This window comes from Sebastes fasciatus, chromosome 14 (assembly GCF_043250625.1).
Source record: "Sebastes fasciatus isolate fSebFas1 chromosome 14, fSebFas1.pri, whole genome shotgun sequence".
NCBI lineage: Eukaryota > Metazoa > Chordata > Actinopteri > Perciformes > Sebastidae > Sebastes > Sebastes fasciatus.
The window spans coordinates 26783685-27762254 of NC_133808.1; the positions used below are offsets into that span (position 1 = coordinate 26783685).

Sequence of the window (978570 nt, forward strand, 5' to 3'; positions counted from 1 at the left end):
TCGCCGCAGGTTAAAATGTTAAAAGAGAGTAATCATTTACCAAGAAATGTATCCGAGAGAGAGTGAGGAGAAGCATGTGACTCAGAGATCAGCCAGGTCAAGCACAGTGACTGCCAGACCACAGCAACCAGTCAGCTGACCGGCTGAGAGCGAGCAGGAGGGGGTTGAGTTGAGGATATTATGAAACACACCAGGACTGCAGGCAGTGAAGCATAAAGGACCGTTTATTGTACCCAGTACAGATTATCATAAACTCAGCAGTGTAAGAAACACGTTGTGAGGGGAGGGGACTGAAGCCTATACAAGTGCAGACAATCCCTGTGCCTCTGGTGGATCCCATGATATCATGTGTGTCTTCTTCACCGTGGCCTTTGGTGGAACTCCGGCCTTCAAACACACGCACTCTCTCTCTCTCTCACACACACTTATCGGCAAGATAATAACATCTTCTCATCCGTTCTCCATCCTCGAGGCTTCTTAAAGAAACAGTCTGCAGTAGTAGCATCATTAGGATCGGGGTTTTAAAAAGGTAAAACATTGTCTATTAGAGCCAGAACTATACAGCTTATACATTAAAATCAAAACAAATGCAGCCTTATAGCAAAAATATATACTTTATATGTCTTCGCCCCCCATTCAGAAACATAGATAATGAACACACACACACACAAAAAAAAAAAAAATGCAGAGAATATCACAAATATCTTCTTTGTCCAGAGACAGTAAAGCGATATGTTAGTGGACACACAGTCTCGACTGATTACACCATGCAAAGAGAAGCAGAAGTCTCCGGGTGACGACTTGTGTCCAAAAAAGAAGGTTCACCCTTCTTTTTTATTTTGCATGCAACATCCTGATGCTCCTGCCATACTGGTGCATCAGAGGTCAACTAGTAAGTACACTGCCAAGGAAACATCCAGACAGAAATACAAAAAACGTTTATCATACATAATAATGAATTCCTCTGGGAAAATATGTACTTATGTATCCCTTTTGAAATGGAGGAGATGGGAGTGCTAATCATCTCTAAAAGTTGAGCAATAAAAGGACCCAGCAGTGATGAGCAGACGTGAGAGGAGTGTACTGTATAGACTGTGGGCTCCTACCTTGGGGGATGCAGTCGCTAAAGGGAAGCAGATACAATCTCTTACACGGGCAGAACGATTAAAACTTTTACACATTTTACACGAGAGCAGCCCAACCGACTAGCCTTGAAATACAGCAACGCCCCAGAAACCTGAGAGTTCTGGGTCTCTAAAAAAGAACAGCTGGCGTATTTAAAACAAAAAAGAAAGTAGTTCTATCTACAGAAAACAAACTGATTTGTGGGTTTAGAATATGTTTTGTTTTGTTGTCAAATCCGTTTTTTTTTTTGCAAATTAAAGCCCTTTCACGGATCTTGCAGTTCGGATGTGGCGACATGAAAAATGGGGGGGACCCAAAAAGGCAACTATCGAATAGTGCTGCATTTAGAAGATCTCATTAAACTTTATATTTTTTTACTCTGTTGCGATTGTTTTTAAGAAAAGCAGATTGTCACAAAATCAGAAATGCAACATCTCTTGCAGTCTTGTACAAAGTAGGGGGGGGGGCAGTTCATTTAAAGTTGGCGGCGTGTGGCCTCGCTTTGTTTGGTCTCCGTAGCAACAGCAGCCCCTTGCAGTCCAGTTCGCTGGTTTCACAACCCGCTCTCTATCTCGGTAGAGGAGCTTTTTCCCTCATTCATTCTTCGCTTCGGGAGCTTACAGAGTTTTTATTTCCAGGGAGCAGGAAGAGGAAACCGTGAAGGAGCAGAGCGCGAGGGTTTTTCCTTCCAAAGCAGCTCAGCAGTTCCAGCTCTGGATTTTAAGAGTGGGTGAGGGGGTGGGGGGCGTCGAGAGACTTTGGGAGTGTTTTTTTTGCGTGTGTGTTGTGCGTCGCGACCCCACGCCGCTCATTAGTAGCCGTAGCCGTCTGGGAAGGGCATGCCTGCCACGCACTGCTCGCCGGCGTCCAGCAGGTAGGGAGCGCTGTCCTCGTAGTGGGTGAGGGGCACGGTGTCATCGTCCATCCCAGGCAGGCTGTCTGGGTCCACCTTCAGGTTGGGCCTCTGGTTGTCGGGGAACGCCATGGAGAAGAGAGCCTCGGGGTCGCACACAAACTTGTACACGTACCTCTCACCGGCCACCTGAGAAACGAGACAAAAGACATGTTTCACTAACATATTAAAGCATCCTGATTAATACACTCTGTGTGCATGCAATACCATCATATTTATTAATGTGTCATTTCAAGGGATTAGTAGTCTGATTCCATGACTGAGACATTCATATCAAATTTAGGACTTGAGTAAATAGACTAGTGCAGGAATGCGGAAATGAGTTAGCACAGCGTTGCTGGGGGGAAGATGGCGGGTAGAGGGAGAGAAAGGAAAAGGGGTGAACGTGCCTTTACCTTCTGCATGATGCCCTTCTCGTAGTAGTAACGCAGTGAGCGGCTCAGCTTGTCATAGTTCATGGCCGGTCTGTTCTTCTGCATGCCCCAGCGACGAGCCACCTGAGGATACACAACACACATGAACACAAAGCTATAAGCTACAGAGAACTGATATGTAGTAACTTTGTTTTAGGAGGGGCAGAAGTGGACAGAAGACTGACCTCCTCGGGCTCAATGAGTTTGAACTCCATGCCACGACCGGTCCAGGCTATGAAGTGGCCGTTGGCCGGGTCGTCCAGTAATGTGACCAGGAACTGCCAGAGCTGCAGGGAGCCGCGGCGCTGGTAGGGGGGTCCGTCACGGTAGACAGACGGTTCCTGTTTTACTTTACCTGAGAGTGGAAGAAAGAGCAGGAGGAGAGAGAGTAGAGAGGAATAAAAGAGGAGAGAGAGTAGAAGAAGTCAGCACTGTACTCCAGCACGGCCACAGTGTGGTGAGACATTCCTGCCAGATGGTGACTGTGAAGAGGACTAGCTGTTCATTATGCACCATGAGAAAATGTCCACAGTAGCCAACTTTATAGGCAAACAATATCTAGTACTTGTGCACTAATCTTTGGTTATATTGAGAGCTGTCAAAAGAAATTTGTGTTATTATTATTGCATTAAGTTTAACGCCACTAATTTCTTTAATGCAAGTTGCGACTTTTAGGTTGTAGCGGGCTCATAGATACTGGCATCATATTAAACTACAAAACCTAATGAATTCATTGGTACCAAACATGTCATACTAGCTTGTCGGGAAGGAGGTTAAATAAGGCTCCAAACTAATGCTAAATTTTGTCGAGGAAAAACTGGCATGGCCATTTTCAAAGGGCTCCCTTGACCTCTGACCTCAAGATATGTGAATGAAAATGGGTTCTATGGGTATCCACGAGTCTCCCCTTTACAGACATGCTCACTTTATGATAATCACATGCAGTTTGGGGCAAGTCATAGTCAAGTCAACTGTTGTTGCCTGTTGGACTTGAGTTTGCCATGTTATGATTTGAGCATATTTTTATGCTAAATGCAGTACCTGTGAGGGTTTCTGGACAATATTTGTCATCGTTTTGTGTTGTTAATTGATTTTTAATAATACATTTGCATAAAGCAGCATATTTGTCCACTCCCATGTTGATAAGAGTATTAAATACTTGACAAATCTCCCTTTAAGGTACATTTTACTATCAAACGTCTTACCTTCTAATCTTTCAGGGACCACGCAGGTGTCGTCAAAGTACAGCTGAGTATCTCTGTCAAAGGAGAAGCCTGCAACAGACAAAAAGAAAGAAACGCAACATAAATGGGATGAACAGCAGATAGAGCGTGGGAAAGAGGCTTTTTGTTCTGACACCAGTGACCACATTCAACCCTGAGATCCAAACTGCATGCAAAGCAATATATCTGGGCGGCTACCCAAGAGTGGAAAGCTTGAATTGTGCGGAGCTTCTGCCAGCTGCTGATGTGAGAAATGTACTGAATGTGTGGAGCAGCTACACTCAAGTTCATTGGTAGATTCACTTCCCTCCTTGAGCTGTCATTTCAATGCCGCTGACCGACGCTGAGCTTTCAGCAGCTCGATAAAGTCGCCAGGTTCGGGGTCACTTTACTAATGAAATTATTCTGAGACATAAAAAGACAAACAATAACTTACTTTCATGGTTATTTTGGTAGAAGCTCCCCGCTCTCCCGAACGATGACTGACAGTTAGGCACTTCTGTAAACAAAGAAGACGGGTGTGTAAATTTAGACCAGAGACATCCTCGCTGTTTTATCAAATGTGTAATGCATCAAAATCCACCTCGCAGCTGACGGATATATTTGGATCTCTGCCACCGTGTACACAGCTTTCATACTCATCTGCAGTTTGCTCTATGTTTATAGAGGCGTCCAAGCTATATTAGTGTGTTAAGTCACATTGATACATATACAGTATGGGTGTAAAGGAGGCCCAATCTCAAACACACACTAAAGCTTAGATGAGAGTACACTGGACAGCGCACAACATCCCACGCATGTCCACCAAGCCTTTAAATAAGATTAGCACCATGGTCGCTGTATTAAATCTCAATGACAATCGAGTTACGCCAGTCCTCCCCCCGAGGGGTCAAGGCCTGTCTTCCGTTCGCAGCGTCTCTGCAGTGCGTCCCGACCGTCTCCATCGCCAACTCTCCCCCCTATCCATTATTCTGTTTCCTGTCTACTGATAAGACAACCAGAGATCAATCTGGAGCAAGTGTTTCCTTAAGTCTCTGTCTCCTCTTGTCCTCACTTAAGGAGTCTGCAGGAAGTAATCGTTATTGGCCAAGTCTGACCAGAGAAAAGAAAGGAGTCAAAGAGAAACTTTGGAAACGTCCTCCATCAAAAATTCTGGTATGATAATGGATTCAGATGGGGCTGCAACGAACGATTATTTTCATAGTTGATTAATCTGTCAATTTTTTTCTCGATTACTTAAAAACACCTTCTCTATTGTTATTTTTTTATTATTATTATTTAATTTTATTATTATTTTTTAAATTATTATTTTAATATGGGGATTATCTTATTATACTTGATTTTGTCTATTTTTTTGATACCTTAACAAAAAAAGATGAAAAATGTTTAACTGTACTTTTGTATAATTTTTTTTTTTTTTAAATTTGAAAACTAAAAAACAAAGTGGTAAAAATTAAGCTGGAATCAGAGAATTTTTACCTTTTTTTCTGAAACTCACTCAAACCAATTAATTGATTAACAAAATGGTTGGCGATTCATTTAATAGTCGACGACTAATCGATTAATTATTGCAGTTCTAGATTTAAATTAGTGCTTTATATCTACATACATGGCGTTATACTGACGGGAGAGCTAGCGACGGACTTGGCGAAGTTAGCGGAAGTATACGCGTGTGACTACGTCCGGTTTTCAAAATCAGGAACTATGGAATAAGATTGATTGGATTATATTCACAAAAAGTAAAAAACATTACATGTCCCTTATAAATTAAAAAGAAAATACCACTAAATTGTGATGGAAATGTCTTTGATTTTTGGTTTGCTGGAAAAAAATAATAACAAATAATTCCAGTGACAGTGACTGATATATTTCACTTTAGGACATCTCTGACTACATACATGCTGAAAATCAAACATTTTTACTGTATTAATTTAGATATTTTCCTAATTAAACGTCCCCGGAAGTGTATGATTCAACTTTTTTCCATAGTCTAGTGTTAAAAAAGTTTTTTAAAAAATCGCAATAATTCAGAATATCGAATCAGCTTCCAAGTATCGTGACAGTATCGAATCAGGAGATTGGTGTTTCTTCTCAGCCCTAGTTGTCATCGTCTGTAGACCAACGCTGGAGCAACAATATGTTGCTTGTTGCTATGCTGAACAAGCACTTCTTCCACCCATCTAGAGATACTCGGCCTGTGACGTAGGTATTTAAAAGGCCATAAGAGGCTAAGAGGATTTGTCATTACATCACTGGCCGGCCAGCCGGTCGCCCACCAGGCAGAGAAGGAATGAGAGTATATGAGAGTGAGCGAGCGAGAAAAGATTAAATTAAAAAAAAAAGAAGTTGTTGCAGAGTTTCAGGAAAAGAGGATGTTAATGCATCAGAGCGGGGACAACAGCTGGGCGTGTGGGCGTTAGGATCAAACAATGCACCGGCAGTCGCTCTGGCTTGTTTGATTTAAACCAAGCGAGTAAACAGCAGCTCTGCCGTTGCTGTTTGACGAGGCTTTCTGGAGAGGACTGGCTGGCACCGTTTGGCCTCTTGTGTATTCTGTAAAAACCAAGAATTTCCAACCTGCTGTGCTGCAGGTCACTAAGTCCTCCGAGGGCGCTGGCCGAGATCTATTCCAGGTAGGGCTCAGCAGCGAAGAGGCTCGCCGCACCTGACTGGATGACCCATTTACTTTTTGCCCTCGGAGGCTTAGGCTGAGATAAAGGACCCACTTTTACTTTATTGGCGTGACTCTGGAGGAATGATGCAGATTAGGCTTTGAGGGAGTGTGTGTGTGTTTGAAATGAGCACCTGGCCTCTGCTGCATGCTAAAACTCACAGGAGTGTGTTAGCGCCCAGAACAAACATGGCCATGCACATTCGTCACTCTCTGCCCTGCTCTACTTTCTCACAGCGAGCGATGGACGTCCTCGCTTTGCAAGAGCAGAGAAATAGATATGCAGAAAGCTCCATGGAGACGTCCTCTCAACTTATTTTTAGGGGCTGTCAATTGATTAGAATAGTTAATTGCGATTAATCGCATGATTGTCCATAGTTTATCGTGATTAATCGCAAAGTAATCGCACATTTTCATGTGTTCAAAATGCCCCAAACTGCATGTGATTGTCATAAAGTCTGTAAAGGGGAGACTCGTGGGTACCCATAGAACCCGTTTTCATTCACATATCTTGAGGTCAGAGGTCAAGGGACCCCTTTGAAAATGGCCATGACAGTTTTTCCTCTTCCTTTCTAACAATAGTAGCGTAAATTTATGTTAACATGTTATTATTGCGTTAACTTTGACAGCCCTACGTATTTTCTGAACAACTACCGTTCTCTACTCACCAGAATCGAAGCAGAAGTCGCGAGGCTCCTGTTTGATGGCCATGGGGTGGAAAGCGGTCTGACGCGGGGGGCCCTGGGGTGGACCCGGGGGGCCCATGGTGGGGACACCCTGCTCTGCGTATCGTGGGTCGATGAGCTCCTGCTTGAAACCCTGCGGTGGCACGGCTACCAGCGGCTCTGACATCTGGCGGTGGTACGGCGGCCGGCCGTCACGTGGCAGACTGTTGTTGTTGTTGTTGCTGGGAGGCTGGGGCAAGAACTGGGGGCGCCCTTGACTCTCTGATGGGGGAAACGGTAGACATGGCTCCGACATCTGCCGCTGGAACCTGAAGACAGGCGGGAAAGTGACAAGACAACGGGATTAAGTCTCTTTTCAGAAACACTAAATGAAGCACTAAGGCTACATCCTAATCCGTTTTCGTTTTAAAACGCACAACTTTTGCTATGTTTATGTCTAGCGTCTACACTACTCCGGCGTTTTCAAGCCCCTAAAACGGAGACATTTGAAACCCTTGCTGACCCCGTTTTGGTTTTAAAACTTCAGGGTTGTGTTTGAGTCTAGATGGACAGAAACAGAGACCTTTAAAATCGATGACGCTTCCTGTTTACACCGGCATGCCCAGTGTACGTGAATGGTCATGTGATATGTGTTTTCAGGCGTGGTAGTATAGACGGAGATAATTCTGAAACAGCCCTAAAGCGCTCATCTGGACGTAGATCATTTTAGTTTTTAAAACAGTGTGGATGTAACCTAAGAGGAAAAGCGTCACACCCAGATAAAGAGCTTCAACTCACCTGTGCTCAGGTGAGAAGTTGTTGGCATCCTGGTTGATGGGCGCACAGGGCACGGCGAAGGGCGGGCTGTGGCTGTGGACTGGGAGTGCTTGCTGGTTGGGAGAGCTGACGCTCGCCGTTAGAGGCTGCTGTACGTGTACTGGACGCGGCCCTGGGGTCGGATTGGCTACATGGGGGTGAGGAGGCGGGGTCTGCTCAACCAGTGGGTGCGTTCCTGGTGTGCTGCTGGGGCCGCAAGGGGAGACGGGTGTTGAGGGGGGAGTTAATGGCTTGAACCCGGGACTGGGCTTCCTGTCACAGGCACTGTGGAGGAAGAGACACAGTCAGAACTCCTTTAAATCGGAGAGGGATGAGTGGCATAGACTCCTACCAATGTAATTATCCCCTCCATACCTGTAGCTGTAAAGGCACTTCTCTCCGTAGGGCATGGGACTCCTGTCCTGGCGACAGGGAGAAAACTCTTTGGAGGGAGTCAGCTCTCGTTTGATCTTGGCTGGCGGCGGGCCATGAAACATCACTGAATCGGAGGAGACACACAGAGAAGAAGCAGTGCATTAGATAAACTCCAGATATCACCTAATTGAAGCCATAAACAGAAGTGCAGCAGTTATCTTAACCACATTTGGAACTGATGGATAAATGGACGTATGGACAGCGTCTGTGTATTCCCTCGACTGACACTGAGCCACTTAGCAGCATTTTATCATCCGCCCTAATGACGCTCGACTCCGAAAACAACCGCCACTGCTAGGTAGCACCATACTAACTGCACCACACACACAAAAGCTATCAAACTCCTCGTCTGATTCCCATTAGGGCAGGCCAATACCAATACCCATGAATCAGTGTGGCTGTAATCTAATGGTGCTGAATGATTTTCTTCCCCCCGTGCTGTAACCATTAGACACTGGCTGCAGCTTTCTGCGTATCGGCTGCAGTTTCCGGGGCGCCACATAATAGCCAGGCAGAAACTGGATCCCTTGGCACGGAGGAACGGCGGCCAAATAAATCACCCGCGGTGCTGATGGACCTGAGCAGAGTCACAATGGGCACGTGAGCTCCGCTGTGAAACCTGAAAGCTCGGGTGAGACTCCTCACACAGAGGGAGAAGTAAATAATGAGGAGGCGACTTTTCTGGACTGGTGAGTGGAAGAACGAACAAACACACACTCTACATGCAAACTCCTCTCCTGTACCATGTATGTAGGAGCATCCTGACTGGGACACTGCTCCTAAATCCTGAATGACACCCGACTATAGGCTACAAAAAACACAGGAAAGCACTTTAACTATCAACACTAAACACACCACCCTATAATGTTCCAGTTGGAATATTATTGCAGTAAAACAGGCCTACTATAGAAGATGTATAGCCCAAGTATAATATTATAGCTATAAAACCACAGCTAATTATGACTTACACAGTATAACATGCTTCAAGAAATAATAAATAAACAGGAATAAGTTGCAAGAGATTGCTGATACCGGCCGATACACACGCCAAAGTGAATAAGAGCTAAAACATGAGCACCACATCCCCTATAAACTGAGAGAGCTCCTCCACTCCTGAGCAACGTTATGCATAAATCAATTTCCTAGCGACTGTAGCTCATATCGGAAAATGTGCTTTTGGTGAATAGGCAACTTGTGAGCGAGAACGGCCTGCAGCCTGGCAACAGAAGCAACTGCCAAACTCTCTGTATCACACACACACACACACACACACACACACACACACAGAGAGAGCGAACTGACAGCACAAGGTCAAAGACTAGACCACAACAGCACCTTACAGTGAGCCGACTATATGCAGTAACCTTGGATGGGGCCCCTCTCTCTGTAAAAATACATACATGTCAATGCATCAACCTCAATGATATGTTCCAGCAGTAGAGGCCGGTGGTCAGTTTGCAGCCACATTAACCGAGATTTACAAGGCAGCCCCGACAATGACAGGCAGCAACCACACCCTGTCTCCACCTCCTACGCATCAGACCAAAACATAAACTCAGAAAGACGGAGAGGAGGAGGGGGATCATTGATAAAATGCTCCACTGGGTATAATTCAAACATTTCCCTCAGCTGCAGCCTAAAAGAAGATGTGCAGAGACAAACCAGGAGGCTGAATGGAGGAGTTTAGGGGACAGTTTTGGGGGTATGCGATGTCTGTAGAGCCGAAGCTACCCTATCCACTGGAATCTAGCCCACTTCAGCAGCAGGGCCTGAGTGCGGGAAAGTGTGAAATCAGATTAGGGGCTTGGCTCATGTGATGCCCCATGCCAATCGGCTGATTAAACTCAAAATGGAGGAGAGAGGCAGAGAGAGGGAGGGAAGGAGGGAGGGAGGAGAGCAGCCTTCCCCAGAGCTGTGTTTTGAAGACGAAGAATGGTGATGAAAAGAGAGATGACCTGGACATTTGGTCAGGGACGGGAACTAAAAAAAAAAAAGCACTTCCCTCAAAGCAAAAAAGAAACATTTCTGATGCTAAAACGTAGCTTGATTTTCTGCCACTGTGGTTTGAATCTCTGCCAGGCTGGGCGAAAAACATCTTAATCATGACCGGGTTTGACTGATATAAAAAAGCAGATCTGTTCAGGACACACACACACACACACACACAGATTTAACGATAAAAAATTAGATACTCACAGCTATCCGACTGGAAATCTGGGACAAACTGCTCGTCATCAGGCACCTGGGCTGTGAGGATACAGGAGAAGGGTTGCACACGTGAGAAAAAATTCCTTTATGTGCCCCAAAAAAGGTGAAATAGAGGTAAAAAGCTACATGTGAAAGCTACATTTCGGCAAGACTAAAATAGGTCTGTCTTGGTCAGCAGTTTCTCATGCATGGGACTTTGCTCTAATTGCTAACACAAAACAGCAATATTTCACATTCCCATCGAGTTAATCTTTAATCTTAAATCTTGCCCAATTTCATCCTGTTCACCAATGAGATAAGAGATGTAAAAAAAAAAAAAAAATTCCATTGAAATGCCAAGAGGCAGAGCAGCAGGAAACATTTACGAAAATAAGTATACTAATAAATATAAACATACCTTCTGCAATCCAGATCTCTTGCAGCTGACTGAGGTCTTGGAAGAGATCTGCAAATCAAGAAGTAAAAGATGTTGAGTAATAGGTTCCCAAACCATTTAATTGTCGCTCTAATTACATGTTAGAACATGTCGTTGTGGCGGCTTACCTTCTGTGTCCTGGGCGAGCTCTGTGTCCACAAACTTCCTTTTCCTGTCGTTCACAGGCCTGTTGTAAGATGGTTCCTCCACGCGAGACTTGTGCTGTTGGGAAGAAGAAGACGAAGAAGTGTCAGAGCATCAACAGGACAATAAAGATATAAGTGTATTATAAATGTACAGTGGTCCATCTATAACGTAGACCCATGGGTTAAAAGTGTTGATGATGTGAGAGGCTGGCGTGCGTCCACTTACACTGGGTGGGACCATAAATGGGACTTGCTGGTCATAGAATCCGTCCATGTTATCTGTGTGATTGGGGGGCTCCGATATAGGGGGAGGGGGAGGTGTTCGCTTTAAAGCGACAGCGCCCGGGTCACGTTGAAAGGTCACTAGAAAATAAACACAAGGTCGGAAACGTCACAAAAATGCTGAGAAACATCCTCTTGTGCAACAACCCGTTAGACGTGGGCTGTGAGTCACTTCTATTGTCATTTTTTTGAGGCCACACTGTGTGCTGGGCTTCATTATTTTTGTGTTTATATAGCAGCACAACTCTGATGCTGTAACAAGGCCACCATCTTCTTCCAAGCCTGTTATTTAACCAACAAACATCTCTCTCTGAAACGAGCCGTGCGTGCAGAGTGAGAGGAAACAAGCGCAACGTAAACACACAGTCATTATGGAGTAATACACTTATATAAGCTCACGCTCACTGGCCATCTGTGGGCACTACTTTCCACTATAATCAGCTTGGAGACGTTGAGTAAAATGACCTAAAAAGAGGGTCAACGGCATGCACTACGACGCTATAGTAGAGAAAAGGCCGGTCATAGAGTTGATTAGCGTCTTATAGAGGCTTGAAACTACTGTTGGGTGACATTACTAGTGCACTCTATACTATACTATAAAGTCAGGAACACTACTAACAAAAAAGTTCCCTTTAAAACAACAACAAGCCTGTAGCACTGCCCTCTGTTCTAACATCTCCCTCAGCAGAGTGATATGACTCACTCCTCAATCTCCTGTTAATGGATGACGAATACAGGATTGCTGCTGGGCAATAATTACAGGCGCCAAGGACATTATACTTATAACATTAGAGCTCACCGTGGGCCTCATATGCAGCGCGACAATCAACAGTAGGAAGTTATTAACATGCTTTTATTGGCTCCATTTGCGATATTCACACTATAAAAACAAGAATTTAACTGCAAGATGTTGAGACTTAAAAACATTTAAAACTGAGGCAAAAAGTAACTTTATTAAGAAAAAACTATACTCCTGAGACCCAGCCCATTGTCCTCTGTAGTGGACATTTTTACTCTCAATCAATCAACCCATGGTGTATTGTCAAGAGGACATCATGGGCTTTCCAGTGATATTTTTTATCAAGTTGAATGTATTCTTGGTTTAAAATCCCTTTTTTGTCTTTTCACATTGAAATAGTCCTGTAGTCCACTACAGTGTACAATAAAAATAAAGCTTTTAACAAGCCTAACTTGTAAGATTTTCTTTTAACCCTAAATAGGAAGTAAATCACAGAAAAAAAGTAATTGGAAGACACTTCTTTTTTTACTCAGTTCCCAGGAAGAGAAGACAAATAGGCTTGAACCTCAGGAAAAACTAATGTACATTATGGCACCTAAAAAAACAACACAGCTGGTGTATAATTGTCCTAACAGCTTCACAACCATTGCCGAATGAAAGAAAAAGTAAAACAGACAAACTTAGTGGTGAAAGTTAGTCTGAATTTTGAGGTTTCTGTGCCAATATGTCAAAATTTGGTGTTTTATGTTAGGAGTTTGGCGTATGATGAGCCATTGATATGTGTCCTCTGTAGTGGACATTTTGTCCACATGCAGATCCTTTTACTCTTTTGACCTATTCTATCAAAAACCTGGTGTATTGTAAAGAGGACATCATGGGCTTTCCAGTGATATGGCATGTTTTAAAATCACTCTACAGCCATAATCTGTTCATTTTTGTGTCTTTTCACACTGAAATAGTCCTTCTTTTAACCCTAACTAGGAAGGAAATCACAAAAAAAGAAATTGGAAGACTTTTTTTACTCTGTTCCCAGGCTGAACCTCAGGAAAAATAAATACATTATGTGCATTATGGCACCTTAAAAGCACCAAAAAAAACAACACAGCTGGTGTATAATTTTCCACAACAGCTTCACAACCATTGCCGAATGAAAGAAAAAGTTAACAGACAAACTTGGAAACTGCAAAATCCAGACTAACTTTCACAACTGCTCCAATATGTCAAAATGTGGTGTTTTTTGTTAGTAGTTTGGCGTATGAGCCGAATGTCCACATGCATATCTTTTTACTCTTTTGACCTACTCTATCAACACCTGGTGTATAGTAAAGAAGACATCATGGGCTTTCCAGTGACATTTTTTAATCAAGTTGAATGTATTCTTGGTTTAAAATCACTCTACAGCCATAGTCTTTTCACACTGATATGGTCCTTTTAACCTTTAAAAGAAATTGGAAGACTTTTTTCACTCTGTTCCTAAGAGGATATGACCAATTAGGCTGAAACATTATGTGCATTATGGCACCTTAAACGCACCAAAAACCAACACAGCTGGTGTATAACTTTCCCAAACAGCTTCACAACCATTGCCGAATGGAAGAAAAAGTAAACAGACAAACTTAGAAACTGCAAAATTCAGACTAACTTTTATCATTTTGCCAATATGTCAAAATGTGGTGTTTTTTGTTAGAAGTTTGGCGTATGAGAAGGGGTGACCGGGCAGCCGCTGGAAGCTCACCCGACACCTCCTGCCTGCCTCTACTCCTACTCCTCCTCCTTCTCCACCTCCACCCTTCCCCCACCCATCCCTCCCTTGTTTTTCTCAATGAAGTGTAACTCGACCCGTGTGGAAACACAGAGCAAAGAAAAAACGTTCCCGTCCATTCATAAAAAACAAAAATCACACACACAGTCGCCTGAGCTCGCTGATAAGCTATAAAACACAACATCCACGCAGTAAAATACAACTCAAACTGGGCTTTAAACACCACATACAACAGCTGTTTCACCACAGATTGATAGATTACAGATAGGAGCATATATATATATGTATAGAATGGTTGATAAATATCTTTTAATAAAATGGCGTTAGCTTGTAGTCTACAAAAAGAGCCGTCAAAAAAGAAATAACCGTCACAACACGGCGTTTAAAAAAGAGCCGTTAGAAGAATTAACCGTTAAGACAGTTTCGAAAAAGAGCCGTTAGAAAGAAATAACCGTCACAACACGGCGTTTAAGAAGAGCCGTTAGAAAAGAAATAACCGTCACAACACGGCGTCTAAAAAGCAAGTTTTCATCAAAAATAAACATCTTATCTTACCTTGTCTGTGTTTATAGACGTCCTCTATATCGTATAGAGTATTAATATCCACAAATATAAAAAAACAACGCGTGTTTTAGTGGTGTAAATCGTTGATTTTATCGCCGATGGATTTAACTGATGCTCCTCCGTCGACTCACAAAACTTGACTGAGCTTTTCTGTTAATGGACCGCTCAGTTTGTCCCCTGGGGTGGGCGGGCACAGCAAGAGAGATAAGACACGCTGATTGGTGGAGCCGCTCTGTCAGTTAAAAGCGAGCAGCCAATGGTGTCACCGCGGGTAATTAATTATTCATGAGGGCTCTGTTTTGGACCAATCATAAGCTGCAGAGGGCAGCCTATTTTTATGAATGGCTGGATTTCATTCACATTTTTTTCACACCAGTCAATTGCCAAAGATGTGTTTTTGTTAAAGGGCCAGCAGCAGTAGGAAATATATTAAAAGGAGGACAGTCTGCAGGACAGATAATAATGCACTATACTCATTGTTAACAGTGTCTTTTGCACTATATTCACCTTTTTAATAGTCCTGTATCACAACTGTTACCCTGCACTATATTCACTTTTAACAGTCTCTACTGCACTATATTCACTTTTTAACAGTCTCTTCTGCACTATATTCACTTTTTTTTAATAGTCGTGTATCACAGTTGTTACCCTGCACTATATTCAGTTTTTAACAGTCTCTACTGCACTATATTCACTTTTAACAGTCTCTTCTGCACTATATTCACTTTTTTAATAGTCCTGTATCTCAGTTGTTACCCTGCACTATATTCAGTTTTAACAGTCTCTTCTGCACTATATTCACCTTTTAATAGTCCTGTATCACAGTTGTTACCCTGCACCATATTCATTTTTAACCGTTTTCTTCATCTCCTTGTATTTTTATATCTGGTATATTTTTTTGTACTTTGCACTACTAACTTTTTTACTGCCTTTTTATTAACATTTTTTGCACTATGGAACTGTGATGCTGGAAACTTTAATTTCCCTCGGGATCAATAAAGTTAATATCTATATATCTATCTATCTATCTAAAAGATCGACAGACTGAGATGCTGTGTGCAACGTCAGTGTCCCGCTGGCTTTTTCCCTGGACTCTAATTACAAATTATTATTATTACACTGTGAGAACAAAGTGGATTTAAACTGTGGCTTCCTTTGTATAATTAATTAAAAGTTATTTAAAGCATAGTAATGTAATAGGGGGGTATTACAGGAGAGTGACGCAATGATTAAAATGGATAATAAAGAAGATGTATTTCAAGCAAATGATAGAATTGAAAGTATATAAGTTAAATCCCTAAAATGTTATATAGCACATGCATCTAAAATACCATTATTAAGCACTACTGGCTTTGTTTAAATGTTTACATTGTGTTTGTTTATTCACTGTCTTCTTTCAGCAATTATATTTGCACACAATGTGATACATTTTATTTAAAAGTTGTATTTATTTAAGAGTTGAAAAGGTGATGATGAGGTTAGTAAATCTGTTCATCACTACAAGAACTGGTCAGATTAGCTTAACATGTGGTATAGACATTCATTCACGCCAGAGGATAATAATTAACTTTGGGGAAAAAGTCTCTATTTCTTTTTATTATTTGATTTTTCACATTTTATTTATTAATTTAAGTGTTAATTCACTGTGTACATTTTCTGTGTATTTTATTTTTTTCTGTAATAATTTATTGGGAGTAACATCAGGTGTACACAGAATACAAAAAATAAAATAAGAAAAAAATGAAATAAAATAAATAATAAAAAATAAAGTACACATTGACAGTAATGATAATTATAGGATAAATCCCAAACTCTACGGATAAAATAGGCTGATAAACTTTACCATGTACAAATGGACTATTTAACTGTTAGTGGTCATTTTCTGTGTATTTTATTTTCCAACGTTAAGATTCTTGTGGGGAAATCCTGAATCCCCCTTTTTGTGCCCAGACCTAGACACATTTATATATATATATATATTGAGTCTAAAAATAGGTGAATCAGCATATAAAATAAGCACACTTTATGTGTTATTTAAAAAAAACAACTTGTATAATGTAAGACTGCGAGCCTGACCTTCAAGGGCTACCTTTTACCAACTCTTTGGTCCATAATAATAATGTAACTCCTCAACTCTGTTATGGATATTTATGTTTTCTAGAAGACTGATAATGTTTTCTTTTGCCACCAAAACATATGAAAATCTAATATTTTTCATGGCAGATTGCTATGAATAACTCCCAGAAGATGAACCATTTCCATATTTGACCATCAACTTTCCTCTCCGCAACAACCACAATATCAAACGGTCAACTTTATATGAGGTATGTCATCACAACTTCATAACCTTGATAGTGTCGGAGCACATTCATGCTCTCCAGAGGACGAACTGTTGTTATTTTAATGACCTTTTCTTCATGTTTCACTGCATTTTAAACCACTACTGATACGGCTCACAGTAAAGCAACAAGGTCAGTATTTTGTTCATCTCATCAAACACTACATATTATTCTGCAGCAATCTATAATGTAATAAAATACCTCTAACTTCCCCTGTTTTAAAATTACAAACCTTAAGTCTTCCCAAGTTGACATTCATGAAGCATTGAGAGAAAATAAGATATCATGACTCATGCGTGTGAGTATTTGCTCATGTGTGTGAAAGAACGGCTGTTGGAACCCAAAGGTCAGAGGTCATGAATAAATAACCTTTGTCATTATCACCTCGGTCACCAAATTAGGAATCCCTCATATAAACTCTGTGTCGCTGCAGCAGCTGCTATATGAAAACTATAATCCCCGACAGATCCCTGCAGCCATGATGCAGAGATTACGAGCCGCTGCTGCTGCAGAGGCAATAATAGTCAGAAAACATACATGTAGTTGTGACAGAGGACATACAGAGCTATCTTTGTTGGTCCTCCCAGAGGTCTAAAAGGCCAAAGGCAAACAGCTTGTCTTTCAGGATATATAAGCTCCTCTTGGAGATGCGGCGCTGAAAAATGTGGAGGTGAGAGGGCTTAAAAATATCCACTGTCAGATTCAATTGTACATGTGCGTGAAGCATTAAATAGCAGAGGACATAATCTGTGTGAGAGGCAAGCAACAGCCTGCAGGTCCACTGTATGGTGCACCTCTTGGTTGGTGCGGATGTGGTGGGTGGTCACTTGGAGGCGTGTGGAGAGCGAGCACATTGTGTTGCTGTTCTTACTCTTTCCTTAAATAAATGTGCCATATGCAAAGGGTGACATGCTGCTTGTGTATACATACCTCTCTCTCTCTCTCTCTGGGTGAGAGTGGGCGTCCTGAAGGCAGATTCAAAGCGCTAATTTCCTGTTCCCTCGAAGGCTACTACTGTAGGTTAGTGTGACACTAACATAACAGCCAGGTCAGCAGTGCTGCTGGGCGCCATGTGGGCTAATCCTGATACCCAGAATCCGATATAAACCAGGTGAGAAGGCAACAAAAACACTACGCCTGCAACTTCTGAACCACCATCCTTCGTGTGCATGTACAGTACGCCAACTTTACTGGACTGATCATCTAGCATAGTTTTGAGCTTCAAAGTTCATTTTTGACCTTGAAAACAGCAGCGGAGAAAGTAATCTCACCACAAGGTGTAGTTCCTCTTTAACCCTCGGAGACCCGCGATCCTGACCGACTTTACTGTCCTTCAGAGGCCGTAGCAGGTTCAGTTTTAGAGCTAGAGTGAAGCTACTGATCACATGAAACTAGAAAACCTAAAGAATTCATTGGTACCAACCAAACTATAGACCTAGGGCATTCAGAGGATGGATGGCTTTCCTAGCTAGATTGACAATAAGGGGGTTTCTGAACAGTTTCCACAACAGAAGTGCTCGCATCCAATCGCTGAAAAATGTAATTCTTGCAGAAATCTCCAAATATCAAAAGGTTTTTGATTCCAAATCACAGCATGGCTTTTTCTACAGTGTTCCTCGAGGTCTTGGTGTCTTAATGTGGTATTTTGGAGGGATTATAGATAATTTTTATTAACTCTCGACTGGTAAAGAATGGTTAAATTTAGCACAAAATGTGTGTAACAAATGGTATCAACAAAAAATTGCTGCAACAACTTAGGAGCCATAATAGAGCATGGGAATGACCATCATATACTTCTATCATAATGTTCTAAACCCTTATACACTTTCACAATTCATTTGAAATGATTAATAATGTTTATTTGTGATTATGACACACAGTGCTGAGCTGCATCTCAAATTAATCTTCATGTTCCCGGCTTTCAGATGTGACATCCACTGTTGACCTGCTATCTCCCCTTAAAGACCTCCTGTATCCCCCTAAAAAAGAAAAAAACGGGTCTATTGTGGGTCTCGGAGGGTTAAAAGCTGACGTTCAAAGTTCAACGTTGATGTGATTGAAAGCTCCAGAACAACTAAAGGGAACGTGTAGTGATTTTTTTTTTCTAAATTGCCCTTTTCAAGAGTGACATTTGAACTTTAAACCAACATGAGAAGTTCTCAAAGTGCTCAAATAGAATGATCTATGTAACAGCAAACTCTGTCTCCTGATGAGGATCAAGCAATACAGTCAAAAGCTCCGAAACAGCTACTAAATAGACCTCATGGTGAGATTGTTTTCACAACTCCCCCCACTGTTTTAATCTATAACATTCAAACGATACATATAAATATGAACATGAAGCTTTTTTTCTTATATATTCTTAACCCATGAGTGAACCCGACCTTTAGTTTTATCCCAGTTGAAATAAGAGCGACCGTGATGAAGCACAAGTGGGTGAGAGCGTTATAACCGAGAGTCTCGGCAGGCCGTCCTAGCACGCAAATGTCTGTCAAAATGCACATTTCAAAAAGAGTTAAAACGGGAAAGTAGTGCCTCTGGGCGTAGGATGCTCTCTCACTGAGGGACAAGATGTGACTTGCCTGCTATTAATAGCACTTTGGGAGATAATTCCTGCCTTGTTATCTTAGCAGCCGTACTCAAGAAGCACACTCTTCTGAGGCTGCCAGTTGTATAACCATGCTTTCTTTTATTATCTCCCTCTTGTCTCTCTCCTATTCCTAATTCAATGCCTCCTCTCCTCTTTGACATTTTCTCTTTTCTTCCTGATTCTCCGTCTTTCTCTGGCTGTATATGCTTTTACCGGCTCTGAGAGAAGCTTCAGGGCCAAAAGGGCGAAAAGAACATTTAAAACACTCTGCAGGAAATAACGAGGAGCCACAAAACCACTTCCCTTTTGTTCTATTTGAATTAGCTTATCAAGTGTTTTCAGTGATTGTTCTCTTTCAGGTTTCAGATTTTAACTCAATGAGATAAAACACACCTGAAACCAAACTTTTAAGCAGCCGTGCTAGCAGTTCTGTGAAACTGTAAACTAGCACAGCAGTGCTTTGAGCTAAATACTAATGTCAGCATGCTAAAATACCAACAATGACCCAATGTCCACTCATGTTGTTTAACTGTATTGTATATGCTTTTTAGTAGTACGTTCTTAATGTACATATTGTATTATTTTGTATTATTCTAGGATTCCTAGATTATATATATATATATACCTATTTTTTCAATACTTACAGTGTCTATTCTTTACCTTTATTTGTCCAGCTTTGTTTGTCCTTGTATTTCTGTGTAAGTAAGCATAAAATCAGAGTCAAATTCCTTTTATGTATACTTTGTAAATAAATCTGATTCTGATATTAATCCAGTAATATAATATATAATAGTAAAACACTGATAGGGGGGCATTTTTTCTGCATTACAAGTATTTTTATTTTGATATTTTAAGTACAGTTTGCTGATAATACTTTCAAAGGAGCACTTTTATATTGCAGTGTTACTGAAGGGACTGAACGCTTCCTCCACTGACCTTTGTAAAGTTTAAAATGTTATGTTTTCTCTAACACTGCATCAGAAAAAGGTTTGGTTCAGCTTTTGTTTTTGTATGATTACATTATCTAATATTGTTAGATGTGATTTTTTTTGGCCATCCTCTGAACTCTGGAGTCCTCCTCAAACCATTATCTCATCGTTTGTTCACTCAGTCGGAATCTGTTTAATGTCATTAGTGACTCACAGTTGTTGTTGTTGGATGCATTTGTCTTCAAATGAGCCACGAAGATAAAAGAACAAATCAGGTTTCTGTCTTTATCAGGCACCATGAAACACACTGGTCATATCACAAGTGAGTATGTGTTTTTTAATTAACAGAAGAACTGTATGGAGGTCAAAGGTCACGAAAAAAGGAGAAAATGCACATTCAACCTCTTCTGTTTATTTGGTAAAATGTTTTGTCCATGAAAATGCCAACAAACAGTGAGGGTGACGTACTGTAGAGACAGACACAGACACAGACTGCAGAGGCTGGACTTATTGATTCATCAACCTCTTTCATCCAATCAGGTCCTGGACAACATGGGGGACGGTCTGCCCTTGACCCTCTGTGGGCTGAGAGTGCCCCCGCCACCACGCCCCGAGGGGGTAACAGCATATCACACACTTTATCAATCAGATAACTTGATTAACTGTTATCTTGGTTACATACAGTAGATGTTTAATAATCCCCTGAAGCTGTGCGATGATGACGTCGCTGTCGTGATATGTCGTATCTGATCTGTGATCTGCTCTGTAAACTCTATTTCTATGATTCGATGATTTAATGTACATGTAGAGCAGCAACACGCTGCAGGGGCTCTGCTGGCTCTGCGCTTCTGATGTCACTCAATAATATACCGCTAATCTGTCCCGGGACGAGATCTGGATCACTCTGGTCTGTAGGGCCTCAGATGGAAACACATGATTCTGTTGATTAATGAAAGTGCTGCTGATTAAGAACACAGAGTTGTGTGGTGGTGTAGTGATAATCACCCCAGATATTAAATATCTTACAGTAACATGTCACACTTAAAGGACTAGTTCAACATGTTGGGAAATACGCTTTTTTTTTGCCGAGAATTAGGCTGCGTTCATATCATATGTGCTGGATGGTAGAGATAGAAGAGAATCCCATGTTTATGACTTGCAAGTGTTCATGTCGCTTGACCACTCAAGATAGTTGTATGACATGTTGACCTTTGTTACAAAGAATTTATTCCCGCCTGAAACACATGAACTATATATATATATATATCCCGACCACAAAAACTTTTAATTATCTATAAACTATTAATTTAAGGGAAAAACCCACCATAAAAAAATATATTAAATCTGGTTGATGTGTTGCAGTTCTTGTTATTTTTTCTTGTTTGGATGTGTATTATGTTTTGTTTTGTTGTATTATGTTCTAATGAATAATATGACTGATAGATTTCCAGTGTGACTACAACATGTGTCATTTGACAAAGAGAGAAAAACATCACTGTGGGGCAGGTTTAGTCCAAGGACGTCTCTCCTGACTCATCAATTTGCACTTTAACAATCACTCAAGGAGAAATCAAAGAGGCAGAGATACCAACTTCTCCACCAGCAGTAGTTTGAGTCGACTAGAGAGCCTCGTGTTTTGAATAAGGTTTGTTTTTTCCAACTGGAAACCTGTCTGGTAACTATACATATAGCCTGTGGCTGAATGTGACAAGCTCGTTGTCTCTTTACAGAGAGTTGTCAAACATCATTGTCATAACACAAACAATATCTCTCAAACTGAAGAAAAAGTACAGCAGTTTGATATATTTGAGTGTCCAGGTGTGGACTTTTCTTTAAATTCTACTGAACCTGGTAAACAACACGTCAAGAGCCAAATCAAATATCGAACAAATAGCAAAATAGACCTGAAAATCCATTTTTTATTGTGAACAAATCCCATGAAAAGACCAAAACCAACAATGAATCTACATTACCACAAGTATAGCCTTTTACAGCCGACGTCATGATTACGTCACATTGTTAGCTGGAGGCAAAACAAAGGAAAAGACTGGAGGCTAACACTATACTAGTAGTGGGCTAAAGTTACACATCTAAAATGTAATCTTGCTGTGATGTTGGGTGCCAGAATCCAGATATCGCATATATTGGAGATGAAAAACTGTGATTCGAGGCTCTAGCGAGCTACAATATCGGCAAAACGTTTCAGAGATGCAGAGAAAATGTTGCTATTAGTTTAGCTTTCTGCTTACCGCAGCCAATGGATCACGGCTGCGGTAAGCAGAAGGCTAAACTATTAGCAACCTGTTCTATCTCTGAGACGCTTCGCCAATATTGTACGACTCACTTTTTGACTGACTTTACTGTAGGATAGTTAATTATAGGTTAACAAAGGTTTATACGCCCTCAATTTATCTTTGCAGCGCTGCCGTTGGCCACCAGACCACTGGTCGGACGGCTGGCTACTGGCAACAATGATTAAAACACATCAGTGAGCTGCATCATTGCATTGAGTGACGTGTTCCTCCATTTCCATGAACATGGGCACTGTAGTTTTTGAGTCAATCCCACATACATCTTTCTGCAGCCGGATATACTCAACAGAGCACCAAACGTGTATCAATCCGCTGCTGAAAATAGTCCCCAACAAAATGTACCATTTACTCCTGTTTAAGTAATGTGTGCTAAAAACTACAGTGCCCACCTGATTTAGGAAATTACAGAGCCTTTAAAAAACTAAATATATGACTGTTTTTAAAGATTTAAGTATTCAGAACAAACGGGCTTGTGAGTTGCCACAGACAGAGTACCAGCCACGGTCGACAAAGTATTGAGAGATGGAGTCACGCATTGATGGTTTTGGTCTTTTATCATGGGATCTTTAAAGACAATTTGCTTCAGGAAACTCAAACTGCAAATAAAGATGGACACAGATATCACCTTCCTGTTTGCTAATAAATTACTTCAGTCCATTACCATGATAGTAACCAACCTTTGCTGCTATCTGAAGGTTAAGGTGACTTATTGTCTGCATTTTGTTTGTCTAAATGCTGCGACTCAGCTGTTGTCAGTCGAGGTTAAAGCAGATCCTTTTTGGTAATTTTTAAGGGCAATATGTTGCTACAAATAATCCTCCTTTCTATGTGATTTCTACTTTTCTCTGTGAGCTCAGAGCTGGTCCATTTCTTTGTTAAGGCAATTGATTACTTCAAAGGACACGAATAGATATGAGTTGTATTGGAAATCCACTCACTCAGACTCTGTGTGGGCGTTCATGTCGCTGCCCTTTGATTCCACATTAAATCACAAATGGATGTTATAACGGTAGAAACTTCATCTGGGAATACTTTCTTTTCTTTTTTAATATAGCTTCTTCTCCTGCCTTTTTCTTGCAGATGATTATAAACATGCTGCAAAAAAAAATGATAAAACAAAAATAAAACCACAACAAATAAATATATCAGATGAATTTTTAAGCAAAGAAATAAGTTTGAATAGTCTGATCCACACTCTCCTTTTTGTTCACTCTCCTTTTGTTTCAGCAGGCATGCGGTGATGAAAGTTAGCTTCAGATAAAATATTATAAACAAATATATACACTTGGTAATATAGCTGTCTAAAACAATTCTCTCAATAAATGTAAAGTTACTGTAAACATGCACTCTTTTCCCACTGAGGTCTCTCGGCACCCAGGCTCCATCGGTTAAAACTACAAATTAAGGAGACAAATATGATGATGTGCTGTATTTCTTACAGTGTATTTGTAGTTATGGCTTTCTGTTTATTTTTATTAGATTTAAACATAAACCATTGAGATGGATGACAGTGACTCATGACTAACCTGAACTCCATCCCAGTTTATGTTGATGCTGTCTGGAGGGTGAATATCTCCGGTGTATGAGGATACTCTGGACATCCTGTCTGTTTTCATGGAGCCTGGGTGCATAGAGTACTGACTCAGCGTATTTTAAAGGGAAATCGGGTATAAAGGCGTCACAGCCTGACCCTACAGTGGAGCTCAGTTTATACCATCAGAACGTCTCACCAGTCTCCCTCTGCCCGGCACTGTTAACACTTACACTACAGCAGGGTGCAAGGCAGTTTCCCACAGACGTCTAACTCACATCACATCCTTTGAGTTTTAACATTCACACATTTACATCCTCTTTGAAAATCTGTAATTTTCTTGAGCATGAAAGTTCATTCTTGACCTTATTGAGGGTAAATGTGTGTGACGAAATATTCTCAACTGGAGGTCCATGAATTTACAAACAAACAGTTTTGATGAGGATCCCGTAAGTGTGTTTTTTCTAGCCCTGTCTCCAAAAAAATATGTTCCTATACAACGAAAGTGCCTTCTCAATTACGTTTGGAGGGAAACGTATTTTGTTGCAGATTACGTCTTTGACGTATCACAAATACGTTTGTAATGATAATTGATGTTGTACAACGATCGACCCTTAATGAACGTTATTCCACGGCTGTGTTGAATACTCGATTCTGATTGGTCAATCACAGCGTTCAACGGTCTGTAATTTCTCTATAACAGACCGTTGCTATGTATAACAGACCGTTGCTATGTATAGCAGACCGTTGCTATGTATAACAGACCGTTGCTATGAATAACAGATCGTTACTATGTATAACAGACCGTTGCTATGAATAACAGATCGTTACTATGTATAACAGACCGTTGCTATGTATAGCATACCGTTGCTATGTGTAGCAGACCATTGCTATGTATAACAGACCGTTGCTACGTATAACAGACCGTTGCTGTGTATAACAGACCGTTGCTATGTGTAGTAGACCTTTGCTATGTATAACAGACCGTTGCTATGTATAACAGACCTTTGCTATGTATAGCAGACCGTTGCTATGTATAGCAGGCCGTTGCTATGTGTAGCAGACCATTGCTATGTATAACAGACCGTTGCTATGTATAGTAGACCGTTGCTATGTATAACAGACCGTTGCTATGTATAACAGACTGTTGCTATGGGCGCAGTTCTGATGTCGGACTCTGGAGGACCGTTTTTGTGCCAAAATATTGATTTCTTAAGTAAGTAGCCGTGTAATAAGCGGGATAATGTACAGCTAGCGGGACAAAAAGTCAACGTTTACTTATTTTAAATAACGTAACAAACGTAGTAATTTTAAACCAAACCATGATGTTTTTTTGTTTTTTTACCAAACCTAGCTCGGTAGTTTTGTTGCATTTTGTTTCAATTTACAACGTTAACCAAGTGTTTAAAACGGTTTAAAACTGTGACCGTAATCCCTCGAAACGTAATTGAGGATGCAGTTTAGCTGTATGGAAGGTCATTTTGTACAGCAGGAGACTGGGTTGTATTTTTCTTATAACTATGTATACCCTGTATAAAGCTCTATGTGAACCATGAGATTATCTTGTCACACATTCTGTAATTTTGATGCATTTGTTTGCTCCTGTTTCTTCCACAAGAAGACGATACAACATTAAACTCAAATCTAAAACGACGTGAATAAGACAAAGTGGGAAACTGCCTTTAGAGAGCGACTGTAGCGACTCTGTACGGTGAAGAATACTGATCTGAACTCCTCTAAGCTAAGATTTCCACATTGATAACGATGATATAGTAAAAACACATCTGTGTGTACAGTATATGTGAGCTACTCCTACTTTCCAGAAATATACATATACTCTTTCTGCACACACACTGTATAATAATCTGCCATATTGTGGGGACAGTAATATGAATACATTCTTTATAAACACTGAACTAAGCTCTCTGGTCAACAGTTTGTGAATCATATATCCTCCATCATTTTTTCCTCCATCACCATCCTGTCTTTATCAGGTAAACAAATGATGAATGCATTACAGCAGTAGGGGCGGGCGCTGGGATTTGCACTCTGACAGCACACTTGACATTGTGAGTTGATGTTTGACACGGTAATTAGGCGTAGGGTTTCACTGGAGGAGAGATAGAGCCGCCCTGAAATAGAGGGATAAATTTAGTTCCCCTGTCAATGCTCTGGTAAATAAAAACCCCCGGGGGCCCTGGTGTTATACCCTTGAGGGGATTTATTTCAATCCTTGACCCACTGGAAGTGTCCTGTGGCACGCGGTGCACAGGAGCTGTTGTTGATACAGTTTGGATGGCAGCATTAGGGCGCTTTCATAAGCCAATATTTAGTACGTCTTAATCTGGTGCGGTTTGTTTGGGCCAGGGTTCAGCAACCTTCACTATCAGAAGAGCCGTTTAAGGCAAAAAAAAAAATCTATCTAGAGCTGCAAAACATTTGAGCATTGTGATGAAGGTAACACAGCTTATAGTCTCAGTATATAGTATATAAGTCCAATGCAGTGAGGGCGAAAGTGCAAATGTACTACGGAGTATCAGGGCCACATTGAGGAAAAATCGGAGATTTCCAGAATAAAGTCATAACTTTACGAGAAAAAAAGAAAATAACACGTAAAATTACTACTTTATAATATTATGACTTTATTCTCATAATACTACGACTTTTTTATCTTAAACTTCTGTTTATTCTCGAAATCTCAGATTTTTTTTCCCCCTCAATGTGGCCCTAATACTCCGTCGTACCATAGACCTACAACAATGATAAATAAATATGAAAACGTAAACAAAGAATAGTTAGCCACTGAAGAGGGGCTAAAGAGCTGCATGTGGCTCCGGAGACGCAGGCTGCAGACCCCTGATTTGGGCAGTTGTGAACGCGGTAATCGTACTCTTGTGTGGACCAAAACAACTGGGCCGAGACCGCTTGTGGTCTCGAACCGTTTCCACACGAACTAAAACGCAGGCTGCCTGTTTACTGCGTTCACAACCGCCCAAACAAACCGCACCAGAGTTCGATTAGAGTGGACTAAATGTTAGCTTGTGAAAGCGTCCTAAGAAAAACAAGATGAACTACAACGTCTCCAATCTCTACTGCACAACAGGACAGGAAGCTCCTCTGCCTGAAGTCTACCGCCAGATCATCCACACAGTCTGTAAATATGGTTTACAGGATCTGTTTTTGTAGGTCAGTGATGCTAAGGGGGCCAAAATCCCTGCATATTTCAACCCATCCAGGCCACTGTTACGCCCCACTGCCGTCAACCCACAAACAAAAATAAGTCAATAATGGATGAGGCTCTTCCTCTCTGCTCCTCTGCACCGTGCTGTCAGTCTATGGGGGAGGCCCCGCGGCGAGCGCTCTTACAAGCAACCGCTGTTTCATTATTCATACAGGTGTTTTAAAGAAGAGGTGGATCTTACTCTATTTACTCACCGGCCTTGTAAACAACCACAATTACCGCCACGCCTCTCTCACTTCTTCTCTTCCTCACTGTAGTGTGTTGGAGCTCCTTCTTTCTTCATTAAAACAACCTGCTTTCTTTTCTTCTTCTTCTTCCTCACTATCACTACCTGTACTTCATTCAAAGGGGCTGCGAGGGAATCCCAGCAGTTGTGTTTAGCGGGCAGTGCAGTACTGGCATATGGCTGAGAGGTTTGGGCTGAGAGACTTGGCTGTTGCAACTAAATGCATGGCTGGGACGAGACTAGAGGATGATGGGTACACAGGAATAGGTCGATACTGTTATACGGAGAGTCTTTTAATTTCGGGTGCCATCACTGCAGGTTCCTCTGGGAGTGAATTGTCTGTAGGCATCCCCACTTTAAGAATGTTCCACAATGTGATCCCGTTGATGAACTTCCCACTTTCAAACTCCAACCTGGGAACAGTGCACCAGTCGTCTGATGGAGCTGCCTATACAGTGATTGGCATGTGTGTGTGTGTCTGTGTGTGTGTGTGTGTGTGTGCACATATGTACTGTATAATGTGTGTTTGTGTGTGCATGCATGTGTCCTAGTCGCGGCTCCGGTTGCGTTTCTTGAAGAAGAAGAAGGGCGTCTTCTGAGGCGGGCCCAGTAAAATGGGGACCTGGTTCATGTGCGTGATCTTGATCTGTGAGAATCAGATAGAGAAAGACGTGATGAAGGTTTGTACAGCTTTTCTTTTTTTTGTTCACAAATTCATCAGGTTGACAGTCATCACTTCCTGGCTCTTTATAACACACTGTTATAAAATCACTCACTGCGACCTTCAAATGACCTACATAACACAATAAAAAGCTTTCGATCTTCCGCCTCTGCGAAGGTCCGCGATGATGAAATGAAAAGTGGTTGAGACGGCGTGAGGATGAATAGATTAATAGTTGATTTCCTTCCTTTTCTATGATGTTGGACTGTGATATTTGATGGCATAACTGTGGTGGAGGTTGAGACTGGGGGCGTGCGGAGGAGGAGGATGAACAAAAGAGCAAGGACATGAGTGAGGATCAGACAAAAGCTGAGTAACACTCATCTTGCTGACTTTATCAGCTTAAAGGTATGAGTGTCTGTCCACCGGCGTCCAGGGGACGCTTATGCCGCATTTCCACTGCAGGGTACGGCACGGCTCTACCAACACGTTCTCTCCCAACTCGTAACATACTGACGCTTTGTCAGACCCCTCGGCGTCACTTTTCGGTCGCAGTAAACACGCGCTTAATGTTGTGAAGTAATCAAAAACATGTGCTTAGGTTCAGGCAATAAAAGCATTATAGTTAGGTTTAGGAAAAAACAACGTGGTTGGGCTTAAAACTGCTACGTTTGTACAGTCACTAAAGACACTAAACGTTGTGAACACGGGACACAAACGAACAGCTGATTGTAACGTGACGCACAGGACAAGAAACAGCGGTTCATTGCTCCCAATCCCGTCTTTAGCACTAGAATTACCGCCTTGTAGTTGTATGCCTCCGCCAACCAGTGAAGTTGCAGTTTACATCCATGTCTGTCCAAAATGTCATCACTTCATCATTTTATCCTGTTAGACATTTGTGTGACATTGTCATAACTAGCATAATTCATTCTTGGCTGATGGCCAAAAACGTGTTTTTATGAGGTCACAGTGACTTTTGACCACCAAATTATAATCAGTTCATCTTTGAGTCCAAGTGGACGTTTGTGCAAATTTGAAGAATTTCCCCCAAGGTGTTCTTGAGATACCTCGTTCATGAGAATGGGACAGACGTGAGGTGACCTTTGACCTTCACAATGTAATTAGTTCATCCTGGAGTCCAAGTGGACGTTTGTGTCAAATTTGAAGAAAGTCCCTCCAGAGTTTTTGAGATATCGCGTTCAAAGATAATGAGACGGGCGGTCAATGGTTGCCAGCAAAACTAAGGCGTACACTACGCTGTACAATTGACAAAACAAAGTGCAGACGTTCCTCTGTTTGGTTGCTGATGAAAGGATTGATCGTGTGTCGCGTTGAAGATGATGTCATGGCAGTTTCACGTTTTTCTATCCAAGAACAACTTTTCAGTGGTTCTTATTTAACGCTCACCGTGCAGGGGGGCTGCATCCAGGGCTCGCCATCGATCTGCATGGGCAGCCGCCGGGACGTCCTGTGAAGACAAAGCAGAAGGACGAGTGAGAGAGGTGGGGGGGGCCAGAGAGAGAGAGAGAGAGAGAGAGAGAGAGGACAGGGTGGGGTTGGAGGTTGTGAAGGTCAGATCACACACACCTCTAAGGCACGAGAGGCCTGTTCACACCGCCCCAGGACAGGGTCAAACACTGCACCCTTTGTTCCCATGAGACCCGTTCCCAGACAGGCCCCCACTCTTTAAACTCACAGACCCACTGTAAATGTACACACACACACACATAAACACACACATACACACACTCAAAGTTGGTTTAAGACTTTCATGCATGCCTCTCCGGCTGGAGAAACACAGTATGGGAGAATGACTGTGATGAATGCTCGATTAATTCTGGTCTGGGGAAATATTCGGGGCAGTGTGCAGAACAAGTGAGAGAACAACTTGTAAATGTCACTTCTTTGGTACAGTAACTGGCTCACTGTAGAAGTTAACTGGGCTGAAACAAAAACACTATCTATTTGATAGAATTTAATTGAATCTGAATTCAGTATTAAACACGCTTATTGTATCCGATCAGTTCTATTTCCTTATTTAGATCAACATTTGTTAGTAACTAAAGGTTATACCAGATAGAGTTGGTATATAAGAAGGGGACGTAGTCAACGTAACATCACCCATTGGTTTGTGGACTGCCGTTTTGAAGCCTCGAGTTCAGCATTTTGTCCGTCGCCATCTTGGTGTTTTGCAACCAGAAGTAACACGAGAGGGTGGAGCTAAGTACAACCGAACGCTTTTAGGCGACCAAAATGTTAATATTAATTTTCATGAACTGAAAACACACTGCGAAAGGGTTAAAGTTGTAAGACAAAAACACGGACAGCGCCATGGTAGCAACCTGTCAATCACAAGGTAGCCCCGCCCTAAAGCATCCCCTGCTTTATGGTCTATTTGACTCTAAATGGGACCATCATTTACTAAATGAACGTCATGATGTATTGAAGAAGACTTGAAACTAGCGATTGAGACCATAAACTCATGTTTACAATGTTTACTGAGGTAATAAATCAAGTGAGAAGTAGGCTCATTTTTATCATAGACTTCTATACAATCAGACTTCTTTTTGCAACCAGAGGAGTCGCCCCCTGCTGGCTGGTAGAAAGAATGCAAGTTTAAGGCACTTCAGCCTTGGCCGCCTGAGTTATACGTACAAAAAATTGAAAAAAAACCCTGAATTATCATGTAAGAGTTTGAAATAATTTGAATGCAACCCATGCATCCTAATCTTAAAGTAAAATACAACTAGGGCTGGCAAGAATCTGGCGATACAATACATATCACGATGCTATAAGAAGGCGATATATTGCAATTTTCTTCAAATCAAATTTTTAGGAAAACTGTCATAGTATAAAGAACGCACCACATTATGTATAAAATCTGAGTAAAAAAATGTGAAATGGCTCCTATGGGGACTAACATCATCACACATGAATACAATTGGACTCATTGGATCCACAAGAATCTCAGCTTTACAGTGATACCCAATATATGCAATTCAAGACTGTTTAGGGACCCCAGTATGCAGAAATATTCAAATACACCATTTTTAGAATAGGCGAAAATATACTGCAATATCATACGGCATGAAAAAAACTGCATGTGATTATCATAAAGTGGGCATGTCTGTAAAGGGGACACTCGTGGGTACCCATAGAACCCATTTTCATTCACATATCTTGAGCTCAGAGGTCAAGGGACCCCTTTGAATATGGCCATGCCAGTTTTTCCTAGCCTAAATTTAGGGTAACTTTGGAGCGTTATTTAGCGTTCTTACCGACACATAGGTATGACATGGTTGGTACCAATGGATTCTTTAGGTTTTTCTAGTTTCAGATCGCCAGTATCTTCACTCTAGCTTTAAAACTGAGCACGCCACAACCTCCGAAAGACGTCTGTGTCCACTGGCGGGCCGTCGTATTTTTAAGAGGTTAATTAAAAATCGATACAGAGAGTTTTGGAGAATTGATACAGTGTCGCAAAACATAATATTGCAATACTCATGTGTATTTTCTTACACCCCTAAGTACAACATCAGCTAAAATGAGACACTTTCAGCCTGAGTGCTCTTCACTAAAACACAAGAGGGAGGACGGATAAGAGAGTCATTAGCATCCTGGAACCAAATCCAAACTCAACACTACTGACAGATCATTCCTCATCCTGTGACTGTGACTCAGTCCTCGGCTCCAGCGGCTCACTTAGTAAAGCACGCATATATGAAATATATAATTTATGTTATTGTTTGGATGCTGCAGGGATTTCAGCCTTCGAATGCACAAAAACACTCAAAAGGAATACATTTTTGATCATACATGTAAAGAATGGAGATGGATTTGTTTTCAGCTTCCAGTTGGTTGACCAGAAGGAAGATAAAGCAGAGGGGAGGGCAGTGACACGAGGCAGATGAAGGGAAGGACGATGAGGAGGATGGATTAAATGTGGGAAAAGATAGTGGTAGACGGGAGGTTCTAACCTGATGGTGACGTTGGAACATTGAGCCAGTCTGCGTCCGGCACTCTTCAGTCCAGTGTAGATCTGTCCCATCTCTATCGCCCCTTCCAGGCCGACCACCTCCACCAGCTGATCACTGAAGTCTGGATGGAGAGAGTGTGTTAGAGGCAGTGAAACAGAGATATGTTGAGCTAAGTTATAGGCGCTTTGCTTGACCAAACTCAGAACAAGAGGTAAAGCAGAAGGTAATTATTTGCACATTATTTCACAGATGTATTTCCCTCAATCGATGCAGATGCGTTCTTTTCGATTCACCATGAAGGTGCAAAGTTTCTGCAGTTACGGAGCAACATTATCATTCATTTGTAGACGTGTTTGTGTCCACCTGATGAATGTAAGTCCTATATTCACTCTCTTTTAGCTCTGTTTTTGGTCTCCACCATCTCCTGAGGGAAATATCTGTCTCTTCAGCTACTAAATGCTCCACTATGTTCACCAGCTAGTCTCTAAGTGTCTATCTGCAGTTTGCCGCTGAGCAGGTGGTGTACAAAGACTTTTTATAAGTCCGTTCTCACTCAGAAGTCATCAAATACGGCGGCTTGGTAAGCGGCCCTACTCGTCAAACTATGGCACTCTACGTGGCCGTAGCTATGGTGGGAGTAAAAGAGGAAGTCAAGTGGAAGTAAAGTCTGCATAGGGCAAACCGGTATCACTTCAAAGCATGTAATAGACCAGAGGCTAGCATCAGTTTCACGTTTTGCCTCGCCGAGAATATTACATGCGCGTATGAAAGTGCAGAACCAGCAGGGGACAACAAAACCACTTAGTTAGGTTTAGGAAAAAAACTTCATGGTTGTGCTTAAAATAAGTCCGTAAACTAAGTAAAATACGTACTGAAACAACGTAACATCAGTACAGAAAACACACAAACGTCATTAGTAACTTACAAAACAAAACACAGGTCTTTTTGTGCGTCCGGGCTGGATAGGGATGAGGTCAGTTGGATGGTTGGGTCAGAAAACATGGGACTATCACCCAGGAGGACTTTGTTTTTGTCCCCTGTGTGAAACCACAAGTTAACGTTGACTTATTTTTAGTTATGTAAGAAAGTTAAGTTTCGTAACGTTTCATAACTTACGTTGTATACGTAACGTAGCTTACTTAACTACGTAACAAACATACTTATTTAACCCCCTTTTCTAAACCTAACCCAAGAAAGCCTATTTACGCCACAAGATACAAAAGTTGACATAAATGACATATCATGACAATCCCAATGAGATGTTCACCTGGTTAAATAAAAGGAAAGAAAAGAAAAGAGGAGTTGTTCACTGTAATATTGAGAGCGTGAAACCTTGTAACAGATGCCTCCTCATTATCTTCTAATCTATGAATTCCCCTTTGTGTTCTCTCTCTGTTTGGAAAGTGTGATGTCTAATAGTCAATATTTACAGATATGATCTTAAAGGTCAGTGACGATGATGTCATTTGACATTTAACTCACACCACAATACACTTTAGTTCATATAATAAAACCTAATGTATTATCATTGACAGGTTTTATGTGTTTGTACGGCCGCAGCAACTTCACAGGTTTTAACAAATGAATTATTAGAGAGAAATCTGAGAAATGTTTCGTCTTCACAGCCAGCGTGATAATTTGTGAGGTGCTACAGCAGAATCAAATCTCATACGACTGTTTGGTGGCAACTCATCTACACTCATTAACTGTGGTTGTGACCGAACACGGTAACAAGAACCAGCCTGGACGGGCTGACCAGGCCGACAAAGACTTTTATTTTGATAGTCATTGTTAGATTTGGCATAATTTTTTAATAACAATAAACTATAAATGACAAATTTATAGTTAATTAAAATTAGTCAATAGTTATTTTAATGTTGATAAATAATGAAATGATAATTAATAATGTTTAATAAGTATTAGTAATGCTATAATTTATGTTATTTTATCATTAGTTAGTGTGATATGAAATAATTAGTTTATAAATTGTATCATAGCTGATAAGAAATGATAACAATTACATTCTGATTACATTAATACATATTTATTAACAGTTTATTGTTGCACACATTATAACATTTTATTAAGTTATTAAGTATTTGTTAGTGATTACCCAATGATTTGTAAACCTTTAAGAAATCATTTGTAAAACATCAATAAACATAGATAGTTGGACCAGAAAACAATTATTAACCATTAGTATTAACTATCTATTTAAATATTGTTTATAGACGATTTACAAAGTATTTATTAACCATTTAATGAGGTATTATAACCATCAGATACCACCAAATAATGTTTAAAGACGCTTTACAAAGTATTTATTAACCATTAACAAAGTGTTACAAATATCTATATTTGTAATGTTTATATATGTTTACAAACAATTTCTTTAAGGTTTACAAATAATATCTTAATCATTAACAATAAAATAACTATTAACTGAGTTTAATTAACTATCAATTTACCATTTATAAATGACGGTTATGATAGAGTTTTACCATTTTTAAGCTTTTATTCTTTGATTTGGTTGTTTTTAATAGTATATTTATTATTAAATCTTCTTCTTTATTCTTATTGCGTTATTATTCTGATTATTGGACACTATGTTCTGGTGCTACATGTGACAATAGACCCGGCACTGAGTCAGACCTCTGCCTCTGTAACTCAGTCTCTGAGGCTGATCATGCAGGTTAGTGTGGCGCTCTGAGAGTTGATTAACTTGATTCAGTCGGGCAGGCTGCCAGCTCAACACCTAAACAGTCCTTTTCTCATGCACGCTACAAGAAAACTGGGTTTCCCCTGATTGCCTCTATGAATCACAGGCGTCATTTTAAAATGTCAAAGTAAAAACCGAGCAAATCTGACAGCATCCATTAAATCTGCAGCTCCAAACTGTGACCACTTTCTTATGATTACATGTTTCTAATGTTAACGGAAATGCAGACAGAATAAGAGTCTCTAAAATGCTTCAGTGCAAGAAGAGAAAGGAAAAGAGAGTTTGAGGTAGTGCACCCAGGGAACCGGTCAAACCGTCCCCCGAGGGTCTCGATCCTCCACCCAGCCCAGACAGGCTTCGACTGGCAGCGCTGCCTGTTGTGACAGGACCCACAGGCTGCAGGTCTGTCTGTCTGTTACAGTGTAAACAACGTTAATAATTTCCCAACGCCGTCCGACCCCGCCTCTCACCCTGTGCTGTCTGGCTTTGTTTCAAACCATAAATAGGAAACTGTTGCATATTTTTTGGTTTGCTCTGGAGTGGAAATGTGTTGCTGCAAAAAAGCCTGATGCAACACATCAGGACGAGTCTGAGTCACGACTTTTCACGCTTGGAGGAATTTAAGAAAAAAAGGTGCGTAAACACTGTGACACAAGTACAGAGGACCATTTGAATTTGCTTTGCTTAGCCTGTGCTTTATGTGCTTTATGTGGTTTTGTGGTTTAAATCTGAAATATTGCCAAATAGGGGCTTTTGCATAACACCGGTAACAACGACTACCGCGACAAGCCTACTCCCAACTCATCAAATACCGCCGCTTGGTCGGTGCCCCTCGGCATCGGAGGCCGTTGCACGGGGTACCCCTCTAGTGTTACTTTTGGAGGTACCAGGGACACCGTGTCAACGCTTGTTACATGTATAGTGTCCTTTCACTGTTTTCACAGGAAGTTAGGTTTAGGCAACACAACCACTTATGTAGGGTTAGGCAACGGTTGTGGTTGACTTCACTGACTCAACTCATGTGACTAACCATGAATCGAGTCGGTGAAGTCAACCATTCTCAGACTTTTTCTCATGTGACTAACCATTTGCATGACTCAAAGAACTGACGATACCAACGAGTCATGTGACTAACAATGTACGTGACAAATTAAGTCAACGTTACTTTTAGTTTCACACGGGACACGAACAGCGGTCTCACGGTTGAAAGTCTTGTGTTTGTTTGTCTTAGTGGACTCCCACGCTATTAATACTACGTCACCTGCTCCGACCATCGAATAACGCCACAGGTGGGTTTACATTGGAGTTAGTTGAAAGCTCGGCTCGTCACAAGCTGTTGCTAAAAGGGGACCTCCGTGCGTTGGTTTCCGATGCCGAGGGGCGCTGACCATTCGCCGGTATTTGACGAGTTGGGAGTGAGAACGGGTTGACCAGGACCAGTTTGTATCTCGCATTTAGAAGTAGTTATTTTAGCCCAAACCACAATCTTTTCCTAAATCTCACCAAGTTGTTTCGTTGCTTAAACCTCACCAAGTTGTTTCCTGTGAAGATTGAAGTGTATTTTGAAAAGACTGTATGCATGTAACGAGTGGAAATTGTCACGTGTTGCTGGATATTCGTAGGAAAACGCACGAAAAAATTAGGAATAATTTTCGCAAGATATCATAGAAACCGTTGTATGAGGATATGTTGTGGAAACACATTTTGTGTTGTTTCCAATCTAATCTTAAAAAAAACCAATCTCTTGATTAATTTAGAAAGCTGGGTGTTCATCTCTCCATTAGTTGCGGTGAAAATATACCAATGTACAGCAGCTGGATGATGTCGGTTTTAACATGTGGTGAATATGCAGTTTATTGTTGCTTCCCTTGTATAAAAGCACAAGTATGGACCTGCATGTGTGACATTTAGAGAGTGCTGCCATTTCGTACCTATAACTTCAAAGATGATCAGGGTTTATATGGGAATGGGTTTGTTCCAGCTGAGTCACTGGTACTCTTTAATATTTCAGGCGACAATTCAAAAAGAAAATGTCAGAACAGAGTACAGAACAAACATTTTAAAAATCACTCAAAGGCCGTACTTCAGTTTGTCAGTCCTCTTAAGAATTAAATGCTTGGTGCTCACGCATTAGTGCAGAAGTGTGATATTGGGATATATAAATGAATAAAACTGACAAGTACTTGTGAGGAGAAGGAAAAAAATGAAACAACTTATCGTTCATCACATGAAAAATGTGCACATAAAACTCTTATAGCTTGATATTAATGTGACCGCGGCCAACACTGTTTTGCAAGACGGGCTTCACTAGATAGAACTTTGCGGTTTTGGTGCTTCCGTGTAGTTTGTGTTGGAGTCTTGTCTGAACAGCGTAGCCACACGGGAGCGCGCATGGGTCACCGACCCGGATTGATTTATACGTGTAAGAAGTTACAAACAGTCCCTTTAACTGTATGTTTCCCAACATAAAGATCTAAATGATGTTTCAAAGCGTTCTCCATATTGCCTTGATACTGAATCAGTCATTTATTTAGATTAAAAAAGATTTATCGTCTGCCGTTTATGTATATTTCTTATATAAAATGCAGTTTTAACTCGTAGAATGATCTCCGCCCAGGCTTGTAAAATCCCACAAATTCCCAGAAAAAATACTCAGAATATGATCTGAGTGTCCTAAATGAGCTCCAATCCTCATCACATGTTCATTATCCTGCGTCAAATACGGAAACTATGCCTCATCTTTAGACTGCTGCATGCTACTGCTGCTACACAGACACATGTTCACCATATGAATCCCCCTGTCTCTGCAGAGCTTTCCAGGAAATAATCATAATAGGATTGGGCATCCATAAAGAAAAAATACTGGACAGTTGGAGACTAAGGGATCAAGAAGACTAGTGACACAATGGCTCCACACGACAGATGGGAATTAAGAGGAAGGCTGGATGTAGAGATGGACGCAGCCTGTCAGCTGAAATACAGGGAGAGTCTGTCAGAGCTGTAACACGGTCTTATACTGCAAGACAGAGAGTGTTGGCATGTCCTATTTTAGGATTTTAAAACAGTATATCCTTTTCCTGTTGTACTATTAAATATATAAATCCCCCTCCTTCGCACACACCCACATATACACCTCCACTTCCTCCAAACACCAAACATGGTCATGCCATCCTGCCAGTGTCCCAGTGAGAGAGCCTGATGGCAGAACTGTGCTGGTTCTCACCTCACTGATGATTCCCGCCTCATCAGATCTCTGCGCTTTTGACTCTCAGGCAACCAGCGCTGTTACTTCTCAGTGAGGTAGAGCTAAGAATAGAATAGAACAGCCTCTTACATAACGCAGCCACGGTGCATTCTGGGATGGGATGGCGATGCTTTGCCAAGCAGCGGGCAGCGAGAATCGTCACTGCTGTGCAGCACTATTTTTCTCTGCTGTGCAGGCAGCCTTAAGTCATTTAAAATTCATTCATTATTTACAAATAAATCACGCTTTATATAGTGACACGTAATAACATTTGTAAATACATTATCCCAGAATATCTCAATTAAATATTTAATATATATAAATATAGTGTATTCATGATTAAATCCTAAAATATAAATATATAGAAGTATGAAACAAAAACTAGAAAGAGGGAAGTAAAAATATAAATTAAGACGTAGCGGTGGTTATATTCTATATTAAGCCCATGAAAAGACCAAAATAAACAACGCATTATTGCATCACTCAGTATTCTCTGACTTCCCTTCTCTGTGGCTCTCAGCCCATCTATCTTCTCTAAATGTAATTATTTTTGTCTGCTACAGTGTACATATCTGTTATGTAAATCACTTCTCCTGAGTTCCTCCTTTGAGAAAATAATGTGAAACCAAATGGGGAGAAATTTATATTTGATGTTATTTTGATTTCATGATGCCGTCTACAAGTTTTGCATTAATTCGACGGCACTCTGGCAGCTGCTGTCAATCAAACACAGACACCGACATGTCGACCTTCTTCCTTTTAGTGATTAAAACTATGAACAGTACATTTGAAAAACACACCGGCATTATTTTTTTAATCAAAAAAGGGACGACTAAATATGATTTCAGTTGAATAAATGTCTGTTAAGTCACTATCTATCGCCAAATGAGGTAACACAATGGTGATTGAGCCTATGGCCCACTGATGAAAGTATTGCAATATCTACAGTATATTTTTGCAGTTTTATGAAATGGGTGTTGAAAATGCTGTTGTATACTCACAAAAAATGGAACTATGTACACAATTATGAAAACTTGAAGCTCATGAACATAGAAATAGAATATTTCTATTCTCATGTATAAACAACCAGACTGATAAACTCTGAGCACAATTCAACTGTTTTCACTCAAATAGAAATTTTAAATCAACCAGGACTGAAATCTTAAAGATTGCCACTTTAAAAACTTGTCACAAATATAGTATAATATATACTATTATACTATATACCGCATTGGCCCAGAGATGTATCTGGAAATCACGTTTGAAACTAGACATTGACGATCATTACGTGAAATATATTTTTTAGATGTGAAGAGTACTCATAGAAGTAGAATGAGAGTAGAATGGACATTCCCATTAAAATCAACATGGCAGGATGGTCGGCGACGGACATTTTTATGTGTACCGTTGACACTGCAAAGAACTGTGACTGTTGTAGCGCCCCCAAGAAGAGCGCCGGACTTTGAAGCCAAGTTTGGTAGTGGCCAAACCGTGTAATCACAACTTCCGGGTCAGTCACATGATGCCATTTGTCCCAAAAAGACTTTTTCCCATAGACTCAGATTGGGAAAGAGATCTTCTTCTCTGTCTGTAAATCAATGGATAATTCAGTTATCAGGTAAATCAACTTCCCGGTACGAACACTTAAATAGCCCTTATTTAAATCATTAGGTCCTAAAAGTTGTAAAATTCACTAATAGCCGAATCCAGAGTTATTTTCGTGCTGTTCATTTGAACGAGCCGAGACCAAGCGGCTGGGAGGCGGAGTTAAAGGAAACGCTAGTGCGGTTGCTCTGTGGGTCCATGGATGCGAACGAGTCGGGTACTTTTATACTCAGAACTTTTTTTGGCTTCTTGCGCCACTGAGCAACTTTTATAGGAATGAACGGGGGAACGCCTCCAGCGCTGCATCCAGTTCTCTTAATGCATCCATGGTTGCATCCCATAAAAACTTCCGTATAAACTGACTTGCGGCAAATCACGGACTCACTCATGCAGACGTAACGTGTAACACAACAGCGTTGGCGTATGGTGTGTGTGTGTGTAGTCCCGCCTTGCCGGCTGTCTCTTTTACACAAACGTCGATTCGGCTCTGTGGCTATACCTCCCGCTGTCGGCTCAGCGGCGGAGCCTGTGTGACACACTTTACGGCCCCGCTGAGGTGTGTTGTGACCATAACAACTAACCACAATCGGCATTTTCTTTTGAACTAGTCAAATGACCACAGCAAACAGTCCAATGTCCGTTCTATACTCATTCTATTTCTGTGAGAGTACTGATGTAAGAGATAACCTAGCCTTAGTGTTGCTAGGCTAGCAAGTCCGTTCGTTATAGTAGGTCTGTTAGAGTTAAACCTACAGGAGTTTCAGATGGCTCATGTAATGTGTTGCTACCGTGGTGGATGAGTGAAAACCAGTCGAAAGAGTCTCTTCTAGCATTAGCACTCTACTCCTTGAACTAATAAACTTCCCTGACAGCCTGAAGGTTATCTTTATGAAGCCATGACGTGGGATCAAATAGAAGGAAGGAACGTGTCACTCAACAACAATGGAGCTCCATAGCACAGAGGAACGAGATGGCTTTGGCTACACAGACAATAACACCTGTTATATCTGTGAGGTTTGTTGACATTAAGAAAAATATAGAATATCTCCAGACTTGCCCTTTAAGTTTTAAATTTAGTAATGAGTTATTTATAACGACCCTCCAATTAGAAACTGAGAGATGAATTATAAATCCCCCAGAGGAATAGCTGCAGCTTTCATTGTTCATCAGCTTGAGGTGTTAGGCTATAATTACAAGCAGGCATATTTGTGTATCCTTCCTCCGCCCACGTGCCCTCCCTCCCTCCCCGACCGGCCTGTTATTGTCTCAGGGTGGCCAGAGTCATGGCAGATGGTCAAAAGGAACTGCAGCTCACCTTGCCAGCACCCACAGAGGTGGAGGTACGGGGGAGAGCACTTGGCCATTTAACAGAGAACACTGTGTTACTATAATACAAAAATACACCATGTCACCGAATCCTTACATGGTCCGTCAGCACCCAGATGGTGAAATTTCAGTTTTGTCCAGAAACTAAATCGACATGAGAATTTTCCAGATGGGAGAAAAACAATCATGGGAAAGAACAGATTATAGAAGAATTGTCATCTTTTCCATCCTGTGTGAAAGTGGCTTCTTTAAGGATCGTTTGTCATTCATTAACTTTGAGTAAATGTATCACGGGAAGGTCATCCACTCTCCCACCATCCACTGAGAGCAGCTTCATACAGGAACTATTTCCAGCCACTCAGACCGGTGGGGGGGTGAATCAAAGTAATTATAGACGTTTCTGTTGTGTGAGAAGAAAACAATATGCCGTCTCTGGATGCGATCGGCCTAATATAGCCTCCTTCATGGTGTGTCACAGCTTGACTGTTGGCGGGGGAGGGTGGGCAGGGGTTTTGTGGACCTTGGGAAGACGGGAAGGAGGAGCGAGAGGAGGAAAGGTGAGGGGAGGGAAAGAGCTCAGGGGTGTGACGGGTGGAAGAGGAGAGGGAGGAGAGAGTCGGACAAGCAGGGAAAGAAAACAAATGAGTCACGAAGGGGAGACGCAATGGGAAACGTACCTGAAATAGCACCAATGTTGAGCTACTTAACCTGAAAATTGTAATCAATTACTCATTACTTTACTAATTACTCATCGGAAGAAGTGATCAGTTAGCACATCCCCGTCAATGGTGCTTTCAAACAACGCTAACGTCATTTATCAAGGGCCAACCTCTGGGGTCTGAGAAGTGAAGCCAATGCTGAAGTGCCTTAAACTTGCATTCTTTCTAACAGCCAGCAGGGGGCGACTCCTCTGGTTGCTAAAAGAAGTCTGATTGTATAGAAGTCTATGAGAAAATGAGTCTACTTCTCACTTGATTTATTACCTCAGTAAACATTGTAAACATGAGTTTATGGTCTCAATCTCTAGTTTCAAGTCTTCTTCAATACAGCATGATGTTCATTGAGTAAATTATGGTCCCATTTAGAGTCAGATAGACCATAAAGCAGGGGATGCTTTAGGGCGGGGCTACCTTGTAATTGACAGGTAGCTACCACGGCGTTATTCAGTGTTCAGTTGTACTAAAAGACACTCTAATGGCCTTTACACACCGGGGGCGTGACGAATGACATGAAAATGTGAAATACTCGCCTGCAAATATTATGTCTGGGGCTTTTATTGTGAAAGGCAAGAACGGAACGGCTCAGAAAATCGACCTAGTTCCGATGAAAAGTCGCTCTTTCGCCGCATAATATTCGCGTTCTGTGTGAAAGTATTCATGACAAAAACAACAGTTTGAAAAAATATATTGACATGCAAATTAATTACACAAAAAAAGGCTCCAAAAAACCGAGATGGACAAAGGACAAAATGCCAAATTCAAGGCTTCAAAACGATAGTCCACGAAACAATAAGTGACGTCACGGTGGCTAGGCCCAGTTGTAGTGGAGTATAAGTATAAGGTAGCTTAAAATAGAAATACTAAAGTAAAAGTACATCAAAATTGTACATAAGAACAGTACTTGGGTAAATGTACTCAGTTACTTTCCAACACTGCTGGTAAGACAGAAAACAAGCCGACATTACACAAGTATTGAAGTAACAGCGTTACTGGGATTAGTAACTTTAATGTAAATACTGAATTTCAGACTTTGTAACATCTTGCACTACTCTACAAAAACATTATAACATGCTAGTGAGCACTGCCGGTATACAGCACCAACAATTCCCACGTTTCAGTCCCTGGACTACTGCGTGCTACATCCACTTTATTTATGTGCATCCTTTCCAGCTCAATCCACAGCAGGAAATTGAGGAAATGTGATCCAGGAGCAGGGAGGAAATAAACAGGGGAGGGGAGAGATGGAGCAGAGATAAAAGCTGAAGAGGAGCACAGTGATGGGCTGGGCTGACACCGGGGCCTTCGTACGTGAATCCTGTTCCTGTCAGCAGCTCCAGCCCGTCACTGACTGTTATCTATCTTCATCCAGCTGACAGGAATGGACTTTTGAACCCACTTCACTTACAAATTCAGACATGCATGTTGACTTTTTCTCCCCACCAAGGCACATTTGAAAAGCTTAACGTCAACTTGAAGATTTTCTTTGTCCCATTCACTGAGCGTAAGTTACACCTTGATGTCAGAACAGTACATGTACACTGGAAGATGTGTTTTTAAGTACAAATACTCAAATATTCAGGTGTGATTTCTCTTTCTCTGTTTCTCCCCTCACCACTTGTAAATCATTTGTTTGTTTCCCGGCTAAAACTAGAAATAAAACAAAACATTTTCCTTAAAAAACATCTTTGAGCCTCAGGTGTGTTCAGATTGATTTATCAGGTAGCAACTGTAGAGAGATGACGAGAAACCGAGGGATAAAGAGAGATGGGTAATGACATGCAAACAAAGTCTGAACACACCTTCAAGCTTTCACAGCAGTTAAGCAGCTACTTTCTTCCACTTAAGGACTGTTGTTTATACCGGGAAATAGATGCAATGTTTAAATTTCAATGACGCAACTGACTGCATTACAATTACACGTTACTATAGTCTGTCTCTGTGTGTCTGTCCCGGTTGTCGCTTCTGTCCATGCAGAACAAAAGCCAGAGCTATCCGCAGTGACTCAGAGGACTGAGTTTCATCACTGAGGTCAGAAGAGCCCGAGGCGTCTTTCAGTCACTCTGGGTAACCCTGGCTGATTGCATTAACTGCGCTAAATGGATTTAAAAGCTTCAGTTTATTGCGCCAGAGAAAGCAACTGCCATAAACAATTAGTAGTATGATAAACATGCAGGCACGCATACACACGGACAGAGGCACGCTAGTGCACATTGCACACGGTGTGGCACGCAGAAACTGAGGCACATAAAATGCGTACCTCTCTGAAACTAGAGCACTCGTCTGTTTCCAAATAGCATTAGCATTTGATAAAGGTTAAATCCTGAGGGACGACTCTGGAGCACAAAAATTCCAACACACACGTTCTCACATGCACGACGTGAATGAATTCATACAGAAATAATGACATGTTTTACTAAAACTGTCCCTGATAAGTGAAGCTAGTGGCCCAAACTTTATACTGTATCACTTCTAAAAATGGCACTTTGACGCTCTTTATACTCTGTCACCTGACCTCCTCCTTTACTCCCGCCATGACTACGGCCATGTAGAGCGTCATGGTGAGATCAGGCTGGTAATGGACTGCATTATTCCTTGATAAATGATTTAAATGATTAACCAATTATCCAAAATAATCCATTAATTGAGTAACCTTTTCATTCCAACATAAAATGAGGCCACAAACGTTTCATCAAAGTAGAATCAACTCCTTTCTGACACCAACAACAATTAAAATGTTCTCATCATAAAAGTCAAATCACAGAGCACAGGGCTGTTGGATTGTATTACAATGTACAGGGTTTTATTTATTTTCTGGTCAGTCAGTGTAATGAGATAAGGAAAATCCCTTCAAGTGACGACAGTTTGTTGGTCTTCACGTCTTTAAGAGGCTACTTTGGGATTATGGCTCGGATTTAGGTCAAGAGTTAAGAGGCTGAAGATTCACAACATGAATGGAGCTAATGGCTGCAAAAGCGCTCAGACACGAATACACTGACGCAAACTGGTGTGTCTGCTTGTGAGTAGACATCTGCTCTGTTGTGGAGCCAGAACCTGTGGACTGGACTGAGACAGGACAGGGGCAGCAGCTAATGTGGCCCTCCAAGGTGACCACAGGCTGATGTGAACTGTATCTACTGTACTCTATTGTATGTATGTGCTATGTCTTAAAGGGGCACTCTAGCAATTCAGCACTAGAGCAGTTAAAGGGTAAAAAAAAAGGCTGAAACTTGTCCAGTAATGAGGGAGAGCGCTGTAGACGGCAGCTGCTAAAGAGCTGCAATATGGTGCTATGGGGGCAAGCCGGCGCCGTCATTTACGTCCACTAAAAGTGCTTGTTTTTGCCATGACAGGCTCTGATTGTTATTATAAGTGTCTGACAACATTATGGAAAGAGTCTCGCTCAAGGAGAAGTCTCGTTCTGAAATCTGGTGAGGTGACGTGAAGACAACGGTGGAATAGTGGAATACATCCATGGTGGAAACGCGAGTGGCAACCGGGCAGAGTTTGTTGTGTAGGAGTACAGAAAGTGTAGCGTAGTGTCATGGCTGAATATTAAGATCATTTCCACAATGTGGATGAGGTCTTTGAATTCGATGGACGCCCGTATTTATTTGAGCCAGAGTATACGGATGTTCAGATTTCACAACGAGACTTCTTGATCGGGACTTGGACACAATAACAAACAGACCGGATCAAGCGAAAGCATTCTCCCTCAATACTGGACCAATTTCAGAATTTGTTGTCCTTATTAGTCACATAGGAAAATATGGTCCAGGTTGAAAAAAAAACTAAGTTACCCTTTAAGATCGAAGTAGCAAAAGCCTAGATATCCTCACTTTTACTCCCTATGGGTTAAGCTCCAAAAAACACTGGATCCAGCAGTACCCATAATGTAACTTTTTCGTTAGATTCTCCATGCCTCCTAAATTCTCACATCTTTCAAACTCTACGTCCCAAGTTTGTAAGACGGACTTTCTGTTAGAAGTATCAAGCCTAATCCGAGATAACCCTGATACTTCAGAGCCACAGAGGAGGATTAAATAACTGGTTTCACAGGTAGAGTAGGAGTCCTGAACTGAACTTTATGTGTAAAATTGGTGAATTTAACTTTTCAGATTATTGAACTCCTATAAAGACTAGACATCCCTGACAATTTAACAAAAAATGTTCACCAATGGACACATATTTTCTTAGTCTAGACAGACTACACAAAAGAGCACATATTGATGACAGGTGGACTGTGATTAGAACTGCATCACAAGGCAATCCCAAATCCAAACACGAATTCTTGCCTGTTCCTGTACTTAAACAGAAGTAGACGTCCATCCATACAGAACTTAATTAAGGCCCCGACACACCAAGTTAATGGTCGGCCATTGGATAGTTTGGGGCCGGTGAGCATCTGAGATTTTTCGGCCGATTCAGCATGTTGAATCGGTGCTGGAGCCCGTCGGTGAGAGAAATCACTCTGACCGGCGATTAAGCTTAAACGAATCAGTGCACAAGAAGGCTCATGCTAAACTAACGAAAACAGCGATTCTTATTATCAGGCGATTATACACTAAAGAAAACATACTTATTAATATTATATTCCATTTCTGCCAATAGATCCCCCTAAATGTTACACATTGGTACTTTAAAATGCAGTCTAAGTGCAAAGACTGCATCTATGAAGAAGTGTTGCGTCACCCCTGTTCCTTCCTTCTTACACTATGGTTTCTTTCACTTTGTCTTCCCTTCCTCCTGTCTTTTGCTCTTCCTCTCTTTCGGTCTTTACTTCAGCATAGCCCTGAGATCTCCATGGAAACAAGGTTTAGTTCAGTCAGCAGAGATGCAGAGACAAAGTGAAGCGAAAGAGACAGAAGTGGGATGAAACAAGAAAACCTTGGCCAAAGCATAGAGTGGGTTATTTTCTAATGTTTGCGGACATCAAATGCAAACTCGCCACCAGCAGCAGCTGCATGTAACTCATCCTGCAAAATAGCTAAATATTACAAAAACGTATACATTGAAGGGCATAAAGAACTTTTTCATCTCAATTTGATTGGTTTTTTTTGGATACCACTTTCCCCATGATTGGTGAAAGCATTGTTATTCCACTGTATACAGTTGTATACATTAATTCTAAAATATGAGAGAATTACCATCCTTGTTTTATTGTATAAATATAAATTATCAGCTATAATACAAGGTAATAAGGTAACAAAATGCCAGAAGAAGAAGAAGAAGAAGAAGAAATGAAAGAAGAAATGAAAGAAGAGAAATGGAGATGTGAGAAAAGTCCTTAACTGGATATGAACCTTGTAAGTCACACAAACCAGCAGTACAGTTGTTTACAAAACCAAACATTGTAGAATATATTAAATTGACGTCGGGATGAACGGATGAACGTTATTGGAAATACCGATGCAGCTACAAAATAGTAATGTGTTGATTTTGTAAACTAACTGCTTTATTTTCTCTTGCTCTCTGCAGGAGAAAACAACCATTGATTATAGAGAGTCCTTAATTATTTCCAAAAGTCCAAAGTTAATTTTGAGGCAATTATTGCTGCAGAGAAAAGTGAACAGAAGGTAATAATTTAAATCACACTTGTGCTATTTTAATATGAACAAGCTGCTACCACTCATCAATCAACCACTAAAGGCTCAGACACCCTGGAGCGACCGTTAACTCTTTGGTTGTAACCTCGCTTTAAAATCACTGAAAACACAGTGCAGGGTTTCCCATTGTGTTAAAATAGTGAAGGTGCACCGCCTTACTCTATTAACATCAAAAAACATCTCTGTAAACGTAGAGACAAATCAATCAGTCCCAGGAGGGAATGTGTGAAGAGAAAGTCACCGTACAAGCAGCACCGCAAGGTTAAACACCACCTAAAACAGATGTTTGGTGGTTGTCACTGTCCTTAAACTCCAGTTCTGCCAACACTTGTATGAATAACATAAACAGTGACAGCGTCCTCATTCATCTGCTTCGACTCACCTTGACTGCAGAATTTGAGCTCTTTAGCGTCTGTGACGGTGCTGGCTGGCATCCTGTCAGGAACCTTCTTGCTCATGCGGTTGTAGTTCCTCCTCTTCTTCGTCTCGCCCCACAGGTGGGAGCCGCCGTGCATGCTGGGAATGTTGAGCACAGCGATGCCCTCTAAGGAGGTGTTGCTGAGGTCCAAGGTGATCCCGTCGGCCTTAAGGGGGAAATTAAGAAACAGATTTTACATTTAACCCCGCTTATCACTGACTGATTATGCCCCTGTATGGGCACTAGGGGGTGGGAGAAAACAATTGTTACAAGCATAGTATCGTGATATTTTAGGTGGTCATATTGTTTGATTATATAAACTATTAACCTCTTAACAATCCGACGCCAATCCTGGCCGCTACTCTGCCTTTCAGAGGTTGTAGTGGACTCAGTCTTAACGCTAGAGTGAAGATACTGATATCATATGAAACTAGAAACTAGAAAACCTAAGGAATCCATTGGTGAGTGAGAGGGAGTTAATGCTAACATCTAGGCTAAAGGATATTACATCACAACTACAGTCTATGATTTGCTGTATAATAGATATTTGTGCTTGTACCCACTTTGTGCACCGGTGATTGGTTTAAGACTGCCAGATTTATTTTATCCTGATGCATTACCTGGACAGAAGCCAAGTGTGAGGTTGTTTGAAGCAGCAAAAAACAGACAGCAATAAAATAAGTTGGCCCAATGTCAACACATACTGTATGATGCTAACAGATATTAAGTAACCTCATAGTCATCATAGCCTCATCTGGATTCATCAAATGCATCATCAAACACAACAGAGAGCGTCAACAACACATTGCCGTGACTCAGCATGCACGGTTGATTCATGCTGAGTCAAAGCAGCCACAAAAATGTTGGACACACACACCAGTACCATACCAGCCTGGTACTGCACACACATGTGTACCATACCAGCCTGGTACTGGACACACACCAGTACCATACCAGCCTGGTACTGCACACACACCAGTACCATACCAGCCTGGTACTGGACACACACGTGTACCATACCAGCCTGGTACTGGACACACACCAGTACCATACCAGCCTGGTACTGCACACACACCAGTACCATACCAGCCTGGTACTGCACACACACGTGTACCATACCAGCCTGGTACTGGACACACACCAGTACCATACTAGCCTGGTACTGGACACACACGTGTACCATACCAGCCTGGTACTGGACACACACCAGTACCATACCAGCCTGGTACTGGACACACACCAGTACCATACCAGCCTGGTACTGGACAGCTCTGTAGGGTGTATACAGAAGTGTTCACTCTGCAGTGGTCCAATAATCAAGACCATTTTATTTTAACACCGTAATTCATTCTGGGCCCCTCAGATACATTTGTTCTGCTTTTATATACAGTACATATATTTCATGTACATTTATATAAACTGCTTTCAAACACGTGTGTATTTTCGGCGGATTCAGCATGTTGAATCTTTGGCGGCGCTCGTCGGTGAGATAAATGGTTCTGATTGGCTGTTCAGCTTATATGAATCAGCGCACGTGAAGAGAAACGGACGAGAGGAAAGCAAGCCAACGAGTAGGCTCTTTTCATTTTTCATCTTCATCTCATCTGATTATTCCAATACACGGATATTTTCACAGCGACATGGCCGTCTGGAATGAAGCTAAGTGTTGAGTGAGAGTGGTTTGAAAATGGTCAACAAACGCTGCTTTATTTCATGTACGTATCATAACAGCGGCTTGTATATCAGCCGTCCTCCGTCTTCTGGTTTCCCTTTGTGAATGACGAATACAGACTATCGCCGCCTGCTGGTGTGGAGTTATTTCCTCTCATGCAGGCGCAGAACGTACGTGGTAGTTTGCCGTCGGCTGCGGTCTTTGCGGTGGGTTCGAGTGCAACTTTTTGGCCAAGACAAAGGCGACGTGAGGCAACTCAACGGGCGGCCTTCATCGCCGCTAGTTCTTTGATGTCAGGTTGGTGTGTCCCCAGCTTAAAACAACTTTCCTTTTGTGTAATTTCCTTACATTAAGACCATTAAGATATAAAAATGAAACTAAAAAGATTAATAAAAAAAAAAGACTAAGGATAAAGATTTTTCTTAAAGATTTATGTTGTCAGTAGGAACCAATGGGCTTGTGGCTGAGTGCAACAGACAGTGTAGGAAGAGACAGACTAACAGTGTTTGTCTTTTTATTGGATTTGTTGACAATAATAAAAATAAAGAGTAATGCCAGCCTTAACTAATGACATCTTGAATATTTTTTGTCTAATAATTAATATTTAAAAAATCTAAAAACATAATTAATAAATATAAATTAATTAAACATATGGAGAGTGTTGGGCATGAACCCTTTGAGGTGGAACGCAGCTTGTTTGCATTTTTCCCAAGTGGTTTCTGAAACGCTGCGTTTCTCGTGTGGAGAGCACCCAGGTGACAGATTACGCAGCGCTGCGTGACAGAATGAGGTGATCAGTGACTTTATGGAGCATTAATCTGATGATGTGCTATGAATAGCCCACCTCATAATATGAGACTTTGTTGTAAATCTTTGCAACACATAAAAGTAAAACAGCATCTGAAAGTCTGTCAACGAACAGGCAGGAAAACAAAGTTGTTGACATGTAGTGTACACAAGATGTTTCGTATTTTACTGCATCAAATATGGTATATTCTTGGGTATTTAAAGATATTTTTCCTCATTTCTGTCATACCGATCACTCTTTGTCATCCATTATGCCTCAGTGACAGCAGCTTTGATCAGACTGTGACTCACCTCCACTTCTATGCATTCGTTGAGTTTCTTGCAGGTGGCAGAAATGGTCTCAGTGGTACCAAACTCAAAGTACCAGAGCTTGTTCTTCATCCTGAGGAGCGAGGGGGGAAACAGAGGACAGACATGTTTTTGACATTAGTAAATATTCCCAGTCCTAACATGCACATTTCAGTGTTGTGAGCCTACAGCGTGATTTTTTTCGGGGGCACTGGACACATATTGAAGCTGTCCGGTGCCTCGAGTCATGTCACATTTTGAATGTGACCACAGAAGTCAAAGCTGCATCGATGCAGCCTAAAGCCGTTAAAGTGGAGACACTGTCTGGCAGCATTGATGACTGAAAGCACAGAAAGTTAACCTCGCCATCTGTCAAACAGGCGTTGTGCTGTAGTCCGCTCTTTCATCATCGCGCAGTAGTCGCCTCGGTGCCCGTACGCCAGGAGTTGAAGCGTCAACATTGCCTCCAGAGGGGTGAAACACTGCTGGTGGAGACTGTACGATCAGGGTAAATATTATTGTTAGTCACAACACAAAAGCAACCCCGCGGGACATTTCTGCCCTGCAGAGGGTTTGTCAGAGGTGACCTGATGGTTGCGGTTCTGTTTATATCCTGATGTCATTTGTTGCGGTTTTGGGACCAGACAGAGGCTGAATAACACAGTCAAGGTGAAACCTCTGCTTGACCAGGGAGGGTTCAGCAGTGAGCAACTGGTTCACTAACTGAAGAGAACTGGAGGTAACTGTCACAAAAAGGTGAAGAGTCACTGTAAGCTATCTAAAGTTTTAGATTTGAACCTTTCCGTGGGTGAGCAAACACTGCTGAACGCTGCCAAAAGCAATCATATGGATTCGTAGTTCTTTACACTCCCACCAAACCTCAAACACCTCAGGTTCAAAGTGTCAAATGAGCCCTAACTCTGAAAAATGTCTGATAACAAGAGTCTACAGCAGCTCTGTGAGGCTGTATTTAGGCACAGTGGCAAATCAACCTAATCTCAAGGGAAGGCGTAAATAATGCGACATTACAAGGACATTCCACGTGTCACGCAACACAACTACGTTAACGGCCGCAGTTAGGTATAGGCAACAAAACCACTTAGTTAGGTTGAGGAAAAACATCATAGTAGGGCTTAAAATAAGTACATTTTACAACGGTAAAATACATCCGGAAACAACATAATAGAAGTACAGAAAATATGTCACAAAATAACTCAAAATAACCCCAAAACACGTCGGGACTCAAACACTGGTCTCCTGGTCGAAAGTCCTGTGTTTGTTTGACCCATCCACTTGTGACGTGATGACACTTGAGCAAGAATAAAATCTTTTTTATCACAACCAAGATTAAGAATGACCACAAAGCTCCAAGCTCAAGTTTACAAAATGACTCATCAAAAAAACAAAAACTGAAAAACCGGACCAACAGCATAACTGATGTCTCACCCTGCATCACACTCAGCACAGTCGCCAGAAGAAATGTTGGCAATGTCGACATTTCAGAAACCAAAATATGTTTCATAAAAAAAAAAGAAAAGATCATGGGTTTGTGTTAAAATAATTACGTAACAACCGTAACTAGTGTTAAATAACAACCGCCCTTAGCGGACATTCTTACATAACGTTAACTAACAAGCTTAACAACGTAAATGTTTACTTCTGGGTTCATACTTGACCTCGAACAACCCCTGGGTAAAAGTCCTGTGTTTGTTGGACCCATACAGCACAACTCCCACCCGCCCTCAGGCTACATCCTCACTAATACGTTTTCGTTTTAAAACACACGTTTATGCCTGTTGCGTCCACACTACTCCAACGGTTTCGAGCCCCTAGAACGGAGACGTTTGAAAATGCTGCTAACCCCGTTTTAGTTTTAAAACTCTGCATAACGCAGACACCCGCATTTGTTTCTAGATTGGGTCTTATCAGTCAGGACGTGTCTTTCCCTGATTCATCACACCCGATCATGTGAACCTTTTCTGGAAGAAAACAAACGACATCAGCCTCGACCTCCAGTGTTTCATTTCAACATGGATAAACGAGTTACAAGCGTTGATGACCTTGTTGTCTATGCTAGCAGCTGTTGAATTAAAGTTAAATTCTGCATTATATAATGCTACTACTGCCTACATGTGCAGGAGGAAAGTTATTATTTGAGTGCTTTTACCTTGTCCAGCAACGTTTTCAGACAGAGATCATTTTCTTTTTAAAACGTATTAGTGTGGCTTAGGGATGTTAATAATTAACCGTTTAACCGTTAACCGACATTATGCATTTTAACCGATTAACGCTATCGTTATCGTTAAACGGTTAAAATAAATATAATAATTAATTGGTCAAATAAGAAAATTAGCATCCCTAGTGTGGATGTAGCTTTAGTGGACTTTCTCAACCACCTAACTTTCAATAACTGTCGCTCAATATATGACGTCGCTTGCTCTGACTAAATGCAAAAACGTCCACATTCAGTGTATCCGTGCTTTGTAGAGACACACAGTGCCAACAGTTTTTTCCTGGCGACTGAGCTATCACTATACAAATGACACATATTTCATAATATGCCAGTAGGATCATCGGCATGTGGACATGCTGCTGATACTGACAACACAGCTATTGACACAACAGCTCAGCATCATGTGGGCATACCAGTGCCATGGTAATGTGCCACCTTGGCACCGAGAACAAGGAGAAGACATTTGAACAGAACACGACTTAAAGAAATCTGTTTGAAAGGTTTAAAATATTTCTCTTTTCACTCACTAAAATAATTCAGGAGATAAAACTCAACACGGACTTCAAACAAAGCATTAAAATAACTGTTTATTTTACTTAAAAATGTAACCTTAATGTCTTAAGCCGCTGCACTCGTTCACATGTTTTTCTCGCTGCTAATTGTCTTTCTGTCCCTTGTTCTCTCTCTGTTTCACCTTAATACCTCCCCAGAAACCTCTGCCGCTGTCAAATCAGGGGATTATGAGCATATTTGAGATCACAATTAGGAACAGTTGCGATTCTCAATGAGGCGAGCTGCCTAACCTCATTAAGCTGCTTCCACTTGAGACGGTCTGTAAAAAATGCAATTAACTCGTGTTTTTTCCCTCTCGTATGGACACAGAGTGCAACAGGGAGACAAACTACTTCCATAAGCCTTTCCTCTATTATTCCCATGTTTATGCACCAAAACTGGTGAAATGCTGGAACAAAAAGGATGTTAAATAATCTTAAAAAAAGAGAGTCTTTTTCCAATTATCGCCACATGTTTTTGTCCCATTTTTAGTCTCCAGTTCAGTTTGTAAGGCTTTTCCCCGAACAAAGCAAAGTGCTTATTAATTCTATTCATGCTTAATGAATACAGTTGGTTTGAAAGATAACTTGTCTCTTTCAAACTGGAACATTTCAAAGAGAATTGGTGGAGTCACACTTTCTGTCTGAGAGAGAATGGAGATTGGCTCTAGTGGAAGGTGGAACTATGTTGTTATGAAAACACTGTTCAGCAACGCTCGAGGCTCCAACACTCTCTAGCTGTATACTGTATCCAGCTATCTCTCTCTCCCATTGTGCCCCTTGCTACCCCTCCCTACAGATAACCATCTCACTTAATACCCAAAATGAGCAGTGACCTTATGACCCCACCACCTATTTCCTGCCCCTCCTCTCTCTCATATGTCTTGCATTAACTTATAGAACCACCCTCAACCACCACTGAGGCAAAACAAACCATCTATGGATGTTCTGATGGTGACGCTGCAACACCAGGAGGAAAACAAACTGTCAAAGACCATAAATGACAATGATCCATACAACATACTGTGGTTCAGTTATTGAAAGTTACGTGCTAAATAACTATTGTATATATATTGTCTAATCTGAGTATAACAAGTATTTAAGTCTGCTACAGGAGGGAGGGAGGGAGGGAGGGGTGGTGAAAGGGTCAAACTAACAGAGGACTTTACCCCAGAAGACTGCAGTTTATAAACCGTGTGAGACTAAAAGTGTTGCGCTTTTGTTTTGTTTTATTTTAATGTTGTAGTTATTTTAAGACAAACCATGATGTTGTTTTATTTTACTAAACCTTACCAAGTAGTGTTGTTGCATTTTTTGTTTTGTTTCAATTGGGGCTGTCAAACTTAACGCGATAATAACACGTTAACGCAAATTTCTTTAACGCGTCAACACAATCGATATTTCGGAGATGGTAGCTAGCTCGGATTTAAAGCTAGAAAGAAGATACCGCTATCATATGAAACTAGAAGACTTGAGGAATGAAAGACTTGACGTTCATGTCTATGTAGAGCGAGCACAGGACGCTGACTTTCGTTGACTTAACGGCCACAGGTGTCGCTGTTAACAAGCAATTTCTGATTCTTACAAACAGTCCCTTTAATTGATTTACAATAATAAATATATGCATACATTTGCATAAAGCTAGCATTTTTGTCCACTCCCATGTTGATAAAATTATTAAATACTTGACAAATCTTCCTTTAAGGTACATTTTGAACAGGTAAAAAATACGATTAATCATGAACAATCATGCAAGTAATCACGATTAAATATGTCTCCTTGTCTGCACAAGTGTAGATTTGAGGCCAAAACCAGGAGAGAAAGATGCACTACTAAAATTATTCTTTCCTCCTCCTCTTTTAACACTTCCAAAACCAATAGTTCTTCTCTGAAACACACACACACACACACACACACACACACACACACACACACACACGCGCGCGCACACACATAGAGAAAGACAGCATTGTGCCCACTGTGAGAAGTCATTAGCACCTGGGCTTTGGGCTCCTGGAGGTCTGGCTACTGTGACCATTAGATGTGGTGGTTTGAGGTGTCAGGAGTCACACATCCCCTCTGTCCCAACAGGCCGGGATGGGATGGAAGGGTGACACTGAGGGGGTTGGTGCTACTAGACAAGCGGGGGATGGTGTGATGTGTGTGAGAGACACACACATCACACATGCAGACAATGTGAGACAGTGAGTGGCAGGGGGGACAATAAAGCACTTGAGCTACGTGCTACATGTGGCAACGGGCCTTTTCTCACCAGGTCAAAGGTGATTTATCATCTGCTCACCCGCAGAGAAGAAACTCCACACTGACTCCTTTCAATTGAAATAGCTATAAAAAGGACGGATATTTACTCTGCCAAAACATCAGTCAGACAACAACAGAACAGTTGCAGTTGTCCATCAGCTGTCTGCTACTCCGTCCACAGAGGACAAAACAACAACCTGCAGTGTTGGCTTACTGTAAATAGTGTACATTAGACTGTTGGTGTTATTTTGAGTGTCAATACGGTTGGATCAGAGCCACGAGTGGCTCACACAGCGATGCAGCAGAATAGAAATCATCAAAAAGCAACAGTGAAGGACATTTTGTGGAGAAGAAAGAGCTCTATGGGTTTAACCTCTGAGTTTATGTCTCTCCACATAAATGCTTTACATCTTTTAACTCTGGCGGTTGTTTAATGGATCAAAGAGAGAAAGAGAGTCCTCAGAGAAGAGAGGTATCTTTTATCTTTTCTCACCCTCTCTTCCTTCGGCTCTGGATTGGAGACTAAAGCGTTAATTATTGAATTTCAAAGAGTCTTTTTCTCTCTCTCTCTCTCTTACCCCCGTCACAGTATGTAGACTAATTAACTGTGGAGGTTGTTGTCGTCATACAAACAACATGAAACACCAGCTAAACATACAAGAGCAGCACAGAGACTCGGTTCCCACGAGTCAGTGGCCTTCAAAACAAGCTTTTACACTTTACTGAGTGGTCCAACACAGTAAAAGTACACATTGAGTTTGCATGAACACACAAACAGTGTACAGTATCACAGCCCGTTGTCATTCCCAGGGCGTCAAATACCGACGCTTTGTCGCAGGCCATCGACGCTCGATACTGCCGCACCCTTTAACGGCAGTACGCGATGCACCGGGTGTTCCATTAACTACAATGTAAACCCATCCACGGCAACACTAAACGCTCAGAGAAAGTGCCGTGGTTACGTAGTTTAAAGAACGAAAAGAGGCACAACGGGTGAGCGGAAAGGAGAAGTGGATGGGTCCAACAATTATAATTACAATACAGTTACAATCAGCTGTTCGTTCGTGTACAAAGACAAGTCACATTTGCATTGTAAAACTTGCTAACACTCCCGTTTCCCGGGACATTCCCGTTTTTCATTGCCCTCTCCTGGTTTCCTCCCGGGGTCACAATTCTCCCACATTTATGACAAATGTTCACACCTTTTTTCCTTTACGTTATCTCAACCTGTTTCTGTCGCTGTACCCTACTGCCCTACTGTTTCCACTCGGACAACAATACAGCTACACCAAATAACGTTTCCTGGGGTAAAAGGGCTGAACGCGGTTTGAGCTGTGCTTGCCGCTGGGTTCATTGTCAGAACGTCATTGGAAATAACAAGCTTTAGAGCGCAGTGGTGCCGTTGTCGCTGTGTGTCTGAAAGGACCTTCAGTCAGTGAGAGAAATGGAGGAAAAAGAAATAGACCGACTCAAGCAGGGGCAGAAAATAAATGAATGTGTGAATGAATGAAAACTGATGAAGCCAGAAATTCACACAAGTTCACTCCAGAGGGGCCAATTACTCTGTATTCGTTCCTGAGAATTAAGAGTAAAATGTTAAATACTTTAAATTTAGCAATTTTTTTCTTAGAAAGTCACCAGAATGCAGGTAACAAAGTGTCTGAAACTAACATTTTCAGACCCCCAGCTGTGGTCTTGAAATCCTCCCTATTTTTGAGGTCTCAAGGTTGGCAAGTATGCTGTAAAAACGTAGTAATATTAAGCCTGACCATGTTTTTTCTTGAACCTAACTTAGTGGTTCCATTGCCTAATCCTAAGCAAGTGTTTTTATTAAATTCACAACATGAAGCATGAGTTTACTGCGACTGGAGAGTGACGCTGAGGGGTCTGACAAAGCTTCAGTTAATGACGAATTGAGATGAACGTGCTGACAGTTTATACAGAACGACTTTTAAGCAAATGATTGGTTCAAGTCCGCATGCAGCTGCATCGCTGACACTGGCCAACGCTTTGCATAGAGGTTGAGACACCTGAGAGCATTATTAACTAACACACCAATTGTTTGTTAACACACCTCAGCCTCGGGCTACAGCAAAGACAACAGGCAGCACCATATACTCATCAGCAGTGATTCAGCTCAGAGCCACAGTATCTGTCTACAGCATCTGTGTGCATACGGCTGCCGTTTGTTCTCTGCCGTGCTTCTGAATGAGTCGTCAAAGGGAAGGATGGCCGCAAACGGCTGCTGGAAATGAAAGCAGGGAGACTTCAAAGGTGGTGTTTCCCCCACAACTTCTGGTGCTTAAGGACGGTATTATTGGTTTGGGGGCTGAGGGATGTTTATATTTTAAGAGAGAAGGCCATATTCTTTATTTGTTATTTTGTCAACAAATCTTATGAAAAGACCAAAACTAACAGTTGTTAGTTTGTCTCTCAAAGACAAAAAGGGGTCAGAAAGGAACTCAGAATAAACTACAGTGACAATGTTGATCATTACTAAGGAAAATGTCAGTCAGTGCAACAGTGTGGCTCATTAATGCTAGCATATGGTGACCAGATCCCAACAAACCAAATGTGGGACAAAGAGTATGTTTGTGTGGGAGAGGGGTCGGCAACCTTTACTATCAAAAGAGACATTTTAGGCAAAACCACAAAACATTTTGAGCATTTTGATGAAGGTAACACAGCTTATAGTCTAAGTATATAGTATATAAGTCTAATGCAGTGAGGGCCAAAGTGCCAATGTACTACGGAGTATTAGGGCCACATTGAGGGAAAAACATCTGAGATTTACAGAATAAAGTCATAACTTTACGAGAATAAAGTCGCAATGTTACCAGAATGAAGTCATAACTTTACGAGCAAGAAAAGTCGTAATATTACGAGAATAAAGTCACAACTTTATGAGAAAAAAGTCGTAATGTCACGAGAATAAAGTCACAACTTTATGAGAAAAAAGTCGTAATGTCACGAGAATAAAGTCATATAAATAAATTCATAACTTTACAAGGAAAAAAGAAAATAACCCGTAAAATTACTACTTTATAATATTATGACTTTATTCTCATAATATTATGACTTTATTCTCGAAATCTCAGATTTATTTTTTTTCCCTCAATGTGGCCCTCATACTCCGTCGTACTGTCGTACCATAGACCTACAACAATGATACATAAAATTGAAAATGTAAACAAAAAAAGCAGTTATTCATTTCCACAATTTAAAAAAAAAAATCCACAGGGAGCCACTGGAGAGGGGCTAAAGAGCCTGGTGTGGGACAATGTGGGACAGGTTACCAAGGCTAAGAGGTCGTCTACTCAAATTTTGATATGTTTATTTAATTTAAATAATAAACATTTCTATTCTGCCCTTTATCTTGTAACATCTCTATGCTTTGCCCGAATGCATCCATAGATCGGCACATCTCCGTAGAGATTCACATGAACTGTGTCGCTTCATGTTCCCGCTGTGTGAAATTGAAAAATAACTGGCAAATTTCACGAAAAAAACTAGAATCGCCTTCCACCAGCTTATTAATACTTATAATATGTATACAGTATAAATAAATATGTATAATTCTGTGGCTCTGGAGGAGCTGTGTCAAGTTTGATTTAAAAAACCCTGATGTAGTTATTATCAAATTGATCTTGACACTTCAAACTTATAACAGACAGATGAAGTCCGCTATGCTGCAGGTTTCATGTCTAAAAAGTTCTCTTGCTGGTGTGACGAGGTTAAATTTAACGTTCTGAGTTTGATCATCGTCGCCGAGGTATTTCTTCTCATCTGACTCTGGATCGCTGCTACTCTCTCTGCTGCTCGACTCTCTCACCGTCTAGTCAGACTAAAGCAGCTTCCACTGTTATATAACAATTAATTAGACGGCTACGCACTCGTCTGCCATTTGAAGATACTTTCTCTGCTCTGAGAATGACGTGAACCTCCATATACATCATTACCGTCTCGCTCTCCTGTAATATAACAGCAATGTTCGGAGATAACGATCTCCTCATTTGACATTTTATAATTAGCTGAGAACTTTACACAAACAAAAAATACCGCACAACTAATAATTGTCATTCCAAACATTAGTGTCTGGACTGAGGACACCATGTCTTTGGCCCAGTTGGGCTTCACATCCTCTCACGTCACAGCTCAGTGCCGATATATTGATCCCACTATGCAGGCAGGTTTTGTTCTGTTATTGATTGCTGACCATTGCGGCTCAGAGAGATATTGGGTTTCCAGATTAAAAAGGTCACTAGTTGATTAAGAGGTTGCTTGTTAGCTAATGGTGTTAAGACATTGGAGTGGGGAAGGTTATCAGTCTTTTCTGACTAGTAAAACCTGACTACTGCTCTGTGTGTTTATTTTTATCTCCTTTCCTCTCACCTGCTGTTGAACTTCTCAGGGTGCTTTTCCCGCATCAGATGGAAGCGATGGGCGATGGAGGCGTCCTGCAGGGAAAACAGAGGAGACAACATTAGCTGCAGGACATCAGTAAAACCTTCACATTATCACAGCTTGCTGTGGTTCTACAGGCAAACGTAAGAAGATGTTACACTGCAGTTCAAGTTCAACCATCTCTCACTTTTAGAACAAGCACCCTCACATCACAAAACAAGACATTCATTCACATTTGTTCAGTGAGTTAAAGGCATTTTATACTTTTGTTCGTTGTTTACATTCATTAGGATAATAGTGGGGGAGCGGCTTTGGAGGGAGGCCTGAAGGGACGGACTGTCAGTGTTGCTGACTTGGCGACTTTCTCTCTAGATTTAGGGACTTTTGGAGCTAGTGCTGCTAGCTACTGCCTTTGGAAAAGAGTTGGAAACACTGGGCTCGGTTTATCGGTTGTATCATTTCTAAAATCTACCGTATCAACCTTTAATACTTACCCCTTTCAATACATTTTTAGTTTTGTCGTATATGACCGTAAACTTAATAAAATCTTTGAGTTTTGGTCTCTTGGTTGGACAAAACCAGTCAGAGGATGTCCTCTGGTATCTTTTTTTATTTTATAGACAAAACAATTAATCGAATAATCAGGAAAATAATCATTATTTACAACCCCACCATATTTATGTGTAGCATTTGACTTTTCCACCTGAGCACACGTGTCCACAATCTCAACTGCCAGTGGTGTACAAATACACAATTTTAACAGTATTCTGATCAAAACTACCACAGTAAGCTTGGTGTAGTTGTTTGGTCTCTGCAACGTTCCCACTAAAACAAACTCTTCGTCATGTGCTGCAGTAATTCAGTCTGAAGATGGACGACAGTGTAAAATACTAAGAAAAATGGAGCTCTGACTGATGAAAGGTCAAAAGTTGACCAGAGCAGGGCTCAGAGACTGGACCCTGCCCTCCTCTCCCCATGTGTTTAACCTCTGACCTCTGGGGCAGAGGTGAGCGTAACCCTGATCAGTCACGAGAGCAGCCTCAGTATGATCTCACTTACAGACAAACAAAAGCACCACGCTGTCACACCATGCACGCAATTTTCATTGCATTTATCATAGAAATGCTTGACGGTCACCTTTTAAAATGGTCAACTTGCATTTCATAATACTAAACTGTACAAGTCAGATAAATCACAAGAATTTTGATTTAAAGCTCCTTTCAGACTCGTTACCTAAATGTGAAATTTTACACAAAACAGCTCCACTGTGGCTCAAGTCTGAAATTAACATAAAGGCTACAGCAGCACAAGAATATCATGATCATGCTGCAAAACGCTTCACATCATGTAGGCCGCACGCACACAACATCCAGCAGCGTACTGAGCTGTCAGTGGATGTGATCAATTAAACAGAGCAGCCTTAATTTGACTGCACGTTGAGTTTGACCAGAGCTGCTTCTTCTCCACTCAGGCCCGAGGATGTGATCTGTCTTCCACAGATAAACAGCAACCATACATATAAAATATCGACTATATGTCAGAGGAAGCGATATAGCTAACGTAGATGTACATGGGGCTCTTGTGATGGAGACGGTGCACAGCACCAGAGAGCTCGCTGGATGGGAAGTGTCACTCTGATGGAGGAGTCAGTAATGATGTTAACGTATGAAGGCAGAGTCAAGGACTGTTATTGTGTAATGACATCATTTGGTCCTGCTTAAAGTGCTTAACAGTGACAAGATACATGACACAAACCGACTTGCTTCCATAAAGACATGACATGAAAGACACATTAACTACTATAAAATACATATTTTTTAAATTAAATATATATGATAGCTGCAATTACAACAAAAATCTACTTTCTGAAGGAGTCCTGCAATACAAATATCACATCCTGACTCAGGAAGTCGAGCTGCTACCGGAGCCGGGATGTATAGCAAGCGTGGAGCGAGTGGAAAAAGAAATGTGCAATTTCAGGGGCGGCGAGGCTGGAAATCGTCGTTGGCGTTAAGTGCCGCGCTGCGCCAACAAGCACTGGTGCGCGCCTAGCCGTCGGTGTGGGGGTATACTTAGAAAATAATAGGAGCGGCTGCTTTGAAGTCTCTCTCACCTGAACCGGGAATTTGGGTATTCAATAATCCTAAAGCTATGTCAATACCTATAAAGCTGGAGATACGAGAACTCTGCTGATCTTGCTGCTCAAACTATTACTAATATTTTGTGCATTTCATAATGAAGGAAAGAAAAATTTGGAACGGGAAAGTGGTACACAGCACTGGTGGGACGAAGTCATTGTTTTGCAAGTCCCGAGTCAAGTCCTAAACTTTGAGTTTCGAGTCCTAAACAAGTCATATTGCGCTCTTCACCAAATCTAATGCCATTTGCGTCTCCGTCTGTACTTTTTGAGCCGGACGTTTTGCATACTGCAATAAATTTTTTGTTGACCACTGTGTAGTTTTTGTACGCAAACAAAATTATATTTAGTATTATTATTTCCAACTTGTGCTCAGTAACGTATCCGCTTTGTTTGGAATTAAGTGTAAACTTACTTGGAGTAAATAGCGTTATAACGTCAGTTGATTCAGGAAATTAAGAGAAATGAGTTGATTCGTGGCACACTTTTTAAATTACATACTTATAAATCTTTGGGCTTGGAGGAAGATATAGAGAGTCCAAGTCACGTGACTCGAGTCCACAACTCTGTTACACAGACTAAAAATAAATATCAATAAATATAAATGACACAATGTGACATCTTTAAGCTCCACACAGTGTGCTAATATTACCAACCTGGCTGGTCATTAGGTGTTAATCTGCTAACGGGATATAAGAGGAAAATGAGCAAGCTGCTGTTTAAGAGGCAACAAGTGTTTGTTTCCTACATTTCCACTTCCTGTGTAACCCGTGATTTATTTCATTTCATGGTAAAACTAAGGAATCTTAGTCAGATAATATATCTGTTATACTCTCTTTTTGTGATTTTTAAAAGAGGTGTATATCTACACCTAAGACCCCCCCCTTTACACCTGGCATTAAAACACGTCTTGTATCCAGATTGCATCTAGATATGATTTAACCTGATTACATTTACACCTGGTATTAATATATGTCTCCAGTGTCCACATTGAGATCAAATTGAGATCCAATCGCTCTGTCTGAAAGGGCTGAGAGGAAGCCTCCGGAGGCTGCATACGCACAGGCTTGCAGGAGTGGCAGGTACGAAATGCACGGTCACATCAACCTAAAAACGCCGCCGTTTAGTGGGAGAGGGCCCGCAAATGTGACTTTGAAGTACAATTACACTCGCACAAACAGAGGGATGAGGAGAGGAGATGCTGATCACAGATAGAGCGGTGGCGGTGATCTCCTCCCTGGTCACGGCGGTCCAGTGACCGGAGCACGCTGCACATCCTGCTGAAGCTTTAAATATTCGCTGTTGATTACTTCCGAAGCTCTGGAGCCCAAAAAATGGTACTCAGGACAGCCATATTTCTGCCCACGTAGTTGTTGTATGTGGATCAAAAATGCGTTCAATGTGGTCATTTTGGGTGCATTTACACCTGTACTTTCATGTGGTCAAGCACAATCCGATTGCAATCCAATCACCCAAAACACATTTTAATGCCAGGTGTAAAGGGGGTCAAAGTCTTACATCATTTAACTCTGACATGCCAAAGCATCAGTGACGGCAGCCTGGCACGCTGCCGGCCTGTGCAGGTGTTTCAGCAACAAGGAGAACGGAAGTTTGTGACAAGACAGGTGGACAGGTGCAATTATACGCATCCTCACCCGTCACCCTCGAAAACCATCCACCGGTGCTGCCGGCCTACCGCAACGCACCTCCTCAATACTACGGCGATGTGCTGAGATATCACAGCATCAGCAAATCTTATAATAGAGCCGTATCTGCTGCTTTAACTGGCGGAGAATTTGATACTGAAACCAGGGGAGTGAGGAGACATCACAGGTGAACCGCTTTTCAAGACACATGAGACCAACATCGCTCACAGAGCTCAAACTAAAGAGCTGATTCTCTGGCAAGGTTACTCATCACAACAACACGCATGCATGCAAGAAGAAAAAGCTGCCTGAGGAGCCTTTGCGAGCAAAACAGTTGTTTTCACTGATTTTGGTAGAATGTGGGCAGCGAGTCCAGCTCAGCATGTGGATCAGGGCCAGACAGTGACACAAAGTGGCCGCAAAGCTTTCCAAAACGTGATGGGCTGCTTCATGTCACTAAATCTGCTCTCAGTCCCCTGCTGCAGGCTAACACTGACCAGTCCCGCTTTTATGAATTCTGTCCCCCTGAAAAAACTGGCTGTAACAATATGTGACATTTGCCGTCGCCTATAGTTGCCTGTGTGATGAAGGTTGTTTTGATCTTGCCGTTTGAAGTTTTTGCACACGGTGCGTGGGGGCAAAAGGAGGTGCTACTGGATGGGTGATGTGAAAAGTAGGAAGGGAAAAAAGGAGAGACAAACAACAACAACAAAAAAAACAACAACAAAAACGCTGGCTGGAAAATGTCACCTCAGTGGGACCCACAGCAGAGTGATAGGTTGTCAGTTCACCCCTATTGTGTTTCACTGGCCTCTGGTTAGGGGCTTGGTTAGCTTAATGTCAAAGAGAAATGTCATAGTCAGCCTGTAATCTTTCATATCCTATGATTCTCTTATATTTAAACATACACCATCTATGATTTAAAGGGCCAGTGTGTAACATTTCAGGGGATCTATTAGCAGAAATGGAATATAATATTAATAACTGTTTTCATTAGTGTATAATCACCTGGAATTAAGAACCATTGTGTTTTCATTAGCTAAGAATGAGCCGTTTATGTCTACATAGAGAGCAGGTCCTCTTCACGGAGTCCGCCATGTTGCTCCACCATGTTTCTACAGTAGCCCAGAACAGACAAACCAAACACTGGCTCTAGAGAGAGACTTCTGTGTTTTTAGTAGTGTTATCATGGTAAAGATGGCCTCTGAGCGAGGCGAACAATGTTACCACGTTGTGCACTCATCTGCACGTGACTCACGTTACCCCAGTCTTGTAAAGGGAGGAGTGAGCGAAGGGGTACTCAGTTGGTTGTAATCTGCAACCACACCACTAAATGTCGCCAAATCCTACACACTGTCCCTTTAAGAGGTCTTCGTTTTTATACCAACATTTCAGAACCTACACTCCCACTCCTATTATTATGGAAGGTTCTACATAATAAAAATACTAATATGGTAATATTCAAATAAAAAATCAAACCTTACTGTCTCATAAATTGGACTTAACTTAATGACATAATTTTCACTTATCTCACAATTCAAAATGTATACATTTTCATTGTTTTTTGTCTTTTCCTGGCAGAAATGGGCTTCTCTCCATACAATATAAATAATGCTTTTAGTTTTAAAAGGTATTTTTAAAAATAATTAAAGATGCTAAATGCAAGATTGGGAGCATTTCTATTGCTTCTCAACAGCTCTCAACATGGCGACGGCTGAGCTGATGGCTCGCATCTAACGGTGCTAATAGTGCTAACAGTAAAAAACAAAGGTAACGGTGCTGACGGAGCTAACAGTGTTAACCTGAGGGGGAACTGGAGGGTGGGTGCTTCCGCAGTGTGTGCCGTCAGTCGGGACGACGTTATCAGCTGTAACCACCGTATGAGAGCGTTGCAGAACGGCGACCATGAGCTAACCAGTGAGGCACGGAACATGTAGGAACATGCACTAAAAGCACGGACGGCCGATCCGGCTATGTCAACAAAGCACAGAGAAACTGTGATTACAACATTGAATAGAGCTCGTATAGAGCACCTTTAAATTAACAGCACTTTTACTTTATTAAAATATTTGTCTACTCTTCCCAGAGGCTGATATAAGAGAATCTTTGAAAATGTTAAGTCTGTGAAAGAAAGTAAAGTTATGAAATGCATAAACAGATGAAGCTGGAGTATCTAAAAGTTATCCTATGAGGCAGTGTTTTTAAGAGTGGGTCCGCAGAGGTGATGTCATGTACTTTTGTTCACCAAACAGGATTTAGTCATTAAAAGCAGCATATAAAAGCATCTAAAATTAATAGAGTTTTCAAGTGTTGAGTGTGATGTGATGTTGCTCGTAATAAACAACATCTAAAGATGTTTTTTTAATTTGTTTTTATGTAGTTTATTAAGTCATGAATTATTAATGTCATAGAGACATACTGAAGGTTGAAGCCAAGTTTTCAGCGGCTTTAAAGACTGTCCAGGTGTGTGTGAATGTGCTTGTGTGTCCACATTTTTGACCGTGTGTGTGTGTGTGTGAGCGCCGTTCCTCCCGTCTTTAAGACCAGCCAGGTGTCACTCAGCACGGTCATTCATTACCGCGGTAACCTGGCCTGAACCTGGCAGACGCTTACTTCCTGTCACTGATACTTCCCCTGACCTTCAGTCTGTGCCAGCGCTACTCCATCTCTCTCAAACACTCACACACACACACACATCATTTTATATGCACACTTTCTGCTCCTTGTGGCCTGATTTCTGAACAAACTCTAACACACTCTGTTAAGGACAGCGTTATATTTAATAGGGCCTTTGTCCCCATAAAAAGTTACATACTGGCAGCGATGTCAGGGAGTAACTGCAGCACCTTTCCTCTCCTCTTAATTTAATAAAACAATGAAAGATCTGATGAGACTCTCAACTTATGAAGTATCCTGGTGGCGTAGAGGCAAACACTCGCACTCGAGTTCAGCTCCCCTCAGCAGTGCCTCCTGTTTGGCTGAGTGCTAAATAAAAGACATGCACCCCTTTACGTTACTGTGATGGCAACTTAACATGTTGGTCTACAGGCCCATACACACCAAACAGACTTCAAAGAACTAGCTGCAATGTAGGCCGACCTTTACGTTGCCCACGTCACCTTTGTTTTGGCCAAAAAACTGCACTTGAACACACCGGAAAGACTACAGCCGACGGCCAACTACCACGTACGTTCTGCGCCTGCGTGAGATGAAATAACTCTCCACACCAGCAGGCGGCGGTAGTCTGTATTCGTCATTTAAAAAGGGAACCCAGAAGACCAAGAAATGAAATACAGCAGCGTTTGCTGATCATTTTCACACCACTCTCACCACTTAGCTTCATTCCAGATGGCCATGACGTTGTGTAAATATCAGTGCATTGGAATGATCAGATGAGATGAAGTGAACATGTCTGAAGAAGCAGTCAGACTTCACATGGCTATATTTCCCCTCGTGGGCAGAAGGTAACATGAATGAGAAGTCCTTAAAATGCTCAGAAAACAGAAACTGGACAAACTCCATCTAAAGGAAGGAAGATTGTGTAACACTACTGAAAGCTCCAGAACACCTACTAAATGGACCTCGTGGTGAAGAACAATTAGCTCACTGTAATCCTATCTGCAGTAGGATTCAGGAGGGCTGCAGTGAACTGCATTAGCCCCTTTCATGTTTGTCATCCCGGTGCAGCTTCTGCCAATCAGGTGAAAGAAGCAGCTCGCGACTTATATGTCCATCAGAAGAGGCGCAGGGCCGTCTGTCTACACGCCCTCCTGGCGAACGGCTCAGTCGGGGCTCGCGGTGCACAGAAGGTATTGGCCATTAACGCTAGGAATCATCTTGCAGGGCACACACGCAGCCATGTGCATGCCTATACACATTTACACCTGCGCACCCATCCACAGAAACTCCGGCACAGAGACGCTGCAGAGGGATCAGCTTCCTCACTGCAACATGAGGTGGCATCTTTAATGGCTGCTGACATGGTGTGATTTCCTTCTCTCAGATTCCTCTCACCAGATTCTTTCCAGGCTGCAGGTCAAGTGAAAGCACTTTAGGAACCGACACCGACCTGCAGATGCTTACACCCACTGCCGTTATTTATTAAGTGTTTAATAAAGGGTAAATTCAGTATTTTTCAAACTGGACACTTTTTCCCCATGTTGGTCCAGTATTGAGGCACAACGCTGTAGATGGCAGCCGCTAAACGAGCTGTAACGTTATCATTTGGGGCACCCTGGCACCGCCATGTTACGCCCACTAAAACGGCTTGTTTTTGCCACAGACAGGCTCAGATTGTTATTATAAGTGTCTGACAACATTATGGAAAGCACCCTACAGAGAAATAAAATGCTTTTGCTTTCTGTTTGTCATTGTGTCATATGACTTGTTGACGGAAGACAATGATGGAAACATGAGTCAGTGTTGGAGAAAGGAGTGCTGGTGTTTCAGAGTTTGTCGTGTTGGAGTACAGAAAGTGTAGCTTAGTGTTATCTAAAAAAATGTCAATGTCATGGCTGAATATTTAGATGATTTCTACTGCCTGGTCACAAACATTCTCATTTTACAGCTAAACAGTACGCTACAAGATGATTCTGAAGACATTTGAAGCGAGAAATAGGCATTACAGTAACAGAATATTGATTCATATTTGATCAGCGCTGCCTAGTTTGACCGTTTGGTTGGAGTTTGCGAGTGATTGACAGCTGCTCAGAGACGGCGAGGCTCCAGATCAGCTGTGACTGGTTGTTTTCCTTGCAAATGCCATTAGAAGCACCAGAGGACACCGGAGGACACAGAGGAGCATGATTTTTTTAATGCACTACTGTCAGGATATAGTGACCGTTTTATAAAAACAACTTTTTTTTAATCATATTTGCTCCATTTCTACCCACTGCAGCTTTAAATGCATTATTTTAATCTGTAACTGAATCTGTGTGGAGCTATAAAATGTGACAGTATCAAATTATATGGAGCCACATGAAGCTGAAAAAGGAGGCAGAGGGCGGCTTCACACATATTTTTTATTGCTATCCTCTTGCCAGCCCCCACAGTGAGCCCACTGCTCAAAGCACCTTCAGACCGCCAGTTGCTCCTGCCAAAGGCTGATCTTACCAAATCCTCATCTTCTACAAAGACGATACATACAACTTTAGGTGTTTAAAGCCATTTTGCAAATATAAGAATATTTGCAAACTTATTTTTTCCCCTGGCGATCCATACAATCATATCTATCTAGAATATGGGAATACATTTAAACAGAAATCATATACCTTCTGATTTCTGTTTCAGAACTGTAAATCATTTACAGTTCTGAGTGCCTTGGCTGAGCCGACCACATGCTCCACACCATGTCATCCACAATTAAGTCAGTGAGATAAAGGACAGATGACTGTGCAAGCTTTCAGATTCGGCCTTGCCAGCCTCCCGTCTCCATGGCAACCAAACCCTGAGCAGCAAGGTCTGCGACGGGATGGCCGGAAACGCAAACCGAGTATGGTTAGTAAAGCAGATTTGAGGGTTACTAATGGCTACCTCTTTGGCGTGAGTCAGAGAACGGTTTGCTCAGGTGTCGTGTGCTGCAGATACTCAGCCATCTGTCACTGGTGCTCGTGGAGGCACAGCGATCTGTCGTTGTTTAATGGCCGTGAAACTATTGGAGGGTTGTCAGAACCCGAGCAAAACAGACGCAGTTTCACACAGACGGCCTCTACATTCAAGGATAAAGTTGGTGTTTAAATATATTTTTCTTATTGTCAACAATACCCATGAAAAGATCAAAACTAACAATGTGTTCCTCTCAATACTTTAAAACTTCCCAACCCCGTCTGTGGCTCTCAACGCCGAAACTATTCAGCCCCAAGCCAATAGTTTTATTTCTTTTAAGACTAAGATTAATTTGCATTTTGAGTGCTAGTGAGTTTTTACGACAGTAAACACGGATATAAAACAATACAGGATGTTTTATGAGGAAGGATATTGACTAAACACGTTTGTTAGACCTCAAGGATTCACATAATGTTTGAACATGTTTAGAAGAGAACTGCACAAGCCACCCAATACCAGGTTGAAAAGCAGTGTTTTGCTAAGTTTCAAGCCTGTTTCACCTCTAACTAAGCTTGCCGCGGTAGTCGGAGTTACTCGGTGTTCGGGGATACACCGCTTACATTACTTGCCCACCGCCCCAATTGAAGTTTAACTATTTTTTATAGAAATAAAAACCCATTTAGTTCATTTTCAACGGACGCTACCAACTGAAATTAAACGTGTTGGCACCGTACGGACTCTCAGCACAGAGTAGCAGGAGTCAGATTTCACACACACGGGACGAGATAAAGTTGAGAGACGATGGCGGAGGATTTGGTATCACAGCAAAAAGCAAAAGCGCCTATTGGGCAATATTTCGGATTCAAACCCAATGCTATAAGGGAACCATAACATTAATGAGACAATTAGAGGACGAAGCGGTCACAGCCGGTGTGAGTGGCGCAATGAAAGCTCAACCGGAGAGGCCAGACACACAGACATCTAACATCAAAGATCAAAGTAAGCGCTCTACATATATTCAGCTTCATCTTTTCTTGTAAAATGTCCGGTGTAATCTGTAACACCGGTGTTGTCACAAGTTTATTAACCGGTGGCGAAATTTCCTCACAGTTGACATCCCTACCTCTGACCTCATCCAGCATCTCTGCTTGGTCAGACGTGTGCTCAGTTGCACCTGTAAACACTGCCAACAGATGTCACAGTGTCCTGGAGTACATCACTGCAGCAAGGTGAGCAGTTACTGGCAATGCATCATATTATATGATCCTATGATTCTTTATATAATCCGTAAGTAGCACACAATGGAAATATTTCTTTGCAACCAAGACAGCCGGTCAAACACGATCATCTTCCTCTAGTGCTGCATCTTTGTTTAAAAAGCCAGGACGAGGTACAAATGAGAATGCACATATAGATTAGTATGTCATTGGCTTTATGCTTACGTGTTGTGTGTCTACAGCGACGCCTACATGCAGATATCAGTGGGGGTGCAGTTATATAACATCGCTGTGGTTCATCCTCTTCTTGCCAAAACCCCCTTTTACTTCTACCAGCGCACATATGTCCTCTTCACACTTATGTCACTTCTGTTTATTTATAGTCATATGTGCTGTGCTGTATATCTAATGAGCTTTTATTCATCAGCTTAATGGTGCTTGAATGTTTAAGAAAAAAAATCAGATGGCACCTACTTACTGATATGATGATGACTCAGCTCAAAGTTTGGAAAAACACCAACAACAGTGTGGTTTCCATCGTTACACTAATATACACACTGTGCTTCTAATTACTAGTTTGGTATGATGGTGTTTATTTGCTGCGCTGGTATATGAACGAAGGCTTCCTCACACTGACCAGAGAGGCAATAAAGTAGAGTGCAGGCTATTAATAGGATGCCTGCAAAGTCTGTAAGCTGATGACAGTGGAGTTAATTTAAATAACTATATATATGTATAACTGTAGCGTCAGATTCATTCTGGAGTCCAAACCACATTACAGGACTAGTAAAGTCTATATGAATCCCTTCATGCTGCCATTTTGCCATAAAGAAATACCGACGTGCAGTGAAGACATATCCACTATTTGACTGCTCTGAAGCTAAATCAGCAGACCAGCACCGTGATAACTTCTTGAAGGCCTTGTTTGTCACCTCGGTATAAACGTCCCTGAGCCTTCATACAGTATCTCCATCAGGACAAGGTAAAAAGGTTGCTAAGCAACTGGGACCTGGCAGCATGTTTCTTTCCTCCAATTAAAAGAGGAAACCTGCCCGAGAGGGAGCAGAAATTCACTGGTGAATCTACTAATTGCTTGTGTCCACAAAGACCAGGTAATCTTTCTCACTGTGTTGTTATTGTTACGATGCAGTCAGACGATTTGGGGGCAGAATTATGCTATAGATTTTTGCCATATTGTCTCTGGTTACAATTTACATTCAAATGTATTATTGAGACTTAATTAGATGAACTTTATGTCTTTACAAACTTATTCAAAACCTGACATGTTTCACTCTATTGAACCTCTGCATCTGTATCTGTAACCTCTTACAGATGTTTGTGCTGACCATGACACACAGACAGTAATGCTCGAAGTTCATCTGCACCAAATCACATAAAGGTTTTTGATGTTTTTGTGTGATAAAGACATAAGGGCTTGTTTAATTGTTCATACCAGTACCAGAATATTTTGTCATAGTTGTAGTGTTGTCAAGATACCAAAATTATGACTTTGATACGATGCCCTGCCTAAATATCTCGATATCGATACTGAAACGATACCAGAGCAAAAATCTAAAACATCAGGAAAAGTAATGGAATAATAAATGACAGAACATGTAACTTATTTTTTTTATTAATTAAAAATGTAAAAATTTTATTAATTAAAAAAATTAAATGGTATGCAGTAATCTGATGTCCCCTATGCTTGAGTTTGAGATTTCTTTGATAATTCAATTTATAGTTGTATTTATTTTTTTGCATTTATATTTGATAATGCACACACATTTACATTTCTTCTCTATTCTTATTTCTACATATGATACGGACAAGCAAATTATTCCACCAATATCTGTTGGTGAATGGATAATTATTATTTTTAAAATGTAACGTAACGTGATATTTTAGTAGTTGAAACATTCTATCCTTGTAATGCCATATAATATATATGTCTTATATTTTTTCAGGTTCTTTAAGAAGTGTATCTAGTCACTAAATGCAGACCATATTTTGGATTTTTTTTTCCTTTGGAAACTAAGTAGTATCCACCACGTTCAAGCCACATGGGAAATAGATTATCAGTCATATGTTCAGTTTCCTTACCACTCCAATAGAGAAGTAGTTGTTGACGATGCTGTAGGGGACGGGGTCTCCCTTCTCCTCCTTGTCATCAGGGACGATGTCTATGTTCCAGCGATCCAGCACCACCTCTGCGCTGTGCTCGATGTCCCGAAGGAACTTCAGCAAGCTGCCGCCCTCGTAACCTGCAGAGGACAGCCAGAGGAGGAGGAACGTACACTGAGTACAAATACAAGCAAATGCACTGATACAAACAGAGAGGATCCATACTATGTCCAAAACTACATCACTGTCCACTGTTGTGTATTTGTGATGCCACTCAGCCAGTAAAAGTGCGACTTCAGTGCATTTTTTAAAGGAAATCTTAAGGCTACAGCATTCAATCATATTTTACAGAATACTGTGCTTCCAACTTTGCGGCAGCAGTTTGAGGAAGGCTGTGTCCTGCTTCAACATGATAACGCCCTCAAAGCTATGACCATAAAGAAATGTTTTTTCCCAGTTTGGTGGCCTGCACAGAGCCCCGACCTTGACCAGATCCAACACCATTGGGATGAACACAGACTGAAGCCGGGCTTTATTGACCAACATCAGTGTCTGACCTCATTAATGCTCTTGTATCCGAAAGGGAGTTATTATTTCACCCATTCCACATCTAAAAGCCCTACATTTAACTGGTGGAATGGTGAATTATATGGGCTGAAACATGAAACACAATGGCACTGATTATGCTGCCATTTCATAAAGAGACCGCCGCCCTCACCACCTCCGAACCTAGAACACGGCCCGGGCCTGACAGCACCCCGGGGAGCCCTCTGGTTTTGCTCCGCAGCTGACAGCCTACGTTCCAAGGGTGTCACGAGGGCGTGAGGCATTAATGAGTACCATCACACTGGGAGCATCATGTGTGAAATAGGAGTGTGTTTTGCATATTCTGACATACTGGTACTCTTATAATATAACAGCAATTTCAGAGGGAACAATTTCCGTTTCAAATAAAAAAACAATCGTCCCTTTCCCACTGGATCCTTCACCACATTTTATCCTGAAAGTGTACACACACTCACACACACACCATCATTATAAGAACATGTATCACACACTGAAGAGCCCTTGAACAGTCTCAAATCTACAAATGACGATATAAGACATCAGAAGAAGCTTTTGTCACAGAAATAAACTCAAACATAACAAACTCATTTGTGTCTAACAAGACTAATGCCTCATTTCCACACTGCATGGTTTGACTCGACTCACTTTAGGTACCAGGCCCTTTTTCTATTTCATTTCTCAGCTGATTACCATAGTGTGACATCTTCTTCAACGCAACTCGCTGAATCCTTTCATCGGCAACCAAACAGAGGAACGTCTGTACTCCGTAAAGGGGACCTATTGTGCTTTTTCCTTTTCCTTTAGTGTGTTATATCGTTTTTTGTGCATGTAAAAGGTCTGCAAAGTTACAAAGTCCAACGTCCACGCCAAATGGAGCTACTCTCCCCACAGAAACACTCCTGAACTGCCTGAAACGTCTCGCTTGAAGTCCCGCCTTTTCTTCCGTAACATGGTGATGTCATCAAGTAACACATTTTGCACTAGCGACTAGTTTGGCACGCCCTCATACAAAGCTAGTTTGAGTGGAGCTGGAGTGGAGTCTGAAGAGTTTGATTCGGTTGACCTATCACAACAGTGGGCGAGCTGACCAATCAGAGCAGACTGGGCATTTCAAGAGGGTGTGATGGGGTTTCTAGTAGAAACCCGAACCTGAAAACAAACATAATAGGTCCCCATTAAATTGTATGCCATAGTTTTGCGGGCTGTTAGATGAAAAGTGAGGGGATCATGAGAAAGTTATTCCAATTCATTCTAAAGGGGGACATGTATGCCTGAACCACATTTCATGGCAATCCATTCGACAAGTTGTCAAGATATTTCACAAAAAAAAAAAAAAATTAAAGAATTAAGCATCTGGCGGTACTAAAAGAAAAGTCAGGGGGACAGCAAAGTCAGTAGGATTCACCCTCTGGGGAACGTGAATGTCTGTGGCACAAAACTTTGTGCCAGTACATCTGGTGGATGTTGAGATATTTCACAGGATAAGCTAAAAGTTTGACCTGCTGGTAGCGCTAGATGTAAAGTCATAACAGTTCATCCTCTGGGCACCAGATCTCTACCAAATGTCTTGGAAATCCAATCATTCTAATCAAGATATTTCAAAACGTATGTGAAGTGTCTGTAAGCCAAAACTTTCAACTTGCTGGTGGCTCTAGAGGAAAAGTCAGGGGATGACCCTGAGTAGGATTCATCCTTTGGGGAATATTATTGTAAAATGTCATGGAAATCCATCCAATAGTTGTTATATATAGTATAAATAGTTGATATTTCAGTCTGGACCAAAGTGGACCAACCGACCGACCGACTATACACGCCGTTATCGTTGGCTGCAGAGACTCCAGCTCCTACTTCAACGTTTATTTCTAGGAATGATGACCCCGAAGCCGCCCCCCCCCGCCCGGACCTGGCAGCTTATTGATGAAATGTCATTCATAAGCCCGAGTAAGTGCTCTGCTGGTCCTCCAAGCAGCAACAATCAAGTAGTCATAAACAGCCGGTCTAATTACTGGCCCACAAGTACCGCAACAAATCAATGGTGCTTTGCATATTAACCGTTTTTAATTTGACACCTAAGAGCTCCCACTTTCCTCTTCCCATCTTTCATTTCCCAAAAACATGCACACACATGCTTGCCTTTTGTATTCTAGTGTGCAACTGAGACGCTAGCTGGAATCAACTACACATTTAGGTTCTGTCTTTAATGAACCAAGATGAACCTTTACAGATAATCTGATATATTTTTCATTTCGTAACATGTGTTTTTATCCCTTTAAGTAGCTTTAAGGCTGGAAAATCATCATATTCTACTCTTCTCTGTATGAAATATTCAACCACTACTCCATGTTTTTTATGATTGCATCAGATGTTAATATTCCAGATATATTGTGCATCATTTTATACACATTTCCCAAACTTCAGCTTGACACATTTGGTAATTTTGTAAACGGAATCTTCACTAAAATTGAAAAAAAGTTGTGTTTATTTTAACAGTGTTTGGCTGCATAGCATTAGTTTGTAATAACTGGGCAATCAGCAGGTCTGTGGAGTCCGCCATGTTTCTACAGTAGCCCAGAAAGGACAAACCAAACACACTGGCCCTTTCACGTTTTTACGTTACCTGAAGGCCTCCGTAGTGCTTCAACACATTTGTGAAACTGTGGTAATGTGAGCTACGGAGTGCCAAACCGTGGTACCGCCAGCCGCCGTCTGACTTCTGTTGCTCCTAAAGTAGTGTTATTATGGTAAGGATGGCACTCGGTGGCGCTAGCTCTGATTACCGCAGTCTTAGAAGGGGAGGAGTGAGCAGAGGGGTATTCAGTTGGTTACCATCTGCAACCACACTGCTAGATGCAACCAAATCCTACACACTGTCCCTTTAAATACACGTTACTGTGTATTGTTGCTTTACTAGATTGTTTGTAACTTCAGACAGAATTAAATCTGCACATAAGAGAAGAGACCAATTTCGAACCTATTGAAGGGAAAGTGTATTGTGAGGCACTAAACAACACTATGTGAAAATATTCCGGCTTGTGCTGGACTGATCTGGTCTGGTTTCACTTTTTAAGTTTCATAAATGTCTACGCAAAAATGATCGTGGTGTGAAAGATTACACAAAACACACAAAGACAGATGATTAAGTGAGTGCCTCACCTCCTCCCCAGCGTAAGCAGCGTGCCAGGTCGTTTCCGGTGCCCAGCGGCAGGATGGCCACTGGAGGGTGCCTGGCAAAGTTGGCCTTATCTGCAAAGACAAACAGATCAATCTTATATTTGGTTAGTTGAACAGTCCTTGAAACAACTGCTTCTAGGACAACGTGGGACTTATTTCTGGGTCTCTTGGTTATAATAACATTATCATGCATAACTAAGTGGTTTTGTTGTCTTTTTGTTTGTGTTCAAAACATTTCATTCAGTTTTACAACATGTTAAAAAGTGTTGCTTTTAAGTTTCGCTTTCACTTTTACAATGTAGTAGGTGTAGCAGGCCCCTACTGACCCACATGTATGAGGCTTATAACGACTCATGACGCACATTTAATGAGCTGATAATAGTCGGATCGGCAGCGTGGCAGGTCAAAAATCTGTCTATAAACTGTGGTGGATGTCTACAATGGATAGTTTGGGTAAAGAATTTACTTTTTACCTTGTTTTCTCTGTCAAAAAGGTTTGTCTAATCGGAGGGTTTGTTTACAAGATCTCAGTGATTAACTTGATGAGTACAATGTTATCATAACCTCTAGAAACCATGGCCCAAACTGTGAAAATAATATTGGTAATATTGTTATTGGAATCTGTGTACCTATGCAGTCGAGGATCCAGCCCACAGTGCCGTCACCTCCACAAGCAAGCACCCGGAAATCAGGGACATCGTGGAAAAAGTTGAGCCTAAGACGACAGAAGATCCAGCGATTTAACCAACACATGCAGAAACAAAAACAAATGTGGTGTTCAGCCTTTTTCTACACACGGCTCCTCTATCTCAATGTCAAAGTGTATTTTAGGTGATAAGTCCTTTGATTGGATTTCTGAACGATTTAGACGGGGATTTTCTGAGCTCTGAATGATTTAGAGCTGAAAGGCAGAGAGACACACAGAGAGAGACAGACAGACGGAGAGAGAGAGAGACAGTTTAATCAATGTGCGCCCTCTCCAGCTGTGTTCACTCCACTCTTTCCCCTAGAAACCACAGTCACAGAGTGTGTGCCCTTCAAAGGGACCTTTAATGTGCGTTGGGACAAAGGTGTCGACAGTAGCTTTCATCTCTCTCCATCATGAGACAGCTGCAAACGGGGCACAGACCCCTTTCACACCGACCACCTGGTCCTGCACAGTAACAGCCCATAGGCGCTCTAAATCATGTCTACATCTTAAAATAGATATTATATGGTGTTGTACAGTGAATACTTATTCAGTGTTATAGGTGGCGATTATCTCTGGTGATGTGGTGGCGTTAACAAGATGACAGGTTCAGTCAACAGGATAAACATGGTGATATTAGTTTAGTTTTCTCAGTGTAAACAAATCCCAGAAAAAGACCAAAAAAATGTCTTTTACATCTTATTCCTCTTTGCCATGGAGCTCCATTGCTGCCCGAGAACTATTAAAATCTAAGGCTGTCAATCAATTAAAATTGATTAAATGAATCGCAAATTAATCAAACGTTTTTTTTATCTTTTCAAAATGTTCCTTAAAGGGAGATTTGTCAAGTATTTAATACTCTTATCAACATGGGAGTGGACAAATATGCTGCTTTATGCAAATGTATGTATATATTTATTATTGGAAATCAATTAACAACACAAAACAATGACAAATATTGTCCAGAAACCCTCACAGGTACTGCATTTAGCATAAAAAATATGCTCAAACCATAACATTGCAAACTGCAGCCCAACAGGCAACAACAGCTGTCAGTGTGTCAGTGTGCTGACTTAACTATGACTTGCCCCAAACTGCATGTGATTATCATAAAGTGGGCATGTCTGTAAAGGGGAGACTCGTGGGTACCCATAGAACCAAAATTTTGCGTTAAGTTTGGAGTGTTATTTAGCCTCCTTCCTGACAAGCTAGTATAACATACAGTATATTTGTGACCCTTCTTCAACGTCTGCAGAGACGGTCAGGAAGTTTGAACATGTAGAAAAATGGGCTTAGGCCGCATTCAGGCCATGTTTCTTCCATTTTTTACCATTTGTTTTGAGACCATAAACTCATGTTTACAATATTTACTGAGGTAATAATAAATCAAGTGAGAAGTAGGTTAATTTTCTCATAGACTTCTATACAATCAGACTTCTTTTTGATACCAGAGGAGTCGCCCCCTGCTGGCTGTTAGAAAGAATGCAAGTTTAAGGCACTTCAGCATTGGCTTCACTTTTCAGACCCAGAGGTCACCCACTCTTAGCCTCCTTATTCATTTGAATGATACCAGTCTGCAGGGTTGTTGTTGCCGGATCGCAATGTGACATCATTCGGCAAGGCGCTGTGTTAGGCAATCAAACACGTGCTGGTTGGTTACTTTTTATTGTGGACAACACATATCTGTTTACGTTGCGATCATCGCGATGCATTGAAATAAAATAGTTGCCATCGTGAGTTTTAAAGTCTTGTGTCAGAGTTTTATAAACCGCGGTGCTTTGGCGTCTGGATCTAGTATATCGAGTAACATTGCCATCCTTTTTCCTTTAAGTCTAAACTCTCCAAACATATATTCCTCCTCAGTTTTTGCTCTTGTCAGTGGTCCACTCACATCAAAGTAGGTGCTGGATTATTTCTGGATGGGGTCAGATGATGCAGAGGCCGTGAGGCACCCACCGTGGGGTGGACCATGCACCCACCGTGGGGATGTTTCCGCAACATGCAGTTGTGTATCGCAACCAAAAACACTTCCATGTCAGCATTAAATTTTAATTAAGCCACCTAATCCTGCCTGTTTGCGGCTATGCTTTATGTATGACAGCTTAGGGCATCAACAAAGAGCCGAATGGAGGTTTCACATTAATGGAAGGAGCTGAAACAACGTTTGTAATGACCGAAAATACAATGCATTCCCTAAACAAATTACTCAGAGTGAGCTGCCTCTCACCTCAAAGGCTGCGGAGCCCGTTGCTAGGGAGCCCATGGTAACAGTTGTAGAGAGTTCAGCTGAGAGCAGGTTAACCCTCTACGTGTCAACAGACCTTCATTCAGCCTTGTGTTTATTTGTATGCATGTGTTAATATCCACTTGTGCATACTCTCTCAACCTCTTAGCAGCACCAACAACTATCCCACTACGTCCCCCCTGAGCTCAGATGTGTGATATTAGAATAATGGACCACATGCACTTGAAAAGATGGAGCTGAGAACGACGAATTCTTTATTCATAATTACTGTAAGTCCCAATCAAAACAAAATGTCCTTTGTCTAAGAGAGGGGTTCTCAAACGTTTTGGGGCCAGGGGAGAACCGAATCGTAACATTGATTATGCCGATTCTTACTACCATTTGTACTCCTAAGGCCCTGACACACCAAGCCGACAGTCGGCCGTCAGACATTTTTGGGCCGTTGATGAGCGTCTGTCGGCCTAGTTTTTGGGTCGGTGAGAAAAAATCACTCAGATTGGCTGTTCAGCTGAAACGCATCATTGCACGAGAAGAGAAACGGACGTGAGGATGGGGACGGCAGAAAAATGTACTTTAGCCACCTACAAGAAAGGCTCACCTAAAAAATTTGATATCCGTTTAAGTGTACGCTATATTTAGAATTTTTTCCGATGGTGAACGCCGAAGTGAAACGTATCTATACTGTTTTTGTCATCTGAGCCTGCTGTCTTTGAAGAGAGCATAGATTCACTTTCAGTTTTGCCGTCGGAAAGGGCTCTCTGATGGCAAGATAAAGCGGCGAAAATATTCTAAATATAGCGTACACTTAAACAAATATTGATTTTCTTTAAGTGACCCTTTCTTTTAGGTGGCTAAAATACGTTTTGTTGCCGGCCCCGTCCACAGCAGTACATTGCTTTGCTCCGGTTACTCCTGTCTGTTTCTCCAAACTGGGGGCGTGCCGACCTTCATCTACTGTAGGTAATACACTGACTATGGATAAGTACCTCGTACAACCTCACTCAAAACACCTGAACTATCCCTTTAATGCCATTGGAAGTATTTTCAACCTAGATACTTCAGATCTGTTTCATAATGATAATCAGAAACACATGCTCGTTGTGCCCTGAAGTGAAGTGACTGATTCGTGACAGATTGATGTGATGTGTCACAATCATATCAGAGTTTCTATTGGCCTTAAGCTAACATGGTGGGAGTAATGAACATAATATGCTTGTTTTATTGGTGCAAATGGTCCCCATCTGTAGATATTTTCATGGTACAGCACAATTTTATAATTTATAGCAAATTATTTCACAGATTTGATCATGAATGGGATGGAAAAATGTGCTGAGGATGAAAAAAAGTGACAAATATTACACTAGTTTTGACCTAAAATCTTAGTAGTGATAAGTGATGACACCGTTTAAAAAACTTGGTTTGTTAACTGTAATACAGTTAAACTACACTAGGGCTGCAACTAACAATTATTTTCATTGTTGATTAATCTGTTGATTATTTTCTTGATTAATGGATTAGTTGTTTGGTCTATAAAATGTCAGAAAATGGTGAAAAATGTTGATCAGTGTTTCCCAAAGCCTAAGATGACGTCCTCAAATGTCTTGCTATATCCACAACTCAAAGATTTACTGTCATAGAGGAGTAAAGAAACCAGAAAATATTCACATTTAAGAAGCTGGAATCAGAGAATTTTTACTTTTTTCTCATAAAAAATTACTCAAACCGATTAATCGATTATCAAAATAGTTGGCGATTAATTAAATAGTTGACAACTAATCGCTCTAAACTTCAATATGAGGACACAAAAACTTAAATTCCAAAAGGCTCTGATCAAAATATATTTTTTCCAGTGTCCAATATCACATCAGAGTAAACACAGTGTTTGCGTTTGACGCTGCATGTATCATCTACGGCTTTCTCCCTTAAGACCGGAGTGCGTCATTGTGTCGCGTTTCCTACAATGGGCTCTCGAGGGCAGCAGCTCCACTAGTCATGACTAAGAGAGAGAGAGAGAGAGAGAGAGAGAGAGAGAGAGAGAGAGAGAGACGTGAACCGGGAGGAGAGATTCACATAAATGGGAGTAAACGGATGGTGAAGGGAGTGCTTCACCTTCAAGGTAAAGCATTTACAGCCCTTGAGCTGCGTAGGGCTTTTTTTCTGCCCTGAATGAACAAAAGGCACAACTGCATTAATTTCAAGGTACAAGCTGTGCTCAGCTCTGACGTACGAGCGAGCGTGTCAAGAGGTCAAATGCACAGCACGGCAGTAATGAGGTGAACCCATTCGCTTTCACCGACCTTCGCGGGTTAGCTTGACATGAAGGAAAGAGGAGGTGGTCCGAAAGCACAGCTCCCTGACTCAATAACGACTGACTGGACTTTATATTCACAATGTTCCTTTCATTCTGAAATAAAAACTCCTGATGCAGCTTGAGCTCACAGTAATATAAATCATCTTTTAATAAATAATAGATTTATTTCTTTGTGCCTGGCTCTGTAAACTAATTCTTTATCCACGGAAAGATAGTCGGAAGTTTGATTTTTTTTTATATGCTCTAACATTCTGGTGCAGGCCTGTATGTTAACTAGAGCTGTCAAAGTTAACCCGTTAACACCACTAATTTGTTTAACGTATTAACTCCTAGCTATTTTTAGGTTTTAGCGGGCTCAGTTTTTAAAGCTAGAGTGAAGATACTGTATCATATGAAACTATAAAACCTAATGAATCCATTGGTACCAACCATGTCATGCTAGCTTGTCAAGAAGGAGGTTAAATAACGCTCCATACTTACGCTAAATTTTGGCGAGGAAAAACTGTCATGGCCATTTTCAAAGGGGTCCCTTGAACTCTGACCTCCAAATATGTGAATGTAAATGGGTTCTATGGGTACCCACGAGTCTCCCCTTTACAGACATGCCCACTTTATGATAATCACATGCAGTTTTGAGCAAGTCATCGTCAAGTCAGCACACTGACACACTGACAGCTGATGTTGCTTGTTGGGCTGCAGTTTGCCATGTTATGATTTGAGCATATTTTGTATGCTAAATGCAGTACCTGTGAGGGTTTCTGGACAATATCTGTCATTGTTTTGTGTTGTTAATTGATTTCCAATAATAAATATATACATACATTTGCATAAAGCGGCATATTTGCCCACTCCCATGTTGATAAGAGTATTAAATACTTGACAAATCTCCCTTTAAGGTACATTTTGAACTGATAACATCTACTCACTTTATCCTTGAGTCAAAGTGGATGTTTGGGCCAAATTTGAAAAAAAAAATCCCTCAAGGTGTTCCTGAGATATCGTGTTCACGAGAATGGGTCAGATGGATGTACAGTATGTACAGACAACCCGAAAACATAATGCCTCCGGCCTCGGCTATCACCGGCGTGGAGCCATAAATAATATATATATATATATATATATATATATATATATATATATAAATTTGGACCTTCCACCATGTTCTGAAAGACAAAAACACTAAAGCATTCTGATATTAACATGTCAACTTAACAACACTCTGCCTACATTACAAACAGTGTCCTGGCACAGAAATGCTGTTCTATCCATTCACCGACATAAAAATAGCAACAAAGAGCTGAATGCAGCAGACTTACCCTACCATTGGTCCCCCTTGTTCCAAACTGTACACCTGCCTGGGGTTTAGTAGGTACCTGAACTTCCTCAGCACCCTGGAAGAAGAGAGAGAAAGAGGAGAGAGATCAACTCAAACAGTTATAAATACAGTGAGCACCTACAGTAAGGAGTGCATTAATCAGCATACGCAGTGTGCTAATTATTACATCAGACTTATACAAGTTGAATGCTCCAGGTTATAATGGTTCATCTATTTGTTAGAAGAGTGAAAACAGTGAGTACCTCAGCTTCTCAAGGCCCCCACATACTGTGAAATAACAGTGATCTTGCAGGATTACTACATGTCACACGGTGCTGGATGGGACTAATAAAATCTAAGATCTGTATCAGACAATATCACTTTTAAGGCACGTCAGATGGTGCAATAAATGTCTGGTGAATCGTAGCGCTGTGATGTCGAAATTTAGACACAAAATGCAAGCAAAGGCATGACATTAACTCTCATCATCCATCTTTGCTGCTCTTTAACCACTACATTTTTCTAACGGTTGTCAACTTTTGCCTCGGACAAAAGTTTAAGTTTGACTTTTTCAGGGAATTGTGTGAAAAAAATCTAGAATATGAAATTTCTCAGCCATAAAAATGATGGCAGCTTGGGTTTGAATATTTATCTCAGAGTAAGCATCATATAGCGTCACTGGAAGCGTGAGAAGTGACTTCCGTACAACCTCCACACGCATCTTAAATAATCTGTTCTGCAGAAGTAATCACGCACGTAAAATAATCATCTCAGAGATCAGGAAGAGGAGGCATAATATAAAAGAGATGTGGAGAGTTTGCTTCCATCTCCTCCATCTCTTCGCTCTCACAAACTGTCGGTGTATCAGCGAGCTGCACGTCGACACAGCAGTTTCCTGTAACCTTGTGAGAGTTACATAAAAAGCCCATTGAAGCTGCACAATCATCCTCATGCAGGCAGTTTTACTGGCTGCTAATATGCTTCTACTATCCAGCAGGAGGCCAGCCAGTGTATTTCATTAGACTACTTTAATATATTAGATGGTATTAGAAATCTACAAAACACAAAGGTACATGAGGGACTAATAAGTTCACAGCCAGTGGATAACAGCAATTTAGACAAATGAAGCTTGTATAACGTGTATGTAGGACAACGCTTATACAACTTCTGATAAGTTCATCAATCAAACTCAACTATGAAACAGAGAGAAAAACTTTTTTCACACAGACAAAAATAGCAATACAATAGCCTCTGTTTTCCTGCTCTCTTTGCTTCTTGTAACGTCTATTAATAGAGAATAATTTCCTTTCTAATGGCAATAAAGAGTGGGTTGCTATGGGAATGTGTCAGGCTATAGAGACGGAGCGCAATTAAGTCCCGCCCACACCGGAGGGGAAAACAATTCATCGCTCTCCATTGACTTTGTGCTGTGTGAAGGTGCCAAACAACAGAAAAAATGCCTAAAAGCTGCTGTGTGGTGGGATGAACCACCAACGGGGTGAAGAACCCAGAACTAAGTTTTTATAAACTGCCGAACCGCAAAACTTACTGAGAATTTAAGAAGACAAAAGTGAGGTATCAGCAGGAAGAATGAGAAAATGTTTTGGCTTCCTGCACCACTGAGAAACCGACATGTGCTGTGATTTTCAGATAATGGCCCAAAAGTCCTCTAATAATAGTGTAATTTAATCAGATCCTGTAATTGATGTATAAATTATATTTAAAGATCATCATCATATTTTAAAGATCAGAAGCTTAAATTGACACGGGGAATAGAAAAGGAAAAACATAAATTAAAAATAAAATTATTAAATTAAAAGAATCTGATTTAAAAAAATACAACTTTAGTCATCAACTTTAATCTATAACCTCTATGCATGGTCTTCATACATGATATTGTAGTAGATAAGAGCAGGTGGCCCGTGGGTGGTGGTGGTGGGAACTTACCGCTCCCCCTGCCTCCCTCCACTCTTGGGATTGACCAGGACCAGGAGCGGGTGAGTACCTGGGAGAGGGGTGATCTGTGGAGAGGAAGTTAAAACAGCGTCAGACATCTGCTAACCAGCTTCACTTCAACAACTTACAGGACAGTACGCCTGCTGAACGCTGGACAAACCTGCAGTGCTTGTCCGTCTCCAGGGGAGAACTTGAAGGTCTGGTTGATGTCATCGGGGCTGGTGCTGGGTGGCGAATCCCCCTCACCACGCTTCACCACAGAATGACGGTCCTGTGAAAGAGGGAAGACTGTTATTGGTACACAGATGAGCAACCAAGGGCCAGGGCTCTTATTTACTCAACACTGATTCCATACTGCAGAAGAAGAAAACTGTTTAGGATTCAAAAAACGACCTGTTTCCCTACATGCACTCTCTCCTTATAAAGCAGATGAGGTTTAAATATTCTGCAGGTGCATGGATGTACTATGAATATGGATAATATGCATAGAAATCAGCTTGTCAATGAGGTATTTGTGAAGAAAATTGAGAAGTCAGACCACACGCCCGGAAATAGAATCATCACTGAGTGTGAAATCGTGGCAGGTGTTCGGTGGACATGATGGTCTGACATGACTTGTTAGAGGAGATCTGTTGAATGGCAGCGTGTCACTAATGCAGTCAGCTCAGTCATCAATACAGCCTTCTGTTCATCCTTTCATTCATCACTTCACGCTGCCGATCCAGGATGTGGTGGCAGCAGGCAAATAAGCAAGATAACCTAAATGTCCTACTAGGGCTGCAACTAATGATTATTTTCATTGTCGATTAATCTGTAGATTATTTTCTCGAATAATCGATTATTGTTTGGTCTATAAAATGTCAGGAAATGGTGAAAAATGTGGATCAGTGTTTCCCAAAGCCCAAGATGACGTCCTCAAATGTCTTGTTTTGTCCACAACTTAAAAGGTATTCAGTTTACTTTCATAGAGGAGTAAAGAAACCAGAAAATATTCACATTTATGAAGCTGGAATCAGAGAATTTAGACTTTTTTTTTCCTCCTTAAAAAATTACTCAAACCGATTATCAGAATAGTTGGCGATTAATTTAATAGTTGACAATTAATCAATTAGTGGTTGCATCCCTATGTCCTACTTGTCAATATGTGATCCCTCCAGTATGATGTATATGACATGTCTGCCTCTGGTTCTCTTCACCAGTTGAACCTTCCTGGGATACCTCCAAAAAGATTCTTCAGGACGCCTTACGAATCTCAGAACTATGTATACTACATATACAGTTAATTTGCAAAAGCAAATGTATTTTGTAAGAAACGTAAATGAGGCCCTGATAGAAAAGTGTTTGAATGAATGTATCTGCTTAACAATTACAACATAACACACATTTTGGCAAAAAATCTGATACAATCTGGATTGTACTGAGCTGCAGATGAACAGCTGAAAAGTGTTAAGCGTTGCAGGAGTTGTTATAAGAATGAATGCAAAATGATATATACTGTATATATCCAATCTACATGGGGCACAGTTAGCTTAAACTAATGCAGTCTAGAGCTCCTCCTTTCCTGGAGGTTATAATGCTCAGTTTTGCTGTTTTAGAGAGGTTTATCATCATTTTGGAGGCTGTGGTTTGTGCGATATACTGACAAGTGTTTCTATTATTTTGTCCACCCCATTTATCTCAGCGAGGGTGTGCTGAATATCAGAAACATCTCTGTATAATATAACCACAAAACTACAACATCCAAAATGATCATAACCTTCATTTTTATGGCAGGACTGTTGTATTAGGCTGCATTAGCTTGAGCTAGGTGTACCTAATAAAGTGGCGACTGAGGGATTTCAAATGATGTTATATGAACTGTATCAGCCAGCTCAGGCTTTCTGTTTTGTAATGTTTTTTTATATATAATTATATAATACAGAAACCCTCCTTCATGTGTGGAACTGAACACAGTCTTTATTGTGTGGATAGCAGAGAAAACAGCATCCTCACCAGGACAACAGGGCAGATGTACGAGGGCAACAGAGTGTGGTCCCTCAAGGCTCCTCCATCACACTCCGGCTTCACATTAGATGCACATTTATTATGGAGCTACGGAGGGAGAGCAGAAGCACAAACATAAGAACTGTGGGCGGAAGTCCATCTGTGAGACTCAAACGTTAACCAGTATGAAACGCTTCACTTTTCAGGTTGTTTAACCTCACGGTATATAGAGATTAAATAACCATAAAGGATCAATCAAAAAGAGTTATCCATTAGAATCTCTATGCAGAATAATTTTCATGCTGAAATGAGAACAACTGCTGTGTGAATTTGAGACTCTTGACCGGAGGATTATAATATTCAGGTCAGTGGTGACATCTAGTGGATCTGAAAGGCAATGCAGAGTAAAATGTGTACAGTAAGTGCTTGTATTAATCATATTGTGGGGACAAAAGGCTGATCCATATAAAGTAAGCTGTTAAAGTTCAGGGTCACAATGTGGCTTATAATGGTTGTGGTTAAGGTTAAGTAAGACTCCAGGGAATTACTGTACACTCACTTGTCAGTTTATTAGGTACGCCTGGCTAAAACTAATGCAGTCTAATATAACAGCCCTGAAATAAATCCTCCCTTGTGTTGATTCAACTGTATAATTTTGGGGATGCAGTTTGTGGTGCTGTTTAACTGTAGTGCTTTACATTGGAGGACGGAACCTGCCAAAATTAAAAATAAATAAACAGTGACTCGATAAATAAATAAATAAATGCCAATAAATGTGCCAAATGTAGGCATTAATGAATTGATTAAATGTGACATAAATTGATATTTCTGTTTTAACTTCTATTTAATTTTTCCATTTATTTATAATAATTTTTAAACGAATGTATTTATTTTTGCATTTATTTAAAATATATTATTATTATTGAATGTATTTATTCATTATTAATGTATGTTTTTATTTGTGTATTTATTTATCTGTGCATGAGTTTCCCACTGCATTTCCCCCCCCTATTTATTTCCTCAAACTTATTTATTTCTGTATTCCTTCTTTATTCTTTATTTTTATTTTTTATTCTGTCTTTTCCTTTTATTTCTGTATATAACTTACTCTTTTTAATGGAGCTTCCTAGCAAAAAGTATTTCACATGATTGTACTTGTTTAACCGGTGTGACAATAAACATCTTGAATCTTGAATCTTTATGCATTTCTGCCTCATTATGCAAATGAAGGGCCTGTCAATCAAAGTATGTCATGGGGTCAGAGTGCATAAATCAACTATATGCTGTCTGTTGATCAACAGCAGCCTACATTCCCGGCTCTATACAGTGGGTCGTCGGCATGCTGTTGCTCCCCTCACCGCTGCATCAGATCGGTCGGAGAATGCAAGACCAAAGACCAGAGGCAGCGGAGGGCTACTCTAATACTCTACAATGAATCTATTGACACTACTGCATACTTAAAATGCTTTTCTATTGGTCAATACAGAGTCTGGAATATGGCCGCTGCAGATGAAGGTGTTACTTGGTGGTTAAGAGTTATCTGTGTCTACATAAACTCACAGTGATCTGACACCAGACGCAGTGCAGGCCCGTTAGGCCCTGGTAACACTTGATGCTTCTGTGACAGCGGTCGCACTTGGTCGGAGAGTTACCCTCCATCCAAACATGCTGCATAGCCTGGAGGGCAAGAAACAGAGAGAAAAAAAACAGTATTCAATGTTATTTATTAGTTCCATTTTTAGCATTTTGAATCAGTGAAGTGTAAACATAATTTAAGATTTAAATGATAATGCACTGTTGAAAACATGTAACAAACAAAGCAAGTGTAATATTGGTTTTAAATCTAGAGAGAAATAAAATATTAATGGAGCTAAAACAATAACAGCTGAGACATTTCCTTGCTGGATAAAAGTCTAAATATCCTTTTGTTGCCTTCAAGCTGTTTGCTAGAACTCTGTTGCATACAAATACACAACTGACTTTGTTCTTGTTTAGCTTCAACAGAAGTAAAAACAAGCACCTACTCTTTAGTGCTGCCATTAACGATAACATACAGATTATTTTTTACACTGAATTGTCAAAAAACAGTTAGATAACAGTGAATAATGCCCATTAAAAGTTAAAAAAGGTCACATATTCAAGCGGCTTGTTTTGTCTGAGTAATTTACAAAAAGAAAAGTATCAAATCCTTACATTTTGAGGAGATGCAAGAAGCAAATATTTGGTGTTTTGCTTGATAAATGACTTCAATGAGTATAAGAGGATTTGACAATTAAGTTTCTGTCAAGTTATTTACCGTCATAACAATAACAACGCACAACAATTACAGAGAAGCAGTCGTTGGCTCAGGCTCGCTCCAACAATGCTCATATAAATATGTGTAAAAGGAAAATCACACAAGTACATTTAATTCAATACAAACTAAGTCAACTGGTTTGCAGTTTTGGGGGCAAGTCATAGTCAAGTCAGCACACTGACACACTGACAGCTGTTGTTGCCTGTTGGGCTGCAGTTTGCCATGTTATGATTTGAGCATATTTTTGATGCTAAATGCAGTACCTGTGAGGGTTTCTGGACAATATTTGTCGTTGTTTTGTGTTGTTAATTGATTTCCAATAATAAATATATACATACATTTGCATAAAGCAGCATATTTGCCCACTCCCATGTTGATAAGAGTATTAAATACTTGACAAATCTCCCTTTAAAGTACATTTTGAACAGATACAAATTGTGCGATTAACAACTTTAATCGACTTATTTAAACTTAAAAACTAAACTAAACTAGTCGTTAGGAGCATCTCTAGTCATAACCACAACTGAAAGCTCTACAGACTGTAATCAGCATGTGACCTGAGCCAGAGAAACAACTCTATAGAGTATTCAAAGCTCGAATACAGAAGATATTAACTAGATAAGAAGCCCTGTATGACCTCACAGACCATCCCATGATCCTTGCTGCCCTGTTTAACGGGACCATGAGACAGTGGGAATCTGCTAAACAGACTGGTCAGTGTTCCTGTCTCGCTACCCCGCAGCACCGGTTCATGTCATCATCAGCACGGCGTTTCATGTGCAGAATGAACCCTTTCATGTGTTTGTACTTACGTTGGTGTGTCTACGTGACTTGGCGTAGGTGCTGATGCAGGCAGCGATGTCTTTGGACACACAGCGTTCGTGCACTGTGTACTTGCATACTGCAGGAAAACAACAAGAGATAACAGTTTGTAAAACACAGTCAATATTACACATAGTGGTCCTGCCTCATCTTAATAGCTGCAACTGAAAACAAGGTTTGCAAGGGGATTTGATAAAAAGTTTACCACATTAGAGACAATTTCAATACACGAGTACTTGCATTCAACTGTGACAATAACATCAGCCTGGAGAGCTGCTCCCCGGCAGAATCCAATCAATAATGAAATTACACACGATAACATCGTTAATGTTTTTTTAACGACGACTGTGAGGACTTTTAATTGAAAAACAGCATTGACTCAGAGGCACTCAGACACAACACAATTTGAGTCCGAAGCATTTGGAGTAAAGGGGGGAAACAGATAAAGATGGAGGAACAGACAAAGAGATAATGACAGAGTTGGAGAGGAGAGGAAGTCAGTAAAAAGAGGATATAAATAGTCAAATAGGCAGCCAGAGAGACTCACAGGAGCAGCAGAGGCCCTGCTTGCGAACTCCGAGCAGCATGGTATGGCAGTAGTTACAGTAGGCTGGTTTGTTGAAGTGCTTCAGACGCCAAACATGCTGCCCGTCCTCCTGTACGTTCTAGAAGGAGAAACAAAGGATGGATGAAGCATGGAAACCATTCTTTAATCGGTTACTATTGTTGCTACAAACAGTGAAGAGCAGTCTTGTAGTCAAGACCACCTAAACCGAGACTAAATCATGACCAAGACCAGAGTGTATCGAGACCAGTAGTGGATGAAGTACCTGAAAGCCACACTTAAAGTAAAAGTACAGATCTTTAACCAGAAAATGGCTTTAGCAGAAGCTAAAATCACTTATTAGAATATTACTTGAGTAAAAGTCTTAAAGTGTCTGATATTTACTGTACTTAAGTATCAAAAGTAATTTTTTGATATTAAATGTACTTAAATATTGAAACTAGGGCTGTCAATCGATTAAAATAGTTAATCGCGATTAATCACAATTCTTTTAATCTGTTCAAAATGTACCTTAAAGGGAGATTTGTCAAGTATTTAATACTCATATTAATCAACATATCTTTAGGTCTGAGGTCAAGGAACCCTCTCTAGTTTCATATGACATCTTCACTCTAGCTTTAAAACTGAGTCCGCTACAACCTAAAAATCGCATGTTGTGTTAATTGGTTAAAGAAATTAGTGGCGTTAAAAAGAATTTGCATTAACGCGTTATCATTGACAGCCATATATAAAAGTACAAGTAAATGCTGTAAAAAAGCAAGCAAGTCAGAATTTTAGTATATTCCTCTCAGCATGTATCCCACCTTAAAAAGCGGATAGCCTACAGGAACAGCGTCATTTTGCCATTGCAACTGAAACTACTAATACATTTTCTGCTGGCAAAATCCCCCACTCATTAAATCCATGCTCTACTTTATAACCGCGTGGTTATGTCAAACCAAGTGACTAATACGCCTATTTGGAAATTAGTTGTTTGTATGTGCAGTTCTCAAGAAAGCTGCAAGCAGAAACACGACAGGCTCATTCTGAACAGGCACGTTTTGAACAGGACCTGCACTACTACTAAATAAGGTACAATTCACTCAGAGCTGCTGACTGAGAACGACGTCACAACAGCCAGTGAGAGTTCTGAACTCAAGATGTCAATAAAGGAACAACAAAAGTGAAATGGCTGTGTGAAGACAAACGTACCGTTTCCATGCCAAGCAGGACCAGTAAAGGGATGGTGGTGAGGCCTCCTCTGATCCACTCCTCCAGTGTGACTGTCCCATCTCTGTCGTAATCGATCTCTTCCATCATCTCCTTCAGTATCTAAAGTAGACAGAGATGTAGATATCGTCCTTAAAACCAAGTCAGAGGTACAGACTGTAACAGTTCTGTGTATATAAAGTCAGTTACAGGCCGACTACATACTGTTGAAGAAAGTAGGACTCTAATATTATTAAAAAATCTGTTAAACAATGTAACATTAGGATTTTTTAATAGTTAAAAACAAACAGACTAGATACAGGGAAACAGATGGAAATTAGCTTTTAGCTACAGCTGGTGTAATAAATGTATTGTGCATTGTCCCTGTTACATAAACAACAAAATAAATTGCCTTTTATAAACAGACAGAGATACACTTACTAATGTTTACAATACAATGCTAACGGTTTGAAACTCTGAATGAAATTGAACTATTATAGTATAAAATTCTTTATATATAAAATGTGCGAAAACTGTGTTTTCACTTTCACCATTTCACCATAGATTTCATTGCAAAATGCCAATAATAGACTTGATTAAATAAATCTTTTTCTAGAGAACTTTCCTCTAACAAGCCAGTTGTTTGTCTTTGTGACACTTTCCTGAGAAATCTGTTTCAAGCTATTTTGTGTTGGTTGTTTTTCTTCCTTTTTGGACCTCAAATCCACTTTCTGGGTGTCACTGGAGGTTTTAGTTGACATGAAAAGTAAGTAAATAATGATAAAACCTTCACAGAGGGGTCTGTTTACATTTCTCCTCCTGTCTTTGCCTAAGATTTTATTGAAGCGGAGAGTGTGTTTGCTCACCGGTCGCAGTTCTGTTGAATCCCACTCCAGATACTCGGCCACATGCACCATCTGATTGATGATGCGATCCAGCTCCTATGAAAAGAAAGCCGTACTGTGTCAACCCTGTCTCCTACAAAAGTACTGTTTTAAACAGTTTTAAATATGTGATTAAAGTGGCAGTAGGAAGTATATTTTTGGCATCATTGGGCAAAAAATCCATAATAACCTTTGAGCATATTGTAATTCAAGTGTTCTGAGAGATAACTAGACTCCTGCACCTCCTCATGGCTCTGTTTTCAGGCTTTAAAAAATCTAGCCCGTGATGGGAGACTTTGACCAATCACAGGTCATTTCATTGAGAGAGCGTTCCTATTGGCTGTGCTCCGGTCATGTGACCGGTACTTGGCGTTCCTTCACCAGATTTCACAATGGCGGCGGTGTCACAAACTTTCTCATTTTACAACTAAACCGTGCACTACAAGATGATTCTGAAAACATTGGAGGCGAGAAATATGCAATAACGTAACATAATATTGATTCATATTTGATCAGCGCTGCTTAGTTTGACCGTTTGGTCGGAGTTCGCAAGTGATTGACAGCTGGCTCTCATAGATAGCAGACCTCAGATCAGCTCTGACTGCTTGTTTTCCTCCGGTCTGTGAAATCTTGCAGATGCTGTTAGGAGCACCGGAGGACAGAGAGTAACTACTGGGTTATGTTTAGTAAAAAAAACATCATGGTTTGGCTTAAAATGACAACATTAGTGAACGTTGACTTTTAGTTTCACACGGGACACGAACTGTGGTCTCCTGGGGGAAAGACCCGTGTTTGTTGGACCCATTCACCCCCCCACTTTCTCACTTGTTATACTCGTTATTATACCACATAACTTTCAATAACATTATTATACCACATAACTTTTATTAACGGTCGCTTGATATACTTCGACACCTGCTCTGCCCTTCGCTCGTTTTACTACATCACTCGCTGTGGCCGCCCGTGGATCATTACAAACGTATTTGTGATACGTCAAAAGACAAATGTGATCCGCGATAAAAAAACATGTTTCCTTCCAAACGTTATTGAGAATGCAGTTTAGTTGTCTGAGAACGTACGTCTTGTTAAACTAATCAACTCTCATGATTAAAAGTCATTGTTCAGTAAAATGAAGTCCCTGCACATGTAATATATTACCAGAAGAGATTATCTGTTTATGTGATCGCTTCAGCACACGGCTAACATTAAACAGAAGAGAAGCGGTTACAAATGATCTCATGTAAACATGACTGAGTGTTCAGGTGTCTATTCTTAGAGCTGCGGTGTGCAAAGGGCAAAGAGAGAGACGAGACACCGAGAGAGACAGATGAAGAGAGGAGGTGGGGGGAGAGAAAAGAGAGGGAGATACAAAAGCAAGAGGAGAAACTCACCGAGCTGTCCAGAACCCCGTTGCCGTCTGTGTCGTACAGCCGGAACATGACTAGAGGGAATCGAGAGAACAGAGATCCCATGATGACTCAGATGCCGTCAGATAATTAGTAGCTGTAACATTTGTTCTTGGATTCTCTCCAGATGGCCACAGGGTTAAAGAAGCAGAGCGTGCTACTTCTGTATTGAAGCGTGGGGACCAGTTAGCAGAGATTAGCCTCGTCACCGTGCTCCAATATAGCCTTAGTCACTAAAGAAGTCAATTGGGCACAGCAGGGCTTAAGCATGTTGCTGACCTGCCCTGTGTGGGAGGTGTAACCACCGTATCTAAGGCCCCGGGGAAGCAGGTAACAGCCTTATTACTCTTGCTGTCAACCTGAGCTGACATGAGACCAGCGGTATTAGAGGCACATATACACACATTGCACATGACAGCTGCTCCCACTCAACGTCCCCCCGAGATGAGCTGACCCTCCGCCCGCATCCCCCCATCCCCGTCACTCACACTCCAGCTTGTCCTCCGGCGTCCCCCTCTCCAGCAGGGAGAGGTAGCAGACGATGTCCTTGAGAAAAACCACCTGGGGCGACGGCAGGGGGGAGCCTTTCTGGGGCGACGGGCTCCTCCGCAGCGACAAATGCTTCTCGGAGTGGCTCCTCTCTGTTGATGTACAACACAAGTGTTCAAAGCTGCTCACGGTACCCATCACTCTTTTTCTACTCCGCTGTGGTTCCTCTGGTGAAATTAATGGTAAATAAAGTAAAAGCACATTAAAGTTTAAGAGTTTTAGAGAACTCTGATCCCAGTGCAGCAGGTAGAGACAAAACAGAGCAGCGGAGAACAGCTTAACAAAACACTATTTACAGAGCAGACAGACAGAGGCTGGAGATGCCACAGGCTGCTGACCAAAACAACATGACATCATGTGACGGGGAAAAACAATCTGAAAGGAAAAAAATAACTGGATCAGCAGCTCCCAGATGGAACTGTGAATGTTAAAGTCTAATAAATACAGTTCTAATACATTTTACCTTTAACTCAAGTTGCTTTTTAAAATGAACCAGGAGACACTTTTCATACAGATGTCCACACTTTACCTTACAAACACCCAGCATTGTTTCCAACAAACATGGACAGTGTCCGAAATTAACTTTTTGACTCAGCGGCCAAGGGGACTGGTAGATCAAAAAATCCACCGGCCAAAATAATAAGTTGCCTTTTTGTGTCATGTATACATTTGTTTTAGTACATTTTATTGAGGTAATAAGGTGTTATGTTGAATACAAAGCTAAGAGAACTTCATCAATAATTCATTTGCATGTTTGTTTAGATTTTGATGTGAATGATAAGAATCTGATTATCATCCTATCTGTCAATACACCACCACCAATTTACACAAACCAATCATGTGGCTTCAGTTTAGATTAGACTAGTCAACCTCACCTGGTGAGAGTTTGGGGGACACCGGCGACCTGGCCGGCCCAGCGTTGGGGGTTAGGGCGTTGCTGCTCCCCTCTGATGTTTTGACCTGGGTGCAGGGTGATCGGTGGGGCCCTCCAGGTGTGTGGGCCCCCGTCCCCGAACGCTGCGAGGAGGAGCGAGATGAACAAGGGGAGGTGGTGGCTCCCGAGCCCACCGTGCTCATCACGCTGGAGTGCTCCGGTGTGTGCCGGCCCATCGCAGACAGGATGCTCTTCCCGTTCATCCCTGTTGGTGAAAGAAGGGACACATGAGTTGGACAGAAATTATGTGAACAGGGGGGAGGATGCAGATGCACAGAGAGCTGGTTAGCTGTAAGGAGCAACATAAAGAAATACTGTCACAACAAATACAAGAAAACTCAGGATGCATAGAGGGACAGGAAGCAGATAAAATTACAACACTGCGTTAAAACCTCACACGAATACCATTCACATCAAGTCATCCACTGATCCACAGGTCAAATAGCATGAACTCACATCAACACAACAAGAGCACAGCAAAAAGGGAGCAGGAGGTTACAGCCAGGAGGGCTCTTGTCTCATTAAGATGACATCACCCTGATGATACGGGCTACTCGGGCCTGCTGTGGTACCTGTAATGGGGGCACAGGCCACTTCGGTCTGAATAGAGATGCCTGCGTCAATGGATCGGGCGTCTGCGGTCAGGCATTGTTTAGAGGAAGAAAGAAAAGACAGCAGCAGACGCAGCAAGAATGAGAGAGCAGCATCAGTGAAGAAAGAGTATGTTGTAAAATGACCGTTTACAGGAACCGCATGGGTTCAAAATAATAAGCCAATTATTAGGAGACAAGAGGAGTGCATCAGAATAACAGCCCTATATCTGGATCCTTTGTCCACAGCCGAAAGCACCATGTTACATGCATCATCGGAGGACATAATATTACATGTTAAGGAGCAGGAGACAGAAAGCACCATGTTACGTATAGTGAAATATTCTGTATAGTCGTCTAGGCAGACACGACCACAAGTAAGAAACCTCAATTTTAAGGCTCATTTCATTTAATTTATATTTGCATTTATTTGTTTTTTATTTATTTTTAAATGTATGTATTTATTCGTGTATTTAGGCATTTATTTTCTTATTTATTTATAAATAATTTTCCCTTTGCATTTAACCCCTTATTTATTTCCCCAAACTTATTTATTTCAGTATTTTCTTCTTTATACATTTCTTTACAGAGATTCCTTAGATAATAGAAAGTTATGTATGTGTATGGTTTTTAAACTTGTGTTTTTGTTGCTAAATTGTAAAGCACTTTGTGCTGCGTACTGTGCATAATGTATAAATAAAGTTAATTAATTCATTCATAATTGGTGGCAATATTGTTTATTTTATCTCCTTCATGTGACTTCAGCTTCAGACATAAAGGTCTCCTGGTGAAAAATAAAACAATCTGAGTCACTACAGCCATTAAAAACATGAAGGATTCAGTCAGTACAGAGAGCAGCTCCATCCAGACTGGACCACATCATGTTATTGAGGTTTGCCACCAGGTGTCAGTGCAGACTCTATCAGCTGTCTCTCTATGAGAACTTCAACCAACACACACTGAAGCAGCAACAGAATCCACACCAACCTCTGAAGTTTCTTTTTTTTCCCAAATATGATGATAACATACACAGCATGTCACTTGTATTTGGGCTTCCTGAGTCGGACTTTGTGATAAAGTTGTTTTGCAGACAAGCAGCTGTGACGTGAGCGGCGTTGTTCATATACCTGCCTGTCAGGAGCAGACTGGGACTGATATTCAGCCAAGAGAAGGAGAGGCCTTTTATGTGAGCGCCCCGACGCCGCGAGACAAACATTTTTGGCAGTAATTTTAACACTAAAAGGGCGTAGGTTAGTTAAACCTGACTAAACTTAAATATTTACTTATTTATTAGTGTCTCCTGATTGCCTGCAGCTACCAACGTCTCTGAAACAGCTCTTTCTGCAGACAAACATGTCTAGATCTGTCACGCAACATGCAAATGCGCCCAGTTTAGAAGACACTAAAATCACTTGCTCCAAGCCCCATTGGTGTCCCTACCAAACCTACGCCCTTCAATACACTTTAGGATGTCTTGCTGACACTCTGCCTCCTCAGTTTGTATAAGCTCATTACCGCTGCACTGAATCAAGACAAGACTGAGCTGTCTGCGGCTGCGAAGGTAAAGCAAGGTCAAAGGTAAAGCACAAATTTCTCTCACAGGATGGTTATGGTTGGACATTGACCTTGAATAGTTGAGGTTAGGATAGGTCGTCAGGCAGCGAGTCTCGCAAGAGCTTTTGCAAGTTTTTGCAATTTTGGGGGTTACCTTCTAGACACGACCCAGGCTAGCCCAGGCCAGGGTTGTACATTAAACTTGTTAAAACTCTAAAGATCTTTATAAAATTAAATAAAGAAAAATAAGAAAGGCCAGCCCTCACAAGACCAGCTCACCGGGAAAATTCCCGAGCTATCCGTTGGCCAGTCCGCAACTGCTAACTAAAACGTCCGCCTACAAAGGGCCGTACAAAAGTAAAAAATATAAAGTAAATTATTTCTATTCTGTTGTATGTTCAGACTTTGCTGAGCTTACATTACATCCTAATAAACTGCCTGAAACAAGTTGATTTATCAATTAGATGATTGACAGAAAATTAACCATCAACTAATTTGATGATAAATCATTTCATTCATTTTTCAGGCAAATATACCAAACATTCTCCGATTTCAGATTCTGAGGATTTTATTTGTCATGTATGATAGCAAGCTGAATATCTTTTGGACTGATGGTTGGATACTAAAACAAATAACTTTAAAAACTGGCTAATTATAATGGCCATTTTCAATGTTTTCTGGCAAAACAATCAGTTAATAGAGAAAGAAATTGTTAATTTTTGCTCTAAAACTGCCCCCAGTGATTGCATCTCCATTTGTTAGACCTCGAGGAGGAAAACAATGCACCGAATGTAAACATAAGATTCTGTTTGTTTTCCAGAGAACTCCACAGGGCACCATTAATTTTTGAGGACCCCCTGATGAACGCATTTCTGCATATATTAGATAATTCCCAGTGAAGACCGACTAGAAGGACGGCACAGAGCTAACTGAGACACTGCGAGTCTCAGCACCAACGCTGCTACCCAAAGCGACACGCTGTCACTCACATTTAGCCCCTCTACACTTGTTGCCTCTTACTTTTATGAGCGTTATACCACAGAAATAGATTTCTAATTCAACAGTCCATCTGTCTCCTCAGCTGCTCAGCAGCGAGGAGCAGACTGACGGGCAGGCCGACGGTGCCAGAGCCCACGCAGCACTCACATGGACGGACGGAGGCAGACGCAGTTTACACCTGGAGCAAGGTGCAAATGAGCTACAACACCTGAAGATTTCTGCTCTGGTCAGTGTGAAGTCCCTCTGTGTGATCAGCGTTTGGTGAATACACCTGTCAGAGTCCATCTGATCATCTCTGGTGTTAAGAAGTAGGAAAACTTCAAAGACCTCAGATGAAAGGGCCAACTGCTCAAATGCTTTGTGTCATGTCATGTTTTTTTTGTTAAAGTCTTGAACTTCAACAGGTTGTAAAGTCCACAGCTGTGGTTGCCAACTTTACTGCTGCGACCATGACACACATATGATCTACGCCTGCGTGAGAACAACTAAGTAGTCAGTAATCTTTGCTCTTAACCCCCCAAAAATTTGCAGAAGAACTAAACACTCTTTTCATGTCACTGTCTGATACGACACACCCTTTAGCGTCTGTATGGGACGCACCGGGCTTTCAACTACCACTGTAAACCCATCCGCGTCATCATTAGATGGTCAGAGCATATAAAGAGTATAAAGAGCGAGAAAGTCCATGTAGGAGTGGGCGGAACGGGAGGTTGGATGAGTCAAACCAGAACAGGACTTTCATCCAGGAGACCGCTTTTAAGGCCGTGACATGCCAAGCCGACAGTCGGCCGTCGGATAGTTTGGGGCCGTCGGTGAGTGTCTGTCAGCCTAGTTTTTGCGGTGTATCTCCACCGCTCACCACCGTCTCTAGTCTGCCTGTGTCCGAGTTTTTGGTCGATTCAGCATGTTGAATCAGTGGCGGAGCCCGTCGGTGAGAGAAATCACTCTGATCGGCTGTTCAGCTTAAACGAATCAGTGCACGAGAAGAGAAACAGAAGTGAGGAAAGCAAGCCAACGAGGAAAGTCAAGAGGAAAAACACAGAGGACTCTTCTAATTTTTCATCTTCATCTCATCTGATCATTCCAACACACGGATATTTTCACAGCGACATGGCCATCTGGAATGAAGCTAAGTGGTGAGTGAGAGTGGTGTGGAAGTGGTCGGCAAACGGCACTTTGTTTCATGTACGTATCATAACAACGGCTTGTAGACTACCTCTACCTGTTGGTGTGTAGAGTTATTTCCTCTCACACAGGCGCATGACGTACGTGGTAGTTGGACGTTGGCTGTAGTCCCGACATAAGCCTAACCAAGTGGTTTTGTCGCATAAGTACACCTAAAAACTAAGTTAACCTACTTTGAAAGTTTATTTTGAAAAGACACTGTATGCACGTAACAAGCCTAAACCTACAGCGTCATAGATTGAAGCATAGGGCCACCGACCAAGCTGCCCTATTTGACGAGTCGTGACCTGTATTGCTAAATCCGGTGCTGTTAAATCACTGATTCTCCAACTCTCTCTAGCTGCCTGCCTTTATTATATGTGTGTTTCAAAACACCAAAAACTACAGGTGATGATAAGTCACAGATGCTTGAGGGCGTCCTGCTGCTTGGTCTGTTAGGGTCCAATTCTGTTTCAGTGTTCAAAGTGTTCAACATGACATAGATGAGGCACGCTGAGGCACGCTGTTTAAGATTTGTTGCGAAGAACAGTACATCATTGTTTCAGAAAATTGGCACATGACAGTCTATTGGCAAAGCGCCCAGTTTCCTCTACTTTTATTAACGTGCCTATTAATCACATTCTGGTAGGATGGTTTTTTATCTCCCTTGTGTCAGATTGAGTTAAATATACTGACATTGTTTCACTCAGGTTTCTGAGTCGCAAAAGATTTGTGGAGGATTATTCGATATTTAGGTGCACCCAGGTCCACAGTGCCTTTTGGAGCTGCAATAATACATTTTAAGTGTTTTGTCAGTTCCCATAGGCCAACAATAGGGATGTCACAATACCAGAAATTTAGTAATCAATACCAATACCAGTGAACTTTCACGATTCTCGATACCCAATACTATTCCATGGTAAAAAACAATTTTAAAATCAATAAATCCCATGTAATTCAACATCCACTCCTTTATTACCGTTGTCATACTGTTTTTTGTTAGAAAGTTAAACAGGTCATAATTCCCTCTTATCTATTTTATATTCCTGTGAAAACATCTCCTTCAAACAACTAGATTTATTCAAGTTTCTCACCAAAAACTACATTTTACAAGAAACATTTGAACACATGATAATTTACCATAGTCCAATACTCATGTTCACTGAATAGAGCCTGAACGCATCATAATGTAATAACAAATCAATGACACCTCCCGTTTACTAGCTCTCGTCCTGCCGATTTCAACACGGATTTGTTGTTCACAAGATAGTGAGTTTACACGCAGTGAGTGGTCGAGTAACAGAGAGAGAGATGTGCTCAGAGCACATCAGCTGTTTGGCAATCATCGGAGCAGAGAAGAAATTAGTGGTTGAGTTGCCTTGTGTTAGTAAATCTACAGTGTCAAACACACACACACACACACACACACACACACACACTTTTTGCCTTCCCCACTTGTGAAATGAATCCGGCGTCTCTGATCGGGATTATTTTGCTGCGGACCGGGGGGAGACAGCTGGTAGAGCGGTGCTCCGCCAATGATGTCGGGCACCGCAGCATTTCTCTTGACAAAAAACAATCAATAGTTCACTTCATTTTGAATTACCGGTATGTTCTAAAGTTGTGATGTCGCTCGAGGAGGAGGACAGGGCACCGTTTGACACACACTGAGACAGATCTGCTGAAAATGTTAAGTCGCACTGGACAGATTTTTGGTCGCATATGCGATGGTTGCACTCAGGAACCCTGCTGAATGATGTGATCAGTGGTGTTAAAAGATGCAACTATACAAACACAAAACAGCCTACCCAGTAAACTCGTTCCTGCACGTGACTGGTCGGGAGAGCAGCCTCCCGTCTTGCTCTTGAAGGAGGTGAAAAGGTGCTGACACAGCTCCTCTGGGATGTCGTTCTCCAAGTAGGTGGCCATGAAGAGCTGGAAGCCCTCATAATCAATGGGCTGCATGGGGAAGCAAAGAGGCAAATAGGTTAACAGAAATGCTGAGCAGCTGAAGTTTACACCATCCAAGGGTTCATTTGTTACAACCACGAAACGGAGCGGGGAAGATGTGATGGACTTCAAGTTGATCTGCCCTAAAATGAAGGTCTGCAGCCTTGATTTGGGGTGACATGCTAGTAACAGCTGAATGACAATATGGGTTGAGAAAACATTTCTCAATAGATTTTACAGTAATACCAGAATACATCTTTAAGGTTAGCAACTGGAGGTGCTGGAAGCTGCATCCAGATAAAACCTTTGGAGGCCTGATGGCTTAAAAGAAAAAAAGAAAGAAACATCAACAGCAAAACATGTCATAATAAACATCCCCGAGCTCCTTCCATTTACCTCCTGCAAATACCCCCCCTTCCCTCAGCCATGTGGCGGGTGCATAGTAGCACTCAACGACCCCATGAACTCTGGCCTTTTCCCCTCTGGCTGGGTGACAGACCATCTGTAGCGGATAAGGCGGGGTTATGTTATGTTAGTGGACAGAATGTGCATGCAGTCTGCCGACACAGACACCACACAGCATGCAGAGCCTGCGCGGCTGACGCTTACTTGGTTGAGAACGTCTTGCTTCTGTTTAACAGTTGATGAAGTGAGGAAGAGGAGAGGGAGGAGGAAGGGAGGAAAGAGTGAGGGAGGAGTGGGTAGAAGAAGAAGAAGAAGGGGTTAGCTGCTTTGTGTCGATGATGGTGGCGGTTTAGGTTGCAGACCAGACTCCTCTCTTCTGCAGGGACTGTTTGGCGCTGCACTCAATCACAGCCTGAAAAGCCTGAAGCTATCCGGTTCCACAATTCAACCCTTAAAAAATCATCCAGGGCGATTTTGACCACATCTAAATTAAAGGTCATTAATCAAACAATGCAGCAAAACAGGCAGGATTTGGTGGTCACTGCTCGGTCTCATTTTTCTCTGGTTGGATTCCATTTAGCTGAAACAGATCCAGGGTCGTGGTGTTGAGCATGCCAGCTCGCTGGCGTGGCGGCTTATTGACACACCTAAAGTAAACAGAGCCATTGTTAAAGCTCAATAGCAGCATGTCGGACATGAGATCAGGATCAGCGAGCAGTCTGTTGCTCTTTAGCTAAACAATAAAAAAGTGAAGTGAATGGTGTCTCGTTCTCACCAGTCATGCTGGACGGAGAAAGACACACACAGAAAGGCACAGTAACAATATAGTTTTATAATTTCTCGTCATTATATTAAAACATCATGCATCAGAAATGGAATAAATGATTTTTGGATTTTTTCCATTTGTTCGAACTTGATTTTTTAAAAATCCTGTACATCCCATAGGAGTCAATTACAACTCTAGTAAAAATAGTCATATTTTATCATGAAAATCACAGATATTTTTTAATGCTATTAGGTATACCAGGGCTTTTCATATCATAAGTCATAAATTCTGCAGTGGGAAAGCACTATAATGTCACCAGCTTAGATGCAGTCTGTAAGTCCCTCGATTTAACCATTGTTTAACCCTTTAAAGGTCCCATATTATAAAAAAGAGATTTTCACGTTTTTTTAATTATAAAGCAGGCTTAAGTCCTATATAAATACTGTGAAAGTATTGGAACGCTCAATCCAGAAGGAAATACGCACAGCCCGTATTCCGAAACTCTTCATTTGAAACAAGTCAGGATTTCTGTCCATTTCTGATGTCACAAATTTACAATATTTAGACCCTTTACACAGATTTAAATGTAAACATTCTAAATGTGTCCCAGTTTATTCCTGGTTGTAGTGTATATAAATGTCATCAGCTGACAGGAAGTACACATGGACCCAAGCTGTTGCCTAGCAACACAATTCTGTTGCAATTTCGTCGAAATGCGCTAAAACAGAGCGTTTCAGACAGAGGGTGAATACAGGCATATTCAGACCGATAGTATGAGGAATTCTTTTTTTTTTTTTTACATTATAGCATGTAAACGTGTTCTAGTAGAAACACAAAATACAAGTATGATCCTGAAAATGAGCATATTATGGGACCTTTAATGTAAAATTTCTTAGGGTCCTTAGGGCAGGGGTGTCAAACATGCGGCCCGGGGGCCAGAATCGGCCCACCAAAGGGTCCAATCAGGCCCACTGGATGACTTTGCAAAGTGTAAAAAATTGTCATTAATTCCAATTTTATAATAACATGCACTGCTACTCCTATTTGGGGGTCGCGCTGTCCTAATAGTGTCCAAGCTACGTGACACAACACTGTCAAGCTACTGTTCATGGAGGAGCCGCCAGTGGAAAATATGTTTGTCAAAAAGGAGAAAAAGTCAAATAAAATGCTAACTTTTTGGAAAAAAATAAATCAGACTTGCTCATCTGTGTGGTGGTGCAACAGCACAAATGTTTTTGGGGCGTCTTGAGGATTTTCTGGTGGATCACCCATTTCAAATCTTGTCACTCAGTTACTAAATCCAAAATGTTTGAGCTGGTGATGATGTAATGACCAACGACTGACCACCATGATAACGTTTAACAGAATTTTTATGACCTATATCCCCTTGGGCAACCTGCAGGTCTGAAAATTGAAGCCAATGCTTTTATATAATTAGTTTCAGGTGATTATACACTAATGAAAACATAGTTATGAATATTATATTACATTTCTGCTAAAGCCACTGTTCCTTAAACAGATCTGGTGCAAGTAAATGCACATAATCTAAGCAAATATAATAAGACTGCAGTATGAGCTAACTAAACCATTTCCTCCCAGGGAACATGGTGTTCACACCAAAATAGGACACAGTAAAGCTGATCCCTTTTGCACGTCAAGACTTAGTGGAAATATGCTTCGAACATGCTTCTGTTCAGCTGGTCTGAAGCTGCTGTAACTGACACCCTTCATCACAGAGGAACACACCGTGATGAGGATCCTCCCTCAGCTCAGTGCTGACCTAACCCCCGAGAGATCATTCATATCGCTCTCTTCTCCTTATTTGGCCAAACAAACCACGAGGCTTTAATTCACTGTGCATCGAGCAGCAGGGCAGGTTCAGACAAATATGCTCACAGGCCACAGAAAACAACATTTCACATAAAGATATACTATATATGACATCATAAAACGTTGATAGATTGCCTTGAATTTAAGTGCACCCAGATGTATTTGTGAAAATGTGGAAAACACGTTTACCCCAGAGTCCAAACCCACGATTATTTTCCCTGTGAGCGGGCTCACAGTCACGGCTGCCAGTCTGTAAATATCTCCCAAGGGCAGCTACGACACATTTACATGCTTCATTTAATCTTTTTCATTTTGGCAGCGCAGTCGGAATGATTTGATTGACTTTCTTTTGGCATTAAAAAGGTAGGACTACTGTCCTGTCTGGATCCCAGATTGTCAGAGTAGATGTGTCCATCGACAGTACAATGTTATCAGACAAAATGAATGAAAATGTCATTTGTGATAAGCTGCATCCACCTTGCTTGAGAGGAGAGTCGTGAACAAAGGGGGGATAAAAACCTGGGATACTTGCCGTGCTAAATGTAGCTTATGGCTGATCGTTTTAGAGAAATGCCAAGGGTTTTTAAAAGGAAACAGATTTCCACAGTAATTTTATGTTCCACTGATTGGAAAGTTGTTTCCTGCTGTAAGATGACGCTGTTCATCGTTTATAGTAAACAACGAGAACAGGCAGGTAAAAAAGGCCTCATAAAGTAGAAAATGAGGAGAAAAATAAAGAGATGGTCTGTAAATGTAATAACAAAAAACTGCTCGTGCTGCGAAGAGCATCTTTCTAGATTTTTGTATTATTGATTCTTTTTAATCAGATTTTCAGTTATTTCTAAAATTCTAAATAAACACGGATAAATTCACTTTTTTTACACCCTGGACAGGTCGCAGTAAAAAAAACACTTACTAGACACTTACTAGAGATGCACCTCGCATTTCTGTGCTTGTTTTTAAGTTTCTCTTTGTTTAATATTATTTTTGTCTTATTTGAATGGTGTGGTCATCTTTCAACGTTTCCTGATAAAACGGTTCATAGGATATCTTACGAAAAGTTTTTTTTGTGCGTTTTCCGCTCGTTACATGCATGCAGTCTTTTCAAAATAAACTTCCGTCTTCACAGGAAACAACTTCCTTAGGTTTAGGCAATAAAACTACTCAGTTAGGTTTAGGAAAATATTTCTTTGGTTAGGTTTAGGTAACAAAACGACTTAGTTTTTGGGCGGCTGTAGCTCAGGAGGTAGAGTCGTCGTCCTTTAGCCGCAAGATTGGCGCCAAAGAGTATAGAGGCAATGAGATGAAACTCTTTTGACAACAGCCGCTGCCGCCATTTATAACTGAAAACGCTTATTATATTCATAATATTTTTATTGTTCAACACAGGCCGTTTCAGTTCAATATGGCAATAGAATAGAAATCATTTTGTTTTACTTTTGTACAGCACTTTGGTAGGCGGATGTTTTACTGGCATCCGGTAGTCGTTTTCAATCCAAAATGGCACTGATGTTGCAATGGAACGAATAATTGACTTTCACTTCTTGGCAATATACGTTCTTTGTTGGCCGTTTGATCCCCGGATCCTACTGTCTGCATGTCGAAGTGTCCTTTAGATAATGCCTATTTAAACATAACATTTCACAAAACTTGTAATACAAAAAATAACTGTCTTAATGTCAGTAATCAAATGGGGAAGTTTCATGGCGATATCTATTAGTTCATTTTTTTACCCTATTCATCTGTAGTGTCTCCACTTAAACTCCTTCAGTAAAAGTAGAACCACACTTTGGCTAAAATAAGCTCAATGAAAGCACAACGAGAGGTTTTCTTTTGTCACCAGCTGGCTGAGTAGATTCCTCTACAGCTGGCACAAAGTCATGAGTCATTAGAGGTGCATGCACATACACACACACACATATTGATCGATGGCAGAGGGCCACAGTGGTCATCGTGGCGCCGGGCGACAGTCTCAGAAAAAGACTACATGAACAATTAAGTCTGGTTCATATGGCGCCCAAAGTCCAGCCGGGCTGTTAGTCATGTCATCACAAGCACCGAGGAGAAGCTTACAGCAGACCGGAGGTGATAATGAAGAGGGAGAGAGGGCTGAGGAAAAGGGATAATAATATAATACGTACACGTAAAAAGAGACAAGAGATGCCAGGAGGAGTAAGAAATTAATCATGAGGTATGGTAACAGTCATTATCATAAAAATCATATGGATGTTAAAGCACAGCGCCAATTCTGCGGGGGAGGAATCAGATGTGAAAGCAGACATGTTTGGGCTGAACACAGTCATCAATCTGACAAATGAAATTAGCCTATGTAAATGTATATACATTGTCAAAACACTATGTTTTTGCCTGACCTCTAATGCATGGTAAATAGGGATGCACCAATACCGATACCAGTATCAGGTACTGTGCTCATGTAATCGTACTCGCAAAACGGCTCCGATATAACGGCACCGATGCCACTTTACGGCAGCGTGACGTTTACCTCTCATCACCATCTTCTCACGCTCCACCTCCCCGACGGTGCGGGCGAGACGGGCCGGTGGTGCGCCCGACCCGCGGGGCCGGGATCCCACCTCAGCAGGCACGCGCAGGCCCTCACTTTCATTGCGCCACAGGGTTTTGCTTGCACCCTCTGACTCACGAGTGTGATATACTCCTTGGTCCGTGTTTCATGACGGGTCGAGTGGGTTGCAGACATTGCCGCAGACCCCTGGCGCATTTTACGTGGGCCAAGCCCCGCCCTGGGGGCACGATGCGGTTGGGACGCACTAATGACAGTCCGCCCCGGTGACACTTTGGCCACGGCCTGGGAAGCACCTTCGCCCTGAGCCTTTCCAAGCCGACATAGAGCCGGTCGCGGCGCACCGCCTCGTATGCGGGGCTCCCCAGCTTGCCGTGTGTCGCTCACACCCTCCAGCTGGCTGACTTTTGGCACAGAGAAGTACTCGTATCGGTACTCGTATTGACGAGTACTCAAATGTAAGTACTCTGGTATCGGTGCATCCCAAATGGAAAAGTCAAACTGTTCCTGGCTAACTGGCTGACAAAAATGTCTTTAGTTGAAATGACTTCTGTAAATCTGCTCACAACACATCCCTTAAATGTTTCCCACAGGATCAAATCGGGCAATTAATGATTTTGTTCACAAGCACTCAGAAAGTGAAAGGTGGGTTTAATGTGTTCGAGACATAGAACAAGGAAAGAGATGAGAGTGAAAACTGAAAAAAGACGACGGAGTCTAACAGTACAGCTGGGAGCTGATCTGCTGACGTCAGGCGCCAATGTTGATTCTGAGGGTGTCTCCACCTCAGCCTTTATCTAAAAATGGGGGGAATGACTCAGCGTTCCTGATGATTGATTTTACACTGAATCAGAGTCACCTAACAAGCATCCGATAACGTCACACCACCATGTGTGTGGTAGAGACAGAATATCAAGTGACAGAGAAGATAAAGGTGGATGAAGGATGATGGAGGAGGGTCTCACCTGCTCTGGGTTGTATTTGGACAGAATTCCTTCACCGTGGAACTCCTCCAGCACATCCTTCAGCTTCTTGGTGGAGTCTGAGGAGGAAAAGAACAGAATCGTATCATCACATTTACTGCAATGTTTTTGTTTTGATACCTGAAAACCTTGTGACTACACAGCAGAGCATTTTTAAGCAAAGGAACTCCATAGTGCTGTACACTATGGAGGATGGAACCTGCCAAAATAAAAAATAAATTAATAAATAAATGACTCGATAAATAAATAAATAAATAAATATGCCATTAAAAATAGCAAAAAATAATATTAAAAATAAATGTAGTCATTAATTAATTGATAAATTAATTAATTGTTTTAATTTGCTTTTTTTATTCATTTGTTTTTGTATTAATTCTTTTATTTATTTGCTCTTTCTGAGTTTGATTGCTAAGACTGAAGCATGACACAAAATTAAAGCAACTCCCCCTCATTTGCATAATGAAGCAGAAATGTAAAAACAAATGTATGAATAAATGAATAAAGAAAAGAATACAGAGATAAATAAGTTGGGGGGGAAATAGGAGGTGAAATGCTAAGGGAAAATCATGCATAAATAAATAAATACTTAAACACATAGTTAAATACATACATTTAAAAATAAATATAAAATAAAAACATACATTTAAAAATGAAAAAAATATATATGTATTAAATGCAAAAATAAATATATAAATTTAAAAATTCATAAAATAAATATACAAATAAATAAAAGTGGAAATTAAACAGAAGACTAAATAAATAAGGGAATTAATACAAAGGTTAATAAATAAAAAAAACAATTTATGTCACATTTTATCAATTCATTAATGACTACATTTATTTTTAATATTATTTTTGCTACTTTTAATGGCATATTTATTTATTTATCAAGTCACTTATTTATTTATTCTTTTCGCAGGTTCCGTCCTCCATAGTACACACACCAAGCACAAGCTGTATTTATGAGCATGTTTCTTGGTCGAAATGTTCCTTTGGATGAAACGCTTTCTGAAAACTGAATAAACATGCTGCATGTCATTAACCAATGTCCTGATAAATACTCATCTGTACCAGGAAGTGCTGCATCAGTGGAGCTGAGCCTGTGAGTCACTCTGTTAGTGAAAAGTAAAAGGGGACATGGTGTCTTTCTCACTTTTAGATGTTAATCTCATATCTATGTATACACAAACACCCGCGTCACAGAGCCCCGGTCCAGAACAGTAACCGTAATGACCTCCTCCTACGATCATCTGTCAAACAATTACTCGGGACAAAAGTGCACGTGGACGGATCTCCACACACACTTATTCATGCACAAGCTCAAGACCTGATTCCACCAATCATGTTAGCCCTCATAATCAACTACAGACGACAGTTCACTTCATTATTTTTAGTGCTTGGCAGCTTTGCAGCCTGTAATGCTTTCCTATTTCAGTCCTGCATTAGATGTCCACAATGACAGAAGGAGAGACAGAGGACAATATCTCAGGTAAGATGAGATACATGTGATGAGTGGACATCCGCTGACTCGGCTGCATTAGCCGTATGCACAATGTGGTTAAGTGATCCGCAAGCATGAGGAGGATGAATCACCATCAGATGAACTCAAGTCACCAGCGTTACAGACAAAAAACATAATAGTTCTTTACAGGAAAGCTGAAATGATCAGTGCTTAAATTAATTAATAATAAATTAAAATGTGCAGTCATTCCCTGCATGGTTCCAGCTTCTCAAAAGTGTGGATTTGTTGCTTTTTTGTTTTATATCATTATAAATTGAATATATTTGGCTTATGGACAGTTGATTAACCCCTTAAGACCCGACAAAATGTACTATCTTTCAGAGGCTGTAGCAGGTTCAGATTTAGAGCTAGTGAAGGTACAGATATCATACAAAACTAGAAAAACCTAAGGAACCCATTGGTACCAACCATGTCATGCTATCTTTTTGGGAAGGAGGTTAAATTACGCTCTAAAGTTACGCATAATTTTGGCAAAAAAAAACTGGCATTGCCATTTTCAAAGGGGTCCCTTGACCTCTGACCTCAAGATATGTGAATGAAAATGGGTTCTATGGGTACCCACGAATCTCCCCATTACAGACATGCCCACTTTATGATAATCACATGCAGTTTGGGGCAAAAATGCCGTTTTTTTAATGCAGTATAAATGTATTATTTTTCCCTCTTCTAAAATATTGTGTTTGAGTATTTCTGCATACTACTGGGGTCCCAAAACAGTCTTGGAATTACATAAATTGGGTATCACTGTAAAGCTCAGACTCCTGTTGGTCCCCATAGTAGCCATTTTATTGTATTGAGACCATTTTTTAAAATTTGACCTCACTGTACAAAAATGACCTGTGGTGACCTCTAGGATAATCACAGCCTCATGAAACTTTACAGCCACAAACTAGAGACCTAGAGCATTCAAAGGATGGACGGCTTTCCTAGGTAGATTGACAATAAGGGGGTTTCCTCCTGGGTGGAAGTTTTATATTTTTAGACCCACCCATGCACCCAGACCTCCTCCCTACGCAGACTTTGTCGCTCTTTATACTACGTCACCTTTCCTGGCTCACGATTATGTGGATTACATACAAATTGATTATATGGGTTATATACGTTAATTATAAGTTATATTGCATTACTTTTCGTAGGTATAGGAACAGTGTATGAGAACAGCCTGAATGATTACACCGATTGAACAAAAAAATAATCCACAGATCATTCCATATTGGAAATAATTGTAACAGAGCTGTTTTACAAAAAGCAACTAACAAATAGTTTGCAGCCATTTAAATCACAGCTTCAGCCAGTGTAAGAACTTGTGTTTTTTAGTTGATTAAAAGGCTAAAACATTATTTTCAGTATCAATAAATCTTTTGATAATTTCTTTGATCAATCATTTAGTTTGTAAAATGCCAGAAAATAGTGAAAAATTCCAAGTTGACATCTTCGGTCATTGTTTTGCAGACAGATACTCCAAAAGATATTCAGTTCACAGTTTTATAAAACAAAGAAAAGCAGCAAATCCTGATAGTTGAATTGCTTGAACCAGACTGTTTGTTGTCTCTGCTTGATAAATAACTTAAATGATTAAGCAATTATCTAAATTAATGTTGATTCATTACTGTTGATCAACTAATCAATTAATCAACAAACTGTTCCCGCTTTAACTGATTATACTAGAGCTTCAACTAATGATCATTTTCATTACTCATTAGTCTGCTGATTGTTTTGTCGATCAATTGTTTTGTCTTTAAAATGTTGGAGAAAAGTGAAAAACGTTCATCACAATTTCCCTGTATTGTTAGTTTTGTCCGACCAACAGTCCAAAACACAAAGATATGAAGTTTACACTCATATAACACAAAGAAAACCATCATGTCCTGACATTTGAGAAGAAAGAACCAAATGATTAATCAATTACCAAAATGGTTGTTATCGATTGATGAACTAATTGTTTTAGTTCCATTTGATTATTAATGACAGTGGCCCTTTAGCTCGATGGTCTTGCTCCCTCACATACTTCTATCTCTGGAGAGAAACACAGCCAGTGTCCTCCATTAAGTCCTTGATTGATTGGCTGGTAATACACGAGCCTTCCTCTCTTTCCACTCCTCACCATAAGTAAAAATGAGACCTTCCCAGCCTGCAGGGGCCTTCCCAGTGTGCACATCTATCATGTTTCGATTATAGTCTCTGCTGCAAACTGACTCATAAACCAAAAAGCCTGGTTGACCACAGCGACAGCAACATCACCGAGGTGAGGATTAGGACTAGATTAGCCCTGTGCGGGGTCGTATGGAGAAGACCAACTGGAAGCCATCAAATCGCGCAACATCACTAGTCGCTGTGAGCACGTCAACGCTCGAGCGAGCAGTCTGCTTGTTTGAAAACGTGGTGTAAAAACGCAGCATACGACATTTTCCAACAGTTTATGTGACTTTGTGCCGAACAGCACTTTGTTTTTATCACCTCGGAAGGAGGTTTTCGGTTTGGTCTGTTTGTGCGTTTGTCGCAGAACTAAGTAAAAACTACTGGCCTGATTTTATTGACACTTGGTGTAGAGGTGTAGCATGATCCAAGGAGAAATCCATTACATTTTGGAGCAGAGCGGCCTTGGCGGAGGTCTGCACTCGAGTGCCCTTCTATCTTGTATATGTAATCTTGGAGAAGAGGGACGAACAGAAGAGGAATCTTAGAAACTACAACAAAGATCTTCTCCTCCACAGACATTCATCCACTGCAGGTAAACACTAAACTTCCCGTCCCACCACTACGTCACTTTTTCTATTTTCAGCAAATCACAAAGGAGTTTTCCAGGTAAATTGTGATCTCATTTGCATGAATGTGCCCAAACACACACACACATATAGATTTAAGTAGATTAAGTTAACATTAACCATTTGGTAATCACTTACACTATCTCTTCTCTCCAGCTAATGACAGCGTGACCTGTTGTGGTTTTACCTCATACAAGTTTATAAAACAATGATTTAGGCACGATTGTGTAATACCTCAACCGAATAGCTTGCGTGAGAGAGTACTACTCTATTCTTCACCAGGAACGAGAGGACAGATGCTCTTTTGACTAACAAATGTGGTTGTTAGAAAGGGAAGAGGTAACCACGAGGCTCATCCAGCAGGCTAATAAGTGTCATTCTGAAAAAATAATGCTCCAATGTTTGCTCTCCTTTGCTTTCATAATATGCTCATTATAATATAAGCCACATAGAAAATGGGAAATGATGAGGTAATAACGTGAAATAAATAGATGATATAACACGTTTGGACCAAGACAATCGGAAGGGAAAATAGTCAGTAAAAGAAAAATGGGAAATAAAATAAAATAAAATGTTAATTTACTGAATTGACTTGGAGGTAAAGGAAAAAAAACAGATTTTTGTACAACTACATTTAAATTTAGATAAAAGTATTATTTATGTACATATTCAGTATTGCTGCATATATCTTATCATAGGGACATTTGTTGCTTCTGGGAATAGAAAACCTACTTAAAGTCTATTGATGCCCTCTTTTTAATTTGAGTTGCATAAAACCTTTTGGCAGGCTATAGCATGAATACCACATTATTTTTTGCAAACACAGCTTTGGAGCAGCATCAGCTGCACACACACACACACACACACACACACACATGCTGTATATGCATGCAAACACACCCAGAAACTCACCATCCAGACACACAAAAGTACAAAACCAAAACGGAAACCCCCAGATTGAGACACGTGGGTACTCACACTCGCTGTATTGTTGCAGCTGGCTGAACTCAGCTGGGCTCAGACATACCCAGCTCCCGTCTCCCATACTGCCTGAAGCCAGGGGCGGGGCTCTGTGTCTAGGAGTGTGTCGGTCCACGAGTGCCGCTTGGGGAGGGGGGGGGAATTGATGGCTATCCTTGGGTCAAGTTGTGTAACAAGGCTGAAGCAAAGAGGTTTTGGGGTGTCATCTCTGCCTCTTCACAACAAGCACCTTTGCGAGCACACAGGAGGTGGGAAGCTGAAATGACTGAGAGGTCACGTGAGTCGCGGAGGAGGTGGAAAAGATGATGATGTTCAGTTGAGCAGGATTTTTTCAAGTGTTTGGCTGAAGCCGAGGGTCGTTGCTGTCACGTCCTGAATATTGCTGAGGTGCTCCGGATATTGAATTTGTCACTTTGAATGGCAAAACTCAAAAACAAAAAAGGACGTCTGGTGATTGTCTGTCACTAACTACTCCTCAAGAGATAGCACACAGTTTCTCAGCAGGTCTGCAACAAAAAAACACCTCTGATCTGCAGAGAGAGAGAGAGAGAGAGAGAGAGAAGCAGAAGAAAGCAAAACGTAAATTACGGTGATCATCAACATTCTTTGGACTGTATATAATATATAAAATGCATGAAAAGCTTTACAGTCATAACAGAAAAATCTGTAACGTCTCAAAGTCATTCTAAAGACAGAGGAGGAGGAGGAGGAGGAGGAGGAGGAGGAGGAGGAGGAGGAGGAGGAGGAGGAGAGGATGGTTGTAGAGGAAGAGGGAGGAGGGAAAGAGGCAGCGAGGGTGACAGCAAAATATGAACAAAAAGAGATTTAGTGCAGAAAGTGATGGAGCATGTGAGCAGTGAGGAGCAGGAAAACAGCGAGCTGAGGGAAAGGCTGTTTGGACTGTCATGCAATCACTGGACTGGATTTATAGTTTTCAATCTAGTGCACAATATTTATATAGTAATTCATTCTTGATGTCAAAATGCATTTAATTTCTACAGCTGATAGACTGATCAAAGTCAGTGATTTTTAAACAGCACAGAGGGCACCCTCCCTCTCGTTTATTCAAACACATTTGCCTATTTTTTTTGCCTTATTTCTATTTTTATTTTCTATTTCTTATTGAGCCACGGCACTGCTGGCTTAAAGTCACCTCTGACTGATGCCAGAGTACACACAGTTCCCAGAGAGAAAAGATAAAAGCACGGGTGACTAACTCAAATTCACCAAGGGAATAAAAACGCTTATTTTTAGAAACGGTTCTCCACCGAAAGAAAAAAACAAAAAGTTCAGATTAGCATGAAGACATCACATCTGTGATTCTAGCCACTGCTCTACATACGAGTCGGATGGAGTGTGTTTGGATGCATTTAGTTATGGAGAATACACTTTTAGAAGTACTCATAATGTTTGGGTCTTTCTGCAGTAGATAAAGAAATATGCTTTATTATATGATTTTGTTTAGGTGATATATTAAGGAGAACTTATAATGCTGATGATAAAGTTGCTTCCAATATTCAAATATGTGTATGCATATCCAAATAAAGCGGTATTGTTTATGAAAATGAATAACTACTTAAAACAATAACAAACTTCACCTAATATGAACTACATATTGACGAGATCATTTTGAGTCTGTCTATTTTTAAATGCCCATCACTCCCTCAGTGGTTTGTCTCATGAGAATTTGACTGTGGTCACACTCAATGACAACAGTTTGCATAGAAGAGACATAGAATATAGAAAAAGGTTGTATAGACACACACTCTTCAACTGGGATGGACTGGCATCACCAAACAAATCTCTGTAGAATACAGTCTCTATAATATCTGCCTTTTAAACTACTATTTTATTATGTTTCTTACTGTGAAGAAATCAACATTAAAAGGTCAGAACCAACAGTGTTTTCAGCGGTCTGTCAGCACTGTCTGACTTCCCTACTCTGCCTGTGGCCGTCCTGCTACAGGAAGTTAGTTTCAGTTCAACTCTCGGTTGCTATAGTAACCTACTGGTACAGTTCCATAACAGTTTAACTGACATTAGTCAGGTTCACATCCAAATGTAGTGCAAATTTCTACCGAATTTTCCAAAAATCAGCGAAAGAAAATGCAAACTTAACACGTTTCCATCTACTACTGCAACGAGATTATGTGACTAAAGGTTCAACCGCCCAAAACCCTAACCCTAGCCCTTTATACTGCAAAACACATCAGACATCACAATGGTTTTAAGACAAAAATTAAGGTTTTTATTTTCATAAAGAACTGTATTTATTATAATAAAAATAACCGATTGGTCCCTGATATTGTTGGCTTAAAAGTGTTTAGTCAGTTTCACTACAATTTACACTTTTATTATAACAAATAAATGCGGCCGGGCAAAAAGTGTGAGAAAGACACTTACAGGGGTGAAAAGTATATGTCTTTATTTATTTATTGAATTGCTCATTTGTAACCTCAATGCAGAAAATGAGGAGGAGCGCCCAGCACCATTTAAAATATTTTTTTTCTTTAGATGGCCTAAAAGTACTCAAATTTAAATAATTTGAGGTTGAAAAAATATTGGAAACGACCAGTTTTTTGTTTTTTTATTGATTATTCTTACGCAAGGTCAAAAGGTTACACAAACACATACAGTACACACATAAAGGAACAGAATAACAATACCGCCAGCTGAAACAACAAGAACAAAAATAGAGAAGAAAAAGTGAATAACTTAAAAAATAATACATTTGCTTCCTGTTATAATTTAAGTGCAAAGTGTAAGTAGTACGTTAACTCCCCTAAATATCCACAAAAAATACTGAGCACATGACCTCTGTATCCTCAACACTACCGTAGCCCCTGGACATACTGTATTTTTTGAGAGGAATGAGCTAGATCAGGTTTTGTCTGCAGAGGCAATACTTGCTAGTTCAGTATAAGATCAATTCACATTGGATATTTTGACAGTAACAAAAATAAAGAACATCACCACCATCCATTTTTACACCATCAACCAGGCTTTAAAAATGAAGCAGTGTTCTTACTTTCCCGCTCAACATCCTTCCCCTCTCTCTCTCTCTCTCTCTTTATCGGCTGCTCTCCTCTCTCCCGGACTACATGGTAGACAGCCGGTGACATGTACTAATGAGCTGCACATGTTTAGTGATGCCACCAACGCAGAGGGAACAAAGAGGAGATCTATATGTATACACTGTGAGAGCGTGACAGGGAAACGGAGAGAGAAGCACGTGCCAATCAAGCGTGGGGGGCCTCCCCTCCGAACAGAGAGGGATTCTGTTTTGCTCATGAGGTTGCCTGGTAACGATGACGTCACTGGAGTGCACGACAAAGAGAGGAACCATGACAGAGACGAAGAGGGAGAGAGATCCCTACGGTTACTATGAACAGATGTGACTACATGTCCTCTGTGTGTGTTCATCTGCTTTCAGCACACACTATTTAAACACAGAATAGCAGTTCAGCTTCTTAAAGGTGCTTTATATGATATTCAGAGCATTAATACAGCAGCAAACACCTATCTGCTATGTAAGGATATAGAGGACTAATGTCTACCTGAGCAGAGAATGAAGTCGCTCTCCCTCTGTGTGTGCTGTTATCAGAGCTCTGTGCTTTGTTTACATCACCGGGTCGGCCGCGCCACATGCATTTTAGTGCATGTGAGCGTGCCCCACTGGCTAGCTCACAGCCACCGCTCTGCACTGCGCTCACACAGCGGTTACAGTTGATAACGCCGTCCCAACCGACGGTGTCGTCACGGAAGCGTAGTGCCCACCTTTTGGTTTCTCCTCAGGTAAACACTGTTAGCTCTCTCAGCACTGTTGCCATTGTTTGCACTGTAAATGGTAAATTTTTTGTGAGTAATCGCCTTGCTTCCCAGCATTGGACGCTTGATGGGCTGCCACTAGACACAAGGCGCTCGCAACTTGATTGGACGAACGCTACCCTTCGTGTGCTGCTGCTCCCAGCTTTTAAACCAGAACCAACATGGCGGCTCGTTTGGAAACTTCCTTCTCTTATATCACAAAAATAATTCACCAAAATGTGTTTGTGAAAACATTTAATGCAAGAAATAAGCCACGCAGTTGCTGAATCTGTCTCTGTTTTGAATCGACAACAGTTAGTGTAAACGTTTCTAGGGAGTTTCCAGAGGCAGCGAGTCGCGTCAGACGCCCGTGATTTGCATAAAGTAGCCGAGACCTCAACTTTATATAAATGAGGAGTGGCCTTTTTTTCCCTTTGATTCCCTTTTTAAGAACACTTTTGAAAATGAGAGTGGTATCAATCTTTGCATCTAACTCTCCGCCAGAAAGCGAATAAACATATTTCCCAAAATATCAAAGTATTCATTCAAGGTGTCACTCCAGCTTTTAACTCATTCTCAGTAATAAACGAGTGAAAAGGACAATCAGTTGTATGAGCCTCCTTTGAATCTGCTGCTTCAGTGCTGTGGTTTTAACAAATGTCGGTGACTCAGAGCCTCTTGGCGTTAAGAAAGAACGAGACGGAGCCAAAAAGAGGAGTTACTTACACCTCCACAGCACATTATGTTCATTACAGCACCCCGTCTGTTTCATTCTGAATGTTTGAAAAAGTAGTGGAAACAAAAACAACAAGACATTGTTTAAAAAAAGGGCAGTCACTTGAAACAACACTGAGCTAATGAAAGAGAAACAGGTCATATTTGAATGTGTATACGCAACATGTGTGTTAGTGTAACTTGATTATATAATAATATCTCTGATTATAACATTCAGATTAAGCCTAACAGGGAAAGATAGCTAAGAAGTATTGGATATATTTTTGACTTTCGCTTGTATTGTAGAAAAAAACACATCGATTATGAACCACAAATAGAATTGGATGTTTGCCCAAAATGAAAACCAATGTCTTCCAAGCTCAGTAACAATTCAACTAAATGGTTTTGTTGCCTAAACCTAACTGCGGCTGTTACTGTAGTTTTGTTGCCTAAACATAACTGCGACCGTTTCACAATAACGACGTGGCGTGAAATGACATGCGAAAAGCCATTTCACAACGGTAAGCACGTGGCGTATAAATGATTATCATGACCCGCGGAAATGTCGTGCTGTTTTTACATCTTCCCATGAGATCAGGTTGCAATACCAGGAACATAAGTCATAATTCACGTGGTCACATAAGCCAGATGAAGACCACAAGACGTCCTTGTCAAGTCAACATAAACATTGGTTGTTTTAGGAATTTGAACATACTATGTTAACATCTCACCCAAACTCCTTTGACTGAACCTGCAATAGCAGGAAGCTGATGGTGGACCATTTAATTACCATTAAACCCAGTCCAACACACCACTCCATTCTGCTGTTGTTGTGTCTGCACATTCACCACCAAGAGAAGTGTTCCAAGACACAAAGCATGTGGAGAGAGCATCACTGCCAAATTAGGATACTGATGATGATTACAGCGTTAGCACTGAAGAGGAGGAAGGGTAAACAGAAACCGGAGCGCTGACATAATTATGTCCACGGGGGCTGATCCAGAGTCAGTCCAGCCATCCTGAATCAGAGTGTAGCTCAACGTTGGCGCTTTAGTGTAAAACTGGAAGCAAAATGCCAGACAGGATGCTTCTAACTGACATTCCCCTGAAGGGTGCTGAGCAGGATGCTGTGGGCTAGGCAGGCCTCGCTACAGGAAGAGAGTGTTGAAGTCCTGATAGCAGCAGCAAAGCTCTCGACATAGACACTCTGTCTCACTCAGTGTGGGCACGTCTGCAGCAGGAAGCCATAGGACTGTGTGACCATATGATTAAATGGATACCAACAGCAGCTTTTCTGTGTCAAACATCAGTCATTTTCAGCACTGAGATAATCTTCATGATCCATGCACTTGCTAAATATAGACCTCCCGCTATAACTGGGTCGGTAGCTCACTGAGCAACTCTAGAGACCCAAGATTCAAGCTCCAATTTGCACCTGCACTATGTGGCGTCTCCCACTGAAACACTGTGTTATGTTTTGGTTAACTGAAGCTCAAATTTATTGGCTTTTGGTGCAAATTCTCCAGAAAACTGTGGATTATACCTCAAATCTGCATTGACAAAAGGGCTCAGCTGCATGTTACACTTCAGTAAAGGCCTTCAGGCTTTAATCGTGCCTGTGTAACCAATCTAATATGTAAATATCAGTGGGCAACCTCCCGGTCTGAAAAGTGAAGCAAATGCCGAAGTGACTTAAACTTGCATTCTTTCTAATAGCCAGCGACTCCTCTGGTTGCAAAAAGAAGTCAGATTGTATAGAAGTCTATGACAAAATGAGCCTACTTCTCACTTGATTTATTACCTCAGTAAACATTGTAAACATGAGTTTATGGTCTCATCGCAAGTATTCTTTATATCAGCATGATGTTCATTTAGTAAATTATGGTCCCATTTAGAGTCAAATAGACCATAAAGCAGGGGATGCTTTAGGGCGTGATTACCTTGTGATTGACAGGTCGCTACCACGGCGTTGTCCGTGTTTTCTTCTTACAACTTTAACCCTTTTACAGTGTGTTTTCAGTTCATGAAAGTTAACTGTGACATTTTAGTCGCCTAATGGGCCGTACACATGCCGCGTGTTTTTCTACGCTCAAATCCATTGTTGTCAATGTTGAGACGCGGCAGGCACGCTTAAACGCAAGAACGATGCCGTCGTGTTCGCAAGCGCCTATTTTCGAGCCACTACCAAACCAAATCACGGTGACTACGTCAACTTCTTATATACAGTCTATGGTAAATGTTTATAATGGGGAAGCATACTTAACCCGATTCACACCCGTGACAGAAAGCGATACCTTTTCACAGCCTTACCATAACGCCTGGTGAAAGATGACAAGTCGAAGGTTGAGTCAACTGAAATGTAGTGATGTCAGAAAATTAACAAGAATCTCACCAAGGACTGGAGTACACTAATTGTCTCATGGGAAGCCTGAGTGTTCACAGCAACACAGATGAAGCACGCTCTTCGAGTGCTCGACAGCTACAACTGCAGCCCCCTGGGTGCTACACAAAGACCTGAACACCGCGACCAGAGAGCTTTCTACTCAAAACAAAGACTGTTAGTTTAGCGTGGTATTACAGGCTCTGCACTTGAACTGTTTTATGATGTCAGCTGAACTTTTTTCTGTTGAAAAAATCACACATGCAGAATTCTTACTTTTAAGTGTGTGTCTTTTACATTGAGTGCATGCAGTATGAATTTTGCACCTGCAGTAGCTTGTGTCTACTTTGCATTTTCCTGTGACCAACGTGTGAACAGATGTGTTTACATGCGTGCGACTGAAATCCTCACTTTCTGCACATTCAGAGCTTTCTGAAGAATAAGGAAATCAAACAGCTCAAGTGCATGTGGGCCCCGAAGGTTTTAAGTCTTTCGCCCTTGAGATCAAAAGAGAACCACTTCTTCAGTATTCGTCACTGAAGCACTTCAATCACTTCAATCACCTGAATCCTAAGGCAGGTTTCCTCGGCTTTGTTCAGACAAATTAGCGCCTGTAATGGCTCGTTAGGCTCTTTGTGGCGTTCTAGGATGCTTAAGAAAACGCTCACGGTGCTTGAACAATAAAGAAAGGCCGTTAAGAGTCGTGATATGGATGACAAAATGTCAATGACATTAAACCACTTTCAACGGCATGTAAACGTTTGATGACATTTGTTCGTGTTTCTTTTTATACAATGCAGAATTAAATCATAGTTTTGATATCCAAACCGTATACACTGTGTGTAATCTTCTTGGGCAAAGCCTACAGAAGTTGCAGACTGAAAGAGAGTGTGCATAAAGGGCTCAAAAAGTCAACCAGAGAGCCCTCAAATACTGATTTCCCTGTGGGACAGCCCTGAGCTCTCATGGACTTAGTGGATCAAAGTCTGTGAGTGGAACTGGACCCATCTTAAATAACTCCTGCCTCCGAAAGGAATCGCTACACTGTTGAAGTTCTACTTTATTACATTAGAAAAAATACAAGATTTTGAGCCCTAATTGGCTTTTCATCAGGTACAGACATATTTATTGCTGTGCTGTTTTTTAGGACTCAGCACCTGGAGAAAAGAGATGTGAGTATGTTTTGCACACTGATCTTAAATAATGCCTTCCACAGACCTGAGGGATTAGGAGACTGTCCTCTAAGGATCGCTTCAGCAAGTGCCCCGAAACGACACATGTCCAAGTGACAGAGCCCTCGAGTGACAGTAGTGATTATGACAGGAGGAAGGAAAGGAAGAAGTCAGGTGATGTTATTATAAAACGACAGTCTGTGTAGAGAGGAGGCCAGAAGGGACGAGTGCTTCAACAAAACATTGGACTTAAATACGAGAGACCGCTGTTTGTTCCCAAACGAAAGCCAGTGTTGTTGATTTTTAAGCATGACTCGTTCGTTCCCCAATCTTAATTTATTTATTTAGTTTATTAAACTTTTTTCCCCACCAAAATTAGCTTGTATATGCAGGTTTTTTAATCGCAGGAAAACCCGTTAAAATAGGCGATAGACTCTTCAGTAAACAGCAGAGAGCAGCATTGGAGTTAGTTGAAAGCCTGGTGCGTCTCATACAGACGCTAAAGGGTGCCTTGTGTGTCGGTATCAAGACGCCGAAAGTACACCGGGAGTGTGGTGACGTAGCTTTAGGAGCGAAAAGAGATACACAGGACGGGTGGGAGGGGAGGTGGACGGGTCCAACAAACACAAGGCTTTCATCCGGGAGACCGCCATTCGTGTCCCGTGCGTCATGTTATAATCAGCTGTTTGTTCGTGTCCCCTGTTCACAACATTCATTGTCATTTTCACTGTCCAAACATAGTAGTTTTAAGCCCAACCATGTTGTTTTTTCCTAAACCTAACTAAGTGGTTTTAATGCCTAAACCTAAGCAAGTGTTTTTGTTTACGTCACAACATTAAGCATGTGTTTTCTGCGCCCAAAAAGTGACACCGAGGTCTCGTTAAACACGTGTTTACTGCGACCGAAAAGAGTGACACCAAAGGGTTTGACAAAGCGTCAGTACATGACAAGTTGGGATGAGAACGCATTGACACCCTCCCCATGGCCAACAGAGGGAATTAGTGACAACAACCACAATACAGGGGAAGAGACCTTTCCAGATTAAGAGCTTTTGCTCAGACAGTGGAAAACATTTCTTCCCAAGTGGAATACTTTTTGATGTTTTGCTCCAGAGTTTCCTTCTGTATGTCGTTTCCAGCGTGGGGCATCAAAGGGCAGGGGGGAGGTTCACAGGCCAATAGTTCAGAACTCATTTAGTGGCTAATATTGTTTCACAGGATGAACTGCACGTGGGCACGGTTAACCTTAGGGGCTGCAGACTGAGCTTCATCTTTACCCATAAAAGGAGCGCCGCTGATCCCTTGTCAAGACTTGACAAGACACACATACTGTACAAAAAAATCACACACGAACCCTGTTCTCGTCCCGGACTATCTTCACCTCTCGCCCCCGTTATCAGAACTCAGTGTTTCCACTTAGGGCTTTTCTTGAAATGTGATCTTCTCGGCGATTATTTCTTTCCATCTCCAGAGAATGAATCATCTCAGTTTTCGCCTCTGTTTTCACAGCTTGCAGCAGAGGCTAGAGCGATGAACGTCAGATCTTCCTCAGCGTCGTTAGTCATCTACTGAAGTTCTACCACACGGTTATTTGCGTACAACAGGTGTTCATTGTCAAGGTTACGAGGATAAGAAATCAAACGTGTGATTGTGCTGTGAGCCGCTGTAGCTGACACCTACAGTACACTGAGCTCGCCCTGGACACTCAAACTATCTGAGGAGGTTGTGGATTGATCTGCGATTAGCTCTGCTGCCGGCTGGGCTCACAGAGGGCCGTGGCTTTCTGCTCTCTAACCTACTGGGGATGTAGCCTCACAAATACCAGGAGTATTTATGGAAGGTCTGGGTGTCATGGCAACTGGGGGATTGTGTGTAAAACGCAGAGGGGAATGAAAAGGCCAAGCTATACAAAACAACTGATTGCACTGTATTTAAAGGGGAATGCCAATTGATTTCAAACAGCAGATTTAGATGCTCTTGCTCTGTCATCAGTGTTGTGTTTATGAAACTTGAACATGTGGAATACAAACAACTCCTGTCCAAAACTTTTAACCTCTGCAATGGTTTTTTAGAGTAAAATACAGCAGATTACATCAATACCTTAAAGATCCCCTCCAGACATGTTTGAAGAAGGGCTGTCAATCAATTAAAATATTTAATCAAAATTTGTTTGTTTTTTTGATCTGTTCAAAATGTACCTTAAAGGGAGATTTGTCAAGTATTTAATACTCTTATCAACATGGGAGTTGGCAAATAAATATGCTGCTATATGTAAATGTATGTATATATTTATTATTGGAAATCAATCAACAACACAAAACAATGACAAATATTGTCCAGAAACCCTCACAGGTACTGCATTTAGCATAAAAAATATGCTCAAATGGGAAGACGGAAGTTTGTTTTGAAAAGACTGTATACATGTAACAAGCGGAAATTGACACGTGCGTCACGTGTTGCTTGACTTCGTAGGAAAACGCATGAAAAATGAGGAAAACTTTTTCTAAGATATCATACAAACAGTCGTATGAGGATAAGTTGAGAAAACTCACCGTTTTCTAATCCTGCTCTGCTCAGAGCTGCGTTGATGCAAACATAACAGCCTCAGTAATTAAATAAAGTGACTGTTACATTGTCAAACAACATCTGAAACCCCCTCTCCAGTGGCGGACTCGGACCATATCTTTTTCCAAAAACAGAAGATCAAACAATCACGCCCACTCCATGAATGTTTGTAGAGGTCTTAAAGTAAATCAGGATTTGAACTTCACACACTACGTTGCTGCTTCACAACTGAATCGTTCCGCTGGCCAGCCACTGGAAGACTTTCATTGGGAAACAGTTACAGTCTCATGAAGCTTTTGTCACCCATGAAAGTGACCCTCAAAGGGACTAAAGGGTCTGAAAGATGTGAGAGATTTTCTGCACTATCAGCAAATCTGTAAAGAACACATGATTTGGGGACCTAAACTTCACTGAAAGCCACCACAATACTCTGACGCAGACTTTACATTCCAGTGAGGGCATGTAATATCACTGCAGGCCTGTCATTACGAGACAAACAAGAGCGCTGCAGTAGGTCTTGTGTGCAGAATATATTCGATTAGGAAGGTTAGACCTGTCTGCAAGCTACTGAATGGCCTTTATTCAGATAACATATTGGCCCATTGATCCAAGATAGGGTGGTATGATGAGTCGTGTCTTGACTTAAAGCTACAAGACTTGTGAATTTGTATCCGTCTAGAGTTTTATCAGCCGCAAAAGTTTCCAGTAAGCCCAGTTAAAGCTACCGACTAGTTTTTCTGCTGGCATTTGTTAGCCACGTGTTTTCCTGCCAGCGAATAAATAAATTCCCAACGAGTGGAAATAGTCTCGTTAAGTCTTCACTGCACAAACTGACTGGACAGAGTCGATTAGAAATAGTGCCCAAAAACAAATAAAAAAATAAATAATAACAGCCTTCTTCTTCCTGTGGTCCCAAAACTGATTGCTTTCAAGAGTGTGTAAACAGAATGAAGGAGCTGCTACTGAGCCGAATACTTTGGAAATCATCAAACAGCTGAATCCAGGACTTAATGCTGATTATGTACAACATGGTAAAAAGGAATCAGAAAGACTTAATTTAAAAGTGATTGCTTTTGTTTTTCACTTTTCATCGGTTTTGTAGTGGTGATCAAAGATTGGCATCATTTCATTGGTTTTCATTTTATTTAACCCCCCTGAGACTTTATTGTCTATCAGAGACTGGTACTGGTATCATATTAAACTAGAAAACCTGAGGACTCCATTAGAGCATTCAGAGGATGGATGGCTTTCCTAGCTAGATTGACAATAAGGGGGTTTCTGAGCAGTTTACAGAACAGAAGCGCTCGCCATCCAATCGCCGAAAAATTCCGAGAAATCTCCAAATGTCAAAGGTTTTTGATACCAAATCACAGCATTGTTTTTTTTTTATGGTGTTCCTCAAGGTCTTGGTGTTTTAATGTGGTATTTTGGAGGGATTATTGATCATTTTTATCAAATCTTGAGTGGTAAAATAATTGTTAAATTTAGCACTAAATCTTTGTAACAAATGGTATCAACCCAAAAATTGCTGAGACAACTTAATTCATATGTATTTCTGATTTATGACTGGGACAACTTGACATATAGTACTGAGCTGCATCTCAAATTAATCTTCAGGTTTCCAGCTTTCAGATGATGTACACCACTTCTATGTGACATCTACTGTTGACCTGCTATCTCCCCCTAAAGAACCCCTGTACCGCCCTAAAAAAGACAAAAGCGGGTTTATTGTGGGTCTCAGAGGGTTAAATCGACTATATATGCTATAGTGTGTAAACAACGTGACAATGTCAAAGTGGTCGCTCATAGTGATGAATCTACAGAGAATCATCACCTGAATCTGCAGCTCCTCTCGGCTTTACGGAGCTTTTATAGAAAGTTTCAGCTCATTGTTTATCTGTCAGGTCCGTTAAATGTACTGTTCTGGTTCACTTTCATTGCTATAGCATCATTTTCACCTGCAGCAGGCAGCTGTTTTCAGATAAAAAAGCTCTATATAACCCGCTGTACACCACCTGTTCAGCAGAAAAACAGCAGACAGATACAGTTAGAGATTAGCTGGTGGACATAGTGGAGCATTTAGCAGCTAAAGAGACAGATATTTCCCTTAGGAGTGGGTAGAGACCAAAAACACAGCAAGGGTAAATATAGGACTCCCATTCTCATTCAGCACAAAACCAGGTAGTTTACAAGGTCAGTGGTTCAGCAACCACCTCTGCTTATCACATCGTCATTGTTTGTGTGGATTTATCAGCCTTTCAGTGATTATTTTTTTTACCTGGAAGTAAAATACTGTGAGCTAATAACAACGCTTTTGGTCACCTGTGAAGGGAGCTGCAAAGCCAACAGCTACTGATTCAGTCAGTGACAGTAATGACTCAGAACACCCAGAACGTTAAGATTCAAGTACAAAACACCATGAGCTTTGGGTAGTGACTGAAACAATGACATTGCAGATAAAAGCGGCCAAAATGAGCTTCCTTCGTAGGGTGTCTGGGCTCAGTCTTAGAGATAGGGCGAGGAGCTCAGACATCCGGAGGGAGCTCGGAGTAGAGCCGCTTCTCCTTCGTGTCGAAAGGGACCTCGCGGCAAAGCGTGTAATAGACCCACCTGTCCACCGGAAGTAAGCGTGTCAGTGTAACATCTTCCCTCGCCGAGGTTTCTGCTGGCATGATGTTTGTCACGTGTTTTCCGTAGCTCTAAGCTAGTTACCCAGTATATAAAGTGAGAAAGACCACTTATGGTGGGCAGGTGGGGTGATTGATGGGTCCAACAAACACCGGACTTTCAACTGGAAGGCCACTGTTTGAGACCGATGTTTTGTTTTGTAAGTTAAGTCAGTGACGTTTGTCACGTGTTTTGTAGTGACAAACGTCAGGTGACAACTGTTTCTGCACTGATGTTATGTTGTTTCTGTACGTGTTTTATTAGTTTACGTACTTATTTTAAGCCCAACCATGACGTTTTCACTTAACCTAACAAAGTGGTTTTATTGCCTGAACCTAAATCCGTGGCTTTGTCGCCCCCCTGATGGTACAGCACGTTAATACAGGCGTGTAATATTCACGTTTCTACGAGGCAAAAACTGACCTTCCTCTGGTCTATTACACTTGATATCGGGTTGAAAGGGGCCAGCTGAGGTGATCCCTTTAGAGGTTTCCTGGGCACGTCCAACTGGTAAGAGGCCCCCGAGGTAGACCCAGAACACGCTGGAGAGATTACACAGTATATCTCCTCTGGCCTGGGAATGCCTCGGGGTCCCCCAGGAAGAGCTGGAAAACGCTGTTGGGGAGAGGGACGTCACAACCCCCGCACCAGATAAACGGAAGCAAATGGATGGATGAATGGTACAAAACACCTCTATCATTTAGTTTATAGTGATTTTTATTTAAAAGATGTTAAAATATGCCTACCTCGATTTGGTTAATGATTCTTCTCTAAAAGGCTCAAAAACCAGGTATTACAAAAGAAGGGGTCTGGGGCGTCTCATAATCAGGGTTATCTTCTATTCGGGTCAGCGCGGAAATTACCAGAGGAATCAATTTGAGTGGGTCTGTGCATGCTCTCGTCCTAATCACACAGATCAATGTTCAGACAGGCGATTGTTCACCTCTTAACCCGTGTGATGAATTACTGTCTGATGGCAGACGGATCATCATTGGGAGGCTTTCACCTCCATCTTCACAGACCTCCACTGACCCGACAGCTGGCCTCGCACATCAACATGTACTGATGTACTGTACATGTTATTTCAAGGGACTCAGAACATGAGCTGCATATCACAGCGCTGCTAAATGAAGCTCTTCCCTTCACCCTCTATCCATCCTCTGTCTGTCTCTCTCTCTTATCCAGTCTTATTCTCTCTGTTGATTCTCTCAGCTCTGCCCTCTCTGCTCGCTCTCTCATTATTCTCACAGTGGAGACTCGGGCAGAGATTCCCTAATGTTTATCACCGACCAAGTGGATGCTGTCAAGGAATAAATAACCATCGCATTTGGTGATTGCTTGATGAGATGTAATTAGACGTGCCGAGAGCAGATTAATCACGAAGAGTCGGCTGTCTCATGCTAAAGCATCACTCTCAAGGAGAAAGCCTGGGATTAGAAGGGAGTGACAATAAGATGCGCAACATATACTCAAAAACAATTTAATTAGAGACTCAAATATAAACCATTTTCAATTATACTTCACAATAACTGTATCAGCCTTTCAGTACGTCACCTCTGCTTCCGGACAGCACAATTAAAATAATAATCTGAAATATAAAATTACTTCTGTTAATTTAAAGGGGACATATCATGCTAATTTTCAGGTCGTATTTTGGGTTTCTACTAGAACATGTTTACATGATTTAATGTTCAAAAAACACATTATTTTTCTCATACTGACTGTCTGAATATACCTGTATTTACCCTCTGTCTGAAACGCTCGGTTTAGCACCTGTCTCCTTAAAAAGCCCAGTCTGCTCTGATTGGCTTGTGAGAAAAATTATGGTGCACCTTTGCAAAGGTAGTTCTCTGTGCTGTGGGCGATATATTCTAATGAGCCTGTATGTGACATAAATCTGAATTACTGGTAGAATCACATGTTTTCTGATCTAATTGTGGTTATTTTGACTGATATTGCACTTGCGATATGATTTGCGATATTAGAGGGAATGATCATTTTTACATCATTATTCTCATTTTCATTGAAAAACATATTAAAATGATTATGGTGTGATTTTTGCGGGGATCTGTACCAAACAAAGATGTTTTCTGTAGAATATGATGTGTAGGCCAGGACGTCTCTGCAGCACCACAATATTTAATTTAAAATGGTATTTTGACACACATTTCACCATTAACAAATACTGCCCCTCTTGCGATTTGAAAATTGCAGTTGGTAATATTGTGATTTAAAATTTCAACTAATTGTGCAGCTCTACAAGGCAGCTCACAAAAAACTGACTAGGTTGTTTTATTTCACAGTTGGTGGGTTGGTACTCCAGATTAAAGTTGTTCCGATACCGATACCAGTATCGGAAATGCGTCCCGATACTGCCCAAAATTCGGGATCACCAGTCTATGCACCGTTCCGATACCATAATTTATTAACTCGGGAAAAAAAAACTTGTTTAACCAGAAATCAATTCTTCTTCGCCGCTCCAAAACAGTAGCCTGTATCATGGTTGCCACTGGCAACTACTGTTTTAGAGCAGCGAAGAAGAACTGATTGCAGGTAGTTTGTCAAATGACGATAGCAAACAACAACAGTGCGACGCTAGTGGAGAGCGTAACGGTAACGGCAGTCAGAGGGAGGAAAATGTCAGCCATTTGGCAATATTTCACAGTGAAAATCCAAAGATAGTAGTCAAATCACATCCATACATGGTCAGTAGTAAACAGCTACTATATATCTCTTATCACGCTGGTATCAGCTCAGTACTCGGCTGATACTGCAAGTTCAGATATCGCAATCGAGGACATGGTATCGGAACATCTCTACTCCAGATACCCAAATGTATGTGCACAAGCACTGAAAACGTGAGTTTTTCACAATATATATAATACATAATATATCCTGTTTGAAAATTGGTAATACAGCACATAATTATGAGAAATGTTTTTGTAAAAAGAGTTATGCCCTTCTCCTTGCAACTCCCTAACAAAGGTCATCCTATTGGTGTAACATGTTACAGCTCATTACATTACACTTGCAAAAAATATAAAGCCTTTTGATTGATTTTTTATTCCCAGAAAAGAGTGACTTTGACCCTGAGGGGTGATGCTTGACACCGTCACTGGATACCGACTGATCTAACGACAGTATGTTGAATTGTTTTGTCTCCAGCTGGTCCCTGAAGGTAAGAATGAGTCTGAGACATTTTGTTTCTAATCCATCTCCACCCAAACACACATCACATCCAGTGTTGTGTCTCACCTCCTCAACTACAAGTTGGCAAGTTGAGATGCCATTTATCGCAAAAAAAATCACCACAAAGCATGTCTGGTTCGGATAAAGCAAATTAAATAATAATAAAAAAAAGTTGGAGAGAGAAAAGGCACATTTTGACTCGTAAGCAAAAAACAAAATTGGGTCAGAAAAGGAGAATTCTGCAAGAAACAAGACGGGGAAATGTGTCAAAACTAAAATATTTAAGCATGTGCAGGAAAAAATAGAGTCAAGAGAGAAACAGCAAAGACGGATCAGACGACATATAAAAAACCCAGCATGATCATCGACAAGGAAGCAAGAGACAGAACTGGGACAACAGGAGGAGTAATCACAGAGAAAGTCTTCCCTACCTCTGGCCATCGCTGCTCCCACTATAGTCCATGTAACATCCCTGCTGGGTGGTTCACTGAAGAGCCAGCTAGTCAGACAGTCAGTGGAGTCGTAGCCGGGCTGGACTGGTGTCTGGTTCTCAGTCAGCAGTCAGCAGCAGTCAGCAGCAGCCAAGTCGTCCTCTCTGCTCAACACAAACACTCGGCTTACAGGCAGCACGACAGCAGAGGCACTGAAGCCTCGGCAGGGACAGCAGCAACATCCCTCCCATCCACCCTGAATTAATTAAGCCTTTTTTCTCCCTCTGCTGCCCTCCCTTCTCCTTCTCTCTCTCTCTCTCTCTCTCTCTCTCTCTCTCTCTCTCTCTCTTTCTGACTCTGATTCTCATGTGCGCATGGTTAATGCTTTCTCTCTCTCTCTCTGCTTGCCCGTGTTCAGTTTCCTCTCTCTTCCTCTTTTCCCTCTTTCTGTCTCACTGATCAACAGCTGTGAGTGAGTCGTCTTTTCCTCCCTCATTCACCCGTCTGCAGGGTTAAATCTGTCTTTCCTCTCTTTGTATTTTTTTTCTATAGAGAATAACAAATCAGTGAACGGGAAAATTAACTTCAACTTCAATTCTTATTTTTGCCTTTTAAGCTTCAAATGTTGTGCAGAACAGAACCTAAAAACTAGGAGAAACTTAACCCATTATATTCTTAGTTTTACACGTTTACATTTCAGTGTATATATATATATATATATATAAAATTGCAATTAATTGCATGATTGTCCACAGTTAATCGCAATTAATCGCAAATTAATTGCACATTTTTTATATTTCATAATATGGCAAACTGCAGCCCAACAGGCAACAACAGCTGTCAGTGTGTCAATGTGCTGACTTGACTATGACTTGCCCCAAACTGCATGTGATTATCATAAAGTGGGCATGTCTGTAAAGGGGAGACTCGTGGGTACCCATAGAACCCATTTTCATTCCCATATCTGGATGTCAGAGGTCAAGGGACCCCTTCATGACAAGCTAGTGTGACATTGTTGGTACCAGTGGATTTCTTAGGTTTTTTTGGTTTCATATGATGCCAGTATCTTCACTCTAGCTCTAAAACTGAACCCACTACAACCTCCGAAAGATAAAATAGCGGCGGCCCGTTGGATTTTTAAGAGATTAATTAAAAATCGCAAGTTGCGTTAATGCATTTTAAGAAATTAGTGGCGTTAAAACAAATTTGCATTAGCGCATTATTATCCTTTGCAGACCGGTATGGAAATTTCAAAGGAGAACATACTGGCTATAGCATTGTTGTCGGAGAAGCCAGTATTTCAATTTAGCATGTTTCCTTAATCTCTGATGACACATCATGGTCATTTTATGATTTATCTAAGTAAATATATTACATATTGGTCCTTTAATTATAGTAATCCTACTGCATGTCAAGTTTTACAATGCATTATAATACAACAGGAAGGAGTGGATGCAAACAAATAACCCCAAAAATGCAGCTTGATATAATAATTAAGTTCTTTACCTAAATCAAACTCAAACAGTACGAGTTTGACACTCATAAAATTCAACATTTACTTGGGGAAAAAAACGTACATTGCCATGGAAGCAGGGAACTATTGCAGAGCATGTCAAAGCACATAAAACTGTACCGAGCTCACTCAAACTCTGCTTCCTCTCATCTCTTCTCCTCTGCAGTACAGTTCTCACATTTACCATTACATTATGTCTCCCCCTCACACACACCCACACACACACAGAGTACATCCTGCACACTATGTCACAGACAACTCTAAAAGGTGTCACAGAAATGTGTCGGCCTGTTGTTGTGCTGCTGGCTATTTCTGTAGTGAAGTCATTGATGAGTAAAGCCAGCAGACATCTATCTACCTCTCTTTTTCACAGATCCTCTCACAGCAAACACACACACACATTCACCTATTTTATTTTTTCTTTCAAACTCACACACACGTGTTGTGTATCCTCATTTCACAGGATCCTGCATTGCTTCCTGCTGCTGTAGCTAAAAGAGGCTGATCCCCAGAGAAACAAGAGAAGCGTGCCTTATTTCTCTCTCTCTCCCCTCGTTCTCACATTTCCATCATCCTGACGCCTGGATGTTAAACTCAGCCGTTTGTCAATTTCAGTGAATACAATTTCTGTGTTGCTTATCATTCATTTGTAACTCGAAGCAGCAGAGAGGAAAGAAGCGGAGGTTGTACTGTAAAGCCACGACCCAAAGATGGGGACAATCCTAACGATGGGAACTCTGTGAGCGAAAAAAATAGCCTACAGGGCACGAACTAATCTTAAAAGGGAAATTGGCTCTCCTGCTGCCTTGGTTCTCCAAAGTAGCCCAGAGGAATGTGATTGTGTTGGAGGCGAAAAACACGATTCGCTCCAAGTTTCTACCGCTTCCCAAAGAATGTACAACATGCGCTGATAACTTTCAAGCACTGGTTTGTTGGTGGAACGTCAGAGGAGGGAAAGGGGGCCTGTTGAATGTCAGAGATGATGATGTAACTTGAACATGAGCCACCGGCAATGACAGAGAAAGGGCTTAAACTGCAGCAAAACAAATGGCCCTCAGCTTAATTTGAGAAGGATGAAAATAGCACAATGTTGCCTCTTTTGTGATCAAAAGCAGATTGTTTTCGTCTGGGTTACGTTTCACTGACATCCCCGTTACATACGAGCTGGGAATAACTCAAAAGTTTCCTTAAAAAAGATCTTGTGAAGGATTTGGTTTTATGCTAACCCTGTCTCCTAGAAATTATAGTTTATATAGTAATTATTTCACCACATATGTTGCAACGGGCAGCATAATTGCTGCCTGGATTATTTTCAATGACAACAGGTTTTCCAGTGTAGGAAGTGCTGCATTTTTGTACCGCACGTAAGTCATATGGAGGATGTTGGGATGGATGGACAGGGCACAAAGCGCAGGACTTTAACAACAGAGGAGCCATCTGAATCCTGGTGGTTAGTTCAGACAACAAAACCACTTTGGTTAAACCTGCAATGGTGGATTTGTTTCTTGGTCACTTGGGGACAGCCGGAAGCAAGTTGTGAACCAGCCTGTTCTTATTCCCAGGGCGTTAAATACTGAGGATTTGTCACGGCTGTTGGCGTTCGGTACTGCCGCACCGGGCGTTCCATTAACTATAATGTAAACCCATCCGCGGCAACAGTAAACACTCCAAGAAAGAGCGTTCTGGGAGTGGTGAAGTAGTATAACGAACGAAAGTGACACATCAGGCGGGCGGGAGTGGAGGTGGGGGGTCCAACAAACACAAGGCTTTCATCCAGGAGACCGCTGTTCGTGTCTCGTGCGTCCCGTTACAATCAGCTGTTTGTTCCTGTCCCGTGTTCACAATGTTCAGTATCATTTTCACTGTACAAACGTAGTAGTTTTAATCCCAACCATGTATTTCTTTCCTACACCTAACTTTGTGAGGCCAAGGGTTACCATAGCGGTTTTAATGCCAAATATAAAGTGACGCATGACAAATTGGCAGTAGTTACGCGTTGGGATGAGAACGTTCAAGCTTTCAGAGAACCATTACCTATTTACACATCTAGCAGTTATATCTTATTCAGCATTTGGTTGTTCTTCACCCTCCAGCTTCGCAGCTCCACCCTCTCGTGTCACTTCTGGTTCCAAAAAAAACTACCTGGCGACGGCCAAAATACCAAACTCGAGGCTTTAAAACGGATTCTACAAACCAATGGGTGATGTCACAGTAACTACGTCCACTTCTTATATACAGTTTATGTTCACAATGCAATTTTGTTGTATGGAACATAATTCTTAGGAGACTGGGCTTAAACAGAAGACAGGTTTGTTTATGCATTTATATCTTTATTATCAGAATATTATTGTGACTGTTTTGACTCACGTAATCATTCCTCTCATAAACTAGTCAATTATTGAGATGTCTCTTCTGGGAAAACCACCGTCTTTACAGCAGAACCTAATCATCTCTTTGTTAAATGAGAAAAAGAAAATGAAACTGTGCAAGAAACCTCCTCTACAGTTCCCCTGATTGACTGTTTTATTTTTTTTTCGTTGTTTTTCATCTATCAAACCGTAAGTGTGTGGGTGCGCTATGTGGGCTCGGACACAGGTGGCATTTAACCGTCCAAGTGATCCGATGAGAGGACATCTGGTTTCATCACAGGGAGAAACGACAGTTGCAATATCAAACAAAAAACGCATCATACAGGCACGAACACGGCTAGACTTCAAGAGTGGTTTGTGAGTAGATTTAAAGATGTGATGCTCAGACTAAAGGTTGGAAGGTCACAAGTCAGTCAGTTTCATGAGACACCAGCTACGAGAGAGGGAAAAAAAAGCATCTAATGGTTCTTTGTTTCATTTCTGGAGATCCTCTCTAACCATTGTGGTTGGCTTAGGGGCTCCGCTTTCGTTTCACTTCCTGTAAACTTCACGTTTTCTCGAGCAGCATTTTGAATACGTCACAAACACAGTTTCACCATCAGTATTTTTACAGTTTGTTTCCACGTGTGCAATTGTCCACGAATCCAACGGTCTACACACATCTACCTCACCACCGCATATACATTGTTGACTACATGTTCACCCACGCAGGCACGTCATCACACTAACATTCAATATGACAACTGCAAAACAGGAAGTGGGTGGTAGTAATAAATGGACAGATGCAGTGGCTTGAAGAGTGCAAGGCAGCTGCACGAGCAACGGAGAGAGACAATAACAAGACAACAACACTTGAAAGCTTTTTCCATTCCATTGGTTTCGGCTATTGAGCAATGTTTTTCACCAAGTAACATGACTGATTTCTTCATCCTCGATCACACATGGAAAATAATAGCAGCAGTAGTCATTCACTTCCCCGTCTGTCCAGCCTACTCATCTGAGCTCCATTCATCTGCATAAACACCTCCCCCTCAACGTATGAATCAAATAGTTGACAAAAATCAGTCAGGGACGCTCTCCAGAGCCATCGGTAACATTTGTGCACATTTCATAATGGAGCACGCTCACGGCTGCTAAGTGGCTGACAACTCAATTACCGGAAAGATTGGGTTGTTTTTTTGTACGGCGGCCTTGACATCAAGCATTCATTCCTCCATCGGCTGGCAGTCAGTTCTGAAAAGGCACACACACAGCAGCCTCGGTGTTGCGCTCTCTAGTACTTCTGATTCTGATGGAGGATTATTGAAGAAGCCTCAGACAAGGTGAGTTCATCTCAAAGCATCCAGCTTTCGAGATTTTTGCAGAATAGTTGCAGAAGACTGAAAATGAAAAACTGAAAATGAGACAAAATGTGTTTTTGTGGCAGTAGGAAGTGCTGCATTTTTGTACCGCACGCAAGTCATACGGAGGAGGTTGGGATGGATGGAGAGGGCACAAAGCGCAGGACATCTGCATCCTGGTGGTACACATTTTAGCCTTTTCGCGTGCCATTTCTACACCTCTTCACTTGTCATTTTTACGCCACGCAACAAAACTACGGTAACAGTGGCAGTTAAGTTCACAACAACAAAATTACTTTTCCACAGGAAGGCGTATAAATACCACAACATTACACGGACATTCCATGTGTCATGAGTACGCACTTTAGCCTTTTAGCGAGTCATTTGTATGCCGCGCAAACGTCCGTAGTTTTAGGCAAGAAAACCACTAACTTCGGTTCAGGCAAGGAAACCACCAAGTTAGGTTAAGGGAAAACATCATGGTTGGACTTAAAATAAGTAATTAAACTAAGTAAAACACGTATGGAAACAACGTAACACAACTACAGAAAACACGTCACAAATGCCAGTAAAAACCATGTGACAATCATCATGTGACAATCGTCAAGTGACAACCGTCTGGTCAACAACGTTATCGAACACCAGTCTCCTGGTTAAAGGTGGTTGTCTTTCTCACTTTTTATACCATGTCATTAACTCTGAGTGTAGCATACTGTATATAAATGTGTTTACATTGCAGTCATTACAGGATACATGGCGTACAAAAGACATGCGGAAATCAAGAAAGGTGTACTTATTGCCCGCTATACGCGTCGTGCATTAGCGTGGCATTTATACGCCTTTTCGTACAAACGGGCTGGAAGACAAGAATAACAACAAAACTGCACATTTAAGTCGTAATACATTTCTGTCCTAACAACAAGTGCAGTTCAACACTACAGGTCCCAGAGTTCCGAGTGCAACAAAGACAGAGCAAACTCATTGTTTTAATAAAATCAGGAGCTGCCATTGTTGTTTAGAACGAAAAGTTGCCTCTCCGTGTGGCGTCACACACCTAAGCCACGCCCATAGCTACGAGTAGCTCATCACGGGACGTTTATTGGTCCGTAGCACTGTGGTTTGGACACAAACACTTTACTTGAAGCCTCACAAGATGGATTTTCATGTGGTCTCGTCATCCCGCAATTCTCACGTGTTCTCAAATTATCGCAATAATCCAGCTGCCGTGCAAGGTAATGGGTTTACCGTCTATATAAGACAAATCAGAATCCACTTGGACTCGCCTCTTTTGTCGAGCCGTGATGTTTAACCCGCAGGAAGTCAAGGGCTCATGGGAAATGGTGTTTGTTAAAGGCAGCTTAAAACATTAAATAAACAAAAAGCTATCATCTAAACAAATGAAGAGAGCCTCTTGACATACTGTAAGGCTACATTTTTATCAATTAGAATTGTTACAAATGTCAATGGGATTTTCAATGAGGTTGTCTTACTTCTGAACCAGAACCCAGAAATCACGCTTTCACTTCAGCGCTCTATAAAAACTACCAAATAAGGAGGTAATTACTACATTTAAATACATTTAATGGCTATTGTAGACCCCAAAAATAGGCTTTGATTCCATGAAAATCTTAAGGATTATAACTTTAAAAGGAGAAGAAACCAAGCACAACATTTATGAGGACATGAGAGTTGTGTGTCAGTTTCTCTGCTCTGCCTTTTTATCCTCTGGTGGTTGAACTGCTGTAATGTATGCAGACGATCCAGATACATCACAGCCAGCCAATAATGGGATTTATATTTGGAATATTGAGCAGCCTGGACTTCCTCTGGGGAGAAGAAGCCATAAGGATGATTAACGCTGAGCTATCACTCTGAGCTCCCACTGTGTGTCCACTGTACAAATCTGGTTTTTGATACACAGAGAAAGAAATCTATTGGATTGACGAAGAGCCAGTGTGATTATTATTCTATATTCTCAAAGGATTTGCCAATATAGCTTTAGAAACAGCCTCTCAGGCATCTTGAAATGAAGTCAACATTAACAGAAATTCCCCATTTAAAATCCACTCTGGGACTCAGTTTCTATATTCATAATTAACCAACAGGCTCTGAAAGGGCCGTGATGGAACGGTCTATCGGCTGCTTTAGGAACAGTTTCTTCAACTGTTAATCCCGTGCACAGACTTGACACTTGTGGCCAAAAGGGGAGAAAGTGAATCACTGACAATCAATTTATTGATCGACGTCACCTTGTGTTGGGTGTGACATTTGCAAGATATATTACTTCCTGTTGTCAATGTGTCAATGCAAACGGGAGTAAGATGTAAAGTAACTGTTGATGTGAACGTCCAGCTCGTACTGGACTTCTTTTAACCCTACCAACCTATTGAACATACCAGGACTACTGCCATAGCCCGGCTCCTAGGCCATGACAAATACGGGAAAGGACGCAGTGATTGATTGTAAATTAAATATATTTATTACAAATAAATTAAGGATATACAGAAATAACTACAAATGTGGAGTGTGTCAGTCAGTAACATCAGTAATGTAGATGTGGATGTGTGAGCATGATGAAGTGTGATGTGTTGTGAGTGGAAACTAAAGAAAAGCCAAACAAAGGCAGCCCGGCAGGTTCTGACAGGGATGAGTCCAGGTGAAGGAAAAGAGGGCAGAGCAGCACTTGATTGGGGCTTTTATACTCAGGATGCACCAGCATCAGGTGCTCTGCATCAGGCATCCTCTCCCGTGATACCTTCAAGGACAGAGGGAAAGAATGAATGGCCAAATCCACACTGGCATCTCAGTAGTGAGGCAGGGGCCGTCACACTACCGACTAGAATAAATTACTGTAAGAAACAACCAACATAGCAAAATGTTAACCTGTTTCTTCTCAAAACATTAGTTAGTTTGCATATTGTGTAAAAACGAAATTAGACAGAGCATATGAAGAAATCTGTGTCTCTGTTATCTATGTATTCTATTTTATTTATTTTGACTGTAGAGGCTGGAAAAAGGTGCTATTTTACTGAGGTGTCCTACCCCAATATCTTGTTTTTTTTGTCTTAATTAATTAAAGGACCACTACGTAATATATTTACTGTGATAAATCATAAAATGACCATGATAGGTCATCAGAGATTAAGGAAACAGGCTGAATTGAAATACTGGCTTCTCTGACAGCAATGCTACAGCCAGTATGTTCTCCATCTGTTTTTGTTTTGGCCGGTGTGATCCCGTCCACTGCCCATTTCAACACCCCGTTGCCACATATGAAACAGACTTTCTTGACTTGCAAAATTATCTTTTAAATTGACAAACATCATATGTGCGATTCATGGCGCAATTCAAACAGGATCCAAAAAATATTTGTCTCAATGGGGTCCACCGGAAGGGGAGGGACTTTGCCTCTCTATTGTACTTTGTACGCTACTGCCAAGTTGCAATCACTGTATGTGTGCAGACGCTGCCATTTGTTGACCAACGTCCAACAAAAATTCTCATACCCCTGATTAATGCAGAGGGAGCAATCATTGATGAATGAACAGAATTTATGTTTGACCAAGTAAGAACGCAAACACCAAAGATTTACACACTGATTTCTTAGCAAAAATTAATTTTAGTTTGACTAATAAATTAAAAAATGTCCTTTAACCTTTAAATTACTTTGGTGCAAGCCGAATGTATTGATGCATAGTTAACAAATCAATAGAGCAGGACAACAGCACTGGTTACGAATGATCCATCTTAAAATGTCACCTTATAAACAGGTAGGATCAATATCTATAGCAGTGAAATGATAAATGTACATAATTATCCATCAGTCACTTTTACAACCTTCTCCAGCCCCAAAAGGCCTTCACATCCTCTGCAACTCCTCCTCCTGAGGGGAGAATGGTGATGGTGGCATCATACACTGACTCAAAGGTCAACTTCTGGGCTGACTACTGATGGCTCAGCTGGTGAAAGCATCCAACATCCAAATATCAGGCATTCAAATTCATCCCGAAACCTTTGCTGCTGGTCACATCCTGCACTCTGCATCTCCAGATTGTCCTCTCAAGAGAAACAACAATCAGCATCAGCAAATCCCCAAAAAACCTGACATGAAAGCAAACGGATGGGTCGACTACCGACAGTCAGCATTGGCGTCTTTTAACAATGACCAAGATCGTTCCCTAACCTTAAGCAAGCGTTTATTATTGTAACCATGACAACAAAGGTTCGATATCCTTAACAACGTAGTAATTTGAACCCAAACCATGATCTTTCCCTAATGCCTAGTTCACACTCTACAACTTTAGCCCTGATTTTCCAGTTTTTGGAGCTCCCTGACAAAAGCCCCAGATCAGGGGCAAATCTGCGTTGTCTCTACATTTGCAAATTGGCGCCCGAGCGTTATGTGTGACCTGTTCAAAGACACGAGCCGATGCATCGCAGACACATTCCAGATATCTAGCATGCATAAACTCATGTTTACAATATTTACTGAGGTAATAAATCAAGTGAGAAGTAGGCTCATTTTCTCATAGACTTCTATACAGTCAGACTTCTTTTTGCAACCAGAGGAGTCGCCCCCTGCTGGCTATTAGAGAGAATGCAAGTTTAAGGCACTTCAGCATTGGCTTCACTTCTCAGAGCCAGAGGTAGCCCACTGGTTGGGAGGAAAACTGGAAGCACATTCATTCATTCAGCTGGTCAGTTATATTTCCTGTTTGGGGGATTTGGGCACTACTTTGTTGACTTGAATGGGACTGATTGGATGGTTTTAAAGGCACGAATGTTGTTTCTGATTACAGCATGATGAGCTGCATGTTTTCTATATCCCCCATCTGTTGACTCTCAAATCAAATTACTGCAAATGCAAATAAGTTGGGAAAATGGAAATGTTTAACTATGAAATTATTTATACAGGCTTCATTCAATAATAAAAACAATATGGCCAAACAATAAAGAATGTGTATGTGGTTGATATTCATGTATGTTTTTTTGCTCATTACGTCTTAATGTGGAGCACACAGGCTCTTGAAATCCTCCCAGATGGCCGACTCCTGTGGGCGGATGTGGGAGCTGGGATGCAGAGGAGGCGGTGAAGGACACTAATATCAAGGATGGCTTTGATCGTACGAGGTAAATCCCTCTCTGATGTCACTGAGCCACTTCACTTCTCACATGCCGAATATTAATGGAAAAAAGCACATGCCGTGTAACTCAGTCACGATGGATTGAACACGACATGGAAGCAGGAATTTAGCAACATATTCAAATGAAGGAACTATAATTATTAAGAGCAGTAATGGACTGTGTATTATGCATTATGACTTAAACCAAGTAAATATGAATGTAGATGTGCAAAACTCAGTCTTGACGAGAAAGAGGCAGGTTGAATTAAAAAAAAACATTTAAAATGTAGGTGCATAATGACTAAAACATTGTGTGTAATGATAAAAGACTTAAAAATGAACCCATCAAAAGCTAAGGGAATAATTAAAGATTTAAATAAAAGTAGGGAAAGAAATAGAGTGCAATAGTATAGTATAAATGGTGATGTGCTTATTGATAAAATGCATGTATACTATATGAGAAATGTTCCTTTTTTCACAAAAAGATATTCAGTGTCCTGTGTGGTAGAATCTCCACTGTGTTTGTACAATATGGCCAGTATGTAAAAACTTTGCACTACAACTGTTCATATTAGATCTGTGGCCTCATCCTGCTGACCTCAGCTTCCCAAGCAGCCCCTGAATTATTCAAAGGTTCACTTCAATTATTTAATGTTTAATTCAAAAGAAAATACAGAAATTGGATTTAAAATATTCAAATGCCATTAGACTTCCAGAGATGCTGCCGCTCAAATATGCAACACACACACACACACACGGTAATAACAGCCAAGACTGAACTAAAACAGGGAAAAGCTGAAGTCTATGTTTGACATCTTACTAACGCATTTGTTTGTTTGCATTCTGTTTTAACATGAATGTTTTTATTCTTTCCTTTTTACCCCAGCTACATACGTATGTACCATATTCATTAATTTACTCCCTGTTAATCAATAAACATATTGCAAAGAAGCTAACTAACATTTAGTTGATCATTCAGCACACAATGTTATGATTAGGGATGCACCGATACCAATACCAGTATTGGGTATCGAGTATTGGGTCCAATACTGTGCTCATGTACTCGTACTCGCAAAACGGCTCCGATACAACGGCCCCAATACCACTTTACGGCAGCGTTAACCTCTCATCACCATCTTTCGGGTCCTATCACACGCGCTCACGCTCCACCTCCCCGATGATGCGGGCAAGACCGACCCCGAGGAGCCGGGATCCCACCTCAGCCGACGTGCGCCGGCCCTCACTTTCAGTGCGCCACGGGGTTTTGCTTGCACCCTCTGACTCGTGCGTACTTTAGACTCCTTGGTCCGTGTTTCAAGACGGGTAAGGTGGGTTGCAGACATCGCCGCAGATCCCTGGCGCCCTTTTACGTGGGCCAAGCCTCGCCCTGGCAGCACGACGCGGTTGGGGCGCACTAAGGACAGTCCGCCCCGGTCAACAGTCTCACCGGGAGCCCCGTCCCTCCCCGGCGGGGAGAGAGGGCGCAGCGAGCACTTGGCCACAGCCCTGGGAAGCACCTTCGTCCCGAGCCTTTCCAAGCCAACCTAGAGGCGGTCGCAGCGCACCGCCTCGTATGCGGGACTCCCCAGCTTGCCGTGTGTCGCTCACACCCTCCAGCTGGCTGTTAACGAGGGTCTTTTGGCACAGAGAAGTACTCGTATCGGTACTCGGTATCGGCGAGTACCCAAATGTAAGTACTTGTAAAGTACTTGGGTAAAAAAAGTGGCATCGGTGCATCCCTAGTTATGATCAATACAGTAGGGAAAAAATATTAACTCCACAAATTCAGACAATAAAATTATAATGATCCATTTTAGCCCTTGATTTTAATTATACATTTGCATGTACATTAAAACTGCACTGATCAATATTTTCATATTAAAAACTCATGGTGTAATGTGAAACCTGTCGCTCACAGAGATGAACCCACAGAGAATTATCATCCAGTTCACCTCAACGCTACAGAGCATTTTATATTTTGGTTAACTGTACGGTTTTGGCTCATACTCACTATTCTCATCAGCTTTGTTTCCAGCCCCAGCATGCAACGCTTTCCATTAAAAAAAAACACAGTACACTACCTGCTCAGCAGCAAATTGCAGACAAACACAGTTAGAGACTATCTGGTGAACATAGTGGAGCATTTAGCAGCTAAAGAGACAGATATTTCCCTCAGGAGTTGGTGTCTAATACTCAGTTTAGTATTTGCCACAGGTAACTTTTACATTGACTCTTATGTACATTACTCTCAGACTGTGTATAAGGAACAATAGGGACTGGTGGGGGAACAAGATGGGCTCATGATGATGACATTGGACGTTTTATCTTTTCATTTCACGGCCGGCTCGGCAGGTCAAACAGCCCAAACTCCTGCTGCTCAGGTGACCAGTTGGAGCCTCTGGCGCTACATTGCCTCAATACCTGCACACGTATTTTTCTGCTACGTGGTTTTGTATTCTTATTTCCTTCCAAGTCATATATTTTTTATTAAGCTTTGTAGTATTTAAAAAAACATTTCTCACACCCCCTAAAACACAGTTTAAAGGCCTTTCATAAGATGTGTTATAAATTATTTAGTGGCATCTGAACCAATTCAGACAAAACTGTTGGTCACTCCCGAGAAAGGCGGTATAGGATAAAGGTGAAAGATTCAATTGTTTCATCAAACTGTAGGTCTGCATCCTGAGGGTTTTTTCCTCTTTTTCTCACATATAAAATTCACCTTTCTTAACCTCACCCTCTCAAAGGGTGTGAAGGCAGGAGCAGCATGCTCCCTTCAATGTGAAAAAGAAGTGATATGAACAGATGCAAGCAGCCAACAGCAGAGGTTTGAGGTTTATCTGTGACATTCGCAGACAGTGGACATCTGGGCAGACTGTAAAGACGGCGGCAGGCTGGCAGAGGTCAATGCCCCAAAACGGAAATGTCACAAAGACCTTTGTGCTCACAACCATTTCACATTAAAATCAGTCATTTGCCATTTTTTTCCATGATCCCCAGTGTACTGTACAGACACCCACAATCACGCAAGGAAACACACAATTATACTGTAGACGCACACACACTATCTGAGGCAAAATAAACAGAACTGCATCACAATAGTACGCTTACATCACAATTCACAACTTGGATTTTCCATTTTCCCATCAGAGGTGACATTATCAGCTGGTTGCTCAACAACTATCGGACAGATTACCATAAAATTTGGTACAGACATTCATGTCCCCCTCAAGATGAATTTTCTTCTAGCGCCATCATCAGGTCAAAATTTCAGTTTGTCCAGCACTTTGGTTTATGACCAAATACCTGCAAAACTAATGACATTCCCATCAGCCTCAGGCTACATCCACACTAATACACTTCCGTTATAAAACGCCATTCAGAGAAGCATTTTAGGGCTGTTTCAGAATTAATCTCCATCCATACTACCATGCCTGAAAACACATATCACATGACCATTCACATACACTGGGCATGTGCGTGTCGGTGTAAACAGGAAAGAACCGCAATGGCGACGAGTAAGACCAGTAAGATTTCTTTGCTTAGACTGACGACGAGGTGGAGCTGTTACTGAAAGTAACACACGAGTATACGGCGTTCAACATGGCAAAAAACACAACAGATGTTGTTTGTTTTCTTAAGGTTCACGTGATGGGTCCGTCCAGATTAAAACACAACCCTGGAGTTTTAAAACTAAAACGGGGTCGGCAGCGATTTCAAACGTCTCCATTTTAGGGGCTCGAAAACGCCAGAGCAGTGTGGATGCTATAGGCATAAACATAGCAAAAGTTATGCGTTTTAAAATGCAAACGTATTAGTGTGGATGTAGCCTCAGCTGTACTTTCTCGAGGCTTCAAAACGTCAGTCCACAAACCAATGAGTGACATCACGGTGACTACGTCCACTTGTTATATACAGTACAGTCTACATTTACAGTCTACATTACTGAACATCTTCTATCCAACTGATGAAAAGTCCATGACCTTGCAATGCCCTTTCTTTGCAAATGTCTTTTAGTTTAATCAAGCTAAATCACTTTTTCCAACACACCAGAAATAAGATGATGATGATGCCAACCCAAACATTTGTCCTCATATCACAAGTAGACAAGCTGTGTCGTGAGAGGGAAAACAGAAGGCCGAATGGGCAATTAGTGAATTAGTGAATCCCCAGCTGAATGGCCATGTGATTAGTTTGGCCCTTAAGCCTTATGTGATCATCCTGGATCATTTTCTTTCATTTCCGCTGCTGATCATAGACGTATTCCAGCTGCTGGGAGTAAACACACTGATGTACTGTTCTCCATCGTGCAAAAGCTGCGCTCCTAATGTGATTAGCATGCTTTAGTGTACCAGCCCCACTGTGGAAGTCTAGATAACCAATTACAGACGGGAAGGCAACCCTAACGGAAATATCCCCACAAACTGAAGTGTTGAAAAAAGGAAATAAACATAAACAGTGAGGGCAGATATATACAGCATTGTTGATAGGTGGTGGAAAGAGGACAAACAACAGTGTTTGTTTAACACTGACGATGATACAAGCATTGGTTTATTTACTCTCCTCAGTGGAGACACTGCTCACTTTCATTAAAATGCCTCTCTGCTAGTCCTCTTGTGAAGAGGCACATACGGTTAAATCAGAAAGATTTCGAGATGGGCTCAAACTATTTCCTGAGGAACTCGAGTGATTCAAGTAAGAAAAATGCTCAAATTCTTTGCATCAAAGATTCATAATCATGGATCTATTTTAGAGCAGATGAGTGCATGGGAAAAAAATGTCCCTGTTGCAAAAAGAGCTGATGCTCAGACTCAGTCTCCGTGTCCACCTGAAGCCCCTGCACAGTCTGAAGGTTTGTGGACCCATCCACCCAGCCCGTTCTCCTCCTTACACTGATTGTCTCTCTATAACAAACAGTTGATTCATTCTAAAACTCTATTTTATAATATATAAAAGTCATTTACAGATTTGACAACTCACGTCACCAGTTAGATTCGAACATGGAGTCAAAAAAAGGCGCTGACACCTCAGAATAACCAAGATTTCTCCATTTCCAAACACTGTTTCAGTGTTTCTACTGGATGATCGTGTGATTTCACAGATCAGAGTTGAACAAACTTGAATCCACTTAAAAACAGGAAGTGCGTGCTTCAATGCGTCAGTCATACAGGCTTCAATTTGAAGTGAATGGATACATGATATATGAATATATGCAGCGCTGAAGTGTAATAAGAGCGTACCATAAGTGCCTCAGTACAAGAGGATGCAAACCCTGTTTATAAGGCGGCACTTTGTGAAATCATGTTACCTCGACAGAAGCATTTCTGTGGCCAGTAAAGTGCAAAGCTCATTTTTCATCGGAGTGTTGGTCTCACACACATACATCCTCCATATTATTATAATGTTAATGTTCAAACACAATCACACCCTAATTAACAGAACAAAAAGTAGACTGTGTTTACAAGCGACTTTCTCACTAAATTTAGCAACTTTTGGAGCTACTGCTTTTGGTTTTCGATTGAATCATTTTTAAAATCTAGTGTACTCTTGCTTGTTTTGTCAACATTACCGACCCGACCTTTAATATCTCAAATTAGTGGTTCCCAACCTGAGGGTCGGGATCCCTCACAAGGGGTCGCAAATAAATCTGTAGGGTCTCGAAATGTTTAACAGAAGTCGAAAATATGTATTTCTGCAGCACAGATATACTTGTTTTTGTTCAACTTTCTTTGCTTTTTTTCCTATAAAATACTGGCTGATGTTAGTTAAACAGGTCATAACCAGCAGACATATGCAACTGGTGACGAGCTGCAAGTAGACATTGTTTTGTTTTACGGGGTCACAAGCCAAAAAGGTTGGGGATCACGGTCTTAAGCAAGAGAAGATCCAGCCAGCAAGATCAGTCATGTAATGGGGTTTTAATCCTTTATAGGACAAAGCTTTCGAAGTATCATCTGCATAAGTTTGAGTATGAAGGATTGAATATTGTTCATTATATAAAACTGTTGCCCTGCACGTCGCAGGCTTGGAGTGAAACCTGCTGGAGACTTTTTCTTGTTAGTCGTATGACGACTCGAAAAGTGACAGAAATAAACTCACAAGAACAGCAGACAATGGGAGAGCTTGGAGAGACCTTCGGCTCCCTGTAAAGGTAATAATTGGGTTCTTGTTATTGGTTTTCCTCAACTGAATTAGGCGCACCATAGTCAGCTGCCTACACACCATAGGAATGGGAAGACTTGACAGTGGCTGCCAAGTCTTCTTCCAGGATCGCTGTGTCTCAGCAGTTTTTAATTAAAACGCTCCATTTGTGCCACCTATCCCAGCTGCCTGGGAGAGGAAATACAAGAGAATAAATTACTGTATCCATTCCTGCTGGCTAAGCTCTGCTGTTTCACAACATTTCATTAGGACTGATGCGCCACTTTTAAAACTACATCTGGGGGATTGTTTACCGTTATTGACGAAATGCCAATTTAAAGAAAAGGCAGAGGATGCAAACAGTTCTAAATATAGCTGAGGTATTATTTTAACTGTGAGAAGAGGGTGAATAAAGTGGAAATTGACGGATGGACAATTTCAGCCTCATAAAACAATGTATATTCTTTCAAACCAGTATTTTCCCGATCTATGACATGCACAAGAAACTCTCTCCACGTTTCCTCCATCATATTGATATCATATTTTGGTGTCACACATACACAAGCAACACATTGTAGTGCACGTACAACTTCTGGTGGTCATTAACACCAGTGCAGCTTGTCTTCACACACAGACTGACAGGAAGTGCTGTCATTTGCTCAAGTACATACTGTATGTTAAATTCATCTGCCTGAAAACAGAGTGAGACACTGAAAAACTTTGGGTTTCACTTCACTGTGTTATTTAAAGGCATATTTCTGCAATCAGCAGTCAGCTCGTGGTTCAATCTGATACAGAGGTCATTTCAGTACACTGACAATACTTTTAAAAGGCAAAATGCAAATGTAAACAAAAAGGTTGAAACCTGCCATTGCTTCTCAACTTGATTGACAGGCGGTTTGTAACAGGTTCATAACTTCAATTGTGATTCACTGAGAAACACACAAAATGCTGATTTTTAATCTCTTAATTATGTATTTGAGTATATTTTACATGTATGTGGTCAAAACAAGACCATGCTAGCAGCTCTGTGAAGCTGTACTTAGGCACTGTGATGCTTTAAGCTAAATGCTAATGTCATGCTTACATGGCATGCTGACAATGGCAATGCTAAAATGGTGAAGTTTAGCAAGCATAATGTTTACCATGCTCACCATTTTAGTTTAGTGTAGTAGTATGCTAACATTTGCTAATTAGCACTAAACACAAAATACAGCTGAGGCTGATGGTAATGTCATTATTTTTGCATGTATTCATATTTTGTCATATTTTGACCTGATGATGGCGCTAGATGAAAAGTCAGGGAATCACAAACGTTACATTACAATTCATCTTGAGAGAGACATCAATGTCAGCCTATATTTGTTATGATATTTCAGTCTGGACTGACACTAGGATCCCTAACAGTCTGTCGCCAGTAGGGATCGCAAACGGAGGCGTACACGGACAACTGTGGATACCATGGACGTGTAGTAGTTCTGTTTATACTCTCCGCTTGGAGGACGCATTCCACAAATGCACAGTAGATTGTTACGCTACCACCTGTAGCATAGTAGCCGAGCTTATTTTATGCAATAATCCCAAATGAAATGGAAAAATCTCAGTTTTTTTGTCCCATGCGATTCTAACTTTCTGTTTGGCCTACAAAAATGCGTCATCCCTGTAGCACTCTATTGTGATCTATTTTTAGCTCCAAGATTCATACCATCTCATTTTTGCATCTCAAAATATTGTGCCACAATTTACAGGCCTCTGAGAGCCATTCGTCAGTCTACTCGTCCCTCCAGGAGGGAGCCGCTTCTATTATCGTTTACCTCCTGTCACACTGATGGCCATCACTGCACACTGCATTGCGAGGCTTTTTTTCCCCCCCCTGCAGCGCTACACAGGGGCTGTGTTCTCCTCTTGTCTTTCTCAGGCTCCTCACCTTCTCAGTCATGTTAGACTGATTGCACCTACTGAGTGAGGGGGGGGGGGGAATTGACGCCCTATCTCCTCAGGAACCTGACATTAAGCTGCTGTGAGTGAGAGAGAGAGAGAGCGAGAGAGAGAGAGAGAGAGAGAGAGAGAGAGAGAGAGAGAGAGAGAGAGAGAGAGAGCATAATTGCCTTGTAATGGTTGTTGTTTATTAAGACCAGTGGCTCAACATCTATTGTCTTGAATGAAATTTAAATGAAGCTCTCTGGAGTGCCGAGCATCTCTGTCGATCCTTCATTAACATTTTGTACGTATGAAAGCGGCTGAAGAGCAGCTGAACACTGTAAAACACCCCTCATTCATCTTCCCGTGGACGTGACATAAACACACCAGGCTTCTCTTTGGTTCGTCTGACTCATTTGCCCTGACTGAGCACATCATTACACCCAGTAAATCAATTTCACATACATTCAAACAAGAAAGAGAGTGCACCAGATATACCACGGAGACACGACGACAGAAAGCAGAACCATTCTGCTCTGACCTTTCAGCTCAGTCGTGATGAGAGTCGACATACTGAGGGACTCTTGTCTTGAAATATTGATGTTAGAAGAATAGAAGACAGAAGAATAATGAGCCAACAAAACAAAGAGGTTCATCAATGTGGCTCAGATAAAGAGATGACGTCAAAACACAAAGCAAACAGCTGTAACCTATTTGAGCTGCTCATTCAGAAAATGGTGATTCAGAAAATGGAAGCATGGATGGATGGATGGATGCATGTGATTTTCCCATGGTTGGATTCTTAAACATTAACTCATTTTGCTCTTCTTCTTGAAATATTTCATGGTGTCAAATCTGACTTCATTCCCTTAGACAGAAATGCAAACATTTGCTTTTGTACTCATCCAGCAACATGACAACCCTGTCTCTTACAAAATTACTTTCCCATACAGCTAAACTGTATTCCCAATTACGTTTCAAGGGAAACGTATTTTCTCCCAGATTGTGGTTGCATTTTTAAACACGTGGTTACCGTTGTTTCCGTCTGACTATTAACCACACCCACATTCTCTTAAATAATCATAATCATTTAAATTGTGTGTTTTTATACAAATAACCACTATAGATGACAAAAACAAAGTACAGTACAGTACTGTGTACAGTACACTCCCACCCCCCAAAAATAGGGCTCTCCCAGACGCTGCGGTGTAATTCGAACTCTGGAATTTACCATGCATATAATGTTTTTTATGTAAAATATATCAAACATTGAATGACATCAGATCTAAAATGTTATTTGTTCATTTAGCGCATAGATGTCAAAAGTGGCAGACAAAAAAAATGCTTGCCTGCCACAGTGGCTGGCAGTGAAAAAAGTTAATTTCAGACCTTGTTTATCCGCCTTCCCATGAGATCGGGTTGTAACACTAAATACTGTACTCTCTTCAAAGTAAAAGTCCTGTATTCAAAATATTACTTATGTAAAAGTATGCACGTATTGATGAACATACTTAGAGTATCAAAAGTAAAAGTACCCATTATGCATATGTCAGTAACAGTGTTACATTTTTATACAATACTGAATTCTGATGCATTAAAGTAGAAGTAGAAGTTGGCAGATGGTCTATTTTCCAGTGGAAGTGGTTCGTCGTGCAGTATTAGAATGAATGAAAGCAACATGGCGTGTTCTGAAAGGAGGAAGGTCAGTCAGTCTTGATATCTCTAGCCTGGCTGTGTGTACTAAAATCTGTTTCTAAAAAGGAGAGGAATGACCTGAATAGCTGGAACAAAACTACAAAAACACTGATATTATCCTGTATTACAAGAGGCACATCTGCTGAACCCACCAGACATTAAAGTCAAGCATAACAAAACGTGACTTTTTTCTCACAAGATGGAAAATCTCCGGCATGTATCAAAGACATTCTGCTTCTTTTCAGGTTTGACTGCAGGCCCAGGGTCTGCCATTTCTCTGCCTCTTCTGGTGCCTCCTCAGCTCAAACACAGCACACTCTCACTGGGATCGCAATTAATGTGACGCAACCGGGCTCTCTAAACAAACCACACTGTGCTGCTTTGGAGCAATATTCAGTTTATATTTCCAAGAATAGATGCGGTAGCTACCATGTAATACGAATCTGGTGACGTTTAAGAGAAGCGCAGATGCCTGCAGTTACGTACAAACAAGAGGGAACTGGAGGGGCTGAGATGAAAGGTTGAAGAAAGGAAAATACACCAGTTCATCGCAGATATGTCCGTTTTCCACTCGGCGAGGGCTATCAATAGACCTCGCTTTGGGAACCTCTGATTCCATCATGGGCTTGTTATGCTGTTTTGTCTCCATGACAATTTCCTTTCAAAGAGAATGCTACAGCAAGCTAATTTCCAAAAATATACACACATTGATCCGGAAGGACTGACGGGGCAGCTAAGGTCTCCTGGTTCAAACCTCATTTCCTGGGGATTGTCCCTCGTCTCTGTCCCAGGGTCTTCCATTTGGACTCGGACATAGCCAGGGTTTTAAAAATACTGACGTCAGGACTCCGACTTAACATTAAAAATTCAACATCAGGGAAACATTGTCCATCAACTCTGACAATGTTTGAGCACCAAGCATCATTGATGTAAACACATAGTCTACTGCCTCTCGTCTCATTGGAGTCCGGCGCTCCGCCCTTCAAGTGCAATAGCTAGGGATGCACCGATTTATCGGCTGATAGTCGCCTTGTTGACTGCCATCAGCCTATCGGCAAATAAGATGACATTCGCCGATGGCAGGCCGAAGTTAATCTGTTGTGTTGCATCAATTTTGTGCCAGGTAAATGTTGTGTTGGTTATTTGCGGTCGGTCTCGGACAACTGTAACCAGCTGCTGATTCTGAGAAGTCACTGGCTGGATACGACTCTGGCATGAAGACGTGTGCCAGCGCACATGTGGTTTGTTTACAAATAAAAGTGAAAGAAAAAGTTGCCCGTGTGGGAGTATTACACTGCCTCGGAGAAAGATCAGCGACAAGAACGTTGTTATGTTCAACGACAAATGAAGCAGTAAAACAATGGCAAAGATTTCTTAAAAATAATCGCTGCGGTCTGGACGGGAACGAACCTCGTGTGTATGTAATGTGTCACTAGAAATGGCTACCCGCTGCTAGCCTGACCCACCAGATGGTTTGTTACACAGAACCATGTGATAAGCCGTCAATAGAAACTGTTTGGAAAAGGGCAGGCACTTTCAAAAAATACTTGGCAGGTGATTGGATGAACCGTCTGTCAATCAAAGTCTTGCCGAAGCCAGTCGGTAGAAGAGTGATCGAGACAAGCCTTCAGAGCCGTTCTTTGTTCTTATTTCAATGAAGAAATACTCTCCAATTCTCATATAACTGATGCTATTGCAGCAGCTATGCTAACCTCTTTAGGAGCTGCCATTGTTGTCAGTCACCTTTCCGCGTCACACACAACCAAGCCACGCCCGTATCTGCCAGTAGCTCCTCACAGGATGCTGATTGGTGCTGTGCAAGGTAAGCCTGCTGCAACTGGAGGTTGATGAGAGAGGGCTCATCACTATGAGCAACCCCTTTGTCAGTCAGTCAATTGATCCATTGTGAAAATAAAACATATTGATTAATGCAGCTTTAAAGAAGTCTAAATACTACCAGGATCAACATGAACAGAACATGACCCTGGTCCAGAGAAGCATGGCTCGGTCCATAGAGTGATGATGATGCTACCTTCCTGTGACTGTGGCATTCTTATTTCTTTGTACCAAGAGGGGGAGTAGGTTGGAGGGGTGAGGGGGAGTTACGCAATGCAAGACATGACAGGGTGAGATGCTGAGTCTGTTGTGGCAACCCAGAGAGGAAACAGTGGCAGGCTTCATCAATAGCTCTGCAGCATACGACTGACTGTTAACACTGTTAACATTCCCATCCACCATTACTACACTACAGGCTGAGGCTGGAGTTCACTGCCTGGTCAGGTCACAATCGTGTGCTACAGCTTGCACCTCATGTAAATTTAAAATGTGGCTCCACACAGCAGTTCATTTAACACTGTGTCCGTGAAATAAACTGGATAAATAAAAGAGAGGTGAAAGCAGCACCAAGCTCTTTGTTTGTATTTTAAACCTGTGTCAGTTTTGTCTTCGACCGAGCTGTGGGATGAAGCAAACAGAAGGTGTTTTACTGCCATCCGCTCGTCTCTTCATTAGAATGCAGCACCAGCCTGCAGCTGCACGCAGAGCGGAGAGAGAGGAATGATGAAACCAGAGCTAAAAATAGCTGCCTCCCAGGATCCCCCCTCATACGGCACTGTAAACACTCAGAAAGCCAGCGACAGGCAGCACCAGCCAAGGTCTGCCTGCCTCTGTGTGTGTGTGTGTTGGACACATTGCAGTCTCCCCTCCCCTCCTCAGTCATAAACCAGTGTTTGGTTTGGCAAGCATGCATCATCGAGCTGCTGTACAATTAAAGCCATCTGTGGGGTTTTTACTCGGAACGAGTCTGGGGGACGTTGCCGCCTCGCAGCTCTGCAGCAAACGCAAAGCAATCACCTTGAAGTACAAATCACCGCCAGGTAGAAATCTGCATTATGCTAGCATGACAACAGGACAGTCACCTTTATCACAAGGTCAGTTATTACACGACAGGGTGTCCCACCTTTTACACACTATAAGCAAACAGTGTCAAAGTCTGTAAACATATACGGCCAGGTCCTGCTAATCTCAGAGTAAACTAGGCGGCATTATAAAATAAGCTGTTATGAGACTGTAGCCGATTCTGTAGAAATTTGATCACATAAACGCCAGAGAAGAAATAATTGTGTAATCCAATTTAAAGCTAACTAGCATTAAAAGGTGCAACAAATCTGTATATAGGCTTACATGTAATCACTTACAATCCAGACACCAGGATGGTTGGTGCGCCTCTATTCAATGCAAATTAAATCACGGTGATGACGTGACAATACAATTAACCTCAAAGCCCCACACAACAACAACAACAACAACAACAGCTCCTCATGACTGAGGAGGACAACATGTGCACTGCAGCCTGGAGACGTCAGAGGAACCCCTGGAGATATAAACTGTTAACGTTTGGGCCAGATGAGCTTTTAACAGCCTGAACCAAAAAAAAACTGCAGAGCAGCTTCACCACATTCAACCCAATGTTTGTTTGTTTGTGCTGGATGCAGATTTAGAGTGTTAATACCCCTGATCAATGAGAGCAGGAGGCTACACGAGGGATGAAAAAGGCTATTATATGCTTTAAATCGATTCAACACGACAACCTAATGAGCAGCAAAAAAAAAAATAGTCGTACAATGACTCCAGAATTATCATATTTCAAGATTAAACATCCACCGCAGACGTAAATGAATCGGTCTGTGCTGTGGTTCACAGTACATCCATAGATGAACACGTTGACTGCAATGGACTCTGTACTAAGGTCCACTATTCCCACGCAGGCATCAGGCCACACTGTGCATCTAGTGTGTAAGCAAATAAGTTACAGGTCAATATTTATCGGTGATTGGCTGAGTACATCGCTGGTTGTTGTTTGTGGGTGATTTTTGGGCGACATTCGTAATTTTATTTTGCTAATTTATTGGTTCGACTCTGAAGAACGAGAGCAGCTCTGAGGCATATAGCAATATAGCAGGGGAAACTATGTGTAGAGCCGGCATATTTTCACACCTAACTCAGTGAAACAAAGGTTTATTTCAACTGAGCCAGAGATTGTTAGAAAGACTAACCAAGGCAGTTTTGATGAGTTTTATTTAGTTTCTGTCGAGTTTGAAAGAAGTGTGTTTTACGATACTCCGCCACTAGAACAAAAAACACCACTCTCCACCTTGTTACAGAGTTTCTCTCTAACTACAGCCAAATTCACACTCACCTTAGCATGTGGAGAAGCTTGACAGGCAGCGAACGGTCAATTTTAATATGGAAAAACTCACCTGTTGTTGGGCTTCACCAAACACAGCATCCTTTGCACCTGTTTTGTATCCAGTCTTGGCCGATTATAACGTTCATGTTTCCTCCTCACTTCCTCAGTTCCTTGGATCTTTTTAATCTTGTCTAACTAACTAACTAATAATCTGTCAATCACACATCAATAACTGATTTACAGGAGCTGATGGCACGATCACCAACACATGGAAAGACCTTGCACACCTATGGTGCAACAACAAAAGTGATTTCACTTCACTTACCTGATTAGACTTCTTCTCAGGACTGTGTGGGTGCGTACAAACTGACTGACATCTCTCCAATCAGCAAGAACACCTGTGGGGATGTACAGGATACCTATTACGTTAGAAATTCACACGTTTTTGTACCTTTAAAACAGCATTTTGTTGGTGTAGGTAGAAATCTTTAACTGTAACATACAGTACCACAAAAATTAACTGTAAAAATCCTGAACAACTCCTAAAAATGTTGGGTCTACCTTGAAGTTCATGTTCACAAGTCTATAAATGGGACTCATCCACAGTTCTACTTTAAACAGGCTATAAAAGCTATTCATGGAAGCAGTCTGTCATTAAAGATAAACACAAAGTCAGCTGCTGTCCAAAAACATTTTAAATATCAGTCCCATCCAGTCGTCCGTTCTGCATTCATGTGGTAACCTAAAAGGACTGCCTCTCTTTTGTGCATGTCGGTGCAATAATACAGCCTTCATGTTCTCAGATCCACGATGGATCAGAGATCATAGAGAAACTGAGGGAGACGGGTTTCCATGGCAATACTGTTTCTTTTCCCTTCTCCCCAGCTTTGACGTCACATCGGGCTCCCTGGTAAACCTTTAGCACAAAGGTGTGTATGCACAGACGAGAGCAGGATGAATACAGAAATGTGTGACTGCAAAGATCCATATTCACTGTGAAAGTGGTGTGAATCATCCAATGACTGTTGAGGCAGTAGCTCCCATTTCTCCATACTGGCATGCTTACTGTAATACTACTGTGCGTCTTCCATTTATCTTATCGCTCATGTTTTATATACACAACTGCTTCAATAATCTCCTTTAAGTGTTTTATCTTTCATTCAAACTAAACAGGAAAAAAAATCCATTTTGACTCCCTACTTCTAATGTTTTATATAATAATGTTGATATCAAACCAGGCATGAAAAATACTGCCAGCTGCTTTTAACTGATGCTGTTCCTTTAGTGGTGTACTTCAATCAGCTTGTAGAGGTTATTTGGTTGTATAAACTAAGCTGTACCCTAGTTTAATACTTTGTGTACAATACTGCCATCTTGTGGTTTCCAGTGACACTTGTATTTGTAGGTTGTTTGTGAATCAAACAGACAGAAAAACATCAAACAGACAACAGAAAATGAACCCAACACAAAAGCCCTGTTAATATACAGTAGTTATGTGATATTAAGTCATTTTAAAGCACTTTATACAGTAAATGTTAAAATAATCAACTCTATGGGTTTATGTTTCCCATCTGGAGCTTTACTTTAGAGCTTTACTTTTCTTTTGATAACAGGATATTATTAAGAATCATTATTGTTTTATAATAGAGGTACTGGGTCATTCCTGTCCCCATGAATTACTTCCTCATATTTTCTTTGAAATGTGTCAAATCTTTATAACAAATGGCTTAAATTATATATAAAGGTCTTCTTTATAACACAAACAAAGAATATTGCAAATTAAAAATACTTTTTTTTACTTTACTGAGTTTTTGTTGATACATGTACTCGATTTAACCATGTTCCCAGTGCAAAGTAAGCAACTTCTACAAGAACTATAAGCCATGAAATTATAAAATACGCAAAATATTCTTTAATTAATGTGTAGTCCATGTTAAACTCTCTCTGATTATATGTATCAGGAAGAACTGTAGTTGTTTAATATTTTACCATTTTCATCATTTACTTTGTGATGAAGAATGACAAATATTGTCCACAAACCCTCACAGATACTGCATTAAGCATAAAAAATATGCTAATTTGGATAGCCCTATATACAGTATCTGTTGATCCTGCCGTACGTTATCCTTCTTTTGATAACTAGGAATGAGAATAAGAAATGATAAATAATATAGAGGAAACAGATGCATAGAAGAAAACAACTCGTCATAACATTTGAGATTTGGCTCATTTTTGGCTCCAGCACGGCGGGGCGCTTTCCCTGCATAGACCTCAGGTCCAAATTAAGGTCCCAGCAGGTCCGTCAGTGCGTGTGCCAGGTGCACGGCGTAAAGGTGTGAACGAAGGTGCATGTGTGTGGCAGGTGTGTGAAGGAGGCTGTGAGGATATTGTGAGAACTGAGGGTGACGTGGGCAGGGAGCCACATCACAGAGACACGACCTCTCTGCAGTGGGTCTCCTCAGAGGACAAGAGGGTGACAAGAGACCAAAAGCAAATGTATCTCGTCCAGCTACGGCAGCATCTCTCTCTGGATGAGAGGCTTTCATGTTGACTAAGAAACTTACATCCTGGATCTGATGGAACTTTAAGTTTGCTTTTTTTGTGCCGTTTCTCGTGTTTCAATATCTACTTGGTCATTTTAACAGAAGATATTTAGATATTTCAAAATAGGACAAGCACAGGTGTAATTAATCAAATTTAATTTCATTTAGCTGCTTCAGTTCCAGGTTCATGGGACAACTTATTATGCATTTAGTTATATTGTGTTCCATGCCATCTGTAAACTACTTTGCTTTAGACATGAGCTTGATAAAGTCCACTGCAATATTATCAGATATGTTGCATCGACAGGATAGGTGAACTTTTTTTTTCATGTGTATAGGCATAATGGCTTTGTTCCTGGTGGGGTCAAGTGGAACAACATAAAAGTTACAAAATGCCATAAAAGGGATTAACACAAATGCAAAAGAAACTGCCTCGTTTTTAAGCTTTGTAAGGATGCAGTTTTGAGACATAAAGGGGTTTATTTGCCTGAGGAATGGAAGGGTCTTATCTTCAAATATGCTTGTATTGTGCACTTTCAGAATAACAAGTGATATGACATTTGATGTAAAGCAGTCATAATATTTTAAAGTTTGAAAGGATAGAGGATATAAAGAAATATAAAACAATCAGTCACAGCCACTTTGAGGGACAGACCGATTCTGAAACGCATATTTACTATTTGGTTAATTACATATTGTAAACATTTGTATTTTCTTTTCTTTTTTAAAACATGAAACATGTATTGCCACATGTGGGAATTAAATTACATGACAGCTCGAATTTATTTTAAATATTACTATTTTAAAAGTTAATTATCATGTCACAGAAACCACTGAGAGTGAATCTTGTGTTTTGTATGTTATTATCATACTGTCTATCGGTGATGTGTAGGTGTTTTTTTACCGGTGCTCTCCACAGGTCTGACACCTGCGGCCCGCCAGCCTGCTCACATCCCCCGGTGACCTTCAGAAGACAATAACCTTGTGTTTTTTAGGTTAATAATGTACCCAAATTCACGAATATGTAGAATATTAGCTACAGACATACTTGTAATCTTCCGTCTCAACATCTGCTGTCACAAGTTAACCTTTGGTTTCTGTAAATTGTCCAGCTAATGCAGGGGTCAGCAACCTTCATTATCAAAAGAGCCATTTTAGGCAAAAAAAAATCTGTCTGGAGCCGCAAAACATTTGAGCATTGTGATGAAGGTAACACAGTTTATAGTCTAAGTATATAGTACATAAGTCTAATGCAGTGAGGGCCAAAGAGCAAATGTACTACGGAGTATTAGGGCCACATTGAGGGAAAAAACATCTGAGATTTACAGAATAAAGTCATAATATTATGAGAAAAAAGTCGTAATATTACAAGAATAAAGTCATAACTTTACAAGAAAATAAATAGTAATAATACGAGAATAGAGTCATAACTTTACGAGAAAAAGTCGTAATATTACGAGAATAAAGTCATAATATTACAAGAATAAAGTCATAACTTTACCAGAAAAAAAGTTGTAATATTACGAGAATAAAGTCATAATTTTACAGGGGAAAAAAATCGTAATAATACGAGAATAGTCATAACTTTACGAGAAAAAAGTCGTAATATAACGAGGATAAAGTCATAACTTTACAAGAATTTTTTTTAATAATACGAGAATAGGGTCATAACTTTACGAGAAAAAAAGTCGTAATATTACGAGAATAAAGTCATAACTTTACGAGAAAAAAAGTCGTAATATTACGAGAATAAAGTCATAACTTTACGAGAAAAAAAATCTTAATAATACCAGAATAAAGTCATAACTTAACGAGAATAAAGTCATAATTTTACGAGAAAAAGAGAAAATAACACGTAAAATTACTCATTTATAATATTATTACTTTATTCTCATAATATTACAACTTTTTTTCTCATAAAGTTATGACTTTATACTGTAAATCTCAGATGTATGTGTTTTTCCTCAGTGCGGCCCTAACACTCCGTCGTATGGTCTTACCGTTAGTAAACTGTCCATCTAACGGTTAGCTAGCTAGATTAGCCTTCGTTGCTAACTGTTACTAGCTGGTCTGAGGTGTGTCCCTCATAAAATCACATTATAGGGGGTTTCACCTCCTACAAAATTTACTTACACTCTGAAGGATTCGTCTCCACTTCCTCCCGCAAAAACAAAAGTGAAGCCAAAATATCCCAAATACAGTAGAGAGCAGCTCCGGGGAGCTACCTGAGCCGTTATCTTGAGATTTAACGTCTTTCTGATGTCTACGCAGTAAACCGGGAGCTGGAGCCCCGCCCACACACCTGCCCGTAGCCAATCACAAGCCGAGTACGAGCTCCACATTAAATGTTTGGCTAGACAAGGGGTCAGCAACCTTTACTATCAAAAGAGACATTTTAGGCAAAATAATAAAAATAAAAAATCTGTCTGGAGCTGCAAAACATTTGAGCATTGTGATGAAGGTAACACAGTTTATAGTCTCAGTATATAGCATATAAGTCTAATGCAGTTAGGGCCAAAGTGCAAATGTACTACGGAGTATTAGGGCCAAATGATGGGGAAAAACAAATCTGAGATTTCTAGAATAAAGTCATAATATTACGAGAATTAAGTCATAACTTTACCAGAAAAAAAGTTGTAATATTACGAGAATAAAGTCATAATTTTACAGGGGAAAAAATCATAATAATACGAGAATAGAGTCATAATTTTACAAGAAAAAGTCGTAATATTACGAGAATAAAGTCATAATATTACGAAAATAAATTCATAACTTTACAAGAAAAAAAATCTTAATAATACAAGAACAAAGTAATAACTTTACGAGAAAAAAGGTCATAATAATACGAGATAGAGACATAACTTTACGAGAAAAAAATCTTAATATTACAAGAATAAAGTCATAACTTTACAGAAAAAAAATCATAATAATACGAGAATAGTGTCATAACTTTACGAGAAAAAAAGTCGTAATATTACGAGAATAAAGTCATAACTTTACGAGAAAAAAAATCTTAATAATACCAGAATAAAGTCATAACTTAACGAGAATAAAGACATAATTTTACGAGAAAAAGAGAAAATAACACGTAAAATTACTAATTTATAATATTATGACTTTATTCTCATAATATTACAACTTTTTTTCTCGTAAACTTCTGACTTTATTCTCATAATATTATGACTTTTTTCTCATAAACTTGTGACTTTATTCTCGAAATCTCAGATTTGTTTTTTTTCCTCAGTGTGGCCCTAATACTCCGTCGTACCGTCGTACTATAGACCTACAACAATGATAAATAAAAATGAAAAAGTAAACAAAAAACAAAGTGTCATAACAAAGTTATGACTTTATTCTCTTAATATTACAACTTTTTTTCACGTAAAGTTATGACTTTATTCTCGTAATATTACAACTTTTTTCTCTGGTAAAGTTATCACTTTATTCTCGTAATATTCCGATTTTTTTTCTCGTAAAGTTTTGACTTTATTCTCGTAATATTACAACTTTTTTTCTCATAATATTATGACTTTATTCTGTAAATCTCAGATTTTTTTCCCCCTCAATGTGGCCCTAATACTCTAGTACATTTTCACTTTGGCCCTCACTGCATTACACTTACTGTATATACTATATACTTAGACTATAAGCTGTGTTACATTCATCACAATGATCAAATGTTTTGCGGCTCCAGACAGATTGTTTTTATTTGTTTTTGCCTTAAATGGCTCTTTTGATAGTAAAGGTTGCTGACCCCTGTTATAAACACTGGCTCAGCTTCAGTGGATTTGGGCTCCAGTCTCAGGTGAGTGTCTCTGACCACATACAGTATTGCCATGTTAATGACATCATGTGGTTTTTAGTGCAGATCAAAGAGCTTGTACATGAAGCCGTAGTGGTGCTCATCACAGCTGCTTTCATCCTGAATCAGCATCAGGTGAACTGTGCTCTTCAAACAGGCCGGGGTGTCGTGTCGCAGCCTTTCATCACTACATCAGCAATCACCACTTATTGAACAATCCATTAAGAGTATTTTGGCTGGAGGACATTTTCAGGAAAACGGCATACATCATGGTGGGTTTTACTCCTTTAAAAACTGTTATAAACCCTACAGGATGATGCTGCTGCAGACAGATGCTTCACCAGCTTCATCTTTAGCTGTCGAAGCTGCTTTCTCTCTTCTATTTTTAACCCTGCAGTAGATTTTGTTTAATGTATTTGACCCTCTGTCTTGTCTGTACGTTCCTTCCTCTCTTACTAGTCCATCTCTCTTCTCCCATCTCTCCATTCTCGCCATACAAGGTAACACTTGCAGCCAGAAACGACATTCTTTTCCTGGGATTAACACAGTTCCTCTCAGCTGCTGAGACCATTCATATCCACACAAGTTATAAATAACTGAGCTGGAGGAAATGGGGGGCTCGATGGGGGAGACGTAGTACAGCAGAAATGCTTTACGACTCTGTAACGTAAAAGGAGGTTTTTGTTAATTACAAAGAATCATAAAACATCTACATGATACAGATGATAATATATATTGGAACATGAATAAACATGAGCTCATTTCTATGGAGGATGGAACCTGCCAAAATAAATAAACAAATGAGTAAGATTAATAAATAAATATGCCATTAAATTAACCAAAATAATATTAAAAGGGCATATATAATAGGCATTAAAATGTACTCTTCACTCTGACCCCGTGACATACGTTGAATGACAGCATAATGAGGCAGCTGTAAAAAGAAATTTATAAAGAAAAGAATATCAACATCTTGCAGAAATAAATCATTTCATAAACTTTAATGATGAATAAATAAATAAATAAAAAATAAATGCAAATAATAAATAAATGCATTTAAAATTAATAAAAATAAATAAATAAAAGCAAAAATTTAATAGAAGAGCAGATAGATAGGGGAAGTAATAAAAAGATTTAAAAAAATAAAAATAAAAATAAAGAAGCAATTTAAAACAAATATCAATTTGTCACATTTTATCAATTAATAAATGCTTACATTTATGTGTAATATTATTTTTGGTTCATTTAATGACACATTTATTTATCGAGTCATTTATTTATTTCATTTTGGCAGCTTCCTTCCTCCATACATTCCTGCTGCCATGATCTGTTTTTTGGATTGTAAACGTGGTTTCAGGGCACAAACAAGAGGAAACAACAGGAGATCACATAAAGATCATGGCTAGACAAACTTAATCCTGACCTTAATGCAAAACCAAAATCTTGATCTGAAGGGTCGGGATAGTAGACAATCTTTACAAAACAATACTGTATTGATAATGAAAAAAATATAGCCATATGAGTTATTATTATTATTATTATTATTGAAAAACAGTACATGTATTCAACACGTCAATAATCCAATATGTTTATCCTCACATCCTGTGCTGCTGTAGCAATGCAGCATCAGTCTTATTGATTTCACAACTTGATCAATATTGACGTTTTCTCCGCATTACATCTATACCTATTTGTTCTTGAATCATCTTAACAGTGAAAATTATAAGGTTATTAAAACACAACAAATCTTATTTTCAGGTGATTATACACTGATGAAAACATAGTTATTAATATTATATTCCATTTCTGCCAATAGATCCCCTTACTTGTTACACACTGGTCCTTTAAGTAAAAGCTAGGCTAAAAATATATGTCTTAAGGTTTCTTTTAAAAGTGTCTGTGAAGACTTCCCACATGATGTTGGAACCTGGCTGCAAAGAACATCAGTGAGTTCCAACACAGATGTTGGGTGATAATAAGGAGGTGATAGTAAGTTCATGTTAAAGGTGTTGGATGGAGGTGAGGTCAGGGCTCTTTGTAGACCAGTTAAGTTCTTCCACACCAGACTGGGAAAACAATTTCTTTATGGTGGCATTAAGAATTCTGTGAACTGAAACTAAGGGACTGAGTCCAAATCAAACAGACCAAAAGTACACAAACTTTCTGGGCTGCAGCTCCAAACATTGTACACTAGAGGGTGCCCACTGGCTCACTGTGATGTGTATCTCCCTCTGAATCCCTCCTGTGACCCACTAAAAGGCATCAGGGGTTGATGTAAACAAAGAGGCTTTAGAGGTGAATAACTCCAGCTGGGAGAACATGCTGGCTGGACTCCCTTTGTGTTGTCGGGGTCACAGCGTTGTTCCAGCGAGCCGAGCGTCAGCACTAACAGCAGCTGGCATGCTCCGGGCTCTTACTGGCAAATCCCACTGAGTCATCAGCAAGCTGCACCTCTTTGTCCACAGGTTTAGCTGAGCCCTGTGACCTCCCTGCTGTACTCCTATCAGCTGAGAGTCATAGCACCATCTGCACCGATGCTCAGACACACCAGACTCGGATACGTACAGTAGCAAGAAGACCGGAGGAGAACCGACTCATGCTTGAGAGCACTAATACAGTGTGTGCATGCACATATAGCTCAGTAATCATCACTCAAATGCTGCTATTTTTATTTCTGGTTGCAGTTTTTTTGCAGACATAAAAGGGACATCTGCTCTGTATGAACTTAATGCATGTTTGTGCAAATGAATAAACTCCAATATTGCATAAATCACACCTCACAGGCTTCCTTATTCGTCGTAAAATAATGGTGTATTATTATTTTTTTTTACATTATTATGTGTGGAAGAGTAAAAGTAGATATTACTTTTATTTTGTTGGAATTTTTATTTCATATTATTCTATTCATATTTTTTTAAATACATTTAATGTGTGTGTTTGTGTCATAGGAGATTTCTTAAACAAGAATGATCGGTACCAATTAATGATTATCATTTTAATAGTATTATGAGCATTATGTTTAGAAAAATTGGTCTGATATTCTCATAAACAGGAACACTTTATAATAACAATCATTTATAAATGGTAAAATGATAGTTAATTAAACTTAGTTAAGTTATTTTACTGTAACAAACAATATAATTATAATAAATAATGTTTACTAATTATTAATAATGCTATATTTTATAGTTATTTTATCATTAGTTTGTGTAATATGAAAAATTATATTCTATATTTTATCAAAGCTGATAAGAAACAATAATAATCACATTCTGATTATATTAGTTAAGTATTTATTAATAGTTTATTGATGCCCACATTATAATATTTTATATACCATATTAAGTATTTGTTAATGAATACCAAATTATTTGTAAACCATTAAGAAATCATTTGTAAAACATCTATAAACATTACATAGATAGAAACCAACTATTAACCATTGACAAACTATTAACTATCTATCTAAATTATATTTATAGACACTTTACAAAGTATTTATTAACCAATTAACCAAGGTATTATAATCATCAGTTGTAATATCTTAATCATTAACAAATACTTATAATATAGTATATAAAATGTTGTGAAAAAATAAACTGTTAAAATTGCATAAATTATAACATTTCTAATTAGTATACATTATTAATTATAATTTCATGGTTTGTTAGCAGTGAAATAACTATTAACTACATTTTTACTATCAAATTACCATTTATAAATGATGATTATAATAAAGTGTTTCCATTAAGCAGTGTGCAGGGGGTTGCCCTTTTAAATCAATTCCACACCGTGTCTCTTTTTTCTTTTTCTTTTTTTAAACCAGGAAGGGTCCAGTGTTGCATAAGTGGTTGTGCAATCTATTGAAAATGATCACGCTGGGAGAGAGTCAGATTTTATGTTTCTTGCTTATTTTAAAATCTTGAAGCCTCGAGCTCTACATTTTGGCCGTCGCCATCTTGTTTTTTTGGAACCAGAAGTGACACGAGAGGCTGGAGCTCAGTACAACCGAACGCTGAATAAGACATTTTTTGGCAACCAAAATGTTACAATTAACATTCATGAACTGAAAACACATTGTGAAAGGGTTAAAGTTGTAAGACGAAAACACGGACAACTACCAGACAGGACAACGCCGTGGTAGCGACCTGTCAATCACAAGGTAGCCACGCCCTAAAGCATCCCCTGCTTTATGGTCTATTTGACTCTAAATGGGACCATCATTTACTAAATGAACATCATGCTGTATTGAAGAAGACTTGAAACTAGCGACTGAGACCATAAACTCATGTTTACAATGTTTACTGAGGTAATAAATCAAGTGAGAAGTAGGCTCATTTTCTCATAGACTTCTATACAATCAGACTTCTTTTTGCAACCAGAGGAGTCGCCCCCTGCTGGCTATTAGAGGGCACATTAAGGCACCTCAGCATTGGCTTCACTTCTTAGAACCGGAGGTGACCGCCTGGGAAATACAAACACAGAACATAGAGGGATGAACATACTGAGATACGTTTTTTATTAGATTTCCAAAGAACAGTGATGTAAAACATGAACTAAAAGAGAAACAGGCTAAAAGTTGTGGACGCGACGGAAGGAGCCCACTTTGGGGTTCATGCCGGCCCACTCGTTGAAGCGGCGGTACTCTCCTCTCTCCAGCAGGTACTGGCGTCCGCGGTAGTCAGGAAGCTCATAGAAGACACATGCACCGTCCTGCACCTTGGCAGAGTGAACCTCGCGGTGCTGCCAGCGTTCAGGCAGGTTGCTCAAATCTTCAGCGCACTCCAACATCTGACCACTGAAGTCAGGACGCTCGTAGACACGAACCCTGAACACACTAGAGACCTGCAAGACAAAGATCAGGGGTTCAGTTACTCACTGCACTCTTGCTGTGAGGCGGCAGTAATAACCACTGCACCACCGGACCGCCCTATATCCCACAATGTCTCCTATGAATTACATTTATATACTACTAATTTCGTTACCACCTCCCCCCCTGAGTTGCGTGCTATGGTAAGTGTTTGGGGTGGATAGTTGGTCTCAAGGATGGCAAATATGCCGGTGCGTCTCAAACTGGTGCTAAAGCTGCGACAAAGCCTCTGTATTTGACCCTGGGAAAGAGAACAGACTGGGCTCTTAAAGGGATAGTTTGGGTGTTTTGAAGTGGGGTTGTATGAGGTACTTATCCATAGTCAGTGTATTACCTACAGTAGATGACGGTCGGCACGCCCCCAGTTTGGAGAAGCAGACAGGAGTACCGACACCAGAGCAAAGCAATGTACTTCTGTGGATGGATCCCGGTCCACAGCAGTACATTGCTTTGCGCCGGTGTCGGTAGCAAAGCAATGTACTGTCTAATAAGTAAAACAGCTACTATGGATAGGTACCTCATGCAACCCCCACTTCAAAACACACAAACTATCCCTTTAAGGCTTCTCATCTGTTTTCTGAAGGAGCTCACATTTCGTACGATCCGGCAGGACCTGATGCTGTCATTGTAACCCATCCAGCGCTGGTAATCGGGGTACTCCCCCCTGGTCAGGATGTACTGGTAGCCCAGGTAGTTGGGCCTCTCGTACAGAACCCAGGCGCCGCTCTCCACACGAACAGAGTTGCAGTGGCTGAAGTGGATGTTGAGCTCGGGACAGTCGCTGGTGCACTCATAATATTGACCTTCGAAGTTTCTGTCTTCATAAAACACGATCTGAAAGAGGACAACTGGTGTTCACTGGATATTCTGATATAAATATATGATATATTGAACTTCAAATGGTGGAAATGCACAGCTGATGAGTACACAATCTGTGTAACTGGAAGAATTTCAGGCACAACTTGAGTCTGAAGAGGTTAAGTGGAACCTCTTCTAATAATCTGCTTGTTTGCCTACCTTTCCCACACGGTCCATGTTTGGGCCTCTTACCAACTTCTGATGTCTGGCTGATTGTTAATCCCACTTTTGCACAATATTACCTACAGACCTGCTCCAGATTTATATATACAGTGTATGTGGACACACTGAAATGCATTGCCTGAGTCATCATTGTCATTTTAATTGGCTCTGTAATCATCGGTGCTTCATGATGCTGCAATTGTTTTCAAAAAGCTTTGTACAGTGTTTATTCACTGACCTTTCGATCTGTTGATGAATGATTCCAGAAACGATTTATTAATCCAATTAAACTGTCTCATCTGCAGCTGATACTGAGGCTGATGCATTTAAGTTGGCTTATGGCCACATAGTATGTAAACATTAGCGTCTTCAGTGAAGCCTCATGAAGCCCCCAACTCTTACTGTGTGTTAAAGGTCCCATATTGTAAAAAGTGAGATTTTCATGTGTTTTATATTATACAGCAGGTTTAAGTGCTATAAAAATACTGTTAAACTATCAAAACGCTCAATATATGGAGAAAGACACACAGCCCATATACAGAAATTGTGCGTTTGAAACAAGCCGTTAGGATTTCTGTCCATTTGTGATGTCATAAATATACAATATTTAGACCATTATACTGTTTTAAACGTAAATATTCTAAATGTGTCCAAGTTTATTTCCTGTTGCAGTGTATGTAAATAAAATCAGCTGATAGGAAGTAAACATGGACCCAAACTGTTGCCTAGCAACGCAATTCCATTGCAATTCCGTTGAAATGCACTAAAATGGAGCGTTTCAGACAGAGGGTAAATACAGATGTATTCAGGCAGACAGTATGAGGAAAATAAAGTTTTTTTTTAACATTACAGCATGTAAACATGTTTTAGTAGAAACATAAAATACAAGTATGAACCTGAAAATGAACACTATATGGGACCTTTAAGAGGAAGCTAGGGTTGGACCTTTTTTTTTTTTTAAATAAAGATAACTGTAATAGGTAACTCAGAACAAGAATGTTTTTTTTAGCAAAAGCCCCGTAGAGTACCTGTATCTTAACAGGAAGCTCAGGATGTGGGGTGGGCACCAGCACCAGGCACACAGGTCAAAATGTCTTGCAAAATTGTCTAGTTATGGCCAAAAATGTGTTTTGTGAGGTCACAATGAATTTGACCTTTGACAACCAAAATCGAATCAGGTCATCATTGAATCTAAGTGGACGTTTGTGCCAAATTTGAGGAAATTCACTCAAGTTGTTCCTGATATCACGAGAACGAGACGGACCTGTCTACATGCCTACCTGTCTGCCTGCGTGCACTCTGCTCGTGCACTCATTGCTTGTCCTTGGAGTCTTCCACAAGCTGCTACCTTGACAGCTGAGTATCAACAGTAACCATGTTTGCCATTCACGTTCATTATGATATGTTTACGTTCGTAATAATAATTGTGGGGGAGTGGTTTTGGAGGGAGACCTAAAGTGACGGTCTTTCAGTGTTGCTGACTTGGTGACTTTCTCTCTAGATTTAGGGACTTTTGGAGCTGGTGCTGCAAGCTACTTTCATTGGAAAAGAGTTAGCAACACTGAAATCATTTTTTTCGTTTGATAATTTTTTAAAATCTAGAGTACTCTTTCTAGTTTCTCAATATCACCGACCCTGGGTTTAATGGCATGTTCAATCACATGTTTTCTGATCTAGACAGCCCACAAAACTGACTGGGTTGTCTTATTTTATAGTTTGTAGGTTGTTAGGCACTCCAGATACTCAAATGTATGTGCATACTCATTGTTTTTCATGATATGTCCCCTTTAGTAAGTAAATGATTTGATTTGATTTGAGACCAGAAATTTGGCAAATGTTTCATTGTTTGTGTTTGGGCAGAAATCTGTCAATTTCCCACAATTTGTTTACAGACATTTACCTTAAAAATTTATATCAAGGAAGGTCGACTAAATATTAGAAACACCCCTCTGTATAACGCAATATATTTCAACACAAACTGCATCCTCCAAAATGGCTATAAAGCTGACCCAACACTTCGCTAAAACAGTTTCAACGTAAACTGAAGATCATAATCTGGATATAAGTAGGATTTATTGCAGGGTTGTCATATTAGACTGTATTATTTTAGCTTCGTTCAATAAACTGGCAACTGGATATACACTTTCCTTTCATCTCTACCCTTACCAAAAAGAAGTTTATTCAAGTGTGCTATTAGTATACTTATTCTAAACTTAAAATAAGAGAGTATACTTTCAGTTTACTTTTTATGTACTTACCAGAGATATACTTAACAAAAGTATACATAAGTATACTTGGCACAAGTATACAGAAAAGTCTAAGTATACTTGGCTTATAGGCCTACTTGTACTTAATCTTTTGATCGAGATATACTTATAGTTAAGTATTCTTGCCTTATAGGCCTACAGAAAGGTATATTTGGCTTGTAGTTGTGCTTACTTTTTGATAGAGTAGCCTATTAGAGTGTGTGAGGACTTGAAAACCATTAATAGTGATATGTTCAGGTAAATAAGGCATACAATAAGTATGATCTTCTGCACCTGTATTTCCAAATACATTTATTGCAATGCGTTACATTACATTACATTACAAGACACTTTTCACAGCCCCATGATTATTCTGATGGAGCCCACAGTTGACTTCAGAGCTCCCCACTCTGAATGGTGTCGGTAATCCCCTTTCTCCAGCAGGTACTGGCGACCACAGAAGTTGGGATGTTCAAAGAAAATCCAGGAGCCCTCCAGGACCTTGCAGGACTGGACTTCACATCTGACCCACTTCTCCTGGATTGTCTTTGCGTTTTCCGTCAACTCCAAAGATTGGCCGTCAAAGTTTGGTCGGTCGAAGAGCTTCAGCTTGAACGGCCCTTTGGCCTGAAACCAAAACAGTCAAAGCATTGATGCATGAGGAAGACAGCATGTTTCTTGGTTTTCTTTTGGCACTACAGGACTTACGTTTTTGATGATCCTGCAGGATCTGACACAGTCATTGAAGCCCATCCAGCGGCGGTAGTCGTTGTACTGGCCTGGACCGATGACATACTGGTAGCCCATGTAGTTGTTGCGCTCATACAGAACCCACCAGCCGCCCTCTACCTTAAGCGAGTTGCACCGGCGGATGAAGCTCTGCAGGTCGACTGAGTCCCCTTTGCAGTCGTAGGACTTTCCTTGGAAGTCCCGGTCCTCGTAAAACACAATCTGGAAAGAATAGCCAGGATTATAGAGGGTTTTATCGGCATTTGTGATGGCACGTTTTTAAATTCTCACTATGTGATGTCTGTGCTTCTTGCACCAAATTTAGAAAACGATTATCTCCTGCGACTATAACAACCCATTTAGAACCTCACCTTCTCCATCTGTAGCTCTTACTGTAAAATACTAGACGCTGTAACAAACACAGTACTCTTTATACATGGCAGAGACAATACTACTAAATGCATGGTTAGCAGTGCATGTAACAATTATTACAATTCAAATATTCATCTAGATTCTGCCCATTGTTCTTACTCACTGAATTGCCTTTCCACACACAATAGTTGTTTAGCAGTGCCAAGTATCTAAACCTCTGTCCTCCGTGCTCAATCCAAACTGATCTGGACCGCTGCAATCAATGTGTTGTTTGTTTATGCAATAGTAATGTAAAGCTTTTATGTGAGCTACAAACTTTGAGTTGCATTTTATTAAGGAAAGGTGCAAATAAAGTTTATCATCATTATCCTTTATTTATTTTCTATATCATTTTCTGTATGAAATATGCAACAGAATTACTCACAATTCATAAATCATAAGGAATCCACAGTTTATCAACATATAACAAATGTAACATATGACAAGTTTAGTTTAGTTCTGGTTATATTGAACATCTTAGAACTTTAAAAACCCAAATATTATTATTATTCATAATAATAATAATAATAATAATAAACTTTATATTTATAGCACTTTTCATACAAAAAATGCAGCTCAAAGTCTTAAACTACTCAAATAATAATGATAATAATAATAGTTATTATAATAATAATAATAATAATAATAATAATAATAATAATAATAATAATAGTAATAATAAACTTTATTTGTTTAGCACCTTTCATTCAATAAAAATGCAGCTCAAAGTGTTTAACAATGAAGATATTACATACACTGCGTGATTCACCTGAAAATTAACATAAAACATATTAAAAACATTAAGATGGAAAATAAAACCAGAAAAAAACACATTATGAAAGATAAAAGATAAAATTAGAGACCTAAACAATCCGCTAAACTGTGGGTTTCTCACTGTACATCACTGTGAGGAATGCTTGTGTAGCATGTGCATGTTTCAGAACTTAACATGATTTCTTTAATTTTGAACTTCTTTTCTTTTGCACAACTGTTGAGCTCTGTAGGCAGTCTGGGTCGTATACAGGTACGACGGGATGATTGAATAAGCCCACAAAAATGTATGTCTGAAACTGTCTTTTTATTAAACATGAATTTACATAAACACAACAAATACTGTCTCGGGTCTATAAAGTATTTCAGCATGTTTTGACCTCGCCGGGACAAATTTAGGAAGTGATTACTCATAAAATATTTGCACTGTGTTATGCCCAGCTCGTTCAAGAGCATAACAAAGAAGGGAAGTCCACACAGTAACAGTTTAAATATGCAAGTAAGTTTATTAAAGATAATTTAACTGAAGCAAAATGAAGTCACTAAGGGTGTAGAGTCAGTAGTCAGTAGTGAGGTGTGGGTGATGGGTGCTATGAAACTATAGTGCTAACCTAAGATACCTTTAACAAAAGAGATAACTAAATATAAGCAAAACCAAACAAACCAAGTTGTGAGCCAGAAAGGCACCAGCCTTCCATGAGGGAGCGAGAGAGAGACCATCTTGGAATTATCCTGCTTTTAACTGCTACCTTTTATCTCTCTTTCCTAATGAGAGGGATGGGGTCAGGCAATCAGGGGAACTGACAGAGAATCATATTGACAAGGCCGTCACAACTGTAATAAATGCAAGCCACTTGTTTGGGCGACCAAAAATATGTCTGAATGTCATTGATATTGTTGTGATGTTAAATATGAAGCTTCACTCACAGTTAAAATGGCCCCCATTGCCAATTAGCCTAAATTTGTTATCCTTAAGCACCACAGTGTACGCCACTATCAAATATGATTCACTATTAAATAAAAAATATGTTATCTTATTCATGAATAGTTAAAGATAATGTTATCACAAACACTATAAGGTTGTGGTGATACTATATCAAATTATATATAATAAACAAGTAAACTACAATCAAAGTATTGGGTATATGTCATTTTTATTCTGTTGTGTGTTAAATTTGCAGCAAGGTCTTTTTACGGGTTTCTGTTGAGGATGAATGATAACTTGAATAATGTAATTATGACATTGTGAAGTCAACATACATCCTAACACAGGATCTGTGCAGAGGTCTTTGTGGCTCACTGGCAATATGTTGATGTTGAACGGTAACCATTTTGTAAATTAATGTTATCAGATGTCTTGCACTTGTCAAAGCTTCTCATTGTATGATCAATGTGTCTGCCAATGTTAAGGATGATCTAGGGCTGCCCCCTTTTAGTAGATTAGTCATCTAATCAGTCATTCTTGTCTTAGTCGACTAAGATTTCTTTAGTCTATTAGTCATTTTTTATGCTTTTTTCATGCTGAATGACTTATTTACAAGAAACTTGTCAGCACGTCTCTGGTAAACACACGATTTAAAGAGGTGCTTTTGTGTGATTCTTTGTAGAGAAAACTCACAGATTTCAATTAAATCAACCAGTTGACTAAAAATTTCTTTGGTCGAGGACAGTCCTCATGTGATCTGACATCAGTTTATCTTGGAATGTAAACTGTGTTGAACAATTTTACTGGTGGACACTAGAAGACAAGACTAGAGGCCGTTGAGGTGTCATGTAACTTAACAAGAGAGAATACATACAACACTGTTATGGGTCAGAAATGCTTTTATTAATTTGAGTGCAACATTCAGGGTTCTGGGGAGGAGGACAGATGGAAGAAGCAGGTGGGAGGCTGAAGAGTTCTCGAATCCTTAGCTTTCTGGAACTCTGAACTTTTTTGATGGGTTCTAGAACTTATTCAAGATTCTTGGAAGTCTGGACGAATTTGGAATTTTGGTTTCCTTGGGGCTTTAGAACCTTGTAGCGGTTTTGGAATCCTGTAGGGGTTTCGGAACTCATGTTCCGGAACGCAGTGTTCGATTGACTTTCTTTAGAATTCTGGAACTTTGGTGGTCTGAGCATTCACAGAACTCTTCTGTAGAACCCTGCATGGTCGCCGCTGTCCTAGAACTCTGTGATCATGCGGAAGGACCCCACAGCAGGGGAGGTGGCGCCCCAGTCTGTAAAGCTGTGGTACTCGCCACGTTCCAGGAAGTACTGGTGTCCGTGGTAGTTGGGCTGCTCGTAGAGGACCCACGCGCCATCCATAACCACAGAGGAGTGGACTTCCTGGAACTTGAAGGCCTCGTAAACCGAAGCGCAATCTTCAACACACTCCGCCACCTGACCTCCGAAGTCCTTCTTTTCGTAGAATCTGATCTTCCAGGACTTTCCGTACACCTTGAAAGAGTTAGAGAATTAAAATGATGTTAGTATTTAGTATCTGAATCGTTTGACCTAGTTCTGTTTCCTCATTTGCTGCTCACATCTACAAACGGGTGTCTTGGCTGTTGTCCTAGTTTCCTTCAATAATTGATGTGCATGGGCGTGGACATAAAGCACCCTACTGCCAAATCATGAGCCTTTTATCTCTCCTTTTTCTCTGTTGGCCTTTGACTGATTACTGCTTGGTTGGTGCACTCTGTGGTATTTGACTGGAGCTGGACACTCTCCTGCAAAAAATTAACCCAGAAATGTTTAAAAAATCATGCTATGTCCCCTATTTTATGTAAACTACTGCCCAATATAACTTTATGTTTCACCTAATCTACAGCTTGGTGTAGTAAGCTTATCCCAGAAACGGGTGCATTAACATCATTATTACATGAATGAGACATTCATTACTAAGCAATGACTTTCAAAGCTTTGTTACCTGTTGGCTAAAAAAGCATCTACTGGTTATTGAGCTTACATTTTTGATAGAGCGACATGACTTGATGCTATCGTTGAATCCCATCCACTGTTGGTGATCAGGGTATTCCCCGGGGCTCAGGATGTACTGGTTGCCAGTGTAGTTGGGACGCTCGTACAGCACCCAGCAGCCACTCTCCACCTTAATGGAGTTGCAACGGCCGAAGTAAGAGCGCAGGTCAGGACAGTCGGTGCTGCACTCATGGCTTCGGCCTTGGAAATTCTTATCCTCGAAGAATGCGATCTGAACGGAAGGAAACAGACAAATCCTGGTAAACTATCATACCAAACAGTAACAGCATATTGTTGTGCCATTAAAATTACAACAAACTAGACAAAAGACAGTTTACATGCACTACAGTTACTGCCTGAACGATCTTGAAAACTTTTAGAAAACAGCATGTGCTCCTTACCTTCCCCATTGTTACTGATATTGCTTGCCTGCCACCCAGCTGCAGCTGTGTTGTGGTTTATATCGAAATGCAGAATGTGCAGACGAGGGAAAGCTTTTGTCATCTAAATTAGCCTGATTTGCATATCAGCAAAATGGTTTGGTCAAGTTTGATTTCCCTTTGTCTACATGTGATGGCCTCATATCAAAGAATTGCCAAAACTGACGTGTGAAACTTAAAAAAGGCCAACAGCCGTCTTTAATGATAATTGTATGTATTGTTTCCATTGAGTTCTGCCCTATCGAATGATTATTTACTTGTTATTTGGGTCTTCTTCTTTAGACTTTTTTTGTGGGATTAGAAGTGATTTGGTAAATTGTCTTCATTTTGCTTTCATACAGAATGAGATTATAGAAAATCATCATGAAGGCAATTCAGTCTTTTAGTCTTGGACAATGGTAGTAAACCTTGAAACTGTAATGTCTTATCTTACTTCAGCGTCTTGTGACCAGTTGGTAAAACAGGTTGTCGGTTAAAGAGATGGCAGAACTTATCCTAGGTCTTAATGAATTCTGGAAACTTATTGAAAATAATAAAATAATATCAATCTCATTAAACCAAACATCCTTATCCACGCACACAGTTACTTTTCTAAGAAGTTCAATCCCAATTGAAGCTGCAGTGTGGTCTCCTCACAGATGAACTGGTCTCAGCAGGGAAAGCACTGTTGCAACCAACAACACTGACGAGTTGGCCTCGTTAGGTGGCGTGCAGCCATGATTGATGTTATTAGTTACACCTGTGTTTGACAAGTCCAACCGTCTGCAGTGAGTGCAGATCTATTTGAGAGAAGAATCATTCATAAAAAAAGCTGAATAAAGGTGGTGTTTTTATTGTTTTGAGCAGATGAGGAAAGCAGGATGTTGCCTACAGTAAATGAAGAAGATTTGAACCTATGATGTTTTTTTTTTATTCATCTACATCATTTCCCTTTTTTCTGTGACACTCAGCACGACTTTCAAGAACGTATTTTTCATGCGTTTTCCTACGAATATCCAGCAACACGTGACACACATGTCAATATCAGCTCCAGTCTTTTCAAAATAAAACTACTTAGTTCGGTTTAGGAATAGATCGACCTGGTTAGGCTTAGGCAACAAACTACTTAGTTATGCTCAGGAAAAGATCGCAGTTTGGGTGAAAATAACAGCGGAAGTGGCGTAACTTAAGTACGGAAGTTACGTGACAAATAAATCTACTTTGAATTGTGGTTTCACTCGGGACACGATCACCGGTCTACTGGGCGAAAGTCTGGTGTGTTTTGACCCACCTGTCCACCTCGACCTCATTTCTACGCGACAATCTCTATACTTCCTGGTTCACAATTAAGTGGATTACATAAGAACTGATTTCAAACTGACCATCACGAAAAAAAATGTGAATTTTGTGTCTATGGACACGAATCAAAACAGTCAATTTCGTGACTATTTCACGAACTGCTGTGCGACTGGGCTGACCATAAACCACTGGGCTCCAGGATGCACAATAAAGATTTCACTTGTTAGAATTTTGTTCTGTTGTTATTTGTATCTGTTGATGACCTCACTAAACCTGCCTTTTGTTGTTGAACACTTGGATTCACAGCTGGATATTAGGATCTAAATAAACACCTTAGTGTGAATCTAAATGACCAGTTTGTGAGTTATGTTTTCAGTTAGTAACACAAAAATAAATTCCATTTAATAGCTGCTTTGGTTTCAGGTTCCTGGTATAATGAACGCTGGCTTACTGGGACACTTGAACAGAACAGAGCCGTCGTTAACGTTTATTAGTAACACTTGGGTTCTTTTCCTGCTTTGACAAGTCAAAATGTCTACTGTATGTGGAAAAGGTCTATCATAACAATACTAATAGAAGTAAAATACCGTACGACCACTGAGTCAAAAGTAATTTACTCACACTAACATTTGTAACTCACTCACTCACACAATGTGACATTAGCTAGATGCATTTAATGACTGTGGTTTTCATGTGCTACTGGCATTAAAATAAACACTGAGATGAAGTATGATAAGAGTTCAGAAATAAATATTCTCATTTCCTCAAACAGGCTGGAGCACAACGCCTCATTTGTCAGCCACTTGCTGTGGGTTGGGTACATTTCAGGGCATCAAAATATGGAGTAAATGTAATAAAATAGACTTGTAGCCATTTGAACTCTGTTATCCCTGTTCTTAAGACATCCACAGTCTGAACTATAGTGCCACATTCAAACAAAGCGTGACAAATCCTTCCAGGCAGACCGTTCAGACTGTGATCAAACTCCGTTTTCTAATCTTCTCCAGTCTGGGAAAATGTATAAACTGCAGCTCAGTTCTTCTCCCTCCTCTACCCCCGCCTTGTGTCTTCCACCCATTTCCCCTCCCCTTTGTTCTGGATCATGATGGCACAAATGAAATTAACAGCGATCGCAGAGCTGCTTATTCATCAGCTTCCAGATAATTTGAATAACAAAACCCTGTTACAGAGCGTATAAAGTATAAAAGCCGCCTGGCAGCCACAGGTTGTTGGACAGATTCCCACAAACACAGAACATCAAACATGGGCAAGGTATGTATGTAGAGAGTAGAGCAGAAAACAAGCACTTTTCAGTTTAGGAGGCACCCAAATGTAAACAAGAGAGGAAACAATCTAAGCTTACAAGAGCACATTTTAAAATGGACATATTCAGGACTATTCCAAATGTGTTTTTTCTTTTTCTACAGGTCATCTTCTACGAGGACAGGAACTTCCAGGGTCGCTCCTATGAGTGCTTGAGCGACTGCTCGGACATGACCTCCTACCTGAGCAAGTGTGCTTCCTGCAGGGTGGAGAGCGGCTGCTTCATGGTCTACGACCGGGCCAACTACATGGGGAATCAGTACTTCCTGAGGAGAGGAGAGTACTCCGACTACAATACTTTTGGCATGAGTGACTCCATCCGATCCTGCCGTTTAATTCCTCAGGTATGCAAGGATTTGTAATGTCTAACTAACATAATATTGATTCAAAATGGTCAAATAAATCGCTCATTTTATTCATTTTCCTGCTGTGCTATTAAAATGTGGGATAGAAAGTACTGTGGGTTAGTGCTGACATGTCGTCCTCTTTGTATTCAACAACAGCACAGGGGCTCTTACAGGATGAGGATCTACGAGAGGGAGAACTTCCAGGGCCAGAGTCACGAGCTGATGGAAGACTGCGACAACATCCAGGACCGCTACCGCATGAGCGACTGCCAGTCCTGCAACGTGATGGACGGCCACTGGCTGATGTACGAGCAGCCCCAGTACAGAGGCAAGATGATGTACACGAGGCCCGGAGAGTACAGGAGCATGAAAGATATGGGATTCAGCGGCATGAAGCTCAGCTCTGCCAGGCGTATAATGGATTCCTGTTGAAGCAGAGAAAAAGAAATGTGTTGAATAAAACGAACGAGGAATCAAACGCCACCTTGTCATCGTGTTGTTTTATATCAAATAGAAGATGGGCTTTTTTGTGTGTGTGTGTGTGTGAGGTTAAATCTGAGCTAGTGCATCATTGTATGGCAGGATTACCACTTTAATGTACAAACTCAAAATTACACACCAGCTAAACAGCATGCCAGTGAGGTACAGATATATAAATACAGGAAAGATACATACTGTAGTTACATTACTATATTATGAGATTGTATATAAACCACCAAACATGCTGTCATTGTTTCACTTTATGAACATATTCTTACCCATGATCATAAATCTAACATTTTCATAACAGCTGTAAGTCAAGTTATTTTAATATATCCTCTCTTAAAGCATCATGTTGTAAACACTTTCATGCCATGCAATTTGATGTAAATATTAGTGTAAGTACATATGAAAATGTGCTCTTATTAATCATTAAACAGCACATATTTCCAAACATAGATGACTTTTCTCTATGGAGGACAGAACCTGCCAAAATAAAAAATGAATAAATGATTCATTAAACAAATACATAATTATGTCATTAAATGAACCAAAAATAATTCTAAAAATAAATGACTCAATAAACAAATACATAAATATGTCATTAAATGAATCCAAAATAATTCTAAAAATAAATGACTCAATAAACAAATACATAAATATGTCATTAAATGAACCAAAAATAATTCTAAAAATAAATGCCGGCATTTATTAATTGTGACAAAAATGTGACAAATGGATATTTCTTTTTTAATTTGCTTCTTTATTTATTCATCTTCGTATTACTTCCCCTTTCTATCTACTCTTCTATTTAATTTTCCCTTTTATTTATTTATTTTTATTAACTTTTACATTCATTTATTTATTTTTGCATTTATTTTATTTATTTAAAATATATTTTTTTATTTATTTTACATTTATTTATTTATTTTTGCATTTATCTTTTATTTTTTTTAAAATGTAATTGTTTATTTATTTAAAATGTATGTTTTAAATGTATTTTTAGATTTACTTTTATAAAAATATAAATAAATAAGCTGAAATATGGAGGACGGAACCTGCCAAAATGAAAAGTAAATAAATAAATGACTCAGGGGCTCTCCTATGAGGTACAGGTGGGTGACAGCAGCAAACGTTGTATCAGCTCTGACGTTTTGTGCTGTCAGTGTCACGAGGTCTGTGATAGCAGTTGTGTAGTTAATTACAAACTTAAACTTGAGTTATAAATTAACCAAAAATAATATTCAAAATAAATGAAGGCATTAAAATGTACTCTGCACTCTGACCCCGTGACATACGTTGAATGACACCCCCCTCATTTGCATAATGAGGCAGAAATGCATAAAGAAGTGTAAAAAGAAATGTATAAAGAAAGAACACAGAAATAAATAAGTTTTGGGAAATAAATACATTTAATATTGAATAATAATGGAGGAAAATCATGCAAGAATAAATGAATACATACAATTTAATAGGGAATAAATACATTTACAAGTGAACTTAAAATAAATAAAAAATAAATGCTAAAATAAATAAATAAGCTTAAAAGTTAATAAAAAATAAATAAATAAAAGAGAAAATTGAATTGAAGAGTTGATAGATAGGGGAAGTTATGCAAAGGTAAATAAAAAAAAGCAAATTAAAACATAAATATCAAATTGTCACATGTCACAAGCAATACCACTGTGTAAAAATACCTCCTGCAATGTAAATTTTACTTAATTGTATTAGTATTTTACTTACTTGGTATTTTAAGTATGATCAGCAAAATGTACTGCACTTTTAAAAGTAAAGTAAACTTTCTTTCCATAGCGCTTTTTCATGCATGTACCGGTATGTATATGATAATTCAAATAAAGGTTTAACGTTTTCAAAACCAGAGTCAAAGGTGCTTCACAGCTGCTCAGAAAATACAACAGTGCAGAAAAATGCCCCCTTTGAGTGTTATACTATCATACATTATATTATTGGATCATTATAATATTTGTATTCATGTGTAAGTGTATCTGGTTGAAGTGGAGCTAATTAACTATTTCGTAGACTTTGGGGTTGTTTAATCTATAAAAATGTAAAATACTTTATAAGATAAGTTTGTAATTAACTACACTCCTACCGTCACAGACCTCCTGACACTGACAGCACAAAACGGTGCCAGCTGATACATTATATGCTACTGTCACCCACCTGTACCTCATAGCTGAGCCCCCCGCAGTTGGCACTGCACCAGTTGCATACAGTCTAGAATAATAACCATTTACAGAATGATTCAACAAACATTATAGCCCTGCATGCTACACTGCTGAGTAAGATATTCGAAAACAATGGCTCCATAGATCATTTAAATATCATGGTGGGTATAAAAGTGTTACACAGTTTGGCTGATCAAAGTACCCGTGCAATCAGGGATTGAACTGAACACCAAAATGGGCAAAGTAAGAGATCATTTTTTTATGTTGTAATATAATAACATTTCAGATTATGTGCCAATTGTTTTTAAAAAAAATGTGCTGTTTTGATTTCAGATCATTTTCTACGAGGACAAGAACTTCCAGGGTCGCTCCTATGAGACCAGCGCCGACTGCGCTGAGCTGACCTCCTACCTGAGCAAGTGCAACTCCTGCAGGGTGGAGAGCGGCTGCTTCATGGTCTACGAACGTCCAAACTACATGGGCCACCAGATGCTGGCGAGGAGGGGAGAGTACCCCGACAACCAGCGCCTGATGGGAATGACCATGAGTGACTGTATCCGTTCCAGCCGCTTGATCCCCACGGTATAGGAAGCTTTGTGGTTGACCCTTAAAATTCTCCAATGCAGGACAGAAGAAATGTCTATTATAACGTGATCTTCTGTCTCTTCACGTGTCATTTTACAGCACAGAGGTACATTCAAGATGAAGATCTACGAGAGGGAGAACTTCAGAGGTCAGATGAATGAGCTGATGGACGACTGCGACTCCATCCAGGAGCGTTACCGCATGTCCGACTGCCAGTCCGTTCACGTGATGGACGGCCACTGGCTGATGTACGAGCAGCCCAACTACAGAGGCAGGATGCTCTACCTGAGGCCCGGAGAGTACAGGAGCATGAGAGACATGGGAATGGGTCCCATGGACATGAAGATCGGATCCATCCGACGCATCATGGACTCCTGTTAAAGAACAGAACAGGCTCCAGACTTGAAAATGTAATCAACGAATATTAATAAAGAATTTATCAATTCATAATTGAGTTTCAAAGCACCATCCAGTGAGACAGGAGGACATTTTGGGCACAAAATTAGACAAAAAAAATTGCATGAATTATCAGCATCCAGCTGTTCCGGTACGTCAAAGGACAGTTTGGGCTGTAGTGAATGCTGCTATTTTACTGTATCCCACAGTCACTTCAAGACTTCTTCTTCTTCTACCTATGAAATGTGTTATGTCATTTATGATGCACGTGACATTAAAAATGAATTTCAAAGGATGAAAATGGAAGTTGTGAGTCTGTGCATGATATTCTACACGTTTCCTGAAATTACAACACATTCTCTGCCCCTCGGCACCGGAGACCGACGTACAGGGTACCCTTCTTGCGCTAGTTTTGGACGGACCAGGGACAGTGTGCCAACATACGCTCGTTACATACATAGTGTCCTTTCAAAATAAACTTCTGTTTTCACAGGAAGTTAGGCAACACAACCACTTAGTTAGGTTTAGGCAACGGTCGTGGTTGATGTAAACTTCACTGACTAGCCTCACGCAACTGACGATACTGATGACTCACGTCACCAGCGAGTCACTTACGACCTTACGACCCTTGTAACTCACAGGATTGATGATACCAACGACTCACGGACTAATGATACCGATGATTCACGTGACCAACGACTGATTTGACAAAAGTCAATGTTACTTTTAGTTTCACACGAACAGTGTCACTTGCTTCGAATAAAGCCGCAGGTGGGTTTATAATGACCAATCGGCGGTATTTGACGAGTTGAAAGTGAGACCAGGTTGGAAGTTACTGCATACTGTACATGACACAATATAGTTTATTTGAGTGTTAACAAAAATACAGAGAATAAATAGAAATATAGCATGTCGGTGTTCAACTAGCAAGTGTTGAAATTCCATTAACACTTGTAGTATAAATAACGTTAATGGCCAATTTCACAGCACACAGAATAGACAAGTCATAGCAGGAAAATTGCAGGTGAAAGTAATAATGTTAACGATGATGCTAACGATGGCTGCAAGGCTCTGGTGTAAATAAAGTTTTTTTTAAAAAGCTGAAATGTTGTACTAAAATGTCAGTAATTTCTTAAAATTTGGGGATTTTATTTCCATTACAGTGAACATAACAAAGTGTTTTTATTTTGAAAAGACTGGAGTGGAAACTGACACGTGCATCACATGTTGCTGGACATTGGTAGGAAGAAGCACGAAAAAGATGTTGTTGAAAGTCGTGCTGAGCGTCACGAAAAAAAGGGAAATTCGTGTCTATGTACACGAATCAAACAGATTAAATTTCGTGACTATTTCACCAACTGCTGTGAGACTGTGTTGCTACTATGAATAAGGTCTATTGTACGACCAACGCAATTCAGCTTGTGGCCTTTGTCAGGGTCATCATACCAAACATATTCAACTCAAAACACCTTAACAGGCTTTTCTCATTGAATTGAGTCTCACCATCACCCCATAGTGCAATTTGATGAACTTTCAATACACACAAAACCTTATAATTTGTTGCTGAAATGATACACAATATGCAGAAAAAACAAAAAAACAGAGGTAGAATGAACCATACTAAGTCACATTTGTATTATTGTATAAATGCATACTTTGAACTGTGTACTGAAAAATACTTTTTGACTGAAATAAAAGGATTTAAAGTCAATTCCAGAGCTGCATTGTAATTCCTTCCATAATCTTTATTGTAACACTGAATGGGGCCCATTTCGAGGAGGCACAGCAATAAATAGTTGTAGTTATCTATGAGAATAATTCATAATAAAAAGGGGGATCAGGTTCGAAAAACAGAAGTGTCTCTTCAGACTTCATTTTACTTTTATCGACGACATAAATGGGCACTGCTTAAAAAAAAGAAATCCTTAAAGAGGGCAAAGGTCAAGTTAGGTGACGATGTGAATTAGTGGCATTACAAGTGTACACATGTATGGAAAACGAAACCTGCCAAAATAAAAAATAAATAAATGACTCGATAAATAAATAAATATGTCATTAAATGAACCAAAAATAATATAAAAAATAAATGTATGAATTTATTAATTGCTAAAATGTGACAAATAGATATTTCTGTTTTAATTTGCTTCTGTATTTATTTATCTATTTATTTATATTCAGACACATATTTCCATAGGTGGAAATCCGCTATAGTCGAGGTCCGTCGACATAAATCTTTCCTTGCATGAATGTACTGTAGGGGTGTGTAAGCATTCACGAGAACCCACAAAATCATTTTTTAATAAATTTTTCGTATGAAAATCTTTGTATTACTTCCCCTATTTAATTTACCCTTTTATTTATTTATTTTTATCATTACAATTATTATTTTAAATGTATTTATTCATTATTAGATTGCATTTATATATTTATTTTTGCATGATTTTCCTCTTTGCACTCACCCCCCTATTTATTTCCCCAAACTTATTTATTTCTGTATTGTTTTATTTATACATTTCTTTTTACATTTCATTGCATTACATGCATTTCTGCCTCATCATGCAAATTAGGTGGCTGTCATTCAAAGTATGTCATGGGGTCATGGAGTGCAGAGTGCATTTTAATGCCTGCATTTATTTTTAATATTATTTTTGATTTTGGCAGGTTCCATCCTCTATACACATGGTTAATTTACATATACTGCTAACTATTTATTCTCTACATTTATCTCTACTTATTTCTGTCCTTGTGCTGCTGCAACACCTGAATTCCCCCTCTGGGAATCAATAAAGGCTTATCTCAGAGGGTTGGAGTTAAATCATCATTAGCCAGATAATTATATAACATTCAACTTGCTTTTGTTTTCTGATATTTTAATATAAATTGATACTGAATTGTATTTGTAAGAAAATATATTTAATCATTTAGTGTGTGAAATATCCAGTACACAGTGAATGATAGAGATGTCGATGATATTACAGTTGGAAGCTTCTCTTTATTTGTTAGAGAACAATACTGCATGTGTACAGTAAATGCATTTCCACCAGAGTGGTATAGTGCTGGATAATAACCCTTCAGCGCCCTGACTGCTCCGTAGGTTACTATGGCATGCTGCTGGCTCAGGGATTTAATCAACAATAGAAGCCCTACATACTTTTTTTCACATTGAGCAAGTATAAAAGTAACGGTTACCACCGACATGAATACACAGCAGCCACAACTCAGTCCTGAGGACCAACCAAAATAAAATCATGACCATGGGCAAGGTAGGTACTGGGAATGATCCAGCCATTAAAAAAATCCCAAATTTCAAATGTATAAAGCTTGATTAAAAAGCTTCTCAGAGCTCACTGAAAATGGTGCATTGTTGTGCTTTCAGATCATCTTCTACGAGGACAAGAACTTCCAGGGTCGTCACTATGAGACCAGCAGCGATTGCCCTGAGCTGACCTCCTTCCTGAGCAGGTGTCACTCCTGCAGGGTGGAGAGCGGCTGCTTCATGGTCCACGACCGTCCCAACTACATGGGAAACCAGTACTTCATGAGGAGGGGAGAGTACGCCGACTACATGAGCATGATGGGAATGTCAGACTGCATCAGGTCTTGCCGTAACATCCCCATGGTACAGCAGCAGGTCTCTAAACAGTATTTCCTTCAGATAACGTTGATATGGTTTGTGATCAAATGTTTTGTCTCTACAGCACAGAGGATCCTACAAGATGAAGATCTACGAGAGGGAGAACTTCGGTGGTCAGATGCATGAGCTGAGCGAGGACTGCGACAACATCCAGGAGCGTTACCGCATGAACGACTGCATGTCCTGCAACGTGATGGACGGCCACTGGCTGATGTACGAGCAGGCCCACTACAGAGGCAAGATGATGTACATGAGGCCCGGAGAGTACAAGAGCTTCAGGGACATGGGATTCAGCGGCACCAGGTTCATGAGCATGAGGCGCATCATGGACAACTGCCAGTAAATTTTCACTAAATAAAATCTTTTCCACTCTACTATTTTTGTTTCAATGGTTGTTTTGAGACCTGGGCAGTACAGGAGGGGATGTCAGTGAGGATGAGATGGGCATCAGTGGGTGTAAATGATCATGAGGCACTTCATGCATATAAGAACTTTCAATTTGTTTCAAGTCTTCTTTTTCATTTTTGGTAAACATTGCAAATTTGCAATTCGATCATGGCCGTAGCCAGCTATGAGGTCACTGACCTCCGGACCTCTGTAAATATTTCCTAAAAAGACTCTCTCTGCATCTGAATGACGTGAAACCGCTTGAAACTGACATCTATCAATAAGACAGTTGTAATTACTGCAGCGATTTTACACACAAAAACTACATGTAAACTAAAATTGTACTTGGTGATATATGCACAGTATTAGAAGATAATATTGAAAACTACTGACGCCATGTTCTGCTATTCTTCGATGCTAGTTGATGTTATCTTTGATTCCTACAACCGATGAACGACAGCTCCGAGCAACGCACAGCCGCTTCCCTAAACTTCAACTTCATCCAGAGACCAGAGTCCCAAACGGGGTAGTTCTTTTCTTAAAATATTCTGATTTTATTCTCATTAAATTGTGACTTTACTCTCATAATATTACAACTTTTTTCCTCAAATTATTACAACTATATTCTCAACTTCTCAGAGAACACACATGTGGGACATGCTTTGAATGTGCATATGAGCTACTAAAGTTTATAAATGAATTCAAATGAATTGATGTAGGCTATTATTGAGGTGAATATGGTGCCACATGCACATTTAAAGAGGTTACTTACACAAAAGAGGAGGGGAGAGTAAATTATTCATACATGTGTTAAATGAGAGAAGTTGATCCAGAGGAGAATACGTATTTAAAATCAATGCAGAATGTCCTACTGCATGATATTACATTATATTTCTAATTGTCACCTGCTGCATGAATTTTGTGTTTTTCTTGAAATAAAGACATATCATCCATTAAAAGAAAAAACAAAATTCTAAACCCTGGCTACAGCCCTGAATTCAATGGTATTTTATTAAAATGTCTTTCAGTTTTATTTCGTTTTATAACAGAATTCAAATTTCCACACAGATTACATTGACATTATTGTTTCTGCAGCACACAATTCACCCTATAGTGTACATGTACCGTACATCTTCTTCCAGAGAATGTAGAGGCAAACACTTAATCAGTTCTAGCAGGTCAAATATTGAAATTATTTTTAATTAATGTATTTGTGGTTTGATTACAATGCTTAAAGGGACTGTTTGTAAGAATCAGAATTGCTTGTTAACAGCGACACCTGTGGCCATTAAATCAACGAAGGTCAGCGTCAGGTTCGCGCATGTGCTCGCTCTAAATAGACATGAACGAGTATCGCTCAACACAGTGAGGCGACACACGTCAGCTAAAACCACAATATCACTCTATATTTCAGCTGCTTGGCAGTAATGTTAGCTGACCAGACGAAGGTCTCTTCAAGAATCAGTGCTGATCCTAGTGTTGGCTTTTCCTGCCTCAGCCTCCCGACCGCAGCCACAGGGAACAGGGGAGACACCGGAGTTTTGGTCGGAGACGATAACGTTTCCCGCTGCAGAGCCCTGTCACTTCACAAGACACGGGAAACTTCTGTTGGTCTGGAGGAGCTGCAGCAGTTATTTCTGCACAAACGTCCACTAGATATTGTCAGAGCTAAACTAACTCTGCTGCAGTGTGCGCATGAACGTGAGGTGGAGCGAGCTGAGCTAGAACGAGCGCGGTATGTGAGTGAAGACTAGCAGGCAGGCAGGCAGGCAGGCAGGCAGAGGAGCAGAGTACAGCAGAGACTCCGGTCCTGGAGACCAAATCTACGGTCTCCTCCGCGTCCTCCGACCGCGGCCAACACTGTTTTGCAAGACGGGCTTCACTAGATAGAACTTTGCGGTTTTGGTGCTTCCGTGTAGTTTGTGTTGCAGTCTAAGTCTGAACAGCGTAGCCACACGCGAGCACACATAGGACACCGACCCGCAATGATTTATACGTGTAAGAAGTTACAAACTGTCCCTTTAAGTGCCTTGGTCAAGTTATTAGGATCCCATGTCTATCTTTATATCTGCTGTAACTGCTTTAAATTTGTTCTCCTTGACTCTTAACTGCAACGCTTAGCTGCAAAACCTTCTGGGCGTGTTTGTGCTGTAATATCATTAGTGCAATATCTTTTAATCAGACCTTGAGACGGGGCAAATGGGGGTTGCAAATGATGCGCAATTCATGGTGTTATCAGCGGCCGCAATACATTCTTTGTGAATTCACCCCTGAGAATCTAAGGAGGGAAAATAACAAATGTCCAGCACTTCAGAGGGACTAGAATCAGGCTACAGAGTCTACAGGTGGACACTGGGGTGGAGGGGGGATTGATGAAATGATGCTTTCTGTGAGTAGTTAGTTGCTAAGATGGAGCAAGAGTATGTGTTTACAAATCTTGATTTCATGACATCTGCAAAGTTGAATGGTGTTAATGGTTTTGAGTACTTTGCCAAGTGTTTCAAGTTAGAAGATGAGCGGGAAAAAAAAAAAAGTACGTAAACTAAGTAAACATACGTACGAAAACAACATAACCAGAAAAAAGAAAAAAAGGAAGAAACCTCAGCAAGAGCAAGAGCAACACAACCGACTCTCCACGCCAAATAGATAGAGCCAGAGCAACACAACCTCCTGTCCACCGCAAACAGATAGAGCCAGAGCAACATGACCTCCTCCACGCTAAATAGATAGAGCCAGAGCAACACAACCTCCGCTCCGCGCCAAATAGATAGAGCCAGAGCAACACAACTTCCTCTCCATGCCAAATAGATAGAGCCAAAGCAACACGACCTCCTTTCCACACCAAATAGATAGAGCCAGAGCAACACAACCTCCTTTCCACGCCAAATAGATAGAGCCAACGCAACACGACCTCCTTTCCACGCCAAATAGATAGAGCCAGAGCAACACAACCTCCTTTCCACGCCAAATAGATAGAGCCAACGCAACACGATCTTCTTTCCACGTCAAATAGATAGAGCCAGAACAACATGACTTCCTCTCCACGACAAATAGATAGAGCCAGAGCAACACAACCTCCTCTCCACGCCAAATATTTAGAGCCAGAGTAACACAACCTCCTTTCAACGCCTAATAGATAGAGCCAGAGCAACACAACCTCCTCTCCACGCCAAATAGATAGAGCCAGAGCAACACAACCTCCTCTCCACGCCAAATAGATAGAGCCAGAGCAACACAACCTCCTCTCCACCATGGAACCTAGAGAAAGGACCAGATTTTAGTTTTTATTTCAGTTTTTAATGGTCTAATTAATGCTAGCTCTGGTTGAACTAAGTCTAACTGTCTTTGAGCTAATGTTCGGTTTCATTGTTCTGGGCAGCAGCTCACTACCACTTGAGCATATAATGGACTTATAGCCTGTGAAGTCTGTTTAAATCAGAGCTCTTCACACAGGAAGTGATGTGACATGTTTGTAGTTGTACTCACAGAAAACAATAGCAATAACTTGAGTAATGGTTATGTTCAACTTTGCAAAAGTTGAGTCAAATAAATCACAGGCAGAAAAGAACCCACAAAGTAATGAGACAGTAATTGCTCAGAGATGAGAGTGAATATTAATAAGAAGAGAACTGAATTGAAGATAAAGCTGCTTCTTTTTGACAGGTAATGCAATGGCTAATAGTTAAATTTGTAGCAAGCAGTTCATATAAAAGACCCTATCTGTAGTTTATTAGTCATGCCAGGACAAGAAAACTCATGATGTGTGAGTCAGAGGTCCATTATGTGTGAACGCTTAATGATAGTTAATTGGCGCCATATTAACAATGAGAGTTTAGTTCTAACATCATTTCAATGACCTCTTGCTATTGTAGAAAGAAATGTATAAAAACCAAAGCTGGAATTAGGGCACGGTCACATATGCACAAAATTGACATTGGCGAATATTCGCCTCCCGTTCACATCCATTCGATGCCTCCGGTGACAAGCAAATTTTCATTTTCGCATCACGTTGAGTATTTTGGTAAACTTTGATGGGCAAAGTCGCAGCCACAACCAACAGCAAAAATGTTTGTGTGCTTGACCCCAATTAACACTGCCCATATTCAGCTTTTAGGCAACAAAACTACTTAGTTGGATTAAGGAAAAGATAGACTTAGTTAGGCTTAGGCAACAAAACTACTTAGTTGGGTTTAGGAAAAGATCGTGGTTTGGGTTAAAATAACTCCGGAAGTGCTTTATCTTGAGTATGTAAGTTACGTGACAAATAAATCAACTTTGACTTGTGGTTTCACATGGGACACGAACCTCCTGGACAAAAGTTCTGTGTTTTTTGACCCACCCATTCCTCCGACATCCTCCCTACGCCGCGTTCGTCGCTCTCTATACTTCTCGGTTAACAAATCCTTGGATTACATACAAATTAATTTAGTGCTGGCCATCACGAGAAAAAATGTGAAATTCATACAAGAATCAATACATTAAATTTCATGACTATTTCACGAACTGCTGTGCGACTGGGCTGCTATTTCAGATGACAATAAAATGATGCGCTTACCCACAAATGATGGCTGTTGTGATTTTGTTTGAAAACCCCTTTGTCCACTGAATGTTTAGCTTTGGTAAAATGTAAGCTTGTTGGATCCTATTGTTAGGGGAATCAAGCTATAATTGTGGCTTTTGACTAGCATATTAATGGAATCAGTAGTTGTATTGTGCAGTTCCAGCAACATTTTTATAAAAACCAAACTCATAAACCATTTTTTAGAAAGAAATATGCTCTATTCTTGTCAAAGGAAAATTCTGTTTAGAGGTTGTGACCCTGTTATTATATTGGTAAGCAACGCAAAACTATAGGCTTCTATAGTAGGTTGCTGAGTCAGGTAATTGAACAATAGAGGGGCACACAGTCTTTGTCTCTGGCCAGGTATAAATGTACCTTGTTCAGACAGGCAGAGTATCAGTTCAAACACGGTTCTCTGAGAGATCTAGAAAAACCACCGCTATCAACATGGGCAAGGTAGGAAAAAAAACAAATATGTAAAGGGATATATGTAATCATGTAAATATGTATTTATGACTGTGGTCTTTAAAACCCTTTAATTCTTTTTCAGGTCACCTTCTACGAGGACAGGAACTTCCAGGGTCGTTCCTATGAGTGCATGAGCGACTGCGCTGACATGTCCTCCTACCTGAGCAGGTGTCACTCCTGCAGGGTGGAGAGCGGCTGCTTCATGGCCTACGAGCGTCCCAACTACATGGGAAACCAGTTCTTCATGAGGAGGGGCGAGTACGCCGACTACCAGAGCATGATGGGAATGAGCGGTGGCATCAGGTCTTGCCGTATGATCCCCATGGTAGGTATAAAACACACCTAAACAGGTGATCTTTGAGTGGCACCTTTTCATCTCTGGAAAAAAAACATTTTCTCTTTCACTTCACAGCACAGGGGCCAGTTCAGGATGAAGATCTACGAGAGGGAGCAGTTCGGTGGTCAGATGCATGAGCTGATGGACGACTGCGACAACATCCAGGAGCGTTACCGCATGAACGACTGCCAGTCCTGCAACGTGATGGACGGCCACTGGCTGATGTACGAGCAGGCCCAATACAGAGGCAGGATGATGTACATGAGGCCCGGAGAGTACAGGAGCTTCGGTAACATGGGATTCAGCGGCACCAGGTTCATGAGCATGAGGCGCATCATGGACATGTGCTAATTGTACATTCTGACTTCAATAAATAATGTAACTTTCTAAATTCTGATGTCATGGTATTTCATTTTGATTTGGTTATAAATATGTTTGACATTAAGTTGAAAGATTATTGTGTCCACCATAATCATAGTTAATTTTTTCTTTTTGTGTCACTGCAAACATTTGGCCCAACCCACGTGAAAACAGGGCGCTTTAATGAATGTCAATAAAATACAGCAAGACATCTTCTGGTAACACGTGTACAAAACCAAAATATTTTTTTTTACAATTTACCGTAAACTACCGTCACAAAAGTAGTAAACAACAATATATTAGAAAGAACAAACATTACACACATTTTTCTAAATAAATAATCCGAGGACAATACCGCTCCTTCATTTCCACGTCTTTCACGCAAATTATCAACTGTTGTACTGTAGGCTTTTTAGCATCAGTGCTGAGTTAGCTTGATATAATGTTCATGGCCTTGTCAAATGTCAAAAGCTAACGCTTTTTGGGTTTCATTTTACTGGTAGATTGAATATGCAGTATTAGCTGATGTTTTGTTAGTATGCCATTAGCATAACATTAGCTAGCTTATCTTTGTCCGAGTGATCGTGTAGTTGGCATTCGGCTTGTAGATCTTAATGTCATATAGACAACTTACCTGTTTGTTAATTGAACATCGGCCTCCAAAGATTTACATATTTTCAACTGCTGACAGGTGTTCACTAACGTCAAAACACATCGGTGACCGTAATGTTTGGCAAACTGTCAAGGTCCTTCTAATTCGTAAGGAATGATATCATAAACTAACTTCAATTTGTGATATATGGCGCCTTTGTTTCTGTCAGCTTCTCTTTATATGGGTATTTTTCGCAAGTACTTTATATATTTCTGATGATACACGACTCATAACAGTCTACCGTAGCTTCTACCCTCCAATAATAGTGGCGTGCGCTATTCCCATTCCCTATAGACGTTTTATTCTATTTTATTTTTTTATTGTTGGTCATTGGTGCTTTTTATATATAAATTTATATATACACCTATTTTTTTCACATACCTGTGTACATAACAGTCCTGTCTATTCTTTACTTTTACTTTTATACCTTTGCTGTCCCTTGTTCTTAGCAATATTTATGTGTACATTGAGAGCAATGCAAAAAAACTGAGTCAAATTCCTTGTATGTGTTCACATACTTGGACAATAAAAGGTGATTCTGATTCTCAAGCACATTTCTTCGGATACTTACAAGAACATAAGTTATGAGTTATGGAGTAGGGGTGGGATTGAATAAGTTTGTACTTCTACTCACTGCTTTTTGAATACGTAAATCAAGGCATCAAGTGTTTGACAATTTCTTTTACTTATGCTTTTCATTGTATGTAAATACTACTTTTTTTCTGGCTGTCCACTTCTTTGTATGATCATTCTCTTTTCTTTTTTTTTATATATATATATCTTTTTATTTTACATGTTCGAAATACATTTTGAAATGAACATAAGTTATGCAATTTTTACCCAACATGTCCAAATGATTAATTAATCCCATGGTCCAATGTCCTTCCCCTTTTAGTAGCTTGAAGGTGAAAAATGATCTTATTCTGCACTGTGTAACATTATCACTTTTAGACTATTATCAGCTTGTTCCAGCTCATCACTGAAGCTATGTTTTGTTTTTTTCACAATAAATTATTCAAACCCTAGACCCCACTTAAATGTTTTTTATGTATTGTGCATCATTTATATACATGTATACACATTTCTTCAAAATCCGGCCACACATAGGTATGCTTGGAAACTTTGACATCGCCACTAAAATTTAAACTGAAGTCCAACTCCATGTAAAATCCATTTACGTGTGATACTTTTCAGAGATTGTGCCACATTCACTGGTTTTATATAATTAAATTATTAATATCTTATAAAAATCTAATTTTATATCCATAAAATGATATGGCTTAAAAGATTAGCCATCCTTTTATACTTTTAAAGATACTGATTTTAAATCATATTTGACTACAATTGAAAACTTAATACTCAAAAATTCGAAAATTGGCAAAAACTATTAGATTATTCAGACATTTCAGATTTATTCCAATTGTTTAACAGACCCCAATTGTTTTTTCTTTTATTCATCTTCATTTCCTTTCCTTACATTTTATTTGTTGTATAATTTATTTTTATATTTACTGTGAAATATGAACATGTACTTTATGTAACAACTGTATTGAACTTTCTAAATAAAGTATTGAAAAACAACTTTGACAGCCTGGTATCTACCTTCAGGATGAGGTTAACTCCCTACTATTATCAGTATATAAACATATCATAAATGGTTTATAACACACTTTAATGTAAGCAACTATAACTCCTCCTGTGGGCACACATTGGTGGAGGCTGCTGTATAAAGAGATAATGGATGACCACATAATATGTTGTAATAATATAAAATATGTCATCATAGAAGAAGTTAAAATGACGTTATAGTATAACTTTTCTGATAAATTGGATAATGTACAGGATTTACAGTTATTTTTTATGTTTACTATATACAGTACATGGCTCTACATACAGATGTGCATTATAGACTGGCACGTCAGACTATTGTGGTCACACAAAAGGAAACTCGTGTTTATGAATTGTCCACTTACCAATCAGAGGGCCATACAGTGTGTTTGGAAATGTGTAAGAGAGACTATTGTTTGTTATTCGGTATTGTAACTACAAAAAATGCTCATTGTATTGACTTCCCTATGGAAAAATCCATTCTAAAGTTTTCTCGGGGGTACAGTCACATGGAAATGTGACAAATACCCCTGAGCACAGTATAGGCCTCTATACCATGTTGCTTGCTCAGGGGTTTACACAATGGGAGGCACAGATTCTGTGGGTTTGGTCAGGTATAAAAGTAACGGTTAAAACAGGACAGACATCAGTGTATCAGCAACATAGTTCTCTGAACTACTAACACCGCAATCATGACCATGGGCAAGGTAAGCACACTCACCTCAACAGTTATTTTTGATTATCTAATATATCTTTTAGCTTAAATCCCTATTTCCTTACATTTTTTCCTTTTTCAGATCATCTTCTACGAGGACAGGAACTTCCAGGGTCGTTCCTATGAGTGCATGAGCGACTGCTCTGACATGTCCTCCTACCTGAGCAGGTGTCACTCCTGCAGGGTGGAGAGCGGCTGCTTCATGGTGTACGACCGTCCCAACTACATGGGAAACCAGTACTTCATGAGGAGGGGCGAGTACGCCGACTACCAGAGCATGATGGGAATGAGCGACTGCATCAGGTCTTGCCGTATGATCCCCATGGTAGGAATAAAGCAGCATCCGTCATACTATGATTCAACTACGGCTGACAACCCCCAAAAAACTTGATATTAAGACATTTTTATTCCCTCCAAAAAAAAACAGCACAGGGGCCAGTTCAGGATGAGGATCTACGAGAGGGAGCAGTTCGGCGGTCAGATGCATGAGCTGATGGACGACTGCGACAACATCCAGGAGCATTACCGCATGAACGAGTGCCAGTCCTGCAACGTGATGGACGGCCACTGGCTGATGTACGAGCAGCCCCACTACAGAGGCAAGATGATGTACATGAGGCCCGGAGAGTACAAGAGCTTCAGTAACATGGGATTCAGCGGCACCAGGTTCCAGAGCATGAAGCGCATCATGGACATGTAAAAAACAGTTTTGTAGAATATGTCTAAATAAACCGAAGTAATAAAAACCTTTTTTGACAAAATGTACTTGTTGCGTCATTTAATATGAATTTAGCACATGACTGGGCAGCCATTCCTGTATGTGACTAGGACATTCCAGTGAGCGCACACCACCGACATACATGACATGGCATGTTTTACATCTTTTTACATCAGAAAAAAAAATCCTTTAAAAATGTCGAACAATTCCTTTAAAGCTGAAGTAGGCGAGATTGGAGCAAATATGATTTAAAAAAGTTATTTTTATAAAGCGGTCACTTTATCCTGACAGTAGTATATGAAACAGGCAACCTGAAAAAATCATTGGGAAATCTGGTGAAGGAACGCCAAGTTCTGGTCACATGACCGGAGCACAGCCAATAGGAACGCTCTCTCTCTCTGAAATGACCTGTGATTGGTCAAAGTCTCCCGTCACAGGCTAGATTTTCTAAAGCCTGAAAACAGAGCCATGAGGAGGAGCAGAAGTTTAGTTATCTCTCAGGACACTTGAATTACAATATGCTGAAAGGTTATGATGGAATTTTTGCCCAATGATGCCAGAAATAAACTGCCTACTGCCACTTTAATATCTTGTTTGCTTAATTACAGCCTGGTCTTGTCAAAATTACTCTCCCATACAACGAAACTGCATTGTGAATTAAATTTGGAGGGAAACGTATCCGTGACACAGATTGTTTAGGGAGGAGGTTGGGGTGGATGGACGGGTCAACAAACACCGGACTATCGCCCAGAAGACCACCATTCGTGTCCCGTGTTTAACTAAAAGCCACATATTTTAATCATGATGTTTTTAACTAAACCCAACCAAGTAGTTTTGTTGCATTTTTTTTATTTTTATTTTTTTTATTTAAAAAGTTAACCAAGTGTTTAAAGCTGTTTAAAAGTGCGACCGTAATCCGTCAGAAAATATATTTCCCTCAAAACGTAATTGAAAATGCAGTTTAGTTGTATGGGAACGTAATTTTGAAGGAGACAGGGTTGCTTAATTGATGTACATATCACAGTGACATAGTTAGTCATTGTTAGATTCTCTGGCTCAATATGTTTTATCCAAATAATGTGAAACATTACAGAAAAGTCTGTTGTTGTGATAAATTACTTGGTACATGCAGTATGCCAAGTAGTTGCACATTTGCTGTTTACTAAAGAGTACAAGGTTAGTAGTAAACCATCCTTTTGGAACTTTTTTTGGCACAAACTTGTTTGTGGTTTGAAGCCACTCCAACTTTCAATATTTTACTCTTAAAATGAATAGTAAACTTAAAGGTCACATATTATACTCCATTTAAACTAGTTATTATAGGTCTCAGACACCTCCAAACCATGTCTCTGAAGTTTTTTTTTCCAAAAAACAATCAGATCATGCCTTCCAGCATGTCTCTATAACCTCTGTTTCAGCCCATTTCCAAAAGTGCTGATTTCTGTGTCTGTAGCTCTGTAGGTCTCATATTATGCTCATTTCCAGGTTCATAGATGTATTTTAATGTTGCACTAGAACATGTTTACATGCTGCAATGTTCAAAAAAACCTTTATTCTTCTCATACTGCAGCCTGAGTCTGCCTGCCTCAGAGCCTAATTCAGCCTCTGTCTGAAAACCCCTGATTCACAGCCTGTCTCCTCCCACTCTGCTCTGATTGGTCAGCGTTTTCTGTCAATCAAACGTCCTCAACAACACAGCGTCACCCTCTCCCCCTCCCTCCCAGAGAAGCTCTCTCTCTCTCTCTCTCTCTCTCTCTCTCGAGAGAGAGAGAGAGAGAGAGAGAGAGAGAGAGAGAGAGAGAGAGAGAGAGAGAGAGAGAGAGAGAGAGGAGCTAGAATAAAGTTTATAAACCACTTTAAAGTTTATAAACCAGAAACTTCACCCAGCGCACGTTACCGGAGGAATCTGATCAGAAATCGGCGACACATGATCAACATCTGCGGTCCAGATTCCAGGTTTTCCTGACGGTTTCTCTCAGGTAAATAATGCTATTTATAGCTCTGTTAGTTAGCTCAGTGTTTACCTTATGCATCAACTCTGTAAACCGTAAACATACACTCTGTTTTACGTTTGTCTTTACAGATCCATCTGTGAGAAATGACCGACAGAATCATCCCAGAGGAGAGCAGACAGCTGAGAGCAGACAGCTGAGAGCAGATGGCTCTGTTTACATGGAGATACAGAGCTAACCCGTTAGCATGTAGCTACATGCTAACGGGTTAGCTACATGCTACCGCTATGACACGGTGTGTAAACACAGTGACCATCAGGGTGGAAAATAGAAGATGTGAAACAGTAGTCAGTTCATTATTTCTGCTAAAAGATAAATGTATGGAAGATCAGAGTAATGGTATATTATTTACAGTAGGAGCTGTCTCTGTGTTACCATGACTACAGACCACCGGAGCTTAGCTTACCATAGTTTACCAGAGCTGAAGACTTTCTCCTGTACCATGTTAACATAACTAACTAACAGGTGAGATGATTACAAATGCTGTGAATAATTAATATTGTCATCTGTCAACTCAAATAAAGTTTGACTGTGAAACAGAAATGTGTTGTGTTGCTTACAAGTCACTATTTACTACCTGTACTCTTCTACATGCATGACATCAAATATATATAATATATAAATATCATCTGTTTAAACAGTGTAATTACATAAAGCCTTTGTGAAAGAACATGTTATATCTAGATGATGGGAGTACATGAAGACTGTTCTGCTGGTTCTTGCAGACTAACAGTAGGAGCTACTTTGCTCAAGTTCGGTTGAGGAGGAGAGACAGTGACGCGCTGTGGGCCGGGGTCAGCTACTGAAGGTTCTCTCTGGTTCGACCAGGAAACCCTTATATGGCTAATTCTCTAACGACGTCAGAAGAAAAGAAAAGCTGCGCAGCGTTGTTTCGACACCCATTTCCGGACAAACGGAGCAGGAGAAAAAGAGAGAGGATGGTCTTTTATGATACTATGGTGACTTGTAGACACACTGGGGACAGATATTGATGTTTAAAAGACATGGAAAAGTGCATTTTGCATAATAGGTGACCTTTAAGATAAAATAAATGATGGCCATAAAAGCTGGTTTTAATGGGATCATTTGTGTTTTAATGACAGTAGGGTAAACTTACACCATAACTGATTTGCAAAGAAAATTCTTCAACACAAGCACTAGATTAGTTAAGTGCTGCAGAGCAAATATTTTCAGTTAATGGCAGAAGCTATATTGTACCAGAGACTGTTCTAGACTAAAACATATTTTGTCATTTGTGATAAGTCATATTGAGGACCATAATATAAATCAGTGGCATATGATATCATCATGGAATATTAAAGATCTAACTGTTTTAGGGAAGATTTAGTAGGAATACATTCTGTACACAATATATATAAATATATATATCATGATCCCAAAAGCACTGAGTTCAATGATTTGGATGACCTCTTGACCTTTACACTAGTGCCATTGTCATTTCAAATTTGCACCTCACCAACACTTTGTTTATATTGTCCATTGTATGAATTGAAAGGCTTTTGTTGACCATGACCTTTGCTGACCTTTTCTCTGGCACCACCATCAGTCCACACAAATATTTAAATTGAATTGTCTGACATATTGTGCCCCCCTACTTGTATCTAAGAAAAACTGAGCCCCCCACCGACGTTATCAACAAAGAAAACATTTTAAATCCTCGAACAAAATCCTCATTTTGAATAAAGTGATTCAGTGAATTAAATTATTTGTTTTCTTTTTTGTTATATCATCTTTCTTTAATGATTAGGCTATAAATCAGTTTCAACATAAATAAAGTGATGACATCTTTGACAGATTCTCTAAGTGAATGTAGATACATAATATGATCTTTCTTTTGGTAACGATTTAATTAATTTACTATAATAGCGTTAGAGCCAAAATAGCTTTTTGTTTATTGTGGTTAAATAAATGTAATTTATGGTTCTGTTAGAGTGCTGCTAGACCGCCCCGTTAATACAGGTGTGTGCCTTCCTTTGTGTGCATCAAACGGGAGTGAAAATGTTGTTTTTGAAAGGCTAAATACCAACAAATATGGATTGAATATTTCATTAGATTTTGCTACTAAGTATCAAAAAAATATATATCTTTTAAAATAGTTTTATATACAGACTTTTGTATGAATTATCCAGTTACTGTGTTATTATGATTTTAGTTATACATGAGCAAATCTAATTTTGACAACATCAGAGCAGCCAAATCCTGCCGTCTTTTCTGCAATTTTGTTTCCTGTATTAGCACTACGATTGTAGTATTCTTTTCTTTATTTGCAGTACATTTTTAAATCCTGTGTACTGTATGCGCTGTCACGCTTCTCATAATCCACTTTCTTTTGTTGTCTCACTTTGTGTTTTCATGTTTGTCTTCCTGGCCCACAGTGCACATAGCTGAAAGTCAGTTTGTATAACATTTTATATCTATTTCTCAGATATATACACTTAACATATCAATGAAACAAACTCACTACAGCCACACAGTACAGTAAAGACAGTGAAATAATAATAACATTAGGGCTGCCAATTGATTCAAATATTCAATCGCTCATTTTTTATCTGTTCAAAATGTACCTTAAAGGGAGATTTGTCAAGTATTTATCTTGGCCATGCCAGTTTTCCCTCGCCAAAATTTAGCATAAGTTTAGAGCGTTATTTAGCCTCCTTGACGACAAGCTAGTATGACATGGTTGGTACCAATGGATTCCTTAGGTTTTCTAGTTTCATATGATGCCAGTTAACTCTAGCTAACGGCGGCCCGTCGGATTTTTAAGAGGTTAATTACATATCACAAGTTACATTAATGCTTTTAAGAAATTAGTGGCGTTAAAACGGATTTGCGTGAACGCTGACAGCCCTAAATTATATATATATGATGAAATATTGCTTTTTTAAATTTAAAATTTGTTTCATAACGTGAATCTTTTTGCCTCCAAGTGAAATAACTTTCTTAACTTTGTATTATAGGCATCTCTGTCGTATAATTTAGTAATTTATCAAACTGTTACCACACGGCAAACTATGCAATCAAAGAATATCCGTCCTTGTTGAAGTTTACCAAATGAAGTCCAAAGGTTGGGATGAAATATTTTTTTCTGCCTCTGAATGTTTTATTGAAGAACAAAAATATACTTCATGTGTGTAAAGCACTTCTATCATTACTATCAATTTAAAACTTCTTAAATGGGCTGCTGAATAGAGACATGTAGGCTAAAGTATATTCTCACTATAACGAAATACAGAAAATACTCTATATGCACCATACAGGTCATACACAGTTTTCACCAGTCACATGGGCCAACCTATTCACATTATACAAGCACTGTTGAGAATGCTTTCTGTAGTGAGAGAAAAGGCCTTTCTAAAGACTACGAGGTACCCAGTCACTGAAAAAAATTTACATAACCTTTGCATTCTGTTGGCTTCAATAGTAAGTTGCTGAGTAAGGGGGGTCCTCTGAGGGGGAGGAGTCACTGATTCTTTACGTTTGGTCAGGTATAAAAGGAAAGGGTTAACCAGGTAGAGGTACAGTTCAGGAGCAACAGCACATCTACAGCCAACATGAGCAACACCGGCATGAACATGAGGGGCAAGGTACTTCTAAAACATCTTTTTGTAATAAGCAGAAATCACTGTTTACAAAATGTGATCACCACCTTGCTGCTTTTATTTCTAACCATTACAATTCACTTTTTTTCCAGATCACCTTCTACGAGGACAAGAACTTCCAGGGTCGTTCCTATGAGTGCATGAACGACTGCGCTGACATGTCCTCCTACATGAGCAGGTGTCACTCCTGCAGGGTGGAGAGCGGCTGCTTCATGGTCTACGACCGCACCAACTACATGGGAAACCAGTACTTCATGAGGAGGGGCGAGTACGCCGACCACCAGAGCATGATGGGAATGAGCGGTGGCATCAGGTCTTGCCGTATGATCCCCATGGTAAGAATAAAACAATCTGTCATACTATGATTCAACTACGGCTGACAAACCCCACAAAATTTTATATTAAGACATTAATTTGTTTTTATTCTCTCCAAAAAAACAGCACAGGGGCCAGTTCAGGATGAAGATCTACGAGAGGGAGCAGTTCGGTGGTCAGATGCATGAGCTGATGGACGACTGCGACAGCATCCAGGAGCGTTACAGTATGAACGACTGCATGTCCTGCAACGTGATGGACGGCCACTGGCTGATGTACGAGCAGCCCCACTACAGAGGCAAGCAGATGTACATGAGGCCCGGAGAGTACAGGAGCTTCAGTAACATGGGATTCAGCGGCACCAGGTTCATGAGCATGAAGCGCATCATGGACAACTGCCAGTAAATGTTCACTGAATGTTTAAAATGCCATTGAATAAATAATTTCTGCACTATTCTAACTTTTGTTAAGCTATTTGTCCAATCGTCACAATGAAATATTATACAGGAGGCCTATTATACTAAAACAATCTATAAATAATGGGTCATGAAATTAAATATATTAAAAGAATTTAGACAGCTAGCACCTGTTAGCAAGCACGTTTTCATCCTAAAATGTTTTAAATCCAATGAGAAATTTGGCTCTACCCTTTACTGTTACACCCAACAGACAAAGGCACTTATCATGAAAGTAGGATTAATATTCTGGGTATAATTTGTAAACATTACAGACTATGGATAATCAAAAATTGGGCAATAAAATCAAAATTAGACTATTCAATTTTCAAAGCAATGTTAATATTTTATTTAGTAATCCATAATCCATAATCCACATTCATACCAAATTAACCTGTTTGCAGGTGTTGCTGATAAATGCAAGACACTCCTTTATCACATAAGGTACGACTGCAGTATTTACAGGTTTCAAACTCTGAATGAACACCTGTACATCGTATGAAACATGGAACGCGCTTTGGACTTTAAAAAACATCTGATCAGAGGTGCAATTAGGTGCAATAGGCAAACGTTATGGGTTTCATTTTGCAAGATACCGGTAAATTAAATATACAGTATTAGCGACGTGTTGTTAGTATTCAGTTAGCATAACATTAGGTAGTTTATCTTTGTCCAGATGATTGTGTAGTTGGAGTTTGGCTTGTAGATCTTACCTCCCCGTTTTTAAATTGGACATTATTTACATGTGTCAAATGAACACAAAACACAGTGAATAAGATTCAAAGATGAAATGTAATATATTTAGTATATAGTCAGACACAAAGGTAGGCTAACACTTAATTTCCCAAGATACCAGTAGATTAATTATGCCGTATTGGCCGTTGTTTGGTCCGAATTCAATTGGCATAACATTAGCTATCTTTTCTTTGTCCGGATGATTGTGTAGTTATCATTTGGCTGTAGATCTGAAAGTCCTGTACCCACCTATTTGTAAATTGGACATGAGCCTCCAAAGATTTACATATTATAAACTGCTGTCAGGTGTTCACTAACGCCAACACATACCAGTGACTGTAATGGGTGGCAAGCTGTCAAGGTCCTCGTTATTCGTGAGGATTGATATCATTAACTAACTTCAAGTATGTAATATGTTGCCCCTTTTGCCTCTGTCAGCCTCTCTTTATATGAGCATCTGTCTTTTGTACGTACTTTACACATTTATGATGATGAATGATTGACAGAGGAATAGACCGATGACAGATAGAGACCGCTATCGTAGCTCCGTACATTACCCTCCAAAAATGGTGATGCCGCTCCAGAATGCTCTGCGATTCCCATCCCCTATAACCTCTATATGTTTGTCATTGATTATATCATATTTCAATAAACACCTTTTTTCACTACGTGTTTGCATACTAGTGTCTATTTCTTATGTTCATTTATCCAGTTTTGTTAACCTTGTCACTAGCTGTTATTTCTATTTCTGTGTAAGTACATTGAGAGAGATGCGTTAAAACAGAGTAAAATTCTTTATATGTATGTACTTGGCAAATAAACCTGATTCTGATATAGTAGGGGTTTAACCTACACAAAATTACAGTTCAACATGTGTCTGGGGTCACGGCTCATTATGTTTTTGTTACAATAGTTAAAACGAGAAAATTAAAATATTAAATAACTTTTAATTTAACTGAAACATAAATGCTAAACAGTGAATCAACATCTACAATAATATCAGAATCATACAAACACAACGTTGAAACTAAAATGAAAATTTGTATATTGATTTTTCAATACCAAATCACTCATCCAAGCATTTTTGTAATAAATTAGAGGTCAATCTTTATTACTTACTGTATGTTTTTAGTCTTTGAATATGTTTGCTGAATATTTCTTTTCAGTTTTTTCTTTTCTACTTCAACTCTAATGTCGGGTGCAGACTACACAATATTTTTATTAAGATTGGCACTGTGTCAGATTATAGGCGATAACAATAGATGATTATAAAGTCTTAAATTCTTGCCGTGACTCGGCTGAGAGAGACAACAGACTACACATTTGTCCGCCAACCAATCATAGCTTTCCATCTTTCACAACCTGTGTGATGTCATTGGGATTGAGGTGCTGCGGGGCCGACTTCAAGAATGTACAAGAATGTAAAGAAACAATGGCGTCTGAAGCGGTGTGTTTGATACTTGCCTATCTTGTGTTTGGAAAAGCCCAGAAAAAGAACGAAAAAATGACTGACCTTTCTTCTTTTTTACGGCAGCAACACCAACATTATTCCTCTTCACCGTGTTTACAGTTCTGTTCTCCTATTGGTCAATGCCACGAAACACGTGGAATCTTTTTGTTGGGACGCCGTGAAACGTCACAGATGCAGCATCAGTTGCCACTACGAGGTACCCAGTCACTGAAAAAAATTTGCATAACCTCTGCATTCTGTTGGCTTCAATAGTAAGTTGCTGAGTAAGGGGGGTCCTCTGAGGGGGAGGAGTCACTGATTCTTTACGTTTGGTCAGGTATAAAAGGAAAGGGTTAACCAGGTAGAGGTACAGTTCAGGAGCAACAGCACATCTACAGCCAACATGAGCAACACCGGCATGAACATGAGGGGCAAGGTACTTCTAAAAAATGTTTTTGTAATAAGCAGAAATCACTGTTTACAAAATGTGATCACCACCTTGCTGCTTTTATTTCTAACCATTACAATTCACTTTTTTTTCAGATCACCTTCTACGAGGACAAGAACTTCCAGGGTCGTTCCTATGAGTGCATGAACGACTGCTCTGACATGTCCTCCTACATGAGCAGGTGTCACTCCTGCAGGGTGGAGAGCGGCTGCTTCATGGTCTACGACCGCACCAACTACATGGGAAACCAGTACTTCATGAGGAGGGGCGAGTACGCCGACTACATGAGCATGATGGGAATGAGGGATTGCATTAAGTCTTGCCGTATGATCCCCATGGTAGGAATAAAACAGAATCTGTCATAATATAATTCTACTACGGGTGACAACCCCCACTAAATTTGATATTAAGATATTAATTTGTTTTTATTCTTTCCAAAAAAACAGCACAGGGGCCAGTTCAGGATGAAGATCTACGAGAGGGAGCAGTTCGGTGGTCAGATGCATGAGCTGATGGACGACTGCGACAACATCCAGGAGCGTTACCGCATGAACGACTGCCAGTCCTGCAACGTGATGGACGGCCACTGGCTGATGTACGAGCAGGCCCACTACAGAGGCAAGCAGATGTACATGAGGCCCGGAGAGTACAGGAACTTCAGTAACATGGGATCCAGCGGCTCCAGGTTCATGAGCATGAAGCGCATCATGGACAACTGCCAGTAAATGTTCACTAAATGTTCACTGAATGTTTAAAATGCCATTGAATAAATAATTTCTGCACTACTCTAACTTTTGTTAAGCTTATTGTCCAACTGTCACAATGAAATATTATACAGGAGGCCTATTATACTAAAACAATCTATAAATAATGGGTCATGAAATTAAATATATTAAAAGAAATGTAGACAGCAAGCACCTGTTAGCAAGCACGTTTTCATCCTAACAAGTTTTAAATCTGACGAGAAATTTGGCTCTACACTTTACTGTTAAACCAAACAGACAAAGGCACTTTTTTTTTACATTTTATTTAATATTTCATAATCCATAATCCACATTCATATCAAATTAACCTGTTTACAGGTGTTGCCGATAAATGCAAGACACTCCTTTATTGCATAAGGTACGACTTAAGTATTTACGAACACCTGTATATCGTATGAAACATGGAACCCGCTTTGGACTTTAAAAAACATCTGATCAGAGGTGCATTTAGGTGCAATAGGCTAACGTTATGGGTTTTAATTTTGCAAGATACCGGTAAATTAAATATGCAGTATTAGCGGATGTTTTGTTAGTATTCAGTTAGCATAACATTAAGTAGTTTATGAATTCAATTCAATTTGCTTTATTGGCATAACTGTCAGGTGAACAATATTGCCAAAGCGTCAATTCCATAATAAATAAAAAAAAGAAACAAAATAAAAACAAAAACATATACATATATATACAATTCATTAAGCAAATTACAATATATAGATATTTAAAAAGAACATGCATGAAGAAAACAATACAGAAATAATTCATGTTTGTTGTGTCAATAAAACAAACAAATAAAAAACAATTAATAACAATATATTGCAATATCAAATTATAAATGTAAAAAAAAAACAACAACCATGAAGTAGAGGAGTAAATAAAAGGCAGCGTGTGAGTTACAGCACTGACTTATCTTTGTGCGGATGATTATGTAGTTGGTGTTTGGCTTGTAGATCTTTATGTCACCTACCCGTTTTTCAATGGAACATTATTTACATGTGTCAAATGAACACAAAACACAGTGAATAAGATTCAAAAGATGAAATGTAATATAGTATATAGTCAGACACAAAGATAGGCTAGCGTTATGAGTTTCATTTCCCAAGATACCGGTAGACTAATTATACAGTATTAGCCGTCCTTTGGTCCGCATTCAGTAAGCATAACATTAGCTAGCTTATCTTTGTTCGGATGATTGTGTAGTTGGCATTTGACTTGTAGATCTTAACGTCATATACCTTTCTGTTTGTAAATTGTACATTAGCCTCTTGAGATTTACATATTTTGAACTGCTGACATGTGTTAAATAACGCCAAAACACATTAGTGACAGTAATGGGTGGCAAGCTGTCAAGGTCCTTCTAATTTGTAAGGTTTGATATCATTAAATAAGTTAAATTATGTAATAAGTCGCCCCTTTGCCTCCGTCAGCTTCTCCTTATATGTGTATTTGTCTTCCGCACGTACTTTATACATTTCTTATGATGAACGATTGGCAGAGGAATAGACCGATGACAGATAGGGACAGCTACCGGAGCTCCGTACGTCACCATCCAAAAGTGGCGACGCCGCTCCAGAATGCTCCGTGCTTCCCATTCCCGATATAGTAACCTCTACATGTTGGTCGTTGGTTATATAATATTTAAATAAACACCTTTTTTCACTAATTGTGTACCTAACTGTGTCTATTTCTTATCTTTATTTGTCCAGCTTTGTTGTCATGGTCCCTAGCTGTTATTTCTATTTCTGTGTAAGTACATTGAGAGAGATGCATTAAAACAGAGTAAAATCTCTTGTATGTATTTACTTGTCAAATAAACCTGATTCTGATATAGTAGGGGTGTAACATACACAGTCTTACAGTTCAACATGTGTCTGGGGTCACAGTTCATTATGTTTTTGTTACAACATTTAAAACGAGAAAATTTAAATATTAAATAACTTTTAATTTATTTGAAACTAAACAGTGAATCATGGGTAGTCAACATCTCCAATAATATCAGAATCATACAAACACAACGTTGAGACTAAAATGAACATTTTTAGTTGATGTTTTAATACCAAATCACGCATCCGAGCATTTTCGAAGTCAGTCTTTATTACTTACTGTATTTAATTAATCCTTGAATATGTTTGCTGAATATTTCTTTTCAGTTTTTTCTTTTCTACGTCACCTCTAATGTCGAATGCAGGATACACAATTTTGTCTGTTAAAATGGTCAGATTAGGCGATTATAACGTCATAAATTCTTGCCGTGACTCGGCCGAGAGACGACAGACTACACCCCCAACCAATCATAGCTTTCCATCTTTCACGACCTGCCTGATGTCATTGGGATTGGGGTGCTGCGGGACCGACTTCAAGAATGTCATTAATTAACTAAATTACCTGCTCCTGGGTGTTGGGATAATGTTAGCTAATTGTTGTTTATGACACTTTTTTTTTTATTTTAGACGTGAAATATTTCTCTAACTACGCCTTGTCTCGCTAGCTAGTTGTTGGTTTATACGGCTACGACTCCCATGACCACTTTGGTAAAACACATCCAATCAATGAGCTTAAAATGATGTTTCGTACACCGCTAACAACAAGCACAAGCTACAGATTATTTTGCAGTGACCTAAAACAGTTAGCAATTTCAGAGTCAGTTCACTTAAATTCTGGTTAAATGTTAGATGGATTTAGCAATGATAATGTAGTGTTTTGTTTTACAATGATGAAGCATTGTAAATTAACTATAACGCTCTGATGCGCGCCTCTGACTGGCTCCTTGAATGTCGACTGAGGCTCATGTACAAGAATGTAAACAAACAATGGCGTCTGAAGCGGTGTGTTTGATACTTGCCTATCTTGTGTTTGGAAAAGCCCAGAAAAAGAAAGAAAAAATGACTGACCTTGCTTCTTTTTCACAGTTCCACCTAGCAGCACCAACATCATTCCTCTTCCACCATGTTTACAGTTCTGTTCTCTTATTGGTCAACGCCACGAAACACGTGGAATCTTTTTGTTGGGACGCCGTGAGACGTCACAGATGCAGCATCAGTTGCCACTACGAGGTACCCAGTCACTGAAAAAATGTACAAAACCTCTGCATTCTGTTGGCTTCAATAGTAAGTTGCTGAGTAAGGGGGGTCCTCTGAGGGGGAGGAGTCACTGATTCTTTACGTTTGGTCAGGTATAAAAGGAAAGGGTTAACCAGGTAGAGGTACAGTTCAGGAGCAACAGCACATCTACAGCCAACATGAGCAACACCGGCATGAACATGAGGGGCAAGGTACTTCTAAAACATCTTTTTGTAATAAGCAGAAATCACTGTTTACAAAATGAGATCACCACCTTGCTGCTTTTATTTCTAACCATTACAATTCACTTTTTTTCCAGATCACCTTCTACGAGGACAAGAACTTCCAGGGTCGTTCCTATGAGTGCATGAACGACTGCGCTGACATGTCCTCCTACATGAGCAGGTGTCACTCCTGCAGGGTGGAGAGCGGCTGCTTCATGGTCTACGACCGCACCAACTACATGGGAAACCAGTACTTCATGAGGAGGGGCGAGTACGCCGACCACCAGAGCATGATGGGAATGAGGGATTGCATTAAGTCTTGCCGTATGATCCCCATGGTAAGAATAAAACAGAATCTGTCATAATATAATTCTACTACGGGTGACAACCCCCACTAAATTTGATATTAAGATATTAATTTGTTTTTATTCTTTCCAAAAAAACAGCACAGGGGCCAGTTCAGGATGAAGATCTACGAGAGGGAGCAGTTCGGTGGTCAGATGCATGAGCTGATGGACGACTGCGACAACATCCAGGAGCGTTACCGCATGAACGACTGCCAGTCCTGCAACGTGATGGACGGCCACTGGCTGATGTACGAGCAGGCCCAGTACAGAGGCAAGATGATGTACATGAGGCCCGGAGAGTACAGGAACTTCAGTAACATGGGATCCAGTGGCTCCAGGTTCATGAGCATGAGGCGCATCATGGACTCCTGCCAGTAAATGTTCACTGAATGTTTAAAATGCCATTGAATAAATAATTTCTGCACTACTCTAACTTTTGTTAAGCTTACTGTCCAACTGTCACAATGAAATATTATACAGGAGGCCTATTATACTAAACCAATCTATAAATAATGGGTCATGAAATTAAATATATTAAAAGAAATGTAGACAGCAAGCACCTGTTAGCAAGCACGTTTTCATCCTAAAATGTTTTAAATCTGATGAGAAATTTGGCTCTACACTTTACTGTTAAACCAAACAGACAAAGGCACTTTTTTTTTACATTTTATTTAATATTTCATAATCCATAATCCACATTCATATCAAATTAACCTGTTTACAGGTGTTGCCGATAAATGCAAGACACTCCTTTATTGCATAAGGTACGACTTAAGTATTTACGAACACCTGTATATCGTATGAAACATGGAACCCGCTTTGGACTTTAAAAAACATCTGATCAGAGGTGCATTTAGGTGCAATAGGCTAACGTTATGGGTTTTAATTTTGCAAGATACCGGTAAATTAAATATGCAGTATTAGCGGACGTGTTGTTAGTATTCAGTTAGCATAACATTAAGTAGTTCATGAATTCAATTCAATTTGCTTTATTGGCATAACTGTCAGGTGAACAATATTGCCAAAGCGTCAATTCCATAATAAATAAAAAAAAGAAACAAAATAAAAACAAAAACATATACATATATATACAATTCATTAAGCAAATTACAATATATAGATATTTAAAAAGAACATGCATGAAGAAAACAATACAGAAATAATTCATGTTTGTTGTGTCAATAAAACAAACAAATAAAAAACAATTAATAACAATATATTGCAATATCAAATTATAAATGTAAAAAAAAAACAACAACCATGAAGTAGAGGAGTAAATAAAAGGCAGCGTGTGAGTTACAGCACTGACTTATCTTTGTGCGGATGATTATGTAGTTGGTGTTTGGCTTGTAGATCTTTATGTCACCTACCCGTTTTTCAATGGAACATTATTTACATGTGTCAAATGAACACAAAACACAGTGAATAAGATTCAAAAGATGAAATGTAATATAGTATATAGTCAGACACAAAGATAGGCTAGCGTTATGAGTTTCATTTCCCAAGATACCGGTAGACTAATTATACAGTATTAGCCGTCCTTTGGTCCGCATTCAGTAAGCATAACATTAGCTAGCTTATCTTTGTTCGGATGATTGTGTAGTTGGCATTTGACTTGTAGATCTTAACGTCATATACCTTTCTGTTTGTAAATTGTACATTAGCCTCTTGAGATTTACATATTTTGAACTGCTGACATGTGTTAAATAACGCCAAAACACATTAGTGACAGTAATGGGTGGCAAGCTGTCAAGGTCCTTCTAATTTGTAAGGTTTGATATCATTAAATAAGTTAAATTATGTAATAAGTCGCCCCTTTGCCTCCGTCAGCTTCTCCTTATATGTGTATTTGTCTTCCGCACGTACTTTATACATTTCTTATGATGAACGATTGGCAGAGGAATAGACCGATGACAGATAGGGACAGCTACCAGAGCTCCGTACGTCACCATCCAAAAGTGGCGACGCCGCTCCAGAATGCTCCGTGCTTCCCATTCCCGATATAGTAACCTCTACATGTTGGTCGTTGGTTATATAATATTTAAATAAACACCTTTTTTCACTAATTGTGTACCTAACTGTGTCTATTTCTTATCTTTATTTGTCCAGCTTTGTTGTCATGGTCCCTAGCTGTTATTTCTATTTCTGTGTAAGTACATTGAGAGAGATGCATTAAAACAGAGTAAAATCTCTTGTATGTATTTACTTGTCAAATAAACCTGATTCTGATATAGTAGGGGTGTAACATACACAGTCTTACAGTTCAACATGTGTCTGGGGTCGCGGTTCATTATGTTTTTGTTACAACAGTTAAAACGAGAACATTTAAATATTAAATAACTTTTAATTTATTTGAAACTAAACAGTGAATCATGGGTAGTCAACATCTCCAATAATATCAGAATCATACAAACACAACGTTGAGACTAAAATGAACATTTTTAGTTGATGTTTTAATACCAAATCACGCATCCGAGCATTTTCGAAGTCAGTCTTTATTACTTACTGTATTTAATTAATCCTTGAATATGTTTGCTGAATATTTCTTTTCAGTTTTTTCTTTTCTACGTCACCTCTAATGTCGAATGCAGGATACACAATTTTGTCTGTTAAAATGGTCAGATTAGGCGATTATAACGTCATAAATTCTTGCCGTGACTCGGCCGAGAGACGACAGACTACACCCCCAACCAATCATAGCTTTCCATCTTTCACGACCTGCCTGATGTCATTGGGATTGGGGTGCTGCGGGACCGACTTCAAGAATGTCATTAATTAACTAAATTACCTGCTCCTGGGTGTTGGGATAATGTTAGCTAATTGTTGTTTATGACACTTTTTTTTTTTATTTTAGACGTGAAATATTTCTCTAACGACGCCTTGTCTCGCTAGCTAGTTGTTGGTTTATACGGCTACGACTCCCATGACCACTTTGGTAAAACACATCCAATCAATGAGCTTAAAATGATGTTTCGTACACCGCTAACAAGCACAAGCTACAGATTATTTTGCAGTGACCTAAAACAGTTAGCAATTTCAGAGTCAGTTCACTTAAATTCTGGTTAAATGTTAGATGGATTCAGCAATGATAATGTAGTGTTTTGTTTTACAATGATGAAGCATTGTAAATTAACTATAACGCTCTGATGCGCGCCTCTGACTGGCTCCTTGAATGTCGACTGAGGCTCATGTACAAGAATGTAAACAAACAATGGCGTCTGAAGCGGTGTGTTTGATACTTGCCTATCTTGTGTTTGGAAAAGCCCAGAAAAAGAAAGAAAAAATGACTGACCTTGCTTCTTTTTCACAGTTCCACCTAGCAGCACCAACATCATTCCTCTTCCACCATGTTTACAGTTCTGTTCTCTTATTGGTCAACGCCACGAAACACGTGGAATCTTTTTGTTGGGACGCCGTGAGACGTCACAGATGCAGCATCAGTTGCCACTACGAGGTACCCAGTCACTGAAAAAATGTACAAAACCTCTGCATTCTGTTGGCTTCAATAGTAAGTTGCTGAGTAAGGGGGGTCCTCTGAGGGGGAGGAGTCACTGATTCTTTACGTTTGGTCAGGTATAAAAGGAAAGGGTTAACCAGGTAGAGGTACAGTTCAGGAGCAACAGCACATCTACAGCCAACATGAGCAACACCGGCATGAACATGAGGGGCAAGGTACTTCTAAAACATCTTTTTGTAATAAGCAGAAATCACTGTTTACAAAATGTGATCACCACCTTGCTGCTTTTATTTCTAACCATTACAATTCACTTTTTTTTCAGATCACCTTCTACGAGGACAAGAACTTCCAGGGTCGTTCCTATGAGTGCATGAACGACTGCTCTGACATGTCCTCCTACATGAGCAGGTGTCACTCCTGCAGGGTGGAGAGCGGCTGCTTCATGGTCTACGACCGCACCAACTACATGGGAAACCAGTACTTCATGAGGAGGGGCGAGTACGCTGACCACCAGAGCATGATGGGAATGAGGGATTGCATTAAGTCTTGCCGTATGATCCCCATGGTAGGAATAAAACAATCTGTCATACTATGATTCAACTACGGCTGACAACCCCCACAAAACGTAATATTAAGACATTAATTTGTTTTTATTATCTCCAAAAAAACAGCACAGGGGCCAGTTCAGGATGAAGATCTACGAGAGGGAGCAGTTCGGTGGTCAGATGCATGAGCTGATGGACGACTGCGACAACATCCAGGAGCGTTACCGCATGAACGACTGCCAGTCCTGCAACGTGATGGACGGCCACTGGCTGATGTACGAGCAGGCCCACTACAGAGGCAAGCAGATGTACATGAGGCCCGGAGAGTACAGGAACTTCAGTAACATGGGATCCAGCAGCTCCAGGTTCATGAGCATGAAGCGCATCATGGACAACTGCCAGTAAATGTTCACTAAATGTTCACTGAATGTTTAAAATGCTATTGAATAAATAATTTCTGCACTACTCTAACTTTTGTTAAGCTTATTGTCCAACTGTCACAATGAAATATTATACAGGAGGCCTATTATACTAAAACAATCTATAAATAATGGGTCATGAAATTAAATATATTAAAACTAATTTAGACAGCTAGCACCTGTTAGCAAGCACGTTTTCATCCTAAAAAGTTTAAAATCTGATGAGAAATTTGGCTCTACACTTTACTGTTAAACCAGGGCTGTCCAAAGTTGGCCAGATGTTAGCAAATTCTTTTTTTTAATTAAAATACCCAACCGACTTTACTGTCTTTTGGAGGCCGTACACGGCTTGGGTTTATTGTTAGAAGATACTGGTATCATATGAATCTAGAAAACCTAAGGACTCCATTATACCAATCATGTCATGCTATAGCTTGTCAGGAACGAGGCTAACACTCTAAAGTTAGGCTAAATTTTGGTCGGGTAAAACTGGCATGGCCATTTTATAAAGGGGTCCCTTGACCTCTGACCTCAACATATGTGACTGAAAATGGGTTCTATGGGTACCTATGAGTCTCCCCTCTACAGACATGCCCACTTTATAATAATCCTATGCAGTTTTGGGGAAAACATGCAGTTCTTTGAATGCAGTATACATGTGTTATTTTTGCCTATTCTAAAAATGGTGTATTTTAATATTTCTACATACTGGGGTCCCTAAACAGTCTTGGAAATGCATAAATTGCATAAATGAGCCCAATTGTATTCAGCAGGTGGGTTTTAAGGGGCTAACATATTCAATTAAGGGAATTTGGGATCCTAGTACCATTTTGCATTTTAATAATACAATATAATAGGTGTTTAATTTTGGACCGTGGCTCATCATTGAGTTCCAGTTTTGGCCCTCCAAGGGAAAAGTTTGAGCATCCCTGTGTTAAATCCAACAGACAAAGGCACTTTCTTTAACATCTATTGAATATTACATAATCCATAATCCAAATTCATATCAAATTAACCTGTTTACAGGTGTTGCAGATAAATACAAGACACTCCTTTATTACATAAGGTACGACTTAAGTATTTACGAACACCTGTATATCGTATGAAACATGGAACGCGTTTTGGACTTTAAAAAACATCTGATCAGAGGTGCATTTAGGTGCAATAGGCTGACGTTATGGGTTTCACTTTGCAAGATACCGGTAAATTAAATATGCATTAGTGACGTGTTGTTAGTATTCAGTGAGCATAACATTATCTAGCTTATCTTTGTCCGGATGATTGTGTGGTAAGCATTTTGGCTTGTAGATCTAAATGTCATATACTTAATGATATAAGTGTCAAAAGAACTGCCAAATCAACACAAAACACAGTGAATAAGATTTAAAAGATGCAATGTAATATATATATACAATATATAGTATTCAGACACAAAGATAGACTAACGTTTCATTTCCCAAGATACCGGTATATTAATTATTCAGTAGGCTATTAGCCTCTTGAGATTTACAGATTTTGAACTGCTGACAGGTGTTAAATAACGCCAAAACACATTAGTGACAGTAATGGGTGGCAAGCTGTCAAGGTCCTTCTAATTTGTAAGGTTTGATATCATTAAATAACTTCAATTATGTAATAAATCGCCCCTTTGCCTCTGTCAGCTTCTCTTTATGTGGGTATTTGTCTTTGGCATGTATTTTATAAATTTCTGATGATGTGCGATTGACAGAGGAATAGACCGGTGACAGATAATGACAGCTACCTTAGCTCTGTACGTCACCCTCCAAAAATGGCAACGCCGCTCTAGAATGCTCCGTGCTTCCCATTCTCTATTTAGTAACCTCTACATGTTGGTTATTATGTTGGCTTCAATAGTAAGTTGCTGAGTAAGGGGGGTCCTCTGAGGGGGAGGAGTCACTGATTCTTTACGTTTGGTCAGGTATAAAAGGAAAGGGTTAAACAGGTAGAGGTACAGTTCAGGAGCAACAGCACATCTACAGCCAACATGAGCAACACCGGCATGAACATGAGGGGCAAGGTACTTCTAAAAAAATCTTTTTGTAATAAGCAGAAATCACTGTTTACTAAATGTGATCACCACCTTGCTGCTTTTATTTCTAACCATTACAATTCACTTTTTTTTCAGATCACCTTCTACGAGGACAAGAACTTCCAGGGTCGTTCCTATGAGTGCATGAACGACTGCGCTGACATGTCCTCCTACATGAGCAAGTGTCACTCCTGCAGGGTGGAGAGCGGCTGCTTCATGGTCTACGACCGCACCAACTACATGGGAAACCAGTACTTCATGAGGAGGGGCGAGTACGCCGACTACCAGAGCATGATGGGAATGAGCGGTGGCATCAGGTCTTGCCGTATGATCCCCATGGTAGGAATAAAACAATCTGTCATACTATGATTCAACTACGGCTGACAACCCCCACAAAACGTAATATTAAGACATTAATTTGTTTTTATTATCTCCAAAAAAACAGCACAGGGGCCAGTTCAGGATGAGGATCTACGAGAGGGAGCAGTTCGGTGGTCAGATGCATGAGCTGATGGACGACTGCGACAACATCCAGGAGCGTTACCGCATGAACGACTGCCAGTCCTGCAACGTGATGGACGGCCACTGGCTGATGTACGAGCAGGCCCACTACAGAGGCAAGCAGATGTACATGAGGCCCGGAGAGTACAGGAACTTCAGTAACATGGGATCCAGCAGCTCCAGGTTCATGAGCATGAAGCGCATCATGGACAACTGCCAGTAAATGTTCACTAAATGTTCACTAAATGTTTAAAATGCTATTGAATAAATAATTTCTGCACTACTCTAACTTTTGTTAAGCTTACTGTCCAACTGTCACAATGAAATATTATACAGGAGGCCTATTATACTAAAACAATCTATAAATAATGGGTCATGAAATTAAATATATTAAAACAAATTTAGACAGCAAGCACCTGTTAGCAAGCACGTTTTCATCCTAACAAGTTTTAAATCTGATGAGAAATTTGGCTCTACACTTTACTGTTAAACCAGGGCTGTCCAAAGTTGGCCAGATGTTAGCAAATTCTTTTTTTTTATTAAAATACCCAACCGACTTTACTGTCTTTTGGAGGCCGTACACGGCTTGGGTTTATTGTTAGAAGATACTGGTATCATATGAAACTAGAAAACCTAAGGACTCCATTATACCAATCATGTCATGCTATAGCTTGTCAGGAACGAGGCTAACACTCTAAAGTTAGGCTAAATTTTGGTCGGGAAAAACTGGCATGACCATTTTATAAAGGTGTCCCTTGACCTCTGACCTCAAGATATGTGACTGAAAATGGGTTCTATGGGTACCCACGAGTCTCCCCTCTACAGACATGCCCATTTTATAATAATCCTATGCAGTTTTGGGGAAAACATGCAGTTCTTTGAATGCAGTATAAATGTGTTATTTTTGCCTATTATAAAAATGGTGTATTTTAATATTTCTACATACTGGGGTCCCTAAACAGTCTTGGAAATGCATAAATTGCATAAATGAGCCCAATTGTATTCAGCAGGTGGGTTTTAAGGGGCTAACTATGTAAAACATATTCAATTAAGGGAACTTGGGATCCTAGTACCATTTTGCATCTTAATAATACAATACAATAGGTGTTTAATTTTGGCCCGTGGCTCATCATTGAGTTCCAGTTTTGGCCCTCCAAGGGAAAGGTTTGGGCATCCCTGTGTTAAACCCAACAGACAAAGGCACTTTCTTTAACATCTATTGAATATTACATAATCCATAATCCAAATTCATATCAAATTAACCTGTTTACAGGTGTGCAGATAAATACAAGACACTCCTTTATTACATAAGGTACGACTTAAGTATTTACGAACACCTGTATATCGTATGAAACATGGAACGCGTTTTGGACTTTAAAAAACATCTGATCAGAGGTGCATTTAGGTGCAATAGGCTGACGTTATGGGTTTCACTTTGCAAGATACCGGTAAATTAAATATGCATTAGTGACGTGTTGTTAGTATTCAGTGAGCATAACATTATCTAGCTTATCTTTGTCCGGATGATTGTGTAGTTAGCATTTTGGCTTGTAGATCTAAATGTCATATACTTAATGATATAAGTGTCAAAAGAACTGCCAAATCAACACAAAACACAGTGAATAAGATTCAAAAGATGCAATGTAATATATATAGCAGACAGTCAGACACAAAGGTGGGCTAACGTTATGGGTTTCATTTTGCAATATAGGCTGCCGGTAGATTAAATAAGCAGTATTAGCGGATGTTTTATTAGTATTCCGTTAGCATAACATTAGTTATCTTATCTTTGTGCGGATGATTGTGTAGTTGGCATTTGACTTGTAGATCTTAATGTCATATACCTACCCGTTTGTAAATTGGACATTATTTACATGTGTCAAATGAACACAAAACACAGTGAATAAGATTTAAAAGATGAAATGTAATATATATATACAATATATAGTATTCAGACACAAAGATAGACTAACGTTTCATTTCCCAAGATACCGGTAGATTAATTATTCAGTAGGCTATTAGCCTCTTGAGATTTACAGATTTTGAACTGCTGACAGGTGTTAAATAACGCCAAAACACATTAGTGACAGTAATGGGTGGCAAGCTGTCAAGGTCCTTCTAATTTGTAAGGTTTGATATCATTAAATAACTTCAATTATGTAATAAATCGCCCCTTTGCCTCTGTCAGCTTCTCTTTATGTGGGTATTTGTCTTTGGCATGTACTTTATACATTTCTGATGATGTGCGATTGACAGAGGAATAGACCGGTGACAGATAATGACAGCTACCTTAGCTCCGTACGTCACCCTCCAAAAATGGCGGTGCCGCTCCAGAATGCTCCGTGCTTCCCATTCTCTATTTAGTAACCTCTATATGTTGGTTATTATGTTGGCTTCAATAGTAAGTTGCTGAGTAAGGGGGGTCCTCTGAGGGGGAGGAGTCACTCATTCTTTACGTTTGGTCAGGTATAAAAGGAAAGGGTTAAACAGGTAGAGGTACAGTTCAGGAGCAACAGCACATCTACAGCCAACATGAGCAACACCGGCATGAACATGAGGGGCAAGGTACTTCTAAAAAAATCTTTTTGTAATAAGCAGAAATCACTGTTTACTAAATGTGATCACCACCTTGCTGCTTTTATTTCTAACCATTACAATTCACTTTTTTTTCAGATCACCTTCTACGAGGACAAGAACTTCCAGGGTCGTTCCTATGAGTGCATGAACGACTGCGCTGACATGTCCTCCTACATGAGCAAGTGTCACTCCTGCAGGGTGGAGAGCGGCTGCTTCATGGTCTACGACCGCACCAACTACATGGGAAACCAGTACTTCATGAGGAGGGGCGAGTACGCCGACTACCAGAGCATGATGGGAATGAGCGGTGGCATCAGGTCTTGCCGTATGATCCCCATGGTAGGAATAAAACAATCTGTCATACTATGATTCAACTACGGCTGACAACCCCCACAAAACGTAATATTAAGACATTAATTTGTTTTTATTATCTCCAAAAAAACAGCACAGGGGCCAGTTCAGGATGAGGATCTACGAGAGGGAGCAGTTCGGTGGTCAGATGCATGAGCTGATGGACGACTGCGACAACATCCAGGAGCGTTACCGCATGAACGACTGCCAGTCCTGCAACGTGATGGACGGCCACTGGCTGATGTACGAGCAGGCCCACTACAGAGGCAAGCAGATGTACATGAGGCCCGGAGAGTACAGGAACTTCAGTAACATGGGATCCAGCAGCTCCAGGTTCATGAGCATGAAGCGCATCATGGACAACTGCCAGTAAATGTTCACTAAATGTTCACTAAATGTTTAAAATGCTATTGAATAAATAATTTCTGCACTACTCTAACTTTTGTTAAGCTTACTGTCCAACTGTCACAATGAAATATTATACAGGAGGCCTATTATACTAAAACAATCTATAAATAATGGGTAATGAAATTAAATATATTAAAACTAATTTAGACAGCTAGCACCTGTTAGCAAGCACGTTTTCATCCTAACAAGTTTTAAATCTGATGAGAAATTTGGCTCTACACTTTACTGTTAAACCAGGGCTGTCCAAAGTTGGCCAGATGTTAGCAAATTCTTTTTTTTTATTAAAATACCCAACCGACTTTACTGTCTTTTGGAGGCCGTACACGGCTTGGGTTTATTGTTAGAAGATACTGGTATCATATGAAACTAGAAAACCTAAGGACTCCATTATACCAATCATGTCATGCTATAGCTTGTCAGGAACGAGGCTAACACTCTAAAGTTAGGCTAAATTTTGGTCGGGAAAAACTGGCATGACCATTTTATAAAGGTGTCCCTTGACCTCTGACCTCAAGATATGTGACTGAAAATGGGTTCTATGGGTACCCACGAGTCTCCCCTCTACAGACATGCCCATTTTATAATAATCCTATGCAGTTTTGGGGAAAACATGCAGTTCTTTGAATGCAGTATAAATGTGTTATTTTTGCCTATTATAAAAATGGTGTATTTTAATATTTCTACATACTGGGGTCCCTAAACAGTCTTGGAAATGCATAAATTGCATAAATGAGCCCAATTGTATTCAGCAGGTGGGTTTTAAGGGGCTAACTATGTAAAACATATTCAATTAAGGGAACTTGGGATCCTAGTACCATTTTGCATCTTAATAATACAATACAATAGGTGTTTAATTTTGGCCCGTGGCTCATCATTGAGTTCCAGTTTTGGCCCTCCAAGGGAAAAGTTTGGGCATCCCTGTGTTAAACCCAACAGACAAAGGCACTTTCTTTAACATCTATTGAATATTACATAATCCATAATCCAAATTCATATCAAATTAACCTGTTTACAGGTGTTGCAGATAAATACAAGACACTCCTTTATTACATAAGGTACGACTTAAGTATTTACGAACACCTGTATATCGTATGAAACATGGAACGCGTTTTGGACTTTAAAAAACATCTGATCAGAGGTGCATTTAGGTGCAATAGGCTGACGTTATGGGTTTCACTTTGCAAGATACCGGTAAATTAAATATGCATTAGTGACGTGTTGTTAGTATTCAGTGAGCATAACATTATCTAGCTTATCTTTGTCCGGATGATTGTGTAGTTAGCATTTTGGCTTGTAGATCTAAATGTCATATACTTAATGATATAAGTGTCAAAAGAACTGCCAAATCAACACAAAACACAGTGAATAAGATTCAAAAGATGCAATGTAATATATATAGCAGACAGTCAGACACAAAGGTGGGCTAACGTTATGGGTTTCATTTTGCAATATAGGCTGCCGGTAGATTAAATAAGCAGTATTAACGGATGTTTTATTAGTAATCCGTTAGCATAACATTAGTTATCTTATCTTTGTGCGGATGATTGTGTAGTTGGCATTTGACTTGTAGATCTTAATGTCATATACCTACCCGTTTGTAAATTGGACATTATTTACATGTGTCAAATGAACACAAAACACAGTGAATAAGATTTAAAAGATGAAATGTAATATATATATACAATATATAGTATTCAGACACAAAGATAGACTAACGTTTCATTTCCCAAGATACCGGTAGATTAATTATTCAGTAGGCTATTAGCCTCTTGAGATTTACAGATTTTGAACTGCTGACAGGTGTTAAATAACGCCAAAACACATTAGTGACAGTAATGGGTGGCAAGCTGTCAAGGTCCTTCTAATTTGTAAGGTTTGATATCATTAAATAACTTCAATTATGTAATAAATCGCCCCTTTGCCTCTGTCAGCTTCTCTTTATGTGGGTATTTGTCTTTGGCATGTACTTTATACATTTCTGATGATGTGCGATTGACAGAGGAATAGACCGGTGACAGATAATGACAGCTACCTTAGCTCCGTACGTCACCCTCCAAAAATGGCGGTGCCGCTCCAGAATGCTCCGTGCTTCCCATTCTCTATTTAGTAACCTCTATATGTTGGTTATTATGTTGGCTTCAATAGTAAGTTGCTGAGTAAGGGGGGTCCTCTGAGGGGGAGGAGTCACTCATTCTTTACGTTTGGTCAGGTATAAAAGGAAAGGGTTAACCAGGTAGAGGTACAGTTCAGGAGCAACAGCACATCTACAGCCAACATGAGCAACACCGGCATGAACATGAGGGGCAAGGTACTTCTAAAAAAATCTTTTTGTAATAAGCAGAAATCACTGTTTACTAAATGTGATCACCACCTTGCTGCTTTTATTTCTAACCATTACAATTCACTTTTTTTTCAGATCACCTTCTACGAGGACAAGAACTTCCAGGGTCGTTCCTATGAGTGCATGAACGACTGCGCTGACATGTCCTCCTACATGAGCAAGTGTCACTCCTGCAGGGTGGAGAGCGGCTGCTTCATGGTCTACGACCGCACCAACTACATGGGAAACCAGTACTTCATGAGGAGGGGCGAGTACGCCGACTACCAGAGCATGATGGGAATGAGCGGTGGCATCAGGTCTTGCCGTATGATCCCCATGGTAGGAATAAAACAATCTGTCATACTATGATTCAACTACGGCTGACAACCCCCACAAAACGTAATATTAAGACATTAATTTGTTTTTATTATCTCCAAAAAAACAGCACAGGGGCCAGTTCAGGATGAGGATCTACGAGAGGGAGCAGTTCGGTGGTCAGATGCATGAGCTGATGGACGACTGCGACAACATCCAGGAGCGTTACCGCATGAACGACTGCCAGTCCTGCAACGTGATGGACGGCCACTGGCTGATGTACGAGCAGGCCCACTACAGAGGCAAGCAGATGTACATGAGGCCCGGAGAGTACAGGAACTTCAGTAACATGGGATCCAGCAGCTCCAGGTTCATGAGCATGAAGCGCATCATGGACAACTGCCAGTAAATGTTCACTAAATGTTCACTAAATGTTTAAAATGCTATTGAATAAATAATTTCTGCACTACTCTAACTTTTGTTAAGCTTACTGTCCAACTGTCACAATGAAATATTATACAGGAGGCCTATTATACTAAAACAATCTATAAATAATGGGTCATGAAATTAAATATATTAAAACTAATTTAGACAGCTAGCACCTGTTAGCAAGCACGTTTTCATCCTAACAAGTTTTAAATCTGATGAGAAATTTGGCTCTACACTTTACTGTTAAACCAGGGCTGTCCAAAGTTGGCCAGATGTTAGCAAATTCTTTTTTTTTATTAAAATACCCAACCGACTTTACTGTCTTTTGGAGGCCGTACACGGCTTGGGTTTATTGTTAGAAGATACTGGTATCATATGAAACTAGAAAACCTAAGGACTCCATTATACCAATCATGTCATGCTATAGCTTGTCAGGAACGAGGCTAACACTCTAAAGTTAGGCTAAATTTTGGTCGGGAAAAACTGGCATGACCATTTTATAAAGGTGTCCCTTGACCTCTGACCTCAAGATATGTGACTGAAAATGGGTTCTATGGGTACCCACGAGTCTCCCCTCTACAGACATGCCCATTTTATAATAATCCTATGCAGTTTTGGGGAAAACATGCAGTTCTTTGAATGCAGTATAAATGTGTTATTTTTGCCTATTATAAAAATGGTGTATTTTAATATTTCTACATACTGGGGTCCCTAAACAGTCTTGGAAATGCATAAATTGCATAAATGAGCCCAATTGTATTCAGCAGGTGGGTTTTAAGGGGCTAACTATGTAAAACATATTCAATTAAGGGAACTTGGGATCCTAGTACCATTTTGCATCTTAATAATACAATACAATAGGTGTTTAATTTTGGCCCGTGGCTCATCATTGAGTTCCAGTTTTGGCCCTCCAAGGGAAAAGTTTGGGCATCCCTGTGTTAAACCCAACAGACAAAGGCACTTTCTTTAACATCTATTGAATATTACATAATCCATAATCCAAATTCATATCAAATTAACCTGTTTACAGGTGTTGCAGATAAATACAAGACACTCCTTTATTACATAAGGTACGACTTAAGTATTTACGAACACCTGTACATCGTATGAAACATGGAACGCGTTTTGGACTTTAAAAAACATCTGATCAGAGGTGCATTTAGGTGCAATAGGCTGACGTTATGGGTTTCACTTTGCAAGATACCGGTAAATTAAATATGCATTAGTGACGTGTTGTTAGTATTCAGTGAGCATAACATTATCTAGCTTATCTTTGTCCGGATGATTGTGTAGTTAGCATTTTGGCTTGTAGATCTAAATGTCATATACTTAATGATATAAGTGTCAAAAGAACTGCCAAATCAACACAAAACACAGTGAATAAGATTCAAAAGATGCAATGTAATATATATAGCAGACAGTCAGACACAAAGGTGGGCTAACGTTATGGGTTTCATTTTGCAATATAGGCTGCCGGTAGATTAAATAAGCAGTATTAACGGATGTTTTATTAGTAATCCGTTAGCATAACATTAGTTATCTTATCTTTGTGCGGATGATTGTGTAGTTGGCATTTGACTTGTAGATCTTAATGTCATATACCTACCCGTTTGTAAATTGGACATTATTTACATGTGTCAAATGAACACAAAACACAGTGAATAAGATTTAAAAGATGAAATGTAATATATATATGCAATATATAGTATTCAGACACAAAGATAGACTAACGTTTCATTTCCCAAGATACCGGTAGATTAATTATTCAGTAGGCTATTAGCCTCTTGAGATTTACAGATTTTGAACTGCTGACAGGTGTTAAATAACGCCAAAACACATTAGTGACAGTAATGGGTGGCAAGCTGTCAAGGTCCTTCTAATTTGTAAGGTTTGATATCATTAAATAACTTCAATTATGTAATAAATCGCCCCTTTGCCTCTGTCAGCTTCTCTTTATGTGGGTATTTGTCTTTGGCATGTACTTTATACATTTCTGATGATGTGCGATTGACAGAGGAATAGACCGGTGACAGATAATGACAGCTACCTTAGCTCTGTACGTCACCCTCCAAAAATGGCGGTGCCGCTCCAGAATGCTCCGTGCTTCCCATTCTTTATTTAGTAACCTCTACATGTTGGTTATTATGTTGGCTTCAATAGTAAGTTGCTGAGTAAGGGGGGTCCTCTGAGGGGGAGGAGTCACTCATTCTTTACGTTTGGTCAGGTATAAAAGGAAAGGGTTAACCAGGTAGAGGTACAGTTCAGGAGCAACAGCACATCTACAGCCAACATGAGCAACACCGGCATGAACATGAGGGGCAAGGTACTTCTAAAAAAATCTTTTTGTAATAAGCAGAAATCACTGTTTACTAAATGTGATCACCACCTTGCTGCTTTTATTTCTAACCATTACAATTCACTTTTTTTTCAGATCACCTTCTACGAGGACAAGAACTTCCAGGGTCGTTCCTATGAGTGCATGAACGACTGCGCTGACATGTCCTCCTACATGAGCAAGTGTCACTCCTGCAGGGTGGAGAGCGGCTGCTTCATGGTCTACGACCGCACCAACTACATGGGAAACCAGTACTTCATGAGGAGGGGCGAGTACGCCGACTACCAGAGCATGATGGGAATGAGCGGTGGCATCAGGTCTTGCCGTATGATCCCCATGGTAGGAATAAAACAATCTGTCATACTATGATTCAACTACGGCTGACAACCCCCACAAAACGTAATATTAAGACATTAATTTGTTTTTATTATCTCCAAAAAAACAGCACAGGGGCCAGTTCAGGATGAGGATCTACGAGAGGGAGCAGTTCGGTGGTCAGATGCATGAGCTGATGGACGACTGCGACAACATCCAGGAGCGTTACCGCATGAACGACTGCCAGTCCTGCAACGTGATGGACGGCCACTGGCTGATGTACGAGCAGGCCCACTACAGAGGCAAGCAGATGTACATGAGGCCCGGAGAGTACAGGAACTTCAGTAACATGGGATCCAGCAGCTCCAGGTTCATGAGCATGAAGCGCATCATGGACAACTGCCAGTAAATGTTCACTAAATGTTCACTAAATGTTTAAAATGCTATTGAATAAATAATTTCTGCACTACTCTAACTTTTGTTAAGCTTACTGTCCAACTGTCACAATGAAATATTATACAGGAGGCCTATTATACTAAAACAATCTATAAGTAATGGGTCATGAAATTAAATATATTAAAACAAATTTAGACAGCAAGCACCTGTTAGCAAGCACGTTTTCATCCTAACAAGTTTTAAATCTGATGAGAAATTTGGCTTTACACTTTACTGTTAAACCAGGGCTGTCCAAAGTTGGCCAGATGTTAGCAAATTCTTTTTTTTTATTAAAATACCCAACCAACTTTACTGTCTTTTGGAGGCCGTACACGGCTTGGGTTTATTGTTAGAATATACTGGTATCATATGAAACTAGAAAACCTAAGGACTCCATTATACCAATCATGTCATGCTATAGCTTGTCAGGAACGAGGCTAACACTCTAAAGTTAGGCTAAATTTTGGTCGGGAAAAACTGGCATGACCATTTTATAAAGGTGTCCCTTGACCTCTGACCTCAAGATATGTGACTGAAAATGGGTTCTATGGGTACCCACGAGTCTCCCCTCTACAGACATGCCCATTTTATAATAATCCTATGCAGTTTTGGGGAAAACATGCAGTTCTTTGAATGCAGTATACATGTGTTATTTTTGCCTATTATAAAAATGGTGTATTTTAATATTTCTACATACTGGGGTCCCTAAACAGTCTTGGAAATGCATAAATTGCATAAATGAGCCCAATTGTATTCAGCAGGTGGGTTTTAAGGGGCTAACTATGTAAAACATATTCAATTAAGGGAACTTGGGATCCTAGTACCATTTTGCATCTTAATAATACAATAAGTGTTTAATTTTGGCCCGTGGCTCATCATTGAGTTCCAGTTTTGGCCCTCCAAGGGAAAAGTTTGGGCATCCCTGTGTTAAACCCAACAGACAAAGGCACTTTCTTTAACATTTATTGAATATTACATAATCCATAATCCACATTCATATCAAATTAACCTGTTTACAGGTGTGCAGATAAATACAAGACACTCCTTTATTACATAAGGTACGACTTAAGTATTTATGAACACCTGTACATCGTATGAAACATGGAACGCGTTTTGGACTTTAAAAAACATCTGATCAGAGGTGCATTTAGGTGCAATAGGCTGACGTTATGGGTTTCACTTTGCAAGATACCGGTAAATTAAATATGCATTAGTGACGTGTTGTTAGTATTCAGTGAGCATAACATTATCTAGCTTATCTTTGTCCGGATGATTGTGTAGTTAGCATTTTGGCTTGTAGATCTAAATGTTATATACTTAATGATATAAGTGTCAAAAGAACTGCCAAATCAACACAAAACACAGTGAATAAGATTCAAAAGATGCAATGTAATATATATAGCAGACAGTCAGACACAAAGGTGGGCTAACGTTATGGGTTTCATTTTGCAATATAGGCTGCCGGTAGATTAAATAAGCAGTATTAGCGGATGTTTTATTAGTATTCCGTTAGCATAACATTAGTTATCTTATCTTTGTGCGGATGATTGTGTAGTTGGCATTTGACTTGTAGATCTTAATGTCATATACCTACCCGTTTGTAAATTGGACATTATTTACATGTGTCAAATGAACACAAAACACAGTGAATAAGATTTAAAAGATGAAATGTAATATATATATACAATATATAGTATTCAGACACAAAGATAGACTAACGTTTCATTTCCCAAGATACCGGTAGATTAATTATTCAGTAGGCTATTAGCCTCTTGAGATTTACAGATTTTGAACTGCTGACAGGTGTTAAATAACGCCAAAACACATTAGTGACAGTAATGGGTGGCAAGCTGTCAAGGTCCTTCTAATTTGTAAGGTTTGATATCATTAAATAACTTCAATTATGTAATAAATCGCCCCTTTGCCTCTGTCAGCTTCTCTTTATGTGGGTATTTGTCTTTGGCATGTACTTTATACATTTCTGATGATGTGCGATTGACAGAGGAATAGACCGGTGACAGATAATGACAGCTACCTTAGCTCCGTACGTCACCCTCCAAAAATGGCGGTGCCGCTCCAGAATGCTCCGTGCTTCCCATTCTTTATTTAGTAACCTCTACATGTTGGTTATTATGTTGGCTTCAATAGTAAGTTGCTGAGTAAGGGGGGTCCTCTGAGGGGGAGGAGTCACTCATTCTTTACGTTTGGTCAGGTATAAAAGGAAAGGGTTAATCAGGTAGAGGTACAGTTCAGGAGCAACAGCACATCTACAGCCAACATGAGCAACACCGGCATGAACATGAGGGGCAAGGTACTTCTAAAAAAATCTTTTTGTAATAAGCAGAAATCACTGTTTACAAAATGTGATCACCACCTTGCTGCTTTTATTTCTAACCATTACAATTCACTTTTTTTTCAGATCACCTTCTACGAGGACAAGAACTTCCAGGGTCGTTCCTATGAGTGCATGAACGACTGCGCTGACATGTCCTCCTACATGAGCAAGTGTCACTCCTGCAGGGTGGAGAGCGGCTGCTTCATGGTCTACGACCGCACCAACTACATGGGAAACCAGTACTTCATGAGGAGGGGCGAGTACGCCGACTACCAGAGCATGATGGGAATGAGCGGTGGCATCAGGTCTTGCCGTATGATCCCCATGGTAGGAATAAAACAATCTGTCATACTATGATTCAACTACGGCTGACAACCCCCACAAAACGTAATATTAAGACATTCATTTGTTTTTATTATCTCCAAAAAAACAGCACAGGGGCCAGTTCAGGATGAGGATCTACGAGAGGGAGCAGTTCGGTGGTCAGATGCATGAGCTGATGGACGACTGCGACAACATCCAGGAGCGTTACCGCATGAACGACTGCCAGTCCTGCAACGTGATGGACGGCCACTGGCTGATGTACGAGCAGGCCCACTACAGAGGCAAGCAGATGTACATGAGGCCCGGAGAGTACAGGAACTTCAGTAACATGGGATTCAGCGGCATGAGGTTCATGAGCATGAAGCGCATCATGGACAACTGCCAGTAAATGTTCACTGAATGTTTAAAATGTCATTAAATAAATAATCTTTGCACTACTTTAACTTTTGTCAAGCTTACTGTCCAACTTACACAATGAAATATTATGTAGTATCATACCAAAAAAAAGGCCCCTTCCCAAATTCATACCCCCCATACTTCTGACACTCTCGCTCGGACTACACCCATCTTCGAACTCGGCCTTCAATTTGATCTCAACTACACACCTGCAAAGTTTAGTGACAGCATCTTGTACGATTGTGACAAAATTTGTCCATAGACAGACATATAAACACATGATACACAATCCCAAGGTGAAAACAATACCAGTCCCGGCTGGTAACAAGCACTGCAACAAGGACTTTCTAGTCTCCTTGTTGTTTTGCCTGGTCTGGCTCTCTGTTCCTGCTCCTGCTCACTTCCCCCAGGCCACATTACCCTCCTCTCACCCCCCAGATCTAGCCATCCTCAAACCATCCACCACATGTCCTCAGACTCTCGTACCCATCCTGCTCACCTGGCATCCCCTCCCACCTACACACCTGTTCCCATTTCCCTCATCAGCTCTGCCTGGCCTTCCCCACCCACCTCCTCACCTGCAACTTGTTCACTAATCAGCCACTCTCCACATATACAAGCCTTTTGCAAGACCTACCTGTCGGACCTACTGCTATTTAGACTCTTGTCACCTGTAAGCAATTTTTTCAACAATAAACCATTTAGTCAATTACTTACAAAACACACAATAAATTCCTGTGACTGATGGCCTCCAAAAATATTTCTTTAAAGTATTTCTTTTAGTATTTTCAGGTGCAAAGTTATCTCATGAAACATTTAGAAGAGGATAAATAAGATGAATAAGATTTACCCCAAAGAGCTTCGGATTCCAGAGCAGCAGATCGTCCTCCAGACCTGGCGGCGTTTCATTCATTCCTATGAAAGTTGCTCATTGGCGCATGAAGCAAAAAAAAAGCTTGACTTCCGAGTGTAAAATTACCCGGATCATCAGACGATCTTCCCTATCCATTGGGCCCATGGAGCAGGCGCAGTTGCGTTTCCTTTAACTTCGCCTCCCAGCCTGCGGTCCAGCCTCGTTCTGGGTCTCATTCACATGAACGGAGGAAGGAAAATAACTCTGGATTCGGCTATTAGTGCATTTTACAACTTTTAGGACATAATTATTTAAATAAGGGCTATTCGAGTGATCGTACTGGGAAGTTGATTTACCTAAAAAAAAATTATACGCTGATTTACGCACGTCTCTTTCCCAATGTAAGTCTAAGGGGAAAAAGTCTTTGAGGGCTCAATGGCATCACGTGATGCACACGGAAGTTGTAGCACCACCATTTGGCCACTTACCGCCAGAGGACTCCGGCCCCATACCTGTCCAGTCCCCAGACCACTTCCCTTATCACCAGTTTACCTCCTTTTGTTCCCTGTCAGATCATCGCTTCTTGCATGTGTTTTCTTTTGCTTTTCACCCGTTACCTGTCTACTTGTTACCTGCTACCTGCCTGCTGGACCTACTGCTATTTGGACTCTTGCTATCCTGTAAGCAATTTTTAAACAATAAACCATTTAACTGCACCAGTCTGTCCGTGTCATCTGCATTTGGGTCTTTCCCCTGCTAGTTGCACTCCCAACAGTAACAAGCATATTCATTAATTAACTAAACTACATGCTCCTGGGTGTTGCTGATGGCCAGTGACTCCTTTATTTCTGATTGAAAGTGGCGGCTAAAGTAGTTAAAGGTTTCTAAGCTAACGGTAGTCACTTGAGCTACTAATGTTAGTTAATTTTTGTTTATGACACATTTCTCTAACTATGCCTTGTCTCGCTAGCCAGTTGTTGGTTTAATACAGCTACGACTCCCAAGGACCACTTTGGTAAAACACATCCAATCCCTGAGCTTAAAATGATATATCGTAAACTGCTAACAACAAGCACATGTAAGATTATTTTGCAGTGACCTAAAACAGTTAGCAATTTTAGAGGCAGTTCACTTAAGTTCTGGTTTAATGTTAGATGGATTCAGCAATGATAATGTAGTGTTTTGTTTTACAATGATGAAGCATTGTAAATTAACTATAACACTCTGATGCGCGCCTCTGACTGGCTCCTTGAATTTCGGCTGAGGCTCACGTCAACAAGAATATAAACAAACAATGGCGTCGGAGCGGAATGTATGATACTGGCTGTCTTGCCTTCGGGAACCCTCTATTTCACAGTTCCACCTCGCCGCATCAACAACATCATTCCTCTTTTGTTTCTTCGTATTTACAGTTGTGCGCAGAAAAGCGCTCCATGCTCCTATTGGTCAACAAGGCGCACCACGAGGTCAAACTCTGCGAGAGAAGGCAGAAAAACTTTGACTGGTCGTCTTGTGGCAGCTGCCAATTCTCTGGTGTTTGCTGTTGTTTCCCTTTTCCCTGGTGTTTTTTTGGTTGAGTTGCTGAGTGATTAGAGGGTTATTCAGTTCACCTGTTGCGCAGGGTGTGGGGACTGGCTCTTAAATGATAGTTGAGAGCAGCTTGGTGCATTCCCCTCTTGGCCAATCAGGGTGTAACGACGCCCTTTCTGTAGGGCTTAAAAGAGGAGGGAAACTGCACACCCAGTGTCATTCTGATCTCTCCTTCACTCAATGCAACATGTATTATCAGCTTTACCAGAAACTCTGGTCTGTTTTGGGCCCTTTTGGGATTCTGTGATCTTTGTGTTTTGTTTGTTGAGAGTGTTGACTCCTAGTTGGGGAAACAAGTTAAGTGCCAACCAATTGGGTTACCTGCACTGAGACGTTTAGGTACTATTTGTGCAGCGATCTGGCTTGCCTTACAATAGCCTAACGCCTGCAGGCTGTATTTTTGTATCCTATTCATTTGTTGATTTTCAATGAAACCCTTTATACCCATTTCTTTTAGTGTATTTTATTTGGGAAAACTTTAAAGGAGGGTAAAAGGAAAAACACAAACCAATATTTCAGTTTCCTTAATTGTTTGTTAATATAGAGGCATTTGTTCATTATTATTATTAAGAAGACATTTTATTTTATATTATTATGTGGATGGGAACTGTTTTCAGTCGTCTGACTGACAACTAAAGTCTGGGGAACTCAGTACCGCCACAGTGCTTTTGCACACCACGTTTAAAAATAAATGCAACCTCATGTTGTGTCAATCATGTTTACACAACGACTCCGAAACTTCCGTTCGTCATTAAAGTTTTCGGAACAGGTGTGACTTTCCGATCGAAAGGCAAAAGCGGGTTGTTTGACCAGCACAAGGTTTCTGTGCGTAACAATTTTCGAATGACAATTTAAAAAAACGCGTACGAAAAATACGAAATTGATGTACAAAGACCTTAACTCCTGGATAAACCAAAAATGGGCAAAAAGGTCGACCAGAGGCGGGCATGGGTGACGCAGCAGAGGACCTGGTACGGCACCCACCTGTCACTCAAAGCAGCCATATCCTCAATTACGCATTACTTTAAGCCTCAATATAATTTAAACAGGTGAGTTGTATAAAAATGTTCCCCCCGTACAGTTGTCATGAATGGAGATATTAGCTATAGAGACCAAAAAGTTTTTTTGTACCAGGCTAAAAACATGTTTATTTCTGCTGAAAAATTGTTCATTTTAACGTGGGGGTCTATGGAGATTGACTCGCTTCATCCCTTCACGAGGCATCCCAGATGTGACGTTGGTTGACGTTAACTACAATACACTACACGGGGTAAAATGATGAATTGTCGTACCCAACACCTGTGCAATTCTGTGTTACCTGGTCAAAAGGGTAGCATTTCTAAAGTCTTCGAGGGCCGAGTCATGTGATTATGCAACACAGTGACACAGGCCTGTACAGCGCTCTATACCATGCTGCTGGGTCAGGGGTTTAAACAATGGGGGCCCACTGACTCTGTAGGGTTTGGTCGGGTATAAAAGCAAGGGTTAAACCGAACAGGACAGCAGTGCAGCAGTAGCAATAGCAACAGCAGCAGCTCATTCATCTACAAGTATGTCCACCACTGACATGAGCATGGGCAAGGTAAGCTCCAGGATCACTTCAAACATTAATCATAAATATTGAAAATATTGAAACACACTAGCTCAATATGTCCATGCTTCTATTGTTAACTCATGCATCTTTTGTTTTTTCAGATCATCTTCTACGAGGACAGGAACTTCCAGGGTCGTTCCTATGAGTGCATGAACGACTGCGCTGACATGTCCTCCTACCTGAGCAGGTGTCACTCCTGCAGGGTTGAGAGCGGCTGCTTCATGGTCTACGACCGCACCAACTACATGGGAAACCAGTCCTTCATGAGGAGGGGCGAGTACGCCGACTACCAGAACATGATGGGAATGAGCGGTGGCATCAGGTCTTGCCGTATGATCCCCATGGTAGGAATAAAGCCGCATTCTTCATACTAAGATTCTACTTGTCACTTGATATTAAGACATTTTTATTCCCCTACAAAAATACAGCACAGAGGCCAGTTCAGGATGAAGATCTACGAGAGGGAGCAGTTCGGTGGTCAGATGCATGAGCTGATGGACGACTGCGACAGCATCCAGGAGCGTTACCACATGAACGACTGCCAGTCCTGCAACGTGATGGACGGCCACTGGCTGATGTACGAGCAGGCCCACTACAGAGGCAAGCAGATGTACATGAGGCCCGGAGAGTACAGGAGCTTCAGGGAGATGGGATTCAGCGGCATGAGGTTCATGAGCATGAGGCGCATCATGGACATGTGCTAAATATTGTCATTTTTGAAATAAAAAAATGAAAGATAAAACAAAAACTGCAACCTGTGGCTTTTTTCCTGTTCCTTGTCTACAAAAAAACAACTGAATAAACAATGATGATTACTAATGAGGTGCCCAAACCAAGCATGTTCACATCATTACAGAAAATGATTTTATTGTCATTTTTCACTTGAATAATCATGAAAACAATAACAAAAATAAATGATTATATCACAGACACAAGACATTGTAAAAAAACACACATTATCACAAACATTGAAGAGTAAAAAAACATTTTTTTTTGCATATTGATATTCTGCAACAGCAAATAAAAACATGCTTATATAGATAATAATTAAGCAAATCTGAATTAAAATTTAGAGGCATCAAAAATTAGAATTTATTAATTTTGAGTAACAGTTTGTGAAGCTGTTGTAAATAAATGCATATACAACTAGAATACACTGTATAAACTTTCTTTTGCATATGAAATATACAAATTTGTGAGATTCTGACCCATGTGACACCTTGTCTTGTATTGTGTTGTACACTGTAAACAATTGCTGTTAATTTACAGCAGAATTTCAACAGTATTAACCTGTTATTGCTAAAAACAGTGCTTTACTGTTAATACAAAAGAAAATCTGTTAAATTATGCTCATAGGCCGTTTTTTAACTGAACTATAATGTATTCTTAAAAAACAGCACTTTACTGCTGATCAACTGTCTAAAGTATCATGAATAACAGTTTGATGCAGTATTTTTTTAATTCTGGGAAGAGCATTTCACCTGATCTGCACATGTGAGGCTGGATCCGTTCTTTTCTTCATCCATTCCCATCTTACTGATTATTTGGTAAGTAGTAATTTTATTTAATTAATAAATCTGTGCAAAGGTTATCAGTGATGTTTCCAGTTAGTTTGCATTACAGAATATGTGCATGTCATGATAGAGGGATTCAACAGCTAGCTAGAATTTCACAGATGATTGCACATTAATCGGACAACACAAGGAGCTCATTTTAATATCTATGTATTCAAGTTAATATCTAAGTTAATGTGCTGACACATGTATTTTGCCAGTGAATTCATGCATAACGACGGTGTATACATTTTACAGTCTATGGAAGTCCCTTCAACATTTAAAGTAGCATTAAGACTTCAGTGCATGTTGGTTATTGGGTGGTAATTCAGCAGAGCAGATACAAAATTGAAGGCAAGGTTATTTACTAGCTAACTAGTGTTTTTGAATGATATCTGAAAACCACATGTTCTATAGATCAGATGGTCAGAATATTCATAATTGATCAAAAAACGGTTTCTCAACCAGTAATGCACACCACTCAACACAATTCATTTCAAACATTGACTAAAAATCCATGAAGTTGACTGAGGAAAATTCTTTCTAAGTTTCAGGTGAAACAGCAGGAAGCTATTGGCGCTGGATGGTCAGCCTTGAGGGCCACTTCATATGTGAGGGGATCCAGCCCACCTTCTTGATGGGGCTTGCTGCATTATTTTCCACCTTCTACACCTGCACGCTCAAGTTAATCTCAAGGTTAGATACTTTCAGTAAAACCTGTATTTTTATTGTGGCATTAATCTAAGTGATTCACACAACTTGATTTTTACACAGTACCTGAAGAAACACTATCATTTTTCAGGTGCACCGTAGGAATAAACCCTGAGAGAGGCACCAAGGATGGACAGGGCAAAGTCTTCTCAAAGAAAACTGGCAAATTCACGAGCTACAAGACAAGACTACAACCGTATATCCACATGTATCCACTCTGCTGATGGGACTCATGGACTTGAGTGGGACTTCATTTAAAATGGTGAGTTTACATTACATACATGATAAGAGGAAATGAGGGCTACACACGCTGATTTTCTATGTGAGAAGTTACAATGAAAGTTGTGTTGGAACTCATATATCTCTCTCTCACACAGTCAGCGGGCTACCAAGGCTGGATTGAGAGAACTGGTGTCTTTGAGTGGGCCATAAGTCATTCACTGACTCACTCCCCGACCATCGCCCAATACTTGGACTTCCACACTTATCCATGTGCCTTGTTAGAGACTGAATATTCATACTTGGACATGATGTCACATGTCTGGTGGTGTTGGTGCTCATTATGATATAAGGCAAAATATTATTTGAGAGTTTTGTTTTAACTATGATATAGCTCAGCTGTCTGTAGCTGTTCCACAAAGTAAGGTTAGTAAGATTGACAGATGTCTTCAGAAATGCTATTTCTTCTGAAATTTGGTTTGTTATCTGTGTCAGGTTTTTGTTGGCGCTGTGTTGAACTTCATATGAAAATAAAAAGTAAAGTGCAATAAGATAAGCTGTAGATGTTCTTTTCTCACACATTGTACATGATTGTAAAAGCAGTGAATTAGCTCTGTTCTTCACTCACATGTTTTTATGGTTTGCATTCTGTGCTTGTAGCCATATAGACAGACATTTTGGGCATCATAGCCTTAATTATAGCCTTTTTCTTAACAAGTGCCTTTAATTGTATTTAGTGTGACTATTCCTTTGTCTGTAACCTGCTAAGTCGATTCATATAGGCAAAAAATAATGTTTATTAAAATGTATGTAAAAAATACAACCTAAATAGTGCATTAAAACAAATCAGTAAGATAATGTAAAAGAAAGGGGAAAAACAGCTATATAATGTATCTTTAAACAGTAAATTAACTATAAAATACTGTGAAATTAATCAAAAAACCTGTATATACTGTATTTTTCATTAACAGTACAAAGCTGTAAATTTCAGCGACAGTATAATAATGTTAATTTTACAGTAGAATAATGGCAACCCTGCTGCCAGTTCTTTACTGTTATTTTACTGGGAAATTCTTAACAGTGTAGGTATGTATGACCTCATCTAAAGCCTAAAGCAGTAATTGTCAGCCGTGGAACAGTTTGATTGAGGCTCTGTTCACTACTATTCAATATTCACAATTATTATTATGTATTTATTATTATTCTATTATTTTATTTTCATTTATTTAAACAAGTAAAAGTCTCATTGTGACTGAAATCTCTTTTCAAGAACGAGCTTGCCAAGAAGACACCATAAAACAAACAGTTTACATGATATAAAGTGTATCACCAATATCCAGTTAAGATGCATAAGCAAGTATGATTATTCATCTAAAACCCCCCAAAAAGGTAAAAACAATACATTTAGAAATACAGTATAGTTCACTATTTACTGGGTGTGCTTCTTTGTAGTGATGTATACATATGACACACTATAATACACTCAAATTATTCCAACATTTAATGTAAAAAGTACATTGAATTGCAAATTAATTTCAAGCATGCATTGCAAAAAGTAAGGTCCACTACTGTAATTATGCAAACAGCTGATAACATCATGTAGTGTGTGTACAAATAAGTCCAAATATAAAACAATTAAATATTATGTTATAAAAGAAATAGTGCCATAAATCGAACAGGTATTTTCTGCATCCTTTATAAGAACTCATGCACACATTCAAAAATAGTGCCAGCACCTGAGCTCATTGATGTTCAACGTTATATTATTGTTTGTTTTTATTGTTAGTCCTGCATGAACATTTGTAATAACAGAAGAAATTCACACTACACCTTAAAGACGATTCAGTCATTCAATCTTTTACTTTTAACCAAAAAGCGTTGAATCATCCCGATAATATTCAAAGTAATCACAAATTGAAACAACAGATGCAGAAGCCACTTGATCTAGAATGATAGAGCCTGTGCAGAGGATGCATAATAACCCTTTCCCATCAGCATTCACAAACAGAGGGTCTAGCATTGCATGCTGCTGACTCATGGCTTCCAGACAATGGTGCCAATCGATTGTCTGGATGCGGCGTTCGCTATAAAAAAGGCTTAAATCCAGGATAGGATTGCTATAGCATCAGTCAATGTAATCAGCCACCATGCACGGCAAGGTGAGTCTCTGTCTGCACACATTCAGTCTTTGCTTTATTTTATTTATATGTTGTACAGTATTGCGCAATGAAGGCTACATGGATGCATCCTTTTTTTGCACTATAATGATTGCTAACCATCTCTTAATGCTCTGTTGGATTTTAGATCATCTTTTACGAGGACAAGAACTTCCAGGGTCGCTCCTATGAGACCAGCAGCGACTGCGCTGACATGGCCTCCCACCTGAGCAGGTGCCATTCCTGCAAGGTGGAGAGCGGCTGCTTCATGGTGTACGACCGTCCCAACTACATGGGAAACCAGTACTTCATGAGGAGGGGCGAGTACTCTGACTACCAGCGCATGATGGGATTCGGTGACTGCATCAGGTCCTGCCGTAACATCCCCATGGTAAGACTCTCAGATGTCAAGAAATACTGTCAAATGACTGCTTCGAAATGACTAATCACTATATATATTTACTCTGAACAGCACAAAGGGTCCTACAAAGTCAGGCTCTATGAGGGGGAGAACTTCGGAGGTCAGATGTACGAGCTGAACGAGGACTGCGACAACATCCAGGACCGCTACCACATGCCCGACTGCCAGTCCTGCAACGTGATGGACGGCCACTGGCTGATGTACGAGCAGCCCCAATACAGAGGCAGGATGATGTACCTGAGGCCCGGAGAGTACAAGAGCTTCAGGGAGATGGGATACGATGGAATGAGATTCAGCTCCATCAAACGCATCACTGACTCCTGTTAACTTTAATCAGTAAAAGCAAAATTCAAAAATAAAGCAATTCTCATATTCAACATGGCATACGCATTTATTTTATTGTTGGTAGAAATAAGAGATCTAGATGATAGCTCATTGATTGGTTCTGTTATCTTCTATATTAATGTTGTTTTTTTATTTTGCACAATTTAAGACTACACAACATAACAAAAAAATAGATGAATAATGTAAAGTGCAGGAAGAGGCAAAAAACCCACTGGGCTTATCTGAAGCCTCCACCTAGAGACAAGATTAATATAAAGAAATAATATGACTACATAATAGTGATAACAAACAATTAGAACAAGATATATATATAATAACAACAATAACAATACAGTAAATATATCAAAGTAATCAATTACTCATTTACAACCTCCATATTTTCACCTAAAGAAGTTCTTGCATATTCATAAATGCTGTTCATAATGGTTTATCAAAGGGGGAAATGCCTCTATTCCTCTTCTGTAGATTAAAGTTAACATATAGTTACCAATAAATGCATTTGAAAAATGATTTATAATTAGAATTTAATTTAAAAATGTTTATTTGTAGTAGCACTAGTAAAAGAGTTGCTGGTGATGTTGTACTTGTTGATTTCGACTATAAATAAAACATATTTAAAGTGTAGCTTGGAGTGTAAAAACATCAGGTTAGAGAGGTTAGAGGTTATTTTTAACATTAAATATCACATGTGACAGTATTACTCATGGAGGAGTATATAAGTCAGGGCACAGTTTTCTTTGTTATGTAGTATTTTACCATATGGCTGATTCAGTCCATGAGTGCTGTGCAGCACACATTCCCCCACAACATCAGAGACCACACACAGTCCTGTGGATTCAAATAAGGATTAGAGATTGAATGGAGACCATGCTGACTCAATTGAAATGGTGCTGTGCACTTTACATGGACTGGGAGTTTATTATGATGTCAATAATTAAAAGGCCTACAATAATTAATACAGTATTCAGTAACTTCTCTCCACTTGTTATTGTTATTGCTATCATTAGCATATTTGGGGATTGTCAATAGATTTAGAACTGGATTCTCTTGGAAGCTTTCCAGTTAGTCCTTTATTACTATAAAATCAAAAAGCGATTGATGGATTTCAACCTGATCTCATGGGAAGGCGTATGAATAGCACGACATTTCAAGGACAAGGCTTTTCACGTGTCATTTTATGCCACAAGGTTAACGTTGTGAAATGGCTTTTCACGTGTCATTTAACCAACACAGTGTCACGACAGTTCGTGAAATAGTCACAAGATTTAATCCATTTGATTTGTGTGTCCATCAGCACGACTTTCAACAATGTATTGTTTGTGCGTTTTCCTACAAATGTCCAGCAACATGTGACGCACGTGTCAATTTGCACTCCAGTCATTTCAAAATAAAAATACTTAGTAGATCAACTTGGTTAGGTTTAGGCAACAAAACTACTTAGTTAGGTTTAGGAAAAGATCGCGGTTAGGGTTAAAATAACTCCAGAAGTGCAGCAACTTAACTACAGGAGTTACGTGACACACAACTCAACTTTGACTTGTGGTTTCATACAGGACACGAACACTGGTCTCCTGGCAAAAGTCCTGTGTTTTTTGACCCACCCATCCACGCAAACCTCCTTGCTCTGTATACTTCCCAGTTCACAATTACATAGATTACATACAAACTGATTTCGTGCTGACCATCACGAAAAAAATGTGAAATTCGTGTCTATGTACACGAATCAAAACTTTACATCTCGTGACCATTTCATGAACTGTTGTGCGACTGGGCTGCATTTAACACTACGTCATTACCGTGAAACAGTCGTGGTTATGTTAAATACGTACGTAAACAATGAACGTAACATAAGTACGGAAAATATGTCACAAACATAATTAACGTAACTTCATATAACTCAACAACACATTCGGACTTTCCTGGTTGAAAGTCCTGTGTTTGTTTGACCAATCCACCGTAAGTAGTTTTTCTCACTTCTTATTCTATGTCACTAGCTGTGACGCCCCGTTTCCACATATCTCTGTGTACATATGCGAGTCAACCGGATTTTCATTCATTCCTATAGAAACCTACGGGATCTCCAATGTGTTTGCAAAACTCCTCCTTCCATTTTTTTCCCGTTGTGTAATTTGCCTCGAGTACGATGAAAAATGTGAACTTATGCGGCAGATCATATGAACTGTGTGTGCCACAGGAAGTTATAATTTTATGCTATTTAGCAGTTTTCTTTTCACTATTTTGTCAAAAGACATATGAACCACTATGCATGCACTCTATATGTTACACAGCTGGCTTGCTAACAATGTTAGTTAACATGCTGTCAAACTTTTTATGTATAAATGTGACTCATCTAGACTGGAAGGTGAAAAACACACAAAATGAACTTCTCCCCTGTAAGTGTGGTGGCGTTTCTATCCATCCGTAAAGAGATGAACTACCTTGCGTAGCACGGATGCATTATCATTGTAATCAGTACAGACTACATGGCGTCAAATCACACGCCAAAAGCAACAACACCACTGTTAATGCACGCAAAATGACATAGAAATTGCAATGTCCAATCCAATCTAGACTTATGCATTAATGTATTATTATTACACCTATAGCCCCATTATGCATCGACTTCAGGCAGATAAGAACTCTGATTACATCTGTTGGTTTTCAGGGTTTTACCACATCACATGCAATTTTGAGTAACTACGGTTACTGCAACCCGTTCTCACAGCGCCCCTCGGCATCGGAAACCGACGCACTTATGCACCCTTTAGCAACAGTATGTGACGAACCGGGCTTTCAACTAGCTATCAACTATCCGTTAATGGTTTGAGTAAATATATTGTTATTATTATCATAAGAAAAACATAATGAGATACTGTATGTGATGCCAGATTTAAAAAAAAAAAAAGTTAATTTCAATTAATTAAATTTCAACTATTTGTATGAATGCAAGCATACAATGGCAAATTATTTGATGATTGTGTTTAACAATAAATAAAAAAAATGTCAGCTGGTATGCTGTACAGTATTCAAAACCTTGAAAGTCAGCAATCAATAGTTGGATTAAAATAAACATTGTTTGAAAAATATATATATGTAAGACTTTATAAAATACTATTATTCAAAAAATTAATGATATATTTAATTATATATTAATTAAATTTAATATAATCAACTTCTCTGCTATCAATCCTGTTTTTTTGGGAAAAAAATCTTTTTTTTTGTTTTATTACAATAAAACATTGATTGGTGGTAACACATTTAATGAGCCCTTCAATGAAAGGTGCAGTCTTGTTTGTGGAAAACACGTCCTCTGTTGTTTTCAGCAGCACAGACAATGCAATGCGGGGCCTTTTCTCACAAAAAGCAACCACCGCAAATCACGATCGGTTGAAGGTCACTTTGAATTGAACTGTACACGGGGGCCTCCGCTCCGTGTTGCTCTGTCAGGAATTTGAACAATGGGGGTCATGTATCCTTTGGTTGCGAGGTCAGGTATAAAAGCAACGGGGGGACATCGAGAAAATTGTGCAATCCCATTGAGCCAAAACATTAGTAACCGCAACCATGACCATGGGCAAGGTGTGTACAGCTTTTATAACAGTTTTAATCTAATTATGGATGATGATATAAAAAAATATTTATGAAATTTTGCAATTTCATCATAATGGTTTCTTTTCTCAGATCATCTTCTACGAGGACAGGAACTTCCAGGGTCGTTCCTATGAGACCAGCAGCGACTGCGCTGACATGTCCTCCTACCTGAGCAGGTGTCACTCCTGCAGGGTGGAGAGCGGCTGCTTCATGGTCTACGACCGCCCCAACTACATGGGAAACCAGTACTTCGTCAGGAGGGGCGAGTACTCTGACTACCAGCGTATGGGCATGAGTGATTGCATCAGGTCCTGCCGTAACATCCCCATGGTACTCATTATTTCCTGTTTACATTACATATATGAGAAATATTCAACCTTATTATAGTATCTTAAGGAGGATTTCAGTGACTCATGTTCACTCTTTTTAATTTTACAGCACAGAGGCCAGTTCAGGATGAGGATCTACGAGAAGGAGAACTTCGGCGGTCAGATGCACGAGCTGAACGAGGACTGCGACAACATGATGGATCGTTACCGCATGAACGACTGCATGTCCTGCAACGTGATGGACGGCCACTGGCTGATGTACGAGCAGCCCCAGTACAGAGGCAGGCAGATGTACCTGAGGCCCGGAGAGTACAGGAACTTCAGTAACATGGGCATGGACAGCATGAAGTTCATGAGCATGAAGCGCATCATGGACTCCTGCTATTAGAGCACCAGTGTATAAAAGCAAGATTTTAAATAAAATCTAGTCATTCTCTTTTAAATGAATTCCTCTGTTACATATTATTGAGTGATCTGAAACTCATACAACAAACGACAACCTAAACTCATGGTTGACACACATGGGAAATACATACACTAAAAGAAAATGCATTAATCTCCACTACATTGCACACCATCAGATGGCAGCACTTGACCATTTTTAAAGTTACCCAATCTTTCCAGTGCCATGTTAGGTTAAGCAAAACCATGTTACACTTAATAACTAGTAAATACTTTTGATATATTAAATATTCTTTAAATACACAGATAACGAATGATACTTAAAAGGTTATTTGTTTGTTCTGTATAATCATTTACTTCAAAAGTAAAAAGCAAACTTATATGTCGATATCAATAATAGATCAATTTGAATGAATATGATCAATGTTAGCAAGGGGAATTCATTTATAATAATACACTACTTTATCATTGATAAGTGCACCCTCAATGGCACATAGTGACCTCTCTTTGTACTAAATTAAGAAACATTTAATGCAAGCTTACAAATAAAAATATTGAAAAAATCTAGATGGCGGAATTTGCACATAGTTTTAGAAAATTAAAGTATAGCATAAAAACAGTACAAGTGAATGCACATGTGAAGTTCACCGGTTTTCATACATTTGACTCCAAATAAAGCATGTCATTTTCTGAGCAATAATATTTAGTTCATGTTTGTCACACTATTATTATTTTATAAGACAGACTACACACCTTACTGTACAACAGTTACACTTACAACTGTGAAGCAATCATAGTTAAATGCACTAAATTTGTGAATTACAGTAAATCATTTTGAATAAATGAAGAGCAGCATATAGAATAAATGGCTACTTGAATGTGTCTAATCACAGGGTGTTCATCATATTATTATGAAAGTACTTCATATCACTGATTTAAATATGTATACCTTGTTAAGAGGGAAAAAAATGTCAGTTTTAATTCTGCTTTTTTTCCTCAACAAAATAATAAATTAGTTGCGAGGTCTTTCACACTGCTGACAAGTAAAAACATGCATGTTTTGTAATTTGGGAGCCGTACCAGCTTTTCAAAAAGGCTGACGTTCACAAACAATTGATTAACATTACAATGTTTGTATTCTAAGAGAATACGCTACGCTCGCCCATCAGAGTCGCATTGTGATACACGTAGGGAAAGGTTCATCATTTTGTTTTGCTAGTAGTCTTTTGTCATTCACCAGATTATAGTTGAGAACAAAAGTAATTTTGTGAGAGTCACATGAGTTTTCAAATCATTTCGTTAGTTAAAAATAGCCCCTAATGTTGTGGTTTTGCAACAGGTAATAAACTAAAATAACAACAATTTATTTTATTGTTGAAAGGTCCAGTGTAAAGTAGCTTGATGGTCTTTGGGTACAGCAAATTCATGGTAGATTTTACTTATTAGCAAAAAAAAATCATAGAGGTTATTAATATTGTTATACAAGATAAGATAAACCTTGACCTCTATCTGGCAACATAATTGTGAGTATTATTCTCCGTACTTTTAATTTTCTTACAGTTTGTACTCAAACAGATGCACATCATTGTTTCTATTTATTACAGAATACATATATATTATCTGTTTTGACATCAGAGCAAACTTCACCATCCTGAGCTGTATGTCCTGATAGCCAGTGGGGTCTGAAAAGTGAAGCCAATGCTGAAGTGTCTTAAACGTGCATTTTTTCTAACAGCCAGCAGGGGGCGACTCCTCTGGTTGCAAAAAGAAGTCTGATTGTATAGAAGTCAATGATAAAATGAGCCTACTTCTCACTTGATTTATTACCTCAGTAAATATTGTAAACATGAGTTTATGGTCTCAATCGCTAGTTTCAAGTCTTCTTCAATAAAGCATGATGTTCATTTAGTAAATTATGGTCCCATTTAGAGTTTTTGCATTCGGTCAGATTCTTGTTTTGTAACGTTACATAAGTCAGCTAAGGGCGGTTGTTAGTTATTCACGCTAGTTCCGTTGTTACGGTTGTTAGGTTACGCCGTTATGCTATTATTTTAACTCAAACCATGATCTTTCTTACCTTATCAAAGTAGTTTTGTTGCCCTAACCTAACAAATCCTTTCACGACGTTAACCATGGGGCATTGTGCGTATCTGCAAGCGAGATACGAGGCTTATATGAAACGTATTTCTGAAACATATTTTGGGTTCAAACGACGACATTCAACATATCCCGAGGTTTGCAGAGACGTAGAGTGCCAACATTTTTTTTTTTGGCGACTGGGTTGCTTACGTATGGACATTGTCATTACTTATAAATAGGGCTGTCAAAGTTAACACAATATTATGTTAACGCAAATTTGTTTTCAATCCCATAAATCGACACATATGTGTATATTTTTTTCCTTCTCCACTCTACCGTGGTACTAATGGGACGACACGTTTACTCCACAACTCCACCAGTATCTCCATGTTTATACGTTCTACCCCGTTTGCTGCTTCCTGTTTGGTGCTGGAGAGAGTGCACCTATTAGTTTTTGACAATGTTCGTGTCATTGAATTTACAATAATATCAAACTTGTTTGATTTTATCGGAACGTCAAGACGAGAAAAAGACTGACTTGAGACAGCTTGGACTGAGTTTTATGACTACCTTAAACTAAACGATCGAGATCACAGGAGCGCGCCACAACTCTAGCAAAACTCTTGTGATTTTATTCCAACATTTGAAATGTGTTTGCGACAGTGAAATTGTCATTTGGTGTAAGGTACACCAAACAATAAGCACGAGCGAAAAGTGAAGAGTTTAGAGACTAATTTTGAAGAGTAAACATCTTTTTGATGTAAACCAGCTTTTAACATCAATAAGATATTGTTAACTTAAGTAAAAGCAACTATCATCGCCGTGTGAAGAATTTTGTTGATGGGATTCAGTTAGTTATTTAGTTATTTTAACAACTAAGGACAAACAACACAAATGAAGCAAGCGCTTGACAAACATGGTTATGAATTACACGTCGTTTTTATTTACTGATGTCAAAAACAGAAGCCTAGCACATATCAGTGATACGCCTCATGCTCATGAACCTCATGCCGCTGAATCCCATGTCCCTGAAGCTCTTGTACTCTCCGGGCCTCATGTACATCATCCTTCCTCTGTACTGGGGCTGCTCGTACATCAGCCAGTGGCCGTCCATCACGTTGCAGGACTGGCAGTCGTTCATACGGTAACGATCCATGATGTTGTCACAGTCGTCCATCAGCTCATTCATCTGACCACCGAAGTTCTCCCTCTCGTAGATCCTCATCCTGAACTGGCCTCTGTGCTGTAATACAATACAGGAAAATGTAAGTATGGACACACATTTTAAACTAAAAATTAAGTTTAAAGGGACGTATAGATGAGGTCTCTTACATAGGGGATCATTCTGCAGGATCTGATGTTGTCGAACATCATTCCCATGCTCATCATGCGCTGCATGTCCTGGTACTCTCCCTTCCTCATGAAGAACTGCTGACCCATGTAGTTGGGACGCTCGTAGACCATGAAGCAGCCGCTCTCCACCCTGCAGGACTGGCACCTGCTCAGGTAGGAGGACATGTCAGAGCAGTCGCTCATGCAGTCATAGGAGCGACCCTGGAAGTTCTTCTCCTCGTAAAAGATGATCTGAAATGGAGAACAGAAGGGGAGATCTGGATTTAAGAATCATCAGTGTTCATATCAGTGCTAACCTTAAATTTGGATGTATTTTTTCTGTGTGAAAACATAAGTAAACATCCCATTACCTTGCCCATGATGGTGGTTTAGGTGGTCCCAAGTGGATGGTTCAACTTGCTCTGCCAACTCCATGACTCCATGGTCTTTTTATACACAACCCCAGGGGACATGATGTGTTGTTATTCAAATGTGCAAAGCTGATGAATTGGCAGTATGGCTTTTGCTGAACGGGGCCTATAAATGTGAAACAATGGTTCTCCATCCATACATTTCTGGCAGCCGTTATCTGCATTGTCTATTATAAGCATTACCTTTGTGTGTCCTCCATTATCAGTCAGAACGTTCTCCACATATGGTCACCACTGATGGAAAGAACCTGACAGCAGGCCACATCTGTGACAAACCCATGAGAACCCCAGAACCTGTGAAATATTCAGTTAGTTTAAAGAATTAAACATACTGACTTGCATTTTCACAACGGTTTCCCTCCCTGATTAATAACAAATTCTGTGTTGTAAATTAAAATAATTTTGTTTTGTGCGATCTTACGTAAATCAAATTAATTTAAAAGGGAATTTATAGATGTCACATAGGTACTACCTGGAGCATAACCAATATTTTGTGAGATACACAGCCTATAACCAAAAGACACATCAGTTGAACTGCTTATTTTGAAGGATTTATAAACTGCTTATTCAAACTAATGCACATTATTTCAAAAATGTGTATCAAAACACAGAATGTGAAAACAGCAATGAATGAAAAAAAACACCGTTATCACCTATAAACACCTATAAACACCTATAGAATGATTGAGAGTAGCATTAAATTCTGTTTTACAGTACTCATCTTTTAAAAAGGCAAGTAGATACATTCATGTGAATACCAAAAATATTATATAAATGTACTATATTGTCCTCTTTTATGTGTAATTTCAATTTGTGCATTAAAAAAAAAAAACCTGAGTGGAAAAAAGAAAAGTTAAAATATTGCAAAAATGTCTTCACTGTTTGGCTGAGGTGGAAAAGTTGGTGTATCAATAAAAGCAAAATTGAAACGGACTTTGACATAAAACAAAAACACCAGATGTCTGTGAAGTGATGAGGAGACCGACTAACGTCGGTTTACGATGATTTCGCTTTTTATGAGCTTGTAAACTGGCTACTTGCGAAACAATCCGGTCGCACAAGTCGTCTTTCAACTCCAACTCCAGTCTTACATCTCAAGTTGCTAATCGGACTGTAAATAAATGAGCAGTGCATGGAAAAGGAAGTCTCTGTCCGGATATCTGCTGGCTACACCAGAACCCCGGAAATAAAGACCCTTGCCCCAAGATCTTTATCCGTCGTCAGACTGATAGTCAATGAATTCTGAGATTTTGAAGGAATTGACTGGAGCCCTTTTTAATTATGTAATCTTGTCACCCCCTCTTCTTCTGAAATGTTTTAATGCTGACTGTAGAATTAGCGCCATCAACCATTTATCTCATTGGCCCCGACTCTAACATTCACATTACACGAGTAGATGGAGACATGCAGTAATTTTCATTTTCTTTTGCTGATTTTCTGGAAATTAATTTTATATTTGCAGTAAATTTTGATGGAAAATTGGCCAGTGATTTGTTCTTTTTGTTCACTCATCTCTGTTGACACTGAGAATACAGTATATGACCAAATTGTCCCTGCTCATGTTCACTGTATCCTCGTACAACAGTTCATATCTTACGTTTGTATGATATCTTCCTTCTACTGTCCAGCAACACATGTCAATTTCTGCTAGTTAAATGCATACAGTTTTTTCAAAATAAACTTCAATGTTCACAGAAAACAACTTGTTTAGATTTTGGAAACAAAACTACTTAGTTAAGAAAAGTTTGTGGTTTTGGGTTTAAATAACTACGGAAGTGGTGTTACTTAAGTATGAACGTTATGTGACCAATAAGTATAATGTATGCATGTAACAGTATGTGACAAACTGGGCTTTACCCCTCTGAACACATTCCAACAAATGCAACTGGAAGTTTTTGTGAGTGGGAAGCCAGTGAGGGATCACGCACCATCATCTTCAGTTGGGAGGTTGGGATTTTCTGCAGAACTGCCAACCCGATCTCATGGGAAAGTGTATAAATAGCGGGACACATCTGCATGTCATATTGCATTTTCTGCACGGTGGTGCAGTGGTTAGCCCTGACGCCTCACAGCAAGAGGGGCGCAGGTTCAAATCTGGCTTGGGGCCCTTCTGTGTGGAGTTTGCATGTTCTCCCCGTGTTAGCGTAGGTTTTCTCTGGGTTCTCCGGTTTCCTCCCACAGTCCAAAGACATGCAGGTTAAGTTAATTGTTGACTCTAAATTGCCCGTAGGTGTGAATGTGAGCGTGAATGGTTGTGATAGGCTGGCGACCTGTCCAGGGTGTACCCCGCCTTTGCCCAATGTCAACTGGGGTCTCCTGGTTGAGAGTCCTGTGTTTGTTGGACCCATCCACCTCTCGTCCCGCCCACCATACAAGCAGTCTTTCTCACTTTTTGTTCTAATAATCAATAATCTCCAACATCTAGTGCTATTTTTCTGTCATTTGTTGGATGGACTGCCCTAATTTAATGTTCCTAAAAAGTACTTTGTGAGTTGGACTAGTTGCTTAAACCAGGTTCTGGTGTTATGTTACAGCCTGTGCAGGGCTGTCAGAGGGTAAATGACTTATTAAATCACATATATTGGATATAACTACTATTACTTGTGTTATAATTAAAACAATTTTAGTGGCATTACATTTGGTAAAGAGCACATAATGACTTCATAGAGTCTCTCTTGATTTGATATACCAAAATAATGACAATATCCCACCTTTACTTAAGAAAATAAATTCAGTATGTGAATAATACCAATAGTATAATGTTGAAGAATTTAATGAATAATTATTATATGTTTTTAAATACCAATGGGGTACTGCAATGTATGCTAATTACATAAGGATTTATAGTAGTAATTCATATTCTACAGAGTACAACAGTGAACATAAGTGAGTCAAAAACAATATCACAGAAGAAAAATGTCCACTTTGATGTTTAGTTTATTTGCTGCAGTACAGTTATGGCTGCTTACCCCTCTAATTTCTTGTAGTTAAGGAGTAAACACAATAAAAAAGAGTGCCCTCTTGTTCACAGTAATTACAAAGTAAGTACAAGATCTGCAAACCACACAGTTAAGGTGTCGGCAGCCCTTTTATCGTCTTCATAAGGTTCTGTTTACTTACACAACAAAAATCACACTTTGACAAAATCAATGAAAACACATTCACAAAAGGAGATTAAAAATTCAACAGCTTTAATAAACTAAGTGTTTGATATTTACAGCAAGGTTTATCGCTCCATGGCTAAAAGTCGGTGACCCTCCTGAAGGACCCGACGATGGCGCAGGTGGCGCACCAGTCGCGGTACCTCCTGTACTCCCCAGTTCTCAGGAAGTACTGTCTGCCTCGGTAGTTGGGGTACTCATAGAAGATCCAGAAGCCGTTCATAACATTACTGGAGTAGACGTGGCGGTGGTGGAAACGGTCAGACACACAGGGGCAGTCATCCATGAACTCCATCATATGACCGCTGAAGTCGGGCTTCTCGTAGATGCGCAATCTGTACGAACCTCGATACTGTGGAGCCAAAGGACCACAAGCTTATGATTAATGAAATTTAACAAGTGTTGACACAAAAGTATGTTCAGATGAAGCCATCCTTTTTTAAATCTTTTATTGTCGTCTTACCAGTGGAATCATCCTGCACGAGCGGATACAGCTACTGAAGCCCATCCACCTCTGGTAGTCGGGATACTCTCCCCTCCTCATGTAGTACTGGTGGCCCATGAAGTTGGGTCGCTCATAGATCATGAAGCAGCCGCTCTCCACCCTGATGGAGTTGCAGCGGCTGAAGTACGAGTGAAGGTCCGTGCAGTCATTGCCGCACTCATAGCTCCGACCCTGGAAGTTCTTGTCCTCGTAAAAGATAATCTGGTGGAGAATAAAAGTGTCACGAATTAAAGAATCATGCTCAACATACTGAGAGCAAAACTGATTGTACATTGAATGTGAGCAGAGAGAGAAAAAACAGCACTTACCTTGCCCATGGTCTCCGTTGGAGAGATTCCCCATGTTTTCAGGGCTTTTTATACTACCTCTTGACAAACAAGCATTGTTATTCAAATTCTCTCGTAGTTATAATTGAAGGCTACTGGCACATGTTTACCTTTTTGTTGGAGCCCAGCATTGGGTCAGAAATATGGTTTTGTATTTGAAAAATAAGGATAAATAATTTGGTGTTTTTGACATGCACGGACAAAGGAAAAGACTAGTATGGTATCCACACGTCCGGGGGACAATGGCTGCAGAACAATATGGAACAGCCCTTTAGCATTAAATATGTTGCATAACAGAGCAGGGAAGCCATTCACTCTCTCCAACGCTCTACCTGAGCAACCCCACTGTATGCAAATAAGTAAGTGGACGCTGTGCTGTTGGTCTGTATGCTACACTGGATATAAAGATTTTATTAATATTATACTGTATGTTAACTTTTACCTCGTGTACTAACACCACATTTACCCCCAGATTGTAGTACAGGTGTAGTTCGGGCATGTTTCTTCAACTATCTGACAGCTAATGGACTACAACTCCCTTGATGTATCACAGCCATGTTTGGCTTTTTGAAGACTCCCTCTTTCATATTATCATACTACACTGAAAAATGAGTATGTGGTTTCAATTTTTGTTCCAGATATAGCAAATAATTACTATTATTTATTATTTTATGACACTGGTGTTCACCAGTGTGTATTATTTGTTTAATTACATTTATAACACATTTATTCATTCACATCTACAAGGAAGATATGGAAGATGGAAGATATTCTCCATGGTGTCATTGTAAATATTCTGTGGTTTGGTGCCACACAGATTTATATATAGAAATCACAACTTGTTTATAGATCCTATCCTATAGAGGAAGTGCCGCAAATGTTCATTCTGTGTATAAACATACGCTTGTAATGTTCTATTAATTATGAAAAATGTAAACTTGTATTCATGTTTAAATGTTATTAAGGTTGTCACTGATGTTTGATATCAATGTTTGATATTGTTTAGTTATATAAAAAAATTAATGAGTGATACTTAAAGCAAAACACATGAGAAACTTTTTATCTCTGGTGTATATAAAGTACATTTTGTAGGAATTTGTGGTTTTTCCCAGAAACAAATTTGGATGATTTTTGTCATAAAATATTGTCCTTTCTTGTTTTTTTTTTTATATTAAAAATTGTATTGAATGTTAAAACAAGGACCACTTCACTCAACAATAAAATATTGCCTTTTAACTGTTACTGCATTTTTTTTTCTTAATATCAAGACAACCGTAAACAGAATATGTATGATTCTCATAATTTATCTTTGTATTAAAACAAAATATATTAAAGGTCTACATGTTGTAATATGCCATTCATCATCTTAAGTCAATTTGTTTTTATTTCTGATTTTATAAAACTATAAGAGTGGCATTGTAATTGTTTCCATGCTGTGCATTTACAAATATGTGCTTATATTATTTGTTATATATTACAAATAAACAGCGCCTATTTCCTGCTTTAGTAGATCCATCCTGATCTTTTTTACTATTTATCTCTTATTCATAATAATTTGTGATATCCAGCTCACATTTTCAGTTTCCTGTCTCTCACTCTCCAGTCTGTGCTGCTACTCTCTATATGTGTTTAACACTTATCATATGGATGAATTCTGCCAGTGTAGAGAGCAGATAATCGGGGGCACAATGAGAGCAACTCGTGCATTGTTTGGTGTTTTAGCCAGAGCATAGAGGAGATTAAACTACAGTGTAAAGGCTAAACCAGAAGCTATGGTTGATACAGACAGTAGATGTTTGTCTCTGCACTCATACATTGTGCAAAAAGATAACAAAGCTTTGCAGTAATTATTAATTCAAGTGCCAAATTTGAGGCAACAAACCACAGCTGAGAACTGGCAGATATACAAGGAATAAAGCTTGAATGTTTTATGAAGCAGTTTATTGGGAAAACAGACAGGTAAACTCGGGGAAAGATGCAGATCCACTTTAGTTCATGTCGCTGATTCTTCTGAGGGAGCCGACTCTGGGGCTGACGCCTCCCCAGTCGCTGTATCTCCGGTACTCTCCGGGCCTCAGGTAGTACGCTCTGCCCTTGTAGTTGGGTTGGTCGTACAGCAGCCAGTGGCCGTCCATCACGTTACAGGAGTTGAAGTCGGACATGCTGAGGCGGTCCTGGATGTTTGGGTAGTCGTCCACCACCTCGTGCATCTGGCCGGACATGTCGAAGCGTTCGTAAAGCCTCATCTTGAAGGAGCCGTGGTGCTGGCACAGGATGGGAAAACTCTGTTACTATTTGCAGCACAATGATATATCCCAGTGGTATCCAGAGGGTTTTAGTTATGTCTCTCTACTTTGCTACTGTTGATTTACAAAAAACAAGCATTTAACAGCAAAAAACAAATATAGAATTGGTCTACTGAGGCTATTTTTTAAACATAATCTCAAACTTTATGACCTACCTGGGGGATCATACGGCAAGATCTGACACAGTCGTTCATGCCAATCATACGCTGGTTGTCAGAGTACTCTCCCCTCCTCAGGTAGTACTGGTTGCCCGTGTAGTTGGGCCTCTCGTAGACCATGAAGCAACCGCTCTCCACCCTGATGGAGTTGCACCTGTTGAAGTAGGAGTGGAGGTCGGCGCTGTCACTGCTGCACTCATGAGAGCGCCCCTGGAAGTTCCTGTCCTCGTAAAATACGATCTGCAAAAGCAATCATTGCGCACACAATTTTTTGGATGTCTAGTTTGAGCAAAGGTAGTACATTTTTAAGAATTATTTGGTCAAAAAGCAGTGTAGATAGTAATTTTCTTTACCTTTCCCATGGTTATGTTGGACATCGGACTGTATTAGCGGTCAATGCTGTCCCTGAGCCAAGCCACTGTGCTTTATAAAAAAAAAAAAAAGAAAGGGCAGCTGTGTGATTGCACAGCATAAAGTATTGTCATTCAAATATATCCCTCACAGTGATGTTGGATCACGGGTGGGGAGGAGGGTGTGTGTGCGGGTGGGAAAAATCTGTTTATGTATAGACGACTCTTGGTGTGCGATGAGTTATTGTTCTTTCCTCCATGTTCATCACAATTTACCCCCAGAAAATACCACCGTACAATAGATTGATAGACTGTAGGGCATCAGCAAGATTGAATTGATATTTAATGGGGCCGACACATGATAATCTATCAACTAAAGAGATATTTAGTGTCTTTAATCTGGAACGGACATCATTTCTGAGGTAGAATAAATTTGACTTTGCATGATCATCATAGATCGGATATAATCATTGCAGTTGTACAATAGGCCTAAAGTTAATGAAGGACTAAAGACTAAAGACTATGAAGACTCCATTTTGCAATTTCTTTATTACGGTGGTGAGTGTTTGATCAACAACAGGTCCAAAACAACGTTTTGTTGTTGTTATTTGTGCTCTTGATGTATGATGCTTTGCAATGAGTCCATCCTAGCATCAGGGAATCAACACTGATTCATATTTCTAAAGCTCTTCAGGATTTTGTCTTAATCCTGGAAGTAAAATATTACCAACAGTCAAACTGAGCGTCACATACAGTGTTTTGTACTTTCTATACAGTCTTGTGGGTCATTATCTGAGCATGAAGGCTTTCCAAGCTTCCATGCAGCTCTGGGATCCCCCAAAAACATCATCGTCAATAGTCCAGGATGCGTCTGATGGAGCCGACCCTGGCGCTCCTGCCGCCCCACTCGCTGAACCTCTTGTAATCTCCGGGCTTTATCAGGTACATCCTGCCCCGGTAGTTCGGGTGCTCATAGAAGAGCCAGTTGCCTTCGGTCACGTTACAGGAGAAGATGTCGTTGATGTGGAAGCGGTCCATGACGCTGGGACAGTCTTCCATCAGGTCCATCATCTGGCCTCCGAACTCGATCCGCTCATACAGGCGCATGTTGAACGAACACTGATCCTGGTTTTAAATGGGAGAGGGGAATCATTTAGTAAAGCACTCAGAAACATATCATATTATTATTTAACACATTCGCATCCCAACTCGTCACATACAGCCCCTTGGCGTTGGTGTCACGCCCCTTGGCGTTGGGGTCACGTCCCTTGGCGTTGGCGTCACGTCCCTTGGCGTTGGCGTCACGCCCCTTGGCATTGGCATCACGCCCCTTGGCGTCACTTTATTTTTGGCATCAAAACCACTATAGTTACCCCTTGGCGTCACTTTAGGATTAGGCAACACAACCTCTATAGTTAGGTTTAGGCAGAATCCGTAGGCAATGGGAGTTTTCTGGTTCCATTTGTAGTCCAAGTAGTATGGATCTTTTCCTTTAGCTCCACCATTTTAATTTGTCCATTTGTTTATGCCTACAAAACTCATTCTGCATTCCCATCAGCCTCAGCTGTACTATGTGTTTACTGCTAATTAGCAAATGTTAGCATGCTAACACGCAAAATTAAGATGGTGAACATGGTAAACAATATACCTGTTTAGCATTAGCATGTTAGCATTGTCATCGTGAGCATGTTAGATACATATGTTAGGTACAATACCTCCTCATTTCACTACAAAACCCTTAATAAGGTGGCACTTTTCTGTTTAAAAAGTACAAACGTAGGAAGATAGCTCACAGCTGATATGTACGTGGTTTGTTTACAGGACATAACAGAAGTGCATATTTAACGTATTCAGTGTGGACAGAGAGCGTTCGATGCTACACGATGTGGCGGGATAGTCGGATGCTCACTTCCAGTTAGGACACGGTGTTAGCATGCTCATGTTAGCATTTAACGCAAATTAATATTGTGTCTACAGCCTCACAGAGTCGCTAGCATGGCCGTAGACTGTGTTGTTGTAAGACTTAAGTTACGACTAACTACGCATTTTATGTTTTATGGGTCTTCTTCATTTTAATTTTCATTACAAAAATAAGAAAACGTCTATTGTTTCCCCCCACCATTTTATTGACATAAACATCTATTAATAAAATTAAAAAAAACATTTAGATATTTAGGACTAAAACGCTGAAACACAGTAATAGTAACGACAATAATTGAATTTTGTGAAAATATATCGCAATTTTAAATGAGGAATCATTCGGCGTGTTTCCATTCACCCGTTTTTATGCGCATTTTCAATTTATGCATAAAATAAAAACCTGAATGGAAAAAATCGAACCATCTTAAAAAGGTTTTTACGCTTGGCTGAGGTGGAAAAATTGGTGTATCGATAAAAGCTAAGTGCAAGAAAGTGCAATGGAAACAGAATTAGCGAATAAATCATGAAGCATGTGACTTGAACGTCCAATGAAGAGACGAAAAATGGTGGCAGATGAAAAACATCAGATCTGTGTGGAGCAATTAGGAGACGTTAAACTTCCTCAAATTAATAGATAAAACAAACCATATTTCCATCATGTTTTCTACATTTTTTTCCCACCATTTAGGGTGTGACTGGCACTCTTTTTCTCTTTGCGACCACTCCTTCTGCAACGTGTAATGGCATCTGACTGGAGAATTAGCACCTCCTACTGTTTATCTCAATGAGCCCAACTCCTAATATTCAGCTAGTGGATGGAAACGTGCATAAATTAGAATTTTCTGTAAATATTTGTGCTACATTTGGATGGAAAGGGTGAATTTTTCTGGTCGGAGAAGAGAACCCATCCATAGTGACATGATCATACCATTATCCAATATTTAATAATAACTATATAGCTCAATATACAATTAAACTATCTGTATAACCCTGATTGTTGTAAAAGTTCCCAGAAACAGGAGCTCACCATGTGGATGAAGCGACAGGAGCAGATGGAGTCGTTGGTGCCCGTCCAGTGATGAAAGTCCGGATAGTCTCCTCTCTTCAGGCAGTACTGGTTCCCACCGTAGTTGGATTTTTCATAGATCATGAAGCATCCGCTCTCCACCCGGATGGAGTTGCAGTGTTTGAGGAGACACGTCAGGTCCGCACAATCATTGCTGCACTCAAAAATGCGCCCAGAGAAGTTCTTGTCCTCGTAGAAGATAATCTAGACACGGAAAATGTAATGTTTTTTTGTTTAGAAATTGATTTTTCATTGATCATCAAGAAATATACAGTAAATTTTTCTGCGTAATTGACAGTATTCTGGGTATTTTCATGTTTTTAATCCTCTTTTAATTTGAAAAAATAACCAGTAAAGCTAAAAAATTCAAAAGAAAAGCCTATTTGCATTTTGTTTACGTCACAATAAAAGCATTTCCCCTATCCCATATCAGCAAGTTGTGTCATCCCTGGGAGCTGTGATGTTTACCTTCCCCATGATGACCCGTTTTCCCGCCATGTGCCTTGCCCCCGTGTGATCCATGCAGCCCTTTGAAGACTCCCACCTGTCACATATATAGTGCATGTGAAATGCAGACTCTGCACGTGTCATTCATATTGTAATAGCCAGGAATCTTTGGCGTTTGTGCCGCGGTGTTACCCTGAAGAGATGTTTAGGAGTTGTGTGTTTGTACAGGTGAGAGCTGACAGGTTGGTCTGGTGGAGTTTTTTTTGTGATGAACTCTTTGTCGTCACTGAATGGGTGGCGGTGTGTTTTTGTACCACTCCTACAGTTAGATGGTCTTTTTTATGTTTCTAGTTCACCAAAGCTGCTCATGGATGGATGATTTCTGGCATCAGTGGAGTTCTTGGTATGGATTTCTTTCTTTCTTTCACCTCTTTATCGTTAAGCAGAGACTTACATTTCCACATTAGCTCACTTTATTATCAGAACTGTTCTGTTTTAGAGTGGTGATAACAATATTATTCACAGCTCCTATATACCTGTTGATAATGTCTTTAACATACCAATTACATGTCATTTGTAAGCTGTGTTTGAAGATGATGATATTAAATTTGCTCCATTAGAGAATTTGTGTCTCTTTTACGTCAACAGCACGTTAGTTTGATCTTGTGTCCTCCATAATTTCAACTCTCTACCACTGCCCTCTGGTGGAAGAGTGTTCATTTCTGTCCAACTATATACACAGACAGTAACTACACACTGCTTAAACAGAAACGTTTTAATCTCTAAGAACAATTATTTTTGTATTAATTTATAAGATACTCCATTAACCTAATGTTAAAACAACTCCAAAGGTAGAGAAACACCACATGGTTCATTTAGCAGCTATTCTGGTGCTTTCAATTATATCACATGTTCATCAACAAATAGAGTTTTCCCAAGAGAAAATAGACGTTAAATTTCATTTTTCCGGATCACTTTAAAGGAGCAGTGTGTAACAATTAGGGGGATCTATTGGCAGAAATGTATTATAGTATTAATAAGTATGTTTTCATTAGTGTAAAATCAACTGATAATAGGAATTGTTGTGTTTTCGTTACCTTAGAATGATTCGTTTATATCTACATAGGGAGCGGGTCCTCTTTACTGAGGCACCGCCATGTTTCTACAGTAGCCCAGAACGGACAAACCAAACTCTGTTAACTTTTCCTGCTTGGACCGGAGTCGATAACGTTACTCGCTCACATCGCCGCCACTCTCTCTCTCTTGCTTCACCACTCACTTCCCACGTACACACACTTACAACAACTGACTTTAGAGAGGGACATTCGTGTTTTTGCGCCGGCCACCGCCGCTCTCCAACACGCTTGGCACATGGGAGAAGCTTCAGTTAGTTACAATCTCCTCATCTCCCTGCTAGATACCACCAGATCCTACACACTGGACCTTTAAGGACATCTCGAGGTTCAAAGTTCACTCTTCACCTTCCATGACAACTGGTCAAACTCTATCTGCTGATAATGATCATATGATCTAAAGCTCCAGAACAGCTACTAAATGGACCTTTATAATTGATTTCACTCTTTTAACTGCATTATTTACGTGTCAATGAAAAGTGGGGCACAGGGAGACAGACTTTCCTCCAGCTCTACAATAGATAACGCTTGAGTCTTGGTGTGTAAGTGTCAGCGCTTGCAGGATTTTATTCAAGCCTCTGATGAAAGTCAGGATGTCAGGCCATGACCCCCTCACATCCTCATGAGAAAACATGCCCCCCAAACGCAGAGAGCAAGAACAAAACTGAAAAAAATTGAGCACTGACGCCATTTTATTCAGCGTGTGAAACAAGGCAAAGAGCAGGCATTTCACGAGGACCGGTCTTCCATCTTTAGAGGTCCATGAGGCGCCTGATGGAGCCGATCCTGGAGTTGTTGCCGCTCCACTCGTTGAAGCTATTGTACTGGCCGGGCTTCAGGTAGTAGTGGCGCCCCCTGTAGTGGGGCTGCTCGTACATGAGCCAGTGGCCGTCCATCACGTTGCAGGAGTTGAAGTTGGACATGTGGAAACGGTCCATGAGGTTGGGGCAGTTGTCGGTAAGCTCCATCATCTCACCTCCCATGTCAAAATGCTGGTACAGCCTCATCTTGAAGCCGCCGCTGTGCTGCGGATGGCAGGAAGGTCAGAGGGTCACATCTCAACAAAAGTCAAATGTTCATATTTTTCAGGTTTCAGGTGTAATGACCCACATAACTATTCAGCGTACCCTCACCCATCACTGCCTGCCATTATGAATCCAAAGTATTCAGGGACATATTTCCTCACTACAAGCTTTGGAGCTTTTACTGGTCTAGGGTTGTCTCCAACATCGCATTTTTGTTTCAAAAACTGCTCAATTTTGTGTCACTGCATCCGAGACATATATGTCTGTAAAGGGGAGACTCGTGGGTACCCATAGAACCCATTTACATTCCCATATCTTGAGGTCAGAGGTCAAGGGACCCCTTTGAAAATGACCATGACAGTTTTTCCTTGCGAAAAGTTAGCATAAATTTGGAGCGTTATTTAGCCTCCTACCCGACAAGCTAGCATGGCCAATTGGGACCAATGGATTATTTAGATTTTGTAGTTTCATATGATACCAGTACCTTCACTCTAGCTTTAAAACTGAGTCAGTTACAAACTCTGAAAGACAGAATAGCGTCTGTCGGATTTTGCAGAGGTTAATTTAACCATTTGACAGTACATCTCACTAGGTGGCGCTCTGAGGCCCAGTTGTTGAGAATAGCTGTCTTAAGCTATGTTCACACTACGAGTGACAAAAGCAACAAAATGGCCAGCATGACCAGCTAAATTTTTTCGCCAAGTCACCATTGAAGTGTTGCTCTAGCGCTCATTGACGTAGTTATGTCGGAACGGCATTTTTGTAGACGGAACGGAACAGGGTGAAACAAAAACATGATTAGTTGACACTTCACCGCATCATTGGAGCACTGGAAAAAAAGTTATGACCAGCTCAAGTTCATTTGTAGCGCGTCACGCCCAGGGCGGCGTCAAGTGCCCGGCGCTAGTTTGTAGCTTCTGATTATTTGTGGATCTATGAATTGTGGAAATGCAGCTCAATAAAAGAAAAAGTCTAAATATACACTCTGAATTGCTTAATTCTCTACATACATTTTTCTGAAATTTAGTGGACAGGCTGCTGAAACGTTCCTTGAATCAAGTGGTGAAACACCTTAATTATCAATGTGAGGGCAATTTCTGCTTGACTTTCGTCCATTTATGATCAAATTCAGTTGTTTTATCCCTTAAGGTTATTTATTCTGAGCACATTTGACCTTCATTTCCTGATATACAAGGTTAAGAGGCATAATAATAATGGATCACACCGACAGAAGGCCTTACCATGGGGATCATGCGACAGGACCTGACACAGTCGTTCATGCCCGTCATGCCCATGTAGTCGGAGTACTCTCCCCTCTTCATGAAGTACTGGGTTCCCATGAAGCCGGGACGGTCGTAGATCATGAACATGCCGCTCTGCACCCGGATGGAGCGGCAGCGGTCGAACATGGAGTGCAGGTCGGAGCAGTCGTTCATGCACTCATAGTGCTGGCCTCCGAAGTTCCTGTCCTCGTAGAAGATGATCTGATGGAGAAGAAGTCAGTTTATTTCTGACATTTTGTTCAATCACAATGACTCACAGAGAGCCAGTGGTGCACTTGTTGGACATTGTCTTCATTTGTAAAGTAAAACTGGACACAAACCTTTCCCATGATGGCTGTTGGTCAAACCGCTTCCTGTGTTTATTTTACCAAAGGTAGAGTCCATCTTTATATACGTCACCCTGTGGGAGCAGGTGTGTTGTTATTCAAATGAGGCCTGGTGTCAGCAGAGACCCTACAGGAGTCTTCCTACTCCTGTTTGTCCTGTCCTCTGTTGGGTTAACAGACACTGTGCAGATTCTGGAAGAGCCACAACATGGAGGCGCTGGAACAGTCAATGCTGTGAGCTCTTTTACCCATCTTCTGTTTGTTTTACATGGGATGGATTCAGTGTATTCATAGGCAGTGTATAAGAACATATGTTGTAAACACGGGGAGATAGATATATTAATAAATAACCATAAACAGTGTTTTCTAAATATGTTCAGTACTGTAGCTATTAACAGATGATGGTGTGAATTGTAGCCCCATTATCTCTATTGGTGCTTTAAACAAGAAATGCTTCTTTTAATAAAATAAATAAAACCAATAACAACACGTTCTCATCCGAACTCGTCACATACCGACACTTTGTCACGCCCCTTGGCATCACTTTAGGATTAGGCAACAAAACCACTATAGTTAGGTGTAGAAACGAAATACATGGTTGGGCTGCTACATTTGTACAGTGAAAATGACGTTGTGAACACGGGATATGAACAAACAGCTGATTGTAACGTGACGCATGGGACATGAACAGCGATCTTGTGTTTGTTGGATCCATCCACCTCCCCTCCTTAGCCCAAAATGGCTTATTTTATGAGTTTATTAGTTAAATCAGTCAATATCAAAATATGTATTCACAAGCAAAGAGAAAATAGTTTACAATAGATTCCTTTATTTAGTTATTTAAAACAATATCATATTGAAATGCTCTTTGATTGAAACATCCCACTCCTTATTGTGCCACATATTTTATTAACATTACCACAAATAGATGTCTGTTAGAGGAGGAAACGTTTTTTTTTGGTGAAATTCAAATGTCAATAAAATCAATAGCATCAAGTGAGATTCCCGACTAAAAATCTGTGATTCTGCGGAAGGATCCGGTGGTGGCGCAGGTGGCCCCCCAGTCGCTGAACTTGCGGTACTCTCCGGGCTTCATGAAGTACTGCCGGCCGCGGTAGTTGGGGTGCTCGTACATGGTCCAGTAGCCCTCCATGACGTTGCAGGAGTAGATGTCACGGCTGCGGAAATGATCCTGCACCGACTCGCAGTCCTCGCTGAACTCCATCATCTGACCCTGGAAGTTGGGACGCTCGTAGATGCGCATGCGGTAGGGGCCCTCGCTGGTCTGGAGGAACACAGGGAGGTAAAATAGTGCGTCAGTGCAATGAGCCCTCCATGTGTGTCTGAGGTGTTTCTCTCACCGGTATGATCTTTATGTAGATAAATCACTTATAAATCATCCGGCCGCCATGATTCTACAGTAGCTCGGAACGGACAAACCACACACTAATTCTAAGTTGGGCCATTTGCGTTTTCACATTTTCCCGTCGGCCTCCATAGTTCTCCTACATGTTTGGCACACAGGAGAAGTTTCCGTTCGTTGCAATCTGCAACCTCACCACTAGATGGCTCCAAATCCTACACACTGCACCTTTAACGTTGACACAGTTACTGTCTGGAGAGCGCATACAAAACAGGGTTTGCGCCAAGGAACATTCATTCTCCTTCTTCATTGTCTGTCAGGTCCACACACTTCACAAAAACAATACATATGACTGAAAATATTTACTCACATAAGAGAAAGTACGGCAGGAGCGGATGGTGTCATTGTAGCCCATCCAGCGCTGGTAGTCTGGGTACTCTCCTCTGGTCAGGACATACTGGTAGCCGGTGTAGTTGGGCTTCTCGTACAGCACCCAGCAGCCGCTCTCCACCTTGATGGAGTTGCAGCGGCTGAAGTGGGGGTGCATGTCAGGGCAGTCGGTGTCGCACTCATGGGAGCGACCCTGGAAGTTTCTGTCCTCATAAAATGTGATCTGAGTCCAGGAGAGAATGCAGGATCAAAACTCAGTCACAATAACCATCATCAAACACTGATAAATGACATCCTATATTTACATTATAAACTGCACAACCTGCAAGGCTTATGGTCATTTTATTCTAAATATATAGTTGTTGCAGTATTAATCGTGTCCGTGTTTTATGAACAAGAAACTATTTTAAAGGGGACATATCATGCTCATTTCCAGGTTCATACTTTTGTATGTATTTTGGGTTTCTCCTAGAACTTTCTCTTTAGCCCGACGGACTGGTTTAAAACGGGTTGTACCCTGTTGCGTAGTTATAAAAAAGTTGCGATGGAAGATGATCTATTTATAGAACATATCCCATGCCATACTGTTTTGAAAAGTCGAGGTCTCCAGCTTTCAGAATCTGAAAACCAACTGTATGTTGTCCGAACTATGTCTTATTAGGAAGTATTTTAACAATAAAGTTGTACAGAAATAAACTTTGTAAATATAAGAACAAGTTGTGATCATAATTATACAATATCATGCTTGGTATCGTTGGAAACTAGAAATTGCGAGCTTTCCAACAGACCTTAAACTTACCTCGTATCACAGACACATCAGGTGAAATGAAGTCTTCAAACTTCACATTTTACAGTCACACTCTGCTCACATTGACAGGAACTAGTCCTGATTAATTTTGGGTAGTTATTTTAGGTGTTTTTTTCTGAGGGATAGGGCTAGGGCTTAACAGGTTAATGTTCAAAAAACACATTATTTTTCTCGTACTGTTTGTCTGAATATACCTGTATTCACTCTCTGTCTGAAACGCTCCGTTTTAGCACCTTTCTCTTTAAGACCCCCCCTCCTGAAAAAGCTCAGTCTGCTCTGATTGGCTGGTGAGAAAAATATGGTGCACCTGTGCAAAGGTAGTTCTCAAGTTGTGGGCGATATATATATATACTAATGAATAATGAATAATGAATAATACCAAGCCTTCCTCACATTTTAACCAGAGGGTTTAACACCCACAGCATAATCATGATGTAAATATCATTTTTAGAGTTTGCATTAATCGGCAGTATGTCCAGTTTTACCAACATTTGCAACCAGGTTTATGAATTATATTATAGACGGAAAACATACCTTACTACTCATCCTTGCAAAGAGTGCGGGAGCCAGTCACCTACGGGGAAATAGTGGTCTCACAAAGCAGCACCAGAGCCCCGCTATATAAACCTCAATCAAAGGGTTAGCAGATCCCGCTTGAGCTGTTCTGTCAATGAGCGGGGATTAAACGGGCTGGCACCGCTGCCAACAGTCTGGATCCTGGGCATAGAGCAAAAATCCCTGAATCATCAACGCAAAACGTCCTACCAGGCAAATTTACTGACCCACTGTGCCCTCTTTTATTGATATGCACATCAGAGAGACGTTTTATCCGCTAATCCGTCATCAAGTGGATTAATCTTTTCACGCAGAATGTCAGAGGTCATCACAAAAACAACACAGCCTTTAACCGTTTGTTGAAATTTGAAACTGTGGTAGCTGAAAACTCTTAAAGGTCCCATATCGTGCCCATTTTCAGGTTCATACTTGTATTTTATGTTTCTACTAGAACATGTTTACATGCTGTAATGTTAAAAAAAAGAACTTTATTTTCCTCATACTGTCTGCCTAAATATACCTGTATTTACCCTCTGTCTGAAACACTCCGTTTTAGAATTGCGTTGCTAGGCAACGGCTTGGGTCCATATTTACTTCCTGTCAGCTGATGTTATTCGCATTCACTGCAACAGGAAATAAACTGGGACACATTTACAATATTTAAAGGTCCCATATTGTAAAAAGTGAGATTTTCATGTCTTTTATATTATAAAGCAGGTTTAAGTGCTATATAAATACTGTTAAACTATCAAAACGCTCAATATACGGAGAAATACACACAGCCCGTATGCAGAAATTGTGTGTTTTGGAACAAGCCAAGCCATTTGTGATGTCACAAATATACAATATTTAGACCATTACAGTTTTAAACGTAAACATTCTAAATGTGTCCCAGTTTATTTCCTGTTGCAGTGTATGTGAATAACATCAGCTGACAGGAAGTAAACATGGACTCAAGCTGTTGCCTAGCAACGCAACTCCGTTGAAATGCACTAAAATGGAGCGTTTTAGACAGAGGGTAAATACAGATATATTCAGGCAGAAAAATAAAGTTTTTTTTTAACATTACAGCATGTAAACATGTTCTAGTAGAAACCCAAAATACAAGTATGAACCTGAAAATGAGCACGATATGGGACCTTTAAGTTTAAAACCGTGAAATGGTCTATATATTGTGTAGTTGTGACATCACAAATGGACAGAAATCTAGTAAAGAAAAGTTTCAATATTTCTCTCTGAAATGTAGTGGAGTAGCAGTATATAGTAGCAGAAAATAGAAATACTCATGTAAAGTACATATAGGTAGTTATTTATTAATTTAGTCACATGTTATTGGCATAACATTTTGTAATTTGAGGCATGGAGTGTTATTTTCGTAAAATACAATTTAATTATTAAACAGCATTTATCAAGTTTCAGGTCAGATATGTCGACCGTACTCCATATTACCTCTTTAACTCTCTCTTACTCTAAGCAGGACATATATTAACATATATCATCTTACACTGTACAAGAGGATATCAGCCACAACCACCATCATTTTAATGTCATTATCACGTCTTTTAATGAAAATTTGTCCTTCAAATGCTGAAAATTTCTATTTATCTTTAAAGATTTTCAGTTTCAGTGTGACAGTATAAAGTGAACACTTAAAGTAAAGACAGCAGAAGTGATAAACTCTTGTACTCAAACACTTTTTTCCTCAATAAAGTAGATATAAAGTCCGTCATGAGGATGAAACCAAACAGCAGGAGGGTGACTTCAGTCGTGCAGAGACTCCAGTGAACCTTCATAGTGCTCAGCTCTTTCCTCGTGGCGATCACTGTTGTCCTGAGAGAGAGGAGAGCAGAGGTGGTGTTAGATAAACACAATGTCTGTTTAGATCCACAGGGCGGCAGTGGAGCTCTTTCATGCATGATTTGAACAAATACTCTGAAAACGTCCTCTCCTTTTTAAATCTGTGGCTTTTATCACAATAGACTGAAACAAGATTCAGTCTGGTTCTGTTTCAGGTTTCCCTCTGAAATATTCAGGATTAGAATAATAACAGACAGATACTGATTACTTACACTGAGGAAGGAGTGAGACGAGGAGGATGATGATGAAGAGTGCACCGACACTCGTCCAGTCGGAGCACTCGCCTTCATTCTCTCAGACAGCCATCTTTTCAACTTTTGACCTATGAGAGATTTTCAAGGAGGTGAATATGGTGAAAAATTAAACTAATAGATATCTCCATGAAACTTCCCCAGTTGTTTACTGACATTAAGACAATTATTTCTGGTATTGCAAGTTTTCTGAAACCTAATGTTTAAATATGCAAATGAGTCATTATCTTTTTAAATATGTGCTAATTTGCATACATTTCCAGAACAGAAATGTGAACACTGGATAAAGCCAGGTTCAAAATTCTTGTTTCATTTTGTTGATATATTAGAGTTAAAGGTTTTTACAGAGGAGATTATGGATATTTCTTCTTATCACTCCATAAATCAGAAAATACTGTAAACAGCCATTTAAAAAAAAAACAATTTTCACCATGTTTTTATGGATAAAATGTTGTATAAATCAGGCTATGAATGATATATGAACAAACCCCTCTATAAAAACATTCAGAATATAGATAGGAATGAAACTGGAAAAGTTTGGCGGATGTAAGTGTTACTGAAGTGGAGATTTACTCACTGTGCTTCTTGGAGTGGTACACAGCCTTGTAAGAGCTGAGCATTGCAAATGGATGGTAGGAGAGAGTGAAGGGATACACCAGTGTGCCCTATGGTTAAAAAATTTTAACATTTCTATATTACCAAACTTATCCAATACAAATGTTTACAAAATAATTAGATGCATACTGTGTCTGCTTCATCTAAACCTGAGAGTGAAATATTAGCCAGGATGCACCTTGGATTGCTGGTTGGGGTACGAAGCAGCTGGTTTACACCTGTACAGAGCCAAGATCTCCTCCACCGGCAGGCTGCTCTAAAGCGGGAAAACGCTGCAGAGGTTAGCAACTAGCAAATCAAAAAACAATACTTCATACTAGCAGGAGATTTTAAGTGAAGCGGGAGAGGAAAAACTCTTTAATTGGACCAAGATTTCTCATGTGCATGTTTGAATTCAAATCAGTTAGGATCTTGATTATTATTGAGGACATGGAGGTCACTTTCCTCTTTCTCTACTGCCTTCTATTTATTTTCTCAGACACAATTAGGTCCTCAAATTTAAGACACATACAGTATTAACATCATAAAATGTGCATCCCCAATTAAAACATAAATAAAAGAAAATAACTAAACACATGAATGAGTAAAACAGATACCCATATATAGATACTATACTATACTTATTGTGCTTTTTCTTATTTGAATGTATTGTACCTGCATTAATGTATAAATGACACTTACCATAATTATCCCAGCAAAGGACGACAGAATCATGGCCTCCCGTTCTAAGCGATTAGGATACTGGGCGCTTCCTGAGCTGCTTGTTGCTCCACTGTGGTAGAGAGGAAAGTTTCATTTACAACAACCCAACCAGTAATTCTACCCAGAGGCCCCCAGGAGATTGAGGGACCCTCGTCACCTTGTCCACTTCTGCCACAGGCCGGCCATGATCCCTCTCTCTCTCTCTGTGTGTTTAATTATAGCAGTATAAACCTCTGTCGCGGGCGATCCTGACCAACTTTACTGTCTTTCTGAGGCTGTAGCAGGTTCAGCTAGAGTGAAGGTCCAATTATCATAGGAAACTACAAAACTTCAGGAATCCATTGGTACCAACCATGTCATACTAGCTTGTCGGGAAGGAGGCTAAATAACGCTCCAAAGTTACGCTACATTTTGGCGAGGAAAAACTGTCATGGCCATTTTCAAAGGGGTTCCTTGACCTCTGACCTCAAGATATGTGAATGAAAATGGGTTCCCCGTACGTACATCTCCTCATTTGAACGTACGCCAACATTTAATGTGGATCTTACACACTGTTTTAAAAAAAAAAAAACTGTTCTAAAAACACAAGCAGCTTACATGTCTCGGTCAAGCACGTCCCGTCCCTCTTCTTTGTCCAACCACCAAAGGGCGACACTAATGGCCAGGTCGTAGTGAGCCTGTAACATGCACACAAAGACGATACAGAGCAACGCCACACTGAACTTTTTAAAAAAACTTTGTGTGTACAGTACAGCTCTGCCTTCTATCAACAGATGTTAGCAGTTATAACATGGAGTCAGATATTTTTACCAGGTCATCCAGCATTGTGGAGCTCCCCTTCCCCTTTGGATCAAAAGAGTTCTCTCTGAGTTTCTGCCCAATGTAATCACCACTGTTCAGATCGGAAAACATAAATGAGTCAGATAGCATTTTAAATGTGCTGCTTTTCAATTGTCTCTGAGCTTTTAATAATATCCACTCACATAAGGGCTTGAACATTTCTTTTCAGCTGCCTCGCCTCCATTTTCTGAATGAAATCATGTAGGACTCCTGCAAAAATAACACAACATCTAAATATTGTCTTACTTCTTCCAGTGAAAACAAGCGATGTACTCCTGGCTGAAGTATATCATTGTTAACCTAAAAAAAAGGGTTAATTTACTGCTGCGTAGTCAGGACATGAACACGACACTACCAACAAATGCAACTACACAACAGTCCAATAAGTCTGGTGCACCTTAAAAAAAACAGTAGTAGTAGTAGTACATAAAACACTTTTAATGTGCAGACACAAAAAAGAGCAATCAGTGGCACATTTAAAGTAAGAATCTGTACTCACCACACCGTAAGCAAGCCGACAGACCTTCACTTTACATGATGATACACATTCTTACACATGGTTGGCTGCTCTGAATATGGCGGTAACCTTTCTGGTGGAACACAATCCTTTGACAGCGACGTGGAACAGACTTCTCAGGTGAACAACCTGGATTGAATAATTTATGAAGACCAACCCCCCCTTCTCCTCGTCAATCTCTAAAACCATCACCACACTGTCAAGTCTACAATACAACATATAATGGTTGCCAACAGGGCTGTCAGAGTTCACAGCAATTTGTTTTAACACCACTAATTTCTTTTCCGCAACTCAGTTTTAAAGCTAGAGAGAAGAATTAATAGCGCTTCAAACTTCTCCAAAACTGGCTTGACCTCTGACCTCAAGATGTGTGAATGAAAATGGGTTCTATGGGTACCCACGAGTCTCCCCTTTACAGACATGCCCACTTTATGATAATCATGCAGTTCAAGTAATAGTCAAGTCAGCACACTGACACACTGACAGCTGTTGTTGCCTGTTGGGCTGCAGTTTGCCATGTTATGACTCAGCATGATTTTTATGCTAAATGCAGTATCTGTGAGGATTTCTGGACAATATCTGTCATTGTTTTGTGTTGTTAATTGATTTCCAATAATAAATATATACATACATTTGCATAAAGCAAGCATATGTGCCCACTCCCGTGTTGATAAGATTGTTAAATACTTGACAAATCTCCCTTTAAGGGACATTTTGAACAGATGAAAAATGTGCGATTACCCATACATCCATTAACTTCTGCTTATCCTGCCCAGAAACCTCTAAAGGGAGGCATCCAGGCTGCACCCTGATCAGATGCCCGAACCAATATGACGGCTCGTTTGGAAACTTTCCTCTCTTATATCACGAAAATGGTTCACTGAAATGTGTTAAATAACATTTTATGCGAGAAATAAGCCATGCAGTTGCTGAATCTGTCTTAATTTAGATCGACAACGGTTAATTTTAAAAGTTTCTCGGGGGTTTCCAGAGGCAGCTCCAGACGCCCCGTGATTTGCACAAAGTAGCATAGACCTGAACTTTATGTAAATGAGGAGCGGCAAACGTGACGCCCCATCTCCCGAATCGAGCCGCCAAGCTACCAGAATGCATTGCACAGCTGCTTACACAGACAATGTATGGGAAGCGTGGAAAGGACGGAGGCTGTGGACACGTAACATCAGACTTTGTGGACTGACTTTCATCCCGACAGCTTCACACTTGGCTGCAAACCGCCACATTTTTAATCGTGATTAAATAGTTTAATTGACTGACATCTGTAGTTACCACCAAACATGTTTGAAATTTGACTTAAAAGATCTTTATTAAGCTTATTAAGAAAACCATCAACTTAAAATAAAACCAGTTAAAAAAAAAGCTATTAATAATAATCAGTCCACCAAAACAACTCTTTCCAGCTTTGGAATGCTCTTCTTCGGTTTCGGCTTTTTCTTCTTCTTGTCCTTAAACACCGGAGAACTCAGAAACTCGCTGTTGGTGAATTTATCTCCGCGCCTCATTTTGCTGTTGCAAAAAAAAAAGGGAAAACAAAATAAATACATTGAATTACTCACTGCTGTTTTCTGGTATAATCAATACAGATCATGGACAAGCTGTCCTCACCTGTTGAGGGTCGGCTCCTTATAATTGACGACACCTTTCCGTCTCCTGGTTCTCCCTCCGTTTTCACCGTCTGGGGTTGTAATGATGTTGGTCAGTGATGTTAAGACTCTTCCTGCTACAACACAATAAATCTGGAATAAGTTACCTTTTAAGACTTCTTTAACAAATTTAGCCCCAACAAAGGAACAAACAGATAAAGTACTTGCATATTTCATATTAACTACAACACAAAAACCAGAAATAAAACCAGCCGCTCTTCATTTCATGATAAGAAAACTTATTTTCACAAAGTGCTTGTCTCCTTGTGTTTCCACAACATTTAACATTTGAAACTTGAAGCTTTTGTCTAATGAAAAAAAGGGTTTTGTATAAAATCATGTTCATATTTTTTAATATAAAGGTATCAAAAAAGGTATCTCAGTACATCTCTGACTACAAACATGCTGAAAATCAAACATTCTTACTGTATTAATTTAGATATTTTCCAAAGTAAAAGTCTCTAGAAGTGTATGATTCAACTTTTTCCCATGGTCTAGTGTTAAAAAAAAAAAATTGCAATATCGAATCACTATATTTAAAACTTTGCAATACATATCGATCGGCACCCAAGTACCGTGGTAGTATCAAATCGGGAGATCGGTGAATCGTCCCTACTAGAAGACATACCATCTTCGCTGCAGTTTGAATGTGTATCAAGGTAGACATTTAATTAAAAAAAAACAATGGATACCGCACCTGGAGAGGCTTCAGTTGTCTCCTCAATCACTGGCGCCCTGCCTGATGTCTCCCTCCTGGGACTAGCGAGTAAAGAGCCCACCTCGGTGTCCGCAATGCTGACATCTACGCCCAGCCACGGTGGCATCTCATCTGTCAGCAGGTCTCCCAGACTCTGATGAACCGCCTCATCACTGGTGTCCACTGTGTGACTGTGTGACACATTAGACGTCCTTGTGTTGTTTAGTGGAACATTGTCTTGAGTTTTCCGCCTGTAGACGACAAATGTTCCCCTTCGATTTCTGGTTTCTGTGGGCGTCTGCAGCTTGGACGTCCTTCTGTACTGTTTCGGATTCTGATCCATCCAGGACTTTGGCCCGCTGGGTTTTGAATCATATAAATGTTCAAAGGTGTCATCCTTTTCACTGATGTCAGAATGCAAGTCAAACACTTGTAAATGTAATTCTTTGTTTCTTTCAGGACCATCAACGCCACAGAGAGGTGAGGCATCACCGCGACCCTCAAGACAACCCGCTTCATCCTCGGGACTACATTTCTTGTGGCTACGGCTACTTTTTTTCTTCTTTTTCCCGTCATTTAAATGATCAACACGCTCCTCCTTCCGCGCGGCTTTCTTCTTACTGGATCGACTCGTTTCCTCTCTCTTGGCTTTTTTAAGTTTCTGAGACTCGGTTCCTGACGTGTTGTCTTGATCCAGCGGCGGCGCTTCATGGTGATCGTTGCCTCCTGAATCCAGAGTCGTCAGCCAAGGACGCTTACAGGACCTCGGTGTTTCCTCGACGACGGCTCCATCACTGCGCCTGGGTGGGTTCGAGTCTGAATGTTTCAGAACGACACCTGCATCCACGTCTGTTGACGGTTCTTCCGCCTCACCGTTGGAGGATCCTGTAGAAGGCTCTGCTGCACCAACTTCAGCTGACGCTCTGTTCGATGAGGCGCTATCCCGGTCCACTGCGACAACAAATGTCCCTCTGCATCTTGATTTTGGACTTCCCTCCGAATTTGTCATCAGTTTGCGCTGTGGTTTATAGCCCACAGGTTCAGACTCTGGATGTGTGACCTCATCTGCACAAAACAGGAACTCTTCGGGTGGTTCTTGGTCTTTGTATGCTTCAACTTGCACCTCACTGTGGAATTGTTCCAATTTGGATTGACTGCTCTCACTTTCACGCGATAGCGGAGGCAAAGTGACAAACGTTTTCCTGGAGCTCCTGCTTTTAGTCCTCCTGCATGTGACTTTGGACCCGAACTCTTCTGCCGGATCATTCTCTGGTGATAATTTTACACCTTTGCTGGCTTTTGAGAACCGAATTACAGGATCCATGAAATAATCGTCCAGGTCCGGTATGGCAATGTCATGGGACCCTGTTTTTGACTTGGTTTGGTCCTGGGATTTTAATTTGTCCTTTGCCATTTTCTGATGGTTGCCAGTCTTACTCAATTTGGGAATGTGAGAGGTAGCGACACTCCGACACTGTGTTTTATCTGACTGAAGCTCATTAACCTCTGGGTCTCTAATACCATCTAGTGCATGGCCATCTGTCTGTAACACAGTGTCGGTGGCCGCACTCTGAACCTCTGAATCTGCAGAGTTCTTCACTTGTGGCTTTTTAGCCACACTTGACCCACCGGCGTGTTCCTTATTCTTCTTGCTTTTCGGCTTGCCAGTTTTTTTGGCTTTGGTTTGAACAGTGACTATCTCAGAAGCATGACTTAGCGTCATCTCCATTGTTGTATTCAGAAACACAGTCTTCTCTTGTTGGTTACCATGTTCTGGTCCCGTGACTGAGCTACTTGGAAGGGGGACATCATCAGAAAGAGGTGGCTCGGGTTTTTCACACATTCTTACAACTGAGGGGGTCTGAAGACAGGGGACTGACTTCATATCAAACCCAGATTGAGAGATCATCATTGACAGCCGCTCTACATCATCCCTTAGGCTGCTGGACTGACGGGACGTTCCTGTCTGGGGAGCTTGTATGAACTGGCTTGAAGGCCTTTTCTCGGCATCTGTGTTATTAATAAACAATAAACAAATGACTTATTTCCGGGGAATTCTACCTCTCATGATGGCAAATTATGCAAAAATTCTTACGTTCCCTACCAGTGAAAGTATTAGTGGACTTTCTGGGTCCGTTCTGGATATTGAAGACATTCGCACAGATGTTTTTTTCAGGCAAGTCCGCCGGTACTTTTTGGAGGGGAACCCGCAAACACCCTGCAATTTCTGGCCGAGGAGGTAACTGATCTGTGAGACTAATAATGGGAGTTTAGAGAAAAGACAGAGAGAAAGAAACAGCAGAAGTCATTCACAGCTGCATTAACCCCAAAACAAAAAAGTTTCAGCATCAATCTGAATACAGTCTTTGCTCACCTTCCCACAAGATTTCCTTCATTGTTGTCACCAGATGAGGTCTTGTTGTCCTCAGATAGTTTAGGTAGATCCTGTAGGTAATAAATACAGTCAGATTATGTCTGGTATAGTTTAACACTTTCAGGCATTTTCTACTACTACCTTTCAATCTTGTATAAATGTGTGTGAATCTGGTTAGATAGCAGTCTGACTTTTAAACTCCATGTGGAACAATTGACACAGAAACTTTAGATGAAATCTGGTGTCTTATATCAGAATAGAGCTCTTGAGGGCAGGAAAACCAGCGTGAAATCGTACTTTAAAACATGCCGCAGATTACCATTGTGCCCTGCCTTTCATTACAGGAGATAAATATCGATCTCATCACTGTGTGCTATATGAAAAAGTAGGCTGGTCCTCACTAGAAGCAAGAAGATAACTACATTTAGTATTTTTGTTAAAAAAAAATCTCCAGCTAAAGCTGTATATCCCTTCTGTTCTCTCCCGCTGACTTGATAGTCCATTGGTTAATAATGTACATGGGATACTGAATGCAGTCCAGTATTTTGCACCAAATGAATGAAATGACTTTAAAAGTTTCATCCCATTGGATGAATTAGAACTTTTTAAGAGATTGTATACTGTACGTTTCCTTGTAACGGCATTCAGAGAAGAAGGCAAAGGAATAATTTCATTGTACGGGAAAAGCTTGTTTTAACTGTGCATATGACAATAAACGCTTTGACTTGACTTGAGATGCCTGTGATTGTTTCAGATGTTGTTTGTATGCATACATACAAAACAGAAATTGTTATCACTTCTTCAGAGGAATCCTTACACTGTCGGGGAACAGGTCAGCCGCCATGTCAAAGTGCTGCAGAGTGTCGCTGTGGAGTTTTTTTAAGATGACGAGCTGGGAGAGAGAAAAACAAGGAGAACTGCAGTCAATGTAATCAATCAAATCAAACAGAACACTTCTGAAACATTATGTGCATTTATGAAATCAATACTTGTATGGTAATAAACTATTGCCTTCTGCGAAACAGGCCTTGAACTTCTTTTACTAAATAATTTTAAGCAAACAATAAACCAACCAGTTTCCTCTGCTTGTAATTCTTGCCGGCCAGCTCAAAGCACAAAGCCTCCACTTGTTTCTGGAGGTACATAACCTCCATCTCCAGCTGCCTGCTCCTCTCCTTCTGGGCCTGCAAACCAAGAGCTAAGGCCTTGTTGTTGGTCTTCAAAGAGGCCTTGGAGAAGGAGGAGGAGGTGTCTGGTGTGGACATGAAGAAGCATCACATTACTCATTCAACATGATATCTCTTCCTTTAGAAAATGTATGTGTATTATAATATAAACTGGGGAAAAAAAGTTCGGAGACTTGTGTTTGGTGGATTATTTCTCTGTTGTTACAATGCTAATGGTATTGTATTTTACATCGTTGGAAAGCCTGTTTATTTACCTTCACAATGATGTCCAACTTGTAAGGATCATGCATTTGTGGGATGAGCAGCACAGCTGATTATGTGGGTAGCACCCAAGAAAAATTTGCCAAAATGGTCTGCCAATGGTAAACAGTGTATTCTCCTGTTGGTATTGACTCTTGTTTTGAGTTGTTTGATGGATTGGATGATTGAACTCTCTATCAGTAACAAGGAACAAACAAGACATCATCCAATCTTTCCAACGATGTAAAATACAATGCCAATTAGCATTGTAACGAGAGAAATAATCCACCAAACACAAGTTTCCGAACTTTTTTTTCCCAGTTAAGTTGTACAACACAACAAGGCAACAGAAAAAATTACTCACTGAGGATCTTGTTTTTGATCTTTGATGCTGTAACGTTGGCTGAAGTCTGTTTGGAAAACTTCAAAGACGCCATTGTCCTCATAGGTAACATAACTAGAGAAACATGTAGAGTTGCCTGAAAGAAAAACAAACGTGTTAGCTTTTGTACACCAAGCAAAAAGCAGCATGTAACGTTAATTCAGTTGGTTATGATGGATGATCTCCTATTTTGTTCAATGTGTATATGGATGACCTATTGAAACAATTGAATGAACTTTACACCATACATCCTATATACACTTACTTTACACTATACATCCTATATGCCACTTACTTTACACTATACATCCTATATGCCACTTACTTTACACTATACATCCTATATGCCACTTACTTTACACTATACATCCTATATGCCACTTACTTTACACTATACATCCTATATACACTTACTTTACACTATACATCCTATATGCCACTTACTTTACACTATACATCCTATATGCCACTTACTGTACACTATACATCCTATATGCCACTTACTTTACACTATACATCCTATATGCCACTTACTTTACACTATACATCCTATATACCACTTACTGTACACTATACATCCTATATGCCACTTACTTTACACTATACATCCTATATGCCACTTACTTTACACTATACATCCTATATGCCACTTACTTTACACTATACATCCTATATACACTTACTTTACACTATACATCCTATATACCACTTACTGTACACTATACATCCTATATGCCACTTACTTTACACTATACATCCTATATGCCACTTACTTTACACTATACATCCTATATGCCACTTACTTTACACTATACATCCTATATACACTTACTTTACACTATACATCCTATATACACTTACTTTACACTATACATCCTATATGCCACTTACTTTACACTATACATCCTATATACACTTACTTTACACTATACATCCTATATGCCACTTACTTTACACTATACATCCTATATACACTTACTTTACACTATACATCCTATATACCACTTTATAGACTGCACATATGTACATATTACATGTATTTATTGCACATACTACATTTATTTATTGATGGACTGTATACACTATGTTCACCCATTCACTCTGTTATATCTCTATTTATTGTTTTTATAATTTGTGTATACCTTTACCTCTCCTGTGTTTCACTCTATTTGCTGGTGTTGCTGCTTTGACACCTGAATTTCCCTCCTGGGATTAATAAAGGTTCATCTTATCTTATCTTATTAAATGACATATCAACAGTTACATTGGAGAGATGAAAACAAAGCTAATGTTGATGCTAACCAATAACAAAGCCTGTTAGTGGGTCACTAACATATTTAAATTAGGTAAATGACCAACACCTTTTTACAATCTAACACAGAGCTATAGTATGAGATTAAATTAGCTGACATCTCCAAACAAGTTAATGTAGTCGTTGACATTAGAAGACATAGCTAGCTGTTTGAATGCTGAATTAGCCGCTGTACTAACCTGACTAACTAGCACTTTACTCTCAAATATTGGACAGAAAACGTACCGTATTTAATCGTTAACGAGCAGTAGACTTTGCCCCCAAACAAATGTCCTCGTTAACGACCGTGAAGTGACCAAATTTAGCTCATCGAGACCTTAAAAGCTCCTCAAATTCATCATCGTGTGAAACGTTGATGTCTGATTCAAATTCAAACAAAAAGTCTGCGCATGCGCCAGGAAGCGCGTCATCGAAGCTGGGGGCCAATCATAAATGATTATGCCTCAAACAAACCTGGGTCGTGTCTAGAAGGGAGCCCGCAAATTGCTAAATCTAATCTGCGATCGGCAGAAACTCTCGCGAGACTCGCTTCCCGACGACCTATCCTTTTTTTTATTATTCGAGGTCAATGCCTAAACTTAACTATTCGAGGTCAATGCCTAACCTTATACTAGAGGTCAGCAACCTGCAGCTCTGGAGCCACATGCGGCTCTTCAGCTCCTCTCCAGTGGCTCCTTGTGGATTTTTAAAAATGGAAATGAATAACTGTTTAATTGTTTACATTTTTATTTTTATTTATCATTGTTATAGGTCAACGGAGTATTAGGGCCACATTGAGGGTGAAAAAAAAAATCTGAGATTTTGAGAATAAAGTCATAATATTACCAGAATAAAGTCATAATATTATGAGAATAAAGTCATAGGTTTACGAGAAAAGAAAAAGTCATAATATTATGAGAATAAAGTCATAATATTATAAAGTAGTAATTTTACGTGTTATTTTATTTTTTTCTCGTAAAGTTATTACTTTATTCTTGTGATATTACGACTTTATTCTCATTAAATTATGAATTTTTTCTCGTAATATTACGACTTTATTCTACTACTTTTTTCTCGTAATATTATGACTTTATTCTCGTAATATTACAACTTTTTTCTCGTAGAGTTATGACTTTATTCTCTTAATATTATGACTTTATTCTCGTAATATTATGACTTTTTTCTCGTAGTTTTATGACTTTATTCTCTTAATATTATTACTTTATTCTCGTAATATTACGACTTTTTTTCTCTTAAAGTTATGATTTTATTCTCATTATATTACGACTTTATTCTCCTAATGTTACTACTTTTTTTCTCGTAATATTATGACTTTATTATGGAAATCTCAGATGTTTTTTTCCTCAATGTGGCCCTAATACTCTAGTACATTTGCTCTTTGGCCCTCACTGCATTAGACTTATATACTATATACTTAGACTATAAACAGTGTTACCTTCATCACAATGCTCAAATGTTTTGCGTCTCCATACAGATTATTTAATTATTTTATTTTGCTTAAAATGTGTCTTTTGATAGTAAAGGTTGCTGACCCCTGCTCTAGTGGTATTTCTATCACAGAAATAGTATTTTTTCAATGGTTTCAATCGATTGTTCTGAGTGTGACCTCTTGATCACAACAGTTGTCATTCAGTGCTCGATTCGTCAGGGCTGCTCTGTGTGTGAACGGGAGTCGGCTTTTTGTCTCAGGTGTTTTACAGGATACAGATGTCTTGATGTCTTAATGTCTTCCAGGTCGGAACAGGACCGATTCACACGTTGATGTCACATTCACACACTGCACAGGTAATTCAGATTCCCTTTGTTGTTGCTGTCAGTCACATTTAACGCGTCAACTAGTCAAAAGAAAGAGGTTGTTTCAGGCTAACGGCTAGTTAGCACAGGATGCTAACATAAGCTTGTTTGGCTAAACAGCTGTGAAGCTAGCTGGCTAACGTTAGCTCACTAAGCTAGCCTGTTGCTGGTGAATGTGGTTGTGAATGTCACATATTGCAAACAAGGTGACAGTCTGCAGTTGATAGCTAGCTTACAAGTCAGTTGCTGGCTATATTACATGTGCAATATATCCTTTGATGCAATATACACCTCAAGTGCAACTACCTTTGTTTACATTTTATTTATTACATCTATACCCTACCTATTATACAATTACCTCTGTTTACATTACATCTATTTGATATTTTATTCCTCTAGTGTAACACTTCTGTTTATATTTATTTATGACATCTACTTTACCTGTTTTATTTGCTTTATAACTGTGTGTTTTACCTGTTATATGTTTTATCTGCCTCGTTTAGTCTTGTCAAGTATTTGTTTTAAAGCACTGACCAGAAGTGGCAACTGTGAATCTCGTTGTATTTAATACAATAATGACATTAAAGCTTTTCTATTCTCTATTCTATTCTATTAGATAACTGGTTATTGAGTGAAACTCTTATCTGCGAAGTGAAAGTGAGCATTATCATGTGTACATTAGCTATATATGATAAGCTGTGTGATTAGGTGGAGGGGTTGGTCCTTTAGCTGTCAAATGACACAAGTTCTGCTATGGCCTGTTATGATCACATGATGAGGTTGGAGAATGTGATGCTGCTATACTTCTGCTTTCATTTGATCTAACATGGCATGCATTGCTAACTCAAAGTCTGTAGCTTTCATCAAAGGGTAAGTCTAGAGGAGGATTTGAAGGGGTGTGAAAGTGAAGGTTATTACACGGTTAGTAAACAAAACAGAAACAGGAAATGTATATTTGTTTGGAGGGGATAGCTATCAGCCGACTCTAACTAATCAATCATATCCTGAGTTCATATCCTGGAGGAGGTATTAGGATAACATAGGAGAAGTACACTGTGTTCCACACTGAGAAAATACTCCATAACAAGTAAAAGTCCTGCATTGGAAATGTTAAATCAGAAAAAATGTACTTAAAGTATTAAAAGTGAAAATACTCACTGCAGAAAAATGTCCCATGTAACTGTTATATTATATCATTAGATTATTATTATTACTAGCAAGGTATCCTATGATGTTTTAGAAAAGTTATTGTTTTTTGAAACATTAAAGTTCACTCAACGCGTTGCACTGAAATGTTGACTTCCTCATAATAAGTTGTGGTATTTTGTCACATGGTTATTACAGTGCATAGTTTGATGACTATCACATGTGTTTCTTCCTGAATGAGCTTATAAAGCTAAAACACCGGTTCCTCTAATCTTTTTAATCACCGTCGCTTTTTAGTAATTAAGCTTCCTACAGTTATATTTCTTTTGAGGTCATTCCACTATTTATCTACTGTCAATTTCCTCTTCTTTGTTTTTGTATATACACAGTGTTGTACTTGCAGTTTTAAAGGCAGCAATAATAAAATGAAATCAGTATACAGTTAAGTTGAGTCTGGCTTATATTTAACCTAACATACTGTCAGATCAGTGGTCCACGGTGGTTTAATGTAGTGTTGATTTTGATATACGTGAATGTAGTTCTGATTCTACAATTGCATCTCAATCAATGACAGAACGAGTCATTGAGCATATGCTGAGCATAAATGTCTCTGTGCATGCTCGTAGCGCAAGTGCCATCTTTGGAGGCAAATAAACAACCTGTTTGTTTACTAAGAAATGTCTTTGATCGAGGACAGCCCTACTAGAAACAAACATACAACAACTGCAATCCAGCATGAAAGCAGTGAGTATTTTCTATGTAAAAAGCAGCGTAGATGAAAGAAACTTCATGCTGGTGATGTGAAGATGAGCGTATGAAAACACAGCAGTTGTTGGCATTTGTTATTACCATAACTGATTTAATTGCAGACCTAATCGTTGCTGTCCCAATTTGATTAAGAGTCCTTAAACCATTTAAAGGAACAGTGTGTAAAATTTCAGGGATCTATTAGCAGAAATGGAATATAATATTCATTACTATGTTTTCATCAGTGTATAATCACCTGAAACTAGGAATCGTTGTGCTTCAGTAGCTTAGAATGATCCGTTTATATCTACATAGGGAGCGGGTCCTCTTCACGGAGTCCGCCATGTTGCTCCGCCATGTTTCTACAGTAGCCCAGAACGGACAAGACAAGCACGTTTTTACGTTACCTGAAGTCCAACGCAGTTCTCCGCCACACTTGTGAGCCGCAGTGTAAAACCGTTGTACCGCCAGCAGTCGTCTGATTTCCGTTGCTCCTAAAGTAGTGTTATTATGGTAACGATGGCCTCTGAGGGAGGTGAGTGGCGTTACCACGGTTTTGCACTCATTACCGCAGTCTTGTAAAGGGTGGAGTGAGCGGAGGGGTACTTAGTTGGTTGCAATCTGCAACCACACCACTAGATGGTGCCAAATCATACACACTGAACCTTTCATTGATTTAAATTATTCTAGAGAGAGCCTTTTATGTTTATACTTTATCTGAAGGCCACCGTAGTTCTCCAACATGCTTGTGAAACTGCGGTAACGTGAGCTGTAGAGTGCAAAACTGTGGTACCACCAGTCGACGTCTGACTTCCGTTGCTCCTAAAGTAGTGTTATTATGGTGAGGATTGGGGGTACTCAGGGGTACTCAGTTGTTTGCAATCTGCAACCCCACTACTAGATGCCACCAAATCCTACACACTGCACCTTGAAGGAAAGTTGATCAGTTACACATGCTTAAGATATTTGTTTTTGCATCTCTAGCAGGACTAGCAGTGTCATGGCTGCCGATGACAAGTCCTCGTCTTCATCCTCAACGGACTGGAACGTCGAGCCGCCTGTCAGCTCGCCCACCAGCCCCTCACACCTGACCCACTTCAAACCACTGACTCCAGAGCAGGAAGAGCCTCCTCTCCGCTCTGCATACAGCTCATTTGTCAACCTGTTTCGTTTCAACAACAAAGGTCAGGGACGCACGCCCACACACAAGCATCTAGATGAAGTATTGTACTGTACTGTATTTGTGCCAAGTGTGAAGTTGATGTGTAGATGATGTACTATATAGTCCAGGCCCAGAGTCTTCAAAGTCTGACACTGCAACACCCCCCAACACCTCTCGCCACACCCATTTGTATATGAAAGGATAGAGGAGACTGTCAGCGTTCCAAGAATATAAGAACCATGTTGATGGGAAGTTCTGAGCCTTAAGTACTGACAAAAAATATTGATAGTGCAACATGAACATTTTTTATATTAATGGGTTTTGTCGCTCCTATTATTCTTCTTAATCTCACTTCTATTTGGGGGATATCCATGCTCGGAGTTTTGGAACTACAGTTCCTATAATTTGGGGGCTTTGAGGGATGTAAACAGGTTTTTTTAACCTATATTTGTTTACATTTTGGCAAATTAACATCATTAAAAGTATGCCGAATTAGCTATTAGCACTTCCTATTTGTAAAAATCGACTAATAGGAGGTCTATCTTAAACATAACTCTAGACCCCACCTTACTATTGTACATGTATGAGTCAAGGCAGTTAGCATTCAAGAATTACACCTAAACTTCATACAAAGCAAATGCAAAGATTGTTTAATTCAAAGTTATGTACCATTTCCTAGAAGTTTTACACAAACCGGCCCTGAGTTCAAGAAATGTAAGGGATGTATAGTGCTGCTTTGTTGTACTGTTTGACTTAATCTGGTACAAATTAACAGAGAGGAGGTTATATAAACTCACATACCAAAGAAAAGAGACCTTTGACCTTAACTTCTGATGCTTGGAAGTTGGTGGAAAAGTGACCATGAACGATGTGCTTCAATCTGAATGATGTGCAGTGTCGTATTTGTTAATCTTGTCATGAGAAAGCTCACTGATTTATAACTTGTTTACTGTCTTTATTTGGTATTATATTGTGTCCTTTTACTTACAACAGTATACACAGCATAATAAATCTATGAGACAAAAACACATCAAACATTACAGCATGTTGAAACATATCCTCCTGAACAGTAGTAGAAGTCAGAGCAATTAGCCAGTCTTGTGAGGTCATGTGATTGAAATTGTCTGCCAGGAACCAGAAAACCACGTGACTCATGTGTTTGTAGTCATCCAACCTCTGAACAACACTCCCACCCCCCGCTCTATGGCAGCACACTGACATTGCTGACAGATGAGATTACAAGAGGAGTGCTTCACTTTTTATTATATTAGAATAGAAAGAAACAGAAAAGGTGTGTCAAATTACATTTTACTGTACAGTAGGTTTGTAACTTAAATCTCTTTTTTTTCTCTTTTATTTGGGCTGCAGCTAACTTTCAGCTATCAGTTGATCAATATGATTTTTTAGTATTAAAAAGGTTGTAAAAAAAAAAGGTGTTTTAAAACTCCCATCACATTTCAAAAAGCTTATTTTGTCAAAATTAAATTAAAATGTAATTATTGAATTTATTATTTATAAGGCAGAAAGATGCAAGTATGGATTCTCCACATTTGAGAATCCATCACAATCAAATGTTTTGTATTTTTTAATTAAGTGCACGTTGGAAAGTAGACAGAGAGTTAGACGAATTAAATGATTGGACGGTTTATTACAGTCCTGCGACAGCCACAGATACCTGATTTTTTTTTTTTTGTCAGAGCATTTGATTTATTGATTGCTGTCGGGATGTAATGAGGATTTCAACAAATATAACAGATATGTTTCTAAAATATAGAGCTGCACATTTAATTGAAATTTTATTGAAATCGCAATATGGCCTACTGCAATTTTCAAATGGCAGGAGGTGCACTATTTGTTAAAGGTGAAATGTGTCAAAATAGCATTTTAAATTAATTATTGTTGTCCTGGCCTACACATCATATTCTACAGACTTAAGAAAACATCTTTGTTTTGTACAGATCTCCACAAAAATCACACTATAATCAAGTTTTTCAATAAAAATTAGAATAATGGTGTAAAAAATTATCATTCCCTCTAATATCGCAAATCATATCGCATTTGCAATATCAGTCAAAATAATCACAATTAGATATTTTTTCAAAATCGTTCAGCCTTACTAAAATACATTACTCACCCTAGTTTCAACAAATAACAGTACTAAATCTCAGAAGTACTGAGTTGACTGTAGACGCTACAAAAATTTGTTACGTAAAATATAATGAATGCATAATACAATAACTTTAATATGTTGTTTTCTGTCTTGACCACATTTCTTACTAATGTGTTTGTGTTTGTGTGTGTTTTTATAGAGGAGGCACGTCCTCCCTCAACGGTTTCAGAGAAGCCAGATCTGCCGTCCCCTTCTCCTCAATCAGAGAGGAGGAGCTGGTCCGGCTCCAGTCCAACCCACTCCCTCTACAATTCCAGGACGCAACGGAAACAGCACCCAGACCACCTCCGACGTACCTCCACCGCCTCTGGTAAAACACACACGCAATATAGATGTTGCTATTTGAGGCTTGTGAGTGTTTGATCAGATAGAAAAGTTGTCTCCAGTCGGAAACCGGTTTGTGACGGATATTCATTCCAAGAAATGCATTTTTAGTTTTTCGGGCTTCAACAATTTTTCCAGCTGTTGAGGTAAGGTATTCTACAAAAGTAGTAATTAGTCCATCTTCCAGATTTTTGCAGTTTAAAGTAGACATATACAGTATATGTCTCATAAACAGCAAGTCTCTCAATGTCTTGAGTGTGATTGAATGACGTTTTAGTTTATAAGTCTGTATAATGTTGCTGTTTATGGACAGTACATGTATGTACAGTTTTATATACTTGGATTACATATGAGGATAAATCTTAGAGGACATTTATTTTATTCCATCTGGCATTAGTAATGCTCTAACTTAATGAAACCTGGTGATTTACTCTCTTTTGCGTCACACATTTGTTGATCTGTTATTTCTTTGTTAGTTGATTGCGAGTCTCTGTCTTGTAGTGAGTAAACAAATCAGGGTCCACTGATAACACCGTGGACCATGTCTTACATCGGTTACCTAATGCACTTTTGAAGCTGTGAAAAAAATGTGTTTTCATATTTCGCTTTTTTTCCATTGGATTACACATATCCGGCCACAGAAGTGAGAGTTTTATTCATGCGCTTTATCCTAAAGTTCAGTATTCAGTATCGTTTTGATGAATAAAAGAATTATACAGGTCAGTCTCTAGTTTGGGGAATGAAATCAGTCTGATTAGTCTCCGTTGTCTTACAATGAATGCATTTATTTACAAAACTGATACCAGGAAACAGACCTCCCACAACAATGACTACGTTTACATGCACAAAATATTCAGTTTTTTGCCATTATTCCGAAAAAGACAATATTCCTACTAAGCTGTTGACATGGCTACTGAAAATTAATATTCCACTAATTTTCCCATTTACATGCAGCCGTACAGACTCTGATTAACGGAACCGGTGGCAGACTTGTTTGACCCATTGGGCAACCTCCGGGTCTGAAAAGTGAAGCCAATGCTGAAGTGCCTTAAACTTGCATTCTTTCTAACAGCCAGCAGGGGGCGACTCCTCTGGTTGCTAAAAGAAGTCTGCTTGTATAGTATGTATGTATATAATATGTAAGTCTGAGAAAATGAGCCTACTTCTCACTTGATTTATTACCTCAGTAAACATTGTAAACATGAGTTTATGATCTCAATCACTAGTTTCAAGTCTTCTTCAATACAGCATGATGTTCATTTAGTAAATTATGGTCCCATTTAGAGTCAAATAGACCATAAAGCAGGGGATGCTTTAGGGTGGGCTACTTTGTGATTGAAAGGTCGTTACCACGGCGTTGTCCAGTCTGGGAGTTGTCCGTGTTTTCATCCTACAACTTTAACCCTTTCACTGTGTGTTTTCAGTTCATGAACGTTAATTGTAACATTCTGGTCGCCTAAAAATGTCTTATTCAGCGTTGGGTTGTTCTTAGCTCCACCCTCTCGTGTCACTTCTGGTTGCAAAAAACAAGATGGCGATCGCCAAAATGTCGAAGTTGAGGCTTCAAAACAGCAGTCCACAAACGAATGATTGCCTTCATGGTGACAAGTCCACTTCTTATATACAGTCTATGGTTCGACCATGTGAACACAGCCTCCCTCTTTCATTCCTTCAACCACATTCTTGAAATGGTCGGCATTGTGATATTTATTTTGTTATTTCTAACAATAAAGCTTTATTATGTAGCACTTAAATCAGGAGAGATGAAGTAATTTGTAAAAAAAAAAAAAGGCAAATCTTATATCTTATCGCACTGTTGAGCGAATCATTATCACTGCAGGGAAATTCCTTCACCCTGACAGCCCCACTTACAACAGCTCTAGATAGGGCCATTCAAAGGTTTGAATTGGTTGCCATCTGCAACCTCACCACTAGAGGTCACTAAATCCTACATACTGCTCCTTTAAAAACAAACTAAAAATGATGTTTGGGAAATATTTAATGTTGAAAAACATCATAATGATGAGTGAATGTACAGGTTGTAACATCCGTTCTCATGTCTTTTCTGATTACAGTGGATTGGCCAGGTGAGGGGTCTTCTGCACCGTGTGTTTTTTTTACTAAAGATGCTTTTAGCTTGACTTTAACAACTGACGGTTGTCTGAACGAGTGGCCTTACACAAACTGGTTTGTGTGTCTGAGTGCATGCGAGTGTGTGCGCGCGTGTTTGCATTTTCAGTGAAGCGCTTTCTGTTAGTCTTTGGTTTGCCCTAATGTTTTCCACTCAGGTACTAATAATAATAATTGGAATGATGTTTGTCATGAATGACTTTAACATTTCTATTCAACATGTTTTTGTTTCAGTTCTTTTTATTGATCGCATCATGTGTTGTTTTATACACTTTTGCAAACTTTAAGGAAGTTATTCATAAGGTGTTGAAGTGCATTGTCAAATGATTGTCACGTAGCTGTCACGTGTCACTGTGATGAAAAGGAATATAATTATCACCTTACATTAAATACATATTTAAAAAAAGGCATATTTGACAATGCAGCAGGATGAATTTGAAAGAATACGTGAACCTTTTTCAGTTCTTGTGTTTATTTGTGTTCTGTGTGTTTGTGTCTACATGCATTACTTTAGACGGCAGCAGGAAATCAGATACTCCTCTAAGTAATCATGACCCTCGCACAGCTGTGCAACTTCGCACTGCACTGAAGAGGCTGAAGGAAATAATGGAGGGAAAGAGCCAGGTATTCACATCCACACCTTTACAAACACTTTCTTTGCCTCATTTGTACATCTTGACACACACAACTTAAATGTATTATGTTTTGACACAGCAGTGAACACACGTTTGCAGAGAACATTTTAAATATATATACAGTATTTTGAGCACCTTGAAAGCTTTGCCACAAGATGAACCTGCGCAGTTTCTCTTTGTGGATAACAGCTGTGGTTGTTGTCCCCCCTCAGGACAGCGATCTGAAGCAGTACTGGATGCCAGACAGCCAGTGTAAAGAGTGTTACGACTGCAATGAGAAGTTCACAACCTTCCGCCGCCGCCACCACTGCCGACTGTGTGGCCAGATCTTCTGTAGCCGATGCTGCAACCAGGAAATCCCCGGAAAGTTCATGGGCTACACGGGTAGGTGACATAAGTACCGTATTTTCAAAATAATACAGGCCAGGGGGGAAAAAACAAGGGTGGATAAACTCCTGGTGCCTGTTATATAAAATGTTACAGGGTTTTTAATTTGAAATAGATACAGTGATGAGTTTCTATTAACAGCATAATGCCGTAACAAACATTTGGAGGCTTGATACTAAAATAGTATAGTATAGAAAAAATAGTATAGTACAAATATAGTTATCAAACAGAGTGAATTAGAAATAAAGTCTCTAATACAAGCCTGCTTTCAAATAACGGCCGGGTACCCTCTGCAGTCGAGGTAATGAGAAGTAACAGTTATGAATGTATCATAACATGGTCTGACTCGTTTCATGGTGCAGTAAAAAACACTCTTCCTTTCCTGGTCTTTCTTTGTCGTCTCTTGGACTTCTTCCTTCTGAACCTAGGAGACCTGCGGGCCTGTACGTACTGCCGTAAGATAGCACTAAGCTACGCTCAAACAGCCGACACGGGCTCCATCGGAGAGGACCTGAGCGCCTTGTCCGACTCCCCCTGCTCTGTGTTGGTGTCGGAGCCCAGCGAGCCTCGGACACCTGTGGGAGGGCGTAAGGCCAGCAGGAACACCTTCCTCGAGGAAGACCTGACCTGGCAGAGGTGATCACACACAAACACTCTAGGCCAAATCAAGTCTGATTTTTTTTTTTTATCTTTGATCTGCTTATCTACACAGAAAATAATCAAGTTCATATTTGTATATTTAGATTGAGTGTGACTCTGGATCCGATCTGATTGCTTTTTTAAAAGATTTTAAAAGATTAGCAATTTGATTTTGCCGAAATGTAATCAGTAAGAAGGCTGCATGATAACTTCAGTGTCGGCTCTGATCTCATGAATCATTCCTCCACACCTGCACTGTACCTCCGGTCCCATCCATCTTGTCGGTGTACCTATAATCTCTATAAACAGATATCTGCATATGAATGAAGAATCTGTAGGCAACAGGACACGATTTTGGTATCGGATATCATATCATATATACTGTATAACTTATCATTGGAATATTATTATGATGCTCTAACATGTAAGCAGCATTCTTATATCACAACTGGTGGAGGTGGAGCACATTTTAACTACTTTATATACTGTTGGATAGTTTAATCTGCAGCACAGCATTATATTTTATAAATATTTTATAATAAGCTGTAGTGCTAACAGCTGTCAGATAAATGTAGTGGATACAAATGTACAATATTTCCCTCCGAATTGTTGTGGAGTAGAAGTTTAAAGTAACATAAAAATGGAAATACTCAAGTAAAGTAAAAGTACCTAAAAATTCACAACTTTGCCTCTATGACAGTAAACTGAACGTCTTTGAATTGTTGACAAAACAAGACATTTGAGGACGTCATCTTGGGCTTTGGGAAACACTGATCAACATTTTTCACCATTTTCTGACATTTAATAGACCAAACAGCTAATCGATTAATTGAGAAAATAATTGACGGATTAATCAACAATGAAAGTAATTGTTAGTTGCAGCCTTAAATCCGGTTGTAGACGTCGACTCCAACTTCATCCTCGTATCTCAAGTTGCTAATCGGACTGTAAACAATGTGCAGCGCACAGACGAGGAAGTTTTGGCCCGGATGTCCATCATCTGGCTGAAACGGAACCTCAGAAATGTTGGTAGTTCCCCCCCAGAGGCTAAATCGTCGTTGATGGGCTATCGGTGTATCTACAACCAAAATCCTGACTTTGTATTTCACATCTTGTTTGCTGTTGTTGACATTTGTTTCTTTGTCATGTTGTGATTTTGCTCATGATGGAAACACACCGCCCTAGTTTTTCTTCCCAGCCTCCATCTGTGCTTGCTCTTTTCTCTCGGTCTTGATGTTCTGCTGTTTAAAACGTGTGCGTGTGTTTGTGTGTGTGTGTGCTGTGTGTGTACTGTACCCTGTGCATGGTCAAGACTCATTAAACAGAACCATGTTAGTATATCTATATCAGTGAGCCCTGACTAAGAGGAATTAACTGCAAAAGCCGTGAAGTAGGACTCATACAGTGAGATGTAAAGAAAACATAAGTCATCGGATGCTTTGCAGCTTGTGATCTGACAGGCCAATAATGCAGGGTGGAAAACTGTCTCTAATTAATGAATAACTTCAAAGAAGAAAAGAGGGAACATTTATTTTAGAAAGCTTTAGTAAAAGCATGACTGTTTGGGCACGAGGACGAGCCTAATCTTCCTCTTAAGTTACTTTTTTAACTCCTAGTTGATTGACTTTTTAAAATATTTCAATTTTTAAATGATTGTCTAAAGGATGGTCCCAACTATGCCTGCGTTTCATAACCCCGTGCTTGTTTTGCTGCTGTTGTTTTGAATCGGTGTGCTTGCTGCTTATTGTCTCCGCCAACCTGCCCTCAAAGAAAATCTGTTTCCTCTCTCTCTCTCCTGGCATAGAAAAACTCCTATTGGGATGAGAAAGAAGTGAGTCTTGCTGTTTGTTTTATTCATTTTTCACATCTGTCTGAGCTTTAGCCGTCTGTAAGTAAAAGCTTTCTAGCTCTATAAAAAAATAGTCTTCTGCATGCTCAAATTCACTGATCATAAACTAGACTGGCTAACACGGAGGAAGTGTAAAGACGCACAGAAAGAATATAAAACAAAGTTTGTCTGTGTTCGTCAGTATGATTCATCAGGAAAAGCAGAACAGTGGCCTGACCTCCAGAATGACAACGCTGCAAGAAGACGTCGGCAAATCACCGGCCAGGAAGAGGTCACTTTGTTTTGCTTGTAAAGTACAGTATGTACAAGTATGTGTTCCAGCTTGATTTCAGTGCAGCAGTGTGAACGGTCCCTGTTTGTCTCCTCCCTCCACAGGTCAGCCAGTGTGACTAACCTGTCGATGGACCGCTCTGGATCCTCCATGGTGCCTTCCTACGACAGCTCGGTCAGCCCGCCAACCAGCCAAGCATTGTCGGGCACCAAGAGTGGCACCAAGCTGGACCACAGCGAGGAGGAGAGGAAGATCCTTCTGGTGACAAGTTTATTCTTTCATTTTCAATGATTTTCATCTCCTTGTTTAAAGCGTCTATAATCAATGTTTTTATAATAACAATGAAACAGTGTGAAAGAGGTCGATTGTAGTGATGAACGTACCGAGATCAGCTGAATCTGCAGCTCCTTTCTCGGCTTTATGGAGTTTCATCTCAATGTTTAGCCGTCCAGTCCACAACTTTACTGTTCTGGTTCATTTTCAGCGCTCTCATAGCGTTGATTTGGGCCTCAGCAGGCAGCTGTTTTCATTGAAAACGCTCTACTGTGCACTTCCTGCTCAGCAGCAAACAGCAGACAGACACAGTTAGCGACTATCTGGTGAACACAGTGGAGCATTTAGCAGCTAAAGATACAGATATTGTTGTTTGTTGTGTTCACAACTATTTTCCGCTGCCCCCAATCGGTCAAAAAATCTCTTATTGCGAGTTTAATTCCTCTTTTAATCTGGTCTTAAAAGAGGAATATATGTAAACATTACCATTATTAAACATTACTGATTATTACGTACTGACATCCTGCAGGACTCCTCGCAGCTGAAGGACTTGTGGAAGAAAATCTGCCACAACAGCACGGGGATGGAGTTCCAGGACCACAGATACTGGCTGAGGACCTACCCCAACTGCATTGTGGGGAAAGAGCTGGTCAACTGGCTGCTGAGGAACGGCACCATCTCCACCAGGTACTGTACTGTGTCATGTTAAACCTGCAGTAGGCAGAACGTTTCAGGCTCTTTCATTTTAAACAGATGTAGGTTATTATTATTGCTGTGTAAAAGTTGCCGAAACCATGGTTACGAAACGTTACAACAGTTCCTGTTTCCGTCGGAGAGAGGGAATTTCGTCCCGAGAGTGGGAATGGGCAGGGTCTGGTTTGAGAAAGGCCCAATTTGAAGATGTTTTTTATGTCTCATATGTTCCTGCTGCCATGGGCACTTCATATTTAAGCTGCTCTTGATTTTTTTGTTTTACTGTCACTTCCTCCCTCCCATCCTGATGTGTCCGTGTTACAGAGCGCAGGCTATCGCCATCGGCCAGGCATTAGTGGACGGTCGCTGGCTGGATTGTGTCACACACAACGACCAGCTGTTCAGGGACGAGTACGCTCTCTACCGCCCCCTCCAGGTAACAGCCCGATTTCTGATGCCTAAACACTGGAAAAGAAACAGTTCAAATCACCAAAATTATGCAATCCAATGTGTTTTACATTTGCAGCAACATATCTTAAGAGGTCATGTGTTGAAATTGATTGATTCAACGGGGTCTTCTGATAACATCAGAGGACGTATGACTAGTAGCTTCAGCGAATGAGCTCTTGACGCCTCTCTGTCTGGTCTCCAGAGTACAGAGTTCTCAGAAACGCCGTCTCCAGACAGCGACAGCGTGAACTCCGTGGAGGGACACTCAGAGCCGTCCTGGTTCAAGGACATCAAGTTTGATGACAGCGACACCGAGCAGCTCGCAGATGAGACCGATTACAACATGCCTAGTATGTATCTCATGTCCAATGCTTTAACACAACTTCTTTTTTTTTTTTACAACCGCAGCTTTGTTAGATGGGATAATTGCTCTTTGCACAGGGTGGCTTTGGTTTGGTTTCCGGTGGTGGAAAGTAACTAAGTATATTTACTTAAGTGCTGTGCAAACTTAAGGTACTTGTACTTTACTTGAATCTTTCCTTTGCATGCCACTTTATACTTCTACTCCACTACATCTCAGAGGGAAATATTGTACTTTTTACTTCACTACATTTATCTGACAGCTGCAAATTAAGACTTTTGCATAAAAAAACATATAAAGATCTAATGAAATATGATGTTGTAAATTAAACTACCAAACAGTTTGCACAAGTACAGCTGAAATAATTAGTTGATAAGTCAATTAGTCGATTGACAGAAAATTGGCAACTATTTCGGTAATCTGCATTTTTAATGTCATGATTCCAGCCTCTCGGATGTGGAGATTTGACACTTTTTCCTTTTAATTATTTTGATCATTTAAATGTAGTTGTAATAATGTTGAAGTTTGGACTGTTGGTTGGACAAAACAAACATTGTGAAGGTGTCACTTTGGGCTCTGGGTTATTGTGACGGCATTTATCATTATTTTCAGAAATTTTACAAACCAAACAATCGATTAATGGTGAAAATAATTGGCAGATTAATCCATAATGAAAATAATCATATACCCTTTTCACACCACTGACCAGGGTTAATCTACCTCTGGATGATTACAGAGAGAGGAGATGATATTGGCATCATCAATTTGTGCAAAAATATAAAATGTCACAGAATGATGCATGTTTTTGGGATACAGTGTAAATATAGTAAACACAGCATTTTTAGCTTTATAAAATGTTAACTATGTTGTATGTATGGAGCTGTAATGTATGCAAAAACATACAGACAACAGACAGATTTACAGTATCTATTCATCAACATTAACCTTTTTCCCTCTGTCTGTCTACAGTACCCATTTATCATATATCAGACTACATTGTGTGATCTAATATGATAATATAGACTACATTTACAAACGGATTAGACACTTCTGAAGACTGAAATGTATATTTCACTCACTCCACCATCCCAGCAAAGATTTGCTTCATATAGTAGGGCTACTAAAGTTGTTCAGCTGGGCATGTGGCAACTGTTGGATGATATAAGAGCTTGTCCACACATAATAAAATGAGTTTATATTTCATTTAGTTTGCTGAATGATTGATAATGTAAAGACCCAGGGCTGGGTTTGTTACTTTATAACAGAGAGAACAGGTGACACATGGATCTTTTAGCAGGTTTATTTTGAAAGATAAAGTTTAAAAAGGTAACGTTACAAATAGAAGATGTGTAAACACGCTTTAAAAACAGATGCGCGTACAGCTGGCGGTACCGAGAGGTATTATTAACGCGGTGTGTTTCCGTGTAACGTAACGGCAGATGCCTCCCTCATTCAGCAGCCTTGTTATGTTTGTTACACTACACTTTTTCTTCCTCACCACGGACAGTCAGGACTAGAGCTCCCACACCTCGATGTCTCGCCACATATCTGTGGTGTTCTCGTCCATCATTCACCTCCGTAGTGTCTGTGAACATTTCTGCTGCCGTCCCACAGTTTGTTTATGAGCCACGGCAACCTGTGGCAGTTACGTCACGGACTGTGCGCCCTCATTTGCAACCGAATAGGTTTGTCCCGCCCCGTTTGTTAGCGACCCTGGTCCCTGCAATTCACATCAAAATCGACCCTGGTCCAACCCGACCCACGTCTCGACCTTTGTTCGCAAAGGCGAGTCGATCAATGCGAGTTAACCCTTTCATTTACACAACCAACCCTGGTTCAACCCTGGTTGAGTCCTCAGTGTGAAAGGGTTCCCCCCTACCCATGCCCCTGTCTCTGTGTTCAGACTCTGCCAGCCCCAGCAAGAGAACATCTGTCAGCAGTTTCCAGTCGGTGGTGGACAGTGACTCAGCTGCCTCCATCAACCTCAACATGGAGCAAAACAATGTCAACTTCCACATCAAGAAACAGTCCAAGTATCCCCACGTGCCTTCTGCCGCTGAGCAGAAAGGTGAATATTACCGAACACAATATTATAAATATATAAATCTGTCTCGCTCTTTTTGTTTTTTAGCGCTCCAAACCTAAGTGGCGTTAATGCGTTAAAGAAATTAGTTAAAGGTCCCATATTTTAAAAAAGTGAGATTTTCATGTTTTTTTATTATAAAGCAGGCTTAAGTCCTATATAAATACTGTGAAAGTATTGAAACACTCAATCCACAGGGAAATACACACAGCGCGCATCAGAAACTCTGCATTTGAAACAAGCTGTCAGGATTTCTGCCCATTCGTGATGTCACAAATATACAATATTTAGACCCTTTATACAATTTTAAACGTAAACATTCTAAATGTGTCCCAGTTTATCGTAGTTGCAGTGTATGTGAATGTCATCAGCTGACAGGAAGTACACATGGACCCAAGCTGTTGGCTAGCAACGCAATTCTGTTGCAATTCCATCGCAATTCCGTCAAAATGCGCTAAAACGGAGCGTTTCAGACAGAGGGTAAATACCGGCATATTCAGGCAGACAGTATGAGGAAAATAAAGTTTTTTTTTAACCTTACAGCATGTAAACATGTTCTAGTAGAAACACAAAATACAAGTATGAACCTGAAAATGAGCATAATATGGGACCTTTAACTCTTTATTATCGCGTTAACTTTGACAGCCCTAGTTATAATAGTTTTGATTTAACAATAAGTTTTTATTGTATTTTAGTTTTCACTTTTCAGTTTCATTTTAGTTTAGTTTCAGTTAGTTTCAGTTATTCAGAAAGGTTTATTTTTAGTTTTTATATATTTCTAGTTTAAGTTTTTACAGTAGTTTTAGTTTGTTAGGGCCTGGTATAATGTCTCTGAAGTATTTAGCTACATGTACGTACAGAAAACATGGTTGGAGAAATGTGTAGGAATGGCCATAATGTTTAATGTTTAGTCTTTGTGCTAGTGTCCGATGTGAAGCAATGGCGACATATAGCGCCGTCTCCTGGATGGTCAAGTCTGTTCAATTTCTGTGGTTCAATGTCACGAGAGCTGACAGAAATTCATGCTGTCTCCTTTTTTTAGTAGTGAGATATTATAGCAAAAAAAAACTAAAACTGAAATGAATTTATGTTCATATTTATTTAATTTTATTAGTTTTAAAACAGGAGATAATAGTTTTAGTTTACAAAAGAAGGAAGGTCCAAGGCACTCTTCTTGCAAAAAGTTAAAAAGCCTTTTAATATGATGGCTATTTCATTGTGAAATCCTAAAAACATAGACAAAGCTGGCACATTATGATATGGGTTACAACCCACACGTATCAGCACAAACTCCCTCTGTCTTGTTTTGTTTTGAGTTCCCTACCAAAGAGCACCTTCATTGCACTTGTTTGAACTTCCAAGCACTCCAGATCTTTTCTCTTTTCTGATAGTTTTAGTTTGAATAATTGTCACTGCTTGTTTTCTTTTAGTTTCAGTTTACTATAATAATCTGTATCTCACTTCCTGTTTCTTCCCCTTATAGCTGAATTCCTTGTGACTGAGGACGGAGGACAGAATATTGTCATAAGCGACGCCTTCATTAAGGGTAAGAACTCTGCACTTCTTTACTGATTTAATCAGACAACACATTGAATTGGCTAACTAGTTATGTAAACCTTCCTGACTCGATGTCCCTGCAGAGTCTCTGTTCAACCGTCGTGTGGAGGAGAAGGCTAAAGAGATGCTGTTTACTCCGCTGGGTTGGCACCACAGCTCTCTGGATCAGCTCCGAGAGGAGAACGGAGAGAAGAAGGCCATGGAGAGGCTGCTGTGAGTGCAGATAATACCTAGCATGTGGTCTCTATAGAGAAACTAGCAAACAGTAAATGTTTCAAGAGGAATACTTTTAACATGATAGTAACTTGAGAAATGTTTTTTTCTTCTTATGTAACCATCTGCCGCTCTGCCTCCCTTCGTTCAGCTCTGCCAACCACAGCCACATGATGGCGTTGCTGCAGCAGCTGCTCTACAGCGAGTCTCTGTCTCTGTCCTGGCGGGACGTCATCGTCCCCGTGGTGCGACAGGTGGTCCAGACGGTACGGCCCGATGTTCGCAACTGTGATGACGACATGGACATCCGTCAGCTGGTCCACATCAAGAAGGTCAGACACCATCTCATCAAATCAAACTGTTGTCACATGTCACTCTTAATTGTACATAGGAAACATAGAATTAGCTGGTTAGACCGTCTGCTTCAGGTGGTTTCAGAAGTTTAACTGAATCTCCATTTGTGCTTCAGATTTCTGGAGGCAGGAAGTTTGACTCGACGGTGGTGAACGGCTTTGTGTGCACCAAGAACATCGCTCACAAAAAGGTAGGGTCAAGTTCCTCTGTTTCACAATCTTTGCTTCTTTGAAATCAGCAATGATGTCCATAATGAGTATATTGGTTGGTAAAATACGTGTAGCACAGCTTGTGTTGGAAATGTTAATATTTAACTGAACGTTTGTCTGACCTGTAATCAGATGAACCCCTACATCAAGAACCCCAAAATCTTGCTGCTGAAGTGCTCCATAGAGTATCTGTACAGGGAGGAGAGCAAGTTTTCCTGCATCGACCCCATTGTGCTGCAGGTCAGTAGGTCACTCTAACTACAGTTAACCCTTTTTTCGTTGGTTTGCATTTGCTCCAGTTTTCTGAATCTAGGAAGGTTTTTCTTTGTCCCTCTCCCTCAGGAACGAGAGTTTTTGAAGAACTACGTGCAGCGAATAGTAGACGTCCGTCCAACCCTGGTGTTAGTGGAGAAGACGGTGTCTCGTATCGCTCAGGACATGCTGCTGGAGCACGGCATCACACTGGTCATCAACGTCAAACCGGTCAGTGAAGAATTAAAGGCTATACAACTAATGCATTAGCTATTTTTTTGTTAACATTTAGATATCCTTATGTCATGCTTTCAGCATCATGGTTTGGTTTTATTCCACGTAGTGGTCCTGACTACGTTGTCTTTACCACTTTTCATTTTTCTTCTTTGTCATTTTAGCAAGTCTTGGACAGGGTGAGTCGTACGACGCAGGGAGACCTGGTAATGTCCATGGACCAGCTCCTCACCAAACCTCGTCTGGGAACCTGCCACAAGTTCTACATGCAGCCCTTCACCCTCGCCAACGGTAGGGACCACACCATCGCTCTCCACTCCTTCTCTCGGTGAATACTGCCGTGAGATAACAACACCCTGCAGAGTAAATCATGATTGTTTTTTCTGTCCTTCCAGATGAAGTGAAGACTCTGATGTTCTTTGAGGGCTGTTCTCCTCAGCTCGGATGCTCCATCAAGCTGCGTGGTGCCTCGGAGTACGAGCTGGCCAGGGTGAAGGAGATCATCATGCTGATGATGTGCGTGGCATACCACTCCCAGCTGGAGATCTCGTTCCTCATGGATGAGTTTGCCATGCCGCCCAGTTTGGCCCAGAGCACCTCGTTCCCCTGCCTGCTGGAGGGCGCCACTGTGGAGGAGGATGAGGAAGAGGATGAGGAGGATGGAGGGAGGAGAGGGGAAGAGACAAATGGAGGGAGCCAGGAGAAAACTGAAGACTCTGCACTGGGAGGACAACCTGAGGTCGAAGGGCTTCCCTCTGCATCGTCATCACCAAAAAATGGAGATATCGACTCTCTCCAAGACACACAGAACCCCGACTCGTCCTCTTCTGTCCAAGAAGAGGAGGAGGCTGGTACCATAGAGACCGTGATCTCCACACCATTTACCAGGACCCTATCATCGCCTGTGTCTGTCTCTCCTCCGTTCCTCATGGAGGACGACCAGGAAATGAGCTCAGACACTCTCATCATGACGTCTGAGGGGGAGACGGGGGAAGAGGGAAGCCTGGTGAAGGGGGATTCACATGACATGGACGATGGGGAAGGTAGTGTTACTCCGAGGTTGTTCCGAGACCCTCTGCAGGATGACACGGGGATGTTTGTGGCCGAGCAGGTGGCTTCAACCGATGACCGTCTCAAGTCCATCTCTGCTGTCTTCAAGCAGGAGCTTAAGGACATCATCCTGTGCATTTCCCCCTTCATCACATTTAAAGAACCATTTCTTCTCATGCCTCCTGGCATGCACTGCCCCAGCAGGGACTACTTCCCCGAACAGGTGCCTCGCTTTGTTGTTGTTTTTATTTATTTATTTTATTCCATTCAATTTACACTTACTGAATAAGAACTGCAACTCAAGATGAATTCTCGATTAATCAATTAAAGTTAGAGTTCCTAATATTAACAAACTAGCAAGAGTACGTTAGATTTAAAATAATAATTCAACCAAAAAAAGTAGCTAGCAGCATCATGGCGTGCGTGTCCACAGGGGCGTTTTTTAACGCGAGGGATCAACTCGCGTCCCAGCATTGGACGCTTGATGGGCTGCCACTACAAAACTAGACAGCTGAGTGAACGAACGCTTTCCCGCGTGGGCTGCTGCTCGTTTGGAAGCTTTCTTCTCTTATATCACGAAAATAGTTCACCGAAATGTGTTTCTGAAAACATTTTATGCGAGAAATAAGCCATGCAGTTGCTGAATCTGTCTTTATTTTGGATCGACAACAGCTAGTTTAAAAGTTTCTCGGGGAGTTTCCAGAGGTGGCGAGTCGCGTCGGACGCCCGTGATTTGCATAAAGTAGCAGAGACCTCAACTTTATGCAAATGAAGAGCGACTAGCGTGACAAATCCTGGCGAATACCAGAAATCGTTGGCGCCCCCTAAGGGGTACCCGGACTCCAGGTTGGGAACCACTGGCTGACAAGTTAATTGATTATCAAAAGGAGGATCTGATTAATGGACTAATCGCTGCAGCTCTAGACTGTGTTATACAGGCAGTGTTTCCTGTATTTCTTCTTACTTGTACCATGCTCACCTGTGTTTTCCCTGTAGGTGTATCTGTCGCCTCTCCTCAACAAGGACTTCAAGGAACTGGACGGACGCAGAAAGCGGCAGCTCCTTAAAGACTCCGCCCCCTCCTCTCTGGTTGGCGGACAGACCAATGGCGCCCCACAGCCGAAGCCCATCGACGTCCTGCCCTCCCACAGTCTCACCAGCACCCGCATTATAAATCACCTGAGCGGCAGCCACGATCTGGCCAAGATGCTGGCAGACTATAGAGCGAAGGGAGGTCGTATCCGACAGAGGGAAGCCGCCGCCGACCCCTTCAGCGCTGCAGCTCCCGTCAGCGTCCAGAGCCGGGCGATGGACCCACCGGTGAAGGCACCGGTGAAAGCTGACAGTGAAGAGGAGAAGCCAAACAAACTGAACGACATGAGCTGGGCCCCCAAGGTGATACATTCAGTTTAACACACCAAAACAAACTGTGTGTATTAGAGCTGTCACTATATCAGATTTTCACGACACGATTATCGTGGCCAAAATGATAACGATCGCTTTATTTATGGTTCTCTGTGGCTCTACTTGTGTCTTACTTTCGACCTGTTTGTGTTTGTCGTCCTCAGCTGGACTGTCTGACCCCCGTCAACCACCAGAGACTGTGTGTCCTCTTCAGCAGTTCATCAGCTCAGTCCAACAACGCGCCCAACCCCTGCGTCAGCCCATGGTAAACCCTGTTCACGTGGAGCGGACTAATGAAGAATATCACACCTTGTTTTTAATGAACTTGTGATCATTGGCTTTGTTGTCAACAGGATTGTCACAATGGAGTTCTACGGCAAGAACGACCTCTCTCTCGGTGTGTTCCTGGAGCGATATTGTTTTAGGTAAGATGAAATAAATTATTTTCATGAAATTACAGTGCTTTAATTAGCGATTCATTATCAGAGAGAGATTTAGTGACTAAACTGGAGCTATGGGAAAATGATTGTAGCTAAATCATTTCAGATAATTCAGAATAATGTCAGACTTGAAAATGTTAATTCATATAAGCCTCCCTGTTTGCTTTACAAATGTGTCTGTGTGTGTGTTTGCACGCATGTGTTTTCTCCAGGCCGTCTTACCAGTGCCCCAGCATGTTCTGTGAGACTCCCATGGTGCATCACATCCGTCGGTTCGTGCACGGCAACGGCTGTGTGCAGATTGTGTTAAAGGAGCTGGACTCCCCCGTTCCTGGTTATCAGCACACGATTCTCAACTACTCCTGGTGTCGCATCTGCAAACAGGTCAGTAACAATTAACGATAATATTTAACATAGAGTTTCAGTAACAATACCAAATGTTATGTTTTTTGATACTTTTTTTAATTACCAAATTGGCCAAAATTGCGTAATGTTGTCTATTTATTAGGGAAATATCTGATCTACAGGTGTGAATGTGCCCTAATACTTATTTCAGCATAGTAAAAACTCTGTGGGGGAAGATAAATTACTTAATTCTAACCACTCTATATTTGTTATTAACCTTCTAGCTGAATGAATGAAGTGACTTCTCTCTGTATATTTTAAGGTGACCCCAGTGGTGCCGCTGTCCAACGACTCCTGGTCCATGTCTTTTGCCAAATACCTGGAGCTTCGCTTCTACGGCCACCAGTACACCAGGAGGGCGAACGCGGAGCCCTGCGGACACTCCATCCACAAAGACTACCACCAGTACTTCTCATACAACCAGATGGTGGCGTCTTTCAGGTTGGTCAGCTGTTACACTTTCCTTCATTCGCCCTCCGCTGAATTAGCTGTTCAACATGTTTAGGCATGTACATCTGCAACATCTGCACCTGTTGTGTACCTGGAGTCCTTGAATTAGTCTTTTACACAGAGTCTTCTCGTCTCTCCTTCTCAGCTACACTTCTGTACGACTGTTGGAGATTTGTCTTCCTCGTCCCAAGATCTTCATCAGGAACATGGGACCGTCTAAAACCAACCTGCAGCAGGACCTGAAGGACTTCTCTCAAAAGTAAATGATGGAGCTCATCAGTTTGCATTAACTTATACATGTTAAACACACGGAAAGACACCAGAGAATAATGCACTGTGACCAGTAGAGACAATAATAATGTTAAAAAGAAAAGGAAGATATAATAATTAAGGTCAAAATTAACGCGATAATAACGCGTTAGCACAAATTCATTTTAACGCCACTATTTTCTTTAACGAATTAACGCAACTTGCTATATCACCTGACCACATCAACTAGTTCACTGTTTCCCTCTGCTCTCTCCTCAGAGTGACTCAGGTGTACCTGGCCATAGATGACCGCCTCACCTCCCTCAAGACCGACACCTTCAGTAAGACACGAGAGGAAAAGATGGAGGACCTCTTCGCTCAAAAAGACGTATGTTTTTTTACCTCAGTGTGTCGGTGTGTCTCACCTCTGGGTTCAGCTGTAGTTATATAGACTCACAGTGGTGTTTCTGTGTGTGTAGATGGAGGACGCGGAGCTGCGGAGCTGGATCGAGAAGCTTCAGGCACGACTACAAGCCTGCGGTCTGGATTCTCCTCAGCAGGTTCAGGTGGTTCTGGAGTCGCTGGTGATGAAGAAACAGAGTCTGTGTGAGATGCTGCAGTCCTGGAACGGCAGGTCAGAGTCACTGCTGACTAAATTTAATATGTTTTATTGGATATTATTTATTTTTATTTATTATGGATGTTATTGGATTAAAGTGACATTGGTCGCATATTTTTTATCGTACATGCAATACCTGTGAGGGTTTCTGGACAATATTTGTCATTGTTTTGTGTTGTTAATTGATTTCCAATAATAAATATATAAGAGTATTAAGGTACTTTTTGAACAGATAAAAAAAATCTCCTCTGTAGTCCTCACTCTGTTGCCTCTTTCCCTCCCAGGTTGCAGGACTTGTTCCAGCAGGAGAAAGGCAGGAAGCGTCTGTCCGTCCCTCCCAGCCCGGGCAGGCACAGACAGACCACCGCTGACGACAGCAAGGTCGGTAACATCATTCATTGCGCTTTATGTGCACTTCAGTAACTGGGTCACTGTCAGCGTTTTACCAGTAACCTGATTTCTTCAATGGCATTTAATCAAGGAACGTGGTTTCTGTAATCGGGGTATTAGAGTAATTTGTTTTTCACCAGCTAGATTTACCCTTGAGAGAGACGAGATCTTGTTGAGTTCTAGTACTTATTTTCAAACAGCAAAGAAAATAGGAACAACAATCCTTCACAATCATCATTGAGTTGAACATTTACTACGGAGATCTTTAATGTATTACCACATGAGAGGATCAGCTCTGTCATTTCTGAACATTTGTTTTATTGATGTTGCTTTCTTCGTATGTATGAGGGTTTTTTTTTTACTGTTTATTTCTGCTGTGCTATATGTTGTTGTACTTGTTTCATATTATTTGAAAAAATGTCACCAAGTCTAGAGCTGCAACGATCTGAACAAGCAGTTCATTGTAATTTTTCAGACAAAACTGACAAAAATGTGATAAATCAAGGTTCGCAAATGTGAAAATTTGCTGTTTTTCTTTCTCTTGCATTGAAGTAAATTGAATATTTTGGGCTTTTGGACTGGTGGTTGGACAAAACAAGACATTTGATGGAGTCACTTTGGGCTGTAGGATGTTGTGATGAGGAGTTTTTGATGTTTTATAATGTTTTATAAACAATTCATTGAGAAAATAATGGGCAGATTAAGCTATGGCTAAAATAATCAGCCCTAAACAAGTGACTGAAGTGGAGAATTAAACACTCCTGATTTTCTGTGTAACCATACCTCAACTCATTCAGGTTTAATTTATTTGTTCATTTCTTTCTTTATTTAATAGAGTGCCCTTGATTCCTCCCCGCGTAACCCCTCACCTGTGGTACAGAACGGTGACAAAGGTGAGCTGTCTGAGACCTGAATCCATCCTGGTTTGTTGTTACTGAGTGAAGAATGATTGTGTTTCTGACTGTAACTGATGTGTGTTTCACTGACAACAGAGGACCGCCTCCTCTGCACGATGCCCTCCACCTCCTCCTCCATTCTGCCGTCACCAGAACCTGGATCTGAACCTATCACACCTATTCCCTCCTTCATTGAGCAGGACTCGGTCAGCATCCCAGAAGGTAAACACAAACACACACATATAAACTATCTCTTGTACTGTAGCTTACAGTATCTGTCTAATCTGTATTCATTCTGTGTTTGCTTGTTGTCAGATGTGTTTGACGGACACTTGCTGGGCTCCACTGACAGTCAGGTGAAGGAGAAGTCCACCATGAAAGCCATCCTCGCCAACTTCCTGCCCGGCAACAGCTACAACCCCATCCCCTTCCCATTGTAAGTGATGCACTCTGGACAAGTCATGACCAGATTGTAAAGAAACTAAAATTGATACTGAACGCTCGGTCAAAATCTTGGTCTTATTCCCTTAACTCACTTCCTCAATTTCCCTCGGGATAAATAAAGTATCTCTCTATCTTAATCTTTGGTCAGATATCAGCTGGTTTAAACAAATACATTTTCTATTAATTATTAACTTTGTATGGCTGTTTGTGTTTAAAGAATTTAATCAAATGACAAATAGGTTATTGTACCACATTGTGTTTATGGTAGGGCTGTCAATCGATTAAAATATTGAATCGCGATTGTGTGATCTGTGTTGACAGCGACCCGGACAAACACTACCTGATGTACGAACACGAGCGGGTTCCCATCGCGGTGTGTGAGAGAGAGCCGAGCTCCATCATTGCCTTCGCTCTCAGGTGACAAACCGCCTCTTCTCTCTGTCTCTCAGCTCAGACTGCAGCTTTATAATAAATGTCACATTTAATGTGAAACGTGATGTTATTGTGTCGTGTTTCGTCTTCCAGCTGTAAGGAGTATAAAACGGCGCTGGATGATTTTTCCAAGGCATCGAAGGCAGGTGGGGAGGAGACTCCACAGGTCAACAGGTACGCAGGATTCATGTTGAAATCTTTCGGGAATCATTTGTGGAAAGTAACTAAGATTTAACTAAGTAACTAAGTAAGTAACTAACATTTACTGAAGTACTGTACTTAAGTACAATTTTTAGGTACTTGAGTATCACAATTTTATGCTACTTTATAGTTCTACTTCACTACATTTCAGAGGTAAATCACTATATTTATCTGACAGCTGGAGTTATCTAGTTACAAATACTGATTAAGATTTTACAAACAAAACATATGATCAATTTATACAATAGTTTAATATAATAGTATTTTATAATAATAGAGTATCTTTACTGAGCGCTATTGCTACTTTTATTAAATAAAAGATACTAAAAGTACTTCTACAGCCACTGTCTTCAGCCACTGTCAAGAATTGTGCAAACTGCACAATTCTTGACAGTGGCTGAAGAAGCAAATTTCATAAATATAAAATATACCAGAGCAGATTTGTCATACAAAAGTCAAGGCTCCAGTAGTTTTATTTAACTTTTAACTGGTGAACTGATGATGTGAAATGAAGAAAAAACACGTATTAATTATGCGGGAAGAGCTGATATAATTTTTGTTGAGTATAAATTGTGTTTTTTCTCTTCAGTGCTGGGGAGAGTCGGGCGAAGAGCAGCCCCGCCAGGCCCAGTGAGTCGGCCTCATCCCAGCAGAGCCGCACCAGTATGGATACGGATCCCCTCAGTAAGTGTTCAGGTCAAATGAATGAATGAATGAAACTTCATTCAATGAGGATTTAAAACATTTAGATGTGAAATGCTTCACTTTCATGACTGTTTTGTGCAGAGGATGCAGACTTGACAGATAAACAGAAGAAACAGACCCTGAATCCACATGTTGAGCTACGTGAGTACATTTGTTTATCCTCAGAGATCAGTGGTAGAGGAAGTATTCACATCCTTTACTAAAGTAAAAGCTGCTCAGAGGTTCTTCGACCTGTAAAGGTTTTTAACAGTTGTGACTGAATGTAACTGAGATCAGTTCTCCTCGTTATCGTCTAACGTGAACCTTCGTCTGTTGTGGAATTTGCAGAATTCTCTGACGCCAACGCCAAGTTTTACTGTCGGGTCTACTACGCCGAGGAGTTTCACAAGATGCGCGATGAGATCATGGAGAGCACCGAGGAGGATTTCGTCCGCTCGCTGTCCCACTGTGTCAACTGGCAGGCTCGTGGTGGGAAATCTGGAGCTGTTTTCTACGCAACAGAAGGTTGAAAATATAATATACTGTATCTCACAGATAAATATCACTGCTACTGCAGCCAATACTCAAAGTCACAGTGAGGTTTGTCCTTTACAAGAAGATAAGAAAGATGGATTTTGATATAAAAGCACCCAGAATAAACACTTTAAATGAGGTTTTATTCAGCTTAAACATTAATGCTGATGTCATTCTATGTTTTTATTATTGTTAACAAATCAATAATCAATAATGTGTTAGTCCATTTCTTATAAAAGTATTAATAACAGAAACCATCTCCTCTTGTGTGTCTTGTCAGATGACCGGTTCATCCTGAAGCAGATGCCCAGACTGGAGGTCCAGTCCTTCCTGGACTTTGCACCTCACTACTTCACCTACATCACCGGAGCTGTGCAGCAGAAAGTATGCACCATAAAGAGAAGTTTCTATCCGGGGTTTAAGAAGCTGAGTTTAAATTAATAACAAAACAATTTTGTTCCACAGCGGCCGACCGCGCTGGCGAAGATCCTGGGTGTTTACAGGATCGGTTACAAGAACTCTCAGAACAACACAGAGAAGAAACTGGACCTGCTGGTGATGGAGAACCTTTTCTATGGACGCAAGATGGCTCAGGTAAGACAGAGTACAACAGTTGTGGTAAAATATCAAAAGTAGAAGTCCTCACTGTGCAGTAAAATGTTCTCTGTCACATATTTTTTAACTCCTTTATATACTGTTGGCTATTTTAATAAAACTTCTGTACCTGAAGTGTCCTGATCTGTGACATCCTCCTCTGCAGGTGTTTGACCTCAAAGGCTCCCTGAGGAACCGTAACGTGAAGACGGACTCAGGGAAGGAAAGCTGCGAGGTGGTTCTGCTGGACGAGAACCTTCTAAAGTTGATCCACGACAACCCGCTGTACATACGTTCCCACTGTAAGGCCATCCTGCGAGCCGCTATTCATAGCGACGCCTACTTCCTGTCCAGCCACCTCATTATCGACTACTCCCTGCTGGTGGGGCGCGACGATGCCACCGATCAGCTGGTGGTCGGGATCATAGGTGAGAGGAGGAGGAGGAGGAGGAGAGATCTGAGGTATCAGCATGTGTTAGTTTTATAAACTTACTGTTGATGTCTCTACAACTGTTTTCCCTCTCCCCTTTCCTGCAGATTATATCAGGACATTTACCTGGGACAAGAGACTGGAGATGGTCGTCAAATCCACTGGAATCCTGGGAGGTCAAGGTGAAGTCTTAAAGGGATAGTTCTGGTGTTTTGAAGTGAGGTTGTATGAGGAACTTATCCATAGTCAGTGTATTACCTACAGTAGATGACAGTCGATACGCCACCAGTTTGGAGAATCAGACAGGAGTTACCGCATGGAAGCAAAGTAATGTACTGTTGTGGACGGGGGCAGCAGTAAAATTTATTTTAGCCACCTAAAAGAAAGGCTCACCTAAAAAAATCAATATCTGTTCAAGTGCATGCTATATTAAGAATATTTTCATATATATATAATATTTTTAGAGTTTTAAAAAAAGGAATGATAATACATTGGAAGAAAAATATTAACATGACGAAAGAGAATAACCGGTTTAATCCGGTTATAATCACCGGGTCTGTTGGTTTTGGGGAGGAGGAGACCTCCCGGTAAAAACCTCCTGAATCCTAACTGGGAGAAGCTGACTGCAATGATGGCAACAACTCCCATGATCCCACGCTACCTCACGACATCACTACACTCAACCTTTTGTTATTGTTTTGATTGAGAGACCCATAGCAGCAGAAAATTACGTATTGTGTTTTAAACTCTCAGATATTCATATCAGTCTCAAAGTTTAAAGTACACAATGCAGCTTCTGAACATTTATGCAGTTCCATTTGCATATAAGAAGATATCTGCTATTATTTGGTCAGGACCTAAAATAATGACTTTAGAATAAGGACAGCTCTGCTGAGGTGATTCCCCTGTGATGCTGTGGAGTCTGTGAATGTTGTTTCCTGTCTCTAATGTCGGGGTGTCTTTGTGTTATTTAGGGAAGTTGCCCACCGTAGTCTCTCCGGAGCTCTACAGAGGTCGTTTCTGCGAGGCCATGGACAAATACTTCCTTATGGTACCTGACCACTGGACCGGCCTGGGCGTCAACTGCTGAGCGGTGCGTGCATGTCCGAGAGCAGCAATACAGAAACACTCGCTATTACTCACTGACCTCAGTATGTGAGTTCAACACAAGCACACTGGACGATGTAAATGTTTGTGCGGACTAAAGCCTGTATATATAAACCAGTATACAGCACAGTATCATTCCACAGGAGCAGTGCCACTCTGCAACATTATTATGACAATTTAGATCAGTTTTTATCTTTCCAGTATTATCAGATTATAATTTATCCCCCTCTGGAATCATGACGTGTTTCATGGAGGGTTTGTTTTTTTATTAGTGCCATGAGTCCAAACTGTTTCAAGAGGACCCGCTGAACACATTCAGTCTGTGGATTATAGTTTGGTAAACAAACTAATTTCATGTAATTTAATGTTTGTAAATGTACAGAGATTATGTAACTATTAAAAGATTATTAACACTGATTTGTTAAAGCTGTCTTCTGTTTGTTTATTTTGGTGTTAATGATGAAGAAATTATCAATATCAGATATGGCGAAGATGTGAGTTAGCATCTGAATAGCAGTGAAAGCGCCTGGCTAGAACATCCTTTGCTCCAGCATTGGATGAAACCACCACCTCTTGGCTTGGGTAAACCCCTCCCTTACGATAATAATAATTTGATTTTAAGTTACGTGTGTAAGTAGGATTTTCACACACTACTAACTCTAGGGTTTATAGAGTATGGACCGAAAAAGAGAAAATATCCAGCGAGCGGTAGTTCAGAAGAGAAGGTCCAGACTGGAGCTGATAGAAAGACAACAGTATCTCAAATAACCACTCGAGGTATGCAGAAGAACATAACGAACGCACAACATGTGGAACCCAGATATTATTTTGACATTTTCATGTCAAAATATAATATGACATGAAAAAGTCATAAAAAATGTCAAAATATAATATGACATGAAAAAGTCATAAAAAATTTCAGAAAATAATATGACATGAAAAAGTCAAAAAAAATGTCAAAATATAATATGACATGAAAAAGTCATAAAAAATTTCAGAAAATAATATGACATGAAAAAGTCATAAAAAATGTCAAAATATAATATGACATGAAAAAGTCATAAAAAATTTCAGAAAATAATATGACATGAAAGTCATAAAAAATGTCAAAATATAATATGACATGAAAAAGTCATAAAAAATGTCAAAATATAATATGACATGAAAGTCATAAAAAATGTCAAAATATAATATGACATGAAAAAGTCATAAAAAATGTCAAAATATAATATGACATGAAAAAGTCATAAAAAATGTCAAAATATAATATGACATGAAAAAGTCATAAAAAATGTCAAAATATAATATGACATGAAAAAGTCATAAAAATTGTCCGAGTATAATATGACATGAAAAAGTCATAAAAAATTTCAGAAAATAATATGACATGAAAAAGTCAAAAAAAATGTCAAAATATAATATGACATGAAAAAGTCATAAAAAATTTCAGAAAATAATATGACATGAAAAAGTCAAAAAAAATGTCAAAATATAATATGACATGAAAAAGTCATAAAAAATGTCAAAATATAATATGACATGAAAGTCATAAAAAATGTCAGAATATAATGACATGAAAAAGTCATAAAAAATGTCAGAATATAATATGACATGAAAAAGTCATAAAAAATGTCAAAATATAATATGACATGAAAAAGTAATACAAAATTTCAGAAAATAATATGACATGAAAAAGTCATAAAAATGTCAAAAAATAATATGACACGAAAAAGTCATAAAAATGTCAGAAAATAATATGACATGAAAAAGTCATAAAAATGTCAGAAAATAATATGACACGAAAAAGTCATAAAAAATGTCAAAATATAATATGACATGAAAAAGTCATAAAAATGTCAAAATATAATATGACACGAAAAAGTCATAAAAAATGTCAAAATATAATATGACATGAAAAAGTCATACAAAATTTCAGAAAATAATATGACATGAAAAAGTCATAAAAATGTCAGAAAATAATATGACATGAAAAAGTCATAAAAAATGTCAAAATATAATATGACATGAAAAAGTCATACAAAATTTCAGAAAATAATATGACATGAAAAAGTCATAAAAAATGTCAAAATATAATATGACATGAAAAAGTAATACAAAATTTCAGAAAATAATATGACATGAAAAAGTCATAAAAATGTCAAAAAATAATATGACACGAAAAAGTCATAAAAATGTCAGAAAATAATATGACATGAAAAAGTCATAAAAATGTCAGAAAATAATATGACACGAAAAAGTCATAAAAAATGTCAAAATATAATATGACATGAAAAAGTCATAAAAATGTCAAAATATAATATGACACGAAAAAGTCATAAAAAATGTCAAAATATAATATGACATGAAAAAGTCATACAAAATTTCAGAAAATAATATGACATGAAAAAGTCATAAAAATGTCAGAAAATAATATGACATGAAAAAGTCATAAAAAATGTCAAAATATAATATGACATGAAAAAGTCATACAAAATTTCAGAAAATAATATGACATGAAAAAGTCATAAAAATGTCAGAAAATAATATGACATGAAAAAGTCATAAAAAATGTCAAAATATAATATGACATGAAAAAGTCATACAAAATTTCAGAAAATAATATGACATGAAAAAGTCATAAAAATGTCAGAAAATAATATGACATGAAAAAGTCATAAAAAATTTCAGAAAATAATATGACATGAAAAAGTCATAAAAAATGTCAAAATATAATATGACATGAAAAAGTCATAAAAAATGTCAAAATATAATATGACATGAAAAAGTCATAAAAAATGTCAAAATATAATATGACATGAAAAAGTCATACAAAATTTCAGAAAATAATATGACATGAAAAATTCATAAAAATGTCAGAAAATAATATGACATGAAAAAGTCATAAAAAATGTCAAAATATAATATGACACGAAAAAGTCATAAAAAATGTCAAAATATAATATGACATGAAAAAGTCATAAAAAATGTCAAAATATAATATGACATGAAAAAGTCATAAAAAATGTCAAAATATAATATGACATGAAAAAGTCAAAAAAATGTCAAAATATAATATGTCATGAAAAAGTCATACAAAATTTCAGAAAATAATATGACATGAAAAAGTCATAAAAAATGTCAAAATATAATATGACATGAAAAAGTCATAAAAAATGTCAATTTGACCAATGCTTGGTCCTGACCGCGGCGGCCTGGGTTCGAATCCGGCCTGTGGCCCTTTCCGCATCCACTCTCTCTCTCTCCCCCCTTTCAAGACTATCCACTGTCCTCAATAAAAAAATGGAAAAATGCCCCCAAAAAAATAACTTTAAAAAAAATATATATATATATAATGACATCAAAAAGTCATAAAAAATTTCAAAATATAATATGACATGAAAAAGTCATAAAAATATCAAAATATAATGACATCAAAAAGTCATAAAAAATGTCAAAATATAATATGTCATGAAAAAGTCATACAAAATTTCAGAAAATAATATGACATGAAAAAGTCATAAAAAATGTCAAAATATAACATGACATGAAAAAGTCAAAAAAAAATGTCAAAATATAATATGTCATGAAAAAGTCATAAAAAATATCAAAATATAATGACATGAAAAAGTCATAAAAAATGTCAGAAAATAATATGACATGAAAAAGTCATAAAAAATATCAAAATATAATATGACATGAAAAAGTCATAAAAAATTTCAGAAAATAATATGACATGAAAAAGTCATAAAAAATGTCAAAATATAATATGACATGAAAAAGTCATAAAAAATGTCAAAATATAATATGTCATGAAAAAGTCATAAAAAATATCAAAATATAATGACATGAAAAAGTCATAAAAAATGTCAGAAAATAATATGACATGAAAAAGTCATAAAAAATATCAAAATATAATATGACATGAAAGTCATAAAAAATGTCAGAATATAATATGACATGAAAAAGTCATAAAAAATGTCAGAATATAATATGACATGAAAAAGTCATAAAAAATGTCAAAATATAATATGACATGAAAAAGTCATAAAAAATGTCAAAATATAATATGACATGAAAAAGTCATACAAAATTTCAGAAAATAATATGACATGAAAAAGTCATAAAAAATGTCAAAATATAACATGACATGAAAAAGTCAAAAAAAAATGTCAAAATATAATATGTCATGAAAAAGTCATAAAAAATATCAAAATATAATATGACATGAAAAAGTCATAAAAAATTTCAGAAAATAATATGACATGAAAAAGTCATAAAAAATGTCAAAATATAATATGACATGAAAAAGTCATAAAAAATTTCAGAAAATAATATGACATGAAAAAGTCATAAAAAATGTCAAAATATAATTTGACATGAAAAAGTCATAAAAAATGTCAAAATATAATATGACATGAAAAAGTCATAAAAAATTTCAGAAAATAATATGACATGAAAAAGTCAAAAAAAATGTCAAAATATATGACATGAAAAAGTCATAAAAAATGTCAAAATATAATATGACATGAAAGTCATAAAAAATGTCAGAATATAATATGACATGAAAAAGTCAAAAAATGTCAGAATATAATATGACATGAAAAAGTCATAAAAAATGTCAAAATATAATATGACATGAAAAAGTCATACAAAATTTCAGAAAATAATATGACATGAAAAAGTCATAAAAATGTCAGAAAATAATATGACATGAAAAAGTTATAAAAAATGTCAAAATATAATATGACACGAAAAAGTCATAAAAAATGTCAAAATATAATATGACATGAAAAAGTCATAAAAATATCAAAATATAATGACATCAAAAAGTCATAAAAAATGTCAAAATATAATATGTCATGAAAAAGTCATACAAAATTTCAGAAAATAATATGACATGAAAAAGTCATAAAAAATGTCAAAATATAACATGACATGAAAAAGTCAAAAAAAAATGTCAAAATATAATATGTCATGAAAAAGTCATAAAAAATATCAAAATATAATATGACATGAAAAAGTCATAAAAAATGTCAGAAAATAATATGACATGAAAAAGTCATAAAAAATATCAAAATATAATATGACATGAAAAAGTCATAAAAAATTTCAGAAAATAATATGACATGAAAAAGTCATAAAAAATGTCAAAATATAATATGACATGAAAAAGTCATAAAAAATGTCAAAATATAATATGACATGAAAAAGTCATAAAAAATGTCAAAATGAAAAAGTCATAAAAAATGTCAAAATATATGACATGAAAAAGTCATAAAAAATGTCAAAATATAATGTCATGAAAGTCATAAAAAATGTCAAAATATAATATGACATGAAAGTCATAAAAAATGTCAAAATATAATATAACATGAAAAAGTCATAAAAAATATCAAAATATAATATGACATGAAAAAGTCATAAAAAATTTCAAAATATATGTCATGAAAAAATTCAAAATATAATGTAATGAAAAAGTCATAAAAAATTTCAAAATATATGTCATGAAAAAATTCAAAATATAATGTAATGAAAAAGTCATAAAAAATGTTGAGTATAATATGTCATGAAAAAGTCATGAAAAGATTTTTTTTCACTGTGTAGAGCGAAATTAACCTCCTGAAAGAAAAGGAAATAAACAGCCAGTAACTTCAAACAGATTTTTTATATTTGTACAATTTATATAAAACAAAGGGTAGCTGACAAACAGCCCTCAGCATGTCGTACTGCATCAGGAACTGGTATGAAAATCATCAGACGCATGACGTTAGAGATTGTCCGGACTGGTGAAGCTCATTTTCTGGTAGAATAATAATAATAATAATACTGGCAGACAGACTGTTTCTCAGCAGACAGAAAAACACTGTGCTTGTTAACAACAACAACAACGTGTGTGTGCTTATCGGCCGTCTCCCATTTCAATTTAACTGCAGCTTTCTCAATTTAAAATAAGCTCATTAATATACACAACTTTTTAATCTGGAAAGATAAAAAACCTTTAGGATGGAGACATCACTCAAAAGTCCTCTGTGATGGAGATTTGTTTACGTGCTTTACGTCAACATTATGTACAAAAGCAGTTCAATTTCATATCAGTACCTAAAGCTACCACTCTCACACACACAACCAACTTAAAGGAGAAGTCTGGAGATGTTCTATCATTTTCTTATTGTCTGCAAAAAGCCCACAAAAGACCAAATATAGAGCTCCAAATACTCACTAGAGCGCCAAATGTGGATTAATCCGCCGTTGAAAATAGTCCCCAACAAGTGCACTATTTACTCAGCTTTTCCCAGCTGTTTTAGGAAATTATTTAACTTTTTTTTTAAAATCTAATTATTTGTAACTTGTTTTTGTGCCACAGAAAGTATTGACATATTGATGTTGTTGGTCTTCTCGAGGGGATTTGTTGACAAATAATAGAATATCAGCAGCCTTCAAGGAGAGAAAACAGCGGAGTGAGACATCATTTCACTAAACAAAACATCTGCATAATGGTCCCTCACGCAGAGCAAAACCCCTCTTAAACTCATTCAATGTAACAGAACCGCCCACATTATGCTCCACATATTAAAGGATCAGTTCACCCAAATGGCAAAATAAAAACATTTGGCATCTAGCGGTAGCTAGTCGTGCAAATAGTTCTAGTTTTATTTGTGCAGGTTTTGAGATTTCTGCCTCCGTGCTAACATTTGTGATGCTCACAACAATTAAATAATTAATGTCGTGAATACTCTACAGACCTAACGGAGTACATATTACACTGGAGATGCTAAAGAAAAAACAAACAAATAGGACTGCAATTATTTTAATTATTAATTAATTAACCTGACAATTATTTTCTCCATAAATAAATTAAATAAAAATAGCAACAAAACAAAGAGTCTATTACAAGTTCCCAAAGTTAACATATTCAAATTTAATTTATTTTTAATATTGTAGAAGTCAAAGAAAACCATCAAATATTCACATTTGAATTTTTTGTTGCATAAACATATTACTTAAATAATTAATATATTATTACAAATATTTGCTGATTTATCTTCTGTTTATTTAGTAATCAAGTAATTAACGAATACTTTCAGCTGTCGTACAACAAATAGAAGAAACGTGTTCGCAGTGAGCTCTGCGGAATTATCCCGAATAATAGCCACAAAGTAGTCTCACTTCGAGATCCACTTAGTAGCTGTTCTGGAGCTTTCAAACATATCGCATGATCTTCTTTAGCAGAGGGAGTTTTCCCAATTTTCATGAAATTGAGGAAAAAATTTTAAGTTTAAATCTTTATTATGATTTTATCTGAGCACTTTAGGGACTTCTCGTCCACGTTGACTTAAAAGTTGAGTTTTCATTCTTTAAAGGGACTGTATGCAAGTTTTTACACATATAAACGTTCATTTAATTGTTTTTTATTGCCACACCATAACTGACTATTGCCCGTCTTGCAAAACAGGAAGGTGACCGACGTCGGCCGGGCCTTCGATTCATGGAGGGAGCTTCGTTTGGTTTTGGGGATCAAAACGGACCCCGAGCTGATTGGACAGGTAAGCTGTCAATGACGTTCAGCCTTGTGTGTGTCGCCTCACTGTTTTGACCGATGCTCGCTCGTGTCTACGTAGAGCGAGCACAAGCATGAGAAACCGGACGCCGACTGTCGTTGACTTAACGGCCACAGGTGTCACTGTGAACAAGCAATTTCTGATTCTTACATCTAGCCCCTTTATGTAAGGGATAATGTATTTATGTAATTAATGTAATTAAAGACCGCAGAACGCCGTGATTGACCAATCAGAATCGAGTATTCAACACAGCTGTGTAATAAAGCACCTTAAAGTCCATTTAGTAGCTCTTCTGGAGCTTTTGATCACTGGATCTGGGAAATTATTTCTGGAAATGTAATTTACCTTTGAAGAAGGAGATTTAAGATGTAACTATATAACCCACAATGCACCTTTGTTGCATGTCATCCCCTTCTCTCTCGTTCTATATTTCCTGTCAAATAAAAAATAATATATTTTGAATTTTGTAATTCTGTTGTTGCAGAAATCTTCGGCAAAGATCTCAAAACCTGGACAAACATGCACGGCTCCGTAACACCAGGGTTCAACGATTTCGGTGAGCTGATCCTTTAATTATAAGAACATTATAATCTACCAACACAGGATAAAAGAAAATGAATCGACATCAAGGCACTGGACACGTTAGAGACAATGGCACATAGCTGGTAGGTAGACGAACAGAAGGGAGGACGAGGTGGGGGGGGGGGAGTGGTCAAGGCCCTGTGTTACTTTACATTTTAAGTGCTGGCAGTATTTGTACCATCATGTAATAGATAATAAATACCACAACAAACTGAGGGAGACCTAAGAAGAGCTTCAGGGATTTGGTCTTTGTGGAGAATCTGGGCTTGCATGATTGGACATTTAGAGCCGCCCAGGTGGGAATTGGTCACCGTTGGCTTTCCTGGTGTACAGGTGTGTGTGTGTTGGAGGGGTTGGGGGGCGGGGGGGGAGATGGAGTCAAAACAGTGCAGGAGGCCGTTCTAGGCCGCAGGATCAAATGCATACATCTCAGCCTTAATTCACATCTGCACAAACCCTGTGTTCAATCAGTGGGTACATCTCAATTCCCTTATTTGATCGCTCCTCGCTCCTCCGTCCTCGAGTCGCCCATAAATCATGAAGGTCGTTCAAATAACCGGGACAATTAACAGAACTAACGTAGGTTTAATATAACTCAGATGAAGGGTGCTGGGTTTGCGATAGCTGGTTATATTCTAGATGAAAAATCTCCTTTCAGTACCGTCAGTATTTGGGATAAATATCTTGTCAAGTATACAGGAGGCGACATTTCATATGCTTTTTAGTACGCTAAAACAGTGTGAGATTTCTTAGTATGTCCGAAACCTTAGTATGAAACCAATAGTACGCGAATTGCATACTATTTCCGGTGAAATATTACAGTATGCAAACACTGGACACTGCGGCGGCATAAATATCCCACAATGCAATGCGGTAGTGACGATAACATTCATGACAGACGTTGACAGACATTTAATTGTAAGATATCACTTTGGTAGGCCTAATACGTTTTTTTTTTTATTAATTCAGACTTTGATTCTCACAAACCGTCGTTTTGGTCACATGAGGTTGGCACGGGTTACCATGGTTACACGTCTCCAGGAGGCTCTCAGGAAGCGACGACGTAAATTACTGCTCAGCGCGTCCGAAAAGATACAAACTTCTGTTTATTCACACAAAAGTTTGTAGAGCATAGTATGTGATTTCAGACAAAGCCGTAGTCTACTATGCTGCTCATCTCGTTTTCAGGTTGTGAACATTAATTGGTCTATTAATTAGTAACTTACAGTTATTGAAAGTTTTACCTGATTTTATGATATAGAAACAAATTTGAATCAACTATCAGTGTAATTTTCATTCTGAAAATCCTTGTATGTCAAACAAAGTATATATATATATATATATACAAATTTTACACTTAAGCTACTTTATTTCATCTATTTATATCTTATATCTTTTTCATAATTTCTACAAATTATGAGAAATTCTAATTATAACCCAAATTATTTAATTATGAATTTACACACAAACACAATAAATCAATAAATACAGATACAAATAAGTAATTTGTTTTTAGAAAAATGTGTTGCTGCCAGTAGTTCCTGAATCTCTCCTCGCGCAAATTTGGGAAACGTGGATTCAATTAAGGGAATCGAGACGTACCCAGTGGTGTCGTATTCTATGTTTTTGTGATGAATATTTAAACCACTAAACATCTTATTCACATTCCAGCATCAAAACCTAAAAGCAAATTTGTGCTTCAGTTGTTAAAAAACAAAAAAACAAGCTCTATGTACCCGTTCATCAGTACGTTAATTATTATTATTTACGTGTGGAAGTCAAATATTTGGTACAACAACAAGCCGAAAATCATAAAAAGGTTAAAATGACACGTCTTAATGGTCTACTTCATTTTTATACAAACAGTTAAAAATGGCTTCTTTTTTTTTTTCTTTTTTTTTAAGACAAAATAAGTCTCTGGAGGCGAGTTGCTGTGCCATGCAGAGACTAAAGTACCGAGGTCCGTTTGGATTTAAGCACCCGTGAGTAGAAAGAACAAATCGTGGTGTGAGTTAACACGAGCATGCAGATCAGAACCTGAACCGGTCCGGATCAGATTCTTCTTCTTCTTCTTGGTGGAGCAGCGGCTGCAGTAGTCAGTCCGGCTGCTCCGCTCATTTAAGAAAAAAGCGCTGTGGGGGCCTCGAAGTCTGGCGATTCTGTACAAGATACAGACACGGCAAAAACATCCAAGCTGTGTCACAACCAAGTCTCTACCCTCCTCCCTCAAGAGTGCACTTCACAGACTGAAACGTCCTGGAGGAGGAAGGGGGTGAATAAGTTCAGGTGCACACAGTTTTTCGAGGTAGGAGGGTAGAGAGTCGGTTCGGAAGGGGTCAGAAGGTTTCCGAGTCCTCCGAGTCGTTCTCGGTGGTTCCCTCGCTGGAGGGGTTCCTGGGGCTGCGTGGCCCCCGGGGGCCGCTGCTGCCCGGGCCTTTAACCCCCTGGTGGGGCAGCTGCCTCAGCAGGGAGCCTGGGGAGGGAGCCCCGGAGCTGCAAGGGGAGCAGAAAGGCATCATGGTAGCCAGAATGAGAGCCAGACAGTCAGCCACCTCTCTGCTAGGAGCGCAAGCCAGAGCAGGCGTCAGACCTGAGAGAGAGAAAGAGAGAGAAAAAGAGAGGGAGAGAGGGGGGACAGAGAGGAGAGGGAGAAAGGAGGAAGAGGAGGGCGAGACGTAGACATGGAGGAAGCGAGGAAGGCGAAGCAGAAACAGGAGCAGAAGACAAAGGAGGGACGGAGCAGCATTCCATTAGTGTTCAGCCAGCTGACATTACACAGACATGAAGGCAGAGCTGAGCGACACATAGAGAGATAACATGAGACCGTTTATATCCATGTAGTTTAATGTTGTGTTGCATAAAGATTCTGCTTCTCTCTCCTCTCACAGTCTCTACGCTCCCTCTGCTGTCTAAACACCAACCAGACCCAACTCACTCTTTGTGTTCTGGACCGAAGCAAAGCAGGAGCCAGTCTCTAAATACAAAAGGTATGTCACAGCTCCATCCACCCTCATGACTGCTTCTTCACCTCCCTCATACTTCCTTCTCACCTACCTTCCTCACACCTTCTCCTCACATCTACCTTCCTCACACCTACCTCACACCTCCTCACACCTCCTCACACCTACCTTCCTCACACTTCCTACCTCACAACTCCTCCTCACACTTCCTACCTCACAACTCCTCCTCACACTTACCTACCTCCCTCACACCTCATCCTCACACTTACCTACCTCCCTCACACCTACCTACCTCACAACTCCTCCTCACACTAACCTACCTCAAAACTCCTCCTCACACCTACCTACCTCACACCTCCTCCTCACACTTACCTACCTCCCTCACACCTACCTCCCTCACACCTCCTCCTCACACCTTCCTCACACCTTCTCCTCACACCTACCTTCCTCACCTCTCCTCCTCACACCTCATCCTCACACTTACCTACCTCCCTCACAACTCCTCCTCACACCTACCTACCTCACACCTACCTACCTCACACCTCCTCCTCACACTTACCTACCTCCCTCACAACTCCTCCTCACACTAACCTACCTCAAAACTCCTCCTCACACCTACCTACCTCACACCTCCTCCTCACACTTACCTACCTCCCTCACACCTACCTTCCTCACAACTCCTCCTCACACCTCATCCTCACACCTACCTTCCCTCACACTTACCTACCTCCCTCACACCTACCTCCCTCACACCTCCTCCTCACACCTTCCTCACACCTCCTCCCCTCACATCTCCTCCTCACACCTTCCTCACAACTCCTCCTTACACCTCTTCCTCACACATCCTCCCTTCCCATCTCCTCCTCACATCTCCTCTAACAACTCCAGGATTGAGCGACCGGGCGTGACGAGCATTACAGCTGTGTAAATTCTACAACTCCTCAAGACGTGTATCATAACCATGTGATGTATGTACCTGTATGTGATGAACCAAATAAAGTTAACTTGTGACATCTCACATGTGGTTTTGCCTTACTACTGAACATTTAACCCACAGATTTTTGTTGCGTATCGCCCAGCCCTACATGACGGAGGGTACACAGACATGACGGGCATAGACACAGAGCACACAGTGACACCCACAGCTGAAGTCTATCACTGCACCACAAATACATCCAATAAAAAGCAACGAAGCAGCTTGAATACAGTTTAAATTCAGGGTTCCCACAGTCAGCCAGGAGGTAAAACTCCAGCACGTCTCCATGACTTTTATCATTTTTAAAAGATTTAACTCCCCCTCTCCCCATTTGACCTTTCAACACCCACCGTCTGAATTATTTTACATATTAAAGTCTATTCACAGGGGGAGGACTACTGCACCTGGGACAAAAGTTGTATACAAATCTGAGGGTGAAGAGTTTGTAAGAATATCTGAATGAACTGTCAGTGGTCAAGATGCATTGTGGGTAATGTAGTCGCCAGGAAGAATGCAGAAAGAAGATATTTCTCATTCTGCTGCATTAAATTTGATATATATATATTTTTAACTGTCGATCGTGAGCCTAAATCAGGGAAGGGATGATTTTAAATAAAAGGATTATGATTCTTGCTATGAATTTGAACAGGGTATCATGGATTTACAATGCCTGAACTTACTGGTTAGGGACATTTGTTGCATATTGTTCTACTGTCGCTATCAAATAAAAAAGCCCAAAATATAGTTTAAAACCAGGGCGAAACAGTGGCGGAGAAGACTCATTTGTAAAATCCTGGAACATCTTGTCTAAATTAAGTCCATGACCCGTGGGAACCCTCTTTTAAAGATATTCATTTGCAGCGCACATGGAAATAAATCATATCAAAATCATTCATTAGTCAAGTTCATGCTGTAACGCAGGACAACATTCATGCTGACCAATGATCACTGCATGCGGCTAGAGCCTATAAAGTGGGACCAGGTTCCAGACCAGGTTCATTGTCCTACCGTTCTCATCCACCGTCTGAACGTTGGCTCCTCTGGACAGCAGCTCCTGGACCGCCTTCTTCAGACCGCTACGAGCCGCCAGGTGGAGAGGACTGACGGACAGACGGAAGGTTTTCGTATTTATTTAGTCCCAGTGACACGAATAGGAACATTTCTTGTTTGCCTTGAATCCCACATTTTGTGCGGAGAGATAAATATATATTTTTGTCATGGACAGAAGTTTAAGATACTCACGTTTGCAGCGCTGCATTTGAGGCATTAATGAGTGATGTGTCCGACAGCTTCTCCAGGATCATCATCACACAGTCTTCCTTTCCCTGTAAAGAGAAGACGTCAGATTATAGAGAGCTGAAACAAAACATTCATTCATACTGATATTTTAATTCAGACTTCCTGAATAAATAAAGGTTAAATAACTAACTAACATGAAGCTGTGTGATCAGTGATAATGAGTGAGTGCAGGAGGGGTTTGAAGAAAGGGAAAAGTACTGACGTTGAACGCCACAAAGACACTGGGATCTAGAGAAACCATAAATAAGATGGAGGGTGGAGACTTACATTACTGCAAGCTAGATGCAGGGCGGTGTTGCCGTCTTTGTCCGTCAGACTGAGGTTGGCACCGGCGCTGGTCAACAGCACCTCTGGAGCACGAGACAGAATCAGAGCCATACATTAAAAAAATCAACAATATAGGACTAGATCTAACATACTCCAGTGTATCACAAGCAAAATAAAAACGTCTTCGTACCGAGGGCTCCGACTCTGCCCTTCTCAGCCGCCATCATAAGTGCATTGCGACCCGATTGGTCCACAGTATCGACAGGTGCATCGTGGGACAGGAGCAGCTGGACGCAGTCGACGTGACCCGAGAACGATGCAGCATGAAGAGGAGTCCTGCAGGAGAGAGGAAGAGGAGACAAAGATGCTTTACTGAAGTAAAAGTACTAATACCACACTAAAAGTCCTGCATTCAAAACCTTAGTGAAGTATAAGTATGCAAGTATTGTCAGCTAAATGTACTTAAATGAACAGAATGTAAAGGTTTGGTGGATCTATTAGCAGAAATGTAATATAATATTCATAACTGTGTTTTCTTTAGTGTATAATCACCTGAAACTAAGAATCGTTGTGTTTTTCGTTAGCTTAGAATGAGCTGTTTATATCTACATAGGGAGCGGCTAGTTTAATCTACAGCAATGCATCATGGTCTATAAGATCATCATATGTTTGTAGCGTCGTTGTCCTGTGAGAATCACATATTTCTAAAAAGTCTGTGCAAACACACACACAAGTCTTACCTGTCCTTAGCGTCTTTGCAGCCAGCGATGTCCGACCCCATGGCCTCCAGCAGCAGCGATGCACACGGCTCGTGATCGTTCACCCTGTTGGTTTAAACACAAACAGGATTTCACTGACTGATAATCAAGTGTTGGAAATGAAGGAACATTTTTAGAGTATTCAATGTGTTTTAACTGATTAAATACAGTTTAATAAGCAGCTCTTTAGCATTTTTCTTTTCACTTTCTGATCTGTCCTCACCACCATTCACGGGTATTTGCAAAGAAACAGGGCAGAAAGAAACATTTTTGATAAAATAATTAGTCAATAAACTGATCTACGTAGAATAATTTACAATTGAATCATTTATCAAGCAAAAAAAATCCAATTATTTGCTTGTTCAAGCTCCTCTAATGTGTTTTTTTCTCTTTTATATCACTGAATTGAATGAAAATTATCAAAAAACAAATCAACAAAATTGAACATCTTTGTTTTTAGAGTAAATGATGAGTCAGTTAATTGGAAAACTAATTCATAGTTAATATAATCATTACTTAGAGCCCTAGCGTGAACATAAATATAACTCTGTTTAAACCTATCTGTCATTTTTCAGTGAAAATCAGCAAAAACAATGGTCATAAATAACATTTAATGCATATGTGACTTACACAGCACAGTGCAGAGGAGTGAACGGGTTCCCGTCAATACAGCGACAACCTTTCTGCTCCAGCAGAACCTCCACACACCCCTCATGACCTGCAGACACAAACACACAGTGTTGGAAAAGAGTCTTGTTTGATTTAAAGTGTATTATCATACTGAGAGGTGGAAGAAGTACTCAGATCTTTAACTTAGTCCTGCATTCAAAATCTTACTAAATTAACTTAAAGTACCAAAAGTAAAAAATTATATCAATGAATTAAAATTTGTGATGAATTAATGTGTTCATAACTTTAACATTTTAATGTATTTATTTACTACTGGGTAGCTTAATCTATATAATACATCATAATTTATTCGTTGATTCATATTTTGTAATAATAATCTGAATCTGCAAAGTAACGAAAGCTGTCAGGTAAATGTAGTCGAGTAAAAAATACAATATTGTCCTCCAAATTGTAGTGGAGAAAAAGTAAAGTAACAAAATGGAAATACTCAAGTGAAGTACAGGAACCTCCGAATTATATTTAAGTACAGTACTTGAGTAAATGTATTTAGTTACTGATCATGCTTTACTATTACTTTATAATAAAAACAATATTAGCAGAAATACGAACAATTGAAAAATCATTCAGATAATAGAAGAGCGTAAAAAAATAAGAGTGATTAAAAACAGTGGAGTTCAGACTGAAGGTATCTATATGAACACTGACCGTAGTAGCAGGCCCAGTGCAGCGGCGTGTACCCGTTGTGGTCTCTCAGCGGCGGGAGGGACGGCGGTTCGGAGCAGGCGATGCTCAGCAGCTCGCTCAGCCACGAGGCGTGACCTCGGGCTGCGGCCAGGTGGATGGCGGTACGACCTCGAGAGTCGCCGAGCAAAACCGAGGCTTCCTGCTCCAACAGACACTGGATGCACTCCTCCTGACCACACAGCAGCTGGGGAGAGAAGATGAAAAGATCTATAGATCAGAATCAAGCTGCTGGTTTCCATAACAACCATTTTATAAAAGATAAAAGTCTGACTTTTCATTTCCTGACTTCTAGGAAGCTACTGAAATATTACATTTAGTCACCTACATAAACTCTTTGGAAAAACTTCCCTTTTGGTGCATTTACTAATATTCACAATAAAGATATAAATAAGACAATACATAATAATGAATAAATATTGTAAATATTAGATTATTTATCCATTAATATTTATTATATTCATTATATATTATAATAAACAAATAATATCAAACAATTGTAGTATAAAACGTAAAAATCATGTTACTGTTACAAATAAATGTATTGATAAAGGAACAGATATAACTGATAATAAAGTGGAATTCAGATTCATTGAAGTGTCTGTAATTTCATAAATTTGATTTACTGTCCAAACGAAGAGAGAAAATATTCCCAGATGTGCACATGTGCATTGAAAGATATTGTTCTGGTGGCACACTCAAGCCTCCACAAAGGCAATTTGTTAATGCTCACCCCGAGGTGCAGAGCAGTGAGGCCGTGTTTACTCGCCACGTTCACGTTGGCTTCCCGCTCCAGCAGCAGCGACACGGCGTCCACGTGACCTCCCGCCACCGCCAGCATCAGAGGAGTCCTGCAGACGAGGATGAAACACAGGAGGTGTAAAAAAAAAAGCTGGAACAGTTAAGGAAACACTTGAATGGGAGGAATAAAATCAAAATCACTCACTGTCCCTGAGAGTCAGCAGCATCTACGAGGTCTGTACTCTCTGATTCATCCAGCAGGAGGCGCACGCACGTCGTATGACCGTTCATCACTGGAGGACACCAGAGAGGGCGAGACAGCAAGAAGAACAAGAAACAGAGAGTGACAGAAATATTTATTAATAGTCAGTTAGATGACACATCAGATTGTGAGGATTCCTGCCTCACCACCGCAGAAAACAGGAAATTATCCTAAAGAGAGTGAGTAGTGTGCTGAGCAGAAACAAATATTTACAACAAATAACCTGCTCTTAAACACTGTTTACAAGACTCTCAATGGTTTGCTTTCACATCCAGGTACCACATGTGTTCATACAGATGTTGACGCGGCAGAGGAAACAGGAAGATTGAGAATGAAACTGAACCCACCTGCCAGGTGGACAGGGCTGCGTCCGTACTGGGAGTCGGTGGTGCGCGGCGACGCCCCCTGGCCGAGGAGGGTGTGAACGCACTCGGCGTGGCCCCGGAGGGCGGCCAGGGCCAGGGGGGTCCTCCCCGCCTCGTCCCCCTGGTCCACCTCCCTCTCCCCCTGCAGCAGCACCTCCAGGGCCTGAGCGTGGCCGTGGTACGCCTGCAGAGACAGACACTCTTTAAAAAAAAACATTTTAACGGGAGACACTCCAGGTGAATAAGGTAAAAAGTTAGTAGATATCACCATAACAAAAACAAAATCCAAGTTTTAATAACTACAACCATCCCTTAAAAAGACACTGAGATAATACAAAATCTCAATACAGTTATGGTAAATACCAAAAATGTGTCTGTAGCACCGAGTATTGAAACCTTTCAAGTAGCAAAAGTTGGCATCGCATCTCTGGTCTGAGTCATAGTCTTGTTTACTCTGATCAGATAGTTCCCGATTTAAATGAAACTTTTGCCAGTTTTAGACTCTTTTATTTAGGCAAAGGTTACTGAAACATGGCAGAGCAACATGACGGACTCCATGAAGAGGACCCCCTCCCTATGTAGATATGAAGGACTCATTCTAAGCTAACAAAAACACAACTATTCTTAGTTTCAAGTGATTATAGCGTACACTAATGAAAACATAGTGATTCATATTATATTCCATTACTGCTAATAGATCCCCCAAAATGTTACATAGTGTTCCCTTTAATGTTTAATCTGAGGAAATTAGAACATTAAAAATTAAAAACTATATGTATATATATATATATATATATAATTAAAATTATTATTTTTTCTAAGTTTGAAGATTTTATGGAAACACTTGATCCATTTGCTCACAGCATGTGTTGGTTTATGATTTATTTGATCAATTTATCTTTGTGTTTGTTATTTGTTTTTAGTAACAAAAATGAATCATTGTAAAGAGTGATGTTTATTTCTTTTTAAAATAATAAAAATCATGCTTTTTTTATAGTGAGCACACAGCTGTTTCTGAATATAATTAATTGTCGTTTTTTGTTGTATTTAGACAACATTTAACATTTAATAACTTTTTGGTCCCAAAACTCAGGTATTGTATCAGTATTACTATTGAAAAACACATACGTAATACAGTAACATCTCATGCTATCTGTGTGTGTGTGAGAGAGAGACTCACAGCGAGGTGCAGCGGGCTCCTGGCGTTCGGAGATTCAGGGTCGTCTTGGTGACAGTCGTCTCTGTCCAGCAGCTGCAGGTCACAACGACACACATCAACGTGAAACCTACTGACAGTCCACTCACATAATTTACTTTATACTATATACTCAAGCTCAAATGGCTCTTGTGTTTCTCACGAATTTATACGTGAAGCATTTTGTACATTTTTGACACAAATCAGACTCGACGCTGAAACAAGAAACATTAGAAAAGTGGAATGTCGTTGCGTGGCATGCAGAGAAAATATGATCAGCCAACAGATGGAGATAACGCCTCGAGTCACCATACAACTATTTCCTCTGTGTGTGTGTGTGTGTGTGTGTGTGTGTGTGTGTGTGTGTGTGTGTGTGTGTGTGTACTGACCAGCTCCAGACAGTGCCGGTGTCCGTAGGCTGCAGCGTAGTGGACAGGACTGTAGCCCTGTTTGTCTTTCAGAGACGCCGTTGCTCCGCTCTGCAGCAGGAACTCTAAACATCTGGAACACAAACATCTCAGTTGTCATTCAACACACAACAACAGCAAACAAACACATTACTGAACAGGACCACAATCTGCTTTTCATTTTTAATTTCCTACAGCTGTGAGTAATGCCACCATTTCATTAGTGGGGCAATAGTGTTCATCAACAAAACACTCACAAATGAAGCGTTTTAATGAGCCGGTTTAGGGCTTCAACTAACAAATACTATCCTCATCGATTAATCTGCCAATCATTTTCTCAAGTAATCATTTTGTCTATTAAATGTCTTGTTATAATTTCCCGGGGCCGATGATGGCATTTACAAATGTCTCGTTTTATTAAACCAACAGTCCAAAATCCCAAAAATATTCAGTTTACTATCATTCATGACCAAAAAAAGCATCAAATCTTAACATTTGAGAAGCTGTAAACAGCAAATGTTGTAATTTTTTTGATTGAAAAATGTACTAAAACAATTAATCGGTTGTCCAAATAGATGCAGATTCAACTAATCGACTAATCGTTGCCGCTCTAGTTTAATTAAAGGAAAAGTTTAGAGACCTCTATTAGATTTTATGGAAAAACTTCATCCATTTGATCAAAGAATGTTTTGGAAAATGATTGTACATTACAATTGCTTGGTATTTTTTCTTTCCTTTGTGTTGGCGGTGAAAATATTTTAAATATAGCGTTCACTCAAACTGATTTAGATTTTTTTAGGTGTGCCTTTCTTTTAGGTGTCTAAAATACATTTTGCTGTCCACAGCAGTACATTGCTTTGCTCCAGTGTGGTAACTCCTCTCTGTTTTTCCAAACTGGGGGCGTGCTGACCGTCATCTACTGTAGGTAATACACTGACTATGGATAAGTACCTCATACAACCCCACTTCAAAACACCCAAACTATCTCTTTAACATTAGGTCAAAATGTCATATATTTCTTAGTGGGAACTTACAGCGCCGCCTCTTTCTCCCTCTCCGCCTGAACTCCTTCACTCTCTGGCTCCAGAGCAACACGACGCCTGTACAGGGGGAGTCAACAGGAGAGACGGGTGAGATAAACTAACATCAACACACTCAAACAACAACCTCTTTTAATGGTCGGTAACCCACTATAACACCAACAAGTAAGAGGATAACTAACTACTGGCTGTGCTGCCAATCCTGGAGGCCATGCATGACTATCCACCACCTCGGATGTCACCTCCAGGTTACCATGGAAACAGAGAAGGTGTGGACCATCATGTTTCTATATGTGGTAACAGTAGACAGCTACCCAGATATTCACTGCAACACCAGAGAAGTGGTGTGAAGACGTTTCAGATTCTCTCCTCGTCAATAAGAAGAATTATCCTTTTAGCTTTTAATGATGACAGAAAAGATTTTGTTTCCCTTCACCCTAACCCTCACCTCCTGTCCAGGTCCGAGGCGGCGGCGTAGTGCAGGGCAGAGCGACCCCACTGGTCGGTGGCGTTGATGGCCGTGCCACAAGCAACCAGAGTCTCCAGACACTGGTAGTGACGGCTGGCGGCCGCGTAGTGGAGGGGGGTTCTGGGAAATAACAGGAAGAGAGGAAGTAAACTAAAATGAATGCCGTATTCTGTGTAAATCTGTGTGAACAAGATGTTTAATTTTAATTTGGTTATTAAATTAAGATACAAAAAACGTTATTGATTTCAGTGTATATATTATTAATCATAATGAATTAAATATGATGAATTAATACAGGTATCAAATACAGACAAAGTGAGACAAAATATTTCAGATATTAGACAATCCAAAACATGTTTCAATTATTATGAAATGGTGCTTCATCCTGCTTCTTTTCACAATAACAAATTCATTACAGGTTTTTTTTTTTTTTTACATTTTATTCCAGCAGTCAAAACCTGCTGATGAAGACTGTGAGGCGGTTGAAAGCTCCAGAAAAAGGCTAGTAACTAACTAACTTGAGTCCTGATTTTTTGTATCCAGTGTATGAGAAACAAAATGTATAATTTAGGGGCTTCCACTAACAATAGTTTTCATTATCGATTAAGTTTTTTCACGTAATCATTTTGTCAGAAAATTGTGAAAATGTCTTTTTATAATTTCCCACAGCCTAACATGACGTCTTCATATGGCTTTGTTTTATTCTTTATATTTGTCTTTATTTATCCCAAATCTAAAGATGTTCAGTTTACTGTCACGCATGACAAAGAAAAGCAACAAATCTGACCACCAGCCACTGATGTTGGGAGATGAAGCCTGGACAGAGGATGTGTTGGATGGGGTTGAGGCTCAAGTTCTTCCACTATAAACTCAGAAAACGATGTCTTTATACACCGGGGTCTTGTCATGTTGTAATAGAAAAGGAGCTTCTTCAAATTGTTGCCACAAAGTTGGAAATATCCCAAATAAAACAGTATGCTGGAGCATTAACTGGAACTGAAGGGCCAAGCCATAAATATGTGGACAAGGTGTCCTTGAGCAAATGTTTATTATATTGTTCTAAAAGGTTTTAGAAAACTGCGCTGACTTGAACTGTACTAACTAACTCCCGATCTATTATTAGGATCAATGTCAACACCTATAATAATGATATAGGAGATGTGTACCAACGTGCAGAATGGTACAAACCAACAGGTGTGACCAGTCGGACTGACCGTTAATAAACAGACATACTGAATAGGTGACTTAATTAATTAAGGCGACACAGACACACACACCTACACCTACCTACACCCATTAACAAAAGACACAAATAAGGACTACACCCAACACAATGCTTGTACCAACTTCTGAGTCCCTGGACATCAAAGCTATGATGCTGGAACCTGAGAATGGTTGGTATTTTTGCTGTCAGTCAGTTTATAGTTTTGTTGATCTACTAATTGGCTCATTGGCTCGTTGTGTTCTCTTACCTGCCACACTTGTCCCTCCTGTTGTGGTCTCCACCGCTGCTCAGGAGCAGCTTCACACACTCCACATTACTGCAACAGAGAGCAGGTAGAAGGTACAATTACTACAAGAAGACCATTCAGACTATAAAATGATATATACTGTACATATATTCTCTTAAGTTATGGCTTTAAGGGTTCAACCTATAGCGAGGAACTTTTGTCTCCTCCCTCTGGTAGTGAGAGTAATTACACCAACACTGTCAACGTGTGCTTTTGACGTATGCCTGCAGGTGAGCTCGCCGCATCTCCCCCCGTCCCCCAGGAGCTCTCTCTTCAAGTCTTCCCGTGCAAATTAGGGCAAATTTTGAACGGACACTGCACTAGTATTTTACAACATCTCTAAGAGCAGTAATGTGACATCTGTGTCTGCCCTTATGGTACGCGTCCACAGGATCCCACGCTTCCTATTTATTGTCTACGTAAGAAGCAGTGAAATGCATTCTGGTAGCGTGGCGGCGCGATTTGAGAGACGGGGTGTCACGTTGGACGCTCCTCATTTGAATAAAGTTGATGTCTAGACTCATCATTGGCCATTGATGAATAGTTTTCACCCTTGTCTGTCTTGGGCCATCTTCTCCAGCTGTTTCCAGACTACTTGTTGTAGTTGTGCATGCTCACTTTTCTGTGCAACATTTCAGGTGAGCTAACTTCCTGTTTCACTTTCAAATGAGGTGGTTTAGATGATCTGATCTGAATAAACGGTTTGTCTGATCATCTGACTGCTTGCGGTGATGTTGCCGAGTTCTCACATCGTAGAGATGATGATGTTGAGGCATTTTTCAATAAACCAGAATGATCCTTTAAGATTTATTTTTAAAGAGATTTATATGTTTATATAAAGAAAGTTGTGTCTCACCCTCCGGCAGCAGCAGCGTGCAGGCAGGTCCTCCCCAGGCTGTCAGGAGTATCTATCTGGAAGCCTGCAGACAGGACCGAGTCGTTACACATTATGCTAAACCTCCGACCTGAAGAGGGCAGCGCAGGGAGACGGAGGAGGGAGGCCAGAGACAACACACAGCAGCAGCCACCACAGAGAGTGAGAGAGAGGAAGAGGAAGAGGAAGAGGAGGAGGTGGAGAGAAAGACAGGTGTAAGTGCAACAGGTGGGGGGGAGAAGGTTAGGTGAGAGTGCAAGACGGTGGCCATGCATACAGGAAAACACATAAACATCTGTGAGCTACAGGTTACACAGAGAGAGAGAGAGAGAGAGAGCTAAGAGGAAGGAAGGAAGGAATCTGAGAGAGAAAGTACAAAATGTGGCTTTGACCAATTCACAAATTAAGGCATTGTTGTTACTAAGAAGTAACAAAACCCTTTTTCAGCTCAGGGACTTTTCCAGTAACCTTTGAACATTTTCAGGAACTGCATCTACGAGTGTGCCATATTTTTATTGTGCAAAAGATTTGTCATATCACAATAACAATGGCGTCAAAACCTCTAACAGCATCTGAAACCTCCTTCCAGTTCCCATAACAAAAGGCTGTCAACAGGAAGTATAATGTTGCTATGGAGTCAATGAGGCAGCTGTGGGTTACAATTTTTTTTAAGTCTATATTTGTTTATATTCTGGCATATTGACGTCATTAAAAGTATGCTGAATTAGCTATTAGCAGTTCCTGTTAGTTATGTACCCATGGATGTACAGACAACTACCACTGGATTACTTTGATACTGAAGAAAACTTCTCAGGCAAGTTCTGTGTTATTTTTCCCCATGAATTCTAAGCAGATTTATGGATGTTTATTCTTGATGGATATTATATATATATATATATATATTGATATCTTTGGAAAGTGTAATGCTGGGTTCAGACTACACAATGTGTGCATCATGTCTGTATGTTTAGATTTGTTTATTTTGATCCCAATCTTCGTCAGGTCAAAACAAAGATCATGCTGGGATCGAAACACTGGCTATTTTAGATAAATGTGTGGTTTGGAGTCAGTGTGCAGTAGTGATGCATCCACCCGACCCGTTATGAGAGCCAAACTGCACCGCCCAGCCTGCAAAAATATGTGTTAATCAACCGATCAGGACCAGCCCCACAAACTGCCAACTTTATGCATTAGAGTGACACGATTGACAAAACTGAGGTCTGAGACAAGGACAGAGACAAGTGGACTGGAGCAACACAGCTTGGTCGAATTGCGCATCACTAGCGTGCAGGCATTACCCTTTTCATTGACATTTTTTACCTAAATGTGATGTACATGTAATTACGCTCACACTATTAGGTCTAAACAACCAAACAATGTCGATTTTTCCATGGTATTGTTCAGGGTTTTATCATGTTGTCATACATGTTGTTATTAAAAAAATACCATGCAATACCATTATAATTTTTTGAGACAATGTCGTCCAACCCTTGCAAAAACCTTTCAACTGCAAGATCTCGGTTTCAGTTTTGTAACTGGGCCAAAGTTCCTGCCCTAAGTAACAAAACCTCTCTGCACCCGAGGCAGGACTTTCTGATGGTCCAGGAACTATTAGTGAGGAGTCTGCTGTACCAAACACAACACATTTACAGCATTCATTCACGTTGCAAATAAGCACCGGTGGTCACCAGAATAAGAACAACAGATGGGAAGCTGACCACAGAGTGCACCTTCTTTACTACCTCCACCAAGGAGGTGATGTTTTTCGGTTCTGTTTGTTTGTCAGCAGGATTACGAAAAAACAACCAGCCCGATTTTCATGAAACTTGGTGGAAGGGTGTAGCATGGGCCAAGGAAGTATCCACTATATTGTGGAGCGGATCCGAATCACGAGGCGCATACACGCACTATTTTTCATCTATGAAAACGGCCTTGGCGTAGGTCTGCGCTCTCCGTTTGCCCTTCTAGTTTGAATAATTGTTTCAGTGTGGTTATGTGCTGAATCATGAGAATAACCAGAAAACAGTCAGCAGATCTTCCATACTTTGCAGACAGGCGCTTGGCCTGCATGTACACAAAACATCCATTCAAACCCTCAACTCTTCAGACTACACCCCGACAACACATGCTATGCTGACATATTTTTTTTAGCATTCCTCGCATCTAGCTTTTGTTCCTACAGAGGTTGAATGCAGTTCAAGGATAAAATTAACTACCACGTGAATGTATTTGTAACATCACTGTCGAGTCGCACATTACAAAGAACAACACGATGGCTGTGTTATCGTCTTGTGCCGTGGCTTTATAAATCCTTTATCGTTAGAATTTGCCTAATCTTCATGGTTCTTCAGATGTAAAAAGGGACTTTTAGCTCCTGATTTAGCTCCCGAGTGCAACAAAATACAAAAGCTCAGCACCACTCCTGCTCACAACAGTCCGGACCAGACGCAACACTGCAGCTGCGCATGGCTCAAGCACATGTAAATGACTTCTTTGTTGTTCAATACAGCAACTCAGCAGAGCCACATGAAGAGTTTCATCCTGCTGCATGCCTCCAGACAAAAGCGCCAAAAAGGATTGCTGTCTTTCTGCTATTCACATTTGTTTAATGTTAATCTAATTTCCTTGTCAAGAAACTGACAAAATAGGGAAATGGGATGAGACAAATTATTTCATTGCCGAAAGCAAAACTTTTCAGATGCAAACAAGATATCAACCACCAGTGTGATTGCTCTAAGAGGAGAATTCAACAGAATAATACGCTCGTTTCCAGAGGGAGAGCGGTCCCATCAGTGAGTAATTAGACTCAGTGAGGCCTTGTCTTGTTTCTGGAACATTGTGACTTGAATTTGGCCGGAGCTGAATACGTGTGCTTGTGGAGGAATTCACCACTGGGAGCAAGAAAAACAACCAGGCCCAAACCTCCCTGAAAGAAACTACACTTGAAGATGGTGTTGGGGCAAAATACACTCTGAATCATCACATAGCCACGTAGTGAAAGTGATGATTCAAGTGCTCTCAGAAATATCAGCTATTTTTTACCACCTCGCAGTTGTATGCCTCCGCCAACCAGTCAAGTTACAGTTTACATCCATGTCTGTCCAAAATGTCATCACTACATCATTTTATCCTGTTTGACATTTGTTTGTCAAATTGTCCCAATTTGACAAACAAATGTTAGAATATTTAGCATTTGAATTCATTCTTGAGTTATGGCCAAAAACGTTTGTGAGGTCACAGTGACCTTGGCCTTTTTACCACCCAAATCTAATCAGTTCATCCTTGAGTCCAAGTGGATGTTTGTGCCAAATTTGAAGAAATTCGCTCAAGGAGTTCCTGAGATATCACGAGAACGGGACGGACGTGAGGTCACAGTGACCTTGACCTTTGACCACGAAAATCCAATCAAAGAGTATCGAAGCAAAGAGACAAAACTCACCCATGTTGGACTGAAAATGCTTTTTATATTTATAATATTTTATATATATAGAATATGACAATAGAATAGAAATATTTTTGTTTTACTTTTGTATGGCTCTTTTTAGGCAGACGTTTTATTGGCATCCGTTAGTCGCTTTCCGTCCAAAATGGCAGAAGCGTAGCTTTGCTGCTGGGCGCTGATGTTGCAATGGAACAAACAACTGACTTTCATTTCTTGGCGATATACGTTCTATGATCTAATCAGTTCATCCTGGAGTCCAAGTGGATGTTTGTACCAAATTGAAGAAATTCCCTCCAGGCATCATGGCAATGGGATGGACGTACAGACAACCCGAAAACATAAGACCTATGGCCAGAGCTGTCGCCGGCGCGGTGGCATAAAAAGCCCACTGTTTAATAAGTTAATGTTTTAGAATAGAGACAAAAGTGTATGACAGCTGTGTACCTAATAAACTGGAGTGTATTCTGCTAAAACACACAAGAACTTAACACCAATTAAAGTTAAGGCAGTAAAGGATAGTACTCTCTTTTTAGTGAGGAAGCAAGCAAAAGTTGCAAGTTTGATTAGGAAACTAAATCTACAACTAGTTTCTTAGTTCACCTGAGGACAGCAGCTTCCTGCAGCAGTCAGAGTGTGCGTTCAAGGCAGCCAGATGGAGAGGGAACATGTCGTAGACTCCTCGCCTTTGGAGAAAGATGCACAAAAGAAACAACAGTATAATTTACCAGATACCTCGTCGTTGTAATAATTTAACCCAAACGTCTGTGAACAAACAAACCTTGTGCAGTCTGCTCCGCTGGTGATGAGCGTGTTGATGAGGAGTTCATGACCGAAGCGGGCAGCGATGTGGAGAGGAGTGTTCCCGTCCTTGTCCACACAGTCGATCTCCCCACCTGAAATAAAACAGTTAATTTATTAATAGGGATAATATGCAACAGGTGTAACTTTAAGAGAGAGAAAACAAGCATAAAGTGGTCTCACCATTCTGGATGAGGGTCTGTGAGCGAGTGAAGCGTCCATGAACTGCCGTCATGTGAAGAGGACTCTTTCCGTCACGACTCTGAAGAAGAAATAAAACGACAGATCTTCAGGTTTTAATGTGAAACGTTGATTTAAGTTTGAGAAACACACAAGCAATAAGTATAACCATTGTGGGAGATATTAATCATCTCAATTATGGTCTTATTTATCGACATATTCTTTCCTTACACAATTAATTTGACAATGCATAACACGCAAATTGCAGCCGGCGTACCTGTACGTTGACATCAGCCCCGTTGTTGACCAGGAACTCCAGACAGAGCGCTCCATGTGTGGAGGCGGCGGCAAAGTGCAGCGGGGTGAAGCCCTTGTTGTTGGCCTGGCTGACGTTGGCGCCGTAATCGATCAGCTCGCTGACGACGGCGTCCTGTCCGTTGAAGCAGGCCACGTGGAGTGCCGTGTTCCCAAATGCATTGGACTCATCTATCTGTTGTCAGAGTGAAAACAAGACATTATTATTATTATTATGTTCACGTACGTGTGTGTGTGTGTTGAGTTTGTAAATGAGTAAGCTACATAATCAGTGCTAATTCAACATGGAGAACGTGTTGTTGAGTGTGGGAGTTATGTGTGAAGCAGCTGCAGGCTGAGACAGTCTGGGTGTGCCTACTCGTACATCTATCTTTGTGAGGACCAATTTGAGTTTTAGGCATTGGGAGTGAGGACATTTTTGGAAAGTGAGGACCTCACTTTGGGACAGACCTTCAAAGGGCTGTTTAAGGGTTCAGACCTGGTTTTAAGCTTCAAGTTAGAGTTTAGTTTGTGATGGCTAAGGTCAGGGTAAGGGGTTAGACCAGGGGTCAGCAGCCTTTACTATCAAAAGAGCCATTTAAGGCAAAAAAACAAAAAACAATCTGTCTGGAAACGCAAAATATTTAAGCATTGTGATGAAGGTAACACAGCCTATAGTCTAAGTATATAATATATAAGTCTAATGCAGTGAGGGCCAAAGTGCAAATGTACTACGGAGTATTAGGGCCAAATTGAGGGAAAAAAACTGAGATTTCCAGAATAAAGTCATAACTTAACAAGAAAAAAAGAAAATAACACGTAAAACTACTACTTTATAATATTATGACTTTAACTCATAATACTACTTTTTCCCCGTAAACTTCTGACTTTATTCTCGAAATCTCAGATTTATTTATTTTCCCTTAATGTGGCCCTAATACTCCGTCGTACCGTCGTACCATGTACCTACAAGAATGATAAATAAAAATGAAAATGTAAACCAAAACAGTTATTCATTTCCATTTTTAAAAATCCACAGTGAGCCACTGGAGAGGGGCTTAAGAGTCACAGGTTGCAGACCCCTGGTCTAGGAAATGCATGATGTCAATGGAGGGCCCTCACAAGTATAGAGAGACAAATGTGTATGTGTGGGTGTGTGTGTGTGTCCTGACCTCCACAGCCAGGTTCAGCAGGTGTTTGACCACGGCGATCTGCCCACTGGAGGCCGCCGTGTGGAGGGGAGTGTATCCCCGTTTGTCCTTACAGCTGATCTCCGCCCCCTGACTCACCAGCAGACACGCCACATCCAAATGACCTGCAGGGGGAGGGGGGGCACCAGAGGACACAAACCATGGGCAAAAAAAGAAAAAGAAGGAATCCTAACTACATTTGTTTTCTGTAATGCAGGTTTCAATCTGTCATGATAACTTTGCAAAGTGTTATGTTGTGTCTTGTTTCCAGCTCTGATGAATACGTCATTCCACTATTAGGTGACTCAGAATAATCTACTTATGTGAGACGTCTTTAACAAACGTCTTTGTCTCTTACCCATGAAAGCTGCCCAGTGCAGCGCCCGGCCATCTTTCTTATCGAAGGCGTTGATGTTGGCTCCTTTAGCGAGGAGGAGGTTTACCATCTGACAGAGGGAGGAGGGGAAGTTAGTGGGTAATATCAGAGGGATATATTTGTGTTTGTATGTTTATATGTGTGTGTGTTTGTGTGTGCGTGTGCGTGCGTGTGCGTGTGAGTGTGTGTGTGTGTGTGTTTGTGTGTGGGTGATGGTCTTTATACAACAGCATTGTAAATATATCTCATCACTTGGCTCAGCTGTTGCATAAACACTCTGGAGAGAGAGTGTGTTGGGCATAAATAGAAGAAGTCGTTCATTCAGTTTGGCTCCAGAAATCTGCCGCCTCTCATTGTTAATTTTAGACTCAGCACATTTGTGAATGATCCCATGTAAGAAAAAAAGGAGCGTTTCAAAATGAACAACCCACTAATGACACAGCTGCACTCGCCCACCTGTTTCCGAGCTATCCGAGCACAAAGGACGGTTACATCACCGCCTGCTTAGTGGTGAACTACACCAATATGCTGGAGCAGGATTCAGTGTGCTGCAGCAAACTATCAGTTAGTGTCTGCAGTACCTCGGTGTGGCCGTTGAGGGCGGCATGATGCAGGGCGGTGCGTCCGCCGCGGTCCGACACGTTGACGCTACTCAGCAGCGGTATGATGACCTCTGCGCATCGCAGCGCGTTATTGGCTGCAGCGACATGCAGCGGCGTCTGCCAGTTCTTGTCCCGGGCGTTCACGTCGGCCGAGTGGCGGATCAAAACTCGTACCGCCTCCTGAGGAAGGAAGATAAATAAAATATTTTTATAGATTAGTGTAACTTTGATACAATACCTTGAAAAATATTGATATCAGGGGTGTCAATCGATTCAAATAGTTAATCGTGATTAATCGCACATTTTTTATCTGTTCAAAATGTACCTTAAAGGGAGATTTGTCAAGTATTTAATTCTCTTATCAACATGGAAGTGGGCAAATATGCTGCTTTATGCAAATGTATGTATATATTTATTATTGGAAATCAATTAACAACACAAAACAATGACAGATATTGTCCAGAAACCCTCACAGGTACTGCATTTAGCATACAAAATATGCTCAAATCATAACATGGTAAACTGCAGCCCAACAGGCAACAACAGCTGTCAGTGTGTCAGTGTGCTGACTTGACTATGACTTGCCCCAAACTGCATGTGATTGTCATAAAGTGGGCATATTTTGTGTAAACGATGTCACTGACATATTTCTCGAGACTACAAGAAGTACAACTTGAAGAAAAAAGTGAAAGATGGACCCCCACCTGGCTATTGTGATTCAATTATACGTAAAAAAAAAACAACAGACAAAAAGAGATTAATTGGGAACCTAAATCAACTGTGTTTAGTGAGACAGATGCAATGAATATAAGAGAAAGTGTAAACTATGATCATGTTTAGTATGTCTATATCAACTGTGAGGTAACAGCGAGCAACGAAACCTGCTCTCATACTGTCAAAAACAGAAAGTCATGATTTACGCAGCCTTCAACTACTTAATATATTCCTGCAATGCAAACTGACTGGTAAAAAGCCCTGCATGTATATGACGCCATGTCTACAGCACTAAAATGCATCATCCAGGTATTGCAGCCATGTTGAATTACCTGTTTGGGCACTGGGAGTGATGACACCTGATTAACTGCTTTGACCCAGATTCTCAACGCTTGTGAACGTAAAGCCGTCCTTTGCGGTCTGAGAGTAGTGTGTGAGACGCGCTGGCAGAGGCTGAGAAATGATGAGTGCGCATGTCGGCCTGTTTTCAGGTAAATACCGCTAGGTGCAGTTTAGCTCCTTGACACCTGTGTCACAGCGAGGATATCTCGCTGCGCTGCGGGAAGTTGTCGTTGTTTTGGGAAGAAGAAAGGATTTGGACTCAGTAGGTGTGTGGGTGTGTTTGTGCTCACCTCACTCCGAGAAGCCACGGCGCGATGGAGGGGGGTGAGCCACATATTATCTTTGGCGTTGACCCGAGCCCCTGCAGAAGCACACAGGGCAGAAAGAGGAAAGTCAAGTTTACACTCGTAGCTACATGCATAAAAATAACAGTTGGTAGGACACATAGTCCTAGTCAGTAGTTTCATCTACTAACATTAAAGACCGTGAAAGAACGTTTTAATGCCAAATTGAGTGAAAAAAAACTGGAAAAAATTGCATTTTCATTACTAAAGAATTAGTGAAAGAGTAACTGCTGACATATTAGAGGGCCTGTATGACTGGTGTGAATCCTCATATCAAGATCAGTGCTCCAGAAATGGAAATCTTTCCTAAATTAAGATGTAAATCCTATATCTAAAGGATAAGGCTAGTGATATGAGAACATGAAAACCAATTGTTTCTATCAACCACCTGCTGGCTTTACTCCACCACCGCTCCTATCTTCATATGGGCCTACGTTACTCTTTTTCTGTTGTTAACCTCAACAAATATCCTTATACACTTATAACTGATCGTTCTTTGTTGAAGCGGTTTGGGTATTGTGATGAGATTTGTTGACAATGACAAAATATTTTTACATTAAAGGTTGTATATATCATGAAAAGTTGCAAATTTGCAGGCAGTTTTCTTTGGAAAGAATGATTGAAGATGAAAACGCAGAGAGAGAGAGAGAAACGAGAGGAAGATATTCTACCAGAGAGGATGAGGAGCTCTGTGATCTCGGCATCGCCCAGGAAGGCCGCTGCATGCAGCGGGGTGCGCTTCTCTGAATCCTGAGGGAGGAACACAGTCAGTTGGTACATGTAGCTAGTAATATTGGAAAGGTAGGGGAGGGTTTAAACCATATAATGCATATATAGAAGCCAAAATATCCCCATGTTATGTTTAAGTCTGTTCCCCCGCTGAATAGTGTTTCCCTCCAGTTAAAATGATAGTAGTTAGTGTTAGGGATAAGGGTTGGTTCAAATTTAGGTAGGGGGAAACACATATCGACGGGAAACAGCACTCGTCACAACACCGGATACGGGAGCAACTCGGAGCAGCTGCCCGAGCTGCCATATTGAGATTTTAACATCATTTGGAGCCAGAGTCTGCGCAGTACTAATTGGGAGGTGGAGCTGCTGTATCGAGGTCCCGCCCACACAAACCCACCCGAGCCAATCACGAGTCAAGCACGGCCGTGTCTTGTTAGTGTGAGCCACATAGCTGCAACATTAGCACCACGGTAGCCGTTTGGCAAAAAAAGACTACTACAACTAACCATAATGTCTCTATATAACAACATTTATGATCAAATTGACACACGTTCAATGACACAGACTTGTGGTGGTTATGGAAAGTTAAAGTTACATCTCCCGTATCGTACATTCCCCGAGCCTCCGGCTTCACGACTACTTCACGGAGAGCAGCTTGTATGCACTAAATAGGGGATGTGGTGTCTGTCTAATTACTTATATACAGTCTATGGTCTCAACCTTGATACAACAGCAGCTGCAGTTATTCTATTTTTATACAAGTTCTAATATGATATCTCATCAAAGCAACACTTTTAGATTCCCCAATTTTTTCCAAATTAGAGCTGGAGCTCCCCGGCACCTCAGACAAAAAATGGGCGGGAATTTTTACATATTAGTAATCCACGATGAGTCGACCATGACACCGAACAGAGGAGGCTGTGATATCAGCTCACAGATGATGAGCTGAGGATCAGTGACGGGGCCATTCAGTGTCTGTCAACACATCCATTGTTCCTCTCAGTCAGCTCAAGACCAGCCCAGACCACCCCACATGTCCATGTGACTGGACAGACTGCAGCCTCTCCAACACAAACACAGCTAGAGTGGACAATGACGGTGACGTGAGACGTGAGTCCTGTAACCAGGACGCAGGAGACTAAATACAGCAAAGGGCCCACATCCTGTGCTGCCCGGGTACAGACATATGTTATGGATCTATACCCATATGATGTAAATAAACACACACGCTGAACTTTGGCTTCACTGACTCTTAACCCGTGGCCCTCCTCCGCTCACCCTTGGGTGCACGCTACAACAGGAAGCAGGGCCTGAAGACGACGCCAGGTTTTTTGCTTTCCCAAAACCTGACTTTGAGCAGAGATGCAAAAAGGAATCTGCGTGTAGATCTGGATGTGCATCAAATTACATATTATGATAGACGATTATGCAGAGTTTTAGAGAATACCTCAATCTATTAGGGTGTAGTACAAAGGATCAACTGTGCATCAGATGTTTACATTGACTTAAGGCTATAAAAATGGTATAAATACATGCAGCTGTTGGTATTGGGGTTAGTAGAAAAACGAGTACCATCACGTTTTCAAAATGTTGGCATTGATATGGAACCAAAGTATCGGTTCTCGTGACATCCCTAGAATGCATACAGCAAAGGAAGTGAAGAAGGAGAGCTAGTAAACATGGATGTAAACAATGCAGGATTTGCAGATGTTTTATAAGGAAGGATGTGCACTCAGTACATTTGTTAGACTTTGGAAACATAACCTTAGTCTGTTTACAAGAAAACTATGCAGGGCGCCTATACTGAATGCAGTGCACTTCCGCAAAAAAATCCAACAAGAGATTAAGAACTGTCATGGGCTCATTAAAAAGGATATTTTAAACAAGATTTTTTTAAAAAGACTGGAAGAAATTTGTAGGAGGAAAAGTGAAAAAACGGTCATGTCATGATTGACAGCTGATACACTTTTGTACAGTGGGAGGAAGTGGTGACACGTCGTCCATCTATATATACAGTCTACGTATCTGACACATCTGTCTTGATGTAGACACTTTATATGTGTGTCTGTGTCCTCACCAGAGCATTGATGTCTTCAGACTTGTATATGAGCATGCGAATCTCTTCAGGGTCTCCGCTGAAGATCGCCTGGATGAGAGGAGGCTGAGGAGAAGAAAGAGGACAGAACGTTCAACACATGACCAGAGACAACATGTCAGACATGCATAAAATACACATGATCAGTTTAAACAGGCGGGGAATTCATCAGAGAGAGACAACGTGACGAAACTACATGTTAGGCAGCAAGAGGAGGACGAGTATGATCCTTCCCACGGTATATAACTTGGTGTGCGTGTGTGTGTGTGTGTGTGTGTGTGTGTGGGGGAGCAGCTGCTTGACTTTAAGCTCCTGTGTTTACAAAAGCGTGAGCTACAACGAGACTGCAGCCTACTATACACTGTATACAAAAATGTTCTTAATACCAAACAGGACTATTTTTATCAGTGACGCTTCTTCTTATATGAAGACATGACCAAAATGTTTGTCCACCAGAAGATTCTTTGCAGATACAAATCATAAAAATAAAATGTCTGTGCAGAGAAAAGGCTTTAATGAAGGGCACTGCATGGAGGTCATGTCTCTGAAGCCCGTATTTTCTTTACCAGATCACAGATATGAGGTAAATAGAGGCCTTAAACACACATACAGAGAACGTGGGTAAAGAAAAAAAGCCTGCAGTGCAACATGAGGGAGGCCAACAACATGTCAGCAGTGGTGGAATGTAACTAAGTACATTTACTCAAGTACTGTAACATGATTGATTATTTAAAACACTAAAAGTCGATGTCAGAGGCCGACATGTAGGCTGCAGGTTACTGATGAATCAGATCTGACAGAGAGGCCTCACTTCACTTCCTGTGTGCCTCCTGCCTCACTTCCTGTTGCACAGTCTCTCCTTCTCAGAAACACGAGAGAGGAACCACAGAGCAGCGTTTCACTTCTGCTTTAAGAAACTCAGCACACACGTACGGACGAAATGATACCACTTCCTTGTCTAAACTTTTTTTTTCCCCTCCCTTGAATTCTGGTGTAATGCCACATCATCACACCATAGGTTACCCAGGTAACCTTTAGGTGCAGGCAGGGGTCGTTTGATATGTTTCCTGTTGTTCTAATAATAGACTACACCTTTTCTTTATTTGACAAAATTCAAATGTTTGGAATCATCTGTTAAATTTAGGTTTTCCTTCTTTCCTTCATTAAAGGGATAGTTTGGGTGTTTTGAAGTGGGGTTGTATGAGGTACTTGGAGTTTGGAGAAGCAGACAGGAGTACAGACACTGGAGCAAATCAATGCACTGCTGTGGACGGGGGCCAGCAGCAAAACGTATTTTAGCCACTTTAAACAAAAGGCCCACGCCGCCCACCTACACAAATCAATATCAGTTTGAGTGTACATTAATGCGTTCATCAATTTAATGTTGCAGCTGATAAAACTGGAGCTCATTTAAAATACAAATATGTAGCTTAACCTATAATAATTGAGTCTGTCAAAGGTAACGCAATAATAATGCTTAACGCAAATTAACCATGTCATACTAGCTTGTCGTGAAAGAGGTTAAATAAGGCTCCAAACTAATGCTACATTTTGGTGAGGAAAATTTGTCATGGCCATTTTCAAAGGGGTCCCTTGACCTCTGACCTCAAGATATGTGATTGAAAATGGGTTCTCTGGCTACCCACGAGTCTCCCCTTTACAGACATGGCCACTTTATGATAATCACATGCAGTTTGTGGCAAGTCATAGTCAAGTCAGCACACTGACACACTGACAGCTGTTGTTGCCTGTTGGGCTGCAGTTTGTTATGATTTGAGCATATGTTTGATGCTGAATGCAGTACCTGTGAGGGTTTCTGGACAATATTTGTCATTGTTTTGTGTTGTTAAATGATTTACAATAATAAATATATACATACATTTGCCCACTCCCATGTTGATAAGAGTATTAAATACTTGACAAATCTCCCTTTAAGGTACATTTTGAACAGATAAAAAAATGTGATTCACTATGGACAATTATGCGATTAAATATTCTAATCGATTGACAGCCCTAATAATATTACATCATAATTCATTAGTTGGTTATATTTTGTATTAATAATCTGTATCTGGAAAGTACTAAAGGTATTAGATAAATGTGGTGGTGTGAAAAGTACAATATTTGCCTCTGAAATGTAGTATAAAGTAGCATAAATGGAAATTCTCAAGTAAAGTAAAGTTCCTCACAGAACAGTACTTTTTTAAATGTACTTAGTTAAATTCCATCCCTGCATAACTGTTTATGTTCCTTGTAAATATAAGTTTCCTTTTTATTTCTTCCTTTAATGCTACTTTATGTATGTGTGTTCTGTCTTATTTTATTCTTTATATTCTATTCTAATCTAAATATTTGACTCTGGAGGACTATAACTACATTTCATTGTGTAATCCTGTCTTGTTTAACGACATGAATAAAATGTGAAAAGAAAAAATGACCTAAGACTACGAATGTGACCAAGACTTCTGTGACACTTCAGCGTGTTTCAGAGTCAACACCTTGACGTTCCCCTGGAGGTCAAACTGGTTGAACAGGAGGGAGAACCGTCACTTTTTCCCTCGGTGAAAATTCCAGAGGTGGAAGAACAACTGAGATCTTTAACTTAAAGTAAAAGTAGCAAACGAAGAATAACGTGGGTGACAGAAAATGAAGCGATTGTCCCGTCTTCCTCGCTATTTTCTCCTCTTGGTGATTAACCACATTTTCATTCAAGTTCAAAGCTGTTAAGTAGTGATTCAGGTTTAATCAGTGTTTACTTGAGGCGGAGTGATAAGAGATGGAAGGAGGGAGGACACATTTAGGGTAGAGAGAGAGAGAGTAGTGAACGAGGCCCCAGCTGGAGAAGTGGGGGGCTGTGCCTTTAAAGAAGCAGCCAGCCAGCCAACGCTTGGCAGCATATGGCCTCTTTAGCTATGCCGTTCTTTCTAAGTGCTCCACATGCACTCACACACACACACACACACACACACACACATTCACGTCTACACTCGCACTAAATCTCAGCTGGCAGCGGTCCCTTGTCACAGCGCTGAGTCTGTGATCGCCATGGGGACTCGGGGAGACTGGTGCTGGCACAAGAAAGGAAAGAGATTTAGGGAGTGTGAGCATGAATGAGAACATTTCCTCGAACACATACCAGCACGGACACACCGACACACCGACCGATGCTGGGGGTTTTCTTAAGGCCGATAAAATAATTTGGAATAATAAAAATCTGATTTGTTTTTGTATTGCCATTAACAGTTGGAAACAATCTATCAAAGACTTTTAAAAGACATAATAAAAATATGCTTTGGGCAGGTGTATTTTACAGTTGAGCAATTAACTTCACAATTAAAGACAGAACAATTACCAGTACTCGTTGAGCAGTAGTCTGTAATAACAATTAAGATACTATAAATACAATTAAAAAACACTAAAAACCTTATTCAATCTGAATCAAGAAAATTTTCAAATATTCATACAAAATCCAGCATATTAAACACGTATTTCTGTGATAAACAACTGACCGTTTGGTAAAAACTATCCGAAAAAACAGCAACTGTCCAGTCACAGCTTAGCAACCATAACAAGGCACTACAGGTCTGTCAATTTTTCTAAATTATGAAGGTAGGCATGCAAAGAATTTGGAGGGTGTTTTTTTTTTTTTAGCTAAACACAAGAATAAAAGTGTGAAAATGTATTTAACGGTGTATTTGTCTGTTCTAACGTAATCCGCTAAAAGGATAGTTTGCAACCCACAGCAACCCTGTGTGGTCTGTGAGGTAAAATTAGCGAGGTAAAATTAGAGTTTTTTTCAATGGAGTCTGGTGGCTTTGGTGAGAGCATAGATGGAAACAACAGCTTCAGTTCCCCATTGGAAAGGGCTGTCTTACGGCAAGTTAAAGAGGTAAAAATATTCTAAATATAGCGCACACTTAAACTGATATTGATTTTTTTAGGTGACCCTTTCTTTTAGGTGGCTAAAATAGGTTTTGCTGCTGGCCCCGTCCACGGCACTAGATTGCTTTGCTTCTGTGCGGTAACTCCTGTCTGATTATCCAAACTGGGGGCGTGCCGACCGTCATCTACTGTAGGTAACACACTGACTATGGATAAGTAGCTCATACAACACTTCAAAACACCAGAACTACCCCTTTAAGTACACTAGTAACAGAGCAGGAGAAAAAAAGCAACACCCTCCCCAGCTTTAATAATATTTTCTTTGGGTTTAAAAAGTGCAACATTTTTAAGTAAACATCAAGAATACGCTTAATTTTTTCATAGAAGTCAGATAAATGAAACGCTGAATGAGGATTTGTATTGAGTAACAGAAGCTAGTGGAACAGAGGCTAAACAGGAAGTGACATCATGACTTCAGCTCTCTATTCTGGTCTGCTGATATTCTCAGTCGGGCTCCACCAACACTCCTGCAGGCTATCTGACACGATCTCAAACATAAGAGGTCTCACATGCATATTTCCACACAGTAACACCAAGAAACATTTCTCCTGAACCCAACCAATGCCACCCAAACTGCATTAGTAACCAATAACAGTGAGAAGGTGTCAACATGCAGGGTCCGCTCCTGTCACTGCTAGTTCTCTGAGGAACTGATTCACGACCTACAGATTTCCCCTTCTATCCTCCACTCTCTCTTTCTTTCTTATCCTAAACTTCCTCCATCAGATTACCTCTGCTTATATTACAAACACACACACATAAACGTCATGTCCGAAGCACACACACACACACACATTGTGTACATCCTGTTTGGTGTCTCCCTCCATCTCTTCCTGTGATGCCTGAGGCGACCGAGGCCTCTAACTGGCTCATCTGCTTCCCCCTCAGGGTCGACGAGTAATGTGCAAAATCAAAACCCCCACGATTTCTGCATGTTATTATTCCCCTCAGTCTCCCTCTCAGACTGAATGTTTCACCTGCCTTAAACAGACACAGGGGACAATAGAGGAAGCCAATGTCAAAAACCAGGATAGGGGAGAAAAAACACAGGAAATCTGATAAGCGTGCGCACATCCACTATAGAGGCACACTCGCGACCGGAAAGACAAAAGTCAACAACTTCCTGTGCTTCCTTTGTGTTCTGTTTGGTGGAAAGATGATGTTTAAATGCATGCATACATTACTACCATTAAAAATAGGAGTAAATCAGTGGTGGAAGAAGTACTCAGATATTTTACTAAAGCTACAGTCGGTAACTTTGTTATATTTACTCAAACTGTCACTGTATCCTGACAATAGTTCATAAATCAGGTTCCTCTGCCTCCTTTTAGTGCTCCTTATGGCGTCAATCACTGCTGAACTTGTGAACTCCGATCAATCGGTCAAACTAGGCAGCGCTGATCAAATATGAATCAATATTCTGTTACGTTAATGCCTATTTCTCATCTCAAATGTTTTCAGAAAAATCTTGTAGTGCACTGTTTAGCTGTAAAATGAGAAAGTTTGCTCCGGCTGGTAGGCGGTACTTCCTCAACTGTTTCAAACATGGCAGCCGGGTCATAAACTTTGTCTAAGTTCCAAATCGCATACTTTTTCTTTCTACTTTCAGTACGTACTGTTCCATACAGTTGGGACATACTACTTCTTCAGAACATTGCACCTTGAACTTAGACCCCCTTGCTCATATATCCGCTGTGCAGAGGATTGTGGGTCCAAAAAATCCAGAAAAGCAGGCTGGCTTGCATAATGCAAAATGCAGCCGGATGCATTAGAACATCCTGGTACTTTTGGCACATTTCACATGACTGATTGTTTTCCTTCAGGCACTGTGAAATCTTGCAAATACCATCAGGAGCACAGGAGGACATTGAACAAATATGACAAAAAGTTATTAAAAGTAGCATCAATATCACAGAAATACTCTGTCCTGCATTCCAACCCTTATTTAAGTATAAGTACGAAAGTATTAGCATCAAAATATACCAAAAGTAGAAGTACTCATTATGCAGAATGGCCTATTTCAGAATAATGTATATTATATTTACTGGATTATAATTATTGATGCATTAATGTGTTCATCACTTTAATGTTGCATTAACTAACTTATTAATATAGTAATATACTGCTGAGTAGTTTAATCTATAATATTATCTGCATCTTATATTAATTAGGACTATATTTCATACATATGTGCACATATCTTATCTACGTTGTTCATTTTCTTTGTTGTATTTTGATTTATTATACCACGGACAGTACTGGAGGGAGCAACAAAGCATCTCAATGCATAGATATAATAAAACGTATACATACAAGCTAATAATCAAAATCTACAAAGTAACTAAAGCTGTCAGACAAATGTAGTGGAGTAAAAAGTATAATATTTTACCCCAAAATGTAGCGGAGTAGAAGTTTAAAGTAGTAAAACGGAGATACTCATGTAAAGTTCAAATACTTCAAAACTGTACTTAAGTACAGTACTTGGGTAAATACAGTTTAACAAAAATACATCAACAATTTGTGCTATCTATAAAGACTAAAACATTAGAGCTGCACAAAACCTGTTTAGACCTTTAAGTCTTTTCACCAGATTGACCTTTGACCTCTGGACAAACAGGCTGGGCATAATTTACTATCATAGGTTGTAAAAAAGGATCCAACAATAGCAGATTTTCATGTGACCCACTCTTGATCAGCACATGACTAAAGACAGCGAGAAAAAAAAAATCTATAAGCCACCGACTGAGCTGTGTGCTGAGTGGAGGCATCCCGTTATCATCATCATCAGCATGTTGTCTGAAAATAACAGGAAGTCCCTCAGTTCTGAGTTACATAAAAAAAAAAAAAAAAAAAAACTGCTCTTCCCTTCCTTGAAGTTAACGACAGATCTGATATGACTGGACTGACGACGCTGAGTCAGATCAGGGATTTCTACCAGCATGTCTCAGTGTTTTTCATTTCAGGCTTCCTTCTCTGCAGATGCCAGCTCAAGTTCTGTACTGAAGTATAACTCTGAAGTACTTTACTTAAGAATGTACGACTTTATGTAACTTTATACTTCTACTCCACTACATCTCAGAGGTTAATGTTGTACTTTTTACTCCACTACATTTGTCTGACAGCTTTAGTTACTTTTCAGATTACAGTATTTCATCCCCTTCCTGTCCTGTGAAAACCACCAGATGTGTTGAATGTTTGTGATAAACTGAATGATGAAGTGTTCCTCTATGTGTTGAGAAAATCCTTCTACTTCTTCAGCTAAATAAACTATTTAAAAAAGCATCTTGGATCAGCTGGAAAATGCATCGTCACAAAGCCATGCACACCATGAAAAGTTGACTTTTTAGAGTTGTTCCGATACGTTACAACGCGTCTGATACTGCCTAAAATTTGGGATCGGGTATCGGCGAGTACGCCAGTCTGTGCACTGATCCAATACCATCATTTATTAACTCAGAAAAAAAATTAACTTGTTTAACCGGATAACCAATTCTTCTTCTTCGCCGCTCCATAACAGTAGTCTTCACTGTGCTGTCGCCCTGGAAGCATCATGGCTGCCACTGGCAACTACTGTTTTAGAGCAGCGAAGAAGAAACTGATCGCAGGTAGTTTGTCACGTGACGATAGCAAACAACAAAGAGGGTTAACGGTAGTCAGAGCGACGAAAATATCAGCCACTTGGCAATATTTATTTCACAGTGTAAAATCCAACGGGTAAAACGGGCGATATGTCTTGTATGTAAGGCTTCCGTTTGGAGGTGTGGCAGTAACATAGCAGGGTGTGTGAATATTGCACCCTGCAGGACAAATCAGCTCCCAGGCTGTCCACTGAGGAGACAGCTAAAAGAATACAGATTGTTATTTATTCCTAGCTTCATTTAGGCCGATAACACAAGTTCAGGTATTGGAATCAGTATCGATATCATACGAAACTAGAACCTAAGGAATTGTTACCAACCATGTTATGTCAGCTTGTCGGGAAGAACGCTAAATAACTCCAAAGTTACACTAAATTTTGGCGAAGAAAAACTAGCATGACCTTTTTCAAAAGGGTCCCTTGACCTCTGACCTCAAGATATGCGAATGAAAATGGGTTCTATGGGTACCCATGAGTCTCCCCTTTACAGACATGCCCACTTTATGATAATCACATGCAGTTTGGGGCAAAAACATGCAGTTTTTTTAAATGCAGTATACATATGTTATTTCCCCCTAAATTTGGCCAGTGGCACCCCTTATCTAAACCCTTTCAGATATGTGAGCTTGAAAGTTCACTCTTGACCTTGACTATACAATCTTTGCCATGAGATCCATTTAGTAGCTGTTCTGGAGCTTTCGACTATGTCACACAATCTTCTTCAGCAGACGACAGAGATCAATTTTAGTGCACACTTTAAGGACTTTTTGTTTATGTTAGCATAAAAGTGAGACTGAAACTCTGCTGAGGAGCATCATGGGTTACAATCAAAAAGCTCCAGAGCAAACAACAGAGATGTGCATGTTCAAATCTCAATATTTTGTGCACAATTTAAGGACTTTTTTTTAATGTTAGTGTAAAAGTGAAATTGAAACTCTACTGTGGAGCATCATGTGATACAATCAAAAGCTCAAATATGTCTCCTTGGCATGAAATCTTATCACATATTAATTGTATTTTCATGCATTTGGAGGTCATGCATTTCTGCAACACATTTCACCGCTATGGATGGAGTCATGAACGCTGCATTTAGCTGCAGATAAATCCACATTAATGAGTATATATTTGTGCAGCTGTGATGCTTTGCGGAAGAAGGACGCCGAGCAGGAAGTGTTATGTGAAGTGCTCATTTTAAAGGAACACTGACAATTTTTTAGTTTTTATGTTTATATTCTATGCTCAGTCTGAAGAAGATTAATATGTGAGCTTTCGACTATGTCACACAATCTTCTTCAGCAGACAACAGAGATAAATACATGTTCAATTTTAGTGCACACTTTAATGACTTTTTGTTGATTTTAGTGTAAAAATGAGACTGAAACTCTGCTGAGGAGCATCATATGATACAATCAAAAGCTCAAATAGACCTTGAGGTGAGGTTGTTTCTCAAATATGTCTCCTTGGCATGACATCTTATCACATATTATGTGCATGTATTTTCATGCATTTGGAGAAGTCTGTCACATGCATTTCTACAACACATCTCAGCACTATGGATGGAGTCATGAACACTGCATTTAGCTGCAGATAAATCCACATTAATGAGGATATTTGTGCAGCTGTGATGCTTTGCAGAAGGTGAACTTGAGACTGAAACTCTGCTGAGGAGCATCATGTGATACAATCAAAAAGCTCCAGAGCAAACAACAGAGATGTGCATGTTCAAATCTCAATATTTTGTGCACAATTTAAGGACTTTTTGTTTATTTTACTGTAAAAATGAGACTGAAACTCTGCAGAGGAGCATCATGTGATGCAATCAAAAGCTCATATATATCTCCTTGGCATGAAATCGTATCACATATTAATTGCATTTGCATGCATTTCTGAAACACATTGCAGCACTATGGAGTCATGAACACTTAGCTGCAGATAAATCCACATTAAAGAGGATATTTGTGCAGCTGTGATGCTTTGCGGAAGAAGGACACCGAGCAGGAAGTGTTATTATGTTGAGGTGTCTCATTTTAAAAGGCTTTTTTTTTGTTTTTATGTTTATATTCTATGCTCAGTCTGCAGAAGTAATTAATGTGGTTTATTTGTATCTCAGCTGAGCCAACACAAAGACATTAAACACCAAACAGCAGTGTGATGTGATGGAGTGTTTGCATGCTAAAGCTACCAGCTAGGTTGTACCTGGTCGGCCAGTTTGAGGACAGCCATCTCTGGGTGTCTGGGTCAGCTCCGGCTGCTCATCCACTCTCCTCCCGACACCGCAGCACCATGCACGGCTAAGATGCTGCTGCACACCTCCTCCTTTTCTCAGGACTTCCGGCTAGCAGCAGCTCCTCGTATAGCTCCTCTCAGGCCGGGTGATGGTGATGAAGGCCGAGGCTGAGCAGCCAGCAGCCAACAGACCCGCTCCTACTCACACTATCTGCGGCGTCGCTGCTGCTGCTGAGCCGAGGCGGCCGCTCCGAGGCACTGACCCAAAACAAGACACATTTATGGCCTCTAATGCTGCTTAGTGCTGCTGCTTCTGCTGCTGCTGCTGGTGGAGCTTCCAGGCGTCCTCAAGGAGCCATACATTCACCAACAACCCCACAGAAAGCTTCTTCCTCTCCGGTTCTTCTGCAGAGCCACAAGCCTCCCGGAGAGGCAGCCAGGCTGAACTCAGCTGAACAGCAGATCACACAGGAAGTTGGAGCCTCGTCTCTCCTCTTCCTCCTCCTCCTCCTCCTCCTCCTCTCAGATGCAGAAGTGGAGGAGCAGCTTCCTCAGCATCAACAACAGACCAAGCAGCCTCCTGCACAGCTGCTGCTGCCCTCCTCTGGACACACAGGGGATAACTTTAACCTGATTAACTAAAGCATCCAGAAGTTTATAAAAGTATAGGTCAGGGGTCAGCATCCTTTACTATCAGAAGAGACATTTTAGGAAAAAAAACAACTAAATAAAATCTGTCTGGAGCCGCAAAACATTTGAGCATTGTGATGAAGGTAACACAGCTTATATATGTATATGACAGAGGTCTGCCACCTGAGGCTCTTTAGCTCCTCTCCAGTGGCTCCCTGTGGATTTATAAAAATGGAAATGAATAACTGTTTTTTTGTTTACATTTTCATTTTTATTTATATTTATCATTGTTGTAGGTGTATGGTAGGACGTTACGACGGAGTATTACGGCCACATTGAGGAAAAGGAAATAAATCTGAGATTTTGAGAATAAAGTCATAATATTATAAAGTAGTAATTTTACATGTTATTTTCTTTTTTTCTCGTAATATTATGACTTTATTCTCATAATCTTATGACTTTTTTTCTCGTAAACTTATTATTTAATATTATATTACTTAATATTATGACTTTATTCTGGAAATCTCAGATTTGTTTTCCCTCAATGTGGCCTTAATACTCCGTAGTACATTTGCACTTTGACCCTCATTGCATTAGACTTACAGTATATACTATATACTTAGACCAGGGGTCAGCAACCTTTACTATCAAGAGACATTTTAGGCAAAAAAAACAAAAAAAAATCTGTCTGGAGCCACAAAACATTTGAGCATTGTGATGAAGGTAACACAGCTTATAGTCTAAGTATATAGTACATAAGTCTAATGCAGTGAGGGCCAAAGAGCAAATGTACTACGGAGTATTAGGGCCACATTGAGGAAAAAACATCTGAGATTTCCAGAATAAAGTCATAATATTACGAGAAAAAAAGTCGTAATATTACGAGAATAAAGTCATAAATTTACGAGGTAAAAAGAGACCACATATATGCATATAAGCCTTACAGTTGAGAAGCTATTCCTGATTCATTTTGGGTATTTAGGCTCAATTAATGCAAAATCACAATATGGACCTTTAAGAAAAAAGGAAGTATAAATGAAAGCTTTTTATAGTTTGTTGCTTTCCGTCATAATTAACTGGAAATTATAGTCTACAATCTCAGTTTATTATCCTACTACATCACGGCTCGTGTCACTTCATGTACGCAATGTCTCACAATGGAAACATTTCTAATCACAGTCATCTACCCCTGGGTGGCAGGTTACCTCCCAGTGATGACTCAACACACACACACACACACACACACACACACAAAACACACACACACACAGCAGCATCAGAGACACCCCCATGTATGTTTCATGGAGATACATTCCTGAGGTTATAAGGGAAGAGGCTCCTTATTGTGTCTGGAAGATAAAAAACATCAAAACGTTCCAGTTCAGGATGTTTTTTAGCCGCAAGACCACCACTCTGATCCAGACTGAAATATCTCAACAACTACTGGATGGATTGTCATGAAAGATATTTATGATTTGGTGATGATTTGACTTCTTCTTCTTATTGCTCTTCTTCTTCTAGCGTCACCAGCAGCTTAAAGTTTCCACTTATCCTGTGAAATAGCTCAACATCTACTAGATTAATTTGCCACAGACCTTCATGGTTCCCAGACGATGTAAACTAATGACTTCAGTGTGATGCTCTGACTTCTCCTCTAGCGCCACCATACACATATTTGCCTCTGGTTTTCAAGGGATATCCCTCTGCTACAGCCTCACTCACACACACACACACACACTCAGATTAGCTGACCCAGAGTCTGCCAGGGGAATCTGGGTCACATGAAACTGGCTGTGCAGCAGCAGCAGCAGCGGTGGTGGTGGTGAGTGAATGAATGGAGGGGAGGGAGAGTGGGGGAGGTTTTTTTCCATTGTGAGCCTTTGAGCGTTCATGCATGCTTTTTTTTTTTTTTTTAGTGCAAGTGAATTCCCAATTTATTCCTCAGCTGTATGATGGAGGGGTGACACTGACAGTGGTGTAATATATTAATATTAAGGCCCCTAATTGTGGCAAATATTGTTTTCATCCCACATTTATCTGCAGAGGCGATAAACTGTAATTATTCATGAGCTGTGATGAATAAAATATAAGTTAACACAAGTGTTTTCGTTGTTATATGTGTATCGTTTGTGTTTTGGAGAAGCAAACCTATGGTGGTGGTGGTTTGTAACAGTTGTGCTTAATATATTTGGTACCCTTAAAACTGCATGTGAACATTTGAGGCTATTATTTATTTTTATTCATGTATTTATTTTACATTTTTTTCCTTTATTTGGGATCAAAGAAATTGATTATTCTGTAATTATCACTTTAATGTTGCCGTTTGCAAAGGTGGGGCTGATTTCAACTACTTTATATACTGCAGGGTAGCTTACAGTAATATATAATATTACATCATGTATAAATTCATTGTAATGTATAAATTTAATCTGAATCTGCAAAGTATAGTGCAGTAAAAAATTATTTCCAATAATTAATTATCAATAATTTAATTAATATATATATTATATATAACTATAATTATATATATATATATATATATAATTATTATTATTTTTTCCATGCTGTTTTGTTTTGAGTCGTTGATTTATTTTTATTTATATATATATTTTTTTGTGAATATTCATCTGTAAAACACATTAGAACTGAAACAAGTAAAGTACAATTACCTCATGTACAGTACTTGAGTAAATGTATTTAGTTACATTTCACCACTGTAACACTCTTATAATGTAAATGATTAAAAAGCAGAAGGTAGCCGAGTTTATGAGACCGTGTCTGTAACTGAAGTGAACTCATATTTTGTGCTGCTTCCATTATGTCAGACTGAGTTCACTACGTTATGATGTGAGCGATGAATTCATCCTGAATGAGGCCACCAGCAGAAGACTCCCCCTCTCCTCCCTGTGGGCTCTCACTGCTTTATCTGGTTGTTGTGTCTCAGCAGGATGATAAGGAGGATCCTCCCTAACAACAACCAATTAACCCTAAAGATTCACCTGTAATCAGAAACCTTTAAAGGGCAGACGAGGATGTCTGAAACACTGAATGTCTACTGAAGAAACTAAAAGGAACACTTGACACCACAAGGGTTCATTCAGCCGACTCATTGATGATTATAATGTGAACCAGTGGTGGAATGTAACCAAGTACATCTGCAATTAAGTACAATTTTGAGGTACTTGCAGGGTTATTGTGTGAATGCTGTAATACAGCAAATTTTTATTTTTCTGCATCATCTTCTATTTCTTCCGTACATTTTGGACTTTAACTACTTCTGCATTCTTTCAGCTACAGAAACCGTTTAACTTTCAAAATATTCAGCTCTTAAAGGACTTTAGTGCTTACATTCAACTTTTTTCTACCATTATCTACTTTTGGTGAATTTAGGAGAAATCTACAGACGCAAATTGACAAAATGTAGTAACATAAACACCTAAATGTGTATTTTGGATGTTTTCTTTCCTCCAGTCTGAAAGAAGAAATCTGGAAATCTCAAATCTCAAATCAATCAGTGCATGAAAAACAATGTTTTTGCCTGGGGTGTCTCATGTAGTGTGTACCCGGCATTATATGAAGAAAATAAAAACGTGTCGATACACAGAAGTGGAGTTTTATACACAAACATTTTATTCGGTTAAATAAAGCAACAATCTAATAAGAACAGAGGTGTGAAAGGAGGAGCAGGTGTGTAAAGGGAGCAGCCGGTACGGAGGCCTATCATTACACACAAAACAAAAAAATAATCCAAATATTTAAAACATTGTGATGACTTGTTCTGCATTCTTCAAATCAAGGCTGGTCTGACCTCGGCCATTCCTTACAGGGAACACTCAAAAAAGAGGACAAATTAAGACTCTACAACGTTCCTCTTATTTCTCTCTAATCTCATGCTCATTTTTTTTCATTTCAGGGTCAATAAAGTGTCATCAAACAGAGGCTGAATGTGGCCTGTGCTGGATTGTTTTTTACCCTGGGAAACATTACTGTTGCTAAATTAAAACAGCCTCAGTCCTAGACGAGGATTGGAGACGACAATGGAGAGTGAAGCGGAGAGCACATGAATTCATATTTACAAGACGTAATCCAGCTCGTAGCGGACGTACATGTTCTTCTCGTCGTTGTAGACTTGTGGGTAGTGAGCGATGAGGGCGTCCTGGGAGCCGATGTAAATGGAGTTGTAGATCTTCCAGTAGACGTCTCGCACCTTCCTGGCTGGATGGAACAAACCCTGGAGACACAAGCAACACAATATTAAGAGGTTTATTCAGACACTTTTTGTTTTCCATCACTTTTTACAACCTTAACTACTCCAACACGTTAAATTGAAGAGTCTTGCTCCCTGGCGGTCAAATGTTTCACTTTTGCACCATATTCATCAGAGCTGCCAAAGTGGTACCAGTTGTGCCTGTGTTTTCTGTATGTCCTCACCTGTAAGCAGTACTGCAGCATGCGGCAGGGCCCGATGGCGACCCTCAGCCCCTCCAGGGCGCCCATAACTGCCTGGATCACGTGAGGCGACGTCTCAAACACGTTGGGCCACACGTAGTTCAGCAAGTGGTTGAGGGAGTCTTCACAGCCGAAACCGTATACGCCCAGAGACATGTGCTGGACCACCGCGCTGGCCGTCTGTCTGTGGACCAGGTCTCTGCAGGATGACACAAATACAGGGTCAACAGTTAGTGGAAGATATATACCAGAAGCCACATGTTTTATTTAAGTGATACACTTTAACTCATCAAAAATAAGAGTGCAAAGACTCACCTGTCCATGAGTGCGTCCTCCAGCAGCGGCGTGACAGCGTAGATGTAGTCTTTGCCCATCTCTCCGATGTACTCGAACAGGAAGGAGAGGGACTTGAGCACGCCGTTCTGCACGTTGAGCTCAGGCACGCGATATTCGTTCATGAGCGCCGGCAGCACCGTGAACGGTGAACAGGTCTCGGCGACGATGGCGATGGCCACAGTCGTGCAGACTCTGTTCTGACGCTCCTGGACCTTCAGGTTATTGAGCAAAGTGGCCAAGACGTCGTGGGGACTAAGAGGAAGGAGGAGGGCAAAGTGTTAGTCAAAATTGTAGAGAAACAGGGAATGATTTGATCTTTTAAAACATAAACACAGATCATTACAGGGTTTCTGCAACCTAAATTTAAACATTTTTAAGAATTTTAACAGCACATAAAATGCATTTTAACATTTCACTCTTGGTGTGAACACACCATAAGAATGTATTAAAAAGACGTTAAGCAGATCCCCTTAACAGAGACAATTAAACAGATTTGTTATTTATGAAGATCTCAATGGCACTCACCCGATGGCTTTGGCGATATAACCAAATGTGTTGACAGTAGCTCTGCGGATGGCTTTTTTGTGAGCCTTCAGCAGCTCCAGCAGTTCAAAGCAAATCCTCATCCACTCCCTGGCCGACACATATTCAGCACCCCTGAAATATAGACAACAGGTTAGGATACAAGTTCTAATAACACACAACAATCAGATTCGTATAACTTCAATCTGAGGTTTTATTCCACCGACCTGTCAGCGATCCTGCCCACCAGGTCGATACAGTTCTCCTGCACTTTCTCATGTCTGTTCTTCAGGATGGGAGTCAAACGAGGAAGCAGGTCTTTGATTGGTGGAGTCATCTTGTGCATACCTGCAATGAGAAGAGACATGATCTATTAGCCATCCAGATGTTTCTGAAAGCTAAACAGGTTTATCCTTGAAAATGCAGTGATGATGTAGTGAGGAGACGTACCGATAACGTTAACGATGGCCTTCAGTGCTCCCAGGATGCTACCCAACACCTCAGGGTACTCCTCTCCCAGGTACTCGTACAGCACCACACCCAAGTGACCCATCAGCTTTTCCTGCAGTGACGGACAAACAGAACATACATTAGTTTCTAAAATAAGTTATACGGTTGTGTCTTTGAGTTTGTGTGTCTTCATAGCATACCTCCTGACAAGTCTTCATGACCACGGCGGTACGTGAGATCAGGTCGGCAGCCTGCTGACGGACTTTGGCGGACTTGTTGTTGAGACGCCACAGCACCGTACCGCAGATCTGAGGCAGGTAGGGCTTCACACGCTTCCCGAGGGCGTTCACCACGGTGCCGAAACCATTCAGCATCACAGAGTCCTGGAGGAAAACGTGAAGTGATGAGATTAACAAAACAAAAACACTCTATATTGGAAAATCTTGACTTTACAAGCTGTTGTAAGATTTCTGCAGCATCATCCCTCTCACCTCGGTTGTCTGCTCCTGGAAGGCGTACAGGATACCGTCGATCAACTGCTCCTCCAGCTTGTGGTCGATGTCGGCTGCACCCAGGTTGCCCATGATTTTCTCAATGGTCTCCATCACCATCTTTCTGTACTGCTCCGCCTCATCTTTCAGGTCATCAACGATGCGAGAAATGATCTCTGCTGCTCCCACTTTGTTGGCCAGCTCCACAGTGGTGTCCACCAACTGTTCGAGGGGAGAAAGATGGTTAAAAAAACGTGTGAGGGATTGGTGCAAAAGCTTCAGAAGTTCAGAAGTTCCAAAAACCCCCAATGGTTTGCTTGCTGTAATAACTGCATCATGTCTGCATTTGTATCTGTCCCAACAGTGGTAGTGATTGATATCTATCAAATCAATAAATACAATTCTGTAAGTGGAATATTTGATTGTTACCAACGGGTGCAGATTGAGAACAGACGAGACATTAAACGTCAGGTCTGCTAGCTCTCATGTTGGTGTTAATCTAGCGAACGACTAGCCCTGATCCGAACCACGGACAGGTTGAACAGGCGAGAATAGTTCGCAGGAAGAAGCTTAAATCTTAATCTTTTGATGACATGATGTGACATCTGTTAATGCATACTTCAGCTATTATTAACAAGAGAACATGGTCATATTTTAAAAAGGTAATTATTGGATTCATTAGATTGACAAAAGGGAACTACGTCCCCTGGCACTGACTTTTTTTAAGTTGAACTTGTGTGTGTTTGCTAACCTGTCTGTAGTTGCGTCTGTCCAGAGCCATCCTGTGCTGCCAGAAGTGCTTGAAGAAGGGAGGCAGGATCTCAGTCTTAATGTAGTTGGCTTCCACACCATCAGTGCCACAACACTGCTTCACCACCTACGAGACAAAAACACAAGTGCAGGTCAGAGAAGGAAACTAACATCAACAAGGATTCAGGTTTCAAAGTTTTTCTTTGGACCTCTTGGTTCAGACAAAACGCAGATGTAACCAACGGGTGCAGGGTGAGAACAGAGAGGACAAAGGTTACCAGCTCTGCTAATTCTCGTGCTGGTGTTCATATAGCGACATACTAGCCCTGACGCAACCATGTAGTGGCTGAACAGGCGAGAATGAGTCGCAGGAAGTTAGCTTAAGTTTTTAGAAGCATTTTTTTTTTGCTACAGAAGTCGGTAAGACTTGAGTTATTCTTCCCCCCCTTACCTTGAGCACAATCTTCTTCATCTCCTCATCAGGGGACTGGAACTCTCGGATGAGGATCAACATCACCTCTCTGGTGTAGTAGTTTGCATACTCGGCGTCCATCAGTGGGATCAGGTAACCGATAGCTTTGAGGAAAGCAGCCAGACCCTGGTGACAAAGAGGGAGAAATAATATATAAATACAAACTCAGCTCAACAGCTCCGCCCAAGGAGACTTTGTAGCAAGCAAATATTCACACTGTGGCCACATGCAGGCTTGTGGGGGTGTGGATCTTGCAATAAATGCTATTTGTTCTTGACTTCTTACCTTTCCTCTGTGCTGTCTGATACCCTTCCACAGCGGCTTGAGGACAGAGTCAAAGGACTCGATACCGTAGGGTGTAGCGGCTTCAGCGAGGGCAGCTATAGCCAGGGCACTGATGGTCCTCACCTTCTGCTGCTCGTCCACCAGACCTGTGGCATCACAGTCAAAACAAACAGTCAAAGCGTGAACACATTTTATTACAGACATTATGACAGTGTTTATTGAACAATTATGAACTGTATCTGCAGGTTTGGCAAAATTTAAATCCATTTTAAGGTTCAGATTAGAGTGAAAATTAAAAAATAAATGTGAAAATAAATCCTAAAAGGCTGCAATGAACTATTTTGTACTTTATTTTACAATTTGATAATAATCAACAGTGAAAGTCTATAACACTATGACTAACCGTGTTCGATGATCTCCACCAAGCTACGAAGGTGGGGCAGAATGGCGCAGCCCATGAGGATGGCGATCTGCTGCACGATCTTGATGCCTGTGTGCCGGGCCTGCCAGGACTTCTTGCTTTTACACACAGCTTTGAGAAACGGTAGGAGGGAGGGAATGCCAAGAGCGGAGGCCACCACGGCGAAGGCTCGGGCTGTGGTGTTTCTCACATACTCGTCCATGTTGTCGATATCAGGTCGCATTGTGGAGATCATCGTAGCCAAACCGGCCGCCTGGGACAGACAGGAAGAAGTTGAATGAGTCAGACATTTACCATGATGGCATCAGACAGCAGGGCAGACGTACTACTTAAACAGAAGGTGTACCAGTTTTTATGCTTAACCTGGTTCAGGTGCACAGTTTACATTTGTGTCAACAATTCTGCATATATTGACACTGAAAAAAACAATAACTAACTAAATTCTTTTAGTGAAATATCTGATTGTAACCAACGGGTGCAGATTGAGAACAGACAAGGTATGAAAATCAGGTCTGCTAGCTCTCATGTTGGTGTTAATCTAGCGAACGACTAGCCCTGATCTGAACCACGGACAGGTTGAACAGGCGAGAATAGTTCGCAGGAAGCAGGGTGTACGTAAAAAAAGGGCTCCACATTACCTTTGCCAAGTTTGAGATGATTTCTCTGCCTTCTACTCTGGCATAGTAGTCCTCATCAATCAGCAAGGGCTCAATCACCACCAGGATCTGGACACAAAGAGGACAGTAAGTCAAGTTCCTCACACACAATCCACAAAAAAATATAAGCTTAGATCTTTTTCACGCCGAGCCTACCTTGTGTACGTATGGTCGAACCAGGTCATCAAGTTTGTAGAGGATGCGGTCAATGACTTTAACCAGCAGATGGCGCTCCTGGTCCTCCAGGGTGGGCGACATGAGTAATGGCAGGATCTGATTGAACAGGGGGCCTGCTCCAAATTCACGAGCTTTATCTGTGATCTGACGCAGAGCGGCCTGGAGACAAGAGAGGGGAGAAGATCAGTCAGACGGACAGTCAGAGAGTCAGACAGGCTTCAGTCTCTACAGATCTGCGGATTTCTGTCGGCTGCTCCCAGCAGAGCATGATGGTCTACACTTAGACCTCCACTGAAAGCAGCATCTCCTCAGAGAGGAGATTCTTTAGCAAGCAAATATTCACACTGCAGCCACTTTCAGGCTCAGTGCTGGGTGTTGATCTTGCAATAGGTGCTGTTGTTGTGCTTCATGCTATTACAAGGCAGATTTATGACGAGAAGAAATGGGACAGGAGAAGCTCAAAGAATATAGACAAATCCGGCAATCGCTTTGTGTGTTCCGCGATCTAGCGGCGCCGCCATTACTGCGGTGGCAAGTCGTAGTGATTTTACTGTCTGTCAACTGTGTTAATTGGCGACTTTCAGCTGAAGGCGTCCGTGTTTGCTCGTAGTAAGTTAAGTAACTGGTCAGCGTAGATAATAAACACAGATGAGTATGTATTTAAAATGGATTAAAATCAAATTGAAGGCTTTTACGGGGACATACATGCTCTGCTCGTGTTTTCAACAGCTGCTGTCACTACGAGCAACCACGACGCTTTCGGCTTAGAGTCAGTTAACACATTAGCAGACACTTTGTGGTGCCGAGCGATTAATGATGTTTACTTTGTGGTCATTAGGTCGCCTTGGATAGAGCAACTGACGTTTATATTTCACAATAACGCCACAGTTGGTTGATTGAGTTAATTAATTCTGTGGGACCACCTGGGCTCCTAGACAGTGCCTTTAGCCCACTAATGTTAGTTACGCTAGCTAAGCAGTGTTAACTTAGTTGAAGTTACTTATTTTACCATGTCAGGCTAATGTTAGGCAGCTGAGAACTGCTCAGGTTCTTCCCGAACTCCTGAAAATCATTGTCAAAAGTAACGTTATATAGAAAGTAAAGGTAAAAGTGGAAAATTGTACACTTCTTTTAGGACATATTGTATTCAAATGTGTGTGTACTGTAGGGAGATGCCACCGCAATAATAGCAACTTGGTTACTTCCGGCATTTTGCCGTATTCATCTATGGGACATTTGGGGACTGTTGTAGGGGATATTGGAAATCATATGAGGACTCAAAGTGAAGAAATAAACCCAGTGACAAACCTTTCTCATGGGCGGTGTTCCATTTTTAATCTTCAGCAGCAGCTTCATGATCTTCCTCTCTTTCTGCTCCTCAGGGCTCAACGTGGACTCATCCACCTCCACCTAACACAAACATACAGAGATAGTCATCAACACACATGTTGAACTTCAGACAGGACAAACATCCCCAGCTGTTGATTCTAAAGCGGTTAAACGTATGTTGTGAGCACAAATGGGATGCTCACCAGCAGTTTGTCAAAATACTGGATGTCATCAGGTTTGAGGAAGGGGAGGTTTCCTGAGGGCTGGTCGTTCATCTGTTTCGTGGTGCGGTCCTCCACCTGCATGTGGAAGCCCGTCATGCCTCCGATGGGGGTTGGCGTGGCTGACAGCTTACGCGCCGGAGTACGGATCGGCACGTAGCCTGCTGGTGGAGGCAAGACCTGTGGAGAAGAACAACAGACTGTCAGTACTGTGACTACTTTTAAATTATATTTACTCATATTTTTGTTACTTGAGAATTTAAGATAATAAAAAGGGGCATGGACCTTGTATCCCTCTGGGAACATGGCGTCAAGCTCCTCATCTGTGAGTGGCCGGTTCCTCTCATCAATCTCCCTCTCCCACCTCCATGCCTGCAACTGCTCTGGAGTCATGCTCATCAGGTGACCTGAAAAAAAACAGAAGAGGAAATTTATTATAAAAACACAGTATAACCATTAAGGGGCCTGAGGTTCCATGAGACTAATATATGATGTCCATTAGATTCTGCAAATGAGGTTTCCTTCTTCCTTCCTTCTTACCTGGCGTTGGGGTAGCCATGTTCATAGCTGGCGTTCCGATGGGAGTTTTTCCCGGGGTGAGTAGTGGTGTTGAGGATCCCATCTGACTAGCAGGGGTTTCATCCCACCGAGACTTCCTCTTACTGGCCCCTGGGGTTGGAGTCTCGCCCACCGACTCATCTCCTCTGTCTGTGCGTGGCGTTTCAGCCCAGCCACTCCCGTGTCCCGGTGTTTCCCTCTCTGTCTTTGGGGTTTCGTCCCAGCGGTTCTTGCGTACACTTCCTGTGGCTCCACCATGGCCAGGTGTGGCGTGGCCAGGCGTGTCTCTGCCAGGGGTGGCAGCGCCAGCAGGTGTGTGACTGGGAGTGGGGTCCCACATGCGGGTACTGGGGGTGGCCCCTGGTGTCTCGCTGCCTTTAGGGCGGCCAGGGGTTTCATCCCATCGGCTGTTTGAAGGTGTGTGTGCGGGGGTGTGTCCTGGTGTGTGTCCTGGAGTCTACAAGGGACCAGGAACAAAGAAAATATGAGATCAAAAACATGAGTGAGACAATCTACAACTTCAAAATAGTTGTCCTATATTAGTGGATTCCCTCGTTACCAAATTATGTTTTACTGAGTACTTATGAGGAATTAACTAAAAATATTTGTATCCACTACAAAGCGCTTAACTTATCCATCAAACAGTTAGAGGCTGAAACTTGAGTGGCTCACCTCAGCAGAGTTGTCAGCCTGGTCCCAGCTGGACACCTTTTTGGGTGTAGCATTAGAGGGCGTTTGGTCAGCTGTCTGGTCCCAGCGGCGTTTACGTTTCGCAGCGGCGGCGGCAGCAGCAGCAGCTTGGGAGGCAGCGGACCCGTTGACAACTTTCAGTTCCCCAGCTTTGGCCTTCTCTACCATCTGCTGACGAATCTCTCTCTGCAAACAAAAATGCACAAATCGTCAGAAAAAAAAAAAATACAACTGTGGTGCAACAAAACACGGGACTCTATGAAAGATTAACATCTGAAAAGTTGGAAAAGTGGATAGCCGCTCACCTCCTCTTTGGACAGGTTTTGCTCCAACATGACGTCCACATACGACCTGACCTGCAGCTTGGGGTCCGGCGTTTTGCCCCCTGCGCGAAAGAGCACGAACAAGAACATAGGACACTCATCAGTATACACTCTAGGGACCCAAGTTATTACAAACACAGCAAGCACAAACACAGCCAGCTAACCCTGACTCTCTTTAACCAACAGATTAACTTACGTTCCTGTTTTTATAATTCACAAAACATTCCTACTGAATTACATACAAATATACATTTGTCTTTCTTACATACAGTCATAGCATTCTAAAGAAAAACAAGCAGATACATAGAGAAGAAGAGCTGAGGTTGTGGTGTTTTCTTAAAGTGGATTAAGAAGTTATAGCCATCACTGATGCAGGGGTCCTGGGCTGTGCTCTTCAGAATACGTACACTTTCAGTGCCAAGGGTCCATCTGCAGTCAGACTTCAACCGGCAGAAAAGAAGCCTAGAAAATTTCTCTTTACCATTAGTAACACTTTGGAAAAGGGTTTGAACTCACACACAACAGTATACCACCTTTGTTGCATTGATTTATGGCACTCAAAAAACAAAGCATCTTCTTGGGGCATATCCACAAAACTAGAAAAAAATCATATGGAGACTATGTGGTCCAGATTCCCAAATGTTTACACTAGCATATAAAAATTAAGTCAAGATGTTGAGGCTACACCTAGGAATGACATTACCACAAAATATGAGCATCTACTCTGGCATTCAAATATAAAAATGAGGCAAAAAATAATGATAAGTCTAGTCTAAAATATGACAATACGACATGTCAGAGCCAAATTGAATTGTCATAATAGCACTGGTTATTATCCAATCATCGTGCATTTAGATCTTGACTTCCTTTTCTTGACAAAAGTGACTGATAACATAAGGATAAGATATGTAGTCAAATATTTGGGCAGTCATTTTCCATCATGAATGCATGTGAAATATGATCTAAATTTGTAATAAATTGATAAGCCAAATAAAAAAAAACTTCTTGGGCTTGAGGTTTGTTGTAGCTGGGATGCATCTCATTCCCCTCACAGGCCCCAAACAAGCAGCCAGTGGACCCTGACCAAACTGACAAGTGCACAGTTCTCTGTTCCCCATAACCTACACAGGATGAGTTGCTGCACCCTTAACAGAGTGCAGTACAGGACTGGCAAAGCAGTACTGCTGTAGGAGAGAAATTAAGGACAGTTAGTATGGGCCTGTGGTATTGTGGTACACAATTTTTCTTGATAACATATTTCTATTTTACAGAGAGAGTTGTAAAATAAAAATATATTTACACAACAACTTTGTACAAAGAGCTCTCTCTACATGCAGGCTTCAGATAAGCCCTACCTAGACCGAGCCTGAAGCTCTCAGGCCATTTAAAGCTCATATTGTCAGTGGAAGTGAAGATGTAATAAAAATGGAAAGAAAGATAAACTTGTTGGCTCTTGCATCTTTCTACACTTCCAGGCAGTTTTGAAGTCTTGCAAAATAAATTAAACTCCAATAAGCCTAATCCAAAAATCTATAAGAAAAGCTGGCCACACTTAGTAAGTTATAACTAACTTGTCATGTCCTATGTTGAGGCCCACGGGCCATGCGTATCTATTAAGTTTTACAAGCCAACCGAGGTGGTCAAGTTACCACTTAAATTACAACCCAGACAATGAGTAACTGGGAAGACAAACTAGATCTGATTGTGACTTTTATGTTATTATATAACCCTATTGATCCTGAGTTGACTATGCCAAAGTGACCAAGCATATTTGTCTCTACTAAAGCTCTGTCTATAAGCGAGCAGGTTGTTGTTTGTCATCAGTTACTGAGCTCAGCATGACATAGCACGCTTCAATGGCAGGTGAATTACACCATAGCTAAACCATCAAATTTACACTTAATCCTTAATATGCTACGACTAGAAGACACTGCACTTTCCCATAATAATTTAGGCTGACGCTCACATGGGATTGTTAACCCTTCGACTCACACACCGCTCATCTGCGACCCACGTTTGTTAGGTGAATTACCCCTTTGAACATTGAGCACCTAACCACCTCTCCCACTGAAAAGCATGGCAACCCTACAGTGCACTATATTTTATTGCACGCACCAGGATAAAACTTTAATTTTGCACTTTAAGATAATGAAAATAATTTTTAAAACCTGAATACTGAAGATAAACTTTGGGCCCATACTGATAGCTGTTGCAAAGTTGGAAGTCAAAACAAATGTAGATCATATATTAGGAAGAAAACGTACAATGACACAAAATGTTCTTGGACCACAGAGGATTGACCACGGGGAAGGCATCAAGTCTGGGAGGCAAGTTATTGCATTGTGGTCGAAGGGTTAAAACAGCAAAACTATGGGTGCGAAACCATTGGTTGTCATGGGGGGTCACGAAAAAGTGAACCGTGAAAAGGGGGGAGGAAATGGGGAACGTGTAATGAAGTCAAAAAATAGCTAAATTTACCGTCTGCAAAAGGGTCGAGACGCTCAGGCGAGATGATCATCTGTCTGCGTCGGGCTTTGTATTCATCTTCCCGCTCTGCAATCTTCTGCGGACGATGCTCTGCAAATGGGTCGTACTGCAAAACAAAGATGGGGTGTAAGTTTATTTCTAAACTGAAAAGTAAAAGGCCTGTTTCACGCACAATTAAAAAAAGAAACTGCTCTAATTCTGCTTTATTCTACAATATCAGAAAATTCCCTTTAACACCACACAGAGTATTCGATAGCAAGAACACAGGGATGAAAATATGATATTTAAGACAACACTTACTTGCTCGTCTGACTGAGGAATGGCATTGAGTATCGCCACTGGTGCATGGTACCCTGGCTTCTTCTGTCCCAACAAGCTTGTTGAGGAATCCTCTTCATCGTCCTGAGGAAGGAAAGAGAGACCAGAGTCTAGTCAAATCTCACCAAATTGGCAAGACTCTCCTAGCTCATATGCAACAAGCAGAGGGGAGCAGTCAAGCTCCCCAAAAAACTGTGGAATTGTGATCGAATTTATGTAACAGTAAAATGTATCAGTGAGAGTATTATAACACGATTTAGTTAAAGGAGGATCTCGAGTTTACAAGGCAACACTCTGCAACTACTCTGGAGAAATATATCTATGCCCTCGTCAGTGGTGGAAATGTAACCAAGTACATTTACTCAAGTAATTAATTATTTACCAAGTAAAGGATCTGAATACTTCTTCCACCACTAGCACTGGGTATGAAAATACTTACATCCTCCTGTTCATTGGCAGCGATGGAAGTGACATATCCAGCAAAGCGGCTGTCGCTGCCTCCATAGATCTCCTGGTCAAAAAATCCAGTGGAGTCGAGGCCCACTCCCTGCTCTCCTTCCTCCAGCAGGGTGGCCTTCATCCCCTGGATCTCCAGGATCTGGGCCTCGATATCTACCGGGAAATGGAGAAAGAAACAAGAGAGGATGAGAATCTACATAACTGCCGAAACATCGAACTCTGCAGTAGGGCTGGGCGATATGGCCAAAATCTTCTATCCTGATATAGGTCATTTCATATCTCGATAACGATATATATCACAATATAGCGTGTTTTCTGGTAGTTCAATTAATAAATAGCCTATACGAAATATCCACATGGCAAAGTCTATTTTTGTGAGTGTTTTCTCATTTAATTAAGAACTTTAGTGCTAAATGAACATAACACTTTCAAGGGAAATTATAGGAAACTTTTATATATATATATATATTTCCAGCTATATACTGACTATGTTTACATGCATGCACAGCACACAAATACTGATTTATCAGATTAAGACAATAGTTTGATTTAATTACACTGGAATTCTTATCAATTCAGATTTCCTGAGAAAGTTGTGTGTTACGACTTTTTTTCTTGTAAAGTTATGATTTTTATCTCGTAATATAGTGACTTTATTCTGTAAATCTCTGATGTTTTTTCCCTCAATGTGGCCCTAATACTCCGTAGTACATTTGCACTTTGGCCCTCACTGCATTAGACTTATATACTATATACTTAGACTATAAACTGTGTTACCTTCATCACAATGCTCAAATGTTTTGCGGCTCCAGACAGATTTTATTATTATTAATTTGCCTAAAATGGCTCTTTTGATAGTAAAGGTTGCTGACCCCTGCTTTAAGCCGTCTCAGTCTCTGTTTACAAAGACACAGAGGCAATAACAGTTATACAAATACACATTTCACTGCACGTCTGTGTAACGTGTGGTCGGAGTTGTGTTGTTAAAATGAAGCTATTAATAACTTGAGATCCATATTAGAATTTAATCAACAATAAATAGTGATTAGCGAGATAGTTATACAATAAAACATATGCTTGTGTAGCACTGCAGGTATTTACAGATAGCTAGGACCAGTTCTAGGTTCTGAGGAGCAGTTTATAACTCAAGAATAACAGACCAAGAAGTAAGTGTGAACTGCCGGCTTATTTATATAGAAAAGTTATTAGTACACATTAATTGGTACCAAAATCAGACACCACAGGAATTGTGCATTTAAATCCCTGGAAACCATTGAAAATAAAACCCAAAATCTCAGAAAACATGCATTTCTCCCTATTCTATTTCACTGTGGTTTGATTTAAACCTATTTTTGTTCAGGAGATTTTTGATAAAATATGATGTTTTGTTATATAAACTAAACTTCCCAACAGTTAATACAAGTACAGCAGAAAAGATGAGTTGATTTATCAATTAGTAGATTGAATTGTAAACTATTTTGAGTGTTTAAACCGTCTCCATCTCTGTTAACGTGACACAAACACACACTTCCCTGCACGTACGTGAAACGTGTTGGTCTGGTGGTGTTGTTAAAATGAAGCTAATGCTAACTGGGGTAGCTAACTTGAGATCCATATTAGCATTTAATCAACAACAAAACGCGATTAGCTAACTAGTTATACAATAAAACACATGCTTGGATATTAATGTAAGCACGCCGGTGAGTCTGGTGGAGAAGTTGTGTATATATATAATAATAAATGGACATATCTGGCGCGGTGACGGATGCTAACCACCGAGCTAACGAGCTAGCATCCTGCGCCATTATGTGATCCGTCCTCGTTGCGTCGCAGCTCGGCCTGCTGCTGCTGCTGCTGCTCATTCAGCTTTTAAACTACTAATAACTACACCACGCAGAGCTACACATACTGCAACATGTACTGCAGGAGTTCATGAAACTAAATATGGTGAAAGGTCATGAGAAACAGAGGCTATTTAGTGAGTTTATAGAAGTAATTTACCTTCGTGCGTTTTGGCGATCTTCGCCATTTTGGTGCTGGTTTGTTCGAGTCTGACACCGGAAGTGTGTTTAATCCAGCCTTCCGGTTCTTCTTCTTCCTCCTCTCTGGTGTTTATTGGCGGTTGCATGTGCATTAGATAAGATAAGGATATTCCTTTATTAGTCCCGCAGTGGGGAAATTTGCAGTGTACAGCAGCAAAGGGGATAGGGCAAAAAACAATAATATATTATTATATTTATATATATTATTATTATATTTTATTATCTAGCACTATATCACCTTTAGCACTATATTCACATTTTTAATAGTCCTGTATATCTGTTGTTATCTTGCACTATATTCATTTTTAACAGTCTCTTCTGGACTTGCATTTATATAGCGCTTTTCTAGTCTTACGACCTCAAAGCGCTCTACACTACATGTCAGTATTCACCCATTCCCACACACACATTCATACACTGATGACAGAGGCTACTAAGGTGCCAACTTTGCCCATCAAGATATAATCTAAATACTCATTCACACACCGATGGCTATGCCTTCGGGAGCAATTTGGGTTTAAGTGTCTTGCTGCAGGACAGATCGACAAGTGACCCGGAGCAGCCAGGGGTCGAACCCCCGACCTTCTGATTGCTGGACAACCTGCTCTACCCTCTGAGCGACAGCCGCCCCCAAAATAAGGATCTGAAAAATGTCCGAAAAAAAAGTCTGAAAAAAAAATCTGAAAAATGTCGGACAAAAAAAGTCTGAAAAAAAAAATCTGAAAAATGTCTGAAAAAAAAGTCTGAAAAAAAAAATCTGAAAAATGTCCGAAAAAGAATATCTGAAAAATGTCCAGAAAAAGAAATCTGAAAAAAGTCTGAAAAAAAAATCTGAAAAATGTTGGACAAAAAAAGTCGGACAAAAAATGTCTGAAAAAAAAAATCTGAAAAATGTCCGAAAAAAAAAATCTGAAAAATGTCGGACAAAAAAAGTCTGAAAAAATGTCTGAAAAAAAAAATCTGAAAAATGTCCAGAAAAAAATATCTGAAAAAAGTCTGAAAAAAAATATCTGAAAAATGCCGGACAAAAAAAGTCTGAAAAAAAAAAAATCTGAAAAAAAAGTCTGAAAAAAAAAATCTGAAAAATGTCCAGAAAAAAAAAAGAAAAAAATCTGAAAAAAGTCTGAAAAAAAAGTCTGAAAAAAAAAATCTGAAAAATGTCGGACAAAAAAAGTCTGAAAAAAAAAATCTGAAAAATGTCTGAAAAAAAGTCTGAAAAAAAATATCTGAAAAAGAATATCTGAAAAATGTCCAGAAAAAGAAATCTGAAAAAAAAATCTGAAAAATGTCGGACAAAAAAAGTCTGAAAAAAAAAAATCGGAAAAAAAATCGGAAAAAAAAAATCGGAAAAATGTCTGAAAAAAAGTCTGAAAAAAAATATCTGAAAAATGTCCGAAAAAGAAAGTCTAAAAAAGAATATTTGAAAAAAAAGTCTGAAAAAAAATATCTGAAAAATGTCGTACAAAAAAAGTCTAAAAAAAAGGTCTGAAAAAGTCTGAAAAAAAATATCTGAAAAATATCCGAAAAAAATATCTGAAAAAGAATATCTGAAAAATGTCCGAAAAAAAATATCTGAAAGATGTCCGAAAAAAAAGTTATGAAAAATGTCCGAAAAAAAATATCTGAAAAAAATATCTGAAAAATGTCCGAAAAGAAAGTCTGAAAAAAAATATCTGGAAAAAAATATCTGAAAAATGTCTGAAAAAAAGTCTGAAAAAAAAGTCTGAAAAAAATATCTGAAAAATGTCTGAAAAAAAATATCTGAAAAATGTCCAAAAAAGAAAGTCTAAAAAAGAATATTTGAAAAAAAAGTCTGAAAAAAAATATCTGAAAAATGATCGTACAAAAAAAGTCTAAAAAAAAGGTCTGAAAAAGTCTGAAAAAAAATATCTGAAAAATATCCGAAAAAAATATCTGAAAAAGAATATCTGAAAAATGTCCGAAAAAAAATATCTGAAAGATGTCCGAAAAAAAAGTTATGAAAAATGTCCGAAAAAAAATATCTGAAAAAAATATCTGAAAAATGTCCGAAAAGAAAGTCTGAAAAAAAATATCTGGAAAAAAATATCTGAAAAATGTCTGAAAAAAAGTCTGAAAAAAATATCTGAGAAATGTCTGAAAAAAAAGTCTGAAAAAAAATATCTGAAAAATGTCCGAGAAAAAAGATATGAAAAAAAGATATGAAAAATTTCCGGAAAAAAAGTGTGAAAAAAAAGAATATGAAAAATGTAGGACAAAAAAAGATCTGAAAAAATGTCCGAAAAAAAAGATTTGAAAAATGTCAAACAAAAAAAGTCTGAAAAAAAGATCCGAAAAATGTCCGAAAAAAAGTCTGAAAAAAAGATCTGAAAAATGTCTTTTTACTAACATGTTTTGCACTATGGAACTGTGATGCTGGAAACTTGAATTTCCCTCGGGATCAATAAAGATACTATCTATCTATCTATCTATCTTAAAAGCCTAACCAGGGACAAGGTCTGCAAATTATCTTAGGCTAGAAGTCCTATACCAGGGGTCTGCAACTTGCGGCTCTGGAGCCACATACTCCACCTCTCCAGTGGCTCCCTGTGGATTTTTAAAAATGGAATTGAATAAGTGTTTTTTGTTTACATTTTCATTTTTATTTATCATTGTTGTAGGTCTATGGTAAGACAGAGTCTTAGGGCCACGTTGAGGAAAAAAAAAAAATCTGGGATTTCGAGAATAAAGTCATAAGTTTATGAGAAAAAAGTTGTATTATGAGAATAAAGTCAATATTATAAAGTAGTTATTTTACGTGTTATTTTCTTTTTTTCTCGTAATCTTATGACTTTATTCTCGTAATATTAAGATTTTTTTTCTCGTAAAGTTATGACTTTATTCTCGTAACTTACGACTTTTTTTCTTGTAAAGTTTTGACTTTATTCTCTTGATATTACGACTTTTTTCTCGTAATATTATTACTTTTTTCTCGTAATATTATTACTTTTTTCTCGTAATATTAATAATTTTTTCTCGTAATATTATTACTTTTTTTCTTGTTAAGTTTGGACTTTATTCTCTTGATATTACGACTTTTTTCTCGTAAAGTTATTACTTTTTTCTAGTAATATTCTGACTTTATTCTGGAAATCTCAGATGTTTTTACCTCAATGTGGTCCTAATACTCCGTAGTACATTTGCTCTTTGGCCCTCACTGCATTAGACTTATATACTATATACTTAGACTATAAACTGTGTTACCTTCATCACAATGGTCACATTTTTTATTTAATTATTAAAATCAAAATGTAATTATTATTTTGCCTAAAATGGCTCTTTAGATAGTAAAGGTTGCTGACCCCTGTCCTATATGCATTGCATCGGTTGCACTTTAATTAAGTGTAACAATGCCTACATGTATTGTCCCTGTCAAACAAATGAATAAATAATAAATAAAAATTGTAATACTTATATCATTAACCCTAATAGACCCCAAATAATAGCTGAAAAGATGGTTGTGATAATCTTTTTTTAATTGTAAGTTAATGGCCCTATAGTGTGGGTGTGTGTGTGTACAAAGTAAACATGAGGCAACAATCTCGTGACTTTCCTGCGTGTGCGCGATCGTGAACGCGCAATATACCAACGTCACAAATGCTCAGTTTACGAACCACAGAGCTGACCAATGAAAACGCTCAGTGGGATCTGAGCCATCCAATGATAGGCCGACGTTTGGAGATTTGCGGTGACGTAAGAATGAGGGGGGCGGGACTACTGTTAACCAGCTGTTAACCTGCAGAGAAGAAGGAGAAACTAGTCAAAGAAAGGGACGATGGCGAGAGGTAGTAGGAGCCTGAGAACAGTAGCTCAGTGCATTAAACAATTACCTTCAGCAGCCAGCCGGGAAATACACACTAGGAACACTGTAAGGTAAAGTATTTCATCTTTTAAAATCTCATCTAAAAGAGGAAAGTGAGAGGAAAGGAGAGGACACACCTCATACAAAAACAAAACTAAAAGTAGCACCAAAGACATTCAGTTATAAAGTTGATTTGTTGAGTGGATATACGTTAATCATGTTACAGTTTATGCTAGCAACGTTTACAAACTTAATTATTCATGAATCATGTTTGATTTATAAGAAACTAACGAGGCTAAAACATGCAGCTAAGTACATTAGCCAACTAGCTACTGGGAGGTTACTTAAGTACACATTCTTCTAAATTCAATAGTAATCACCATGACAACAGCCTCACAAAGTACTCCAGTATTCAGATAGAGCCTTTTATAGTCTGTACTGTAAGTAAACATAGTAGCACTACTCTATAAAACACTCTATTGCATGGAAATGTCATGCATTAAAAGTTGTACAGATGTATTATCATCAGAATGATCTTTTTTTTTTTGTATTGCTAAATATATACCATAGACTAATTTGCTAAATATATACCAAAATATACACTAATTTTGCTAAATATATACCATAGACTAAGCTACTGGAGTTACCCTGCACTATATTCATTTTTAACAGTTTCCCTCTGAAATGGTGTGAAGTAGCAGAAAATGGAAATACTAGGGTAGAGTAAAGTACAAGCAAATGTACTGTAGTATATTCCACTAACCCTCTTAACGTTGTACAGGAGGGGTAAAGCTATATGTCAGGATTTTTAAACATATAACAGCTGCTGCAACTGTGGTGTTTCGCAATACATCTGGACATAGCCTACATTTTTGTCTGGGGTTAAAAGTCCTACACAGGGTGGAGTTTCTTCTGACGTCTGACTAAGGCCACAGTAATTACTCTCTCAACCGAACCTGAAATCTAATTTAGTCTGAGGTGGCAAATTGCTTGGAAGTGTTTCTCAGAAAAAAAGAGAGATAGTCTTCAACTCCCAGAAGTGCAAACAGCGTTTTCGTCCCAAATCTGCACCTTTTTGGAGTTTGATGTGCACACTGTCCTCCTTCTTAGCTCTGAAGTCCAAATTTCTCAATCACAACTCTCCATATATCTGCACCCATACACACGTCAGTTTGAGGTCAGTGCCATGTGACAGCTGTATCACATTTCAGGTAGTAAGTAGTGAATGGGATCTCTTTAAGTGACCTGTAAGCCAGTAATGTAAGAAGAATTCGAAGCAGCACATCATGAGAAGCACAGAATAGGTTTCATGGGTTTACGCTGGTGATGACATTGATATTGTCGCATCACATTAAGTTGTGGCTGACATAATGGCGGGTTAAATCTGCAAACACATGCCCTCAGATCTATGCCAGGGACATTTAGGAACAGGGTGGCACAGGTGCCGTGGGTGACAGCCAGGTACAACGGTTGGACAAACCGCCTGACATATCCCCTCAGTGGTGATCAGTCACGGTGACCCTGAGTTGATTTATATGTTCATCTGTGGAGGTTACAAGCCAGTTTTTACCCATTCAGGATTAATGGAGTCCTCCCATTCATGGTGTCAGAGAAGATCTGACTCAGGGCTTTTGTCATGATCCCTCTGATCCCTACTAATCAGTAAAGCAGCACTGTGGAATAACGTTGTAACGGTATAAGATTTTCAAGGTATTTTCAAAATTGTGGCGATTTAAACACTACCGATTAACTAAACAGTTGATTTCAGCACAACGGTTGTTGGGCTTCAATATTAAACTGTATTGTTCTTGGTTGGATATTAAATGCAGTACTCATTGTACTAGAAAGTTAGTAAAATAGTTGATTCCTAACCTAATTCTGTCACTTCTCCCCCCGGGCTAAATACATATCTTTAAAATGTAGACCAGAAGTCACTAAACAGGATTGAGCGAGCCTAGATGGTTTGACTGTACTGTGTTATAGGTCTCCAATGCTAAAGTTGGTGCCCTTGACTTTGTTCCATTTTGATTCACAGGCATCTGTGGCCCATTTTAATTTGAATGACAAATACTTGGCAAGTGTTGCAAGAAGGCTTTCCATGTAAAGTATCCTGTTCCCCGGGACTAAAGGTTTATGTTGCAGCTTGTTGCTTGTATTCTGGATTTGCAGGTATTAGAGGCGAATGAGCACCGGGCTTTTTGTTGATCATGATAAATTGAACATGTTCTCGAGTTTTTGGTGTTACAAAAAAGGTTTAATATTTTATCTTTTCAAACAAATTGTTCAATAACATTTGTAGAAACGACAAAACAGAAGTCAGTGTGTTGGCTCTGGCCCTGTTTTGTGGTTCATGAGAGTATTGATTCATATCCCCACGACCCCACCGTGGGTTTTTTGACCCAGTTTGTGTGAATATTGTTTGTTTTGTTTATCAGATACCTGTCATCATGTGGGATCCTGATGACTCGTGTACCTCCCCTTCTGGGTGCAGCCATGCCAGGGCGTGCCGTTGCGTTACCTGCTCGTAGCTTCTTCAACCTGGCTGAAACCTTCTCCAAGAGGAGGGAGTACTCGGAGAGACGCATCATTGGGTGAGTCACTGCTCATGTGATGTAGAAAGTTTATAGATAGATATTATCATTTAACAACTGTTTACTACTGACCATGTTTGGATGTGATATGATTACTTTCTTTGTTGTGTGACCCGGCTCAGATTCAACCCTTTGTAACCCTGTTTGTTCTCAAAAAACATAAATAAATGAGGCTAGGAATAAATAACAATTAAATTTACATATCAGCATTTTACTTGTTGGATTTTCCACTGTGGCTGACATTTTTTACACTCTACACTGGCACCACACTGTTGATTGCTTTTGTCTTTTGACAAACTACCTGCAATCAGTTCTTCTTCGCTGCTCTAAAACAGTAGTTTCCAGTGGCAGCCATGATACATCCGGGGCGACGACACAGTGAAGGCTATGGTTTTGGAGCGGCGAAAAAGAATAGATTTCCGATTAAAGAAGTTGATTTTTTTCTGGGTTAACAAATTATGGTATCAGATCGGTGAATAGACTGGCGTACTCGCCGATACCGAATTTTGTGTGGTATCGGATGCCTTTCCAATACTGGTATCGGTATCGGAACAACTCTAACCAGAACAAGGCAGGATGTCTTCCACAGCACTGGACCCTTCTCCTGGCTCAGGCTAAGGTTAAAAAGGAGCTGTAGAATCTCATATAGTTGGTCCATGCAGGTCTTCAGGACCCCGGGGCTGATGCCATCCAGACCTGCAGCTTTGTCCTGGCTCCAGCTGTTGCTGTATCTGACTGCTGGAGACGCACAGGAGGGTGGGGGAGGTGGAGGAAGGCTAATTAGTTTTTGTTCGCGTGGGGGATGTGTAGATGATGTCCATGGTGGGGGACAATGGGTATGGAAAGACACAGTGTGAGTGGTTATTTGTGATCACTGAGGAGTTGTGAGGGAGATGCAGCTGTGGGGGCAGGGAGGATGTGGAGTCAGTGTGGCCGGGGGAGGGTGAGGAGAGAGCGGAGTGTCCTATACTCAACCTGTTAAGGCCCAAGGGAGTTGTCCTACAGCTTTTTCCCGTATGCCTATTTTGCTCAGTTTCACCTTCAGCTCCTTCTGCACACTCCTAGATCTCTGTCCCAATCTTCTTCCTGTTCAGTAGCACTTTCAAGTCACTGGTGATCCAGAGCTTATTATTAGGGAAGCATCGCACGGTCCTGGTTGGTATGATGCTATCAACACAGAAGTTGATGTACTCTGCTATGCAGTCAGTCATCTCCACGGGGCTCACAGAGTACATCCCAGTCCGTGGCCTCAAAGCACCCCTGCAGAGTCTCATGCGCATCCTGTGACGACCTCCTCACATTCCTTGTTGTCACAGGCTGCTCCTGAACAATAGGTGTGTAGTCGGGGGTGAGAAGCACCAGATTGTGAACTGATCTGCGAAGGCGGGGGAGGGCAATGGAGCTGTATGCATTTTCAACATTTGCATATAGAAAGTCCAGCGTTTTCTTGTCTCTGGTGGGGCAGTTGACAAATTGCTGAAAAGTTGGGAGCGTTGCAGAGAGAGAAGCATGATTGAAATCTCCAGAAATAGCTATGAATGTCGATTCATTGATTTAATCGACAGATCTGTGAAACAGAGTTTCTCCACAAAGAATCGCACAAAAGCACCAATTTAAATCTTGTGGTTACCAAAGATGTGCTCATACGTTTCTTGGAAATAAGTCATCAGCATGAAAAGAGTTTAAAAAATGACTAATCCACCAAAGAAATCTTAGTCGATGAAGTATAAAACGACAGATTAGTCGACTAAAGGACTAGGACGGGGCAGCCCTATTTTTTAAAGTTTAACTTGAGCTCAAAATGTCTTTGTTACATTAATAGTAAAAAGTTAGAGTTAGAGCTGCAACAAACGGTTATTGTCATTGTTGATTAATCTATTGAATTGTTGTGCAGCAATTGCAGTACAAAGTAGGAAAGAGAGCAAATGAAAACAAAATATAAACAATAACAATTATCAATAAGGTGCAAATCCAAAATATACACAATGCCAAAAAGTGAACAGTTAATAGCAGGCACCACAGATATATGAGAAGTGTGATTTATTTATGTATGTACAGTATTTAACCTAGGGCTGTCCCGAATACCATTTTTGGGCTCCGGAGCTTTGAAAGCAATAAACAGCGTCTAAACATGCTGAGCGTGCAGGACCGCTGGAGCGTTGTAAAGTCTCGGTTAGTAGGAAGTCATGTCATTAAAACAGGCTTCACAATTCCTCTGTCACTCACTCAGAGGCTTCCCACACATGTTTTTTCAAACAAAATTGTGTCATAATGAGTAATGGGCTGTTTTTACGTCTTGTGTGGACACACATGCATTTGTCCGCGCTCAGCATCTCCTCACCCCTCCTATGTGTGCGAGTGTAGGTGTCTAGAGGGTGTCCTCTCCCTCTAAACGGCGGCGTTTTAAGCCTGCTGTCTTCACGCATATCCGGCAGTGCCCGGCTGCAAGCCCATGCGTAATGCAACCTGGGTTGCGCTCAGAGATAAGCAAGGGCAACGAGGGCTCTGGCTTGGCTCGTTTCCATGACATGACTCAGGAAGGACGTAGCAGGACATTTCTCCATTCTCAGCTGAGATGGACAGCATAGAGCTGCAACACGTGTCTTTCGGTTTAATTAAAGGCATTAGTTCATAAGGACTCTGTTATTCTACAGTATTGTTTGTTTGTAATTCCGAGAGGATTAAAAAAAAGAATCAATAAATAACCAAATCCCAAAATTGAAAATCGAATACCTACCCAACGAATGAATAACCGAATAGTCAAATAATGGGGTACAGCCCTAATTAAACCTCAGTACATTTAAGTCTATATGGTTAAAAAGAAAGTTGTGTTCCCAATCACAGCCATCCTAAAAATCCCAAATTAAGATATGAATGATTGTTTTAGTGGCCTATCTGCGGCTCTACGTATCTGTATGACGCACTAAATGTCCTCCTGTGTGCCATAGAGAGGTCGTAATCTCTAAATCTGGTTGTATAAATAGACGCAGGCGGCTGCAGCTATTTTCCTTCAGCTCGAGTGATGCAGTTATACAACAGTGGTGTGGGAAACCGTCTCCATCTGTGTCTCATTCACAACATCATGCATTTATTTTCTTAATGTCATTGTTATAATTAAATCTCCTCTCTTGCACTCTTTATGCCTCGGTCTCCCCCTCTCTCTCTCTGTTCCTCATCGACCTACTTCAGACGTATCTGGGTCATGAGTTTTGTTCCGTGCCAGCCTTGTTTAGTGTTTAATGTTATATCACAGTCGCTGACCTTCACCTGCTTCCTTCCTGTCGTGCAGACACACTGTAAGCTCATGGCTCTTTCTCTCTCTCCATCCTTTTACTCTACAGGTTTTCCATGCTGGAGATTTACGATGTGGTGAACGGAGTGGAAAACTACCGCCTCTTTGTCCCCTGGTGTAAGAAGTCTGATGTGGTGTTCAGGAGAGCCGGATTCTGCAAGGCCAAGCTAGGTGTGGGCTTTCCACCTGTGATGGAGAACTACACCTCTCTGATCACCTCAGTACGCCCCCACCTGGTCAAGGTAAGGCACTGCTTCCCAGCCCATGTTTGCTAAATGCAGACTGTTGCAAATCAGCAGACAAAAAGAGAATAAATGTAGCAGAGTCAGTAGTCGTATTAGAGGACCCAAAGAAAACATTAACAGTACAGCTGCCGACAACGTTTTATCAGAGCAACACCAATTATTAGACTCAAAGTTCATAAAGTTACTCTCTCATTCTTTCATTCTTTGCAGCAAACTAATTGCAATTAACGTGTACATTATGTTGCTTGTCAGGCTGCCTGTTCAGATGGTAGACTGTTCAACCACTTGGAGACGGTTTGGCGTTTCAGCCCCGGCCTCCCGGGATATCCTCGTACCTGCACTGTGGATTTTGAGGTAAGTAGACGTCACATGCTAACTGTAGCAGTCAAGTTTAACCTCTGTGAGTGATCATGTGTTGTTCAACATGTCTGAGCTTGTGTGAAGTTGCGAGTGTTGCATTTCTCTTTGGATCAGTTTCAAATTGAAGTCCAGCTGCTAACTTAATCCTCTACCCTCCTCAGATCTCCTTCGAGTTCCGCTCGCTCCTCCACTCCCAGCTAGCTCACGTCTTCTTCGACGAGGTGGTGAAGCAGATGGTCTCGGCGTTCATGCATCGCGCCACCAAGATACACGGCGAGGAGACGGCCATCCCTCACGAGCTCATGTTCCACGAGGTTCACCACACGTAACGCTGCACAAAAAGCATCGCGCAAACACAGATACACAACCAGACACAACGTCAGAGAGAAAAATACGATGCTACCTGTTCAAAACTGAAAACTGCCGTGCCTTTTTCACAGCAACGACCAAGTTTATTCCCAACTATCTCATTTTTTTTATAACTTATATATAACTTATGATGTGTTTCCACCAGCTCGTTTTCACCTTGGTGCTAAAAACACATGTAGTTTCCATTTCAGTTCATTTCCATTATCACAACTTAATCTGTGCCTGGTTGTGAAACTTGAGTTCACAGGTTAAATTGAGTGTGTGTCCACGGCCCAGCAGTGCTGTCGGTCGTCATTGGTCTGTAAACATCAGCTACGCTCTATAGCTAACTACACTGCTCTAACCACCATTTTATGACCTCTGAAACAAACTTGAATTCAAAAAGCTGCTTTAGGGAGACACTTTACAAGCACATGTCTTCCAAAAACAGATTCTAGGACGTGTAGATGATACAAACACAACAATGCAAATGATTGAAGTTGTAGGAGAGAAGGGAGCATTTCTTTAATTTGTGTGGAGGGTTAGGTGAAGTTACTGGATGTTGCAGTTAGGGCTGCACAATTTTGAAAAAATATCTAATTGCGATGTTGTGACTGATATTGCAACTGCGATATGATTTGCGATATTACAGGGTATGATAATGTCGACATAATTATTCTCATTTTCATTAAAAACATTAAAATGATCATGGTGTGATTTTTGCGGGGATTTGTACCAAACAAAGATGTTTTCTTCAGTCTGTAGAATCTGATGCGTCGGCCAGGTTTAAAACAATATTGCTATTTCCTCCTCATCCTGTGATTTGAAAATTGCAGTAGGCCATATCGCGATTTTGATTAAATATGGATTAATTGTGCAGCCCTAGTTGCAGCATGGTGATAAAGTCAGTTTGGATTATGTGAAATGTTCCTTTTCTCTTTATAATTATTATTTCAAGCTCCGTGCAAGAGTGCGATGCAAGAAATGTATGTTTCTGTGCAGATTTTAGGATTGGAAAATAATTTAGATTTCAGCAGTGAAGCTATCTGGTCGGTGGAGCTTCACGTGTCAGTGAATTGCTCGTCCCAGGTCAGCATGTACAGGTCCAACCGTAATCTCGAGGATAAAGGGAAACACGCTTCCTCTGACAGCTGACCCACGTCTGATTGAGTGAGTCAGCTCAGTGAAGAAGGATTAGACGATATTCAGCGAGAGCTTGACTCAGGTGTGATGACTGTGAATGAAACGTTTGCAGAGGAGTTTGGAGCTGCGACTAACAGTCATTTTCATCACTGATTCATCTGTCAATTCTAATTTTGCACACAATTCTGAAAACTTAAAGCTCATGTACATAGAAATATAATTTGTTCTATTCTATTTCTATGTTCATGTATCAACAACTGCTAAACTCTGTGAACAAGTTCATTGTTTTCATGCAAGTAGAAATTTTAAATCAACCAGGACTGAAATCTTAAGCATTGTTAAAAAATAGTGAAACAAGGAAGCAAATCATCACATTTGACAAGCTCGAACCAAAGAATACCTGAAACGAGTTATCGATTATATAACCGAATTGCAGATTGATTTTCTGTCCATCGACTAATTGATTAATCGACCAATCGTTGCCGCTCTGGAAGAGTTGGGCATTGAATCCACGGCTCACAACAGAGCTGTGAAACCACAGTTGTGTCCAAAGAGACCACAGCCATTCTTCCCTACTCTGGTTAGAGCAGTGCAGCGTGCTGATAATGAGCGTAGCTTGTTTATTACGATGACACATTTCCTCACATTACCTTCGTGGTTCTGGAGGCCGAATGGAAATGAGCACAGTTTCTGAAAGATGTAGAAAGTAGAGATGGGTCGTTACTTATGGATCATGTTACAGAGGTCAAAGCGAGGGCGACTATTCTTTTGTTAGCTCCAGATGAGGCGATGATATAAGCAGAAGTACCTGTGATGACTTGAGCGTCAAGGGCACAAAGCAACCAAAGAAATTAATGTTTAAACTCGTGTTACAAAACTCCATAAAGCAAAAGGAAGTAAATGCCATGTGGCTAATGAACAGTTACATATTAAACTTCCACCTCCATCGTGTCACCACATAACTGTATATTATCAGACTATATATTCTAAGAGTAAAGGGCAAAGGCAGGTTAGATTGTGTACAAACCGCTGCAGATAGATGTACTAAATGTACTGTAAACTATCAGCAACGCACACCTTTCAACGGGTGCTGAACTATTATTTTGCTTTAGTAGGGGACGGTGTTTTTCTTCTCGTTACATATACTATGCTCTCGTCATTATTAAGGGAGTGATGCTGGATATAAGAGATTAAGCTAAACTACACAGCAAAGTGCAATATCAGCAGTATATAGGTGTTACTTTTAAATGCTAAGCAAGCTTGTATACTGGGGCTGGGTATTGTTTATACCAATACCCTGTGATAAGTGATACAGATACCAATAGTTAGTAGTAATAGTAGTAGTAATAGTAATAGTGGTAGTCGTAGAGTAGTTAATTTGATACCTTTTTTTTCTACTTGATTTGATAGCCATCATGTGAACGGAAGTGTTCAGTTGTGCAAAATGACACCACCACCACATTTATTTTTATCAAACTCCTGTGGCGTGTGGTAGTCATACTTTTCTAATGTTTTGGTGGCAAACTGCCACTTAACTGTGAAATACACAGCGTTCAACTTCACCACAGTACAGATTCTTTATTTTTTCTAATACAGTACATTAAAAAACTTGTATTGCAAATTGCAATCATGTTGTCTTTCTCTGAATTTGAAAAACATCCACACCGGCGACATGTTTGACTCTCCAGTCAACGTGCTGCGCTTGTTCTTCTTCTTCTTTCTCTTTGTGTTTATTGGCGGATTGCAGATTTAAAAGGTGCATACGCACTCTATCGGAGCGTGTGGATGCTGCGCTTGTTAAGTCAATGAAAGCAATTTGGCTTCATAATATTATCAGCCAATAATTTATCAGCTATAATTAAATTATCGGAATAATACATAATAATATACATTTCCCGTTATCAGACGATAATTTATCGGGCCCGATATGTATCGTGTATCCCTAGCTGTAGCTGCTGCGATGCAGTGATTGGCTGAGAACAAAACCATACAAATAGTAATTTTTTTCTAGATGTGGGTACAGAATGGATTGAACAACGGTATCATTTGACTGGAAGTTTTGATATTACTTGGAACTGGTTTATTTTAAGTACCGATACACAGCCCTACTGTATAACCACTGGCGATACAAAGGGCCCAAACTGGCTGGTCAGGCAGAGGTCAGGTCGCATACCTTGACCTGTCAGTCAGGATTTCAGTGCCGTCCTGAAACTGTCGGACCCACACCGCTCACCGCATATTTATCTTTTATTTTAAAACATTATACTCATTTTATCATATTTATTACTTAGGTTAAGTGTAAATATTGGTTTGAAGATCATGTGAGAAAGGCTTATTCACTGCTTTTAAAGAGGGTGTGTGTGTTTCATGGGAATGGGGAAAGGGAAAAGTGTATCTACAGATTTGGGACCATTTACACCAATAAAACAAACATATTGTGTCCATTACTCCCACCCACGTTAGCTGTGGGCCAATAGAAACTCTGACACACAACAATAAGTTCATTAATTTTAAGTTGAAGTTGACTGGTGAGTGTAAATGTTTGGTTTTATTGGGACTATGCCAGTCTTTCTACTGTTTCAGAAAGCTTTAAAATCAATTACTTGAAAACTATAAATGCTGTTAAATTGAGGCTTAATGCAATTTGAATAAAATGACCCTCTGTTTAAAAGTATATAAGTGGTATTAACATGATTTAAATAGAAATTTGTTTCCAGTGTTTTATCATGAAACAGGTCTGATATTTAGGTTGAAACGTTTAATAATACAATTAGTTCCAACGGCATCTAAGAGCATAATGGTAGTAAACATATTATGCTTAATCTGTGTGTTACGATAACGAACATTTTCTCCTCTGTAAAGGGTCCCTGGCCTCCGATAAGTTGGAGACCCCCTGGTGTAAATGTTTGTGTTGAATGACTTCAGTAAGATGTACCGACTGCATGATTTATAAACTATTTTTCCAGCTAAATAATGTTTATTTTGCTTTTTTTTAACACTGTTACAGAAGTGGGTTCATGAACCAAGTGGACGGGACAGAAATAGGGTCATCATGTGAGCGGTAAGAATAGACGGGTATGAAGCGTCTGAACTGTCAGTCATAAGGTGTAGAAATGTCCCTGCTGCTGCTGCCAAAGGGCAAAGCTTAATTTGACCTTTGACCTGCATCGTTGAAGCAAAGTCAAATGTCAAACTTAGTTCAAGGAAATCATTGAGATCACTGAATACTTATTAAATGACATGTTACGAACAGAAAATCAGCAGTGTTGGAAGAAGTATTCAGATCGGATGTAACAATTAGAGGGATCTATCGGCAGATATGTAATATAATATTAATAAGTGTATGTTTTTAGTGTATAATCATCTCATAAGAATCGTGTTTTCATTACCTTAGAATGAGCCGTTTATATCTACATACATACATACAGTATAAGAATTAGGGATTTTTAACAGATTTCCAGACGTTATTACATTTTTTGTTTTAGATTTACAGTAAACCATGAATGAACCAGGTCAGGTGTAGCTGAACATATGACCTTCATTACACTTAATGAATAATTGAGACAGCATGAGGGTCATTGAGCAGTTGTTCTGGACCTTTTGATCATATCACATGAGCCTCTTTGGCAGATTGCAGAAGTTCAAATTCCTTTTTTTTTGTTTCAGTGCACTTTAAAGACCAACATGATCTCTTCATCAGCAGTTTGTTAGTCGGTTTCATCTGCTGATCAAGATCATGTGATCATCATCAGAAGCTCTGCTGAGATTGTTTTCTTAACTGCTGTTTCAGTTTCAGCTTTTCAAGCCAAAATTAACAAGATATCCATTAAGAGTGCTCAGAAAAAAACGAAAATTTGAATTTGAAAACTCCATCTACTGACGATCTTATATTGAAAGCTCCAGAACGGCTACTAAATACACCTCATGGTGTTACTATTTTTCCTCGACTACTGTTTTTAAACTTAGGATGAATTTTGAACCTCAGAGTTTAGATATGAAGTCCTCATATTGCTCAGAAAAATTTAAATTTGAACATATAATCAGTGGAGGAAGAACTCAGATTTTGAAGTAGCAATACCATAATTCAAAAATACTCAGTTACAAGGAAAAGTCCTGCATTCAAAATCTTACTTAAGTAAAAGTAAAAAAGTATTATAGTATAATATAATAAAGTACAATATTATTTAAAAAAGAACTTCAGTAACCAACACATCTGAACAATTAAATTTATTAAATAAAAAAAGAAAATCACCATTAATCATCGTCTACATTGTGAAAAACAGAAGTCGAATGATCACCGATATTTGCCATTTTGCAAAGGAATAATGTGTTTTGTAGTAAAGTAAAATGTCTTCATACTGTAGTTTTCTGTAGTTAAAGCAGAGCGTATGAGGGGGGAAATGAAGGCCGATGTTTTAACAGCACACGGACACGACAGGTTTTCACATTTAGACTTTGTAGCCGAGACCTTGAATGGTCCAAACTGCTTTGTAACTTGAGCCCCACCTCTCACAATCAATCAGCCTTTTATTATTATGATATCAATAATCAGATGATCTGACATACAGGCCGATGCTCTGAAAATACTCACAATGCTGCATGCATGAAAACGACTCCCACAGACATCCCAGTAAACATCTTTTAAACAGGCCCCTGGTGAAACTCAAACTCTGTAATTTAGGCACCCAACTGTGTCACGTACAAGGAGGACGTACAATTAATGTCAGAGACAAAATGCTCAAAGCTCTGTAAGAAAAACTGGTTTTAATTAAATCAAATGACAGATTTTAACTCACATATTAGCCGGGGGGGAAACAAAACGTATATATATAAAAAAAGAATTAACAAAATACTATGACAAACATAAAAAGGACACCGACACAATCATGGCTATGCATCTTTTCTCGTGCTCTCTTTGCAGAGCATCAACAATATGTTTACTATGTTTTTAAACCACTTTAATGAATCACTTTACAGACATTTAATCTGCGTAAATCTGCATGATAATATTCTTTCTGTTGAGTGTTGTAGCCGTTAGAGTAGAGTAGAGGTGTAGTAACTGGGCTTGATGGGCTCTCATCCTCAGTTTGTTTTGGGTCAGGCGAGGCCGACTCCTCCAGAAAAACCCCGGACGAAGAGGGTTGTGTGACGTAGTGGAGGGTGGAGGGAGGTGGGTGTTAAACATTTGCAGCTCCAACATACTCTTCATGGCCAGTCAGTTTGGGCAAAGTTAGGTGGAGGTGGGTTCTTGGAGGATTTCTCCTCAGCTGACCCCCACCACCAGCACCACTCTGCCTATATTAGTCTATACAGCAAGTCAGGAGGATTGGCTTAGAAACCCATGCCACCTCCCATACCTCCCATGCCGCCCATTCCTCCCATGCCACCCATGCCGCCTCCTGGCATCTCCTTCTCCTCCTTGGGGATCTCGACGACGACAGCCTCGGCGGTGGAGAGCAGTGAGGCGACTCCTGCGGCGTCGAGCAGCGCCGTCCTCACCACCTGTAGAGAGAGGAGATGAGAGATGTTACAGCATTTCACTGCACATTTAGCAACGCTGCAGTTAAGTTTGCTCATAATTAAGGCTGCAGCTAATTATCATTTCCCTAATTGATTAATCTGTTTTATTACAGCAAATAAAAGTAATAATCTAAAAAACGTTCATTTAAATAAATGTCTGTTGAGTCACTATCGCTGAAGGAGGTAACACAGCCAATGGCCCGCTGATGAAAGTATTGCAATATTAATATATTTCAAGCATTACAAACTGGGTGTCTGTGGCAAAATTCCCACAAAAATGCTGTATTAAGTACGAGTTAATGGATCAAGACGTAGCGGCCACGGTGAGCTGATAGATGAAGAGCTGCAGGCGACAGTCTGCACAGCGAGGTAACCAACTACTTTCACTTTTGTTGTTCGCAGACTGCCGTGTGCAGCATAAAAAAAAATAATAAAAAATGATTGAATGATGGAAAAAGGACAATTATTTCCTGACTTCTTTATGAAAATGACAATAGCTTGTTGCATTTGCTGTCACCACCAGTAAGCAGGGCGTCTCCAAATCAACCAGGCCTGAAATTTTACAGATTGCCACCTTAAGTTAAAAAACTACTGAAAAAAGGGCCTTCAAATAGTCTTGTTTTATCCGACCAACAGTCCAAAACCCAAAGATATTCAGTTTAAAATGATATAAAACAGAGAAGTAACATGCTGGAAGCTGGAACCAGAAAATATTTGGTGTTTTTTCTTGATACATGACTGAAAAAATAAGTAATTTATCAAAGGTCGACCATCGCCTAATAGTTTTAACTCTAGATATGATAACTTTGTACTTAGATTGCACCGCTAATTTCAATGGGTAATTGAACAATTAATATTAAAGGAAAAATCATAAATTTCATGTCACAACCACTCGTCTAATTTCATTTATAGATCCAAATATCATGAATAAAATCATAAATGTTCCAAAGAGGGCTTCATAACATGCAACACCCTCATTCCTTTGAGCCTCTTAACCACTAGGTGGCAGTATTGACCCGGTTTAGATCTCCAATCAAGGCACGAATGAAGAATAAGTGTATAATGTAATGTAATAATGTAAGTAAGGGGACATTAGTGTCCACAGTGACGGAGCTCTGTACCTTGGTGGGGTCGATGATGCCCTTCTCAAACATGTTGACGTACTCTCCCTGCATGGCGTCGTAGCCGAACTCAGCCGGCCCCTGCAGGATCTTCTCCACCACTAGCGAACCCTCCACACCGGCGTTCTTAGCGATGGTCATGGCGGGGATACGGAGCGCCCGTCTGATGATCTCCACGCCTGTTTGGAACAAAAGGAAGTTAAGATTCATGAAAATGATAATGAGCTGTAAATCTGTTACGTTCTACACAGAACTGTTGGACTAAAGGCTGCATATTCAACCTTACTGGTACGGTCAACCCACGAATGTGGTCATGCAAATAAAACCCTTTCAATTTGTCAGGTAGTAAATGTGCTGCGTATGGAGTTTTCACCACTATACAGAAGAATACATTACTGATATGCTATTAAATAAAACTTTAAAAGATGAACTTTACACTAAATCCACTTCTCTAAATTACACGTACTGTCACTTTATCACACTATCAATTGATATTGGCCCCTTTCTATAGTATTCATTATAAGGCTGAAACGATTGTAATTTGATTACTAAAAATCATCGATGCTTCGTTTATGTGACATTTAAATGGGTTTAGTTTTGACAGATGAAAGAACTGTATGCAATTTAAGCGATAAAATTTAGATTTTTCTAAAAAGAAAAACAATTTTAAGAGACCCGTCTTATTTTCTCTTTTGTATATTTACTATTGCTCTTTAATAATAAAGCACAAGTATTTCTTATTCAATTACTCGCTTAATCAATGGAATAAATACTCGATTGCTAAAATCATTAACAACTGCAGCCCTAGTTCATTACAACAAAACTTTACTTTTTCCAGAGAAAACGCTATGTTACGTTCATGAGTGTGCAACAGTAGAAGAAATACTGCTACCACTACCTAGTAAGCTAGTAGTTAAGTGTTTTTATTATTCCATATTGAAAGAAATATTAGTACTATATAATATAGTTTGAGTACAGTTGAGCCTTTGTATGTTCTTTACTAACCGATCTTCTGGTCAGCATTGGCGGTTTTGATGGAATCAAGACATGGGATGCAGCGCAGCAGGGCGCAGCCTCCACCTTGTACGATACCCTCCTCCACAGCGGCCCGGGTGGCGTTCAGAGCGTCCGTCACACGGTCTTTCTTCTCATTCACCTCCACGTCGCTTGTTCCTCCGATCTGAAATGGAGAGCATGCATCATAACTTAGCGCAGAACTACAATGTGAAGCAGTTGATGTTGTCTGTATTGTTCAGATTGATGCGTACCTTGAGTACCGCCACTCCGTCAGACAGCTTGGCCAGCCTCTCGTTGAGCTTCTCCTTCTCGTAGTCGCTGGTGGTGTTCTCCAGCATCTCGATGATCTCCGCCGCACGCTTCTCCAGTTCAGCCGGGTTGCCGCCTCCCTTCAGCAGCAAGGTGTCGTCTTTGGTAATCTGCACCTCGCCGACCTTGCCGAAGTCGTGAGCCTGGATGTCTTCAAGAGCGAGACCCACAGCGTCGTCTCCAAACACCTGGAGAAACATATATACACATTAAAGCATATGTCTAAACATCAAGTCACACACGGAGATCAACCTCCAAATTTAACTTGAGAAGTTCATATAATTTAGCAGTGGCGGAAAAAGTACTCTGATCTTTTTACTTAAGTAAAAGTAGTAATACCTCAGTATAGAAATACTCTGTTACAAATAAAAGTCAGAGGGTTATGTAGATAAGGAAGATTTGTGAGGCGTTCCTATTCCTAGAATTAGATTTAATTTGGTTTAGTCCTTTGGTTTACTTATTTTTGATAGTGTACTCAAAATGCAATCCTGTATCTTTTATATTATCCGTTTCATATTTATGAATGCACAGGAATATGGTTCTGCAAATCTTACATGTAAATGGATATATAGTTTTAATCCTTGGCTCAATAAAAAATATTTGAAAAACAAAATAATAAAAAACAAAAAAGTAAAAGTCCTGCATTCCAAATCTTACTTAAGTAAAAGCACGAAAGTATTATTAGCATGAAAATATAATATAAAGTAAAAGTACTCATTATGCAGAACGGCTCATTTCAGAATAACATATATTATTGGATTATAAGCATTTATATGTTCATCACTTTAATGTTGAAGCTGGTAAAGGTGGAGCTCATTTAAAATACTTTATAGACTATCTGCTGGGTAGCTTGTGAATTTACTCCGGCGATCAATAAAGTTTAATTCTATTCTGTAATTTTACACCATAATATATTTGTTGGTTATATTTTGTATTATTAATCTGAATCAGCAAACTTAAGTTATCAAATAAAGTAAAAAGTACAATATTTAAGTATAAAGTAGCATAATAAACTGGAAATACTGAAGTAAAGTAAAAGTACTTAGTTAATTTCCACCACTGTAATATAGCACAGATAGTTTCAGTTACTTGAGTGAAAAGTGGACTTACGGTGCCCCCGGTGGCGATGGCCATGTCCCTCAGCTGATTCTTCCTGTTGTCTCCGAATCCTGGAGCTTTAACAGCCACCACCTGAAGACCGACCTTCAGCCTGCAAGTGGAGATGAATATTCACTACTTTTAGTTCCTTTTTCCCCCCCAATAATTTAAATTTTAACAAAGTACAGACAAAAACATGAATAATAAACAATCAAGAAACATTTGACTAAAAGAAAATAAATAATAGTACATACAGGCTTGGTTTGAAATCAAACTTGTTCTTATAAAAGCTCTTCTATGTACCTGTTGAGCACCAAGGTGCTGAGGGCCTCTCCGTCCACGTCCTCAGCAATAATAACCAGCGGTTTGCGCTGCTGGTTGGCGATCTCCAGGGCTGGCACGATCATCTGGACAGTTGAGATCTTCTTCTCGCTCAGCAGCAGGTAGGCGTCCTGGAACTCACACTTCTGACCTGCAAACAGAGACGATAGATTTGAGCATTTTGTTTCTTTATAGGCAACAGGAAGTGGTCAGTAGACAGATGAATGAGCACCTTTACCTTTAGCAGTGTTGATGAAGTAGGGGGAGATGTAACCGCGGTCAAACTTCATACCCTCAATGATCTCCAGCTCATCGTGCAGAGTCTTCCCATCCTGAGATGTAAAGCTTGTATTACTAACCAGTTTTATCCCCTCCAGACTAATTAAGCAATCATTAGAGCAGTAAATACGTCTTTATATACACAGTTGTGATACTAACCTTGACAGTGATGACTCCCTTGCGGCCAACTTTCTTCATGGCGTTGGAAATGATGGTACCAATCTCCACATCGCCGTTGGCTGAGATTGTGGCAACCTTAAAAGACAAAAGACATTATTAAAGCATTTCAATATGAATTCAAGGAGTTAAGTAGCAACAGTGGTGGAAGAAGTACTTAGATCCTTTACTTTAAAAGTTACTGTGAGGAACTTTTACTGGTTGTGAAACAGTCTCCATTTAATTGTGACGCTTCTATAAGAACTACATAAGTAAACGAAACCGTCAGCGAGAAGATTGGCTATTTCTATATAGTTATTCTTAATACTCGTCATCGGTGCTGCCGGGTCGGATTCTGCACAAATAAGAGGAAATTATGCCTGAGGTCCAGGCCGTATTGCTGGGCCCGCTGGAGGGAAGGGAGGCGCGGGAGAACCAGAACCAGGACTGAACGGGGGCAGACTGTCACACCCTGCTGCAGTAAAATGAGGGGTTTTCTAAAGGGACTCTGGAGCGCGGAAACACCACTGCTTTTATCCACGTGGACCGCCAAAATCAACACAGAATTAAAGTTCCTTGTAGTAACTTCAAGTAAAAGTACTAATACCACAAGGTGAAAATACTCCACTACAAGTATAAGTCCTGCATTCAAAACCTTACTTAAGTAAAAATATTTAAGTATTATCAGGATAATTTAAGCATCAAAAGTAAAATGTTCCCCGTCAGTGTTTTACTGTTAAATATGATGATTTTGGATTTATATTACTGCTGGATTATTGGGTATGTTGCAATGTACTTTATTACATCCCACCACTGCGTAGTGACTCATCATTTCTATTTCTTTTACTACTAATCATATTGTTTACCTGTGCGATCTCCTCGGGGGTCGTGACCGGCTTGGAGAGATTTTTCAGCTCATTGATGACGGCTTCTACGGCCATCATGACTCCGCGGCGGATCTCCACGGGGTTGGCGCCTTTGCTGATGGTGTCGAAGCCCTCCTTGGCGATGGCGCGAGCCAGCACTGTGGCGCTGGTGGTGCCGTCGCCGGCCTCCTCGTTGGTGTTGTTGGCCACGTCCTGCACCAGCTTGGCACCGATGTTCTGGTACTTGTCCTTCAGGTCGATGCTCTTGGCCACCGTCACACCGTCCTTGGTGACCTTGGGGCTGCCCCAGCTCTGCTCGATGATGACATTGCGACCCTGGAGTAGAAACAGGAAGTAGTGAGTTAAAGGGGTCTCTAAAAGAAGTAATAACCCAGCTAGATTCAATATACTTAATATCAAATATTACCTTTGGGCCCATGGTGACGGCCACAGCGTCAGCCAGCAGGTCCACTCCCTTAAGCATGAGGGCGCGAGCATCAGCTCCAAACTTCACTTCCTTGGCGTAGGCTCGTGTGAGGTGAGGAGCCAGCGCCCGGCACACGGGCCTCACCTGCTTCATGACGGTTGGTAAACGGTACATCTCTACGGGAAGAAAAAGACACACAGTTACACAACATATCTGAGACGAATGATCACTGTGATGAACCAATGGTGTCCAATTAAATCTGAACAGTTATTGTGCAAGAATCGTATATGCATTGAAAACAGATGTGTTCAAAACGAGATGAGCTAAACTAAGTACATTTACTCAGGTACTATACTTAAGTACAATTTTGAGGGACTTGTACTTTGCTTGGTTATTTCCATTTCATATATTTCTACTCCACTACATTTCAGAGGCAAATATTGTACTTTTTATTCCACTACATTTATTTGATAACTTTAGTTACTTTCTAGATTAAAAATACACAATAAAATAAACAAATAATAGTAAATCAATAATACCTTACTGATTCCCAGGGGGAAATTCAGCAATACGTAAAGTACAATTTTAAATGCATGACTGATAAGAGTATCTCTGGAGTACTTCTACCACTGCCTGAATAATTATTCTCCAAACCCCCCCACCGGTCACAGGAGGACAGTTGATGTGTTACAAAGGTTAACTGAGCCCCTAGTGGTACGACAGGCCTCCACTGAATGAATGAATGAACGAGTGAACCATTTTTAAAGCTCTCCAAGTCACCATCTACAAAAAGGTGCACTTATATCCAAATTAAAAATGTCACAGCAAATGTTTGTTATGAGTTAGTTCATTTTAAATGCTGCTAATGTATTGTTTTTAATCAGAACATATATCTAACTACAGACCAATCTGATTAGGGTTGCAACTATTTTTTATTAACAGTTAGTCTGTCAGTTATTTTCTCAATTATTAAATTGGATTGTTTAGTAAATTAGATGTCAGAAAACAGGGAAAAGGGGAAATGACCGTCACAATTACCCAATATTGGGGCCATCTTCATATTAATCATTTGTCTTAACTAATAGTCCAAATTAAAATATATTAAATTAACACTAATCTAAAACAGCACATTATAACATTTGAGATGCTGGAAAGAATGATAATGATTGGCATTTGTGCTTGATCAATATCTGAAAGGGTTGAATGATTATACAAACTGTTCTGTTGACTAGAAAACACATTGTGTCAATATTAAAAAGAAACTGACTGTGCCCTAAGCCCCTCAGGAAAAACAGTCAACGCTGGAGTGGTGGAAGAAGTATTCAGATCCTTTACTTAAATAAAAAGACTGATACCACACTGTGAAAAAAGACTATGTTACAAGTAAAAGCCCTGCATCAAAAGCTCACTTAAGTAAAAATATGTAAGTATTATCAGCAATATTTACTTTAAGTAGTACTCATTGAGCAGTAAAATGTTCCCTGACAATGTATTACTATTACATATAAGATGTTTCTGGATTAATATTACAGCTGCATTAATGTGTATGTTGCATTTCACTGCTGTACATGTCTGAAAGTAGTATTTACATACAATGAAAAGCATAAGAAAAATAAATTGTCAACACTTGAAGCCTTGATTTACATATTTGAAAAGGAGTGAGAAGTATACATTTATTTAATCCCACCCCTTCTCCATAAATCAATTATTAACCAGCTTCCTTATTGAGCCATACATATACTCTAATTAAATTTACCTAAATTTGTCTAACTATAATTATTAATAATGATTCTAACTATAATTATTACCTTTAATCTGTGTCATACAGAAATATAAATTAATTACTGATATAATTATCCTTATCAAATATAAATTAATTAATGATATAATTATCCTTATCAAAATATAAATTAATTAATGATATAATTATCCTTATCAAAATATCAATTTGTTATCAACCCAGAATATTAATTCATTACTTAATCACAATACCAATTCATTACTTACATATTTATCTTAATCATATTGACTATTTGTTATCTTTTCTTATATGTGCAAATTAATATTTGTATAAGTATAAAGTTGCAGAAAAAGTACCTCAATGTAGTAAATGTACTTTCCACCACTGGCTTCAATATGCAAATCATGTCTAGCCATCAAATCAGCCTCTACTTGGCAAACATTTTTCAATTTATACTTCTATATAATAAATAATCTGGTTAGTATGTATAATGATTATGAAATCCCCCAAAAAACACTTCCTGGTTCCCCCTCCAACCCACGTGTTCTCCTCTGCTCGTGCGTCACAAGGTCAAATTATAAAGCATGTGCAGGAACTACCTCACCACCATCATCATCCTACTCTGCCTTGACAATGAGTGGCCATTATCATTCAGCAACAATAACATATGTGTCAACTGACTGATAATAATATATACACACATATAATACAATTATTGTTAATTAGGGGACACTTCCTGTATTGTCAATAAAGTTGTGCACAGCATGCACTGCAATGAGGTTTCATCATGTCAGACATGAGACATTGCTGACTCATTTAAATCAAATATATATAAGATTAAATGTGTATCTTACAGAGATAGTGATATAAAAACTGACGTAGCATTTCAGCATGTGTGTCCTTGCAGATAAGGGTAAAAATATGTCAGCTAGGAGTAGTTACCTCTTAGCTGGTGCAAAATCTACAATGAAAAACCATCATTTTATCGTTAAGTATATACAGCTAGATGGTAAATATCAGTCACATTATCTTTACAGAGACTTTATGAAAATGTCAGTACTTACTTGTGAGGTAAAAGGCTGGTAGCTGCTACGAGGTGGACGTCTGAGAGACGGATTGTTGCAACGAGAGAGGAGGTAAAGAGGACGAGCCGTGTGCTGCTACTGAGATCCTTCAGGATGGGACTCTGAACCACGTGGTCGATCACATCCGAGTCATATACCGGCTCCGCCCAGGAACATGAATAACGACAAGCTCACTGTTTATTTAAGCAGAACCTTCTAGAAGTGTCTATATTAGTTCTTTACAAACATAAATTGCATGCTATAATAAGCACGTTTTTTTTTTATAAAGTTAAATAAAATGAAAATCATACATCATAGATAATAATGCATACAGTGCACTTTCATAGACTAAGCTACTGGAGTTACCCTGCACTATATTCCCTTTTAACAGTCTCTTCTGCACTATATTCACTTTTAACAGTCTCTTCTGCACTATATTCCCTTTTAACAGTCTCTTCTGCACTATATTCCCTTTTAACAGTCTCTTCTGCACTATATTCACTTTTAACAGTCTTTTCTGCACTATATTCACTTTTAACAGTCTCTTCTGCACTATATTCACTTTTAACATTCTCTTCTGCACTATATTCACTTAACATTCTCTTCTGCACTATATTCACTTTTAACAGTCTCTTCTGCACTATATTCCCTTTTAACAGTCTCTTCTGCACTATATTCACTTTTAACAGTCTTTTCTGCACTATATTCACTTTTAACAGTCTCTTCTGCACTATATTCACTTTTAACAGTCTTTTCTGCACTATATTCACTTTTAACAGTCTCTTCTGCACTATATTCACTTTTAACATTCTCTTCTGCACTATATTCACTTTTAACATTCTCTTCTGCACTATATTCCCTTTTAACAGTCTCTTCTGCACTATATTCCCTTTTAACAGTCTCTTCTGCACTATATTCACTTTTAACATTCTCTTCTGCACTATATTCCCTTTTAACAGTCTTTTCTGCACTATATTCACTTTTAACAGTATTTTCTGCACTATATTCACTTTTAACAGTCTCTTCTGCACTATATTCACTTTTAACAGTCTTTTCTGCACTATATTCACTTTTAACAGTCTCTTCTGCACTATATTCCCTTTTAACAGTCTCTTCTGCACTATATTCCCTTTTAACAGTCTTTTCTGCACTATATTCACTTTTAACAGTATTTTCTGCACTATATTCACTTTTAACAGTCTCTTCTGCACTATATTCACTTTTAACAGTCTTTTCTGCACTATATTCACTTTTAACAGTCTTTTCTGCACTATATTCACTTTTAACAGTCTCTTCTGCACTATATTCACTTTTAACATTCTCTTCTGCACTATATTCACTTTTAACAGTCTCTTCTGCACTATATTCACTTTTAACAGTCTCTTCTGCACTATATTCACTTTTTTAATAGTTGTGTATCACAGCTGTTACCCTGCACTATATTCAGTTTTAACAGTTTTCTTCATCTCCTTGTATTTTTATATCTGGTATATTTTGTTTTGTACTTTGCACATCTAACTTTTTTACTGTCTTTTTACTTGCATTTTGTGCACTATGGAACTGTGATGCTGGAAACTTGAATTTCCCTCGAGATCAATAAAGTTATTATCTATCTATCTATCATTTGGTATTGGAGAAGATTCGCTATATTACAAGAGGGTGTGCTCAGAAATGTTATGCTATATGGAGACCTTTTTTAATCTATATAGAAAAAATGGATACCACTGACATTGAAGTTTTAAACTGCTGATCTCATATTACATATAATTCACAACTTATACTTAGTTTTTTATTATTATTATTATTTTTTTATTATACTTATCTTTTTGTGTTTTTAGTCCTTTCCTTTTTCCTTTTTTTGGTTATTTGTTTTTTGTGTACTCAAGTAATGTACCTAAAATTTGAGTGAATATACTTGATGTAGATGTCTGAAAAGTAACTAAAGCTGTCAGACAAATGTAGTGGAGTAAAAACTACAATATTTACCTCTGAAATAAAATTTCAGGCAGGTCCTTTTCTTTTTCCTTTTTTTGTGTGTTTTTTTTGTGCGTTTTTTGTGTATGTTTCGTTTATGTTTCTATCGGATTGAATTAATTTACATGTATAAATGTAATTGTTTATGAAATTAATTCTGCTTGTTTAATGGTGCAGTAATATTGTTATAGGGATGGGGGATGGTCTATAATTTGTTTATACAATTATTTCTGTGATTTATTGGATTTTGTACAGAACACCAATAAATAAACTTTGAACCAAATAAAATGAAAATCTTCGAGTTAACTACATTTTATAATTCAGATTATATATCAATGCTCGTTCCGGGGCTTCCCTTTCTAGAATTTTCTTGTGTGCCATTGGAGGAAAAAACAGAGGTCAAAGTTGACATTGTGCAACATTGCTCCGACTTCTAATGCGTGAATAAGAGAGAAAACACCACAAATACAGCATGAAACACATGTTGACATCATTAAATAACCTGTATGAGTGGTAACTGGTTGAAGTAGGTGTACTAGAATATTCTATAAGGCAAAGAATAGAGAGCTAAGTTGTGTGCAGCTACTGCGCATGCGCAGAGTCTTTGCAGCTACTGCGTATGTGCAGAGTATTTCACGTGGAGAGAGATTGCAGTGTGTCAGAGCAAGAACAAACCTGCTGCAGCTGCTTCACATCGCCTCCCAGACTCCTCTCACATCCAGAAATGGTAAGATACTTAATCCAACAAAACCTATCAGTATTTATAGTTACAGCCAAAGTTAGATAAATAATAAAAAGCAGGATAAACAGGCTGAATGTGGCTGCTGAGCTATCTTTAGCAGCTAGCTGATGTTGTGTTAGCTTCCTTTAACATCCATTCACAAGGTCAAGCTGTTAGGAAGCAGAGTGAGAAGGGAATATTTGTTAAACACAGACATGTTTATCTTTATTATACACTATGGGAACTAGCAGAGGAGAAGACAAGATGAGCTTTAAGGTTAAACTTGTGCACATCTGTGCTGCTGCAAACTTGACTATTATATATATTTCTGCTCTCTTGCTTAGTATGTTTTTTGTATCATCAACATCTGTACACATGTGCAGAGAAATTAACCTCAACTGGTCGTGACATTCATTCATTCATTCATTACTGCAGCAGTATAGTCGCATGATGATTGTAGTTGTTGCACAGACAAGACCAGCATTCACACTAATTATGTCTTTTAAATCTATTTTATTATTTATTACGTGTTGGTCACATTAACTTGTCATATTGCACAATGCATGCCCTTGGTAGGTGAAAAATACGAATTGCATGCTCGTTTAATCCACTTCCGGGTTATGTTACGTAGACTATGACCTCACCACCTGTGCATGCAATCAACTTTATTTTTATGCAACCTTATTGTACTACTACTGAGACCACAAAATACAGTTAAGCATCTAACAAGAAGTGTAGAAAAGCAGTAAATTGCAAGGTGATTAACAGAATAATATACAGAATAAATAAAATGTGGAATAAACAGTAAGGGGTATGAATATGCTAAGATATATATATATGTATATATATATATATATATGTATATATATATATATATGTATATATATATATATGTATATATATATACAGTAAAACAGAGTGCAGATGTATAAGAAATGCTAAAACTAGACATTATATACATAATAAACAGCTGTATAGTCAGTGATATGAATACTCTATATGACAGGTCAGATGAGAGTGAAACCCTCTTAACATAGCAGCAGAAATAGTGTTTTATATCAACTTATTTGTGCTTTGACAAACTGGAAATGATAATGCATTATTAGATTTGCAAATATCCTGATTTCATTACAGTGATGCTGTGGGGAATTTGGACTCTTACCAGCTCTAAATACCACTAGAAATACAGATATTTAATTGGGTATATCCAGCTAAAGCTGCCCTGCAATAATCTAGGAATGTTTATATTATATTAATAATATTCAGGGTTTAAAAAAAAACTGATTCAACTTTATGGTCATTTATTTTTTCAAGGTAAATAAATAAAATAAAATATAGAATGTGGAATAAAGAGTAAGGGGTACAAATGCGCTAAGTATGAACAGTAGAGCACATGCAGCAGCAGTACAGTTATAAGTAAAACATATAGTGCAGGTGTACAATAAATGCTAAAAGTATACATTTTATACAGAAAAAAACAGCTGGAGGTATGATATGAATATTCACTATAGAGCTGATATGAACAGTATGGACAGTGATATACATATATACATCTGTTTTTAAACTCAAGTTTATGGTAATATACAAAGGTGGACAATATCAGAAACACACAGTATACGAACAGTCAGAAAATGTGATGTTAATGATAACCATCTTATGCAACTTGACCCCCTACAACCTCATAAAATAGTACAGAGAGAACCTTCTGGTAAACTAGAAAAACTGGCCTTGGGTGTTATCTTGTTAAAAACCTGGAGGACGTTTTCATCACCAGTCAAGGCTTTTGTCTCAGTGTTTGTTTGTAACTGTGGCTGATTTCCCTAAAACTTCGAGATGCTTCTCTGCTATCATTAAAGTATTTCATCAGTTGTCCTCCCTTGCCTCGGGTTAAACTGTCACGGTGAATAAATAAGTAACTCCACCTCCTTTGGCCGTCTAACGAGTCTGATAAGTCAACAAACTGACTGGGACCTGTCCTTCCCCCCACCCAACACCACCTCGTTCCCAAACAACCTTCACCCCAAGGTCACTCGTACATCTGCTGCTATCAGACATGTTGGCAGCTGCTGGTTTAGATCTTGTCCTCCCTCTTTCAGCTTGTAACATGAGCCTGAAACATTTGACATAATGAAGAAATGCTGACTTTAGTTACACTTGAGTTTTGCAATAATTAACTTCACAAAGGCCGCGTCTGTGGAGGAGAATTTATTGTTTAGACACTGTCTTTAATTAATCTCCTCCTCCTCCTCTTTTTACCTCCCTCCCCTTTTCCCAACAGATCAGCCACAACTGATTAATCATTCCTGTATTTTAACTGGAAGATTTTGTATTTAAAAACATTTTAACTAAACCCTGAGCTTCTTTATTTATTTATATATATATATATAATTTTTTTTACTGTAGTTAAGTAAAACTTGTCTGCATCAAATCATATAGAGATCCTATTTTATCAGTATGTGCTTGTTGCAAAAACTAGGGCTGCACCTAATTTTCATTGTCGATTTAATCTGTTGATTATTTTCTCAATTAATGAATTAGTTGTTTGGTCTATAAAATGTCGATCAGTGTTTCCCAAAGTCCAAGATGACGACCTTAGATGTCTTGTTTTGTCCACAACTCAAAGATATTCAGTTTATAGAGGAGTAAAGAAACCAGAACATATTCACATTTAAGAAGCTGGAATCAGAGAATTTTGATTTTTTTTTTTAACAAATTACTCTAACAGATTAATTGATTATCTAAGTAGTTGGCAATTAATTTAATAGTTGACAACTAATCAGTCAATTGATTAATCGTTGCAGCTCTACAAGTCTGCTAGAAAGGTTTCATACTCATCAACAGTATTGTCAGTCAATGTACACAGAGTTGACAAATTATAATAGTTGTTTTATCTTGGTTAAACAGTTGCTGTGAATACAAATAATCAGTTGCTAAAGTTGGACTGTCCAGTCCAGTGATAGGCACCCCTTTAACTCAGAATATGGACATAGCAGCCCAGTGTAATTTTTCACCTATTTTCTCGATTAATCGATTAGTTGTTTGGTCTATAAAATGTCAGAAAATGGTCTATAAAATGTTGATCAGTGTTTCCCAAAGCCCAAGATGATGTCTTCAAATGTCTTGTTTTGTCCAAAACTCAAAGATATTCAGTTTACTGTCATAGAGGAGTAAAGAAACCAGAAAATACCAGTATTAGAGGGGTCGGGGTCCACTGTCTTTAGGTTTGTGTAACACAAGCTCTGACTCAAAACAGCCACCTTGTGGTATTATTGGGTTCTTACAGCAAATAGAGGCTTTATTCAGTGATGTAACATAGGGCTAACTCGAAGCTTTGTCTGTTGCCATGGTAATTGACCTCCAAATCAGTAATCAAATGCTTAATTTTTTGTATATATACAAGTATGTAATAATAAAGTATAAATCCTAAAATAGCCCATGAAATAAGGGATAATCCCAAAACATTATTAATTATTCATATTCAATATGAATTATTATTCTCAGACGGATATCGCTGTTTGTAGTGTGTAGAGGTGCGTGTGTGTGTACAGTAGTGCGGCAGCCCTAATGAAACACACAAGTCAAATGTTATTTGATAGTAATTGATATTATTTGCTAATATAATTTCCTCTCTTACAGCAGGCCTTCAGAAAGTTCCTCCCCTTGTTCGACCGGGTGCTGGTGGAGCGCTTAATCCCAGAGACGGTATCGAAGGGGGGCATCATGCTGCCGGAGAAGGCTCAAGGCAAAGTGCTGCAGGCCACAGTGGTGGCAGTAGGACCTGGCGCTGTCAACCCGGTGAGATAACCTACACTCAGGGCATATATTCTTGGGGGAAACATTGGAGATACAGGCTTATCTGCTATGAAGAATGTGGGATTTTATAGTTTTTGGCTCTGGGGACTAACTATTTGTGTGATGTTTTTTCCAGAAAGGGAACTTCCTGCCAGTCAGTGTGAAGGTTGGAGAGAAAGTCCTCCTACCAGAGTACGGTGGAACTAAAGTCAGTCTGGAAGACAAGGTGCGGTACAGTTTCAGCTCAATCTGGTGACATTTGTTTCCACCTGTGTTTTCCTTGTTTAATTTCTTGTTTTCTATCCTCCAGGACTACTTCCTGTTCCGTGATGGAGATATCCTGGGTAAATACGTCGAATGAGTCCTCATCTTTTGTTGATGTAGATCATGTCAATTCCCCGTCGTCCATCATCATCCCTGGAGAGAAGGAATTAAGTTGCCTCTGTCATGTCTCTTTTTCTTTTTTCTATGTTATTGCAAATGTAAATAATTCTAATAGCATTTTGTTACAATAATAAAGGTGAACTGTTGAATCATGTCTTTTTGTCTCATGATTTTATATTGTTCCTAAAATAGTCAGCAGTTGATATTCAGTATAGCTGTGATTCTATACTTTAAATTCAAGGTTAATTTACTAGCTTTTTTAGTTTTTTATTAACAATTTTCTGTAAGGAATGCACATAATAAAGAATAGGTAACAATAAGGCATTAAAAAAAATAGTAAAAAACAAAGTTTTGACCGAAAAGGTGTAGGCTGAGGTTTAAGCTTATTTACCTATACCCTTTTTACTTAGGCAACTTATTTACTACTTAGTTTAGGCTATAAAAAAACAAGACAAAACAAAAAACAATGACATTTTTATACCTATATACTGCTGTTAAGACATACAATAGATCCCTCAAACAGAAATGGACATGACTTGTGCAAGAACACATTAAATTTGTGCATTTAGTGCAAGATAAACCCACTTAATCTTTCTAATTTTAAAGAGTTTAAACTAATTCTGGGCTAAGGCTGATACATTCGAGTTAAATTTATACTATAAAATAAAAAGCAAATTTTGATGAAGAATAATGTTGATGCTGTATTGCTTATATTATATTCAAGTAATTCATTAAAAGTAGTTCAAAAACATATTATTTAAGTATTGTCAACTAAGTACTTACATTACCCTTAGAGGGGAAATTTAGTTGTTGCAGCAACACAAGCACAGAAATAGAGAAAGTAAAGAAATAATAAGGGGTATATAAAACTAAAATAAGAATAAAGATAGAAACTACACAAGAGCAAAGGGAGACAACAATTACAAAGTAAAGAGACAATAGTATTAATAGCAGCAGAGTCAACCGTGTACACCAGACTGATATGATTAAGTAATAGTATTTAGTGTTTGTATTAATATAGAGATGTAATGTAAATAAAATAAAGAATATGATGCAAAAATGAGCGTAACATGATATATAGCCAATAGAATATCAAATATAAAAACGGTATAGTATGGGTATAATATAATTGTCAGAAAGTGTTTCATATCTGCCATCATCCTAATGAGCTCACCCGAGCTGTTCAGAGACAACGAGGCACAGGTGAGCCCATTCTACACATAATCAGTGCTCCTATAACCAGGACGAGAGGAGGAAGAACATTTCTCTCGTTGTTCTGCTACCAGCCAGACATGATCCCCTGTTTTCATCCAGTTTGTTTAAAGTCAGTTATTCTTGAGGGTTAATCGCTTTGCTAATGTCATGCCTTTGTCCACTTTATGACCTCCATGTTTAACTGGTGTATTGTTTGTCTTTAGACATTATCTGGCTTTGAGTTGAATACAATGAGTAAATGCAATGTCACGCATCTCCCTTTGCTTGTGTATTTATTGCAGACACACCACTTGATGATTAATAACTCCTCTAAAATAAAGTCCTTTTTTTAGTGCAGTTTCCTGGCTTGCTGTCCCTGTCCCTGATTCTGATTCCCTCATGTCTGATATTTGAGTGTCCCTACAGTCTCCAGACACTTTGCTCACTTAAACAATAATATAGATAAATATAGTATAAATGACAGAATATATATAACATATATAGCGAGGTATGTAAAAGTACCTTTTATGTAAAATGTCTTATTTACTGTAATATGCATTATATTAGTATTATTACTGATGCATTCATGTTTATCCCTCATCCTACTAACCTATTTAATGTACCAGGACTACCGACTGGGGACCCCGAGAATAAACTACTGTGAAACAACCATCATAGCAAAATGTTGACCTATTTATTCTCAAAACATCATTAGTTAGGTTGGATATTGTGTAAAATGAAAAGAGACAGAGCATATGAGGATATCTGTATCTGTATATATTAGAACCCATGGCAAACATTTTATCTATATATTCTATTTTATGTATTAAAACTGCAGAGGCTGGACCTGGGTGCTTTTGACTGAGGTCCCCTAGGACCCCAATACAATGGTCTTTTTAAAAAGCACTGATTAAACAGAAACAGAAAACAATAATATGAAGTAATTAGGAACAAACTGATTGAAAAAGTCACGAAAAATTGGAATGATATAATACCTGTGAGATATGACCAAAAGTATAGCTCTGGGGTCTGTAGGGACCCCAGTTTGTAGGAGGAGGGTTAAACAGTATTTAAAGTTGCAGTTGGTCAAAGTGGAGCTATTTTTAACTATTTACTAAACAACAGTCAAAGTCGGATTAAGCTGTTAGGAGCCCCCGGGGCACAGAAAGTCTGTTAGGCTCCTATTTAATCTATTTATCTGTGTTGTATAATGAAGGTGTATCTTGGATCTCTGTTGACTCTGACAACGACAGTTAATAAAGCAGAACCTCCATGTAAATACAACGTGGAATTTATTGTTATTCAAATTGCCTACAGGGCAATGGATTTACATAAGAACAAATATATATTTTTTTAAATAAATAAAATAAGGACAAATCCTGCTTTTACATTAATGCATGAGTAATAATTATCTAAAGATATAATATATAATATAACAGTCACAGGGGACTTTTTTTTGCATTGAATACTTTTCATATTTTAAGTACATTTTCCTGATTATACTTACGGGTACATACTTTAATATATATCTATATCTATATATATATAGATATAAATATATATCTATATCTATATATTTATACTTTATTTTTTCCCCTTTTTTTCAAGGTTGTTTTCATATATGCAATTTACAGTTCGTAATTACAATAGTTTATAAACCAATTTTTTAAGTACTTGAGCTTAGAGACCAACACAATAAGAACACTATAGAAAACAACTTCAGCATTCAAAATTGAAATAATATGTAATAAGAAATAATAATAATAATAATAATAATAATAATAATAAAAGAATAGAATAAAATAAAAAATAAATAAAATAATAATAACAATACAAGTAAACAAAAGTAATAATAATAATAATAATAATAATAATAAATTAAATAAACAAATAATTTAATATAAAAGGTTGTTTTCATATATGAAATTTACAGTTCGTAATTACAATAGTTTATAAACCAAATAATAATAATACTAATACAAAGAGAAAAAAGTAATAATAATAATAATAATAATAATAATGATAATAATAATAATTATAATATTAATAAAAAGAATAGAATAAATTAAATAATAATAATAATAATAATAATAATAATAATAATTATTATTATAATTATAATAATAATAATAAATTAAATAAACAAATAAGTTAATAGAAAACAAGGGGTGCAGAGATAAAGCAATATAATTATAATAATATTTTTCAATGCAGAACTTTTACTAATAATAGTAATAACTGTGTATTTAGTTAAACTGAGTCTCTCCTACCTTAATATTGAATGTGTTGATATCAGTGCATCAACATCCTCTCGTCGTGCTACAACACAGCGTCTGACGAACATCCGGGTATTCTGTCGAGATGGTCATGGCGGAGGGTGCTGCAGTTCTCAGGAGGAACCGGCCTGGAACCAAGGCAAAGGTACGTTTATACCCCTCAGAAACACCTCCACACCACCGCTAATAACCTCCCGAGACTCCGCGGAGCCGTCCCACCAGAGTCCTGTTGTTTTATCAGACTTAACTCAGCTCGCAGTCAACATATATAGACGAGGCCTTGACCTGGAAATGACTAGCTAAGCTAACTGTTAGCCTCTGGTCCCGTATACTTCCTGGAGTAATGTCAACTTAAATGGGTGTTTACTGTATATTTCATCATGTGATCATCATTTGTGCTTAAATAACAAGCCAATTTGTTGAATAAAGTTAACACAACATTCTCCACCGTGGCTAACTTATCTATGAACTGATCTTATATATGAACATCTAGTGTTATTGCTCTTAAAACTAGCTTTGCAGGAAGTAGTCGCACCCCAGCTTCAGGTTCATAGCTGTGTAATAATGTAAACAATGGCTGCTGACTTTGCTATCTTTGCTTTTAATCATACGTCAGCTAGATAGTGTTAGCTTCTTATATGTCATGTGTCATAATGTGTTATTATGACAGCTAGCTATGTAGGTAGTTAGCATTGTTTATGCTACAATACCAGCTTTTGTCCATTTTGAGTGTTAGACTGAAATACTCCTCCCATGTGTAGGATTTCTACAACTGGCCGGATGAATCATTTGAGGAGATGGACAGCACCCTGGCTGTCCAACAGGTGTGTTGACATGGTCTCTGTGTGTGTGTGTGTGGGTGTGTGGGTGTTCCCAGTCAAGTATGACTAAAGGTCCTTTTACACAATACTTAGTCCAATCAGAGGTTGGGTGATATTATCTCAGTGTAAATAATGATTAGTAATGTGAATATGATGGCCAAGCTGGTGGAGGCATTGATTGTTTATTTCAGTCAGCATCAACAGCCTGTTGCCATGTTGATATGTTAAGCCAGCCTGTTACCTCAGCACACAGCCCTTTATATATTTATTTAACCTTGATTCAGTCCTCACCATTGAGTACCTGGTGCTCCTTTTAATGTAGCTTCTGTTGGTGTATTGTGTTTCTATATACATTTTAATGTGTGATGTGATATGTTGTGTTTTAATGTAGCCTTTTTAATGGTGGTGGCTTTGGCTCGGAGGGTGGTTGTCCACCAATCGTAAGGTCGGTGGTTTGATTCTCGTTTGCTCCGGGTCACTTGTCGATGTGTCCTTGAGCAAGACACTTAACCCCAAATTGCTCCCGAAGGCATAGTCATCGGTGTGTGAATGAGTATTTAGATTAGATCCTGATGGGCAAAGTTGGCACCTTAGCAGCCTCTGACATCAGTGTATGAATGTGTGTGTGAATGGGTGAATGCTGACATGTAGTGTAAAGTGCTTTGAGTGGTCGGAAGACTAGAAAAGCGCTATATAAATGCAAGTCCATTTCCCATTTAATAGCAGTTTTTGCACATGCAAACCAAAAACAAGTTTCTGCCTTTTTGTACTCAAAGGGGACAATAAAGTAGGGCTGACCCAAATGCTATGAAGCTTCGACCGTTGCCATGGTAATCAACCTCTAAATTAGTATTTGAATGCTTAGTTGTTGTTTTTTTTTTAATATAAGTATGTAATAATATATATCCTTTATTTAACCAGGTAAAAAAACCTCATTGAGATTAAAATCTCTTTTCCAAGAGGGCAGCACAAACATTGTTACAACAATACAAACCATCAACACAAGCAGACAAATACCACATGTGAACGAGCATGACATCCAGTTTGCTATGCAACACAAAAACAGCTATAATGCACAAACAGGTCAGTCTAGTAGTGCAGCAGCGGCACTTGACGACACTGAAACGGGGGAGATGGAGACAGATAGAAGAACATGTCAGCCTGCTGCGCTGCGCCGCGAAGCTTCGAATACCTTTGAGTATTTCTCACCAAAGCAGCTTCGAAGCCCAAAAAACTATATTTGGGACAGCCCTAGTCCTGACACAATATTCACATGCCCATATTTACACTGAGAGAACTGAGAGGAGGAATGTTAGCTGTAATCATTCCTCCTGTCCATACTTGTCATGTAGACATCCCTTCTTGATGCTATTCCAATGTAAGCGGTGGCTGACATATCCGCAGTCCTCATTCAGTGAAAAAATGCATTCCTAAGGTCAGCTGAGGTTTAAATGTGGCTTCAGCAGATGGAGTTAACAGTCTGGTTAGTATTGCTCTACTTCAGCTCAGCAAGGAAACACAAGAGGGAACTTCACACTGTAACTCTGGAAGATGCCCCTTGTTTTAAGAAGGATCTAACTGGAAATCTCATGTCTGGGGACCCCAGGTGTTTGAACTAATGGAAAGAGAGCAGGTCGTAGCTTGCTTGAACTTTATATTTCAAGGACTGTGGATTTTGCACCCCATCTCTCAGATTGGAGTTGTGTTAGGCTCTCTTCATAGACAATGGTCGCTGTACAGTCACTGTAATCATTCTACCTCTCTGTACTGGATGGTTTAATGGTTTTAATTGCATTAAGATGGACTTGAAAAAAATATATAAAGGTGATGAAGATTGTGTTGCTGTGTGTGAGTTAAGGTCTCTATTAAAGTGTGATTGATGGTTCTTTTTCAGTATATTCAGCAGAACATTAGATCAGATTGCTCCAATATCGACAAAATCCTGGAGCCTCCGGAGGGTCAGGACGAGGGGGTTTGGAAGTACGAACACCTCAGGTATGTTGAAAAAGTTTAACCCAAAATGCTATGGGCATATTTTTTCATTTTCTTTCATGTTCTTGGAGTGTCCAAAAGTTGTGGATTTATTTACTTTGTAATAATTTATTTATTATTGTTTCCCAATTCAACAAAACCCTGTTAACAAGTTTGACCAATACCCGGTTGCTGAAGCAGAAATATTTTTATTATTTCTTCTAATTGTGCTTTTGTTCTGTCCTTTTTGTAGGCAGTTCTGCCTGGAGCTCAATGGACTAGCTGTAAAACTGCAGGTAAGGGATCTAACTCAATATACAAACTTTTTTTAATTTACTGATTTGAGGATGCTTGGAATGAAGGATTTTGTCTCAGTCTTGTGTCAGGAGACCAAAAGCAAAGATATGAATGAGATGCAATTAAGTTTTTAAAAGAACACACACAAAAGAGCTGTTGGTTTACCTGCTTATAAAGGAAACACCTAACTGAGCTCTACATACTTTACTCTACATACTTCTAAGGAGTGGTTTAAAGGTTTGTTCATTCAGACTTTGCTTATCTTTCCTTCTTCAGAGTGAGTGCCATCCAGATACCTGCACCCAGATGACAGCCACAGAGCAGTGGATCTTTTTATGTGCTGCCCACAAGACACCCAAAGAGGTGAGTCAAGACTGGTTTACTATGTCATAAACAGTTGAAGCAGTATTTTTCAACAACTCTCTATGTATGATTCGCTAAGCATGATTTATTTGCCTTTGTGTGAGATGAAACAGAAACTTTTGGATGCTCTTAATGACGGTTTTGTGTGTGTTTTGTGCTGCTGCAACCACAGTGCCCTGCCATTGATTACACCAGGCACACGCTGGACGGAGCTGCCTGTCTTCTCAATAGCAACAAATACTTTCCCAGCAGGTCAGTTGTCGTCTTCCTTTCTTTCACACATGCACACGGAGAGACAGACCTGCTAATGTCAGCTACTGTATGTCTACTATGAAGAGACATTGCACCTTGTCGCCTTACATTCAGTATATTTAATTTCACACAGCCACCATTGTCTGACTTGTCTGTTTGTCGTTGCAGGGTGAGCATCAAGGAGTCATCGGTGGCCAAACTGGGCTCCGTCTGTCGTCGCATCTATAGGATATTCTCTCATGCCTACTTCCATCACCGCCAGATATTTGACAAGTATGAGGTAGGTTTCACTGAGAATATCTCATGAACCAATTACACCTACAATTATTTTATTTTGGTGTCTATTTTGGATTGTTTTTAGGCACAATTACTCTTAAAGGGCGGGTCTTTTATATTATTATTTGTTTTCCTTATTTATTCAAATCTGAACATTCAAATTAGAACATATTTTAAATATAGCATACACTTAAACTGATATTTTTTAAATTTTTTTATGGGTGACTGAAGTTTTTCTGCTGCTCCTGTCCACAGCCGCTTTACCTCGCTGTCAGACTGTCAGCTGTTATATTGCTTTCTTTAAAGCCACCAGACTACATTCACAAAAACAGTGATTTTACCTTGCAGAACGCAGGAGTATACATACAACCCCACTTCACCCAGCTAGTGCTATTGTTCCTAATATTCATAACCTTATTGATTAGTTTCAATTAGCTTACTTTGGTACCCTACGTCGATGCCTTTTGCTAGTAAAGAATAGCCCCACACATGATGACTTTCTAAACTAGATCTTTATGCAACTTGTACGTAATTCTGTTTTTAAACCATCCTTAGAATCAGGATGCGGGATTTAATTTGTTGCGTCGTGTTTTTCTGCATACAGAATGAAACGTTCCTGTGTCACCGGTTCACACGCTTCGTAATGAAGTACAACCTGATGTCCAAGGACAACCTGATCGTGCCCATTCTGGAGGAGGAAGTGCAGAACACCTCATCGGCTGGGGAGAGCGAGGCCTAAAGAAACAAGCTGCTGCTGCCATAAAGGGAGACACATGTAAAACACACAATCTCACACATGAACAGAGGAGACACATCCACACACACCTTCCATTTACAGCACACACACACATATATCTATATATACAGTACACACTACAGTGTATTAAGGCTCCTGTCTAGTAACACTGTCCATGTCCCTCCACCCTTGTCACCTGTGTCTATCTCAAAGGAAGTAAAGGGGTAGCGGGAGCAGAGTTCAGCCATGCCTGCAGGACAAGATGACGTTTTCTATCCTATGTACACTCTCTGTTTGTTCAGATTCACACTGTGTCTCTGGATGCAGCCCCTGCTCTCACACTACTCCTGTAGGGGAAACCCCCTTTTTCCTTTTAATCTTCTTTAAGCAGCTGGATTTGCAAAATGTAATCATGGTGACCTGTATTGTTGACAAAGGCACACACTGACAGCCTCCCTTCCTCTGTATATACCCCCACTCCTCCCCCCTCCCACCCCTCCTCTCTCTTCATTCACTATCATGTTTTCTGATGGTGCTTCACTTTTGTGTCTGCTTCTGTTTCTCTCTATTCGCTTGTGTTGCCTACCAGCCTGTTTTCGGGGGGGGTTGTCCCATGAAATGGATCACTAAATTAGCCTGCTGACTTAATAATGCTATTAAAACACAAATGTAGGTGTGTGGCTTGTGTGGTAGTGAACAAAGACAAACGTAACCTCTAGCTTTGTAAGTGTACTAGCAGTCAGATATTCGTTCTCTCTGAAATGATGTTTCAGACTATTTTAGGAAGGCTCGTTGGCTAACTCTGATCCTGCTTTGTGGCATGCCCCCGTTTTAATACTGTGTACAATGTGACCGATATTCCCCTTTCCTTGACATTATTATAGAAACCATGACTTCATGGGACTGTGCTGCTGTAAGCCAGTTTTAAACACAAGGAAAGGATGAAATATCGGCTACATTTACGTATCGGAGCACAACCTCCCTTCTTTTACCCTCCCCCCTCATTAAGTTATTTTGTGGGAGGAGTCTTGTCAATCCAAACCCACTTTTTTTTTTTAAATGAACTAAAAAATTTTGTTACTGTCGACATTTTCATGATGTCTGTTAATAAAAAAGACCTATTATTCAAGCGGTCGTGTGGAAATTTTTAATGTTATTCAGCGTTTCATGTGTGAAACTTAATCACTTCATGTCAGGATTAATCATGTAGAAGATGCTGTTAATTAATGCAACATAACATCTCAAACCATGGGAAATAAGTGTTTAATACAATAAAAAAAAGGAAGCAAAATGTACAACTCTCCAAAAAAAAGGAAAGGCTGGAATATTAATACTGACATTTAGTAAACCCTGATGGGGAGTTTGTGGCGCTAAATACATTTAAAACATGTATGGGCGGTGAACACATCACTGGAATACATATAACTATACTTTCGGTGCATTTCATCCCTTTCGTTCCCCCAAAAAGCAAAATAACATGCATCACAAATGGTTGAAATTTGCACAATGAATACTAACAGATATATACAACAACTTTGTGTCCTCTTTAAAAAAACATCCTTTTCATAGTATTAAAAGAGGACTCCACCGATTTAACATTTTCACTCCTATACCATTTCCAAACTCATAAAAACCGATGACGCAGAACCAGAGATTCTGTGCGTTCGAATATCCATACTACCATACTATTTAGTATATCCCAATACATAGTATGTCACATGCAGTATGCCAATAATACCAGGATGTACTACTTCATCTGGTCACATTTTGCAGTATGCAAGCCAGCATGCTTTCCTGGATATTCTGACCCACAATCCTCTGTGCAGCGGATATATGCATGTCCCAATTGTATGCATACTGCATGCAACAGTATGTACTTAAAGTAAAAAGTATGCGATTTGGAACATAGCCATAGTCTTTTTTTTATTCCACAAATTCTTCTTCCTTGTCTAAACCTGGCACCTACATTACCCACAATGCATCATCAAACTTGTAGTCATCCGAACAAACCAACTCTTTATACAACCTTTTCTTGCAGTACTACTTCCCAAAGACCTCTACATAAACTTTAAAATCGGTGGAGTTCCCCTTTAAAAAAAACACAGTCATCATCGTTTCAATATAACATCGTCTCTGAAGAACTTGATCCATTACAGAGAAAGGAGCAGGTGTATAGCCAGTACCATTATAAGATGTAAAGCAGCAATTTGACGAAAGAAAATACCTCATATCATGGCTGATGAAATATTAAATAATACTTTAAAATGTATGCATGATGAGACAACCATTTCCAGAATGATTATGAATTGGCACCCGTCACGTTAAACATAAGGAGGGGGTCAACACACTGATATGACATGTTGCAAATGCCCATTTTAGTAAAAATCCTCCAGACAAAATACTGTTATCTTTACAAATGTACTATTGTCAGTACCAAAGTACACAGGAAAACTCCCTGATAAATATTCACATCCTGCCTCAGTCTATAAGAGAGGAGCTTTGACTCTTAAAGGTGATGTGAAGGAGTTGAAACATCGTGGAGGGAGAGAGATGAGGGGAAATTAAATTGTGTTCAACTGTGAAAGAAAACTTTATGAAGTGTGATCATGGTCAAAAAGAAAGTAGAGCCCGTTTCCCTTGTTTCACCACCAGTGTTGTTTCCAACAACGTGTGCAGAAATCTGTGCTTGTGCTTTAAAGTATTGTGACAATTTCCCATGAGCACCTGAACTGATCACAGTTTGGAAATCCTAAAAAAAAACCCGATTTAAATATGCGTAAAGTGTCTCCCATGGACGTGTAAAAGTTTGGACAGAGATCTAAATAACACCTCATTCTCATTATGGCTTCATTAAAAACATTTTTTTTAAAAGTGCCGAGTTCTTCTACATTAAAGTCTCTGTTATTAAAATCAAAATGGACAGTCTGGTGGCTTTCCCAGAGTTCTCCTTCAGTAATCCAACAACGTTTAAATCCTGAATGTTATAGTCTGCGTCCGTCCCGCTCACATACAGGTGACTTCAGCTTTCCCCTCTTCCTGCTCAAAGCCGCCTTCCTCCAGGTGGGACAGGGCGCTGGGATACCCGCCTCCGAACACCGGGAAGCCCCCGATGCCTCCGGCGGTCGGAGACGGCTCCTCTGGAGGGACGGGGCTGCTGACCGCTCGACTCACAGAGCGACTGGACACGTCGCTGTGCACAGATAGAACCTGGAGGACAGAGACAGCAGTTAGATCCAGTTCAGATCAAAAGTAATGACTTCAGAATAAAGTGATAAGTAATAAAGAGCAATAGATATTTTTATAGATCAGTAGATCCCTTCGGTTTTAAAACTAACAAATAAACTGCATCTAACAAACAGAAGGAGAGTTTACAACACTAAATACATAATGACGATTATAGCTTCATTTTATTTCCTTCTCTCTTCTGCTTACATTGCTTTTAACTTTTTATGTGCATCACATATTCATAACAGTTTGTTCATCATTAGACAAAAAAAGAGATATGCAATATGATGACCCAGTTTAAAGAAGACAATCTAAAAGTAAGGGCAACAACTCTTTGTTAACCTTCACTGAGCCACAGCTTCAATCTGAGCTACGCCCCTGCTAGTGAAGTGCAGTTTCCACTTTGCCCACCAGGGGGCAGTGTAGCCACATAAATAGCCATGGATGCATGATGGATGCATGATGCCAACTAAATAAATATTAATATACTAATAAAGGTTTTTTCACCAAATACAAAATATTGATTATAGTATGGTGTAATCTTTAATAGTAAAAAGTAAAGTTTAATGTTCACCTGTATAATAATCTTTGTCACAACTCTTTAATAACTCAACTACCATTGAGGTACGGTGGCAGAAATGCTGAGAAGTAATATTAACACCTGTGCCAAATAGAATAACAATAAAAGTAAGATAAATTTAGTAAAATAAGTAAACTTCTCTACTCTTTATCACATCAGTCACCCACTTCTCCTCTCACCTGGTTCCTCGGTTGTCCCGACGTCTGACTTCTGACCGGCCGCTGCAGAAACACAACCTGCTTCGTGGCCAAGTTCCCGTCACTGCAACACACACACACACAGAGGGATGGTTAGCTTATTAGAGTCGGCTTTAGAATGGAGCAGGCTGGATTAGTGTCATTATATCTACCTGTCGTGACGGATGATGGGAGTGGGCAGCACACATGTGAGCAGCCAACCAAACTCAGCCAGAGTGTGAAGGAGAGGCCCGTAGTCTGTTTTCACGTTAGAGCCCTGAGTGGAAACACAATATACACATATATAAGTTACTTACGGATAAGAGGGAAAAGATGCCAACATGTCTGGCTGATATCAGTCATAAATACAGTTATTGAACTATCCTGGCTTGGTCTCATGTTTTTTTTGGAGACCTAGTATTTTAGGGAACATTTAAAGGGCCAGTTCCCCCAAAACACCCACTTAGCCCTGTGTGTAAAAACTCAGCCCTCTCATTCATTTGATTGGAGCCGGCCCGTCAATGCAGCCGGGGTGCCATCACAGGGGACTCCAACAAAACAACGCAGGCTCGTCCGGTAATTAAGTTGAACTTGGCTCAACTTTTGCTGCAACGCAATACGACGTCATCTGGCAGGGCGCTGCGTTGGCCAATCATATAAATGCAAGCGCACATTCCTGGTGGATTACTTTGTAATGTGAACGCTGTATTTCCGTTCTTCAGTTCCTGTAATTCATCACGTGAGCTAGTAAAGCCACGGCGTTGGCTGGCTTACTGCCCCTACGAAGACTTAGCTACAGCAAGTGTCGTGCATCATAACATAGACCCAACTAATCAATTACCAAATTCATTGGCAACTATTTTCATAATCAATTTTAATTTATTTAATCGATTAGTTGTTGCAGCCCTTTAACAAACCATCTGGCGAGTCAGGTTAGATGAATTGAGCCTTTAAGGAAAGTATGAAAACATGGCGTTGTAGTCTTCCAACTTTGGAAATGCTTTCCAGATCTAATCATTAAAGGGTTCTCCTGAATTACAAAGACATTTTCTAACATAAAACCAAAATACAGTGTCTGTCTGCACGGCCTAAAAACTACCATGAGTGAGTGACATAATGTTTTGTTTTTGACTCTTCACAATAAGACTTACTATCCTCTCACCCTTGAACAAATCACACTGCCTGTGCAATTCGGCACATTTATCTTCACATCACAATGCTTTCGTCACAATGAGGTCATATATGATCATTATACGGCATTCACACACACAGACACTGACCTCGATGACAGTCCACTGCTCGACGACGATGGTGTCGTTGGCAGGAGGAGAGGTGCTTCTCTCCTCGTACACAAATAATCCCTCCAGTGATCGGGGCACCGGCTCACCTGAAACACATAAAGTCACTGTAAAATGATGTTTATATTGTCATGTTTTTATCATTATACTGTATATAAAAATCCACATTTATAACACAATCCTGTTAGTGCTGAAAGCCTGCAGAGGAAACGTGACGATGAGAGAATGTCATTGGGTTGATAATGACCCAGTTAATAGAAATAGGTTAAACTGTGTGTGGAGCGCTCAGAGTGTGAGTGTGTGTATTATGTCCATATATTTCAGGCCCTCAGAGGTCTGCAGATGATGTCTGCTAACCCGCCGAGGAACAGGAAGTGAGGTCACCGAGGTCGGGAAGACGGCTCCAAATATAGAGGCGGCGGTAGGAGAGAGGAGGAGGAGGGGAGGGACCGCAGCCAAAACAGGAAGTGAGTGAGTTTGTATGTATGTGTGAATCACTGTTTTATGAGAAAAAATAATAATGGAAAAGGTAGAGGAGGAAGGAGAAACACCAGCTGCTCTTAACCCTTAAAACCAATAAGGCTTCTTCTTTATCCTTTGGTATTTCTATTATTACTTAAGTAAAGGATCCGAGTACTTCTTCCACCACTGACCAAGATGTTCAAATCAAACCAACCTTTCGGAGTGTCCCAGTAGACGAAGGAGTCCACCAACGACCAGCCTTTGCGGTAGTAGGCGGCGGTCAGCTCCAGCCAATCAGCTTCCAGGGAGCTGACCACCTGGCCCTTCCTGGAGACGCGCATGGAGAGCGCCCCTTGGTGGTACTGACAAGCCAGTGAGTCCAGAGGAGCACAGCCCGGAGCCCAGGAGTGGAAGAAGACCAGCAGCCTCAAGTCTGGAAGAGAAGAAATACAGTTTGAGGTACTTGTACTCTACTTGAGTATTTATCCACTATATTTTGGAGGCAAATAAGGTACTTTTTACCCAACTACATTTATTTGACAAAAGTTGTTTTACAACTTCTCGCCACTAACAAAGTCACTAACAGAGAGAGATAAAAGGTGCAGAGAAGAGCAGTGAGTGTCTCACCAGGACTGTAGGTGTTCTCCTCCAGCTCTCTGTCTCCGGGCGGAGTACGAGGAGGGCTGCGTGGCGGCGAGCGACAGCCCCTCTTCGGACTGTGCACCCTGCCGTTAGTGATCCCGCTCACCTGCTGGAGGACCGAGCCAACGAAACGAACGCCCCCCCGGGCACTGCTGTTCACCTACCGGACGGACAAACACAGAGTCAGACACGCTGCCAACATCTAGCTCAACACTTTACAATAAAACAATACTGGAGACTCAACACCACACAAGTAGAGGTGCTTGGAAAGTAATAGAAACCAGAAATTTCAAATGAGAACATGAGCCACCCCCAATATTTTACGTATTTTATGGATTTTATAGTCATGAAAGGGTGAACGTTTCCAGTATTTTACTTATTTCAACAAGTCCTAAAACATGAATATTATTATTATTATAAGCAGCTTTAAGTTCTGACAATGTGAAAGTGTCTTTTTTTCCACATATTTGGGGATTTTATAGACCTGAAAAGGTGTAAATATCCAAATATTTCACTCTTTTTATGATTTAAGAGTCCTGAAAAGTTAAATGTATTCAGTATTTGACCTATGTTACAGACTTTAGAGTCATAAAAATGGGAAAATATCCAAATTGCACTTTTTTAAGGATATTTACAGACTCGAAACGGTGAAATTATCCAGTATTTCACTTGTTTGAGGGATTTAAGAGGCCTAAAGGGATGAAAGGATACAGAATTATTTCTTTATTGCTTAAATCAATCATCTGGTGACCCCTCTGATTTATCTTGGGACCCCTTGGAGGTGGGGAACCACTGGACTAGAGTCCCTCATGTATTCATATATTTGTGCAGTAAATCTCACTGACCCTGTCGATGAGCGCTCGGACCGTGTCACCCGTCAGTGACTCTCCAGGTAATGGCCACTCCTCCACCTTCAACGTCGGCATGCTGTAACACATGGACGTCATCTGCTTACTGAAAACACAGACAGACAGACAGACAGACAGACAGACAGACAGACAGACAGAGAGGAAAACATCTATTAGACAGCCAGGAAGACAAGTTCAGCCGTAACAGTGTTCGACGTTAAAGCTGCTCAGGTCAGTGGGGAGTTTCTGGATTGGTGTCCAGCTGGAGGGTCTATAGTTCACTTGTAATTGTCACAGAGCTGCAGACACCAACACATAAAGCATTTATAGGCTCAGCAGGAAGCGGCTACCACCTACTGTCTGAGCAATTAACACAGAGGGTAAACAACAATTTAGACAACTGAAGCGGTGACAGTTTGTACACAACATACTGCATTCTCGACATGAAAGTGACTTTTTGTAAAACAGTCAAACAGAGTCAGTGGTGGACGAGGTACTCAAGTTATTTTTTTGGGGGCATTTTTCCATTTTTTATTGACAGGACAGTGGATAGAGTCTTGAAAGGGGGGAGAGAGAGAGTGGATGCGGAAAGGGCCACAGGCCGGATTCAAACCCTGGCCGCTGCGGTCAGGACCAAGCCTTAATACATGGACGCCCGCTCTACCAACTGAGCTAACCCAGGCGCCCAGTACTCATGTCTTTTACTCATTTACAACTAGTAGTAGTAGTAGTTTTAGAGCTCAGCTTTGCTATCGTTTATAGTATGTTATTGTTATTCTATGTTCATATTTGATATTTTCTGAGCTAGTATTATTTTGTATTCTAACATATTCTTTATATTGTGTATACTATATATATTTATCTCTAGTGTTGATATGTATATTTACTGTGTATTCTTAGTTCCTGAACATTGCCTGGATAACCTGCTGCTGTAACGCAAGAATTTCCAAATTTGGGATCAATGAAGTACATCCATCTATCTATCTATATCTATCTAGTAGTAAAGAAGTAATCAAGTTTGTTACAAATAAAAGTCTTATACTCAAGATTTCACTTAAGTGAAAAGTACAAAAGTATTAACAGAAAAATGTAATTAAAGTATTAAAGTAAAATTACTTGTTGGATGGGCCCCTTTCAGACAGTTATATTATTACATATATCATATTATAGGAATATTATTATGATGTTTAACATGTAAGCAGCATTTTAATGTGACAGCTGGTTGAGTTGGAGCACATTTTAACTACTTTATATACTGTCAGATAGTTTAATCTATAGCACAGTATCATATTTTATAAATTGATCATATGTTTTGTTTATAACATCTTGTAGTGGAGTAAAAAGTATAATATTTCCCCCTGAAATTTAGTGGAGTAGACATAGCATAAAATTGAAACACTCAAGTAAAGTACCTCGACATTGTAGTGAAGTACAATACTTGAGTAAATGTACTTGCCACCACTGTATAGAGTATTTCCCTTCCCTTTTTTGCATGAAAACACCATCATTAACATTATTAATTCACCTCTACTGCCATCCTATGAAATAAAATTTGATCATCATAGTTACAGTATCCCAACCAATCAAGCCCCAGAGATCAGAGATACTTCATCTCCATTGGCTGCTGTGGGACCCCTGTTGTCGGGTGGATTTCTCGCCAGTAGAAATCATGGTAGACATGAGTCAAACCAAAACATAGTCGTCTCCAGGCACGCCAGTCTGACCTCCTACCAGGGCTCTGCATTAAATATGCAGCTGACTTCATCCATCATTCATCTATTTACTACACAGTATGGAGATGAACATGTGGGCACACAGTGGGAAGGCATGTGTGGCAGACGGAGGGGAGTCACATACAGCCTGTATACAGTAATCTTTATTGATTATATATTTATGTGATACTGTCGATCAATACTTAAAGGTCTAGATGATCCATGCCCATCTTACAGGGAGAACTCAGACTATTACCATCAGTAATGGGGATCAACAGGGGTCTAATCTTGGTCCATTACCATTTATATTTGATTATACTGTACATAAATAACATTATTTGTCCTAGTCAGTATTTTTAATGTCAATTTGTATGCAGATGATACAGTTTTATATGTCCCTGGCTCCAATCCAACCCATACCAATCAACCCCCATAGGCTTGAAGAGGTGAAAGTGTCCAGTATTTAAATTATTTTAGGGACTTTTATATATCTGAAAAGGTGAATATATCCAACTTTAAGGATTTCAGAATCCTTCAGAATCTTTATTTTAAGTCCTGTAAAGATGAACGTATCCAGCATTTTACATATTTTAGAGACTTTAAAAGGCCTTAAAATGTGAAAATATCCAATATTTGAGACTTTTGTCAATCAGTACTTTAATCAGTACTTGTGTCAATTTGTATGCAGATGATGCAGTGTTATACTGTATCTCTCTGGCTCCACTCCAACCCAGGCTTATTTTCAGTCGGCTTTTGATGCTAATACAGCCAATATTTTACTTTTTCAGTACTTCATTATCCATTTTTAGGCAGATGATACAATTTTATATGTCCCAGGCTCCACTCCAACCCTGACTAATGTTTTTCTTAATTAAATAAAGTTTCTAAATATGTGTGCGTACACTTGCAATGATGGAAAGAAGAAAACATTTCAAAGTAAGGGTCATTTCAAAGGGGCAAGTATTAAAACCAGAGCTTCATTTTAGGTTTAAGGTTTCAGGATTTGTGTACCTCGATCTGGGACGGGCCAAGATGGCTCGGTAGAGCAGGCTGAAGGGCAGTGAGCGGGTTCGGCCCACAGACAGGATGATGGGGTGCAGGGCGGTCAGGACGTAGCCTTGTGTATAGTAGGGCTGCAGAGCCTGGGGCAGCTCGGAAAGCGAAGCCACATACTGCACCGTAGGACGGCTACCTGCAGGGACAGAGAGAAACAAGTCAGTAAAATGCATTCTAGCTGGTTTATAAAGGTTACTACCAAATGCATTTCAGGTCCCTCCGAATGTGGACAAACTTCCAAAAGCTCCAAAATGCTAAATACTTTCTTCCTCCAAACACCTAAATTGTACTTTACAAGCATCTTCTGATGAGTCTTGTCAGTCAACTGTGAAATTACAGGATATTTAAGACACATTTTTTAAGCAAAGATACCAAAGATTCACTGGTTACAGCTTCTAAAATAGGAGGATTTAATGCTTTTCATTGTCGTACATGATCGTAAACTGAATGTCTTTGAGTTTTGGATTGCACAAAACTATCAATTTGAAGATAATGGGAAATTGGCAATTACAATAATACCCACACTATGTTTGTCAGTGTTTCTCATACATAGAAATTATTTTGTCAGCCTGTAAAACAAGGTCTTTTGTCAGATTAGTGTTTCTGTATTTCAACAGTCGGCTTGGGAATTCAGTTAATAGTGCAGATTAGTTGTAAATTATGGTGGCATGATGCAGTTCACTGGCCTTTTGCAGCAGACTGTTAATGCTCTGTCCTGTTTTTAGCCTTAAAATCTCCCCATCCTCCATCCCAACAGTCCAAAACACAAAGATCTCTAGTTGACAATTTGTTTGAAACACTGACACCCATACATCAGGACCATTTACTCCATTCACAATACAACACAAGACCAGTGTTTTCAAATGTATCTACCACAGCAAAAGCTGCTGAACCATGGGGGAAAGCCCAAAATGGCGAGAAACGGATGTGTTTTCAGATTTGTCTGTATTCTTATAAACATGGGACACTGTCCACCATCCAAAACCATGCACACTGTCTGGGAAAGTTTTATTTCCCTTCCTGTGTAATGACTTAAACATCACTTTTCCACTGTTGCTACTTGAGTGCAGACACACACACATATGCACACACAAACACGTGGGGTCTGCCAGATGATAATGACGGAGCATAACATTTATTTTTAGTAAGTTATCTCATCTGGAACCATTTATTAGACATACTTCCACATATCTGGTCAACATAAATCCTATGGCGTGTGAAAATGACATGTCACCACCAACTCCTTTACAGCAAGCCTCTTGCAATATGAATATAAAGATGTTGCAGATCTGGAAACTAAAAATGTCTGCTTCTGCTGCTTGGTCTGAGACTTTTAATATCCTGGATCCAGCTGTGTCTGGTGGCTTCAAAGACTGATGACGGCCATAAAAACAACAACCACCAACCCAGGCATGTTGAGGGAATCACCACATCACCACACTCTTAAGTAAAGGTTAAATATATATATATGAATACACACACACAAACTGTATGCATATTTTTAGTGCTGCTCCTCCAGCTCTGATGTCTAATGTGGTTTTCTGTCCAATACCAAAGGTGTGGCTCTGAGACTGGCACAGACACAGAAACATGCTTATATTTAATAGATATAATCTTTACGCTGCTGTGATATCATCTGGGCCATCGATTATTATAGGGTTGCAACCATAGACTTTATATAAGAAGTGGACGTAGGCAACCTCCGAGTCTGAGGAGTGAAGCCAATGCTGAAGTGCCTTAAACTTGCATTCTTTCTAACAGCCAGCATGGGGCGACTCCTCTGGTTGCTAAAAGAAGTGTGATTGTATAGAAGTCTATGAGAAAATGAGTCTACTTCTCACTTGATTTATTACCTCAGTAAACATTGTAAACATGAGTTTATGGTCTCAATTGCTAGTTTCAAGTCTTCTTCAGTACAGCATGATGTTCATTTAGTAAATTACGGTCCCATTTAGAGTCAAATAGACCATAAAGCAGGGGATGCTTTAGGGCGGGGCTACCTTGTGATTGACAGGTCGCTACCACGGCGTTGTCCGGTCTGGGAGTTGTCCGTGTTTTCATCTTACATCTTTAACCCTTTCACAGTGTGTTTTCAGTTCATGAAAATTAATTATAACCTTTTTGGTCGCCTAATAATGTCTTATTCAGCATTCGGCTGTACTTAGCTCCACCCTCTCGTGTCACTTCTGGTTGCAAAAAGCCAAGATGGCGACGCCCAAAATTTCTAACTCAAGGCTTCAAAAACGGCAGAACACAAACCAACGGGTGACGTCACGGTGACTACGTCCAATTCTTATATACAGTCTGTGGTATTTATTGATGTGTTGTTGATATTTTGATGTATTGCTTTCGTACTTCTACTCTTCGAGATGTACCTTCTTGACTTGTTAATTGTTTTTAGATATACAGTATATACACATATACACACTTAAAAACGGATACCACACCCATATATATACAGTTTTATGCATTTTGATAAAGATCCAATTTTGTGGCTTGGTTTCTGTGTGTAGGCGTCACTTGAATGTTTTTTGCACGTCTGTCTATCACTGTGTGTATTTTGATGATGTACATTGCAACTTGTGAACTTAATTAACACCTTTAGAGGATTGTGCAGGCTTGAGTGGGAAGTACACACTCTCCCACTGCTTTTTAAAAAAAAAGATCACAGGTTTCGTCATCTTCACCCATCTCTCATTTCGGTTCACATGTTCTCCATTTCCTCACCAGTTGAGAGGTATAAAGAGTACACAGTCAGTGTTGAGGAGCTGCTGCTGCTGCTGGTTGTTGTTTGTGTTGAAAACCCTGGCTGGAAATCCCTGTGACCATCACCATACTTCCTGTGTCCACAAAGAGTGGCTGTTCACAGAGGGGCTTGGCTATGTGCCCCGTGAAAACACACACTCACACACACACACACAGTCCATTTAACGCATTTCAAGTTGTGTGTCTGTGTGTGAGAGCATTCCTCACTACAACCCCCCACATTCTCACGAACAAACACCCCAGAGATTGGGGAGACCAGTCCACAGCTGAGATCCCTGCAGCCTCTGAATAGTTAGTCTGGCTGGCTCCATTATGAGACTAAAGACCACCAGAACCTCAATGAAACCACTAAAGCAAGGGCCGGGCAAACACAGCTACAGTTTACTGGCATTCCTGTGGGCTTAAACGCCAGTCTTTAACACGGGCATGAACATGTTGCAGCTTGAGTTGATGCAACTTTTAGGACAACTTTCTTCTCCTTTAGAGGATGAAACGGAGCCAGTCGAGTCAAACGTGGATCACTAGCATTGTCTGGAGGGGTCACGCTGACAAAACAGGCGACCACGCTGCAGATAATGGCTCCCAGGAGGACCATGATGTCATGCACACACACCTCCGACCGAGGCTTTTGTTGTGGGCTTTTTGCTCGTCTCCTCCCCTGCTTTCAGACCTCACACCCCCTCCCATCCTGCCGCCACTCGGGGCACACTGAGGCCTCTGTTCAGGGCTGTGTGGGAGAAAGAATGAGGAGGAGGAAGAAGAACGGAGGACTAGCAAAGAGGGGAAAAAAAGGGGGGAAAAGATGTAGAGGTAGCTGGCAGGATGGAGGCTCAAGAGGAGTTGAGTAACAACTGAGGGCAAAGAGAGGGGCGACAGAGCTGAGAGAGAAAAGGAGGCGAAGGAGGGAGGAAGGAGCCAGACAGGAGTTACAAGATGGATTTTATGAGCCTGTATGTGAATGGGAGAGAAGGTGTGAAAAGGAGAAAGCAGCCTGGCAACAAGGAGCCGAGAAAACAAGAGTAACACTAGAAGGAAAAACAAGCAGCTCTTTGAGGCTGCTTTGATGCTAACACGCTAATGTCAGCATGCTCGCAAGGACAGATTTAGCAGGTATAATGCCACATTTACGTCATATCGCTTAGACTGTAATTACGAGAGCAACCGAGTCCAGTTTTAATTCTCAGTCTGAGATATTGTGAATTCCTGACTCCCATAATGGCAGTAAAGCCTCCATCAGTTACATCTAAATAAAATCAATTCAGGTAATTCAAAAGAAGATATACGCAGTATGTTTACATCTGGTTTCACTTGTTAACATGCCGCTCCAAATCCGTGGCATCGCAAAAGTAACAGGCTATTAACTTTTTTAAATAATGGGTCTAAGAGGCGAGTAGTGGGGGTAAACCCTGCGTGAACTATTCAGAGTTGGAACAACAGGAAGCTTTCCGGTTCTTCCCATTTCTGCAGACATTACATCATTCCTTTTATGGTCTGATTTAGTGATAATGCCACGTTTCCACATATCTCTGTGTACTTATGCAAATCAACTGGAGGTTCATTCATTCCAATGGGAACCTCCGTGACTGCCGATGTGTTTGCGAAACTCCTCTTTCCATTTTCTTCAATCCGTTTTGCCTCGAGTACGTTGAAACAATTTAACTTTTGCGGCAGATAACAGACGTATGCAAAAAGTGAAAAGTAAAAAGTTCGACAGCATATTTAGCAGTTTGTGAACTATGTTGTTAAAAGATGTACAAACCTATGCATGCGCTCTACTGTATAGATATACTCATAGATATAAAAACAATGTTTCTATCTATGTAGTAGCTTCTCTCCCATATCTGTGGTAGAGTTTCTATCCATCCGTAAAGAGATGCATTGCCTTGTGTTGAACACTCGGGAACATAATCCATGTACTATACGAATTTACGGACACAAAACAAAACTGTATGGATACGAGGCGTAAACCAAAATATTAGATAATTGTGTTAAATTAAAAGTTAAGTCAGCAGCAGAAACAAACTGTGAACAAACATTGACACATCATCACCTTTTAAGTTGATATGGTGAACTTGTTAGCCAACAGTTGCTTTTTTACACATCCAGCAGTTACAGAGCAACATTATCATTCATTTAGAGTCGTGTTTGTGGCCACCTGATGAAGTTAAGTCACATATTCAATCTCTTTTAGCTCCATTTTTGGTCTCCACCAACTCCTGAGGGAAATATCTGTCTCTTTAGCTACTAAATGCTCCACTATGTCCACTAACTAGTCTCTGACTATGTCTGTCTGAGATATGCTGTTGAGCAGGTAGTGTACAGTGGGTTTTTACAGCTTTATCTCTCTGAAAACGTCGCTATGAGAGCGGTGTGAGTGAACCAATACAGTAAAGTTGTGGGCCGAACAGAACAAACAATAGGCTGAAAGTCAAACCAACCAACCGAGTGCTGATTAGAGATGATTAATGATGATTGTGACCGTCTCATCTCAACATCAGCCACATTATGCCAATCAAACCTCCTCTCATACTGGGATCAAAGGTTCGCATCACCCTTCAAATGTCCTCTAAATGTAATAATGAAAGTACTGGCTTTAATCTGAAATAATCCCGCATGGACCGTTAGATTTCCAGATTAGACAGAGATTACAGCAAATTGCACTCATCCCTGGAAATAATGACGAGTAGGCAGGCAGATAGACACCCTTTTACAATCAGGACAGTGAATCGATGCCGAGGAAGGTCAAACCACATCTGAACTAATCAGTCGCCATCTCTCAACGGACTGGAAGGAGGATTCAATTCATCCCACATTTCCTTCAACCGTCTTTGGCTCAGTTCATCCAACCAGCGATGAATACACGTCACCTCAGGTTAAGCCATCTCTCCACCCGCAAATCCCTTTGTATCGTCCCATTTGTTCATCTAGTCCTGACCTGCCATCGCTGTGCAACCTTCACATCATCCTCTTATCCTTGATTCCCTTCATAGTGCACTTCAAGTCTTTGCATGACACTGTGCTTCAGAGCCTCAGGCTTCAGGGTTCATGCAGGAAATCATTTGTTGCAAGAGGAAACGCAGTCTGTCTTTACAGGAGAAAGCTAATTTTTTTCAGTGAAATTTCACTTTGAAATAAGGTAGAACTTTATTTACCCCGAGGGAAATTGTTGTGCAGCAGTTGTTGTGGTATAAAGTAAGAAATAATGCAAATATTAAATATCAATAAAAGGTGCAAGTATAAAAATATCAGGTTGTTTTCTTAACAAATCTACAACCATGCTAGTGGTTGAAAAATCTCCATACACACTAAAACAAAAGAAAAAACGCTAAATTATCTTCTGCTTCATCCTTTTCTGCTCGACAAACAACAAAACTGGTAAAGACACACCCAGGATACTCTTTAACCTCCGCCCTGTCCCCGCCTGCTCTCCATCATCACCTGCACCATGTTTTAATGAAACTAATGATTGAGTTGTTCTCATTTACAGATTTTGGAGATCAGATCTTATAAACGAGTAGCGCTGTCCTCGACCAAAGAAATTCTTTGTTGACTAATCAATTAGTTGATTTAATCGACAGATCTGTAAAACTGAGTTTCTCCACAAAGAATCACACAAAAGCACCACTTTAAATCTGGTGTTTACCAGAGATGTGCTCATACGTTTCTTGGAAATAAGTCATTCAGCATGAAAAGAGCATAAAAAACGACTAATTGACTAAAGAAATCTTGCTCGTCTAAGACCAAAACAACCAATTAGTTGAATAATCGACTAAGAGGAGGCATCCCTAGAAACAGTACATACAAAAAAATGAACTTAAAAACCCCCAAAGACAAAAAAACACAAACAACTTAAAGACAACACCTGTAGGCTATTGTGTGTCAAGGTATATTGACATTAGTATGTTGACATTGGACGTGACTTCTTCAGCTCAGCGAACACAGAGGTTGTTTACTGGACTGAGCTGCTTTAAAAGTAAGGAACACAATGAGCAGTTTGCAATGAAAAGATCGATACCTTTATAAAGACCACATGATTTCTGGCTCTCACATACGTTGCCATGCGGCTATAGCAGTAATGAGCTCAGGGAAGCATTAGCCATTAGGTGCTTTGATGTGCTGCCTCTGGCTCCAGGCCTCCACGTCCAGTCTCTGCTCTCAGTCGGGAGTCAAAACGAGGCCAAGCTGACTGGGAGCTCTGCCGCTACCGGGCACAGATTCACTGGGAGTGGTGTATGTGTATGTGTGTGTGTGTGTGTGTGTGTGTGTGTGTGTGTGTGTGTGTGTGTGTGTGTGTGTGTGTGTGTGTGTGTGTGTGAGTGTGTGTGTGTGAGAGGCAGATAAAAGTAAGAGTTGTGACAGTAGCGCTGTGTGTGTGTGTCCCAGAAAAGCTTCATCGTTTCAAGGAGAAGCGAGGCCAGAGACGGGTGGAGTGGTGTGAGGACGATGGCGTCCTGGTTACTATAAACTACAGAGATCGGCGTCTTTGCAGAGCGGGCTTCTTTAAATCAATACGGGTATTTTCTTGTGAAAAAAGGTGGTGCAGGTGGAACTTGCCTGAACAAAAAAACATTACGGAGAAGCAGCTCAACAAGATAAATATTATGCAACAAGAAGAAATGTGAGGCGTGGTCAGGCCAGGTGCTCGTCAAGAATGGCATGTACCGACATACAAGACTACTGACTCCTCATACCTCCTCTTTAACAAACTCAATCAGCCCATTAAAGCTGGAAAGACATTGTGAGATTTTATTAATCTTGTATGTTGTGTTAAAACAAGATGCCTGAGTCTTCAATGTCGACACAAATAGAGAAAGGCAGCATTACTTTGTGTAATTCTATTATGAATAGAGGAGAATATGCAGCTGCAGGTGGCTGAAGATGCCGACAGTCTGATCTGGTCTGCAGCAAAGTTCAGTTTTATATCACGACAACAGACTACATTTTTAGCCACATCATGTAAGATACAACTCCAGTCATATTAAAACGACTGTTTCAACAGTTTATAACGGATCTTTTGACAGCAGAACATGCTGGAAATCGGACCCCAGAACTGCAAGACAACAAGCCAGCAATCCAACCGATCATCCAAAAGCCGGATCATTGATCGTTCAGGTGATTAATCAGATTTCGTGACCTCAAAATGCACATCTAATGACAACCGATCTGCTGACATTCATTCTGACTCTAAAATAAGTTGGCTGCGGCCAATTCCGGTAAAAAAAACAGTGTCTGCCCGGTTTTAGGTAGAGTCAAAATAAAGGTTTTGATACACAATAAACAGTTTCGAAAGGTGCTGCGGCAATCAAGACATTTGATTAGTCCGGTCATAGTCTGACTCACTGGATGTAGACTGTGAGTATAAGCCTGCCATTGGCCGTCATTGCATCGGGAGTCGATAATTTCAAGTCACCTTCCCGACTTTTCCTTACATTCCTGACATCCTATCTAAAAGCCTCCCACTGCATCTGCTCTGGAAAACATGGACGCCCGTAGATAACTGATGTTTGTATCACAAATGTCTGAGCTTCACAAGCATCTACAGAGGACCTACAATTACCACAGTGCCATTAGCGAAGAGAAAACGAGTATAAAGTAACCATCTTTAAATGAACAACTAGAGAATCCTGCGGGGACAGATTTCTAAATATCTATCGACATTTTAAGGATACGTGGGAGTAGATATAAACGGCTCATTCTAAGGTAACGAAAACACAACGATTCTTATTTTCAGGTGATTATACAATAAAGAAAACATAATTATTAATATTATATTCCATTTCTGCCAATATATCCCCCTACATGTTACACGCTGCTCCTTTAAGATGGATAAATAAATGTCTTGATTCACAATAACCTGTTTTGAAGGGGCTGCGGCAATCAAGATATTAGACTAGTCCTGTCATGCCTGGACATTTCATCACATTTTACCTGGCTCGTCTGTGAATCTGGGAGCACATCACATATCTTCTCCATCATGGAGTAAAACGAACCCTGCAGAGCCTCATGTGAAGCGAGAGCCAGGAAAACGCATATTTAGTGGCATAAATTGGCTTTTAATGGGTCTTTTCAGCTGTCATTTGGCAAGCAGAAACTTGACTGACTAAACCAAGACATTGATTAAGCCAATTTTTAAAAAAAACTAAATCATAAAATGAGGTGATTAACACAGCTCTGACTCAAGTAAACAATCTTGTAAAAGACGGAGAGAACATCCTGTGAGGATGCCAGCCGTCACCAGACCGCACATGACTACTAGAGATTGGAATCACTCCCGTTTATCTTTAGCTCTGCCAATTATGGAGAATTCACACTTTGAGAGAGACGCATATTCGCACATTTCAAATCAGCGATGATGAAACAAATCCAACAAGACAGAAAAGAGACATTAAACCTGCATTTGTACTATTAAATCACATCGTAAAAATACATTTAGTGTGGTGGATTCCTCTTTTCTTCCCTTTATAAAGAACTCGGATGAGCAAACCACAAAACATACAGCTGTATACTGATAATATATTATAGGCTTTAATGACTTGACCCACATGTGGAAGTATTCAGGGATGCAAAGTGACCAAATTTAGGTCAGTGAGCGGCGGTTTGATCATTCACAGGTGAAAAAGTCTTAAATTTGTAGAGCATGTCTGGCTCAGGAGGACACAGCTGGACAAGATTTTCCAAGTTTACATCCCAACTGAGCTACACAACAATGTTCCTCTCTAGCTGTACGACTTTAGTCATGTCTGATCACGAAGAGAAGCATCTGAGATGTAATCTGATTACTGGCGTTTGTTTAACCTATGACTCACACCCACACTGTCTGAAGGACTTTATTTATAAGTCGGTCTGAGAGCAGAACTCATGACTCCCTGCTGATGACCGGGACAATAAAAGAATCAGAGCAAAAAAATCCCAAAACAAAAACCGTATTCAGCAAAGAAGCATTTAATAATAAAAGTTGTTTTTTGGTCCTGAACCTGATCCAAGTCTTTTAATACTGAGAATCTGTTGATAATGAGTTTGATCTGATGCTCATATTTAACTAAATGTTGATTAAATATGTTGAACTAACAGGTGTAGCTACTTAATCTGACATAATTGATAGAAATACTGGAGCTCCTGGTTCAAACATATCAACTTTATAAGGTTTAAATGAATGATATGATGTGAATAAAAGTCTAACTAGGAGGATGTGACTCCTGAAATTGACAGATGTATCACTCTGTTGGAGTTGTTGGGACTACAGAAACACAACACGGTTGCAGGGTGGTGTTACAGATCGGAGGTAATTCAATCCGATCACTTTTGCTGATGACAATTAGCGTCAGTGTAGCTAATCCATGCATTTTGCCAGCCTCAGTGAACTCAGAGTCACTAACAGTTCAACCAAATAACTTTACACCAATCTGATCCCCCGGTTTGGTATCTGGGACGATAATGGCCTCATTATTAAGTGGATCTGATATCGGCCAGACGTGACCGATCCACATTAAATACGGTTTCTTTCTCGACGTCATCAAATTCTTCCAGCTATCACTACTTTCAGTTTAGTCATGGAGGGAAGTCAACTTTAACTTGCAACTATTTTGATAATTTTCTTTAACAAAAATGAAAAAATAATTTGTTCCAACTTCTCAAATGTGAATATTTTCTGTTTATCTTTAAACGGAGACACACGTTACGACCATTGAGCCGATAAGGAATGGCGATTGATCAAGTTGGACTGGGGTTGTGTCGAATACTGTTTCCCACGCGATATACACCGATCAGCCATAACATTAGGTCAGCATGGGCACCCTGACCGGTCTGCGGCTACGCAGCCCCATATGCAACAAACTGCTCCTCACTGTGTGTTCTGACACCTTTCTATCGGAACCAGCATTCACTTTTTCAGCAATTTGAGCTACAGTAGCTCTTCTATTGGATCGGACAACACGGGCCAGCCTTCGCTCCCCACGTGCATCAATGAGCCTCGGGTCTGACCCTGTCGCCGGTTCACCGGTTTTCCTTCCTTAGACCACTTTTGGTATGTAGGTCCTGACCACTGCAGACCGGGAACATCCCACAAGAGCTGCAGTTCTGGAGATGCTCTGACCCGGTCGTCTAGCCATCACAATTTGGCCCTCGTCAAAGTCGCTCACATCCTTACGCTTGCCCATTTTTTTCTGCATCCAACACAAAGTTCACAATGTTCACTTGCTGCCTAATATATCCCCTCCACTGCCAGGTGCCGTTGTAATGAGATAATCAATGTTATTCACTTCACCTGTCAGTGGTTTTAATGTTACGGCTGATCGTGTATGTTTCCCCCTCCTAAACCTGAGCTAACTCTTATCCCTAACCCTAACCGACGAGGGGGGCGCTATCATTTTAACGGGAAAGAAACTCTATTTGACGAGGGAACAGACTTCGGGTCTGTGACGATGACATCACTTGTGTGTCGTCATACCGGTAGATAAACTGCTTTACCTGAAGTAAGCTTTGTTTTACAAAGTCCATGTTACCCACGTACTGTATCTCCATCCAGGATCTCATCTAAACAATTATTATTATTTCATATTTTTTGGGGGCTTTTTCAGCACAGATGTCACACACCGCATATAAACAGTATACAAGCTGCTGGTTGGCGTCTATGTTTGTTTTGGTACACAAACACTCCACCAGTCATTACTGAGCAGTGTGTGTTTTGTGGTGTATTTACTCAGTCGTAAGGTTTATGCTGCTTCCAGACTGTCAAATTGTGTGGTTTGTTTCAGATATACTATATAAAGGCTTTAGTCTTCTATGACAGTAAATTAAATACTGTTGAGTTTGAAGACGTCACCTCTGGGGTCAGGACAGTAACGCGATGGCCATTTTTCACTATTTTCTGACATTTTATAGGCTAAAGCTTATTAGTTGATAATGAAAATCATCATTATGAGCGGATCTCATGCAGACAGGACTGGATCCATGCTGAGTGTTGGACAATCCTGAAGTCATTACTTCCCCGACGGACCCCCCGCTCTAATTTGGAAAGCAGCACTTTTTCCCTCCGTGATTCATTACGGTGCCGGCCGGCTGTTTACATGCTCGGCTCCCATTCAGGACTTTAATCACCGTTTCCTTCCAAATAGGTCAGAGTCACAACAGCCAGTCTGAGGACCAGATGAACGGATTATCCCTTAAAAAATGTCAACCTCTCGGCCATCTCGGATTATCACACATGTTCAAATTAGATCCCATAATCACAGCAGGTGGCTTTCTCTCTGCATTCTGCTGCACATGGAAGTGATGTGTGTGTGTGTGAATGAGTGAGGAAGACGGCAGGAAAAACCCTTGTGTGACCTATTTCTAGACAGCCCTGTTGCTAGGAAAAGTCCACAGTTAGATGCTGTGATGTTACACAGTTTGAGAGGGCTTTAAAATTAAATAGGGTGACGTCTAAAAACCATTAATAGGTAAAAACAGCCCCTAATGTGTGAATAACAAAGTGATACTATGCACCAATAAAACAGGGTGTTTGCTATTTAAGACCATTTAAAGGCCAAATAAACAAAGAGGAATGTTATAGTTAAAAGAAAGAACAAGTGGGGGCACTTTTAGGCCTTTTTAACACAATAAATATCATAATAATGTTTATTAGAGGGGCCAAATGAAGGGCTTACATCCTTATCGTAGTGTGTTTAGCTCCAATAAGACCAAATTAGTGACATGACAATAGTTAAGAGTGATAAATGCAAAGTAGAGCAAAATAATGATTAAACTGTTGATTCTTTTTCCTGATAAACTGATTTGTTCTATGAAATGTCAGATAACATTGAACAATACAATCACAATGTCCAAAAGTCCAAATTGATGTCTTCAAAATGTCTTGTTTGGTCACACCAAAAGCTCCAAAGTTCAAAGATATTAAACTTATAATGATATAAAATAGAAAAGAGCATCAAATCTTCACACTGGAGGAGCTGGAACCAGCAAATGTTTTGAGTTTTAGATTGAAAAAATTACATAAAACAGTAATTAATGGTCAAAATATTAGACAATTACCATTCAGTCGAGATATTGAATAATTAACTAATTGTTTCAGGTCAAATAAAATGTCAGAAAACTTCCCAACAAGGTGAAATCTTCAAATTACTACTAGATATTTCTATTATATGTCATATTAGGCTATAGTTCTTTTATTCAGTTGTTTTTATTTTTTAATCACATCAAGATGAGCTTGTGGAATGACATTGTTCCTGAGTATAATGACAATAAAGATCATTACTGTCATATATATGACCAAGAAAAGCATCAAATCATCACATTTGAAAACCTGGAACCAGAATCTTTCTGTCACTTTTCAAACAAAAAATAAAAAAATAAATAGATAAATAAATAGAAAAATAAATATGTTATTTATTTATCTATTTATTTATTTATAAAGAAAATAAATAAATAAATATATTATTTATTTATTTTCTTTGTTTCAAAACGGATGTGTCACTTTTCAACAAACAATTAAAAAATAAATAGAAAAAATAAATAAATAAATATGTTATTTATTATTTATAAAGAAAAAAAAAATATATATATATTATTTATTTATTTTGAAAAGTGTCACTGTCTGTCACTTTTCAAACTATTTAAAAAAAAATAGATAAATAAATAAATATGTCATTTATTTATCTATTTATTTATTTATAACGAAAATAATAAATATATATATCATTTATCTTTTCTTTTTTTTTTATTATTTGAAAAGTGACAGAAACTAATAAAGTAGTTGCTGATTAACTTATTCTGTTAATCGATTAATCAAATAATCAATATATCAAACATATTAAATTTAATAAATGTATATAAACACAGAAAAGCAGCTTGAACTATAAGTAGATTGTTTGAATGACTTAAATAATTAAGATAATTAATTTTCTGTGCATTGATTAATCGATTGAATTGATTATTGTTTCAGATATAACACTTTTTTGCTGTCTTAGTGAACACATAAAGGGAGTTTTAAAGTATAATTAGAAACATATTGATTGATTGATTGAGGTGAAAACGTGGTGTCATCATGGATCATGTCCTCCTTACCTTCCAGGCTGAAGTCCAGCAGCACATACTCCAGCTGGGTCTCGGTCTTGGTCTCTACTTGAGGTCTCTTCAGGGTGGAGTAGATCTTCCCGGGGCTGCTGTCCTCCGGGTCCTCCAGCTTCCTCAGGCCGCAGCCCATGGCCTCTGAGGCGGGGAGAGGAGACAGGACAGCCCGGTGAGAGACGCGGAGGAGGAGGAGGAGGAGCAGACAGACGGATCTCTCTCTGGAGAGATTCACTGGGACCACCGCTCCATCACCTCCTCCAGGATTCCTCTCCGGTTAATCCCTCACTGATAGTCACCGGAGTAACGGAAACCAGCCGGTTACCGGAGAGCAGATTACCGGTTGATTGTTGAGAAAGTGTCCCGCTGATGTGGCTGCAGGTCTGAAGCGTGGAGAGGAGGAGCTGCTCTCTCTCTCTCTCTCTCTCTCTCTGGAAGAAAAGTTTACTCCACAATCAATCAAGGCTGCAAGGATAACACTACTTCCGGTCACTCTTTCAAAATAAGATAATGAAGTTAACTCTTGTTAATGATTCAACTCAGTAGTGGAGGATGGTTAAGGTTTGGACAGGTCAGAGGTCAGTAACCTTTACCATCAAAAGAGACATTTTAGGCAAAAAAAAAAAAAAAAAAAAATTATAATTGTTTTCTTTCTTTATAAATAAATAAATAGATAAATAACATATTTATTTATTTTTCTACTTATTTATCTTTTAATTTTTTGTTTGAAAAGTGACAGAAAGATTCTGGTTTCAAGTTTTCAAATGTGGTTATTTGTTGCTTTTCTTAAATCATTTGAGATTTCCAGAATAAAGTCATAATATTATGAGATTCAAGTCATATTTACGAGAAGAAAAGTCGTAACATTACGAGAATAAAGTCATAAGTTTATGAGAAAAAAGTCGTAATATTACAAGAATAAAGTCATAATTTAACGATAAAAAAGTCGTAATATTACGAGAATAAAGTCATAATTTAACGATAAAAAAGTCGTAATATTACGAGAATAAAGTCATAATTTAACGAGAAAAAAGTCGTAATATTACGAGAATAAAGTCATAATTTAACGAGAAAAAAGTCGTAATATTACGAGAATAAAGTCATAAGTTTATGAGAAAAACAGTCGTAATATTACAAGAATAAAGTCATAATTTAAGGAGAAAAAGGTCGTAATATTACGTGAATAAAGTCATACGTTTACGAGAAAAAAAATCGTAATTTTACGAGATTCAAGTCATAACTTAAGGAGAAAAAATTTCGTAATATAACGAGAATAAAGTCATAACTTATAAATAAATAAATAAATAAATAGATAAATAATTAACACATTTATTTTTCTATTTATTTATCTTTTCATTTTTTGGTTGAAAAGTGACAGAAAATTCTGGTTTCAGGTTTTCAAATGTGGTTATTTGTTGCTTTTCTTGGTCATATATATATGACAGTAATGATTTTTATTGTCATTATAATCAGGTACAATGTCATTTCACAGGCTCATCTTGATGTAATTAAAACGATTGAATTAAATCAGTGATAAAAACTATAGCATAATATGACATATAATAGAAATATCTATTTGTAATTTCAAGATTTCACCTTGTTTGGAAGTTTTCTGAAATTTTATTCAACCTGAAACATAAAACAATATTATATACAATATATAAATACAAACAATATTTTACTTGCTTTTCATACTTAAAGTACATTTTGCTGATAATACGTGCACACTTCAAGGTTTTAAATGCAGTATAGTTTTACTTGTAGTGGAGTATTTTCACAGTGTGGTATTAGTACTTTTAGTTCAATAAAGGATCTGAGTACTTCTTCCAACCACTGGAGATCCCTGACAACAAAATGTTGCACTACAATCACAAAATAGTCCTTCAGATTTCTGCCTGTGCTGCTGTGTGTCAGCCATCTGCCCCCTCTTGTCTCCGCTGACCTTAATTACCAGCGAGTAATTCAATCAGTGACCATTTTTCACCGAGCTCACGCCAGACTGTACAGATTTACTTTCTTCATTTGCTGCCTTTGTAACTTAAAACTTGGACTGCTGCCTCGTTTCTTTATGACTGCTCTCATGTTATCTAATGAATCTGTAACGACATCCGGGCCATGTGGCATCAAACAGTGAGGTCGGGCCGGTGACCCCCGCACACACACACACACACACACACACACACACACACACACACACACACACACACACACACACACACACACACACACACACACACACACACACATGCCTTAATACTGCTGACCTCTGACCTCTGTCACTCACTGATTTCCACTTAAGACCATTAAGAGTACAGAGTTGAGGACTGATGCACTGCAGGCGTCCAGATACACACTCCATCTGAAGTCCCTCATTAGTGACGGAAGGATGCACATAACCGTGTGTTGTTTACCAGATAAAGCCTGATCTGTCTGTTTCCTGCAGGTTTACTTCTCGTTGTTTTCATCAACACAAGAACTTGCGATTGGACTCAATTGTTTCATGTTCTGAATGTTTGGTAAATATATATGAAGTGCAAAATTACTAACATGATAGTTTGGGATACATTATCTGTTGCAAGAGCAGAACATCACAAAGTGCTTCATGAAAGAAATACAGCAGAATAACATAACTACAGACATATATACAGATGTTAATACAGACTTAGGAAGATTAAAACTCATTTCCAGGGTTGTTACATACCGAGGCTTTGTCACGGCCCTTGGCGTTCGGTACCACCGCACAACAAGGCAACCCTTTAGCGCCGGTATGAAACACACCGTTAACTCCATTAACTATAATGTAAACCCATTCACGGAAACAATGTACAATCTGAGAAAGAGCGCCAGGAGAGTGGTGACGTAGTTTGAAGAGCGAAAGAGACACACCAGGTGGGCGGGATAAGAGGTGGACGGGTCCAACAAGCACAATGCTTTCATCCAGAAGACAGCTGTTTGTGTCACCGGTGTCACGTTACAATCAGCTGTTCGTTTGTGTCCCGTGTTCACAACGTTCAGTGTCATTTTCACTGTACAAACGTAGTAGTTTTAAGCCCAACCATGTTGTTCTTTCCTAAACCTAACTATAGCGGTTTTGTTGCCTAATCCTAAAGTGGCGCCAGAGGTTACTTTAGTGTTTTTGATGCCCAAAATAAAGTGATGCCAAGGGGCGTGACACCAAAGGGCGTGATGCCAAGGACGCCAAGGACGCCAAGGGGCGTGACGCCAAGGAATTCTTTCCTGAACCTAACTATAGTGGTTTCGTTGCCTAATCCTAAAGTGACGCCAAGGGTAACTATAGTGTTTTTGATGCCGAAAATAAAGTGACACGTGACACCAAGAGGCGTGACGAGTTGGGATGAGAACATGTCTCCACGGATCTTAAAGGTGCAGTGTGTAGGATTTGGCAGTATCTAGCGGTGAGGTTGCAGATTGCAACCAACTGAAGCTTCTCCCGTGTGTCAAGCGTGTAGGAGAACTATGGCCCTATCATGTTTGGTTTGTCCGTTCTGGGCTACTGTAGAAACATGGCCTCACAGCCTCTTCGGGTCCACACAAGAGGACCCGCAGTAACCAAGTTATTGTCTCTTTTTGAGTGGATAAAAAAATCCTCCAATTTATTCTGCTGTCCAAATAAATGTGAAAGGTTTGTATTCTAAGTTGTATTAGTTCTACTGTTCGTCACACTTATTCTGTAGAGTTATCCAAATATTATTCTATAAAGCTGAATTCATTCCAAAAGGTCAGAATGTAAGGAAACTGAAATATCACCGTCGTTATCTCCCTAATGCATACAAAACTGCAACATAACTAAAGAACAGTTATCCTCCAGTTATCCTAATGTAATCTTCATTTCTGATAAAATGTGTGTAAGTGTTTCTGAGCTGTATTTCTAATGCAAACACACACAGTGATGATGAGGGGAACTAACTAAAGTCAGAGAGGCAGCTGAGGCTCTGAGCCAGTAACGCCAGCTGCACACCCTCATCCAAAAACCACTGCCAGGTGCTGCCTGTCTCTCTCTCTCTCTCTCTCTCTCTCTCTCTCTCTCTCTCTCACACACACACACACACACACACACTCACGCACACACACTTGGATCTATTTCAGCTCTCCACTAATTGCTCATCTGGTCTCATTGTCGAAGACTTTAGAAAGATAATTGTTCTTGAACGGTTCCTTTCACCGTATCAGAGAACACGACACCAACCTTCACACCACATTATGTTATTACATTAATGAATGTAGATGTGGATAATGATAAATATTAGAATAACAATCCTCATTATCATGCTGTGAGTGATATACGTTTTCCTGTCTTAACTTTTCTTTTGTCTGAATGAATGCGAGGAAGCAGAGGAGGAGAGGAAGCAGCTGCTGGATGAGAGGCGTTATTAGAGGAGACGAGGACAGCCGTGGAAATACTAAAAATATTTACTGTGTATAAACTGTGTATATCTCTTTGTTATTATGTCCATCTACAGCCGCTGCTCAGCACAAACACCTGCAGCTCTGTTTAATTAAAATATTTACTTTAAGTCTCCCATTTAGCATTCATAAGCGGCATATAAACATGTAATAGACAGTCTATACTATAGACTCTATAGTAAACTACTGTCAGCTGTGGTTGCATTGTATTGAATGTGATGTTTACGGTGTAATACTGCAGCTAAGCCTGCCAGTAATATACTGTATTTATACACTGTTGCTATTGTAATCTACATTAATGGTTTCTAACTGTATGTAGTTTTATTCATATTAATAAAAACTACTGTAAATTGCAGGCATATACTGCAAATAGGAGGATGAGAGAAGAACCAGTTTTATAGCATTGCATGACATATTGTAAAGTATTAATTTAACTTAAAATGTATCCAACAAACAAACTTTTGTTGTTTTTAGCTCAAATAAGCATCGAAATCTACGGTATTTTATTATATTTTGGAAGAGCGGTACACAACTGTTAGAATTTGGCTGTATTTGTAGACAAACATAAAGAAATATGCTCAAATCATAACATGGCAAACTGCAGCCCAACAGGCAACAACAGCTGTCAGTGTGTCAGTGTGCTGACTTGACTATGACTTGCCCCCAAACTGCATGTGATTATCATAGAGTGGGCATGTCTGTAAAGGGGAGACTCGTGGGTACCCATAGAACCCATTTTCATTCACATATCTGGAGGTCAGAGGTCAAGGGACCCCTTTGAAAATGACCATAACCTTCCTTCACGACAAGCTAGTACGCCGTGGTTGGTACCGATGGATTCTTTAGGTTTTCTATCTTCACTTTAGCTTTAAAACGGAGCCCGTTACCACCACCACCACTAAAATAGCAAGTTGCGTTAATGTGTTAAAGAAATCAGTGGTGTTAAAACGATTTTGTGTTTTGGGATGTAATAATGATTCAAAAATAAAAAGTGAGCCTGCAGCAGGAAACCACTATCATTCAGGAGCTCCACCCGTCTCGGCGGGAAGGAAACCCGAGGCCTCGTTCACTAAACACAGACCTCACAGTGGAAGGAAGAGACCAGTTTATATACAGCAGCAGTACATTAAACACTATGATGACCTCTCAGGGTGCTCCTCTCTGCTTTAATTCATAACGGCATGATGAGATCACTGAAGAGCTGTTTTAACTTCACATGTGTGACACTTTTTATTTCATTATATTATGTTTTAAAATGTATTTTTCTGTGTGTTTGTGTTTTTCTTACTCAAAATGTTTGCTGTGAAAAACATCTACCTGTAGATGATTAAATAAATGAAGCATCTGTGTGGGCTCGCCTGTCTGTGTTCATTTATTTGGTGATGGCGCCATCTAGTGCTGACCAGTGTTATTGTTGAGGAGGGAGGAGGTGTCCACTGCAAGTTGAACATGCTCAGTGTTACAGGTTGTTTTTTTGAGATTGCTAACATTGGTTAAAACTCTTCACACAGTCAGCAAAACAGACCAAACTGTGAATCATTTTTTCATGCTTTCACATCAAAATGCATTCAATGACCATGTTTTCCAAAAATCCATGAACTATATTCTCATCCATACTCTATCGCCTGCAAAACACCATCTTTATATATTTGCAGCACATTTTTCGAATGCTAACACACTGTTTTCCAAACTGCTTTTAACACATTAAATACAGAATGATTACACATTTTGTGCATTTCTGCAGCAACCCTATTGAAATATATAGAAAGTAGAAAGCAGATTATTTACAATAAAATGAAATACAGCTTTTTTTGCTGTTGCTAAAATTTGTGAAACGAGGTCCCTCTTTGTTGAAACACAAAAAACAAAAACACAAAATATCTCACATATCTTGCAAAAGCAAACACTTCTTTCAAAACTATATAAACTCTTGTAAAAACTGTTTTTGCATCACAACTTTACACACAAACACCAAATAAATAGTTAAGTTAAAGCTAAGTTAAAATCACTACATTAGCCTATTATCTAGAGTCTTTGATATTTTCATTTTTAGTGTGCTGTAAATAAAAACTATGAACAGAAAAGCAATGGGTTTATTCTCAATACACATATACCAGGGTCAGCAACCTGCGGCTCCGGAGCCACATGCGGCTCTTTAGCTCCTCTCCAGTGGCTCACTGGGGATTTATAAAAATGGAAATGAATAACTGTTATTTGGTTACATTTTAATTTGTATTTATCATTGTTGTAGGTCTATGGTACGACGGTACAACAGAGTATTAGGGCCACATTGAGAAAAAATAAATAAATCTGAGATTTTTAGAATAAAGTCATAATATTAATAATATTATAATATACAAAATAGTAATTTTACGTGTTATTTTCTTTTTTTCTCATAAAGTTATGACTTTATTCTCATAATATTACGACTTTTTTTCTCGTAATATTTTGACTTTATTCTGGAAATCTCCAATTTTTTTTCCCTCAATGTGGCCCTAATACTCCGTCGTACATTTGCACTTTGGCCCTCACTGCATTAGACATATATTATACACTTAAACTATAAACTGTGTTACCTTCATCACAATGCTTAAATGTTTTGCAGCTCCAGACAGATTCTTTTTTTTTTTTTGCCTTTTGATAGTAAAGGTTGCTGACCCCTGACATATACTCATAACATTATCAGACACAATTATTTTAACTAGTGATGACATGAACATAGTTATATTGTACTGTACAAAGAATACTATATATTGATATTACTGCCCTCTAACTTTCTCTCCAACCTGAATCCTATTTATATATGTAGTATAGTTTATGGGTTCAAGCTCTGATCAATACACATCTAAATTAGTGACACTTCATGCCCGCATTGATTCTAGGCAGCCGTATGAACACGTCTGTGATCCTTCGGTGTCATCATGACCTTAAAATCCACAGGAAATATTGTGTGTTAATAAGCCCTGGACAAAACAATGAAGGATCTGTGCTTCATCCGGTGTGCTTTTCAGAGAGCAGTTTAGTGAACAGGGAGTGCTTTAGAGGGCAGGTGTGAGACGCCGCTGTCACTTTGACCCAGGAGAGAGAGATCTACAAAACACTACAGGATATGTATAAGACCGGCGCACAACACCTGTTCTTCTTCTTTACATGCAAATATTCACCGTGAACATTTTGACGTGTAGATACTCCCCCACACACACCTGGCACACACACAGTGTGATCTGCAAACAGAGAGAGAAAAATATCCCCATTTGGAGAGGTTTTACAAGAGGAAGCCGACACAAGAATCTGCTCTGAAGATCCAAAACTGTGGACGTTGTTGATAATAACTCCCATGCTGATTTATTAACTCTAATACTGTAATGATTGCATGGCTTTACAGTCACTCAGCTGGTGTAAATGTATGAGAAACAAAGGGATAAAAGGTTGATAGCCACCCAGGTGGCGGATTACTGCGGCCTGCTTAACAGCTAAATGTTTTATACAGCTGTCTACGTGAGTAACGGTAGAGTAAACAAAGGGGAAATAGCTACAGCTAATATGTTTAATAAGGTCCAATAAAAACAGAAGAGTAAACTGAGGCGTAGTATAAATGTACCTAAAGACAATGTTTACATGAGAGGGAGCTCGTAGAATAAGATGTCCTCTTCTCTAGGTGTTTTTTCCTCAAGGTCCTGAGGAGACAAACCCAACAGAGAACAGCATGCACCTGACCACACCGAGCACATTTTACACATTTGCACACACACACTACTGGACCTCTGAAAGACTTTCTCACACCACGGTGGCAGCGTAGCATGAAGGCACGAATTTCAGCAGCAGAGGGACATTTGGAGTCACATTCCTCTTTCACCCTTTGCTGATTTTCCTCCTCATGGGATCAAAAAAATGGTTCTTATTTTGTCAGAGTTTTACTTAACTGTCTCCTCCTCACCTCAGAAACCTTTTGTCATTTTGCAGCGAGGTTCAAGTGAACTGGCATTTAAATGTCAATGACTCACATTCTGTAAGAAATAAACAGCTGAATGTACCTCCGTTTCCAAAAGGAGCAACTTCTATTATCCTCCTGAAGGTGATTTGGTTTGCAGACAGCAGAGATGGAAGAAGTACTCACATCTCTTACTTCAGTAGAAGTAGCATTACCACAGTTTAGAAATACTTTGTTACAAGTAAATGTCCTGTATTCAAAGTTTTAGTACAAAAGTTTAGCATCCAAATATATTGAAATTACCAAAATAAAAGTACTCATGGTGCAGAATGGCTCATTTCAAAATAGTATATATTATATTATTGTATTATAAGTTTTGATGTATTAATGTGATCATCACTTTAATGCTGCAGCTCGTAAAAGTGGACAAATTTATATATATATTTATATATTGTTGGGTAGTTTAGCCTATCATAATATTTTTCCTTCTTGTTTATTTATTTATATTATATTATATCATATTAACGTATTCATGGGTCTTCTATTTTTATTTATTTATTTACTTATTTATTCTTACAATTATTTAAGTAATAAATAGTACCTAGTCAAAGATGGCGTATTTATTTGTATTATGTTAAAATTCAATGAAAATAAATAAATGAATTAATAAGTAAATAAATAAATATAAGCCAGTAAATAAATCTAATCTGTAGAGAAGTAAGTGGAATAGAAGTATAACGTAGCATTTAATAGAAATGTAAAGCAGAAGTACCTCAAAATTGTATCCAAGTACAGTACTTGAGTAAATGTACTTTGGTTACTTTCCACCACTGGATTCAACTCAGTGTTTTGTGCATCTAAGTACCTCAAATTTGTACCACTTTAATACTTCTTACAAGATAGTTTTCTTTTAAAGGCTTCCCATCAAATGCTCTGATATAGTGCCTACAGATTAAAAGTATGAAGTAACATAAAATACTCAAGTGAAGTACAAGTAGCCTACCTCACAATTGTAGTACAGTATTTGAGTAAATGTGTTTCAACCATAGCTGATAATGACAATAAATATCAAGTCAAGCAATATAAAATATGTCATTGTAGTTATGTTAAGGTATTATATGAGGAATAATGTGGCTATAAAACAAATAATAACAAATAAATATACCTATAAACATATAAACGTATTTACTGTATAGTGTTTGTGTGTAATGCAACAAGTGGCAGCAGAATCTTCACTTTCTATTCTCGGCTTTTCTGTCATAACGAGAAAAATACAAACGACTGAACTCTGGCTCCATGAATACTAACAGCGAGGTGCGACTGGCGAGCTTCATGCACTAATAGCCCCTCACCAGCTGACCACATTCCACAGCTGTGTGGCTCAAGGTCCACACACACACACACACACACACACACACACACACACACACACACACACACACACACACACACACACACACACACACACACACACACACACACACACACACACACACACACACACACGCACACACTGCCCTCATATCGGCTCAGTCGGGAACACCTTCAAAAAATAATTCAGGGGATTCAGTGAGTTTAAGTCTCAATACCTTCAAAGTGTTTCCACTATATGAAAGAGGCTCAGAGTTCATTTGGGATTTAGGACGTGTGTTTTTTTTGAGGGCACGTGGTCGCCTTCATCTCGGCCCTGTGGGATAAAACTCTATTATTTCAAATAACAGGAATGTTTTTTTCTGTAGGGAGTTTGATTTTATACTTCAGTATGTTTTGTATAATGGTGCTACAGAGGAGTGTAACTACATTCAAGTCCTCAAATAGTTAAGGTTAGGCATTGACCTGGAAAAGTTAAGGTTAGGCATTGACCTTGAATGGTTAAGGTTAGGATAGGTCACCACGCAGCGAATCTTGCTTCAAGTTTTTGCAATTTGCAGGTTTTTGTGTGTTTTCCTACAAATGTTCAGCATCTCTTGTCAATTTCCGCTCGTTACATGCATACAGTCTTTTCAAAATAAACTTCCACCTTCACAGGAAACAACTTGGTTAGGTTTAGGAAAAGATTGTGTTTTGGGTTAAAATAACTACAGAAGTGGCGTTACTTAAGTACGGAAATTATGTGACAAATAAGTCAACGCTGACTTCTGGTAAATATTGTAATTTCTACTCCACTTCAGCTTTAGTTACTTTCCATATTGCAAATGAAGCCAATCCTGAAGTGCCTTAAACTTGCATTCTCTCTAACAGCCAGCAGGGGGCAACTCTGGTTGCAGAAAGAAGTCTGATTGTATAGAAGTCTATGAGAAAATGAGCCTACTCCTCACTTGATTTATTACCTCAGTAAACATTGTAAACATGAGTTTATGGTCTCAATTGCTAGTTTCAAGTCTTCTTCAATACAGCATGATGTTCATTTAGTAAATTATGGTCCCATTTAGAGTCAAATAGACCATAAAGCAGGGGATGCTTTGGGCGGGACTACCTTGTGATTGACAGGTCACTACCACAGCGTTGTCCGGTCTGGGAGTTGTCCGTGTTTTTGTCTTACAACTTTAACCCTTTTGGTCGCCTAGAAATGTCTTATTCAGCGTTCGGTTGTACTTAGCTCCACCCTCTCTTGTCACTTCTAGTTGCAAAAAACAACATGGCAATGGCCAAAATGACGAACTCAAGGCTTCAAAACGGCAGTCCACAAACCAACGGGTGACGTCCTGGTGACTACGTCCACTTCTTATATACAGTCTGTGATACAGATGTGTTAATTTTGAATGTGATAAACTCAAGGATGAAGTGTTTCTTTATGTGTTGAGAAAACACAGTGTAGTATTAGTACTTTTACTGAAGTAAAGGATCTGAATATTTCTTCCACTAGTGTTGATACTAAAGGTCAGCCAATGCATCAATTTGTAATCATTCTAAACACATTTATGTGGATGTATTTATACCTTTTTACCAAATCATATTTATTTTTCAATTACAGAGCTTCTCCTTTGTTCACTATAGCAACTGTAGAAGTAGGACTAAATACCACTTGATTGGGAATTGTATTAGAGAGCCTGTACGTTACCAAGACAACCAGGGTTCAAGTGTCTACAATCCGGCCTACTGATGTGTCCTTGAGCAAGACACTAAATCCCTGCCAGCCCCGGGGGAGCTGCTGTCTCCCTGACCTCTGACCTCCCTGGAAGAGGCTCGAGAGAGAAAACAGCAATTTTGCCACAGCGATGATGAATAATGTATCACACTTTTATTATACGTCTACATCGCCTACCAATCTTTACCGGTCTGCCTGTCACGCTGAACCAACTCCAACTGGACAATAAGAAGAGGTCGGAGGTCATGCATGCACGTCAGACGTCTAAATTCACCACTAAGTTGTGTTTATTTCTTTAAAGCCACACTGTCCTTGCAAAGTTTGAGGCTTTGTGTAACTCTTGAAACCAGCACATTTTTAATGATTTACCGGTAAAAGTTTCTAACTAATAACATGGAAGCCAGTGGGTGTGCTTTCTCAAGGTTTTCAATTCTGTCAATACTGCATGTGGAACTGTTGTGATGCTCGCCCATACAACTGCTAAAGGTTAGGTAAACATCTTATTTATAAAATGTACCAGACTGTTTTTTTTCTTCTTCACTTTTCTTCAAGATATGATCATAATCCTCATGTTTGGCTGTTTTTGCTTCATATTTTTCATGGCAGCAACTAATAATTATTTTGTTTGGTTGATAAAACATTAGAAAAAAAGGGGAAAAATGTCCATCATAACTTCCAGAGGGCACATTTTCAAGCCCAAGACAGACAACAGTCTAAAGATTTCCAGTTTATTATGATGTAAAATGATGAAAAGCAACAAATTCTCAACATTTCAGAAGCTTTAACCAACAATTTTTTGGGCCTTTTTGCTTGAAAACTGACTTAAAGGAACAGGGTGTAACATTTGGGGGGATCTATTAGCAGAAATGGAATATAATATTCATAACTATGTTTTCATTAGTGTATAATCACCTGAAACTAAGAATCGTTGTGTTTCCGTTAGCTTAGAATGAGCCATTCATATCTACATAGGTAGCGGGTCCTCTTCACAGAGTCCGACATGTTGCTCCGCCATGTTTCTACAGTAGCCCAGAACGGACAAACTAAACACGTTTTTACGTTACCTGAAGGCCATCGCTTGTGAAACTGCGGTAGCATGAGCCACAGAGTGCAAAACCGTGGTACTGCCAGCAGTCGTCTGACTTCTGTTGCTCCTAAAGTAGTGTTATTATGGTAAGGATGGCCTCTGAGGGAGGTGAAGAACGGCGTAACCATGGTTTTGCACTCGTTACCGCAGTCTTTTGAAAGGGTGGAGTGAGCGGAGGGGAACTCAGTTGGTTGCAATCTGCAACCACACCACTAGATGGCGCCAAATCAAACACACTGTCCCTTTCATTGATTAAATTATTATCCAAAGTTGCCAGATAATTTTCTGTCCATTGACTTATTGATTGTTTCTGCTAGTATTATAAGATTTTACTTGCACATTTTGCACTATTGTATACTGTATATTCTGTATGTTTTTTAATGGTGTGCCGTGTTATGTGCATGGTCTGAACCTTTGCAGTAGACCTTTGGAGATGCCAAAGTTTCTCATCATTTTTAAGGCATAATAATAAAAAACAGCGAAGACAACTTGGGTTAAATTTAAATTAAATAAAAAAAAATATCCATTTAGTGCTCCTGTTCTCTGGGGTTTATACTGTACCTGAATCCCCCTTCCAGTGCTCCCAGTGCCTGGTCCATTCTCTTTAAAAGTGATAAGGACTCTCTCTCAGCCACTTGGACTCGACCCTCCCTCAATCAGCGCCTCCGACTGCTTCCACATCTCCCAGCGGAGGAGGCGCATTGGCCAACCCGCGCGTCAGTCATGATTCCGGGCGGCGTGTGTGGGAGGAGCCGGCTGGAAGGATGAAGGTGAGTGGAGGGTTTACTCAGTTGGTTGCAATCTGCAACCACACCGCTAGATGGCGCCAAATCATATACCTTTAATTGATTAAATGATTATCAAAAGTTGCCAGTTAATTTTCTGTCCATTGACTTATCGATTAATCGATTGTTTCTGCCAGTTTTTGTAAGATTTTTCATGCACGTTTTGCACTATTGTATACTGTATATTCTGTATGTTTTTTAATGTGTTATGTGCATGGTCTGAACCTTTGCTGTAGACTTTGGGAGACGCCAAATTCAATCTAATCCAGTTTCTCATCATTTTTAAGGCATAATAATAATATATATTTGTTTAATTAAAACAATATCTATTTAATGCTCCTGTTCCCTGGAGTTTATGCTGAACCTGAACCTGAATCCATTCTCTTTAAAAGTGATAAGGACTCTCTCTCCACCAATCAGCGCCTCAGACTGCTTTCAGCTCTCCCAGCGGAGGAGGCGCATTGGCCAACCCGCGCATCAGTCATGATTCCGGGCGGCGTGTGGGAGGAGGAGCCGGCTGGAAGGATGGAGGGAGGAGTGGCGGGTTAGAGGCGGTGCAACTGTCAAATTGTGTTCCCTATTCTCGTCAAAAGTCGTCTGTTTGTTGCTGTTGAGTACAACCGAGACGACCAGTGGAGCTGTGTTCAGTCAGAGCACTGACACATGAACGCATCTCCTCTCTTCTGGACGCTCCTTTCTGCACTTCGATGTGTTTTGGAGGAGAAGACTAAGAGAGAAGGTTTTCTGGTCGTCTTGTGAACCAACGCTGGATTGTTTTCAAACATTTTTACCCACCAAACACCACGTCGCTTTCTTTCATCGTTTCTTCAGTTACGCACTGAAGGTTTTACGCGTCGAACTGTGTCTTGAGGAGGAGGATAAAGAGACGCAGCTCCGCGGTGGAGACTTGTTGCGCATCCGGAGAGAGAGAGAGAAAGAGAAGCGCACCAGCCCAGTTTCCATCCAAAGAGACTCTACCTACCTGCGTGTGATGCTCTGATTTCTGAGTGGAGCTGAATGGACTGAATGGACTCAGTGGAGGCTGGTGGAAATATTTCTTGGTGGTGCTGTGGTGCCACATCCAATCGATTTCAGCAAAGTATGATTTAATGCAAAAAAAGTAAAGGTATGAAAAACACATTACTACTTTTCAGTTAAATAATTAACAATTACTTTATTCCAACAGGAAGAGTAAATAATGCTACAGTATAAAATGTACTCAGTGGTGGAATGTAACTAAGTGCTTAAATACAATTTTGAGGTACTTCTACTTTACTTGGTGCATTCCATATTTAAAACACAAATATTGACAATTTAATGCAAAAAAAGTGAAGCTATCAAAAACACATTACTACTTTTCAGTTAAATAATTAACAATTATTTTATTCCAACAGGAAGAGTAAATAATGCTTTTAAAAAAACACAACAGTATAAAATGTACTCAGTGGTAGAATGTAACTAAAATACAATTTTGAGGTACTTTACTTGAGTATTTCCATGTTCAGAGGGAAATATTAGACTTTTTTACTCCACTACATTTATCTGACAACTTTAGTTACTTTACAGATTCAGATTATTAATACAAAATATAATCAAATTACACATATTACTGGGTACATTCCCTATTTGAAACACAAATATTGATAATTTAATGCAAAAGAAAGTGAAGATATGAAAAACACATTACTACTTTTCAGTTAAATAATTAACAATTATTTTATTTCAACATTAATGCTTTTAAAAAACACAACAGTATAAAATGTACTGAGTGGTGGAATGTAACTAAAATATAATTTTTAGTTACTTTACTTGAGTATTTCCATGTTCTGCTACTTTCTACTTCTACTACTACTTTAGTTACTTTACAGATTCAGATTATTAATACAAAATATTATCACATTAAAAATCAAACTACACATATTACTGGGTGCATTCCATATTTAAAACACAAATATTGACAATTTAAATAATTTGTATTGTTATTATTATTATTATTATTATAAGTAGTAGTAATAATGTGTTTTTGTGTGTGACTATAGCGCCCTCTATTGGCTGGCCAACACTGGAATGGACTGAGTGGATCAGCCTGAAGTCACCGCGGCTCTGTGCGCACTGACTCTGAGAATCTGCTCATAATTAAAGACCATCGGGGTGATTAGTTTCCTCCAGTGTGTCAGAGCTTTCTGCTACTGCTGCTGAGCTTCTTTAGGAAAAACATTCCTCCTTTAAATGGCATCCACTTGCAGCCAAGTCAAACTTTATTCAGGTCAGATCCAACGACTTGATTATTAATTTTCCAGTTTCAAATCGAGCCCCTCTCCTCCTCTCCTCGAGATGTCTGAGCGTGATGGATATGGAGACGCGCTGTGCAGCGACGGAGCGCCGGATTTCATCCCGCCCAGAGCGTCCCGCGGCCGGCGGAGCGGAGTCATCCTGCCCGGTAGTGGCGGTCAGGACACCGACACCATCCTCCTGGACGCGGTAAAAGCAGCACCTCGCAGGAGCAGCATCATTAAGGTAAGAAACCTGACACGGTGCATGGTGCCCTTTTCCCCCAGTTGTTTGTTTCCATTTCACTTGTGAACCTCAATGGGCATGTCATAAGATAAGATACAACTTTATTGTCAGTTTGCACTGAAATTCAGTTTGCATCTATAGGCAGCTCAGTTTGAGAATAAGTACACATACAATAGACATACTGTTACCATAAACAGACTGACAGGTAAGACCCATCAGACAAAAAAAACAAAACACATCACAAATATTCATACATAACCCATTACAAAATCACCATCTGTCCTCTGGATTTACATGTTAATGTGCTTTATTGATCCCAAATTAGGAAATTATTGTGTTACCTGCTGCTGTAACACAGATTTCCCAATTTGGGATCAATAAAGCACATAAATCTATCTAATGATACCAGCTCCTTGATTTTCAAGTCATTTTGGAGCAAATTCAGAATATGCAAAAGCCCTTTCCCCAATTTTGTCCGAGCTTTTGGGACAGAGAGCACAAAGAGGTCCTTGGAACGCAGTGAATACAGTCCACACTTTTTTTGCTTCATAAAAACACTTAAGTATAGTGGGAGCAGACCCAGAATCACCTTATATATAAGGATGTACCAATGGGAGAGCCTACGGGCTGCCAGTGCAGGCCATCCCACCCGAGAGAACAACTCACAGTGGTGAGTCAGAGCTTTACTATCTGTGATGAACCTTAAGGATGCATGGTGAGCTACGTCAAGCATAGGAAGGCACTGAGCAGAGGCGTGCATTTACAAAACATCTCCATAATCTAAAACTGGTAAAAATGTTGTACAAACTAAACGCTTTTTTACATTAAAAGAAAAACATAACTTGATTCGAAAATAAAAACCCAAGATGGCCATATAATAGGTGTCAAATAGCACCTTAAGAGACAGAATATTCTCAGTAGCCTATTGTTCAACAACAATCTACAAGTGAGGAATCTCTTGAATGACAACAGCAGCTCATCTTGTGGCACATGGCACGTCCCTCACAGTAATCCCTCATTTCACGTCACTTTTACGCGCGTCACAGGTGCGTAATTTCGAATTCCTCAAATCTCCGTCTTTTGTCCGTGACTGCAGGTTTCAAAGTAGCCTTACCACATTCTCAGATGAAAGGATAGCTGACTGAGCAAGGTGAAACACAACTTCTGAGCCTTTTTCCTGTGTGACACTATACTGTATAACTGCTGCTGCTGATTCATAAAACATGCAATTTAAAGCTCCTTAAGGATTAAGTTCCCCCCGTCATAAGAATGAGCTTTGACACATTTTTAAAGGATTAAAATACCAGGAAAGTCTCTACAGGAACACTTATTCTACTGGGAATATTACAGACAAAATGTACCCTTATCTTTGGTCTAGTCTGGAAAGCTGTGGTGGAAGAAGTATTCAGATCATTAACTTGAGTAGAAGAACCAGTTCAACATCATAAAAATACTCCCCTTACAAGTAAAAGTCCTGCATTTAAGTAAAAATACACAAGTATGATCAGCAAAATGTACTTAAAGTACTTGTTCTGGAAGAAAAATGTCCAATGTGACTGATATGTTATTATATATGTCATTATTAGATTGTTAGTATAAGCAGCAAGGTGCTTGATGGTTCAGAATTTAAGAGTCTGGCCTCTCCGAAGGCTCACCAGATAAATCTGAAGGGTCATGATTACATGGTTAATGTGACAGGAGAGACGAACAAAGAAACATTTCTATTCATTTTTTTTTGCTGTTTTTGTGAAATAATGGTTAATTTGACCTCTCTGAGCTTCAAACAGTTATTTAAATCCCACCAAGTGAAGAGTTTAGAGGGGAAATGTCTCTCATACTGTAGGCAGGGGCGGATTTAGTGATTGCCATCTTACTTTATTACACACTTTTATTGAATACTTGATTCTGATTGGTCAATCACAGCGTTCTACGGTCTGTTATTTCTGTTTAACAGACCGTTGCTATGTTTAACAGACCGTTGCTATGGGCGCAGTTCTGATGTCTGACTCTGGAGGACCATTTTTGTGTCAAATTATAGATTTTTTAAGTAAGTAGCTGTGTAATAAGCGGGATAATGGACAGCTAGCGGGTCATTGTTGTGAAATAAACCCCTTCAGGGCGATGAGAGGCCCCTTCGTCAATGATCGGCTCATATATATTACATGCATACTGTATTTTAAGTGCTTTTGTAAGTTATTTCGGGGTACAATGAGTTAGAATAACTCAATATTTTTCATATCTATCTTAACAGAACACACAATATATCACATGTTGTTTTAGGTCAGATCTTCATATGAAAAATAACTGCAGCTGTAATGGAGAACAGCATTTCTCTCTGACATGTAGTAAAGTAGTAGCAGAAAATAGTACAGCAAATGTACTTAGTTACTTTCTGCTGTATGGAAAGCCCCTTCACCTACTGAGCGGCCGACGTCATGGTTGACACCGTAGCTTTTCCGCCCTCACCTGTGCTCAGGTTGCAGATCACCAAACCCCCTGAAGGAGCTGGCGGGTGTTGAAGTGTGCGGATCATGTTTGGGGATCATTAGTTCTAACATATCCGTTCCACCTCCGGTTATGTGTCACCTGGTCAGAAATCAGCCAGGAAGACGAGGAAATAGATTGACTCTTTAGGTGTATGACCTTCTCACATGTGATGCTCCATATTTCATGTCAGCGGTGAAGTCCCGGGGGGAGGTGGTGGTGGTGGTGGTGGTGGTGATTTTCAGCCAGCCTCTCGTCCGTACTGTATCGGGGGGGCCGTGAGTCAGGCCAGCGAGCCCCATCTGGAGGACTGAACAGAGAGTCCTTTGACTGCTGCTGCTGCTGGGGAGGAAACGGATGAAAGGATGGACAGATAGGAGTGATGTCAGCGACAGGCACGATCAGCTGTGACAGCCGGGGCATGGGTATCAGTAACCTCTCAGAATCCTCCCAGATAAGTCAGATTATCAATAACTGGCGAGGGCTGACAGTTGGCACCAACGATTACTCGATTAATCTGCAACTGTTTTGATAGTAGAATCCTTTTTTAGTCATTTTTAAAGCGGAAAATTCAGAATTTTTTGGTTCCAGCTTAAAGAAATGTGAGGATATTCTGCTTGTTATTGGTTGATATTAAGGCTCCAATGATTATCTTCATTGTAGAGTAATCTGTTGATTATTTTCTTGATTAATTGATTAGTTGTTTGGTCTATAAAATGTCAGAAAATGGGGAAAAATGAGGATCAAAGCCCAAGATGACGTCCTGAAATGACTTGTTTTGTCCACAACTCAAAGAGTCTTGATGGGAGTTTTTATTTCCGAGTGGAAGTGTAATAACAGCGTTGGTTCCTACTTGATGTTATTTCACAGATATTTTAGTCAGAAGCAAAGAATCACATCAGAGAGAGAACACTAATGTAGTGAGTGCTGCAGTCAAAGCAGAAAAATAATAATTTTGACGTAGTAAGTATACGCAAGCAACCACATATGCATACTGATTTCTTATCAAAACATTATTTTAATTTCACTTTGACTTGTAATGAATATGTCGTCCTGGAGACAGTGAGGGAGCACGCACACACACACACACACACACACACACACACACACACACACACACACACACACACACACACACACACACACTCAACATGAAACCAGCAGACGTCTTAATTTAGAGTGTATTTTTTTTTTACCAGTTGAAATGAAGCAAAAGGGCGAGGTTCACTCCTGCACGGCTCGCGTTACTACGACACACGCTCACATGTATCTGAGACTCCCACACATGCCATACCGACGGCACACACACACACTCCCCTGTTTGTTCAGCTCCCCCCATCAAAACACACACACACACACACACACACACACACACACACACACACACACACACACACACACACACACACATGCCAGCAATTAAGTCGGTCCTTGTTCTGTCCGCAAGCCCTGAAACTGTTGCATGGATGCAGTGATTACATCCTCAGCTCAAGAGCCTGTGTGTAGGTGTAATTGTTAAGATCATCGTCGTCATCATCATCATGAGACTCTTTTGTATCAGCTAGTTGCAGCTCTTCATTGAAGCTTCCTGATGTTTACTACGTGTTTTTCACATCCATCAAATGGAACATTTCCGGAATTCCTCTATAATTAAATAATAAAGTTCTGGGGGTTTTTGAACAATATTTGGCTGCACAGCACGAGTTTATAGCTTTGGTGCTCCAGATGTGTGTCAAAGTACCAACAAGTACAGCAGGCTGTTCTTCCATATCGTAGTTATACTTAGAAAATTCATATATAATCCACGTAATCGTGAACCAGGAAGTATAAAGAACGTCATACGCTGCTGCATCATAATTGATTCATTTATTTTTCAAGCAAACATTTTCAGGTTCCAGCTTCCCAAATGTGATAATTTGCTGATTTTCTTTGTTTTACGTGACAGTAAATTGAACATTTTAAGGTTTTTGAGTGTTCAATAGACTAAGCAAGCAAATTGAAGACATTACAGTGGCCTCTGAGAAATTGTGAATGCCTTTTCTTTTCGCATTTCATAGAAAAAAATCTGCAGTTTAGTTGCAGCCCTAGTTAAAGCTGAAGTAGGCGAGATTGGAGCAAATATGATTAAAAAAAAAAGAAGTTATTTTCATAAAACGGTCGCTATATCCTGACAGTAGTACATAAAACAGGTACCCTGAAAACAAATCAGGTGCCTCTGTGTCCTCCGGTGCTCCTAACGGCATCTGCAAGAGTTCACAGATCGGAGGAAAACAAGCAGTCAGAGCTGATCTGAGGTCTGCTGTCCAGCTGCCGTCTATGAGAGCCGGCTGTCAATCACTCGCGAACTCTGATCAAACGGTCAAACTAGGCAGCGCTGATCAAATATGACTCAATATTATGTTACGTTAATGCCTATGACTCTCCTCAAATGTTTTCAGAATCATCTTGTAGTGCACGGTTTAGCTGTGAAATGAGAAAGTTTGTGACAGAGCCATGAGGAGATGCAGAAGTCTACTTATCTCTCAGAACACTTGAATTACAATATGCTGAAAGGTTTTTATGGAATTTTTGCCCAATGATGCCAAAAATATACTGACTACTGCCACTTTAATGACTTTGAATACAGGCTGAGAAAATTCTCAGACTTCAGAAGCTAAATAAACCGTTTTAATACCCAGTGGACTATCTGAAAAAATGCATTACCACAAAGCTAAAAAAAAGTGGTGTACAGTCTTTTATTGTACAGTTGATAATGTAGAAAGAGGCAGACAGGAACTGAGAGGAGAGAGAAATGGTATGACATGCAACAAGGGTCAAATCAAACCGGTTATAACCATTCAACCCCAGAAGAGGTGTTTTTGTCATGAAAAGTTAACGCTTTGCAGATACATGATACATTATTACACAATCATGTATCTTTGACTTTATTTCTTAATCAAAGAACCAGATTTTTTTGCTGTGTTGTTCATTTTTCGCCCTGATGATTCATCCGGGAGAGTTTCACGTCCATCCAACTCTTGAAAAAGCTCCAACGGCCTGTCACCTCTTGACCCCTGATGCCAGAAATAACTCTCCCTTCTTGTCTAGTTTAATAAGAAAATAATTATGAGTGCTCGGCTGGCTTTAGAGAAAAGCCTTCCGGTACTCCTTCAGGATGTTGAGCTGCAATAAAGCAAAACAGAATAGGAAGACGACGAGCTTATCTTAACTTCAAAACTACCATTTTCTCTCCGGCTAATACAAATTTAAGTTGTGAAAGTGAAGTGAGAAGTGACTAAGACTTTAGACGTCTCTCCCATTTTTAGTGCAACAACAGTTCACCCAGAAATATGCTAAACTAATTGAAAAATATGTGACATCGTTCAGGCTCATTTTCACTCATTCATGTATTGTTATTCACAGTCACAGTCATAGTCGGAGCGGCTGCCAGAGCGGCGCTGCATCACGTATAAAGAGCGAGTTAAAGGGACGTTAATCTCAATCAAGTTAAACACATTAGTGCTCAGGCTGTTATATTAATTTCCCCCCCAACAAACCATCAGCGATTAGCTTTCAGCATTACAGGCGAACATGCGGCAGACATGCCGGTCAGCCGGGCCTGGGAGGGGAGAGTGGAGCGGGATTAACACTCAAACACACACACACACACACACACACACACACACACACACACACATGGACGGATGGACACGCAGGTTGTCTCAGGGGGAGGCATGGTTGGACGTCTCTCTGACAGGCCGGTGTGCCGCCTGACAGCTCGCTGTTAGAACGCGTGAAGGACGCCGTCTCTCTCTCTCTGTTGTTGTGTTTGGAGAGCAGAGCCTTGATGTCTCACAGTTTGACCGCCAGACTGTGTTTAGTATGACTGCCGGTGGTTTCCAGTGGTCGCTGAATATTTCCTGAATATTAAAGATTTTCTGAGAATTTAAATGGGAATCAGCTGCGTTATCCTGGATTATCTAAATCCTTCTCATGAGTCACTTAACGGGGCTCTTTGTTGCGGTGTGGACAGTAGTGGACTGAGAGGAAACTCTGGTGCAATACAGCTGTTAATTTAGAACTTACATTTTTAAGTACATTTACAAATACATTTTGCACACCTTACTGCAAGTTGCACACCTGTATGCATGCAAGTAACTTAACTTTTTACATTTATCTAGCCAGATATGTTACGCTCAGAGCTAGTGATGTAGAATAAAAAGGGAGAAAGACTGCTTATAGCAGGTGGGAGGGGAGGGGGATGAGTCCAACAAACACAGGACTTGTTTTTAAAGTTACAGTTTTGTCCAGCTGAATGCTGTTGTGTGCTGTCGCACTGAGCTTTTTAGATTCCCATTTCAACAGTAAAGTTAAAGTTTACTTGGAAACGACTCAAATTTGTACACAGAAAAAGAATATGCACATGTGTATGTATACAGTAAATGTTTTTGTGTACTCATGTGTTACATGTTGTATTATTTACAGTTTTTTGCATCATTTAAAAAGAACATTGTGTTATGCAATATAAAATGTTTGATATACATTAGAGTTAAGGTCAGTTAGTCCTGTTGTAGTATGGGCGTTGATCCATTTAGACTCTATGCTGTGTGTTTTGCCTTGTTAAGATGTGCTCCTCTAGTCGTCCTGCTGTTGGACAATTTGGGCGTGTCCCTTTAAGTGTGATTAGTGCAAGTTAGGCTTCAGTGGGAGCAGAACGCAAGCAACAACTTTTCTGACTTTATGTGGTGGCAGCTTGCTCTAAACCGTCCTCGTCATTTCTAGCAGGATGGAAAGGTTTCTGACTCATGTAGAGAAACTACCATGTCCTACTTCCACTTGCCTTCTGCAGACACTCACTCCTTGGTCAGCTTCAAAGATGAGACTCGTATTGTGAGTGAAAAGTACTTTATTCCACGAAAATTGAAATAAACAAAAATATATCCATATGACCAATCTTGGACTTTCAAAACCGGACCAATTCCGCTGGAAATAACTGAAACACAGATCACAGATTGTAGACTGTATTTCAGTTATTTCCAGGAAGTAGGAAATGGTAGTCTACGTAAGTCAGAAACCTTTATATCCTGCTAGAAGTGACGAGGACGGTTTATAGCAAGCTGCCACTACATGTATTATAGTACAGAAAATTCACCTTTGATTTTTCATATAAAGTAATTTACAGTAAACTGAAAATTTTGCCACAAAATTACATCCATGCCAAAAAAAAAATAAAAAAACCTCAGTAAATAAACAACTAATTGTACCTCCTCACTGTACGGAACAACATGTCATAGATATTTATGGAATATGCATGTATGTGCGACAGATTTTGATAATTGAATGGATCATTCTGCATGTGATGGCTCATACGATGAAAGAGTACAACAACTTTACTGAGAATCAACTCATCAGTTTTGTACAGCAAGACATGTACAAGTGGTTATTGTGCAAATTATAGACCATTGTGCTTACTCTTAATAAATATCTGTACAAAATGTCATTGCTATCCATCCAACAGTTGTCGAGATATTTCAGTCTGAATCAAAGTGGTGACTGCAGCTGTATTGTAAAACAGGCTGGTTATCTCTCTCTGTATAAATCATAATGAGCTGAGAAACCGCCTAACAAGCCATAAAAGTTTAAAACCTGAAAAGTGCACAGATGTGCCTTCGCTCCATTATGGAAAAGTCATGGAAAAGTCATGGAATTTCATATCAAGGCCTCCGAGGGAGCGCTGTTTGTGTTTGATATGACTTTATTTTTGTCCCTTCTCAGTCAGAGCGCCATGTGGGTTTTCTTATCCCGCTCTGCCTCCTTCTCCTCTCTCCAATCTGCACTCTGAAGCTCCGCATTGTTGTTTTTCTTTTGTCTTTTTTCCAAATCCGTGTTTTTCATTCAGCGGCACTTTGATGTTTTCCGTTGTTTTTTCCCGTGTTCGCTCTAATTCTCCGTCCCGCACCCGCTGTGCCGAGAAGCGAACAATGATTTGTTAACAACGTGCTCCTGGAAACCCGTCAACAGTAATGACAATGTACCGTGTGTGTGCATGCAAAGCAATTAAGGAGGCCTCTGAGAGCCCCACTGTCTCCCGGTATCATCCTGCTACTGGTGCCACGTCTCTCCGGGAACACACACCACCTCATCACAGCTGCTGCCGGTCAGGAGTTCAGTGTGCGTGACTGTTAAGTACATGGTGTTCTGATGAAACACCTCACAATGTACCACGATTCATCACAAACACACCACAAAGTGCAGCTTCAAAAGCACATTGACACTTCAACACAGAAAGATTTACAAAGACAGCGTTCAATGAGGGTTGAGTGTTGTCTGAGCATCAGCTGTAGGGTTTTCCTTTGACCCACCCATCCACCGACCTCCTCCCTATGCTGCGTTTGTTGCTCTTTATACTTCCTGGTTCACAATTACATGGATTATTTACAAATTGATTTCGTGGGATATATATACAAATTACAGTGCATTACTTTTCTTAAGTATAGCTACGAACGGTGTACGAGAACAGCCTGATCTTCAATATGCTAATATCTGCTGGTTTAGCTCTAGTGGACCCAATTCTGTTTGTACTACATCGGACGTTTGCATTTGTTGAGGTGTTCACACTCATAAATGTTGTGTGATATTAAAGCCACTGGAATATGCTAGATTTGAAAAATAGTGGCTCATGTGAGAGGACATTGTCCTGCAGAACACTTTCTTCTTGTGACGTCCAGACCTGAGAGTTCAGGACTTGGAGGCCCAAGTGTAAAACAACTGACCGATGGAAAATGACGTTACGTAATAATTTGGCTGAGCCGCGTGTGTGAAACATTTGCACAGTGTGATTACCTGATTACACATATCACCTGACTTTAAGGTTAAAAACCAATCAGAGCGCTGTGAGGAATCTTATCTCCTAATTTTATTTACTGATTCTGATTGTACTTATACCTCACAGGAGTGTGGAAAAGAACTGTGTTGAACTTCGGGGCAGATTTCTCCGACCGGCACACAGAATTTGTGATACCTTTAGATTAGATTAGATTTCCTTTATTGTCATTGTACAGGTCCAACGAAATTGAGTTTGCAACTCCCTATCACATACCCGATGCATTAAAAGACGGTCTATAAATATAAATATAGGGTACTATACAAGCAACACCTATAAGGTTAGTAACCAGTGTTGTGTCGTATTTGCAAACTGTCTTAAAGGGCAGTAAAAGTAAGTAGACAATCTAAAACAATATAAAAGACAATGATTATAATAAAGACAATATATCTGTAATTTAATGTAAATTTTATAAATTTCTGATTTAAGACTTTGACAACCATATGGATTTGTGATATTTAGAGCAACTAGTGTTCTTTTGTGTAGCTTCTGAGCTTATGATGCTCAACAAATCTTGCTTTCTTCTTAGTTTTAGTTCAGCTGAAATATTCAGTCAAATATGATGCCAAAGTGATTTTGAAATGTGTTGTTATTGTTTCATATATTATTGAAAGGAAGGTAAATGATCTTGGGGATGCATCAGAAATGTTCCTTTACGCCAAATTCCCACCAGAACTGGGGCCGTTTGATTCTGCAGTGAAGTGCGGCAAGAGAGGACCCGCAGCCAATCAGTAAACAGATCATGTGACTCCTGTGACATGTTAACTTGTGTTACAAAGAATTTCTTCCCACTGGAAACACATGAACACGCCTCCCGGACAAAGAAAAATCGAATTATTGCGGTGAGCCGCACTTCGCCTCTGCCTGGTGTGAATTTGGCGTTGGCCTCAAAGCCTCTGAGTCAGTGGTTCTTTAGCATGTGTTTGATTGGAAGCTCCAGTCGGGGCAGAAAGAAGTCACAAACTTGCACCACTAACTGGCCTAAAAGCTGAGGATGGGTAACATTTTCTTTAGCAATGGTGTTGAAGAATAAAAACCGTACCATTTAGCATTGAAACCGACCAATTTTGACTTTTGCAGCGAAGTTTTTAAGCAGTTTTTAATCTGCAGAAGCTAATTAACTACAGTATCTAGTCTGCAAACTTCAGTTGGCAGAGCATTTTCCCCGGTGGATGTTTGTTTGGATGTTTGTGTGGATGTTTACTCGGCGAGCTGAGGTGCAACACAAGATGTGTGTGTCCATGCTTGTAGAAGAAGACAACAGCAAGAAAGCTAATGTGGATGGTTGTTTAAAGTCTGTAGCTCTTTATGCTGTGTGGCGGCATACTGTCTGGTTGTTACTGTGACTGCACAACTCTTCATTTTATAACAGATATAGGGCTGCTACTAACGATTATTTTCATTGTCGATTAATCTGTCGATTATTTCCTCAATTAATCGATTAATTGTTTAGTCTATAAAATGTCAGAAAATGGTGAAAAATGACAATCAGTGTTTCCCAAAGCCCAAGATGACGTCCTCAAATGTCTTGTTTTGTCCACAACTCAAAGATATTCAGTTTACTGTCATAGAGGAGTAAAGAAACAAGAAAATATTCACATTTAAGAAGCTGGAATCTTAAAAAAATCTAAACAAATTAGACATTTTTCACATGTTTTTTATGTAAATATCTATTTTATATATATACAGTATGATTCTTGACTTTTGCAGTATTGATTCTGACCGTCAGCCACCAACAGAACGGTGACGTCGTTGCTTTAATGCAAAGTTTATAATTTAAAATTATTTAATTGACTTTATTCAAAGACGTTCATTAGAGAAACTATTAAAAGCATCATGAAAACCAAGAATATAGCATTCATTTCACATTCATGGGCTGATTGTGTTTCTCAAAAGAGTTCAATCGTGTGAGACTTCTAAGTATTTCATCAGAGGGTGTTTGTAGGAAATGAATGTGAGCGAGACACCGACTTAATACATGTGAGAGCGTGATCATCATTAGAGTTAATGCGAATGATGTGGGATTTAAACCGTGACCTTCACTCCGCGGGCGGCAAGGTTTCCAGTGCTGGAATTAAAACACCAGATCATAAAAGAGGATTTTCTATTTGAATAACTGGAAACACAAACTAGTTTAAAAGCCGAGTGGCTGCCGGGGTGACTGACTGTGGCAAGGACGTTTTTTTTTTTTTTTTTTTAAATCTACAAATCACTTCCTGTTTAAAACCGCTCTACAAGCTGTCTTGCCTTTCTATCACCGTCAGTTTCTCTTCGAACATGCAGGAAACAAAGAAAGAGGATGACATTTCATTTCTGGAAGCGTCTCCAGAGCAGACAGATGAAGAGAAACGCTGAATGTGGTTCGACAGGTCGTAGAAAAGTGAAGCGCAGAGGACTCAACGAGAGGGGAAAGATACGCAGTTAGCAGTGTGTGTGTGTGTGTGTGTGTGTGTCAGCTCAGCAGTGCGTGGCGTTAACCTCAGGGTGGATAGATCGGGGGGGAAACTCTAGAGACTGCATGTCGGGTTGTTTTGCTGTTTTGGGCTTCAGCCTAGAGGGCAACACACACACACACACACACACAGATGGGTGGGTGATGTAACAGAGGCTGTCTTCATGCTGGGTTTGCTGGTTTGAATCCCACTCCCCACAACCCCAGTGGTCTTCTTCTTCTTTGGTTCCTTTGTGTCTGTCTTTCATCGACTAATTGCAGGTGTTTATTAATGATCCAGGAACCATGTTGGAGCCCTTAAAGCCTGATCACACTAGAAAGGCACAGTGGAGTTTATCTTTATATGTCTTTGATCTACTGTAATTAGTGTAGAGCTGCAACAATTAGTTGACTAATTGATTAGTTGATTGACAGAAAATAATAACCAACTATTTTAATAAGCGATAAATCGGTAGAGTATTATTTGTTTTTGCAAAATTGACATAAAATGCTGTTTTCAACCTCTCAAATATGGAGATGTTCTGCTTTTTTCTGTTCTATATCCTATTAAGCTGAATATCTTTTGGTTTCGGACTGACAAAACAAGACATTTAAAGACATCACTGTGGTCTTTGAGAAACTGGGATGGACATATTTAACTTTTTTCTGAGAGATATTTCAGCAGATTAATCGATAATGAAAATAATCGTTGCAGCTCTAAGTTAGTGAGCTAACATGCTAGCGCTAGCCAGTCACAGTACCTCTAAGAGTTTCTTTCTGTTTTCTCTATACTCTGCTATTTACTCCCTCTGGCATTTTGTTCTCAAGATTGTTCATCATTTTCATTCAATAAAAAGTTATTGAAAAGGGGAAAAAACTCTCAGAGATAGCTACAGTGGCTAACCCAAACCCCAAAATAGTCAATTTACTACAATGCACGACCAAGAAACGCAGCAAATTCTCACATTTCAGAACTTGGGACCATCAAATGTTCGGCGTTTTTGCTTGAAAAATGACTGAAACGTAATCGATAATCACAATAGTCACTTAATCAGTTTTTTTGCGGTAGCTAATGGGACAATAAGTTCACGCCGTTTATTCAGAATTTGTCTGCAAACCGTTTCTCTTTTGCAGAGCAGTTTATATTCCGACAGAGGAAGTTAAATACACCTTTAACTTAACCTTAACCTTTTATTTTAATGGTGCACACAGATAATAAGCTACGAAGTTGAACTTGACACATTTACTCCACCTCCGGGAACGAATCCGCTGACCACAGCGATTCCATTATGGCTGCAACTAACAGTTATTTTCTTCTTCAATTAATCTGCCATTAATTATTTAATCTTTGAAACAGTGAAAAAAGGCCATCATATTTTCCTAGAGCCCAAGGTGACTTCATTAAATGTCTTGTTTTATCTGACCAACAGTCCAAAACCCCCGAATATAAGATTTACTACACTGTAAGACCAAGAAAAGCAGCAAATTGTCACGTTTGAGAACCTGGAAACAGATTTCATCAAAATGAACTGCTTTCGCTGCAAAATGTTGACATTTTAAATGGTGTTGTGACTGGACCTTTATATGGACGGGACCGAAGGGAATGTGACTCCCCATATGAGCCACAAGGAAGTAAAAAACAACAACAACAACAACAACAAATGAGTGTCTTCTACGATCCCACTAGAGAGAGAAAGATGTTGTCTAGTATCACGTTGAGGCATTTTATCTCTCCTGTTTTATTTTGCTGGCTGTGCAGGAATGTCACTAATGATGTTATCACCATGTGCAGTCTTGAATTGTCTTCATATGGACGACAGTTAAACTGGGACTGATCTCAGATCAGCTCAGTTAAGGTTTCTATTTAAGCAAGAAGTGTTCAAATGTCCACTTTATTAGGCTGAACTAAACTAAACTACCTGTTTCAAAATCTCTCCATCTCTTATCTGTCTGTTTTCTGCAGCTGTGCTTCATAATTACTCTGTTATGAGTGTGTCCAGCTGACACGCTGGTTTTAATGCCAGTGGGTGTGTCCTGATTATGTATGTGTGTGTGTCTTATGTACTTAAAGAGTGTGTGTTGTAGGGCTGTCCTCAACCAGAGAAATTCTTAGTCGACTAACACTCACATGATTTTGTCGACTAATTGATTAGTTGATTTAATCTGCAGATCTGTAAAACTGAGTTTCTGCACAAAATTGCACAGAGTCACCACTTCAAATCTGGTGTTAACCAGAAATGTGCTCATACGTTTCTTGGAAATAAGTTATTCAGCATAAAAACAGCATAAAAACAGAACAGACAAACCTTTTCCTGCATGGGCCGGAATCGATAACGTTACTCGCTCCCGTCGCCGCCACTCTCTCTCTTTTGCTTCACCACTCACTTCCCACATACACACTGGCTCTGCTCCAACCGACCTACGCTACTCTCACAACAAATAGCTCTAGAGGGGGACATTTGTGTTTTCGTGTCGGCCACCGTAGCTCTCCAACACGCTTGGTACACGGGAGAGGCATCAGTTGGTTGCAATCTGCAACCTCACCGCCAGATATACCGCCAGATCCTACACACTGCACCTTTAAGGTAGCGTGTGTGTGTATCAGATGAGTAGAAGGCAACATACACACAACTTGCTTTGTCTCCTTTGTGGTGCAGGGAATTGATTTCCCCCCAAAGATCCAATTCCAAAGAAAAAGTCAGCTCCCGCATTGATTCTGATTTAAAGGGGAACTACGCCTATTTTTAACATTCATACATGTTAATGCTGTTGTCTGAGACAGTCCAAAAAATATTAGAAAGCATGAACAACTCTCTCCCAAATCCAAAAACTAGAGTGATAAACCTCAAACTTGTGATGTCATTGGGTATAAAGTGTGGAACTGCTCCATGACATCACAAGTTCTCTGGTTTCTGCCTTCGAGAGAGAGAGCAGCTCATGTTCACAGATATTGACTTTACTAGGCCATGGAAATAACATCCTTAATATGTGTGGTGTTCCCCTTTTAAAAAACATTTCGGTCACAAGGACCTTTCTCAAGACATATCATCAATCATAAAGGGACACAGCGCTTAAATACAGCCCATAATTGCACGATAGTCCACCGCAGCTGTCGGAGGAGGTCGCACACAAAAGAAGAACCACCCACTCAAGATTCCCTCAACTTTCAGAATACACAACATCCACAGGTTGACACATTCAAAACACCACTGACCAACTTTATTTTAAAAGACATAACCCAAGTTTACAATATATAAACGCCCGTCCTATAACTTTAGGTTCATCCATGTCTGTCAGTGAGTGTGGTTGAGTGGGCTTCTTCTCGTCAGGGAGTCACTAAAAACATGTGCATGTGTGTGTTTGTTATTCAGTGTGTGTGTGTGTGTGTGTGAAGGGCATGCTTCAGCTCTTTTAGAGAGAGGAGGAATGCTGTGCGGCTGCCAGAGTCGGCTGCTGTGACTTCACTGGGACCGGCGGAGATCCCTGGCACCGCACACACCTGCTGCCATGGCAACCGCATACAAGACCCATGACAAACTACCCCTCTAATCCCAAAACCAGCTCCCTCCTCCTCCTCCTCCTCCTCTCCACGCCTCAAAACTATGTGTGTGTGTGTTTCAACATCTCTCTGTACCGTTTTGAGTTGCTTCTCAAATTTTGGTGGTGGCTCCTGTGGAAATTAAACCCATGTGATTGGCTTGAACCTGCATTATTTAATGTTTTTTTTGGCCACTTGGGGGCAGCAGAAACATCCAACATTAACATATCATCACCTTTTTAAGTTTATTAGTTTATTACTTTTATTTGTCAGGAACCAAGTACAAAAAAAACATTAATCTTATACAAGGAGAAGAGATGTACTGTACCAGACTTAGCTATACTAGCTAATATCCGTCTGCAGTAAGAGGAAGCAGGTGCTAACTAATGCAATTAATACAAATTCACGTTCAAAATACAACTAGAAAAAAACAAAAACTGTACATACATATCTGTTTTAACCCCTTTATACATATTTATTACACGGCTGAGTTGAATACTCGATTCTGATTGGTCAATCATGGCGTTCTGCGGTCTGTAATTTCTCTATAACAGACCGTTGCTATGTATAACAGACCGTTGCTATGGGAGCAGCTCTGATGTTGGACTCTGGCGGACTGTTTTTGTGTCAAAATATTGATTTCTTCAGTAAGTAGCTGTGTAATAACCTGCTAGCTGTACATTATCCCCTTACATGTACACCTATTCAGGTAAAATTAGCTCATAATAGACCTGAATTAACACCTCAGATAAGAGGTTTTTCTTCTAATTTTCCAACATTTTATCATTTCACCCTGACATTTTTCTTGTCTGTGGTCTCAGTTTTAGGTTCATGATACATTTGAAAAGACTTTTGGAAGAAATCCCTTCAGAAATTATTGCATTTATTGCACCAGTGCTCTCTCTCTCTCTCTCTCTCTCTGTCTCTCTTTCTGTCTCTCTTATCTCATCCTTTTTATTCAGCCTTGCAGAACGAATTGCCGGAGAGAGCGAGGGAAAAGAGGAAAATGATAATGACTGGAGGGGTGGTTGAATCAGAGTGTGTGAGATGCAAGTGGAGAAGGACAGTCAGGTGCTTTTGAAGGCACAAATCGCTGTGAATCATCATGTGGAGGTAGCAAATATATGAAAGGTGAGAGCAGGAAAGGTAGACTCGAAATAGACAAACAAAAGCAGAAGCGATACAGCACTCGTGCGTCCTCCCACAGCAATATATTGACACTACATAGCTGTGTTCCAATATAAAATAGCTGCTGTTGAAGAGCTGTTTTCACCCAAAATAATAAAACATTTCCTCTTCGCTATCTTTCGTTTTTCCGGTGTTGCTTCTCCCCACAGTTGATCCCCCTTGTTTTTCTCCCTCTACGATCCATTATACAGCTTATAAACACCTCATCCCCCTGTGTTATTATAGTTTCAAACTGTGACCAAAATCATTCAGTCTCGACCTCGTGCGCTAGATTTACTTTAACCATTTTCATTTGTGTTCAAATTGTTCCCTGAAAAAAACAAATGGACAATAGTAGAAGCACGTACTTGACTTTTTGCTAGAAATCCAATAATGCTTTGCCTTTGACAGATGTGGAAATTACAGTTATGTGACGCTGCACCTGTTAGGGTTGGCAGAAAAAGGATAATTTCCCCCCCAAATACCCTTTGATTTTGAATTAGTTTTCCAGTCCAGAAAAGCGCAAGTGACCCTCGATCATTATTGAACCGCAACGGCGCAATTGGGCTCTAAATGTTTTTCTTTTGGCCCCTTTGCAGCCTACTCAATGGTTAGATTGAATAGATTTAAAAGTGAAGCCAATGCTGAAGTACCTTAAACTTGCATTCTTTCTAATAGCCAGCAGGGGGCGACTCCTCTGGTTGCAAAAAGAAGTCTGATTGTATAGAATCAATCAGATTCTATACAAAATGGTCTATGAGAAAATGAGCCTACTTCTCACTTGATTTATTACCTCAGTAAACATTGTAAACATGAGTTTATGGTCTCAGTTGCTAGTTTCAAGTCTTCTTCAATACAGCATGATGTTCATTTAGTAAATGATGGTCCCATTTAGAGTCAAATAGACCATAAAGCAGGGGATGCTTTAGGGCGTGGCTACCTTGTGATTGACAGGTCGCTACCACGGCGTTGTCCAGTCTGGGAGTTGTCCTTGTTTTCATCTTACAACTTTAACCCTTTCACTGTGTGCTTTCAGTTCATGGAAGTTAATTGTAACATTTTGGTCACCTAAAAATGTCTTATTCAGCGTTCTGTTATACTTAGCTCCACCCTCTCGTGTCACTTCTGGTTGCAAAAAAACCCGAAATGGCAACGGCTAAAATGCCGATCTTGAGGCTTCAAAACCGTAGTCCACAAACCAACGGGAGACGTCACGGTGACTATGTCCACTCAAACGTCATATCCCATAGACTAACCTTCTATTTCTATTGTGAAGTTGGAAGAATATAAAGCAACACGTTGCCTGTTAACTGCTGCGACCTCGCTGCTATAAACGTGCAAGTAGTTTTTCCTGGAAGCCAGAAGATCGCTCATGCGTCGCACTTTCCTGGAAAAACCTCTGCCTTCAGCTGTTGTGGCTGCGGCTGGAGAAAAAGGAAAGAGGTGCCATGAATTCCAAAAGCTGATGGATGCTCTCTGAAAGTCTTTGGTTAGTCCAGAAACAGAACCGCTTCAGTTGAGGAACTCCCACAAAAACACTGGAGAAGACATTGGAGCTGTGCCAATAATAAACCAACCCTTACTGTAAAGTACACTCACCTTAACCTAAGCCTGATTAACCCTTAATCCACTAATAAGACTCAAAGAATTAGGCTGGCAATATACCTGAACCAATTAGTCAATTAATAGATCCACAGAAAATGTTATCAACTATTCTGATAATTGATTGATTGCTTAAAGGTTCTCTATACGATATCCAGAGCGTTAATATAGCAGCATACATCTATTAGCTATGTAAAGATATAGAGGAGTAATGTCTACCTGAGCAGAGAATGAAGTCGCTCTCCCTCTGTGTGTGTGTTGTAATCAGAGCTTCTCCTTACTTAGTAGACATAGCACTAGAGTCCTCGCCAGACCTCTTGGACTTGTAGCGCTGGATTTAACATTATAGACGTAACCACTGACTATTTGTATAACAATTTAGCCACAAATTCACAGACTGACCGTACACAGTCCAGACATATACTCGGTTTTGAGTCTTGTCGAGTAACGTTTGCTAAAACCTTCCTGTGAAATGAAATCATCTATTTGTGCTCTTAAAGATTTACATCTTCAGTAGGAAGAAATAGACTCAGGGGTTGAGTGCCACAGGCATACTTAGAGACAGACTAATGCACTGCTGATTTTGATCTTTTCATGGGGATTTATTGACAATCTGAAAGATACCAAAGAACCACTCCAGTTTTATCCTTTAAGCCTAAAGTAAAGCTTTTTGTACTCCGATTGTGACTGAGAGAAGATGGTATTTGTTTTCAAGAACATAATAAAACATTTTGGATTCGGGTGTTTTGTAGATTTTCTAGAAGAGTAACAAGCTGGACTCTGCTGTTGGCTGTCTGCTTCAATCCACCGCTCATGACATCCCGTACAAGAATTCGCCATTTCCGCCAAACGCTTATGATGCATGATTTATAATTTCTATATTAAACCTCCAACCAAAACATCCACTGAATTCTTTATATAAAAAAAACCTTTCCACATGGTATGCAGCCGACCGGGTGACATCATGTACAGTATGTAGAAAGTTCAAACACAGCCAGAGCTCCGCTGAGTGCAGTATGGAGAGAGAGAGTTGACAACATGAGTGTGAGGAGGCTAGCTTCTGTTTCACAAGTCAAACAAAGAGTAGAGAAGCAAAGAGATGAAACTCTGGTGCTTTTTTGACAACAGCCTCTAGATGACGCTGTTTTGGAAAATAAACAGACGTCTATAAATCGGAGGATAATTTTTTTTAATCAACTTCCCAGTACGAACACTTAAATAGCCCTCATTTAAATGCACCGCCCTGCATGTTCATATGACATATCCAGTTCTGCCAGCTTCCTGCTAGCTGTAATAATGGATATATTGGCTGTAATTCATCACTTTTATTATCTTATAAAACACCCATGGGCTGGATGCTGTAAGCCTGTACTGTGGTGGACGTATTAACGTCTCTGTTCCCAAACAACCGGCTATCGGCCAGTAGCTAGTAGTGCTAGTAGCATGACATCAACAGAATTTAATGGAGTTGGAGGCTATTTACTAACACGCAGGGCAAAAGCACAGGACACAACCTCTTATACATCCATGGTGTGTGGTCTATCGGACATCCATTTTGGTTTGTCATTGACATGAAAAAGTTTGAGATTGCTCTCAAAATCTGGATTTTTCTAACTTTCATTTATGTCCATTGTTCACTTTACGCTCCTCTGGAAGCAAAACAATTTAATAAATGAATAAGTAAGTACGTAAATAGTTAAAATAGTATGCATATTTATAAGATTTGTATTGTTCAACACAGGCCATTTCGGTAGAAACATTAAAATGATGACAATAGAATAGAAATAATTTATTTTTATTTTTGTACGGCACTTGTAGGCGGACGTTTTGACTGGCGTCCGATAGTCGCTTTCAGTCCAAAATGGCGGAGGCGTTGCTCTGCTGCTGGGCGCTGTCGTTGCAATGGAACAAACTTCCACTTCTTAGCAATGATACGTTCTTTGTTACAAGTCAAATGCTCATTTTACACACTGTTTTTTTTTACCCAGAATGCCTCTGCTTCAGGGGGTCATGTGAACAGAAGCAATACTTGACATCGTGTCAAAAATTCCTGAGTGTTTTTTCTTTGTGAAAGTTTAAACAAAAATGACTAAGAGCAGCGGGTCAAACAGTCTTTGGAGGTCTAATTCGTTCAGTAACATTAACATTAGAAAATAAGCAACGTTACGGTCCTTTTTCTCGTTGCCTGGTACTGGATGGACTCAGGCAATAAGAAGGAAAGAGAGTAAACATCCATCCCACTGGAGGACGAGATGAATGAATATGTTAAAAAAAACCTGCTTCTTTTCTTCAACGATAACAAACTCTGTTTCCTGTTGATGCCAAAAACAAAATTCAGCGCGAATCGTCTCCGTCCTGCAGGAGCATCGCGTTGGATAGCTGCCAGTAGCAAGAGCTGGTCTGAGGTCACATTGGTATCCATCCAAGGCCAAGCAAATCTATTTATTCTATCGTTTACACACTTATATGAACAAGAAAGTTCAACGTTCTTTACATTCTTTTAAAGTTTAAAAGAAAGGAATTGAAACAAACTTTAAAAGCAGTACGAGAAAACGTGAACATGTGTACACATTCAGAAGCAATCCTGATACAAAGATGAAGAGAGAATAATGGGTGTCTGAGTCTGCTACCATACCAGACAGATATTTCATTATTTTCTCTTCCTAATGTTTTGAGAAGCCTGCGACCTCAGCAACCACCACATCGGTGCATTTGAAAAGCTCAACATCTCTTTTAAGAAAAAAAATGCCTGCGTTGCTCAGGACAATCCACACAAACACCTCACCGTGAAATATTTTAATTGGGGCCGTTTCCTCAGTAGAAAATAGTTTTAATGAGAACGATCCACAGTGAGGTAACTATGGGATGTTGCTGCTTGTGAAGGAGGACTCTGCTGTTGGGTTTTTCAAATGTCTTTTTTTATGCTTTGAGCACCAGAACCTCTCATGGAGCTATAACTAACGGGGTTCTCTTTTTAGGGCTGACAAAATGAACGTGATATTAACGCAAAGCTGTTTTAACGCCACTAATTTCTTTAATACATTAACGCAACTTGGGATGTTTAGGTTGTAGAGGGCTCAGTTTTAAAGCTAGAAGATACTGACATCATATGAAACTAGAAAACCTAATGAATCCATTGGTACCAACCATGTCATACTAGCTTGTCGCTAAATAACGCTCCAAACTTACGCTCAATTTTGGCAAGGAAAGACTGGCATGGCCATTTTCAAAGGGGTCCCTTGACCTCTGACCTCAAGATATGTGAATGAAAATGGGTTCTATGGGTACCCACGAGTCTCCCCTTTACAGACATGCCCACTTTTAGTTTGCCATGTTATGATTTGAGCATATTTTTTATGCTAAATGCAGTACCTGTGAGGGTTTCTGGACAATATTTGTCATTGTTTTGTGTTGTTAATTGATTTCTAATAATAAATATATACATACATTTGCATAAAGTCATCATATTTGTCCACTCCCATGTTGAAAAGATAAAAATGTAATTAAATACTTGACAAATCTCCCTTCAAGGTACATTTTGAACAGATAAAAATGTGTGATTAATTAATTTTTAGCATAAAAAAATATGCTCATATCATAACATGGCAAACTGAAACCCAACAGGCAACAACAGCTGTCAGTGTGTCAGTGTGCTGACTTGACTATGACTTGCCCCAAACTGCATGTGATTATCATAAAGTGGGCATGTCTGTAAAGGGGAGACTCGTGGGTACCCATAGAACCCATTTTCATTCACATATCTTGAGGTCAGAGGTCAAGGGACCCCTTTGAAAATGGCCATGCCAGTTTTTACCTCGCGAAAATTGAGTGTAACTTTGGAGCGTTATTTAGCTCGTATGACATGGTTGGTGCCAATTGTGATTCAGGTAAATTGACCTTTTCCAGCTGAGTCAAGCTGTTCTGGATCCAAAAAAAAGACACATCGGGTACTTTGTCTGAACAGTATAACTTGTTCGCTGCTGCACATGTCGTTCTGTGGATTCAGATGGTGAGGTCATTGTGCTCCCAGACATGCAGGGTGTAGTGGACACATCTCACACAAGTTATAAAAAACTCCTTATTAAGACCATTCAGGCGCTCCTCTTTGTCTCTGTCACACTCTGTTGTATCACTCTGAGCTTAAATGGTAAAATCAAATCTCTCTCTCCATCAGCCTCTCTGTCCTCCAGCAGCCACTTCCTGCACGTCACCCGTGACCTCTGACCTTGAATGAGGACATCTTTGGTTGGTTTCCTTGGCTACAGTGAGGGGAAAAAAAAATAATGGCTCCGCTGCCTTCTCCATCTGGCTCTCCTTTTTCATACACACACCCATTTTTTTTTTTCTCTCAGCAGATTTTTGGAGGGTCTCAGCTGTGTATACCGCAGCCTGAGTTCAAACTGTTGCATGTAGGAGGCTGAGGACTGCAATCTGTGTTTCCATCCACCTGTTTCTAAGCACATTTTCAGTTTGTGCTTTAAAAAAAAACCTGAGAAGAGACGTTGGAAATTATTTTGGAAATATTGCAAAAAAGTTTTTATGCTTAGCCGAGGTGGGAGAGTGGGTGTATCCATAAAAACAAAATGCAATAGAAAGATTCATAGCAAATAAATCATGACGTACATCAAGCATGTGACTTAAACATCCACTGAAGAGCTGAAAACATCAGATCTGTGTGAACTGATGAGGAGACTGTAACCTTCCTCAGCAAACAACTATTTTCTATGTAAAGATATAGAGGAGCAATGTCTACCTGAGCAGAGAATGAAGTCCCTCTCCCTCTCTCTGTGTTGTAATCTGTCATTTATATTTATTTAAAGACAGAAAAAGGTTAAGAAACGTGTGGTAATTTATAAATAATAGTAATGATCCACAATTAAAACCCGGTGCTATATTCATCCATGGAGCACTGCAAGTCACTGCATGTTCTACAACACTGTCCCTCAAATATTTCAGAGTAAAAGCCTTGTGTTAACAAATGAAGGAATTCTGTCCACAGAAAAAAATACGCTTTTATGGGCTTTTATTTTGAAATGAAAGCAGGAAGTGTTGATTTAAAAATAAATCTTTACTTTTTTTCATGTCTGTGACATATTCTACAGATATCTAGACATTGAAACTGTAGTAATGTTGCTGCATGCAACAGTACGTACTTTGTAAGGGCAGCTGCAGTAAGTACTTGAGTAAAAAGTAAAAGTATGCGATTTGGAACATAGTCATGATCTATAGTTTCTCCCTCGTCTTCTGCAGTAATTGAATGGCTCCCGACTGGAGAATTAGCGCCACCAACTGTTTATCTATTCTATCTATTCACGTAACAGTGCTGGATTTAATCGCACATGAATTTAGATTTTCTTCTGCAGATTCTTTGTGCTACATTTGGATGGAAACTTAACTAGTGTGGCTAGTACAAGCTGAAACTGATGATCCGTAACCACAAAGAGCTGCTCACGGCTCCTGTTGCTCTTTAGATATCTTTGTACTTTTTATCACTCGGATTCACTTGTGATATTTTTTTGCAGCTATGGACGAAGGGAGAAGCTGACAAGCAGGCGTGTTTGTTAATGAGCAGGCAGGGAGACGGGGAACCCGGCTGGTACACAGACAGCCAGGCTTAAGAAAAAAGAAAAAAAGCATTTTGCAAAGCAGTGATTCCTCTTGAGGATGAACACACACACACACACACACACACACACACACACACACACACACACACACACACACACACACACACGAATATGAGGATCCCACGTCTGTGCCGCAACTCCAGCTTTGGGCCTCTATTCAGATTTAAACAAGGGCTAATTAAAATAATTACAGCTTTTCTAGCATGAAGAGATGTTCTCTCCCCTCTTTTCCCCCTCTGGTGTTTTTTGTTACTGCTGCAGGGATGGAGGCATCATTAGGAGTCTTATTTACTCCCCAAAATAGTCTTCTCCTCTCTCGTGTGAACATCTCTTCCTTTCTTTCACTCATCTGCCAGCTTTTCACGGCTCCCATTAAGTCATAATTGCTAACGTGGCTTCTGCGATCATTTCTCATCATCTCCTTTGTGGTATAAATTATCTGTCATTATTCTTTCAAGGTGTCAAAACTGGATTTGCTGGAGATTGCCTTTGAGCCCAAGCAAAAGATCCATTTAAATGGTTTTGTTATGTAACCACGCTGACGTCATCAGACCGCTCTGCACATGTCTGATATCGTAGAAATGAATGTTTTTTAAAAAGGAAAATGACTGTTGACCTGCTATCCTTGAGTTTATCTGAATTAATATTAGAGAGCTTTGTGAATAGTTTGTACAGTAAATTCACTTCATCATATCAAAGTAATAAACTGTAATTTGTATACTTTATATTCCACAAAATCAGTTTGTATGAAATAAAGAAAATAGGTATAAAGAGCAACATAGGGAGGAGGTCGCGGTGGAGGAGTGGGTCTAAAAGTACAGGACATCCGCCCAAGAGACCGCTGTTTGTGTCCCGTGTGAAACCAAAAGTCAACGTTGATTTATTTGTCACGTAACTTCCGTACTCATGATCTTTTCCAAAACCTAATTAAGTCATTTTGTTGCCTAAACCTAACCAAGTCGCTTCCTGTGAAGACGGAAGTTTTTTTTTTTTAAAGACTGTATGCATGTAGCGAGCAGAAATTGACATGTATTGCTGGACATCCGTAGGAAGACACAAATAACTTTTCTTATGATATCATACGAACCGTTGTATGAGGATAAGAAATAATAACATACTGGCATGACATGAGAAATCATTTTGTTCATATTGCACAACCCTAGATTCAATATTTAAAGAGTTTTAAGTTATAAATCCCCAAGTTTCCATTTAGAAACATTTTAATTAGGGCTGTCAATTGATGCAAATATTTAATTGGATTAATCGCGTGATAGTCCATAGTTAATCACGATTAATCACAAATTAATCGCACATTTTGTATCTGTTCAAAATGTACCTTAAACTTTAACTTTGACAGCCCTAATAACTACGTCTGAAAAGTGAAAGTGAAACTTAAGGTTGTGAACACAAAGACAGCTACACTTTGTTGGTTTCACACAGGATGTGAATCCTGGTCTCTTGGGTGAATGCCCTGAGTTTTGTGACCCATCCATCCCCCCAGACCTCCACTCCATATGGAGTTTCATGTTGTCGGTACTGAAGCGCAGACTTCCGCTTTTGCTGCAGTCACTAGAGGTCGCTGCTGTCGTCTTTTATTCCTTCTTTCGGTGATCGCCCATGTGAATTGATGATAAAACCTACAAGTGGGTGTAGCAGGACCCTTCTGACCAACATCTATTTGGCTTATAACCACTGATAACGCCCACTTAATGATCTGATAACTGTCTATCCAGCTGAATCAGTGAACCCACAAAGACTGTTTCATTTCACATTGTATTGTATGTGACAGGAGGGCCACAGTACTGCACAGTCCGGGGACTGGTCGGCACCAGATCCACTATTCTTGACAGTATATTGAATGTATTTCCTGTGTATTTCTTATTGGTTCCAGTCCATTTCATCACTCTGTGGTTATTGATGACTGTGTGAGATGACGGCGCCTGAAACAACAATGCTCAAAAAGATGGAACGCCTCTTTCGTAGCTGGTTTCATATTCGTATAGGCTTATATATACTGTGTGTGTGTGTGTGTGTATGTGTGTGTGTGTGTGTTTATGGCTTTGTGACAGACATAAGGATTCATTCATCAGTGAAATCAATTTGACATTGAGTCAGACAAAACTGGAAATACTGCACTTGGAACATGAAAGGAGTTCAGATACAGACAAGTCTTGCTGCAGACCACTTCAGTGTAATAGGCTCAGTCATTAGAGCTTCTATATTAGTGAGTGGTCCCGCTATGTTGGTCTTTCAGTGTCACAGTAGTCTAAACACGGCAGACTTCTCAATCCTATTAGTCTCCTCCCACCCCTCCCCTCCTCTCCTATACCATGACGAATCATCAATAGAGAGCTCACTACTCCTCAGGTCAGAGGTTTCAGAGGTAATCTGCTTCAGTTAACTCTGACAGGATTACTAAGAGATCAGGTTAATTTGTCGATCCCTTTCAATTTGTACACCTACTTATTCCTATTCAGGGAATGCGTACGTGAGGTGAAAGGTCGGCAGTCTATCAGGCAGCTTATCATTCTCCTTTTTTACCATTTGCCAAAAAATAGTAGGTAGTACATTGTATGTTGTCACGTGAAAAAGTTTTTCTTAGTTTACAGCAGGTAAGAGTTAACAAGGTCCTTTTGCCGCAGGCACATGAAAATGCCTCCGGTAACAGAAAACGAAGCAGCTGTCGAGCACCAGAGTACCCCAGACTAATTACTATTTCTCTTAATATTCAGAATAAACACCTGTATTCAAAAACTGGATTTAATAAGCCCAACACATGAACAAAAACAAACTAACACATAAGGCAAAGGTCAAGAGTAGCAGTGGCACGCAGGCATTAAAGGTACTTTAAAACCCCGTAGCCGCAATTTGCGTCAAAATCTCACTTCTTTTCTAAGTTTTAAAGGGACTGTTTGTAAGAATCAGAAATTGCTTGTTAACAGCGACACCTGTGGCCGTCAAGTCAACGAAAGTCAGCGTCCTGTTGCTTGCGCTTGTGCTCGCTCTAAATAGACATGAACGAGCATCGCTCAACACAGTGAGGCGACACACGTCAGCTAAAACCACAATATCACTCTATATTTCACCTGCTTGGCAGTAATGTTAGCTGACCAGACGAAGGTCTCTCCATGAATCACTGCTGATCCTAGTGTTGGCTTTTCCTGCCTCAGCTTCCCGACCGCGGCCGGAGGGAACAGGGGAGACACCGGAGTTTTGGTCGGAGACGATAACGTTACTCTCTGCAGAGCCCCGTCACTTCACAAGACACGGGAAACCTCTGTTGGTCTGGAGGAGCTGCAGCATTTATTTCTGCACAAACGTCCACTGTACATTCACTAGATATTCTCAGAGCTAAACTAACTTTCCTGCAGTGTGGAGTATGCGCGCATGCACGTGAGAATAGAGCGAAAGAGCGAGAACGAGCGCGGTGCGTGAGTAAAGGCAGGCAGGCAGAGGAGCAGAGACTCCGGCCTTGGAGACCAAAACTACGGTCTCCCCCGCGTCCTCCGACTGCGGCCAACACTGTTTTGCAAGACGGGCTTCACTAGATATAACTTTGCGTTTTTGGTGCTTCCGTGTAGTTTGTGGTGGAGTCTGAGTCTGAACAGCGTAGCCATATGCAAGCGCGCATGGGACACCGACCCGCAATGATTTATACGTGTAAGAAGTTACAAACAGTCCCTTTAACTCAGGCAAATCTGAACACACAGACTTGATATACATTTATCTAGGTTCAGTGTTACTTACACTCTCCGATGATATAATTATCTTGGATGCCTGTTGCGAATAAAGGCCCATAAATAAGCTGAGAAATCATAGGAATAAAAGACGCTCCTTATAAGAATCACCAACTTTTTAAGTAAGTAATCTAGCGCTGCACAGTGGCATTCAGAGCTGTGATCATCTGTACTTCCACTGTGTTTTTTTTTATGTTTGTTTACATACACGACATGCATTTTTATAGCAAATAGCATGCGGTACTTTAGTGCTTTTTGTAGCGGATCAGTTTTAAATATTGCAATAGGAGGCATGGAGATAAACTGCTTCAGGGCATTGATTCGATGAAGAGCTCACTAAGGTATACCATGTAGTAAAGTCAGTCAGGGCATGGGGGCGAAAAACATAAAAAGGACACCAGCTGCACGCCGTAGGGCACCAGCGTGCAGAACATTATCTAGCATTTAGGGCAGTACTGCATCATGTTTTCTCAATTTTAAGGCCACCGTAGAGGGCACTTCATCACGCTTTCTCCACTGGAAGGGCACCCCAGAGGGCACTTTATCATGTTTTTTTATTCATTTAAGGGCACCCTAGAGGGCACTTCATCATGCTTTCTTCACTGGAAGGGCACCCTAGAGGGCACTTTATCATGTTTTATCTACCATAGGGGCATTTGAGAGGGCACTATATCTGTGGTTTGTTTAAAGAGAGGGGCATCAAGGAGTCCACCACCAGTGCCATAAATTAATAATTCCCTGATCATGGATGCTTACAGTAGTGGTTCCCAACATGAGGGTCTTAAAAATCTCTCTATATGATTAAATAAAAAAATGTTTTATGCAAAATGAAGTGTAATTCTCTAATGTTTTGCTTTTTTTAACTTGTAAAACACTGCATACTTTTAGCTCTTAAAAAAATCCTTAAAATGAAACAAACTGCTCACAGTAGGCAGTACTTCATTTTAATGGTCCACAATCCAAAAAGGGGTTTGGAACCACTTTATTACTTATATCACGGTCCATGTATGACAAAAATGTTGCATTCAAACACCCACAGCCTTTATCATGTTGTAGTGTTTTGGTATGAAAACGCTGGTATGGATGAAAGCCTATTTATAATGCCGTTGTCATATTTATTTTTTACTGAAGCAGTTTCAATATTCTGAAATGATACGGTTCAGCAGCTTCATTTTCCATAACATAAACCAGCAGACTGAACACAGAACATGTTGAAAATAAATAATTGAGAGTAAATAAATAAGTAAAGCCCGTTTAAATGTCACAAGCATTTTCTAATCTATCTGCATTACAGTGGACACAGCCTGAGACGATGTACGTTTTATAAAGATGGTGGCTGTGGGTTTTAAGCAGATCATGTTTGTAGGTCTCAGCTAGTTTTATTCCCGCGTTTTGATCAAGGTTCAAGGATCCTTCCATAAACTTTGCGTCTTTGACTGATTGGGGACATGAGTCACTAATGGGGATAAATTTAAACATTGATGACACACAGAGCTAAGGTCACTATTCATAGATTAAACACAACTGCTAGCGACATAATGTCACCAATTAGAAGCAATTAGCCAGCTCCTGTGTGACCGTTCCACCTTCACGCCTAAGGGCATTGCACTTATGCTGCATCACATTGTGTCATTTGTCACCCCTACACCCATTTAGTATAACGGTAAGCAGATTTTATTTTGTGGAGGCTTTTTGTGGCTGCCACTTCTGTACGGAGGTGTGTGTGTGTGGATGTGGAGTCGGAGCGAGGAGTGGTGGGATCGTGATGTGAATGGCTTCACAGTGCAGAGTTGTGACAAATCGAGACGTGACGTAAAAGTTGCATGAATTCCATTATGCCTGTTCAGACTGAGGTCGCTGGGGCTGGGTATCATTTAAAAAAATGACGACGCCAGTACCAATACCAGTACCCTTAAAGTGATACCGATACCAAGAGAGTACTTCATTCGATACCCATCATGTGAATGGAAGCTGTGTGTGTGTCCCACTGGCTAGATAATCGCACTGCACGGCGCTCTTACAGCGGTTACTCGTGATAATGCCGTCCCCCGACCCACGGTTGCGGGACAGCGTTGTCGCGGAAGCGTAACAGCCTCCCTCCAGTTCCCCTCCAGGTTAAGTGTTAGCTCTGTCAGCAATTGTTTGCGCTGTATGCACCATTAGCACCGTTAGTCGTCAGGTCAGACATCTAATGCATACAAATGCATAGGTCATGTGACCTCCATGCTACAGAATACTGGAGGGTTTTTAGTACTGCCTCTCTGACATTGTGGACCACTTACAGTACTAAGCTCCAGATGTGCTGGACATTTACATTATATAGCTACCATTTCCTCTTAGTGTTCATAACCTCTGGTGAACATCTGTGAACCACCAGAATTTCATTCTGCAGCATTAAAAACATTAATTAAAAAAGATAAAACAGATGCCTGTCAACCCTTTAAATTCAGTCTGCTTTAAACATATTTCTAATGTGCACCATAATAACATATACAGTACAACTGCAGTACATCGTCTGTCAACTAGTGATACCTATGTTATACTTGTTACAAGTTGTTTTACATATTTAAATATATTGTACATAGTTGTTGTTCCGCGTTTAGCGTTAGTTTAGAGCGTTATTTAGCATCCTTCCCAACAAGCTAGTTGACATGGTTGGTACCAATGGATTCCTTAGGTTTTCTACTTTCACTTTCAAACTGTTAAAACCTAAACATCGCAAGTAGCGCTAATGCGTTAAAGAAATGAGTGGCGTTAAAACGAATTTGCGTTAACGCGTCATTGTCGTGTTAACGTTGACAGCCCTATTGTTTACATTTGTTCATATAAGTGAAGACTTTTAATGTAACATTATTCAAAATACTTTGTAGAAAAAGATTAATTAATCATACTGATACTTAAGCTCACATTCAGAGATATATATATATATATGTAGAAAGACAGAAAGAGAAGGAAAGAAACAAGCCTTCTCCTAAATGAAAGAACAACTTTTGGCTATTTTTTCTATCAAACCTGGCAACACGGATTCACCACATAGCTGAGAGGTTCCTTGAATGTTCTTGTGCTTTAAATTTTGTCAGCTGCTCATGTCGGCGCTGCCCAAAATTCATGACTCTTTTTACATTTATAGAAACATGCAGGCATTGGCTGTCTGCATTCAGAGGTCATAGGTCTGTGTGTTATATATCCTGAAGCATGCATCATAATGGGTTTACGTCTCGCCGCCGCTGCCGTGGTGTGGGCTTGCATATAAAATAATAGGTGTGGGCGTTTTAACGAGCACTTAACTCAGTCAGCCTGCTCTTTTGTCTGCCTTTACCTATCAAAGATCCACCTACACCCTATTCTTTCTTTTTTTTAAATTCTTTTTCTGTCTCTCGGTTGACAGGCAGGCTGGGCTTCCCCTCCTTCTCTCTCTCCCTCGCTCCCCGTCTGTCTCTCCATTATGCTGCCGTATCGTAAACATTTCAGTCACACTTACTTGCAGCGCTGGCTGATTTATTTAGCGCTGCTCCATGTCTGTCTGTGCACAAAGCTGTCCTCTCCATCTCCGTCTCCGCCTGTCACTCCCGCTCGCTTAGAGCGCCTTCCAGCACACATGTACACACATACACAGACACACACACTCGACTGTCTCTGCTGCTCCATCTTCACTTCATCTCTTTTCCTGTCCTGTTACCATTGTGTCCCAACTCCCTCTTTTAGCCTCAGTGCTTTATCTTATCAGGAGTTTAATTCCACCTCTCTGCTGCTCTCCTCTGCCCATCATACTTCCCTCTCAGCTGTTTGGACTCTAAGAGTTCTTTACGATGTATTTCATATTCATTGTGTTGTATATATTCTGTTGCTTGAGCCGCTAACAGTAGCCAAGTTTCCATCCAAATGTCGTGCAAATTTGAACCGAATCTTCATACAATCGGCAAAAGAACAGGCTAATTTATGCGTGTTTCCATCCACTATACTGTTAGGTGAATATTAGGTACAGTAGGTGGTGAAAATTCTCCAGTCAGGTGCCATTGTACCATTGCAGGAGAAGACGACACACCACGAAATAATGTAATTAAAAGAGCTCTTGTCAAACCCCAAATGGTGGGAAAAAAATATTTAGAAAATCTGATGTAAATATGACATTTATGTTTGCTCCATGTATTAATTTGAGGAAGTTTATAGTCTCTGGACCGCTCCACACATATCATTTTTCGTGTCTTCGGTGGACGTTTATGTCACATGTTTAATTTCCATTGCACTTTCTCGCATTGTGCTTTTCCACCTCAGCCAGAACAGCCTGGTCTCACTCCCGGGCGATAAATACTGACGCTTGGCAGTGGCCTGTCTATATGAGATGCACCAGGCTTTCAACTAACCCTAATGTAAACCCATCCACGTCATTATTAGATGCTCAGAGCAACAGACGTAGAGAGCGAGAAGTCTGCTAAGGGCAGGAGGGAGAGGTGGTGAATGGGTCAAACAAACACAGGACTTTTACTTACGGGGACCGGCGTTCGTGTCCCACATGAAACCAAAAGTTTAGTTTTTTACTGATGGCATTATGCCACTGAGTTACATGTAGCTTAGGCTAAATGTTAGGTTACAAGCAGTCTAATTTTTATCTTCTGCGTCAAGATACTACGCAAAAGGCTGCTATAATGATACCGAGGGATTCTGCCCAACAGCAAAATACGACGTGTAGGGATGACAGCACGTCGGCCAAGAGCAAAAACTATTTTTTTTGTGTCTAGAAAACGATGATCCAAAGGTTTCGAAATATTCTGTCATGACAAATGGCTATTAATGGCAAAAATGATCTGCTAAAATATTCGTGTTTTTTTCTTCTTTCAATGTATGTTGTTTACTTTTTTTAGTTCAATTAATATGTCAAGAATCTGAACCGAGAAACACATACACGGAGGAGTCAATCAGGAATCAAAAGTCGAAACAAAACCTCCTTATTATTCTGTTCTTCTGTTTTATTGACTCTGTCTCTTCTCTCTCCTGTCTCAGTCTCTGTGTCCTCTTTCTGTTCGTCTCTCTGTCACTATATTTCCTCCCTTGTTGCTGGAGGATGTCTTTGTCTAGACGTCTTATTAAAGTCAATAACGAGCGACCTGGAGAGTCAAGTCAATTTGATTTGTTTATTATTTTGACTGTGTAGCGGAGCTTGAGGTGCATAACCTTCTATGAGATTATTACCTTGTTGCCATGTGTGTGTGTGTGTGCACGGCAGTGTGTGAATTTGTTGTCATGTATGCACATGTTTATTTATGAATATATGTGTGCATGTGGCTTTTTTGGGGGGGGGTAATTTCTTTTGAGCACTTACCTTTCCATTGAGAGAAGTCAGGTCTTATCTCTCAGTGCTGTATTAGAGAGCCACTTTATTTTTGAGCATGCCCGTGAAGCATGAAACTGGGGTGAATGCAAATACTCTCGTTGCACATCTGAGCGCCGCATGAGGCGGGTAGAGTGTGCGTGTTTGTGTGCTCGGGTGTGTTCTCACCAGATGTAATTGAAATTCGGAACGGCATGACCCACAACATTGTGGTAGCAAACCATTAGCAGTGCAGCGGTGCACGTCAGCCTCATATTCTCTCCGCTGACTGCAGTTTACCTCGGACAAATAGGGACTTCGATAAACTGCAAGAATGGGTGTTACTGTCAATTTTTTTTCTCCCATTTCTTCTCCTCTCACTGGGCTCAACTTTGCCCCCCAACCTTCACGCCTGTTGAACTCATGGTGACAGGTGATTTCAGAGTCACATTTCCATTTGCCAAGCCCTTCAGACCATTGTCTGTCGTATACATGTGATCACTTTGGATGTGTCTTGTTCTCGTGTGCTCCCCCTCCCAGCCCTGCTTTTAAAGATGCAATGTGTGGCCAGAACTTTAGTTTAAAACATTAAAGAAATGAACGAACATTAACAACAGAATGTGAAGAACAGTGTTGACGTTATGACAAAGGTATCTATGTATTGTGTTGCAGAAATATCTAATGAAATTAGCATGCTAACCAGCTAGCCCCGGCCTGTCCCGTCTTGTAATACCACTTGTACTAGGGTTGGGCGATTGGCTGAGTACATCGGCAGTTGTTTTTTTTGGGCGATCTTTTGGGGCGATGTTTGTCATTTTACTTTGCTAGTTAAATGTCCCGCCTCTGAAGAAAGAGAGCCGCTCAGCCACTGCTCAGCGGGATGAGAGAGACATTCATCAGACAAGGCACGGGAAGTGTCTTAATAATCTTCATAATAATCTTCCATTGATTAGGCCTTCCTTAAGTTTAGACCAATCAGTATCAGAGCCTGGTCACACCAGCATTAACGCCGGCACATTTCAGAATAAATTAAATCCATGCAAAGCTTTCGGGTAAATTTCAGCTTGGGTGATCTCTTACATGAATTTGTACTGTTGACCAGCTGTTAACCGTTTTCCTGACAGTGCTGACCATTTGACTTGCGTTGCATAACCTTTACAGATGATGCCCCTTGCTCTGCCATCGTATAAACTGCTCCACAAAACTGGAATAGCATGTTGACATTTTGAGGAGTGGATGGCATGAATACTGTAGCCTACGTCACTGGAGTAAACTTTGTTCAATTATTGTCCGGTTAGTGACTAAGTCACCACTTATGCCGACCTTACACCAAACGACCTTTCAAGCGATTTCACTGTAGCAGACGTATTTCCAATGTTGGAATAAAATCACGAGACTTTTGAAAAGAGTTGCGGCACACAAAAATATTACAGTCTGTGACTAAAACCTCTGTTACTTAAAGATAGGGTTGACGATGTTGGAAAGCTTGCACAATTTCAAAGGGCTGAGTTTTCTCTTCCATTCTCCAGTAAACTTGCGGCGGCGACGCGCTTTCAGTTCAGGCTGTTGCACGCCAAGGGTAGAGTACGAGCAGGGAGGCAAGGAGGCATCTGATTGGTTCTTTCCAAGCGCACCGCGAGGCAGTGATTGGTAGACGTTCTTACAGGATCACAGCAGCTACAGATGACGGCTCTTTTCCGGTCCTTTTTCAGAGCTCATTAGTTATGGATTGCTGTCGGGGTGTAAAGACCATTTCAACCAATTTAACAAATAGTGAATACTGGAGAATATCGTCAACCATGCCTTTAAGACACATTGTCTTTAGATGTGAGAGGTTGTTGGACTTCAGTCTTTTAAAAGTCTTTTCAAAGTCTCCTAGTGTATGGTAGGTATCAGCTGAACAGCACCAATCCTGCAGCATCACATATTCTAAAGAAGCACGGATGGTTTTGCCTTTGGTATTTTCTGTGAGCAGAGCATACTTGGACTTTTTTTTTGCAGGCAGAAAGTGGTGGAGAGAGATGAGATTGGGAATGACATGCAACAAAGGTCTCTGGCTGGAGGTGAATCATAAACGTTGTGGTTCAGGTTCAGACCTTAACCCCTTGGCCACCAGGGCATACTGTATTTAGCCTTTAGGGCTTGTGGCCTATTTAGCCTGTATGTGTGTGTGCTGTGTTGTAGTGTACGATGCCAGCTATAGCTCATATGTTAATTCATATTATAATAGAACTTCAGTATTTGTCTTGTGATTTATATTTTTGTTTGTCACACTATAAGACGACAATGTTGGCATGTTGGTCCCGTGAGGCACGAATGTGTTCAAGCTTCCCCTGCGGAGTGATGTGGTGACAAACTGTTCGGAGTAAAGATTTCTCAGAATGAGTGCATTTGGTGCCCGATGAGTCAAGAGCACCACATCCCTCTGTGTGTGTGTGTGCGTGTGTGTCACCACAGTGGTACTTATTTCCATGGTTACAGTGATCCAGGATGGCCTATGAAAGCGTGCCTCCTGCAGACATCGTTGTGTGCTCTCATTACCGCCCTGTGTGTGTCCTATCCAGCTGTGACAGGGGAGAGAAAAGAGGACCGGAGAGAGCGAGGCGACAATGTTAGAGCTGGTGGGAGAGGAAAAAAAGATGCATGTACGTACGGGAGTAAAAAATGCAGCGAAAAAAGTGGAGCACAAGGGAATGAAGGGAAGGCGGAGGAGAGGTGGAGAGTGGTTGGAAGACTGCTGTAGGGCCTCCCTTGAGAGACACTCAACACGACAATGGAGACGGTGATGAAACGACAGCAGAGACACAGGTTGATGCTGAGACATGAAGAAAAAGCAAAACGCAACAACAAACGGCTTCGCTATGATGCTATAAGGATGAGAGCGAGGATGGGAATAGACTCAGAACTCAATACTTTATTGATTTTTAAGTCTATTAATATGACATTTTAGTGATTTATCAGTGTTTATTTTTGCAGCCACATTGTCCAGAACTATTGATTGATATTGTCAGTGATATTCAATATATCTGCCTTATTCCTTACTGTTTTAGTCTTTGATCAAGAAGACCTCTTACAGCTGTTTGTTTCATATCGCAGTGAGCTAAAAAACACAACTAAATCCTTCCTGTTATTAATGCTCATCACACTGTAGTTTGACAGCCTGAGATAACGCCTCTAAAAAAGCTGCAGTTTGCATGAGTCATGTCAAGATCCTTGGAGATTATTGAATCCTAAATGCACCCACACCTTTGCCTCCACTGACGATCATTGAATTAGTTTTTCTTCTTCAGTGGTGGTATCAAAATGAACAGCTACACTTGACTACTGTGTGTTCTTTAGTTACGGTTCGATTGTCACGATAGGGAGGAGAATCCAGGACATTGTTACTGCTCGCAAATTGTTTTTATGCATCTGTGCTGGCGATTATGTTTTCAGGTTGTCCGTCCGTCCGTCCGTCTCATTCTTGTGAACGCGATATCTCAGGAACGCCAGGAGGGAATTTCTTCAAATTTCAAACATCCACTTGGATTCAAGGATGAACTGATTTGAATTTGGTGGTCAAAGGTCACATGTCAAGGTCACTGTGACCTCACAAAAAAATTTTTTTTGGCCATAACTAGGGCTGTCACAATAACCGCAATATTGCAATACCGTGTCATCAACAAGCCGTTTGGTGTTTTTTTTTTGTTATGGTTGCCGAGAGTTGAAAAATGTTCAACTTTGGGTAAAACTCTGCGCTCGTCACTGTCGCTGTTTACCCAGCCATCCAATCACAGTAGAGGAGGGGCGGGACAAAAACCACAAAGACCAACTGTCACATCCTACATGTAGGCTACAAGTGCTGAACAACAACGGAGGAGAAATGAACACACAGCCCTATTCAGTACATACAATATTATTCACTATGTCAGCACACAAGCACATACCAAAAATCCTGGCATTGTGAATTGTCAATTCCCGGAGAATACCGACCTCTCAACACCTGGTAATCAAGGTCAATCCAGCCTTCATCTTTCATAACAGTTGTTGTTTAGGCTCGGTGCTTTCTGGCTTGTTTCATGAAAACAATTATCTAAAAACAGACTGAAAATGTCTGTATTCATTACAATGATATAAAAAACCTGTTAAATAGAGACTTGTGTGGTCTCCATGGAGATAGTTATGTGAACACTTGAAGGATGCATGCTGTTAGATAATGACACCTGTCAGTGATGCGGGGCTACTGACATTAAGGCGGCTTATTAGGGAGGCCGCTTCTCTAAACATGCGTGTGTGTGTGTGTGTGTGTGTGTATGCCAACACATTTTAGTTATATGACAAATATAAATTCAACACGTGGGTGTGAAGGTGGAGGAGAGCTGTAGAGGGCCATATAGGATTTCCTGTGAGACGTGGCTGTGTTAAAGGAGATGGAACATTATGGGCTATATATAGCATTATCTGTGAGTGTGTGTGTGTGTGTGTGTGTGTGTGTGTTGTGTGTGACATAGAGCAGCATGTCAGTACATAAAAAAAAACAGAAAGTACGTGTTGCATATGGATTCAAGCAAATGTGTGCGAGGCGAAATATGCGCTTGGTGCTGCTAATGAGTTTGAGGCTGATAGCAGGTCATTGCAGTGACAAATAGCCCTGATGTGGGAATTGCTTCTATGTAGGACACCATGAAAAGTAGTCCGCTTTCTTAGACTAATGCTGTTTGCTAGGGCCTGTGTGTGTGTGTGTGTGTATGTGTGTGTGTGTGTGTAGAGTGTGTTTGGTTGCACATGTTTATGTTGTTTTAGTGGTTTTCTTATCAGCTGTAATTGCAACCTAGATTGTGAGAACAGGAAGGCCTGTTAAGTTGTTCTGCCTCTGTCTGTAAAGTGTAGTTGGTAGTCGGAAGTTTGTGAGAGTTGTGATTTTAAAGGTGCTAAATTTGATATCCAGAGCATTAATAAAGCAGCAAACTACTATTTTCTATGTAAAGATATAGAGACGTTAATGTCTACCTGAGCAGAGAATGAAGTCACTCTCCCTCTGTGTGTGTTGTAATCAGAGCTTCTCCTTGCTTTGTTGACATCGCCGGGCCGGTCGTGCGTGCTTTTAGTGCTTGTACATGTATGTGAGCGTGCCCCTTTTGGCTAGCTCACGGCCGCCGCTCTGCACTGCTCTCATACGGCGGTTACAGCTGATAACGCCGTCCCGACCGACAGCGTCGTTGCAGAAGCGTAGCGCCCACCTTCCAGTCCCACCCTCAGGTAGACACTGTTATCTCTGTCAACACTTTCGCCGTTGTTTGGACTGTTAGTGCTGTTAACACCGCTGGCTCACCGTCGCCATGTTGAGAGCTGTTGAAAGGCAATATACAAATCATCCCAATCCCGCATTTAGCACCTTTTTTTTGACAAATATGTTTATTGAATTTTTCGCATAACATAAAAAACATACACTTCACATTGCACATAAATGGTGCACAAAAAAGGCAAACCTAAATACAACCCATAACGGCACTTTGAATATAATGTAGGTAAGGCACATTCTGCTGTCGTACTTACTGACAAGGTACTTGGTGGAAAAAAAAAATCACACTCTTATTAATAACAAAACCGCTGAAAATTAAAAAAATGTAAATAAATAAATAAATAAATAAATAAATAAATAAATAAATAAATAACATGAATGAGTCCCAAATCTTATAAAAAATGTTGTATTTCCCTTTTACTATATATTATACTATAAGTTTGCATAAAGCAAGCATATTTGCCCATTAAATACTTGACAAATCTCCCTTTAAGGTACATTTTGAACAGATAAAAAATAATTTATTAATTATTAATTATGGACAATAATGCGATTAATCGCGATTAAATATTTCAATCGATTGACAGCCCTAGTAAAATAGAGCACTATTTATTAAATAGGGTGTGATTTCAGACAGCCATAGCTGCACAATTATGACATTTAGTCTTCATTAGTATTTTCAAACATGTTTGGCTTTTACAGCAGAAAAGACTAACCGACTGATTTGGCAAACGTACGTCGGGTTAACCCTTCCACTTCCAATAAGGAGCCGCTTCCCTGGAGCTTTTCAATGGGATGAATCCGGCGCTGTCTTCCATACAGTCGGATAAGACGATCCCACAGGAGGGGAAGCTTAGTATACAGTAATCTGTAAATATGACCCTTTGGGATGTGTCTTCTTCGTTCATTCAGTACAGAAATTATTTGCAAATGATGTCTCAGTAATGCTTGTTTAGTTTCATGTTGTTATATTCTCACTAAATACATTCAGTTTTTAGGCATTAATTATCTCCCATAGCTTGTGTGTTTACAATGTTCCCATGTTGCTCTCCAAAGCACACAAACAGAAAGACATCCGGTGGGCTGGCGCTCAACTAATGGGGTCACAACACTGTACGTGTGTGTGTGCATGTGTGTGTGTGTGTGTGTGTGTGTGTGTGTGTGTGTGTATGTGTGTGCGTGTGTTTGTGTGTGTGTGTGTGTGTGTGTGTGTGTGTGCAGGCCCTGTTGCTTATTGTGTAAATCACATAAATGAATGAATAAAGGGTAGAGTCAATGTTTAGAGAGCATGTTTGTGCAGCTCATAATGTAGCAGAGCAGCTGTTTATTTGTAATGTTTATGTGTTAGTGTGTTTCTACATCTGCTTTACATGCGGCCGACCTTGTGTCTTCGTGCACGTTTGTCCTATGTGTGTTTGTGCATACGTATGTGTTTCTATGTGTAGTGACTGCACTTTGTTACATAAGGAGATTATATTATGTAACGTTTTTGTTTTTTTTGCAAGGAGACCAAACAAACAGTAGTGTTTCTTCTTAGTGTGTGTGTGTTAGTGAATGTGTGTGTGTGTTTTAGCATTTACGCTGTAGCTGGCAAGCCCCAGCACCCACCTACAACCCCTTTTATTTTCTCCATTGTTTCCATATCCCAGTTTTCACCCAAATCACACACACTCATACACCGCTGGGAGCAGGGTGAGGCTGGACATTACACACACACACTTACATCCTGGTGTCAATCAACATGCATACTACTTCCTCTTTTCAATCATATTTGCATCTCTGCTCACTGAAAACATGTTTTAACCGCTACACTACACGTCCACAGACATCGTAGATCCACAAGTTCAAATACCCCAAAACAACATCATGTATTCATCGTTCCACATCAAACATATTCAGAAACTGATTACTTCTTCCAGCAGCACCACCTGCCTGTAATTACAATCACTCACTTTAAGTCAACCTGTTTGTTTACCTGGATGCCCTCACAATCACCCACATACTGATGAACAGATGATTAAATAAAGGCTGCAACTTGTACTTAAGGTAAAGTCTGTACTGACGGCAATGTAGTGACGTAGAATAAAAGGGGAGAAAGCTGCTTATGGCGGGCGGGTGGGGAGGTGGAACAACAAACACAAGACTATTGTTTTCTGTACTTATGTCACATTGTTTGCGTAAGTATTTTACTTAGTTTACTGACTTATTTCAATCCCAACCATGACGTTTTCTCTAAACCTAACTGAGTGGTTTTGTTGCCCCCTGCTGGTAGGCTACTGCACCTTCATACATGCGTGTAATATTCACGCCTCGGCGAGGCAAAATGTGACACTGACACGTTATCCTCTGGTGGACAGGCGGGTCTATTACACGCTTTGGCGTGATATCAGGTTGAAATATATGGGCTGCAACTTGTACTTGAGATAAATATTAGGGCTGCAAGTTGTATTTAAAGTGGCAGTAGGCAGTATATTTTTGGCATCACTGGGCAAAAATTCCATAATAACCTTTCAGTTTATTGTAATTCAAGACTTCTGCACCTCCTCATGGCTCTGCTTTCAGGCTTTAGAAAATCTAGCCCGTGACGGGAGACTTTAACCAATCACAGGTAATTTCAGAGAGAGAGAGCATTCCTATTGGCTGTGCTCCGGTCATGTGACCGGAACTTGGCATTCCTTCAACAGATTTCACAATGGCAGCTGCGTCACAAACGTTCTCATTTTACAGCTAAACCGTGCACTACAATATGATTCTGGCTCTCATAGACGCCAGCTGGACAGCAGACCAGATCAGCTCTTACTGCTTGTTTTCCTCCGGTCTGTGAAATCTTGCAGATGCCGTTAGGAGCACCGGAGGACACAGAGGCACATGATTTTTTTCAGGTTACCGGTTTCATGTACTACTGTCAGGATATAGCAACCGCCAATCTCGCCTTCTTCAGCTTTGAGATGAATATAAGGGCTGCATGTTGTACTTCAGGTTAGATATATAACATTAGAGCTGTAACTTGTCGCCTACAGTACATCTGCTACTTAGTTTGCATTGTGGGGCAATAGTGTCAATCAACAGAACATTTAAAAATAAAGTTAATTTTTGTCACTTTTCCAACAAGGAAACACGACATACTCAAAACCCCTGTTAGGCAAAGCATGCGGTATTTAATTGGGATGCAGTGAATACGTTTGCGGTGCCGGCTGGAGAGTTGTGACTTCTATCTGCTGTGATGTAAAATGAGTGCAACCCGAGATAATGCTATTCTTTTAATTGTATAATTAAAAGTCAGAGAATCACTCAACTCTTGGGGTTTTATCAGATGGTCGGTTCATTAACGTCTTACAGCCAGTTTGAGATCATTTTCGTGGTTTATCTCAATGACGTAGATAAAATTCTGACATTGAGAAACTGGAGTTCAAAGACGATCCGATGTTCTCAGTGAAGGTCTCTTGTGTTTGCAGTAGTTCCACGTCAGAAGTAAAACAGTGTAGTTGTGATGTGTTGACATTAAAAACCTTTTTCTACAGTAGAACACCACCACAGATGACTTGCTGAGACAACACAACATGTTTACCAGCCCTGTCTCCATCTCTCAGTGATGACAGCATCTTTTCCCCACAGTCCCGTCTGAGTGTGTGTTTCAGTATTTCATGATACACCTCTCAACTTACTGCTCTACTAACCTCCAGCCATCCTCCTCCTCTCGCCTCAGCCACTCTATTTCTCTCATTCTTTCTCCGTCGTGCCCCCCTCCTGCTGTCCTAAATTCTATTCAGGCAATAATAGCATGACATTTATCATAATCAGTTTTTGGCTCGCTGTGTCGCTCCCTCCCGCTCTCTTGTCTCGGTTCTGCCACCCATCTATTCTCCGCCGTCGGTTTGTCCATCGCCACCTCCTCCCCTGCCTCCACTCTCCTCTCTGCCCTCTTTCTCATCCATCCATCCATCCATCCACCTATCCATCCATCCATCCATGCGTCGCTTTGAATCTTCACTTGTCAGGCACTGTGGCGTTTTTTTGAGGTGCAGATCCCAACACAGCTTCTATCTGGGGAGATTAACTGAAAAGATGATTAACTCAAATCTACTTGATTAGCATCTATTAAATCCAGTCGGGCACAAATTACACTGTCATGCTTCAAGTCCCGAAAGGAAAGGAAAAGCCTTACATGGTGTCACGACTTGTCACGAACCAAAAATTGCTGGATCAGGAGCTTTGAAAAACTGTAATAAGTTTTGTCGCTGAATGCTTCATGTTCTAACTGTATTTGTTTGTGTTACATTCAAAGACAAAGACAAAGTAAATACAAAGATTTCTTTTTATGCTCTTCACAATTCTCCCATATTTCTCCTGATTTATGACAAACTTTCACACCTTTTTATCCTTTCTGTGATCTCAGCCTGTACAGCGTGTATAAGCCCTACTGTTTCCACCTGAACAACAATACAGCTGCACCAAATGTTGGTCTGCGCTTGCTGCTGGGTCACAGCGTGCAGCGCCACAAAGTTGGGCATTGCTCGACGCAGCGAAAGGCCGTCGTGGCGCGTCACAAACCATTGGAAATAATGGACTTCAGAGCGCAGTGGTGCGATTGTTGTGTTGTGTCTAAAAAGACATTCAGTGAGTGAGAGGTGGAGAGAGAAATGGAGAGTACCAAGAGAAAGAAATACTCAAGCATGAGCAAAAAATGTATGAATAATTGATCGATTGAATGAATGAATGAATGAAAACTGATGAATAGCCGATTAGTTCACGTCAGAGGGTCACATTATTCTGTTTTCTTTCCTGAGAAATAAAATTAAAATTAGACCTACTAAATATAAAAGAGCTGTTGCAGTGTACTTATTATTTTGCTATTTTCATTCTTTAAAAGTCACCAGAATGCAGGAAACAACTTGGTTAGGTTTAGGCAACAAAACTACTTAGTTAACTTTAGGAAAAGATGGTGGTTTGGGTTTAAATAACTCCGGAAGTGGCGTAACTTAAGTACGAAGGTTACATGACAAATAGATCAACGTTGACTTCTGGTTTCACACAGGATACGAACAGCGGTCTCCAACCTCCTCCCAACGCGGCGTTTGTTGCTCTTTATACGTCGTAGTTCACGATTACCTGGATTACATATGAATTAATGTTATAGGATATACACGAATTACAGTACATTACTTTTTGTACGTATAGCTGCGAACGGTGTATGAGAACAGCCTGCTGAAACAAAGGTGTTTTTATTTTTTTTTCTGCCCTCTAGTGACCCAAAATTTAAAATATTCAATAATCAGGTCAATCATTTTAACGTTAAAATGGATGATTTATTGATTCCTTTAAATACTTTTTAAAGTCTAACCTAAGTAAGATTTTCAGGATTTTGCAGGACTGTATTTTTCATTGATACTGTTGAATACCTTTTCCATTATTTCCTGTATCGTCAGTATTGACTGAGTCGTCTAATGGTGTTTGTGTGTCAGGTTCAGAGTTCCCTTCTCATGCCAGTCATGTTGATGAAAACTTCTGTTTGAATGTGAGTGTATGTGAGCACCAGTCAAGGCTGTAATTTTTTGGCGGTTCATTGTGTTCTCTTTGGCTTTCCAAGCATGAGGAAATGTTGCCTATTAGATATCAGCTTTGGACTTCTTGTGCTCGTAAAACCTTTTACTGTTTCATTGAGGGGTCATGTCCTTTTGTTAGTTGGTTCAGACAACATTCTCTCTTTCTCATTTCTGTATTTCTGTGTGTGGTTAATAGGTTCCACCTGGCATTGATTTCACCTCCGCAACATGAAATGAACTAAAGGGGAGAAAGAAAAGCAAATGATCACTGGTTTCTGAGTTCAAATAAATTACTGCAAACATGTTGGTGTCAGTGAGCTCCTACAAATCATCAACAGAAAAAAACCCTGGCAGATCTCAAAGCTCAAGGTTTTATCTCAAGGAAATTGAATAGAAAAATTGCTCACAGCTTACTAAAGTACACCAAAGTAAAGATGTTTTTAATATCAAATGGTGAAGTTTTAACTGTTAAGTTGTAAAATGTCCTTTTTATAAAGCACCGCACTCCCTTTTTCTATGGAATATTTAAAATGCCTAAATTAAAACAAATCACACGAAGAATAAATATCGAATGCAACTTGTACTTAAGATAAATATAAGGGCTGCAACTTTTACTTAAGATCAATCAAACAAAGAAATAAAGTGAAATACAGAACACATTGTTACATGTATTTCCTTTTCATATATTTCATGATGTTTCCATGCCACATTAAAATCTCAACGCAGAAAACAAAGTGAAGAGGCGTATGTCAGTGATGTCCAGTTCCATATTTTTATCATATGTAGTTTGGTAACAGTGCACGTCACAGTATTGTTTTAGAAACTGGATTTCTTTGGCAACTAATTATATATTTTTTCGAAGTCAAGTGTTGAAGTGTAGGAGTGTGAAGGATTGTAGGAGTGTGATTTTTTCCGTTTTTGTAGACAACTGGCAGATATGACCTTATAAATCTATGCGAATGTACAATGTACAGCAGATATTTTGGCTGCTTATATAACCGCTGACATTTACAGTGTACAGTGTATAACGAAATTTGCTTATTTTTCACAATTCAACTGACATTTCAGCTGCTAGAGTTTTGCATGGACCTAAAACCATAGACTGTATATAATAAGTGGACGTACTGTAGTCACCCTGACGTGACACCCATTGGTTTGTGGACATTTGAAGCCTCGAGTTTGGCATTTTGGCCGTCGCCATCCTGTTTTTTTTGCAACCAGAAGAACCAAACCTGACCTGAGACAGAGGCTTTCTCTCAACACAGAATATGGAACGGCGGCCCCCCAGCACAAAACATATACTACTTCTACTAGCAGATGAATCATAGGTTTAATGGCAATACACACATTGCGGTCGAAATCAAAATTAGTTAGTACCTTTTACCGATATATCCAGATGACTGTGGCTCGTAAACTCAAATCGTCTTACCAAGCTGAACTCGGCAACAGTCCAAACAGTTAACAAAACGTTGTACACGCACCATCGTGATGCTCTTTAAGAGGAGGAGTCGTAGAGAAAGACAATTGCATCCACCATAGATGCTTTTAACGCCGTCCTTGCATATCAGATTAGTTTTGTTAATCTCTGCACTGTTTTTTTCGTCACAACAAGCTGAAAATGCAATGGTCTTCCCTGAATCTTAACGCATTTTAAGAAGCTCCTCTTTTGCATGATTTTGCTTTATTTCATCCATTACTGAACGCCAACATGCCAGGCTAACACTTTCTCAGTGTGCATCCACTTGCAACACATGACACGCAACCAGGCAGACGATTGGCAGAGCCAGAGAGAGTTTAAAAGTAGTATTTGAAAATAATCGGGTTTGGGTCAGGCTGCTGAATTTAAACTGCTTTGACAGCAGGTGACAGTTCATCTGCTTTCAGCTCTCTTACCCTTTCAGTGTTTACGTTGGCTACAGAATGCCCACAGGTATTAATCTTGAAACTAACATTTGAAATGCTTTCAGAAATTTCACACAAACCTTTTAAGTGCTTCAACTTGAACTGACCCACACTTAACATTTTAAGACACTTGAACCTGTTTACAGTGTTAGCAGCATCTGCAGCTTTCAGTGTAATTGAGCACAATTTGTTAAAAAAAAAACAGAAAATCATTTTGCTTTTACTTTACGGTTCTCAGCTTGTCTGTTGCACATCTCTGTAAATACTTTAAAGCATATAGCTACATGTTTTTAAGACTGAAATATTGGCTTGATGGTACTTTGTTTCCTCCTGAGAGCTCAGTCACAGTCTTACTGTTGTTACTGTTGCTTATCAGTCCAGCTGCTCTCGGTCTCTCGCTTCGTCTCTCTCAAGGCCGTTTCCATTTTTCTCTCACTATCTCTGGAATAGTAAAGGTCATCCTCCCTCCAACCCTCACATGCCTTTTCTCACTCTTGTTTTTGTGTTTACGGATTCTTTAGTTTCTTTTTCTTTTCAAGTGAACAACATTTTGGAGATGAACAGTAAGAATTTTCGTCTCCTCTTTACAGTTTGTTTGATATGTGGCTGTACATCAGACAGTGTTTATACGGAGCAGCTGCCTTTTATTTCTGATGGCTCCTAATGTCTCAGATGTTATGAAATCCTGTCATTTAATGTTAGCTTTATTGACTTCAGACATCATTTCTCTCTCTCTCTCCATCTGTCTCTCTTGGCTCTCATTCATTCACTCTTTCACTTTAAACCCTCAAAGGCTTCTGTCTCACGTGGGCTTTGATATAAAGAATAAAAACTACAGATTTTAACATCTGTCTTCTTTTTAAAAACATGACACTCTTGGCTTGTGGGATGCTTGATGCTTTGTCTGAAGCTTAACCCTAAAGTTACAGTTAGTTTGCAGCAGATACTGTAGGATGAAGCAGATGATCTGGATACAAATTTTATGTTTGAAGATCATATAAGCACACTTTTTACAGCCCATCCATCATCACCTAACTAAGTGGTTTTGTTGCCTAAACCTAAGCAAGTGTTTTTGTAAAATTCACAATATTAACACGTGTGTAATGCGACCGAATAGTGACGCCGAGGGGTCTGATAAAGCGCCAATTAATGACGAGTTGGAATGAGAACATGTTGCCTTTTAACGCTGAGGGATAATTTATAGCATTTGAACCAGATATCCATCCTATGTAGAACATTGTTCATACCAGTTATCAACCTATGTTCATCTTTATCTGTAAGATAAATATTGGTATCGTCAGCATATAAAATGAAGTAGGGCTGCAACTAAATAGTCTGTTGATTATTTTCTCAATTATAAAATGTCTGAAAATGGTGAAAAATGTTGATCAAAGCTCAAGACGACGTCCTCAAATGTTTTGCTTTGTCCACCACTCAAAGATATTCCATTTACTGTCATAAAGGAGTAAAGAAACCAGAAAATATTCACATTTAAGAAGCTGGAATCAGAGAATTTTGACTTACTTTTCTTGAAAAAATACTTCGACTGATTAATCGATTATTAAAATAGTTGGTGGTTAATTTAATGGTTGGATCGATTAATTATTGCAGCTCTAAAATGAAGATCACTTCTTTTGATATCAAATCATTGACATATATAAGAAATAAAAGAAACCCTAATATGGAACCTTGTGGAAAACCACTCTGAGCCATGAACAGTTTATACTGCAGAGTTTAAAAGCTCGAGGGAATATTTGATCAGATCATGTTTATTTATTTTTTTAAAATAAAAAGCACTCACAGCTGCGTGGTGTAGCTACGGCTAACTGTGGGAACCCGCGTTTACGTGACATAAGAGCAGATGTGATGAAGTATCTTGATGGACTTTTTTTCGCTGCAGTATCAAAGCTCTGGCGCAAATTAGCGGGGTTCAAATAGACGTGTTTGTTTGCGGAAATCCTCTCTCAGGCACTCACACAGGAAATGGGTGTGACACTGGGTTGTACCACTGACACACACACACACACACACACACACACACACACACACACACACACACACACACACACACACACACACACACACACACACACACACACACACACTCTTGTTTCCTCCTCTCCTCTTGTTGTGTTTGTTCAGGATAGAAAAGCAGATTGAGACTATTACATTTTCATTATCCCGCCTAGTGTCCTTCACCTGCGGTTGCTAGGCAGCGGCTGAAATCACACTGAAAATAGAAGCGTAATCAAAACAGTGTGCATATATAGTACAGTGATTGTGTGTGTGTGTGTGTGTGTGTGTGCAGCCCGACCACTGCTCTGACATGTCTCTGTGGGTACGTTGTTGTTTTTGGAGGGGTATGAGGCGGGGGGGTTGCATAACTGCTGTCTCGGCCAGCGCTGGTTCTCGTCTGACAGACCCGCCGTTTGGCTGTCTGCTCCGGAGCCTTCTGGAGACGTTTCTGCTTGTTTTACAAAGATCCTCCTCCAACAAACACACACACACACACACACACACATAACACACATACTTTAACTGCTCATCACACGCGACCCACATGCACACATGCATTGTTCAGATTTATCAAGCCAACTCCCCCTGAGGTCTCCACTTAATTGCCTTTATAGTCAATTATTCAAAATCAGCGTCCTCCTCCTCCTCCTCCTCCTCCTCTTCTTCATTCTTCTCTTCCTGCTCTGAAAGATTCATCAAGCCATTTACTAAACATCTCCTTTTCAGAAGCGTACAGGGCTGCCATCCAACTGTCTCCTCTCCCCTCCCTCCCTCTCGTCCTCCTCCTCCTCATCTTTGTTTTCATGTCTCCTTCCCACAGTGCGAGGAGCAGGAATAGAGCACTCAAATGTCAGCCTGGTATTATTTTTCTTTTTCTTTTTTATTTGTGGAAGCTGATTGGGTCTCTGTGTTTTTAGAGATACCTGCCTGACCTCCTCCTGCTCCTCTCTCTTCTTGTTTTTCTTTCACTTTTCCTTCCTCTCCATTCATTTACTTTTTCCCTACAAGGCTCGACTCGACTTCCTCCACCAATTTCGTCCACCAGCTGTCTTTTTCTCTCTCTCTCATCTCTGCTTTCATTTTCTCTCTCTTCCTCATATATCTCTCTGCCTTCTCCTTTCTTAATCTCACTTTGTCCTCCTTCTCCTTTCTTTTCCCTTCTGTCGCTTCTCCCCCCCTCCTCTTGATCTCACTTCCAGCTTAATCTTTCCTCCCTCGTCGTCTCCCTCGGTGTGTGTGTGTTTGTGTGTATATATCCGTCGAGTCACAGGCCCACCAGAGAAGCTTTAATCTGTTACATAACAACTGTCCTCTTGACTTGGAAGTGTGTCATTGCTTTGGATAAGGGCCCCTTTTGGCCACGGCCTCGAGACCCCCCCAGGCTTCCCTTGATAGCACTAATGCTCGGATGAAGGGATGGAGGAGAAGGAGAGGAGGGTGCGGATAAAGGGCAAAACAATAGAGAGCAACAGGAGAGACGGAAAAGGGCGAAGAAGGAGAGGTGATCAACGGGGAGGGGTCAGTTAAAGTCAGACAGGAAGCAGAGGAGAGGAGGAGCAGCGTTTAGAGGCATCAGGAGGAGTAAATGGAGGCAGAGGGAGAGGTGGAATTGTCCTGTCTGGGTGGGTTTGGTTCGTCCTCTGGTGTCACAATGGTTTAATTTATGTGCCGTGTGCTGCAGAAGGCATTATCGTCCGTTAAGAGAGAAAGCCAAATGTGTCGGCAGAAGCTAATGGATTGTCAATAAATATGCACACATGACCCTTTTCAAACTCTTCATCAAAATGCGATGGCAATTCAGTTTTATGTAAAAGTCATGACGACAATCAATTTGGGCCTATAAGGAACATTTCTGTATCACATTCAACAAACAGAAGCATAAGGTAAAAACATGCACATAGAAAGAGATTAAATGCACATCTTGTTCTTCTGAGATCACTTTAATAAATCATCAATAAGTCTGTTTCAACACGGTGAAAGAGACAGTTCAGTCGTAGAGGACTGGAGTGGTGCGACATTGCAGAAGTTTATTGCACATAGTAACAATCTGACCGGCACTCCCTGTTTATGTTTTCAATTCTGTTGGCTATCATGAAACAGGCAGCAGAGTTCGCTCTCTGGTAATATTTGGCTGAATGATGAAGTTGATGCGACAATTTCTCTCCTCTAGAAGAGAAGGGTGAAGGTCATTAATTAAGGCTGCAACTATGAGTTCTAACATCTTCAGTGATGCCGCCTGAGGCTACATCCACACTAATACATTTTTGTTTTAAAATGCATAACTTTTGCTACGTTTATGCCTATAGCGTCCACACTACTCCGGCGTTTTCGAGCCCCTAAAATGGAGACGTTTGAAAACGCTGCTGACCCCGTTTTAGTTTTAAAACTCCGGGGTTGAGTTTTAGTCTGGACGGACAGAAACGGGGACCTTCGGAAACGATGACGCAGACACCCAGGTTTGCCTCATGACGTGTCCTTCCATGATTCGTCACGCCCCATCACGTGAACCTTTTCCGGAAGAAAGAAAGCAAACAACATCAGCCTTGACCTCCGGTGGTTAATTTCAACGTGGAGAACGAGTTACAAGCGTTGCTGACCTTGTTGTTTATGCTAGCAGCGTTAAATTCAGTATTTTCTAATGCTACTACTGCCTACATGTGCAGGAGGCAAGCTATTATTCGAGTGCTTTGCATCAATTCCCGCGTCCAGCGCTGCTTCCTGTTTAAACCGGCACACGCATGCCCAGTGTATGTGAAAGGTCATGCGTTTTCAGGCGTGGAAGTACGGACGGAGATTAATTCTGAAACGGCCCTAAAACGCTCTTCTGGACGGAGAGTATTAGTGTGGATGCAGCCAGAGATTCTCTACCATTCACGACATTTTGAACTCACTGCTCTCTCTCTCTTTCTCTCTGGTCTCTTCCCACTCGTGCACCAAATATCGTTCAAGCTTTGCGGCTCTCTCCGTAAAAAGCTTTGTGCATTTGTATTGATCTTGTGTTAACTCAAGTTAAATTGTTTTGACAGAGCCTGCGACTTTTATGCTCGCACTGAACGTAAGCACGGAAACTTCAGTCTGTTTTTGTCCATTGACATTTCCCAATAAAGTTTACTCAAACGAGGCATCTTAGACAGCGATTAGTGAATGACTGCAGCTTGTTGATGATGTTACTGGTGGTCTTCCAGTTTCGGAAGAGTTTTGTCTTGAGTGAAATACTTTTGGACTTCCAGAAATGCTGTTCTTGCCTTTACGTCTTCCTCTGTTCCTCCAGCCACAGCTATATCACTTCCTAGGTATGTGAATTAATCGACCTCTTCAAGCATCTGGTTCTCGATAGTTATAGGGTTGCTGCTTTTGTTGTTGATCTGCATGCTTTTGGTTTTTGGTCCATTTATTTTGAGTCCAAGCCCAGCTGCAGTGGTTTCCAGCAGCTGCATCTGTTGGTGGGTATGTGAGAGTCGTGAGATGTCATCAGCAAAGTCAAGGTCCTCGAGATGATCTGTGAAGCTCCTCTGGATGCTGTTCATCGTTGGTTGATTGGTTCTTGATCCAGTCGACACATACGAGGAAGAGGAGAAGTGTTCTTGATGATGCTGATGTATTTGAGGGGGGAGGGGGGTTCCATAGCGTGAAAAGGCATTTGACAGCATGGACCGTGAGTTGCTATGGAAACTCACGGTCCATGCTGTCAAATGCCTTTTCAAAATCAATGAAACCGACTTTGACACACTGACACTTAAACAGATAGATGAAGCCAGACATGTTCTGTATTTCATGTCTGAAACTAGCTCATGCTCACACTGTAAAATCAGCCGTCCAAGAACCTCACATCTTTTTTTTTAACACCAGGTACTTTGTTTTTTTAGTTGTGTGTGTGTGAGTGTCTGTGTGTGCGTGAGAGAGAGAGAGAGAGAGAGAGAGAGAGAGAGCTTGTTTGTATGTGTGTAGGGAGTCAGGCAAGGTGAAGCACAAAGCCTTGTTGAAATCCATCAGAGATTCTCTTCATTATATGAGGGCAGACGGGCAGAGAGCCAAGGAGTAGCCAGAGCCTGTTAACGGTGTGTGTGTGTGTGTGTGTGTGTGTGTGTGTGTGTGTGTGTGTGTGTGTGTGTGTGTGTGTGTGTGTGTGTGTGTGTGTGTGTGTGTGAGAGAGAACCTGTGGTGCAAAAGGCTTTGATTGAAATGTCCCATCAACTCTTGTCCTTCACAATCATCTACAAAACAGGAGGCCAGACACCAACACATAACACACGTAAGACACGGAAGACATGCAGGTTACTGCAGGAAACACCCTGATTAGGTTACTATGGAAACCCCAAATGTTCAATATTAAATTAATGAAAAAAGACATTATGAAATAGATCATATCATATGAATAATTGTGCTATCACAAGTTCATTATTCACCATGTGTAATATCTACTGAAAGTCCACTGACTTGTTCTTTTGGAGCTTTCAGCTGTGAGTACGTCCGCATTAAGCCGGTTGAATTCGTAAACGCATCTTTTTCCTCTCAGTGTCATCCCTCTGTCCAGGACTAAAACCTCCTCCAGAGTGGATAAATCTTAAAACGTCAGCTTGGTATTTGAGTGTGGGGTAAAATGAGCTGTAGCAAAACAAGTCAGTGAAGAAGACAACCTTCAGTCACCTCTAACTTTCTCTGTGATCGTTCATTTTAAACGTCAATAATATAGTTGAATACACGTCAGAGCTGTTATGATGTGAAGGCGACGCTGATGTGACTCTTGCAGTTTAGACACGGGGTCACAGTCAGTTGTGTGGCAGCAAAGTTAAGACGACGAAGTTTCTGTTGCCTCTTTCTGTAATCATGCATTTTAAACATTAATGCTGTCTTTTATGTTGGTGGATGACGTTGCAACAATAAATTCATGCTTTGATCAGCCAGCTGTTTGTCCCACTTCTTACCAGATGTTGGCAGTGATGCAGTTTTGCTGTTAAGGCCCAGACACACCGAGCCGGCATCAAAGATGAAGGCCGACTGTTGCGTCGCCTCATGCGCTGCCTTTGTTTTGGCCAACAAGTTGCATTTGAATACACCGCAAAGACGACAGCCGACGGCCAGTTATCACGTACGTTCTGCGCCTGCGTGAGAGGAAATAACTCTCCACACCAGCAGGTGGCCGTAGTCTGTATTAGTCATTCTAAAAAGGGAAACCGGAAGACCGAGGACGGTGTATATACAAGCTGTTGTTATGATACGTACATGAATTCATTCCAGAGTTGTGAAAATATTCGTGTATTTGAATGATCAGATGAGATGAAAAATGAGAAGAGCCCTCTGTGTTTTTTCTCTTTACTCGTTGTCTTTCTTTCATCCCATCCGTTTCTCTTCTCGTACACTGATTCCTTTAAGCTGAACAGCCAATCAGAGTGATTTCTCTCACCGACGAGCTCCGCCGCCGATTCAACATACTGAATCGGCCGAAAAACCTCAGAAACGGGCAGACTAGAGCCGACAAACTGTCCAACGGCCGACCGCGGGCTTGGTGTGTTGGGGCCTTTAGTCGATTGAAAAGAAGGCGAAGAAGAAGAAGAGATTTAGCCATTTTCAGGCTGTTCAGAGGTCCCTACTATAATGACCTGGAAACAATAATGAGGACGCAAATCATTTTCAAACTGTGAGATACGGTTGAAAACTCCAAAAAGCTCGTAATGACATTATTTTCTCTTCATAGCATCAGCCATCTGTTACAGAATGATAACATTGTTCTCACCAAGACAATTGCTGAGATCTTTTTGACTTTTTGTGCCGTCTAGAGAAACTAAACCCCGAAGACAACTGTGAAAAAGAAACATAAGCAGAAATAAGAGTTCTGTTTTTGTCTTTCGTTATAAAATTACACATCACTGCCCATTTTACACCGACAGAAACTTTTTTTTCCAGTGTGAAAGGGACACACACAGACACACACCAGTCGAAGGATAATGACAACACATTGTGAATACACTCCCAGACATCATTACAAACACATTATTCACAGACCACTCCAGGTTCAGGTCACCGCGGAGCTTCTTGCTCTTGTGATTTATAATGTGTCGAAGATAATTGCCGTGCGTTTATATCGATTTAAATCGAGCCGACTGTTGCAGCGGTTCAGTACAGAATCCATACTGTGTAGGAAGCGACAAACAATGCCACACGGAGGTACTGTAGGAATCCGAGTTATAACACCTTTTTATTGGATGACTCAACCAAATACGATCAGTGGGCACGCACTGAAATATCTGCACACGCACACTCCCACCCACACACTCGTACACACACATGACACTTACAGTCACGGATATCAATTAATCATTCTGGTTTCTCACGACTCCCTCGGAGTGTTTGTCAGATTTTTTTATCCTCTGCGACTCCATTCTGCTCCTTCGCGCTGACTCTCTGTCCGTCTCATCTTTCAATAAGCTTCATCAGTGCTCAGTGTCTGTGTGAAATTCAGCATAAGAGAAGTTAAATCAGGCTGAAAGGCACACACACACACACACACACACACACACACACACACACACATGGACTCAGGGCAAAAAGAGCAGCAGCATCTTCAAACTGTTGTGACGAGCTATTTTCAGCTTGTGGTGGTTTTGTGGCTCCTCTGTGACACCGGGGTCGCTGCTGTTGGGCGTCTTGTTTAGTCTTAAAGCATAAACATGCAATTAATACAGATGTTTTCTAAGGAATGCTGGTTTAGTTTGTGAATAAAAGGCAAAAAATCAAGAGAAAATAGATTTTTTATTTTACTTGCTTGAGCAGAAGAGGCTGGTGTTGTTCTACTGATGCTAGTATGATATACTTACCGAGCCTTTACCCTTTACTCCTCCCGCACTCTGGCCACCACTATAAGGCCAGGTCACCAAGGAAATGTGCACAAATCTTTCACGTCAAGTTCAGTGTTGGTGAACTTTGACATGTGAATTTGCACTTTCTGGTGTGACCGGGCCATAACAAGGTTAGGACTTATTCAGTTGTTAATACTCTGCAGTGATTTTTATGCTTCAATACTCCATGTTCTCTGCTGGATCTGCTGGAAACTACTTTTTTAATTATATATATTTTTTTAAGTACTTTGTATTGTACACTACGCACTTGTAAAATATACTGGGAAATAAACTTGGGATTTTACAGTTTAAATAAACATAGTTATTAGTTAATTGTGCTGGTTTAAAAGGAGACCTAACCATTAAAATAATCTGAATAATGTCACTATTTATGTTAGTTTGTAAGCCCTGACGAAGACCTACAGTGGTCGAAACATGTTGGCTTTTTAATATATTCTCTTCCTCGTTGCTACTTTTTTGATATTTTGGAGTTTCTGGATTGCCTTTATGTTTATCCTGATTTTTTCCCCCGTTTTCCAAAAGCACCAGACGCATTTTACCTTACGATTGAACACACCGTGCAACCAGTTATCTCTCTTTCCAAATATCACTATTTACTCTATGTGACACCTGTTGCTCTGTAGTGTCTTAAGTCCCAACAACCCGTTCTCTCTCCAATTCATCAAATACTGCCGTTTGGTAAGTGCCTGTCTGCATTGGAAACCGACGCACCCTTCAGCAATAGTATATGTGACGAACCGGGCTTTCAACTAAATCCAATTTAATCCCACCCACGGGGTTATTTGACGGTCGGGTGAAAGTCCGCTAAGGGCGGGAGGGGAGGTGGATGGGTCAAACGACTTTCAACCAGGAGACTGGTGTTCGTGTCCCGTGTGAAACTAAAAGTAGCGTTAACTTTTTTGTAGAAATTTTGTTTATCGTCAGTCCCGTGAGTCGTGTGAGTCGTTAGTCAGTGAAGTTAACGTCAACCACGACCGTTTCCTAACCCAACCTAAGTGGTTGCGTTGCTTAAACCTAACTTCCTGTGAAAACAGAAGTTTATTTTGAAAGGACACTACGCATGTTACAAGTGCTCTTAGCCGGCCGTACCCAGTCTGTCCAAAAGTAACGCAAGAGGGGTACCCCGTGCGTCGGTCTCCGATGCCGAGGGGCACAGACCAAGCGGCGGTATTTGACGAGTTGGAAGTGAGAATGTGTTGGTCCCAAAATGCCCCTTAAGATTGATCATTCTCATAGTAGACATGTTGGCCCGAAAAGTAGTTAAAGGTTATCAGACATGAAGTGTATATGTAACTAAATGCATCAATAAATCATATTCTTAGTTAATAAGACTTATTTGATAATTAACATGAAGTGTAATATAGTGTATGCCGTGTGTGTTCTGCTGAGTTGTGGTCCGTTGTGCTGACTGCGGTCCACAGCGATCCCGTCCTTTGCTGTGGATTAGTGGCTGTAAGACTGTGGATGCGGGCGGCAGCGCAGTAATCTATTGTGCTAATCTTCTGCCAATGTGCTGAGGGATTATTAGCCAGATCATAGGATCAGATCGGGGCTGGATTTATGCAACTGCCAGGTGTTGGTCGGGTGTGTTCAGCAGTCTGCATGTGTGTGTGAGAGTGTGTGTGTGAGTACTGTACTATGCACAAAGTTAACAAGTTGTATAAACAAGTTTGACAATAGATGGAAACATCGAGGCAGGCACAGTATAGGGATTGACGAATGATCGGGTGTGTATAGGAGTGTGTTCGAGTGCGGGTTATGTCACGGTTGTAAATTGATTTCCGTGTTTATGTTCCACTGGCTCTTTCACTTCATTTAAGCTTATTCAGTATCGGTGTTACAGTTCCAGCTGTTGAAGGTCACCATGCAGGACGGAATAAAGGACTCCTGTCTGTGTTACTGCTCTTTAACAGGATGTTTACATTCTCACATTGAAATGGTGATCTGCAAGGATGAATACTTAGCACAGACTCTGTGCTGTACAAATGCTGTTTATATAATTCACATATAGTAATCAAGTAGTCCCCTTAAAGTGTTCATTTTCGGTCTTTTCATACATGACAACATCTGGAAAAAACATTTTAAAACTATGGTAGACTAAAGTTAATTGAATTTTTGTTTTATTTTTTACTTTATTCCCATGATACTTTAATTTAGAGTGCTTACGGTCTGCTTTCCGGCAGGATACGTGAGGCTGATGCTGCTTACGTGCACATTGATATCATGATGGGAAAAGGAAACTAATTTTCTCTCAATAAAAAATGAATGCGGACAGGGAAAGCACCCTCAAGTGGATTGATAATGCCTCGTCACCTAATGCCCTTAAAGGGAAACTCTGCCGACCGGCTCCTCTGCACGGCAGCGCCGGAAGCTCAGGCAGACCGGCGCCCGTCTCCCTCCATGCCGCTACCGGGTGAGCGAGCAAGGAGCCCCGGCAAATGGGCGCCGTTCTGCATGCGCGCTTGCGCTGTAGAGCCGACCAAAAATGGTAACGTCTCACCCTTGTTGAGGGAAAGGACAGAAGAATCGACAGCGAGCCAGTAAATAGCGAAGCCGCCCGTTTCATTACTTTGTATTCATGTAATAAATCTACAAATGTCAATTAGATGGTAATCTGCATGAGAAATGATGCACAACAACAACAACAACAATTTGGTTATAATAATCATCTGCTTATAGTGATCAATGTGACCGGACAGACGTGATCACTATAAGAGGTTTCCGCTGTATTCTGTCTTTCTCTTCATACACAAATATTTGCTGTCGTGCTGAAGAGTTTATCCCGAGTGAGGAGAAAGCGGCTGTAAACACTTCATGCTGTCCGTTCCTGTTCACTACAATGACCTATTGTTCTGCATCCATTTATTCTACTTGCTCTCTGCGTCCCCACTTGTTGCATCTCCGTCCTCTTTTCATCTGCCACCTCTCATCTATTATTTTATTCAGTTTGCACTGTATTTTTATTTTATTTGTGTGCCACTTTTCGAGCCATTTGCTCTGCCTTCCACCCAAGAACATCCTTTCATTTGTCTCGTCTGACCTTTCTTGCGTCTCCTCTCCCTTTTTCCCTCCAGCTTTTGCTCCCATTTCTCTTTAGCATCTCTCCATCTGTGCTGAGATTTTTCCCTGGCAGCAGCTCAGTGATGGAGAGAATGATCACATCTGAGCCTGAAGAGAGCGTAGAAGTAAAACAAACCGGAGAGAGAGAAAGAGAGAGAGAGAGAGAGAGAGAGGGAGATGGAGCTTAAAGCAGGCTGTGGATTATAACTGATAGATGCCCTTTTAGGCCAAACAGAACGCTGCATTAAAGGCTTTAGGCAGACGTGGCCATAGTTTCCTGGATGGCATCGTGTGTCATGCACCGAGATGTCAAAGTGACCGTGGAAACATGCACAACACGCACGCATGCACACACTGGATTAGTAATGACAGCCACAACAACGTCAATGCTCCCAAATGTCCACGCCGCCCCAAAGCAGCATCGCTAACACGGCCAGAGAGACACCGCCGTCGCCGCCGCCGCCCCCGCCCGGCTCTGTCCACCTAAATACCCGCTGACCTGCTTTCTCTAAGCTCGTCTGTCCAGCTTCCTCGCTGACCAACTTAATAAAAAAGACATTTTGTGGGACAGTTATGTGAACAAAGACAAATAAGCAAGCAGCCTTTATTGGAAACTCTGTGTCCAATCTGTGTGCTGGGAGTTGTGGGAATATTGGAATTGGAAATCAATACGTGTTTGTGTAGTGAATGAGAAGAGGCAATGATTTTCAGCTCTTTTTCTCTCGCTACAGTCACTCACTCCCTCCCATCCGTCTCTCTCTCTCTGAGGTAATCACTGCTTATTGTGTGCTGGGCTGCCAATCATTTCTCTGGACAAAAAATACTCTGAATGTTTTGAAGCAGAGAGTTTAACCTCACCTTACTTGTTGCTTTCCAAAGCTTTCGAGCACATCTCGTGGTCTTCATCAGCAGATGATTTACGAGCTTAAAGAGCAACTTGATACCCCGTTTTATCTTGAACGCGCCACTCCCCCATACAGATGTCGCTGGTTTCATTTGACAGGATTGCCGCCGAGTTACCAGGCTGATGTCGCAGCAGTAAGAGCGGCTAGTGTTGGAAACAACTGGATAAAATAAAAGTCTCTTTATGAACAAAAATATAACAAAATGTTGTAATGAATGCTGGGATCAATAGATAGTATAATAAAGTAACTGTACATGTATTGGATGTTTTGGTAAGTTACTCTTTAAGAATGAACCTTCTATCTCAATTACACTATTTTCACTCTGATTTTATCACACTTTATTACACAGCTTCACATCAGGGCTGCTGCATCGGGGGCTGTCGGGGTTTATTTCACAACAATGCCCGGCTCCCTGTACATTATCGCTTACTTAGTCAACTTTTATTAGGATGAAGCCTCTTGAAAGTGCCAAAAGATGCACTCGCAAGCACAAACTTCCAAAAGTTGTTGCGTTTCTTACCCCAAGAAACACTTTTCAGTAATTAGTACATCATTAACACAGTAAATGTAGAGTAAAATAGATCCTTGAGCAAAGAGCACAGCTTAGGAAGTGAAGACAAATAGAGAAAAAAGCTAAATGAGTTGATGATTAAATCAAAATAAATCATTAAATAAACTATATAATATTTGCGCTACAGATAGTATTTTCAAGATCCAACTTTCATCCTTAGATATTAGTATTATTGATATTTCAAATTTAAATTTTTCGGATTTTTTATATTAAAAATAGTGATATCCAAATTTTGAAACTAATTCCAAAACTCAGATGCAAATGCTCACACACAACACCTGTCACATGATGTTTTACAGGTGTCCTTTCTCCATAGAGAACGTGTTTTGGTTTGTTAGTAAGCTGCTTTATGGTTTGTTTGTCCAATATTTTGCTTTATGACCAAATACCTGCAAAACGACATTCCCACCAGCCTCAGTTGTACTTTGTGTCAGACTAAACATCACACTTACAATAAACACAGGAAACAGCTGTTCGTTTCCCGTTTACAAGCGACAGTCGACGTTGTTTTTTCCCTAACCTTAACCACAAATTCATTTTTGTAATCATGATAACAAAGCTCCCCAAATTCAGTAGGATTTTCCTAAAAAACAATGTATAAGCTGATTCAAAAATAATCCCTCTCAATCATCACGTACGACCCACTAGAAGTGTGTGATGGTGTCTGTATCTGCAGAGACCCTGCAGCCCTCGGCCTAGATTTGATCATTTTGGTGTGTTCGGGACGCTTCTTCAATCTCTATAAAAATGGTAGCGACCAGGTGCCAGATCACAAGCCTGCATCCAAGAGGAAGCTACGAAATTGGCAAATGCAAATATAGCGACAAAGCTCGTTCCAACACAAGAGTGAATCTGAGGTTGGCTTTCACCCGCTGGCGAGCACCGTAACCACATTGAGCCGAGGAGGAAGGGCCGCAAGCGACTAATCCTACTCGCTGTGCCTTTAACGAAGTAGCCATTTCAAACCCCAATGTTTCCATATTTATAACTACAGTCCTTATTTGAACCCAAACCATGATCTTTTTATTAAACCTGAAAACTCATTTATCTTTCAACATTGATTTGTAGCGCTTTTGTCGTCCGGAAGTACCATACGTACAACTTTCCTTTGCACAAGGACAAGTTCCTTCTCTTAAAGAGATAACTTCTTTTTCACCTCATATCTGTACGTACAGTATATGTCTCCTGAGGCTCCAGACCAACCAGAGTCTCTTGGTACGTGTCCACAGGGGCATTTTTTATAGCGAAGGATCGCCTCGCTTCCCAGCATTGGACTCTTGATGGGCTGCCACTTGACACTCGGTACCTGATTGGACGAATGCTGCTCCCAGCTTTCAAACCGGAACCAACATGAGGCTCCAGATCCACCAGAGTCTCTTGGTACGTGTCCACAAGGGCATTTTTTATAGCAAGGGATCGGCGTTTGGAAACTTTCTTCTCTTATATCACGAATATAGTTCACTGAAACGTGTTTCTGAAAACATTTTATGACAGAAATAAACCATGCAGTTGCTGAATCTGTCTTTTTTTTGACCGACAACAGTTAGTTTAAAAGTTTCTCAAGAGTTTCCAGAGGCGTCGAGTCGCTTCGGACGCCCGAGATTTACATAAAATAGACCTCAACTTTATGCAAATGAGGAGCGGGCATCGTGACGCAGATGGAGGCTGTGGACATTTACCATCATGGTCTTTCTCAGGTGCTCCTTCCTGTTCACTTAAGTGTCCCCTACAACCAGACCAGCTCTGATCCGTCAGAGTCTCAGGAAGCAGAGCCGAGGCCTGCGACGGCTCAAATCCACCCTGCGTGTTTACAGGACTCTGTGACAACATTTAAAGCCTGAAATTTAGCTCCCTCATGATCAGTTAATCATTGGACCTTATGTCACCGCGGCTGAAATACTGTACGCTTCGGTTCCCATAGAGTTTTGAAAGGAGGCTTAGTAGTCTCGTTATTAAGTCATGTTGTTTTGTGATTAATTACATCTCTGAACCACTTACAGTGTGTGTGTGTGTGTGTGTGTGTGTGTGTGTGTGTGTGTGTGTGCACTTTAAATACAGGACAGAGTGGACCTTGTTTATTCATGTTCTGTGGACAATAGATCAGCTGTGAGCGACAGCAGGTTTTCACATCGATCTCCTTGGAGCCAGGACAGCTTGTTAAACTTTGAATCACTGTGTACATTTGCTTATTAAACACAAATGACATTAACAATGGATTAAATGTTCAGTGTATAACCACGGATTGTTGGCGTTGATCGAAGCTGAGCGAGGCAGATCGGCTGGCAGTCTGTAAACCTGGTTTTCCAGCTCCGGTTGCCCTTCGTGTTCATTATTGATGATGATGATGATGTCAGGTTACTACGTCTACTACTGCTACTGCTATTGTTTGTCACACACTCCAAACAGATCAAATCACACAGACACAGACACACAATATTCGGTTTCACACCAGCTCAAACATTCAAAAACTGCAGCTTCTGCAAACTACTTGTAGCTCTTTGACCTATTTTGTAGGCAACAGACTGCGTTCACACTAAACATACAGTAGGATAATTACTCAAGATATTCATATGAGATTAAAGTTGGCAGCATGAAAGGAGAAAAAGTGTTTTTCCTTCATTCAATAAATCCGTCATGCTTACTCTGCACAGCAAAATGTCCTGAGTATTAGGACACAAAGCTGAAAAAAAAACACAGATGTTCAAAAATCTGGACATTTTCATCACATATCAGCTCAATCTGTCCGTCAGTCTGTGATCGGTGGAGGAGATTTAGTACGAGCGGATCCTCTTTGTATTATCAGAGGATGTGGATGGCTCTGATACCTGCTACCACAAGGTAGTGAGAGAGTAGAATAGGAAGTCTCTTTGGGTAAGAAATTTGTTTTAACGCCACTAATTTCTTTAACGCATTAACGCAACTTGTGATTTTTAGGTTGTAGCGGCTCAGTTTTTAAAGCTAGAGTGAAGATACTGGCATCATATGAAACTAGAAAAACCTAAGGAATCCATTAATACCAATCATATCATACAAGCTTGTTGGGAAGGTGGATAAATAACGCTCCAAACTTGCACTTAATTTTGGCGAGGAAAAACTGTCATGGCTATTTCCAAGGGGTCCCCTTGACCTCTGACCTCCAGATATGTGAATGAAAAAGGGTTCTCTGGGTACTCACGAGTCTCCTCTTTACATACATGCCTACTTTATGATAATCACATGCAGTTTGGGGCAAGTCATAGTCAAGTCAGCACACTGACACACTGACAGCTGTTGTTGCCTGTTGGGTTGCAGTTTGCCATGTTATGATTTGAGCATATTTTTTATGTTAAATGCAGTACCTGTGAGGGTTTCTGGACAATATTTGTCATTGTTTTGTGTTGTTGATTGATTTACAATAATAAATATATACATACATTTGCATAAAGCAGCATATTTGCCCACTCCCACGTTGATAAGAGTATTAAATACTTGTCAAATCTGCCTTTAAGGTACATTTTGAACAAATAAAAAACGTGCGATGTATTTGCGATTAATTCTGATTAACTATACACAATCATGTGATTAATCGTGATTGAATGTTTTAATCGATTGACAGCCCCACTAATATTGTTTTATCACATCTATTACAGTATATTAGAGTTGCAACTAATGATTATTTACTGTATATTATTGATTAATCTGAGTATTTGTTGTTCATAAGTCCAAAGTGACATCTTCAGACATCTTTCAAAACTCAAAGATATTCAGTTTGCGATGATGTATGACAAAGAAATACAGCAGATCCTCATAATATTTGGCTTCTTTCACTATTTTTGCTTGAAAAATGACTGAAACAATTAATTGATTTACCAAATTAGTTGCTGATTATCTTTCTGTCAATCAACTAACAAAACTATTGTAACCTAAGATCTAATATATAATATATATAATGAATAAACCAACACCAGTTTGATTGATATTCAGCATGATTTTAAGAAAATAAATCAAAATGGGAATATCTGTTTTTGGAAAAGAAAAACGTTTTGGAAAATCTTCATTTCTTTATCTGTGAATGACTTTTTCGCAAGTGAAAGGAATACATCTTTGTTCACTTTGTTCACATATAATACATAAAACATGATATAATTCCTTATTCGGTGTAATAACAATGCTTCTGGCTCTTTGACCTTTTTTCAAATTGAGTCAAAGAGAAAGGTTACCACTACATATTGGGTTTTAATGAGGTCAGAAGTAAAAGAAAAATATTTGAAAGAAAAGAATTGGTTGGTTTTACAGTTATTATTATTATTATTATTATCATTATTATTATTTTCAACATACAGCAACAACTTTCTGTTTTATTCCAGCGCTCACACCACATATAAAAACATAAAGAAGAGTGAGTGGTTCCTGTGGTTGGTCGGTATATGCTGTTATGTAGGTGTTTTTATCACCGAAGGGAAGCAGCTTCATCAGTACAGTATATATACTGTATATCTGTAAGAGCAAACACTGCTGGCTGCTGGAGGTAACAGGGGAAAGGGCTGCACACAGGAGACGTGGCCGACTCTCTGCACTCAGCGCAACACGTAATTACTGCTGTCATCTCTGCCAAGACCATCGCAGCTCATTACAAACCAGTGAAGAGCTATTATCAGTAAAAATCCGGCGCTGTAGCGTTAATGAAAGTTAAAGTAACATTGACATTTGCTCACCGAAGCAGAGATGAAGCTGCCAATCAATCTGTCACTTGCTGGAAGTAGCCAGAGGCGGGAAGCAGGGTTACAAAACAGGTGTATGTACAGAAAAACAACAGTAATAGTCTTCTATACAAACAGCTTAACTGTGACAAGAGAAACTTTAACATATCTTTTGGTAAATACGATTAGGGCTGAAATCAACGATTATTTTCATTATCGTTTGATCTATAAAATGTCAGAAAATTTAGAGAAATTCATTACAATTTAGCCTAGAAAACCAAAGATATTGAGCGCCTCTCTCTTCATTGCATATGTATTTAAGGGAGAATCGTGCAAACAACAGGAAGAGACGTGTTAACAGAGGAGGATTATGTATTCCACTGCATCATCACCGCATTTGCAAGTGTTTGTTTGGCGGGAAAAATTCACCACCTCTGAAGAGGAGGCAGAATGACAGCACAGATGGGATTTAAAACAAAAGACTCGTGCAAGAAACATGCATCAAGCATAGTCTTATATGCAGTATCACTAAAAAAGCAAATATGCTTTTATTAATGAACACTTGTCTCTTGAACTTGACCATCAATGAACTGTAAAAATCACATCAGACTGCACAATCTGATATCACGCCAAAGCTTTTAATAGACCCATCTGTCCACCAGACGATAGCGTGTCAGTGTCACATTTTACCTCGATGAGGCGTGAACAATACACACATGTATGAAGGTGCAGTACCAGCAGGGGGCAACTAAACCACTTAGTTAAGTTTAAGAAAAACGTCACAGTTGGGCTTAAAATAAGTACGTAAACTAAGTACAATACATACAGACACAAGGTAACAGAAGTACAGAAAACACGTCACAAATGACCCTAAAAAAGAGGTCACCTACGACGCGTAACTTACAAAACAAAACACCGGTCTCCTGGTTGAAAGTCCTCCTCTCCCGCCTGCCGACTGCATGAAAAGTGGGATTTTCGGAGGTAAGCTGCACTGTAAATTGCCGTGGAAGTTCAGGTTGGGAATTTGCAGGCAGCACAGAAAACTCCCGGCAACTGTCGGGAAGTGACGTGGAGTTTGAATTTCATTGTGTCGAAAATCAGTTTTTTCATGCATTGGCCATAAGCAGTCTTTCTCACTTTTTATTCTACGTCACTAGCTCTGAGCGTAGCATATTTCCACGTTACATTGCAGTCAATACAGACACCATGGTGTGAAAATGACACACCAAAAGCAACAATGGCGTTCTTATTGCATGCTTGCGCATTATCGTGTCATTCATACGCCTTTTTCATGCGACTGCAACTTTACTTTTCTTTTTGTTTGTTTTGTTTGTTTAGACATTTAATTGAACATTTGGCTGCATTTACCTCAGTATTAACATCCATATCAACGCCATCTCCATGGCAACCTGCTCTCTCTCTCTCTCTTGTAGTGCTGTGTGTTTATTTAATGTGGCTTTGATTTTACTTTTATCTACTGTATTACAGAGATTGTGGCTGCAAGCTCAATGAATACAGCAGTGCCATTTTCCTATTAAATATGTCCCAGAGTATAATAAAGAAGAAAATCATCTAATATTCACATCTTAGAAGCTGGAGCATATATATTTTTGGCATTCTTGCCTTAAAATGACTTGAATGATTATCAAAATATAATTTTTCTGTTGATTGACTAACTGACTTCAGCTCCAAAGAGGATTTTTTTAAGGGTCAAGAACCAGAGGAACCAAAATTACTTTCATGTTGTCCAGGAAGACTGACAACAGTCTGTGTTAAACCACCTTCTTCCTCGGATTAACATTTGAAACACTCTTAAATGCTAAATGTTTTCTAGTTTCACACCATAAATGTTCTTGAGATATAAAGGAAAAGGTTCCTCTTGTCTTCTCACACCTCTGCAAGCACGGAGCTTCCATCCCGCTTATGAAAACCTTTTTCCTGCAAACCAGCTCAGCAGACTAAATAAGGATGACGATAAATATAAAAAAAAAAAAAAAAGCCATTCTGTCCAAATTTAGAGAAGGAGATTGCATAGTGAGTGGACCGGCTCGTCTGTGCCAACATGGTGAAAAAAAGAAGCTGTGAAACTCACCTAGAAGTCCAAAAAATATCCAAATCCAAGCCAATCCAAGACCTGTTTACCCTCAGGAATGTTGAGGATGTGATATTAAAACATCGGCATAGTTTCCAGAGTGCTCCTTCTGTTGTTTGGCATACATCAGAAATAAACACATTTCCACTTGGGCTGTCCTCGACTAAAGAAACTCTTAGTTGACTAACACGACGATTTTGGCAACTAATCGACAGATAATCACACAAAAGTACCACTTTAAATCTTGTGTTTACCAGAGATATGCTCATACGTTTCTTAGAGGTAAGTCATTCAGCATGAAAAAGCATAAAAAAATGAGTAATTGACTAAAGAAATCTCATTAGACTGAGACCAAAACGACTGATTAGCCTGGTGGCTCGTGGGGCCAGGATATTAACATCCATCCCTGGAAATGCTTCAAAACTATTTTTATATGATATAGTGTCCGTGTGGTAAAATATAAAAAGAGTGAATCACACAACAGCGCTATGGGAGCTCTATTATATCTGTATTGATAATGTAACTAACCCTGTTTTATTGAACTGAAGCATCAAAGTGAATCAGCGCTACTGAAAAGGTGGAAATGTTAATTTCCTCAGAAGAGAGAGAAGCATTTTTGTTTTAAGCTCAAAACTCTATGTAGATAGTGTCTGAACAGGGACTTTTATAGAGTTTCACAGTCAGTACTTCTTCTAAGAAAGTTGTGTAATACTAATGTTTAATGCATTGCATGGCTTGTTCGTTTTTTTTTTATTATTCCATACTTTACAGGCATCAGATGGAAAAACCTCCCACCACATAGTGAACTCTCCAGCCCCTCTCTCTCTCTCTCTCTCTCTCTCTGTTGAATGGGCTCCAAATATAGCGCCCGCCTACGTCCAAATCCATTTATTGGTTTAAAAAAACAGCATGGCCAAAGTCATTCATGGCCACAGGATCTGTGTTTGAATACACCACTAGCTGATACTGTACATGACATTGTTTCATGTTTTTCCTTTGTAAATGTTGTTTGATGATCCTGACGAAGGACGTGGACTGAAATTAATTTGTTTTAATAATAAGGTTCCTCTCAAAACTACAGATGTATTCAAGATATGCCAGTATTTTTCAGCCAAACAAAACAGGTATTGAGCCAACAAAATGAAGTGCCTAGCTGGAGAATAATATCTTTTTAACTACACTACCTAAAGGGGGTGTTGAGTGTATTTTTAGACAGTTCCTTGAGTCTGATTATATTGCTGTTCCTCTCAACATGTAGAAACACTTCTTCTCGTTTTGACCTCTTGGCCATCTGTCTTTGTCTTTTCCCAGGATCCCTCGGTGCAGAAGGTGGGCGGAGGCAGAAAGAAGACTGTGTCCTTCAGCAGCATGCCCTCTGAGAAGAAGGTAGATTATTATCCTAGAATTACATGATTAAAAAGAAAACTTCTGTTGTACTTTTCTAGTTGTAATCGTTGATTTTTAATGTCCCAGGTGAGCAGTGCAGCAGACTGCTTGGCGTTCATGCAGGGCGGGTGTGAGCTGAAGAAGATCCGGCCCAACTCCAGGGTTTACTGTCGTTTCTACACGCTGGACGCCGACCTCAGCTGCCTACGCTGGGAGCCGTCTAAGAAGGACGGGGACCGGGCTCGGCTTGACGTCTCCAGCGTCCGAGAGGTTCGCACCGGGAAGAGCACCGAGACGTTCATCCACAACGGTCCTCTCTCTGAGCACCTGGCTGAGGAAGCGGCCTTCTCCATCATACACGGGGACGACTACCAGGTATAATGTTGTTTCATCCTTAAAGATCCTGTTAGTGTTCCCATGCATCCACCCAGTAATCTCTATTATCTGTCACTCCCTACAGTCTCTGGACTTGGTTGCATTGTCGGCAGATGTGGCCAACATCTGGGTGACGGGCCTTCGCTACCTGCTGGCCCACCCCTCAATCATCGGGGCTGCTGGGGGAGGTTGTGGAGGAGTAGGAGGGCTGGGTGAAGGAGGGGGCTTTGCGGTAGACGGCACCCTGGGAGGGAAGATAAGGAGCGAGTGGCTGGCGGCGGAGTTCGCCCAGGTGGATGAAGATGGCTACGGCATCGTGTCAGAGGACGTGGCCGTCGCCACCATCTGTAAACTCTGCCCCGGTATCAAGGAAGCCAAGGTGAGGAGGGGGGGGGGGGTCTATAGAATCATAGAAATATAGAAACCTACATGCAGACATGAAAATTAGACTGGTGGCTGATATGAAGCTGTGCATTTCTGCATAATTATTTCAACTGTTTGATATTCGAAGCAACAGTTAATCACATTACTACTCGTAAGTGAAAGAGGTCGTTCACCGTGATGAACCCACAGAAATTATCACCCGACTCTGCCGTTCCCTCAGCTCTTTATAGTGAGTTTTTAGCAACTTTACTGTTTTGGTTCACTCTCACTGCTCTCATGGTGTCGGTTTTGGCTGCAGCAAGCAAACTATTATCAGCTTAAACCTCTAAAAAAAGTCATTGTACACCACCTGCTCAGCAGCAAACAGCAGACAGACTCAGTTAGAGACTAGCTTGTGAACATAGTGGAGCATTTAGAAGCTAAAGTGCCAGATATTTCCCAGAGGAGTTGGTGAATATTGGACTTGGATTCATCATGTTCCAAAAACTCCAAATAAATGCTTAATATTATTCTGTGTTGTTTGCTGTTTGCTAACAAGTTCGCCATGTCAACTTAAAATGGGATAATACTGTATGTCATTACTGCAGGTTTAAAAACAATTAAAGAGTCTTTATCACTCCTCTTGACATTAAAGAGGCATTTAATGTCAGCATCATACAATATATATCTAGTATGGTATGTAAAGGATGTGTGTCAAGTCAAAAAAAGGACAGAAAATCTTTCTTCCTTCATCTTTCTTTAAAGGTTTTAATGCTGCATATGTCCTCACACAATGAGCACTTGTATATTGGTTGATTTAACAAAGCATACCTGGCTGTATGTTTTACACATGAAGCCAAATCACAGATACCCAGCTGTCTCGCACCGACAAAGCTTATATATAATTCACCTTTTTCTGGTAGAAAGCAAAGGAACACGATGTCATGTGCTGTAAAAACATTTCATCTGAAGTGCAGGTAGACAGAGGTCGGTTACTTCTCTCACTTTCCTCCTCCTGTATCACCTGCTGCCTGAACAAAGAGACAGAGTTACCCTGGAAACATAGAGAGAGGAGAGACGTCTGTATCGGCTCAGACAGGTGACATGACTGCTGACTACCTGTAAAAACTCAGACACATTTTACTGAGATGATATCAGAGAGGGAAGATTACTGCAGAGAACAAGATGAAACGATAGAGAGGAAGTAGATGAAAGGAAGAGATGACAGGAGAAATAATTAATACATTGTGATGTTTAATGGGCCACTTTAATATCCTTATTGAAAAAAGATAAAGTTTAATCAAGCTTCAGCGAATGAATGAGGCATAACGTTGGCTAACTAATTAACTCACTTCATCTCTCGCTCAATAAACTTTCTGTTCTCCTCCTGACTCTCCTCTCTCCTCTCTCTCCACAGGTGCGTCTGCGCTTTAAGGAGATCCAGCGCAGCAAGGAGAAGCTGACCTCCCACGTGACGCGTGAGGAGTTCCACGAGGCCTTCTGCGAGCTCTGCACCCGGCCAGACGTCTACTTCTTATTGGTGCAGCTGTCGAAGGACCGCGAGTGTCTGGACCCTCAGGACCTCCGCCTCTTCCTGGAGACGGAGCAGGGTTTGTCTCTGGCGACGACCGAGGGCTGCTGGGAGCTGCTGAGGCGCTGCGAGCCCTCGGCCCAGGGCAAGGAGAGGGGGCTGCTGGGTATGGATGGATTCGCCCGCTACCTGCAGTCTCCAGAGTGCCAGCTGCTCGACCCGGAGCACCTGGGGGTTTGTCAGGACATGAACATGCCTCTGTCTCACTACTACATCAGGTGCGTGTGACGTGTTTGCAAATTGGAGCACCAGTTTTTAGACAGATGATTGCCCTGTTAAAGGGATAGTTCAGGTGTTTTGAAGTGGGGTTGTATGAGGTACTTATCCATAGTCAGTGTATTACCTACAGTAGATGACGGTCGGCACGCCCTCAGTTTGGAGAAACAGACAGGAGTTACCACACGGAACGAAAGCAATGTACTGCTGTGGACGGGCCGTCAGAAAAACTTATTTTAGACACCTAAAAGAAAGGCCTCATACCTCATACAACCCCACTGCAGAACACCCAATCTATCCCTTTAATAAATCTCTATACATAGCTGACTATCTCTGAATTAATTCACTTCCTTTTTTTTAATAAAAGCTGCTGTCCGCTCATCTGCCAGATGGTTCTGCTTACTCACCGCGCCCTGCATGCTACCAAAACAAACATTTGAGAAAAATATGCACATTAAATTGGGCATATTGTGCCAGTATTACATCATACATATGTATTTTTTTAGACAGTACCACACTGCTTTAATTATTTGGACAGTGTTCAATTTTTCATTTTGGGCTGAAATGTGTCTTTAAATTTGATTATTAGTTAAGTGATTATTTATAAGTTGTTTATTTTGTGTGTCAGTCTATAATTTGTCCTCTTCTCTGACATTTCATAAGATATTTACAGCTGTCACTAAATGTCATTAATACTATAAAACCGATCAGTGTTGTGAGTAATATGGTGTTGATTTTGTTCCTCAGCACCTCGTACCGCTCCTACCTGCTGGATGACCAGGTCCACGGCAGAGCCGACCTCGGCGGGTTGATCAAGGCGCTGCAGACCGGCTGTCGATGCGTGGAGCTGGGAGTGACTGACGGCCCAGAGGGGGAGCCTCTCCTCGGGGTCGACTATGGGCCAGATATCCCCCGCCACCATCATCACCACCACCATCACCACCACCACCATGCGCCCGTCACTATCCGCTCTGCTCTGGAGGTGGTCAACAAGTACGCCTTCCTGACCTCTCAGTACCCGCTCTTGGTGTACTTGTGCCAGCGTTGCTCTCCCGGCCAGCAGCGCACCATGGCTCAGCACTTAAAGAAAGTGTTTGGCTCCCGTCTTTACACCCCAGAGGCCCTCCATGTCAACCTGGCGGGGCGAGTCACCACCTTACCCTCCCCTGAGCAGCTGAAGGGACGCATCCTATTAGTGGGGAAGAAGCTCCTTCCGGAGCAGAACGGCTCTGATGGGGAGGTATCTGAGGAGGATGAGGAGATAGGAGGAGGGGGGCCTCTGGCAGGACGGCGAATGACCATCCCTGGCGAGGAAGAACTAGGCGTGGTCTTGGTGGTGCCTCCACCCTCTCAACCCAGAAAGCTGCGCCTCCACAAAGATCTGTCCGACCTGGTGGCGATCGCTCGCACGGGCAGCCGCAACTTCTACGCTCAGAGAGCCAGTCACAAACACGCTCAGCAGCAGTCGCCGCCCAGCAGCCCCTCTTCACCCAGCACGCCGCTGCCTCCTGAGCCGCCTTATTGGACGCTGTGCTCCCTGGGCGAAGGAGAGGCCGGGCGCCTGACCACCGAGAGCCCAGAGGACCTTGTAATGTTCACCAAGCGCATCCTGACCAGGGTACGACCCAGCTCAGTGCGTCTGGACTCCAGTAACCCCAACCCACAGGGATACTGGAAAGGAGGGGTCCAGCTCGTGGCCTTGAACCAGCAGACCCCCGGCGCCATGCTTGACCTTCACAGAGGTCGCTTCTCACAGAACGGAGGGTGTGGTTATGTTCTCCGACCGGCTGTAATGAGGGATGAGGTGTCGTATTTCAGTGCTCACACGCAGGGCTGTGTGCCAGGAGTGCCAGCTCAAACTCTACGGATTAAGGTGAAGACACTATATTCATATTTCTGTTGGGTTTTTCCTTAATATTCAATATTCTTTGTTTTGGCACTCAAATATCAACTGAATCATACATCAACTGCTTTGTGTTCTTCTGTGCAGGTGATCAGTGCTCATAACCTGCCCAAGCCTCAGGGGTCAGGGGCTAAGGGAGAAGTCATTGACCCGTACGTGGTCCTGGAGCTGCACGGCGTACCAGCTGACTGCGCTGAACAGCGGACACGCACCGCTGCTCAGAACCAGGATGACCCACTCTTTGACGAGACCTTTGAGTTTCAGGTAAGGCCTGTTACAGCTGCATACACTGCCATGAGTTTCTGTTCAACGCAAAAGGTCTGTTTGTTTATATGTGAGTTTATTTTGATTTTGATTTCGCAATAAGTAATGCAATTTTCTGAATTTGTGAAACTGTGCAAATGCTCAAGCTTGGGCTTCAAGTGCAGGTGAGTGTTGTCGACTAATTTTTGCAGCTTTGGTGAGCGCAACTATGGCAACTCACAGTAGGGCATGACTCAGCCTTAATACATGGTTATCAGGAGGAATTTATCATTGGTTGGTGGATTTGGGTTAGGCTTCAGTAGTGGCGAGCCACTTTAATACCTCTCATCCTCTTTAAAAGAAGCAAACATTTTCCTAATGGGCCGGGAGGAGACTGTAGGCCGGCACCATACAGCTCCCCTTAATGTTATTATACATTACATAACCTAAAATATGAAAATACAGCTTTCCAAATCAACTTAAAAGGGCAAAAAAACGTTTTATAAGACACTGAAATCCTAATATGCTCTCAATCTTTACAGTTAGTAAGTGTTGCAGGTCACTAACTAGGTTGCATTAAAGGGGACATATCATGCTCATTTTCAGGTTGTATTTTGGGTTTGTACTAGAACATGTTTACATGCTTTAATGTTCACCTGTATTCACCCTCTGTCTGAAACACTCTCTTTTAGCGTCTGTCTCTTTAAAAAGCCCAGTCTGCTCTTATTGGCTTGTGAGAAAAATATGGTGCACATTTGCAAAGGTAGTTGTCATGCTGTGGGCGATATATTCTAATGATCCAGAATAGCTGTGTTTCCACTGCACAGTACGGCTCTGCTCGACTTGACTCACTTTTGGTACCAGGTCCTTTTCTCTGTGCCGTGTTTCCACTGCAGATAGCACCCCCTCAGTGTAGTTTGATTGTCAGCTGATCGCCGTTGTGGTGGCTCGTAAAACTGCTGTGACATCATCTTCAACGCGACAATCTCTGAATCATCACCAAACAGAGGAACGTCTGCACTTCGTCAATTGTACAGTGTAGTTTTGCTGGCTGCCATTTTTTTAAGATCTGGGTCGAGTGAATTGAAAATTGCGGTCGCTATTGACCGTAGCTTGGCTATTTAGAAATGCCAGGTTTGTGCAGGATATCTAGTGTTGCGCTAGTGACGATTCTCTCTGACCCATCAGTGGTCTGCAGTGTTTTAACTCCACCTTCTAGTATTGGCTCAGCTTGCACCAAAAATAGACTGGTTCTATTGGTACCATTCACAACTTTTGCTAGTGGAAACGCAAAAATAACTGTTCTAATGTGTAACAAACTGAACAGAACTGAACTGGACTGGACTGCTTGGTGGAAGTGTGCCAATATGTGACATAGGAAGGGAAGCCAAATCTGAAGGACTTGTTGAATCACGTGTTTTCTGATCTGGGTTGTCTTATTTCCCAGTTTGTGGGTTGGTAGGGACTCCAGATAGATAGTCAAATATACTGTATGTGCACAGGCACTGAAAAGGTGAGTTTTTTTCACGACATGTCCCCTTTAAGTTAGTTATATTTGGGTTATTAACATGCACACAATAATGTCCATACAGCAAAAACTGAGAAAAGCAATAGCCTGTTTAAGCCATTTACATAACTGCATGACAGCTCCCCATAATAATCCTGTTTACAGGCGCAAAAATATTATTTTAATTTTCTAGAAAAAATTGTTATTTGTGTTTTTCTCAAAAGAAAAAATAAATGTCCCGAGGTCTCAGGATGCATTCTGAGGTGATAATTAAGCAAAATACTGTAGTTGGTGGCGTCTTTGTGGATGACGTTATAGTTCAAAATCATCCATTAATGTAACCCAGTACCGACTTTGCTTTTATTGCATAAAATTGTATTTTAATGTGCATTTAAAAGTGTACTCTAGATTAAAGATTTATGGGAAAGCGAAAGAGGGGAAATGTCAACAACATAAAAGAGGCTTATGTGATTTTGGAGAGGTCTACGTCTGCTCTTCTGTCGGCTTTGCACCTGCATGAAAACAGAGCCCGAAGTACTTAATTGGGGGGAGGGGGAGGGGTCAAGGCCATCAAGATTTAAATTAGGTCCCATGAATACACTTCTGTCTGCAGTGAATTTATTACAGGAGATGTGATTTGATGGCTGCTGCGTTGCTGATTTGGCTTTTTCGCCGCTCACCGACAGAGTCCTGTATCAGTGTGGCTGAGCCGTAATGACAAGCTGTCACAACTGATATGGCGTGTTCTCTGTGGCAACACAGTGTGTGTGTGTGTGTGTGTGTGTGTGTCGACATAATGTACCTTCCCAAAGGCTGCAAACGAGTTGTGTAATACCTGTAATGCAAAAGGATATTTGACTGTAATTATACAGGATCTTTAGCAGACATAAAGGGAAATCTGAATGCACATTTGACACCAAACGAATTGGATGTGACATCACCTTCATACCTTAACCTGCCCCAGTGTTGTGATGCTTGTCACCTTGTTGCATACTTGAGTATTATTAGTGATGAGAGGAAATAAAAGGGTTTCAAATGAGAAAACGGTGAGGAGCAGGAAGATGATGAGGAGGAGGAGACTTTCAAGCCGGGCAGACACTGCCTGATTTTAGCCCCCGAATTGGTCACCGTCGACTAATTTTACAATCGGGCATTCAGTTTGAGGTCACGACGCCTGATTAATTGCCATCGGTTGGATTTCTGGCACGTCAGAATTTCTGCTCAGCTGTCTTACAGTCTGAGCAGTTCCATGGTCCAATATCCCACATGGCTGCTGTCAAAAGATCTGTTGTAAAACTGTGATGAGTTTGTTTTGATATTACCGGAGTTGTATTTTACATGTTGTGGTTAAATGTGCTGAAGCTGCTGTGACATAAAACTGAACTTCACTTGCAGAAGAGACCATATTGTCTGCATCTTCCAGCCATCTGCGGCTCCATATTTTAATTTTTTTTTTCTTACTTTCTGCAGTCGCGTCCTCAATAATGATGACAGAAAGGGAGAAAGGCAGCGTTACTTAAAGGGATAGTTCGGGTGTTTTTGAAGTGGGGTTGTATGAGGTACTTATCCATAGTCAGTATATTACCTACAGTAGATGATGATCGGCACGCCCCCAGTCTGACTATGGATAAGTACCTCATACAACCCCACTTCAAAACACCCAAACTATCCCTTTAAAGTAACGCTGCCTTTCTCCCTTTCTGTCATCATTATTGAGGACGTGGTTGTTTTGCTTGAATAAATTTATAGGAATTGTCACAGGACAAAAACTGACCGGCGGCTCCATGCTAATATTCAGTCTGCTGGTTCTGGCCTTGTACTACAGCGTACAAGATGAATAAAAACGGACAGCGTCTGCCCAGCTTTAAGTCTTTGGCTCTGCCCGTCTCATTGGCCTTGTGGATTGTTACCAAAAGCCTAGTGGGGGAACTGGAGGGCAGCAGTCGAGGCACAGTCGAGGTCATGCTGTTCAGTTAAGTGAGCGTATCAGCCTGTTGAAGCATGCTCTCATATGTTTTAATCATTTGTCCTACAGGCTTTGACACAGCGGCCAAGCTCAGACACTGGGCAGCCACATCAGCAGCACACACGTCCTGAACACACACATAAACACTGAGAGTGCAGACTAACACGATGAAAACCACTGTCTCAGCTGTCTGCACTCATAAAACACATATTAACTGTGAGTAATACGGGCGTGACAGTATATTAAAAATGTGATGATGTGCATCAGGGAACTGAAAATTGGATCATAATTGATGTCTCCCAGAGGGTACTATTATTGTTTTGGTTGACATGCAGTGTATTATAGGGGAACTCCACAGATTTTTACACATCAAAATCTGTTTACAGGTCTTAGTAGTATTACCGCATATGTGGGAAAAAAAGTTGTATAAAGCCTTTATGTGGCAACAGAGGGAGCTGTGAGAAGTCTGAGCGTTGGTTGAAGACAACAAGTTTGAAAATGAAACAAATCTGGAGTTGTGGAGTTGAAAGAAGTGAGCTTACCAGACCTCTTCAGACCGCTCCTCATCTCTGCTGCAGGCTAAAGGCTTCAGGCTACATTATCATAACTACTACGAGCATAACTCAACCGAATCTCCGGCCCATAGAAATGGAATTAGTAGTAGAACGGTCATTTCCATTCAAATCAACGTAGAAGAATGGGGTCGTGTCTAGAAGGGAGCTCACAAATAACGAAATCTGATGTGAGATCTGAAAAAACTCTTGCGGGACTCGCTGCCCGACAACTTATCCTAACCTTAACTATTCAAGGTCAATACCTAACCTTAACTATTCGAGGTCAATGCCTAACCTTAACTATTCAGAGGTTCAGTGACCCTTGTTCTCCTGTTCTCTTTCCATACTCCGACCAAACTGTCGGCAGTCAAGTTGCATTGTGGGTAATGTAGGCGGCAGTGTTGACAAGGAAAAGAAGAATATGTGGAATAAAAAGACAATATCCCTGGTTCTGCTGCATCAATCTTTATCTTTTCTTTTTAACTGTTCATGATTGATGATTCAAGTTTTTCCAATAGATAAAAAACATGATGATAAAAAAAACCCAACAACAACAATGAGGATGAAGTAACAAAGCAAGCCGAACACAACAAAACAAATCAAATCTGGGCACATAACTAAGTAAAATAAGCCATACGGACAAAATGAGTCCGATAATGTTACAGGAGTGCAAAGTTAAATTGGCGGAGTACTCTTCTAAATGCCAGACGGTGTACTTAAATTACAATACATTAACATTTTGAACTGTCATGGTCTCAACTGCTTCCTGTTTACAACCTCATTTTCTTTTAAAGTTCATGTTTTTGTCCAGAAATCAATTTCTGAAGATGTTTCTTTTATGACCAGCTGTGGTTCTTGGAAAATAGTACTCACTGCCCAGATCACACATTCACTGTTTATCTTAATGAAGACAGTAAATAAGGATCCACATGCAAACAATATTTTGTTGTCATTGAAGATATTCTGTTATTTGTATTTTGCATAAAACTCTATTAGAGAAACTATTTGGTTGAGTTTGAAAAGGCAAATTTATTCCAATTTAATGCATTTGAAGGATGAAACAAGAAATGATCCACAGCCATGATTAGTTTTTAGTGAGTGTATGGAGCCGTGAGCACAGTGTCGTCTATCATACTGAAGTGTGACTTGACTGTTGCGTAACAACTCCAGATGTAAGGGTAATGTAAGAGAGGAGATTTGGTGTCCTCCGCCTCATTTCGTCTTTTCAGAGGTTTGAAACTGATTGAATTAACTGTCACAGAGCTTTTCTGCTCAGCCGTGGGCTTGTTGCTGAAAAATTGAGAATTGGATTGGATTGAAGTCATCATTCGGCTCTCACACACACACACACACACACACACACACACACACACACACACACACACACTTACAGCACACAGTCTAGTGGAGCTGTCTGTCTGGTTTGCCCATGCATGGAACTTTTCTCCCCAGTCACCACTCAGCCCTCACTCACAGCTTATGGGAGTGGAGACACATTAACACACACACACACACACACACACACGGGGATATATTCTTTATAATAGTGCAGTCAAAGCCTAAGGGGGGCAGCCCGGTCCTCGTTCAGTCAGTGTGACATGTTCTCTGCTACATCATCCATCACCACCAGCTTCTCCTTCATGCTACACTCACACATTTGTAAAACATTATATGAACACGGCCCCTGTGTGTGTCTGTCTGATTTTATTTCCTCCTCGGTATAAGACCTTAAGCCTCCCCCCGACTGTGTCCCAATTCTGATTCCCTCTGAAGTTTGCACTTCAGGTCGACTTGGCCTGTCCTTTTCCAAAGACTTTTCCTGAAAATACAGCTGAGACATGCAGTCATTTTTTTAGTTTAGTTTAGTTTTAGTAGTTTCTGAGGATGACTGCTCAATTGTTTAATGGTGCAACAATGTCCACAATGGTGGAAGAAGTATTTAGATCAGGGGTGTCGAACCATTTTTCCTCTGAGAGCAGCCGATTAGACTGTTGTCAGGCCATTAAATAGGCGTTATCAGTCGCTATAAGCACCATAGATGTGGGTCAGTAGGGGCCTACTACACCCACTAGTAGCTTTTGTCATCTATTCACATGGTAGATGACCGAAAGAAGGTATAAAAGAACACGACAGTGACTTCTAGTGACCGTAATAATTATGACAGAAGCAGAAGTGTAAGTCAGGTGAAAATGACTGTTTTTGTGAATGTAGTCTGGTGGCTTTGAAGAGAGCAATATAACAGCTTCAGTTCCCCGTCGTAAAGAGCTGTCTGACGGCGAGGTAAAGTGGTGAAAATATTCTAAATATAGCGTTTTTCTGCTGCTCCCGTCAACAAGCGTTTTACCTCGCAGTCAGGCATGCTTTTACGACGGGGAACTGAAGCCGTTACATCGCTCTCTTCAAAGCCACCAGACTACATTCACAAAAATGAAAAAAAAAAACGGAAAAGAACGCAGATGGACCCTTTAACATAAACTGCTGTAACTCTGTTAGTCCTCACTTACTCATGGAAATTATGACATTCATCCTCAGATGCAATAGTAAAATAGTTTTATAGATAATTCATAAACAACTAAAAAGAAATAAACATTTACATGAATGTGTTCCCGCTGTGCCTGTAGAACATAATGTAACGCTGCGTTAGTTCCAGCTTTTCTGAGGCTACACAGTCTCTCGTTTTGGGAGGAGGATCAGTCGTCCATCTTTGTGGGACATGATGTCCTTCAGAGACAGTGGACCCTGAATTTGGGACACAGCTACCGACTTTCATGAATATAAAGCTTGAACCGCATAAATAACAACTCTGCGGTTTTTGTTTTTGGGGGCTCCACAAGTGTGCTTTTACCTCTGGGTGAAACAAAGGGGCGTCTTTACTGCTGTGGTCCAGAATATTTACAACAAAATTGAAATTTAGAAAAGATGTGACTGGACACACACACAAACACACACACACACACACATTCAGACCAACTGTAATCTCAATATTCGTGAGGAAATCAACTGTGCTGCTTGAGTTTATTTCCTTCTTCAGAGCCCGGAAGACTTCATATGGTGTTATAACACACTCACACACACACACGCACACGTACAAACGGAGGCTTGGGGCAAGTTTATTCTCATTCTCTGTGGGAAATGATAGATTCATACTGTTTTCTGCTGTAGACGCGACACCGGTATCCATCCTCTGTGTGTGTGTGTGTGTGTTTTTGTGACTTTGTGAAGAGAAAAACAGCCATTAGCTGATAATGTTTTATTATGAAGTGTGTTTACTCTCTGTTCCTGTGCACAGAATGAATATGCAGAGGCACACTGCATCATTTGTCCTCCCACTTACTATGCGTGTGTGTGTGTGTGCGCGTGTTGACAGTCTGTTCTCACATGTACGGGTGTTTACGGCCTTATTAGCTATTAAAGTCTGATTTCAAGTGTAATAATTCACCCAGCGTTTTCCCCTCTGCAGCAGCAGCACCAGGATGTTCCTTTCATTGTACCGCGTAATTAACATTAATGCTTCGCCTGAACAGCTTTATGAGTGACTCTTAATAACAGGGAAACGGTGTTTGAACTTCTCAAGCTGAATACTGTGACTAATTGATCACTTCTTTTACTGTTGTAAACATTTAATGAAGTGCATCTTTTCCTCCTGATAAGAGCCGATTCTAAATCAAGAGCAGCGATAATGAATAATGTACAGATACATTTAAACGCCGTCTCTCCTCAGGTGACAAAGCATTAAACTTTTAAAAGCCTCGATAATCAAACGAACGAGTTTGTTCCTTCTGGCGAATGCAATTTACTGTAGATGTAAATAACGCGTTTGATGTTCCGAGGAATTGGTAATTGGTTCGGAACGCTGGGGCTCTGCCAGCGTGTGTGTGTGTTTATATATATATAGTATATTTGCGTGGAGGGTTTATTTTTGACTTTGGAAACAGCAGTGGAGAAAAACAATCTCACGGTTCATTTAGTAGCTGTTCTGGGGCTTTCGATCATATCACACGATCAGGACGAATGGGATAAACCTCTCAAATCCAGGTGTGCAAAACTTGTAGAGACCCAAGAAGATTGAATTAACCCTCTGAGACCCACAATAGACACGTTTTGTCCTTTTTTAGGGGGTACAGGGGGTCTTTAGGGGGAGATAGCAGGTCAACAGTAGATGTCACATAGAAGTGGTGTACATCATCTGAAAGCTGGGAACCTGAAGATTCATTTGAGATGCAGCTCAGCACTGTGTGTCAAGTTGTATTTGTATAAATACATTTTAAAAGTGTATAAGGGTTTAGAACATTATGATAGAAGTATATGATGGTCATTCCCATGCTCTATTATGTCTCATAAGTTGTTGCAGCAATTTTTGGTGTTGATACCATTTGTTACACACATTTGGTGCTAAATTTAACTATTTTTTCCACTCGAGAATGATAAAAATGATCAATAATCCCTCCAAAATACCACATTAAGACACCAAGACCTTGAGGAATACCATAGAAAAAGCCATGCTGTGGTTTGGAATCAAAAACTTTTGACATTTGGAGATTTCTGCAACAATTGCATTTTTTGGTGATTAGATGGCGAGCACTTCTGTTGTGTAAACTGCTCAGAAACCCCCTTATTGTCAATCTAGCTAGGAAAGCCATCCATCCTCTGAATGCTGTAGGTCTGTAGTTTGTGGGTGTACAGTTTCATGAGGCTGTGATTATCCTAGAGGTCATCACAGGTCATTTTATACAGTAAGGTCAAGTTTTTAAAAAATGGTCTCGCTACAATGAAATGTCTCCTATGGGGACCAACATCATCACACATGAATACAGTTGGGCTCATTGGATCCACAAGAGTCTCAGCTTTACAGTGATACCCAATTTATGTAATTCCAAGACTGTTTAGGGACCCCAGTATGCAGAAATATACAATTACACCATTTTAAAATAGATGAAAATAACACTTTTATTGATTTAAGATTTCATCTACAACACAATAAATTGTGGAAGAAGTGAAGGGGTCTCAATACTATAAGCCACAGTATATTTTATTTGATCTTTAGGTTCATAGTTAATTTATTTCCCATTTTACAACACAAAATATGTGTGTTTTTTTTAAACAAAGTTTGGTTTCTTTTCTTGTGACGAAAATCAGAACCAGCCGTGGATAAGAACAAGAATCAGTAACGAGGGTCAAAATCAGATTAGTTTAAATTGAATAAGCCTTCAGAAGCAGCCGAGTTGACCCGTGTCAGTGTTTGTGAGAACATTGTGAAATGTCTGGTTGTTTTATTTCTGTTCTGGTGCTCAGCCGCATGAATGGGTTCATTGTTCACTCTCTGTCTCCAGGTGAACATGCCGGAGCTGGCCTTGCTGCGCTTCGTGGTGTTAGACGACGACTACATCGGAGACGACTTCATCGGCCAGTACAGCGTGGCCTTCGAGTGCCTTCAGCCCGGCTACCGCAACGTGCCCCTGCTGGGCCTGGCGGGAGACCCCTTACCCCACACCAGCCTGTTTGTCCACGTGGCGATCACCAACCGGCCAGGAGGCGGGAAGGCCCAGCGGCGAGGTCTGTCGGTGAGGAGAGTGGGGAGGCGAGGGCGGGAGTACGTCACGCTGAGGCACACCGGCATCAAGGTGGTGGATGAGACTTTCAAACCGGCTAGTGCCCCCATCAAAGAGGCTACGGACATGCGGGAGGATGCTCAGGTGAGAGCGAATGGTCAAGGTGTTGATGAAGGTCATCGTTTCACTTCCATTAGACTTTATATAAAGTCAGTTTAACCAAATCATAAATATAACACTTACTCCTCTGGTATCCTGGCTCCCCCAGACAATTGAGACAGCTGCACCCCCCCATCCCCACCTGCTGCATCCTCATGTCTGGTCATCATATTTCCAACATTTTGGTTTAGTTCCTGTAGATGCGAACAGGAATCTACAGGATTCCTGTTCAAGCCCTAAATACAGTTTTCACCTGCCAAAAACTGATTGCAGCTCCTACCTTGTGACTGGAAGGTTTTTTCTACCTCAGAATGGTTTGATTTCATTCATGAGGATTATATCTGACAGATTATAGCCCACCCAATCCTTTTAACCTGCTGAAATTCCTTTAAAGGACCATTACAACTCATAGTTTTCACCTGCCAAAAACTGATTGCAGCTCCTAACTTGTGACTGAAAGTTTTTTTCTGCCTCAGAATGGTTTGATTTCATTCATGAGGATTATATCTGACGAAGCAAGATGTAAAAAGAGAGAGACTGGAGGGACGTAGCAGTTCAGTCAGAGTCTGAGCTGCCACATAAACACAAACACACAAACAGGAACAGATAATGTCCGTACAGCCTGTAAATTAGCTGTTTGCACAGGCTGTTCTGGCCACGCTGGATAATCCCCAAACCACCTTCTTAACTGGTTTCATTTGGAATATTTTTTGGAAGAAATTAAAGAAACTGTTCAGTGAGGATTTTGGATTATCCGGAGTAACCAGGACTTTGTCCCTGGAAAGAAATGTTTAGAGAGTTTTTCATGCTTCATTATCAAATACATAATTCCCAGAACCAGCCCAGGATGTTCTCATACACCGTTCGAATCTATGGCGGAAATGTAATATAATATGTCTAAGTATGTTTTCTTTAGTGTATAATCAACTGAACAAAAAAAACACTGGCTATAGATAAGGCCATTTTCACGTTTTCGCGTCGGCCAACGTAGTTTTCCTACACGCTTGGCACACGGGAGAAGTTTCATTTGGTTGCAGTCTGCAACCTCACTGCTAGATACCGCCAAATCCTACACATGATATCTTTAAGTGTGATCTGCATAGCTTCATTTCAAAGAAATAAAGCTGAGTAGTTTCTGTGTGAGTGCATGAACACAATTATTGGTGGTGGAATTGGCTGCAATGCAAGGACACCAGCTGAAATCTTATCTCAGGCACCAAATTGTTCAGGGGGTGGAGGCAGAAATCTCAACATCGAGGCGCTCAAATGTTTTTTTCTGTGTAGGTGAACAAAGTAGAAAAACATACTTTCTCTTTAATTGACTTGTGTGGCCAACCCCAGCTAGGCAAGTTGAAATAAAATACCAACAGCTGAGTCACTGCAGATCAAGTGTCACTCAGCTACTTTTAGGCGGTTGTTGATGAAGACGTCTGGTTATGAAGGTGAATCTGAGTAGCAATGACGGTGCTGAAATCAGACTTCTCTGTTGGGTGAATGAGAGAGAGAGAGAGAGAAGGGAGGAGGAGGAGGAGGAGGAAAGCCAGCGACAAAAGAAGGGTCAGTAAGAAGAGCGGAGGAGGATTATAAAGCTTCTATAAATACCAGCAAAAATAGAACCTGGTCTCACAGCACCCACCAGCTTATCGCTGAATACAAACAGTGTAAGGGTGGGCGTTGTGAATAGAATCCTCTTTTCTCTCTATATCTGTTTTTCGAGGTTTATATTATTATATAAATGAACACTATAAAGCCCGAAGTTTGTGGACACCCCTTCCTTTCCTGTTTCAACATGATAATCCCTCTCATGCGCAATTGAAGGAATGGCTTTCCCAGTTTGGTGTTGAAGAACTTGACTAGTTGACCTCAATCCCATCCAACACCTTTAGGATGAGCTAGAACGCCGACTGTGAGCCATACCTTACTATTATCACCCAACATCAACATCAGTACCCAAACTCACTTATGCTTATGAGGCTGAATGGGAGCAACTCCCTGCAGCCAAGAGGGGAGGATTGATAGATACCACTCTCATGACTGACAGGGAACATTTTACTGCACAATGAGTATTTTTCATACTTAAAGTGCATTTTACTGATAATACTTACATACTTTTACTAAAGTAAAGATTCTAAATATGTCTTCCACCACTGCCTAAATGTCAAATTATTCCTTTAACAACCAGGGTTTTATAATAAGATTGCCCAACTCGTCACATACCACTGCTTAATCGCGCCCTTTGGCGTCAATTTAGGATTAGGCAACAAAACCGTGAACACAGAACCGTGTGAACACGGGACAGGAACGAACATCTGATTGTAATGTGAAAGTGAAATGTGATGCACAAGACACAAACAGCGGTCTCCTGGATGAAAGTCCTATGTTTGTTGGACCCAAATATGTTTCCGCTCTTCTCCTGACTGGCTTCTGCAAGAGTTTGATTGACAGATGGTTCATCCAGTCATCTGCCCTTTTCCAAACAGTTTCTAATGACACTTTCTCAGATGATTCTGCGTAACAAACCATCTGGCAGGTCAGGTTACGTAGTTTTGGCCATGTAGTGTAGATTTATGCATGCAAAAAAAGAAGAGGGAATCGCTGGTTTTGGTGAATTCGGTCATCTGAGAAATTAAGGTATTCTCTGACAGTTCTAATATCGGCATAAAACACTCCTCGGCCATTCATATGCAACATTTCCCACAATGGTTGAATAGCCTTCTCAGTGTAAACGGTAAAGCAAAATCTCTATCGGGAGATAAATCTCCATCATCTCATGTATCACCCTAACGCTGAAACAATCTCAACCAATCACTGTGTCAGACACCACACACACACACACACACACACACACACACACACACACACACACACACACACACACACACACACACACACACACACACACACACACACACACACACGCACACTCAGTCCTACACACCAACACATTCACTCATTCACAAACTGCTTTTAATCTGCCGGCTTCAATCTCATTGTCCTTTCCCTCTGACTTGAACTCTCTCCTCCTCTCTGTCCCTGTCGCTCTGCCATGAGTCCAGCTGTGGGCTCATCTGCCACAGTCAGTTATTATTCATCATGCCTCTATTGCTTGCTGTATGTCTGCACACACACGCACGCACACACACGCACGCACACACACACACACACACACACACACACACACACACACACACACACACACACACACACACACACACACACACACACACACACACACACACACACTCGCACTTCAACACAGGTGGGGCGTGATAATCGCTAGTCCAGTTGGGGCTCTGCCAGGTGGCAAATTGCATTCTAGTGCTCGTATGTGCAGAAATAGATGTTTTAGCCTCATTATGACCCAAAACGCCATTTCAGCAGATTGACACTTGACTCTTTTGTCTCTGTCGGAGCCGCCAACAAACCCAGTTTTGCATCCCGACGCACCTGCAGCCGTTTAAAAACACTCTAAATGCTGAAATGATTTTTTTCCGCTCCACATTTTTGCCATATTGTCTTCTCTTTTGCCAAATGCGCTTAAGCTAAGGCTGATTTCACCGGATTAAAAGCGGCAATGACTGCCATATTGATTTAATTCTCAAGGGAGACAGCAGATGACAGGGGATAGGATGGGAAGTGTGTGTGTGTGTGTGTGTGTGTGTGTGTGTGTGTGTGTGTGTTGGGTGTAACACCCTTTCTGACCTTTCCCAGCTTAGTTTTACAGCCGGAACTGTACATCTGATCTAATACTATTTTCCTCTCTCCTCCTCTTCTTCCTCGTCTCTCTCTCTTTTGCCCATCCAGAGCACCACCGCCAGCTTCAAAGAGCAGTGTGGGCTCCCCATGGTGGCCAAACTCAAGCAGTGCATCCAGAGCCTGGCCACCAGGCTGCAGAGCCCCGAGGGCGCCATGGGGGCCACCATGGTGCTGAAGGAGGGCTACCCGTGTCTGGAGCCTCTGGTCAACCTCTCAGAGCCGACGCGCAAGCTGCTTACCGCCTACGACACGGTGAGTGAGACAAGGGGAAACTTGCTTTCTAACCCTTTTGTTTTCATGGTAGACTTCACCCACATGTGCTTTAATTAAAAGAGGTAACCGCTATTTTCTTACATGTTTTTGAAGTTAGATTTGTGAGAGGTGAATGCTAGTTCTTATCACTGATTGGAGAGAATAGTTCCACCTGAGAAAGTAGTGAATACCACGATGAGGCTGGCAGTACTCTCTGTTTTTCTTAATGTCATCAAACTCAACAAACTGGAATCGTCTCTGTGTCATAGTTGCTCCATTGTTCTCCAAAACTGCTAAAAACACATCAATGAACCACACGTTGCACATGGGTGACCACGTGACCATGTTTCTACAGTAGCCCAGAACGGACAAACCAAACACTGGCTCTAGAGAGAGCGTTTCACGTTTTTACGTTACCTGAAGGCCACCGTAGTTCTCCAAACTACATGAAACTGTTAACGTGAGCTGCAGAGTACAAAACCGCAGTACCACCAGCCGCCATCTGACTTCTGTTGCTCCTAAAGTACTGTTGTTATTATGGTGAGGATGACCTCTGAGCGAGGTGAACAGCGTTACCACGGTTTTGCACTCAGCAGCTCACGTTACCTCAGTTTTACACGTTGTACCTTCAAATGATAACATTTATGAATTATACTCATAAAGTACTGTCTTGTTCTTTTAGTTCTTCTAGTAATTTTACGTTATTAAAATGACTTCATCAGCGATTGGCAGGTCTCTCTGTGCTCTGTGTTCAGTTTAAAAATAAAACACAACTGGGTTAATAATACAATATGCACATTCATTAGCTCAGTTTACTCAGAAATTGGCTGCTTTTCCTAATTTTGTCTCTCAAGTTTGGTCAAAATTTATTCCATCAGAAAGTTTTAAATTGTGTTCTCTGATACCCAACACTGTTTTACTCAGTGTGCACACATACACACACACACACACATGCAAATGCTGTCCCGAGGCATTAAATATGCAAAAAGACACTCTGAGGCGACATGCATGAAACAGTCACCCACACTCCTCCTCACACACACACACACACACACACACACACACACACACACACACACACACACACACACACACACACACACACACTGGCTGCCAGCTGTGTCTCCTCCTACTCCATCTCCTCCCGCATCAGATCAGGACGAATCTCTCCCACCTGTTTCAGCGCTCGGCTATTACACCTACACACACCTCAGTACAGAGAGTGCTTCATTTGCTAACTATCACGTCAGTGGAGCTAATGATGTTTGCGTGTGATCCCAGCGAATGTGAGCCCAGCAGGTCAGTGTCAGGAAGCCACAGTTGGTGTGATCTCAAGTCGTACATCACACCTCTTTCAGCCTCTCTGGGCACACACACACACACACACACACACACACACACACACACACACACACACACACACACACACACACACACACACACACACACACCAGGCTTAGTCATCACACACTCAGCCTCCTCTCTCCCATCTCTCTCTGTTCTGCTGCCCTGCAGCCAGTCGTCTGTTCTTTTCTTCCTTCCTCCAGTTTATTTACTCAGATTCTTCATTCAAAACAAACTTTATGCTCTGTGTTGCTTTCCAGCTCTGAACCAAATCAATCCCACTTGTCCTTTTGCACTTCAGAATCAGGTTTATTGCAAACTAAGTTTTCACATACAAAGAATTCGCCTCAGTATCTTTTAGTGTAGGGCTGCAACTAACGATTATTTTCATTATCGAATAATCTGCCGGTTATTTTCTAGATTAATTGAGTAATAGTTTGGTCTATAAAATGTCAGAAAATAGTACAAAATGTCCATCTCAGTTCCTCAAAGTCCAAGGTGATGTCTTTAAATGTCTTGTTTTGTCAGTCTAAAACCCCAAAATATTCAGTTTAATGTGATATAAAACAGAGAAAGTGAAAAATTGCTTAATAATCAATTATCAAAATACTTTTTAGAGAGAGCAATTATTTTTCAGTCCATCGTCGACTAATCGTTGCAGCTGTATCTTGGTGTAGTAAGAGAAAAGACAAAGAAGTACTACAAAAGTCAAGCCTTACATATTTAGTGTTTTTTTGAAACCCAAAGAGTTCAGGTGTTTTGAAGACGGGTTGTATTGAGTGTATTTCCTACAGTAGATGACAGTCGGCAGACCGCCAGTTTGGAGAAGCAGACAGGAGTTACCGCATGGAAGCAAAGCAATGTACTGCTGTGGACGGGGTCGGCAGCAAAACATATTTTAGACAGCTAAAAGAAAGGCCCAACTAAAAAAAATCAATATCATGTTAAGTGTACGATATATTTATAATATTTTCACCACTTTACCTTGCCCTCAGTCAGCCCTCTCCGACGGGGAACTGAAGACGTTGTATCCATCTATGCTCTCGCCAAAGTAACCAGACTCCATTGAAAAATCCTGTAATTTTACCTCGCAGAACACAGGGGTTTGCTGGCCTACCGCTGCCTCGATCGGTTAGTTTGTTTGTGTTATTGTGTGACTTTGTTGAATCTGAACTAACCAAAGTCACACAATAATAAAAGCAAACTAACCGATCGAGGCAGCGGTAGACCAGCAACTCCTGTGTTCTGTGAGGCAAAACTACTGTTTTTTTCAATGGAGTTTGGTTGCTTTGGCGAGAGCATAGATAAAGGGCTTAAGTTCCCCTCGGAAACATAGACTGTATAGCTGTCTGACGGCAAGGTAAACTGGCGAAAATATTCTAAATATAGCGTACACTTAAACTGATATTGATTTTTTTAGGTGGGCCTTTCTTTGAGGTTGCTAAAATACGTTTTGCTGTCGGCCCCGTCCACAGCAGTACGTTGCTTTACTTCCGTGCGGTAATTCCTGTCTGTGTCTCCAAACAGGAGTCGTGCCGACCGTCATCTACTGTAGGTAATACACTGACTATGGATAAGTACCTCACATAACCCCACTTCAAAACACCCAAACTACCCCTTTAAAGACTCCTCGTACCATTAGAAACTAAAGCTCTGCGGATTTGAACGGTGCTTTCTTTAAAACAAGCTTAATAAGTTAAACTTTCTTCCTGTGTCTGCAGATGATCGCCGCCCAGAAACAGCTGATTGAGAACGCGGATGCTGTTCAGGAGAGGATCGCCCAGGTGCAGAGAGATGGTAAAGAGCACAGCGAGAGACGGATGACGATGACATGAAGTGATAATGAACTGAGCGGAAACAGTTTTGATGAGCTTTCATGACTAAAACGACTTCAGTAGACGATATGCCCGAATCCTAAAAATTCCTCAAATGAGCAGCTCTGAACATCAAACAGCCGAAATTAATGAGGGCGACTCCTCAGAGAATCTGTCAGTAAACAACTTAGCACGTTGAGATCTAGCACTCGCTGGCAATTTTGACACTCTCAAACTGTTGTCATTACGGTTTTCTAATTAGCAGAAAAACCAAAGGCGCTGTCACGGTTGTACTTTATGAAATGACACATTTGCAAAAAAAAGTATATCTGCTTGAAATGTTGTTTACAATAAATCTGCACTCCTAAGTTCTGTCTTGCATTAATATTTAGGATTATCTAAGCCGTTTCAGGTGTAATGCAGCTGTATGACTGCAGTGAAAAGATAACATCTACACAAACCTGTGTATTATTAGACTCTCGCTGTCTTAGATAACTCCTGACCTTTAACTGTCAGTGTAAATGTCAGGAGGGATGGCTCTTTGCTGTTGCATAAATATGTAAATCCACTATCTGACAACCAATCCATCAAGATATGTTGTTGACACTTGCCTCTGGATATTTTTTGTTCGTCACAAAAATAATTCAAGAAAATCACTCTCACACTTTGACATTTATATTTTTCACCTGAATTTGAATTGTTGATGCCCACCCACTGCTATAAGCTGATGCAAAGCTCCTGTTTGTGTTTCTGCAGGAATGGACTTCCATGAGGAGCTCTCTCGGCTCGGGGATAAGGAGGGACTGAAGGGACGCAAGCTGATCAAAGCTGTGGAGAGTTTCACCTGGAACATCACCGTGCTCAAGGTACTCATAATGCAACGTATCCTCATACAACCGTTCGGGATGTCTTACATAAAATGATTCCTCATTTTTGGTGCGTTTTCCTACGAATGTCCAGCAACACGTGTCAATATCCGCTCGTTACATACAGTATTTTCAAAATAACCTTCCGTCTTGACAGGAAACAACTTGGTTAGGTTTAGCAAAAGATTGTGATTTAGGTAAAATAACTACAGAAGTTACGTGACAAATGAATCAACGTTGACTTCTAGTTTCACACGGGGCATGGACAGCGGTCTCCTGGGCGAAAGTCCGGTGTTTTGTGACCCACCAAATCCACCCCGACCTCCTCCCTACGCAACGTTTGTCGCTCTTTATACTTCCTGGTTCATGATTAAGCGAATTACATATAAATTGATTTGATTTTATGAATATATACGAAGTTACAGTGCATTAGTATCTACATATTTTCATAAGTATAGCTACGAACGGTGTATGAGAACAGCCTGCATAATGATATCCTAACTTTCAGAATTTATAGGATTAATTTAAAAATGTTCTTGTCTTTTTCTTCCGTTTTATGGTAACCGACACATCAGAGACTCACTTGTAAAAGAGAAGCTGATAGTGTCCTGCTAATTTAATTAGAACTCATAAATCAGGCTGTAAATTTACTTTGAAAGATGTTTTTCTTCCATGTTTCAAATTGAAGGGTCAGAGCGATCTGTTGCGAGGAGCTAAGATGGATTCCCTGGATGCCCTGAGGCAGCTGGCTCTGGCCTGTGAAGCCTGTGGACTCACCTCCTCCTCCTCTTCCTCCAACTCCTCGTCGTCCACCTTCTCCACAGCCGAGCTGCACTACTCCTCCCACCCTCTGTCTGGCCGCCGGAGCAGCACACACGGCAACGGACGCATCTGACGACGGAGAAGATAACAGAGAAGAGGAGACATGAGAGCGAGAACGAGGGTGTAAAAAAGCACCACAGGAGACTTTCTCTCTGGCAGAGTGAATCCCTTTATACAGTGCAGTATGATGTGTCTAGACTAGCCTAGACCAGAGCAGTATATCTGTTAAAGCCTTACGGTGAGTTCATCAACTTATCACTGAAGGTCCCGGGCCTGCAGAGAGGCTTTTCATGAATGTCGTAACTCCGCCGCGGAAAAGCAAAAGACAGACTCTCCACACACGTGTTCTTGAACTTTCGACGGCTGCCGCTTATTTTTCTGTGAGAAAACGTGTGATTCAACTTTGTAACTCTGCGGGTTTCCCTCATTAGAGAGGAAATAATAGACAGCTGAATAATTAGTGACAACGGGGCTGTCGTGGAGCTCATGTTTACGGTCCTGTTGGTGTTTAGAGGAGCAGATGTTGAGCTGATGGACAAGTTATTCTCTGCCTCAGCACTGCAGCTTGTCTCCGGGGGAGGCAACAAGATTACCTGTGTGTGTGTGTGTGTTTACAGTGTTGCAGTTGGTGGAAGGTGCTTTAAGAGATTGATTGACAGGATGTGACTCACAGAAACACACAGGTGGAAACTAATTCAATTAGCCTAGATTTTGAGTTACTACGCGTAGTACTATGGTACTCCTACTTTTGTTTGTATACGTAACTACAGTTAATGCAATTTAACTTATGCAGTAGCTTAACGTAAAAACAACAACACAGTCCTCAAGCATCTAAAGGAGTAGACAAAGAGTTTATTCAATTTAGGATGATGTCACATAAAGTAGGTCTTGATATCATGGATGGATTACTGAACGGGTCTGACGGGCACAGGGTCAGGGGCCCAAAGAGTTTTCACCTACAAAAATCCACTCAAAGAGACACGTACCAACAAGGAAGAGACTCAAAATGACCACAAAGAAACTAAAAATGACTACAAATTGATATAAAGCAACTACAAAGAGATAAAACCTGACTACAAAGCCACTCAATATGACTACAACGAGTCACAAAATGACTACAAAGAGACATATAACAACCACAACGAGACAAAAAATTACCACAAAGAGACATAAAACAACTACGAAGAGACTCAAAATGACTACAATGACACACAAAATAACTACAAAGAGACACAAAATTATTACAAAGAGACTCAAAATGACTTCAGAGACACAAAACGACTACAAAGAGACACAAAACAACAGCAGACAAAAAATAACCACAAAAAGACCAAAACAATTACAAAGTGACACAAAACCACCGAGAGATGTGTAACGACTACAAAAAGAGGCTGAACAACTATAAAGTCTGTGTGTCTTTGGTAGGAGAGGTGGCGGGGCCTTTTGCATGTCTGTGCCCAGGGGCCCATTGTTTCATAATCTGCCCATGTTTGATATTACCGTGAAACCTTTAACCTGATCAACTGAACGCACCCTGGGCTGTCCGTCGTCTTCAAACCTGAAAAACATGGCGGCTGTTGTGGTGACGTCAAATTCCTCCAAATCTAGCGGACAAAATTAGTTTCTCAATGAATTTCAGATGGAAAATAGAGCTTATCTAAAGTATCAACGGTTATTAATGATGCCTAGGAGTTTGGAGAGGTGGAAAGTCTGATTCATCTAAACATTTGCTGATTCATCTAATTGACTGAGCTCTGGAGTCGTTGTCCGGTCTGTTTAAAGGCCTGAAATAACTCCACAGATTAGTTCAAACATGCTAATCACCCATCAGAGGTGCAGTGTTATTTCACAGAGGATTTCTCAATTTTAACTCAAGCACACAAAGATCCCCTTGCAACTCTGAGCACACACACATTTCCTCATCTACCTGCTTTGTTTATGTATTATGTGAAACAACCAGCAGCAGCGTGCATACACACACACACACACAGGCTCTTGTTAACTCCACCTGATGGCCTTTGAGCCTGTCATGTTCACTCAGAGAGGGAAACACAAGCAGAGGAGGTGTAGTGGAGGAGAGACACGGTAATTGGAGAAGTTGTGGATGTGTGTTGATACTGTACTACGTGTGGATCACATAACCTCCTCACTGTACCAACATGTGGGGTAATGAACGCTCAGAGTCTGTACATGTGTGTGTGTGTTTTTGTGTGTGTAGAACAGATTCCTGCAGCATTGATGAAGTACACTGTATTGATGTAGCAATAATACTAATGGTGAGTTACAAGAAAGTCGACGAGGCTCAATGTGTACTGACTGGAGGATTGAAAACAATATAACTAACGTTATAGCTCAGTGATGCTTATAAATGTGTATGAAAACAAAGCAGGTGCTACTGATCATGGCTCATAGTTGTGCTTATACCTGCAAGTGATGGCGTTCCTCTTGGCCTTTGAGTGTAACTGCGTGTTTCTTAATTAATGCAGGAAAAACACCTGTTCTTTTAACTTTTGTACTCATGTTCTTGTATCTTGTAATGCTGCGTTTGAACCAAACTTGACAAAAGTGATTTTAAACGACACACAGGACTAAGCTAAGCAGATTAGACTCTATTCTGTTCTCTGGTGAACAAAATCGTATCTCCAATGTTGGTGATTTTCACGCTTCATAGTGCTTAAATCAGCTTAAACAAGGCGTTTTTTCTTAGCTCCCAAACACATTTTGGAGATAAAAGGTTTTTAAAGATTGACGTCATTAAAGGAACAGTGTGTAACATTTTGGGGATCTATTAGAAGAAATGGAATATAATACTCATAACTTTGTTTTCATTAGTGTATCATTCCTGTAGGGCTGCAACTAACGATTATTTTCATTGTTGATTAATCCGTCAATTATTTCCTTGATTAATTGATTAGTTGCTCAGTCTATAAAATGTCAGACAAATTCAGGATGACGTCCTCAAATGTCTTGTTTTGTCCACAGCTCAAAGATATTCAGTTTACTGTCATAGAGGAGTAAAGAAACCAGAAAATATTCACATTTAAGAAGCTGGAATCAGAGAATTTTTACTTTTTGTTGTTTTTTGTTCGACGCACTGGGCTTTCCATTAACTACAATGTAAACCCATCCACAGCAACAGCAAATGCTCAGAGAAAATGCTGTGATGACGTAGTTAAAAGGGCGAAAGAGACACACAGGGCGGGCGGGAGGCTTTCATCCAGGAGACCGCTGTTCATGTCCCGTGTTCACAACGTCAAGTCACGTTTTTACTTTACAAACGCCGTCATTTTACGCCCAACCATGTTGTTTTTTCCCTAAACCTAACTACAGTGGTTTTGTTGCCTAAACCTAAGCAAATGTTTTTGTTTAATTCACAACAGTAAGCACGTGTTTACTGCAACCGGAAGGTGTCGTCGAGGGGTCTGACAAAGCGTTGAGTTGAGATCACGTTACCTGGGAAGGGAGGAGTGAGTGAAGGGGTACTCAGTTGGTTGCAATCTGCAGCTGCACCATTAGATGCCGCCAAATCCTACACACTGTCCCTTTAAAAAACGATCAAGTGAGACAGCTGTGTTTGAAAAGGTTCCATTTGATTCACTAGTATTCATAATCTATTGGATTTAAACAATTATTTCCACCTAAGTCTGCAAACAGTTTGAACAAAGCCGGCGTCTTGAGGGAACCTTTGACTAGCAGACATTGTGAATGTTTATTCTGCCCTTTTGAGGGAGGCAGGAAGGTGGACCGACGGGAGACGAGGATCACAGATAAACATTGTTACAGCTCACCAGCAGATCGACCCAGCTGGTGGCATTTAGCAGCAGACAGGATGTATTGAGAAACACTGAAACGCGGGTGCTGAGGTTTACTAACCCCTCTTTAAGTGCTTGTGCAGGACTACTGTATGTTCTGAATGGCATTGTACACTGTTTTGCTGCCTTTTCATTTATCACATTCCTTTCATTTTTAATAACCTCTCTCATACCTCCACTTTTCTCCATCCTGTTGTTCCTGCTGCTCCGCCACCGGAGGCTGCAGGTGGGGAGTAACAGAGCTGATGTAACTGAGTCACAGCCACAAGAGGAGGTTGACCTAATAACATTCCCATGTGAGTGTTTTTGTTGTGTGTCTGAGAGAAAGCTTCTAAAAGTAGACGGCATATATTGAAGAGAGAGCAAAAGGTTGAAGGATAGAAGAAGAGGGGACTGATATTGGATTCACTTCTGTGTGGTCGGCTGGGCACACCTGCAGAGTTTCATAATTGGTTGTTAGCGATAGACAGAGTGACAGCACCTGTAGTTTTGGTCTATTAATAACATTCTGACTCACTGGAGGCCTTGGGATGTGTTTATATACTGGTGTCTGTCATGTTACAGTGGTGCCCCTAATAATTCCTGGCCTGATGATGCAAACTGGTTCTCCTACATACACAATACTCATTGCCAAACTATTTGCCATGTTTCCTCTTAAATGCACTGAAGCAGACGGCAGCTTCAGGAGCCATTTAGAGGATCTCCACTGCCCCTGAGAGGCAAGTATATGAAAACTACAATTTTCATAGGACCTCTGTGAGAGATCTGCTTACCTGTGAGGAGGATCTCGCCGCATTAATGATGCATCAGCTCCAGTAAAACAAACCACAGTATTAGCTTTCTGTGTTCTGGTTTACATGCCTGCTGACACGGGGAACACAAGTGGGTCAGAGAGCGGACAGGCGATGGGATACAGCAACGATGGAGGTCACAGGGTTTACCTTTTGTATGTGAACATAGTAGAGGGGTCAGGTTTCAGTAATTAGCTCTTTTCTAGTTAAAGGGATGATTTGGATGTTTTGAAGTGGGGTTGTATGAGGTACTTATTCATTAATCGGTGTATTAAGTACAGGAGATGACGGTCGGCACGCCCCCAGTTTTGAGAAGCAGACAGGAGTTACCACATGGGAGCAAAGCAATGTACTGCTGTGCATGGAGCCGGCAGCTAAATGTATTTTAGACACCTAAAATAAAAGGCCCACCTAAAAAAATCTGTATCACTTTAACGCCTTAGTTCGTTTGGTTAGTCCGAATCAGAGTGAATTGAAACTTTTGGTTCGGTTTCACAATGCAGAAATTAATGTGAGCGTGTGTACAAAGGAGCAAATTGATCTTCTTTGTCTCGAGAGGTGACATTTCTATGCAGTGAATTGCAGACTTGCTGTCGACGTTTTTCTTTTTGACTCTGCGCTGATCTACTGTATACATGAATCCCTTCTCCTCCAGTTTATCTCCCACGACTATAAATGTCACTATTTTTGTGGACTTTATTTTGCGTATTCTGTATGTTCTCTTCGGTCCAGACGTCAAGCAAACATCGGACTTCTGCAAAAGTCCAGTTCAGTCTTCTCCCACTCCTGTTAACCTGTCGTTTACCTGTGTCCAGCTCAACAGATGCCCACACAGGCAGCCTGTGATTGGGTTTGCTTGGAAACAACCGGTCCGAGACAACCACTCGCAAGCGGTCTCAGACCGGTTGTTTTGGTCTTCACCAGAGTACAATTACTGCGTTCAAAACTGCCCAAACAAACCGGACCAGAGTTTGATTAAAACTGACTAATTGTTGGCTTGTGTAAGCCCCCTAAGTGTACGCTATATTTAGAATATTTTCACTGCTTTACCTTGCTGTCAGACAGCCCTTTCCGACAGGGAACTGAAGCAGTTGTATCCATCTATGCTCTCGCCAAAGCCACCAGACTCCATTGAAAAAACTGTAATTTTACCTCAGTTAGTTTGTTTGTGTTATTGTGTGACTTTGGTTAGTTCAGATTCACCAAAGTCACACAACGGCACAAACAAACTAACCGATTGAGACAGCGTTACATCAGCAACCAACGTGTTCTGCATGTTCCGTTTTTTTTCAATGGAGTCTGGTTGCTTTAGCGAGAGCATAGATAACGGCTTCAGTTCCCCTAGCTGTGTCATGGCAAGGTAAACTGGTGAAAATATTCTAAATAAGCATACACTTAAACTGATATTGATTTTTCTAGGTAGGCCTTTCTTTCAGGTATCTAATATACGTTTTATTGCCAGTCCGTCTGCTCCTGTCTGCTTCTCGAAACTGGTGGCTTGCCGACCGTCATCTACTGTAGGTAATAAACTGACTATGGATAAGAACCTCATACAACCCCACTTCCAAACACCCACACTATCCCTTTCAGGTAAAGCTCATTCTCAGAATAATTCAGAGTGATTCATTAGGTACATACTGCTTTTACAAAGAAGATTTATGGTAGACGACTGTGCTGCTGCATAAAAAGCAACGTGTCAAAATAACTGAGAAAAATGGCAGCTTGTTATTTCAGAGGAGACCAACCTTTGCAGTGTGTCAAAGCCTGAGCCACTAATTTGTAGCTGGATGATCCAAAAGGACCATACCTGTGTTTCTGCATGATTTAACCTATCTACTTTGAATCATTTACTGCACTCACACATACCATTGTATTTGAAATATATATATATATATATATATTGAAAGTGCTTTTATACCTTCTAGGCAGCTATTGGTTGCAGTTGATGTCAGCCTGCAGAGACTTGCTTAAAATAAATCCATGTCAATGAACATCACGCTCAGGGTTATTTTTGTTAAAATATCATATTGTGCTGATGCAAATGAAGGCGACTGGATTTTTGTGATAATGCACAGCATTGTATATGCTGTTGTCTGGGTCTGAGTGTCTAACAATAGAGCTCATCAATGCAACGCTGGACAGTATTCAGCTGTGTCTGAGCTTCAGCAGCTCATCATTTCCCCCACAGCAGCAGCAGATTTTTCATATTAATCCATCCTTTCTGTTGCATTAGCACACAATATTAATGTCACTTTAATAGAAGCGTGATGTTCACTGTGATGGATCGCCCGTCACGAGCAAGTTTCAAGTCCCAAAAGTTTTTGACAACAGTCAGCAGTATGACATGATTTGCAGTAAATTAAGTAAACTTGCAGAAACACAGCCGATTAGACTGTTGTCAGGCTATTAAATAGGAGTTTTCAGTCGCTATAAGCACCATAGATGTGGGTCAATAGGGGCCTACTACACCCAATAGCAGGTTTTATCATCTATTCACATGGTAGATTACTGAAAGACGATATAAAAGAAGACGACCGCGACCTCTAGTGTAGTTGTGTTTGTAGTTATTTTAACCCAAAACACAATGTTTTTGCCATAAACTTAACTAAGTGTTTTTTCTGCCTAAACCTAAAGAAGTTGTAGTTTTGTTGCCTGAACCTAAAGAAGCCGTCTTGTTTGTGTTCAAAACGGGACAGTTTTACAACGTGTCATGTGATGTGTTGCTTTTAACTTTCACTTTTACAACATAGTAGGTGTAATAGGCCCCTAATGACCCACATCTATGTTACTTATAGCGACTGATAACGCCAATTTAATGGCCTGATAACAGTCAAATCAGGTGCAAAACACCGGTATGATCCTTTAAACATTAAAAATTACAGTTTTAGGTACGAAGCATTTTCTTATCCTCTCCATGCCTCTCAAGCATCTGCTTCATATGTCACTGCACTCACCTGATGATTTGCTTACCTCTGCGGTCATCCACTCACTACAGTGCTTTACTATGATGTTCAGTATATTGTATCTTGTTTGCAACCCAATGCTGCACCCTGACTGCTGAAGTGAGGATGTCTTTACTTCCCTCTACACCTTTAAAAGAGGAACAGATCTGTGTCAAGCTCTGTCTCTGAGGTACAATGTTTGAGTTTGAAGGAAGACAAATCCATGCTAAAGAGCAGGGTGTTGCATTGGTGTGCATCGTATCTCCCACGTGTCTTAACCTAGAGCTAGCTCTCTCTGTGCTCATCAGTGTGTGATCTTTGCAGACCAGTGTGCTTAACATTCATTTGAATAATTGACAGAGCTGTTTTTACCTGCCATAGTGATGTGGACAAAGTTGTGTAAAACACTTGGACATGTGTAAAGGTATATTTTAGGCTCGATATTACCCGTGGCATCTGCAGTGTCTGTGCTGGCCTGTGTCTACACCGCTGACCTTTAATCCAGTGTTGTTCCCTGTTCTTACAGTCACTGTATGTTTTTGTAAAATAGAAGGAAAAAAAATGACCAAAAGAAGAAAAAATATTTATTGAAGTGTGTTTTAAAAAACATAAATAAATATAATTAATTAAATGGACCTTGCTTTTATTTTTGAAAAGCTACTGTGTTTTCTATCTGACAAGTAATCAAATATAACAAGAGTATGTATCCCAGACTAAATAAAGTTATCTTTTCCTGACCAAATCCTTTTGTTGCCTCTTTTTATCTTTCACTGTCTCTCTGATGCTGTTATGTGTATATGTGTAGTCTTTTTTTCCTGTATATTTGTCCTCAGTTGTACTGTTACACTCATGATACTCCACTGGCTGCAACCTATATCTAATGCACCCTTTGACATATCTAATAATTAGTGGGACAGGTTGGGGTTCAGTAGCATTTTATTGTATCCGAATCCAGTATTGAATTCCAAACCTTTTTTTATTTATTTATATAAATATATATATATTATAAATAAGTAAAACTTCAGCTAATGAATGAATGCAAAATGAATAAATAAATAAATGACTCGATAAATAAATAACTATGCCATTATATTTACCAAAAATAATATTAAAAATAAGTGTAGGCATTAATCAATTGATTAAAATGTGACATGAATTTATATTTCTATTTTGCTTATTTATTTATCAACCTTTGTCTTAATTCCCCTATCTACTCTTCTATTTAATTTCCCTTTTTATTTATTTATTCATTATTAGCATTTACACGTATTTATTTACTCTTGCATTTATTTATTTATTTTTAGTAATTTTACATTTATTTTCAAATGTATTCATTTATTAGTAAATGGAGTATTTTTAAACTGTGGTAAGTTACTTTTGCTTGAGTGAAAAAACTATGGAGGATGGAACCTGCTAAAATAAAAAACGAATAATAAAATAAAAAATAAAATAAAATAAATAAATAACTTGATAAATAAATAAGAATGATATTAAATGTACCAAATATAATATAAAAAATAAATATATTCATTAATCAGTTGATAAAATGTGACATAAATTGATATTTATGTTCTGCTTATTTATTTATTAACCTTTTTTTTTATCAATTCCCCTGTTTTTAATTTGCTTTATTTATTTGTTTATTTATTTATTAACTTTTACATTTATTTATGTGACATTCATTCTTTATTTGTTTGAAATCTATTTTGATGAATTAATTAATTAATTAATGTTTGCATTATTTTTCATTTATTTTAACTTATTTATTTATTTATAATAAAATTGTATCTATTTATTTAAATAGGATTTTCCCTTTACATTTACTCCCCAAACAAGTCTGATTATCCTGAAATGACACAGATCTTTTTTTCTAGAGAAGAGTTGCCACTCTGTTGGTGTTGTCGAACTACAAAATTACACAGTCCACTCGTGGTCGTCTATAACCCGTTACAGAGTGGTGTCTCTGTTTCCTCACAAACAATCTGTGGCTCAATACAGAATGTGCAGCAGGTTCACTTCAGCTATCACTGAATCACCATTAATTAGCATCAATTAATACAACCTAGGCCTGCAACCAGTTGTGAAGGTACACAATGAGACTCTATTGCCAACATTTCAGGTGAGCTTTCAGTTTTACCCCTAAATTAAGTCACAATCTGACTGCTTGTTTGCCTGTAGGCCTCACAGAGACATCATGTTCACACATCTCAGCTGCTGCTCTGGTGAGTACCATGTTGTTATAATCAATAGATATGATGGCTGAAACTACTACTACGACAAAATAAGCCCCCATAGTTCATACAGTGCTTCAGTTCATTATTAAGCTTGACAATTATGTGAATTTTGGTAGTGTCTAGAAGGGAACCAACAAACTGGGGAAACTCTCGCGAGATTAAGGTTAGTAATTGAACTCGAGGATAGCTCGTCGGGCAGCAAGTCTCGCGAGAGTCTTTGCAAGCTTTTGCAGATCTCATCAGATTTCACAATTTGCGGGTTCCCTTCTGGACACGTTGTTGTTGGTTGTCATATCAGCTATTTGCATCTTGGGACCAGAGTGAAGGGTTTTCTCTACTCTGAGATACTAGTGACAAATGTTTAGTTTCAACAAGTTTTGCTGCTTGCTATAACATGCTTACCAGATGTTCAGTCTATGTTTGAGTACTTGGTTATGTTATTTATATAAAGATGCTGGCTGTTTTATTTCTCTCCTGCTGATCTGCCTGTGTGTCATATCTTGTTTTTTGCTGGCTGCTAATGTTCGCCACTCTTTCACTGTGCCAGACTACACTGGTCATTTGCAGTGTCTGCTGTATGTTGCTGATGTTGTTCATGCAGTGTTTCACTTCATTATTAAGTTTGTCTGCCAACAGTTCAAATTATGTGATTTCCTGTTTGCACCACCTTCCCTGCTGCTGGGAATCTCTTTTCCATGTTGGTTGTCATATCAGCTGTTTCACCAAAGTTTGCTGCTTGCTTTAACATGCTTACCAGATGTTCAGTCTATGTTGTGTGCTTGGTATCATCAGTAAACTGTTTTATTTCTGTCCTGCTGATCTGCTTATATGTCATGATGTCTTTGCTTTTGCTGGCTGCTATTTTTTTTTTTTTACCTCTCTTGCTGTTGCTATCTGCGTCCAGTATGTGGCGTATTTTATTGGTATAAATTGCAAATTGCTTGTAATTTCTCTGGGTTGTTGTCTGGCATGTGCATTGTGATGCTTTTGATTAAAGTAGTCGTTATATAACTTTGAGTATTGTGAATGTTAGCCTATGGGCTGAATTGATCTTTTCCGACAGTAGGTTGCTGCCATTGTTTAGTGTTCCCATTGACTCACTGTAAACAGGTCTCTAGTAGAAGGTGATGTTGTATATTGGCTTTTCCGATGTAATACAGATGTGATGGTTGTGACAGTGTTTGCATTGTTTTGTGAGTCTGTGTGTGTCATCATGGCATAATGTGGTCCTAGAGACGCCTACTGTAGCAGGAACTAGTACAGAAGAGGTTTTGAGTACTTTGCCAGGTGTTTATATGTCTGTCTGATAGTGTCACAACTGTGCAAGATGCAGTCACAAAACTTTACAGGTTTGTAGTTGAGATCAAAATAAAGGCAGGGTTCAAAGATGAGTGTGGTCCGAGCAAAGGCGCCGGAAGTAGAGGGGTAGGATGTGGGGAAGGAGCCTTTGGCCCTCCACTTTACGCCCCTGGTCCAATTTGGCGTCGCGGATGGTGTGATCCCATCGCAAGATGGTCTCTAATTTTATTTTATATAATAATTTATCCCTATATTTTAACTTTACTGCCCTATTTCTTGTCTTAGAATCTCATTTTTATTTGTGTGATTTTCTTTTTATAAATATTTTTTATGAGCATTGTTTGGAGCCTGAGATCTAAGAATTTCATTGCCAACAACAGCTTCACTGTGATTCTTGTTTATATGACAATAAAGAACTTGACGTTTTGATAGGTTTGGACAAAGCTTTACAGAAATATTTAATCCCAAAAGCAATTGATTCATGCCAAACATTCTTTTCATCAGAAAAAAATGAAATGGACATGAAGTACACAAATACAATTAAAACTACTCTGCAACGGGCAAATGTTTGCAGTTGAGTAGTTTTAGGTCTTATCCCATCATTAACAACTTTCTCAGATCTGTTTTTCCCTGCAAGGTCTGAAATATGCAGCACATGATGTTACTGTGTATCTCCAGGAGGGGGAGCCAAACATCAAGCTATTTTCAACAAACCAGGTATTCCTGTGCAAATAATTCAGCATGAATATTTTAGATGCTGAATGCTAATAAGGCTGAGTATATTCATTGTATGTCAGCATTATATCTCATCATTGCAATTTACATTTTTTTATGTTTTTTTCTCATTTTTCAATTTGTTTTAATTATTTAATTAAGTTTTTAATAGTGATGTGTGGAATCATGAACACTTATAAATGTCTTCTTTCTTAATTGTCACATGCTCAGGAAGTTGCATCTTGCTTAACATTTATATTAGAGCAACAACTAATGATTACTTTCATTGCCTGTTAATCTGCTGATTATTTTCTTAATTGATCATTAAATTATCAGAAAATGGTGCCCATGTTGACGTCGTCAAATTGCTTGTTTTATTTGACCAACAATCCAAAACCCAAAGATATTAAATTCACAATGACGTGAAACAGAGACGCATCAATTGTTTGAGAAACTGAAACCAGTATTATGTTCGGCATTTTCACTTAAAAAAATGACTGGAACGATTAATTGATTATCAAAATATTTTGATAAATCAGCTAATAATTTAGTTCTAGTTTATGGGATCGCTTGTGAGCTGAATGCCTTAAAGTTTTTTTATGGCATGCTGTGTTATATAAAATCTGTTTTCTCAGAATAAGAGTGCTGGATTATAGGATGTGGATGTTCAAGGACTGTCTGCCTGTAGATGGAGATGGTCCATGTGATATGATGTGTACACGTATACTCCAGTTGACCATCATCTAATAAGAACTTAACAAGCGTAGCCATCATGTCATCTGTTAATGTTGTGATGCATTGTCTTTTATATCTGGGTTGAGGGGCAGTAAAGTCTCATAGATGCGGTATCTGCCCCTCCCTCCTCCTCCTCCTCTCCCTCAGGAGGTGTTGAGCAGCAGATGGGAGGTGATGGAACTGTGTGGTAGTGTAGGCGGTGACATGACAAGCTGTCAGGCCCTAATGCAGGCTAACATCTGGAGGTTGTTGGCCACGTCACTTCTTGCCTGCCGGCGGGGTCCTCTAGCCCGGGGCCAGAAGCCACCCTGAGGGACATACACCCAGGGCCAAACCTGAGCCTCTGAGACAGGAAGCAGCGGCAATAATGGTGCACGTACTGCAGGAGTCACTTTGCCTTCTACGTTGAAGTGAAAGCAAAAAATCAAGCTTGTGTTGAGGGCAGGGCTGCACCCTCGATTTCTTTAGTCGACTGATCGATTGTTTTGGTCTTAGATTTCTGATGAGCGGTGGCAGCGGCATACCGATCCCCGGGGACCGCCGGTACAATAACCTTTTTATTTTGATGTAAATAAAATGTACCCAAATTCACAAATATGTAGGATATTACTAGTGACATTCATGTAATATTACGTCATATGTGTCTGCGGCTCTGTGCAAACTTTTCCACAGAAATATAAATAAGGCATAAGAATTTCTTTGGTTGAGGACAGCCCTAGTTGAGGGTAATATTGACCGAGCTGCAGCACATACTGTCAGAATAGAAACCAATGTGCATGTACTTTATAGGGCTAAAAATCTAGCAGGAAATAAATTTGAAAATAACATGGCTCTGCAGCTTTGGAAGACTTCTTCCTCAGTGTATTTATCACAGTTAACAGCTGTGACAAACTACAAATTGACCATCATAAGACTTCCTCTGTGAGTGGGTGATGTAGACGCATCTGCCTGCACAGCAGGATAATACAGAGCCCGTTAAAACTGTTAGCGCCATTGAGGCGCTGTGCTATTAGCGCTTCATGCTCGCCTTGAGCATCCAAGAAGCAAGTGCCTCTTCTATTTTAATGACAGCCCTCACCCAGAGGTAATTTCACCGTGATTAAGGCAGGAGGGGAAAAAAATCATCTCTTAAAAGTCTCTAAATTGCATCTTATTTATGCACCTTTTAACTAACTACAAAAGGCACACAGACAATGGCACTGCATGTTTCTACCTCTCCCGGTGAACAATTATACTTTAAAATTATCTGGTCCGTCGTTATATGGGTATTAAATATGGCACCGAGGAGATGACTCAGAGTGGAGCTTTGATGGAAAAGTTAAGATGAAAGAAATTAGATTTTTTTTTTTTAAACCACCTGGTGGATGCAAATAGGCCTTTTGGTTTAGTTTTAATGCCTCATCTCTGGTTTTAATTTGTATACATGCATTGTATCAAGCCTTTCCTCCATCGGAAGACTTAAAGATTGATTCTTTATCGATTCTTTGTTGGTTGGTTGGTCCACCACTTTGGTCCAGACATAAATATCTCAACAACTATTGAATGTATTGCTCTGAAATTTGGTACAGCTATTCATGTTTGCCTACTGACTTCGGTGATACCCCTACTTTACCCCTAGCACCACCGGAAGGTCAAAGTTTTCACTCATCCTTCGAATCTCTGCACATCTGTCGAATGGATTGGCACAAAACTTTCTACATCTTGGTGATTCTCTGACTCGTCTAGCGCTACCATGAAGTTGACCTTCATGGTTTTGAGTGGAATGTCTCCAAAAACCAAACAAGATTTGGTAAAAACATTCATGACCCTCTCAGGAGGAACTGTGATTACTTGATCCTCTGACTTTTCATCTTACGCCATCATCATCCAAATACCTGCAAATCTGAAGACAGCCTTCTCTGTAGTTAAAGTTTTTTGCTCTTTAGCAAATGTTAGCATTCTAATATGCCAAACTAAAACGGTGAACATGGTAAACATTATACCTGCTAAAGCATGTTAGCATTGAGTTTAAGCCACCGCTGTAAAGCACAGTGGGCAACCTGTAGGTCTGAAAAGTGAAGTCGATGCAGAAGTGCCTTAAACCTGCATTCTTTCTAATAGCCAGCAGCAACTTAAGAGAAGAGTTTCGATTTAACAAAAGTACCTCAAGTCAATCCATTCTCTTTCCCACAACTAAATACTAAATTCACAACAGACAGCCACTGGAAAGTGTTTCTCATTGGATGATTCCCAAAAATCATGAGCCCGGGATGCGACGAACGAGGTCCCATCAAGGCCGCTCGTCTCGTATCAAATCACTCTCTATTGTGTGAGGTGGCGAGTACGTGGATAATTACACTCACCAGAATCACTGTTGCACCTCTCTGAGCCCTCCCGCTCCAGAAGACCTGAGAAGTCCCACCCACCTACCTGAGCAATCACACCATCTTCACAGACATTGTATTATAATCACAGCCATTCACAAACTTGCTAAAGTTTGAATTTACCTCTCTGTATTATCCTCCTACTCTATTCTTGTCATTTATTTTCTCACCTGATTGCACGCTGGAGGACTCATCAACAGTCAGTCACTTTAGCTCCCGTAAAAAGTGCTTTGCAAATGACTGTAACACTTGTATATTGAATTGTCTTCTTGGCACTCACACACACGCACACACTCGTCTAGCTAATGTTGCTAATGTTAATAGCTTGTGCTGCTTTAATTGGTTCCTAAACGCTGTAAGCAGGGTTCCCACTGTGTGTTTAATGAACAGGTAGCACTCTGTGATTACAGCAATCTCAACCAACCACCCCGCTGCTAAAGACTCCCTTCACACACACACACACATGAACACACACCACACACACTGTCCCCGGCCCGGTACGCAAATGGACAAAGGCAATTTGCGAGGCTCCTTGCGCACTGCAGGATGCTGGGTAAATTAGAGACGGGGATGAGAGGGAGAGAGGAACGGGGGAGGGAGACAACAAAAGAAAATGAGGGGAGATGAGCGCAAAAAAATGATTACTGGTTTATGAAGGCAAGAAGGAATCATTTCATAGCACAGGGCCGTGTGTGAACAGTAGGTGTTTGTTCCTGAAGCTCGAATATGTATGTGTGTGTGTGTGAGTGTGTGTGTGTGTGTGTGTGCGTGTGTGCGGAAAAGAAGCGTCGCTGATTATAAAATGTGTCGTTTTGTTGTAATTGTATTTGACATCCAGAGAACGTCTGCGTCTCGTTCGTCCTTTTTTTGCCGTAAATTTTCACTCCGATTCATCAAATTATTGAAACTGTTCTCAAGAATCACTGGAGAGACAAACTTGTCTCGGCCTCCATTCCTATGCTCCTCTCCTCTCTCCTCCATCTGTTAGTCCTCGTCTCCCATCATGTATCCTCCCCTCCTCTCTCCTCCCATCATGTTTCCTCCCCTCCTCTCCCGTCTTGTTGCCTCCTCTCTAGTTTACTCCTCTCCTCTCCTCTCCTCTCCTCTCCTCTCCTCTCCTCTCCTCTCCTCTCCTCTCCTCTCCTCTCCTCTCCTCACCTCTCCCCTCATCTCCCCTCGTTTCCTTCTCTCCTCTCTCCTCCCCTCTCTTGTTCCTTCGCCTCATCTCCCCTCGTTTCCTTCTCTCCTCTCTCCTCCCCTCTCTTGTTCCTTCGCCTCATCTCCCCTCGTTTCCTTCTCTCCTCTCTCCTCCCCTCTCTTGTTCCTTCGCCTCATCTCCCCTCGTTTCCTTCTCTCCTCTCTCCTCCCCTCTCTTGTTCCTTCGCCTCATCTCCCCTCGTTTCCTTCTCTCCTCTCTCCTCCCCTCTCTTGTTCCTTCGCCTCATCTCCCCTCGTTTCCTTCTCTCCTCTCTCCTCCCCTGTCTTGTTCCTTCTTCTCTTCCCCCCTCTATTTCTCTCCTCTCTGTCCTGTCCTCCATCTGTTAGTCCTTGTCTATCCCGAGGCACAGAGTCAGGAGCTCGTCTTCTCAACCGGCTGATGAAGATGTGAGATGACAGCCGTCTTTCTCTCTCCTTCTCTCACACAGAATGAGTAGAACCAGAGGTGGGTCTCGTTGGAGGCCTGTATATATGTACGGCTGGGTGGCAAACCTCATGTTGTATACATATTTGTTCAAACATGTGCGAGTTGCTCGGTAATCCTCCCCTCTCTGTTTCCCCTCCCACACATGTATATAAACAGGCCGGCCTCTGCCCATCTCAGCTACCATGGGGGAGATGTGATGGGTGAGGTTAGCGAGAAGGGGGGATGGTGAGGGCCAGATGCCCGGCTTTGTAAATAAGCAGCGAGTCCTTAGAGGGGCGCCGTCGGGCGTCCTGACTCACCCGTCCCGAAGGACGCAATCAGAGTGTCCCCCCCCCTTACCTTGTGTAAGGGGTAAGGAGGGGTGAGGAAAGGAGAGGGTCTGGTCTGTATGTGCCTGGTGCTGACACAGAGGAGCTGTGGGTCTAATTCATTAAACCAGCCTTCTAATATAAACAGCCATTCATTTCGCTGCCTGACACTGGGCCGTCTGGACAATGTGAAGAGCCCCCATAGAGCTGCCATACACTGCTGTTTGTGTGAGTGTGTATGTGTATGTATGAGTGTGTGTGGAGTCTGGCTGTTTGTGTGTATGGAGTCTCAGAGAGCCTGTTGGTCCTGAGCAGGTACAGTGAGGCTAACCAGAGGCCTTCATGAGCCTCGACGCGGTTCACAGAGCAACTGAAATGCAAAATCTTATTTTTTAGAAATTCCACATAAATGCAAAATCCAGTCAAATAATGTGGTCAGTACAGATTGTATAAGTAAGATGTTGCTGACTTATGTCAGTTGAACCAGTTGTGATTTGCAACCGGCAACTCTCCAGCTGGTGAGAGTCAGTACCTGCATGTACTGTAAACACAAATAGACTTTTGAAACCTTTGAGCCACAGACTGCCTCACAAATAGCTCAACACTAGAATTAGTGTTGCAAAAGGTTAGAACATTTCCAAGGGAAGTTAAGCTCGGGAATTTGGACACCATTTCAATTATCGTACCTTTTTAAGTTGTGAACTTATTTTTGGGGGAAATATACATAAATCAAGACTCTGTCCAAACGGAGTAAATGTCTAGACCGTGTACGGTCAGTCTGAGAATTTGTGGCTAAATTGTTACACAAATAGTCCGTGGTCGTGTCTATAATGTTAAATCCAGCGGTACATGTCCACCAGGTCCAGCGAGGACATTAGGGGGACGCGCTGCTCCACTCAACTGGCCGTTCAAGCGGTGACGTACCCTATTGTACCTGTTTCAAACAGGAAACAACAAATGGCGGCCTGCTTGTAAACTTTGTTATTACGTCTAAATAATCCACCAAAATCTACTTCTGAAAGCATTTTAAGTGAGAAATCGGTGATGCCACTGCTGAATCTGGTTTCATTTTAGAAGTAGGTCACCTAGTTTGACAGCTTGGTCCAGGTTTTCGTGAGCCGGACGCGTCGCGCTGGACGGGCTCATTAGCATAAAGTTGAGATTTTTCAACTTTATGGAAATACAGACCCTCTCCAACTCCCCGTAACACTCCCACCATGTACTGGGCGACTGCTTCTCCTGCGTCCCATAAGAAATTAATGGAAGCAGCCAGGCGAAGCTCTGCTCCCGGCCTGAGGAGGAGCCGCTTTTGCCGGGCGTGTAGTATCGCTATATATCTCATTATATTGAATCGTTACTGATGTATCATGATACCTATCGTATCACCAGATTCTTGCCAATACACAGCCCTACTTTACAAATAAAAAAGTATTGACTGAGTTAATCTTTGCATGTAAACTATTAATTAATAGTATCGAGATATTTGATATTTTTTATATTTTCTTACACCCCTAGTTGGATTCATAACTTTTGGAACATAATAGACAGAAAGCCTTTTTTCACTCCCATCCTTAATTTCTGGTTATCTTGCAAATATAAAAACGAATGCACATAGACACACACACATGCGCCGCTGTCCAGTCTCCTGCAGGGCCAAATTGTCCAGATGAGACCCCCCGTAGCACACACTTAGCTCCATGTCTTCTCTTGTTCTGCTGCTATAAAGTGATCTCCTTTTGTTAATCTCAAAGAGAGAAAAGAACGATAAGAAGAAGCCTCAAAAGAGCCAGAGTGCTGAGAGTGGATGAATGTATTTAGAGGTAATGATGTACAATGATGAGTAATCATGAAAATATAAGATGTTTTTTTTTTTATCTTCTGGACTGTAAAATCCTTGCAAAGCGAGGCGAGTGGTGGGTTTTTGATATTCATGTATGTATTTTCTCAGTTTAAAATCACCCGAATCATCACAGCTTTACTTAAATGGAGTTTGACAGGAAATCCAATGTGTCAAGTTAATTGAGCACATTATGTTTTAGCTTTATATATATAAATATATATATATATATAAGTGGCAGATATATTTCCACTGACCAGCAGTCTGTCCAGCTGTTATTTAGGGACACGTTGACAGTAGACAGTGTCGTCGACAACAGACAGTACACACCCACCGACACTGATACTGAATGTGGAATGTGGGTTTTATGGGCTTACAAATGCACACACACACACTATGCACTTGTGTGTGCACAGAGGCAAACACACACACACACACACATGCATACACGCCCATCCGTCCGAGCATGCAAGCATCCACCCACCCACACATGCAAACACACACAAACACACACGCACCTAGGTATCTGCGACCACTAATTGTGTCTGGCCAGTGCCGTCCCCAGCAGCCAGGGTCATGAGAGTGCTGCGGTGCAGGACAGGGTAGCCATTGCGGTAGCCTCTTAAACATAGCTTATCCTGAGGCCTGTTATTACCCTGAGAAACTATCATCTTTTTCTCCTCAAAACCGTCCTGCTCAGTCGATTTAATGAAGCAGGCATTCCAACGGAGGGAAATAAGCAACAACTCCCACAGTCCCACGCAGCACCAGCAATTAATGGTTCTAGACAACAACCTCCGGGAAGGAGACGGGGATTTTCTTACAGCAGATAGGTTTATCCTAACGGTGTTATTATCACTTGTCTCTCTGTTGTTTGTCTTTGTTCAGCCTTTTCATTTTGTCAGGTGGAAGCTCAGCACTGTCACTGTTAAAGGTGCAATCAAAAAGGTTTAATTCATCCTGATATACAGTATGCAGGTGGCTGATCTGTGCTGTTGACTTGATGACTGAGGTCAGGTGTCTTGATTTGAACAATCACTTCATCCTCTACATTGTGTTTTACTACAGAAGCTCTCCAATAGTCACATTTTGGGCGGCTGTAGCTCAGTGGGTAGAGTGGTCGTCCTTTAACTGCAAGGTTGGCGGTTGATCCCCGTTATCACTGTCTGCATGTCGAAGTGTCCTTAAGCAAGACACTAAAAAAACAAAAAGCAAACAAAAGCCGCTCCCTGGGCGCTTTACAGCAGCCCACTGCTCCTAAATGTTTAGGATGGATTAGATGCAGAAGGCAAATTTTGTGTATGTACCTGTATGTAATAAAGTTTAAGTTATTTTGTTGCAAAAAGAGAGCGACCAGGGTTACAATTAGGTCTGTCAGTTGATTAAAATATTTAATTGTGATTAATCGCATGATTGTCTATGATTAATCACAAATTAATCATACATTTTTTATCTGTTGAAAATGTACCTTAAAGGGAGATTTGTCAAGTATATAATACTCTTATCAACATGGGAGTGGGCAAATATGCTTACTTTATGCAAATGTATGTATATATTTATTATTGGAAATCAATTAACATCACAAAACAATAACAAATATTATCCAGAAACCCTCACAGGTACTGCATTTAGCATAAAAAGATATGCTCATATCATTACATGTCAAATTCAAGCCCAACAGGCAACAACAGCTGTCAGTGTGTCAGTGTGCTGACTTGACTATGACTTGCCCCAAACTGCATGTGATTATCATAAAGTGGGCATGTCTGTAAAGGGGAGACTCGTGGGTACCCATAGAACCCATTTACATTCACATATCTTGAGGTCAGAGGTCAAGGGACCCCTTTGAAAATGGCCATGTCAAAATGTCCTCTCAAAAGTTATTCATGACAAGCTTGTATGACATGGTTGATACCAATGGATTCCTCAGGTTTTGTAGTTTCATATGATGCCAGTATCTTCACTGTAGCTTTAAAACTGAGCCCTCTACAATGCAGAAATTACAAGTTGCATTCCAGCGTTAAAGAAATTAGTGGCGTTAAAACAAATTTGCGTTAACGCCTTTGACAACCGTAGTAAAAAAAAAAAGTATGTGATTTGGAACGCAGCCTACTTACACTTGTCAAGTCGCTGTCAGTGAGCTGTCAATAAGCTGTTGTCAGCTGTCAATCGCTGTCAGCGGCTGTTTGTCCGAGCTCTCTCTCTTGTTTATTTTATAGATACCTCACTAGTGACGACATGTATCTTCCTCTGAGCAGAGGATTGTGGGTCAGAATATCCAGAAAAGTATGCTGCATTTGACATACTATGTATTAAGACATACTAAATCTGTTTCTTTAATACTGAACAGTATGGTAGTATGCGTATTGGAACGCACAGAAAGAGTTCTGTAACTATTATAATGTCAGAAATACAATAAGAACCAGCAGCAGTCCCTCCTGCTGCCTCCTCACTAGATGGTGGCTTCTTTGTACATATTTGTCCTGCTGGAATGAATTTCCTGTTTCACTTTCAGTATAATATCAGTTGTTTAAAGAAGGCAGAGCTGCTAGCTGAGTGACAGCGCAGCCTTTAACTTTCCTTCTCCTCTCAAGGACTCCCCTTCAACTGTTGACTTGAATTAGTCTCCTGCTGCCTTTATTAGCAGCAGCGGTGGAATCAGAGAAGGCTGTCTGCGTGGATCATGGAGGAAGGAAGGAGGAGGGGGGGCGACCGCTAAGTGCTTCACTTCTGATCTCTGATGGGGGTCATGGGGTCGCCGCTCAGCCTCACCCTGATGACTTCTGACACCGCATGAGCAACCAAAACCACATGCGTGCGCGCGCTCACACACACACACACACACACAAACACACACTGGATTTGAATTCAAGAGCACAGAAAGCCACATCCGTCGGGACGGTTGGAGCACTGATACGATTAACTCAAGTGCAGCTACTCTTGCACAAATATCGCTCAGATATTAATCTAAAAATAAAAGAGCAGCTTCAAAACAAAGCACTCACTTCATTATTCTCCCATTAGGAACAGAACCCTGTGAACATTTCTACTAAATAGGAATTGATAAGAAGCTATTTTTAAGTATCTGTTGCAAACGATTAATGGGTGAACATCAGGCTTATGGTTGATGTTTACGGGAAGGTTGCTCTCTAATCATATCACCAGATTAGCAGTAATTTGGGGTTCTGAATGCGACGGGTCTCATTTTACTCACTAGTTTATGTCTAAGCGTCCCAGTGTCAGACAAGTTGTAATTAAAAATGAAATGTAATCATGTATAATACATGTTTTTAACAGCACTCCAGACTTTGTGAATGTCTGATACTTGGTGGCGAAGCAGACAAAATAAGGAGTTACAGGAGTTAAACAAAGACCATGATCTTTCCCTAATTTTAACCAAGTGTTGCCAGTGCGCCTAAACTTAACCATGAACATCTTTTAAAGGTATGATATGCAGGAATTTACAAAAAAAAAACAATGTAATGACTGAGCCAAAAGTAATCCCTCTGAATCATCAGTTATGCCCCACTAGTAGTGTGTGGTGGTGTCTGTATCTACAGAGACCCTGCAGCTCTCTGCCTGTATTGTCTTCTTAATTTGATGTGTTCGGGACTCTTCTGGGCATCAGCAAAGAGCCCCAAAGGCTTTGGGAGGGAAACATCCATCCCAGTCGCACGAAAAGGCGTATGAATGACACGATAATGCGCAAGGCAAAAACGTGCAATAAGAAGGTCGTTCATGTTTTTGGCGTTTCATGTGTACGCCACGTAGTCTGTACTGAATGCGATGTAAATGCATCCGCGTAAATATGCTACACTGAGAGCTAGAGACGTAGAATAAAAAAATGAGAGAGGCTGCAGGCAGAAGGGGAGGTGGATGGGTCCAACAAACACAGGACCCTCAACCCCAGGACCGGTGTTCGAGAGCGGTGTTTTGTTTAGTAAGTTACGCTAGTGACATGTTTTTTAGTGACGTTTGTGACGTGTTTTCCATAGTTATATTATGTTGTTTCAGTACATATTGTACTTAGTTTATGTACTTATTTTAAGGCCAACCGTGACGTTTTTCCTAAACCTAAGTGAGTGGTTTTGTTGCCCTCTGCTTGTACTGCACCTTCATACACACATGTAATATTCACTCCTTGGTGAGGAAAAACGTGACACTGTCATGCTATCCTTTGATGGACAGGCGGGTCCGTTACACACTTTGGTGTAAACTTCGGGTTGAAATATCTGGTAGTATGTGTTTTATGTGGGAAGAAATTATTTGTAACGTATGTCAACATGTCATAGGATCTGTTTACGGATTGGCTGCGGGTTCTCTCTCCGCACTTGGCCGCACTTTGCCGCAGAATCAAACGGCCGCAGCTCACTGAGCTCAGGAGCGGCCGCTTTTCGTAGAAATTGCATGGCAGCTCACCTCAGGCCGCGTTTCGCCGCTGCTCAGGTGTGAATTTGGCGTCAAACAGCGACATAGAGCTGAGGACTACAGACTCAGGTTCACATTACACATTTGTTAATCTAAAGGAGTGCAGCTTCAAACGTATAAATCCCCAGAGTTGATGATAACAACAGGCAAAGCCCATTCAATTTGGGGGCCCATCACTTATTACTGAACATCCAGTCTGTATGGACCAAACCTCTAACCTCTATATACCTTCACACCTTTCCTCTCTCAGCTCCTCACTGCTGCTTATTTATTGCTGGAACAAAGTGGAGGATAAAAGCTGAAATCCTCTCTCCTTCCCTCCCTCCCGCTGCCCAGACTGTCTCCTGTGTGTTTATCTTCTCATCAGGGCTCTTTATTGGTAAATAAGGGTGGCCCGCCCAGCCTGGCCCCGTCTTTCTCTCACTCCTTATGCTCTTACATCTTTCCTTTACTCCATCTACCCATCCCGCCTCCCCCTCCTCGTCTCTGTGTGTGGAGTCTAAGTGCTGCTGATATGTGTGTGTGAGTGTAACTATAGCGGCCAGTGTTTAGGTTATTAGAGCCGTCTATTTACAATCTGGAGTTTCCTATTGATTATGTCTGCCTTCTCTCTGTGTTTACATGGGGGAAATAAATAACACATGTCGCCGACTCGCTCTGACTCGACATCTTCTTTCTCCTCCAGCTCTGTCTTTTCTTTCTTTCTCAACCTCTCGGCTCTCTTGTTCTCCCTCCCCTCTCTCCATTTTTTTTTTTTTTTTTTTCAAAAACTGTCGGTGCTTTTTAACTGCTTCTCTCTTTCCCTTTGATGGTTTTCTCACAACTTGCTGCTTTTAATGTGGCTTTGAGTTCAAGTGCAGATTTTGAGCGCAGTCTGAGCAATTTGTAAACGGAGACACAAAAAGCAAGTGACACACAAACTAGGGACATAGAAGCTCTACTATATCAATCAATATACGAGAATCAGAGACACACACATTATATGTATTAGAGCTGGGACGACCTATCTCCCGATTCAATACTATCACAATACTTGGGTGCCGATTCGATATGTTTTGCGATTTGATTTTACGATTTGATTTATTGTGACTTTTTTAACACTAGACCATGAGAAAAAATTGTAATCCTACACTTCTAGGGACTTTTAATTTGAAAAATATATAAATTAATATTATATTTCCCTTTGTTGACACCTTATTTTGAAAACCGGAAGTACAGCAGTTGTACGTGTGTACTTCCGCTAACTTCGCCAAGTCCGTCTCTAGCTCTCCCGTCAGCTCCGTTCTCTTTATCCATCCATGATCAGCTCCATCGGGGCCGTTTGAATGCATTTAACATAAATGTCAGTATATTGGTGCTCTACAGTTGTAGCGTCGGACGATTTGACCACGGAGATGTGAGTGACGGCTGGCTTGACCGCACGTTACCGCGATACAATAACGTTTACTGTCCATGACAGATTTAGCATGCAGCTTTAGCCGTGATGTCTAGCTCTGCTTTCAGACTTCAACAATAAAAGCGTTAACTTCCCTCTACCTCTGTATAGACTCAAATAAAGCAAATTTATAGATTCTGGCATTAAAAATCGATTTCAATATCGTTAAAAAAAAACAAAAAAGCAATAGACACATTTTGTTCCCAACCCCTAGTATGTACAGTGAATGCAAACAGGCACTGACAGTGTGCACCGTTAGCAGAGACGGCTGCTAACTGAGTTCCTCAGAGGTGCATCCATCCACAAACCTGCAGCATACAGTATATACAGTACTCAGCTTGTACTCCCTCCTGCCACCAGCATTGTGTTCTGTCTTCATGCCTCTCTCATTGGTAACAGGAGCTGGGTGTCTGGGCTTCAGACCAGGCAGTGTGTCATACCTTCCATCCCCCCCCCCCTCCCTGCTTCTTCTGCTGGGCATGCAGCGCTCAGATAGCCCCTCTGATAAGACTGGAGCTCCATATGAACAACAGGCAGGAGTGAAGTCACACTCTAGAGTTGACTCTTGCTAGGGGTGGAAGACGTATTCACCACTATAACCGAAAAAAATGGAGCAATGCTACAGGAAATATAGACGTAAAGGTCCTGTAGTCAAAATGTTATTAAAATCCTTCATTCAAGTAAAATTTAAAAAAAACATGTGCATGAATCAAACGTATTTTTATGATAAAGATCCCCTCCAGACATGTTTTACATAAAAACTCTGAATAATAATTTGTCTTTTCCATAAAACACATTTCACTAGTTACTTTGCAGATTCTGAGTAATAATACAAAATATAATCAATAGATACATTATGATGTATTATTATAGTTAAAGATCAGACTTAATTGATTCCTTCCCAGCAGTGTGTAGTATAGTTATTCAAATTAGCATCACTTTTACCTGCTGGAACATTAAATTGATTGACTCATTAATAAATCACTGATTATAAATCCTAAATAAATCCTAAATAAAATCTTTTTTTTGGGTACTGTAAGTATATTTTGCTGATTACTCCTTTTTGACAGGAGGGGGACTTTAAATTGTGATATGTTTTATATTATTGTGATCGAGGGGGAACTTTATATATTGTTGGGTAGTTTAATATATAACATGCATTATATTTTATAAACGGATCATAAGATGTTTACTTGGAAAGAGCAACTATAGATGCCAGATAAAAGGAGTGGGGTATAAAGTACAGCAATTCGTCCTAAAATGTTGTGTTGTAGAAGTATAAAGTAACATGTAATGAAAATACTCAAGTATAGTACGCCAAGAGGTGGAAGAAGAATTCAGATGCTTTAAGTAACAATGTGGTGTTTTTGTGCAATGCATTCTACCACAATGTAAAAATACTCCGTTACAAGTAAAGGTCCTATATTCAAAAAAGTACTTGGATGAAAGTACAAAAATATTTACAACAAAATGTAGTAAAAGTAAAAAAGTGTGGAGAGTTATATTATTATATAGATGTACATACATGTATGTGTACTGTATATCATCATAAGAGCATTGTTTTATATGTAAAATCCTAAAGTTAGTCATAACTCTAGCAGACAGTGGTACAATTTGAGAACAGTTCAGGTATCTTAAATTGTACTTAAGTATAAATACTTGAGTGAATGTACTTCTCACCACTGACTCTCGCTGCCTCACTCATACAAGCAACGCAAAAAATATCTTTCATAAGTGGAAAAAAATGATTTTCTTTCAACTTTTCTACAAACATTCTCCAAAGGAAATTATTTTAAATAGTTCTTGAAACAAGTGTTATTTTTCTGATACTAATATCTTATTGGTTTTTACTAATTTCAATAAAAGATAAGATTTGACTTGACTTCTTCCCTCCGGTCTGCATCTTGTGTGCAGTGCATGTTCTTACCCTTGTGTATACAGTACTGCTTTTATTTGTGCTGGACCACGTTTGCATGCTTTCTCGTGTATATATTGTGTAAAGAGGGTTTACTGACTCTCACTGCATACTGTTTGCGTGTGTGTATAAGCGTCGGGGGGGGATGATATTATTCTCTCAAGAACACCTCTCCACAAAAATCAGAAGGAGGATGAGATGAAAGCGAGCGTGTTTACAGGAGAGAAGCTTGAATAACAGGTTGCGGCGGTCAGCGGCTGTAACTCTAGCTGCTTGTGTGGATGCATACGCAGCGTTCTGCTGCGCTCTGTAATGCAGGAGGGTTACAGGCTTTGTTATCCCGTCGTGACACCACATATTTTGACCAGCAATCAAATAAACTCTGTCTCGGGTTCTGGGGGGAACTTTGAAGAGAAAGCGCCGCAGGTTTTTGAGTTAGAAGGCATTGAGTACACATGAACTGAGCTGTACATAAGAGCATAAACACTTATAAAACCTCATAGAGAGTATGCACAGAGATGACTGAGTGCTGGAAGATTTCCTCTGTGGCCAACAGGGAGCAGTAGAGGCCTGGTAAACAGCATGAGTGACCCAGCGCTCCACATAAAACTCTCACCTCACCTTTACTGGCCTCTACTTTTGGCCCAGACTCTCACCCTGCCTACCCAATCAGGCCGAGGTGTGTTGCTGTGAAATATCTCTCAACAACACTGCATATACAGCTCCGACTTGAAACCAATGTGACTGATGGACATCTGTGTGTGTGTGTGTGTGTGTGTGTGAATGAGAAAGTGACAGTCAGCGAGCATATCTTTAATGTGTGCATGCATGTTGTTTTCCTGTTGTTTTCCATGTGAACTGTATCTTGTGGCCGGCGCAGACATCCCTCCAAATGACAGTCTAATCAGAATACATGTCCATGTAAAACGGCACCAGTCATTACTCTGCTAAGTATAGGATCGCCGCTCAGCTCCGCCAAATGTTTTATGATAACCAGTATGTGTGTGTATGTGTGTGTGTGTGTGTTAAAGTATGTGTCCTGTGGGATTTTATCTGCTGAGGAGCGAGCGTGAGTAGATGTCACGGTGGCCTGCGGAGCATGCCAAAGTTTAAGAGGCAGACCAGGTGGTTATTTTGAGGGTGTTCGAAAGATTTCACGTATTTAACGCTTTTAGTCACAATACTGAATTTAGCAACAGTTTTAAATTTGGGATTTTTTAGTGGCATATCAGCATACATGATAATTTGACTCTAAAATCTGATACCTTTGTGATTAATCAGAATCAGAATCAGAATCAGAAAGGTGTTTATTGCCAGGTGTAAGGGGTATACACGAGGAATTTTCTTTGGCTTATTGGTGCGAGGCAAACAGTATAATAACAAAGAATAGATAAACGTTAGAATAAAATAAGAATAAAAAATGTACAATTTACAAAATAAGCTATAAAATAAACATGGTATAAACAGATAGTGCAATTAATATTTTATTGACTTTCAGTGGAATTGTATTGTGATGATATAATTCATTCTGAAACTATTAGCTGATTAATCAATCAATCAAACAACAGAACATTAACAACAACTCATTTATTAACCAACATACCAAATATCCTCCAGTAGCAGCCCGGATGTGAATGTGAAGATTTGTTTCTTTTCTGTGTTTTATATCATTGTAAATGAAATATCTGACGGTTGGTCACACAGAACAAAAAAAAAATTAATTTCAACATTTTATAGACTAAACAATTAATTACTTAATAAAAAAAAAACCATTCATTTAGGGCTGCAACTAACAATTCATTTCATTGTCGATTAATCCATCGAATCTATCTATTTTCTCGATTAATGGATTAGTTGTTTGGTCTATGAAATGTCAGAAAATGGTGAAAGATGTCGATCAGTGTTTCCCAAAGCCCAAGATGACGTCCTCAAATATCTTATTTTGTCCACAACTCAAAGATATTCAGTTTACTGTCATAGAGGAGTAAAGAAACCAGAAAATATTCACATTTAAGAAGCTAGAATCAGAGATTTAGACTTTTTTGTCTTAAAAAACGACTCAAACAGATTAATCGATTATCAAAATAGTTGGCGATTAATTTCACAGTTGACAACTAATCGATTAATCGTTACAGCTCTACATCATAACACAATACTCACATGTCTGTTTTCGCTTGCTGTAATCATTCCTCCTCTCAAAACTGGCCTTTAAGAGATCACTCTGTGACATGTTGGAATATATTCCTAAGTTTATCTGGAGCGAATATGAGACAATAGCTTTGAGAAATAACCATTTGATTTGTCTAAGTGAGATGTATATATTATCTTCAGATAAACGTTTGACTTTATTTTCACACAGTTGGAGGGCCGTCCCCATCACTTACACTGGAAGTGCATTAGGAAGGGCTCTTATAAATGCCAGTATGAACAGGAGGAATGATTACAGCCAGGACAATCTGCCCTTTCATATCATATTGATAGCTTGTGAGTGCATCATATTCACTTCAGACACAGCGTGTGGTGCTGTTGGGATGGACAGGATGCCAGTTTGAGTAGGAAGTAGATGCTCCAGAGAGAAACTGTCTGCAGGTTAACTGAAAACACTCATTTAACTGCCCTCACATTTCACCTCTCGTCTTTACCTGCTGAATCAGTCCACCCAACGCAACCACGTTAACGTTGTAAATTGGCGCAAACAAAACAAAACTACTTGGTAAGGTCAAGTAAAAAAAACATCATGGTTAAAAATAAGTGAACGTTGACTTTTTGCTTTACATGGGACTCGAACAGCAGTCTCCTAGACGAAAGTCTGGTGTTTGTTGACCTATCCACCACCCCGACCTCCTCCCTGCGCGGACTATCATTACAAACGGATTTGTGAAATGTCAAAAACAAACGTAATCCCTGACAAAATACATTTCCCTCAAAACGTTATTAACAATGCGGTTTCGTTGTATGGGAACGTAAGTGTTAGGAGAAAGGGCTTTCCTGCTTCTCCCGTCACCTCTCACACCGTCGTTTCCTGCTGGCTGTCGCCCATCAGCTCTCCGTCCATGCAGGCATCAGTTTATTTCCCAGGCTTCAGTCTGACGGGCTCTGGTCACTCCTGCGGCTGAGGCCAGGCTGGTCTGGGCAGGGCTTGAGGCTGTGGTCAAGATGATGAAGGGAGGCGGGGGGAGAGCAGGAACCAGAGCGGACCCACATAGGCGCCTTCAGTCCGGGACAGCCGAGGGCCTTTTCTGGCCCGCTGCAGCCCACGGACCGTAAACACACTGGACAACAACATAGAGGGAGAGGGAGGGTGGCTAACCACAGGGCTGCTTGGCATGTACTCACACCCAGACAGAAACGAGCTGTGAGACGTCCCCACTACACAAGAACACACCGATCACCAATGTGCCGTGAAAACCTCACATCTTCAACCTTGATCATATTCATATTTTAACCTCAGCTTTGGCGTTATGAACAAAATCCCCAACCACTTTCAGATCCTGTTGGAAAAACTGTAAAACACACGGTGGTCACACTGAGAACAGCTTTATTTTTAGTTCCTCAAGAGTGGATACTTACAAGTTTCACTGGAAAGCAATGATATGCTCTAACACACACACACAATAATTATACTATGATTTAATCACTTGTCTTATTGCATCTGTCAGTTGGCTCCAGCTGATGCAACATGTGCTCATATTGAGAAAACTATTGATCAGACAGTAGTTCTGGTGCATTGATGTGTTCGATGTACTAAACAATTCATGATTTACGACAATCTGGGATTTTATCGGACAAAACTTCCTCCAATTAAAAAGACAAGATAATAGTTGTGGTACCAAAGACGAAGGATTAAAGGACAGTGCTCCCTCCATTGCTACTATTAGGGATGTCACGATACCAGAAATGTATTAGTCGGAACCAATACCAGGGAAATTCCACGAGTCTCGATACGACGGTAAAAAAACAAAAGTAAAACAATAAATCCCATGTACTTCAACATCCACTCCTTTATTACGTTTGCATGCTGTTTTTTTTAGGAAGTGAAACAGGTCATAATTCCCTCTCTATATGTTTTATATTGCTGTGAAAACATCTCAATCAAACAACTGGATTCATTCAAGTTTCTCACCAAAAACGACATTTTACAAGATTACATTTTAACACATGATGACGTTAGAATTAACCTTCACCTCAAAATACTCAAAATATCAAATCTGTAAATCAATGGCACCCGTCCCATCTAGTTAATGTCAGCTTTTAGCAGCTGGTAAGCAGCACAGAGCTAACAGCTAGCTCTCGTCCTGCCGACATCAACACAGATTTGTTGTCCACAATGAAGAAATAGGGTGCGTCCCCTGGACTTGTCGATGGTGAGTTTACTGCGTCCACTCATTTTTTATCTACGATGGATGCCGTTAGTTTCGAGCCCTGGCTTGTAGAAAAACAAGTACGGTCACGGTTTTCAGAATTTTGTCATCGACTTAATACCGAAGTACTGAAGTATCGGTTCTCGAGACATCTCTAGCTACTGTTATATACTATTACTTACTAATACGCTCCTATTACCTCAAAAACACATCTCTGATCTGCTTGTGCATCATAAACTCTCCCGGGTGGAAATCAAAAGAGTTTAATAGTTTATTCTGGGGGTTAAAAAAAAAAACATGGTTCAGCAGCTTTTAATTTCCGTGCACCAAATATCTGGAACAAATTTCAGAAAGATCTGCTTTACTTTAAACTCCATGTAGATGAACATTTCAATCTTTTATGTCTGATGCAGCTCTTTTAAAATGCAAGTTTTTAAGAGGTTTTATCAGCACTGTAATGTCAATTCCATTTATCTGTTATTATTCTATATTATGTGTTTTACATGCTCTATTCATTGCACTGTTAAGGCTAATGCAAGGCAGTTTGATTTGCTTCATGTTTAAAAGGTGTTGCACGTAATCTTTGTCCTCTATCTTTGATAATTAATATTTTAATTTTGGCCAAAGACCAAAGGGCGCTGAAACAGTTTATCGCCCTGACAGCAACCGACTCTCTAATGAGAAGCTGGATGTCTGAATGACTGACAGACAGACTGATGTATAAATCAATTAATGAACTGCTGTAAAAAGTATCTATAAAGTCATATTATCTTATTTTAAAGTTGAGTTTGGTTAGTTATATTTGGAGATGTTATTTGCGAAAAAGCCCAGCTAATGATAGACATTCATAATCATCTATTGGTTTTCTACATTATAAATGAATATGAATTAAATAATAGTGATTAATGCAATTCCCTTTGAATTTGACTTTTGATCATTGATGCTTGTCATTAATTCATGCCGATTCGGAGCCACTTAAGTACCACGGTTATTTAAATACTGTATGTTCTTTGTAAAATATACATACAGGCATTAATAGAAGCATTAGAAGTTCTTTCATTCCTTTTGAAACTGCTCGCTAAGCCAGTCAGAGTTATTGACACAGAGCTCAATTCCTCTAATAGATACCTGTGAAATGGACACGTTTGCATTCAAAGAGCTCAGTGAATGTTAATCCCAGTGAGTGTAAATTAATCAGGTACGGTTAATCAGAAGCTGACCAAATTTGTATTCTATCAAAGCTCAAATAGTCAGTGAGTGATTCATTCATATTTTGATTAAGAATAAATTGAGTTTAAAGTTTGTCCTCAAGATTCAATCAAGTTTTTCTAATGAAACATATTTTAATCCCCAGGTCGCATCAGGTCAGGAGATGGCGTGAGAATCAGTCCCTTTTTATTATATCTATAACCACCAGATTCTCCATAAAGACGACCCACATAAAATCCCCATAAAATACCTCCTCATCTCTATCATTACCCGCTGCCTGAAAACAATAACGCTGTAAAACACTTTTATTTTTACTGGAGTTGTAAAAAAAAGTACCTGCCGTACATGTATTTCATTTTAATGGAGATGCTGCTTTATAGACGGTGGTCATATGAGAGCCATCAATAGGACGAGGCGAGAGTTCACAAGGGGGATGGAAGTGCAAACACACACATACACACACACACACCAACCGCCCAAACACACACACCATGTACATCACGGAGGATTGATTGATGGGGGCCAGTACGCACAGAGAACAGACCTCTGCGTTGGGAACATGACCCAATAGATTCGTATTGCCTTGCTTGCTACTTAACCTGCCGCAATTAGCAGACAGGAAAAGGTCTGGTCACTGAAAATGTAATCACGAAATTAGCTGCGTGATACATCAACCCAACATACGTCTATTAAGTCCAGGTTATGGATGCAGCATTTGTTCATATCAGCGTTGAGGATGGCAGATAATTGGGCACACTAATCCGGTAATGCTTACAAATGGTCAAATTACATCGAGCAATGTTGATTAAGGCGCGGCGTTGAGCATTATGGACACACGTGCACAGCGATGCATGCAGGCGGTTGTTCATGCATGCTCACACACGCACACACATCGTCAACGTTTATGTCGCACCATCAGGTCAAAGTGTGGGTTTGGTTACACGCCGTATTGACAAGTGACACCACTCATAAAACAGCGCTGTCATTAACTACGATGTCGTCTGCCAATACATCACACTCACCTGTCATAAACACATGGAAAACATGGAAAACACGCCACTGCACTGGTTATTATGCGCATTAAACCTTGAACAGACCATAAAAATGGATGAAATTACAAGAAGAGTATCAGCACGGTTATTTTTTATGAGTTTTTTTTGTGTGTCATCCTCCACTAATAAAATTGACGATGTATCTTCTGCAGATTTTTCACAACAACTCGAGCCAACTGTAAAATTGTAATCACAAAGCAGCAGATCTTACAGGTGCATCGTAAAGATGAAATAGATAGCAGTGTCGCAACTACTGTAACGATTATTTTCAATATCGATTCATCTGCTGATAATTTTCCCGGTTGTTTAATCTATGAATTGTTGAAAATTAAAAAAAATAGTGATGCCTTCAATTTAAATGTTTTTGTACGACCACCAGTAAAACCTAAAGATGTTCGATTGACTGTTAATATTCAGGCTGTTCTCATACACGTTCGTAACTATACCTATTAATGCACTGTAATTCATATATATCCCACCAAATCACATAATCGTGAACCAGGAAGAATAAAGAGCGACAAATGCTGCATAGGGAGGAGGTCATGAGGAGGTCGTGGTGGATGTGTGGGTAAAAAAACAACAGACTTTTGACCAGGAGCCGGCATTCGTGTCCCGCGTGAAACCAGAAGTCAACGCTGATTTGTCACTTAACTTCCATAATTAAGTAACGTCACTTCCAGAGTTATTTAACCCAAAGCACGATCTTTTCCTAAAACAGTTTTGTTGCTGACAAAACTTCCTCATGATTCCTCACGATGGAAGTTTATTCTGAAAAGACTGTATGCATATAACAAGCGGAAATTGACACGTGTTGCTGGACATTCGTCATGTCTTGTTGGACATCTGTAGGAAAACGCAGGAAAAATTAGATTTCCATAAGATATCACACGAACAGTTGTATGAGGATACTTTGGATACTTTTGCTTGGAAAGAAAAATTATTAATCGATTAGCAAAATAGTTTCTGATTTACTTCATGTCGATTGATGATGCGTTAGAGCTCTAACGAGTAGATAGATGGATAGATTGCCCCTAAAGCTGTCCATTTTTATTTACTTCAAGCTTCCACTTTTTGTCTCTTCTGCACTTTTAAAACTATTTTAAAATATTTTAATGCCTACGCACTGGCGACTGGCTGGAGGCGTTATGTTTTTGGGTTGTCCGTCTGTGCAGTCCAGTCTCTTAAACGCCATATCGCAGGAACGCCTGGAGGGAATTTCTTCAAATTTGGCACAAACGTCCACTTAGACTCAAGGAAGAACTCATAACATTTTGCTGGTCAAAGGTCACTGTGACCTCACAAAACACGTTTTTGGCCATAACTAAAGAATTCATATGCAGATTATGACAATTTCACACAAATGTCTAAAAGGAGTAAATGATGAAGTGATAACATTTTGGACAGACTTGGATGTAAACTGCAGCTTGACTAGCTGGCGGAGGCATACAGCGGTGAAGCGGTAATTATAGTTTTTTTTTATCAGGTGTTCTTATTTTATCTAATTTTTTTCTGTTTAGCAGAGTTTGAATAACTTTATGAAACCGAACAGCCTTATTTTACGTTACATAAAACAGAATGAGAAAATGAGAAAAACTGAAAATATACCTCCAAGTCCATTTATTGTAAAAATGCCTCCACTACCTGCTGCACTGCGTCAACCACACGGTGCTTTTAATAAGTATCCACAGCCACTGCAACACACCACTCTAATAAAACATGGCAGATCAATTTATGACTGAATACGAAATGTATCATGCACATGACCTTGTGGCTGCCTATTTAACCTAATATAACTAATATGAGTCCCATATATCACTTATTACTGATATGGAATCAATACTGGATTCAATTAGCTAATGACGCTGAAAGGTACTTCCTGGATCCATTCGGATTACGGGGCTTTGTTGGTGGACGCACCTTTGACTGACTGTTGCTTTGAACGTCTATTTATGTATTCATTTAAATACCTTCTACCTGGTCATAAAAGGTGGAATTAACACGAGAGTATTTCCCGCTCTAGCACACAGTATCGTGCCCTGAAACCGCTTGTTCACATGCCGTTTTGCAGAGCCGAGGCTTGCGACCGAAACCGCTCAGAAACCAGCATTAGAAGCGGTTGGTGGAAGGGTTTCATTCGATCGTGGCCAAAAGTCTGGATATCATCAGGCCTGCTGCATGCTCTGTAAACAGAGTGGGCATTGAATACATTAGTCCCTGCATCGATTTGAACCTTTCCTTCCAAACACCGCCTCCCCACATCTGCCCTCATTCCTCCTCCTCAACTCCGTTTCTCTATTTAACTTCCCCTGTTTCCTTTTTTCATCTTCTCTTCTTTTTCTCCCGCTGTCAGTCATTCTCGCTCTTCTCTTTAAGTATTTGAAATATTGTATATGATGTAGAAGCAACGGTGCTCTCTGCATGACTTTAACTATAGTTCGTGGGGAGCAAATTTCTGTAAATGTAATCTAAAAGAAGGTGGGTGTGATGAGCTGACCTTCATGTAAAGAGGCGCTCCCACTTGGGGGTCCTAGAGCTGTTTGATGGTGTCCATGCTGATTGCCTGGCAGACAGTAATTATTGTGCTAGTGGTGCAAATGGGCTGAATATTTGACACATAAACTCACATGTTCTGCTAAAGGATAAATGACAGCATCCACAGGCCTGATGATAATCTGGTGAGAGTCAGATGAAGACGACGACTAAAAGTCTTTACACACCGGGGGTGTTTTTAGTCCTGCGAAAAATTTGATCGTCAATATATTTTTTCGAACGGTTGCTTTTGTCATAAATACTTTCACACAACGTGAACATTATGCGGCGATAACGTGACGTAATTCAATCACGTTGTGCAGAACAGGTTGAGTTGCGCCTATATTAACCCTAACCCTGAAACAACAACATGGAGGCTCCGTTGTCCGTACCAGGACGGCAAACTTTATTACTCCTTTCAACCTCGACAAAGGCAGCTCAAACCAGATCCACTTCCTCCGTTCTTAGTAGGGCTGTCAATTGATTAAAATATCTAATTGCAAATTAATTGCACATTTGTTATCTGTTCAAAATGTACCTTAAAGGGAGATTTGTCAAGTATTTAATACTCTTATCAACATGGGAGTGGGCAAATATGCTGCTTTATGCAAATATATGTATATATTTATTATTGGATATCAATTAACAACACAAAACATTGACAGATATTGTCCAGAAACCCTCACAGGTACTGGATTTAGCATACAAAATATGCTCAAACCATAACATTGCAAACTGCAGCCCAACAAGCAGCAACAGCTGTCAGTGTGTCAGTGTGCTGACTTGACTATGACTTGCCCCAAAACTGCATGTGATTATCATAAAGTGGGCATGTCTGTAAAGGGGAGTCTTGTTGGTACCCATAGAACCCATTTACATTCACATATCTTGAAGTCAGAAAATGTCAACTTGAATTATTTAGCCTGCTTCACGACAAGCTAGTGACAGGATCATCCCTCTAGCTTTAAAACTGAGCCTGCTACAACCTCCGAAAGATCGATTACGTTAAAGAATTAGTGGCGTTAAAACAAATTTGCATTAACACGTTATCGCGTTACCTTTGACAGCCGTATTTCTTACACAATAAAAGCCCTAGACTTAATATTCGCAGATGAGTATTTTGCAATTTCGTGTTGTTTATTCGTCTCACCCCCCCCGGTGTGTAAAGGCCTTAAGACGACGACGACTAAGGCAACGACGAAGACTAACTCACATGACATATCAAATGATTTGGTCCTCGGTGTGTCTTTGTTCTTTGTTTATTAAAGAAAGAAATCCTCTGGTCTCCACCCAACTATTATCTCCAGACATGGAGCCAGCAGCTCCAGAAGAGTCGTGTAACCTGAAACAAAAACCAAGACAGACGGGAGGTCTGTTCATTTATTTATGTATTACTGTAAAGCTGTGTTGATTTGTTACTTGGGCCTCAGCTTTTGTGTTTATATGTCTGTGTTTCATATGTATCCATATGTGAGGGTCTGTCAATTTCTGTGACAATTTAAGTGGCTGTATCCTTGTGTGTGTGTGTGTGTGTGAGTGGACGGGGTTGGGGCCGGGCCAGGTCCGTGGTGGTGGTTGTTGTTGTTTGGCAGGCTGTCCTGTCGCCTCAGCTCTGGTCTGATCAGTACCAACAGACCCGGTTGACGCTGAGCTGAGAGTGCAAAAGCATGTCAAGCAACACACAGCTGTTTACACACCAGGCCGCAAACACTCCACACCGACACGCCTCGGCCCTGATGAATAATACACACACCGCCAGACGGCCACTGCTGCATGCATCTACTGCGTGTGTGTTTAATTTGATATATTGTAGTTTTAGGTCTTAGTTATTGTGATGTATTAACAGGGAGAATGCCTAGGTCCCAATAGGGGGCTTCAGGACCCCTAAAGGGTCCCAATATAAATCTAAGGGGTCATAAGATGTAACAGGATAAGACATATGATAATATTTATTTATGCTACACAAAGTATTATTAATGTTTTGGAACTTTTCTTTAAATTTCCCCCCTTTTTGTGAAATCTTTGATAGTTTTGACATCTCAAGCCTCTAAAAATGATTCAAATGAAACAATCTGAATAGCAAAAGCCACCCTGGGTAATCTCTGTAGACACATGTAACCAGTGACGAGGAGATGCAATCCTGTGTTGCTTTGTTTTAAAGGAATAGTTTGCCATTTTGATGAATACCTTTGTTCGCTTTCGTGCCAATAGTTAGATGAGAAGTTTATATATCCCTCCATTTTATCTGTCCATTTAATATGAAGCTAAAGCTAGGAAAGACGTAGCTAGTGGGCTACCTCCAGTTCTGAAAAGTGAAGCCAATGCTGAAGTGCCTTAAGCCTGCATTCTTTCTAACAGCCAGCAGGGGGCGACTCCTCTGGTTGCTAAAAGAAGTCTGATTGTATAGAAGTCTATGAGAAAATGAGCCTACTTCTCACTTGATTTATTACCTCAGTAAACATTGTAAACATGAGTTTATGGTCTCAATCTCTAGTTTCAAGTCTTCTTCAATACAGCATGATGTTCATTTAGTACATTATGGTCCCATATAGTCAAATAGACCATAAAGCAGGGGATGCTATAAGGCGTGGCTACCTTGTGATTGAAAGGTCGCTACCACGGCGTTGTCTGGTCTAGGAGTTGTCCCTGTTTTAACCCTTTCACAGTGTGTTTTCAGTTCATTAAAGTGAATTATAACCCTTTCGGTAACCTGAAAATGTTTTATTCAGCATTCGGTTGTACTTAGCTCCACCCTCTCGTGTCACTTCTGGTTGCCAAAAACCAAGATGGCGACAGCCAAAATACCGAACTCGAGGCTTCAAAATAGCAGTCCAATGGATGACGTCACGGTGACTACATCCACTTCTTATATACAGTCTATGGGGGAAACAACTAGCCTGGCTCTGTCCAAAGGTAAAAAACAAACCTCATAAATTAACACCGTGTGTTTTTTTAATTCATAGTTTCATATTTAACAAACAGATATGATAAAGATGAATGTCATATTGATCTTTTCATCTCTCTCAAAGTAACACTGTTCCTTGAAGGGGTCATAAGGGAGAAGCTGCTTTAGATTTCAAGACGACAGTGTTTCTCATGCTTTTCAAAGTATTAAGTCACATTTTAGGAAATATTTTCCAAACTCAGCTTTAATATTTGACCTAAAGTATTTAAGGCATCAGATAAAAAAAACGTTGGCACAATCCGTTTGACACTCGGCCTGTAATGAAAGCAGCCGACCGAGCCAAGGCATCTGGACACGAGCAGCTCTGCAGCACGGAAGGAGTTAAAACGCAGCGAGGGGGAAGAAAGGGTCTGCTCAGGGAAAAAAAAAAATGCTGTGATCTCCTTTTATTGTTGAGTTTAATTAAATTTTCAGCTCTAATTACAATTAAGCCACTTAGTATGTATAATAATGTTTGCATCACAGAGCAGCACAGATGCAGTCCATCAACGCAATTAAATATTAAAATGGCTGTGGCTGTATTAATAGCAACGCGGTGTGCTAGTCACTTTGTGTGTGTGGATGTGTGTGTACACAAGCAAAGCCACTGCAGAGGGGACTCCCTCGGTACCGGTGCTGCCGCCTGGAGACCTGCAGCGCCATCCTTAGTGCCACCAAGTGAGCCCACTGCGTATATGACCTATATTCACCGCACCGCTCTCTGTGCCAGGAACGCATCACTAAATGGGGAAAAACACAGTGTGGCGGAATAGAAAAATCCCCACGAGTGTATGAATATTCCTGAGATGCCGAATCAGTGTACTGTAAGTCTAATGCAAAATTAGTGTTTTGGTACAAAATTATTCATGACTGCACATAATGAGTGCGTTTTTAAGTCAACGTGATGATTTGCTTGATTCACCTCTGCTCTCACCCCCTCCCGCTTTGACCGACTCGTTTTAAACACATACACACACATGCAGTCGTACACACACATGCAGATAAACTCACTTTCACACAAACGCAGAAAAATGCATTCACACACACATACACACAGCCATTCCCTCACTTCCCTCTCATCCTGCATTATTTAGGGAATCAGCGCCTGCGAACATGGTAAACAGGAGTGTGTTGGGTTGTGTGAGGCGATAATGGGCAAGGCACTGAGGCCAGGCAGTAACACAAGACGCTCTTTAGCAACCAAAACTGATCCGAAGTTGTTGTTCTTTCCTTCAACTGCCATGAGATCAAACTTGATAACTTATTCAATTTACTCACACATGTACTGTACATGCTACTGCAGATGAGTTTGTTGTGTTCAGCATTTACCTTCTGTTAAAATAACACATGCAGAAAGACAAACCGTGGTGGAAGAAGTATTCAGATAAAGACAGATAAAGTGAAAGTGGCGCTGCGGTATGAAAAAAAACAACTTTCTTCAGCATCCAAAATTTACTTGAGTAAAAACACAGGTATTAGCAGTAACCTAGGGCTTTAAGGTATCAACTGAAATAACCCAGTACCAAGTAATATCGAAATCTCTCCAGTCAAACGATACCTAGATATAGATTTAGAAAAAACTAATATTTGTATGTTTTTTCTCACAGTCAATCAGCGCAAGCGTTCTACGATTTAATGCAATATGTGATCGGCCCACTACCACAGCAGCTACAACCATAGATTGTATGACATATGGACGTAGTCTTTGTGACATCACCCATGGCTTGGCTCTGACCCCGGCCGTTGCCATCTTGGCAGTGACAACACAGCCTTAGTCACAGCTTATCCAAAACGCTTGCGACCCGAGACTGCACCCACCTGTCACTCAAAGAGGCCACGCCCTCAATTATGCCGAACTTTAAGCCTTAATATAAGTTAAACGGGTGAGTTATATAAAAATGGGGTTGGGGGATGGCATTGTCAACGGTAACCACTGTATGAGCGCTGTATGAGCGCTGTATGAGCGCTGTATGAGCGCTGTGCAGTGCGGCAGTGATTAGCTTGCCAGTGGGACACACACAGCTTCCATTCACATGATGGGTATCGAATGAAGTGCTCTATTGGTACTGGAATCACTTCAAGGGTACTGGCATCGTCATTTTATAAACAATACCGAGTCCTAAGTAACACACGCTGTAGTTGAGTGATACATGTTTTTCTCAGAAGTTAAATATTAGAGATATATTCTTTATTTTTGTTTTTTACCGACTGTGTTCAGTGATTCGGTTACAATTTCTACTAAGCTGCCAGAGTCACTGCTATGGATTTTTTAAGCACTATTTTATTGACTGTGTGAGAGATGGATGGTCTAATATTGACTCTATATGCTTCTATATCCAGCCAAGGATGTTGTGATTCTTAGTGCTGTTGTGATTGCTGGTAGTGTCTGAAGTTTTGGCCTACTATTCCTCCATGATCTCTGGGTTTCTGCATGTAGACAGTTTTACTCTTTGTTTCTTATGTTTCCAGTAAAATGTGCTTTTGATAGTAGTTTGAATCAATTCATTATGAGTTGTATTGGAGTTAGTAAAACACACCTACAATAAATATCATGAGTGAGAGACCTCATTATGCATAATGGCCCTCTCAGCGTGTTAACTGTAATCCACATTTTATTGTTTTAGTGGGTGCAGGTGGTGTGATTTCAAACTATATTACAGTAGTACAACGTCATCATTTTAATCTATAACATACATCAACACATTGTCAGTAACTACAGCTGTTGAAAAAGTGGAGTAAAAACTACAATAATACAATAATAATAATCCCAGAGTTAAGTTCGGTATAATACTTGACCTCAAAATTGTACTTAAATATGAATAACTCTCCGCATGCAATGACACACACACACACACACACACAAACACACAGATTTGTGGTATTGCTGTTCATCTTCAGGCCAGTTTTAGACGTGTATCGTGATGGCTGCAGGAATGTGTGGGGAAAGCTCAGCAGTAAAGTGGAGCGCCTGGGCCTGCGTCTGGCCCCGGGTAGGCATGCGCTGATAAATATAGCCGCCGCGGAGGCCGTCTAAATACAAGGCTCTTCTTTGCTGTAATAGATGGGTGTCGCTAACCTATGGTGCAATCACGCTAGATTCCACAGAAATATTTCTGCTCAGTGGCAAACAAACAAAGCAAAAAACAAAAGCGTGGCGCAGGCGATGCTAATCATGAGGCAAGGCTAGGCGTCTGTGGCCAGGGCGGTGGAGGTGGTGTGTGTTTGTGTTTGTGCGCAGCAACGGCAACCACCGCCGCTGACCCTTATGGACCACAGGACTGGGCATGGACGTGTGTACGTGCAGAGTGAATAGGGTGATATTTATGACCAGGGATTATCCTGAGGACACTCTGCAGAGTCCAAAGGTTGCTCTGCTGTCTGTCTCTCTTGTGTTTCTGTGGCGCATCATTAACCAACATTTAACTGCTGGCTTATGAGTACAATTTAACAACCTGGGCCGTCCTCTTTGTGTATAAGTCACATAACACACCCATCCAATACTGTCGCTTCCCTCCAATATCCGGACTGTTAAACCCGCTATTTATCAACCAATGAAATGGCAATAATCCTCCGCTGAAGGTGCACTTGGTCACCTTTTGTCAAATAAAAAACTCACGTGTCGCATGAATCCATACACCTTTGTGACAGTGTGGATGTGCTTATGAAGGCTGTTTTGTCTGACACACACACACACACACACACACACACACACACACACACACACACACACACACACACAGAAGTCATCAGCTGCCGCAGCCTGTGGTGATTTGCAGGGCAGCTGTTGTAATAGAGTGGGCTGATGTGAAACAGTTTACACACACAATTACTATTAATACCAAAGACACATGCGCCTCCGCTATTTATCCAGCTCTCACTGTGCCATCTTTTGGACGTGAAGCGCGACTGATTAGGCTGCTCTGTGCGAGTGTGTGTGTGTGTGTGTGTGAGTGAGTGTGTGTTTTCATGTATGTTTGAGGCAGAAAGAGACGGAGCTAAGAGGCAGGAGGCAGTCTAGCGTGAGGGACACACCTGTTAGGGACACACACGAGCACAGACACCGGCACGAACGTTCACAAACGCAGAGCGGCTCACAGGCAAGGTTATCACACAATACGAGCATTTAGTGACCCTGCAAGTCGAGTGTGAGTGGGCTGTAATGATAAGGATGATTAAAGGGTCAGTCTTGCTTTGGTTTAGTCTCACAAACCAGTGTGACAAGTCTGTTATCAGAGTCTGGTTTGGATTTGGTGATTTTATTGATATGTACATGAAAAGGTTGATACTTTTTTACTATAGGTTGGTGATTTGGAAGATCCATTTAACCCCTAAACATCCTGTTAAGTGGCTTAAAGAAAAAAAACCAACATATTTTATGTAGGGCTGGGACAAGACACCTATCTCCCGATTGGATACTATCACAATACTTGGGTGCCGATTCGATGTATTGTGATTTCAACTCAATATTAAAATGTATTTTGTTTTTCTTTTTTGCGTCAGTCATTGTCGGACATTATTTATTAATACATTTCCCTCACAAATTAGTGGTATTTTCTTTACTTTATAGGGGACATGTAATGTTTTATACTTCTGGTGAATATAATCCATCAATCTTATTTCCATATATGTATTCTGTATATACATTTCCTTTTGTTAACACCTTATTTTGAAACCGGACGTAGTCACATCTGTATACTTCCTCTAACTTCTCCAAGGTCGTCTCTAGCTCTCCCGTCAGCGCTGTTCTCTTTATACATCCATGGTCAGCTCCATCGGGGCCGTTTGAATGCATTTAACATAAATGTCAGTATATGGGTGCTCTACAGTTGTAGCGTCGGACGATTTGACCACGGAGATGAGAGTGACAGCTGGCTTGACCGCACGATACCGCAATACGATAACGTTTCCTGTCCATGACAGAGTTAGCATGCAGCTTTAGCCGTGATGTCTAGCTCTGCTTTTCCTGGTAATCTGTGAAACCAAAAGTGTTTTCCATACTTTACTGTATGTGTAGTGTTTATCACTTTGGATTTAACATGTGAGTGCAGGTCTTATCCATGCAGACCCTCCGCCGTTTTCTGCTTTGTCGTTTCCGCTCACTACAGCCGGCTTGGTTTTTTTTTGGTGACGGATCCGGAACAGATATGACGTCACGTTACTCAGACTACAACAATGAAAGGGGTAACTTCCTTCTACCTCTGTATAGACTCAAATGAGGCAAATATACAGATTCTGGCATTAAAAAATCTATTTCAAAATCGTAAAAAATAAATAATTGCGATACATAGGAAAAAATAATTTCCCACCCCTACTATACAGATGTTCGTACAGCAGCTGTTCCACGTGCAGCAATGAAATCTCATAAAAACTGAAGAAGCAGACCATAAAAGTCATACCACACTGACAACCTTGCAGTACTGTATATATGAGTTGGGTAATCAGTCACTTGCTGCTGATCTGACCACATATTAGTGTCTCTACAGTGAAGTCCGAGTGTGTCTCATTAATTCTGTCACTTTCTCTTCCCTTCTGTCTTTCTCTACAGGATTGGCCTGTCGTGTCCTTTTCCAGATTACCCTAATCCTTTCCTCTTGTAGTGCCGTTTCCTCTCTCTCTAATTTTCTCTTCCCTCTCCTTCTGCTGCCGTCTCTCCCATCTTCCTTTCTATTCCCTTGTTCCCTGGATGCCAGAGTGGACCAGATGCCAGTTCAAGGGACCCTCAAATCCCCCCCATTGCTCCAGACGCAAACACGCACACATACACTGTAACATATTGGTTCATAATTAATGAAATTAGCGGCTTTATCTGCTATGAAGAGGCCTGCGTCTGTCTCTGGCTGACTGGAGAGAGACGGATAGGGTGGGGAGACGTCGGGGGAGGAGGGGGTGGAGGGGGAGGAGGGGGTGAGACGGAGAAGGAGGGTGAGATTGATGGAAAGGACACAACTGATTAACAGGAGTGGCAGTAATGAGTAGAGAGACTTGACTGGTAGTGCATACATACGATGCTTCAAATGAGCCACAAAGAAAATGATTTGTGAAAAGTTTGTGACAATAAAAATCGTGTATCCTTCAATATTATTGCTGCAGTCGACGTGCGTTTCAATTAGAGGCTTTGATAGTCTGTCAGCTTTACGGTTGTGTTAGCGGTCAGTTAATTACAAGTATTGAAAAGAGCAGATCAATAACTTACGGTCTCAGTGGCTGTAAGTGAGAGCAGTGTTGCCATATATTCGATTAACCCCCATTAGCATGGACGGCGTTTGCCCCCAGAGGAGCCTTTGTGGTGACAGCGAGCCGTATCAGTCAACCGCAGTTGGCCACAGTGAGCCGAAACGACAGAGCAGAAAACGGCGGAGGTTGTGCGTGGATACGACCTGCACCCTCACATTTTAAATCCAAAGTGGTAAACACAACACATCCAGTAAAGTATGGAAACACTTTGGGTTTCACACATTACCAGGAAAAGCAGAGCTAGACATCACGGCTAAAGCTGCATGCTAACTCTGTCATGGACAGGAAACGTTATCGTATTGCGGTAACGTGCGGTAAAGCCTGCCGTCACTCTCATCCCCGTGGTCAAATCGTCCAATGCTACAACTGTAGAGCACCCATACATTGACATTTATGTTAAATGCATTCAAACGGCCCCGATGGACCATGGATGTGTAAAGAGAACGGAGCTGACGGAGAGCTGGAGACGACCTTGGAGAAGTTAGAGGAAGTATACAGATGTGACTAAATCCGGTTTCAAAATAAGGTGTCAACAAAAGGAACTGTATATACAGAATACATATATAGAAATAGGATTGATGGATTATATTCCCCAGAAGTATAAAACATTACATGTCCATTATAAATTAAAAAGAAAGTACCACTAATTTGTGAGGGAAATGTCTTTATTCTTTGATTTTTGGGTTGCTGGAAAAAAAAAAATAATCCCTGACAATGACTGATAATATTTGACTTCAGGACATCTCTGACTACATAGATGATGAAAATCAAACATTTTTCCAAAGTAAAAGTCCCTAGAAGTGTAAGATTTAACTTGTCCCAAAGTCTAGTGTTAAAAAAGTTAACAAAATTCACAATAAATTGCAGTATCGAATCGCAATACTTTAAAATCACAATACATATTGAATCGGCACTCAAGTATCGTGACAGTATTGAATGAGGAGATAAGTGTATCCTCCCAGCCCTAGTAATAATCAGTATGCAGTATTAATCTCCATCTTCAACTCACCGAGGAATATTTACACCACGGCGGCTCTGCTAGCAGTCCTCTGGGTGTCTTTAGTCAGCCTGCGTGGTTCCTGTCCCACCCAGCCTCTCTGTTAACACACACACACACACACACAGCAACACACACACACACACACATCAAGTGCGGTTTAGACTAGGTGAGTAAATTGTTTTCTATTCTTGAGGTATTTATCAACCGCGGTGCCGCCCGTTGGACCAATGGCTTCCGTAATGGATCTGATTAATGGCTGCTTATTAACAAAAGCTCTGTTGTTCTGGCCCTGAGGGCTCGGTGTAATTCTAGAGCTCAGTGCTGATATAATGGCCTATTTTAGGAGCTCTGTGATTAAGCGCCATTAAGCGGCAAGCAAAGCCAGGCTTTGGACAACTTCAATGGCAGCGAACGTAAACGCAACTGTGTCCCCAGAGTCCCTCCATCCCTCTCTGTCTGTCTCACTCCGTCTCTCTGTCTGTCTGTCTGCCTCTGTTATTGAAATAGAGAGCTGTATTTATATTGAGTTTGGAGAAAGATTCTCAGGGGGGCAGAATTTATCTACATTTTGTACAAACTGTAAAGACGTATCGCGTCACGAGCCATTGGCAAAATGGGAAATCCATGTTGTGGAGGCGGAAAGCCCGCTCCCACTCTGTGAAATTACGAGAGCGAATTAATCTGTGAGTTTGTGCAGTGGACGTCATTTTGCACACTGAATGTTAGTATGAAGAAGGGGAGTTCATACAGGCGCTACGCCAAACTGCATCCCCAGACAGGGGATAACAGACACTGCAATAACTCAGGTCCCTGCCATCAGCATGCTAATGGCTAACCTGGTTACGTTTTCTCCTTACCTGCATGCTAATCTGGTTAGCCCAAATTCAGACCGCACAGTCGGTTCCAACACAGAAAGGCTGTTTGTTCATAAAACAACAATTGAACGTTTGCTAAGCCCTTAGTTACTGCTACTCCATTCTAGCATTGCACATACACAGTTTAGAATAACGATGTCGGCACATTTACCCCTCTGAATTTGGAATAATGGGATAAAGTACAATGGGTACTTGATTTCAGACAAAACAGCTTCTCATTTCTAGACAATGACCGGCGATTTTACCGGCTGTCAGAAACACACAGGCATCGTAGCTTCAGCGAGAGGGACGTCACTTAGGCGACTTTTGGGTGTGTAGTCTTTCTAACTGTGTATTTTCATAGTCTTAAACTTCAACGGTTTTACGACAAACTGCGACTTTCTTGACTTGCAAAATTATATTTTAAATTGACAAACATCCTATACATGATTCATTTGTCTCTCGCCATTATAACTATCGTACCATCAATTTTTTTCAGAAGGGGAGGGGGACTTTGCTTCTTGTTTGAACCATAGATCTATTTAAAATGTGTAAATATTCTGTGTGACATTAATACATGGGTGATAAATTCTTTAATTAATGTTTCAGAGAGCAGGTAGAGTGTATTTTTTAGGTTTTGCACCACTCGTTTATGCAGAAAACACATCTATTATCACACAATATCATGTCCTGTTTTACCTATAACATGAAAACATAACAGCCATAATGATTTAAATACATTTTATTGAAAATTAAAATGGCAAGAACATTGTGGAACTGTTTATTATATAACAATGTATAACCATTACAACCATCAAACACTGTCCACACTGCTATATCATAAACAAATCCTCATAACTAATCTAACTATAACTATTAATGCAACATTAAAAAGTCATCAAACGTCCTGCTAAAAGAATGGCATATAGGGTGTTTTGACTGCTGTCAAATTTGACCCCAGCAGTATGTAAGGGTTAATGTTACAAGAGGAAAATGCTTTCAGGATGGGGACTAACTAATGTGTAAGTTCTCTGGGATAATACATTTGGTGTCAGGTTGCTGGAGCGTAAATTTTCCCAAATCCAAGAGCAAAACAGAACCTCTGACGTTAGCTCACACTCTGATAACATCCAGGAGTCTCCACTTACTGTGTCTTCTTTGCTCTCTTTTTCTTTATAACTTTCACTTTGAAGCTAAAAATGCAAATTCATGTCCATGACATATCTCTTTGTCTAAGAAGCACACAGAGTCCCTCACCTTTTGTGGTGTTGCACATATTTTTGTGTCTCTTCTGAATCTGCTCCTCTGTCTTTTTCAACAGGAAGACTCTTCACCCTTCCTGCTGTTTCCACTGTCCACCTCCCCCCCCTCTCTATCCCACCCTTCATCTCTCCCCAGACCCTGGCGTTCTCCCCTGGCTCCTCTGGGGAGGGCGGTAATAATTATTATGTAAATAAATACGCCTGCTGTAATCACATTCGTGCCACTGATCCAATTAGAGAGCTGATAGCAGGCGGCTGATTGCGTGGACTGGCGGCTGATGGTCAGGGCCTGTGTGTCTGTCTGACTGGTCGGCCAAGGTAGCTGGGGGAACAGGCATTAGCGGGCTAGCAGACCGGCGTAATGAAAGCCGTTTGGTGCCGCGCTGCATGCAGTCATGTACTCTAAATAATGCTCTTTGACCAGGACCCTGCATGTCTGCCAGCCTCGCAGTCTGCTCGCTGGGTTGTCTGTCACAGTGTGTATTCGTGCTATCATGATCCCTGGCTCTGGATCACTTTCACCATGCATCAGCTTATCACCAATTACTGCCTTGTTGTGATTCTCATCAGCTTAATGATGCTCCGCTGAGACCATCATCGTCGGGGCTCTATCAGCCTCACCCTTCACCCTCCATCTATACTCGGCTCACTGTCCGCTCGTCATATTAGGATTTTCTTAGAGAGTGAATGATGTGCTTTTAATGTCGCCTGTTTGTAGAAAAATACATATAAATGCCATGATAATGTGCACCTTTCTTGCTTTTGACGTGACATTTGTACTCCATGTAGTCTGTACTGACTGCAATGTAAAGACATCCGCGTAAATATGCTATGGTCAGAGCTAGTGATGTTGAATAAAAAGCGAGAGTCTGCTTATGGGTGTGGAGATGGGTCCAACAAACAGGACTTTCAACCAGGAGACCGGTGTTTTGTTTTGTTACGTAAGGGACGTTTGTCACATTTTTTAGTGATGTATGTGACGTGTTTTCCGTACTTATGCTACATCGTTACTTACGTATTTTACTTAGTTTACATACTTATTTTAAACCCAACCGTGACTTTTTCCGAAACCTAACTAAGTTGGCTAAAATCAAACTGCAGATGTTTACAGTAGTTTTGTTGCGTGGCGTACAAATGACACGTGAAAAGCCTAAAATGCGTCTCCACAGATTGTCGTCGTAATGTCGTGGTATTTATACGCCTTCCTGTGAAACCGGGTTGTTTAATTTCAAGACTAAAGTTCATTCACTATTTGGGAATTAATGGACAACAAAGTGGCTCAGGCAAAGCCACTAAATGAAGCTTTGAATGTCTGTCGTCATATGTTTTTTTTACTGCAAATAAAAATGTTTTTTTTCAAAGGCTAAACGCCAACAAATAAGGATTGAAGGAGAATATTCTGTTAGGGTGTTTTCACATCAAGGACCCGGGCCTGGATCCGAGCACACTTGACCCCAAAGTCTCCGTACTGTACTGGGGCACGGTTCGTCCATCCGTACTCGAGTCCACTTGAGTAGGTGGTCTTGAGTACGGTTCATGTTACGGTTCACATTACGTGTTAAAGCCGACTGTACCACAACACAGAAGTGGACTGCTGTTTAACGCGAGGAACATTAGCAGTCAGCAAGTAGTTTTCAGTAGAAATCTTTATATGCGCGCAGCACTTTGTAGGCGGACGTTTTACTGGCACCCGGTAGTCGCTTTCAGTCCAAAATGGCGCTGGTGTTGCAATGGAACTAACAATTGACTTTCACTTCTTAGCAATATAGGTAAAAACATAAACACTGATCCTATGACATCACAAGTTTGAGTTTTAGCACTCTAGTTTTGGGATTTGGGAGAGAATTGATTATGTTTACTAATATATTTGGACTGTCAGACCGTAGGAATAACATGTATGAATTTTGAAAATGGGCGTAGTTCCCCTTTAAGTTTCCATTGTGGTGCACGGTTTACTCCAAACTGTAGAGCACAGAAGATAAAATGCTGTGATTGATTTGACAGACCTTTATATTTCTAGATTTGGATTTGCTTCAAGAGTCTTTGCAAATCATCACTTCAGTGTTTTTCTTTTTTGGGTAAACACAGGAGGAAAAAAAGTGGTCTGAATATGATAACTCTTTACATTAACGGACACCACAATCCGGGAGCGTCTATGTGAAATATGTCAGTTTAGTGGCGGTATCATCACGCTGCCAACCGTAGCCCATACTTTCCAAGGGTGTGGGCACAGGCGAGTGGTTAAAGGAGGGGGGCATTAGTTCTAACCTCACCATTTGCCCAGGGGCCATACTCCCACCACCATGTGTCGGCTGAGTAGACTACTGTTAATGTTGGGAAGTAATGTATGGGTCCCAGTGCTAACTCCCTGCCTTTTACATCTCAATCAGGTCACTCTAGTTTATTTATATATTGTCAGGGGGCAGCGGGGAGGGAGAACGGGGGCTAAGAGATGAATGTGGCAGGTTTTTTTTTCTCTCTCTCTCTCTATTTAGTTAGCAAAAAGCTTTTATAATGAATTTGAAAGGCGGCACAGATCCAAGCGTTTGAAATTCCCAGAGCACTGCTAAGTGAAAGACGGAGGGGAGTGGGGGGGCAGAGAGAGAGAGAGAAAGAGAAGCCGAAAACACAAAATGCATTAACTCACGAAATGTGGAATGGATTAAAAAAAAAATTAATACATCTTCATTTTTTTCCCCATGCTGTTTTCTTTCCTCGTTTCTTCATTAGTGTTTTCCTTCTCCTGCGTCTTTCTCTCTCCTCCCTCCTCCTGCCGCCCTCTACATTTTACTCTTACCCAGTTGGTCGCACGCTATTAAACAAACAGTCCTAATATTTTGAGCTGGCTGGCAGTTTGAATTTCATCTCGCCGACGCATCTTGTTTCTCTCAAGCCCTGACTGTTTTGACATGCGCCCCGATTAAATTATAAACAAGCAGGCCTCCTGATGGTGATGCTGGAGCCACTAATTTCCCTAATTGTTTGCAGTTGTCTGGGAGGCGAGGCTAGGAGGCCCGGGCCTGATCCCACTGACTGGCACGGCCTAGTTAAAGGAAAGAGGGAGGGAGGAGGGAGGAGTAAGGGAAGGAGAAAATCAGGAAGAGGAGAGGAAAATAATGAAGGAGCGAGGAGATAGAGCAGGTAAAAGAGAACGGTAAGAAATAAGTGTGGAGGTGTAATTAGGACTTCCTCGGTTGGTTTACTCACCAGCCTTCAAACTCACCCATTAGTGACCAAAACGGCTGACCTGCAGTGACCTGGTGAGCAGTGGTGGGAGACGTACTCAGACTTTTACTTAAGTAAAAGTACCAGTTCAACAATTTAAACATACTCCATTACTAATAAAAGTCCTGCATTCAAATTTTTACTTAAAGCTACTACGAGGAACTTTAATTGTGTTCATTTTGGCGACCCCTGTGGACAAAGGCGGTAGTGTTTCTGAGCACCGGAGCCCCTTTTAGAAAACCTCATTTTACTGCAGCAGGGTCTGACAGTCTCCACCCCTCAGTCCTGGTTCTGGTTCTCCCGTGCATCCCTTCCCTTTAGCGGGCCACAAAATTCAGGCGGCCGCAGAGCTCTCCAAATCCCGCCAGAGCTCCGACTGCAGGTGAAAGGCGGCAGCGCGGGCAGGTCGCTGCCGGAGTCCCCGCTCAAGTCTGAGCTGAAGGAGTTTCTGGTGAACCTGCATGATTTCGTCAGATTTTGCGCGGACTCGGACCCGGTGGCACCGATGACAAGCATTAAGAATAACTATAGAAATCGCTAATCTTCTCGCTGATGATCTTGTTTATTTATGTAGGTCGTATAGAGGCATCAGTATGATGTATGATCAGTATTGAGACTGTTCCATAACCAGTTAAAAGTATCTCACAGTAACTTAATTAAAAATATAGAAGTATTATAAGCAAATGGTACGATCAAACGTAATTATTCCATCCTTAAGTTCAACTTTTGTTGAATAACTGTACTTAGTTACTGCTGTCGAGGTGAAGGCTTGAGTATGTTGGCATGTAATGAGGCCAGGATAAATTTGGGAAATAATAAAAAACACATCAGTGCTCTATTTCTCTTAGTCAGCCCTCATTTATTTCACCCCTTCACCTTCAGCTCGTATCCAGTGTCACATGTGGCTGAGTTCCAGCAGTCGCCGATCACAACACGTCACTCCAGCTAGCCATGATATCATCTGGCCTTCCAGTCTGCAGTCTTTTCCAGGTCTCCGGTGGGGCGGCCCGCTCAAACAGGCCTGCTGTGTGACACAATGACTCACTCACATACGTATGCTGCTCAAAAGTCAAACAAAAAAGGGGCATTGTTTCAAATATGCAGCCTTTGGAAGCTTCTCACAGTGAAGAGGACTCAACAGAGCATCTTTTGGTTTTTATTTCTGGGTCTGTATCATCCTGGTAATCCCACTAAAATGAGATAAAGGTCAACATTGTAAAACACACAAACATGTGTGTTTGTTTGTGTCCTGCTCCAAAGGAGAGTGGATGAAAGACTTCTGTGCGGAGCTGTGAATGTTATCCACACTGGCATCAACAGACAGGCATCGTTACCTAGCAGACGGAGGTGCAGTCATATCGCCGCCGTCATCACCCAATCACTGGTATCGTCTCTCTGTGTATGTGCGTGTTTGTGTGTGTACGCGCCCAATGAAGGCTAATTTAGCGTGACAGTGGAGAGATGACGGGTATTGTTACCGAGCAGGTGAGCTAATACACCTTTCTTATGAAGAGGTGAGACCTGAGGGAGAACACGTACACAAAACCAAACTTCTGCAGCGTCTACTGTTGATACAGAGTGAAGAAGGATTTGTCAAGTATTTAATACTCTTATCGACATGGGAGTGGGCCAATATGCTGCTTTACGCAAATGTATGTATATATTTATTATTGGAAATTGATTACCAACACAAAATAATGACAGATATTGTCCAGAAACCCTCACAGGTACTGCATTTAGCATACAAAAATATGCTCAAATCATAACATGGCAAACTGCAGCCCAACAGGCAACAACAGCTGTCAGTGTGTCAGTGTGCTGACTTGACTATGACTTGCCCCCAAACTGCATGTGATTATCATAAAGTGGGCATGTCTGTAAAGGGGAGACTCGTTGGTACCCATAGAACCCATTTTCATTCACATATCTTGAGGTCAGAGGTCAAGGGATCCCTTTGAAAATGGCCATGCCAGTTTTTCTTCTCCAAAATGTAGCGTAAGTTGGAAGCATTATTTAACGTCCTTGGTGACAAGCTAGCATGACATGGTTGATACCAATGGATTCTTTAGGTTTTTTAGTTTCATATGATACCTGTATCTTCACTCTAGCTTTAACGCTGAGCCTGCTACAACCTAAAAATCGCAAGCTGCGTTAATGCATTATAATCACGTTAACTTTGACAGCCATTGTTGTTGGTCTTTGTGTTCACAACATTAAGTTTCACTTTCACTGTACAAACATAGTCATTTTAAGCCCAACCATGAATTTTTTTCCTGAATATAACTAAGTGGTTTTGTTGCCTACACCTAAGCAAGTGTTTCTGTTTGAATTCACAACATTAACCACGTGTTTACTGTGACCGTAGTGGAGCATCATAGTTTGACGCGGTGGGCTACCCAGTGCGTTAGAAAGTGACGCCAAAGTGACGAGTTGGGATGAGAACAGTTTGACCAAATACCTGCAAATCTAAAGACATTCCCATCAGCCTCAACTGTACTTTGTGTTTATTGCTAATTAGCAGATGCCAGCATGCTACATACACTTGTTATTTAATCAGTACAAGCTTCTTCTCTCTTATTCTAGTCACTTCTTTTCGCTTGTATCTCGGTCTCTTCTCATTTTGTCATTTTCCCCATTGCAGAGGTGTGTCTCGGTGTCTGTGTGTGTGTGTGTGTGTGTGTGTGTGTGTGTGTGTGTGTATGTTGCTCTGTCAGCTGTTTAACTATTTCAACAGAAGGAGCCCATTATGTGACAGCTTGTGGTGATGAATATTGAATACATTGTGTGCCCAGGTTAATGTGTGCGTGTGTGTTTCTTCTGTAAAATATGTGATAAGATCTGAATGCTGATTTCTAGGGGAGGAAAATGCATGCAATGTTCTGTAGAAGGTGCATGCTCATCTCCATCTTCATTTATTAACACACAAATATGCAGACACATATTTACCACACACGCATATTCGCGTGCACACACTGCACTCATTACTTATTTTCACAGTAGTAAATATTTGAATGACTCTTGTTTATCTTTGTTCTGAATGAATAGCAGGAAAGCAGAGGTGGAGGGACATTGACATTCTGCCAATCTACAGAATGATCGTTTGGATGTATTAAGACAAACAGACAGAGAGAGAATAAGTGACAGATGTCCATTCAACCAGGACATGCTGCTCAATAGGCTACTGATGCAGTTAATGCCTAATTGAGAATTCACCACCAACAGTCGCAAATGCTGAAAGGAGAAGTTACTGACTGACAGCGCCGCTGCTGCCCGTCATGTTTTGGGCACTTAATGTAAAGACGTGAAATTATAAGGACCGGTATGAGATGAGGTGTAAACAATCAAGACCACTACAAGTTGAATAAGTGACTCAGGAGCTTCACAGGATACTGAAAGGTTTACTTTTTGCAATAATAATATTCATTTCACCTGCTGGTTCGCCTTTTCATTGGAAGATATTTGACATGTCACAATAGGAAAAGAACAGGTGTAAATAGTTAGTTTAGTTTAGTTTTTAGCTTACGGGGACACTTGAAAGAACGGAGACATTTTTAATGTTACAACAGTAAGTATCATACAGGACAGTGACAAATGGACACTTATCCTCTGGTGTTTTATCTAATTTTAATTAATTTATTGAATCATTTATTTTAATCTAATTTATTAGTTTAGTTACTTTAATAATCCCTTTCTTGATAAATGTGTTTATTGGTTTCCAGTGCAGGAAAAGGTGGGACAGAATCACAAGCCGTGTTTACATTCACATATTTTTATTAACATTTTGAAGTATCACATTAGAAAAGCTGAATGGAAAAAGCAAAATTCAATAAAACTTCCTCAATTGCGGAAAAAAAGTTTTATGGAAACACCTTTGACCAATAAATTCTGACGTAACGAACATTTAACTTGCATGACTGATCAGCTGTTTCCACTGTAGGCGTCATCTCAGATAGATCCAATAACGTGTGAATGCTTGTCTTCGTCTCCGGACATCCAATACTAGCTGACATGAAAGAGCAATCTAAACTTGCCCAATTGAAACAAATTCCTGAAGACCTCTCCTCCATTTTTGTCTCGTAGATGGTTAGTCGTATGGCCAAGCCGACTTGTTTTGTTTCCGGGTCACAACCTCTACTCTTTTTTACTGGCGGATTACAGCCATGCGTAGCCTATAGCTCCAACTTCTGACCAAACCACGCTGTAGCCGTCAAGCCGAGTTTATTCTAGTCATCGTGACGTCACCCATTGGTACATTGCTACAATTTTGAAGCCACGAGTTCGGCAATTTGGCCGTCATCATCTTGGTTTTTGGCCATCGCCATCTTTTTGGAACCAGAAGTGACACGAGAGGGTGGAGCTAAGTACAACCGAACGCTGACTCCTGAGGGGAATAGCTGTCTCTTTAGCTGCTAAATGCTCCACTTTGACCACCAGCTAGTTGGTAACTGTTGTTTGGTGCTGAGCAGGTAGTGTGCAGTGGGCTTGTAGAGCTTTCTGACTTTGACTTTGACTGAGGTTTGTTCATTAGGAACAGTCTCTGCTCACCAGCTCTGCTTTGCTATTCTCATCACTGCCTCATTCCAGCAGTTGTTCCAGCTTCTCTGTCAGGAAGCATCAGTGCTGGGCAAGGTGGAGGCCGGCACCCAGGGACGGCCCCGGGCTGCGCTGTCCTACACACACCTGCCTCTGCTCACCCAGGGAGTCGGACCTCCACCGCACCCACCGTGACAGCCCGAGGGAGACTGAGCCGTGCCCGGGGGGAACCAAAGGCTGATCTTATGCCCACTGATGTTCTTCTGTCTGAACTGAACAATCAGATCCGTTCACTGCTGCGTGACAAATCCTACGAACGATTTAATCAGTTATGACCTTTTAATGGTGAGTTTTCTTTTACTTGAACTAAACCACCCTCATTAGGGCAGAAGATGGTGCTCAGGACCTCCAGGCTCCGTTTGACGAAGCTTAGCTGATGAGTCTCTGTCAGGGTCTTTCATATGAAAATGTTTAGGAAACCACGATGAACCACTGTGATTTAATAAATGAATACACATAGTTCAGCTACTTCCATAATACAGCCAAATGTAAGATCTGATTAAGTTTATTTACGCTGGTAAAACCAAACAATCCAAACAAACTCAGTGACTTCTTCCCCAGGTGACTCCTTAAACTAATATTATCTTCATCATTGCTTGGATGCTGCCGTGGTGGAACAATCCTCTCTCTCTCTATGTGTGTCTGTATCCAAGACTTTGGTTAAAAGTGTTTGAGTAAATCCTTTGATGGATGAAATCATTACATTTGCCCTCATGTATATTTCATGACCCAGTCCAGATTAGTTATTCCAGGGTTTAGAGAAATGCTGAGTGCGATTTATTTTTAATCACAGCAGCTGTTTGCCTTCTCGTATTGAAGATCTCGCCTGACAAAGACCCAGATTGGATGAGACAAATCTGACCCCATGTGACCCACGCCATTTTTAATTCACACAGCATGCAAACATTTTGCAGATGAAACGGACATGTTTCGGTCTTCTGTAGTCTGTGCTTCATAGAGAATTAATTCGCTCTCTCAAACACACATGTCCAATCAAACAAAACACAACTGCGGTTTCCAGTCGCTCCGTCTCCCAAAGCAACATCTGAAAGTATTCTTGATCAACTTGAAATGTCACAATCCAAGTTCGCCAAGGATCCCATGAAAGGCTCTGTCCTGTCATGCAGTTGTTAATCTTGCCGTAACATTTGGCTAATTGAATGTCTGCTGTTGTTTACTGTTTGTTTCCATGTTGCCTCTCGAGTGACTACCACCACTGCCTTCTGTTTCTTCGGTGCATTAGCATTGACGTACAGCGCTGCCACGCCACGAGCCCAACAGCTGCCACGCCACTCTGCAGCTCCATGGCAAAACTCCCATGGGCCATTGCTCCTTGAAAACTCAAAGCGTTCTCCTTTACTCTTCTCACATCTGCACCTCTTGCCTCCATTTCTTATTCCAGCAAACAAGACAATATTGGGTTGCGTGCGGTGAACTCTGACAAAACGTTTCATGGGGTAAAGGCACAGAAATCATTGTGTTAACTTCTGAGATTCTGTGGTCTGTCATAGAATGTGAATACTTGCCTTGTTCATGCTTGAATATCAGGCAATATGTATGTTTTGACCTACACAGACTCACTGAGAGTGTAGTCACACAGCGGGAGGCCACAGGTGTGTGAGCCCACACCGCAGAGAGCCTCCGCTCTGATGCTGCATTGTGGGTAATAATAGTTAGCAGCAACAGCTGTGCCCCCTCACCCCCCTTCACCTCTAATGTTCTCTAATCATCCATCTATCAGGCCTAATACCCTGCAGTGGTGCCCTCACAGCTGTCTGAGGGGCCATGGGTACCGAGACACCTGTCAATCTCTCTCTCCCTCATACAAACACGCAAACAGAAGCACGGGCCAAAAACCTCAACCAAAAAATTACAATTTGGTTTCATTCTCAGAGTGGAAACGCACACTTCCAACATCCCACTTTCACACGCTTTATATAGAGTTGATACCCTCCCAAATAAAAGCATCTGTCAAATGCTGGCCCATGTTTACGTTCAAGTCACATAGACCTCTAGAAGCTGTAGGAATTATGGCTCTAAAATATGTATAATATGTCAAAAAATTCATAGCATAGTATGTCATAACACAATTCATATGATAGTATGTCATTAAATTTTTGTCAATAGTATAGTATGTCAAAAAAATATCATGAAAAAGTCATTGTATAATATGCCATAAAAATGTCATACTATAGTATTTCATAATGTTACAGTGTATTATGGCAAAGAACTGATGATATGGCAAAAAGTATAGTATGTCGAAAAATGTCATAAAAGTCGGAGTATAGTACGTAGAAAAATTTCATGAAAAAACATTGTTATAGTATGTCGAAATATTTTATGAAAAAAGTCATAGTATAGCATGTCGAAAAAGTTCATGAAAAAAATTCATAGTATAGTATGTCGAAAAATTTCATGGAAAAATAGTCATGGTATAATATGGCAAAAAAAGTCATAAAAGTCGGAGTAAAGTATGTCAAAAAATGTCATGAAAAAAAGGTAATATTATTGATTGGCGAAAAATGTTATGATAAAAGGTCATAGTATAGTAAGTTGGAAAATTTCATGAAAAATTCATAGTATAGTATGTCAAAAAATGTCATGATAAAAAAATATAGTATAGTATATCGAAAAATTTCATGGAAAAAAATGTCTGAAATAGTATGTCGAAAAAGTTCATGAAAAAAGATCATAGTATAGTATGTCGAAAAATTAAGTCATAAAAATAGTCATTGGCAATGACTTTGTTGTATCATTTGGAGGACTTGTTTCACCAGTTACTGTAACATTTACTCTGGATTTACCTCAAGATTTTTCCCCAAAAAATAGTGAATATAGAAATGTGTAACCTAAGTTAAGATGGATTTACTGTCTGCTGCGTTGTGATCTAGATGAAACTGTAGAGCATCCACACTGTTAGAGGCTTGTTTTGTCTATTGGCAGAAGTGATAAGCTTCATTTGCCTTCAAAATACAAAAAAAATAAAAAAATCCTTTCAAATGGAGGTCAAATTAGCGGTCCCCAGAGACTTCCCAGAAACCATCACCCAGACGGATGCTCAGCTCACATCAGCCGAGCGCTCACAGACTGCAGCTAGCATCTCTGAGAACCACAGACCTCTGGGTGGTCTTGCCGCGTCTAACCAAGCAGACCTGACTCCCATCCAACTTCTGACGGACCCGCTGTTTAACACTGGGAGGCTGATATGTGTTTAACTGCAGCGACACCCCGCAGGCTCTTCAGGGGCTTTATGACACTGAATATATGTGTGTGTGTGTGTGAGCGGGAGAGAGAGAGAGAGAGAGTTTGGGCCTGCTACCCCCTTGCTCCGCTCCGTCACAAATCCCGTCTGCTAATGACTACCAGCTCTATAGGACCCGAGGCAGGAGGGGTTAAAGCCCACCAATTGAGCGAATAATGAGTTGAATTAGGAGATTTAGGGATGAGGTGGAAGTAGAAGGGGACGGGTGGTACTGAATGAAAACCAGAGGTGCTTACCACAAAACTGCAGAGCAGAGCGGCTGTGTGTCGGAGTGTAATGGGGGTGTACAGCAGGGCGGTGGTGAGAAAGGAGGAGTGAAATGGAAGAAAGTATTATTATATAGAGATGGAAATCACTTTGGTGATTCAAATCACTTCGTTCAGCTCGAAGATTCGTAGTCGCCGGCCTATTTTAATCACTTTCTTTCCCCTAAGCTAAGCAATAATACATCCATGACAAGTGAACGCATCACTGTTTAGAGGTACTTCAGTACAGTAAGTGAACGCATCACCGACTGTCTTCAGTTCAGTCTGTTGCTAGTTCAAGATGTAACGTTCAATTCAGTACAAAACTACAAGCGCAGGATATAAGTATAATAATAAATAACTCTGCAGCCTAATATTTATGACAGTTTAACAGATTGTAATCGTTTCTGTGGCATTCAGGGTCTTTTTAATAAGCTTTTAACAAGGAGGTAACACACTGTGACCAAGTGGTGGAAAGTAACTAAGTACATTCAATCAATTACTGTACTTAAGTACAATTTGAGGTATTTTACTGGAGCATTTCCATTTCCTACTACTTTATACTTGTACTGCATTTAAGTTGGACATATTTATATAAATAACTTAAGTTTCTTTGCAGATTCTGATTAACAATAGACAATATAATCAATAAATACATTCATATTATTATAATAAATAATTCTTAATGAGACCATTCTGCAAAATGAGTACTTTTACTTTTGTAACTGCAAGTATATATTGACGCTTAAAGCTTTTGTACTTAAGTAGAATTTTGAATGCGGGACTTTTACTTGTAACAGCGTATTTTTACACTATGGTACTGCTACTTTTACTTAAATTAAAGATCTGAGTACTTTGTCAGCGAGTAGTCAGTTCACTTTGTCCGCACATGCACTGAACACCTCTATTCTGATATTGCCGTAATCTCGTTCACAAACACATTTATAGATGTAATATGCATTTTAGTAACCGCCACAAATATTATTACTGGAAGAAATGTCATCACTGTGAGGAAATAACGTCTTTATCAGAACATTCAGTTCGGTTTGCGGGTAAAAGATTATGCGGGTGAGAAAAGCATTTCCATTCAGATGAAGTTGTTGTTCCTTTTAAAAGCCGTATTTTGCATACAAATTGTTTGCGGTTTTTTAAACTGATGAATTTGGAGCATTAAAAGAAAAATGTGCATCTCTGTGTTTATCAGTTTTGAGGAGGCCAGGCGACAGTTTTTTAATTTCCTGGAGCATCCATAGAGGCCTTCTTAGTAACACGATTTTCAGTCCAGTTTGCTTGCAGAGGAATTGGCAGGTTTGCATAGAATTACCATTCAGAGTGAGTTGTTGGCCACTTATTAGCTTTATCTTGCATAATATTCTCCCTTACAGGCTGATTAGTTTGAATCAGTTAGCCAGGCAATGCCTTTTCAAAGTTTCTTTTTTAATTTCCTTGAACACCCGTTTTTGATAATAGTGCTTTTAAATTGTATTCTTTCACTATATAAACACAGGAGGCAGCATTGTCATCCACAATTTCCAGTAAATTCCACCCGAGACAGCCTCTTGGGCAGTATTTTTTTTCCATCCCTGGTTTTCTTTGATTGCATACATGTACACATGAAGCAATATTTGGTTCCTGTGGCCACGTAGTTGACTCGGCCCAGCCTGCACCCCCCTCTCGTCCTCCCTCAAGCCAAGCCCTATTCAAGTTTATACACAATGCACAACATTGTTCAAAAGACAAGGCGCTCTGAAATAGTCTGGAAGCCTTTGAACATCATGAAACGAGTCATTCCAAGGTTAACTTGGACGCCTAAACGTAAACTCTCAGAGAAGAAGAATTCATGCTGAAAAGAAGAAATAGATGTCGGGTTTCTATTCGCTGGATAATGAAAATATCATCTGCAGCAATGAAATGAACAGCTGCTCTATTTCAGGAGTGAATTATTTTCATTTCTCTTTCGTGTTGCTTTGTCGGGTCACCTCTGGCTTCCAGGAGCATGCAGCAGGGAGACGGGCAGACGGGCTATTTTTGGAAGGGAAGTATGTAAAGACAGACATCGGTGTATCTCAGCAGGTATAATTATCCCACCGTGGTCACAGCGTGAGCTGATTGTCTTCAGTCAGAGGAGACAAGCTGAGTGGAAAACGCTTCTGCAGGAAAGACCTTGACCCCCCCAGCTCATCACCAACACTTAGACTCTATTGTTTCCTGAGTGAGACACACACACACACACACAGAGAGACACACAAAATGCTTGACCCAACCCCTAGTGGCAGGTTAAACACCAAGATTATTCTGCCCCGCCACACCTCATCAGAGTTGAAACTATTTAGAGGCAATTGAAGTAAGTGTGTAGCTTGTGTAGGTGATGAGGTAGCCTGTCTGATAAGCTATTTTATTTTACTTGTTTACTCAAGTTGATTTTAGGGATGCCAAACGGTTCCTGATTGACGGGCGACTGCTCCATGTGTCTGTCTTGACTAAAAACACAGCACAACGGTTTATAATCCTCACACGCTAGTTAATGTTAAGCCTAAGAAATTAGCCTTCATACTCCGCCTTCTAATGTGATTCATTAATCGGTGACTAATGTTGACAAAACAGCGGAAACAAAAGCCTCCTCACTCATCACAGACTTTGCCCCGTAAACTGAAAAACTGTTTAAAATTGTTTTTTCTTTTAGGTTTGCACACACACTCAAATCTGCAGCTGAAAATAGTCGCCACCAAAATGCAGCATTTCCTCCTGTTTGAGTAAACCTTTGCTAAATGCTACAGTACCCAGCTGTTAGATATATTTGGGACCCATTTTTAAAAATGTACGTCTTCAGTATGAATTTGGCTCGAGGCTGAAAGCCACAGACGGGGTAGTGAAGTCGGAAAGTATTGAGAGACTCGGACGCCTTTTCCTGGGATTTGTTGACAATAACAAAAAAATCAAATCTTAATTTGTGTACTCTAGTGTTGACGTAAAGAGCACCACACCGGCTCCTCCTCTCTGTACTCATTTTGCTTTTTAAAATAATCCGCTATAGACTGCTTTACTTTTTGAACACAGCTAAATGGATTGTTTGGTAAAGTCCTACGCCTCTACGTTCACCCGTATCACGTGCTGTCCTTCACTCGCATGAATGCGACAACGTGAATTTTTAACTCGCACGCACACTCACAATTTTGGTCGCAGTCTGGAGCCCTGCATTAGGGACATTTACTACGTTGTATTTTGAGACGATTAACAGAGTGAACTCACACACAGGACAGTTCATTGTTTTCAATATCTGCTGGGTAAACTGGGATTCTGCAGCTTCCAGTTGTTCTAATCTGGTGGGACAGGAGAGAGAGATGCTGGCGAGGAAAAGAGCTGCTTCTGACAGGGCAGAGAGATACCTGCTGAGACAACATTACCCTTTTTAACATTAATATGTTAGTATCACTTATAACACATGATAATGTTATTGAAATAAAAACAAGACGATGTTTGAATTCACAAATTTTAATTCACTTCAACGCTGGATGAACTAAAGATTTCATTGGAACTGCATTCGAGTCTAACCCTGATTCCTGTCGTACAGAAAAGCACAATATCATCATACGGAGTGATTGGAGTCGACGTAATCATTAAAAGGCAGGTCATCTGTCTGAGTGTAGCAGCCGATCGGGATAGTCAAACAACATGGACACTATCCATTCTCAGATATTTTTTTTTTGTGTTTAAACATACTGTATACTTGTACACAACTGACACCAAGCAAACAAAAAAAAAATCAAAATCAATTCTTTTTTAAATACTCTTGTGATTGAATTCGCCTGGCACAATGAAAATGAACCGATTTCACTGAGTTGTCCAAAGGAAAAGAAAAACAAAACTTCTGATAAATCCAAACTGGCTCAAACACTTAAAGTCACTCAGCAAAAAATAAAAGTATATCAATAACAATTTATCCCGTGTTGGGTATTTACAGACATCAAAAGTGAAGAACAAACCTGCCACATTTCTGTAATGGCTCAAAAAAGTAGATTGTCATCAACTGCGGCAACAGTTTCGCTTTCTTAACTATTTCTCTCATTTACTATTTTTGGGAACTATAAAAAAATGGCATAATACAACATGACAGGACTTTTTTTTTTACCCAATAACACTCAGTAACTGCTTCTTTTTTATTTTCTTTCACTCTCCGCTCCTTTTCTTCCTCTTCTTTTTAGGGCAGAGCACTCTTAATGTCTCTTGTTTCCCAAACCACCGCCCAGTTCTGAAAACCAATATTTAAACCCATGGAAATAAAAAACTAAAAATAGCACGCGATGACAGCAATTCTAACCATAATAACAACAATAATAACAATAATGATAATAATAATCATGGATAAAGATAGCAATAAATAGGGTTGGTGAAGTTTAAGTGCGGGTAGGTGTGGTGAAACACAAGACTGTGGGCACCAATTAGAGAGAGGAAAAGGGGGGAGAGAGTGAGATGGAGAGAGGAGAGGAAGAGTGGACTACCGCACATAAAGTGACTGATTGTTTGGTTGCTGAATCTCCGCTCTGTCCTTCCTTTCTGGACATTTTTCTCGCCACACATACGCGGAGTGGTTGCCAGGAAAGGGTTCAGAGTCCGTGGGCACACAATCCTCGAGTGTCCCTCCACGCCACATCCTCTTGTCCACTGTCCTCCTGCCAGACTGTCCGCTGTCAATTTTTAAAACCTCACACTGTTTTGTGAGCCTTGAGAGGAGAGACAGAGAGAGGGAGGCGAGAGTACATCCACAAAATATCAGTGTCTTTGTGAACAGTTAAGTGCTCGATAGGACTGGTAGTGATTCTGGCGCGTGACGGTGAGGCGAGGGCAGGTTGTGGTGATGGTGGTGGTCGTTTCCTTTTTCCACAATGAAATGGAGCTCGTGGAGTGCCGTCTGTCCACGTTCTCGGGTCCTGAGGATTTATAGGATCGTAGAGGTCTGGGAAGGCCTCCGGAAATCCCGACTATAAATGTCACTCAGCGGGGCAAATTGAACCCAGCATGTTGGTATGTCTTACGTGACTGTGCTCAGACTTTAGAGAAGAGGAACAGGAACTATTTCTGGCCCGGAGCCGATGAAATCCCGCCGCCTTGGAGTGTCTTTCGGTTGTCGACACGTGGAGATTTTGTCTTGTGTTTGTGGCATGAGCAGCAATAGATTACCTGGTAATGAGAGTTAGCGAGTGAATTATTTAAATGTTTTTTGGGGGAGAACTTTCTTTCACAGTTACACAACCGCTGCTGTGTCAGTCTTTTTGCTGAGGTAATTTCACTCCACACATCAGGTGTTCACAGATGTCTGATATTGTCATTATAAAGAGTCCGTCTGGTCGTATCAGCGGTTTACAGTATATTTCAGCCTCCCGACCCTCCATCAATTCATGACCAGTTCCTCACTTCATTATCATAGACCTTTTCTTTATCTTGTTTCCTCTCCCTCCGTCTTTCCCTCTGTCCTCTCCTCTCTGTGTGTCAGTCTCTACCTCTGGTAGTCGGCCTGCTCTCTGGGACTGGATGAGGAGCTTCCGGGGCCCAGAGGGCCACCAGGCCGGCCGTGCACCTTGTCTTCCTCCTGAGCAATGTTGTTCCCTGAGGACGACTGGCTTGAGTTGGAGCTGGAGGAGACCGGAGGCTGGTTCAGCCCCGCTGTGCTCCCACCGTTCCCGTCTGTGGTCTGGTAGATCTCCTCAGTACCGTCCTCGCTAGACTCCGGGTCCTCTGAGCCCGAAAGCAGCTCCTCCTCTCTGTATTCGCTGACGTCCACACCTCCGCTGGCGGCGGCTCCCTCGCCCAGCTCCTTGAGGCGGCCGTGGTGCTTGACGTGGTAGCGCTGGTTCTGGAAGAACTTGATGATGGTGTGTTTGGGCAGGTCGAGCTGTGCTGACAAGGTGTGGATGGCCTCCTGGTCCGGGTACAGGCCGACATCCTGGATGAAGCTCTGCAGGATACCCAAGGCCTCCAGGGAAATCTAGAATAGATAGAAAGTGAATTAAAACCAGTCCCATAATGCCATAATAATCACTTGATGGGTCCTGAACAGAGTGAGTAGGGTAACATAGTGTACCTTAGTGCGTGATCGTGGCTTCTTGTTGCTCCCAGCACTGATAACAGAGCCAGGTTGACAGACGCCTGCAGCCCCTGTTACCATATTCTGTGACCCTTCGTCATTCACCGGGGTGAGAGATGACTGCTCTTCACGCATCGGAGACAGGCGGTGCTCCTTCATTGGGGTCGGGGGTGGCCTGTGGAGTGCCTGACGAGAAAGACAGAAGAGCTGCTTGATTAACGGGGCACAGTGACCCCTGATCAAGACTGCGGCAGGAATTCACTTACAGTAACATGATGAAATGAATGACAATTGGCCGTTATTTGACCTAAATCCTGATGCATTTGTGTGACATATTCTTCAAATATTATTTCCTGAGGATAATGTGTAGCTGACAGTAACCGTGTATGATGGAACACATCTTATAAAACCACCAGTAACCTGCCACTCCTCTCTCCAGCACACAGTAGCCAGGCCTCCTCCACACAGTGAGAACAAGTGTTTCACAGCTCACAGAGCGTCACGGTCTATTAACCTGCTCCAAGGCTGGCATTCAAACTGCCTTGTGTCCAGTATACCTTTGACCTAATGTGTGTAAGATTAGCTCTAGTAAAACGCCAACCACCTGTCTGCCAGGAAGTCTCTTATTTACAAACTTATGACACCCCATCACTATTTAACCAGCCCACTCAACACCTCGGAGGGAAAGAGTGGAGGGGAAAGAGAGAGAGGACAAAGAAAGGTAATCGTTTTGGATAAGTACTGAGATTATGCCGGTAACAACGGCTGTGGTTCTAGTGTGATAGTGGAAGAGAGGAAAAATGAAAAGATATGAGGAACAACTGAATGAAAGAATAAAATGTAAATCTCTTCACGTACTTTTTCTATGGCAAACTACACTCTGACTTTTATATCACTTTTTTATTACATACTTTACTATGACTTTTTATAACTTTATACGACATACTATGACTTTTTACGACTTTATACGACATACTATACTATGACTTTTTACGACTTTATACGACATACTATACTATGACTTTTTACGACTTTATACGATATACTATGACTTTTTACGACTTTATACGACATACTATACTATGACTTTTTACGACTTTATACGACATACTATGACTCTTTACGACTTTATACGACATACTATACAATGACTTTTTACGACTTTATACGACATACTATGACTTTTTACGACATTATACGACATACTATACTATGACTTTTTACGACTTTATACGACTTTTTACGACTTTATACGACATACTATGACTTTTTACGACTTTATACAACATACTATACTATGACTTTTTACGACTTTATACGACATACTATGACTCTTTACGACTTTATACGACATACTATACTATGACTTTTTACGACTTTATACGACATACTATGACTTTTTACGACTTTATACGACATACTATACTATGACTTTTTACGACTTTATACGACATACTATACTATGACTTTTACGACTTTATACGACATACTATACTATGACTTTTTACGACTTTATACGACACACTATACTATGACTTTTTACGACTTTATACGACATACTATGACTTTTTACGACTTTATACAACATACTATGATTTTTTACGACTTTATACGACATAATATGACTTTTTACGACTTTATACGACATACTATACTATGACTTTATACGACATACCGTACTATGACTTTTTTATTACTTTTGTTGACATACTGTACAATGGCTTCTTTGACTTTTTTGTCATACTATACCGACTTTTTTACATATTATACAATGACTTTACAACATTATCATTGTTGTAAGAGTGTAGGTTTAGTTAGGTCTAGTTTGTAGTCTTGATTTAACAGGATACTTCAAATCACAAACAGGAGTTTGTTCCAGATATTTGATGCAGAGAAACTAAATAGTTTTACGTTGCTTTGTTTTAAGCTGCGTAACACAGTGAACAAACAACAAAGTAAGTGTGAATATCACACAAGCAGATCAGTACCTTTCAGTACTTTATAAACATATAATGAAATGTCAACACCCTGGTAGCTAGTGCAGGTTTATCTTTTTTAACTGTAGGAAATGTAGGCAAATCAAATCAGTGATTTGCTCAATATGTTTGTTTAGCTAGACTGTAGACACTTTATAACACAGGGATGTAAATCTATCATCATGCATAGTTATAAGAAACTAATTTGTGCTACTGGGAACATGTTTGAGTTTGAACAGAAAAGGCTCAAGGATCGATCCTTGAGGAACCCCGCTAGTCATTTTTGTAGTTACAGCAACAGCAAGACTTTATTGTGACGATAGAAACTGGATTAGAGTCAATTCAGAGCTCAAGTCTGTCTAATAATAATCTACGGTCAACCAATATTTTATACATATACAATATTTTCTGACTTTAAATTGTTAATTGCTATTTCTGCTGGTGTAGATAACTGTCAAAAAGAGGTTTACAGAAGTACTAATTTGTGTATCAAATTTAGTTTTTAGATGTTCCTAAACAAACAAAACATTCAAATAGTATTTGTCCTTTACTGAATTATAGTATTGATTTTCAATTCTCATTATTTTTTAGATGTATTTTATACATTGTCAACCGTAAAACAGATTATAGCTTTCTTTTAAAGGCTTGTCAGTGGAGCAGACTGAGGAACATAACTCGGGGTAAAACAAGTTAACTGATACAAGCGCATTTTTACACTGGAAAAGGATGAACTTCAGATGATTCAATCGGGATTTTTATCGACTCCAATTTTTCAGTAATCAGGTTATGGTAGTTTTCAACAAGATTTATAAACAGGATTTTTAAAAAGCTCATGTGAGAAGGGCTAGGACGGTGTAAAGAGAGATTATAAATGGAGACAATGTGGGTAGTTGTAGAAATGTGTTTGTTATTCTGATGGGTGGAGCTCTCGTCATCAGCAAGGGGGGTCCTTCTGGCTGTCAGGATCAGTGTGAGGGCTGTTTGACAGCAATGAAGGAGGGCAGGATGAAGTGTTGGGAGGGGAAAGTGGGGACTTTGGTTGTTTGTCAGAAGGTAGTGGCTGTTGTGAGAGCGTTGCGGTCGTGTCCCGCCCGCTCGCTTTAAGAGCAGGGAGGGGCCTCCCCACTGGAATGCCCAGCTATAAATCTGTGGCGCATTAAAATTAAAGGACCCACATAAAGATAATAGTCATTCGCTTTTCTCTCCCTTCTCTTCAATAATAACAGGGTATTACTTAAATAATATTGAGGGCAGGCTAGACCATGAAATTGCTCCGATTTCATTCGCAGGGGCTTTATGTTCAGGGGGAGAGAATGACCAATTTACAGGAATTCACTAGGTTTTTTCCTTTTTTTGTAATTTTTCTCTCCTTCCCCCACATCTTCTGTTTCTTTCACACAAAGTGACGGCTTTAGATATTGAAAAAAGACTGTAAGAGAGACATAAAGACATGTACCCCTGCCCTAATGAGGACCACACAGCCACAAACATCCCACTTACAAACTTACTGAGACACTTAATAACTAAATTGAGGGTAAATCACGGAAGGGATTGTGAAACCTACCGTCTCCCCATCTACACCGTCATCATTTCTACGCTTATTTGGGCTGACAGCAAGGACTCTTGGATCAATCGCCACACACACACATACGCATGCAACAATGGCGGGTCTGGTCTCCCTCATGCACTAATGATGATGTTAGAGAGCAGAGCCAAACACACAAGGCTAGTTGGAGTTTATCTCTCCTCGTGTCTCTCTTCGTTCGAATGGTCATCCTCTTTCTTCTGTGCTCAAACTCGTCTTTTAATACCTTTTTAGTTTTTTTCCCTTTAGTGTCTTTTCCTTCTCTTCTTCTATGCTTTTTCCTTCCTTCCTCCGCCTCCCTCTCCCCCCTCAGTTCTAATGCATCAGGACACTAATGAAGTGGGCCTCTGCCAAGCCAACATGACTCCACATCCAAATCAGCCCTGAACTGGTAGATGCCAGGAGCTCCCACCCCCACCTCCCCCATGTCCTCCACCTCCACCTCCTCCTCGCTGCTGTCCCTCCCAGCTTTTTACACCTCCTGTGTCTATTTGCCTTGTGCTCTTCGACCTCTATCGTCTGTAAATCAGTACACCGCAGATATTGTTTGTTACAGTCTTCAAAACACGCATTAGTTAAGGTGAGACTTATTATTTTTCTTCAGAATGGCTGGACTCGGACGCATAAATGTGTAATGTAATGTGTGCTGAAATCTAGACCCTGGTGCATAAATAGCTTCTATACTTTCTTACTGGAAGCATTTTGTGACATTGCAAGATGACTTTTGGGTAATCAGTGTCTTCTTACAGTTCAACTTTGGGAAGCATAAAATCCAGGTGAAAATCATTAAACTGCTCCTTTCGGTAAATATGATTAACAAACTGAAAAACAGTGAGCCTTAGTCATATGTCATGGAGGGTAGACAATTACAGAGAAATGTAACCAACCATAACTCCTCCTCCAAACTAAATGACAAATAAAGGTTGTATGTTATTGCCTTCCAAAATGATCCATCCCCCAGCTGCAAGACAACATCACTTTCCAGTGAAAGTGATTCATATGACTGTTTTCTGAACCTGCCACCTCTATAGTTAAGGTTCGGTTAGGTTTAAGGATACTTGGTTGAAGCTAAAGAAAGATGTTGGTTTGGGTTAAACAACCACTTTTGTTAAGGTTAGGGAAAGGTCGCGGTCATAGTTCAAAGACGACATTGGCTGTTCATAAGAAATAGAAACATACGAAGAGAGGTCTCCTAATGGTGACTACCCATAAAGTGAAAATGGTTTTTCCTCATCAAAATTTAGCGTAAGTTTGGGGCGTTATTTAGCCTCTTTCGCAACAAGCTAATATGACGTGGTTGGTACCAATGGATTCCTTAGATTTTCTAGTTTCATATGATACCTTCACTGTAGCTTTAAATCTGAGCCTGCTGATTCGCGTAAACGCGTTAACTTTGACAGCCCTAGTTTTACATTAAATTATCCAATATATGAAATGGTTAAATTAACCAACTTAGTCTAAGATGGTAAAATGCTGCTTGAGAAATAATACTACAATAATATATTATATAAACACACAAAGGGGCTTTTTTTATGGATAATGAGTACTTTTAACTGTAGTGGAGTATTTTTTAAGAAGCGGTAGTGCTTTTAGTAAAGATACTAAAGTAAAGTACTTCTTCCACCACTGCAAAACACCGTGGTGTTTAAAGTGACCGATGCGTGCTCGCTGGTAGAGTCATGCTCATTCATTTTTTTTCTAATAATGTTTTTGCAGAAATAACTACTGAACAGTACAAAGTTAGTAACGTCAGTAGAAGCTTGCAGTATATTTATCCCTTTTCACCTCCCTCTCTGGCTTTTTACTCCTCCCATCTCTGACCATTACACTTTGGAAGAGACTACATGTCACTTCGGAGCAACACAATACAGCCCTGCTCTCCCCAAAACCACAAGCACTGGAGCCCCGCGGCCAGACCAGCTCTTCACATGGCATGATTCAATATTCCTGAAAAACTTCTCTCCGTCTCACTCTTTCCCTCTCTCTCTCTCTCTCTCTCTCTCTCTCTTTCTTCTCTCTCTCTCTCTCTCTCTCTCTCTCTCTCCTGGCAGCGCTGTGAGTGCTCTGCAGTAAAATGAAAAAGTTTTCTTTTAAACGTAAATCAAGGCAAATTACGGCGCAGAACTATGAAAGAATTATAGAACATGAAATATTCATCTTCTCCTTAATGAGCTCTGGTCCTCCTGGGCCCCTAACTCTCTCTCTGTGTTGTGGTGGTGGTGAGGGGGGGGGGCAGTGTATGACCACCAGAGACACCATTAACACAGAGATAAATATATAATGAAGGAAAAATCACTTTTCTGTTAGTTTTGTGCATGACTTCACCTTTCCTGTTAATCAGTGTGTTTCTCTGATTTTCTCTCTTTCTCTCTCTCGTATTTGAATATGTGTGTGTGGTTGCGATTCATGAGGACTGGATCCGGGCTAAGGGGAGCAGATGAGTCACTGCACATTTCCTTTTTTTGCAAAATAATGTTTCTTTGATGAAAAACTGTATACACGTAATGTTATTGAGGCTAGCTGGGAGTGCAGCTGAGTGTGTGTTTGTGTGGTCATATACAGTATGTGTGTGTGTGTATATGCATGCACGTGTTTTTTTTTCCCCTCATACAAACTGTGTGTGGTATTCATTCCATTTATCTGCAATTAAACAATTAAGTTAATTGTGGTTTGCCAAAAAAGCCCAAACTCCACCCTGCAACAGTAAATAAGAGGCCACCGGGATGCACTAGAGAGAGAGAGAGAGAGAGAGAGAGAGCTACTTCCTCTCAAACAAATAGTTGTAGCATTAACAGTCTTTACCCAAAGGTAAAATAAATTAAGATTTATTTTGGGAGAAATTATTTATTGTCACAATGACAGAGATGAAGGATTTCATGTTTTATGACCTTCAATAGATTTCTCTATCGATGATTAATGATACTATTGAACCATTTGTTGTCATGGTTGCTAATATGATGTGTTATATATGTGATTTCACCTGTTCCAGACACTTTATAAGGTCATTGTGGTCCTATATATTAGGGGTGGGGGGAAAAATGATTCACCTATGTATTGTGATTTTTTAAGATTTTTAAATAATTTTTTTAATACCACAATCGATATATTTGCTTCTTTTGAGTCTATGTGGAGGTAGAAGGAAGTTACCGCTTTTATTGTTGTAGTCTGAGTAATGTGACGTCATATCCGTCAAAACGAAACGCAGTGAGCCAAAACGACAAAGCACAAAAAAAAGCGGAGGTTCCGCGTGGATACGACCTGCACCCTCACATGTTAAATGCAAAGTAGTAAACACTACACATCCAGTAAAGTATGGAAACACTTTGGGTTCTACACATCACCAGGAAAAGCAGACATCACGGCTAAAGCTGCATGCTAACTCTGTCACGGACAGGAAACGTTATTATATTGCGGTAACGTGCGGTCAAGCCAGCCGTCACTCTCATCTCCGTGGTCAAATCGGCCGACGCTACAACTATAATGCATTCAAACGGCCCCGATGGAGCCGACCATGGATGTATAGAGAGAATGGAGCTGACAGGAGAGCTAGAGACGGACATGGCGAAGTTAGCGGAAGTATACACGTGTGACTACGTCCGGTTTTTCAAAATAAGGTGTTAACAAAGAAAACTGTATAATATACAAAATACATCTATGGAAATAAGATTGATTGTATTATATTCACCAGAAGTATAAAACATTACATGTCCATTATAAATTAAATAGAAAATACCACTAATTTGTGAGGGAAATGTCTTTATTCTTTGATTTTTGGGTTGCTGGAAAAAATGTAATAAATAATGCCTGACTGATATATTTGACTTCAGGACATCTCTGACTACATACATTTGGAAAATCAAACATTTTTACCATATCAATTTTGAGATTTTCCAAAGTAAAAGTCCCTGGAGTGTATGATTCAACTTTTTCCCATCTCTAGTCTTACAAAAGTTAATAAAAATCACAATAAGTCGTAATATTGAATCCCAATAGTTAAAAATCCGCACCCAAGTATCGTGATGGTATTGAATCGGGAGATAGGTGTATCGTCCCAGCCATAGCATTTACCAGGCAGTGAGGGTCTAATGAAGGGACATTATCGAGTTGCATTATGGGAAATACAGCCGTTTCGGCGCTTGAGCAATATAAGGGACTACTGTAAAAGTCAGAAATCTCAGCCTCCGCTGCACCAATTTTGACCACTCTTGCTTTAATTGGCCTCTCGTCTCTTTATGGAAGTGCAACACTAAATGGCTCACACTTGATAATCACCTTAAAAGAGAGATATGACTTTTTCACGGTGTCGACAGGAGCAATTTGTTGCTGCTTGGCAATAAGCGCCTTTGTTTGCAATGTCAGTAAAGCACCTTTGGATTGAAGTGAGACACAGAGAGAGAGAGAGGAGGAGGAGGTAGAGGAGGAAGGGGGCAGTAGTTGTTACGTCTTGTTCTAGTCCACCACTCCTGGGCTCTCAGCCCCAGTGAGCGGTCATATACACACACGCACACACACACACACACACACACACACACACACACACACACACACACACACACACACACACACACACACACACACATAAACAACCCCTCGACTTGCAGCCCGAAATCAATTTAGCAAAAACAATAAAGAAATTATTTATAAGGGCAGACTCTGCCAAATTAGCTGTGGGACGCACTTAACTGCTAAAGCCGTATGAATAAGAGCTGTGGAGCGAGCACCAGGACCGTGTCAGTCATGAAGAAATGTGATGCTGCTGAGGTTACTGACATGCAAACACACACACACACACAGCACCTGCAGACTTAATAGACACACAGTGCGAGATCTCCCAGAGCCCCCCCAACATGCAGAAAATGGCTCACGCTACTGTACATCCAGGCCAGTCCACACACACACACATCACGGGGGTACAGCTATGTCTCAACGCAGCATTCATATTTCATGTGTATTGTGGTCGGTTGCTACAGTTTTAGAGGACCCTCTTATTGTCCACAACACAAAGGAGTGCTCACATTACCAACTATCAGTGTGAGATGCTGTGTATGAGCATGTGTGGCAGATGGGACACATGTGTGGTCTGTGGTGGCAGGCTGGCTGGAGCCTGAGGTTTGGTGAGGGGGCTTCATCTGGGACGTTGGGGGGGTTTGAAGACAGCATATTTACACACACACACACCTCATTTCCCATTAATAAATCACCAGTGTTTCGCCACAGTTCATGCCTCTGGAGGTGGGTGGGGGGCGGTGGAGGGGTTACAACATGGGCGTTATGAGGGTACACTTTATTTTTAGTCTTTGCTGAGAGGAGCAGAGGAATGTGTTAATGGTGCCACCACAGCTTCCTCCCAGTCTTCCCATCAGCCTTTAATACAGAGCTCTGAATGGGACGAGAGGGTAAAGATTGCTTGGTGGTGGTGGTGGTGGAGGAGATGCTAAATGGTAAGTTTCAGCATTTGCCTGTTTTTGATTTATGGCATATGGTACGTACTATATGTGGGATATAATAGCTCTGCGTTGGGGGGCTGGTGGTTAGAAATACTATCTCTCAACCGGAAGTGTGTTTGAGCAACCAGTGAATTCAGTTTGTGTGGCTGACCCTGACCTTTGACCTCTTTACAGTGGAGTCATTTTCTGTTGTTGTTTCTCTGGACTCCAGCACATTGGATTTAAAGGAATAGTTCAACATTTTTTGGGGGAAATGCACTTATTTGCTTTCTTGTAGTTGATGAGAAGATCAATATCACTCTCTAATTTGTAGCTGGAGCCTGCAGTCCGTTAGCTTAGCTTACGATAAAAACTGCTCACTGGTTAATATGTTATATAAGAGGACACGTTGCGTTGTTACAGAGGCTTACAGTATGTGCCGAACTACTTCTTATAATATGAGGTTTGACAAAACAGTCTCCGCTCAAGGTCCATTTAGTTGCTATTCTGGACCTTTCTATCAGATCATATTCATCAGCAGATAATTTGCCAGTTGTCATCAAAAAAATGTCATAGTATAGTATGTCATAAAACGTCATAAAAAAGGTTGTATGCCATAAAAAGTAAAAAATCTCATAGTATGACATTAAAAAATATCTGTAAAATGTACCGTAAAAAAATCCTAGTATAGTATGACATTAAAACATGTCAGTAAAATATAGGATAGTATGACATAAAAAGCCATAACAAAAGTCATAGTATAGTATGTCATAAAAAGTCGTAAAAAAAGTTGTATGCCATAAAAACTAAAAAGTGTCATAGTATAGTATGACATTAAAAAATGTCAGTAAGATATAGGATAGTATGTCATAAAAAGTCATTAAAAAAGGTAATAAAGGTCATAGTATATAGTATGTCATAAAAAATATCAGTACAATATGTCATAAAACGTTATAGTATATAGTATACCATAAAAGAAAGTCAAACAAATGTCATAGTAAAGGTGTTTGCAGTAGAGGCCTAGCAGAATGTTATTAAGGACCAGTGTCTGCTGAAGTCAGAGTAGAATCATCGATTACCTGCAAAGGAAATAGTTTATCTTAGGGCACTATGTATAAAACTACCAACCATCCAATGAACTGGAGTACAGAGCCAACCAATCAGAAAGTGTACATAGAGTGTAAGAATATGTTTGTTTGTATTGTCTTATTTTCATATTTCTGTTGTGTCTGCTACTTAAATAGCAGATAAGGTATTATCTATACAGCCTGAGAGGAATAAAGACAGAGATAGACGGGGTTCAGTGGGAGGGTTGCAGTAATGACAGAGGACAACACATCACTGTGTTTCCTGCATCGATCTCCCTCAGCCCTCCTTCGGCCTCGGCCTCCCTCCTCACTAACTAATGGGGCATTTCCTCCAGCACCACACCACCCAGCAACACTGTTTACTCTTCAGTCCACTGGGGCACGCACACACACACAAACACATGGGCACACACAACGAGATCAAACAGTACAGTACACCAAATTAATATAATGAGGAATTAATAACAGCGGATGTGGTCTCTGACGGCGGAGAGATACAGCTTCATCCTTTTCTGTCTTGTGAAGTGTGTGTTCAATAGTAACCATCGCTATCATGGGCTGTGGTGGGAAGTAACTAAGTACATTTACTCACTACATTTTCTGTTACTTTATCCTTCTACTTCACTACATCACAGAGGGAAATATTTTACTTTTTACTAGGGATGGGAAAATACGCCTATCTCCCGATTTGATATTATCATGATACTTGCTGTGCTGATTCGATTTGTATTGCGATTTTTAATTCAATTTCAACAGATGTAATGCATCTTAATGCCAGGTGTTACATCCACCTGGACATGGAGATCTGAGGTGCAGCTGTAAACATGTCTGATTCTCACCTGTGTGTCCTGTGGCAGGTGGAGGACGGTGTGCAGCCTCTCGGAGTGATGGTGTCTGGACTCCTCCTCGTACGCCAGGTCTCTGTCGGGCTGCGGCAGCGCCAGGAACCTCCGGATGGTGCACAGGTTCTCCCACAGGGTGCGGTTCTCTGGGCTGGGGTTCTCCTTCCACCGGAGCAGCTCACACAGCCAACCCTGGAGACGAGACAGAGAAAGAAGGTAAGGGTGGACAGGAAGGAATACTTACATATTTTGAGAAATACGCTTTTTCGTTCTCTTGCTGAGAGTTAGATGAGAAGATGATACAACTCTCATGTCTGCACAGTAAATATAAGGTGATAGACAGTTAGCTCAGCTTAGCATAAAGACTGTAAACATAGGGAAACAGCTAGCCTTTTAGTGTAAAAGCGATAAATTGTGGATTTACAGAGGGTTATGTGCAGTAGAGCTGCAATGATTAATCAATTAGTTGTAAACTATTGAAATTATTCTGCAACTATTTTGATAATCAATTAATCAGTTTGAGTATTTTTTTTACAAAATAAAGTGCAAAATTCTCTGATTGCAGCTTCTTAAATGTGAATATTTTCTGTTTTCTTTCCTCCTCTATGACAGTAAACTGAATATCTTTATGTCGTGTACAAAACAAGACATTCAAGGACGTCATCTTGGACTTTGGGAAACACTGATCGACATTTTACACCATTTTCTGACATTTTATAGACCAAACAACTAATCGATTAATCGAGAAAATAATCAACAATGAAAATAATTGTTAGTTGCAGCCTGTGAGGTTGCCAGGCAACCAGCGGCAACTCCAGCCAGGCTAGCTGTTTCCCTCTGTTTCCAGTCTTTATGCTAAACTAACCTGCTGCTTGCTGTAGCCTCATATTTGCCATAATCTTCTCATCTAACTCAGCAAGAAAGCAAATAAGTGTATTTATATGATAAAATGTAAGACTATGCTGTCTTATGAATACATTTTGAAGGAGGTGTTCCCCCTAAAAGAATATCGCAGTGGCCCATCCTTGTATTTCCTGTTTTATGAAGCGTTTTATGAGCCTTCTCCGGCTGTGGAGCCCAAGAATCAACACCTCTTAACTACTAGCACTGGGTGGTGAAGGAGGACCATGAGAGAAAGGAGACAAAAGGGAAAAGTAAGATGGGAAACAACAGACAAAGACAAATATGAGTGGAGGGAGATAAAGAAGTAACAGAATTAAAGTTGAAAAAGTTATAAATGCGCAGTGTGTGTGATGTAAATGTAGGAGAGGAAGATGGGGGGAAGGAGAGGTGGAGAAGATTCAATTATATCTGCTAGACTGGTTCAGTTTGTGACACCAGCTGTTGTGTTCAACCAGCCACCTCGGGCAGCATGCACCGCTAATAGCCTGATCATCTCTCTCTTCCTCTCTCTCCGTCCTTGCGGCCAGCTGCAGCAGATGGGTGCACTGAGCCGTGACCCTCAGCCACCCCCAGACCCACCAACCTGGGGGACCTCCCTAACTGCACTCACACACACACAAGCATGCATGTACTGTATACATGATGCATGCATCTCTACATATTACCGTTCTCACGCTTACACCTGCTAACGCATAGACACATGTTTGAATGGACTATATCCATAAATGAAGGGATTTAGCTCAGGTGTGTTTTTGCTCTCTTTATAAAAATAATTTAAAGATAAAATTGTTTTTTTGTTGTTGTTTGTATTCTAAGTAAGCTAATCGAAGATAATCAATAAGGTTATGAGTAATGTGAACGCTAAGAGAGTCAAAGCTTGCTGTGCTATGTTTAGATTTTTTGTAGTGGGGTTGTATGTATACTCCTCACGATCTGCAAGGTAAAATTACTGCTTTTGTGAATGTAGTCTTGTGGCTTTGAAGAGAGCGATATAACGGCTTCAGTTCCCCATCAGAAAGGGCTGTCTGACGACGAGGCAAAGCAGCTGTGGAGCCACCAGACTCCATTCACAAAAACAGTAATTTTACCTCACAGAACATGGGAGTTGCTGGTCTACCGCTACATCGATCGGTTAGTCTGTTTGTGTTATTGTGTGACTTTTGGATCCGAACTAACGTGGGCGTCCACAGCAGTACATCGCTTAGCTTCCCTTGCTGACCGCCATCTAGGTTACTGTATGTAATATACTGACCATAAGGATGTGTATATACTGTATATGTAGCAGCGTCATCATGCAGAAACCTATGTCTGGTCACGTGGGAAAAAGTTTTTAGAACATACGTACTTCGACCAACATTTTCCTCCTTTTGTTCTCAAAAAAAAAATCCCGTCCACACAAGTACTGTTTTAAAGAAAGCGTCACATTATTCATAACCTTATTGCTTAGCTTACTTTTGGTAACCGACGTCACTGCGTTTTGCTTTACGGCTGAGTGGGCGTCTCCATTTGAAAACTGACTATTGCGATGCCCTTTAGAAGTTACCAGCGGCTCACTGGGCTTGTGTTCAGATTCAAGGAATAATATGCTTAATATTCCAGATAATTTCTAGAGAAATTAAGAAAAACATGTATTCATTAAAATAGCTCCAGTTCTGCAGTAAATCACGTTATCAGAGCTCTGAGGAAACAAAACAATCCAGAGCTGTTCATCATCAGCTCAGTGACAGGTGATACAGTTGATGACTGAGTGTGTACGCCGTGGCAGCGCTCCAGCTCTGGTCTCTGCAGTAGTGTGTTTTGGCTCCTAGTTTTGTGGTTTTTATGAGCTTGTTTTGACATACATATTTATCAAGCAGTGAATATCTTAATGTCTTGACTAAAAATGCTCCTTCATTCCTAACAGCCAACATCTTTTTCACCAGTGATTCCCTCACCTGGCTCTTGTTGGCGGCGACCTTAGCGAACAGCGCTTGGGACACCTTGGCTCTCTTCATCTCCTGCTGAATTTCGTCGTAGATGCCTGACGTAATGTTGACCAGCGACTCCAGCTTCAGCGAGAGGTCGGGGACCGGGCCGCACGGCTTTGGCTGGAACAGAGGATCAACACGGTGATGTAACGCACAGTATTAAAGGGACTCTGAATGGTTGATGTTTGACGAGGAGACGCCATCAGATAAGTTTGGATGGCAGGAAATATCATACAGATTCTTCTAAAGAGATTCATCCACAAATCATTTGTTTACGTATGAGGAGAGGTTATCAGCTGGCGATCTGAGAACAGACGTGTTCCCTGTGCGAGCATCAGCTGCACATCTGCAGCGCACATCTCCACATGAATTTTGTTTACAGATCAAAGTCATTAAGTCGTCCTCTTTTGTCTTTCTTTGTTGTTTCTGTTTGAATGAACATGTATTGGCTCTGAGAGCTTGTATACACAGCGTTTGAAGTCGTCCACAAGACATGTACAGACCAGCGAGCTCACATTCCCTCAGTGTAAACGATGCTGAGATTATTTTACATAGACATAATAAGAATAGCACAGCCATGAATGGGCATCAGAGGGAACGTCTTATCACTGAATTGTTATGTGCACATGGAAAGAAACGTCCAAATACTGCATAATGTCCTTTATGTTTACAATATGCTCCTATGATGCTTTGAAGCTGTTTTTCCATTATAAATGGGATTTGTTTTAAGACAGTGCATGACGTGCTGCAGTCTGCTCTGTGAGGGCGAGTCAAAGATGGTTGATAACTCACCGAGTTGGAGATCTTAGCCTTGTTCTTCCAGATGGAGGCCCAGGTATCAGGAGTGATCTGGTCATCCAAGCCCCTCTCCCACACTTTCTATGTACACACACGCAAGACACACGGCACGTTACAATCACATGTTTGCATCACATCATCTCAACAACACCACTGACTACATGTAGGGTTGGGTAGTAACGGATTACATGATCAGATTACAAAGAATAAGTAACTACAATCAGCGCAGATTACACTTGAAAAAATTTGCAATTAGTTTATAGTTACATTTTCAAGGATTACTTGATTATGTCTTTAGAAATAAGCATGTTTTTGTAAGGCTAATTTGATTTCACCAATTCTAACTGCCGAATATGTTCTATGCAAGGCTGTCAAAGTTAACGCAAATTCATTTTAACGTCATTCAATTCTTTAGCTGGCTCAGTTTTAAAGCTAGAGTGAAGCTACTGGCACCATATGAAACTAAAAAACCTGAGGAATCCATTGGTACCAACCATGTCATACTAACTTGTCAAGAAGGAGGTTAAATAACGCTCTAAACTTGCGCTAAATTTCTGCAAGGAAAAACGATCATCGCCATTTTCAAAGGGGGCCCTTGACCTCTGACCTCCAGATATGTGAATGAAAACGTGTTCTATGTGTACCCACGAGTCTCCCCTTTACAGACATGCCCACTTTATGATAATCACATGCAGTTTGGGGCAAGTCATAGTCAAGTCAGCACACTGACACACTGACAGCTGTTGTTGCCTGTTGGGCTGCAGTTTGCCATGTTATGATTTGAGCATACTTTTTATGCTAAATGCAGTACCTGTGAGGGTTTAAAAAATTGTCATGTAATTTGTATTCAGTAGCTGACTACATTTCAAAGTAATCTGACCCACCACTGGCTGTGTGGTGCACTAACCTGTGAGAGGCGTGGCGGTCCGGGGTTGGAGGAGTTGGAGGCGGGGAGGCCGACCGTAGGGTTCATGGTGCGCTCTCTCTCCTCCTGGTAGATCCGGTCTCTCTCGCTCTCAGACAGGATCAAGAAGTTCTGCATCGCTTTCAGATTCACCAGCAGAGACTGCGAGGCGGTGCGAGGGTCCTCCTCCTTCCGCAGGATCTCTGATAACAAACCCTGGACAGAGAAGACACACGAGGAGACACATTTACTCTGTGAACTTTACAGGAACCAACAGTCCAAACCTCAACATTATTACAAATAACTAAAAACAATTATAATAACTTAAAGGAAAAGCAGGAAATCCTCACATGTAAGAAGCTGGAACAATACTGGTACTTATCAATTAATCAACTAATAACTTCAGCTGTACTTGTATTAACTGTTGGGTAGTTTAATTTATGATAATAATATAATTAAATAAAACATTTTATAATATCTTGATATGTTTTGTATGCAAAAAAAAATTGTAAAGCACAAAATATGTCAAATTTGTACTTAAGTGCAGCACTTGAGTTAATGTACTTAGAATATACAGTATTAGCATATAGGTTGGATGCGCACACAAATACACAGACACACACACACACATGCAAAACCTGACTGAAACACACCTGGCCTCTATACCAACAGGTCTACCTCCATTACATTGGTCTAATGGGGCGTGTGGTAACCAGTTTAGCACAGGCTGAATGCATCAGGTGTTTGTGCTGCTGCGAGGGCGGGGAAGGAGACTCAATGACCCAGCGAGCTACCCTGCCACGCTTCCGCTAATCCCACTGAAAATACCATGAGGTGGGTGACCACACAATTATAGTCTATCAGTATCTATTTATTTATTTCTATCAAATACGGCGACTATCCTTTCTCACCTGAACTAGAACTATGATCTGTTTAGTCTGACTCAACGCCACCACAGGATGATCTATATTATTATTCAGATTATCTCCATCCTGGTTTATCTGACGCTACCCTCTCTTATCCTTGACGCGTCACCTTGCTTCTCCTCTTCCTCTGATCATTTCACCACCACACTGTCTCCTAATCTTGACCAGTCTGTCCTGTATTCCTACCTGTGTGCGGTTGAAAGCCACACGGGCGAACACGGCCTGGGAGACACTAGCTCTCTTCAGCTCGTCTCTGACCTGCTGGTAGATTTCACAGGAGACCTCGGAGGACGAGGGGTTGCTCCCGGGATGGTCGCCGACGCCTTTGGACGAACCCCGAGGGATGGGCGGGTGGTTGAGGAACTGCTGGTTGATGGCCTGCGGGTGCTGATGGGCCAGCAGGCGGCTAACGGCTAGCTGCTGGTTGATGAGGTGGGCCATGGCGAGCTGTTGACGCACCATCTGCGGGGAGAGTTGAGGGGAGAGCAGCCCACCTGGCCCCAGCAGGGGCTGCAGGGCGCCGGGTGGAGGCGGCGGGGGCGGATGAGGCACCTGGCCCGTACGGAGAGGAGGGCTGTGGTGGAGGGGGCCGTGGGGCGACGGCTGCTGTTGTTGGGGAGGAGGCTGCTGCTGAGGCTGCTGGGAGGGCGACTGCAGATCTCCAGACACCGCCTTCAGGAGGGGGCTGCCGGCTCCCAGGTGACTGAGCTGGGCCAGGCCGGCCAGGTGAGGAGGAGGTCTCTGGCCCAGCACGCAGAAGTCGGCCATGGTGTCTCTCTCTACTGGAGAGGAGAGGAAAGGAGACAGTGAGTGTGGTCAAACAAAGAAAAACACCTTCACATGAGCAGAAAGATCGAGAAGAGTCGTTACTTTTGATGTCAGCAGGATCTCGTCCGGCCCACATCTTCTCCAGGTAATCTACTGCTCAACAAAACACAAAGACAATCAGTCAGAAAGGAAAGACCTGATGATGTTGATTTATATATATGACCAAACGGTTGACAACAATCTCACCTCAAGGTCCATATAATGAAACTTGAAGCTCAACTTTTAAGCCAACATGAACAAGACGTCCTCCAAAAAATGGAAAATTGAACATCTGCTGGTGGAGCGACCTTGAGTTGAGATTGATTTGTCAGCTGCTGTTTCCAAGTAAAGAATGAACTTTGAAGCTCATGAACGCGTTTATATAAAACTCCACATACAAAAGATTAATATTCGTTGTCAGGAAAAACCCCAGCTTGTCCAGTTGAGGGAGTTTGTACCTATTGCACCTATCCTCCCGGGCCTCTAGCTCTGAGCGGCAGGTGGAGCAGCCAACGTGATGTTATGAATCCTACTACAGTGAAGGCATGACCCACCCTACTCTGCCTCTGATTGGCCTACAACGATGTTGTTACCCTAACTCTAACCAATCTCACTCCTCATGCCTAAACCTAACCAACCCAACCAACAAAGGCCGCAAGTACTAGCCAATCAGAGGCAGAGTAGAGCAGGTCATACCTCACTATAGCAGGATTCGTAATTTATCTTACCACTCGCCCTCGCGATCTCTCTTTCTCTTTTTTTAATGAGTCTGGAGGCCGACAGCAGAGCCTAACTTTACATTCAATTATATCAAACAAAGAAAAATGTTTTCACCTCGTCCTAAATCGATACTAGAGTACTTCCTTGTTTATGAATGAAGCAGTACACGAGTTGAAAGTTCCCCCGAAAATGTCCCCGGAACTTAATTTAGACCAAACACAACAAGTTCAAAAGGTTGAACTTGTCAGCAGCGAGGTCTGTCATCACCCCATCTTCTCTCTCTCTCTCTCTCTCTCTTCCTATATCCATCTTTCCGTTCAGGCTCAGTGTTTAATGTGATGATTATAGAGTAGCTTCTCAGGAGGGAGATGGGCTGATGGGGTTGATGAAGAGTCATTACAGATGATTTGTTTTGAGTCAGACGGCCATGTTACTGAATATCTCAGCTGATCAGAATCACTGTAGATAGACATTGATCAGTCTGTAACGGTGGTTCTCAGCCTTTTATACAGGGCTACATTTACTTCTACCCTTCACCCAGGTTGCACGTCTGAAGCTGGATTCATACTTGATTCAAGGAGTCATCGATACCTACAGCACAGGTTTTGATTTATATCCAGCGTTGGATTTCCCCCGTTGAAAGCTCCCCTGCAGCGTACGTGATCAAGCCACCGCGCTTGAATTATTCCCCACAGTTAAATGTGTTTACATTCTGTTATTTACTTTATGATATAGAGCGACTGCGTACGCACCGCCTCGTCTCTTTTACTGAATAGGAGATCACTGACATGCAACCACTGTGTTTACGTTCAGTCATTCATGGCCAGCAGAACGTACTGTAGATGTGTGTTACTGAAAAGCAGAAGACTACTGAGCCTTCTTCTACTTCCTAATCTATCAACAATCTCCACTGGTTTCGTCTCGGAGTTGTTAGCAGTTCAGTAGAAAGAGGATTTTTCTCCTCTCAGATTGTTTCATTTGAATTAACTGACTCAGTGAATTTGACACTGACCGCTCTTGTTCATCAAAAAATGCATCTAGAAAACAAGACGGATATTTGTTTTTTTTTAATGGAACAAGTGGTAGCAGACACAGTGAGCTGTTAGATGAAGAACTGCAGGCGACAGTCTGCACAGCGAGGCAACCAACTACTTTCACATTCACTGTTCGCAGACTCATGCCGTGTGCAGCATCACAGAATGATGGAAAAACAATAGTTTGTTTTGTTGCCCCCAGTATTCTGAGACCTGTAAAGTTAGTATTAAACCACATTAAACAGGGTGTCGTCAAATCAACCAGGACTGAAATCTTACGGATCGCCACTTTAACGCTTCCGGGCTTCCCCCGGTAACCCCCCGGGGTTTAACGTCACAATGCTATGAATATTGTGGGTAATTACCTCGGGCAAAGTCTGCAGAAATGTGGACTTATGGAACGTGTACATAAATGTCTGCGAGAGAGCCCTCAAGCACTCGACGAACTGACAGTGGGACAGCGCTAAACCCTCACAGACTTTACAGGAACATTGGGATTGGACCGTTTACAACCACTGTAAGAGCGTTCAAAGAAGTTGGACCACTGTCCGTCTGTAACATCTCACCTTTGATTTTCTTATACTTCTTGTACCAGCGACCAAACTCCTGGCATTTGGCGGTGGAGACGTTGGCGTAGTAGGAGCTGTTCACTATGGAGGAAATCATACTCTGAGAGAAGAAAGAAAGAAAGAGGGGAAAGATCATTAATAACCAACGTAATATGAAATGCGTACACTCACGCAACAACCTCATGGCATGCTCACATAAACACACACACACACACACACACACAATAGAAATAGACAAACATTAATCATCATGATTGGAAGCCACCCATGGAAACTCAAGTCAGTACGTTGCAGAGAGAGAATCTCCAGCCACACACACATATGCTTGCAATTGATCAACACCCCCACCAGAGCTGCATTTAAACACAGTTTGCACATACACACACGTATAAATCTCACACAGCAGTCATCACGCGCCGAGGATAGAGGGCTAAACATGCAGCTGGGGAGTTTAACATGATTGAGGAGACTGCTTAATTTTGTGGTGTGGCGTTTAATTAAAATGAAGCAATAATCAATACAAAGCATGTAGCATTCATTCTAGATGTCTTTATCATTTCATTGAGGTTGAGGAACGTGAGGTACTGTGTGTTGTTGTTGTTGTTAATCCAGTTGTTACCTGTGACAGAGGACACTCTTTGGCCAGAGTGCTCTGGTTCATTTCCTTCAGCAGCTCTTTGAGAGCGTTCCTGACCGTCGCGTGGTTCCACTGTTCACAGGGCAGATCCTCCAGCTTTGAAAAACTACAACGAGCCAAAAACACACACCCAGGAGTCAGTTACATCTTTAGGTTGAATAAGTCACAAGGACAGTTTGACAGTTAAAGGAATAGTTTGACATTTTGGGAAATGCACTCTCTTTCTTGCAGAGAGTTATATGAGAAGATTGATACCACTCTTGTGTCTTCACAATGAATATGAAGGTACAGCCAGCAACCTGTTAGCTTAGCTTAGCATAATGACTGGAAACAAAGGGAAACAGCTAGCCTTGTCTGTTTGCCCAAAGGTACCAAAATCCATCTACTAGCACAGAAGTGTAAAAATGTTACATCCTAAGAAATCAAACTAATTTACAATAACTGTATCTGCCGACCCCCACACCTCAAAAAACACATAATAAAAAAGAAAAAGAAAAGGTTGGATTTGGTGTAGGGAACATCTTCAAGTAGACCATTGTGTAATTGTTTTTTGTACTCTCTACTATTTCACAATAATAGTAAATAATTAGTTAAATTCCTTATCCTATGATTTATTTTCTAAATTTTTTTTGGACTATCTTTTGGCCCTGGACTTGTGACTTCCTGGAGTGTCCTCTGGTTGCCTGGCAACGTCTCCTGGCCAAGAAACAATCAGACCATAGAAATAGAAAAGGAGTAGAATGAACATTGAACTGTTCGCCGTGGTCATTTGACTAGTACAAAAGAAAAATGGCGATTGTTGTTAGTTGTTATGGTCGTAAAAGTGTGTCACACATTGTTGCTCCGCAGGCTAAGCTGGCAGTGGAGGTCGTCACTGAGCCGAATCAACATCTGTTGAGGCCAATTCATACTGTCTTTCTTACTTAGGCCTATAAAAGGGACAGCCGGCATGGCGGGACTACACGCATACAGAAGCCGACGCTGTTATGTTACACGTCACACCAGCAATAGTGAGTCTGTGACTTGCCGCAAGTCGGTTTATACAGAAGTTTTACGGAATACAACGGTCACAATGGCAACAATACACATAAAAATAGCCGCTGCTCTGACCACCTCGCTACGTTGATTTGAATGGGAATGCCCCTTCTACTCCTATTCTACTTCTATGAGTCAGACACATAACCACAACTTGTTGTTTTCACACTTCAGTTTGTGTACGTATTGAATAAACGAGATATGATGTGTTAATTATTGAGCTTTAGAAGTGCTGCTAGATGAATTTTGTTGCCTTCAATCAGAGCCAGGCTAGTTGTTTCCCTCTGTTTCCAGTCATTATGCTAATCTAAGTTAACCGGCTGCTGGCTGTAGCTTCATATTTACCACTCAGACATGAGAGTGATATTAATCTTCTCATCTAACTTTTCCTTTAATCCTAAATTAACCCCAAATTAAGCCCAAAACCCACTGATCTCTCAAACATCCTGTATTAACCTCAACCTCAAACCCACCACTTCCTGTATCTTCCCCACAATCTTCCCGTTTCTATTTCACTTTAACCTCAAATGAATCATTTCGACTCCGAGCACAAAGTGTGCCAAAGCTCTGCCATCACCATGGATACGCACATAAACACGTAAACAAACCTGGCTGGTACGTTCCAAGACAATAACAATAATAAGCATCTCATCTGGAGTTTATCTGGTTTTATCTGTCCATCAAGACTGTGCTTCACTTATTCGAGGGAGCTATGAGTTCCTGGCACACGGAGACAGATAATAGATAAATCCCCACCGGGTTGTTTAGTGTTTCAATATTGCTTCTTTCAAATTTGATAGATATGGTAAATTCTTGAACCGCAATCAGCTGCCATTACGTCAGCCGCCCAGCGGACCCAGTGTCTGAGTCAGTGTAACCGCACGGTTTAAAAGCCTCGTCTGCAGAAAATATGGACGTGCAGATTTCTACTTTCTCTCTGAAATATCACACAGAATTATTTTAGATCGTGGTAAAGTGAAACGTGTAAACTCAGTCTGACCTGTGCAGCTGGATGCGTAGCGTGACCATGTGGTAGACCTCCATCAACATGTCGGCGACTGTCGCTTCCGGTGCGTCAGTCAGGAAGTGGATGGGCAGAGCGTTCCACCTTCCCACCTTGATGATACCTGGACAGAGACACCAAAGATTTGTTATTTAATGTTTGTATTTGTTTTAACATTTTGACGTTATACAACAATACAGACAGCACAAATGTGACAAAGCAAAATAAAAGAAAGGATTATAAAGAGGGTGGAAAACACAATAGAGAGCTACATAAACAACAAAAGGCACATAATATTCTGTTAACTAGTACCACGTAACAGAGGAGTGGACTTGAGTCACATGACTTGCAATCGAGTCAGATTCCAGTCACAGATTTGATGACTTTAGACTCGACAACTTGCAACTCGACTTTGACTTTAACACCAGTGACTCGAGACTTCACTTGGACTTGAGCCTTTTGACTTGAAAATACCAAGCCCAAAGATTAAAAAGTATGTAATTCAAAAAGTGTGCCAATCAATGCATGAATGTTAACGCTAATCATTCCCAGCAATTCAACGCTTAATTCCCCAGATCCACTTTGCTTTTGAACCGATCCGACAGCATCCAATCAAGTTGCAGGAGAAAACCATGAGGAATAAACGCGACCTTACTGAGTGCCAGTCGGAAAAAAAACATACAAAAGATCATTTTGTTCATGTACAATAACTATGTGGCAGTCAACAAAAAACAAATTGCAGTACGCAATTAGAGACGGAAATGCAACTGACATTACATTTTGTGACGAGCGCATTGTGACTTGTTTAGGACTCAAAACTCAAAGTTCATGAACAAAGTCCTGCAACCAAAGCTGCCTTTGGATTGGTTTGAATTGCGTTTTATCTAATATCAGCCGTGTATCGGACGCTATGGCTCATCGACGATCGGCAATTGTATCGGCAGCAAAAAACGTGATCGGGGGAATCCCCTTTTTGTGTATTTTGGGGTTTATGTCAGCCAACAAAAAATCCTCCAAAAGTCCAGACAGATAAAAAGAGCTTTTTATGTTTAATCCTGTGCGTGTGCTCACGGTGTGTGTTTGTATTTGTGCAGTGTCGTCATATGTAAATATCTCCAGTTGAATTTCTTTAAGAAGAATATAAAGACTAACAAAAAAAAGCATCCAAACACAAGACGTAACACACACAAACACACATGTGCACGTCACCTACTGGTTCACACACACTCACACACACACACACACACAGAGGGGTTTTCATGGGGACTGGCTGGAGCTGTGAAAACTAAACAAAGCTAATCGCATTACTATCCTCTAAATGAGATCCAGACGGGTCCTGAGAAGTCTCTCTCTCTGTCCTCTGGTTCCTCCCTCTCTCCCTCCCACCTCCCCTCCTCCTCCCATATCTCCTTTTCTTCCTCCTCTCCTCCTCCTCTCTTCTCCCCAGACTCCTCTGATCTCTTTTTGTTCTCCCCCAGACTCCTCTGATCTCTTTTTGTTCTCTTCCACTGTGTTTATATCTCGGTTATATCTTTGATTCGCGTCAGGCCGAGCTGTGTTCTTAATTATCTGGTCGTACACGAGGAGCATCATTTAATCCACTATGAGCTAAATGGACCGGACCCCTCAGGGTGGAGAAGAACCCCAGAGGAACCCAAGACCACCATGACGATGTTTAAGAACCCAAACCGAACCAGATAACCATATTATCAGATTAGTTTTAGTTCAACTGGACCGCATGAAAATCTGCTTTTTCAGTAAGAAATGTCATATTTATGTGAGAAAAATATATACATTTTATTTAAAAAGAGAATAAGAGTTAGAAAAATAGCACATTTTTACATATTAATCACATGTGGAGCACCATTTCACATGTGAAAAATGTATATATACATGTGGTTTTGTAAAATTACACTTCGTGGTGCAGGCAAATGTGATTTTCCAATATTTTCATATTAAATTTAATGTAAATTTGATGTAATTTCACATTTAAAATTACATTTTCTAGGGCTATCAGAGCTAAAGCGATAACGCGTTAACGCAAATTTGTTTTAACACCACTAATTTCTTTAAAGCATTAACACAACTTGCGATTTCTAGGTTGTAGCGGGCTCAGTTTTAAAGCTAGAGGGAAGATACTGGTATCATATGAAACTAAAAAACCTAAAGAATCTGTTAGTACCGACCATGTCATGCTATCTTGTCGCGGAGGAGGCTAAACAACGCTCCCAACTTGCGCTAAATTTTGTCCATATTGAAAGGGGTCCTTGACCTCTAACCTCAAGATATGTGAATGAAATCTCTGAGATGAACAGAGTGAAAACTGTTTCTTATTAGATAAAACAGAAGTTGACAAACTGCATAACTTGCATGTGAAGAAAGGTAATAAATCAGCATAATGCAAAGTGTTTCATCATAATATCGTATTGTGGGGCCTCTTGTGATTTACACGTGACGACAAGAGCTTCACACATGAAAGACTTTTGTTTGTGTGTTTTTCTTGTAAAGGGAGGACGTAATGAAACGCATTTTAAAGAGATGGAAGAAAATACTCAGTTCATTTTATGACAGAGAGGAAAACACCGAGCATGTCCTCCTCTCTCTTGTTTTTCTTATTCTTCTCTAGTCTCTGTCACACACACACACACACACACACACACACACACACACACACACACACACACACAAATACACACACACAAAGAAACTGGCTTCATCTTCCGCATCTGAAAATAAGCCATAACAACGTCGCTAATGCCAAGTTGGGTGGAAGCAAACGCGTGAATAAGCAGACAAACACAAACTCACAGAGGACACACGGCAGCACACAGAGAAGTGGACATGTACATGAAGCCGCTCGCATGCAAGCACACACACACACACACACACACACACACACACACACACACGCTCACAGTGTGATGGTAAATGCATTAATAATTGATCCATCATTTTTTGGTCTGCTGTTCAATGGGCTCTGCTTCTTGTCCACATTTAAAAGTAGAAATCATTGTTCCCATTTCCACATTAAAATTCCACCTCCCAGAGACATGCTTTTATGTGGCCGGCTGGTGGCTTGGCTCATGTCTGAGTGTGCCCATCCGCACAAACGCAAACCCATACACAAACACACACTGATGTCTCTGACGCCTCTCATCAGGCCTGCACGCATCGATGCCTGCCTGCACACACACACACATACACACACAAATACACGTGTACACACAGTAATCCCATTGTCCCACACTGGAATAAGTCTTAATGGTTGCAGCAGCCTGCACACGCATGCAGGGCTTCTTCCAAACTGGTTACACCCCTGGCACACACTGAGGGAAACCCCATACACCTGACTCAACCTGTCATTGCACCCTGAGGAACTCCTCTTGATGTTTTTCTCTTATTTTTTTAGGGAGCGCTCGTCTCCTCTGAAAAGCTTCTGAAATGCTCATCTGTAAAAAATGTACAAGGTCAAGGCTCTCCGCTGAGGGAAGAACAGACTTTTAGTTTCTTATAATAAGTTCTGGTGCGACTCACTTGTTCCAAAATACATAAATAATAATAATCTAATAAGGCATACTTTATGAAGGGTTTGTCTTTATTAATGGTTAAATAGGTGTGTTGCATTTGCATCTGGTATTGACGATAACGTTGATATTTAAAAAACTAAATATTGATATCATATTAAAGGGAGTGTATGTACGTTTTTCATGTATTTTTTTAATTGTTTTTTATTGGCAATATGTGAACAGGTTGTAACCTAACCTAAAAAATGAGACCTTCCGCGACTTTCTGGGTTTGCTCTATCAGCCTGTAGACTGCTTTTAATGTGAAGAATGCAGGACGTTTCTTTCCGGGAAAATCCAACATATGTGATGTCATGCGTGCTTGCGAGTGCCTTTATTCTCATTTCCGCTTACAGGGCTAAAAGTGTGCAACGATAGCTAACGTTCGGTTAGAAATGGAGTCTGCTAACGCCAACAAACGACCAACCCCCATATCAACTCAGACTCAAACACAAACTCCAGGACGCAAAAACAAACCAAAGTTATATCTAAGACAAGAATGTGACCGACATCGGGGGGGAAACTAGGATCAACATCGGCCAGGCCTTCGATTCATGGAGGAACCTTCGTTTGGTTTTGGGGATCAAAACGGACCCCGAGCTGGCAAAATACCTATTGGACAGGTGAGCTAACTTTACTGCCAAGCATGTGAAATATGTATTGATATTTTGGTTTTAGCTGTCAATCACGTTCGGTCTTGTGTGTGTCGATAGTGCGAGCACGAGAGCCAGCAACAGGACGCCACAGGTGTCACTGTTAACAAGCAATCTCTGATTCTTACATAGAGCCCCTTTAATAAAACACATATGATAATATCATGTAAATAATCCAGCGCCTCTTAATTCATACTATATATAGTTTTGGTTACAGACTCTCTCTTCACCTCCCTACACTCGTATTTTGAGTAATTTATTTGCCAGAAAAGAGACGAAACGCACAATAAACAAAGTTAAAGATTCATTTGACTTTTGGCATGATAATCTGATATTGTGACAGCCTACGGTTAAATAGTCATTTTTATTTCATTGAGCCATAAATAAGAAAAACACTTTGAGTCGCCATGTTGGGAAAAATCTATTTGGCTCGTTTTTTAATCCTCAGCTTTGTCTTTTTGAGCTCCCTCTCTTTCATTTAGTAGAAGACCGTGTCCTTGGTTGAGTAACGCTGCAGAGCATCTGGACCAAAATCCATTCATTAACTTAAGATTTACAAGTTGATGAATTATGTTGGTAGATAAATGACTTTGTAACATTTATAACTGTATGTTTGTTTTAAAAATAGGGAACTCGTGGCCCGTTGCAAAGATCTGGGAACACGGAGACACCACACTAATCACTAGAACAAAGTCTGGTGAGACAAAACAACAGACAGGTTGTTAAAAAAAGCCAACAGTTGATCTAAAAACACTGAACTGAGGTGAAAACCACAAGAGAACTCAACCCTCTACTTGGAAACAATACTTCACATATGACAAGTACAGTACATCAATGTTGAACCAAGAGGTATAGTCTGTGATGGATGTTTTCTTGTGAGAAAAATATGGTGCACCTTTACAAAGGTAGTTCTTAAGCTTTGGGCGATATATTCTAATGAACCTACATGTGACATAGGAAGGGGAGCCAAATCTGAATGGCTCGTTGAATCACATGTTTTCAGATCTAGGCAGCCCACAAAAAACTGACTGGGTTGTCTTATTTCACAGTTTGTGGGTTTGTAGGCGCTCCAGATACCCAAATGTATGTGCACAAGCACTGAAAAAAACATTTTCATAATATGTCCCCTTTAAGGTGACCGCAAAGATGGTGTAGTGGTTGGGTGGTGTCCCACCGATTGTGGTGGGCGGTCTGAGCCAAAAAAGCCAGGAACGATTTTATCCCAGTCCAGCCGTGGTTGAAGGGTCTTGACCTACGTTAGGCATAAAAGTCAGGATATTTCGAGTGCTGCAGCATCGATTTTAACCATCTATTACTACATTTGTGGAGTACCCCTTTAAAAACCTTTATGATCATCTAACAGCTTGTGTTTTTAGCCCTGAGTCGCCATCTCAGAAATTAACCTGGTGAGTATTTAATGGAAAAAACTATGAAAATACTGTAAGATCTAAGTTTTGATAAACCAGAATTATCCTTTAAGATAAACTAAAGAGTGCCCTAAAGAGAAAAAAAAGCAGCATGAAGAGGATATACACCGGCCAAACCTGGAGACCCAAATAAAGGTGAACGTGTAATTCATGTTAACAATCCTAATTTCTTTAACGCATTAACGCAACTTACGATCTTATGGAGGTAGTGGGCTCAGTTTTAAAGGTAGACTGAAGACGCTGGCATCATATGCAAACTAGAAAAACCTAATGAATCCATCGGTACCAACCAGGTCATACTAGCTTGTCAGGAAGGAGGTTAAATAACGCTCCAAATTTACGCTAAATTTTGGCGAGGAAAAACTGTCATGGCCATCTTCAAAGGGGTCCCTTGACCTCTGAGCTCAAGATATGTGAATGAAAATGGGTTCTCTGGGTACCCACGAGTCTCCCCTTTACAGACATGCCCACTTTATGATAATCACATGCAGTTTGGGGCAAGTCATAGTCAAGTCAGCACACTGACCTCTTAAAAAATGTGTGATTAATCACAATTAAATATTTGAATCGATTGAAAACCCGAGTTTTTAATAATGGACGATTATTAATATATAAATGTATTAATACTTATTAAATACAAAAGTAAAGTATGCCATGACTAAATAAGACTGCCATTTAAGTAAAAATGTTACCGCACCCTGCTAGAACCAAGACTACAATTTAAAAAAGATCAGGATGTCCAGTGAATTGCTGACATGATCTGCAGCAGTGACCCTTTGCGGCCTGTTAGACGTGGCACTGCAACAATGCTCTCTCTCTCTCGCTGACCACTGTTAACTGTTCATTGGCCTGAGCCGTAAAGTACAGGTCTGCTCCCATCCATTCTATAAAAGCCTTCAGACCCTTATAATTGAAATAAACAATATCTCCCAGTTAATTACTGGGCTAAGCTAATTAAAGAAAGGCCGTGGTCCTCGGCGGGGACTTTAAATACACCGCTGGGGCACAAGAATGCAGGACACAATTCAAACAGGGAGAAAATAGCTGGGACTCTGTGTAATTTTGGTCGTGGACCGCAGGGGGAAAAATGTATAATTTAAGCCAGAAATTATTCATTTAACATAAACGCTTGTTTTAAAAAACAAAAAGTATTCATTTGAGAGAAACTGTGTGTGTGTGTGTGTGTGTGTGTGTGTGTTTTGTCTGTGATACTGCATGAATACACGGTATTCCACGCCGAGTGTATGTGAACTTCAGTGTGAGCAAATGCGTCCTTGCATGGGTTTAATAGAGCTTACAAGTGTGTGTGTTTTGTGCACACACATACATGCAAGAGAACAGTGCTGTAGAGTTCATAGTTTTGTTTGTGTCGAGCTGTGATGTCCCGTTTCGTCTTGCCTTTGAAGCCCCTGGTGTGGTGCATTGATGTGGACAGGGGACCAATGTGGCTCTTGTTTTCCGTACACACTGATGAGACAGACGGAGAGAGAGAGAGACCTCCCCTGATACTTGGCAAAAACACTGAGGCTAAAAAGTGCTACTAATGGCATTCATCTGCAAACCGTAGCAAACACTCGCCGCTCAAATTTAGAGGCCTATTTCCGGCCATCACTTTAGGATAATGTGCATCTGTGTGTTGTTTATTTTTCTAACTCGCTTTAACGGGCCGGTCAATTACAGTTCTGAAGTTTACAACTAAAAAGAGAGAAAAATAGATCTGCAACATAACCAGAGCACAAGTTTATAAATGGCCACATAGGACCAGTCATAGTGAAGCAGAGTACGTTTGCATTATTTGCATTCAGGGATGAAGCAAAGGTGACCCCTTTTTTCTCACCTTGCTGCAGGGATGTGCAGGTGTACTCCAGGGTCTTATGCACGCACCATAGGCGTGCTATTGTATATTGCTATCTGGCCGTCTGAATATGATCCTTTATATATCGGTATGTCAAACGCACGTGACCGAAAATGTATTCCCGCAGTGTGTGCAGAACGCAGCATTTTCATTGCCGGGTACTTTACGAAGGAAAGCGTAGGCCTCCTGGAGCTCTTTAGAAAGACGACTTTCTCTTCAGCATGGTAGCTAGCCGGTAGCGTACTGACAGGTTCTGTCAGAAAGAGTCGCAAGTGACAATGAGTGGGACAGAACATGATAAACGTCTATGTAAGCGCTGAAAACAAGTATAATATTATTACCATTATTTGAATTGTGGTGAAAACTGGGACATTCTAATGTTTTACAGATATTTGTCAGGACACCCAGCTTGAAACCGGGACAATCCCGGACAAACGGGGACAATCCCGGACAAACAGGGACAATCCCGGACAAACCGGGACGTCTGGTCACCGTAATTTACTGAAGTCAGACTTCTAGCTTCTAGCTGACTTTCTAGCATCTAACTAAGGTCGAGAGTACACGGCCTGGTTCAGGTGGGCTGCAGACCTGATAAGAGCTGTTGGCCTTGAGGCAGTAAAGGGATTACCTGCTGCATTGTGTTTACGAGGAGGGGAGAACACATTCACACAATCTCACCCAAACTCCTACACACTAGAAACAGGTCTGCACACTCATGGGCCTGCAGACTTAACTCGAGACCGGGTGGAGATGACACACACACACACACACACACACACACACACACACACACACACACACACACACACACACACACACACTCTGCAGCGAGATGTCAAACAGATGGGGATCTCCCACCATTTGCAGTCTATTGCAATATCCTTGTTGCTCACTGTCGCTCTGTTGTTACCATTTTATATCGATGTGAGGCAACTTCCCCAGATGGCATTTTCTGCATACTTGAGAAAAAGACAGCAGTAAATGACACTGTCCTTTTGCAGATGAGTACCATGTGTGCAACAATAAATTACAGAGTTTTTCTTTTGCTCCGCTTCATAAACATTCTCACACATACTGTACACACACACACATAATGTATTTTTGTCTTGCGGGGACATTCCTGTCCAGCTCTTTGTTGTGTCTTTAATGAGTTTTACAGCCTCTGTCTGTGTCTTAGTTGTGTTTTTGAAACATTCTTGTGCTTATTGCCACCGTAACAGCTCAGTGTCTGCTCTAAATAGACGACCTCACATCCAGTTTTCTTCTCAGGCCGCTGATTAGAGGCAGAGTCTCCTCTCAAGGATAATTCTCGTCTTGACCCCTAAAGCTGCACGGTATTTAATTCTGAGTCAGTCGCACCAAAGTTTACACAGCGAGAGACAGTCGGAGGGTGGAAAACCATGACTATTAATAATGGCCTTGATGAAATCCTCTTCATACTAACAAAAAGAGGCAGCTTGACCTCAGAAATGTAGTTGTTTAAATGATAATATAGTAGCAGGATTTGAAGAAGACTTATTCTGTATTTCACTGCCGAGCCGAAAAAGTTTGTACAACTTTGCAATGCATCCTCTTACATCGGTTTGTATGATATCTTACAAACTTATTCCTCATTTTTCGTGCATTTTCCAACAAATGTCCAGCAACAGGTGAAGCACATTTCAATTTCTACTCCAGTCTTTTCAAAATAAACTTCTGCCTTCACAGAAAACAGCTTGGTTAAGTTTAGGCAACAAAACAATTTAGTTTAGTTTAGGAAAAGATCGTGGTTTGGGTTGAAATAACTACGGAAGCGGCGTTACTTAAGAACAGAAGTTACGTGACAAATAAATAGGGATGCACCGATACCACCGAGTACAAGTACAAGTATTTACATTTGGGTACTCGCAGATACCGAGTACCAATACGAGTACTTCTCTGTGCCAAAAGACCCTCGTTAACAGCCAGCTGGGGGTGTGAGCGACACATGGATACTGGTATCGGTGCATCCCTACAAATAAATGAACGTTGGCTTCTGGTTTCAGTCGGGACATGAACACCGGCCTGGTGTTTTTGACCGACCCATCCACCCCGGCCTCCCAAAATGTTTATCCCTAACTGTTCCTTCTACGGATGCAGGAACAATGAGGTCGATGCAACTTTATAGATCATGAGACGAGCACGGCCCGTGGCTCGCTAGAATTTGAGGGACACGCCTCCTATTGTGGGTTCAAAACTTCTCTCATACTCACAAATTCAGTCCATGTTTACTCTCAAAACTTTGCATTTGATCTCTGTCCCTGAAATCTTGATTTACAGATAGTTTGTTTTGTGCCTGCTCCAGAGTTTTGAATTGCAATAGTGTTGGTGGTGGGACTGTGGTTGTAGCATTAGCATGTTAAACATGTAGAAGATATGACTGGTGTTGTGGTGTTTCTCTGTGACTGACCGTGGGCTTGTGCCGCCGAGCTGTGGGAGTATCCGAGGGCCAGCAGAGCCGTCTCCACCAGCTGAGAGAAGAGGATGTCCTTCCTGACCAGCACAAACTCTGCATGCTCCTCTCTCCCCTCACATACATCAGTCTGACTCTGAATGCCTCCATCCGCCTGCTCCACCACACAGAAGACTGGAATCATCAGACCTGAGGACGAGGAGGAGGAGGAGGAGGACGAGGAAGAGGGGGGGAAAAAAAGAAGAGAAAACAACAAGAAGATTCTTTTTAATGTCTGGCTTTTATTGTCTGTGATCACAAAACTGTTTATCCCTCATAGACAGCACACATGTGGATCGCATTTATTGTGGGTCAAGCTTGTAATCACTTCATCCTTTCTGCTTTACACTGTTGAATGTTGCAACACCTGAAGTTCTCAATACGCTAAAATCAACCAGGGACGTAAAACAAATGATATGCATTAACAAATGGACTGTAACAGCGCTGTTCACTGTCCACCGGACATTTCCAGACACTTAATCTAAACGGCCTATTAGATAAAGGGTCATAATAATGACTCCCCTAACAGATATGCAAACATTATACAAATGTACAAAAGACCTACACTGACACCAACTGCTGCTTTCATTAGAGCATTAATAACAGGTTAAATACAACAAGTTAAAGCAAAAGTGGTGTTAAATATGAATGTCGATGCAGTTAATAAAGGTTAATACAGTTGTATATGAATTTACATGATACTGTGAGTCTTCAAAGATGCAAATTCAGGCCGGGAAACCAAACCAGATCCTCCAGAAGAGTTAAACAGTTTGCATGAAGCAAGATGGAGCTCTCACAGCATGCAGCCACACAGACCTTGACACACTATTCAAAGTCTTTGAACCGCTCCACAACAACACATGTGTGAAGTGAACATTTTTGAACAATTATATTTATTATTAACGGAAACAAATTCAAGCCGGAGAGAATTTAAATGTGGCTCATCATCGCGATGCAGGAGACTGCAGGCTGTAACTTTGCACACAGTCCTCTAACCTCAATGACAAAACAGGTCGTTGTCTTCAAAACAACTCAAATGAGCGATGAGTTCATCTCGTAAAGACGATATTGTTCGCCGGCGCCTCGTTGAAACCGTTGCAAAAATTACTTGTTCCGACATTCCGCCACTATGGCTAAAGTTTGGTTTGTTTTACACAAACAAAACTAATGAAAAGAAACAGTTGGTAGGAGACAAGATGTGAAAGAGTGTCAAACCCAACAACTATACAAGATGTTCTCACTATGAGGTTTTGGGACACAATGACGACGTCACGCTACTTCTAACAGACAACAGTCATTATTTGAAGGCCACAACGGTTCCTTGTCAAGAATATGTAATCACAAGTCAGTTTAAGTGGTTGAACGAATGACTAATAGAGAGTTGAAGTCCCTTCTGGTGGACCACCATGGGACCTTACTTCGGAAAAAATATGAACGGCAGTCAACAGCGAGAGACTTTTTGATCCCATTTGAATTGCGCCATGAATCACACATGTTTGTCAATTTAAAAGATACTTTTTCAAGTCAAGAAAGTCACAGTTTGTTGTAAAACTGTTGAAGTATCAGACTGAAAATACGTAATTAGAAAGACGACACACCCAAAAGATGCGTACGTCTCTCTCGCTGAAGCTACGATGCCTGTGTGTTTCATACTGGGATGTTCTCACACCAACAACGGGTCGCACTCTTTCTTTTGCTTCCCGGCTGATATAAAAAGACCAGGAGTCGCTGGATAAAACACATCAGGACGTTTTACTGGTGTCCGGTAGTCGCTTTCAGTCCAAAAATGGTGGAAGCGTAGCTCTGCTGCTGGGCGCTGACATTGCAACGGAACGAACAATTGACTTTCACTTCTTGGCAATATGCGTTCTTTGATGCTGGTCCAATGGGATAGGAAAGTTTGACCAACCGCTAGTGGCCGTTTTGAAAAATGGTTTGTGATGGTTTTGTTCCCAATATATCTGTCAACACATCTACCAAATCTGGTGCTTTTATCACAAAATGAACAATTGTTGTGATATGTTGAGCTGTGCCACCCCACTATAAAGCTGAATTAGGGTGGCACAATTGATCAAAATTGAATCGAAATCGCAATATGGCCTACTGCAGTATTCAAATAGTAGTAGCAGTATTTGTTAAAATCACATTATTTGTTAAAGGCAAAATGTGTGTCAAAATACCATTTTAAATTAAATATAGTCTTGCTGCAGAGATGTCCTGTTCACATCATATTCTACAGACTTTGTGTGGTACAGATCCCAGCAAGAATCACATAATCATTTTAATGTTTTTCAATGAGAATAATGATGTAAAAATGATCATACGTTATTTGTAATATCAGTCAAAATAATCGCAATTAGATATTTTTTGAAAATGGTGCAGCCCTAAGCTGAACATTTAAAATCCGAGACAAGCACTTGTTCTTCCCGCTCTGTATTTTTTTAGTATCTGGTTACATTAAGTGTCCGATTCCCAGCAGCATCCGTGTCCTTTTTGGCTGCTGGCACTAATATCAATCCTTCCTCTCCAATATGAACCTTTTTCCTAAAAGGCTTTTGGTTTTGGGCCACCTGTCAACTAATTAATTAAAGGCTCTCTGAAGAAATGATGGAGTGAGAGCATTAGGCAGCGTCCCAGCACTAATAATACAGGGCACGGCAATGTGTTTTACCGCATGGATACCACACAATACCAAACACACACACACACACACACAGCATTAGCCCCCCCACCCCACCGTTACCCAGATCCATCCCACCCGTTGTTTTAATCAGTCAATTCCTATATTTCTATTTCCTCCTCATTAATCACTCTGCTCCCAGCCCTCCAGGCTCTCATGGAGTGAATTACACACTGGAGCACTGTGCCAATTCAAGTAAGTGAATTTCCCCCAACAGGGAAATATAACTGTCAACACAGAGCGGCTCCCTCCGACCGGCGCTCCTCTCTCTCTCTCCCCCTCGCCGGCTCTATCTCGCTCTACCCTCCGTCTCCACCTCAGTCTGTCTTCTCTTATATCCAGTGTCCTGTGATTCGCCCGCTGACTGTATGATCTGGTTTGGATGATGTGATGTTGCCTCAAACCTCTAATCCCTCTAATATGTATGGGGATGAGTGAACGCAGATATTAAAGTAAGATATGTGTGTGTGTTGGTGTGTGTGTGGAGTGTAAGTGGGTGTGTGTGGAGTGTAAGTGGGTGTGTGTCTTGGCAGCGTGAGTGTCACAGCGTTTGTGAATGTGGACATATGGTGTGTGTGAGCATGTAAATCTGTGTGTTTGTGTTAACATGCTGCTCTGCTCGTGTGTGTGTGTGTGTGTGTGTGTGTGTGGCCCCCTCCTCGTGGCAGCAGTGTGGTTTGGAGGAGACACGTCAAGTTTCCTGTCTTCAAAGACAACCCGTCATTATTACAGGCCAACCATCCGCTCAGAGCAGGAAACCCCTTCCTCCTTCCTCCTTCCTCTCGCCGTCCCTCCCTCAACTTCTCTCACACAGAAACGTTTTCTACTCTTTCTTCTTTTACATTTAAACATTCATTCTCTCACTTCAACACATTGCTTCTTCTTCTTCTTTTCTTACTGTGGTCAAATCTGAGCTCCACGTTGATTTGTTAACCTCTTAAACCACCAACGGGTCCATCTTTACAAACTCATAATGTGCAGCCAAGCACTGTTCAAACCTACATAAATGTATTGTTCTTATTCTAGTAAAGAACCCGCAGTTTTGAAGAAATATTCAAGGATGAATTTAAGAAAATGTATATAAAATGATTAGGGTTTCCCCCTCTTAGTCAACTAATCGTCCGTTTTGGTCTTAGTCGACTAAGTTTTCTTTAGTCGATTAGTCGTTTTTATGCTTTTTTCATGCTGAATGAATCTCCGTTAAACACAAGGTTTAAAGTGGTGATTTTGTGTGATTCTTTGTGGAGAAACTCCAACACATTCTCATCCCAACTCGTCACATACTGCTGCTTTGTCGCGCCCCTTGGCGTCACTTTATTTTTGGCATGAAACCACTGTAGTTAAGTTTTAAAAAGAACTACATAGTTTGGCTTAAAACTACTAAGTTTGTTATTTGAAAATGAACACGGGACACGAACAAGCTGATTGTAACGTGAAAGTTAAATTTACACACACGGGACACGAACAGCAGTCTTCTGGATGAAAGGCTTGTGTTTGTTGGAATATTTCTGTTTGATGTGATGGTGCAGCCTTAAAATCATTGCATCTTTGATTGAATGTTTCAGTCAATGTAAAATGTAAAAATAATTTACGTCAAAATAGTGTTTTGGAACAATAAGAGAATATATTTGGTGCTCTAAGCCGCTGGAACAATCTGCCTGAGGATCTGAGAGCTGTTGGAAGTGTTGAAATCTTTAAACATGAACTTAAAACCTATTTTATTATTCACTTTTTTTTTCTATTTCATTTGCCTAATTTTATTATATTTTATTTGTATAATTTTTTTATATTTTATTGTCATTTCAATAATCACTTATTTTATTATATTTAATTTTCTGTCTCACTTTCGGCTAGTCAGTCATCTGTGGAGCGCTTTGAACTGCACTAACCTGTATGAAAGATGAAGTTTGATTGATTGATTTATTGATATTTGTGATACTGTCAAACAGTGTAGATATTATTTCTTTCTACATTTAAGGAATACCTGAGACGTTTCTGCAAACATAGGGCAACACACTCACCCATATCATAGAGGGATAAGTGCACAAACACACATATATTAACGAGAAACAACTTTCCCAGTGAATGCAGGGATCGATAAACCAGAGTGAGTTGAATAAATCTTGTTTATATGAAGCAATCTCCTTTATTTGGTAAGCCTGTATTATACAGTTCCCCCCAGACTGTTAGATTAACAAGGCAGAAACAGCTCGGGTTCTCCCAGCAGCGCTGCCACATACAACCCAGACGGCACAGCGAGCCAAACTCCACTCGTCGTGGCCAGGATGTGGCTCAACGCTCAGCCAGAAGCTGTCTTTGGGTTTGGTGCTCAGAAACCTCTGACACCTGAGTGAAACGGCACCAGCTGTTCCGAGATGTCGTCATCTGACTTTTTCTATTTCGGCAAGAATCCAATGACGTGTGCAATTTCGAAAATATGTATTACCTCGTTGTTAAGGTATAGGATATTATATTTTTCATTTTTAAGAATAGGTATTGAATAACTTTTCCTAAATTAAGTTTTTCTCCAAATTTAGCTCACATTTTGACCAATTTTCCAGAAAATCTACAAAAGAAAATGTGCCTTTCTATCTTCTACTGTTATGTGAATATTAGGAACCGTTGGTGGCGCAAATTCTCCAGTTGGATGCCGTTAAACTACTGCAGAAGAAGAGGGTGCAACGACGTGACACGAGTGTTTTACTGTGAGGAAGGTTACAGTTTTGTGGCATATATAGTTAAATAGGTGTACAATATGACCGGGTATGTGGTTTAAAAGGGTTAAAAGGGCATTTTTCATTTCATCTCGACTAACAGGCAATATAGTGCCAATAAAGTTTCATAAGGGTTAGGACCTTTGTTAACAAAAGTGCAAAGTACCAACAGCTATAACTTTAAACAATACATAAACAAGCATCTCTCTTGATCAACATGTTGCTTACCTCCTAGGGGCCTCAGCGGGGCTCCGTTGAGGCGGATGCGCGGCCCAGTGGGACTCCCGTTGAGCTCCAAGCGGCCCTTCTTCCCCGGCGGTGGGAGGCCGCCGAGGTCAGGGCTGCCTCCCCTCCGCTCAGGACTGTCCTGGGTGATGGGACTCTCCCCTCCTCGCTCCATCCTCCTCCAGACCCCCAGAGGAGCTCCAGCCAGAGAGAACGAGTCTGGAAACATTTAAGGGAAAATTGTGTTTTTGAGGGGTAGACATTGGCGAGACAATACAGGCAAGAACATTGCTTTTCATGCACGGGTCTATTTTGCTTCAGACGAGTTAAAAGAAAACATCCAAAATACATATTTAGGTGTTTATTTTAGTACTTTGTCTATTTGTGTCTGAAGATTTCTCCTAAATTCACCAAAAGTTACCTTTAGATAATGCCTCATTTGCATATTTAAACATAAAATGTCAGAACACTTGTAATAGAAAAAACAATTATCTTAATGTGAGAAATCAACTGGGGAAGTTTCATGGTGATATCTGTTAGTTAACATTTTACTCTATTCACCTGTAGTATCTCCCCTTAAATATCAACAAATCAAGTGCCCGACAAGTGCACCATTTCCTCCTGTTGGAGTAACGTTTGCTAAAATTACAGTGACCAGCTGTTTTAGGATGAAACTTAGTCTTTTTTTTTTAATGAAACTTTATATTTGTGACTCTATTTTTTAAACATTTATGGCTTCGTCCAAAATCCCATACTACGCACTACATACTCAATATGTGTACTATATCGTTCAACATAGTTTCGTGTGAATAAACAGTAGTATGTATCTTTTCGGACGCACTGAACAGTAATTTACGTCAGCGCTTCCTGAGTGCCGACTGAAGACGTGTAACCATGGTAACCCGTGGCAACCTCATGTGACCAAAATGACGGTTTGTGAGAATTTAAAATATATATTAGGCCTGGCAAAGTGAAATCTTATGCTTAAAGTAAACTGAAGCATTTTTGACATCACTACCGCATTGCATCGTGGGATATTAATGCGTCCAGTGTTTGCATACTGTAATATTTCACCAGAAATGGTATGCAATTTGTGTACTATTTGTTTCATACTAAGGTGTTCAGATATACTAAAATATCTCACACTGTTTTAGCCTACTAAATAAGTTAAGTTTAACTTTAACTTTAAGTTTTAAATAGCATGTCTTCAGTGACAAATGGGACACAGACAGGGAAAATACTGAGAGATGAACAGACATTGATGATTTTGGTCTTTTCATGGAGTTTGTTGACTGTAAGAAAAATACAGAATAACACCACTTTTGTCCTTTAAGTCGCAAAAAATGGTAAATGTGTTAGATCTAATTAAAGAATTGAAACAGAGACAAAGAGACAGAAGACGACGACAGAGATAGAGAGAGTCGGTCCTTTATCGGTGTTTGCTGGGAGTGTAAGCTAGACAGCCACAGTGTCGGATCACTTGTGTGTTTGAGTTTAATATGTATGAGTACATATATACATCACACACACATTCATGAGAGCCTCGTGGGTCGGCGTCCCCTGATAAAGGAGCGTCAGCCAAACGTCTAATACAAGCTAATGCCATTAGAAACGCTGCCAGGGAGGACAGGAGGACACACACGCCAACAACGTATGAAAGAGCAGCCAGCTCACTCAGGCCAAATGGACTGCTTTTATTTACATACGAGCCCCTGGACAATATCTGCCAGCATGTGTGACCCTCAGAGAAAGAGAGAGAGATTAGAAACTGGAAAAAATGGTGAAGAGAGAAGTATGGAAATCAAGTTAGAGAGCAGATTTGTGAGTGGAAAAACACAGAGGGTCTCTGTACTGAGTGACATTGGCCAGCAATCCACCAGAACAAATGAGGGAGAATCCATGGTTATTGTTTGAGTGTGGCATTTTCCACAGCGCTTGATTAGAAACTGTTCCCAACCCCCTCCCTCACTTTTTAATATTTCTGCAGCTCCAGCTGTCGTAACTCTGCAGAAAACACAATGTTCTGTGTGGTGGTGTCTCTCCGTCTTTCTCTTTCCACCTTCTATACTGACTCTTTCACAACAACGCAGCTGAAAAACACCAAACAAAACTCTCAATCTGAGACGCATTAAGAGCTCGGGCAAAGTGTCAAAATGTATAATAAATTAAAAACATTAGCTTTGGCGTGATTAAAGAGTGTGGGGAGGCGAAGAGGCCAAAAAATGTAAGTGGCAGAGTTTAGTAATAATAATAATAAAAAAGAAAACAAGTTCAAAGAGTTACACTGAGTGGGTTTAAATGGGAGTACAGTGGTAGCTATAATTCAACATGTGAGGCTTGCTGAGAAAAAGGGAGGCTTTGCAAATAAATCTAACCGCTAACAATGTTGTAGCTACAATAAAGAACAACTGAATATAACAGAGCGTTGAAGGGAACTCACTGCCTGCTGTCGCATGCTGTTTACATCCAAAGCTGCTCTTCGGTGTGAACACAACCTGCCTTGTAACACTGCAACAGGAAGTGACATTTCTTATTTAGAAATAATCCTCCAGAGAATCCGTCTTTATCACAGACAGGTTCTAACCTGCTGGAGCTCCCCCGCTACTGACGATCCCTATCAAGACCCGGCCTTGCCGACATCTCACCATCTAACCTGGGACACACACACACACACTTTATAACAGATACTCGCGGTCTCCCAGCATCATCTAATCTCTCAACACATCCTGCTTCAATTTCATCTGGTATTTGACCCAAGAGATACAGAATGATATCATGTTATGCATTTTGTTTGTCAACCCTCGCTCAGATAGCACGTCCCCACCTCAACAATAGCAAGTATTACCACGTCAAAGGATCACCAGGTCATGTGCGGTCACATGAAGCATATTTTTAAGTCGATTTTAAGATCACTTATAAGGCACTCCATGGCCTAGCTCCTATCTACATCTCCGAGCTTCTAATCCCTCATCCAACCAAAACCTGTTGGCTACACCGTGTGCCAAACGTAAAACCAAAGGCCACCCAGACTTTGGAACAATCTCCCCCCTCATGTTGGATCCACTTCTTTAAAAAGTCCAGTGTGTAGGATCCAGTGGCATCAAGCAGCGAGGCTGCAGATCGCAACCAACTGAACTTGAACTGGAGAACTACGGTGACTGACGTGAAAACCCGCTCCCTATGTAGATATAAACGGCTTATATAAACGGTAACGAAAACACAACGATTCTTATTTTCAGGTGATTATACACTTAAGAAAACATACTTAATAATATGATAATCCATTTCTGCCAATAGATCCCCCTAAATGCTACACACTTGTCCTTTAAGTTGGCTTTTCTATAACTCCATAATAACTTTCTATGAGTCCGATCCGTGTGGTAACTGGCTGCTGTGTGCTGTCTGTGTTCCTAAGTGCGTCGCGTCTGTATGTATTTTTGATTATCGTGTTTTCTTGTATGCGCTTTGCGCTCGGTATCTGTGTTTTCTGTGCTGATATTGTATCTTAACGATTATTTTCATTGTCGATTATTCTGTTGATTATTTTCTGGATTAAACGATTAGTTCTTTGGTCTATAAAATGTCAGAAAATGGTGAAAAATGTTGATCAGTGTGTTTCCCAAAGTTCAACATGATGTCCTCAAATTTCTTGTTTTTGTCCACAATTCAAAGATATTCAGTTTACTGTCATAGAGGAGGAAAGAAACCAGAAAATATTCACATTTAAGAAGCTGGAATCAGAGAATTTTGTCTTTAAAAATTACTCAAACTGATCAATTATCAAAATAGTTGGCGATTAATTTAACAGTTGACGAGTAATCGATTAATCGTTGCAGCTCTACACTGTATACTCTGTCATATCCACCTTCCTCATGTATGTAAAGCAACCCGTTACATTAATCATCCTATATTTATTCCAGCACCCTTTACACTCTGCACCACTGCTCTATTGTCTTACTTTTATATACTCTTTATACATTTATTTCTGTACATGGTAGTCAAATGTTTATAGTAGTCAAATGTTTATATGTTTACCTTTGTTCAGGTTTGTTGTCCCTGTTTTTAGCCGTATGTCTATTTCTGTGCATGTTCACTGAGAGCAACAAAATACTCAAATTCCTCGTATGTGTTCACATTTATTTGGTCGTTAAAGCTGATTCTGAAATATGTGGGACTGATGATTCACTGAAAAACGCTGCACACTTTCTTACATGTCTGTTTTACTTTGTTTCATGTAGGGCTGTCCTCGACCAAAGAAATTCGACTAACACTCGTGATTTTTTTAAGCGATAAAATTGAGTTTCTCCACAAAGATTCACACAAAAGCACCACTTTAAATCTTGTTTACCAGAGTTTGTTGGAAATAAGTCATTCGGCATGCTAAAAGCATAAAAAATGACAATCGGCTAAAGAAATCTTAGTCGAGCGATTAGTTGACTTATTGACTAAGAGAAGGCAGCCCTGTTCTGACTGACATGTAAATAATAACTTAGGTGTTCCCAGAAACACAGTCACAGACCGATAAATGCTAATCTATTTTATGCAATTATTACGGGCGTTGTTGAGCAATAACCTTTTGTTGTAAAGACGGTCTCTTACCTGTGTCACGGTGTACAGAACTGGACTGATATCAGCCTTCAAACGCTATGATCGTTATCATGTTCATCCTAAATCCATCTGTGTTGCATTGTTTGATAAGGCGTGTGATAGCTAGAGCAGTTAATAAAGAGGCGATAAGAGGAGCTGTTGCATGTCTGCTATGGAGACGTGGAACAAATTTAATGTCTTTTTGATAAGGAGAGAGTTCATGACACATTTCTCAATTTATTGCTTCTCTGGTCAACTGTCACACCTCTCAGAGAAACAGAGTTTTATTCTAAAGGGAAAATAAGCTGCTGTATCTTCGTTACACGCTGTCTTTTTGATCAAAATGTATTAATAATAATCTCAACTTTAAATATTTCTGCTATAAGATGTCAGATATAAAGAAATAAATCCCCACTCTGCTCTGTTTGTCCCGCATTGTGCTCGATACTGGGACAACCTCATGTTTTTGATGATAAGCCACTATCAAATTCCACATTATTACGCGTTCTAGACATAACAAATACACACTGAGGGCCAAAGACAAGATTGCAGAGCAAAAAATGCAGACACACCCAAAGAAATAGAAGAGCGGGACAGGACAACAAACATACCTATAAACAATATGTCCAGCTCAAAGACGTAAACACACACAAACAGAGGCTAACGTGTAATTCAAAGCCAGCCTAAACTCTACAAATCAGACGGCTGACAAACACTGATTGGTAGTCCCATCCATTTGAGAGACGTATGGTGTAATGACCGGGGCGCTGCAGCAGCAACGCTCCATAAAAGCTGCTTTTATTTTAAACTCTTCTGACTTTTTTTTTTTTTAAATGTATTTTTATCTCCATCACTCTCTCTTGTGATTTTATTTTTGCATCACCTGGATTAAGGGTTGGGAAAAACACTTTAAGTTGCATCCAGCTGTTTTTAATGTTCGGCCTCTGATGAAACCTGTTTTTATGTTGCCTCCTGCCTCCACACACACACACACACACACACACACACACACGCACTACTTCACTGTAACCCCATTGTGATAAGTGTGGTAGGAAACAGAGCAGCAACTTGCACGCGTACGCTCTGAGATTTAAAGAAGTATAAGATGGATAATTGTGGGTGAAAAGTGGACGCAATCAGTCGAACAGCAGGAGAAGAGTTTCAATCCGTACATGTATGAAACTAATGGATCTCAAAGTGTTAGTAGGAAACTAGGGCTGTCAGAGTTAACGCGATACTAACACGTTAACGCAAATTCGTTTTAGCACCGCTAATTTCTTTAACGCATTAACGCAACTTGCGATTTTTAAATTGTAGCGGGCTCACCTTTAAAGCTAGAGTGAAGATACTGGCATCATCTGAAACTGAAATACCTAATGAATCCATCGGTACCAACCATGTCATACTAGCTTGTCGTGAAGGAGGTTAAATAACGCTCTAAACTTACGCTAAATTTTGGCGAGGAAAAACTGGCATGGCCATTTTCAAAAGGGGCCCTTGACCTCTGACCTCAAGATATGTGAATGAAAACAGGTTCTATGGGTACCCACGAGTCTCCCCTTTACAGACATGCCCACTTTATGCTCACTGACACACTGACAGCTGTTGTTGCCTGTTGGGCTGCAGTTTGCCATGTTATGATTTGAGCATATTTTTTATGTTAAATGCAGTACCTGTGAGGGTTTCTGGACAATATTTATCATTGTTTTGTGTTGTTAATTGATTTCCAATAATAAATATATACATACATTTGCATAAAGCAGCATTTTTGCGCACTCCCGTGTTGATAAGAGTATTAAATACTTGACAAATCTCCCTTTAAGGTACATTTTGAACAGATAAAAAAATCTGTGATTAAATATTTTAATCGATTGACAGCCCTATAAGAAACACAACTAACCTCTCACACCTGCAGAGCTGAAGCTGCCATCATCTCTGCTCTAACTGCCTCTCTGGTATCTCTTTTTACCGTTACGATACCGTGTCTGCTAAATGAAGGGTTGTGCCTTTAAACATGCAAAGCAGACGGAGAAAGAGATTGACCTATGAGGGCGTTATTAGCTCTGACCGCAGGGGAGGACGAGTGAGGCGTTACCAGTAAATATCCAGATATACGGCCGTTCTTCCCTTTCCGAGATCTACTTTTATAGCAGGGGTTATCAAGCTATTGGTTAATGCTTGGCTCTGCAGCAGATAAACGAAGCCAGGAGGAGGAGGAGGAGGAGGAGGAGGAGGAGAAGGAGGGGGAGCGATATTAAAAGCCCTGCTGTCAAACTGAATGTACACATACATGTATGCACAGGGAGGGGACAGACATAATGAAACTGGGATGTGTTAAAATGCCTCCTCAGGAGGAAAGCACCCAAAAAAATATCAGCATTTGTTTTGAAAACAAAATGTGGAACAACATGAACTTTTTTTTATGTGGCTGTTTATGAGAAATGATTGCTGTTTGGGAACGGTACATTATTGTGGAATTTGCCGTTTATGGCCATCAGATGTGTTACTGTGATGTGGGGAGAGCTGGTGTGAGGGGACCTTTATTATGGCAAACACACACACACACTCAATCACAACTATTTTGTAGCTGTGGAGAGGGTCCTCGGGCTAAAACACACAAACACACACACACACACACACACACACACACAGAGAGAGAGAGAGAGAGAGAGGAAAATAACCGGGGTGAGGGGGCGAGACGGAGGCCTTCTGGCAAACATGTTTGGCTCCCTCGTAAACATCTCATTTGATAATACGGGATGAAGAGTTAACAGCGAGCATTTATAGCCTCGCCCTTTCCAGCTTGAGGATGCACACACACACACACACACACACACACACAGACAGACACTAAGCCACACTAACCACAGCCAGCACGCTACACAGACTCTCTGCTTTAACACTTCCAGGGACCACACACTGACTCAGCATACTGCCACACACAGCAAGTGTGAGCAGCATGTATACAGCACAGAGAGGGCAGGGCGGCACAACTAATCGAATATTAATCACAATTTTGGCTTCCCACAATTAAATGAACATGATCGCCTGCCATATTGACGTTTAAAATGCTCCACTCATTGAAAACACTGCAGCATATCAAATCAAGCGCTTCCTAAACTAACAGCTGTAGCCACCGGCCGGCGATCGAGATGTTTTGGCTTTTAGGTTTCATACAACCAATGTGTTTAGGATTAAATTAAGAGCATAACATTGTTTTTCCAGCTCTTATTGTTGCTAATTTTGCTCTCCAAGTGCACCAGATTGAAGCATTTCACTTTAAAATGTAGCTAACAAAGAGGTACGGTGAATATTCCTGTGTTTTTTCATATTGCAATATACAGTATATAGCAAAAACTGAATATTGCAATGTCAGTTTTTTCCACATTGTGCAGCCCTAATTTGTACACTAGCAGGAATGTGCCAGAGAGTGCTCTGTTTATTTTAATGTGAAAGTGCAATAAACATATGTTGTTGCTTAAATCTATGAATAATCCTGATGAGTAATCCTGATCTCAATATTGATCAAAATAATCGGGATTATCATTTTGGCCATAATCTCGCAGCCCTAACAGAGAGGTGGACAAAATAATAGAGTAGCTGCAGTCCAGTGCAGTGATGCAACTTTTGGGACGCTTGAACTGCATTACATCATGAGGTGTTCCTGTTATATTGTCAGACATTTTGAGTAGGGCTGCCTCCTCTTAGTCGACTAAACGACCAATTTGTCGATTTAGAGACTAAGATTTCTTTAGTAGTCAAAGCAAACTTGTGGGTATTTGTTGAGATGGACACAGGTAAACGACAGGTTAACATGAGTAGAAGAGGACTATATTAGATTTCTCCAGAAGTTCGGTTTGCTTAACATCTGGGCAGAAGAGAAGACACAGAATATGCTCAATAAAAACCACAAAAATAGTGACGTTTATAGAGTAATTTGGGATAAACTTTAGGAGAAGGGATTCATGCACACATTGCATCAGTGCCGAGTCAAAGTGAAAAAAACTTCTACAGCAATATATCAAAGTCTGTGATTTCCTGCATAAAAGTGGCAGCTCTCGAGACAAAAAATTATAAATTTGCTCCTTCGTACACGCAGACTAAATAGAAAACAAAGCAAAAGTAATAATTCTGACTTCTTAATCGTGAGGACTTTCTGGTTTTTCCACATCTTCTGTGAAAGTGAACTGAAAATATTCATGTTTTTTGACATTTTTGACAATTTTTCTGACATTTTACAGATCAGACGATTAGTCAAGAAAATAATCAGCAGATTAACCGATAATGAAAATGATCATTTGCTGCAGCTCTGCTAATATTATCATATAGAATAACATCTCAGACTCGGATAAAATTTCTGCAGAATGAGTACTTTCACTTTTGATACTATAAGTACATTAAGCTGATAATACTTCTGCACTACATTGGATTTTAAATGCAGGACTTTTATTTGTAATGGAGTATTTTTACACTGTGGTGGTTCTTTTACTTAAGTAAAGGATCTGAATACTTCTTCTTACACTGGGAGGGTGCTGCAGTTTTTATAGAGCAAAACAAACGTCAACTTTGTGTGCACAGTAGATCGAGTAAATTTGCTCCTTCGTACACGTCCCTCAGCAAATTAACTTTTTTATTTAGTCCGCTTTACATTGTGCACGGTAAAACCAAACTAGACTAAATAAAAAACAAATCAAAAGTAACAATTTCACCCTGATTCGGACTAAAGCCAAATGGACTATGGATTGTGAAAGCGCCCGAAGATTTCTTTAGTCGATTAGTCGTTTTTTATCCTTTTTCATAATGAATGACTTATTTCCAAGAAACTTATGAGCACATCTCTGGTAAACACAAGATTTAAAGTGGCGATTATTCGTGGAGAAACTCACAGATCTGTCGATAAAAATCAACTAATCGATTAGTCGATAAAATCGTACGAGTGTTAGTCGACTAAGAATTTCTTCGGTCGAGGACAGCCTTAGTACTGAGGGATGATTCTGCTCAAAGAAAATGCTCACATGGTAAAACTTTACTATAACACACACATACACACACACTCATCGATGCCAAACCCATCCACCACAGCTCGCCACCAGCCTCACCAGAGTGGGAATAACACAGAGCTCAGGTCTCAGCGTCCACTTGCCGGAGTTTTCTTTAAGAAGACACCAATGTATCATCAACATCACGCCGAGCCGGTGACGAAATAACCACATTATACTCACACATCTCTACGTGTGTGACGCTGACGCCCACGGCCGGAGAGAGAGAGGAGCATCATTAGCGCCCACACAGCTTCTCCACTATCTAATCTGCAGTTTAATAGCGGCAGACACACCCATATTACGTGTGAACAGATAGTTGAGTTCACACAGGAAGAATATAGGAGGAAGAGGAGGAGGAAGAGGAGGAACTGAAATATTGAAATGGAGCAATTAAAGTTTTAATTTATTGGTCTGAATTAATTGTGACTTGTTAAACTCTGTTATTCATGATTAAAGTGGCAATCTCCAAGATTTTTCATTTCAATAAATGTCTGTTGAGTCACTATCTATCTCCGAATGAGGTAACACAATGATGAAAGTATTGCAATGTTTATATATTTGTTCGAACTGGGCATCTGTTGTGACATTCCCAGAAAAAAAAATGCTGTATTACAGTTTTTCTCCATTGTATACACAGAAAACATGGGACTATGCACACAATACTGAAAACTTGAAGCTCTTTTATCAACAAAAAGACTCCAGACACTGTAACTCTGAGCACAATTTCATTGTTTTAGCTCAAATGGAAGTTATAAATCAACCAGGACTTGCCAAGTGGCAGTCTTGAAGATTTTCATTTAAATAAATGTCTGTTCAGTCACTATTTACTGTACAGCCAAATGAAGTAACACAATGGTGATTGAGCCTATAGCCCACGGACAAAAGTATTGCGATATGTATATATTTACAAACTGGGTGTCTGTGGTGACAATCCTGCAAAAGTAAAGCTGTATTACAGTTTTCCCTCCATTGTATACACACAAAACATAAAACTATGCACACAATACTGAAAACTTGAAGCTCATGTATCAACAAAAAAACTCCAGACTGCTAAACTCTAAACATAATGTCATTGTTTTCACTCAAATAGAAATTATAAACCAACCAGGACTGATATCTTAAAGTGGCAATGTCGAGGACGATGGCCAACTGATGAAAATATTGCAATATCTATATAATTGCAGTATTATGAAATAGGTGTCTGTGGTGACATTCCCGGAAAAAAATGCTGTTGTATGCATACAAAAATGGAAATATGCACATAATTCTGAAAAACTTGAAGCTCATGTCCATAGAAGAAGATTTCTATACTCTTTCTAACTCACAAGTTTGTTGTTTTCACTTAGATATAAATTCTTAATCAACCAGGACTGAAATCTTAATTAATCGCTACATTAAGTCACTATCTATCGCTGAAGGAGGTAACACAATGGTGATTGAACCAATGGCCCACTGATAAGAGTACTGCAATATTTATATATTTGCAGTTTTACAAACTGGGTGTCCCAGGAAAAACGGTGTTTTACAGTTTTTCTGCATCATTTGCACACAAAACATGTATCTATACATTGAAATCTGAAAACTTGAAGCTCATCCATGCATCAACGAAAAGACTCCGGACTGCTAAACTTTGAGCACAAGTCAATTGTTTCCACTCAAATATAAATTCTAAATCAACCAGGACTGAAATCTGAAGGATTAATCATTTAGATAATAAACGAGTAATGGAATAAAAAAAAAAACATTTCAGCTATTGACAAAAAGTAAAAGTGAAGTGCAAAGTGAAGCTTTAAAAAGGCCAATGGGGTCTTCCTTAATATGCGTGAAATTGCAGACCATAAATAATTGGCGCATCTTGGCTGCAGAATGAAAAAAAAAAAAAAAAGCCTCGCACACATGAAGCCTCTGCAGAGCCAAAGAAAATATGACTTTCCCACTATTTTAGATACGCAAACTCTATATCCCTCCTCCTCTTCTTCCTCCTCTTCCTCTTCTTCTTCCTCGTCGCAACAGAGTCTGCGCGTCCTCGTCAACTCTTTTTTTCAAACAAACTTTAACCAGACAGGCCGCACAAAGTGTGCAACGAATCCGTTTCTCCTCCTGGTTGGCTCCAAAAAAACTCATGCATTTAAAAAAATATATATATATTTATGTTATTTCCCTATAATAATGTTGTGGACGCTCTGTGCGTGCAGTGTTGGCTGATAGCGCGTAACGTTGACGTCATTGTGTTCTAATTAATTATTAGGCCTATTTACAATAAGTGGATATGCATAAAAACAAATTCTCCATCCACTCTTTATCTGTTCAGGTGAGAATATTGTGCATTTGTGTGAACGGGAGCTGACATTTCACAATTCAAAAATAAAACGACTGCAGTTTGGATTCCTGGTGGTTTTGGAAAAGAAGAGTCAGCCTGCTGTTTTCTCTTAAAGGTCAGAGAGGACGAGAGGCTCCAGTCTGAGTCTGTCAGTGTGAAGAGAAACTCTGAGCACAAATAAAACGATTTAAAAATGAGAAGAAGAAGAATAAACTGGAACTATAAATGTGATACTTTTTTTCATAATTAATTCTCCTATGAGGAGGAAGTGTGTTTGATTTGCTCATGTTGGGTGTATATTGCTCCTTTCTGCAGGACGACTGCTTCTCATTTTGAGCGCAAGAGGTTATAAAGGAAAGTTCACATGATGCACACTGTTAAGAATTTCCCAGTAAAATAACCATAAAGAACTGGCAGCAGGGTTGCCTTTATGTTACTGTAAAATTAACATTATTATACTGTCGCTGAAATGTACAGCTTTGTACTGTTAATGAAAAATACAGTTTGAACTTTATTAATTTCACAGTATTTTACAGTTAATTTACTGTTTAAAGATACATTATATAGCTGTTTTCCACGTTTCTTTTACATTATCTTACTGATTTGTTTTAATGCACTATTTAGGTTGTATTTTTTTACAACATTATTTTTTGCCTAGATGAATAGACTTAGCAGGTTACAGACATAGGAATAGTCACACTAAATACAATTAAAGGCACTTGTTAGGAAAAAGGCTACAATAAACTTGTTGACACTTTTCCCAAAATGTGTGTCTATATCTGGCTACAAGCACAGAACGCAAACCAGAACAACATGTGAGTGAAGAACAGTAAAGCTAATTCACTGATTTTACAATCATGTACAATGTACAAGCCTCACATGAGCAGATCAGGTCCCAGAATTAAAAAAATACTGCATGAAACTGTTACTGACGATACTTTAGACAGTTGATCAGCAGTAAAGTGCTGTTTTATAAGAATGCATTATAGTTCAGTTAAAAAACGGCCTATGAGCGTAATTTAACAGGTTTTCTTTTGTATCAACAGTAAAGCACTGTTTTTAGCAATAACAGGTTAACACTGTTGAAATCCTGCTGTAAATTAACAGCAATACTGTAATCATTTAAGACAGGAACACTCAGATCTTCTGTGTTAACATGGGATTATACAGCAGTTGATTAATTATACATTAATGAAAAATAATTTGTGTGTGACTGTGTATTGTAAGTTGGAGGTTTTAGATAGTTTGGTTTTTGAAAAATTTCGTCAGCTTGTCCTGACTATTGTATCTTTGTAGTCAGTTAATAAGTTTTATGCATATTTTATTACTTCTTCCAGGGTGTTAGGAAGAGACCAGATATGTCAATGTGATCTTTGCTGCACTATTAATATTATTGAAATGTGTTTAAACAAAAAAAAATCTGTATAATGTAACACATTAAATATCTGTTTTTTAACAGCTTTTGAATGCTACTTTTAACAAAACTAACTGTAAAAAATAAGTATTCTTTATTGATAAAAGTAGCAGGATTATAATTTTTACAAAAACAAAATAATTTTTTTATACTGATAAATCACTGTCAAATACATACAAAATATTGTTATTAATCTTATTCAATCTCGTGAAGGCTCATTAAATGGTTGGAACATGGTCTCAAAGGTACAAAATGCAAGTCTCCCTCAAAAATAATCCAAGACACACTGTAGATTAAAATGCCTTTATTTTACATGGCAATAATTGTGTAAAATTAGCATTTTAAGGTCATTTTGTGTGTGTGTGTGTGTGTGTGTGTGTGTGTGTGTGTGTGAGAGAGAGAGAGAGAGTGTGCGTGGTGTGTGTGAGTGTGTGTGTGGTGTGTGTGGTGTGTGTGAGCCTTGGATTATTTATTGAGGGAGATTTGCATTTTGTACTTTTTTGAGACCATGTTCCACCATTTAATGAGCCCTTCACAAGATTGAATAAGCACAGTACTCCAGTGTCTTTCTGTTATTAATCTATTTACAAGATCTGGTCAGCTTTCTTATTTTACGCACGCATAAGACAGAGAGGAGCAACACTGAAGGACTAGGACACTACGAGGACACTACGAGGACACTATGAGCACACTATGAGGACACTACGAGGACACTATGAGGAGGACACTACTAGGACACTACGAGGACACTACGAGGACACCATTGTTGAAGAAAAAATGCCTCGACCCAGGGCCAGCAAAAGATAGGGCATGTCTTTGCTTGGGGCCCCTTTTTCAGTTTTACGTGCAGCAGAAACTTCTGATCAGACCTGAGCTTTGTGATATTTCTGAGTGTTTTCTAACTCAGTCTGAAGGTATCTGTGCTCCGAGGCTTAGTGTTTTCTGTCCCAGGTGTTGCAGAGGTTAAAAGGCCTCTTGTAAAGCTGCAGAAAGCAGCTTTGTTGTTCGACACCTCTCTGTTTCCTCCCCGGTTATGTTTTATTCATCATACCGTCCCGTTTACCGGCAGCTCGAAGGTGCATAAAACTGCTGTTCTTATTTAAACTCTGCACACATGCACGTGTTAACCAGTAACACCAGTAACACCTCTCACAGTAATGGCTCATTAATTATTTTTTAAAGAAGTTAAAAAGTCACAAAGTGGATGTTGTGACGCATTTTTAACTCGTTATCTAAAAACTATTTAGGCTATTGTGACCTTATCCGTGTTTTAATATATATATATATGTATATAATACACACACACACACACACGACTATAAACACGTATATAACTTAAAAGTTTGGGTATAAATTATTCTGAATGAGTGGGATAAATCAAAACACTCCAAAAAGGAGCAAAACATCAGCTTAAATATTTAACCCAAAATATTCATAAACTGCTCCAGTTATTTAATAACTTATATGCACATATACTTGTATGTATATTATATATAATTTATAGCATATTATATATTTTATTGACGTATCTACATCTTGTGCATATTTAAAATACAACTTATATTTTGTAACAAATAATATTAATAGTAAAGGAAAAACATTTTTACTTCAGTGCCAAGGAGATGAAATTGATCATGCATGGGCAAATTCAATAAGCAAATGTGACTCAATTTGTAAAAACCTTAGTAAAATGTATGTAGCCTATTATTATAGAATAATTACAAGCTAATTTTGAAAATAATAACTATTAATATTGTGTTATTAAAATAGATGGTTTGGATGGATTTTAGATATTAGTATTACAATAATAAGATCCATTAAAAACTAATATTAATAATAAATAATGATTATAATAGTTTATTTATAGTATTAACTAAATGGACAGTGACGTTGATCCAACGTAAAAGTTTGCCATTAGTTGATCAATGTCACCAATACTGAATGAATACATTTTTTAAATAATTTATATGGATAGATTTATATGCTTTATTGATCCCAAATTAGGAAGTCTGTATTACAGCAGCAGATAACACAATAATTTCCCAATTTGGGATCAATAAAGCACATTAATCTATCTTATATAAATATCAACTTCATGGTGATCAGATGAAGGCAAGGCAAGTTTATTTATATAGCACATTTCATACACAAAGGCAATTCAAAGTGCTTTACATATATAAAAGCAAGATAAAAGAGCACAAAGTGCATAAGATAAAAACGAATAAAAGAATATAAAAGTATAAGTTTTTTTTGTTTTTAAGGTGGTAAAAAGCTGATTTGATTATTGAAGCTGAGATCACCGAGATTTTTGACAACATCCTTTGCTTTAAGTCCCTTTGTGTTCAGATGATTGGCAATCTTAATTCTCTCATCTCTCTTCCCAAATAAGATAATGTTGGTGTCTGTGCGTCTGTGTGTATCATGAAGTTGATATTTATACAGATAGATTTATGTGCTTTATTGATCCCAAATTGGGGAATTATTGTGTTACCTGCTGCTGTAACACAGATTTCCCAATTTGGGATCAATAAAGCACATAAATCTATCTATATAAATATCAACTTCATGATAATTTCCAGGCAGTTTGGATCTTTAGTGGTGAGCAGATGAAGCTCCTGTGTGTGTGTGTGTGTGTGTGTGTGTGTGTGTCTGTGTGGATGAAAATGATAATTTGCTGCAGCTCTGCTAATATTATCATAATATCTCAGACTCAGACAAAATTTCTGCAGAATGAGTACTTTCACTTTTGATACTATAAGTACATCAGCTGATAATACTTCTGCACTACGTTGGATTTTAAATGCAGGACTTTTACTTGTAATGGAGTATTTTACTCACTGTTTACTGCGTGTCTGTAGCGCTGCTGGCCGCTGAGGAGGCTCTGTCCATTGATCAGGAGTATTGAATCCAGGGCTGGGCTGTGAGTCGCCTCCTGGAGACACGAGGATCACGATCAGAGGTTGCGGATCAATCTGGAGACCGGACCGGAGATCCACAAGTTAGTAACTGGTGGTGGTGGAGTGGTGGAGTGGTGAAGGTGGAGAGGAGGCGAGGATAGTGCGTAAAGTGAGAGGAGAGGTGGACGGAAGATGCTCGTCTGAGGCGAAGAGAGACGCACAAAAACTTGATATTTTCGATGCACTTTTTATCCTCCTTTTGTCCTCCTTTTTAGCTCAAAATCAAAACGCGCGTCTCTGCTGTGGCACAAGTCTGCGCTCCTCTGAACTCATGGCTTCATCCTCGGTGGAGAGGGGGAAAAAAGCGCACAAATGACGCGACGCAGCTGGAAAAGAAAAAAGAAAACAACACAAACCTGGGAGACAAAAAACACTAAAACACTAAAACACGGACTTCACCGAGAAGCAACCGGCGTCTGAGTTACAGTAAATAGGGAGATTTGTCGGTGCAAAAAGAACCGGTTTCTAATCAGAGTGTGTCACTTTCAATCGTTCCTGCATGTGCCAACTGGGCGCACTGACTGAGAGAGAGGAGGAGGAGAGAAGGGAGGAGAGACAAAGAGAGAGAGAGAGAGGGGGGAGAGAGAGAGAGAAGAGAGGAGAGAGGCGAAGGGAGAGAGCAGAGGAGGCGTCAAAGAAACTAATCCGACCCATGAAAGCATTTTGTGGGCCGGATCTCGCTTATAGGACAACATGATATAGAAGTGTCCATCAAAACTTTTTTTTTTAGGCGATTCGAAACAGATCCAGATCTGGAGCGGTGCCACCACGCACAGATACCCGACTAAATCCTTCTTTTCAGATATTTAAAGGTCCCATATTATGCTAATTTTCAGGTTCATACTTGTATTTTGTGTTTCTACATGCTGTAATGTTAAAAAAAAAATTTTATTTTCCTCATACTGTCTGCTTGGATATACCTGTATTTACCCCTCTGTCTGAAACGCTCCGTTTTAGCACATTTTTACGGAATTGCAACAGAATTGCGTTGCTAGGCAACAGCTTGGGTCTATGTGTACTTCCTGTCAGCTGATGGCATTAACATACACTGCAACCAGGAAATAAACTGCGACACATTTAGAATGTTTACGTTTAAAATTATGTAATGGTCTAAATATTGTATATTCGTGACATCACAAATGGACAGAAATCCTGACAGCTTGTTTTCAGATGCAGAGTTTCTGAATACGGGCTGTGTGTATTTCCCTGTGGATTGAGTGTTTCGATACTTTCACAGTATTTATATAGGACTTAAGCCTGCTTTATAATGAAAAAAAACATGAAAATCTCACTTTTTTATAATATGGGACCTTTAAATGTTGTCTCCATTCAACATAAAACAGTTGCGTAATAATTCTCCTAAATCATATCTGAATCTTCTTCTCTGGGGGCCATAATGTGAAGCTGACTATCAGAGAGACCTTGACATTAGAGAGACAGAAGATAGAGAGCTCTCTTGTTACTTTTCTGCGAGCAGAAGGTTTTCTGCTTTACGCAGCAGGAACTTATCAGCTCCTCTCTAATACTTTCACACATGTTGGTATCATCCTGCAGATAATCCGCATAAGGTGAAGTCCATGAGCTGATACATGTTAATAAGTAGCCTAATAAGAAGTCCCTTGTCTTTATTAGATGCCCTCAGTGCAACAGTGTCTCTGTTAATGATAAACCAGAGCTTTTTTCTGCATGGGTCACATCACCCCAAATATATAAAAAACATCTAAAAACTAAAAGAAAGCTGTCAATATTCGGAGTTAAACCGACTCCCAGACAGTGACTTCCTCCTGCTTCATGTCAGCCAGCAACAGTGAACACAACAGCTGCACACGAGCATGCACAGCTGACCAGGTCACCACTGTGTTGTTGCACAAAATGCCAAAGAAAACGCAAACAAGCGCACAGTTCACTCAGTGTGTTTTACTGAGCATGTAGCTGCTGCTTAAAGAGATAATACAGGAAATACAGAGACATATTTAGTGCTCTTATATTCTGCAGGTATGTGCACATTTGGATGCAAATTCAGCCTCATTTAAAAGATCAGCAACATTAACAATTAACCATTAGTGCTTTATATATAGGCCTATATGCAGATGACACTGTGCAGTGTCTAATAAATAAGGAAGTCGGCAAGGGTCAAATGACACTAAAGACTGACATATGGAATGTTTTCTGAATGCAAAATAACATTTTGTAGCCTATTGAAATTAAATTAATGCATTTGTGAATGAAGGTGTGAAAGAAGTCATTCCTCTTGTCTTTTTTGTGATAAGTGGTGATTTGCTGCATCATTATTAGTTTAAACCACTGAAAAAAAGGTGCACTTGCACTAAATATAAACTTATTTTAACAGAAATAAAGCCACATTGCAGTGGATTAACACAGCACAGCATATTTAACTTCACTTCTCTGCAACTCAATTCCTGTTTCTGATTTCCTTCGTGAGTCACTAACAGGCTCAGATTTGCATGTCCCACTACTGTCTCTATGGCCTGACGGTAAACTGCAACAAGGGAGTCTTTTTTTCGTGCACATTTTTTAACGAGAGCATGAGCAACCAAATTGAGCAACGCCAGTGAAGAGCGAAGCCACAGGTTTTGCAACATCTGCAACATCTGTCTGCAACACTGTGACTGTGACTGTGCGTAAAATGCGTCCAAGCCTGTTTGGCTTTGTGTTGGTATGAGAGGAACCGCGGAGGGCAGCATGAGGAGAAGAGGTAGAGGAGGTGGTGGTGGTGTTGGGGGGTGTATTACTGCTTCAGAGACCCCTGGGTGATCAAAACGAGGATGGGGAGATATGGAGGTCGACTAAAAGAGCGCGCAAAAAGTGTGTGCGTCGCCACTCATCCGAGTAAAGCTTTCCAGGAAAGAGACTCAAGCAGTGGCGGCCTCCCTGAGTCACACACAAAAAAACATTACTACTACTACTACTAATAATAATAATAATAATAGTAATAAAAATTATACAAATTGTCAATATTTGTGTTTTAAATATGGAATGCACCCAGTAATATGTGCAATTTGATTGTAATGTGATTATATTTTGTATTAATAATCTGAATCTGTAAAGTAACTACAGATAAATGTAGTGGAGTAAAAAGTCTAATATTTCCCTCTGAGATGTAGTTGAGTAGAAGTAGAAAGTAGCAGAACATGGAAATACTCAAGTAAAGTACCTCAAAATTGTATTTAAGTGCTAAGTTACATTCCACCACTGAGTACATTTTATACTGTTGTGTTTTTTTTTTTAAAGCATTATTTACTCTTCCTGTTGGAATAAAATCATTTTTAATTATTTAACTGAAAAGTAGTAATGTGTTTTTGATACCTTCACTTTTTTTTGCATTAAATCATACCGGGATGTTTGCTGAAATTGATTGGATGTGGCACCACAGCACCACCAAATAAAATGTCCACCAGCCGCCACTGGACTCAAGGCTGCACGGGCCTGCTGTTTGGACGTTTTGTCGTCTTGATCAAGCAGGTAGAATTATATAAAAAATCACTCTAAACCTTTACTGACTAAACTCACCACGTCAGAAAGCTGCTTTAGAGAGAAACACTATCTTTACCACTTTACAGTTAAGTTTCGTGCAATACAGCAGGAGCGTGATCATCATCAACACTTTATAAAAAAGTCACTATAAAACATCTTAAACTCACCTTTTATTCTAATGCAGCCTGGTTGGTTATCAGACACCTGGCAGCGCTGCAGAGATGCGAAGTCAGAATTAAGTGGAAGCAGCTGGTGGTTGAGAGACAGTCTGCTGCTCGATGCTCATTCGTCAATATTATTAAATATGATAATGAAGGTGACGATGATGTCCATGCAACAGCTCGAGGGTGATGTGTACCTTATATGGAAATAAATGGAGGACTAATGACGATGATAAATAAAGAGAAAGAGCGCATTGAACTATCTCTAAAACATTTTCTCTTGGTGACATTCACGCCTTGGTGCAGGATTCTGGCAGTTATTTTAATTCCATCGTAAAGGGCTCTTTAGAGGTTGAAAATGAGAGCGTTAAAATCCATTTAAAGCTTTATTTCTCACCATAGTAACAGGCTGTTAAACCCAAAGTGTCTGTGGTTTTTGGATAAGGCGATATTAAGCTCCAAACTGCGCACTTTGGTGGAGGGAAGGGGACACAACATGTGACCTGTGTGGCTTATGTAGTTTATTTAGGCAATTATCTTTAAATTAACTGGAACTGTTGGAAACACTTTTTTTTTTTTTTTTTAAAGATGCTTTTCTTATTAATATATGCTTTTTTATTAAATTTACTTGAAAGATAAGTTGTGACCTTGGTTTGTGTCTTGTTTTAACAGAAACTGACACCACAAATTTGAAACAATTTTTTTTTTTTTTAAATGGACTGTTGGAAACACTCATGGTGGATTCACATACATATTTCGTTTTGTTGTTGCTTTACAAGGTCCTTTAAATTCTCAGTATCATGCATGTGGTTAATTTTTAATTCTGCTAAATCCAGTGCATTCAACGAAAAAAAATGCATTTTGATTAAATATTTAATCTGACTGATTAATCAAGTCCAGATTAAACTAAAATATCACAAATTAGAATTAACTCGTCATTTTCCCTCCGTGTTTAAATATTTAAAACATTCCTCTCAGATCAGGAGGAAAGATATAATGGAGCCTCATTTTGTCAACTTAATTTCTGTCTTTATCCTGCAGAGAAAGAGCAGCGTGTTGTGAAAAAACCATCGCGTTGTATTTATTCAAAGAAATGTTGTGCTAACTAACTAACTGCATCATGTGCAGTTTTTTTTGTTCATCTCATCATGCAGAGAAAGACATCGAGGCTGCAGCAGCAGATCTGCTGTGAATTATTGAAGCCTGCAGAGCTCCTCAGCTGCATCACTTACTCTCACTGCTTCTCCTTTATCCCTTTTCCATTTCTTGGTTGAAGAGGGGAGTCTAGGAACGAGACCAAACAAGCGGAAAACGCGCCACAATGCCGTGAAGAAGAATGAAATATTGATCCCTGAAATAGCCCCGATGGAAAACAAATTCAGGAGGACTGCTGTGAATAATTGATGTAATTCTGCGTCCCTAAAGCTTGTGACAAACCATTTTGGGACAGAGTGAATTCAGTATTAAAGGTCCCATATTATAAAAAAGTGAGATTTTCATGTTTTTTTTTTATTATAAAGCAGGCTTAAGTCCTATATAAACACCGTGAAAGTATCTAAACACTCAATCCACAAGGAAATACACACATTTGAAACAAGCTATCAGGATTTCTGCCCATTCGTGATGTCACAAATATACAATATTTAAATCCTTTACACAATTTTAAACATAAACATTCTAAGTGTGTCCCAGTTTATTTCCTGGTTTCAGTGTATGTGAATGTCATCAGCTGACAGGAAGTACACATGGACCAAAGCTGTTGCCTAGCAACGCAATTCTGTTGCAATTCTGTTGCAAATTTTGTTGCAATTCTGTCAAAATGCCCTAAAACGGAGTGTTTCAGACAGAGAGTGAATACAGGTATATCCAAGCAGATAGTATGAGGAAAATAAAGCTTTTTTTTTTTTACATTACAGCATGTAAACATGTTCTAGTAGAAACACAAAATACAAGTATGAACCTGAAAATGAGCATAATATGGGACCTTTAAAGGAGGTATTAGGATATATAATCATCAAGAAATGTTCCATTTTATACCTGAGATGCCTGGAAAATGACTTATTCTCTACGAGTGAAAGAAGATGAGTTTAACAGAAAATGGGAAAAATGGATTAGGTATAGAAATAAAGACATAAGCACTGTATAATTGTATTGACAATACTGTAAGTTATTGGAAAATGTTTTAATAAGAAAATAACCCTGTATATACTGCATCATCAATTGTAAACTGAACCCCTCGCTGCACTGTTGCAAGTTTCGTTGTGTTTTATTTGTGTTTTATTTGTGTATGCATGAAAGCAATAAAGACTAAAGTGACAAAAAAAAGAAGCTTGTGACAAACATGATAGTGATTGGAGAGTAATGTGAATCAGTTACACTTATTGAGAACACATTTAGTGCACAGGTAAGAGGAGCGTGTGTGTGTGTGTGTGTGTGTGTGAGGCATGGCCTGGAGGCTCGCCTATATAAACCTCCTCCTATACTCCAAAAATATAAAAAAGCAACAGAAAGAATAACACACTTTTATTTATTTCACATCCAAAGAGCAGAGCGATTTATAGAGAGTGACCCTGCATGTGATTTGAAGCAGAGCACAACTAGGGGCACAAAACTCATTTAAAATTCAACAAGTCAGCAGAATAATTTAGAGAAGAATGCATCTGGATAGGATCAGGCAAAAAAATTAGACATTAATAAATAACCATAGACTTGAATTTACATTATAAAAGAGGAAAATGTGCATTTACATAAACTACATTTACGCACGTTCTAAATTCTAAATACATTTACGCACGTCCTAAATTCTAGAATCTTGATGATGTTTCTTTTAAAGACAAAAAAAGAAACATCATCAACATTCTAGAATCTTGATGATGTTTCTTTTAAAAGACAAAAAACAAATGTTTTTTTTCCGTGATGTTTGGCTTCTATTGTTCGTCTTTTTATGATCTTTTATAAGTTATGTAACGTGCCTGCAGCGAGGAAGTGGTTTTTATGATTTTTTTTTAGTTGTCACCTTGTTAGTGTTTGACTGAGGAAAGAAGAAGCGTCAGTTGTGCAAACAGCGCGGCTGTGTGGCGAAGAGGAAAACAGAAAACAGGAAAAAACAACAGGAAGGCCAAAAACTCAATTCTAAAAGATTAAATTATATGTCTATATCTTAAATTGACTTTATTTAATTTATTTATTTATTTGCACATATATAAAACTTCAAAAAATCCAGTCAATGAAAAAAACAAACAAAAAATGTGTCAGGAGAGGTCAAGAAGTCACAGCTGTCATCATGTGACCCAAGTAGGGAACAGACTGAGCTACATTGACTGTAAGATGTAGTTAAAAGCTCCAGTAAAAGATAGTAAGTGGACCTTGAGTTACGATTTTTTTTGTCAAATTTACAGTCTCCAATGTCAGGAGGAGAAAAAAAGAAAAGAAATATGAAATCATGACCAATAAACCTGACAAACAATTTTATTTTATTTATTTATTTGCAATATATAAAACTTCACAAAATCCAGTGAATGAAAAAAAAAAAAAAAGTTTCAGGAGAGGTCAAGAAGCCACCTCCCCCACCAACCCCAGGAGAACAAAAAATAAATAACAAAAAAAGGTAGAAAGATCTAAGCTAACATCATTTTAAAAATACAACAAAAGCTAAAAAAACAACAAGAAGTACACAAAATGTGCAGAAAAACCTAACCAAACAGTGGAAAACAATCCAATAAAAACAATAAAATACATACAGAAAACAGTACAGAAGAAAAGGAAATAAATCTAAACATATCAAAAGATAATTAGACATCATTAATTAAATGTGATGATAATTTCCTTTTAAAATGTTCTAAGGATAACGAGCTGTTGATAACATGTATTTTGGTGTTCCATATTTGTACACCACGATATCTGATGGAGTACTGGCCATGTCCAGGTGAAGATGATTAGCCTGTCTAGTATTATGGGAATACATTTGAGAATTAGATTCTAATTGTCTCAATTTAGCAAAAGTGAGAAATAATTCCAGCTTCTCTGTCGGCGTTATATATATTCATAAACAATGATGATTGGATGGAAACTATTTTGGCTAAAAATTTCACTTTTATCAATCAGATGTAAGAATGATCCAATTGGGACCAATGAGGATTTAAGCATGAGGTCAGGAGGCCTGCAAACCTGCTGGTCTCGTTAGATACAAATATCAGGAAGACTTTCAAGTATTTTAATCACTGTGTTATTTGCGAAAAAGCAGGAATATTTGCAGCCACATGCTGCCAGAGTCTCTATGCATTTCTTATTAAAGTTAACTGTCTTTCACTGTTTGCAAATGATCCATAAAAGGCAACGAAAAACGAATCATCCTAATTGAATTATCTTCGGTATTTCCTGATGAAGGACAAACCTTCTCTCCCATATATCAACATTTCACTCCACGGTGCATGTGCGTAATTTATTCATGTGAATGCTGCATGAGCTCTCTGTTGTACTGCTGCCTAGTGATGATGATGATGATGATGATGATGAGTGAGACAACGCGTAAAGAAAAAGCCTTCAAGGCCAAAATATGAAGTAAAGTCACTCAGAATCACAGAAACTGAACTGAGGACAGAGATTCAGGTGTAAAATAACATTAACAGCATTATAATAGCCTAAAGTATTGCTAAATTAATAACATTAACATCATTAAACACAATAAAATCCGACAAAATTAGCAGATTTACTGCTACTACCAATAATAATAATAACAATAATAATAATAATAATAATTCGAAATAAAATAAAATAACAAACGTCATTTGTTTATTTTACGCACACTAAAAATGATATTAATAATACGAATAAAGTAATAATAATGATAATAATAATAATTCGAAATTAAATAGATTAATAAGGGCCATTTGTTTATTTTACGCACACTGAAAACAATATTAATAGTACCAATAAAGTAATAATAATAATAATAATTCGAAATTAAATAATAGATTAACAAGGGCCATTTGTTTATTTTACGCACACTAAAAATAATAATAATACGAATAATGTAATAATAATAATAATAATAATAATAATAAAAATAATAATAATAATAATAATAAGCTATATTATAGCATGCTGGTATGGCTGAATTTTTTTAAACTGACTTTTTTTTAATTTTAATTTCTGCGTTTTGCAGTGTTCCGCTAAATTAAGCGCTCGTGCTGGTATCAATCAGCTCTAATTGAAAACGAAAGTAACGAACTCTTAACGAACAACAGACGTGTGACACTAAACAGACTATTAAACAAAAACCGGAGCGAAAATAAATACATATTTTTTGCAGAACACCTATTTCACATTTTTTTGCTGCTTTGCCTGATTGGAGCGAATCAACGAGAAATAAGATGTTTAAAAGGTTATGAACTCGACTTATTTTATATTTCTATCCGTTAATATGCAGATTTAAAGGAGTTTTTCTCAGCAGTTAATATACATGATAGTATTATTGTAAGTGTGTGCAGCAGCTCTAATATCCAAAGTGCTCCAAATGGCTTGTTTTTAAAGGATGTATCTCGTTTCCGTCGAGGATTAATTTGTCCTTTACGCCACTTTCAACCTCTTTTCCCCAAATTGCTTCCATGCAGAGGTCACGACTCACGAGTCCATTATTGCTGCTTCACCGACAAGCTGCAGAGACAGACTGGATACTAATATACCAGTTTAAAGTTTTATCACGGATTATTGTAGCTCTAAAATTACCTTTAACGAAATCATTTCATTATTAATACTAATTATTTATTGTAAATTATTATTGTTATTATTATTGTGTGAATAAATAGGCTACAATTTTAATTTTTTGAAGATATTGAAAATCAATTTTCTGACTATTAATTGAAAAATATTGATATTATTATTGATATTTATTATAATGACTTTGTAGAATCCATCAAGCAAGATGTGTGTGCAAATGTTGACCTGGAAGTTTTAAATTATGACCTATTTTTTTCTGCACCACCAACAGAATAAAACACTATTAATAAAAAAGTCTAAACGTTTTAACTAATGGCTTTTTAAATATTAATTGATTTCCTACAGGTCAGTTACAAGCCATTAATAATACATTAATAAGAATAAGGTTGAGGATCTGGACCTAAATCAATTATTTAACAATCTATTAAGCATTTATTGATGGATTATGAGCATTTACAACTGCATTTTTAACCACATAAACAGGTAAAAGGATTTTTTACAACCCCTAATTTGTTCTTATTGGTGGCTTTTTATTTATTAAGTAAATTATTTATTTTTAATATTCATTTTTATTTATTTATTAAGTTAGAAGCAGGGTTGGAAATTAGCATCAGCCACAAACCAAATGCTGGCAAAATATGCAACTGGCTGCTATAGATTAAGATTACAATAGTAATCTATTGCTGATAGATTGTGGAATCTACCATCCACATTGGCAGGTGGACAGAAAAGTTAATTTCCAAACATATAAACCTTTAATTAAAGGTGGCATATTAGAAAATGGTGATTAATAGAATATCAAAGAATTCCAAGCCTGATTTAAGCTTCATTTCTTTTCATTTTAGATGCACAAATGTGCGAGAAAAGGTCAAGCCAGAAGCATTTAATAGACTCAACAGTAACCTTAAAAGTCCAACACAATCTGCAGGAGTTTTATTTCCAGAGCAAATGTGCGTCTATCAGCTCTAATGTCCTTATGCCTATCTCAGCCTCTCAACGTCTGGGCCCTTTGAGCTCCGATACGCACCACAGAGGATTGTTTTCCTTTCGGTAAAAGCCGTGGCCCTCGCTGGCGGCCCCCGCAGCCTCCTTTTCCTCCCAATAACGTCTTACCTGAAATCAAATCCGCCTGCTTAACGAGGAGGGAGTTTTGGAGAGAGAGGGAGGCGGTTGTGAGCGTCAGCACTCTGCACTATGTCATTGGGCACAAGTATTTGACAGTTGGAATTATCTGTAAATACTTCATTAAACTGTGTATGAGTTCCCCTCTTGTGCCTCATGGTCCACTTCTGGTAAGATTTACAAATGATAACATAAACACTTTGAAAAAGAAATTCAATTCTCATTTGAGAAAAATTGCAGAGGGAGGAGGAGGTGGAGAAGGGGGGAGGTTTGATTGGGGCCCACGAGCAACAAAACAGCGGAGGTCTCTGTAATGAATGTTTGGAAAGTGTGTTCAGTGTTCAGGGTTTACTTGACCTGCCAGAGGGATTGTCTTCCACATGGACACCGTGCCAAGAAGCTCGTTCACTACCAAACTACCTCTGTTGTATCAAAGCTTCTCAGACAAATGGTGTCGGCTCATCAAACCTAATTCCTCTTGCAGCTTGGCCCTTAATATTCAGCCTCAAATTAAATAAACCTTCTCTCTGCCAGTCAACTGTTTATACCGTGACATTTTCAGCTTCTCTCCCAAAAATACAGCATTTCTAAATTGAGCAGGCGAACAGACAGGACAGTCACAAAGTGTGCCAGTAAAATAAAATGCTCTCTGGCTCTAACATCATTTCAGGTTACACACTCACTCTCACACACACACACACACACACACACACACACAAACACACACACACAGCAGGAAGTCACTCCGAATTCAACTCCGTTCCACTTCCAGTGGTCACTTTGCTCCAAGGCTGACACAGTGAGTCACCCTGCACTCCCCATGTCAAGCTGTCTGTCCTAATAAGCAGGCAGCCGGCCTCTTATACCTGAGAGAACTCACGTCAAGGAGCCGGCTGATGTTTGGAGGAAACGGAAACTGATACGGTTTAAAAGTGTTGGCTCCGGTGGAGGAGGGGTGGAAAAATTCTAAATATTAAAGAGGAGATTTTCCATGACGGGAGGTCGCAGGTAGATGCTGAAGCAAGAAAAAAACAATTCATTCAAACATGCACACACACACATGCAGGTCCTACCATGAAGCATGCTGCTCCCCAAAGCTTTCTGGAAACGTCTGTCGGCGTCACAAATTCCCCCAAAACAACCCAGACTCTTCAACGCTGTAGGACGCAGACGAGCAAACGGCCTTGTGGGTAAACAAGGGTGCGGGGATGGTGGATGGTTTCACTTTGCAGGTCCCCCCACAGGGTGGGTGGGACCAATGCATTCAAAAGTTAAATGTCAATCATTTACTGTCAGACACCAATGAGGAAGCTTTTGTCTCTCAAAGTAAATCCCTTTGATTTCTCTAAAGGGAGTCAATGATTGAAAACATGCATTGAGGGACACCCATACTGGTATTTAGTGCGTCTGAATGTATGTGTGTGTGTGTGTGTGTGTGTGTGTGTGTGTGTGTGTGTGCTGGCTGCGTCCTGAGTGGCTGTCAGAGCGATAATGATCTGGCCGGCTGTGCGGAGGCTGCAGGGTCAGAGGTGAGCTCGCTGCTGTGATCTTGTGTTTGTTATTGCTATGCTGCCCTTGGACGGGTTAACATAGCACACACTGCATCAGCTGGTCCGTGCACTTCCTCTGTCTCTCTCACACACACACACACACACACACACACACACACACACACACACACAGACACTGCTTAGCCTGCGAGAGGCGTCTGAGGGTCACTTCCACATGTGTTGATGGGCTCTGAGTGGACTAATCTAAACTGGTGAAATGTTATCCCGCTGCAGGGAGGACGGGAGCCCAAATGGCCCCACTGCTGCTCTCTGTATCCCCTAATGTTCACGGAGAGATCGAGATTAGGGCTGCAACTAAGGATTATTTCTTATTGCTGTGTTTGGTCTATAAAATGGTGAAAAAATATAGATCAGTGTTCCCCAAAGTCCAAGATGACGTCCTCAAATGTCTTGTTTTGTCCACAACTCAAAGATATTCAGTTTACTGTCATAGAGGAGGAAAAAAAACAGAAAATATTCACATCTAAGACATTTAACCGATTAATCGATTATCAAAATAGTTGGTGATTAATTTAATAGTTGACAACTAATTGATTAATCGTTGCAGCTCTAATTTAGATACACATGTATGTGCATGTTGCTGACGGCTGGAGGCTTTGGGAGGTAAAAAAAATATTGGTTACAAAGATTAATTTGTGATTTTATGTAACATTTCTCTAGAGCTGCAACAATTAATCAATTCATCGATAAGTTGTCAAGTATTAAATTAATCTCCAACTATTTTGATAATTGATTAATCGGTTTGAGTAATTTTTAAAGAAATTCTAGTGTCTTAAATGTGAATATTTTCTGGTTTCTTTCCTCCTCTATGACAGTAAACTAAATATCTTTGAGTTGTGGACGAAACAAGACATTTGAGGACGTCATCTTGGGCTTTGGGAAACACTGATCAACATTTTTCACCATTTTATAGACCAAACAATTCATACTACAATGAAAATAATCATTAGTTGCAGCCCTGCACATCTTACATGTTTTATAATATACACATCTTCGAATGTTTCACATGAGAAATGTAAGTCGTCACATGCGGAAACAATTTGAACAACCAATTTCACATGATATTACACTTGAAACAGCATTTCACACAAAGGTTCATGTGGTTTTCAGACATTTTGCATGTGAAAACATGAACAAATTAATTTTTTAGAAGGGAAAATATGACAGAGTAAAAATAAACAGCATCCGTTTAAAATATTCCTAACAGTATTTAAGCCAGACTTTGGTAAATGGATTATTTACTGTCAACATATTGAATCAGATTCTATTGGTGATAAGTCTTTTATATGGAAGTCCTTAAAGCAGCACAGTCACGGATGGATCTCACAGGATTTGATGTCTTTAAGCCTCCAGATACTTCTGTGGTGGAGCCTCCACACAAATATAATAGCAGCCACATAAGAGAGCTGTAGAGGAGGTCGTGGCGTCTGTAGCGGTGCCAGCAGAGGTATGCTAATGGAGTCAGAGGATAGTTCTGTGTGCGTCACAGGTCTCCTCTGAGTACGGTGGTCGGATGCCCACCCACCTCCTTAATTTTCATACTTCAAACACTCAACAAAGACCCACTAATACAGAACATGCTGGGGGATGGTGATGGAGGGCCAGAGCGCTGGACATGTACGACAGGCAGAGAGCGAAGGAACCAAAGAAGAAGAGACTTAATCAGCTATTATTTATAGTCCAGGGAGGTTTAAAGTCAACATGTTCAGGAACCAGGACCAGGCCTTATGGCTTTATAACTGCTGTTCAAATAATCACGACGCAGATACTAGATATGGATCAGCTCCTGCCGTTCTCTCCTTCACACCCTCCGTCTCAGTCCTCACGCTCTTTTATAAAATATTCCCATTTTGTCCCATTGGGGCGGCGGTGGCTCAGGAGGTAGAGCGGGTCGTCCTTTAATCACTCCGCGTTTCAAAGTGTTCTTGAGCGAGACACTGAACTAGTGTTGTCAAAAATACCGAAGTATCAATATTATTAGATTTATAATAATATAGGGATGCAAAACCAAACCAACCGTTCAATAACGTACAAACCGAACCGTGGGCTTGTTGAACTGTTACACCACTATTAAATACAGGCCTACTAATTATTTGACGAGTTGCCATGGACATAGAAAAGGCAATTAGCTGAACATAGGCCTACTTGACCATTAAGTAGCCTGTCTTAAATTATGTATAAAATCAGTGTTCTATCTGTGTACTATACATCTATTTATATATTTTGAAGTTCAAACACATTGGAAATGGTTGTGTTTATCTTCTCCCTAACGTGTAAAACAAACTGAACCGTAACCGTGATCCAAAAGCCGCAATGCAAACCAAACCGTGGGCTTGTTGAACCGTTGCACCACTAATCCTCATACAATATAGGTATATCTTACGAAAAGTTATTCCTCATTTTTCATGCGTTTTCCAACAAATGTCCAGCAACACGTGTCAATTTCCACGCAAACAGAAGTCTCCTGGGCGAAAGTCTGGTGTTTTTTGACCCACCCATCCACCCTGACCTCTCTACACCGTGTTTGACGCTCTTTACACTTCCTGGTTCACGATTATGTGGATTACATACAATTTGATTTTGTGGCATATACACGAATTACAGATATACACTTTACTTAGGTATAGCTACAAATGATTACTATTTGAAACAGTTTCAATAATCATTTTCCACAGTATCGATACACACTTTCAGCTCTCTTCTCTCGTACAGCGAGTTGACACTCACCCTGCTATTTGACTTTTAATAAAAATCTAAAATTCTATGCCCCCAATGCTGAGTCAATTTTTTTCCCATGGTATTGATATTTTTCACGGTATTGTATCAAAGATTTAATCCTTTTTCTGAGGCGACGCAGCACCTGTTTGCTTCCTCTGCACTTTTCTTTGCTGCCTTTGCATTCAACAGAATTTCTACTACTCAGGAAAGGTGATAGTAGATGTGTGTGTGTGCATGTGTGAGTTTATATGTCTGCATGCTCTCGTACACACATGCATATGTAGATACTCGCCAGCGTGTGTGTGTGCGTGCGTGGTGTTTTGCGAAAGCTGTGAAATGAAAACAAATGGGAATCTTAAGCGAGGTGAACGTGACGGATGGAGCTGCTCGGAGGGAACAGAAGCATTAGTGTGTATGGAGAGTGGTCTGGTTTGGCACATGGTGTGTGTGTGTGTGTGTGTGTGTGTGTGTGTGTGTGTGTGTGTGTGTGTGTGTGTGTGTATGTGTGTGTGTGTGGCAATAGAGGAATGGGAATGACAACGCAGATGAGGGGAATGGTGGGATGGAGTCAGTGAAGGTCTGACGTTGCCAGAACCTGCCATGTGTCATTGATTAACCGGGCAGAGTTGCAATGATTTAGTTGACAAAGCATCACATTAGTGCAGTGGATCCAAGTGTGTGAGTGTGTGTGTGTGTGTGTGTGTGTGTGTGTGTGTGTGTGTAGATTAATGATCCAGGGAAAAGCCAGATACGTGTTGACATAAACTGAGATGCCAAAGTGATATCATGACATTGTTTTATTTCTCACGGTGCTATTTTTCTTTTATTACCAAGAGATTATTGAGTGCAACTGCAATACTTTGTTGGAACGGGTACTCGCAAAAATGATTCATGCAGCCACAGTAAATATTAAAACAGAAAACAACAACTGTTTCGACATTGTTATAGAAATGATGGTAATCAAAGTCCAATACAATACAGATGATTTGTGCTACAAATGAAATGCAAACATTTTAGTTTTAGTGTCAGGAGTACAAAAACAAAAACGTCTCTGCTTTCTGACCGAGCCGACACGCCGTTTTGAAATTATACAATGGGGGTTGGAACTGGTTTCATGGAGCTTAAGTTCACGGAGCTCATAAAAGAGCGTAAAACCACTCGAATCAGGGGGGAAAAAAAGGTGAAAAGCAGCAACAATGAGGATTTAAGTTGGCAGCAGGGATCACGACGTCTCTGGATCCAATTGCTGGTTCAGCTAAAAAGACGGAGCGGACTGTAAACAGCGTGAAACTACATCTACTACTACAGTATGTCTGCATGTGGCTGTGTGTGTGTGTGTCAAAGAGGGGAAGATGTGTATGTGTGTGTGTCATAGAGGGGAAGATGTGTGTGTGTGTGTGTCATAGAGGGGAAGATGTGTGTGTGTGTGTTAGAGGTGAAAGGGTCAAATAGACTAGACAAGAGGAGTGGATAAGTGAGGGAGGGACAGCAGCAGCCGACACTTTTCTTAAACCGAAGCCGGACCTGTTTTATCTCAGTGTGAGGAGGGAAAGAGGGAGCGAGGTCTTTGCAGGGACAAGGCCAGGCTCGGCGGCGTTGTGTGGCTGGGCGAGGAGGAGGAGGAGGAGGAGGAGGAAGGGGGGTAAGATGAGGTTGCTGTAGGTCTGGGGGTCTGTCTGTGTGTCTGTGAGCTGTGGAAGGCCTGCTCTTGGGGCTAACTGATTAGGCCATAATTTGAGGGGTGTCTTGAGGGAGCAGCCCCCTTTTTTCGCCCGCCACCGCCGCCGCCACCCATGGGAGGCTGGCGTGCAATAGGACCCCGAGACGTATCAACACACACACAAACGCATGCTCATGAAATGATGGATAAGCAGACGTGGGGATTGAGAACAGGAAGTGATGATTTAAACAGAGCGCCAGAGACGCCAGCTACAGAGCTACTTACCCTCCCTCCCTCTCTCACTGAAACTATACGCACACTGGAAGGAGCAGGTAAACTATGAATTAGATTTCACGTCATCAGTGCAATTTAATTTAAAGCGGCTGTAATCAATATTTCATTGGATCAACAATGGATCACATGACTGCTTGTATGCGAAAAATATAGCTAGAAACCTACAGAGGATTATCCCCTCTGCTCTACAGAGCTCTTTAAGCGTCTCTCAGCTCATTATTTTGGTTTTCCGCCCCACAACGTCACTGTGTTGGTTTACTTTTACTGCTTTCATCAATCTGGTTTTCAGCCTCAGGAGGCAGCTGTTAAAAAAAACAGGGATAGGAAAGAGTACTACAATATTATAAAGTAAAAGTACTGTTAGTTTAAAGAAATGTACTCAAGTAAAAGTAAATTACTTGTGCAAAAGTAGGGCTGCACAATTAATCTAAATTTTATCGAAATCGCAATATGGCCTAGTGCAATATTTCAAATCGTAGGAGGGGCAATATTTGTTAAAAGCAAAATGTGTGTCAAAATACCATTTTAAATGAAATAAGAAAACATCTTTGTTTGGTACAGATCCCCTCAAAAATCACACCGTAATAATTTTAATAATTTTTTCAACGAAAATTAGGAAAATAATCATTCCCTCCAATATTGCAAATCATATCGCAATTGCAATATCAGTCAAAATAATTGTAATTTTTTCAAAATGTTCAGCCCTTTTGTGTAAAAAATTTAATTTACTTAGATAAAAGTCAAAAGTAAGTCAGTTCAAATGTACTCTGAGTAAACATTACTGTGTTACACAAAGAATAAATGTTATGCCATGATATAAGGTACTACTGTTAAATTAAAAAAAAACACCTCTAGGCCACAAATAAACTGCATTAACATGTCAAGTAGTGGAACATCATGCATGCCACAAAAGACCAAACCAACAATAATTTAAATGTATGCAGTCTGTGCATACAACTGATTATCAATCATAATAAACAATCATACAAAACAGCCTTCCTCAATGCAGCTTCACAACAATTAACCAGAAAAGAGACAAATCACAACCCAACAATAAAAGTCTATGCAGACCATAAATAACCTGAAACTTCTTATAGAAACAACAGCAGAATAAAACATCACCAAGGCAACAACACAGAGATATAAATATAAACTCCACAGGCAGCAGCTGCAGTCACAAACACACATATCACAGCAAAAAGAGATGAGCTGCTTTTACCTTACACACTGTGGAGCGCGCACGCACGCACACAGGAGCGCGCCCGCACATTGTACAGTTAGTTACTGTGGTTACTGTACTCACCTGTCTGATTGAGCTAGGTCATTAGCGTGATTAATTAAGGTAGATGCCACTTTATTTAACACTATGTCGAGGTAACGTTAGCCCACAATAATGTTAAACTTAGTGATTCTTAGATTTAGTACAGTATTGTGTGTGTTTTGTTCGGTTCACCCATCGGCCTCACCCGCGACAATGAACGTAAATTGACGTAAACCAACGTAAAGACGTCATAAATAATTTCCGGTCAGCTGACTGCAGAGTGCTCACTGCACACCAGCAGCTTCTTCTCTGCTGGAAAGTAACTAAGTACATTTACTCAAGTACTGTACTTAACTACAAATTAGTGGTATTTGTACTTTACTTGAGTATTTCCATTTTATGTAACTTTATAGGCTTACTTCTACTCCACTACATCTCAGAGACAAATATTGTACTTTTTACTCCACTACATTTGTCTGACAGCTTTAGTTACTTTTCAGATTACAGTTTTCCATCCCCTTCCTGTCCAGTGAAAACCACCAGATGTGTTGATGTTGATAAATCATAAACTGAAGGATGAAGTGTTCCTTTATGTGTTCTTAACCTAAATAAACTATTTAAAAAGCCTCTTGGATCAGCTGGAAAATGCATCGTCACAAAACTGGGCTGTTTTCTGACACCATGAAAAGTTGACTTTTTAGAGATATGTGGTAACAAACATATGATGATTTTATGGAATATGATGCATTGCGATAGATTAAACTACCCAACAGTATATAAAGGAGTTAAAAACATCTACAGCAGTAAAATGCAACATACACATCAATGCAGCAGTAATATTAATCCAGGCAGAAATATCATATATAATAGTAAATCACTGACAGGGAACATTTTACAACACAATGAGTACTTTGTTTCATACTTTAATACTTACTTTTACTTAAGTAAGGTTTTGAGTGCAGGACTTTTACCTGTAGTGGAGTATTTTCACCGTGTGGTATATCACCTGTCTAGCTGCCCAGCACCAGACCTCAAACACGTGTATACTAACAGGTATTTCTATTATTTTGTCCAACCCATTTATATCAGAGGGTCCTCTAAAATCCTCTAAAATGACCATACAGTTGAATTAAAACAGTTTCAACCAAAACTAACATTAGGTACATAATTAAAAAATGAATAAACCCCAAAATACAGCATAGCAACCCGCTGTAGTCCAGTCTCCATGAACCATTTATATTTTAACCAATACAGGCAACATAATAGCTGTAATTAAGGCAGCATATGATATTTATTGCTGCCGGTTTTAGCTGATATTTATCTGGTAATTACAGGTACTAAAGCTCAGTCCCGCTTTGTTTTCCCTGTGTTGTGTGGCCATTGTTGCCATGACGATGTGTGGGTCTCCACTGTCAACAAGCAGCCTGCAATCTGCCATTAGATCAGATGCTATTAGACCAGAGAGGAGTCACTGAGCAAACAGCGTCTCTGCCTTTTAAAACCGGGTTATCTAATCTAGTCAACAGGGATGAGCTGGACTTTGGAGTTCACAGACAGACAGACAGACGGGGCCATGAATGTTGTTTGGCACGGGAAATAAAACGCCACTCAAGATCAGACGAGTCTTCTCTGGTTGATACTCTGAGAAGACGGTCCTCAGTGAGCTTTATGAGTGGGGGGGTCAGATAAGAGTTGGTGGAGGTACTTTGTTGAGGGTCAGATAACGTCTGGTGCTGAGGATTGGAGATGGTGCTGCGGTCCCTCGCAAGCAACTGCGTTAGATGTGCTCCAGAGGCAGTGTTTAACTTCATTCATGCATTCCATACATGCATTCAAGTTCAGCTGAGGCTTCAGCAGTGTGAATTAGACAAATCAAATAGATATTCTCCAAATCTACAGTCAGTTTAGCACCAAATTCTTTGTGTTTCCAGGCTGTGATTTCTTCCTGAGCTGCAGGGGAGAGATAGAAACACAAAGAGGGAAGTTTGTAGTAAAAACACAGTAACATTGGAAGACATTGATGGATTTTGTACCCCCCCTTCACATTATGTACTGACGGCATCCCTTTATGAACAGTATGGACAGGAGGAACTCATACTGACATGTGAGTAAGACAGGCTTTATCCTTTGTGCTTGATGCTGGAGTGAGCTCTCCTGCTGCATTAAGGTTGGCACCGAAGGACACCTGAGACTCAGTCTGGAAAATTTAGCCTTGTCCCAGTTATTCACCCTCTTCAAGACACCGCTACACACACAGTGAGTGTTTTCCTGTAATATTTGTTTTGTCTCATTCATGTGATCATCCTCTACCCCGTGTATACGTCTCCATCTCACTCTCTGTCTCTTCTCCTTCACGGCTGAGTGCTTTGGTCCAGGCTCAGGAGGCTGTGTACGCGGGCCCAGCCTGGCCCTGGCCTGCCCAGCGTCAGGCTAAGTGCCTCTGACAGCCCACCGCACAGTTATTAACTGTGATCCGCCACCACAGGGCCTGGGCAACCCCGCGCCGAGGGGAGGGTCCACCAGAGGGCTCTGCTAACACAAAGACTGCTTTCACCTCTCTCGCAGTCTCCTCTGTACCCTCCTGATCCCCCCCCCCCTTTACACCCGCTAATACATATTTACATCAGTTCATATACTGTGCCGTTTCTCTAATATGGTCCTATTCATGTGTCCCTGGAACTGCTGGGAAGCTGCTCTGCCAACCGTCCAAAACCCCTGACATGAATAAAAAATGCTTTTGTAAATGACAACTGTGAAGGCGGTTCTTTTATGAGGGATTTCACCAGAGGGCACATGCATATACAGTAACACACATGCACGGCGCTGCCTCGTCGGCTTCATGTCGCCTATGGATTGCCGTCCGTACACTTGTGGCTTTCATCCATATAGGTGGTCTGCAGCACTGTTTGTCCTGCGCTCGCCCTCCAGTATCCCAGCCGCCCCTTTTTCTTCCTCAGGATGTGGGAGAGCCATCAGCCCCTTCAAACAACAACACAACACGGGTCATTAGATGACAAAATTGGGAGAGAAATAAATAAATGTTAGTGAGGGGGAGGACAGAGAGAGAGAGGCAGACACGGAGAGAGAGAGAGAGAGAGTGAGATAATGACAGTTGACTATGTTTAGCCCCCAGAAAGACATTGGGATAAACAGCAGCTCGTCCCAGCTAACAGGAGGGCTTTAAGTCGCTGAATTGAAAACCCCCAAAGCCACTTTTTCCTGCCCACATCGGCCATAATGAGAGCCCCACCATTCAATTGTTGAATAGTTGAGGCTTTTCCCTTTGAGGTGACTGGCTTTAATATAGCAACACGACATACACAGTGGAGCAATGGACGTCCCCAGCAGTGTTCAAAGCTGTGGCGGGATAGGGACACGGCTGACATGCATTATTCCTTACAAAAGCTGCCCTTTGTTTGCTTTATGCTCAGATCCCACAAATTGCAGGCTTTGTCCGTCAACATTTCTTATTTCGGGCAGAGTCCTTTTTTTCTTCCCTCCTCGCCCCCCTCTCCTCTCTCTCTCTCTCTCTGCTGCTGTCCTCCCCGGACTGACTCGGCATGTGTTGGTGCTTCACGGCTCTGGTAGTCAGATGACTTGTTGAATTCATCCTCGCTGCTGCAGCTCTGCAGGGGCCTGAAGGGGAAGGAGGCAACTTGTCAATCTGTGTTGCTCAGAGATGATAAATTCAACCCAGAATTTTAAGAACTTTGTGAAGGCGGCATTTCCAATTTCCTTTCTTCCTATTAAAGCAGGGTTCAACAATAAGAATTGCCTGATATCCCGGGGCAAGTAAAATGCCACGTCAGGCGAGTAAATCTAGGTAAAAAAGAATTAAACACATTGTTTTTTCCGGAGCTGATGATGGAAGTATCTAAGGAGTGAGCCATCTCACTGTTTTGAAGTGGGGTTGTATGAGGTACTTATCCATAGTCAGTGTATTATCTACAGTAGACGATCGTCGGCACGCCCCCAGTTTGGAGAAGCAGACAGGAGGTGCCGCACGAAAGCAAAGTAATGTACAGCTGTGGATGGGGCCGGCAGCAAAGCGTATTTTAGCCACCTAATAAAATCAACATCAGTTTAAGTGCACGCTTTAGTTTGAATATTTTCACTGTTTTACCTTGCCGTGAGACAGCTATACAGTCTATGTTACCAACAGGGAACTGAAGTCGTTATCTATGTTCTCGCCAAAACCACCAGACACCATTGAAAAAAAATTTAATTTTACCTTGCAGAACATGAGAGTTGCTTTCTGTAAGGTAACATTTTTTTTTTTTTCCAATGGAGTCTGGTGGCTTTGGTGAGACCATAGATGGATACAATGGCTTTAGTTCCCCATTGGAAAAGCTGTCCAACGGCAAGTTAAAGTGGTGAAAATATTCTTAGTATCCCGTACACTTAAACTGATATTGATTTTTTTAGGTGAGCCTTTTTTTAGGTGGCTAATATATGTTTTGTTGCTGGCCCTATCCACAGCTGTACATTACTTTGCTTCCATGCGGTAACTCCTGTCTGCTTCTCCAAACTGGGGGCATGCCGACGACCGTCTACTGTAGGTAATACACTGACTATGGATAAGTACCTCATATAACCCCACTTCAAAACACCTGAACTATCCCTTTAATGTCTAAAGAAAACACCTACTCATCAGTATATGTAACATGAGCAATGCAACGTCTTCAATACTTGTTATTACTTGGATCTGCTTTTAAATCTCCCTGCAGACTTTTAGCTATTTTATTTTGTGTTTGAAATATTATAAGACAAAATGTTGTCAAAAGTTGAATCATTTTTGGGAAATGACTGTTACTAACATTTCTGTGTTGTGCTCTGAGTAATGCGGCGGTGTTGTTTTGGGGCTGTACTCTTCACAAACCCTGCATTTTACAGGTCAGGCACCATTAACTGAGCACACTGCCGAGTCAGAGCAGGTCAAAACACCCAATGGCGCCACCACACACACACACACACACACACACACACACACACACACACACACACACACACACACACACACACACACACACACACACACGTACACATTAACACACACACACATGAACACGCACACACAGATTGCTCAATTAGCCCTCCTTTAGCCTGTGCCTCTCTTAACCCTGCAGCTACGCTTATAAGTCATTACACTCAGGGTCAAGTGTGATCCCGGTGCTTATCTGCATCAACAACTGGCAAGTGCAGGCACTCTCTTGCACGCACACACACACACTACACACACTCAAACTACACAGAGCTCTGGTGAGTGTTGTGGGTAATAAAAAGTGATTTAGAGAGGGACGTGATTGAAGAGGCAATGCTGCCCTCATGTGCTCTTCAATTTGCAATTACAAGTGGTTAAAAGAGATTATTTGTGGAGGATTGGTAAATCCCCGACATAACTCAGCCTGGCCTCTCGTCTCAGAGCCACATCTCACAGAGAGGGTCAGAAACAGTCGCCTCATCTACTGTGAGCTGAGCAAACGACGTGGAAGCACAAGTTTCGTGCAGCTATCTGCTATATCTCTTCTGTTTTTGTGTGATAAATAATAACTAAGAATTGCAGGAGGCTCCAGCTCTAGCTCTGTGTGTTATTGTGGTCTTAAAAAGGTCTGGATCTCCCCGGTCCTATTAGTGTGTAATAGCTGTGAGGTGAAACAGTGAGATGCTGGATCACAAAGCTTCTCTTCTCCTCTCTGGGAGCCTCTTCGGTAAAATGAAAATGACTCCGGGATGTGTGGTGGGCCGGGGAGGAAACTCCCTTCACCACAGCCCTGCTATCTCTGTGGGTGTTCATTATACACACAGACCGGCCACACACATGAATACACACGCACACACACACACACACACACACTCATTCATAAGCACATGCAATATCTATTGTGGGAGATTATTACACACACACACACACAGTCTGTGACATGAACGCTGGTGGGCAGATGTGTGCACCATTCACCACACCATAAACGTACCATCATGAATATGTTTCTGTGGACATCCCCTGCTCCACCCATGCAGACAGACGCCCCGACAGCCTCCCACCCACAAGGTGTGGGGTGTGTGTGTGTGTGTGTGTGTCTGACACTGAACCACTTGTGTTCAGATGGTTCAGCCATTCCTGTAAAACAGACAGAGAAGTAAAACCACTGAGGGGTCACAGGGTCAGGACATATAGGAGGTCTTCCTACTGCCACATGGATTCTCTAGCTCCTAACCTTAAAGCTGCATTAATCAATATTTAATATTGCAAAATGCTCCAAAATGTTCACCAGCTAGTTACTAACTTTGTCTGTCTACTGTTTGTGTTGGGTAGGTAACTTACAGTGGGTTTATCTGAGCTTCTTTGTGCTGAAAATGACGTATGGAGTCACGAAAAGTGTGAAACTCACAGAGAATGATCACATCACTTCCTCTATATGGAGTGTTTTAGCATCGTTTAGTAAAATGTTTGGTTTTACAGCCCACAACTTTATTGCTTCAGGCAGCTGTTTTCAGCAAAAAAGCTGAAACCATCAGACAGACAAAGCTATGAACTTGTAGTTGAACATACTGTATGAAGAGCATTTCATGTTATTTGCCCCAGTAGTTGGCAGAGAACAAAACATCTGTCTCACTTTCGGCCGGAAACTCGACTCCAAATGAATAACTCTTCTCTGCTTCTGCTGGATGTCTAAATAGGCAATTAACTAAAGCTTTATAAGGTGATAATATGTCAATTATACGTTTACAGCTTATTGTACTGCCCCCTGGTGGCCAAAACAAATCAATTAATGCAGGTTGAACCATCACTAACCACCAAACCCCAATAAGCGTTTTGCCAGTCAAAATGTCGACACCTTCCAAAACTGTTCTCACTTTCAAGGTCTAACAATGAAATTAGTCCTAAGAAACATAAAGTTACAGGAACACACCCTGATGCAGGTTTTCAACCTGATTAAAGGTGCTACATTTGAGATTGGGAGCATTTCTATTGCCTCCGCACTGGCAGCTCGCAGCTAATGGTGCCAACAGTGAAAACAAAGGCAACAGTGCTGACAGAGCTAACAGTGTTAACCTGGCAGAGAACCAGAGGATGGACGCTACACTTCAACGACGGTGCTGCATCATGAGCGCATAGCCGGACGGCCAGCCTGGCGATGTCAACAAAGCACAGATAAACTTGGATTACAACACACACTGAGGGAGAGAGACTTCATTCTCTGCTCAGGTAGACATTACTACTCTATATCTTTACATAGACAATAGTTGTTTGCTGCTATGTTATTGCTCTGAATATCGAATTTAGCACTTTTAAAAGATCATAGCTCAATGCTGCAATGGAGATTTAAATGTTTCATTGTGTGAAACCTTACATCTACTGATTGTTACAAATCATTAAATCTAAGTCATGATAATTTAAAAAATGGAAAATATTCATTCCTTTCGACAAATCTAGAGCATATCAATTTGCAAATTACCATAACTCTCTTCAAATCAAAAACAAATCTGTTTCACAAAACCAATAGAATAGTAAGGTAAACCTAATGTAATCCCATATTGAAGTTTTTTTTTTAAGACGTCTCAGACAGCTCTCTCAATTTGAACTACAGAATTTTATCAAATGGGCTCAATTTAAGGCAAAAAAGGACCTTAGCCTCAGTGACAACACTCAGTGCAGCTTGGAGGTCAGAGTTACTCATTAATGGCCACTAACTAGACTCTGGTGTCCTCTGCTGGTGAATCTGGGGTATGGCATCATCAGAATTTGTAGAAATCTTTATTTATAATCAGTCAAAAGTACATTTTCCCCCTTAAGGCCATGACACTCTCAGAACATTGGGAGGCAGCTTTGCAGTCAATAGTAAAAACAGAGAGAAGTGAAATCCTAAAACCATGTTATAAACCAAACTGTCGCCAGCCGGGAGCAGCAACAGGGGTGCTGGTCTGAGGTCCCTTTGAGTTAGAGGTGTTCAGTGTCACAGGTGTGTGAAACAAAACGTTCCTACAGTGGCGCTGGAGGATGTGCAAACTGCCCCCATTCCTCCAAAATAATAAATCTTCACTGTTTTATTTAAGAGGTCAACTCTTGTCTCAGTGAACCTGGGGTGGGCGGGTGTTTGCAACGTGTAAACAGACAAATAAGAGGCAACATAAATTAGGAAGTGGCTGCACGGTGGTGCAGTGGTTAGCACTGGCGCCTCACAGCTAGAGGGTTGCAGGTTCGAATCCGGCTTGGGACCCTTCTGTGTGGAGTTTGCATGTTCTCCCCGTGTTAGCGTGGGTTTTCTCCGGGTACTCCGGTTTCCTCCCACAGTCCAAAGACATGCAGGTTAGGTTAATTGTGGACTCTAAATTGCCCGTAGGTGTGAGTGTGAGTGTGAATGGTTGTCTGTCTCTATGTGTCAGCCCTGCGATGGACTGGCGACCTGTCCAGGGTGTACCCTGCCTTCGCCCAATGTCGGCTGGGATCGGCTCCAGCCCCCCCCCGCGACCCCTAACGGGATAAGCGGTTGCAGATGGATGGATGGATGGATAAATTAGGAAAACTAAAACACAACAAACAGATGAGCTTTGTTCTTCCCTATTTACAAAGTATTATTGAACAGGAGTCTGACCGGAGGGAAAAAAATCAGTCAAAGGAGAAGCTGTCACATTCATAAAACTAATAAAAATGTCTTGCACAGGTTTAAAGTTGTTCAAAAGTTGGTAGGGGATCTTCTTCTTCTTCAGATGCTGAATTTCGTCAGTAGCTCATCCTTCAGCAGATGTAGCGGGCTGCACCCAGACAGTGTTTGTTTAATTTCACTCAAATAGAAATAAGTGATTTAGCTTTTTGAAATAAACAAAAAAGGCCGTATTACAATATAATTTGTAGAGTACAACAAAGACATTACATCCTTTTCCATTTATACACCTCCAATAAAACACCTGCAATTGTGCCACTGCTGTCAAAATGTAGAACATTTAAAAACAAATTGGGTTGAAGCCACCCTGAGAACAATCTGAAAATAATAAATACACCCTGGCCAGAATTATGAAACAAGGTCCTGTTGATTGAAGATGTGTGTGTGTGTGTGTGTGTGTGTGTGTGTGTGTGTGTGTTTGTGTGACAGATAACTCAGTCCAGGCTGTGTGTCTGTTGGTGTGTTAGTATCCTTGTAGTCCGTTATAAACCTTCTGTACAGAGCCCTGCTTCAGAAGACTCCGAATACCTGCAACAGCAGAACGATCACCGTTAACAGCAACATAACATATATATAATATATAATATATATATATATATAATATATATAAATATATATATATATATATATATTATATATATATAATATATATAATATATTATATATATATACACACATTTAAAATATCAGATAAGCTATAAAAATGCGCCATGATTCTATAGACAACTGCTTCAGTTCCCCGTCAGAAAGGGCTGTCTGATGGAGAGGGAAAGTGGTGTAAATATTCTAAATATAGCGTACACTTAAATTGATATAGATTTTTTCTAGGGGGCTAAAATAAATATTCCTGCTGCTCTCACTTTACCTCGCCGTCAGACAGCCCTTTCCGACGAGGAACTGAAGCCGTTATATCGCTCTCTTCAAAGCCACCAGACTCCATTGACAAAAGCTAAAGTAATTTAACCTTGCAGAACATGAGTACACAGTACATGCAACCCCACTTCAAAAAATCTGGACTAACCCTCTCAGTTCTTTCCAAACTTAGCACAGCTAACTTTGACTCAGCTAGTGTTGGCGTTCACATTATTCATCACCTCAATCACTGCTTTTTGCTAATGGCTGAGTGGGCGTCTAAATTTGAATTTCAATAGTGTTCATCCATGAAGTTGAGTGAAGCAGTAGACGACGAGTTATCCTGACTTTTAGTTCCTAGTATGGGTCAAGCTCCAAAATCACAGGACCTTACATGTTAAATACTGCAGTGCAACTAATAACAACTGCCTGGTAAATAACCGTGTCTTTCAAGTTTCCCTTTACAGGCAAGTCATGGAGTAAAGTAACTTTTCCTTTAAGATATAAGGTGAAGTAAAGTAACTTTTCCCAACACTGATCCTGTCAGGACAAACGTCCCAGCACGTCATTCAACACTTCCTTCATTCTCACCATCTTTCTGCTGTTCATCGAGCTGCGTCTGAGGAAACTCCACATCGAAGGAGATGATGAGGGAACCTCGGATGTTGATGTTGTCAAAGTTCGGCAGGCCCTCTCCTTTCTTCCACATCCGAGCACTGGGCTTGGTGATCTTATCTCTCACTATGTGGACCTGTCAGGCAAAAAACGGAGGCAACTTTTCAATTCAACTGGCACATTCAATCACACGCAACTTTAAATTGTCTGGGTTCTAAAACAGTCATAGTCAATAAAAACAAAATGCCCTATATTAGAAAAAATAGCAGGTATGTACAGAACCTTGTGTCCGTCCAAATGTACGATGTCCATCTCAAAGCCGACCAGCGCCTCCACCAGGGAGATGGAGACGTTGGTGTACAGGTCATCTCCTCTGCGTTCAAACACAGGATGTCTAAAAAGAAAAACATCACGTTACTCTACGTCACTGATCGAATATTCTGCACTAAAAGTATTTTGTTTGAAATCACAGTAAATGCAGCTTATTCCTACTTCAACACTTTGATGCGGAAACGTAGATCTCCAGGTTCGCCGTCGATGTGAGGTTCCCCTGTGGTCACATAGAAGATGTTAACAACAGGTAATATTTGAAAACAAACAAAAATGATTTATATTAAGCTGTACATAGATTTACCTTCTCCTATGAAGGGGTACTCCATTTCATCCCTCACTCCTTGTTCAATTTCTACCTCCAAGGTCCTCTCTTCATTGACCAGCCTGTGGTTAACAATACATAAGAGAAATATTAGGTTTGTACAACATGTTCCCTAAATGTTATTACATCTCTAATATACACTCAGTTGCTAGATAATTAGGTACACATAGCCAAAACGTAGAGATTTGGCAATACCATTTCCACCGCGGTAGCTATTCTCATGTGATCTTGCGATCTCGCAAATCCAGCTGCCAGCTGATTTGGGCAGACATGCAGGAGGTGAGTGAATTTGTAAATACAGAGCAGGAGGAGGAGGCATCCCAACCAACCCAAGATGAAGAACTCTGGTTACATTATTACCAGACATTTGCACTCTGTAGTTTATTTTGTTTTGTCAGCTTTTTGAAATGATAGATGAACAAATCCTGCAGGAAAAGTCAAGTCTTTTATACTTTTGTTATACTCTAAAATACAAATGTGTGTTTTTTTATATTGCACTGACTGAAGTCAGGCTGGTATTTATTCACACCGGTTAACCTTAAAACCTGTAACACTTGAAATTCTTGTTCTCAGGAATCTTAAAGCTTCCAGTTTGAAAGAATTTCCGTTTTACTGGTTTGAGTCTTTTGTTTTTAAGTGTTGTCTCACATGAGCCAGTTGTTTTTGTTTGTATGGAAGATCCAAATAAAAGAAGAAAATAATCAAATGTGATGAAGTGCGGTATCGTTGTTTTAGACCATTTCTTAATTGAATTTACAGAACAATTATAGTATTGTGATATATTCCGTTACCGTGATATAAAATTACATATACTATGATAGAAGATTTTGGCCATATCGCCCACCCCTACACTGGATATAAGCTAGACCTGGCTTAACTCGAGTCCCGGGTCAGGTCTCAGTTACTGGGAACCAAGAGGACCCTTGAAATCAAGCACTGTAGATAAATCAGTTGCCAATGATCAAGTCTGGGTTGTGATCTGAATTTAAATTGTGATGTGTGTTACCAGAATTATTGAGGATGGTAATGACAATATGACTTACTTTACATTGGGACACTCATCACACACCATCTCTTGGGTCATCTGGAAGCGGCCCGGTCCGAGCTGCGTCGTCCTCATTTCCTGTCTGCAGTTACACTTCCTCTTGCCGGGGGCCTCTTTGGCTATAGGCTTGTTACGTACAACCTGTGAGACAAAGCAGGGAGTACATCAGGTGATGAATCAGCACATTGTGCAGTGAGACGGCTGAAAAACTTAGTTTGACAATTTAATTGATATCAATGTTCACAGTTTAGTTCCACTTTGTATAACATACTTCAAATATGTTTAATGAGTGCGGGTTGTTGATTTAGAGAACAGGATTTTCTCCTCACCTCCACAAAGTTCCCAGAGTACACCTCTTCAAGCGTGACCTCCAGGTCTAGTATGATGTCATTTCCTCTGGGGATGTTCCTGTCCTGTTGCTGTCGGTTTCCTCCGAACATGAACCCAAAGTCACCAAAGAAGCTACAGAAGGAGGACAGAGCAGAAGTACAGACATGGGATTTAGCATCATTCAAACTCTACACATACTGTATTCATAAAAACACTTGGCTTCTAACAATTGAATGCCAGTGCATGTACATTTAATATCCATGTTTTTCTGTAGCATGTTTGTAGAAAATATCTTGTAGACCAATTTCCCTGAAGGGTCAATGTGTCCCATTGACTTTTATTCCTGTATAAAAACCACTTGAGCTCCTGAAACCAACCTGGAGAAGATATCGTTGTGTGAGCCCTGGTGACCCTCTTTGAGTCCATCTTCTCCGTACGCGTCATACTGTTTCCTTTTCTCCTCATCTGAAAGCACCTAAAGTACAAATAAACAACCCGTCAGTCACAGAGCGAACAAACTCTACATCGATTCCATCACATTTCATACAGTATGTGGGACCAACAACATAAACGCCTTTTAAATACAATGTACAACAACATTACATAACACAACCTCAAACACCATGAACACATCAACAGAACTTGTACCTCAGAATATTTACACAAGCAGAGTTATTTGCATACTTATCTTAGTAAAATAAGATAAGATAGAGCTATATTTATCCCGAGGGAAATTGTTGAGCAGCAGTTGCAGTACAAAGTATGAACAATTGCAAATGTAAAGAGTGTAAATACAAAACAGCAATAAAAGGTGTAAGTATAAAAAGAACAATAAACCAATATCCCAAATATTGTCATTATAATATATAATAAAGATTATTATTTAAGATATAAACATCACAGGATAAAGGCCCAGTGAAGACCTGAACACAAGTTATATTCACAGAGCCTTCCTTCTCTTAAACAGCCTCGTCCTGCATTAGAAAAGTACTCAGTTAAAAGAACCAAAGAGCTGACAGAACAATTGTCAAATACTGAATTTCTATTAAGTATATATGATTCTCAAAAATTCAAAGAAACACATAATATACACAGATAATTGTATGAAAAATTCCTAAAAATAACAGGAAAACGCATCTCTGATGCAATATACAAATAATCTGTTCAAAATTCATCCAAATCGCTTGTTTCACACAAACTTCCTGCAGTTCTTGCGTTAACTATTTGGGTTAATTGTATATCTGTTGTTCTGCACTGTTATTGTTATGCATTGAATATACTGTATTATGAAATATCCATTAAATATGTCAGTCAGGGGTCGTCAGTGAGTCTCCAAGTGGGGGGTCCGTGGCACTCTGTCAGAACAGTCTGTTGAATAAAATCAACCTCTGTTTAAAAAGGTATATGAGTGGCAATAACATTGCAAATTCCCCTGCTGCTGGACAAATAAAGGATTATTTTATTATGATTCAAATTGAAATGTGTTTCTGTTTATCACTATGAAACAGGTCTAAAGTATTTAGGTGTATTAGTATGTAATGTGTGTAGTATGTATAAGTATTTAAGTTTTAAATTACAGATAGTTCCAATGACATCTAAGCGTAAAAATGGTACTAATCATATGCTTAATCAGTGGGGGTTCGTGGAAAATGTTCTCCCTTGTAAGAGGTCCCTGGCCCCAAAAAGTTTGCAAACCTGTGATTCACTCAATGATAGAAAAGGGTTCGCTTAAGGAAAAAGGTTGGGAACTACTAGTATACTGTATATAAATATCTATGAGAAGTGGCATATAGCTGTGAATACTGATCATAGTGTACAGCTGATACTGTGTCCACTCCTTGTCTATCAAATCACACGACTAATCAGTTATTTTTAGGAGCAATGTGAAAAATGTGACACAAAAGCACCTGCAGATCTAATCTGAATCCACTCCCACTTCATCCACGTCTGGCTTTCCTGTATGCCAGCTGTGCTGAGCAACAGCCAATCAGAAGCAGCCACACTCGTCTAGTCGACCAATCACAGCCGCCCTGCCGTTTCCAACAACAACCAAATAGCTGGCTCACAAAAAGTCTTTTGTATCTGTGCCTCAGGCTCTTCCGCACTCTCATGTAACCTCATATTTACACACAAAAACGCACAATTTTAATCTAAATTTACTGATATTTATGCAAATAAACTATCACAGTCACAATAAGTTTACTGTGCCTCTCTTTAAGCCATCACCAGAGCATCAAACACACAATGTACCCACCTCATAAGCTGCTCCCAAGTCTGCAAACTTATCCTGAGCTTTGGGGTCTTCCTGGTTTCTGTCGGGGTGTAACTGCAGAGCCAGCTTTCTGTAGGCCTTCTTAATGTCCCTGATTGATGCAGACTTGCCCACCCCTAAGATCTGATAGAAATCTCGCCTGCAAGAGAGAGAGAGAGGTGGGAAGAGGTTACAGGGGAGCAAAATGTGCAGACTATAGTGAGATAACACTGTTGTTACAGGGTGATATGATGATAAACAGTCAGCTAGCTACATGCATTGAGAAGAAAGAGCTTCACTACTATCAATGCTAGCTGCTAGCTAACTAAGCTAGCTTGTCATTCAAAACCTGGATATTACAGATGTGGATATAAACACTTAGCTAGCTGGATAACAACACATTAGAAACACGTATTAGCATGTTAGCTCAGTGTGTGTAGCCTGCTACAGTCCACTATGCACATGTATAACAGCTCTGGACCAATCACAGAGGAACATGTGTTAGCAGCTGGTGATGCTGTCTGTATAACGTTAGACTGAGACTCACCCAGCCAGCACCGCCGTGATCACATAGAGGAGCAGGCAGCACACACTGCAGAGGTTCATCCCTTTGGTAGCCATAGATCACTGGTGTTTCTCTATTAAAAAATAAAAATGAAGTAGCAAAAACGACCAGCCGGCTTTTTGAAGGTTGGATCCCGGCTGCCAGTCACAAGCCTCCTTCCTCCTCCTTCCTGCTGTCAGAGAGAGAGAGAGAGCCACCCACTGGACTAGGGATGGGAAAGTTCAGAACGAGCTGGTTCAAAGAGCCGGCTCTTTTAAAGGGACTGTTTGTAGTGATGGCGAGCTGGAGCTTCATGAAGCATTGAAGCTTTCCAGCAAATTGTTTCGGAAAAGGGTTCATTTCTCGAGGCTTCATGTGCACGCAAAACCACCTGATGGCCAAAGAGTGTAAAACAGGCAGATATGATCTTAACCATGTGATCCGTGATATACTTTTTTTTGTGCCAGTAAAGGCTGTTGGGAATGACTATAAACAATGAAAAAAATATATATTACCATGTAATCCATTTATATCTATATAATATATAATATAATGTCTATTTTCTAGTAAGGCAAGGCAGCTTTATTTGTATAGCACATTTCAACAACAGGGCAATTCAAAGTGCTTTACAGAAACATTCAAGAACATTGCGACAAAATGCAAAAGAACATTAAGAAATAATTAAAAACATTAAAACATTAAGGATTAGAAAATAAAAACAAGGTAAAAATAAAAGCTAGGATAGAAGCTAAAATTGCATAAAACTCAAAAGAGTAAAAGTTATAGTGCAGTGTCAGAATAAAAGGCACCCGCAAACAGGAAAGTTTTAAGCTTTGCGCTACTAAAAGGGCAGCTTTCCTCCTTTCAGTTTTCAACACGCTACTAAAAGGGCAGCTTTCCTCCTTCCAGTTTTCGTTACTAAAAGGGCAGCTTTCCTCCTTTTCAGTTTTCGTTACTAAAAGGGCAGCTTCCTCCCCTCAGTTTTCACTAAAAGGGCAGCTTTCCTCCTTTCAGTCTTTACCAAAAGGGCAGCTTCCTCCCCCTAGTTTTCACTAAAAGGGCAGCTTTCCTCCTTTTAGTCTTTACCAAAAGGGCAGCTTCCTCCCCTCAGTTTTTACTAAAAGGGCAGCTTTCCTCCTTTTCAGTTTTCGTTACTAAAAGGGCAGCTTCCTCCCCTCAGTTTTCACTAAAAGGGCAGCTTTCCTCCTTTTAGTCTTTACCAAAAGGGCAGCTTCCTCCCCCTAGTTTTCACTAAAAGGGCAGCTTTCCTCCTTTTAGTCTTTACCAAAAGGGCAGCTTCCTCCCCTCAGTTTTTACTAAAAGGGCAGCTTTCCTCCTTTTAGTCTTTACCAAAAGGGCAGCTTCCTCCCCCTAGTTTTCACTAAAAGGGCAGCTTTCCTCCTTTTAGTCTTTACCAAAAGGGCAGCTTCCTCCCCTCAGTTTTTACTAAAAGGGCAGCTTTCCTCCTTTTAGTCTTTACCAAAAGGGCAGCTTCCTCCCCCTATTTTTCAAACTCTAACGTCCCAGACGTTACTAACAACTAGCGCTCCAAGCGCACTACTCTAGCGCTCCAAGCGCAGCGTTCCAAACGCTTTTCTAACTAAAAGGGCAGCTTTCCTCCTTCCAGTTTTTACTAAAAGGGCAGCTTTCCTCCTTCCAATTTTTACTAAAAGGGCAGCTTTCCTCTTTTTAGCTTTTACCAAAAAGGCAGCTTTCCTCCTCTTAGTTTCACCAAAAGGGCAGCTTTCCTCTTTTTAGCTTTTACTAAAAAGGCAGCTTTCCTCCTTTTAGCTCTACCAAAAGGGCAGCTTTCCTCTTTTTAGCTTTTACCAAAAAGGCAGCTTTCCTCCTTTCTAGTTTTCAACAAAACATCCAGTTTTTACTAAAAGGGCAGCTTTCCTCTTTTTAGCTTTTACCAAAAAGGCAGCTTTCCTCCTCTTAGTTTCACCAAAAGGGCAGCTTTCCTCTTTTTAGCTTTTACTAAAAAGGCAGCTTTCCTCCTTTTAGCTTTACCAAAAGGGCAGCTTTCCTCTTTTAGCTTTTACTAAAAAGGCAGCTTTCCTCCTTTCTAGTTTTACCAAAAGGGCAGCTTTCCTCTTTTTAGCTTTTACCAAAAAGGCAGCTTTCCTCCTTTCTAGTTTTCAACAAAACATTAAAACATTAAAGATTAGAAAATAAAAACAAGCTAAAAATAAAAGCTAGGATAGAAGCTAAAATTGCATAAAACTCAAAAGAGTAAAAGTTATAGTGCAGTGTCAGAATAAAAGGCACCCGCAAACAGGAAAGTTTTAAGCTTTGTTTTAAAAGAAGTGAGAGTTGGAGCGGTCCTGCAGGTTTCTGGGAGCTTGTTCCAGATATTTGGTGCATAAAAACTGAACGCTGCTTCTGCAAGTATATTATAAGTATATAACATACAGTGCCGTGAAAAAGTATTTGCCCCCTTCCTGATTTCTTATTTTTTTGCATATTTGTCACACTTAAATGTTTCAGATCCTCAAACAAATTTTAATATTAGACAAAGATAACCCAAGTAAACACAAAATGCAGTTTTTAAATGATGATTTAATTTATTAGGGGAAAAAGGATATCCAAACCTCCCTGGCCCTATGTGAAAAAGTAATTGCCCCCTGAACCTAATAACTGGTTGCGCCACCCTTGGCGGCAATAACTGCAATCAAGCGTTTGCGATAACTGGCAATGAGTCTTTCACATCGCTGTGGAGGAATTTTGTCCCACTCGTCTTTGCAGAATTGTTTTAATTCAGCCACACTGGAGGGTTTTCGAGCATGAACGGCCTGTTTAAGGTCATGCCACAGCATCTCAATCGGATTTAAGTCCGGACTTTGACTAGGCCACTCCAAAACCTTCATTTTGTTTTTTTTAAGCCATTCAGAGGTGGACTTGCTGGTGTGTTTCGGATCATTGGCCTGCTGCATAACCCAAGTGCGCTTGAGCTTGAGGTCACGAACTGATGGCCGGACATTTACTTCAGGATTTTCTGGTAGAGAGCAGAATTCATGGTTCCATCAGTTATGGCAAGTCGTCCAGGTCCTGAAGCAGCAAAGCAGCCCCAGACCATCACACTACCACCACCATGTTTGACTGTTGGTATGATGTTCTTTTATGAAATGCTGTTTTAGTTTTACGCCAGATGTAACGGGATGCACACATTCCAAAAAGTTCAACTTTTGTCTCATCAGTCCACAGAATATTTCCCCAAAAGTCTTTAGGACCATCAGGATGGTTTTTGGCAAAAGTGAGACGAGCCTTTGTGTTCTTTTTGGTCAGCAGTGGTTTTTGCCTTGGAACTCTCCCATGGATGCCATTTTTGCCCAGTCTCTTTCTTATTGTTGAATCATGAACACTGACCTTAATTGAGGCAAGTGAGGCCTGCAGTTCTTTAGATGTTGTTCTCGGTTCTTTTGTGACCTCCTGGATGAGTCGTCGATGCGCTCTTGGAGTAATTTTGATAGGCCGGCCACTCCTGGGAAGGTTCACCACTGTTCCAAGCTTTCTCCATTTATGGATAATGGCTCTCACTGTGGTTTGCTGGAGTCCTAAAGCCTTAGAAGTGGCTTTGTAACCCTTTCCAGACTGATAGATGTCAATGACTTTGTTTCTCATCTGTTCTTTAATTTCTTTCGATCGCAGCATGATGTGCTGCTTTTTGAGATCTTTTAGCCTACTTCACTTTGACAGACAAGTTCTATTTAAGTGATTTCTTGATTGAACAGTGATTGGCTAGTGAAATTGAACTCAGCTTTCCAAAGCATGAGGTTGATCACAGTTAATTCATGATTTAACAAGGGGGGGCAATTACTTTTTCACATAGGGCCAGGTAGGTTTGGATAGCTTTTTTCCCTTAATAAATGAAATCATTATTTAAAAACTGCATTTTGTGTTTACTTGGGTTATCTTTGTCTTACATTAAAATTTGTTTAATGATCTGAAACATTTAAGTGTGACAAATATGCAAAACAATAAGAAATCAGGAAGGGGGCAAATACTTTTTCACGGCACTGTACATGTATAATTAACTGTAATTGTTTAGTGAGGAATGCATCTTAGGTGTGTAAACCAATCCTTTGGTCAATAATTGTATTGTAGTGTAGTGTAATATAGTATAATAATGGCTGGAGGGGTAATATTAGTGTTCTGTGTCACTTCTGGAAAGGGGCATTGGTTTAACCAGTGAAGATCTGAACCACTTCCTGAACCAGTCAGGCGGTATGGCCCGGAAGCAAGGCTTCAAACGCCATCAATGATGTCATTGGTCTAAAACGATACATGCCTTGATACGCGCATCGCGGAAAACTTCCTGGATTACTCGACACACGCTCCAAAGCCTCGGCACAGCATGTGACATCACTAACTGTTTGTAAGAATCAGAAATGCTTGTTAACAGCGACACCTGTGGCCGTTAAGTAATAAATAATTTAAGTGATATAGATAGATAGATAGATAGATAGATAGTAACTTTATTGATCCTGAGAGAAATTCAAGTTTCCAGCATCAAAAAGTGAATATAGTGCAGAAAAGACTGATCAAAATGAGTATAGTACAGGGTAACTCATAAATATATATATAAATATTTGTGCACACATACTAATCATAGGTCAAAACAGCGCTAAATTTGGCTGAATTCTAAAAGGCAGAAGTGGTAAAATGAAGAGCCGTTTGTGAGCCGAAAGATTCGGCTCTTCTTGGTTGAGCTGAGCCAAATGATCTGGCTCACTAAAAAGAGCCGGAATTCCCATCACTACACTGGACGTCTCCGTCTAAAACCCGCCCACCATTAAAGAAACACATCTCATCCTACTTTTGAATACAGCATCCGTTTCTTCAGTGTGTAATAGTTTGTTTCGAAGTGTTTAAAATGTGAGTATAATATTAAAAAACAGCTAAATTAGCATGTTTTGGTAGCTGTGTGAGTACTCAGTGGAAGCTAAAGCGCGCCCCCGCGAGCTGCGCGCAACAGATGTCTGAGTGAAGAGGAGGGCGCCAAATAGGAAGAAGAGCAGATAGAAGTCCGACTCTAAATCACCTCAACCAGCTTCTACAGGACTCCTCTCAGTCATCTACTTATGGTCGACCCATCAGGATGGACCATTGCGCTGCCTGGACGAAGACAAAGGCTGAAAGTAAGACACAAGAGTTGTCTACATCTTCCTTTACCTGGTTAGCATCGACAGCTAACAGCAGCTAAGTTAGTAACTTTGAGATAAAACAATAGTTCACTCCACAGTTTCCTCCAGATACAGTTACCAAACTAACCTAACCTCTCTCATATACAACAACAGGTAGCTGGTGTTGTGTGTATTGACATGTTTACTAGCTGTCTGACTGGATTAGTTGGTTGTTGTTGCCAAACTTGATGTGAAGATGCCAAGAAGTCAGAAGTCAGGTGCTCAAGGTGTTGATGACACCAGCAGCCTGGTTGTTGTTGTCATGGCAGCAGTACAGCGTCATACAGGAGAGACATCTGTCACCATGTTAATATGAACCACATGTAAACACTTTATTATCCATGCAATGATCCAGTAACATTAACATTGTACCTGTTAGTTATATATTATTTTAAATACAGTTTTTAATATGTAAATATCATCACTGTCAAATATAAATCCAATGCTAACCAGGCTGTATGTACAGTATATATACAATCATATCCACCTAGTTCATGTATATAAAACAACTTGTTACACTAATCATCCCATATATATATTCCAGCAGACTCTGATCCCTTTGCACTATATACTATATATATATATATATATATATATATATATATAGTATGTGTCCTTTTTTTAGTTATATTTAATTATTTTATACATTATATATATATATTTTCATATATACACATATTTTTTAATATATTTATATATATATACACACATATATTATATGTTTATTTATATGCATATAATTTATTTATTAGTGTATGTACTATGGCTGCACAATTAATTGAAATTTGATCAAAATATATACACATATTTTTTAATATTTATATATATATACACATATATTATATGTTTATTTATATGTATCATTTATTTATTTATTAGTATGTGTACTGTAGCTGCACAATTAATTGAAATTTGATCAAAATCGCAATATGGCCAACTGAAATTTTCAAATCGTAGGAGGAGCAGTATTTGTTCAATAAAAAAAATTAAAAATGTGTTAAATGTGTGTCAAAATACCATTTACCATTATCCTACAGACTTCAGAAAACATCTTTGTTTGGTACAATTCCCTGCAAAAAATCACACCGTAAACATTTTAATATGTGTTTCAGTGAAAATGAGAATAATGATGTAAAAAATATCATTCCCTCTAATATTGCAAATCATATCGCAATTGCAATATCATTCAAAATAATCCCAATTAGATATTTTCACAAAATGTTGCAGCCCTAGACATAGTTGGCCAATAAAAGTGATTCTGATTCCTGGTTGTGTACTGGACTGGTATGGTCAGCCTTATTACAGGTGGTTATTGAGAAAGGCTGCTCCTCAGCCCTCCCCTCAGTTCATCTCTACATTTTGTGTTTATATATCGCACTAATTGCACTGTGACATCATGTGATTCAAAATTAGATTTTCAGTAGACAAAGTGTACCATACTTGCGTATGTTGCTCATCTGTACTGTGAAATTCACATCAGACCTTCCTTTCTCTTAAGCCATGGAGGCAGACAGTGTGAACATATGGCCACGCATGGAACCCTTCTTACTGGGAGCCCTGCAGGTGAATATACTCTTCCCACCTATGTAATGTAATGATATCGGCTAGTGGTTGCAAATGTTGTGAAATAATTGGAATTAATGCCATTGCAGGTGGCTCCCTCTTCCAAGCTCAGCCTGCACTATCTTCGCAAGATGGCGGTGTACGTGCGAACACGGGACGGCTGCTTCCCCGCTTTGGGCTGGCCCATGTGGAGGCATATTGCCTGTGGAAAGCTACAGCTTTCAGAAGACTTTGCATGGCTCTACTTTGAGACCTTTGACCTTCTTATAGGCCACACACCGGAGGAGAGGCTGGAGTGGGCAGAGTGTCTTTCCCAGTGCTCTTCCAAAAGTGAGCTGGACCAACAAAGGAACAAGGTAAAAACAAAAAACGACAAGGGTGGAGTACAAATGGCTCAGTTTACCCAAGAATGTAACGCTATCTCATGCGTCACGTAACTTTTTTTGTATCATGTCTGACTCTTTCATTGTTGTGTTTTGCCCCAGGCAGAGGATATTGTTGTTGTAACCCTGCTCTCAAATTCAAGTAGGAGCTTTACACTATTATGCACACCTTATTTCTTCTTCTCCTTTTCCCTCCAGTTGTCCGTGGACACGCTGCAGTTCCTCCTCTTCCTCTACATCCAGCAGCTGAACCGTGTGTCTCTGCGCACCTCTCTGATCGGTGAAGAGTGGCCCAGTCCTCGCTCTCGCTCCCCCTCTCCGTCAGACCGAGAGGCCAAGACCAGCTCTCAGAACAAGGTCCCTGTTTCTGTGAAGGACAAAAGAAACACTGATAACTTTATTGCATGTTATTGTCATCTCTCGGTTCTTTGTGATGTGCCACTCATAGCCTTTTTTCCTTGTTTCTGTTTGGTTCTGCAGAACTGGGATGATCAGGCCCACTTGTCATTTGTGCAAAGCCACCTAGCTGAGATTCTGGAGCTGCTGGTGGAGCCAGGCCAACTGTCAAATTCTGGACAGGCCCTCAGAGACTGCCAGGTCTGTGGACAGTCACTTACTTTACATTAAAGCAACCGACTTAAAGTATGATTACTGCGTTAACAACCGCCCAAACCAACCGCACCAGAGTTCAATTCAAATGAAGTAAATGTTTGCTTGTGAAAGCGTCCTAAAACAAATTTCCCTTCACATCTTATGATGCGTTGTAGCTGATTTTACAGTTGTGTTTTTCCAGATATCCCTGGAGACTGTTAAGAGCTTGGGCCTGCTCTTGGAGGGCTCAGTCTGCCACAGCAGAGCTGTTCAGCCCGTCCACAGGCTGCTGACCAAAGGTCCTCTCCAGACGCAAGCCGGCTACTCCGAACTCACCCGCTCCTTCGCCCTGCACAAGCTACTCTCGTGTCTCCAGCAAAGCCTCACACTCAACCCCTTTGGGATGACCGCCTGCCTGTCCTCGGGCAAGAAACTAGCATGGGCTCAACAAGGTATCCTCCTGGAATGAGGTTTTATATTGCATTTTCTGCACATTAATTTTGAAGGGAAAGAAGTCAGGAATGTGGTAATGTCTGAGTGTGTGTGTGCTAAGTGCTTATTCACAGTCATCACTCTTTCTCGACCTGTCTGTCTACATTTCTTTGACTTTGTTCTATGTTTGTGTATTCTAGTGGAGGGAGCCATGAAGAGAGCCAAAATAGCCCGAAACACCTACACGGCTCCACCTGGCAGTAAGATGGTGCTGATGTCGCAAGTCTTCAAACAGACCCTGGCGAAAACCTCAGACAGGCTGACCGGCGCCAACATCAAAATCCACAGATGCTCCGATGCCTTCATATACCTTCTCTCACCTCTCAGGTACCGTTAGCTTCCAGTAATATAGCTGGTGTTATGGACTTTTTGGGACACCGTTGTCATTGGTTTTGTTACGTGTGCTCCTTCAGATCAGTCAGTGTGGACAAATGCCGTGACTGCACAGTGGTTCTGGGTCCAGTTGAGACCAGCGTCCACATCCACGGATGCCAGAACCTGCGTGTGGTGTGCGTGGCCGGCAGGATCGCCATCGGAGTCTCTTCGCGTTGCACTATCCACGCCTTGACGCCCACCCGCCCCGTGCTCCTACCTGGAAACACAGACATTACACTGGGGCCTTTCCACACGTTCTACCCGTCCCTGGAGGATCACATGGCCAGTGTGGGGCTGGCTGTGATCCCCAACGTCTGGGATCAGCCCTTACTTCTGGGGAGCGAGGGCCTCGCCAGCCCCTCGCTCAACGCGTCATCCAACCCGGACCCGGCCTGCTACCGCCTGCTGCCCCCGGCTCAGTTCCACACGCTGGTTGTGCCTTTCGAGATGGAGGGCGACACGTGTGAGGTGCCCGGGGGGTTGCCTCCTCCGTATCAGGCAGCGCTTGATGAAAAGCAGAAGAGGATACAGAACTGGCAGAAGACTGTGACGGAGGCCCGGCTCAACAAGTGAGTGGAATAATTTGATAGACTATATAATGTCTCTTAAAGGGACAGTGTGTAGGATTTGGTGGCATCTAGTGGTGTGGTTGCAGATTGCAACCAACTGAGTACCCCTCCGCTCACTCCTCCCTTTCCAAGACTGCGGTAACGTGAGCCGCCGAGTGCAAAACCGTGGTAACGCCGTTCACCTCACTCAGAGGTCATCCTTACCATAATAACACTACTTCAGGAGCAACAGAAGTCAGACGGCGGGTGGCGCTACCAAAGAGTCTGAAGAGGTTAATTAAAAATCGCAAATTGCGTTAAGGATATTAGTGGCGTTAAAATGAATTTGCTTTAACGCGTTAACTTTGACAGCCCTAGTAAAAACGTGAAAGTCTGTCTCTAGAGCCAGTGTTTGTTTTGTCTGTTCTGGGCTACTGTAGAACCATGACGGACTCCGTGAAGAGGACCTGCTCTCTACGTAGATATAAACAGCTCATTCTAAGCTAACGAAAACACAATGATTCTTATTTTCAGGTGATTATACACTAAAGAAAACATAGTTATGAATATTATATTTTGTTTCTGCTAATAGATCCCCCTAAATGTCACACACTGGACCTTTAAACATGCATGTGTAAACATACGTTTTAATATCCCATTATCCAGCGTACTATTTGAATCAGTGGAAAGTTACAACAGAGCAGCCATCCCAAAAATCAATAAGAATGTGAGTTAGCCACTCAGATAGTGTCAGAAAAGTTGCTCGAGGGGCTCAACACTCCACCTGACCCTGACAGCACAGGCAACAACAGCAAACTCATCATCATACGATGCTATTTCATGAGGGAAAAATCCCAGTATTTTAACAGTGATCTCTCCCACATCCCGGCTCTGTGGTTTACCTCTTTTGTTTGTCTGTTCTCAAGGGAGCAGAAGCGTCAGTTCCAGGAGTTGGTGGAGGTCAAGTTCCACGAGTGGATGCTGGAAACGGGGCACAGGCAGGAACTGGACAGCCTCATCCCACCCACGATAGCCTCTCTAAAGGACTCCAGTGGGCCTGCAACGGAGACGCAGCGAGTTGGTGATAGCAAACATATTAAGACTGGACGGGCAGTGAGACAGTCACCTATGGCTTGTTGAAGTAGTCTTAAGTTAGCATGACAGTGTGCACAGACATGTGGTCTTACTGACATTTGGAGCTCCTGTAAGTTCTTAACAAACAGATGAGTATTATTGTACATTATGTTTGTGGTCTGGAGCTGTTGATCCAGCGTCTATGGCAGCTTATGTCCCACTCGTTCTTGAGTGGAAGGCTGGTTTGGGCTGCTTTACGAGTCCTTACTTAAGAAAAGGCAGCTAAGTCCTCAACATGTCTAAGCCAAGTAGGGAGTGGATTGGCATGTTGTAAAACAAGATCGCAAGCACCGCTCTTGTGAGGAGAGCTGCAGGTACACAAGGTGTCGCATCTGTGAAGCCACCGCAGGCTTTTAAAGGGGCATTTTTGAAAAAGCTTAGATTTGGGTTTTACAGCTGAATGTCTTCTTTTGGAGACAGAAAAGCGGGCGCAGCTGAGGAGGGGCGAGGCACTGACCGACTGTGACAGGCTTAGAGACCTGTCAGTCATAAAGACATGCCCTAAAATGTGTCCTCTTGAAGCACCAATAGCTCTTTAATATATTGATTCTCAAAACCTACATTAAGACACAGAGTTTGCGAAATGAAATCCTCTTTTTTGTGTAAACTCGATACAGTCGGATGTTTTGGAGTCGGTATTTAGAGACCTTTAGAGGAGTTTAAAGCACTTGCGGTTGGTATCAGCACCATGGTTGTCACCATTTCTTCCCAAACCGGCCCCACATGTTAACTATATGATATTTTCTATTAAAAAAAAAAAAAAAACGTGCATTTAAAGATGGGGAATGTAGATGCTAAATAAATGTAGCACGTTGGGTATTAAGGACATGTTAGTGCACCTACAGTTACTAGCTCAGGTCATAGTATTTTGTTGTGTTAAGGGAATATAAAAAGTAGCAATCAAGTGTTTTCCATTATGGGAATAAAGGAAGGAATATTAACATCATTTATTGTAGGTACGGGATTGCTCTGTCCAAGCTGTCATATTTGATGTAGGTAGAGCGGGTAAGTCAACAATACTTCTACACTGCTCTCCGTGGGCCGAATCTTTCAAGCACGTATTTTTTGCCAGACCCCAATTATTGATCTCACAGTTACATCCACACTAATATGTTTTTTTCGTTTTAAAGCGCATAGCTTTTGCTACGTTTATGCCTAGCGTCAACACTACTCCGGCGTTTTCAAGCACCTAAAACGGAGACGTTTGAAAACACTGCTGACCCCGTTTTTTTGTTTTAAAAATCCAGGGTCTGGACGGACAGAAAAGGAGACCTTTAGAAACGATGACACAGACGCCCACGTTTGCTTTTGTCTGGACGGAGTTTGGATGTAGTCATAGTGTTTTCACCAGCTGTGTGGCCACAAGTACAACATGCAACGGCAAGGTTTTTTGCGGACTTATCCTTTAATTTCCTCCGTACAACCGAAATAGCTGATTTGCCAAATGAGGATAAATTGAACAAACTGTTAGTCACTGTTCCCAGATGTTGTCTAAATGTATCTTTATTTTTGTATTAATCCACCTCTATGAATATATATATTTTAGCATTATAGTAAGAATATTTTTCATAAATCTACCTTTCCTCCAGAACCATTTTTTTTTTAGCATTTAATACTTCAAAGTGTACTTCAGCCCGTTAGCTTCCTGTTTCCACACTTCCACCCTTTACAGCATGCTGAGTTTAGAGTTTTCCCAGATTACATTACATCCAGTAGAACTGCTGCACGTGTCTTCAGGGTAGCATTTTAAGGAAATATAGACTTGATCGAAAAAAAAAAAGTACTGTTAAAATGTTGTTACACATTTTGTGTGAGAATATTGCTGTTAAAAGTTTTCAAAATGCTGATATGTCTCAAGATTACACTGTAAAATGCCTTACTGCTGGAAAACGTGCCCTTTCATTTGAACACATGCACCTCTATGCAGTTACTAAATAAAGAGCACAATGTATTTCTGATTGTTAAATAAATTAAAATTAATAAAAGTTTTGACTAAAACCAGACTGCTTATTGTTTTGATTCTGTCTTTACCTTTGAACACAGCTATATGCTCCAGATGTGGTATAATAATGAAGTTCACTTGAGTAATAAAGAAATACATTGAAATACAGTAGTACTATTTGTTGCATCTGTGGTTATGCAACACTGCCAGTGGTGGAAAGTATTGTACTTGTAATTTTGAGGTACTTGTACTTGACTATTTTATGCTACTTTATACTTCAACTCCACATTTTACTCGACCACCACTGTTACAACCTGCTTTTCTGTTGCACACGTTACAAAATATCAAATTGCAAATTACTTTGACTGATAATGCAATGCGATATGATTTGTGACATTCATTTTTACATCATTATTCTCAATTTAATTGAAAAACATTAAAATGATTATTGTGTGATTTTTGCAGGGATCTGTATCAAATAAAGATGTTTTTTTAAGTCTGTAGAATATGATGTGTAGAACAGGACATCTCTGTAGCACCAACATTTTTAATTTAAAACGGTATTTTGACACACATTTTGCAAGTATTTGAAATTCTGCAAATAGAAAATTGCAGTAGGTCTTATTGTATTTTCAATTAAATTTGCAGCCCTACTTTACATACAAAATATATATTGAGTTTATAAATATAATGCATAGTTCTAAACAACCCCACAATATGTAAAATCAAATTAGTTCCACATTGACCAACTAAAATGGTAAAATGCTGCTTGAAAATGCTGCATTAGTAAAACTAATTCAATATATGATGAAGTATTTAATAACATACCACTCTCAGTAACCCTTACTGCAAGAGTACTTCTCATTTTGATACTTTATGTATATTTTGCTGCTAATATTTCAGTAGTTTTATATTTTGAATGAGGGCTTTTACATGTAATGGAGTATTTTAAAGTGTGGTATTGCTACTTTTATTTAAATAAAGGATCTGAATTCCTCCATAAGGCAGAAACAGGTCCGGAGTTGGCAGGTCGTCCCCAGGTTGGGGAGAACTGGTGGAGCTGGCATGGAGTCGGGGGGGTGGGCACCGGACCAAGCCAGTAGAGAAGTGGGGTCAATGGACACTTACCATGCCCGGCCATTATGCCGTAATCCTTCCTCGCTTTTCTGGAAAAACTGAATAGCACTAGAATCACTGACTCAATATTTGGATCTCATTTTCATGACAAAGCGATTGTTCCCCTTTTGCCCTCCACTGTTGCTGTTGATAAACGTGGGAAAGCGGGGATATAAAAGGGACCTGTGAGGGGCCAGAGCAACATCGAGACCTCAGGGGAACCACCACCACCATCACTTAACATCACCAAGGCTATCCCACACATTATATCCAAGATGGGCAGGGTGAGTTGAGACTAAGTGAGACTGGCATAGAGTCAGGTATCACTGTGGCATGGAGGTTAAGTGTGAATGTGTTGGTTTAAGTAGTGGATAAGGCTGTATATGTGCAGGGATTATTGGGGTTTGAACCTACTTTTGCAGAAAGTGCTGATCAGCTAGAGGTTAAAGCTGCACAAAAACATTGCCAAAAGAATGTTTTTCCAAGTCAGAAAATCTTTTTGTGTGATAAGAGTGTCAATTAAATGGAAATATCTGACGTTTCTGAGAATCGAACATAGACTGTGAAATCTGGATGAGAACTAACCCTCCTATGTGTTGCCCCCCCGCTCCAGATTGTCTTCTACGAGGACAAGAACTTCCAGGGCCGTCGCTATGAGTGCGACAGCGACTGCTCGGACTTCCACGCCTACCTGAGCCGCTGCAACTCCATCCGGGTGGAGAGTGGAGCCTGGGTGGTGTACGAACAGCCCAACTACATGGGCTACCAGTACGTCCTGACCAGGGGGGAGTACCCAGAGTATCAGCGCTGGATGGGCCTCAACGAACGCCTCAGCTCTTGCAAGATGGTCCACTTTGTAAGTCAGACATTATCATCATCATGATCTGCTGTACAGTTATGACATCTCTTACTGAATGTGTTGAACATTGCATGCAGATATCTTAACCAATATGTGCCCAAACACTTTTTTAGTATGATGAGGACAACATTTGTTCTGATTGGTCAAAAGTCTTTAACTTTGGTATGTCCATACTTTGGGCAACTATCTAACAGTAGAACTCTGAATAATTTAGATAACATGAAAAATCAAACTTTTATCAATGGTCAAAATCAGGATTTTTGAAAAATGAGGAGAAAAAAAAAGCTAAAATTGTGTTTATTAAATGTTTTCCATATGAAATATATTTTTTTGCACAGCATATGTGTGCATATCTTTGATATTCAACTTGTTATGAGTTCATAGATACCAAATACTTGATTGTGCTCCTTGTAGTTTCTGAGATTCAGCCATTTACTTATCATATTCTTTGGACACGTGGGACTACCGATTTTTCCAAAAATGGCAGAAAATGCCATAAAATAAGCAGCAAAAATGTAGGAATTTCTATTATTTTCAGTACACACATTTGACTACTACTGACTGATCTGCTGGGGTCAGGTCAGAGGACAGATGGAGAGAAAATGGCTGACAAGAAAAAGTACAACATAAGATTTAATAGAAGCAACCAGACATATTTCCTGAAAGTGCATTGAAACCCATTGAAACTAACGGAGAATGGCTCGTCAAGTGAAGGTTTTCACCTGCTTATAATAGTTCTGTGCAACTTTTATTTATATTAAATATGTAGATATGAGGCCCTCAAATGTGTGTATTGAAAATAATAGAAATCCCTACAATTTTGCTGCTTATTCTAGGACTTTTTCTATTTTTCTTTTTTCTAAAAAATTTATAATTTCAGTCGTGGGCACAGTTTGGATAATTAACCACTAACCTGTAAATATTTGACTCCCAATAGGATGTTTTCCTTCACTGTGAAGCAGAGCAGTCTCACATTGTGGATTATGAACTTCATGACTCAGACAGTCAGACGTTAGGTGATCTGATAAAAGCCACAGCGAGAGCAGGGGAGAGTAAAACTAGCTGATGGGAACATCACAGAGGTCATGCTGTGGTGTTGATGCTACTGGTGACTGCAGGGCTTTGTCGATGGAGACCAATACGTGGCTCAGTTCTATTAGTATGACCAGGCTTTAATCCAACTGACCCACAGCCTGCAGCCACATTCAGGGACACCACTTTCATAGAAAAATCAATCTTGTTTGTACGAGCTGCATGCGTACAGTTTTGCACTATTTATAAAGGCACTATGCAAACAATGAGGGGATGGTGATGGGAAGACAGTTATCTAATTCACTGGTTCCCAACCTGGGGGCCCCGACAAACACTAGGGGTCGCCAAAGCTTCACGGGGGGGTCGCGCCAACTTTTTAAAAATCTATACAGTTGGCGGTTTCTACAGTCCAATACAAGCACTGAGTGAGTTCAATGCACTCACTCAGTGCTTGTATTGGACTGTAGTCTCCTGGTGATAGAGTTATGTAAATGTGTGTGTCGTCTGTATAGTTATGGTAATTTATTTTGTTGTTATCAAAAATCTGACCCAATGGGAGCATGTAGATGTTAAACAAAAGAGGCCCCAAGATGGAGCCTTGGGGAACTCCGCATGTGATTTTGTTCAGCTCAGATTTGCAATTACCTATAGACACAAAGAAGTCCCTGTCTTTTAGGTAGGATTTAAACCAGCTGAGTGCTATGCCAGAAATACCCACCCAGTTCTTCAGTCGTTGGTCAACCGTGTCGAATGCAGCACTGAGATCCAGTAAAACTAAAACCGTAGTTCTACCACTGTCTGTGTTCACACTAACAGAAAAAAACATCTCTGATGCAACATTCACAGGAGATAATCTGCTCAAAATGTATCCAAATCGCTCATTTTACACGAACTTCTTGCAGTTCTTCTGTTCACTATTTGGGTTAATTGTCCGGTTTATCAGTTGTTCTGTATTGTTATTGTTATGCATTGAATATAATATGAAATATCCATAAAATTGTCACTAAGTCAGGGGTCGTCAGTTTACTCAATGATAGGGGTTCCTTAAGGAAAAAGGTTGGGAACCACTGTGGTGGATCATGCCTGGTACACTCGAACCATGATGAGACTACAAACATACTTTCCTTTTGTTGGATGCAAATCTCATCTCCCTATATATCCCCCCCTCCCCTTTTCTCTGACCCCACATCCCCTCCCTATTCTGTCCTAACCCCCTGCACTAACAACCACCCTCCTCCACCTGCTACCTCTTTAACCCCCAATAATCCCCTGCCACACCCCTACCCCTACCGTCTCCCCCCGCTTCCCTCCCGTCACCCTCCAGACCAGCGGGACCCAGTACAAGATGCAGCTTTATGAGAAGGCCGACTTCGGGGGCCAGGCCTTCGAGGCCACCGAGGACTGCCCCTCTCTTCTGGAGAAGTTCCGCTGGAGGGAGGTCAACTCCTGTAAGATCTTCGACGGCTGGTGGGTTTTCTACGAGCACCCCAACTACCGCGGGCGCCAGTACTTCCTGGAGAAGGGGGAATACCGCAAGCCTGGCGACTGGGGTGCCCTCAGTCCTGCGGTCCAGTCCTTCAGGCGCTTCACTGAATGATTTCACCTCCCCAATAAGTCGACATTTGACTCTGATTTTAATTGACTATTTTGTGATTTGAAAACTGAGGTCTCACATTAAAAACCTGTCCAGAAAGCAGACTGAAGATTTTCCTTTTGATTTGCCATACATGACTTGTTTAATGTCTTTTGAACCTCTTGTGACCTTGCATCCACACACCAGAGCTCAATAGCAATAACACTTGTCTGGAGTTTATCCATTTCATCCTGTTTGACATGTCTGATGGTTGTAGACTGGATTGCAAAACCTCCTCAGTTTAAGTCATTGATTTGAGCATTTTAAAGTTTTATAGAAACGCTTAAAGGCCCTGACAACAGGTCGACGGTCGGCCGTTGGTGAGCGTCTGTTGCCCTAGTTTTTACAGTGTGTCCAGCACTGTTGACACCAGGCGGCAATCTCCAGCTCTGAAAAGTGAAGCCAATGTGGAAATGGCTTAAACTTGCATTCTCTCTAACAGCCAGCAGGGGGCGACTCCTCTGGTTGCAAAAAGAAGTCTGATTGTATAGAAGTCTATGAGAAAATGAGCCTACTCCTCACTTGATTTATTACCTCAGTAAACATTGTAAACGTGAGTTTATGGTCTCAATCGCTAGTTTCAAGTCTTCTTCAATACAGCATGATGTTCATTCAGTAAATGATGGTCCCATTTAGACAATAAAGCAGGGGATGCGTATACTGAAAATGTCTTATTCAGCATTCAGCTGTGCTTAGCTCCACCCTCTCGTGTCACTTCTGGTTGCAAAAAATCAAGATGGCGACGGCCAAAATGCCGAACTCGAGGCTTCAAAACCGTAGTCCACGAACCAATGGGTGACGCCACGGTTATATACAGTCTGTGGTTGGCTCTAGTCTGCCCTTGTTAGTGGCTTTTTATGGCCGATTCAGCATGTGGACTCGGTGGCGGAGCTCGTCGGTGAGAGAAATCAAGCAAGTGACTAAAGTCAAGAGGACACACAGAAGACTCTTCTCATTTTTCATCTTCATCTCATCTGATCATTCAAATACACAAATAATTTCACAATGACATGGCCGTCTGGAATGAAGCTTGTATATCCACCGTCCTTCCCTTTTTGAACGATGAATACCGACTACCGCCGCCTGCTGGTGTGGAGAGTTATTTCATCTCACGCAGGTGCAGAACGTACATGGTAGTTGGCCGTTGGCTGTCGTCTTTGCGGTGTGTTCGAGTGCAACTTTTTGGCCGATACAAAGGCAATGTGAGGCGACGCAACAGCCGGCCTTCGGCGACGCAACAGCCGGCCTTCGGCGACGCAACAGCCGGCCTTCGGCGACGCAACAGCCGGCCTTCGGCGACGCAACAGCCGGCCTTCGGCGACGCTAGTTCTCCGATGTCGGTTTGGTGTGACTGACCCTTCAGGCTGCTTCATCCCAGCGCAGGTCTGAGGTCCACAGTGACGGGCTGAAGGTTGAAGTGAGTCCCAAAAGAGAAACAGTTTCCTCCTCCACCTATCAGGAGCAGCTCTTCTGAGTCCGTCAGCTCAGAGCAGAATGAGTGGAGCATCAGTGGCCACGGCACCGAGGACTAGAGATGTTAGAACACACAATGATTTATGAGTCAGTATCTTGGTTAAAAGGTCTAACCTGAGGCTACATGATCAATGAAAATGCATTGCTTACAAATGACTGTATATGTAGTAATTGATGCCTTTACAACCTGGGGTGGATGCATCAATACAGTAAAAAGTCACTGAATTTCACTTTAAACTATTGCTGTGTTCAATAAGTCCAAATGTTAACTGACCGTGTCCAGGCTGAACTCCACACTGCTGCGCTCGGTGAGGTCGATCACAACGACACCTGGTACACCATCTGAATGCAGCCAAACTCCACCAACCACAACCAGCTTTTCACCAATCACATGGGCAGAATGAGAGTATCTAAAACAAAGGAAACAGTTTCAGGTCTTATGGCACTTTAGTGAATGATTTACTTCAGTAGAAACTTCAGGACTGAATGATGTGAAAGTCACTGGCTTTGATGAACTACAGACCTGGGAACAGGAGGGGGCTGCAGCTCTAAACGTTCCCAGGAGAAGCCTCTCTCAGTTGGCCTCAACACCGCTGTGTCCCCCAGTGGCACCCCCCTTCTGTCCAGTCCTCCAAACACCACCACACCTCCCTGATATGAACATGCTGAGTGGGAATGACGAGCCTCTGGTGCTGCGCCCTCTACTGGGATCTGTAAATAACACACACACACACACTGAGCCTCATGCAAGAACATTTTCATATTCATCTCCTAAAACCTTCTCTTACTTACATCTCTAAAACTGCCATAAAAGGCTGCCTGTTCAGCTGTTTGTGGGAAGTTTAATTCACAAAATGTTGCTAAAAAATAGGCTGTCACATTGTGGAGCTTCAAGTCCTGCAGTAAGAAATCAGCAGACAAAAAATGATGTGATGAGGTGGGTGTGCTACTAGGTAGGAGGAAGTGAGTATATTCTCCTATATATCCTAATAGCTTTTTGACTTATAGGGGGGTAAACTGTAAACCGCCACAAAAGAAAGGTATACCTGCGTATACCCTCCACTACACCACTGGATAGCGACTGACCTCAGTCCAGTGCTGCTGGTCTAGACTCAGGAAGTAGCCGTCACCCAGAACGGCCTCTGATTCATTCTTTCCACCAAATACAAACAGAAAGTCTTCACCTACAGAAGAAAATAGAGAGAGCATTAATGTATAATAAATAAGTAAGAAAGTATGAAAATGAATGAGCGAAAGGAGGAAAGAAATCACAAAAGATTTCCTATCTTATCTCACCTTTGTGACTGACCATCGTAGCAGTGTGCCTCCATCTGGGCGGCGGTGGATCGCCCGTACAGACCATCTGCTCTACACAGAGTTTCCCCGAGTCTCGGTCCTCTGAGTCGAGAGGACCAGCTGGACCACCGGGGTCCAGGGTTACTCTGAAAAGGTCTTTGGTGGGTTTGAGTGGAGAGGAGCGACCGCCGTATACCACAACACCTCCACCAGGAAGAGAGGTGGCAGTATGGTAGAGTCGAACACCTGGGAGGAGAAGACAGCACAACAACCAGCTGTTCACACTGGAGGCTAAATTGGTCTCATTTTACTCGCACAATTTTGATAATACGACTAGAAAAATAAACAGTAAAGGTCATGATTTTGTGCAGATGCCTTGACCAGTGCTGCTAGGAGTGCTGCATGAATGTAAAAGTTCTGATTCAAGCTGGAACAAACTTTTTATGGATTAACCAAACCTGTAATTGTTTGCATATTCTCTCTAAATGTAGTGTGAGAGCAAAAACTACTACTGACAGTCAGAAAACTGAAAACAGAAAATCAGAAGCAGCAAACCCTCTCACCTAAATCTACTGCTGGTTCCACACCGACAGACCTCCAGCCCTCCTGGCCCCTGAGGAGGATCCTGGTCACCGGTCCCCTGCCTCTTCTGCTAGAGCCTCCTGTTAGCAGGACCTGCCCCGGGCTCACCGAGGTGGAAGCCATCCCCAGCCCCTCTGTACAAACTGGTACGGTCTGCACACTCAAGGATGCGGGGCTCCAAGACGGGCAAACGGACGGCACTGGAGATACTGACGCAAAACAAACAAAAGATTAGATTGTTAGATGCCTGTGTGGTTTTCTATGAGAGGGAAATAAAGTGATAATTACCTGGAGCATGCGTGAGTAAAGCCTGCTCCATCAAAGAGCCTCGAGATGCAGTAAGGATGAAGTAGTGGGAACATTTCTGGTGCCACTCCTGACAACATATAGAGTCACTCTGTTCAATATTATTACTGAGACATATGATTTTATACAAAATAAGAAGATGTAAGCACAGTTCAACAGCTAACCTCATATTCATCAAAAGGCTCCAGGCTCTCCACTCTGCATCTCTCCTCCTCAGGGACCAGCCCGAGGTAGAAGTCATTCATATCCAGACACACACACTGCTCCCAGCCCTAAAGACAAAAACACCACAACGCCATCTGAGTAAACATTTGTACGAACGTTTGCAGAAAAACAGAGCAACCAACAACAGTAACAAGATGTAGTAATAAGTATGTATTGTCTGCATACTGGCCTTGTCCAGGAAGCGGTGCCTCTGTGCAGCGGTGTCCGGGTATCGTCGGAGGGCGTGCAGAGTTGAATTTAGTTTCAGGAAGTGATCTTGCATGATGCGACCAAAGGGATCGAATGGATGTATCTGCTCATACATGACGAAGAGTGACTGTGGCAGGAGCTTTGCTGCCCAACTAATGACAGCGTCTGACCTGGAAGACACACAACATACTGTATAACTGACAAACATTCACATTAGAGCTGTACGATCATGGCTAAGGTCATAATCAGGATTATTTTTGCTAGATATTGGCACATGATTTTAAACGTACACTTAATTAGAATCATCATATACATACTTGTGCTGAATGTGAGATTGGGAACATTTCTATTGCTTCTGCACGGCTTTCAACATGGTGACAGCTGAGCAGGTGGCTCGCAACTAACAGCAAAGAACATACTGTGCTAACGGTGCTAACAATGAAAACAAACTGCTGACAGAGCTAACAGTGTTAACCTGGGGGGGGGGACCGGAGGGTGGGTTCTGCGCAAATTGCACTCCTTACCATTGTGTTTCCATGTAGGTGAGCACCACTTCAGAGAGGATTAGTGTGGGGGCAGCCCAGTCAAGCCCAGCTGCTCCCAGAGCCTCCTCAAACTGGGACTCCTCTCTAACATCCACCCCTAGCAGACGGTACTGACCGCTGGACACATACACGGGTCCTGAAGACACACAGACAGACATATGCTTCTGAAATCTAACATGACTTATAAGACAATGAAAATCTATTTGAATCACAGTGAAGGAAATGACAAACCTGTAAGAGAAGATGAATTGGGGTCTAACATCCCTCTCAGTGTAACATTAGAGTTGATCAGGGCAGCTTTGCGCCGGGCGACATCAGGAAAATCTACCTCAAACACAACAGCCCTGTCAAGCGCTTCATCTGCGTGGAGGCGGAAATACGCAGAGTCGAACCCTGCACCCAAAGACACGATCTAGCAAAAAGGGAAAGACAATAAGAGAGGGAGTGAGGAAAAAATAAAAAATAAATGATGGTATGAATACGCAACCTTTTCCAACTTTCCATACGAAACAGTGTTGGAAATGATGTTGCTAACTTACCTGTCTCGTGGGGCAGTTTTCAGTAATGTGTAGGAACCTCCTCACGCAGTGGTCCACAGCTCTCCAGCGCACATAGTAGCCCCTAAAACATACAGTACACTTCAATTTGTACAACACTTTATGATTGTTATTATAATATACTGTATACTGTCTGATAATGAAGAAGAAATAGGGAGTGCTGAACTGGATCAAGAAACTCGGTGTTGGTGATGTTGAAGTAAAAAACTAGGTGCTCTTCAAGGATAGTGCAAGTAGTCAAATACAAATAAAAAACAACGACAGTCCAGCTTACTTTTGAAGGAAGTCCTCGGTGTAGTTTGGCAGTCAGGAAAACATCCGAGGCACTCCGATTGTAAGTTAAAAAATCCTTTATTAAATCATGGATGACCAACGCATTTCGACTTAATAAGTCTTTATCGGTGTGTGAAGTGTAATGAGAACAGGTGTTCAAATTTAAAAACTCATCAAGGGGTCATGACGGATGTTTTCCAGACTGCCAACTAATACCAAGGACTTCCTTCAAAGTTAAGCAGAACAATCATTGTTTTTTATTTATACTGTATAATATGTTCTGTATATTACTGTATACATTTTAAGGACACGATCCGGAGCTCTCAGAAACTGTGATAGACATGATTCACTATTTTCTGATATTTTATAACAGATAAATTAAAAAAAAAAAAAATCTGTAGATTAAAACATAATGAAAATCCTGATTTAATTGCTGTTTAGTCTGTCATTATTATTACTGTGTATTACCTTTCAGTAGATGTGAACATTTTAACACAGTACTGGGTCATTTCAGTCCAGCTTTGTCTATCATGTCATGGTTCAAGATGTGATGCGCTTATTGTACCACTATGACTCTTGTATGTGGTGGTTCTTTGTCACTAGCATAGATTATATCCATATTTACACCAACCAAGGCCAACTCCTGTGCATATTTTTTTTTTTGGTGTGTTCAATAAAGTGATTGTGACCTTGATCACTGAGTCCCATGCATGACAGCATTTAGATCCCTGCTGACCTGTTGATGAGCGGGGCTCTCCTGGCCACTTTGCACACAAAGTGTTGGAGGAAGACATCGTGGAAGTAACCCTGCGCTGCAGCAGACACCTTGCTCACCGTGCTGCTGTCGTTGGTCCCCTGTACCTGGATCCAGAAACAACAACAAACGCAGAATCATCATAACTGTAAATGCCAAAGCCTGTGACCGGTTTGATTTACTTTTTGCCAGTGGTGGAGGAAATAATCAGATCCTTTACATTTGTAAAAATAGCAATATCACAAAGTAAAAGTCCTCCACTGAAAATGTTGAAAGTATAAGATAAGATATTCCTTTATTAGTCCCGCAGTGGGGACATTTGTAGTGCACAGCAGCAAAGGCGATAGTGCAAAAAACAAGATGCATTAGTTAACACAGTAAAAAAAGAGCTAAACAAAGTGTAACCAAATATGAACCATTTAAATAGAAGGAAGTATAAAAATAGGAGCAGTATATACAGTATTGACAATAAACAGACTATTAACAAAATTGCACGAGTGGAAAATGATATTGCACAGTGAGAATGAATGAATGAATGAATGAATGCAATTCCACCTGAAAATATCAGGTTATTGTCATTGTTTTGGTGTGCAGGTATTTTTGGCAAAATGTTCTTATCAAAGTATTAAAAGTGAAAGCATTCAATGCAGAAAAATGCCCCTGTGAGTGTTGCACTATTAGACATTAGGTTACTGGAGTACTGGTGTATTAATGTACAAGTGTACAACAGTTTATACACTGTGGGTGGGTTGGGTAGTTCAATCTATAACAAAGCTTCATATTTGATATGTTTTGCATGTGAAATAATTAAAGCTGTCAATTAAATGTAGAGGAGTGAAAAGGCTTTATTCCCCTCTGAATTGCAGGAGAGTAGAAGTCTACAGTGGCATGCAATGGAAATACCCAAGTAAAGTAGAAATACCTCAAGATTGACATACTTTCTATATCAGGTTTTAAGATATAGTGAATAGATTAGCATACCGAGGTATCCCTCCCTTTCTTCTGCTTCTTTCTGTTTGTTGTTGGCATAATGTCAGCAAGCTGTCACACAAGTACACATATTGTACAGTGTATTAAATAAATATGAAAGTGTTCAGTGCACTGAGATGAGCTCACAGACACAACATCCTCCATGTGTGGTAAAGACATCCGGGTGCCTCTCTAACTGGCGCCCCCTGCAGCCTGGAGGTCACACGTGCAAAACTCACGGTCAATGAATGTCGTTCAAAACCCCATTCAGATTACTCACAATTTAAGGTTAATATAGGTTAGTGCGGTCATTATATAATTTTCAGGGCTGTGATTACACTTACTATTGTAAACAGACAATATCTTGCATTCGGCTATAAAAAAAGATGATAAATGTGTCTCCATACAAGTAAATTTAGTCGAAATTGAACAATGTAAAACTGTGAAGTCACTGAATGCGGTCAGGTTTTGACAATGCGGCACTCAGTGCGCATGTGCTGAATTACAGGAAGTGTTAACATTTTCTTTCACCAGCTGATATCAGCCAAATTGTCAACAGTCAAGCTTTGCGATACCTGCACTGCTGCTGCAACCACAGTATATAAGGTGAGTATTATATTTATATTTCCCTCTCAGTAGCTGTATATGTTGTTTACACCAACAGCTGGTGTTTGTTTGTTTAATTGGCCGTCGAAATATAGATTATCTGGTCCAGACTGAGGGGTCGCAGCGGTGTCCCGTTAGCACATAATGCAGAGATAAGGATGTGCTGGTGATGTGATAACATGCACTGACCTTAGTGCAGGGATGCACAGACACTCTGAGGTGGTCTGAGGATAATGTTTAAAATGACTAATGTGCTGCAGGGATGGATGATGTCTATGAGGTGCAGCATCCCTGTTAAAGCTCAAGTTTCACTGCATGATAATGGGACACAGCTAGCAATGGGAAATATGTGCAAACATGACTCTAAATCAGTGAAAACAGAGGAGACATTCAGGGCTGGTAATGCAGCTATGCAATGCAAACATGCATCTTGCTATTCCTGCCAAGGAAAATCTCCACCCTCCATAACAAAACCCTAATCTTTATGGAGGCGTTTGTTGCCTTGAGACAGAAAGGAACAAGTTTGTGAGGCAAGGTAAGATGTGCAGCAGACATTCAGAAATGCAGTTGCAAGGCAATGCAAATCCTTGATTTTCATGTCAGATCTGCAGCCCTCTTTATCAAACTCTTAATCTTAAGACTTTACTGATGCACTGGAGGAGGCTTTAGTTTACTTGAGACAGAAAGGAAAGAGTTTGTGAGGCAAGGTAAGATGTGCAGCAGACATTCAGGGCTGGTAAATGCAGTTGCAATGCAATGCTATTCCTTGAATTCATGTCAAATCTGCAGCCCTCCTTATCAAACTCTTAATCTTTAGACTTTACTGATGCACTGGAGGCGGCGTTTGTCGCCTTGAGACAGAAAGGAGAGTTTGTGAGGCAAAGTAAGATGTGCAGCAGACATTTCAGGGCTGGTAAATGTAAAGAAATGAAGTTGCAATGCAATGCTATTCCTTGAATTCATGTCAGATCTGCAGCCCTCCTTGTAAAACTAATCTGTTACTGTTGATGCACTGAAGGAGGCCTTTGTTGCCTTGAGAAAGAACGTGTTTGTGAGTTAAGGTAAGATGTGAACACAGCAGACATTCAGGGCTGGTAAATGTAAAGAAATGCAGTTGCAATGCAACGCTATTCCTTGAGTTCATGTCAGATCTGCAGCCCTCCTTATCCAACTCTTAATCTTTAGACTTTACTGATGCACTGGAGGAGGCGTTTGTTTTCTTGAGTTTGTGAGGCAAGGTAAGATGTGCAGCAGATATTCAGGGCTGGTAAATGTAAAGAAATGCAGTTGCAACGCAATGCAATTCCTTAAGTTCATGTCAGATCTGCAGCCCTCCTTATAAAACTAATCTGTAACTGTTGGAGGCGTTGCACTGGAGGAGGCGTCTGTTGCCTTGAGATAGAGAGAAAAGGGTTTGTAAGCATGAAGTAATCTTGCAACAAAACAAAACTTTCACTTCTTCACTCAGACAAAACAAGGAGTCAAGAGAGGTCAAGACACCCATCAGCGAGAGTTGACTACACTCTGGAAGTGACGGACATCCCAGAAGCACCTGTCTCCACCCCAGGGAGGAGGCCTAGCCCCCCTGCCGTCTCCTACAGCGGGCCGGTATGAGCTCCAGAGGGAGTGGAGGCCGCTCCAACGGCACACTTCCACAGACCAAGATATGCCAGTTCAAGTTGGTGCTGCTGGGCGACATGGCTGTGGGCAAGTCCAGCCTGGTGCTGCGATTCGTCAAGGGACAATTTGATGAGTTCCAGGAGACGACCATAGGAGGTGAGCATGGACAGTGTGTGTATTAATCTGGTGGTTTTTAAGAACACCTGGTAACATGTCATTTTCCCTCTTCATGTCCAGCTGCGTTCCTGGCTCAGTCGGTGTGTCTAGATGACACCACAGTGAAGTTTGAGATCTGGGACACTGCAGGACAAGAGCGATACCACAGCCTGGCTCCGATGTACTACCGCGGCGCTCAGGCTGCCATCGTTGTCTTTGACATCACCAAGCCGGTAAATAAAAACACATTCAATTCAAAATCTGTCCTTCAGGGTAATAACTTTGACTGTAACAGTCATTTGCATCACAATACTAGATAAAAAAACAACCAAGACAATCTGATTTTAATATATAGCAGTACACTACCCAGCTACACAGTGCAGTTTTACTGCTCACCTCTACCATTGCTATTATTATTCACTAATTGCTTAATTCATTATTTTTCTTTCTTGCCTTCCTATTATTACAAGTGTCACCACTTCAGCTACTATCAACATGCCATCATGATTATTATTACTATTTTCACTAATTTCATGATTAATATTACTGTTGTTTACTTTATCATTATTAATACTGTGCACCTCTAACACCTCTATTTTATTCACTAATTGCTCAATTAATTCATTATTTCTTGTCTTCTTATTATCACAAGTGTCACCACTTAAGCTACTATCAACTTGCCTTTTTTAATTATTATTATTACTGCTATTTTCACTGTTATTGTTAATCTTACTATTGTTGATTACTTATTATCATCACTATATATTTTTCTTTAGTTTATTTAAAGAAAAAAATCTATTATTCCTCTACCATTGCTATTATTATTCACTAACTGGTTGATTAATGAATTATTTATTTATTTATTTCGTGCCTTCTTATTGTTTGTTTTTTTCCCTCACTGTCACTTAGCTCCTTTTGAAATTACATAAACAAACCTAATCTCAATATTGTTGTTCTTTGTTGCTGCTCTCACTGTTGCTGTTTTTGTTATTACTGTTATAAAAAATAAATAAAGTATACTACCCACCTCTATGCATAAATTAGTTTTAGGAGTTGAGCAGTCTGATGAATAGACTTATACTGATGTATTATTCAAGCACAGCTTCCATGACCTTTCTGCCTGGTATTTACATGTGTGTTGGTGGTTTATCTGACCTTGGTGCTGCTGTGTTTGTGCAGGAGACCTTTGAGAGAGCCAAGGCCTGGGTGAAGGAGCTGCAGAGGCAGGCCAGTCCTAACATTGTTATTGCGCTGGCCGGGAACAAGGCTGACCTGGCAGAGAGGAGACTAGTAGAGTATGAGGTAAGACACTCCTGTCCAACCCCTGTGTAGTGACTAGAGTGAGACGTAAACAGCACAGTGTCGTTTGATACACACAAACAGCCCGTTTCCACAGATTTTGTCCATATTGCCACCCTTACATACATCTATGACTAACCATGGGAGTGGAAATCAGGCTCATGCTTGTGTCCACAATTTTACAAACATATTAGATAATAGGGCACAAGGATCTGTTAATTAAATCGCCGTGAACACATTTTTATCTTACCTATTTGGCTTCATTCAAATACTGGTGCTAAAGTCCCGATGAGTCAGCGGCTACCTGACAACATTGTTTGTTGCGGAAGCTGCGCGTCACAGCTCAGTGGTTTGATCGTGCTCTACTGAGTTCCTGCTGCTTGTAGATAAGAAACGTTTTAATTCTTTATGGCTTTAGCCTTTTGTTTTAGTATTTATTTCAAATTGCTGCTGATATTTTTATTGTATTTGTTTGTGTGTTGTGTGGAAATAGGAAGCCCAGACGTATGCTGAAGACACTGGCTTGCTCTTTATGGAGACCTCTGCTAAGACGGCCATGAACGTCAATGAGCTCTTCCTGGCTATTGGTGAGTGTCCTTTCAATTTAAAAATAAATAAATAAAATGCAGTACCTGTAATTTCTGGACAATATTTGTCATTGTTTTGTGTTGTTAATTGATTTCCAATAATAAATATATACATATTTTTATAAAGCAGCATATATGCCCACTCCCATGTTGATAAGAGTATTAAATACTTGACAAATCTCCCTTTTAAGGTACATTTTGAACAGATAAAAAAATGTGTGATTGATTTATGATTAATTGCAATTAACTATGGACAATCATGCAATAATTGAGATTAAATATTTGAATCGATTGACAGCCCAAATTTTAACGTTTGTTATTTTCTCCTGAATTAATCCTTTTAGATTTTTATATTCTTGGTGGATATATTCGCTCTGTGATTACTTTATAGTTAGAAAGTGGAGTCTGTTGTTAATTTTTATAAAAATTAATGTTGATATGTTAAAATATTTCTTTGTCTTCTTAATGTAGCAAAAAAGATGCCAAAAACAGACACCCAAAACCCAACACATGCAGCGCGACACCGGGGAGTCAACCTCCAGGACCCAGATGCCCACTCTAATCGAGCCTGCTGTGGTGGGAACTAGACCTCCGCGACTCCCACCAGTATCCCACCATCCACACCACCACAGCCCTTCAACCACTCCGTCTCCTTCAAACAACCTTCAGGGGTGGGCCTGACGCGGGGGGAGCCCAGCATCCACTCACCTCCTTACCCTCCATTCATCCTCCTGTCAAAGCAGACAGAAATTCAAAAGGAGAGGAAAGGAAGAGCAAACAGAGTTGGAGGAGAAAGACACCATGTTTCACAACCAAGGTTCTGCATTCGGAAAGAACAAGGGAAGGAAAAATATAAAATGTGGAAGACAGTGGCAAGCCTGTTGTAGTATTTAGCACTAATTGTGAATTTTCTTTTGTTTTCGTTCTGCCTTGCATCATCTCAGTCACGGCCCTGATTGCGTAAAAAATGCACAAAATGAGCAGCACACGTGGCCAAGAAAGGAAAGGAGAAAAAAGGGCCAAGATACAAAAAACAAAGAAGCCAAATTGTTAGGTTGTGACCGCTTTTTTCTTCTCCTTTGTCAGAGCTTGCTTTGCCTCCTCCTAGTCCTGAATCAATCAAATCCTGCTGTGAATAATGCCACATATTGTACCCCTGGAATGATCCCATAATTTGTAATCCCTCCCTGACCTTCCATCAGACCCACGACACAGTTTGACCAACAGTAGTCCATTTGTACGTATTTATTGTCCGGTGTTTTGACTTCTCCAGAGGCACTCCTACTCATAGTTTCCCTTCATTTTGTCCAGATAGAAACAAACATTTAAACTACAAGATTGCTGATTTGACATTGTGTTTCTCATTCATTGATACGTTTGGTCCAACAGACTTGGCTTGTTTAATGAAAGTTTGCTGAAGTGCCGTGTTCCTGAAACTTTTTGGGTTTCGATGACTTGCTTGAGTGCGCCACAGGCTGTAGCTCTTTACACAGCAACAAGAACGACTTGATCTGGAGTGTGTGTATGTAGTCACATGACTTTTGAGCTGAAAACTAACTAATTACATGTCTGTAGCAGAGAATATATCCCTCAAACCCTAAGAAAGTAGTATTTTAGGGCTGCAAATAATGATTATTTTCATTATCGATTAATCTGTCGATTATGTTCTTGATTAATCGATTAGTTGTTTGGTCTATAAAAAGTCAGAAAATGGTGTAAAATGTTGATTAGTGCTCAAGATGAGGTCCTCCAATTTCTTATTTTGTCAACAACTCAAAGATATTCAGTTTACTGTCATAGAGGAGAAACACCGAATTCACACCAGAGCAGTGGCAAAGTGCGGTCTGCGGCGAGCTGCCAAGCAATGTCTATGAAAAGCTGCAGCCCGAGCTCAGCAAGCTGCGGCCGTTTCATTTTGCGGTGAAAGTGCGGCCAAACAAACGTTGTGAAAAATTTAACTTTTAGCGGTGAAGTGTGGGCAGAGAGGACCCGGAGCCAATCAGTAAACAGATCATGTGACATGTTGATCTATGTTACAAAGAATTTCTTTGTATTTTCTGCAGAAAGATGTAATCATTCGCCGCTAACTGGTGTGAATTCAGCGTGAAGAAACCAGAAAATATTCACATTTAAGAAGCTGGAATCAGAATTTTGACTTTAGTTTAGTTGGCGATTAATTTAATAGTTGACAACTAATCGATGAATCGTTGCAGCTCTATAGTATTGCATCAAATACAAGACCTACTAAGTCCCTGTACTGAATAAATAGCTTATTGTCATAGCAGGAAATGTGGTTGTCCATCTATGGCTCTGCCCAGATTAATTTATTTGCATCAGATGAATGATATATTAGAGAAGGAATGAAAGGCAGGAGGATAAGAAAATATGAGGTCTGTAATAAACTTGTATCATGTAGGAGAAAACCTGCCCATCTTGTGTTTAACGTGTCCCTCATCTGTCCCTTGTCCTAAGGTTGTTGGTGAACAAGAAATCATAGTGATCTGAAATGGTTTTACTTATTCATTTAACTTAATATGATGCTCTTAAAACAGAGTTGTGTGCTCGGTTGCTGTCCAAGGCTTGGCTGAAGTGAAAATGAGGAAGTGAATTGATGAAAACACAAAAAAAAGTGCCTATTCCCAGTTTTCTTTTTCTGTGAATCATGTTTGTGTGCTTCGTAGGCAAAGTGCAGGAAACACATTTCCCTGATATTGGCTTGTACTATAAACCAATAACGTGGCACCCTGTCATTAGGCTATTCTGTATTGGCTCTTTGTATGGATGTAAAGAGATCTTGTTGAATACACTGTATGTTATATATTATTGTCTTAATTTTAATGAAAGTGTATGTTGATTTTAGCAGAGCACACATGTGAACCTGGAATGGATTTAATGGTTTAAAAAGGACTCTAATGTTATAAATCTGTTTGATTTAAACAAATATTGGTGTCCGGGAAAATCTTTTGTTTGGCTTTATTTTTTTTAGATTCACAACCAGGCATGATGATCAAAATATGATAACTAATTAAGGGTCTAAAAATTAGATTGTCATTTGAAGTACAATGCAACTTTCAATTCATATTCAAATAAAAGCTAAAATTATTTTTCTGACAGGGAACTGAAGTCGTTATCTATACTCTCACCAAAGCAACCAGACTCCATTGAAAAAAAACATTAATTTGACCTTGCAACAGGAGTTGCTGGACTACCGCTGCCTCGATCGGTTAGTTTGTTCTGTGTTATTGTGTGACTTTGGTTTCACCAAAGTCACACAATAGCACAAACAAACTAGCAGCGATAGACCAGCAACTCCCGTGTTCTGCAAGGTAAAATTACAGATTTTATCAATGGAGTCTGGTTGCTTTGGCGAGAGCACAGATGGATACAACGGCTTTGGTTCCCCGTCGAACAGACAGACAGGCAGCAAGGTAAAGCAGTGACAATATTTTAAACATACCATACACTTAAACTGATATTGATTCTTTTAGGTGGGCCTTTCTTTTTGGTGTCTGAAATACATTTTGCTGCTGGCCTCATCCACAGCAGTACATTGCTTTGGTTCCGTGCTGTAACTCCTGTCTGCTTGTCCAAACTGGGGGTGCGCCGATTGTCATCTACTGTAGGTAATACACTGACTATGAATAAGTACCTCATGCAACCCCACTTCAAAACACCTGAACTACCCACTTATTCATTCTTCAGTGATCACAAGTAGGTTTAGTGTTCTGTGCAATTAAAACAAGACCTGATTTGTCATCAGCACCCTGAATGAGTATGTATAGTGTTCAATAAAGATGTGAATGGCGCTTTGAGTGCAGAATGCTGATTGCTTTTATTTCACTTTCCTCAGATAAGTAAAACAAAAGACAACACAGCCACATTTTATTTTGAAAGTTTGCAAAATGGCTGTACAATGGCATATTACGTCATTAATTCATTTAAAAACAAAAAGATATTTAATTTTACCAGCCTTTTTGCTCATTGCTGTTATCTTGAAATGTACAACAAAAATTAACACAAAAATCTGTTTCCTAAAAAACCTTGGTTTGTTTAAAATATATAAAAACTCATATGTTTTCATGGCTATAATTGCCTTTCTGTAGAAACTGAATCCAGAAATGAACCCTCTTGTCGTGTACAGTCTGTTTTTAGGGTATTTTGATAAAGCCATACCTCTGCTAAGTCACGTCAGTAGCTGTATAAAAAAGCAGACAGTAAATACTTAAATTAATACTAAGTTTTACAAATCAATAAAACTAATTAGGAGAACTGTACACTGTGGCAAATGGTATGAAACGAGTCCTCACCTTTTGCCTTATCTCACCCTGACCTCTAATTCTCACCCTCGTCATCCTCCACTGCTGTATAGATGACCTGGTTTCTGCGTTTGATTCTGGGAGTTGTGCTTTTACTGCCAGGAGCCTCGGTCTCATCGCTGGTACGTTTCAGGATACGTGCAGCTTGGGCATCTTCATCATCGTCCTCACAGTGTTCTTCCCTTTCTGCTGCTGAGTGAGAGCAATCTACTGCTGGCGTAGAGTGGGCGGGAGGTGGCAGGTTCATCAGGTTGGACAGAGTAGCGGGTGAGGCGTCAGATTTGGGCGGGGGCAGGAACATACGGCCGGGGGTGCGGACTTCACCTTCAGGCAGCTTATCTCCCTTTACTACTGCTTTTGAGTTGCCCTCAACCTCCTCCTCTTCCTCCCACTCATCCTCTATTGTGATCTCGTCGGGATTAAATGAACTCGAGAATCCCGACGTGTCAGTTGGGTACTCGCTGGGTTCGTCCGCATTATCATCTTCATCCTCCTCCTCACCTCCAGTACTGCCTTGAATTCTCCCTAAGTCAACACCTCCCTCCCCAACATGGGCGTAGAGGTCTGTGAGGCCTAACGTGGCACAGAGCTCGGTCGTCTGAGGGTTGGTGTTGCAGCTGGGCGGGGTGTGGGGTTGGGGCTTGTTGGGGTCATAGGGTGGCACAGTCTGGCTGAAGTTGTCTGGAATGGCGAGTTCACCGCCAAGATCCTTCATCACCTTCATCATAGCTGCTTCTGAAGGTCTGAAGTCCCACCTGATGGGTAAAGACAATCCAGATTATCAATGACAGCATGAACCAAAACTGGAAGCCCAACAGCTGTGTTATTATGGTTGCCTATTCATATCCATGAGTGAGTGATTACGTCACCCGTGGCCTTTTCACTTGGATCACCATCTTGCAAGTGACTGCATTTGCTCTGCCTGTAATTTTATGTCTACATATCTGTGTACCGTTCGTGCAAGCCATTATTCTCTGGGGGGTTCCAGGGGTGAGGGGTGGTCCTTTGCAGATTGTTGGTGGCCTTCAGAATAGCAAGCCACTCCGGATCATACTCAAGACCCTCAGATGAACCCTCTCTCTCTGGAACATCCACAATCTGCAACACAAGCGTATACATCGTTGCTTAGAACTGTCACTCCTACACCTTAAACCAGACGGTGAATTTTGCCTATTTAATAACAAAACTTTCTCACCTGTAAGAATTCCCTGTAGGGCAGACATTTATCCAGGGACAGGAATTTGGTCACACGTGGGGCAGCATTAGCTTTTGGCTAAAGACAACAATATTCACTCAGTTGGTGCAATACATTGGTACCCAAAATTATTAAAATCACAATCTAAAATGTATCAGCTGCTAATACGGACATGAGCAGCAATACAGCTAGCTGCAAAAGACTGTCACCCTCACCTGATGCCGCATAACGGCAGCAAATTTCACATGGAGATGTGCAGAGAACCAGTAGTTGGGCTGGAGGTGAGCGAGGAGCTCCTCAGCAGCAGGACTTCCCAGAGTGTTGGTCTCCACTTCCTGACGCAGAAACTTCTTCTTTCTCAACAACTCCCCCGTACTTCCATAGTGGTAGATTCCACGAGGCCAGTCGTGGCTCATGAAAATGTCCATGGGCATCTGGATCTGAGTGGAAATAAACATTTCTGAATTAATATACACTGTTTTTATAAATAAATTGACAAATCTATTGAAATGTGTACAACAGAACAAGTTGAATCTATATTTACCTGTTTCAATTTGAATACCTCAATGTTTCGAATGTGGTAAACACTTCGAAGTGTATCAGGATTGTATGGGGGGAATTCATGGTGACCTAAGAGAGCACACATTTTTTGTTATCATACTGCATAGTGTGTGTATAACTTCAACCATTTAGACAGTCAAAAAAACTCACCCCTTCTGTAGTCACGTGATTTGAAGATTCCAGATGCGCCACCAATTCTGATCCCTTTGTAGCGAATAACACCAGCATAACCTGCGGAAAAATAGTCACGTCAGGCCCGGGAATTAACGGATATAATAGAACAGAATAATCACATCTACTGACTGCTGGTCTCTCCTACCCAGATAATATATGTTGGGTGCCACCCAGCCTCCATAAGGCAGCTCCTGCATGTGGTTGGAAGCCTCATGGTTCCCTCCAATGAAGATGGTCAGGACCGGAGCCTTCTTCTCTCCAGAATAGTATCTGCAACAAAGACAGTAATATTAATAAATGCTCTCACTCATATCTTGCATTTTTTAAAACTCACACAGACAAAAAAAGAACTGACTTGTAAAAGGTCTGCATCGTTCTGTACTTGGCTGGTACGGCCATGCACTTCATGTCTCCTTCATTTCGCACGGCTTGGAAGTCTCCACAGCAAAGCAGCAGGTCCACTTTTATCCCTTCCTTCTTCTCCAGATAGCCGATTGTCTCGTAGATCTTGTCCAGCTCTCCATGGCAACAGCCTTCCACCGCAATCTTCATGTTGCACAAACAGGTAATCTACTGATTCCCCAGAGAAAATCAGTGAGGGCTGGTTTGTTTTCTGTGCCCAGATACGGGCTGTCAGCCTCCACACGCAAGGATGCTCAGGCCTGCTCCTATTGAAATAATCGTTTCTGTAGGGATACAAATAAAACCAAGTTCAAAACATTGATGCTATTCCATCCTTTCACTTAAAATGACAGGAGAGAAAAAAAACATGGTTTTAAGTCAGTAGGTTTGACAATTACATGTCAAGTTTGTACAAGTAAAATGGGACGATGGAAAAGAACTTAAAATAATTTATAAGACTGTAGGGCTGCAACTAACGATTATTTTCATCGTTGATTAATCTGTTTATTATTTTCTTGATTAATCAATTAGTTGTTTGGTCTACAAAATGTCTGAAAATGGTGAAAAATGTTGGTTAGTGTTTCCAAAAGTCCAAAATTACGTCCTCAAATATCTTGTTTTGTCCACAACTCAAACATTTTCAGTTAACTGTCATAGAGGAGTAAAGAAACCAGAAAATATTCACATTTAAGAAGCTGGAATCTGAGAATTTTTACTTTTTGTCTTAAAAAAACCTACTCAAATCGATTATCAAAATAGTTGGCAATGAATTTACTAGTCGACAACTAATCAATTAATCGTTGCAGCTCTACAAGACTGCTATTAATGTGACTCCTATTAGATTTCGAGCTTCCTGCAGCTGTCTCCACAACCAGCACTGCTCCCAGTAGACCACTTACACACCAAAAACTGACAATAATCTGATATTTTCAGGTGGAATTTCATTCATTCTCACTGTGCAATATCATTTTCCACTTGTGCAATTTTGTTAATAGTCTGTTTATTGTCAATACTGTATATACTGCTCCTATTTACATACTTCCTTCTATTTAAATGGTTCATATTTTGTTACACTTTGTTTACCTCTTTTTCTACTGTGTTAGCTGATGCATCTTGTTTGTTGCACTATCCCCTTTGCTGCTGTACACTGTGACCACTTTTAAAACATTAAATAATCAGTGATGCACCCTGACATTAGGGTACAAACGTGGGTCTTTTTGGAGCTCTTAGTGGCTTCATGTTGCTTTAAAAACTTGCACATTTTATCCCTTTTATCTGACAAATGAGACTACTGCTGCTACTTTACATTCATCTAACGTTACTCTGTGCAGTTACAACACAGCTAACTGCTCAAACTATCCATGTAACTATTAACATAGCGAACAGTTAGCTAGATAGGCTAACAGGTAATTAAACATCGTGTTGAAACAAACAGCAAACATTGAACCATATTTATCACACAAACATACAAACAGAACACATTAAGATAACGTACGGTGATGAATTAATACCTCCAGAGTATGTTGGTCCAGTTTTATGCTCCGTAAAGTTGTAAACTGTGTCTGTAAATCATGTTTATGTTCAGATATGAGGAGACGAGAGAGAAATGAATTTTCCCACCTTGCAGCTACCGCTTACTGCGCATGCGCAAGACGTCACCAATTTGAGTAAACTAGTGGTTTGATACTCGGCGGCAGATTCAACACAAACAATATATGGAATACATTTTTTATGTTTACGCTTTTTTTGTAGTAAAAATATAGCTAAATTCATTCATTTAAAAATGTATTTCGAACATGTAGAATACAAAAAATAAAAAATAAAGAAAAAGAGAATGATCATACCAACAAGGGGACAGTCAGAAACATACATACAATGAAAAGCATAAGAAAAATAAATTGTCAACACTTGATGCCTTGATTTACATATTCGAAATATCCTTTTAATTGTTTTTCTTTTAACTTATACTAATCATATTCTTTTATTCGTTTTTATCTTATGCACTTTGTGCTCTTTTATCTTGCTTTTATATATGTAAAGCACTTTGAATTCTCTTTGTGTATGAAATGTGCTATATAAATAAACTTGCCTTGAAAAAAATAATGGAAAAATATGGAATATAATTTATTACGCTTTTTTTGTAGTAAAAATATAGCTAAATTCATTCATTTCAAAATGTATTTCGAACTTGTAGAATACAAAAAAAAAAAAAAAAAAAATTAAGAAAAAGAGAATGATCATACCAACAAGTGGACAGTCAGAAACCAATAGTATTTACATACAATGAAAAGCATAAGAAAAATAAATTGTCAACACTTGATGCCTTGATTTACATATTCGAAATATCCTTTTATTCTTTTTTATTTTAACTTATACTTTCATATTCTTTTATTCGTTTTTATCTTATGCTCTTTTATCTTGCTTTTATATATGTGAAGTACTTTGAATTGCCTTTGTGTATGAAATGTGCTATATAAATAAACTTGCCTTGAAAAAAATAATGGAAAAATATGGAATATAATTTATTACGCTTTTTTTGTAGTAAAAATATAGCTCAAATTTGTATCTATTATAAAGCCTGTATTTTCTTTAATTTTTTTAATTCATTATATATTTCTTATGGTTAAGGTTATAGTGTCGAATCTGCCTCACTGAAACACTACCTACGTCACACTTATAAACACTTCATTGACAATCCACTGTCAGAGTCAGCTCAGCCAAGTTAGCTGCTGTTTCTGTGTTGTATATCTGCTGCTAAGTCTTTACATATATATATATATATTTACCTGTGTGTTATCCTGGAGGAGTTGCGTGATTCTAGCAGCTGTTACTTTTCTTTTAAAGCCGCTCTCAGCTGCTCTGGAGGGGGGGCGGAGTGTCTGCAGAGAGCTGCGCCGACCAGGGCGCTCCATCGCCGGGGAGAGAGAGAGAGAGACATGGCGTGCCTGCTGGAGGCCCCTCTCCGCATCAGTGTGCTGTCTGTGAGTCTCGTTATCATCTCTAAATAGTGTTTGTTAAACTAACAGTAGGTATCAGTGATATGAAGAAGCTAGAAGCTGTCAAACTGAATGATTTCTCTTCTACAAGCACTTAAAGGCTTTGTAGCACTGTTAGCAACTCCGCCTACGTAGCTGATGTGTGAGATCCTTTTTAATCCTGGCCTCTCCCGGACGGGCGGGGACGTTCTGAACATACGCGATTAATGTGTCCGCTCGCCCCGTCGGTGTGCGGTGTGAACCAAATCAAACGAATACCTGTCAGTGTCACTCGGAATGAGTTAGCAGGCAGCTAACATGCTAACAGTGTCACTTACTGCTCCAAAACACGTTTAAAATGTTAATAATGAAACATAAATAGCTTTTTTTATTCCAACCACTCTGTGTGATTTACATGTAATGGTTGCAGCTTGCTAATTACAATAGCAAACTGTTAATCTAGCTAACCACTAGCATATGGTTAAGCTAGCTAAGCTAACTCACTGGTTGCTATGCTACTACTTCTGCAGGAGTTCTCCACACTGAAGGGTTAAAGGGTCAAAACATACTTTTACATACTGCTACTTCTCTTAATGGTGTTGTGCATGGTCAGACCGGTTAAGAGAAAAGACTGCATGTATATAGGCAAGGCAAGGCAGCTTTATTTGTAGAGCACATTTCAGCAACAGGGCAATTCAAAGTGCTTTACATGAACATTCAAGAACATGGAGACAAAGTGCAAAAGAACAGTAAGTTAATGCAGTATAAGATCATTATTTGATTTAATAAAAGGCAGCAGCAGCAAACAGGGAAGTTTGAAGCTTTGATTTAAAAGAGCTCAGAGTTGGAGTTGGTCCTGCAGGTTAGTGGGAGCTTGTTCCAGATATTTGGTGCATATAGCTTGTCTATCTCTTGTACTACTATTACTTCTGTAATTCTCTCTCTTTATTTTTTTTTACTTATTTATTTATATATATATATATTTATATATATATATATTTATATATATATATATTTATATTTATATATATATATATATTTATATATATATATATTTATATTTATATATATATTTATATTTATATATATATATATATATATATATATTCTTTCTTCCTTTTCTATTATTTTTTTACTTTCTCCTTTTTTATTTTTTTATTATTTTTTATTTTCTTCACTTGTATTCGTTTGTGAAGGGAAAAAACTCAATAAATATATTGTTTAAAAAAGGGTAAAAATCACATCAAATGAGCTCTGTCAGCAGCCCAAAGTGTAGTAATTAGCTGTAGCATGGTATTGTAATGTATTCTAGCAGGTGACAATGGCTGTCAGGTGTAATTTAGCTCAAGTTAACCTTAAATAGGTGAACGCCCCCATGTAAAGTTAGGTAACTTCCCTGCAGAAAGGAGAGTTTAGAAGATATTATGATAGCTTACACTTTATTTGAGCATAAGCAGCTCTGTTGTTGTGTATATTGTATTTGTATGCTAAACATTAAGCTAAAATGTAATGAATGTATATCACTGACAGGCAACCAGAAGCCAGTAGTAGCAGCCTGTTGTTAGCTGGGTGAGGTTTGCTCCTCTGGGTTCATGTGGAAAGTTCTGGTTTAAAGCTGTGATATCATTTAAGCCCTATATTTTAACTGCACTATTTTTTGCCTTAGATTATAATTTTGCCTTAGTGTTTCCCAAAGTCCAAGATGACGTCCTCAAATGTCTTTTTTTTGTCCACAACTCAAAAATATTCAGTTAACTGTCATAGAGGAGTAAAGAAACCAGAAAATACTCCCATATAAGAAGCTGGAATCAGAGAATTTTGACTTTTATTCTTAAAAAAAACTACTCAAATCGATTATCAAAATAGTTGGCAATGAATTTACTAGTTAACAACTAATCAATGAATCGTTGCTGCTCTACACAACTGTTATTAAGGTGACTCCTATTAGGTTTCAAGCTTATCATCAGTATTGTGCAGCATTGTCAGGGAATATACACAGAGTCTATATATTATAATAATAATAGAGGTTTGCTCCGCTGGGTTCATGTGGAAGGTTCTGGTTAAAGCTGTGATATAAACAGTTTTCTGGTGTCACATGAAGCCACTGGGTGCCATATATATATAACAGCTTTTGAAAGGGCCCTGCCTTGGATGTTGCTTTTTGTGTTAGTGAGCATGACTGTGGGTTTATCAATGCTTTTATTTTAGTTAAATGAACAAAAATCTGTGACTTCAAATTGTGTTTAATTGCTGTTGTTTTTATAATATTTCTAGTTCTTTAAATGCTTGCTACTGTTCCAGATTATGCAACCATAAAGTGTGACAGCCTCTTTCTCTCAACCTTTCAACTAAATTGATCTTAAAAATGTATGAAAGGTCATGCTAAAATCTGAACAGTATCTTTATTTTCTGTTTTGTGTATGTGTGAGAGAGAGCAAGATTCAATCTCATTAACTTTCAAGTAAAGTAGCCCCAGCCATGACATGAACTGTATACTGTATGCACATGCTGTCACTAATGTTTCTGTTTTATTTGTCCTCATATAGGAAGTCACTGCCACTAGTCGCCATTATGTTGACAGACTGTTTGACCCCGACCCACAGAAAGTGCTGCAAGGAGTCATGTAAGTCCAGCAGGGCTTTCTATATACCGTATATATTGTCTTCTTTAGTGCCTGCAGCAGGAAATGACAGCCTGTCCTTTCAGGTGGTTGACTACATTTTGAAGAGCGGGCATTGCTGCTATTTCACTAGCCAGCTTGCTGAAAGAGAGTTGACTTTATTCAGCCTGTGCATTTTTTTTCTCCCTTTTTTTTGCTGAACACTGATATAGTTCCCGTGCTGAAATGCACTGGTTGAGTGAGCATGACCTCTTTGTTTACATGCATAGGCTTTCATGTGACGATCTATTTCAAAATGCATTTCACTCATCAGCGTGACTTCATATCTCTCTCTCACTCTCTCCGTCTCATTGCGGCGACCTGGACTCTGACTGTTTCATCATCGTTATTTTTAACTTCTGAAGGGACGACTAGCTCTGGTTACGGCTCGTAGCGCCCCACTAGCAGAGCACCTGACTGACTTGACCGCCCTGCTACAGCTGTACTTTTCCATTAGGCTCACTCACCTGCTATGTGATATCATCTGGGGCACTTGCAGAGTGGAGGATACGCTGCATGGAAAACAAAATGCAGTGCATGCAAATAAACTGGCTCATTCTGTGTCCTACAACGATATGTGGTACATCTGCTTGTTGTAAACCTTTGTTCCAATTTGGAAATGTTGCCTGGCTGACCTCTTGTCTGTCTGCCTGCTGTCTTTATAACTTCTCTGATGATCTAGCTCCTGGCCTCTGACTGATCCTCACAATCTCTGAACAGTCTGATGACTATTAGCTTAACTTATATTATCAAAGGGCACTACTGCATCAAATGCATCTTTGATGGAATCATAATGTGCTAGCTGTACTTAAAGCATGCTTGTTTAGAATAAAAGTTATTTTTTTGTTGCAGAAGTATAGCAACGGTAACACTTTAGATTGCAACCTGCAGTGTAATTTTTTTTCCAATTTGCAGTGTCAGTTTTTGTACAGTGAACCAGTACTGTATGTACCGATACATGTCTGTAGGTTAAGGTGTGAAGTTGGGGAACACAAACACCAGATTGTTGTTCAGTAGGTCCTACTGTACTCCGTAATATTAGAATAGCCATTATAGCCTACAGTAAAAAAAAAAAAAAGCTAAGTTCCCAGATTGTTCCCCCTTATTCCTTAACTACACATCTTGTTCCCTTTTACCTACATGTATGTATCAGTACATACTTTACTGGTACACCGTTAATACAAGAATGACTGTAAATTGAGAAGAATTATGCCGTATGTTGGGGGCCGTAGTCTAAAGCGTTAGCAAATCTTAAACTTTTGTTACTGATAGCAAATCTGTCTCAGTTGCCCCAAATAGATTGCCAAGAAAGATCCTCATCTGTGTGTTTATGTCTGACTTCACAGTGACATGAAAAACGCTGTCATAGGAAACAACAAGCAGAAGGCCAATCTGATTGTCCTCGGAGCTGTACCGAGGTACGTATCTGCACACCTTCCTACTTCCTACTTTTACTTTCTTCCTACTTCCCACATTCTGACCATTAAAAAAACAAACATTCAAGTACACTCAAGATACAGACGTGACATTGGTGGTACACGCTTTTGTTCAGTAGACAGCCACTAAATGAAAAACTACAATGCCACAAAATACAAACTGGAATAGAAAAATACAGCACATCTTAAGAGTTGAACTTGCTAGCATCATCTACACTGCACCAGTGCACCTTACAGATTATTCAGCACCCTTTGCAGTGAACTTGCTTCAGTGTGTGTGTTCATTGCTTCCAGGTTACTATACCTGCTCCAGCAGAGCTCGTCCAGTCTGGAGCTCCGGACAGAGTGCGCCGTGGTGCTGGGCAGCCTCGCCATGGGCACCGAGAACAACATCAAGTCCCTGGTGGACTGTCACATCATCCCTGCTCTTCTTCAAGGTTGGGGCACACACACACAGAGACATGCATGCACATATATCCTGCAGAGGAGGACAACATCTTCGATGAGATACAAACCTATACAACACCTGTTTTTTGCAGGTCTCCTGTGTCCGGACCTGATATTCATTGAAGCTTGTCTTCGATGTCTCAGAACGGTCTTCATCAGTCCAGTCACTCCTGTGCAGCTGCTCTACACTGTAGGTTGTCTTGTACATGTTCTGCCTGCTATATACATACTACACACACACTGTACACATTCTGTCCCTGCATACAGATATTGTTAGTTCAGTGCATTTTTTTTGTTTTGTTTCAGGACCCCACTGTGATTCCCCATCTAATGTCTCTACTGAGTCGCTCACAGAGAACCCAGGAGTACATCACACAGATCTTCTCCCACTGTTGCAAGGTATTTTTGTTATTTGTTCACACACAAACACAGCGGAGTCCATCCGTCGCACTTGCAGCCAAGAACCAAGATTTATTGTTGATTGGACGTTTGTTGTCTCCAGACCCCTGAGCACCAGACGGTTCTTTTCAACCACGGCGCCATCCAGAACATCGCCCCTCTTCTTATCTCACCCTCTTATAAGGTATATGCCTCTCTGTGAGTGTTTATATTTACACAATAACATGACATGACACTTCACACACAGTTAACTCTGTATATCATTCTCTCCCTCCGACCTCATTGCGTCTTCAGGTCCGGATGCAGGCGTTAAAGTGTTTCTCAGTCCTGGCTTATGAGAACACTCAGGTCTCCATGACACTGGTGAATGGTGAGTCTCTTCTTGACTCTTTGCTCTTCTCTTCTCCTTGTATGGGCTGGCTGTGGGTAGAGCGGGTCGTCCTTTAACCAGAAGGTTGGCGGTTCGATCCCCGTCTTGCTCCCCGGGTGCTTCACAGTAGCCCACTGCTCCTTAATGCTTAGACTAGGTTAAATGCAGAGGTCAAATTTCATGTATGTATATGATGACTGTAATCAAATTTTAAGTTGTTTTTTTAAGAAGTATGAGCTTCACTCTTCAACCCCAGTTTATCTCCGTTTTTGTTTTCAGTGCTGGTGGATGGTGAGCTGCTCTCTCAGGTATTTGTCAGAATGATGCAAAGGGATCAACCCATTGAAATGCAGCTAACAGCAGCCAAATGGTGAGTGACATAAAACCATTTAATTGATATGAATTCATAATATATGACTATATATTTTTTCTTTGAGTGTGACCTCTTCTCCTTCTGTCCCAGTCTAACGTACATGTGTCGAGCGGGAGCCATCAGGACGGACGACAGCTGCGTAGTCCTAAAGGTCAGGCTTTTCTGACACCTCTTTTTATTATGATGATATTATATCAGTGGTGCTTGTTTATTTAATGTGCCTGTGACTTCCTGTTTCTCATTCAGACCCTGCCGTGCCTCGTGCGGATGTGCAGTAAAGAGCATTTGCTTGAGGAGAGGGTGGAGGGTGCAGAGACGCTGGCCTACCTGATGGAGCCCGACGTGGAGCTGCAGAGGATCGCGAGCACCACCGACCACCTGGTGGCCATGTTGGCCGACTACTTCAAATACCCCAGCTCTGTGTCCGCCATCACTGACATCAAGAGGGTGGGTCAGCGGGCCTGAGCGGGCTCTTTTCATGTGATTAGTGAGGTGAAACAGAGCAGGTGGTAGAGCTGCATCATTACACTAACATGACTAAAGGGCTTTTCACACAGAGAGCGACACTCTGCCAGGATGTCCTACTGTATCCTGCTCGTATTTTGCAGGATGCAAGCCAGAAAAGCATGCTGGGTATGGGTATTGGAAAGCACAGTAAGAGTTTACAGCCATGCTAGCGACACTGTGAGGCTGTGCTTTAAGCTAAATGCTAGCTGGTATGAGGTTTACCATGGTCAGCAGCATGTTAGCATGCAACATTTGCTAATTAGCATTAAACCCAAAGTGCAGCTGAGGTTGATGGGATTGTCTTTAGTGTCACAGGTATTTAAATCTGGACCAAAGTGTTGGGCCGACCAACCTTTAAATCCCTAGAGCCAGGCTGCTAACATGGCTAAAAATGATAATCACAATTATTTTTCTTAATAAGGCCAATTAAAGGCTATTTTTATCAGAATAGATTATTTTGCTCAGACTTCCAGACAGCACTTTGGCCCGTCTAGTTATGCCTCTATAATCAGCTCTGACCCAGTAATCCTTAGTTTGTCTGAATGAAGCCATTTATGTTTTTTTGTTTCCCAGCAACTAATAAGTGAGTATAATTATGAATGTGGCCTTTAACAAATGTTTGACTCTTTTATTAACTTTGAAGATATCATCTTTTTCATCAGAAAGTTCTGCCACCTGTTGATATTATGCACCACTTCACATTCTGTCCTCTCTGTCATCTGCAGCTGGACCACGACCTGAAGCACGCACACGAGCTGAGACAAGCTGCTTTCAAACTTTACGCCTCACTAGGCTCCAACGACGAGGACATCCGCAAAAAGGTGACCTTTCCCTGGGGGTACTTTTGTTTGCATATATAACTCTGCATGGATCTCTATATTTATATTCTACTCCATCCTCTCCCCTTTTCTTGTCTTCAGATCACAGAGACGGAGAACATGATGGACCGGATAGTCAGCGGCCTATCAGAATCCAGCATTAAAGTCCGTTTGGCGGCCGTCAGGTACAGTGCCAAGCGAGTCTCTGTCTCCCCACCCTGACATCTGCCCTCTTAATACTCCCTCTAATCCCTGCACCAAGAATTTAACGGACATTTTGATATGAAATTTGATTGTGTTTTAGGATCTCCCCTCTGAATGTCTACATTAAAAGACGTTAGATAACAGGCAGTATTGCTTTTTAATTTGCATATTTGTTCGAATGAGCAGTTTTAATAATGTACACAGTTAACCCTTTTGTATCCACTTGTCTTGTTATTCTTTAGGCTTAATTAAGACCAAAAGGGGTTTAAAATGTTATTTAAATATTAAAATGCTGTCTATTTTAATTCAGGTTTTGTTATGTTGAAAATTCTATAATATCAAATCCGGATGATCTATTAAACCAAACTTTTAACTGCTTAATTTTTACTAAATGCCATGCAACTGTATCTAAACTGTCCGTTCATATTTTTATTATTTTTTTGTGCAGGTGTCTTCACAGTCTGTCGCGGTCGGTGCAGCAGCTAAGGACCAGCTTCCATGACCATGCGGTGTGGAAACCCCTTATGAAGGTCAGTTTTAATGAGTGCATACAGCAAAGCACATCTCTGTACATCTTTATATATTATATGTACATTGTATAAGCACATACTCACTGAGAGGTTGTATGTAGCTGTTGCAGAACGCCCCAGATGAAGTCTTGGTCATGGCCTCCTCTACACTATGCAATCTACTGCTGGAGTTCTCACCCAGCAAAGAGGTACACACACTCACACACACACACACACACATATATATATATATATAAAAAAAGAGAACAGATTGTATTACATTAATATTGAGACCATTGGATTCTGTTGATCTGCAGCCCATCCTGGAGTCAGGGGTGATTGAATTACTATGCAGTCTGACCCAGAGTGACAGTCCTGCACTGAGGGTCAACGGGATCTGGGCTCTGATGGTAAGAGGAATTAACATCTTTTAAGGCCTTTACACACCGGGGGGAGGGTGGGGGGGGTCCATATATTTTTTGTAACGAGGTTGATTTTTCTGAGTTTTGCACCAAGAAGAAAGGCATCAACCAACCACGTTGTGCAGAACGGACCTATTTAATACGTACACTATAGTGTACAACAACACAGTCCGAACCGAGACGGAAAACTTTATTACTCCTTTCAACCTTGACAAAGGCAGCGCTGCGCAGACCAGACCAGACCAGACTAGACTAGACCAGATCCAGTCCTTCCGTTCTTATCTTTCACAATAAAAGCCCTAGACGGATACACTGCGTAACTGTTTACCAGAGGCAAATTCACTCAAGAGCATTTTGCTAAAAGGAAACTAAAATAGCTGACAGTAGTTTAGGCTATAAAACAATTTAGCTCAGGCAGACTGCCAGGCGCCGCTCTGGGTCAATAGGATCCCGGTAGTTGATCCTCTGCCTGCACGAATCTATTCAAACCTTTTATTGAAAAAGTGTTGCAGCTGTTTCAAATTTGCATTGATGCCATATAAATATTTTTGATGCAAAATATTATCATTTTCGTGTTGTTTATTCATCACACATCCAGTGTGCAAAGACCTTTACACTTCTTGGCTTCTTACAACCAACATTCATTACAATGTTTGGATGTAATGAATGTGAATCTATTTTTCTCATTTTTTCTCTACACTGCAAAACACCTGTTGCTCTGTGTTGTGTGTTTAAAGTTGTATATATAATATATGCAGTGAGTTAGAATATAATAAAGCAGATCCTTTGATCTATTTTACATTTTCCTACAGTGCCTCATACTGCCAGATTATTTCAGTACTAAACGTGTGTGTGTCTGTGTGTCCAGAACATGGCGTTCCAGGCGGATCAGAAGGTGAAGGTGGAGATCGTTCGGTGTTTGGGTACGGAGCAGTTGTTCCGCCTGCTATCAGACCCCGACACCAACGTGCTGATGAAGACCCTCGGTTTGCTGCGCAATCTGCTGTCAACGCGACCAGTAAGAGACACACTCACAAATGCACGCATATGCATGATTAGAAACTTAAAGGTACTAATTGCATGGCTCTCAACATGGCTGAGCGGCAGTTTGAAGCTAACGGTGCTAACAGTGTTAACCTGCGGGGGAACCGGAGGGTGGGCGCTACGCTTCCGCAACGGCGCTCTCGGTCGGAACGGCTGCAACTGCTGTATGAGAGCAGTGCAGAGTGTTTCCAGATGGGAAACTATCGTACCAGAGGCTTAAAATTATCATAACCCCCGAGAACAACTGGGCATTAATGTGTAATTTTTCAGGCTGAATGAAATGATTGGAAAGACTTATTACAGTCCTGCAACAGCCACAGATACTGGATTTATTTTTCTCTTTTGTCAGAGCATTGGATTTATTTATTGCTGTTGGGATGTAAGGAGAATTTCAACCAATATAACAAAAGATGTATTACTACCAATCCTACCTTTAAATACAGCATGCATACTGATTCTCTCCTCTTTACTCTCCCCTCTCGACTGACAGCACATCGATCAGATCATGAGTTCTCACGGGAAGCAGATCATGCAGGCAGTGACCCTCATCCTGGAAGCGGAGCACAGTATAGAGGTCAAAGAACAGGTGAGCCCCCCTCCCTTCGCTTCATGCTTACAAATGGTTTTCATACAGAATTCATCCTACAGCTGCATGAAAAAGCCGCATTGCAGAGTCGTTTTAACATTCTGCAGGTCTTTTACTCAGTTAGCCATGTCTAGTGATGCTTGTAGAGCTGGAGGCACATCAGAGAGGATCAGTCGGCAATTTAGATTTTTGTTTCTGAATCACAAAGAACAAAGTTTTCAAATAACAGCACTGATGTAACTCTTTTCCTATCTGTCAGACGCTGTGCATCCTCGCCAACATCGCCGACGGCAACACGGCCAAGGAACTCATCATGACCAATGACGACATGCTCCAGAAAATCAAATACTACATGGTACTACAAGCCCTCCACTGTGGCTCACCCTTGTGATCAGATCAAGTGTTTGGTGGTGGTGTTGCAGCATGCATACAGATCCTCTGCTGCTTCCCCTTCACTCCTGACATGTTGACAGCACACACAGCTCTCACGGGAAGCATGTTGTACCAACTGAGGACTACACTGCTCTGATTGAGGTCATGTGACCTGTGCTTTTGTTTTGTTTTCCCTCATTTGTAATTTTCCTGACTTCTGCTGTTCCCGCAGGGGCATTCGAATGTGAAACTGCAGCTCGCCGCCACCTTCTGCATCTCAAACCTTATCTGGAATGAGGAGGACGGTAAGGGACACACCACACAAGTGGAAGGAGGAGTAAAGGGATAGTTCAGGTGTTTTGTAGTGGGGTTGTATGAGGTACTTATCCATAGTCAGTGTATTACCTACAGTAGATGACGGTCGGCACTCCCCCCGTCAGAAACATAGACTGTGTAGCAGTCTTAGGGCAAGGTAAACCAGCAAAAATATTCTAAATAAAACGTACACTTAAATTGATATTGATTTTTTTTAGGTGAGCCTTTCTTTTAGGTTTCTAATATATGTTCTGCCGGCCCCGTCCACAGCAGTACTTTAGGTAATACACTGACTATAGATAAGTACCTCATACAACCCCACTTCAAAACACCTGGACTATCCCTTTAAAGAAAGGGGCCAGGTTCAGAGAGAGGAGGTTGTAGGTCTGAAGGCACATTACAGCAGAAAAACAAGGGTCTAGAGCTGCAGTATTTTCCACTCTAGGACTCCCAGTGGTGCTGCACTAAATGGAGCTACCTTAGCTGCAATGCTAATGTTGTTATAAGTAGATCACTACGTTTCAGAGACTCAAACTGTGTCTTTTATGATAAAACCTGGTAGCTGCATCTGCATGCTGATATATTTCACAAAACATCTTTACTGTCTGGTCTCGATATGAGGCCAATTTGTTATTGTACAAATCAAAAAACACAAGTAATTTGTTTTTCGTCCATCTTTCAGTTCAAGCAGTGGTCAACAGCGATTGTGCCCACAAAGGTCAGCACAGCTCAGGTCAAAGTTCAACAAATTTCAAGTTCTTTTAGACGCAAAGTGAAGTCTGTTGTCTAGAAAAAAACACTTCGATAATGGTGCACTAAATGTTTAAAGAAATTACAAAGCCATTTATGCACATGCCTAAATGTCAGATATTGCAAGATGTTGTAATTAATGAATTCACCTCTCTGCTTCATGGTGTGCTCTCAGGTTCTCAGGAGCGTCAGGATAAGCTGAGGGAGATGGGCTTTGTGGACATCCTGCACAAACTCACCCAGGCCTCCGACCCCAACCTCTGTGACAGGTGGGCCAGAACAGCAAACCATCAAACCAACTCTGTCGCCTACAAAATTACGTTCCCAGACAACTAAACTGAATTCTCAATTACGTTTCGAGGGAATAGGGTATTTTCTCCCGGATTATGATTGCAGTTTTAAACAGTTTTAAACACGTGGTTAATGTTGTAAATTGAAAAAAAAATAAAAAATACGACTGGGTTAGGTTTAGTAAAAAACATCATGGTTTGGCTTGAAATAATGTTTCACACGGGACACGAACAGCGGTCTCCTGGGGGAAAGTTCAGTGTTAGTTTGACCCAACCACCTGTAGTGGACCTTCTCGCTTGTTACACTCGTTATTATTCCACGTAACTTTCATTAACATCGCTCGTTGTACTACGTCACCTGCGGCAGCCGTCCGCGGTCTGTCATGGAGTGATCCAGAGATGATGTATTTTTGTAGGCAAACCAGGAAGTTAGCATCGCCATGGTTCCCTCGACAAAAATCCAATGGGATTTTTCCATTGGGTTTTGGATTTTTGTAGAAAATAAGCTCTGTGGCAAACACACGTTCATGATAATCTCCACAAATGAACACCACTTTTATGATTTTTGAACCGTAAATGCAATCACCAGAAGTAAAAAGCTAACGGCGTGATGACCGGTAGTAGTCTCGTTTAGCCACTTGTTAGCAACCGTGTTTTTTAAAACAAGTAAAAGCTTAAAAATGTAAGAGTTGGGTATTTACTGACGTATTTTATGTCGTAGAACAGACATTAAAATCTCTTAAGCTTGTGTTAACCACAGACCTTATTTCAGGCATCTAACTAAAAACCCATTGACTTCCAGACGAGGGAACCGGATGTGCTAAAATGCTAACTCATTTACCGGTTTTAGGACTCATTCCTGCAGCAATCTATTAGAAACGTATTTGCGATACGTCAAAGACAAACGTAATCTGCGACAAAATGTTTCCCTCGAAACGTAATCGAGAATGCAGTTTAGTTGTATGGGAACGTATTTTTTAGGAGACATGGCTGCATAAAACACAAAACATTCTCATGTTAAATAGCAGAGCAGGGTGGACTGATTGTGTGTCTCTCTCTGTCAGGGCGAAGACGGCGATGCAGCAGTACCTAGCGTGACTACAGAGGGGAGCGATCCCCTTCTGCCAGCCTCACTAACAATCGTCGGGAGGAGGACACCTGCCATTGGTTCTTTTCTTTCTTGTTCTGTTTAACCTCGAGGCTTGTTTTGTTGCACAAAGACACCTTTTTTTGGACCTGTGGCTGGCCTCCCTTCACCTCCCACCTCCCATCCACCAACAGTTCAGCTCACTCCAAACCTCAGCTTGGAGACCGTGGTTGTTGGGAAAATCAACGGTTAGGAGGAGTTCTCGTGGATTTTGTTTTGTTTTCAACAATGAAGTGAATTTTTTTCCTTTTGGGACTTTGTGATTTGCAACTTTTTGTTTCTTTAGAGTGCAGCAGCCTGACACTAGCACCGCCTTGGTGCTTTTTGGACTCCCGATAGCGGAGATTCTGGTCTCAGAGAAGCGGACTACGAGGTTTGACACAGAGCTGTTGGACGGCAAAGCTTCCCAGTTTTATTTTTAATTAATATTACTATTAATAATAATGTTTCCTTAAGGCAAGCAAGGACACATTTGGAAAAAAAACAGACTGCCTATTTTGAAATTTTGGGTGTTTTCTTTTTTTTGTGGATACATACCTCGTAAATATATAAATATATATAAATATAAACATAAATCTATATTTTTGGATTTTTATTTTCCCCTGTTTGTTTTCATTCATCCTCTCTGAACCATGATTCATGGCACAGTAGGGTGAATCCACTGCAGTCTGTTTCTGACTCTGAACATGGTCTCTTAGAGGTGAATAAGGAAAAGAAATGTAATTCCCCCGATTTATTTTTTCTCTCTTCTCACCGTTGTGGTTCTGCGTGCACTGTCGCCTGTCACTTCTGTCCAATATCCTTATAATCCCAATGGGAAATGTCGTTCCAGAGTGCTCACTCTGACCTGCCCGGTTACGAATTAACAGGCATTAACAGTACACACACCACCAGAGATAAGAGGATGCATGTATCCTCACAGCTCTTAGAAGACTTAATGTCTGTTTTCTGAATCCTCTGCAGCCCCCTCTTCCTCCTGTGTGTTTGTCAAAAGGGATAAATGAACGGTTTCTTTCCTTGGATGTGTTTTGAGAAGCGAGCGAGTAGATTTAACGAATAAAGGAGGAACTATTTGAGACTGGCCCCTGGAGGGTAAAGCACTAAGTGCATCCACAGCAGCAGAATCGAGTGCTACATTTCTTCCCCCTCGATCGTATAATTTCTTCTCCCATCAGGTTATATTTAGAGTGTTGTTCCCTGGCATTTCAAACCTTAACTGAAACTCTGATAGAATGAATGTTACCATTGAAAATATATGCAGACCTGAAGAAGGATTTCTTCTGTGTTGCGTCTTATTTCTCCTCGGAGGGCACAGTATCACCAGAGGACTGTGGGGTGGCTTCATGTCTTTAGTCCTGAGCTTTAAAGGGGACATATCGTGAAAAATAATCACTTTTTCAGTGCTTGTGCACATACTGTACATTTGCAACATGTTCTCATCTCAACTCGTCACATACCGCCGCTTTGTCACGTCCTTTGGCGTCACTTTATGTTCGACATCAAAACCATTAGTTGGGTTTAGGAAAGAACTTCATGGTTGGGCTTAAAACTACCACGTTTGTGCAGTGAAAATAACACTGAACGTTTTGAACACGGGACGCGAACGAACAGCTGATTGTAACGTGACGCACGGGACACGAACAGCGGTCGCCTGGATGAAAGCCTTGTGTTTGTTGGACCCATCTACTCACACTCCCTGCACACTTTCTCTGAGCGTTAACTGTTTCCGTGGATGGGTTTACATTACAGTTAATGGAACGCCTGGTGCGTTTCATACTGGCTCTGCCGTGTGCCGTGTGCAGCGGTACCGAACGTCAACGGCCGTGACAAAGCCTCGGTATTTGACGCCCTGGGAATGAGAACAGGCTGACTTTTGGGTATCTGGAGTGTCTACCGACCCACAAACTGAAATAAGACAACCCAGTTAGATTTTTGTGGGTTGTCTAGATCAGAAAACATGTGATTCATCCATTCAGATTTGGCTCCCCTTCCTATGTCACATGCAGGCTCAGACGGCGAATACAGGTATATTCAGACAGACAGGATGGGAAAAATAATGTGTTTTTTCAACATTAAAGCATGTAAACATGTTCTAGTAGAAACCCAAAGTACAAGTATGAACTTGGAAGTGAGCGTGATATGTCCCCTTTAACCTCTGCAATCAGATCAAAACCATCTACAAGGATTCTCTCTCACATTCACACAAATATATATATATATAAGTACAGTGAACTTCCCATTCAGTGTGTATTGCAGCGAATGGTTGCCCAGCCCCAGTTTGTGCCTCATGTTTTACCAGTCACAGAGGTAATTATCACTTTCTCTGAAAAATAAATACCCGGCGATGTTTGAAAAACCCAGAGGCTTTGTTAACAACACTTGCCGCTGTGCTGCTGAGGACATTTCTAACAGTCTGGATAAAAATATAGTGTTTGCTGCAGGACAAAAAAGATTTTTGACCTGTTTCCTAATCCAAACCAAGACAGTAGTCGAAAATAATGTCTTTGCTTAATTCATATAATGTGAACTAACATTTTGAAACTGTATTATCAATTATATTTGTTTATATTGCTACTTTATATTTATTTTGTATTTTATTATAAATAATGCATTGATATTTTTCATGCATTTTACAAAAAAAAGGCGAGGACATTTAATTTTCAGCTTTTTTTGTCTTGCAGCAGACAGAATAGTTTTTCATCCAGATGGTTTAACGCAGTGGTTCTCAGCCTGGGGGTTGGGACCCTCAAGAGGGTCGCAAGATAATTTCTGGGGGTCGCCAGATGGTTGCGGAGAAAAAAATAAAATAACATTTTAAAAATAAAATTATATTTTAGACTGGAGAATGGGTTTTACATTACATCGCCTGCACCAGTGATATAATTTGCCTCAGAATAGATTTTATTGAGTGTGTTTCTGAGAGTCGTGCGTGCACTTGAGTGTCTGACAGGGGATTTCCGGCGGGTCAGGGGGAGAGAAAGAGTCATGAAACGCATCAAAAACATTCAAACTGGAGGTGGTGACCCACACCTGATTATTTTGGGAGGTTGAGAACGACTGCTTCAACGATTCTGAAAACATCTTCAGAGCAGCAGTAAGTTGTTAAAGGACCTTCTTGATTTTCCAAACATCCCTGGTATAGAAAAGATGCTCACCTCTGTGACTTGAATACATGAGGCTCAAACTGAGGCTGACGGTTCCCGAGAGTAGCACAAGAGTGAGATCTTAGAAAACAACACTTCTTTATTGTTGTACAGTATGTAATCCTGGTAAAGTTTTTATGTAACAGCAGTCTTTAATAAAACATCTGAAACCCGACAGCCTCCAGTAGGGCGGACGGTTCGTTGACTCCCATCGGCCCTCCGCCCTCGACAGCTCAAAAGCAGGCACATTCCTCATGCAAAAAAAGCTGTGACATGCATTTAAACCCCTCCCACCCCCATCCCCAAACCCAGAGTAACCCGGATCAGAACTCCACAGACATCAGTGGGAGTTCTGCTCAGTGAATCTTTGTATTTCAGTGTCCAGGTCGTCCCCTCCCCTGCTCCCGTTACAGAAAATAGAAACCAGAAATCTGACTGTCTATATTACAGGTAACATGTGGCGCACAAAGCACCTCACCAAAGCAACAAAAAAACAAACATGTAGAGAAGTCCTGAGACCTCCATAGCAATGCAGCCTGGGTATTGTAGTTTCAGGGTTAGGCTGTTGTCTCGTACCAGCATACGAAGGGGTTGGAGATGATGAAACATGTGTGCGTGTTTAAGATATGTGTGTGTGTGTGTGTGTGTGTGCTACATAAGATTTGGGAAGGTGATATGCAGTTTGATGGTAAAACCTTCCTTCCCGGCTTGTTTCTGTTACATCTCCCAGACACGCACTATATTTCCCTCATTCGTCAACAAAAATAAATAAATTCACAGCCTGAATAAATAATATTTCAGATAAGTGTTCTCTGGAGGTGACGCTGACGCTGACGGCTTTCTATGTCAATTTTGATCCAAACGCTGCCTGTAATTAACAGGTGAAGGGAACTCTGTCTTTATATGGAGAAGGCACGAATGGCTGGATGGCTAAAGCTCAGGAGTGATGTGGGAGTTTGCTGTACAATCTGATTGGCTGGTTGTAAACAGTCATGATGGTGATAAACAGTTATATGTGGGTGCTGTTTATGATACTTTTTCCATATGTTTTGCTTTTATGTCTTTGGCACACAACCCAACCAACCGCTACCACAGACGTTTAGGTCCAGATAGAAGCACGTCTGCTCCTCTACATGCTCATCTATTGACTCCAGTGTGAACTTAAAAACTTCTTTTACAGGGAAAGAAAATGTGGACATTTTCTGTTAAAAGTTAAAGGGTAACTTTGGTATTTTTCAACCCTATTTTAAAACATTTTTTATGTCTAACTGACTAATAGGGACAACAATTTCTGAAACTGGTCCAGTATTGAGGGAGAGCGCTTTAGACAGCAGCTGCTCACGGGCTGCAATGTAATCCTATTGGGGCAAGTTGGCACCGTCATTTACGTCCACTATAAGTGCTCGTTTTTGCCGTGACGGGCTTTGATTGTTATTATAAGTGTCTGACATTATGGAAAGAGTCTCGCTCAAGAAGAAGTCTCGTTCTGAAATCTGGTGAGGTGACGTGTTGCCGGAAGACAACGGTGGAATAGTGGAATACATCCATGGAGGAAACGTGAGTGGCAGCCGGGCAGAGTTTGTTGTGTTGGAGCTTAGTGTCATCTAAAAGACTTTCAATGTCATGGCTGAATATTTAGATGATTTCCACAATGCGGATGAGTTCTTTGAATTCGATGGCCGTCCGTATATATTTGAGCCAGAGTATAGACTGTATATATATATATATAGATGGACGACGCGTCTCTACTTCCTCCCACTGTACAAAAATGAAGCCAAAATATCCCGGATACAGGAGCTGCCATCTTGAGATTTTGACGTCATTTGGAGCCAGTAGAGTCTGCACAGTGGTGATCGGGGGGCTTTGAGGTTGCACCCACACACCTGCCTGAGCCAATCACGAGCCGAGCTTGCTAGCGTGAGCCACCTAGCTGCTACGTTACGTACGCTACGTACATCACGGTAGCTGTTTGGTTAGAAAGACACAACACCTAACCATAATATCTCTATAACTACATTTATCATCAAATTGACACATGTTCTATTACACAGACTCGTGACGGTTATGTAAAGTTAACACTTGAACATACATCAGTGTGATAAGAACGACCTAAAATGACGGAAACCATCTTTGGGAAAAATGTATTGGACGTGTACTTTGACTTTTTAGTTTGATCCATGTCCCATCTGCTAACATGGAGGCGGGATTTATGACCTATACTGCAGCCAGCCACCAGGGGGCGATCAAGATGCTTTGGCTTCACTTTTGGGGAGCTGTCATGTCGTGCATCTTTATAAACAGTCTGTGAGCCAGAGTATACATATATTCAGATTTCACAACGAGACTTCTCCTTGAGCGGGACTTGGACACAATAACAAACAGAGAAAAGGTAAGAGAAGGTTTTATTTCTCTGTAGAGTCCTTTCCATAATGTTGTCAGATACTTATAATAACAATCTGAGCCTGTCTGTGGCAAAAACAAGCGCTTCTAGTGTACGTAACGTTACACTGACGCTTGTTTCGCGGCTGCCGGTTACAGCATTCTTCCTCAATACTGGACCAACTTCATAAATAGTTATCCCCATTAGTCACTTAGACACAAAAACATGGAAAATAGAGTCCAGGTTGAGTTAAAGTTATCCTTTAAAACCAATTCAAACTTCTTTTTATGTTTTGTTTTTTTTGTGCGAGCATGAATGATGGGCGTGTTTATGACTCTGAAGAGACGGCTGGATGTCAGCTGAGTGTTTTCCTCCCACCAGCCCAGAGGCAGATTTTAAATTTTTAAAAAACAATCCCACTGATGAAGCTCTCCAGGTGAGGTGACCTGACGTGACTGAGACTGAATGAAGAGTTTACATTCCCAGTCCCGGCTCGGACTATCTGGCTCGGGTTAAAGACTGAGATACGTGTGTGTGTGTGTGTGTGTTTGTGCCTGCCCTTTGAAGAGGAGGAGACATCCATACTGGGGTTTTAAAAAGCAACGTTGTATAATCGGTTAGCTGGAAAGAGCTAAATCAGGCTCCAGAGATCAATGGAACAATACAAAGAAGAGCTCTGGTCCTCTGTGTGTCCCAGTAGCCGCGGGGGGTCGACTGATGCTACTGAAGTCTTGATACTGTAAGACATTTTGTGCTGTTGTAGTTCTGTGGTTGATCAGTGTAGAAAAGAACTCCTTCACACTGATGATGCTGACAGCTGGCGTTGTATCTCGGCCTCCCAGGTGTGTTTACCTGTCAAATCACTTCCTGTGTGAAACGGACCAGCTGTCTGGTTCCCATTACATCATCCAGACGCCACTTTCCCCCGATCTGATCTCTGTTGTTCCCCATCTCCTTTCGTTCTCTGCTACTCTTTTAATGCTGGCTCCTACTCATCGATGAAGCTGATGTGCTCTGGTGAGGACTTCCCCTCCTCCACCTGCCGTCCCCACTCCTGCATCTCTAGCTCCTGGGGGTGGGTGACGGGTCGGGCCTCGACGTGGTGCAGCTGCGAGTTACACCACGGTGGAGCATCTCTCTGCCGTCTCCGTGCACTGACAAGGTCCAGAGACAAGGGTAAGGAGACGGTGGAGGGATGGAGGGAGACGGCGGGGGACACGGCGGGGGACACGAGAGGGACGGAAGGGGAAGGCCTCAGCCGGTGGTCTCCGGGGGAGGATGTGAGCGATGGGGGAGCGGAGCAGTGGGAGGACGGAGGAGGAGGAGGGGTGTCCTGGGAGGGCGGCGGGGGGAGCAGGCCTCTGCTGGAACAGCCGCCAGGTTGGGACGGGTGGGGGCCTTGGCAGGGGGAGAGGGACGGCGAGGAGCAGAGAGACATGGAGAAGGAGAGCGAGGGTGAAGGGGTGTGAGAGGCCAGAGGAGGCTGGTCCTGCAGCGAGGGCAAATATATCCCGTTACTGGAGGAAGCGTGGCGGCTTCGGAGGACGGGGGATCCCTCCGGAAGTCCTTCCTCCGGGGAGGGAAGGTTGTCACCTGGGGGTTTGGACGGGAGCGGCGGCGATGCTGGAGATGAATTAGGCCTTTGTGGTGAATGAGGAGTTGGGAGAAGGCATCCTGGCAAATCTGCACCCTCTATGTCTCCACTGTCCAACAGGGAATGAGTGTCAGGTCTCTGGAGGGAACACGGCGTGGCGGAGGGCGGCGGCATCGGACAGGTGCTCGTTGACTGCTGGCTGGCGCTGCTGGGAGGCGGGGTGAAATTTGGCATCATCAGGATTGGCGGCGGCACTGTTAGGAGGATGGGCCTAAGCAGGCGTGTCATTTCCTGCAGCTCCTGACTGAGCATGGAGACTTGTTTAGAGAGACTGGTCATCTGTTTGGTGAAGACAAACACAGCGTAAACAAATGAGGGTCAATCCATGCAAATGCTGTAACAAGTTTTTTGATGCTCAGGAGGATAATATCAAAATATCTGACAAAGTTAATCCTTATTTGTGTAAAACATAATCTGATACACACTCCGCAAGCATAATATTCACAGTCACATCATTTATTTTGATTATAGAGTGCATGCTCTGATCAGATAAAATATTAATATGAAAACACTGAAAGAGCTCCGCTAAAGCAGCATGATCCCTCTAAATCTGACATTTTAATAATAGAATTTAATTTAATTTCCATCTGGAACAAAACCTACACAGTGATGATAGGCTGTCCTGCTGATTCTGAATACATAAATCCCGAGAAGGTGTATTGGAGCTTTGCACAAGGATGCAAACTTCAGTGCGAAATGTTTAGTGAGTCAGACTTATCACCACTAAGTCATTTAAGACATTTAAATTGATCATGTTATGTTATATGTTATAGTCTATCTACAGGTGAGACACCATCACATCTTACCAGTGGTGGAAGTAATGGTACAACAACATTCAATAATCCCGCTTCCAGTAAGTAAAATTACACAAGTATTATCACAAAAATATACTTAAAGTATCAAAAGTAAAAGTAATTATTCTGCAGAATGAAAAGTGTTTGATAAATAGCCACATGATGGTGCTATAAATACCAAAAAAAAGCCCTTTGCATAAGTCAGTGGTTCCCAACGTTTGACCCCTTTTATATCATTGAGTAAACATATTTTATGGATATATCATATTATATTTGATGCACAACAAAGACATTACAGAAAAACTGATTAACTGTACAATTAACCCAAATAGTGAATGCAATAACTGCAGGAAGTTTGTGTAAAACGAGCGATTTGGATGCAATTTTGAGCAGATTATTTTCATTTTATTTTATATCTGTCTGCCCCATTTGACATGATCAGTGTTTGTACACACATATGTACTTATGTTATATTATGGATACCTTGTTCGTGTTTGGTTTCTTTTGGCTGTATGTTTGTTCATTTAGGAAGGAAGGAAGGAAATCTTATGTCTTATAAGCCCATAGGCCAATGGGTTGGGCTTCATCTGACACATGACACTAAAATAAAGGAATGTATAAACAAGCATCATCATCATCATCATCATCATCATGTAGTACTCACCTCCTCAGTCAGTTTAGACACACTCTGCTTGATCTCAGAGTGCTCCCGGAACCCTACACACAACACAACACAAATACAAACATTAATCTTCCAGAAAAAAACTTTTCTCTTCTAAGAGAGAGGCCAAATGCTGCTCTCTGTGTGTGCGTGTGCGTGTGCGTGTGCGTGTGCGTGTGCGTGTGCGTGTGCGTGTTACCTGCGAAAGGGGAGGGCGGTCCTGTCGGCGACATGCTGGGACTGAACTCAAACTTCTGTGATGAGGTGGAGTTGCTCTCTGTTTCAATGCCGTCCACGAATCTATGCAGAAAAAAAGGGATTAAAAGTAAGAGAAGGCTCAGAGGAGAGGAGTGTATATCAGCTGACGGAGCACTAATTAATTACAGTATGTATGTATATGTATTATGTATGTGTGTGTTGGTTGCTTCATTCACACATTAAAAACCTCCGCTGCTCAGCAGACAGGGTGTCATTAATCTCTGTGCACACATGGACACGTTTTACATGTACACACGTGCTACAGTGTAAAAACCCTCCAACTGCAGCCATGTGATCCAGCAGTACCCTACTGGTTACCATGGCAACCAGACACATGCTGCAGCATCACCTGCTGCTACTTCTTGTGTGTGTGTGTTTCATCACCTGGGGCTGAGTTCAGGCGGCGCGCTGCTGAAGCTGACCACCGGTATCTGCAGGGTGGCGGGGCGGCAGTGCTCGGAGGGGGCTCTGAAGGGCCTGGGCGGCAGGAGAGGGGAGCGCAGCGGCGAGTTGAGCCCTCTGCTGAGACGCAGCGGGGAGCGAGGAGCTCGGGACACCGAGTTCTGCTCCTCGTCGCCCTCCTCGTCCTCGCGGATCGACGGCAGCTTCTTCACCAAGCCGCCGTTGCTTTCCCAGTCCACCTGAGAGAGAAGAATAAGAGTTTGAATATAGACACACTGAAACCACCTGCTGTTATTGACGGAAACAGAGAGGTTAGCACAGTTGCATAAGGCTGTAACTAATGATTATTTTCATTGTTGATTAATCTGTTGATTATTTTCTTGAATAATTGATTAGTTGTTTGGTTATAAAATGTCAGAAAACGGTAAAAAAATGTCGATCAGTGTTTCCCAAAACCCAAGAGGACATCCTCAAATGATTTGTTTTGTCCACAACTCAAAGATTTTCAGTTTACTGTCATAGAGGAGTAAAGAAACCAGAAAATATTCACATTTAAGAAGCTGGAATCAGAGAATTTTGACTGTGTTTCTTATAAAATGACTCAAACCGATTATCAAAATAGCTGGGGATTAATTTGATAGTTGACAACTGTGATAGAAATTGTGTTATTAAAGGTTTACATGCATGTAATCTGAATGAAATGTCATCTTATTCTTTTTTGCAATCTTTAAGAAACAGATGTTGTAAACATCTATATCAGTGCAGAGCATGGGAAATGATTCAGTGTTATCAGTTCACCTTTATGTTAGTTTCCCTTTTGTTTAGATCCCCTGCGGTGGAGGATGTTGACAACTGGCACACAGAGGTGTTTGATGATTGTCTGTACGTCTTTATAAGGCTGAATGTAACTCATTGCAGGGCGCCATGTGTGCACACATTAAAGATCTTTATGTTTGATAGACACATATTGTGCATTCTGTTGTCTCTCTCTCTCTCATCACTAGACAGCAACGGATTTTAAGTTGCCATGACACAACTTATCGGTTAAACGTTGCATCACAGTGTTGGTACATAGAGCGTAGTGACATGGTTGTACCAGCGAGTGGCAGACAAACACAACAGTTTCTACCATTGAATGTTTGATGTACTGTACGCACACCACTTCAGTTCAACATACTCCCTCTTTAACAGAGAGCATCTATAAGGAAACACAGAGCACATCTCTTTACATACACAACGTACACAACAACAGGATAGTCCTTGATCAATCATCAGATTACTTTTATGAAGATTTTTGAGCACCTTTTTCTTTCAAAGTTGGAACATTTTAGTTGTTTAGTGTAGACAGATGTGATTCCTGCGTGTCTGAGTGGGTATTTCTTTTAGTGGTTTCAAATCAATTTCATTTTTTGGGACTTTTTTCCCCCCCTTTGTGTTATTATTATTATTATTATTATTACTACTGCTAGTTTTTTACAAGATAGATATAAGTCCTGGTGTACTATCCAAGATCTTGGTGAAAATGAAATATTGACTAGATGTATGAAGGTTTTATTTCTTTTCAAACTTTTTTTATTTCACCTTACTGCATCTAAAGTTTATGTTTTATCTTTTAGTATGATTTTATGATTTATTTTCTGGTGCTGCAATCTGTTTTGCTTTTGTGTCTATTACAACATACTGGGAATGAAATGTTGCTCATAAATAAATGAGAGAAAAGTGGGCACACATGCTGACGTTACAAATAAACTACTCAAAAAGGACTTCAGGAGTCTGAGCCAAACTTTTCCCGTCTCCCTCGAGGGATTGTGTCAGACGAGGAAAAATGTCAGAGAGAAATCAGAAAGAGAAAAAAAATGGAGGAGCGAATAGAAACAAGTTAAACTCCAATTATTTCTTATTTTTGTTTTGAGTGAATATTGTTTTTGACTCCGTCTTTGCCAGACTGCAAAAATAAGTCTGTCATGCTACATTTAATACAGACTGCTGCGTCTGACTTTTCCTCATCATCTTCCTCCGAGCACACACGCACACACACACACACACACACACACACACACACACACACACACACACACACACACACACACACACTCACGCACACACACACCCTCCCCCGGCAGTTCCACTCGTCCCATCAGCGATGTCCCTCCCTGCTTATGAATTGAATAATTCAGGCAGTCTTCAGTGTTGATGCCGGGTCGCTGAAACTTCCAGAAATGACTCGCTAAACAGAACAAGACTCTCAGCGACTCTCAGTCTGAGATTGAACCAGAAGAAGTCAAAAGTTCTGCACTAAAATAGACAACAGCACAAGATCCAGAGAAAACAAGAGCATAAAATAACTTTTTAATTCATCATGTAACGTGTAGTTGGATGCTTGGTGTGTATGAGTGAGTTAGTGTGACTTAAAGTTAATGAACATCCTATTTATTTTTATTTATTTATATTTATTCATTATTAATATTATTTATTTATTTTTATTTAAAATTTAAATATATTAAAAGATATATTATTTTATGTTTTATTTTGTAATGTTTATACACTTATTTTTTATTTTATTATTACTATTAAAATTATAATACATTTAAATGTATAATATATATTTTTTATTTTATAATGTTTATTTATTTATGATGTTTATTATTACTATAACAATTATATTGAATTTAAATAAATCATATTTTTGTATGTATTATATATACATATTATTGTATTTGTTATGGTTTAGGTTGTTGAGGTACTTTTTAAATAATAAAAAGAATGATTAATAAAAAAGGTTAATGAACGTCCTAAACTTCTTAAACTGCTTGTAACAGTTCATACAACTGTTCAGGTGTGTTTTTAATATACATTTGTAATAGAATTATCTCTGTATAATGCTCTTTCTCACTACCAGGATTGCAATATGGAATAAGGAATATTTGCAATATGTGTGTAAGAGGTCATTAAATCCTCCACATTCCCAGACGAAACCTTGAATCCTCAACGGTATCTTATAACATACAACAATAAAAGAGTGAGGAAGAGTCTATCTGCACTTAACCTACACATCAAACTAATTCATTACATCTACTTTATGAACAGCAGCTTTAAAGATTACAGTATAAATTGCCGTTCTCCTTCACCGACTTCAAAATAATAACATCACTCGTGCCCTGGAATGACTGGTGCAGTGAGTAATGAATATATTTCATATCTCATCATGCAGACAAGCCAACGCCCCTCCACTTTCCTTTTTCCCCTGCTCTCTCTCTCCTTTTAATCAAGTCTCTGTACTCCCTGCCTGCTCAGCATCCTCTCTCTCTCTCCTCCTCCTCCTCCTCCTCCTCCTCCATCTCCTTCTCCTCCTCCTCCTCCTCCCCCACTGCCCTCCTCTCAGCCGACCCCCCCTCCTGTGCCACCGTAATGTATTTATAGCTCTCTTGTTCTAATCTTAGCTCCTAGCTCGGGAGGAAACCAAGGAGCGCTCTGCGGTGCGGGGGCGTGATAAGTGTGCACTTGCCTCGTGTCGGCGTGCGCCTGTCTGTGTGTGAGAGTGCGTGGGCATGCTGAAGTTTCGCATCATGTATGCGTGAACGAGTCATGCAGAAGTCTGAGAGCATGTGAGTGGATGTATGTAAACTGTGAGTGTGTGTGTGCTTGTAAGGACAAGAATGAACAAAGAGCTTTTTTCTTGGTGTGTTTGTACAGTATGTGCAGGCAGTGTTGTTTCCCCCTGCCATGCTTCTGGTGCAGAAATTAAACAGCACAAAAACATGGGGTACCAAACATGCTGTAACACCCCCCTCTTTCTGTTTCAGTGCACCCAGTCGACTGGTTGTTCTTGCATTGTTTCGCCCAAAGCTCCAGAGGTCATGACAGTCAATCTGGAGCCTGTGAATCAGCAGGGACGCGGAGAACACACCCATCACTTAGAGGATGGATCTTTTGCATCTTTTTTTCTGACAAAACCTCTCCTTAACAAACCCTTTCCACATTTGGTACCCCAATTTTTCAATTCCCACTTCCTCTTTATCATCCTTTCTTGTGTTTTTTGTTGCATCCTCATTCATCCTCTGGGAGCGGAGGTGCTGTAATATCTGCAGGCTATTTTTTCCCCTATTTTCTCACAGTTTTTTATTACATACATATGCATAAACATGCTCTCCTGGGCTGCTGGTACCAGAAGGGTTCTGCATACATAACCAGGCCGGACATCTGCAGCCCCTGACCAAAGATATGGGCAGCAGCTTGTGCATCTGGAAACGACACACACTGATATGTGTGCACACACATTTGCACTCCGCTCACACTCTGCAGTTAGTGTGCCGTGCCCGGGAGAATCACACAGGACTGCAGTGGAAAAGGAGGAATTGAGAAAGAGCAGAAGAGAAAATGAGCCTCTCCTCCTCCTCCCCTTCATCTCTCCTCCTCCTCCCCCCATCTCTCTCTTCTCCTCGGCTGGCTGAGCTATTTATATCTAGCAGGATCCAATCTTAGCAGCAGCTGCGGGGGAGTCAGCCAGTCAGGGACAGCCCGTGCTTCCCCCCTGCACTATTTTTAGCAACAGGACAGCTTCAAACAGCAACACTGAGCTATTCTTGTCCCCGTGTTTTGCTCCCTCTGCTGCCGCTGCACCAGCCAGAGGCACAGGCTGCGTGTTTGTGTGTTTGATGGCAGTAGTTAAGAGAAAGTACTTCAGGGCTCGGCTTGTCAAAATTGGGATGCGTGCACAGATGTGTGCGTGTGCTTTAAAGTACAGTGGTGGAGAGATCATGCACAGCTTTTATCCATGAAACCCCTCTCAAGGTGTCTCTCAGGCCATTAACACCAAATAAAATGTCATTTTCGATTTGTACTTTGGAGGCTGAACATGGAGAGGTGTGACTGACCTGGTGGGTTTTATCCATCACTAAAAAATATTTACTCAGCTTCTTGTTTTTACAAAATCCTTTTATAACAAGATATCTTTCATGTTATTATGACATATCCTCGTTATTACCAGGCGTCAACCTCCGATTCTGAAAAGTAAGGCCGATGCTGAAGTGCCTTCAACTTGCATTCTTTCTAATAGCCTGCAGGGGGCGACTCCTCTGGTTGCAAAAAGAAGTGTGATTGTATAGAAGTCTATGAGAAAATGAACCTCCTTCTCACTTGATTTATTACCTCAGTAAACATTGTAAACATGAGTTTATGGTCTCAATCACTAGTTTCAAGTCTTCTTCAACACAGCATGATGTTCATTTAGTAAATGATGGTCCCATTTAGAGTCTAATAGACCATAAAGCAGGGGATGTTTTAGGGCGTGGCTACCTTGTGATTGACAGGTCGCTACCACGGCGTTGTCCGGTCTGGGGGTTGTCCGTGTTTTCGTCTTAGAACTTGAACTCTTTCACAGTGTGTTTTCATGTCATGGAAGTTAATTATAACCTGTTGGTTGCCTAAAAACGTCTTATTCAGTGTTCGGTTGTACTTAGCTCCACCCTCTTGTGTCACTTCTGGTTGCAAAAAACCAAGATAACGACGACCAAAATGCTGAATTCGAGGCTTAAGTACGGCAGTCCACAAACGAAAGTTTTAATGCGGCTATGCCTATGGCATGTAAGGGATAATATGTAGTGAGCCGGTCATTGTTGTAAAATAAACCCAGATAGCGCGACTCTGATGCGAAGTGGAGGCGTCTTACATCTCCCTGAAGGGGTTTATTTCACAACAATGACCGACTAGCTGTTCATAATTCCGCTTATTACATGGCTACTTACTTAAGAAATCAATAATTTGTCCCAAAAACGGTCCGCCATAGTCCAACATCAGAACTGCACCCATAGCAACGGTCTGTTATACATAGCAACGGTCTGCTATTAGGAAATAACAGACTGTAGAACGCTGTGATTGACCAATCGCAATCAAGTATTCAACAAAGCCATGTAGTAATCATAAATATACACTATCTACAGACAGTCCTGATTCCCCCTGCAGACCTTTCTTTGACCCTTTACTGGAACATTTTTGTCGACCCAGTCCCCACCTGCAGCCACATTAGCCTGTAAATACCTCCCCGAACTACCCGGTTTTGATAAAGTGATAAAAAATGTCTTCCTAGTCCTCAGAACTGGATGAAGTTGGGTTGATATTTACATGATGCAAGATTTATATGATTTTTGCAATTAAAAATGTTTTGTTTAAATTTTCTGATTCCCACTTTCCTGACACAAAGTCCAACAACCCTTTAATCCACTGGCAAACCCATGGCCACAAAGGGGCCGTCTAATCTGTTCAATTAAATTAAAAATACTTAATTTGTCCCTTAAGGAGCAATTCGAAGCCAGAGTGTTTGCAAAAACACAAAAAAACAATCCCAACAATCCAATCCCAACTCTTAAATCTGTGATATTACTCACATCAGCCCCGTGGCCCTCTCGCAGGTTGTACGTGAGGTCGTGCTGGATCTCGCTGATGAACTTCTGGGCGTACTCGGGGTAGAGCCGGAGGACCTCGCGGAGGCCCTTCAGGCTGATGTACTGCAGGTCGCAGTAGGTCAGGGCCTTGACGTTGGCGTTGGTCTTAATCACCTGCTCCTTCGTCAGGTAGTCGGAGCCAATCAGATCTCCTTTACCTGCAAAACACAAACAGACACGTTTATGTCTTTGAAGCAGTAAATCAGAGAGAGCGTATTTTCACTAGCTGTCTTCCTGAACGTCAGAGTTAGCTCACAGTATCTGTATTACTGCAGTAACAAGAGTCCCTGGGTAGTTTTCTGACAATAAAACACTTAAAGTATCCCACTGAATACTAGCCCTGTTGTATATCTCCTGTTAGCTTGGTCCCAGACCTATGAACAAACAAAGAGAACAAAGAAACACTCCTAAGTTGCTTTATAGGAAATGTATATCCACTTCTTTTTCCCTCTTGTAATTGGTCTCCTGTGAGTCCTCCAACTTAACGGATGGGCTATACTAGATTGCTGTAATACTTCTTTAATATAAGTATAAATGGACATCAGAGAGATGTTTTTTTCTGGCTCTCCTTCAGCCACTCTGCAAATCCATCGACACATCTGTACAGATGATAATTTCCATCTACTATTTTGTTTCAGGTAATTTGAGTGTATTATTTTGAGAACCGAGATGAGGAGTGAGAGTGTTTTGTCATTAAATGTAAAGGAGAGAAACTGGTGTCAGTTTCACACAACAACTAAACGACTGGGAGAAACAAATCTGGGTGTTACTGAAGACACCAACAGTGCTGCTCAGGGTATTAATCAGCCTCTTTATTCTTCATCAGTATGTAACAACACGTTCTCATCCCAACTCGTTACATACTGACGCTTTGTCAGACCCCTCGTCGTCCCTTCTCAGTCGCAATAAACATGTGCTTAATGTTGAGAATTAAACATTAAGCAAAACATGGTTGAGCTTAAAATTACTACGTTTGTACAGTGAAAATGTGACTTGACATTGTGAAGACCGGACATGAACGATCAGCTGATTATAAAGTGAAAGTTCAACGTAACACACGGGACACAAACAGCGGTCTCCTGGATGAAAGCCCTGTGTTTGTTGGACCCGTCCACCTCCCCTCCTGTCTCTTTCGTTCTTTAAACTACCACAACACTTTCTCTGAGCGTTTACTGTTGCCGCAGATGGCTTTACATTGTAGGTAAAGGAAAGCCCAGTGTGTCTCCTACTGCCGCTCAAAGGTGCCTTGTGTGGCGGTATTGAACGTCGACGAACGTGACAAAGCATTGGTATTTGACGCCCTGGGAATGAGAATGAGCTGTATGTAACTATGAAGTTACATGTTGTTGCGTGTTGGGCTGCAGTTTGCCATGTTATGATTTGAGCATATTTTTTTATGCTAAAAGCAGTACCTGTGAGGGTTTCTGGACAATATCTGTCAGTGTTTTGTGTTGTTAATTGATTTCCAATAATAAATATATCTACAAACCTTTGAATGAAGCAGCATATTTTATCCACTGTGCGATTAATCTGCGATTGTGTTTATTTTAATCGATTGACAGCCCTAAAAATAATGTATTAAATTCCTTTATGAGGCTTTTGACAGACAGAGCCTGCTGCAGTATTAGGGGGAAAAAAGGGAAAAAGTGGAACAAAGACTGCGTTGGGGCGGCACAGCCACACAGCTGAGAACAGAAGCTCGAGGACAAGAAAGAGGGGGCTGGAGAAAAACACTCAGGAACAGAGGCAAGATGGAGGGAGGCAGGGCCGGGTGGGGCAGAGGCGAGCTGGGACCTAAAATGGGTGATGGGAGTGTGGAGGAGGACTGCAAAGAGGGAGGGTGGGAAAATGACGGAAACAAGGGAAAGACAGGTGAGATTGAAGAGGGACACAGTGAGGGGGTGGCTGCAGACTGGCATGGGCTGACTGAGGAGAAATGGATGGGCGGGGTGAGAAAGCGAGGGGGAAGGTGAGAGGTGGGGGCGAGCAACAGATGCCGCCGAACACGGCCCTTTACCGAACCTCCGAACCTCAAACCACTTCCACATCCTGCGGTCCAACAGTCGTCTGCACCCTCATTTCTTAACCCCCCCATCTGTGCTTCTACTTAATCTGGCACGTTGGGCTCGTCACATGCTCTGTCTGTTTCCTTTATCTTTTTCACATCACTCACACTTCTGCGCCTCCACTTGTTTATCATTCCCACACCACAGTTCAGCTCCAATTGTCTTTTGTCACACGGATGATGGGTGGTGGCGGCGGAGCCGAGAGCGACAGCGAGCGTCAGGGAGCTCATCATCACAGCAGAATGTTAAACCGAGCGGGAGGTGAACACTTGAAAGCGACATTTAAGAGCGTGTATTTGTCTGGTCCTCAAAGTGTCTGAGTATACGTGAAAGAGACGAGGGCAGCTTGTGAAAGAAGCTTGTTTTATCAATGTTAACGTCCTTGCTTGCTTTTGAATGTGAAGTGTCTTTTGAAAAATGACATGTTGGGAAGCACAGCAGCTGTATTAAAGGCCTAATGGGGGCACCATTATGGAGTCTACCTTTACAGACCTCATCCAGCGATGCAAACTAATTAGGACAGCTCGGGCTAGCAGGGGGTGTAATGAAATATGAGGTCATTTTTACTTGTGTCACACACCATTAATTTAATGCTACGTAATACATCCCTCCATACCGTACACTGATTTAGTGTGATGGTCAAAGTAAAGGTCAGTTTAAGATCAAAATTTACAGGCTGATGTCAGCGTTTTAACGACATTTGCAGAAAATTAGTCTTGCTGCTCGTTTGCCCAACAGGTGTCTGCATCATGCATGGAAGAAAATGTTTTATATAGCTGTTACAAATGACATTTTGAGCGGACTTACGTCCAGTGGGCAGTCATTTCAATTTTCTGATGTAGAAGAGAAAGAGCAGCACTACAGCCAGCGAATACCAGCTGCAGCCAGGCGGCAACCTCCGGGTCTGAGAAGTGAAGCCAACGCTGAAGTGTCTTAAACTTGCATTCTCTCTAACAGCCAGCATGGGGCGACTCCTCTGGTTGCAAAAAGAAGTCTGATTGTATAGAAGTCTATGAGAAAATGAGCCTACTTCTCACTTGATTTATTACCTCAGTAAACACTGTAAACATGAGTTTATGGTCTCAATCTCTAGTTTCAAGTCTTCTTCAATACAGCATGATGTTCATTTAGTAAATTATGGTCCCATTTAGAGTCAAATAGACCATAAAGCAGGGGATGCTTTAGGGCGTGGCTACCTTGTGATTGACAGGTCGCTACCACGGCGTTGTCTGGTCTGGGAGTTGTCCGTGTTTACATCTTACAACTTTAACCCTTTCACAGAGTGTTTTCACTTCATCAATTTTAACTGTAACATTTTGGTCGCCTAAAAATGTCTTATTCAGCGTTCGGTTGTACTTAGCTCCACCCTCTCGTGTCCCTTCTGGTTGCAAAAAAACAAGATGGTGACAGCCAAAAACCAAAACTATGTTTCAATTTGGGTTCTTACGTACTTACACCTGCTATCTTGAGTGCATAAGTGGGTTATTTATTCGTCTGAATTGAATTACTGCCGATACGGCGTGATGTCCGTGGCTGACTATCACCAGCTGATCAACTGAGCTTTCTGTGAGTGCACAACAGCTCTGTGCGATTTGAGACAACACTACACTGTTGAAATTCACGCACTACACAATAACATAGTGTGAACAGTGTACTGTGAGCGCTGTGAATTGAGACACAGCTCAAGATGGCCAAAAACCAAGATTGCGACGGCCAAAATGCCGAACTCAGGGTTTCAAAACGGTAGTCAACAAACCAATGGGTGACGTCATGGTGACTACGTCCACTTCTTATATACAGTAAATGACTGCAGCCTACGAAATGTAAAAAAAAAAATATTGTGGATAGCACAAGTTGCACCTCTGTGATGTTTTCCATTTTTTTTTTGGTGGAAATAATCAATTTCAGTCATTTAATCGTGACATTGTTGTTCCCATGTTACTATCTCTGCGGAGGAGGAGAGGTTCAGCTCCACTAACTCCAAATGATTTGGCTGGTAACTGCCTGGTGCATGTGTGTGTGTGTGTGTGTGTGTGTTCAAATTTCAGAATTTGTTAACATCACATGATGTGCAAAATGTCTTCGGCCGTGACTCTAATTGACTAAATGCGTCGTTGCACTTTAACACTCAGATCTGTTTGGTCAGACTGGCCATCAGCTGGAAATAAACCTCTTTAAACATGAGCACGGGCCCAGTATAATTCCTGGAAGAACGCTGTAGATGCAGGTTCTTGGTAAAGGTCACGATGGGCTGCACCATGTGAAGAGCTCCCCGGGTTCTGCAGGGCTCTGCTCGATCCACACTTCAGCATTAATAATCAAGGTGCTTTAATAATGTAAAATCTATTCATTATTAATACCAGCACAGCACCGCAGTCTGTCTATTGATGAGTGCGTGTATGTGTGTCACATGATCAAGATCAAATATTGGCCGGGGGCTTGGCATTTGGAGATAAATGCACTTCATCACACACACATTCACACACACTGATCGGCACACTGGCACACAGGTACGGACCATTAATTCAATACATCTTGACCTTTTCAGTAAGTGACTTTTAAGACACATACATCTGTCGTTGCCACACAGACACACAAATCCTCCCCCTTTTCTCCCTCACATCTCCGTCCATCACTTTGTCTATTACACATTCACACAAACACACCTCGGGAAAGCTCGCCCCGTTTTGCTGGATTAGTGTTGCCGAGGCTTTGAAGCACATCCAGAGGAAATTAGATTTCAGCCTGGGAGACAGCCAACTAAAGAAATTATTCTAAGCTGTTGTCACAGGTGCGACATCGTGTCTGACCACACAATTTCCAATTTGCTAGATTTCTTTCAGTGTTAGGTCTTTAGCTTTTACTGCTAATCGTTGGTTGATTCAGATTTCTTTTCTTACAATGCGTTGTTTGTCTGCAAACATAATTACCTCACAAAATGGAACATCTGAAGCTGCAGTGATTAGCTTCTAGCCATCAAGAGAGTGTTATGTAAACTCCATTCACTCTGTTTAGACAGATTACTAATGCAGATTTGCAGCATTTTTTTTTTATTACCAAAATTCATATTATATACATTCATGTTCCCCATCAGAATGAATTGTAATAACTGTGGTGATCCCGGCACTTGAGGTCAAAATAAGGTCAAATTTTAATTTGGTTTATGACCAAATACTTGGAAAAACAAAGGACATTCCCATCAGCCTCAGCTGTATGTTGTGTTTAGTGCTAATTAGCAACTAAATAACCAAACTAAGATAATGAACACAGTAAACATAGGCTACCTGCTAAACATCAGCATGTTGTCACTGTGAGCATGTCAGCATGCTGATGTTAGCATTTAGCTCAAAGAACTGCTGTGCCAAAATACACCCTCACAGAGCTGCTAGCATGACTGTAGACCATAGACTGTATATAAGAGGTGGACGTTGTCACTGTGATGTTAACCATTGGTTTGTGGACGGGGATTTTGAAGCCTCACGTTCGTCATTTTGGCCGTCGCAATCTTTTTTTTTTGCAACCAGAAGTGACACAAGAGAGTGGAGCTAAGTACAACTGAACACTGAATAAGACGTTTTTAGGCGACCAAACAGGTTATAATTAACTTTCATGACATGAAAACAAACTGTTAAAGAGTTAAAGTTCTAAGAGGAAAACACGGACAACTCCCAGACCGGACAACGCCGTGGTAGCGACCTGTCGATCACAAGGTAGCCACGCCCTAAAGCATCCCCTGCTTTATGGTCTATTAGACTCTAAATGGGACCATAATTTACTAAATGAACATCATGCTGTATTGAAGAAGACTTGAAACTAGCGATTGAGACCATAAACTCATGTTTACAATGTTTACTGAGGTAATAAATCAAGTGAGAAGTAGGCTCATTTTCTCATAGACTTCTATACAATCAGACTTCTTTTTTGCAACCAGAGGAGTCGCCCCCTGCTGGCTGTAAGAACGGATGCAAGTTTAAGGCACTTCTGCATTGGCTTCACTTTTCAGACCCGGAGGTTGCCCACTGCTGCAGACTCTGAGACTTGTTGATAAAATGGGTTGTTGAGGTGTAATTTTTTGATGCTGTGAGCATCGCATGCAAAATGTCATTCCAAATTCACTCACCTTCATTGTTTTGGGCTGGCTGAAGAAGTTTTAGACAGATATCTAAAAAATGCCAAACTATCTGCTTGATTTGATAACACTATTAAGTGAGGAAACATGTTTTTGCTCTATAACGACGTCACCTATCTTTGCCTTTTGTTCTAGTTATAGTCCCAGCGGTCGCTCGAGGGCTTTGTCACTTAAAAGTAAACATATTTGCTGAAATGAAGTGCAACTGTGACAAGAAAAGATGGAGCAGAACAAAAGAAAAAATGTCTCTTTAATTAATGAATCTGATAGAGCGAATGCAGTACGACTTGTATTGAAGCATAGAAATTATGTAATGTGTTGCTGGTAGTTGTGATATTCGTCGGCTGTGGTAAAAGCGGCCGTGCAGAGCTCAACTCTCTGGTTGTTCCTCCCACACACTGTCTGCAAATCAGTCCTGTTTAATATTAGGCTTCAGTGGAACACAACTCCGCCTTCACATCTCCAGAGACCCATGTGAGTGAAGACATACTGTATGATCACACCATTTCACAAATACCAGAGCACACACACACACACACAAACACACACTCAAAGTGCGTTCAGAAGATCTCACCATTTGTGGGTGTTTGACGTATTAACCTGCAGAAGCAGAGCGGGGGTTTCTGGCACAACTTCACCTACTTCCAAGGTGCACGGAGAAGTCAAAATGTCTGAAGAGGTCAAAACTCCAGCAACAGTTTAGGTGGCTAAAATACTTTTTTTCCCTGCTGCTCCCAGCCGTTTTACCTCTCCGTCAGACAGCCCTTTCCGACAGGGAACTGAAGCCGTTATATCGCTCTCTCCAAAGCCACCAGACTCCATTCATAAAAGCAGTAATTTTACCTCAGAGTATACATACAACCCCACTTAAAAAAATCTGAACTAACCCTTTCAGTTATTTCTATACTTACTGTAGCAGAGCTAACTTTGACTCAGCTAGTGCTAGCGTTCACATTATTCCTATCCTTATTGATTAGTTTTGATTAGCTTACTTTGGTAACCTACGTCACGGCTTTTTGCAACGGCTGAGTCAGCGTTTCCAGACCTTCAAAAAGTACTACAATACTACTGTTTACTGATATTACTGCAGTAACAAAGTCCTTCTTACGCCACACAACAAGCCTGGATACCACAACATGCCTGGAAATACATACATAAAATGATAAATTTATCATGGCAGAAGGTGGAAAAAGCACTTTTGTTGGCAGAGACAGCAAAAGAGGGTGAACAAGTATTATAAAAAAGTTTATATTTTAAGTTTTGTTTTAGATAAATTATATTTTATTACATTTTTAATCATCTAAGTCAGTTTTAATACTGCCAGAGTCTCTCTTATTTTGGTAATGACTGAGGTAACATTTTAAACCAACCATAAGATTTCCTGTTGGCGGCGGTATCTAGTTACAAAAAAACACAACTGCAAGCCGCCCACAAACCATCTCCTTCATCCAGAACAGAGTACTAATTACAGCTGCTGGCTGCCAGCGAAGAAATATTTTGAAAGCTTCCAGCTCCGATGAGTTGAGCTCATACTGTAAAACAACACGGATTTGTTTTTGTGGCACCTTCATTCATTTTCCGAGACACCTCACTGCTTTCCAGGACACGTTATTTTTGGTGTATTTTAAAGATGTTTCTATGTTTGCAAGTTTTCTCGGACGTGTGTGAACGCTGATAGTTGCATTTACTGATGAACATAAACATTGTGTGCATAAATTGTTCTTGGATAAGATATTGTATTCTGCTCACACAGGCTCATAAAGAAAGACACAAGCATTTAAACACACTCTCATAACTTAAAGGGACAGTGTGTAGGATTTAGTGGCATCTAGTGGTGTGGTTGCAGATTGCAACCAACTGAGTACCCCTGCGCTCATATTCCTCACTTTCCAACACTGCGGTAACGTGAGCCGCCAAGTGCAAAACCGTGGTAACGCCATTCGCCTCGCTCAGAGGCCATCCTTTCCGTAACAACACTACTTTAGGAGCAACAGAAGTCAGACAGCGTCTCGCTAGAGCCAGTGATGGGTTTGTCAGTTCGGACTCCGTGAAGAGGACCCGCTCCCTATGTAGATATGAAGGGCTCATTCTAAGCTAACGAAAACAACGATTCTTAGTTTCAGGTAACAAATTTCAAGGTCTAGTTACTGAACATCTTGTTTAACATCTTTATTATTATTGAAGGAGAGATACTGCAGGTCCTTCCTTCCTGCTTCTGTCAGACTGAATAATCAACACTTCTCCCAGTAGACTGAACATACCAGAAACTGACAATTCACTCCTTCATGTGCAACATCAATGTATACTATACTGTGCTATATCAATATTTCATATGTGCAAATGTAAACTCAACCATTCAGTCTGTCTTTTTTTTTTTTTTTCCTGTTTACTTATTATATCTTCACTGTTTACTTTAATACTGTTTACTTACTTATAAGGTTGGCCGATATGACCAAAATCTTCTATCACGATATAGGTCATTTCATATTTCGATAACGATATATATTACGATATAGCATGTGTTCTGGTATTTCAATAAATAAATAGTAAATAACCACATGGTAAAGCCTATTTTTGTATACTCCTGTGTGAATTAAATACTTGAAGTACTGAGTATTTTCTCATTTTAAGAACTTAAGTGCAAAATGCAAAATACCATTTTTTGGGCTTCGAAGGTTTGGCGAGAAATATTCAAAGGTACTTAAAGCTTCGGGACAGCGCCGCTGCACAAACAAACACCTCTACACACAACAAACAGCAATATCCGTCTGAGAATAACTAATAATAATACATTTTGAATATGAATAATGTAGGATTATTCCTTATTACATGGGCTATTTTGGGATTTATATATTATTAATACATACTTATATATAAAAAAATAAAAAAACAAAGCATTCGAATACTCGTTTGGAGGTTTATTACCATGACAACGGTCAAAGCTTCAAAGCTTTATTATATCTTGTTTTGTTTTTATACTGATGCCTGCAAATGTACTACTAATAAAGGTTCATCTTATCAGCAGATGGAGTTTACTCAGTTGACTGAAAGGTCTGGAAATGTTCCAGGAAGTGTATTACAGTATGTGCTAAGAATTATTTTGTTTTTGTCGAACGTAACATCCTTTTCCCTCCAAATCTCCTCTGATGAAGTGTGACTTTTTTATGATTTTTTTCCTAAACTACTTGGTGTTTTAGTTGAGCAGTGAATTTGAGGAGCAAAATTAGTGTTTATTGATATGAAAATGTGATTCTATACTATACTATACTGTGTAGAATATCTGCAGAATGTATATATGATGCCTGAGGAGCGAAAAGTGCTGAAAGCCTGCTGGGTATTCCACCCTCATCTGGTTCTCCTGTATTCATACTATCTGCATCACAAACAAGAGACGGCACTGCTTACAAATATCCTCATTCATTCATTCGTCTCCTTCTCATCATCTATACGCTGCCATATGTGAGGTCTGATAGTAAGGCGTCCTACACCTCTATTCACTCTGGATGGAGGGATTATAGTGTATAGCTCACAGGCTCAACACTGTGGGAAGCTTTGACTCCGTGTGTGTGCGCGTGTCAAGTCTGGTGATAACTCTTTAAAGCAGCAGAGCACAAACAACAGGTCTTTATCAGCTCTGCCTCAGCCCTGCCTCCCCTGTTGTTCCACTGATACACACACACATCTGTCCTTCCTCCTCCTTGTCTTTGTCTCCCATATCACCCTAATTTCCACTCAAATCCAGATCAAGTCGCTCTTCAGGTCTGATTGGATGAAACCAAAACCCATCACTGAGGATTTATTTCAACTGTAATCACTGAACTGAGAGATGATCTCTCAGTCCGCACTTCATTAACACCATTTGATATCCAACAGACACACATTCGCCCGCTTCATACCGGAGTGTTTTTCAAATTAACGATTCTCACCTCCATTAACTGTCCCGCAGATCGTCTCACATCCTCTCATTAAGTCTCAGTTTGACAGGTAAATTGTCTATCAAATCTACGGGGGTACTGTGTAGTTTTCATCTGATTCTGTACCACAAATTGACACATAATTTCCCTCAAATAATAAATAGACCACCCATTTCACTCTAATTAGGTAAGCAGCATGCTATTCTGCAATCCAACAATCAGCTAAAGCCATTTCATTATCAGCTTTTGTTCCCGTATCGTCATTAATTTGTGGTGATTTGGGGAAACAAAAAGTAAACTAACTCAAATATTAAAGGCGAAACAGACTATGTTGTTGGAGTTATTTCAGATTTTAGTTTGGCTCAGAACACACCCCATATAATAAATGGATATAAATAGAGGCAAATAAATAGAAAAAGGAAGCAAAACATCCAATCAGTGGGCAACCTCCGGTTCAAAAAAGTGAAGCCAATGCTGAAGTACCTTTAACCTGCATTCTTTCTAACAGCCAGCAGGGGGCGACTCCTCTGGTTGCAAAAAGAAGTCTGATTGTATAGAAGTCTATGAGAAAATGAGCCTACTTCTCACTTGATTTATTACCTCAGTAAACATTGTAAACACGAGTTTATGGTCTCAATCGCTAGTTTCAAGTCTTCTTCAAAACAGCATGATGTTCATTTAGTAAATGATGGTCCCATTTAGAGTCAAATAGACCATAAAGCAGGGGATGCTTTAGGGCGGGGCTACCTTGTGAGTGACAGGTCGCTACCATGTCGGTCTGGGCTCGTGTCACTTCAGGTTTCCAAAACAACAAGATGGCAACGGCCAAAATGCTGAACTTGAGGCTTCAGTCCACAAACCATTGGAAGACGTCATGGTGACTACGTCCACGTTTTTATATCAATCTATGTTCTTAACAAGCACACACTCTCAGCGTTCACACCTACTGCCAGTATTCCAATCAGTGGCGTAAGGTAGTTATGATGGGACCTAGTGCACGCTAATCATTAGTTATAAATGGGGATGCACCAAATCCAGTAGTGATATCGGGCCAATATTGACTCAGGGGGGAGGCGGATGGGTCCAACAATCACAAGGCTTTCATCCAGGAGACCGCTGTTCGTGTCCTGTGCGTTAAGTTTCACTTTCACTTTACAATCAGCTGATTGTTCAAGTCCCATGTTCACAACGTTCAGAGTCATTTTCACTGTACAAACATAGTCATTTTAAGCCCAACCATGTATTTCTTTCCTAAACCTAACTAAGTGGTTTTGTTGCCTGAAACTAAGTTTCTTGTCACAACATTAATCTTGTAATTACTGCGACTGAAAAGTGACGCTGAGGGGTCAGTATGTGACAAGTTGGGATGAGAACGTGTCGGATTTTACTATCGAATGAGATACTTCTGCTAATGTATTTGGAATAGCTCTCTTTACGGAATCCCCCACCCCACAGGCCCCAGTGCAATCGCACTGAGCTGCACTGTCTATATTTATACCCTTGATTCCAATATTTCTCTTAAGTATTTTAATTAAATACAATCTTACGGAATAGCTGCTTGTGTCCCTCTTTTATCTTTTATTTGTATTGGTGCAGTGCACATTGAACAGCGTTAGTCAAAGGAAAATTGTTTTCCCTTTTGTGGATCCACAACATCTACATGACCGTGGAGTTCTCTCTCTGTAACATCCTCCTGCTCATCTGACTTACCCAGTATAGCCAGCACAGTGTTGTCCTTCAGGACCTCCATGGAGCCCGAGCAGACGAAGTAGATTGCCTGCAGGGCGTCTCCCTGCCGGATGAGGAACTCGCCCGGAGCGCAGAAGGAGGTCTTGATAATGAGGGAGAGGGAGCGCAGGCAGCCCCGGCTGGCCGACTCGAACAGGGGCAGCTGGAGCAGCTCCTTGTTCAGGTGCATGGCGATGTCGGCCCTCAACTCGTCTGGGAAGTCCTTCAGTAGCTGTGAAACGACAGGGGAGTTCACACTTAACAGGTGTTCTTTCCAAAGACTCGCAGTGGCTGCTTCAACTGAACAGCAGGCTTCTAAACACAGCCTCTAACAAAACTCCACCATCTTTAATTACCTGAGACGAGAAGTAATTCCCAAACACGATGTGATGTGTGAAAATGTGGAGCAGAATGAAAGTTGAATAAAGGTTACCAAGATTTATTCTGAAAGCAAAATGACATATTAAGTGCAGTAAAGATAAACAGATTTTTGAGAGGAAGGAAAAGAAAAACAGGCAAACAGGCCAGTCAAATCCAAAATCTGAAGAGGAAGCCGGTCCTCCTCTAAACATCACTGTTCATGTTGCAGGAGAAACTCGTGTCTTTTGTGGGTAAAACAACTGGAATTCATTTGCACAAAAGAAAGTGATCAAAAAACAACTGAACCACTGCTGTAAAGGTTCAGTTCATCCAACACGAAACAAAAAACCCCCCAAAAAACATATGTTCCCACTCACTCATGGTGGTATTAATGTCCTGGTTACACAGGATAATCCATAATCCTCAATGTTTTTATTGGGAAGTAGTTTCTGCTGAATGTAGAAAGTGCTGAAAACAGGAAGATCTGCAGATTTCAGAGTAATTAGGAAACGGTTTCTTGTTGCTGAGTTTTTCCAAATGCCATTTTTCAGAGCGTTAAAGGGTAACTTTCACCATGTTTTTGTGTCTAAGTGATAAATAGGGTCACATTTCTTTGAAATTGGTCCAGTATTGAGGGAGAACGCTGGAACCAATGTAATGTTACATCCACTAAAAGTGCTTGTTTTTGCCACTGACAGGCTCAGATAGTTATTATAAGTGTCTGACAACATTATGGAAAGGACCCTAAAGAGAAATAAAACTTTTTTCTTACCTTTCTCTTGATCCGGTCTGTTTGTTATTGTGTCCAAGTCCCGCTAAAGGAGAAGTCTCGTTGTGAAACCTGAATATCCGTATACTCATTGTGGAACATTGTTGAAATCATCTAAATATTCAGCCATGACATTGAAAATCTTTTAGATAAGACTAAGCTACGCTTTCTGTACTCCAACCCAACAAACTCTGTCCGGTTGCCACTCACGTTTCCACCATGGATATATTCCACTATTCCACCGTTGTCTTCCGGCAACACGTCACCTCGCCAGATTTCACAACGAGACTTCTCATTGAGCGAGACTCTTTCCATAATGTCAGATACTTATAATAACAATCAGAGCCTGTCATGGCAAAAACAAGCACTTTTAGTGGATGTAAATGACGGCGCCAGCTTGTCCCAATCGAACCATAATTCAGCCTGTGAGCAGCTGCCGTCTACAGCGCTCTCCCTCGATACTTGACCAATTTCAGTAGTTGTTGTCGCTATTAGTCAGTTAGACACAAAAACATGAAAATAGGGTACAGGTTGAAAAATGCCAAAGTTACCCTTTAAAGTTTAGCCAACAGACAAAACCACAATGACTGAAACTGAAACTATATTTTATCTTTTTTTTGTAGTTTGAGTGAAATAATCCTTTAATGTTAATGCATAGGTAAGGTTTAAATTGGAACAATGTTTATGAAGTCAGGATAAACAGTGCACTCACATGCACACCCTCATATACTTGTTAAATGTAAGTCACTCTCACCTCATTAACGTCTATCCCGTTGTTGACCGACCAGGTGGTCTGGAAACACTCCAGCATGCGCTGCTCCAGGGCCTTGGGCAGCCGGTGGACCCGGATGAAGTCCTTCAGGTCCTTGGTGCGGGTGTGGTAGAGCGAGCGGCGCGAGTACATCCTCTGGATGATGGCAGTCACGTTACCAAACACCACTGCGTGCATCAGCGCTGGAAGAAGAGGAAAAAAGGATGTTGTGTGTGTTTTCAGTGTGATACAGATTTAATTACAGAGTTGTTTGATTGGCTTTTATCTAGAAGACTCAGGAAAAATCCCATAATGCTTCTGCACAGCAGGTAGCACCGCGGGACGTCTTTATAAGCCCCAAGAAGTTAAAGAGAACAGGGTTTAAAAGGGACTTAGCTGCTCTAAAACCACTGTAAAGCAAGTGGATTACTTGCTTTCACAAAACAGAAGTAACACACGACTAAAATAAAAATAATCCAAATGTTGAATAAATCTTTTATTTCTAGTGAACAAAACACCAACAACAGCTAAATTATTCCTCTAAAACCCCCAACAGCTCTAATCCCAGTAGAAGCGATGCCTCCTGGTGTGGTATTCATATTTATTAAACAACTCAGGTTTTCTTTTGAAAGTGAACAACCAGCAGAGGACCGGAGGAGGACTGGAACTATCTTTATAATGTACTTTCCTGACTGTACTGAACTGCTGAGCGGTTTTCTCTCCCTAAATTTAATTCTTGCCCAAGTAGAAAAGCTGCTGAACCAGCGTTCAGACCACAGGACACTTACACAGTCCACTAACACCCAGACTAATGACATCACTTTAGGATGGCTGCTCCTTCAGGCTGAGTGACCCACCTCACATTTAGGAAAACTCTGGAGTTAAGATGTATAAAGAGCTGAAGGGCGCACACTGCTGCAAGGGAAGCTCACCCACAACAGAATGAGGATACAATTCAGAGAGATTAATGAACCTATAAACTCCTCTCTTTCCTCTTTCTCTCTCTCTCTTTGTGTGTTTTGGTTCACTCGCTCTGCTTTCACAGAAGACTACACACACATCTCTATGGGTGCAAGGTTATTAAAAATCAATGCAACACAAAACACCCATTCCAGAAACCCAAATTTAATTAAAGGATGAGAATAGCTTTATTTTCTCTTTTTTTCCCTTATTAACAAATCCCATGAAAAGACCAAAACAACAACGTGTTCGCCTCTTCAGCCCCGGGCTCATTGATTCCTTCTAAAGATATAAATCATTATAAAATGGGTCAAAATATACAGTTTAATTTCCAAAAACTGTTCACTAATTTCCTAACACAGCTGGGCACTGCAGCCTTTAAGCAAATGTTATTAAACAGCAGCAAATAGCACATTTGTTGGAAACTATTTCAGCTTCATGTTTTTGGTAATTTTCAGTTTTCTGGACTGTATTTATTTTATTAATTATTTGAAAAAATTGTCTGTCTGTTTTTTTTCCCTTGATGTGCCCCATGGCTCTCTTAATATAATGACATTTTTTAATTTTGTAATTTTATTTTAATTATTTACTCACTAAATATAAACAGAAAAACCAAAGATATACAAAATGAATCAACCTACGAATCGGTCCTGCCATTTCAAACCCCCTCCAAAACATTATACAAATCTAAACTGACCCTTTTCCAATTTAACCAACAATTTCCAATTGTTATTTATTATTAAAATAATAAATTATACACCAGCAACTTGGTATAAAAATCTTAAAAATTAATAGGAATTACCATTCAAGTGTAAACCTGTTTAATGTAGCAACAAATCGGTCAAAACTATGTAATTAAAAATCTAATATATAACTTAGGGCTGCAACTAAAAATTATTTTCATTATTGATTAATTTGCATATTATTTTCTTGAATAAATCGTTGGTCTACAATATGTCAGAAAATAGTGGAAAATGTCCATTCAAGTTTCTCAAAGTTCAAGGTGATGTCTTTAAATGTCCCCCAAAAAAAAAATACAAAAAAAAATATTCAGTTTATTATAATATAAAATAGAGAAGAGCAGGAACTCTCTATATTTGAGAGGCTGGAAACAGCATTTTCTGCTTTTTTTGCATGAAAAATTACTTCTTGATTAATTAATTTTCTGTTGATTGACTAATCGTTGCAGTTCTAATATAATATATATACGTAGTATATAAACATAGAATTGATTTGACTAGATCGGCCCCATTATCAGCGATATCTGATCCAGCTATTTGAGTGAATATCGGTATCAGTGCTTCTCTAATTATTAGTTTAAATCAGTTTTTCTTCAGGTAAAGATGAATACATATTTGTTGCACTACTGAGACGGTGTATGTGTGACTGAATCAAAACAGTTAAACAAATAAAATGATGCACTCCAGCACACACAGTATTAGTTTTATAACAAAGTTTCAGCACAAATTTAGGCACATTGTCACCTTGGAAAATAGCAGATTTCATTATTCTATCATCCAGGAAATCAGTGTGTGAAGCGTGTGATCTATTACCTATACCTACGTGTGTGTCATGTATTCACTGTGGAAACAAACCTGTTTCACTGTGACATGCGAGTTCACATAACTGCAGACGTGTAGTTACTGTTAAAGTTTTATCCTCCTGAGAAAAAACGTAAGTCGACAGAATGTCCTCACAGGTATAGTAGTAAAAGTGTGTGTGTGTGTGTGTCTGTGTGTTTGTGGTCATTTACAGCTCACTTAACGTGCACCGAGCCCTGAGACATCCCCACACATCACCGTGTCCTCTGACCATAAATCTTGACATTTCTCTCAGCGAATAACCTTTTCCATTCCCTCCATTTCTTTCTCATTTCTGCTTTTATTGCTTCCTTCCAGGACATTCAGCTCTCGTCCTCACGGATCAGCACAAAAAATCTGAGTTCAGAACTCGAACAAGTCGTGCTGTCCTGAATCCAAGACATATTTCAGTGCTTTAGTAAAGCAATAATAAATACTCATTATTATTGCAAAAGGCTGGCAACCAGATTACTTCAGCTCATTAAAAATAAGTTTTAAAGTTTTAAAGCTCCATGAAGACATGTTGAATGTGAGCATTTCAGGACAGTTTCTGGAGGATTGTTAACAAACACTATGCTGCTTTTCAGTGATTAGTGACATTTCGGAAGACGCCGCTCAAATGGTGGAACTTTTAGTGAACAAAAACACATTGTTTTGTTCCTACTTACTGTGGAACAGTTTCCCCACAAGTCTCAAAGGAGCCTTGAAGAGTTGGTTTATACAGTTTGGAATATGTGAGCTTATCCTCTCTGCATTTGTTTGCTTTTTTGTGTTATTGTTAGTGATATTTGAGTGTGTAAAGGTGCTAAATGTGAGATTTCTGTTGCCTCCGTACGGCTCTCAATATGGCGATGGCTGGGTCGGCGGCTAACAGCGCTAACAGCGAAAACAACGGCATCACTGCTGACTGAGATAACAGTGTTAACCTGAGGGGGGTACTACGCTTCCACAACAGGACCGTCACGTAATACATCAGTCAAATCAGTGGGTATGCATTCATTTTTAAGTATTGCGATTCGATATTACGATTTATTGCGATTTTTGTTAACTTTTTTAACACTAGATCATGGGGAAAAGTTGAATCATACACTTATAATCTAAATTAATACAGTAAAAATGTTTGATTTTCAGCATGTATGTAGTCAGAGATGTCATTGTCAGGAATTATTTATTAAATGTTTTCCAAAAAATCAAAGAATAAAGACATTTCCCTCACAAATTAGTGGTATTTTCTTTTTAATAATAAGGGACAAGGTAATGTTTTATACTTCTGGTGAATATAATACATCAATCTTATTTCCATATATTTATTTTATATATTCAGTTCCCTTTGTTAACACCTTATTTTGAAAACCGGACGTAGTCACATGCGTATACTTCCTCTAACTTCTCCAAGTCCGTCGCCATAGATATAAAACTTGACATGCAGCCTTAGCCGTGATGTCTAGCTCTGCTTTTCCTGTCAATGCGTGAAACCCAAAGTGTTTCCGTACTTTACTGGATGTGTAGTGTTTACCACGTTGGATTTAAAATGTGAGGGTGCAGGTCGCATCCACGCCGACCCTCCGCCGTTTAATGCTTCGTCGTTTCGGCTAACTGTGGTTTGTTTTGGTTTTTGACGGATACGGAACGGATATGACATCACGTTACTCTGACTATAAAAATAAAAGCAGTAACTTCCTTCTACCTCTGCTTAGACTCAAATGAAGCAAATATATTGATTCTGGCATTAAAAAATCAATTTCAAAATTGTAAAAAAATGCATACTGTAGGTGAATCGATTGTTTTCCCGTCCCTAACTAATAGTGACAGACAATCATCGCAATAGTTCATTTAAATAAATCCCGTATGCACCAGAATCTATTGACTCATGGCCTAACTTTAAGCCAGCTTTCACTGGAAACTGTAGTCAATAGTTTTTGATATAACCTTGAAATGAATAAACAAATGCACAGCTAAACTTGTAATGAAACCACTTAATGAAGAAAGAAGGGACTAATGAGACAGTGAATAGATGAGTCTATCAGCTGTGTGTTGAAGTCTCACTGGTGTCAGATAATGAGCTGAGTGAGCACTTCATACTGAGAGGAGTAGAAGAGCTTCAGAGGTTACATGCATACAAAGTGGAACTAAAACACACGCGTGTTTCTCACCTCCTATGAGCATGGTGCAGATGGAGAAGATCTTCTCTGAGTCTGTGTTGGCCGACACGTTTCCGAATCCCACGCTGGTGAGACTGCTCAGAGCGAAGTAGAGAGACGTCACGTAGCTGCTACGCATCGTCGGGCCGCCGCCCAGCAACAAAAGACTCCCGCCCTCGGTGCCCGCCGCCGACTGGACCTCGCCTCCGGACGTGTTTCCGTAATACTGGCTGGAGTTCCAGGAGCTCTGCCCTCCGACCTCTGACCCCGACACGTTCCACTGACTGCTGTTTGCCGGGAGGCTGCTGACTGTGGCGGGGACCAGCGATGTGAGGGGGGGCAGGAAGTAGGGCGTCCCCAGACGCTTGGCCAGCTCATGGAGCCAACCTGAGAGAGAGAGAGAGAGAGAGAGAGAGAGAGAGAGAGAGAGAGAGAGAGAGAGAGAAATCAATTTTAAAAATCCCTTCTTTATTCAACTATAAAAAGGTAAAACACTTCAGCATCGACGCTTCTTTTTCAAAACTAGACCTTCTTCATCTCCCTCTGTACACAAACTTTCTGCTAAAGCCCATTTAGAGATGAATATTTCCTGAACTGTCCACCTCTTGGTAATACGAATCCAGTAGCCAGTAGTAGAAAGAAAGAAAGTAGAAAGTAATTAAGTACATTTACTTGTTCTTTACATGAGTATTTCCAATTTATGGGACTTTAGACTTCTACTCCGCTACATTTCAGAGGGAAATATTGTACTTTTTACAAGCCTACACAAACAAAGTCAATCCTGGCCATAGTTTTATATTTTTGCCAATTCTGAGCTTATTCTTTTAGTCAGTCTCCAGTGTTCATCATATGATTCAGGGGAACCGACCCTTTCTTTCTAATGCAGTGTGAAGTCAACATCATGCATTCCCTTTGTGTGAGTGTAGCATATTTGACATTAAAAAAACAGTAAAAAAAACTTTTGTTTTGCTGAATAACTCCACAGTACACCAGGGAAAGTTAGTTTTTTCAATGTGAAAACTTGTATTTAGGTGTTTTTGAGCTCCATGTGAAGTTTGGTGCAAATACACCTTTTCCTCAGTGAGGTTCAGCCATGTATTGTATATTTTCCTGGACCAGCCACGACACCAAATCGGGCTGGGGGCGTAAAGCGCGTTAAGTTTAATGATTGCATCTTGCACAATTGCAACGCTATCACGGGGACAAAATCTGTCTGCAGAAAGACAGACATACTGTATAAACACCTGCAACACGTTCTCATCACAACTCTTACTGCCGCTTTGTCACTCCCACTGGCGTCACTTTATTTTTGGAATCAAAACCACTTCGTTAGGATGAGGAAAAAACATCATGGTTGGGCTTAAAGTTACAACGTTTGTAGAGTGAAAATGAAACTGAACGTTTTGAACACAAACAAACAGCTGATTGTTAAGTGAAAGAGAAACTTAACACACGGGACACAAACAGTGGTCTTCTGGATGAAAGCCCTGTGTTTGTTGGACCCATCCACCTCCCCTCCTCTGTGGTAGTTCACACTACAGTAGGTGTCTCAAGAACCACATTAAGCCATGATGACAAACACAGACAGACTCACAAGCTGAGAATCTCACTGTTGAGACACAATTTAAAGCTCGTCTCTATCATAAACGGTTCCAAAGTTATTTAATGTTCAGTAAGAAACATGTCGATACTATACTTAACAACGACTTGACCCCAGTGTGTGAAAGAGAGGATTCAAGTTCTTTTTTTTTTTTTACACATATCTACATAATTCAGCTTCAGAGGAAAGAAGGAAGAAAAGAAAAAGAAGATTTTAATAGACCGAGGAAGGAAGAAGGAAGGAGACAGCAGACAGCAGGAAGTGGACGAGGATAAATTATTAAAAATCTGTGTTTGTGAGAGGACGAGTGGTGAAACCCAGCTGAGGTACTGACAGCAGAATCAGAAACAGAAAGACAGCAAGAGACGGAATATGAATAATACAGTATGGATGCATCCGTTCATTGATCTCCGGCATCACACACCGCAGGCAGGCAGCTTTGACCTTGTGTGTGTGTGTGTGTGTGTGTGTGTGATAGAGAGAGCGTTCTCGGCCTGCCAGCATAAATAAGCAGAAGTGACAATCGAGCAGTGAGCAGAGTCCCAGCAGTGAAGCAGCTAAACCAACAACATTAGAGGCTTTAACACCTGAGTAGTTTCCTAATTACTTTGTCATTAGCACACAACTTAACCTCCGCCTTCCTGAGGAAATGTGGACCTCACTAAGCCGTTATATCGTATGCACGTCTATGCCTGGAGATCAGATATTTATAAAAAAGTAAACTACAAAGAATTTCTTTTATCTTGACAACGCATCAGGGAACGTGAGGGGCTTTACTAATGTTAGTGTAGGACATCGCTGTAATAAAGTCTGAAAGTCTAAAGACAGAAGCAGGGTAGGGTTTTTCCTATAATTTAACTTGATGTTAACTGAACTACAGTCAAGTAAAGTAATAGTATAGTAAATAATATGTCTATATACAGTACAAGTCAAGTGTTCTGTAAGTTGTCAATAATATAAATAGTGCAAAGAAATAAATACTGGATGGATATACATGGACTGGATGATTATGTACAGCATGTACATGTGGAGATGTCTATATGCTGTATGTACACTGAGTAGGATTTACATTTACAGTGTCAGGTACGTACATAAAGTGACAGATGATATGTGCAAAAATGTGCATTAAAGATTGTAAATTATTATCTAAAAATGTGCATTAAAGAGTGTCAATTATAATCTAAAAATGTGCATTAGAGTGTAAATTATATTCTAAAAATGTGCATTAAAGATTGTAAATTATTATCTAAAAATGTGCATTCAAGACTGTAAATTATAATCTAAAAATGTGCATTAAAGATTGTAAATTATATTCTAAAAATGTGCAAAAAAGTGCATTAAAGACTGTAAATTATTATCTAAAAATTTGCATTAAAGACTGTAAATTGTTATCTAAAAATGTGCATTAAAGACTGTAAATTATTATGTAAAATGTGCAAAAATGTGCATTAAAGACTGTAAATTATTATCAAAAATATGTGCAGAAATGTGCATTGAAGACTGTAAATTGTTATCTAAAAAATATGCATTAATGACTGTAAATTGTTATCTAAAAAATATGCATTAATGACTGTAAATTATTATCTAAAAATGTGCAAAAATGTGCATTGAAGACTGTAAATTATACTCTAAAAATGTGCAGAAATGTGCATTAAAGACTGTAAATTATAATCTAAAAATGTGCATTAAAGACTGTAAATTGTTATCTAAAAAATATGCATTAATGACTGTAAATTATTATCTAAAAATGTGCAAAAATGTGCATTGAAGACTGTAAATTATACTCTAAAAATGTGCAGAAATGTGCATTAAAGACTGTAAATTATAATCTAAAAATGTGCATTAAAGACTGTAAATTGTTATAAAAAAATGTGCATTAAAGACTGTAAGAATTATAATCTATAACGGCAGCAGTGAATATTTGGTGTTTAACAGGAAAAAAATATTGTTTTTCATGGTCAATTTTGCGATTTTGGGCTATTTTGCTTCCATAACATGTCTTTTTTCAGACTAGTGGAAAGAAAACATCCTAGATATACATTTAGGTGTTTATTTTACTACTTTGTCTATTCGCGTCTGTAAATTTCTGTATATTTGCATACTTAAACAGAAAACTTCAGAAAACTTGTAACACAAAATGACAATGTAATCTTAATGTAAGTAATCAACTGGGGAAGTTTCATGGTGATATCTATTAGTTATTTTTGACCCTATATTCACCTGTAGTGTGTTTACGATACATATCTATGAAGGCTGTTTTCTCAAAATAAGTTTTTCTCAAACTCTGAGCCAGAAATCTCCACTTCAGTAACTCTTACATACACAAAACTTTCTAGTTTCATTCCTATCTATATTCTGAAGGTTTTCACTGAGGCTGTTGTTCATATATCATTCATAGCCTGATTTATAAAACATTTTATCCCTAAAAACATGGCGAAAGATTACTTTTTTATGGCTGTTGACAGTATTTTCTGATTTATGGAGTAATAAAAAGAGATATAAAAAAGAACCGTTGGCTCTAATATGTCAACAATATGAAACAAAAATGACTTTATCCAATGTTCAGATTTCTGTTCTGGAAATGTATGCAAATTATCTAAAATGTAATAAGATAATAATCTAATTTGCATATTTAAATACATATTTTCAGAACTGTAAAACAAAAAATAATTGTCTTAAGGTCAGTAATGAACTGGAGAAGTTTCATGGCGATATCTGTTAATTAAATCTTTTACCCTATTCACCTGTAGTTTCTCCCCTTTAATAAACTACATATTGTCTTAAACCACCTTACTGCCTGTTTGTGTAGGTAAATCAGTAACACTTTATAATAAGGGTGCAAATCACATGCTAAAATATTATTGATTCCTGCTGCTTTCTATTAAGAGGTGATCAAATCACTATGAGTTATACTTAAAGCTTCATGGGTCATTTGTTGATTTTTAATCTTCTTTAATAAAGTGCTCAAGGCTACACTTTGTAGAATTTACATGCTAGCCGAGGATTAGAAGAAAGCAAAAAACAAGAAGGAGAAAAACAATTAGACAAACAACCTGAATACCCAACTAATAATTTCCCTGCCAGTCATCGTTTGGTACAACAAAGCTAAAACTGATGAAGTCTGATACAACAGTCCTGTTATAAATCCTCCCTTCATGAGTCATGTGCAGCTTTCGTTGAAACTGTTTAATGTTGAATCGAATTTATGATCATTTCAGGCAACCACTTGAAATGACAATATGTAAATGAGGCCTTTAATTCTTCTTCATTTGGTAGAAACTGTTCACAGTGTTTCCTCTGTCTCTGTCCAAGGTGCTGATTTCTTCCTCTCTGTCGAGCAGAGCTGACTGGACTCACATGTGAGCTGTCTGTGGTGCTGAACTCCCGTCTGCCTCTCTGTCTTTAAAGGGAAACTGGAAGACCGAGGACGGCAGATATACAAGCCGTTGTTATAATACGTACATGAAACAAAGCGGAGTTTGCCGACCATTTTCAGACCACTCTCACTCAACACTTAGCTTCATCCCAGACGGCCTAGTCGCTGTGAAAATATCCGTGTATTGGAACGATCAGATGAGATGAAGATGAAACATGAGAAGTGTGTTTTTCCTCTTGACTTTAGAAATCAGGGCTGCAAACTCTGTCGCGACTTTTAAAAACTCACTTTTTTAGAATTGCTTTTCTGTGATTTTATTTATGTTTTATGACACTTCAGTTGTTTTACTCTCTGGGTTTTTATGTGTTAAGTTATTTTACTTTAGTACATTTCGTTATCGTTGTGTTTTAAATGTGTTCTGTTTTTATTGTAAAGCACTTTGTAATGAAAGGTGCTATATAAATAAAGATTATTATTTGTTGTTTTGCTTTTCCTCACATCTGTTTCTCTTCTCGCGCACTGATTCGTTTAAGCTGAACAGCCAATCAGAGTGATCTCTCTCGTCAACAAGCTCCTCCACCGATTCAACATGCTAAATTGGCCGAAAAGCGTCGGCTAGGTGTGTCAGGGAGTAGTCACAGCAGTGACTGAAATCAAATTATTGTAATGTTATTACTGTGCTCAATTCAATTTACTTTATTCTCCCAATAAAAAAGTATAGATAGCAGAGGATGTTAACGGAGATAAGAAAGGAAGCACTGAAGCACATTTCTTTAGCATTCAGAGAACTTGACCAGCTCTCATCATGGCTGCCACTAGAGCTGCAACCATTAATCGATTAGATGTCAACTATTAAATTAATCACCAACTATTTTGATAATCACTTTTAAGAAATAAAAAAGTCTAAATTTTCTGACATTTTATAGACCAAACAACTAATCGATTAATCAAGAACAACAACAATGAAAGTAATCCTTAGTTGCAGTCCTAGTTAGGAACCTTCCTGAGCAACAAACACCATTCGACAGCAGCCTCGGTCTTTTCATGGGGTTTGTTGACAATAAGAAAAACACCAGATGCAGCTCCTCTGAGACGTGCTGGGTGTTTTTTTCCATTGTGTGTCCATCCTTGTGGTGGTTTTCAAAATGAAGGTATTAAATATTAAAGAAGCGTACTGTGTATTTGGGGTTATTTTTGCTTGACTGACAGCGGTGGTAGTTGGCGCCTGCTTGCCTCCTCTAAGGCCTAAGACTACCGCTGTGTTGAAATTTGGATGTTCTGGCTCTTAATAAATTGCAAGATGAGTGATAAATCTAAAGTTTCCTACAGTATGCGTGACGATCTGTCCATGATATGTCCATTTCTTTATCCTCTTTTTCTGTCCAGCTCAGTAGACCGTGTCTTGTGTGGCTCCACTGCCCCTCAATTACCGATAGCCCTGCAGACAAAGCTGTACCTCTCCCAACAAGTACCACCCAATTGACTGGCAGACAGACCTCCGTACATGCCGATATCAGACCTTTATTGTGAATCACAGTTGGTGTCACGGAAAGGTCGGACCGGTCTTTGTTGTGCCCTGGATCCCCCCGTTTATCTGAATAGTAAATCGAGGGAGCTCTGACATGAATTGACTGCGGTGTGACTGTCTGTCATTATGTGGTTTGCTGAAAGAATAATGATAGGTAGGTTGGTACAAATCAATGTGAGAGAGAGAAAGGGAGATGGAGTGAGGGAGAATGAGGCAGCGAGTGAGAGAGAACGAGGGAGAATAAGCAGAGAAGTAAACATCTCGTTATGTGTCCCTGAGTCCATAGAAAACACGCTGTTTATTATTTGACTCAACAACATGCCGAAGACACACAAAGACTCGTGTTGATCTTTGCTCCGGTTCACAGTCAGAAGAATTAAAGATTGCTCCCTGGGAAACTTGCCTGTCTGTTTGTACGTGTTTACAAGTTTATCATATTGTGTGCCAGAGTTTCATGTCCCCCGCAGGATTTGAGACTCTCCACCGAGAGATGCTCGCGGAATATCAACAGAGCTTCGTCTTATTAAAAGCATCGGTCGTGCTGAAAATTGAGACACGTGGGGGCCGTATTTTCGCGTAACTGCTTCGGCGCCTTTGTTGTGGATACAAAATTACTGACATTACTCTGCTGAGGTGTCATCTTAGACCTGTCTTTCAAGCAAGACGAGGTAGGTGAATGTGCAAACGGTTAAAGCCGATCATGGCAACCACTACACATCTCATCATACTAAACCATAAAGAGGGGCTGTAATAAGATAAAATCTCATTTAATCTGCATTTGGGAGCACTAAAAATGTTTTTCCTGGGGACAGAGTTTACAGTGTAATTGAGAAGAGTGATCTTAGATTTGCTCAATTTGCCCAAATGAAATTCTGGTGTCTGTCGCTGGCAGGATATTTACAGTATACAATTAAAAACTTGTGCACTAAAAGCTTTTCACCCAGAGAAAAATGGACCATTAAGCAGCTTCAGAGAGGTTTTTTCCACCACTCCCACCCCACAGACACTAAATATAGAGCTGAGGAGTGCACAGTTTACTGTAAATACCTAATAGGAACATTTTATTTAGCCTCGACAACTTGGTAACAAGTGAAGGTTATAAAAGTAGCTTCACGGACTGACATCTGTGACGTATGTCTGTGTGGAAGAAGTACTTACATCCGTTATTAATCTAACCACCATGTTTATAGACTGTGGGAGGAAATCAATGCAGGCAGATTGAACATGCAAACTCCACCCAGCCGGCCGACGGGTTCAAACACACAACCGTCTTACTGAAACTGAGGCGACAGGGCTGAACACAACATGCCACCCATAAAGGTTCAAATTTTTTACTTGAACAAAAGTGCAGAAGTGTGAGGAACTTTTAACTGGTTATGAAACTGTCTCAATTTAATACTGATGCCTCTATACGACCTACGTAAGTAAATAAGACCATCAGCTAGAATATTGGTTATTCATATACAGTTATTCTTAGTGCTTGTCGTCAGGTCCGATTCTCAGCAGCATCAGACCAAACGATTTACAGAACGTAAGTTCACCAGAAACTCCTTCAGCTCAGACTCCAGCGGGGGCGTCTGGCAACAATAAACCCGCCGTGGAAAGACACAGATCCGGCTTCGCTGCCGCCTTCGACCTGGCAGGAGGCGGAGAGCAGAGCTTCGCCTCACTGCTCCAACACAGACACCACGCTGCCCAGAGGCCCAGGCCATATTGCTGGGCCCGCTGGAGGGAAGGGAGGCACGGGAGAACCAGAACCAGGACTGAACGGGGGCAGACTGTCAGAGCCTGCAGTAAAATGAGAGGTTTTCTAAGGGGACTCTGGTGCTCGGGAATACCATCGCTTTTGTCCACATGGACCGCCAAGTTCCTCATAGTAGGTGTAAAAGTATTAAAAGTAAAAGTTTTTATTATGCAGAATGGTTACTATCAGAGGTTTATATTATTAGATATACTACTGGATTATTATCATAGATACACTGAAGTAAAAGTTGAGTAAAAGAGTGTGCACTGACCGATATCCCAGGAGCTAGGACTTTCGATCTCCTTGCGACCTATGAAGTACCAGACGCAGGCCATCCAGTGGGCCAGCAGGGCGAACATGGACATCAGCAGCGTGAGAACCACAGCGCTGTACTGGGAGTATCGCTCCAGCTTCTGCAGCAGCCGCAGCAACCGAAGCAGCCGGACCGTCTTCAGCAGGTGGACGCCAAAGTACTGCACAGAAAGATACATACATATACCACACCAGATCACACACGCAGTCTCAACCTCCAGTGCTTCTTAAATATAAATATAAATGAATGAAGTGTAAAAGTGTGATCGTTTATTCATTCCTTCGTCATGTGCTATTAATACTTCCCTCGTGGAGTTGACAGTTTTATTCAAAAGATGGATGTTTAATTTATTCTTCACATGATATGAAACATTTTTCTCCTCCATATTAAAATTTAAAACTCAATACTCATTTTGCATGCATGTGTAGTACTTTAGCCGACAGTTTGAATCATCTTGTAGCATTTAGAGCATGGAAACACAAAGTTAATGAGACTTGCAGTGTGTGCACTAACACCAGATTGGCTCGGTGCCATTTGTTTGTCTGATGAGCATCAGTTTGGATGAAATGTTGATCTAATAAATTCACGAGGAAGCCGACGGCATTATGCAGTCATTTTCTCTCTTTCTCCTCATTTGGCTCGTTGCCATTGGGTGTGTTAGTGTGGAGGGTGAATGTAGGAGGAAGAGACAGACTATGTGTCCACATTCAAGTGCTTTTCTTTCCTAGAGAGAAACAAAAGGTGAAATAAGAAGCCACACTTTGTTAATGTAGACACACACAGAGGAGACTCACCACGCTGACGTTGAAAGCATACAGCAGGTCAAAGGGCAGGGCGGCAATGAGATCGACAAAGAGCCAGGTGGTGACGTAGTGAACGCAGATGGAGCGGGCGTCGTACACGACCTGACCCGACGTGCTCACAAAAGTAGTTCGAAAGTTCAGCAGTATGTCTGCAGAGGACGACAACAACAGCAGAAGCTGACAGCAGGAATCACCAACAGGACGGTGAAGGTGACAAACGATGACGACTAACATACAGAGCAGCGATGGTTATTCAGCGAATCACAATGTAAGTTTGACGAGAACAGAGAAAGAGATGTCAGCACTTCATAAACTGCACGTTATAGCAGACTGACTAAAAACAAAACTCAAAACACAATAAGTATGCAGAAGCCAAAAAGTCCTCAGTCAGTTTCATATACAGTATCTCCAGGGAAATTAAAGGTGCTCTTGAAGTTGCAAAACTAATCGCAGAAAACAAAACTTTATTCAGGCAGAGCAAAGAGAAGAGTTAAACTAAAAGTCTTTTTTCTAATCAGGTTTAAAACTCTCAGGTCTGACCTTCATCGAAAATGAAAGGGCGGGTCCATGATGCGTTCTTTTCCCTTTTTTTCAAATGGAAACGCCATCTCAGTCATTGGCAAAAAGCAGTGACATAGGTTACCAAAGTAAGCAAATCAATAAGGTGATGAATAATGTGAACGCTAGCACTAGCTGAGTCAAAGTCAGCTGTGTTAAGTTTGGAAATAACTGAAAGGGGTTAGTTTGGATTTTTTGAAGTGGGGTTGTATTTATACTCCCGTGTTCTGCGAGTTAAAATGACTGCTTTTATGAATGGAGTCTGGTGGCTTTGAAGAGAGTGATATAACAGCTTCAGTTCCCTGTCAGAAAGGGCTGTCTGACGGTGAGGTAGTGGAAAAACGTATTTTAAGCACCTAAAATAATCAATATCAGTTTAAGTGTACGCTATATTTAGAATATTTTCACCGCTTTACCTTTACTTTTTCACTCTCCTTTCTGACAGGAGAGTGAAGCTGTTTTATTGCCGTCTTCAAAGCCACCAGACTCCATTAAAAAAAACAGTAATTTGACCTCTCACAACACAAGAGTTGCTGGTCTACCGCTGCATCCATCGCTAAGTCTGTTTGTGTTATTGTGTGATTTTTGGATCCGAACTAACGTGGCGTCCACAGCAGGACATTACTTAGCTTCCGTGCCGGTACTCCTGCCTGCTTCTCCAAACTGGGAGCATTCTGACTTCCAAACAATTTACTATAATACACACTGACTATGAATAAGGATATATGCATATATACTGCATGTAGAACGTCATCATGCTGAAAGCCTCGTCAGGTCACATAGGAAAACGTTTTTAGATGGCATTTTGATGCTAAAACATACGTACTTCGGATGTGAATACATAAGGGACTACTGTGAAGCTACAGAATGATATATAAACCTCAACAAAAACAAAACAATATAACGGACCTGCCCTTTAAGTTTATACTGCATTAGCGATTATTTTCAAATGTCAGTTTATAGATTAGATTATTACCTTCCAGGAAGCCACCAATTTCCAAAGTTTTCAATAAAATAGGAAACTTAATATATAAATACTTAAAGATCCCTTTGAAGTAAATGGGGGTTGGTTTACAAACTCTCACACTCCCATGAAGTCATATGCTCACTACTTCCCAAACACATGCATCTTTGCTAAAACATTACTATTAAAACACTTCGGACACGTTCGGACACGTCCGGACTCGCACGGACAGGCGCGTCTGCTCAAGCCTGTGACTGTTTATGCGGAAGTGTTTTAAATATTAAGGTTTTAGCAAAGATGCATGTGTTTGGGAAGTAGTCAGCATACGACTGGATACATGAGACTTGGATTATACTGTACGAATTGTGTTCGAATTTGTAAACGTATGTTTTTATATAGTTTTGCTTTTGTTAAACGCGACCCTCATTTACTTCAATTCATCAAGACTCCTCTCCGTTTGTTTGATTCTTCGTTCACCACGGAGGCATGAGAGAAAAACAAAGTTTTTTACAAGAATTCTAAGTAAAACAGGGTGAGTTATTGATATACAAATGGTCATTTTGTGGGTGAAGTGTTCCTTTAAATCTTCCTCCTTGAATGCTCCAATAAATAACATAAAACAGTCTCATACAGTATTGTTTAAACATTAACAGAAATGTCTAAAAGCAGTGATGCAATTTGTTGTTAACTGGCTCAAACATGTCAAAACCACCAGCATGACTCAAGTTAACCTGCTATTCCATGTTCCAGGGCTTAACAGGAGTCTTTGGGATGTAGTTAATTCATAAAAAGCAGCTTTATAAACAAAAATGAGCCAATAATCAGAAGCCTGATGGCACATTTCAATGAGTGACCGTAGTGATAAACAGGCCTATTAGTCCTAACAAACAGGATATCTTTAACTGCGGGTGGCTCGTATAATTTCATTGCAGAAGTTTGCTTTCCCATTAAGGCAAATTGTCCATTGAAGAGCACTCATACTACTCTCCTACTGTTAGATGGACAACGGCGGGGACAGAGAGGCCTGTTGTTTTCTAGGAAATGAGTTAACAATGAGACGTAATGGGCTGTTGTGAATGGCTCATATCCTTTTCACTGCTGTGAGTATGCATCATTAAAAACTTCAGCTAAACTTTTATCATGACTGATGAGCCTCTCAGAGACGGGCTGCTTTATTGACTTCCCATCAGGGGCGGGAATACGTCCAACAAATAGACGATCTTTACGATCATTAAATCTTGTTAATTACTGAAGCTAGTGTTTGATAAAAGAAAGCACTTATCAAACAGGTGTGTGTCCTCCGTCAGTGTGTTTGTCACGAGAGAAAGTAATTTAGCTTAACAAACAAAAGTACGTTCTCTCACCTAAAATAAACAGGATCTCTACAAGGATGTCGCTGACGCTGGGCGGGCTTCGTGGGGCGGTGCTGCTCCCTTCGTCCCGCACTCCCACCACGGTGAAACACACGTTGTAGGGCACGGTGACGGCCACGTAGAAGGTCGCCAGCAGGATCAACCAATCCCAGCCGGCCTTGAAGGTCCCATAGTGGAGCAGGATGAAGCGGGATTTCTGGATGGCTGCTACCTTGTATTCCGGGATCGGAGGCTTGTCCCCGAACATGTTCTGGATTAGATTACAGGGAGAGAGAAAGAGGTTAACACCACCTCTCTCTTTCTCTTGTTCACGTTTTTAAACGTGTTCTTATGTTCACTGAACCTCTTCAAGCTCATGTAGTGCAGACAGGTGTTATGAAAACCCACAAAAGTCTAATAGAAATTCTAGTCAAGATCCCAAGGTCTCCAACAATACCAAGTACAAGTGAGCTGTGTGTCAGGTAGAATTACAGCGTGTATAATCAAATATTTCACAGGACATTTAGAGTTTTTCATGCAACAGTGCAGCCGTAAAAACTGCACTTCACTCATTTTAAGTGTGTTATATCGCAGAGTTTTCATTCAGTGTTGGAAAAAGCAGAAATAAAATGATGTCAAATACTGTGGCATTTTGTCCGTCATCATCTTGGATTTTGCACGGGCAACGCCATGGTGGCGACATGTCCATCACAAGGTAACCCCGCCCTAAAGCATCCCCTGCTTTATGGTCTATTTGACTCTAAATGGGACCATAATTTACTAAATGAACATCCTGCTGTATTGAAGAAGACTTGAAACTAGCGATTGAGGCCATAAACTCATGTTTACAATGTTTACTGAGGTAATAAATCAAGAGAGAAGTAGGCTCATTTTCTCATAGACTTCTATACAATCAGACTTCTTTTAGCAACCAGAGGAGTCGCCCCCTGCTGGCTGTTAGAAAGAATGCAAGTTTGAGGTACTTCAGCTTCACTTCTCAGACCCCAGAGGTTGCCCACTGATCCCTTATAATATATAATCCCTCAATAAGTGGGCGTCACACTTGCAGGATGTAAACTGCACAGGTCTGCATGTTTGTTTTATCACTGACATCAGCGAAATGCAGCACTTTTACCCCAAAGTCAAACAGAAGTGAGCAACACACTCCAGATGACCTTCATACTGTACCATCTGTCAGGGTGGGTGGACTGCAGCAGATCTACCACAACGCTAGACCTTGTTGTTTGGTTTAAGAAACATCTTGGGGAAAAAACAAACTTCTTTTTATTGTAAAGTAGCATATAACCTTTCTTATGCCATCTGGAGTCTTTGAAGAATCTGGATTCTTTGTTGTTGAACAACCTGTAGGGATTTTAACGATTGGCTTGTACTATATTTATCCTTCCCTCTGTGACTTGAATGTAATCATCAGTGCAAAAGTCTCAAAAGTAACAATAATGATTGCATGAGAAGCAGTCTGCCGCTAGTTTGGTATGCAATACATTATCTGGCAAACAAACATCTTATAAATATAATGAACCTGTGTGGTGACTGAGCATGAATGCAGAGAAACTTACATTGTTGAGCTTCAGTTTGCTCTTGTCTTGTTTCTGCAGGTGTCCTGACAGGTGGTAGAGGACAGCTCTGCTACGGCGGCGGTTGGAGTTGAAGCCTGGAGGGCGAGTTACCTGATGCACCTCCAGACCCGTCTCCTCGTCTGTGGAGGAGATGGGAACATGTTGAGCCACAATCCACAACACAGGGGGAGAATTAAGACCGAGCTCTGTGTCGGTTGAAACACTCTGAGCCAAGAGACAGTGCTTTTGGGGTTAATACCATTTGTTACACAGATTTGGTCCTACATTTAACCATTTTTTTAACCACTCAAGAACTGATAAAAATTAAAAATTCAAGCAAATCCAAGCTACCAGATTCTTAGTGCAGTACACATCACAGGAGACAGAGGACGACAATATAGACGGAAAGGGAAGAGGGAGACAAAGGAGGATTTAAATGGCTTCTATTTCTGATTCATCACTGAGACGAGACTATAAACATTAACCCTCTGACACCCGCCATAGACGTGCTTTTGTCTTTTTTAGGGGGGTACAGGGGGTCTTTAGGGGGAGACAGCAGGTCAACAAAGACAAACAAAGCTTGCAACCTGAAGAGTCATTTGAGATGCAGTAAATAAAAAATAAATAAAAAACATGATTTAATTACTTAAAATAAATTGTGAAAGTGTATAAGTGTTTAGCACACTATGATGGGAGTATGTGATGACCATTCCCATGCTTTATTTTGTCTCATGCTGCAGTAATGTTTGGGTTGATACCATTTGTTACACAGATTTGGTGGTAAATTTAACCATTTTTTACCACTCGAGAATTGATACAAAATTGTCAATAATCCCTCCAAAATACCACATTAAGACACCAAGATCTTGAGGAACACCAGAGCTAAAGCCATGCTGGGATTTGGAATAAAAAACTTTTGACATTTGGAGATTTCTGCAAGAATTGCATTTTTCAGCGTTTTGGATGGCAAACACTTCTGTTCTGGAAACTGCTCAGAAACCCCCTTATTGTCAATCTGGCTAGGAAAGCCATCCATCCTCTGAATGCTCTAGGTCTCTAGTTTGTGGCTGTAAAGTTTAATGAGGCTGTGATTATCCTAGAGGTCACCACAGGTCATTTTATACAGTGAGGTCAAGTTTCAAAAAATGGTTTCACTACAATGAAATGGCTACTGTGGGGATTAAGATCATCACACATGAATACAGTTGGGCTCTTTGGATCCACAAGAGTCTCAGCTTTACAGTGATACCCAATTTATGTAATTCCAACACTGTTTAGGGACCCCAGTATGCAGAAATATTCAAATACATCATTGTTAGAATAGACGAAAATGACACATTCATACTGCTTTCAAAAAACTGCATGTGATTATCATAAAGTGGGCATGTCTGTAAAGGGGAGACTCGTGGGTACCCATAGAACCCATTTTCATTCACATATCTGGAGGTCAGAGGTCAAGAGACCCCTTTTGAAAATGGCCATACCAGTTTTTCCTCACCAAAATTAACTTTGGAGCGTTATTTAGCCTCCTTCCTGACAAGCTTAGCATGACATGGATTCCTTAGGTCTTTTAGTTTCATACCAACTCTAGCTTCAAGAGGGTTTTAACTGCTATATTTTATAAGTCAGATGCAGAGAAAGACATCAACTGTATGTTCCCACCTCATGCAAATCAGCTTATACCATGACGCTGTCTCAGTAAAGCAGCCTACAGTGTCACGTGGCTCTCTTTGTAAACGTGTTTCAGAGTGGAAGTCCCTGTGTATTAGATCGTAACTCCTCTGTGCCAGCTCTCTACTCCGTTGTACACATGCTGCTCCACTGTTTGTGTAAATATTTAATGTCATATTGACCTGCTGTCTGCCCTCGTGGCTTTTTATCGACTAAACAGGGAGTTCTTTAGGTAGCATTCGATGCTCTGGGCTCTGCTCCAGATCCGTATTTACAGAACAGAATCAATGATGAAAACATGATAAAGATCAGGTAAGGTAGAGAAGGAAAAATGACACAGAGAAGTAGAGCAGGTAGATTCATAAGTAAAGGGAGTTGTTTTCTGTTAAGCCATCATCAACGACGGAAAGTCTTTTCTTGTTCTCTCCATTTCCACTGTACATTTCCTATTATGATTGTCCCTCTGTCCGTCTATAATATGATGCCATGCTTGGCAACCCCTGTAACCAAATCATTTTCATATTCAGACAGTAAATTTGATTTGTTCATCGTATCTAGGGAGGATTTCAAACAGCATGGAGAGACTAACCACTGTCACTGGGACTCTTTCTTTCTCTCCGTATGTACTGTGAAGTTGGCGGTTATTCACAAATCCATTATTATGAATAAACATGTGGCATAAACACAGTGTATGTTTTCAGCAACCCAGTCTAACGGGAAGGCATATACTGTAAACAGCATGATATTACAAGGAGGACGCATTTTAGGCTTTTCGTGTGTCATTTGTACGCCACGTAACAAAACAACAGTCCGAAGTTAGGCTTAGGCAACAAAATCACTTTGTTAGGTTAAGGAAAAACGTCATGGTCGGGCTTAAAACAGGTGCGTAAACTAAGTAAAATATGTGCAGAAACAACGTAACACAGGTAGGTATGGAAATAAATGTCACAAACGTAACTTACAAAACAAAACACCGGTCTCCTGTATGAAAGTTGTTGTGTTTGTTGACCCGTTTTAACATTACTCTAATACCTGTAGGGACATCATTCCACTGTTTTGTTGCTGTAACTTAACTGAAAAGGCAGTTTGAGTAACGTAAATTTTGTTGACCCATCAGAGTCTGCTCTTTCCTCTTCCCTCGTCCCTTTGCTGCTCTGGAGCGTCACCGGCCAGCTGGCGAGCGAGCTACGCCCGGGGCGATTGTGGAGCTTTTGAACTCCAAAAAGGCAGATAAACAGGTTCCCGTTAATTTATAACGGACATTTGTGTTGTGATATTTAAACAAACTATCTGTCAACGAGGAAATAAAAGCCTCTCGTCTACAGACCGGTCTCTAGAGAGAGCTTCAGCCAGCTCATAGCGGTCTGTGAGAGTGACCGCCCGGCTGGCGAGGTAGCGACCCCGGCAGGCGCTATAGCAAACTGTCACGGCAGTTTGTGGAGCTTCTAAACTCCAAATGTTAGATTCGCCGTCTAATATCGTCAAACTGCCAATATTCTAAATCTACACAGTTGATTTCTCGCCTCAAACATTTTCAGAAGTGAATTCAGTGATGAAATAGCTACGAAAAATGTAAAAGACATTTAGCCTGTGACGTTCCAACGCTTTGCATTGTGGGATATAGTACGCGAGGTGACCGGTCCGATGCATACTGTACTGTAGATTTAGCTTTTGTTCGCGTACTGCATACTACATTTTGGCCAAATCAGTGCGTACTACTAATATAGTATGAGGTTTTGAATACAGCCCCTATGTAGGAGCTCATTCTAAGCTAACGGAAACACAACGATTCTTATTATCAGGTAATTATACACTGATGAAAACATAGTCATGAATATTATATTGCATTTCTGCTAATAGATCCCCTAAAATCCTACACACTGCTCCTTAGAGACATCTTGTTTCCAGTCTTTGTGCTAAGCTAACCGGCTGCTGGCTGCAGATACACATTCAGCACACAGAGAGGGGAGAGTTGTATTGATTATCATCTAACTCACGATCGTTCCCAAATGTCAAACTATTGCTTTAAGGGAAACATAAACACACTGATTCACCCAGGAGGTGGAAGCTGGAACACTCTGAGATATTAGGGTCATTGTTCCACCTGTAAAGGTGTTCAACCAAATTCATTTGTAGAGAAAGGTGCTGACCATTCTGACCTGCCGCTGCTCCACATGCATTTGCTGTTGGCGGATATGGGAATGCAATATAAGGGAGGAGATGGTATTTACACGCCTTAGGGGTGCTGTGATTACTGATAGAGCTGCTTTTCAGAATATACAGTGTGTTCTCTGGGGGAGCCTGCGTGTGCTAGTGGGGGAAATGGGCTGGCTATACACTTTAAATTATTAATACAGTCAATTAACACAGCGTGCATGTGTGTGTGTGTGAGCAAGTTCTAGGGCATAGCAGTGTGTGTCTGCACTTTTTGTGAGTGTTTATGGGCACAATTCGCTTTCTATGTCTTTTTCTGTCCCTCTCAATCTCCTTCCGTCTCACCAACCGATGCTGCGTTTCAGAAAAAAGCACATCACGCTGCGCTAAGTGCCAAAAATGAGACACTCATCCAGTCAGCAGACTCCCACTAAGAAGCAGAAGCAGGTAAATGGGATTGTTGGTGTCACATCATAAAATGTCAAAGTCTCACTTTTTCCCCTCTGACATTTTGTTCTCACATCAAGACGTGCTTAAATTAGCCAAAACCTGAAGGTTATGTTAACCCCCTGGGAACCGTGGGCCATCTCAACTGACTTTACTGTCTTTCAGAGGCTGTAGCAGGTTCAGTTTTAGAGCTAGAGTGAAGTTACAGATATCATATGAAACTAGAAAAACCTAAGGAGTCATCAAGCACGTCATCGTTGGGAAGGAGGTTAAATAACGCTCCAAATCTGAGCCAAATTTAGTCAAGGAAAAACTGGCATGGCCATTTTCAAAGGGATCCGTTGACCTCTGACCTCAAGATATGTAAATGAAAATGGGTTCTATGGGTACCCACGAGTCTCCCCTTTACAGACACGCCCAATTTATGATAATCACATTCAGTTTGGGGCAAAAAAACATGCAGTTTCTTGAATGAAGTATAAATGTGTTATTTCCGTCTATTCTAACAATGATGTATCTGAATATTTCTGCATACTGGGGTTCCTAAACAGTGTTGGAATTGGGTATCACTGTAAAGCTGAGACTCTTGTAGAACCAATGAGCTCAACTATATTCATGTGTGATGATGTTAGTCCCCATAGGAGCCATTTCATTGTAGTGAGACCATTTTTTTAAATTTGACCTCACTGTATAAAATGACCTGTGGTGACCTCTAGGATAATCACAGCCTCATGAAACTTTACAGTCACAAACTACAGACCTAGAGCATTCAGAGGATGGATAAGTTTTTTTTTTGTTGCAGTTTCCACAACAGAAGTGCTCGCCATCCAATCGCTGAAAAATTTAATTCTTGAAGTAATCTCCAATTTTCTTGATACCAAATCACATCATGGCTTTAGCTATGGTGTTCCTCAAGGTCTTGGTGTCTTAATGTGGTATTTTGGAGGGATTATTGATAATTTTTATCAATTCTCCAGTGGTAAAAAATGGTTACATTTGGCACCAAATCTGTGTAACAAATGGTTCAACCCTAAAACTGCTGCAACAACTTATGAGACACAAGTGAGCAATTCATTAATTCATGTTTATTTTCTGATTTATGACTAGAACAACTTGACACTTCGTGCTGAGCTGCATCTCAAATTAATCTTCAGGTTCCCAGCTTTCAGATGTGGTACACCACCTCTACGTGACATCTACTGCTGACTTGCTATCTCCCCCTAAACACCCCCTGTACCCCCCTAAAAAAGACAAAAACATGTCTATGGCGGGTCTCAGAGGGTTAATGTTATAGTCGTGTCTCGGTGATGAATCAGAAATAGAAGCCATTTATCTCCTCCTTTGTCTCTCTCTTCCCGTTCCGTCTATTTTGTTGTCCTCTGTCCCCTGTGGTGTGTGCTGCACTCCGAATCTGGAAATGTAATAACTCATGCGGTCTGTAAAACACAGCCGGAGCATATCAAAGCAGGCTTCAGTCATTTCGGCGGCGAGGCAATGAGATATTCAGCCAAAAGAGAGAGCCTGTGCAAGTGGGGGAAAATTGGGTAAGTGATTTCAAGCAGGTGCTCTTTTCCACCAGGAAGCACTACAGACAGCAGCTCTGAAAGCCAGTCTAAAGAAAACTCAAATTTTAAACACTCCACTTCATCTTAAGAGTCTTGATTACTCTGCTTCTCTCAGCGTCTCCCTACATTCCACTGTCGAGCTCTCTGTAGTGAACTCAGCTGGCAACAGGATATTTGGAAGTTAAAAAAAGTAATGTTAATGTCTGTAATAACTGTGTATTCAATGTTTTCAACACAGTGATTCAAGACGTTCCCTTCACGGGCTCAACACACACCTCTAAAAACCTGCTCTTTCAGCTTTGCATGCTGGGATTTCTCACTCTGTTTTCACAGGAGAACGAAAAACAAACAGCTCGAAACCTCCTGAACAGCTCTGAGCAGGACCTGAATGAGGGTCGATCAATAGTGTGAGCTCTGAGGAAAATACAACCGAGCAACCAAACACATTTACAACTGGTCAAATGTTATGTCAGGAAGGTGAACGCGCTAAAAAAAAGGAACCTAATAATGGAGGGGGACTAACCTGGCTTGGACCTCACTTCATAAATCCTACAGGTGCAGTATCCTGGTGAATTATAGTTTATATTCTAGCACTGCAGGATAGAAGCTAAGCCTTCAAGGTGTTCAGAAGATCTATGATATATAAGAGACAAAATACCATCCATGCCTGCTAGAATGACACACAGAAGCATTTTCTGATGTGATGGAAGGACGACATAACTTCTCTGTGCCTTTCAAAAACATTATCACTGCTTGAAAATAAATATTTTGTGACAAAGCTACTGTATGGATAATTAAGGTTAAAGAAAGGATCCTGGTTTGGCTTAAAATAAGTACTTTGTTAAGGTTCACTGCATTTCCACCAGATCCGGTGACGGAGGGCGTCTCAATGCTTTCCATTAATGTTCTATTAATAGCCAGTGCATGGTGGGAGTGTTGTGGTGAGTTGGAGAGGGTCTGTATTTGCATGAAGTTGAAAATTCTCAACTTTATGCTAATGAGTCTGTACAGCGCGACGCGTCCGGCTCACGAAACTTGGACGGAGCTGTCAAAATAGGCGATCTAGTTCTAAAATTAAACCAGATTCAGCAGTGGCATCGCTTATTTCTCTACTAAAATGTTTTCAGAAGAGGATTTTGGTGGATTGTTTAGACCGAATAACAGAAAGTTTATGAGCAGGCGGGAGGGTAATTAAAATTGTCTTCCAACTATACAACCAAAATGACTGCGTTGTCATGGAGCAAGCTTTCACAGATAGAATATATTGCATTAAAAAATTATGAACTCCAGAGCATGAAGGTTCATTCTTGATCTTTGGAATACTACTTTGACATAAATAATCTCAACTCAAAGTCCATTTAGAGCACTTGCATTTTTCTGGCGCTTTCAGCTGCATCTCATGGTCTTCAGCAATAATGGAATTGGCTTATCAAGAGTGGAACTTGTGATGACAAAGACGGTGGGTCACACTTATGGCAACATTCACAGACTGTGAGTTGCAGTTGAAAGCTAAAACTACAAGACCGGTAAGCAGGTGTTGTTCATATAAACTCACCCGTGTCAGGTCCATGCTCAGAATCCTTCTTGTCAGTGATGTCTTTGTGGGACACGAGGAACAGCACCACCTCACCCTTTTCATTCTTAATGGGGACGATGTCCAGAAGACACCAGAACTGTGCACCTGGAGAGAGAGAGAGAACACAAACACAAACATACAGTCAATGCATCTTTTCCACCCAAATGTACATTATGATGTACCTGGCACAATAACATCATCATTCATCACCTCAATATAAATGACATGACAAGGCTGCTCGATTATGGCAAAAACAAATTATTTTTGATAAATATTGAGATCATAATTATTTAACAAGATTTCTCATTGACTTCGGAAACATCATGCATTTAAAAGGAAAATGCAACCTACATTTTAAAGTTAAATGCATCACTTTGGTGCATTTTTAGAGCAAAATTAAGATGCTAGATTTCTGAAAAGCTTTGTGCACTTGGTTGTAGGTCTATAGATAGGAATGGTGACGACACGGCAAAAAAGTCCCACCCCACAAAGCATGGTAAACGAGACGGGGGTCCATGTTTCAAGATGGGTTGGGTGGGTTTGCCGATAGAAGCACTGAGAACAGTCCACCCCGGTTGTTGCACGAGAGAGGGCACAGCGAGGGCACATCAAGCACTAAGATGCGAGGTCTGGGCGAGGGGTGCTGTAAAGCTTCACCTAGACTGTCGTGGTGCATCGCCATGGAGGAAATGCACCCGCGAGGGCCAGCCAGCACCAGGGAGAGGTCCCACGAGGGGACTGAGCGGGGCGAAAGCATACCACTGTAAAGGAAATGGGTGCGCAGGACTTATAACACGAGATAAAACAAAACCGTCATTGCAAAACGGCATAATAAATACTTTATGTTGATTATCTTGTTTTATAATTGTTGGAAGCCAACATGATAATTGAAATTGAAATTTGATTAATTGCACTGCCCTCTGTCATTACAAATAATATTCAGAGGTAAACTAATTGCTTACGGTCACACACTCCACAAAGAGATGTGTTACACTTGAGAATGAGAGTCCGTATGGAAGATATACATGTGAGTGAGTTAGTTATAAGGAAAGCAGGCTGAGCTCTTATGATTAAATCCCTGTGATTTACTGCATGTTATGTGAATACATATTGTCTAGGGTACAGACCTGGCCCTCAGGACACACATGGACTTCAAATTAGGCGCTCAGGAGAGAGAGTTCAATAAAAGTGAAACAATGAAAGAAATATAAGGATGAGTCAGTCAATATTCCCCTCACCATCCCATAGTTTGTACATTATTCATGAGTAGAAATGATGTGTTGAGACCAGTTGAGAGGCTACCACACGTTCTTTACATTCAGGGGTAGCATGTGCTGCCTGCAGCTGTAATGAGACTCACTGTTCAAAGCGGCTCTTCAGCCTGCATTTCTGTTTTCACCTACACAGTTATGATTCACAGGATCCCCCCATGTGAGTAGTGCAGTGTGGAGAAGGAGATTGCAGGAAGTATAGATTCACTTTAAAGCTCCACAAGTGTGCGTGCCTCAACTGTAAACTAGAATACCACAGACAACACTTACACCTTCGATAGGCTGTATGAGATTCTTGCAACGGGAGCTTTTGGGCTCTGATCACATTTGTTTCCACCGCAGAACATGCATCATTTAAACTATTTGTGTTTGTGATGATATTACTAAGAAGAGTCTAGCAGATGTTTAGAATCTGAATGAAATCAGTGTTGGTGTTTTAACGCGATAAGTTGGTAAAAACGATATGATGCAAAAATGATTGTGGCCGTCAAAAGTTTCTTAAATCAACAATTTACCACCAGGCTGAAAGAAGTGATGGTGGGATGTAATCTAGTACATTTACTAAAGCACTTTACTTCAGTACAATTTTGAGGTACTTGTACTTTACTTGAGCATTACCATTTTATGTTACTCTACTCAGTGCTCAAAGTGGGCCGGTACTCACCAGTAGGCAGTACCAGCACTTCTTCATTTTACTCCTTGGCGTACCGTGAATTTTTCTTTCGCTTCAGCACTTCTCACAAGCTGCTGGTACTCTTTTCCGCCCTCTCCATATCAGGTACCCTTTTCCCCTAAAGATTCACAGCGGCAGCGTATTTGCTATTCCCCATATGAACTTGAAAACTACGTGGAGATCATCTGGATGAGCCGATATACGGCACGGGGGAGGTGGGGAGAGAACGAGGGTGCTGTAATTTATCAAAACAATGTTCACGTCCTTTTTGTAAAATAATTAGTGAACTGTTCGTCATAACTTTTTTCATTTTGTGAAAAAATAGAATTATTGAAACATTATTTAAAAGCTTTCAGAATCTGCTCTTTTAGGGCAAACATTTCCAGAAGAATTCAATGTTCAGACGAAGGACGTGTAAATAATAAAATAATCATTTAACTAGTAATAATAATGGTCCAAAATGATGAAAAATTCCTGACTGGGACACTGCTCCTACAACCTGAATGATACCCGACTATACTGTAGGCTACAAATAACACAGGAAAGCACTTTAACTACCAACACTAAACACACCACCGTAACCCTATAATGTTCCAGTTGGACTATTATTGGAGTATTATAGGCCTACTATAGAAGATGCATAGCCCATAAAAAAAAACACAGCTGATGACTGACACAGTATAAAATGCTTAAAGAAGTAATGAATAAATAGGAATAAGAGTTTGCTGATAGAGGTCGATACACACGACAACATGTGAATAACAGAGTACTGGCACTTATTTTTTTCCACTTCAAGCACTGCTTCTACTCTACTACCATTTGGAGGAAAATATTGTCATTTTCATTCCCATTATACCCACTGGACTCGCAATCACATTTTCTGTAACTCTGGCAAAGTGCAATACATCTTTTGCACTTCTAACTCATAATAAAGTCCAAGAGTACACCTCTACATCACTGACACAAGTTAAACCACTAGAGGTTAAGATACTCTTCAAGCTTTACAAACTTGGATCCACATTCACTATAATTAAAAGAAATACACAAAGCATATAATTGAAAACACTGTCACACCAGCTTGGTGGTATAACATAACTTTTCTTAAAGGAGCTGGAATTATTCTATGTGTCTCTTTTCCTAAGCAAATCCCAAGAAAATAACTAAACCAACAATGTGTGAGTCGGTCTCTCAGTAAATTATGACTTCCCTTCTCTGTCTCATTCATTCCTTCTGAAGATGTATTTCTAAAAAAAATCTGGTCACAAATATAAAGTGTTATTACAGTTTTTAGCAAACCTTACATATTGAATTTGTTGGAGACTATTTTCAGCCACGGATTAATAAAAAAATCTGAAAAGTGAAGCCAATGCTGAAGTGCCTTAAACTTGCATTCTCTCTAACAGCCAGCAGGGGGCGACTCCTCTGGTTGCTAAAAGAAGTCTGATTGTATAGAAGTCTATGAGAAAATGAGCCTACTTCTCACTTGATTTAATACCTCAGTAAACATTGTAAACATGAGTTTATGGTCTCAATCTCTAGTTTCAAGTCTTCTTCAATACAGCATGATGTTCATTTAGTAAATGATGGTCCCATTTAGAGTCAAATAGACCATAAAGCAGGAGATGCTTTAGGGCGGGGCTACCTTGTGATTGACAGGTCGCTACCACGGCGTTGTCCGGTCTGGGAGTTGTCCGTGTTTTCGTCTTACAACTTTAACCTTTTCACAGTGTGTTTTCAGTTCATGAAAGTTAATTATAACCTTTTTGGTTGTTTAAAAATGTCTTATTCAAAGTTCGGTTGTACTTGGCGACGGCCAAAATGCCGAACTTGAGGCTTCAAAAGCGTAGTCCACAAATCATTTGGTGGCTACGTCCACTTCTTATATACAGTCTATGGGATTAATACACATTTGATGAACTAGTGAGGACGATGGATGCGGGATTCAGTCAAAATAAACTACAGTGTGTGTGTGTGTGTTCATGGTAATGAGGGATTATGTCACCCAGCAGTGCAACAGTGTGGCTCATTGATGTGTTTTTAATGGAGCTCTACGACACAGGGGAAGAAGATATATCAGGCTTTGATAAACAAACAATACTTGTCAATTCATTGTTGGTTTTGGTCTTTTCATGGGATTTGTTGACATTAAGAAAAATGCTGAATATCGCCCGCCTTATCTTTATCAAACGAGAAAAGTAACCCCCTGCTCGTTGGTACATAAATGCATGAAATCAGGCTAAAACGAGCTGTTTTGGTTTCCTGTTACTCACCTTTAATCTCCGACTCGTGACTTTGTGAGCTGCATGTGGCACGCTGCATACGGTTTCCTGCAACTGTGAGACTAATTCCCCACACAGGATCACGCATGTAAATAATGCATTTAAACGAGCGAGACGACGGCCTCAATAAAAACATCAGCCATATTGAGGCTGTATTTGTCCCTGTTTGACTGGAACACGCTAGTAAACAATAGCAGTACTGAAACAGCATGTACTGTCCTCTGTTCTGCCTCGCCATGCATAACTATGAGCACGGCACAAAGATAAGGAATGAAAGGCTGTCATTAATATATATATATATATGCATTGATTATTTATGATATTATTATTAGAGCACAGCGTTATTACTGACAGAAGGTTATAAAAGGGGTTTGGTGAAGTCTTTGGTATATTAATTTGTCATGTGTGCTTGTTGTTCATTACCAGCCGTGGTTTTGTTTTCACCTTGTGAGTCTGTGTTTGTGTCATCATGGCAAAATGTGGTCCTGGAGACACCTTTGCTGTGTCTCAACTTGCATACTTTTGTACTTACGCCTGCTATTTTGAGTGTCTAAGCGCGTTCACACTGACAAGTATGGCAAAAGGCAGTGCACTATGAGTACCTGGATGGTGTACTCACAACGGTCAACACATTTAGTTTGTTTTGTTCTGAGTACTTTGCGAGGTGTCTATCTGTCTCTGGACAGATTTTGTCAACGTGATAGCGTCACGACCGTACAACATGCAGTCACGAAACTTTACAGGCAGTAGTAGTTGAGATCCAAATGAGTAAGTAATGAGGGTAGGAAGTGGTCCCCCAACACTTTTGAAAGATGGTGTCAATTTGTTTCATGCTTTTTCTTAGAGATATTTTTTTTGTTATTTCCAATCATTCAACATAGAAATATATTTCACTCCCCTGCCAACTTAGCATCTGGGCAGACGTGGAGGAGGAGAGTGAAGTTGTAAATACAGAGCAGGAGGAGGCATCCCAACCAACCCAAGATGAGGAAAAACTCTGGTTACAGGATTACCACACTTTTATTTATTTAGTGTTTTGTCAGCTTTTTGAAATAAAAGATGAGCAAATCCTGAAGGAAAAGTCATGTCATGTTTTGTTTTTGCTATACTCCAAAATACAAATTTGTGTTAACACTGAAATTAACCTTAAAGCTTACAGTATGGTTACTTTAAACCACTTTTAATTAAAACAATTATAGTATCGTGATATATAATTACATATACTGTGATAGAAGATTTTGGCCATATCGCCCACCCCTATTAGCCATGCTATTGTAGCAGCGTGACTCTATGTTTGGAAATGCTGAGGTCTTTGGTGATCCTCTGACTTTTCATCTAGCGTCATCAGATCTTTTTTTTTATTTTTCCGTAACTTTTTAAATATCCAAATTTGTATTCACAGTCATTCTTGGGAATTAATTTGCCTTTAAATCATATTGATATTAATATATTATGATTATGTACTCAGCAGATTAAATGCAATTTTAAAATTGTGCCCGAGGCTTTGGTGAGAGAACTGTTGATCTGAGGGAGCAACTGGATACGAATGTGTTTATTATTTCCCTCGCTCCCCTGGGGAACAGCTGAAATGCTAATGTGAGCTCATGGAGAGCTGATAAAGCATTTCTAATTTGTCGTTTGTATGTGTATTTGTGAGAAACACGCTTTTATAACCCTGTGTTGCTCTTTGTTATAGGCTTATATATCTTAGAGGAGCAGATGTGTCCACGTCCCTCCTCCATCTATACGTTACTCCTACTCCTCTTATTTTGTATTTGTGGACTGGGTCTTTGCTTCTTTACTGTACCGCCTCCTCACTAATCTTTCTCCCTTTTAATTAATAAGTAATAAATAGAGAATGAATGAGTGCTGCTGTTCTTCTTTCACAACCGTCTTCTCCCTCAAGACTTTTCATTTTATGCATGGTTCAGTAATTCATACATTCATTCCCTCAGTCATCTTCCACATAATGTATGTAATCTGGCATAGCATTACATCTACTGTATATAATATGTTTTTCAGCACAACTTTAAAATATCATACATGATTTTTTGGAATGGTTTGGCTTTATTCATTGAGGGAAATGTTACTTTAATGCGCTTCTAAGAGCACCTTGTTCACACTCACACAAAAGAAATCTCTGGTTTGACGTTTAGTTTCTCTCCTGCTTTTGTTTTTCCGATATCTGCTTTATTTTACTGTTTCACTTTGAGCTGTTAGGAGTCCTAAGTTGCTGATGAAAACCCAACATTTCCTGATTTTGCTGCTCCATAAAAGCTTTTATATAACAAAACTAGACTGGCACTCTGAGAGCGCAGACCTCCGCCCCCCTCTCCGTTCAGCTTGCGCCATCATCCACGTGTATTTCGGTTTATGTTGAGATCAGTAAAACAATTCATTCAAACTTGACAGAAACAAAATAAAACTCACCTAAACCGCCGTCGTTACTCTTTCCAACAATGTGTGCTTTGGTCGAACTCAACTGTAATTTCTTAGAGTTTAATATGAAAAAAAAATGCTGATTCTACAGTTGCTCTCTCTCTGTCTCTCTCTCTGAAGGAAGAAGGCGGGGTCATGCGTCATCAGCTACACTGCACATGTGTTATACCCAGAGGTCTTAATGTTCTGGCTGACAGATTGTTGCTATGGGCGCAGCTCTGATGTCGGACTCTGGCGGGCCGTTTTTGTGTCAAATTATTGATTTCTTCAGTAAGTAGCCGTGTAATATGCGGGATAATGTGCAGCTAGCGGGCCGTTGTTGTGAAAGGAACCCCTTCAGGGCGACAATAAACGCTCGCTGTACATTATCCCGTACATCGATCCATCAAACAATGTAGAACGAATATGTGCATCAGAGTGGATTTAGAAATGGGTGGCCGGCTGTTGTACAATAAGTAGGCATACGCCGTATACCTGCGTATTCTCTGCACTACACCACTGCTTAGATGACAAGCTAAATGTTACCTAAAGCTAGACCTGAGATTACGCTACATGAATCTTGAAACACCACCGCACAAAGTAAGCTAAATCTATAGCTAATGCATAGCTACATGTTGCAAAATTACTTGATTACTTTACCATGAAATATTCAAGTCTAATGCAATTGAACGGGGGAGGGGAGGGGGGGGGGGGGGGGGGGGGTATGTGACATCTAGTGGTTGAATGTTATCAGTGTTATCAATCGCACCTTTAATGTGGTTGAGAATTTCACACACGCATAGATTCCTTTGTGCCGTCTCACCTTCCTTCTTGTAGAAGACCAACTCGGTCTTGAACTCCTTCCTCTCATCCAGGGCCCCTTGGATCTGTGCCGTTAACCGGTCGCTCGTCTCCGGGCCGTACAGGAAGTGACAAGCGCAGCTCTTCTGCATGAGCTCGGCGCGGGCGTACCCGGTGAGCTCACAGAAGCCATCGGAGCAGTAGACGATGGGGTAGAGCGACTGCACCTGGGCGTTCCCCAGAACAAAGTTGCTGTCTGTGAAGAGAGAAGAGAGGAAAGAGAGGAGTGTGATCAATACGGATGTGAAGGGCAAACCACTCAAATAATTAGATGGATTCACTCAAGGATTCAGCTCCGTAACATCGGATTTGTGATGGAGCTCTTCAGACATTCAGCACGACCTCTGATGTGTTTAAAGGAACAGTGTGTCACATTTCGGGGGATCTTCTATTATATGGAATATAATATTCATAACTATGTTTTTATTAGTGTATAATCACTTGACAATAAGAAGTGCCAGGAGTCCTGCCAGGAGTAAACGTCCCGGGATTACACTGAAAACTTCAAAGAAATTTTCAGTTTCAGTAGTTAGACGAGTATCGAATCCAAAAACTATCCACTTACAGTATCTAAACACTAAAAGTAAGACTTGCATCATATTTGTATTCTGCATTCCTCAAAGAAGCGTTCATTTCTATCAAAAATATTCAAACATGAAAGTACGGCCTCCTTGTGAGAGAGGAGACAACACTGCTGGAAGCGAAGCTGCTGGTTTCCACAGCGAGGAAGATCGGTAACAAGAATTGATCGGACGAGGTAAACACCGTCGAGAGTCATCACAAAACCTTATGAGATGTCATTAATTGATGCACATCCATCCTCCCTCGAGTAACAATCTTGTGCACAGGCAGGAACATGCTCGGCATGATACTCTGTTTACTTTACAAACACAGCTAGCGTTCCCGGGCTGTTGACCGGGGATCAGCAGATGATGGATGGATGTGTGTGTGTGTGTTTGAATACAGTATATGTGTGTATGTGTGTGTATAAATACCAAGTGGAAAATGTTGCCAGTGCATACTCAGTTAATGGCCCCGGGCAAGTAGATGGGCGAACTCTCTAAAATGGACTATTTATTACTTTGTGCTCGGGCGTTCTCATTGATCCATCACTTCTGAAGGCCCTCGAGACCCCCTTATTAAATATTTTATGACCTAACGTTGCTGTGTGAGGCGTGCGTGCGTGCGTTTGTGTGCGCCTTTGTTGCTTTGAGCTCATTTGAGAGACAGCTTAAAGTGTCGAGACGAGGAACTTATCGAATGAGAGAGAAAGGAACACAAGGAGGGGAAGGATACATGTTTCTGTGACTTTACAGAAGAGGGTGGATGAAAGCGTCCAATTGCGTCTATCAGTGCAGGAGTTCTCACATAATCCATCTCATTAGCTAATTACTCCGATGTCTGACACGTGCACACTTCCTCTCTTTACTCTCTTTTTATTGTCTCCAGGGGGACAACAGAAATATCCGGTATAAAAACACCCAAATAACAGCAGTGGAGACCACCTTCCATTAGACTCCCTACAGGCCATCGTGTTTCCCGTCTCTTGTCCCTCCTGTGGGAATCAACCCTGATGTCATCCGGTGCGCTGTGCTTGGATATGCAACCAGGCATGAGACACGAGGCTCAGAGGCCAAAGCTCGACTAGCAGTAATTAGTAACAACAACAGAGGTGATGTGCCGTTCACCCAAGATAAAACACATATTGATGCACGTGGGGAGCGAAGGCTGGCCCGTGTTGTCCGATCGAATAGAAGAGCTACTGGAGCTCAAATTGCTGAAGAGTTAATGCTGGTTCCGATAGAAAGGTGTCAGAACTCACATTGCATCGCAGTTTGTTGCGTATGGGGCTGTGTAGCCACAGACCGGTCAGGGTGCCCCGTGCTGACCTGTGTCCACCGCCCAAAAGCGCCTACGATGGGCGCGTTGTGAGCATCAGAACTGGACCACGGAGCAATGGAAGAAGGTGGCCTGGTCTGATGAATCATGTTTTCTTGTACATCATGTGGATGGCAACGAGTTGGAGGTGTTGACTCGGCCTCCAAATTCTTCAGATCTCAATCCAATCGAGCATCTGTGAGATGCGCTGGACAAACAAGTCCGATCCACGGAGGCCCCACCTCGCAACTTATACGGGACTTAAAGGATCTGCTACTGACGGCTTGGTGCCAGATACCACAGCAGACCTTCAGAGGTCTAGTGGAGTCCATGCCTCGACGGGTCAGGGCTGTTTTGGCGGCAAAAGGGGGACCTACTTAATATTGTTCTCTTATTATTCACATACAGGTGAATGTAGCACCGATTATATTGCAAGCAATTTCCTTTAGGACTAAAGAGGAAGTTAAATAAGAAGAAAAACAGAAGTAAGTCAAAGTCATACGCCACTTTGGCATAAACTATGATGGCATGTACAAACACAATCCAACTCTGAAATGATCAAGCAGTCATTGTTAGCTCTTTTCAGTCTTTAGTGTCTGTTGCCAGGATACAGTTTTCGTGTTCATCTTCCCTTAATGACTGCCCTGATCCACGTCCATGTCTCTTTTCCTACCTTACTGTCAACGTCACTCCTCATCTCTCCCTCTCTGTAACAGTTTCATTTGTTAAATAGAGGTTCAACTCCCGTCTTCTGTGATCGTTCTTGTCAGTTCCTGCTCAGTCTTGCTCCGCTGCCTTCATCCCGTCTCATTCCTGCCTCAATTCTAGATTCGGAGTTGGTTTTAATGAACGTCTCGCTGTCTGTCTTCTGCAGTTATGTCACTTTCTGCGAGGTCAAACGGGGCCGTCTGCGACTTGAATTACAAACGAGAGGTGCCGGATCTGACCTTGTGTGTAAGAATAGCTAGAATAGCTCATTGTACTTCTGTCCCTGTATGATTAACATATAGATTAGCTGACGTGCAATATGAAACCCCGGACTAATCACTCCGATACGGACACTTTTGTAACTGAATTCATATATTCTCTGTTTGACTGTCACTATAAAAGGTTTTTATTTTGAATAAAAGCTCCTGCATGATGTGTCTCTGGATCTCATGTAGCTCTCTACTGTAGGAAGTTTGGGAATTATTCATGTTTCGCTGCAGCCAGAAGGCTGTATACAAAGTTCCTCGACATATTTTATGCAAACTATGATGCCACAGCAACAAACGCCTAATCCATTAGTCACAGACCACCAGCTTTCTCACTGCGGCTGAGGACCTGTTGGTTTGTGAGATTTTCATCTCTTCGAGGGCTTGTTTTGACTTTCGACTCTGATTGTTTTGGGTCCAATAAGTTAGACCTGGAGTACCTTATGAGGAGGATTAAAGTGAGGTCTGAGAGGACGGTCAAGCATCGGAAATACACAAAAAAAAGTTGAGGACATTTCCTGCCATTAATTTTAGTCTCCCTAGCAACTACAGGAGTCTGAGCCCGAGCTAATGTCAGTGCATCGAGGTCACTGCTGGTGACTCACTCGTACCACCGTACTGTGCACGTCATAAATATCTGAACTAGAGTTAAAATCCCTGAATGTAGTCAATGAGCAGCCAAAGCAACCAATATATAAGGTTTCTGAGTAGTTTACTATGTTTTGTATGTAGTAGAATAGTATTAGTGTTGACATGTATGTTATAAAGAAAGCATGTATGGGGTACTGAATTATTACATACAGTAAAGTATAATGTATTAAATCACTGGTTCCCAACCTGGGGGTCCTGCTTCATGGAGGGTCATGAGGCCTTCCTGATTTTAAGGGGTGTAAGAGAACTTATTTTATAAATATACAGTTGGCCTATATCTCAGAATTTCATTAATTTCTGTGACGAAAACTAAATGACTGTTATTTTTAAGTTTGGATTATTATTTAGGATATAAACATGATAAGGGCACAAAGAAGACCTGAACACAAGTTATATTCACAGAGCCTTCCCTCTCTTAAACAGCCGCATCCTGCATTAGAAAAGTTAAAACAACCAAAGAGCTAAGCGTCAGGGAGAAGAAAACACTGAATTTGTCAAAAAAAAGAAGCCTATTAAGTATGTATGATTGTTACAAATTCAATAAAAATATATAATACAGACAGAATTGTATAAAAAGTTTCTAAAAATAACAGGAAAACTCATTTCTGATTCAACATTCACAGCAAATAATCTGCTCAAAATTCATCCAGATCTCTCCTTTTACACAAACGTCCTGCAGTTCTTGCATTCACTATGTGGCTTAATTGTCCAGTGTATTAGTTGTTCTGTGCTGTTATTGTTATGCATTGAATATAATATTAAATATAAATAAAATATGTCACTTTAGAAAAGGGGTCCCTTCAGTACAAAGGTTGGGAAAGGTTAAATAATGTATGTGGTAATAATCATAAAATATAAGATAGTGTACTCATATACAAAGGATACACCATGAATTATACATTTTACGACTTATAAAACTATTTTTTTCATATTGGTAGTATAATAAAATCTGTGCTTTTGTGTGCAATTTCTCTATATATCGTGCACAATGTGTGTACTGTAATACAATAGGTCAGCAAAAAGCCGTATGCACCTGTGATATGCAGCCTTAGGCAGCACCTAACCCAGACAGATGACAAAGCTACAGCCATGACTGGACATTAATGTGCGCTTTTAAGTCTCCAATCTCATCAACTTGTCAGCAGAGTGATCCACGTCTCTCTTTGAACAAAATCATAATCATGTTGTTCCACCATGTCCCTGGTGAGGCCTATTGTCCGGCCTATTGTCCGGCAGCCCAGAGCCAAACAGCCACCTGTTGAGTGGCTTCATGTTCACAGCAAGTGTTTTGTGCTGTTGTTAGTCCTTTGTACAGTACGTCCTTTGTCAATAAATGCAGCGAAATTCATGTTTGACTACAATGCAAACTGCCTAATGTCCTTCTAAAGTTCTTCAGCTAAGATGCAGACAATGTTTAAAGATCTTTCTATTTCCTCTTTTTGTTTTAATAAGAGAAGAGGAGTTTGTTTTCCAGAAGCAAAAAGCAAACATATCAGGTGCTCGTGGTTGTAAAGTTGCAGGTGAATGAAAAGGTGCTCTTGAAGTCTAACTGGTCAACTATAGAAAAAGGGATCCCCTTGGGCTTACTTCAGGGCTTCAGGGCTACTAGGCCTTCTCCCTTTTTTACCTTGATATGAACAAATAATGTTTTTTTTAACTACATCCTTGGCTCGGTGCGAGTGTCCGTGAAGTAAACCCAGGGGCTTTCACTTTTTTCTTAAGGAATTTGTTAAAGTTTGAAAAGACATAAAAAGGAGCTGAGGGATACTTTTTAAAACCTTGAAGACTCCTGTTCCCCTCCTTCCTAATTCTCTTCTTCCTCCACTGACAATTTAAGAGATAATAGATGTATAAAGTTGTAATCCTTAAAGACAGGGTCGACGATGTTGGAATGATAGCATCATTTGGAAGTAGCTTCGCCTCAGGAGCTCCGTCTAAACCCACCGCCTCCTCTCGGGGCTCCTTCCAAGGCAACGCCCCCCCACACATGCACGAGCACCGCCGCATCGAAACTACTTCACAGACACAGAGCGGAGAGAGGACCTCAACTCAACAACGCTACCTCATGACAAGTAACCGCGGCAGGGCTGAGTTTTCTCTTCCATTCTCCAGTAAACGTGTGGCAGCGACGCGCTTTGAGTTCAGGCTGGTGCACGCTAAGGGTAGAGTACCAGCAGGGAGGCAGGGAGGCATCTGATTGGTTCTTTCCAAGCGCACCGCGAGGCACTGATTGGTAGACGTTTTTACAGGATTACAGCAGCTACAGATGACGGCTCTTTTCCGGTCCTTTATCAGAGCTCATTAGTAATGGATCGCTGTCGGGGTGTAAAGACCATTTCAACCAATACAACAAATAGTGTAGACTGGAGAACATCGTCAACCCTGTCTTTAAGATTTCAGTTCTGGTTGATTTGTTAACACCTGTGTGTTAATACAGTTAATGGCTGTATCAGAATAAATTACAGACATGAATAGTTAAAAATTGGTACTATAAAAATCAATCGCATAACTTTAATGTTTACACTACAGCATGTATGGCCAAGGTTGATGATAAAATGGGAAATGTATGTACTATATATTACTAGGTACTAATTTAAATATCTTACAACACACAAATAACAAATATTACCCTTAAAACTTGAGTGGGACTAATTGTTGTGATTGTGTGTTTTGCCACAATGGAGTGAAGGATCCCGGTGCAATGCAGTATGAGCACCTTAGTAGAATATATATATATATATTTTTTAATATACATTTGATCTCCAGTGTGTGTGTGTGAGAGTTTGTGTGATGGGATTAAAAGTCCACCCTAAAGCAACAGATTAACCATGCAGCTCTTCTCTCACTACCACATTTTATAAACTGCCCTCTGGCACTCACACACACATGGCAGTTATGAATTGCTTTGAGATCCTGGTTCTCCTGCACATCAAAGACCACATGCCATCCAGGCTGGACCACCAACCAGTGTGCATCCGCTGCCAACAGATCCACAGAGGTTGCCATCTCTACTGCCCTCCACTCAGCCCTCACACACCTTGGAAGTAATAAAAAACCTATCAGGATGGCGGTTGGCAGGCTCAGCTCTCCGGGCTTGAGAACAACTCTGCAAATGAATATTGGACTTCCTCCCCGACAGACAGTTAGGTCTAACAGAGACACCTCCGCCACGTGGCTCCCTAACACAAGCGCACCCCAGGGTTCGGCATTTAGCATCCTTCTTGTTAAGTTTCCAGATGACAACACACTATCATCAGCGATCAGTGAAACTTCAGAGCGGGAGGAAATCAGAAAATTTGCAGGGTGGTGCTCAGGGAAGAACCAGCTGCTCAACATCAGCAGAAGTAAGGAACTGCAGTAGTAAACAAACTTTGATGTGTAAAATCAGTGGAGCTAAAAACATGACCATATTGGTGACAGGAGGGGAACTCGCCACATTCTTACTTTCCATCTCTCCACACAAAGGTCGTGTTACTTTCTGCGTTGGCACTGTGGCGGCTGCAAATACCAGTTGCACCATCAACCGGACATATTGAAGGGGATGTTTTTCATTTCTTTTCAGCTGTCAGTAAATTAAAACAGTTGATCGCAATTAATTGCACATTTTTTATCTGTTCAAAATGTACCTTAAAGCGAGATTTGTCAAGTCATTAATACTCTTATCAACATGGGAGTGGGCCAATGTGCTGCTTTATGCAAATGTATGTATATATTTATTATTTGAAATCAATTAACAACACAAAACAATGACAAATATTGTCCAGAAACCCTCACAGGTACTGCATTTAGCATAAGAAAATATGCTCAAATCATAACATGGCAAACTGCAGCCCAACAGGCAACAACAGCTGTCAGTGTGTCAGTGTGTTGACTTGACTATGACTTGCCCCAAACTGCATGTGATTATCATAAAGTGGGCATGTCTGTAAAGGGGAGTCTCGTGGGTACCCATATAACCCATTTTCATTCACATATCTTGAGGTCAGAGGTCAAGGGGACCCCCTTTGAAAATGACCATGCCAGTTTTTCCTTGCTAAAATTTAGCGCAAGTTTGGAGCGTTATTTAACCTCCTTCCCGACAAGCTAGTATGACATGGTTTGTACCGATGGATTCCTTACGTTTTCTAGTTTCATATGATACCAGTATCTTCACTCTCAACTGAAAAATTGCAAATTGTGTTAATGCGTTAGAGAAATTAGTGGCGTTAAAACGAATTTGCGACCTTTGACAGCCGTACTTCATATCTTTTTTTGTCACTTTTGCTTGATTTTGTCACCCATCTTAAATTTTGTAAATACTTTGGGTGAATAAAATCCCTTTTTTTCCACCTTTACCTGCTCTCCCAATTTATGTGTATCCTGGTCCTTCACGGGCACTGAACGTAAATCATTGTGTCTAACATGGATGTAATTTTTAGTGATACATGGGTTAAAGAAAGGCTATAGGCAGCAGCTGTACCTCTCTCTTTCTTTCTCCCACGTCATACAAACAGTGATGTGGGAGGAAGTTTAAGGGACAGTACGTATAGTCCACATTAAATCTGGACCATTATCTATGTAATGAAGCTTAAGTAGTGAGTAGCTATTATTATGTTAGTCTATCATTACCTGTACCTTCTCCTCCTAGGCAACATGGCAGTGGCCATTACTGAGCTCCTCTTATAGTAAACTGTCAATCAATTCCTCTCCGTGTAGCACGTATTAGTTCAGACTTTACCATTGTGCTGCAATCCAGACATTTCTCAGCATAAGTGCGGTGACAAAATCAGAAAACTATTACTGTGGCATTTTAAAAAATCAACATAAACGTTTTTATTTATTTATGTGTTGACAACTGTTGCTGCACAATTACAATTAATGCCAAATGAACGTCCCTCGCAATCAGTTGTCCTAAAGTCAAGCAGGGTGTCTCAGGATATGACAGCTCAATCTTTTTCTGAGACGCGATCACATGAAAGTGTCTCCGCTGGTTTCTCAGATAGCTCCCAGACTTTATGAACTGCCAGAGTAAATAATTGGGAGAATATTACTTCAGCTGTTTCTCAGTCTCTTTTCCGTTTTTTTTTTTTAAATTCTGCTATCTAGAGCTTTCTCTCTCTTTCTGCTTTCTCAAGCAGCAAAACTTGTTTATTATCACCCTGTTCTGCTCCGTCTTATGTCTAAAGATTTTCTTTACTTGGAAATCTGTCCTTCAGATTTCTAGTGACACAATAGAGGACTGAGTGAGAAGCTACTTGTTTGGAGAGTTTTCTCAAAATACAGCACTTCTTTCAAAATTGGACTTATTCATGGAGGCACAATAGTGGAGATGGCCATGATTCCCCGATGTGTTTCTGCCTGAAGCCTACAGCTTTCAGCCTCAGGTCCACACATCTCACAACATAATGCCAGCTCAACACTGAAGAAGAGACTCCAACCAGTGATATCAACTCAACAAAGAACATTTTAGTTTGTCTTGTCCTTGGTAAAAAAGCTCCCAGCTTGGCATTTTGACAAATACACTTCTCCAGTGAAAACAAGTTAACAACATGATGTATTTTTACATTCATTCGCATTTCTTGTAGATCAATAAAACAAATACAGGCTACTTGCCAACCCGGTGTCACTCCCAACACATCAAGTCAAAGCCCCCCCCCCTCCACTATTTGTCAATTTCTTTTTGAAAAAGAACTCATATTTTGTGCTCAAAGTTAAAAAAGAAGGTTGTTTCTATAACGGAAAGCTGTTTTCCAAGTTACTGTAGCTGGTTTCATCTGAACGGGGTTGAAACAAGATGTAATCTGGTTGCCATGGCAACGAATTACATCTGACTATTAAAGACATCCTCATTCTCTGTTTGAGAACGAACGTTAACCAAAAAACAGGAAGTAAAACTGTCTGCAGGGGGGATTTAAATAGAGAGAAAGTCTGTGTAGGGCGGGTGGGGAGGTTGAGGTTGGACGGGTCAAACGAACACAGGACTTTCACCCAGAACACCGCTGTTAGAGTCCCGTGTGAAACCAAGTCAACGTTGAGTTATTTTACCGTAGTTGTTACGTAACTTCCAGTTACACAACAAGCGTACTTATTTTACATAACAAAAGTACTTATTTTAATCCAAACCACAATCTTTTCCTAAACCTAACCACGTAGTTTTGTTGTGTAAGTAAACCCTAAAAAAATAAGTAAACTTATGTTGGAGGTTTATTTTGAAAATGCATATAACAAGCGGAAACTGTACGTTACCTGTGAACATAGAAGTTTATTTTGAAAAGACCTTTCCCTTATTGAATTCACAAACATAAAGTCCACACTAATGTGGGTGCATTTAAACTAACAGTGTTTTTTTCAGTCTAATTTAAGGCAATGTATTTCTATGTACAAAGTTGAATTTGAGGGAACAAATAATGTTTGCACACAACTTTAAAATACTGAATTAATTCATATGCAAGGCACAGATTACTAAATCAAGGAAATAAATGATCAGAAAAGCTCCCTGCAGGGGCAAAACAAAATAAGAGATAATCGTACAGATTGTAAAGTCTTCCAGGACAAATTAGTGATTTCGGGCTTTATAAAACAAATTAACTTGGATTGACTGGAGATCACAGCAGCAGCAGTGTTATAAAGAAAACTTCCTGCCGCCTCCAATGTTTTGGAATCACTTTGGCCATGTTTGTTTTCAGGACGTTGACAATCTGTCAATCATACTTCAGTATTTCCAAAGAGCTCCGTCATGTCCACCACACTCCTGGTCCATTTTGGAGAGTAAAGCCGCTGTTTCCCTGTTTGTAAAAAGTTTGTCAAAGTTTAGTAATGAAGTGGGACAAACTGATCTACATTTGTCCTTTCATGGTATTTAGCAGAGGAGTGCAGCGTCCGTCAGTTATGTACATTACAAACAGTTAATTATTAATTAGCTAATTATTTATTTCCAGGGGGGCATTTGCCGTGTGATGGATACCAGTGTGCGTTTGGGGCTGAAGTAGAGGGAGAGATAGACAGGCTGAGGGATCTATCCTGCAAACACGCCGGAGGGGACAGCAGCCGTACAGCCTTGATGAATAATCCAACACACTGGCCTGGCAACAATTTGAGATGATTGCAGGCTTGGACGTGTGTGTGTGTGTGTGTGTGTGTGTGTGTGTGTGTGTGTGTGTGTGTGTGTGTGTGTGTGTGTGTGAATATGAGAGAGTGATATGAGGTTGCTTATGCTGCTTGTATTGATTGTTGAGCTACTCTGTCATTGGGTTTATGTGATTGGATAATTCTTCCACGCCCCTAACTTGTGATTGGATTATACAGCATCTGGAAGGCTTGAGGTGAGACAGAAAATAAATATGTAAACAAACAGACCGACACAGTTTACAAGCTTACAGACTCACATGGCATGTGTTGCCAGTAGGGATGTCTCAAGCCAATCAATACCAGGGTCGATCTAGTGATCTTTGAGTTGATCAATATCTGCCCAATGATCCATTTCCAATCGTTTTACATTTCAACTGATTCGGGTATGCCAGCTGTCAAAAACATCCCATTACGCTCCATTAAAACACTAAAATCATCTCCTAATTTGTTGTGAGAAAGTGACAATTGACCCTTCGCTAAGCCCCGTCCCTCGCTGCTAGTCCAGGGAGCATACTTGCCAACCTTTTTTTCCAAACTAAAGCGAGGGACTTTGTTTCCTGTATTCCTTGTGACTTTAAAAGAGTGAAAATAACAAAATGATAACAAGTGCACTGCAACAGCATTTTTATGTTAAACTTGTGATTTTACCTTTAACTCCCAGGAAAGAAAACTGAATAATTCGCCCCTCTGGTGTGAACTTGGCGTGTGAGTCTCTGGTATAAAGTAATATTCATCCGTTTTTTATTTATTTTTTACTCCTGCTTGAGTATTTCTTTCTCTTGGTACCCTCCATCTCTCTTTCCTGCTCTCACTCACTGAATGTCCTTTCAGACACAACGTGACAACGCCACCACTGTGCTCTGAAACCAGTTATTTCCAACGGCTTGCTTTTCGCTGCATCGAGCAAAGCCCAACTTTGGGCGCTGCATGTTGTGGCGAGCGCAGCTTAAACTGCGCTGTGTCACGAGCAGACTGCTCTCTTCTGATGGGAAATGACAGTTGGTGAAACTCTATTGTCGTTCGGGTGGAAACAGTAGGGATTATACACACTGTTCAGTTACAGTAACAGGCTAAAATAACGCAACGTTTAACCTCGACTAGCTCGAAATCCACAAAACCAGCCTGAAAATGAAGAAAACCTGAAACCATTGCATGACAGTCTATGGTGCAGAGCCGGATAGTGGTTAGACCCCGGTCAGAGCTGGCCGATGCTACGCTACGATTGGCCAGTCTGTGTTCGACGGGCGGGACCTAGCGAAGGGTTAATTGAACGGTAGCCAGCAGCTTCAGATAATGATGTGACAGCATGTGTCATGGAGCAGTTTTAAGGTTTTAAGCACAGGTCCTATTATAGACCAGCAAACAAAACAAGGAGCTGGAAGTGCATTAGATGCACAGTTGGTATAATAATCTCAGTGGGATTAGCAGTACTGGCACGCCTTTCACTTTACAGGCAGTGCGCTTACGTGAGTCTCTACATCTCCGACTATAAATTCTTCTCTTTGGTTAAAAAACGCCCCGTGTGTATGCTCTCAGAAATACAATCCTACCTATCAAAAGCTGTGTGTATGTGTGTGGAATAGCAAAAATCACATGCTGCTGAGTGGTTTTTGATGTGTGCAGGGAACAAGAGTCAAGATAGACATCCTGTCACGACAGACAAAGATGGATTGACAGCAGGAGAAAGAGGCAGAGAGGAAACACACAGATAAGAGCAAAGACGACTGGTGAAGAATAAATGACACCACATAAGACAGAAAGATGAGTGAAAAAAGATGCTGTATATTTATGACTGTCAGCTGAGCCCCCCCCCCCCTTACCTATTGTTTTATTAGCAGCTGGCTAATTAAGCTAACAATAGCTCCATGGAGTTGGCTGAAACCAGTGTTCATTTCGTAAAACTATCACTAAATATGTTCGTCAACAACCTTTTTTTTCCATGACTAAGACGAGACGATGACGAGACGGCACCAAGAATAGTCCCACAGCAGCTGTGACACCAGTCCCCCTTATCCCATGCCTCCTATAGTATAAAAAGCAACAAAGTACATGCAGGGAGGAGGTTGTGGTAGATGAATGGGTCAAACATGGACTTTCAACCAGCACAATGTGGTTCGTGTCCCATGAGAAACCTATTTTTACACTGAGCTGAATCATTGTTTTCAGTTTTCAGTCACAGTTTGGTTAGGTTTAGGCAACAAAACTACGTTGGGCTGGTGTTGCTTGAGCGTGGACTTCCCCAAATACAATAAAGAGCAGGACAGAGCCTAAACTCTGATATAATATCATCCATAACCCACCTTAACACAGTGGGAAAACACCACTCACTGGATGTGCTATGTGAACAAGGCTTTTTTGAAATGTAACCTGTAGCTCTATAAAATGTAGTTAGCTACTGAAAGCTACAAAAACTAGAATTACCGCCTCGTGGTTGTATGCCTCCGCCAACAAGTCAAGTTGCAGTTTACATCCATGTTTGTCCAAAATGTCATCGCGAAAGATGTGAGGTCACAGTGACCTTGACCTTTGACCCCCTCAGTTCATCCTTGAGTCCAAGTGAACGTTTGTGCCAAATTTGAAGAAATCCCCTCCAGGCATTCTTGAGATATCAAGAGATATGGGACGGACAACCCGAAAACATAATGCCTCCGGCCAGGCCGGTCACCATCACGGAGGCATAAAAACACAACCCTCCAAACTCGTTCTATAAAGAGTATCTGTATTAAATCAACACATGCACACCTCTTCAACATGTGAAGAGAACATCTAAAGCTTGACAGGCCTGCTGTGCACAGTTACAGTTGCTAAGCTATGATTGGACAATCGCTATTCGAGGGCGGGGTTTGTGAGCAGTCAATTAAAACCCAACCCCCCCCCCCTCATGACCTCTCTAATAATTTGCAAACCAAATTAAAGCACCGAACAAAGTGCAAGCATAACATTTAGCTGCACAGCTGCATCTGTGCACCTGTTACTCATTCAGATTGCTTCTGTAACGGCTGCAGACACTCGTGCATCACTCTTTATATATCAACACATCAGCTGCACTGTTTAGATATGTAAATGGTTTTTAAATTTGACTGGAGAGGTACTCTGTTAAACTGCACTTTAATTAAACATTGATTTGGTGTGGACAAGGGAGATGCTGAATCCCTCCCTCCACTGCGTTCCTGAAGGTGAGGACGTGTCTGTTTGGAAATCAATAATGTTTCACATGCTGTAGTACGATTAGGACATTGTGTTCTGCACATGAATCGGGCAGAGACAGGCCAGCTGCTTACCTAAGTTCAGTTTAAATGGACCAGTACAGTGTTTGTTTACTGCCGGTGCACATTAAACAGGTGGTCTGATGTAGATCTGGAGGCAGAAGTGGCGATGAGCTTCTCATTCCCCAACCTGGTCTCATGGGAAGGTGTATAAATAGCATGACATTGCAAGGACATTTTGCATGTCATTTGTACGTCATGCAACAAAACTGCAGTTAGGTTTAGGTAACAAAACCACTTAGTGAGCTTTCGGAAAAACATCATGGTTTGGTTTAAAATAAGTACGTAAATTAAGTAAAATACGTACGGAAACAACGTAACAGAAGTACAGAAAACACGTCACAAATGTCATTAAAAAAACTAAGATTTCGAACACCAGTCTTCTGGTTGAAAGTCCTGTGTTTGTTGGATCCTTCCACCTCCCCACCATCCCCGCCATAAGCGGTCTTTGTCCCTTTTTTATTCTACGTCACTAGCTCTGAGCGTAGCACATTTACATAGATGCATTTACATTTGGTGTGTGATGCCGACGCACAAGTCACCTTGTAGCACTGTTTGTGTTCTGTGCTTTAACTTTCACTTTCACTTTACAAACAGTAATTTTAAGCCTAACCATATAGTTTTTTCCTAAACCTAACTAAGTGGTTTTGTTGCCTGAACCTAAGCAAGTGTTTTTGTTTGAATTCACAACATTAAGAACGTGTTTACAGCGGCCGTAAAGTGACGCAGAGGGGTCTGACAAAGCGTCAGTATGTGACGAGTTAGGTGAGAACGTGTTGCTCATACTAGCGATCCATCAGTAACACAAGGCAGCTCCATCCTGCTCACGTACAGTAAACATAGACACACACACACTTCTTTCCTTGTCTTGTTTTCTTTTACTTTGATGCTCTCACCCTCCCTCCTCTGCTCTCGTCATTCCTCTCTCTGTTTCTACTCTCATCTCCTTTCTGCTAATATGCAGCGAGCTACAGCAGAGCTGTCTCTACAGGATTGAATGGAACATGATATGCAGGTGTGACTCGGCCCTGAAATTACCCCGGTGCGGATTATCGGCTTGTGTTACTGTACGGTTCAACAAGTGCTGATGTGCTAGACTCCTGCATTGAAAAGCTCCCTCACACAGAATGTGAGATACAAGAAATTCACATCCAGACATATGCTTTTTGGTTTCATACTGTATGAGTCTGTGGTGAGATTTCTTAGGCGTGTGTGTTGGGAGGACTGTAGCTGGATGGTAGTTACAGGCTGTCTGGTAATCACGGACTCTTCAAAGAGCCTTTGAAGAGACCCTGGGCAGCAGCTTTGAAAGGTGGAAATGGTGGGGGTTGTTTGTGTGTGTGCTTAGGTGTGTGTGTGTGTGCACTGTTACGTCCTCTGATGCCCTTTAGGGACTGGACTACTGTATAACGCCACCTTCGTTCACTGCGGAAGCAGATTAAGAAGATATAATGATGAGTATTTTATCTGTATATATTCACAGATTATAGAGAGAGGGGGGAGTTAATGACCGGGTGCTGGCACTTTAGGTAGTGAACATGCAGCTGCGACTTGAGATGGCACCTGAATCAACAGACGGGAGGAGCAGCCAGAGAGAATAGCAGCCCTCATGTGGGATCAATGCAAGATTAAAAACACATGGGTCCTGATTTTGTGTTCTGAGAACAGAGAGAGTGCACGCTGGGAAAAAGATGAGGCAGGAAGCAGTGTCTACAGAGGGGCCTTTCTCATTTCCCAGTTTTGTACATCTTCGATTTTTTCCCTCGCTTCCTCTTCTCGCATTTTAGTCCCAGCCACGGGAGACGCGAGGAGAGAGGAGCCGAGGCAACAGGCATTTAACATCCTTGCCTCAGAGACGTCTTTTTAAAGAGACGTCAAATAAATATGAGGTGTGGCACAGCTGCATCAGCTGTCTAATGTGTTGTTGTACCGCTGTATTTTATGATCTCTGTTAGTCTATTCTCTGTCTGACAACTTAGATATTTACTATTAACTAGGGCTGTCAATCAATTAAAATATTTAATAGCGATTAATCGCACGATTTTCCATAGTTACACACGTTTTTTTATCTGTTCAAAATGGACCTTAAAGGGAGATTTGTCAAGTATTTAATAAACTTATCAACATGGAAGTGGGCAAATATGCTGCTTTATGCAAATGTATGTATATATTTATTATTGGAAATCAATTAACAACCCAAAACAATGACAAATATTGTCCAGAAACCCTCACAGGTACTGCATTTAGCATACAAAATATGCTCAAATCATAACATGGCAAACTGCAGCCCAACAGGCAACAACAGCTGTCAGTGTGTCAGTGTGCTGACTTGACTATGACTTGCCCCAAACTGCATGTGATTATCATAAAGTGGGCATGTCTGTAAAGGGGAGACTCGTGGGTACACATAGAACCCATTTACATTCACATATCTTGAGGTCAGAGGTCAAGGGACGCCTTTGAAAATGGCCATGATAGTTTTTTTTTTGCGTAAGTTTGGAGCGTTATTTAGGCCTCCTTTGTGGCAAGCTAGTATAACATGCTTCTTACAACATCCTTAGTTTTTGTAGTTTAATATGATGCTGATATCTTCTCTCGCTTTAGAACTGAGCCCGCTACACTAAAAATCGCAGATGCATTCCTTCAAGATGGAGCGCCGAGATCGATTTCTGGGTCACAAGCCGGAGGATCGAGGAGAAGAGAAGGCACAAAATCGAGAAATGAGAGAGGCCTAGAGATTGTGTCAAATGAGAGAGCAAGGAATAAAACACAAAAGTATAGGTGATGGCAGAGGAGACAAGGGAGAGAGATGCAGTGTGGAGAAAGAATCAAAAAGCAAAGTGAGGCTACTCTCGTCCAAACAGACACAAATCACTTCACTGGTCCTCCCTGACTTGTCTTTTCCCTTCAAGTCAAACTCCTCTCTGCAGTGCCACAGCACATCTTCACCACTCCATCATGTTTTCAGATAAAAGGGAACAGGATTTTGGGAGAGAACAACCTGGAGGTGGTGTTGAGGGTACTTCATGTTTCTGTGGGAGACACTTTTTTTGTTGTTGCTGTCGTCTCTCTTCTACAACTACCGCGGTGTCAGACACAAGTACTCTGACTCTACGACATCTCAATCCATGAAAACACCAACAATGAAGGAAGGAAAATAAACCAAACCAGTTTTAGAATTGATCTAGTGGTGAATTTATCATTTGAGTGGTGAGAGATTACAAGTCATTACAAGTGCCAAAACCAGCTGTATGTGTTGTAATCCTGTCTGACACTCTTGTGTTCATACATTCGTTCCTAGTGAAGACAAAAATCCTTAAAAACGGGTCACAAATGTATAATTAAATTTTTTTTAAAGGGACAGTGTGTAGGATTTGGCAGTATCTAGTGATGTGGTTGCAGAGTGAAACCAACTGAGTACCCCTCTGCTCACTACTCCTTTTCCAAGACTGAGGTAACCTGAGCCGCTGAGTCCAAAACTGTGATAACGCTGTTCACCTCGTTCAGAGGCCATCCTTACCATAATAACACTACTTTAGGAGCAACGTAAGTCAGACAGCGGCTTGCGGCGGCTGGCTGTACCATGGTTTTGCACTCTGCTCTCGGCTCACGTTACCGCAGTTTCACGAACGTGTCGGAGAACTACGGTGGCCTTCAGGTAACGTAAAAATGCAGAAGGCTGTAATGTGTTTGGTTTGAGCATTGTGGCGTGAAGAGGACCCGCTCCCTATGTAGATATGAAGGGCTCATTCTAAGCTAACGAATACACAACGGTTCTTAGTTACAGATGATTATACACTAATGAAAACATAGTTATGAATATTATATTCCATTTCTGCTAATAGATCCCCCGAAATGTTACACACCGTTCCTTTAAAGGTGAAGTAATTTCCTAAAACAGCTGGACACTGTTAGTTCTCGGCAAACTCTACGCAAACAGAAGTTAACAGTGCATTAGTTAGGGACTATTTTCAGCAGCGGATTAATACACAATTGGTGTATTAGAAGTATTTAAGGAACCAAGATGTGTATGTAAGATTGACCAAAGACAAACTACAGTGTCAACGTTCGTGGTAATGAAGGAACATGCTACCCAGTGTAACAATAGAGCTCTATGGCACAGAATTAACTACATCAGGCTTTGAGTATAAGCAACACTTGCTAGAAGGACCACATTATTGCTGATTCTTGGTCTTTTCATGGGTTTTGTTGACAAAAAGAATAATATACCTCCAGTGACAGAAAAGGTAAAAGTACTTCAACAACGTTGGGTGGGGGGTTTCTACTGCTGCACATAATAGATTGACAATAAGCGAGTCACAGCGGTGTATGCGAGCCACTGTGCCATTCCACAATATACATTATATGACATCGCTCCTGGCCTGTACTTTATCCTCACATATAATTTATGCATGAACAATCAAATAGGACACAGTGTCTAATGTAAACACTGCTCTGAGCGACTGATTGTCAGCCTATTATTTGCAGCATGTTATAACATTCTCATTTATCTGACAATTTCTTTTCGACCCACCAGGTTTGTTCTTTGCAGACTTTATAATACAGACCATTTAATTCAGTGCTCCGTGCTCACTGATGCACCGGTTATTAATGGTGCTCTACAGGTGAGAGGATCAGTGCTGCCATGACTGATGAACATGAAGTGTTGGATATGTATGTGGATGCTACAGCCAACTTTTTAAATTAAAACTGTAAAATTAAATATGACTTTCTAAATTAGAAAATCTACCAGACTCTAAATAGAGTGAATGCTCGTGCACGCAACGTGCACAAACCTATTATTTCAGCTTCATCAGGCTGAGTGAATGATGGAGCTGTTAACGGGCCTCTAGCTAGTATTGTTCCACTGGTATCCTTTCATCTGACTGATAGATGATCTAATGGGGAGAAATAATCTCCTTTACCCACGCTATCCTCTCTGATATGTGCACTGTCCACAATCATTAAAGTATACACACCCTGTTCCCTCTCAGCTTTGCACTGTTATCATCTCTCTAAACAAATCACAGACATTCTGGCATTAAGATCCTCTTTTGACTTTGAACAATAACAAGTCCTGGAAATAAAGTCACTATTTTGATCATTATTGAGATCATGATTATTCTTTCATTTTAGAGACAAAATATTTGTATTTCACGTTCACATTTAAATGAACAGAGTGCTGTTTTCACTTCTATGTTGTGCTACATTCCTGCTAATTAACAGATCTTTGCAGCAAAATCAGACTTAAGAAAAGGTTCTTCTTCACCTGAATTAAGTGCATTTTCATTTTGCCCGTCTGCTCTCTATTAAAACAAGTAATAGGCAGTATATTACTCTTCTACTCTGGACTGCAGCCGCAAAATCGCAAAAAGCGGCATGACAGCTCCTACAAAAGTGAAGCCAAAACATCTGGATTGTCACCTGGTGGCTGGCTGTTAGTTTAGGAAGCACTTGATTTGATATGCAGCAGAGTTTTCCATGAGTGGAGAACGCATTTTAAACATCAATATCACAGTTGATCATGTTCATCTGACTGTGGGAAGTCAAAATCGTGATCACGATTATTTTTGATTAATTGTGCAGCCATAAAATATCTGATAATATTTTTATGTATACAAATATTTAAAAAAAATAATAAATCCTCAGAGCTTTTAGAAAGGTGCCGAATAACAGTATGGCTTTTCCTGAATGTTTGGTTTCCACTCCTATCAACTATGTGAGCCAAATAGTATAACAACGTTGGTATCACGTGGTGTCTCTGGATCATCAGTTAGTGTGGGAAAAACGGATAAATGGCTGAGATTGATGCCAAGTGTCTGGCAACGACTTGTTGTGATGTATCTGCAATTGAACGGGAGAGGGAGAATGCCACATCTAATGGCTGAATCTTATCAATGTTATTTATAGCATCTTTAAAAGTATTCTAGCAGCTCAAAGGATTTAATCCTTACCTTTTTCTTATTGTGAAAGACATAAAAGTGTTGAGTTTACACTGATAAAACAACCCACCAAAGTACAAATGATATGAACCCATCAGCGAGTGAAAACAGCAGGTTTGTCAGTACGATATGTGGAAAAGAACATTTAACATTTACTAAATTTACCTTGGAGCCATTATAGTGCAGATAATTCCACCCTCCACATTGTTTATTAGGGCTTTTATTAGAGAATTTAAGCTATTTCAAGTAGGATGAAAAGGGTATAAGATGATCCGACGTAAGCGATAAAAGCAGCCACAAATCAATCCATTATCTGCTCTACTGCGGGTTCACCCAGCCATGTGACAGGGGTCCATATATCAACTCTTTGCATCTGTTTGTGTGTGAGAGGGTATGTGGGAGGATTTGAAGGTGATGGCGTTGCGTCCCCCAGGGACAGATGCAGCGGTTGACACCCAGCTGAACTATTTGACCTCAAGCTGAACCCCCTCCTAAAGCTCACGGTTCACTACTCCGGTTAATACCGGCTGTCAGTGTGAGTATAGATATAAATCACGTGTGCCCATTGAAATGCTAATGGGGGAAAAAGCTGTTTTTTGTGCGGCTTAGATTAGGCCAATTTCTACTTTAAACATCAGTCATTTACCTTCAAAGAGCACTTCACAGGGAGCATCAGATGAAAGTATAGACATAAACATGCTACTAAACATGCACTGAACGATGAAAACTTCAAATGAAACATGCATTTTGATGTTCATTTAGCCGGTGCTTCTTCTGAAGATGCTCTTCACCTCCCACAAGTCAAACCTATAATCATTTCTAAGAGCATTTTAAAAGGTAAAAGGCTTCTGTAAACCCTCTTCAAGCTCAAGACGGTTCACAAGATGATTGTTTTTATATCATATTTGCTATAAAATTCACAGCAAAACACAGTGCGCTGGTTCTTCTATACATATGCATATTGTCCATACAGACACAAATGCACCTACACAAACACATTGTCCAATCAGCCTCCATCCCATCATCCTCCTCCTCCAGTGGGAGTGATGGGGCAAATATAGAAAACTAAATATGTCCCTGTCACAGCCGTCTCCCTCTAGCAGAGTGCAGTGTGTGAATGTGTGTGTGTGTGTGTGTGTGTGTGTAGATGATCAGGCTGCTTTAAAACCAGTTCCTAAACCAGTAATGTTTGGTCCTAATTAGTGGTTCTGATGTGAAATATACTGAGCTGATGTAACTGACATAGACCTCAGTTCAGTCACTGACAAGAGTTGCTTAGCAGTGACATTTGCTCTTTCAGTACCACGTAGTTTCAGGAATAATTGTCCATTCACGAAGCAGTCTAACCTTTAGGGCCTAATTGCTGCAGGACTAGCAGCTACTTCCTGCTAAATGATAACATTAAAAGTTAAAATCCTCATCTGTGGCTGATGTACCTTACAAGGAAAGCCTGGGGGTAGAGATTTAAGTCCCTATTACGGTTTACACACTCATTTAATTCAAGTTTCACTCCCGTCGTGTAGCTTTCTCTAAACTAGAAGAAAATAAAAAGGTTTGTTAAGAATTTGATCTGAATACAATGTGTGGACATTCATTCAGCTTAAAATGGGTTTGAATGTAATATGCAAAAGGTAGTAAGTATGTCTTTTTGTCTAACCTTTATTTGATGCTCTCACTGGAGCAGTTGGGGGTTAAAGGCTTTGGGTGCTCAAGGGGTGCCTTAGCGGCGGTAATGTGGGAGGTGAAAGTTCTGCTATTTGAAAATCTTCATCCAGATGTATTCAGGGATCCAACCAGCAGCTTTCTGGTACAACTGACAAACACGGTGTGAATTTTAAGGTATCGCCCAAAATAACCCAGTACCAAGTATTATCGAAACGTTTCCAGTCAAACGATATACCTCCAATCGATCCAGCCAATCACCGCAAGTGTTTATCGATTTACTGCTCTGAACACGGAGATGTCCGAGTTAGTTGTTAGATGTCGGAGGTATTTTAACCCAAACCGCGATCTTCTCCTAAACCCAACTAAGTAGTTTTGTTTCATAATCTAACCAAGTCGATCTTTTCCTAAACCTAACTAAGTAGTTTTGTTTCCTAAGTCTAACCAAGTCTATTTATTCCTAAACCTAACTAAATAATTTCATTTTGAAAAGACTGGAGAGGAAATTGAGATTGACACTTACGTCATGTGTTGCTGGACATTCGTAGGAAAACGCACGAAAAATACGTTGTTGAATGTCGTGCTGAGCATCACACAATAAAGGGAAATTTGTGTCTATGTAGACAAATCAAATAAATTAAACTTCGTGACTATTTCACAAAATGCCCTGCTGAAACTGTGACTGTGATGAAATAATACAGCCTTGTCAACATTTTCAGGCAATGGCTAAGATCTCAGTTAGCAGTGTTTATTGATGACATTTATTTGCACCTTTCTGGCATTTAATGTCCCCTTTGGGAGTCGTACCAGATCAGATTTACTTTTATTACGAGTCATTTTCAAGCTCCACAAAGCACACTGTCACGTTTCTGTTGCGCCATTATATCGCCTGTAATGTTCCAGTCCTAACAGATGGTGAGAGAAGCCTTTATCTCACAATACAGTATGTAAACACTGATGTACAGTAACATGCTTGATACCACTGATGAGATGCATCAGTTTCAACACACATTCAAACTTGAGGTGTGAGTGTCTATTCTTCTTCAAGAGTTACTGAACATCGGAGAGCTCTGCAGCTGAAAAGGCTGCACAAAGAAATGTGAAACGAGCCACCTCTGTGACAGTTGACAACTGAGTGTGTGTGTGTGTGTGTGTGTGTGTGTGCGTCTATTCTCTACCAGCAGCTCTGTGTCCCAAAGATACCGGGCAATGTTGCCAGGCGACAGGTACCAATTTTGTTGCGTTTCCGTGGAGACAGTAGGGAGGGTGGGGCTTTGATGAGAAGAACACAGTGTTTCTGACTCCCTCACATGTTCTCTCTCTCACACACACGCACGCACGCACGCACGCACGCACACACACAGCGCATTAAACGATCAACTACATTAGAGGGTTTGCAGCAGTAGACCTGAATGGAGCCCAGTATCCCCTCTAACACTGTAACGCCTGCTCACATACAACAGATAACAGCTGAAATGTAAGATAGAGAGGCACACACACACACACACAGATCTGAATGACCTATTCTTTTACTGGTGCAGCTGCTGACATAATATATTCTGCGGGGTTCATGATCTTTTGATAAAGAGAAAACTCAAACCAAAAAGAGCCACTTAAATCATCGGTCCTCTAGAAAACTCAATTCAATCCAGACAACTCTTAGAGAGCACAAGTTCAGCCTGGCAGTGACCTGTGATGGAGCGCTCCTCCTTTTAAGAGCTAATGTGAATCAATAACAGGCTGGCTATTCAGACCAGATAAAAGGAAAATAGAGATAGTCTCTTTTTTTTTTTTAAGATAATCAGACTATTTCTGCATTCAGCTCTCCTCTTTAAGCACTCTTCCATTGCAGTGGTTAGTTTACTCATTCCCACAATATCTTTGTAGATGAAAATAAAAGTAATACCACTGTAGTTTTTTTTTATAGAAATTAAACCCATTTACTTCATTTTCGCGTATCAGCACCCGCGTTCATCAAATACAAAAAACTCAACTTTCAGATATTTTTTTGTTATCCTTATACACTGATCAGCCATAACATTATGACAGCATGGGCACCCTGACCGTCTGCAGCTAAGCAGCCCCATACGCAACAAACTGCGATGCACTGTGTGTTCTGACACCTTTCTATTGGAACCAGCATTAACTTTTTCAGCAGTCTGAGCTCCAGTAGCTCTTCTATTGGATCGGAAAACACGGGCCAGCCTTCGCTCCCCACGTGCATCAATGAGCCTCGGGTCTGACCCTGTCGCCGGTTCACCGGTTTTCCTTCCTCGGACCACTTTTGGTATGTAGGTCCTGACCACTGCAGACCGCAGAACATCCCACAAGAGCTGCAGTTCTGGAGATGCTCTGACCCAGTCGTCTAGCCAGCGCTATTTGGCCCTTGTCAAAGTCGCTCACATCCTTACGCAGGACCATTTTGTTTTTGGAGTCCATATGAACGCCTCCCTCTTGCGGTATTCACAACCTCGTAAGTAGAAAGTTTCTGAAAGCTCAAAGTTCACGAGTTGTGACGTGTTTGTTGACGTTTTCAGAAATGGCGGAGGCCATGGAAGTTCATTTTTTGGTACATAATAAGTTAATATATTATAATTGTAGTCATATGGAATTTTTCTTTGTAATTTTATAATATGTCTGAGGAAAATGTTGATATTCCCAACGGCCTCATCTTTTTCCTCCGTGATTATACATTTGCATTTACTGCATTATGTTACCAACTTTCTAGCTGGCTTCTAGACGCCGTCAGTAACGTTAATATTGCCGTTGCTTAGCAGCGATGCTCTCATGACTTAATCACTTGAACGCCAAGCATGTCACGTACACGACTTCCCATGTTGTAAACACGAGCTTGCAAGTTTTATTTGAAGGCACCAATAGTCGGACGATGGACGCTACAATTATAAACTGGAAATGAAAGTGTCTGCTACGAGTCAGATTTCATACACAGAATTCAACAAAGCCGTGTAATAAAAAGTAATAAACAACAGACTATGCTAATGATGTCCTCCTTTAATTAGATACATGAAGCTCTGTTTATTGTGTGGACATGGAAGAGTTAATTGACACACACTCGTTAGCAGCAGAGGAGGAGTCTGACGTGGAAGATTTAATTGCGCTGACTGACTGTCAAATTGTCTTTTTTTTATTCATTACAGCGAGCAATTGTCTTCGCCGTTTAAATGATAAGGAAGTAATCATGACGATATTAATTGTGATTTTTTTTTTTTTTAAATCATAGAATTAGAACAGAGCACACAATGTTATAAAAACCTAGTGGAGCATAGAGAGAAAGCGGTGCAGGGATTAGGGCTGATTTGTCACAGGTCTTGTCGTTTTTTACAGATCTGTCTGTGGCTTTTGGACTAAAAACTAAAAACTATAACTAAAAAGGCTGAAGGAACATGTTGGTAATTATATACATGGAGCACAACATCCATCTGCTTTTGTGTTCAACTCCCTCCATCATTTCCAGAGCCGATGAGCACTTACAGCACAGCACTCACAAAGCTGCCTGCATTCATCCATTTTTAATTTTGTTTAAATTATTTTCTCCTATACAACCACAGCCAATGAAGCTGGGCTCCTGATACAGAGCTGACCCTCCCTGTGATGTTGCTTAGCTGAGGCTCATTAGGTATATGGTATCATTAGCTTCATGTGCACATCTATGAGTACATCTCTTACGTAACAGGTGCGCCGAGGTCAGTGTGCTCTTCTCTGATCATCTCTGCATTCATTTATGGTACGTAAATGTCTGACAGCCAATACATGAGGATGTGCAGAACAGATTTGCAATTCAGTTTAAATTGGACTATTAACTTTAAATGTAGGGGGCTAAAAGCTAAAGACTGTTTCATAAATTCTAGCACTTCTAGTTGCTAATTTTAGAGCCTAATAATGGGGGAGGTTGTCAGATGTTTTACCTGCTCGACAGTTTAAACCCACCCTGAAAGCAGCGCAGCAGACTGGAAGTGCCATGCAGATTCAAACCAACAACAAAAACTAACAAAAAATTAAATTCAATTAATTTGACCGCAACACACATTGTAGAAGATCCATTGATTCGTGGTGCCTCCGCTGCTTCACTACTAGCTCTGTCTCATTCCCAGAGCGTCAAATATCAACATTTTACAATAGATCAGAGTGATACAACCACCCGCTGCTGGACCGCCACCAAGGCATGGCCTGTCATGTTTATACTGTACATTGTGTATAATTTTAAATTGAGATAGATCTTTACAGATTAGGGCTGCCATTAATCACAAATTAATCACACATTTTTTTATCTGTTCAAAATGTACCTTAAAGGGAGATTTGTCAAGTATTTAATACTCTTATCAACATGGGAGTGGACAAATATGCTGCTTTATACAAATGCATGTATATGTTTATTATTGGAAATCAATTTACAACACAAAACAATGACAAATATTGCCCAGAAACCCTCACAGGTACTGTATTTAACATAAAGAAATATGCTCAAATCATAACAAACTGCAGCCCAACAGGCAACAACAGCTGTCAGTGTGTCAGTGTGCTGACTTGACTATGACTTGCCCCCAAACTGCATGTGATTATCATAAAGTGGGCATGTCTGTAAAGGGGAGACTCGTGGGTACCCATAGAACCCATTTACAATCACATATCTGGAGGTCAGAGGTCAAGGGACCCCTTTGAAAATGGCCGTTCCAGTTTTTCCTCGCCAAATTTGAGCGTACGTTTTGAGCGTTATTTAGCCTCCTTCACGACAAGCTAGTATAACATGGTTGGTACCAATGGATTCCTTAGATTTTCTAGTTTCATATTTCAAGTGTTATCGCGTTAACTTTGACAGCCCTTTTACAGATTGAATATCTCTATCTTTTTTTCCGGTAGTTTCAGTGGTGAATAAACAGTCAGATCTAGCTGGTAGTGATATTTTAGCTTTACTAAAAATTGGTAGTTACTTAGAGTATCCATATGGAAATCTACACCCAAACCCAACTCCCTCTGCTCTCTATCTTTCTGCCTCTCTTGCTCTCTGTGGTGAGGGAATAGGGATGAGCAACAATTAGTAGAAAGAGACCTGCGGTGAAGAGGGAATAATATTTTGTGTCAGTGAATATATCACCAAATACTGTTAATGAGTTCAGTCTGGTACTAAAACCTCACAGCAAATAGAGTTTCTAGTTCACCTCAAAAGACATTCGGCAGCATGGAGAAACGCACGAAATCTGATTACAGAGAAGCCGTAAGAGAGGAGGGAAGAACACACACTGCCACACACACAAGCACGCACGCGCACGCACGAACGCACACTAATCACCAAGTCTTGCCAAACTTCTTTAATCATGAATCTTGGAATAGAACTAACAATCAAGCTCTCTTTCCTCTGAGGCCCGAGACACTGGCTGCTACTGACTGTGTGTTTACTGTGTGCATATGTGTGTGTGTATCTGTGAGTGCACGGGTCAGTGTGTGTGTGTGTGTGTGTGTTAGCTCAGATACATGGCAATAGGAGTATGAGCAAAAATAAGAGCACGAGCCAGCGACACAGCAAACACTTCTCTTTCCACATGCAGTATCCTCTGTGCATACCTTGGCCCTGACCCAATCACGGTGTTAATGGCTCATTAGGAAGTAGTCGAGCTGTAAAAAAGGAAGTTGATCATTAACCCTCCCCCAAAGTGCTGCGTTCTGCTGCCTGTCGCCATGGTAACCTGGCTACACAGGCTGAGTGGTGGCGAAGGTCAAGCTCCTGTCTGGCCAAAGCATCGAAAAAAAAAGGGGCCCAATATTGTCCGGTGTGTCGAACTACCTGAAATTAAAGGCGTTACATCTGCTATGAGAGGCTGCTTAGACCATAAATCATACTTTCTCTCGCTCACTGCAATCACACACACCTTTTATATGCACAATCATACTCTTACACACATTATCATCTGGACCATAAATTATACTCACTTACAGGGCCTGAATTTCAGCGCGGGATTGCGGGTATTGCACATAATTTGATTGATTTGAAAAAATTTAACAAATAAATACATATAAATTTGCTGAATTGTTATTCATTATTACAATTATAAATCCTACAGCAGCAACTTCTCTCTTCTTTTAACCTTTTCATGTAGTAACAAATGAATCAAAACTGGAAGAGTGTGTTCACAAAAAGCAACCAACAACTGTTACATATTAAACCTTTAAACAGGAATTAAAATTCCAGTATATAATAGTATATAAACATAGGATTGAATCGGCCTCGTTGTCACTGATCCAGCTATTTGAGTCAGTATGGGCATCGGTGCATCCCTAACAGACCGGCTCCAATGATGTGAACTTGGAGGCATGCAAACTCACTGAAACGTAAGTCTACATCATCTGAAGTGGAACCTGCCAGAAAACCGGAAACCTGAATGGACTGAAGTTAGTGCAAACAGCAGTGCCAGTGATGTCAACACTAACAAAGGTAATCCTCAGATGACAGGTAACGTTACTAAGAAGCAGCAGTCAAAAGACAAGTTATATCCGGGGCTTGAGCGGCGAAATGAGCTGCTTGATCTCTAAAACATACGACGCTGCGCCTTTATATCAGCCGATGTTACCAAACGTCCCCTTTAAGTCTCCGCTCAGATGGCGTTTCTCATACAGCAGCAATGAAAAGGAAGCTTTCCTGATGCTAAGTCAGCAAAGACTGTGATGTCACGTGAATGTTGATCCAGCACACAAAAGAGGATTGACACTAAATTCATAAATCCACTGAGTAATCTCACCAAGCTGATGGTCATTTCAAAGCTCCCCAAGAGCAGTTTGAGTTTTAACAGAGCTGTGATCAAGTGGGAAGAGATGAGGCGGTGAGGACACAAGAGGACCGGGAAACAATAGAGCATGGAGACGAGAGAAAAGGGAGACATCAAAAGAAAGACTAAGGACACTGATTCAGCTCAAAGAGATGACCAATAAGAGAGGATAGAGAGCCGGAGGAGAGTGATGAAATGATATCTGAGGTAAGAACAGGACAATCTTCACTCACATTATCATGCTTTCTGATACACACCATCACACTGAACCTCAAGCAAATTTCAGACTATTTTAGACCAATTTCAGACAATGGAGAGAAGCAAGATGCATGCAGATTTACTCTCGGCAGTGTGATCTAAAATGTATGCATATCCTGAGGCTTTATGGCTCTAAACTGAAAATGTAAAGAGACAAGAAGTACAAGAAAAAACTGAAGGAAAATAGCAGAAACTTCAGCTCCTGGTCGGTCAAAGCCTGAGCTCCCAAAGAAACACATACAGACACATAAACTGCTGGTAAGTACGTAGCTTTGCAAGCTACAACTGACTTCTGTTTGAGGCCAAAAAAGAGATAAAACAAGCAACACACTGATTGTAAACTCCTTTCAGACACATTTAGGGTTTTGGACAACAGGTATATAATTACAACTGCCTTGATTTAACACCATAATGCTCTCTGCAGTAGTATAAAGATGTTTATGATTTATAGCTCCAGCAGCAGCAGCAGAGACATTTCAGTGTATGTGAGAGAATATAGTTTTGTGTGAATTAAACAGGAAGGCAGTTTAAATTGTTAACATTGTCTTTGATCCAATAAATCTGACACGGTTTTACAGCCAACTGGAGAATATAAAAAGTTATTTTAAGAGGCCGATAGCTTCATTAGATCACTCCCTGTGGGACATTTTTTAAAATGTCTCAATCACAATTTATCGGGCTGGGACAAGTCTGTGAAATAAAGCTATTCTTCTTGACGTAGCTATAAGACTGGTATGCTATCATTGCCTCAGAATAAACTATGATGACAGAGCATAATGTTTGTAAAAGAATATAATTCTCTAGTGACTATAATGGAGAACTGTAGTGTATGAACAGTGGGCTACCTCCGGGTCTGAGAAGTGAAGCTAATGCTGAAGTGCCTTAAACTTGCATTCTTTCTAACAGCCAGCAGGGGGCGACTCCCCTGGTTGCAGAAAAAAGTCTGATTGTATAGAAGTCTAAGAAAAATGAGCCTACTTCTCACTTGATTTATTACCTCAGTAAACATTGTAAACATGAGTTTATGGTCTCAATCACTAGTTTCAAGTCTTCTTCAATACAGCATGATGTTCATTTAGTCAATTATGGTCCCATTTAGATTCAAATAGACCATAAAGCAGGGGATGCTTCTTGTGATTGACAGGTCGCTACCACAGCGCTGTCTGGTTTGGGAGTTATCCGTGTTTTCGTCTTACAACTTTAACCCTTTCACAGTGTGTTTTCAGGTCATGAAAGTTAATTATAACCTTTTTAGATGAAAATGTCTTATTCAGTGTTCGGTTGTACGTAGCTCCACCCTCTCGTGTCACTTCTGGTTGCAAAGAAGCAACATGTGACGGCCAAAAACCAGGATGGCGACGGCCAAAATGTGAAACTTGAGGCTTCTAAACATGATTTTTTTTACTTAAATGGCCTCTTTTTTTTCAACTCTTGAATCAAACAAGCCTCATAAATAAACCAGCTTTACTTTTTACCCACAACACTAGTCCTGGTCTGGATAAATAATTTATGTATTTAAGGATTTGTTTTCTTGGTTTGCGTTTGTTTTGTCCCGACAGAACGTTGTTCGAGACATGGAGAGATAGCCTGCAGTGGCAATTTATGATTCCAACAGACAGCCCATCCTTCACCTACTGAGAAAAAAGCCTGAACAGCCTGGAAGCAGAGAAACAGAGCCACATCAGGGGGGGTTTGTCCAAGATCGACGGGAGGCAAAATGAAAAGTCCCACGAAAAGGGAAAGAGAGGCAGAAAGACACGGAACAACGTCTTAGGTATTTACCTTAAAACGCAGGAGAAGAACGTCCAAATAAAACCAACAGACATCAAAGTTATTGTGCAGATTCTCTTTAGATTCATCTCTACTAAAATATTGATGTGTTCAGTGCTTCTGCATCGAGCAGCGCTTACTGATAGGCCTATCAAAGACATCATATGATACAGAGTGCTTCAACCTTATCAGCCGGCTCCCTCAAGCAAGATAGAGTAGCTGAAGCAATAAGCGGCGCAGCACTGTGGGCCAGTTTGGCGGCACTCAGCTGTGACAGATTCGTTGAGACCTGCGTGGCGTTTTCCTGCTGTAATTCTCTGATGAAAAACACAATTAGGGAAATCGCTTATGGGACACCACAGAGAAGAACTCGAGAGGAGGCAATAAAACAGAGAGAAGGAATAAAAAAGACTAATAGGGAGTTTCTGCGTGTCAGCGTGTTTGTAAGCGAGCTTAATTGAAACGTGATCAGTGCAGCGGCGCTAAAAGAGCGTCTGAAAAGCACGAGGATCGGTCGCGACTCAGAGTTGTGTGTACGTGTGTGTCTACATGTGTGTGTGTTAGTGTGCCCATTTTCCGAATGACATCGAAGCTCATCAGACCTAATTAGCAACAAAACTCCCATCGTATTAACATTAAATTAGCGTTGTGTGACTACGTTGTGGTCGTGTTCACATTCTGCAGGCAGTATAATAATCAACCCTGTCTTCTACAAAATTACGTTCCCAGACAACTATACTACATTCTCAATTACGTTTCGAGGGAAACGTATTTCCTCCCAGATTACAGTCAGAGTTTTAAACACATGGTAAATTGAAACAAAACAAGAAACTCTAATCGGTTAGGTTTAGGCAACAAAACTACTTGGTTAGGTTTAGTAAAACAAACATCATGGTTAGGCTTAAAAGGACTACGTTTGTTACGTTACTGAAAATAAGGGAACGTTGACTTTTAGATTCCCACAGAACACGAACAGCAGTATCCTGGGGGAAAGTCCTGGGTTTGTTTAACCCATCCACCACCCCTCCCGCCTGCCCGTTGTGGAATTTCTCGCTTCTTATACTCGTTATTATATCATGTAATTTTCATTAACGATCGCTCGATATACCACGTCACTCGCTCTGTGCGTCGCTCGTTGTACTACGTCGCTCGCTGCGGCCGTCCGTGGACTATCATTACAAATGTATTTGTGATACTTCAAAGACAAACTTAAATCTGCGACAAAATACATTTCCCTCCTATCGTAATTGAGAATGCAACTTAGTTGTATGGGAATGTCATTTTTAGGAGACAGGACTGAAATAATACTGTAGTAATAGAGCCGGTCAAACAAAAAAAAACATTTTAAGACCTCACCTTGAGCTCTGGGAAACTTGAGATTTTAAACAGTTTTTACAATTTTCAAGCATTTTATGGACAAAACAAATAATCGATTAATCGAGAAAATTAGATAATCGGCAGATTAATAATAATAATTAATAATCTACATCTGATGTGTTTCCTGTTTTTGAAGCATAGAGTCAATGGGGTCATCTGGAGATTCTATCTGTCCATCTATCTATCTATCTAACATATAGGAGCAGAGAGAAGCAAGTGATGGAGTTAAAAAGTCCTCATTGGCACCAGCCCAAAGATCTCAGTGGGAGAAGAGATGTGATGAGTGTGTTAAAATCACCACCATTACCTTTTCGCTGGTGCTAAGCTAAGCAATCAGACTGCCTGCCTTGAGCGTGTCTAGCCTTGTTCTGGCAGCAGAGACGAGGCTTTTTATAAATCATCAGCATCCCTTTTTGAACGTTAAAAGGACGCGTGCTCTCGGCTCTTCTGTGCCATTTATTGGGTGCAAAAGGGGCTCAGCTTGCATCATATTACCGTGTACGTCTTACAATACAGCTTCAGCACGACTGCATGACAAGAATGAAACAGAAAAGGATGATAAGAATTGATACATTTTAACCTCTGGAACCTGTTTTAAACTATTTTTTAATCTTGTCCACTCCTGGCATGTCTCAGTCTGACATGTCATTTTCAGGACATAATAGGCTACTCAAAAATGCCTGTGAGTGGTACTATAGACAACATGAAACTATTTATAAAAACTGTATTTCATTTGCATCCACAGTGTTAGGGGGGATGATTAAGGAGGCTTTCACATCAGGGACCCGGAGCCGAGTACACTTGACCCCAAAGTCCATTAGTGTGAATACTGTGAACCATACTGTGCCCGGGTCCACTTGAAAGGGTCGTCTTGAGTACGGTTCATGTGTACGGTTCGCATCAGGTATGAAAACTGTACCGAAACACGGAAGTGGACTGCTATTTAACGCGAGTTGTTTTGAAAGGCTTTTTTCTCTGAAATCTGTATTATGTGCGCAGCATGTGACGATCTCATCCTCTGAACTGCATGACCATGAGCGATAAAGCAGGAAGGCAGGCGAAAGGTTCGTTCTTGTCTCCAAAATATATAAACAATAGTAGGCATAATTCTGAAAAATATAATTCTGAAATCTGGAGGTGGACGGACGTACAATCCTTAACTTTTTTTTGTGGTACGCTGACTGAAGCGAGGCGTGTTAAAGACGGAGAACCTTAAAGCCTTTTGCTGTGTTGGTGGATGTTCAAAGAAAGGTCACACTATGGCAGAGGAAAAAAAACAAACTCTGTGACCTTTGCATCAATGTCTGTGGATGATAGTGGTCCGCTGAGGGAGAGATAGATAAAATAGCAGCCTGGTCCTACAGAAGCACTATTATAGAGCACAGCCTGCGGATGGACTTTGAGAGCTATAATAAAACGTGCATGAAGATAATCTCTTGTCGGTGTCAGAGTCTCCCAGTGGGAGCGGAGTTTTAGAGACCGGTAGGTAGCTAGTGGGAGGAAGATGGTCTCCTGTGGCACCTTGATGGTGTCATTATTGCTGAAGGTGTTCAAAAAGTACTCATAGTATAACACCGTCACACTCACAGGGCAGTTTTTTTAGTTTTTTTAAATCGATGCAGCAGAACCAGAGGTATCATCTTTTTTATTGCACACATTCCTCTTCCTTGTCAAAACCTGCCGCCTACATTACCCACAATGCCACTTGACTGCTGACAGTTTGGATGGAGATTCTGGTGGCTAATGTAGCCTGGCACCTCTAAGCCTGCAGAGGAGATGAGGAGGAGGCTACAGAGATCTGGACTTCTGTCCAACTCCACACCTCCAGATTTGTTTCATTTTCAAACTTGCAGTCTTCAGCCACACCTGACGCTGACTCAGGTGTCATCGCTTGATGCAATTTATCCGATTTTGTGCAGCTCCATCTGGAGACACAAAACATTTTATGCAACTTTTTTCACATTTACCGCAGCACTCCCTATGACCTGAAAACAGACTTTAATCAGTTTCACTTTCATCCACAATAGCATGAAAGAGGTTCGAGGTATGCTCAGCTTGAGCAGCATCCTTCTCTTTGCCTCCTCCACCAGAGGTCCACCTCAGGACGGAGCCGTCCTGATGAGTTTGTTGATCCTGCTGGTGCAGCTGCACACCACAGTGCAGAATAAAACACTGGACAACAGCAGATGATAGAACATTCGCAGCATGAAGCTATACAGTTCAGTACATCACAGGTACTTTTAGTTTTCGACCACCTCTACTTCTGAAGTTTTGATGGAGACAGAGGACAGGGGACTCTTCTTTGAACTAATGTCTAGTTCACACTCCACAACTTAAGTCTCTGATTTTCCACTTGCTGACAGTTTGTGGAGCTCCCTGACAAAAATCCCTAGATCAGAGGCAAATCGGCGTTGGCTGAACTGCTCACAGACTCTCGCCGAGAAGATCACCAACGCTCGCCGAAGCCTCGCAGACACATTCCAGATATCTAGCAACGAGCGCACAATACACAGTAGACTTGGGGGAGGAGGGGTTGTCTGTAACAACAGAGTTACTGTATGTGTTGCAACATGGAGCAAAGTTGTTGTTGCACCTAGAGGAATAAATAGTGAAAAAGAGGATGGAAACAGGCTATTTTGTCAACAACAACATCAGTTGAATCTCACGTATGGTATCACGTCATTTACTGTGTATTTCTTGCGTGTTTTTGTGACAAAACATAGTTTGGAGATCTCATTGGGGATTCCTCCTGGTGAAAGATCCAGTAGTGTGTGACCCCCTGTCACCGGTCAGTCATGTAGTGTGCAAAACAACGACCTAGAGACTCCTGATTACAAGACGGCAAGTTGTGTAGTGTGAACAGTAAAGCGATCTGATGACTTTGAAAGTCACGTAGTGTGAACTTAGCTTAAAGTCCATGTCACCACCAACTCCTTTATCTTGCTACTGTAACACTGAGCTGTCCACAACACCTCGATAATCATCTTCCTTGCAGCTGACACGCCCGGCAAGTCTTCCAACAACTTCTGCAGGTGGCGGTGGGGTCCACTTAATGTTTGTACGGTCTCTTTGACCTCCACCAGTGTCCTCTATTAGTTTACTTTCTTCACCGCTCTCTTCATTATGTGCTTCTGTGTCACTGTGCTCCCCTGTGACTCTAAACTACCTTCGCAGTTACCTTCGCTTAAATGTCAACATTTGTGACTACTTACATTTTTACACAAAAGTCAAATTTCACAATAATCTGATAAAAAAAAAAAAAAAAAAGACTATGAAGATCCACTTTAAAACCCAAGGACGTCGCTTCAGACAGGATTTATATTCCTGGAGGAACACCGAGTTCACAGAAAAACAGGAGGTAATTGCAGCTGTAATCATTGCTGAGCTGGGCGTGAAAAATTACCCACATTAAACACTTAAAATCACTGACCAGCGGAGGTGATGATAAAATCACCCCATAAATCCAGTCCGAATGGGACTGTAGATAACTACAGGTCTCCATTTTGTGCAAAATTCAATTTGAACCTTATAGGTTCACACAATGGCTTATCACAATGTTTATTATTCTCAGTTTAGATACATTTACTTGACCCTTAAGGACCCTTAACACTGTTTCCATCATAGAGTGACTGCCTTTTTATACATAAGATAAACAACCCGATCTCATGGGAGGGCATTTTGGCCTTGTCGCGTGTCATTTGTACGCCTCTTTTGTGTGTCAATTTTACTTCACGCAACAAAACTACGGTAACGACCACAGTTAGGTTTAGGCAACAAAACCACTCACTTAAGTTTAGGATCATGGTTGGGCTTAAAATAACTACGAAAACAATGCAACAGAAGCACGAAAAACACATCAAAAACGTCGAACATGAACACCAGTCTCTAGGTTGACTGTCCTGTGTTTGTTGGACCCATCCACCACCTCTCCTCTCATCCGCCATAAGCAGTCTTTTTCACGTTTTTATTCTACGTCACTAGCTCTGAGCGTGGCGTACGTGGAGTACAAATGACACGCCAAAAGATAGAAAGGCGTTCTTATTGCACGCGAAATGACTTGTAATTACCACGTCAGTCATACACAATTTAGTGCGACCGAGCTGAAATACAAGTTTAACAAAGTACAGTGCTGCTCTAATAGTCCTATTCTCCTCTCCTCTCCTATTTATAGCATCACCTTTTGTTACCTGAAGCTAACATTCTTCCCTATCGGCTGATCTTTATAAATGGAGAGAGAAACTGCCCTTATCATTCCCCTACAGACAGTCTGTCCCTCAGAATCAGGTACAACATGAAAAGAACAAATATCCATCAACGCCACTGGACAGTGTGTGTATGTCTGTACCGGTATGTGTGTTTATGTGAAAAAAAGAAAAAGAGAAACAAAGTCCAGAGGCCTCCCAACACTAAACAGCAAATGGACCACATATAACGTTTTATAGATGGTCCATTTTTCAACCTGAGTAGGACAAAGCTCTTTACACAGCCTCTCATTCACCCACGCACACTCTCACAGAGCTGCCATGCAAAGCGTCGGCCTGATCATTAGGAACAATTTGGGGTTTCAGTCGCAGCCATGAGAACAGACAGATGAGCAGGTCAAGAACGACGACTCTCTGCTGCAATTTACTGCTTTTTTTTTGCTGCTGAAAAACTGCTTTTGTCTGCTAACAGGTTGGAAAGAGTGGTAGATAGAGCAGAGGAGAGAGACGGAGGAGGAAGAGAGATTAAAGAGGAAGGAGTCTCATTTACCTTCAGTGCTCCTACTGCATTCCCTATAAATGATTCCCTCTATTTACGGGTGAATTGAATTCTCAACCCGGTCTCACAGGAAGGGGTATAAATACCATGACATTACCGAGATGTTCCGCGTCATGAGTATGCATTTCAGCGTTTTCGCGTGTCATTCGTACGCTGCTTTTCCTGAGTCATTTGTACACAAACGTCAGCGGTTAGGTTTAGGCAAGAATACCACTTAGTTAGGGTAAGGGAAAACATTGTGTTTGGGCTTAAAATAATTAAGTAAACTAAGTAAAACACGTATAGAAACAACTACAGAAAACACGTCACAAATGTCAACAACAAATACTTGACAATCGTCACATGACAAATGTCACTGACGTAACTTACAAAATGGTAAACAACGGTCTCGAACACTGGTCACATGGTTAAAAGTCCTGTGTTTGTTAGACCCATCCACCTCCTCACCCGCCCACCATAAGTGGTCTTTCTCGCTTTCTATACTACGTCATTAACTCTGATCGTAGCATTTTAACTAAGATGCGTTTACATTGCAGTCAGTACAGGATACATGGTGTACAAAAGACACGCGGAAATCAATAAAGGCGTATTTATTGCACGCTAAACACCTTGCACATTATCGTGGCATTTATACGGCTTTTCGTACGAACGGGCTGGAATTCTTGTCCTGCCAGCAGATACCGCTCTCAGAATATGAGGTGACAAGTTGATCCATATCACATCATATCGGTTTCCATCTTTCATGCAGTAATTGCAGCAGCAAAATATTAACAAAGGAGCTTGTTGTGTAAGCAGAATAATTAACTTCACTTCTTTCCTTCCCCAAGACATTCTTGCTCAGCCTGGTTTACAAAAACTTTCTTTTCTGCAGCCAGGTGCTTTGGTCAGGAGGGCTGCCATGGTTCATTCAATCCACTACTCAGCCATGTCCTCTCAGACTGTGCAATTCATACTGTAATATATGCAAAATTATATATTTAGGTAATTTTATTGCTGAGAATTCACAAATTAAATTAGTAATTTTCAGTTTTTATGCTTCATATTTTTCTGATGTGCAACTTTTCCATTGTGATGGAGTGAGCTGCAGCTTATTGAGCACCATTATACTCAACACTGAAACAACCTGGCCTTGGCTTTGTCCTTCACAAAAGACACATTTAGCACAAGTTCAAGTAAAGCATGTTGTGATTATTACAGCACAGGATAAAAAGGTTTGATACTTTAAAATGAAGCCAAATAGAGGAATTTACACGTGAGGTCTGTTCTCTCTTAATAACAAGCAGAGGTGGGACCAAGTCAGTGTTTTGCAAGTCCCAAGTCCTAAACTTTGAGTTTCAAGTCCTAAACTTTGAGTTTCGAGTCCTAAACAAGACATAATGCGCTCTTCACCAAATGTAATGCAATTTTAACAACAGAGTAAATGGCGCCAACTGACGCTCAGTAACGTAACGTGAGTTCTTCATGGTTTTCTCCTGCAACTTGACTGGATGTTGTCAGATTGGTTCAAACAAACTGGATTTGGGGAATTAAGTGTAAGATAATCAAATGCAAGTCCCAATAATATTTACCAAAAGTAAAGAGTCCAGAGTTCGACAAAAAAAAAACACACCACTATTTGGGGATTCAGCGATTAACAACAAGATAGAAAATCAGTTTGCTCAGTTCAGTTTTTTCCCCTACGAGTAAATCCTACTCCCGCACAAATCAAGAAAGGATCTCTCAAAAAGTAAATAAATCCAACATCTCCGATGCTTATTTTGTCTAGTCGAGTCTAAAGTCATCAAATTTGTGACTCGAATCTGACTCAAGTCCAAGTCATGCGACTCGAGTCCACACCTCTGATATCATGAAGGACATGAACTATAGCAAACACAATTCAGCACAAGACAGCTGTGAATATACATAAACATTATAGGTTATAAAGGCTCCTCTGTACACCTGTATGAATATGATGGGACATTACCAGTCAGCTGCTAATCAGCTAATGCATCACTGATGAGACACTGATGCAGAAGCATGAATGCAGCATAAATAGCAAATCAGCTGATGCAAGCACGTCTTCAGTGATATAATTGGACTAATGCTCCATTAGCTGTGTTTCAACATAACATAGACACTAGAATAAAACATACAGGAAACACAAAGAGGAGAGAGAGAAGTCAGTAAGTAAAGAGAATATAACAACACATACAACCCAGAGGATTAAATATTCAGTATGGATGGAACACATGGGAAGGGAAAGAGGAAGGATTACGTGAACAGCATACATGTACTGCATGTGCTGCATTCAAAATCAAGCCCAAGTTCTGGGTTGTTGGGTTTGTTGGGTTGTCCTGCTGATCTGTACAGCAACATAGAATTATTACATGCCGCTGAAATGTACTAAAAGCATTGTGGCCATGAGGGCATTTATGCGAGTTGGAGTGCTCTTTGTCTCCGTCCCTCACTCAGACTACGTCCACACTTACAACAGCTCGTGTTGAAAATGCAGTTTTTGTGTGAACACGACGTGCGCCCACATTCGTGTTTTCAGGTTGTTTTTGTAAAGATCTTTATCGACAAAGAAAATGCCTGACGATAGGAAAAACAGGTAAATCTCATTATTCTTCACTCATTATTAACATCAGAGTCAACATCTGGTCCAGAGAGGGCCAGATAGTCTGCTTTTAATAAATCACAATTTAGTGGTTCTCATTTAGTTTTTCCGACTCACTCCCAAGTCGTCAAACACAGCCGCTTCGTAAGCGCCCCTCGGCATCGGACACCGACGCACAGAGGCACCGTTTAGCGACTCTGTGTGACGCGCCGGGCTTTCAACTAACTCCAATGTAAACCCACCCGCGGCGTTATTCAATGGTAAGAGCAAGTGACAGTCCGCTTAGGGCGGGCAGGAAACACAGGACTTTCAACCAGGAGACTGCTGTTCGTGGCCGTGTGAAACAAGTAACCATTGACTTATTTTATCAGTCAGTTGTTAGTCACGTGACTCGTTAGTATTGTTAGTCCCGTGAGTGGTTAGGCAGACGCTAGTCACGTGACTTGTTAGTATGGTTAGTCCTGTGAGTCATGTGACTCGTTAGTATGGTTAATCCTGTGAGTCACGTGACTCGTTAACATCGTTAGCCTTGTGAGTCACGTGACTCGTTAGTATCGTTAGTCCTGTGAGTCACGTCACTCGTTAGTATCGTTAGTCCTGTGAGTCACGTCACTCGTTAGTATCGTTAGTCCTGTGAGTCACCTGAGTTGTTTGGCAGTCGCTAGTCACGTGAGTAGTTAGTCACTCGCTAAGTCACGTGACTCGTTAGTATCCTCAATCCTGTGAGTCACGTGAGTCGGTAGTCACGTGACTCGTTAGTATCGTTAATCCTGTGAGTCGTTAGTCAGTTGCTAGTCATGCAACTCATTTGTATCGTCAATCCTGTGAGTCGTTAGTCAGTTAAGTTAACGTCAGCCACGACCGTTTCCTAACCCTAACTAAGTGGTTTTGTTGCCTAAACATATCTTCCTGTCAAAACGGAAGTTTATTTTGAAAGGACACTATGCATGTAACAAGCGCATATTGACATGCCGTCCCTGGTCCGTCCAAAAGTAACCCAGGGGGAAGGGGTACACCGTGCGTCGGTCTCCGATGCCGACGTGAACTGACCAAGCGGTGGTATTTGACGAGTTGGGAGTGAGAATGTGTTGCTTTTTCAGTTTCCAGACAGCAAAGTGAGAAATACTGTTGCTTCCAGACTTTTAAGATTTATTCACTCTGAAGACCATTTTTGAAAGTATCTGGTGTGAAAAATGTGGACACACTCCCGCTCATACACTCCCCGGGAGGAGGACATATAACAAAAAGACTGAGAAGAGAAAGGAGAGGAATGATGTGTGAGTGAGAAACTAAGAAGACTACACTGGGGTAAAGTGAGCTCCGAAAGGCAGATGGGGAGCGAGGGATAGAGAAAGTGAAGGGTTTAGGGTTTCATGCCGCTGTGCACGGATCAGCATGATGGGTAATTCAATTATAGGAGTTGGAAGAGGGAGAACTCGGAGAAGAAAGAAATGATACGACGGGATGAGAGATGGAGAAGCAAGGAGAGGAAAAAAAGGATGGAGGAGCATCAAAAGATTAGGGAGGAAGAGAAAGAGATGATGAAACATGGAAGAATCACTTTGAAAACCCAGAATAAGAGAAGGAAAGTTGGGTTTTAAATAAAGGAATTTGAACCCTCTCTTGAAAATAAGGTCATACTGCCCCTTTTCTCCTACTGTTATTCTCTCTCTCTCGCTCTCGCTCTCTCTCTGTCCGTCTCTCACCCTCTCCGGCTCAATCTCTGCCTGTGCCAGCGTTAATCTGCCCTGGCATTGTGTCGCTCAGCGTCTACCTCTGGGGAAAACCTCGCTCTGAACAGGTGGTAGGGTTTCTAATATCACACACACACACACACACATACATGCATGCAGAGCACATCTTGCCAGTTCATAAGCGTACAAACACACGAGGCACACGGACATATGGTGCACTGTGCGCTCAATTGAGGGACAAGCTGTGTGTGTTTATGGTAATTGGATTCGGGCAGATCCTTAATAAGTTATTTCCAGGATTGTGCGTGAAGCTCAGAGGAGGAGAAAAGTCCTAAAGAGTGCCGACTGTAATCTGCAGTTGGACTTTCTTCCACAAGTATCTTATACAAGCAAATAGGACCCAATGAGCTGTGAAGCATCGCCTGGTAATGGAAAACCTCCCATTCCAGCCTGTCAACCTATATGTATATCCATGTGATAAAGCACCCTGAAGGACATTATGGAAATCGCCCTACTCATCATTCCTAGAGGATTCATCATGCCGTTGTCTGGTGGAGGCCAGGCCAGGCTGATATACGAGTGTTATTGCGCAGTCTGTCCATGAATCGTTCTTTATACTCCCTGCTTTGACTGCTTAAGTCCTGTGGACTGGCTCCGTGCGACTTATTTATTCATCTATTTAAACTCAGCCAGTAATTGCTGCGATGGAATAGCTCAATAACAGCCTGCTGTGCTGTCAACAAAGCTCCTTCAATACCCATGTGGGGAATGATCATCATCATGAGCTTTTTGTCTTTATCTCTAATCCTCATTTAGATTTTTTTTTATCCTCCTATGAAGAGATTTGATTGAAGTTGAGACCATTTAAAGGTAAAGTCTCATATCAAACTATATATGACCAGTCAACTCTAAAAAAGGTAAGACGACAGCTGTTATACTGTAAAAATGTAAATATCTGCGGAAATCACTGGCGTAACTGTATGAATATGGTGGCATTATACAGTATACTGTAACAGGTTAAAGGTTATTGCGGTAACGTGCTGTCAAGCCGGCCGTCTCTCTCATCTCCGTGGTCAAATCGTCCAACGCTACAACTGTAGAGCACCCATATACTGACATTCAAACGGCCCCGATGGAGCTGACAATGAATGTATAAAGAGAACGAAGCTGACGGGAGAGCTAGAGACAGACTTGGAGAAGTTTGATTGGATTATATTCACCAGAAGTATAAAACATTACATGTCACTTATAAATTAAAAAAGAAAATACCACTAATTTGTGAGGGAAATTACTTTATTCTTTGATTTTTGGGTTGCTCGAAAAATTTTAATAAATAATTCCTGACAATGAGATATGATATATTTGACTTCGGGACATCTCTGACTACATGCATGCTGAAAATCAAACATTTGACTGTGTGAATTTAGAGATTTTCCAAAGTAAAAGTCCCTAGAAGTGTATGATTGAACTTTTTCCCATGGTCTAGTGTTAAAAAGTTAACAAAAAATAAATCATAAGATCAAATCGTAATACTTGTAGAATTGCAATACTTAAAAATCGCAATACATATCCGATCGGCACCGAAGTATCGTGATAGTATCGAATCGGGAGGTAATGATGCTCAATATTCCTAAAAAGACAAAGGAAATAGAGAAACTTAACAGTAAAATAAACTTAAAGTTAAAAATGTTATAATACTGGCGAGTGACAAGTATCTCTATGACAACATAGCATTGAATGGTAATCTGGGTGATGAAAAGGTAAACTGAATATGTCAGCGGGGTATAGTTATGACAGGGATTTGATCAAATTCTTCAGATTTGATGAGATCACTCAAAAGTTTGTGTAGCTTCAAGAATACAGAGTGAGAGCAGAGCTGTAGAGGACTCTAAGGACTGTTGTTTCAACTGAGATCCCACATACGCTACTGACTACAGGGACACAGGAAAATGTTTATTTTATTCCACCGTGTCTTTAAAGACACGACTCGCTGTGTTCAAACATCCCCTATTTGGAGTTGCATTCTCTGCCACCACACACTTGCTACCAAAATGATTTGAGATTCTCTTTAATTGGACTCTCCTCCAGGTTGATGTCACAGAAACAGGCTTCTCCTAAGTGAAGTTGATGCTGTAAATTCTTTGTTAGTTCATGTTTGGTAGTCCGGTCCCTTTGAGCTGCTGTATTCACACAACAAACACAAAACAACAGGGAGTTGGCAACGCCGACTCTTAACACGAGAACCACAGTTAACTCAGCCCATCTGTCTACTTAACTGATCGAATATTATCACTATATGAGACTTCTTGTAGCTCTCGAGCTCTGGGACCTAAAGCCTGGAGATGGCCAATTACAATTATGGAAGTATTTGTCCGCAAGATCGACCGCTGGAAATGTTTTTCATTTCAAAACCGGCACCTAAAATCCTCGAGCTCATGCATTTTTAACATCCTGAGAAACAACAACACAAATGAAACAACACGTTGTATACGAGAGACGTTTTCTAGTACCTCCTCTTGCTCATAAAATATATTTAAATGGACTATTTGAAAATAATCTGATTACAGTAAGATTACTACATATTCACCATTTGGTCTGCTGGCTTAGTGCCATGACTGATCTGAAATCTAGAGATCATGTTTACTGGATATAATGAAAGTAGGGCTGTCAATTGACTAAAATAGTTAATCGCACACATTTTTTTTATCTGTTCAAAATGTACCTTTAATACTCTTATCAACATGGGAATGGGCAAATATGCTTGCTTTATGCAAATGTATGTATATATTTATTATTGGAAGTCAATTAACAACACGAAACAATGACAAATATTGTCCAGAAACCCTCACAGGTACTGCATTTAGCATAAAAATATGCTCAAATCATAACATGGCAAACTGCAGCCCAACAGGCAACAACAGCTGTCAGTGTGTCAGTGTGCTGACTTGACTATGACTTGCCCCAAACTGCATGTGATTATCATAAAGTGGGCATGTCTGTAAAGGGGAGACTTGTGGGTAACCATAGAACCCATTTTCATTCACATATCTGGAGGTCAGAGGTCAAGGGACCCCTTTGAAAATGGCCATGCCAGTTTTTCCTCGCCAAGATTTTGCCTAAATTTGTAGCGTTATTTAGCCTCCTTTGCGTCAAACTAGTTTGACATGGTTTGTTACCGACGGATTCCTTAGGTGTTTTAGTTTCATATGATGCCAGTACCTTCAAAAAACGAAGCCAGCTACAACCTAAAAAACGCGAGTTGCGTTAATGCCTTAAATATGTATGCGTTATTATCGCGTTAATTTTGACAGCCCTAAATGAAAGTAAGGAAGATACTAAGTGGGGTAGATATTGAAGATACAATATCACTTGAATGGATCTCTGCTGTGCTCAGAGTCTGCCGATAAAAAGTGCATTATGTGTGACGTAAGCCGTCTTACACCATCCTACACCACATCTGTTTAGGTGATTTCAACCTCCTCTGAAAAGGTCCACTCTCTCCCAAAGGGAGTCAGAATGATCAATATATCCAGTGGCTGTACAGAGGTTCAATAATCAGGAGAACTGAAACGATTCTCTGTCCACAGTCAGCAAAGGCCCAGAAGAACACGACACTCCCAGCTTGTGGCTAATAACTATAATTAATAATGCAATTGGCTAGTTTTCCTTGATATTAAATCATTTGTCCTGACATGAAAAATCACCAAAACATTATGATTCAACTTGGGAAGGAAACTGCTCATTAACACCAGCATCTTTGGAACCAGGAAATGTAGAGAATGTAACTGAGCCAATTAACACAACTGACAATAGAGCATGACCAACAATCTGTGGCTGATCAGCAGGCCAGCCTCTGCTATACACAGCAAGATGTTGATGAGCTGCCTAATAAGCTGATACAGAATCTGTTGCAGTGGAAAGCATCGGATTATCCAGCACTGGTTCGCCTGATTCTGGCTGTTCATTTTGGGGCAAAGCGGAGCTCAAACATGTTGGGTCTGAATGACGTGTGTGTCTTTCCCATTCTGGAAATAGCAGCTTCACATTGGAGCGGAGGAGCTGAATGTTTTATTTGACAATGACGTGGTCCTTGTGTCAAGAGAAGAAGACAGAGGTGCATCATCCACCAGCTGAGCTAAAGGGCTAAATAATTGGACAAATACAACATGTCTTATTCTCACAGGGGACGGGGAAAGATGGGGAGAGAGCCCCCCGGTCTGAGAAGTGAAGCCAATGCAGAAGTGCCTTAAACTTGCTTTCTTTCTAACAGCCAGCAGGGGGCGACTCCTCTGGTTTTCTCATATAAGTCTATAAGAAAATGAGTCTACTTCTCACTTGATTTATTACCTCAGTAAACATTGTAAACATGAGTTTATGGTCTCAATTGCTAGTTTCAAGTCTTCTTCAATACAGCATGATGTTCATTTAGTAAATTATGGTCCCATTTAGAGTCAAATAGACCATAAAGCAGGGGATGCTTTGGGACGTAGCTACCTTGTGATTGACAGGTCGCTACCACGGCGTTGTCCGGTCTCTCTGTCGCTCTCTGTCTGTCTGCACCACACACCGAATATTGCTAATGTTAAGCACACAACTTACTCACTGAGTTATTCCTTAAAGGAGTTTGCTACTTGTATCACATATTTCAGTTTAAAAACATCTTAAAAAAACATAATTCCCCAATGCTTAGGACCGGCAGGGAGTCAATTTAGGCCTGGCTGGTCGCCAAGCTTGCAAAACACAGGCGTAAACCCTGCGCTCCCTATGTAGATATGAAGAGCTCATTCTAAGATAACTAAAGCACAATGATTCTTAATTTCAGGTGATTATATACTGATGAAAACATAGTTATGAAGATTATATTCCATTTCTGCTAATAGATCCCCCGAAATGTTGCACATTGTTCCACTGCTGTGTTGCTTGCTCCCACATCTGCATACTTTCTTCTTTATTGTTTCACAAACAGCGAGCTCAGGCTGAAACACACGGCACAGGTGGAGCTGTGAAGCAAACGAGGCACAACATCTCTGTTCCCCTGACCATGGAAATGTTACGTGTTGGCCCCTATTTGCAAATTACAACATCCACAGCATAATTGGTTTAGGTAGGTGCATAGTCTGGACGGACAAAAGCGCTGGTTATGGCGATGAATATTGATGAAGGGCCCCTGAATGTATGCATGGAACCGCAGGAAGGTAATAGGAATTTAACAAAGAAGGCGGCACCAGCTGCCTGCTTTCTAAAGAGCAAGAGGCAGAGAGAGAAAAAGAGAGAGAGAGGTGACGGACAAAGAGTGCCAGTAAATAGGTGAATCGCTGGATGAGTAAGAGGTGAGACGGTCAATGGAGGATGAGAAAAGTTAAGAGGCACAAGAGAGAGGGTAAGAGAGGGCAAGGGTGAGGAAAGGAAGGACAAAGAGGGATGTAAGGAGGGGAATTAGGCCAATTTTCTTTGGGGATTTACAGTAGATTACAGTTCTGTGTGAAGGACAGGACGGAGAGCAGAGAGTGAAATCTGCATGATGGAAAAGATGGAGAGAATTCTTGGAAAAATGAAGACAGAGACACACACATATGTGTATTTAAAGCGCTTATACACAAACACTGGATGGAGCTATATAGCGTCTAGACTTGGCTCTCCATCCTCCTGTCTCCATGAGGAGAGATGCTGTGCAGTGCAGCTGTGCTAGCAGAGAAGGGGGTGGGGGTGGGGAGGGAGGGAAAACGTGGATGAAAGAAGAAAATGAGGGGTCGAGGTGAATGAAAGCAAACCAGAGATGGAAGAGAACAATTAAATCAAAATGGAACAAATTGACAGGAAACATTGAGGCGACACAGACGCAGAGAGAGAGATGATCACAAGACGTGAAATGTTGAGAAAGAAGTAGAGATTAGTCTGTAAGCCAAACGGAGGGAGGGTAAAAGAGAGCAAGCAGTGTTTTGCTCCACTAAATGATACATATTGAGGCATTGTGGGGACATTAAATTCTGCTGAGAGGGCAGAAGTACATCCCACCAGAGACAACGAAGTGTGGCGGAGCAGTTGTTGCTCATCAAAGCTCCAACGTAAGCACAAGAGGAAGCTCAAGATGCCGCGATAGAAACCTCTGGTTGACCGTAAAACTGCAATTAATGGCCCGGCTTTTATTTGCTTCAATTACTGAAATTAACCGCCGTCTATATTTGGGACAGAACTTTAATTCCTTTGGCACTAAACTCTTGCTCAGCAAACACGGTAAATACTATCAAAATGTTTATTTAAACCGGTATAAAAATTATATGATCTAGCTCCGAGAAGGTTAACGATGCTCGTTATACGGCCCCTGCACACCGACACAACGCCTCTCTTTATACTCTTAAAACTCACCTGCCTGTCAGCGACAAGCTTATTTGGCATATCGAAAAGGAAGAGGGCTGAAAACTAAACAGAGAAAAAGTGGCGACACTTTTTCTCTGTAGCCTGCAAGGTGACAAAAACAAGCACACCCAACAACACGGTGCAGAAAGAAGAGAAAATATTGTTCACGTCAGTTACAATGCGGTCTTCGAAGTTTCATCAGGAAACAATATTATATTGATTGTTTGGACAATGATACGATATTTGCTGATATCACAAAGTCTGCCACGATACGAGTAGCCTGCAATCGATATGAGACGATATCCATCAGTTATATCAACTCACAAAAAGCAGCTAAAATGTGTCCATATTCAGGCTGTTCTCATACACTGTTTGTAGCTATACCTAAGAAAACTAATGTACTGTAATTCGTATATATATATCCCACAAAATCTGCGCCACAAACTTTCTCATTTTACAGCTAAACCGTGCACTACAAGATGTTTCTGAAAACATTTGAGGAGAGTCATAGGCATTAACGTAACAGAATATTGATTCATATTTGATCAGCGTAGCCTAGTTTGACCGTTTGGTCGGAGTTCGCGAGTGATTGACAGTCGGCACTCATAGACGGCAGCTGGACAGCAGACCTCAGATCAGCTCTTACTGCTTGTTATCATCCGATCTGTGAAATCTTGCAGATGCCGTTAGGAACACCGGAGGACACAGACGCACATGATTTTTTTCAGGTTACCTGTTTCATGTACTACTGTCACGATATAGCGACCGTTTTATAAAAATAACTTGTTTTAATCTTATTTGCTCCAATCTGGCCTACTTCAGCTTTAAGTTAAGCAACTTCCGTTATTTTAACCCAAACCACAACCACATTTTCCTAAACCTAACTAAGTAGTTTTGCTGACTAATCCAAAGTTTATTTTGAAAAGACTGGAGCGGAAATTGACACGTGTAGTACTTGTCCTTGGACACTCGTAGGAGAACGCACAAAAAATGAGGAATAACTTTTCGTAAGATATCATACGAACCAATGTACGAGGATACGTTGCCATATTGACAAAAGTTTCCCGGCATCTAATTGAGACCTGCTTTTATTCAAAACGTGTGACCACACCCGGCGAGTAAAAGGGACTCTTTGTCTAATTTGGGCTCTGCTTTTAATTGAAGTTTTATGGCATTAGAAAGATGGGTGGGCAGGATGAGTGACAGAGGAAGTGGGTGGTGAACAAGGCAGTGTGGTCACACCTTCTGTTATGGCAGTAAAATCCTGAAATTCAATTCAGCTGGAATGAAACTGTCTGGATGTGTGAACACACGTTCACAGATCCATCTATTTAAACCCCACAACCTGACAATCGAGCGGCCACTCACCGCCGCTCTGAAAGCTGCAAAACACACCACAATTTGAGCAGATCCATGGATGATTGCTGAAACCAATTTACATACGGTGTCGTCTTGCAATCATATTAAATTGCCCTCCAGCAAATCCTACATTGTCTGAAGCTCGTCATTTTCTGTTTTGTTGTGATTGCATCAGAGGGGTGCTGAACTAAAGGTCACTTATGGGTCTTTAGTTTAAATGGAAGTGTTGTGCTGAATTGGAAATACATTATAAGAAGATAGTAAACAGAATAACAAGAACCCCTGGCTCTTAAAAGGTTCAATAAAGCTCAGGTTATAGGGAATGCAGTTTGACATAGAGGTGCAAACTCAGCAATATAGTGAAAATCTCTATCCTGCAGTTGGTCTAAGTAGGGTGGCGTGGCCTTGGGGGACGTCCTGCTGAGTAGTGGCTTGTCACTTTGTCACTGAAATGAGGACAGCTGGTTCACCTTAATGGTCAGGCCATCTTAAGTGAGCATGAGCCAAAATAAACTTTCACTTTCACTGCACCTTAACATTCACAGCTATAACATTGCTGCTAACTTCATATTCACCGGTGCATCACACCCGTTCTCTCTCTCTCTCTCTCTCTCTCTCTCTCTCTCAATTAAAGAATTCAAGAGACTCTCAAACTGAGCTGAAATGAAAGTGCACATAAATGAGGTAAATAAAATGTTCAGTTTCTTTCAGGGGAGTGGGTTAGACAACCCTATCGTGAACAGGATTATTGATTATGGTAGAGTTATTAGGATCTATGGAATTTGTGTGGTTATATCACCAACTGGATAAAAGAGCATTTTTACCATCTTGCTTCTCAATTCCTTAAAAACTGAGTCTTCCCTTGGTAGTTTTTGGCTCTAGTCTGTGTGTAGCTGGTAGTAGTTGCCTCATAAATAATTCTCTGTTAGTCTGCACCGGAGTCAGCCGGTTTGTTCTGTGTCGAGGCTCAACACTATTTCTCCAGAGAGGCCTTGAGAGAGTTCCTTGTTGCACTGTGGATGTTGGCTGGACGAGAGGACGGGATTTGTTTAGCAGCTGTAGTGGACAAAGTCTTTGTTTGGGTTCCACCATGGTTCTGTGTATAATACTGAAAAAGTAAGTAGCAGACAATTTACATCAGTGATTACTCATTGGTGACTGTGGCTCAGAGAGCAGCTCAGCCAAGTTTCACAAACTCTATTAGTCAATCTGCTTGCTGGAGAGCCAAAACAAACATAGAAATGATCCTTTGAAACTATAAAGATGCTAAGATAAACAAAATGCTGCAAGTTATCCACTCTTGCAAGTGAGATTTTGCACCCGATTCAACTGTTATAGGCCATTAAATAGGCGTTGTCGGGCGCTATAAGCAACAACGATGTGGGTCAGTAGTGGCCTACTACACCTACTACGTTGTAAAAGTGATGGTGAAACTTAAAAACAACACGTTCTAACACGTAAAAAAGAATGAAACGTTGCGTTTTTAGCACAAACAAAAAGGCCTCTTTAGGTTTAGGCAAAAAAACTACAACTCTTTTTAGGTTTAGGCAGTTAAGTTTAGAGAAAAACATTGTGTTCTGGCTTAAAATAACTACGTGTTCAAAAGTGAAAGTGAAACTTAACGCTTGAACAACAACAACGTGAACACAACTACAACTATACGTTGTTGGTTTCACACGTGATGCGAACTCTGGACTCCTGGGTGAAAACCCTGTGTTTTGTAATTACTACGGTCGCTAGATGTCGCTATAGAGTTCTTTTATATCTTCTTTTGGTGATCGACCGTGTGAATAGATGATTAAACCTACTAGTGGGATGTAACTGGCCCCTATTGACCCACATCTATGGTGCTTAAAGTGAATGATAAAGCCTATTTAATAGCCTGACAACAGTCTAATCAGCTGGCACAGCACACCATCTCTCCGTTCTACACATATAGCAGTCTGCAGTGGACATTTCCAACCAAATAAGACCAAATGAGACCGTGTCGTCTTCATTTAGCTGGAGAAATTAAACACCAGAGATAAGTACGAGCCGTAATTGCTTCATCAAGCTGAATGAAAGAACCCACTTCTTTATGTGTTGGCATCTTCTAGGGACGTGTGCATGCATTTAGTGTCTGCTGAGAAGCAGGTTAATCTCTTAAATTCTGGGTCGGTTCTGTGTCAGATAATGTGGACTAAACCTTTTCAACGCTGCTACAGATCTTTTTCGCTGCACTTGATTACTTCAGATAAAGTTGAAATCCATAAGGGGTTGATAGCAAAGATTGCAGCAGTTAAAAGCACTGTGTGGAAACACTGTGAATGCCTGCCTTTAATAGAAGCCAGAGAAAAACAGGAAAAATTCACCAGAAATTATAGGGCGATACTTGGCTTTTACATCATTTTGATGCAATTTTTAGTGCAAACGAACATGGCAGACGAAGGCAAGAAGACTTAGCGATGTTAGTTTTTGCACTACCTAATGCTTCGTGTTTTGCTTTAGCTTGTGCAATAGCCTCGGCCACCATGAGTGCTGTTGTCATCCTTCTTCAGTCAGTTCCCGATTGGCTATCATTCTTTCCCACGTGTCTGCGTCATCGGCTGTCCTCGGGGCTCCTCACACACAACAGGATATCAGAAACATGTTTAATATTTGCAATTTGAAATCGCTGATCGGAGGATGTAAAACACACTATTAACTGGGGCTGACCTGAATGCGTTGACGCTTTGACCACTGCCAGAGCAACTGACCTCAAGCACTATTCGACTGCTTCCGGTTTTTTGTTGTTGTTGGTGTTCTTTTCATATGTGTAATAATAACAGTATAAATCCCCAAATTGTCCATGAAATAAGGAATAATCCCACAAAATTATTAATTATTCATATTCACCATGAATTATTTTCAGTTATTCTCAAACAAAAATTGCTGTTTGTTGTGTGTAGAAGCTTCGAATACCAAAAAATGTGTAAATGTGTTATTTTATATGACGTTATCTGCACGGTTAAGCGGTGAAATCATGCGTTAGTCGTGGATGGATGGATGGACGAGGAGATGGAGAGTAGCAGGTTAAACAGAGGATGAAGGAGAGCACACGGTTGTTTCATAACTGCAACAGTGCATTTTCTTGCCCTTTTATCACCTCCTGGTTATGTCAGCATCCACAGAGGCTTATACGAATCGATGAGAAAACCTGCTGGCTTTGCCGGACGCACACGGCAAACACAATGAATACAAATGCTGCGTGTGTGCAGTTATGCATTTGTGACTACGTAAGAGTGAGCGTGCCATTTGTTGTGGCCTGTACTCCCGGCTTGCTTTAACGCCTCCAGAAAGAAGTAGTAGATCAATAGTCATTTCTTTTACCCCCCAACCTTTCCCAGTATGACCCACAGCTCCCACAATGCCCTTGAGGAAATTAAGCACATTGTTGCATGGACAGGCTCCCTTTTATACTCCTGACAGGAGTTCAGAGAGGAGCTCTGATCCCTCTTGGTTTACGCTACAGGGGGCGGTGAAAGAAGAGGGCTAAGATGGAAATTATGTAAGAAGCCATTACCCTTGTAACATGCCCTGACAAACACACACACACACACACACACACACATACACATATGTGCCACATGATGCACAAGCACCATCAACCGCACAGATTCACACACAGAATAACGATTACTAGCTTCTTCACAGGGAGGCTGAGGGGAAGAAACACCATTCTGTGTTAAAGGGAGACACTACAGGTGAACAGGGTAAAAACATTAACTAACAGATATCACCATGAAACTTCCCCAGTTGGTTACTTACAATAAGACAATTATGTTTTGTATTACAAGTTTTCTGAAAACATATGTTTAAATATGCAAATGATGCATTATCTTATCAAATTTGTGCTAGTTTGCATACATTTCCAGAACATTGGATAAAATTCCTGTTTTATTTTGTTGACATATTAAAGTCAAAGGTTTTTACAGAGGGGGATTTTGGATATCTCTTAGTATCACTCCATAAATCAGAAAATACTGTCAACAGCCATGAAAAAAAATAAATTTTTGCCATGTTTTTTGTATCAAAATGTTATATAGATGAGGCTATGAATGATATATGAACAAACCCCTCTGTGAAAACCTTCAAAATATAGAGAGGAATGAAACTGGAAAGTTTGGTGGATGTAAGAGTTACTGAAGTGGAGATTTCTGGCTCAAAGTCTGGCTCAAAGATATGGATTGTAAAATGTCATACATTTTGAACACACTACAGGTGAATAGAGTATAACATTTTAACTAATAGATATCACTATGAAACTTCTCCAGTTGATTACTAACATTGAGACAATTATTCTTTTGTATTACAAGTTTTCTGGAAATGTATGTTTAAAAATGCAAATGAGGCATTATGTAATGCTAACTTTTGGTGAATTTCGCAAAAAGACAAAATAGCAAAATAAACACCTAAATGTGTATTTTGGATGTTTACTTTTCCACTAGAAAAAACATGTTTTTGCCTGGGGTGTCTACACCGCTTTGTGGACAGTTCTTGGTTTCAGGTGCTTTATGGTGTGCAAATATAGCTCATAGAAGAAATGTATGTAACTGTACTGTACAATAAGTAAGGGATAATGTACAGCCAGCCGGTCATTGTTGTGATATAAACCCCGACAGGGCGATGCGGCACCCCGACGCGGAACGGTCTTGCATCGCCCTTAAGGGGTTTATTTCCCAACAATGACCCGCTAGCTGCACATTATCCCGCTTATTACACGGATGCTTACTTAAGAAATCAATAATTTTACACAAAAATGGCCCTCCAGAGTCCGACATCAGAACTGCATCCTTAGCAACGGTCTGTTATAAAGAAATAACAAACCGTAGAACGCTGTGATTGACCAATCAGAATCGAGTATTCAACACAGCCGTGTAATAATGTGGAGTGTATAAGCTGGAAACTATACATCACAAGCTCTAATGCTGCTGAACCAAGTTGTGTATCACCTGAACCAAATTAACTGGTTGAGGGAATAGTTTGACATTTTGGGAAGCAAAGTATGCTGAAGGACCTCTCATGGTTGCAGTGACTCACACTTTCTCCAAACACCTTTTATTGCCTGTTTGATTCTGACATTGATCGACTGCTGACTCCTCACTGACTACCTTTAGGGGCCGCAAGTGATCACACAGCTGAGTGCATCGCCGCCTCTCAGCTGCTACTCTGAGCCCAGAAACACAGTTGGCTCACTTGTATTGTTTTGGAACGGTATGTTTGGCTATCAGCTATACCAGCAAACCGAACTACACCGGTACACACACACACACTGCTGAGTACCTCTCAGCCGCTGCCCAGAGGCCAGAGACACAGCGGGGGACGACAGTTTGCTCAGCAGACTTGAAGCCTAAATAAACGCTTCTAGTCGCAGTTAAGCCCGTGAGATGGAGATGAGACGCCCGCAGAGAGCCGGTGTTGACATCTGCATAGATTAAAATGAGAGTGTATCTGTTGTGTGAGACATTCGAGTGGAAAACAAGTCTGATACACTTGCAGTCTAGATGGGGGGGGGTTGCCAATTGTGGGTTGTGTTCATTCAATCAAACATTACAGTAGTGGTCATTGAAGACACACCTGGTGGAGATCTGCAGCCACCTCTCTAGTTTTATTATGTTTTTACTATTGGAGTCTGTTTAAAGGCGTCTGTTAAGATAAACTTCTTATGCAGGACAATAAAATGTGAACAGAACTGAAGTAGATCTCTGTGAGTGTCAGTATATTGACCAGCATTTACAAAACAGACAGCTCCTAAAATTAGACCGTGAATCGAAAACATTGACAGATTGAATTATAGTAACTGCTCTGGGGCTCATTGAGCTGCAGGCGGTGTCACATCTCTGCACTTTAATCATCTTTATGATGCCATGATTTGAGTCCCAGAAGACTTGAAACAAATATATAGTCAATACATAAGACAGTAAATCCAGAGGGTAGAGTGGCGGTGTTAGGTTTACAGTATATCCATCTTACAGTAATGGCTGTGGACTTTTGAGAGAGCCAGTGGACCACACTGGATATCCATATGTTTCTTCATAGGCATGGACGGGCTTCAGGGCTCGCAGTTTCTGTCTGCATGCCGGAGATGCCGACCGCCAAACTAGAAAGCAACAATAGGAGCCCCGCTGTTTGCTCAAAACCAGCCACACAAGTCTCACCGCGGGCTTAAAATCGATTACATTCACAATTGTATCCTTGAATACTTTCAAATCTTATAATACACCCTAAAATCCTCTCCTCTCCTCACTGTGTCTTATTTCCGCTCTGCTTACTTCTGTTGCCGTGGAAACATTTTTTGGGTTAAGATCCTCACGTTTAAAAGGTGTCAAACCACTCATCCACCAATTCAGCTGTCATGGAAAGACAGAGAAAAAGCCACAGGCGGGGATACGCACTCTCTCTCTGTCTCACACACAAACACACAGATGATGTGCCAAAGGGAAAACCAAATAATTCTGGAGGTTACGGGGCGGAACAAGGCAGGAGGTGATGAGAATAAAAGAGGAAAGATCCAAAACGATGAAAGTGATTCACTGTGGCTGACTTCTGAGCGATGCCTGCAGCTACAGGTACGACCTGGTAAGAACAGAAAAACTCATCCAGGGCCGATTATGTTTTTTTTTCAGGGCCGATAATTAGTATTCAAGGAGGCCAATGACTGATATGCATTTGCAGTAAAAATTAAAAACTTAGTGCTAAAATTTAGAACACCACAAACTCACAAAACTTAGTTAGAAGTGTAAACGTGATGGAGCTGCAACGATTTAATGATTATCGATTAGTTAAATTAGTCGCCAACTATTTTGATAATCAATTTAATCGGTTTGAGTAATTTTTTAAGAATAAAAGAAGTCTAAATTCTCTGATTCCAGCTTCTTAGCTGTGAATATTTTCTGGTTTCTTTACTCCTTTATGACAGTAAACTGAATATTTTTGAGTTGTGAACAAAAACAAGACATTTTAGGATGTCAGTTTGGGCTTTGGGAAACACTGATCGACGTTTTTCAATATTTTATAGACCAAACTAATCGATTAATCAAGAAAATATTCAACAGATTAATCGCTAATGAAAATAATTGTTAGTTTCAGCCCTAAAATGTGATACAAAAACTTTCTTTGATTAGAGAACTAATTGCACAATTCTCTGGTTTATCAGTTAAGTGTATGAACTACACTGCAGACTGGATTCTCTACTAACAGAAAAACAGAGTGACGACTGTGTCACGTGTCAATCATTATGTCACACCCCCTTTTTATAGTCTCAAATAACTAATTCAAAACCAAACTTACACACATCAGCGTGATAAGAACCACCTAAAATGACAAATACCATCTTTGGGAAAAAAATGTATTTGCCGTTTACTTTGACTTTTCAGTTTGGCTCATGTCCCATCTGCTAACATGGAAGGGGCGGGATTTGTGACCTATACTGCAGCCAGCCACCAGGGGGGCGATCCAGATGTTTCGGCTTCACTGTTGGGGGAGCTGTCACGTCGTCCATCTGTACATACAGTCTATGTTCCCGTCTTTCATAAGACTCTCAAAGGTCCAGCTGTGAAACAGGCTCTATTTCAGCCAAGACATCAGTCGAAATGCTTCAAAGCAATTTCCCTCTCTTCCCCGTCCCTCTCTGTCAAATCTCAATCCCTAAAGAAGTGAAGCAAATGAAAGTGCTTTGGCAATATTCAGACGACAGTAGCTATTTTGAATTTAGAAGAGTCCACTGTGGAGTCTGAAGTGGGCTAAATCACAATCAGTTAATAAATGTATAGATTTATAGAAGTTATGCACTAAATAATACTGAGTTATTTTTCAAAGTTAAAGCATTAAATCATTACATTTGACAATATTAATGATTCTATTTTCCTTATTTGAGTCACAAAATTAATCTTAAAAGGCTTTAAAGATACACTTCATAATCAACGGCCAATTCATTAAAGACGGCTCTTTAAATCAGAGTCATATGAAATGAAAACTGCACGTTAAAGCGGTAGATCAATTATTAATTGTAAAATGGAATAGGATAGGCAGACATATTAGTTAATGAAATTATGATTAAATTATTCACACATCCAAATTAATTAGTTTATAATAGCTTTTTAAATTCATCAGTTTCTTAATTTTATTATGATTTAACGTTGAAATAATCCATAATTATTACACATGACACACACCATAGCCCATAAGCATGCTTTTAAATAAAAATATAGCTACTTTCAACCTGATAAATGTGTGTATATATTCAACTGATCAAGTTTTCCAAACAATAAAAAACAGATTAGCATTATTTAATTTGTTTGATAAAAAAAAATCAACAGGTTCTTGCCTACTGTTCTCAACCAATCCAATGCAAAGTTCCCACCAGTGGGATGTGTCCATTATCGACCAGCTCACGTCATGATTCATCTCCCAGTGGAGACGGTCGCCATACCGATCCATACTAACCCTCCAGAAGCACACACACACACACACACACACACACAGACACACACAAACACAGAGACAAATGTATGCCTGTTTGATCATGCTTTGCTCTCACACCATGCAACACCATCCACCCACAGCAATCTGCAACACATTATAACAGAACAGAGAGGAATAAGGTAGAATCAGGCCAACGCGCTGCATATGTCTCATTACATTCAGATGTTATTACGACCCATAAACACAACCTATCATACAGATCATCTCTCATGGGGCGCACAGACACTGACTATGTTTACATACACACTAATATTAAACTGTTCCTAATTTGATACGGATCATGTAAACAACATATTGTGTTTGGATATTCTGAATTGGGCCTTATTCTGAATGGAGCATTTTCCAATTGAGACATGTGGGATACGCTGATATTGTTCAGGCTGCAACAAACAAACCAACTAGCCGACAGTTTGCAGAGATGCATGCCCAAAAGAAAAGCCCACATTTCTGGTCGGAAGGAGAAACACACTTTAAACATTATGAAAGACTTGGATATCAACAGGTTTTGGGATATTTGCAAATATTGCAAGCTGGTGGTTGAAGGAATGAAAGAGGGAGGCTGTGTTCGCCACCGGTTACATTAATCGGAGTATGCACGGCTGCATGTAAACGGGAGTATTAGTGGATGTATGCACATGAAAATTCTTGCCTGTTGACTGTCAGCTCTGCCGCCTGCTGCATTAGTTGTATGCATCACAGTCTGTTCTAGTGCATAGATGTAAAAAGAATAGCTTTTGGCCAAACTTGCAGAACGATGACGAGGGAACACCACAGGAACAACAATACTGCACTTGGAAAAGGAGGGCAATTTAGGTTTTTTAAAGGGTGTAGCCGTAGGATGTACTACACAAAAGTAGCTAAATATGGAAAACTAGAGGTTACACAAGTATGTGAGACAACTTCTAAACCTTGTGATGTCTCCGTGTTATGAGACCCGTGTCATTGTTTGTGTGCCAAATGAAGGGGTGACTTGGTGTGACTCTCCCAGCTGCCACAAACAACAAGCATCACGTTGGAAATCTGCTGCTGCTCAGCAGGACATCTTTATCTCTGGCTGAGATGAAGCTGTGTACACCGACACCGAGAGAGACGATAAGATACTGAGGAGGGAAAAGTTTGCATCTTTAGAGAGCGAAAATCTCTTTACATACTATCAGAGTAGATTAAATGCTCAGTATTGGTTGTTTGAGGTGGCACGGCAACAACTTGAGTGGACCATCCCATGAGAATGATCAGCTGAATCTGCAGCTCTGCTCGGCTTTACGGAGCTTTATAGAGAGTTGCAGCTCGTTGTTTATCTGTCCGGCCCACAACTTTACTGTTCTGGTTCACTCTCACAGCTCTCATAGCGTCATTTTCAGGGAAAAAGTTATAAAAAAGCCACTGCACACTACCCAAACAGCAGATAGACACAGTTAGAGACTAGCTGGTGAACATAGTAGAGTGATTATGTTGCTCTGCAACTGCTGGATGTGTAAATAACTAACTGTTTGCTAACAGACTTTTAAATAGTATTATATTAACGTCTTTTACATTCAAGCCCTTGCCAAACAAGTTCACACAATGCTGATTAAGCCTATCGCTGCCAAGGAAAGCTCTCTATGTTTTCCAGGAACTTTTCTTGGAAGCTTCTTAGGATTTTCCGCCACAGCTTCCGCCATACTCCTATAGCTGCTGCTCTGTTGCTATGGTTCCTCCTATATGGTAATTACTCTCACTGCCAGACGGGGGAGACAAAAGTTACGCACTCCAGCTTTAAAAAGGTGATATGTCATTGTTCTATTAAAAGATTCTGATAAAAAAAAAATCACTTTTTGTTTATTTAAGTTCACCCAGCAGCTTAAATCAATTTACTTTTGGATTTTGCATCAATTTTAGATCAAATCAGCAACTGTGACTAATTTAAGGCCTCTGGCTGGTGTCTTCTCCATAGCAACGGGGCGTTGAATGGTGCTACTGAGAGATTTCTGATAGACAAAGTTTAAATATGTATAACCAAAATATATATGAAAACATGAACCTATGATATTGTTAAATAAATGTGTCAACTAAATCATCATCAGTGATTAACAATCAGTGAGCATTTTTGTGTGTGTGTGTGTGTGTGTGTGCAAGCCAGCACATAAAATAACCAGTACTCCCAACATCTGCTTACTGGCTCGACCCCACTCACACCCTTATTACAGACTTACTGAAGCTTAACATTATGCCATTGTGAGGTCATGTAAATTCAAATTGAGTGTATTTAACTGGCATATTTACCAGGACTGTGAGAATTAAATGGGTTTTTAAATTTTTAGCATATAAATGCAAGTGCAATAAATGGTTTGTATGATGAGTGTGTTAAAGTCAAGTACCTCCAGTTACAGGATTAATATTCATACGCGACGACACTTGCTTAGTGTCCTGATCACTCAGAGGTAATGGCATTCAGAGAGGTATTGTAATTTCTCAAATGATACTTGCTAGTGCTGCAAAACACCGGCACAAATGTAATAAATATAAACACGGCGTATAGGCTGAAAGCCAACAAGTATTGTATTATAGGCTACTGGTGTACAATTCACAGATTCTTCCAGACTGCATCACCACAATTAATATTTCTTTCCATTGTGCCTGCCTGGGGCAAAATGTGTTTGTTTCTAGTGTTGGAGGTTTTTATAATTAGAATTTGAAAGTAGAAGCTGTTACACAAACATAATCACAAATTAGTTGAAATTCAGAATGCGTTTACCCCATTTCATTCACTCCAATTAGAGTTAACCTATGTGAGACTACTTCCTTCTGCTATGTACTTTTGTGTTCTTCATGTTACAGTTTGTATATCTTATGAAAAGTTATTCCTCATTTTCCGTGCATTTACGAATGTCCAGCAGCACATGTCAATCTCTGCTCGTAACATGCATAGTCTTTTCAAAATAAACTTCCGTCTTCACAGGAAGCAACTTGGTTTGATTTAGGGCAACAAAACTACTTGGTTAGGTTTAGGAAAAGATCATGGTTTAAGTTTAAATAACTATGGAAGTGGCGTAACTTAAGTACGGACGTTACGTGACAAATAAATCAATGTTGACCTCTGGTTTCACACGGAGTGCGAACAGAACTCTCCTGAGTGAAAGTCTGGTGGTTTTTGACCCACCCTTCCACCCCGACCTCCAGATAACCTCCAGAAGCTGGTCTCTGTTCTATTTTGAGGCCTCGAGTCATGACTCCCGGCTGTCCTCATGTACAAAGACCCCCGAGTGTCAAACACTTTTTGTCTCCCCCCCATGTTAGTTCCTCCGTGTCACTCAGGATCTGGGACTATTGTAGGACTTCTTATTTCGTTGTTTCATCACATGAAGAACAAATAGGGCCAATTACTATCATTACTACCTGCTGATCTGTGGTTACACACACACACACACACACACACACACACACACACACATATCACAGTGTGCTCATCCCTTTGGTGGTTTGTTCCCATGGAGACACTATTGTTGCTCTGCCCCTCCTCCTGTGCAGACTGTCACACACTGGTCTCTGGTCTGTGGTACAGTGGTATGTGCTGGTAGAGAGAGCTGCACCAGTGAGGACAGAGCCGGTTGTAAGAGACTGAAGCTAATTTCAATGTTTAGACTTGTATGAGTAACGAGATCCTAATCACAGTTTATCAGAAGTTAATTTGAGATCTGTAAATACATCATCAGGCTCCAGAAAAATAAACCTGAGCATAAAATTATGACGGGAAACACAACCATCAACTCACTTCGTCTGTCCCCGGGGCGACCAAAGAAATTCTTCGTCGGCTAACACTCGTACGATTTTGGCGACTAATGATTTGTTGATTTAATCGACAGATCTGTGAAACTGAGTTTCTCCATAAAGAATCACACAAAAGCATCACTTTAAATCTTGTGTTTACCAGAGATGTGTCCAAGTTTCTTGTAAATAAGTTATTCAGCATGAAAAAAGCATAAAAAAAATGACTAATTGACTAAAGTAATCTTGGTCGACTAAGACCAAAATGATCGATTAGTTGACTAATCAACTAAGAGGGGGCAGCCCTATCCGTCTCCATCATCTCCTAAATCGGTAAATTAATATTTATTTTTTATTAAACCAATTAACCAATTAGTATTTCTGGAGTGGCCTATTTGATCCATTTCCATCCACCGTTTCCCATCAGCCTGTACATCCCGTCAAGAGGCCTAACAGATAAGTGGCACCACTCCGACTTTTTTTTTGTCCCGATACAGATTCCAGTACAATATCAACTACTGCCGGGGAAATATACTCAAGGGCTAGTAAAATGAAGTTATTAGGAGGCAACTTACATTATGTAACAATATTGGTCTTTATAGTAAAGCAGAGGAAAGTAATGCTGCTGGAAGTGAACACAAAGAAGCAGGTCCAAAACACTATTGGCCATTAGCCTTTATCGCATCAACTATCTGATATCAACTTTTCTCCATTTTAACTACATATTAAAACAGGTGGAAGCTTAGGACACACAAACACACAGCATGATTCATGGGTGTTCCTGCTGTGTTTGTCCCTTGAGAGCTCAGAGAAAACACCACTGCTGTTACATCACGACCTCCCAACAAAAGGAACAGAGGGGAGGGGAAGAGGACAGGACGAGGAGCAGAAGGAGTGCTAATAATGGAAAGGAGAAGGCAAGGAGAAAAGGAAATGCGGGAGCACAATAGTGGGAAAAGAGAGGGACAGAAGGAACGTTGAGCCCTAACTGTTACATTCTCATTATGTGTGGGCGACACGCAGCACAGCAGTACAAGCCTCTCGGTTGCCGGGTGGTGGCGGGGATGTCATCTCTGTTCTACAACACACCAGCACACACAATCCTCCTTCCCCTCTTCACTTTGGATCAGCTTCAAAGCTCTTCCACCCCCAACTATCCTGGCTTGTACACACACAGTGCATGAGGCACATGTGCGCAGCCCTCCTGTTGCTCCAAGGTATACGCGTCGTATTTAACATTTATGTCGTTCCCTCTCATCCTTACATCATCCCCTCTTCTCTTGGAGAATTATCCAATTTACAGTGACATGCATTTATCTCTGCATGTCCCCCTTTGTCGATTGGGATTAAAATTAAAGCTCTACCTGCTGTTCTAACACTCCAGGCACTAAGAGCAGCGGTGCTACATCAAACTAACCAAAATCATCTGCAACACCGCGGATTGGATTTCTACAAAACTTGGGGGAATGATGCATCCATTATGCTTTTTCACACTTTTGTGTGTAACATTTAGGGGCATCTATTAGCAGAAATGGAATATAATATTCATAACTGTCTTTATTAGCGTATAATCATGTGAAACTATGAATCGTGATTTTGTTTGCTTAGAATGAGCCCTTTATGTCTACATAGGGAGCGAAGTTGGAGTCCGTCTCGTTGCTCCGCATTGTTAGTAGCCCAGAACGGACAAACCAAACACTGGCTCTAGAGAGAGCTTTTCACGTTTTTATGTTACCTGAAGGCCACCGTAGTTCTCCGACGTGCCTGTGAAACTGCGGTTATGTGAACTGCAGAGTGTAAAACCGTTGTACCGCCAGCCGCTGTCCCAGGGATGATAGAACATGTTCCTTATAATGCTACTCTGTGAACAACAAATCAGTTTTGAAATCGGCAGGAAGAGAGCTAGTAGTAACGTTAGCTGTTAGCAGCCGGTAAGCAGCACAGTCCTGCTTGGGCTAAAGAACGGAGCTAACAGCGAACTCACGGTGGTTACATTATGATGCATTCAAGCTCTATACAGTAAAAATGAGCACTGGGCAAAGGTAAATTCTAACGTTATCATGATGTGTTTAAATGTAATCTTGTAAAATTTAGTTTTTGGCAAGAAACTTGAGGCAGATCATCAAAGATTAATAATAAACCCGCAGTATGTAAACAGTAATAAAGGAGTGTATGTTGAAGTACATGAGATTTACTGTTTTGTTTTTGTTTTTTACCGTAGTATCGACTATCGAGTTGGGTATCGAGAATTATGAATTTCACTGGTATTGGTATCGACTACTAAATTTCTGGTATCGAGACCGAAACGATTGATTAGTCGACTATGAGCGGGCAGCCCTGATAAAAACAAACCAAAGATGTGAGCAACACAATCACTTGTTCATCTGTCCAAAGCCTCTCCACAATTTCATTAAAATCTGTCCAAAAAAAAAATGAATAACTAACAATAAGGCATCAGTTGACTGTTTCCATCACCCCGTGGCATGCGCACATGTGCACTGGGGATTTTTGTGATTAATTCCAAGAGTGCTTGTGTTTCTGGAAGAGTTAATCAGTACAAAATGTCCTGATTAGATGCTTTTGTCTTGTAGTTGTCTCACGTTGTTTTGCTGCAATGTGAGCCTTCATTTCACAGGCATTATCTTCATCTTCATCTATTAGAAAAGCAATAAGAGATATACTACATAAGATGATTTGCATAATGTAATGATAACTATAATTTGATTTCGTATGAAATGAGTTTCGGTTGAGTCATGCATGTCCTAACATTCTGCTGAAAATAAAACTCTCCAGGAATTTTGATGTTGCCTCTGCAAGAATTTACACAAATTAAACGAACCCCTGCTGAGCCGAAGTAAAGGAGGTAAACCTGAGACACTTTTTTGCAAATATGTAAAAACGTATGGAGCTTTCCCTCCCTTAAAGTCAGCTCTGACACACTGCAATACAGAACAAACGCTACAAGAATTCAAATCTAATCAAACCATACATCTAAACTGATACTTAGTCTAACCTAATACCTAAAACTAACATTTTATTTATGGAGATTGGTGGGAGTGCTGTACATGGCTGGGAAGTAAGCATCACCTTACTGGATTCAGGGCAGAAAGCCTCTCAAAAACATTTAAACAGCTGCCACTTTGGGACAACATAATAGGCCTGTTATACCTGTATAAAGTAGGGCTGTCGTTAAAAGCCCGTTAACGCAAATTCATTTTAACACCAGTAATTTCTCTAACGCATTAACGCAACTTCTGATTTTTAGGTTGTAGCGGGCTCAGTTTAAAAGTTAAAAGTGAAGATACTGATATTATATGAAACTAGAAAACCTCACAAATCCATTGGTACCAATCATGTCATACTAGCTTGTCGGGAAGGAGGCTAAATAATGCTGCAAACTTGCACTAAACTTTGGCGAGGAAAAACTGGCATGGCCATTTTCAAAGGGGTCCCTTGACCTCTGACTTCAAGATATGTGAATGTAAATGGGTTCTATGGGTACCCACGAGTCTCCCCTTTACAGACATGCCCACTTTATGATAATCACATGCAGTTTGGGGCAAGTCATAGTCAAGTCAGCACGTAAGTTTTGAGGAGGGAAATATTTAGCTCTTTAGATGCTAGGGGTGACTAACGGTGTGTGTCTGCTGTTCGGTGCTGGGTTGGTAGCATACACTGGAGTTTATTAGAGCTTTTTTTTACTGAAAACAGTTGCCTGATATGACTGGAGAAAGATATTGATTAGTGCAGCTTTAAAGAATTCTGTTTATTTTCTGCAGAAAGTCACAAAAGCCGCTGCAAATATTTAGCTGCAATAACCACAACAAAACTCAGATGGGATTTATAAATACAGATATTGGTTTTTCAGATTTTTTTTGTACAATATAAATAAAACGGTGTTGTGTTTGAGAAAGAAAAACACAGAAAATGAGCGAATAAAGTAGAGGCTGCCTCTAAAAGCCTCTTGAATTATCTTTTATGTTGCACCTTGACAGCTGAACATCAGCATCTATAAACCTCCTCTCTCCTCCTGGTCCCTAAAAGGTCCTCCCAGGCTTCTCCTCCGTTAACCCCTGCTCCCCCCTCCTCTTCCTCCATCTCTCTTGGCACTAGTAGCCGGGAAGCTTCCAGCCTCATTAATATCACAGTGACTATTGGCACAGGGTCTTTAATTAGCCTGGCCCAGCCTCTCCTGAAGGAATTAACTTCACATTTGTTCTTTAGGCTACAAAGAACATTGGGTTTAATGGCTGGATAAACAACTCATCCCACAACAGCTACTCCAGCCAGTGTTGTTACAACAGGTGGTGTTTAGTGGTTCTCCTGATGCATCACGTCTCATTATCGATGTAGTTACCAGATAAACACCTCACTCATTACATACATGGTCTTTGCTGTGTGACGTAGCACCGCTGCTCTTATTCTGTAGGCTGTATAAGTCAAATATTAATCAATAAAAATGTCTTATAAGGGTAGTGGAGGTATTTCAGATGAGGATATCCTCTACGAGCCACAGTCTCTATCATTAATCTTAAACAAGACACAAAACTCCTGAGTGAATGGATTAAAATGGACTGATAAGATGTTGATCCTTCACCAAGAATCATGTGAGCGTGTCAACACACATCTGAGTATACACTGTGAACAGTTGTCAATAAAGTGCTGCAGGAATGCGTCCTAAAACCCAGAAATGAGTTAGTGTTTTAGCACTTGATGGGTTTTTTGAATGGGTTTTCAGTAGGGCTGTCAAATTTAATGCAATAAAACCTCCTCATTTCACTACAAACACTTAAATAGGGAGGCAGCTGGCTGGAGGTATAGATCACCAGGAGATCATCTGAATGTTTACTGCTGTTGGCTGTTATTGTATGTCATTTTCAGTAAATATCGCAGTATAAAACCTGTGTTTTCTGTTCAAAAACACGTCGGACGAGAGCAAGTAGCCTACTACTCACCCATCTTTTAAGTGGTTACGTCTCAAGTCTGATCTTGACCGCACAGCTGATAGGTACGTGGTTTGTTTACATGGTGTAACAGAATATTTAATGGTGTGTGGACAGAGAGTGTCCGATGTTATTAGGCTACAAGTAAATAAAAATACCACAAATCTATCTTCTTATCTCGTTGGTTTCTTATTCTGTCTATATGAAGACACAACAAAGTCGATATTATTCATCATTACAATAAATTATTAGTTCTACGTTATTATAAAAAAAATATATAGATGCATTTCTAGGAGGTTCATTGAGCCCCCTGAACCAACACAAACGCCTGTAGTCCCTTGACTTCTGACCTCAAGATATGTGAATGTAAATGGGTTCTCTGGGTACCCACGAGTCTCCCCTTTGCAGACATGCCCACTTTATGATAATCACATTCAGTTTGGGGGCAAGTCATAGTCAAGTCAGCACACTGACACACTGACAGCTGTTGTTGCCTGTTGGGCTGCAGTTTGCCATGTTATGATTTGAGCATATTTTTGATGCTAAATGCAGTACCTGTGAGGGTTTCTGGATGATATCTGAGTATTAAATACTTGACAAATCTCCCTTTAAAAAGGTACAGTTTGACTTAATGAATCATCATCATATTAAAACTTGTAGCTTAATGCTTGCAGTGTAACGACACTGATGTAAAACTCCACTTGTTAACATACTTGGCAAGCTCTTCAACATCTCAAGGGGGTCCATGTCTCTTCCAGAAAGTGTCACAGTTATTTAAATCGCCACATAATCACACAGTTGGGAGCAGGGAGTGTTTCTGGAGGAACCTGTACATGATGTGGAACATCTGCAGTCATTAGCAGATGATTCCTGGCAGCTGTCTGAAGCATTTTAATAACCCTCTCTGCCCCCACTTTGTCTCTGTCATCGCATCTGCTTTGACACGATACAGCCACTCTGGGGAAGACAATCAAGTCAATCAAAATTCCAATCTGTCTCATCTAAATTAATCTCCCTGCCATCGCCGGTCCACGGCCTCCATCCAGTGGGCCACAAGGTGAAAATGTTAAACCCAAGGTTTTCCCTCCATTACGGAGCAAAGACTGTGTGTAACAGAAAACACATTTCACTTCCGCAGCCTGAGCCTTCATTTCATTTTCTCCTGCTATTATCCTCTATTCTTTAACTTACAATGTCTGCTCCATTTGCTCTCTTTATACCTGAGTTTGTTTTTGTTCCTTCTCATACGCGGAGCCCCGAGGTGTCATTTGTGCACCTATTGGTTCTGATAATAGATACGAGCCCCTAATTTGAGCCATTTTCCAAATAGTCAATATCACCAATTCTCACACTGCCTCACCAGGTAATAACTGGTTTCTTTCAGAGGAGGGAGGAGAAAGGCCTGCCTGCCCTGTTCATTTCACATCACTGCATCATTGTGTGACACTTAATATTAGTTAACACATTTGAAAACATGGTATTAAATACTAAGTACTTCTCAATAACATTAGACTCTTGACTAAAGAAAAACAGCAACCAATGACATCCTTAGTTTGATCAGACAACCCCCTCCTCAACTAAGCACATTGCTTATAGCAAAAAGCTGATTTGGAAGACCGGTTTTCAGGGTTTTTTTTCCTTTCATGGCCTCAGAGCTTTTGCTGAGATCCATATTGTGTCTTAACAACGAGATGAAGACCGTATGTCTTCCCCTCTCTGACTGAGGGGAGCGGCAGAAGAAACAGGGGGCTTCTTGTCCTTCTCATGGGTGAGTTTGACACCATTGGTGAGATCTGTGTTAACCCTGTGTCAAAGCGTCACTCTTAAGTGACTCACACATCAGCTGCATAGCAGCGACCGTCTCTGGGGAGCAAATGCGATAAATTTGCTGCTTTTCTTGAGAGGTGACGCGTCATTGCGAGTTGACGCACGTTATTTGTAAGCAGGCTTATAGGAAACAATTGGGTGCAGGTGTTTTAATGTGTGTCATACTAATAGACTGTATAAAAGAAGTGGACATCACCGTGACACCCATTGGTTGGTGGACTGCCGTTTTGAAGCCTCGAGTTCGGCATTCTGGCAGTCGCCATCTTGTTTTTTTGCAACCAGAAGTGACACGACAGGGTGGGGCTGAGTACAACCGAAAGCTGAATAAGACGTTTTTTTTGGCGACCAAAATGTTACATTAACTTTCATTTTCAAGTTGTAAGACGAAAACACGGACAACTCCCAGACCGGACAACACAACCTGTCAATCACAACGTAGCCACGCCCTAACACATCCCCTGCTTTATGGTCTATTTGACTCTAAATGGGACCATAATTTACTAAATGAACATCATGCTGTATTGAAGAAGACTTGAAACTAGCGATTGAGACCATAAACTCATATTTACAATGTTTACTGAGGTAATAAATCAAGTGAGAAGTAGGCTCATTTTCTCATAGACTTCTATACAATCAGACTTCTTTTTGATACCAGAGGTGTCGCCCCCTGCTGGCTGTTAGAAAGAATGCAAGTGTAAGGCACTTCAGCATTGGCTTCACTTTTCAGACCCGGAGGTTGCCGCCTGGTCATTCTCCACCAGTGTGTTTTATGACAATTTGAAGGCACCAAGGTGGTGTGATGTTTTTAGCTTCTAGAGGGCACATCTAAATCTTAGTGTCCTTTTGTTCACATGTTTCACAGGTCGGGAAGACTGTTGGTACACTCTCTAGGAGGCAAAAAGGTGTGTCTCTCTTTTTCTGTGTGTGTGTTCATGGTTTTGTAATGTTGCCACATCGACCCTAGATGTGTATTGACCCTGTAGATGTCGGCAAGCCTTGTTCATTACTCTGACCATTGATCTAGAAAATTCCTATATCCAACTACTGTTTCCAACACTGAGAGGGAGAAGGTGGGCAGGCGGGCAACAGCTTAAATAGCACTCCGTTACTGGCTTAACTAATTCATGAAGCTGTGTGTGCTTGTGTGTGTGTATCTGAGTGTGTGTTTATGGCTGCTGGGTTATGGTTGAATTGCTTGCTTACTGAAGAGGGGCGCAGTGTAATTGTAGGGTCAAGAGTGCATGTGTCTCACGGCCAACACATTATCTGTCGTTTAGAAATGTGATTGCATCGTGCTGCTGCTCCCCGGCTCCTGTATGTGTAGAAAACACACTTTAACATCATCAGGAGGCTGCACCGTGTTCGCTAGTTGTCCTTTTATTCTTTGAGTCAGGTGTACGCACAAAAACACACACACACACACATATATTGTTAGGCTGAATTCACACCAGATCCAGCGGTCCTCCCGTTCATTTTGAATTGGGGTACTGCGTTTGGGCTGCAGAGGGTGCCGAAAAATACCCTGCTTTATGGTCTATTTGACACTAAATGGGACCATAATTTACTAAATGAACATCATGCTGTATTGAAGAAGACTTGAAACTAGAGATTGAGACCATAAACTCATATTTACAATGTTTACTGAGGTAATAAATCAAGTGAGGAGTAGGCTCATTTTCTCATAGACTTCTATACAATCAGACTTCTTTTTGCAACCAGAGGAGTCGCCCCCTGCTGGCTGTTAGAAAGTATGCAAGTTTAAGGTACTTCATCATTGGCTTCACCTCTCAGACCTCTGAGTGTCCCACTGCCGGTGACAGACATCTTAAATGCTCCAGTAATGCTCATGAATATTGGATTGCTCTTAAGGCAACATGGAGGTGATAATAGATGCAGCTGAGGGGCAGCCAGAGGAGAAGTTAACAGAGAGAAGTTAAAGGGTAGTGCTGAGGCTACTGAGGACATTTGGAGAGAACAGGTTGAGAAACATGAACAAAACAGAAAAAAAAACTGGTAACACTGATGGAGCAAGCTGTTGTGTTGTTGTTGTTCTGAATCAAGACAGAGGAGGAGCAAACCATCATTTCAAAACAGCTCATATGGCCAAATGCAAGTTAATGTCAGTTATTTCTCTTTTCACTTTTTGTTCTTGTTTCTCAGAAACCTCACTCAGATATAAATCATTTTACTCACAACTTGGACAAGTTCAGCTGAGAAAGGATTTACAAATATAATAATACGTTTTTAAGTAATCAACTTACCAAAACAACACTATACAATGCCAAAATAAGTGCATATTAGTGCATATTTTTTAAACTTTATATACAACATGGTGTGGACAAGAAATAGTTTTAGTGGTATAAAAAGTGTGTGTTTAGCAAAAAGTACAAATCATTTCTAATGCAACAGCTGGAAAGCTTTAGTCAAAGAGTACTACATCATATTATTTCTGAGGTTTTTAAAGTTGTGTTTACACAGGGAGTCTTCTGGATAATTTAACACTACTTTAGGTCAAGTTGATTAGATTTAATTGCTGCTTCCACAAAGCTCCGTCTTTAACTTCAAGCCACCATTAGGGAAAATAATTTCACACTCTTTTGTCTGTTTCAGACAAACTCTTGAAGACCTGAAACTTTCACGAACACAGCATTTGCCTTTGACGCTTTTTTAATGAACCTAGATTTTAATTTTTTTTCTGCGCAGTTAATGAGGTGTGATTTGACCTGGACAGATTTAAGCACTTTTAAAAAGAGTTGGAAGTGTTGCATCTGATGACTTTTTTCTGTTAGTTTGGAGGAAAAACAACAAAAACACGTCAGGAGTTGAGCAGCACGGCAGAAAAGGGCGAGGAAATGGATTAATAGATACTAATATTCTCCCTAACGTGATAATAAACTGCTTGGGGTGCAACAGATAACATAATATTAGCTGAAATGTAACATAACTTTGGGGTTATCTTTTTAATAAATTGGATGAAAATACTGCACTTTTTTAGATTATTGCCTCCCTAGATTCATGAGAAATGTAACGCACACTAAATAGAAAGTAGGTACATCTTAAAGATGTTAATAAGCCATATGGATACAAGAGGTGCTTTACTGATTGACACAGTGCAGCCACAGCGATGATTACCGCCGTGCGATCAAAGCAATACGAACTGTACGACTGACAGCCAGATATAATAATTGGACAGAGACAGACAGATGGAAAGACAGGTGGATAAACAGAGCGACGGTTTGGACGGACGGACGGGCAGATGAATGGATAAACAGATGGACAGACAGAGAGGCAGACGGGACTTTAGGACTGCTCATAAAGGCAGAGAGAGGAAAGTGGACGGACAGACTTATAAATAGAACCGGTGGATAACGCGTGTGTGTCGGTGCCATTCAGAACGGGAGAGATTGCTATTAGACGCTCATTTCAGACCTGATAAATCGTTTTTCCTGAGTTTCAACAGCCCTGAGCTACAGTACACACACACACAATCACAATCACACACACACACACACACACACAGAACTGCAAAGTATCTTTGACACACATCGACCATATTTAGATGCACACAAGAAACCAGGTTAAAGCACGAAATTACTTACTTATCTACACACTTCCATCTAACACAACCAAGGCTGACATATTTTCGATATATTGGTGATTTCCAACACTGCTGCTTGGAGAGTTTGTACTTCTTATTCTGTTCAGTTGAGGAAATCCAAGTTTTTGTTTCAATCTGAATGTCAATTTAAGCATTTTGGATACAATTACTCATAGTAATACTTTTCATACAGACAGTATCTTGGTTTCCATCCAAGTACCCTGTTGTCACACGTAGGGTTTTTCATACACATGTGCAGGCTTGGCTCGATTCAGTTTGACTCGGCAGGTCAGCGCAGCACGGCAGGGATTTGCATCTCCATTACAACAGGACTACCCGCTTGAGGGTGTGTGTGTGTGTAGTGGTCAAATGAGTGGCTGTAAAACGGTGGATAAACACATTTCACTTCCTATATTCTTCACAATAAAAGTGACTGACTTGACTTGTTTTTATTAAGAATAGCTGCTTACAAAGCATCTCTTATTCATAGATAATCATTTGTGCTCCTGTAAATTCTTCACAAAATTTTAAATGAATTTAATTTAAAAGCTTTTATTGTGAAGCAGCAAAATCAGGAAATGTTGAGTTTTCATCAGCAGTATAGCGTAACACTCCTGTACAGCTGAAAGCGAAACGGTAAAATAAAGCAGATATGTGAAAGTGCAAACAGGGATGCAGGAGAGAAACTAAACCTCAAAACCACAGAGATTCAGTTAGGAGCTACAAAAGTACTGAGAGCTGAACACAGAGACTTTTAAAAACATGCATAGAGTTGAGTCTGACTCGCAACACACGCTTGTTTGAGACGTCACTGCAAACCGCTTTGAGGCGGGTTTGGGCGGACTTTGGCCCGACTGCGGAGATGGTCCATCTCAGGTGTGGCTCGGCACAACACGGCACGCTAAAACTGGTAACGAAAATGCAAATCAGCACGGCATGGTTTGACTCGGCGCGGCCAAAAGTGCCAATGGAAATGTCTTTCATTGTCCTATTGATTGGATGATGAATGTCACTCAGAATGCAGACGCCAAGGGAGGAGGAAGGAAACGCCAACACAAGAAAGTTGGTGTTCTGCAGATCAGCGAGAGTTGAGACCTTGTTAGACAATGAATGTTAGAATGATGACCCTCATCCCTGAAGTATGGAGTGCATTTATATGTGAACCTAATGAACTGAAACCGGCTCCCTCCACTCAGCAGACACTGTGGGAGACAACTCAACAGGGTTCAGGGAGGAATCACATCCTTTCTTAGGAGTCAGCGAGTGTACCTGGTAGAGCCTCGAGCCTTATGTTAATTCATTCCCGTAGATGGAACAATAAATCATTTCTCCAGTACTACCTGAGCCTTGGGCAGCAAACATGGATGTACATAAACAATGCAGGTTTCATGGTAATCAAAAAAATCTATAAATGTTTGATGAGGAAAGAAATGCATCTCATGTGTTTGTTTGTTAGATCTCAAGAATATAGACATTTCGTTTTTGGTGAGAAACACTAAATGGAAACAAAACTGTTTGTTTACAAGAAAACTCCACAGGGGTAAGTGCATGTGAAAGCACTGGAAGTCTTGTCTGTCGTTTAACCACAGTGTTTTTGTTACTATAGAAACCAAAACCCAAGACAAACTGATTTGTTTTTGAGAGAGAGAGAGAGAAACAGCAACACATGAAATATTGAGTATTTAGGAACATGGTGAGATTTCATGTTTAACAGATTCTTAATGAAATATAGAACAAGGACTAGTCAGATTACGACACAGGAATACATTCACCCTCCAGATGTCTGTAATCATTTTGATAGGCTGGTCAGTGACGCATCTTCGCTCAAAATGCGTCACCGACTTGTCAAATTGCATTGCTTGTAGCCTGAAACACATCAAATGCTTTAGCTGGAGTATATATTAGGCCTAATCTCCACCAACAAAAGCACATCACTCCGTATCAATCTGCACAATTGTGTGTGTGTGTGTGTGTGTGTGTGTGTGTGTGTGTATTCACGAGAATCTATGTCCAAAGATTCATTTAGAGGATGAACGTTTCATCCGTATGATCAGACACCACAATAATCAATTGATGTCACGGTGTGTGTCGCCGTGATTGTTGCCGTTTAGCTGTGACGGGTCTGGCCCCTTTCAGGAGATCAATTCACCAAAATAAAAGAGACGGGAGAGAAGAGACAAAGACAAATAGCATCTGTCAGAAGAGATTCACACACACACACACACACACACACACACACACAAAGACAATGCTATATGGTAATGAATTAAAAAGCCTTCTTTTTGACACCGTCAGTCTTACAGGTAACGGTGAGGAATCACTCACAGCTCATCAAACACGGTGACACAAAACTCGACTCCCTTCATTGGTCTTTCATGTCGTGTCCCTTCATCTGTGTGTACATATTAAACAGATCATGGCTGATCACTAAGGCATTGGTTAGGTCACACGGTGCATGACATGGACACTGGTATTAGCCATGGATGTATTAAGAGAACTGGATACAGCGTTGGAGGCGGGGCTCCGTTCATTCCTATGAAAGTTGCTCAGTGGCGCAAGAAGATAAAATGGCTCGACTTCCGCCTGGAAAAGTACCCGGATCTTGGGCACATGGAACATGCACAGTAGTGTCCACTCAGTCACATGTCTCGGTCACGAGGTCCCAACGTCACGCCGTCGCCACGGCTTACGCTCCGGCCTCGGTCTGGGTCTCACTCACATGAACGGAGGGAGGAGAAATTACTCTGGATTTGGCTATTAGTGCGTTTTACAACTTTTAAAACCTAATTATTTAAATAAGGGCTATTAGAGTGTTCTTACTGGGGAGTTGATTTACCTAAAAAAAAAATATCCGCTGAGTAACAGACGTCGCTTTCCCAATGCAAGTCTATGGGAAAAAGTATTTTTGGGCCCAATGGCATCACATGACGGACACAGAAGTTGCAGTACCGCCGTTTGGCCACTACGAAAGTTGGGATCAACGACCGGCGCTCTTCCTGGGGGCTTGGTATTAGCCTCTGTCTCACACAATGGGGGCCTACTGGCACTCAAGGGAAACAAGACTCGGTCCAAGCTGAGTAGATGTCTGGACCGTATGTGGTCAGTCTGTGAATTTATGGCTAAATTGTTACATAAATAGTCAGTGGTCAGGTCTATAATGTTAAATCCAGTAGTACATGTCCACCAGGTACGGCGAGGACACTAGGGGGACGCGCTGTTCCGCTCAACTGGCCGTTCAAGCGGTGACGTACCCTATCGTGAAATACACCTGATTGGTCCCTGGTTTTCTGCTCGCTGTTTCAAACTGGAAAGAACATGGCAGTTTGCTTGTAAACTTTCTGTTATTCCGTCTAAACAATCCACCAAAATCTACTTCTGAAAACATTTTAAGCGAGAAATAGGCTATGCCACTTCTGAATCTGGTTTCATTCTAGTTTGACAGCTTGGTACAAGTTTCGTGAGCCGGACGCGTCACGTTGGACGGGCTCATTTGCATAAAGGACTGTTCCCCGCCTTTTCATTTTGAAAGAGCAACGGCCAATGAGAAAACTCCAACACTCCGCCGACCAATCATGTAACTTCATCACTCAGTGACAGACTATTGTCTTCAAGAATCCGTCACTCACATTCATCAAAAGCTGATGTGCAAAGCTCTGACAGGTGACCTACAGTACGAGGCCCAGATGTGGAAGAAACAGAACACTAGTGCTAATATTAATACATGCAAATGAAAACAGTCAAGACCGTCTTGACTTGACAGAGAACCCGGCCTACTGCATCCTCCTCCATTTACTGCTGCTAAATATTTCATGTTCCCATCCAGACCTATCTGTCAACTCTGCATATACTGGTTTTGTCTGGGCCATCTGTCTGCTCTGAAAAGACTAGCGATGTCTGGTCCATCCATCTCCCCGTATCCACGTTTTCACTTTCTCTCCTCGCGTTTGTCTTTATAACAATGCTGTCTCAAACTCAATGGGAAGAAGCTAAAGTGTGCATGAAAAATTATGTTAATTTGTATATAATAATTTTTCACAGTACAAGAGACACCATACAGTGCAATACAGTACATTACCACCCTCCCCTTGGATTTGCAAAAGTGTTCTCTCCGACAGAGGTGGGGCTGAGTCACTGAGAGGACCGCGCCCTCTCCCAGACCAGCCTGGTCTCCTGAAAATTACGTTCCCATGCACACAATAAAACTGCATTGTCAATTACATTTAAAGGGGAAATGTATTTTCTCACGGATTACGTTTGTTTTTGACGGATAACAAATACGTTTCTGATCAAAAAAATAATTGAACATATTTTTTTTCCGGAGCTGATGATGGAAGAAGCGAAGGAATGAGCCGTCTCACTTCCTTCTCATCTCTTTTGAGATGTTTCACATGTGCAGTAACGATCGGGCACTCGTGAGAAGATGGCTGGGGTTAATGAGCTGAAGCGCTAGCAAGCATTTCAATTATCCTGGAAACAGGAGTTTAGTAGGCTGGAGAGGATGTGAGAGGATGTGGGCGCAACTCCAGATTCATTTACGTAAATACAGATCAAACATGATGATTAACTTTGGTCTTTGTTGTTATTTGATAACCGCTGATAAATAAAACAATTTGTACATAGGAGCAAGTAAAAGGAATATTAACGTTGAACCCTGAGGTGTCCAAATGTAGTCACGTATGTTTCCTTTCATTTTGTAATATAAGTAATCAAGTGGTATATAACGTGATATCTCCATCTTCCACTGAGATACTGTTGGGGGGGAGGAGGAGCCTCCCAGCCGGCAGCAATAAAAAAATTTTGAAGCAATAAATGCAAGATTACAGAGTTTCCTTTGATGGCAGTCACCAGCATTAAAGTTGCCAAGTAGACAGAAACACGGAGTGGGTATTAGATTGATTTCCAAGCTTGATGAAATAAGAGAACATATTTCCTCCCAGAAGGGGCTAAGTTTACAACAATATGTCTCTTGCAACTCTAAAACAAAAAAGGATTTTTTCTGAATGCATATCATGGAGTATACTGTATTATGTTCCACGCAGAGTCTTGAATTGTAAGACATTGTGCTTTCCAGTTGTATGAGTGCACATTTAAACAGATCTGTGACCACTCCTCCTTCCTCGAAGATCAACTTCCCATTTTCTTTCTCAGAAGAAAGAGTATTGTCTGGAAAAGCCTCTAACAAGCCTTAAAGTTTAGACATCAATTTAGTTTTCTCTGATTGTCTTAGTGTCTTCTCTATTATAGAGGGCTTTGGTTCCTCCAGTGTACGCTGGGTCGATTTAATAAAGCTTCTTATTTGCAAAAAATCAGAGGAATTTGGAGGAAATTGTGAGCTGGGGACCTCGTATTTGTCTTGAATCTTTTTTAAATGAGAGAAGAGTTCCATTGTTATGCAAGCTATAGCAAAAGTTAAAATTACTTTTTCCGTTTGTAAATATTGTCACTAAATATAGAAGGCAGTGCTGGGTTCTTCCATATAGGAGAATTGGGTGAAAGAGGCTTATTCCAGTTGACAAACTTATGAGCACAGTCCCATATCCTCACAGAGTGAAATATTGCTTGTTATTTTCTTAAGGTTTTTCATTCCACAGTTAAAGGGCATAAATTAAATCCAAAGGTAATACATCATTTTCTATTCTAGCCCACACACAGGATTATTTTTTTAAATTGCTTCAGCAGTCTTAGTTTGCAGCCTAATAGGTTGTTATGTATTATTATATTAGGTAAAACAAGCCCACCTGACTCCAGTGGGAGGTACAGGACACTGATACGGACTCTCTGGACTTTACCTCTCCAAATTAAAGATGAGAATAAAGATTGTGTCTTCTTAAAAACAGACTCGATAAATATATAAATAAGTTAGCCTAGGTAAGAAAAATGATAAATGTTAATTTGCAATTGCGTGTGATCGTGTAATGATTTTAATTACAGCTGTCAAGAGTTAACGCGATAAAAACCTGTTAACGCAAATTCATTTTAATGCCACTAATCTCTTTAACGCTTTAACGCAACTTGCAATTTTTCGGTTGTAGTCGGCTGAGGAATCCATTGGTACCAACCATGTCATACTAGCTTGTCTTGAAGGAGGCTAAATAACGCTCCAAACTTACGCTAAATTTTGGCGAGGAAAAACTGTCATAGCCATTTTCAAAGGCGTCCCTTGACCTCTGACCTCAATATATGTGAATGAAAATGGGTTCTATGGGTACCCACGAGTCTCCCCTTTACAGACATGCCCACTTTATGATAATCACATGCAGTTTGAGGGCAAGTCATAGTCAAGTCAGCGCAAATGCAGTACTTGTGAGGGTTTCTGGACAATATGTGTCATTGTTTTGTGTTGTTAAATGATTTCCAATAATAAATATATACCTCATTTGCATAAAGCAGCATATTTGTCCACTCCCATGTTGATAAGAGTATTAAATACTTGACAAATCTCCCTTTAAGGTAGTGTGCGATTAATTTGCGATTAACAATGGACAATGATGCGATCAAATGCTTTAATCGATTGACAGCCCTAATTTTAATATCAAAATGGGTGTCTGAAGGCATTTTCTCTAAAGATGTTGCTACAGGGGTCGTATAAGTTGTCAAATGTGTGAGCAACACACTTAGTAGACTAGTTATGTCTGAAGCACCGTTACATCCATCCACTTATGTTGCTTTTCTTGCATGCTAAGTGATTTATCGACTGTCTCCAGTGCTGAAATACGTTCAATCAACAAAGCCTTTGTGTGTGAAGTGGCTGCTTACAGTGCAGCAACGCAGAGATTCTTATTTCATACAAAAAGTCATCAAGAATAAAGAAAAAATATCAATATTCAAACTTCATATTTTGTAGTTACGAACGGTGTTTGCATTAAAATAAAAATCAATGAGTGTCGGAGGCCGGGTGAACAAAAAGCACATTTTCCACCCTGATGCACACACACCAAGAATTGAATTATGCCCTTAAGGCACACTAATACACACACACACAACCTCAGAGTACATGCATGTACACATACACACACACAAGTGAAAGACTGAATATGTTATAGAGGTGGGGAAGAAAGGGAGAAGCTGCTACGACCTTGTGTAGCCTGAATGTATTCATTCATATAATGCTAATTCAAAACAACACGGTCAGAGCATCAACGTTTCCTTCATTCAGTGTTACTAATATATGCTTCATAAATGCTTCTCATTCAATGAGCTTTTAAAGTGTAGCCTTCACAATTGAATCTCAAAATATAACTAAGGTCACCAAACACTCGCACACGCACACTCTCACACACGCCCACCGTGATAAAAAGCAATTTCTGGATGTTCTGTGTATAATGTGTATAGCCTGATGAGAGATAAATAGAAGAGGAGCGCTCTGTGGAAGAGAGAAGATTGAAAGATCGGCTGAAGATTACAATTCTGTGTCTGTGCTCTGAATTCTTGATGAGTTCGGTGAGAGGCAGGTGAACATTTGAGAGAAGGTTGTGTTGTTACAACGAACACAACAGTAAAACACAGCCAGTAAGATGTAAAACATTCAGGAGCACGTTTACAGCACTGTGTTGAAAAGGTCTTCAGCCACTTCATTTGATAATTAAGTTAAAAAAAACACAAAGAGGCTCATATTCCTGCTTCACAAGAGGTTAAAGAAGTCCCCCAATCTCATTTCACACTAAAGAAACTGAACGTGATTGTTTTTTCCTGTCTTTGGTTTACACAGTTACACATGGATTTCATCCCTAACGTCACATATTGACAGAGTCTGTCTCCGCCTGTGAGAGAGATACACATCTCGATATGAAATACACGACACAGAGCACCAAAGATACATCTAACAAATTAATTTAGCCCCGTCTGTCTTGTTGTCACTTGTTTATTTAAACTGTAAGAATAAATCACAGAATTTATTAACCATCAGCTCTCCCCTCACATTATTTGTAGGGGAAATACTGTGAATCCTATGGAGGATGGAATCTGCCAAAATCAACAATAAATGAATAAATAAATAAATGAGTCATTAAATGTAGCAAAAATAATATAAAAATAAAGGTAGCCATTATTTAATTGATAAAATGTGACATAAATTGATATTTCTGTTTTAATTTGCTTCTTTATTTAGTTATCTTTGTATTAATTCCCTTATTTATTTACTCATCTGTTTAATTTTCCCTTTTATTTATTCATGTATTTATTTTTCAAAATTTGTAAATGTATTCATTTATTTATTTTTCAAAATTTGTAAATGTATTCATTTATTTATTTATTGTTTGCACTTATTTTTTATTTATTTATTTATATATTTATTTTTATTATTTCTTATTATTTTTATTCATTCATTGTTTTATTTATTTAAATTAAAACATATGCATAAATAAATACATAAATAAATTTAAAAAATGCAAATATAAATGAAAAAATCTTAAATAAATAAAAATAAATGCATAAATAAATAAATGGGAAAATTAAACAGAAGAGTAAATAAATGAGCGAATCAATAAAAATAAAAATAAATAAAGAAGCAAATTAAAACAGAAATCAATTTATGTCATTTTATCAATTAATTAATGGCTACTTTTATTTTTAATATTATTTTTGCTACATTTAATGACATATTCATTTATCGAGTCATTTATTTATTTATTTTTTATTTTGGTAGGTTCCGTCCTCCATACAAAAGGAAAACTCCAAGCCACACTTTAGTTCTTTACTTTATAGAGATAAGCAGCATTTTTAGCTGGTATGTCACAGTGACCGATCACAAACTGAGTGAGAATCTGAGTGTTGAAATAGAGGCATAATGACATAAATACAAAGGTGGTGTGTTCATCGTTTGATTTCTTGCAGATGCCGACGTGTGTCAAGTGAGTCAAGTCTTTTTTCTTGTCCTGTTTCTCCGTCTTTCCATTCCTCCTCACTCTCATTGCCAACAGGAAGGACAAGCAAGGTTGTGACATCCATGATAAATTTATTCTAGATATACAGAGAGGTCCGTTAAAATGAGGAAAACTGGGACACTTTGCTGAAAAGGATGTCAGAAGAGCTTTTACATCCCAACATCCAGCTGTTCCTGCGGCGCTGACCGTTCACCCAGCAGCTAACCTTGACTGGGCCTGGTGAGCTGACGGTACAGGAATAACCTTGAGAGCTTGTTCAGGACACCTCACACTGTTTAACAACTGTGTGCATACTTGCGCACACTTTATGTGTTTTATGAGCTGACACTTCCAAGTTTTACACTTTATGTAAAACTTGGAGGTGTCGAAACTAACCTGAGGATCAAACTGAATATTCTTTTAAAAAGGATTAATACTTCTCTGGGTGTTCCTCATGTAGGAGATAAAAGGCTCGGCAGAGGAAACACAACTCTGCTTCATACTGTGGTCAAGTCAATTTAATATATTCAAAACATTTTAACCACAGGTGTTTACCGCATACTCAGCCCATAAATATCCTTTTTCTCTCTTTTTCCTCAGAGTCGTCGGCTCTAATAGAAAGAGAGGAGCACTACAAGACATCCTGTTATTGGAGCTGTACTTTCAGTATCATCTCGACTCTCCAGAGCAGTCAAATCAGATGATGAATGTTGCGGTCGGACCAGAATTAGCCTGGCAAAATCTACAGGTGTGATGTGGCAGAAAGCAGACAGGACAGGAAATAGTGTGGGCAGAGTTGTAAGTTGTGAAGTGGTGGAGCTAACATGGCTGGCGAGCAAACAACAGATGCAAAAGTTGTAAATTATACTGTACAGCTTCTTCACAAACATTATCCTCATTGTCATTGTCCTCGCAGTCACGGTAGCCAAGCAACATGCAACAGCTGCCTGAATTATTTAGCTGTGCGGTTATATACACAATCAATACTTGGATTAAATGTCTCTCAGACTGGCTGGACATCAAGCGAGTTTTTAAGATTTCACAGGTCAAGGTTCAGTCAGATTGAACGTTGGGGATGAACATGCAAAGCGGAGGCAAATACCTGGTCGGTGTGACCACACCTGAAGACGAACCGAGTGACTCTTTCCCTCCTCGTTTCCACGAAAAAGAAACAACATTCTTCACAGACCATCGTGTTTGGCATTTTAATAATCATCATGCACTAATCAAATTGACTGCACAATGCCTACGGCGCTCCAACAATTTGGTTGAGGGACAATCATGCGTAAAAAGTCTCCCTCATCAATTTGACACTGTGCCATAATTGCATAATCTTATGACTCTGGCGGGCTATATTAAGAAAGGTGGCAGTAATGCAAACGGCTCCAAGCCATAAATGTGAAGCATGAAAAGTCACACACACACACACACACGCATACACACTGTACCCAAACGAGGGTGCATTCACACATACAGCCAATTAGTTTGACAGTGGAGAGCTGAGGAGTTAAGAGTAGCAGTCAGTCACTGTTGCTTCTCCCCGCCGCTGACAGGCTGGGAGGATGAGAGAGGGGAATGAGAAGGAATGAAATAAATACCTGGCTGCCGAGGCTAAGATTCATACTGCACCACCAAGCCTAATTTACATACATTTACATATTCTGTTGGGATAAAGGCAAATATTGTCAAACAAATAGCCTTGAATGAAGCCGTGTCATCCCTTTTATGCATCGACTGCAATGTATTCGCTCCAAATGTATCCTATTATGAGAGGTGGGCTGCCTGTCAGAGCCCAACATACTCAAATCTGAGAGATTAATAGCATCTGGAGAGTATTTGACCAGAGCAGCTCGGTTTATTGGCCAACGTCTCCATCGACAAGCTAATCCCTCGAGACACATATGTCCTCAGAGACCCGGGGACAACTGAACAATGCTGTTCTGTTGCTGCCTCAGCAAATATTCTTTCACGATTGAACACTAAGTGAACACGTGGTACAGCGTGAGCTACTAAAGCACAGGCAGATCAGTCAGAGATGGAGACAATAAAAGAGGTTTGAAAACACAAACAACAATGGATTGAAACTACGGCTTTCAACAAGCATATGGAGAGGGATATACGGGGAAAAGGTTGCCTGAAAAAGCCCAAATTTGGTTCCTCTAGCACTATTCCATCATATACACTGATCTTAATTAGTGCATATTTTAATGAGTTTTAGTGTGTTTAAGCCCGCACAGTCTGTATATTAATATTTAAAACCACACCTATTCCTGACTGATCAGAACTTTTTTAATTAAGAATCATTAGACCTTATTTATTATTTATTTATTGACACCTTCCCTGTCAGGTTTACAAAGACATGCCACAATAGAGTGCAGCAGGGATGACGTATTTTTGTAGGCCAACCGGGAAGTACGCCTCGCCTCGGTATGTGAGGTGTATATAGAAAATGCAGCGCTTTCGGGGACTTTTTAATGCTTACTGCGCAATCAACAAATTGCTGCAACAGGTGTTTTCCCGAAGTGTCTGTCTGTGCAATCAATGCGATTAATGTATTTTGTTTAGTCATTAATTATTTTGCAAATATGTGTCAAACACTGAAAACAATAGTCACATTTCTCCATCATCATCATGCTTGCTTGCATTGTTTTGAAACGGAGGCTAGTGGTCGTAAAATGTACACACATAGCGAATCGCAACTTCTTAATCAAGACTATTTCATTATAATTAAAAATGTATATAATAAAGTAGCCTGTTGGACTTAAATGAGCAGTCGGCTGTTTGGCCGGCAGCCGGCCCTTATGAAAAGCTCTTTGGGACCTCATAAAGCCAATTGAACCCAATCTGTCTTGTCCAGTAACAGGTGCATCTGATGTTTTTTCACAGCGGACTCTCACTGACCAGCTGCCACTCCCAGAGCCCTGCCATGGAAAACACCATTGTTTTTCTTTATTGGAACATTGCTTAGTCACTGGCCTTTAGATGCTGCGACAGAGACAGGCCCGCCGCCTTCTCCAAAGTCAATATTTGCTACAATTACACAAAAGCAGGAAGAGATGGCAAAGTGGAGAGTAGTCGCCGGGCTAATGATGCAATATAATGGTCATCTACCAATCCAAAAACAAACAAATGGACACGAACATGTTTAATAAAATATGAGACCATTTACACACTAACACAGAAACATGGATGCACACTTGGATTAAAAGGTGCTCTGAGACGAGCAGTAATCTCTGAAAAAGGCTGTTCGGCGTGTCGACCATCTTCAGAGAGCAGGTTGGAGGTAGGGAGTGACAGTCCCCAGGCACTCGCTGCCAAGTCCTGTTTGGGTCACTTGGCTCTGACACAGTGTCTGTTTGACTGACTGTCTGGCCGACTGACTGAAGAGACTCCAACTGCCCGGCGTCACCTTTAACTCTCCTCCCAGCCATATGCCACAGTCTATTTTCTGCCCCAAGCAAGGCTTTTTCACTTCAAATGAGAAGAGAGTCTGTAGCCTGCCCTGTAGAATCCACTTACATCACATTACCTGCATGGTTAAAGTTCAGGACACACAGAATGTTTCATAAAGTTAAGTCAGAGGAACACCAGTGTTGGGGTTGTTACTGGGAGAAAACCAGAGCATTGAGAATATCTCCAATGTGATGCAAATGATGCATTAGAGCTGCAACTAACGATTATTTTCATTGTCGACTAATAAGTCAATTTTTTTCTTGATTAATGGATTAGTTGTTTGGTTTATAAAATGTCAGAAAGTGTTTCCTAAAGCCCAAGATGAAGTCCTCAAATGTCTTGTTTTGTCCACAACTCAAAGATGTTCAGTTTACTGTCATAGAGGAGTAAAGAAACCAGAAAATATCAACTTTTAAGAAGCTGCAATCAGAGAATTTAGACTTTCTGTCTTAAGAAATACTCAAAACGATTAATCGATTATCAAAACACTTGCCGATTAATGTAATAGTTGACAACTAATCGATTAATCGTTGCAACTGTATGATAAAACAGTGAATGTCTGTAGAAAATTTCATGGCAATCCATCCAACAGACAGACCGACACCGCCATCACTAGAGCCATGCTGCTACCATGAAACACATCAAAAGGAAGTAATTATCAAGTATATTTTCGAGTGCTGCGGCTCGTAACGAAACTAACGAAAAGTTCTGGAATTGATCCGTCACGTGATCGGCACAACAAAAAACACAAAAGCAGTTCAACTGTTTCATTTGAGTGTCTGTTTACAGCGTCACGGGATCATCTTGTGGTCAACTTTGTGGCTGCCGCAGTTTTAATGTACCCGAACCTGTGAGGACTGCCAGTGACTAAACAAACAAAGCTGTAGTTAATAAAGTCATTTGTTGGCAATGACATGTTTGATTGTGGCTCGAACCATAAATTCATGTTGGCAGATAAATTGTGATGTAGAAGCCTCTAGAGCTGGCTACAAAACATTTTATTAATGATGTGAGCGTTAATTGAGACATCTGTTTTCTCTCTTTACTGACGTGCACAGAAAGAAAACGATTGAGCATCAAACTCTTTCATTTTTCATCAACACCGTGCTACAGCAGCTGTTTTTACTGGACAGGGTTTCTAACGGGACCACCTCTCTGATCCTCTGGACTTTACTTTCTCCTCCTCAGTGTACATCAGGACTTTGTGTCCTCTTCTCGACCTTGTTTATGCAGATATTTGCGTCTTTGACAGATTGATATCCGATGGCTATGGAAGGGCTGTGTATCCATATGTGTGCTGTACTATATGTTCGCCTGCTTGACTTGTTTTTTTGACCCAGGAGACAGGAGGAGGCCCTCGGGGACATCATGCTCCATCTGGTGACTTCAGAGAACTGTACATCCCACAGGATCTCTTATGGCTGTGACCACACATGAACTTATTGCAGTGAAATGATCACACAAAGGCACCAAATGCGAAACAAGAGTTGACATTGATATGATGTTTCCAAAGCCAAAAGTGGCCTCTGTGTCTCTATATAATGTCTTTAGAATAAATACCATTTCACACTACATAATAACTGTGTCACATGTTGCAGTATCTGTATGCTACGGTTTCCCCCTCACCAGGACAAACTATGAAAACGCCCTCTGATGTGTGCAGATTGGTGTCGCATGTGACTCACACATCATACAGCGTTTGGCATCTAGTTCAAAGCAGCCTGCTGTAGCTGTTTCTCCGTTTCCAGTATGGCCACTTTGACTCAGAGGTTCAACACACATGAATCTATATAAAGCTGGAAATCAAGTCATTACAGTATGGACGGGAGCCAGGGTTTAAGGCTGTTAAGACCACAGAACGGTAAATCGAGGGATGTGTCACTGACGCTGGAAGGCAGAGCTTATACGGTTTACTAGTTTGCATAGCTGGAGGTAGAAATACAACTCTGGTTGTAAGTGATGTGTATGTGATGTAGCTTTTATATGTGGTTATTCAACTTTTAGAAATTAGATGTAGAGAAGTAACATTTACGCTACATGGCCAAAAGTATGCAGGCATCTCATTCCAAAACCGTTGCAAAAACATTACAGTGTTTCCTCAATCAGTTTGGCTCATTACTTTGGCTCAGTCTATCTCTACGCTGTAAGTGCAGTAGTCACAACTGTTTCATTGGATATCACAACTCTATTGCATGTCTGAAAAAGGTAGTAACTCACCAAAAACATGCTTCAAAATCTAGTTTACAACTGTGTCAGTAAATTGGCCAATGCCACCAAAATGAAAAGTTGTTTTATCATCGTGTGAGCCGTACTGGTCAAAATGTTAAGAGCTTTTTTCACCCTGGAAATGTTTCTTAAATGCAATCTCTGTTTTGCTCTACCTTTTGTTGACACTGACTGCTTACTGATACCAGAATTATCAGATTTATCTAGCGAGGTCAATGTTTACTGAGAAAAGTCAATACCGATACACAGAAAGAGAATATACACACTTGTGTTTACAGTAAATGTATTTGTGCAGCAATGTGTTGCATGTATTATAAACAGAAAATTCACCTTTTAGTTTTCATGTAAAGTTATTTACAGTAAACAGAAAATGTTGCCACAAAATGACATCCAATGCCAAAAAACAAAGCCCGTAACAATAAAAAACCTGCAGTAGTTTAGCAAAATAACAGCTAATTGTACCTCCTCACTAGCACCTTGTCATAAATATTTATGGAATATACATGTATGTCTGATATATTTAGATATTTGAAGATCATTTTGTATGCGGTGGCTCAAATGATGAAAGAATGTTTAGAAGTTGTGAAGATGAGTCAACTCATCAGTTTTGTAGACAACTGTTCTTGCTCTTTTGCACACATGTGCCAAAACATGTGTAATTTCACTGAATGAATGAGACATTTAATAATTGCTCAGAGATTTGAGCTCATTGTTTTGAAAAAAAAAGAAAATCTCATTCGAGAATTGAGCCAAAGCGAATAAGAAAAAGTGTAATATGCTGCTATAAAGCATCCACTATTCTGCCAAGACTTTCTGCACAATTTTGGAATCTAGCTGCAGAAATTTTGATTAGATTTGCTGCAGACTGTCTTCTGTTGCCACAACGTTGGAAGAAAGCTATTGTCTAAAACATTATTGCATGTTGTCAGATTAAGATTTCACTTGTTTAGCCCAAAGCATGAAAACTACCCCAAATGAAAAGTACACAGAAGTATGTGGATATACTTTTGGCCATATAGTGTATCTTTACATGTCACATGTTTAAATGCATGTATGGTCCAATAACACTCATTTCTCATTGGTTAATTACGGCGTTCTATGGTCTGTTATTTCTTTATAACAGAACGTTGCTATGTATAACAGACTGTTGCTATGGATGCAGTTATGATCTCGGAGTCTGGCGTACTGTTTTAAGTTAAATTATTGATTAGTAAAGTAAGTAGGCGTGTAATAAGCAGGATAATGTACAGTTAGCGGGTCATTGTTGTGAAATAAACCCCTTCCCCGCATCGCCCTTTCATTGTTTATTTCACAACAATGACCAGCTCGCTGTACATTATCCCTCACATAATAACTTTATTTAATTTCTATCTGTTTAGTCTGTCTGTTGTGCTGCTGTAACGTATCACAATTTATTTAGTCTTTTCTTTTCTACAAGAATTAGCAGTAATAACCTGCTCTAAATCTAACAAAATAACATAAATGTGTGCTTGTAGAAATACTGCAGGACTGCAAATAATCAGCTTCCTTTCAGGCTAACAGCCAGAGTGACCACAGCTAATACAGTAAAGCTTTTTAATGCATTTATTTGTTTCATTAGTGATTTAGGTAGAGACGATGTAGAGCTAGTACATATAATTGAGCTGGTACTGAAATCTGGCGAAACAAGGCAACATAAAAAATCGGAGATTTGCTAGAAAAAACAATCTAATAGCTGCTGTATCGGCCCTTTCCGTGACACAGTGAGGTAAGTCCAGGGTCTAATAAAGCCAGAGCTCAGATTCATCTGCTTCCAATTGGAACATATTACTACAGAGCAGCCTAATGTACCCCCTGTCGCTTTGGCTTCATCACTTTCATTTACTGCTATTACAGTCCCAGGCCTCCTCATCCAGCATGTCTTTTGCTTCCCTCATTTCTTATACGCACATGGTGACATCCTCATTCACCACCTGGTTTGGCTTCTATTTCCAGCTCGGTCTTCTTCTCTGCCTGTCTGTGCTTATTCTACCGGTCTCTCTCTCTCTTTCTCTCTCTTTCGCTTTCCCTCGGCCGACCTGTCAGTTCACCTGGCCACGCTGCATTCTCCACCTCAATGCAACTGAAAAAAATTGCTCCAATTATGTTTTTGACAACGCCGGAGTAAAAAGCATGGAGCGTATAACACAGGTCCGCTGGTCTAAAATAAGCAACTGCACACAAAACTTGACATTCTGACACCCATTTCTTCTGGCTCATTTCAAGAGCCCCTATAGCACAGCCTGGATACTTAGCCCTATTATAAGGTCTTTTGATTGGCAGCAGCCGTGTTATTTTTCTCTCCCTACTGGTCTTTGATAGGTACTTTCAGTAAAATGCACTTTTACTTTCTGTTCTGCCTTTGTAACAACTGGTAAAGCGAGTACTGCAGGGAAGCTGACGAGACAGATTCTATTTACGGAATAAAAAGGGAGGAAATCAAATCTAATTAAGTATGATATTATGAAGTTGACCTCATTAACTTACATACAAAATGTACAGGCACTAACAACATTGTGATTTTAAAAGGACCTGGGTGTAAAATTTAGTGGGATCTATTGACAGAAACGGAATATAATATTATTAAGTATGGTTTATTTAGTGTATAATCACCTGATAATAAGAATCGTTGTGTTTTCGTTACCTTAGAATGAGCCGTTTATATCTACATAGGGAGCGGGTCCTCTCCACAGAGCCAGCCGCCATGTTTCTACAGTAGCCCAGAACGGACAAACCAAACACTATGTTAACTTTTTCCGCCTGGGCCGGAGTCGATAGCGTTACTCACTCCGGAGTTAACCTTCGCCGCCACTCCACTCAGCCACCGGGACACCTCTGTTGGTCTTGAGGAGCTGCAGCGTTAATTTCTGCACACACTGCAACTTCCACAATATATTCTCAGAAACTAACTCTGTCTTCTGCTCCACTAGCTCACTTGTTCGCTCACACACATTTGACGCCGCTCTCTCTCTCTTGCTTCACCACTCGCTTCACCACTCACTTCCCACATACACATATTACGCACTGGCTCTGCTCCAAATGACCTACACTACTCTTACAACAACTGGCACGTTGTCCTCCTACACTGGCACACGGGAGAAGCTTCAGTCGGTTGCAATCTGCAAAGTCACCGCTAGATGCAGCCAGATCCTACATACCGCACATTTAAAATGAAAAAATGAATCATGAAAATGTCCCAGAATTGGGTATACGTCATTTTGGATCAACCAGGGTTTGGGGCATTTAAGGAAAATAGGCTTCAAACCCTTCAAGGCTGATCCTCTATAATTGGGAATCCTGTTAAACCACTATACGTATGTTTCTTTCAGAAATCACTATGTCAGCCTCAGTACAGTGAGTCACTAACAGGTGGGTGGTGAAAGCATCCGCATTGATTGTTTTAAACAGACTGCCATTGTAAATAATATATCACTGTTTGGGTAGCTATTGATTACAACTCACCCACTGCCTTCAGAAATGCAACCTACTGTAGCTAGAAAGAGCATGCATGTGTGTGCGCGCATGTGTTTTTAAGCAGAAGAAATCAAGCGCTGTAGGCCTTCAGCAGCTCTGGGAGCGTTTCTGTGTCTGAAGAGTGGAAATTATCCATCTGTTAAAAGACCTGATTCAGTAAGTGAGCAGAGTTCTCTCATCATTTATTATCAACTTCGTAATCTGACTGCGGGCGCAGCATAAGTGCAAAGAGGAGATTGTTAAATTCAGAAATAATGAAGTGAGCTCACTTTATCGAGAGCTCTCGTGATTATAAATGAGCTGAAGAGTGTGCCTAATTGATGGTTTTATTAATTCGCCATCCCAATCACAGTTCACATAGCTAATAGAGCGGGCCTCATATATCTTGGCGAGATACATTATACGGGCAGTGAAAGGTGGCGTGCGAGTCTCGAGGGCATTCCTGCAGGTGAGGATGTGTGTCAGACGGTTTATTGCAGAGTTAGTAAACCAGCGGTAGAAAAGAGGGGAGGTCAGAGGTCACTGACTGCACAGAAGAAAGAGGAAAAACAACATGGTTTCCAGCATTACTGCTTTCATAAGTTTGCATGTTTTCCCTCCATCTAAAGGTTTAAGGGTCAATGAAAACGACCCAACGCTCTCCCTGAGGTCCAGATCTCAAGTAAAGTCACTGGCCTCTTTTAAAAATCCCTCCTCACGGCCTTCTCTGATTGTAATATGTTGTAATTATCATGTCAATCTTACTTCCTATAATTTGATAGGAACGGCGTTCTTACTGCCCGCTTTTGCCTTGCACATTATCGTGTCATTCATTCGCCTTTTCGTGCGACCGAGCTGGCCAGTACCGTTTACACACCACACAGCTTCATTACCTCCCTTTAGCCTCCTCATTACCCTCCCATCCCTATTTATTCCTCTCTTCCTTTCCCCCTCTAACATTCTCTCTCTCTCTCTCTTTTTCCCAGTGGTGATAACGAGAGGCCGATTGTGACCTGCAGGCTGAGCTGCTGTACAAACACAACCACACATTGAGTAGCAATATTACTTAATTCAATCTTTGATTCATTCTATTATTTAATTCACATGAATGTTGGCGCCATCGTGTGCAATGTGGATCCAAATCATGAGTACTTGACGTATTTTCCTATTTTTAAAGCACTGAGTCAGCTTTGCATTGTGACTGGACCACGGACTGACTGCCAATGAATGCGGTCAATGGAACTATATTTAGATAATGTGGTCACTCTGATCATTATCGTTTGTCTCAATCACATTCACTGTGCTCACCTCAGCTGTTTTCTACTCACTCATACAGCAATATAATACATTATCAGTGCAATTGTAGCCCTGATTCATAGTCAATAAAGTAGCTCCAAACCACAGATTGAAATTGTTGCTCTCTTTTTCTTTCTTCTTTGAAAATCAATCTTGTTTTTTAGCCACACAAGAGTCGGTCTGTTGGTCAGTCCACCACTTCGGTCAAGGCTGAAATATCTCAACAAATATAATAGATTTGTGTGAAATGTCTCAATAACTATTAGCCGGAATGCCATAATATTTGGTTGAAGTATCTCCACATCTATTGGATGGATTGACACAGAGTTTTGTACTAGAGATCGACGATAGGATGCTTTACAAACCATCATTATCGATGGAGCTGGTAGGCACCATGCACATTATGAGGGCCACTTTTGCTGAAAATATCTATGTGCGTGTGATTAACTCCTGATAATAATGTAAACAGCTGTTAAAGACCCCATGAAATGACCCTCGTACTTCAAGGCCGGGAGGAGAGAGGATGGGGGAGCGCTGGCACTCAGTGTGCTCCAGCCATAAATGCACACGGCAGACTTTAAATTACATTTTAGTATTTACTGCTTAGATCGTTTGAGATATTTTTTCAGAAATCAATTCTCCACTCCATGAAAGCGCATTATTCTGGCGATAGGGTTAGAAAATGTGGGCTGAAACTTTCCGGTGCCGGGGAACAGCTGATTATTCGTGTCATATTTGACCCGTTTTCAGTTCATTTCTCCCCACAAAATGTATCTCTCAAATATATAATGCAACACTATCAGCTCTTTGCACATGACAGACAGGCAGACAGGGAGGAAAAGAAGTCAGTCAACCGTTACTTTAACTTACTTACAAATGTTTGCGTTCTCTCTTACAACTATCCATTCATGAAATGAAATCATTAGGAAATCATTCATTTAGGATCCTCCTTACCCCGGGAATATGCACCAACATGTATGGTTATAACGCCAAATTCAAACGAGGCAGCAGCAAAGTGCAGCTCAACGCAATAATTAAATTTTTCTGCGGCCAGTAGGCGTGTTCTTGTGTTTTAGGCGGGAAGAAATTCTTTGTAACATGGGTCAACATGTCACAGGATCTGTTTACTGATTGGCTGCGGGTCCTCTCTGGCCACACGTCGCTGCTAAAAGTTAAACTTTTCTCAACATTTAGTTTGATTGCACTCGCTGAGCTAGGAGCGGCCACCGCAGCTTTTCATAGACGTTGCACGGCAGCTTGCCGCAGGATGCACTTCATCGCTGCTCGGGTGTGAATTCGTCATAAGAGAGGCATTTAAGAATGTAACAGGACGCGCAACAGAAGTAATCCTGGCCAGTCATAAAAGGATGTATCTGCTTTTTCCCGCTCTAAACTAACATTAAGACAGACATTCAGTGACGTCATGGCCGATACCCGATCCGCTTCATATCTTCAGTATCTGCTGCAAACTGTACTTTAGTTTAGTGCTAATCTGCAAAAGTTAGCATGGTAAGACGCTAAAGTATGATGGTGAACATGCCGACATAACCATTTAGTTCAAAGTCTTGCTGTGCCTCAGTCCAATCTCAGCGAGCCGCTAGCATGGCTGACTCTTAGCCTTTTTATCTGTAGCTTGCCATAAAGTGACAGAGCCAGGCCCAGCCATTATTAACCGTCTCATTATATCTGTTCCTGCCTGACGTGAAGCCAGGGGAGGGGAGGGGGGGGGGGGGTTAAGCACAAAGCGCCACGGGGGAAACACACACCTGAGACAGGACAATGCTTCAGCGCTAATCTGTGCTGTCAAACATACACCGGCACAGATGCACACAGATACACAAACACAAACACAGGCTCAGGGAAGTGGTGACAGTCTGTCTCCCTGCAGCCCCTGTACGCTCATTTTCCCACTTACACATATGCACATAGACACGCATGCACAAAATCAAGTGAATAACAAGAGGAGAGGGTGGGAGGCGACTAATGAAAGACTGAAGGAGGGAGACAGCAGTGAGGGGATGAGGGGTGTGAGATCATTTCAGTTATCTCAGCTGTTACAGAGAGAACGAATGTAATATACGTTATGTTCTCTGAGCCCGGAGCTTTGTGGCAAAGTGAGTATTACGTGTGATAAGGCTGAGAAGATGGAGGTGAAAGATCTTTAAAGTAAAAAGAAAAATGGTGCACTACTCCAATCTCTATTCTTGTAAGAGGTGAGGTTTCTTTTTTTTTTGCTCGTGTTAACATAGAAAGCCCTCCATCAGTCCAAGTAACACTTTTATTGATTCGCTACTAATTAATTTGCTGCGACTCTGGGATCTTTCAATAAATCCCTGACATTGGCCTGGCAAAATTGGCAACATGAGCCGTAAAGACGCCGGTTTCCCAGCAGATTTAATTCTATTCTTAAAACAGTGCAGGTGTGACAGAGTAACTGGGAAGAGACTGAGAGTCTGACACCAGGCTGAGACTGGATAAATAATGGGTTCATGGAACATTTTATATTATGCAATTTGGACAAAAATAAAATGGAAACACAAAAGATTCGTCAATCGTTATAAAAAGAAATAATAATAATAATATCAATCAATTTAAATATTTAATAGTGATTAATCAAATGATTGTCCATAGCGATTAATCGTAAATCAATTGCTAAATCTGTTCTAAATGTACCATAAAGGGAGATTTGTCAAGTATTTAATACTCTTATCAACATGGGAGTGGACAAATATGCTTACTTTATGCAAACATATGCATATATTTATTATTGGAAATCAATTAACAACACAAAACAATGACAAATATTGTCCAAAAACCCTCACAGGTACTGCATTTAGCATTTGCTCAAATCATAACATGGCAAACTGCAGCCCAACAGGCAACAACAGCTGTCAGTGTGTCAGTGTGCTGACTTGACTATGACTTGCCCCAAACTGCTTGTGATTATCATAAAGTGGGCATGTCTGTAAAGGGGAGACTCGTGGGTACCCATAGAACCCATTTACATTCACATATCTGGAGGTCAGAGGTCAAGGGACCCCTTGGAAAATGACCATGACAGTTTTTCCTCGCCAAAATTTAGCATAAGTTTGGAGCGTTATTTTACCTCCTTTGCGACAAGCTTGTATGACATGGTTGGTACCAATGGATCCCTTATGTCCTTAGTTTAATATGATGCCAGTATCTTCACTCTAGCTTTCAAACTGAGCCCGCTACAACCTAAAATGTGTTATCTCGTTGACAGCCCTAAAAAAAACACAGCCGAATCTCTCTGTAAAAGCATTCTTCTTGATCAGCAAAGGTCACACCTTCAACGATGACAGTACGATAATGAGATTTACGGTCACACTATGACTTATTTTCATACAGTTAAATCTCCTTTTGGATTAAAAATGAAGCCTGAGAGAAGGAGTGAGTTCTAGTGAGGCTGGTAGCAGCTTGTGGCAGAGTGCTTGTCCACACATGTCCACGTGATGAGCAGGGCTCAGGCCCCTAACCTGATTAGGACCAAGCCAAGACCCACTCAATTAATAGGACCAATTGACTTGTGCAGTCCCACACAGCTGCTGCCTGTTCTAGGAAGCACAGCAGCAAATGAACATTGATTGAACTATGCATGAGGCTTATGGTGAGTCTTCAGACGACTCGTTCTTTCCTCCACACTGTAGTTTTCACATATTAACAAACCAAAAATAATGTTACTAATGAGACTTCTGCATGGATCCACTGATAAAAAGAAATAAACATAAATTTACATTAGTCATATGACATATTTTTGATTTACAAGGTGTGTGTGTGTTCTGTTTCTCCTGCTGTTCTGATAGGTGTTGGCTACAACATTCGTCACAAGAGTGGTCTATAAATACTAACCTTTCTCCAAGTGCGTATGATTCAGAAGGTCTGATGTAAAACTGCAGCGTGATGCAGCACATTACGTCCACATTAATGTACGTATGTGTGAATCTACGTGTGTCTTACATGATCACTCTCAGGTCAAGTCGTAACAGATCCGAACCTTAAACGTCCTACTTTTTACTTGTAGTGGTGATCTACTGATGCACGTGTACAGTAAGCAGCTCTAGATAAGAGCATCTTACTATCAAATACACAGAAATTGCCTCCATGATACAAATCCCTGCTGTAATCCGGCTGCAGTGAAATGCTATCGCTTTGACATCTGACATGAATCTCCTTCAGGATGCTGAACAGATGAGATTAGTGAGCATTCACTGAGAGGAAGGTTTCAGGTAGGGCTGCACCGATTCAATACGCTATCAGTATCTGCACAGATTAAGGCTGAAACTAACACTTAATTAATTATCGATTCCTTTTGTCAATTACTTTTTTTCCAATGAATCCACGACTCATTTAAAATGGACATCAGTTTTCCAAAGGTGACATCTTCAAACTGCATTTTCTGTTCAAAAACAAAAAGATATTCTATTTACAATTAAATATGATGAGAAAATCCTCATATTTGAGCAGCTGGAAGCAGCCAGTGTTTGGCATTTGTGCTTAATAAATAACTTGAACGATTAATTGGTTATTGACATAGTTGGTGATTAATTTTCAGTTGATGGACTAATTGATGAATCGACTAATTGTTACAGTCTTAGCACTGCAGATACTGACCATGTTAAGTGAGTATTGGCTATGATGTCATCCATCCACATTAAATACAGTTTCTTGGTCAATATCATTATAAAAATTAATTGTTTCCGTTAACTATCTGCGAGTTGACACACACACGCCGCCATTTATCTTTTAATAAAAATCTAAAATATTATGCCCTCAATATCATTTAAATTTTCCCCCGTGGTATCAAATATTTATATGTTTGAAGATATTATATATAAGTTAGAAATTCCAGTATCGTGACAAGAGCTGCAACGATGATTAGTTGTCAACTTTTAAATCACTCGCCAACTATTTTGATAATCGGTTTGAGTAATTTTTTAAGAAAAAAAGTCTAAATTCTCTGATTGCAGCTTCTTAAATGTGAATATTTTCTTTTTTCATTACTTCTTTATGACAGTAAACTGAATATCTTTGAGTTGTGAGCAAAACAAGACATTTGAAGACGTCATCTTGGGCTTTGGGGAATACTGATCGTCATTTTTCAACATTTTATAGACCAAACAACTAATTGATTAATCTAGAAAATAATCAACATTGAAAATAATCGACAATGAAAATAATCGTTAGTTACAGCCCTAATTGATACTGAATATTTGAAACGATTTCGATACTAATTTTCCACAGAATCGATACACAGGTACCAGCTGCACTTTCTGCTCTCTTCTCTCCAACATTGAGTTGACACACACACACACACACACACTGCTATTTATCTTTTGATAAAAATCCAAAATGTTATGCCCTCAATGTTGTGTCAATATTTCCCCGTGGTATCAAAAATCAATATTTTTCAAGATATTGAAGTTTGAAATTACAATATGCTAGTCAGCAGGAGACAAAAACGTAGATCGGTGCATCTCTATTTTTAGGTTTGAAAGGAGCAGTGCTGACAATGAAATGTACGAGCTCCTGAGCATTTATCGAAACAGACTCCAGTTTATTAGCAACGTCTCCATCAGGCGATCGAAGACCTTGCTGGAGCTTGTAAAATTCACTTTTTCCGCTGTATGATGCTGATTTTGTGCTACATCTGAAACCCTCTCCACCTTCTCTACTTGGGTGTTCTGTTTGTTTGAACAGCGAGTGCAAAAAAGTTGTTAGAGCCCAGTGGACATGAGTCAGTCATGCACACGCAGCTGTGAGTGTTGACGGTGGCATGCTTTGAAACCAGTCTTTTTTTCTGCTCTAAACTTGGAACATAAGGGCCTGAAACATTTCCAAGTGCGATGCGAACGTTCGCCAGATTCCACATTCAGTCGGGTAAAACAACGGAGCAGCTCCACAAAGCAGCTAATCGTCTTCAACAAGAGGAAATGAAGTGCTCCCAGGTACGACTTCTAGCAGAGATGAGTGGCTTTTTAAAGTCATCATGATTGCCATTTGATTCACAATCACAACACACACACACACACACACACACAGCGACACAAAGCCTCCATCAGACCGACACATCACCGGCCCTCTCCTCCATCCTCACTCAAGTGTCTGATTTAATGAGAGGCGCTAATATCACACCATTAAAGAACACATAGCTGCATGTTTGTCACAGTAATGGATTCATAGTCAGACATCTGAAATACCCCCCTCCTCCCACCAGAGCAGCTACCCACATTCTCCCATCATGCACACACACTCCTCACCCCCACAACCTCTCATTTCACCCCCATCCTCCTCCTCTGACAAGCAGAAAGGCCACGATGTATTCTTGACATCCATGCGAGTTAATTACAATGACTGCACATGTACTGCTGGAGATGTGTAATTATCGGCACCTCGGCAAGTGGAAGGGGCTGTGTTTTTGGCCACTGAAAGAAAAATAGCTAGGCTGAGAGACCTCTTCTATAGACGTGATGAGAGCTAATCTACAGAACATGATCATTTCTGTTTGATTTGTGTGGGAGCATATGTGCGGGCTGTGTGTGGGGGTGCAAGGGCTGGATGAATGTATGCGTGTGTTAAGCATTTCTTCTGAATAATGCAGACTAAATGATTATATTGTTTGAGAGCTTAAGTATTTGTAGACTCGTTGTCATATGGCACCTTGCAGCCAGAGACATGAGTGTGAAGATAAATGCAGCATAGAGTTGTTTCTTTTTTGTCCTCCTTAGTAAGAGACAGCACTCACAACTCACTTTGCCTTTCAAAGTCAGAGCATTTAAATGTCCTGTCAACACAAGAGAGAGGCCACGATTGCCACTGTGTTTTGTCAGCGTAGTGAGTAGAGGAGAGGACTTGGAAAAAACCTTGAGTGAGATCAGGATCTGCCTTTAAGCGACTCGCTTTGCTGCATGGTCGAATAATCTTCTCTATCATGCTGTCACACATAACTGGTTTAGGGGAGACACTGGCTCGTCCCACTCGTATGCAGACTCGCACAAACTCTCTGCGCCCTGAATAATCAACGCAGAAGGAGAGACGAGCGGCCCAAACGCGATATAAGCATCTCTCACCCGCCCACCTACCCAGCATGGGCCCAAACACACACACGGGCTGCTCATTGCATCTGTTCACAAGACACCCTCGCCAAAGAAAAAAAAAAAAAGGTCTCTCTCTGTATATCCTTCCTCTCTCTCACCAGCAGCACTTCAACTGCTAAAGTGTTATGATGGAGATCAGAATAAAACAGGCTAATCTGCGAAGTGAAGTACAAAAGCTTTGTTTGAAATGCAGCCTCTTTGGTGAGACTAAAAGAGACAATGCAGAGTGAAGCCTGCACATGTGTGCACAATAGACACAGAGGCCACAGTGGTGCACTTAAGGAAGTCTCAGTCATAAAACCAGAAGCAGTGGGCGAAATCACAGCCTTCAGTTTCATGCATCTACTCGAAAGCATTTTGCAAGTCATCACTACACTGCAAACTCTGGACTAGAACAGAAGAACACAATACTGTTTATGAGCAAACAGGTCATCATATATGTGATGCATTTGTTATTTTACACTAATTATTTCTATTGTGCTCATCATGTGAAAGCATGGCTTGACCTCTTCTTGTGCAGACAGGTGCACATTATGTGACCTTTAATCAATTAATTTAATTTATTCAGCACAGTGAACATCTTTTAAACTTTTAAAGTTGCATCTCAGAGAAAATTCCTGCATGCATAGTTTTTTCTCTTATGTCATCACTACACTGCCATCACTGGACTAGAACAGAAGACCACAATACTGTTTATGAGCAAACAGGCCATCATATAAATGATGCATTTGTTATTTTACACTAATTATTTTCATTGTGCTCATCATGTGAAAGCATGGCTTGACCTCTTCTTGTGCAGACAGGTGCACATTATGTGACCTTATGGACATATTGACTAGACTATTCCTTTAATTTATTCAGCAGAGTGAAGATCTTTTAAACTTTTAAAGTTGCATCTCAGAGAAAATTCCTGCATGCATGCATAGTTTTTTCTCTTATGTCATCACTGGACTATAAACAGAAGATCACAATACTGTTTATGAGCAAACATGCATGCATTTGTTATTTTACACTAATTATTTTCATTGTGCTCATCATGTGAAAGCATGGCTTGACCTCTTCTTGTGCAGACAGGTGCACATTATGTGACCTTATGGACATATTGACCAGATTAGACTATTCCTTTAATTTATCCAGCAGAGTGAACATCTTTTAAACTTTTAAAGTTGCATCTCAGAGTAAATTCCTGCATGCATGTGTAGTTTTTTGTCTCTTATGCATGTTTTGAGAGAATGATTGAAGTGACTCACGGGTGCCATCGAAGCGGGTGGCGATGGTGTCCAGGAAGGTGTTCTGCGGGGCCAGCAGCCCTCTCATCACCGGCATCCTGCTCCGGGTGGACTGGGTCCTCCTGCCCCGGCGCCCTGGAGCCCCAGCGCTGGAGTCCTGCTCAGACCCGAAACTAGGCAGGAAGCGAGAGGTTCCCGGTGCGCATCCCAGCCCCTGGAGAAGCGCACCGATCCGAGATACGCGCGGCGACTCCACCTTGGCACCGCGGAGGTTGTGACCATAATCAACTAAGCGGAGAACGAGTAAGAACCGTGAGATGCACCTGAGCACCTTCCAACGGAGGAGAGAAAGAAAACCAGATTATAATGCCAGTTTGTGTGTGTTTTTAAAAAAAGCAAAGTGCTGCTGGAGAGAGATGAGGATGGATGGAGAGACTGAGAGTTTGTGATGCTGATGGAGCATGGAGGGAATCTTATCGCTGCAAGCTCCTCCTCATCTCTCTCTCTCTCTCTCTCTCTCTCTCTCTCTCTCTCTCTCTCTCTCTCTCTCTCTCTCTCTCTCTCTCTCTCTCTCTCTCTCTCTCTCTCTCTCTCTCTCTCTCTCTCTCTCTCTCTCTCTCTCTCTCTCTCTCTCTCTCTCTCTCTCTCTCTCTCTCTCTCTCTCTCTCTCTCTCTCTCTCTCTCCAACTGAGAGCAGATGCAGAAGAGTCACGTGACGCCTTTCAGGTCTTGCCAAGCCGTGGTCCTGGTTCAAAGTGGAGGTGGGAGATAACAAAGAGATGGTGCTTTTGGAAGCCAGTGGCCTTTTACTCCTGATGTGGACCGCTGTGCGTAAAAGAAAAGTAGAGCCAGTACATGCTGTACGGATCGATAGATGCTGTGTGCATGAAGCACCTCACTGCATGTTACAGAGCCCAATCAATACCTGAAGTTATAAATGAATAAGGAATTAACTATATGAGAATTTGCAATTGATTAAGATTTTCCATAAGATACAGGAATCTGTGATGATGGACTGCTCTGCTCTGCTCGCTCCTCTCCTCTCCTCTCCTCTCCTCAGGACCACATGGCTTCATGCAGTTGGAGATATCAAGAAGAAGAAGAAGCTGTTCAGTCTTGGTTTTACAGTCGGATACTGCCTCCTATTGGTTACGCAGAGTAATTAAATGTACCTTGTCATTTTTTCACATTGGAGAACAAATAGGAGCCATGATGTAAAACTTTGTTTAGATATGATGAATAGTATCTTACAGTACGTGTTTAAGGTTGTCATATCATCATACAAAAAAAAGCATAAATAAATATTTTTTATATCAGGACTGTGCTAAAAAAAAAAAGATGCATGTATTGATGCATCAAAATGAGTGCAAATAACTGAATGTAATTATTTATGGCTACAGTAACGGCACTGGAGGCAAAGGATCTACAGTATGTATGTTTTACAAAAAATTGACTTGATTTACCAATAAATTAAAAAAAAATGTATTACATGTTTTGGGGGCCAATAATTTATTTATTTGTTTATTTGTTTATTTATTTATTTATTCATTGGTCTTGTGATACCAATCTTGCAACATTTCAAAAGCAGACCTTTTAAAGGATATTGTAAAAAAATAATACCATTTTGCTGATATATTTGACTGCATAGCTGTAAATATTTGTTGTAAATAGTGAATATGGAAAGCTACCAAACCCACTTGCACTTTTCAAGACAGAAGTCACACTCCCAGTCCAAGCATGGCAGGCAGTGGTGTAGCACAGATTCAGGACTGTTTAAAATCACTATAAGACCATGTACAGACTTTGAGAGGAATAGGTTAATGTCTCCTCTCAAGAAAGCACAGTGGGGATGTTTTGTGTGCCTGCAGGTCTACGATTTGGAGGTAAATCCTCCCTAAACTGCTCCATGGCATTTGAAAGCCTGTTAAGCTAAAGAGTGGTTAAACTAGGGCAAATTTACTCAGTGAAATACCTGATACAACTACAGCAATGTATGCCTTTAATTTGTACAGGGAAGGCCATAATTAGCTAATCTTGTGGTCCTGTAAACTTGCATTTAATCAAATTACAACAACTGACACACCAAAAACCTGCATGAGGCCATGCAGGTAAAAGGATTTCTGGTTGGTCTCTGGGTATGTACAGTAATGAGGCTGCCGTTTCTAGCCTGCTGTCTGCACCACACTGATGGGAACTTGGATGTGACAGGCTACACGGTGCACAGAGTGCAGTATGGTGGATGGTGGATGGTTCATAGCCTGATAATCAGACTGAATTGCCGTTTCTCATGCATTTAAATAAAAAAACAATCTGCATCACCATCTAAAGAGAAACAATGTGTGACACGTAGGTTATTCATGCTGGTACAAGCAAAGTTAATGTTAGATTTGAAGTACTGTTACACTGATAGAAGGACTGATGGCACTCAGACAACAGATTTATGTGACTTACACATCTCTTATCTATCTCCTTAACATCTTAGAGGATGCTGTATTGTTGCAGAGCTTGGATACCAGGAAAAGATGCATCAAATACATACAGAATACAGAAACATACAGTATTCCTTATCAATGCATGGCTAATAAATCACAGCACAATCTAAAGCCAAACCAAGGACCAAACAAATCCAACAACAACCAAGCATTAGACCTCTGCACAGGCTACAACAATCACAGGTGAACCAAACCTCACTATAAGCAGCCCCTGACTATATTACACCACATAAAGCCACATTCAGGCAAACAATGCTCATTCATTTTTACCCATTACAAGCAACACAACCACAAACACCTGAGCCCAGAGAGAAGAGGAGGTGTTTGACTCACCTTGATGAAGTCCTCATGGTGGCAAAGTGTCTATATTTCCCACTGGACTCTGGTTGTCTGCTCCACAGGTTCTCCATCCCCATCCAACCATCAGCTCAGGCTGTTTCACTCATTGCTGACAGCTAGATTTGTTTAGACTACAAAAAAACTTGCTAACTCTCTTGGTGGTTGTTTTATTTTAATTAGCCTGGAGTTGCTAATGTTGTGTCCTTTCAGTGGCTTCCTTTATTATTTCGTTTCCCCTCCAGAGTCAGTGTAGCAGTGGTATGAAGTTTCTAATCAATGGATGTCTCCTTCACCTGGCTTCCCTCGACGTGATGTTTATTCCACCACCTGCAGGGGGCGCACACTTAATTGTCTCGTTTGTCCATTTCTGGTTTTGAATTTTAATTTCCGGTCAGCACCCACCTAAGCGGCCACGCCCTTAATTAGGCCTACATTTAAGCCTTAATATAATTTATTTATTTATTTATTTTATTTAGTGAAGCAAGACAAAACAGGTGAAATTTGTCAAGACAAACAGAAACAAACAGAAGAGAAAAATAAATAAATAAAATACATCGGGTGACATAGTTTTGCACTATGGAACTGTGATGCTGGAAACTTGAATTTCCCTTGGGATCAATAAAGTTACTATCTATCTATCTATCTAGATATTTTTGGGAGGTATATGGTTGTGGAAGAGTTGCAATAAGGGTTGTGTTAAGGGTTGGTTTATAGGGGAGAGTGGGGTAAGATGAGCCAATTTTTACTTATGCTGTCCTCGAGGTTAGGAAAAATGAGACAGAAGCAGAATGAAAACTTGAACCTTAAATTCAGGATCTCTCCTATCAAATGAAATGATCCGAGTCAGTGGGTAAGTTGAGCCATCGTGGGGTAAACTGAACATCTGAGTTTTTAAGTTTAAACCTCAGCATAAGTGTGTTAACAAACAGTTTCACAGTTATGAACTTGTGAGAACAAACCACCTGTGAGTTTCAAGACCATTGAACAATCAAAATATCATTCAATATTCAACAATATTCCAGTCGTCAAGGTTGCAGTGAAATATGAACTGTTGCTCCCTCCTTGCAGTTCCTCCAGCCTTTTGAGGTTGAGGTAGCTCCTTCAGCACATCACTCAGTGGAAAAGATGCCTCATCCTTTTCCTTGAATACAAAGGTGGGCTTCTCACGTCAAGTGTTCCCCCGGATTCTTCTGAGAAATCTTGCACTCATTTCGTTGCCCTCCAGGCTCTCAACCAAGCCAGTGTAATGGTAGCTTCTGCCTTTGGATACAAAGTTTACTATGACAAAGTCACCAACTAACAGATCTGAGATGTCTGATTCACTTCTCTCATCATTAGAACTCTCATGCTCAGAAGTGTCATCAAATGGGATGGCATCACACTCTCCTCAGAACTGCTGTACGCTGTGATTTTCGTCTTGGTCTTTGGTTTGACCTAGGCCTACCTGCTAAACCCTGCTCTTTCCAGTTGTTGGGGACAGGAAGGTTGTTCTTTCTGCCAATTCCAATGCCAGTTCACAGCATTTCTTTGGAGTAAGGCCGTGGAACTGTTCAGCCAGCTTCTTGATATGGTCTGCAAGCTCCTTCTCTACCTCCTCTGTGAGGACCCTCTTTGCCTCTGCTGTTCCACTATAACCAACTGTTTTTACTTCCTTTATCTCCCTCTTCTATAAAGGTTAACACATAAAAAAATCAAACCAAGTTGTGTAACACTCAACAGTAATACCATTTTATACATCAGAGAATTAATTTGGTTAATTTATGGTGGGGTAAGTTGAGCCAGTGGCTCGGAATAATAGTAGAATATTAGTGAGCCAGTGGCTCAACTTACCCCATAGCCTTTGGCTCACTTTGCCCCATAGCTACCATTTTGGAAAAAATGGCCCAGTTTAGCAATTCAGGCTAATCTTTAGTGAAGGGATTAACATGGTGTTATATCTTAGTAAATCACCAACATGTATAATATATTTTTTTAGACCTGGATAAATTTGCTTTGACCTAACATTCATTATTCCTGACATGCAGAAAATGTACTTTGATAGGGAAAAAACTGTTTTTGGTGTAAAAAAGTACTTACTACTTCTCCCATGTGCTTAACTCCATCACAGCAAGATAGAAATGATGGGTACTTCCTGAATTTATGGTCACATGACAAAACATAATCACAGTTGCCAAGATACAGGGGGTGGGTCAACTTACCCACTGGCTCATTTTACCCCACTCTCCCCTATCTACTTTTTAACTCCGGATGGATATGTGGGTTGTAAATAAACTTGGGATGCTGTTCATATATTTAATTTGGGATGTAAATAAATCTGGTATAGTTTATATATTATATTATATTATCATTCTATGATATATGAGTTAATAAATGAGAAGTGAGAAAGGGGTAGGGAAATATAAGTTTTACTTCTACCTACTCCTTTTCGGACACTGTTACTCTTGTTTTGTTTGTTATTATTTTGTATCTGTTTTTATTTATTTTTATGTTCGAAATAAAGTCTTTCATTCATTCATCTATCTATCTATCTATCTATCTATCTATCTATCTAGACATCTCCATTCTATGTGGTGGAACATGTCTCTGACCAATCAGCGAGCCTCGTTTGCAGTCCCCAAGTCACGCCCCTCCCGCTGTGTGGGCTCATCTGATTGGCTGTTAGTTTTTTCCTCTCTTCTCTGATTGGCCAGTAATCACGTCAGCAGCGTGAGTTCTGTGGGACGTGGAAGCCGTCTACCTGCCTGCAGCTCCTCTCTTCTCTTCTCTCTCAGCTCTCAGCCTGAACCAGCAGCAGCAGCAGCAACACATCAGTCCTCCTCCTCTTCCTCTCGTCTCTCTCACTGTGTCGTGGACCTTTAAACCAAACAAGGTAGGCGTTATTAACAACGTATCAAACTGTGCTTGCTGCAGGATGCAATGGTGGCGATGTAACGATACAGGGAAATGAAATCTCATTGTGTTGATACACCCAGTAGCTTCAGTCAAGCTATGGAGGATATGGAGGTCTTTATTGAAATTAAATCATATGTGCAGCAACATATCTCTTTATTATGATCAGTAAGGCCTATTGCAACTCCTTCCTGTCATTTATTGGTAGGCCAATAAGCTATTTATCAAACTGTTAACTGTTTGCATTCCTCCTGTCTGACAGACAGACTGCCTCTGGCTGTCAGCAGTCTCCTCCCCATCATGCGATGAACAGCCCATCTATTTATTATGTAACTTTTCCTGTTATTTCCCCCCAAAAAAAGATACAAATCTGCAGGTTGTGAAACTAACTTTCACTGTGGTGAAAAGCCAACAACCAAGTGATCATACAGGCAAACATTAAAGGTAGCTACATGCACATTTATAGGAGAAAAAAAGCTATATCCACATTTTATAAGTCTTTAATTGCATAAGCTGAAGTAGAAAGGACCCTGAGTTAAGTTTGTTGGTATTGGTTAACCATATGCTGCAGGGATTTGTTGTTTGGGTTCACTTTGACAGACTTAAGAGGATTATGGAGTAAATCAGGTGGAGCAAATAAATGCTGAGTCACTGGTCTGGCTACTCCTAGTTTATGGTCTGAATGAATTCATTCATTGATTATTCTGTTACTAATTTGAGTAATTGCTTATCAATTTACTTTATAATACAAAAAAAGAGTAAAAACTGTGCCAGTATTTATCTTCAAACATTTTATTCTGTCAGACTAAGAGTAAAAGAAAGTTATTCAGTTTTACAGTGACAAACAAAATCTAACCTGCAAATGTATGTTGTTTAGGCTGGATAGATAGATTGATTGACTGATTGTTTGATTGATTGATTGATTGATTCATTAATTCATTCATTCATTCTTCCTGGGCACATGACCTTGTACACATGATACTGTACGTTTTGTTTTGTGTTTTTAACGTTTGCGTGTATGTTGTATACTGTGACTTGACACTGCATGCTTGTTTTATGTGTTTTAAATGTTTGTATATATCTGGTTTGAAACACCCCATTGCTGCTGTCTTCACCAGGGCTCTCTTGAAAAAGAGATGTTCTAATCTCAATGAGACTTCTCTGGTTAAATAAATAAAGATAAAATACCACTATCGCTGCCACTATCTCTGACATGTCCTGTCCCTTACTCCATCTCTCTTTTTGTCTCTCCTACTATGTCCCCTGTGTCCACCGACAGGCTCAAAGATGTCCCAGAAGATCAAGGCCGGCTCCGTGGTGGAGATGCAGGGAGATGAGATGACTCGAGTCATCTGGGAGCTCATTAAGGAGAAACTCATCTTCCCGTACCTGGATCTCGACCTGCACAGGTGAATACACCTCAGTGTGATGACCACAGGGCAACTTTGTCTTTTGGATGCTTTCATGTTCTTTTTAAAAGTGCAGGACTTTCTCTCGCCAGTACACCTGGGGTTTTAAATGCCTGTTCTGGAGTTTAGACAAGCATTTATGTAGATATGCAGTCTGTCATCAAATCACTGTTTTGAATAGGCTCCTTTCTACCCGAGGGAAGGGGGTAGTGTAGTAACGGGTGCTCCCAGTAGTGACGACTAGGTGAAACTGAATGAAAAAGAAAATCAGGTTGAAGTTCCTGCAGTGCTGGGGTTTCTAGTTTGGCTTGTTTGTCCTGGCCCAATTGAGAGTGCGAACAGCAAGAGTATCTGATTGATTAGCATTCAATGAAAAGGTGCTTGGCTTTGTTATAGTAAACACTGACCATTGTGCCTGACAAAAGAATGTTATCTCACCTACAAACCGGTAGGTAGGTGCGTGATTGCTCAATGTGATTATCTCACCCACTTCTGAAAAGTACTGAAAATGTAGCAGTGTGATAATAGAAATAGTTTTTCACTTTAATGATTTAATTGCCTTCCCTTTTTAAAGCAAACACGCTTTATAGATAAGCATTATTATTATTATAGAAAAGTTCTGTGAGTATAAATAAGTAGTGGAAAAGAGATTTCTTTACAAGTATTGTTCAACTTATTCAAGACATATCGCACTATTGTTCTACCTCAACCATGACACCATCTTATGTTCAAGTAATCTCACAATTTCTCCTGTTTAGGGACGGAAATCCCTTGTAATTGTAGCACAAGTAGTTCTGTCTATGAATGATTCGAGTAGGCGTTTTTTTAAGGGCCTGATACTGAGAACTGGTTGATCTTCCTAAACATTTTTACAGAGAAAATCATTTTCTCATGAATAGTGGCCATTTACAATCGGCACCCTGAATAATGGGAGCATCCGTTTCTTCATTTGACCTCGCTGCTCCTCTTATCTCTTGCATGGACTTTGTTCGGAGTTATATGTTATTTGCATGACCTTTTTACGTGAAGTTCAAGACCCTAATGTTCCCGTCCTTCATAATGAATCATATCGTCATACTGCGTTGTGGGAAACACTTTGAACTTTAGCTTCCTTTTTCAGATAGATGTTTCACAGCATTACAGAATTATCACATCATGTATCGCATTGTAAAAAGTTAATGATTTATTGTGCAGCAGACATTGATAGTGCACGTTTGATTAAATATGGTGTAATAAATACTCAATATCTAACTAAAATGTCAATAAGCAGGCTGCTGGAAAAACAAACTATAACCCATTGGCATTGAGATCTCTTCAGGACATTTTGTCAAATAGATAAATCTCATTTTAAACTTTAAAAACACAGAAATTTGATAGTAATGTAGAAATAAAAAGGGTAAATGCATTCAGATTAACGCTTTTTCGTTTTTTTTTGAGTGTCTGAGGAATACATTAACCTGTTTAATAAGTGTCAAAGGTTGAAAAGTGACATTACAATCAAACACATAAGAACAAACCAGTACAACATACTTGTTAAACCTGAATCTGTTCGTTTAAAGCTTTCTAATCGTCTCTTTCTTTCCTCAGTGCATGCACAGTGCATGTTGAGCGTCCTCTTGTTTAGGCTTGGTACTGGCTTTCAGGGGGAAGGGAAGAAAAAAAAGTGGGTAAAAGGTCATAGCTGCTTTCAAACAATGCCAACGGGTTCACCCGAAAACACATACACAACACTTGAAGGGAATGATAAGCACATTGAGCCAGTTTTCAGATGAAGCATACTTTGTCCTCTCAACAGTTTGTGAGGTTCCTCCAGTACGAGTGTAACAAGTGGAGCGACTTCTCCAGCTATCTTGGTAGAGAGCCGGTCGTCATTGCACAATCGCTTCCTTTGTCTTTGCGTTACTGGCTGGTTTTGCAGATCTCCCTCTCAGTTAGGCGAGTAACAGGCATAAAAGAAAGAACAGGGTGAGCACAGTACTGTGGAGGAAGTGGGCCAGGAGGTTAATCACTATTCTTGATGCAAACTCTGTGTCAGGTCTTGCAAGAATTATAATTAGCCAAGATGTGGACTAAAGGGAATAAAGCCCTGGCAGCAATTTGAGTTATTCCTCAAGTTGGAAGCAAACTCACGCTCCCTTTCACTACTCATTAATGTCGTTCATGCCCTTTGACACAGTGGTTATGAAGCACATCACAGCCACTGTGCTGTGACATTTACAGACTTGCTTCTTGCCAACTAAAACAGTGGCATATGTTCACTTTTAGTGCTTTGTTGTGCTCCAGGGCGTCTCTGCAACTGAAGCTTAAATAATCACTGTCCCTCTTGCCTTAGTTTATGGTGCCGCGTGCCTCTGCTGTCGGGATTATAAATGGACTTCTTGTCTGGTCCATTACATCTCTACATACTCTCATACACAAGCACACAGATATGAATCTTTTGGACTACTGACTGAAATATGTCTGTGGCATTTAGTATCAAAAAGTGTCAAGTAGTAGGAGCGGTCATTGAATATTTAGCAGATTCTTAGGCGTGTTTATTTACTCTATGATCAAATATTTCCAGAAGTAAATCAGGAAACTTGTGACAATATTTGATTTAGGCAAAGTTATTTATTAACATTGATACATCCTGTAGCGTGGCATGTTTTGTTAAACAAAAAAAGCATTATGCATGCTTTATGGATGCTTTATCTCCGGTACTATTAATTCATACTATATTCTCTTTGTCTGTTCCTGCAAAGCTACGACCTCGGTATGGAGAACCGAGACGCCACAGACGACAAGGTGACAGTTGAGGCGGCGGAGGCAGTCCGGCGGTACAACGTCGGCGTCAAGTGCGCCACCATCACGCCGGATGAGAACCGCGTGGAGGAGTTCAAGCTGAAGCAGATGTGGCGTTCGCCCAACGGCACCATCCGTAACATCCTGGGAGGCACGGTGTTCAGGGAGCCAATCCTCTGCAAGAACATCCCCCGCCTGGTGCCGGGCTGGATCAAGCCCATCGTCATTGGCAGACACGCCCACGGAGATCAGGTACCCTGTTGGCCGGTAGTTGATGATGTCTGAAGAGTATGCACTCACTGTTTTTTAACTTGTTTCTGAAAGGCGCAAAACATTGAAAAATTGCAAGTTGGTGTGAGATCAAACTTCCAAACATGGCAGCTAAAAGGAGCAACTGTAACTGTGTAGCAATCATGTGAGAGTCTTTATCAACGCGCAGACAAAACTTATACCAACTCCTTTAATTATCTGACACAACCACTACTGTACAATAATAACAAACTGCCTACTGACTAACTGTCAACTCATGTATGAGCTCAGTGAGTAATTCAGGTTATATCAGACATCACAGGGTTGTCAGGAGAGACTTAGACAATAAATATATTTCATCAGCTGTCCTTTGGACATAATGTACTACCTCTGGACAAGTTGCAGCAACGTTGCAGCAACGTTGCAGCAACGTCACAGCACTAAATCATGTTAGATGTGGCGCCTTGCCAAACTCAACAGTCCTCTCCTCAAGGGAGATTAAGGCAGGTGGAGTGTCAAATGGCTGTGAGTTACACAATACCGCAAGGCTGTCAGAGGTGTACGTGTTAAATACTCTGCTGACAGCACTGGTGGCGACAGCCCAGTCCTTCCGAGGTGTTAATGTCTTGGTCATTTGTCATTTGAAATTTGATCTCACACAATTTTATAGGACGGGGTTGACACCTTTCAAAAGCTGTCTTTAACAGTTGCGTGGTTAAGCGAGGTCAAACGGCAATTAGTAGTATTATTAACCTTTTTGTCTGTCTCCTTGTGCTCCCCACAGTACAAAGCCACAGACTTTGTGGTGCCTGGGCCTGGGAAAGTGGAGATGACCTACACGCCCGAAAACGGCGAGCCAGTTAAATATGTAATCTATGACTTTAAAGGTAAGAAAGAACACAGCCAGCCCCGATGCACGAACACGCTCCCGACCAGCCAGGTGGGAAAGTGGGTCGGGCAAGATACACAACAAGCATGACAGTTTACTTTTAGTCTCATAGATACACGTGCCTCAGGTGTGCAGATATACACACATCAGCCCTCAATTAATCTATAATGAAAAATATTGTGGAGCAAAGATGTCAAATATCGTAATGTGGATGTGTAACTGCGTGTCAGTCAATATAACTAAGCTGGACTGGCACCAGAGAAGCTTTTACAAACACATATTCCATTGTGTTCACATTGTAAATGGGGAACTATTAGATATGGCTTATCTATTTGTTGCTATTCACCTGTTATATGACTCAAAACCAAACACTGAGCTGAAATAGATTAGAAATGTTGAGTAATGACGACTACCAAACAGGATTTGTTTTTCCTCTCTGTGTTTGTCTACGTTTGAAAGAGCGTGTTGTGTTGTTTATTTAGTTATACTAAACTAATGAACACAGCCACTCAAATAAAGGTGTGCATACTGTATATACATGTGCATGTGATGGTACTGCACAGCATTATGTGAGTGTACTATACTTAACGTATATATATTTGTGTGTACAGGCACAGGTGGTGTAGCCATGGGGATGTACAACACAGATGCGTCCATCAAAGACTTTGCCCACAGCTCCTTCCAGATGGCTATCAACAAAAGCTGGCCTCTCTACCTGAGCACCAAGAACACCATCCTGAAGAAGTACGACGGCCGCTTCAAAGACATCTTCCAGGAGATCTACGAGAAGTAAGGACTTTAAAATCCACACAAACACACTCTGTCTCTCTCTCTTTCACAAGTACGCTCACACTCTTATCCTAGATGGAGATAACAACTGTCCACCTTCTTGTGTTTCCAGGGAATACCGTGCTCAGTTCGAGGCCAAAAAAATCTGGTATGAGCACCGTCTGATAGATGACATGGTGGCCCAGGCCATGAAATCTGAGGGAGGCTTCATTTGGGCCTGCAAGAACTACGATGGAGACGTACAATCTGACTCTGTGGCGCAAGGTTGGTGGAAACATTTCCATTATGCAAGTTATGTGAGGAATGATGTAGAAACTCTGCATTTGATTTTGGTCTCAGGTTTAAAGATGTTCTGTTGTTTATGTAGTTTTGTTTGACTTTTTCAGGCTACGGCTCCCTGGGTATGATGTCCAGTGTGCTGATCTGTCCTGATGGACGCACAGTGGAGTCTGAGGCCGCCCACGGCACAGTGACTCGCCACTACAGACAACACCAGCAGGGGAAAGAGACCTCCACCAATCCCATAGGTAAGAAAAATTACCATTTTTACCCAAACATAACCCCCAAAAAACAAAGGTTCTATTAATGTAATCTTTATTGATATTACATGCACTGTGTTTAATATACTGTGTATGGATTAATGTACTAATCATTGGGTGTTTGTGTGCTACAGCCTCCATCTTTGCGTGGACGCGGGGCCTGCTCCACCGGGCAAAGCTGGACAACAACACAGAGCTAAGAGTGTTCTCCGAGGCGCTGGAGGCCGTTTGCATCGAGACCATCGAGGCCGGTTTCATGACCAAGGATTTGGCTATCTGCATCAAAGGCCTATCAGGGTTAGTGTCTTCATTAGCTAACACTCAGTAGTACAATTATAATATGATTGATTAGAAAAATACTCTCTCTCATATGTTGAACCTTAAATAAACAACAAAAAATACATTTTCCAGTAGAAGTTCATAGTTACAGATAATATTATCCAAGATCAAATCTATAAATATCTTGCCACAGTTTACGGGTGTGTATACATTTTCAGAACAGATGGATAATAGTTTCAGTGTGGGAATTATTCAAACCTTTCTCCTTGTTTTCTCTGTTTGCAGAGTGACACGTGTCGACTACTTGAACACCTTTGAGTTCCTGGACAAGCTGGCAGAGAACCTGAAGATTAAGCTGGCTAACCCACCCAAACTGTGATCTCACCTTCCAGCCTCAGCCGTTAAACACAGACACACACACACATTCAAACACATACAGAGACATCTACACAGCTACTGGAGTCAACACTGGAGCAGGGAGGAGCGTGCCCAGGAGGTCTACAGACTGAAACCTTGTCATTCCCTAACTGGGGGTCTGATCGAGCCTTGTCCAGAAGGATCATCCCTGTTAATGCATCACCAGTAGACAGCCATACTTGTGACGGCGAAGACAGTCTCCAGGACTGACAACTGGGCGAGTGACCTGATGGATCAGTGACCTTATTTACCCTGATTGCACGAGGTCGCCTGAAGTGAGTGTGTGTTGTCAGTATTTGTTGGTGATCTGTGCAACAGACGGGGGACAGAATCTGTCCCGAGGGAGCCTCCGGACTCTCACTGCCTTATTCGTTGTGTCAAAGTCATCGGTTGATTCTTGTCATCTCCTTTTGTCTTGTAATGTTTTATCAATACCTCAAGCAACATTTAATGTTTTAGTGCCAGCTAAAAACCACAACAATAGCACAGTTTTTTTTTTACTAATGAAACCCCTCAGCATGGTATTAGAGCGGCCGTGCATTTCATAAAGGTTTACTGTTATGCAGCACAACTTGTAAACGAATACATTGCTTTTAGATTTTGTACTGCGTTAACTTTACTAGTCAGTTGTTTAAGAGGTGTATTTATTCGTCCTTCCTGTGTGTGTGCGTTCATCCAGTATGTCCTGCCAAAAAAAACATCAAATCTGTTGGTTTATAATCAATAACTATGCCTGTGAAGTCCTAATATAACTCAAAATAAAGGAGTTTTTGAAAAAAAAATTACTTTTTTGTGTGTTAATGTCATTCAGGGCTAAAACTATCCATTAATCTTTTTTCATTAACCGATTATTCATTTTGTCTATATCATATAGTGAAAAATATCTATCTCAGAGCTCAAGGCAAGTCTCCAAATATCTTGTTTCGTTTGACCAACTGTCTGAAACCAAAAGATATTCACTTTACATTACAGTACAATATAAAAAGCTCGTTCTCACATTTTTGGAGGCTGGAAACCGCAAATTCTTTTCATTTCAGCCTGAAAAGTCAATTAAATGATTCATCGATTATCAAAACAGTTGCTGATTAATTCAGACTCCTCTCGAGCGTCATTAAATAATTGTACATTACATTATGTTCAGTATGAGATCATGTTACCAGATGTCTTTCACTGCCATTTCCTACGTTTAAGATGTAAACAACAGCAGCAGCAGCAAAAAGTAAAACGGGACAGTAAGCTGCTATCATTCATATTCTTCAACAGATATATTTGATTAATTAACTAATACAAGACAAAACAATCTTGTTAAGGTTTGTTTAAAGCAGCAATATTTGTTGGCACAAGATAGCCTTGTATTTATTTATGTAGATAGATATGTACTTTGCAATGGGAAGTTGCGGTGTTGCAGAAGTCTTAAACTACAAAACTATGTGATCCATCCATCCATCCATCCATCCATCCATCTGCAACCGCTTATCCCGTTAGGGGTCGCGGGGGGGCTGGAGCCGATCCCAGCCGACATTGGGCGAAGGCAGGGTACACCCTGGACAGGTCGCCCAATGTGACTATGTGATAAGAAAAAAAAAGGTGAATTAATTTGTACTGAATAAACACTGTACCATGATAGTGCCACAGTAATACACTGTAAAAGGTACTAGGTAATAGTGTGTACACTACAGATAAGTGCTTTATTGAGTTTGCATAGATCACAATAGAACTAACTTTGCATTGAATAAGGGAAATAGTGTGTAGGAGCTATTTATTTGTTAATAATATTTAGTTGTTTTACTAATAAGTAGTATTTTTTGCATAATTATGATTTTGTTTTCTTTTGTTAATGAATTGGGTAAAACTGTGTGCACCTGCGGTTATATAGGTAGGTAGGCAGGTACTGTAGAACCAGCATGCACCTGGGTGGGCTTTTTACCAGAACAAGAGAGGCAGCGACATCCATGTTTTCTTTGTGCTTCCTTTTGTAGTATTTTTTCAAAAAGCAAATGAAGACACCGTTTTCTTGAGTTCCTCGTCTTTGTATCCGAGAGATGAGGCACCCAGTCTGCAGAGTGGGAGAATCCTAACCCCGGCATCCTACATGCTCTTTTTATACACTTTGTATCGCCTTCTCTATTCTTTCACTCTCCATTCTTGCACAGAGAACATGTTCTTACATGTTTTTGCAGAGGCCTTTGCCTTCTACACAGTAGTAAATCAAATATATTATAACAGTAAAAAGGCTGATTATACACTACACTTTGCTTGCTTTTTGGATAAATAAACCATCAGAAACACATACATTTTGCATTAACAATGGACTCTTTTTGCCTGTATAAACCACATGTTCATGGTGCGTCAGTGGCCCTTTGATTTAAGGTTGATTTTACCGATAAATGTCCACTACAGTGTGGTTGAGGTGTTTAGTACCGGGTTATGAGGTATACAGGAAAGTTAGATCAGTTGAAAAACACACTTATATTGTTCTTTATTAATCTGACTCTTCAGTGCTTGTATATCTAAATGTCACAAAATTACAGATTGGGCCTTTAATAACAAGACACCTACTGTACAGTAGATGGCACTATTGCATTAAAACCCTCCCACTCTGCTGTATTACATCCAACTGCACACTAAGAGTAGATCATCAACAGAGCTGAGCAGCCAGACCTGTTTCAGTCAGACACACAACATCTCTCAGTGAAAGTTAATAATGGATCCATATCAGAACAAAAGAGACACAACAAACCAGCCGAACCCCAGGAGAACCACATCTGGAACATCTGCAGGTGACCAGACACCTGATGATATTCAGGACAGAGATGCACCTGACGGCGGGAACCCACCAGCGACAGACAGACAGCCACAGTAGTAAGTAAATAAAAGTTCAAGTTTTACGAAAATGATAAAAGTCTGACACAATATTTTAACACAGACATGTGGTGTTACTTTAATATGACACAGGAAAGAGACAGTATTAGTTCGGCTAACTCTTCAAGGCTGTTTGGGTCATATTTCATTAGTAAAAACATGTTATTGAGTTTCCTGCTGCTGCTGAGTTTCACTTTCGTTTCACGTGCTTGGAGAGTGAAAGGGTGCCTTCACTGTTTCCCGGAAATCCCAATTGCTTGTGTCACATAGGGCTACAAACATAACTTTCTACTTTCTATTTCAGTAAACAAGTGTTTTTAACACAAAATAACAAAGTCTGTAACCAAATAAGTTTGTTTTTACTTTTTGCTTTTGTGTTATAACAGAATAAAAAGTAGAAAACATATGAATAATTCTAATTATGGGCTAGAAAAACAACAGCTTCTATTAGAAATAAAATAAATTCACTATAATAATACAATGTTATTTTTATGTTTATATGATAAATAACAGCTGCTTGGAGATATTTATTTTCAGAGTCCTATCTCTAGCTCTATCTTTATTGTATTTGTTTGATTGCCTTTGTTTTATGACTGTGGTCACTGTTATTGTTTGTATAAAATTGTGTTTTTATGAAATAATAAATAAATAAATAAGTTTATAATAATAAAAAAAATCCTATCTCACCTGAAGGAAGCATTCTACTTGGATTATTATTTCTGATTCATGAAAGCAGCATTTTAACACAAGGTGTCAATGTATCACATTTTATAAACTGATTATATATATTTCTTATGTAAAATCTTAATCTTTAAAGAAAGCTGTAACTGTAGTGGAGTTAAGAAGTTTTCCTCTGAAATATAATGGCGTAAAAGTAAAATACTATCAGATGGAGATCAAAGTTTTACTTGAGCACAGTATTTGAATAAATGTTTGTTACACATTCCACCACATGCTGGTGTTTACTCTATTTTGCTGTGTAAATATCAAATGTAGTTTAGTTCATTAGAAGAACAGGAATCTATCTACACATCTACTTGTTTTCTAAAGAGTTTAAAAAGCTTGTATTTATCTCTCAGGTCATAATAACCCTGCTGCCTCAATACACCATATAAAAACTAAAGGGTTTATAATCACTAGAGTCATGTACACCCAACTTATAGCATAGAAACACTTGCCTGATTTGTTTGTCTTCTTAACAAAAATGTGTTCAAGTTCTTGGCCTTTAAATACAGAATGAAAGTAACGAAAATGTGATTATACCAGGAAATATCTGATCAGAAAATAAGTAAACAAGACAGGTCCGTTCAATCACTAGGGATGCACCAATACGGACTGGATATCGGGCCAATACTGACTCAAATATTTGGATCGGATATCGGTGACAATGGGGCTGATCTATTCAATTCAGTTCTATATTTATATACCATATGCGTAATATACTGGTATTTTAATTCCTGTTCAAGTTTTGAGCAATTTGTTGCTGCATTAAAATAATTTTGCATTTTTTTACCAAGTTGCTAGTAAACAATTCATTATTTTAATAATAAATGTCAATTCAGCAAATTTATATCTATGTATTTATTTGTTACATTTTGTTTTACTAAGTTAGAAGAGCAATGTTTAACTCAAGCCAGATGTTACCTTTCACATAAAAGAATGATCCCAGTCACTTCCACAAAGTGAGGCATATTAATTTAACACTGGTATCGGATCGGTACTCGTTATCGGCCGATACCCAAAGCCCAAAAATCACTATCGGTATCGGGACTGAAAAAGTTGGATCTGTGCATCCCTTTAAATCACTAACGAGCTCTTTCTGTGTCTGTCTCAGCTCAAGTGGATACACCATGATCCCACCAATTGACTCTCGGCGAAGCAAGATCACAACGAGTAGGCTGACACTGCTGCTGCTCTCAACTATCCTACCTGTATTATTTTGATCTTTATACACGATGACATTTATTTGCCAACTAATGAAGCTTTGTGTTGCTGTAGTGGCTCAGAAAGAACTTGAGGATCTTCAGAGATGGAAAGAGGCAAACAAACCCCCCGCTTTGCACCTGAATCCAGAGAAGCTGGGTAACTCAACACACACAAATAGCCTCTTCAACTATTTAACTATAACATTACTCTTACTTTGTGATGCTTATGCACATGCCTACTTACTGATGTTTAATTTATCAAGGTGGTAATGCAACGTTGGCTGGAGCCAGGGCGAAGCAGCTCACAGATTTACGTTGCGCCAAACTGCAGAAGACGGTACTTAATCACACATCATTTTCATCCATTCAATTCATATACAGCTCAGAGTGTGAAGTATTTTGATAAAATTGATTTTATCAGTCATTCTTACATGGTTTGTGAATATTACAAGCATACAATGTATTGAAACATACCGTGTTTGAGATGCAGGACAGAGGTTTCAGAGCGTTACCTTGTGCTTTTCCTTTCTGCGATGGCTGATATTTAATGTCTCCTGTTGTTTCCAGCTGAAAAAGGAGGAGGATGACAAGAGGAAGAGACAAGAGGAGGAGGAGGAGAACCAGAAGATGAAAGATAAACAGAGGGAGAAGGTGAGACGGAGATTAAAACAACAAGAATATGTGTTTTGGCCTTTTAGCAAAAGCTTCGTTCAATTTAGCATTAAATAACTGCCTTAAATCACTCGCCACCACTTCTATTTACTTTTCAATTACAAAATAAAACTTTACAATATGAGGAAAATCAACTATTATTACTAACACATTTTAGATATTAAACACCCTTTGGGGAGTTATTTTAACATGAACCCTCGAGCCCTCTGATCTGATTCTATTTCAGTCAGCACAGTGATTTCCTGTATTTCCCAGAGTGCTTTTTGACAAACCCCAGAAATCCATGCGAGGAATGCGCTGCACTCAGCTACGGCTTGTGAGAGTAGGTGGAAAGAGCAATAGCAGTCGCAATAGTTGGTGTTTTTCCAGTAAAGAGTTGCACCACTTACTCAGAATATGGCATGTCTTGTGGCTGCATTGCATTGTGGTCTATATGGGTTCAATAGAAAACGTCATATCTCTGACAGACAGACTCCAGAAAATGTGTTCGCCAGTCAAAACAGTGCAGAGCGCAGAAACGCAAATAACAAGTTTGAGCAAGAGTTGAGTCTGAATTCTGTCAGAATAGTGGTGAAGTCCAGCTCTTTGACATCTACACTCAGTGGCCACTTCATTAGGTACACTTGTGTTATAATGAAATCCAAAACAACAGCCCAGCCATAACTTCTATCTTTAAGAAGTTTATAATGCTCCGTTTTTGGTGACATTGTCAGAAATGTATAATTTAATGATATGTTCATTACTGAGGTCATAGTTAAAGGTGGTGTTGTACTGGACTATGTTATATTGAAGGGTGTATCAATACACTATAAAAGAAGTGGACGTAGTGAGCTGCCGAGTGCAAAACCGTGGTAACGCCGTTCGCCTCACTCAGAGGTCATCCTCACCATAATAACACTACTTTAGGAGCAACGGAAGTCAGACGGCGGCTGGCGGTACCACGGTTTTATACACTTTCTTAGTTTTAGGTGATTATACACTAATGAAAACATAGTTATGAATATTATATTCCACTTCTGCTAATAGATCCCCCAAAATGTTACACACTATTTCTTTAAAATAAGCTAAAATATAATAAGACATGTATAAAATACAAGAATAAAAGTTACAGTGCAGTGTAGGAAATGAAAAATTAAAGGTAGCAGCAAACAGAAAAGTCTTCAGCCTTGATTTAAAAGAAACTGAGAGTTGCAGCGGACCTGCAAATTAAGACCTCATGGCAGAAGACTTGCATTGGATTGCATGAGACTGTACAGGTGTACCTAATAAAGTGGCCACTATGTGTATAATAAGCGTATTCTCGGGAAAGCTGAGGGAATCCTCATATGGCGGCCCCTTAGTGCTAAATACACTGCAACCAAAGAAAACACGTTCAAATAAACAAAACACAATGAAATGAAGGAAGGGTTTTTGAAGGGTAGATATTAATCTTGCTAGTGGTGTTAGTAGTGAGAAGATGTGCAGACCCTTTGAAACATGTCAGTTTGTCTTCCCTCAGTGAGAAACAATATCATGTCTAGCCTCTAGATGTCAGTAGAGACAAGCATCCACCTGATCTGTAGCCGTGTGTGTGTGTCAGAGCAGAGTCTTCCCTCACACACCCCACCGGCACTAAAGCCATGAGATCCACCTGATTAATGGTCTCGTGGGTTTCCAGCTCCTCACTCTGGTCTCAGACATGTTCTCCTCCTCGTCTGGCCCGGCTTATGGTCTAATAGCGGTTAATGGACTGCTACAGGTATGTGGAAGGGTCATTAATGGGAAGCGGTATTCCACAGACCTTTCCCTGTTGCGCCATGACCTCTGTGAAGCCATAGGAATGTACCGGTAATCCAGCAAGTAAACAGATGCATGTGAACACGACTCTTCTTAGACGTGATCTAACAAGACGCTGGCAAAAACATGCCTCTGGGTCATGAATCCACTCTGGTTTTGGGAGAGTTTTGGGATGAGATGAATGCCGGGTGGAAACTTATTAGTGTTCAAACCACAACCCAACCTGCGTATACTACAGCTCATCCTCACTCCTGGACGCAGCCAGCCTTTTTTTTGTTTTGTAAATTCATACTATAACAGCCTACATCGTCGGGCTGCTCACGTCAGTGGTGCCAGAATATAATCTCAAAATGAAAATATAATTCAAAAACAAAGACTTTAGTCTCTATATCCAGGAAATACACTGCAATTACAGGTTACTGAGAGGGATTCATATCTCTTTATAGGACAAAGGGATTGAGAAAATGGGATGTATCATCTTACAAAATATCACATCTAATGCGAGGAATACGTCTGTCTTTCCGTATGTCCTTCGCATATCTGGAGAACCGCTCATCCGATCGCCTTCTCACTTGGCAGGTGTATTGCTGGGGATCCCATGGAGTGCTGTTTCAAAAGTGGTGCCATTTGGCCAGATGGTGGCGCTATAACAACGAATCTATCCACATAGGCCACGTCCATTTGCATCTCTTATTTTTGAATTTTGTCCAAATCAGATTTTTTGCTACTCCTCCTACAAATATGGAGCAATCGTCACCAAATTTGGTACAGAATATCTCTGGACCAAGTCGGGAAAAGTTTCTCTTTTGTATTTTTGATGGTCCATAAAGTTTTGCTGTAGCCGGCCCTCAAAGTTAGCTCAAATGCTGTGGAGAGGGCTTATATTACAAAAACAAAATGTCATATCTCCTGAACAATTTGTGCTATTGCAGCCAAATTTGGTAGACACGTGTAGATATGATGTTTGAGTGATCATGACAAATTTGGTGCCATTTGGCCAATAGATGGCGCTGAAGCAGCATCATCTAACTGTAAGGAAAATAATCTGTCTGTATATGTATGTATGACTGCCCTTCACATGTCTTGAGAACCGTTGCATCCAATCAACTTCACACTTGGCGGTTGCAAGCAGCCATACCGCGGTTCTCAACAAGGCTGCAAACAGCACTTCGGGGGGGGCAAGCAATCAGCCCGTTCTGGCACTCGCTCTAGTACAAAATAAAATAAGATAGAGGATGATTTCTAAGATGCTTGATCTTGCAGATAATGACATTGTTTATCATAAACTTGAAAGTCATGTTATTCATGTAAGACAGCCGCAAGTCACACTGCAAGTGTGTTCATGCAGTGTATATGTCAATATCTGTAATTACAGTGCACCAGAGTACTGCATATGTTCTACAACAATTATTGCAGCCTAGCCCACATACCATACCGCATATATGTTGAATATGTAACTGCATGTCGGAAAATACTTGCACGGTGGCTGCACGCCATGCATCCGTTGTGTGCTGTGGTGTGACTGTTGTGTGTGATGCATTATAGGCGGAGCGCCTGGAGGAGAAGAGGCGACAGGACGACCAGAGGAGGAAGGAGCAGTTCAACCAGGATCATGTCAGGTCAGCCCTGGATCAGGTTAACTTGGGACTCATCACTGTCACCGTGCGGTGATATACTATACTGTATATATATATATATATATATATACACACTAACTATGGATAAGTACCTCATACAACCCCCGTGTCTGTGACCTCGTACAGACTCTTAAGAAATATCAGCCAGACTCACGTCTGAAATGATAATCTAATTACTATGAAGAATGTTTGAGTAATAATTTCAAAAATCCTAAACAATTCTGGAGCAACATAAAAAACATTTTTAATACATCTTGTAAATTTTCTGCTAGTCAATTTAGAGTTGCTGATAAAATACTGAATGATCCCTCTTATTGCAAGCGTGTTTAATCTGCATTTTACTTTCAGACAATAACTCCTATTGATGTCTGTTAATCTTTCTCTATGTACATCTGATATACCAGCTATTTGGAAACATGCACGCATTACTCCTCTGCACAAGGGTGGTGACGCACTTGATCCCAATAACTACAGACATATCTCAATTATCTGCTCCATTGCCAAAGTGTTTGAAAAACATATTTATAATCAATTATCATAATGCCTTAAATGTGCTAAATTTGATATCCGGAGCATTCATATTACAACTATTGTCTATGTAAAGATAAAGAGGAGTAATGTCTACCTGAGCAGAGAGTGAAGTCTCTCTCCCTCTGTGTGTGTTGCAATCAGAGCTTCTTCTTACTTTGTTGACATTGTCGGGCCGGCCGCGCATGCTTTTTAGTGCATGTGAGCGTGCCCCACTGGCTAGCTCACGGCCGCCTCTCTGCACCGCTCTCATACGGCGGTTACAGTTGATAACGCCGTCCCGACTGACTCGGTTGTCAGCTAACAAATTACTGCTCAATAAAACAAAAACGTAATCAACTCCAAATCCAACTCTTTGGTTTTAACTTGTAACGACGGTAAATCTCTTCAGAAAGTATCGCTCCAGACATTGTTTTACATTTAATATTAGAAAGACATTTGTTTCACAACTTGTACCATCAATACTGGGCTACGCTGACATTGTTAACCAGAATGCCTCGAAAACTGATCTTCATCCCCTCAATGTAATATATAACAGACTCTACTAGATTGTTCTTTTTGTACACACCATTGCACAATGTAAGACACACTCAGGTGACTCCCTTTAGATATACTGTAAGACGTCAATTTCGCTGGTATCAATTTGTTTTTAAATGTATTAACGATCCTTTTGTTTCTTATAAAGTACATCAAATTATGCACTAAGATGCTTTGATCAGATCCTCTTTATAGTCCCCTTAGCATCTAAAGAAGTTAATAAAATAGTTTCATGTTTTGGGCTTCTTCTGATTGGAATAAGTTATCTTTAAATATTCATTCTCTGTCATCATTTCGCTTATTTAAACATTTCTTATCTTAAAACAGACTGCCAATGCTTTCAGTAATGCCGAACTGTTCCTCTCTCTATTTGGAGGTTGATCATTGTTCGTTTGTTCGGTTTTAATCTTTTTCTTTTCTATTGTTTTCCTCCCTTTTAGTTATTAAGTTTATTATTTGTCTGGTTATTTGTTTTGTCAATGTTGTGTTGTATAACATTGTGTCATGTACTGTTCTGTTTTCCACTTCTTTTGTCAGTTTTCGTTTGTGACCCCTTTTGAAAACGAGATGATACATCTCAAGGGGTTTATCCTGATATAGCAAATTCCATCACAATTATCGCAGCCCAGCCGCCACATACCATACTGTCTATATGTTGAATGTGTAACTGTGTAATGGAAAATACTTGTATTGTGGCTGCACGCCATGCATCCGGTTGTGTGCTGTGGGGAGACCGCCGACTGTGATGCAGAATGGACAACAGGAGAAGCAGGGGAGCTCAGGCAGGTCGCGCCAGGTCAGACCTGGATCAGGTTATCTCGGGTCTCATCACTGTCGCGTGCGGTATCGTGTTGTTCTGTGTGAGCCGTGTTGTGTTCATTCTTGCTGTGCATTGGATATTAGTCACAGTTGTAGCATCGGATGGCACAATCTCCAGAACTTTACAAAAGGAAGCGCCCAATGTCTTGTCCTCTGCCGACCTATAATTATCACTGGAGTTTTAGCAAGCTGCATTTTCTCATGGGAGAAAAAAGGAAAAATATCAGGTGTAAATCTCAGGTGAAGCATGAAAACCGGCAACATGAGCCTCACCTCTGATTGGACCCCGTTTACCTTTTCAAACTTATAAGCAGTTTTAATGCCGGTTTTCTACTAATGTAAAAAAGGATTTCCTGGGAAGACATCACTGAAGGAGCTGTGCACCTCCATAAAGTTGGGTGACTTGCAAGAGACAAAGTAAACAAGACTAAGAGTCTAAAGCCATGCTAGCGGCTCTGTGAGGCTGTACTTAGGCATACTGAGCTAAATGCTAATGTCAGCAGGCTAACATGCTTATGTTATGCAGGTTTACTGTGCGTTCCAGTACCCACACTAGCATAGTATTTAGTATCCCAGAAAAAGATTTAATCTGTCCCAATACATGTATGTCAAATGCCAAAAAATACCAGGATGTCCTACTACATCCGGTCGTAATTTGCAGTATGCAAGCCAGCACGCTTTTCTGGCTTTTCCGACCCACAATCATCTGAGCAGCACATCTTGGCCTATATGAGCAAGAGGGTCAAAGTTCATGGTGTGAAGTAGTATGTCTCAATTGTATGCATACTGCATGCAACAGTGTGTACTTTGTAAGGGCAGCTGCAGTAGCCTATGTACTAAAAGTATAAATAAAACGTATGTTGTTTGGAACGTAGCTGCTCTGTGAGGCCGTACTTAGGCACACCATGTTCATCTTAGTTTAGAGTGTTATGCATGCTGACATTTGCTAATTAGTGTTAAACACAAAGTGCAGCTGGAGCAACGTGAATGTGTGAACAAGAACCAAATTTCATGGCAATCCTTCCAATAAAGTATTGAAACAGTTCACTCAAAGCCACATGTGAACCTGCTGGTGGCACTAGAGGAAAAGTCAGTAGGATGACTGATTTTTACCGCCTGGTAAATGCTCATGTCTTTTCTAACTTCCCGTCTTTAACACAGATTTAAAAAAAAAAAAAATACAGTGGAAACCTGTTATAGTGATCACGTCCGTCTGGGTCTACTTGATCACTATAAGAGGATTATAACCAATTTATTTTTATTTTTTTCTCATGCAGATTACCATTTAATTGACATTTGTGTATTTATTACAGAAATATAAAGTAATGAAACGGGCAGTTTCACTATTTACTGAATTTTATTGACTGTTTCAAAACACAGTGCAGCTGTATCAAGGGCGGCTTCAACCACAAGTGCTTTTCCCGTGTGCATTTGTTCTCTGTCTCCATCACTAGCCGCCGTGACTGTTTCTCGTTGTTTGAGAGGACTACACACAGTAGCCTGAGGAACACCAACCGTGCGTTCCAATACCCATACGATAAAGATTACTATGTCCCGATACACAAACATACCAAGATGTCCTACTACATCCGGTCGTAATTTGCAGTTTGCAAGCCAGCCTGATTTTCTTGCTATTCTGACCCACAATCCTCTGCACAGCGGATATTTCAATGCAGCAGCAGCCTCAGGTATCAGGCCGGAAGCAGACGTGTTACTACGAGGCAAAGTATCATGGGAGTAAAGTTTTAAAAAGTTATAAAAAGTTTAAGAAAGTTAAACAAAAAAGACTCAAAATGAACATTATAAGCAGACTACTTGATTACTATTAGGGCGTTTTCACAAGCCATAGTACGAATCAGAGTGAAATTGATACTTTTGGTTCGTTTTCTATTTAATCTGGTTCGGTTTCAAAGTGCACAAATTAAAGCAGACCACATTAGTAAAATTAATTTGCTGAGAGGCGTGTAGCAAAGAGCGAATTTATCTTTTTCATCTCGAGAGCTGCCACTTCTATGCAGGGAATCGAGGACTTTAAAGTGTTTTCACTTTGACTCAGCACTGATAGACTGTGTGCACGAATCCCTTCTCCAGTTTATCGCCAATGACTTTGTAAACGTCTCTGTTTTTGTGGACTTTATTTAGCGTATTCTGTATGTTCTCTTCAGCCCAGATGTCAAACAAAAATCGGACTTCTGCAGAAGTCCAGGTCGTTTACCTGTGTCCATCTCAACAGATGCCCGCCCAGATAGCGTGCGTTTTGGTTTGCACCAGAGTACGATTACTGCGTTCACAACAACACGCACTAGAGTTTGATTGAAACGGACTAAATGTTGGCTTGTGAAAGCTAGCGCTAGGGCTGACTATGATACGACATGTCAGCCTGCCACGCCGCTCTGCGAAGCTTCAAATATCTGTCAGCAAAGCCCCAAAAATGGTATTCAGGACAGCCCTAGAAAGTGGTTGATCACTGTAACCGTCACCATAAGCTGTTTCCACTGTATATATATTACAAGGCCTAAGATGGGATACCTGGGTAATGTCACTTAACTACTTTTGTCAGATTTGACGAAGCTCCTCCAGAGCCACAGAGGACATTATACAACGGTTTTCACACGCTGACTTTGACATGTAAAACCAGTGGAGTGCCTCTTTAAATTGGCCTGAGGTTTTGGATAATACAATGAATGTATGTACAGTAATGATTTAAAGTGTCCTCTGTCTGCACAAAGTTTTCATGCTGTATTGTTCAACACAGCTTCAGACCACTTTAAATCAATTTCCCCGACAGTCGAGATGTTATTGGAATGTAATATGTATAATATTAAACATGGTCGGCTCTGAAGGGAAATGGCTTGTCAAGTAGCATCTCTGGCTTCCTGACAAGAGAAACAAAAATCAGAGACAGCAGACCAATCTGTGAACCTGAGGAAACAATGAAGAGATTTAGAAAACGGGGCTAAGGGGATGGAGTGGGACGGCAGCACGGCAGATCAGATGCTTGTGAGCGGCGTCAGGGAGGGACAAACAAACTTGGTCAACCTTGTGGGATTGAGCTTCCCAGGCCTGTGGAGCGTTCTGTGGAGTAAACAAATACTCCTTCATATCTTGTTTATTAGTGTGTGTTTCCATGTAATGTGACGATGTAATGTGCGTATTTGTTGCAGGAAGAGAGAGAGTTTTCTGCAGAGGTTTGAGAAGACCGCCCCAGGTCCACTGGCATCCAGCAGTGCCACACACACGTCATGCGGGGTAAGCCAGCGACCACATAATATGTGTGTGAACTTGTATGTGCTTTCACATGTTTTGTTTATATACATCAGTGTGTGTGCATTGCGGACACACTTGCTCCATGGGTCCCAGGGTTCAGTGTCTCATATCTGTGGCTGTGAGGTCGGAGACTGAAGCTCTGTGGTAATTCACACCAATAGATCTGCCTTTGTGAGCTGTTTTCTGAATAAATACTCCGGGGTGCAGAGTTTTCATCGTCCGGGGCAGCGCGGGTATTAAGCGGTATCCCCAGTAGGCCGGGCGGGGCGAGGAGCCAGATCCCCCTGCAATTATCTCCTGGTCAGAGCCGGGGCACACAGCAGTGCAGCGAGCTCATGGTCGAGTAAAAAGGAAGTGTAAATACACACAGGAATAGGCCACTGATTTCCCTCTCTCTCGCCTCTCGGTGTTGTCTGTCTGTCTGTCTGTCTGTCTGTCTGTCTGTCTGTCTGTCTGTCTGCTCCTTTCCCTCTCTTTTGTTTTCCCTGCTTCCTTTTCTCTTTTCTCTCAGCCCCTCTTCCTCTCTCCCTGTTAGCTTTCCTGGGAGGGAATGAGTGGAAGGAGGAGTTCAAGGGACTTCCCAGAGTTCACACTGAGCGGAGACAGAGACAAAACATGACACGACCGTGAGGAGTCTGCAGAAGACAGAATAGAGTGGAATGACCTGCGCTAGTAAAAGTACCTGGAGGAAACCCAAGCTCCTCACCAGCCAATCACACGGCTCGTCAGTCAAAGGGGGCATGTGAATAACTTTCCTCTTAATCAACATCTTTTTTTGGGGGGGTAATAGCAGCTATAAATCTTACAAACAATAGCTGCAATAAAATGTGAAGGTCACGGTTATTCTTAGCTCAGAAAACATACATTTATTAGAGAGTGATGACAGCTCCTGTCAGAAAGGCAGACACGGTGCTAATAGTTGGAAAGAGAGATAATTGGTTGCTCTGTGTATTCAACCATAATACAAAACGTGTCTATTAAAAAGCCTTTATTGTAACTGGCTAAATCATCGACCACTGTAGGTCTTCGTCAGGGCTTGAAAACCTCACTCATATGGTATCAACAACCACTGGGAGGCGATCACATGAGCACCATAATATTACAAAATATTACAAAGAAATAACACAGTAAAGTCTATATCCTCATTAAGACCAGGATAGTTTAAGGCAGGGGCGTCAAACATAGGGCACGGGGGCCAGAACCAGCCCGTCAAAGAGTCCAATCCGGCCCACTGGATGAGTTTGCAAAGTGTAAAAATTGCAGGGAAGTCATTAATTCAAATTTTTCAATAAAATGCACTGCTATTCCTATTTGGGGGTCGCGTTGTCCTGATAAGAGTAGCACGCCCTGCCCATGCTAGATGCACTATTATAGATCCCACATGCTTCCGTACAGGCTCGGCTACATGACACAACACTGTCAAGCTACTGTTCATGCAGGTGTGGACAATGTCTTTGTCAAAAAGGAGAAAAGTGCAAGAAAAATAGACCAGTTCCTATTTCTTCGTAGAGGTAAATGGGAAGCCAGTGTGCTTGACGTGTTCACAGCGTCTTTCAGCGTTCAAAGAACATAATGTTCGGCGCCACAATCGGACTCCTCATGGCGGAAAATACAAGAGCTTGCACAGGACAACTGAGAATAGAGAAGATAACTGAATTGTTGGTAGGTTTGAGTAAACAGCAGTCTGATTTTTGTCATATCCGAGAGGTCAGCGATACATCTCAGGTTGCTCATCATCTGTTTTGTAAATGGATTGTTCATTATCTGTGAACGTTTTCAGAATTTGTGCTTCTTTACTCTTAAAGAAAGGGACATATTTGGATGTATTTATAGGTTATTATGCAATGGTTTTACTGGTCCGGCCCACTTGAGATCAAATTGGGCTTAAGTGTCTAGTCATGGGGTTGTCGCGATTCCTGACTTTGACAGCATATTTATGCTTGGCGAGGCAATCTCTCAAGCGTCTTTTTGTGCGTCCTATGTAGAAAAAGCCTTCCTCACATGGAGAAGACAGGCGGTATATGACATATGTAGTATTACAGTTAATGAAATCACTTTGTTTATAGGTTTTATCTGTCAGCAAAACGGTGCTAATAGTGTCTGCGCTCCTCCACCCAGCCGGGTGTCTGTCAGCATAGTGATGTTATACCAGAGAAGAAGAAGAAGAAGAGAGTGTGCAGGAAACGACGCGCTGCGAGCGGATTATGTGGTGACTGGCAGCAGCGTTAAAACTGCACACGCAGCTCCCTCGGTGGACAGAGGAAATGTTTTCTTTCTGGGCTTTTCTCATTGTTGTGCCTCTCTTTTTCTCTCACTCTCCATTTTTCTCACACAGACCTGATGCAAATCTTTCACCAGGCTGCTTGGTGGTACGACAGAGAGACAGACAGAGAGAGTGAGACCTTGGGTCAAACTATGGTGGAGAAAGAGACAGAACGCAGTCAGTTACTGTAATAAAGAAGTCTCTTGTTTTATGGTGAGACGGACACACACACACAGAGAGACAGGCTAAATGGATTACACGGTTCACCGGATGATACCACGGTTACAGACAGCAACAAAGACTCACCTCTTCCCGCCTTCACATCTCACTTTGTCTCGACTCGCTTTGTCTCCTCACCTCTTACGTCTTCTCCTCTTCTGTCCTCTTGTCTCCCCTTGTTTGTTTTCCCCTCTCCTTTCTTTGCCCACATTATTTCCTTTCCCGTCTTGTCTCATCTTGCCTCTTTTGTCTCCTCTCGTCCTGTCCTATCTCCTCTCATTGCATCTCCTCACCTCTTAGGTCTTCTCCTCTCCTGTCCTTTCATCTCCTCTTGTTTTGTCTCCTCTCCCTTCATTTTCTCTTTTTTCAATCCTACATTATTTCCTTTCCTTCCTTTCTGTCTCATCTCTTCTCCTGTCTTGTCTCATCTAGCCTCTTTTGTCTCCTGTCCTCCTGTCCTATCCCTTCTCCTGCCATTTCCTTTTCCTTTCAATGCCTACATTCCTTTCCCCCTTCTCCTTCCTTTCCTCTCCTCTTCTTTCCTTCTCTCTCCTCTCCTCCTGTCCTTTTCTTTTTATCCCTAGATTCCTTTCTTTACCCTTTTTATCTTCTCATTCCTTTCCTCTCCTTTTCTTCCCTATCATCTTCTTTCCTCTCATTTCCTTCCCTCTCCTCCTGTCCTATCTCCTCTCCTGTCCTTTCATACCTAGATTCCTTTCCTTACCCTTTCCCCATATCATTACTTTCCTCTCCTTTTCTTTCCTAAGTATTTTCCTCTCAATTCCTTCCCTCTCCTCTCCTCTCCTTTTCATGCCTTCATTCCTTTCCTTACCTATTTCCCTTCTCATTCTTTTCCTCTCGTTTCCATCCCTCTCCTCCTGTCCTATCTCCTCTCCTACGTTCCTTTCCTCTTCTTTCCTCTCATTTCCTTCCCTCTCTTCTTCTTGTTTCCCCCTTCTCATTCCTTTCCTTTCCTTTCCTCCTGAGCTATCTACTCTCATTTCCTTTCCCTTTCATGCCTACACTCCTTTCCTTACCCATTTTCCTTTCCTTTCCTTCCTCTCCTCTCCTCTCCTCTCCTCTCCTCTCCTCTCCTCTCCTCTCCTCTCCTCTCCTCTCCTCTCCTCTCCTCTCCTCTCCTCTCCTCTCCTCTCCTCTCCTCTCCAGACTCTCCCAGGCTGCAGCTCTCTCAGATCGACGTCACAGATTAGGAGATGAAAGCTTGCGGCTGCCGAGCAGCAAAAGTCAAACTTTTTGATGTGGTTCTTACTGGGACCCTGGGATCTGTTGTTCTTTCTACAATGGCTCCATAAGACAGATTGACCTCCCCTTCATATCCTCTATTTGTGGGCGTGTGTGTGTGTGTGTGTGTGTGTGTGTGTGTGTGTGTGTGTGTGTGTGTGTGTGTGGTGTGTGTGTACATATGTGATGTGTGTGTGTGAGTGGGAGATTTTATGCTAAGCTTTGATGGGAGCTCAGAGTGTTCACACAGGTGGGCTGTGTGTTCCTTCTTCCTCTCGTGCCATCCTAAATAACCTCCTCCCTGACCCATTAGCTCCTCTGGGAGAGTGAACATGAGGGAGATGCGTGTGTACATGAACTTCTCTCAGTATAAATCAGGGTTGTAATCACATTTTCATTGAGTAATTTTGGCTATAGATGTTAAAAACTTCTCTTCTTAGAAAGCTGCTTCACAGATAAACAGAACTGGTTATTGCACAAGACAGGGAATTCATTGAACTTCTAATCGCCTTCGTTTCTTTTTGTTATTCATCTCCCTTGGGGATGATCATTTTAAATGTTTGTATGATATTTCTCTGCGTATACTGCTATTTTCTCACACCCTTAATGCAGTAATCCTCTTTATAGTTCCCTGCTTGCACATGTTGTGTTTGTCACTTTGCCAAGTTCATACCTTCATTGCCTGTATTTGCTTTGCTGTGTATTCCCGTTTGTTGTTGCAATGCTTCCACACCCTGATTATTAGAGAGTGATCTTATCTAATACGATGGAACATCTCCAAATACCTTAAACCCAGCCGAACCCTTAAAGGCATCCCGTGAAGTTTCCATGTAAACAAACAAAAGTTATCTTTATATTCAGTGTCATTCACCAAAATGCATTGATCCTTGAGGTCTAAACAAAATGTTTAATCACCCTCATAAACACTTCAGCGTTGCCCTTTAGCAAAGTTATAATCCCCCAGAAAGATCAGACTGAGGTTGTATTGGGCAGGTTCAAGATGTGACATGTGTAACTGAGTGAGAAATAAATAATGAAACTGTACAGCCATGCGAGCTCTGGGTGCTCTGGGACAGCGCTGCTTTGAGCTAAATGCTAACGTTAGCATGCCAATATGCTCACAATGGCAATGCTAACATTTTCATGTTGAGCAAGAATAATGTGTATGTTTGTCTTGTGTTTTTGGGGTAAATATATTTGGTGGATGCAAAACCGAACCATATGAAAACGGAATCGTTCAATGACGTACAAACCGAACCGTGGGCTCATTGAACCGTCGCACCGCTATTAATTACAGGCCTGCTAATTATTTGACGAGGTGCTATATCCTTATCTGAACATGGGCCTACTTGACCATTAAGTAGCCTTCCTTATTTAATATATATATACTATCAATCAATCAATCAATCAATCAATCTCTATATATTTTGGAGTTCCAATGGGTATGGTTTTCTCCCAAATGTGCAAAACAAACCAAACTGTGACCCAAAAACCGCAACACGAACCGGACCGTGGACTTGTTGAACTGTAATTTGGTCATAAACTAATGTATTGGACAAATAAAAAAATCTGACCTGCTGATGGAGCTAGATGAAAAGTCAAAGTCACCAAAGTGATTAGGATTCATCTTCTGGGGAACATGAATATCTGGACCAAATTTCATCATGACAGTCCATCCGATAGTTGTTGAGATATTTCAGTCTGGACCAAAGTGGTGGACCGACCGACTGAGTCATATTACTGTCAGTATACCCAGACAGTTGAACTCACATTAGTTTGGAACTAAATAACAATCTACTGTCAGCGCCAGTCATGTGTACAGATCAACACCCAACTGTCAAAAAGCACCGAAACTACATTCCTCATCACTATACTGCAGGCTGCACTTTCCATTTATTCATCAGGAGTGCTGTGGGTATAGCTCTTGATACAGACCTTTACAGTTAATACAGATAAGATGTCTTTCTGAGTTCTCAAGGGCTTATTACCTCAAGCTATCTTTTCCTTTATACGTTGAATAATCTTGTTTTGTCAGAGTGAGGCCGCGGAGAGTAAACCGAGAGAGTTGAGAAGTGTGGGAGACTTACAGCTGGACCACAGCAGGTACGTACAACATGTAGGCCTACACATCGTTTTATTTAATTATGGTTCTGTCTCCAACGTAAAAGCAGACTAAACTTGGAGCACATCAGTGCAGAAAAAAGAAAGTGAAGAGGACTCAATGGGAATGAATAAATGCTGCGGCCTCAACAAGATTAATCGTTTGTTTTGTTCATCCTTTTGGAATAAAACCAGCACAGACTGGCCGGATCGCTGAATGTTAAGTGTGCAGTTTACTGACCTCACTATATTTTAGCGGGTATAGAAGTTTAAAAAGCTGTCAAACACATCCCCGCTCACTACCATTTAGAGCCTAGCAGCATGTGAAGTTATAAAGTACAGCATTAGATTGGTTTATGTGAAGCATTTTGTTTGATTCATTATATTTTGACAGGGTGAACTCGGCCTTCCTGGACAATCTCGAGGGTCGAAGCAGAGGGAGCGAGAAAGAGATAAAGGAGGAAGGCGATTGGGAGAATCCCTATTTGGTCCCTGAAGACTTAAGACAGCAGCCGTCCGACCCCCCTGGACAACTGAACCCAGAGCCAGAACAGAGCTCCTACGACTGGACACAGGAAGTTGGTGAGCATCAACTGTTTCTCACGCTTTTTTAGTTGCTGGTTAACCAAACCTAAATCAAACATGTGACAAGAGTTGCCCACCTCATCCTTACTTAGAAGGACGGTGATTGTCTGTTTAGTCTGCGTTAAATCAAAGGCTTTACGTGCTTCAAATATGTAGGCAGGAAGCTATGCGTGGTACGCAGTGATACTGTGGCTCCTGGCAGGCAAATCCTGCTCATACTTGTAGCTTGTGGGAAATGTGTGTGTCTATAAGTGTGAGTAAGAAAGTATTTCCCCTTCTTCTGGGCACAAACCTTCACTTACTATGGACTGAATTGATCAAACTAATTTTAAAAGCATAGTTTGCAGACGGGACACAGAGAACATGGGCATAAAAGCCTGACACCAACACAAACACACTGTATGTCATCAGGCTTCTGTCAGACAGAGAGGAGAAATTCTCTGGAAGCGCTGAACCCAGACCAAACTGACAGACTCTCGGCCTGCAGCCAAACGAGAGCCGTCCCACCCTTATGTAATTGGCCTGAACTGACAGTGAGTGTGATACCTGACTGGGTGCCATACACCTGAATGAATACCTGCCACTCACAACAGGAGAAAGAACACAAACAGAACATTGTTACCTGCTGCGGTTAAGTATTTACTGCATGGAGCATGTAATGAATCATTCTTTCTGTATTTTATTCTTCAGTTTTTTATTTTTTAATACGCAGTGTGATCCATATTAGTTTTAGACTATATTCCACCCTCTTAAAACGTTTGTCTTTGACGTATCACAAATACGTTTGTAAGTCCGAGGACGGCCGTAGCGAGTGACGTAGTACAACAAGCGATGCGCAAAGCAGGTGACATAGTAGATCGAGGGTCCGTTAATGAAAGTTACGTGGAGTAATAAGTATAACAAGCAAGAAAGTCCACTAGTGGCGGGTGGGTTGGGAGGTGAATGGGTCCAACAAACACTGGACTTTCCCTCAGGAGACAGCCGTTTGTGTCTCGTGTGAAACGTTGTCATTTTAAGCCGAATCATGATGTTTTTTTACTAAATCTAACCCAGTAGTTTTGTTGCCTAAACTTAATGTTGTTGTGTTTTTGTTTTGTTTCAATTTATAACGTTAACCATGTGTATAAAACGGCAAAACTATTCCAGGAGAAAATATGTTTCCCTCGAAACGTAATTGAGAATACAGTTTAGTTATACGGGAATGTAATTTTGTGGGAGACAGAGTTGCACAGACAAGGTTTCCCTTGGATCAAGTAATATTATTTATAATAAATAGTAATGTTATAATATTATTAATAATCATCTTCAATACTGATATATGAAAAAGAAAATAAATGAAAAAGTATTAATCCAAATCACTTTGAACACTAAAAGTGCAACAGAGTATTGAGTAAATGACCGCAATGAAAAACATCCACAGATACATGCAAAAAAAAATACTAATAATAAATTAACTAAATTTAAATAAAATCAAAAATGCTCAGAAATTGTGCTAATTGATTAATTGTTGAAATGAATCAATTCAAATTACATTAAAGTTACAGGGAGCTTGTTATTTTCAGTTGATGGTTGACGTTAGATAGAAGTTTAACCGATTGTTAATTCTTTAATTTAACTAACATCTAACTGTATATTTCCATTCATGCACGCTTCTTATGTTGAGATGAACATGCTAAAGAAACAGATACGGGTAAAGGGCCAGATAACATGTCATGTATTGGGTTACCACAGACTGCCAGTCATACAGTACAGAAGCACTACAGTTGTCCTCTACTGTAGCCGACAGGTCAAAGAGGTCAACAAGTCTTGTCGTGCAGTTTATGAGTCATCCTCTGTCTGGTGGTAAGACTCTTGTAGTACCTTATAGCCTGACTAACTGCCCCATCCAAACAGCAGCCACAGCCGGGCGACTTCACCAGTCAGAGGTTAAAGCTAAAATACCCAAAAATATCTCAAGCCTTCACTGCTGCCACTGCCGCTGTGCTGCGGGCACAAGTCTGCATGTCGGAATCCCACAACATCCTTAATCCGTGTCAGGCTGCATCCGCCAGCCCCGCAGTCTATATTTTACCAGCATGCTGATCACGTCTTTCCATTCCGTCACTACCTGCCCGAGCCATCTCCTGCCTGGTTGTGTGACGGCCTCTCTAGTCTGACCCCTCGCTGTTACCCAGGCCTGCATTTCTGATTATCTCCGGCCCTAGATAGATCCAGGGAGAGCCACCGTGAGTCTGATCCCGGGCAGTGTGGGTAGTTGTAGGGAAGATGCCAAAGCGGTCAGACAGAAAAGCTTCCAAGCTGCAGTCTGTAGAATCCCTCTTTTCCTTCTCCTTTTAGAGCATTTTTAACCAAATAGCTGAGGAAAAGAGCATTTTTGGGGATTGCCTCACATATTGTGTGCGCAAATCTCCAACAAAACAGATTCAAACTAGCTCAGGGGTCTCCAGCAAGTAGCTTGTGAGCTACCAGTTTCTGAGTGGCTCAAAGTCCCTTTGTAAACTTGTTTAAATTTCTATCCAATCAAAGTCACAGACACCCCGTCTCCTTCTGACACAAAATGAAATGAGTTACGCTGCAAGTTTGGTTACATGAGTGACGCCGTTAACATTAGGCGATGTTAGCAGACTAGGAAGCTCAAACCAGATTTGACAATGACAGAAAATAGCCAGGCCAATAAAAGACTTTTCATTTTTCATTTGTTTTCATGAGGAATGGGTAACAGAGGTTTTTTTTGTTTTTTTTTTACAAATGTGAATGACAAATGTGTGCGTCTCATTTGCGGTGCGAGCATGCCAGTCGGTAAAAGATGTAACGTCGAGCGCCACTTCACCAAAGCATCTTTTCATGGGACTTTCGGCCTGGTAGCAGTCTACAAACAGTGAAGGTAAAGGAGCTCAAAAGACAGCAGTCTCTGTTTACCAAACTAATAAAGAAGGCCAACGCGGCAACAGAGGCCTCGTTTAGTGGCGCACATCCTAAAAGCCCTTCGCCTATAGCGGGATGGTAATAGAGGCGATGACTGCGGTGGCTGAAACGTCAATAAAAGGACCATAAAAGACAGAAATGATGTCTGCTACTGGCGATGTACAACTTGGCGCTATGAGTCGCTCTCGGCGAAAAGAATAAACTGTGTGTCCGACTGCAGAATGACTCTGTGCTCTGTACTGTATATGTCATGACAATCAAAGAACCCTCTTTCAACAGGGGGAACAATGATGAACAAACTGATCTCTGTGAGGGTTATTTCTTTCCTGTGTGCTTTCCAGAGCCCGAGTATGACTGGGCCTTGATGAGGCTGATGAGCAGCTTTCCAGACTACAGCAAAGTCTTTCTAGAGGACATCCTGGACCAGTGTGACGGAGATTACCAGCAGGCCTACACACTACTCATCAGCGCGCTAAATTAAATTTGATGCATCTTTAATTGGAGGAATGTCTTTACCTTAATATTGTGTTTGACTCTTTAGAAGTTGGTCAAAGTGAAAATGTACAGTATAACTAGCGTTCATGATGACAAAGAAAAGCTAGACGTTGGTGGTGGATGAATGTAAATGCTGCCTGCACTACACAGCTGCCTTAAATATATACCTACACAGCAGTATGTGCTTCCTGTACTCTGTTTTGGATTATATGCCATTAATCTTTGAGCGTTTGGTGTCTTGTATCTGTCTGCATGCACTCGTGAGTCATGTCGCCCTGACGTGGAGTTGAATTGATGTTCGTTTTCACCAGTTTAGTTGAAGGTCATCACCATGACTCATAATCTTCAGATCATATTTGGGGATCTTAATTAAATCAGTGTGTGCAGATGGAAGAAAGCTCAACCCGAATACATGATGCTTTTTGTTTGTCTTATAATCAAAGTCGCATGGGATGCATCTATAGAGGGATGCAAATTCTGTAGAAAGATTTCAGTTTAAGAAAGGCACAGCAGCTTCAGAGGAGTTCAATAAAACAGCTCTTTGTGAACTTTCTCAGTTTGTGCGTCGTAGCCTCGTTAGCCGTCTCTCTTTCATCAGCGTGTTATATCAACCAGGGTGGGGTTTCCAGGTGGGCAGCGGGCACAGAGCTGCTGTTGAAGCTGGAAATGCCAGCCTCATAACATCAAAGAGCCGGACAGCAGAGATGGTTATCACCTGACCGAGCCAACAAAGAACAAAGGGCGGTGCTCTCAACACGGGGGACCAAAAATCCCCTTCTACTTCAACATGAAGTCATGAAGGGAGCGTTTTACTGCTGATGTCATCCGGCAAACGTCTGACCTCAATGTCACTCTGGTAATTCTGCACTCATAAAGACCATATAACTAACAAAAAGATGTAAAGATCTCGGTAACACTTTAATCATTTTCTAGGACATTTCCTGGAAATATATCTATATAGTATGGTACTGATTACAAAGAAAATATTAATTTCTTTGAACAAACTGCCCCATAAAAAAACCCATTTAATTGCTATGCTTGCCTGTAGACAAATTTCACATTTTTTTGATGTTCAACTGACCTGATTTGCTCTGACTAAAAGACAAAGGTTACGACAAATAAATAATAACTCAGTACTCATAACTAAGTCAGTGTGTTACCTACAGTAGATGACCGTCAAAATACGTTTTGCTGCCGGCCTCGTCCACAGCAGTACGTTGCTTTGCTTCCGTGCGGTAACTCCTGTCTGTTTCTCCAAACTGGGGGCGTGCCGACCGTCATCTACTGTAGGTAATACACTGACTATGGATAAGTAGCTCATACAACCCCACTTCAAAACACCTGAATTATCCCTTTAATGCACAGGAGAGTGATCTTCTCATTGAACTCTCGGAGAAAAAAAAATGTATTAGCATATTCCCCAAAATGTTAAACTATTCATTTAATGCAATTGACCTTGTAAAATTGCAATAATGCATCTTTATAAAGGAATTAGTCTTATATAACAACAAATTATTACATCATATAACGTTAATGTAACATGATAACAGTCATTCATGTGTGAAACCTCAAAAAGAATAACAATATCTTGACCACTAAATAGTATTTGCATTATCAGATCATAAGAAACATATGTGATACAGTGATGTTATCATACTATACAACAGTTTGTGTTGTGACATTTTTATGAGAACAGCTTCATTTGGGTTACTACAGTAAAAAAATAAAAATGTTGATTAAGTGATGGTGGGTTAGGGTTCAGGGTTCTGGGTGGGGAATCATGAGATTAGCTCATCATATGTGTATCACTATCAAGTCAGCGGGAAATCCCTTGAAATGAACTGGCTTAGTGTGCATGTGTGTGTGGGGGTGTGGGTGGAGGTGGGGACACCACTTCTCTGTCGCCTAATCAATACAGTTCAGTTCATGTCTGCGAGCTGATGAGACGCTGGTGTGGGAAGGTATCGCATGACGTCTCCTCAGGCGCTGTGGATCTCTTACAGGACACTTCAATCAGCTCAAATGGAAACAGCTCTGGGATCTGCGGCCGCTTCCAAGAGGCAGGTTCACCGAGTTATTTGGATAAAAAACATGAAATCCCCTAAAATCTTGTTACACGGACTGAAGCAGCGAGAACTGTTTTACTTAGCAAAGTGTTCCAGATAACTTGGCCGTGTGTGTGTTTTATGTGAGTGTGATATTGTATATTGTTTTTTCTGAGAAGAATATTAAGTTGTCTCATTATTCTCCGTGTGTCTGCTTTTAAATTAATGTCTGTTTTAAGACTATTCTCCGTCTCCAAAGACACGTCAGGTTTGTTCACACTTGTCAGAATATGACGGGAAGCACCTCATCAGACCGGAGAGTTTATTAGGGAGAAAGTTTGACTCAGCTCTTTGGTTGTCCGACTGCTGAAACTGATCAGTTTATATCTAGCCAATGTTACATTTCCTTAAACTGGGGTTAGCCTTTTGCCATGACACACTGTGACCTCTACCCTTTTCCCACCGAAATAAGCGCGTATATGCATCAGGGGCGCGCCGGCCGGCAGCGGAAGCAGAGTTAGTAAACAGTAAAAATGTTGGTTTTACTTATTCAGTCTCTCTTTCCAACTCTCAGACCAGAGTTGGTGATTGATGGAACAGTGGAAAGACTACTACTTGAGTTCGAATGATGTGTGTTTTATGACGATCAGCGAGGTAAAATGAGTGTTGTCTGATTGGAGTCTGGTGGCTTTGAGGAGCGCATATTAATTGCATGTATTGTACGTTAATAATTTATAATATTTGTCCAAATCCCCATTGATTTTATTCATTAGAGCTGGGCAATATATCGATATCGTGATATGAGACTAGATATCGTCTTAGATTTTGTATATCGCCATATTGTAACATAGCATACATGTTGTCTTTTCCTGGTTTTAAAGTTCCTATTACAGTAAAATTATGTAATTTTCTGAACTTACCAGACTGTTCTAGCTGTTGTATTATTTGCCTTACACACGATATTGAAAAATATTGTGATATTTGATTTTCTCCATATCGCCCAGCCCTATTATATATTCACTTCAATGCGCGTCACAGAGCATCGCATTGGAAAAGGGGCGAAAATTACAGTGTACACCCGCGTGTCAAAGTTTCCATCACTGCCGATCGGAGCTGGATCCGATAAATATCCGTGACTACTGCAGAGTCATTTGTCCCGGGGATGAGTGCCGATTGTAACCTTTCCCACTGAAGACAAAAGCCAGATGTTAGTGGGTGTTAGTGGGTGTTGTGTCCAGTGGGAAAGGGGCTTTAGATATGTGCCAGTCATACATCAAACAGCAGACAGACAGAATTAGTGAAGATTAGGTGAAGAAAGTCAAACATCTAGCAGCTCAAAACCCAAATATTTGTCTAAGGAGTTGGTGGAGACCAAAAGAAGAGTTGCACAACCACAATGGTAAAGTTGTGGGCTAAAAAAAATCTATGTTATGTTATTATTGATATTCTGCGTGTTTCAACGTTTTCTTTACTTTTTGTGTGTCTGTTTCATATTAGAGTTTCTTAGGCTACATTATATCTTTGCATGAAGCCACTCCATCATTGTCATCTAAATAGTTTTTTTACATTCATGTGTTCACCACGTCTTTGTCCTGCAGGGATTCAACCCTACGTGTTCCCGCTCAGTGTTCTTCACTCGGGTGTTTCCCCCGCTAGACTGTTTCCAGGTCTGATTGAATCTACAGAAACTTTAAAAATCTGTAGAGAAAAATAACACTCTCTAAAAAGTCCCAAATGTCAGACTTTATGTTTATTATCATAACAATCAACATGAGTCATCATCTGAACTCCATAACGAATTGTCCTCTGGAGAGCTGATCAGCTCAGAAAGCCCAGATAGCTGACATATTAATAAGCAGGGATGGTGGTAACGGAGTTCAAAACTTCTGCATTATTGGCCAACAAGAAACCAAAATGGTACAAGCTGTTGTGCAACTCAGCGTGTTAAAGTGAGGACTATACAAGACGCCAATCTTTGGCAGGACATAACAGCACATGTAGGGACTTGGGCATTGATCAAACAGAGCACATTTTAGCAGCCGGGGGCGGCTTTTTGTATTTGTTTTCAATGAGAGTGAAGCGTTTCGCGTGCCGCTTTAGCGTTGCCGAGTACCTTGCATTTTTTGTGGGAGCGCCCTGAATTCCTCTAGTTGGAAAAAATACAAAAGCGCCCAAAGTCATTAGCGTTATTCGTCATTGTGGTGACTCTTGCTGGATACCTGGAGCTATTTGAGATTACTAACAGTAGTTGATCAGAACAGAAAACAGCAGGTCTATGAATGTGGTACCCAAGAATTCAGGTGAGTTGTTCTCATCAATTTAAACTATACTATTCATTATTTGGTAACGTACAGTTCATGGTTTGTGTTAAGCTAATGTTAGCTCTCATTCAGTGGTTGCCTATAGCAACAATAAATAAAAAAAATAGAAGCTGCAAACAAGAATTACCGCCTCGTGCATGTATGCCTCTACTTTGTGAGGTCACAGTGACCTTTGACCACCAAAATCTAATCAGCTGAATCTGCAGCTCCTCTCGGCTTTACGGAGCTTTACAGTGAGTTTCATCTCATTGCTTAGCCGTCCGTCCCACAACTTTAGCTTCGTTTTCAGAGAAAAGCTGTAAATTAGCCACTGTACACTACATGCTCAGCAGCAAACAGCAGACAGACACAATTAGAAACCATCTGGTGAACATAGTGGAGCATTTAGCAGCTAAAGAGACAGAAACTTCCCTCAGGAGTTGGTAGAGACCAAAAACAGAGCTCAATATTGGACATATTCATGAGGTGGACACAAACATGAACTCCAAATGAATCATCATGTTGCTCTGTAACTGCTGGATGTGTAAATAAACAACTGTTCAACATATTTACCAAAAGAAATAATATTCTGCGCAACTTTAACCTTGTAGTTTTAGTCTGACCAAACCTCAAACACAACCATGGCAGATTAAATCAAAACGCTCATAGTCATGAGTCATTCTGGAAGGCCGTGGTAGATGACCTATTTTGACCTGTAGGTATGACTACATGTTTCTGATCCGTACATGTTGTACAATCCTTTTTGCACAAGAGAAGGAGGGAAGAGAAAGAGGAAAAGTCCTGCAGCTGGTGGAGGTTTGGTCCAGAAGGACAGAGGAAGAAGGGGGCAGGTGCAGGAGGAGACTGATTCTTTCCCAGAGCTTCAAAGTGGGAAAACCTTTTGCCAAACTGCACAAAACAAACACGTGTACTACACAAAACACCCACATCACTCCCAGAGGAGTGAGGAATACCGATCCTTTCCTGTCTGGTCACCAGCGTTGGTATACTGTTGTTGTTGAATAGAGATGAATCAGAGGACACGGTGTACAGGAAGAGCTGCCTTTTCTCTCTCATGCTCTCTCATGCTAATACCCTCCATGCAGGTCTTCCACTTCCTCCTGATAGCCACTAGGTTAGTGCGTGTGCTAAATAAGTTGATTTTATTGGAATAAACTTGCATTCATTACCTACATACGTTACTGCCAGGCCTCACAGCTGCAAAAACCATCACAGCTGAGCTTCCCCCAGTGTGCCTAAGGGCTAAGATAAACAGTTTGACCTGCTTAGGGAATTAGATTGAGATTTGGTGTATTAGACTCTTACAGCAGCAGCAGCACCAGAGGGCAACCTGCCGGTCTGAGAAGAGATGCCAATGCTGAGGTGCCTTAAACGTGCATTCTCTCTAATAGCCAGCAGGGGGCGACTCCTCTGATTGTATAGAAGTCTATGAGAAAATGAGCCTACTTCTACCTTGATTTATTACCTCAGTAAACATTGTAAACATGAGTTTATGGTCTCAATCTCTAGTTTCAAGTCTTCTTCAATGCATCATGATGTTCATTGAGTAAATGATGGTCCCATTTAGAGTCAAATAGACCATAAAGCAGGAGATGCTTAAGGGCGTGGCTACCTTGTGATTGACAGGTCGCTACCACGGCGTTGTCTGGTTTGGGAGTTGTTTGTGTTTTCGTCTTACAACTTTAACCCTTTCACAATGTGTTTTCACTTCATGAAAGTTAATTTTAACATTTTGGTCGCATAAAAATGTCTTATTCAGCGTTTGGTTGTACTTAGTTCCAACCTCTCGTGTCACTTCTGGTTGCAAAAACCCAAGATGTCGACGGCCAAAATGCCGAACTCGAGGCTTCAAAACGGCAGTCCACAAACCAATTGGTGACGTCACGGTGACTACGTCCACTTCTTATTTTTTTAAATCCTGCTTTTTATTGTTTCCTTAAGAAAAGAAGACTACAACAACCTAAACCACACCAAATACAATAATGTACATATAACAGATAGTAACTGTAAATTGAAAAACAAACTATTCAAAAACAAAAAGGAGAGAAAAAAGGGAATTAATAATACAAATAAAATAAAGAATAGAAATAAATAGATAAAAATTGTAAAATAAAAAACATATTCTGCTAGGGTATTACGCCACTAGTAGTTTGGAGGTTCACTCTCTTTCCAGTAGTAGGTAAGTAAGTATGACCCTCTTAGCAGAGGTAATGGTGACTTTTAGCCATTTCAAATATTTAGCGCTCACATCTTTAATATCTTTTGTAATGTTCAAGAGGCATGAACTTGGGTTGATAGTTACTGATGTCCCCAGGCTGTTGCTGATCTTCTCCATAATCTTTTGCCAGAAACTAACCTACTATGGGAAACTAAAAAACTTGTGCACAAAGACTGCGTCCACCTCTTATATACAGTCTATAAGCAGCACTGAGGCAACTTCAAAAAACTTACTTGTTGTACCTTTTCTTCAAGCAACTGTTGCTGTTTTAAGTCCCTGGACCACCCAGCGGTTGTTTCTGAGGATGAGCTGTCCCCATGAGGACGACCATTACCTCAGCATATGGCACAGCTACACAGACCAACACACACATGTATGAATGCAGAGGCCTACAAACAGTTGTGAGTTGGGGGATTCCCAGAGGGCGGTTCACAGTCAGAATGAGGTCACCTCATACTGTAGTGTTGCACACACACACACACACACACACACACACACACACACACACACACACACACACACACACACCCCAAAACTTCTGGGTGAAAAATACAATAAAATATGTCCACTTCAGAAACACCCCGGCAGTCACACACAACCATGAAGCTCTGGAGAATATTAAATATTGGTTTGAAAAGCATAAAGCATCTTGATATGTCGGAAATCACCACCATTTGTTTTTATAGCTCTGGAGATTGGGTTATTTGAAAGGATATTTTGCATCAAGTTACGATGTGAGCTCATGCGGGACCAGAAATGTGAACGTTTTCACTCACACATCTGCTTTCTTCCTCTGCCAGACAGATACGGTCTGTGTGAAAAGGAAAGAAGGTAGGTGGGCATTTTTGCAGCAGAGCTCTGATGACGATAACGTCTGAGAGATAACAGTAAACAAGAGAATCTCAACCACCATCTGAAACGTGTGAGATGCGCAGCTAGCTAAGATATTGTACATAGATAGAGAAGATCATGTTCTTTATCAGACCTAAAGGGAAACTGCAGCGTTGCAGCTGCAAAGTCACGCATGAGTCACAAGACAAACCACACAAAGAAGTAGATAAGAAATCAGAATAACATGAATGCATTGATTACATTACTTGCCCACCGCCCCCACTGTCTAAAACCCATTCAGTTCATTTTCACGTACCAGCGAACCACGTACCGAGTCTCATCACAGATATTTAACACACGGAACAAGAGGGAGTTGACAGACAAGACGATAGCGGAGGATTTGGTGTCAAAGCGAAAACCAAAAGTGCCTATTTGGCAGTTAATGAGGCAATCGCTGTGAGGAGGACGTAGCGTTCACAGCCGGTGTGCGCAGCGCCCTGCAGCAAAAGCTGGACCGGAGACGCCAGACACACAGCCATCCAACGTTAAAGATAAAAGTAAGCACTCTACATACATATTGAGGGTCATCTTTTTTTTTGTAAAATATAGGGCGTAATCGGTGACACCGGTGTCATGCTTTTATTGACCAAAAATGTCCTTACCGTGACATCCCTACCGTCAATGTACGTCCACTAAAAGTGTTTGTTTTTGCTACTGTCGGGACGGAGTTATCAGCTGTAACCGTCTTACATGCACTAACACGCACTAAAAGCACACAAAGCCGGCCCGGTTATGTCAACAAAGCAGTGAGAAGCTCGTATTACAACACACACAGAGGGAGAGTGACTTCGTTCTCTGCTCAGGTAGACATTACTCCTCTATATCTTCACATAGCAAATAGTTGTTTGATGATATATTAATGCTCTGGGTATCATATAGAGCACATTTAAAGCATGTAAACATTTAGTAGAAACCCCAAATACGAGTATGAACCTGAGAAGGAGCATGATATGTCTCCTTTAAGTCATATAACAAGTGTCATGTATGTATGAAAAAAAAAGCCTGATGCTTCGCTTCGTGCGATGGCATCTGGCAAGAATAACTTCCTGTCCCGTAAAGTGATGTCTAGCAGATCATATCTTAAAACCTAGAAGAACATAATTCAGATAACAGCCTCTTTAACTTCCACCACAACCACAGAACACAGTTGTATGTTTGGCGCTCACAGAATTGACAAAATGACTTTTGTAAAAAAAAAAAAAAAAATTCTGCAGCAGTGCGTCTCCTCAGAAACAATGTCCTGGGTACACTGGGTACTCCACAGACCTCACTGGGCAGCGTGCACTCGGACCATTTCTTCAGTAGAAAAGTAGTTCCAATAAAAACTGCTCACAGTGAGGTCTGTGGATTATCCAGGGGCAACCGAGAAACATTCTTTCTGGAAATAGATGTTCAATTGTAATTTTTCAACACGTTGAACACCACAAGCAGAATTCCAGTCACCTCCATTGTATTGGGGGTGTTGAAAGAAATCTCACAGAAGCATATTTCAAAACTTCAGCACATAAAACCAAAACTATCTGCATGGTTAGCTACCACTAGCGGTAAGCGAGGAAATGTGTTTTTTTGGTGATTCGAGGATAAAGACGCTCAAATTTCCAACCTTCAAATTGTAGTTGGCTGACTTTGCCTGACATGCGTACGACATAAGAAGAAGTCCTGCAACTGTGCGTTGTGGTTTTGATAGCACCCCGCGTGCTCCTCTTAGACTTTACATATGGGGCGTAGTGGTGTGTGATGTCTGCGCCGACCGTCATAAACCATTTCCCACTGCGAGGAATGACAGGTAAACCTCAGACTGACCTGAGAAAAAAGCAAGCCATTCCTGGAAAGCAATCATGCAATCACCTAAAACTGCTTCAACCCACACACACACACATGCAAATGGACATACACAAGAATGTGAGCATGCAATGCGCACACACACACACACACACACACACACACACACACACACACAGACACTCTTTGCTCTTACCCCGCTTTCTCAAACACACACACACACACACACACACACACACAATATGCACTCACAAACAATGTCAAACCACAACTGAGTCACTTTGCTTCCTGAGGGAAAATTGGCTCCACAAAGAGGGCAGCGAAGGCACTCCTCGACTGTTGGCCGATAGCGCTGACAGCTGTACTTTACACACACACACACGCTCCCACACACTCTGCTCACACTCATCTGCTGGCGTGCATTCACACACTCTGCGCCTCTCAAAAAATCCATAAATCGTCATAACCAAGAAAACATTCATCATGCATTAAAACCTGATAAGACATTTAAAAAAAGAAAATGAATCAACTACACACAAAAAAAAAAAGACAAGGAGGATGTTTGGAGCCGGGAGAAATATGAGGGATCCTGATGCAAAGGTATGCAGAGTTTCTGGCAACTCATCCTCAGTAGTTTCCTGTGTGGTCCGCATTTTGCGTCTTGTGTTACACATGCCTTGTTTCATCCGGCATCTATTACACAGAGGTCAGAGCACAGATATTACCCTGTAATGATGATTTATGGCCTAATTCATAACTCCCGTGACATCTTAGTAAGATAATATACACTCGTCTGTTTCAGCTGAACCTCTTGGCTTTTGGATGCAGCTCTCCTCTTGCACTCGCTCGGTCCAAGTCCATGACACGGTTTTCCAGCTTTTCACTTGCACTACAAATCCATAGGAAATAAAATGTGACCGAAGGGAATAAAAACGAGATCTTTTTTGCTCTAATTGCAATGTAATCAAAGCCATTAGAAATATCAGTCAGAGTTACCAAAGTGCCCACAAACAGAAGATGACGGCTGTGCGTGGAACAAGAATAACACAGGCTGTGACAGGGGAGTTGGTCTGTCAACTGGTGTTTTTTAATCGTCAATGGCCTGACCTCAGACTGATCTGTACATCCATTTTGGTTCTAATGAACATGACTCACCATGTTTATAATGGCAGGCTACGGTCTAATCTTCGGTATTACGGCGGGTTACAAGTTCAGCTGCTTAAAAAGATGCAGATACCGGGGTGAAGCTGAGGTGAAAGGCTGCTGGGTTCAGAGCAAACACCAGGATCACTTACACGCAGATATACACCGACATGCTGCAACTAGTGAGCAACCTCTGGGTCTTAAACGTGAAGCCAATGCTGAAGTGCCTTAAACAGGCATTCTTTCTAATAGCCAGCAGGGGGCAACTCCTCTGGTTGTTCATTTAGTAAATTATGGTCCCATTTAGAGTCAAATAGACCATAAAGCAGGGGATGCTTTAAGGCGTGGCTACCTCAGGATTGACAGGTTGCTACCAAATATTGTCATTGCAACAACAGCTGTCAGTATGTCAGTGTGCTGACTTGACTATGACTTACCCCAAACTGCATGAGATTATCATAAAGTGGGCATGTCTGTAAAGGGGAGAATCGTGGGTACCCATAGAACCCATTTTCATTCACATATCTTGAGGTCAGAGGTCAAGGGACCCCTTTGAAAATGGCTATGACAGTTTGTCCTCGACAAAATTTTGTGTAAGTTTGTAGCGTTATTTAGCCTCCATCCTGTCAATCTAATATGACATGGTTGGTACCGGTGGATTCATTAGGTTTTCCAGTTTCATATGATGCCAGTATCTTCACTGTACCTTTAAAACTGAGCCCGCTACAACTGAAAAAGCGCAAGTTGTGTTAGCGTTAAAACTAATTTGCATTAACGTGTTATTATCGTGTTGACTTTGACAGTCCTAATTTTAACCTTTTTGGTCTTATGGTTTTTGGTCTTTATCTTATTAAGCCTTCGGTTGTATTTAGCTCCACCCTCTCCTGTCACTTCTGGTTGCAAAAAACGACGGCCAAAAATCTAGATGGCGTCGGCCAAAATGCCGAACTCGAAGCTTCAAAGCGGCAGTCCACAAACCAATGGGTGACGTCACGGCCACTTCTTATATACAGTCTATGGCTGCAACAAAGCGTCTAACACACAAGGGTCAAAATGTTCTACTAATATCGGAGCAACACGTGTTCTGGTGATTTACCCCACATGCAAAAAAAGCCAGAATAAAAGCCTTCCAGCTCAGCAACTGTCAACAGCGTGACCAAAGGCAATGTCATCATCGGATTGGTTCGAAGTTTCCTCCACCCACAGGATGGTTTGCCCGGTGCCCCGTTTCTATTTTATTGCTTATACTCAGGCACAAACAAACACACACTAACACATGGGATGAAAATGACTGAAACCACTAATCATTTCAGGGCCACTGTGTCGATTCCCACTCGAATTTAGACCCAGGGAAGCAGAGCAAAGAAAGAGAGAGAGAGAGAGAGAGTTGTTTGTGCTGTTTAACAAGTATTCAGCTTCATATCTTGAGCCCGAGACCCAGAAACACAGAAACGGTGGCCGTATCTGTCTTTTCGTACGTTGCTTCCTTCATCAGCTCGTTGAGAGGGGTGTTAATCCGTGTTGTGGCTGCTTCTATATGCTATTCTGAGTGGAGGTTTGGGAATTGAGCGAGAGAGGCAAGAGAGCGGGATGACAACGTCTGCAAACTGCCCCGTGGACGCAGACCTACAGTGCAGTGTGGCTGGTTAGCGCTGCGTACAGTATGTGGTCCAGTGGGAGTCGACTGGGAGTATAATTAGAGGCTTGTTTCAAGTGGAGCAGACCTTACAGTAACAAGACTGTGACGGTGACAGATTGATGGCGTGTAATAGGAGGTTAGGACAACACTGGAGGTCCTCCCCATGAATGGACGGACGGGTATTTTACCTTCAGCGCTGCAGCATGGGATGTTACGCGAGCTGTCCCCGAGGTCTGGGAAAGAAGTTCGGGAAAATCCCACGGGGCTGCAAATGTGCACATGAAGCACACAGCTGGCTGTTGCACTGACACATTGTATATTTATAGAGATAACAGAGCTCGCCAAATGTTAGTCCAAATTATGTCATGCAACTCTAGAGAATGTAAGTTCAATTAAAACGGAGGCAAATGACAAATAGCCCTCCCGTCGGCGTCAATAAATGTCTTCCCGTGTAACGGCGGTGTGGCAAAGAAACGTTCCATATCAAGCTACACATTACGGAGGATTAATGGAATACGAAAAAGAAACCTCTGTGGGAAAACAATTTGCCCAGTTTCTGTGGTTAAACAGGAAAGATTTAGAACTGTGCAAATAGTCTTGTACAGAAGCATGATAACGTTTCCAAACACCCAAATTGCTCACGCTGAAGTCAAAATGATTTGCGAGATCATGGCAGTCCAGGAACTGCTCGATTCAGGAGCAACAAGAAAGAATAACACAAACAACTTACAGTACAATGAACCCAAAAACACGGGTCAGCTGCTTTCCCTAAAAACATTCCCTGGAACAAACTCAGTGACTTAATATAGCCGTTCCCTCCGGACCCTGCCCTGACCCAAGCTTGACCATGTCCTGACCAAACCTGCGGTCGCTCGCTGTCTCACTAGGATCCTCGCTGATGACTCTGAACTCTCAGCAACGCTTTGGCTCACTGGACTCACTTCATCAAGTCAGGAGATTGCAGAACAAAACACACACACACATTCTCACATGCATGTACAGAAACACCCAGATACACACACATTCACACACTATAGTGCTTTCTCAGCATACTGTAGCAGGCTGCATTTGCGCAAGGGCCAATTCAAAGCAATTATGGTCTTCCTACCAAAACAGGTCTCCTAAGACTCCGTCTGTCCAACTGCCCTGCACAAAGAGCCGTATTTCACTGGACCCATCTCATACAATAAATCATAGTTGTTACAGTATAATTGTGATGTATATTTTCTCGTGGTCACATCTTACCATACTAGAGTGGATACATTATGCAAATACTTTCTGTCAAGAATGTTGATGAGATTGAGTTCACCGTCTGCCCCTGCCCTCCGTCTCTTTGTTGTGTTTACGCTGAGGTTATTGTCTTTCTATAACAGACTGTTCTGTGTGTGTGTGTGTGTGTGTGTGTGTGTGTGTGTGTGAGGGGGAAAAAGACACTTGTGTAGATTTTGAGCGTATGGGTACACGACATTTTCCATTATCTTTCAAACAAACCTTTCCCCCGGGAACAGTTTTTGGTTTTCAAGAACGTCTCCCGAACAATCCCAGTAGGTCATGAGAATGTTGCTTTGACATGTTCTGACAATGTTTGCGTGAGAGGGGAAAGTATTTGAATGTTCTTTCCTGATTTTTTTTGAAAACATTATTGTTGAATATCCGCTAAAACAACGTACAATAAATCGGTTCCATAAGGAACGTTGTGTAATCTGCGCTGCGGAGAACGTCCTCAGAAGCTCTCGGTCAAAACGTTCTACCTCTATTAAGAAGAAGAGAAGCGTATCTAACTTGTGGGAACTTTTATGGCCCGTTTTCACAATTTCCACAGAAAAAAAAGCTTTTAAAAGAAAACATGTCTTGTAAGAAGTAATATTTTCTAAATCTGCAAATGCACCAAGTTAATTTTTTGTTTGCACACACTTCCTTTCTTCTTCGTTGGTAGTTGTTCATCAGTTCAGTTACATTTTGTCTAAACATTTTATTACTCAAGAAGACAGGGAAAGCCCTCTGCAAGTCCCTTTGTACACTACTTATGCAGTGTTTACAACAAGTCTTTAGCTGCTTTTACAGTGGAGCCATAACTTTTATTTTCTGTGGAGAAACTGCAGACGTGATGACTGCTCTTTATACTACTGTATCTCATTTGATCATTGTGTCCACAATTGAAAGAACCAGAAAATGCTGATGAGAGAACAGAGTCCTGTGTTACACTCAGACTGTGAAAAAGACATGAACTATGATACACAATACTTCAGTCACTTTGAGGACACATGGCTGTTTGTTTACAGCACAATAGTTGACATAAAGTGTGTCCCAGGAACTCATATTATCTATCAACTATCAAATCTACATTAGCCCAACATCAAAAAGGGCAAACCATTAATAATAAGTAATTTAAACTGAATATTTTAAAGGTATAATATGTAACAGTTGTCGGTTGCCGTTTGTAAATGCACAACGTTCAAAGTTGGCAACACCTCCATGGCTCATCAAGCAAGCAAGGGAGCGAGAGAGCAGCGATGGTTGAGCGAGCTATAAAGTGAATGAAGAGGGGAGCGGCGTTAGTGAGAACGAAGCAGTGAATCAGGGAAATAAAATGTCATTTTCTGATTGTGACTCCCTTGAAACTTTCAAACTAAGCGTTGTCGATCTTTCATAAAATGTTTTCAGAAACACATTTCGGTGAACTATTTTCGGGATGTAAGAGAAGAAAGTTTCCAAACGAGCTGCCGTGTTGGTTCCGGTTTGAAAGCTGGGAGCAGCAGCCCACAAGGGGAAAGCGTTCGTCCAATGAGGTGCCAATCAGGTGCCAATCAGACAAGTGCCTTGTGTCTAGTGGCAGCCCATCAAACGTCCAATGCTGGGAAGCAAGGCGATCCCTCGCGATAAAAAACGCCCCCCTGTGGACACGTACCGTTACTCTTCCTCTTTCGAAACAACGTCTTCTTAAGTTTTCAGCTTTATTCTGGAAGGACTGCGCGTGCCCCGTATGCAGGTATCAATTTCAATATTTCACACTTATTATGTCTGACTGCTTTAACAAAACTGTATGACAGACTTTAGTCTTTATATATACGTTTTTACACGACTTCTGTTTGGGCTTAAAGATGGCTTGAATACGGCTCACATTGACAAACTATTAACAGCAATGTAATGAAGGTCTAAGTGGAAAAAAACAAAATAAGACCACAGTGTGAAGGGGATATAGCAGCGTTTTGAAGTATGAAAATATGAAAACAAAAACAGCTAAGAGACCCACCCACATAGGGTCTGTGACCCAGATTGGGTGGGGACCCAGAGGGGATTATTAATGTAACCGCTGCACGATGTATGTATACATTCTGTGTCTGTTATGATCGAATTAAACGTCAGTGTGGTTGATGAATCACATGTTGAGGTGCTGTATGTAGGCCACACCTTGGAAAAGTTCAGCTGAGGACTGAGGATGCTCGAGGATGCTCTCTCTCTCTCTCTCTCTCTCTCTCTCTCTCTCTCTCTCAATATCCTGCTTTAACTTCTTCATTCTGTGTGTCCGTGCACACTAGAAAACACACATCTGCAACAGAAACACAATGGAAAAATACCTCAAAGGTGATTACTGTAATGCCCGGTGTTGTTCTCAGAAGTGAGATCTATACCACAACCACACTGCCAAACCCTCCAACACACACACACACACACACACACACACACACACACACACACACACACACACACAAGCAGACAAATGACGAGTGTATGAGCGAGTGTTTCCTGGCCTTTCGCTCCACTGTAAGGGAGTCTTACCAGAAACGTGTCTATCCAGGATCCACCAAATCTGTCTGAGGTCGGAGACGTAACACCTAGCTCGACTCCGCCATCATTTCTGACAGTAAAAGCCTCGGCCTCCCCCCCAACTCCGCCTGCAGCTCCGTGAAAAACCAGCCATGACCAAAATGGGTGGACAGGCTTAACTAATGCTTTGTAATTGTTGCAATTATTGGGAAGACAAATCAAATCCTAAGGACTTAGCTTGTCCTGAAAAGCCAGATATTACGGGTACCATTCAGCTGCCTGTTGACATGTAGCGCTGTGACAACCACTTGCGCAAGGCTCGTCAGGGCCGTAGTTGAGAAATAGGTCTTGACTCAGCGGGGCTGATTTGCAATTTTTGGGGTCATTATCCAGTTGCCTGTGCCGAGTGTGTGAGGGCAGAGGAATGAAACATCGAGCTTGGACCGGGGATTAGTGGAAAGACAGATTTCAAAACCATTTATGTTTAAACACACTTTCTCCTGATCGTCACTTTTATCTTAATGGAAAATCAACCCCGTTGGACGCCCTTTAAAATGGGAGATACAATCACGTTGTGATGTTGAAGCTTTCCAGGAACTATTAACTTGTCAAACCTTTTCAATTCACTCTTTTGGTGTGACCATTTTCACTTCTCCACTTCTTCTTCCGTTAATGATTTCCTGTGTTTCCAAGAGCGACTTTCAACAAGTTCAAGACAACAGATGGAAACTCGTAACGTTCAGAAAGTGAAACGGAGGTGCTGAGAGGTTCGGTCTCCTGACTTCAAATGTGTTGCGGTCGTATTGCATTCTGGTCTGCTGAGGCAACTGTCAGCATGAGATTAGCCTCTTTGCCTATTTTAAGATCAATTGGTGGCAGTGGACAGCAAAACCACATCTGCTATTTTGCTATTGTTTCCTGCTCGTTTTCTCCTTTTTTTCCCCTCTGTGTACAACCCGACATCACGCCAAAGCGTGCAATAGACCCGCCTCTCCACCAGAGGATAGCGTGTCAGTGTCATGTTTTGCCTCGCAGAGACGTGAATATGACATGCCTGTATTAACGTGCAGTACCAGAGGGGGACAACAAAACCACTGACTTAGGTTTGGGAAAGAAATTTAAGGGAAAACGTCATGGTCACTGATGGTACGTGTCCACAGGGGCGTTTTTTATTGCAAAAGATCGCCTCGCTTCCCAGCATTGGACGCTTGATGGGCTGCCACCAGACACCTGATTGGATGAATGCTTTCCCTCGTGGGCTGCTGCTCTCAGCTTCTAAAAGCGGAACCAACATGGCGGCTCTTTTGGAATCTTTCTTCTCTTATATCACGAATGTAGTTCACCGAAATGTGTTTCTGAAAACATTTTATGCAAGAAATAAGCCACGCAGTTGTGCTCAATTTGTCTTTATTTTAGATCGACAACAGACAACTCTGAGTTTCCAGAGGCAGTGAGTCGCGCCGGACGCCCCTGATTTGCATAAAGTAGCTTAAACCTCAACTTTATGCAAATGAGGAGCGGCCAACGCGATGCCCCGTCTCTCGAATCGTGCCGCTATGCTACCAGAATGCATTGCACGGCTGCTTACATAGACAATGAATGGGAAGCGACGGCGGCTGTGGACATGTACCATGACTTAGGATCAGGCAAGAAATCCCTTAGTTGGGTTAAGGGAAAACGTCATGGTTGGGCTTAAAATAAGTACGTAAACTAAGTAAAACATGTATGGAAACAACGTAACGTCAGTACGGGAAACACGTGACAACAGTCACTACAAAACACGAGACAAACGTCACGAACGTAACTTGCAAAACAAAACACCGGTCTCAAACACCAGCCTCCCGCTTGAAAGTCCTGTGTTTGTTTGACCCATCCAACTCAACACCCGCCCGCCATAAGTGGTCTTTCTCACTTTATATAATACTTAACTAGCTCTGACATTAGACTTCCGTCACTGCACCTTCATGCAGGCGTGTAATATTTGCGTTTCAGCGACACAAAACGTGACACTGACACACTTTCTTCCAGTGGACAGGCGGGTCTATTAAACATTTACCATGAGTTTGCCAACTGGGCAACTGTTGTGTATTTTAAGCCAAGTATCTCAATATGAAAAAAAGGCAGATTTTACTTTATTGCAGGGCAGACCAAAATAGTAGATAAGAGAAGATAAATAACTGATTTTTGATCAAATCTCAAAACATAATGATGGCTCTTGCCACATGTCTGTTCAAGCGCGGTGGATATCCGTGACATTTTTAGGTCACTCAAATTCACAGGAACTTTAATTCACTGTAACTCTCGCCTCGGTTTCATTCAGTGTAAAAGCCACATCTGACACAGGAAGCAGTAGAGGAAATGCTATAGGACACAACTTGGTTATCTGGGGGCGGTTTCAGCTTCCTGACCTTTCGAAACAAAAGCTGCAGATGTGTGGTTTCAGTTTCAAACAATGTCTCTCGGTTATCTCTGACACAGATTTTTATCACCACCCTAGAAGCTGCAGATGCGCTAAACGACTTTGCAGCCCTGCGGAGCGCTTTGCACTGACAAACCGCCTCCACCGCAATAAGATTTAGGACGATCAATCTAAAGCCTGTGGAGTCTGCACTGCATGCAACCCTTTCTTGGTACCAAGGTAAGTGAGGTCACTCTGGACAGCAGTGACGTCTGCAGCTGCATTCCAGCTCAAGTGGCGCTCTCTTATGAGCGGGGGTTAACACAGAATCCTCATGCCGGTTTTTGTTTGATTGAACGCAGCCTTTCACTTGACTCTGTGGTGAATAATAAAACTAATGTACCCTGCTCTGTGGGAAATGTCAAACCCGCAAACGATGCTCAATAAACATCCAGCCAATCTGGATCGATGTCTGGTGAGCGTCAACGGGCCGAGACAAGGAGGCTTAGCAATGGCAGTGACACACGGCGTGGCCGGGGCATCTGAACTTTTCCCCTCCTGGCAGTATTAATCTGCACGTTGTTTAAACTAATTGAGATCGAGATAAATCTGTCAGTTTGCCTGCCTGCGGTCACTGAAGCGAGGTAGGAGTGTTAACGTCGCTGGAACACGCCGCCTGAGGATTCCCTTAAATTCACAGTTAAGAGGAATAACAGTCGTGTGGTGTAAGGGTGTGTGTAAGGTTGAATACGGTTCTGTATGTGCGTGTGTGTGTGTGTGTGTGTGTGTTGGCTGGAGGGACTACAGTGACTCTGAAACCAAAGAGAGCCCAGCCCACTCCCACAGTGGAAAGAATGATGTGTTATTCTGTAAATGACACTATTGACCAAAAAGATGCTTGCTTGAGGTGAGACACTGGGCAGTGTGTGTGTGTGTGTGTGTGTGTGTGTGTGTGTGTGTGTGTGTGTGTGTGTAGGAAAGATGCAGCAATTGAATGCATGTGTGAATCACCTTGCGTGCAGCAGTTAGCTATCAAAATATTTTTTTAATCTTCGGGCATGTGTTCATGAATTAGTGCTCCTGCAGATAGAGCTGGACACCATCAGAGTGTTTGGTCTATAAATGCTCCACCGTCTGTTGTGGTTCCAGTGTGTGTGTGTTTGTGTGTGCGCTCTCTCAGGGCGCTTTCTAATCACATCGCCCGCAGAGGAAGTTGTTTATGATGCGTAGGTGTGTGTCCATGTGAGCAGCCGGTGGGTCCGTACAGTATACCGTGAGATTGCAGGTGCGGATGCATGCCATGTTTTGCTTTACGAGTGTGTAAGTGAGTGAGTAAGTATAGTGTGTGTGAGAGTGCCTGAGCGAGTGTTGTGCGTGAGAGCCTATCTCCCTTCATGTGGTCACTGAATCTTGCCACAGTTAGCATAATTGTGTTTACAGTAAAGCTACTGCCTACTTCTGACTGGCTGTGGAACAAACACTTACTGGATCAGAATCAAACCAGAGGCCAAGAGCTGCAGTGTGGGATTTAAACGGTGCGCTTAAACACAAACGTCCACTTCAACATGAATCCATTTTATGTTGTCAAACTGCAGCCCTGTCTCCTACAAAATCACATTCCCATACATTAAACTGTAGTCTCAATTACATTTCGAGGGAAACATATTTCCTCCCGGATTACGGTCGCAGTTTTAAAACACGTGGTTAACGTTATACATTGAAACAAAACAAAAATGCGACAAAGAAAAGTGAATGCTGATTTTTTGTTTTACACGGGACACGAACAGCAGTTTCCTGAGGGAAAGTCCTGTGTTTGTTTGACCCATCCACCTCCTTTCCATCTGGTCTACGCTGCCTTTGTCAAGGTTGAAAGGAGTCATAAAGTTTGCCGTCTTGGTTCGGACTACGGAGCCTCCGTATTGTTTCATAAATATAGACGCAACTCAACGTGTTCAGCACAACGTGATTGATAACTTTATTCTCGGTGCGAAAGCTCAGATAATCAAACTTGTTTCCAAAAAAAGTATGCTGCTTTTTTGCAGCTTGATATTTACATTCTGTGTGAAAGTATTCATGACAAAAATGACAGTTTTAAAAAATATATATTGACGTGCAAAGGCCTTTAAAATAACGTGCAACAGTGTTAAGACTGAAGATCAGCTCATACTTCACTACAGTTTCCTCCAAAATCACACACTCAAACATGTAAAAAGTTGTATAAAAGCACATCTGTAAACTCTGTACATGTTCTATTCTTGGTCAATAACCTGCCGCACTGTTTTAAACACTGTAGATGTGACTGTCAGGTCTTCAATCTTAACCCTCCCAATCTAAACACACTCTCCTCCAGCCGCCTGGCCGATGTCAGCTTTGCTGCCAGATGTGTCTTTCTGAAGCATCCCTCAGGTTATTCCATCGTCCCATACAAACAAATACGATGAGTGATGTCAGTCCATCCAACACAAAGACCCGCGATCAGAGCGCCAAAGTAGTACGTGTTGAGTTTGAGCAAATTCTTTACATCCGGGGATGTCAGAGAGCTCTGGTGGTGGATTGACGGAGATTGAGATTGATTGATACCTCAAACCACGTTCCCTGCTGAGACTTTATTTGTTCCTGTGAGCTGCTCAGATTTTGTTGATTTTGCAACTTGAAGAATACCCCTAGGGAGGATTTGGGGGAAATGGATACCTGACACTCCACATGCAGACATCAAAAGACGGATTACAAGAAATCTATGAATATGATGTGTTTTCCCACGTCCTCATCTGTCTTTGAATGTTGTATGAGTCGCGGCGCTGTCAGTGAGTTCATCACCCTGGCGGTGTAATTTTAAACAGCTGTTTGTGTGTGTGCTTGTATGTCTACGCATTTAATCCTGTGTATCAAAGTGTGTATGAGTGTGTATGTGATCGTCTCCCAGACTGACGTTACACCACACAGACAGACGGCTGTTGATTCCTGGATTCCTCTCTCTAATCTGCTACCGCCGTTGTGGTTTACAGCAGACAAACTGACGGTTCGCTGCAGGGAAATGGCTCTACATGACATGTTTGTTTCCAATCAGAGGAGGGATTAAGGAAGAATAAATAGGGTCTTCCTTCTCAGGTGAACATACACACATCGCCTGCAACTCTTAAATGTGGTCTCGCTGCTGGTTAATCCGGCAATAAGTCCGGTATTTGAGTTTGATCCCGTCCCAAGGTCGACTGGATTCTGGTAAAAGGATGTTTGGCAGAGCTGTACGATCTCATGTCAATAACCCTGTGGGTGGAAGTTTTTACTAGCTCTCTGTGTGTGTCCTGTTGTATAAGTGTGCGAGTGTGTGTGTGTGTGTGTGTGTGCATATGCTTCCCTCTTTGAACATCTCGCTCTTTTGTGCAAATGTCAGGACTGCTTTCGCTGGAGAGTTCGGGCCGTTTGTTTGTCTGCATGGTTTCACAAACACTTAAGTCATCGAGGGCTGTAGTACTGTAGGAAGAGCGTCGGTGATGAAATGCAGTTTTGGAAGAGCAACAAAGCTCAGGGAGAGAATGAAAGTAAGACTTTAAATGAGAAGAGAAACCGAATCGTAACGGATTGCATAAGGAACGATGAAGGAAAATCACGGCGCTGTGATCAAAGTGACGCAAAGTCGACTTTATGATTTCAGACGATTCTGAACCGCTGCACCTAATCACCTGCAATCAACGACAGACTTCTCTTATAAATGTAGAAAATGACCTGCGTGACAGTGAATGTAATCAGATAACTATGATTCAAGGCAAAAGAAAAACACACGGTAATAAAAATGACAGTCTCCATTCTGTCAACTCGGTGAAGACAATGGATAAACAACAGTTGTTGTTTTTTTCATAGAGGCCAGAGCGTTATTCCATTGTTTATGACATGTTGGAATGATCTGCTGCTCAGGGACAAGTGTGGGTTGCAAGGCTGGCTCCTGCAAATGGAGGACAGCCGCCGCTCTGGGACAGGATGTTTCTCATGTCACAGGAAGTGAACGGGCAGGGTCGTCTGAGCTGATGAGGTTTCCCCCAAAACGAACATCTGTAGAGCTTGGTCCAAGCAGCGTTGCCAACATGGTGACTTTATCACTAGATAAGATTAGCAACCTCAGAACCTCTTAGCAACTTTATTATCTCTGCCAAGGCCTAAGGCCTAGGAAGGAGGTTATGTTTTCACCAGCGTTGGTTTGTTGGTTTGTTTGTTTGTTTGTCTGTTTGTCTGTTAGCAGGATTACTCCAAAAGTCTGTGATGGATTTGAATGAAATTTTCTGGAGGGATGGAGTGTGGCACAATGAGCAATCCATTACATTTTGTTGACGATCTGGATCATGATCCGAATTCAGGATTTTTTTAAGTATTCCGATCAGCCAGAACATTAACTCCTCTGGGTATAACACATGCGCAGTGTATCTGATGACGCGTTGATGAAGACGCATGACTCCGCCTCTTTGCTTCAGAAAGAGAGACAGAGAGAGAGCGGGGGGTGGAGGGAGGGGGACAACAACTGTAGAATTGGTGTTTTTTCACATTAAACTCAGTGACATTACGGTTGAGTTTGTCTAAAGCACACTTGGTGATTGTTGGAAAGAGTAACGGTGATTGTTGGAAAGAGTAACGACGACGGTTTAGGTGAGTTTTATTTTGTTTCTGTCGAGTTTGATTGAAGTGTTTTATGATGCTCCGCTACGTAGAGCCGATCTCAACATAAACAAAAATACATGTGGATGCAAGCTGAACGGAGAGGGGGGCCGATTGTACTCGGGCACCTTGGCGGAGGTCTGCGCTCTCCGAGTGCCATTCTAGTTTCTTAAATGCAACTAGCAACAAATTTAGCAGCTTATCCACATCAAGGAAAAAGTGAGATATATTTTATATAATACATAATATACTGTATACAGTCCATAGCTCCGTGCACAAGCAGTCAGTCAGCAGACACAATCACCACCACAAAAGGTGATCGGGCCTTTCCGTATTAGCCTCAACCCTCTGGAATCATCTCCCCGAAACTATCAGAGCAGCTGAATCTCTGGACTGGGGGGGGGGGGCTTATAATTTAAGAGGAAAATGTAATTTTAAAAAGCATTGTGTTCGTACAACAAAGAAGAGTATGTGTATTTCAGTCTGTGGGGTGGATTTGTGGAATGGGTTGGGTGATGGGTTGAAGCAGAACACAAATATAAATCAATTTAAAAAGCTATACAAAAAAGCTATTTTTGGGAGGTATATGAATGAGAAAGAGTTGTGATAAGGGTTGTGTCTTACTTACTTCATGCAAATAATGTGCGATGATGTCAGCATTATGCAAATTACGTCATTGCCGACTTTTGGAGCGAGTGCTATCTACTTTCATTGGAAAAGAGTTAGTCCAAATCATCATAGAAGCTGTATTTTCTGACAATTACTCTACACCAGGAAAAGTGTATAATTCATATTTGAAACTATATATTAACTGACTCATTTCGGTCAGTGATCCATATTTCTAAATGGCAAGTACGCCTGTCCTGAAAGCTATCAGAGTTTAGGCTAACGTTAGCAGCTCCGTCCTGCTCTTTTTTGGACTTGGGGGGAATTTACACTCCAGCAACCCCAGCAAACATTACACAAGATAACATTAGGTTTATTAAACACATCAGTTAGTCCTTGTACTAAAAGCCTTTCTCCTTGTAAAGTTAAAAGTGAAAACAAACTGTTATGATTGAACAAGTATGTAAGCAGCCAAACAGAGTTTTGGTAGAAAGAAACAATATTGTGTTTATCTGCTCTTACGTAAACTTGTGATGGTTATGGAAAGTTAAAGTTACATCTCCTCTCTCCAGAGCCTCCGGCTGTGTGACTACTCCACCAAGAGCGGCTGTCAATCATGGTGTCTTACCCTGTTTTTATAGCATGAAATAACTAATTAAAACCAAACTTATCAGAAAATGAACACTTGAACATACATCAGCGTGATAAGATCTACCTAAAATGACAGAAACCATCTTTGTGAAAAATGTATTTGACGTGTACTTTGACTTTTTAGTTTGACCCATCCTTTAACATGGAGGGGCGGGCTTTATGATCTACACTTTTGGGGATATAATTACAGTCTATGGTCCTGCTCTGTATCTGGTTTGGGCATGTTCACACTTCAGGAACCCCAACGTTACATTTGGCAAAACACACTGGTTAGTCCTCCTCCTAAATGCCTTTTCTCTTGTGAAAGGTACTATATGTAACTTTCAGAAATGTGGCTGTAAAGTGAACTGCACTCTGTAGGTCATCCTGGGCATCAGCCAAAACATTGACGTGACATTACATCACAATCACATATCACCATTACTATCTGTAATGTCCAGTCTCAATGATACCAAATTGCTCGCCACTTGCAAATGACTTCATCAGCTAACGTTATGAAGCAAAACCGTCCTTTACATAGAAATCAGTCCACAGGCTGTTAAAGACAACCGAGAAAGTCGGGGAAGATCTCAGTTTTTAAGTTACATTACAATCTGTTCACACATTGGAAATGCAAAGCAATTAATGCATGTAAATTGTTACATATAGTAGCTTTAAATGTGACAAATACTATTTGAAAATACAAACACGGTACATAAGCTAAGCAGCTAGACAAGGAAGAATGAAAAACAGTGTGACCTTATATTTTTCCTCATCATACATCTAGTACTAGGACCAACTCTACACTGCAATACAAGGCCAATTGTACATGGATCATGAAGGGATGAGGATGACTTCAGCAACAGTTCTGTTGATTCAGTTTAAGTAACTTAGCGTAGACTTGTCTGTTACTGAGTATGATTAAACTGCTGATTGAAAGAGAACATGTCACTTACTCAATTGGTGCATGCATGACATGAAATCATCTAAAATCTAGTGATTTGTTATATTTTATGCAAGAAACCATCTGCCTGGTTAAGCATGTCCCCAGACTTCCAAGCATTTGTTTTAAACATTATTTTTATGGCTTTTTAAAAGAGGCCACAAACCCACAACGCTTTATTTACAAGCAGCCCAGCAGTTGACCTTTAAGAGGATCTGTGCAGGAAACCAAGCATTGCATTGTTTTTCCATGTATCTGAGGAGACAAAAGGACTGAGAAGCAACACACACACATCATGGGGTTGTGTGCAGCTACAAGAGCGGCTTTGAGTTTCATACTGTGATTTTACAGATTCAGCACAGTCCAACAGTGTAGTTGTGACAGTGACACAGACTAATGATCAGTTTATAAAGATGTTTTTTGGTCCTCAGCCCGGATCCCTTCCGTTCAGTTCCTTAATAATACACCATCTCCTGAAGTGTCTCATCGTGATCATAAAGAGATCCATCAGAGCAGTCTAAGAAAACTAGCAGGCTAAATATGTCATCACAGCTCATCTGCATACGAAGAGATGACACACCATGGTAAAAAAACAATAACCACAGGCGTAAATGGATATCATCTGTATATAATCAAATGGTTTCAGTTTACAAAAAGCCTGAGTGGTTTTCCAGGAACACGTCCTGAAGTAACAACATAGCAATGTAGAGCACGACGTGAGTTTCCTGCCCGTCACAGCTCCCCTTTAGATTCAGGTTCCACACATATCTGATGAGGAAAACTACCTCAAATTCAATATTAAATGGCCTTTTCTCTCCTTGTGTCCTATGTTCTGTCTGCAGGAATACACATTATATAGCATGCATTATATACATTTTTTTTTTTTTAAGTACATGACATTTTTTTCCACCCATTTTTTTTTCTGTCTTATAATTTTTTTACCCAATCAGTTTTTATTTCTTCATTGACTGAATGAAATGTTACTTTAAGGGTGGGTCCATTATTTTAGGTTTTTATATCATTCTGTAGCTCCTTATGTATTCAAATACAAACATTACAATTTTGGTCAAAGAAAGTATGTTTTAGCATCAAAATGCTATTTTCTCAAGCCCTTCTAAAAACGTTTTCCCACGTGACCTGACGCAGGTTTCTGCATGATGATGCTGCTACATGTACAAACAGTATACAGTATAGATACATCCTTATAGCCAGTGTAGTAACGTTACATACAGTAACGTATTACACAGCTTTGTTGAATACTCGATTCTGATTGGTCAATCACAGCATCCTACAGTCTGTTATTTCTTTATAACAGACCGTTGCTATGGACACAGTTCTGATGTCGGACCATTTTTGTGTAAAATTACTGATTTCTTAAGTAAGCATCCGTGTAATAAGTTGGATAATGTTCAGCTAGCGGGTCATTGTTGTGAAATAAACTCCTTCAGGGCGATGCACGACCCCGCCGCATCTCCCTGTCTGGGTTTACTTCACAACAATGATTGGTTTAGTTTGGATCCGAAAGTCACACAATAACACAGACAAACTAATCGATTGATGCATCAGTAGACCAGCAACTCCTGAGTTCTGTCAGGTAAAATTACTGCTTTTGTGGATGGAGTCTGGTGGCTTTGAACGACTGCGATATAACGGCTTCAGTTCCCCGTCAGAAAGGGCTGTCTGATGGCGAGGTAAAGCGGTGAAAATATTATAAATATAGCGAACACTTTAACTGATTTCGATTTTTTTTAGGTGGCCAAAATAAGTTATTTCTGCTGCTTCCGTCCACAGCTGCTTTACCTCGCCATCAGACAGCACTTTCCTACCGTTATACCACTCTCTACAAAGCCAGCAGACTACATTCACAAAAACAGTAATTTGACCTTGCAGAACATGGGAGTATGCATACAACATCACTTTAAAAAAACTAACCCTTTCAGTTATTTCCACACTTAGCACAGCTAACTTTAACTCAGCTACTGCATCATCACAACCTCATTGATTAGCTTCGATTAGCTTACTTTGGTAACCTACGTCACTGATTTTTACTAACGGCTGAGTCGACGTTTCTGTTTGAACATTTTTTAAAAGAACGCAGATGGACTCGCCCTTTAATTCTACAAAGTCCTTTTGATCACTTACAGTCTATGTTGTATTAGTTTGGTACTTGTCCAAACAAATAAAAACAGAGTAATTAAATAAACAAAAGACAGACTTCACTGCAGCATGTCAAGATAATCATTAAAGGGGAGTTGTTGTACGGTAGAGCTGCTCACTGTGCCAAGACAAGCAGTACATTAGTGAATACAATGAACCCTGGCCTGTTCAGTTGGAGTTTGTGTAACACTACTTCAACCTCCCCAATGTTTCCTGATGGCTCATCGTTCCTGATCTCGTTCCAAGTCCATTTTCAACCGCTGCTTTCTCTTTATAAACCCGATTAACCTGTTCTGTTCCCTGTGGATTCAACAAACTCTATGCCAAAGGTGCCATCTCGCATACAAGCTGTACGTATCAAGCTTCTACTCATATTTCTGGTCACATGCAGCCACGAGTAACATTACTTAACATAAATGTTCGGTCAAGCTGTTACTGTACATTCCTCCAACATCAGGAGACGGACATATCTTTGGCCGACTGTCCCTTCACGGTGTAACAGGAGAATTCATCAGGCTGCGAGTTCACATCGCTGCACGGGAGGAAAACCAGCCCGGGCGGTTTCGATGAGATTATCGGTATAAAGATGTGGATCTATCTGACAGATAGGCTGCGGGCCTTCTTAGTGCTGCGTGGTGGTGGTTAGGATGTGCTGTGTGGTCGTATCAAGGCCGACCTGATGGAAAACTGCTGCTCTAATTAGAATCTGTTTGTTCTAGCAACGAGATAAAGATGATGATAAAAATCTGGTACAATGCCTTGTAGCCGACATCTGCAGTCAGAAAGATTGCAAACCACGATATTGATTTCCATTTGAGTGTAAAGGGGAAGTTTTGTTATTTGAGTTGCGGAAAGTAAAACATGTTGGTGAGTTGCCTGTGGCCTGCGGTTTAAATTTAATACGCCGTCTTTCATCTACAGGCGACTTGTTTTCCTCCTCGATGGAGACGGAGATAGAAGATTCCCCCTCCTCTTCACTGCTGGCCCCCGTTCTTTTAAATACAATCCTAAAGAGAGCATGTGACTACTACAATCTACTAATTGTCATGACCAACAATGTTATTGTCTCCGTAATGTGTTGCACAATGCGAGGATCGCCGAGATTATAATATTTAGATTCTACACAAACAGTCAGCTGGATGACGGCCATGACCGTTTCACCACAACCCACTGGCCAATCAAACAATCAGCCAACTGGTCACACAGCCAATGAGGCGACAGGTCAGTCAGTCAGCTAACGAGCCCATTATCAACTGACCAATCAAAAAGGCTGACTGACACATGACTCATGAGCCGATCAATAGGGCTTCAACTATTATTTGTAAAGTGTTCCACTAACAAAAATGACTAATTCTTAATGTCTGTTTCATCATGGATCTAAACAGCAGACTGTTGCACCAAAAGCTGAGATTCTATCTGTGTATTCACCGCAGGAGTTAGAGGAATAAAAAGGAAAGGGAGCAACAAGAATCAAATCAAAGATTTGGGCTTATTTCAATTTGGCTGCATCACTGTGGTAGCCTTGAACGCTTGTTTTTAGCCACGGCTCGCTTAGCTTTGAGTTTGCAAACCTAAAACATAGTTAAAAAGAGCCTTCCTTTTCAAGAGTTAGTCAAATGTTCTTCCATAATTAAGGCTACATAAATAAATATTCGGATGTAAATAAAGTTTGTGAGTGTTTGTTTTGTACCTGACATTTCCTCTGAGCTCTGAGTGGACTTGTGCTGTTGATCATCAAGAGTAACTGGAGGCACTTCCACCTGAGAGAAAAAGAGTATGGTTTATTATTTTAATGCATTCGCATCTCCTGCTTTCTTTTTACTGAGTTAAAGGAATAAAAAGAAAAGGGAGCATCAAGAATCAAATCAAAGATTTGGGCTCATTTCAATTTGGCCGCTTCACTGTGGTAGCCTTGAACGGCTAGTTTTCAGCCACGGCTCGCTTAGCTTTGAGTTTGCAACTAACAATAACTTACATAATCAAGTAATCTGCCACTTATGTTTGTGGCTAATCAATTAAATGTTTAGTCAATTAATAAATACATTTTGTTAAGAAAAAATGCCAACCACAGTTTCCCAGCGGCCAATGAGACATCTTCACATTGTTGGTTCTGTCCAACAAACAGTTCAAAAACCCCAAATAAGCTATTTATATGAAACAAAGAAAAGCAGAAAATCATAAATACCATAACATGCCAGCAGAACAGCAGAGGCATGCCAATAGACTAAAATATAATGCAGCAATTCAAGGCCACACTGGCCTTCACTGACAATTCAGGCCAGAGTTACACCAAAATCTGCGACCACAAAAATCTACGACCGCAGACAGCCAGCAACACAAGAGACCACCATTTTTGACGGTTGTCACAGAAAATGAGACCCAACTGTAATTATTAAATTTGCTTTGTGAGTTTTGTGAATATATTTTAGTAAAAGTATTACAATACATTTATGTTTCTTAACAATTTAGTTTTGTGTGTTTTCTGTCACATATTGTCACATTTATTACCCAGGTAGAGTGGGGTCACATTTTCTGACTACAGCTGTCAAAAGTGGTGACCTCATGTTGCTGGCTCTCTGTGGTCAAAGATTTCGGTGGTCACAGATTTCAGTGTAACACCGGGAATCCACACATTTACAACAGACCTCATATACTGCAGGCATATCCGTTTTGTTGAAATATTTTCACACTGTTTACTGTTTATGCCAGCAATATGTTTTAGTTGTATTACTAGCTACACACAAAAACATAAAAAATAGTTAAAAAAGCCAAATGTCTTCAATTTCAACAGTTAGTCAACTGCACTTCCATAATTAAGGCTACAGAAATAAATATTCATATATATGTAGCCTAATGTTTGTGCACTTTTGGAGTGTTTGTTTTGTACCTGACATTTCCTCTGAGCTCTGACTGGACTGTTGATCATCATGAGGAACTGGAGGCACTTCCACCTGAGAGAAAACAGGTAACTAGATTATTTCCACGCATACATACGCATCTCCTGCTCTCCTACGTTGGTGCCATTTCTTGAATGAAATCAGGAGTGGTATTACCTGCTGAGTGTGGCCCTGCTGCAACTATGAAGCACTAACCACATGCCTTAATGCTCGTGACCATACCTGTTATGACTTCTCTCCTTTTAATGAGCTCCACCTTTTCTCCTTTTCTCTCTTTCTCCTCTCCATGTTTTCTCCACACTGCTCGGACATGGGAACTTTACGCACTGACTGACTGCCTTGATGACGTTCAGGTGTGTGCGACCAATCACATGTGATAACAGGTAGAGATCATACCAACAGGTTAAAAGCAGGTGGGGGGAGGAGGGGGGGGGGGGGGGGGGGGGGGCTGACCAGTCGGACCTGCAGCAACTTAAAGGAACAGTGTGTAGCATTTCTGTGGATCTATTAGAAGAAATGGAATATAATACTAATCAGTATCCTACGTTTTCTTTAGTGTAAAATCTCCTGAAAATAAGAATCATTGTGTTTTTTTTGTTTCCTTCGAACCGGACCAAGATGACGACAACTCAGTCCAATGAGAATTTCTTGCCTGGCACATAGCCACATATGCCAAAAAAAGGTTTTCTAGCTTCCAGGTTTACTTTCATGGTGTGCGGCCCACTGAATATGTGCAGTAGTGTTTCTCCCTCTGGCCCATGAGTTCCCGCTCGGCCCATAGGCTTTACAATGTGGTGACATTACAGATGTTTAAAAAGCTTTCCTCGGCTAAGGGGAAGTTTTACAAATGTAAAACCTCCATGGATCAAAAATTCATAATAGAAACATCCATAATCAACCTTGTTTGCCTTTCAAAGTGTCCTGTCAACAGTTTTACAGACGTCTCTTTTACAGTTGTGGTCTACGGGGAAAATTATTTTTGGGCCGCAGGGGGATTTTTCGTTGCAATACCTATAAACTACTACCTACTACTATAAATCTATGGCGGGACCAAGCCCCCAGGTTGAATACCCCTTATTTAAATCATTATGTCCTAAAAGCTGTAAAATGCACTAACAGCTGAATCCAGAGTTATTTTCCTTCCTCCGTTCATGTGAATGAGACCCAGACTGAGGCTGGAGCGAGGGCTGGGAGGTGGAGTTAGCAAGCCGTGACAAGAACGTGTCGTTTGTGGCCCTGTGACCGAGCAATGTGACCGAGCGGACTCTACTGCACCTGCTCCATGGGTCCAATGGATGCGGAAGATCGCCGGAAGATCCAGGTACTTGCCATTTTGAGGAATGAACGGGGCCCCGCCTCCAACGCTGTATTCAGTTCTCTTTATACATCCATGGACGGGACCTCTTCACGGAGCTGGCAGACATGTTTCTACAGTAGCCCAGAACGGACAAACCAAACGCTGGCTCTAGATAGGGCCAGCTGCGTTTTCATGTTTTCGTGTCGGCCACCGTAGCTCTCCTACACGCTTGGCACACGGGAGAAGTTTCAGTTGGTTGCAACCTGCAACCTCACGGCCAGATCCTACACACTGCACCTTTAAGAAGGCTTGAGTGGTTGAGAAAAAATACTTATATTTTTCAAAGCAAGTTTCAAAAGAGACCTCTAAACATATTCATATGTGATTACATCAATATGTGTCACAATAATCTGTGAATTACAGTTGCAGCCCTACAACCAACAAGGCAGTTAGTCAGCTAATTGACTGGTCAAAGGGTCAACCAGTACTGACCTTATGACCAACCAGCAACAAGAGGACCAATGTCATTCAACTAATCTTTGGGTCAACAACTCAGCCAACCAAACAACCAAGCAGCCAATCTGTGTCCTCCACAAAGGGACGGAAAAACTCGGAGAGGAAGGGAGCGAGGGATGAAATCAGGACCATATGAATGACATTCCAGCTAGTCTCAATTCTGGGTGTGTTGCTTGTTGTTGCTGGTGGTTTGGGAAGTCTGGGAGCCTCTGCTGATTTAGGTCTCATATGTTGACATTGTCCTGGCACAACCCCTTTGTCTGAGTCATCCCCCTGCCGTCACTGCATTACAGATCAGACCGACGGAGAGGACGCGTTCAACTGTTAATAAGACACTTAGTTCATCTTAAGAATATCTAAAGTCTGTTAATGCTGGGGGCTTTGAGGTGATCACGTCGAGGGCACTGAGTTGCAGGTGTCCTCGTGAGGAGTATTGACTCAGTCCAGGTGCCACCACATCTTAATGGAAGACCTGATCCATCGGAGACGTTTTATCCAGGGATTACACTGCTGCTGCATCACGGACGGGGATTCCCTCTGTGCGTGCATGCGTGTATTCATGTGTACGTGTGTGCACGAGGCACTGCGCACATACTTGAGTGCGGTTGCATAGATGCATGCATCTGTGTGTGTGTCTGCCTGTATTGTCTGTGTCTATTAGCGTAAGTTCAACCACATCTTTCCTGTTTTTAACTTTATTAACATTCCCTCTTCCTCTGGGAGTAATGTGAAGTCCCATGATTAAATCTGTGGGCTATCCAGTGATCAGAACCTTAAATACTGAAGGACTTTAGTCAAAGCAACGGGACCTTTGCAAGCTTACAATCAAAGCTGGAAGGGAAAACACTGCATTAGATAAAACTAGATAAAACTTATGATCCCCATAATGAAAGTTAGGAAAAAGAGATGAGTAGATGGAATACGTTGCACATTTTTAAACACAAATAAAGAAAGAAATAATCTGAATAAACAGAGCATGTCTTCCTGCTTTTTTGTCTGTGTGTATATGCATGTCCACATACAACAAAATACACGTTGTCAGGGATAGAGCAGTGAAGTCCTGCTTCCCTTTTTGTCTCAGCTGATTTCACAAGCATTCTTTTTTTAAACCTGATTCCTATGAATCCTTGTAGGGAGGTACATCCAGTATAAAATGTGATGCAGACTCTTTTTCTTTCTCATTATATTGCAACATATTGCGTGAATGTCTGAAAATGGTGAGTCAACAGAAAACAATAAGAAATGATAAGAAAGACACGCACATCCCAGTGTCCGAGAGAAAACAATATAATCTTTATATGTAATTAGTGCCAGATGGAGGAAAAAAACATAATTACACAATGTTTAAATGTGAGTAAATGTTGATTAAATATAAGTAATTATATAAGATCCATAATTGATGTTTTTTGTTTATCAAGCTAATATAGTCATTGTGGGGAAATAGCATACTTACCTGACAATTAGATCTCCATTAAATTATATATGTTGGCATTAACATTGAATCTAATCTAAAAATAGATAATTCGTAGTCAGTGGGCAACTCTGGTGTCTGAAAAGTGAAGCATAAGTGCCTTAAACCTGCATTCTTCCTAATAGCCAGCAGGGGGCGACTCCTCTGGTTGCAAAAAGAAGTCAGATTGTATAGAAGTCTATGAGAAAATGAGCCTACTTCTCACTTGATTTATTACCTCAGTAAACATTGTAAACATGAGTTTATGGTCTCAATCTCTAGTTTCAAGTCTTCTTCAATACAGCATGATGTTCATTTAGTAAATGATGGTCCCATTTAGAGTCAGATAGACCATAAAGCAGGGGATGCTTTAGGGCGGGGCTACCTTGTGATTGACAGGTCGCTTGTCCCTGTTTTCGTCTTACAACTTTAACCCTTTCACAGTGTGTTCTCAGTTCATCAAAGTTAACTGTAACATTTTGGTTGCCTAAAAATGTCTCATTGAGCGTTCAGCTGTACTTAGCTCCGCCCTCTCGTGTCACTTCTGGTTGCAAAAAACCAAGATGGTGACGGCCAAAATGCCGAACACAAGGCTTCAAAACGGCAGTCCACAAACCAACGGGTGACGTCACGGTGACTACGTCCACTTCTTACAGTCTATGTTTGTAGTGCTGAACTCACTGAGAGTCAACACTGTTCTTTGAGCTCATTGTTTTGGTTCTCTAGTCCACATATGGGTTGAATAGTTGTTTCCAAATAGCAGCATGACAGAAAATGTTTGAGAACCACTCAAAAGAAAAAGCAACTTTAAATAACAGAGTGATTATTGTGTTGAGTTGTAACCAAATTCAGCAACATCTTGTTACAATCATCACATACTGGTGTGTTATCTTTAACAAGGGTACGGTGTTCTCAGCATGACTTTCCATTAAAATGCTCCCAAATCTTTCTGAAATCAGAGCTCAGATTTCTTCTGGTTTCGGCACTGATGGCCAGTTGTTGGCTCAGTGTGAGACTCAGCTGGCTCGCTGGCCTCTCTAGTGTGCCAACAGTAGAGAAACTGACTACTGGGTATTTCTTAACATGATGAATTTGTTTATGACAAGCTATACAATGATATGCCTTTTTTTCTGGTTTATAAATGCTGCTAATGGTGATTTATATGAAGACACACTCGTATTTTGGACTGACCACAGCCACAAACACAAACACACATTATAGTCACATTCTCACCTGGAAGCTGCCCCAGTACGACCACAGTCTGATCCGTCGGCCACTGAACAGCTCCACTGCAGCAGTTGGAGGTTGAGTTCCTCAGCACCTCAGCGGTGGTAACGTGCTTGCTCTAGTCCACATAATAACCCCAACAAAAATGTGAGCACACAACTGGTATTGTTGGCATGGTTGAAAATAGCCAGTGCTTAAATTGTAAGCAGAAAAATGTGACTTTCTTAAGCTACTATTGGGCATATTTTTGCTTCTTGAATGAACATGTATAACATTCAAGACTGGTGTATAATTAAAGAAAGATTGTGAAATAACTTTTTGTACCACAAAGTCCATTAGTATCTGTTCTGGAGCTTTCAATTGTATCATACAATTTCTATTTTTCCGAGCACTTTAAAGGGATAGTTTTGGTGTTTTGTAGTGGGGTTGTATGAGGTCCTTATCCATGCAGTATATTACCTACAGTAGATGACGGTTGGCACGCCTCAAACTTGGAGAAGAAGACAGGAGTTACCACATGGGGGCAAAGCAATGTACGACGGTGGACGGTGGCAGCAAAACGTATTTTAGTCAACTAAAATAAAGGCCCACCTAAAAAAATCAATATATGTTAAGTGCACGCTATATTTAGAATATTTTCACCAGTTTACTTTGCCGTCAGACAGCCCTTTCTGATGGGGAACTGAAGCCGTTGTATCCATCTATGCTCTCGCCAAAGCCACCAGACTCCATTGAAAAAAACTGTCATTTTACCTCGTACTTTGGTGAATCTGAACAAACCAAAGTCACACGATAACAAAAACAAACTAACCGATCGAGGCAGCAGTAGACCAGCAACTCCCGTGTTCTGCGACGTAAAATTACTGTTTTTTTCCATGGAGTCTGGTTGCTTTGGCGAGAGCATAGATAACAGCTACAATTCCCAGTCAGAAAGGGCTGTCTTACGGCGAGATAAACTGGTGAAAATATTCTAAATATAGTGTACACTTAAACTGATATTGATTTTGTTTAGGTGGGCCTTTCTTTTAGGTTGTTAAAATATGTTTTGCTGCCGCCCCGTCCACAGAAGAAACATTGCTTTGCTTCCGTGCGGTTACTCCTGTCTGTTTCTCCCAGTCTCATTTCCAGGGCGTCAAATACTGAGGCTCTGTCACGGCCGTCGGCATTTGATACCGCCGCACAAGTAAGTCTTTATTGTCAGTATGAGGCAACACAAGGCAACACAAGGCTTTCATCCAGGAGTCCGCTGTTCGCTGTCCCGTGCATCACGTTACAATCAGCTGTTCATTCGTGTCCTGTGTTCACAACGGTCAATGTCATTTTCACGGTACAAACGTAGTCATTTTAAGACCAGTCATGTTGTATTATCCTAAACCTATCTATGGTGGTTTTATTGCCTGAACCAGAGCAAGTGTTTTTGTTTGAATTCACACATTAAGCACGTGTCTACTGCGACCGAAAAGCGACGCTGAGGGGTCTGACAAAGCGTTGGTATGCGACGAGTTGAGATGAGAACGAGTTGGTTCCTCCAAACTGGGGGCGTGCCGACCGTCATCTACTGCAGGTAATACACTGACTATGGATCAGTACCTCATACAACCCCACTTCAAAACACCAGAACTATCCCTTTAAGGCATTGAAGGTCAGATTTTAGATGTGCTATCCATGGTGCTGAAGCCAGGTCAAAAGAGACAAGTACAAGGTCAGAGGGCTCACTGATATTCAGAATGAGATAACAACGTTATTACGATTTATTAAGATTTGATGGAGAGGAGACAAAGTTTGAAACCGTTGAGGTGACTCTCTATGTCCATGAACCCACCGACCCATTAGGTTGTCCTTTACATTAGTTATGAATGTGCTCATGGGTGTGTCCTCTCATTGAACAAACCTCTGGATGGCTGACGACCTACACGTTTTCACACAGACGTAGACAGTCTGGCACGCACTCTCTGCTGACAGCTCATGCAGGAGATGACAGGGCCTGGTTACAGTAATAGCCCTCCCGCTATCTCCCGCCCATGCGTCTGCAGCGTAGCCTGTAAATCTCACTCTGTTATTGTTTTAATAACACTAATGTTAGCAATAGCCAAGTGGTAAAAACGTCAGACATCAAAAAGCCAGAGACATCTGAGCTATATTGGGGTGAAGACAAAGGGCGAGGGCCCAGCTTGTGAAAATAGCTGGCCGTGCTGACTCGGCAGAGGGGTGTGTGTGCATGTGTTAAGTACAGTAGATTGTGTGTTTGTTGATGTGTGTGGGCACAAATTTCTGCATTGATGGTGCGAGCGTGGGGATATTTAGATGTGTGTAAGCGTGCGAAACACTAAGCAACCTGACTGCACATAACAAAGCCCTCCAGCTGCTCGGTAAAACTCAGCCCCATTTCCTCCAAACCACAAGGCCTCGTAAAGCTAAGCACCCATAGTTAGCTAATGGCATTAGACTTCTATATTGATGCCTCTGGTGCTGCTTATTGGGGGAAAACACCCTGATATATTTTCCAACACATGACTTTGTTTTTCTGAATCAACAGCCTCCACCTCTTAGCGATGAGCGAGAAGCCTGTGAAATAACGTCTGATGGAGATGCAGCATCATAAAACCAGAGAAGACATCATGAATAAAGCGTCACGTCTGTTCCACTGGAGCTAGTCTGCAACGGAGCGTCATGGAATATCTGAAGACGCAGCAGGCAACGGCGAAACATACAAGTCAGCACTGCGTTTTATGCGCTGTAATAGTTCAAATCCATACCTACTCTGACATGGATTGGGCCACTGCTTTTCACAGCCCCTCGTGTTTTTACATGTGTAAGTAATAAAATAAGCCGGTACATTCTGCACTCGTGCCAAATGGGCCTATTTTATGAACCGCTGAGTGCAGCGAGCAAGTGAAGCTTCTTTGTGTGTGTGTGTGTGTATGGGGATGTGAGTATATGTGTGTGGGGGTGGGGGTCCAGTGGACGCCAAGCTTTCCATAATGTTTACTGACACAACACATTTTAATGGTTTCTGCTCCGCGCCAAGAATTGGGAAATCAAGTCACTTCAAAAGGGTGGCACACTGCGGATTGTTTACACTTATGGCTTCAGCTATTTTAATCTGAACTGAGTCGCCCTATGGACACCACAGCTGCATTGTTTGCATTGTTGCAAAACTGCAAGTTTGTTATTTGCATAAAATAATACATTGTTTTCAGGCACAAGTGAACCATTTCCCTCAAAAATGTATTATTCTTTTCAAAGACTCTTCATTAAGGCCACTTAAATATTACACTTTTGCAATAGGTGGAAGAAAATATGTAAAATCATGTCAAAACTAATCAGCTCCTTACTCACCTCAGCCATGTATTGAATCTCAAACCCCCAGATTTGATTTCAAACGCAACAACGTTTGAACAATGAGCTGAAAGCTGTGTGAGGTCAAGTCACTTCAAAAGGGTGGCACACAGCGGATTGTTTACACTTATGGCTTCAGCTATTTAAATCTGAACTGAGTCGCCCTATGAACACCACAGCTGCATTGTTGCAAAACTGCAAGTGCTTTGTTATTTACATGAAATAGTTCTAAAAAACACATTCTTTTAGGCACAAGTGAACTGTTTCCCTTAAAAATTTATTATTCTTTTCAAAGACACTTCATTAAGGCTACTTAAAGGTCCCATATCATGCTCATTTTCAAGATCATACTTGCATTCTGTGTTTCTACTAGAACATGTTTACATGTTGTAATGTTAAAAAAACAACTTTATTTTCCTCATACTGTCTGCCTGAATATACCTGTATTTACCCTCTGTCTGAAACGCTCTGTTTTAGTGGAATTGCGTTGCTAGGCAACAGTTTGTGTCCATGTTTACTTCCTGTCAGCTGATGTCATTCACATAGGTTGTGTCTAGAAGGGAGCTCGCAAAAATTGCGAAATCCGATGTGAGATCTGCAAAATCGTGCGAGACTCGGCGCCCGACGACCTATCCTAATCTCAACCATTCAAGGTCAATGACTAACCTAACAATCTTGAGAGTTTCCCCAGTTTTCTGGTTCCCTTCTAGCCACTACCATTCACATACATTGCAACCGGAAACAAACTGGGACACATTTATAATGTTTATATTTAAAACTGTGAAATGGTCTAAATATTGTAGATTTGTGACATCACAAATGGACAGAAATCCTTACGGCTTTTTTCAAAGGCACAATTTCTGAAAACAGGCTGTGTGTATTTCTCCGTGGATTGAGCGTCTCTATACAGCACTTACGCCTGCTTTAAAATATAAAAGACATGAAAACATTTTACAATATGGGACCTTTAAATATTAGACTTTTGCAGTCAGTAGCAGAAAATATGCCAATAAAAATCCTGTAAAAACTAATCAGCTCCTTATGCACTTCAGCCACATATTTCTCTTCAAACCCCCAGATTTTATTTCAAACTCACCAATGAGCTGAAAGCTGTGTGAGGTCAAGTCACTTCCAAAGGGTGGCACACTACGGAAGCCTATTGTTTACACTTACACTTATTTAAATGTGAAACTGAGTAGCCCTATGGACGCCACAGCTGCATTGTTTGTGCTGTTGCAAGTGCAAGTATTTTTTGTTATTTGCATGAAATAGTTCTAAAAAAAACACATTATTTGAGGCATAAATTAACCATTTCCTTTAAAATTGTATTATTCTTTTCAAAGACACTTCCTTAAAGGGATAGTTCGGGTGTTTTGAAGTACGTATCCATAGTAGGTGTATTACTTACAGTAGTAGGTGTATTACTTACAGTAGATGGCGGTTGGCCCGTCCCCAGCTTGGAGAAAGCTGACGGCAAGATAAAGCAGTAAAAATATTTTAAATATAGCGTGCACTAAAACGGATATCAAGTTTTTTAGGTGAGTCTTTCTTTACATTTTGCTGCCGGCCCCCGTCCACAGCAGTACATTGCTTTGCTCCGGTGTCA

The 978570-nt window shown here is 40.5% G+C and overlaps 49 protein-coding genes and 1 long non-coding RNA gene across 89 annotated transcripts; 27 read left to right on the top strand and 23 right to left on the bottom strand.

Moving 5' to 3' along the window:
- Window positions 1–206: 206 nt before the first annotated feature.
- etv5a (ETS variant transcription factor 5a) lies at window positions 207–14519 on the bottom strand. Of its 2 annotated transcripts, none has more exons than XM_074657558.1 (13): window positions 14369–14519; window positions 11257–11393; window positions 11013–11106; window positions 10867–10914; window positions 10458–10508; window positions 8202–8325; window positions 7809–8111; window positions 7014–7339; window positions 4111–4173; window positions 3657–3725; window positions 2637–2806; window positions 2434–2535; window positions 207–2167 (listed from the first exon to the last, which is right to left on the bottom strand). In XM_074657558.1, exons 2-13 carry the CDS (start codon window positions 11302–11304, stop codon window positions 1937–1939), a joined length of 1629 nt encoding a protein of 542 aa, XP_074513659.1. In that variant the 5' UTR covers window positions 11305–11393; window positions 14369–14519; the 3' UTR covers window positions 207–1936. The 2 variants fall into 2 exon arrangements, with proteins under 2 accessions (XP_074513659.1, XP_074513658.1); XM_074657557.1 differs by having other exon boundaries at window positions 2428–2535.
- Window positions 14520–24576: 10057 nt separating this feature from the next.
- dgkg (diacylglycerol kinase, gamma) lies at window positions 24577–159675 on the bottom strand. 5 transcript variants are annotated; one of them, XM_074657610.1, is made up of 30 exons: window positions 159524–159675; window positions 155173–155245; window positions 148858–149061; window positions 130558–130721; window positions 113631–114163; window positions 108348–108424; window positions 102449–102469; window positions 101698–101848; window positions 96155–96217; window positions 95524–95787; window positions 94588–94740; window positions 94085–94134; window positions 92676–92750; window positions 91813–91932; window positions 90604–90721; window positions 90047–90135; window positions 88499–88615; window positions 86948–87046; window positions 85116–85226; window positions 84947–85020; window positions 83001–83075; window positions 77070–77155; window positions 76423–76512; window positions 72682–72842; window positions 60026–60090; window positions 50591–50681; window positions 47785–47986; window positions 32187–32307; window positions 29617–29677; window positions 24577–28191 (listed from the first exon to the last, which is right to left on the bottom strand). In XM_074657610.1, the coding sequence occupies exons 5-30, from the start codon at window positions 113695–113697 to the stop codon at window positions 28093–28095; spliced, it is 2700 nt and encodes an 899-aa protein (XP_074513711.1). In that variant the 5' UTR covers window positions 113698–114163; window positions 130558–130721; window positions 148858–149061; window positions 155173–155245; window positions 159524–159675; the 3' UTR covers window positions 24577–28092. The 5 variants fall into 5 exon arrangements, with proteins under 5 accessions (XP_074513711.1, XP_074513713.1, XP_074513714.1 ...); XM_074657612.1 differs by lacking the exon at window positions 102449–102469; XM_074657613.1 differs by lacking the exons at window positions 96155–96217; window positions 102449–102469.
- A 6019-nt stretch (window positions 159676–165694) lies between these two features.
- LOC141781805 (gamma-crystallin M2-like) lies at window positions 165695–167179 on the bottom strand. The gene is made up of 3 exons (XM_074657651.1): window positions 167080–167179; window positions 166654–166896; window positions 165695–166037 (listed from the first exon to the last, which is right to left on the bottom strand). Exons 1-3 carry the CDS (start codon window positions 167095–167097, stop codon window positions 165765–165767), a joined length of 534 nt encoding a protein of 177 aa, XP_074513752.1. The 5' UTR covers window positions 167098–167179; the 3' UTR covers window positions 165695–165764.
- Window positions 167180–169623: 2444 nt separating this feature from the next.
- LOC141782223 (gamma-crystallin S-1-like) lies at window positions 169624–170500 on the bottom strand. Its single transcript, XM_074658313.1, has 3 exons — window positions 170429–170500; window positions 170037–170279; window positions 169624–169955 (listed from the first exon to the last, which is right to left on the bottom strand). The coding sequence occupies exons 1-3, from the start codon at window positions 170435–170437 to the stop codon at window positions 169683–169685; spliced, it is 525 nt and encodes a 174-aa protein (XP_074514414.1). The 5' UTR covers window positions 170438–170500; the 3' UTR covers window positions 169624–169682.
- A 2545-nt stretch (window positions 170501–173045) lies between these two features.
- On the bottom strand, window positions 173046–174762 carry LOC141781808 (gamma-crystallin M2-like). The gene is made up of 3 exons (XM_074657654.1): window positions 174602–174762; window positions 174190–174432; window positions 173046–173678 (listed from the first exon to the last, which is right to left on the bottom strand). The coding sequence occupies exons 1-3, from the start codon at window positions 174608–174610 to the stop codon at window positions 173403–173405; spliced, it is 528 nt and encodes a 175-aa protein (XP_074513755.1). The 5' UTR covers window positions 174611–174762; the 3' UTR covers window positions 173046–173402.
- A 2277-nt stretch (window positions 174763–177039) lies between these two features.
- On the top strand, window positions 177040–178066 carry LOC141781811 (gamma-crystallin M3-like). Its single transcript, XM_074657658.1, has 3 exons — window positions 177040–177190; window positions 177346–177585; window positions 177745–178066. Exons 1-3 carry the CDS (start codon window positions 177182–177184, stop codon window positions 178018–178020), a joined length of 525 nt encoding a protein of 174 aa, XP_074513759.1. The 5' UTR covers window positions 177040–177181; the 3' UTR covers window positions 178021–178066.
- A 2282-nt stretch (window positions 178067–180348) lies between these two features.
- On the top strand, window positions 180349–181544 carry LOC141781802 (gamma-crystallin M3-like). The gene is made up of 3 exons (XM_074657647.1): window positions 180349–180500; window positions 180591–180839; window positions 180942–181544. Exons 1-3 carry the CDS (start codon window positions 180492–180494, stop codon window positions 181221–181223), a joined length of 540 nt encoding a protein of 179 aa, XP_074513748.1. The 5' UTR covers window positions 180349–180491; the 3' UTR covers window positions 181224–181544.
- Window positions 181545–184368: 2824 nt separating this feature from the next.
- LOC141781800 (gamma-crystallin M3-like) lies at window positions 184369–185246 on the top strand. Of its 2 annotated transcripts, none has more exons than XM_074657644.1 (3): window positions 184369–184501; window positions 184615–184869; window positions 184937–185246. In XM_074657644.1, exons 1-3 carry the CDS (start codon window positions 184487–184489, stop codon window positions 185213–185215), a joined length of 549 nt encoding a protein of 182 aa, XP_074513745.1. In that variant the 5' UTR covers window positions 184369–184486; the 3' UTR covers window positions 185216–185246. The 2 variants fall into 2 exon arrangements, with proteins under 2 accessions (XP_074513745.1, XP_074513746.1); XM_074657645.1 differs by having other exon boundaries at window positions 184615–184857.
- A 4968-nt stretch (window positions 185247–190214) lies between these two features.
- On the top strand, window positions 190215–191016 carry LOC141781809 (gamma-crystallin M3-like). Its single transcript, XM_074657655.1, has 3 exons — window positions 190215–190276; window positions 190371–190613; window positions 190701–191016. Exons 1-3 carry the CDS (start codon window positions 190268–190270, stop codon window positions 190974–190976), a joined length of 528 nt encoding a protein of 175 aa, XP_074513756.1. The 5' UTR covers window positions 190215–190267; the 3' UTR covers window positions 190977–191016.
- A 2875-nt stretch (window positions 191017–193891) lies between these two features.
- Window positions 193892–194715, top strand: LOC141781807 (gamma-crystallin M3-like). The gene is made up of 3 exons (XM_074657653.1): window positions 193892–193952; window positions 194043–194285; window positions 194388–194715. Exons 1-3 carry the CDS (start codon window positions 193938–193940, stop codon window positions 194658–194660), a joined length of 531 nt encoding a protein of 176 aa, XP_074513754.1. The 5' UTR covers window positions 193892–193937; the 3' UTR covers window positions 194661–194715.
- Window positions 194716–200165: 5450 nt separating this feature from the next.
- LOC141781796 (gamma-crystallin M3-like) lies at window positions 200166–201079 on the top strand. Its single transcript, XM_074657639.1, has 3 exons — window positions 200166–200295; window positions 200403–200645; window positions 200752–201079. The coding sequence occupies exons 1-3, from the start codon at window positions 200263–200265 to the stop codon at window positions 201028–201030; spliced, it is 555 nt and encodes a 184-aa protein (XP_074513740.1). The 5' UTR covers window positions 200166–200262; the 3' UTR covers window positions 201031–201079.
- Window positions 201080–203594: 2515 nt separating this feature from the next.
- LOC141781798 (gamma-crystallin M2-like) lies at window positions 203595–204492 on the top strand. The gene is made up of 3 exons (XM_074657642.1): window positions 203595–203701; window positions 203809–204051; window positions 204160–204492. Exons 1-3 carry the CDS (start codon window positions 203669–203671, stop codon window positions 204436–204438), a joined length of 555 nt encoding a protein of 184 aa, XP_074513743.1. The 5' UTR covers window positions 203595–203668; the 3' UTR covers window positions 204439–204492.
- Window positions 204493–207615: 3123 nt separating this feature from the next.
- Window positions 207616–208512, top strand: LOC141781797 (gamma-crystallin M2-like). The gene is made up of 3 exons (XM_074657640.1): window positions 207616–207745; window positions 207853–208095; window positions 208204–208512. Exons 1-3 carry the CDS (start codon window positions 207713–207715, stop codon window positions 208480–208482), a joined length of 555 nt encoding a protein of 184 aa, XP_074513741.1. The 5' UTR covers window positions 207616–207712; the 3' UTR covers window positions 208483–208512.
- Window positions 208513–211669: 3157 nt separating this feature from the next.
- On the top strand, window positions 211670–212569 carry LOC141781754 (gamma-crystallin M2-like). The gene is made up of 3 exons (XM_074657560.1): window positions 211670–211776; window positions 211884–212126; window positions 212233–212569. The coding sequence occupies exons 1-3, from the start codon at window positions 211744–211746 to the stop codon at window positions 212509–212511; spliced, it is 555 nt and encodes a 184-aa protein (XP_074513661.1). The 5' UTR covers window positions 211670–211743; the 3' UTR covers window positions 212512–212569.
- A 1933-nt stretch (window positions 212570–214502) lies between these two features.
- LOC141781753 (gamma-crystallin M3-like) lies at window positions 214503–215339 on the top strand. Its single transcript, XM_074657559.1, has 3 exons — window positions 214503–214563; window positions 214672–214914; window positions 215021–215339. The coding sequence occupies exons 1-3, from the start codon at window positions 214531–214533 to the stop codon at window positions 215297–215299; spliced, it is 555 nt and encodes a 184-aa protein (XP_074513660.1). The 5' UTR covers window positions 214503–214530; the 3' UTR covers window positions 215300–215339.
- Window positions 215340–217580: 2241 nt separating this feature from the next.
- On the top strand, window positions 217581–218417 carry LOC141781756 (gamma-crystallin M3-like). Its single transcript, XM_074657562.1, has 3 exons — window positions 217581–217641; window positions 217750–217992; window positions 218099–218417. Exons 1-3 carry the CDS (start codon window positions 217609–217611, stop codon window positions 218375–218377), a joined length of 555 nt encoding a protein of 184 aa, XP_074513663.1. The 5' UTR covers window positions 217581–217608; the 3' UTR covers window positions 218378–218417.
- Window positions 218418–220641: 2224 nt separating this feature from the next.
- On the top strand, window positions 220642–221496 carry LOC141781755 (gamma-crystallin M3-like). Its single transcript, XM_074657561.1, has 3 exons — window positions 220642–220720; window positions 220829–221071; window positions 221178–221496. The coding sequence occupies exons 1-3, from the start codon at window positions 220688–220690 to the stop codon at window positions 221454–221456; spliced, it is 555 nt and encodes a 184-aa protein (XP_074513662.1). The 5' UTR covers window positions 220642–220687; the 3' UTR covers window positions 221457–221496.
- A 2224-nt stretch (window positions 221497–223720) lies between these two features.
- Window positions 223721–224575, top strand: LOC141781795 (gamma-crystallin M3-like). The gene is made up of 3 exons (XM_074657638.1): window positions 223721–223799; window positions 223908–224150; window positions 224257–224575. The coding sequence occupies exons 1-3, from the start codon at window positions 223767–223769 to the stop codon at window positions 224533–224535; spliced, it is 555 nt and encodes a 184-aa protein (XP_074513739.1). The 5' UTR covers window positions 223721–223766; the 3' UTR covers window positions 224536–224575.
- Window positions 224576–226811: 2236 nt separating this feature from the next.
- On the top strand, window positions 226812–227656 carry LOC141781793 (gamma-crystallin M3-like). The gene is made up of 3 exons (XM_074657637.1): window positions 226812–226872; window positions 226981–227223; window positions 227330–227656. The coding sequence occupies exons 1-3, from the start codon at window positions 226840–226842 to the stop codon at window positions 227606–227608; spliced, it is 555 nt and encodes a 184-aa protein (XP_074513738.1). The 5' UTR covers window positions 226812–226839; the 3' UTR covers window positions 227609–227656.
- Window positions 227657–231521: 3865 nt separating this feature from the next.
- LOC141781799 (gamma-crystallin M3-like) lies at window positions 231522–232413 on the top strand. The gene is made up of 3 exons (XM_074657643.1): window positions 231522–231641; window positions 231755–231997; window positions 232082–232413. The coding sequence occupies exons 1-3, from the start codon at window positions 231612–231614 to the stop codon at window positions 232355–232357; spliced, it is 549 nt and encodes a 182-aa protein (XP_074513744.1). The 5' UTR covers window positions 231522–231611; the 3' UTR covers window positions 232358–232413.
- Window positions 232414–234575: 2162 nt separating this feature from the next.
- pikfyve (phosphoinositide kinase, FYVE finger containing) lies at window positions 234576–305658 on the top strand. 12 transcript variants are annotated; one of them, XM_074657593.1, is made up of 44 exons: window positions 234576–234586; window positions 276686–276764; window positions 279651–279850; window positions 282138–282308; window positions 284967–285076; window positions 285300–285471; window positions 285903–286110; window positions 287918–287944; window positions 288144–288233; window positions 288338–288494; window positions 289036–289193; window positions 289524–289635; window positions 289852–289999; window positions 291914–292078; window positions 293577–293639; window positions 293734–293863; window positions 294015–294195; window positions 294333–294407; window positions 294559–294666; window positions 294769–294909; window positions 295077–295203; window positions 295308–296185; window positions 296959–297357; window positions 297531–297631; window positions 297720–297791; window positions 298019–298190; window positions 298474–298652; window positions 298807–298920; window positions 299190–299298; window positions 299390–299544; window positions 299814–299910; window positions 300755–300812; window positions 300912–301037; window positions 301131–301251; window positions 301581–301676; window positions 301785–301865; window positions 302482–302576; window positions 302679–302738; window positions 302925–303101; window positions 303391–303494; window positions 303576–303704; window positions 303871–304132; window positions 304242–304316; window positions 305109–305658. In XM_074657593.1, the coding sequence occupies exons 3-44, from the start codon at window positions 279667–279669 to the stop codon at window positions 305222–305224; spliced, it is 6303 nt and encodes a 2100-aa protein (XP_074513694.1). In that variant the 5' UTR covers window positions 234576–234586; window positions 276686–276764; window positions 279651–279666; the 3' UTR covers window positions 305225–305658. The 12 variants fall into 12 exon arrangements, with proteins under 12 accessions (XP_074513694.1, XP_074513693.1, XP_074513696.1 ...); XM_074657592.1 differs by lacking the exon at window positions 234576–234586 and having other exon boundaries at window positions 276615–276764; XM_074657594.1 differs by lacking the exon at window positions 234576–234586 and having other exon boundaries at window positions 276631–276764; window positions 279654–279850.
- On the top strand, window positions 236157–237090 carry LOC141781806 (gamma-crystallin M3-like). Its single transcript, XM_074657652.1, has 3 exons — window positions 236157–236295; window positions 236441–236683; window positions 236765–237090. The coding sequence occupies exons 1-3, from the start codon at window positions 236284–236286 to the stop codon at window positions 237038–237040; spliced, it is 531 nt and encodes a 176-aa protein (XP_074513753.1). The 5' UTR covers window positions 236157–236283; the 3' UTR covers window positions 237041–237090.
- On the top strand, window positions 240516–241425 carry LOC141781804 (gamma-crystallin M3-like). The gene is made up of 3 exons (XM_074657650.1): window positions 240516–240637; window positions 240740–240979; window positions 241088–241425. The coding sequence occupies exons 1-3, from the start codon at window positions 240623–240625 to the stop codon at window positions 241364–241366; spliced, it is 534 nt and encodes a 177-aa protein (XP_074513751.1). The 5' UTR covers window positions 240516–240622; the 3' UTR covers window positions 241367–241425.
- Window positions 244380–245252, bottom strand: LOC141781803 (gamma-crystallin M1-like). Its single transcript, XM_074657648.1, has 3 exons — window positions 245163–245252; window positions 244792–245043; window positions 244380–244702 (listed from the first exon to the last, which is right to left on the bottom strand). The coding sequence occupies exons 1-3, from the start codon at window positions 245169–245171 to the stop codon at window positions 244427–244429; spliced, it is 537 nt and encodes a 178-aa protein (XP_074513749.1). The 5' UTR covers window positions 245172–245252; the 3' UTR covers window positions 244380–244426.
- Window positions 248142–249220, bottom strand: LOC141781812 (gamma-crystallin M2). The gene is made up of 3 exons (XM_074657659.1): window positions 249197–249220; window positions 248847–249089; window positions 248142–248735 (listed from the first exon to the last, which is right to left on the bottom strand). The coding sequence occupies exons 1-3, from the start codon at window positions 249203–249205 to the stop codon at window positions 248463–248465; spliced, it is 525 nt and encodes a 174-aa protein (XP_074513760.1). The 5' UTR covers window positions 249206–249220; the 3' UTR covers window positions 248142–248462.
- LOC141781801 (gamma-crystallin B-like) lies at window positions 251139–252189 on the bottom strand. Its single transcript, XM_074657646.1, has 3 exons — window positions 252032–252189; window positions 251676–251918; window positions 251139–251478 (listed from the first exon to the last, which is right to left on the bottom strand). The coding sequence occupies exons 1-3, from the start codon at window positions 252053–252055 to the stop codon at window positions 251203–251205; spliced, it is 543 nt and encodes a 180-aa protein (XP_074513747.1). The 5' UTR covers window positions 252056–252189; the 3' UTR covers window positions 251139–251202.
- Window positions 252559–255520, bottom strand: LOC141782224 (gamma-crystallin S-1-like). Its single transcript, XM_074658314.1, has 3 exons — window positions 255483–255520; window positions 254976–255218; window positions 252559–253153 (listed from the first exon to the last, which is right to left on the bottom strand). Exons 1-3 carry the CDS (start codon window positions 255510–255512, stop codon window positions 252881–252883), a joined length of 546 nt encoding a protein of 181 aa, XP_074514415.1. The 5' UTR covers window positions 255513–255520; the 3' UTR covers window positions 252559–252880.
- Window positions 257269–259376, bottom strand: crygm7 (crystallin, gamma M7). The gene is made up of 3 exons (XM_074657564.1): window positions 259223–259376; window positions 258861–259103; window positions 257269–257619 (listed from the first exon to the last, which is right to left on the bottom strand). The coding sequence occupies exons 1-3, from the start codon at window positions 259229–259231 to the stop codon at window positions 257347–257349; spliced, it is 525 nt and encodes a 174-aa protein (XP_074513665.1). The 5' UTR covers window positions 259232–259376; the 3' UTR covers window positions 257269–257346.
- LOC141781757 (gamma-crystallin M2-like) lies at window positions 260038–262481 on the bottom strand. Its single transcript, XM_074657563.1, has 3 exons — window positions 262324–262481; window positions 260962–261204; window positions 260038–260513 (listed from the first exon to the last, which is right to left on the bottom strand). The coding sequence occupies exons 1-3, from the start codon at window positions 262333–262335 to the stop codon at window positions 260238–260240; spliced, it is 531 nt and encodes a 176-aa protein (XP_074513664.1). The 5' UTR covers window positions 262336–262481; the 3' UTR covers window positions 260038–260237.
- Window positions 263633–268365, bottom strand: c9h2orf80 (chromosome 9 C2orf80 homolog). Its single transcript, XM_074657567.1, has 9 exons — window positions 267109–268365; window positions 266753–266819; window positions 266580–266661; window positions 266367–266446; window positions 265749–265839; window positions 265246–265323; window positions 265030–265117; window positions 264414–264523; window positions 263633–264174 (listed from the first exon to the last, which is right to left on the bottom strand). Exons 2-9 carry the CDS (start codon window positions 266791–266793, stop codon window positions 264106–264108), a joined length of 639 nt encoding a protein of 212 aa, XP_074513668.1. The 5' UTR covers window positions 266794–266819; window positions 267109–268365; the 3' UTR covers window positions 263633–264105.
- sgo2 (shugoshin 2) lies at window positions 268425–275396 on the bottom strand. 2 transcript variants are annotated; one of them, XM_074657565.1, is made up of 9 exons: window positions 275205–275396; window positions 273650–273764; window positions 272932–273110; window positions 272676–272750; window positions 271859–271929; window positions 271589–271740; window positions 269485–271494; window positions 268750–268861; window positions 268425–268650 (listed from the first exon to the last, which is right to left on the bottom strand). In XM_074657565.1, exons 2-9 carry the CDS (start codon window positions 273738–273740, stop codon window positions 268518–268520), a joined length of 2823 nt encoding a protein of 940 aa, XP_074513666.1. In that variant the 5' UTR covers window positions 273741–273764; window positions 275205–275396; the 3' UTR covers window positions 268425–268517. The 2 variants fall into 2 exon arrangements, with proteins under 2 accessions (XP_074513666.1, XP_074513667.1); XM_074657566.1 differs by having other exon boundaries at window positions 268750–268864.
- Window positions 305659–310887: 5229 nt separating the features above from the next.
- Window positions 310888–349336, bottom strand: ankrd44 (ankyrin repeat domain 44). 4 transcript variants are annotated; one of them, XM_074657569.1, is made up of 28 exons: window positions 348762–349336; window positions 338969–339052; window positions 336831–336909; window positions 336106–336176; window positions 334739–334939; window positions 334140–334227; window positions 333764–333906; window positions 332575–332787; window positions 332301–332379; window positions 332098–332212; window positions 331920–332002; window positions 327860–327968; window positions 326965–327033; window positions 325472–325612; window positions 325018–325083; window positions 323966–324077; window positions 323562–323633; window positions 322364–322565; window positions 321960–322047; window positions 321747–321864; window positions 320978–321200; window positions 320273–320360; window positions 319625–319708; window positions 319075–319220; window positions 318885–318967; window positions 318561–318643; window positions 318327–318418; window positions 310888–315972 (listed from the first exon to the last, which is right to left on the bottom strand). In XM_074657569.1, the coding sequence occupies exons 1-28, from the start codon at window positions 348786–348788 to the stop codon at window positions 315719–315721; spliced, it is 3213 nt and encodes a 1070-aa protein (XP_074513670.1). In that variant the 5' UTR covers window positions 348789–349336; the 3' UTR covers window positions 310888–315718. The 4 variants fall into 4 exon arrangements, with proteins under 4 accessions (XP_074513670.1, XP_074513671.1, XP_074513672.1 ...); XM_074657570.1 differs by having other exon boundaries at window positions 327860–327923; window positions 348762–349335; XM_074657571.1 differs by having other exon boundaries at window positions 310888–315875; window positions 348762–349335.
- LOC141781763 (uncharacterized) lies at window positions 315979–318320 on the bottom strand. Of its 2 annotated transcripts, XR_012596943.1 has the most exons (5): window positions 317146–318320; window positions 316938–317095; window positions 316782–316815; window positions 316671–316714; window positions 315979–316510 (listed from the first exon to the last, which is right to left on the bottom strand). It is a non-coding gene; the product is annotated as an uncharacterized LOC141781763 (long non-coding RNA). The 2 variants fall into 2 exon arrangements; XR_012596942.1 differs by lacking the exon at window positions 316671–316714 and having other exon boundaries at window positions 315979–316496; window positions 316795–316815.
- Window positions 349337–353028: 3692 nt separating the features above from the next.
- sf3b1 (splicing factor 3b, subunit 1) lies at window positions 353029–366948 on the bottom strand. Of its 6 annotated transcripts, XM_074657573.1 has the most exons (24): window positions 366817–366948; window positions 364796–364968; window positions 364339–364440; window positions 364030–364144; window positions 361534–361613; window positions 361211–361414; window positions 360521–360995; window positions 360266–360387; window positions 359963–360160; window positions 359739–359840; window positions 358410–358589; window positions 358236–358322; window positions 357580–357850; window positions 357177–357322; window positions 356871–357017; window positions 356421–356546; window positions 355670–355891; window positions 355379–355561; window positions 355179–355290; window positions 354956–355076; window positions 354732–354863; window positions 354186–354458; window positions 353853–354069; window positions 353029–353652 (listed from the first exon to the last, which is right to left on the bottom strand). In XM_074657573.1, the coding sequence occupies exons 1-24, from the start codon at window positions 366941–366943 to the stop codon at window positions 353494–353496; spliced, it is 4074 nt and encodes a 1357-aa protein (XP_074513674.1). In that variant the 5' UTR covers window positions 366944–366948; the 3' UTR covers window positions 353029–353493. The 6 variants fall into 6 exon arrangements, with proteins under 6 accessions (XP_074513674.1, XP_074513676.1, XP_074513675.1 ...); XM_074657575.1 differs by lacking the exons at window positions 364030–364144; window positions 364339–364440; window positions 364796–364968; window positions 366817–366948 and adding exons at window positions 361959–362013; window positions 362677–362727; XM_074657574.1 differs by lacking the exons at window positions 364030–364144; window positions 364339–364440; window positions 364796–364968; window positions 366817–366948 and adding an exon at window positions 361959–362201.
- A 3633-nt stretch (window positions 366949–370581) lies between these two features.
- On the top strand, window positions 370582–383497 carry coq10b (coenzyme Q10B). The gene is made up of 5 exons (XM_074657634.1): window positions 370582–370748; window positions 373113–373268; window positions 376610–376802; window positions 377058–377159; window positions 377327–383497. Exons 1-5 carry the CDS (start codon window positions 370651–370653, stop codon window positions 377492–377494), a joined length of 717 nt encoding a protein of 238 aa, XP_074513735.1. The 5' UTR covers window positions 370582–370650; the 3' UTR covers window positions 377495–383497.
- hspd1 (heat shock 60 protein 1) lies at window positions 382869–392722 on the bottom strand. Its single transcript, XM_074657623.1, has 11 exons — window positions 392576–392722; window positions 389771–389946; window positions 389344–389679; window positions 388481–388576; window positions 388281–388374; window positions 388025–388193; window positions 387734–387833; window positions 386566–386811; window positions 386303–386477; window positions 385298–385476; window positions 382869–384158 (listed from the first exon to the last, which is right to left on the bottom strand). Exons 2-11 carry the CDS (start codon window positions 389942–389944, stop codon window positions 383988–383990), a joined length of 1740 nt encoding a protein of 579 aa, XP_074513724.1. The 5' UTR covers window positions 389945–389946; window positions 392576–392722; the 3' UTR covers window positions 382869–383987.
- A 2325-nt stretch (window positions 392723–395047) lies between these two features.
- On the top strand, window positions 395048–408761 carry LOC141781766 (MOB-like protein phocein). Of its 4 annotated transcripts, none has more exons than XM_074657584.1 (9): window positions 395048–395276; window positions 398907–399065; window positions 403678–403740; window positions 405632–405732; window positions 405962–406004; window positions 406282–406368; window positions 406541–406620; window positions 406789–406900; window positions 407501–408761. In XM_074657584.1, exons 1-9 carry the CDS (start codon window positions 395169–395171, stop codon window positions 407633–407635), a joined length of 888 nt encoding a protein of 295 aa, XP_074513685.1. In that variant the 5' UTR covers window positions 395048–395168; the 3' UTR covers window positions 407636–408761. The 4 variants fall into 4 exon arrangements, with proteins under 4 accessions (XP_074513685.1, XP_074513684.1, XP_074513683.1 ...); XM_074657582.1 differs by lacking the exons at window positions 395048–395276; window positions 398907–399065 and adding an exon at window positions 402937–403061 and having other exon boundaries at window positions 407501–407671; window positions 407846–408761; XM_074657581.1 differs by lacking the exons at window positions 395048–395276; window positions 398907–399065 and adding an exon at window positions 402938–403061.
- A 118-nt stretch (window positions 408762–408879) lies between these two features.
- rftn2 (raftlin family member 2) lies at window positions 408880–431727 on the bottom strand. Its single transcript, XM_074657580.1, has 9 exons — window positions 431456–431727; window positions 417587–417767; window positions 414861–414969; window positions 414001–414175; window positions 413588–413806; window positions 412894–413000; window positions 411787–411890; window positions 411617–411698; window positions 408880–410839 (listed from the first exon to the last, which is right to left on the bottom strand). The coding sequence occupies exons 1-9, from the start codon at window positions 431592–431594 to the stop codon at window positions 410636–410638; spliced, it is 1320 nt and encodes a 439-aa protein (XP_074513681.1). The 5' UTR covers window positions 431595–431727; the 3' UTR covers window positions 408880–410635.
- Window positions 431728–445319: 13592 nt separating this feature from the next.
- Window positions 445320–721243, top strand: plcl1 (phospholipase C like 1). Of its 2 annotated transcripts, XM_074657601.1 has the most exons (15): window positions 445320–445900; window positions 446814–446925; window positions 447109–447291; window positions 514265–514339; window positions 514427–514714; window positions 514800–515093; window positions 516495–516886; window positions 517632–518757; window positions 518875–519051; window positions 528388–528750; window positions 532570–532773; window positions 535839–535914; window positions 536688–536797; window positions 537486–540693; window positions 720464–721243. In XM_074657601.1, the coding sequence occupies exons 3-14, from the start codon at window positions 447109–447111 to the stop codon at window positions 537690–537692; spliced, it is 3495 nt and encodes a 1164-aa protein (XP_074513702.1). In that variant the 5' UTR covers window positions 445320–445900; window positions 446814–446925; the 3' UTR covers window positions 537693–540693; window positions 720464–721243. The 2 variants fall into 2 exon arrangements, with proteins under 2 accessions (XP_074513702.1, XP_074513701.1); XM_074657600.1 differs by lacking the exon at window positions 446814–446925.
- On the bottom strand, window positions 600324–657632 carry satb2 (SATB homeobox 2). 3 transcript variants are annotated; one of them, XM_074657609.1, is made up of 14 exons: window positions 656938–657632; window positions 640740–640955; window positions 635076–635267; window positions 625147–625273; window positions 623094–623217; window positions 622472–622574; window positions 620215–620265; window positions 619603–620126; window positions 618422–618634; window positions 617509–617595; window positions 616684–616836; window positions 613844–614038; window positions 602927–603136; window positions 600324–602830 (listed from the first exon to the last, which is right to left on the bottom strand). In XM_074657609.1, the coding sequence occupies exons 2-14, from the start codon at window positions 640909–640911 to the stop codon at window positions 602342–602344; spliced, it is 2640 nt and encodes an 879-aa protein (XP_074513710.1). In that variant the 5' UTR covers window positions 640912–640955; window positions 656938–657632; the 3' UTR covers window positions 600324–602341. The 3 variants fall into 3 exon arrangements, with proteins under 3 accessions (XP_074513710.1, XP_074513709.1, XP_074513708.1); XM_074657608.1 differs by having other exon boundaries at window positions 602927–603115; window positions 619531–620126; XM_074657607.1 differs by having other exon boundaries at window positions 619531–620126.
- On the bottom strand, window positions 682794–690222 carry dnajb11 (DnaJ heat shock protein family (Hsp40) member B11). Its single transcript, XM_074657585.1, has 11 exons — window positions 690015–690222; window positions 689471–689627; window positions 687594–687691; window positions 687216–687348; window positions 686885–687027; window positions 685821–685903; window positions 685679–685736; window positions 685469–685580; window positions 685163–685322; window positions 683583–684247; window positions 682794–683201 (listed from the first exon to the last, which is right to left on the bottom strand). The coding sequence occupies exons 1-10, from the start codon at window positions 690086–690088 to the stop codon at window positions 684183–684185; spliced, it is 1083 nt and encodes a 360-aa protein (XP_074513686.1). The 5' UTR covers window positions 690089–690222; the 3' UTR covers window positions 682794–683201; window positions 683583–684182.
- On the top strand, window positions 694809–702268 carry tbccd1 (TBCC domain containing 1). The gene is made up of 9 exons (XM_074657586.1): window positions 694809–695152; window positions 696696–696760; window positions 696850–697116; window positions 697342–697500; window positions 697624–697740; window positions 697937–698186; window positions 698367–698553; window positions 698640–699170; window positions 700076–702268. The coding sequence occupies exons 1-9, from the start codon at window positions 695113–695115 to the stop codon at window positions 700287–700289; spliced, it is 1830 nt and encodes a 609-aa protein (XP_074513687.1). The 5' UTR covers window positions 694809–695112; the 3' UTR covers window positions 700290–702268.
- crygs2 (crystallin, gamma S2) lies at window positions 703471–706930 on the top strand. The gene is made up of 3 exons (XM_074657656.1): window positions 703471–703625; window positions 703955–704197; window positions 706557–706930. Exons 1-3 carry the CDS (start codon window positions 703617–703619, stop codon window positions 706827–706829), a joined length of 525 nt encoding a protein of 174 aa, XP_074513757.1. The 5' UTR covers window positions 703471–703616; the 3' UTR covers window positions 706830–706930.
- Window positions 707377–714486, bottom strand: lcmt2 (leucine carboxyl methyltransferase 2). Of its 2 annotated transcripts, XR_012596944.1 has the most exons (15): window positions 714047–714486; window positions 713048–713172; window positions 712021–712102; window positions 711713–711893; window positions 711461–711617; window positions 710917–711106; window positions 710687–710794; window positions 710505–710592; window positions 710198–710425; window positions 709635–709880; window positions 709425–709522; window positions 708862–709049; window positions 708613–708748; window positions 707992–708393; window positions 707377–707938 (listed from the first exon to the last, which is right to left on the bottom strand). XR_012596944.1 is itself a non-coding variant. In XM_074657617.1 (14 exons), the coding sequence occupies exons 1-14, from the start codon at window positions 714092–714094 to the stop codon at window positions 708235–708237; spliced, it is 2034 nt and encodes a 677-aa protein (XP_074513718.1). In that variant the 5' UTR covers window positions 714095–714486; the 3' UTR covers window positions 707377–708234. The 2 variants fall into 2 exon arrangements, 1 of the variants encoding a protein (XP_074513718.1); XM_074657617.1 differs by having other exon boundaries at window positions 707377–708393.
- rab5b (RAB5B, member RAS oncogene family) lies at window positions 714494–721243 on the top strand. 2 transcript variants are annotated; one of them, XM_074657635.1, is made up of 6 exons: window positions 714494–714640; window positions 716119–716416; window positions 716498–716649; window positions 717596–717718; window positions 718209–718302; window positions 718774–721243. In XM_074657635.1, exons 2-6 carry the CDS (start codon window positions 716251–716253, stop codon window positions 718887–718889), a joined length of 651 nt encoding a protein of 216 aa, XP_074513736.1. In that variant the 5' UTR covers window positions 714494–714640; window positions 716119–716250; the 3' UTR covers window positions 718890–721243. The 2 variants fall into 2 exon arrangements, with proteins under 2 accessions (XP_074513736.1, XP_074513737.1); XM_074657636.1 differs by having other exon boundaries at window positions 714531–714640; window positions 716109–716416.
- Window positions 721244–722109: 866 nt separating this feature from the next.
- Window positions 722110–726615, bottom strand: dbr1 (debranching RNA lariats 1). 3 transcript variants are annotated; one of them, XM_074657625.1, is made up of 10 exons: window positions 726446–726609; window positions 724904–725234; window positions 724694–724818; window positions 724525–724605; window positions 724358–724443; window positions 724029–724253; window positions 723814–723891; window positions 723571–723716; window positions 722610–723373; window positions 722110–722497 (listed from the first exon to the last, which is right to left on the bottom strand). In XM_074657625.1, the coding sequence occupies exons 2-9, from the start codon at window positions 725098–725100 to the stop codon at window positions 722635–722637; spliced, it is 1677 nt and encodes a 558-aa protein (XP_074513726.1). In that variant the 5' UTR covers window positions 725101–725234; window positions 726446–726609; the 3' UTR covers window positions 722110–722497; window positions 722610–722634. The 3 variants fall into 3 exon arrangements, with proteins under 3 accessions (XP_074513726.1, XP_074513727.1, XP_074513725.1); XM_074657626.1 differs by having other exon boundaries at window positions 722110–723373; window positions 726462–726615; XM_074657624.1 differs by having other exon boundaries at window positions 722110–723373; window positions 726446–726608.
- Window positions 726616–727637: 1022 nt separating this feature from the next.
- On the top strand, window positions 727638–741847 carry armc8 (armadillo repeat containing 8). Of its 2 annotated transcripts, XM_074657660.1 has the most exons (23): window positions 727638–727931; window positions 730472–730548; window positions 731931–732002; window positions 732315–732457; window positions 732560–732657; window positions 732774–732866; window positions 732970–733050; window positions 733161–733236; window positions 733516–733606; window positions 733700–733760; window positions 733856–734056; window positions 734842–734937; window positions 735037–735119; window positions 735587–735668; window positions 735770–735856; window positions 735965–736057; window positions 736938–737087; window positions 737604–737699; window positions 737959–738054; window positions 738304–738376; window positions 739069–739104; window positions 739312–739405; window positions 740491–741847. In XM_074657660.1, exons 1-23 carry the CDS (start codon window positions 727887–727889, stop codon window positions 740522–740524), a joined length of 2058 nt encoding a protein of 685 aa, XP_074513761.1. In that variant the 5' UTR covers window positions 727638–727886; the 3' UTR covers window positions 740525–741847. The 2 variants fall into 2 exon arrangements, with proteins under 2 accessions (XP_074513761.1, XP_074513762.1); XM_074657661.1 differs by lacking the exon at window positions 739069–739104.
- Window positions 741848–745944: 4097 nt separating this feature from the next.
- kcnh3 (potassium voltage-gated channel, subfamily H (eag-related), member 3) lies at window positions 745945–905443 on the bottom strand. Of its 2 annotated transcripts, none has more exons than XM_074657691.1 (15): window positions 904955–905443; window positions 803396–803629; window positions 795911–796036; window positions 788519–788658; window positions 786954–787212; window positions 784059–784216; window positions 783223–783424; window positions 774716–775090; window positions 770026–770225; window positions 768125–768374; window positions 756249–756463; window positions 749848–750104; window positions 749405–749505; window positions 749209–749261; window positions 745945–748029 (listed from the first exon to the last, which is right to left on the bottom strand). In XM_074657691.1, exons 2-15 carry the CDS (start codon window positions 803523–803525, stop codon window positions 747085–747087), a joined length of 3411 nt encoding a protein of 1136 aa, XP_074513792.1. In that variant the 5' UTR covers window positions 803526–803629; window positions 904955–905443; the 3' UTR covers window positions 745945–747084. The 2 variants fall into 2 exon arrangements, with proteins under 2 accessions (XP_074513792.1, XP_074513791.1); XM_074657690.1 differs by lacking the exon at window positions 904955–905443 and adding an exon at window positions 902151–902623.
- A 2217-nt stretch (window positions 905444–907660) lies between these two features.
- Window positions 907661–915983, top strand: idh1 (isocitrate dehydrogenase (NADP(+)) 1). The gene is made up of 9 exons (XM_074657693.1): window positions 907661–907829; window positions 909129–909258; window positions 912000–912291; window positions 913073–913175; window positions 913789–913966; window positions 914079–914230; window positions 914353–914493; window positions 914640–914802; window positions 915070–915983. Exons 2-9 carry the CDS (start codon window positions 909137–909139, stop codon window positions 915161–915163), a joined length of 1245 nt encoding a protein of 414 aa, XP_074513794.1. The 5' UTR covers window positions 907661–907829; window positions 909129–909136; the 3' UTR covers window positions 915164–915983.
- Window positions 915984–917805: 1822 nt separating this feature from the next.
- epsti1 (epithelial stromal interaction 1) lies at window positions 917806–939606 on the top strand. The gene is made up of 10 exons (XM_074657694.1): window positions 917806–918063; window positions 919898–919956; window positions 920062–920145; window positions 920252–920325; window positions 920556–920639; window positions 923982–924055; window positions 929122–929206; window positions 934984–935051; window positions 935443–935630; window positions 938900–939606. Exons 1-10 carry the CDS (start codon window positions 917906–917908, stop codon window positions 939037–939039), a joined length of 1014 nt encoding a protein of 337 aa, XP_074513795.1. The 5' UTR covers window positions 917806–917905; the 3' UTR covers window positions 939040–939606.
- The last annotated feature ends 38964 nt before the right edge of the window (window positions 939607–978570 follow it).

Coding starts and splice junctions, on each gene's coding strand:
- etv5a (XM_074657557.1), bottom strand. CDS start 11,304: ATGGACGGATTCTATGACCAGCAAGTCCCATTTATGGTCCCACCCAGT. Junction 10,915..11,012: donor GCTCGCCCAGGACACAGAAG/GTAAGCCGCCAC, acceptor CTTGATTTGCAG/ATCTCTTCCAAGACCTCAGT. Junction 8,112..8,201: donor AAGTGCCTTTACAGCTACAG/GTATGGAGGGGA, acceptor CTTCCTCCACAG/TGCCTGTGACAGGAAGCCCA.
- dgkg (XM_074657610.1), bottom strand. CDS start 113,697: ATGGGAGACGGGAGCTGGGTATGTCTGAGCCCAGCTGAGTTCAGCCAG. Junction 96,218..101,697: donor TGCAGGAACGAGTTTACTGG/GTAGGCTGTTTT, acceptor GCCTGACCGCAG/ACGCCCGATCCATTGACGCA. Junction 91,933..92,675: donor ATTCAACAGAACTGCGACCG/GTGAGCAAACAC, acceptor TGTCTACTTTAG/ATACTGAAGGAGATGATGGA.
- LOC141781805 (XM_074657651.1), bottom strand. Junction 166,038..166,653: donor CCTGCCGGATCGTACGAAAT/GTGAGCTCCTTC, acceptor TTTGTCTTGCAG/GTCTCTAGTGTGTTCAGGGT.
- LOC141782223 (XM_074658313.1), bottom strand. Junction 169,956..170,036: donor CCTGCAGGATCATCAAAAAC/GTAAGTCCTGTA, acceptor TTTTGGTTTCAG/GCCAAAGGGCCGTTCAAGCT.
- LOC141781808 (XM_074657654.1), bottom strand. Junction 173,679..174,189: donor CATGTCGCTCTATCAAAAAT/GTAAGCTCAATA, acceptor AACTCTTTCAAG/GTGTACGGAAAGTCCTGGAA.
- LOC141781811 (XM_074657658.1), top strand. Junction 177,586..177,744: donor CCTGCCGTTTAATTCCTCAG/GTATGCAAGGAT, acceptor ATTCAACAACAG/CACAGGGGCTCTTACAGGAT.
- LOC141781802 (XM_074657647.1), top strand. Junction 180,840..180,941: donor CCAGCCGCTTGATCCCCACG/GTATAGGAAGCT, acceptor GTCATTTTACAG/CACAGAGGTACATTCAAGAT.
- LOC141781800 (XM_074657644.1), top strand. Junction 184,870..184,936: donor TCCCCATGGTACAGCAGCAG/GTCTCTAAACAG, acceptor TTGTCTCTACAG/CACAGAGGATCCTACAAGAT.
- LOC141781809 (XM_074657655.1), top strand. Junction 190,614..190,700: donor CTTGCCGTATGATCCCCATG/GTAGGTATAAAA, acceptor TTCACTTCACAG/CACAGGGGCCAGTTCAGGAT.
- LOC141781807 (XM_074657653.1), top strand. Junction 194,286..194,387: donor CTTGCCGTATGATCCCCATG/GTAGGAATAAAG, acceptor AAAAAAAAACAG/CACAGGGGCCAGTTCAGGAT.
- LOC141781796 (XM_074657639.1), top strand. CDS start 200,263: ATGAGCAACACCGGCATGAACATGAGGGGCAAG. Junction 200,296..200,402: donor GCATGAACATGAGGGGCAAG/GTACTTCTAAAA, acceptor CTTTTTTTCCAG/ATCACCTTCTACGAGGACAA. Junction 200,646..200,751: donor CTTGCCGTATGATCCCCATG/GTAAGAATAAAA, acceptor CCAAAAAAACAG/CACAGGGGCCAGTTCAGGAT.
- LOC141781798 (XM_074657642.1), top strand. CDS start 203,669: ATGAGCAACACCGGCATGAACATGAGGGGCAAG. Junction 203,702..203,808: donor GCATGAACATGAGGGGCAAG/GTACTTCTAAAA, acceptor CTTTTTTTTCAG/ATCACCTTCTACGAGGACAA. Junction 204,052..204,159: donor CTTGCCGTATGATCCCCATG/GTAGGAATAAAA, acceptor CCAAAAAAACAG/CACAGGGGCCAGTTCAGGAT.
- LOC141781797 (XM_074657640.1), top strand. CDS start 207,713: ATGAGCAACACCGGCATGAACATGAGGGGCAAG. Junction 207,746..207,852: donor GCATGAACATGAGGGGCAAG/GTACTTCTAAAA, acceptor CTTTTTTTCCAG/ATCACCTTCTACGAGGACAA. Junction 208,096..208,203: donor CTTGCCGTATGATCCCCATG/GTAAGAATAAAA, acceptor CCAAAAAAACAG/CACAGGGGCCAGTTCAGGAT.
- LOC141781754 (XM_074657560.1), top strand. CDS start 211,744: ATGAGCAACACCGGCATGAACATGAGGGGCAAG. Junction 211,777..211,883: donor GCATGAACATGAGGGGCAAG/GTACTTCTAAAA, acceptor CTTTTTTTTCAG/ATCACCTTCTACGAGGACAA. Junction 212,127..212,232: donor CTTGCCGTATGATCCCCATG/GTAGGAATAAAA, acceptor CCAAAAAAACAG/CACAGGGGCCAGTTCAGGAT.
- LOC141781753 (XM_074657559.1), top strand. CDS start 214,531: ATGAGCAACACCGGCATGAACATGAGGGGCAAG. Junction 214,564..214,671: donor GCATGAACATGAGGGGCAAG/GTACTTCTAAAA, acceptor CTTTTTTTTCAG/ATCACCTTCTACGAGGACAA. Junction 214,915..215,020: donor CTTGCCGTATGATCCCCATG/GTAGGAATAAAA, acceptor CCAAAAAAACAG/CACAGGGGCCAGTTCAGGAT.
- LOC141781756 (XM_074657562.1), top strand. CDS start 217,609: ATGAGCAACACCGGCATGAACATGAGGGGCAAG. Junction 217,642..217,749: donor GCATGAACATGAGGGGCAAG/GTACTTCTAAAA, acceptor CTTTTTTTTCAG/ATCACCTTCTACGAGGACAA. Junction 217,993..218,098: donor CTTGCCGTATGATCCCCATG/GTAGGAATAAAA, acceptor CCAAAAAAACAG/CACAGGGGCCAGTTCAGGAT.
- LOC141781755 (XM_074657561.1), top strand. CDS start 220,688: ATGAGCAACACCGGCATGAACATGAGGGGCAAG. Junction 220,721..220,828: donor GCATGAACATGAGGGGCAAG/GTACTTCTAAAA, acceptor CTTTTTTTTCAG/ATCACCTTCTACGAGGACAA. Junction 221,072..221,177: donor CTTGCCGTATGATCCCCATG/GTAGGAATAAAA, acceptor CCAAAAAAACAG/CACAGGGGCCAGTTCAGGAT.
- LOC141781795 (XM_074657638.1), top strand. CDS start 223,767: ATGAGCAACACCGGCATGAACATGAGGGGCAAG. Junction 223,800..223,907: donor GCATGAACATGAGGGGCAAG/GTACTTCTAAAA, acceptor CTTTTTTTTCAG/ATCACCTTCTACGAGGACAA. Junction 224,151..224,256: donor CTTGCCGTATGATCCCCATG/GTAGGAATAAAA, acceptor CCAAAAAAACAG/CACAGGGGCCAGTTCAGGAT.
- LOC141781793 (XM_074657637.1), top strand. CDS start 226,840: ATGAGCAACACCGGCATGAACATGAGGGGCAAG. Junction 226,873..226,980: donor GCATGAACATGAGGGGCAAG/GTACTTCTAAAA, acceptor CTTTTTTTTCAG/ATCACCTTCTACGAGGACAA. Junction 227,224..227,329: donor CTTGCCGTATGATCCCCATG/GTAGGAATAAAA, acceptor CCAAAAAAACAG/CACAGGGGCCAGTTCAGGAT.
- LOC141781799 (XM_074657643.1), top strand. CDS start 231,612: ATGTCCACCACTGACATGAGCATGGGCAAG. Junction 231,642..231,754: donor CTGACATGAGCATGGGCAAG/GTAAGCTCCAGG, acceptor TTGTTTTTTCAG/ATCATCTTCTACGAGGACAG. Junction 231,998..232,081: donor CTTGCCGTATGATCCCCATG/GTAGGAATAAAG, acceptor ACAAAAATACAG/CACAGAGGCCAGTTCAGGAT.
- LOC141781806 (XM_074657652.1), top strand. Junction 236,684..236,764: donor CCTGCCGTAACATCCCCATG/GTAAGACTCTCA, acceptor TACTCTGAACAG/CACAAAGGGTCCTACAAAGT.
- LOC141781804 (XM_074657650.1), top strand. Junction 240,980..241,087: donor CCTGCCGTAACATCCCCATG/GTACTCATTATT, acceptor TTAATTTTACAG/CACAGAGGCCAGTTCAGGAT.
- LOC141781803 (XM_074657648.1), bottom strand. Junction 244,703..244,791: donor CCTGCAGAATGATCCCCTAT/GTAAGAGACCTC, acceptor ATTGTATTACAG/CACAGAGGCCAGTTCAGGAT.
- LOC141781812 (XM_074657659.1), bottom strand. Junction 248,736..248,846: donor CGTGCAGGATGATTCCACTG/GTAAGACGACAA, acceptor TTGGCTCCACAG/TATCGAGGTTCGTACAGATT.
- LOC141781801 (XM_074657646.1), bottom strand. CDS start 252,055: ATGTCCAACATAACCATGGGAAAG. Junction 251,919..252,031: donor CCAACATAACCATGGGAAAG/GTAAAGAAAATT, acceptor TTGCTTTTGCAG/ATCGTATTTTACGAGGACAG. Junction 251,479..251,675: donor CTTGCCGTATGATCCCCCAG/GTAGGTCATAAA, acceptor ATCCTGTGCCAG/CACCACGGCTCCTTCAAGAT.
- LOC141782224 (XM_074658314.1), bottom strand. CDS start 255,512: ATGGCGGGAAAACGGGTCATCATGGGGAAG. Junction 255,219..255,482: donor AACGGGTCATCATGGGGAAG/GTAAACATCACA, acceptor TTCCGTGTCTAG/ATTATCTTCTACGAGGACAA. Junction 253,154..254,975: donor CCTGTCGCTTCATCCACATG/GTGAGCTCCTGT, acceptor ATTTAAAACCAG/GATCAGTGTTCGTTCAACAT.
- crygm7 (XM_074657564.1), bottom strand. Junction 257,620..258,860: donor CCTGTCGCATGATCCCCATG/GTAAGGCCTTCT, acceptor TGCCATCCGCAG/CACAGCGGCGGCTTCAAGAT.
- LOC141781757 (XM_074657563.1), bottom strand. Junction 260,514..260,961: donor CCTGCCGTACTTTCTCTTAT/GTGAGTAAATAT, acceptor GTGTTCCTCCAG/ACCAGCGAGGGCCCCTACCG.
- c9h2orf80 (XM_074657567.1), bottom strand. CDS start 266,793: ATGGAGGCGAGGCAGCTGAAAAGAAATGTTCAAGCCCTTAT. Junction 264,524..265,029: donor GTACCACTCCAAGAAGCACA/GTGAGTAAATCT, acceptor AATCTCTCATAG/GTCAAAAGTTGAAAAGATGG. Junction 264,175..264,413: donor CGTCTCACTCCTTCCTCAGT/GTAAGTAATCAG, acceptor CCTCTCTCTCAG/GACAACAGTGATCGCCACGA.
- sgo2 (XM_074657566.1), bottom strand. CDS start 273,740: ATGTTACCTATGAGGACAATGGCGTCTTTGAAGTTTTCCAAACAGACT. Junction 272,751..272,931: donor ATTACAAGCAGAGGAAACTG/GTTGGTTTATTG, acceptor TCTCTCTCCCAG/CTCGTCATCTTAAAAAAACT. Junction 271,495..271,588: donor GTCCACTAATACTTTCACTG/GTAGGGAACGTA, acceptor TTAATAACACAG/ATGCCGAGAAAAGGCCTTCA.
- pikfyve (XM_074657587.1), top strand. CDS start 277,600: ATGGCATGCATTGCTAACTCAAAGTCTGTAGCTTTCATCAAAGG. Junction 282,309..284,966: donor ACGTACCTCCACCGCCTCTG/GTAAAACACACA, acceptor GCATTACTTTAG/ACGGCAGCAGGAAATCAGAT. Junction 299,299..299,389: donor ACCTCTTCGCTCAAAAAGAC/GTATGTTTTTTT, acceptor CTGTGTGTGTAG/ATGGAGGACGCGGAGCTGCG.
- ankrd44 (XM_074657569.1), bottom strand. CDS start 348,788: ATGGCTGTCCTCAAACTGGCCGACCAG. Junction 336,910..338,968: donor CTGAAGACATCAATGCTCTG/GTGAGGACACAG, acceptor TTCCTCCCTCAG/GATTCAGAGAAGCGCACCCC. Junction 318,644..318,884: donor TGCATCTAGCTTGCAGTAAT/GTAAGTCTCCAC, acceptor TTCTCTTTACAG/GGAAAGGAAGACTGTGTGAT.
- sf3b1 (XM_074657573.1), bottom strand. CDS start 366,943: ATGCAACCGCCAATAAACACCAGAGAGGAGGAAGAAGAAGAACCGGAA. Junction 361,614..364,029: donor TCTCGACCCTTTTGCAGACG/GTAAATTTAGCT, acceptor TCTTTCGCGCAG/GGGGCAAAACGCCGGACCCC. Junction 358,323..358,409: donor TTCGACCATACGTACACAAG/GTAGGCTCGGCG, acceptor CTTTGTGTCCAG/ATCCTGGTGGTGATTGAGCC.
- coq10b (XM_074657634.1), top strand. CDS start 370,651: ATGGCGAGAGGTAGTAGGAGCCTGAGAACAGTAGCTCAGTGCATTAAA. Junction 376,803..377,057: donor TACGCCCCCACCTGGTCAAG/GTAAGGCACTGC, acceptor GTTGCTTGTCAG/GCTGCCTGTTCAGATGGTAG. Junction 377,160..377,326: donor CCTGCACTGTGGATTTTGAG/GTAAGTAGACGT, acceptor TACCCTCCTCAG/ATCTCCTTCGAGTTCCGCTC.
- hspd1 (XM_074657623.1), bottom strand. CDS start 389,944: ATGTACCGTTTACCAACCGTCATGAAGCAGGTGAGGCCCGTGTGCCGG. Junction 386,812..387,733: donor CCATCGCCACCGGGGGCACC/GTAAGTCCACTT, acceptor ATGTTTCTCCAG/GTGTTTGGAGACGACGCTGT. Junction 385,477..386,302: donor CAATGCTGACCAGAAGATCG/GTTAGTAAAGAA, acceptor TGTTCCAAACAG/GCGTGGAGATCATCAGACGG.
- LOC141781766 (XM_074657584.1), top strand. CDS start 395,169: ATGTGCAGAGTATTTCACGTGGAGAGAGATTGCAGTGTGTCAGAGCAA. Junction 395,277..398,906: donor TCCTCTCACATCCAGAAATG/GTAAGATACTTA, acceptor CCTCTCTTACAG/CAGGCCTTCAGAAAGTTCCT. Junction 406,005..406,281: donor GACTAGCTGTAAAACTGCAG/GTAAGGGATCTA, acceptor TTCCTTCTTCAG/AGTGAGTGCCATCCAGATAC.
- rftn2 (XM_074657580.1), bottom strand. CDS start 431,594: ATGGGCTGCGGCCTGAGGAAGCTGGAGGACCCGGAGGACAGCAGCCCC. Junction 414,176..414,860: donor TCCGAGCGCTCATCGACAGG/GTCAGTGAGATT, acceptor TCCGTCCGGTAG/GTGAACAGCAGTGCCCGGGG. Junction 411,891..412,893: donor AGCAGTGGACTGTCATCGAG/GTCAGTGTCTGT, acceptor GTTTCCACTCAG/GGCTCTAACGTGAAAACAGA.
- plcl1 (XM_074657601.1), top strand. CDS start 447,109: ATGTCTGAGCGTGATGGATATGGAGACGCGCTGTGCAGCGACGGAGCG. Junction 514,715..514,799: donor TACACGGGGACGACTACCAG/GTATAATGTTGT, acceptor CACTCCCTACAG/TCTCTGGACTTGGTTGCATT. Junction 535,915..536,687: donor CGCCCAGGTGCAGAGAGATG/GTAAAGAGCACA, acceptor GTGTTTCTGCAG/GAATGGACTTCCATGAGGAG.
- satb2 (XM_074657607.1), bottom strand. CDS start 640,911: ATGGAGCGAGGAGGGGAGAGTCCCATCACCCAGGACAGTCCTGAGCGG. Junction 616,837..617,508: donor AGGCTAAGATCTCCAACTCG/GTGAGTTATCAA, acceptor CCTCTGTTCCAG/CCAAAGCCGTGCGGCCCGGT. Junction 603,137..613,843: donor ACCTGCCACAGGACACACAG/GTGAGAATCAGA, acceptor TTAATCAAGCAG/CTCTTCTGTCTTTCTCGTCA.
- dnajb11 (XM_074657585.1), bottom strand. CDS start 690,088: ATGGCTACCAAAGGGATGAACCTCTGCAGTGTGTGCTGCCTGCTCCTC. Junction 687,349..687,593: donor CACAACGATATCTTCTCCAG/GTTGGTTTCAGG, acceptor CTCCTTCTGTAG/CTTCTTTGGTGACTTTGGGT. Junction 687,028..687,215: donor ACTCTGGGAACTTTGTGGAG/GTGAGGAGAAAA, acceptor TTTGTCTCACAG/GTTGTACGTAACAAGCCTAT.
- tbccd1 (XM_074657586.1), top strand. CDS start 695,113: ATGGACCATTGCGCTGCCTGGACGAAGACAAAGGCTGAAA. Junction 697,501..697,623: donor AGACCAGCTCTCAGAACAAG/GTCCCTGTTTCT, acceptor TTGGTTCTGCAG/AACTGGGATGATCAGGCCCA. Junction 698,187..698,366: donor ACTAGCATGGGCTCAACAAG/GTATCCTCCTGG, acceptor TGTGTATTCTAG/TGGAGGGAGCCATGAAGAGA.
- crygs2 (XM_074657656.1), top strand. Junction 704,198..706,556: donor CTTGCAAGATGGTCCACTTT/GTAAGTCAGACA, acceptor GTCACCCTCCAG/ACCAGCGGGACCCAGTACAA.
- lcmt2 (XM_074657617.1), bottom strand. CDS start 714,094: ATGCCAACAACAAACAGAAAGAAGCAGAAGAAAGGGAGGGATACCTCG. Junction 709,523..709,634: donor TACGATGGTCAGTCACAAAG/GTGAGATAAGAT, acceptor TTTCTTCTGTAG/GTGAAGACTTTCTGTTTGTA. Junction 708,394..708,612: donor TGGAGTTCAGCCTGGACACG/GTCAGTTAACAT, acceptor TAACATCTCTAG/TCCTCGGTGCCGTGGCCACT.
- rab5b (XM_074657635.1), top strand. CDS start 716,251: ATGAGCTCCAGAGGGAGTGGAGGCCGCTCCAACGGCACACTTCCACAG. Junction 716,417..716,497: donor CCAGGAGACGACCATAGGAG/GTGAGCATGGAC, acceptor CTTCATGTCCAG/CTGCGTTCCTGGCTCAGTCG. Junction 716,650..717,595: donor TCTTTGACATCACCAAGCCG/GTAAATAAAAAC, acceptor GTGTTTGTGCAG/GAGACCTTTGAGAGAGCCAA.
- dbr1 (XM_074657626.1), bottom strand. CDS start 725,100: ATGAAGATTGCGGTGGAAGGCTGTTGCCATGGAGAGCTGGACAAGATC. Junction 724,444..724,524: donor ATCACGTGACTACAGAAGGG/GTGAGTTTTTTT, acceptor GTGCTCTCTTAG/GTCACCATGAATTCCCCCCA. Junction 723,717..723,813: donor CCTACAGGGAATTCTTACAG/GTGAGAAAGTTT, acceptor CTTGTGTTGCAG/ATTGTGGATGTTCCAGAGAG.
- armc8 (XM_074657660.1), top strand. CDS start 727,887: ATGGCGTGCCTGCTGGAGGCCCCTCTCCGCATCAGTGTGCTGTCT. Junction 733,237..733,515: donor CTCCATGACACTGGTGAATG/GTGAGTCTCTTC, acceptor TTTTGTTTTCAG/TGCTGGTGGATGGTGAGCTG. Junction 737,088..737,603: donor ATCTGCTGTCAACGCGACCA/GTAAGAGACACA, acceptor CTCGACTGACAG/CACATCGATCAGATCATGAG.
- kcnh3 (XM_074657690.1), bottom strand. CDS start 902,226: ATGCCGGTGATGAGAGGGCTGCTGGCCCCGCAGAACACCTTCCTGGAC. Junction 784,217..786,953: donor AGAGATCCTGTTTATTTTAG/GTGAGAGAACGT, acceptor CGTCCTCTGCAG/ACATACTGCTGAACTTTCGA. Junction 768,375..770,025: donor ACGGGATAGACGTTAATGAG/GTGAGAGTGACT, acceptor GTCGTTTCACAG/CTACTGAAGGACTTCCCAGA.
- idh1 (XM_074657693.1), top strand. CDS start 909,137: ATGTCCCAGAAGATCAAGGCCGGCTCCGTGGTGGAGATGCAGGGAGAT. Junction 914,231..914,352: donor ATCTGACTCTGTGGCGCAAG/GTTGGTGGAAAC, acceptor TGACTTTTTCAG/GCTACGGCTCCCTGGGTATG. Junction 914,494..914,639: donor GACCTCCACCAATCCCATAG/GTAAGAAAAATT, acceptor TGTGTGCTACAG/CCTCCATCTTTGCGTGGACG.
- epsti1 (XM_074657694.1), top strand. CDS start 917,906: ATGGATCCATATCAGAACAAAAGAGACACAACAAACCAGCCGAACCCC. Junction 919,957..920,061: donor GCGAAGCAAGATCACAACGA/GTAGGCTGACAC, acceptor GTGTTGCTGTAG/TGGCTCAGAAAGAACTTGAG. Junction 935,631..938,899: donor CGACTGGACACAGGAAGTTG/GTGAGCATCAAC, acceptor TGTGCTTTCCAG/AGCCCGAGTATGACTGGGCC.